Genomic DNA, 1,063,177 nt, shown 5'->3' with positions numbered 1-1,063,177 from the left:
ACTGAACCCCACACTGAACAGGCTGCTAGGAACTGGTCTCTCTCCTTCCCAATTCCATTTTCCCCCATTGTTATTACAGTACACACTGTAGGTCCAGTAATCAATGTTACTAGGTCCTCCTCAGGTGACTGGCAGACAAGTGATTGACAGGATGAAGGATGTATCAGAAGAAAGAAGTCTTCCTGCCACTTGGGGACCCTGCTGCTAGTGCTCACAGGACCTGGTTTCTACTCTGCCTTAGTGAGTGGTGGTTGCTGATGTTAAGGAGGTGCCTGGAAAAATGGAAACAACAAGATTAATAAGAAGATTCACATCCACTACTGTATTTGGCAATGGCCACTGGCAACAGCAGGTGGCTTGTACCTTTAATGTGTGAGAACAGACTCCTGCTCCCATACAAACTGGCTGCAGAGTCTACTATGCAAATGTCCCTTCCCTCCTTTGCGTGTTTAATATCTGATCAGAAGCTAGCGGGCTACCGCAGTTAGGCCTCTGGGAAACCAGAATTTTTACTGCTTCCCCGTCACTCAACCTAACCATAGAGGTTAATCCCCTATTAAACACCACAAAAGCAAGAAGCCTTGTCACAAATCACTTAAGGAAAAATTTGCTTATGTTTGGGGAGACCCTGATGAGAAAGCTTTGTGGTTATATTCAGTGAATCAGACAGACTCTTTAAAGGAAAGAGTGATATTAGGGCCTCTTCAGTAGAAATCCATGCTAAATGTTCTCTATGAAGAATGATGTTCCTTGAGAAGGGGTAACTTCTGTATCTGAACTGTTCAGACAAAAAATGGAATTGGCCTTAAAGAAGTCAAAGAGAAGACAGGTTCTTAAGCTCAGTACAATTCAGCCTCAACGCCAACAGAGGAAGGAACAGAACACCTATACTGATCTAATTTCCGCAGTTTGATTACTACCACAGCTACCTAAGAGCAGAAGATAGCTTCACTTTCCTCAGGCTCAAGAAATGTTCTCTCCTTATGTCTTTGACCTTTCAAAAAGATGACGTAAACAAATATACCCAGCACCTCTCGGATATTTGTGCCAATCTTCCTGACTACTGAGGACAGCTAAATGAAAGCATTTTCTCTCTTGTTTCTAGTACCAGAAATTTAAGATGGTATCTCTGTAGCCTAATATTAGCTGAGAATTCTTAGCTGAATTCTTACCTGAAAAACTCATGTCTCTATTTGTACTTGTACCTATTACAAGTATCGCATGAGAATTACTTAAGAATGAAAATCAGCAACTGGTCCTGCCATAAGTTGTGGCTCTGCAAATTTTCACAAAGATTCTGATTGTAGCCAACTAATGATGATGTGTTGAAAGCAATTAGAGTTAGTAAAATATAAGGCTGTCACAAAGTTTAAAAAAATCACAATTAATTGTGTGATTAAAAATTGCAATTAATTGTGCTGTTAAGCAATAATAGTATACCATTCATTTAAATATTTGTGAATGTTTTCTTCATTTTCAAATATATTGGTTTCAGTTACAACACAGAATACATGTACAGTGCTCGCTTTATATTTATTTTTATTACAAATATTTGCACCATAAAAAAAAAGTATTTTTTTAATTTACCTAATACACGTATTGTGGTGCAATCTCTTTATCATAAAAGCTGAACATACAAATAGAGAATTATGTTTATAAAACTTCATTAAAAAATAAAGCAATATAAAACTTTAAAACCTACAAGTTCACTCAGTCTTACTTCTTGTCCACTCAGACAAACAAGTTTGTTTATATTTGCGGGGACACTTTTTTACAGTGTCACCTAAAAGTCAGAACAGGTGTTTGCATGACATAGGTGTAGCCAGCATTGCAGAATACTTACATGCCAGATGTGCTAAAGATTCACATGTCCCTTAGTTTCAACCTCCATTTCAGAGGAAATGTACATGCTGCTAACAGGTTCTGCTTGACAACGATCCAAAGCAGTGCAGACACATGTTCACCAGAACATGTTCATTTTCATCATGAGTCAGAAGGATAGCTTTGGCTTTTGGGGTTTGTTTTGTTTTTTGTTTTTGTTGATATATGTTCTATAGTTTCCACATCAAAATGTTCTTTAAAGACTTCTGAAAGTATGTTCCTCACCTTGTCCCTCAGATTTGAGAAGACAGGGTCAAGTGTTGTAGCTACTAGCTATCTTTAGAAATCATTGTTAACTTTTTTTTTTCAAATCTAGTGCAAGTGTTCTTAAAATGAACAACTTGACTGGGTCATCATTTGAGACTTCTGTAATATGAGATACATGGCAGAATGTGGATAAAACAAAGCAGAAAACATACAGATATCTCCCAAGAGTTGTCATAGATATAATTAATGCATTATTTTTTTATGAGCATCATTAGCATGGAAGCATGTCCTCTGGAAGTTTGGTGACCAAAGCACAAAGGATATATGAATGTTTAACATATCTGGCAGGTAATACTTTGCAATGCCTGCTACAAAAGTGCCATGCAAACCCCTGTTCTCACTTTCAGGTTACATTGTAAATGAACAGGTAGGATTACCTCACGCAAATGTAAACAAATTTGTTTCTCTTAGCAATTGGTTGAACAAGAAGTACAACTGAGTGAACTTGTAAGCTCTAAAGTTTTGTTTTGTTTCTGAGTACAGTTATGTTACAATCAACATTTGTAAGTTGGATTTTCACAGTAAAGAGATCACACTACAGTACTTGTATGAGGTAAATTGAAAAATAACTGTTTTTGTTGATCATTTTTATAGTTCAAATATTTGTAATAAAAATAATATAAACTGAGCACTGTACACTTTGTATTCTATGTTGCACTTGAAAATGTAGAAAAACATCTAAAATATTTAATAAATTTCAATTTGGTATATTGTTTAGCAGTGAGATTAAAACTGCTCAATCATGATTTAATTTTTTATTACATTTATTTTTTTAGTTAATCATGTGAGTTAACCTATTAATCATCAGCCCTAATAAAAAAATAAAAATTACTTTCAAATGATGTGTAGTCATCAAGTTGTGCTTATTGCTGAGGTATGCTACCTTCAGATTTCCTTTGTCTTCCCTCGTCTTTTTTTACGTTATGGCTATGTCTACACTGCTCCCGTTTTGTGCAAAAAATATGCAAATGAGGTGAAGCATGGAATATCACCATGCCTCATTTGCATAATTAATTAGGCTCCATTTTTGCACAAGAGTCTTTTGCGCAAGAGCTGTTCTTCCTGAAAAAAATGTGGAAGAACAGCTCTTGCACAAGAGGGGGTTTTTGCCCAGAAAGGTGCCGGCTGATAAAGCAGCTGGGATTGGGCCAGGAGGGGGGTGGAACAACTCACCAGACAGGTAGGGCCAGCAACACAATTTATTTGCATATTCATCATTTCTTAATAAATATGCAAATATGCAAATAAATGTTACCAGTCCTCCAAAAGCTTGTGAATGAGTTTACTGGTCCCTAGTATCAAAAAGATTGGGAACCACTGCTCTAGACTATTGTTTCACTAGTAACCAGGACATCCTCTAAGTACCATGCTGTCCTGCAGCTCTTTGGTTCACAGCAAATCTTCACTTTCTTCCGTTCTCACAAAAGCACAAATGTCATTTTCTGCAAAAGAAAACCCTGCCAGAGGAACATCAGGAAATCTCTGCTCTGGTGAGACCTGCCTACTACTTTTCTCAAGGGATTTTCATACTCACATCCTGCCTGGACCATTGTAATGGCACATGCCAGTTTCCTTGCCAAGAGAGTTCATATGAACCACATTAAGTGCTCAAAGAGCGAGAAGCATGTTCATCGGAGCAGACTGGAAATAAAAGCAGTTCACCTGCCACTTCTGCATCACAAGCTATTCTGTTTTACACTTGCATCCGTCCTTTTAGGCAATGCTGTGGTGGTATCTTACCACACTTGGGGAGGGGTGCACTATAGCTCCTGAAATGGGCAGAAAAGAATCTTGTGACATTCAAAGCAATCCACATATCTGGGAAAGTCAGCATCAGAGCAGTTTGGCTCGGCAGTTCCAGCATACATCACAGGGAGCTTCAATCCACAAGTATTTTACCAGATGTGCAGGATGTGGGAAATTCTAATAATACACGTTTGCCACAAGCTACAGCTGTAAAGTGCCTCAGTTCTGAAGCAGATATAGGGGCCCCTTGCACTAAAGATAGACACAGTCTCTGTTCCATGAAATCTCAGCGTGATGTGACCCGTCCCTCCTTTTCCCCTCATTTCCCAGGTGCTGAGAAAAGTACAGGAGAAGTTGAAGTGGAGTCTCATAATTCCAGGTTAGCCATGGAAAAGCCTGTGTGTTCAACTGTCCTTAGCAAAGACCTGAAGTCTTCATATCATAATCAGTAGGAATTGATTCTCAATGATAAGAAGAACATACTTTTTCTTATGGATATAGCTTGTGAGAGACCAATCCTGGAGTACCAAATTCTCCCTGCCTTAGACATTGATTCCCTTCTTAAGTCTCTAATACAAGTAAGCAATGGCAAATACAACTTGGTCTGAAAAGTTTTTTCCTTATGAATTGAGAATACAATTAGCTCCCTCTTTGGGTGCTAAATACCCAATTTTTTAAAATATTTTTTCCAGTGTACACCCTAATGAAAAGCCCTAGTATCAGAAAGGACCTGGCTGCTATGTTTTAGTTCTCTCAGATCTAGTGCCACTTCCCCAGTGCAACTTCATCCCCTACTAAGGGCTTATCTTTACTGAACAGTGGATCGATGCTGCAGCGATCAATTTACTGATGGTCAATTTTATCATGTCTGTTCAGATACGATAAATTGACATCCAAGCACTCTCGTGTTGACTTCGATCCTTCACCAGGATGAAAAGAGTAGGCAGAGCTGACAGAAGAGCAGCTTGCACTGACCTTATCACAGTAATCAGCTATGCTATTTGCATAACTGAAGTTGCATATCTTAGATCAGCCAGAGGGTAGGAGAGGGCTTAGTGTACACTAGGCCTAAGAAGAGTTCTAAAAGCAGCCATGCAACTGAAGTCCAAATTCCATGCAATCCCTCTTCCATGGAGGAGCCCAATTGTGGCCCAAAATACTGTGCCATTCTCCTTTTAAATCTGTGGACACAGGTGGCATTGTCATTGCAGTTCTGTCAGCTAAAAGTGTAAGAGAAATCACAACCACTTGTTGCCATTTTGAATGTGCTGCCTTTTTTCCTGAGCTCTGCTGCATTCCAAAGACAAATCCCAGCTTTCACACTGAGTGAAAGGTATCTCCTGTCTCCTTTCCTTCACAGTAACTCAGAATGTGACAAAGAAAGGATCCTACACTTGAGCAACATGACCTGAAACTTCATACATTTTACTTAGAAAAAACAGAAATCTGTTACATTAGCTGATTCTTCTGTGGGTTCTGCAGCAGCACAGAAATACAAAGCAGCTTGTGAAGTATTGACTTCTCCAATAATTTGCTCCCCTGATCTTAAAGCATCATTCTGAGAAGGGGTCCTTTGTAATAGTCCATTGCGCAAGGGCTCAGGTTGCTTCCTGGAGAGAAAGTGGAATGGAAACTATAGAAGAGATTTGCAAAGCAGCCACCTGGAAGCCCAGCAGCTCCTTTACTAACCATGTTAGTGACTCCTTTTAGTCAGCTTGTGGGCAACCCATTCTAAGGGCTCCAAATTAAATTTCTAATACACCTGAAGCTCCCTAATTTTGTTACCGCCTATCCAGGAACATCTGTGGTTGAGACCCTGGCAGGGGGCAGAGGAAGCAATTGTGTGTGCAGCTGCACTATCTTCCCCCCAGAAGCAGGGGGCAGTGCATGGAGCCACATGTGTCCCATCCCCCTTACGCACCCTCCCTTCCTACCAGAGTTTACCCCAGCACCCTCCCAGGGTCCAAAAAAAAAACCCCTTTAATCTGTCATATCATGTTTCCCAGACTTGCTGGATTAAAGAGGTTCAGGTGTACAAGTTTTTCTGAGTCAATGAGTTTTTCTGAGTCCACTCCCTAATTTGTCTAATTGGTGCTGCTATGTAAAGATCATTCACAGGGGTTCCTAGACCTCTTGTCAGCTAGGAGCCTTCTCAGTTACTGTTGTTCTGAACTGAGAGTGGATTGAGGAAGTCACCCTCCTGGTCTCCATGTGTACTAGTATCAAGGACCTTTTGAATTTTTCTCTGAGCCATCCTTCTGCCTAACAGTACCTGTGGAGAGGTGATGGAGAGAGGTGGGCCCCTTTATGCAGATTCCAGGAGCTTCCTGTTGGAGATATCCTTTTAATAGGCAAGTAACCTTTTCTGTATGGCAAAACTGCCCCTAGAATGGTCTCCAGTTCTTTTAGTGCTATGGAATCTGTCCTGCAGTGAGAACCCGGCTCCACCATCAGAACTTGTGGTCATAAACCATTGGCAACAGAGAAATCCCCTGGGAGGCCTTGGCTGTTTTGGTCTGCAATCCAAGTGATGGTTGGAAGCCACCTGTATTCTCTGCTTCTGATGGGATGATTACCTCAGGCAGGCACAAGACAGTTTTGTGGCAGACTAAGAAAGTCCAGAAAGGGATTTGTAAACTTGAAGCATGGAAGATGTCAAATGCGACAAAGAAAAGTGAGAGAGGTTTGAGACTTAATGGGTTGGAGCAAAGCTAATCCTGTTTTCAGTGAAACAGTCAAAGATCTGTGTGAGTTTATGCCTTTTATTCCTTCTTCCTTTTAGGTAATCTCTTTTCCTTTGTCCACTGAGGTCTCTTGGCAGGAGACCAGAATGGGGGAAGCAGCACGCTCTAGTTCAGACACATGGGGGAGGGATGGTACACTGGTTTCCAGTGTGCCTGTTGAATAGCTAGGTCCAATGCAGAGCACAGTCAGTAGCAGAGAGAGCAAGGATCTGGAACAGTTTATTCTGTAAAGGTTCTTGTACTCATCACAATGGTCTCCCATATGGAAGTGCAGAGTACTCTCTTCTTCCTGTCTTGTACGCTTATGAAAGCAGGATCTGTAATCTGAGCTAACTGATTATGTTGGTATCATTTGATCCTATCTCGGTTTGCTCCTGGTAGGAAAGGCATTAAGCGTGTATTCAGTACAGGCAGCTTCTGTCTGCTTTCCTACGGTCCACACTTGCTTTCCCCATTGTAGCAGACCACACAAGGAACAGCTTTCTGCTTTTGTCCTCCTTTCCTACCCCCTTCCCCCAATTATTCTGAAACAACCTGCTGCTGGTTCTAGGCTCAGGCATCTATTCAACTTGCCATTAACTAGAGTGTTGTTGGTTTGTCTCACTGCTGATCTGTAACCAAACGGCCCTGTAAGACTACACCTCAGTCTGTATTTACAGACAGGGAAGCCAAGGCCCAGACTGGGGAGAATTGTCTAGGATCACACGGCAAATGAGTAGCAGAATACAAGCCAGTTTCTCTCTCTCCCAGGCCTATTATTTAATCCCTAAGTCAACTATACCACTCTTGACTCAGCCTGTTCTTCCAGAAAGCAGCTGCCCAGATAGAATGTGGAAAGGTGAGAGTCTAGTGGTCTGCAGGCCAAACTGGGGTCAGAAACTCCTAAATTTTAATTCTTTGCCACTAGCACCCTCTATGGCAAGGGTGGAGAACCTAAGGCCCTGGGGCCAGACGCAGGCCCCTAGCTTGCCTGGATCTGCCTCCCAGTGCTCAGGGTTCCTGCCCAGCATTGAGGAACCTGCAGTGGCTCTCCAGCCCCTCTACCATCCCCTGCGGGGCTGGAGCACACAAAATCTACTATTCTGGGCTCCCTAGATTCTGGTGTGTGAGGGGAATGTGGAGAGAGTTTTTCTCCTCATTAGGGGGCCATGTCAGTGAGGGTTTGGGGTTTATTTTCTTTGCTTCTCACTTGTGTGGTCCCCAAATGATTTTTTTGGGGGGGTCAGTGGCCCCCAACCCAAAAAAGTTTCCCCACCCCTGCTTTATGGCATTGGACAAGTCATCTCCCTTTTCTGGACCTTAAGTTTTTCCATTTGCCAGCATTAGCTTGGTGAATGTTTTTGAAGTACTGGAAATGTCAAGTATTAGAAGTGCTCTAGTGCTGCCCTTTGTAGCCTCCCAGTTTTTTAGAGAAAGGGATCCCTTTGCATTGAATGGGGCCAGTCCCAGGGTCAGAGGAATGATAACGAGAGAGTAAGCTCTAACTTGTAAACTAAAACCTTCCCGGGGGCTGCTGCTAAGAGATTAAAGAGGATTCCTTTGCCAGCTGGCATCTGGATTCCCCCATCTATCTAACCAGACATTTATAGCATATCCGTCAGCATGTTCTTTAATCACGGTGTACTCCCTCACACATCTTTCAGTGGAGAAGACAGCTCGAGGAGCTCCTTTTTCACTAAAGGGTTAAATTATACCTAGTAATAAATGGTTGCTGCAAGGCAGGGCAGAGCTGCTAGTTTCATCTCAAGTGAATACAGGTCAAGGAGACCTGAAGAAAAATGAAAGGGATAAAGAAGTTAGGCAGTGAATGGGACGGGCCCTTTTATCAGAGTTGGTGTTCCTTTGTTGCAGGATCCTGGCCAAAAGGGCAGCCAGCCAGTTGCCAGCTAAAAATCTAGATTTCTTTCCTGGCTTATAAAAATGTTAGGAATTGTGTGTTGAGGCAGTACCGTAATGAGGTGAGCAGCAGTGGCCTGCTTTTTGAAAGAGGAGGACCAGACCGGAACCTGATGGAAGCACTACACCACAAGAAGAGGCCCACGTGGAAGCCTGGCTGCAGGTGAATATGGACTGCCAGCCGAGCATCATTTTGCACTAAATTTGTTGGGGGTGGGCTAGTATGTCCTATAGCCTTAAGAACATAACTAACTGGCTTTCTGAGTGAGCGGTCTGTGCATGCATGACTCTGTTGGAGTGGTCTTTTTAAGAAACTCACCCTTTCTAGAAATGTCCACATGCAGGAGACAGTGTTTCTATATCTGGAATACCGTGCCCAGGCCCGGCCAAATGGTTTGCCGGGCCCAAGGCAGGACGCTGGGAGTGAGGCCCCGGACGGTAGATGGTGAATACTCAGCAGCATGGGGCCCCGAATGCATGTGGCCCAAGGCATTTGCCTTGCTCACCTTGTCCTAGGGCCGGGCCTGACCATGACTTCTCTTTGGGGGACTCAGTGAGGAGAGCATTGGGTGCTATATCTTGCCTTGAGCATGTCTGTGAGACTGTACAGTAGAACTGGGTAGCTAGATTTGGCAAACTTAAGCTGTCTGAATGTGTCTGGGACAATTTCTTTGGTATTTACATGTGTGCAAGTCTATGCCTGGAAACAATACATGTCTGTGCTGTAAAAAAGTCAGGCTGGATGGCTACAGGATTGTGGTCCTACTAGAGTTCGAGAGGTGGGTGGGCATAAGCCCAGCCACATCTAAAGGACCTTCCCCCAGCCAGCAGGGAGGGTCCACAGAGCCCAGAACACTAATTATGGGGGACAAAGAGGAAAACAGGGACAGGTGTGGAGGTCAAAGGGCTAAAATGAGGGAGCTGGATGGGGACACTGAGCAGAGAATCCTGGACAGCACCCACTGCTCCTCAAAGGCCTCAAGAGAGCCAGCGGACGCTGCCCAGTGGAACTCAACCCAGCTGCATAAACAGATAAAGGAGTGAAAATAGGCCCCGCAGTCACAGGCCCCTCCCTCAGCCAGGGAGGTGGTTGGGAAGGCACATGAGGTCGGGGGCCGATGGAGAGATCTGGAGGGCCAGGGATGAGGGGCGGGTTGCACCTTCTCACAGTAACTGGTTGAGGTAAACCCTACGGCTGTGTCTAGACTGGCAAGTTTTTCCGCAAAAGCAGCTGCTTTTGCGGAAATACTTGCCAGCTGTCTACACTGGCCACTTGAATTTCCGCAAGAACACTGACAATCTCATGTAAGAAATCAGTGCTTCTTGCGGAAATATTATGCTGCTCCTGTTCTGGCAAAAGTTCTTTTGCGCAAAAGGGCCAGTGTAGACAGCTCAGATTTGTTTTGCGCAAAAAAGCCCCGATCGTGAAAATGGCAATCAGGGCATTTTGCGCTAAAGCGTGTCTAGATTGGCATGGACGCTTTTCCGCAAAAAGTGCTTTTGTGGAAAAGCGTCTGTGCCAATCTAGACACACTTTTCCGCAAATGCTTTTAACGGAAAAGTTTTCCATTAAAAGCATTTGCGGAAAATCATGCTAGTCTAGATGTAGCCTACATGATTGTGATGGAAGGCAGGTATATTAGCCCCAGGTAAAACAAGTCCCTTTTCTGCAGGTAAGCTAGAAGGAGCTACTTCAGTGCAACCAAATCACCTGAAGCCAATAAGGAACTTGTTACAACCAATCAAGGCATACAGGCCAATTAAGATGCCTGGAGCCAATCAAGAATTTGTTGGAATCAATTAAAACAGGCTAATCAGGACTAGGTGGAGCCAATTAAAAACTAGCTAGTACTGGTTAAAAGGACTTCCTTTCAGTTCAGAGCACTCAAGGAGCTTGTAGAAATGCGTAGCTGGAGGTCTAGGCATTACAAATGCTGTCAGGTACCAGCAGGAAGGTTCTGTGATAACAATAAAAAAGGTGCTAGGGGAGGCTCTGGGGAAATGACCCAGGAAATCATAATTATCACAGCTGGTTCAGGATATATTGCAGATAGCTGGTATTCTCTGGGTTGGAACCTGGAGTAGGACTGGTTCCTGCCATTTCTCCAATTCCCTACTTGCCTCAGGAGAGTTGACCTGGAGAGTAAGACACACCAGAGGGAAAGGTATACTTTGGCAAGGGGTATGGCCTGTCCCTGATCCATTAGGAAGAGCAGCAGAGACTATGGGGACGGTTCTCCTCTCGTTGCCCCATGCTGGCCAATGAAGAAGGTGGTTAATTAAATAGCAAGTTTGAGGCCATGGAGAAAATGTCTGAACTGAAGGCAGTTGTGAGTCTCTGAGTCAAGCAGTCTGCCTGAAATCATGGGGCCCACGAAGGCAGAGAATGCACTCTCTCAGTGCCCATTTGTCAGACTGTTACCTTCTTGTTTTCTCAGTTGGCAGACTACACTCAAAAGCATGTCTAACTAAACATGTGAATCTAAGCCATGGTGACTATAGTGTATTCTGTAGCAGGCTATCTAGAACTGCACTGCCCTATGTGTTGGACTCTATCCATTTGTTTTTGTATTGAAAGAGAGGGTGTGTCTGTTTGACAGCACCTGACAGAAGTGATTGCATATCAAAGAACCTAGACCAGATGGACACATGCAGAACTAGTACCATTTGGATGGACTGCATGGATCTTGACCTGGCTGACAGTTGTATTTGGCAAAGGAAGGAAAAAGAGCTTTCTGGCATGATCACATCTTGTAATTCTCTAGCTAGCTGTAGTGCTCTATCTTCCCACTGAGAATGGGCCCAGGGTTTCTGGATGGGGGACAGATCTTGCAGTCACCCTAAGCTATGTTGCAGCTAGAGCAGAATTCTGAAATGACAATCTCTAACCTCTTAGCAAATAACACTCCTAGTCAGAAAATTCTATTTCCCCCCAAAATATTTATTTTTTACAATGGTTTTGAGATTAATAATTTTTTTAAAACCTTGGCTGGTGAGACCTGGGCTAGGTTCTTGTGCAAGAGAGATGCAGAATTCCCTAAGGCACCTCACACACCGCAACAAACATGGAGGGGGAAAAGGGAGAGAGATAATCCAAGACTGGATGGTTCCAAATCTGGTACTCACAGGAGAAACAGTGCACACGCTAACCCAAAAACTATGTAGCAGGACCTCCAGGGAAGGGAGGGGACCCGCCTAAAAAGGAAATGCAGAACATCAAACCTTCTGTGAATGGAATCAGCGCACCCTCCCTTCCCCTCCTCTTCTCAAATCAGCCCATCCTGAGTACCTTGAATGTGGGGCTTGTGATTTGGGTTTAGCCTCAGTACTCAGGAGCTACAGAATGGACATGGTATAATTTGTGGGACTCCTGCATCCCAGCTCTGAGGCAGTAAGAGCCTAAGTGTGTGTCTCAGCTCCCCTTCTTGGTGATTTTTTTTTTAATAAATCTTGTTTGTTCCTTCATAAGGAAATCCTCATTCTTCAGGACAGAGGTTGGGCTAGGGTCCCAATATAGCTGGAACAGGAAGGACTGTCCCACCTCCCTTCCCCTTTCCTCCATGTTCATCATGCTTCTCATTCTAAACTATCCCCTGCCTCCAAACACAGTGCAGTTTCTCCATTCAGTGCCCCCTCACTTCCTACCAAATGTCCAGACATTCCGGAGTGTGTTGTCTTCATGTCATCAGAGTGCCTCTTGGAAAGAAGGTCACTGAACCACCCAGACAGAAAATAAATGTTTCCAAAGGGATCCCCAAAGTGGGTGATATGTCCTGAGCTGCATAGTTAGGAGTCCAGGTCTCAGTGTGCTCAAGTCTCTGGCCTCCTTGTTCCCTTCATGTTACTCTGGCAGCTGGCAAACAGGTGGTTACAGTTTTTCTCTCTCAGCTTTGATGGGGGCATGGTGCCTTTCAGCTGCACTTGCAGGATTTCACCACCATGTTGGAAAGCTGCTCCACTTTGGGGGTCCTCCCCACATAGTACAGGATGGTGAGGGGCTCCAGGTCTTGGGGGACACAGCAGGGGGAGGCAGATGCCTCAGGATTCAGCGTGTTGTACAGGCCCAGCACCTGTGGAAACAAACACACATGTAGGAACTTGGCTGGAAGTACATGAGGCTACTGGGGCTGTCCCATGATGCTTTTCTAGTCCAGTGGAATCAGCAGAGCTGGTCTCTAGGCATTTATATCACTCAACACAATAGTACTTGACTGACTGGCAGGGACACTTTCCAATAGGTTTGCCCCAAAATAGTGCCTGCATTGAAAGTTTCTAATCTGCCTAGTCCTGAATGAGCCTTCATTTATTGCCAACTCTATTTACTCTGTAGCTGATAATTGGAGCAAGTGGCCTATAGTAGGGATGTAATAGTGTAGTCAATTAACTGATAAACAAAAGCTTGCAGGTTAATGATATAGACTACATGCATTCCCCCTTACCCCCCACCAGTAATTTTTTTAGCAGGCTGGCCAGCAGCCCAGCTCAGCTCTGGCTCATGCTGGGTCTGCAACCTACCCCCGCTGTGGCTCTGCATTTAAAGTGTATTAGGAACTAGGCAGGCAGCCCAGCTCATGCCAGGTCTGGAAACTCAGCCCCCTCCCCCCTGCCCTGGACAAGGGCTGCTGCCATCCTGCACTGCTGCCTCTTTATCAGAGGCAGCAGCATGGGGTGACAGGCAGCTGGTCTGTGAGGGGAGTTGGTTTTTAAACAGGTTCCCCTGGTGGACAAGCTCCCGCCTGACTCCCAATGCTACTGCCTCTGTATAAGAGGTAGCAGTGCGGAATTGCAGGGGTCTCCTTGGGAATGGGCTGGTGCACACTGGCTGCCGGCCCCATCCCCGGGGACTATAGAATAGCTGAGTAACTGATAAAAATTCATGAGGTTAATCGACTATTCAATTAACTGATATTTAATCTATAGAGCGCAAATGCAGCCTGAGTAAAAACTAATCCATCTTCTCAGCTTTGTATTGGCATGGCTGATGGTGTAAAAACATATGCTTTTGACAAAGCAGGGTGTGACTAGCCTGGGGCCATGTTGTGCTGGGCTCCATAAAAAGCAGCTGAAAAAATCAGTCTTGCTGATTTCTGCCAAGTTCTCCAGATAGTACTGGATTTAATCCAGCCTTCTCAAGTATCCACCATTCCCCCCCAGCTTAGAACCATCCGTTGTCATTACAATATAGTATTAGAGCCAGAACAGAGTCCTGTGGGACCCCACTGGATTCCTCCTCTCAACTACTGATGATTATACACTCGAGTCACACAACTGTCTTTTAGCATTTGCCATGTTTCTCTCAAAGGTGGCTGCATTTCAGCAGTGGGTTACCTAGATTTACAAGGTGAAAATCTGCCTCTCACCTACCCCAGTCCAGTCCCATTGACTACACTGGAGTTGGCCCTATTTTAAATGAAAGTTTGGCCCATAGTCCTAGTATTCCTTGGGATGCTGAATAATACTATGGAAAATCCTATTTTATTATATAGATCCATATAATCCACATTTTTTTAGCTTCCCTCTGGGACACCCTCCTCCCCATATCTCAAAATGCTGCATACCCCTGAGACAAGTGAAGCTGGCTCAAAGTGATTATTTGTGAGCAGTCTTGTTTCTCATGGTATTTGCCCTTAGGAGCTGCTGACCAGCAGCCACTCTAACTGACCTAATTGTAATTAATTTTGTTGGTCACTAATTTCCTGCTTTTTCCATCTTCCTTCAAAAATAGGAACCAGACCAAATTCTCTTTGCATTTACACTGATTCAGCCCTGCTAACTTTGATAAAGCTGCCTAATAGAACATGGCCACCCTCCACATACACTGGTCTTTTGGGGTATCTTGGTCTCATCCCCGTGAAGCCATTGATTCTATCTGCCATGCCCTTTACCCTGCTGCCAGTATTTGTTCTCTAGTCATTTCCCCAGTTCCAGGATTCCCACTACTGTTAGCCCTACAGCTCTGTCAGGCTTTCCTGACGTGCATGTGCTCAATCAAGACAGCTGTAACCTGCTTCCTGCGATCCCTCCCCTGCCAACCCAACAGGATACTCAAAGCAACGATAGTTACCAGTGGTCTTTTTAGTGAAACTTGAAGCAAAGTAGCTAGTGAGCAATTCTGCCTTTTCTCTGTTCTGCTGCTGTCTCCATTCCCTGAGCAGACACAACCCCTGTATTTTTGTTTGTTTTGTTCCCTTTTGCAGGCTCAGTGGCCCTAACTTCACCATCCTCTTGCACACAGCCCCTGACACGTCTCCCTTTTCTTGTAGCTATTTAATCTTTGGGACTCTGCCTAGTCCCAATGTGATGTTCTAGTCAAGAACTGATCATGTCCTAGGGTCATCACGAGTGGATTACCCAGAAGGGTGACCCTAGAGGCATTAACCTTCTGCTTAGTGGGCTTCACTCCCAGCCCTAGACCCTTCCTCCATGAGGCCAATGGGTCACGCAGGTGTCCTGCAGTGAGGAAAGATGCCTCTGCCAAGAGGCAAATTCTCATGTAGCCACCTTCCCCTGTTTCATGCCATGGCCTTTGTGAATGGATTGGCTCCTCTCCACAATGCAGTAGTGGTGCAGGAGGTGGAATACATCGTCTAGTATCTACACACAAAGCCACTTCACCCATGCCGGGAATGCATAGCATTCACTTCATGCATCACTGGGGTATTAGGCAGCAGCTGTTTACACGTGCCCAGCAGTGTTCGGTGACTGTTTACAACAAAGTGCAAAAGAACCCTATATCCAGTGGAAACTGTAGGAGGAGCTTAGGAAAGCAGAATGTAATTACTGGAGTTGAAACTTGACACAAACATTTAGTGTTAAACCATCTATAACCCACCCACCACTGCCAAAAAAAGTCACAGCCATTAGACGCCCCATCAGTATCAAATGCCTGCCCTACCGTGCTGTGGGTGGTGTCTGCACTGCGGAGGTATGGGCAAGGGCCTGAGCAGAAGTTGGCGAAGTAGCCCTTAGGCTCATGGACCCATTTCCAACCCAGGTCCTGTCGGAAATCGATGTAGAGAGGACGCACGCAGCAGTTCTCCTCCAAGTTCCTGACACAAAATGTTGGCACAGAGTGAATCCAAGAAAATAGGAGAGACACCACATGACTCAAGGCCTTCACACCCCATTGAAAAAATAAATCTTTTGAGCAGAGGGAGCTATTGTCTCCATGCCTGCTCTGACTGTGTGGCTGGGGTCCTGTGCTAGTAGCAAGTATGTCTGGGAGAAACAGAGTTTTATGTGACCAAGCTGCATGGCTACAACAAGCAGAGCCGGGAGTAGAAAAAGAAGAGGAAGTCTGCCAATATGGGAGTGCTAACGTCCTCCCACCAATGCATGTAGGCAAGGGGAAGAGCCTGGAGATACATATGCCAATTTCTTTTAAAAGCAGAAGTGGAACATCAGAAACAAACCATAATGCCCAAGAGTAGGCAACACCCTGCTCAACAACCTCCAAAATAGCTATCAAAAAACCCAGCCTTGGTTGGGTGACACAGTACGTCCCAGCTCAGACTGATCGCTCACATGTGTCCTGCAGGAGAGAGTTCAAGTTCCCATCGGTCACACTCAATGGCTAGGAGCTCAGCTGCAGTAGTGGGGCCGCTTTTCTGATCTGTGTCAGGTTCTCCTAGAACCCCAAACATCTTGGAGTTCTTGTTCTGGGAAGAAGGAGCAGCACAGTTCTGCCCTTAAGAGGGCTGGATAAGTACACTATTCACAAATATCTGAGGACCTTGCAGGAAGCTTCCAGATATTTCCATGCCATCTGGCAGAAGAAACCGCAGCCAACCCAGCACAGGTGATCCTGTTGCTGCTTGATGGATGGGGCAGAATAATATCAGGAGTAGACATGGTCCTTGCTTACCGGAAGCAGTAATTAGTATCCAGGGCTCGTTTCTTCCTTTGGCCTCCCAGAGCTGGACTCTCAAGCCGATGTGGGGGTAGCATCATCAAAATCAGATGAGGGTTGTGAAGGTCCTTCTGCTTCTTCAGCCGGCCCAAGTCCCCACGCCCATAGTCATCCTCACTGTCAATGCCTGAGAACAGAAAAAGGAGTCCTTCTGAAAAGGTTTGCCTTAAAGCAGAAATAGGGAGTGTATGGATCAAGGAAGGTGTGGAGAGAGACCCCAGACGACCTTTCAGCAGCCTAGACAGGACTGTGCAATGCTTGCTTCCACTCCTAATCTAAAGAGAAAGGGATCAATTTCCGTTACATTGACTCCTGGACTTCTTCCCAGACTGCTCCCAAACTGGACCCCTGACTTGACCTGGGTGAATATGGTTGCCAATGGCCTGAAACAGAGGCTTGCAAACCACTTGTTTTACTGTTTGCAAACTGCTGGTGGGGCTGTTAATCAGTCCCCCTCTCTTTTGGCTTCAGTCCCAGGACAGGCAGAAAGATGAATGGTTTAATGATGTCAGATCACTGGCACTCCTCAGAAATAGCCTCGGAAATGGAGATGGTGGGGGCTAATGGCTACAGCCCAGGGCTGAGAGCCAAGAGATTCCTAGTTCTTAACCCAGCCAAGCCACTGTCTCTCTCTCTGCCACCTCAGGCAGGATGTCCGACTCCTGGTGCTTCAGCCACCCGATCTGAAAACCAGAGCGAAAAACAGAATCTCACCAGAGTCAAGCTTCCCAGAGAGGTTACAACACAAAATTACCTCTTTCTGCACACACACACATACACTCATGCACTTACCTGAAACACCCACATCTAAACACTGTATTCATACATTAAAACAATCCACATGCAAGCCCATATCTATACGGGGTTCCATTGGTATAAATATTTGAACATTCAGATAAAGATGGAGGTTCAGTTCTTCTTGGCAACTGCTCCATGCTCCCCTCTCCCATGAAGTTTCTCCAACCCTTGTCACCTTTGAACTTGACCTCCAGCACTTCGTGATAGGTCTCCAAGATGTCCCCATTGGGCTGAAAAGTGTGACATGGACAATGGATGCTGATCTCCAGACCCAGGTTGGATTCTGCAGAGGAAGAGGTGACTCCATGAGAAACTCATTCTAGTGATAAGAACTATCCTCCAACTTATGAAGAGAGCCCAGCAAGGCCCGAAACCCTATAGCTCCTAGTTTCTGAGCTCAGCTCAGGGGCTGTTGGATGACATGGGAGGTAGGAACCAGCTATCAGCTTAAAAAAAAAGGAATGAGAAGGCTTCACTTGTACCAATAGTCATGCCCTTCTTAAAGGGAATCTTCTACTGAAGGGAGCAGAGCATTTATGGCTAAGTTTCTAAAGCAGAGGTGGCCAACCTGTTACAGATGAAGAATCAAAACAGTGGTGGATACAGTGCAAAGAGCCAAGGGAAAGAAGTTGTTGAGCAAAAAAACCCAAGAAAAGCTGCCCCTTTCAGAGCTGTGTGTGGCCCAAGCAGGCTTCCATTGGCTGCAGCATCAGATCTCACTGCGCCAAGCAGTGCCCTACCCAAACGAGGAAAAAGGGTCAGAGCAGGAGACCATGAGAAGAGCCGCGGGTGCAGACGCCACAATTTTTCCTTTGAAGAGCCACATGCAGCTTGCGAGCGGCAGGTTGGCCACCCCTGTTCTAATGTACTCAGAACATAACAGCATCTGTTGTCTTCAGTAGGTGGTACTGGAAACTGAACCCTTTTTGTTCAAAGCTGGCCCTAAGTTTCTGTGTTAAGTCAGTATTTTCTATCACAGCTCCATTGATAGGCCTTCATCTACTGCTGGAGGAAGAGACCTGAAGGCAAGTGACTATGACATGAATAAGTGTTTTACTGGGAGTTTTTTGCCCAGCTCTGATCAGCATGGTGACAGCAGCAGCCTCCTGTTTCTCTTGAATTTTCATCTAAGTCACATAGATTTTCCTTAGGTTACATGTTTCTTTGTATTATGAAGAACTTCCTTAGACCTGCCATACAAGAGAGGTTCTCATGGCAGCAGGAATCTGACACAAAGTTCTTACAGAAGCCCCTAGTCTATATCTTTGGGTGAATGGAAATGGCTATCTATGGTATTTCTAAGGTGCCCGTCACCTTGATCTGTAAGCACCATCCACAACATTGTGACACCTTTCATTGCACAGTATCAGCCAGCATGACTGCCCAAAGCTAAGTGATTCAGGCATTGAACTCAGGCCATTAAGGACAGAAGTTGGACTGCTTTAAAATAGGAGCCAACAAACTCATGGCTTATTCTTCCTGAGACTGGCTTCATGCCAAGTGCCTGCATTCCAGCTTTTAGTGACACCCAGGTTCCAGCTGTGAGGATAATTCATCTGTGACTCAGGGTACCTGTGTTCAGCTATGAGGAGCACTGTGTGCTGGCTCTGCTGAATGATGCAGCAAGAGGTAAAACTATTGCTATGTTCTCAGCCACAGCCATACGTGCCAGACAAATGAATTACACTAGAAGCCTCTGGTAGTCCCTCATCTTTACCTCTGGATTCTTGGTCCCACATTGTTTGCAGTTCTAAGGGAGGTCAACCTTTTGAAAAGGGGGAACCCTCACACAGTTCTCATGTCCTGTACAGACAGGAAACTGCAGGGAGGGATAAGCAGCTGAAGGAGCAAGGAGAAGCACACCAGGGCAGCTCCTTGTGAGCAGTCTCATCACAAACTGGGCAGAACTGCTTTTGCTGAAACCTCACTGCTTTAGACTAACAAAAAAACAGAACTATGTAGCACTTTAAAGACTAACAAGATGGTTTATTAGGTGATGAGCTTTCGTGGGCCAGACCCACTTCCTCAGTTTTTTGATCTGAGGAAGTGGGTCTGGCCCACGAAAGCTCATCACCTAATAAACCATCTTGTTAGTCTTTAAAGTGCTACATAGTCCTGTTTTTTGTTTCAGCTACACCAGACTAACACGGCTACATTTCTATCACTGCTTTAGACTAGACTGAGAGAATTACCCTTTGCTAGAAGAAGAGGAGGTTCTTCTCTGAACATTATCTGAGGGAACCAGACCCTCCACCCAGGCCCTCCTGGAACAGCAAGACCCCTACCTCTGCGCAGGAGCCACTCGCGAACTGTCTCTGTGACATCGAAGGACAACCACTCTGCAGAGCCCCTAGTTTGCACATTCCTGCCACTGAGGTAGCGCTGCTTTGCTATGTGTTCATCAGGCCGAAGGATCTGTTTTGGGAGGAGACACAAAGGGAGTCAGCAAAGTGCAGCATGGCTAAGGAGCAGAGACACTGCACATTCTCTGTTCCCCCACCACAGAGAAGTTTGCTGTGAACTTATCCAGAAAGAGTGTGCCAGGGAGAGAGAGAATGGCCCTGCCTTTCCTTCAGGAACACTTTGGCACCAGTGAGAATGATACGTACTCTCTAAGCCCCAACTGAAGTGTTGCATGGGACCTTCACAAAGCATCCTGTTCTAAAAGGACTGGCCAGACCTTGTGATGTGTCCCAGTGGCAGGGTGCTACCCTGGGCTGTGGGAAAGCCAGGATCAATTCCTGCTCTCACCAGTATCCTGTGTGACCTTGGGCATGTCCTTTAGTTGCTCTGTGCCTCAGTTCCATTTGTGAAATGAGAATAAAAGCATTCTCAGAATACTGTGGTGATAGAGGCTACATAAGTATAATAAATATGGAAGTAACTCCAGTGTGGCATAGAACACTGGAATATGGTAGCAGATTAAAGGGGCAGCTGAATTTGTGCACATGCCCCCAGAAGGCAGACCAGAATTTGGTGGCAGAACCAGCACTGAAACGGGGGTGGAAAGGGGTGATCTCACCATCACCTAAGCCTTCAGCAGCAGAACTATACACATAGCAAGGCCTCCAAGGGAGCATTTCCTTTGGTTCCCATCCTGGATTTACTTGGGCTTCAGCTTTCATCAAACTGCAATATGGCAAAGCAGGACTTGGGGGACATCTTATATCTGACCCACAAAACTACAGCCAGTCCTAGTCTAGAGCCTGCAGCAAGGGAGCCCCTAGAAGGCACCAAGCTGACAGTCTTTAATTTCTACTGTAGTCATTGGATCTGCCTTGTGAGCTGTGCCTCTCCTCTGCTGTGTCCTGTCTTTGGTTGGCCCTGCCTGCCTCACCCCTCACACTTGCTCACTCATTCTCACAATTTTGCTGCTGAAAGCAAGGGGCAAAAGGCAGCCAGTGCAAATGTTTCCCCTGTCAGTGATTCACACTGACAAGGGCAGGGCATTCCTCTGCCTGGATAAGCGCTGACTGGGCCGTGCCCCCCACAGGAACAGGTGGAGGGGGTGAAGGTTAGAGACAAGGGAGTTTGTTCTTTCTTCCCATGTCTACTCCTCCAATAAAGATAGAAACCTGTGGGAGAGGGCAGCATACTAAGATATCCTTGGTATCTGAGAGTGAGTGAGTGAGTGAGCAGGAAAAGGGGCAGTAAAGACCAAGGGAAGAGAAGGACTGTGACGGGGTAGCCCCGCCCCTCCCGGAAGCCGCCGGGGCGCCGCGACCGCGGGGGAAAGGACCCCCCCCCGGCGCGGCGGGCATAGCCGTCCGTACCCCCCGAGTGGGGGGGCCGGCGCACCAGCCGGGTTACGAGCCGGGGCCGGCAGACGGCGCGGACAAGGGGCGGGGGGAGGAGGTCGCAGAAGTGACATCACGGGGAGGCCGGCCCGAGGGAGGGCCGGAGGCTGATGAGGGGGGTGACGTCACCTGCCTGCAACCGGCGGGCAGTTCAAAAGGTCGCATTGGACCAGCAAGCAGGCGGGACGCCGAGGAGACAGATCCACCCCGGGAGCGAGCGGAAGGACTCAGGTACTGGAGACCCTGGGCGGGACCGGAGTGGAGGCCCGCGGGGTGAAGTGATTTAACTTGGGGGAAGAAGTGGCCCAGGGCGGGCACGTGGACCCTGAGAGCGGGGGAGTTTAGGGTTCTCGACCCCCCCCGCTAGGTGGGGATTCTTTCCCTGACCTTAGGGCCCTGGGTCGGGGTCCGGAGCGAGGGCGGGCCCGGACCCTCTTCCCCCAACCGGCCGAGCTGAGCGGAGCAAAGCCGGGCGCACACGGCCGCCAACGGCCATAAGGACTAAGGGGGGCGGACGTAAGCCCCTCCCCCGGGGTGAAAACCCCTACAAGAACTTATAAAGGTCAGAGACAGGTAGCTGTTTGTACCAGGGAAATTGAGGTTTGTGCCATCTTCCTGCCTTTGCCCATCCCACTTCTGTTTTGTCCTGACAGCAGCAGCCAAGCTTCCCTCTCACCCTGTCCCCCCTGGCATTTGGATTTGGGAGAGATCCACTCACCTGGAAGAGCTCGATACGCTGCTCGCTGCGTTTGGAGCTTGGGTTGGGCACTCGCAGCACTCGGAACTCAGCCCGAAACAGATTGGTGCTGTTCTTCTCTGCTGAGGATACGTTGAAGCGGAACACGTTGGAGGTGATGCCTTTGGGGCAAATGCCCAACTCATCTAGGAGACAGAGAGGGAGGCTAAGAGCAGAGGGCAAAGTAGGAGGGCATAAGCCAGTGAGGGGCAACCTAGGCTAATGAAGGACTTCACGAGTAACCTTTCTTCATCTCAGTAGGCTGCAAGATTGTCTACCCAAGACAGTCTCCCTGATAGGGTAGCTTTGCTAACTGTGCTTCAGTCCCTAGGATTTCCGGGGTGTGACACTTGAACTGTAATAGTCCTTTGATTGGCTCCAGCTAGAGACCAGGGCTCTCAGAATGGTGTGTGCTCACTGCACATACGTGTCACTTTTGTAATACTGGTGGGGAAAAAAAGTACATGGACAAAAACTAGCAGAATTTGGCAACCCTGTGTATGGGAGGTGATAAACAAATTGTCTTGTGGGCCACCCAGAGAACCCCAATGGGACACAGGCCTAGGCAGAACACTATAGCTAACCCTGTGAACAACAGTAGATTGGCAAGAGGCATTGTGAACAAAGCCTTCCATTCTGTCTTCTTTACACTGCAGCCTGCCTGTCCCAGATGAAGTGAACACAGGGGTAAATTCTCCACCCAAACCTTCTTTAAGCCAGACATTTTTCAGAAAAGTTTTCCTGCTGATGCTACCATTGTTTCAGCGTCACCAGCAACAACACTAGAGGGCCTCAGGCAGACCAATCACCCGCATTTTGAATTCATGTCATCTAACCCATCTCCAGGCACATCTAATCAACACAGGTTTAAAATGCCACTGACCATACAATCCTCATCTGCACGAACACTCACAGGCTATGTCTACACTGGCATGATCTTGTGCCAGAGCTATGCAAATGAGGCTAAGAGTGGAATATCACCAAGCCTCATTTGCATATCTAATGAGCCGCCATTTTTGCGGAAGAGGCTCTTGTGCAAGAAAGATCTGCACAATGCTGTTATTCCTGAAAAAAAATCAGCGCAACGGCATTGCGCAAGAGGGTTTTTCTTGTGCAAGAAGGGGCAGTGTAGACAGCTCCTTCTGGCTCAAGAGCCTCTTCTGCAAAAATGGCGGCTCAGATATGCAAATGAGGCTCAGCAATAGTCCATGCTTAGCCTCATTTGCATAGCTCTGGTGCAAGATCGCGCCAGTGTAGACATAGCCACACTGTTGTTGCTACTAGGAAAGTTGAACAACATTTATCTGGAGTAGACGAGGCACCACTAAAGGCAAGCAAGTACCTCTGGATTTACACCACTATATCTGAGCAAAGGACCTGGCCCAGTTGTCTCTGAATCTTAGTTTCACAAAGTTCTCCTTTGGAAAAAACTACTTGATGTCATTGTCTCCTGGAATGCAAATTGGCCAAAGAACACACAGCATGAGGCAAGGGTTGGGGGGAAGATTGGGAAGGGGTGTTTTGTCTAATGGGTACTGTAGGGCAGTGGTCCCCAACCTTTTGGGGCGATTGGGCGCCCAGGGGTGGGGCCACTCATGCGCTGGGCATCCGGGGGCATGGCCGCTCATGCGCCGTGCGCCCAGGACAGGGGCCGCCAACGTGCCCTGCGCCAGCACCACACATGGGCCACACACCTGGGGCAGGGGCCGCCCATGTGCCGCAGGGGCCGCCCATGTGCCATGGGGGCGGGGCCGGCCCAGGTGATTCGGCGAGCGCACATAAATGCCCCAGCGGGCACCACGTTGGAGACCACTGCTGTAGGGCTTAGCATTAGGGCTAGTCTTCACTGATTGATTGGACGAAGGACTGACATCCAATACTAGCCACAAACACCAGCAAGGACAGAGAAATAATCCCGAAGGACCCAGAGCGATTAGACAAATGAACTGGAAATAACAGAAGGAGGCAGCCTGCTGGGGAAAAATGCTCAGAACCCAGATAGCCAACAGGAAGGAAGGGGAGGGGCCTGGAGAATGGATGCAGTTTGAGGCGGAAGAGAGGTCCCACAGAATGAGCCTCCACTCACCTAATGGAGTCCACTGCTTCTGTTCTCCCACTCCCCTTTCTTCTGCCCGGATTCCTCCTCTGCCCCAGGCTTACCTGAGAGTGCAGCTCCCTGAGCCAGGGCTTCCAACTTTCTAATCAAACAAAACTGGATGCCCTTGCCCCACCTCTTGTTGAGGTCCTGACCTGCCCCATTTCTGGGGCTCTGCCCTCCACACTCTCCATCCACCATCTCGTTCTTGCTTGCTCACCCCCACCCTCACTTTCATTGGGCTGGGGAGGGGGTTGGAGGTGACGGCTGACTAGGGGTGTGGGCTCTGGGGTGGGGCCAGAGATGAGGGGTTTGTGGTGCAGAAGGGGGCTTAGGGCTGGCTGGGGCAGGAGCATGGGCTCTGGGAGTTTGTGTGCAGGGGTCAGTTACTACTGGAGCAGGGGGTTCAGGGCCCATGCTCCATCCAGGCAGCACATACCTCATGCAGCTCCCAGTTGGCCATGCAGCAAGGCTAAGGCAGGTTCCCTGCCTGCCCTGGCTCCACATTGCTCCCAGAAGTAGCTGGATGTCCAGCTTCTAGATGGAGGTGTGGTTGGGGTCTCTGCTGTGTTGTGGTTACTGGCTAATAGGAGTCATGGAGCTGGTGCTGGGGATCTGAGCATTGCGTGAAGTTTCCCTGATTGTCACTCTGCCAAGGGTCCAGAGGAATATGCTGACTGCTTTGGAGAGCTGTGTGGAGCCAGAGCAGACACGGAGCCTGCTTTAGCCCTGCTGTCCCATCAACCTGACTTTTTACATTCTGGTCAGCAGTACTGTCCAGAGCCCTAGATTCCTTTCTAACTGGGCGTTCTGGTCAAAAACAGATTCCTGGCAAACCTACTCTGAGCTCCTGATTCACTTTCAGCCTAGGTAGAAAGCAGCCCTCATGACTTGCACCTTTAAAGCCAGCATCACCCTGGCCCCTTCAGTCTCTGCTCCTCTCTGCCCCCATATGCCAGTTTACGGCTAACTGCACAGAGCATGCAGCTTCTCATGTGCTGCAGACCCAGCACTGTATGGGCAGCCATAGTGAAGTTCTCAGCACTGCTCTATTGTGTCATTTGATGTCATATTTTTGTTGGTCTTAAGAACCCATATTCCTTCTACAGGCCCAGCATGTGATAGACAGGAGGCCCTGCTAATCCTGAAAGACCCTGGTCTCAGCCACTTCTCTTCACTGCACCAGCAGCTTCCAAAGGAACAGTGTGTCAGGCTCCAAAGAGAGCTAATGTAGAACCCAGGCCTTGGGGGAGACAAACCTATCCACAAATGAAGATAAATTCCCAGGGCCAAATTCTGCACAGCACACCAATGGTTCAATCCACACTCACTCCAATGAAGGCAAAGGCCTTTCTCTTGATTTGCACTCAGACTTTGGAGCAGAAGTATAAAACTTCATGGAGATTCACCCCCTGGACTCACTTGGAATGACTTGACAATCTGAAAGCAGATACCTTTGATAGTAGAAGATATGATATATAAGGCATGTTCTTCAAAGTGCTTCCCTTTCCAACCAGTGTAAGCTCAGCTTTCCCTGAGTCAGTAGTAGCCAGCTGCTCTTATCCAAGTGCTAAATTCAGGAACAGGCTGAGAGAGCCAGGAGGTGACACTGTTTGTGTTTGATATAAAGGAGAATAATATGAGGGAGAGGATTGAGCCTGGTGGGACTCTAGTTGAGGGCTTTGGATGTAGAGGGATAATTGGCCAAAGGACCCAGTGGGTTTGATATAATTGTACTCCTTTCTCAAGATGGCCTGTGTTTTGTGGCACGAGACCAAGCTAGGTCACTGACTGGCAAATGTGAGTCCTCCGTTCTGAGGCCATCCAGTCAGCACTCAAAATAAAACTCAGTCACCTGAATCTTAGAAGACTCTGAATCTCTGGAGCAGAAGGATGTGGATGAGCAGGAGAAGGATTATTTTTTAAGGTTGGTTCTTGCAGGTTTTGTCTCCAGGTTTATGTGCTTTGGAGAGACAATGGCATCCTTCTATTCCTTAATGAGTCTCACCAGGCACATTCTAATATAGCAGAGCCTACACACAGGCCCATGAGTTGGCAGGGCATTTGGCTGCTGCTCCCTCGCCCCATATGCCCTCTGACCCCCCTCTCTTTTATCCCCTTGAATTCCTGTCTGAAGTGCAGATACAGGTAGCTTACACACTGGATCCAGCCATCTGTGTATGTGAAGGGAAACACAGAAGACTTCATGCCTCCAACATCTGCCTCGCTCCTCCTTTCCCCAAGTAATTGTTGGTCTTTCTGGTTGTGTGTCTCCGCTGCTCTCCAGAACAGGCTGCTTGCCTCAGTGTGAGAGGTGGGTGACTCACTTGCCTCTTGTTAATTGTGGCATGTGGGTGTGAGTGTGGGTTAGGCTCTGACAGTGGGATAATAGTGGTTAGGGACCCCCAGCAGGTTACTTGTTGTGGATGGCACAAGTGGAAAGAGCTGGGCACAGGATGATAGTGGCACCACCGGGCCTTTAGAAATGAATTAGGAGACTCTTTAAAGAAATGGGCTACATCTATACTGTAGACTTCTTGCGGAAAAGTATATGGAAACGAAGCACGGTGTAGAATGTCGCCATGCTTCATTTGCATAAGTAATGAGCAGCCGTTTTTGCGCAAGAGGCTTTTGCGGAAAAATGAGTAATGAATATAGCTCCTTTTTGCGCAAAACCCCCCTTTGAGGAAGAACGGCTCTTGTGCAAGAGGGGGTTTTTGTGCAAAAAGGAGACGTCTACACTGCTCGTTTTGCGTAAAAGCCTCTTGCGCAAAAACAGCTGCTCTTTACTTATGCAATTGAAGCGAGGCAATATTCCATGCCGTGCTTCATTTGCATATGCTTTCCTGCGAGAAGGCTACAGTATAGACGTAGCCATGGTGTTCAGCACCTACTCCCCTGCACTGCTTGCAAAGCTGGGGAGAGGACGGGAACAGAGATGCCATTCATCCAAACACAAGCAGTCCAGACTACTTGAAACAGAACACAATGCTTTCTAGAAATGTGAAACCTTTTCCTCCCTCTGAGTTACCTTGAGCAAGGGCCACCTTCCCCTGCAGTGTTCTAGTGCCTGGAATAGCATAGCAAAAAGCTGATCACGTATACGGCCAACAGCCAACGATTCTAACATAACCAGGCTCACCCAGCACCAAGCTCCCTTCTAGACTTTCCCCATTGTCAACTTGGTGTTCTGGAGAAAGATGAGGTCTCCAAGTCAGTGAGTTGTTTAACTGATGGTTTGGAGGTAGGGCAGTTTTGAGTATGTGTGCAACTTGTCTGTTTAAGCCCTTAAGATTTCTCATTGAAGTTAGACTGAGTTATGGCTCAGAATTTACTTTCAGATCACCACCTGCGCATGGCAGTGTCAGGGGAAAGTTGATCATTAGCCACTTTTCAAGACATAGGGCCAAATTCAACCCTGCTATGAGTGGATAAAACTCCACTGACTTCAGTGGGAATGTGGCTGCTTCTTCCAGGGCTAGATTTGACACACTGTCTCCCACATCAACTCAGTTTCTAAGATGTCTCTCCCCTGGAAAACGTACTGGCCCTTCCCAGAAATTCAGTCCAAACAGCACTTTGAACCCAGTGTTCAGTCATAATCTGGGCACTCCGGATATGGATTGGGAAGGTTAATTAATTGTAGTGCTAATCATAACAAGAGACTAGCAGAAGCAGAACCTTGTAGTGATGGCAGACTTTAAATACCCAGACAACTGTTGGAAGAGAGTAACATGGCAAAACACAACATTTCCAATAAGTTCTTAGAGTATCTGAATTATGGTACAACTGCAAACTATCCTGATTCAAAGGAAAGATAGGAAGAATAGTAAGAGTTCAATATGGATGTATCAGGAACTCTTTAATGACCCGAAATAAAAACCTGTGAGGAAAGGCTGAAAGAACTGGATATGTTTTAGTCATGAGAAAAGAAGACAGGGGCACAGGATAACATCCTGTTTATAAGTTAAGGGCTGTTATAAAGAGGATGGGGCTTAATCCAAAGCAAGGGAGATAAAAGTTGGATATTACTAGATATCTGGGTCAGGTTAATAAAGAAGGTTGTAGCATCCCAATCATTAGATGTTTGAAAAATAGGTTAGAGAAACACCTGTCAGAGATGGTCTGTGTTCAGTTGGTCCAGCTGTGAGAGCAGGGGACCAGACTTGATGACTTTTCGAGGTCCCTTCCAGCCCTGCATTTCTATGTTTTTGTTGTGACTAATAAGAGTCTGGCAGAGAGTGGCCTGGGGATGTGGCAACTTACCCCCTCACCTCTTCTAATGCACCTCATGCCTGACATGTACTACCCCTGGCTCTTCCACTCCTGCTCTGCCTCTGCCAAAGTGAGCCAGTGCACCTCAAATACCAGCCTGCAGCTTCCTCTTATCTTTTCGCACACTGTGCCTGCATTTTAAACCGGCTCCTCCTTTCCTGGTACCAACCATCCTCTCCTTTCACCTCACCTTACCCTGCAGTGCTCCGCTGTGGTGCTGAAACCATTTTCATACCCAGAATAATTTCTCTATAGTGGGGGGTCTAATTTAAACTGTAAGCTCCTCAGGGCAGAGATCTGGCCTACCAACATGTTTGCAGAGTACCACTTATGGCACTATGGTAATATATAAATACCCATTGTTGCCCTTATTCCAGTTCATCATAGTAAGAATAAAATAAACATGGCTGCAATCTGAAACTGCCAACACAATGCAGCTCCTCCATAACACAGCACCAGGAACCTCCATCACCAAAACTGCATCCCCAATGCAATACTACAGCATCAAGGAACACCCTGGCTACATCTAGACTGGCATGATTTTCCACAAATGCTTTTAACAGAAAAGATTTCCGTTAAAAGCATTTGCGGAAAAGAGTGTCTAGCTTGGCACGGACACTTTTCCGCAAAAGCACTGATTTGCGCAAGAGGGCTTTTGCCCGAACGGGAGCAGCATAGTATTTCTGCAAGAAGCACTGATTTCAGACAGTGGAAGTCAGTGTTTTTGCGGAAATTCAAGTGGCCAGTGTAGACAGCTGGCAAGTTTTTCCGCAAAAGCAGCTGATTTTGCAGAAAAACTTGCCAGTCTAGACACAACCCCTGTGTTGGGACATCACTGCATGTCTTCCATTGTATTCCAGAACTGAGGAATCTCCAGCACTGACTGAAGGGATTGCTCAGTCCCAACATCCATTCAGCTCCCACATCTGCAATCTGCTCGGGATTGGTGTCTGCTCAGTCTCTAGGTCTGTATCTGAACCTGAATCTGGTTAGTGTCTGCATCTGTATCTGCTCAACAGCTGCTCTGCACTTGCTCCACATCTGTTTTTCAGTATCTCCTTGGTGTGTGTGTGTCCCATTGAGATCTCCTCTGCATCTACTTTGGTGTCTGCTCTGCACCTGTTCAGCATCTATGTGATCCTCTGCTCATTATCTGTCCCCTCAGTATCTGTTTCTCCTGAGCGTCTCTCCAGTATCTGCTCAGCATCTGAGTCTCCTCTGCATTTATGCAGTGTCTTATCATTGTGTGTGTCTCCTTAGTATCTGAGTTTCCTCAGCATCTCCTCTGTCTTCCCTTAGTGGCTGTACCTCTCCACATCTCCATGTCTGCCTTCCTCTGTACATGTATCTTTGTCTTCTCTGCATCTGACTACATTCTGCAGAGTAAATGAGCCAAATCCATTCCTACTGCAACCACTGAAGCCAGCAGAGTTTTGCCACAGATTAATATGGCCCAGCACTGGGACTATGTTTTCCGCATGCAGACACGCTTTTATTTCTGCTACTAATCCTTTAGGGTGAATTCAGCCTACAAGCCCCAAACTCTTTCCTCCTCATCGCCTCCGCTCACCATCTTTTTTCTTTCTTCTCTCTCCTCCAGTCGGGTGTATGTGTCTCCTCCCTTCCCATCTTCTTCAGGATATCAGGGCTTCAAACATTGGCTGGGCTTGCTATTCCTTGGCTAGAGTCTAGGCTGATGTTATTCCAAGACACTGAAAGCCCATCCCTTGCCTGCCGCTTGCCAATGCTCAAACTCCTCCACCTGCTGGAGGCTGCTCTCCAGCCAGCACTTGGCCATTTAAAAAAAATTGTTTTTAAAATTCATCTTTAGGTTTTTTTCAGACCCCTCCCACTCACACTGCTTATCTCCACTCTACATACCACCCCCACACCTATGGCTCTCTAGTGTTCTTTCTTCACTCTATTCCCCCAACATACACACTTGCTGCCCCAATAAACAATAATTTCAGAGTCCATGAGGACACCTTATGGTATGAAGGCAGCATGAGGCTATTCCCAGACTCTGGGGTTCTCGTCTGTGCAGTCTCTCAGCATTTGCCAGATTTCTTTCATTCCGAATGTGCTTTGAAAATCTTTGTTGTAATCATGTGATTCACATACACTGAACATATATGTTCAGAGGCATGCAAAAGCACATATACATCTCACAACTTCCCCATATGAGCAAATACACATGCCAAGAAACACTGCACACTGAAACGCACGGACTCTTCCCAACCATGTACAAACCTCCATGAAGATATGAAAACATATTACTCCCACTCAGCTATACCCCAAGACACAGAAACAAATGTCTCATATGTCACTCCAGCCTCACATAGGGCTGAAACACACGTAGTCTTATCTCACTGGTAAAAAATGTAGATACATAAACAGACGCACTGGCACTCACACATGTGCACACACATACTTGGACAAACATGTGCGCACACATTCACATATAAAATACATGCACATGTGCGCAGACACAGACAGACAATGTATAATATAGAATGTGCACATGCAAAAATAGACCTGTGTGTACACATTCACTTTTGTACAGACAGCTACACAACTAGCTGTACATACACACCCACACATAAGCATTGTCAGGCACACACTTTACAGCAATGTGGCCTAGATCAATCACCTAAAAAAAGGCAACAAAAGAGTTGCTATTTTTTTTCTTTGCTAGAAGTGGATGGGAAAGCAGACGTGTCCACAGTTACTAGACACCTGCCTCAGAATGGCTATCAGAATCTGTGAATGCTCCTGCCAGGAAACTTCATCCCTTCCAGAGGGAAGTGCAAAGTATTCCTCCTGCATTCCCCCTCCCCTGTCCCAGTAGAAGGCACTGCTGTCCCTTCCTTCTTGCTCCCCACCCTAGGCAGCCTTGCCTCTGGGCTTCATGCACTATGCACCTCCTGCTCAGTTTTGGGTCCCTCCCAGGATGACGCCCTGAAAGCCATGCACAGGAGCAGAGGATGATGGGGAACTTACTGTGCTCGGGAAGACCCTGGATCAGATCAAATTTGTGGATTTCCTTGGCGTAATATTCGGACTCGGTGCTGTCCTGAAAGCAGCTCTCCTCCTTCTCCTCCTCCATCTCCTCCAGCAGCTCCCGGGTGCTGTTATACAGGGCCAGAATCTGGTAGGGCACATGAGTTGGTCCTACCGTCTCGGGGGGGCTCGTGAGCCTCAACTTACTCAGAATCTGCCCCCTGATGGCCTCCACCCTCTTCTTCTTGATGTGGTCGAGTTCTAGGGTGGTGCAAGAGGAGAGCGAGAGACTGACGGTGGCAAAGCTCAGCAGGCACAGGACCACCAGCGCCCGTTGCAAGTGCATCTTCATGTGCGAGAGTAAAGAGGGAGCCACAACGAGGGGACACCCCAGAGGAAGCGCAAGTGGGCTAAGGAGACTAGGCAGGGCTTTCGGTACAGCCTCCCCAGATCCTGCAGACTGAGGCTTGGCACGAAGGTGCATGAACTCACTGTGCAGTGAGCGATTCAGGACTTCCAGGAAGCGCTGGCAACACTTAGGAAGGAGAAACAGGCTCTGTGCCGCGGCGAGCCGGGATCTTTCTCCATGTGTCCAAGCAGGACCCGCTGAGCCAGGGCTCCAGACAGACCAGGGCAGGGGAGGGCGCCTCCGCACGAAGCCAGGAACAACCGCAGAGAGGCTGGAGCTCGACTGTGCCGCGGGGCAGTCTCGCAGCTCCAGAGGCAGGTCCCCTGGAGCAGCGACCTCCTGCGCCCGTGTCAGGCAGCCCCCCGGGGACGGGCAGGCGCAGGCTCCGCACACTTGTTGCGGGAATGCACTATCCACGCGCGCCCCTTAGTTCACAGCCCCTCGCGGGGCAGGACGGGGTTTGTCATTCGCGGCCGCTTGGCTCCATTGGCGCTGCGAGGAATTAAGCGACGGCCGCGCTGCACATCCCTCCGGCGTCTCCGCGGGGTCCAGGTAGGAGCCTGGGGTAGCTCAGCGCTGCCCCTCGCCTCGCTTTGCGGGCGGTATCCCCACGCGCAGCCGGAGCCCCGTGCGCGCCTGTCCTTTTCGCTCGCCCTCTCTGGCCCCCGGCCCCCTCGCTCCCTCACACACTGACTCTCTATTCCGCTCGGCTGAAATTTTATACCTCCCTCCCATGACGTCTGCGGGCCTGCAGGAGGGTGGGGGAGGGACCTGCCGGCCCAGCGTTCACATTCAACCCGGGTTTAATGCGTTGCACAGGCGCGAGGGGAGGGGGGCAAATCCCAGGCTCGGCCTCTCGCCCGGCTGTCTGGCTCGGGCCGGTGTCCCACCTCCCTAGGGGGGAGGGTCGGTGCTTTGCCCCCAGTCTCCCCTCTGCACCGTCCCGCTCGCGCCCCTTCTCCTGCCACTTCCCACTTTTTGCTCCCCAGCCCTGGTTTGACCCCGTTCTTCCCCGCCGCCCCGCTGAGCAGCGCCTCCCTCCCCCTGGGCCCCGCCCGCGGGGTGATCCTGGGGGACGAAGCCCACCGCCGGGCTGGCGGGTTCCGAAATGGGACGTGGGCACGTGCCTGGGCCCGCAACAAGACCCTGCTGCACCGCGTTCGGGGCCGGGGGGAGACTCAGCGCACGGGCCCCGCGCGGCTTTAATCGTGGTCCGGGGCAGCTCTGCGGGCCGGCTCGGAACGCGCTCCCGGGGCCGGGAAGTCAGGGTGGGGCTTTCGGGAAAGCCAATGGCGCTCTCTGGCGGGGAGCACAGGCCGGTGGCGCGGCTCCTAGGCAGCCGCTCACCCCCGCCGTTCCCAGCCTGCGCTCCTTGCAGCCCTCGCTGGTGGTCCGCAGAGAGCTGGCGGGTGACTTGAGGCTGGCGCCTCCGCTGATTTCCAGCTGCTAAATTGCATTAAAAGAAGCTAAAAATACATGACATACTTTGCTGATGTGATTTTTCCATGTGAGCAATTGCTGGAGCTGCTGGAGCGATGGGATACAGCAGGGAAGGGGAAGGGATATGAGGGACCGGGGTGGTGGAGGTGAGGGATGGCATGGCTGGGCAGGTAATGGCAAATAGGATTGGGGCAAGGGATTCAAGAGCCAGCAACAGAGTCTGGGAGAGGGGGAGCTAGAAAGTGGATCCAAGCAGTGGATAGGATGTGGAAAGGGGGGCAATTTTTATGGGTGGGCTGGATAAAGCCTTACTTAGATTCAGAAGGCATGGACAAGTAGGGGAACTAAGTATTCTACATGCCCATATGGCCCCCCTCACCATAGTGTGTCAGCACCCCACAATCTTTCATGTATTATCCTGTGAAGTTGGGAAGTACCACTATCACTGTTTTGGAAGGGGAACTGAAGCACAGAGAGTCTTTGGGTATGTCTACACTGCAAAAAATCCCCACAACAGCGAATCTCAGGACCCTGGTCAACTGACTTAGGTTTGCTATGGGACTAAAATAATGTCAGGACATTTCCACCAGAGGAGGAGCCCTGGCTCTGAGACCCTCCACCTTTGTTCAGGTTTCAAGAGCCCATGCTCCAGGGCAAACAGCAATCTCTGTACTGCTATTTTTAGCCCCTTAGCACCAATCCCATGACCCAAATCAGTTGGTTTGGGCTCTGTGAGACCTGTTGCTTCAGGGTTTGGGATTTTTTGAAAAGTGTAGACATACCCTATATGACTTGTCCAAAATCACACAGGAAGTTTGTGGCACAGCAGGGCATTTACCTGTCTCCCAAATCCTAGGCTAGCAACCTGCCCACAGAATTATTCTTCTCTGTGCTTAGCTCTTTTATAGCTTTTCATCCCAAGATCTCAAAGTCTTTTTACATAGCAGGTCAGTGCCATTAAAAGTAATTCTTGAAGACTCGGCCTACCCCTTCCTACCTGTGGCTCATGAAGCCAGACACAGGCAGCCTGGATCACAGCAAGGAGCAGTTCAACAACAGGCTGAGAAAGTGCAGAATGGTGCTAGAATATGCTTTTGGACTTTTAAAGGGAAGGTTTTGAAGTTTTTTACTAGGTTAGATCTCAGCAAAAGCAACATTCCCATTGTTATAGCAGCCTGCTGTGTGCTCCATAATACCTGTGAAAGTAAGGAGGAAAGCTTTATGCAGGGTGGGGGCCTGAGGGGCCTGACACTAGGGAAATAAGGAGCATGCATTGTGTATCGGAGAAGCTTTGAAAAACAGCTTTGTGAATGGCCAGACAATGATATGACAGTCATGTGCATTGCTCTTAAGTGTGCTTGCCTGTAAATCCTGTAACCTCTCTTCCAGGCAACAAAAGCAATAAAGATACTGTTGTTGAGACATAATGTGTTTTTATTTAGTGAACACAAGGAAGAAGGGACAGAAACGGAGTTCAGGGCAGGAGCTTGGGCACGGTGTGTGAGACATGGGAAAGCAGCATATTACAAACCCCCTTGGTGGTATAGATTCAGTGTTTAGAAAATCTACTTAATGTAGTTAAGTTCAACCTAAACTTCTAGGCTACGTCTACACTAACCACCCACTCTTGTGCAAGAAGATTTACAGTACGGCATGGTAAGAGAGGGCTTCTTGCGCAAGAGCTACGCTCTTTTTTTACAAGTGTAAGCCTTCTTGCACAACAGCGCTTGTGCAAGAGGGCAGTATGGATGCACGGCAGGGGTTTCTTGTGCAAGAAAGCCCTATAGCCAAAATGGCCATCAGAGCTTCCTTGCGCAAGAGAGTGTCCACACTGCCATGGATGCTCTTGCGCAAAAGCACATCTCACACATGGCAGTGTGGACATGTTCTTGCACAATACTTCTTGCACAAGAACCTACCAGTGTAGACATAGCCCTAGTGTAGACCAGGCCTAAGGTTAAAGGAATGGTGAAGCAGTATTGGGCTAAAAGGGCCCTACCCCTGAACAGCTCTCGGAGATGCTCCATATGGCGGACTTACTTAAAGAGAGCTCTGACAGTCAAGTGAGGATGACAGAAAGTGACAGACTGCCCGCAAGAAGACAAATAGGCTGTATGTGCTGAGGCAGAATCAGCCACTGGGGGAAGAGCCAGCCTTGTAAGGCTTGGCTGGTAGACTGCACCTTAACCCCCCACATCTCTTCCTGATTGGGGGAGCAACTGGTCTCTGACAATAACAGTAACGTTATTTCGGAATAACATCTCAGAAGAGTGCATCTACACTGCAAGACATTATTTTGAAATAATGTCGAGCTGGAGGACTTCTTACTCTGACTCATGGTAATCCCCATTTCACAAGGAGTAAGGGAAGTCAAAGGGAGAGTGTTCTTCCTTCAACTTCCTACTGTGTAGACAGCACCAAGAGCTGAATTAAGCTATTTTGACTTCAGCTATGCAATTGACTTAGCTGAAGTTGCGTAACTTAATGTGAGTTTTGCCCTGCTGTGTAGATGTACCCAGAGAGAGAGAGAGATGGGAAATCTCCAGATGAGATTCTAATTACTGAGCTTTACAAACTTAAGTTGCAGCTGCAAGACACAGCTTAGTTTTAAGTAGGAAAATGAGACTTGTGATCTACACGCTGGAACCAGACAACTCAAGCATTTACTTTAGTCAGAAAGGCAAGCTAAAATTCAATTTGCTAGTCAAGACAGAACAGGCTTTGTAGCAGAATAAACTATAATGTGAGTATCTGCTGCTGCTGCAAAACACAACCTGATGTTTTGGAGGGAGGTGACTTCTCTCTAATGCTTGCAATTACACACTTAGTTGCCACTGCCAGAAGCAGGCAGTTTAATCTGTAAATAGTCCTTGACTCTCAAACTATTTAAAACACATTTTTATTAAAAAACGACATACACAGAGCCTTGGTGCTTGTTAAAAACCAACAGCATTACTTAACAGAAAGTACTACTGAAGGCCATAGTTTGCATGATACAAAAGGTGTATGCTGAGGACTATGGAAAAACTTAGACATACACACATTTTCCAGAATTTTTGGAAAAACAAATAGCCTTGGCTCTCCTGTCACAAGGAGTCAACATTTTGAATCATTTGCAGGAAGCATGAGAAGCTTGCTGACAAGGGCATGCCTCCTGTATGTTAGTACAGAATTGATTTTTAGGAGCCTCTTTAAAGAAGAGGGATTGGAATTGCTCATTTATGAGCATAAATTTCTATCTACTTAGTATTAGTGAAACCTGGTGGGAAGATTCACATGATCAGAATGTTAAAATCAATAAGCAGAAGAGAAAGTGTGTAAAAAAACTCTATGTAAAAAATTGACAACCTGTTTCTGAGTCATTGACAACTTGGAAGCAAATGATATTGAATGCTTATGGACCCAATGTCCTAACAGATAAAACCAAAATAGGGTACTAGTTGGTGTAGGGATGACCCATACTTGCTCATCGTGGAGAGGGGCACAATTAAAGGTTCGGCCACCCCCGGAACAGCTCAAGTCACACCCCTCCCCAGGCAGGCAAACTCCTCTTCCCCTCAGTCTCCCTTCCCAGAAAGCAGAGTCCCTACCCTACAGTTCCCAGCTGTTGCACTTGCTTTCGCCTCTGCGTTAACGTTGACTACAAACCACCAAATTACACTAGAGATGAGGATGACCAGCTCTTGAAGCATCTATCTATAATGTGTAGGAGGGAAAAGCTGTGTTAGGTTGAAGTCACTCAAGCTGCTGTTATATGCTAGACACCTAGATGTCTTATGCTGCCATTACTAAAACATGCTCCAAATTTCTAAATATTACAGATAACAAATTCTTAACTAAAGAAAACATGGTCTCCGATAGAGGATTATTCTATATTAGACCTCACCTTGTGAGATAAAGAGGAACTGATCACAGAACTAAATATTAGTGGGTACAAGTGATCATAACTTCATCACTTTTGTTATGTGCAAACAAGAATAAAGTACAAACTAGTAATAGATGTATTTGTGCTTTAAAATGCCCAATTTCTCAAAACTGAAAAAGTCAAATCAATGGGAAAAGTTTAAACAGAAAAAATATGAATGATAATTGTGAACTGTTTAAGAATATTTTACTGCATGCTCCAAAAGTCCCAATCACACAGTCAAGAAGTAAGGCTACACTGATTAACAGTCTGGGTTGGAGAAAAGAGAATTTGATAATGATTAATATAAATTAGAAGCTAGAAATTATAGAAAATTGAAGAGGAAGCAAATGCGCACATGGCGAAAACACTGGCTAGCAAACACAAGGACAATAAAGAGTTTTTAAAAGTCTACTAGTGGGCTGTGCCCTGTGCTCGCTATGCTCGCCAACCTCCCTTTGGCCATTTTCACTTTCGCAGCCAGCCAAAGAGCATGAGAGCATGATGACATTCTGTGTCTCAGCAGGAAAAACTTTTATATAGAGAGAGAGATTAGGTACAAAAGGAATACTAACAATGGCATTGCTCCATTACTACACGGAAATGTTAGACCTATCAATAATAATGCAGAAGAAGCAGAAATATTAAATAAATATTTCTCTTTTGTATTTGCAAAAAAGCCAGATGATGTGTTCATATTGATATCAGTTCAGGGTTCAACAAATCAGTGTATCTACTCACCTGTAGCAAGTAGATTTCAGCCAGTCACCCTGTTCACTGGCGGTGCACGCACACGCAATGCGGGTCTGGCATATGTGCAGTGCGGGGTTGGTGAGTGGATTTCGCTGCGGTGCACTGAGGCAGAACTAAGTATTATCTAGATCAGGGCTATTCAACACTTGGCCTGTGGGCCACATGCAGCCTGCGGCCTGTTTGTTTGTGGCCTGCGGTGCGGTTTGGGTTTACTCAGGGCTTAACACTCAGCCCGCGGGTGGGATCCTTTAAACATGGCCTCTGCTGGGAACACGCTCCATAATGGCGAGTCAATATAATGGTTTTCGGTTGATATGCGTTTTAGTAGTTAAATTCCTGGACTGTCATTGCTCATTAAAAGTGCTGTCATATGGGTGGAAATTGGGTAAATATTGCATTTTATTAATATCAGCAGAACTGAGTTAAATGGGGCTTACAAATTGTGTAGTGTTGCCTTTATCTTTGTATTCATGCCCCTCAGTGTGAAAGAAGCTATTTGCATGTACATGCAACCACACTTAAGTTGCGACCCTCAGCATGTGCCGTATCATTGTGGCCCCCAGAGCTTCCAAAGTTGAGTAGCCCTGACCTAGAATCTAGACCTACCTTGACAGATGTATGTTTAACCTAGTGAGAGGCAACCTAGAGTATGTCTACACTACAACACTACAGAGGGGTTGTTTTTTTTTTTGTGGAAAAACAGCTGTTTTTTAAAAAAAACTTCACTTCGTCCACACTGCAATTGTGTTCTTTCAGAAAAAAATTGAAAGAACAAAGGGGTTTTTCCGGCATTGGTAAACCTCTTTCTACGAGGAAGAAGCCTTTTTCTGAAAGAGGTCTTTCGGAAAAAGGCGTGTGTGGATGGGGAAGAGGGAATTCTTTTGAAAGAAGAGGAAAGAGGAAAAAGCACAGGTGCCCTGGTGGCTACTCCGTCCATAGCAGTCACAGTTTAAATGCAAGATAGGGGTCCATTCAGTGTGGACACTATCTTTCGAAAAAGCAGATCGCTTTTTCAATGCACTTTTTTGCTGTGTAGACGCTCTCTTCCAGAAAAGCTTCTTCCAAAAGAAGCCTGCAGTCTAGATGTAGCCCTAGGGTAGTGAATGTGCTGCATGAGTGGTCCTCCTTCATCTTAGTGGGCCGCAAGATTGTAGTAACCAATACGGTCCCCTGATATGGGGTAATTTTGCTAATTGTGTTTGCGTACCTTGAATTTGTGGTGTGCTACAACTGAACTGTAGCAGCACTTTTAGTGAATGCAGAGGGAACAAACAGCTCTCACACTGCTGTGTGCAATCAGCACATGCCTCACTTCAAGTGCCCTTGCTTTATGTGTAGGTCACTTTTGTAATACCAGTAAGAAAAAAACTTCATGGACGAATCTGGCAACCCTGTGCATGGCCAACAAGGAACAAAATGTCTCATGGACCACACAGAGAACTCCCCCGGGCCACAGGTTGACCACCACTGGTATACCTGTTTTTTTAAATTCCAGTGATAGAGATTCTATAGCCTCCTTAGGTAATTTGTTCCAGTGCTTAACTGCCTGTACAGTTAGGAAGTTTTTCCTAATTTCCAACCTAAATCTCCTTTGCTACAGTTTAAGCCCATTGCTTCTTGTCCTAGCTTCACTGGTTATGGAATTTATCACCCTCCTCTTTATAACAATCTTTTATGTACTTAAAGGCTACGTCTATATTGCAGAGTATTTGCGCAAAACCAACTATTTTTGTGCAAAAACTCGTGGAGCATCCACACTACAAACGCATTTTTGTGCAAGAAACACTACAGCAGATCGTCAGAAGACAGGGCTTTTTGCACAAGAGCTCTTGCGTAAAAAGGCGTGTGGATGGACAACAGATTTCATGCACAAGAAACGCCTTTCAGAAAAAGCACAGGTGCTCTGATGGTCATTCTGTGAATGACCATCAGAGCTTTCTTGCACAAGAGCGTCCACGGCAGTGTGGACGTTCTCTTGCACAAAAGCACATGGCAGTGTGGATGCGTTCTTGCGCAAGAAGCCTGCAGCGTAGACATAGCCAAAGAGTATTATTGTGTCTCCCCTTGGCCTTCTCCAGACTAACCAAAACCATTTTTTTCAGACTTTCATCATAGATCATGTTTTCTAGATTTTCAATAATTTTTGTTGATCTCCTCTGGGCTTTCTCTAATTTGTCCACATCTTTCCTGAGGCGTGGACCCCCACAAAAGGATATAATTCTCCAGGTGAGACCTGGTCAATGCTGAGCAAAGTGGAATAATTACTTCTCATGTTTTGCTTACAACACTTTTAATACATCCCAGCATGATGATACAGTTGCACAAAAAGTGAACATTATTGACTCATATTTAGATTTATAACCATAGATCTTGTCCAGCAGTACTCTTTCCTAGGCAGCCATTTCCTATTTTGCATGTGTGCAAAATATTAGACCTTCCTAAGTGTAGTACTTTACACTTATCCTTATTGAATTTCATCATATTTATTTTGGACCATATCTCCAGTATTTTAGAATTTTGAATTCTAATCCTGTTCTCCAAAGTGCTTGGAACCCTTCCCATGTTAGTATCATCCACACACTTTATCATATCATGCAGTGATAATGACATATTTTCCTTTTTGGCAATTGTTCAGGAGGATGTTAAACAGTGACTACGAAAGTCACGCATTTTTAAATCAGTAGGTCTCTGGAGTGCTAATGTTGGTTTTCAATAAATCTTTGTACACTGGGAAAGTTCTAGAGAACAGCAAGAAAATCTACATTGTACCAATATTTAAAAAGGGTAAATGGGATGACCCAGGTAAATGTAGACCTGTCAGCCCAACATTGATTCCAAGTAAATAAGGAAATGGTTGATACAAGAGTTGATTAATGAACAATTAAAGGAAGATAATATAATTAATGCGAATCATCATGGGTTTATGGAAAATAGTTCTTATCAAAATCAGTTGATATCTTTTTTGATGAGATTACAAGTTTGGTTGATTAAAGGTAAAATATAATATAATTCTTAGACTTCTGTAAGACATTTGACTTTGTACTACAGGCAGTCCCCGACTTACGCGGATCCGACTTATGTCGGATCCGCACTTACGAACGGGGCTTTCTCGCCCCGGAGGTCGAGGTGGCGGATTGCTGCCTGCGAGCTCCGGGGCGAGAGAGCCCCGTTCGTAAGCTGCTCCCGGTGCCCCTGTTCTCCAAAGTGCTTGGAATCCTTCCCAGCTGCTGCGGCTTCGCCCCCAGTGCCTGTGGTCTGCTGGGGACCGTCTCCAGCAGACCAGGGGCACCAGGACTGAAGCCGCAGCCGCGGCGGGGTCCCTCGCCTCTGAGACTTTGCCAGAGCAAAGCCTCAGAGGCGCGGCACTCCGCTGCCACTGCGGCTCTGCTCCCCGTGTCCCTGGTCTGCTGGGGGGATGCAGCTAGTGTGCTCCCCCCCCCAGCAGACCAGGCTTTTGTTGTGGACCCTGGGGCAGAGCAGCTGGGGGCGCTGCCGATTGGTCCTGCAGCGCCGCTCTGGCTGAATCAGGACGCCTGGGGCAGAGCAGCTGGGGTGCTGCTGGGTTGGTCCAGTAGCGCCAAGGAGTGAGGAGCAGTGCTACTGGAGCAACCCAGCAGCACTCCAGCTGCTCTGCCCCAGGCGTCCCCAAGTCAGCCGCTGCTGAAACTGACCAGCGCTGACTACAGGAAGCCCGAGGCAGAGTTGCTCTGCCCCAGGCTTCCTGGAATCAGCCGCTGATCAGTTTCAGCAGCAGCTGACTTGGGGCCGCTTGGGGTTCTTAAGTTGAATCTGTATGTAAGTCAGAACTGGAGGTCAGTTTCAGCAGCGGCTGAATCTGGACGCCAGTTCCAACTTACATACAGATTCAAATTAAGAACAAACCTACAGTCCCTATCTTGTACGTAACCTGGGGACTGCCTGTACTTGAAAATTTGGTTAAGAAATAAGAAAAATAAAAAATTAACATGACGTAATAAATTATTAGAAAGCAGAGTAATTCTGATGTGAAATTAGGCACAGATTTTTAACTTTGAGGGTAATTAACCATTCAAATATCTTACCAAGAATTATGGTTGGACCTAAGAAAGGAATGCATTTGGGAACCAAAAAATCCCAAAACACATTTTAGTTCAATTTGAACTGAAACATTATTTTAAAATTTTTCATAAAATAGAAACACTCTAAAATTTTCATTTAAAAATAAACTGAAATGTTTTGAGTCAACTTGAAACAAATTTTTGTTTTTCAATTTGTTTTGGCCATTCTGGATGTCTGAAACCGGCACTGATTTAGGGGAAGTTCTATGACATGTATTATAGGCGAGGTCAGATTAGTTAATGAGAATGTTCCATTTCTATCCTTGTAGTCTATGAATATATGATTTCTTATACATGTACATCACTGTTTTGTTTCTCAAATGAAAAGCATGAAAGCAGAAAATATCCCTTTTTTCACAAGAGACTTAGCTGCCAGCTTTGGAGCCACTTGTCTGGTGACATCTGTTGCAGGAATGAGTTCTCATTAGAGAGATGCCTCACGGGAGGAAAATTGTGATTTTTCTTTCTTCCCTATCCCTCTTTTAACCTGCTGCAGTGAGTTACACTCAAAAATACAGTGCCTGCCATGACATTCTCTTCCTCTAGTATTTGAAGGCTTCAATATCTGAGATATAGGTGAGAGGATTATTCTAGGAGGGGTGGGTGAGATTTTGTGGCCTGCACTGTGCAGGGGGTCAGACTAGATGATCATAATGGTTCCTTCTGACCTTAAAGTCTATGAGTCTAAGGGTACGTCTAGACTACAGGGTTTTGTCGACAGAAGTTTTGTCGACAGAATCTGGCAACAAAACTTCTGTAGACAAAGCGCGTCTAGACTACTGAAGCAATAGACAAAACTATAGACAAAAATTTTTGCTTTGTCGACAGAGAGCGTCCAGACTGCAGGACGCTCTGTCGACAGAAGAAAGTACCCAGAACTGCTTTGCCAAGTCACAGGGGCAGCATGTACTTCCTTGTTCTGCTGCCTGCACTTTGAAGAGATGCATGCTAAAAGGGGCACCCCCCCGACTAGCCCTTGCTCTGCTGCTGCAGCTGCCTAGAGGGATAGCAAAGGTTCTGCAGTGCTTGTTTGGAGTGCCCTGCTTCCTGGCACAGCACAGCAGTGTGGGGTTTTTTTTTTTTTGAAGGTTTTTCCTAACCTTTGTTTACCGTGGAGCCAGAGCTTCCCCTGGCCAGGCGCTGGCCCCACTCCACGGTGCTTCAAATGCTGCTGCAACTGCATGAGACTATCATGCTGTTAATGCCTGGTCCGGAACCTGAGCCCAGACTGGAGCGCCTCCTTCAGGATGCAGCAGCACTGTTCCTGCCTCCAAACTTTTTCCCGGACAGGCAATGTTGGAGGAGGGAAACAAATACGGACTGGTGGGACCGGCTCGTAATGGAGCAGTGGGATGATCAGGCTTGGCTCTAAAACTTTAGGATGCGGAAGTCCACCTTCCTGGAGCTTTGCAACTGGCTTGCCCCCACGCTGCAACGACAGGACACCCACCTGCGCCCTGCCATCCCACTGGAGAAGAGGGTAGCTATTGCCCTCTGGAAGCTGGCCACTCCTGATAGCTACCGGTCAGTGGGACACCAGTTTGGTGTGGGGAGATCAACTGTTGGTGCTGTGTTGATGGAGGTAAGTCCCTTGGGGATGGGGGGAGGGCAGTCCGTAAGGGGACTGTAACCAAAAAAGGGTGGGTGGGGGGCAATGGAGGGGAGGTGGTGGAGGGCTTCTGTGCCTTACACCATGATACTACTGGGAGCAATCACTGGGGGGGGGGGAGTCGCCAAAGGACTTAGGCAACCCCTCTTACTTCATAATCTGTGTGTGTTTGTATGTGTCTATTTTTGCAGGTGGTGAGGGCCATCAACTCAGAACTGCTGAATCGGATTGTCCACCTCGGAGACCTCGACACTATCATGGCTGGTTTTGCAGGGCTGGGATTCCCAAACTGTGGAGGAGCGCTCGATGGAACGCACATTCCCATCCGTGCACCACCCCATCGAGCCGCCTGGTATATCAACAGGAAAGGGTACTTTTCCATTGTGCTGCAGGCCCTGGTTGACTACTGTGGACTATTTACGGACCTGTGTGTGGGGTGGTCGGGCCGGGCACATGATGCTCGGATCTTCCGCAATTCACCCCTGTACGAAAGGCTGCAGACAGGAACCTTCTTCCCCCAGCGAACCTCTGCTATTGGGGACGTAGAGATGCCGGTCTGCATTGTGGCCGATGCGGCGTACCCCCTCATGCCCTGGCTTATGAAGCCATACACAGGGCATCTGACCCCGAGCAAGGAAGTGTTTAATGTGCACCTGACACACGCCCGTTTACAGGTAGAATGCGCATTTGGCCGGTTGAAGGGAAGGTTTAGGTGTCTGCTAACTCGCCTTGACATGGGGGAACACAATATCCCAGAGGTGGTGGCAGCATGTTGCATCCTCCACAACCTGGTGGAGAGCAAAGGGGAGGCCTTCCTCCCAGGTTGGGGGCCAATGGCTGAAGTGGAGGGCAGGCGGTTTGCGCAGCCTCGGACAGCTGCCGTTCGCCAAGCCCATCAGGTGAGGGTTCACATCCGGGAGGCTCTGCATGAGCGCTTCTCAGCTGGAGCCCTATGACTCCCCAACGTATCCTTAATGGGGTCTGTGGGCCTTCCCCCCCCATCCCAAAACCTTCCCTCCCACAATCCATCCATGCATCAGCCTCTGAACAGTTAAGGCGCACACACCATGTTAAACTTAAAAAATATGTTTATAAAGGAGTAACGTAAGAAATTAGATCTGTTATACCAAATTGAATTGTTCAACAACAGTGAAAAATAAAGTTCTTTTTTTAACTAATAACATGTGTTTATAACTGAGGTAGTAGGGGGGATTTCAACCTGGAGGGAGAGAGGGAGGGAGGGAGGGAGGAGGGATTTCCAACATGGAGTGAGGGAGGGAAGGAGGGAGGAGGGATTTCCAACATGGAGTGAGGGAGGGAAGGAGGGAGGAGGGATTTCCAACAGGGAGGGAGGGAGGGCAGACACCTTAAGGGTAATGGCGGCCTCGCCTGGGCCGCAAGGCTTTGCCATCCCGGTCCGTGGACCCAGCCGTCCTCGGGCTCGAGTGGGGGCTGACAATGACTCTGCCCTAGCGGGGGGGGGAGGAGCAGGGCTGGAAGGGTGGCAGGGGCTGAGGGAGAGGAAGGGGTGGCAGGGGCGGAGGGAGAAGAAGGGGGGTCAGAGGGAGCTGGAGCTGGATGGGCAGGAGGAGTCCCCAGGGGGAGAGGACCTGGCACAGCCAGGGACTCCCGGACAGTGGCACACATACTGCTCCACTCTGGGAGGAAGTCCTGCAGCAGGCGAGTATGCCACCGAGCCTCCTCCCTCGCTCTTTCAGCCATGATCTCTTGTATGTTGGCCATGGTTCTCTCCATTTTCTCCATGGCCTCCACATGCCGCTTTAGGAGGTCATTATAGGTCCTCCAATGCCTGCGGGTGCTGTGGGACCGGGTGGGTAGTGGCACAGGAGTTGTGCGGTGGACAGTTGCAGCAGGTCTGGCTGTGGAGAAGAAGAGGGAGAACCGATCAGTGTTAGCAATTCACACACAAGTCCATACAACAAAGGATGGGAATGTTGTTACTGGTAGGCCACGTCTGGCCTTGCCAGCCGCCTTGGCTGCACAGGGGACCTGTTGTGGCTAGGACAATGTCCACCTCCACCCCCTAGATCCTCCCGCCCTCCAATGTGGCCGCCCAGGCCAGATCAGTGTGCAGGCACAGTAGGACAGGGGCCTGCTGCACCTTGGGTCTCCCATGCCCTCCACCCACATACCCACCACCTGCCCGCCTGCTTGTACATGCACAGAGAGATGCAAGCTGTCCACTGCTCTGCATCCTCTCTGCTCCCACCTCCCCTGTTCTGTGTCTGTGACCCTGCCTGCACTCACCTGATGTTCCTTCTCCAGCGTCGGACGGTGCCTGCAAGGCTTCCTCTGTCTCTGGGACAGGCTGCAGAGTCAGGGTCAGGGTGTCCTCCATCTGCTTCTCTGCCTCCTCCTCCTCGACATCTTCCCTGGGGACCTCCTGCCGGCTATGCTGCACCGGTGTGTGCAAGCCTGTCTACACGAGCATTGGTGCAGACATTGGTTCCTGGCCTCCCAGGATGCGGTCCAGTTCCTCATAATAGGTGCAGTGCACTGGGGCTGCACCTGACGCCGAGCTCTGCTCTCGGGCCTTCATGTACCCCGGGTGAAGTTCTTTTACTTTGGCCCGGACCTGTTGGAGTGTCCTGGGATGGTGCCCTTTATCGGCCAGCCCCTGAGCCATGCGGCCATAGATGTTTGCATTCCTGCGCCGGGTGTGCAGGGCCTGGACTGCTTCCTCCTCCCCCCACAGTTCTAACAGTGTCAGGACCTCTGTCCCTGACCAAGCTGGGGCTCTCTTTTTCTCGCCTGAGAGAACTTGGGCTGGCTCCCTCAAAGCTCCTTGGGTGCCTCGTGGCGCTGGAGTTGCACACATGGCCACGTGCAGGTTACGCTGGGAGAGATCTGGGCTGACAGGATCTCTCTGTGGCCAGCTTCCTGCCACAATGCCTGCCAGGGATGCCTCTGCCTTTAAAACATGGCTACAGACAGGACCAAGAAGAGGTTTTTCCTAAAGAAGGACTCTCCAGCAGGGGGCTTCCCTGGAGGTCTCCTTCTGTCGACAAAAGGAACCCATGCGTCCAGACTGCCCTTTTTGTCGACAGAACTCTGTCAACAAAGACGTTATGCCTCGTAAAATGAGGTTTACCAGCGTCGACAAAACTGCTGAGTTCTGTTAACGTTATGTCGACAGAACTCAGCGGTAGTGTAGACGCAGGTATAGTTTTGTCGACAAAAGTCCACTTTTGTCGACAAAACTCAGTAATCTAGACACACCCTATGAGTCTACTACTAGCTCATCTATCCTGCCAGCCAGGGAGCAGAGGAAGGCAGCAGCAAACAGTGACAGAAGTCTGGATGCCCATCCTCCCCATAATCTCTAGAAGAAACAGTTGCATCAAGCATCCACCACAGGTTCCCCACCACCCTTCCACCCAGGTTCCCGAGATATTCTAAAACCCACCCAAATCACATCACCACAGAAGGGAGAGGAGGCTACTGAATAAAGAATCAGAGGTAGTTGGGTAGTTTGCCTGGAGTGGGTGCTGTGTGGATCGATGCTGGCTCCGCTCAAAGGTAGTACATACCTGGGGCAGATGGGGAATACTGGTGCCACTCACTTTCTGTCTCCACTATCATCTCCTCTGATCTTGGTCACTCCTTTTAGGCTGCCATCCAACTAATGAAGAAGCACGGAGAATCCTTGGTTCAACAAGCACCATAGTGCCCTCCTGGTGGCTGGAGGAGCAATTGCTGGAAAACTCACAGATCAGCTGTGTCAGAATCCAGCTGGACTGTAGCAGGGTTACTAACTGTGAGTTTCACCGGAAATATGAAGCACTTGGCAGCCCTGACTATAAATCCAAGTCAGAACTTGATGTAGTCCAAATCAAGAATATCCTGAAGGAGATTAAAACAAGAAAATCTGTGGGTACATTATATTTCAATGTTGTGTTTGAAGTTTCTCTGACCTTTCAAAAATGTGGCCCTCTGTCTTTGGGGACATAGTGCTTTTGATGGAAATATTGTTCTTGTAGTCTTGTACCAAAGCATTGGTAGACTGTGGATTTTCCAAAATCAACTTAATTAAAGCAAGTGCATGTGTATATCTGTCTATCTGTCTAGATATAGATATAGATTAGATATAGATTACAACAAAGTACGCTTCTGGGACAAGAAGCAGGTATGAATTTGGCAGGTAGTTAATTTCCAGATCCATCAGGTCTGAAGGAAGATCAGGACCAAAATGCAGTCATAGGCCCAAACACAGGGAATTTTCAACAGCAACAGAAGGAGGTCTAGACTAGTGCTGTTCTGTATGATCAGACCTGATTCTCTGTCCAGATGGATATTACCAATAATATTATTTTACATATAGGAATTTACTTAAACTAGTTTTGACTGTATTAGTTGGGTGGGACCGCAATCTACTAGTTTTAATTAAAGTGAGATGAAACTAAACAAATAAGATTAAATGAGAGTCAGACACACTAAAAAGAAAAGAATGATATAGAGAAACTCTGGCACAATAAACCAAAACTGAACAAGTAGAATATATAGAAATACCTTTAAAAAAATCACAGTAGCAACAATTATTAATTATCATTTAACTTTGAAAAAGACCATAGTCCCAAAATTGGACGAACAGTGAAGTCTTAGCTACATATGGACAACTAATCAGAAATTTTTCTCTCAGACTATGTGCAGTTTATAAAAGGAAAGGTGACGGAGAGAGAACAGCACAGTGCTTTAAAGTAATTGATATCCATTTTAGTGCCCTTTATCACTATCTGAAATGACAATTGTTGACTATTTTACCATTGTGAAGACACAGGACAGTGTCCAATGATAACCCACTTCACACAGACCCTTAAATATCCATGGAAACTGATGTGTGAGCATAAAAAGAGAGAGAGGGAGAGAGAGAACTGAGAATGAAACATTCAGACATTACTTCTTCCACATATACTGGCCTCTCTCTTCAAGCACTTCTTGAAAGTAAAGTTCTCTCCATTTTGATGCATAGCCTTTAACATAACCATACTATATTGCTGTCTACTGGGAAGCTACTTATAATATCTCTTTTGTCATATTAAATAGCAAAATTAAACCTCTGTCTGAAGCATCTGCTACTCAGACATAGGATACTGGATTTGGTGGAGCACTGGTCTGATCCTGAATAGTAATTCCTACAGTCAAATCTTCAAATGGTTACTAATCTAAAGTATCTGAAGATGACCAAAACCAATTAAATGTGAGTGATGAACAATTCTGTGTGGGAGTGGGACCCTTGAGGATTGAGGAGACTGGGGCTTTGCGATTTAGTGGGAATGTTTCCTTGGGGATCAGGAGGGGACGAAATCAGACCCTTGAGAATTGGGGGAGAGAAGCTCTTGGGAAGTGGGAGCAGGCCTTTGGGAGCAAAGGGTCCAGCCTTGGGAAAGGGGGCAAGGAGTGCCTCAGAAAAAAGGACTTGTGCGTCATCCCAGGGTGGGACTGGGATGGGTGCAATGGATTCTGTGCGGTAATGAGCAGTTACGTGGGATTAAGCAGGCGCAAGAGAGGCCCTTGGGGCTCCCCCTTCCCTCCCCCGCAGGAGATGGGGTTACAGGAAGCCAGGGGGTAACAGAGGCAAAAAGAATGTGGGGCGGCGCAGATGGGGGGCAGTGAGGTTCCGAGCGAGGCTGGCGGGCAGGGAAAGGTGTCGGGGCTCCCCGCGAGGGAGGTGTCTGAGCGGAGGCCTCACCCCATTGCCCCAGTTTCTCCCTCACTCGCTGCGGCGGCCCTTTAAGGGTGGGCGGGGTTTGGTTGCCAAGGACGCTGGAGGCCGGCCCGGCTCGCTCTGCTCCAGCTAGGCCCGGCTACGGGATGGAGGCCGATCTGGGGCTGCGCGAGGAGCCGCGCCGGGGGGCAGCCGGGGTAAAAGGCCGTGCTCCGGGGGGCGGGCCGGGGCCAGCCCGTAGGGCGCGCTCAGCTCGCGTGGTGGCGCCGGTTGGCCCCGGAGGGCGCGGGGGATCTCCCCCTTCCCCGGGGTGCGGGCAGGGCTGGTTCCCGCCACTGGGCCCAGGGCGGGCTACGGGAGCGGGACTCGCCGGGCCTCCTTCACCCTCTGGCCGCCGCCTCGCCTCTCGGATCCGCTCTTCCCCTCGCCGCGGGGCTGTGCCCCCCTTTCCCTCCCGCACTCGGGGCACTGCCCCCAAGCGGGGCGCCGCTGTTCGCGTGAGGAGACGCGGTCCCTGCCTGCAACAGTTCACAGTCCAAAGGCCTGGGCGAGAGCAGTGCAATCCAGTACGCAGCGTTCCTCTTAGATGTGCACTTGCCCCTGCAGCTGCAATTGGCCGTTTGCTTTTCTTAAATGAATCTTGAGTCTGGAGATGGGATTGTAGAAGAGTATTTACTGCCTTGTGCATCAGCTCAGGGAGTGCATTTGGAAGATGGTCCAGAGGTGGTTGAGTGAGCAGTGGATGAATGCTGGGCCTGGTGTCCACTGTATTGATATTGGCTTGTTTGTGAGTTTTACAGTGAAGAGTTAGTGTTGCCTTACGGAAGTTAATATGGATTCTGTTTCTTCTCTGTGGCCATGTTTGTACTGCCCTGAAGTTGCTACTGTCAGTAATCATTCTCTCTACCCATCCTCCAGATGGCAAAGATGGGGCGACGAGCTCGCCAGGATTCCATTCCAGAGGAGAATCGCCTCAGCAGGAAGAATTCCTCTACTACTTCTATGGGAGAGGTGGGTATCCTGTAGGATCACATGCCTGCAGCCTAAGGTGCCACTTAAATACAAATCACCTATTTTAGAGGATTCCGGATGCATTGTGGACCCGCTTCACCAGTTCAGGGCTATTCCTGACAAAGTCTTATTCTTACTGCCATTCTGTACTTTCCAGCTGTGCGGTGGAATGCCTGACTGAGTGAAGTCCTAGCCAAGTCCAAGATGTGTAACTGAACTGGAGGGGGTGTGACATGGGCTATGGTGATTTACTATAGAAGAGATGTGCATGGTGTTTGGAACATGCTGGCTTGGGGAATCTGAGGATCTGCAATTAGGGCTCCATAAACTGTTTTTTTCAGTGTGCTGAATGCTTTCTTTGAGTAATTTTTTCCACATGGATTCGACTTTTGTTGCTCATGCGCCCCATGCTCACAAAATCAGAATCATTTGGGCAGCCAACAGTGTCCATTAGGCTTGTGTCTTTTGTGCTATCTTGTTCCACCCCAGGGCTTAATTGTCTGAGAGGGCCCAACCATACTTCGATCCTTCTTTTCATCCATAGCACTGAGATAGAACCCCTGCATTGTTTGCCCTTTCTCTGTGTATGGTGCTGGTATTTGTTAAAAAAAGTAGTAGTGAATTCATTAGTTTTTATTTGGAAAATATATAATCATGTTTTTTTCCTTAAGTTTGTTAGGCTGGACCCTCATCCCCTAACTAGGGGTATGTCTACACTACAAAGTTAATTCAAACTAACGGACGTTAGTTCGAATTAACTTTGATAGGCGCTACACTAGCGCTCCGCTAGTTCGAACTTAATTCGAACTAGCGGAGCGCTTAGTTCGAACTAGGTAAACCTCATTCTACGAGGACTAAGCCTAGTTCGAACTTACTAGTTCGAATTAAGGGGTGTGTAGTCCCTTAATTCGAACTAGTGGGAGGCTAGTCCTCCCCAGCTTTCCCTGGTGGCCACTCTGGCCAACACCAGGGAAACTCGTATGCCCCCCTCCCAGCCCCGGACCCCTTAAAGGGGCACAGGCTGGCTACGGTGCCCGAGCCAGGTGCAAGCCTGCCAGCACCCAGCTAGCAGACCCTGCACCTGGTACGGCTCGAGCCAGCCACCCGATGCCCCCCAGCCCTCCCCCTCTTCCCGGGACCAGGCTGGCAGCTCCCGGGAGCTTGCCCGGGACCGCAAGAGGCGGGCACCCGCCTGGGCTAGTGCGGAGATCTCTGCACTAGGCACACGATCTCTGCACTAGGCACAGGAAAGTGGCCGTCTAGGGCAGGAGAGCTGCCAGCCTGGCCACCCAGGAACAGGTATGCATGAAAATCAAGGTGGTCCACTGAGACCCCCGACCCTGAGCCCTGAGCTTACAATGGCCGTCCTGGGTCAGACCAAAGGTCCATCTAGCCCAATAGCCTGTCTGCCGACAGCGGCCAACCCTAGGGACCCTGGAGGGGATGGACCGAAGACACTGACCAAGCCATTTGTCTCGTGCCATCCCTCTCCAGCCTTCCACAAACTTTGGGCAGGGACACCACTCCTACCCCCTGGCTAATAGCACTCCATGGACCCAACCTCCATGACTTGATCTCACTTCTCTTTAAACTCTGTTCTAGTTCTAGCCTTCACAGCCTCCTGCAGCAAAGAGTTCCACAGGTTGACTCTTTGCTTTGTGAAGAACAACTTTCTGTTACTAGTTTGAAGCCTGCTACCCATTCCTTTCCTTTGGTGTCCTCTAGTCCTTCTTTATGGGAACTAATGAAGAACTTTTCTTGATGCACCCTCTCCACCCCACTCATGCTTTTATCCTATCCCCCCTCAGTCTCCTCCTTTCTAAACTGAAAAGTCCCAGTCTCTTTAGCCTCTCTTCATATGGGACCTGTTCCAAACCTCTGATCATTTTAGTTGTCCTCCCCTCTCCCACCTCCTTTTCCCAGTCTCCCCGAGTTTTGTTCAATAAAGAGAGATTCTATTTTTGACCACACGTTTTCTTTATTTAGTACATCAGGAAGGGGGGCTAGAGAGGGGTAAGTGGAAGGAGGTGAGGGAGGAATGGGATACGAGCCCCCGATGGGGAGGACTGGGGTGGCTCTGTGGGCTCCTCGGGGTGGAAGCTCTCCTGCAGCCCCCCAATTGCCCCCTCTCCCCAGATGGCAGCCTGCGGCAAGTACAGCCGGTCTGATGGCCGAGTGCTGTGATGTGCCCAGTGTGGGTACTCCGGGCAATCCAAGCCAGGACTGCTTTCAAGCGGGGCACCCCTGAGAACTGTCTGTCCGGGGTGGGGGTCGGGTCCCTTTAAGCACAGGCCTCTGCTAGCCTGAGGCAGCAGCTCCACGCTCTAAGTCCTCGTCTGATGCCCTGCTGGCACTGCTTCCAGCCATCCTTAACCCCGGTTCAGGGTCCACTTAATGTGGACATGCTAGTTCGAATTAGCAAAACGCTAATTTGAACTAGTTTTTTAGTCTGGATCCGTTAGTTCGAATTATCTTAGTTCGAATTAACTAATTCGAACTAAGTTAGTTCGCATTAGTGCTGTAGTGTAGACATACACACAGGTACTAGCATTATAGCAGAAGCCTAAGTCCCTGGGCTTTAAGATCCATCCTTCATGTGACACCAGGGCTGGATTACCCAATAGGCAGACTAAACACGTGCTTAGGGCACCAGCAAAGCAGGGGCACCCCCCCCCCCAAAAAGAGAGATTTTTACATTATAGTATTGTTTTTATTTTGAATTACATATGGGGGGCTCCATAATCTTTTCAGTGCTTAGGGCCTCTAAAGGTCTTAATCCAGCCCTGTGTGACACTTAGATGCTTATTAATAATGGACATTCCTAGTACTTACTGTATTGTTTTAGTTTTGATGGACTATCCGAGCCCAAAGGATTAAAGCTGTTAACATAATCTTTTCACTGTCTAGCACTAATCAGTTTTACACAAAGTTTGTTATACAGAGACATCAGCCTACTTAGAATTATGGCAAATACACCTTTTCTGTATCTTTAATACAAGGTTATAAAAATTGTTAATGAAGGAAAACCAGTTAAAGCATTTGAAATTCAAAATATTAAATACAGACTTTTATTTTAACAACATTTCTTGTTCCCTTTTTGTTTAGCTGGAGACAGTTTGTGATGGAAACCCCCTGCTATCATATTTGATGTTCTTTTAGATGGTATTAAAGATGAGGACAACTGTTTTTATGAGGGGGAGGGAAAGAGAAGTTAGTTGAGATCGACTGGAGCTGTTATTACTCTTGTTAAAATCCAGTCCTGTTTTCTAAAAGATAAAACAAGACAAACCCACGCAATAGGGGAGTGAAAATAACAGTAATGATAGGAAATGCAGCTTCTGTTTGTGATATTGACTTTCACTTACAGCCTCCCAGCTGGAAAAACATAGACACAGCATGCAATCTTATCAGGCATCTGAGACCTGGCAAACTTGTACCAGCTTTAGGCTGCTTGATTTAGTTGCCTTTTTTGGTCACGTGCTCATAGCAGTGATGCAGACTGGTTGCAGGGCCTGGGAACAGGTCACATCCTTGAGAGACTCAAAATTATGAAATCCAAAGCATCTTCTTTTGAATCACTAGTATTGGAGGTTTAAGAGGTATGCCTCATACTAGCCTCTCCTGTTCTGAGACAGGGCTCCTGATAACATCCCCACCCCCTTAGAGCAGCCAGAATATCAAACCATGTGGCCAGTCACTCAGAGAAGAACTATTACTTGCTTTGCAGGCACTGTGGTTCTTAGAAGTAGGGATGTGATAGTGTAAATGTGTAAACGGTTAACCAGTGAGCCTGGGTTCATTGGTTAACCTTCATGGTTACATACAGGCCCCCCACCCATACACACACATGCTGCTGAGCTGCCTGTGCCCTACCCCTGTGCTGCTGCCTCTGATATAGCCAGCTGTAAAAAAGCCAGCTCCCCACACACACCGCCTTCCCCCTGCATGCAAACGTGTAACTGCTAAAATGTTCAGCAGTTACACGTTTACTTGAATACATGTATTTTAACATCTCTACTTAGATGTGATGTTCACATGTAATATATGACCTGGCCCCTCTTCCCATTACCACAGAGTCCTATAACATTTGGGTTCTATACTGGCAAAGAAACTTGGGGATAGTTGGGCCTGCTCAGCTTTTTATTCCCTAAGGGGCTGGGGAGGGAGGTGCAAGAGGTCACCTATGGCACAGACATGGCTCAGTGGCTATTGCTAGCTGAAAGAATCCAATCTCATATGCATGAAGTGCATGTGCAGAAAGAGTTAAATGTGTATGAATAATACACCATGGATAATTACAGTTACTGTAGGGGATCTGGAGGAGGCAGTGACTCCAGGATACATAGTTGTAGCCTCCTGCCTATATATCTAGATTGTGTGCACTTGTGAGTGCTTTGGACCCTTTAATTTGTTAGGGAAAAATGACTATTTACTCTCTGGTGACCTTGTTTGTAACTTGGCCTCCTTTTTAGGCAGTCTCTAGACAAGCATCTGCTCTGCGACAGCTTTCTGCTGCCTTTGCAGTTGTGTGTGGCCAAACTCTCTTTTGTCTTGGACTGTTTCTCTGACACCCACACAAAGCTGATGTGAAATGTCCCCATTGTGAGTGGGGACGTTTTACACCTGGGTAGACTGAATGCCTGTGATTACATGATGTGTGTGGCAGGGGAGAATCAGGTGCACAGCATTCTTTAGGAGTTACAGGCAGTCCCCAAGTTACGCGGATCCGACTACGCGGAGACCAGCAGACCAGGGAGACAGGGAGCAAAGCCTCTGAGGACGCCGGCAGCGGGACAGTCCCTATCTTGTACGTAACCCGGGGACTGCCTGTACTTCTGTTTGGGTATATCTACACTACTTTCCTAGTTCGAACTAGGAGGGTAATGTAGGCATACTGCACTTGCAAATGAAGCCCGGGATTTGAATTTCCCGGGCTTCATTTGCATAAGCCGGGCGCCGCCATTTTTAAATCCCGGCTCGTTCAAACCCCATGCCGCGCAGCTACATGCGGCATGGACTAGGTAGTTCGGACTAGGCTTCCTAGTCTGAACTACCGTTACTCCTCAGTCCAGAGGTGAGGGAGAAATGGAGTGTATCCTGTCCAAACAAGAACATCTTTTGAAAGTATGTGCTGTGTGTTGTCCATGTTGGAAATCCCTCACTCCATGTTGGAAATCCCTCCTCCCTCCTTCCCTCCCTCACTCCATGTTGGAAATCCCTCCTCCCTCCCTCCCTCCCTCCCTTCCTCCATGTTGGAAATCCCTCCTCCCTCCTTCCCTCCCTCACTCCATGTTGGAATCCCCCCTACTACCTCAGGGTATGTCTACACTACCCTCCTAGTTCGAACTAGCGGGGTAATGTAGGCATACTGCACTTTCAAATGAAGCCCAGGATTTGAATTTCCCGGGCTTCATTTGCATAAGCGGGGCTCCGCCATTTTTAAAACCCCGCTCGTTCGAACCCCGTGCCGCGCGGCTACACGGGGCACGAACTAGGTAGTTTGAACTAGGCTTCCTAGTTCGAACTACCGTTACTCCTCCTTCCACGAGGAGTAACGGTAGTTCGCACTAGGAAGCCTAGTTCGAACTACCTAGTTTGTGCCCCGTGTAGCCGCGCGGCACGGGGTTCGAACGAGTGTGGTTTTAAAAATGGCGGAGCCCCGCTTTATGCAAATGAAGCCCGGGAAATTCAAATCCCGGGCTTCATTTGCAATTGCGGTATGCCTACATTACCCTCCTATTTCGAATTAGGAGGGTAGTGTAGACATACCCTCAGAGAACAAGCACTTCAATTCAGAATTTTCTTTTCAGAGTAGCATAATGGTTGTAGTAGGAAAGATCCATCTAATCCTCCCATTCTTCTGCCAGGTCAAGGCAGGATCATCCCCTATATTAGAAGTCCCAGGGTTGTGTTCCAAGTAAGTTTTCACTGCCTCAAGTGATGGAACTTCCCTTGGGGGATGATTCCACAGACTTTACATAAGAACATAAGAATGGCCATACTGGGTCAGACCAAAGGTCCATCTAGCCCAGTGGCCAGCACCAGGTGCCCCAGAGGGAGTGGACCGAAGACAATGATCAATGATTTGTCTCCTGCCATCCTTCTCCAGCCTCTGACAAACAGAGGCCAGGGACACATTTCTATCCCCTGGCTAATATACTTTTATGGACCTAACCTCCAGGAAATTATCTAGCTTCTCTTTAAACTCTGTTATAATCCTAGCCTTCACAGCCTCGTCGGGCAAGGAGTTCCACAGGTTGACTACGTGCTGTGTGAAGAAGAACTTTCTTTTATTAGTTTTAAACCTGCTACCCATTAATTTCATTTGGTGTCCTCTAGTTCTTCTATTATGGGAACTAATAAATAACTTTTCTTTATTCACCCTCTCCTCACCACTCGTGATTTTATATACCTCTATCATATCCTTTCTCAGTCTCCTCTTTTCTAAACTGAAAAGTCCCAGTTGCTTTAACCTCTCTTCATATGGGACCTGTTCCAAACCCCTAATCATTTTAGTTGCCCTTTTCTGAATCCTTTCTAAGGCCAAAATATCTTTTTTGAGGTGAGGAGACCACAACTGTACACAATATTCAAGATGCGGGCGTACTATAGTTTTATACATGGGCAGTAAGGTATTCTGGGTCTTATTTTCTATCCCTTTCTTAATAATTCCTAACATCCTATTTGCCTTTTTGACCACTGCTGCACACTCTGTGGACGTTTTCAGAGAACTATCCACAATAACTCCAAGATATCTTTCCTGATTTGTCGTCGTAAAATTAGCCCCCATCATACTGTATGTATAGTTGGGGTTATTTTTTCCAGCGTGCATTACTATACACTTATCCGCATTAAATTTAATTTGCCATTTTGTTGCCCAATCACTCAGTTTGGTGAGATCTTTTTGAAGTTCTTCACAGTCTGCTTCTGTCTTGACTATCTTAAACAGCTTAGTATCATCCGCAAACTTTACCACCTCGCTGCTTACCCCTTTCTCCAGATCATTTATGAATAAGTTGAACAGGATTGGTCCCAGGACTGACCCTTGGGGGACACCACTAGTTACCCCTCTCCATTTTGAAAATGTACCATTTATTCCTACCCTTTGTTTCCTGTCTTTTAACCTGTTCTCAGTCCATGAAAGGACCTTCCCTCTTATCCCATGACAATGTAATTTACACAAGAGCCTGAAAATCTAAGTATAATATCTACTGGATTCCCCCTTATCTGCATGTTTGTTAACCCCTTCAAAGAACTCTAAGGGTATGTCTACACTTGCAGCCTACTTCGGAACAGGGCTGCAAATGTAGGCATTCGGAATTGCAAATCAAGCCCAGGATTTAATATCCCGCGCTTGATTTGATTCCTGCCCGGCCAAGTGCCAGTTTTTGAAATTTACAAGCCTGGAATAACTGCCCGCGTCTACACGCGGCAGTGAAACAGGCATTTGAAATAAAGCCCTATTATAAACTACCTGTTAAACCTCATTGCAGGAGGAATAACAGGTAGTTCGAAATAGGGCTTTATTTCAGACACCCGTTTCACTGCCGCATGTAGACACGGGCAGTTATTCCGGGCTTGTAAATTTCAAAAACTGGCGCCTGGCCGGGAAGATGCAAATCAAGCGTGGGATATTTAAATCCCAGGCTTGATTTGCAATTCCAAATGCCTACATTTGCAGCCCTATTCCGAAATAGGCTGCAAGTGTAGACATACCCTAATAGATTAGTAAGACATAATTTCCCTTTTCAGAAACCATGTTGACTTTTGTCCAACAAATTATGTTCTTTTACGTGCCTGACAATTTTATTCTTTACTATTGTTTCGACTAATTTGCCCGGTACTGAAGTTAGACTTACCAGTCTATAATTGCCAGGATCACCTCTACAGCCCTTTTTAAATATTGGTGTCACGTTAGCTACCTTCCAGTCATTAGATACAGAAGCTGATTTAAAGGATAGGTTACAAACCACAGATAATAGTTCAGCAATTTCCCGAGTTCTTTTAGAATCCTTGGATGAATGCCATCCGGTCCTGGTGATTTGTTAACATTAAGTTTTTCTATTTGTTCCAAAACCTCCTCTAATGACACTTCAATCCAGGACAGCTCCTCAGATCCGTCACCCAAAAAGGACGGTGCAGATTTGGGAATCTCCCTAACATCCTCAGCCATGAAGACTTGAGCATAGAAATTATTTAGTTTCTCTGCAATGGCTTTATTGTCCTTGATTGCTCCTTTTATATCTTGATCGTCTAGGGCAGTGGTCCCCAACCATTTGGGGTTGCCGGGCGCCAGGGGGCGTGGCCGTTCGCCCGCCGGGCGCCTGGAGGGCGGGGCCCCCACATAGCCGCATTCCCGGGGCTGGTGCTCTCTCCCCCAAGGGCCGCGCGCCGGTGCTGGCGCTCTCTCCCCCTCCCCTTCTCCCCCATGCGCTGCGGGGGGTCAATCCGCGGCGCCCCCGGGGCCGGCTTTCACCGTGCGCCCCGGGGCCGGCTCCGGCACCGCACATGCGCCACGTGCCCGGTGCCAGGCCAGCCCTGAGCACTTGGCGGGCGCAGACAAATGCCGTGTTGGGGACCACGGGTCTAGGGGACCCATTGTTTTTTTAGCAGGCTTCCTGCTTCTAATGTACTTTAAAAACATTTTGCTATTTATTTTTGAGTTTTTGGCTAGCTGTTCCTCAAAATCTTTTTTTGCTTTTCTTATTACATTTTTACACTTGATTTGACAGTGTTTATGTTCCTTTCTATTTATCTCACTGGGATTGGACTTCTACTTCTTGAAAGATGCCTTTTTGTCCCTCACTGCTTCTTTTACATGGTGTTTAAGCCATGATTACTCTTTTTTGGGTCTCTTACTATTTTTTTTAATTTGGGGTATACATTTAAGTTGGGCCTCTATTATGGTGTCTTTAAAAAGTTTCCATGCAGCTCGCAGGGATTTGGCTCTAGTCACTATGCCTTTTAATTTCTGTTTAACTAACCTCCTCATTTTTGCATAGTTCCCCTTTTTGAAATTAAATGCCAGGGTGCTGGACTGCTGAGGTGTTCTTCCCACCACAGGAATGTTAAATGTTATTATATTATGGTCACTATTCCCAAGCGGTCCTGTAATGGTTATCTCCTGGACCTGATCCTGCGCCCCACTCAGGACTAAATCGAGAATTGCCTCTTCCTCTTCTGGGTTCCTGTACCAGCTGCTCCAAGAAGCAGTTATTTAAGCCATTGAGAAATTTTATCTCTGCTTTTCTTCCTGAGGTGACATGTACCCAGTCAATATGGGGATAATTAAAATCCCCCATTATTACAGAGTTCTTTATTTTCATAGCCTCTCTAATCTCCCTCAGCATTTCAATGTCAGTATCACTGTGCTGGTCAGGTGGTTGATAATATATCCCTACTGCTAAATCCTTATTATTGGAGCATGGAATTACTATCCATAGCGAGTTATTGAACATGTTGATTCATTTAATATTTTTATTTCATTTGATTCTACATTATCTTTCACATACAGTGCCACTCCGCCACCCACACGGCCCGCTCTATCCTTTCGATATATTTTATATCCTGGTATGATTGTGTCCCACAGACTTTCCTCATTGCACCAGGTTTCAGTGATGCCTATTATGTCAATCTCCTCCTTTAATACAAGGTACTCTAGTTCACCCATCTTATTAGTCATACTCCTAGCATTTGTGTAGAAGCACTTTAAAAATTTGCCACTGTTTATTTATTCGTCCTTCCCTGAAGCATTGGATTCCTTTATATGCAGTTGTTTGTCTGCTCTGGCCCATGGTTTGTCCTCTCCCTTCCTCTCTTTCTGACTACAGCTTAGAGGAGAATTCATTGATAGAGATTCTCTAAGAGAAGTCTCCACCCGATTTATGTGGCTTTCCCCCATCTCTTAGTTTAAAAACTGCTCGACAGCCTTTTTGATGTTTAGTGCCAGCAGTCTGGTTCCACCCTGGTTTAGGTGGAGCCCATCCTTCCTGTATAGGCTCCCCCTTTCCCAAAAGTGTCCCCAGTTCCTAATAAATCTAAACCCCTCGTCCCTACACCATCGTCTCATCCATGCATTAAGACTCTGAAGCTCTGCCTGCCTACCTGGCCCTGCGCGTGGAACTGGAAGCATTTCCGAGAAAGCCACCATAGAGGTCCTGGATTTCAGTCTCTTTCCTAGCAACCTAAATTTGGCCTCCAGGTCATCTCTCCTACCCTTCCGTACGTCATTGGTACCTACATGTACCATGACCAGCGGCTCCTCCCCAGCACTACACATAAGTCTATCTAGATGCCTCGAGAGATCCGCAATCTTCGCACCAGGCAGGCAATTGACCATACGGTTCTCCCGGTCATCACAAACCCAACTATCTATGTTTCTAACGATCAAATCACCCACTACTAACACTTGCTTCTTCCTAACAACTGGCATTCCCTCCCCCTCAGAGGTATCCTCAGTGTGAGAGAATACCGCAACATCCTTTGGAAGGTGATGGTTTCCCTCTGCTCCCATTTAATGCTCTGTTCTCTTGAGACTTTCATCCTCCTTAAGAGCACTGGGGCTCTCAGTCTGGAGGTGGGGCAGTACTACAGTGTCCAGGAAAGTCTCATCAACATAGCTCTCTGCCTCCCTTAGCTCCTCCAGTTCAGCCACCCTGGCCTCCAAAGCCCGAACTCAGTCTCTGAGGGTCAGGAGCTCCTTGCAACGGGTGCACACATATGCCACCCGCCCACAGGGCAGGTAATCATACATGTTACACCTGACGCAATAAACAGGATAGCCCCCACTCTGCTTCTGCTCTTCTTGCTGCTGGATAAAGAATCAGCCTAAATCATCATCTTAATTCCATCTGGTTACATTTAATTACATCCCTCTGTATCTTCCTAAGTTAGTGGTTCCCGAGTCAGGTCCTACTGAGCACTTGCTGGAAATCTGTGGTGAGCTCGCTGGTCACATGGTACTAGCTGCTGGCTGCTACATTTAATTAAAATAAAAGACCAATACTTTCCTGAGGGGTCTTTTCCACGTGAGCAGTCATAGCTACAGGAATGTTGTATGATGGGACGAAGGGGAATTGTCAAGGAGACAATTTTTCTGGCAAGATGTGATCATTACTATGAAATGCATTAGGTTCACTTGGCCTAAATCCCCACCTTCCCATCCTTCAGATACCTGGCCATTCTTTATATTAATGTTAAATGTTATTATTTTTTAATCTAAACAGGAAAATAAATGGTTAATTGCTATAGGGTGTGATGATTCAATAAGTTGCTTACAACCATCTCTAATGCCTACTACTAAGTCTATAAAATGTTTATAATCTCTGTGAATCAATTATTTACGCTTTATAAGACCATTATAAATGGAACCTGACTATCAAGTGTGACCAGGCTTGTGCAGCTACAGTACTTCCCTCACTTAGTCATTGTTCAGCCAGGCTGAAATACTTAGCTTCTTTAATCATCTGTCTGAAGTTGGCCCCTCCATCGCCCTGATGACTCATATAACCCTTCTCTGAACTCCCTTTGGGCTGTACTGAGTGTTTATAATCTGGTCTTTTCCTGTATTAGGTATGTTCCCACTGGGGGGCTGAAGATTATTGAACCAGCAGCTCTTGTGCTCTTTGTGTGAATGTGCCTGCTGAAGTCCTGCCCTCCATCCATCCGCCTGCTCTGGGATTTGTTCTGCATCCCCTGGCTCAGATCTGAATTCTTGACAGTTCAACCAGTCATTGTGCTGCATTTTCCAAGGCTGCCTAGAACACTTAGCAAAGAGACGTGAGGCTGGTCAATGGGATAATAAAGGCTCTAGCTCAGTATCTGGGCTTTGTGGCAAGGAAGAGACTACAGTTAATCTGGAGGGTGGAAAGGGGTGGCTCTTGATTTCTGTTCCTGACTGTGCCACAGATCTGGAGTGTAACCTTGGGCAAGTTCCTTTTTCAGTCTGTGCCTTAATCCCTTCTATTAAGTGAGGATAACATAATATGCAGGAGAGTGTGGAGATTGACTGATACTTGTAAAGCAGCATAAATGTGAAAAAGTGCTGCACTTTATTATTTATTATTATTTAAATTAAGTGGGTCATTATCAGGAATGTAATCATGATTAATAAGGTGAGCTGTTGTTGGAAACACAGGTGAGGAAAATATAAAGCCAATTTATAACTTTATAAATTTACTCATCATGATGAGCCTGGTCATGTAGCTGAGGAGCCCCATTAAAATCAATAGTGTTACTAGTGTGACTGAGGCTTCCTCACCTGGGTGGGACTCTGCAGGATCAGAGCCTGTAAGCAGAAAGTAAAACTGTTATTTTCTTGCCCAGTTCTTGTTCAAGTATCTTGTATGATATTTGGGATCCCAGCCCTGTTTCCATGGAAAGCTCTATTCTCATACCATTAACCACCCCAAATCTTCCCAGAACCTAAATGTTGACTCGATGCTATTCCATCCTGAAAATTACAGAAGTCAGAATAAATTGCTTTTGAGTTCACTGTTCCATATGCTTAGCTCTGGGTTTATCTCTAGGGGGGATTATTTAATTATCTTGAGGAAGCATCTGCTCTGTGCCAGGTGCTTTCCCAACACCCCCTGCTCTGAGGATTTTAAGAACTTAAGAATGGCCATATTGGGTCAGTCCGAAGGTCCATCTAGCCCAATATTTTGTCAGTGGCCAATGCCATGTGCCCTAGAGGGAATGAACAGAACAGGCAATCATTATGGGTACGTCTAGACTACAGGGTTTTGTCGACAGAAGCTTCTGTCGACAAAGAGCGTCTAGACTACATTCAGTTCTGTCGACAAAGCAAGCTGCTTTGTCGACAAAACCCTGTAGTCTAGACACAACCCTACATGCAATAACACCTTCTGTCGACAGAACTCTGTCGACAGAAGGCGTTATGCCTCGTAAAATGAGGTTTACCAGCGTCGACAAAACTGCTGAGTTCTGTTGACGTTATGTCGACAGAACTCAGCGGTAGTGTAGACGCAGGTATAGTTTTGTCGACAAAAGTCCACTTTTGTTGACAAAACTCTGTTGTCTAGACACACCCTAAGTGATCCATCCCCTGTTGCTCATTCCCAGCTTCTGACAAACAGAGGCTAGGGATACCATCCCTGCCCATCCTGACTAATAGCCATTGATGGATACATTAATTTATCTAGCTCTTTTTGAACCCTGTTATGGTTTTGGCCTTCTCAACATCCTCCCACAAGGAGTTTCATAGGTTGGCTGTATGTTGTGTAAAGTACTTCCTTTTATTTGTTTTAAACCAGATACCAATTAATTTTCCTTTGGTGACCCTCCTCTCCCAGTTCGTGTTATGGGAAAGAGTAAACAACTCTTCTTTATTCACTTTTTCCACATAAGTCATGATTTTATAGTCATCTATTATATTCCCCTTTAGTTGTCTCGAGTATTCAAGATGTGGACATACCATGGATTTAAATAGAGCAGTGTTTCTCAAAGTGGGCCGCGGGCAGACCCACACCACTTTGTTTATTTAAAGTGTCCATAGCTATGGAGCCTCATAGCTCCCATTGGCTGTGGTTCATTTTTTGCAGCCAAGGGCAGCTGCAGGAAGTGGCATAGGCCAGGATGGGTGTTGATAGCTCTCACAGGCTATGTCTACACTGTAATTTTTTTCCAGAAAAAGATGCGCAAATTGCGAACCGCAATTTGCATTCCTTTTGCCACTTTTTTTTTTTCGGAAGAGGCTTTCCAACATTTGGCCAGTTTGCACAGGGCCAAATGTGGGAAAACCCTCCTCTTTTGGAAGTGCTCTTATTCCTCATAAAATGAGGAATACAGGCCTTCTGAAAGAATGCTCCCGTTTTTTCAGAAACTGTTCCAAAAAAGCGGACACGTTCCCTGGACGCGGCAGAGTTTTTCATAGTGACGGGCATCTTAGCAGAGCCTGAGAAAAATAAGTGCCAGCTCCAAGGCTGTATTTCTTGGAGGTATCTTCAGTTGTGAATGCCTTCCCAGATTTGCTTAGCAAACAAGTTTGTCCTGGCCTGGGATGAACTTACTTGCCATGTCCAGGAGACTCGGTTGGCTATCTGGATTATGTTAGTGTTTGCTTTAGGAGATGCATCCTCCACCAGAGGAGAGCCAGCATATTGGAAGTCATGGGCTGTTACACTTGTATACTTTTGAAGAGGACTTGCTTCTCTTTTCATGTGGTCTTCTTTTGTCTGCAGATATGCTGGACTCCCAGCCATTCCTGCTCAGCTGGACATTGGCCAGATTCTCCAGGAGGAATCTGAAAAATGTAGCTGAACTCATGTTCCCTAATTAGGCCAACTTCCCCAGTGTGAGCCCCAGCATCATACAGCCTAGAGCTCCCCAAGGCCTTGTATTGCCTCTCCCCCTTCCCCCTACCCCCCGGCACCCCGAGTGGCCAGCCAGCAAGGCAGTTATTTTCAGCCTGTTGAGGTTATCTTTTGGCCTTTCAATGACATCTTCCTTCAGTTTCACCAGAATAGCTCTTCTAATCAGCCACATTTCCCAGCCTTTTTTGTAGCATTCTCCCTGTTCAGCTCGCCTAGCTGTTGAGTTGTTCAGCAGCTCCCTGGTGAGGAGGAGGGACGGACCCTGGGAATCCCATGGGAAACAGTTTTATTACAAGATTTTTCCATACATTTATTTCATGCTTTGAATGCTTCCATCCTGAACCCACTAAAGGAACTGATGGAAGGGTATGGCTGGATGAGAACATTTGCTACCAGTAAGTAGCTTGAGAGTGGCAAACTAATAGAGGGATCTTGCTGTATAGCTAGGATGGGTAGTTGGGGCATTGCTGTGTAGCCTTGGGGTAAGGAGGGACATTGTTCTGTAACCCCAGGGTTAGAAAGGATAAGCCATTGTGGGGAGTGCATTGATGTATAGATGTGGGAAGGGAAAGAAGGATATAAGCAAGGCAAGGTGCCATATGCTTCAATATGTGCACTTCCTTGAAAGGACAGAAACACAAGCCTGATTTACATAGCTGGATATAGCAGTTGTTTTACTGCATGAAATCCTGACAATTATCGTACAACATGGGCTGCCGCTGCTTATCCCTTGTGATATTATAGACCTTTTGGGGCCCTAAGTGGGTTCCTTGATGTCTTGATGCACCTCTGACCCAGTTTTCCTAGTAAAGGGAAGTAAGTTGTTACTAGCACAAAAAGAACCTAGGGGAAATGAAGACCCAGTGCTTCAAGGATTTAGGATACCCCTGAGAACTCCTTGGACACCAATTTGTTAAACGGAATCTTTACTGCTTTCTAACAAAGGCCTTATAAAGAGAAGGAGTCCCCTAGGGGTTCTGCTAATGGAGACCACTCTTCATTATCCTAGGAAGCTAGGGGAGTTGGTTTAGGCAGGCAAAGGAATCAAGCCTTCCCCATGTCTTGTTCTATGTGGTGGTTGTATAAACTGGTTTCTTTGAGTGGCTGCCTAGAGGCAGTAGGTCTATATGAGTCAGAATCCCTTTGTTGGTGATAATCAAAACTAATTCGTGAGACCTCTCTGAGGATGCAGCTTTTCTTACTGTGGAGGAACCTCAGGTAACTTCTTGTGGAGATGGAAACTGAAGCCTGGCCCTTCTTTCTCTACACCGTGAATATTGTTAAATGAAAACAAAGCATCTACATACAACCACCTCACCCACCACCAGCCCTTCACACCCCAAAGCTTCTGCCTGGGTCAGGGAGCTGAGTTTCATGCTTCTACAATACGTTGGGCAGGAGGTATGAGATACATGAGATGGACACCTGCTGACCTGTCACCATAGCCTCTCAGGTTGGGATTGAGACCCATATGCCCTCTGACACACACACTGTCAGTGTCATTTGAGTTCATATTTCCTGCACAGAATGCTGATGGCTTCCAGTGGGTGCTGTGATCAAGAAGGAAAATGAATCTATCTCTCCAATCCCTTTTGAGAATCTTTATGGGAAGGGTCCAGAGCATCCATAAGCTGTGTCTGTAACACCGATCATTTACTGAAAGGTTCGCCTGCTCAGATTCCAAAAAGAGGCAGTGGAGGTGCTTCTAGTATCCACAAAGCTTCATTGCCGCTGCAGCTGCAGAGACACAAGTTAATAGGAATCTAGTAAGCCCCCCCAGTGATAGGAGCACAGGAGAAGCCACCTTTGAATGATTACTGCCTAACAAGGAAGAAGACCTGAGAATAGTAGGAAGGTGCCAGTGACCACTAGTTTTTTGAGATCAACATAGTGAGGAATAGGAGTTCCCAGCTCCTAGGAAGATCTAGCGAATAGAATTCTGGTAATTATGGTGGGCAGCAACATAATTATTGGTGAGGAAGGATTTCTGGGGTATCCTTGAATGGTACCTTGATGAAGACAGAGGAGACTAATTCTGTGTAGAAAAAGAAAATTAAAAGACGAAGCTATATGATCACTGTGCAAAGGACACTTTTTCCAGGGTTGAAGGTAAGAGAGCTTCTGAAAATGGGTATGTGAACAAGAATATGTAGTTAGTTAAATTTTGAAAATAAGAATTATGGGCATAAAGAAAACTGAACTAGACTACTGTATGTCTGTACTAGGAATGTTATGGCAGCACAGCTGCAGCTGCGCCACTATAGTTATAGATACTTAGTACAGCAATGAAAAGGGTTCTTCTCTTGCTGTGGTAAATCCCTCTCTCCGAGAGGTAGTAGCTGAGTCTGGAAAAATTCTCCTGTTGACCTAACAGTGTCTACACCAAGACTTGAATCGGCTGAATTATGTTTCACTGAAGGTAAATTTTTTGCAGACCTGGACGATGCATTTAAACTGACTTAACCTTTGTAGTATAGACCAGCCCCTAGTTCAGGGGTGGCCAACCTGTGGCTCCAGAGCCACATGTGGCTCTTCAGAAGTTAATATATGGCTCCTTACATAGATACCAAATCCAGGGCTGGAGCTACAGGTGCCATCTTTCCACTGGACTGGATGGTGCTCACTATTCAACCCCCAGCTCTGCCCTAGGTGGTGTCCCCCTCCACCCTTTTTCCCCTAGTATCCTGCCACTTCCTACCCTCTCCACTAAGCCTGTCTTCCCCTAGTTCCCCCTTCAAGTGTCTCCCACTGAGAAGGAGCTGATCCCAGTGGGCAGGAGGAAAAGGAGAAGGAGGCACTGACCAGTGGGGCTGCCAGTGGGCAGAATGTGTTGAGAGTGGTGTTGGGGAGACGATCAGGGCTGGTGACATAGAACTGTTGCTCTTCAGCAATGCACATTGGTGAATTCTGGCTCCTTCTCAGGTTTAGGTTGGCTATTCCTGCCCTAGTTGATGCTACCAAAGAGGCTAAAGAGAACAGGCTTTGAGAAGTATGCCAAGAAATGGGAAAAGCTATACCAGAAAGTAGTCCACCAATAAACAAGGGTGACACATTGAGAACTGCTGGGTGCTCATCATTTTGAAAGTCTATGCATTTATTTAGGCACCTAACTATAAAGTTAGGGGCACAGAGGTCTTGACCACTTTTGGTCATCAAAATCCTACAGCCTTCTTCATAAAAATTGGGGTATCTAGGCAGGAATTTGGTTAGTACATGAAAACTGTATCTCTAAATTCTATGTACAGTTCAACAAGACATTACATTATTTTCACCTTTGTCTTGAATTCTTAATTAGGGCTGTTTGGGGCAGCCACATCCACCTCAGAAGTGACTGCATTTTGGTGATGATGTGTGACATGATATTTTCATTTTAATTTGTAAAACACTGAAATTTGTGGGTAAATGATGCTGTATAATTAATCATTGGAAAAGGGATGTGGTGAATTCACCTATATTAGAAATGTTTAAATCAAGATTAGATTTAAAAAAAAATTATTTTTCAGTTAGGCACTAATTCACAGAAGTCCTGTAGTGCCCGCCTAGCGCCGCCCCTGGGGCATGCGTGGCCCCACCCCTGGGTGGCCTGGCAGTCCTGCATTGTGCCCTCCACCCAGAAAGGTTGGGGACCACTGCTGTAGCCTCTATAGTTGAGGTCAGACTATGTAATCCCAGAGGCCTATTCTGGTCTTAAAATCTTAAAATAAATGTAAATTAATATTTAAAATGTATATGGTACACTAACTTACTAATGGTATTTTACAGGCAAATAGACAAAGCAATGATTCTTGGCCTGGCCATCACTGTGGCTGAACCTTTTCGGTAATCCTGAAAGAATTACTGAGTTTATTTCAACAGGAATAAAAGGGCTGCGGGAATTAGGGATGTTAGATAGCGTGTAACTGCATCAAATGTTAGTGGTTACACGACTATTTGATAGGTCCTGGGAGTGAGTCCAGCAGCCAGTGCGCTCCTGGCCCCACTCCTGGGGAGCCCCCTGCCATGTCGCATTGCAGCCTTTCTATCAGCGGCAGCAGCACAGGATGGCAGGCAGGAGCCAGTCTGCACGGGGGGCCCATTTTAAAACCAGTTCCCTACACAGACCAGGTCCTCTTTGCTGCTCTGCACTACTACCTCTGAGACAGGACATTTATGTTCTGGACATTAAGAGCCACGTGGACTGTATATTCAGTGGGGAAATGATATAGGTGAGCCATTGGCGTTAAACCCCAATTACATAGTAGGGATCTTAAATCTAGTTTAACCAACTAATTGACTAGTCAATGGATTTTCCATCGACTAGTCAATAAGTGGGAAGCTGCTGCAGGGTTAGCTCCAGGCCTGGGAGTAAACCCACTGTGGCTCTGCCTTTTAAATGTATTAAGAGTCTGCCAGCTCTTAAAATGTTTAAAAATCAGAAGCTCAGCAGGGGTACCCGAGCACAAGCCAGAACAGCGATTTCTGGCTCATGCTGGGTCCCCACCCACTGCGTGTTAGCCTTATAAATGTATTTGATAGGTCCCGGGAGTGAGGCCAGCAGCCAGTGTGCTCCTGGGCCCACTCCTGGGGAGCCCCTTGCCACACCGCACTGCTGCCTCTCTATCAGTAAGGCTTTTAAAACATTTAAAAGGCTAAAGCGCAGGAGGGACCCAGCTCGAGCCGGAAATAAGCTAATTCCCGGCTCGTGTCCAGTCCCCGCTATCTCCCTGCCTTCCCTGCCCCTGTGGAGATAGTGCTGTGGGAAACTGGCTTTTAAGCTGGCTCCCCCCAGCATCGGCTCCTGCTCCCCCCCCCCGTTGCCTCTGATAGAGGCAACAAAGGGGTAGGAAGTGACTAGTTGAGGGGCTAGTTGCTTGCATCCCTATTACACAGTCATGGCATGTTTTCAGAAGTAGCTTCTAATGTTGAGTGCCTGAGTTGAACCTGAATGTTGACCTTGATAGTTTGGGACTAAACCCAAGTACTGTGGGAAACTGGACATAGAGCAGAGGCTGGAGATATTACGTTCTCACTTGGTTCTGTCCCCTTGACTCTTTGGCAGCATTCATATAATTCATCAGACCCATGAGGTGTTTCTGAATGTGACTGTGCAGGGGCTGTCTGAGGATTTGTATGGTTGTGTATCGGGGGACATGGTCTACTGTCTGTCTGGGGGATTGGTATAGTGCTGTGGAGGGATCTGAACAAGGTAGGGATGTTAAATTTAGATTAATTAACTAATTGAATAGTCGATGGGATTTCAGTTGAATATGTGATTAGTCGATAAGGGCACCTCTGTCTATGAACTGTAACAAGAGCCCTGCCTGGCTTTGCTACAGTTCAAAAGCGCCCCATGTCCCCTCCCTGTGGCACCTTAGCCTTTGAAATATATAAGAGCCTCAGTGGAGCTCTTGTACTTTTCAAAAGCAGATTCGCAACAGAATTGGCATGAGCGGAGATTGCTTCAGTTCCCAGTTGCACCATTTCCCACTGAGCCTCTACTTCTCTTTCTCCCCACGGAGACTGTGCTGGAGGGAACTGACTTTTAAGCTGTCTTCCCCTAGCACCAGCTCCTGCTCCCCACCCCTTGCTGCCTCACTCAGCGGGTATATCTACACTGCATTCCTCTTTTGAGAGAGGAATGCAAATGCAGCTGAGCAAAATTGCAAATGAAGCACGGATTTGAATTTCCCGCGCTTCATTTGCATAATTGCGTCCGGGAGCTATTTCAAAATACCCTATTTAGAAAAAAGAAACGCTGTTTAGACATGGTTTTTTTTTGAAGAAAACCCTTCTTTCAAAATAACTCTTAAACCTCATTTTATAAGGAGTAAGGGTAATTTCGAAAGAAGGGTTTTCTTTCAAAATAACCGTGTCTAGACAGCGTTTCTTTTTTTCGAAATAGGGTATTTCGAAATAGTGCCCGGATGCAATTATGCAAATGAAGCACGGGAAATTCAAATCCGCGCTTCATTTGCAATTTCACTCAGCTGCATTTGCATTCCTCTCTCAAAAGAGAAATGCAGTGTAGACATACCCAGATAGAGGCGGTAAGAGTTGGGAAGCGACTAGTCACAGCACTAATCAACTATCCAAAAAGCTCATGCTTATCAGATAATGAACTAGTTGCTTACATCCCTAGATAAACGGAGGGAGGGCAAAGTTGCATATATGGGGAAGGACAGTTGTGTGAGGAGATGTAGGGATGAGGTGCAAGTATAAGGTTTTTTTTGTATATGCACGCACCCATGTGTGGTGTGCTCCCTTTTTTTTTCTGGGCTTGGGAACACATGAATAATCTGTATTCAAAATGCTCCTTTTTTGGCACTGCAGCCTCTTCTGTAGTTTGGCATCTTAAGAATCTGAAGGAATCATGTAAAGATCAGAAAACTCCATTCACTTGGGGCCCTGAAGGCTTCGCATTCTGTGACATGGTCATTCCAGTCCACTGAGCTCTGTCCCCTGCGGATGAGCCCATATAAGGAGGCCATTTCCTGCATTTCATGTTCCCTGCCTGTTCCTCTGCCTTCTCGTGCTCCCTTTGCTGGAGAAAGCTGGCATTTTGGGACTTCAGCTCCCAGCTCATTTCTGTTCCCTGTTTATTTTTGGATAGTGCCTATTTTTGCTCCTTCCAAGGAGTTATGCAGGGTCATGCCCCAGCCTTACAGCAGGCAGCAGTTGCCCCTGGCAGGCTGTCTCTATTTCCCACACTCTCAAACAATACTACTTCTTCTAGAAACAAATAGAAGAGACCCTCTGCCTCAGGGTTACCTCCAACCTATCCTCGCTGAGTCTCAGAATTATCCTCCTCTCCCACCCCTCACTGAGACCAGGAAATCTTCCATGTTCTCCGATCCCTTTCCTCTTCCTTAACCAAAGTTCAGGAGAGCATCCTCATTCTACTATCCCTGCCTAAGTGTTGAGGCTCCCTTGGAATTAATGTGCTGCTTTCCATATTTGAAACTGTGCTCTTAGGAATCTCTGTAGCCCATCTGCTTTCTCTAAATGTCCTTTGAAGAAATATGAAATCTGAACTTGCTTGCACTGCACTGTCTCCTCTCACACACTACTGCATGTCAGGCAAACTGCTAAGGTTGCTGCCACATCAGTTGCTTTATACTTCAGTGCCCTATGAGAGGGGAATTGAACCCTCAGCTGCAAAGGTCATGGGCTGGACACACAAACCAGAGGCCTACTGGCTAGGGATGTTAAAATGAGTTTATTTTTTATAAATGTGTAATCCCTGAAATTTTCAGGGATTACACATTTATACACAGGGGGTAGGGGAAGATGGCTCTGTGGGGGCTGGCATGCACAGGGGCTCCCCATAAGTACTGGCTCCCCCTCCCTCTGCTGCTGCGGCAGCAGAGGGGGCAGTCGGCTCCATGGGAGCCAGTACACACAAAGAGCCAGCTTGAAAGCTGGCTCCCCACACACACTGGTTCCCACTTCTTTTCCTCTCCCCTCTTGTGCTGCTGTTTCTGATGCAGAGGCAGTAGTGCAAGGAGAGCAGGAGAAGCTGCGTATCACTGTGAGGGTTAACCAGTGACACTGGTATACATTCACATCCCTACTACTGGCTTCATTCATGGTCTTGGAAATTTCTATCCCTGTCCCTGAGACACATTCCTCTCCCCACCACACCTGCCAATTACCATTGTTACACAGCATATCATAGGAAGAAGCAACATGATTATTATTCTTATCTTCTAAAAATCCAATTCAGTCTCCTAATGTGGTTTCTTAATGTGTCTTGTTCTGTCTGTCTGCATGTGTTGGACAGAGAATGTCATAGGGCAGAGAGTGTGTGTGCGTGTTGTGTTTTTATGATAAGATTAAAAAATGAGTGCAGTTTAATAATTCTTCTCTGCCAAGGTACAATACTAAGACACACCTGTAAAAAGCAGAACACACAGGCTGGACTGCCACCATACCCGGCATGTTTTGGCTAGGCAGCATTTGAGTCTTGGATATGTGATCTTGAGACTCATGTAGTTCCCTGAATAGAGAGATGCATCCTATGTTGTTTTAGACCTGTGGGGTCCAACACGCTAGCCACATGTGGCTATTTGGCTGGTTGAGTGTGGCTAGTTCACTATAGTGGCTACTAGTTCAGAACTGGCCAGACACCATGGTTTTAGACACTTCACAATCTGCCCTGCAGCATTTCTGTTCCTTTGTTTTATGAAACACTGTTAAGTACAGCGCTTCAGTGTTGGACTTAAACTTCTTGCCAGGTAACTCTCTGCAAGAATCAATATGAGTGAATCTAGTGTGAGGTGGTCTGGTTGGAGCCTGGGTATAATATATTTTCTTTCTTGTGTACGTCTCTTATTCTTAAAGGGCCCACCACCTAAACCCCCACGACGGCAAGGAGGCTGGGCAGAAGATCCTGTAATGGCACCTTCGAAGTGAGTACCAGCTTCTTTCTTTTTTGAGGTGGGCTTAAGTATAGATTGACAGAACATCACCTTTAAGGGTTTGTTCTCTCAACCACTAGGGTGATCTCCAGGAATCTTGTACACTGCCTCTGTCTCTGCCATTGTGAGCCCTCCAGACCATCCAACCCAGAGCACCAGGCAGCTGACCTGATTCTCCTTATGTGCTATGCTATTCAGATCCACAGATCTGTATGAAGCCAGTGACAGAACATCCCCTACCTGATGGAAGTAATTTGGAAGGAGTGTGGAGGTGGGTTTAGGAACTTGTCCAGCTCTACCGACTGGATGCCATTTGCAGCAATGGTGTCTGGTCAAGGACAGTTTGCAATCCTAAATACTCTTCCTGGCTGCGCTCTTTCAATGAGAAGATCCTATTGATGAATGGTGGAGTCCCACTGGCAGCCAGGGCACTCCACAGAAGGAGTCATGATTTTGTGTCCAGGTTTGGTGGAAAAAGGTGAAATTGATCAGAGTTTGTGTATGTTTGACTGGGAGTGTAATGTCTAAGAAGAAGTCCTTATGGAGGGATCCCACATTGATGGGTGTGGTCAGGGATGGAATTCAGGGAAGAGAGGAATCAGGGAAAGAGGTGGGACTCAGTACAGCTGGAGAGTCCAGTATGGAAGACGAAGGGAATCTAGAGGAAAAGGGAGATCAGGGTATGCCAAAAGACAGAGGATATGGACTAAGGGCAGGTGGAGTTGAGAGATGAAAACTTCAGGCCCTCCACCAAAGGCTGTAAAGTTAACTGGGCTCTGCTTCACCCGTATTGATGGAGCTAAAAAGTAAGAAGACGCCTCTTGTATTAGGCTCAGGTAGAATGTGGGGGAGTTATATTACACTCTAGGGATGTTAAATTTAGATTAATTGGCTAATCAAATAGTTGATGCAATTTGCATTGACTATTAGATTAGTTGATAAGGGCACCTCCACCTGGGGCTGTTGCTACACTTCAAAGGCAAAAGTGCTGCAGGGAGTATGGGGCCAGTGGAGGACTCAAGCAGTCCCTCTCTGGCCCCGGGCTCCCTGTGGCATTTTAAAGTGGCAGCGCTGTGTGGAGCCCAGGATCTGGCCCTGGGCTCCACACAGCACTACCATTTTGAAGCATCTTCTCCTCATCCACCCCCCTTGCTGCCTCTCTCTGATAGAAGCAGCAAGGAAGGGGGAGTTACTATTTGACTAGTGTGTCGACTATCCGATAAGCATTTGCTTATTAGATAGTTGACTAATTGTTCACATCCCTAGTACACTCAGGTGTGCATTGAGAATCTACTGACCTGGTCACCTTATTCTTGAAGCATTCCAATTTATGAAAGGACTAAATATACCTCTACCAGAAGTATGCTGACTCATGGGGCCCTGTGGACAGGATGGAGCATTCAGGATCCCTTCAGTAGGTTCTATATGGCAAAGGTCATACTGGACTAAATGAAATAGGGGTTTCCCCCAGCAGTGAACCTTCTTGGAAAAAGTAACTTCCCTTAGAAATTTCTTGTTGTTAAAAGAACATAGTAAGGTGGATCATCTGGGTTCTGTAGTGTGAGGGAGAGAGGAAGGAAAGTGCACTACCTGAACCCATCAGTTCTCAGGGTACAGGAGTTGGGTGCAGGGCATCTGTGTTTTGGACACTTCAGAGATTTGATGTGGCAGGTCCTTGCCTAGGAAAGCTTCAAATCAAATTAGATGCAAATCTAATAAAAGAGCAAGAGAGAAGATCAAGGAGAATGGCCCATCTTTATGGGAGACCTGGTTGTAAGTCATTTTCCCTTCACCCTCCCACTTCCCTGGTTCTCACGCAGACAGAGAGCCACAAAACCAGAAGTCCAAAGGGTATGTCTACACTACCCCGCTAGTTCCTCGTTCGTGCCCCGTGTAGCTGCACTGCACGGGGTTCGAACCAGCGGGGTTTTAAAAATGGCGGCTCCCCGCTTATGCAAATGAAGCCGGGAAATTCAAATCCCGGGCTTCATTTGCAAGTGCGGTATGCCTACATTACCCTCCTAGTTTGAACTAGGAGGGTAGTGTAAACATACCCAAAGTGAAGACAATTCAATGTTCATTGGGGTTAACTTCCAGGAAGCATGATTCCAATTTTGCTTTCTCCCCCCAACTCCTGTTAGCCCCCAATTTATTCAGTTATAGTCTCAGCTCTCCCTTAGCCAATCATTGTAGTGAAATTTTACTAATCAATCGTGATGTATTGTAACATAATTCCCTGAACAATTATATCCCACCAACTTTGATTTACATCCACCCATATTAAGTATACAGCAGGTAAAAACAATTAAAGAGCCAATCCTAGACCATACAGATTAACAATAAAAAAGTGGAGACCATAAAGACACAGAATAAATAAATGAGGGTTTCACAATCACAACTATTGATAAGTGAGTTCTTGCCAAACAGAAAACTATCAACTTAAATTTTCTTTAAACATTCTGAGATCTTTGTTTTATCTGGAAGTGTTGGAGTGAATCACCTTCTTAAAAGCCTAATTTTATCATGACTGGTTTGAAAAGTGAGGGATGTGATCATATGCTCGCCAGCTTATGGCTGCCCCTGCTGCTTAGCCAAAGAAGGCCTCAACTTGCCACAGTGAGAGACGGCCCAGACATAGGCAGACTTGTGATTTTGATTCTTTTATACGTCTAATATAGATGTATTCTTATCACTTAGCTAGTGATAAGAATCTAAGTCCTTAAAGTATAGGCCTTTAAACACAGGCCTGGATATCTGTATTCTGACACTGGTTAGGTTGGCATTCAGGCATCTTTGGCTTGAGTAACTCTCCAACAGTCAGTGGAAATGGCCCTTAATGTGAATTATCAGGCATGCTGGGGGGAGCAGCAAAGGGGGCAGGTGCCCCAGGACCCAGCAATTCAAAAGTTCCTGCGCTCCTGGCTGCTGCTACTGCTACTACAGCAGTGGTGGCACCCAGAGCCCTGGACCTTTTAAATCACCACTGGAGCACCACATGGTGTACTCTGGGCTGCTCTGAGAACTTGGGGGGAGCGGGTATGGTCTGCCCCTAGGGTTGCCAGATGGTTGAAACAAAAATACCGAACACCGCTCCTCCAAAAAAAAAAACCCAAAACACTGGGAAAAAATTCTGTTGAAGGGGAAAAAAAGAGGGGGGAGACCAAAATTGTTGAGCAAAAAAAACCAAAAAGGACTCCAAGGACTTAAGCCAAATAAATAAATCAGCATTAAAACAGCATGTCCCCTTTAAGAATGAGTGCAGGGATAGGAACAGGGGAGAAGTTGAGCACTAAGACCCAGGCAGCCAGTTTGTGCCCGCAGCCTTGGGGAACCAGGTAAGTATGGGGACTGGGATCAGGGGGCTGGGGGTATTGGGGGCCAGAAGGGAGGTCTGGGGGAGGCCGGGCGCTGACTGCTTGTAGGTTTGCCGGGTGCCCGGCATTTTTACCTCCTGGCCAGGGAAAAATTCAGAAAATACCGGACATTTTAGGTGTCCGGTATTCTTTTAATTTTTTTTACTGGACAGGAGCCGAAAATACCGAACTGTCCGAGTGAATACTGGACACCTGGCAACCCTAGCTGCTCCAGACCCCCTCTTCTTCCTTCTGGGAGCATAGAGCCGGCCCCTTCCATCTTGCCCAGGGGCCTAGCATGGCTGTTAGCTCCCCTGTAATTGATTAGAATTAAGGGCCATAAAAAAATGTTTATGATCATTTCTGGTAACTGCTTTAGTGGGGGTTATTCTGATTTTTTTTAATTGAACAGATAGTTTAGATAGACCCTTGTTTTTTATCTTTTTTTTTGTGTGTGTGACTCCAGCTGTGGCTTCTTCAAATATTGCTTTCTTCATCTGTCTCCATTTCTTCCTTCCAAGATGCCAGTGCTACTAGGGCTGTTTTTATGGCATATCTCATACTAGATTTTGCTTGTGAAGTGTCTGTGTCATAGGCTGATGTCACACATGTTGCTGCAGCTTGGTTGTCTCTGTTTTCCCAAGGCTTATCTATGCACAGCTTTTGTACCAATTTGACTGATGATATTGGTTTGAAAGGCCATCTAGTTAAATTAGTACACCACTCTTCTCACAGTTATGCAGTTATTGATGTGCTTACATTGATATAGCTGCTACTACTATAAGCACTCTTATACCAGTATAACTGTGCCCATGCCAGAGAACTGCATCCTTCAAATATATCAGTTTCTAAACTGATGGAGTTAAATTTAGTGCAAAATCGACATGTAGACAAATCCTCAATGACTTTTATTTAAGAAGGGAAGGTTGGAGATGGGACTGTAATTAGATTTTTTCTGTCACATGCAGGTGTATTGCTGATCTGCTAGGCTATGGATCTTTTTATGTAATGGCCTTGGAATTATTATTCTGTTCCCTTATGAAGCTTCACATCTTAGTTCCTGTTCTATGATGCTGTTGCACTGGTAGCCTTGTTGATTTATCTGCAGGGGCACTTAGACTTCTTTCTTGCTACATTACCAGTTTCCAAAGCCTGTCAGTGTGAGCAAGTCACTTGAAAGTGTCCTTCCAAAGTGTGCCATCTGGCAGTTGTCATGGCAGAATTTCATCTTCTGTTTTGTTTTCCATTGTTCCTAGTTTTGCTGGACCCTTCTGGAATCCCTCACAATCCTCCCTGATCTTGTCTCAGCGGGGTAACCTATGTCATTAACATACATTCCACCATACTCTTGGCTCCATCTGCCAGATCATTACTCTCTAAATTGTTGCAAGGATGGGGACTGTAGCCTCCGGTTCTCTCCATACTCTATTTTGTTTAAAAAAATACTTTGCATGAATAGGGGCTTTCATCATAAAGGTTCCAAAAGCATCTACAAATCTGTCTTGAAATTTCTAGAGGCCACCAAAGTGGCACATTTTATAAATAAGGTTACCAAGGATCAAGCATGTACAGGTTAATTAGAACTCCCAGTAACTGTGAAATAGCTATTCTTATTAGTAACCTGTTTTATAGAAGTGGAAGTTGAGAGAAGGAGATTAAATAGCAGAGCCTGGGATCCTGTTGTGACCATTATAATGCTCCTCACTGCTACTTGGCATCATCTGTTTTTCTTACAATGGAGTGTCCCTCCAGTTTAATTTTCTCTATTATTTATTTTTAATTTATCTGATGAGAGAAAGGAAAGAAACAGGGGTTTTTTTTGTGTCAACCCCAGTGCTATTTATTCCAGCCCTAGCTCTTTGGTGATGGGGACTATAGAAGTACCTAGAGATACTGCTATACAAATGAATGGCAATATGTTTGTTTTGCTGTAAATTTGCTCTTCAACCAGCAGAGGGAACCCAAGCTCTGCTATAAAAGCTGTGCTGAATATGCCCTTGATGGCATCCTTGCTGACACTTCTGAAAAACAGTAAATAGTTTATTGCCATGTAGGCTTATGCGTCATGAGACGAAAAGAGGGGGGGAAATGTTTACCAATGGGAAAAGTCCAGGCTTCAGGCAAAGAGAATTTGTAAGGATTTTATAAGTGAAAGTATTTTAAATAAAAGTACTTGCCAGGGTCCCTTTCAATCAAATTAACTGCTGTCCTCATCTGTGACATTTCCTTTAGAGCCTCTTTCATTTCTATCTCTGTTAGTGTCTGTTTGTCCTTGCTTTCCTGTAAGGACATTGCATGAAACCTGGGTCTGTTTCCCTTCATTCTCATCAGCCCTGTGGTTTAGTTTCCACGATCCTCTCCTCAGCGTCTAATGTTGTGGTTGAGCATACACAGCCAATTCAAGGCGCCTTCACAAGCAGCTTTCATCTGGAAGTCACCCTACCATGTGCACACATGAATCTGTTGTGGACATGGAGGATCCACGATGGTGGCATTTTGGGAAAAGATGGTCACAGGAATAACGGAAGCTGCTGCCTTTGGAGAAATGATGGCGTGTTCTGGAGAATAGGTGTGGTCAGGATATGCCCTGGATCATGGCTACGTTGAAATGTCCTGGGCCAGGAGTGGCAATATAATGCCTTGGAATGCATGTGATCGCAGAGAAGCATTGGTGGACATCTTAGAGATTGAGGGCAGGTGGGATGCACCCTCAAGCATTGCAGTGGTGGTGGCATGCCCTGAGTACAGAAGTTGTTTTGGGCTCTGAACTGTGGGCAGTGTTAGCATTGGGCACTCAAGCTGGAGGAATGTGATTTACGGGATTAAATACTTGAATGAATTGCAGGCTCTGGAGATAAGTAAAGTTAAAGCTGTCTGTTACAAGAAGATAGGACTTAAAATATGCTCTCTTATCTGTATGAAATGTTCCTTGAGAGCAGCTGGTTTGTAGAATCTTTGGCTGTCCCTGTCTAGCAAGTGGGAGTAGTAAAGTTTTGATGAGATTCTGCATCTGGGCATGGCAAGGCAGGAGGACATGTCATTTCTTTCATCATGTAGTCCCAATACAGTGTTGAAATAAATCTAAGAAAGGGCTTCCCTTTTGTACTGCCATGTTAGGAGCTAAGTAAGGCCCTTGGTTGTGGGGAAACCTGTAACAGGTTTCTGCCACCTGTAGCTTTTTTCATCAGCCTGATGGAGAGTGTGCAGAGGGGAGCAAGATGGCCAGGCCAGGGAGCAGAACTTACAAGGAGAAGGGGGGAAAGGAAGTCTGATTAAGTTTTGACTTGAAGTGTCTGTTTTTGGGTTTGTCCCTGCATTGATCTGCAAGGGAATGAGGCAAGTAATGGCCCCTTGGGGACCTTCAGGACTTTCCTCTCAATGTCAGCCGTCGTTTTCAATCACTCTCTCCCTCCCAGCCATTAATTTTGGCCCAGGATCATGGGGACTTGTCCATCTATCACTCCTAATTGACACTAAATGATCTGTCAGTTTATTGATGAACGGCAGGAGTGGAATTGTCACAATATATTTTACTTTCTAACAACTCCTCCTGACAATTTTACCTTGTCCATCTCACTCTCCTCACATAAATCTCCATTGGCCTCTCATTCTTTCTCTTGGGCTGTTCTGGTGCTAGCCGCCTCCATGCCATCAGCACGTGTCAAGGACATCAAGTTGGCAGTAGAGCTGAGGTGTGCAGGCCCAGGGTGTGTGTTAGGGGAGCTTTTTGGTTTTTTTTTTGTGTATATATTTTTTTAAAAAAATAGGCTGTATGTTTCAGGAATGATAACTGGTTCCTCTCCTCTTGTCCCTCTATGTCATTGCCAGGATAGTGCTCTAGTAGCTGCTGGTTACGTTCAGCACCAGTAAAAAGCCAAAAAAAAGAATGGGCAGAAGAGGCAGCATCAGAGACTCCCAGTGGGGAAGTAGCAAGTGGTGAGAGAAATATTTCCTATTTTAATTCATCACAGTTTTTAGTTACAGGCGGCTTTTTAGATCTGGGCCCATGTCTTCTGAGCCAGCAGTCTGTGCTGGGACAAACATGATTTCGGTATTTTTGTTTGGATGCAGAGAGAGAGAATGCTGGTCACTTGTATTAGATTCTTCACATTTAACCCTTCTCTTCCTGTGATGAAGCCACTCTCTCTTTAAACAAAATGTATGTTTGAACATCACATCTCCCTCTCTTCTTTTGTTTTTTAGCAAGAGGGCAACTTGAAGCAGATTTTGTTAGAAGTGATTTATAAAAGAGAAGTGGTTTAGACAAGCCAAGAAATATCTTAATATGCAGACTGAACCCTCCCCCCAAGTTTGCAGATGCCCCAGTCTCCTACCCTGCATGTCTGTACACACATGTCCAGATCTGTCCTTTTACCTCTCCAGTGGTGAAAGCCAGATGGAAAAAATAAACTATGTAGTGGCCTCCTGCTCTCCAAACCTTTTCTTGATCATTTGGGGAGCATGCAGTCTGGAGCACTTCCCCTCTCTGTGATAGTTTTGAGGACTGCAGCACCACCAGCAGAGAGCCTTGGCGAAGTCTTCTTTGTCTGTGTCTGCAAGATGTCTGGTCCTCTCCAATGACATTGTGTCATGGGCTTGGATGGTTGGAACACCTCCCTGTCTGTGGTGTGGTAGGCCCAGCTGGGCTGGGAGTGCCTGTTGCACAGTGTTATGGGCGGAAGGCTGCTTTGGCTGGGCTGGAGCATGGGGGGCTGCTTCAGCCAAGCTGGGCACTGGTTAACTGGTTACCCCATAAGCATGCTGGTAAAGTAATGCTGACCAAGTAAGTGGTTAGCCAGTTACCCCTTTACATTCCTAGTTCATAGAGGTGTGTTTGATAAGGTGCCATTTTGATGTTACTGTTGTTCTCCAGGGCGGTAACTGAGCAAAGAAAAATAAAGTGTGGATGTTAGGGCAAGTCCTCCAAGGAAAAGCGTAGCAACCCCTTTAAAACTATACTTTACAGAACCATGGAGAATAGACTATAGGAACCTGCACTGGCTGGGGCTTTCCTGTTGGAGCTGTGCTGCTTGCAGAATTGTGAGGGAGATCAACATCTTACCTAACACCCCTTCATGGTGGGATGCCTGTTACTAAGCCTCTCTCTCCTTGTTTTCATTCAGCCATTACAGCCAGATGTGCGTATTGGGAGCTTGGTGAGCATGATGTGCAGCCTGAGATGACACAAATGTTGTGTCTGCTGGTAGCACTGCAAGCTGCACCTCTGCTCCGCCCAGACACTTGCCTTAGTTACATCCTCAGGCCAAAGTAGGGATGCAGCTGCTCACATACATCTCGAAGCCCCACATGCTGCTGTCATTACCCTAAGCCAGGGTTTCCCAACCTATGGATCGGGACCCAAATATGGGTCGCCATTACATTTCAAAAGGGTCACCAGGTTTCTCCCCAGGTGGCTCTTAAGGAACCATTCACACATTTTTTGAATTGCCCTTGGTCACCAAGTCTTCCTGAATTGTCAAAATGGGTCCCCATCTGGAAAAGGTTGGGAGCCACTGCCTAAGCCATGTCTCTTTTTGTCAGCAAACCATGAAAGTGAGCAAGAGCACAAACAGGAGCCTCAGTGTAAGAGAGAGGCACATGTCCTCTCCAGATAGGTCATACTGCATTTGATTTTGCACGTGATCTCTGTCACTACCTGCCCTTCAATAAGCAGCAAAATACTTTTCCTGTTCTGTTGTCCCATGAGCTTTCTGTGTAGAGTTTCACCTTGAGCCTGACAAGGAATGTTACTCCAATTATAGCCAGCAGGGGGCAAACTTTACACAGGAATAGGCGTATCTTCCAGTGCAGCTTGAATCTTGCCCATTGACTAGATCTTGCCAGCATGGGCTGGCTAACTTGTTCACATCTTCTTGAAGTGCTATAGAGAATATGGGCAGGTAGAATCTGAATGCAACATAGATGTGTTGTGTGGGGTGAGCCGTCTGAGGAGGCTTGTTTGCTGGGTCCCAGTAGATGGAGGGTTGGTCACCAGATACCATGTTGCAAAGGTGCTCTGGTTTCTTTGCCCAGGAAGCACTGTCCTGTGGGGATGAGCAGAAGGATGAAGGAAGACAGAATTGAATATTTTTTCCAACAAAAGGCCTCTCAACATCAGCCTTTCAGTGTAACTCTTAACCATCATCATAGCTATGTGCTAGGGTCCCACAGAGGTTGTGGCATAGGTACAGTGACCATATTTTCTGAACCAAAAATGAGGACACATTAGCCACAGACCCTGATCCTGCTAGTCACGTCCCCTGACACCACTAGCCACACCCCAATTCCTTAGGCCTCACCCACTTGACACAGGAAGTCCCACCCCTGGGGTAGTATATCCAGGGTCAAGAAGGACACATGACCACAAGTAAAAGGTGTCATGTGACCCCTCTAAGAACTTCTCCCGCCATCTTCTACTAACAGGGATGGGTTTGGGCACCTTAGGACCCTCCCATGCAACTATACTGCAATTGCATTAACCCAGGCCCCCGATCTAGGGTCCCATGACACTACAGCACTAGCGGTTCAACCTTGATTCAAGATGAGATCCAGGATCCAAGACCTATTACCTTGCAGTGTAGATGCAGACCCATTTGACTCAGGACCTGGGAGTCATCTAGAGCTATCCCACAATTTCATGGGACAACTTACTTAGTCCTCTTAACGGATTATGCTTACTGGTTCTAATTAACTGGTAATCAGAGTGGGCTGGAGCAGTTCCCCACCTGCTGTGGGTAAGGGGCTGCTCCGGCCCCACAGAGGGCCCACCGCAGACAGGAGTTGCTCTCGTCTGGAGCAGTCCCTATCTGTGGGGGACCCAAGGGTCCTGCAGGCAGGGACTGCACCAGTGTCCAGAGCAATCTCTCTCTGTGGGAAGTTCAGCCTGCTGTGGACAGGGGCTGCTCTGGAGTGGGCTGGGAGCTGGCAGCAGCCCCAGTGTGACCTAATATCAACTAGTTGACTGATTAATGGGAATTTATATCCCTAATGAGATGTACTGCAACTGCATTTTTTGAAATTACAGAAAAACTGTGAAGTGTCCTCCATTTCCACAAGCCAGAATGACAATACTGAACTAACCATAACAATTACAGGGAGGAGAATACCATGACACTAACCCGTACCACCCCTACTTGAAAGGTACATTTCCAATAGGGCTGGGCTATTTTATATGTAAAGCTATTGAGAAATATATATGTCAATACCATGGTGGCAATGCCTATATATATATGTCAATACCATGGTGGCAATGCCTATATTATATAAATGATACCTAATAATAATTGCCAAATCTTCCCAATCTGCTTACAGAAGATTTGATCGAATTTAAACTTTAAGCTAGGATTGGGCCCAAAGCAGTCTGTTGACATTACCCAAGAAGAACCAGTTAACATTGTCACCCTTCAAAAATATAAGGGACCAGTCAGTAAAAGCCCTATTGCCTAGTAGAGGTAATCTTTGAAAAAAATTGGAGAGACTTTGAATTGACTTCTTCTTACAGCAGCGCTTTCTCTCACTGAACATGGGGCCTTTAGTACAGGTTTCATTTTGTGTGTCAGAATAACTCAGAAATGCGTTGTCACAGCTAACTCCATTCAGGTCTAGACAATGTGCAGCCTAAAGACAGAAGAACAAATCCCTTGAAGCTGGAAGTCAAAATATCTCACATCTCACCTCTTCACAGAGCTCACAAAGGGCTTGTTTACCCACACACACAAGTTATGACAACCCTCTCTGTAGAGAAAGGATACATCCTGCAACTCTGTGGATGTGCCAGGTGTTTTCACATGGCATCTTAACTCGCTGTTTAAATCATCAACTGCTTGGATGAGGAAGACTCACGAAGTCTGTCCATCATCTACACCAGAGTGACACAGTGATTTCACCACTGTGGTAAAAGACTCGATGTCTCTGTGGCCCATGTGGAGCAGCAGAGAGCCTGTGGCAGTCTCTGGTGGGGAGAGGCCAGGGGTGCCTCTCTTTCAGTGGTTCTTAAACTTTTTGGCCTGTGAACAACCTGCCTTACTGCAAACCTTTCCATTGTTAATTACATAATTACACCCGGGCCATTTTGCTAGTACTGCAGCTAGGGAGAATGGTTTAATTTTAGTTATTAAACAGATTAAGCATTTAAACGTTCTCCTGTTAGTTTATCAAACTTCATTTTAAATAAAGTAAAAAATTTATGTCCAACACAAAAGGTTTCAGTGTTTTCTTTATTTATGGCAGCGGTGGAGAACCTTTTTTGGGTTGGGGGTCACTGACCCACAGTAAAATCAGTTGGGAATAGCACAAGCAAGAAACAAAAAAACTCCTCCCAAAATCTCCAACCCTCACTGAGGTGGCCTCCAACTGAGACATCTCACTCCTCAGGCACTCCAGCTGCACAGGGTGAGAAGAAGGGACAGAGAGGACTGAGATTCAGGGCTTCTCATAGGTCAGATTTACATTTCTGGTAGATTTTATGGACCCACTTAGATTCTGGGGTGGGGACAAAAATGAGAGGCTCAGTATATGGGACAGGGCTGCCAGTATGTGGGATAAGGATGGGGTGCAGGATCTGGGCGGGAGGTGGGGTGCAGAAGGAGGAGACATTGCAAGGTCTGGGTGGGAGGTAGGTGCAGATGCAGGCTGGGAATAGAGCATCTGGCCAGAGGGAGTGAGCAGGAGCAAGGGAGGATGCAGTGTGTGGCCAGGAGGGAGGGTGAGGAGTAGACTTGAGTTAGGGTGTCTGGCTAGGAAGGAGGATGCAGGAGCAGACGGGGGGTAGAGTGTTTGGCCAGGAGGGGACTTCATGTAGGGGTTGGACCTCCCTGATCTGGCACCTTCAGGACCTGACTGGTCCTGGATGAAGGATGTTTCCAGATCGGGGGAGGACATTTCAGGCCCCCTGCTGCCCCCACCACATTGGGCTTTCTGGCTCCCCTCTTTTCCCCACAGCCCAGATGAGCCGTGCACTGTTTCCTATTGCCCTCCCTCCCATGCAACCCAGCTGAGTCACACACCGATTCCCTGTGCCCCCTGCAGCCCAGCGGAGATGTGTGCCAGTTCCCTGCGCCCCCCCTCACATCCCAGCTGAACCACGTGCCAGTTACCTGCGCACTGCCCCATTCCAGCTGAGCCACGCATCAGTTCCCTGAACCCCCCCTCACAGCCCAGCTGAGCTGCACACCTATTCTCTGTGCCCCCATCCCAGTCCAGCTGAACCACACATCGATTCCCTGCGCCCCCCCTCCCAGCCCAGCTGAGCCTCACACCGGTTTCCTGCACACACCCCCAGCCCAGCTGAGCCACGCACCAGTTTCCTGCACCTTCCTCCCTCACAATTTACTTGCTTTTTCATGCTCCCAACAGGCACTGCCTCCCACTGTTCCTATTGGCTGGATTCCAGAGCAGCAGGGAAAGCTTCCAGGAAGTATCCCTGCTCCTGCTGTTCCCCCAGCTGAGGGAAGGGGAGGGGGAAACAGCAGCGCAGAACCGCTTCTAGTTGTGTTTGGAGCCTCAGCGCTTTCCGGGACATTTCAGTGCTTCATGGGGACATCAGGACAGGAGATTAAAAATTGGGAGTGTCCTGGAAGATCCGGGGTGGATGGTCAACATTAGCATAGGGGGCAGTTTGTTCTTAGATTGGAATATTGATAGTTCCTCATTCCTCGTCCCTGCTGCTAGAGCTGGTTTCACACTTGTTAAGTGATGGGAGGACAGATTTATTGAATGTTGAGGCATCTGGGGTTTCTATACTGTATGTGCCCAAGCCTTGCAAAATGACCACAGCAAACAAACACACCCAGGCCCAAAGAGTTCTGCCTGCCCACTCTTTCCTGTAAAGCTGGTGGAAACGTCCAACAATCTGAATTTCACTTGCCCATCAAATATCCAGTGTGGCCACCTGCCTCCAATCATCCCCAGCAGCCCTTGCCATCAGATTCAGGATCCATTCTTTCCCTGAACAATGCCTTAGTATACCTGACAGGTCATCATAATTGTTTCCCTTATTCTTACCTAGCTACGCAACACTCCTGCCTCCCCAGGATAAAAGGTGTTCCTGTGGCAGGCTGACCTCTGGTGCTCAGCTGTAGCTCAGGAGCATGCTGTCCTGCAGAACAAGTGTAACTAGGGTCCTCCATGAGCTATGGACATTAAATGATTTCAAGGACATTTCCCCCCATTCATCCCAGTTATGTCCCCTGCTAAAATAGGTTAACGGTGTCTAATTAACCACTGAACATTGTCATGCTGCATAAAGATAGCATCCTCGCTGTTCTCTGAGCCCTGCCACTTTATCTCCATTTAGATCTCCATAGTATTCCATTAAATGAGAGAGAAACAGTTTAACAGAGATGATGTCTACATTAAAACTGTCTTTCACTCTTCAGCACAAAGCTTGCAAGAGGCTCTGTAGCAACTCAGTCACATTTCTGTGGGGGCTGAGTCACTTCCTCATCTAAGTTCTTTGGAGACAAAGGGGTTCTTACTGGTAGTATAGAATGAGACAAAAAGACATTTACTGAACAGGTGCAGATCTGTCTCCCTTTTCACAGCAGGTGGATGGGACAGAGGGTAGATGGATGCAGGAGTGTGTTATAGTTCTGAGATCTGTTATGCAGCCCTGCTGCCATTTTTTCTTCCATCAGTTCCTTTAAAACCAGGGATTGACAACTGGCCAGAGCTGAAGAGAATATTGCAGGGATACTGAGTGAATGTGGGAGTCGTGGCAGCTCCTATGTGAAGAGTTTGAGCTGAGCTGGCCAAATTACTAGGTTAGCCCATCCTGTGGTGCCCCTGGAAAGAAATTGGTTTGATCACAAAATGTTAGAGTGGGAGAGAATGAAGATGCAGGTGTCCAGTTGCCCCAGCATTGAATAACTTCTAAATTTACCTTGCTGGATAGCTAGAAATAGCTGGCTGAGCTGAGGTCTGTTTCACAGGAGCTAGTGATTTGTGGTATTTTAATACACCTGAATGAGAAATAGTTCTGTCTAAATATTGCCTCACTTGCATTGTTCTGAGTGAGTGTATCTGAATGGGTGAATCTACAGCTACCCATTCTGTATGTGTTTGATGCCCTCCTTGTGCCATGCTTTTGTTGCTGGAGGGGGAGGAACTGGTAAGAGCAGAATTCAGTGTCGGGAGCTGCTGGGAATGTAAGATTAAATTTATAGGAAACCTCTCCAAGCATGGTTGGGATGATTAAATCCAAGCTTCTTGCTACTCTGCCTTAGCCATGGAAAACTGTGTTCTTGTGGTTGATAAAGAGGATGTTGTGCACCCAGAGCATTACCTTTTAAGAAGGATGAAATGTCTGTCCCAGCCTGATGCAGTTGGCATTGAGGCAGAGCCAGTTTTCAGGATGGGGCACTCCACAGCGCCTAAAACAGAAAGATCAAATGCAAATTGCACATGGGGCTTCCAATGGCAGCTGGAGAACTAAAAAGTAAACAGGGATGGTTTCCCTGTGTTTGCTAAGCATCCAGTGCCAACAGGTCTGGAGGTAGGTTGACCTCCGATAAAGACCCTTGAATTGGCAACCTGCTTGTCCTACTGCTTCAGCAGAGTTTGTGATTTTTGCTGTCTGTAGTCTCTCAGGCTTTTCCTGAGGTGACAAATGTGGGTTATGTATTGGGGTTAGGTCCAGCTTTGTTGTTTCTTTTATTATGCATGTGTATCACCCAGAGGGTCCATTGTGTGAGTACTGTACATACACAATCAGAGACATCCCCTGTCCCAGTAGATTATCAATGGTTTCGAGGCAGAGGCTGACTTTTGTATTGCATGTTTGTATAGCATCTGGAAGGATGGGCCCATAATTTTTGAATGAAGCCTTCCGGATGCTACCACAGTACAAAGAATAAATAATGGTGCCTGGTCTCTTTCTTTCATCAGTTGTAGCAAGAGACAGTTGTGATGGACACGTTTTGTATATAAAAAAGCCCTTTGATCCATTCTGAGTTCCTTTTCCACTCTTCTATGTGAGGAGCTGGTCCAGTCATGTACATTTTCACTCACGTGGAGTTTTCTTGCAGCTCTAAACCCTTGTTTGGGTGTTTGGAAACCACCCCATTATCTTGGATGCTTTTTATTGGTACCTGATGCTTTATGTATCTAGATCTACAAGTGCCTCACTACAAACTGCTGTTTGCTTCTCCTGGAAGGTGGAAGGATTTGTGGTGACTTGGTGATGTGATAAGAGGTTAAATGAACTAGGTAGGTGCTGAATGGCTAAATGATGACTGAGGGGTCAGACTAGTTGTGTACAAGGATCTGAAGAGTGTAAACCCTAAGGCCATCAAATGGCTGTAACCAGGAGTAATGGGATGAAGCTAAGGAAAATATAGATTGAATATCCACAAAATATTCTTGCTGTCTGAGTCTATGATATTGTCCCCCCCCCCCCCAAAAAAAAAGAGATAAAAAGGCCCCTTTCTTGGAATGTTTAAATCTTGACTGGGCAAAGCCCTGGAGGATAGGCTGAATGAAGGATAGGCTGGAATGAAACAGCCCTGAATAGCTAGAGATGGATAAAATGGTACATAATTCATCTCTGCCATCTCAGATTCTTCCATTTGAAGTAGATCCTCTAGTTTGAACTGCTGATGGGCCCTCTTGGCTGATTTTTAGCTTTTCTTGTGTTAGCAGGGTGGTGGTAGTAGGTATTGGTGCATTGTCCGTCTCCATCCCTGTCTTTGTACACAGTTGCCTCCCCACCAAGCAAGCTCTCTCCTAAATGCTATAGTTCTGTTGCATTGAATGGCTGCCCTTCAGTTAGTAAAGAACAAGTTCTAGTCTTGCCTAAATTGCTGCAACTCTGGCCACATCAGTGACATTGTTTCGACTTGGTTTGGGGCCTGTCTACAATTTAGCTTCAGTTCTCTCTTATGTGTCTCAGAGTGAAAGCTTCAGCAGTGGTTGTGAGTGCAGCTGTCCTTCCTCTCCGTCTCTCCCAGACAGCAACCTTTTCTTGGCTTCCTCTTCTCAGTGATGGGAATCTGTGTCCCCTGCTCCCTATCCACCCAGGGACAGATTAGGCACTAAAGGCTAGAGGAGGCTTGAGACCTGTTAAAATGGAGAGTTGGATGAATGAAGAGAGAAGCCTTTCCCATCTCATTGAGCTACTTTGATGGGAGAAGCGCAAGGGAATAGTAGTGACCATGGCTTTGTGATGCTTCCTGGGACAGGGTGTGTTGGAGAAGAAAGTGCCTGTATCCTTTGTCACAGCGCCAGGAAGACACCAGGAAGAGGGGAGAATATTTATTCCCAGCGCACAGAGTTAAAACTTCATTCTGCAAAATGGCCAAAGCAATCAGCGAGTGATGGAGTATCTGCTAAAAAGAAACCTGGCATTTAATTAACTTCTCAAAGTGCTGGTTCAGCAACCTCCATGTTTTACATTTTGAATATTGAACAAGCATCCCTAATCGGAACTGAATTACTTTTGGGCTTGCTGGGGTGGAGAGCGAGAGAGTTGCCATTTGCCTACACCTCCCCCAACCCCATTATTATTATGAACTCCTGTTAACTCAGCTGGATCGGCCCTGATTTGCTGCAGCGACAGCATTTCTGACCTGAACTTGCCCAGCATTGGGTGGGCCCCCTGGCCTACAAAAACAACCAGACAATATTTGTCTATGGCTGAGGTCAGGAGGGACATATTGGTCTCTCAGGAATGTAGCCCCGGAACTAGCATGACTTTTTTTTTCCGATCCCTCAGGAGTTGGCCTTTGAGTACAGGAAGCTTTACCTGCAGCTAATGCGCAATGGGAACAAAAGAATTTAGGAGAACCTCAAAGAGCAGTGTGTTGCTAACCTTACTGGTGTGTTGCTAACCTGCCTCTCTCGACCAAGTTTGCTGTAGTTTCTTTGTATGCAGGGGGCCAACATCCACCTGTGTGTACCTTTCAAAGGTGAGGCTTGTTGTATTGTGCTTGAAGTGACTTATGTCCCCAGGGATGTGTGGAGGCTGTTCTTATTCTGCAAAGCAATGTGTTGAAAGATGTGTCTGCCTCACCCTCTGGCCCTTTCTCAGCATGGGCTTCTTGTCTTACAGATCAGGGCGGAAAACTGCAGAAGAAGTAGAAGAGTAAGTTCTCCTTTTTTGCTAATGAAAGACTTGATTTTTTTTCTGATATGGGCCCCTAATTCCCAGTTAGAGTGTAGTATGGGCATGTAACTGCTGGCACTGGATTTTGAATTTCACCATGCTCACCGTCAGGGATGTAAAACCTTGCCTGAAAGTGCTTGAAGTGCCCATTGTCCTGAGGGACAGGGCTGATAATTTGACTCTTGTTCCTTTAGAGGCGGCATGCATAGTTGTTCTGTCATTCCATGAGGACAGAAAAAGACAAGAATTTGGGTGAAAAGTTTATCTTTTTTTCCAGCTGCCCAGGATCCTGAATCCTCAGGTCCTGCTGTCCACAGAATCCATGGTACACTCTCTGTTCTGAATAGTCCTTCCAGGTGGCTGCAGAATTAAGCTTTGTGAGAGCCACGCACTGAAGGCTTTGATAGAGGAGATAAATAGATAAAATATGCTTGCTCTTCCCAAGTCTTCCGCAGCATGGGAAAACTAGCGTTAGCGTCTGATGGGGACTGAGACTTCAGTGGCAGAGAGGGGACATGAGAATAAATACTTCTGTCGTTGAAATGGTTTTCCTATTGTGCTTTGTTGCAGTCACCGCCTCAGGCAGCAGAGCCTGGAGGGATCAGATGATGGAGGAGGTAAGGTTTCATCTTCTTAACTGCTAGAAAAAAATGTCCTGTGCTTTCTAGAGATCCCCAGAAGCATGGGCAGAATTGTCCTGGAGGAAGCAAACAGGAGAGTGCATCACATTGATGAGAAATGCTGGAGTAAAGGTCTCCTTTACTGCAGACCTGGAGAAGGTGCGATGGAGATTAGTAGGGACAGTATTTTAGGGAAAGAGGACGAGGGAGGTTACCCATAGACTTAGCCTTAGTCTTGAATAACGTAGAAATAATCAAATACAGGTTAAACCTCTGAAATCTGGGACTCTCTGGTCCAGCAACATCCATGGTCTGGGATATTGCTGGACCAGAGATCCCCATCTGGCCAGGTTTAGGGGATGGGCTGGCAGTGGGGAGCACAGTCCCAGCAGCGGGGAGCACAGTCCCAGCAGCAGCAAGGCTGGTGCATAGGAGCGCAGTCCTGGCCAGCAGGGGCAGGGAGCGCAGCTCCACCTGAGCCAGCACAGTGGGAAATGAACCCCATCCTGGCTGGAGGCAGTGGGGCCTGAGGCTGGGAGAGCAGCCAGATTGGCGCTCCTGGTGGTGAGGAACATGGCCCTGGCAGGGGTGAAGGCAACAGAGCCAATGGTGGGGAGCAGGGCCGGAGGGGAGCCTTGACTTCCCCTTGTCCAGCAAACTCTGGGGTTTGAGACCACTCAAGTCCTGAAGATGACAGACCAGGGAGGTCCCACCTTTACTTTTGGTAAGATGGAGAGATCATAGAACGTGTTTGTGTCTGGCTGCACAGGGAAGGAGGCTGGAAGGTCAGTGGATGGTTGGGGGAAGGGGAAAGTGTCACAAGTAGGTCCCCTATTTCAAAAGGTGATAAATTCTACTACTAAACTCTTCCTGTTCCTCCTATTGACACATCCCCTCTTGTGCCTCTTCAGGACTAACACTTCTAACAGCCTCCTGCGTGCCCCATAACCCGCTCTCATCAGCTATCAAATCTTTTACCCCTCTCCATTACTATATTAATGAAGACATCATGGAATTATTTTACTAAAATCTCATCCCCCTAATCCAAAATTCTGTATATACATGGGCTGAGCACATGCCCCATTGAGTTACCCTTTTCCAGCAGTGGACTGGCTGCTGTGAGGTACCCCAGATTTTTGGGCAGGCTTTATCTCTGCCAGGCCTTGTCGTTAATGTTGCCTGCTCCTCCAGCACCAGGCAACTAGTGTTTGTTTTAAACTATGTTATTAGCCAAGAGAAACAGCTGCAAAAATCTACAAGGAAGAGTTTGGGACAGATATTAACTTCATATGTCTAGAGGCCTGGCAGGCCCAGACACTCATCCACAGTTCCTAGGAGCTACATCAAACTTCCAGGCTGATTTTTTTCCCCGTTTTAATTAACCTATAAAACTGAGGGCCATAAAATATCACCATGAATCAGAGTTTAGCAGGATTGACTAAGGGTATGTCTACCCTGCAAAGTTAATTTGAAATAACAGCCGTTATTTCGAATTAACTTCAATAGCGTTTATACATGCCAATTCGAATTTGGTAAACTTAATTCTACAAGGAGTAACGCCAAATTCGAAATAGCTATTTTGAATTAAGTGCTGTGAAGACACTTAATTCGAAATAGGGGACCTCCAGCCCTTCCCAGGGAGCCCTGGTGGCCACTCTGGGCATAACCAGGAAAACTTACTCTCCTCTCCCCCAGCCCCAGAGCTATTAAAGGGGTAGACCCTGGCCACAGTGCCTGTGCCAGCTCCAAGCCTGCCAGCCCAGAGCCAGCAGTGGCCACCGGGGCCCCTGATCCAGTGGCCCCAAAACATGAGCCAGCAAACCACTGGCAGTCAGCCCTCCACCGCTCCCCAGGAGCAGTCTGCCAGTTCCCAGGAGCCTGACAGGGGCTGGAGAAGGCGGGCGCCTGCCTGGTCCTGGGTGGAGATCATGGACTTTATTCAGGTTTGGGGGGGATTCCCCCAATGTCCATGATCTCCACATTAGACGGAGGAATGCAGCCATCTATGGCACGATAGCTGCCAGCCTGGCCACCAAAGGCCACATGTGAACCCAGGAGCAGGTTTGCATGAAAGTCAAGTTGGTCGGATGAGACCTCCAACCATGAGCCCTGAGCTTCCCCACCCCATTCTTCCCCTTGCTTCCCCCTTCCAGCTCACTCCTCCCAGGCTTCCCCCTCCCCTCTCCCACCCTCTCTCTTCCCTTCTCCCACCTCCTTTTCCCAATCTCCCCAGAGGTTCATCCCCCCCCCCCAGTTTTGTTCAATAAACCCAGTTTCTATTTTTGAACATATGTGTCTTTTATTTGACATCAGGGCTAGGGAGGGGTAAATGGAAGGACGTGAGGGAGGAATGGGGCACGAGCCCCCAGTGGAGAGGACTGGGGAGGCTCTGAGGGCTCCTCGGGGTGGACGCTCTCCCTCAGGGCCTCCTGGATCCTGACAGCCCCCTGATGGACCCCTTGGATGGCAGCCTGCAGCAAGTGCAGCCGGGCTGATGGCAACAACCCCACGAAACGCACCAGCATGCCCAGGGGCGGCTCTGGCTCTATGTGGCCAAGTGCTGTGGTGTCCTGAGTTCGGGCAGTCAGGGCACTCCAAGACAGGACTGCTTTGCTGTCCCTTATCGAGGTAGACAAGCAAGTGAGGAACCCTGAGAACTGTCTGTCCGGGGTAGGGGTAGGGTCCCTTTAAACACGGAGCTCAGTTAACCTCAGGCAGCAGCTCTACACACTAAGTCCTAACCTGATGCCCTGCTGGCACTTATTCCGGCCAGCCTTAACTTCGGTTCAGGGTCCACTCAGTGTGGACGTGCTATTTCGAAATAGCAAAACGCTATTTTGAAAGGCTACGTCTACATTGGCCCCTTTTCCGGAAGGGGCATGTTAATTTCAGAGATGGTAATAGGGAAATCCACGGGGGATTTAAATATCCCCCGCGGCATTTAAATAAAAATGTCCGCCGCTTTTTTCCGGCTTTTAGAAAAGCCGGAAAAGAGCGTCTACACTGGCCCCGATCCTCCGGAAAAAGCACCCTTTTCCGGAGGATCTTATTCCTATTTCAAAGTAGATGGCCTTGACCACAGCAAAGCGCCAATCAGTGGGGCGCCCGGGTGGCTGGGAGCGTTCGTGCCCTGGCAGTGCCCCGCGCCCCACTCCCGGAAGCAACCCCCCTGGCAGCGTGTAGTACGGCGGGGACAGACCGACCCCTCCGGTGCGGGGCGCTTTCGCCTCCTCTCTCCCCCCCCTTTGTCCCTGGGGCGGCCCATCCCCTCCTTGCAGCCCCCCTCCCCCTCCGGCGCAGTGGCCGACGAGTGCTATACCTGCATGAGCACCGCTCCGACGGTGGATCTCCCCACGCCGAACTGGTTCCCGACGAATCGGTAGCTGTCCGGCGTGGAGCGCTTCCAGACGGCGATGGCCACCCGCTTCTGGAGGGGGATGGTGGGCCTCATGCGAGTGTCCCTTCTGCGCAGAGCAGGGGCGAGCCACTCGCAGAGCTCCAGGAAGGTGTCCCTCCTCATCCTGAAGTTCTGGGTCCACTGTCGGTCTTCCCAGCACTCCAGGACGATGCGGTCTCACCAGTCGCTGCTGGTGTCCAGACGCCAGATGCGGCGGGGCATGTCGGTGCTGGGGCGCCGCCGCGGCTCCTCCACGGCCCCCAGGGCAGCCAAACGGAGAGGCAGGGGGCTGACCTGCACCAGGTGGTGCCAGGCAGCCTCGAGCCATTGCTGGCAGGCTTGCAGCAGCAAGTCCAGAAAGTGCACCAGAAGGTGCAGGGCGAGCTCTGGCTCCATGTTGCCATCTGCGGCGGCGTCCCCGAAGGGAAGCACCGACACACACGGGCGCAGAGATCAACGCTTTGCTGTCCCTCGGCGAGGTTGGCAAGCAAGCAGGAAAAGCTGAGAACCGGCTGTCCGGGGGGGTCCCTTTAAGCACAAGCCTCAAGTAGCCTCAGACAGCAGCCACACAAAGCAACTACTGACCTGATGCCCTGCCAGAACCGGTTTCAGCCGCCCTTAAATGCCCCCCTGCATCCAATCAGTGTGGACGCGCTAGTTCGAATTAGCAAAACGCTAATTCAAACTAGTTTTTAGTTCTAGATGCGTTAGTTGGAATTAGCTTAGTTCGAATTAACTAATTCGAACTAAGTTAGTTCGAATTAGCGCTGTAGTGTAGACGTACCCTCTGAGATCTCAGCAATTCCAGTGAAGGAAAGTGGATGGTTTAAAAACAAAATCCCACCTAAAGTAAAATGACTATGTTGAATAAACAGTCCTGGAAGAATAAATAATACACAGTGTGAAAGAAGTATGGAATAGCACAGATATCTAATATAGCCATGCACTGAATTGAATTACTGCCCCAGACATATTGGTATACCTAATACAAACCTATATTTTGGCTTATGCCATTTAATACAGCATTATGGCTGGGACTTTAAATACCTCAAAGTCAAAATCTTGGCTTTTAGTTTCCCAAGGAATGTGCTGTGGTCTTTTTATGTTGCATATGGTGTTGGCTTGTTATTCCTTAATGTGACTAGCTAGGGTTGCCTAATAATTGTTGCTGTTAAACCATGTATTTGAATCTTCTGTATGTAATGTATTAGAAATGTCAGTCATAATGTTGCATTAACATTATTTATCTTCTGTGCCACCCTTTTATTTTAATAATCAGCTGCAGACTTAGAAAAGAACATTGTGTTCAATAACACTTTTGGTATCTAGGCACATTTTATTACTTACTTATTCATACTGCGGTTGTGTCCAGTAACATCAGGTAACAATCACGGCCTCGTTGCAGTAGATGACATAAAGACACAGTCTCCACCACCAAGAATCGCCAAACTGTCCAGGGAAGGATGGGGGAAGGGGTTAGGAAGAAGGCAATATAATCAAATAGAAACTATATTGATCAAATAAATATGGATTTCCCCAACTGCCATTCCACCTAATTATGTAATGTTGGAAGATTTCATATAGGTGTTATGCCTGATTTGGATTCTTGGGGAAAGGTTTGAAATAGAAGAGATAGTAGCTTCACAGATTAGTTCAGGGTGAGCATACCATGTAAAGTATGGAGTAGAAGGAGATAGACAGAATGGGAGCCATTTCTGATTTCAGTGAATCTTTAGAGTTCCATAAAGAATTCCACAGCACAAGCCACACAAAGGCAGTGCAGTAGAAATGAGTGAAACATTACCAGGAGAGAGCTTATGGAAGACTGGGAAAGGTTAGATATGGCAGCTCTGGCTCTCTGTTCTGAGATATATACAGAAGTGGGCTAAAAATTCATTTTCTTTAATCCGTATTTCTCGAGCCATTTTCCTGGTCTTTCTTTCTCACTGAGAACTATTCCAGGAGAAGTGATGCTTGTGAAAAGAAGCCTATTTTAAAAAAAATGTTTTTGAGAGCCAAGAAATGTATCTGACAAAAAGCATCATCTTCCGATTTTAACTCAAAATCGTGGGAACTTTTTTTTGAAAAGTTATAGTCACCTAAGAATAGTGGCAGTAACTCCCCAGCTGTAACTTGTGTCTCTATATACCAATGTTGGGGTTTACTAAAGCAGTATTTCTCAACTATGGGTCCCTGAGATCTTTCTGGTACTGTTTAGGAAGGCTGCAAGCTGGTGGCTTGTATCAAATAGATTGAGAAACACTGTTCTAAAGCACCATTGACTTATCTAAGCTTTTGTGCAGTGCTCCAATGTACAGCCCACACTGGCATTTACATATACATATTTGTACATAAAATGTGGGCTCAGTAAACAGGTACTGCTCCTTTGCAGGTTGCAGTGTCTGCCTGAGCCTCTGCTTGTGGAGCTCTGATAAGAGAGCTCTACCTCTCTGCACAATGGGAGACCTGTTTTAACAGGATTTAATACATTGACAACCTTAGGAATAATAAACCTTCATGAGCAACAAAAAAGTGCTTAATTCCTAAAGGACAGGCCTAGTTGAGCCACTTTTGGCCAGGGGCAATTGGGGGCTTAATTCTTTATGTGTAGCAATCTGGGTGATCTGAGAGAGAGGAGTTTAAGGGTAATTGCTCAATTTTCTGTCCATGTCAACAGGGAAAATGGGCAGAAGTGGCTGAGCTCAGCGCAGCAGTGATGCTGGATGAGATGAGAGATGTGAGGCTGTCAGTGGAATTAGAAAAGAGCTATCTGCAGAACACTGTCTTGCAAATGTTGGCTGCTTGGTGCTAAGGGTACATAAGGGAGGAAATGGGTTGTTATAAATAAATTCACAATGAAGGGGGCACCTGCCCCTGTGTCATTTTCTCTGTGGGATGGGCATGGCCCTGTTTTTATTCTGCCTGGTATTTCACTTGTTCAATCTGCTCTTCATAGCCAATGCTGCATATGTCTGACCAATGCAGCAATGAAGTGACCATCTCCTGGACTGGGCAGCTTTTGAATACTGAAAGCCTCTGTCTTTCCTTTCAGAGATGGCACCTACCTTAACCAGTAAACCTCTTAGCTCTTCAGCTGAGAGTCCCCTCAATCCCACTTCACCCCTTGGAATTCCTTCCTGTTCTGCAGCTCCTCAGGTGTGATGCAGCTATGGCACATGGGCTGAGACTGCCATCTCTATCCCCTGGCCATGGCCTTCCATATATGCTGCTCCCCCATTTCAGAAATGCTCAGCTCTGGTAGCTCTGCTCCCCAGGAGGAAGCGCAGCTTCTGGAGCAGGGCCAGTGCTATAGGAAGGGGACAATATGTGTGGTTTTGAATGTGGGAAAAGGTGGCACTGTATGTAATTTTTTTGAGCAGGTAGTGTGTGTGAACAAGGGAGTTGAGTGAGATGAAGGGCTAACTGTGCTGCACATTCAAGCCATACTTACCTGCAGGGACAGAAGATGCCAGGAAGCAGACACCAGGCAGCAGTGACTAAATCAGTGCCATCAAAGTGAAACCCATTTCCCTCCTCCCAGGAAGCTTCCCCTAGGAAGTGATGCTAACTATGAGGCTTCTGCATAAAGTGTCAAGCCTTTGCAAGGGCTTCTTACCCACTGGTTTGTGGGGGCAGCTCCTCTTCCTTAAAACAGAAGGGGAGAACATTAAAAGATTAAAAGAAGGAAGTGCCAGAGTTACTGAGTCTTTCTCCCTCTGGAGAGCTGGGTGTCTGTCATGTGGTAGCTACCTAGAACCAATACTTCACTGCAATACATTACGGACCTCTTCTCATGATCACCTTCTGAATAAAAGGGATCCTGAATATAATGCCTGGTCTATAGTGGCTTTAAGCAGAACTTAGACCACAGTGCAAACCAGGTCACCTCTGCCTAGCAATCATTAATAATAAAATATCCTAGTTGCCTTCTTGGCTAGTTAAAGTCTGTGTGGGAAAGTCAAGGAGATGGCAGATTCCCATGTGATGTTCAGAAGGTTGCAATGGTGGAGCATAGTGCTGAGAGTGACTTAGTTTCCTCCTTGCTCAAAGATGTAGAAAGAGAGGCCAGGGAGAGGGAGCATCTAGAGGTGGAGAGCGAGGGGGGCAGGGAATTGACCATCGGTGAAATCGAGAAAGGGAGCAGAATTGTGCTTGACATGAGGAGCTGAGTGAATGGGCTGAATGGGGAGTGATGACCTGGAGCAGAGGATGATGATTATGGTTGTGTGTTGGTCTGTCCCACTGTGACTTCATGTGGCCATGCACATTCCAGTGGGATGGTACTTGGAGGTCAGGCATACAGCTGTGCAAGCACACCTGAGTTCTAACCAGCTACCCTCTGCTATTCCAGCCCTGGACTTCTGTTTAAGAGGGGCTCTGCATCAGGCCAAACTCTGTGTGGCAGTTTTGTGATGTGAATGAAAGTCCTCCAGGAATTGGGAGATTTCTTTGTGAGGCCAGTGATGGGCAAAGCTCATGCTGGCTTCAGGCCTGAGATTGGTATGGGCCAACTTAACCTCATTTTGGCAGCTGACATTACAACCTGGAATTAACTTGGTCTAGAGAAGTCTCCATCTTTTTAGCAGAAGTGGAAAGTTGTGTGTGTGTAACCTAAGTATATGGTAGAAGCCCTGTTCTGAGTAATTTAAAACTGGACAAGGCAGCAAATAATGCAGCTGTTAGGGAATAATCCTGGCCTGTTTAGGGATGAACTATGAACTTGTTTGGTTCTGGTAAGTCTCTTCCATCTCTAAATTCTGTAGTAACTTAGATACACAGTCATATTAGGCTTATGATTGCTGAGCCCATAAGTGTAGTTGATGGACTAGGTTTACCTAAAAGACCCTTTAAGAAAAAGCTCTTGAAAGATGATTACAGAATTGAGACACCATCATTTAAAACTGCTTGAGGCAAACTCCTTTGAACATTGCAGCAGTGGAGGGACAGAGAGAGAACCACGTAGCCCTTGATTGTAGCATCGTTCCCTCAGGACCCATCCCCACTCCCCCCTTAGTTTCTCATCTGATATGAGAAAGCAGCAGTAAGACTCCTCATCTGTCTCATGAAAATCCGATTCGGAATGGCTGTGATCAAACCCAGCTGGCTGTCAGCAGTGGTGGCCTTGTGTGGAGGGAGGGAGGCTTCTGAGGAGTTTCTGGATGTGGAAATGTCACAGGTGCTGCCGATCAAAGAGGCATTTTTTTAATAAATATATATAAGAAAAAATAAAAAAAACCTAAGGATTTAGCATAAAAGAAATGTAGTTTGTCTTGTTTTTCCAGTGTAACATGAAGAGGATGAAATAAAATCAGATACCCCTGCTCCCAAACATACTTCCACGGGATTGCTCTGAGAAGCCTCTTTCCCTGTCACATTAATGCTCTAAAGCAAAATCACTCATCTCCAGCATTATTGAGGAGGGTTTTGTATTTCTGAACTCCCTGCTGTGCCTCATGGCTTTCTAGGCTGTGACCCTGCCATTGCCTTATTACCTTTTGGCAGGGAAAAATAATGAGGGGGGGATGTGGAGAAACCTTTGAAAGGAGAAAAGTGGAAATCTCCAGGAACCGAGGCAGGCAGAATTCAGATGGGGCGGGGGGGGGGGGGGGGGGGGGGGGGGGGGGGGGGGGGGGGGTCTTAAGGTTGGTAGCAATATTACTATCATGGCTAAAAGCTTCTTCCACAGAGAGATCTTTGGCTGTTTGGGCCCCCTCATAGCAGTTTCCTGCTAATGCCAGCTGTATGTTGATCTCCATTAGCACGGTCTCAATTCTGGTCTCCAAATTCCTGTTGCTTCTATTGCCAGTGACTAGTCTAGTTATCCAAGGATCATAGGTGCATAGATTTTTAAGATGAGAAGGAATCATTAGATGATCTACTTTGGTCTCCTGTATAACACAAACCATAGAATGTCACCCAGCTCCTCCTGTATTAAGCCCACTAACTTGTTGGACTCTGCCTTTTTGCCCCCTATACCACAGTATCATTGTGCTTCTATCCTCTCCCTCAAGCATTCCAATGAAGATGCATGCAATGATTATTCCAAACTGGGAAGATACCATATGTCAGTGGCAACCCTAGACAAGGTGGCTACGTCTACACTGGCCCCTTTTCCGGAAGGGGCATGTAAATTTCACGAGTCGTCGTAGGGAAATCCGCGGGGGATATTTAAATATCCCCCGCGGCATTTAAATAAAAATGTCCGCCGCTTTTTTCCGGCTTTTAAAAAAGCCGGAAAAGAGCGTCTAGACTGGCCCCGATCCTCCGGAAAAAGCGCTTTTCCGGAGGCTCTTATTCCTAGTTTGAATAAGAGCCTCCGGAAAAGGGCGCTTTTTCCGGAGGATCGGGGCCAGTCTAGACGCTCTTTTCCGGCTTTTTTAAAAGCCGGAAAAAAGCGGCGGACATTTTTATTTAAATGCCGCGGGGGATATTTAAATCCCCCGCGGATTTCCCTACGACGACTCGTGAAATTTACATGCCCCTTCCGGAAAAGGGGCCAGTGTAGACGTAGCCGGTGAGAATTGCACTGGATTATAGCCGGGCCTGGGCCTATCGGTGTGACTCCAGATGCAACCGTGGTGAGCATCCTGGGAAACCAAACAGCACTACCTGGTTACAACAAACCTGAACTGTTTTCCACAGATTTCTTAGCTCGAGAGCCTGAGAAGCCTCTCCATCTCTTATCCAGTCCTTTGTCTAGTTGATAATCACTTCCTAGCCTGAAAAGATGAGAAAACAACAATACCATTTGCTCTTGTTCTCCTCTTATATGATCGTCTCTGTAAAGCTACTATTTGGCTTTGCAGTGTTAGGAGGCCACCAAGACCTTATACCCTGGAGTTAGAAGGCTCCTTTGTTATTGTGACTTTTCATAGCAGCTAGCTCTGGGGGTGTCACTATTGTAGACTCATATCATGGCTCTAAAGGAGATGGACTCTTAGTTTTTTCTCTGTGCTTTCCAGGCCCACAACCCAATGGGCCATGGTAGCTATCTGATTCTCTACAGCCCTCTTCTTTCATCCTCCCTACTGGTGACAGACCTGGCTCCTGATCAGCCATCGTATTGACTGCAGGTCAGGTACAATCCTGGAAATTGCATCCCAGTCAAGTGGAAAGGGTAGGGGTCCAGAGAGCTATTTTTTACCCTCTCTGCTTGCTTGCTGCTCTCACAAGAAACCTTGCAAGAGGCTCTGAGCTTGTTTGTGTGTTCAGTAGACGCTGTCTCTGCTCCTTGTTCCTAGTGGGTTTTGTTAAGCCTGTTGCTTTCCACTTTTCTTATTCTCCATATTTTCCATTTAGAGGGGGAAAAATATTTATCGGAATGAGATGCGCTAATTAAAGCCATTTTCTGGTATTTGGTTAATGGAGTGTTTGATGTCTCTCTGACAAGACCATGAAATGCACAGAGTGTCCACAGGGACGGAATTTGCTGAACACGGCGCTTTGTAAATGAGGGGACACAGTGTCGCAGCAGCTCATGAATATGAAACGCCCATGATGCTACCTCGGTGGACTTGGGAACACAGATGAATCCTGTCATGTGCTAAATGAGACCAATTTCTTTCACTTAACTTCATCTTCAATCAGACCTTCTTCCATTTGCCTGTTTAAAATTCCCTAAACGTGATGCAGAAGGTAAAAGCATTCAGTAAAATAAAGTTTTGCAGCAGCAGAGAAATTATAATTATCCCTGGTTTAAGTTGCATGCTCATAAAATGTAAAATTCAGTTAGTTTCTGTCACTCTTTAAGTTAGGAGCCTGTAATTTTGCTGTGCTGAGAATAAACCTGATATGAAGGGGTCAGCTTGCCCCTAAAGCTGCCACCTTCTGGGTAGCCTGCACTCTGTAATCTCCAAAGAAGCAAAGGTGTGCACGGCATTTTGTGGTCATTGAAGGCAACTGCATAGCTGCTGTGCAGAGCTTCCATTCTGAAGTGGCCATTGAAAATGTCATGTGACTAGGAGTAGAAAATCTTCCTTACACATGAATAAGGAGATTTTTAGTGTGATTCTCAGCACTTGGAGTCTGATTGCAGAGGGAATAGCTGGGAAACTCTAGGGGACCTAATTAAAAAGGGAATGTTAGTGGCTATAAAAGATGTATTTAAACTGAATCAGTGTTGGCACTGGACTTGTACCCAGGACACAGGACTTCCAGTCCCTGCTCTGCCACTGACCTGCTGCCTGGCCTTGGGCTAGCCATTTCGCCTCTTGGAGTTTGTTCTTCCCCCATCCACTCTTTGTCTGTCTTGTCAATTGAGCTTATAAGCTCTTTGGAGCAGGAACTGCCTTACACACCTAACACAACAGGGCCTTAGTTTCATTTGGGGTCTCTGGGTGCTACTGTAATACAAATAACTAACAGGTGCGTCTTGCATGTCGAGGAGAGAGGTGCAACAGGAAAAGCAACTGCCAGGAGTATGGAGGCTGTAAGTTAAATCATATTCTTACCCCTTCTGCCAGATACGTTTCCTGCTTCCACCTCTCTGTCCATCTTCTCTGCAGATCAGTTACTTGTGTAAGAGGCAGAAGGGGAGATGGTCACAAGTTCCCAGCCTGGACTACTGACCTCACTAATGTCTCTTGTTTGTTTATATTTTAAAAAAACCCACTTTCTTCAGCTAATAATTCAGGTATCAGTTCTGATCAAGTATATGTCCTTCTCATCCAAACTCATAACACATCCTTACACCACCTTTCCTCCCCATAACTTCGATGCCTGGGTTTTTTCTTACTCTTTGTGTGTGTGGCCAGTGCGTATCCCACTGCAGCCCTGACTAAATGCAGATCTCTGATGCTTTTGTTATAGAGATAAAACATTGACTTAGTCACTAACAAGAGCTCTACATTTGGTCACTGAAATTATAACTTAACCCTGAACTTTCACTTGGGGCTGTGCCACAGCAATTGTGGGGTTGATGAACTTAGTTTAAATTTCCTCCAAAAGATAGTGCCCAACTCCTTGGGTAACTTAAAATCAGACTTGATGTAGGCATGGAGAATAGACTGTAGGAAACAGTTCTTTGATGACCAGAAAAGAGTTCAAATATTTATTTTCCATCTCTGCTTGGGTCAGGGCTGGCTTGATCTAAGGAAGAAAATGCCAAGGGAAAGTGCTTTATATTACTAACTAGTCCCCTTTAGCCAAACTGGGGTGCAAAAGAGAAGTCCCATCTTGGTTTCCTTAAGATCACTGTGACTGGGAGCATGAGGAACCTTTGTTTTCTCTAACATATAAAAACACATTTCTTCTATTTTCTATCTGTAAAACATTTCCAACATACACCTCTTCTTCTGTCTTCACTGATTTTGCCAGAAGGCAGCGGCGGATATAGGGCAGGGCGAGCGGGGTGGCTGCCCCGGGCCCTGCGCTTCAATAGGCCCCTTGCCAGCCCCGCTCGCCCTGCCGTGTATCTGCTGCTGGAGCCGCCTCCGCTGCTGCCTTTTGCTGTGAGTCCACAAGCGGCTCCGTTAGCCAGTGGCGTGCGCGGCGGCGGCTCCTTGCCAGGGAGGTGAAGGGCGACGCCTGGCCATGGCGCCCGGATATCCCGCTGCTCCACCCTCCTGCCCCGCCCAGAGAGAGGCTGGGGGTGGCACGGTTTCTCCCCTGGGGGGAGCCCAGACCCCTTTCCCGCCATGCTTGGGGGTAGAGCAACCCGCCCACCAGGGAGACCCCATCTCCTCCCGCCAGTCCCCACCTCCCCCCACTCGTGGATGCAGTGCGATCCAGCTCCACAGACAGTGCCCCCCCACACACACACACACGTCCCTGGGAGCAGGGGGAGTTGCCAGCTGCCCCCGCCCAGCCAGGAGCTGTTCAAGAGGCTGAAATGGTTATTTTGGCCTGTCTGATGAGTCAGACACCCCTGCCCGCTGGTCCTCCCTATGGCCCATCATGTGCCATCCTCCACGTAGCCACACCCTGCCTGCCCCCCATTCTAAGTAACCACACGCTGCCTGCTCCCCCAAGTCTCAACACCCACATGCTGCCTGCCCCCCAAATCCCAGCACCCACACACTGCCTATCCCCCCCAAATCCCAACACCTAATGCTGCCTGGCTCCCCAAGTCCCAACAGCCACATGCTGCCTGGCTCCCCAAGTCCCAACAGCCACATGCTGCCTGCCCCTCAAGTCTCAACACCCACACTCCACCTGGCCCCCGCAAGTCCCAATGCTGCCTGGCTGCGGAACACCCAACGCTGCCTGGCAGATACCAGCCATGGGCAGCCAAAGAGAATCTACTGTGAGCCAGGAGCGTTTTGTACGTCTTTCGATTATATCGATTGAAAACGACCTGTGTAAAGAAATGGACTTTACTGACATAATTGAAGAATGTGCTGCCAAAAGAGCTAGATAGCTATAGTAGACTTAAATACAAATTAAAATGTTTAATTATTAATGCAGAATTGTGTTTAAGAATGAATTACAATATAATTAAAATAAAAATTATCCAACTAAATTAAGTTTCTATCAAATTTACCCAATTCACATTTAATATGAAAAATAGTCTTCAATTTGCGCATTTGACACCTTTTTTCTATTTTGTCTCCAAAGGGGGGCCCTGCAAAATTGTGCTGTCCTGGGCCCCACAAAACTCTCATCCGCCCCTGCCAGGAGGAAAACTGGATTTGTTTTAAGTGAGGAGGAATGAGTGCTCCTTTTAAAAGCAGGGTACAGTGAGAACATTATTCATGATATCACAAAATAGATACCAGCGGAACTCTGGCAGAGGCTGCAGTTGAGCGAAGATCTGCATGAGTTATAGTAAAGGGGCCCAAGAGCTTCTTGGATACCAACTGCTAAGAGATGGCTTAGGCCTGATTTTATTGTTATTCTTTGTTTTTGTTGTTGGTAATTGATATTTTATTTTACATTGTTATTTTTATGCTGTGAGTTCTGGGCCCTGGAGAAAAGGGTTTGCAAAGGGGAGGGAAAGCCACTGCTGGAGCAATTCCATCTGGCTTGTAACATGGCTAGTGGTGTCTCCACCCAGCTGCAATGACTTGTCTGCAATATTTTATTGAAATCAGCAGATGTTAGTTGGAGATGACTGGGAAATTACCCTTCCTTCTAAAATACAGCTACACATTCTGAATCTATTTGTTCCCAGATTGTGGTGCTTTTATTCTGTGCCTCGCTTTACAATGTGCAGGCCCTTCAACAGCACCATCACAATGATGATGTTTGTGTGTTTGATAAGATGTTCCCAATTCCCAAATGCATACTCTGGAATGCAGTTCCCAGCAGCTGTTTAACATGTATGGATGTTACAAAGCCACATATGAGATGCATATTCAAAGGCCCTGAATTCAGAGAAATGTGGACAGAAAATATTACCGCAAGATTCCATGTGGAAAAATCAAAATTAATTGATCTGGAGGAAATTGTTCAGAAATATAGACACTCTATGGAAGGTAGGAATCAGAGACTTGGGATAGCTGAAAGAGACTGGGAACGATATGGGCACCAACCTACCTGGGAGACTTGAAGCTGCTGAAATAAGTTTCAGGCTGCGTGTGCAAGGGTACTACACTGTAGAACAGGGAATCCTGCAAAGATTTTCTAACATTCTTAATTTAGCATTTGAGTACTTTCATTAAAGTCGATGCATATGCTTAAAGTTAGCATGTGTTTGTATCCAGTAGTTAACATGGCTGTGCTGTGACAGATACTTGGAATATTGCAATAACGTCTCAACAGAGTGTAACCGGAAAGATATTGGAAAAACTGGAATAAACTCCGAGAAGAGCAACAAAAATGATCAGGAGGTGGATGGCTTGAATGAAAAGGAAAAATGCAAGGCTAACTGATGGCAAAGGGAACACTGATGATTTACAAATATGCAAAGAGTATAAACCAAGAGAAGAGAGCAAAGTTATTTAGAGTGAAACAACATGGATGGGGCAGGAGAGGAGGAGATTTTAAGTAGTGAGTTGAAATTCAAAAAAGAAATTATATGCTGAATAGCATTTAAATCTTCCTGCCACTAAGATCTGTAAGTCTGGGGAGCTGGAGATGCCCCTTAGTATTGGAACATTTCAGAGTAGACTGGATATACCCTTACATGGCATACAATAAAGAACAATTCTAAACTGGCTTCTGCAGCATGGGCTGATAAGAAACTGATAGCACATTTCCATTTATATCTAAATTTTACTGTCTATGATTTCTCTCAAAGTACATGTGTGGAGTTGGAGCTTTGAATTTCTTGTAGAGAGAGTTTCTGTGAGGTAAATTCCCCAGATTTTCTTCGTTCCTTTTTTGAGACTACTGTGTGGCTGCAGTGTTCAATAAGGGCTCATTCCAGTCCAGTTGCAGCCTGTGGGAGTCTTTCCCTGGAATTCAATGGGAGCTGGATTGGGCCCTGTGCCACTGAGTCCAGTGGCAGGATATCCGATTTGTAAAAAGTCTTTGGGATCCTGCAAAGTAAATGATGCATCACTGATCTGACATTTGTGGCCCATCTGCAAGAAAAGGGGAACAGCAAAGCCCAAAGGAATCTAAGGAAACAAGATCCAACTGGAGAAGGAATGGGGAAGTAAGGAATGGGGAAGCTAGACTATTGGTTTGATGATATAGGGAAGGATCCTGCAGTGGTCCAAACACCATCAAATCCATTGGAGTAAAAAAGGGATGAGTTTTATTTTAATTTCTATTAGCAGAAGAACATCTGTCATTAGTGTAACATCCAGTTCCAATCCCCACATGTAGAGATGTCTATATCTGTGCAAATGTCTGTAGCAAAGAAGGGTATGTCTACACTACAAAGTTAATTCAAACTAACAGACATTAGTTCGAATTAACTTTGATAGGCGCTACGCATACAAACCACTAGTTCGAACTTAATTCGAACTAGTGGAGCACTTAATTCGAAATAGGTAAACCTCATTCTACGAGGACTAATGCCTAGTTTGAATTCAGTAGTTCGAATTAAGGGCTGTGTAGCCACTTAATTCGAACTAGTGGGAGGCTAGCCTTCCCCAGCTTTCCCTGGTGGCCACTCTGGGCACCACCAGGGAAACTCTTCTACCCCCCTCCCGGCCCTGGGGCCCTTGAAGGGGCACGGTCTGGCTATGGTGCCCGTGCCAGGTGCAAGCCTGCCCGCACCCAGCCAGCAGACCCTGCACCTGGCACGGCATGAACCAGCCACCCACTGCCACCCAGCCCTCCGCCTCTTCCCGGGACCAGGCTGGCGGCTCCCAGGAGCCTGCCTGGGGTCGCAAGAGGCGGGCGCCTGCCTGGTCTAGTGCAGAGATTGTGGACCTCATCCATGACCTCCGCACTAGGCACAGGAAAGTGGCTGTCTAGGGCAGGATAGCTGCCAGCCTAGACACCCAGGAGCAGGTTTGCATGAAAATCAAGGTGGTCCAGTGAGACCCCCGACCCTGAGCCCTGAGCTTAGAATGGCCGTACTGGGTCAGACCAAAGGTCCATCTAGCCCAGTAGCCTGTCTGCCGTCAGCGGCCAACACCAGCTACGCCGGAGGGGATGGACCGAAGACAATGACCAAGCCATTTGTCTCGTGCCATCCATCTTCAGCCTTCCAAAACAGAGGCCAGGGACACCATTTCTATCTCCTGGCTAATATCACTCCATGGACCCAGCCTCCATGACTTTATCTAACTTCTCTTTAAACTCTGTTCTAGTTCTAACCTTCACAACCTCCTGCAGCAAGGAGTTCCACAGGTTGACTATTTGCTTTGTGAAGAAGAACTTTCTGTTATTAGTTTGAAGTCTGCTACCCATTCCTTTCCTTTGGTGTCCTCTAGTCCTTCTATTATGGGAACTAATGAAGAACTTTTCTTTATGTACCCTCTCCATACCACTCATGCTTTTATAGATCTCTATCATATCCCCCCTCAGTCTCCTCTTTTCTAAACTGAGAAGTCCCAGTCTCTTTAGCCTGTCTTCATATGGGACCTGTTTCAAACCCCTGATCATTTTAGTTGCCCTCCCCTCTCCCACCCTCTCTCTTCCCCTCTCCCACCTCCTTTTCCCAGTCTCCCCAAGTTTTGTTAAATAAAGAGAGTTTCTATTTTTGAACGCACGTGACCTTTATTTTGTACATCAGGAAGGGGAGCTAGGGAGGGGTAAGTGGAAGGAGGTGAGGGAGGAATGGGATACGAGCCCCCGATGGGGAGGACTGGGGTGGCTCTGCAGGTTCTTTGGGGTGGAAGCTCTCCTGCAGCCCCCCAATTGACCTCCCCCGGATGGCAGCCTGCGGCAAGTGCAGCCGGGCTGATGGCCGAGTGCTGTGATGTGCCGAGTGTGGGCATTCAGGGCACTCCAAGCCAGGACTGCTTTGCTGTCCCTCATTGAGTTAGACAAGCGAGTGGGGAACCCCTGAGAACTGTCTGTCCGGGGTAGGGGTCGGGTCCCTTTAAACACAGCCCTCGGCTAGCCTGAGACAGCAGCTCCACTCTCTAAGTCCTAATCTGATGCCCTGCCGGCACTGCTGCCAGCCATCCTTAACCTCGGTTCAGGGTCCACTCAATGTGGACATACTAGTTTGAATTAGCAAAACGCTAATTCGAGCTAGTTTTTAGTTCTAGATGCACTAGTTCGAATTAGCTTAGTTTGAATTAGCTAATTCGAATTAAGTTAGTTCAAATTAGTGCTGTAGTGTAGACATACCCGAATAGACTAATTTTCAAACATCTTTGAAAGCCCCCAGCTCAACTTAGCCACTGAACTGTTGATGAGCCCTTCAGACAGTCTGAGAAATTAGAGACCCAAAAAACCCAGTAGGTCCCATCTAGTCTGGTGATTCCCTTGCTTCTGCCCATGCAAGAATGTTTCCTAATCCCTACCGTTGTTCTCCAGGCCCTTGCCCAGTCCTGGTTTTAAATGACTCCAGCCATGGCAATCCTGCCTCTTCCAATGGACAGTTAGGATAAGTCTACACAGCAGGGCTAAAGTTGAATTACACTATGCAACTTCAGCTACGTCAATTGCGTAGCCGAAGTCAAAATAGCTTAACTTGGCTTTTGGTGCTGTCTACGTACCAAAGTAGGCATACTTATGCCTACTTTGAAGTAGGAATAAGAGATCCTCCGGAATAGGGCTTTATTCCGGCGGATCGGGCCAGTCTAGACGCTTTTTTCCGGCTTTTCCCCAAGCCAGAAAAAAGCGGCGGACATCTTTATTTAAATCCCACGGGGGATATTTAAATCCCCCGTGGATTTCCCTATTCTGAAGTTTAAAATTAGCATGCCCCTTTCGAAAAAGGGGCCAGTGTAGACATAGCCCTTGTGAAATGAGGATTACAGGAGTCAGAGTAAGAAGTCCTGCAGCTCGACATTATTTTGAAATAAAGACTTGTAGTGTAGATGCACACTATGTTATTTTGGAATAAGATCAGTTATTCTGAAATAACACTGCTGTGGACATACGCTTAGGGTACGTCTAGACTACATGCCTCTGGCGACAGAGGCATGTAGATTAGACTACCCGGCATAGGAAAATGAAGCGGCGATTTAAATAATCGCCGCTTCATTTAAATTTACATGGCTGCCGTGCTGAGCCGATCAGCTTTTTGTCAGCTGAGCGCGGTAGTCTGGACGTTCCGTGGTCGACATCAAAGGCATTTGTCGACCTCCCAGGTATGCCTCCTGGGATGAGGCATACCTGGGAGGTCGACAAATGCCTTTGATGTCGACTGCGGAGCGTCCAGACTACCGGGCTGAGCCGACAAACAGCTGATCGGCTAGGCACGGCAGCCATGTAAATTTAAATGAAGGGACGATTATTTAAATCGCCGCTTCATTTTCCTATGCCGGGTAGTCTAATCTACATGCCTCTGTCGCCAGAGGCATGTAGTCTAGACGTACCCTTAGAGATGTCCTATTAGTCCCTTTAGTGACTCAGCATAGCTTCTGTCTTTGCTCAGCTTCATCTCCTTACTTGTAAGTGGATCCCCTCAGACCAGTCTACACAATTTTGCTTCTCTTTATTCTTTGCCCCTTATACACAATGACTGTGCCCCCCCATAGCTATTACTGAGCTAAGCCCTACATATTCAGTTCTTCTAAGTCAGTCATTCCATCAGCTGAATCTCTTTTGTCCCTTCATTGGATTTTGTCAGCAGCTGGATTCCCCTGCTGGGAAGAATCAGTTTGATGGCAGCTTCCGCTGTGAGGGCAGTCAGGGCTCACGAGCGAGCAGAACAGTGACAGGCCTTTGTCACACAGTGCAGTGACTCCGCACTGTGGCATTGCCAGCATTTGCCATCCTCTGTCTCAGGGATGGAGCAGGCCTAGTTGCTTCAATTTCCCTGCAAAAGTCTTTATGGAGTTTGCTGTAGCCATAGGCACCTGTTTGTTGGGCAGTTGGGGAACTGGATGGCATGTCTATGCTGAGGTCGTCCAAGCTGTCACTGTCTCTCGCCTTTGCCTGCCTCTCTCTGCAGCCTCTATCCAGCTCGGGCCTTTCAGCAGGCAGCCAATTAGAGAAAAATCCCACTGTGTGGCTAGCTCCAAACAGCCACTTTGCCAAGGCCTGGGCTGACCCGTGCTCTGTTGCAGATGGGCCATCACTGCCTCCTCCGCCGGGAAGAGGTGGAAGGGGAACTGGGGCAGCTTGTGGAGATGTGGAGTGGACGTGAGGCAGGAGCTGTGCCATTTGGAGCTGTGGGAAGCTGCACAGCCCTGACAGGAGGAGGAAGCTTCTTAGGAAGGCTCTGTCTCGAGCCCCAAATTTTCATGGAGTGGGGGGGGGGGGAGAGGAGCGGTCTCTCCAGCTCCTGAATATTCATCTCAGCCTGGGCTGCAAACAGGGTTGAGCTAGAAACAGCCAACTGCTGTGTTCCACAGTAGCTGTGCTACGGATGGAGCCAGGAACAGCCTGCTTGCTCCAGCCCCTGGGATGCCTGCCTTGTTCAGATGCCAGGTGGGTGAAGAATCTTCAGAGATCTAAGCCATGTGACTTGCCTGCCACCTAAGGAACAGGGGCCTCTGGAGCAGCCTTCTGGACAAAGCAAACCTTAGGTCTTTAAAGGGACAGTGTACTAAATCATACTGTCATATTTTGCTCCAACATCCACTTTCCCCACCTGTTTATTCTTGTTAACCCCAGGAATCTGTCTCAAAGAAAGGTGCCTCACCTTCTCTAAGGGGCATTTGTTTGCACCCAAGCTTTTCAGCACCTTTTTCTCCTTCTCTTTCCTTTCTCCTCTCCTTTCCTTCCCAGCTGGAGTAGCTGTGACCCTAGTCCAGGAATGGGTTGGAGGCAGACCTGTAGCCTAGGCCTGCTACACAGCAGATTCATTCAAAATCATAATTAGGTTCCAACTCACTGTGTTTGCCAGGTCATTTTGGGATTATTTCCTCCCTGAGTTTATATAAAACTAGGTACACACTGTGCATCTTGAGGTGAAGGCATCATGGGAATATCTGCAACAGGAAATTTTTCATGTTCTTCAACCTGATCTCCTCTCCTCTTCCCACTTCTCCTTCAGTAATGCAGCTTGGATGTGGTCAGTGCTGGAGCAGTGAACTTGAGAGTTCATGCTCTCTCTTGTGGGATCCTGGGAGCAGGGAGGTTATGAGATGGGGCGGGACATACTGAGCCTTTACCATAACCAACTATTGTGGACTATGCCTCTGGCAACTCTGGATAGATTTATGTGCTTTGTTCACTATTCAAATTATTTTAGGCCAAGCTCATCTCCCTACCCTGATGGGGGGCAGGTACATCTAATGGCTGGGATTGCAGTAGGATGTAGCATATTCACTGGCATCCTGGGTTATAACCAAACAAAATCTCACCTGCTGTTATGTCCTTGCTCTTGCTGGGTGGGGGAGCCCCATCTGGTGAAATAGAGAGGCTGCACCCAACATTCTGATCAACCTGTGCAAACACCCTTAGCTCAGACTTCAGTGGGAGATAGGGTCTGGGAAGAGAGGGTACTGGAAATGCTCAAGAGAAGAACAGAAAAACCTAGGGAAGAGCCTGAAAATGGAAACAGATGAAAGGCTAATTGCTTCTGAAAGAGAAAAGGACAGATGACAGAGAAATCAAGCTCCAGGGATCAGAAAGAGATTTCCAGCTGCAGCTTGAGATACATCCAGAGAATCATGCCTTTTGGGAGGAGGCATCTGTTATGAAACTTCTTTATTTCTGTCATTGTAAGCTTTGTTAAACATATTCCCCTTTCATTTAAATGACAGTTTTTCTGAGGGAAATTTGATATTTTTAATCTCTAATAAAATGTGAGCCTGGGCTGGACGAATAGTGATTCTTATATGAAGGGAATTCTTCTCTGCTTATGGGATGATGGCAACCCCATAAGGTTCAAGGTTATTCCAAATGGAGAATCCATGACTGTCTAGTGAGTCCTAATGCAGCACAAATTTGCTTCTCTTGACTTTATTTTGCCTCCAAGTTTCAGAACTTTATTAGCTTATTTTATTATTCAACAATATGCTTTTTTAATCATTGCAAATCAACCTGCCATTGTTTTTCTGTTGAGGGCTGTGAGTGTGTTCTCTCACTGTGTACCATTGGAGAGTGGGACTCCATATTCTGTCTTCTGTCTAGATTCTGAGGGAGTGCTCAATATTCTGTCTTCTTCATGCTGCTGTGGCCTTTTCCTGTTGCAGATATTCCAGTGATCCCAGACTTGGAGGAAGTACAGGAAGAAGATCTTGCCATGCAAGTGGCAGCTCCACCCAGGTAACAGCATAGCCACATGATCACAAGTCTAGAGTCACGGCCTACAGCTGGGGCTCAGCAGGGACTGCTGAAATTAAATCTTGCATTACCTTATGTTCTAGAAAGATTAGTGGCTGTCCTATTCAGTAGGATTTGATGCCATGTGTTATGATAGTGAGTCTGCATGATAGGTAAGGGTCCAGTGTAGTGTTTCCAAATATGTAGCAAAAGTGATTATAGCATATTCTATATACATACAAAAATACATCAAAAGAACAAGATTGAGATTGCAAAGTGGAACCAAAGTTAGGAAATGACCAATTGAAGGTTGCCTATGCAACCTTTAACACTGCTTTCTTGTGTAGATGTATTAACCATTCACTGGTTGATTGTAAATTGTTTTCCTTTATATGATATCTGCCTCATTCAAGTGCCTAGTTAATTTGTGGTGCAAATCCTATTGGTTAAAAGTACTAGTCAAACTAATTCTGGATTTATCTCAAAGGTGACCAGCAAATGGAAAAAAATAACGTTTGTTTTCATTTTATCTTAGCTATATCAGGGAATATCAAATCTGCTCTTTTCTGTGCTGTTGAGTGATTTATTGAATCATATGTATTGGGAGCTTTTATGGCCCTTAATTGTAGAGATATGGTGTCTGAATCTTGAATAAGATGTCTTTCCTCCCAGATGTTTATTGGACATTGAAATTAAATAGGTGTTATCAAAAACAAATGAAGACCGCTTTCATTAAAAATCACTTTGTTTTTCCATCAGATTTTACTTTCTCATTTTCTATCATGTTATGATCCTATCAGTTCTCTGACCATCCATGGAGTCTTTCAGGGTGTAAAAGACACATATTTCTCATGTAAGAAGACAATCAGAAATAAAATTGATGCAGGTCTTCCTTTATATTGTTACATCACACAGAAGGAAAAGCAATCATAACACCCTTTCATCTCTCCCTCCCCCCTTTGCAAGTAACCTTTTAAAAAGCTGCATTGCCTTACTATGACTTCAAAGCCTCCATGAAAACTTAGAGACCTCAGTATGCTGGAAGCTGCATGGTAGGGCTGGCTAGGAGCCAGATGGAACAATCAGACAGCTTTTCTCCTAAACAGCGAGTGCAGTTTTTGCTGTTAGGTTTCCTATGAATATAGCGTCTACTGCTTTGAAGAAGTGTGTATGAGGCTTCCTTGACATTCATGGTACAGTAAATAATAATACTCCATGTCCAAATCTTTGTTCTATTTGGTATGGAAATGGCAGTAGAGAGACTTTTCTGAGATTCCTCTCTACTCATGTATTCCTTTTCTCTTGGGACATGGGTACTCAAGCTGGATGCTCCCAGATTCCCATCCATGTGCACTGCTCTCTAGTGGAGCATGAGGTGCTTCCACACTCAGGCTACGTCTGTACTGCAGCCTTCTTCCGCAAAAGCTTATGCAAATGAAGCGCGGAGTAAACTATCACTGTGCTTCATTTGCATAAATTAATTAATAGCTGTTTTTGCGCAAGAGGCTTTTTTCATATTTTCAGGAAGAACGGCTCTTGCACAATACGGGTTTTTTGCACAAAAACGGCTGCTAATTAATTATGCAAATGACACATGGTGATATTCTGCTCCGGGCTTCATTTGCGTAAATTTTTGTGAAGCCTGTAGTATAGACGTAGCCTTAGCTAGTTGTGTTTCTTGCCCCTCCCTCTTGCAGTATCCAGGTGAACAGAGTGCTGACCTTCCGGGACCTGGATAATGATCTCATGAAGTATGCTGCTTTCCAAACCCTGGTGAGTGAGCGCACCTATCTCGTAGTCAACATAACCCCCTTTGCACCTATCTCTTATCTCCTCATATCCTCCAAGAAAAGCGAGACAGCTACTGATACTTACTACAACCTCCCTAAGGTTTCAAAGACCTGCTCCGCTTTGCTCTGGCAGGGGTCCTACTATGCCTCTGACACTAGATATAAATATCTCCCTTGCACCTTTCTTTGGTGTCCACTTGGAAATGTTGCTCCAATTGCCATTTATTTACACAGTCAGCATCCTTGAGTTTTCCCTTGAGTTTTCTATTAGTCCAATAACATATTACCTCACCCAGCATGGTTCCAGCAATGTTGTGTACATTCCTAGAACACATTGCCTATCCATGTTTCACTGTGCTCTGCTCTTTTCTCTAGTCCTGGGACACACACAGTACTGCTCCTTCCTCAGCCAGGGTCACCTAAAGTGCTGCTCCTTCTCATGCTACCGGAAGCACATGCATCCCGTCCCTCAGTGTCTGGGCTGCTAGTCTGGGTACAGGAATTCTTCATGCTGCTATAGCCCAAAGAGCGTTTTTCAAGCAGGAAGGAAGTCTCCACATCTGTTAACCCAAATGGTGCCAAGCTGTGATTTCCTATCCCCTTGGAGACTGCCATATTGCCAACCCTAAACATTCAAAAATCATAACACAGATCCCCTAAATCATGATGATTTTGGTCTGGTTTTTTAGTCCTCCCCATTTTTCCCCTTCCCCGCCCCCTGTGTTTGTGTGACACAGACACAAAATGGATATACATAGGCATGCAGGTCCTGACTGCCTTATGCATCTGCCAGGCAATACACCCCTCCACAGTCACCAGTTCATCCTCAGTATGTCCCAGCAGCACTTGTCTCAGTCTACAGTAGGGGCTTCCCCAGACTCTTAATTTAACTCTCCTGGGCTGCGGTGGATGGGTGAAGGTTTTGTTTTTTCTGGGCTCTCACCCACTCAGAATTCTCAGACAAAATTTATACACCCCCAAATCAGGCAGAAATAACAGCATGTGTGACATCACAGTGAGTGTTGCAACACTGGGGTTGGTGTCAGTACTCCTTCCCCATCCCTCTGAGCTGCCCACATCTAGTTGCCACCTGCTAATCCTGTCCCATAAGAAGCCATTTGTCCCTGAGGAAGCAGGAATGCAACTGTCTTACCAAGAACATCCTGTTCCTGACTAAGGTGTGTGTGTGGGGGGGAGTGTCCCTTTTTTCCGTGTCTGATCTGTTGGAGTAAGTCTTTGATCTGCTGTGTGTTCACAGGATGGAGAGATTGATCTGAAGCTTCTTACCAAAGTTTTAGCCCCAGAACAGGAAGTACGAGAGGTGAGCCTGTCATGAGGCGGAAACTAGAAGAGCTGTTTCTGCCGGCCTGCAAGTTCCTCAGACAGGCTGTACATGGTGCCTAGGGCCTTATTAATGGGGCAAGGGAGAGAACCTGTTTCAGTTGGATAAAGTCGGAAGAGATTTTGGATTTCAGGGATTACCAGGGCCCTGAATGTGATACCAGATCTTATGGCACCATTTCCAGCTGGGTCCTCCCTTCTGAAAGAGCTAACACAAAGGGATTATTAGGGACTATCTCTCACTTGGGCACAGGGCTTCTGATGCAATCAATGTTCTATTGCATTTTGCCTCTACGAGCCACCCTCAGCTCCACTGGGGGGGGGGGGGAGGCAGACGTATATGGGGTGTCCAAGCCTGGAACAACAGGTTAGGAGAGAGGAACACCAGCAGAACTGGGTAAGCTTAGTGGAATAGTAGGAATGGAATAGCAGGTTTTCTGCAGTTAGGACTGAGGTGATTTGGCAGAGTTGTATAGGGGCATGGGTGGAGATTTTACAGCCTCTTCCTGCACTTGCCTGGTTCAGTCTATAACTTGCCTTTTGGGGTGCATTTTAAAAACATAACCTGACCTGTTAACATATATAAATTGTGGCAGGTATTGAAACTGCCTTGGGATTTCTAGTGCTCCTAATAGAATCTAGGACCTGGCCCTAATGCTCCTTCTGCATTCAGAGTGGTAGCTCTCTCTCTTGAGCTGTTCACCTGGCCATTTAGCAGCATTCAGGGCCTTTAGGTGTCACCTGTAGCAATTCAGTATTTTTTTTCTTTTCTCTTGATAGGAGGATGTCTGCTGGGACTGGGACCATCTCTACACGGAAGTGTCTTCAGAACTCATGACTGAGTGGGACCTGGGACAATCTGAGAGAGATGAGCACTCGGGTCTTTCCAAGAACATCTGAGCTCTGGCCAGCTCACCACTCAGACTCAAACAGCTGTAAATAGCGCTAGTTATTTTTTTATCAACTCTTGTATTTGAGAAAATATTTCAGATATGAAAATAAAGGAGATGGGAGCACAATAGGAAAGTGGTCTTTGAACATTAATATTCTCAAAATGCCATACTGAATAACTTAAAATTTAAAAAATGACACATGAACAGTCACTTCCATTTCTCTAGCTCTTCCTCTCAAGATGTTTCACAAATTATTGCTGGAATCTTGTCCTTTGCTACTGCAATGCACCCTGTTCTGGGTGCAAACATAGCACCTGTACTACACACACATCAGGGTAGGACAGGAGAAGGATAACATGGCTTCCTATTGAGGCTTCCAAAGGAGTTTAGGTCAAATCTACCCAGGACATTGAGGTTACCATCTTTCTCGCACAACAGATGCCACATGTGGTCCCAGCCTAATTACCCATCCAGAGGTAATTCCTCCAACAACCCAGCATCCTTAGTCCTGTGCTTGGACAGGCCTAATCCGAACTACCTACTCAGTGCCACGTGTAGCTGCGGGCACGGAGTCCGAACTATTGGGGCTTTAAAAATGGCGGCGCCCGGCAAAATGCAAATGAAGCCCGGGATATTTAAATCCCGGGCTTCATTTGCAACTTCGGTTGCCTACATTTAATAGTTTGAACTAGGGTGGTAGTGTAGATATACCCTTAGAGTGAAGAGCACTATCTACAAAATTCTCAGCATTATTACTTTTTGCAGCACCTGAATTTTCTCCTGTGGTCTCCCAGCCAATTACTAACCAGAGCTAACCCTACTTAGCTTGTCAACACAGTGGAAAGAATAGCCTGGGCTAATTTAGGTGATAGGTAGCTTGTAAAGAAAATGCTGTTTATGCCACACATGTGAAAGTGCCAGGCTTGCTGCTGTGATATGGGGAACTCCCTGTTGGGTATTTCTTTAGGACCTAACATCTTTCATAGCTACCTAGAGAAATCTATTTAGCTATTTTTAATGCATCCACCCCCATAGTATCAGTGGTCATTGTTTGCTTTGTGCTGCTGGAGCTTTTGACTGTGATCTCTCCCATGCGGAACAAGTGTAAACACTCTTCTATGAGGTTCAGATGTCTGGGGGAGAACAATGCTGCTGGTTTCTTAGCAGGCTTTATGCTTGGTTGGTATATTTTCATTGTGTTCCATTCTTACTGCTGTGCTGAGAGCACAACCAGTCTAGTTACCTCTCTGAATGCAGCAAATGTTAAATTGTAACATCAGGGCCCCCTGAGAGATGATGCTGAAGGCAAAAGAGGAACAGGATGGAGCCCTACACTAGGGCCTTCAGTGTGAAGGGCATTGCATCATCTTGGAAACTTGTGCTACTGCACCATGGCTGGAGGGGACGGGACAGCACAATGGCTGATTTCTGAAAAATAAAGGTGGAATAAATGCTTAACTGGGCAAAGAGTCTTGTCTAGTTATCTGTGGTAGTTTCAATAAAATGGATCCTCAGAACCCTGAAGGGTTCAAAACCCTTCGTGTGTAATTGGAGAGACCCATACACTTCTACTGTGTATTAGAAAACAGAAGTATTAACCTACATAGAAATTACTTCCCCAGTACCTCTGGCATACACACACAACTGCAGTGCCCACCCACCCTCAGGCTTTGAGACCAGCTTCCAAGATCTCTGAGCTTTTCACCATGGGCAACCCAGGTGCCCTTACTATGAAAATGACAATGAATAGAAGAGAATTACTCAGGCTGTTATCATAACAGTGGTGCCCTTGCCCCCTTGCACTTAGACTGTGGGAGATATTAATTTTTAAATCAAGAAGTCCCCCAAATGACTGTGAAAGTGGGATGAGAGTAGAGAGGGAGATTGGGAGTGCCCATATACATACAACATGCCAGTGTTTGGTGGACGAGGCCAAATGCTTTGCTAAAGTGGAGAAGTCTGTTTTGTTTGAGCTGTTCCCCATCACGACTTCCCAGCCAAGCCACCTTCTTCCTCTGTGTTTCAAGGAGTCTGGCTCACGGGGTAATTCCCACATCCCAAACTTTGCATTAAAATTCAACAAAACAAAGCAGCTCAGAAGATCAGATATACACACCTAGGAAGAACGAGGGGGAAGATCTGCCCCTCCCCCAGAGAAGAGTTTTCTTTTTAATTATAAACTGTGGTAGGACTTACTGATGTTGGGGTCCTCTTTCCCTTCCATGTAAGGTCAGACTCCAGCATGCACCATTTGTCTGCTGAGCTGATAGCTTACTGCTGCTATCTGCCATCTCTTAGTCCCAGCATCTCTGAAGCCTGATAGGTAGAGCCTTGCAAATCTGCAGATATCAGCTCATATTTGCAGATATGGATGCGGCAGATACAGATTTTGTATCTAGAACCTTGCAAATTTGTAGATGTCTGCTTTGTGGCTATCTACAGGGATCTACTGATGGACATGTATCTATACCTCAGCCCTGGAAATGAGAGGGAAGGTTCCGTAGCTTCCAAAATAGACTCAGCATGGCCTTCCCAGTACTCTCCACTAAGGCATATCTGCAACATGCCTGCTGCTACCACCCTACGTTATCTCCCGGTCTCCATCCTTAACTGCTCTAGCAGAAAAACAACACAAACTGGGAGAGAAAAATGATTAAAACAAGGGGAGGGAGAGCAAGGCCTGCAAGGGAGTGGGGCATTTGGGGTTTCCACCTTCCACAGCTAGATGACTGGGCCTCAGATCTTCAGATACTGTCACAAAGAACTGTGGCTCTCCCCTCCTAGTAGTCTGTAGTCCACATCACAAAACCACTCCACAGTTTATTATTGTTGGAATAGCTAAAGATGCCCCAAGACTAGGGCACAAAGGCAGGGGGAACTGTGAATCCGAATTCCTTGATTGCATGAGGTGAAGCTAAGTCTGTAATATTAGGTTATTATGCTTTTTGGAGGTTGAAGTGGACCACCATCATGAGGACCCCCTAAGGATTTCTGTTTTGTTTGTGCTTTTCCCATACGCAGGGGCTTGAAGCTGCTGCCCAGAAGGCACAGGTCTGGGTTACTTGATGCAGAGGTTTTTCTCTCTCTTCCTCCCACCACAGGGGGGCACTGCACTCCCCTGACTAGAGTGAGGGACTGAGAGTGGTGCTAAAAGCCACATCTCCTGAGTGGTTCCCATGTGGGGTGACTGAAGCCAAGCCTTTCATTTGCTGAGTGTGTTGTATGGACCCTCTGCTCACTTGGTGCAGGCCTCATTTGAGAGGTAAAGGGGGGCAGCACATCGCCCCACAAGCAGAAGCCTGGGTGGGAAAGCCTATGCTATGTTTTTTTTCTCTGGAGAGGGGAGAAGAGCATGCAGCTGTGTTTTGTGCTGGGGAGGGAGGCTTTGCAGTACAGACTCTTGTCTGTAGAGGTTGCTCTGATCTTTCTGGGCCAGCAGCACCCTGCTTGCCTGTTCACTTCCCAGACCAACAAAGAGGGTAGGCCAGCAAGGCTGTGAGGAGCCTCCAGAGAAGAGCTGGGCCTCTGAGAAAAGATGAGTCAGGTGGGTAGGAAAGGAGCTGGCCAAAGGGGCTGGGTGGAGCTTAGGAGGGAGCACTGGGGGATTGTGGACTGGATTACTTGGGGTGAGGGGGAAAGCGAGTCAGGATCAGGTTGTGTGAGAGGGCAGAGGAGTGGACTGTGGAGAGCACCTGGAGAAGTGAAAGGCTGGAGCAGAGGCAGATTAAGATTGATTGGTGCCTTGAGCACAAAGAACAGTGGGACCTCATATCCTGTGGGTCCCGGGCCATGCCCCCAAAGCAGGAGGGATTCAATAGGGGCAGCCTAGCAGTAGGAACTGGGTGCAGGCACTGAGTGGACCAGGTGGAGTGTGGTGGCCACTGACGCTAGGCCGGTAACAGTGGGAGCTTCCCCAAAGGAGTCTTTCCTGCACAGCTCCTCGCTGCCTGTGCCCTCCCTGCTGCCTCTTTGCAGAGCCTGTATGCAAGGCCTGGGGAGGGAGCAAGAGGCCAGATTGGAGCCCCACCTAGGGTCCCACTTGCAGCAATATGGTGTGAGGGACTGCTCTTAGGCATCCCAGTCTCCGCTCAGGGCAGGTGAAGGGTTTGGAGCTTCCCACAACAACCTCATGCTCCCCGAGCTGCTCTTACCACTGCTCAGCTTCTAATCTGACCAGAGGGCAGGGCTTAGCTTTGAAGAGAAGAGAGGAGCAGTGTGCTAGTGACCTACACTTCCTAATCTAGGTTCTGGTGCCTGGGGGCCCCCACATTGGCCAGGACCCCTGGACATGGGCCCTGTGAATTAATCTGCCATAGGGTAGGAACAAGGTCAGGAAGGGAATAATGAGATTTGGAGACCAGGCGGGAAGAAGGTGAGTGTTTTGGGAGAAGAAGGAGAGAAATAAGGGTTTGGAGGACAGGGAGAGTCTCAGTGGAGAAGTAGGAAAGATGCAGTGGGGGAGAGCGTGAGAGAAAAGAATTAAAGAGTCTATGGGAAGAGAGCAAAAAGGTGTTTGGAGTGAGATTGGGGAATTCAGAAGTGTGCTGTGGCCACTATATCCCAGTGGGGTGAACATCAACCTGAAGTTGGTCCTGTGGAATTTCTGCTGAGGGAGGGAGCCTCCCTGGCAGGTACAGTGTTGTTTGCTCCCACACCAGAATCTCTGTCACGGGACAGAGGGGTGGTGGCCAGGGCCATCCTGTGCCCTGGCATTTTCCTGGCTGTTGCCTACTGGATGGCCCACAGGAATCCTGGATAGCTGGATGCTGTTTTACTACACTGCAAGCATGTTAGAAAAGTTATAGATTCACATTTCTTAGAGCAAGTAGACAACCGTGATCATTATCCAACTGCCTGCATATTACAGGCCATCACGTAAGACTGCAAGAGCCCAGTGACAGGTGGTTGAGCTACAGCATGTCTTCTACAATTTTGATTCAAAGAGTACCCACCACATTCCCAGGTAAGTTGTTTCAATGGGTAACTACCTACATTCTTATTCATTTTTGCTTTATTTTACATTTGAATTTTTTTAGCTTCAGCTTTCAGCCATTGGGTCTTGTGCCTTTGTCTGCTTGAATAAAAGCATGTCCGTTATCCTCTCCCAGTTTTAGATATGTATACAGCATAGGCTGTGATCAAGTTGTCCTTCTCCCCTTCTTCAGTGAGCCAGATAGATTGAGTCCTGTTTCTATACCCCTTCAATTCCTTTCTGCATTTGGGAAAAGGAGCTGGGATCATTTGACCATACTCCTTCAATTAGCATGTTTTCCTGTCTTTCACAATCCTATTTTGGTTGCATTGCAACACCCGAAATGTGACTGAGAACTGCTGCTTCTCCTTTCACAGGGGCAGCACTGTCAAAGGATGAACTTCTCATTACTGTATTAGCCAAGTGGAAACAATGTGGTATGTTTGCAGGCCACGGCCAGTTCTTGGCTAGACTGGAATGTACCCAGGTATGCTGGCTGGGACAGAGCTGCATTGTGAGCTCTAATTTGTAAAACGCTTGGTGGAAAGTATCTAACTGTGTTGAAAAGTCAGGAGCAAAATGTTCTTTGTAACTGATCTGGGATGCATTATAGTTCAGCCTCAGGTATTTTCTATTCCAAATAGGTTTCCACAGGGAGGTAGAATCAGTGCCATGGGCTGATGCTTAACTGAGGATACTGCAATTATTCTGGTGGAATAGAGAAATACTAGTTCTCTGCATTCTTCTATTAGCTTCCCTCCAAGGAACTCAGCATGCTTCAAGTACAGGAGGTAGGACAATATTGCAATTCCCATTTTACAGATGGAGAAACTGAGGCATGGAAAGGGAACATGACATGCCCAAGGTCACACTATAGCACAGTGGCAGAATTGTTATTAGAATCCAGGGCCCCTTGGCTCTAAGAGGGAGACTGCATACCTTCTCAGAATAGAAATGTAATAGTGTAGTCGATTAACCGATAAGCAAAAGCTTATTGGTTAATGTTATAGATTACACGCATTTCCTGCCCCTCCCAGTACATGTTTTAGCAGGCTGCCCAGCAGCCTGACTCAGTCCTGACTTGTGCTGGGTCTGGGAGTTCAGCCCAACTCCCGGACGGGGGCAGCTGCCACTACACGCTGCTGCCTCTATATGAGAGGCAGTAGTGCAGGGCAACAGCAGCGAGTACATGAGGGGTGCTGTTTTTTAAATTGACTCCCCTCATGGACCAGCTCCCACCTGGCACCCTGCACTGCTGACCCCACCCCCAGGAACTACAGAATAGTCAAGTAATGGATAAGAATTCATGAAGTTAATCATAGAATCATAGAATACTAGGACTGGAAGGGACCTTGAGAGGTCATCGAGTCCAGTCCCCTGCCTTCATGGCAGGACCAAATACTGTCTAGACTATCCCTGATAGACATTTATCTAACCTACTCTTAAATATCTCCAGAGATAGAGATTCCACAACCTCCCTGGGCAATTTATTCCACTGTTTGACTACCCTGACAGCTAGGAATTTTTTCCTAATGCCCAACCTAAACCTCCCTTGCTGCAGTTTAAGCCCATTGCTTCTTATTCTATCCTCAGAGGCCAAGATGAACAAGTTTTCTCCCTCCTCCTTACGACACCCTTTTAGATACCTGAAAACTGCTATCATGTCCCCCCTCAATCTTCTCTTTTCTAAACTAAACAAACCCAATTCTTTCAGCCTTCCTTCATAGGTCATGTTCTCTAGATCTTTAATCATTCTTGTTGCTCTTCTCTGGATCCTCCAATTTCTCCACATCTTTCTTGAAATGCGGTGCCCAGAACTGGACACAATACTCCAATTGAGGCCTAACCAGCGCAGAGTAGAATCGACTATTCAGTTAACCAATATTTAACATCCCTATCTCGGACCTGAGAATTGAATCCTGAAGTCCCGAGTCCCAGACCCGTACCTGACTCTAGAGACGCTTTTAATGCAGTGGTCTTACATAACTGGTGACCTGATCACTGCTTGCTCTTTTCTGTTATCTACATGAGTGGAGGAAAGCTGAGTACCTGTCAAAGCTTATCATAAAGAGTTAGGTTAAGGTGCTGTGCCTATTATTGGTGCCTCATTCTACCTGGTTTTACAGGAATTCTGCCCAGGTGTAATTATCTATCCACACCTATCCAGTTGCAGGATCAGGATCCAATAGACTATACAGAGGAAATGGTGAGACTGACTGTAGACAAAATGATTCAATTGCACACAAAAATCCTGGTTGTACTTTCTTCCATTTCTAGGGATCTTAGGTGGCACTTGTAACAATAGCAGATTCTATCTTTGTAGCTGGAAATTGGCCAGTTGAATAGATTGTAATTTGCCGTTGTGGAAGACCACACATATTGTGCTGTATAACAAATAATCGAGACAATAAAATCTGAAAATTAGGCAGTAGTTTACCCAGAAATGTTCCATACAGAACTCTTATTTGCTAGCTAGAAGCCTCTTAAAGGGACTCTGCCCAGCTGCTTTATTAAATGAGACAAAGTGACCGGGGGAGGAAGGGGAAAGCTGCTATGTTAATCAGTTGGAAAGGTACGGCTGTTCCTGTCTCTGGAGTGTCTTGGGGAAAGCAGAATTAATTCATCACATATGCTCTTAGCATCTGCTGCAGTGACCTGGAGTGGAGGGATCATAGAAGGAGGGAGTGAGAGCCAGAGCTCTGCATTCCCCCACTATTCCCTCAACCTCATGCAAGTTGGAGAGGGAGGAACTTCCGCTGAGCTATGTGGCACCACACAGCACTGCATGCGTTCCATGAAAGGTGGGTAAGTATGTTACAGGGACTGGGATAGAGTGTTTCCTTTCTGGAAGGAGATTAAGATGTTTGGAGGGGAAAAGAGCATTAAAATAGCAGAAAAAACCCTTTAATTACTTCAGCTCTGCCAAAACAAGTCCAACCCCTGGACTCCCTTGGAACAAGCCCTCCAGCTCTCCTGCCTGCACTGCTGGTTGACATAAAGCTGTATGGCTTCTTCCCCCACTTCCCTCATTTCCCACCACAGTTCAATAGCTGTCAAAAAGAGGATAAGTTTACTGTTTCCTTGCACCAACCCAGGGGGTCCCAAAGAGAGTCCGTCCCGTGTACTCCCAATGTGTTTGTTTCTTGCAAATACAGGGCTTGGAGATGCCTCAATAGGTCTCAACTCTTCATATCCTTCCTAAATCCACTCTGTTCTTCTCTGAAAATTGGTTCCCTCAGAGCAAGCCTACCCTTCCCCATTCTTGCTTCCTCTCTCCTGTATGATACACTGGGGTCCAAGGGCCATATCCACCTCTGGCTTAAGTGGGTACAGCTCACTGAATCCAGAAGGCTTGTGCTGGACTGAATTGGGCATGTGTTCCCTGTATGCATTTTGCTCATTTGGACTGTGCCTTCCTTGGGTAAAGCATTCAGGCTGTGAGCTGTGGGCTCCCTATCTACTGTTTCTGGCCATGACCTGAAAACCATCTCTATGTCAGCTTCTCTTTCTAAGATCATGCCATTTTACCCCCTTGCATATGTACAGACATATAGGACTTTTCCACCAGGCAGGGAATGTTGCTTAGGAGTAGCTATCACTGAGGAGAACACCAATACAATTTGTTGTGTCTAGTTGCCTAGGGATGGGGTGAGGTGGAGATTATTTCACAGTCGTTTCTATCTTCCCTCCCTTGTTATTATTTTATTTAACATGTTTATTATGGAGACTGTGTGCAGTGGTTCATGCCTGTAATCCCAGCTACATGGGAGACTGTGGCTGGCAGATCGCTCTCAGGTTCTGGGCTGTAGTGCACTATTCTGATTAGGTGTCCAGTGCCACTGGCAGCCTAGACATTGGGTGGCTGAAGGTCTGGCTAGAATAAAATAAATGACACATGATCAGAGCTCGCTCGGTGAGGGCTGACAGACCTATTTATTAAGGCGATCAAGGTTTATTATGGTAGAACCTGAGGCCCAACCAAGGAGGGAGTCCCATTGTGCTTAGCATGATACAAATATGGAGTAGTAGATGATCCCTGCTCTGAAGAGCTAAAAATATAAATAGGGGAAGACAAACTGTAGGTGGGAAAGGAGCAAAAACACACAGAGTGAACTATGGAATGGCAATAGTGGGGGAAGATCTAGCTTGGACAATATCCAACCTAGACCTCTCCTCCTGTAACTTGAGACCATTTCTCCTTGTTCTGCCATCCATCACTACTGTGAACAGCCTTTCTCCACTCTCTTTGGAACCTCCATTCAAGAAGTTGAAGGCTCCTATCAAATCCCCCCTCACTCTTCTTCTGCAGACCAAACAAACCCAAATCCCTCAGCCTCTCCTCATAGGTCATGTGCTCCAGCCCCCTAATCATTTTGGCTGCCCTCTGCTGGATCCTCTCCAGTGCATCCACATCCTTTGTATAATGGGGAGCCCAGAACTGGATGCAGTACTCCAGATGTGGCCTCACCAGAGCTGAATAAAGAGGAATACTCACTTCTCTGGATCTGCTGGCAATGCTCCTCCTAATGCAACCTAATATGCCATTAGCTTTCTTGGCTATAAGGACACACTGTTGACTCATATCCAGCTTCTCATCCACTGTAACCCCCAGGTCCTTTTCTGCAGAACTGTTACTTAGCCATTCGGTCCCCAGCCTGTAACAATGCTTGGGATTCTTCTGTCCCAAGTGCAGGACTTTACACGTGTCCTTGTTGAACCTTTGGATCACTTGTTCTTCTTGCATAGTCAACTCATTACCTGGTATCACTGCACGTCTCCTAATTCCTTTAGCCCACTCCTGCTAGTGTCTCTCTACAGGCTGGATCCTCAGGAAACCCTTTTGCCCTGGTCAGTGGGACCCATCGTTGACTTGTACTTTAGTGCCTGCTTTCTCTAATTTGGGTCATCTCCAACCTTTCATCTGTAATCAATGTTCTCTCATTGGCAGCAGTGTTTTGGTGCTTACTCTGGATTATTTTGGCATGCTTATGAAGGGGTATTATTGTGTGTCAAAAATGCTCTACCTGGCAATACTTTGAAGTTCTAAAAAGGGATTTTGCCATGATCAGCTCTAGGGATCCATGGTTTGATTGTGCTACTACTAGGTGTCCTTAGATGTACTGATAGAATTGGTCCTCTGCAAATACCATAGCCAGAAGAATTCTTTATATTTAGGTGTATTCCTGTTAAGTCTTTAACAGAGCTCTGCTGGCATCTGTTCTTTGTAGTAGATTATGTTTAAGTACAGTTCATCTGAGGAATCACTTTACAAGAGGCCTGCCCTGCTATCCAGCTGAAATCATACAGGGCATTTCCTTATTAACATTGTTGCATGCATGGAGGTTGGTATTGTCACTTGTTTCCAGTCCAACAGCCTGAATCAGTGTCTACACTGGCGGGATCTTGGGCAAAAGCAGCTGCTCTTGCGCAAAAACTTGCTGCCTGTCTACATTGGCCATGTGTTCTTGCGCAAGTAAACTGATGTTCTAATGTATGAAATCAGTGCTTCTTGCGCAGAACTCTGATGCTCCTGCTCAGGAATAAGCCCTTTTGCGCAACTGTTCTTGTGCAAGAGGCCAGTGTAGACAGGCAACATGAATTTCTTGCGCAAGAAAGCCCTATGGTTAAAATGGCCATCAGAGCTTTCTTGTGCAAGAGAGTGTCTACACTGGCAAGGATGCTCTTGCACCAAAGCACATGCCAGTGTAGACGCTCTCTTGCGCAACTACTTTAACACAAGAACTCTTGCGCTAAAGAGTTTTTGCCCAAGATCATGCCAGTGTAGATGTAGCCATAGGTTCTTGAACTCCAGCAGGGCGTGATCATATCACTGCTGTCTGATGTGCCATGCTCCTTTTCTAAGAGTCTGAGACTCTTTCTGAGACCTTCCTCTGCTCTGTTGTGCCACTGCCTCTTTAGACTTTCTCTTGACATTCCCACTGCACATCCCACATGTAAGCATCTGTCTAATGTGAGATCAACTTCCTGGAGCAGCTGCTCTTGTAGGTGGTGATTCCAAGTGCTATAGACAATCCCTAAATCAGGGAGTCTGTCAAGTCTCCACAATTATGTGTAGAAGCCAGTGTGCGTATGGCTGCTGCACTTCAGAGAATTCATAGATCCCACTTCCCCCACCATGTTTAATAGTGAAACTGGATGCAGGTTACGTTCAACAAGTGGAACTTTATTAAATCCTCTACACTGCTCTGTCCATGTGGATGCTCTTAGCCTCACTCCCCATATCCCCTGTAGAGATGTAATAGTGTAGTCGATTAACTGATAAGCAAAAGCTTATCAGTTAAAGCTACAGACTGTATGTATTGTATGTCCCCCACTTCCCCTCTTGCCAGTACATTTTTAGCAGGATGGCTAGCAGCCCAGATCAGTCCTGGCTTGTGCCAGGTCTGGGAACTACCCCTGCTGTGGCAGTGCCTTAAAGTGTATTAAGAGCAGGGCAGGAAGGCAGCCCGGCTCAGTCCTGGCTTGTGCTAGGTCCAGGAGCTCAGACTGCTCCCTGGACAGGGGCTGCTGCCACCCGGTGCCACAGCAGTGTGGGACAACAGGCAGCCACTCCACGAGGGGAGCTGGTTTTTAAACTGTCTCTCCCCACCCCAGACCACCTCCCACCTAGCACCCCACACTGCTGCCTCTGTGTCAGAGGCAGCAGTGTGGAGTGGAAGGGGGCTCCTTGAGAGTGGGGCCAGAGCGCACTGGCTGCTGGCCTCACCCATGGGGATATAGAATAGTAGAATAACCGATAAGAATTCATGAGGTTAATTGACTACTCCGTTAACCGATATTTAACATCTGTAATCCCCTGTTCCACTGGTGTCCTGTCAATAACAGTCCCTTCAGGGAACATGGGCCCTCTGACTGCAGTCCTATTGATCATGATACATCAGTGATCTCTTACAATGTGTTGCACTCCAGCTCCTTAATGAAGGATCTGAATGACTCAGGATTTTGGCCTGAGTGGAAATTGATTATCATAGAACCACAGAGCTGGAAGAGACCTCAGGAGGCCATCAAGTCCAGCCCCTGCTCTAGGCAGGACCAATCCCAACTAAATCAACCTGGCCAGGGCTTTGTCAAGCCGAGACTTAAACACCTCTAGGGATGGAGACTCCACTACTTCCCTAGGTAACCCATTCCAGTGCTTCACTACCCTCCTAGTGAAATAGTTTTTCCTAATATCCAACCTGGACCTCTCCCACCGCAACTTGAGACCATTGCTTCTTGTTCTGCCATTTGTCACTACTGAGAACAGCCTTTCTCCATCCTCTTTGGAACCTCCCTTCAGGAAGTTGAAGGCTGCTATCAAATCCCCCCTCGCTCTTCGCTTCTGCAGACTAAACAGACCCAACTCCCTCAGCCTCTCATCATAGGTTATATGCTCCAACCCCCTAATCATTTTGGTTGCCCTCCACTGAACCCTGTCCAATGCGTCCACATCCTTTTTGTAGTGGGGGGCCCAGAACTGGACACAATACTCCAGATGTGGCCTCACCATAGCCGAATAAAGGGGAATAATGACATCTCTGGATCTGCTGGCAATGCTCCTCTTAATACAACCTAATATGCCATTAGCCTTCTTGGCTACAAGGGCACACTGTTGACTCATATCCATCTTCTCATCCACTGTAACCACCAGGTCCTTTTCTGCAAAACTACTACTTAGCTGGTTGGTCCCCAGCCTGTAACAATGCTTGGGATTCTTCCGTCCCAAGTGCAGGACTTTATACTTGTTCTTGTTGAACCTCATCAGATTTCTTGTGGCCCAATCCTCCAATTTGTCTAAGTCACTCTGGACCCTATCTCTGCCCTCAAGCGTATCTACCTCTCCCCCTAGCTTAGTGTCTTCCGCAAACTTGCTGAGGGTGCAATCCATCCCCTCCTCCAGGTCATTAATAAAGATATTGAACAAAACCGGTCCTAGAACCGAACCGTGGGGCACTCTGCTAGAAACCGACCGCCATCCTGACATCGAGCCGTTGATCACTACCCGCTGGGCCCGGTCTTCTAGCCATCTTTCTATCCATCTTACAGTCCATTTATCCAATCCACATTCCCTTAGCTTGCTGGCAAGAATATTGTGGGAGACCGTATCAAAAGCCTTGCTAAAGTCAAGGTATATCACATCCACTGACTTTCCCACATCCTCTGCCCCAGTTACCTCATCATAGAAGCTAATGAGATTGGTCAGGCACGACTTTCCCTTTGTGAATCCATGCTGACTATTTCTAATCACTTTCCTCTCTTCCAAGTGCCTCAAAATGGATTCCTTAAGGATCCCTTCCATGATTTTTCCAGGAACCGAGGTAAGACTGACCGGCCGATAGTTCTCTGGATCGTCCTTCTTCCCTTTTTTGAAGATTGGCACTGCATTTGCCTTTTTCCAGTCATCCGGGATTTCTCCTGACCTCCATGACTTTTCAAAGATAATAGCCAAAGGCTCCTCAATGACATTTGCCAACTCCCTCAGTACCCTCGGATGCATTAAGTCCGGACCCATGGATTAGTGTACATTTAGCTTTTCTAAATATTTCCTAACCTGTTCTTTACCCACCAAGGGCTGTCCATCTTCATCCCATCTTGCGTCACTTAGCGCATTAGTCCGGGAGCCCACCTTGTCCGTGAATACAGAGGCAAAGAAAGCATTGAGTACTTCAGCTTTCCCCACATCATCTGTCACTAGGTTACCTCCTTCATCCAGTATGGGCCTCACACCATCTCTGATCACCTTCTTCTTGTTAACATGCCTATAGAAACCTTTCTTGTTATCCTTCACCAGTCGCAATTCCATTTGTGTTTTCGCCTTCCTGATAACCCCCCGGCATTCTCGAGCTATACATTTAAACCCTTCCCTGGTCATTTGTCCAAGTTTCCACTTTTTGTAAGCTTCCTTTTTGTGCTTAAGTTCACCAAGGATTTCCCCTGTAAGCCAATCTGGTCTCCTACCATGTTTGTCTCTCTTGCTACTCATCGGGATGGTTTCCTTCTGTGCCTTCAGTAAGGCTTCTTTAAAATACTGCCCGCTGTCCTGGACTCCTTTCCTCTTCATGTTTGCATCCCAGGGGATTCTGCCCATCAGATCTCTGAGGGAGTCAAAATCTGCTTTTTTGAAGTCCAAGGTGTGTATTTTACTACTCTCTTTTCTTCCTTTGGTCAGGATCCTGAAATCTACCATCTCATGATCACTGCTTCTCAGGTTGTCACCCACCTCTACTTCCCCTATTAGTTCCTCCCTGTTTGTGAGCAGAAGGTCAAGCTGCGCATGGCCCCTGGTCGGATCCTTCAGCACTTGTACCAAGAAGTTATCCCCAGCATTCTCCAAAAACGTCCTGGATTGCCTGTGTACTGCCATATTGGTCTCCCAACAGATGTCAGGGTGATAAGTCCCCTATGAGAACCAGGGCCTGCGATCTGGAAGCTTCTCTCAGTTGTCCGAAGAAAGCCTCATCTACCTCATCCACCTAATTCGGTGGCCTGTAGCAGACACCAACCACAACATCACTGCTGTTATTTGCTCCATTAAACTTAACCCATAGACTCTCAACAGGTTTTTCTCCCTCTTTATACTGGAGTTCAGAGCAATCATAGTGCTCTCTTACATATAGTGCAACTCCTCCTCCTTTTCTCCCCTGCCTGTTCTTCCTGAAGAGTCTATACCCTTCCATGACAGTGCTCCAGTCATATGAGTCATCCCACCAACTCTCTGTTATCCCAATGAAATCATATTTCTTGGACTGGGCCAGGGCCTCCAGTTCTTCCTGTTTGTTGCCCAGGCTTCTCGCATTAGTGTACAAACACCTCAGATAACCAGTTGATCACCCTATCTTCTCCATTCAAATCAGGGGTCCTCCTTTGTTGCTCGTTCCTCTTTGCATTTCTTCCCGGTATCCGACTTTCCCACTGCACTCAGAGTTTTGGTCACTGTCCTCCGATGAACCTAATTTAAAACCCTCCTTACTAGGTTTGCAAGCCTGCCCGCAAAGATGCTCCTTCCTCTCTTGGTTAGGTAGATCCAATCTCTTCCTAACAATCCTTGTGCCTGGAACAGAGTCCCATCGTCGAAGAAACCAAAGCCCTCTCTGCGACACCACCTGCGCAACTACGCATTTACTTTCTCAATTCGACGATCCCTGCCCAGTCCTTTCCCTGCAACAGAGAGGATGGACGAGAACACCACTTGCGCTCTGAATTCTTGGATCCTTCTTCCCAGCGCTACATAATCCGCAGTAACCCGCCCAAGGTCATTCTTGGCAGTATTGTTAGTTCCCAGATGGAGAAGCAGGAAGGGGTAGCGATCCGAAGGTTTGATCAATTTGGTAAGCCTCTCAGTCACATCCTGAATGCGAGCTCCTGGTAAGCAGCACACCAAGTAATTGCTGGATTGAGCGTGTTTGTGTTTAAGTTCTGAATTGAGCAGTGATTTTGAAATAGGAACTGGGATGGCAGCAACTTACAACTGCTGGAATTTCAATAATCAGGAGTGACTGTAAAAAAGTTGAGAGTAGCTATTTATAGGGCCTTGCAGACATTAACTTTATACTCTTCACAATAGCTCTGGGTCATTATTAATGTTCCCTCTAATCTTTCCTGTCCATGTGTGTATTTTTTCCATCTATATGCGGAATAGATTTTTATGTGTACCAAGGCATGTGTGAATGTGCACTATTAGTAGAAACAAAAAACCCATCTATGGGCACTCTGCTAATCAATTGGGTGACATTGGAATCTCTTCTGAGCGGCCGCACAAATGCACAGCTTACAGGGAACACTGGTCACTATCATCTCATTTGACGGATAAGAAAATGAGGTGTGCAGTAAGAATGGTTCTTCCATGCAGGGGAGAAGCCAGTGTCAGAACCCAGGAGTTCTGGGCTCTCAGCCCAGTGCTCAAACTTTTCTTTCATTGTTTCTTGATATTTGCAGCTAATTTCTTTTTCCACTCAGTTTCATTCCTTTCCTCCCAGTTATGCCCTAGACCAGTGTTTCTCAACCAGTGGTATGAATACCCTTAGGGGTACTTGAGAGACATCTGGAGGGTACGTCAACACAACTGAAATTTGGAGAAAACTGAATTTTTGTTTTAAGTTTTACAGCGTTTTATTATTTTTGTGCTTTTTACACCCACAAATTTCATTGCCTGCCCGGCTACGATTAAGTTGTTTTAACAAGTGTGTTGCAAGGGTAGAAAAAAATTGTGTGTGTCTGAAAACGGTAGGTACTGGGGGTACATATAAATTATTTTTTTAAAGGGGGTACTTTATAAAAAAAAGGTTGAGAAACATTGCCCTAGGCTGTGTCTAGACTGCTTTCCTTTTCTGTAAAAGGGATGCAAATTAGACACATCGCAATTGCAAATGAAGCGGGGATTTAAATCCCCTTCGCTTCATTTGCATAACATGGCTGCCGCTTTTTTCCGACTCGGAGCTTTGCCGGAAAAAAGCGCTAGTCTAGACGCTTATAACCAAGTGAGTTATAAGATCAAGAACACATATTTCTGCGCATCCAGAAATATAATTTATGCTATCATGTGCCGAAAGTGTCCTTTCTGGTTGAAAGGCAAGAAATAGTTTTTTCTTTGTGATCTTGTCTGATATCTGTTTTGTGGGCATTAATCCTTTGGCGAAGTGTCTGAGACATTTGTCCAATGTACATAGCAGACGGACACTTTCGGCACATGATAGCATAAATTATATTTCTGGATGCGCAGGAATATGTGTTCTTGATCTTATAACTCACTTGGTTAGGTCCAATAATGGTATCAGCAGAATGAATATGTGGACAAAGCTGGCAACGGAGTTTGTTGCAAGGGAAGGTACCAGGGTTGGTATTAGTGTGGTATGTCCTGTGGTTGTTGGTAAGAATCATCTTGAGGTTAGGTGGTTGTCTATAGGAGACTATGGGTCTGTCTCCCAGAGCCTCTTGGAGTATGGTATCCTGTTCCAGTATAGGCTGTAGTTTATTGATAATGTGTTGGACAGGTTTAAGTTGGGGGTTGTAGGTGATGACAAGTGGTGTTCTATTGTTGGTTTTCTTGGGTCTGTCTTGAAGTAGGTGGTTTCTAGGTATTCGTCTGGCTCTTTCAATTTGCTTTTTTTATTTCTCTGGGTGGGTAGTTGAGATTTATAAATGCTTGGTAGAGATCCTGAAGCTGGAAGTATGTAGGTAACTGTATGAGTCAGTGGGTTTTCTGTAGAGAGTGGTGTCTAATTTTCCATTGTTGATTTGTACTGTGGTGTCCAGGAAGTGGACCTCTCGTGTAGAATGGTCCAGGCTGAGGTTGATGGTGAGGTGTAGGTTGTTGAAATCTCTGTGGAATATCTCCAGTGTTTCTTGGCCATGCGTCCAGATCATAAAGATGGCATCGATGTTGCGTAAGTAGAGAAGGGGTGAAAGGGGACGGGAGTTGGGGAAACGTTGTTCTAGGTCAGCCATAAAGATGTTAGCATACTGAGGGGCCATGCGTGTACCCATGGCTGTGCCGCTGATCTGGAAGTATAAGTTCTCAAACTGGAAATAATTGTGGGTGAGAACAAAGTTACATAGGTCTGCTATCAGGTTGGCAGTGGTGTCCTCTGGGATAGTGTTTCTAATTGCTTGTAATCCGTCTTCATGTGGGATGTTGGTGTATAGAGCTTCTACATCCATGGTGGCAAGGATGGTGTTATTGGGGAGGTTATCGATGTTTTGTAGTTTCCTTAGGAAGTCAGTAGTGTCTCGGAGATAGCTGGGGGTGTTGGTTGCGAAGGGTTTGAGAAGAGAGTCTACATAGCTGGATAGACCAGTAGTGAGCGTGCCAATACCAAAGATGATGGGACGTCCGGGGTGTCCAGGTTTATGGATCTTGGGAAGCAGATAGAACAATCCTGGTCGGGGGTCAGAAGGTGTTTCTGTGTGGATTTGTTCCCGAGTAGCTATGGGGAGGCTTTTAAGGAGACAGTGTAGTTTCTTTTGGTAGTTTCTTTAGGTGGGATCAAGGAGAGAAGTTTGTAAAATGTGGTGTTCGAGAGTTGTCTGGTTGCCTCCTGGTTATAATCGGCCTTATTCATAATGACCAGTACAGCTTTAGAGCAGAAACAGCAGGGGGCTCCCAGGAGGAGTGGCTGGGCTCCCTACCCCAGAAATCAGCCACAAACCCTGACCCCTGGGAAAGGGGGGGGAGTTGGTGAGAGGCTGGCCTGAGCAGTGGCCTGGATAAGAGGGGCTCTTGACACTGTGTGTGGTGTGTGTATATATAATATACACATACACAATCACTTATGAGTATATACTATATACACACACAATCACTTATGAAGACCTAACCCCAGTCTTCCTTCTCCAGACAACCCATCTGCCCCTCTAGGTACATGGCATTTATGCTGATATAGTATGTATCTACCCTTTGTGCTGTGTGACTTGTGGGCAAGTTCTGATTAATTTGCTCATGAACCCTGTGTGACTCAGAAGTTTAGTGTTCTTGGGTCAGTTAGTTTCTCCACTGAGGCTAGTGCATGAGCTGAAACTCTTTCTTACTCTTAGTCCCCTGTTTTTTCTTGCCTTTCTTCTAGCCAGTACTACTTTAGACCTTGCTCATGTGGTAAGAACACAGGGCTACAGACCCCATTATCAGGTTCCATCTTCTGTCACTTTCAGGACCACTTCATTATCCTTTGATTATCCTTTTCTGCTTATCATTATTAATAATCGCCCTGGATTGGCTGGAGTGCTGACAGCTGCCCCTTGTCTATTCTTTCTGTCTGTTTTAACCCTGCCTGCTTATCTGGAATAAACCTGATCCTTTTTTTTAATTAAAGAAATCTGGTCAGCCCTCTTTCCTCCCCATTCAGAGATAGGACTGATAGCATTTTCTGATATCCAGGGAGCAGGCAAAGAGGCAGATTACTGTGGGGAACAGTATTTTGCACAGCCCCTGGAGACATAGGACTTCATAATGGGCAACAGGAGAGGTTAGGTTATATGTGAGAGAGAAAGAATCCCATTTTAGTACAGCCTCAGGAGCCTGTGCATGTGTGAGTGTTTACCCTTCAGCTTGAGTTGTCAACAGAAATGAAGCCAGGATCCTTAGCTCAGGATCTCTAATGCTCAGAGTTTCCAGTACCCTCTAGTGAGAGAGTCAAATTACAGATTTCCAAAGCCTCCATGGTGGCTTTCTTACATCCCTGTCACTTAATGGCTGTCACTTCCAGCTATCACATACTTCAGCACTGACATTCCTTCTGCCACTTAAAATGGCCATTATCCTAAATGGGTGTTTTACTTGCGTAAAAATATGTTTTGTCTAAACTGCTGGGTCACTGCTATGGTGATGATGGAGGGAGCAGGAGAGAGATTGCTGTGCTAATTCATACACGTCGGGCAAAACCATAAAACCATATCTGTATTTGGATAAAACTGTAAAGTGACTGAAGTAGGGATTGAAGCTCAAATTATGTTAATAGTGATTCTGTACCATAGCAAAGTGTGCTGAAATGAAGAGGATGAGATTTGACCTTAAACAGAAGATGGTGGTCAGCATTCGTGGTAAATAATATAAAATCTTTGGTCCCCAGACCTGCTTAAGTGACATCCATTTCAGACATACACATTGTAATGTGAAATTAAGTGCATATGTGCATCATTGGCGTCTGCTCTGAGCAGAAGCTGCTCAAATACATAGGGACATATCTTCCTCTTGTGGATGGAAGTCCACAAAAGATATAGCAGAGAGCTCCCTTAGCTCAAATGCTGGGATTTGCACTATCAGAGCAAAAGGGGTTGATTTGTCTCCCTGCTGTTGCTCGATAGGGGATAGAGGCAGCAAGTGGGAGGAGAGACTGCTGCAAGGCAAGGGAGAGGAATATGGAAGGCTGGTGCTGGAGCAGCCCCTCTTTGCAGTGGACATGGCTGGCTGCCATGGACAGGGGCTGCTGGACTCAGCATGAGCCAGGACCGAGCAGTCCCGGCTCGTGCCGGTCCAGGACACTCCGCCTCTGCATTTTAAATGCAGTAAGATCCCAATGGCTCTTACTGTATTTAAAATGTAGAGCTGCAGCGTGGGTGGCTGCAGAACTGGGACTGCTCAGTTCCAGTTCGAGTTGGCTCCTGGAACTACCCCCACTGCAGAGAGGCCCTTGTCGAGTAATTGTGTATCGACTACGCAATTTGCCAGATAGTCACAATTTAACATCCGTAGTTATAATCATGACTCTGGACAGCAAGCTGCCACAAAGCACCTGGGAAATCTGCAAAGAATTGGCACAAGTTAAATAGCCTTAAAACTGCTCAGAGATCCACAATGGAGCTCTTTGGGTGTTGTGTTTCAACATATGTGCACAGTGTGTGCAAGAGGCTTTGTGACTTGGCTGTTTGTGAGGGTTGGTGATTGTCCTTCATCGAGATAGAATTTGAGCTTTAAAATCATCCCAACCTTTTGTGCGGCAATTCAGGACTATCTCCATTGTGCAGATAGGGAAATGAGGCATAGGTAATCACGTGACTTTATTTGGTTATACTGTCAGAGACAGGAATTGAACCCAGATCTCCTGAGTCTCTATCCAGTGTCTTAATCTCGTTATTTTCGTAACTAACTAAACAAACCCAATTGACTGGGCTGATCTGTGTATAGAGAGGTTTCTAACCAAGTGCTTACAGTAGGCTCTCGACTAATTTTTACCATTTTAAAAATATACAAAATAAAATTAGCAGTCTCAGAATAATATACCATCGAGCGTAATAACACAAGGCACTGCCTGAATACTGATATTCACCGGCCATGATAATAAACCATAATACTGTACCTTAATGTAGAAACAGCCTCCACTCCTTGGCCAACTCTCTCCCCAAATACCCTTCCTCTGTTATGCAGTGCATGATGTCTGTCCAAGATCTGGGAGACAAAAGAGGGAAAACGACTTCTAAAGTTGGCAAGGTCCTGTTGAGAATTGCCTCCAACCAGCCCCTTCCCCATTATACCATATCAAGCATTCACACAGATCTCAACTACAGCTGGGGCATATAAGATCTTTTAGGGTAATCCAAACCCAATAAAAGTTTTAAAATGCAGGACGGGCCTGTGGGGCCATTGATAACATAGGCTGCCACATACTGAGCCCATATCCAGGTGAAATAGGCACATGGTCCAATGTCTGATGCGGGACAGGTGCATGGAAATCTGTTTATAATGCAGGTTGGTGCAGGATGTGTGATTTATATAGTGTCTAATATTGAATATCTATGATTCTGTGTATATGATAATATGGAGTATGGTGTGTGCCACGTTGGATAAATGGATCTTTCTCATGCTGCCATTCTTTGTTGAATACATTTGTTTGTCTGGATCGTACTGGAAAAAGGGGCATTTTTCTTTTGTGTATGTCTGTATCATGTTGGATACATATGTCTTTACCATGCTGGCTATGTCTGTCTATATATAGGACAAATTTGTCTGTGTGTGCTGTATCATATTAATGGATTTTTCTTCTGTTGGACCCAGGGATCCATTTGTCTGTCTGTAGAATGTGCATATGCATCAGCTCATGGCTGAGGTTGGAAGTATTTATGGCAATTAAAATGTTTTGCCTGGGAGCTGTTTTGGGGCTTTTTTGAAGTGAGGATTTTCAGACTTCAAGGTGTTAACAGCCCCTCTAAATGGTTTTGTTTTTTAATTGCAGCAAATGACTGAGGAGCCATTAAACATTCGCCTCTCTGCAGTTGTTTCTAAGCCCTTTCAGTCCTCCTTCTATTTATTCTGTTTAATTCAGTCAGGTAGCTTCGGGGCAGTGAAGATCAATACTTTACTTTGATAGGAAAGAGTCAGGTTTGAAACATAGAGATAAAACTGACACATTTTGTATAAATTTAATTAAAAATGCACCTTTAGTGGCTTGTTGCAAGCACAAAGCCAGCGCTCCGTCTCACTATCTCTCTGTCTGTCTCTGTCTGTCTCTCCCCTTTCTTGTGCCTAACAGGAAGATCTCTGAATCTGCCTTGCGAACAAAGCACCACATTTTATGATTTTTGTCTTGAAAGTTTAGCACTGAGGGAGAAAGATGGAAAGGATATGAAATTCTAAACAGACCTTCTGCTCTCCCTTGGTCCCTCTCCTCTTGGTGCAGGTGGCTGGGGAAGGAGTGGGCTCCCAAGTGGGTAAGAGAGGGGGAATGATGGTTTGTTTTTTTTAAACCCAACAGGTTGAACACCCTGGGGCACTTTTCCATTTGGATCTGTAAGTTCCCTCCACCCTCCTCCTTGCTTTATTAAGTGAGAATTTATTTTTCTGAATACATGTGCATCCCGGAGCCCACTAGGATAAGTGTTGGCCACCAGGCAGTGTCTTTATTCTCTCTCTCATTTCATTTCCCTCCCTCTTTCCCTAACCCTGCTGCTAGTGAGGACATTTGTCTTGTGTTTTATAATCTGGCCCCGTCACCCTCTTCCCCTGCATGTCTCTCTCTCTCTCTCTTTCTCAATCCTATTTGGCTTAGTTCATTTTTCACTTGAGTGGCTTCCCTCCCAAACTCCCCTCTGCTCTGGCCTCCCTCTGCTCAACACCAATAAAACACGTACAACACAGGTAGGACAAGGTGCCAGGGCTCAGCATGACAAACTGCTCACACACCATTCAATAACCATGGCTGTAAATCGCCTCCACAAACTCAGGCTCTCTGCTCTGGCTTCAGCCTCAATGGATCTCTTGGCACCTAGTCTTGTTCAGAGTGTACATAGCATGTACTGCCTCCATAATGCACACAGTAGGAGGAGAGTAATGGGACCTCAGCTTCAGCCAGGGAAAGAACCTTTACATCCCTCTTTTGCCATTGGGAGTTCTCGGGGGCGAAGTCTCATGCCCCATTGGGATTGGTGCAACATCTGTTTGCAACATCTTGCTATGAAAACTACTTAGCATGGAATTTGACTGCTAAATGTTACCTGAGGAGGCTTGCAGTGCCTGTCTCTGAACTTTCATTGTTCTGAGTTTTTGTGTTGTTGTGGTGCTCACAATGTGCAAGGTGTGGTACAAACACATAAAAAAAGATGCAGCCTCTGAAAGAGCTCCAGATCTAAGTATGCAGATGAAATATGAAGGAAGGAGACAGAGGAATAAAACTGCTTTAAAAAATAAACATGATCTCTCTTCCCCCAACGACCCCCATTGTTAGCTCGCTAACTTTGTGCTGCAGAGTTGGATCATTCCAAGAGATATGAAGGAGAGTGTTGGCCACACAGACCAACCTGGGGAGAAAGTACCATATGTTAGGAATGGTATGGAAGCCAATATAAAGAAAGTGCGAGAGAAGAGGACAAAAGAGTAACAAAGCAGCATCATTAAGGCTACGATTTAATGAGTATTTTTAGTAAAAGTCATGGCCAGGTCACAGGAAATATAAAAAAATTTGTGATTTATATTACAAATACCTGTGTCTAAATTTGGGGCTGGGCCACTGCTGTCTGGGGATTGCTGCCTGAGCAGTGGCTAGTCTGGCAACCCCTGGGACAGCAGCTATTTGGAACTGCACTTGGTGGCAGCTGGCCCCAAAACTGCTCTAGCTGGGCCTGGTGGCAGCCCTAGACATCACTGATGAAGAGAGGTGAGGGGGATTAAATAAACAGAAGTGGAGTTAAAAAGGACCATGATGAGAATAAATTTGAAACTGTGCTAGAGAAGGAAGAACTAGTGGAGGGATTCTCTAAAGGACAGAGAAAAATGGCCAGATCTAGGAATGTAGAGAAGGAAGAAGCAGCAAGGCTTGGCCTGTATGCATAGGTGCTGGAATTAGGGGTGACTCGATGTGGTTTACAGTTTGGTGTAATGGTCTCACCCCCCCTCCCCCCACTATATAAATTGTGCTAGCCCTCCTGCCCAGATGTTTGGGGCATTTAAGAAGAAGGAGTTGGGGGATTTATCTATGTTGGAGTCAGAGATGTGATTGTAGTTCATGTAGGCACACCTGTGCTTGCTCACTGAAAACAGCAGTAAAGATACAGACCCCAGAGCAGGCTAGCAACACAAATATATCACAGGGTTCTGAGTAGCCCTGTGCTTCTGTATCTTCACTTCTCTTTTTAGACATGCTAGTTAGATTAACGTGAGTACGGGTATACCTACCTGAGCTACAATCACACTTCTGCTTTCAGTGCCCTAAGATGACTCCTAGGTATGGGTCTGAGTAAGTGGAAGAATAGAGCGATCTTTCCTCCAACTCAGGACTCAAGTAATACCCAGCGGCTACGTCTACACTGGCATGATTTTCCGGAAAAGCTTTTAATGGAAAAGTTTAACGTTAAAAGCATTTTTGGAAAAGCACGTCTAGATTGGCAGGACGCTTTTCCGGAAAAGCACTTTTTCCGGAAAAGCGTCCGTGGCCAATCTAAACGCGCTTTTCCGCAAAAAAGCACCGATTGCCATTTTCCCGATCGGGGCTTTTTTGCGGAAAACAGAACTATGCTGTCTACACTGGCCCTTTCGCCCGAAATGGGAGCAGCATAGTTTTTCCGGAAAAGCACTGATGATTTTACATTAGATTGTCAGTGCTTTTCCGGAAATTCAAGCGGCCAGTGTAGACAGCTGGCAAGTTTTTCCGGGAAAATCAGATGATTTTCCAGAAAAACTTGCCAGTGTGTAGACAGCCCGCATGTTCTAGGGTGCTGTGCTACTAGAGGTGCTGTCTTTTGAATAATTGAGTATTTATCTTGTGGTCATTTGCAACTGTAGGGCAGTTTTTGCAGAAGTTGAGGGTTAGTTCCCCTGTCCTAACTAAATTTCAACTGTGGTCATTACATTCTGCTTTCCAAAATCCTTTATCTCCCCATCCCTACAGTTTCATTTGGATATGGGAATCATCTCCATCACTTGTCTTAGTTGTGGTGTATAACTGATCACTACTATGCTGCTCTCCTGAGGAGGCTGCATTTCAATCGTGTGTAAAGTGAGTTTTATATGTATATATTCCATAAAGTGCTTTAGGTTCCATCTATACTGGAAGGTCCTACAGAAGAATACTCTGGGGGCAGTGTTCCCTGTAAGCTGAGCACTTGAGAGAGATTCAAATGCCCCCCAGATGATTAGCAGAGCACCCACAGCCATATGCTTCTATTGGTGGTGCACATCTGCACTTCCCTCAGTGCACCTAACAAAATGTATTCCACACAAGGATAGAAAAAATTAGAAGGAACACTGTTTGAGGGTCAGAATGGAATGACTGGCTATGATCCTGCACTCACAGCCTCACTAGCTGTACAAGCATTGAGAGCTTCCACTCTAACAGGAGACATGATGGAGTTAACTCAGTATATTAGACCATCTGAAGCTGGGTAGCTGGATCGTCAGTTCAAGTCCCTTTTACAAGTCGCTGAGGGGTGTCTCTCTGTGTAGAGATTCTCTTGGGAGCTGAGTGCTAAGGACTGGTTTCTCAGGGACTCTGTCACTGAGGAGTGTAGACAGCACCCAGTACAGTCATGCATACAGACAGCTCCTGTGTTTTCTGCCTTTAATCAAAGCAAATGAAAGTTTTTAAACAGAAGAAGCTAGGCTTTTGTGTTCTGCCACTGGAGCTGTTGCTGTGCTGCCTTCAGTGCCGGTAATTGCCGACACAAGTTGCTTTATGTTAAAGTGGCAGAGATAATTGAAACGGAATTCAGAATCAGGACCCTGCAGGCAGCACTTGTTGAAAGAAGAAATAAAGATCGTTTGGGTCACATCTTTTGTAATTTGCGTTTAATAATCGTACCAGGAGGTACATACAAAGGGAGAAGAGACATGAGACACAGCAACCCAGCCAGCCTTCCACCCCTCCTTCTCTCCCCCTGCCTCACAGCCTTTCCTTGGAAATTAGGGAGGCCTAAAAGAGGGATCTCTTTTCATGTTTGGGGTGGGACAACACTAGCCCCAAAGCACCAGAGGGTCAGTGCTTTCTGTGAGGTGAAGTCAGTGCTGTATTCTAGGAGCCAGAATGGGGGAATCGTTCCCTGGATCAGTGTTAAGCAGACATTAGGATGAGGATTTATAGGCCCAGGAGTTACCTTGTACCCAGTGCATCTGTCTAAATGCCAAAGAGCAAAGGTCATTCTGTCTGATATAGACTGTGAGATTTTATTTGAAATTGAACTGAAATGGACTCCCTTTTGTAACCGTCAACGGGCCTTGTTGGAGCCTTTGTTATGATTTTTACCCTCCTTGGTAAATTGCCTCCGAGGTCTGGAAATGTAAGCAGTCCCTAGAAAGCATGTATAGCCCCATAAATACCCCCTTTATAGTTTTCTAATGGCTGGCCCTGGACTGAATCCTTCAGTCAGTTATTGAGAAGGAACAACGTGAATGCTGTGAAGTTTGGCATATGCTGTGTAGTTGTAACTGTGTCAGTCCCAGACTCGAAGAAGAGTTCTGTGTGGCTGGAAAACTTGTCTCTCTCACCAACAGAAGTTGGTGCAGTAAAAGACACTGCCTCACCCTCCTTGCCTCTTTAAAGTGGATAGCAGGACATGGAGATGGCAGAAAAAGAGTTAACCCTTTCTCTCTGCTAGAGGGAGGAGCCCCATTGCCTGCCCCAAGTGCAGGAGTTTGCAGAGGAGCAGAACTGGGCCATTCACCATGGGACACTAAGAGATATTTGGGGCTGATTCTAACTGTCAACCCCAGGAAGAAGACAGGAGTAAAGAGGAGAAAGGATGCTGTGTCTCCCTGGAACTTGACTGCAGTAACCTCTGTTCTCTGTGCTTTGGCTAAGCAGTGACTTATTTGGCTCTAAAATAAATAGGACATTTTCGCACTTCCACTTTTCCTGTTACAGTAAAGCCCCACAAACATGTTTTTCAGGTATCTAAAAGGATGTCACAAGGAGGAGGGAGAAAAATTGTTCTCCTTGGCCTCTGAGGCTAGAACAAGAAAGAATGGGCTTAAACTGCAGCAAGGGAGGTTTAGGCTGAACATTAGGGGTACATCTAAAATATATATCCCTTTTTTGATAAAGGGATGTAAATTAGACGTATCTAAATTGTAAATGAAGCCGGGATTTGAATTTCCTGTGCTTCATTTACTTAATGGCGGCTGTGGCTTTTTTTTCGAAAAGCCACTTTTTTGGGGGAAAAAACGCGGTCAAGATGAGTATCGTTTGACAGAAATGCCCCATTTCAAAAGATCCCGTAATTCTCAAAAAATGAGGTTTACAGGATCTTTCGAAATGGGGCATTTCTGTCAAACGATCCCTGTCTTGACTGTGTTTTTTTTTCCCCAAAAAGTGGCTTTTTGAAAAAAAGCTGCAGCCACCATTATGTAAATCAGTGGTCCCCAATGCAGTGCCCGCGGGCACCGTGGCGCCCGCCGGGCCATTTCTGTGTGCCCGCTGAGTGATCGGGGCCAGCCCTGCCCTGGGCACGTGGTGCATGGGCAGTGCTGGTCCCTGGGCACGCAACGTATGGGAGGCCCTGCCCCCGGGTGCAAGGCGCAAGGGCTGCGCTGACCCCTGAGCGCGTAGCACATGGGCGGCCCTGCCCTTGGGCGCGCAGCGTATGAGCGTCCCCACCCCTGGACACGCAGCGCAGGAGCAGTGACGGCCCCACGTGCACAGAGCGTGGGTGATGCTGGCTCCTGAGCGTGCAGCACAGGAGTGGCGCTGGCCCCAGGAGTGCAGCACGTGGGTGGCACCAGCACTGGGCAAGCAGCGTATGGGTGGCCCTGCCCCCCTGTGCCCAGTGCGTGAGTGGCCCTGCCCCCGGGTGCCTGGCAGCCCCAAAAGGTTGGGGACCACTGATGTAAATGAAGCATGGGAAATTCAAATCCCAGCTTCATTTACAATTTCGATACGTCTAATTTACATCCCTTTATCGAAAAAGGGATGTAATTTAGATGTACCCTACAAAAAACTTCCTATCAGGAATAAGTTGCCTAGGGAGGTTGTGGAATCTCCCATCTCTGGAGATATTTAAAAGTAGGTTAGATAGACATCTATCAGGGATGGTGCAGATGGTACTGGGTCCTGCCATGAGGGCAGGGGTCTGGACTTGATGACATCTTGAGGTCCCTTCCAGTTCTAGTGTTCTGTGATTCTGTTCTATGATTCTATCCTGTGCCCCTGGTGGCCAGTCACATTGCTACAGAAAGGTCAGGAGGAGGTGATGGTAGTTTGCCACGTACAGCTAGTAAGAGGCTGAAATTGAGACTATAGAAGGGTTTGTATGAAGAGCCCTGCAGGTTGAGCGACATGTGGGAACCTTCAGGTAGTCTTAATACTCACTTAACTGAACAATCAGATGTCTCAGTTCCAGAGACTGTTACCTTGTGTAAAGTGGCTGTGACCCTGAATTGTTCCCCTTAGTGGCTAGAACCAATCCTGGTAGTCTAGCCCTTTGGGGTGGCTGAGGTTTTCCTGTACCTCCATCTTCATCTCTGGAAAGACCAGAACCAGCAATGCACCCCTGCTGTCTGTGAGGCAGCATGAGCTAGCAGAAAGACCCCAGGAGAGGGAGCAGAGATCTAGATTCTAATCCCAGCTCTGCCACATGACTTGCTGTGTGATTTCCTTTTTCTGTGCCTCAGTTGCCTTCTCTTTCCCATCTCTAAAATGGAGCAACAATGCTCATTTCTTTTTTGGAAGAAGAACACACATACTGTATTTTATTATGGGGCCTCTGGAATCCACCCATATCTAAACCATACCTGTAGGGTAGCCAAAATCTCTCCACTTCCCCCACCACAGGGCATCCAGAACCTTTTTGTATCTTGCAGCTTCCCTAGGGCTAACTTAAAACCAGGTCTGATGGAGACCTGCTTAAGGAGAGCAGTCCATCCCTTCCTTGGACGGTGAAACATGGTGTCCCCAGATCCTTTACACAACCCTTGATGTTGTGTCTCTGCGGTTGTCCCATGGATATGCCCAGGGATCTGAATTGGGGGAAACCAGTCTGAGGGGGATTGGCACACTCGCTCTTTCTCACTGGGGTCACCCTGTATCGCACCTGGCCTGGTTCAAAGGTCAATGGATCCCTTGACACCTGCTGTGAAAACAGAAAACATACAACTCCCCAGCCTTCCTACTGCAGCTCCCTGCATGCTCCATTCTGCTGTATTTCCCTTGTCTGCCATATCCCTTCCTTCAGCTGCTCTTGGCAGCTCATGACTTCGTGCTTTTTGCCGATGGCCACAAAGAGCAGCATCTGTTGGCTACATCTGGAGCTGAATTCTGGTTCCCTTGGAGCCAAGGACAGAGCTGCTGTTGTGAGAGCAGGAATTTGGGGTAGGGTAGAAAGGTTCCTTGAATTCTAATTTCCAGACAGTTAATAGCTCTGTTGAATTTACAATACCAGCATCTTGATATTTCCTTAACCTAGAGAAAGTGGGTGATGTGACATTCTCTAGGTGTCATATTGCTCCAAAGGTTGGCAGGAAACACCCCCAGATACATGAAGACTAGCAGGAAAGAGACTCTGGAAGAGCTAATGAAAAATGGAATCTTGCACCATGTGGAGAGGGACCAGGCACCTATGCAAACCACATCTCACAGCCACCATCTTTCTCCTTGAGAGAGCCAGTGAACAAGTTAGCCTTTGGAAGCAAGCAACTTAGCTGATTAATGGGGCAGAGGGACCAATCTGGAAAACTATGAGGCACTCTGTCCCCTTCCTTCCAACTTGTCTCATCTCCCACATGGCAGAGCCATTGTATGAACCACATTGGGCCAGTCCCGTGTAATGTTCTTGCTGTCTTTTCAGTGAGGCGTAATTCTTGAGAGACCAGGCATTAGAATTCCTGGGTTATTTTGTCATTTTCTTGCAATGTGACCTTGGAACACTGCTCTCCATGCCTTAGAGTTCCCATCTACAAAACAGGATGAATGAAACTGATCCACAGTGAATGTCTGAAAAGTGCTCCAAGATCCTTGGATGGGGCGTGTTACGGGGGGGCAAAGACGTATTTTAGACGTATACTTATAAGATTGCTTCAGTGCTTGGTAGGAAACCATCATCCATCTCTGACATCACATCGAAAGTCATGATGTCACAACTCATTGTTCTTAAAATTCTGAGAGAATACCTGGATACCATTGTAAAAAGAGCACTGTAAATATACAGGCACATAAAGAAACCAGCCTGGATGATGACCAGCAGGGAGCAGGAGGAGAGAGACAGACAATATATCAGTGATGTATGGTCTCTACTTCTGTACATCACTCCCACTCTTATGCATTCCCATCAATAACCCGTTCTCCCCCCCCCCCCCATCCTGGTATGTTCATACTCACATTACTGACCCTACTATGTATATATACAGATGCATGCTTCAGCTCCTTTTTTTTCCTCTTCTCTTCTCCTCCCATCTGTTTTGCTGCTGTATAACTCCTTGATAAGTAACTTTCTGCAGCCTCCAGGGCTGGGTGCAGGGTCTTGCCCCTCCTCCTCTCCAACAGCCCAGTGGGCTTTTGAACATGTGTTTCTGGGAGGCAGACACCAGCTGGCTGGGGGGGACATTTGCATATTCAGCTAAAAGCTCCTGAGCTGGGGATGTCTGGAGGAGCCCGTGGCAGGATGGAGGGACCAGAGAAGCTTTGGTCAGCTAAAGGTCAAGTGAAACAGATTTCCAAATGAATGGACAGATGGTAAAAGAAGCGGGCGGGTGGGGAATGAATTCACTTTTACATCAAATGAATAAATAGCTACATGCAGATAGAACATGTGACTAGTGAGCCAAGGAACCTGACAGTCATGGTGCTACTGGCAGCTTTCTTCATATTCCTTGTGTGAGGGCTGTCCTTCAGTCACCACTCCACACACACACATATGCTGGGGAAGTTAGAGAGGTGGATGAAGCTGCTGTGGAGAGAGTGAAGGGCAAAGGAGGGAGGATCAGGTGAGGTTTTCTTAGCAGGATGGTCTTATCAAAGGGAGTGGCACTTAAACTGCCACTCATAACAATGTGAAATAGAAGCAATACACCCCAAGAAACCAGAAGTTAAATAATTCTTGGGGCCTCTCCATTGTGATTCTGGTAAGATTTCTAGTCATAGCCCTCTCTTGTCACCCACCTCAGCTTTTTCTCTCACAGTGCCCTCTGCTGGCAGGGGCAGCATGAAACAGATCCAGCCTATCTGATATGCTTCCACTGAGGGGTTCATCCTGTAGCCTCTCCCTTCAGAGGAAGAATTGCCACTGAGTTATATAACTAGTCCTGGATCAGACTGTTCTTAGATCATTCAATCGCATCACAACTGCAGTTTCCAATAGCTGCTTGCAAAAAAATTATCACAGTCCTCCCATGTGTAAAAATAGGAATCTCAGTGGAAGGGAATGAAGATCCCAGTCCTCAAAGGGTGAAAGAGCAAACTTGGGAAAGGGTACAAATTCTCTGGAAGGACAATTGCTGCCCAGGTGGCTCAAGGGAAAATGGGATGAAAATGAGCAGTAAAAAATTAGACTGAATATCAAGAAACTCATGGTGTGAGATTTACAGGGCTAAGGAATCATCTTTTTTTGGAACCCGCATAGCTAGGGACTGGAATGGGCAAAGTTTTGGAGAATGGACTAGGGAATAATCTAGTCTGTCAATTCATAAGGCATGTCCTTAAGGATGTTAAATATCGGTTAATTGAATAGTCGATTAACCTCATGAATTCTTATTGGTTACTCGAGTAGTCTATATCCCCGGGGGTGGGACCGGCAGCCAGTGCACTCCGTCCCCACTCCCAGGAGCCTCCTGCTGCTCCGTGCTGCCGCCTCTGTATCAGAAGGAGCTGGTCCGTAAGGGGAGCCAGTTTAAAAACCAGCTCCCTTTGCAGACCGGCTACCTGTCACCCAATGCTGCTGCTTCTGATACAGAGGCATCAGTGTGGCAGCCATTTAAATTTAAATGAAGCGACGGTTATTTAAATCGCCGCTTCATTTTCCTATGCCGGGTAGCCTAATCTACATGCCTCTGTCGCCAGAGGCATGTAGTCTAGACATACCCTTAGTTTCTTTAATCTCTTGAAAGGCACTTTGTCAAAGGCTTTTGGAAATCCAAGTGACTATCATCTGGTTCTCCTTTCTTCACTAATTTTCTGCTGATCTCAAAGAATTCTAGTAGATGAAGGAGGCAAGATTTTCCTTTACAAAGTCCTGTTGATTTGCCTCCAGATTCCATCTCTCTCAGCTGTTCCAGTTCATCACCTCTGGGCTCTGATGGCCATGAGCTAATTGCACCTGGTATATATGCATGCCACTTGGCACAAGGCAAGTAATTCTTATCCATTTTGTACTTTGTGATGAAAATTCAGTAGCCATCTCCCCCCATGACTTATGGAGCTAATGCAGCTTCCATAGTTAAATAAGGTTCTTTATTCTGTGAGTGGGTATTAGCTTGAAATGGGTTTTCTTCTTAAGTTAGACTTCAGGCATTTTAGTTTAACAGACTTTGTTCAGCAGTTTCACAATTAATTCAGCTGCCAACTCCCTCACTAGTAGTCCCATGAATTCTAAACTCATCTGTGCTCTCTCAGATCCCCGTGTATTCTACCTAAATATCGGTGTGCTCAGCACATTGGAAATATGCAGATAGGACATTGTCTGCTAATTTTTGTAAGTTACTAACTTTGAAGAACAGTAATAGTGATTAGAGGTGCTTAAATCCTAAACAAACTGAATTCCAAATGTATTTTCAAATAAAGATGCTGAGTTTAGCTTGTGGAATTTTATTATTTATCATTTTGTAAGTATGCAGTGGTGTGCTAGGACTGTATGACAGAGCTTACAAATCTTCAAAGTTTTCTGAATTGTAGCAGGAATATTTCTTTCTCCATATACCTGTGCCATTTTGATATTCATTAGTTCAAAATGTTTGTCATCTCATCAGGAAGTGAGTTTTGGTGGCCTGTGTGGTTGTTAAATAGCTGTTATGCCCCCCCACCTTTAGGTACCTGCATTTCCACAGTGGGCGTATCATTTGTAAGGGGCTTTGAGATGCTTTCAGATGAAAAGGGGCTATAGAAATTAAATTTGTTCTTGTCCCCCCAACTGCTAGGGTTTCAGTCAAGCACATCAATCAGTCTGAATTAGGGAAGTTAAAATGCGTTAGTGGTTACATGCAGAGGGCAGGCAGGAGCTGGATACACGGGGAGCCGGCTTTAAAACTAGCTTGCATACCAGCTCCCACCTGCCCCTGCCTCACGCTGCAGCATGCGGGGAGAGGGTGGCTCTGCAGGAGCCAGTACACAGAGGGAGGCAGCTGATACAGAGGCAGCAGCGTGGGAGTTGGGTCGGAGGGGGGCTGCATGTGTAAATGTGCATGTTAACCAATGAGACCAGGCTGCATTAGGCCGAATGCTGCCCCCACTTACACCAGTAAGGCCTTATTGACCTTAGTTATCTACACAGGAGAAAAGAGAGCAGAATATTATTTCTTCAGTCTCTTCTCCCCCAGACTTTCCCCTGCTCCCCAAAACTCCTCATTGCTCGTACGCTACAAAGAGTCTGTCTAGCTCCCCACATAAACCCCTTGTTTTCTACTCCAGGGCATCTGCTGCCCTCATGTTTGTTTTATGACTCTCGTGTTTCCATGAGGGTTTTTTGTCTGAGATAGAATGGGTCCATAACCTTGTGGGACAAGGACATCAGACTTGCTGCCAGTGCACACGCTTGCCTAAGCTCCCCTCCCCCTTGCTTTCCATTCCCCTTAGAAAATAAAACATTCCAGCAGAATAATGGCTGCCCACCCCAGTGGAAAACCTCTTCTCCTGACCAGGGTTCACTGGCACTTTGGACTAGCTTAGGGGGAAAAAAAGTGAAGGCAGAAGTGCTGCTCCTGTTGGATTTACATGCTGGCTGGGCACTGGGAGAGGTGGCTAAGTGGAAGCAGGATATTTAGGGACCTGCTGCTTGCATGATTATGCCTCAGCACTGCCAAGGTGAGTTAAATAAGGCAGAAGAGCAATGAGGCCTGCTCCTCTGCAGGCTAGTAGGAGCCCTCCTGCTCCCAGCCACTGCTCTGGGTTTGAGAGCAAAAGTGGAGATATGCCTGCCTGCTTTCCGATCTCCTTCACACCGGTGTCTCCACCTGTCTCTGTCACAGGTGCTAGTAGTGACATGAGGAGCTTGTGTCCACCCCCAGATTGGGGCTATCAGTGCTGTCCTCAAACAAAGCTGCAAAACTCATTTCACACCTGGGATGTTTTATGTGGCTGCTTTGCTGCTGTGTGTGCGGGTGAATTTAGAAGTTCTCCTCTTAGGTGCTGGTGCTAGGGAGCACCATCTTGTGGTGTCAGAGAGCTTGGAAGGCAGGAGTATTCAGGCTAGATTTAGAAGCTAGCTAGCCTCCATGCTGAGGGGCAGCAGGTTTGCAGAAATGTTGGTGGTGTCCAGAGAACACAGAACCTGCACTCCTTCCCCACCCAAACCTCTTCCCTCCCCTTTCCCTGTCTGAGGGAATTTGGGTGGGGCAGGAATGCAGGCTCTGGGATGGAGTTCGGGTGCTGGGTGCAGACTCTGAGCTGGGGCAGGAGATTGGGGTGCAGGCTGTGGGAGAGACTTTGGGTGCTGAAGGGGTGAGGGGTCAGGCTCTGGGAGAGAATGTGGATGTGAGAGGAGGTCTGCGGTGCAGGCCCTGGGCTGGGGCAGGGATGCAGAATGGGGTGAGGGCTAGGGATGTGATAGTGTAAATGCTTATCTGGTGAGCCTGGGCTCATTGGTGAACCTTCATGGTTACATGCAGCTGCACCACCTCCCTTGTGCTGCTGCATGTCAGAGACAGCAGCGCGAGGGGCAGGTGGGCAGGCAGGAGCCGGGGATTGTGGGGAGAGGCAGCAGCACGGGGTGGGAGGTCAGGTGGGTTCTCCAGAGAACCAGTTCCCCCTCATGCCCTGTGTGTAAACAAAATTAATTTACTCAGGTAAAAGTGTAACATCCCTAGTGAGGGGTGAAGGCTCTGGGCTAGGGGATCTCAGGCATCACCCCTGCAGCTTCCCATTGGCCACAGGGGGTGCTCGGGATGGGGCAGTGCATGAAGATATCCATCCACCCCTACCTTCCCCGTGGGGCTGGGGGAAAGACCAGGCTCCAAACTTTGGTGGAGCAGGTCCCCAGGATAGAAATATTTCTGGGCTCGGGCACCATGGGCCTGTATAACTTGTTGTTTATATCTGTGGTGAGCCTGTGCATAGGGTGTATATATAGTCTTCTCTGAATTTGCCCTTACCCACAGTTTTTACGTTAGTTCCCATACTATCATTGGAGCAGACAAACCCCTCTCTGCGGTGGCATAAATAGGCAGTTAAAGATCCAGTCACTGAATTCATCATAGCCATGAAACAGCCCGAGTTTGGGGGTGTATCTGGTAAAGACCAAAATTGTATTGAAATATTCATCCAAACCCATAGCCTCTTGTATTTGCGTGTCCTACCTGCTACAAGTCTCAGGGCCATACAGAGGTGATGGGAAGTTGTACATACCTTCAGGAGCGACTTTGCCAAGCCAGGAGTTTTCTATCCATCTCTTCCACCTCTAATCCCGTGAAGCGGGTTATTGATCAAATTCTCTCTCCATCAAGATACAGACTTTACATTCAGGAATTAAAAATTAAGATACATTAAAAAACAAACTAGCCACATGCCCCCCCAGCTGTCAAGTTAAGTCCCCTTCTTCCCTGCACCTACTCCCCGCCACATGCTAAACTCTAGCACCACCTTGCTATCATTGTGGTCCTTGAAGGTGAATATTGACTAAAGTCAGCCAGAGACTGGGTGCACGCACACATATGTTAGCTCTGCTGAGTCACTTCAGATCTGCCATTCTCCTTGCTCCAGCTGCTGTTGGGGTTATATTCCTGTGTCGCCATCTACTGAGGGGGTGAAAGCCTGGCTCTTCAGGTATTCTGAAGATCATCCCTCATTTTTTCTCTGGCTCAGAAAAAAGTGAGATTGTTGCAGTGTTCAGAGTGGGTTGCTTTGTGACTGTGCAGGAAGCTCAGTGGGGGAGGAGAGGCAGACACCCTTCAGCATCACTAGAGGTCTCTCTTTATCTGTGTGTGCTTGTCTGGAGGGCAAGGAGAGAGAAATACGCTCCTTCTGAATAATTTCTTCGGCTGGCACTGAATGTGTCCCAGCCTTCTGGCGTGGAGGAGCCCAGCTCACTATCACCGGCTGGACTCTCAGGGCTCAGTGAGCTGCCAAGGAATGTCACAACCTGGGATTCTTATTCTGCTTATTCTGACTTTGTAATATCAAGCACATCTCTAGCACATTAACATATTAACAGCACCTGGCAATAGGAAGTATCATCTCTAGCTTTCAGGTTAGGACATTGAGGCACAGAGAGAGGAAGTGACTTGCCCAAGGCTAAGGGCAGACCCCGTCTCAGAAATAGCTAGAACTTAAGCATTCCTGGATCCCAGTCCGGTGCTCGGTTTTACATTTTTCCAGTCCATCCACCTGTGCAGTTACAGTAAGTAGGTTGGCTGCCAAATCCTCTCTCCTGCCCTTTCTACTGGTCCAGTACAGAAAGCAAACCTATATGCTGGTGCAAATCAGAGACCCAGCTCTTCCATACTCCCAGCTACAGGCGGGGGAGCTGCATATTTGAAATGGAGTACTACTACTGTCTCCCCCATTTGTTCTACTTTCATGCAGTAATGGCTATCCAGCTCTCTGAGCAAATTGTTTCCTGGAGGGTTGCCTGAGAATGGAGGTTGATCGAGAGAGCTGAGATGCAGGGTGGGAGGGATGAGGAGAGTATACTGGGATGGGAAACCGTTTCCTGTGTGTTTCATTAAGGGCACTGCAGTGACCCTCCCTTGAGTGGTGACTGACAATGAGCCATCGCCTAGTGATTCTTAGTTACCCTGATTCCCCTTGAAAGGAAGGCTCTGGGCCCAGCACTTTGTATGGTGGATAACAACTCAGATTATTGTCTCAACAAGGTGTAGGGGTGGAGTTCACTTCTGTATTGTGGTCACTTTCCACAGTCTGTGCTTCTGCAAATCCACCCTAAACACCTCTTGGGGAATGTACCTATCATAGGGGATCCCTGGTTGCAGAGATGGCCTGTAGAAACCACTGCATCCAGAGAACGTTAGGGCAATTCCTAAGGCTGCTGTAATGTGCAGAAGTTGAACTGACCCCCAGCAGCCCGGGGATCAGTGAGGCATGCTACTTCCCAGTTCGCTCCCAATGCTGGAGTGAGTGCCAGTGCAGAGGTGAATTGGGCACCCTGAGACTTTTTCCTCGGGGGCGAGAGGGGGGCAGAAGATGTTGAGTCTGCCTACCTAATGGTCTCTGCATGCACAATTAAAAGCCATGGAAGACCGTACAGAGGCACTTCAGTCCTGCAATTTTTCCAATGCTCTGCCTTTTCATACAAGAAATCCCCCTTCCACGACCTTCATGTGGGAAATTTACCTCATTAAAATTAGGAACTGATAGAATCAGGCAGGATACAAGCAGGAACTTTGGTACATTCTCCCATAGAGCTCTGCCAGCACACCTCAAACCTCTGCAGCATCTGCTCTTCCAGCCCTAGCCACCCACCCAATCCCATAGCTCTTCTAAGGCACTTCAGTCTCGCCTGAAGCAAAACTTAGTGGAAATGTATTAAGGCAAAATACATAGCTCTGCAGATCCAGCTGTTGGAGAAGGCAGGAGACTTTGGACGTACAAAATTTGGATCCATTGAGGGCACTGACAGAGTGCTGGGACCCTGCATAGGGACTGAAGAGGAGGAGGCAGTGTTGGCATGGAGTCAGGCATCATTTTGCTTTGGGGGCACGGGATGGGAAACTCTGCTCTGATTTGGGATGGGAGGCCTTTGGGTTTTTGGAGGCCCTTCAGTTGAATTAGATTCTGACCCTATTTAGTTTTAACCTGTGCTCTCTCCAGCCCAGACTCTGTCCTGAGCAGAGAACCTAGTAAACAGGGCATGGCATATGTGTGATCGGGGGGGTGGGTGGGGATGAGGTGGGATGTGAATAAACAAAGCTTAGCCAGCAGCTCTCATTTGATCCACTCAGGCTTTGAAGCCACTGGTCTCCAGAGATGAAAGGCAGTTAACCAAGCCATTGCTTCTCCCTCCCATCCATCCCTCTTTCCTCCACAATCTCCTGTGCTGCAACATAAGCAGATGCTGTTCTGCAGAGAGACCTGTGCAAACACTGAGCATAATATCTTCAGAATAGGTACCAGCTGGCAGTTTAAGGGTGAGACATACCCAGATGTCTATCTTCTGACCAGGCTCTTTGTGATAAGGCTTTACCAGTAGCTTCTCCAGGCTAAGAGTCAAATTGCCTTCACCCTAACTCTGCTTCCATTGCCCGTCTATCTGGCCTATCCACAACCGGAGAGCGTCATTCCTAGGAGGAGCTCTGTGAAAACAGACAAGTGAAGTGCTCCCAGATCTGTGGGGGTCCTTGAAGGAACAGTACAGAGTGTGCCGACAGCAAGTATGGCAGAAAGCCAGTGTGATCGATTGAAGTAGATGAGGTCACTACTTGGCTGATAGGTGACACGCAGTGGCTGTGACAGGTGCCCCGTGTCTGTGCTCTGAACCAGCCATTTCACTTCAATGGGGAAGAAGTAGAGGTCCAGAATGAGACTTGTCAACATCCCTGCATTCCACAGTGAAGTGGGGAGAGTCTGGGGATGGAGCCTTCTGAGGTAGTGCCAGAATGGTGGGGAGTCCATGTACTAATGCATATAACCACATCATGTCCTTTCCTGTCAGATGCCCCCTTCAAATAGTTTGCTTGTGAAGCAGCTCCCAAAACAGGAAAAATCCTGCTTTCAGTGTCCTGTGGTTCTCTCTCCATGACTGTCTCTCCCCTGAGCCAGCAGCAGAATCACTACAAGAATCCACCAGCTTCTAATCAACTCTGAGAAACTGATCTGAGGAAGAAGCAGAAGAAGGAAATATCTGCTTTGTGTCTGAGCATCTGGCCTGGGGGACTCAGTAGAGGCCCTTGTCTCCCTACAGCAAAAGTGCTCCAAAATCCATCTTTCTTTATTCTTAATGCACAACCAGGGTGTACTCTTGAACACAAGACAATCTTCCCTGCACCAGCTACTGCACTTCTGCCATGTGCACAATCCCATCTGAAATGTACTTTGACTACAAAGCTTGTAGTTTGTCTTAAGCACATGGGCTGAAAGGCATAGTCAGAATATTAATTACGATACAGTGATCCTTCTGGCCCCAGACCCTGAGTTGGCTGAGTCCAGTGGTTTTGAAATGTGGATAATTTCCCCCACCCATCCACTTGGCAGAGCCCAGCAAATTCATTGTGATCTCAAACCCAACCAGTATCTGAATACAGGGCTCCATAAGTGAAAGTTCAGGCCATTAACTTTTTAGAACATTATAGAGTGTCCCAAGAACCCTGGATTCACAAATGATCCTCTGGCTGATTACAGACTGAGGAACATTTAGGATCAGTGACGCTAATCCAGGGGATGGAGAATCTCACCCAGGCAGCTTTAAAACCAATGGTTTGCCTTCAGCTTCCTTTATTTAAGAAAGTGTTCTGTGTTCTTTTGTAGAGATGTAATGTGTGTTTGCACAAAGGCAGGTGTGTGTGCATGTATGAATAACAGAGCTAAGCATAGTGCCAGATTAATGGCACAGCTGTTGGAAAGATAACTGTGCATTCCCTACAATGTAGAGGAGTCCAGATATTGGACTTCCTCATGCTGGGTCATGAGCATTCACTAATGAATCCTTTGTAAATTGTTCAGAGATCCTCAGATTGTTGCCCTTATTACTTATTCTTTTGGGGACAATTTTTAAGTTTTAATTTTTGCCCAGACCCTACCTACTTAGCAGGAGTGAATGGTAAGGACCTCAGGATTTGCTGCATTATTATTAATAATAATAATAATGTTTATGACTAATTGGACCCTTAAATCTCTTAGCCCAAGGATGCTACTGGTCTGATTTTCAAGGTGCTGCTAATAATGACTGTTGATTTCAGTGGCATTTTGTGAATGCCCAGCCCTACTGAAAGTTGGGTCATGCATCTTTTTGTTCTGACTACACTGTATGTATGTCTGTCCATGGGTACATATATGTCAGGGTATGTCTACACTACCCTCCTAGTTCGAACTAGGAGGGTAATGTAGGCATACCGCACTTGCAAATGAAGCCCGGGATTTGAATTTCCCGGGCTTCATTTGCATAAGCGGGGAGCCGCCATTTTTAAATCCCCGCTTGTTCGAACCCCGTGTAGCATGGCTACACGGGGTTCGAACAAGCGGGGATTTAAAAATGGCGGCTCCCCGCTTATGCAAATGAAGCCCGGGAAATTCAAATCCCGGGCTTCATTTGCAAGTGCGGTATGCCTACATTACCCCGCTAGTTTGAACTAGCGGGGTAGAGTAGACATACCCTTAGTGTTTCACAGAGTAGTCCGCAGATCCACTCTGAGAAAGCTGCCACTGGGCCACTCTGGTTTGTTTACTTACCAGCTCTGCAGCCGTGGAGCCTTGTGACTCCCATTGTCTGTGGATCACCATTTGTGAGAAGTGGCGTGACCCAGGCCACTGCTTCCCGTGGCTCCCCTTGGCTGCAAACGGCAAATGCAACGAAAGGGAGCCATGAGGCTCCTTATCTGTAGAGCCGGTAAGGAAACAAACTGGAGTAGCCAGGTCGCAGCTTTCTTAGAGTGGGTCTGTGGACCACTTTGAGAAACACCGATGTATGTGCATCTGTGTGTAAGCAAATGTCTGTGCAAGCATATCTGCGCATGTGTGTCTGTCTGAGCACACGTGGCTCTGATCTCTGTCTGTGGGGAGCCGTGCCATGACCATGAGTAGTCCGGAGCCTGAGCTGCCGTGTTACATTGGTAATTACAGCAGATAAACTGCTCTGCTTGAGAGCTGTTGTCCCCAACTGGCTGCAAGGCAGGCGGCCCGGCTCCACTGCTGAAGTCTATTCATTTTAATAAGAGGGACACCCTGTGTTATTAAGAAGAGTGTTTATTACTGTCACTGTGTGCTGACAGCAGCTTCCATCATCGTTAAATGGCAGATGGGGGGGAGTTGTGTTCTCCAGTTTCAAAGGCTAAGACCCAGCTGGCAAGGAGGCAGGAGGTGTGGGGCTTCCCTACTCAGGACCTGAAGTGAAACAGTTCTGCTGAATGTGGGGGTCTGTTTGGGGAAACAGAGTTGGCAGGGGGAGCTTTTGGTGGAAGCTGGAAGGAACCTGCTGTAGTCAGTCTTGTTTCCTGTAGGCTCTGGAAAATTGGTTTGGCCAGTGAGACCCAACTTGGCCACGACATTCCTTGTGCTGTATTTGGACCTACTTGCTAAAGACCCATTTTTACAGGGGCTTTGCTTAAGTTACGGGATTGGAGTTGACATGGTGAGGAATGGGAGGTTGTTTGGGTGGATTGGTTTGGTCCTTCAGGTGAAGCCCCTATGGCTTTTTCTGATACCCCTAACTCAAGCCAGGCCTGTCCCAAGCACTGCTGTCAGTTCTTCACCCATCAGCCTGTGTGGGAATGTTGAGCTGTGCTGTGTTGTACTGTCCTTCTACACGTTCCCTGTTGGTCTTGAGGTTTCCGTGACCATTTGCAGAAGTTGTACTGAATCGGGGACCTGACTGAAACAGGCTGTGGCCTGAGAGGACTTCACAAACCAAACTCCACCCTGATCCCTGCTTAAGAATGTTTCTTGTTTTGACAGATTTCCTCTGGTCATAGGCGGCAGGTCTTGGAATGAGCAGAGATGTTTATGCACAGCACAAAAGAGCCAATACCACACAATTTACCATGCTAGCATTTTCTGTACATGAGTGAGGTCCAGTATTGGTGTTGCCGGGGGGTGCTGCACGTCAGGAGTGAGTGCATCAGCAGAGCTATATGGGGGTCCAGGAACTAAAAGAGAAGGGGGTGCTGTAGTCTAAGTAGCATGGACATTCATTCCTAGAGCTGTGTGAGAGGAGGTTTCCACAGTCCCTCTTGGCCTGGCTCTCCTAGGTGCTCTCAGCTTCTCAGTTGTTCTCAAACCATGGCACTTTTATGAAATATCCAAAACACAATCTCTGCTGCTCACTGGGGGTGAGTTGTTTTTTGTTGTTGCGTTCAATCACATACTAATGGATTGAACCCAAGAAATAGAGAGGGTTGCCTGCTGCCCTACTTCCCTGAGCTGTGGGGAAAGTCCCCAGATTTTCAGTCTCATCCAAAGAACCAAAGCTTCACTGTGTTCTTATTTTTAGAACTACTTAAAGGAAATGATGCAGCCGTCATCTCTTCACCAACCCCATCCCAAGCATGTGCATTCTTTATTTCTTTCAGTTTGGCTCTGATGGTTCCATGGGAACGGGTTACAATATTGCTACGAGCATCTAATGCCACCCCCCTAAGACAGATCCAATATACCTAGCACATTTCTCTCCACTGCACCTGTGAAGATAGGGCAGCCTGCAGGGGCAGAGAGAGTTCTTATATCCCACCCTTAGAAACAAATGTCATAGCACATTGAAGTAACAACCCTCTCTCCACCCTGCCACCATTGGAGGAACAGCTCTGTCCCCACTACTAACAGCAGTGTTTTCTGAAGGGGCTTGAACCTTTTACTGTTGAAAATTATTAATGTCTTTATCTTCATAATGGCAACTACTGACTCCCGCTTCAGGTGATTTATCCTACCAGGCAACAGGTAAGGAAAGTGAGAGGTGGGACAGCAGAGAGGGTGGGCAGCTAGATAGGCTTGATGAGAGCAGAGGGTAGGTAGGGAGGACTTGAGCTCTCAGTCCTAGGAGATGTATAGAGTAGGGGGCTGAGAGGTCTCTGTAATGCTGGAGGAGAAGTCTGAGCCCTGTACTAAGGGTGACGGCAGACAGTTCTTGTTTTTTCAGATCGAGGATTCCAGCCCTCCCCAGTTCTAAAATGAAGCTGAGAGCTAGAAGCCAAGGGCTTCTTGTTGACCCCTTGTCCTGCAAGTCTTGGTGCCCTGGACTAACGACAGAAGTTTCTGTTGGTCATCTGCATCTGGTCTCTGAGCTGGGGACTGCTCCCTGGTTGCTCTGCTGGCTCTACCCCTCCTCATTGGGGTTCTCCAACCATGCATGACATTAAGACTCCTTTAGTTTTTTGTAGGTTTTGCAAGGTTGATTGGGACCAGTGTGAGTCACACTAGGCCACTTCCTCATCACCATAACTCTGAGCTGAATAACAAGAGGCCAAGAATCTGCTAACGCAGGCCCCGGCAGAGTGCCCCATCATTCTCTTTTATTCGCCCCAGAGATTTATGCTGCCTCCCTCCCTCCCCTTTGTCCACCAGCCGGGCCCTATAAGTCATGTCCCCAGCCTGACAGGTCACATGGCTTGTGCTGCTGCTCTGTCAGAGTGAGTGATGCTAGGGGGTGATTAAAAGAGAGGAGGGGTGAGAGGTCAGCAGCAGACGGCATGATGGGAGTGTGGGATGTAATTATCACTCCTGTGACATACTGCTGGGGTCTTTCATGGATCGACACATGGGCTGAGGTACTGAAGGAAGCTGTGTGTGTGTGTGTGTGTGTGTGTTTGTGTAGCAGATTGACACAAGGAAATAACAGGAGGCATGGGGGCTTTTATAGGCAAGCTTATGGGGAGAGATCTGAGAGTTCAAATTTTCCCCTCCAATTCCTGAAGACTCCATGGGGCAGATAGAGAGAGTGAGAACTAGGAATTCCCCTGGGATTTCAGTTTCTTGGAAGTGTTTGCCATCAGATGCAGACAGAAGACATAGTGCTCTTTTGACAGGCTTCTGAAGTGCAATGACCACATTTAAAGTGTTGGAAAGACCTTGACCTAGGCCACTGTCCACTAGCTTCTCAGAACAGGAGTGCAGGTGCAGGGAGGTTTCATTGGTGGAATAGTGATAAGGCCATCGTTTAAACAAGAGAAATTAAAATGTGGAAAATTGGGGGCTGCAGTGGGGGTGAGAGTGACGGGGGGGTTGCAGGCTCACCCTTGGATGAGGCCTCCCCAGACCCTACAGTGCTTTATCATGCTCCCTGTTTCTGTATATTGTGATCTTTGCACAGAGCTGCTTGGGTAGAACAGTTCTGTCTCTTAGATGAGCTAGGTGGTCTGCATCTTTTGGTCTTTCTAGGAAGAGCAGTTGCATGAGAGTGAAAGAGTTTGTGTTTGAGTCCTCCTGACACACTCTGTATGTGAGTCATTACTGATGTTCATCTCCAAGATGTTCCTTCTGGAGTTGCAAGAAGTCTTATTTATGCCTCTGCCTTGAAAATGCTTTTCAGGTCACACAGACAGGGAGGATACAGTTTCATGAACTCTTATGAATATGGTTCATACGATGTAATACACTTTGTGCTCAGGCCTTTGAATGCAGAATCTCTGTTGCTGTGTGTATGAAAAATGGCATACATGGAGCAGAGCAAGTATAGAGGAAACAACTGACTTAGAGAGAGGTAATATATCTCTAGTCTAGAAAAGAAGTCCGGGACAGGACAAAATTACAGTCTAGGAATAGCTATCAGATAACCACCTAAGTAAAAGTGAGGAATCAGTCTCTTATGATGGAAAGATGGGGAGCAGGGGTTGGCATTAAGTAAGGGATCCTAACAATGGAGATTAAGGAATATACCCTTGCAATAAGAGATTCAGCTGGCAAGTAGAGAAAAGACATTGTCAGGAATGGTGGAGGGGGAGCCTTTCAGGGGCTTCAAAGGGATGACACAAGATAATTTTTTCTTTCTGTTGGTCTCATTTGTGGCACTCTGTAAAAGCCTGCAGGTCAGCCCGTCTCTTTGGGCTCTGGTCAAGCCCTCCTGGGGTCTGACGCTTAAACTTGAATTTTTCAATGTCTTGTTTCTGTCACTGTTATTGTAGCTATGCTTGTGTTACTGGCTTCCCCGATCACCTCCACGTAGAGCCGTACAGGCTAGGGCAGTGTTTCTCAAACTTGATTGCATTGCAACCCCCTTCTGGCAAAAAAATAAATAAAAAATTACCACATGACCTCAGGAATGGGGGCTGAAGCCTCAGCCCACTTGAGCCCCACCATCCTAGTGGGAGGGTCAAAGGTCAAGGGCTTCAGCCCCAGGTTTGTAACCTGAGCTCTGTCACCAAGGGCTGAAGCCATTGGGCTTCATCTCTGGCCCCAGGTGGTGGACCTTGGGCTTTGGTCCTCGCTCCAGCAAGTCTAATGCCAGCCCTGGTGACCCCATTAAAACAAGATTGTGATTCACTTTGGGGTCCCTACCTACAGTTTAAGGACCACCAGGCTAAGGCACAGCATTGGGACCACCTAGCCTTCAGCTCCTGAGTTTGAAGCGTTTTTAGTTTTTGTGTCCCTAAGGCATGCAGTTCTCTTGGTAGGCCATAGATGATGAAGCTGCCTCTGAGAGAGCTTGATGCTGTGCTACTGAAAATCTTGAAGTTGAGAACCAGATCCTTGAATTGGACCTGTTAGTGAATGGCAAGTCAGAAGAGAACATGGAGCACTAGTGTGATGTGCTCATGAATGCAGCTTGTTGAAAATCAGGATTTCTATTCCATGGGAAATTCTGACTTTTTAGGAAAGTTTTCGTTCCTATTCCCTGAGACAAGGAGCATGGAAGCTCTGAGTTCCCAACTCCAAAGCAATCTATATGGTAGGACTGCCTTAAAGCTTTGAATCCTGGAAACACAGGCTCCCCAGAAGCACCTCCCCAACTCCTCCCTTGCCCACCATCTCTCACCCTCCTGGGTAAACTGGCTAGAAAGCAGGCACTTTTTAAATATAATTCTTCTGCAAAGTTTGTCGAAACCAAAACATTTCTGCAAAACATTTTGTTTTCAACAAAACAACATTTTCCAATGAAAAAAACATTTTGTAGGAAAATTACCGACCAGCTCTTATCTAGTTTAGTAGTTAGCACTAAATATTTTAAAAGGTGCAAGAGGTCCACAATAAACAGATATGGCCTCCCACTGAAGTCTTCTCCTTATCCCTAGTCATTAGAGATTAGCTATGTGGACAGCTATACATTGACCCATTTTGAGCTTTTTTTACTGACCTTGCCTGGCAGACAGGTGGAGGAAGTTACTGTCAACCAGGCTTGAGGGTGGGAATGTTTAGATCAAAGGTGCTGCTACTTTGTCCAAGAGGAATAGGTGCAACCTACTGGTGGACCAGAGGACACGTAGAGTATGTCTATACTTCAGCGCTAATTCGAACTAACTAAGCTAATTCGAACTAGCGCATCTCGACTTAAAAACCAGTTTGAATTAGCGTTTTGCTAATTGGAACTAGCGCGTCCACACTGATTGGATGCAGGGGCGCATTTAAGGGCGGCTGAAACCGGTTCTAGCAGGGCATCAGGTCAGTAGTTGCTTTGTGTGGCTGCTGTCTGAGGCTAGCTGAGGCTCGTGCTTAAAGGGACCCCCCTGGACAGTCGGTTCTCAGCTTTTCCGCTTCCTTGCCTACCTCGCCGAGGGACGGCAAAGCGTTTTTCTCTGTGCCCGTCTGTGTCGGTGGTTCCCTTCGGGGACGCTGCCACAGGTGGCAACATGGAGCCAAAGCTTGCCCTGCACTTTCTGGTACAGTTTATGGACTTGCTGCTGCAAGCCTGCCAGCAATGGCTGGAGGCTGCCTGGTTCCACCTGGTGCACATCAGCCCCCTGCCTCTCCACCTGGCCACCCTGGGGGCCATGGCGCAGCTGCGGCGGCGCCCGGGCGCCGGCGTGCCCCACCGCATCTGGCGTCTGGACACCAGCAGCGACTGGTGGGACCGCATCGTCCTGGAGCGCTGGGGAGACCAACAGTGGACCCAGAACTTCAGGATGAAGAGGGACACTTTCCTGGAGCTCTGCGAGTGGCTCGCCCTTGCTCTGTGCAGAAGGGACACTCTCATGAGGCCCGCCATCCCCCTCCAGAAGCGTGTGGCCATCGCCGTCTGGAAGCTCTCCACGCCGGACAGCTACCGATCCGTCGGGAACCAGTTCGGCATGGGGAGATCCACCGTCGGAGCAGTGCTCATGCAGGTATAGCACTCGCTGGCCACTGGGCCGGAGGCGAGGGGGGCTGCAAGGAGGGGATGGGCTGCCCCAGGGAAAACGGGGTGACGGGGCGGGGAGGAGGCAAAAGTGCCCCGCACCGGAGGGGCCGGTCTCTCCCGGCCGTACTACACGCCTCCCGGGGGGGTTGCTCCAAGGAGTGGGGCACGGGGCACTGCCAGGGCACGAGCACTCCCAGCCACCCGGGCGTCCCACTGATTCGCACTTTGCTGTGTCTCTCCGCAGGTGGTCAAGGCCATCAATCGGGTGCTGCTCCACAGGGTGGTCCGCCTCACCAACCCGGACGCTGTCATCCGGGGGTTCGGCGCCCTCGGCTTCCCCAACTGCGGGGGGGCCATAGACGGGACGCACATCCACCCGCCTCAACCACGCCGAGCACAACATCCCTCCCGTGGTGACAGCATGTTGTGTGCTGCACAATTTGTGCGAGAGGAAGGGGGAGGCTTTCCTGCCAGCCTGGATGGCTGAGGCTGACCGCATGGGTGGCCAGTACACTCAGCCCCGCACCGCCGCCATCCGGGAAGCCCAGCGGGGGGCCATCCGGACCCGGGAAGCCCTGCGGAAGAGCTTCCATGTGGAGGAGGAAGACTGAACTCTCTCTGCATGCCCCACAGGGGCCTTCTTCCACCCTCCCCCCCTTCCCCTTTTCACTCCCTAACCTCCCTTCCTAATGTCAAATAAAGACACCTGTTTTGGCAAAAAAAAACCTCTCTTTATTTTACATAACTGGGGTGAGGAGAGGGAGGAGTGAGGGTGGGAGAGGGGAGGAGGAAACCTGGGAGGAGGGAGCTGGAAGGGGGTGGAAGGGAAGGAAGGGAAGGGAAAGCTCAGGCTTGGGGGTCCGGCTGGCTCTCCCGTCTCGCAACACTGCGGGTGCGGGGACCTCGGGGGGGAGCGGGTGTGGAGGGTGGGGCAGGAGGGACGGGGGGTGCGGAGGAAGCGGGAGAGGGAGCAGGGGCAGCAGAGGGAGCAGGAGCAGCAAGGGTGGGAGGAGGAGCGAGAGCTGGGGCAGCCGCAGGAGCCGGAGCAGGAGGAGGCAGGAACCAGTTCACCAGGGTCTGGAGGTGGCCTCTGAGGCCACGGCCCTGCTCCTCCAGCGCATCCACACTCCGCTGGCGCAGCCGAAGGTCCTCCCGGACCCAGTGCTCCTGGTTGCGGAGCAGCTGCTCCATGAACCGGAAGTGCGGCCGCTGGTGGTACTCCTCATTCCTAGCATGCCTGCTGGTCCGGGCGCGGGTGGCTGTTGCAGGCGGAGTGGTGCGCCCTGCAGTCCCAGGTGCTGCGGCTGTGGTGAAACAAGAGCAGCGGTCAGTTCTCCCTGGGGACAAGGTGGGTGAAACCCAGCCCCCCTCTGCAAGGCCAAGGCCCCTGCATGACACCCAGCTGCTGCTCCATGGTGGGCAAGGCCCAGGCGCACGGTCCCTGTACTCCCTCCCCTCCCCACCCCCCCGTACACATAAGGGGAGCATGATGGTACTCACAGGTGGAGGCCTCCCCGGCCTTGGACGACACAGGCGATGTTCTCTGTGGGGTTCCTCGGGGGTCCTGGGCAGGCTCCCGGCAGGCTCCTGGCTCTCGGTGTCCTCCGGCTCCTCCTCCTCGGTGTCCAGGATGACCACCCGGAGGGCATGGACGGCGTGAGCCCCCAGGATGCGGTCCAGGGCCTGAAAGTGGGGACAGGCCTCCGGGTCGGCCCCTGGCAGGCAGGCCCGGGAGTAGGACTGCCGCAGGTCCTTTATTTTGCAGTGGACCTGCTCCCGGGTCCGCTGGTGGCCTCTGGCGGCCAGGCTGTCAGCCATGCGGCCGTAGACAGCCGCGTTCCTGTGGCTAGTGCGGAGATCGTGGACATTGAAGGCTTCCCCCCAAACCTCGATGAGGTCCACGATCTCCGCACTAGACCAAGCGGGCGCCCGCCTCTTGCGGTCCCAAGCAGGCTCCTGGGAGCCGCCAGGCTGGTCCCGGGAAGAGGGGGAGGGCTGGGCGGCATCGGGTGGCTGGCTCATGGCGTGCCAGGTTCAGGGTCTGCTGGCTGGGTGCTGGCAGGCTTGCAACTGGCACAAACTGTGCAGCCAGCCCGTGGCCCTTTAAGGGTTCCGGGGCCGGGAGGGGGGCAGACAAGTTTCCCTGGTGTTGGCCAGAGTGGCCACCAGGGCAACCTGGGAAGGGTTAGCCTCCCACTAGTTCGAATTAAGTGGCTGCACAGCCCTTAATTCGAGCTAGCTAATTCGAACTAGGCGTTAGTCCTCGTAGAATGAGGTTTACCTAGTTCGAATTAAGCGCTCCGCTAGTTCGAATTAAGTTCGAACTAGCGGTTTGTATGTGTAGTGCCTATCAAAGTTAATTCGAACTAACGCCTGTTAGTTCGAATTATCTTTGTAGTGTAGACATACCCAAAGGTGTGTGATGCTACGTGGTAATAGAGAAGGAGTGATTAACCTGTTCATGCTCTAAAAATAAGCTCTAATCTGTTAATCAGAGGTAGAGCTAATGAAATAACAAAAAACCCAAATTCCTAATTATGAATAATGTATATTGATAGAAAAAATAATTGAATAAACTATTGGTGAATATTATTCAACCAGTTTAACTGAAGGACAGATGCCTGCTGTGAGCTGGTGGGATCTCTCGCCAGCCCAGGAAAGAACTAATAGAGGAAGCCCTCACCTTTTGTGGGAAAGAGGTTCTTGAGACCACCTCACATTGGCAGAATTAATGAATACTGGGGGACAAGGTGTGTTTCCGATACAAAACCACATTTTTCCACCCACTTCTAGTTTCTGGCTGTGACCACATGCAATAGTGATGAATTGTGCTTTTCATGATAATTATATCTATAATTATGAGTCACAGTATCCTATTCCCAGTGAAATTTCCTGGTATTGTATGGCTCTATTACTAGAGCACACTGAAAAAGCACCATTACATTGTGCTATGTGCTTGGGCTGGTGTGGCGTAGCACACCGCGAATGTGAAACTGGCGGGTAGCGAAACTGTGAATGGCGAGGGCTTCCTGTACCAAGCCCTTGTCCATTTCAGACCCTTGCCTCCGGGCACAATTTATTACTGAAACTCAAAAACTCCTGAAGATACACACAGTAATATAATCCTCTTGACCAAAGCAGGCTGTGCTCCTCGGAGACCTTTCTCCTTGCCTCTGTCAGCCCCTGAGAAAAGGGCATGCCACCTCTTTAAATCCTCCACTGAGTAACCTGGCAAGCCAATAGCCCTTAACCTTTTCCTGTCTGTTTCACCCTGTCCACCTATATTGGAGCACACAGCCAGGGTCTCAACCAGCTCCTCAAGTCATTGCCATTTACCACTAGCATGGCTTCTATCTTCCCCCTGGGTTGAACTTCAGCCACTTGTTTGTCATTAACGGGCTTATCTCTTGTGGGGGCTGTCGTTTCTGTGAGGGTGTTTGTTATGTTGGTTGAGTGTCAACAGAATGTTGACATAGTAGCGTCAGTGCTGTTTTGTGACCTCTCCCTGCGGTCTCTCATATATGCTGAAAAGAAGAAGGAAGAGGATTAAATCTTGTGGGACTTCACATAGGAAGGCTCTCAAGGAGTAGGAGAGTAGCTGCCCATCACCTATTGCCAGGATCTGATTATTTGAGCCCATTAGTTGCTTTGCTCACCTTTTCCCATGGGTTAGCAGCATGCCATGGATGACTATAGCTAAAGCCACATTTAGGTTGAACAGTATAAGCCCGTGGTCCCTAACACGGTGCCCGCGGGCGCCATGGCGCCCGCGGGGGCATTTCATTGCCCGCCAGGTGCTCGGGGCTGGCCTGGCCACGGGCGCTTGCGGGGGGAGCACGCTTGGCGGGGGGAGCGCGCTTGGCGGGGGAGCGCCGGGCGCGCGGCACTCGGCGGGGGCGGGCGGCACTCGGCGGGAGGGGGGGAGCGCCGGGCGCGCGGCACTCGGCGGGAGGGGGAGCCCTTGGAGGGGGCCCTGCCCCCGGGTGCGCGGCAAGGGGGGAGCCTGCCCCCGGGCGCGCTAGTGTCCCCGCCCCCTGGCGCCCAGCGGGCAAACGGCCATGCCCCCTGGCGCCCGACAACCTCAAAAGGTTGGGGACCACTGGTATAAGCACTGAGGTTTGGCTTCTGTCTGTAAAACGTAAGGAGGTTGTCTATCTAAATTACCAAAGCTGAGCTGTTATGGCAGAGTATGAACCCTGACTGTGAAGCCTTCAGTGTAGTGGAGAAGGTTAGGTGCTGGTGGAGTCTGGCTATTACCCCTTTTTACAGGGAACAGCAGGAAGGAAGGGAGGGAGGGAGAAGAGGCTGTATTTGATAAGAACGTTAGGCATCTAGGTTTGGTTTCCTGATGATCATGTGCTTCAGAAGGGTTATTTGGTTGGTTTCGTTGAAGGAGTCATTCACCATTTCACTGAGTAATTGGCTTAGTTGTTCTTCATTGGTCTTTACCAACTAGGGTGGAGACTCACCCTGTGAGTCTATGATAATGGCATGCATGTACTGCATGCAGGGAATGTTTGTTGCGATTTGAACTCTTTTCGTGCGCAATTACAAGAGTTTCGAATCCCTCACACAGAACAAAGCCTTCCATGGGAACAGAAAATATACTCTGTTTTTGTAAAGTTTAGATATGATCATGGTCCCTCCTGTGAATTTTTACCCCGTCATACCATCCTCATGCTCATGTCTGCATCTCACTTGATGGCACTGTCTTCTGAGTGTCATTCACTCTGTGGCCTAGAATCTAAGGCACCACAGACTCTGATTTTGCTGCAACGTTTGGATAACGTGATCTAGTGCCATAGACCACTGGCTTTCAACCACAGGTACATGAACCTCTGGGGGTACACAGAAGTCTTCTCGGGTATACATCAACTGATTTAGATATTTGTATACCTTTACAACAGGTTACATAAAAAGCACTAACAAGTCAGTACAAATTAAAATTTCATACAGCGACTTTTTTATAGTGCTCACATGCTATACACTGAAATGTAAGTACAATATTTATATCCCGATTGATTTATTTAATAAATTATATGGTAAAAATGAGAAATTCAGCAATGTTTCACTACTAATATGCTGGGAAACTTGCTTATTTTTATGTCTGATTTTGTAAGCCAGTAGGTTTTAAGTGAGGTAAAACTTGGGGGTACACAAGACTAATCAGACTCGTGAAAGGGGTACAGTAGTCTGGGAGCCATTGCCATAGAGTAGTGACCATGAGTATAGGTGCTAAAGGGACAATGCCAAGTGCTTATTTTGTGGGACTTTCTAATCTGTAATAAATCTATGAGAAATGGGGAGGGGGAGAATCACTTTTTTTCTGTCTATTGCTTCTGCCTCTAGGGGAAAGGAGAGCAACAGGTCTCTGTGCGCTGCTCTTGTCCCCAGCATCACCCCCATAGCACATGCTGGGGATGGGGGCACTGCATGGAGACCTGCTGCCATCTCCCACTCCCAGGGGCATACAGAGATACATTTGCTAGCAGCAGCGGGCTGCTTGCAGGAGCAGTGTGGCAGGAGCCACAGCAGGTAGGCAGACTGCCAGAACACCCTGCTCTGCCATAGGACATTTTTTCCTCCAACCCTGGCTCAGAGGGTCATGGTGGGCTGGAGGAAATCATTTGGTAGGCTGGATCCAGCCTGTGGGCCATATTCTAAGAGTTATTCATCCCGTGAGGCCATAATAGACATTATGCCATGGGACCAATTCAGTGATCAATAAAACTAGCCAACTCACTTTAAATTTCAGATATCAGCTACTCACAATGAACTTCTCTTGGACACTCTCCAGGTCCATATTCATTCCTTGAAGCTTTTTGGTGAATTCCAAATAACAAACACATTCAAGAAAATTCTGAGCTGCTTATGAACAACCTATGAGAAGATAAACAGGTGAAATCCAGCAAGTAGAACATTTCTAAGAATTATCTGCTCAGCTGTAGAAGAAAAGGAGAATGAGCAAAATGAGCAGTTCTAGGCTTTTAAGGAGAGAGAGTTGCTGGTGGAAGTGGTTAGCAATATATTACTCAGGGTTGTAAGATGCACATAGATGTACTAAACACAGGCCCTGGCAATGGGGACTGGGGGATGGGATCTGATGAGACATGGTGGTAAAAACCAAAGGAATTGGATCAGAATAGGCAGGGAGCATGCGAGCAACATACAGAAGTGGGAGGTACCAGAGGGATGGGGCTGGAGGGGGGTGAGAGCGAGCGAGGAGAAGACAGCGTGACTGTGTCTGATCTACACTGACGAGTACCAATGTTAACTGTCACCTCTCATCTCCAAACTAAATCACACCTGGAATTGGAGGCAGCGAGGAGCTGATAGAGTCAGCCTCAGAGAGACAACGAGTCAATCAGAGCGGAGATGCGTGGAGAGGCCCCAGCTTTATAGGGCTCTGTGCCTTTATTCATCCTGGGATTTACGCCTGTCAGCTTCCCAGCAGGGGAGCAGTGGGACTCACTTCTGCACCACTTAAAATGGAACAATGGAGCCTCCTTGGTTTGGGACACAGGCATTATTGCCACAATCACCCTGTGCTCTCCTCTTTCTCAGAGTTCCCATTTATGGGCAGTTCAGCTTCCTTAGCCGGAGAGCCCCTGGAGCTGGGGAGTGAGGGTTGAAGACTGCTCAGGTCTGAAACCCTGAAGGCTTATTCCCAGCACAGCAGAAATGCCCCCAAATCACAATTCTGAAGCAGAGAATTGAGTGTGAGGTTAACTACTCATCTCACTGGCCTAAAAAAGGAATTGGTAAGATGAATGAGCCCCCTCCCATCTTGCTATATACCATCTTGCTTCTTGGGGTAGTCCTGGGATTTATTAGAGGAGGTCAATGAATGACAGACAGAGAGATCAACCACTCCCACCCCCCAATTCCTGCAGTGATTAATAAAGAGCCTCCTCCCCTTTTAAAGGAGACTCTAGATCAGGACTCTTCCCTGCTGGCTAAGTCCTGGGTACCAAAGCCGGTGATAGAGGCACTGAGCAGCCTGATCTCTTAATCCAGCTGTGTGTATTCATTTGAAACTGAAAGCAGCTCCTTTTTGTCGTCTGCTTCTCGGCATTAACTTCTCTTTGATGTAATTCATGCTTCCGATGCTCTCTCCCTTCATGGGGAAGATTAGTGTGAAATTGGCCTGCTCCTCCAGAGACTGCCGTGTTAAGCCTGCATCTCTTGGTCCTTATTGGAAATACTTAACCCATATCGGAGGTGGAGGCGGGGGGAGTGTAAGATTCCCATTCTTGAATCCACAAGGGAGTCCCGTGACTCTCTCTGCTGGTTGGAGAGGGGAGCGAAGAAAATCAGAGCATGATCTTAGTGATGGATGGATCACATACATTATGGATATTTATTTCTTCAGGAGGGCTATAGAGGTGCATGGTACTTTAGAGAACAAATTAAGATGGTATCCCAACCCCATAGTGCATATCATCTTGCTTAAAATGAAAAAAAAAAACAGGAGGAGATAACAAAACATGAGAGGACCTTTGTGGGGGAATGAGGTGAAAACAAATGCGTAGTATCATCATTGTGAGAGTTACAGTTTGTGGTGAATCAATGATAAATTCTCCTTTTAGATCAGCCTCCTTGGAGAAGAGCTTTTGAGAAGGAATCGAAGATGGAGACATGACAAGCAGGGCCAGGAAGGGAGTTCCACACAGACATCTCCACCTAGCATCCCCTGACTATCAGTCATATCTCTACCTTTTACTCCTCTAAGTTCCTTTTCAAAATTCCTGACTTCAGAGAGGCCTATAAAATAAAGAATCTTTATCTGTGAACATCACATCACCATAAACTGTGTGATTTTCAGAGGCGTGTAGCACCATCCACCCAAGAGACCATATGATCTTGCTCTTCTATTCAAGTTTATAAACTATGTCCATCATAATGGCTTTTGAGGACCTGTTTCCACCCTCATGGCCTAATGCAGGGGAGCAGAGAACAGTACCTGGGCAGATGCCTTCCCAAGAAGAATGGAATTACAGAGCTGTTCAGTGGTTGTGACCCTGACAATTTTCTCAGGCAAGAAAAGAGATGGTGTTGGGAAGTGATCTATATTAAACCCCACAACTGTATCTCCTCTATACCTACCTCCTTGAAACAAACAAGGATGTTTATAAAGCCCCCTCCTCCTCATGACTTGCAGAGACCTGGATCACATTTTTCTGCTTTCTTCATCTCCACTTTTGTCTCAGTGTGTCTATATCCCCCTCCCATATCCTTAATCTATGCTTTTGCCCCTTTACCCCCATCTGCCCATGTTCTGTTATACACCCACTAGTCCCTCAGTCACATCTTCCCCTCCACCATCTACTTCCTCTTCTGCCGTTCTCAGCTATTCCCCTTCTCTGCACTCCTCACTAGTTGTTGTGTCCAGTGTTCCTGTCCTTCTCTTCCATTTCAACTCTAGTTTCTGCTATTCTCCCTGCCCCCTGTCCTGGTCTTTTGCCCTTCTCTCCTGCACACTTAGTGTCATTATTCTAGGAAGGGCCTTGAGCACCTCCCTTGGTTTAGCCTTGTGCTTCCTCTTGCTTGGATGACCCCCTCCCTCTTTCAGGTCCGCAAATCACTCCTTCCCATGTCAGCCAGCAAATTGGTTTATCCTCCCCCCACCCCAGCTTTCATTACCTCGCCGAAATGAAGCGATATCTCCTCGGTGGAGGCTTCTCGTCGCCGCAGCCAGTACCCAAATCATGAGAGCTGGCATAATAAATGAAGACAAAGTGCTGGCGGCCTGGGCCATCTCTCCCACTGCGCCACCAGCCGCTGCCAGCTTCATTATTCGCTTAAGTTGCCGGAGAAAATTACTTAACCCTGACCCGTGTATTAGGGGCCTGTATTAATGCTGCGACAGGCGTCTCTTACAGCAAAGAACAATTTATTAGAGCCGAAACAGGCTGCTTTTCTCTGTCATTTTTCCAATCTGAGCTTTGAACACACATCATTAAACTTGTCTGACTCTCTCCCCTGCTCCATCATTCCTTTTTTATTTTTTTAAACAGAAAGCACTGTAGAGAATGGAAATTGTTCTGAACCCACTAACCAAGTGCCTCGGACTTTGCCCCTTCGCTCCCCACCATGTTCCCTCTTCCCTCTCCTGTGTCTCCATCTCTCTCTGTCTTATTTGTTCTCATTCCCCTCTTTCTTTGTAGTTTCCTTTCTATTCTGAAGTTCCCTCTTATTTTCTCCTTCTCTCCCTCTCTCCCAGTCTCGTTGTCTGCCCCTCTCTGTTTAGTTCACATGTTCTCTCTAACTCTAATTCACCTTTTTTTTCCTTTCTCTCTGCACAGGGCTGAAGCCTAGAAGAGAGACTCTGAGCACTTCCCTCTCCCTGTTTCTTAGGTCCTTCTCCGGGCCTTGATCCTTTGGGGGACAGAGACCTACTTGGAGATGATCATAGCATTTTGGAGTTGTCCTGTGAACTGTCTTTTTTTTAAACCCTTCCCCTCTATCTTGTCTCTTAAAAAACCCTCTACATATCCCTGTGTATCTAGATCCTTGGTGTCCAACCAGTTCTGAAGTAGTACCCATTATAGTGGCTATTGCTATAGTAAACTAGCCACGCTCAAGTGCCAAATAGCCACATGTTGGACACCACAGATCTAGATCATGCCACTGTACGTAAGAGGAGCCTGATGAATGTTTGGGCCCTCAAATTTAAGTAATGGGTGAGTGGAGTCTTCTGCTTAGGCTAAGTCTAGACTGCATTGCTTTTCCAGGATACCAGAGGTATCCTGGAAAAGCAATGCCACATCCAAGGAACATGTCCACTTTTCCGGGGAAAAAAACATTGAAAAAGCAGATGCGCTCTTTCTCCATCCCTGTAAACCTTATTCTGTGAGGCATAACAGATGTGTTGAAAGAGCATTTTCTTTCCAAAATTTGGCACCGTGTAGACGCACCAAATTTCGGAAAAGCCTCTTTCGAAAGTAAATTGGAAAAAGATACGCAATTTGTGTACCACAAATTGTGTATATTTTTTCCGATTTACCACTGCAGTTTAGACGTAGCCAAAGTCCCTACCTCCTCTGCTGCAAGGAGAGTGCAGACCAGGTGCTTATGTTGGGGTCTGTGCATAAAAAAAAAATCAAGGGAGCATTTTCCAAATAAGTAATTGAGCCTGGGATCTGTTGAGCTCCATCTACAAACGATTTCTGTGTAGTTTGGTGAGTTTTAGTTATTTCCTCTCTGCCCGGGTAGCCTACAGTTCCATTGCTGGGGCTCCCATCTCCACTGTGCACACCAGTGCCCAGCCATTGGTGCTCCCAACCCTGCCAGTTTTTCTGCTGCGGCAGCACTGACCTCGCCAGTCCACAGTCCCACTGCCGGGACTCCTGGCCCCACTGAAGCAGACTGCTGCCCCTCTGCCAAGACACCCAGCTCTGCCACAGCAGACCACTGCCCTGCCAGCTTAGCTGCACTCCTGTGGCAGGGCTCCCGGCTACTGGCCCCCCTGGAGCCTACCTAGTTGGATTCCTAGCCACCACCGGGCTCTTGCCTCTGGCCCTCCCCTGGGACTCTCAGTCCAACAACATCCATTATCCTACCAGACCACGGATGTTGCTGGACCAGAGGGTCCCAGTTGAGAGAGGTTCAACCTGTATAATCTAAAAGCTAAAAACAACTTTCATGTCCCTTTCCCCTAAACACAGAAAGTGCAGGCCCAGCTACCACAGTGATAGACACAGAATAGAGAGACAGAGGGTATGTCTACACTACAAAGTTAATTCGAACTAACAGCTGTTAGTTCGAATTAACTTTCATAGCGTCTATACATGCAAACCGCTAGTTCGAACTTAATTCGAACTAGCAGAGCGCTTAATTCAAACTAGGTAAACCTCATTCTACGAGGACTAACGCCTAGTTCGAATTAAGTAATTCAAATTAAGGACTGTGTAGCCACTTAATTCGAACTACTTGGAGGCTAGCCCTTCCCAGTTTGCCCTGGTGGCCACTCTGGGCACAACCAGGGAAACTCTTCTGCTCCCCTCCCGGCCCCAAAGCCCTTAAAGGGGCATGGTCTGGCTACAGTGCTCATGCCAGTTACAAGCCTGCCAGCATCCAGCTAGCAGACCCTGCACCTGGCATGGCATGAGCCAGCCACCCGCTGTCACCCAGCCCTCCGCCTCTCCCCAGGACCAGGCTGGCAGCTCCCAGGAGCCTGCCCAGGGCCACCTGGTCTAGGGCGGAGATCGTGGACCTCATCGAGGTTTGGGTGGAGGCCTCCAATGTCCACGACCTCCTCACTACGCACAGGAAATTGGCCATCTAGGGCAGCCTGGCCACCAAAGGCCACATGGAAACCCAGGAGCAGGTTTGCATGAAAATCAAGTTGGTCCAGTGAGACCCTCGACCCTGAGCTTAGAACATAAGAATGGCCGTACTGGGTCAGACCAAAGGTCCATCTAGCTCAGTAACCTGTCTGCCGACAGCGGCCAGCATCAGGTACCCCAGAGGGGATGGACCGAAGACAATGACCAAGCGATTTGTCTCGTCCATCCATCTCCAGCCTTCCACAAACAGAAGCCAGGGACACCATTCCTACCCCCTGGCTAATAGCACTCCATGGACCCAACCTCCATGAATTTATCTAACTTCTCTTTAAACTCTGTTAGAGTTCTAGCCTTCACAGCCTCCTGTGGCAAGGAGTTCCACAGGCTGACTATGTGCTGTGTGAAGAAGAACTTTCGCTTATTAGTTTTAAACCTGCTGTCCATTCATTTCATTTGGTGTCCTCTAGTCCTTCTATTATGGGAACTAATGAAGAACTTTACTCACCCTCTCCACACCACTCATGATTTTATAGACCTCTATCATATTCCCCCTCAGTCTCCTCTTTTCTAAGCTGAAAAGTCCCAGTCTCTTTAGCCTCTCTTCATATGGGACCTGTTCCAAACCCCTAATCATTGTACTTGCCCTTTTCTGAACCCTTTCCAAGGCCAAAATATCTTTTTTGAGGTGAGGAGAGCACATCTGTACACAGTACTGAAGATATGGCATACCATATTTTTATACTTCCCCCTCCTCCTTCTTCCCCTGGCTTCCCCCTTCTAGCTCCCTCCTCCCAGGTTTCCCCCTCCCCTCTTTCCCCCTCTCTCTTCCCCTCTCCCACCTCCTTTTCAAATCCCCCCCCCCAGTTTTGTTAAATAAATAGAGTTTCTATTTTTGAACACGTGACCTTTATTTTTTACATCAGGAAGGGGGGCTAGGGAGGGGTAAGTGGAAGGAGCTAAGGGAAGAATGGGGCACAAGCCCCCGATGGGGAGGACTGGGGTGGCTCTGCAGGCTCCTCGGGGTGGAAGCTCTCCTGCAGGGCCTCCTGGATCCTGACAGCCCTCCGATTGACCCCCTGGATGGCAGCCTGCGGCAAGTGCAGCCGGGCTAATGGCCAAGTGCTGTGATGTGCCGAGTGTGGGCACTCAGGGCACTGTAAGACAGGACTGCTTTGCTGTCCCTCATCGAGGTAGACAAGCAAGCGGGGAACCCTGAGAACTGTCTGTCCGGGGTGGGGGTTGGGTCCCTTTAAGCACAGCCCTCAGCTAGCCTGAGGCAGCTCCACACTCTAAGTCCTAACCTGATGCCCTGCCGGCACTGGTTCCGGCCAGCCTTAACTTCGGTTCAGGGTCCACTCAATGTGGACATGCTATTTCAAATTAGCAAATGCTAATTCGAATTAGTTTTTAGGTCTAGATACACTAATTCGAATTATCTTAGTTCGAATTAACTAATTCGAATTAAGTTAGTTCGAATTAGTGCTGTAGTGTAGACATACCCAGAGAGATTAAGTACATGAAATTGAGCAAGGAAGTACAATAAAATAAAGGTGCACAGATCACTTTAATTGTGTGCATTCGCCTGAAGATCCCCTAGTAGTACTTTCTTATTCCTTTTTTCCATCTACCATTCTACTCTTCTCCACACCATTTCCTTTACCTGCTTTAACTAACTGGTTTTACATAGCACCCATCACTGTGATATCTATGTTCTGTCATCTCTCCTTCTGGTTTGTCTTTCTTTAAAGCTCCCTCCCACCTTTTTTTGAATAACAGCAACCCTTTTATCTCCTTTCTCTTATTCACCTTTGCTTTCTCCTATGTTACTTTCTCCCAGCCCTTATTTCTCCTCCTCCAGTTCTGTACCTCACCTTCTCATCTTTCTGTTCTCCTTGCTGTCCTCATGTTCCAGTCATTCTTCCAATATGTCTTTCCAGCTCTCTAATAATAATTAGCCCTTGTATAGCACTTTGCACACTGATCAAAACTCAACCCCCCTATGAGGTCACTTGTTAAGAATCATCCACAGGAAGCAGAGGCCAACATTTTCAAGCTTCCACATAAGGCTTGTCTCCACTTAGCCACAGCATCGATCTTTGGGTATCAATCTCCTAGGGTTTGATTTAGCAGGTTTAGTAAGGACCTGCTAAATCAACCACTTATGGTGCCCTGGTTGACTCAGATACTCCACCGGATCACGAGGAATAGGGGAAATCAATGGGAAAGTTTCTCCCATTAACCTTCTGCAGTGGGGAACGCTGTGGAAATTTGACCTAAAATACATTGAATGCATCTTAGGTTGACTTTCTCCCATAGTATAGACCTGGCCTTATTTTAGTTTCCAATTTGGGCACATTGGGCCTGTTTTTTCCCGTATTTGAAGGCAATTGGAGTTTGTGAGTGCATAGCTTCCGTTGGGCACCCAAAAACTGAGGAACTCAGAATCTGTGGGCCACTTCTGAAAATGTAGTTATATATGACTTAGTCAAGGCCACATAAAGTAAGTGTCAGAGCTGGACTAGAACAAAGTGCTTAGTCCGTTCGATCATCTTGTATCTCATGCTATTGCACTCCCATTCCAAAATATAGTCCTGTGGTCTTAGAGAGACCGGGACAAAACTGACATGTGACTTTAAAAAAAAAAAGTGACAAACTTTCCCCTCCAGTTATCTATTTGCATTTTCCAGGTGATTGGCTCCTTTTAAGTTAGTATCCAGTGTCAGGCACAGTAGTGTCTAGTCCCTGAACTCTTTTGTCAGACAGTGGATTTCTTAATGCAGCATTCTGTTGGGTCTATAGGCATTATGATTGGTGATCTCTTGCTCTCACACATTGATTATGCTGATCATGTTATCCTTCTAACACAGAGCCCCAACAAGTTTTGTAGCACACTCCAGCAAATAGAGGAGGAGGTCAGCCAAGGCTGGCCTCCATATTACACAGACAAAGACAAAGCTGCAAAGCCTAGTGACTCCAATCTACAGCTTTTTTTATTTTGGCTTCTATACTTGCCAGTTCCTTCAACTCTAGTTTACAAGCTCTTCACCAGATTGGCATCACAGTGTCTGCCATGGATCATTTATGATGAATACGGAATCAACATTCTCAGCACAATAACCAAGGTCTGGATCTATTCAAGCTGTGTCCTCTCCAAGCTGTGTACTGTTGCAAAATATGGAGACTGTGCCACTCAGACTTGGCAAAAATTGGAGACTTACCACACAAAATGCCAATGTTGTATATTGGGCATGAAGTGAAATGACTTAATTCATAATGTAGACATTTATGGTCACTCCAATCTACAGACTGCTAGGGCCATTGTCTGCAGATGGTATCTTATGCTTTTTGGACATGTCACCAGAATGCTGCAAGACATTCCAGTGAATGCTCATCTCTGGGTGGCTTGTAACAATTAGGATAAAATTCCACCAATCAAGGTGCAGAGGTAGCCCACAGGCAGACCCTTTACTACGTGAGTGCATCTAGTTTGTCCCTCTCATCCTCCTGCAGTGAAGATTGATGAAAAGAATTCGTTTAGTTTCTCCACAATGGCCTTGTCTTCCTAAAGTGCTCCTTTTGCACTTGATCATCCAGTGGTCCCCCTGATTGTTTGGCAGGCTTTCTGCTTCTCGTGTACTTAAACAGTTTTGCTATTAGTTTTTGTGACTTTTTTTTTTTTTTTTGCTCTTCAAAATAGGCTTGCCTAATTATACTTTTACACTTGACTTGCCAGAGTTTATATTCCTTTCTGTTTTCCTCAGGAGGATTTGACATCTAGTTTGAAAAGGATGTATTTTGCCTCTAGCTGCCTCTTTTACTCTGTTGTTTAGCCATGGTGGTGTTTCTGGATTTCTTACTGTTTTTTGTATTTGGGTTACACATAGTGTTCAAGCCTCTATTATGGTGTTTTTTAAAAGTTCCCATGCCACTTGCAGACATTTCACTCTTTTGACTATTCCTTTTAATTTCCATGTAGCTACCCTCCTTGTTTTTATGTAGTTCCTCTTTTTCAATGGGTTTCTTTGGTATTTTCTCTCCTGCAACAATGTTAATTTAATTAATTATGGTTGTTATTACTGAGTGATTCAGTAATGGATCTTTTTGGATCAGATCTTATGTGCCAGTTAGGACTAAATCAACCCTGGTGGGTTCCAGGACTAACTGCTCCAAGAATCAGACATTAACAGTGTCTGGAAATTTTCTCTCTGCATCCTGTCCTGAGATGGCATGATCCCAGCCAATAAGGAAATTGTTAAAGTCCTCCGTTATGGTTGGGTTTTCTGATTTTTTGTAACCTCTCTACCCGCTGTGGCCATTTAAAAATATCTGCCACCTTCCTGGTCAGCAATATGTTCCTACTGTTATATTCTTATAATTCAAGCATGGAATTTCTGACCATTGAAATTCTATGATATTATCTGATTCATTTAAATGTTTACTATATTTTATGCTTTCTTTCACATAAGCATAGTGTCACATTCCCCCGCCTACTCTGTCATTCCTATACATTTTGTACCCTGTTATTGCCATATCTCATTGATTATCATAGTTCCACCATGTTTCTGTGATGGTTATTATATCAATATCCCTCATTTAAAATCAAGCACTTATGGTCACCCATCTTAGTATTTAGATTTTTTGGCACTTTGGTTTCATGAGTACCAATGATGGACATAAACTGAATATCCACCCACACAACTTTAAAGACTTGGCTAGAGACCGAATCAGGTGGTGTTTGATCTACAAGGAGGCTGTGTCCCTTTGGGAATTGCCACAATGATGATGAGATTTGAGAATTGACATTTAGAGAGGTGAGTAGTTCTTACTATTCTTCTTCGAGTGCTTGCTCATGTACATTTGAATTAGGTGCGCATGTGCCATGTACACGGATTCCGGAGCCTTTTTTCCCCAGCAGTATCCGTTGGGCCAAAAGGGAGCCCCCTAGAGTGGCGCCAACATAATGGTGAATAAGCACCCCTGGTGGCCCTCCCCTCCCTCAGTTCCTTCTTACCGCCCGTGACGGTAGCTGGAGTGTTTCGTCTCTGTGACTTTGCACCCAGCACATTCATAGTTATCTTTGTAGTTAGTTGTTTGAAGTGTAAATAGTTGGCAATTAGTTAGGTCGTCGTTATTATAGTTCTTGTTGTTAACTCTCCCCTCCAGGGGAGGGGGGTGGCAAGGGATTCAAACCTTGCATGACTTGTGCAAGACCCATGCCCTGTGCGGACCCCCATGACTCTTGTTTAAAATGGGACAAGATCTGCATAGATTTTAAGCCCTGCACAAAAAGGGAATGCAATTCTTGCCTCAAGCTACTCCTTATGGAGCCTGCGTTACAGCTGGCATCGGAGCAGGTACCGGCGATTAGGAGAGCACCGGCGTCAGTGTGCAACTCATCTGCAGCACTGGCTGCCTCAGCACCACAAAAGTCAGCACCGTCGAGGCACCGTTCGCAGTCCCCGGTGCTGAAAAAGAGATGGCAACACAGGGGAAGATCTCTTGGGAAACGGGCAGGGGGGATGTCACCGTGAGGACTCTCCCCCTCAACCTCTGGAGGCTTCCGCCCTTTCTAGGCATTGGTTGAGCTCGACATGGCCTAGAGGTCCAATGCAGGAGAGGGCTGTGCATGTAGTCAAGCTGTCAACCCCTGAGACTTTCAACACCGCAAGGGAGCTAATCGAGCTCACTTCCTCGTCCATCTCTTCTCCGGCACCAGAGTCAGCACTGAGACAGGGCAGACACTCGGCACAGATGGGTCTTCTGTCCCCAACTTCAGTGACCTCATTAGCACCGGGAAGCTCTCTGGCACTGCGGGCCTTGTTGGGACCGGGCACATATGGTTCAACGATGACCTCATCAGCACTGGCAACCCTGTCGGCACTGGCAGTCTTGGCAGCACCGGTAGTGCCATCGGTGCAGGATAGCCTGCTACCTTTGGCTCTGGGACAACTCAGAAGGGAGTAGAGAGGCGTTATTTTGTCCCCCAGACTGGACATGAACATTTACACTCCCATCCTCGTAGTTCAGGCAGCAGGGCAAAAGAGGAGATTCGAGGTCAACCAGGACCTACCCCCAAGAGCAGGGAGCCAAAAAAAATGGACCTGCTGGGTAGGAAGGCATATGCCACCGGAGGCCTTCAGCTGCGCATTGCCAACCAACAGGTGATGTTAAGCGGGTATGCATGTAATACCAGCATGGCAGTGGATAAATTTAAAGAACTTCCGCCAGGAGTTTGCAACACTGATGGAGGAGGGTAGGATTATATCCCGCACAGCGTTACAGGCTGTGCTGGATGCGGCAGACTCGGCAGCACGCACGATGGCCACAGGGGTTGTGATGCACCGTGGGGCCTGGCTTCAAGTTTCCGGAATACCTCCTGAGGTACAGAACACGCCACAGGACCTGCTGTTTGAGGGAAAGGACCTCTCCCATCAGATAGATGCCAGGCTGCATAGTCTAAAAGACTCGAGGGCTACACTTAGGTCCCTGGGAATCCACACACCAGCCATGCAGAGGCAATCATTCAACCCCAGACCACAGGACAGGCCCCCCTATGAAGGCTATATGCCTGACCAAACAAGGCACAGGCCTCAAAACGCCGGCAACAATAATGCCAATGGGAGCAACAGGAGGTGTAGGTCTCGTTCAGGCTCAGAAAGGGGAGGAGGACCACCCCCTCCTCAGCAGCCCAAGTCCTCATATTGAAGATATGCCCAAGGACAGAGTACCAGTTCCCGTGTTAGACCCCTCCCCCACTTTAGGGACAGGCTCTCTCACTTTTACCAGGCTTGGGCCCAGATTACTACCAACAAATGGGTTCTTGGCCTAGTAGCAGTGGGATATTCCATCCCCTTCTGCTCTTTGCCACTCACCCACCCTCCATCCCTGTCCCTCTTCAGGGACCCCTCTCACGAGCATCTTTTGAATCAAGAGGTGGTGTCGCTCCTCCAGTGAGAGGTGGAGGAAAGTGTTCCTCAAGAATTCAGGGGAAGGGGATTCTACTCCCGGTACCTCCTCATCCCCAAAAGCAAGGGAGGCCTCAGATCTATCCTGGACCTAAGGGATCTCAACACCTTCATACCAAAAGCAAAGTTCAAGATGGTCACATTGGCATCAATTATTCCCTCCCTTGAAATGGGAGACTGGTACGCTGCCCTCGACTTGAAAGACGCATATTTTCATATTTCCATAAGACCCACCCACAGGAGGCTTCTCAGGTTTACTGTGGGGGCAGGATCACTTCCAGTTTTCAGTCCCCTTCGGATTGTCTCTGGCACCAAAGGTATTCACGAAGTGCATGGCCGTAGTAGCCACCTTCCTGAGGGGAGACAGAGTCCAGGTGTTCCCCTGTCTGGACAACTGGCTCATCAGAGGCCGCTCCAAGGAGCCAGGTGTTACTTCACATAGGCCTTATCGGAGATCTGTTCAGCAGTCTGGATCTCCTAATAAATTAGGAGAAATCCACCTTAGTGTCCACTCAAGTTATAGAAGTTACTTGGACTCCACTACAGCCACGGCTTCCCTTCCCAAGACCAGGTTTCATCATACAGGGTCTCATAGCCTCTCCAGTCACGATGGCAAGAAACTGCATGAAGCTGCTCGGTCAGATGATAGCTTGCACCTATGTGGTCAGACACGCCAGGTTGAGGCTCAGACCATTACAGATGTGGTTAGCCCGCATGTTCAACCAGGCATGGGCACCTTGGGACTCGCTCCTCACATTTCCTCAAGATGTCATCCGTTCCCTCGAGTAGTGGATCCAAGAGGATGTGATGTGTGGGGGAGTGCCTTTCATGAGCCAGAGCCCGTTTGTGTGGCTTGTCACCGACTGTAACGGAGGCTGACAGGGCGAGCACCGCACCCCGCACTGGAGCGGCGCGTGGCCCCAGCGCCGCAGGATGCGAGCGGCTGTGCTGGGAGTGCTTGGCAGCCGTGGCGCATGCATGTGTAGGGATCCCCCTGTCTGGCACGCCGGGCAAGAAGATGGCACATGCACCGGTGTCCCAAGGAAGGGCACCGGCTTTGAAAAGGGAGAGACAGGCCCCGCGAGGGGAGGAAGCAGGAGGCGAGGCAGACGAGGTGGAGAGCAGGGCCAGCCAGAAGGAAGAGGAGGAGAGGCGGACTTCAGGGACGACAACACCAGCCCAAGAGAAGACTGGACCTGAGACATGGCAGGAGCAGAGAAAGGAGACCGGAGGGAATGAAGGAGCCCAGGACAGGGAGGAGAGCCTGCGGGCCAGTGAGTTGCAGCACGACCCCACCGGCCAAACAGAATGCCGGAATACCTGTTCCCACAGTCCTGGGCTGAGACCTGGAGTGAGGGAGGGCCCAGGTCTCCCTTCCCTCTTGGCGTTTGAGGGACCTTGACAATTTAAGAAGAACTGGAAAGGACTGGTGGCAAGTACTGGGGTGCACGGTGTGGGCAGGGACGCCTGAGGTGGGGATTCCCCCTATCCCCTGGAGTGTGGGACGGACTTAAACGGTAACACCGACGCATCAGACACAGGATAGGGAGTGCATCTGGGTAAGCAATGGACTCAATGTACGTGGTCCCCCAGGAAGCAAGATCTTCATATAAATCTCAGGGAGGTCAGACTGGCCTGCAGTGTATTTTTACTTGACCTGAGGCACAAGATGGTCTCGGTCCTGACGGACAACACAGCAGCAATGTTCTATATCAATCGACAGGGTGGAGCTCGCTCCTCTCCCCTATGTCTAGAAGCTCCTACTCCTTTGGGAGTTCTGTATAGCCCACAACATTTAAGTGGAAGCCGCGTACCTACCAGGGAACAAGACTGTCTTGGTGGACACTCTCAGCCGTACTTTCACAACGCGTGAATGGTCCCTAAAGGTCGAGATACTGGAGGAGGTCTTCCAGAAGAGGGTTTGTCCCCAGTGCAATCTATTTGCCTCTCATAGGAACAGGAAATGTCAGCTTTACTGTTTGTACCTGGGGCAGGACCCAGAGTCCAGAGGGGATGTGTTAGTGACTGATTGGCCACCAGTCCTCCTCTATGCATTTCCCCCATTTCCCCTGATACACGAGATCCTTATCAGGGCAAAAAGATTCAAAGCTGAGGTCATCTTCATAGCACTGGAGTGACCTAGACAATACTGGTAGCCTATCCTCCTTGACATGATGCTGGGGGGACCCATAGCCCTTCCCATGGTGCCAGACCTAATCACCCAGGAGCTGGGGGAGGGACAGATATGCCACCCAAACCTGTCATTGCTCCACCTGGCAGCGTGGTATATCCATGGCTGACAGAAGAGGAGCAGGAGCGCTCTGAAGAAGTTAAGAGAGTCCTGTTGACAAGCGGGAAAACCCTCTACTAGGGTGAAGCCCTGAGTGCTGGTGGTTCCTCCCCTCCCCCCCACTCCCCAATGCAGGGGAAAAAAGTTGGGATACTGGGAGGAGGTCTTAAATAAGGGGCTGTCCTTATAAAAATGGGATGGATGTTCACCTTGGCTATGTTCCGATCTCCTGAGAACTGGACTGAGAAGCCACCAAATTTAGAAAATAAATTAAAGTGGTGGAGCTTTCTGGTATCATCTGTATGCTGTATGTAGGAAACTCAGCTATTTATTTTATTTCCCTCCAGTGTTACTGTAACATATATGTGCATTGGCTGAGTTTTCAAGGGAGCTCACTGCCCCAAAAGAAAATAAAAGAATTCTTTGCAGTGGCAGGAATCAAGAGGATTTTTCTAACTTCTTGTCTGAAAAAGAGTTGGTGTGAGTTGGCTGTCTCATGGGGGAAGATTTTTGGGAGGCACATGCTATCTCAGGAGTGTCATGAGGAAGGAGAATTCATGAAGAGCTGAGCACCTCAGAGTGGTAGCCATGTTAGTCTGCAACTTTTGAAAACAATGAGAAGTCCTGTAACACCTTAGAGACTAACAAAAATTTGTATATAGTATCATGAGCTTTTGTGGGTTTTACCCACGAAAGCTCATGATACTGTTTTGTTAGTCTCTGAGGGTATGTCTAGATTACATGGCTCCGTTGACGGAGCCATGTAAACTAGTTTACCTGGCGTAGGCAAAGAAGCAGGGATTTAAATAATCCCCACTTGATTAAAATAAACATGGCCACCATGCTGTACCGACGATCAGCTGATCCGGCACAGCGCGGCAGTCTAGACACAGATCTATCAGCTGGGGAAGTCTTTTCCGACCAATCCCTTATGCCTCGTGAAACGTGTCTAGACTGCCGCGCTGTGCCGGATCAGCTGATCGTCAGTACAGTGTGGCAGCCATGTTTATTTTAATCAAGTGGGGATTATTTAAATCCCCGCTTCTTTGCCTATGCCGTGTAAACTAGTTTACATGGCTCTGTCGACGGAGCCGTGTAGTCTAGACGTACCCTAAGGTGCCAGAGGACTACTCATTGTTTTCAGAGGTAGGTATTGATGGGGGTCAGGTACTTCGCAGCTGTGTATGTAATATTGTGGAAGAGAGCTAAATATTTCATAGCAAGAGAGGTGCAGGATGGAACAGAAACTTACAAGGCAGACATGTCTTTATGGAGAGAACTTGCAGCCTGTAGTTTCTTCTTACTCCAGTCCATGATTTGTAAGATTCTGCGGAGGACATAGGATAGGGTATCTTCTCCCCAACCCTCTCATCTGGGGCAGGGTAGAGCCTTGTATATTCTCCCAGCACTTTTAGTTAGTGTCTATGACTGAGTGGAGAATATGTATTTTAAAATTACTGCCTGCTGGAACAGCTCTACATGACCATGTATGAGACCCACAGGCAGGTGGCGGGAAGTCTCTGGTGTGGTTGTTCCACACCACATGTGGCCATAGGGTGAAAGGCTTTGAAAAGGTTCATATCCAAGCCTGTTGGTGCAATAGATCCTATCTGCTGCTGTTCTACTGGCAAAGCCAGGCCAAGGTTAGATATCAGTAGGATGAAGAGCTGCAGAACTGATCCCTTTCTTCAGAGATCAGCAGGATGAGGGCACTGAGTCCAGAGATGGGAAGGGATAGGGGCTGACTGATAACCACCAGGCAACCTCCTCTCGGGCAATTTGTGAAACCATCCTGACCAGCACAGTGGTAAGCAGCCCCCTCTCTCTAGGACTTCTATCAATGCTGCTGAAGACTTCTGCTCAATCATACATACACACTTTGCTATTCCCTGGGGGCTCTAGAACTCCCTGAGGCTCCCAGCAAAGCAAATGCAGATTCCTGTTCCATCCCTCTCTCACATGCTGCTATTTCCCTGGAGCCTCTACTGGGTTAGGAGTAATAAGCATATAAGCTCCTCAGTCTGGGGAGGGATTCTTTCAGTCTCCCATTGCTGCAGATATAGCAGCTTGTCAGGCCTTCCCAGCTCATCTCTACTACGGCTTTGGGCAGCTGGTGCAGAAGAGCCAGGGGTGAGGGTAACGTGAGGGTGAGAGTGAACAGTTGGTGTGCCAGCTTTTCTGCTGGGAGTCCCTCCCGATTCCCTACCACCCTCCTGCTCAGCCTGATAGCTCTTCCAAGTTCTCTAATCACCTTCCTTCTGTAATGAGCCTCTCATGCTGCTGATGGAAATCAGGGTATTTGGTTATGAAAGGGACACTGTTAATAACACGATCTCTTTTTCCCCACTCCATCCCCCTCCTTCCAAACTCCCCCCTCGCAGCTCTCCACACAATTCTCTCAATTAACGATAGGCAGAAATTAATTTTTCCCCTGGACTGAAACAATTGCCTGGTGGAGGATTGCCAGCCCGGCTTCAGATAGGGACCTTTCCCAGCAGGGCCCAGAGAAAGGAGGAGAGACCGCAGCGATAAGCAGGGCCCTATCAGCAGCCACAGGACACCGTAATACAAATGTTATCCTTAGAAATGTACTTAAAGAGGATATGTTTATAATTCGAAAGGGATTGTCAAGATGCTCCCCTCCCCCTCCCAGCTGCTCTGTGCTGCCGCCTCTTCCTTGCCTTGGAGCTCTCTGATGTCTACAAAGGCTTGGCAGTTGGTGGCACCACCACACATGTCCCATTTGCTCCCCTGGCTGTGGTACAAGGGAGGTTAAGGATATGAAGGTGCAGTCCTCCTGGAAATTGCCAAAAAAGCCTCATTACCCCATTACCTGCCAATCAGCAAAGGCCAGATAAGGAGGAACAGATGCTAGCAAGATCTGCTGGAGGGGGAGGGGTTTGCAGCTGGTCCAAGGACTAATTCAGTCTTGCGCAAAGGTGTTAGAACCAGTATAGTGCTGGGGAGAGGTTGTGGTGGATTGCTCGAGTCCCATCTAATATGGAGAGGGGCGGGGGAAGGAGGACAGGATATTGCATGGCCTACAGGCCAGAAGCCAATTAGGTCCAATCCAGGGGCAGAATCTGAGCTTGTCTGGTTGAAGGGATCATGTGCCAGTAAACTTGATAAATCAGGATACTCTGTGCTCTGGAGGAGGCATCCAATCTAGGGGTGCGCGCACGCACATGTGTGTATTTTCCCTATGTAATACATCTCTATGGATAAAAGGTAAAAGGGGAGCTTCTTTCTCACAAACCCAGCCCAAACAGCCAGTGGCAGCCAGAGGCCTAGCCCTGCTGTCAGACAAATCAAGGCATTCTTGGGATGCAATCTTTAAGTCTCTCTTTTTCCCCAATGTTGCCTTTTCCTTTAAGGACCATGTTTGCAAAACCAGAGTACAGCGCAGTCTGATACATGCCATCAAAGTCCAGTCAATAGAGTTGCCAGATGGTTTCACAAAAAATACCGAAACTCCCTCCCCCTCCCCCGGCCAAAAAAAACCAGGAAAAAATTCTATTGAGCAAAAAAAAGGCCACAGGAAAAGTTGTTGAGAAAAAAATTCCTGGGCCGCTCCCCCTCCCTCCGCCCCAACATGTCCCAAGCGGCCTTTCATCGGGCGCTTGAGCCGGGCCTCTGGAAAAACAGAAAATACCAGACATTTTAGATGTCTGGTATTTTCTTAATTTTTTTACCAGATGGAAGGCGCAAATACTGGGCTGTCCGATTCAATACCGGACACCTGGCAACCCTACCTGTCAGATGGCCAGGTCAATGGGCCAGGCCTTTCCAACAAGCCACTTGCAAATTGGCAACCCAACTCTTCAGAAACTTTTCCAGGAAGGATAAAACTTCCCTTTCAGATGGGAAAAGCTACCGTGTTGCCTTGTCCACTGTGCACTCCTCCTCCCTTTCAACCCTGTCCTTCTCAATACCCAAGAAAGATTAACTCCTCTCTGCGTGGCAGAGAAAGTTATTATCATTAATGAAGAATTAAAAGAGAGTGATTAATAAAGAGCCCTTATCTGGTAGTGAGGAGGAGGCTGGACAATGGGAGGAAGATGGAGAAAATGAAAAACAATAAATATGAAGCGTAAAAGGAGGCGAGCGCTGCTCCCACTTGTTAGATCGCAGCTGCATCTCCTGAGGGGGGAAGGCTCCAAATTGCTAATTACTGCCTCTGAAAAGACCTCACTCTGATATGTTTGCCACTGAAAAGCTCCCATTAATGAAGCAGCGATGATGCCGTTTCCCTTTGACTTGCCTTCAATTCCCTCTCTGAGCTTCCTCCCAAGCCGGGAACAATGAGGCCCTGGGAGCTGGCGGCTCCCACAGGCCTTGCAGAGACTAGGCCGGGGGCAGTGGAGTGAGGGGAGCCGAGCTGTCTGTGAAATATGGAGGGGGGAGATAAGGCAAAGACAGAGGAAAGAGGCTCACTCCCAGGAGCCCAGGGAAAATTTGCAGTTATTATGAAGAAGATGAGACAGATTAAAAGCCCTTGTGTTCTGTGCTGCCCTTTTATTTAGTGGCTTCATCTCCGAGATGAAAGAAGTTGGAAATGACTTTCTCCGCATTTTGCTGCAAGAAGCTTCACGGCACATTTTTTGACTTTATTCCTCGCTTTGTCTCTTGTCCCCTTTTCCCTCTCTTTCCTTTTAACCCCTGGAAGGTTTTGCTGAGAAGCATTGGGGGCCTTGCAGAGCATTCACTGCGGGGAGAATGATAACCCCTTCCTGACCTGTCCGACCACTGAGACCTGGACCTCTATGTATACTCAGTGGAAAGCTTGCAGCGTATAGGGAAAGCAATGACTTGGTTGGTATGATCCAGTGGAGCTCCCCTTTTTGCTGACTTTGACAACACCCCCAAAAATTAATGCTGTCTCTTCCCTGTCCACTTCTAACAACATTGCCACTAACAAAGGTAGAAGGGGAAGGCATCAAAATAAAACTATCCCTGGACTGTATAAAATATTTGCACATACAGAGACTAGTACCTGCCAGGATAATAGTTTTGAGCATGCCTCTGCATAGCACTTCACAAATAGGTGAAAGCTTACAATGGCCCAGAAGTGGGGGTCATTATCATCGCGTATATTGTTCAGATGGGGAAACTGAGACATGGATAGATTAACTAATTTGTCAGGAATATGGATGGAATCAGGAACACAACTGGCATTAGAACTCTTGGCTTCTAGTCCTTTACACATTTTTTTTCTTTCTCTTTCTCTTTGGGTACGTCTAGACTACAGGCTTTTGTCGACAGAAGTTTTGTTGACAGACACTGTCGACAAAGCTTCTGTCAACAAAGAGCGTCTAGACTACATCCAGTTCTGTCGACAAAGCAAGCCGCTTTGTTGACATGACAGTGTAGACGCAAAGGACAGTGTAGATGCAATAACGCCTTCTGTCAACAGAACTCTGTCGACAAAAGGCGTTATTCCTCGTAGAATGAGATTTACAGCCATCAACAAAACTGCAGAGTTCTGTTGACGTTATGTCGACAGAACTCAGCGGCAGTGTAGATGCAGGTACAGTTTTGTTGACAAAAGTCCACTTTTGTCGACAAAACCCTGTAGTCTAGACACATCCTTTCTCTCTCTCTCTCTCTCTCTCTCTCAAGCAGTATAGATGTATTGCAAACGAGGGATGTAATAGTGTAGCCAGTTAAACAATTAACTGATAAGCGGATGGTAATTGGTTAACGCTACCAGCTACAAGCAATTCCCCCTTTCTCTGCATTTAAAGTAGTTTTTGGAGCCGGCTGGCTGGCTCGCTGGCTCAGTTTCGGCTTAGGCTGGGTCCAGCAGCTACCACCGCTGCAGCTCTGCATAGAAAGGATTTGCAGAGCCAATGGGCAGGCATGCTGATTCACGCCAGGTCTGGCAACTACCCCTGCTGCAGCTCTACAAATTCTTTGTGTGCAGAGCTGCAGCAGGGGTAGCTGCTGGACCTGGCTCAAGCCAGGACTGAGTGCTTGCAGTGCTAACCTTAATCAATTAATCATGTAACTGATTGTCGACTACACAATTAACAAATTACTCTCTTCTTACCATCCCTATTGCAAACTGACCATCACCTAGGTTATGCCAGCAGACTCAGCTATGGTCCTCCTAATTCTTATTTCCACTTTTCCTGCCTCCTTCATATTGCCAGCTTTGTTCCTGCTCCCTGGGGCAGACACCCAAGTCAGTACCTGATAGAACTGCTATTTTCTCCAGCAAAGTGCACCAGAATCTGTCATCCTTACCCAAGCAAGACTCCACTGATTCCAACAGGAACCTGATTTGAGTGATGCTTCATGATTTGGCCTACTATATCCAGAATGTATGCCTCTAATGAAATAGTTTGTTCATGAAGAGAGTGGCAGAGAAATACTGGGAAGAGGGGAGGGAGACGGTACAAGGAATGGAAAATTTAAGAGAAACCATAGCAGCATCTTCTATAGGCATTAACACTTCCAGGACATATGAACATAGGAATGACTACACAATTCTCTGATCCAGCAACCTATCTGTAACAAAAGTCAAGACTAGATACTTGCAGAAGAAGGTGCAAAGAACTCTGAAGTGGATACTGATGGAATAATCTATCTATAAGGGATGTTTCTTCCAAAACGTAGGGCTGTGTCAAGACTGGCAAGTTTTTCCGCAAAATCATCTGCTTTTGAGGAAAACTTGCCAGCTGTCTACACTGGCCGCTTGAATTTCCGCAAGAACACTGACGATCTCATGTAAGATTGTCAGTGTTCTTGCAGAAATACTGTGCTGCTTCTGTTCGGGCAAAAGCCCTCTTGCGCAAATGATTTGCGCAAGAGGGCCAGTGTAAACAGCACAGTACTGTTTTCCGCAAAAAAGTCCCAATCGCAGAAATGGCGATCGGGGCTTTTTTGTGGAAAAGCGCGTCTAGATTGGCCACAGACGCTTTTCATCTAGACGCGCTTTTCCGAAAATGCTTTTAACGGAAAACTTTTCCGTTAAAAGCATTTCTGGAAAATCATGCCAGTCTAGACGTAGCCTAGGAGTTTAGTAGCTGTCTTACATCCTGAAGCATGAAGGTTGATTGTAGTAGTAGAAAGGAATTAGATTTTAGGAGGGATCTAAGATTTTAGGGTAAAATACCCTTACAGGAAGTTAAAAAGTGGAAGGGAAAGCAATATACTGTGATAAAGCGTAATGAGTTACTATCAAAAGAGTTAATAAAGAGACTAAGAAGGAAAGTTACAATTAAATTAGTGCAATCGAAGTACCAGAAAGTGCATCCATTGATAAATGAGGAAGGTAGGTGGATGGAAATCAATAAGTGGTGTTGATAGTGATTTTTTTTTAATTTCTTCAATAAAAAAATAACATAGAACTTCACAGTAAGAGAGCAATGATGACTTTGTCACTGAAATGAATGACGAAAAACAAGCAAGGTAATACATAGGAAAACCAACATGTTTAGATTAGTGATAGAAATGTAGCCGTGTTAGTCTGGTGTAGCTGAAGCAAAAAACAGGAATATATAGCACTTTAAAGACTAACAAGATGGTTTATTAAGTGATGAGCTTTCGTGGGCCAGACCCACGAAATATATCATTAGCTCACAGACATTTACCTCCCCTCCTCATCCCCCTTCTGTTCTGAATTTTGATTTGTCCTTTTCATATGTGTTCATTTTTTTTATTGTATCCTTTGGTATATGTGGTTTTGCCAATTTTCTTCCACTATTTGATCTGAGGAAGTGGGTCTGGCCCACGAAAGCTCATCACCTAATAAACCATCTTGTTAGTCTTTAAAGTGCTACATAGTCCTGTTTTTTGCTTCATCATGTTTAGATTCATCCTGTGGTGATCTGGGAATCAGGTACAAATTAACTGCCTGAACTTTCTGGAACATCGTAGCAAACTAGGGAAAGTGCCAGAGGACACAAAAAAGCAAATGTAGTGCCATTCTTTTAAGAAAGCAAAGACGGTGACCCTGGAAAATTATCATTCTTTGGGTCTAGCTTTTGTTCCTGGTAAATTAGTGGAAAAAAATAGCAAGAGAACAGAAAAATACAAACATCTAGACGGATAACAGAACTATAAGGAATAAGAAGCAACACAGATTTATAAAGAACAAATCATGTCAGTCAAACCTGATTACTTTCTCTGATTAAATTTACAAAATTAATGGATGAAGAGAATGCCACAGATGTAATATATCTGGATTTAAGCAAAGTATTTGATACAGTGCCTTGTAAAATGTTACTTGAAAAATGAATTGATATTGGCTTGAATATAAGCACTGCCACATGAATTAAAAACCAGCAGAAGGGCCATAAACAAAAGGAAATACAAAATGGCAAAGAATTGGGTTGTTGAGGTTTGGCTTGATTTTATTTAGTGCCTTTATTGATCATCTGTATGAGAGGCATGTTAAAGAAATTTGCAGTTGATACTAAATTGGAAGGAGCTGCTAACCCTAGTGAGAACAGAGACTACAAAGGATCTGAGATAAGAAATAGGGGCAGGAAATTTCAAAATTAAGTTTGACTTCAATATGTGGAGTCAGTGGCAGAGCCAGATGTAGAACCTGGTCCTGGGTTCCCGACTCAATAGTTGCCTGTGTCCCATGACTTAAAAAAACAAAACAAATAAAAGACTAAGCACCTGGTGCAAACTGTGAACCCACAGCTTCCATTAGCAGCTAATGATCTATTGAAACAGGAGCTGAAACTCCAGCAATGGGACCTACCAAAGCACAAATCTTCTGAAAATCAATACAGGAATGTCAGGCCTTCAATAGGGAAGATGTAACTTTCATTGAAACCAGGGCCAGAGGTCAGACAAGCTAGTTGCTGATATTTCCATAAATAAGAATTTTATAAACAACCTATGGTGACTGATAATATACACCCACAAAATCAAACACTGACTGATGATTAGACAGTGAGTCAAGCCTGGGTTGATACAGGCCGTTTTCCAGGTGGGTTTGGGAGACTGCATATGCCAGCACAGGTCCTCTGACCATCTTTGTTCAGGCTGGGATACAGGACTGGCAACTAGTAGAGGTCAAAATAAAGACTACATGGTTCTCCCTGTGCCTCTCCCTGAATGTAACACAAAAACTATGCCACTCCCTGACAGCTCTACAGTATATACTGCTCTAATATGCACACCGTCCAGGCAATGTGGGGACAAGTGTTGTGGCCTAAGAGCACACTAAATGGTTGTAAGGAATGTCCCCATGGGCGGACAACTGGGCAAGGCAGCAAAAGTCAAATTAATGGCAAGTGGGGTGTTAAAATGTGGAGTTTTTTGGTAAACATGTAACCACTGAAATTTTCAATTGTTACATGTTTATATGCAGTGGAGAGGATTCGGCTCTGCAGGAGTCAGTGCACACAGGGAGCCTGGGCTCATCAGTTAACCTTCACGGTTACATGTAACACCCCTCCACCCAACCCGGTGCATTGCTGCCTCTGTACAAGCAGGTTCCCTGTGAGCACTGGCTCTTGCCTGCTCCTCCTCTGATAGGGTATGTCTACACTACCCCGCTAGTTCGAACTAGCGGGGTAATGTATGCATACCGAACGTGCAAATGAAGCCTGGGATTTGAATTTCCCGGGCTTTATTTGCATAAGCCGGCCGGCGCCATTTTTAAATGCTGGCTTGTTCGAACCCCGTGCCGCGCGGCTACACGCGGCACGGGGTTCGAACAAGCCGGCATTTAAAAATGGCGCCAGCCGGCTTATGCAAATAAAGCCCGGGAAATTCAAATCCCAGGCTTCATTTGCACGTTCGGTATGCATACATTACCCTGCTAGTTCGAACTAGCGGGGTAGTGTAGACATACCCATACAGGGACAGCAGCATGGGGATGGGGTGGGGGCTTGCACGTAACTGTGAAGGTTAACCAATGAGCCCAGACTCATGGGTTAACTTTTTAAATGTGTACATTGACACATCTGTAGTGGTGAGAGAGTTATTTCCATCTCATAACCTTCAACCACAGAACAAATCAATGTCCTCTCTATACTGGAATACCACTAGGATCCCTCACTTTTCTTTGCCTTTTACGTTCAATTTAACCTCCTCAAGATTCTGTGATGCCACACTGCTGGAGGCAACCCCACACAGTTTGTCTCTATTAACAACCTGGCCAGAGAGACAGGAATAAAAGTTTTGCTCAGTCCCTTTCCAACAGGATAACGATTCAATTCTGTACCCATTGAAATCAGTGGAGAGACACTTGTTGACTTCGTTGGACATTGGATTGATCTGTGCTCTGAAGGGAGTAAGCACGAGGGGAGATTTGTTTATGGAGCTCCAAAAAATGAACTAAAGAATGAGGGCGAGACATTAAGAAAAGGAAAATTTAGGCTGTACATGAAGGCTACGTCTACACTGGCCCCTTTTCCGAAAGGGGCATGCTAATTTTAAACTTCAGAATAGGGAAATCCGCGGGGGATTTAAATATCCCCCGCGGGATTTAAATAAAGATGTCCGCTGCTTTTTTCCGGCTTGTAGATAAGCCGGAAAAAAGAGTCTAGACTTTGAAGTAGGAATAAGTGATCCTCCGGAATAGGGCTTTATTCCGGAGGATCAGGCCAGTCTAGACGCTTTTTTCCGGCTTATCTACAAGCCGGAAAAAAGCGGCGGACATCTTTATTTAAATCCCCGGGGGATATTTAAATCCCCCGCGGATTTCCCTATTCTGAAGTTTAAAATTAGCATGTCCCTTTCGGAAAAGGGGCCAGTGTAGACGTAGCCGAAGAGACGTTTCTTAAGAGTGAGGTTTATTTGAGTTACTGGGCTAGAAGTTTCACACTTTGCTGTGAAGCATCTGTTTTTTGTCACTGTTTGAGACAGGAGAGCAGACTAGACAGGCCATCAATCTGAGCAGTCTGGCGATTCCTGTTTCTCTAGATAAATGGTGGAAGTACCTCACTTGGAATATTTAAAACTGGACTGGACAAAATCCTGGAAAATTTAATATAGGGAACACTCCTTCAGGCATCTCCAAAGGAAGAGCCAGATGTTTTATAGTAAATTAACACTGGCCTTACATTACTTCTGATCGATATGCTTATGCAATACAATTCTTAATCTGTGTGATGGCATCTATTATAGGCCCCACTCTGAACTGGGAGTACAGCAATACTGGGCTAAGAAGGTGCTGTCCCTCAGCAGGTGCGGGGTATGTTCCCAGTGGAGCAACAGTTTTATAGGACACTGTACCCCAAGAAAAGAGAGGGGGAAATTAGTTGCACATGGCATAAGGAATCAAGGTTGTGGCTGTGGCAGACTGCTCTAGCAGCTGGGATCAGACTCTCTCCCTCTCTCTGGAAGCTGAAAAGCCCTAAACACAATTGACTGAACAGGAGCATTAGAGACTGGGGAGAGTCTGCTAAGCCAGAGAGCCCATGCCCCAAACTGAGGAGCTCCAGTGTGATAGGAAGCAACCCAAGGGAAAACATAATTTGGAGTAGCTCAGTAACTGTTCTGGGTGCGTTTATAAACCCTCACGGTCCTGTATTGTGATCTGGTGGAATGGGTGTGAAACCCCCTCTCTTCCCCCTCCCCTGCTCTGCTGTACTGATAGAACCTCTGGGGGAGGGCTTGGGGCATACAGGGGTGACTGTGGCCCGAGTCAGCCTTCTCTGGGATGAGGCTAGCAAAAGGACATAAAGCCACGAGCTGAATAAGAACCAGCTAGGTTGCTCTGCTGCAGGAGGAGGTACAATGCATTCTCAGATGGAATCCTGGGGCTCTCCTGCAGGCTGCTGCGCTCAGCAGCAGGCAGGTGAAGGACTGGCTGGGAGCATGCTCCCCCACCTGTCCTGGACTGCCCCAGCCCTGAGTCACCCTCCTCTCCTCTGGGTGTCCCTGCATTCCTGTTCCTCCTGGCTGGTGTGGGGAGGGGACAGAGAGTGAGTGACCCATGCTGTGTGGGTTCCTCTCACTTCCTGACAGTGACAGAAGGGAAACAGTAAGCAACAAGCAGTCGGTAGGAATCAGGGGAGCTTAAGGTCAGCCTTGCCATTCCCCACTCCCCCCTCGCACACACCTTCCAGCCCTGATTCCTGCACCACCCCCAACACAAGGCCCTGAGCCCTTCCACAGGCATCCCAACCCTGACTCCTGCATCCCCATATTTTTCCAGCCCTGAGCCCTTCCACACCCACACAAACCCAAACCCCCAGCCCTGAGCTCCCCCCCCCCCCACACACTCCACCCCACACTTACATTTCTTACAGGTTCTGTCATATAGCACCCCCCAACCCTGAGTTCCCCTCCTCCCCCCAGAGGACAAGACAACAGTACCTGTAAGAAATGTAAGTTACTTTCATCCCTGGAACAACCTGAACTTTACCACTTCCTGACTTTTCAGTGCTGCACTCTCCACTGTAACAGTGTTCTTTTAACAGCTTTTTTGTATGTAACTTACATATGCAGCATTGCTATGCAGGATATCCCCTGCCTGTTGTGCTTGGGTGCCAGCTGTAAACATAGACAAAAATGACAGTTGGGCATAGAGGACACCACCCCATTCAAGAGGATAAAGGCTGATGTAATCCTGTCTGTTCACTGCAGGCCAAACACCACACTCTGGAGATGTGACATACGGTGGAGGCAAGTATTAGCTGGGTCACATACACATCTGACAGATGCGCAGGCCTCCCTCTCCTCACACTTTAGTAACATACACAGCTGCTATGTCAGTCAAGATATTGTCTTGTGTCTTGCTTGCCTATCACCTTGTCTTTCTGTGAGCAACTTGGGGAAGGAGCCCTGTGCTCACAACTGTGCAGAAGCAAGGCTGAGGCAACAAATTACATCCGCTGGGTCAGTGTCCCCCCACGCATCCCTGAGACTTCTCCACCGTCGCCGTGCTTAAAGCCAGGTGCTCTAGGTGAGGGCACGGCAGAAAGCCCCTGAAGCTCACTGCCTTTGGAGGGAAGGAGGCAGCGGCTCCAGTTCCCTAGATGGGCTGGGCTGGGGGCAGCTGTGTGTTCCCCCCGGTTTAGGCGGCACAGCTGCAAGGCCAGATCTGCTGTTGCTGCTGCTAAGACAGAGACCGAAGGCAGCTGCGAACAGAGCCCCCCCTACCCTCTCGCGAGGGCCGCGGAGCTCATTTCCGCCCGCTCCCCTGTCCAGACCTCTCCTACAGTCGTCAGGCGCCTCCCTCTTGCGGGGCGGAAGTGTGCACGAGGGAGAGGGCGTGGCGCCGTGCGGGGCGGAACTGACTCCGCGGCCGGAAGTACCATTCTGAGAGGAGGCCGAGGATTTGGGAGAGGCCGAGGCCGGCGCTGGGCGGCGGGTAGGTGAGGGCCGGCTCGGGTCTGGGGGCGGGCGGGTTGGTTGGATAGGCCGGGGAGCAGTTAGGACCGGTGTGGGGGTGCTAGGGCCGGGGTATGTGGCCCGGGTCGGGAGGGCGGCGCGGGAGCGAAGGGTAACAGCGGGGGGCTGGTGAGGGGGAGTCGGGCTGCTGGGATTGGGTGGCGGAGGGTTTTGCCCACTGCCCCTGGGTTAGAAAGGTGCCCAGAGCTTCAGTCCTTGTCTGTTTCCTTCAGGTTTTTCAGTCGCTAGCTCCTGGGCCCCTCAGAGCAGGCAAGGGACGATGCGCCCTATTCCCTTAGGCCGTTGTGGCCGCATGCGCGCACATTTACATTAACCGTCCGGTTTCCTGCCTTGGGGGCCGATTGTTGCTGTGGTTCGATAGTGTCGGCAGCATCTCAGTAGGGAGGGGTTTACGTATTGTATAATCATGGGATCTTGTTTTTGTAGCATCTCTCTCCAAAAGTGCTTTAAACTAAAGATACACTGTATATTTTCATCTGATGTAGTGGGCTTTATCCACAAAAGCTCATGCTCATGGTATATTTGCTACTCTCTAAGGGGCCACAGGACTGCTCATTGTTTTCAAAGTATATATGGTTGTGACAATTTTCTTCCACTATTTGATCTGAGGAAGTGGGTCTGGCCCACGAAAGCTCACCACCTAATAAACCATCTTGTTAGTCTTTAAAGTGCTACATAGTCCTGTATTTTGTTTCAGCTACACCAGACTAACACAGCTACCTCTGTAAGTGAGCAATCATTTTTGGGGTGCGACACCACAGCTGATGTGTAATCTTACAGTGAATTACCAAACGGTTTTGGGTGTGCGATGAAGAATTCCATATGAAACTGAAATGATTGGGGAGATGTATCAAGCTGTAACATAATTACACAAATTGAAATTTAATCAGGAGATTTACACACACACACACACACCCCATTTTAAAACAAAAATGGGGCAGACAAAGCACTATGTGATCTTTGTGATTGCAATAGTATGGGACTTAGCTTTATTCCTCTTTGGAAAGACTGACACACATGCAGCATAGAGTCCTTAGTACCACATCGTGCCATTGATCTGAAATAAGTGTGCCACTTATTAAATCACTCAGGCTACTTTTAGATTACATCCCTTTCTCGAAAAAGGGATGTAAATGAGACACTTCGAAATTGCAAATGAAGCCGTGATTTACATTTCTCGTGCTTCATTTGCATAATGTTGGCCTCGGTTTTTTCTACATGGGGCTTTTTAATAGAAAAATGGCAGTTTAGACAGGGATCTTTCAGAAAATAAACCATTTTTCGAAAGATCCTGTACTCCTCAAAAAATGAGGTTTACAGGATCTTTTGAAAAAGGGGATCTTTTGAAAATAAAATCCATCTAAACTGCCATTTTTCTATCAAAAAGCCCCATGTCGAAAAAACAAGGCCGACATTATGCAAATGAAGCACGAGAAATTTAAATCATGGCTTCATTTGCAATTTCGAAATGTCTAATTTACATCTTTTTGAGAAAGGGATGTAGTCTAGACACAGCCTCTCAGCTCCTACATGACTGGTAGAGGACTCCCATCCATATACTGAGCAGGCCCAACCCTGTTTTTTTCTTTTAGCAGCTGATGGTGTGACATCCCATGATTTTGTGGATGTTTGTTTCATTTTTAGGTTGTATACTGAGACATAGTGGTTCAAGGAAGAACATGCAGTCTCTTATCCCTGTCAGGCATACATTTGTCTCTAATTGCTATCGCATGAGGCACTGGGAAGGGGAAGTGGTAGCCCTATTTTTAAAGGGAAGACTGAACTGTAGCGCAAGACCTATTGGGCAGGTCGAAGGTGAGTGTCTAAGTTAATTGCAGGTGTGAAGAAGGCTCTAGTTTATGCTGAGCTAGTGACATATTTTTATAGAAACATTAGTGGCTGGTGTTAATTGTGTGTTTTCATGTTTAGTGGACATTGCCCATGGATGAGCTGGTGCATGACTTGGCTTCGGCCTTGGAGCAGACCTCAGAACAAAACAAGCTGGATGAGCTGTGGGAAGAGATGGCCCTGAGCCCACGGCAGCAGAGGCGGCAGTTTCGAAAGAGGAGGGGTCGTAAGCGGCGCTCTGACTTCACGCATCAGGCGGAGCATGCCTGTTGCTACAGCGAGGCTTCAGAGTCAAGCCTGGATGAAGCCATGAAGGACTGTCGTGAGGTGTTGACTGCCAACTTCAGTGACTCAGATGACATGGCTGTGGCCAGACGCCACCCTGCTCTTAGTGCCACCTTAAAAAGCAAACAGCATTCTTGGCATGAATCTGACTCTTTTACAGAGAATGGGCCTTGCCGGCCCCTCAGGCGTCGCCGGAAGGTGAAACGTGTGACCTCAGAGGTAGCCGCTAGCCTCCAGCAGAAACTCAAGGTGTCAGAATGGAACTATGAGAGAGGTTGTAGGTTCAAGTCAGCCAAGAAGCAGCGTCTGTCACGCTGGAAGGAGAACGCCCCTTGGACTTCATCCAGCCATGGGCTGTGTGAGTCAGCAGAAAACAGGCCCTTCCTTGGTAAAGGGGGCAGAAAGGAGAGGATAGAGTGTGAAGCAGATGAACAAAAACAGGGTTCTGATGAAAACATGTCTGAATGGTGAGCTCTCCCAAGCCTTTCCTTCCCCTTACCAGACTCAAATTATCAGCTTTCCTTTCAGCTGCTTGCAATGATTGTGCTGTACTTTAGGTAGTTCCTTCTCATACAAAAGTGCTACTTTTCCCTTAAAGATACACAAAAAACAATCCCCAAACCCTTCCCAAGGTTCAAACCTTTGCCCGCAGCCCTTCCAACAACCCTGTGGTGCTAAATGAATATACATGTTGTCCTCCTGATCCAGTAATGACGTGCATATTGTACCATTTGTCCTGAGAACACTTGTGATGCCAATGAAAAGTCTGTTGTCTCTCTTCACAGTTACAAACCAGAATGCTGGTGTCTTTAGTCTTTGTAAGTTGACAAGCCAGTAAGTGATGAGTGAGACTGATTTCAGTTTCAAGTTTCCGAGGATTTATTAGAAGCAGAAAAGGAAAATGGAACAACTTTTCTGTAGTGATCAGTTTTTCAGTCTTGCAGTTTTGATTAAAAAAAAATTGTTCTGTCTACAAGTTAGTGCATGTTACAATTATGTTAGCTAACTAACAGGCATAGATCAAGGTGGAACTTTTCTTACTGAAGAAAAGATGCTTCTTTGCTGTCTAAAAATGGGAAAAGGCATTTTTATCTGGTAGTCCAGGAGAGGAAATATTGAGCAACACCTCAAGAATGTACATCAATGACAATGGGCAGATAGATTCCATCACTTGATGGACCAGTAATAGGCATTGCTACCCACCCTAAGGTACTTCTCCACCAATCACTATTTCTTCCATCATGTTCAATTGAATTTAGATAAGGCTGGATGAAAGCCAGTTGGTTTATGCCAGCCATTGAGAAAGGAAACATACAGTTTTGTTTTGGTCCATCACATGATTGTTCTGGGTGGCTGTTTTGTTTTCCTTCATTTGGTTCTTTGCTCTCAGGCTAATCTGGGAATGTCTACACTACAAAATTATGTTGATCTAAGTTACCAGACATACAGCAACCACAGTACATTAAATTGCTTTTGCATGTCCATAGTATGCTTCTTGTGGCCATGATGCACGTCATCAGGAGTGCTTGTGCCAGTTTAATTCTGTGGGGCATTGTGGGACAAATTCTGAAAACCGGCAGCAGTCATGTAAGGAATACAGTATGTACCCTGAAACTGCATTGACCTAACTACATCAGTCTAAACACTACGTCTCCCTCAACAGATGGAGTTATGTTTGTCATAGTGGGTGAGTTAGGTCACTAGAAGTGACATGTTAGTGTGGATGCTTACAGAATGAGGCTGATATAAGCTGCTTTGCATTGACCTAATTCTGTGGTGTAGACTAGGGCTGCTTATGCACATTTTTGCATTAAATGACATTTGTAATTTGCTGCCAAATCTTTGAAATTCTCTTTGGAAATCCAGAGATCAAATGTTTGACTCTCACCTCCACATGTATGGTCTGGACTCTGGTTTGCTGAGGGAAGTAGAGTTAGAGAAATACATGTCATCATTCCTCCATGTGGAATGCTCCTGGCAGCAGGAAGGGGCCGTGCCTTTGCTTCTCCTGAACTAAATACAGTGGTTCCCTACTAGAAAGAGCAGCGTGAAACTGGATATGTATACATCTTTCACTCTACTGTAGATGAAATGATACCACTGAAGTGCTTTTACAGCTGCAGCAAGGGCATATCCCGAGGAACGTGTAAAAACTGGACAGGAAGGGGAAAAAATAGGAATATAGCCATAAACAGGCTATCAGTTTGGGATTGAATTGGGTTTCTTGCTTCTCCTGTCAATAGAGATTGGGAGTGCTGCAGAAATAGCACACTCAGCCAGTAGGGGAACAAATGCTTGTATCATTCAGCAGTGACGTTTCCCACTCTCTTTCCTCCTGGATTAGCAGGAGCTATCATCTCTGTGAAGTTAGAACACACAGCACTTGCATCACTTTCCTTTGTTTATGCTCTGACCCAAAGCCTATTGAAGTCATTGGAAAGACTTCTGTTGAATTAATAAACTTTGGATCAGGACCTTAATGAGGAAGCAGCTTTGGTAGATTATTAGTGGGGTTACATTCAGTCTTATACTGGAGAAAGATTTGTTACCATATCATGGCTTCAGAATAGGATATAATAGATTAAATGAATTTTGCAGTATCTTCCCACACACATACATAGTGAAATAGGAAATATCCCACATAAAAATGGGGGAAATGGAGACTGAAATGAAGAGAAGGAAGAAAAGATACATAAAAACATGGTGAGGGAGCAATTGACTTATCAGAATGGTATGTAAGGGTTTTCAAAGCCTGATATTTAAAAGGAAGGGGAAAACAAGAGTGAGAGAAACAATGGATTAATTTTTGGAGACCTTTGACGTTTTTGGGCTGCCGGTATAATGGTGGTGATTGGAGAGGTTTTACTTCTAAGCGACCTCGCAACCAAGTCACCCTTTTATGTTTGGGAGTTCTCCCACATACTGGGGAACTGACAAATTATAAATGGAGACCCTAAATGTCTGTTTCATTTGTCTAAGGCATATGTTGTCTGAATTGTCTGCTTAATGTGATTATATAGGGCAGATCAAACCAGAATAGTCCAAGAGCTGTGTGAGATCATCCTTGAGTAATGCACGTGATTCCTTAAGTTCACGGATGACATATTGTCTAATTTTTCACATAACAATAGATGTCTTTTGTATCACTCAATTTCAATTGGATGTCGTACCAGCCGGTGATGAGGTAAGCCCTTGTTTTATCTTGATGTATTCTAGGCTCATAGAATGACTAGTTACTCCCTCGGTGTGTAGTTTAGTTCCTTTTGAAAAGTAGCAGGTTTGGTGACAGCCTGTAGTGGCAGTCATGAGTCCAGCTGAGCTGATGTATTAGAGGCTGATCTCTCAGGAAAGAAAAAATCCCCTTCTCCTATAAGGCAAGTGACAAAGACAGAGTGTTCAGTCTCCCCCTCCTTCTTCAGCCCAGCCTGACCTTCTGCAGCCCCTTGGTGCTTCTTGTTTTCTTATTTTTATAGAAAATCAATATCCCTCCTGACACAAACAATAGCTCAGGAGCAGGAATAAATGTCGGAAAGCTGAGATCTCTGTCCATCACCTCTCACTTTAGCTCCCCCAAACTATTTAATTATAAGCGTGTTTTGCTCCAGGTGTTTGCGACAGTGAAATTGCTAAATGAGGACCATTTTAACCAAAGATTGGGCGATCAATAACACTCTATAGCAGTAGCTTGTCGGATCAATAGCATTCATTATTTCATGGTTAAGGTAAGTAGCCTCCTTTGCAAGTGGAGGTCATTAATCAGTGCTTACTGGACCTGAGGAAATGCTTGTATAGAGGATACTGTTTTCCAGGCCTGAAATATAAACAGGGTGTAAGTAACGATATCTTTCCATGATCCTTTGTGCTGATACTGCAAGTAGTATGCTGGGTATAGTATGTATCTGTAAGGCACTGCAGGGTTTTCCAGTACTTTTAGATTCCCTACTTTGCTGTCAATTTGATTAGGAACTTGGTTTAATAAATCCTTTCCTTTCATGTGTTCCTGGTCCTATGCTTTAACTTCTGTACCTTTCTCATACAGCATGTCAGGGGATGGATGGCACAAACGTCATAAGAGGACGGCTTAGAACTTGGTGTTAAGTTGCATGCTAGAATGTGGGAGGGACCTGCAACCTCTTTCATCTGTCTGTTTAAAACTACCAACTGAAAAATGGATTCTAATGGACTGATGAAGGTTCAGACTTTCAGGTATCCAGTGTAATGGATTCTTAGCTAGTTTACAGAACGTGTTTTTAAAAAAAAGAAATAATGTGCTTCATAGCATGTAGTTATAGTGAGTACTTAAAACTTAATTGTGGGTGTGGTGATACTGTCCCTTTGCCTTGTGCCCCATAAAGTTCTGTAAAGATATTGGTGGCCAATATAACAGCACTCCATGCTCTCTGGTGTTGCTTTTCTAGGGGCACAAAGGGATTTTATTGAATCACACTGTTAAGATTGTTTTAGATGCTGAGTTGCAACTACATTCACTTTCCCCATAAGGCCCAAGTAATCTGTGTGCAGTGTGAAAGGGGTGTTCTTTTTGCTGAGAGATCTTGGGATAATGGAAATATTGGATAATATGTCCTAGAAGTGATTGAATCCTAGCATTAAACCATCAAATACCTTGGATTGACATGAGAATCTAATTTTGCTGCACATCACAGTTTTATAAACTTCTTAAAATGTCAGTTAACGGTTTTCTATTCAGATTATTTTCCAAATAAATTCCTTGGTTTGAGGAAAAAATTGTCTCCTGGAGCAGTTGCAGTGGCCAAGTTGAAAACTCAATCTAACTGAGGGTTACTTGTAGCAGCAGGCTATATAATACTGGTTTATTTGGATGAGTAGTTGAGGACTTGAGGCTTGGTTTGTGCTAAAACTTTGGTTGATCTGGCTATGTTTCTCAGAGAGCTGTGAAAATTTTCATGCCCTGTGACATAATTTGGTCAGCCTAATCCCTACTGTAGATGCAGGTAGGCTGATGCAAGAATTCTTCCATTAACTTAGGTATTGTTTCGGGGGGGTCGACTACTTGCTATAACAGAAAACTCCTTCTGTTATTCCAGCGGTGCTGCTATGCTGTTGTAGTGCTTGAAGGGTAGATGTACACTCACAGTCCCTTATCCAGCCAAAGAAAGGAGAAGGCATTGAAGACAAAGCATTTATGTTCCATTCATGTTGGAAAATGGAGTCTAAAAAGAAAAAGTTGTGGTACAATTGTCAGTGGCCATTGGGTGACCCATGAAGCGAGTATATAGCTTAATTTCTGTTACCTGCTCGTTATCAGAGAAGGGGATATCTGCAGAATGTATTATTATTATGGTCACTAGCCTTGGTGCTCTGGCCTAATTCCATTTTGGATCATCATGTTTTGATAACTTAAATTTTCCCTTTGGATACAGGATTCTTCCTAAACTGCATAGCGTTGTACAGGTTGAACCTCTCTAGTCTGACACTCTTTGGCAACATCCATGGTCCATCATGATTTCAGTTAGCTGACAGTCTGCTTATGGATGTGGCCAAGTTTCCTGCCGTTCCGTAACATTTGTTTACAGCCACCAGTCCTGGCTCTCAGTGTTCTGTATTCTTATTTAGTTCTAATTTACCCCAAATGTCTTTTAATAGCTCAGTAAGTAATGGAGGAGTTGGTAATGCTGATAGACACTATTGATCTCCCATGGTTTGGCAAATTCTTTGGTTCAGCATTGGTTAGGTCCTGAGGGTGCTGAAATAGAGAGGTTTAACCTGTAGTGAGCTGTCTCACAGCTTTTATGTTCCATGCCAAAGGTAGTCGTGTGTCAGTGATGAGCTGATTCCCATTTTGTATGGCATAGAAAGCACAATAAAGTCCTTTTGGGATGAAGGGCACTGGCAAAATGTAAAAGATTATTACTGTAAAATATTGTTTTGGGGGTTAACTGAGTTTGTACTTTGCAGTGAAACCAGCAGTGTATGCAGCAGCAGTGACACTGGCCTCTTCACCAATGACGAAGGCCGCCAAGGTAACTACTGTCTCATGATTTATTCCCAATTGAGCAGGAATTTTCTCTCTTTCTCTCCTTGTTAATGCAAATTCAGTGCAGTGCAGAGATTGGAGGGGATCAGGATGTGTGAGGAAGGGATAGTGGCTGGGGAAAAACCATGCATTTTTTATTGAAATGTTGTGATTATCAACTATATAAAATTCAATATCGGGGAAATGTTATTAAGGCAAAAATACATATTGTTGGGTTCTTGGTAGGGATGTAAGCAACTAGTCAACTACCTGATAAGTATATGCTTGATCGGATAGTCAACTAGTGACTCAACTAGTCACTAGTCAACTAGTGACTCAACTAGTCGGATAGTCAACTCCCTCCTCCCCCCCCCCCCGCTCCCCCTTGCTGCCTCTATCAGAGAGAGACAGCAATGGGGGGGAGTAGGAGCTGGTTTTCCCTCCCTTCAGCACCATCTCCACAGTCAGAGGCATAGCAGGGACCGGGCATTGTACTTGTGCTTTTTAAATGTATTAAGCACTGCCAGGCTCTTAAGACATTTAAAAGACTAAAGCACAGTGGTGGGGGGGAACCGGGTGTGAGCTTGGAATCAGCAGTCCCAACTCATGCTTGGTGCCCCCTAATGCGCTTCAGCCTTTAACGTATCAAGAGACAGCAGACTCTTAATACATTTAAAAGGCAGAGCTGCAGTGGGGTTAGCTCTAGGGCCAGGAGCTAACCCTGCTGTGGTTCTGCAGTTTCCCTTGTTTATCAACTAATCGATAGTGTTAGTTGAACACAATTGACATCCCTGGTTCTTGTGGATGACTATTCAGACTTTGCTGCTTAGTTACAGTAGTCATCAGAACTCCATGATGTCTCTTTCTATAGAGGTCAGTTGTTTCTATGTTGTTTATATTATGTTAGTTTCCACAATCTGCTTGTCATGCTCCATCCTTACAGAAACATACTGCTCCAGAGAGTTCACAATCTAATATGACAAGCAGCATACCAAGCATAATGGGGCTCCAACAGAAAAATGTGTGTTTTCGGCAGGGAAGAAGCAGTTGTCAGAAGTTCGTGTATTCTCGAGCTTTAACTGGTGTTGGTGCTGAAATCTTGTAACATACACATTCTTTGTCCAAGATGATTATTAGGTACAGGAGTTAAACAGATATCAACCAAAAAAAAAATCCAAGTCTTCAAACTGGCAAAAAAACCCACTTTCTCTCTGGATATGTCTACACTTGCTCCCTATCTCGAGATATGGATGCAGATGTAGCTGACCGAAATTGCTAATGAAGCATGTATTTAAATATCCCGCGCTTCATTACCATAATCTCGCCTGCATGCTATTCCGATGACCAGCTGATTCGAACCAGGAAGTGCGCTCCAGGCCTCATCAATTCGAATCAAACCCCTTGGTTCGAACGAACATTACTCCTCAATCCCAACTTAATAAATTATATTTTGCTTCCCTACATATCCCATGTAGTTTCATCTAGATATAGGCTTTCTTCCCTTTTGTCCTTTTAACTACTATGTTGTTGGAACAGTTGGTGTTTTCCACCCCCAGCAGTAGCTGCATCTAATTGGTGGAGGAATGAACCCTGTGTAGTTTGAATGTAAGTTTATAAAATGTGTTAGGATCTCTCAGGGTGAAAGGCACTGTAGGGATAGTTGATGCTGATCTTTAGTGTCTGTCTAATGTAGCAAGTGACTTTGAAGGAAATTGCTTGAGATAGGAGTTACTGAGCCTATTCTCTAGTGTCTGACATGTTTATACACACAATACATTTTCCAGTGTTTAGGGAAATAGTACCTATGTGTTTTTTAGATATGTTGTTTTTAAATCTCAGAATCCACTTCTTAAGCCTCTGCTAGAGGATAGGTATCAAATACATATAAAAGTAAATGTCTGAATGAATGAAATGTTCTGATTCCAGGCACTTGTCTATTATTGTGAGTAATTTTGGGGACTGATGCTGTGGTCTGGGCTGCTTGCTCTATCTGTCTAAGGATTAGTTTTCAGAGTGGATGCAGGACTGGCTTATTTTCTCAGGATGATGTCTGGATCCAGTGCTGAATTGAGCTGCCTGCTTTTTCTGAGCCTGCTCACCTGTTTCCTGAGGAGAATTGCAACCAGGCAGCTTTAACAGAATTTTGTCTGTTGTAGATCAGTTACTAGGACACAACTATGTTAATTACACTGGGGGTTCTGTTTTTTGAAGGTTTTGTGGTGGTTGTTGCTAGCTCAGGCATGAATGAGTTGTTGTCTTGGCAGATCCTAAGGGGTTTTCATAGTCAGGTGTATGATACAGTTAATACTCATTGACCCTTTCTGTGCTCTGACACCAGCCATTGTTAATGGAGTTGTGTGCTTTTCCTTGAAGCTGCTGTCCTCTGAGTGTGGCTCATTCCTCGTGATGTACAGATTGGTAGCATGTGCAGCACTTGCTCCTCTCTAAATTTTGAAGGCTCCTAAGTGGTAGCCCATAATGCTTGTATCAGGCCACCTCATTTTCACTTCCCCTTTAGTAATTACATTGGAGAAAGAGCTGCGCCTGTACATCAGACACCACACGGAACTGAAATAATGTCAGTGAGGTTCAGCGACAATTGAGCACTAAAGCTTCCTCTGCTCCTAAACTTATCAGTGAAAAGGATCCATCCAACAAAGCTGCCTTGATGTTTTGCGGTGCTGTTCTATGGAAAATCCTGTTTATGTTGTTATAGTCTGAGCACAAGACTATAATACTTGTTGAATTCCCCATAATTACAGTACTATCGATTTAAATTTAACAAAAACTGCTATAAAATGTAGGAACAACTCCCAATGAATCTTCCAGTCACTTCGATATTCTGACATGTAACATTTTGAGGGTCACTCACAGGGGATGTTGGAGTAACTCTGTGCTACATCTTTAGGGGATGACGAACAGAGTGATTGGTTCTATGAGGGCGAATGTGTCCCAGGATTCACCGTCCCCAATCTTCTGCCAAAGTGGGGAACTGATCACCGGTCTGAGGTGGAACGAATGGACTCCGGCCTGGAAAAACTTTCTGACTCTACGTTCCTCTTGCCCTCCCGGCCTGCTCAGAGGGGTGAGCTTCACAGGGAATGGGATGGCTTCAGCAGTATGTTTGTGAATCTTCAGATGACGGAGCAGATTTCACTAACAGGAACGTTCAACTTAAGCTAATATTAAAGTTAACCTGTTTCTAGATTTTTAAAATACACTTGCATTTGTTTTTTGTTGTGCCCTGTTTTTAGAACAGAGTGATGTGGACACTCTACATGTACCTCTCCAGTAAATGGAATTTTGATATTGTGTTTGCTGTTATCTGTAAAGCAAACAGAAGTCTAGATTTAAAGATGGCTGCACCAGCCACAAGAGAATGCTAAGAAATGTTGTGTCCTTCATTTCAGCTGCTTAAGTTCTTCACTCCTTTTATAATACTGTATATATATTTTTATCTGTAGCTCTTGGGTAAGTCTTATGGAGAAAATGAGGCACAGAGGTTCTGATTTGTGCAAGATGTCAGAGAGTAGAGTATAAAACCCAGTTTTCATGACTCAGTCTCATACTTTAGGCACTGGACCACAAACCATCTCATCACTGTTTTACCAGAAGCAAGCTTCTGCTTCCAGTGCTCAGACTTTTCCTTCTCTTGGTTTTCAGGATTTCATGCCCGTCTGAACCGCCTTCCAGGAGCTACTGCCCGCTGTCTCAGAAAAGGACGTAGGAGGCTTGTTGGAAAGGTATTGCCTCTTCCAAGAGGGTAATTCTGTCTCTGCTGTACTAGTCAGTCTGGAGCTGCTTCTGTAAACCAGCAGGTGGATTATTTTGTGCAGAAAGATCCTGTGTGGCAGTCTGACATACACCACAGGTTGGACCTCTCTGGTCTGGTCCCGAAGGAAGGATTTTGCTGGACCTGGGGAGGTCATTTCTGCCCTCCTTGCCACCAGCTCTCCAACCTTGCCTATCTCTTGGCGTGGCCTCTCGGCTGGCTCCCCACCTGCCACCAGCCCTGCTGTCCTGCCACCGCAGCTCACGGTCCCATCTCTGGAGCTCCCAGCTCCACCATGGCAGACTGCTGCCCCGCCACTGGTACTCCCAGCCCCATCAGCATCCCTGTCGGGCAGCACTAGCTCTGCCAGCCTACAGTCCCGCCATCAGGATTCCCACCGTCTCCCCTCGCAGCAGACGACTGCTCAGCTGCTGAGAGTGGTCTGCCGCAGACCTACCAGGGCAGCATTGACCTTCCTGCCAGGGCTCCTGGCCCTGCCAGCCATGTTGTAGCAGTCTGCAGCCCTGCCACTGGGGCTCCTGGCCCCACTGAAGCAAACTACTTCCCTGCCAGAGCCCGCTGGCATTTTGGCTTCCCTGCCACTAGCTCAGATGGACTCCCGCAGCAGGGTTCCCAGCCGCTGGACTCCCTGCAGCCAGGCTGGCTGGGTTCCTGGCTCCTGCAGGGCTTCTGCCTCTGCCCCTCCACCAGGTCTCTAGTCCTGCAACATCCATGGTCCTCCTGGACAAGGGATGTTGTCGGACCAGGGAATCCCGGTTGTGATAGGTTCAACCTGTACTTTTTTTTTTTTTTTAAAAGAAAGCTGTGTGTTATCCTGCTGTTAAGACTTTGTAGATAAGCAACTAAAGAAGGTGAGAAGATAGAGGGTGGAGGGAGAATATAAAGGGAGCTATATGGCAGGAAGCTTGGCAGAGCATAGTGGGAAATGACGACAGTTGATGTATTTGAAGAGCTTTGTAGATTCAGAACCTGAAGCAAGGACTGGGAGCTTAAACTTAATGTTGAAGGTGAAGAGAAGCCAGAGTTTTGAACAGACCAGTGACATGGTCTTATTGGTGCCAGAGAATGATTTTAATGGCACCATTTTGGATGGCTGAAAAGACAGGAGGTCAGAGAGAAGGTTACTGTAATGAATGTAAAAAACGACCACAATTTTTGGCTAGGTACAGCAGTTGGCATAGAGAGAAAAGGACATATATCTGTTACAAAAAAATAGACAGGATTTACCACAAGCCTACTCGTGGTGAAAGTTACATCAGTGTTGGGACGATGAGGAAGAGAGTGGAGCTATCAGCCATGGTGGAATAAGGAGGCTTTTGGGAACAAAGGGAGGTGAAGGACTGGGAATTTGTTAGTGGGACTTAACGTGTATTCTTGGAGACTCTGGTTTACGTTAATTGGTGAAGGTTCAGTTTCCCAGCCAGCCTTTTGCCTGAGAATGGAGGGCGGGAACGGGGGGAATGGTAAAATGTCTCAACTAGAAAGAGGAAGCCCTCCCACATTGAGAAGATAGCTTTTCCAGTTATTTAGAGTTTTCGGGGGAGGGGGGTTATTGGGGTACAGTTCCCCTCTCTTCTCTATCAGTCACACTCCACAGCTCCTCTTCTTCAGTCCATTAATCTTTAGTTGGAGCCAGCATTTAAAATATGAGTCCTCAGTTGGTGTGAAATCTAGGGATGTGAAAGTGTAACTGTTTACACAGTTTAACTTTCATGATTACACACAGGCCCCCTGCACTGTTACCACTGTATCAGAGGCAGCAACAGGAACCCGTGCATATGGAGAGCCAGCTTTTAAGCCAGCTCCCCATGCATATTGGTTCCAGCGGAGCCGCCTGTCTCCCTACACTACTGCCTCTGTCAGACAGCAGCATGGGGGGCAGGCAGGAGCTGGTATGCATGGGGAGCTGCCTGTCCCCCCCAGCGCTGCTGCCACTGCATCTTAAAAACCAGCTCCCTTCACACACTGGCTCCTTGAGACCTCCTTCCCCTCCATATAACTGCTGAAAATTTCAGCGGTTACACGTTTACTTGAATAAACGCATTTTAACCTCCCTAGTGAAATCTCCTCTGAACAGGGCTCTTCAGGCCATCTGCAAATGCCTATGCCTGTTGGAGACTCCTCTAACGATCCCAAATGAGAAGGATAATATTTACTTGTTTAATTCATCTTCATCACCTTAAAGGGATCTTTGTCATTTCCAGCGGAGGTCACTGCTCCCCCTCCCCCTTCTCTCTCTAAATTGTAATCATAAATAATGAGTTTCATTCAGAGCTCCCCGCCAGCGAGCTGCTAATTACCCAAAGTACGGCTTGTAATTTACACAGTAATAAACCGTAAATTTAAACATTACGGCACTTTAAGTTAATAATTTTCCTGCTGTAACAAATAGCCCATCTTTCTTCACCCGTGCTGCTGCCACTGCCTCCCTTAAACCTCATGTTCAGTTGTGCCCAAGCAGTTTGGTATAAGCTCTGGAGAGTCTGGCCTGTGGAGCCTTCTCTCTCATATCTAGATTCTGACATACACCTCTCCCCTCCCCTGTAGTGAATTTTTTTATGGCCAATTGCCATAAGATGAACAGCCTGACATTTAGGGCCTCCTGTGCGAATATGTGCAGGCAACAAGCATGTGCTTCAGTGAGAACCAAGTTCCCAAAGCAATTCCTCCCTCTTGGAATGTGCTTTTACTAACTGCTGCAGGGCCTTTTACTGAACTGGCTGCTTTCAGACAGTACAAGCTCCCATGTGGTTCCTTTCTCTAGACTGGTGAAATCCCCTCCCCTTTTTATTTGCAGTGCATGTTGTAAAGGAGGAAGAAGTAGGAAGGTTCAGCTTCATGAGAAAGAGGAGCTAGAGGATCTGCTTCGTAGGCATAGTAGGAACTCTGCTGCCAGCCTCACCTAGTAGCTTGAAATAACTGTTTTCAGGAACCTTTTGTCCCTGAGGGGATTTACAGTCATCTTTGCCAGGGCCAGGTTGCTCTGGGAAAATAGGACCTTGAATATATTTTAGGTCTTTGTGGTATGCTTCTGGGAGGAGGGGGAATGTCTCAGATGAAGCTTTTGCCTATTTTTGTGTTTCAGGAGACCAGCTTGAGCACTCTGGGCACTGAGAGGATGGGTCACATTGTTAGTGACCCACGTCAAAAAGAGTAAGGACCTATATGCTACTGATTACGGTCTAGCACTTTTGAATAGGTGAAGGGGAGGGTGCATTATGAAGACCTTGAGACTTCCCCTTTCCATTTACTCATTGGGATCACGAGTGTGAGAACAAAATAACCTGTGGGATGGGAGGTAGTTGGGTCCAAAATTTGTTCCTTCTGTTGTGTTTACATTTACTCATATCCCCTCATTATAGGTTTGCCCCAATGTATAGCTGCAGAACACTTTAATTGCATTGCACCTTCCTCCTCCCTTCTTCACAACATGCACTTGAAAAATCCATCAGTCCCCAGCAGAGCCTTGGAGGGCTCTCTCTGCTTATTATTGAATAGCACTATGTATGGAGGAGCACTACGGGAACAGAGCTAGGCCATGGAAGTGGTGCTGACAGGACACCAGCCAGTTTGCCTTCCCCACAGATTAAATGTTCTGCATTTCCCTCCCAGCTCCTCCTCATAATCATGAGCAGAGCAGAGTGGTTGGAATTGCCACTGTAGTGGTTTGCCAGGTAGGGTGGCTCTTCCTGATCATGCTGCAGTGAATCCAGTCTTCACTGGCTATCAGCACTCAGATTCACTTGCCTACTTGTGTCTGAAGCTTTGTCATTTTTAGTATGAGTCCTGTGAGTGTTTAATCTGTCTCACTTCTTTCTCCATCTGTTTTTTTCCTCCCCATCTCTCTGTTCCCCATAACCTTTCTGCCCCTACTCCTTCTCTTTCGTCCTCCCAGTTTCTGGTTACCATCGACAGGGAAGAGAGACCGCAACCAGGTAAGATGGCTCTTCTCTGCCCTTTTTTATTTTCTCCTTTGGTTTTCTTCTCTCTAGAAAGAACAAAGTGCTGGCTTCTGATTTCCACCACATTATGGCCTGTGCACATGAGGTAAGGCTGCCTCAGCCCTTCATCTCACTCTGAAATCTTCTGGGCTTCCAGTTCATCCTGCATGCCAGCGATCATATGGGCTGTTGGTACTGAATAGTTCCCTAGTACCCCAGTCATCTTCTGAAATCTCCCTTGGTCCATCTGATTTTTTAACTTCAGCCTTGACAACAAGCTGGATGGAAGAGTCTTCTTGGCTGTAGGAACTCTGGCCATAAGGAATTCAGTGCAAACCTATGAATGGGACTCATTCTAGATTTAAACCCTTCACTTTCATCCTTTTGGATCATGCTTTTTCCAGTGATCCTGAAAAGGAAGAAAAGCTGTTGGCCTGGTTACAGTTAAATATCAACCAGACAACAGAAGTACTGGGAAGTGATGCAGAGGGAAAATAGTCAGCTCCTGTGCTCTCCATTACTCCTACACAAGTGTGCACTGTCAAGTTTTCTCCAAAAGTGTGTTATGGAGATCACATTCAATGATAACTGGCTCATCTAGCCAAAGCAGGAGAGCCAGGTCTCTGTGATGCTGCCGAGGCAACGGACCTCTTCCTCTGGAGCACCAGTACTGTCTTGTTCCTCACAGCAATGGTGCCTCCTTCTGTTCAGTGGTCAGATAATCAGTTTCTTTCACAGACACTGATGTTGAATTCATCTTGTTTTTGAAATTGGGTTTCAGTCTTGCTGTCTCAGGTGGCTGAGTGAGCGTTCCCTGTCTCTGGGGTGATAGAACTACTTTTGTACCATAGTATTAATGTCACATCTCCCTCTCCAGCCCATTCAAACAGCTCTCTAACATTCAAAGTTCTTAGTGCTCTGAGTGTCAGAGTGAAGATTGACCGCACAGACCCTGAGAGCCATTGGAAATATTTTTCTTATGAACTTAAATAGCTACAAGGGTTGTTGGCATTTCCATCCCATAATAATGTAATGTTGTTTGTCTGATAATAGAATAATGGTCCATTTAAAGGAGGAGCCCTCTGGTAATTGACGGCTCAGAGATTATAGCATCTCTTTAGCTTGTGTCAAGCCTTTTGTTTATAAAAGGTGGCATTGAGTTCTGGATTCCTGAGAGGTGTTTATAACCAGAGTCCTTCCATAGCTGAAAGATTAATAATATCAAATATTATAAACAGGAGCAAGAAAACTTGGTCCTTTGACCTCCTCCTCTGTGCTTTTGAGAGGAGATTTTCAACAACAATGCCTGTTTGATCCACACATGCACTCTAGCTATCCTCTAGGCTATATAGGTTCCTATAGCAGAAATATGCAAAGTTGCTGCATGGGCTTCAGTTCACATCTTCTGAAGACACTATGCTTTAGTGTGTTCTTTCAGGGCAAATATTGTCTTTGGTTCTGCATTTCTGCAAACAGTTCTAGACTGGGTTTCAAAGCTCTCGTTTCTTTCTGTGCGCTGCTAAGGGAGATACCTCAAGTGGAGCCATCATAAGGACAACTCGAAGAAGCGGTTACCTGCCTTGTAAGATAGCAGGTGTTCTTGGAGATGTCCCCTTACTGATACTCCACTACCTACACTTCTTCCTCTCTACTTTGGCACCTTCGTCTCTGAGAGACTTTGTAGTAGAGAAGGAACTGATGGTAGTTTGTTCATTGTAGATCTATGATCTTTAGTATGAGCCATTACAATGATTAAGGCACACACCCAGACCAAAAAGACACTGCTGTTAAAAATCTATTGAAGGCACGTAGACTTGGTCTACACTGCTAATTTTAAAGTGCAGCTGTGGCAGCACTTCAACATTGCAGTGTTGTCATGGCAGCAGCGCTGGGAGCTCAGTTCCCAGCACTAGGAGCCTGTTCATACTGGCACTTTACAGCACTGTAATTTGCTGCGTTTTGGAAGTGGGGGTGTTTTTTTTACATACCGGAATGGAAAAGTTATAGCTTAGTAAACTGTCAGTGTAGACAAGCCCGTACATGCCTACTGTGAACACCCATAGAGGAACACATTTCAAAGAATTCCAATTACTGTATGTGGTAAGTTGCTGTATCCTAAAATAGAGAGGTATCAGAGATGTCTAGTAGGAATGTTAGCATGTAATTGAATAGTTGTGTAATCACATGGGGAAGGGGCCAGCAGCCAGTGTGCTCTTGGCCCCACTCCTGGTGAGCCCCCCTGCCATCCTGCGCAGCTGCCTCTATATCAGAGGCAGCAGTATGGGGGTGGCAGGCAGGAGCCAATCTGCGAGGGGAGCCAATTTAAAAACCAGCTCCCAGCGCAGACCAGTTGCCTACTGCCCTGCACTGCTGCCTCTGATACAGAGGCAGTAGTGCAGGGGGGCAGCAGCCTCTGTCTGCAGGAAGCTCAGGCCTCCCCACAACAGATAGGAGCTGCTGCCGTGGAGCAGCCTCTGTCCGCAGGGAGCTCGGGCTGCACAATGGACAGGGGATGCTGCTGTGAAGTAGCCTCTGTCTGGTAAGCCTAGGCTCACTTCAGATGGAGGCTGCTTCCCAGCAGTGCTGGGGGAAACCAGCAAAACTGGCTCCCCCCAGCACTGGATCCTGGCTGCCTCTGCCCCATTGCCTCTGTAGGAGCAGGTCTGTGGAGCAGGCACACACAGGGAGCTGGCTTGAAAGCTGATACCTCAGACATATTGGCTGTAGTGTGCCTCCCTTTCCCTCTGTGCGTCTCTCTTTCTATCAGAGGCAGCAGCGCGGGGGAAGGGAGGGGAGGGCAGGAGGTGGATCTGGTGCTCTTGGGGAGCCTGCTTAAAACCAACTCCTCATGGGCACTGCCTCCTCTCTTTTGCTGCCTCTGATACACAGGCGAAGGGGGGAAATGCATGAAGTTGACAAGATTAATGGTTAATTGTGTAATGACATCCCTACTATCTAGCATTTTAAAGCACACACAGAAATGGATTCCCTGCCCTGAAGAGCTTCCAGTCAAAGTTGAGAACAAACAGGAGGAGAGGATTTGGTGGTGATGCATGTGAGGTTAATGCAGGCATGTATAGGATAGCTAGCAGGATGAATTCTGTTTACAAGCTGCTCCATCTCATTATGTGGATGATTGACTGTTCAATTCCCACCCCTTCCTTAAAAAGAATAAAAACATTTCTAGGGTTGTGTCCTTGCAGATAAGATGCCCTTTATCGGGTTGATGGCTCCCAGGCTATTCCAGTGTGTGCAGTGTAAATAAGTGTAAAGACCAGAAGGGCAGGATAAATATCCCTACTTCTCTGAAACTGGTTTTAAAAGGATCCCTGATGTGAAGAGACCTTGCTAACTGAGGGAAGGGTCTCTCATCTAGCTGTGAAAGTAACGGGGAGCTCTCTCTTGAGTTTAGCCTTGAAACTGAGCTTTTGGGAGCTTGGCTAGTCTTCTGGTAATGAATCTGCTTCATTGTGCTCAGTGTGAGGAAGGAGTTGTTTTACTTGCAGCTTAACTTGTATTTATGGAAGTGATTTCCATCTTTGGGTCCAAGGGCATGGACACCCTGAGGGAGGTGGACTCTGGACATGGAGAGCAGTAGTTCCATATGGGGCTCCCTGAACATCCTCCTGTTCACCGTGATGCTTGTGTGCTGAGCAAGAGGAGTAACTCCCCAGCAGGGTTGTTGCCTTGAAGGAAGGTAGAGTGGAGGGCTCAGTCATATACCACTTGGCCCTATTATTTGATGGTGTGTTGGAGAGAGTTTCTGAACAATGCATGAGCTGCTGCATCTGGAGACTGTTCCTTAAACACTGCTTAAATAATTTCTCTTGGACTTTCCAGTTCAATCCGTTATCTCCTTTGTACTCTCTGGATGTTCTTGCTGATGCCTCACACCGAAGATGCTTACCAGCACACTGCACTGCCAGGTAATTCCCCTGCTTTGTTCCTATTATGAGAATTGTCTCATTTCTTTTCCTTTAGCACATGTCTGGTACCTTGAGTACTAGTAAACCTGGGAGTTAATGCTCTTAGAAACCTGGGTTCCAGTACTAATAAAGTATACATGTGCAATGAGTTTGTCTCCACTTAGTTGCCAGTGAGTGTACAGAATAATGAGCAATAGGATGCTGGGAACAGAGCATGGTCTGGGTTTGAAATACATACTGGAGCTCTGCCACCCAGTGGCCAGTAATATCAAGCTAGTAGGTTGCTGTAGATCATATGAAGGCATAGATGGTCCTCTTTCAAGCAGGGGTTGGACTAGATGACCTCCTGAGGCCTCTTCCAAACTTAATCTTGCATGACTCTATGAAATGGTTGCCTATTAGAATTGGAGACCAAACTGCAAAGAAAGTGATGAGAGGCTAATCTGCATAACTGAGGAACCCTAAAATCCCTAAGTATCTGAAGTGGGTATCCTGAACCGATAGCAGACTGAGAGAACTTTTTGTGATTGGTGATATCTCTGTGCTTTGGCATTATGGTGAGAGACTTGGGTCAGGAATGATCAATGGGTTGGGCGTGTTTGAGTTGGCATTGTTGGGTTCCAGGAGGAAGGGTCATATGTTATACAAGTGCCTTCTTCTGGCCAATGCTAAATCTGATTGAAATGCTGGCCTCATAGCAGTTGCTGCTGTCAAAGTGTGAAGCACCTTTGCTCCTTTTGTACTGTGTTTGAATGAAGCCTAGCGCGGGAGGGAACTCTGCTATGTCCATAAAGATAGATTTATTCTGAAGGGTCTCTCCATGCTTAAAGTTTCAGTTTCCTTTCACTTGTTAATTAGTAAATAGGGTATGAAAAATATACTGGAGTTGTTCATCTAAATGAAAGGTTGGCATCTTCCCAGCTTAGCCTCTCCTCCCACTGGCATCTGCAGGGAATTCGTGATGTCGCACCATGATGTCATGCATGCAGGTCTGTGATTCCTGCTTAGGACACAGCAGCTGGAGGACCAGAGGCAGGATAAGAGTAAAAAGAATGCAAGAGATTACCAGCCAGCAAACATGCTTCTCACAATGGTTCTTGCGTTTAGATTTGCACGCATTGTAAACCCCATTGTGAATCTTAAAGCTGCATTTCTGCATAGGGCAGTGAGCAGATCTCTTCTGGTGCACTGAGCATATGCTAATGCTATGAGTGGAGCCAGCCATTCCTTGTACTCTCTATAAGACGACACCTGTTTCCTGCTAATAAATCCAGGCAGAGAGAAGCTGTTGGCACCCATGAAAATTTTCCCCTGGTCCCAAAGCTATTGGTTGTGGCTGTGTTGAGCAAAGTTTTTCTGAAGCAGGTGTGATTCTTGGAGTTTCTAATTTCTGTTACATGAATGATTTAGTAACCAATGGATGGGTGTGCATGCATCTTGAGATCCCTTCTTCAGAAATTACTACCCTATTTCAAAGAATAAACCTCACGTTCTGGCCCAACTTTAACCCTGGTAGTTTCTTCTTATCTTCAGTTCCTTCTGCATCTTGAAGCTTATGTTGTATTCTTTACCCCTTCTTCTAATCTGTGGTCATGTGTTGCCATATACTGTTAAGCAATTGGTTTGACCACACTAGAAGTGGCTTCATTTCAAGGGCCTGCAATGAGGATAAGTGGTTCCAGTGTTTAGTGTGAAAAATGCTCAAGATTTCTTTGGTATGAAAGATGCAGTAGAAGTGAAAATGCATTTGCATTTCCATATACCTAGGTAAGACTGAAATCTTTTAGTTGAAGATGCTTTGCTTTACCTAAAGATATGAAAAGGTCAGCCCGCTTTCACAAACTCTATTATAGCAACTTCAGAGGGGTAGCTGAGTTAGTTTTTCCTGTTACGGACTGCTTTAGTTACCAAAGTCTCTCAGTATTCCAGATTTGGAATCAGCTGTTGCTGTTAGTATATGCTTTTGTATGTTTCAAATCTTCCTACAGCGGCTTCATCTATCTACTTGTCCAAGGGTAGTGGGAAAACACAAAGTCAGGGTGGCTAAACCCTGGAAATAAGTTGCCTAGAGAGATTGTGGAATCTTCATCTCTGGAGGAGATATTTAAGAGCAGGTTAGATAGACATCTATCAGAGATGGTCTAGATGGTACTGGGTCCTGCCGTGCGGGCAGGGGACTGGACTCAGTGACCTCTCAAGGTCCCTTCCAGTTCTAGTGTTCTATGATTCTAAGGTGTAGGAAGAAAGCGATGTCTGCTTAGACATTAGCCTGTCCTAGACGTTATGTAGAAATGTACTAGATGCCCACATGCAGTATGGCGCTCACTGTGTGAAGTACTACTGCTTCCCTCTGCTCGATTTCTTGAATTATTTGCTATTGCTGACTGCCTGGCTGGAAAGTTTTTGGAAATGTATCTGTTAGAAACACAGTTATCAAGTGGTGTTTGTTCTCTTTTTCCTCAAGGAAATGTTTTTTTTTGGGGGGGGGGGTTTCTCCCCCCTCTCTGGTGGTTTTTGGTGCAGTTTGTCTGGCAGTGCAGTGAGTGTTTTGGTGCCCAGTGCTATGTTTTAAACAGTGCTTCTGGTCAGAATGCTGAGTGCAGATCTATTGGCATATAAGAAGGGCTGTTTAGTGTCAAGGAGAAGGTACTTGTGGAGGGTTCCTTGGGAAGATGCAGTTGAAAGGCTGTATAAATTGTACCACGCAAGACTTCCTTTCTTGCTTTCTGTCTGTGATGAGGAGAGATTTTGTTCAAAGTGTCTGGGCAGCACTGGGAATTTCACACCCATCATTAAAAGCAGTTTTGTGTGTGTGCGATGACTCTGTTATCATTAGTGGTATAATTTTATTTTGCAAAGCAAGGAGAGTTTTCTGCTTTCTTGCAGCTCTCCCCAGGGGTAGCTGGTGTATTAATTTGCTGTATTGCCTCCTGGCTGTTCCCAGGCTGTTTTTCCTCTTCATCATGGAATTTTTAATGGCCCTGCTCCCTCTTGGGAGGTGTGCAAGGAAGAGTACCTCAGGGATCACTTCCCTTTTTTCACATGCCTATAATTACTCTCCTTTAAGAGCACAAAAGCGTTTGCTAATCATGCCTTGTCTGTTAAGGTTTCCACTTGACAGTGCAGACTTATACAGACAAGTGTACAGAGACATGGACAGCCAAGTATTGTTCTCCCCATTCTCTTCCCTTCACCTGTTCCACTACCACCCATTTTTCTCTGCTGCACCTTGACACTATGCATAGTGGTAGCAGTGAGCAGCTATTTGGGTACTGTAAATGGGCTAGGTTTGTAGATACTCAGAATCATTGATTAGACCTTAATATGCTCCATGGCTCCATCATTGGGAAGGTGCTTTATGTAGGTTTTTTCCCCCTTTTTTTCTTTTGGCCTGATTGGTCTGTTAAGCATGATCTTTCCTAGAGGGAGTCTATGAATTTCAGAGCAGACTTGAACCTCTGTTTCACCTTCCTTCTGGGTCTTGGAGTCTGAGTGATAGGTCTGAATGATAGGTGGAGGGAAGACAGATTGCCTCCATTGCCATTTGTTCCCTGGTCATCCTCCAAAATGTGGTTGGGGGTGGAAACTCATGTATTGTACTTTCTGGAGGTCAGAAGAAGGGGGACAGTCTGTATCCAGAGACACATGGCATTTAGATTATGGGAGTGGGGTGGAAGGAGCCAGGAATATAAATTAGGAAGAGCTCTGAGTTGTGTTCCTGAATCCTTATTGGGAAGAGGAAACAAGACAGAGATCCCCTCTTCTTTCTACTTTGGAATCTTTATTCAAGACACTGAAAGGACAGCAGTTCACTTGTGTGCCATCACACAGTTTTCAGTGTTTACCACATCTGTACACATCCTTTCTTGGTGACTGTGCTACTACTGCATGAAGTCTGATGAGTAGTGTAAATGACCCATGAGGTTTACATGATTTCAGAAGTTAACAATTTTACGGTGATTCTGGAACCTAAAAAAGTATGCTCCTTTTGGACTCCCGGGCATTGGGATGGCAGAAGAGAGGATGCTGCTGTGCAGAGGAAATGTGTGCTCTATGACGGGATAGCAAGGGACCTTTGCATGCATAGGAGCTGTGTGTGCTGATTGGATGAGCATCTTGTAGTGATTTACACATGTATGATGTGCAGATCAGACTTTGATGCCCAGCTGGTTGTTTCATTTCAAAGAGGAGGAAGAACTCTGCTCTCACGATTAATTTTGACCTTTGAAGCCACCATAAACAGCCTCAGGTTTTACCTCAGGGCTTAGAAAAAGAACCTTTTATTTGGCCTGTTTGCTGGTGATGCAGCATCACAACAGCAGCTGCTGGACTGTGTGCTACTTTAGTACCAATAGCCTTGTTAGAAGGCTGGCTCTGTTGAACATTTACTTTAACATGAGGCTATAGTGGCCTTTGTTTGGAAGACATGAGATTTACAACCACTCTTAATGCTCACTTGTAACTTTCACTAACATGATACAAGTGCCTTGCACCTAAGGATAGTGTTAGATTAAGGTTGGCATGGCACTGTGGGGTTTTAGTGAAAGGCTCATACCTTGTGGGTTGTTTTCACTAAGCTTCCAACAAAGTCCTAGATTGGGAAACATAACAAAGAGCTGAGGTTCTTTTGTATGCCAGTGGGAATGCTTCGCAGCAGCTATTCCTCTGAAAAGCTCTTCTTATTAAATTATACTATAGTTTTAATCCAAGTGTGCCAATCTGGCATGGAGAATTCTCTGGAAAGCTTGTGATGACATCTCGTTTTCTGCAGTTGTGATGATTCTGAGCCAGTGTCTTGGAAAATTAGATGTCAGTTTACAATTTGGGCTTCATTTTAGTGCCTGAGTTGTTTCAGTGGACTAAGTGAAATGAACATAGTGTTTCTCAGTCTAATTCCTTGTAGACAGTTGCCCACATCACATAAATGACCATTCCAGTTTGTGCTGAATTGACTCCTTCCCAAGAGAAGTGAAGAACTGAACTCCCCTCTTTATCCTACTGATGATTCTTCCAGTTCATGCTTGCTATGTCTTGATAGAGTGAAGAGGAGGAGGAGCTTATGCTGTGCTGTGCTGATCTTGAGATAAAATAGAGGATTTCAGATCCCTGGTTGTCAATCACATTTATTTAAATAGTAAAGTCTAAACCAAAAATGTATCTCTCTGGCTAAGTTTGCACCGGTGCAGAAGTAGGGCTCTACCAATTTTATGGCCATGAAAAATGCATCATGAACCATGAAATAAGCCCTTCCCTGTGAAATATGGTGTCTCCTTGTTCCTAGGAATGGCCCATCAAAGGGGCCTTCTGAGCTCTGACTGGGAAGTGGAGGGACAGGACTTGTCCCTCCCCTGAAAACTGCTCTGTCAGAGGGAACAAAGGACTAGACAGACCCACCTCCAGGTGCCTCCCCCTGCTGCAGGACACTATCTGGGACTGAGAAGCATCCTGAGGTTTCTACAGCTGAGTGTGGGATTAGAGGGTGAGGCGCTTTCTGCAGCCATGCAGAGAAAAAGCAGTATTGCCTCTCTCAAGCTGGTCAGGACTAGCAATGAGGAGCCCCTCGCTGAGGTGCTCCCAGCAGAACAGCGGTGATCAGACCCATTTCTACCTCTTCGAACCTTCTGCAGTTGATCCCTTCAGAGTCCAGCTGTCTAGAGGCAGCATGGAAGTGAAAGTGGCAATCCTATAACCAACCCACGATAGGTTTGCAACCTCCCCCCCCAATCTCTTTTTGGGTCAGGACCCAATAGTTAAAATACCATGAAATTTCAGGTTTGAACAGCTGAAAATGTGAAGTTTACCAATTTTCAAATCCTATGATGGTGAAATTGGCCAGAATGGACCATGAATTTGATAGGGTTCTATACAAAAGGAAGCCATAATCAAAACTCTTCTGGCTCATGGTAGGGAAAACAGCAAAACCCAATCTGCTGTCCATCAAAGATTTGTCCCTTTCTTCAGGTATAGCTCTATACAGAGTTGCACTCCCTGGTTTAATATGTTAAGAACAAGGATGGGAGAGAATCCAGATGCTCATGAGAACTCCCATCTTGTGGTTATCACTGTTTGTGGATAACTATAGATTCTTCTTTGGAGTGCTTGCATATGTCCATTCCACATTAGGTGTGTGTTGGAAATTTTCCCCTAGGCAGTAGAGGCTTCAGCAGCTTCTATAGAAGTGCCGACGTGGCACCTTATAAGAGCATTACCTTGACCCTCAGCTCAGGGAAGGGTTAGGGCTGGGGGTGAACTAAGAGCTGCATTGGGCAGCTCATCTCCCTATTTGGGAGTCTGGCCTCAACTTATGCTGAGCAATGCAGCCTGTTCTATTCCTTGGCTGGAAGCCCGGATGTAGAAGTGGGCCTCTGTCAACTTCAGGTGCTGTCAACCCCCAATGCTCTCCAGGCTGTGCAAGAGGTCCTGAAGTTCTCTGTGCTGCCCACTCTGGCACTGGCAGTATCCAGACCTCAGGGTAAGCCCACCTTGTGGCCCTTTCACCTGCTCTTGCCCTAGCATGTCCACTCACCATTGTAGGGAATGTCCTAATACAGTTCTCCCTCTAGAAGCCAGCACACCTTGGACATAGGGAGAAACTCAGAGCAGAGCCTAGGGATGTTAGGTAGCATGTAATTGAAGAGTTGTGTAATTGCACCAAATTTTAACGTTTACACAACTATTGGATAGTCCTAGGGGCAAGGGAGCTAGCTTCAGCAAGCCTACTGCACAAAAAGCCGAAGGGCTATAGATGGCACACAACCCACCAGCCACCACCATCTGCCCAATGAGACTCAACCATCTCCAAGCAAGGAGCTAAGAAGTTGAGGGTACTCCTGAGGATGACATACCAGATTATTCCTTGGATCCAGTTTTTTGGCGACAGCCTTTCACATTTCCTTCTAGCATGGTCTGCAAAAACTTCAGACCTCTAGGTCCTCGATATAGTAGTGCATGACTGCACCATCCAGTTTATTTCTATTCCCTCTACCTGCCTTTCTTAAGAGTCTCAAAAGAATCTCCTCACACAAGAGGTTCAGAGGCCTCTGAAGCTGGGGGCAGTGGAAGAGGTTTTGCCTTCATATTGCAACAAAGGTGTCTATTAGGGATTTAAGAATTTAACCAGTTAAAGTATCAACTTATTTGTTAATCTTACCGGTTAAACTCCTAGTGGCTGCTGGGAATGTTTAACCATGTAACTGATTGATTTTCAGTCAGTTCCCAGTTAGTATTTTTACATCCCTAGTTTCTATTCCTGGTAATTTTTTATTTTTTTTATACCAAAGGCTAAAGCTGGTCTACATCTTGTCCTAGACCTACGAGACAGCAACAAGTACCTACAGAAACTACTGTTTTGCATTTTCCTCCTGAGTCTCTTATTTTCCCTTCCCTGGATCCAGGAGACTGGCATGCCATTCTTGACCTTTCTGTCTTACCTCCATGTGGTAATCTTCCCAGGGCATGGATGCTTTCTTTGTTTTACAGTAGATTTGTCCCACTGCCAATTTGCAGTCTTCCCATTTTGCCTGGCTATGCATGGTGGTAATTGCGACTTACCTCAGGTTCTAGAGTATCCAGTTTTACCTGTATTTCGATGACTGGCTAGTGAAAGGTAGATCCAAAGCACAGATCCAATGCAACGTTAAGGTCCTGCAAGCCATGTGTTGATGCTTGGGGTTATTGATTAATATCAACACAAAGTTCATGTTCAAAGGATAGAATTAATCGGAATGGTGCTCATGTTGAGTTGTGCAAGGTTTAGACAGTCTGCGGCTCCATCTGGCCTTCCTACCAAAAGTGGTGTCGTCTTTTCATGTGAATGAGGATATATTCCTGCCTGTGTTCTGTCCTAAGAGGCACAAGGTGGTGGAGGAGAGCTGTTTGTGCACCCAGGACGTCCAGAAGGCCTTGGACTTTTACTTGGAGTTTACCAAGACTTCCCACAAATGAATCCATCTCTTCATCACCGTGACTGATAGGATTAAGTGCCTTCCGGTGTCATCAGAGAGAACCTTCAAATGGATCACCTCTTGCATATGGACCTGCTATGAGTTAGGAAAGGCCTGCTACCACTGATTGTCAGGACCCATCCAACCAATGCTCAGGCATCATCAATGACCTTCCTGGTCCATGTACCAGTCCAGGACATTTCTAGAGCTGCGATGTGATCGTTGGTCTGTGTATTGACATCTTACTGCACCATCACTCAGTAGGCTAGGGAAGATGCTGGGTTCGGCAGAGCTGTGCTACAGTCTGCACAGCTGTGAATTCCCACCTGCCTGCACTGGTACTGCTTGGAGTCATCTAATGTTGAATAGACATGAACAATCATTCAGCGAAGAAAAGACAGTTGCCTGTTCTGTAACTGGTGTTTTTCAAGAAGTGTTGCTCATGTCCATTCCACAATCCGCCCTCCTTCCCCGTTGTTGGGAGTTTCTTGCAAGAAAGAATTGAGGGTGGCAGGAGCGGGCAGCATCCCTTGCCCCTCACCATGCGAACACCACTTCAGAGAACTCCAAAGCTGCTCCCCTACAGATACTGGTGAAGGAAAAATGTCTAGCATATGGCAAGCACACCCGGCTAAAGTGGAATGGACGCGAGCATCGCGCCTCAAACACCAGTTTCAGAACAGGTAACTACCCTTTTTTCACACAGAAATATATTGTTACTATACCAGGCAGCCTTCTCCAAAACACTGTGTGTGTGTGTGTGTGTGTGTGTGTGTGTGTGTGTGTGTATATATATATATATATATATATATATATATATAATATGTATGTATGTATGTATGTGTGTATATATATATATATATATATATATATATATATATATATATATATATAGAGGGAGAGAATTTTAACATTAAAATTCTAGGCCTAGCTGCTCTCCCTGAACAGCTCCTGACAACTTGCCTCCCCCCCCCTTCTCTGAGCTGCTTTGTGACTGGTTAGTGTCCTTTTGATCTTTGAGTTTCAGCCTTGGCAGGTCAACTATGTAACTCATGGTTATGGCCTCAGTTTGGGAGAAGACTGGGCGGACCCATACAGTGTACCAGAGTCCCAGTCTTCCTACAGGGGTGAGCCACACAGCTTTTCCACTGCTAATGGGGAGCAGGTTTAAAACTAATAAAAGAAAGTTCTTCTTCACACAGCGTGTAGTCAACCTGTGGAACTCCTTGCCAGAGGAGGCTGTGAAGGCTAGGACTATAATAGAGTTTAAAGAGAAGCTAGATAATTTCATGGAGGTTAGGTCCATAAAAGGCTATTAGCCAGGGGATAAAATGGTGTCCTTGGCCTCTGTCTGTCAGAGGCTGGAGAGGGATGGCAGGAGACAAATCACTTGATCATTGTCTTGGGTCCACCCTCTCTGGGGCACCTGGTGCTGGCCACTGTCGGTAGACAGGATGCTGGGCTAGATGGACCTTTGGTCTGACCCAGTATGGCCGTTCTTATGTTCTTATGTTCCACCTCCTTAGATTGGACCTCTGGGCATTTGGCACTGCTGTGTCATACACTGTGAACTTGATTCAGTGAGTGCCACTGAGACCGACGCGGAGAGATTTTTACTTTCTTAAGGAGCCGGGCACTTGTGCAAGCATCTGCAGTCATTCAGCCAGTATTGTTACACAGTCAGGCTTATTACTCAACTGGAACATAGTGTAGCAAATCCTTGATTATCATAGAGAAATGAAGGTTAAAGCATGGTTGGTTCTCGGTAGCCAAAGCCAGCCAAGCTTTAGTGAACCCCATTGTTCAAGCTCTCTTTGGCTCTCCAGCAGATTCCCTAGTTTGTGTCTTAATTGCTTTCCTGCAGCCCACACTGAACTTTCGCCTCTTATCCCCCAACTCTAGTCCTTGGTTTTCCAGCTGGGGAAATGCTATTCAGCCTCCCTGCTAAGAGGCAGGGCTTGGTGGTTGGCTTAAAGAGGTATGGTGGTTGGCTTAAAAGTTTCAACACCTCAGATTTGCCCTTGTCTTCATGGATTCTCCACTGATCGAGAGCTGGCCTCTGCCAGTCTGATTCCAATTACCTGCTTAGTTCCACACAGCTAGGCACTATTCATACTTGAGCCTGAGAATAAGCAGACATCTCCTCCCTCTCACACTACATAACAATGCAGTATATAGAGAAAACTGAGACATATACGTGGGCTCCATATAAACATTGCAAAAAATTCCTACTTCATCAGAGCCTATAAGTAGGATCTTTACAGTTAATGGCTCACCTCTTGCTGTTTGTCAGGAGGTGACTTATCTGTGCCAGTTGATTGGTCTTCCTGTTTGGTTTTTGATATGCATCCAGCTTCCAATAAACCATCATAGCTACCCTGTACCTCTCCTTATAATAACCAATCATGACATATATGGTGTTTGTAGGGTAATACACAGCACTGCCACATTCTTGATAAGATGTACTCTTCATGCTTGGAGGCTGTTATCCTAATGCACTTAACAGGGCCCATCTGTCCTCCCACCCCTGTATGCAGATTTACAGTGCCTGAAAGTGCACTGAGCACTTGAAATTGACACTTTTACCACCAGGTCAATCAAAGTTAGTGAGCAATCAGTGGGCTTTTGATTAACTAACTGGAGTGTGGGTGATCAATAAGGGATAAATTTGAATGAAATAGATATTATGGGGTGATTTATGACCACTGAGTAGAAGCAACAGGGCTGCTGGATGCAGCGTAGTTGGTACTTGCATCTGAATAGGAAACTGTTCCTCCTCGTTTTCAGAACAGTAAAGAATTCTGAAACTTTAATAATGGACCATATTTAACATTCTGTTTTTGTAATTGTAATGAGAGGTGGTTGTGCTTTGAGCATGGAGCTCCTGAATTCTGATCCTAGCTATAGCTTCCTTCAGTGGCATTTCATTTCACATCTTTGCCATAAAGGGAAAGATAATGCCTATCTTCTTCCAAGGAGTGTGGTGGGAATTGACTGGTTGATATCTGTATAGTTAGAAAGTTGAGAAGTGCTGAAGAAGAGCTAGTTGTTTTATTTTATATGGTCATTTATACAGTCATCTTGTAATCTAGTCCTGCCTTAAGAAAGGTGCAAAATAAAATTCTTAGGCTACAGTTATTTGCAGGGTTTAACAAACTGCAGCGAAAACCACTCTCCAGCCCTGCACTGCACATGCGTGAGACCCACACTGCGCATGTGCGAACCACTGGTGAACAGGGTAACTGGCTGAAATATACTCGGCATGGGTAAATAGATAAGCGGATTTGTCAAGCCCTGGTTATTTATTTTGAACACTGAGAGCTGTTTAGGTTCAAGTGTTCAGAAACCGATCACAGGCCCCACCTATGCTTTACAAAAATTGGCTTATGAATAAGAATGTAAATAACTTGAAGGAGCTTTTGAGAGAATACCTCATGTAACATATCAGTGTTAGGGTATGTCTACACTACCACTAGTTCGAACTAGGGTGGTTAATGTAGGCAACCGGAGTTGCAAATGAAGCCCGGGATTTGAATTTCCCGGGCTTCATTTGCATATTGCCGGGCGCCGCCATTTTTAAATGTCCGCTAGTTCGGACTCCGTGCCCGCGGCTACACGCGGCACGAACTAGGTAGTTCGGATTAGGCTTCCTATTCTGAACTACGGTACACCTCGTTCCACGAGGAGTAACGGTAGTTCGGAATAGGAAGCCTAATCCGAACTACCTAGTTCGTGCCGCGTGTAGCCACGGGCACGGAGTCCGAACTAGCGGACATTTAAAAATGGCGGTGCCCGGCAATATGCAAATGAAGCCCGGGAAATTCAAATCCCGGGCTTCATTTGCAACTCCGGTTGCCTACATTAACCACCCTAGTTCGAACTAGTGGTAGTGTAGACATACCCTTAATGATTACAGTCTGCTGGGTGTGTATATCCTATTTTTGTATGTGAAGTTAGACATATGAAGTGTAGATCTATTTATAGTTCAGATATGCTAATGAGAGCCATTACTGATGCTTGGGAAACTTAACGGCTCAAATCAACAACCTATGAATACTCTTGTTTGTCCTGTAAGCCCAAACCGTGGTTGGCCCTAGAAAGCTGTGTATCCAGGCCACCTGATACTAAAACATATTTTGGATCTGGCACTTTTCCACTCAAAGGGAGAAAAGTTTGAATTGAGCACAAAGAATTCCCAGCTTGGGCAAAAGGGATAGAGGAAGAAGGAAAACAATAGAGTCTGTTGCCAAATGCCAGGAAACTACTCCCCCACTTGCCACCCAAGATGCCTGCTGAAAACATCTAAGATTGAACAGGGGGAAGGATCAGGTCCAAACTAGGAGGTTGCTTAGCTTGCAAAAGATGTTTAAAGCAACTGTGTAGGGTAAGAACTTGCATGTAACAAGTTTCTTAGTATTTTAAAATTAGTCGGCATTTTTGTTTATTTAAATTAGTAACTTACTTAGATCTGATTGTTTTCACTTCCAGCCACTTAAAGCATACTTCTTGCACTTCATAAAAACTCTCTTGTTTGTTATCAAGTCCAGTGTAAATGATTGTTGGGGGGGGCGAGGGGAGAGCGAGAGCAACCACTGTTCCTATCTCTCATTCAGTGATAGAGGGCAAGCCTTCTAAGCATTCTCTGTGTAAAACTTTTACACGGGGTCAGATGGATTTATTTGGGGGTTTGGTCTCTTTTGGAGGTTGGTTTCCTGGGTGCTGAGCCCTCCTAGAGCTGAACTGGTTTAGTGTCTGTGTTGCTCTGCAGGTTACCCCAACTCTGTGCCTTGCCTGAGGGAGACCAGAGCTTCTGGCTACACAGGTGGATGGGAGCCCCACAGGGTAGGAAGACAGGTGCTAGTGGCATGATCAGTATACCAGGGGGTAACCAGAAGGGGACTTCGGTTCTCTAACCTTTCACAAAACCTATGCTACAGTTGTCAAATTTTGTATTCCATTATCGTGAATGTGTGGGCAAATCAGGTATTTTGAGTGAGAAGTCACATATTCAGCTGATTCACAAATACCCCGTTTGCATGAGTGCACATACTAAATTGTGTGAGCTTTTTTTAAATCTGTCCCATAGGCCCAGATTTTCAGTAGGCTTCTGTTTCTTTCACAAAGTCATGGAAATACTTGAGCTTGATCTGCACACAAAAAACTGAGGGCATTAGAAAATTTGGGCTTTCATGGAAGCTGACTTCCAGGCTTTAAAATAAAATCATTCTACTGGTAGAATAGTGGTAGAAATGTAGCCGTGTTCTTATTATCTCTGCCGTGACTGTTCTCATGTTGTACATAATGACCCTGGCAGCTTTTAAGCTTTAATTGATGGCACAGAATGTACAATTTTGGTCTGTTGTGCATTGTTGGTCATCAGAGTTCATGAATTTGAGACTTCTGCCTAGCTAGAGCTAAGAATGCTTCCACAGTTAGTAGAATATCCTGTTTAGCCTCGTTCTTAGGGCTTCCTACTCTGCTGTGCTGATGCAGTTCAGGGTTGAATTGCAGCATCCAGTCTTGGATTCCTATGAACTCAGATTCCAAACTCTGTGAACACATTATGAGCAAACACATTTCTACATGAACAAACACTCAGTTGGAAATATGAAAGCACGAAACTCATTTCCCTGATGACCTACAAGAAACTGGAGCCCATGACCCTAAGGATGAAAAGCATAGTTATTAAAACACTAGAAAAATAATTATAGAAATACCAGCTGTAAAAGTATGAGAATCTGAAATGAAATGGAAGATTTCCTTTTATCTTCGGTACTTACATGGCCCTCAGTACACTAGCAGTGGAAAACACCTCATAATTATATTTGTGCAATAGAAAAGTGCAGCTATTCCTGTTTTACAGACAGAGAACAGAAGCAGAGAGACTTAGCCTGTCTACACTACCCCGCAGTTTGGATCATGGGGGCATGGAAAGCAGTGCCCACGAGATGGCGTGTAGTGAAGGCTGCCTCCCCAAATCTTGTGCCACTGCAGGGGGAAAGATTACCCAATTAAACTCAGGTCCAGAGGGAATGGTCAACTTGAAGTCCCTGGAAAAATCTCCCCCCAGGGTAGTCCCGAGGATGAAGTAGCTCTTGCTCCCAGCCATAGAGTTTTTGCAGTCTGAGCCACAGTGAACAGGCTTTGGGGGGGAAGAAGTGGAGTGAGGATGCGTCACAGGGAAGGGGCAGAACAGGGCATGGCCAAGGGCAGAATGGGGGTGGGGCTGCAGGGAGGGATGGGGTCAGGTAAAGTGAGGGTGGAGCCAAAGGTGGAACAGAGCAAGATTGCAGAGGAAGGGGTGGAATGGGGAAAGGCTCTGGGTTTGGAGCTCTCATCCCCCTTCCCAGCCTCTGCATGACTCTAAGGTCTCAGCGTCTGCCTTCCCCACCTCTTTTGGGTCCTTGGGAGAGCTGGGACGTGTCCTTGAATGAAAGAGGCAAGAAGCTTGAATGAAAGAGGCAAGAAGCAAGGGGAAGCTTTGTTCACTGCCCAGGAGTGCTGTGTTGCAACTCCTCCATGTGCCCCTCTGTGGCTGCAAACTAAAAAATTGCTAGTTAACATTAACATGGTCCTCTACATCTGTGGCACTCAACCTTTTTGGGCTCAGGACTCATTTGTAAATGTTTATGGCCTGTTGCAACCCAGTAAATAGTCAGGAAGTGGAGGCCCTGGGGTAGCTTTTGTCAGGTCCTTCTGGGGTCCTGCCCTGCGTTCACTCCCACAGCAGCTCCTGTACAGTAGAGCTGGCTGGGCTTGGCTCTCTGTTCTGGGCATTGCTACCTCTGGGATTGCAGGCCTGCTCAGGCACTGCCTCCCTAACTGGACCAAATTTGCGGGAGTGGAGTTGTGACCTGGCTCATGATGAGGTTGCAGTGCCACATACTCAGATTTGGCCTAGCCAGATTCCTGTCCCATGATGGCTGTGCCAAACCTGCGTGGTGCTGTGAGCCCAGCCAGTGCTGTGGAACAGCAGGCACGGGAGCTGCTATGTGACCCTTCGAAACGTTCTGGTGTCACAATTTTGGGTGTCAAGCAACAGGCTGAGAAACCCTGTTCTATATTAATGCCAACGAGGAACGTTTTAGTTTAAGTTTACATTCGCAGCACTCAATTGGGGCAATAACAGTGCAGCACTTTGCTGTGCACTGCTATTTACACCTCTGTAGTCTCAACCCAGGGGCAGTATCGACAAGCCCAAAGTAAGATAGGAATCCTGTGGCAAAGGGGGAACTTGAACTCAATTTTACTAAGTTATTCTTCTCTGTTCATTGTGGATTATTAAACATTCTATGTTAAACAGAATATATTTTCTGTATTAAACTTCATGATATTTCTTATGAGCGGAGGTCAGTGTCCATGGGAGGATTAGATGACAGTACTCTGTTCAGGCTTCATCCACAATTCCAGTTCCACTATGATCCGTAATAAAGATAGTATTTTTCTAAAATGATAGTTAAATTGATGTATAAGAAAACATTATCATTAGACTTCAGAGTTAACAAAAGCTCATGTGGGAAGTTCGGGCTTTTAAAGTGTTTCAGTCTATTCATTAGCTCAGTAAGGCTGTATTACAAAATGTTGTATGTACTAGCATATACCAAGCTCTGATGTTTTCAGCACAATTGCATAACAGTTTTGAAAACACAGGAGCCTGATTTACATAAGCAGTAATATATTTGTGCCAGAAAACAGGTAAAAATTTTGTAGTCTAGGCACATCCTATGATAACGTTCCAAATGCGATATGAGTGCAGAGCTATTTTCACAACCATAGAGGCAAGAAAACTTGCCTTGCTTTTTAATGAAAGTTTACAATCTCTAGAAGGTGATAGGGCCCCATAGAAATACTGATATTGCATCCACTAAGTACCTAATCGCTCCCATCCCTGCCCGTGTACTGATTTTATTAGCTATTTCGGAGCTTTAAAGAGCCTATATTTTTGGGAATATCAATCTGCTTGCTTCAGCTCAGGTCTGGGATCTAGTGTCTGAGCTTTAGGACAAAACAAAGTTTTGGTCATAGGCTGTGGTTGCAGTAGGGGATATGAATGAGTTGCTACTTTTTCTGGAGGTTGTCCCATTAACCAGGCAGCAAGCAGATTAGGGAAGCTGGCCAGGAGGTGTTGAAAGTTTAGTGATCAGTGTCTCTTCCCAAGAAGGTGATGTTCGGACAATCTTTTTAATATTTCAATTTCCTCATCCCTTACAGACAGACAAACGTACACCTGGGACCGCCATGCTCAAGGGATATCAAGAGGAAACGAAAGCCAACAGCAGCTGCAGCCTCTCTTTCCAGCCCTGCTTCAGGTAATTTGATTTAACCCTAGCACTCCTGCCTGTGCAGCATTATTTGTCATGGGAGGACATTCCAGCATAGACAAAACACTGGGACCAAGACTTTCAAAAGTGGTTAGTGATATTGGGTGCTTCGTTTTTTGGATCCCCAACTTCTTTGATGCCTAAAAGGACCTTGATCTTTTTCAGGAAGTCTGAAGCATTCACCTGCTGAAAACCATGCCTTTTTAAGGTATTTTAAGTTGGCACCCAAAAATCACTAGTTATTTCAAAATCTTGGTGTGCAGGATTTCCTAAACTGGAGAGTGGGGGAAGACATTCTGAAAATAGCACAATACTTGCAGGAATATTGTGAATTAAAGTTAAACGAAACACCATTACAAAGGTGATAGTGAACTGTGGCTGTAAATGGCTTTCACAGCAACTAAAAGGGTGGCCTAATGAATAAATATATGAAGGTGCACCCATGGCGAGTTAGTATCATTGACACTGCAAAGTCAATGTTCTGTACTGCTGCTGCACAAGCCATTATTTCCACAGTTCTACAATTAAGTTATGTAACCCCATAGCAATGAGGAGGCAAGCTCCTGTACTTCCCAAATCTCTTTCACAATGTTTTGGTTCCTTCTATCAAGGAGGTCTCCGGACCCTTTGCTGCAAGAGCCTAGTTCTCACTATGGTTGATGGCTCATCTTTCAGTATCCACACTGGTAATGCTGGCTCCGCCTGGAGCCATTTACCACCTCCTAGGGGTAATGGCCCCTTTCCCCTTCTTGCTCCAGGAATGTAACATCTAGAATTCTGGGTTTTTTCCCCCCTAAGTGGATGATACCTCAGAAGTGGCTGGTTTTTTTTTTTTTTTTTTTTAGGGTTTTGAAAGTGACTCAGGTGTGAAATAAGTCTAAGGATTAGAGAGGCTTTTAGGAGGCAGGGAGATACCTGCCTAGAGTGAGTTTACTCTTGGAAATTTTTAAATCCCAACATTGCGATTGCTGTGTGACCCGTGTTCCTCCTGAGAGCTTGAGACAAAATTTGATGTCAGGAACCAGCAGCAAGAAAGTGGGTGGCCAAGAAAAAAAAAATGATCACATCCAGTAAACAGTGGGGAAGACCAGAGGAACTGCCAATGGATGGGTAGAATCTTGTTGGTACCTTTTCTGGGAGCTTGTGGGAAATTAAGAATAGTGGAGCTAGAAGGAAATCATGCAGTCAGTATGTTCAGATTATATGTCTTTTCAATATGCATCCAGAGGGATTTCTATATTGGTTTCAAAGGGACAAAAAGTGTGTCCCTGGTAAACAACTGAAGTGTGTCAAGTTTGCTTCTTCCTGGCAAAAGTCTGTTTGCTGGTGGTATTAGATTTTAGCAGGTCTATTTGTGGCCTTGCATATTATACCAGGATAATCAGATTCATAGCATGGAAAGTGTTGTAGAAATGTATCTAATAGCTAATTCTGATAATTCTTCAGGTATATAGAGTTCTTGATGGGAATTCTTGTCCTATCATAATACTTTATCCTTTTGCTGATTTCCAGGGTTCTTCCTGTTCAAAATGTGACTTTTGTCATTTATTACCGCTCTGTTTCTATAGACTGATCTTCCATTTCTGTGGTTGCTTTTGTCAAGATAAATTCCAACACCTTTAAACAACTTTACCCAGCCTTGTGTTTATAAGATGACAGAGACAATTGCAGACTCTCTTGTGTACTTTTGTTTGTTATTAAAATGTCAAATTAACCAGGGTTTTCCCATCCTTGGGTTATCTTGACAACATCAGTTTTTCTCAATTGCAGAGTTCACTTTGAGAAATCCTATTCCTGCAATGAAAGATAATGTTCTGGGGTGAGTTAGAATTCAGGTCCTAAATGAGGGAAGGGATCAGGCACATGTACGTAGTGCCAGATTTCTCCTTTAAATAGCTCCTTGGCTGAGTCCCACTGCTCTTGTCTCACTTGTTGACCAGGTCCTGCTTCATTGAGTTCTTTTTTTGCAACCTGAGTGCCCCGTGGAGGTGAAGGACACAGCCTGAGCTGGCTCCATCAGTCAGCAGAACAAATGGGCTTGCTCTGCCTAACATCGGGCTATCTTGGATTCCACCTCTTTTATAGAGATGAGTGATGAAGAGGGGATTGTTCCGCTTTGCAGCTGTATTAATACACATCAGGGGCCAGCTCCTGGCACTAAATCACGCTTCTGCATACATCTGTTATCAGACTCCTCACCAGCGTGATGAACAAGACTGCAGATAGAGGCTTCCTCGTGTCATTCTTTATAGGATTTTCCTAAAAGAATAAATAGCTCAAATCTCTGCCAACACTCTGTGCTGTCATTGTGATGAATTTAGCTTCTTTCTTAAACATGCAGCTACAAATCTTCTCCAGTCGCACCCTCCCCTACCCACACAAAGTTTTAAGTTGAATTTGACTGAATTCAGCAGATGTGTTAAAGGCCATGTGAAATGCACATAGTCACTCTAATCCAGTGTCAGGAATGAAAGGAGAGACCATTTATTTGGTAACCTAACAGGCTAGCTAAGTTAATTACCCCTTCTCTCCACATGCCCTTGCTCCCTAATAAATAGAGTCTGGTAACGCTTGTTCTGTCAGAAAGACCTATATTCAAAGGCATGGCTAGATGTACGCAATAAGCTAAGGGGAGCTTCCAAATCTATATCACATTGTCAGAGCAAAACATTTCCAGTAATAGCACTGCTGCCACAGGCCAACTGGATTAGTGACTGCTGTTAAACTAGTTGTCACTGGAGAAAGAGATTGGGTATTTTCCCCAGAACTCTTGAGAACTAACAGGAAGGAATTCAGACAGGAGACTTCATTGCCCCAGGAAGTGACTTTTGTCTTAGAAATATGTTGGGCAGTTCTTTTTACTTTCTTGCCCAGAAAGGCTGAAACTAAAAGCCAGGGCTTTCCAGCTAGAATTCTATCATGGTATAAACCACAAATTCTAACTAGAAGCAGGTGAGTGAGGAGATGCATGCAGTGTATCAGACTGGATGTCCCAGATTAGTCTTCTGTAGCTTGGCTAAATGAAAAAGAAATGTGAACAATCCTCTTCTGTTGTGAGAATATTTATTTACATGTTGGCTGTGTACTTTGTGTTGTATAAAACACAGAAGCAAAAACTGTAACTGCCCTTAGATACTAACAAATGAAATCATGGGTCATTTAGCTTATTCCTGTAAATAATTATTCATGCTGTCAAGTTCTGTTAATGGGGACTGATTGACTAAGGAGATGGAGGTTGGAAATGGTATATGTAGCATTTTACCTCTAAATTACTAGCTACAATCCAGTCCAGACATTAGGTAATTGTTGAGCTTAGGTATGGAAACTTTGACCTGTTCCAATCTGGTCTTACTTGCAGAAATATTTGGTTTAGGAGATTGCAGATGGGTTCAAGTCTGTTGTGTCTTGCCACATCTGCGTAGCTCAGTGGGTCTCAAACTGCAGTCCGCAGACCACTAATGGTCTGTGGCCACCTTACAGGTGGTCCATGGCTCGTGCTCAGCCCCCTTCTTCCCCTGACAGCAGAGAGCCCACTCTCCATCTAGGGCTGTTAAACATCAGTTAATTCAATAGTCAATTAACCTCATGAATTTTTATCGGTTAGTCGACCGTTCTGTAGTCCCTGGGGGTGAGGCTGGCAGCCGGTACACTTCATCACCACTGTCAAGGCGCCCCCTGGTGTATCAGAGGCAGCGGCGTGGGGTGCCAGGCGGGAGCTGGTCCATGAGAGGAGCCAGTTTAAAAACCAGCTCTCCTCGCATACTGACTTCCTGTCACCACACACTGCTGCACAGCATGGGGTGGCAGGATCCCCTGTCTGAGGGGGTGGGACAGGGCTGAACTCCCAGATCTCACACAAGCCAGAACTGAGCCGGGCTGCTGACCATCCTGCTAAAAAATTTACTGGCAAAGGGGGGAATGCTTGTAGTCTATAGCATTAACCTATAAGCTTTTGTTTATTGGTTAATTGACTACACCCATGGTCCCCAATGCGGTGCCCGCGGGGGAATTTCTCTGCGCCCGCCAAGTGCTCAGGGCTGGCCTGGCCCCGGGCACGTGGCGCATGCATGGTGCCGGAGCCGGCCCCGGGCGCGCGGCGCTTGGGAGAGGAGGGGGAGGGGAGAGAGCGCCGGCCCCGGGCGCGCGGCGCTGGGGAGAGAGCGCCGGCCCCGGGCGCGCGGCGCTGGGGAGAGAGCGCCGGCCCCGGGCGCGCGCCGGCCCCGGGCGCGCGGCGCTGGGGAGAGAGCGCCGGCCCCGGGCGCGCGGCGCTTGGGGAGAGAGCGCCGGCCCCGGGCGCGCGGCGCTTGGGGAGAGAGCGCCGGCCCCGGGCGCGCGGCGCTTGGGGAGAGAGCGCCGGCCCCGGGCGCGCGGCGCTTGAGGGGAGAGCGCCGGCCCCGGAATGCAGCTATGGGGGGGGGCCCCGGGCCCCGCCCCCCGCCCCCCTCCCGGGCGCCCGGCGGGCGAACGGCCACGCCCCCTGGTGCCCAGCAACCCCAAATGGTTGGGGACCACTGGACTACACTATTACATTACTAGCTCCAGCCTCGTGGCCGCCGCAAAACTGAAACAGCAGCTCTGGCTTCCCACTCGGAGAGTGCGGGGTGAGTGGGTGGGGGTGTGTGAGAGAGATATCTAATCTATGAATGAAAGCCCCGACCTTCCCTGCCAGACCTATTTGGCAGAGCGAGACAGAACAATCATCTCCACGTGCTGCCATTCTTCTCACCCGTCCACCCCCAGCCACTGGGGGAACGGCAGCACAGTGACACGCTGTCTGGAGGCTTTCCCCACTGCTCCCATTGGCTGAAGTTGCAGCCAGTGAGAGCAGCAGGAGGCCACAACAGGGATGCGAAGCCATGTAAGTGCCCCCCGCCCATTCCCAGACCCTGCACCCCAATCCTCCCCACTCACACCCCCTGCCAAGATTCCCCCACCCTCAGCTTGCTCTTGCACCCTCCCTCCTAGCCAGACACCCTACCCCCACCATGCTCCTGAACCCACCCTTACTCCTGCACTCTCTCTCCTGCTATACATTGCACCTTCCCTTGCTCTTGCCTCTTTCCCCGTGGCCAGACACCCTACTCCGTTTGCTCTTGCACCCTACTTCCCACCCAGACATTGCACCCTCATCCCCTCCTGCCCCCCACCTCCTGCCGAAATCCTGCACCCCCATCCTTATGCCAATCCCTGGCTGCCCTGTCCCGCACACTAAATACCCCTTTTTTTCCCCACCCCAGAGCCACTAACCTCAGAGCCCCAGAAGAGTAAATCCAGCCCATGGGAACCCTGAACCTGAGTCTTCTCTGTCCTTCCCCTTTGCCATATGGGGCTGGAGCTCCAGCGGAGTAAGATGAGTGTCAGTTGGGCCGCACATCAGTGAGGATTGGGGGTATTAGGAGGGTGGTTTGTTGTGTGGTGTGGTGGGTTGTTTTTTTTCCCCCTCCTTCTCACTTGTGCGATCTCTGACTGATTTTTCTGTGGGTCAGTGGCCAAAAAAGATTCCCCAACCCTGCCGTAAACAGAGAAAACATTGAAACCTTTTGTTTGGACATAAATTAATTTTTTACCTTATTTAAAATGAAGTTTGATAAACTAACATGAGAAAGTTAAAGGGCTTAATCTCTTTTATTTAATATTTCCTTTCTTACTGGTTAAATTAAACATATCTCCCTCGCTGCAGCACTAGCAAAACGGCTCAGGTGTAATTATGTAATTAACAGCGAGTTTCCATTGGCAGTTGGTGATCCACGGAAAGGTTTGTATTGAGCCAGGTGGGCCATGGGCCAAAAAGTTTGAGAACCACTGATGTAGATTGTTGTGATACATTGTCTGCTGAGTCCATGGAGAAGTTTACAATGCATTTACTTTATCTGTACCATTCTCTCTATGAACACCAAAACATCACTGCATTTCTTTGTAGGTCTCTCCTCCTGCAGCTCACATGATAACTCCATCCTTTGTCTCATGATAAAGCTTGCCCAGAATGAGTTATTCTGTTGTGCATAAAGCTTATTTTCAACTTCTCTGGTGCTGATTAAGTTATCCTTTTTCATCATAGGATTCAAACTTGAATTTAAAAAAAAGACCTGCAGAATAGATGCTCTGGGTCAGGATCTCTCAATTTGAGGGTCATAAACAGATATTGGGGTTGTGACGACATTGCCTGGGAACCACTAGAATAACATACAGAACTCTTATTAGTGGTTGCTATGAGGTTACCAGTTTTAACTCTTTTCTCCTGTCTTCTGCTCCTCTGTCTCTGTCCTCCTTTTCCTCCTACTGTTTTGTGTTCCAGCAGCTTTACCTGTCCACATGGATGCAGCGGACTCATCCCTGCCAGCAACACGGTCCCAGAAGTCCCAGAGCTCTGACTGGATGGGCAGAACCCAGGCAGCAGATAAATCCACTGCTTCTGACCCAGCTAACTTCTTTAAAACACCACAAGAGAAGGGTTCTGGCTACAGCTAGAAGGTGTTTTGACTTGAAGCTGGTTGGGTTTATGACATGTTGGACTTCAAAGTGCATCAGCACCAAATGTCTAATTTGGCAATAACCATCTCATCAGTGTTGGTGCGTGATGCTCACTGTCATCTAGGCTGAGCTGTGTGCCCCACACATCCCCAGATCATGTTTGTGAATCTGTGTGAAAAGTAACTGGTGATGTTGGGGCTGCAGCTTTTTTAAACATTCCTGCTGTTGCTGTGAGTACTTACTACACACTCATCTTCTCCCGGTGGCTGGGATGTGTACAGAACTTCGTGGGTTTGCAGATGTTGGTTGTTATGAAGCTGGTCACAACTTGGACATATTGTTCGTTTCAAGGGACTAGGGAATCTCCATCCCTAGAGGTTTTTAAATCCCAGCTTGATGAAGCCCTGACTGAGATGATTTAGTTGGGGTTGGTCCTGCTTTGGGCAGGAGGTTGGACTCGATGACCTCCTGAAGTCTCTTCCAACCCTATGATTCTATGAATATAGCAGCAGAAAGCCCCATTGCAGCTGTGCATAGGCAACAATCTGTCTTTGGCAAACATAAGGATAGAGACAAAGATTAGCTAGGATCCCTGTTCAAGAGGAGGAGGGGAACGGAGTGCAAACAAGGTTTGAAATGTGGGACTTGAATTCTGTATTAGCAAAATGCCTACAGGCCTCTCACTAAGGAACTTGGGAGTCAAGATACTGCTTCTAATGAAGCTGATGTGGTGCTTGTCCTTTCAGGAATTGCCAGTATCTTGCTATCAGCATGGTCCTCCAGCGCTTTTTGTCCTTCCTTGTTCAGAGTGTCTTTAGTCTTGCCCTGTGAATTGCAGTATTCTTTCCTTATTCCCCGTCCTCTCCATTTGTCTAGTTAATCAGACAAAGATGAGCAAACTGGAGTTATGAGCGGAAGCTTGGATCAAGTTGCCCTAAAATATCCTCTGAGAAGTCTTCATTGGGGAGATTATAGAGAGGAAATATTGGGCATCCAGCTTCAGAGGTACTGTTAGTAATCCCCTGGACGTTTGAAGTCCATGTCCCTCATGGAGCGTATTATCTGAATGCAAAGCACTCTGTATGGATTGGACCACTTCCCTGTCTTGTGTTCTCCTTTTATTCCTCAACAGTAAGTGGGTTCCCCGCTATCTCTAGGGATCTCCTCTATCCCTGATTGCACTCTGCTTTGTGGTATACGTGGGAGGGCTGTCCCTGGATTTCCATTTGTACTCTTCTCTGGGATATATATATATATCCCAAATATTTCTCTCTCTCTCTCTCTTTATATAGGAAGAGTTTGCCTTCTCCACCTTTCCTTGCATTCCTTGATGACACTTGCTCTGCATATATAGGTGAGGGTTTCTTTTCTTCCCACAACTCTTTCCTTTTCTTCCTGATTGTCCTTCACTTTGTAGTATTGATGAGAGAGGGTTTTTCCTGCTTTCTCTTTTCCAGTGTCCTTGGCTGTACTCTGCTTGTTTCTCTATCTCTTGACAGACCTCTCTACAGCTTTCCTTTGGTTTGCGTATTTAGATGATGTGATTGGATAGTGTGTACAAAAGGAGTGCTTGCTTGACAACCCTGTTGCCTTGTGAGTTCTGGAGTGTTTTGAAACAGGTAGCCCTTGTCATTACAAAACCTTCTGGTTGGCTGAGTAGGTGGAGTTCCAGGCAGGACCATCCATTAAGAGCGAAAATACATTTTCAACACTATAAATCAAATCAGTGCAGGATAGATTTGAGTATGAGCCCATCAGACAATGTTTTAATTGTTTTTAAATTTTCTTGGCACTAAAATTTTAAAATTAAATGGTCAGCCATGAAGACCCATAACATAACACGAAAATAAGTTACAAAATCAAACAAAATACTTTAGGACAATCTAAACCATGCCCGATGAATAATTACATTAGACATGTTGTGCGTGTCTTATCCACTAATACCTATTTCTTATTGAGGAGAGACCCAAATTGGACTTGTGGACCATGTAAATGCCTCTGAAAAATGTAATGCGTCTTCCTTATACATATTGAAATTCCTTAGAGGGAGCGCTTGTTACCCTCGTAGAGGGGAACAGAGGTTAAACAGTAGTTTGAATTATCTGTGAACAATTACAAGCGTTGTGAGGGGAAAGATGTTCAGGTGTCGCTTCATTTTCATTTAGTGCTTTGTACAGAACCAACTCTATGGTGCTTCCCAATTAATACAGACAGACCCTATTATAAAAAGCCTCAGATCTATACCTACAGAGACGATGATGCACACTGGGAAGTAATAATTAGGGAACAACCTGGCTTTTTTATTATTTCACTCCTTGTAGGGAAAGCAGGAGATAAGATCCATCCAACTGCTAATTTTTTCTTGGTTATAAAGGCTGTTTTAGTGGAGCGATGAAAGGAGATGTTAGATACTGCTTGTTTAATGCAAGGGCAAGCACTGACAGGGCATGTATTGAAGAGTGAGAAGCCATGAGGATTGGGGAGCTGAGTATAGGTCGAGGCAACTCAACTTTGGAAACCCTGGGGGCCACAATGATATTCTCAGCACATGCCGAGGGTCACAATTTAAGTGTGGTTGCAAATATATATGCCAATAGCTTTTCACATTGATGGGCATGAATACAAAGATTAAGGCAAGACTACACAACACACAGGCCCCATTTAAGTCGGTTCCTCTGATATTAATAAAATGCAATATTTACCCAATTTCTACCCACATGACAGCACTTTTAATGAGCAATGACAGTCCAGGAATTTAACTACTAAAATGCATAGCAACAGAAGACCATTATATTGACTCGTCATTATGGAGTGTGTTCCCAGTGGAGGCCGTATTCAAAGGATCCCACCTGTGAGCCATGGTTGAGTCCCGAGTAAACCCAAACCTGCACCGCGGGCCGGAAACAAACAGAAATTTAGTAATGTATTTTTTTAAAAATTGAAAAATTGGATTTAAATAAAGATTACATAACTCTTTCTTTCCATGAACAATTGTACTCATCATTTTAAAGCACAAGTCTAAATCATGTCCTTGGTTTTCCTCTTGAAAGACAATTAGACCTTTGGTCTGTTGTGGTACTTGGTTGTCTCTTGGAAGAAGCTCAGATACTCCAGTGATGGGTGCCAGTAGAAAAATTTAGACAGGCCACCTATCCTAACAAAATATACTCTGAAACTTGACTTCTTCGTTTTTACTTCCAGTGTTAAAGTGGAGACAAAGCATCTTGGCAGTTCATAGATTCCAAGACCAGAAAAGACCACTGTCTTACTCCTGTATAACACAGCTCATAAACTTCCCCAAAATAATCCCTAGAGCAGTTCTTTATCCAATATGACACGATTTAATTCAAGTGATGGAGATTTCAGTATCATCCTTGGGAAATTGCTCCAGTGACTAATTACTGACTGTTAACCATTTACATGTTATTCCTAGTTTGAATTTTTCTATCCATTGGATCATGTTATACCTTTCTCTGCAAAATGGAAGGATCCCATTAAGTATTTGTTCCCCTTGTAGATATTTAAACTGTAATATCACCCCTCAGCCTTCTGTTCATTAAGGTAACTATATTGAACTTGAGAATTTCATTATAAGGCATAATTAACAACAAGTCTTATGGCACTTTAAAGACTAACAGATGTACTAGGGCATACGCTTTCATGGGTAAACCCCACTTTCAGATGCATTGAAGATACAGACTAACATGGCTATCCCTTTGAGACTATAAGGCATGTTTTCTAATGCTCTGATCATTCTCATGGCTCTCTTAAGCTCTTGCCCATTTATCAGTATCCCTCCTGAATTGTGGTCACCAGCATTGGACACAGTATTCCTGCAAAAGTCATATCAATGCCAAATACAGAGGTACTTTCTCTGTTACTTGTTTCTGGTTAATGCATCCCCAGGATCATATTTAGCTTTTTTTAGCTAGGGCATCATAATTGGAGCTCATGTTCTGCTGATTATCCACCGTGACTCCCAAATCTTTTTTCAGTCACTCATTCCCAAGATATAGTCTCATATAATATAAGTATGGCCTGCATTTTTGTTCCTAGATCTGTTTCCATTTAAGCCATATTAAAACACACATTGTTTGCTTGTACACTGCTTATCAAATGATCCAGATTGCTTTGTCATCTTAATTATTTATCACTCCCTCAATGAGTGTAATCTGAAATCTTTCAGTAACTACTTTTTCTTCTAGAGCTTCGATAAAAATGTGAAATATAGCATAGAGCCAAGAACCAATCACAATGGGACCCTGTTGGAGAAACACCCACTTGATTATGAGTCTCCATTTACAATTAAAAATTGAGATCTATAAATTAGCTATTTTTTAATCCGTTTGTATGATGTTAATTTTACATCATTTTACCTTTATATATGGAGATAATATACAAAATCATAAATATTAGTGATGGAAATGTTCAATTAAAACAGTGTTTTTCAATTTTTTTCTATACTTTACCCTCATGTTACAACAGAAAACATTTTTTGATCTTCCTTCTAATCTTAGGAGAGTATTTGCAATCCCCAAAACCTGTTTGTAACACACACATTGAGAAGCCATGCATGAAAACAAGCAGTCTTTCAATACTAATGCAGGCTTGTTCCCTGCAAAAGCATTTTCTAATGCTTTGTCCAATCTAGTTTTAAATATTCTTAAAGACCCATCACAGCTTCCCTTGTTTGTAAATCTATTAATCGGCCTAATACTTCTTTTTAAGAGTTTTTCTAATAGTCATCTTAAATTTTCCTTGTCTTCAATTCATCTTGGTACTCCAGTTATAATCTCTTGTGTCCTACATAATTCCTGTCCCTCTTTGGCACTGGAACCATTCACCACGAGTTGATTGCACATAACAGGAGTGGACAAACTGTGGCTTGGAAACCACATGGGTCTCTTTTACTGTTAAAGTGCAGCTCACGGAGACCCTCCCCTATTCTCCACCTACTGGACTGGAGGTGAGGTACCTCTGCCTTGCAGCGGGGTGGTGCAATACAAGCTTCTGCTCAATGGGGGAAAGAGGGTCTCAGGGCTTCAGCCCTGCGGGGTGTACATGTCAGGGCTTCACCAGTAGTGGGGCTGAAGTGCTGAGCCCTGGCCTTTGCTGGTGAGTCTCAGCTCTCAAACTTCTGAAGATTGGTCCTTAGAGTCTCATATGACAATCAATTTGGTCACCCCATCACAGAATCATCAGCCTAGTCTCACAATTGGCCAGGCTGCAACTGTTTTCTCAGAGGGCTGGTGGAAATAATTTATTCTCACATTTTCCTATTGGTGTCAATAGATCAAACTCTTAGATTGAAGTCTTTCAGGTCAGGGTACTGACTCATTTTCTTTTGTCTCCAAAGGTCTGGCCATACTTATTGCACGATTAAAGTAATAGCAGTTTCCACCTTTGTAGGTTACATCTCCTGCCATGGAATGTTTTCAAGAGGGCTGGAGGACTCAACTATGTGAGTCCCTGTGACTGCTCTCCCTTCCCCGCTTCTAGTCTAGAATCCAATTATAGGTCAACCAGGCTCAGGGCAGGGTTGCTGATATGTAGGGGATTCCACAAGCTTAATTGGAGAAGTGTTATGCCCTGTGCTATGACTCCAGAAATTGGAGTGTTATGTGATTTGTTTTTGTAAAATTCTTTTCAGAGATCAGTAGCTTGCTTCAGGTTTTAAATAAAGGTTCTTAGTGTTGCTGTGATTCAGCTAGTTTGTTTTATTTATTTCTTTAGGGCAGGTGTTCTCTTTCCTTCCCCTCAGTCAGTTATTTTTTTGTATGTCCAGGCTCCTTGCCTCCCTCTGAGGAATGCTACTTGTGGCAGCAAGGGGAAGAAGGCAATACAGATTTTTTTAGAAGCAAGTGTCAATGAAATAATAAAACAAGGAAACTTTAAGCAGTGCCATGATCCTGCTTCTAGGGCAGCAGAAGCTGACACCCACCTCAGGGAGCTGAGTCCCAGCATGAGAATAAGGCCTAGTCGGCATGTCTAATTTAAATTGATATAGTTGTGATACTTATGGGTATGGGACAATTCACACCCCATACCATAGCTTTGCTAATCTATTCCCTCGTGTAGATACAACTAGGTTGACGACAAAAATGCTTCCATCGCCTTAGCTTGGGGAGAACAGAAAAACCCTTTCCATCATGGAAGGCTGAATCTACACTATGGGGGTATGCTGGCAGGTAGGGCATTCAATGTAGACATAGCCTTAGCAGCACTACTTCATCTCTGTTGGGATTATAACAGTACAACTCCCAGTGTGGCTTCAGTTTTATTGGCATACAGTGCTTTTACCATCTCTACAAGAAGGGAAATAACTACTGGTATAAATCACTATATACCAACTGCAGCTACACTGAGGATTATATCAATACAGTTATTCAGTAAAAATCTACATCACTACCTGATACAGTTATACTGTTAAACCTTTCAGTTGTAGACCAGGCCTTAGTGAAGCAGGAACTTAAGAGCATAATCTGTGTGACTCTGAAGGGAGCAGAACCACAGTAATGGCTCGAGGAATTTGGGAGCCTAGAACCAAGTGTTATGCTTAGTCTTTGTCTACACTACAGGTTCAACCTCTAGTCCTCAGAACCCTCAGAACCTAATCAGAGCCGAACCAGAGAATTTGCTGGACCAAGGGAGGTCAGTATTGTCTGGCAGCATTACAAACACTTCCACTGCATATTGGGCTCTTAGAAGACATTTAAGGGTAAATTAGAACTAAATAACAGCACAGAACACTGAGAGCCAGGACTGGTGGCTGTAAGCATGCTTTATAGGACTGCAGGAAACTAGGCCGCACCCATAAATGGATATCTGGCTAACTAAAATCATGCTGCGCCACGCATGTTGCCATACCAGAGAGTGCCAGACTAGAGAGGTTCAACCTCGAGTACTTTTATCACCAAAACTTCTGTTGGTTGGGGACACACCCCTGATCTACACAAATTTCACTGACAAAAGCACTGGTGGGGGGGTGGGTTTTCTGGTGCTGACTGCAGCATTGGGTGGGGGGGCTGTACAGGAAGTGTATCTCCACCTCTGCCCCCTGCTGTGCTAATGGTGGTATAGCTGTCCTAGTTCCCATTTCTGCCCCCTTGCTACTCCCTAGGGTCACTACACATATAGCTGTCCCTGCTAGTAGTCCCCTCCTTTTCTGTGTTATGGAAAACAATTTCATTCCATGCACATCCCATAACCAAACCCTGACCATGCTTTAAGTTATAAGAAGCTGCATACCAAATTTGGAGGGCCTAGCTCTTAGCATTTAGGAGGAGTTCTTGAACAAATACAGACAGACTTGCTCGCAGACAAACTGTCAAATATACAGTAGCTGTTTTACTGCAGTTTTCAGAGACCTCAGGATGGATCAAGGCCCAGTTTTGCTAGGTGGTGTTCTAAATGCCGACTAAAAGAACAGCTGCCTTGGAGTGTTTATAGTTTAATAAAGGGTAAAGAAGGTATGAGGACAGATATGGGGAAAAGAAACGAAAGTGCCATTGTGGCTGGTATTACTGAATGATCCATTAGTGCAATTCAATGATTGTAGTACATGCCAAGATGCACAGTACCACCACTTTGACAAAGAGGACACTGAGACAGTTGTCTCCTATGCTCCCAGCCACAGAAGGCCATGACATCATAGACAGCACTGACCCATGTATAGAGTGGGTATCTGATGAAAAAGAAGGTTGCCACAAGTGCAGATAGAGATTTGGTTGGGAACCACTAGGTTCATCTTTTGTCCCTGGGTGTCTTCTCCCCTCCCCCACCTCTGAGAAACAATAGGTATGGTATAACCTCAGAGTTATGAACACCAGAGTTAGGAACATTAGAAAGTGAAAGTACACAATCAAGCAGCAGCAGAGACCAACCTTCCCCCATGAAAACAAATACAGTACAGTACTATATTAAACATAAACTATTAAAAAAAGGAAAACAGCATTTTTTCTGCATAGTAAAATTTCAAAGCTGTATTATGTCAATGTAAACTTTTGAAAGAACTAACAATGTTTTGTTCAGTTATGAACATTTCACAGACAACCTCATTCCTGACACTGGAGATGTTCCTGACTCTGAAGTTCTGCAGTATTTAAAAGGAAAAGGCTGGTGCTTCAAAACTATCAAGGAATTCTATGAACTGAAAAGGGCCTGACATTCATTATTGAGGTACAGGCAAAATATGTTACTAGGAGACTGTCAAATACACAACATGAACACCACCTGCCCCAGTGTCTCTGTTCTAGTATCTTTAATTTTCTCTCCCTTTTTTGCCCTACTTTTACTGTTTGGTATGGGAGGTACGTTGCCTTTGTATCATAGAACATCTATGTGTAAAACAAAACAAAGGCCTTACAGTAAGAGACTTAAAGAGCTCAATCTGTTTAGCTTAACACTGAGGATTAGAGGTGACTTCATTATGGTATGGAAGCTTTTTCAGGGGTAGAAAAGACCAGGTACTAACAATCTTTCTCTAATATAGCACAGCAAGAACAAATGGCTGGAAGCCCAAGTCAGACAAATTCCAGTTTTAAATTAGGCACAAATTTTTAATGGTGATGAATAACCAATGGAACAACCGACCCAGGAAGTAGTGGATTTTCTATCTCTTGATGTCTTTGTAGCTAGACTGTGTGTCTTTCTGGAAGGTATGTTGTAGTCAAATCTATCTTTCTGGGTTCCACATGGAGTAAATGGAAGAAATTCTATGGTCTGCTTAACAGTGAAAGTCAGATTAGAGGTAAAACAATGTATGAAACAAGTTTGCTTTTGTCTTCCCATTTTTCCACCCTGTTGTGTGAGAAGAGAGATCCAATGAACAGTGGGTAGCATTACAGTTCCCTACAGTAAAATATGTTACCAAAGGGCTGCAAGCATGGAATCAGCAACTGGTGAGATTATGCAAGAGGCAAGAATTTTGTTTATGCAAATAAACTTGCATCTCTTAGTCCTTTTGTATGTAGCTTCACAGGACTGGAGACAGTGGGGCAATGTGTTATTGATGTGCTATTTTGAGGTACCCCACTATCTCCCAGTTAGATTCCTTCATAGTTAGGATGCTCCCCTCTTCCTGCTACACAGAAGTGAAGAGGAATCCCTTCTGATTCTCTACAGAATCTGTCAATGTTGAGTCAACTTTAAGAGCTGAATCTCAGCTCTCTAGATTAATTGCATAGGCTGTGGATGTTCCCCTAGACCAAAGTAAGTAGGAAATTGGTGGGCTTGCTATTGACTTTTTAGAACAGCTAATGAAAGTACAGGTTGAACCTCTCTAGTCCAGGACACTCTGGTTTGGAAATATCCATTGTCCAGAATGATTTTAGTTAGCCAGATGTCCACTTTTCATGGATGTGGCCAAGTTTCCTACGGTCCCATAAAGTTTGTTTATAGCCACCAGTCCTAACTCTGTGTTCTGTGATGCTGTTTAGCTCTAATTTACCTCTAAATGTCCTCTAACAACCCAGTAAGCACTGGAAGTATTGGTAATGCTGCTAGACAATATTGACCTCCAGTGGCCCAGAAAAGTCTCGTTAGGAACCCGTCTGGTCCCGAGGGTGCTGGACTAGAAAGGGTCACCCTGTACTTATAACTTCCTTGCATTCTGTATTGCCTTTAATCCGGAATTGATTCCATTTCCATCATTTGACATAAGGAAAGATGCCTCACCATAGAAGTGCCCCACTGGTAGCCCCTGGTTTGATATGGAAGGGGAAGAGACAGGTGGTAGGTGTCTTCCTATGAAAGAGCGTTGCACCCAGCTTCTTAGAGGAGATGATGTGGCTGTATAGAGTTGTTCTATTGGTAGCATGATCTGTAATAATGAGAGGCCAACAGACAGCTTTAAAATGCACCAAAGTGCATCTTGCATGTTTTAAAATAAATATAAAATTCCTGCACTGATGAAGCAGTGCCTCCTGCCAGCTTCCAAATCATGGGTCCCGGAAATGGCACTGGCATCTAGTGCCAGCAGCTGTCTTTGTTGCCCGGAATGGTGTATTCTAGTCCTTAGTACTGGACTCTGTTTTAATATCCTGAACTGAGGCCATCTGCACTGAGCTGACCCAGGGCAAAGATGAAGTCAAAGAACTCCAGTTTTCTCACCTTTAAGCTGAAAGCAAGAACGTCTAGAAGAATCTTGACTGTTCACCTGTCATAGGCAGCCTATCCAGAGAGATGGTTTTACCCAATAATCCTTTATGGACCCATTATGTACATGTTCCAAGTGTTGTGTGTGGTCAAAAAGTTTCCCCACTGACAGGACTTGGACTGCAGAACGTTAGGATTTTTGTTTGTTTGTTTGTTAATGTTGTAAACAAAGAAGACTCATGTTTGTGTCCCTAGGTTTAAAAACATGCTGTATACTCTCTGAGCCAAGCTCTCGGACACTCTTTGTTCAGATTGTAGAAACTGGAAATAAAAGCAATATTAAAAATAAAGAGTTTTATATGATGTAAAGCAAACTGCGGCCTGCAATAGAATGAGGCGGTTCATAGATGTCTAAATGAGCTCATGCAATCAGGCCTCAATGACATGTATAATCCTTACCTATTCATTTTCTCTGATATAGGTCCAAGTAATAATAATGTATTAATCAAACAAGAAGTCTGCAGGGGAGACTATTCTTTCAGCATTCAAGTCATAGTTTCTTGAGTCCAGGAGGAGGGGTTCGCTGGGCCACCCCACTTTATCATGCTCATACTATTGCTTCTTGTTTTGCAGTGGCCTTGTTGTTTCTGGCTTGCCATTGCTTCATTTCCTTGTTCTTGTTATGCACCCAGCTTGTAATTTGAAATGTTAAATCCAAGTGCCCTCAAGTTGCTGTTGACCTGAATCACCATGCTAAATGTGACCCACATCAACAGGAGCAATGTTTGAAATGAGCTGGTGGAATCATGTCAGTGTTTAATGGACATCTGTTTATTTCACCAAAGGTAACATCACTGTGAGCACTGATTAGGTTGGTCTTCAGCAATTTCAGCAGGGAGGGAGCCCGAATCTCAAATGGACCTGGATATTGAACTCCTCTCTTACATGTGATGTTGGTCTCTAAAAGTCAAGGTTGAAGCTATCTGTGAGGGAGCCATGTTGGAAACTCCCTTGTGCATCAACTGCTGTACGTATAAAATATAGGACTTCAGCTAGCCTATGAATTCAGCACTTTTGAATACCACAAAAATCATTAAGTTCTTTAAAAATACCCAGAAAAATATTTTGAATCGTATTTGATCTTTCTGAAATGGAATTGTTTCATAAGGCTTTTGATGTTCTTGTTTGTCTGCAAACTGCATATCTTGTAAATAGGATGAGTAGCAGAGGCACAGTGTGGGTGTAAGAGTGAAGAAACTTGAGTTACTTCCACACTGCAGTCACGTTCTTTCGAAATAATGTCGAAAGAACAGAAGGTTTTTCCGACATTGGTAATCCTCATTCTACGAGGAAGAAGCCTTTTTCCGAAAGAGCTCTTTTGGAAAAAGGCATGTGTGGATGGGGAAGAGGGAGTTCTTTTGAAAGAAGAAGAAAGAGGAAAAAGCACTGATGCCCTGGTGGCCACTCCGTCCATAGTAATCACAGCTTAAATGCAAGAGAGTGTCCACACTGAATGGACACTATCTTTCGAAAAAGCAGATCACTTTTTCAATGTGCTTTGGCAGTGTGGACACTCTCCTTCAGAAGAATTTTTTTTGGAAGATCTCTTCCAGAAAAACCTCTTCCAAAAGAAGCCTGCAGTCTAGACATAGCCTCAATGTCCAACCTAAGCCTCCCTTGCTGCAATTAAAGCCCATTGCCACTTGTCCTATCATCAGAGGCCAAGGAGAACAATTTTTCTCCCTCCTCCTTGTAATATCCTCTTTAGATACTTGAAAACTATCATGTCCCCTCTGTCTTCTCTTTGCTAAGCTAAAAAAAGCCCAGTTCTTTCAGTCTTCCCTCATAGCCCATGTTTTCTAGACTGTTAATCGTTTTTGTTGCTCTTCTCTGGACCTTCTCCAATTTTTCCACTTCTGTCTTGAAATGTGGTGCCCAGAACTGGGCACACTATTCCAACTGAGATCTAATCGATTCAGAGTAGAGCAGAAGAATGACTTCTCATGTCTTGCTCACACCGCTCCTGTTAATGCATCCCAGAATCATGTTTGCCTCTTTTGCAACAGTGTCACACTGTTGTCTCATATGTAGCTTGTGATCCACTATGACCCCTAGATCCCTTTCTGCAGTATTCCTTCCTAGACAGTTGCTTCCCATTCTGTATGTGTGAAATGGATTATTCCTTCCTAAGTGGAGTACTTTGCATTTGTCCTTATTAAACTTCATCCTATTTTGTCTCAGACCAGTTTATCCAGATCATTCTCCAGTTTATCCAGATCATTTTGAATTATGACCCTATCCTCCAAAGCGCTTGCAACCCCTCCCAGCTTGATGATATCTGCAAACGTAATCATACTCTGTGTGTCATCTAAATCATTGATGAAGATGTTTAACAGAACTAGTCCCAAAACAACCCCCCTGTGGAAAATCACTTGTTATGCCCTTGCAGCATGATTGTGAATCGTTAATAACTATCCAGCCAGTTATGCACCCACCTAATAGTAGCCCCATTTAGGTTGCATTTTCCTAGTTTATTGATAAGGTCATGTGAGACCAAGTCAAATGCCTTACTAAAGTCTAGGTTTACCAGATTTACCACGTCCACCACTTCTCCCTTATCCACAAGGCTTGATATCCTATCAAAGAAAGCTATCAGATTGATTTGACATGATTTGTTCTTTACAAATCCATGCTGGCTGCTACCTATCTCCTTATCTTCCAGGTGTTTGCAGATGAATTCCTTAATTATTTATTCCATTTTTTTCCTTGACAGAAGTTAAACTGACTGGTCTGTAGTTTCTTTCATTGTTCTTGGTTCCCTTTCTATAGAGGGACACTATATTTGCCCTTTTCCTGTCTTCTGGTATCCCTCCTGACTTCCATGACTTTTCAGAAATGATAGCTAGTGGCTCAGCTACCTCCTCCATCAACTCTTTATCCATCTGATAAACAGAGGTTTTCTTTAAATACTGAAGTTGCTTAGTTGATCCACTCTTATTTAGGGATGTTAGCAAATAGTCATTTAAATGTTTAGCCAGTAACCCTGGGCTTATCAGTTAATCCAAACCATTACATGGGACACACACACCCCTTGCTGCCCCTGTATCAGAGGCAGCAAAGGAGAGGAAGATGGGAGCTGGTGTCCGTTGAGAGCCAGCTCCTGTGGAGCCACCTGCCCCTCCCAACACTGCCTCTCACGGGGGCAGCAGCGGCGGAGAGAGGGCAGGCGGGAGGGGGACTGGGAGCCAGCTCCCCATGAGCACCAGATCCCATAGAGTTGCCTCTCTCCCATCCCCATGCTGCTGCCTCTGCTGCAGCATGGAGAGTGAGGGGGGCAGGCAGAAGCCACCTGCCTTACTCCCCCCAGCACTGCTGCCTCTGTATCTAAGGCAGCAGTGCAGGGGAAGGGAAGTAGGAGCCAATACCCATGGGAAGCCAGGCCTGCAGAGCTGTCTGCTCCCCACTTGCTGTCTTCCATAGAAGCAGCAGAGCACTGGCTTTGCAGAGCCACCCTGCCCAGCCCCTAGCGCTGCTGCCTCTGTATTACAGGCAGCAGTGCGGGGCGGCAGGTGGGAACTGGTAGCCAGTCTGCACGAGGAGCCAATTTTTAAATGCTCCCCTCGCAGACTGGCTCTGCCTGCCACCCCACACTGCTGCCTCTGGTACAGAAGTAGCAGTGCTGGATTGCAGAGAGCTCCCTGCGAGTGGGGCCAGGAGCTGAGTGCACTGTTGCCAGCCCCAACCCCGCGGAGATCATTTTAGTAAATGTGTAACCACTAAAAATTGATTCAGCTACACAATTACTAAAATAAATGACATCTAACATCCCTACTCTTATTTACTTCATTGGTTTTAAACGAGAAGCATCAAGGATGTTAGCTAGGTTGGGAATTGTTCTTGAATGCGTTTGAATCGCTTATGGCAGAGCCAGCAGTAGAGATGTCCACACGTTTTTCTGCAGCTCACAAAAACTATAGCTTTCATTTATTCCTTGATATTTATCAACATCTCTTGTACATCATTTAATTATAAAATGCTCCTATTATTACTTCTGGGCTCAGGTGCACAACTAAAACACGTATACAAATTGACCCAATGTCAACTCAAGGATTCAACACTCCCATTTAAATGAATTGGTATGTGAAATCCAGAGCAATGTCAGGATATTCCACATCAGGGAGTTAGCAATAACTCTTTAGTGATAGGCAATATAGAGGGTTTCTAAATGCCAAAAATGGCAGACAGTGAGGTAGGCAGTGTTGGATATAAAAGTGCTATTTCTAAAGGGAAGAACAAGGGCAGAGCTCTTTAAAAAAGACATTTGGAATATGCAAAACACAAACATTGGGATGTTTTAAAATAGTGTTACAGGTGTGAAATCCCCATTAAGGTCGGAGTCATCTCTTTCCTTCTTATTTGGGGATGATGCATATGTCCCTTACAATTCCCTAGATTTTCTTGTCTAGTTTTATCATATATTTCTTAACTGATGGGGCCTACATCACTTTCTGTGGGAAAATTTTAAAAGCCCACCTTTCCCCCCATCTGACCCAATCTAGGAAATAAGTGCATGTTTAATATCTAGAACTACATGGTGAACTTCCTGTGAGTCAGATCAATGCAGTGACCCAAAAGATATACAGAACACCCAGCTCGGAGGGCAGCACAACCAGCAACAATACCATACTATGCCCCTTACTTCTGTGCTGTTGCCTTCAGAGCTAGATGGCCAAAGAGCATGGCTGCTGGCAGCAATGCAGAAATAAGGATGGCAATACCATACTATGTCATCCTTCCTTCAGCACTGCGGTGGCAGTGGCTCTGCCTTCAGAGCAGCTCCCGCTCTCCAGCTGCTCAGCTCTAAGGGAAGTGCCACTGTCAGCAGCAGTGCAGAAGTACTGCAACACATCCCGCCCTACAATAACCTTGCAGTCCTCCCACAACTCCTTTTTTGGGTTAGGACTCATACAATTACACCACCATGAAATTTCAAATTTAAATAGCTGAACTCATGACATTCCCAATTTTTAAAATCCTACAATTGTGAAATTGTTCAAAAGAACTGTGAATTCAGTAGGACCCTACTTACAATTATGACAAACTTTTACTGTGCAGGCTAACATTTTCCATGTCAGATGTCTATCTCAGACTGATATTTTCTGGAAAGTTTCAGCAAATATTTAGTCATTTATTACAACTGTCTCAATGAGGTGTGTTAGCTCCTCTATGGTTTAGAGCAGGGACTTGAAATTTAGCAGGAAGATTGCTTTAGGGTCAGGCAAATACTCTTTTCTGGCCATGTACAAATTCACACATTTGGCTTCTGAAAAAAAATGCTGTATGCATATGTTCAGGAGAGATTTGTTAGAGGCTGGCAGCTAAGTTATCTAAAGACTTCATCTGGACTTACATGCTTTATAGCAGGAACTCTCAGCCTTTTCAGGCTTCTGTTTGTCTTTCAGGAGACTTGGTTTGTCTCACATAGCCTTAAGTTTCACCTCACTTAAAAACAACTTTCTTAAAAAATCAGACATAAAAATACAAAAATGTCACAGTACATTGTTAATGAAAAATTGTTTACTTTATAATGTTACCATAATATTTTAAATCAATTGGAATATAAATATTGTACTGACATTTCAATGTATAGTATATAGTGGTATAAACACGTCATTATATGAAATTTTAGTTTGTACTGACTCTGCTGGTTCTTTTTATGTAGCCTGTTGTAAAACTAAGCAAATATCTAAGGGTATGTCTACACTACAATGTTAGTTCGAACTAACGGACGTTAGTTCGAACTAACATTCATAGCCGCTACACTAGCGCTCCGCTAGTTCGAATTTGAATCGAACTAGCGGAGTGCTTAGTTCGAACTAGGAAAACCTCATTTTACGGGGATTAAGCCTAGTTCGAACTAGCTAGTTCGAATTAAGGGGTGTGTAGCCCCTTAATTCGAACTAGTGGGAGGCTAGCCCTCCCCAGGTTTCCCTGGTGGCCACTCTGGCCAACACCAAGGAAACTCTATGCCCCCCTCCCGGCCCCGGACCCCTTAAAGGGGCACGGTCTGGCTACGGTGCCCGTGCCAGGTGCAAGCCTGCCAGCACCCAGCCAGCAGACCCTGCACCTGGCACGGCACAGAGCCACCCACCCGATGTCCCCCAGCCCACCCTCTCTTCCCGGGACCAGGCTGGCGGCTCCCGGGAGCTTGCCCTGGACCGCAAGAGGCGGGCACCTTCCTGGGCTAGTGCAGACATCGTGGGCCTCGTCCACGATCTCCGCACTAGGCACAGGAAAGTGGCCGTCTAGGGCAGGAGAGCTGCCAGCCTGGCCACCCAGGAGCAGGTGTGCATGAAAATCAAGGGGGTCCACTGAGACCCCCGACCCTGAGCCCTGAGCTTACAATGGCCGTCCTGGGTCAGACCAAAGGTCCATCTAGCCCAGTAGCCTGTCTGCCGACAGCGGCCAACCCTAGGGACCCTGGAGGGGATGGACCGAAGACAGTGACCAAGCCATTTGTCTCGTGCCATCCCTCTCCAGCCTTCCACAAACTTTGGGCAGGGACACCACTCCTACCCCCTGGCTAAGACTACTCCATGGACCCAACCTCCATGACTTGATCTCACTTCCCTTTAAACTCTGTTCTAGTTGTAGCCTTCACAGCCTCCTGCAGCAAGGAGTTCCGCAGGTTAACTATTTGCTTTGTGAACAACAACTTTCTCTTACTAGTTTGAAGCCTGCTACCCATTCCTTTCCTTTGGTGTCCTCTAGTCCTTCTATTATGGGAACTCATGAAGAACTTTTCTGAATGCACCCTCTCCACCCAACCCCTGCTTTTAGAGACCTCTATCCTGCTCCCCCTCCGTCTCCTCTTTTGTAAGCTGAACAGTCCCAGTCTCTGTAGCCTCTCTTCATCTGGGACCTGTTCCCAACCCCTGATCATGTTAGTTGCCCTCCCCTCTCCCAGCCTTTCTCTTCCCCTCTCCCACCTCCTTTTCCCAGTCTCCCCCAGTTTTGTTCAATAAAGACAGAGTCAATGTTGGAAGAAACGTTATCTTTATTTTGTACATCAATAAGAAGGGGGGCTAGGGAAGGGTAAGTGGAAGGAGGTGAGGGAGGAATGGGGTACGAGCCCCCGATGGGGAGGACTGGGCTGGCTCTGCGGGCTTCTGGGGGTGGAAGCTCTCCTGCAGCCCCCCGATTGCCCCCTCTCCCCAGATGGCAGCCTGCGGCAAGTGCAGCCGGGCTGATGACCGAGTGCTGTGATGTGCCCAGTGTGGGTACTCCGGCCAATCCAAGCCAGGACTGGTTTTCAAGCGGGGCACCCCTTAGAACTGTCTGTGCGGGGTGGGGGTCAGGACCCTGTAAGCACAGCCCTCGGCTAGCCTGAGACAGCATCTCCACGCTCTAAGTCCTCCTCTGATGCCCTGCCGGCACTGCTTCCGGCCATCCTTAAGCCCGGTTCAGAGTCCACTCAATGTGGACTTGCTAGTTCGAATTAGCAAAACGCTAATTCGAACTAGTTTTTAGTTCTAGACGCGTTAGTTCGAATTAGCTTAGTTCGAATTAACTAATTCGAACTAAGTTAGTTCAAGTTAGCGCTGTAGTGTAGACATACCCTAGATGAGTTGATATATCCCCTCATCTAGATATTTGTACGCCAGGGGTGTACACAACCTTGGATGAGAACCACTGCTATAGAGCAGAATGCCTGGGACTGAGCAGACCTTTCCCTTCAGTTACTCCTCCTGGCTACTAAATGTCACTGTGGTGCCAGAGAGCAGCTCTGAGGAAAGAGTGAAAAATGATTTGACTTTAATGCAGGGGAATAGGGTGCAGATGGGAAATGGGGCAGGCTCGGTGGGGTAGAGGTAGAGAGGCCTATCATTGCTAGGGAACACTTCCCTTTTGAATCTGGAATAGAACCCAGAGCTCCCTTTAAGCTCATTTCTGTGATTCTTGAATCCCAGAATTCCTCTGTCTACAACCTACGGCAAAGCGTGCCTTTCATCTCCCTGTAGCAGCTGGTCCTCACACAGGATAATTACTGACTCAAGGGGTAGATTGAAAGGTTTCCAACACTGCAGATGACCCATGAGGGGATTGGTTCCACCTGAAGAGATTTCCGTCTTTTCAGTTTCCTTTACAACCAATTAAGAAATTACATTAAAAGAGCATTAACACTACCAAGTCCAAACTCTGAAAAGTTGGGCAGTGACTATTAGTGTTGCCCATGTTGCTTTAATTTTGTCCCTTTTTATGCATTATGATGCAGCTTTTAATTTAATCGCATTTTTTCCCTGGGACACCTGCATCATTCAATGTAGAGGGTGGATGGTACTCACTGAACGACCAGCTATTCGTATTTCTTGTCATCCTCATTAATCAGCATCCGGTCCTATGCCTTTTTAGAGCACACCATCCAAACCTTACTGTGAATAAAGTATTATTAATTTCCTATGGCACTCATCATTAGAATATCTGAGTACTTCACAAACATTAATAAATTTATCTTCCCCAAATCCTTGTGAGTTAAGGTGCTGTTGTTATCTCCATTTTACAGATGGGGACAAAAGGACTAAAGCCAAAATTGTCAAATGTGTACTAATTTTGAAGGCCCAACTTGAGACACGTATGATCTGATCTTTTTCCAACTTGAGCATTTTTATAATCCTTTATATGGTCAAAGCATGGCCCCCGTTGACTTCAGCTGTTGCTGTAGATGTGAGTGCTCAGCACTCCTGCAAATCAGACTCTAGCATCTCAGGTTGGGTACCAAAAATAAGAAGCACATCCAATAGCCACCTATCAATATGTTGGTTTAAGTGACTCACCCAGCATCAGATAGGGTCTCTGTGGTACAGGTAGGGGTTGAATTCAGTCTCTAGGAGAGCAAGTGCCTCAACCAGAAGACTGTCCTTTGCCATCCTTCAGTGTGCTCTGCCTTAACTACACACCTTACACTTTATGAAGCAGATGAGGCAGGGGTTCTATAGACAATTTCACCATGCAACTCTGATTTATCTCAGACATGGCCCATTCTGTGCACTGAATGAGGAAGGAATTTTGTGGGAAAATAGTATGTGATCCTACTTAAAAGCCTATATCTCAATACATGCACAAGGGGACTGAGTAAGGGTTACCATTTTACAATTAACTATAGGTCTGGCATTTCCTACCTTTTGGGTGCTTGTCTTTGCAACTATAACATTTTTTTAACATAGGGTTTTATTGTTGGTTGGGGTGGTGGTTGTATGTATGTCTGTATGAATACATTTCTACATGTTGGGGTTTCTTTACAGGGAATTTTGGCTTCCTAAAAATGTGCATACTCCCTGAAAATAACTACATTTCCCTGAATTCTGAAGAACTGACAGCTAAAGAGCAGCCCAAATGCACAATTTCTGAGAAAAGATGTTGTTTAAATAGGTTGGCTGCTACTGAACCAGGAGGAGAAGTAGGTGAGTGTAAGATCGCACCTGAGAGCAGAGAGACTTTTTTTAGCCACACACCAGAGGCAGTGCCAGATTAATGCATTCTCCTGGTCTGGGCCAATACTTGTCATCCCCTGACACTCTTCCTCCACAAAGCAAGCTGTAAAGAAGTGAATGTTTTGTTTTGTGGGTTTTTTTCTTTTGTACAGTACAGAAAAACTCAGTATTCAACAAATAGGCTACCTACATGCACCAAATTTAGCAAACAGGCAAAACAAAAAGCTGCATGAATATTTTAGGGACAATGCCCGAAGAATCAGAGAGCAACCAGGAAACCATAGCAAAACACATGACTGAGTCACATCAAAAAGAAAATGGAAAAGTGCTATGAAAAATCATGGAAGTGTCTTGTTAGCTTTCCATTCACTTTCCTTGTCTTCCCATCCTGGCCTCAATTCTGGGCCTATCATAAGAATTAGTAAATACCCTTAAAAATAAACAGTCACCAAAGATTTTACATGAGTCATGTTAGACACAGGTGTGAAGGTTCAATTTGCAGAGCATCTTAACATTTCTGCTGAAAACTGACAGTTCAATTCAGAGATGAAATATCAAGATATTTAGATTGTTACATCTAGTTTCTGGATGTAGAGTAGATTCCCAGTGTCCCCTAGCTGTGCTTTCCAGCACATTGGGCCTAGGTCTCTCTTGTCTTACTGTGTTACTTATACTGTGTTAAGCTGGTATAAGACAACACCTTTCTGATTGGGGAGCATCTTGCACTCAGTACAGGTGTAAATGATGGCACAAGGCCCACCGAGTGGCATCAGAGTAATTGTTTTTCAACCATGCTACCCAGTGTGGGTCTGATTTTTATCTTACACCACTGTGCGTCTGAAATCTATGGAGTTAGACTTGTGTAAATCTAGTGGCAGTGAGTGGGTGCGAGGAGAAGGAAGCAGGGAGGTCTAGGTGGGATATTAGGAAAAACTATTTCAGTAGGAGGGTGGTGGAGCACTGGAATAGGTTATCCAGGGAGGTGATAGAATCTCCAGCCCTAGAGGTTTTTTAATCCTGGCTTGACAAAGTCCTGGCTGGGGTGATTTAGTTGGGATTGGTCTTGCTTTGGGCAGGGGGTTAGACTCAGTGACTGCCTGAGGTCTCTTCCAGGCCTAGGATTCTATGAAGCGCAGAAGCCAGAAGAGGAGACTGTGGTAGCCAAGGTGACTGAAGCTGATTTGAAAGTTGGAGTGGAAGGTAAAGGAATGGGGAGAAGTTAGAAGAGGGTTTAGACAGTTTATGAAGGAAGAGGAGACGGATGAGAGAGGTGAAGGGGGTGAGTAAAAAATAATATGAGGGTTGCTAGCCAGTGGAGTTGCCAGTTGTGATGGATAAGAGAGAATTAGTGAAAATATGTGAGGAGCCTCTGGGCACTCCCCACTGCCCAAGGAGTCCCATGTGCAGGCTGAGCAGGAGCAGAGTCCATGTGTCCATTAGTTAATGATAGTACAGCGTTCTGAAAGTGTTACCTCCAGGCTTGCTGTTATGGAGATGCCATGATGACTGCTGCAGATGTTCGGCCATCCAAACAGGTTCCGGAAATGATTTGACTGGACCTGCAGAGGCGACATTCAGTTTGGGAACCAAGTGAGTGGCACATTCTGAGCAAGCCCTCCATACCTGGCACCCGTGTGAGTCAGGTGATTGGAAAGAAATTATTAGATGAGATGTAACACAGAAGTGAGTTGATTTTGCCTCTTAGTTCCTGGATACTGCCTTCTGCCACTTCCCTTGCCACTTCCTTGTGCTTTAACTGGGACTAATCAATGCCATTTCTTGGAGAGCTGTGTGATTAAAAGGCTTGTCATGTTTCTCTGGTTAATGGAACTGATAGGGAGGTCATGAGCCAGGTTCTGCTCCTGCTAGATGCACCGACTCACCAATGCAGCCTATGGTCCGATAGGTCACAAACTGTCCACCATCTTCTCCGATATACACCAAGCCTCCATTGTGTGTCGCTTTTGCTATGCTGCAAGGGATGGAGCTTTTCTCTCCTAGCCTGAGAGAGCAGGTTTTCTGGGAGTCAGGTAAATCACTGTGAGCCATGCTGGGTTCCTAGGGTCTATTAGATCACACTAGAAAGTCCCCAGCTGAGAATAAACATGCATGCCAGCCTCTATGCTTTCCTAGGAGTTTGTGTTGCCATTTCCTCCCATGCTTCTTGTCCTGTGGCTGTTCCTTCTTATTCACTGAGCTCTCCATAAACGTCTCCTCTATGGAAATCAGCCACACCCATGAGGACTGAGAATTGTATCAAATATTTTGGATAAGCACACTCTCTCCCAACCTTGAGATGACTGGATACAACAAACTGAGCTCTGCCACATCAAAATCTTCCTGCTCCAATGAACACTCTGCTATCCCAAGATGGGGTAAGCCTCTTTATCTCTCTTTATGCTGCTTGGTCTTTCTCAGTCTCTCATTGTGTCCACCTCTTTCGTGCTCTTTCTTGTTTCATAATCAGGCCTGGCTGTTTAAAAGTAACCACGGTGAGCATTTATCATTAATCTGTTTTCATTTGTATTTATTTAAAAAATAAAAGAAAGGGAGAGAGAGAAAGAAGGAAGCAGAGGCAGCAGCAGGGCAATTGCAGATGAATAATGAAAGGATTCATCACAGTCATACCGGTGTATATATATATTTTTTGCAGCCAAGCGAGACGGATTCCCATCACAGCTCGGGGACTCGTTCCACACAGCCACTCATCTTTCATGTTGGGGGGGAAGGGAAAGATGGAGACAGTATCATTATGGATGTAACTGGGCTCTGAAGTGACTGGTCAAGGTTGCTGCTTCAGTCACAACAAAGCTGCTTGTGGGAATTTTCTCTACACTGTATTGCTGCAGATTTTCTCTTGCAAGAGAGTGGCTGGAAGTGTGTTTGCAGGAGAGTGATTACATGGAGAACTATCTCTGAGCTCTTAGTTTGCTAGAGGCGGGTGACCTCAGGGATGAAGGAATAAGGAACAATAAGCCTGCTCCCTTTGTTTCTGAAAGGGTGACTAGCACATTAGGATTAATACAGGGCACTCCCCTCATACACTTCTTATGTCTTATCTTTAGACCATGTGTTCACTCTGCCAGTGATGCTAGCTTCAGCCAAACCACCTGACCCATTGTCCAAGAAGCATCTTTCTGCTCCACCCCCCAGCATCCTCTATAGATGAAAAGCCTTCTCTGGGCTAGTCCACATGGCCACTATCTTCTCATTTGTGTGTCTCCAGAAGTTCCGCAGCTTATAAGGAACTACAATAGAATGACCAATGGGTCTGTAACAAGCAAAATTGCCTTTGACTTCAAGAGGGAGAACTGGATGCCAGGGCCATCTTCTGCTGGTGAGTCCAAGTCTGCTAGGTTTCAAAGGATTTCCTGCTTCATAGAACAAGTTCCAGGGTATGAATCTACTGGGGGCAAGGAGAAAACCAGTGATGGTGGGATATTCTTGGTACTGAGAGGTTTCCTCAGTACTACAGAAGCCCCATCTAAAGAGGAGGCTGTTGCTGCTGGGCTGATTGTGGATCCAGCTCCCCTGCTAAGCCTGTCTTTTCTGGGAGATGTTGGTTCTGCTTTTGTCCACTATTAAACACAAGGGGAGGGGGGACCTGGAGGGAATCTGGCGTCCTGAAACCTGTACTGCACCAGGAGAAACAGAACCCCCACAGAGCAATGGGGTGTCCAGCAGTGTTTCCTCGAAGCTGTGTGGCAGCACACCTTCACAGGTGATTAATCAGCCCTGCCCCGTCAGTCAGCCCCATGCACAGAGCCTGGAGCCTCTGACTGGGCATGGCTGATTAATCACCTCTGAAGCTGTACTGCCGCACAACTTAGAGGAACACTGGTGTCCAGGCATATCAAAGTCAAAGGTTCCACCAGTTCAGAACCAGAAGTGTCTCTATCTTTCTTGTGTCACTGAGTCTAAGGACTCCAGGAGGATTGTTGTCTTTAGAGGTGGATTAGTCCCTTAGCACTGGTAAAGGTCTGCTGGCCTGAGAATGTCCACTCTTCTGCATGAGGTTTGTGGGGGAGTGTCCTTCAGAACTAGATAGGAAGGTTCACTCTCCTGGCTAGTCCACTCTTCTGAGGATTACCTCTGTTGGCTCTAGAGCCATCCATTCCAGACTTAAAAATTTAATGTTCTTAACTGAAGAAAGAACTCAGCTTCATCTTTCTTTGGGTTCCACAGTCTTTGTCTAGTACGCTCTTTGTCCTGCTCTCCAAAGAAACCCAGCCTTGCTAACATCAGAGGAACCCAGGTAAAGAAAAACATTTCTTCCACTGCCCATCTGTTTTAATCTGCCCAGCAGATGTGACATGTCATATTGAAGCTTAGGTTCAGTCTGTTTCCTTTTACCTGGTCCTCCTTGCTTCCCTTTCAGAGACAGTTTGGACCATTCTCTTGTGGAATTACAACATATTATTGGTATTGAAAATAACTTTCTTTGGATACACAGTGAAGTTCCACTCTCTGCCTCCTTCCAGTCCTCCATTCCCGTCCCTTCTCAGGGATCCCTGAGATGTGGATTCCATGCTGAAGATGGGAGTTATGAAAGTGCCCCAGCAATACGGAGCGAAGGGCTTCTACTCCAGGCACTTTCTTATTCCAGAAATTAGAGACTGCTTTAGTCCCATTATGAATCAATATTGAATGTTTGCATCAGGAGGTTCAAATTCACGCTGCTGATAATTGGCTTCTATTATCCCAATCTTTCCACTCAAGACTGACTTGGGGCTGACATTTATTTTGACATCTCCCTCTGACCAGCTCACTTAAAGTAGCTTCCCTTCTGTGTAGACAAGACACTACCAATACATCACCTTTCTGCAGCCCTAAAGGAGTTTCCTAAGTACTTGGCCAATGGTTACAGTTTATTTCAGGCATCAAGACATGTACATATACCTACATAACTGGCTGGTTTGCACTTACATGTAGCAAACCTTGGAGAATATACCAGGCTGCTGGGAATACCCAAAGCTGTGAGCCGCAGTTACCTCTCTGTCTCAGATAGGGTGAGTTGGCTTGAAGTGAGACTGTCTCAGCTCTCTGCCATGTCAGCCTCTTTTCCTCACCAGCAAACTCCTCAAGGCACTCCTATCCCAGACTTCCTGTAAGGGTCAGTGAATTGCAGTCCTCACCCTCCTCACAGGTGTTTCCCTACCACTGTACACACAAAGAAGATAGTAAGTTTGCTGTACATGGTAGCTAATTCATTTAACTGAGGTCATATATCTTTCCTTTCAAACACAGCACCGAATTGATTACTAGTAAAAGTAAAACAAGTTTATTAACAAAGAAGCATAGATTAAGTCAGCAGTTCCCAACCACCGGTTCATGGAGTGGCGATGGGCTGCGAACCCCTGCCTGCCAGGCCATGTCCCCATCTTTTAATTAGCTCTGCCCTCTGGGGTTTCCCATACGGGAATTCCCAGCACAGTGAGTGGGGCGTCAGGCAGTCAGGTCTGTGGTGGCTGGAGCCGGAGCCACAGTGAGATTGTCCTGACTGGGGCGGCCTCACCGTGGTCCCGGTTCCAGCTCTGGTGGGGCTGCTTGGAGAGCAGCAGTGTTGCTCAGCTGGGGCCAACTGCCATGTGTACAATGGCGGCCAGGGCCAAGCGCCCTGTGGAAAGTGGCTGCCCCAGCCACCAAGGACGAGCACAGTAGGAATTGAGGAAGGTTTCAGTGTTTCTTGAGCTTATCAGTGCAATGAGTTGTGTCTATTTTCAGTGTCTATTATTTCTGCAGTAGGTGCAGCATCAAAATAGGCCATTTTAGATAAGTCATGACTGGAAACATGATAACACGCAAGGGCTTTACAGCAAGAAGCAATATGTTCACAGATCCATTCCCATATTATATTAGGGTATGTCTACACTACAGCACTAATTCGAACTAACTTAATTCGAATTAGTTAATTTGAACTAAGCTAATTCGAACTAGTGCATCTAGACCTTAAAACTAGTTTGAATTAGCATTTTCCTAATTCGAACTAGCATGTCCACATTGAGTGGACCCTGAACCAGGGTTAAGGATGGGCGGAAGCAGTGCCGGCAGGGCATCAGGTTAGGAATCAGGAATGTCTCAGGCTAGCTGAGGGCTGTGCTTAAAGGGACCCAACCCCCAACCCGGACAGACAGTTCTCAGGGGTTCCCCTCTTGCTTGTCTAACTCGATGAGGGACAGCAAAGCAGTCCTGGCTTGGAGTGCCCTGAGTGCCCACGCTTGGCACATCACAGCACTCGGCCATCAGCCCAGCTGCACTTGCTGCAGGCTGCCATCCAGGGAGGGGGGTGAATCGGGGGCTGCAGGAGAGCTTCCACCCCAAGGAGCTCGCAGAGCCAGCCCAGTCCTCCCCATCGGGGGCTCGTACCCCATTCCTCCCTCACCTCCTTCCACTTACCCCTCCCTAGCCCCCCTTCCTGATGTACAAAATAAAGGACACGTGTGTTCAAAAATAGAAACTCTCTTTATTGAACAAAACTCGGGGAGACTGGGAAAAGGAGGTAGGAGAGGGGAAGAGAGAGGGTGGGAGAGGGGAGGGCAACTAAAATGATCAGGGGTTTGGAACAGGTCCCATATGAAGAGAGGCTAAAGAGACTGGGACTTTTCAGCTTAGAAAAGAGGAGACTGAGGTGGGATATGATAGAGGTCTATAAAAGCATGAGTGGTGTGGAATGGGTGCATAAAGAAAAGTTCTTCATTAGTTCCCATAATAGAAGGACTAGAGGACACCAAATGAAATGAATGGGTAGCAGGCTTCAAACTAATAACAGAAAGTTCTTCTTCACAAAGCAAAGAGTCAACCTGTGGAACTCCTTGCTGCAGGAGGCTGTGAAGGCTAGAACTATAACAGAATTTAAAGAGAAGTAAGGTAAAGTCATGGAGGTTGGGTCCATGGAGTGCTATTAGCCAGGGGGTAGAAATGGTGTCCCTGCCCTCTGTTTGTGGAAGGCTGGAGATGGATGGCTTGGTCATTGTTTCAGTCCATCCCCTCCAGAGTACCTAGTGTTGGCCACTGTCGGCAGACAGGCTATTGGGCTAGATGGACCTTTGGTCTGACCCAGTATGGCCATTCTAAGCTCAGGGTCGGGGGTCTCACTGGACCACCTTGATTTTCATGCAAACCTGATCCTGGGTGGCCAGACTGGCAGCTATCCTGCCCTAGACAGCCACTTTCCTGTGCCTACTGCGGATGTCGTGGATGAGGTCCACGATCTCAGCACTAGACCAGGTGGGCGCCCGCCTCTTGCGGACCCGGGCAGGCTCCCGGGAGCTGCCAGCCTGGTCCCGGGAAGAGGTGGAGGGCTGGGTGGCAGCGGGTAGCTGGTTCGTGCCATGCCAGGTGCAGGGTCTGCTGTCTGGGTGCTGGCAGGCTTGCATCTGGCACGGGCACCGTAGCCAGCCTGTGCCCCTTTAAGGGCTCCGGGGCCAGGAGGGGGCAGACGAGTTTCCCTGGTGGTGCCCAGAGTGGCCACCAGGGCAAGCTGGGGAGGGCTAGCCTCCCACTAGTTCGAATTAAGTGGCTACACAGCCCTTAATTCGAACTGCTTAATTCGAACTAGGTGGTAGTCCTGGTAGAGTGAGGTTTACCTAGTTCGAATTAAGCACTCCGCTAGTTCGAATTAAGTTTGAACTAGCGGTTTGTATGTGTAGCGCCTATCAAAGTTAATTCAAACTAACGTCTGTTAGTTTGAATTAACTTTGTAGTGTAGCCATACCCTTAGAGAGGTGAAGAGAAAAACACTGTTCTGGGAAAATACTCTGTTATGGTAGAAGGGGAAAAATATTCTGGGTTCCTTCTGGAGTATGAATTGTTTTCAGTGAACCAAACCTTTCATCCACAGCTTCAAACTCCAACAGATACAGTAGAAGAATTAACATGATTTTATCATTTATTTCTGGTAATGCCCTCAGTGAGATCATTAGTGCTTGGATTGATATTATTCTTCCTAGCTCTGTTCTCTTTCCAGTGACTTATTAATGATTCTTGGATTGGAAACATGTTTGTTTGGTTACATATATAACAAATGACTTCTTGAAGGGAGCTTGTTACACACACACATCAGATCTTTTTTATTAAGTTAAAAAAATCTTTAAAGGAACTTTTTAATAGAAAGGGATTTTTGTGCTGTTATTTCGAATTTCAGGTCTGGAGGACTCTTGTGATGTCTGGAGAGCTAGTGTTAACCGTCATCTTCCCCCTCCTTTGATAACAATATGTGACCTCTCAAAATCACCTTAATGAATATGTAAATATGCAAATACATTAGTTATAATAATGAATATGCACATATTTCAGTGCTGGTCCACCAAAAGTTTTTGAATGAGTTTGCTGGAACGCGGTATAAAAAAAGGTTGGGAACCACTGGATTAATTTATACCAAGTAAATGAGATTTCTTTATGACATAGGCACCCATCCCTTTATTCACACCTTATCAAAATTTGCCTGTGAGGTATCATTTGAAAACAAACACCACACTGGTTGGTTATATTGTAAAATATATTACAATACTGTATGGGAAAGTAGGGTTACTATTTTGATGGTAGTTGTCATCATTGTGTTCTATAATAAAGTAGCATTCCTTGGACCCTTCTTTGCTCCATCTTGCTAATGCAGACCCTGGAACCACCACACAAGATTAAATATGAAAGAAGAGAAGACCTATTCCCCAGTGCAGGGCATTGCTAAAATATTTCATGTTTAAATAACAAAGCTAGATTTTCTCCAGCCTTGATCAGTCTCTAAAATATTGCAGGTGAGAAAATTATTGCTCTTGCTGAAGGCCTGCACGACAGCATATAATCTGCTGGAGCTTTCTCCTCCCAGCCGTGCAGGTTTTTCTCAATTGGAAATATTTAACACCCTATTAGTTTCTGATGTGTTCCTTAATATATTGGTGATTTCAGTGTTCCCTGCCGGGCCTCAGTTATGAAGATATAACCAGATGCAAGTTTGCATAACCTGTACCACAATGCTTCCATCAATGCATATTAGAACTACTAGAATGGGAGTTTGGATGGAAATTTGCTTTGATTCTAGAGGGTGGTAGTAACTACAGTAGTGTTAAACTTCAGTGTGTGAGACAGCACAGCCTGTGTGAATAGAAGCCATTCAGCAAAACCTAAGAGTCTTGGGCTTTAACAAGTATTCTTTGCATTCAATGGATCGATTCATGGACCAGTACTGTGCCTTGAGCTTCTATGGCCTCATTATAGGCCCTACCTCTCTTTTTATTACACTAATCTCCAGAGGCCCTGGGCACGATTGGAATTCCACTGTGCTGTGAGATGTGTGGACATAAAATAAGAGACCGTCCCAGTCCCAAGAAATTTAGAATCTAACTGGGAACAAGATGTGACATGGGAGGCAGACACGGGTTGAAGGTGGGAAAACCAGGGTGATCGCAACTGAAACATGGTTGCACAGATTACAAATCTTACGCTTAATTAAAACAATTATGTTTAATGATGAGATGACTGAAAAAGAGAGAATGATAAATTGCTAGCAGGCCACTCATCTAGCCACTATCATTAGGATACCATGGTAAAGATGAGTCTTAGGAAAAGATTTGAAGGAGGACAGGGTATTGACTATGCAAATTGATATGGGGAGGGCATGCAACAAGGAAGCAGATACGAAGATACTTGTGGGACGTGAAAGTGATAATTGCTGCCATTGCTGGTAGTGTGAAGAAGGTGGCTCATTAAGAGGAAAGATTAGAGGCAGATAAGTGAGGAGATAAATTCTGAAGGATCTTGACTAAAAATGTGTTTGATTTGGGAGAGAGAGAGGAACCAGTGGGGCACTGCAGCAGGAGGAGATGTGATATGAACTGTTGAGATGATAGACCTGAGGGAACAGTAATCGTAATGCATGATGAAGAAGGTGCAGTGTGTGTCGACAGGCTAGAGGCCCAGAAATGCTGGATCATGGAGGTGTTATGAAGGAAAATCTAGCATGATTTAGATACAGGGTGAGTTAACTATAGCATCAAGCTATATGGGTTTCCTTCTCAAAAACCATACTACATTGGTGATGCCCTACCTGCCCTATTTCTGCTGAGGGCAATGAGCAGCTGATGCCGGATAACAGCACTTCGACCCACTCCTCAATCATCTTCTCAGCGTGCTCGTCTTTCTCAGCTCCCGCTGGGGGCTGCACCTGGGTAATAGTTTTGATGCACTTGTGTCCAGCTGGGCACTTTTGCCTTTTATCTTAACACAGAGGCTGCGTCTACACTGGCATGATTTTGCGCAAATACTTTTAACGGAAAAGTTTTTCCGTTAAAAGTATTTGTGCAAGAGAGCGTCTATACTGGCATGTGCTTTTGCGCAAAAGCATCCGTGTCAGTGTAGATGCTCTCTTGCGCAAGAATACTTGCGCAAGAGGGCTTATCCCTGAGCGGGAGTGTCGGAGTATTCGCGCAAGAAGCACTGATTTCATACATTAGAATGTCAGTGTCCTTGCTCAAATACTCGTGGCCAGTGTAGACAGGTGGCAAGATTTTGCACAAAAGCAATTGCTTTTGCGCAAAATCTTGCCAATGTAGACACAGCCAGAGAATATAAAGACTCTGTAGTAGGAAGTTGGCTGCTGATTTTTTTAGACTTGTGCAGGGCAGAATTGAACCCAGCTCCCTCAGCCCTAGGTGTTCAGGGGTAATGGGAGTAACAATGTATTGATGTCAATAAGGTCAGCAGATGTAAAGTGGAGATGCCTGGGGAGGCAAGAAGGGGATAAGAAGGAGTCTTTTAAAGTCATTATTTTGGATGCACGTGTGCTTTTATGCATGGCCTTTCCAGAGTGACAAGTATCTTGTAACATACAGTTCCTGTGAGTTGGATCCCATTTCTATGTCAGCAGCAGTTCAACACCAATGCGAGGAGAATAGAAATACCAAAGATCTGTTACCATGTTCCTGTTTCTATAGCAAAAGGCCTCATTTAGGAGTAGGCACAATTTAAGAGTTCCAGAACCATTGATGGAAACATCGGGATCGTTCCGAGTACATGGTGTTTGTATAAGAAACAGGAAATAAATTGAATGAAACATAGACTCGTAGAAGATTAGGGTTGGAAGGGACCTCAGGTCATCTAGTCCAGTGTTTCTCAACCTTTTTTTTTTATAAAGTGCCCCTTTAAAAAAAAATTATAAGTACCCCCAGTACCTACAGTTTTTAGACACACACAATTTTTTTCTACCCTTGCAACACATTTGTTTGAACAACTTAATTGTAGCTAGGCAGGAGGTGAAATTTTTGGGTGTAAAAAGTACAAAAATAATAAAATGCTGTAAAACTTAAAACAAAAATTCAGTTTTCTCCAAATTTCAGTTGTGTTGACATATTCCCCAGACTTCTCTCGAGTACCCCTAAGGGTACTCATACCACTGGTTGAGAAACACTGATCTAGTCCAACACTCTGTGCAAAGCAGGATTAGTCCCAACTAAATCACCCCGGCCAGGACTTAAAAACCTCTAAGGATGGAGATTCTACCACCCCTCTAGGTAGCCCTTTCCAGTGCTTCACCACCCTTCTAGTGAAATAGCTTTTGCTAATATCCAACCTAGACCTTCTCCATTGTAACTTTGACCATTGCTCCTTGTTCTGACATCTGTCAACATTGAGAACAGCCTAACAGATCTTTGGAAACCTCCTTCAGATAACTGAAGGCTGCTATCAAATCCCACCTCATTCATCTCTTCTGCAGACTAAATAAACCCATTTCCCTTATCCTCTCCTCATAAGTCATGCCCCTTGCCCCTTAATCATTGTTGTTGCCCTCCACTGGACTCTCTCCAATTTGTCCACATCCTTTCTGTAGTGGGAGGCCAAAAAGAGAATGCAGTACTCCAGATGTGGCCTCACCATGCTGAATAGAGGGGAATAATCACTTGTCTTGATCTGCTGACAATACTCCTACTAATACAGCCCAATATGCCATTAGACTTTTCGGCTACAAGGGCACACTGTTGACTCATATCCACCTTCTCAACTACTGTAATCCCCAGGTCCTTTTTCTACAGAACTGCCAATTAGCCAGATGGTCCCCAGCCTGTAGCAGTATATGGGATTCTTCTGTCCCACGTAAAGGACTCTGCACTTGTTCTTGTTGAACCTTATCATATTTGTTTTGGTCCAAACTTCCAATTTGTCTAAGTCCCTCTGTTCCCTATTCCTATCCTCCAGTGTACCTACCTCTCCTCCATGCTTAGCGTAATTCGTGAACTTGCTAAGGGTGCAATCCATCCCATCTAGATCATTAATGAAATCTTGAACACAGGCCCAGCAAAAGAGTTTGTGGGGTCCAAGGCAGCATGCTGACAGTAGCAAGGAGCTACTGGAGCAAGGGACAAACTCCAGTCCTGCCGCTCTGGCCTTATATAATTTTCACCAGTGTGGGTTTTTTGGGAGTAGTACAAGTAGCTGCTCTTGTAGCAAGATAGGTCCTCCAGTGTCCAGACACATCTTTGTCAGGGACAGTAAGGCCTGGGACCTTCAACACTCAGACACAAGCCCCAGCTCTTTGAGTTAAATAAGTAGCTGGTTATTATCTTCACTGGGGCTGTACGGTAGCAAGAGACATGACTCCATACATTATGCCTATGTGGTTTTTTTCATGTATTCATCTACACTAAGAAGGTTAATTTTGTAGGAACCTCTGACTGGCCTGCTTGCTAGCAGTTTAATTTGAAATGCCAAGAGCTGAATAGGCCATGGAGACTGAACCCCCGGGCAGAGCTTAGGCCTGTGGCTGTGGTGTCAAAAAGCTTTCTCCGGATGTGGGTATGTGCTGTATCTATCCTGGGGATGAACATAATTTCAATCTGGAATCTTTCACCAGCACAGAATTTGCATGAAAAGTAGAGTTTTTTTGTAGGTTCACTTCTGATTTAACTGGCATTCCTGCCTTCCCAAATGACCCTGGACTTGTCCCTAATGCCCTAGATGTGAGCCTGGGAAGGGCATGTGTACAACAGGCATCGTAGTGTGTCATCTGTCAGTTCCGTATTTCCATGTTTTCCTCAGGTATTTGGCTGGGGGAGTGGAAGAGCTGCTTGGTTTGACCTTGTGTTTTGTTTTGTTTTTTTATTCTCTTTGCACGTGCCCCTAATTGATCTTGAAAAGAAGGGACAGTTAAAGAAGACGTTAAGGTGAAATGAAGCCATAACTGCGCTTGGAGACTTTTATTAAGTGTGGCAAAGTTCCCTGGGCAGCGTTGAAATTGTTTATTGATTTTGGTATGGCTGGGTGCTCTGGAGTAATCACCCGCAGAACCGCTAGAGAGAGAGCGAGAGAACATGAGCTCCTGCTTTGTTTGATCTCAGCTGTCTCCAGGACCCGGCGGTTCTCTCCTATCTGGGGTGTTGCCTCTTTAACCTATAAATAAAAAGCCACAGCTGTCCCTAGTTAACTCTAGTGGTGGCCAACTCCTAACAGCCTGGGAGTTGGCGTTACTTGACCATGCCCATCCAGCTGCCTGTGAACTGCTGAAAGAGGGATAAGGGGATAATTTTTGAAATTTTTAACATGGACAGAGTTTTGTTGTTTTTGTGGTTAAATTGACCTTTTGATTGACTTTTACAGAGAGGACTTCTTCTATGACAGACAGCCAGATTCTTCAGCTCTGAACCTAGTTAACTGATGGGTGGGTCACAGGGCCGGCCCACAACATTTTGGCACCTGATGCAGGGAGCTCAAATGACGTCCCCATGCCACCTTTTCTCCTGCCTGCCTGTTATGTCTCTCGTGCCCTTCTTCCTCCAGCACAGCATTCCACCATCGTTGTGCATCTAGAGCAGAGAGAATACATATGCACCAGCAGCAGACACAATTTTCTACACTCTGGGTCCTAGTGGTGCTGCTCCCCCCACACGATCTGGTACCTGAGGCGGCCGCCTCAGTTCACTTCATGGTAAGGCCAGCGCTGGTGGGTCAGCTTTGTGACAGGGGCAGATGCTAAGTGTGTCTTCATTAGATTCAACAGGAATGTTCTAGGCTAGTGTCTAATTTCCACCACTACTTCTTGGCCTTCTTGCTCTTATTCACCTCCCCTCTTCATCATAGCATTCTAGCTATGGCTGCAGGTGTGGGGGGGGGGGGGGAGGGAGGATTGGGGCGGAGGTGGAAGGGGAAGGGATGGGTTGAGTAACTGTCCAGGGTACTGAAACCAGGACACCTCTTTAGTGGGTTGAAGACCAACAGACTCTCAGTCTCTTTTCTGAGACCTTTACTTTAGGGTTTTCTGGCTGGAGTGCCACATGCAGGATCAGGACTTTAATGCTGGCAAGGGTCCATGCTGCAGCCTGATCTTCATCCTTGTACAAAAGAGAATTCCACATCCCAGTTATTGAAACCAGAGTACTTCACACCACTATCTTGGCAGATAGCAGATTCCACATCAGTTGGCTCATGTTAGAAGTATTGCATGCCACTGTCTTTGCTTTAGAGATGCTCCTCACAACCTTCATTATACAAAGCTATTTAGCTCTTTTATCATTGAATGAGGTACAGAGCTGATAGTAAAGGACTGTCTTGTACAGGCTTTATTTCTTTATTTCCTTTTTCTGCTCTCAATAGCAAGGGAGGAGAGAGATCAGGGTCCCATAGGCCCTTGAATTTAGATTAGTCCCCATATCCTCTCATTTAACCAAAGAATTATGTGGGAGAGCTCTCAGTACTCACTTCCCCTCCTCCCCATGCAGGCAGAGTCCAGTTATAAATGGAGAGGGACATAGAGTTTTATTCTTTTCCTTCATTCAGAGTTGTTATTCCCACTTGAGCTTCTTGATGGCATACATTGTCTTAGTCTCTTTCCTTCCTACTATGAGTTAATATCAGATCTCTTAGAATGGTGTGGACAGCATGTAAGGACCACTCTTATATATGTGTCTATGGGGAGAACCAAATGGAACAAATTGGAAGTCTTGTCTTTTCCCTGAGCAATTTACTTGTAGTACTTCCTAGACCCTGCAGAGGTTTGGTACATTTATCCTACAACTGTAGAGGGTTAAGAAGAAAGAAACAGACAGACATTTTTCTAGTGATCTGTACCTTTAATCTGAGGAGAAGAATGGGATCTTGAAGCTAGAGGAAAGCTCAGAGCCTTGAACTTCAAGTTTTATGTGCCATAAACCAAAGATTACAGGAATAAGTGTAGACTTTACATGGCTTGTAGGAATCTAATTTCTGCTCTTGATATCCTATACATTACTTTATGAAATTGGGTTATTTAATAAAAAATAAATTAAAATGATTTGATACAAAACATAAATGTTAGATAAAATATATACCAAGTATATTACATCTAAAAAAACCCTAAACTTTAAAAAGTATGGAAATGGGATATGGCAATGTAGATAATTATTTGAATACCCCTAGAGCATTCTTTGACAAAAATGACATGTGAACATTAGCATTACAAAATCCAATAACAATCTTAATCCTCATCCTTTTTATCTTTTTATTCCTGTATAATACAGTTGTTCAAAAGTTTGTGTAATAAGTATGGTATAAGGACAATGCATAATTTTAATGGTGGCACATCAACATTTTAACTTGAGAATGTGAATATGGTAAGAAGATTTTCATCTTTATATATGTATCTTAACTTGTCATTGCTATATTGTGTAATGGTTAGAGGCTTTTAATTATAAAGCTTTTGTACTAGCTTCTCTGTAATAGCCTAGGAGCATTTTGTGACATATTGTCATTACAGTGCCAGATTTCATCAAGCTTCCCCAAGGATTTTGATGAAATTTTTTGAAAGCTACCAATTTTTCACTGGCACTTTAAAATTAGTGCAGGTATATAATATATACATTACATACTGCTTGTAATTGGCAGTATCAACATTGTTAAAGGGATTTAGTCACTTTCTTTTTAATAATTTTCCCAAGTGTATCTCATTTAGTTTTGGTTAAATCTACAAAACGTCCTTACACAGTCCTGGTGAAACATCTGCCAACTCTTGCTGTTGATTTGTATTAAGACTTCATCTTGCTTCTCTTCGCTGCATCTATCAGGGATTCTGTAGCCTCCATCTCGGAAAGAACAGGCTGGTTTTAAATTCCTCAGTCCAACACTTCAGTCTGAAAGAGTTATTTTTAACCTGTCCTGACCCCTGTTTGAACAAGAATAAAATAGGGATTGGACAGAATATGACACGAATCAATAGGTTATCCCAACAGATGTGATCTTTGGTGCCAGTGTGCCTTGGACACTTGCTGCAGTAACTAAGATAAATGGTGATTTGTTAACATCGTGATCTGGGGACTGGGTAGCTCAGTGGATCGGGCAGTGACCTTTAATCACTGGGTCTCTGAGCTCTGAACATTGAGATGAAATCGCAGTCTGATAGTGAAGAGAGAAAAAAGTTCCAGAGAGCTGTGCGTTTTTGATTCAGTGCTAATTGCTCTGCTTGGCACAAAACAAACAACAGTAGATACTCAGAGTTACACCTTAGAAATGGAGGTTTTACATAATTCTGAAATGCTTGTAGCTTCGAAGAAAACATTATGGTTGTTCTTTGAAAAGTTTACAACCGAACTTTGACTTACTACAGGTTTTAAACTTTATCATGCAGAAGAAAAATGATTCTTTCCCTTTTTTTAGTAATGTATGTTTAACACTTTTCTGTGCTGTATTTGGTTGTGGTGTGTGTGTGTGTGTGTGTGTGTGTCGCTGCCTGATTTCATACATCTGGTTCCAAATGGGGTGTGTGGTTGACTGATGAGTTCATAACTCTGGTGTTTGTAGCAATAAGATTTTATTGTACTTACAGTCATTCAAAATAGAAAAGTCTTTCATTAGCCCTTTCCAACAGGAATTGATTGCAGATTTCCCAGACCATTGTATCACATCCCAGCTTCTTCCAGCAGGGAAGGACTATGGGAAACCAGATAGGAACTGTAGTTGTAGGGAACTCCCAGCTATTCCAATCCCAGGCAACAAGTTACTTTAGGGAATGGTATAGCAGGAGCACTAGTGGTGCTTTTCTAGTCTCTCTTTTCAAGTAGGTCCCAAGGTATGGGAGTTCAGTTCACTGCTTTGTCAGCTTTTTTGAAAGCAGCTTCCCTTCTATTTTTTGGGAAGGGTGAAACTTTTTAGTTTCTGTGGCTGTCTTGAGCTGTGATCAGTTTTGAAGGAAAAATGGAAGAGGTATTCAGAGGAGTAGAGTGATAGGGAATAGCAGGAGTAAATCTTCTTGCTGTCCCAGATAATGTCCCCATATTTCCACTCACTCCCGTTGTGTCCCTAACAGCCTCACCAGGTAGCCAGCTTTGATCAGCCCTTGAAGTCAGTCCCCTTGACAGTGCATTTCCCAGTATGTATTAACATGTGTTGTGTTCTCCACTTGCTGCTGGCTTTTGCTCAGGGTGTGGGGAGAGGGGGGCTAAGGCTTTCTTGAGAATTTTCAGAGTAAAGGATGAAGAGCTTCCACTTCTGTTCCTCTTCTTATTCCTCTTCCTATTAAACTAAAGAAAAACTGCGGGGGCAGTCTCCCAGTCCTAAGCAGTGACATACACCAGCAGCCTTGCAGTGGGCCAATGATTTCAAGAAATAGAGTAAGGATACTGAGCACTTATACAACATATATGACTTTGTAACCCTCTGCATCCCCAGTGGAACTGCCAGGTGGCACATGGGGGCCATGGCACTCATGCTTGCACTGCCCCCTTCATGCTTTCCAGCAGCGCAGCCGGGTTCTCATGACCAAAGCGTGAACTGAGCAGGGTTTTACCTGCAATGACTACTCCTGGACTCTGGGGGTTGCTGTGGAGCAGCAAAAGAAGGGAGCCAGAGAGCCTCTCTGCCTGCTTCGTTCAGCTGCCCTCTATTGCCCCCCGCTGGCTCGCAGGTGGCAGTGGGATCACACTTAGCCTGGGCGGCCTCTTGCTGGAGCTGGCTGTCCGCGTGCCCCGCATGCACGACCAGCTCCCTGTTCTCTGGGCTCGGGATTATCCTGCACGTCCCTGTGCTTGTACTTCTGAGATGGAGAGGAAGAGGCGCCCTCAGTCAGTGCTCTGCTAGCTGGGAGGTGAGGGACCAGGGACCAGACCGGGATGAGGGAAAGGGGCTGGAGGGCGCAGACAGCACATGGGTGTCTGGGGAGCTAATATGGAGCAGGGGCAGGGGTGGCACATGGATTCCAGCCTGGGGGAGCAACTTTGGGGTGTGGGACTGGCCACATTCAAGCATCACAGGTGGTCAGGACTTGGAAACAAGGCCTAGGGAGAGCAGAGGGTGGGTTTTGCTATGCCGAGGGCTTGCTCGGGGTTTATTGTTTTCACTGGGGCGGGTATTTTTATGTTGATGTTCAAAAATTGGGGGTGTGGCTGTCTCTTTATCTGCTGTAATGAATCATCTTTCTGTAGTGTTCTCTTGTGTGCTTTAACACAGCCCTATGTCAAACAGCACAACGTTAAAGCAAACTAGGTACCTTTAATGTGCACCACGAAGATCAATTAATTCATAACAAATTCGTGTGCTAGAGAAATCACACCCCTGTACTGTAGTGCACGTTAGAGTTTCATGTAGACAAGCCCTTAGATACAAATAACATTTTGTGGGGATTAGTGGATAAACACCAATTTCATTTTTAATGGGGATATTTTATTCATGTTGTTTGTTAAAACTGAAATTCAGAAGCCCTAACTATGATTTATCCCTCAGTCATAGGTGTGTGGACATTGAGACATAAGGCTTGTCACTTGTTCCCCAGTCACTGAAGTACTTAGTTTGCAACTGAGGGGGTTAATTAAAAGGAAAAAAAGCTCTTTGATGAGGCAGAGTTGACATTTGATTTAGCTTGTTTAAACCCCCTGCCCTTTACATCCCTCTTTGTGTTGTGTATTTCAGAATGCCCATCACTTAGAGATCTGCTTTTACACCTGGTCATCTATCCTGTTTGTCTCCTATTTCTTTTCTTCCTTAAGAAGGAAACAAAATTTTATCCCAACCCACATTTCATGACTGTCAAATGAATGCATTCATCCTGCACTCTGTCTTGAGATAAACTCAGACCAAGACAAATAGGTCTCTTTTTTGCAAGTCTCTGAGTGGGTCTTTAGCCAGAGTGTCCCGGAGCACCTGTCTCATTCTTCTCAAGTTTTATCTGTCGGCATTGTGATTATTGGCTGACAGCGTGCTTAAACGGTGCAATTGTAACTGAAGCTGCAAAGTTCCTTTGGATGTTGAGAGCTCTCTGCAGCTGCTTCCTGCAGGAAATTTGGAAAGATAATTTCCATCCTTGGCCCAGGGATTGAGGAGATAAGGGTGAGAGGAAAAGAGGTGGCTGTTCTGAGGATAGGAGGGCAGTTTTCAGCTGAGTGTCGGATGTTGCTTTGTTTTGTCAGCTCACCTGTCAGTGCAGGGGCCTCAGGTGAGCACTGCAGCCCTGACTGAAAGTAGCATTCCTCCTTTCTGATTTCACACAACATGAGGAGTGATTTTGTACTGCATGTTGCCTCTAACCAATACTTCAGAACAAGGGTGTTTTTCAACAGGGTTATTCCTGAGCAGAGTCAATCCAACTTTCCTCCTCCACAGAAATGCCTGCCCTCCAGCTGTTAGGCCAAGCAAGTATTTTCAACCTTCGTTGTCTTCAGGTATTTTTAAGTAGAAAAGCTCAGCTCTACAAACTTTACCTTGCTGTCCCCATTTCCAGTCTTTGCAGTAAAGGACACCTCTTGGAAGAGGGAGTATCTGACATGAGGCAATGGATTTTCTTCTCCCAAGTTGGAGGTATACGTTAGGGATGGCTGGGTTAGGGTTTTGGGATCCGAACCTCCAAATTGTCGAAGCAAAAACACGCTCCTCTGTGTTTAGGCAGCTAACAAACAGCTTTATTAATTAATAAAGCACAGCATGAGCCAAACGTGGTCACAGCAGAGCCAGACCCAGTAAGGCTGCTAATACAATCAATCCTAGTATCTTTATACCCTTAGCCAAACAGTCTGACGTCAGGGCATCCAATTACAGAAATCCTCAATTAAATTTGGAAAAACCAAACCTTATCAACAAGATGGCGGACAGGTGCGAGAGAGTACATCTCCTGTCCCAACCAGCCCAATTAACACATACCAATAGCCCATCCTGTAGGCCTCTTCTCACGGGGTGACAGAAAGTTCACTCTGGTCTACGTGCTTGAGAGAAAAGCTGAAATGGTTTCTGATATACAAGATGGCTTCTAGCTAAACATGAAAATGGTTTCTACAACTCCCCCCTTTTAGCCTTTTAAAGGCTAACCACGAAACCATTTTACATCTCCATTTCCATTAAAGTATTTATATACATTTCTTGTTCCTTTCTCTGCTCATCCTATTTTAACGTCATTACTTCCACATTCCCTTTGGTAAGGGTCTGTCTTGTGTTTTCCAGAATACAAGAAATACAGCATTTGATTAGCAAGAAACAAAAATAGGCACAAAAGAATATAGCCAATACTAAAACTATACCTTGCAAAATCCAAGTTCCCACATGTCCAAACCAGCCTCCCAACCAATCCCAGAGGGTTCAGTTTTCCCCCTGCCTTAGGCGTTTCACAGTTCTTTTAATTTCTGAGGCATCTTCCTTTACTTCTTTGCTGGTGTCAGAAATATACCCACAGCATTTTCTTCTTACTAAGGCACCAACCTTCCCTTACTAGCTAGGACATAGTCTAGGGCCATTCGGTTTTGGCTTTTTCTCACCCTGGCTCCTGAACCGTTACATGTCCAGCAGTACTTTCCAACTGGGGTCAAGGCTAGGCGGATATACCCTGGGTTAGTAAACCCTTTATCCTGCCAAGTATCATTTGGCTTAGTTCACTAAACAGTGTGCCATTCATTTGAGTGTTGTTTAGTGGGACTGGAATCATTGGGATGCCTCCTTCTGAATGTACCGGACTGTGAGCACATATCTAGCAACCTGTAGAATTAAATTCTTGGGAAACTTGGTTCATTAAAAGCATAAACACATTTGAACCATATAGGTTATAACTACTAAATATTAAAAACAAGATTAAGCATAAGCTCAACATGAATTGTTTGTCCAGCCTCATGCTGGCTGTTCTTCAGGACTTCGTAGATTGCTTCACCTATCGCTGGCAGTTTCTTCTGGGCCGCAGCTGGTACCTTAGCCTTGGTCTCTCAGGCTCATCTGCTTCTGGGCCTGGATTGCCGGTACCAGGTCTGCGGTGCTCCTTGTTGGGGACAACCTCTGTAGGGACTGGAACGGGTTTGCAGTGGGATGCGTGAATCCAGGTGGGCAATCCTTCACACTTTACAGCAGTATGGGTGGTCAGAAGGACTTGGTAGGGATCCTTTCACCTGGGTTCCAGGGCAGTCTTCCGCTGGTGAACTTTCACGCAAACCCAGTCTCTTGGTTGTAGTTTAAGGCACGGCTCAGTCGGGGCCTCCTGGAAGGCGTCCTTAACCTGTGAATGATAAGACTGTATACACCTCATAAGTTCCTGGCAATACTTGACTATGCTTCCTTTAACAAGTGTGGCATCAGCCAGGTTAATTTCTGGGCTGCTCTATAGTCTCATAGGTTGGCCACATGCAATTTCATGTGGGCTGAGTCCAGTTTTCTGATTAGGAGTGGCTCTCATGCTCATTAGGGCAATCGGGAGTGCTTCTACCCATGTTAATCCAGAGTCTTCACATATCTTAGCAAGTTTGTTCTTTAAAATCCTGTTTCATCTTTCTACTGCTTCTGCGCTCTCCAGGTGTCGTGCACAGTGCAGTGCTTGTCTGGTAGAGTAGTACTTTTCCAGGTTTTTTTTTTTTTTTTTTTTTGGAACAATTTGCCCAGTAAAGTGGGTACCTTTATCACTGGAGATCACAAGGTGTATTCCCCATGATGGGATGTAATGATTTAAAAGTTTCTTAGCTACTGTGATGTCATCATGTTTCCTGCAGGGATAAGCGTCTACCCATCCCAAAAACAAGCAAACAATAACCAGCACATTACTCAAAAGATTGACATTTAAGCAACTGAATAAAGTCCATTTGTAAATTCAGAAATGGTCCCAAAGGCGGAGGTCTGGTTGCTGGAACTGTCTTTACAGGTTTACCCACGTTGTGGGCTTGGCAGACAGGGCAAGCCAGACAGTAATCTTTGGCTGCTTGGGAGAATTTGGGAGCAAACCAATTTTGTTTTAGGATTGCTACCATCCCCCCCTTTGCCAACGTGCGACAATCCAGGGAGCACGGGGGCAAGGTGAGGTAGCAAGACCACTGGGGCAACAATGTGGCCATCAGAGCTGCACCACAAGTGGTCTGGGCGCAAGGTGCACCCTGCCAGTCTCCACTCCTGCTTTTCTGATTCTGGGGCTTGGTTTCGCAGGAGGGCCAGTTCTGAAAGAGACGGCGTAGGAGCTGGCGATGGTAGGAGAGAAGGGAAAAACAGCAGGTAGAGGAGCAGATTTCACTACATTCTAGACAGTACAAACTGGATAGCCTGCTACTAAAACTCTACTAGAATTATAAAGGCAAGAACCATTTATATAAAGCACAATGTTAAGATTATTCAAGGGACTTAAATTATTCTTTCATTAAAACAACAATATTGTACACACAATGTTTGAAATACATATATCACAATCAAGACACACACAAGACAAATTTGGACAGAACACAGAACACAGACTTATTATGTCATGACACAGAACCATGGTTTGTTTGTTTTTTTCTTCAGTTAATTTTCAGCTGATATTAGCACTTCTTGATGATCTGAAAGACAAAGAAAACATTTCTACCCACATTGGGGTGGTGCATTATATTTTAGAACACTTTTTTCTTTACAGATTTTTTGCTACTTTTTGATCAGCCTGCTGTTACCCAATGGTATGCTTTTATTTTGAACACTAGCTTCAGAGGGTTTGAGTAAATTACTTCATTATTTAATTATTAAGTTAAAGGTTGCATGCCTCAGTTTCCCTCTTGTACTGCAGACCAGGCTTTTTTTTTTTCTGCCACAGAAACTCTCTTAAAACAAGGTGCTTGCTAGTTACTATTCCAGCAAGCAAAAAGGTTTTCCTTTCCTGAAAAGAATCACATGCAATGTTACAGACTTACTTATGGGGGACAGTGCTCCCCCCCTTCCAGAACAGACAGGCAGTTTGCAGACACACACAATCTTGGATCTGAAAGCAAGCCAAAAGTGCTATCAGCTCAGCCTTGAACAGAAACACTGTGAAGTTTCTGGGCTTGGATTTTTTTTTTTTTAAACAATAATTAGGTTCCTTGGAAGACACATTTAACCCTTAGGGTGCAGGTTTTACAAATTTACAATGTATAGATTCTATTCTTTTATGCCATTAACCAATTAAGTTTCAGTAGAATTCCTTACTTTCCCTTTAATAGATTTAACAAAGTGTCTGTAGCCAAATGTTTAACTTGATTGTTTCATTGCTAAGATGATTAAAAGAGGCTGCAAGAAACAAGTCATTTCTTAAAGCAGGTTTGTTTGTTTTTTTTTCCTCCCCTTTAGGATTTGGAGGAACACTTTCCTTAAACTGTTAAACTTATTTTAAACTTTGTGTTTTGCTTTGGATCGGGCAAGTTTGTTACAGGAGCCCGTGTTTTCAAAGGGAAGAGCTAATTCCTTTCAGTTATTTTTCATGTTTCCTCTCTACCTGTGTATGCGTTATAAAGAGGGATAGAGGGGTGATGTTGTGCCAGATTTTCCCCCTAAGCTTGGTTGATATGGGTGTGCCAACTGAGAATTTTATTTTCTCTTTTTTCCTACTTCTTATGCATTATTTTGGCACAGAGGCACTGCAGCAACTTTTAAGTTACCTATCTTACTGCAGGGTGGATTTTTGCTTTTCTGAGCTTTACTTTCATCCCTCATAGCTTTAATTTTTCCTCTTTTCCAATTTGTTAAATGCTTACAGGTCCTTGGACCATTATGCACGTACATGTAGTACACAGGGGTGCCTTTCGGCAGAGTGGGGGGTGTTTAGACTAACCCCCACTTAAACTAACTTTACACACTCCAAAGAAAGAGTCTGCCGGGTCTAGAGTGTCAGACCTTAGCAGCTCATGAAATAAGGGGAGTCGTCACTCCCTCACATATCCGCTGAGTCTCGAGGTTCAGCTGACCCCCTCCCTTCAGAGCTCCCTCGTGGGAGAGCCCTGGTGCAGCTGGGATCAGCTCAAGTCTCAGACCTATGCAATGGCATTCATTCTTCACTCATTACATTCATACTCATTTTCCACACACATTTTTTTTCTCCTTTTTCACATTTTTTCCTATAGTTTCCACATCTAGATGCATCTTTATTTATTGTCTAGTTCCCATGGGTTTCTATTAAGCGACGCTGCCCTAAGACACCCGGCACTTAATATCAGACTTCATTAGGATCCTATACCAGAAAACACTTATCATAAAGGCACTGGAATTCCTGTAGACTGACCTACCCCCATTTTCTGCGCGCGCTTAATTCTGCGAGTCACCGAATCAGGATCCGCCTGCTCGCTCTGCGAGTCACCGAATCAGGATCCGCCTGCTCGCTCTGCGAGTCACCGAATCAGGATCCGCCTGCTCGCTCTGCGAGTCACCGAATCAAGGATCCGCCTGCTCGCTCTGCGAGTCACCGAATCAAGAATTCACCTGCTTGCACTGGTCCCCCCCCCTTTTTGTTGCGAAGCACTGGACTCAAGGTCCACCTGCCTCGCAGGGGTTTCCGGCACCTGCCCCAGCCCGGCAGAACACCACGTCCTGGCGCCTGGAGACAGCCTGGCGGAATGGGGCACTATGGCCTGGGGTTAGCCTCAGAGGTCAGTACTACGCCCACAAATAACAGAGAGAGGCAACAAAGCTTCCCCACAGTTCCGTGTGCCGAGAGAGAGTAATGGCACCACACCAGCTTTTAGCATCTGAACACAGAGGGTCCAGCGCATGGCTGCCTCACTAGAGACACCGGTGTGCCCTTTTGGAACTGTGACACATAAGACAGGCCTAATAGACAAAGACAGACACAGACAAACAAAAATGTTAGCCGCTCAACAAAATTGAATTCCGTAGCTCCCCTTACCCCGATGGCCGGCCGTCACTCCAAATCCCAAGCCCTCAACCAGGAGATTTCGTAACAGGTATCCCCTTTACCTTCTCTTGAGCGCTCTGAGAAGTTTGGAAGTGGAGTGCCGGTCCGTCCATACGGGCAAGTGGCGCGTTAGGAATCTCGGTGGGACCTCCAAATTGTCGAAGCAAAAACACGCTCCTCTGTGTTTAGGCAGCTAACAAACAGCTTTATTAATTAATAAAGCACAGCATGAGCCAAACGTGGTCACAGCAGAGCCAGACCCAGTAAGGCTGCTAATACAATCAATCCTAGTATCTTTATACCCTTAGCCAAACAGTCTGACGTCAGGGCATCCAATTACAGAAATCCTCAATTAAATTTGGAAAAACCAAACCTTATCAACAAGATGGTGGACAGGTGCAAGGGAGTACATCTCCTGTCCCAACCAGCCCAATTAACACATACCAATAGCCCATCCTGTAGGCCTCTTCTCACGGGGTGACAGAAAGTTCACTCTGGTCTACGTGCTTGAGAGAAAAGCTGAAATGGTTTCTGATATACAAGATGGCTTCTAGCTAAACATGAAAATGGTTTCTACAGTATAGCTTTGGAAACAGATGGAAAATAGGGATGTTAGCTTTCGATTAATTGAATAGTCATCTAACCACATGAATTCTTAGCTGTTAGTTGACTATTCTGTAGGGGTGGGGTGGCAACCAGTGCAATCTGGCCCTACTCCTGGAGAGCCCTCTGCCAGGTGGGAGCCAGTCCACGAGGGGAGCCAGTTTAAAAATCATCTCCCCTTGCTGTCTGTGGTGGGTCCGAGCTCCTCACGGACAGAGGCTGTTTCAGGGGGAGGCTCCGTCCATGGAGGCTCGCCATGCAGAGGCTGCTCTAGCAGTAGCCCTTGACTGCAGGGAGCTGGGACCCCCTGCGGACAGGGGCTGCTGCCACAAAGCAGCCTCTGTCTAAGGCCAGCGCCGTCACCACTACGGACAGAGGCTGTTTTGCGTTAGCAGCCCTGTCTGGGGGGCAGGGGGTCCTAGCTGATACAGGCATCAGCGCAGTAGGGATGGGGCAGGTGCCACTGTGGAGCCAGTGCAGGGAGAACCAGCTTTTAAATTGGCTCCTCCAAGCACGAGCTCCTGCTCTCCTCCCTGGTACCTCTAATACAGAAGCAGCAAAGTGGGGGGGGGGGGGCGCAGGAAGAATGCGAGTAGTTGACTTGGTTAACCGATAAGCTTATCAGTTAATTGTACAGTTAACTACTCCTTTACATCCCTTGTTGAAAGGGGCCATTGGTTGTTGCTATGGACACATCTGAATTTTAGTGAAACATTTGTTACTGTTTTATGAAATCCTGTTCTCATAATTCAGTTGGATTAGATTGGATGGGAGCATGGGGACTGAGAAGTGCCCAATTGTGATCCTAGAAAAATCTTTAGGAATCAGAGATGAAAAGACCTGGTCATTTCGCCCATTTCTACCACTGAAAGACTGTTATGGGAATACTGAATGGCAGGGAGGTGGCCAGTGAAGTGGGGCAAGGATTAAAGTTAACCCTGGTATGATTAATCCTCTTCATTAGTGATCTGGAAGAGGAGGTAAATAGTTCATTAATTAAATCTGCAGATGATACTAAATTGGTAGTGTTCCAAGTGCCAGTGATGAGTAAGCAATAATGTAAAGGGATTTAGAGATTAGAAACATGGAGGGGAAAAAAACTACATTCAACCTGGGCAAATGCAAGATGGAGAGAAAGCATTCTGAAACACGGATATTGTAATGTTGGGGGAAGCCTGAAAAGTACTGGTGGCAGAAAGACCTAGAGATAATAGGGAACAGCAAATGAGTTAAGAGCCTGCACTGAGACAAGACTAGAAAACTTGGCATTGTGCTCACAGGAGACAATGAGCCTAATCAAGTGGAAAGACTCCCATTGACTTCAGTGAGCTTTGGACTGAGCCTGTATTGTCTAAAGATCTGAGTGAAGGAACCATGTTGGGAAAAGGAAGAAAGTTCTGTCATTTAAGGTGACAACCCAAGCCCTAGAAGAAACAAACTATAACTGGGGAAACAGCTGATGAAAACAGAATTAAATCAGCAGCTGGAGTCCTCTGCACATAAGTAATAACCGTGCTGTGCCCGTTTCCAGCACCTTCCATCCCAGGAGCACAGAAGAGCTGCTGCATCAGTGTGATTAGAGAGATCCTCACAACTCTCTTGGGGGAAAGGTTTGTATGAACCACTTTTTGTGATGAGAGAGACTGAGGCACCAAGAAGTAACTTAACTGGTGCCACTGATCTATTATATGCCTGAGTTAAAATTGGGTTCTTGATGTCCAGTCCCCTGCTCTAACCATTAGAGATCATTGTCTAGTCCCCTGCTCTAATCATTGCCTCCTGCATTCCCTAATATATTGCCTAGTTTAGTGTTAGGTATCCTGAGCTGAGTGAAAGCTTGTTGACCTTCTGCTACTAGGTGGTGATGATTCCTGACCCATCTTTCTATCAGGGAGTTTATCCTGAGATTCAGCCTAAATTCTTCCCTTTTTTCATTTCATCCCATTACTTATAAGCTCCATGCTTTCATACCACCCTACCTTCCTGGACTTTCCCTCCTTTTGCAAACCCGGGGTGCACAGAAATTTCACCTTTTGGTGCCAGTGATCTGAGTGGGGTCCTTGGACGTTTTAAAAATCTATACCTCAGTTTTAGGTCTTCCTTCCTCTGCTGCCCACCCAAGTTCAGCAAGTTGTTCAGCAATGGCAGTGCTACTCTACTTTGCATTGAGGCTTGGCAGGGGTGCTGTGGTTGTGAGTTCACTTGTCACACAGTCTTTGGTGTATTCAGTTGTGGGTGTGCTGATGAAAGGGGTAGAATGTGGGCTCCTCTGAGCATATTTGTACTATGCCTGGTAGGTTTAGGTGTCTTGATTTATCCTGCTGTAACTGTCTCCCAAGCAAAGGAAGGCATATGCAAAGAAAGGTAAGACGTGAAAACTGTCACATAGTTAATATTAACCCTGGGATATACAGGGTAGAACTGCTTTAAAGAAGCTCTGTATGACATCCTAATGATAAGTACTATGTTCAGGAGGGCCAGCCACTGAAGGCTAGTACTGGAATGTTTGAGTCTTGGGGAACCCCTGAAATACAGTCATGGGGTTTCAGAAGGGTGGTGTGGGGGGCATTCATCTCTAGAGGTAAGGGGAGGGCAATGAGGAAAGGAATTTTATCATTTTTCCTTGATGGCTTTTTGTGCCCTGCAGTGCTTTCCTGCCTGACCTCTGCACACTGAGTTCACATGGCCAGCTCACTGCTGCTGCCTTTGGATAACAAGACAGGCTTATCTTCCCGTGCTCTGCCACTGCCTCTGGAGTCCACACCTATCTCCTCATCCATAGAGGCAGAAGGAGGGAGGTTCAGACAAAGGGGGTAGAAGCGCATAGTCAAAGGGCAACCCTGCATTTCATCTCCCACCAACCAAAAGTTCTCAAATTTAAGAACGAAGGAAAGGTCTGACCAGTTCATGCCAATAATCTATTTACTTCAGCCTCCTGTCTTCAGTTGTGACCTGAATCACATGCTTCCGAATGGTCAGTTTTGGAATAATCAGCCTAAAAGGGGGGTTTCTTTTGCCCTGTCAGTGATTGGCTTGTGGGCTCTGAAGCATTTCTATTTTGATCTTATCTGATATAGTTGTCACTATTCTATACAAAAATAGCTAGGATTATAATAGTCTAAAAGAAACATTTTGGGTGGGATGTAAAACTTTGTGTTTCAGAGTTTAAGACAATCTTCAACCATTAGGCGTAGAATGAGATGGTTGAGAGGGACACACCTGCCTGCAGTGGATTTATTTTTGGGGGGTGGGGTAGGGTGGGAGGGGGAACTTCCTCTGCACTGGGCTCTAGCCACTGTCAGAGACATGATGTTGGACTGGATGTTACACTCTTCTATTTCAGTGTGAACATTCCTATATTTTGTTATGCCTATGAGTAACCCTTATTTTTTTTTAATCCTGCATTAATTTGTAGCCTCGGTGTTTTCTTGTGGCAGTAAGTTCCGGAGGACAATTATGCATTGTGTAAAATTGCTTTTTTTACTTCCAATTTTTAAGGTTGTGGTCTTTGAAAGTCCTTGACTGACTCCTTGTTGTATTATGAGAGAGGGCAAAAGGTAGCCTTGCTAGGCCTCCAATCGTTTTTCACTAATTATCTTGGGACCCCTGTTTCTGCTGACTCTTCTTTCAGATAGGGTAACCAGAACTGAGCACTTTGGGCTGATCCTCCCCTGACCTGTGGTACATTTTTACATATTTAATGGCAAAGGTGTGAGGGGCAGACTCTTCCCCTGAGGTATATCTCCTGCATTTTTACCATTGCCACACATTGAGAAGTGGTTTCCATTCAGCTCTCTACTGTGGTGCCCAGGTCTTTTTTTTTTTCTAGTGTCTGTAGTTAATTTAGAATGCCCAGTAATATATATGAGTGATTAAAATGATTCCTTATTAACTGCAGGATTTTGCTTTTGCCAACATTGAATCCCATCCATCTTCCAGCATGCTGCCTATTCACTAGCTTCTTAGATCCTTCTGAAGTTACTACTCACATTCCTCTCTAATCCTGACTAACCTAAATAATTGTAAGTCTGTTGTGAATTTTGCTACCTCCCTGTTCACCACCTTTTCCTAGGATAGCACCTTGTGGCACTCCTTTGTTAACTTTTTGCCATACTGAAAGTTGGCCATTTCCTTCTATTATTTGTTTTCAGTCTTGGCCAGTTTCTAATCCATGATGGAAGAGTCTCTCACCTTGTAGCTGCTGAGTTTCCTTAGAAGTGTCTCTGAGGGACTTAGTTTATTTGTACTTTCAAAATATTTTTGACAATGTCAACATATTCTGCTTTATTCCTTAGCCTGGACATATGTTCACACAATTCCATTGGCCCTAAGGTAAATTTTGACTCTGCTTCCAGAGTGACATGACTTAGACATGAGTCTTAGACATAAGTTCAGGTGGGTATGGACATACATGGGGTTGGGGACAAGGCCACTGCTGAACTAGGGAGTTTCACTTCAGTTTTGCCTTGATCTCACTTAACTTTTGTTTGGTGATTTCTCTCACATCTCTGTCATAGGGAAGTTCAGTCTTTTGTACAAAGGAAGACCTTCCAAGAGCTCATTTGGAACTTTAGCACCTCTGCTGCAGGGAGATCTAGACCTTCCACTCTGCCTAAGGAAACAAGTAGTTTTCATGTCATGGCCCTGACTAGGCTTTCAAAGCCCATCATAGCCATCACTTGGGAGAGCTAGGACCTCTGTACACTGTCTGTCTGAGGTTGGAAAGTTATCAGATGTACCTGCTAGAGCAGAGTCGCTCAACCTTTTTTTTTTAATGAAGTACCCCTTTAAAAAATAAATTATTAGTACCCCCAGTACCTACAGTTTTCAGACACACAATTTTTTTTCTACCATTGCAACACATTTGTTTAAACAACTTTAATCGTAGCTGGGCAGGTGATGAAATTTTTAAGTGTAAAAAGTACGAAAATAATAAAGCGCTATAAAACTTAAAACAAAAATTCAGTTTTCTCCAAATTTCAGTTGTTGATGTACCCCCCCAGACTTCTCTCGAGTACCCCTGAGGGTACTTGTACCACTAGTTGAGAAACACTGTGCTAGAGCACTCTTCAGTCCTGGGGGGGTTTCCTCCAGACAATTTCTCAGAGAGTTGGAGGCGTTTAGCACTGAGGGATTTCTCAAGGTCTGGTTTTGTGGGGACTGGGAGGTCTCTGTAGGGCCAGTTTCTCTGGGAGTTGAGAATTGATGCACTTTCATACCTTCCCTTGTCTGATTTTTGTCTTTTTCCTTTTTTGTGTTTCTGGTTCCCCGGCAGCACCCAGCCTTACAATGCTGTTGCTATTTTCTTCTGTCAGGCACGTGCTTCCCAGGTGCTTATATCCTCAGAATCCTCCCTCTGAGGCCAGCCCCTTGATGACAGTTGCCTGGCTGCCCATCAAAGGCTCCATTTAGAGCTGGCCACAGGGCAGACAGAAGGCTGCAGTGTTAGACCTCGAAATCTGACACAGTGTGGCCCAGCCAGTTTTCAGTGTTCCTTGACAGCCTTTCAGCTCCTGTCTGTCAGCCCTCCTGCCAGGCACACAAGTTCACTTCCATCTTAGGAGAAGGGGAGAGAGAAAAGACATTTCACCAAGTGGTGGGCATGCGGGGGGATGTAGTGAGATAAGGAAGGAGCACAAAGGCAGCTGAAATCCCCCAGCGGATATTGCGTTGCTGGCTGGATTGACAGGTTAGAAGTACAGCTGGGACAGGTTTCCTCCTCCCTGCTCCCTTCCTCCCAGAGAGGTGCTCAGTGAGAACAGTGAGCTACATCCAAATGGATCTTGACCTAAATAACATTGTTCAGTCCAGCTTAGCCATGGCTTCATGTGGGAACAGCTCAGAGCAGTTTGTTTCTGCCTTTCTCTTGGAATCTATCAGATAAATGTTTTAAAAAATTTGTGGCAAACAGTGAATGAATGTTGATGAGTGAATAGAAATCATGATGAGTCCAAGGGTGAAATTTTAGCATTTTTCAAATCTATCATAGTGAAGAGAGGCCCTGGAATCAGTTCAGATCCTTGGGTAGGAAGCTGTTTGCAAAGCACAAAGTTCACTCACTGCCAAAACCTGTCAGTTTGTTCCCAGTTCTCAGGATGGTGAAACTCGTAAGTGACTAGCCCACAAACAGGCTAAAACAATAATGTCCTGCATTTCCATTCCATCTTTCCACCCAACACGTCTTAGAAACTTACACGTGTGCAAGTTGTAGGGCTCACTTCACCCACCACTGAAATTCTGCCACCTCTGGTGTGAAAGGGGGCAGCTGTTTAGCAGCCATGCAGAAACTCCAGACAACAATAAACTAGAATCTACACCCTGTTTTTTATGCAGAGTACCATTCTCAGGGGCAGCCCCAGACTTCATGGAGCTGGACTGCCAGACAGCCCGGACTCTATGCATTGGGAGGGCAGCTAAGCATTTGGGAACCTGGATCTGCTGTGGCCCAGTGTCCTTTAGTGTACGTCTGGGCTGAGAACCGCTTCTTTATGCTATTCCTCTGCTTAGATGTGCCGAGTACAAACCTGAGTACATACTCATCATTGATAAGCCAGGCCTTCACTCCTTCTACCTGTGCTGCTGCAGTAACATTGCTATTTGTACTCATGGCAACTCATGAGTGCAAGTGTGATTGTATATATACACGAGTAGGGGAATCATACCCTTAACTCAAAGTGTGGATGTAGCCTGCATTTTGCATGGAAGTGTCTCATCCTGAGGCTGTTCATGATCTCTTGTGAGATTATAACACAGGGTGATGTGGCTGCAAGTTCACTGTCTAGTGTAAAATTTTCACTCTGGGAAGTATGGAGTATTTATTCATGACTAGGGCCATACCAAATTCACAGCTGTAAAAAACACACCATGGACCATGACATTTGGTTCCCCCTGCTCCCCGGAAATCTGGTCTTTTGTGGGCTTTTATTCTATGCTATGCAAATTTCATGGGAAGACCAGCATTTTTCAGAAGGGGGAGGGTCCTGACCCAAAAAGGAGTTGCAGGGGGTCACAAGATTATTTTAGGGGCATTGCTGTATTGCCACTCTTACTTTGGTGCAGTCTTCAGAGTTGGCAGCTGGAGCGCAGTGACTGTTGGCCAGGTGTCTGAAAGCAGTGCCTCACCAGCAGCAGTGCTGAGGTAAGAGTAGCATTTGTTGTTCCCTCTAATATTCCCCACCCCTAAGCGTCATGGATTTTATGTGCACCAACATGCAAGTTATGTGCAACATGGAAGTGATATATATGTGTGTGTTGGTGCACACAGTAAAATTCATGGGGCAGGCCCAGGGGTTCTGAGAGTGGGAGACCTGGGTTAGGGTGCAGGAGTGTGAGCTCCAGCTGGGAGCATGGGCTTTGGGATGGGGTCAAGTTGTGGGGCTATGGGTGAAGGAGGGAGCTCCAGGGCTTCTGTGAAGAAAGAGGATTCCCCTCAGCTCTCTCTCCTTGCAGCAGCACCTAGGCCAAGGAGGGGAAAGTACCTTTCCCTGCCGTGCCAGCTCAGGGGCAGGAGCTGCAGGATAAGTGTAGTTCCCCCAGCTCCAGCAGGCTCCAGTCAGGGCTAGATTGGAGCTGGAGATGACTGTCCTGGCCATAGCAGGGGGACTTTATGGCCAGGCCGTAGTGGGAGGGGGGAGGGTCTGGGTTGCTCTGGCCACAGTAGGACAACTATAGGGCTGGGCTGCTCCCACTGCAACAGGGAGGGTTCCAGTTGCGGCAGGGGGCTTTGGAGCTGGGCTGCCCTGGCCATGGTTCTGTTTGGGCTGGAGAGAGGTGCCAGGTTCAGGCTGACTCTCCCCTGGCCAAGGCAGGTTGGAGACCAGGTTGGGTTGGGGGTGCAGCGGCCCTCCCCTGAGTGACAGGTCTTCCTCGGGATGGGTTCCTTCAGCACCTGTGCAGTGCCCATCCTGACTAGTAGCCATTGATGGAACTAACCTCCATGAATGTATCCAGCTCTTTTTTGAACCCTGTTATAGTCTTTGACCTTCATATCATCCTCTGGCAAATAATTCCATAGGTTGTGTATTTTGTGAAAAAAAGTGATTATTTTTATTTATTTTAAACCTGCTACCTATTAATTTCATGTGGTGACCCCTAGGTCTTGGGTCATGGGAAGGAGTAAGTAACACTTCTGTATTCTCTTTCTCCATGCCAGTCATGATTTTATAGACTTCTGTCATATCCCCCTTTAGTTGTCTCTTTTCCTACCTGAAAAGTCCCAGTCCTATTAAACTCTCCTCAGATGGCATCCATTCCATACTTCCAATCTTTTCTGATGCTCTTTTCTGAACTTTTTCCAATGCCAAAATATATCTTTTTGAGATGAAGCAACCACATCTGCATGCAATATTTGTGATGGGGTCATGCCATGGATTTATATGGAGGCATTAAGATATTCTCTGTCTTATTCTCTGTCCCTTTCTTAATGGTTTCCAGCTTTGTTTGCTTTTTAGACTGCTGCTGCACATGGAATGGATATTTTCAGAGAACTATGCACAATGACTCCAAGAGCTCTCTCTTTAGTGGTAACAGATAATTTAGTCCTCATCATTTTATATGTATAGTTGGGGTTATGTTTTCCAATGTGCATTACTTGGCATTAATCAACATTGAATTTCATCTGCCGTTTTCTTGCCTAGTTGCTAATTTTGTGAGATCCCTTTGAAGCTCTTCTGCTTTAGACTTAACTACCTTTATCTCCTCCCCCCAATAACCTTGACACCACCGCCCACAACTCTTTTTTGTGTCATGACCCCTACAATTACAATAGTGTGAAATTTCAAATTTAAATAGCTGAAATCATGAAATGCATGATTTTTGAAATCCTGTAACTGTGAAATTCACCAAACTGGACCATGAATTTGGTAGGACCTTATTGTGACTTATTCCTTTGGCAACAGCATAGGCAGCCTCCTCTTCCTCCATCACTGGTTCAAATATGACCTGGCTCAGAAGTGACAGAAAGCTGTGTGGTTGGCTGTTGTGACATGAGTTGGTGGTCTCAGTCTTTGTTCTAGTAGAGAGGGATGTGAGTGTCGGTGGTGAAGAGATGTCTTTATTGGGGAAAGACGCACCAAACTCTTAGGAAAAGTGACTTCAGAGCTGCTGCAAATGGAGCTCTGCAAAGAATCTCTTACTTGTTCCCCAGGAGTTCATCTCTGTGAGATCAGGTCAGCTGTAGCTGTTGAAAGGGGCACAATCCATTGCACCCTCTCCCCACTTTAAGAAGAGCTGGAGGATACAAGCTAGGGGTACAAGCAAATGGGTGGGATTTGGAAGGGAGGTGGAAAGGTGTGTGTGTGGGGGGCGACTTTGTTAACTGTTACTAGCAAGTGAATAATAAATACAGTGAACAGAATGCCTAGTGAGATGAGGGGACTCGCCCTCACCCATGCTCAGCACAGAACAAGTAACACTTAGAGTGGTTTCTCTCCCCCGTATGTCCCTCATGCCCTTCATCTCTCCCAGTCTGCTTCAGTTAGGCCTCCTCTCCCTTTCTTCTCCCCATTTCCCTGCTCACTCTCTAAACCAGAGCATGTGGTAACATTGCTGCTTGTACAGGCTTTAAGGCTGCATAACATTCCTTATTCCAGGCACCCCTGGATTAGCAGTAGCTGCATGTGTCCAACTGTTCGGCTCCAACACCTGAGATTGCTCTTTACTCTTCCTCCCCCTTTCCTCCCACCCACCATCCTGCTCTTCAGTGGCCTATGATTCTGTTCTGCGTGTAGCAGTACCTGTTTCATTCCCTATAAGGAGGTTAATAAAGACCTACATCCTTGGTTACCTTTGGCTTTTATAAAATAAAAAATACAAATAGCATATAAGGAGCATTCATTACTGAGCTCTGGGCCTTTGGCTGCTCGTTGGATACACATCCCCCCCTCCTCTAGCATCTCTCTCCCTCTCTTTTTTTAATATGTTTTTTTTAATTTGTTTTGATGAATGAGTGACAGCCTTGACACCCGATTCGCTGAGATTAATAGAAACGACACAATATTTACGTCGTGCCGACGAGCAATTATCCTGCCATCTATCTTTGAGATTATCTTTCTGATTGAAAACTACTCATCCGTGTAATCGGAATTATTTGGAATTAGAAGGGAATTTATGGCCCCTCTCTCTCCCTCCTGTATGCCTCTGTCTCCATCTTTCTCTCTTCCCCCTTCTCTAAATGCATTTCTTTCCTCCTTCCCTTGGCCTCTTCTCCACTTGTGACTGAGTATCATGTGGCAGCTGGGCTAAAGGCTTCCCTGCAGAAGGATGCTTGAGTGTTGTGATGGAATGCAGGTGCAGCCTGGGACACGGAGGGAAAGTGGCCATGGAAGCGCTGGCATGTAGGAGGAAGATAGTGACGTGCAGGGGTTGGGGCTCAGTGTACAGGAACTGCAGAGCCAGAGAAGGAATCTGAGTCAGGTAACATGGCTGTCAGAGAGGCCAGACTATGGGAGCAGTACTTGGGCTGGACCGAGGGTGGAAACGCAGTACCAAGATGGTGGGAATGAGTGTTATCTTCTCCCTTACCTTGCTCTATGCTGCTATCACTCTGTCTTTTCTCTGTTTCTGCTGTGCCTCAACCTTAGCTCAGCTGAGTGAGCGATACACGATCCTCCCCGATTTTTGATCTGAGTGTTTAACTCAGAATGATTCTCCATTTCACTGAGAATGACTGAGAGTCTCCTGGCTGGAACAAACCTGTGTGCTGCGACCGCTGTGAAGTCTTTGCTGTGATCACATTAGCTCCTGGAGAGGGCCAATGGGATGTGGTGGCCTCTAGAGTATGTGCTAGGCTCTGGACGCCTCTAATCTGTTCTGGTGGCTCTGGGACGACCCCATGTGTTGCTTAGAAGTGACTTTTAGAAATTATTATGCTTATGTTTTCTGTTGCTCCATCAAATCCTTTCCGTGCAATTAAGACTAATGGAAACCTCCAGTGAGTGATGAGATACAACTTCCACAGCTGGTGTTTCCATCACCTGATGTTTGCTTTCTTTTTCTCTTTTTCTTTTTCTTTTCTTTTTTCTTTTCCACTACAGCTGTCCTACCCCACATAAGCCAAACCTTTTGTCCCCCTCTTGCACCCATACCGCCTCCCAGAACCTGCACCACAATCCCCTTCCCATGGTTACAACCCAAACCCCTCCACCCCAGGTCACAACCGCCTCCTTCGCCCAAACTCCCTTCTAGACTCTATACCCAATCCTGCACCCCATGCTCCCTTCTGCACCCAACCTTCATCCCAGACCCTGGGCCTCCTCCATTAATATCATGGAAGAGTGCGACCATTCACCAATTTTCAAAATCTTGGAGTGTCCCGCCCCATCAAATTATTATCCCCCCCCCCCTTCTTTAACCCAGTTTTCCAGTTCAGGGCAACCACACTATCACCATGTTGTTATACTTTCTTTGGTAGATTGACGAGGCCTTTATTAAACATTTGTTCCCCATGTAGATACTTACATACTGTAATCAAGTCCCCCCTTAACCTTCTGTTTGTTAGACACAAGGAAATCAGTCTATTTAGCGTATCACTACTATAAGTCATACTTTTTTATCCTTTAATCATTCTTGCGACTCTTCTCTGAGCCCTGTCCAATTTATCAACATACTTTTGATCTGTGGACACCAGAACTGGCTATAGTTTTCCTGCAGTGGTTGTGCTAATGCTAAATTTAGAGATAAAATAACCTCTCTGTTGCTACATGAGATTCCCTTGTTGAAATATCCAAGGATTGCAGTAGCCCTTTTGGCACAGTATTGCTCATGTTCGTCTGCTTCTCTACCATGGTTCCCAGATCTCTTTTGGAGTCACTGCTTCCTAGGACTAATTTTCCTATTGAGTAAGTATGGTCGGCATTCTTTGTTCCTAGACGTGTACATTGCTATTGAGACATGTTAAAACATGTATTGTTTGCTTGTGCCCAGGTAATCAAGTGATTCATATCACTGTGTATCAGTGATTTGTCCTCTGCATTATTTACCACTCCTCCAGTGTTTGTCATCTGCAATCTTTTATCGGCAATGATTTCACGTTTTCTTCCAGGTAATTAATAGAAATGTTAAATAATGTAGAGTGAAGAACGAGTCCTAGAGAGATCCCCTCTAGAAACACATCCATTGGATGATGATTTTCCCCTTTATAATTACATTTTGAGACCTGCCAGTTAGCCAGTTTTTAGTCCATTTAATGTGTGCCATGTTAATTATATAGCTTTCTAGTTTTTAATCAAAATGTCATGCAGTACCACATAAAAAATCTTACAGAAATCTAAGTATATTGTATCAACACCATTACGCTTATTAACCAAACTTGTAATTTCACCCAAAAAAAAAAAAATCAGTGTGACCTGTATTCCACAAACCTCTCTTCATTGGTATTAATTATATTATCCTCCTTTAATTCTTTATTAATTGAGATGTGAATCAGTCACACCATTGTCTTGCCTAGGATTGATGGCATATTGACAGGACTTAATGTGTCAGAGTCATTTCATCTACCCTTTTAGAATATTGGCACAATATTAGTTTTCTTCTAGCACTTTCCTGTTGCACCATTACTGTTAGTCTGAGAACAACAAGTTCCTCACCTAAGTCCTTTAAAATTCTTGGATGTAACTTACTGGGTAATGGTGATTTGGAAATGTTTAACTTTAGTAGTTGCTAATTAACATCCTTTTAATAGGGTGGTTTGCCCTTGGGCTAGGGCTAAGCCAGCCTTGATGAGAGAGCAAGCCCCACCAAGAGGAATCAGGTGATTCAAATACACATAACTCTGCAGCTTTTTATATTTGAGAGAAGTAACCAAATGTCTCAGGCAGAAGGTCTAGCAGGGAACCCTGGGAAACAGGAGACTGTATAGTGCTGGGATTGATGAAAGACTTTGTGTGTATTTGGGGAATTTTGAATTCTGTGATTGACAAATTATATTGCCTGCCTGGTGCGGAAGGAATTAGAGGATTTGAGACTGAGAAGGTGACTGGAAACTGAGTACTTTGAGATCCTTGGTGAAGGTGAAATAGAGGCAAGTGGTGGCTGTGATATTACAGTGCGCCTGAGATATTAGTGAAGTGGAAAGAGGGTATCATATGCTCCGGGCTATCCCTAGGTGGATGCAGGGTTAGGAGCAACCTCCACAAAGCTCCAGGCGTCGGGGCTAGGGCAACCCACCCCACACTGTAGGCTCTGCCACTGCCATTGCTCACCCCTGCTCTGCCCCTCCCCAAACCACACCCCTGCTCCACGCCACTCTCCCTCCTTGCCTGAAGGCCCTTCTCTGGAGTAATGCAAGCCAGGGGATTATTAGGGGGCCTGCAATGGTGCAGCAGCAGGAGTTGCCGCCCCCTGCACTCACCATGGTGGCAGGAGTTGGAGTGATCCAGGAGTCTGCTCCACTCTGCCCCGTCACCCTCCCACAGCCCCCGCACTCCACTTCATTGTAGTGGCAGGAAACAAAGTGTCCTAGGGTTGGAGCCAGGGCCAGGATGCTTTGCTTCCTACTGCTGTGGTGAAGCAGAGTGCAGCAGGCTGGGGAGAGGGTGGCAGGACAGGGCTGAGTGGAGCAGGCTGCTGGGTCCTGCTGCCGCGATGAGCGACAGGGGGGACGGGACGGACCTCTGGTGCTGCCTGGCACCAGGTCCCCCTGTAATTCCCCAGGCTCCCTTGGGGCCTGTCCATAGGATGGTTGAGGTGGCCACCGCAGAGCCCCTGAAAGCATGGGGCCTTGAGCAGTCACCCTGAACCATCCTATGCATGGGACAGCTCTGCATATGTTAGGATTGTATCATCTGTTTTTTTTTCCCCCTCAAAGAACATAAATATTTATAGAACATTTCTTCTTTATTATTGACATTTCTACCATTTCCATTTGGTAATGGACCAAAGCCATTGTTAGGATTCTTTTTGTTACTAGTGTACTTAAATAAATCTCCTTAATCTGCTGGCCATAGATTTGTGTCCTTTTGCTTCACTTACCAATTTTCTACAGTTCGTAGTTTCTGATTTATATTTATTACTATCAATTTCCCCTTTCCTTCCATTTTTATTATTATTTTTAATAGCTGCCTTCACTTTCCCTCTAACCCAGGTGGTTGTTTGGTTTGTTAAACCAATATGACTTTTTTTTTTTAATTGTAGCTTTTGGGGGATTTAGTCAAGTGTTGTTCTTAAACAATTCCTGATTATTATTCACATTTCTCTGATTAAATTCTTCCTCCCAAGTGATTTGGTTCGTATTTTTATTTCAGCTTTTAAAACATGAAGTATCTATACATTTGACTTTTCTTTATTCTGTTTGTACTTTATAAATGTGAGACAGTCATGGTCACTTGTACCAAAGTTACCATTAATGCAATACTACTGAAACCCAATTAACAGAGAGAGGAATTAATTTTATTCGCACTGCTTTTATGGTTTTGACTTTATTTATTTATTTATTTATTTATGGTTAGTGACTTGTCAATTACAGTATAAATCATTAGAAGAAAATTTCTCCTTGCTACATATTCCATGCCCCATGCATCCATTGAAGAGTGAGAGAGCTCACATTCACTATCTAAGATCTCCAGTGAGTCCTCTACCAAAACCAGAGATGGACTGACTTGACATTCCTGATATTTCAAAGATAGAAGTCAAGTTTTTTTTAAAGAAACTATTCAGACTTTCCTAGTCCATTATAAACAAACAGTTGCAAAAGCCCTTCTCCTCCCCCTTGTTTCATTTAATTCTTCATTTAGATGAGCAATTTTGCTTAGTTCCTGGCAGAGAGAGAGCTTTCAGTTCACAAAACCCATTGTCACCATCCTGACAATGACTGATTTCATGCCCTCCTGAAAACACTGATCTTGTAGCTCCAAATGCATTGCTAGTGCTATGAATCGGGAATTATTTTAGCGATATCGAAGGGATGAATAGGGGGAGACTCCTGGAAACTGTGGCCAGCTCTCTTTGGACAACAAATTACTCTTGCTGAAATTGTTCATCTCTGTTCTTTAGAACTGAGAACTTGGATGGGACCCACTCAGGTGAGCCATAATGGTGAAAGAGAAATATGCAGCTGTTGGATTAAGTGTCATATACAGAAGAAGATGACACATAGTTGGGCACTGAAGAAATTTAGTCTGAGTTTATTTACAAAGAAGTATGTCAGACTACCAAGGCCTTATTAGCAGGGGGCACTGTAAACAGTTAATAATGGAATAAGACAGGAATTTGGTAGGGAAATGTGCTGTGAGTTACAATTGCTAAATCAGCATGAGACCCGTGAGCTCACATGGGAATCTTGGTTCCTTCCTCCCAGAAATCCACTATGTTGTTGTTAATTAGCATGGAAATATTTTCCTAGCTGCAGAAAGGATTGTTGAATTGCCAGTGGGATATTGGGAGTGGTTAGTCTATCAAATAACTATTAATTAGGTTACTTCCCATTGCTGTTGATATGCTGGGGGATGATTGTGGGCCAAAATAAAAGGAGGGGGGAAAAGAGAGGGGCTGGGGGAGGAAAGCCTGGGACAAAGACCAGGCACTGGGGAGGACAAGCCAGGGCAGGCTGAAATGAGACGGCTGAATAAGAAAAGGCTGCTTTTGCCCTCAGGACAGGGGGGAAACAGTAGGAGAAACAAGATGCAAGCTAGGTCAGAAAAGAAAACTCGGAAATCATAGAACCATAGAACTGGAAGAGAACTCAGGAGGTCATCAAGTCCAGCCCCCTGCTTTAGACAGGACCAATCCCAACTAAATCAACCCGGCTAGGGCTTTGTCAAGCTGAGACTTAAACACCTCTAGGGATGGAGACTCCATTACTTCCCTAAGTAACCCATTCCAGTGCTTCACTATCCTCCTAGTGAAATAGTGTTTCCTAATATCCAACCTGGACCTCTCCCACCACAACTTGAGACCATTGCTCCTTGTTCTGCCATCTGTCACTACTGAGAACAGCCTTTCTCCATCCTCTTTGGAACCTCCCTTCAGGAAGTTGAAGGCTGCTATCAAATCCCCCCTCACTCTTCGCTTCTGCAGACTAAACAGACCCAACTCCCTCAGCTTCTCCTCATAGGTCATATGCTCCAGCCCCCTAATCATTTTGGTTGCCCTCCGCTGGACCCTCTCCAATGCGTCCACATCCTTTTTGTAGTGGGGGGCCCAGAACTGGACACAATACTCCAGATGTGGCCTCACCAGAGCCGAATAAAGGGGAGTAATGACATCTCTGGATCTGCTGGCAATGCTCCTCTTAATGCAACCTAATATGCCATTAGCTTTCTTGGCTACAAGGGCACACTGTTGATTCATATCCATCTTCTCATCCACTGTAACCCCCAGGTCCCTTTCTGCAGAACTACTACTTAACTGCTTTGTTCCCAGCTTGCAACAATGCTTGGGATTCTTCCGTCCCAAGTGCAGGATTCTACACTTGTCCTTGTTGAACCTCATCAGATTTCTTGTGGCCCAATCCTCCAATTTGTCTAAGTCACTCTGGACCCTATCTCTGCCCTCAATCTTATCTACCTCTCCCCCTAGCTTAGTGTCATCCTCAAACTTGCTGAAGGTGTAATCCATCCCCTCCTCCAGGTCATTAATAAAGATATTGAACAAAACCAGTCCTAGAACCGAACCTTGGGGCACTCCGCTAGAAACCGACCGCCATCCTGACATCAAGCCATTGATCACTACCGGCTGGGCCAGCTTTCTATCCATCTTTCTGTCCATTTATCCAATCCACATTCCCTTAGCTTGCTAAATAGCACCAGAAGTGATTCAGTGCAATTACTCAAGGGAATCACTAAGCATAGAAGATTTGGGTTGGAAGAGACCTCAGAAGGTTATCTAGTCCAACACCTGCTCAAAGCAGGACTAACCCCAACTAAATCGTCCCAGTCATGGCTGTCAAGTTACTTCCCTAGGCAACCCCTTCCAGTGCTTCACTACCCTTCTAATGAAGCAGTTTTTCCTAATATCCAATCTGGACCTCTCCCACTGTTAGTTTAAACCATTACTCTTTGTTCTGTCATCTGCCACCACTGAGAACAGCCTGGCTCTTTGGAACCTCCTCTCAGGTAACTGAAGACTATCAAATACCCCCCTCGTTCTTGTGTTCTGCAGACTAAAAAAGCCCAGTTCCCTCTGCCTTTCCTCATAAGTCATGTGCCCCAGTCCCCTTATTTTTGTTTCCCTCCGCAGGACTCACCCCCTTTGTAAGGTGCCATATCCTTGTAGAATGGGCCCAAAAACAGGATGCAGCCTCACTAATGCCAAGTAGAGGGGAGCAATCACTTCTCTTGGGGTCTGACTATTTCCTGTCTCGCACCTTGCAGAGTAACTTGGCTACCCCCTGAAGCTACTAAGCTAGGGGGTGAGGTAGATACACTGGAGGGCAGGGATAGGGTCCAGAGTGACCTGGACAGATTAGAGGATTGGGCCAAAAGAAATCTGATGAGGTTCAACAAGGACAAGTTTAGAGTCCTGCACTTGGGACAGAAGAATCCCAATCATTGTTACAGGCTGGGGACTGAATGGCTAAGTAGCAGTTCTGTAGACAAGGACCTGGGGATTACAGTGGAAGAGAAGCTGGATATGAGTCAACAGTGTGCCCTTGTAGCCAAGAATGCTAATGGCATATTAGGTTGCATTAGGAGGAGCATTGCCAGCAGATCCAGAGAAGTGATTATTCCCCTTTATTCTGCTCTGATGAGGCCACATCTGGAGTATTGTGTCCAGTTCTGGGCCCCTCACTACAGAAAGGATGTGGACGCATTGGAGAGAGTCCAGCGGACGGCAACCAAAAAGATTAGGGGGCTGGAGCGCATGACCTATGAGGAGAGACTGAGGGATTTGGGTTTGTTTAGTCTGCAGAAGCGAAGAGTGAGGGGGGATTTGATAGCAGCCTTCAACTTCCTGAAGGGAGGTTCCAAAGAGGATGGCGAAAGGCTTTCACAGTAGTGGCAGATGGCAGAACAAGGAGCAATGGTCTCTAGTTACAGTGGGAGAGATCTAGGTTGGATATTAGGGAAAAACTATTTCAGTAGGAGGGTGGTGAAGCACTGGAATGGGTTACCTGGAGAGGTGGTGGAATCTCCATCCCTAGAGGTATTTAAGTCTCGGCTTGACAAAGCCATGGCTTGGTTGTTTTAGTTGGGATTGGGCCTACCGTGGGCCGGGGGGGCTGGACTTGATGACCTCCTGAGGTCTCTTCCAGCTCTATGATTCTAAGTGAGTGGAGAAGATGAATGCAATAAAAGTTTAAGTGTAACAAATACTGAATAAAATAAATGTGGAGATTCTACGGCAAACTTTATTTTGGGACAGGCCTTTAAAAATCATGAATGGAATTATAAAAAGGAGATTATACCTTATTTCCCTGTTGTTCAGAAGAAAAAATAAGCATCTGACTAGAGATTGGAAATACAAAGAATCCTTTCTACCTGAAGTTTTCTGGAGGAAAACTGAAAACTAGGCTTAGGATTGCAAAGTTTTAACTAGAGATGTGAAAGGTTAGTTGGCTAATCGGTAAGCATCACCCTTCATGCATGATGCTTACCAGTTCCGGTTAACCGGTGGGGGCTTCAGGAGCTCTTGTCTGTGACAGGCAGGGGATTGTTGTGGACAGGACCGGTCTGGAGCAGCTACTGCATGAGGTGGGGGGAACCATCTAGCCCGGGTGCGGTGGGCGGGGGGAGGGGCATTCCAGCCCAGCAGGGTAGGAGTCCCCCTGCCAGCCCCTCTTTAATCGGTTAAGCAATTAAATGGGATTTTACATCCTTAGTCTGTACTTGATTCTGTGCCTCTTCTGCCTATTTTAGGGCTGGTCTATTTACAATTTTTGTTCCAATTTTACTCTCTTGGTTTTAAAACAAATATAAATGGATTCATGCCGCAGTGTGGATGCAGTTATCCCTATATAAAAGTGCTTATACCAATGTAGCTTCTTTACAGGAATAATCTGTACCCATGTTATGCGTACTAGGCTGTTGAACTGCTAGAATTATTTCAAAATATAATGACACCGCTAGCTGAAATAATTACATAGAGAGGAAAACTGTGTGCAGTCCAGGCCTTAAAGTGTGAGGTTTTTTGCAGCAAGACCTATGTCTTCATACATGGAAGTATGTTGCCTAGCATAAATGGGCTCTGATCTTGAGCAGGGCTTCTGGGAATATGTCCATACTGTGATAAAAGATCCATGGTATGACTGTGGCTGGCCAAAGTCAACTGACTCGGGCTCCCAGGTGTCTGGCTGCAGGGCTATAAAATTACACTTTTGATGTTTGGGCTCTGGGTAGAATTTGGGCGCTGAGACTCCCCCTCCTCCCTCCACTGCAGGGTCTCATCTATGTTGCTATTTTCAGTTCTGCAACCTGAGATCCGTGAGCCCAATCAGCTGACTTGGGCTCTGAGCTTTTTATTAGACAAACATTTTGGGTGTTACCATGCAGTAACTATTATGTAATAATGGAAAGGAAATTACAGATGTAGCTATGGAGTCCTCCTAGTGCATCTATAATTAGTAGTCGTAATAATGTTAATCTACAAAGGACTTGTAAATGTTAACCAATTACTAGGAGATAAACATGTGTTGTGTCAAGACTATAGTGACACTTTTTTTTTTTCAATGGGGAAGTACCTTACATTTACTTTGCTCCTAATACTAAAAAATGGCTGAATGGATTTTGCTTGTAAGTTTTATTATATTGAACATTGTGATATTTTCCATCATTGTTTAAAATGGGAACCAATAAATTTACCCAATTGTAATGAAGAAATGTGTTGTTATCCCCAGAGCTTCACAATGTTTAAGTACAGTTTTATATAAAGTTTAAAAAAAAAAGCTAGATCCCATTATGGCTGGAAATAGATGCATCTTCTAGACATGACCAAATATGGACTCAGTTGTATTTCCAGCAGGAGAAAATTCCAGAGATCAGGGCTTGCTCCTTGGAAGGATTTGCCTTTAAGGCAAGAGATGTGAAGTATTGCTCAAAGATACCTCTGGTGTGGCAAACTGGTTTTGGATAACTTGGGCTTAGATCATTTAGGGCTTGTCTCCACTTACCAAGAGATCAATCTCTTAGGGTTTGATTTAGCAGGTCTAATAAGGACCTACTACATTGACCACTGATCGTGCCCCTATCAACTCAGGTACTCCACCAGGTCACAAGGAGTAAGGGAGTTTCTCTCATTGACCTCCCTCAGTGGGGACACTGTGGAAATTCAATCTTAGGTACGTTGACTCCAGCTATGCTATTCATGTAGCTGAAGTTACATATCTTACGTCTAATGTAATGTAGTACTGGCCTCAAATGCAAATGTCTTGCATTTTACCTGGAAATGGATTGGTAGCCTGTGAGATACTGTAAGAAACTTTTTTTTTTAAATAAACTAGTTTATTTTAAGAAAGAGACAGAAAAGTTTCCATGGATCTTATCTTTTGTAAGAACCTGTTCTGATCCAAAAAATTAAAATTTGACTGGGAAGCATCCCTCTAAATTAGGCTTTGCTCATGTACTTAGGAGTAGTTGCCCCCTTTGCAACACAGGCTCTCACAAAGCAAAGCTGCCAGAGTATTGTGGACTTAAGTGCATGTGCAGGCTGAAATGGAGCCTTTTAGGAGATGCCTGTGACACACTCACAGTTCTCTTCCTGACTGGTGTGGATTGCCCATGGTCTTCTCCTGGGTTTTCCCTCCCCCACTGTTTTTGTGAGTAATTCAATTTCACATTGTGACCTTTAGGGAAGAAATACGAATAGCATTATTCTTTATTAAATAGCTGTATGGAAAGAGCATTCTTTATGCCACTGAATCACACACACACACACACACACACACACACACACACACACACACACACACACACACACACACACACACACACACACACACACACACACACACACACACACACACACACACACACACACACACACACACACACACACACACACACACACACACACACACACACACACACACACACACCATATTTGCCCAGGGGAGACACTGGCTCTCTCGCTCTCTCTTTTTTTTTTTTTAATTTTCCCAGTTTTTTATGGTCCTGGTCTTACCTGTTAATCTATCCCACTTCACTTCCCCTCCTTGTGCTTCAGTTTCATCATCTTTAATAGAGAGATAATAAAATGGGCCTGCCTCACAAGGGTGAGGGAAATGTTATCATTAATTTTTGTGAAGAGCTTTGAAATCTTCATAGTGGAAGAGAGAGGTTGCTTTGTCTCTTAATTCTATTGATGTTTTATAAAAAGTGGTGTACAAGTTCCTCGGTGAGTGCATGGTCTTCAGTGTGCCAGGGGAGAGGCTATTCTAATTATCTGAGATCTTCAACCAATAGTCTTACTTCCTCTGTTGTGGGCAGTGCTAGCTGGAACATGTGCGTGCATGTGCACTGTGAGAATGACAGCGACACCCTGCTGGAGAAAGGGCTGTCAAAGAGCTGAACTTTACCTTCAATCAGCAGCAAGCCTATGGGCAGATGCAATGGGAGGGACTGGTTATTCCAGGCTGGGATGGATTCAACATTGGGAGGAGTGCTGGATAAAGTGACAAGGGACAGAGCAACACAGCTAAAAAGAAAGAATCTGTACCTGAAACAAGAATCCCGCAGAAAGTTTCCTAGGAGAGTGGCTTGATGAGACTTTGGGTAAATTCACTTTAGATTAGAGAACTTGGTGAGCAGTTCCTTTGCACTGTTACTGCTAGTATATCTATGGCCTTTTGAAAGGGGGATGACGGTGACAAAGCTGTTCATAGGTTGTGATTCTACCACATTAGTGTTTCAGTTGTATGGAAATGTTAGTCCAAGTTCAGCTGTAGCTGCTGTCACCTACTAGCCAGGGATTGGTACAGAGCCCTAGTGGCTTCCCTTCAGTGCCCTCAAACATCGGGATCTTTGGAATTAGGATTGACTTCAGCCCATCTGAGAGCTTACTATTTATTTCTTCAACTGTACACCAAACATATTTTTTGACAGCCTTTAGTGCTACGGTGTCTGTGATACCTATAGCACTTTATCTCTTCTTGCATTTAAGAACTTTCAAACAAGGTAAGGGTGATAAAAGGCAACTAGAAGCCAGACAATGGCTTGGACAGCACATGCAGGTTCATGATGGTCTATGTATGCATTAGGCATCATGTGCTTTTCCCATTATTTTGTTTAGAATTAGCTCTCTTCTGGGTATCCAGGTGCATACCTGACATGATAGAAAAAGGAAGTGCTCATCTGTCAGACAGCAACAGCAGTGCGGACTCCCCCTGGGAATTTCCTGTACACTCCCACATAGCAAATGCACAATGATCTGGTTTAAGCAAGGGTTTTGTTTAATGTGGATGAAATGCTCTAGCACCTAAAAGGTTTCATGTCTTTGGGGGCCAGGCTGCATTAACAGGGAATGTTGCAGATCTGGAGTGAAGTGCATTGGTAGAGCTGTTTGAGGGAGTCCGAGGCTGATTGAGATGAACTGGCAAAGCTGGTGTGTGTGTGTGTGTGTGTGTGTGTGTGTGTGTGTGTGTGTGTGTGTGTGTGCGCGCGCACGGTGGGGTAGATGGGGACTGGAATAACAGAAGGTGTTGTGAAGAAGGATTGAGACATACAAGCAGAATTTTTAGAGTGATGAAAATCTCTTGACCCACAACAGAAATGCAGCTCTCTTTGGGGTGGTGCATAGCAGTTGTTTAACAGTGCACTGTAACACTACACAAATGTATGGAAAAGGAACTACTGTATAGATCTGAGGGTACGTCTACACAGCAGAGTTATGTTGAAGTAACAAAATGCATGTCTGCGTAGCAAGCCATTATTTTGAAATAATGTCGAGCTGGAGGACTTCTTACTCCGACTCCTGTAACCCTCATTTCACGAGGAGTAAGGGAAGTTGAAGGAAGAGTGTTAGACAGCACCAAACACAGAATTTAGCTATTTTGACTTCAGCTATGGCGTTGATGTAGTTGAAGATGCGTATCTTAATTCAACTTTTGACCTGTATCGTAGACATGCCCTGAAAATGCAAGGTGGAATTTTGGGAAGGTAGAATTTAATGTCCCGAGATGAAACTTGGTATGAGGGCCAGATTCTTTATTTTATTTTTTTTTTAACTTAATGGCTGGCTTTGTCTCATCCATGGTCCAGCAGCTCCAGCTGCACAGTTCCTCTGACTCCATGCTAATACCATAGTTCACTGCTGCTTTGGAGGGAAGAGTAGCCCTAATTGAGTCATTAACGCTGCTGCTTGTTTTTGGTTGGCTTGAGGAAGTCTGGATGTGAGTGTTGTTTTTGCCATCTTGCTGGCCCTCAAGAACAGAAACATGCTCACTGTATGACGTATAGGATTCCCCTTTTCTTTAATGAAATGCACTGAGAGTTACACTTAGGATACGTCTATACAGCAAGACAAAAGTTAAATTAAGATACGCAAACTTCAGCTACATCAGTTGCGTAGCTGAAGTTGAAATAGCTTAATTTGGCTTTTGATGCTGTCTACACAGGAGGAGGTTGAAGGAAAAACACTCCTCCTTCAACTTCCCTTATTCCTCGTGAAATGAGGGTTACCATGAGTCAGAGTAAGAAGTCCTCCAGCTTGCCATTATCTCGAAATAATGGCTTTCTGTATAGATGAGCATTTTCTTATTTCTAAATAATGTCAATTATTCCACTACAGCGGCTTTGTAGAGGTATCCTTAGTTTTGATTAGGAGAGTGCAGCTTTAGCTCTGGATCAGGGACCTAGGAAAGAGCTGTGCCTTGGTGTAAGGAATGGATGTTGGGAGATCAGACGAGATTAGACAAGGCAAGAAATTATTGGCACTACTTTAGAGATTAGCTTTGTGTTCTGTGGCGTCCACAAAAGACTTGTTTAGATTCTTTCTTTTTTTGAAACCCAGGCAGTTCATCCTGGTGACTTATCTTCTTTCATGGATTTACCTGATCAGGGAGTTTGTTGTTTATGTGAATAAGGGCTGTGGAACCGGGCTCTCCTCAAGCAGACCTCAGAAAGCAAGCAACTAATTTGAAGTCTCATTTATCTGTTGATTTTCTAGCTTTTGGAGCGAGGGGACGGGACTCCTCCTGGAACAGTTAATTCTTTTGTTTGTTAGCAATGGCGTTAGGAAGCTTAATTATAATTCCTCTGGCGGACTGAACTAAAATTTCAGATCAAAGGGTCTTCATGCTTTTTGGAAGTTTGGATCTGGAGTCAAATATAATGGTTGGGCCCATGCATGAGTATGCTGTTGGTTTTTGTTCTGATAGAGGTGCTTTAAGGAAGTCTGTTCTCAAATAAACAAACTTGGGTAAGGGTACCAGCATAGACTGTTCAGCTCCTCCTTATTTCCTTTGGCACTAGAACTGGCTTAAATCTCTATCTTCCTTACCCTTTTCAGAGTTAGTATGGATATAATTATAATAGGTGTTTGCTATAAAACTAGCCATGATCTCTCTTCCTTCCACCAAGGTTATCGAGAACATCAAACAGTATCTCTTGTCTAAAATGACCTTACATGAATCTCAAACATACCAGCAGGCTATGAAGTGCGTGGTTAATGCTCTGTCTGCACAGGTGTGTACATGTTTGTTATTTTATAGCACCAACAACACGTGTGGTAGGTGCTTCACAGACATACATGGGGATGCTATATATGTTTAAAACACGTGAGGCAGCTGCCTTTCCCCAGGAGCAAATCTAGGGAGTTCACATTTAAAACAATATTTTAAACTTACTAACTTTTGTAGGCAGAGGCAGTGCTGCAGAATTAAGTATTTAGGTGGAATATTTAAAAGTACTGTAATATATGACAGTCCTGCTGCCAATAGATAGAAACTTAGACATCTTTTTTCCTCTACACATTCAAAAATACTGACTTCTCTGAATATGCTCCACTTAATATCTAACATGGTGACTTCACTGTACTGGGTCACTAGTGTAATATTGGTGAACTCAACAGTAAATAAACTGATAAGAGTATGATCATGCATAACAAATACTATTAATTAAATTCAACAGCAAAACTGCAGTTGGATTGCCACACTTAAAGATATTTGAGAATTAACAAAATATATTCAGACTAACACCCAAAATCATGTTGCTATTGGAACCTCTCTGCATTTCTCTCACACTTAGTGATGTTAACTAGGCAGCCTTGACATAGTTTATTTAAAAAAATTAATTTTCTTCATGTTCATATTAATGCTAATATGTAAATGCCCAATTTGAAGGCTCTGAAGTTCCCACCTCTCTAACCCTAATAGGATGATGGCCTACCTATGCTTCAGGTTTTGGCTGGTGAGAGTTCTCTTGTAGATTCTGTTAAAATGGCAACTGAATATTCCTAATAGGAAACTTTAAAAAACAAACAAACTTTTTGCTGTATCCTACAATTAAAAAAAAAAAAAAAGATCGTGATAGACCTTAAAACTATGGAATCACATTTTTATTGATTTTTGTAGTTGTTGTGCATCCTTATTTTCTCTATATTAAGACAGGAAGGGTTACATTGGGCTTTGCTAAAATCATACCAGATGTGCTCAGCACACATAAGTAATTTTTTGGTGTTTATTTTTTTCCTCTCTCACTTTCAGTCCAAAGGAAGACCCCAGCTGTCTGTCTAAGCCATTTTTCAGGTTTCATATATATTACTGTAGTTGTCTAAAGTATGATTACTTTTCATTTTTAACATTGGAGGAAAAGTGTAGTATGTTTCTTCCATAATTTATAAATGGCTGAAATGATATTGATCAATTGACACTTACCCTTTTACATCCCCTATTCCTCTCCAACACTTAAACTTTTACCACCTGAAGCTCCTCACTCTTGAGCAGAAGTCAAGCACTGGAAGTTTCATATACATTAGTCATTTAAGAGCTTGTGAAGCAGAGGTTTATAGTGGAAACTACTTTCAATTAGGGTGACTAGATAGCAAGCAGAAAAGACTGGGATGTGGGGTAATAGGCAGTGCTATCGTGCCCATTGGATAGTTTGGGACAGTCAACCCAGACTCCACACTTTGGGTGCCTCTGTGGGGCCCAGGGTGGCTTAGGGAATTAGCAGGGGTGGGAGGGGCCTGGCACAAGCAACAAGGATAGGCCCCAATGCTGCACTTACCAGTGCTGGCAGCCGGAAGCAGAGCAACTCAGCAGCTCTGCTCCCTTGCCTTTAGCAGCATCACGTGGGTGAGTGGGTGGAACCGCTCCCTGCACTCATCAGCAGTGGGAAGTGGAGTAATGTGGCTGGGAGCTGATGGGCGGGGGAGGAGCAGGCTGGGTCTGGGTCACTTCTCACCTTTGCCAGTGAGTGTGGGGGGAGGGGGCTGACTTGCTAGTCTCTAGGGCCGCGTTGCTTGGGGGAGGAGGCAGCTTGGGAAAAGGGGTGGAGTGGGGGTTGACCAGGGGTGGGGCAGGGCAGGGTCTTCAGGGACAGGGATAGAGTGGGATGGGCAATGGTGCAGCAGGGACAGGAAGAAGTGGGTCAGGTCAGGGTCTGAGGCAAATGAGGGAGGCGATGTTGTCCTGGGTCCCTCCCCTCAGGGACGGCCCTGGTAATAGACACCAATATAAGACAAAGCCACGGTTATCAGGACTGCCCCTGTAAAATCAGGACATCTGGTCACCTTACTTTTGACTTTAACTACAGTAGGTACTAATGACAGGCCCCTTTAAATAACAAATACAACAGCAAATAACTAGTGAGAGCGACTGCTCCGCTACAGACCCAGTTTTCCAGATTGCAGTCCACTAGGCTGGGCGTTTCAGGGAAAATATATTAACCCTTTATTTGCTCTACAAGTAACTGATTTTTAAGGAGGTGATTTTTTTGCAATTCTTTGACCTACTTTCTGCAGTGTGTTGTGGTGTAAGATTTCCTCTGTTGTAGGGTTTATCTGCCTGTGTGTCCATCCCTCTCTGAGACTGCCTGACACAAATCATTTACTGCTGAAATGAAGAAGTGCTTCCACATAGGAGTTGACTGAGTCAAGGCCATGAGAGTTCTGTGTAAAGCAGCGGTTCCCAACCTTTTCCTGATGGGGACCCATTTTGACAATTCAGGAAGACTTGGTGACCCAGGGCAATTCAAAAATGGGGAAGATAGGGGGCAGGTCCACCTGGGGAGATGCTTGGTGACCCTTTTGAAATGTAATGGCGACCCATATTTGGGTCCCGACCATAGGCTGGGAAACCCTGGTGTAAAGGGTCAGTGTCAAGTTAAGGAGTCTTTTTAGGGCCTCTGACTTCTCTTTCTCCCAAAGGAAATGAAGATTTAGAGAATTCAGGGCTTGGTATATGGCTGTATCACTGTGTTGCTAAGAGAGTGGGGACAAATCTCTTGGTAACTCTGTGGTTTCCCTGCCCTGATGTAACATGGGGATGATAATACTGTTCTGCTTTACCTGGGGCTTACTTGAGTAATGCTTAAAGGGTTTGGATATAGCTGATAATGGAAGGGCAAGGAATGAATTGATTCCATTGATATTTATTTGGTTCAGAATGTACACAACTATACATACATTAAGCTCAAACTTTTAAAAAGTGGCCACTGGATTTGGGTGCCTTAGTGTTCAGAAGCCTCTTTAATACACTTGGCCTGATTTTTCAAAAGTATTCAACACTGAAAATTCTAGTTGAAATCTGTAGTAGGGTGGCTTGTTCCTTTTAGGATAAGCTTGAGGTCACTTAGCCTTGTTCAGTTAGTCCTGCCTTGTTACACCTGTGCAGGGTTGCAGTACTCGGAAGTGGGGGATTGGCAGGGATAGCAGACGAAGACACCCTATCCTGCAGTGGGCAAGGAGCCTCAGTGGAGACATGATTCAATTAGAGACTGTAGCCTGTCTAAAACAGGGAAAGTGTGTGCCAACCCTGCGGCCGGGGGAATAAAAGCCATACAATTGGTCAGTGGTGGTACTGTTTACTGCTGGGATTAGGCTGCAAAGAAGAAGGCTAACAGCTGAGTGCAGCTGGGCTAAAGATTCAGTTGTTTTGCTATTTTCTGCTGGTGTTCAAGCAAAGGACTCTGCAGCCTGGAAGGGGTACTGTTAGATTGATTGGCAGGAGGCCAGGTCACTCCTATGATCAGAGTGGGCCAGGGAAAACTGGGGAAACTGAGGCAGATCCGTCAAAATACAGTAACAGTTCCGTTATCTGGCATGTTGGGAGAATAGGGGTGCTGGATACTCTTATTCTAGTTAACTGAGAGTTCTACTTCATCAATGGAATACCAATTTTAGGTGTATACAAGTGAAGTTTTTCATATAACAAGTTATCTTATAACACTGCATGTCACTATGGGCAGCACATGCCGTATACCCAGGTCACTAAAAATGCTTAACACTAAAACTATATTGAATATAACTAAATCTTTCTTTGAATGATCTTCAGGATCTTGCTGTGCCTCAGGGTCATCATTATCAACATCACTTCCCATTGTAAATGTAGAAGATATAGGAAATTGGCCTGAATCTGTAATGACCCCCTAGACACACTTGGAAGCTGCTTTTTTGAATAAATCTCTGATTTCAGCTTACTTGGCTTCTGCCTCTTTTTTTTTTATAAAACTAGAAAAGAGAAAATGGAATTGTATAACATGATGGGCAGGCTACTAGTCCCAGTTACTAGACTGAAGTTTTATGTTGGGGGATATCAGAAATGCTGGTTAATTGAGCCTTCTGGTTAATTGAGTTAACAGGCTAACAGAGCTTTTACTACAACAAGCACTTCCACCCATGACAGGATGGATTGGGGCAAGCCCCTCTGTTACTGTCAGTGAGAGCTAAGTACTCAACTTCTCTCAACATTTGACTCGTGTGTCTCCCTTTAGGCACCCAAAATTAGAGCACACTGATTTTTATTGAGACGAACACCATGTTCAGATCAATATTTACCTGAAGGAGAACAAATCTGAAATAAAAAATTCAAAAGGTCAAATTCAGCTGAAAGTCCTGGGTACATCTCCATTGAGATCAATGGCACTGTTCTATGGCTGAAGCTGGCACACTTTATTGTAGGATGATGATGATGATGATAATGCTAAGTCTAGCACTTCTCATCTGTAGATATTAGAGGTTAAGTATCATTATCTCTGCCTTACAGATGGCAAAACTGAACCACAGAGGTCAACTAGCTCAAAATCACATAAGGTAATAGCACAGCTAGGAATAGAACCCAGGAGTCCTGGGCCCAGACCTCTGCTTTGTCCACTGGAACATGCTGCAAAAATTAGAATATTAGGGAAATTACATCATATAATTCTTATTTCGTGAAGCAAAATGAAGGCTAAATCCTGTCCTCTTTACTCAGGGAAAAAAGCTCATTGCCTCCAAAGAACATATTACCTGTGTTGGGACTGAAGGATTTGGCCTTAAAATAGGGAAACTGCTTTCAGTTGTTTACATGAATACCTGATGTAATCTGGAACTTGGGCCATGCAGGTGGGTGTCTCCTAGGCTTATTGTGGGGAAATCTCCCCCCACTGCGTTAGCACTAGTGCCATTCTATGAAAATAGTAGCTATAGTGTAGGTTAGATGCTAGTTTTTGAACATCATGTTGCCTAACCCTGCTCAGAGGAAATCTACATGACATGAGTGGTAAAAAATATAAGTTCTGGTACTTTGTTTGCATCATCAGAGCAGAATAGCTCCTAGTTATCATACTGCAAGAGACCTCAAAATGTCTAATGCAGAAAAGGTCATTTCCCACTCCCCCCAACTTTTCATTCTGCACACTGTATCCCCAATACTCAGCTGCAGGTGCCACTCATTGGGCTATCCCTTTGAGTTCAGTTATGCAGAGCTACATATGCCCTATAGAGGTCACTGTTGATGCTGAGCATCTGGAGTTAGGGGTAATAGCCACTTCCTACAGATGTTTGAGACTTCAACTGATCTGCTGTTGAGACTGATTTGAGAGCTAGTAGAAAATATCATAGAAGTGTCAGCAGAAAAGCCCTGTTAAGTCTTATCTAGACCATCCGTACACTTACCTATGGGGGCTAAGGCATTATTCCTCACTACAATCCATCTCCAAGGGCTTTATCCAGTCATGATATATGTCCCAAAGAACGGGGCTTTCTTTGAAAACAATTCCATAGCTACAGATATCATCAATGGGAGGGTTCTTCCCAAATATTCAAGGACCTTGATCAAATCCCAAATCTCTATGCAAATCCGCGGAAGTTTACTAACTTGTTACTCTGAGCTAACCTTAGCCAACAGGGAATTCCTTGGTTGAGGGGCTCCTTTAAAAGTAGGAATTTTGTCAGTGCTTTGCTGTGTTACCTGTCAGGGAGTATCCTGATCTAATGGGTTTTGGAGAACAGTAACTTTATTCTCAATCCCCAAACTCTTTGGAGTCCCAGAAGAAGTTTGCTAACCTTGCAGTTACTAACCAAGGCATAAGCCCCAGTTTATTCTGTAGCAACTTCATGGGAAGAGTTTGGAATAAAACACAGCTCAGAACTGTACTCTGACCCCATGAGTCCCTACCTCACAGTTTTTTCCTACTATAAAGTGTAAAAGAATCAAATCTCTACTTTTCTTTTTCTACTTCTTCTTGTGCAGTGAATTTTGTTCGCTTGCTTTACATGCCTAAGTTGCTGTAATGCTGTGATGGGGAAGTAACTGCTGTGTCCAGCATTGACAGGGAGGACTCCTCCCTAGGTGCAGTGCAGAGACGAAAGCCCAGATTTTGCTGCTTTGCTTAAGACCTGTGGTGTGGGGTGTGTGTGTGGTGATTTTTTTTTTTTTTTTTTTTTTTTTTGTCAGCTGCCTGTTATATCAATCACAGAGCTGGGATCTATTTATAGGTTGGGACTCGGAGTACTGTGTCCTAGTCACAAAGAGAGGCAGAGACGCAGAGGGGACTGCTGGCTGGTACAAGCACAACCAAAAGATATTTAATCAGCAATTAGAAACACCTGAGGGCAAGGGAAATTCTGCTCCAGCCCTGAGCTTCATCTTTCAACCTGCAGCATGTAAGTACCCAACTTCTACCTTTTATTGTATTTTGGATCCAAATGTCTCCTGGTACTAATCCTTTTATCTCAGCTTAAAATTGTGGCAGCATCTCAGTGTGGTTAGCATACATTTTTTTTTCTATTTTCATACTATCAAAGGAAGGTCAGAGTGACCCACAAGCAGGCAAGATGATTTTGGAACTTCATGTAAATCAGTTTCACTGTTTGGGTATTAGGTTTTTTTGTTCTTAAAACAAACAAATGAAAGTTTGAGCAGAATGGGATTGTTTTGGGAATGTATATAGTCAGCTTTGCTGATGTTCTGAAAAGGCCACTATATAATGTAACTCCACTTAAGGGCTTATCAAGGACAGGTGATCTCTCCCCAATGCCAGTATAAAAATCACATACCTGGAAACTTCAGCAACCAATTACTAAAAGAACCAAACAATCATTTTCCCAACCACTCCCCAAAACCTCCAGCTTTGGCTCACACCTTCTCTGGCGCACACACATGAAAATGATTTTTTGTTTTGTTTTACCAAATGCGTGTGGCATCAAACAGCTGATGTTTGTCTAGTTTTAAAGGTCCCTAAGCAACTTTATCGTCACTGCAGAGGCTTTAGAAATTGAGGGGTACAGCACTTGGAGAAGAGGCATAGTGATAATCAAAGGAGGAACTCATTGTGTCTGATAAGGATGTGTTTGCTTAAGGCATCTAAAATTCAATATAAGTCATACAGTGGTGTTTTGTTAAAGGAAGAAAAAGCTCTACTTAGAAAGGGTTAAAAGTGAATCAGCAAGTATTTATTCATTTTGTAAACACACTTTTTTTTTTTTTTGTTTAAAAAACTGAAATAATTAAAGTTTGTCTTGTTTCTTATATTGGGCTCAAAGGTTTGACATTTTTGACTGTTTAGTTTTAATAATTTTTTGAAGGATAGAACAATCTTTACAAATATGTGCCTGCTTTCTGAAATTTTTGTGTATATATAATTTCTCAAAGTCAAGATTGCAATTTTTTTCCCCATGTATGTTGCATTTTTTTGGTTATATACATTGTTTCTAGAAGTACATTCTGGAAACTTTTTTATGGCGGGTATTTTAACACTTTGAAAGCAACTAAAAAAACCACAAAATTGTTCGGCTTTAAACAATTTGGACTGAGTGAACATCTAATGAAAATATTAACTGAACAATGGGAGAGCTGCCTTTTGAGTCTTGTATTAAATATTAAGAAAAAAAGAATTGTTGTGGGATTGACTGAGAGAAGGTGACAAACAGTCCAGATCTCGTCTTATAATACTATTTAATGTTTCTTTATGCATTTTTTTTATTCAATGCAAATTTTATCATTCCTGAACTGTTTGACTTATAAGTGTATTTTTGTATTCTTTTTGAACTTATTCCAAATTGTTACTTGCCAGTTTGGTTTTTTTTTAACCATCCATGTAATGACTAAAGCTAACAAACTGAAATTGTAGCTAGAGAGGTACATACAGCTAGCGGGATAACACCGATAAACATGTTGATTTTTCCATAGGTTAGTCATGTTTAAAAGAATAATTACAACTCAAAGCTTCCTCCAAAAAAAGCAAATCAAATAGAATTCTCAGCATGACAATGCTCACTATAGAAAGCTTGGTTCAGACTGGTAAGATCTTTTTCACTTGCGGTTGCACTTTAAATTATGTTTGTATTGTTTGTTTGATGCTACTACATTTATTTCCTGTTATAATTGATTTACTCAAATGAGAGAGCAGGTTATTCCAAAATGTATTGAAAGAAATCCGAATAGTTGATTATTCGTTAGTTAAAAAAAGAAGCTACTGTACAGCTAGTTTTAAATTCTCTTAAAAAATTAAAGCTACCTCTTTCTCTATCATGCACACAGCAAAAATCCAACATGCCTACGTTCAGACATGACTGCAGATATATATGATTAAATACTTCTGCAGAGCTCCCAATGTTCCTGAGCAAGTATTCCCAATAAACCTTCTTTTTTAAGGATTTTTGGAATATTTCTTGCCTGTTTCCATGAAACTGCTGGATTTTACCCCCTTTTGACTACAGTGGATCTTTTCTTGTGCAATATGCAGATGCTTTGTGTTGTTTTTGCATTTGGAAAAATTATCAAGCGCCTGCTGCAGTATATAGGTTTGTAGATCAATAGATTATGGGACATATTCCTTTCTCTTTTATCTTTATGCATGGTTAGATAAATGATTGGAAAAAACTTTGATGCATTGTGTGGAAGAATGCAGCCTGTTTTTATTTAGTTTCTGCATCACTAACTATTAATGTTTTGGGACTAAACACTCATTAAACTAATCTCCTCCAAACTGATTTCTTAAATGTAATTTGTCATGGGCTATTTGTGATTTTTGAGGAATGAAAAATCTTGCTCATTCCATCTTTTCTGTTCATTTTGACTGCAGAGTAACTGACACATACATTCTCGTTCTTGAAGTTGTTGTTTTGTTGTGTATAATGCTTCCTGGGAATTTTGAATAAAACCTCTGCCAAATTAGCTGTCCGGTGTCAGAAATGCAGCATACCCAGGTGTATATATACCTGTAAATCTCTGAGAATAAGGAATAAACGCTTGGGGGAAAACACTATCCTTAGTAAAACAATTTAATGCTGTTAGGGTCCTTCCAAATAACACCATGACCAAAAGTCAGCAGCCACTTAATAAATATTATGTAACTGTCTTTCTCTTTCTCTCTCTCTTACTCTCTCCTTTTATCTCTTCACCTGTACATCTGTTCATCTATTTCTATCCCTCTATTTTTACATTTCATTATGCTCGTGCTTGCTCGCTCTCTCTCTCTCTTTTCCTGAAAACACATTTCTATCTGGCACAGAAAATAAACTCAGATTGCGGGTAGTTATGTTAATCTAATTCAATCCTCTGTGGGTTAGGAGTGAAATTCTAATAGTGGAGCTGTTGAGGGCTTTTTTGTTAATGGCTTGGGGATTACATTGAGTTAAAGGCTCATTTCCTAATCAAACAGAGAGGGAGAGAGTGACTCCGAATATTTATGAGTCTCCCAGCGCGAGTTAAACATTGAACTCCAAAGCAGGATTTCAGTGCCACAGAAAGAGTTAAAACCCCTTAGGGCTGCTATGGAAAAAAATGAAATCAGTTAAGCCATCAGCATTTTCAACTGCTATACAACTTCAATTCTGTAAGAAAAAATAATCATCTCACAAAGCTAAAATGGAAACTGTAGCGAGCTGTTTAAAACAAAGTCAAGTGATGCTTCAGAACAGCTCTCCTGTAGGTAGACACGGAATGCATGCAAAGGCCTACTAGAAACTCCAAATAAATTCTCCTCTCACGTATAGTTGGGTGGGTGCCAGGTGTCTATGAGAAGGGGAAGAGCTACCCTTTTATCAGTTTCTAGAAGATTCAATTTAGTTTCGGTGAGGAGTTAAGAACAAACGCTTAGATAGTACCTCCTTCTACTGAAGTCAATGGGTGTTCTGATTGACATCACCAGGACACACCATGCTCAGTGTCTGGGTGTTGGAAAATAGTACAGAAAGGCACTGACTTAGGTTGGGTATGAAAAGCAAACCCGCAAAGACTGAAGAACAAGAAATGAGCTGGTGCTTTGGGAGTTGCTCTCTGCTCCGCCTAGAAGGGTCTTTTAGACATAGGTGTACTTCCTGACTCTGAGTACCAAATAACTTCCCCACCCACTGCCTCAGTTTTCCTAGCTGTAAAATAGGGATAATGGCACTGATCCATAATCTGAGATAGGTGGATAAAAAAACCTATTTGTATAAATGTTCATCCTATGACAAGGAGATACATATTAAGCTGCGTTCATCCCTGGTGTAATTCTGACATCCAAGTGGTAAAGGTTGACAAAGATGAAGCCTTGCCAGTATTTAACATAAGGCACAATAAATCCTGAAATTAATTCATCTAAATGCTGCACTGATACATGTATTGTGGTGTGTGTGTGTGTGTGTGTGTGTGTGTGTGTGTGTGTGTGTGTGTGTATATGTATATATATATATATATATATATATATATATATAAAAATAAAAAAATCTGTGTGTTGGCATCCAGGGCAGATCTATTATAAAGTATTCACTTCACAATTTTGAGGGTGGTTTCTATGGCCAACCTGCACTAGGTAGTCTTCAGTTTTCTTCTGTTCTCCCTATAATTGGTCCCTTGTTTCTTGGCTGGTGCAAGAAGACTGTCCCCTCATGTTTCAATGTATTTTAATCCCTGCTTGGCAGTTTCTATAATTGCAGGGGTTTACCTTGGTGTCCTTTAGCCAAAATTGTCCCTCCATTGCCCCCTCCACTACTGTGCAGCACACTTTGGATGGATTTCTGTCCTCCACCCCAGAGGGGGCTGCATTTCAGTAGAGCTGTGCATGTGTACATTTTCTAAAGAATTTAGGTATATTTATCGCCTTTCATCCTTAAGTGCTTCACAAAATAGTGCACAGTTCCACTGAAACCTTTACAGAACATTCAGTAGCTTTGTTCATGGTACAGATTAAGAGAAATTATTGGGACTTTTTTTTTTATTCCCCTACCTGTAAATCCAAGTACTGTATTGCCATGAATTCAACTGTACAGGATTAAGTGGGAGCCCGTAACTGAAAGATGCCACAATTTAACAGTCTGAAATCAAGATGTAGCAGAAGCACTGAGTGTCCCATTTGGATTTTCTCCTTTTAATGGGAATACAACTCCTGTTTAGTTAAACATCCTTCTCTGGATGCAGAACAGAAGATGTCTAACCAGGAGCTGAACCTCATATGTATCAGAGGGATGCTTTAATTGGCTCCTTATTTTCATTCATTTGGGGAGTCACTGCCATTTCCCTTCTCCCCCTCCACTTGACCAGCAACGTAAGTTACAGCACCAGTGTTTAACTGAGAAGTCATGTGATGCTCACAAAACCAGGAGAGTGATGTTCATTGCAAGAAAAGCTTCATTGCCAGCATTAGGGCCTGGACAGATTACCTGGCCCAGCAAGCCAGCCTCCCCTTTTTGCTTGTCAGTAATCCTCATTTCCTCATCAAACTCCCAGTTGTCTCCTTCTCCATATATGAATCCATATGACTCTTGAACTCCTTTATACTCTAGTAGCATTCCCTTGTAATTTTTATGTTGCAATGTTACCCCTTTTTAGAGTAGATTCATATCCAAGTTTCCTTCTGGTTTTTCCCTTGTGGGAGTGTGCAGTGTCCTTCACAAGGACCTCCCTGAGTTTTAATCACTCCTCTAATACTGTTTCCCTGTTCAGTCTGAGAGTCCTTTCACTTCTGTGACTTAATTTGCCCATTTTTAAAATGGGGTTAATGCTCTCCTGCCTCTCAAGCAAGCTATAAGGATGAACAAGGGCTTCGGGGGTGTAAAACTCTATAGAAATGCACCGCATTGTCCTTATATTCTGGCTATTACAGAATTCTTTCAAAAAACCAGAGAGTGCTTTAATCTAAAATAAATTAGTTTTTGATTTTGTTGTGCCAGCTGCTTGGTATATATTTTTAAAAAATCAGTGCAGTTTTCCTATATATAATGTCTCTGTGTTTTGCTGATCTTATAGTGTTGCCAGTTCTTCAGTGTTATTAATGTTATGAAATGATTTTCTTAAAGCCTCAGCTCCTGGAGTCAAGTGATTATGGGAAAATCTGATATATATAAAAAAGGTTGCTAGCACTCGTTTCACAGAAAAGCTTGAAAACATTCTCACTTTTTACATCCGGCTCAGGGGTCTATTGCCCCAGGGACTGCACAAAGATGGCGTTGAGGGCCTTGTATCTCCTCTTAAAATCAGAATATAACCAGAGGGTACAATAAACAAAGTGAAGGAACAAGAGAAGTGGATGAGGGGGATAGTAACAAGAAGACAACATAATGTAAAATTACCTAGTTATTTTATTTTAGTTCCTGCTTTTTCTGCTAAACAAAGTGCTTTGCATGTTCTCTGTCTCCTTGTCCTTTCCTGTTCTAACCTTGTTTTCCTAGACTACACTGCTGTGTTTCCCCTTACTAACATCTCTGGTGAGAGTAGTACATTGGCCACCACTTTGTATCCTAATAGCTGAATTACATGCATGTGGGATGTGCTGTTACACTGAGTTGCAACACATTCATCCTAGGGAAAAGCCATATCTCTTACTGTTATAGTATTAAAGCAATGTACCTATATCAGTGAAAACTCTTAGTATAGATGTGCTGTGCCTGTATAAGCGGCAACAGGGCCCTAGAATGTGAATGGGGTGATTAAGCAGAGTGTACTTGTGCTTGCTCTCTATTTTTCTTCCACATTAGTGTGGGTTGAATCTATATTGACTTTTTTGTGAAGGTATTTGTAGGGCACATGTATCCTAGGGCCCCTGTAGTTAGTTGCATGTTAGCCACTTCCTATTAGAAATGGCTCAGAAGCATGAAAGTGATAGGTTACAACTTTCTCTGCTGTCTATACACAAGTGCATGTTACGTGGCAACCATGTAATCCACAGGCTTGATTCAGTGGAAAAAGTCCCACTTCCACATTGCCTAGGCCCATAGCAGGTTTGAAATTGAGGATCCAGTCACCTGATAGGTTTTCATTGTGTGGTCAAGGTATATCGCTTTGCTGAATCGCTCTTCAGTAGAGGAATGTTGAATTACTTGTGAACTACAGTGTCAGCCAAGTGAACTCCTATCCCTGGCAGGATCTTTCTTCCGTGTAGCTTCAGCATTAGTGTCTGTTGTATGTTTCCTGCATGCAGGTGAGGCAGGGTGATGTGACTTTTTGAATGACACCTATTTCAGTGGTGAAGCATAAAGTTCATTTTTAGCTGCTGTAGCTCACCCCCAGGGGTCCTTTTCATACGGAGAGGAAGTGGGACTGAGGGAGGACAGATGAGCACAAGAGGTTCCACCCTTAAGAAGGGGAACTACAATAGGAGAGAATTTGAAGGCCACGAACATTCACAGAATCAGTGTTTACAGGAAGCAGCCCCCCTCCCCCTTTAACATTTAGTGACTGTATGTGTCTGTGCTGAAGATAGTTGCTCAGGGTCGTGTGGTTTCCTCTTCCCCAATGTAGCTGGCTGCCTTATTGCTATTAGCCTGTGTGAACTCAGAAGCTGAGCACCTGCTCTTTTGCTTCTTACTGTACGTCTCCTGTAAAACAGAAGAGTCTTGGGGCAACTGAAAAAAATTGTCTTCACAGCCAAGGATTCTGCTGTGTGGTATGAAGGTTCTACTTCTCTACTCCTTTTGGGGGGCTGGAGAACGGTGGGGAAGGGATGGTTGTTCTATTCCCTCTTGGGGAATGGAAAAGACTGGGGGTGCATCTGTTGGCTTTGAGTAGCAGCCATGGTAGAGAGAGCTAGGAGACATCTTTGTGTATGTGAAGGTTGCTTTCCTCTCTCTTCATGACTTCTGGGGCAGGGCAGTCAGAGTTGTGAGTTTCACACTGTGCCCATCCCCTGCAAGTGACACTCGACCTTGCTGAGGGTTCTGCATGGATTAAGCACTGGAAAGCTGGTTCACTGGTGTGTAGCAACTTTCAAGTGTTCCTGGGAGGGCCATCACAGATCATCTGCTCTGCATAGTAGGGTGTGGGGAGTTTTTCCCAAATAGTCTGTAAAGAGCTCAGTCAGTGCATGAGCTTGTGCTATTGGTGCACATACTTAGCAAGGGATGAGAGCAGCAAACTGTTAGGGATGATTGCAGCCCTCCTTCTCCACCTGTTGGGATGAGGATGATAAGCATGCCACTTCTCACTTTCAGGGAAACCATGGGAGCTCCATTGTGTCTTCCTTCTGTGGTTTTTGTAGATAGGGCTAGAGACTTCCCCCCAGTTGATGTTGCACATTTCTGCTTAGGAGTTGATGCTGCTTTCCCAAGGGTTGCTTCCTGCATTGCTGTAGGGTAGACTTGGCTGATAGCAGCATAGTTTCTTTAGGAGGAGCTGGGTTGGGCTGGAGTTGCCCCAGGTGAGAGAAGCAGGGTGAACAAAAAATGATTTAAAAAAATCAGAATTTTTATTTTAATCCAACGTGTTATTTTTTTAATCAATACATTATTAAATTTCTCATTTAATAATAACAGGTATGATTAAAACTTATCAGAAACATGCTAAACCTGCACTTACCGTCTCATAAAAATGAAGTAATGGCCCTAGTCTGTCCAATCTAACAGCCAGCTCTTACTTCTTGAAAGTTATGGGCTTTAATTTCTGATTCTCAGCAGACTAACGTGCAAAAACAGACATGGGCTTGATATGATTGTATTTTGTTCTGTGCTTATGTCGTGATGAACCTGGACCAGGCATGGCAGAGTTAGTTAAGACATTGTCTAAAGATAGAGACAACATAAAGCAGGGGTGGGCAAAAGAGCCTCTGCAAGCTGGATCCGGCCTGCTAAGTGGGGAGCGCTAAGCTTCCTCCTGCCTTGCCGGGAGCACACAGTGCTTTGAAGTGCCACGCGCTCCTTGCAGAGTGGGAGGAGACGTCATGTGCTCCCATGCCCTGATTGGCCTGGGGGCGGGAGGAGTATGCAAAGTTTCCTCCCTCCTGCCCTGCGAGGAGTGTGCGGCTCTTGAGTGCCCTGTGGTCGCGCAGGGCCAGAGCAGGGTGAAGGAAGCTTCGCGCAGCTCCCCTGCCCCCAGACCCTGATTGCCCTGGGGGTGGGGGAGCTCCTGAAGCCTCCTCCCACCTTGCAAGGAGTGCATGGCACTTTGAAGTTCCACGTGCTCCTTGCAGAGTGAGGTAGGACGGGGGAGGCTTTGTGCGCTTTCTCCCGCCCGCAGGCCAATCAGGCCCTGGGGGTGGGGGAGCTGCGTGAAGTTTATTTCGCCCTGCCCCAGCCCTTTGAGGAGCCCGCTGCAGTTCAAAGTGCCATGCACTCCTTGCAGGGCAGGAGGAGGCTTCGTATGCTCCCCCACCCCCAGGCCCTGATTGGCCTGAGGGTGGGAGAGTGTGCAAAGCCTCTTCCTGCCCTGCCAGGGGCATGGGTGCCTAGTGGAAAGGGGGGTTAAGGGGCTCCCCCACCCCCAGACCAATTATGGTCTGGGGGTGGGGAAGCCCAGAAGCATCCTGGTCCTGCCCCTTCTGGTTTAGGACCAGAATTTTTGAAGTGGCCCCCAGCCAAAAATTATTGCCCACCCCTGATAGAAAGGAACAGTGGAGTGCACTAGAAAGAAAGAGAAGACATTATTCAGCGCACCCACAGCTTCCTATATTCCCCTACACTTTTACCACAGAAACTGGCCTAGCTTCTAGGCATTAGAGAGATCCTATTGGGGAATATTTTGAAGAAGTTAATTTCCTGGGTAAAAAGAGGGGGAAATGTGTAAACCGTGCAAGAAGATTCAGGGCCTAATTGCAAAAATAAAACATCATAAGGAAAACTGCTTATTTGGAAACAACGACCAAATCCGTGGCAACTTAGACTAACAAATATATTAGATCATAAGCTTTTGTAGGTAAAACGCATTTCATGGGAGAAAATGATGTAACTGTTTGAAAATCAATGTGGATCAACTTTGGAAATCATTTTTCAAGGCTCTCTCTATGCCTTTTAGTACTAGTGTGATTTAACAAGTAAATTTCCAAGCTGTTTTCTGTGTTGGATGTATCTAGAAAAAAATTAGCTTAGCTAATCCTTATGGCTTGTTTAATTAGTTAACTAGGCTTAGAATCTATCATCCAAGTACACAGTACAGAAAACTGCAGTAAGCTAAATCTAGAGTTGCCAATTGCCACTGTGTCATTTTCTTATCTTACATTACATAATACATACCTCTGAATGGTGATGCCATAAGACTATTCCCTTTTTTACTTTGGTATAATTCAGGTTTCCCAAAGGAACCACATCTTATATTGTTTTCAATGGGGCTTATTCTAAAATTAAGTGCCCCTTAAGCACAGTCTTAGCTTTTTTCGTAACTTGGAATCAGATCTGCAACAAAAATGACAGTGAGAGTGGAGAAAATGAGAGCTAGTTGTACAGTGTCCTTAAAACGTCAACATTTAGTGTTCTGAGGACTTGTCTGTTAGTTAATAAAATCTGAAGTAAAAAAAAAAGGAGTTTAAGGACAGCCATCAGCTAGAAACTCAGGAGACTGCTTCAATGCAAATGTGAAACATTTATGTAATATTTAAGATTCAGTTTAATAAAATATAAGTGTGATTCTGTTTGCACATATGATTTAGTTCTTACCCTTCTTAATGTACTACTGCTGCATCTGCAGCTTGACATGGGTAATGAGTATTATGTACTGTTTCCTAAATTAATAACTTGATTTTTATCTAAAAATGACACGAAGTATAATCTCTTAGATGTTGTAAAATGCTGTACTTAGCTGTAAATTAACATTTTAGTGGGCAGATTTGCACCATTGTTTGAAGAATATCAGTAGGAAACTTGATTTTAAATCAATTATTTTTAAATCACCTTGATTTAAATTAATCCACTCTGGGGAGAAGGGCAAGATGAGGGCTACTTAAACTTCAAGGCTTTTCTATTTGGGTTCTGGAGCTCCAGTCTCCAGTTCTGTTCTGGACCTTGACTATTGAGACAAGCCACAAATCCAGATTCCCTCACACTGCTATAAGCACTTAGGCCCATTTTAAAGTCTGGCCTTATTAGAAGTGCATGTTTAAAACACATTAGTATCTCCACTTGTGCATACCTATGCAATTGGAAGCATGAATGCTCCAGGCAAACAGATGCACTTCTAAATTTTACAGACCGTTTTGAAACCTGCACCCTGTAAAGCACTGAAATAACCTGAAAATAAATGCATTTAATTTTATCCTTGCAAAATCTAATACTAAAAATTCCAACGAATAGATGAGGCCCCTGTGAAAAGGTGACCCTCTGCACAGTACTTGCTATGCAAACTGCCATGGTAGTTTGTAAGAGTTTTAGTATCTGTGGTGCTTACTGCTATGTGCTCTGTAGCTGGGTTAAAAGCCTATTGTGGGAATAAGGCACTTCCTGAACTACTTCTTTAACATGGTCTTCTTCAAAAGCTCTTGGGATGAGAAAAGAAGATTGGATGGGTCCGGAGTCTGAGCTCTCCATTGATGCCTTGGCTGGGCAGCTGCCAGGATCAACTAATTTCATTAGAAAAGAAAAATAATATGTTTCAGAATGATTTGACTGCTCCCTCTCTAGGAGTCTCCTTGATTGTTACCTTGCATCTTGTTTCAAATTTGGATTGCGAGTTCTGTAAGGCAGGGACAGGCTCCCTCCCCCCCACCCCCAATGTGTCTACAGTGCTTAGTACATCTGGGCCCTCATCTTGACTGGAATAAAAACCTGAATCTCTAATGGTGTGCGATCTCCTGTTTGGCATCCTCAAAGACCTGAAACTCTCCTGGCCTGCCAGGAGAGATAGGGGGCCACACTGCTACTTATACTCCATACCAAATCACCACCATCACAGACATTTCCCTCTTTCTGAGCCCAGCTGAAATGTCAGATAACAAATCAGCAGTTACTCATTTTTATTGTAAAAACACACTTTAAAAAAAATAGATGTTCTGCAGATATCTCTTAATCCCCAGCCAGTTGGGTGCTGCTGCTTTCCTGTTCACCTGGGAGCTGCTGCATCACTGTTAAAGGCAAATTTCTGAACTTCTAATTTGTCAGTAAGAACTTACTTCTGGAATGCAGCAGTATTTCATGAGCAGAGGAGCTGCTTGTATCTGTAATATTGCTGCAAATGCTTGGATAACTGTTCCTGAATAGTGAAGTTGAGGCAAGAGCAGGTAGCACTAGGGTGGATGATAACCGGTCTCCTTAAATAATCTGAACACCTTCACAAAGGGTCTTTTGAATCTACAGCTTGTAGGAGCAGTGAGTACAAGAAGCCTGTGTATTTCCGATGGAAATATAGTAGGGGTACTGCTCCTACAAACACACACGTGCCTTTGGGGATGGGCAAAGGTGAGAGTGGGCTCCAGAGGAATTGGAACAGCTCCTGCAGGGCCTGAGATTGGGTCGGGGAAGAGGAGACAACCAGAGGAGCTAGAACAGGCCTCCAAGTAGAACCCCTGGAGCCCTCCATGCTAGCCTAAAGTCACTGCCCAACTTTCTCCCCATGCCAGGGTTGCCAGATGGTTTCAACAAAAATACCGGACACACTTGACATTGCATCACAATCTACATTACATCTTATTTAGAAAATACTGGACATTTCTGTTTTCTCATTTATATTTTCTAAATTTGTTTCCCAAACATCTCAAAAACTGGACTGTCCGGTTCAAAACCAGACACCTGGCAACCCTGCCTAGTCTCAGTATCTCTCTCCCTCTCCCTACCCCCCACTGGCCAAGTGAAGACATCATCTTGAGCTGTCCAAAGTGCGGTTTCATGCTCATATTCCTAGCCCATGATACCCATGCCTATGGGGACCTGATCCCTGAATGGGGTCTTTTTGGGTGCTACCATAATATACATATTAATTATTAGAATAAGAAGAAAAATGAGATTGTACACGTAAAAGTTGTTTCATGGAGAGGCAGGGTTATGGAATTAACTCATTTACAACTACAGTTCTGTGATAAAGCTGACATTAGTCTTGTAATTAAAAAGAGAACATTCTTTTTTAAAAAAAATTTGTAGTGGTAAAATCTCATTGACAACTGGTATGTGATCTGAAAAGTTGGAGTAAACAGAGATTAAAAGCAGCTTTTAAAAAGTTTTCCACTGTTTCACCAGCCCAGGGACATCACAAAATTCAAAACATGGATGAAATTTACTGACCAGTCTCCTTGTTTGAGGGTTTTTTTTTTTCTTCAAATCTGTGTACTGCACAGCATTTAGCTCTGTGATAGCCAAGTGCCTTACAAATGCTGATAGATTAGACAGATTCTCATTGGCATCAACAGGAATTTTTCCAGGGCAGAAATGGTGAAATATTTAAGAAATTGCCACTATATATGAAAACTAGACATGATTCTTTATAATTGAAGCTGATGGAAAAATAAAGAGATGATGAATAATCTCCAACAGCCCTCTTCCTCAGTGAATCCTTTAACTGATTGATCCTATGTGGCTAGTACACATGGCACTCTATCGGATGAGTGCTTTTTCCAACAACTTCAAAGTGACAAATATAAATTCATAGGGTTTAAGTCCTCCCCCCACAGTAACACAGGCTGGTACTCTACACTGGTCTCTAGTATCTGAGGGTGCGTCCGCACTGAACCGTAACTTGAAATAAGATACACAAATTGAGGTACACAAATTGTGTATCTTATTTCAATGCTATTTCAGAAGAGCTGATTTTGTAATTTGGCGCTGTCTACACAGTGCCAGTTTTCAAAATAAAGCACTATTCCTAAACGTCCCTTACGCCTGGTAGAATTAGGTTTATGGGGACCTTGGAATAGCGAGCCCGAAATAACAAGCTTGCTGTGAAGATGCGGGATAGCTATTTTGGGATATTCTAGTATCCCAAAATAGCGTTGCAGTATATATGTATCCACACAGACCATAGAATTCATCCAGTGATTCCTGTATAACTTAGTCTCTAGTGCAGCCAGATCTTCTAAAAATAAATTTTAGTTTCGATTTAAAGATTCCACAAATATATCTACACTATGAGTGGGAGGGGTGTGTGTGTGTGATTCCCAGCTCAAGGCAGCACACTTGTGCTACCTCTCATCAATCTGGCATGCTAGGTCTTGGACGGGTATGTACTCGGGAGCTAGCATGTGCTGCCAGTCGTGCTGTCATGGCTGTATGTTTTTAACACTGTCGCTCAATGAGAACTAACATCATGATGTCATCTTAAACTGGGAATCTTCTCCACAGCTTGATGCGCAAATATATGTTAAATGACACAGAATCCAGCATGTTTCTAGGAAAGTTTATTTCCATTTTTAATTACCTTCCCAATAAAATTTGCACCCTGATTCTAGTTTCAATTTGTCTAGTTTCAGCTACCAGTTATAGGGTCTTATGCCTTCTTCTGTTAAAGTGCCCTCTGCTATCAGCAATCTTCCTGCCTTGTGTAGGTACTTATAGACTGTGATCAAGTCACTTCTTAGCCTTCTCTTTGATAAGCTAAATTGATTGAGCTTCTTAAATCTCTTAGTGAATGGTGTTGGTTTCCAGCAATTGTTGGTGTGGTAGACGCTACTCGTTCTCTTTTAATCCAATAATCTAGTGACCCCTCCATCCCTTTTATTTATCCTGTGTCTTCAGTTACTTATAAAAAAAAGAGGAAAAACTGTTTTTAAAAAAAGGGAAATACTCCAAATAAGACCTTGTTTAAGAAACCAATTGAGGTGACTAACTGGCAACAGTGTAATAGCGAATCATGTAATTTATAAAAGCCAAGGTCTTAAAAAACAAGGAACTAAAGTAATAAGGACATAATATATTTTATGCTGCCTACATAAAGAACACACACACGTTATTCACTCCAAGTAAAAAGAAAAGCATATTTAACTACACTAGAACAACCTGAACTCTGACCCTGAAAAAAAGTGATTCTTTCATCAGTAATCTCAAAATATAAATCCTACATAGAACCTTTCTGGAAAAAGAAATACAAAAAATATAGTCCAGATTGTGGCTTTAAACCTCGTTCTGGCTATAGCGGCAGTGCCTAGCTACATTAGGTTGCCTCAGGGAAAGCTCTGGTGTGTAATTGTGACTGTCACAACTCCTGTGTTCCCCTCCTCCCCGTGAGGGAGAACTGAAAGGTAAGTTACTTGATTCCATCTCACAGTGCAGCATGCTTGTTTCCTTCCTTCTGTGCCTGGTTAGCTCTTGCAGTAGCTGTGAAAGGACAGGGAGGGGGAAAAGCTACAAGAAGTGGAATTTTGGCTATTCAGCCTCTGTTTGTACCCTGCATTCTAGCTGTGATGAAGCTGTCATGTTACCATGCAAGGGTAGAGTGTGGGTGGGGGAGTTACTCTTCCTGATACTGCATGAGAACCAGTCAAAAACTGATTCTGTGTATGAAGCCATTAATTACATCTATTGATCAGATTCTGGTGCAGGTGTACTTAACATTCATAATTTTCTCATAAATTGACACTGTTATGCTTTGTTTTATTAAATAGCAGTTCATTAAGAGAGCAATTATAAATATTCTATTACAAATCTGTAAGCAGATAAACACATTGAACTGATGTTTCCCGTTTAACCACATCCTTTAAAAGGAAATACTTAGGGTACGTCTACACTGCAACACTATTTCGAAATAACTTAGTCCGCGTCTACACAGCAGGCAGTTGTTTCAAAATAGTATCAAAATACTGTCAAGCTGGAGGACTTCTTACTCTGACTCCTGTAACCCTCACTGTATGTGGAATAAGGGAAGTCGGAGGAAGAGTGCTCTATTTCAAAATAAGTGCTGTATATACACTCCCTATTTCAAAATAAGCTAAGCAACTGATGTAGCCCAATTTGTGTAGTTTATTTCAAGTTAAGCCCTGCAGGATCTAGACGCACCCTTAGATCCTGAAATCAGAATAGCAAAAATGATATATTTAAACAAACTATGTGCATCAGACATATGGGTGTTGTGATAGACTATTTCTTTCTTTGTGCTTTCTTGGAATAAACAAGATGTGGGCTGTATAATACTTATGGAAGCTGATTTTCAGCTGGTGTACATCAGTGTAGCTATGCTGAATTACAGCAATTTAGGATCCGACCCTTTAATTGCTTAACTATTCATCTCCTTGCTTTTAAGTTCTTGGGTTTTTGTACATAACTACGTTATCAGTCTTAACTGTTTAATGGAGGCTTTTTCTTACTTTTGGAATATGCATATATGTAGCAGAAATATTCTAACAACAGATGTATAGGTGGAAAACAGTAAAAGTCTAATGGTGGGCAACGGTAGTGAATGGCAAATATGATCTGTGTTGGCACTGTGGCATGACACTAAAAATGTGTGTGAATTTTGGCCTTTGAATGGGATTTGTGTGTGTGCAGAGAAGCAGCATGTCCTGGAGCCAGTAAGGTAGAATACTCCCCCAAATACAGCTCTGAGACTTCCAGTCTGTGCACTGCAATGGCAGGAAGATAGAAGATATTGGAGGGTAGTTAAAGAACAAAAATTACAAGAGAGCTGGAGAGATTGTTCTATTAGGAAAAGATAAAAAGCATTAAATATGTAGTGTTTGGCTAAATGATGACTAAGGGGGAAATGTAAGAACTACCTACAGCTGTTTGAAGGATATAAATGCTAGAGCTAAGCAAACAGTGGAGGAAAACAGTCTGTGAATTTGAAGTGATTTTCAATTCAACCATCTTTTCAGCCCTTTTTATGATCATATTTTGCCAAGATTTGTTCACTCAAGCTTTATTGAATAGATTCTCACAAGATATTTTTAGCTCAAATGCTTGAATATTTGCAAAAGGGAACTTTTAAGTAGATTCAGTCTAAAAGTTTGCATTATGTTTAGTTACATAAGTCACCTAATTGGATCTAGTTTGTTACCATGTGACTCATGAAACTAACCAACAGTGCGCAAATTACTGCTATGATAAGTTAAATATACAAAATTGTGTTCTTGGCTAGTTGCATATGTGTTGTGGTATTAGGTTTTTTGTTTTTGTTTTGTTTTGTTTGCTGGTTTGAACGGCTTATGTAACTGACCAATACAGTACAATTTGCAAATATTTGCAGTCAAATTTTCGCAAATCATTCAACACCAAAAATTATTTAAACAAATCACTAATACTTTAGCATAATAAATAGAGAGACAGGCTGTTTTTTGTTGGGCGTGATTTGTATAGTATTCCTTTTTATAAACTATTTTTGACCACTCAGTCACTAGAATCCCAGAGAAGCGTTTTCTGTCTATAATGATATTGCTAAAGGTGGGGTGTGTGTGTGTAATAAATTGAACAACTTCATAATCTGTTCATGGACAACTTACAAAACAATAGAGGAGAAATTATATGTCATGTGTTAGATTTTTTTTTTTTTGTAAGCTTTAGCACTTGCTAAGCAAACAGAATAGTTGTTATATGGTCCAAAAATCAATAACTTACAGAATTGGGATAAAATTTGAGAAGGGAAATTAAGGCTGAATACTAGGAAAATTTCTTAATAGTGGTGAAGTAATATTCAGTAGAAGCACCATAGTCCATTTAAAATTAAATTGGATAAAACATTGGAAAACGAGCTATAGGGCCCAGGGCTGTACTTGGAAAGTGTCAGATGGACTATATAATCTGAGAGGTTGTTTCTATTACTACTGTTGGTTACTCCATAAATTTATAAGTATTTCTATAGAAGTTAGAGGGGAAAGGCCTGTCTGGACATTAAATGTATTTCTCAATTAATCCAAGATTGATGCGTTCTGTCCAGGGAGTGATAGAAATACACACTGAGCCGTGTAGATTCACATAAATGCACATTTCAAGAAAATGCCTCTCTGGAGCTGACTGTGTGTGTGCGCGGCATGCACACACTGTACACAGAAACTACAGGCGTTGACCTATGCAAACACACTCCACGTTATAGCCTCCCATAAACAAATTAGCATGCTTTAAAAGGTGAAAAGCGCTATAAAATTGTCTCCTCTGTTGTTTATAGTGTGAGTGAAGGATGCCTGCATCCTAGAGGAGATCACATTCCTCTCTCTGCCTCTCGAAATGGACGCGTGCTCCGTCCATTTCACCATTGTTCCTGCCAGCCGGGTCCCAGCAGGGGTTCCCTAATTAGCAATCTCTTCATTTCCAATCAAAGCACAAAGCGTCCCCAAAAGCCTCTCTTTATGAGGGAGCTGAGCAGCGGCTGGGGACGTGGAGTGGGATAATTGCCTTCGCCACTGGCAGCGGTAAGCAGCCTGGCTAATTCATTATTGTAATAACTTTGCTTGTCCTTGGGGGAGGAAGGGGGAGGGTGGAGAGGACTGTGCCTGGCAGTGCTAGCTGAGGACAGGGGGAAAGGAAAGTCCAGCCAAGGTTCAGGTAGGATGGAAAGAATTGCCTAGAAAGAGATGATGATATTGGATGGGTTTTCTGTCCTCCAGCTTCTTAAGTAATCTCAGGAATTTGTAGATTTGTGGCATGATTGCTAGTACTCCCTGGGATGTGGTGTTAACAGAACACCTGTGCTCTGCCCTTTGTCACATTCACAGAGACCGCCATCCTAAACAGTACGCCGTGTGAGCAGGCTCAGGATGCTGCAGAGCCCAGTTACGATGGGAGTCGATGTGGTAGAATGCCTCTGAGCTTTGCTAGGAATCTCAGGTGTTTGAGGCAGAACTAGAATGGCTGAACTACCCACCTCCAGCAGTTTGTGATACTAATGTAATCACGAGACTAAGGCTCTGCTCAAATCAGGAAATTGTCCTGTATGCTTCTCTAACTGTATTGCACATAGTGATGGAGTAGATGCTTTTATGCTTTTTTTTTCTTCACTAAAGGGTCTTTCACCATAGAATCTGAGATGCCTCCTAAGGGCCACAACTTTGTCTTCAATAGAGCGGTGCCAATTTACAGTAGCTCCTGAGCGTCTGGCTCAGTGTGCAAAAAGCAAGCACCAGGGAGCAACTCCAGCAGTGCTAAAACCAGTGTCATGCTGCAGGCGGTGCTGTATTCAATGGAGCAGGAGTGGGTGGCAATGGGGAGCTGCCTTTTGTTGCATGAAGGACTTTCCCTCATGTGCAGCACTGTCTGGTCATTTGGGGTGGGGTTTTTGACTTCCTAATGAAGCCCAATTAGTGGTTCCTATTGTGAACAGGATATGGGGATTAGTGTGTCAATGGCTTGAACAGGTATGGCAAATCCTGTCTTCCCCAGGCCCTCTGATCTTCCATTTTATTCTTCCTCTTCAGTATGCATGGGGCGGCCCCTCTGAGACAATCCCCAGCAATTGTGTTAGTAACAAGGAATACACAATCTGTATTGCTCTTATGAGTCCTTCCTACTTTCTCCCAACTATTATTGTTTGTAATATGGCAGTGCCTAGAGTCCCCAATGAGGGATTTGGGCCCTGTTGTGCTGGACAGTGTACTAACAGCCCCTGCCCCTAGCATGTACAATCTAAATAGCTAAACGATAGCTCTGGGGCAAAGTTTCCCCTGAGTAGATTGGCCAGAGGTGCTGGGTGGATTGGCCAACTATCTGTTTACTTTCCAATCAACAAATTTCGCTGCATTGATAAGCAGCTTTGACCTGCACAAGTAGATGGGTGTGTTCAGTTGGATGGGATCTGGTGGGTTACTTCTCTGCTTCTAGTATGTACAGTTGGCATGTGAGCTGCTTTGCCTGCAGTTCCCTCTTCTTAAAACCAAAGTGTTAGCTGATGAGGCTGGCTGCTCTCAGCTGTTAGTAAAGAGCAAAGCCCCGTTACCTTGTATTGGCGGGGGTGGGGGACAAAGTGCTTATGGCTGAGAGGGAAAATATCAAGCCTTTATTCCTTTAACCAATGTGCTTGTCTTGACAGCCTTGTGCTGGGTGCTGCCTAACAGAGTATAGGCGACCTTGCTTCGGGAGTGGGAGGTGCAGAAGATCCTATGGGCATGTACAATGGACAGAGCATGCTGTACCATCTCCAGACTTCCTGGTACTGCTTGTTCAGCACCAGCAGCCTGCAACTCCCTTCCATCCAAGGATTGTTACAGCTATTCATTTCCTGTCCCTTTGTGCTCTAGCTCTCAGGACTAAAGTGTGGCCCCCTAAAAAGCAGAAGCAATGATGGGAGAATTGCCCAGCTCTCACAGCTTAAATGTTGTGAATGGTAGGAAGCTGTAGATTAACAGGATGTGTCAATGAGACAAGTCAGTGTGGGTCCCAAATGAGCTAGAAATGAGATGTCTCCATTCCGGATACTCCAGAACCTCCCTGCTTTGAGTTGTGCCCTGTGCCCCTTTAAGGTTGATTGTCTCCACTGGCCAGACCTTTGAGAGCACAGATGGTGACGCTCAAGAGTGGGATGATCATTCTCTTGTGGTTCGAACAAATGACTTGGAGTTAGGGCTCCTGGGCTCTGTTTTGCCATTGACTCAGAATTGGCTTGTCCAAGGTCAGACACCTTCTTTGTGCCTTTTTGTAAAACGGGGATAATCTTGGCCTGTTGTCAAGGAGAATTGAGGCTGAGTGGCTGTAAATCTCTCTGGGGTTCTTTGCCTCTATCTAACTCCTCTTCCAATGTGAGATACAGGAAGACACTCTGGACAAAACCAGTGGTGCAGCCTGACTGGATGCCAAGGCAATTCTAGCTGAGAACTGATGAACAGAACCTTTTTGGGGTCTTGAACTTCTCCCCCTCACACACGCTGTATCTTAGAGCCCAAACTGTTGCAATGTTAACAATCATTTGTGAAGAGGCTGGAAATCATGGCAACGGGCAGGAGAGGGAATATTAATGATCCAATTTCCAGGTGGGTTCCACTCCAAGGCCTCACCAGGCGATGTGCATTTTTAATCATAACAAACCAGAATGAGAAGGAGTCATTTACAGTGAGACAGCCTTGTGTCTGAAGCCGCAGAGTGTGATGTCATTTGTACCTCTGCCGGCTCCATAAAGGGCCCTACCGAATTCACAGTCATGAAAAAAGCATCATGGACTATGAAATCTGGTCTCTTTTGTGTGCATTTTACCCTGTACAATACAGATGTCACAGGGGAGACCAGCCTTGTTCAAATTAGAGAGAGAGAGGATCCAAAAAAGAGCTGCAGAGGGGTGGCAAGATTATTTTAGCAAGGATGCAGTATTGCCACCTTTACTTCTGTGGTGTCTTCAGAGCTGGGTGGACAGAGTGGTGGCTGCTGGCTGAGGGCCTATTCTATAGGCAGCAGCACAGAAATAAGGGTGGCAATTCCATACCATGCCATCCTTTCTTCTGCTCTGCTGCTGTTGGCGGCTCTGCCTTCATAGTTGGGATCCCAGCTCTTGAAGGCAGCATCGCTGCCAGCAGCAGCACAGAAGTAAAGATAGCAATACCATAACCCCACCTACAATAACCTTGCAACAACCGCAACAACTTCTTGTGTTAGGAGTTCTACAATTACACCACCATGAAATTTCAGGTTTAAATAGCTGAAATAATGAAACTTACAATTTTAATAATCATATGACCCTATTCATAGGCGCTGCAGTACAGGGTTTGAGGTGGAGCACTTTCCGACAGGAACCTGACCGCTCCAAACTGGGGCAGGCCTGTGACAGACATGGCACTACAATCCAAACTGGATCATATGCCTAATAGAAGCTTGATCTCTAGTGGGAAAGAATCCCTGGGAGGAAACCTGGAAGAACTTTAACTAGCCTGCACTTATGGGTGGAACTAGAGTCCCTTGAACTAGGAATCTTGGACAGAGTGGCCAGCCCTGCAAATTGGACCTGATCTGAAATGTGTAGAACCCTGAGGCAGTACAAGCCCTTCCCCAACAACCAGACAGCACCAAGAATCATAAGTCCTCCCTCAACAATGAATGGGCCAGAATCGAGAGTGAACCAGCCCCCAAATTCCATGTCTTTCAGGAGCCCTCTTATCATGCTGGAGAACCTTGCTGAGCTCTCTGTCAGACAAGGGACAGTATTGCTTCCTTGGTGGTGGTTACACTAGCCCCTTTTCAACTTTGTCCACATAATTCCTGGAAAGTGTCTTCTCTGACTTTTAGGGAGCATTAATTTCAGTCTAACTGATCTACTGAGAAGGAGCCTGTCTCATGACCAGTTTGTTTGACCCTTTCATTTCTAGAGGTAAGAATACTGAGGGAGTACAGGAGAGCCTAAAACATTCCCTCTTCCTTCTCTCAGGTGACTGAGCACTACCACTCCTTCCCACCACTATGGACTAGTGCTGTCTCTCTTTTGGAGCCCACCATCATGTGCTTCTGATGGCCAGAGGGAGTTGCTGTTGACTGGTGGGGAGCAATGCACTTCACAGGACTAAGTCTCTTTCTGCTGGCTTAGCAGGAGAGGCTCACAGCCTTGTCCTTGGTGCATGTGTTTGTCAGAGGAGTTGTACATTCCCACTCGTCTTCTAGTGTTTTGGGGTTTGTGTGCCTGGCCAGGGTCTCCTGGGATGTCCTTTACTTTCTCTTCCTACTCAGCTCCCATTCTGCTTGTTTCCTAGTTCCCTGCTACATGCTCTTGCATGGCTTCTCTGAGCACAAGTCCCTTTGCTTCTGAGGTTAAATACCTGCTAAGTCTTCTCTACTCGGGACTTCAGTTCAGTAGCTATGTCACCCTGTGATCAGCCCTCATCAGTGGATACAGAACTTTAGCTTTTCTGCTCCAAAAGCATAGGCCCTACCTCTGCAACGAAGAAGGAATCTCCTTAGCTTTATCAGTGTAGGGTTAATGACACGCAGGGACTGTTATTCCATCTAGCATAGGGAAGTAGTATCACATACATATTTCCTCACACCTTAAACACTTCTGTAGTTCTGAGGCTTCTCTAAAAGGGAATTGCTTTCCATTTCATTTCCACCGACCTGTATTTCTCCAGGTAGTAACAGGCCTTGATTAACCCCATGCATTGGATGCTGAAAGCTGTCACTTTGTTGCCATTTCTTATTGCCAGTGGATCCAGGGAGGAGGGCTAATATCTTTGTGTGTCCCTCGTGTGGCATCACTTGCTGAGTTTGTTGTAGGAGGAAGAAAAGTGGAAAGGGTGGCTGAGTTTTGATGTCCCAGTGCCTCTGCTTGTTAGTGAGTTGATCCCAGGGAAGCAGCAGATGAGACAAGTTGAGAAGGGCTGTTTACTCTTATCATGCCACTAAGCCATAACATGGATGGTAAAACTTAAACAACAGATAGCCTAGTAGCACCTTAAAGACTAACAAAACATGTAGATGGTATCACGAGCTTTTGGGGGCAATGCACACTTCTTCAGATGGCTAGAGTATTAAAAGTCCAGATCCAAGAATAAATAAGGGGGGAGGTGGAGAAAGAAGGGAAAAAACATGGATGGTGTTAGAGTATGGTCTCTGCTGTCCCAGTCAATCCCTTTACTATGGGCTGGGGATTAGACTCCCATGCTGCTCTGCTTCCACCACAAAGTGCTTTTTTCAGGAAAGGACAGTACCTAAAGACCACTGGGATCTGGAAAAGCAGAACCTGGCAAAGCCACATGTGCCAGGTGAAATCACAGCAGCCCTTACAGAATTCTTTTGCATTTGAATAAATGTTTCAGCATTCGTGGGAGAGCTGCTTCCACCTGAGCAGACAGTCAGTGTGTTGAAATAACAAGGGGACAGAGGTACCCTGTAATATACCAACTGCAGACATTGCTGCTGGCATGAGGGATCTGGTTTGAGATGAAGGGAGCACCCAAAGGCCATCCTTCCTCCTACACAACACCTTTTTGGGTTGTGGCATTGAAAACCTAACTTGTCAAAGCATTCATTGGGGGAGGGGTTTTTTCTCAGAATACTTGCCCCCATCTTATACTCTCCCCCCTTTTTAACAGGTGGATCTGATGAGAAGGAATGAAATGAACTGTTTTGAGCCCATGTATCTTCCAGCCAGATGTGATTTTTATGATCACTTTTTAAGCAAGATGGATATAGCTTGCTGAGTAGGCAGGCATTTATAATTGTCATCCAGGCAAAACTATTTACAGCAGCTCTGTGTGTGTGCGTGCATGGATGTGGAGGGTATGCCTGTATTGTGCATGCCTCTGTTTCCATACTCTAGCTGCCTGCCTCTGATTTAAGGGCAGGTTTTATTCCCCAGCTGCCTCAGGGCTCCTCTTTTCTGATTGCATTAAAGTCTCCGTAATTCTCCCCTCATTAATGATTGGCATATTTTTACCTCTCACTAGAGGAGCTTGGAGGCAACTCCCAAGGGGCCCTGCTCTCCAAATGAAACAATTTCATCCTGCTCCAGAAACGCATTAAAAAGGGTTTGTCAGGATCTTATCGCTAGTTAGGGAAAGCTAATCAAATTACTTCTATTTATTAGCTGCTGCAGCAATGTGTCATTCCATCAAGTACAGGTAGCGGGACAAGCTGGGACTGCACGGAGAGCTCCCCACAGCCAGTGCCCCTGCCTTACAGCACCTCCTATTGGAAGAGCAGGGACTGGTGCAGCTGTGTGCTTTGCAAACTCAGGGCTCTAGTTTCCTACCTTATGTTGCCCTCTGACTGTACCTAGAATAGTTGTGAGCATCCCTCAGCTAATGTTCCTGCCTCTTGCTTACAGTGCCTTCTGCCGGACCTGGAGTCATTGTGAGTACCTATGGCAGGGGTGGGCAATAATTTTTGAAGGGGGGCACTTCATGAATTTCAGAAGTGGTTGTGGGCCTCCTGGAAGGTGCGGGGCCTTGAGGTAGAAGGGGCAGAGCCAGGATACTTCACATGCTCCACTGTGCCCACACTCCGATTGGCCTGTGGGTGGGGCAGCATGTGAAATCTTTGCCCTTCGCCCCCACCCTGCCAGGGGCACTCAAAGCCTAGAGAGAACCGCCAGTTGTTTTGAACAGCTAGCAGTTCCCTCTAGGTGCCAGGCACCCCTGGTGGCAGAACGGGACTTTGCATGTTCTTCCCACCCCGAGGCCAATCGGGGCCTGGGGAAGGGGGAGAGACAGAGCAGCCGTGGGCCAGACCATAGGGCTTGGCAGGCTGGACCTGTCCCAAGGAGGTTGTATTGGTGCCCCCTGCCTTATATCTTACTGTGCCCCCTAGTGGGGAAAACTGTGAGTCCAGTAGTTGTGAGCTCCTCCCTGCCAGGTCTGCTGCACTGTTCTTTACAGTCCCTCTCCTGCTGTTACTCTTCTCTTCTAGAAGTCTGAACTCCACGATAGGCAGTGCTTCTGCACTGTTCCCTCTGAGGCCAGTGGGTAATTTTGCACCTGACTGACCAGTTTCTGTGGCGACTGACAGTTGTTGGCTACAATTGCGATGTGGGCTATAGGATTTGTTTTTTGTCTGCCATGTTAAGCTCAGCGTTAGAGCAACACATTTTTATAAAACAATGAATGGTCCTGCGGCACCTTAGAGTAATAAAAATATCATGATAGTATCATGAGCTTCAGAAACGGGTAGTGCCCATGAAAGCTCACGATACTATCTACATTTTTTGTTCGTCTCTAAGAGAGAGGTTCCTATGCTCCTGCTATGGTGCCCAATTTTCAGACTGGGGTGTGTGTGCAAAGGGTGGTCCCTTAAGTAAGCATGGTCCAGCCAGCCAAGGGAAGGCAGGAGTGGCGTGCTGCCTGAGCCTCCCTCCTCCATGCTCTGGCTAGCTGGGGGAACGCTGAGGCTTATTTCCCTGCTTACTTGGGGGACCACAGAGTTGCATGCACACCGTTGTGGTCCACATTTAGGGGAAAAAAAGCATCCCCTTCCCCTCAGAAATTCCAACATACTGCCAACCCTTAGCATTCAAAACCCAAGTGTCTGGCCTTGAAAGATCACAAATGGTGTAAAAATCATGAGATTTTTCTTTTCAGAATAATTTTTAGGTTCTTAGTCTTCTGCCTTTTTGTACCACTAGGTGTCACATTTTCAAGTCCTCCTTGAGGGGGCAGGTATAGCTCAGTGGTTTGAGCATTGGCCTGCTAAACCCAGGGTTATGAGTTCAATCCTAGAGTGGGCCATTTGGGGATATGGGGCAAATTTATCAGGGATGGTACTTGGTCCTGCCATGAGGGCAGAGTACTGGACTCAATGACCTCTCAAAGTCCCTTTCAGTTCTCTTCTCTGCAACCAAGAAATGTCAACAGTTATTTAAAGCAGAGATAATTGCATGAGTCCAGGGGCTGGCAATTTAATAAATCCTCCAAATATTGTGAGGCTTGTGAGAAAATCACAAGAGTTAGCCACACTAAGGATGCTAAGACTGGCAGAACAGGAGAGACGAATATGAACTCCTTAAATGAATGATTTCTGACTCCTACATAAGCCATATATGCGGCACACATTTACTTTTCTGCCATATATACATACCCAGTATGCTTGTACCTGGGATGTTAGATGTTGGGTAATTGAATAGCCATGTAACTGCATGAAATCTTAGCGGTTACACGGCTATTTGATAGTCCCCGGAGGGTGGAGCCAGCAGCCAGTGCTCTCTAGCCCCACTCCCGGGGAGTTCCCTGCCTCCCCACGCTGCTGCCATTGTATTAGTTTAAAAATCTGCTTCCCATGCAAATCAGCTGCCTGCCGCCCCGCGCTACTGCCTCTGATACAGAGGCATCAGGTGGGGTGGCAGCATCCCCTGTCCATGGCGGTCCAAGCTCCCCTCAGACAGAGACTGCTGCGGGGAAGGAAGGAAGGAGGCGGGGGAGGCAGCCACAAAGCAGCTTCTGTCCATGACGGCTGGATCTGTCCAGGCTGTTCCTCGGCAGCAGTCCCTGTCTGTGAGGGGTCCTAGCTCCCAGTGGAGGGGGCTAGAACAGCAGATTCTATCCCTGGGGAACTTGGACCTTTGCTGCAGTCTCTCCTGTCCGTCCGCTTCCTCCCCCCCACTTCAAATATTCCCTCCCAATGACAGTGTGCACATGCTCACCCTCACAAAATGCACATGTCTATTAACATTCCATGCCTCTGGGGTAAAACTTCAAGAACATACAAAACATGAATTCACACTTTCTTATGATCTTGAAATTGGCACCAGTTTTTGCAACATACTTTATTGGGCTGTGCAAATGTTTTCAGCAAGTATGCTAATTTTCAATTGAAAATAGGCCCATTTCCTTGTGAAAATGGCCTTGCTTTAAAAAAAAAAGAAAAAAAACCTGAAAATAGCCATTTTACTTAAGTATGTGTATGAGTATAGTTGTGTAGAATTCCTGGTAATCATTTTGAATGGAAAAATTCAGCATTTCATTTTCACTTGCCCAAAATGCACTTCTTGGAGAATACAGATGCACAGGAGTGGCCTGAGGCTGGCTGCGGCAGCTGGCGCCCCAGGCGGAACGCGCAATTGGCGCCCCCGCCTGCAGGGCCATCAATGGACTGATGTCATCAGTCGGTGCCCCTGTGACATCATCATCAGGTGCCCTGGGCGGAGGCGCCCTATGCGGTGGCTGAGTCCGTCTATAGCCATGGGCTGCCCCTAAAGATGCATGCAATGAAATGGTAAAAATTAAATACAAAACTTCCCAAAATGAAAACTGCATTTCATACACTAGTAATACAAACATTTGACTATGTATGTGAACCCCCCCCAACACACAAACACACACTGCCTCATCTGTATGCTCATAGAGGTAGCTTTCTCACACATGCATGCACATAGGTTTTCTGAGTGCACTGAAGTTGAAAACATTCCAGTACCCTGTCATTGTGGACACTGATGTTCATGGGTTGAGTAGGTGAGGGGAGTGCAGATGACCAGCTATTCTGACTCAGGTTGAATGCACTAAATGATCTTATGACTTGACCCTGAAGTGCTGCCTGTCAACAGGGCCCGCAGGTGCTGTTTATCAGGATTAGTGAGGGCTCTTGCCCCATCCGGCCATACAGTAAGCCACGCTGTGGCATCCTCATTATCCGGCACAGTTCAAAAGGCTGCCTGGAGTGGTCTATCATGTCCCACAAAAGGCTGCATCGATTTGGTCTGTCGGAGCATTTCCTGCGGTCCTTTTATATCTCTCTGCCTTGCCGTCAGTAATGAAGAGGCCAAGTACTGGATGCGTCCCAGACTTCTGGCTGCTGGGATTTCTTCATCTTCTCATCAGGATTTTAATTAGACACGTCCGAGAGGGCAGCACTGTGTGAGGGCAGGCGGGAGCTTTATCAAGTAGGCCACATCTTTAATTACTGTTTACTGACAGATAACAAGGCAGGGGTGGGCATGGGTGAAGTGGGAGGCAGGAAAAAGACAGCAGCCCCTGGAGTATCTACTCAGCAAGGGAGAAGGCCTCTCTCCCACATCCTAGAGAAATTATGCCCCATTTTCCATGCTGTTTACCTGCGATGAGAGAGCTGTTGTCTGGCTCCATTCTGAGGGGCTGTCTGGCTTGGTGGATGGATATGGATGATAAACGGGGTAGGGTTGGGGCACTGTGAAGTAAAAGTACTAGTTAGACTGGAGGAAATAAAGGAAAAAAATCATCCGATCTCACTGCACAATTGCAGCTAAAATATAGCCCTGCTACCACTTATGTGACTGATTTGATAGTGATCAAGTGCTGTCCCTCACTTGGATGACTCTACTGGCTTCCCATTCACTTTAGGATTTGATGCAAAATCCTTGATTCTTTCCTTGATTTTAAACCCTTCTAGCTGACTTGGCAGGCCCATCTGGTGTTTTCCCTGCTCATGCGTCTCATCCAGCATAAACTTCTTTTCTGTCCCTTTGAGGATGCTCTCCACTGCTGGTATGAGAGCCTTCTCCTCTGCAGCTGCTGACATCTAGACCAGGCTCCCTGCAACTCTTCCTGTCTCCTCTCCAACTGTTTTTAAGTCCCATCTGCAGATTCCCTTTTCTCTCTGTTCTCTGAATCCACCTCTTCTTCCAGCTGGCATTTATTCTCCAACTCTGTAACACTATGGTCTCTTGGATAGTCCTGTTTGTTTGCTTTGTGTAATTATGCCCTGACTTTTTTGTGTTGTCTCAGGGCCTGGATTTGCCAGCTCCTTGGTGCTGAGCCAGCTCTACCTTATGTGTGCGGTGGCGCTGCTGTCTGCTCATCCAGCCTCAGAATGTGAGGCCAGTATGTATGGGGACCATCCCAGTGTGTTGAGTTGATTCCAGAATGGTGGCAGTTTCTGCCTCAGCCACTCATTAACCGGTGAGATTCAGCCAAGCCTCCAATCTGAATAAAGCCAGCTGATTGTTCTAATATAAGTGCCACTGGCCCTGCTCCATTTGGATCCAATACAAGTCAGCCCAGTGATTCCAAGGGATCAAAATACTGTTGCCTTTCCCTGTGGTCAGTGCCAGGGCAGGCTTCCCCTTCCCCCAGACAGACCCTGGCTGATCTGTGCAGAGTAGAGCCTGAAGGATGTGCCCAGGATCAGCAAGGACTCAGTAATTGGACTGTTGTTCTTTCATTTTGCTACGCAGTAGCAAGCAGATTATATAGCCCACACGCTATAGATTTCCTGTCATCCCTCATGAATCAAGCTCGACTGTCTTATTTACTGTCAGCCAGCGCCTGTGAATAACATCACCCGGGGATACACTCTCACGCACTTGTGCAAACACCCACTACAGAGTGGTTAGATGCACCTTTCAGTTGTAATTGCCCTCTCTCCCCTTCCTTTCATAATGTCTTCCTAACAAGACTTCATCAGAAAGAACAGCTCCTTCTTTTACCATCTGTATGAAATGGATGCAAACTTGCCTGTGACCAGGGCAGATATTATAATGTTAAAAGCAAAATCTGTGATATTACAATAGCATTGAGATCTAGAGTGTAATTGTGTGAAAGCCAGACAATTAAATTCATGTTCCTCCCACAGTTTTATTCCTAAACCTTTGTGTCTGGACATTCTTATTGATAAACTAGGCAAATATAACTTAGCTAGGGCCACGATAAGGTGGGTGCATAATTGGCTGGATAACCGTAGTCAGAGAGTTGTTGTTAACGGTTCTAAATCCTGCTGGAAAGGGATAACAAGTGGAGTTCCTCAAGGGTCTGTTTTGGGACCCGTACTGTTCAATATCTTCATCAATGATGTAGATATTGGGATAGAGAGTACGCTTATTAAGTTTGCAGATGATACCAAACTGGGTGGGGTTGCAACTTCTTTGGAGGATAAGTACATAATTCAAAATGACCTTAGCAAGTTAGAGAAATGGTCGGAGGTAAACAGGATGAGGTTTAATAAAGAGAAATGCAAAGTGCTCCACTTAGGAAGGAACAATCAGTTCCATACATACAAGATGGGAAGCGACTGTCTAGGAAGGAGCATGGCGGAAAGAGATCTAGGGGTCATAGTGGACCACAAGTTGAATATGAGTCAACAGTGTGGTGCTGTTGCAAAAAAAGCAAATATGATTCTAGGTTGTATCAACAGGTGTGTTGTAAGCAAAACTCGTGAAGTCATTCTGCCGCTCTACTCTGCACTAGTTAGGCCTCAGCTGGAGTACTGTGTCCAGTTCTGGGCGCCACATTTCAAGAAAGATGTGGAGAAACTGGAAAGGGTACAGAGAAGAGCGACAAGAATGATTAAAGGTCTAGAGAACATGACCTATGAAGCCAGGCTTCATGAACTGGGCTTGTTTAGTTTTTAAAAAAGAAGATTAAGGGGGGACATGATAGCGGTTTTCAAATATCTAAAAGGGTGTCACAAGGAGGAAGGAGAAAATTTGTTCCTCTTGGTCACTGAGGACAGGACAAGGAGTAATGGGCTTAAAGTGCAGCAGGGGAGGTTTAGATTGGACATTAGGAAAAAATTCCTAACTGTCAGGGTGGTCAAATATTGGAATAAATTGCCAAGGGAGGTGGTGGAATCTCCCTCTCTGGAGATATTTAAGAACAGGTTAGATAGACATCTGTCAGGGATGGTGTAGACGGAGCTTGGTCCTGCCTTGAGGGCGGGGGGCTGGACTCGATGACCTCTCGAGGTCCCTTCCAGTCCTATTAGTCTATGATTCCTATGCTTAGAATCATAGAATCATAGAATAATAGGACTGGAAGGGACCTCGAGAGGTCATCCATGGAGCTACATGTGACTTCAAGTTTCTTTGGAAGCAACATTTCTTATGAAAACGGTCAAGATTTTTCATTGCTCATCAGAAAGGAAAGATGGACTTGTGGCTGAGGTACAGTATTGGAAGTGAGGACCTGAGATCTACTCCAGACTGTGCCCAGGGTTGGTGCTAGACATTTTGATTTTTACGTTGACTTTAAAAAATCCCATATAAAAAGTTCGTAAGCACAAGAAATTCTAGATTAAAATCTCTGTCATAAGCAAAGATGCCATTTCCTTCCTCTTTTACATCACAGCTGTGATGTGGCAATGTATTTTGGTTGCTAGCATGGTGATCAAGCCAGTGGCTTTTCATCTCTGGAACGGTAAGTTGAAACCTAGATTTGCCACACCGAAAACAAGTTTGGGAATCTTCTTCTACAAAAATTTTTGGTTTAAAAATGCTGTTTTGGCAACAAGATACATTTTTGTAATTTCATGTCAATTTTACCTACTTGTATTGGTCAGAAAAAATTGAAATGCTTTTGTTTCAACAGTTCCGGAATGAAACATTTCAGGATTTTTTTGTTGTTCAGAATCTACTTGTTTTAAGATTTTTCTCTTTTTTAATAAAATTAAATAAAACATTTTAAAATGGGTAAAACACATAACATTATTTGATTTTTTTTTTTTTTTTAAATTTGGCTACACAAAATGTTTGCAAGTGAACTGAAAATTCCATTGTTTGTCCAGCTGTGTTCCAAAGTGCCTTTATTACAAAATTATCAGACAATTATCTAGGGATGGCATTCTGTGTAGGTGCATTGGCAAAACTGACTGTGAGAAGCTTGCATAATCTGTACCTGCACTGTGCCTGTTTCTCCCTTTTGTAACCTGTGACTCCCTCTCAGTGGTGAACGTAACTTAAAATTTCTTAGAGGTGCTGTTCTATTGCAACCTGGTTCCCTGCCAGCTGTTTAAATAGCTCCCTGCTGACCTTTGCTGAAGCTGTGCACCAGGGCACACCCACTTACTTTCACTTAAGTGCCCTCTCTTTTTAAAAATTCCCTTAATACCTTTTCCCACTCTCATCTCTTCATCATCCTCACACTAGGGATGTTAATTTCAGTTTACTCAACTAATCAACTAGTATAAGCGGGGGAGCTGCAGCAGGCTTAGCTCCCGTCCTGGACGCTAACCCCACTGAGCTTCTGCCTTTTTTAAATGTATTAAGAGCCTACTGGCTCTTAATACATTTAAAAAGCTAAAGTGCATCAGGAGGGACCCAGCATGAACCAGTAATCAGCTGTCCCGGCTCGCACGGGTCCCCCCTCTGCACTTCTGATTTTTAAATTTATTAAGAGCCAGCAGGCTCTTAATACATTTAAAAAGCAGAGGCGCAGCTTCTGCGACTGGGCACGAGCTAGGAATCAGCTGATTTCTGGTTTGCGCCTGGTCCCTACTATCCGCCTGTCCCCCATGGAGATGGTGCTGGGAGGAACCGGCTCCCCCAGCCCTGGATCCTGCTCTTCCTAGTCAAGGGACTAGTCAACTATCCAATAAGCTTTTGCTTATCAGATAGTCAGCTAGTTACTTACATCTGTACTACACATGTTTTTCTTAAGCTCTACATATATGAAAAGATTCAATCCAAGTGCCCCTTCAGTCAGGACAGAGTGAGGTAAAAGGGGGAGGAGATAGAAATAGTGGTGACAAGAGGCTCTGTGAGTTGAAAGCTGCTGCTGAGCAGGAGGAACTCTGGTGAGCATCCAGGCAGGCAGGCAGATGCTAAGCCGGATGTGGCACTAACAAAGGAGAAGGGAAATAAACAGCAACAAAATCTGTTCCTGTGTGTGGTCAGAGGGAAAGGAAAAGAAGTGAGTGCCTTCAGCTGGGAGCCACCATCCACACAGGAGCACAAAATCTAGTTTCCCCCAGGAAAAAATAAAACCCGTCCATCAAAATAGTGTAGGACCAGATCCTTTGCTAGTACCAGTGTTGCTCCATTGACTTAAAAGAGCAATGCTGCTTCATACTGACTCAGCATTCTGATCAGAATTTCTTGCCATTCTTTAGGGCCTTCCGTATAGAGCTCTCAAAACATTTTACAAACATCATCATTCCCATCCCTCTGCCTCCTCACAATATGAAGCAGGTCAGGATTATTTTACCAATGGGGAAAACTGAGGCAGAGAGGGAACTGACTTTTGTTTCGGGATTCTAACTTCTGGTATTATCACTTCTTCTACTAGGCCTGCTCCCTTCCTTAATGATCTGCAGTTTTGGAAATGAGTGACAGAACTCTACAAATCAGGGACAGATGGCAAGACAGAAAACTTCCTAAAGATGCGGGTACAAAATACATAGCTGGGTCAGCACAGTGCACACATATATACTTGCTGTACTGGCAAACTTGGTCACATCTGTTTTGAAAATAGTGCCCGTGGGCATCTCCCCCAAAGCAGGGCAGGCACCCTGCCTTCTGGACAACAGAATGGAGCTGGTAGACTAAGCCAGCACACTAACTGCAGGGGATGGAGCATTTTTGCCTCCATCCAGCCCCTTGTGGCAGCGTGGACATAAGGTTTGGCTTTGGGCATTATGGGAACTACATGTGTTGAGAGGCAGAGAGTCTCACTCTTTACAAATCTGTCAAGCAGAAAATGTCTGTTTGCTACTTTGGATCCAGGACCTAGGTGAAAAGAATAAAAGTGAATTTAACTTCCAGAAGGAGAGAAATCATCTCACTTAGTAGGAGGCAGAGGACAAATGAGACCTAACGAGGGGAAGGGGGGCACAGGGAAGATGCACCCATTTGAATTAATTATTAATGTTCTCATTTTTGTCTGTTGGAAATAAAGATTTTTTTGACTGTCTCAGTGAATCCGTGACATGGGATCGCTCTGTGACATTGACCATGTCTTTGAGAGAGGCAGCACCCTCTAGTGGCCAAGGATATTCCAACATCACCTGTCTCTGGCAGGCACAGTCCCAGCATGCAAGGTTTGGGCTCTGTTGAATGGAGATCACAGAGAGGCTCAGTTAATTCAGGTTGCTGTTGTCACTGCTGTGAAAGCTCCAGCACCTGCAGAAGAATGAACAGGATCTGTCAGAGTACGTCTACATGGCAGCATTATTTTGGAATAACTGAGATTATTCTGAAATAACATAGTGTGCATCTACACTACAAGCCTTTATTTCAAAGTAATGTCAAGCTGCAGGACTTCTTACTCTGACTCCTGTAACCCTCATTGCATGAGGAATAAGTGAAGTAGAAGACAGTGTTCTTCCTTTGACTTCCTGCTGTGTGGACAGTAGTGGTGTTAAAGACTAGTTGACTATCCGATAAGCAAATGCTTATCAGATAGTAGTCAACTAGTCAATTCCCCTCCCCCCCAGCTGCTTCTGTCAGATAGAGGTAGCAGTGTGTGGGGCTGCCACTTTGAATTGTGCCTCAGCGTTTCAAAGGGGGCAGCGCTGCACAGCTGATCCCGGGGTCAGCTGGGAAGTCCCCCGCTAACCCCGGCTCCACATGGCATTTCAAAGCAGCAGCGCAGCATGGAGCCCAGGGTCAGTGGGTCCCTGCTCTCTGTCCCCCACTCACCCAGGGCTCCATGCTGCGCTGCCACTTTGAAATGCACAAGAGCCCATGCTGGGGACTCTTGTGTATTTCAAAGCAGGCACATGAGTGCAGCCCAGAGCCAATGCAGAAGTGCCTATCGAGTAGTTGATGGAAATTCCATTGATTATGCAGCTAGTCAATTAATTGGTAGTTAACATCCTTAGTGGACAGTGCCTAAAGCTGAGTTAAGCTATTTCGACTTCAGTGATGCAACTGAAGTAGCTGAAGTTGCATAACTTAATTCGACTTTAGCCCTGCTGTGTAGATGAGCCCTCAGGGATGGAGGGAAATGGAAGTTTCATCAATACATTCTCCTCTCCCTTCTCAGACTTTTTGAGTCTCTGAATTTCAAGCCAATCGCTTTTTCAAACTTCTCTGTCCCTCTGGAAATGGTTGTTGTGTGCTGTGCTGCCACTTAGTTTGGAAGCAGCTTCTGTCCGAACTCCCCACACCCAAACCCAGTTCAGTTTATGCTCATCCCAGAACCTGCACCAAGAATCAGTTTCTAGCGAGGGCTAAAATCCAATGTGGGTTCTTTGCCTAGAGCAGGCTGCATCCTGAGTCTGTCATCTTCCTCCTTACTTCCCAAGGGCATCCAAGTCCATTTCCCAGCTCTCACCAATCCAGGTTTGGTTCTTTTCATTCTCCCAAGTGCCAGAGTCTGTAGCCTTGCAGGGAACACAAGTATTCAGATCAGGTTTCCTTTCTCCTTCCCCTAAGTGGATTAACAGGCTGAGGGGATCGTCTCTGCCTGCCTCACTCAATCTTCATTAGCTACCGTTTCACCAGCCGCAGTGACATCCTGAGCTGGATGGTTATGTTTGACAGGAGCAGATTCTGGTCCAGCCTGTATACCAGCAAAGGGCACTGGTTCCCTCACAAAATCTGCTTGATAGCAAGGCTCTGTGACCATTCCTGGGGTGGGTCCAGGAGCCTAGCTGAGGAGGAACCACCATACCTTCTTGAAGAGATTATTACAGTGAAAATCTACTACCAGAATCACCTGGGTGAATCTGGCATGTCGGCCCTTAGTGCTCATAGTGACATGCTGATGTCATTGGAACCAGGGAGATTTTCCTGATTATTATTATTATTATTTATTTGAAGTTGTGGGTTTTCTTGCTATGGGAACTTCTCTCTCTAGCATAGAAGGAACATGGGATAGTCCTGGGGCACTCAGCTCTTGTTCTTAAGCTATTACTTCTGGGCACCATTTTTTCTAATAAGTGTTTCTATGGGTATGTCTACACAGCAAAGTTACTTCGAAATAACAGCTGTTATTTCAAAATAACTGTACTAGCATCTACACAAGCCAACCGCTATTTCAAAATTAATTTGAAATAGCGGAGGGCTTATTTTGAAATAGGCACTATTCCTCGTGAAATGAAGTTTACCAATTTCGAAATTGCTATTTCGAAATAAGCACTGTGTAGACGCTTATTTCAAAATAGGGGGCCTCCAGCCCTTCCCAGGGTGCCCTGGTGGCCACTCTGGGCACAAACAGGAAAACTCCTCTCCTCCCTCCCTCTCCTGTAGCCCTTAAAGAGGTAGAGTCTGGCTACATTCTTTTGTGGCTAGCGCCAGCCCAGAGCCACTCTGCTGCTGCCCCTGACCCAGGCCGCAGCGTGAGCCAGTAAGCCACTGGCACCCAGCCCGCCACCGCTCCCCAGGACCAGTCTGCCAGCTCCCAGGACCCTTTCCTGGTCCAGTGAGGAGATCATGGACCTGATTGAGGTTTGGGAGGGATGCCACCAAAGTCCATGAACTCTGCACTAGACAGAGGAACGTGGCCGTCTACAGGCGGATGGCTGCCAGCCTGGCCACCAAAGGCCACATCTGAACCCAGGAGCAGATTCAGATGAAAATTAAGGAGCTGTGGCAGGCATATGCCAGGGCCACAGGGGGCAGTTCTCAAGCAGGGGCAGACCCAGAGAGCTGCCCCTATTTGGATGCCTTGGACTGCATGGGGGGGGGTGCCTCCCAGGTGGTCATCGACCCTGGGACAGAGGGCCCTGACCAGGGCACGGACGAGGAGGAGGGCCAGGAGCCGCAGGAGCCCGGAGGGAGCATGCCGTGCAGCCGAGGCCCCTGAGCTGTCCCAGCGGACCTGTCACCGGTGTCGTCCGAGGCTGGGGAGGCAACAACATGTGAGTACTATTACTGTCCCCTTATGTGGGGGCAGGAGGGGTGGGAGACCAGGGACCGCTTGCGTGGGCCCTGCTGGCCACAGGGTGCCCTGGTGCTTTCCTGGGCGCAGCTCACGCAGCAATCTGTGCATGTGCTGTGCCACCCCTGGGCACGTGGCCCCAGCTGATTGCCACACAGGGACCATAGCCTGTTACCTACACGCGTGTATGTTTGAAGGAACATGATGTGCTCCTGACCCCAGGGTGGGACACCGCCCTCTCTCCACAAGCCCCCTCTACACAGAGGCAGGGGACATCCCGCCTCCCTCAACAGACCCACACCACATACCCATGTCCCTGTTCTGTGGACTCCTGGGCCAGCACCTACTCCCAGGGATAGCAGGACATCTCGAACATGGCCTCTGTGCTAGCACATCAGCTCTGATAATGTGGAGACCTGTCGTCCCAGCAGAGGGGGGCTGGGCTTGACCCACTGTGTCCCCAGGGATAACTGACCACCTCTCTTGTTTCTCCACAGCTGCACCAGCTGCAAGTGCAGGGCACACCACCCCGCTCAAGGCCATCATCCTGCACCCAGCATGCTGACCCGTAACCAGGAGAAGTACGAGCGGCAGCACCAGGGGATACTGCAAGGCCTGCACCGCACTCTGGACTACTGGGTGCATGAAGACCTGCAGCTCCGGCAGGAGAGCTGGCAGGAGCTGCGTGCCCAGGGCCATGCCATCTGTGACCACCTGCAGACCCTGGTGCAGAGATTGCTGCCTCCTGCTGCTCTAGCCCCTGCTACCGCCCCCCCTCCCGCTCCTGCTCCCCCTCCTGCTTCCTCTCCCCCCTCCCCTGCTGCGGGGACGCCGAGGCCCCTGCACCCGCAGTGCTGGGAGACAGGTGGGCCAGCAAGACCCTCAGCCCTGAGCTTCTCCTTCCCTTGCCTCCCCCTTCCAGCTCCCTCCTCCCAGGCTTGGCACCCTCCCGCCTTCCCCCCTCCTGCCTTCATTCCCTGCCCCACCCACCCCAGTTTTGTTCAATAAAGGGAGTTTTTCTTAAACACATGTCTTTATTGTACATCAGAAGGGGGTTAGGGAGGGGTAAGTATAAGGACGTGAGGGTGGAATGAGGCACAAGCCCACAGTGGGGCACACCAGGGAGACTTTTGTCCTCCTCCGGGTGGAAGCTCTCCCACAGAGCCTCCCAGATATGGACAGCCATGCGGGTCTGTGTGTACAGGCTGGCCAAGTGCTCGGTCTCTGCCATCCAGACTGTCAAGAAAGGCTCCCTCTTCCTCTCTCTCAAATTGTGCTGTGCACAGCACGCTGCCACCATGTGCGGAACATTCCGCTCGGAGAGGTCCAGGCGGGTGAGGAGTCATCTAAAACAGGCCTTCAGCCATCCGAAGGCACCCTCCACCATGATGTGGGCCCTGCCAAGCCTGGCATTAAATGCCTGTTGGGGAGGATTGAGGTGTCCCGTGTAGGGCTTTGTGAGCCAGAGGTGTAGGAGATAGGCTTCATCTCCCACCAGGCACGTCTACATCTCTGACCCTGATATGGCGGTTGGGGAAGAGAGTCCTGGCGTGCAGCCTCTGGAAAATGGAGTTGCGGTACACACGTGCATCATGTGCTTTGCCAGCCCAGCCCATGTTGATGTCCACAAAGTGGCCCTGGTGGTCAGACACAGCCTACAGGGAATGGAAAAGTATCCTTTGCGGTTGATATAGAGGGAGGCCTGGTGTTCTGGGACACGGATGGGGATGTGTGTCCCGTCGATAGTCCCCCTGCAGTTGGGGAAGACCCCATGATCACCACGTCCACATCGGCAAGGCGGATGATTCTGCAGAGCAGCACTCTATTGATGGCATTGACCACCTGCAGACGGACACACAAAACCGAGAGTCACTGAGGTGCCAGGGTGGCTGAGAGTGCTCCTTCCCCGCCACTGCCCTGTGCCCCCACTCCTCCTGCAATCCTGGCCACCATGGGCAGTCCTTAGTGCAGGTGGGACAGAACAAACCCTCCCGTGGAGGGGACTTGCACCACCTCCCCCCCCTTTCCCCTAGGGCAGCCCATCCCCTCCTTTCATCCCTCTCCTGGCACAGTGGCTAGAGACTGCCATACCTGCGTGAGTACTGCTCTGACGGTAGTTCTCCCCATGCCGAACTGGTTCCCTATCGGTAGCTATCTGGCGTGGAGAGCTTCCAGAGGGCGATGGCCACACGCTTCTGGAGGGGATTGGCGGGCCTCGTGTGTGCCTCGTCACCACATAGCAGGGGCGAGCCACTTGCAGAGCTCCATGAAGGTGTCCTCCTTCATCCTAAAGTTCTGGGTCCATTGTTGGTCTCCCCAGCGCTCCAGGACAATGTGGTCCCACCAGTCGCTGCTGGTGTCCAGATGCCAGATGAACTAGTTTAACTCAAATCAGTTTAAAATTGCACTTTACACCAGTGGTCACCAACAAGTAGATTGGATTCTACCAGGAGGTCTTGGAGCCTCTGACAGGTGATCCTGACTGGTTTAGCCAGGAAGCTCTCATGCTCCGGCACTTCAGTTGCCCCTCCACCCACTGTCATGCTGCTCCTGCCCTCTGCCTTGGAACTGCCCCCCGGGAGCATCCTGCAGGGTGTGGAAGGGAGAAGAGGGGAGACGCTGATGTCAGGGTGTCCCTCCTCCCACTTCTGTAGCCTATCTCCACACAGAGAGAAGGGGATGGAGGGAGCTTGGCAATGCAAATCTCTGTCACTCTCGCACGCTGTGTGTGTGTCTGTCATTCTCACAAACACATACTCCTTCACTCTCATTTGCCAACCCAACACATACATGGGGGGTGGTTGTTACTTCTTTTACTGCTTGCAAAGTGTGTTATTTTTAGGTTTTGGCTGGTCTGTTCATTTCATAAAGTTCATTTCTCTGTCATGCTTAAATGTAATTCTTTGAGTAGTGAGTTCTAAAATGCCTAACCTGGTGTGGCTGGAGTAATTATCCCTGTGGTAATTGCTGCTCTTGGAAGAGGCTGGTATGTCCCTGCAACCTCTGAGAGAGGCAGAGCAGGGGGTCTCCACATGCTGTCCTTGCCTGCAGACACCACTCCTGCAGCTCCCATTGATCAGTAATGGGGAACCATGGCCAGTAGAAGCTGTGGGCTCAGTGCCTGTAGATGAGGGGCAGCACATGATGCCATGGAACCATTGCTGTACATGCCAGCCGCTTTCAAGAGTGGTGCAGGGCCAGGGCAGCAGTAAACCTGCCTTAACCCCACTGCTCCACCACCCAGAAGCCCTCTCAGTTAAACGGTGCCTGGCCAGAGCCTGCTTCCTGAACCCCTGTCTCAGTCCTGAACCTCCTCCTACACTCAGCTTCCTGCCCCAGATGTGAGTCCTCCTGCACCCAAACTCCTTCCCAGAGCTTGCACCCTCAAGCCCCTCCTTGACCCCAATCTTCCACTCTGGGCTAAGCCTGGAGTGCCTCCCACACTTCAGACCCCTTGGCCCAAGACCAGAGCCTGCACCCCTACTCCAGCCTAGTGAAAGGGAGTGAGGATGAGGGAAGTAGGGGGATGGAGTGAGCCTGGTGCCGCCTCGGAGGAGGGGTGGGAAGGAGGTGGGGTAAGGGTATTTGGGTTTGAGGTAGATCTTACATTGCAGTTAAATTGAAAAAGCGATCTTGTGGTTAAAAAGGTTGGAGACCACTGCTTTACATTATACTTATTCATCTTTCTCATGTAGACAGCCTAAGCCTCAAGTAGAGGATGTTGTGGAAGAGGAGCATGGCTAACACTTGGTCCCACTGAATGGCTACCAGTTAGGGATGTTTCATATCGGTTAATTGAATAGTCGATTAACCTCATGAATTCTTCATCGTTAGTTGACTATTCTATAGTCCCTGGGGGTGAAGCTGGCAGCCAGTGCACTCCAGCCCCACTCCCAAAGAACCTGCTGCCATTCTGCGCTGTTGCCTTTGTATTAGAGGCAGCAGCATGGGGCGCCAGGTGGGACTTGATCTGCAAGGGGAGACAGTTTAAAAAACAGCTCCCCTCATGGACCAACTGCCTGTTGCCCCACGCTGCTGCCTTTGATACAGAGGCAGCAGTGTCGGGTGGCAGCAGCCCCTGTCTGGGGAGAGGGCGGAGCTGAGCACCTGGACCTGGAACTGAGCCTGGCTGCCTGCCCACCTGGCTCCTAGTACACTTTAAATGCAGAGCCACAGTGAGGGTAAGTCCTGGACCCAGCACGAGCCAGGACTGAGCTGGGCTGCTGGCCAGCCTGCTGAAAAATTTACTGGCAAGGGGGGGAGGGTAAAGTATGTAGTCTATAACATTAACCTATAAGCTTTTGCTTATTGGTTAATTGACTACACTATTACATCCCTACTACCAATGTGCCGTGGATCATTATGGGTATCGCTGCCCATCTTGGGCTGAAGTCCACGTTGGGGGAGACACCATACTCAGTGAGATGATCTTTCAGAGGCACTGACAACAGTAAAGCCTTCTGCTTGTTAAATGGATGACCGTGTATTCAGTTTGTCTGATTACATTTCTGCAAAAGTGAGGCATGTCTATATGACCTTTCAAAAATTCCAGTGGAAAGGGTTTTTTAAACAAACAAATGTTGCCCTGCCATTTTTGCAACCCAAACATTGCAGCAGGATGCTAGTGTATGGGAATCTGAAAGCAAGGTTAACTAGAAAACGCAAGAGCAAAGTTGTCTGTTGCTCAATCCAGTGTGGGAGAAAAACAAGTAGTAAACAGCTTGAGTGGAAACAAGATTTTTAAAACTTTAGGATTTTGTAATCTAAACCTTTATTAGAAAGATCAGGGATCATCTGAATATCCCTAACAATGTTTTTAACCCACAAAAATCTAATAACCCTCTGCCATGTAGGAAATGGGAATGGGCTTAGACTCATATCACAGCCATTTCTAGACTCACAAGTCATGGTAGTCAAGGCAGCACAACTGTGGGGTTTCCAAGAGCGAGCCCTGATTCTTTCCCATTATAAGCTCATCAGGACAGGGACAGTCTCTGTATCTGTCTTTTGTCCAGGCCTGAGCAGGCAATCATCATATAGTGATGAGCACAGAGTGAGAAACAAGATTTGTTGTCACATCAACCCTGAAAATGTGGCTGGTCCCTTCAGAAATAAATGGATAGTAAAGGGAGACCCCTTTGAAAGCATGAATAAAACAGATCTAATTGGATATTGCCTTTGATTGAAATTGGGGGAGGGGCTGGAAGGCTTGTCCTCTTTTAACCTTTCCTGGTAGTGCTTTTTCTTTTCAAGGGATCCCAAATAGCCAAATTATTGAGACTTTACTCATAATTGAAATGAAGCCACCTCTGGAGTGGAATTCAGCAGCGTTTAACAGCACCCAGCAACACTTTACAACAGTTCAAGATGGGAAGTGAAAAAGAATGGTGTATCCAATGGAACTTGCTGGCGAAACAAAAGGAGGCAAAAAGAAATCACCAGGATTGAACAAGATGAGCTGTCCCATTATTTATTTGCCAGATGTGTGTCTGAAGTAGTAATTCTCAGACTTCCTCTTCCTCCTCAGTACATTATCTCCTTGCTAATGAATTCGAGGCAGTCATAAAATAGGACAGAATGTAAGATTGCCAGATACTTTCACAAAAAATACTGAACATGGCAGGGAAAAAAATTGGTTGAGGCAAAAAAAAAAAAAAAAAAAAACCCAAATGCCAGACACGGCAGGGAAGGAATGTCCCAAGCAGCCTTCTGTCTGAGAGAAATATTTTACATGTCTGGTATTTTCTGGGTTTTTTACTGGACAGAGGCCACAAATACCGGACTATCTAGGCCAATACCGGACACCTGGCAACCCTAACAGCATGGGATGTTCTAGCCATTGCTATGTTTAGGTGTAGGAACCTGATTGGCCAAGTGCAGCCTGCTGGCTCTTTTGAGTCTCTGCTCCAGGCTAACACCTCACAATGGAAAGAACCCATGTAGCTTACTATTCAGTGCCATTGTACATCCATGTCCCCGTGACATCAGAGTCAGATTACCATGGGAACACGGCTTCCCTATGACTCTGCTAGAAACATCATAACTGTGTTGCTGGGGGCATAATTATGTGTCACTGTAGCTCTTTTTTTAAAGGAAATGTATTGCTGATGAAAGGTGCTGTGCTGGATGGAAGCAGGAACTTTTTGAATGTAGCAAATAATTCCTCTGTTGCTGATTTGGTGAAAGGAAAGAAAACTGCACTAGAAATTTCAAAGTTTTCAGGGCAAGAAATTCCTGATGCTTTTATTTATTTATTTCCCCTAGTGTGTCCTAATGTTCCCTTGTGAGTGATCTTGCACCCCTACCTTGACATCTTGGTATATGTGGCAAAATCTGGGCTATTTAAATGTGGGTTGGATCTGGGTGATGACTTGACCTGCTTTTTAAGCAGCAGGATCTGGTAGCCGATAGCTCCCTGAGTGGCTTTTGCCAGCTGTGAACTGATTTGAGTGTGTCTGCTGGGAGTGTCAGGTCTTTGTCCTCTCATTGGAGTTCCCTCCGTCACACATGTCTATTAAACACTTGCCAAGTCCCTGGAGGCACTTGCTCTGTGTTTGAAGGGAAGCAGCCAAACTACCAGCAAAGAGAAAAGCCTTTGTACACAAGCATGGTTGCTCTAAGGGGACTTAATTGAAAGCTAGTCAGAGCCTGCTGGGTATGCTGGGTGCCCAGAGCTTGTGTGTACACCGTCGCTCGGGAGGCCTGTTTGATGCTTTCAGTGGCCTTTGCTGTTTTCTCACTGAAGCTCCTGCACAGTCTGTATGGCATGGGCACTCTGGACATGAATTGTGTTAACTTTCCTGAGACCCTGACCTAAGGAAACCTCTGGAGGATTCCAAGGAGCTCCCCACCCCTCCTAAGTCTTCCCAAGTGGAAATGTCTGGCCCTGGGGAAAGGAACTTGATAAATAAATAATCCCCTCTGTCTGTCCTCATCAGCCCATAGAGTTGAGATTGCCCCTCTGTGGCCAAATTGCTTTGTTTAAAATGGCTTTTAGAGCAATTTCACTCTCATCTGATGCCCCAGCTCCTTCTCTCTGTGGAAGAGCAATTGCTTCTCTTCAGAGAGTTTTTTGGATCAGCAGTGTTCACCTAGTGAAGCAGAGGGTATTTAATCCCTTAGCTGCTCCTGGATCCTGGGTATCCCTCTCAGCCCCCATCAATTACCTAGGGAAACTGGTCAGTTGAGTTGTGACTTGCGAGTGCTCATGCTGACCACACACAGTGCTCTGCTAAGTAGTGAAGAGCAAAGTGCCTCCCCACCCTCCACCCTGAGTGTTCCCCTTTCCTCTGTGTTCAGCGTCTCCTCTTAGTTTAATTGACACTGGCATCTCAGCAGTGAGTGCATTTGCCAGCCACACATGGAAATTGTTCCAGTAACATTGGCTTAGGCCATTGGCACTTGGGGGATACTCTGGTACTTTCCCTCTCTCACCCCCTTCCTTCTGCCGGATATTATTGCAGTACGCAGCTAATTGTCACCCATTGTGCCAGAAACTCACAGGGCAAGTCTGAGGCTCTCAGGTATCTCACAGTTAATTAACTAACTAGCCGCCACAGTGCTCCATGATGAGATTACTGCTGGAGAGAGTAAGGCAGTGAGAGGTTAAATTCCTTGTCCCAGGCTACCCAGGGACTTAGATTTGGAGACAGAACCCAAGGAGTCCAGCCCCCAGCTCTAATGATGAGACAACAGAAAATATTTGTGTTAGTTGTGCTGCTCCATGGACATAATACGAATCCAATCTGTTGCACAACATCCTACATCCATAGCTCTCAGTGCCTTACAAAGGAGATCAGTATTTTTACAGATGGGGAAAACTGAAGCGCAGTGGGGCAAAGTGATTTTGCCTGAGGTGATCCAGCTTACTGGGAGTAGAAACCAAGTCTCCCGAGGCCAATTCACTGTTCTGGTCACTGGGCCATACTATGTAAACTTTGACTAGTGACCCCATCGCAGATACTACTATAGTAAGCCCAGGTAATAATGCCCTTCGCAATAGTGAACCCAGGGCTATAGTGAACCTGGTCTCTGAATCCCATCACTGCAGGCAGGCCAGAAGTAGGGGGCTGAGAGCTCTGGTGGGAAGCTGACAGGTCCTTTTGGCCCAAGGTCATGACCAGGGACGACCTCCGTCCATGGAGCCTGTTGCAGAACTGGAGGAGCACTCTGTCTCAAGGCAACCCCAGAGCTGGATGAGCATTCTGAACTCCTTCAATGGTCCTGAGGTTGGAGAAGCTTTCTCTCCCCACTGCATCTCCAGGACTGTCGGAGCAGTCAATCCCAGCTGTGGCCCTGGGAGCTGCCTCCCTCTTCACAGTCACAAACCCATACCAACCAAATGGTTTAGATCCCCAGAAATTCTTGACAGTGTAGTGTAGTCTACTATCTGTTTGAGAGAGTTTGTGTGTCCATCTGTGAGTCTGTTTGTTCAAGAACTCCTCCTAAATGGTAAGAGCGAGGACCACCACATTTGGTATGCAACATCCCATTATCACTTGAAATAAGGTAAGGGTTTGGTTGTGGGAAAAGGGGCTGAAGCTTCCCCTCTAGAACTCCTCCCTTCCCCCGATTTCATATGGGGACACATAAAAAGAACTTTTCTTAACCAGTAAGAGCTAGGACCACCAAATGTGGTATACAGGAGACATTAGCGATTCGTGGTTCCACGTATTTGTGGGTCTTCTGGCCTGGCCTGGGAGAGGGGACAACAGGGGCTGGGAACTGCAGGGAACTCACCTAGCTCCTGGCTTATTTGCAAATGGCGAGGGTTTCTGGTACAACTTCCTCTTCCCATAACTTTAAAGCAAAGTAAGGACATGCTAGTTGACTAGTCGCTCTCCCTTCCCCTCCCCTCCCCCCCCGCTGCCTCTATCAGAAAGAGGCAGCAAGTGGTAGGTGGAACTGAACGGGGTACTTCAAAGCAGCAGACCCCGGGCTCCACGTGGCACTGCCACTTTGAAACGCCACATGGAGCCTGGGGTCTGCCACTTTGAAACACCGCATGCAGCTTGGGACTGACACCAGGCTCCTTGCAGCATTTCAAAGCGTCAGCGCCGCATAGAGCACAGGGCCAGTTGGCGGACTATTTGAGTTCCCTATTTGGCCTGTGCTCCCTGCAGCGCTTTTGTCTTTGAAGTTTAGCAACAGCCCTAGGGCTGTTGCTATAATTCAAAGGCTGAGGCTTATCAACTAATCGAATAGTTGATGCAAATTGCATCAACTATTTGATTAGCCAGTTAATCTAAATTTAACATCCCTCCCCTCCTCCCCCCGATTTGTCCGGGGATGCATAAAACCATACAGACAAGAGACAGAATCACCAGGCAGGTGAAAGGGACTGGCTGGGGGCATGCCCCTCATCCGGGACTGCTGCATCCCTGAGCCTCCCACCCTCCAGGCTCCCTTTATGGAGGATCGGAGGGGCTGCAACTCCCCCTTTCCCCCGATTCGTATGGGAACATTGCTGTCTATTCCCTTACTCAAGTAGCAAGGGGGAAGTACCCAGTTTGCTGTGTTCCTCAATCTAGCTGGGGCATGCAAGGGTCAGACAAACTTAGACGATCTGTCTCTGCTGGGGGACATGCACCCCTCCTCCGGCTGTTCCCCCTGGAGCTGCACTGGCCATGGTGAGGTGTGTCTCATCTAGCCCCAAGCTGTGCTGTGGTAAGAGAGGGCTGGGATAGTCCTCTCTCCCCAGGGAAACCTGCATACTGAATCCCTCCTCCTCAACTCCACCCTCCAGCAATGATTTAAATGAAGAAAAAAATTGAGTGCAGGACCTGAGCAATGTTGGGTAAATCTCCTAGTGTCTTACATTAATGTTGCATACTGTCTGTCTGTGTGTATAAAATATACAATATGGTGCACAGGGAGAAAGGGTCCCTTCCCCCAAAGAATTTACAGTCCAATCCAAAGGAGCAGCTTCAGTGGCTGCATTGGAATACAGAGAGTCAACAATGCATGTGCTGTGCTTCTGAATGTACCAATACTGTCTGTGTAGGAAGAGCACATCTGCCATGCTGCTGAATGCACCGGGTGTGTTCAGATAGAGCGCACTTACTGTGCTCTGGGCTACGTCCTTGCGCTGGGCGGCCGTATTGGAGAATAGCTGTGTTGAGCGGGCGGGCTGCCTGCCTGGTGAAATGCCCTGTGTTGGGCTGTGAAATAGATCCAGTGCTTCTGATTAGAATGCAGAATGAGCGGATTCTCCACTTTGGTGGTCAGCCCCGGTGCTATGGTGGCCACTGACCAAAACCTGGGCTCTCACTGCTCTGCTTTGCTAATAAGATCAAGGCCTCTTCCTGTGAAATGGTCACTGACCTAGAAATGCAGGGTTTTATGAGGGCACACTGAGTCCTGCCCAAGGACCTTTTTCTCTGGGTGTGCAGTCAAGAGTCTCCAAGTCACTACAAAGGGACTAGATTGTAGAACCATAATCACATTCAAAGAAGTAATAAATGGCCACTAATCTTCTCTCGTCTGAGCTGACGGGAAAGAGAGTTTAAGAAAGAGAAGTAGCGACCACATGTTGCCGTGCTGCCCAGGGAATCGTAGAAGCACCCGGTGACATCTTAATCTTGGCAGGTGGCCCCTCCTTCCCTGCTGAGCGTACTAGTTATGGAGCAACCTAATGTTCATCACCCTGCGGTGACGTGTGGTATAAATGCCTAGACAGAGTCTATTGATTTCAGCTGAACATTAATATTTAATACGGAAACACAGTGGATACAGTAGAGGAGAGGCTAGGAGAGAGTTAATACTCATTGATCAACGTTGGGATAAGGGTTAATATCTTCCAAGACAAATATGTCCCTTGTGAAAATGAACTAGAAAAGCAAAAGTGGACCATTCCATTGGAAGCACTAAGGAGGCCTGTCAGGTGTGCTGCTGGGATATTACAAGCACCAAAGCTGCCATGATAATAGACTGGACTGAGATTGCATTTTAGTATCATTAAGATAAACATGTCTCTTCTAACAAAGCAAAGACAATGGCACTGGGGGAGAAGAGCGCTCCTAGTGAAGCCTGTTTGCTGAAATCCACATTGTCCATCCCATACGGTCGGTGCATAGCCTTCTCTGTCTACTGTGGGAGACCAACAAATCAGCATTAAAGTTTAACAGCTCTGCTTGGGGTCTGGAGTAAGGGAGAAGGCTGCTCATGACAGTTACTGTTACTATGTACTGTTAGAGCCATAGGAAGGAAGCCTGTCCTGTGCTAATTCTGCTGTTAGCTAGAACATGTAACCTTATTGTTATGAACTAGAATCTTTGGAGGCTTGGAGAGGTGAATGCTGATAGCTGATCCTAGGGTAGAGTCATTTTGTTTATCAGTTCTCAGCTGTCTAGAACAGGTGTCCTGGCATTACTCTGTGTGCTTGTGCCATATTACTGAGTGTGTCAATTACAAATATCACTGTGGAGTTAGTTGATAGGAACCTTTGCACTTCTTTACTGTTGATGAGCTCTCCGAGGGTTGGTCTCCTGGAAGAAGACAAAAGAACCTTCTGTCTGACACAGCCTATGCGCATAGATTGCAGCTCCTGCGCGCTGAAGCGTGATATTCATAACTCTTCCTGTATTTCCAGAGGGCCTCAGGCTGACTGTAAGAGATCTCCAAACAGGACACTTCTTGGTAATTGTCTTCTCTGGTAAAATTTCATAAAGCAATCAAGAACGGGGTACCTGTTCTGGGAACCAAACTAGACACAAGTGGTACATCTGGATTTGGAATACTTGGTTTAATGTTAACTCAGTAAATGCTTCGCGATGTCATACATCCTGTGACATTGCAGCCTCCTTGGTGCTTGTTCCAGAAAAAAGGAGCTCATAGCAATTTGAGGGGGTTTTTTCCAGTCAGAAGTTTTGAAACTTGAAAAATTTCCCTCCATTTTTCCTGTGAAGTTGCCAACGGGGATTGAGTTGTGTTCCCTTGATGGTAGCAGCTGTAGAGCATTCCACTTCCTCCGACCCCTTTACCTTTCTACATCAGACCCTGTTAATGTGTCCCTTATAACAGTCTGGGGCACCCTTGGGGACTGTGAGTGGGTTTCAGGTGGTCCTCCACTCATGGCTGGCGTTAGTCTTACTATGGCTGAGGGAAGAAAGCTGAAGCCCCACTGTGCAGGACTGCTGCCAGAGGGCCCTGAGCTCCATCACGAAGGCCTGCAGCCAAAGCCTGAGCAACTTAACTTTGAGGGACCCCTTTGGAGTGGGGGCCATTGTTCCCCTAATCTTTTCCATTCATGTGCATATTTTTTCAAATCACACGCGGAATAAACATTCTATGTGCACAGAGGCCCGTGTGAATGGGCACCACCAGTAGAAACAAAAAAACTAGTTGTGGGCACTCTGCTGATCAGGTAGGTGACATTGGAATCTCTCCTGAGCGTCCACACAAATGCACTGCTTGCAGGGGTCACTGGTGGGGCCCCAAGCAATTGTCCCTGCTTGTTGGCTCTGGTTTTTGTATGCAGACAAACAGTTATGGCCTAGATGGGCTGTAGTGATTTTGTAGCACGTTTGGGGTGTGGGGCTCAGAGAGGTTGAGAACCACTGCCTTACAGCACAAGTGGCAATGACTTTTTAATGCTTTCTTTCCTTGCAGCAAATAACTATTATTCCTCCTGACAACAAGCAGGCACTTCTTCTGATCAGTTCAGTCGAGAGTAGGGATGTGAAAGTGTAAACATGTACACAGTTAACTGGCGAGCCTGGGTTTATCTGTTGACCTTCATGATTACATGCAGCTTCCCCCACGCCCGCAGGGGGGCGGCAGGTGGCAGCTGGTGCATGCAGAGGGACAGCTTTTAAGCAGGCTCCCTGCAAACCCCTTGCTCCCAGGGAGCTACCTGTTATTCTCCACCTTGCTGGTGCATTGAAGGGGTGGGAGGAAAGCAGCTTGCCCTCCCCCCCATGTGTAAATGTGTAGACACTAAAAATTTCAGTTGTTACACGTTTACCTACATAAACACATTTTAATATCCCTAGTCAAGAGCCTGGCATCATAAACAAGAGTCCCAAGGGTGTTTCCTTTTAGACTAGCTGGGGTGCAATGAGTTAAAGATAGAAAACTTCACTGAACTAACTGAATATATAGCATCCTTCTAACCTCCCTACTCCCCTGACCTTGCACTGTGGACCTCTGCCTCTAGTCCTTTCAACCTTCCTGCTGAAATAAGAGTGGCAGGTGACTAGTTGCTGTCTGCCGTCTGACTGGGTGATCTATCAGCCTGGGAAGCTGTGTCTGGGATGTCTTGGTCTTTGTAATGTCAGTCTTGGTGACACCCCAATTGAAGGTATTTCAAGGCCCCTTGATCCTCTTGCTTTCCTGCCCTCTAGCTGAACAGTTGACCCTGGTGCTGCTGTCAGCATGTGAGCAGTGTCTCTGAGGTCACAGGTGGAGAAGGCTCTGTCACAGCTCTGCCGGGATTTGGAATTGGAATGGGGAGAAGGGGAAGCATACTAATAGAAAATGTGTAACTGTCAGTCTGAATAAGATCACTCACCATTTAATGCCTCAGTCGTGTCCTGTCCTACCAGCGCAGCCTCATCAAGGGCTGAGTGTAATACAGTAAATGGAGGGAATCACAGGGGAGAAGATCACCAATAGGTCAAAGTTTAGAGCCAGACCACAGCTCTCATCTTAGCTTTGCCTACTGTAACAGATCCATCTGTCTGCCTTTCGAGCTATCCATCTTTCTTTGTGAGTGGCAGACTTCTGTCTGCTGTAGTTTGAATGGATTTATGCAAAGGTCTGTTAAAGAAATAGGCTGCTAAAATAACATAATAAAAATATTGGGAAGTTATGTTAAACGTTCCTGGACAAATAATTTTTTTGTTCAACAACAGCAATGATGCACAAAGGAGCTGATCTTTCAAATCCTTCTTGTAGATTTCCTTCCCACTTCCACCCCTCCTCCATTCTCTTTTAAAATCTTTCAAAGATGGAAAATTGCCCTCTCAGATGCCTTTTTTTTCTTATTTGACATAATGCTTCTTGCTCACCTTCTGCCTCAACTTTGTGTTTTGAATTCAGCAGAAGATGATGTGCCTCTTTTTGGGATGCTGTTTTGTGTAGACACTTGCATCAGGGGTGTCAGCAAGCACGTGCACTGGTTTGGAAATAGAACTTGTCGTGCAATTATTACTGCAAAGCTGGAAGTCTGAATAAAAAGGCAAAAATAGCATGGGTCCTACAAAAATAGGAACTCTTGTTTAGATTGTCTTCTGATTTCTCCATGACAAAGGAGTGGTTATTTTTATCTTATCTCAAGGCTGCTTAACAGTCTGGTATCTAAGCAGGCAGGGAAAAATATCAGAACTTGATGACTAGCTTCCCCTCCCAGTTCTACCAATCTTAAGATCACATTTTTTTGGGAAGCAGAATTCTGTAGCTACAGCTGAAAACCAGGAGCCAAGACACTTGGACCAGTCACTTAATCTCTCAGTGCTTTCTTATTTTTCATCTATAGAATGGGAATGAGGATACTGACTTGCAGGAATTCAAGGGCTAATTAAAGTTTGTGACACAAGTAGATTTGCGGATGGACTGTTCTACAGAATATGGAGGTTAAATTGCGGTTATCTAACTAATCGTGTAGCCGATACAATTTGTATCAGCTACACAACTAGTTGATAAGGACCGCTCTGCCGAGCCTCAGTGGGGGTAGCTCCAGGAGCTGGTTCCCAGCCGGGACTGAGCACTTGCGGCTCATGCCAGCTCCGGGAGCCACCCGCACTGCAGTGCTGCATTTTAAATGTAGTGAGAGCCAACGGGGCTCTTACTACATTTAAAATGCAAAGGTGCAGCATCCCACACAAGCGCGAGCTGAGACTGCTCGCTCCTGGTTCACGTTGAGTCCAGCAGCCCCTGTTTACAGTGGACAGAAACGGGAGCTGTTCCCGCACCAGCCCCTGTTCGCGGTGGCTGGGGCTGGCTGTGGATAGGGGCTGCTGCCAGAGCATCCCCTGCGCACAGCCAGCCTGGGCCACTGCAAATGGGGGCAGCTTGGTGGCAGCAGCCTTTGTCTGCAGTGGGGGCCCAGCTGCCTGCTGGGACCCCCTTGGACAGGGGCTGCTGCTGGAGCAGTATCTGTGCACTGTGTTCCTCTGCCCACTGTTGGCAGAGGCTGCTCCAAAGCAGCCTCTCCTATCCCCCCCATGCTGCCTGTGATAGAGGCAGTGGGGTAGGGAGGCAGGCAGCACAGCGGAGATGGTGATGGGGGGAACTGGCTTTTAAGCCGGCTCTCCACAATACCAGCTCCTTCCCTCCCCCACTGCCTCTTATAGAGACAACAAGGGGAGGAGCGAGTAGTCGATACTCCAGTCAGCTACCCGATAAGCTTTTGCTTATTGTCTAGTTGACTACTCGCTAACATCCCTGCTGTAGAAGTACATCATAATGGTAATGAGCTAGTTGGTGTACATATTCACATATTTAAAAAATTGTCATTAATAAAGAGCTGGGGTGAATCTCACTGACACAAACCCTCCAAATCAAGATGAGTATGTGTAATCTACACACAAATTCACTCTTCTGCACATCACCACACTACTCCATCCTAAATACACAGCACACAACATTCCCACTCATTGCCCCCTACAGTAAACATACAGCCTTAACTACAGCCATGGTTGCAATGCATTTGGGGTAGATGTGCAATTAACTAGTAAGGTTAATTTTGCTTGAGGAAAGGTCTGAATGGGACTTGGTTATGTTTGGAAATTGTCTTTGACGTGGCAGATAAACAGTTTGTACTGTGCAATGTGTCTTCTGTGTGATTTATTTATGAAGAGTTTTACAAGGACAGTCGTTGAGAGAGTAGGGTAGGCTGTTTTCACTCTTTGGGAAGGATCTTACATATGGTCATAATTGGGGATAGCTGCTTACTGTGGAAGGCAATAGAGTGGGAGTGGGAGTGGGGTATTCTGCCAACAGCTACGGAAGACTCTCCTTTAGTTCAGGAGGCTATGGTTAGGAGCAAGAGAATCTGATATTACTTTCACTGCCACTGTGAAGTCATGTGATCATGTGTGCAACATACACCTGTGAAGCCCTAATGGGTTATGGATTTGTTACAACATTATTGTCCATAGAATCCTAAAAAGGTATGTGTAGAAGGGACCTCAAGAAATCATCTAGTCCATCCCCCTGTATTGATGCAGGATTAAGTGGATGGCCTAACCTGTTCTTATAAAGCTACAATGAGGAGGATTCCACAGCTTCCCTAGGTAAACCTTTTCCAGGTAACTTATTCATAAGCAGCACAGAATAACTGTTTATCACATCAACATGCTATATGCTGTATCTTTGGTGTCTCAGAGGCAGACTCAAATTATTTGGCCCAGCTCTCCTAAGTTTTTTTTTTTTTTTTTTTTTTTTTTTGCATCTAATTTGTTTTCCCTGTTCAGATGCCACTGACTTTCCCACAAGAATATCTTGGCTATCATAGAGGGGATGTTTTAAAAAAAAAATCTAGATCTGTTCTATCTGTTTGCATTACCCTTCTCCACAAAAACCATAATTTTATCAAAAAGTGAAATCAGGCTTGCTTGGCATGATTTGTAGGTTGTTACAATATTAGACCAAATGAAATTTCTGTCATTCAATCAGTCAGCTTGCTGGAAACTTGACCATTATTCCACAATAAAAATTAAAGTAAAAATTAATCCGTCAGAAAATAGCTTAGTCATTAAAAGACAGAAAATGAGTCTCTAGAAAATCTGCGCTCAAAGCCAGTAAAAATACCGGAGATCTGCAGTGATGTAAATTTGTTGTTTTCTTTCAAGGAAGGGACAGGCTTGATCTCAAACTAGAGAACGATTTGCCTAGAGGACACTGATTCCATTCCATCCTATTAGTGAATGAAAGTCATTGTAATATGATAATTGTTCGGTGGGGATCATGGATCAGCGTTCACATCATACTCCCTATCAATACCTGGCCCAGTCCAGGAAAGCTAATGACTCAACTAGCAGTCCAAATTCAGTGATATATCCTGGTCAAATGCCACCTGAGACATGTTACGCGTACACTAAGAAGTCCACTGTTTGGTGAGCTATGTCATGTGTAATATTGACTGGTGAGAAACAAATCCAGACGTCCACGTCATGAAAGCCATCCCCATATTTAATGGCTCACTTGGTAGTCCAAGCAGAATGGCCAAGGACTGAATAGATGGAATGGTACCTGGATTCCTGTCTCTCTCCTGGGCATCCAGTATGTAAGGCAGGGGAAGGCTTTGCCTTCCCAAATGGCCAAGCATGGCCCCGCCCACACTCCACCCCCAGAATGGCTACCGTAGGTGTACTGGGGACAGAGTGTTGCTGCCCCCAGCACCTGCCCTTCCCGTGCTCTGGGACAGGAGAGGCAGGGCTGGGCCAAGCCATGTGGCATGCCCTCCTCTGGGGCTGGGGAGGCGGGGACCATGCTGTGCACCCTCTGCCCTCCTCCAGGGTTGGGGAGGCTGTGTGAAGTGCCCTCCTTTCTCCCCCGGGGCTGGAGAGGCTGGGTTGCACTGAGTTGTGCAGCGTGGCACACTCTCCACTGGCACTGGGGAGGCTGGGCCATGCCACATGCCCTCTGCCCTCCCCAGGGCTGGGGAGAGTCTGGTGAGTGCACACCTGCCTGTTTTCCTCTTCTTCCCGTGGTTGGGAGAGGGAGCATGTGCACAGCGCACTGCCCCGTCTCCCCGTGGGGGTGGGGCTGGAGGTGGGGCTGATGGCTTACCTTCCCCAGCCGTGTCTTCACCACCCGCCCACGGTCTCTCTCCTAGTGGTGATCATGCAGGGGCAGGGGATAGCTGCTTACTGTGGAAGGCTATGGAGTGGGAGTGGTGTATTCCTGCCAACAGCTATGGGAGACTTTCCGTTAGCTCAGGAGGCTAGGGCCTCTGGTTAGGAGCAAGAGAACCTAGCATGTTTGTGCATGGAGGAAGCTTGCTCTGCTTCGGCTCCTTCTGAACTTGCCCTGATGATAAATAATTTCCCAGGGTTGCTAGTCCAGCACCTTTCACCAGTTTCCAGATTTATGTAGTGACTCCTCCATAAGGAACTTCTGACGTGTCCCAAGGGAGGCTGCATTCGCTCTGTTGTCATTGCTGTTTTCCTCTGAGAGGAGGAAGCCCAGCTGGCAGTTTTAGAAGTTAGAAAGGCTTTCTGAGCACACTCAACTTAGGCTTTTGGGGAGCAAAATGAACCCTCTAAAGCTCCACAGGCAGCCTCTTGGGTTTGTGGCCCTGTTCAGTAGAGATTTAGATGGCAAATGTGGCAAAGCCCACAGTGATCATTGTCTCAGATTCTTGAGGAGGATGGCAGGTCTCTGCTGAGCAGCTGTGTTTTTAACAGCTACATGTTTTCTACTCCAGAGGCACGGAGAGTGTCATTTGTCCATTTGCATTGGGTCTAAAGTGATTATAATTTGCACGAAAAATGGGTCCGTCCAGGAGCTTCACAAATTCCCATCTCATCTGTGCCTGAGCAGTTCTCTGTCAGCAGGAGTCCATTATCTGGGCACAAAGCCCCATTGTGTTAGTGATGTAAATTAATTAGACTACATAGAGCCTATGCCAACCAATTGAATGGCTCCCTGGCTGGCTTTCTTAGGTCCTGAAAAGTTTAGACACAAAATGAAAACTTCAACTATTGGGAAAGTGGCCGCTGCCTGAAATGCCAATTACCAAGCTGACCACTCGTTGGCGGAAGCAGCACACAATATGGTTGCTCACTGAACCAGTCAGGTAAGCAATAGTCCACAATGGCCAATGGGAGGCCAATGGGAGACATAAGACCAGTCAGAAGCTTCAAGCACCCTTAGACCAAATCCTGTTCATTCAGAGCTTAGATAACAGCCCCTCCAAACTCCGTATCACAGGGCATGTTCCAACAGAACCTCTACAGATTTCTTCCTTCCCATCTAAGTGTGCAAAATAGGGATTACATCTTCAAGGGCCAACTGGATGGCCTCTTGCTTCTATTTCATCATCAGTGGATTCTGAACAGTCTTATCCCTGCTATGACCTCAGACTCCTTAAGGAAGCATCTTGGTATTTGCTCCCCACCGCTTCTGTCAGCTCTTCTCCTTTTGAGGCTGACTAGATTGCCTGCCCCTCCTCTCTGGACTTCTGGACCTCAATCCTCCTTGGACCTCACTGATTTGCCCCTTTAAATGTAGGCATTCTGGAATTTGCTCTGGCCAGGTTGCCTTTTCCATTTGAAAACAAGACCTATATGCCACGATGAAGAGAAACAGTACCTCATTCAGCCTCAGCTTAAGAAGGAGACTTACCAAAGAAAAGAGCAGACCATTGCACTTCTTGAAAATAGATAGCATACCAGGTCAGGGGGCAGTCCAGCCCAGTTGCATGGAGAAAAGATTGAGAGAAGGATGGTTGGGAGCAAAAAAGTTTGGATAAATGTGTCAACATATCCATACTGAATCCACCTGCTTTTTGCAATTCACCTATCACTGGCATTAGTACTGCATGCAACGATCAGATAAAGTGACTAATTTTCCATCAATCATTTGGTCTAATAAAACTTAAGTACCACGAAATAGAATATTCTTACAGGATCCAGTCCTCTGGCTTGAAACAAAACCTCACTTTTCTTCTTCATTTATGTAGTTGTAAGGAAAGTTGATCTCTGATACAATACAGTGTATTTTATTCTTTATTTGGCATCCTTTCATGCACTGTAGGATTTCCTATAGTGGATTGGAGAGTTAGTCCATCTAGTTCAGTTATCCCATGTCTGGCAGAGACAGGCACCAGATAGTGACAATACCAGTTGTTTAGAGGGGACCCCAAACACCTATTCCCCTGCATCCCTGCAAGGGCCGTGCAGCACCTAGAAGAACATGGAGGGAGCAGCCAGCTGGTTTGATAAGCTTGGGGCCGTGTCAGGCAGGGAGCCTGCCTTGGGGTCCTGCAGCTGGATCAAATGGCTTGGTGGGCCAGATTTAGAGGTTAATTGTGTAATTGACTATGCTCATCCCCCCGTTCCCCTTCTGCCTCTGAGGCAAGAGCTGGTGCCTGTGGAGCACAGGATCCCATAGAGACACCTCTCCCCCGCCCCTGATGCATCTGATAGCAAGGCAGCAGCATGGAGGGTGAGGGGGGCAGGCGGTACCTGGTACAAACATCACACAGAGCAGCCTCCCCTGTCCTCTGCCTCCCTGCACTGCTGCCTCTGATAGAGCCAGCAGCGTGTGGGGAAGGGCAGGCAGCTTTGCCAGTGCACGGAGGCAGCTGGCTTTTAAACCAGCTCTCCCCTCAGACTGGCTCCCATCTGCCACACCATGCTGCTGCTCTGATACAGAGGCAGCAGCGTGAGGTGGCAGGGTACTCCCCAGGAGTGGAGCCAGGAACACAGTGGCTGCCAGCCTGCCCTGGGGGCTATCAAATAATCGTGTAACTGCTAATATTTGCTGTGGTTACACAATTATTTAGTTACTCTATATCTAACATCCCTAATTACTACAGTGGCTGTAAGTCAACCTAGTATAGGTCAACTTAATTTGTTAGTGTAGTCGTGTCTTAAGAGTTGCAAATGTTACTAATGTTCGGAAAGTTCCAAAAACCTAGCCACATAGTTTGGCTTGATGCTTCCTGCACCAGTGAGTTTCACAAGTTAACAATATATTGTAGTATATACAATATACAATAGTATTTCATTTGAATTTGTTTTTAGTTTCTTGGGCCATGGATAAAGCAGGGAACTATGGGCAGTAGAACCTTTATTAACCAAATTTGATGTATCTGAAAAATCCTCATTATCTAAAAGAGAATGCTTTCCCCCAGTCCTCTTAGTTACATGCCAACATGTTGTTAGTGAACTTCAGAATTCACATGTAAAGACTTAAATGCGTAAGTTTTTATATGCTCAAGTATCATGTATGTGCATAAATATGTATGCTTGTAAATCTTTATTCTAATTCATACAAATCCTGTTTCTCAGAACTATCTAATCTGAATGCAGTGCTGTCAGTGGGTCTGACAGCCTCGTCAGGCCCCTGGGCAAGGTGGGGGGCCTTGCCCTGTGCCCCAGAAGGGGCAGGGCCTTAGGTGGAAGGGGGTGGGCATGGGGCTAGGTAGCCCTCAGGGCTGCCCAGGGAATGCCTTGCAGTGCTTCACCAGCTATTTAAAGGGCCCAGGGCTCCAGTAGTGGTGGCCAGGAGCTCTGGCCCTTTCGTATTGCCAAGCTTTGGGGCAATAGCCCCGTTTTCTGCCCCACACGTTGTTGGTGGGAGTCACCACTGCAGCACCTCCTGCTGGTAGCTCTGGGGAATTAGTCCTTTCATCAGCAGGGCGCTTCCTTCAGGCTGGTGTCTCCCTGTCTGCGGTCCACGCTCGTGTTCCAGGCTCGCCTCGCTCCCGGACCATGATGTCCTCTTCAGGACACTGTCCTCTGGCAGTGTCCCCTCCAATGGTCTCTCATTCTGCTTCCGGAGATTTATTGGCAGTCCTGAGTCTGTACTGCCATTGTGGCCAACTGTGGCCTCCAAGCCCAGCCCATTACTTCTGGGGCAAGCCACAGTCTGCATCAGTCATACCGTGGTGGCAAGGAGTGGTGCAAGGGAAAAGGGGGGACCCAGGCCCATCCATTACTCTGTGTCCTGACCCAGGGACCCTCTAGAGGCAGCCTTGTCCTGCCCTCCTCCACTTCTCTTTATTGCCTCCAGTTCCCAGGGCCACTTCCTCTGTGATCCTTTTCACCCTCTTGGCCCTTGTAGTAAGGTCTACAGCCTGGCAGGTATCAGGCTGGAGCCTCCCTCTCTAGCTCTCTTTGAGCCTGCCCAACACTGCTTTCCAGAAAGTGCTTCTCCTTCTTGCACCTTCCCTGGTCAGGGCCTAATTGACTCTCTCTTTGCTCGGCAGCTCTTTTTATACAGGGGTACCCCAGCAAGCCGCTCTCTGGCTCTGCACAGGCTCCCTCCTGCCTGCTTTAACCCCTTCTGGCTAGTATGGAGCAGTTGCCCTACCACCGGGGGCCTGAGTGCCATTATTAGAGAAATAAAGCGGATGAGGTAATATCTTTTATTGACCCAAATTCTGTCAAGAGAAGTTTTTGAGCTTACACAGCTCTTCTATAATTTGAATGAATTTCATGTCACCTGCTCTGTTGTAAGTATGTCATACTCTGTCTCAAACATCTCATTTGAATCCCCCCTCCCTCTTTTACAAACTGAATCATCCTCACTTTTGCAGTCTTTTTATGTCTTATCATATTGTACCTTTAACTATCTTATCAATTTACTTTGATTGTTTAATCTGTTGCATCTTAAAATCAGTGTGTCAATCAAACACAGTTCCCCAGGTGAGGGCGCACCGTTATTTTATACAGTATTTGTTCACATTGGGGCTGGCAGGTCCTTACCTCAGGTAGTACCTGAAATAAACGGGTGGAGCTTTACTCACTTAATGTGGACTTTAGTGGAGATATGCTGATTTATACCATCTGAGAAGCTGGCCCATTATTTTATCCTTTCCTCAGTATTCTGTAAATACGGAGCCCATCTGCTTATAGGAGAAATTTAGGGTACTTTAGCCCAGTGTGCATTGCTGAACACTTAACCAAGTCAAATCTCACTTGCCATTGTGATGTGTAGTCTCCCTCATTTGAATCTCTCCAATCTGCCTAGTGCTGTACCTGGTGTTTTACATCATAACCTGCAGTTATGGACTCAGATTTAATGCTGTGTTTTATAATGAAGCAATCTCCTGTTCGCCCTAACTTAGATTTTTTTTCCCTTGGCAGAGGAGAACAAGTTCTGCTGAACACAGATACATTTTTCACTTAAAATCTCTATTTTTCTTGATTATTAAATTTGGATTTAATTGAGTAGCAAACGCCAAACATTTAGAAAAAATAGAAAGCAGAGAGCGACAAAAATAAGATTTACACGTGTCTGGTTTAGAACATGGAAGATGGCACCAAACATATCCTGTAATACAACTTTGTAGGAGAGGGAGTGCCAGGGTGAGTCTCTGTAAAGTGGGATCATGTCTGAGAGAATCTGACTTTGCAAGTGTGGAGTTAAGAGTGCATGTTTGGGTGGGTGTGGATGTGCCAATGTAGCTGGGGTTAGGAGGTGAAAATATGTCTGTGAACTTGACAGTATGGGAGTTGGGAAATCCTGTCGACTACTGGCAGCCCATAAATGTGTGCGGCATTTGAAAATGTGTAAGAGAGTGACTGATGTCTTGAGTCTGAGATTGAGAAGGTTTGTGAGCACATCTCTGCAAATGTATGTATCAGTGTACTCTAGTGCATCAACCCCTCAGGGCATGTCTGTACTTATGGCAAGAGTTGAAGATTTGTATCTGGAATGAATGTACTTATCCTGAAAATCTGATTCTGGTCTTGCTTACACAGGTTTTATACCAATGAAAATCCATGGAATTCATTGAAGTTACTTCTGATTTACATTGAGATGAGTCAGACTTTCTTCGCTGTATGAAAGAGGGTGCATATATATATTTCCATATAAATGAGTCTGTGTGTGTTTTTGAAGGTTTGTGTAGAATCACAGAGTTGGAAGAGACCTCAAGAGGTCATTGAAGGCAACCTCCTGCCCAAAGGAGGACCAATCCCAACTAAATCATCCTAGCCAGGGCTTTGTCAAGCCAGGACTTAAAAACCTCTAGGGATGGAGATTCCATCACCTCTCTAGGTAACCCATTCCACCCTCCTAGTAAAATAGTTTTTCATAATATCCAACCTAGACCTCTCGCACTGCAACTTGAGACCATTGCTCCTTGTTCTGCCATCTGTCACTACTAAGAACAGCCTCTCTCCATCCTCTTTGGAATCCCCCTTTAGGTAGTTGAAGGCTGTTATCAAATCCCCCCTCATTCTTCTCTTTTGTTGACTAAATAAGACCAGTTCCCTCAGCCTCTCCTCATAAGTCATGTGCTCCAGACCCCTAATCATTTTGGTTGCCCTCTGCTGGATTTTATCCAATGCATCCACATCCTTACTGTAACGGGAGGCCCAGAATTGGGTGAAGTACTCCAGATGCAGCTTCACCAGTGCTGAATAAAGGGGAATACAGTAATCAATTTTCTATATCTGCTTGCAGTGTTCCTCCTAATGTACCCTATTATGCCGTTAGTCTTCTGGGCTAAAAGTACACATTATTGATTCATATCCAGCTTCTAGTCCTCTGTAATCCCCACGGCCTTTTCTGCAGAACTGCTGCTTAGCCAGTCAGTTCCCAGCCTGTAACAGTGCTTGGGATTCTTCCATCCCAAGAGCAGGAGTCTGCACTTGTCCTTGTTGAACCTCATGAGATTTCTTTTGGCTCAATCCTTTAATTTGTCTAGATCACTCTGGACCCCTTCTCTACCCTCCCACATCTCTACCTCTCCCCCTGGCTTTTTGTCATCTGTGAATTTGCTGAGTATGCTATACATCCCCTCATCCGAGTCATTAATAAAGATGAACAAAACCAGCCAGAGAACTGACCCTTGGGGCACTCCACTTCATACTGACCATCAGCCAGACATCGAACCATTGATCACTATCCATTGAGCCTGACAATCTAGCCAGATTTCTGTCTGTCTTACAGTCCATTTATCCAATCCATAATTCTTTATTTGCTGGCAAGAAAACTTGGGAACACATATCAAAAGCCTTGCTAAAGTCAAGGTATATCATATCCACCACATTCCCCAGATCCACAGAGCCAGTTATCTTGTCATTGAAGGCAATATGGTTGGTAACTCATGACTTGCCCTTGGTGAATCCATATTGATTGTTCCTGATCACTTTCCTCTTTTCCAAGTGCTTCAAAATTGATTCCTTGAGGATCCCGTCCATGATTTTTCAGGGGACTGAGGTAAGGCTGACTGATCTGCTGTTCCCTGGATTGTTCTCCTTCCCTTTTTTAAAGATGGGCACTGCATTTGCCTCTGTCTAATCATCTGGGATCTCCCCGATTGCTATGAGTTTTTATAGATAATAGCCAATGGCTTTGCAATCTCATCAGCCAATTCCTGCAAACACTTGGATGCATTAGATCGAGCCGCATGGATTTGTGTAAGTAAACTTTTCTAAATAGTTTTTAACCTGTTCTTTCTCCATCGAGGGCTGCCCACTTCCTTCCCATACTGTGTTGCCTCGTGCAGTAGTCTGAGAGCTGACCTTTTCTGTGAAGACAGAGGCAAAAAAAGCATTAAGTACTTCACCTTTTCCCACATCATCTGTCACAAGGTTACCTCTCTCATCCAGTAAGGGTCCCATACCTTCCCTGACCACCTTCATACTGCTAACATGCCTGTAGAAACCTTTCTTGTTACCCTTCACATCCCTTGCTAGCTACAATTCCAATTGTGCTTTCACCTTCCTGATTACAGCCCTGCATGCTCAAACAATATATTTATACTCCTCCCTAGTCGTCTGTCCAAGATTCCACTTCTGGTAAGTTTCCTTGTGTTTAAGCTCACAAGGATTTCCCTGGTAAGCCAAGCTGGTTGCCTACAATATTTGCTTTTCTTACTGCACATCGAGATGGTTTGTTCCTGTGCCTTCAATAAGGCTTCTTTAAAATACAGCCAGTTCCCCTGGTTTCCTTTCCCCTTCATGTTAGCATCACAGGGATCTTGCCCATCAGTTCCCTGAGAAAGTCAGTCTGCTTTTCTGAAGTTCAGGGTATGTATTTTGCTGCTCGCCTTTCTTCCTTTGGTCAGGATCCTGAATTCAGCCATCTCACGATCACTGCTTCCCAAGTTGCCACCCATATCTACTTGCACTACTCGTTCCTCCCTGTTTGTGAGCAGCATGTCAAGCTGCGTATGGCCCCTGGTTGGTTCCTTCAGCACTTGTACCAGGAAGTTATCCCCAGCATTTTCCAGCAACTTCCTAGATTGTCTGTGTACTGCTGTAAATGGGGTCTGCATATATTAGAGTCTGCATTATGAGTAGGCCACATAACTATTTTGTGGTGTGTGCTCAGCATTGAATTGTGCATGTGTGCGTGCACACACACACACACACAGAGCTAAACATTATATTACACACACACACACACACACTTGTATGTATTTGTATTTCTATACAGATGTGATGTGTTTGCATGTGGAAGTACATATGTCTGTGCATATACATGTGTGTAAACTTCTGTGTATGTGTAGGTGCGTGTCTGCACATGCAGTGAGGTACATGTGTAGATATGCATGTAGCCTATAATATGCACCTTTCAATTCAGGACCTGAATGCTTTCTGAACACTAAATGCATGGCATGACCAGCTCCTTTTGGGTATAGTATAGGGAGTCGGTAGGCACATGCACACGCAGGGAGAGTCAATGTGTCACAATAACTTATATTTTAAGACAGAATCAGTTGATGGTAGTTAATGTTACTGTTATCTGCATTTCTAAGTCACCCATCACTGTGGCACTTGACTGGCACTCACCAAAGAATGAGGTTGTTGAATAAATCCCAAAAGTTCTGTTTCCCCCACACATTTAGACTGGTAAACACACATTCATTTCAGCTCAAGTTGGATTTTACTGGCATGACAAGTTGCCCAAGATTTACCACAGTGCAAATAGAGACAGACCCCTCAGGCTTCAATACAGCTATACTGTGTTTGGGGGTTGATGCCTTCTGCCTGCTAGTCTTGTCCATTCAGGAGCGGGTGTCGGGCTGCTACTTAGCACAATATTGTCTGTGCAGTCCCTCTCGTTTCTTCCAGGGTCAGGTTTTTTCCATCAGTTTCCGATGAGAAGCCTTTTGTGATTCCTGATAACTTGAGGAAATGATCAGGAATTACATACGCATGCACAGGCAGCATGAGGTTTTGTTCCTGACCCCGAAGTTGTTCTCCCTAGCAGACACTTTAACTGTCACGGGCATTCAGAGGAACCTGCAGGCTATGCGTTTGGAAACAAACAAACAAAAAACAAAGGAGACCCACCAGCCATGAGGTCCTCTGTCTCACCCCCTTTTGCTGCCAGTGGAATTCGCATTGTAAAGGGCAAGGGGGACTGTGTAAAGGACCAAAGGTCGTTCACTCTCCCCCTGGTTTTGCCCAGCAAACTGTGGGATCACAAGCTCTGTGGATGTGTGATCAGCGTTCTCTTTCCTCTGATGCTGTTAGCCCATGTGTGGGTATGTTAGTCTATTGAAGTCTCACTTGCTTACCCCCCACCTCTCTCCCTCCCACCCTCCTCCCTGCCCAGTTCTGCTCTGTCACTTCAAGTCCAGCCCCTGAGTGGTAACCAATAGCAGCATTTGCCATATTCATCAGTCTCTCAGTCTTAAAGCTACAGTGGGGTTAGTGGGATCTAAATCTCTTGTGTCTGTGTCTTCTCAGCTGTCTCTCTTCCCGCTGCCTGCTTCAGTGCGTCTGGATGAGTGTGCGTGTATGTGGATGTGCATGTCTGTCTCTTTCTCTCCTGTCCTCTGTAACTGTCTCTTCTCTATCTCCATTCCTTTTCTTCCCTTCCTTGTCTTTTTTCTTGCTGTCTTATCCCCTTTCTGTGGCTACCTTTTTTCTCTTCACTGTAATTTAATTGCTTTTCTCTGCCAACTGGGAATGCTAAAACTGGACTGATGGACATTTCCGAACTTTGCATCTCAGACCCTCTCAGCTACCACAACCAGTAGGTGCCCTGTTTGGTTTGGTTCGGTTTGGTTTTGCCTGTGCTGGAAATGACAGGATGGCACTGGTGTGAGCCTGAGTATTATCTGACTTTGAGTTGGGAAGGGGGGAAAGCAATTTTTAGTTGAGGTTCTTCCCCCAGCCCCAGCCGAAATTCTTCTGCAGTTTTCTTCTTTTGGACAAACTATGTAGAGGTGGGGATGGGATTGTGTGTAAGGGGAAGTTAATATTTAGTGCCTGTCTGAGGCTTGGAGGGAAGCAAATCTTTATTTAGAACAGGTGCAGATCAGAAAGACTGCTTAGGTGAAAGTAAAATCTCTTTAAGGAAATCTCTCCTCAGTTTGATTTGACTTTAGTTTGTGCCAGTTTATTAAATTCTCTCTTGTAACTTCTTCCTTTAATGTTTCATCTCTGGGAAACACAGACTGATCAAACAGAAAATCTACAATGCACATTCTGCTTTTACAGATTTACTTTCTGTTTGTGCTCAGGGCTAAAATTGCTATTAGATGAGCTAGTGGGTGTATGTAAATAACTATATACACTCTCTACATAAAGTTGATACATTAAAACACCGATATTTTATTGGGTTCATTTATTTAAAAGAAAGGGAAAAGTGTCATTTGTGGAAAGCTAGCCTTCCTAGGCTTGCAATCAGGGCAGCCAGCACGGGGAAAGAGTGGAGGGAGAGCTACCGAGCAGGCATCCCAAGCTGGACTGATGACAGATTCTTCAGCACCTGCTGGTGTTCTCGCTTTTTGTATGTTACGTTGGAACGTGCCCGACAATGCTTTGTGTAAAATCACTTTAGCAAGTACGTTGGAGTTGATCCTTTTCAGGAAATTTGGGAGGGAGGTCTGAATCTCTTGCAACTGTGTTCCGTCTATGAATGTCATTCCTTTTCAAGTATTTTTCTCTTCTCCAACAAATCTCTTTCTAAGCAGAGTCTCCTTTTCTGTATTCGGGTATTAACCTGTGTCTCACCTTATAAGAGCTATATGGTGTCACCTGAGAGGGAAATAGTCACTTTGGTTCATTTGCTTAATAATTGCATCCTAGTTAGCATGAATTAAAAGAGAATTTAAAAAATGAATGCCTTTTACCCCGTTCTCATTACAGCATCATCTGTCTCACATCTTTCTGTTTCTCTCTCTCTCCCCCCTTTTTCCTGAGTTTCTCTCATTTCTTGTGTCTTTATGTGTTCCTCTTTCCTTTACTCCTTTGCTTTCAACAGTGCTGTTAAAATCAGATTTATTATATTAAATGGGAATTACCAGTTTAAGCCCTATGCCTTTTGTGACTGGTGCTTCTCTTTCAGCTGTTCCATTGTGATTTCAAACTAAATAAACAGATTCATAAAGGAAACATGGATTGCATCTTACTAGGTGTTTCTAATACGAGGTAACAGTTTTGGAAGTCCACTGTTATCTGCATGAAAAATAGTTTGATCAAAGCTTAATTACCAACTATCATGTCTGCTCTTAACTTTTTCTTGTTCACCCTTTCTACTTGTTGAATTCGGAAAAGCAATCCAGACAGCACAAAACCAAGAAAAGTAAATCACTCATTTGATTATTATTAAAAACTTTTACTATTTAATGGTATCCCTGCACAGCCCCCAAGAATAGTGTATCCAATGCGCTTCACCCCTGTTTGCTCTCTTAACTTTGGCATCCGGTTAGACACATGAAAGTGGCTTGGGAATGTGGGAGACACATGGCTCAAAATGTGCCGGAGAGCCTACGCTTAGGTAATGATAAACTCTTGGTGTGATCGCTATATTCTTTTTTCCTGAGCTTGCATGGCTTCTAAGCTTATTTACAAGTTTTGGTTGTGTGCAACGAATATTTTTAAATGGGTTTGTGTGTTTTTTAATTCTCCCATTTTAAAATAAAGAAATGTTAAAAGGTCATAAACCATGGGGCAAGTGCTGTTGAAGCCATGGCTAATCCAAAGTCTGAAGAAAGTCAAGAGGAGAGGAAAGATGTGGGAGGCCTTAAAGATAATGTGTATAAATAAAAATGTATACAATGGCCAGGGTCTATTTTGGTTTGCACACTGGTGTAACTGAGATTTCAGTGTGATTGTGTGTATGTCAGGATAGAATGTGACCCCACATATATACATTTATTTATCTATACAGTGTGTGTAAATAGTGCAGGTGTATCGTGTATGCAGGAGTATAGATGTACCTATGGCATATTGTAGTGTATATGCTTATCTATACCTGCTTGGGTGAGTATATTGTCCAACATATACTGAATACTGGGCATTGACATAGTACAATTATGCAACAATTATGTTTAGCAAACTGAACATTACTCTGAATGAAAAGTTTAAAATATTGAAAGCTGCTCCTTTATGTATTTTAATAGTGATAAAATGGAGGGATAAGTGGGCAAGACACCTTGCGTGAGCCACACAATGCCCGGAAGTTGTAGTTTACATAGGAGACAGAGAGGGAAACCATGATCTCTCTACCTTGGTGACCAGGAAAAGATCTAAATTACACAAGTTCCAAATCCAGGGGTGAGTCCAGACAAGAACTAACTGAGCAGAGGAATTCAGCTCTTTCAATAAAACTCCATTATACATTCAATTTCACCTTCCTTAAACAGTAAAAGTTTGCTTTGTTTTGCATATGTGTGTGTCCCGACTTGAGAAATGACACAGGGAAGCGGGAAGGACTCCTATCATTGGTATCCATTGTTTCCTACAGTGCAGAATCTTTCAGTGTCAGTGAGAAAACACTTGTTTCTAATTGTTGACTGTGTGTGGTGTGATTTGATGTGAGGGAGTTACTGCTTTAAATGACCCGTTGCCACTTTCATATACTCATGTTTGGGAAAGTTCTGTCTGTGTGCAGGTGCCAAGGAAGAACCTTTTTGCAAGGCTCAAACTGAGCCTGCAATTTATCCCACAGGTTAGGGCAGGCAGAATCAACATCCTTACAATGTCTGTCTGCTGTACAGTGTATAATATACATGTGCATATTTAATGTATACAAATATATATGTATATATAAAATACCTGTATTGTATCTTTGGTGTACCATACATAAATGTAAAATTCTTTCACAAAAGAGTGAAATCTGGCATTTTACCCTTTAATATTAATTTCACTGTCCTAAATGAGAGAAGAGGGTTTTTTTCTGTTTTGTTTTAGTTACTGCTTCAGATGATCTTAAAATAGTGGGAAAATGTCATTGCTATTTCTAAATAATATACTGGAAAGAGGGAGACTGACCAAATTACATGAGTGTGTGCATGCACGTGTACAATTGCCTAACTACGGCATTCTGCTAGACATTGTCTTTCAGTGCATTTCCTTTGTAAAAGAGAGGTGCACAAATCATTGTTCAGTGATGATTATGAAATATGATTGTGCAATCAGGAAAAATGTTAAAAGGGAGTAAGATGTCTGTGTTTTGGTAGAAACAGACACAGAAGTATTGTACTGGAAACTTGATCCAATGAAAGAGCAAATTCAGAGAGAATTAGTAAATCTGTTGTTGATTCTTATTTACAGACTGGGGAAATGTGACTTTGTTTCCAGTAACCTCTAAAATCCCTATAGTCTGTGAATGGAAAGAATTGATGTTAGATGCTGACTGTAGCTGTGTACTCTTGAGCATTTCTGGAGGTCTGGAATAAGGAGTTGGTTTTGGGTTTTGTTATATTTTACTAACAGCATCAGTTGAGAATTGTTTGTAAGGAAATGAACTGAAGTAGCTGTTCGGTGAATAGGCTTCCCATCACAGGACCAGGTCCTGCTTTTACTAAGCTTATAAAAAATCTGGCTGGCACTGGAATCTGGGAAATTATTTTATAGGATTTTTATTAACTTCCTCACCTCCTCCCAACTTCTTTCTTTCTTTCTTTGAAAAAAACAAACAAGCCAACAAACTTTAATCATATTTAATTATTGAGAAATATGAAAAGATCAATTTATTAAAGAAAACCCAACCAAACAGAAATCTTTCATTGTATTGATTTGAAGTAATCAATAAATATTGCATTTAGCCTGAGAGGGAAAAGACTTTGGAGGGATTGCATTCAAAGAAAGTTGCTGTGGCAAAGGTTTCATATCCCAGTTCCTTCTCAGAGAGGAACATTGCTCACAACCCATTGTCCTGATTTCAGCGACTCCCAGCCCTGATTTTTCCAAATTATCTGTGCCTCATTCTCATTGTTGGTTTGTAATTTTATGCTTCCCAACATTTCTTATGGTCTTCACATCAAGGGGGTTTGTGTGCGACACCAGCAGCTCTGTCCCAAAGACTTCATGTTTCAGGGAATATGGAATCTCTCCAAAGAAATACATGGAGGAGGCAGAAGGGATATAGCTAAGCCCATCTGCAGCTCATGTCTCTATGGGGATGATGGACATTCTTGAGAAACCTCTTCAAAGCATGTAAAATGTCTTGACTACATTAAGTTAGAGAAGGAAATAGTGAAAGAAGATGGTGTATGCTGGATATACGAGCCAAATCCCTGCTCTCAGATTTTGTCTGTTCTGTTCTGCATTCCTCAGCCCAGAAGTTGGGAAGTCCTACTGGCAACCAGAGTGTGTCCGTGTTGTATACCTCAGAGCTGAGGAAAATTTTCCTCAGTAAGTCCATCTCCATATCTCATATCGTTATTTAACTTAATTTGGCATCTGGGATATACAAAGGGTTTTTACTTGTTTTTGTTTGTTTGCATGGGTGGGTAGGTAGGTAGGTAGGTTTAGCATTTGTACAGTGCCTCGCATAATGAGGACACAACCCTGCATTAGGGTTCCTAGGCACCGCCGTCAAATAAGTAATCAGAAGTTCCATAGGTCACTATGAATCTAGTGGCTGTTTGTCTGAAGATTCTGGGGGACAATGAAAACAGCAGTGATCAGATTTGTCTATTGTGCTGAAAACAGGACAAATCTTGCATGGTTTCTGCTGTCCAGGATTGACTGCAGTTCAGCAGTAGATGAGGTGATCTTTGTGTGTATTTTGTAAGTTAGCCTGAAAGTGTTCTGGAATGTGCAAATGGAAATGTAATATAACATGATTATTAATAAATAAATAGTAAGCTGTATAAATGATTGTTTATTAACAATAACTAAGAACCTGTAGAAACCTTAAGCAACTTCTGGGGAATTTACTGTTGTGGAACTAAATTTCAGTAACTTATATGTATATCAGTTTCAGTCCCTGTCATGTGGCTTCTCTTTAAAACTCTGTCCTGCCTCTTCAGAGCACTTCAGATGCCCACAAAATGACTCTTGCAGCTGAAGTACAGTCTTACTTTGTTGGTCATGCAGCGTTTTTGAGAGCCCTGCTGCTGGAAGTGACTGTCCATGAGGAGAAACATGCCTGCTCGAGGTGGAACGAGCTCTACAATAATATATTTGTCACGTTTGTAATTGCAAATGTAATTAGCAAACAAGCTCTTGGGGATAGAGGACTTGAAACTTTCACTGCACATCATTCGACCCTGTGTGGGCTGGATAGGAGCTTGTGTATTGTTAACTCTCACCATTCCTACACACTGCTGTGCTCCCTCTTTCTGGGTTTACTGCTGCTAAATTTTCTTTTCTATAGGTCTGACCTTGCTTTAACCAACTCTTTGTCTTTTTGTGTGTTTGCGTTTGTATTTATAATTTATTTTACTGCAGTGGCAATAGATTCAGGTAGTTTCACTAATATTTCCTGTTCCCTAGTGCTTCTGACACCCTCTGGAAAGCATGCTGTGATGCCCTTTACAAAGAGCACTGTGTACAAATGAAAGTGCTAGCGTATTGTACTATATAGTGCATTCTGATCACTGCAGGCAGTGTTCAGTGCCTCCTCACTTTGCAAAGGCAACTTGTGAAAAGCAGGTGCTAAGCTGTTATCACACAACTTGTGGTGGATTTGTGTCCCTGCTGAGCTGAATTTGTCTTGCTCCCCTCTTCTAAACGGGAGGCTTACTCATCTCTGGTTTTTTTTCCTATTAGGGAAGGGAAATAGGGTGTACCAGAAATCTAATTCCACTTTTTGGGGTCCCAGAAAATCCCGCTCTGATTATCCTTATTCTGACGTTGTCAGGCTGCATGAGGATGTTATGAACAATAGAACTTGAATCTATTCTGAAGAAAGTCACTAACTTCCACTATTTGATCTGAGGAAATGGGTCTGGCCCATGAAAGCTCATCAACTAATAAACCATCTTGTTAGTCTCTAAAGTGCTACATTTTCCTGTTTTTTGTTTCAGCTACACCAGACTAACACGGCTACATTTCTATCACTACCTTGTGTGTGCGGGGAGGGATGTCTTTTGCTTTCCCATGCAACTTCCTTCATTAGTTTATTTTCTGCCCCTTTCATAGGGGTTAAGTTTCAGTAACATTCCATGGCAGAACTCTTTTTTGTGTTTTTTTTTTATTTTATTTTTTTATTGTTTTTGTTAATGTGAAATGGAATGGATTGAACATAGAGAGGCAGCCTGTCTTGTCCGTTTCTGCATTGCCGGTAACATGTTCATTCTTAGGGCATCTCTCTGATTTTTAGATGCCATTTGAGAGAGGTGGGAGAGAAGGGAACCCTGTTCTAGGTTTAAGAGGCTAAGAACATTTGGTGAGAACCCTTCTCTTAGAGTCCCAATTTCCTTTTCTGTCCCAGGAAATTATGTCCAATTCACCGTTCATTTTAAATCTCAAACACTTTTATTAACATAAGAAAACTAGGTTATAGCATGGGTTATAGAGAACCAGTTACTTTCAGTTGGGGAGTCTGTGAAAGAGAGTCTCTTTTCAAAGTGCCATTCATTCTGAAATGACTGCATTTTTAATATAGCTGACAGATCTCATGTTGCTATTTTTCTCTGATTCTCCCAGTCTTTGCCACATGTAAAGTATTATTTTTGCCACAGTTTTGCAAAGTATTATTTTTGAATTCCTTCTGTTTTTATTCCTGGCACTTTAAAGTTCCTTTCAGCAATAATGAGCCTCAATCGCTGGTGATGGAGCCGTCATCGTGAACAATACTGGTGAGCGTATTGTCTCACTGTCCTTTTACTCAAGAGAAAGGTCAAAAGAATAGCCTTAAAAGTATTTAATTCTGTGATTATGATTTTGCACATGGAGATAATTATTTTGAGAGCATCTAGTTTTTCCTCCTCTACAAAAATGTGAACGAGTAAAAGACAGAAATACCATTTTCTATAACTTGCCGCCAGTAAATAAAATTTTTTAAGTGTTTTTCAACGTGCTGGCAAAAACAATTACAAAACATCCTTCCATTGAGCTTTATACCAATTTATAGAACTTAAAAAACTGGACATACAAAAATTCAAGACAACAAATAATTTTTCTTTGCCTGATTTTATTTTTAAAATGTTTTCATAGCATTTTTTTAACTCATTCAATCTGACATGTTTTGAAACATTAACAGTATTGTTTTTTTGTTTATATTTTTACAAAATTCTTTATGGGATTTTCACACTTAAAAATACAACCGTTAAGAACACAGGTTTGTGACAAGTTCAGGGGTTCATTTTATAAATGTTAACATAAAACTGATAGCCAGGGTTAGGCCAATTTTTAAGGGTGTGTATATTTGTATATATTCATACTTCGTTTGCTTTTTCATTTTTTAAATTAATCATTGATTGAAAGACTGTTTCTGAGAATTACCTTTGTCTTTTATTTGTTTCCTGGTTCAGAATTGAGCATGACATTTTAAGATTAAAAGACATCAGACAAAAGTATGTGTGTTTGATGAATATCTTTACTCAGATTGCAGTTCTTCTCTAGCCCCTTTTCAGCCGCTCTGGGCATTGTCCTCCTCTCCACAAACCTCTGACTTGCTGCTTCCTTCAGCCTTTCAACTGTTTCTGTTTTTCTGCCTTTTGCATTTTTGGTCATTGGGAAGGGGGTGCATGCGGGTGCTGCACTGTAGTGAGATGCTGGGTAGATACTCCTATGAAACCAAAGACCTTAATGCCCGTTGCCTGAAAGTCTTTTAGCTGTCAGTTGGTTATCAGATTCATGTGTAGTGCAAAGGTATCAGAAGGGAGCAAGGCACGCTGTACGCCTAACTGGATTATTAAGCAGTGACTTCCAGGCAATTGAGTGTAGCCTGCAATGCAGTCTAACCTGGGACCAGGGGGCAGGGATAGGAAGCACAGCTGTCTGGTACAGTCAAAACTCACTTTCAAATCCAAATGTATCCCTATTCAGAGACCTCTACAGTGGCACTTCAGCTTTAGAAAATATTCTACTTTCACTCCTCTTTTCTGTCTTAATAGATCGTAGCAACTGTGACCTTTTGAATATGATGATGAGATGTATTGATGTGTCCACATATTTCCCCTTTTACAAATGATACCAGGCACATCTCCCTTAGAATAATGGATAAAAATAGTGCTGTTGCACCTTACACAGTATACAGATTTAAAACTAATAAAGATGAGTGTGTGAATAAGTGTTTACATAAAGGGGTGTGTGTGTGACTTGAAAGAGCTCTGTGTAAGCTTTAAAGCTTGTTTCTTTCGCCAACAAAAGTTAGGTCAATTATAAGATAATACTTCTCCCACTTTCTCTCTCTAATAACTTAGGATCAATATAGGTACAACAGCTTTGCATGTAATATATTATAAATAAACAAGCACACAGTGTGTATATTTCTATATAAAAGGTAGATCTATTGTGTATATATACATACTATGAATGTAGCGTGTGTGAATACTCTCTCTCTCTCTCTCTCTCTCTCTCTCTCTTTATATATATATATATATATATATACACACACACACACAAATTGTGTGTGTACGTAAAAATATATTTTAAAATGCTTCTTTACTCATAGGAGTGTTCTGTGGCTTAATTAATGAATGATTCTAAAGCTTTTGAGAGCCTTGGATAAAAAGTGTTTTAGAAGTAAAAAGAAATCTAATGGTCTCTGGATACAGTGTACATAACATCTGTATTTATAGATTTTTTTGTAGTCTGAATTAGAGCAGACATAATTAGATAGTAGATAATAAGATTAGATATCATTGGATAGCTAAATGTGGTTAGTTATTCTGTTTATAGATCCCCGCCCCACATCAGGGTTTCTGTTTTTACAGAAATGCAGTCATTTTTTTCTTCTGTTAAAATGTGAAGATGAAAAGACAGATGTGCAAAACACAAAATACTATTTGGATGAAACCAGGGACTTGTGCCAAAGCTTGGAAAGTCAGAACCTGGGTGTTTTTTCTTTTGATTTAATCTCTGGATACTTTGGAACTTTTGTTTGAGTGGGATTTTAAGGACAGTGCTTATGAGAGGACAGAAAATGTAAGATGCTTCCCACTACACAGTCCATCACTTTTGAGAGTTATTTGAGGAACGAATAATTCAAGTTACCCTAGGAAAGCAAATAGCATTATAACAATGTTATAATTGTTAGGAGCCACTTGTGATTTATAGCGAGGACTATTTGCTTTTGGTTCTAGTGATTATAGTTCGGAAGGAGGCAGAAAGAACCATATGCCCTAAAACGGTGTCCATGCCCATTTCTCCCTTTCCAGTACAGACCCAGTCTTCAAATCTGTCCCCCACCTTAAATGCTTTCATTGCCTTCTTAAGCCCCCAAAACTGCAGTTTATTTCCCTACCGCCTTCATTTTTCTTTGCATGCATATTTACAAGAGGAAATGAATTCTCCCAGCTCAACAATACACTATTATATATATTTGAATGTGTTCGGTTTTTTCCTTGAAATTTTCACCTAAGGTGTTTAGCGAAAAAAGAAAAAAAATACACAACCATTCTTTAATTGTTGGTTGAAGGAAAAAATCTGCTTTTGGCTGTTTTGCCCCGTCAATGTAGAGCTTTTTTGCCTCAGTCTGTGGAAAATGCTATAGATTCAATTCCCCTGTTGGACCGAGAGTTAAAAATTAATTCATGAATAATAAAAACCAATCAGTCTTGTTGAGTTTAAGAAGGATTAGAAGAAAGCGTTTCTGTACAGAAGCAGTTATATATCTTGGTGCTGATGTTGTTGAACTATTCGATATTGTCCTGGCCCCGACGGTTATCTGATAAACGTACTTGATTTGCAAATAGAATTGTTATCCTGATGACTAACTGGATCCAGATCTCCAGCCTGCTGCATGCTCTCCTGCACCCATGTTGTTCACCAGCAGGAAAGTCCATTTTTCAAGAATAAACTGATGAAGGTGCTGGACTACAGAAAGTATGAATTGGGTGAATTAAGAATGGCCGAGGTGGTTGGTGTCTATTACAAGTTCTCAACCATCTCTTAGCAGATAATCCATTTGATTAAAAAATATATGGATGATAAAAGGAATGTAACAATATGCATATTTTAAACATATTTTAAAGGCAAGGCTTTTCAACAAACTCTATGAGATTTAGGCATCCAAATTCCCTTCAACTTCAATGTGACTTCTTCAAATGTGCTGGGTTTTGTACAATACACAGTCAGCAAGGTAGTCCCTGCCCCAGGAAGCTTACAGTCTGGTAGACAGGCAGAGGAAGACAAACTGTCAGAACCAGAGGACGGAGGTACTTTTCCATAGTCCTTTAAATTACCTTTAAAACTTTGCTCTTGAAAAGTGGACCCTCCCTAGCTGGCAATTTCCTGTATCATGGATCCAGTGAATGTATTTGCTTCATGAGGACTAGAAAGAAAATGTTTCAGTTGTGTTATTTTTCAGAGGTTGGGATCTGGTTTGGGAGTTTCTTTGCTGTTGAAAAGAACGGATAAAGAGCAAGGTAGGCTCTATTTATTCTATAGCAGTGTCTTGATGTGCAGTGGTAGGGGCCAGAGCATGGAGTAATTGCATGTCTCGCAGGATAGTGCTTGTGTTCAGTGCAAGAGTGACTATGTCAGGTTAGAGACAGAAGCACTACGTTGTCTTTCCACATTAGCAAATGATTTGCCGCACTCCATTGAGAAGATGTGCTTATGTGAGTGAGGAAGGAGGACATGACTGTGGCCTTGGGTAAGGCAGAGCAAAGGGACAGAGCCAGTTTAAGCTCCAAAAGGTGTACCCCTGGAAGAGCGGTTCAAGATTATATAGCACTTCGAGGTAAAAACAACTGCTCTGGTAACAGGAGTTTAGGGCTAACCACAGTTATAGCTTCAAATAGTCATAGCACCTTATGCTTTGGCAGGTCAGTATGGAAAAATTGTCAATGCATAATGTTTCTGAGGTTACAGGATCTGTCAGTTACTAGTTTAACCCTGAAGGAGACTTGATGTTAAAGTGGGGAATAGGAGAGAGACCTGAGAATGTGACTTTACTTTTTCTGAAACAAGAATGGGTGTGCAGCTCTTACTGGGAAACCAGTCAGTGCTCATAATCTTTGCCTCAACCTGCCTTAAAATAGCTTTGACCCTTACTCCAATCCGTGCACCAGAAGAGAAAAAACAGAAGAACTCTACAGCCCCCTACAGGACTTGGGTGATGCTGCATTGACACATAACTGAGGAGTGTAGGCTCAGAGTTGATGAATTACTGGGAAGAGTTACAATCACAGATTACTTTTTACAAATGTAATCCTGGGAAATAATCAAATTACTGTGTGGTCTGAAAAGTAAATGTGGATTCCTTTCAGCTACTTGTCTTGGCAGTTCTTTAATTCCTGTCTCAAGCACAGAATCCGATATTGGAGATGGTACTATTGAGTCATCCAGCCCCTCTTCCTAAATCGGGGTGGGCAATAATTTTTGATGGGGGACCACTTCGAGATTTTGGTAAGTGGTCAAGGGCCACGCTTTTCTATGGAGTAGGTGCAGAGTCTGGGATGCAGGTTGGGTGCAGAAGGGAGTGCGGGATAGGTGATTGGGGTGCAGCAGAGGGTGTGGGGTTTAAGAGGGAGGTCAGGTGAAGGAGGGTGTAATGATCTGGGGCAGGGACTTGGGGTGCAGGATCCAGGAGGGGGTATGGGTGCAAGAGAGTATTCTGACCTGGGGGAGGAGTATAACAGGGGGTGCAGGTTCTGGGAGGCAGTTGTTCCCTGGGGGAGGAGGGTGCAGAGGTTTTGGGTTATGATGTGAGGCAGGAGAGGTTGGTGGTGTGGGGCAGGGATTGGGGGGGGGGGGAGGGGCTGAGGTGCAAGAGGCAGTCTCTGTCCAGGAGGCATTTACCTAGGAGGCTCCTGACCAGAAGCCCTGCAGAACCCCGAGGCAGGCCCCCTGCCTACCACAGTCCCAAGCTGCTCAAAATGGCTGGCTGCTCCCTGTGGCTCTCTCTCCAAGTGACAGAGGGAGGGAGAGGCTTTGCACACTGCCCCCACCTCCCAGCAAAATCTCTCTGTTCCCATTGGCTGATTTCCAGCCAATGGGAGCAGAGAGATTTTACTTGAGAGTGGGGGCATTGTGAGAAACCTCCCCCAGTGCTCAGTGCAGAGAACCACAGGGAGCAGCCAGCCACTTAAAGCAGCATGGGACTGCTCTGAAGTGGCAGTCTGCTCTGTGTTGAGGGTACTGGTATGCAGCCTGCTGACCGGATCTGGTAGGCCAAATCTATCCTAGGCCAGTGCAGGAGTCTGCCCTCTAATACATCTACCAGTACTCTATCTAGCCTTGTTTTATGTGTCACAAATGAGGAGGCTTTCATTCCTTCCCTTCAGGATTGATTCTATAGCCGAAGGATATTAGGAAAAGATTACTTTTTCCTAATATTCAGCATAAAATTTTTCCTTCTTAATTTCATCTCATGCCTCCTGATTATGTCCTCTAATATCATGCTAAGCAAATTCATCCCCGTTTGTTCTCTCTTCACATGTTTGTATATAGTTATCCCTTAGTCATCTGTTGATCGTTCTTCTGAATGAGTCCAGACAGCCAACCACCTCATCACTTTTGGGTGCTCAAAGCTGAGTCCAGTTTCTCAGCGTCAGTCTGATAAAATGAGGCCCACAGATTAACACATAGTAATCCAGGTACAATTACAGCAGAACTGTGTAGAGATTTGTCACCTCCATGCTTCGTGATACTGTAAGGCAGTGTCTCTGGGGTGGATGCTTGGCAGTGGTGATAAAATATTGGACTTCAAGATATGAATTACTGAGCTAGAAGACTCAGGTCTGTTCCTCAGAGTTTGTAACTGGCTCTTTGTAATCCAGGCACTTGAGGGAGAAAGAGAGATTCATTGTGTAAGTGTAGTATACACATTCTCAGAGCTGGCAACTGACTTCCACGGGGCCCTGGGCAATGTGAGGAGGGTGGGGGGGCTTGATCCAGAAGGGGCAGAAGTGTGAGTGGAAGGGGCGGGGCTAGAGGCCAGCTTCCTCAGTACTGCCTGATTTCCAGCCAATGGGAGCAGAGAGATTTTACTTGAGAGTGGGGGCATTGTGAGAAACCTCCCCCAGTGCTCAGTGCAGAGAACCACAGGGAGCAGCCAGCCACTTAAAGCAGCATGGGACTGCTCTGAAGTGGCAGTCTGCTCTGTGTTGAGGGTAGTACTGCCTGAAGGAGGGCATGGGGCTCCCGCTGCTGCTATTGCAGCAGCCCGGAGCCCTGGTTCTGTTTAAATCATCGGATCCTGGGGCAACTGCCCCCTTTGCCTGCTCTGCTGGCGGCCCTGTGACATTCCCAATGACTTTTTCAAAATAACAGTCTGTGGAACCCTAAGCTAATCCCCTGTCTCTAGTCATTCAGAACTGACGAATATGTGTAAGTGTTCTTTTACCTTCTTTTCATTAATAGCTGGTTTTTTTCTCTTTCTTGTTTAAAAGCAGATTTTGAAAAATAGTAACCAAATCCTTTTTGGCTTGCCACTAAATTAATCCCACTATTCAATCTTGAATGGTCCTTCTTCCCACAAGCCCATCTTCCATGGGTAATGATGCCATGACAGTCAGTGTGTCCAATATGAACAGTCTCAGTATTCAACACTCCTATAACACCAGTATTACAGTTACACTAGAGCTTTGATATCTTTCATGCTGGACCATCAAACTAGACAAAAGAGCCTCACAAGCTCAAGAAGGAATTTTTGGTGCCTTCAGAGATGGAAGATCGTATTAAATGGCAGTGGCTCACAGTGATTCTCTTTTCCCCACATAGAAGTAATCTAATCAGTACTTCACAACTTCTAGGAGAGACTAATGTGTAACCGATTTCATTTTGCATCCAGTAATAAGTAGTTTGTAATTGTGCAGCAATCTTTCTCAGTGTAACTAACAACTATGAGTTGCTGTCAGTGCTAGCATAAAAAGATATTGTTGATAAGAATGTAAATGGGAGACCAAGATGGGAGAGGTAAGCAATTGAAGGCACTGTCATCAAGTCTTTAGAGTTCTGCTCCAAGAATCAGCTTATATCTGAAGATACTTTGGGCTGATTCTCATTTTCACTGGGGTAAATGAGGCGTAACTCAATTAAAATCAGTAGTTATCCCAGTGTAAAAACTGATGTGAAATCAATATTAGGCCATTCAGCTTCACATCACAGGAGGTAAAGATACACCTGGAATTGTTTAGAGGGATCTCTGTGAGAAGCAGACTGTACGGGGAAAACAGAAACTAGCATTCTGCTGTCTGCAAAACTCTGCCAAGTGCTCTTCTTGAATCTGATCATCAGCTGCGTCTTTCAGAGTTCAAGTTTCCCGCTTCTAATTCATGCAATGATTATTTCAGTCCTTTAGGAGTAATTTGGAGTATGTTGAGGAAGCTACAGAGTGGTAATTGGGGGTGAATTTGTTGCATTTCTGAAAAGCACAAAATGGCAAGTGAAGTGTGAGAGGAGACAAAGGGTGAATTCACTGAAATTGTAAAGAATATTATTATGATAGAAACATGGCAGAGGGGAATAAAACTGGGATCAGATGAGGTATTTTGTCATGTGGAGAATCCGTGAGCGTTCCAGAAAGGAAGGTGCTCTGATGAGACAATGAGGAAGAAATCCATATGGGGAGAGTTAACCCATGCAAATGCTGTAGAAACTCAATAGTGCCATCAAACCAAGCAACAGTAAAGCCCTCACAACAGCACATGAAATCAAGAAAAAGTGGAAGAGGGATGACAACCTCTGATCGCCTCGACTGGGGAGGAATTCCAAAAGAACACTCTGGCCTTTCAAAATCTGAAATGACCAACGTGTGAACAAAATCCAAAGACGAAACTTAGGAAAGATGACAACTCTGCTGCTGAAAAGGGACAAGATCTCTAAGGCCACAAGGGAAGCTGGCAACAGCTGGATGTCTGATAGCAGGTGATAATCCTCTTCACTCCCCCTCCCTCTGCCCCGCCCCGAAAGGTGATCTGAAGGGAAGTCAGAGTTACAGGATAGTATCACAGATTCCTCATGTGGGTTGTGTCCTACAGTTAGTCACTTTAGGAACACATTTGAAGATGGAATATGAACTAGCAAGGGCAGAACAGAGGTCAGGGAGCCTAGGATCAGACCTGTAACGTGGTCATAATGATTGAAAAAACCCAGAGAGAAGCGAGTTATTGTGAATGTCTTATTTGTGTAACCAGGGTTTTTGGTCTTAGGTTAAAGGTAATAAATCGTGACATTCTCCATATTGCAGACTAGGTCTTATAAAAGCTACTCTGCAAATGCCCACTGGCCCAGGCAGTTCATTCCAAGGAATGGTGTAGGTTTGAGATTTTATATGTAGTGAGTTGCAGGGTAAGAAAATGGATACTAGAAAAACCTTCTTTCAGAAAAATGGAGTCGGAATTTGCCTAAATAATAAGCATTAAATCCAGCAAACAATCTATAACAACAGTGACCTTCATCTCATAAGCAACTTAAGTCCAACACAGCTTAGTGAGACACTGCTGGAAATGGGCTTTTCCTTTAGGTTTGAGGAACATGTGACAGTGAGAAGGTGGCAACCAGATGGGTGCAAGATGTAGCACAGCAGACAGGTTTCACCACAGCTAAATTAAGCTTTCATACACAAATAAAGTACTTAATACTCTGATAGTGCCTGGTCCTTTGGTGAAAACAGAGGCTGCTACCTGCATTCTTTTTGATGAGCAACATAAGGAGCTGGAATTATGAGCAGGCAGAAGTGAATTGTACCATTTTCTATTAAATTTTAGAGACAGATGGTGGGGCTTGGGAAGCAGGATATTCCAAAGAGCAGAAGAATTTGAAATGGAGCCTTTGGTAATGCAAGAAGACATAGTGCTGGACTTCATGGAGTTCTGAGGAATAGGGATTGTCCACATCAGATCAGGAGATGGTTTATTATAGTGCATTTAGTGTCTTGGAAACTGGAGAAGACACTCTCATTGGAAGCTGATAGAAGCCCTGTCTGGGACAGATGCTCCAATGGAGTGGTAGGGGACAGGAATCATGTCACCTGTATGAGGCATAATGGGAATTGATGGGAATAGAATCCAAAGGTGATGTTTGGTGGGGGGAGGAGAGGGTGGTGGAAGGGTAGAGCACATGGTGTGCTGAGTCCTGGTTGGCACTTGGATGAAGCAGAAGTTTTATCATTTTTGCCACTGTGAGGGATAAAATAAAAATAGCCATAAGAGAACAGGCAGGAAGGAAAACTCACAGTGAATCAATCCTAGAGAGAGCAACGTGATTAGCTTATCTGAGGATTTTCTCTGACCTGCACAGTGGGCTCATGCTGACTCTTGTTGTGGCTTTAACTCTCTCTGCTCTGACCTGGGTCTTAGTCTTGCTCTGTGGAATTACTGAGCCCTCCAGTTGTTTCAGTATGGTTTAACAGCAATGAATGGCAGTAGCCAGCCACGGCCTCTCTGCTGATTTGAAATATTTTATATTTCAAACCAAGTGAGTGAGGTGAGAATAGAACATGACACAGATCCTCTCTGCTTAAAGGGTCATTAAAGTGCCAGGCTGATTTGTGATCTGGCCATTTACATTTGCAAAGGTTCTTGTCACAGGGCATGTGGGACTGGATGGTGGGGGATATAGAGAGAAGTGTTAATCTGCATGCGTGTTTGAATGCTTTGTTTAATATCTTAATGTTATTGTTTTAATGTGAATGCAGGAGTATGCATGCTTGTGTGCATACGGTGAGTATTGGCGTATGTCTCTGTAGCATTAATGAGATTTTTGAGTGTGCCAATGTATGTGTGTATTGTTTGATATGCATGCAAGCATTTTGTGCACAAGCGTAAGTGTGTAACACATACAAAATTCAAGTTACAGATGAGCACCTTACAGCATGACCCACCTATCTCAGTCAGCAAGGGGGCTTGCAGCCACCCCAGCTCCATGCAGTTCCTCTTATCTTGGCATGGGGGAAGGCTTCCTTTGGGCTCACCTGGTCAAGCTAGTGCCTAAGGATAATGGAGTGCAGATGCTCGTGCTTGTGAACACAGCCATCAAATGGGGAACTTTGGGAGCCAGAGGCCTCCATTCTAGAGTCTGGCCTGAGGCAGGAGATATAACAGAAACATGGAATACATTTATTCTGCAGTGCCTACAATTGAGTGGGCCACTTTACAGACATTTGATTAGGCAGGTGTTTGCCCCTCAGAGCATACAGTCTTCAAGGACAAAGGACAAACAAGAGATGAGTGGGTAGGGAAGAGAAATAGCAGCCGAGAAATGAAAGAAGGAAAAGGCCATTGGCGTCCCAACCCAGCCATCTTGCTACTAGAGCCAAATGGTTCCCTAGAGCATCTTTTCTAGAGTTCTGTTGTGCCTGGATTTAAAAGTGCAGAGCTCTGAGTAAATAACAAACATCTGTACATGCAAATGAAAGAACAGGACACTGTTGCTCCTTGGGGATGAGGGAGTGAGATGGCAACATGCACCCACAAGTCCCTCGAATGTGGTATTCTCAGCCGGGTGTGTATTTTGACATTTACTCCTCACTCTGAAAGTGAGGACACAGCCTCTGTCTCTGACAGCACAGTCACGAAAATGGAGTTAATATTGTTCTGTGACGAAGAAGGCCAGATAGTCGAATTAACTTTGATAGGCGCTACACAGGCAAACCGCTTGTTCGAACTTAATTCCAACTAGCGGAGCGCTTAATTCGAACTAGGTAAACCTCATTCTACGAGGACTAACACCTAGTTCGAATTAAGTAGTTCGAATTAAGGGCTGTGTAGCCACTTAATTCAAACTAGTGGGAGACTAGCCCTCCCCAGCTTGCCCTGGTGGCCACTCTGGGCACCACCAGGGTAACTCGACTGCCCCCCTCCCGGCCCCGGAGCCCTTAAAGGGGCACGGTCTGGCTACGGTGTCCATGCCAGGTGCAAGCCTGCCAGCACCCAGCCAGCAGACTCTGCACCTGGCACGGCACAAGCCAGCCACCCGCTGCCACCCAGCCCTCCGCCTCTTCCTGGGACCAGGCTGGCGGCTCCCGGGAGCCTGCCTGGTCTAGTGCGGACATCGTGGACCTCATTGAGGTTTGGGGGGAAGCCTCCAACGTCCACGACCTCCACACTAGGCACAGGAAAGTGGCCATCTAGGGCAGGATAGCTGCCAGCCTGGCCACCCAGGAGCAGGTTTGCATGAAAATCAAGGTGGTCCAGTGAGACCCCTGACCCTGAGCCCTGAGCTTAGAATGGCCATACTGGGTCAGACCAAAGGTCCATCTAGCCCAGTAGCCTGTCTGCTGACAGTGGCCAACACCAGCTACCCCGGAAGGGATGGACCGAAGACAATGACCAAGCCATTTGTCTCATGCCATCCATCTCCAGCCTTCCAAAACAGAGGCCAGGGACACCATTTCTATCCCCTGGCTAATACCACTCCATGGACCCAGCCTCCATGACTTTATCTAACTTCTCTTTAAACTCTGTTATAGTTCTAGCCTTCACAGCCTCCTGTGGGGGTCGGGTCCCTTTAAGCACAGCCCTCGGCTAGCCTGAGACAGCAAGCAGCTCCACGCTCTAAGTCCTAATCTGATGCCCTGCCGGCACTGCTTCCGGCCATCCTTAACCTCGGTTCAGGGTCCACTCAATGTGGACATGCTAGTTCGAATTAGCAAAACACTAATTCGAACTAGTTTTTATGTCTAGATGCACTAGTTCGAATAAGCTTAGTTCGAATTAGTGCTGTAGTGTAGACATACCCTAAGAGACACCAACCAACAGCACTTAGAAAAATTAACAACAATAAAAGTACATTATACAATTCATCATTCTTTTTGTTTCTTGCATTGAAGTGACGCTGCTCAGGGTACTCTGGTTGCACAAAGAGGTCAACACTTTCATTAGACCCCCACACTCCGTTCCCTCTCCAACACATGCACCCTTTTCCAGGAATGCTGTAGAACTTGCCTATTGAAGTGGGTGTACCTGGAAGCTTGGCAGAGGCGCATGGAGCTAGGAGTGATTGTTAGTTTGAGATGTAGTGAAAAATCAGGCTGTTAGATAGAAGTGAAAATATTATTATACATTTCCTCAGTGTCAGTGCAGGCCGGTTCTGATTTTAAAAATGAAATATGGCAGTTAATTAATCTAGATCACAGCTTAATCGCCTGTGGTGGGTTTTTAAAAAAACATTCATGAGCTCTAAATTCACACAAAAAAGTGATGAACTGATATGACGGGGCAGACCAAGGCAGTGTGAGCAAATCACTTTCCCCTGCCTCTCTACCAATGCACCTCAGACTTGACCTGCCGCAGTCCCTGCTGTACAACTTCTGAGTCCATCTATATTTTACGAATACACCTAATGTGCCACACATTTCTGCAGCTCTGCCAGTGAACGTTGATCCTGATCTGCAGCACTCCTGTACTTCGTTAATCCAGTCATGACGATTCCAAAGCACTGACTTGCATTTGTGCGGATTTACTGCAAGATGGTGGTGGGGAAATACCCACTTATATATTTGCATTATAGTAATATCCAGAGGCCGTCTACCAATACTGGAGCTCCATTTTGTGGCATGGTATTCAAACGCGTGGTCAGAGATGGTACCTGCCCTGCAGAACTTACAGTTTAAAAAAGATAAGTAATTGACAAAGGAAAGGGGAGCAGGTTAAAATACAGACACACTGCTGGGTGGGGAAGGAGGCAGTTGCTCCAGGGTCCAGTGATTCTAAGGGGCCTGGGCCTCCTGGCTGCAACCGCTACTGCATGAGTGGTGGTGGTGGTTGGAGCCTTGGGCTCTTTACGTCACTGCTGGAGTGCCACATGGCATGTTCCAGGCAGCTCTGAGGGCTACTTGGAGGTTGGTGGCACTCTCTAGACAGCACAGCCCCTCCCCTTCCGCCAAGTCTGTTGTTGCCCCTGCTGATAGGTATACATCTTGCCAGTTCCATTCTTTCCTCCGAAGACATCCCAAGTGTAATTAGCAGCATGGAGAAGGCTTGTAGACATTTATGTGAGGAGCTGATAAATTGGTGGAGAGCACAGGCATAGCTGATGGACTAGAAAAGGTGGGCAGGGTGACATGATAAGAAGTTCTCTGTTAAATTCTGAATGGTGGTTTAAAAAATCCTACAGAAAGAGGATCATTTTCTGTTAAATTCTCTAGGACTGCTCATTGATTATTTTTAAAATGATGGAACTAATCATTTTGCTCCATCCTCATGCTTGGGTCATCCTTGCCCTGATTTATGGTCTTGTCTGATCTAACAGTTGGAGGCAGAGTTAAGACAGATTAGTATTTTGTGGGAGGCTCGCATGGAAAATTTTAGGGCCGTGCAAGATGTGGTGCTGGTGAGTCAGAAGATCTTCACTCCCAGATTTGAACCATAGAAGAGTGCTGGCAAGAGGCCTTTGTCTTTCCAATGAGACCTGAAGCTTAGTTTGACTACTGTGTCCTTAACCATCCCATTGTGTTGGGGCATTAGTCATCTGGAGCATTAATACCAGTATCCTGACCAAATTCCGAATGGGGTAATTACGTTTTCTCTCCTTGTAATCCACTGGAGTTTCAACTGGATCTAAGATTCTTCACTTGCTACCTTAAACCATTGCGTAGCATTATGTGTATTATAAAATAGAGAAGTGGCTATATTTCTGTAGAGGATAAATTGATTCCTGTATGTGTGTTCAATTTGCAAAGTGATTTGAAAACCTTTTGACTGAATGGCATTGTGTAGTATGTATAAAGTTATTGCAATAATATGAACACTACATTCTGCCAATTTTTTTCTTTAAAATGTCCTTCTGACTTAGTGGATGACAGGAGTGCTTTCATTTTGAGAGGTAATAACTGTATCATATAGCTAAGTAAAATCCAAGACCAATAACTTTGTGTTAACAAGAAGTTGTTAGTATACTAATAAAATTTAGCAATAGAGCTATCCTTTATAACTGATTATATTTATATGTCGAAGGAGTGAAACTTTTGAGACATAGAGTAATGGGGCATAAATATTGTTTCTTCTGCTGTCATCTGGATGAAGCAAGTTGATGAGGTGGCTGGGGGGTGCATGAAAGGTGAGCTCTGAGTACAGCAACTGCAAACCAGAGTGCATGGATTTGAAGAATGGATGGTTATCTTACAACTGGAGCTCTGACTGGTGGAGAGAAATGCGTCTCAATATAGTAACTGGGATCCAGACAAACTATCATAACACAGAAAACAAAACTCTCATGGGGTAAATTTTTATGGGCCGTGTTTAAGCTGTGAATCTCCTGTTGGCTTCAAGTGAGGCAATCTTGTAAGATGGTTTGAAAAATTCAGCGTGTGTGTCAGAAAAAGGACACAAATGCAGAGTTCTCAGTGATGTGAAACAGAGCAGTCTCACTGTAGTCTAACTGCATTGTAACAGGCAGAGCGGCAAACACCTCTAGCCCAGCCCGAGGGCACTAAAAAAAGAATGTGTCTGTTAGTCATAATTAAGGCTAAGATTTTGTGTCGGATATTTTTAGTAAAAGTCATAGAACATGGGCAATAAACAAAAATTCACAGAATCCTGTGACCTGTCCCTGACTTGTACTAAAAATTACTGTGACAAAATGGAGGTAGAGAAGGATCCAGCACCCACTGCTGCTAGAGTTCTGGATTCCCTACAATGACTGAGTGCCAGACTGCCTACGGTGGCTGGGAGCAATGGGGTCTGCTCACGGCAGTTGGGAGTTCTGACTAAGAGCCCAAGGCTGAAGTGGAAAATTGTCACAGAAATCTCTGAAAGTCACAGGTTCCATGACCTCCATTGACAAAATCTTAGCCTTAGTCATGATCTCTCTCCTTTCCATTTTCTGACATAATTCCATCTGTCTACAAACTACTCGCCCTACTGTACAGCCTCTACCTCCTTAGTATCTCGAGTCCGTTGGGTGTTTAGGAGGAGGAAGAGTAGTAATGTTTATACAGTCTTTAATATTACACATTATTAATTCTTACATAACAGGGCTGCCAGAAACCCTGGGGGCATACAATAAACTTTTATTTTAATTCAGCCCCATAAGGAGTCTGCAGTTGTTTTGATGATGGCTAGTTAGCATTTATCTTGAATATTTTGATTTTTGAAGATCAGTGAACTGTCACCCAAAGTTTGTCCAGATTACAGGAGGAGGGAAAAACAAGACTGGGCCAACCACCATTGAACTGACTTAGGGAACAGTTCTACACTGACCTCTTGGAGTGCCAGTGGACTAGACAAAACTTATTTCACTTTTCCGGTAGGGATGCATGCGAGTAGTCAAGTAGTCAACTACTCACATTTCCTCCTCCTTGTATCAGAGGTAGCAAGGAGATGGGAAGCAGGAGGCAGTGCTGGGGGGGGAACCAGCTTAAAAACTGGTTCCCCCCCAGCACTGTCTCTGCGATGCTGCCTGCTCCCCCCATGCTGCTGCCTCTATCAGAAGCAGCAGCAGGGGGCAGCAGAGGCTGCTGCAGTGGGGGGTAACTCCTGGAGACTTTCTTTCTTATTGACTAATCATGTAGTTGATAACTAATCATGTAGTCAATAGAATTTCTGTTTACTCGCTTCCTAACATCTCTATTTTCCAGCTTTAACTTCCATGATTCTATGAAAATTAGTGAGACCCAGCAATCCATGAGTGAAAGAAATCAAAGGACTTCTAACAAATGTTCTTTTTTTGTTTTTCTCCATCAAGCAGAGCTGATTAAGAGATAAGAGCATCGCAGGAGGTAACAGTGCAACCTCCATCCATAAAGTCATCATTCACGAAACTGAATTCACACTTACTAATCAAATGAAAGCATCTTTTTTCCTTAGGGTACATCTAGACTATGTTCTTCTTTCGAAAGGAGATGTGCAAATTTGGTACTAATTTGCATATCTTCTGATTGCTTTTTCGAAAGCGTTTTTTTTTTTCAAAAAATAAAGCAGTTCAGATGCGGTTCTTTCAGAAAAAAAACCCCCATTTTCGAAAGAACCCTTCTTCCTCAAAAAATGAGGTGTGCAGGGTTCTTTCGAAAAATGGGGTCTTTTTTTTCGAAAGAACTGTCTCTAAACTGCTTTCTTTTTCGAAAAACAAAACTTTTGAAAAAGCGATTGGAAGAAGATATGCAAATTAGTGCCAAATTTGCATGTCTCCTTTCAAAAGACGAACATAGTCTATATGTACCCTAAGTTCCTTATTTCTGACTCTTACCCAGGAGTCTCCCACTGATATTGCTGTGCAAATGCTCACTTTGCTGCTGCTTAGTGCGTTCTCACCAAGAGTCATTAATTTAGCTCAAGGACAATATTTTAGAGAGGAAATGGCAAAAATTTGGCCTTCAAGAAAATTGAAGGTTTCCTGTGTGATGTTGGGCAAATGACTTAATCTCACTTGGCCTCTATTCTCCATCTGTAAAATGTAAAATATTTCTCTTTTCCTATTGTGTCTGTCTTCTACTTAACTGATTTTTAGGGAATAAACAATCTATTAGATGTACAGTTACTAGCCAGTGGAGCATCTATGCACATCTGTAATAATAATGATGATGCTTTTCATAAGAGGCCTTTCTGCTCCATTCATAATGCATTTCTGAATTCAAGGGTACAGCTTTCACACTGCAAACCTGCATGTGTGCTACCTTGTCGTAGAAACTTTAGCCTAACATGCAAAAGCTGAACATGCTCCTCTGAAAGCATGATTCTCCTTTGTAAGTATGGCCTGTATTTGTGTGTGTGATCCACCCTCCTCCCCTCTCCAAACATAGTAATTGAAAATGGAAACACTTGGCTAGCACATCAGGTGATGAGCTGCCTGCATTGTGTAATTTTAAAAAGTATGTTCCTATCTTTTCTCTTCCTGCCAGCAACTGTATTAGTAACTAGGACTCTAGACTAAATTCTGTATGCTCCTATGACTAGGTATGAAATGGTAAACCCTTTTGGGATGATTTTGTTGCTTGAATTTATGGACAGATCTGTAAATCAAAGGAGCAGTCATTCTTTTTTTGATGTCTTCTTTTTTAATGTTGCCTATTATTATTATTAACTTGTATTTTGGTTGCAGTCCTTTGGTCCTAATCCAGTTATAGGTCCTAAGGTACTGGCTGCTGCACAGACATAAGTCAGTCTTTGCTACGGTTGCCAGGTGTCCGGTTTTGAACTGGACAGTCCAGTATTTGAGCTGTCTGGGAAACAAATTGAGAAAATATAACTGAGAAAATATAAATGTCCGGTATTTTCTAAATCAGATGTAATGTAGATTGTGATGTAATGTCAAGTGTGTCCGGTATTTTTGTTGAAATCATCTGGCAACCCTAGCCTTTGCCCCTTAGTCTTGGTCTACACAAGTAACTTGTATAGTTGTAACTATGCAGTTATAGCGACAGAACTGTTATGTCAACCAGGGGGTCAGGAGGAAGCTTCTTTTGTCAATACGCACTCCAGTGGTAGGGTTGCATCAGTGTGGCCTTTTAAATGTAGAGAAGCCCTTGGAGTCTGTAATACCCAGGATCAGCTCCTCCTAGGCAGGAGAGGAGCAGCATTTTGCCTCTGTATCACCCAAAGACGAATCCGTGCTCTTCCCCGGCTCTGGCAGCGACGCTTCATTTCCTCCCGTGGGGGTGTGGGGTTCATTTTTGGAAGACCTTTGCCTGTGACACAGAAGATCAACAGGCTCAGGCTCAAGTCACCTCCCCTTCCTTGGATCAATACAGTGTTGGCGTGTGATGTTGGGGTTGGCATCACCTGCTCCTTTCAGGTCTGGCATTGATTAGCTGCAGCCTGCAAATAGAACTAGAGCGGTAATGCTGTGTGACCTCCATAACCCCTTCTCAGGAGCCTGCTGGAGCCAAGGGGCTTCTCACTGCCATCGCAGCCAATAGAACCATTTCATTAGTCTGGAAAGGTTAATTATATTGAAAACTGGCATCGGCCTCTGCGCATGACCCTCATAAAACTGCACAGCAGTGCAAGGCCTGGAATCTTCCCAGGAAAGGGGAGAATGTCTGAGCTCTGAGCATGAACCAGCTCCACCCAACTGCACTTCTGAGCAGAAATAGTCAGACCCTAAACTTTCCTGACCCATCTCCATTCCATTCCTCTTGCTGCTGTCCTTCCCCCTCTTCATTTCTGCTTTCCCTTTATGTCTCCCATCCTGCTTTGGGGTGTGGGGTGAAGAGGCTTCTCAGCTGGTGAAAGAGATTCCCTTGTTATGCATCAGTCTGTAGAGCGGGGTATCACAGTGCAAATTGCTGGCCATGTGCAATTCACAGAAAACGTTTCACCCAGGGCACAGCTCTTCACAGGGTTAGTACAGATGTGTGACCAGAAGGAGTATTGTAGGCTGGGATCAGTAGTCTCTGTGCACCTCAACTTTGTGCTTGTGGTAAGGCATTTGCATTCTTTTCTATTTTATGCTAGTTAAGCGCAGAGCTTGGACTTCTGATAAATTGTTGCTACAGCCCTTGGCGAGGTGTAGTTTGGGTTCCCCCTGCTGCAAAATGCCATATTTGCATTTTGCATCCTTCTCGATTCACATTACAATCACCACCTATGCTGAAAACAGTAGGGTACGCTGATTTTATTAAAGATTTCCCCTTCACCTCAGGCGTTTTACTGACAATATAAAATAAAAATTATATATTTTGCATGATGAAAACTCCTCCCAGAAAGAATTGTTAGTTAATCTGCTCTAGGGCACGTACATATTTATTCAGCTGTTAGCTGTTGGTTAGAGAATCATATTTTATGATCAGGCTATTCCATGAGCCTTTTCCTCTATAAAAAGATTGTGTGCGAAGAGCACCCCAAATAAATCAGCCAATCTGGGCATTACAAATTAAAAAAAAAAACTTTCCCCAAGAGCCTGAATCCCTAAAGCTTTTGAGAATCTAATCAGTATGTTTTCTAGCAACCTAAATGTACATCTACACAGCTGGGCAAAAGTTGAGTTAAGATACGCAACTTTAGCTACGTCAACTGCGTCACTGAAGTTGAAATAGCTTAATTCGGCTTTTGGCGCTGTCTACACAGCAGAAGTCGAAGGAAGAATGCTCTTCCTTCAACTTCCCTTACTCCTTGTAAAATGAGGGTTACAGGAGTCAGAGTAGGAAGTCCTCCAGCTCACCATTATTTTGAAATAATGTGTTGCAGTGTAGACATGCTCTTTGTTATTTCGGAATAACTTCAGTTACTCAAATAACGCTGTTGTGTAGATTTAGCCTAAGAGAGCTATTTTTGATGAAGATTGTCTTTTTTTCTTAAGATGCAAGGGTTCTATTTCCAGCTCTGTCAGAAGTTTCCTTTTGTAACTTTGGACAAGTGCTTTCACTGTTCTGTCCCTCAGTTTTTCAATCTGTAAAGTGAGGATGGTGTGATTCATAAATGTTTATAAAGTGCTTTGAGAGCCTACAGCAGAAACTGTCAGAAAAGGGCAAAGGATTGTTGATGTGTTTGGAACAGTAAGCTTGGCCCATCAACACAATCATAGATAGTACCTGGGCAGTAGCTGAGCTATTTTATCTATAGCGTTAGCTATTTATACAAAATCTCTTTTTTTCCATCTGTTTGTCTCCCTCTTCTAGATATCCACTTGGGATTCCCGAGGTAAGAGGAACTCACCTCTCCATATATCTTCCATGCTCCTTATAACAATGTAGAGTGCAGACTTCAGAGAGAGAAACATATTATTTAAAATGTAAGAATTTCCACTCCTGCGCTAAAGCCTTGTGCAGATATAAAATTTGTATCTGCCTCTGTAGTCGCAAAAATGAGCTATGGATATCTGTATATACATCCAGGATGTGGATACCCATAGATATAAAGTAGCTAGCCACAAATTTCCAGATTCTAGATACAAAATTTGTATCTGCATCCACATCTGGATCCGCAAAAAGGAGTTGCAGATATCTGCTTTGTGTCCATGGGTATCTGCGGAATTGCAGGGCTCCTGGCTATGGCAGAGATATAGATAGGTGGGAAGATGAGGAGTAAACACTGCCACTTTCTAAACAGCACACTCTATGCTAGACTAAGTCACATCCTGACTCTTGGATGTGTGTATAGTGGCATCATGGCTTAGTGTTATGATACCCTGATGTAGCCAGCACCACATCAGGTTTAAGTACTTCTAAGCAGCCACTGGATAGTTCTTTTGAATTGAGACTCCCTTTCAGCCAGAAATAGGATGGTTTGCTATCAGGGATCCCGGTATGCTGGAGATGCAGCAGTGTTGGAATTTATCCATTCTACTGTCAGAACTAGAAGGATCCCCACTTTCGTTAGTTTTAGTCCCTTTCCTGATAGGTACTAAGGCCCAGTAATTCTCAGGAAGAGGAGAATATTGTGTGTGGGGATCTCCTGCAGCGGCTTGGGAGGGAGGGAGGAAGGAGCCAAGTGGAAGTTTGAAGGATGAAGAGTAAAGAGGAAGATGGGGGAGGGGGAAGTCTTGTCAGTGTCAGAAGGGTTGTTTTTGTATTTTGAAGGGCCGTTCCCATGTGCACTGGGCTCCCAGTGGGAAGGGCACTGTGAAGAGCTCTCTTTTTAATACAGTGTGTGTTTTATCTCCGCAGACTTCTTGCAGACTTAGTTTAAAGATCTCAGCTCAATACCATTAGTGTATCTCTGCTGAAGGCCCTTTATAAAATTGATTAGAAAGTGGGCTTTTGCATGTGTGTGTGTGGGCTCTAATCTGATTTGAGTCCGAGATGGTATCTTTAATTCAGTGCATTGCAGCAACTAACTCACGAACTTCACCGAGAGTCAGGGCCCCTAATTTGGTTTAAGAATACATTAGCAAAACAAGCTCAGAAGGAGGCCCTATTTGGGAGGGGTGATGTGGGAAGGTGGGGGTGGAATGACTCAAGGGAGAGAAGTTGTAGATTTAACCTGAGCATGATATTCCTGTACTGGTTCCCAGGGAGGGAATAGAATACAAGCAAAACTGATTGCTGGGCTTGCACAAATCATGGAAACCAAAGTAAACCTCAAAGCAAGCTTGATTCTTCCCACTCTGGACAAACAAAGGCCAAAAGAGCTATTCATTCAGCATAGTTTTCTCTTTCCACACTCTCTTCTCTCCCAAATAGTTGCCAGTTGCTTAGAATTGGGCCTATGCCAGTTGCTGCAGTGACATGTGGTCCACAGCATCAAAACCTTCTGGGGTGTTCAAATCCAGCCTCTCCCGCCAGCCATGCTGCTGTTGCTGGGAGTGACAGTGAAAACCATAAAGTGGCCAGAATCCATTTCTTTCAGTTAAGGAAGCAGGTGGTGTGGGATAACCAACTTTGAGGGAAACTGATTTAGCCCTTTGGTTAAGGGGTAGCTGAGTTAGTCTGTAATAGGAAAAACTTAAACAACACAAATAGTCTAGTGGCACCTTAAAGACTAACAAAACATGTAGATGGTATCATGAGCTTTTGTGAGCACAACCCAATTCTTCAGATGACAGCTGAAGAAATTGATTTTGCCCACGAAAGCACGTTTTGTTAGTCTTTAAGGTGCCACTAGACTATTTGTTGTTGTTTACGTTTTAGCCCTTTGGGGAAGTAGTTGCATACAATGACTACTTTATTGCTGCCTTTAACTTTTCAATTGATTATTCATTGATTGTACGCACCAGGGATTGTGTAACATGGCATACCTCCTAAAACCTACATTTCAGTGTGTTGGTTTTTAAACAAAAGGAGTAACCCTGATGATTTTTTTTAAAAGGAATGGAAATAATGTTCCATTACAAATAAAATAAATGTGCAAAAGATAGGAAACCTATTAAATCTTAGGTTCTATAGGGTGATATGATACCTAAGATAGACGAATGTAAGTATTTAATTTGTAAAGTTAATTCTTTAAGTGATTGCTCATGTCCATTCCATTTAGTTGTGCGTGCGCTTTGTGCACAATTGTTGTAAGGTTTTTCCCTTAGCAGTCGCCGTTGGATTGGCAGAGGAGTGCCCTAGAGTATATATACTCTTGCTGTCCCACACCACCCTCAGTTCCTTGTTACTGCCCGTGACGGTTGTTGGAACACTCTGATCCTTGTTCTGCAAGTGCTTCCCTAGCGGTTTTCCTGTATATACAGGCAGTCCCCGGGTTACGTACAAGATAGGGACTGTAGGTTTGTTCTTAAGTTGAATCTGTATGTAAGTCAGAACTGGCGTCCAGATTCAGCCGCTGCTGAAACTGATCAGTTTCAACAGCGGCTGAATCTGGACGCCAGTTCTGACTTACATACAGATTCAACTTAAGAACCCCAGGCGTCCCCAAGTCAGTTGCTGCTGAAACTGATCAGCGGCTGATTCCAGGAAGCCCGGGGCAGGGGCTTCCTGTAGTCAGCCACTGGTCAGTTTCAGCAGCGGCTGACTTGGGGACGCCTGGGGCAGAGCAGCTGGGGTGCTGCTGGGTTGGTCCAGTAGCGCCGCCGCTCCTCAGCGCTACTGGACCAACCCAGCAGCACCCAAGCTGCTCTGCCCCAGGCGTCCTGATTCAGCCGCTGCTGAATCTGACCAGCAGTGGCTGAATCAGGACGCCTGGGGCAGAACAGCTGGGGTGCTGCCCGGTTGGTCCAGTAGCGCCCAGAGCGGCGCTAAGGGACCAACTGGCAGCGCCCCAGCTGCTGTACCACAGGTGCCTGGAGCAAAGCCACGGAGCACGGGGGCAGCGGGACAGCCCAGATGCGCCGTGGCTGTCCGCTGCCTGCGTGCTCCGCGGCTTGGCTCTGCTTTGCCCCCCCCCCCCCGTCCTCCTGGTCTGCAGACCAGGAGATGGGGGGGGGGGCAAAGCAGAGCCAAGCTGCGGAGCGCACTGCCAGCTGACAGCCCAGACGCGTCTGGGCTGTCAGCTGATCGCGCGCTCCGCGGCTTGGCTCTGCTTGGCTCTGCTTTGCCCCCCCACCCGTCCCGTCTGCAGACCAGGGGGATGGGAGGCGGGGGCAAAGCAGAGCCAAGCAGAGCCAAGCCGCGGAGCGCGCGATCAGCTGACAGCTCAGACGCGTCTGGGCTGTCAGCTGGCCGGGCGCTCCGCGGCTTGGCTCTGCTTTGCCCCCCCCCCATCCCCCTGGTCTGCAGACCAGGGGGCCGGGGGGGGGGGGGCAAAGCAGAGCCAAGCCGCGGAGCGCGTGGGCAGCGGACAGCCCTGTCCGCTGCCCACGTGTTCCGCCGCTTTGCTTCCTTTCCCTGGTCTGCTGGAGACCAGGGAGAGGAACCCCGTTCGTAACTGCGGATCCGATAACTCGGGGACTGCCTGTAATTAGAATTTCTCCTAGTTAGTTGTAGCTATATACTTCGTTGTACAGTTTTTAGTAGTATTAGTTAGTGGGGTTTTCCCCCAAATTAGTTTTCCTGAACTGGGGTCTGTCCAGACCTCATGGCTGTAAGCCCTGCACCAAGTACTTGAAGCCTGTGCCCTGAGGTGACCCGCACAAGTTTTATCTAAAGTGCTTGGGAGAAGGTCACGAGGCAGATAGGTGTAAGATCTGCTGAGGATTTAAACCTCACATGAAAAAGGAGAGAGACACTTGTGTAAAACTTATGGAGGTAGCTGTTTGGCCCCAGTCAGCCTTGGAATCGGTACAGGCGCCTGAAATCTGGCACCAGCAGGCAGCACTGATGTCATGCGGCACCAGGGCCTAAGCAAAAGCGGGCGGGAGGAGGCTGATCTAAAGTTAGACACTCTAAAGCTGCTGCCCCGTCGGCACCTGCGATCACTCCTGTGGCCTCAAGAGCGTGGTTGAGTCCAGGGATGGTTGAGTCCCCGGAGTTGGAAAACATGGTGGTAGAATTCATCGACTAGCCTTCCATCCCAGAGATGTTCAAGGCGACCAGGGACCTCATTGAGCTGTCAAGGTCACCTTGTTCAGCACCAAAATCAAGGCATTCAGGATACTGTGGCACCCAGGGACAGGGGCAAACCCAGTCTCAGCCACTCCCTCTCCTTTCAGCACCAGCCCCACCTGTACCTTGGGGTTCTGACCCCACCTGTGGTCAGACACTGAGGCAAACCAGTGGGAATGTCGTGCCACTCCCCACTAGGAGTGGCTTAGTGTATTTGGGCTAAGTGTCTACCTGTTGTAAATTTGCCTAATTACATTGACTGCAAGGAACCTATGCCAGTTTACACCAGGTGAAAGTCTGTCCCTCAATGGCTAAGTCTACAGTACAGAGTTTTTGTGCAAAAACTCGCGGAGCATCCACACCTCAAGCGCGTTTTTGCACAAGTAAAATGAAAGAGCACAGGGGTTTTTCCGGTGTAGGTATTCTTCCTTCTATGAGGAATAACTCCTTTTTGTGCAAGAGCTCTTGAGCAAAAAGATGTGTGTGAATGGGGAACAGGTTTTTTTTGCGCAAAAAGAGGCAATCAAAAAAAGCGCAGGTGTTCTGGTGGCTATTCTGTAAATAGCAATCAGCGTTTCCTTTCGAGAGAGCATCTATGCAGTCTGGATGCTCTCTTGTGCAAAAGCGCATCGCTTTTTCGATGAGCTTTTGCAGTGTGGACATGCTCTTGTGCAAGAAGTTTTTGGGGAAGATCTCTTCCGCAGAAAGCTTCTTGTGCAAGAAGCCTGTAGTGTGGACATAGCCAATGTGGCCTGGATCAGATTTTTTTACAAAAGTGTCTAAATCATGCCTGCAAAATAGTCAGACAGACATGCACACTTACAGCTACATATTTGTGTGCCGTTGAATCTGCTTTCATTTTTGAAGCAAAAATGCATGTTTTCTGTGTAAAATGAATGTTCATGCAGTCATAGGCATTTTTTTGTGGATGCAATTTAGGTGACTGTTTTAATATGTGGCCCTCTCTGTGCAATGTGTCCATGTCACTCATGCTTTGGAAAATGTAATACTGAATTTCTTCTCCGAAGTTAGTCTGTATCTGCAAAAACAACAAGGAATCCTGTGGCATTGTAAAGATGAAAAGATTTATTTGGGCATGGATTTTCACTCCATGCATCTGATGAAGTGGTTTTTACCCACAGAAGTTTATGCCCAAATACATCTCTTTCTCTTCGTCTAGGGAGGCTAATGAGGGCGATAGAAATTGCAAATCAAGCCCAGGATTTAAATATCCCATGCTTGATTTGCATGTTCTCTGCTGGTCGCCATTTTAGAAATTGACTAGCCCGAAGTAACCGCCCACGTCCATATGCGGCAGTGAAATGGGATTCCGATTTAAAGCCCCTAAATCTAATTAGCTGGTAAACCTCATTGCAAGAGGAATACCAGCTAATTCGAGTTAGGGCTTTAAATCGGAATCCCGTTTCACTGCTGTGTGTAGACGTGGGCAGTTACTTCGAGCTAGTCAATTTCTAAAATGGTGACCGGCCGGGAACATGCAAATCAACCTTGGGATATTTAAATCCCGGGCTTGATTTGCAATTTCGGTCGCCCTCATTAGCCTCCCTAGATGGATCTAGGGGGCTAGTGGAGACGTACCCTTAGAGTGCCATAAGATTGCTCGTTGTTATTGAATTTCCTGACTTCAGTGTACATAAAAGTTTAACTGTCATGTTCCTCTAGGATTTTTTGGGGGGGTATTTGAATCCCTAGATTACAGCAACAAATAAAGATACAAGCAGTCACTGAGGGCATGGCATATTCAGTGATGTTGCTCTTGTAGTTTTCATAGGCCTGTTGCGTTATACTACTTATAGAACACTTTTTGTGGGGAGAAAGGCTGATCTAGTATTTAAACATGAGAGTAGTCCATAAGCAAACCTTAATATTCTGGGATGATCTGGCAGCTGGGCTTATCATTGTCATTTACATAGAAACTGGATATGCTGCTCGATTCAAACATATCCAGACCTGTTATTTATCCTGACCAAATAACTCTATGCCCTTCGAATTGTATCTCCATATGGTTAGTTGATTTTCCTGTTTCTACCTTCCCTGACAAACTGCTGAGGTCAGCTATTTTAGTTCACTAGCTTGCTCCAATGAACCTGAGTTCTATACCAACCTACCTATCTAGTCAGCACTGCAGTGCAGAGAAATAATCCAATTTTACTTGATTATTAATAATTACACTCTGCTGTTATTTTTAAGTTGATTGATTAAAATAAACACTGATCCAGTGGGACACACCATATTATGCCCTCTTCTCTCCCTCCCTTCACTTCTATCCACCCTGATCTTCAAGGGTACAGAGACCACACTGGCAGTGGGAGGGAAAAGTGGGTTATGGGGACATGTTATATTTGGGAGATACAGATGAAGGGTTCTTTCAATCCCTCATCACCTGAAATACTATCCAGCAGATCTGGAGCATCAGAGCAACTTTAAAGCATTTGTAGATTTGCCAGAAACCTTGAGCTAAACCACACCCACCTACACGTAGGAAAATTAACATTAACTGCACTAGCTCTTTGTGCTGGTTAAGGAGCAGTCACACCCAGGATTGCAGGCAACATAATCCTCTCTACTCCCTTGCTGACCCATTGGCTGTGTCTAGACTGGCAAGTTTTTCCGCAAAATCATCTGCTTTTGTGGAAAAGCTTGCCAGCTGTCTACACTGGCCGCTTGAATTTCCGCAAAAGCACTGACGATCTCATGTAAGATTGTCAGTGCTTTTGCGGAAATACTATGCTGCTCCCGTTTGGGCAAAAGTCTTTTTCCGAAAAACTTATGCGCAAAAGGGCCAGTGTAGACAGCAGAGATTTCTTTTCCGCAAAAAAGCCCCGATCGCGAAAATGGCGATCGGGGCTTTTTTGCGGAAAAGCGCGTCTAGATTGGCCACGGACGCTTTTCCGCAAAAAGTGCTTTTGCGGAAAAGCGTCCTGCCAATCTAGATGCTCTTTTCCGAAAATGTTTTTAACGGAAAACTTTTCCATTAAAAGCATTTCCGGAAAATCATGCCAGTGTAGACGTAGCCACTCTGTATTGTATCAGAGGCTGTACCTTCACAAGTTCCCTCTAGAGGCTATGTTGTGAGCAATGCTACTGTGGGAACCTAGGCAGGTGACCTGGAGTTTTTCTATTGACTAGCTGTTGTCACAGCATACTGGGTGCTCTCTTGTCAAGAGGCTGGTGTTCTGTTCTGTTTAATTTTTGTCCTCTTAGCTTGGGAGCTTACATAAGTTCCTACTGTTCTGAGGATATTCCTGTTTTTGGGAGGAGAAAGTTGTTTGGACTTGGATTGAATTTTCTGCCTCTGTGAAGACACGGCACCTGTCAAAGGTCCTTGGAGCTTGGGATGGATGGTTGTAAATAAAGGAATCATTCATAGAGGACCCTTTTAGCTGGAAATTGCTGCTGAAGATTTCTTATAGAGTAGTCTGCACAAGGTGGCTGACAGCAAGCAGCGAAATGGTCTCCCCTTATGGTCGGCAGGTATAAGAGGCAGGGGAGGGCATTGCCTTCCCAAACTGCCAGCCATGCCCCCTCTCATACTCTGCACCCTGCTTCAGCATGGCTCCTGGGTTGTCCTGGATTTCAGCTGTGCTGAGGCTGGGAATGCTGGGGTACTGCACGATTCCTGTGCTCCAGTGAACTGAAACTTGTACGTTTGAATTGTCAAAGTTTCTCTTTTAGCATTAGAACTTTAAAGGCTATTTCAGTGTAATTTTCATGCCTCTCTCTTTGCCAGTAACCTCCCTATTTATATGGATAAGTGTGAAAGAGAAGCCCTTTCCATATATCATGCATATGTAAAGAGGGAAACATGAAATACTGTATCTTGTGTATCAAGACAGAACAAGGCAGGTATTCAGATACAGAACGTGTCACAGGTAGATGGTGTTGGGATTGGAGCTGTTCAAATGACAGGTGACAGTCCTGAAATACTGGGGATGAGAGGGAATAATTTTAGGTTGACTTGAAAACTAATTTTTAGGGTGATTTTTAAAAAGTCGTTCCAGGTCAAGATGAAAGTTTCATTTAAATTCTGAGCAGTTATTTAAAAATATAATTGAAGGAAATTCCAAAACAAAGTCCTTTTGACCCCCCAAATCATAACAATTTGTTTAGAAAATGTTAAACATTTTGATTTCTTTGTCTCGGAGGGGTAGCTGTGTTTGTTTTTAATGTTAAAGACTGTGAGTAGTCCTGTGGCACCTTAGAGACTAACTATATATATATATATATATATATATATATATATATATATAGTATTCTGAGCTTTAGTGGGCAAAATCCAATTCTTTGGAATTTTTGTTTTCCTTTCTAAACTAACAGTTAGGCAAAAATGATACAAAGCCATGAGCCATATCATCTAGGAGGAAGAATCTAATCAGAAAAATATGAATGATGATTGGAAATTGTTTAAGAACATTTTATGAGCGGTCCAAAAAGCCACAACCATGGAACAAGACTGTATTGATGAGGCAATCAAGAATTAAAGGAGAGTTGTATCATTAGTGTCAGTCAGCATGGGTTTATGAAAAACAGCATTTCATACTAACTCGTTACCTTTTTTTGATGAGATTACAGGTTTGGTTGAGGTGTTACTGTCGATGTAGTAGACATTTGACTTGGTACAGCATGACATTTGGATTTAAAATAATTGGAATGATATAAAATTAACCTGACACACATGAAATAGATTAAAAGGTTGCTAATTGATAAGTTTTAAAACATGACTTTTAAGCCGGCTCCCCGCACCACTGGCTCCTGCTTCCCCCCCCACTCCTCTTGCTGCCTCCTTCTGATAGAGACAGCAAGGAAGGGGAAGCAACTAGTCAAGTTACTAATCGACTATCCGATAAGCTTATGCTTATCGGACAGTCAACTAGTGGCTTACATCCCTAGTCTCATGTGGCAGGGTTTCAGCTTTCTGCCCTGGCTCTAGCAAGTCCATGCTTGGCAGTCTCCCAGGAGGTACCAGATCCTTGGTTAAGAACACTGCTATAGAGCCAGTCCCAAGTTCTTATTCTCCTCTCTCCAGTGCTCAGTGCCCTTTACCATGCTGCCCCACTGTGGTGGTGATGAACAAGAGAGAGGGAACTAAGCTATATAATAGGCTTCAAGGGCATGCATGGGACTAGGGCAGTGGCTCCCAACCATTTCGAGGATACAGACCCCTTTTCAATCTATTAAAATTTTACGGACCGCCCCCCCCCCCCCAAAGAAAACAGCCAGGCCTGCTGCCTGCACGTCCCTCAGCCTGTGTCGCTTCCTGAATGGCATCCCTCAGCCTGCTGGGGAAGCAGCACAGGTTGAGGGATGTGCTGGCTGAGAGCAGCTCCGCGTGGACCCCCTATAGTACTGCTACGGCCCCCCAGCGGTCCACAGACCACAGATTGGGAACCACTAGGCTAGGGAATACAGTGTCCCCTGGAGGAAGAAAAGGTTAGGGTTCAGAATCATCTCACACAATGTATTTGTGACAGAATGAAGAGTCAGTAGAGGACATTCAAAGAAGGACTGTATTAGGGTGTACAGCTGTGGGAAGACAGGTCTTAAGAGTTTAGAACGTGTTGGAAGGAGATAGGGCTGGAATATAGGCTTAGACTCAAGATGTCAGGGTGGGGCTATAGATCAGGTCAAAGATGGCTGGAGGTTGGCTAGAGACAATAGATAAGGTCAGACGGTGAGAAATTATACATTCTTTGGCTTTACACATCAGATTGATCTCATTCCAGTGTATTATAGTGAGAGTTTCATTTATATAATGTACGTGTTTTATACAGACTTGTTTGTTTATAACCCTGTGGTGGCCAACAGTTTCCCCAGTGTGGCTGGACTGGGAGGCAGCATTCAGGTCTGAATAGAGATTTTGCAAAAATGACCTTTAGAAATTCATAACCTCCACAAAAATGGCAAGTTCAAATGTCCTGGACTTAGTGAGAAGCAAATATACAGGGTCTGATTCTCCACTGCCCTGTACCTTGTGTTGCCATTTAGGCAAATAGAGTGTAAGATGCTACCAAACCAGAATGGTGGATTTATATGCCCATTTTGAATGTGTAAATACACAGGGAGCATGGTGATGATATCAGCCTTGTGATTTTTGACTCTCCATTGCCAAATGTAGTATCCTGACTGAAAAGATGAGGCTAAATCTACCCTATATTTGAGAGAGTCTGTCTGTTCAAGAACAGTTCCTAAACAATAAGAACTAGGACCACCAAATTCAGTATATAGCTTCCTCTTATCATAACTTAAATCAAAGTAAGGGTTTGGCTGTGCCAGGAAAATGGGATGTGCCGAGAATGGGATTGCTTCTCATAAAACCATACAAAAAAAGAGATTGAATCACCCATCAGAGACTGTCCCATCCCTGAGACTCCCACCCCCCAGGCACGCTTTCAGGAGGGTCCCAACATTGCTGGCTGTTCCCGTTTGTCAGGGAGCGAGGAGAAAACGCACAGTTTGTTGAATTCCTCACTCTGGCTTCAGGGCACAGGGAGCAGGTGAACCTGGACCTGTCCTAGTCAGGGGACACGACCCCTTCCCTGGATGTGCCTGCTGGAGTTGCAGCAGCCATGGAGAGAGGGCTTCTCATCTGGCCCCAAACTGCTGTGGTGACAGAAAGCTGGGGTAGTCCTCTCTCCCTGGAGAAGCCTTCACACTGAACTCCTCATCCTCAGTCCCCCCAGAGCAATGATTTAAATGAAGAAAAACACACATTAATTGAGTTAAGGACCCGAGCAGTGCCGGGTAAATATTCTAGTGTTTTATACTGCAGACGTGTGTGAGTGAGCGAGAAACAAAATACCTAGGGGGCAGTCCACAGAGCATGTTTCGTGCTTCTCTTGTGGTGTGAGAAATAGCAGTCTGTCAGCCAGTTGGAGCAAGTCAGGGACGTTCTTGTGGAAGGGATCTTCTGTTCCTCTATTTGAGAAAACATCCCCGTGGCATTGGGGAATGAGCGGGACAACATGGCAGTGGACAAAAGCTTTATGTGGCAGATCCACCTCAGCAGCTTCAGGGCTCTGCAGAAAGAGCTGTGTTTTTTGTTAAATAAGAGACAGCTCTGTGAGCGGATAGTCACTGTGTTTCAGAGAAGATTGTTTCTGACAGAAGCCCAATAAGAGGCATCCCTTCTATCTGAGCATTCAGAGCTGACCTCCATGTGTTCTCCTCACTTTGTGTGTTTTTATGAATAGTCTGTGTTAGTTTGGGGTTGGTATTTTTAGCTGGTTTTATGTTTCATTTGGATTAAAAAAGAGGAGACGATGTAAAAGAAGGTTTTGGAGAGGGCGGATACTGACACCTGCCATTTGACAGAGGTATGAAACTTTTGGAAACCTGACCCATGCCATATAATTTAGACCGGGAAATATAGATCAGTCTCTTACCAGAATTTTTGTGTGCCATGTTGTTACTACGCCACCTCCAGAGCTAGCCATGTTTTTCATCTCTTCAAGGCTATTGTCAGGAATTTTGAGGATTCTCCTTCCCCAGACTCAAGTGCAATGCCCTGTTTGCATCCTCTGTGTTGCTAAACCCAAAATAACCTGGAGAAAAATAATATCTTGGACCTACACCATATGCTACAGATCGGTTTTCAATTCACACTGCTGGGCTGTAATCACAGATTGATTTCCAATTCCCATACCTCTGAATTCTTGTATGTCTCCCACTCAGGGTACGTCTAGACTGCAGAGTTTTTCTGGGATACCAGAGGTATCCCAGAAAAGCTCTGCCGCATCCAAGGAATGCATCTGCTTTTCCAAAAAAAAATTCGGAAAAGCAGACGCATTTTTTCAGCATCCCTGTAAACCTCGTTCTACGAGGAAGAAGGGATGTTCTGAAAGAGTCTTTTTTTCCTGACATTTGGCCCAGTGTAGATGTGCCAATTGTCGGAAAAGCCTCTTTTGGAAGAAAGGCGGAAAAAGATGCACAAATTGCAGTTTGCAATTTGCATATCTTTTGCCAATAGAACTATGTAGTCTAGATACAGCCCAAGTCAGCTCAGTCCCGTCTGGAAGATGGACCATAAGAACCAGTCATTCTTGGGCTAGAGCAGACTTATCCCCTAGGGACCTCCAGTTGGCAAATGCCTAGCAAATTCCTGATGTAAATGTGTTCACGTGCCTGCTTTTTCCTGCCCCATTTCCAGCCCCCTGACACTTCCTTTTCTGCACATCAGTTCCCCTTCAGCCCAAGACTCTGCCCATCTCCCTTTCTTTCTGTGCACCTAATGGAGGGTAGTAATCCCGTTAGGTGCTTGCAGCAGGCGCTGCCGAGTTTGCTCGCAGCGCCTGTGCCAGGTCGAGTGTCATTGCCAGCAGCGCTCTTGGCGGGATGAAGGTTGCATTAGTGAACAGTAATTGAAATGCAAAATAACATTTTGATCGAGCGAGCAGACTGTTTATTTATCAGATCAATAGCCAAAATGCCCCATCTGGAGAAGTCAGCGTGATAATAAGTGATAGCATTCCAAGGGCAAACGGAACGCACGCAGCAGGGAGGACACACCGTCAGGGTGGGCTGGGCTGTATCTGAAACATGCTCCAGTATTGCTCCCCTTCACCCTTCCCTACACAGGGCGGCTCCTCTCCTCCTAAGAGCTGCACCCTCTTTTCTGCCCCTCACGAGGGAGAATGAACATCTCTTGTTGAATATCAGACCCAGTGTAGGGCAGACCTATGGAAAATCATGTGAGTCATTTTTTCTTTCATGTCCCAGTAGACACAAGGCTCTGACTCAGGGTGCTGCTCACAGAGATCGTGGCGCTGGTAGGCAGTCATTTTCTTTACTTAGCATGTGTTGTCTGTTGTAAAGGTCTGTACAATTATGGCATTAAATAAATATTAAATCAGAATTGAGCAATGCAGGGGACCCATCACCATGGTATCTAGGTACGTAGAGAGAGGGAGGGGGTATATGTTGTGTAATTCTATATCATATATGCATTGTATACATTTACCACATTACACACACGTATGTAGCACTACATACACCTCTCCATCAGCATATCTATATAATGTGCCCTGGATACCATGAAGGTGGATTCATTACAAATTCCTAGTTATGATTTACTATTTATACCACTTCAGTACATTATATTCAGATATACACACATAGAATCTGATTTGTTACAGATTATTTTCTGTTTCATTCTCTTTCATTGATCTGGCTGACCTGAAAACAGGTCAGTTTTTATTTGCTTAGCAGGGCTGTTAGATGTCAGGAAAATCTGCCCAAATCTATTGTCTTTCTGTTTGTCTTTAGGCCTGAGGTCACAGTTGAGAGCCACCTTCTCCCATATACACTATAAAGATGATATGACCCACAGGTACACAGTGGAAGTCTGCATGTGTCATATAAGCAGATGCAAATCTCCATCCCCCTAGGTTGCTGACTGCCGGTCCATCTGTGTTATGTATCTTTGTTGGCTTTGGTTTGTCTGTTAGTAAGAATGTTGAAAAAGGAGAGAAGGAAGTAAAACTGACATTGAGGTAGTTGGGGATTTCCCTTGTGTCCCAAAAGAATAACACCAGGCAGAGTGACAAACTCCAGGAATGGGAGAGGGGATTCTGATTTCTCAATGGAAAGGATTGCTTTGATGTTTTTGTATTTGATTATTTTTATTTTTCATCCAGTGATATCATGTGTTTCGGAAAAGCACAGGAAGAAATTCCATGTTTGGGTTGAGGTTTTGTGTGTGTGTATTGGTGCTCAATGAAAGGCACCTAACACTGGATAAACATGAAGGCATGATATAGGCATTTGCTTTGCATTTTCCCTTCACAAAGCTGTTGGAAAACTTGAGATCTGACTACAAAACCCTTTGCTTTTTCAGTTCTGGGTCTGCTGATGAGCCTCAGTCATGACCTGTAGATCCATTCCAGTCCCGGACTGCATATTCTGTATAGATATGGATACAGACATGTATAGATGTAGAACAGTTATATAGATTAGATATAGCACAAGTATAATCTGTAAAGCTCTGCAAATCCTTTGAGAGGAAAGGTTCTCTATACATTAAATTATAGTTTGGCCTGCTATAATCTGGACTTCCCTTGTCCGGCAATATCTGTGGTCCGGCCTCCCCGTGGGTGCTCCCAGATTGGTGCACTAACTGGGGACCCCATGCTCAGCAACTCCTCCTCCTGCCTCCAGAGCTTCTGGAACATCACAAATAGCTAATATGCAATATTCAAGATCAGGGATGGATGGAGGGGAGCAGAGTTGGGGGGGGGCACTTGGGGAGAAGCAGGGTGGCTGTAGAGCCCCATGATTGGGGGCCAGCAGAGAGGGCTGGGAGCACAGTCTCTTTCTCCAAGTACCCCCCCCCCCCCAGTCCCTGCTTGATCAATCCCGGCCCTTCTGCTACTGCCGGAGTGGAGTCCTGCGGTTGGTGGCAGCAGAGTCGTCAGCATGGATCTTCTCTGATCTGGCAAATTGCCTAGTTTGGGTCTGGTCAGGTCCCAGGGATGCCAGACCAGGAAGGTACAACCTGGACCTGCTCATCATGTGGGTGAATTTTCAGTAGCCTCAGTGAAACTTTGTCAATACCTATGCATTTTTAGCGTTAAACTATATCGCATAAAAACTGAAAAAGATAAAACTCTCCTGTATTCTTAGCTATACTTTCTGATCATTTCTATTAGGCAGCTGGAAGTAAAGGAACATATTTCATAATCAAAAGATGTTTCTACCTTTTTTAATTTTGTTCTTCTAGCCCTGGGATAATTGATATTTTAGGGGCCTGGAATCTTGATAATTTATTATATTATTTTTGACTGTTTCCCAAGAGGCTGTTTTTCATTGTCATTGACCACTTCACACTCTGTAACAAGGTACCTGCCCCATGTTATAGTTCTAGGACATCATTCTCATTCTTCAGTTGAACAGTGTAAACCACTTATAGTATTTAAGGAGTATACTGAGGAGAGAATGAATGCATGTGCCATAAAATTCCAGATTATGAAATTATCTAATACAACAGTTTATCATGACCTACTCATCTCTGCAATCAGTCATGCAAGTATGCATCGCATGGGCTGAATTCAGGCTGGACTTAAGTTCAGAGGAAGCATCTTTGTCAGTATGAGGGAAGAGTGGATAGACCGTCTGGAAGGTGGATGAATGAGGTGGATATAAAATTAAATTTAAAATTTCAAAGTCCAGACTGGCATTTGTATCCATTGTAAATTGGGCCCGTGTAAATGGCTACTTGTTATAGCAATGACATGTGTCTTAAAGGAACTCTTAAATATCAACCAAAGGGGAGAGAGTCCTTTAAAGATGATCAAAATTACAGTAGAAACCTTGGGGATATCTTAAATTTGTGACTGAAAATAGTGCTGTACGTTAACAGTGGCCCCTGTAGATATAGGTACATTGACTAATTTAGGGACACCAGCAAATAAGTTGCATTACAAGTGTTCAACATTTAGCTAACTCCTCTCTAACTTTCAGTATTGCTTGTGAGATTAAGAGGTTGACAGAGAGGGTAAAAGCCAGACAGAGCATGTATGAGTCATATAAGTGTACTTCACACAACTCTGCCAATGGATCCCAGTCCTTATTTGTACTGCCACCCTCCACTTCTTTTCTAGATCCGGACTCACTGCCCTACAGCAGTATTTCAGTCCTGATTCGCAGTATTCGTTTCTTCTCCATGCCTGCCCCACAACCAACTCTGCCCTGTGACACATCTGTAGCACTCCTGCTATTTCATTTCCAATGTCCTATACCTCCCTGGCAATAGCCCACGGCTTCTGTGGAAGTCAAACAATGCCAGTTCACATTCTCATCCTACTTTTGTTCCTTCTCAGTTTTATGACTTCTTCCAGAGAAGTCAGAGAGAAAGGCCTGATTGAAAAGCACTAATTGCCTATCGTTATTTTCCATGCCATAATTTGTGTAGAATGAGATTTCAATCAGTTGTCCAGATCAGGCTGGTTGTGACTAATCTTTATAATGATGAGCTGTTTAATTATAGATTTCTCCAAGAGCTCTGTGTGGGGTCTAGGCCCAGCAGCCTGCCCCTGACTGGTGTGTTTTCTCAGGTGGGCTGGGAGGGAAGATAGAGGCAGTGTCTTGCTCCTACTCAGGATTTTTGGGGGATGGGAGGTGTAATTTAGGGAAACTAAGAAAGGAAAAAAAGAAATTGAACATGAGACTAAAGTCAGAGAATCTCCAAGCACAGTGCAGTTGAAGAAAAGGGGTTCCATCCAGTCTATGCCTAAATTTAGAGTCCACCTTTCAGCAAATAAATATTTAGAAATTAATTCTGTAGTCTCTTTTTTTCCAACCTTCATTTCTGATTTTGTTTCCCTGATTTTCTTCTTCAATTCAGTGCCACTTCATTTTGTTTGTTTTTTTCCTCCCAGCTCCTTATACTTCTCCCAAACACTTCACAGAGTTAAATCACTCCCCCTTCTCCCCCGCCCTCCCCCACACACTATTGTTTAGCGTGAAGCATAGGCAAGGTAAAGAGGAGATGCTTTTAAGGCCATTCTAAAATGTAATAGAGAATTGGTGATGAGGCAAGGAGAAACAAGAAGGCTGGTCCAGCCTGAAAGAAGTTGCAAAGGAGGAGGCTTTCTCACTGACAGTGCGAAGGTGGTGCTGAGGAGAGATGTGCTAGATCAGAGGTGGGCAATAATTTTTTTCCAGGGGCCACTTCAGAAATTTTTGAAGTGGCCCTAGGCCAAACCGGAAGGGGCAGGGCCTCAAGCGGAAGGAGCAGTGCCAAGATACTTCCCTGCATCCCCGCCCACAGACCATGATTGGTCTGGGGGTGAGGGAGTGTGTGAAGTCTTTGTTTCCTCCCCTCCCCCCAAAGATTCCCCCTAGACTCCCATGCTCCTGGAGGTGGGAGGAGACTTCACGCGCTCCCCATTCTGCCCCCAGGCCAATCAGGGCATGCAGTCAGGGGAGTTCACTAAGTCTACTCCTTGCAGGGTGGGGGCAGGGTGGAGGAAACTTCGTGCTCTTTCTCCTGCCTCTATGCCCTGATTGGCCTGGGGGTGGGAGAGTGGGCAAAGTCTCCTCCTGCCCTGGCAGGAGCACATGGCACTTCTAAATGCCGCATGCTCCTGCCAGGGCGAAGGAAACTTTGTGTGCTTCCCCCCCACCCCCAGACCCTAATTGGCCTGGGGCAGGGGAGCAGCAGGCCCTTTTGCCCACCCCTGTGCTAGATGATCTGAAGGAGCAGGGCATAATGCTATAATGAATGGGATCTCAAGGTTCTGGAGGGTGGCATGTTTGCCTTGCTTTCCACATCTGAGAATGAAGGCAGAATCCTGCACATGCCGGAGTTGAAAGGTTCCTTTTATTCAGTTACGTTCCTATACAGCACTGATTACCATAGTGTCTGAAGGGCATTGGGACGGCCATTTTAGATACCAAGGTGAAAAGTATCTTGTACAGACCGTAGATAAGTAGGCTGCAGAGAAGGGGACTCAAAGAGGCAGAGATAGAGGAGATGAAGGGCTGGCTCAGAATTTCAGCAGGGCCTTGAGCATTTCCCTGAGCAATATTGTGCAGGTGGTGTGGTTAGATTTGCACATACAAAAATGATTGTGAAAGGTAGTGAGAAGCAGGTGGGTTGGACACATGAAAAACATGATTTTAGGGGGAAAATGTGGTCTGTTTGGGTAAATAATGATTGGCAAGCCAGTCTTGGCCTTCATTTTGTTGGGATTTTACCAGTAGCTCTCTGTTAAAAGCATTAGCCCACATAATAAAATAATTCACTTTGTAGGCAGTGCTTGCAATGTACCAGAGGGCAGAGTAGTATCAGAAGCCGACCTGTTAATAAGAGAGTGAACTGATAATATGTGTCGCTGCTCCAGATTAATTGTCTTAATTCCTCTGTATAATTCTTCTTATAGTTTACAAACAAGAGGGGCTTCTTAAAGGTGAAAAGAAAGAATGAGGAGGAGGACTGAAGAGGATAGAGGCTAACAGGAAAACAAGAAAGTCTCTTCACCCCAAGAAGCCGTTTGTTTGTTTGTTTGGATGTCTTTAAACAAACAAACAGACAGCTTGTGGGGTAGCTTTTGACAGTATGATCAGACTTGGCTATTGCCGTGTAGCTGGGATTTAGTTAAACAATGGTCAGAGCAATAAAATGTTTCCTGGGCATTAGACAAGTGAATATTATTTGTGCAGGACTCTGAATTTGAGCATCTATTTCCCCATCCCCCAGCTTGCAGGGAGGCATGGATTTAAGTCTCCCCCTGGTCCCATGCCAGGAATTGATCTCTTCGATCCATTTGCAAGAACTGGGCTTCAGCCAACATCCTATATCAATAGACCTAGTATAACCCTATTCTCCTGTGGCCACCAGTGACACTGCCCCTTGGAGACCTGCCTCAAGATAGACTTCTTAGGCTGGAGAGAGCTGTTGGGTTTATTGGCAAATTCACTTGCTTACAGCTCTTTCAACCTCTAGACTCATCAGCTTTTTTTCCCCTACAAGAAAATATAAGGCACCTTCCCCTCACCGCAAAATAATCCACCGCAAAACATACAACACAGCACAATAGTTCAGAGGGAAGGGGGCAAGGTGGTTGCAGTGCATCTGTACAAAAGAAACCAGTTGCAGATGAATGGCAAGGAGAGAAGCAATAGAAAAATACTCCATGTTGGCAAGAGGGTTGCATGTGTCTAGCATAATGAAACTCAAAAACTGTATGTTTTGTTACCATATGGATCTAAGTTCTGGTTTGTGAATCTGAGGCCTGAGTTTCAGGGTTAGTTTGTGGCTTTGGGTGGAAGCCATCTGATGCTTGAGGAATTTTACCCCAAATCAGGACAAATTCAGTAGCCTTCAGCTGTGAGCTTTGCTTTGTTTTGAGCCTAAAACAGAAATCTGGTACACAAAAGTGCGTGTGAATACAAGCCATCGCAATCTGAAACCACAAGAAGAGGCACAACAGACTCAGGAGAAATAGCAGTCCATAAGGGAGGAGTTTCTGGGGACCTGAAGAGCCCTTGGAGGAGCATCTCTAGTCCAGGCCTATATATATAAAATTGAGGTTGAGACTCCCTTGACCTTGAAAGCAACATAAACAAAATGCTTGAGTTAAAAAATCCCCAATTCTATATGCTAGAAACTGAAGAATTTCACAGTTAAGGTCCAACTTCAAACACTATCTCTAACTTTGCCCTAAACTATGCCCACTTACAGCCCAGAAACTCTTTCCTGCTGGCCTATAAAACTGAAGTTTGCCCTCCTAAGCGCATGAATTCCAGCAAGGTACCCTTTAGTTGTAGAATGGTTTATCCCACTCCTGCCTTTCCAGCCTATGCCAGCCATAGCTGGCCAAGTGTCCGGAGCAGATCCTGGTATCCTTGGGATTCAGACCTTGCGCTGAAAAGAGCAAACAGGCTTGTCAGGAAGTGTTGCCCAGGTGATGATTCCTTTCGCTCTGCCAGTGCAATGTTCATAGGTCACAAAAGTAGCCAGAGGAACAGGGAAAGCATTAGGAGTGTCTGCCCTGCAGATGATATGTGGCTCATTGACAAACCTGAAAGAATGGAGGGCAGGTGGCAATCATGAGCTGTCCAAGGTGATAAGAAGCTGTCAGACAAACAGGTCTACCCACATGGCAGCTTCCCTTTTGTCACGGAGCATGGGGGAATCCCCAGACCCTGAACCCCCATCCACGGCCAGGCATGATTCAGCCAGCAAGTAGAACAGAAGGTTTATTCATTGACAGGGACACAGCATAGCTCGGACTTCCTGTTACAGGATCCAGGAGCATCCAGTACAGTCCATCTCGGGGATAGGGCCCCAGGCCAGCTAGGCTCCCTTCTCCCCCAGCCAGTTGGAAACTAATTCACACTCACAGCCACTGCTCACCGCCTCCCAGGCAGCCTCCGCTTCTGTTTGTCCTGCTTCCAGGCCCAAGGTGTTATTTGCTGACACCTGGTCCGCAGGACATGAGAGGCTGAACATACTTCCACAAGAGTCATGGCCAGCCTTCCCCCCTCTCATCCAGATAGTGCTGTAGTGCCCAGGGAAACTGAGGGGTGCGCACACACACAGAGAGAGTCACTGCAGAGCAGCATAGGACAGTAGGAATCGCATACAGCACGACAAACCAGATAGTGAATGTAACAACAGAGTGAACAGAGGACTACAAAAGTGAACAAAATCCCTATGACGTCACACCTCTCACTTCCCTTGCTCCACGGCATCAGCCCTTCGCACATGCAGATTGCCCTGGCCATTGTTGCATCCCATTGCAAATTTCTTCCTGAGCTGCTGCCTACTCTTTCATAGAGTCCAAACCCAGAAGGGACCTTTATGATCATCTAGTCTGAGCACCTATATAACACAAGACACAGAACTTCCCCCAATAATTCCCAGAGCAGATCTTTTTAGAAAAACATCCAATCTTGATTTTAAAAATTGCTAGTGAAGGACAATCCAACTTGGTAAGTTGTTTCAATGGTTAAATACTCTCATGGTTAAAAGTGTACACTTATTTCCAGTCTGAATTTGCATAGCTTCAATTTCCAGCCATTGACATGTATGTCTCTGCTAGTCTGAAGAGTCCATTATTAAATATTTGTTCCCCATGTAGGTACCTGTACACTATAATTAAGTCACCTCTTATCATTTTCTTTGTTAAGCAAGAGAGATTGTCTAATACTTCTGGTCATAATGTTGCACTGAGAGCAACTTTCAGAGTCTCAGCTTCCCAGGACAGAGTCCCCATCTTGTAAGTAGGGCCTACATACTTTGTTCCTAAATGTATACATTACCATTTAGCTGTGTTTAAAATGTCTATTGGTTGCTTATACCCAGTTTATCAAGTGATTGAGATTGTTGGATATCAGTTCCTGGTTCTCCTCATAATGTGCCACTCCAATTTTTGCTTCTGCAAACTTAATCAGAAGTGATTTTTAGGTTCTCCTTCAAGTCACTGATTAAAAATGTTAAATAGCACAAAGCCAAGAAGTGACTCCTGTGGGGTCCCACTGGAAACATCTGCTTGATATGATTTCCCATTTACAATTATGTTTTCAAAACCTGTTAGCACTCTTTTAATCCATTTCATGTTTCATTTTATATGATTCTGTTCTTTTGATCAAAATGTCATGCTGGACCAAGTCAAACCCCTTACACACATCTATTACGTCATCACTATTACCTTTATCAGCCAAACCTGTAATCTCATAAAATATATTAAGTTAGCCGACAGATTCTGTTTTCCATAAATCTATGTTATTGGCATTCATTATATTCTTGCTTCTGGGTTTCTGATTACTTTTGCCCAAGTATAGTTACTACACTTTTGCAAGCTGAATCTCATTTTGTTTTTTCTTGCTCATGTTAAATCTCTCTAGGTTTGTTTGGATTATTCCTCTGTCCTCAGGAGCATTTTGCAACTCCTCCCGGACTAGTGTCATTTGCAAATTTCATTAATGTTGTGGGGAGGTTTTGGTGTAAATCTGCTAGGCTCTGTTAACATAGCTTTGAGAAGCAGCCACAACACTCTACACTTTACCAGTGTATATTAACTGAATTTTTCTCTGAAAATGTATTTACTTTTTATTAAGGTTGGAGAAAGTATTTATTTCCTACTTGTATGTCACAAATTCTTGGACAGACTTTGCTTCTGACTCTCAATGCAATTTCTCTTGAGTTGGTGGCGCTTATGAGACTTACAAGTTCTGCAGCTGTTGTTGCTAGAGTTTAAAACTTCTGTGCTGCTGCAAATGTGCTTCTCAGCTGGGTCACAAGTTTATTCATGATATGAAGTGAACAGAATTGTAGTGGAGGCTTCATAGACCTTTGCTGAAAAAGCCTGTAATCACTCTGAATGCCTCCCCCTTTCCCTATCCCAATGGAGGCTTTACTAAAGTAGTTAATTCCACTAGCATAGTGATAGGCACATGGAAGTTAGATGCTCTACTGGTATATTGCTTGCAGAGATTAAAATTTTGACAGAGTTTAGGGATTAAAAATAATCAAAGATTTCACATTCCATAGTGGGAGCCAAAGAAAATGCCCCCCTTTTGTCCCTTTGCACTGCCAGAGCAGCCAGAACAAGGAAAACTCTACAAGTGGGTAGCAGTCTTGACACCTCCATTTGAGAAACACAGGGGAGAATGTTCCGCTCACCACTTCTCCCATCCCCAGAAATGGCTGCAATTTCTTATGGGAAATGGTTCAGTGTCAGTCTGTGATTTTAATTTGGTCTGAGAAATCTTTACCACTTTGGGTCAGTTTTATACATGACTTGGGCACAAGAGCTGGTGATGGGCCTGGCCTTTAGGTCAGAACTTCCAACCATGTCCTGCTTCCTTAGAGGAAGTTGGAGTCTAGTATTAGGCTTGGGTGATGAGATGCCATTGCCTCCACCCTGTTCACTTGTCCATGTGGGGAAGACTCAGCCACTGAAGAAGTTAAGCAGAATTGTTTCCTGTAATCTCTAAGCTCTGCCCTTTTTTGTACTGCTGGCAGGAGATGGAGAGTTGGGGCCAGCTCCTTGGTCCTGCTCCTGCCATTTTGTGCTGCTCAGGTAGCAGAAAATGGCTGGATTCTGGCTAAAAGTAGCCAACAGAAAATCCCTCTGGTGGACAAGAGCTCCCCTCTAACCTGAAGCCAACTACTGTGCTAACAATCTCACACAAACATAAGGTTTCTGCAAGGTTGCAGGGATGTGTCTTGAGTCCACTGATCCTCTATCGGACAGAGTAGGAGCGTGTTACTGGAGATTAGAAGATGTTGGCCTTTTGCAGGAAGAAGTCTAGTATTCCACAGCTATTTAGAGGCGGGTGTGAGGGGAGATGGGGACCACTGATGGAGGTGGAAATGGGGTCTTCTTAAAGACATCACCATGACTAGTGTGCCAGAAATGTGTGCGGGAGGTTTAACAAATCATGACTTGCTGTCATTTATGTGTTTTTCAGTTAGAAAATTCTGTTAAGGGTGTTGTCAAAGGGCAGTGTTTCCTATCTTAACGCCACAGAAAGAATACTTTGCCTTCTCTAGTACTGTCCATTGAGCAGCTCTTAAACAGTGTGTTGCATCATTAGCAATTAGCCATTTCAGCGAAGAGCTGGAGAATGAAAGGCTAGTGGAGAACTGGAAGAACTCATAACTCCCATTAACCTAACATCACTGCCTAGAAAGATAATACAACTAGTATTAATGGATTAAATCTGTTAGCTTCCAGAGCCCAGGTCTGCTCTCATCTAAATCTGTGCAACTGCATCCAAAGTCAATGGGATTTGTGCATGCATGTCCGAGGACAGGGTTGAGCATGTAGAGGCTAACAGCATCATGAGCAATAAATAACAACAAATTCAACAGACAACAGCTATTCTTGATACAATTAGATAATTAGTGGGCAAAAGCAATACTGTAGATAGACTGTCTGACTTTTCTCAGGCATTTGACACAGAGCCATGCAAGATCTTATTAGGGAAATTAGATCAAATTGGTTTGGATGCAAATCCTGTGGAATGGATCGCAGACTGGCTGATACGCTGTAAAAGGAGAGGTGAGAGAAATTCTTTATCATGCTAGGAATGCTAATAATCATGCTGAAATGTCCAAAAGATCCTGGAAAAGTATGTGAAAGGCACAAGTTATTGTATTCACAGATAATTACCATGCTTGGAAGGTCCTGGAAACAAGTACCACACAAGCGAAGGAAAGAGAGAATCAGACCAAGCTGTGTTAGAGGGATTTGGTAAAATGGACAGAAATTAGAAACATGAGGCTGAAAATGGCAGAGGATCCCCTTGCAGTAAGGAGAATCCCCAGTGGTAATGGGAACAAGGTGACTAAAGCTCTTTTGTTCAGAAAGATGAGGATGGGTCAGAAAGATGAGGATGGGTACCAAATGATAGCAGCCTGCAATGTGACCCAATGGCTAGAAAAGCCAGTGCTGTACTGCATGATCAGGGAAGAGAGTCCCTCTCCACAGAGCCCTGGCACAACTGTACTTGAAGTTCTGCACGCAGTTCTGGGCACCTCGCTACAGGAAAGACACAGGCAAGTTGGAGAGAATCCAGAGAAGGGCAGCAAGGATGCTAACGGGATTAGAGGAAATGACCTATGATTAGGAAAGGTGAAAAGAACGAAACGTTTAGAACCTCTAAGCTTGTTACATGGGCACAGAAATAGTAACAGAGCTTCCTGTGCCAGCTTGGAGGAGAATTGGATCAAGTCTCTCTCCTTTTACATTCCCAGTAAGGAAACTGGAGTCCATTAAATAGCTCCTATTCTCTTTGTGTACTTACAGGGCAGGTAGAAATGTTTAATAGTTTTTTCTGCTGTCACTCTGCAGTGCCTTTCCAAAATTTTGCCTCATTTTGTGCATTTTGTTGCCATCTCGTTGAGTCCGTTTTAAAAGTGACAAACATGCCTGGCCAGAAAGGGGATTTTTTTTGTTAGGAGTGTTCATGGAACTTGTGGAAAGTCAGAATTTGTCAGGTTTTGCTCGGCATATGGAGCTTGTTGGGAGGCGCAGAGTAGTGTTGCTAACCCCAGCTGTGATGGGATGTACAAATTGTGCCACAGAGCAGAAAATAAAAGTATAGGCTCAATAATGGACAAAGATGTCCTGATTGCCAGTTCTGTTCCTTAATGGGAAATGCAGCCTTTTACTCCAGGTCACTGATGCAGATTTGACCTGGTGAGTAGTCACTAGTCATTACTTATGACTATCTGTTGGCTAGTCATTGTCCCGTGTGAAATGGATGGGGAAGGCCACAGTCTAGATCCTAAAGGATTGATGTCAATACCTCTTGAAAACCATCATCACAGGAAGCACTATCTGGCCCCCATGTGTTGGTCTCAGCACTGAGTCAGATAAGTGAACTGGACTAAGGGGACTGAGCTCCCCTTAAACTCCCCTAGCACAAAACATGGCACATTGATGAATCAGCATATAGGAAAGCCCACCCTGCTTCTACTATTGGCCTGCCTATGCTGGGGACAATCAAAAGCCTTCAGTCTCCAGGTTTGTCAGGCCTTTACAAACATGTTTGGCTATCAGGGATTATGATTTTGAAAAGTGATTGCAAACTAGAGTCATCTCTGGGCTGGGTTGCGATTCGATCAGACATGAATGTTCCTAGATGAAACTTCACTTTGAAGCCATCTTTAAGAAACCAAGACTCCATATGGGAATAAAGTGGAAGATACTTCCAAATGATTCTGAATTTTAGCCAGAGAGAATGTATCTGGATTTTTCTAAACCACTATCATGGAAGTCACACTAGTACTGTTCCCCTAACTGCCCCTAACAATCACAACTTTGCTCCTTCTAATAGGTTTTGGTAATAGGGTTTCTCCTAGACCCTTAATCTATCAGTTTTCAGTATCCTTTTCACAAGTCAATGAATGGTACAATTTGTACTCCTGGCAGAATTTTTCATCAGTGTGCGTGCACAGAATTCATGGCCCTTCACAGATTTCTTTGCTTCACTACAGAAAAATGATTTCTGATGGGGAAGCAAAGGGAAGCGGCAAGAATGGTCACATGCTCCCCCCCTCGACAGTGCAGCCAGGTCAGTTTGGGTGCCTGAAGCAGCCAGTAGAGACATAAATCACTGCTTGGATGGGAGGGCTGTGCAGTCATGCATGTGTCCCTTTTGCTCGTTATTGCAGTGTGAAGGGGCTGGGCATTGGGGTGTTTTCGGGAAGGTAAGCTTGGGGCAGGCTGTCCCCTCAAGCAGAACAGAATGTTTCAGCTTGCCTGCTAGTAAATTGTTCCCTTTGTTCTTAGTGAATTCCCCCAGGACTACACATTTTAAGGCTCCTTATTGCCAGAGTGCTGTAAAAGAGCCTTCTAGTAAAGGACGGTGTGGTCTTATAGTGCTTCAGTGATTAGAAATGGTCTAAATTTTTGGACTGAAGAAATTTCTCATCAAAACGTGCTCCATGAACTGTTTGGCCAAAACAGACCAGCAGCATTACATGAAGAGATCTGTGGTTGCTCTAACTGCCCCTTTCCACTGAGGATGAATTCAGGGGCAGTCAGCTACATTTTTGCAAATTATTGGTGATCGTCCATTGTAACCCTCTGCCGGGTGAAGCTGGGGTTGTCCTTAACTCTTCAGATCTTGATTCTGAGTGGGACCAAAAGTTGGTGTCTTCTTTAGTGTAACCCTAGTGTGGAGGAGCCAATCAGGTCAGGATACCTGCCCACATTTGTGAGATCAGAAGTCTCAATAGGTAACAACAAAGTTGTTGGCAGTTTAGTCAGGAGTGGGGGGAAGCATGAATGCCAATATTGGCCTAAACAGAGTAGAGAAGGGAAAATTTAGGAGAGACTTGGTTAGAATGAAGTTATGAGGATTCAAGGTCATAAAGCTGCTGCATCTCCATTGTGGAGCTGCACCTACATATTGGAGTAAGTGCCTACTCATGCATATTCTGATTTTGGTACTAGAAAAACTCAGTCCTGTTATCTATGACAGGTTTGATTTTCTGATGGCAGGATGGTGGCACATTTTTTACATGGGTTCAAATTAAAAACAATGATAAAATACCTGCATGATCAAGGCATGTCAAACAAAAATCAATAGAGCTTCCAAAAAGGGAAATGATGTTTCTCTGATCAATTAGAATTTGGGGGGAATGTTAGCAAATTAGTGCATAAAGGACAACTATAATGTATTTTTGATTTTTTTCAAAAAGCTTTTGACAAATTCCTTCACAAGAGGGGAAACTCAGTAGTCCTGGGTTGAGAAGTTAAGTACTAGTATGGATTGAAAAGTGTCTAAGAGGCAGAAAACAAAGAGTAGAAATAACTGATGAATTCTCAGCCTGGACAAGGTAGGTTAACAATAGGGTGGCTAAAAGGTTCATACGTGTTTAATGGGGAGAGCAATGAAGTGGCAAAATTTGCAGATGACACAGTTAGGGATGTTAAACTTTGATTAACTCATCGAATAGTCAATGGGATTTCCATCAACTATTCAATTAGTTGATAAGGACAAGTACGGCATTTCGCCTTTGAATTATACAAGAGCCCCAGCAGGAGCTCTTGTGCATTTCAAAGATTGAAACGCAGCATGGAGCCCGGGGCCAGCAGGGAGTATTGTTCACCCCTGGCTCCGTGCGGGGCGCATCCTCTTTGAAATGTACAAGAGCCCTTGCAGGGCTGACCCCAGGCTCCATGCAGCATTTCAGTCTTTGAAATGTACAAGAGCCACAGATCTGGAGCTGGGGGGAACCAGCTTTTTAGCCAGCTCACCGCAGCACCCTCTCCTCTCCCCCGCTGCCTCTTTGTGATTGAGGCAGCGGGGAGGTACGGGGGGACGGGGGAGCAACTAGTTGACTAATGTCAACTATCCGATAAGCCAGGCCTAGGCAAAATCTGGCCCACAGGCCAGATCTGGCCTGCCAAGCCACCAGTTCCGACCCACGGAGGCAGCGGGAAGCCCCAGGCAGGCTCCCCAGCTTGCCCCACAGCCCCATGCACCATGCAGAAATGCGGCTGCAGGGCTCCGTTTCTGTTTTAAAACTGGAGGGTGGGGTAGTTTTAGGAGCTTTCCCGCCCCCAGCACATTCCCATTGGCCAGTTTCTGGCAGAAACCGGCCAATGGGAGCTGCTTGTTGGAGTAACATCATACCCCCTTTCCTGGGCCCAGTTATTCATGAAGCAAGCACATGGCCCAGCAAGCAGGCAGGCTGGCTGGGAACATTTTAACTTCTGCAGGCAGATAGGATAGTTTGGCAGCTGACAAGTAAGTCTCTTGGCCACAACCTGCTTCTGGCATCCCAGCCCTTTCCTGCCTCAACTCTCTGCCCCCACTCCCCCCCATTCAGCATACCCAAATCCTCTGTCCCCCTCTTACACCCATACCCCCTCCCAGATCTGGCACCCCAGTCTCCTGTCCGAGATCACAATCTCCTCCTACTATAAGGTCACATCCCAAACCCCTGCACTCCAGTTCCCTGCCCTAGGTCACAAATGCCTGCTTCATCCCAACTCCCTTCCAGACTCCTGTCTCCATCCTGCACCCCAGTCCCTTCCTCCAAGCTCCCTTGTGCACCCAACCTCCATTCCAGACCCCCCATCTCCTCCATTAATATAATGGAAGAGTGCAGCCCTCAACCACTTTCCAAATTCTTGGAATGGCCCCTCATCAAAAATTATTGCCCACCCCTGCAATAAGCTATTGCTTATCGGATAGTTTACTAGTTGCTTACATCCCTAGACACTGTTAGTTATTTAGGTTATTCAGGACCAGAGAAGAGACTGATGAACTCCAGAAGGTCCTAACAAAGCTGGGTAAAAATGGGTAATATAATGACAGATAAGATGAATTGTTGGCAAATGTGGGATGATGTACATTGGAAGGAATAATTCAATTTTTATATGCATTGATGGATGTAGGCATAGATCTTGCTGGGCATAGTAAACTTGGGCATAGCTTGATTTTGAGTGCAAGGTTAAATGGTAAACAAGGGTGTGACAGACGGAGTGCTGGAGACCAAGCTATTTGAGATAAATGGGAACACTCTGAACTGATAAGCTTGAAAGATAAATGAGGTGAAAGACATAAAGCAATTGGTCCTTAATTGATCTTCTAAATGATTGGTCCATCTGTTCCATGGCCAAACCTATCAGATCAAGAAATGTGGAAGTTAGTAGAAATGATGTAGTGTGTGACATGATTTGGAATTGTGGTATCACTCTGATTCCTGTGTCTAGCCTGGCCACTGTGGGCATAGCATACATGACTAAGTGATGTGGGGACTTGAATTACGTTTTTGGATCCCAGAAAACTGGATGAAGTTTTCTCCCAGAACTGGATGAGGTGTTCTGGTTAAGCTGCAGGGAAAAGGTCTTGGAGGGAATCTAAATTAATTGTAATAACTCAAAAAAAAGACTTAAGCATCATTGTGGACAACTGACTGTGTTTAGTAGCAATGGTTTTTAAAAAAGCCAAACAATGGTAGGAGGTATACTAAATGGGATGAAAAATAGCACAGCAAATATTATGTCAGCGTATGAATTTTAGATCAATCCTTACCTAGAATGCTGGGCTACACCTTCAGGTGGAGAATAGATTTCAATGTAATTACGCTGAGTTACATCAGTGAGGATCTGGACCACTGAATTCAGTTCTGGTCAACCCTCTTTAAAAACAGATACAGCCGAAATGGAAGAGGTTCAGAGATGTCCGATGAGACCAGTGAAAGGCCTGTAAAGACCTCTGTATCAAGAAAGATTTAAAAAGATAGGAAATGACTTAGTGGAAACGTGAAAAATGTTCAGCAAGTAATGAATGACATAGAGAAGGTAGATTGGACACACTTCTTCCTCCCATACCACAAGAATAAAAGAGCTTTCCATGAAATTGAAAGTCAGCAAATTTAATAGTGATAAAAGGAAATATTTTTTCCACAAAGTACTCATATAACCTGTGGAACTCACTGCCACAAGACATAATTGGTGCCAACAGTTTAGTAGTATTCAAAAAAATATCATACACATATATGGATAATGGAAATATTCAGTTACTATAGATGAGGGTGGTTGGTTGGTTTCTAAAAAACCCTCACCACTTGGGAAGGAACATATACCTGTCTGTATCAGGGAATAAGGCAATCCCTAATTGATGACCGTTTGGGACAAACTTGCCACGGGACAAATGAGTCTAGCAATACTTACTTCTGGGTTTCTCACTCTCTCCTTTGATACCACTGCTGTTGGCCTCTGTAACAGATAAAACCCTAGACTAGAAGGAGCATTAACCTCATCTTGTATGGAAATGCATGTGCTACTTTCTTTCAGGGAAAAAAAGTCCCTGCCATTACACTAGGATAGATGAGGACATTGAAAGAGGCTTTTACAAACTGTTGTCTGTTAGCTTCTGAAGCCACTTTTCTAGAGAGGAATCCTAGGTATTTAAGGGAAAAAAGAAAAAGGTGTGTGAGAGAAAAGTGGGCACAATAACTCACTTTATTGCAAGGGAACTTACAGACTGAAGGAGTCCTCTCAGGACTAATATGGAATCTGCTAATAAATCTGTTTGCCTAGAGCAGTGGCTGGGAATCCCAGATTGAGGGACCCACACTTTGTCTGACTCCACTACAGACTTGCTCAGTTTGTGATCTTCATCTGTCCTCCATGCTAATGAATCCTTCCCTGGCTAGAGTATGACTAGTTGGCACCGATAACAACATAGTCGCTTCAACAGCTAGTTCATTGACATTTGGGACTATCTGAAAACGTGGCCTGCAAAAAATACTATGGGTCATTACTCGGATCAGAGAATAGTAGGGAGGCAGCACGTAACAAATTGGACTGATGCCCTTTAGGAAGTCAAAGAGATTGAGTTGAACTGGACCAAATGTGGGAGTGGGATGGACTTTGTGGTGACTACACTGTCTGATGGCTTCTGTGCTCTCTTCCTACAGGCTGCTTGGCAGAATGTCCACGGAGGAGCGGCACCTCACCTCTAGTTGCGGGTCCTTCATCAAGACTGAGCCGTCCAGCCCATCCTCCGGCATTGATGCCATCAGCCATCACAGTCCCAGCGGCTCCTCTGATGCTAGTGGTGGCTACGGCATCTCCATAGGTGGCCACCCTAACGGCCTGGACTCACCGCCCATGTTCAATGGCTCAGGGATTGGGGGTGGGTCCTGCCGTAAACGCTACGACGACTGTGCCAGCGCTATCATGGAGGACTCGCCCACCAAATGCGAGTACATGCTCAATGCCATCCCCAAGAGGCTCTGCCTGGTGTGCGGGGACATTGCATCTGGCTACCACTATGGCGTGGCTTCCTGCGAGGCATGCAAAGCCTTCTTCAAAAGAACAATTCAAGGTACAGTGTGGTGGGAGAGGGAGCACAAACATTCACTCCAGGGCGGGGGCGGGGTTCCTGTGATTACAGAGACTCCTACGGCACTTTTGAAGAGAGAAGGAAAAACAATAAAAATACTCATCATCCATCCTCTGCTCCCCAGCACAGCTCTGCCAAGCCTCCTCTGCCCCTCCCCCACCCCACCTTGGATGTGAACCAAAGCCCTTGTACATTTTGAAAGGTTCTCTTCTGGCGGCAGCAGCGTGACATGTGGCAAAGCTGTTTTCAAAACATTGCTGTAGGAAATGTCGTTCCAGGGAGGTCTCCAGTTTTGCAGTGAAGAGGCAGCACCCCTTGCACATCCCTGAGTAACTCCAGGAGTGGAGCTGTCAGGGGGTTAGGTTTTACTCCGGGAGGGTATTTGTCTGACACTGGTTCATCTGGAGAGCAGAAACTCTTCCTGCCAAGGACATCAGGAAAGGGTTAGGGCCTTATTATAATGTTGTGCACCTTGCGGGGGAAAAGACAGTGCTCTGGGAAAAGAGGTTTTCACGCAAGCCTGTCAATCCTAGTTTGCATCCAGAAGTTCAGGAGCATTGCAGACCTCGTGGAGATGCTATACAGAGCACACAGATACGGAGATACACTGGTGCCCTTCCCTTCTCAGCAGCACAGCATGTGGTCCTAAAGATTTAGACAGAGACTTTTTTAGGTGCCTTAATAGGGCTGGATACTCAATTTCTGTTTAGTCTCAGAGCTGCAAATTCCTTAAATAGTTTTGAAAATTTAAGCATAAATAGCAAAGTATGCCCCCCAGTCCTCCAATATGTGCATGGATGCACACAGACACAAACACGTAGCCAGAGATACCTGCATGTATACTTACATGTACACCTATTACGTTCCCGCCCGCCCCACAAAGGTACATAGAGGAACTGTACATACTGACAGCACCAGTGATGTATACCAGCAAAAGTGCATGTATACACATGTACATTGGTATACTATGAAAATATAGACAGATACACACACTCACTAACTCACTTACAGGCAGGCTGCCATACACACAGATAGTTGCATGTCCCTTCATACACATGCACTAGTGTAAGCTCCCATGCATAGATATGGTGCATATACATCCTCCCCTCTCTCCAGTAGAAAAGATGGTCAACATCATTCATCTAGTAATGGAAATTTTATTCAATTTATGCCAAAACTACACTTGACTCTAAATTAATTACACACACACAGAGCAAAAGCAGTTACCTGTCAATTGTAGGACCCGTGTGAATGAAACTAATTAAGTGGGCTGGATATGTTCCATTCATAGCTTTTGATGTGAAAATGTGAATGTCAAAGGCAGGGGAAATTGGCTTTGTAGTGTGTTAACCAGTTATTATCTTTGTCTCCCTGGGCTTGTAGTGCGTTAACCAGTTAATATCTTTGTCACTCTCAAATTTTGTGAATGAACTCCAGTTCAGCAGTCTCTCTCTCTAATTGGATGAAATTCCTTTGTAGAAGAATGGCTGCTTTCTCAGACAGACATCCTCCTTCTCCCTCTGTCTGGTTCAGCCTCTCTCATTACACCAGATAGAAAACATGTAGCACTAAAGAATGCCCAGCTATTCATATGCAATGTTTCTGTGGCTTGTCATTGCAGTTTTCATGGACTGAATGTCAACTTTTACAGCCACTCTTGTCTAGCTGCACTGAACATTTGCCTTCTCTTGCTCCATTCTTGATACTACAGGTCTGATCATTTGGGCAACTTAATGCTAATGGTGGGACTCTGGGGGAGGGGGGGCACAGCAGGGGATCTTTGTATGGAAATAGAGTATAAGGTTAAGTGTCCAGGGGATCAACTTGGGGAATCTTTGTACCATAGGAGAAAACTCTTAAATCCCTCCCAATTTACTCTAGTAAACTAACAGCAAGAATAGATCAGGAGAGATGGGAAAGACTAGCATCCATGGAGAGTTCAGAAATCAGAGAGAGAACATGAAGGGGGAAGAGACAGAGTAATCGGAGACTTCACCAGCCTGTATAAGTTGTCAGCTGATTTCATCCTACAGCAGAGAGAGACCCCCTGAGTGTAGCAGCCTTGCTGGCTGCTCCCTAATTGATTGCCTGTTAACATGTAACAGATGGGAAAAAGGAGTAAGTGAGGATTTCTTTCACCCTGTCATCAGCCCATCTCCAGGCAGCTTCAAATCCCTCTCTCCACCCGCTGACCTGGCAGTTAGGGCACCAAAATGCCCTTATTCATCTGAGTTGTAGAGCTCAGTCTAATGCAGTTGAGACTAAGCCTTTTGTTCATCAGAGAGGCAGAAAAGGGGATCAGAGAGGAAGTGGGGCTTGCTTGGAAGTCAGGGCAATATGCAGATTGCAGGAGCAAAAAAGGCTTTGCCGCAGGACATGCTGAGCAAAAGGAGAACGAGCTCTTCAGTGTGACAGGGCCCTAGGTAGGGGGCAGTTGGAGAAAAGAGACAGAACTCTCTCTATATTAGTAGCAACAGCAAACAGGTTTCCAAAAGCCTTATTCATCCTGTGGCTTTATTTCATCCTTTCGGGTTTATAACAAATGAGAGAATTTAAATTCCAATCCTCCTTAATATATGTGTGCGTGTGTCGGTGTGCACACGTGTGATGTATTTGTGATATGTTTTGGTCTAACATATTACATTGCCTGCTAGCACAGATCAGTTCTCTTCTAAGTATGTGTCCGTGTCAATTCCACATAAGTGCGTGTGCCTGCCGTGTGCACAATTGTCAGGAGGTTTTTCCTCTAATGTTTTCCCCCTGCCCGAAGTAGGGAGGTGGAGTGGGTTCTGGAATGGCCTAACATTGGGTTGGTCCAGGCACCCCCTGGAGTCGTGCCTTCATGGCATCAACCCAGCGTCTCTTTAGTTTCTTCTTACTGACAGTGACAGTTGTTGGAGCAGCAGGTCTGTTTTCTATCTTCAGCAAGCATTCCCCTAATGACTTATAATTCGTCTATCTGTAAACAGGTAGCTTTAGAGTCAGTAGTAGTTTAGTTAGTTTGTTCCTGTTTGGGTCCCCCCTCGTGGGGTTCAGGGCATGTCTCAATCACTAGTTTCATGCCATGCGGAACCTGCCACAAACCTATGCCAAAGAGCAATCTCCATGACTCCTGTTTGAAGGTTGTGGGGGGAATCCTGTCAGATTGGTACAGGATTTGTAAGGGTTTTGTGTCTGTGATGTCTGAGAGGCACTGTCTGATCAATCAAGCACAGAATTGGGACTGGGGATGCAGATAGTACGGGTTTCAGAGAGGTAGCCGTGTTACCTCTCTGTTTCAGCAAAAACAACAAGGAATCCCATGTCACTTTAAAGACTAAGACATTTATTAGGTGTTGGAGCATGGCACAGTGATGCATGTGGTACAGAATCTACTTACGGTATCTGTCTCAGTTCTGACACTGACACTCATATGGACATGGACAAATCACTTCACCTCTCTGTGACTTAGTTTCCCTATCTGCAGAATTAATGACTTCATTATAAGTATTTCTAACCCACCTTACACACTTCACATGGGGAGCTAATGCAGCAACAGACTACTGTACTCTTCACGGTGCTTCATTCTGTTGCCTATGAACCGTGAAACCTAGTGCACAATCTGGGCGCTCACTGCAAAGCAGAGTTTCGTGTTGAGCATACATGGCAATGATGCTCCCTAGCTGCTGTTGATTCCTGAGTGGAGTTTAAAGCTACAGACACCTGCGTGGTTTGGGACTGGACTACCTGTGATACCTTCTCTTCCCACATAGTACTGTCATAGCTGTGGTCAGAAAAGATGCCCAAGATGTAGGTCCTTTGATTTAAAAGTCTGGCAGAGTGTTTTCTGTGAATGCTCCTCCACTGTTCGTTTGCTAGAAACCAGTTTCGCTGGCCCCCTAAACATGCTGTAAAGTACATCTCTTTGAGGTTTGAGCTGAGGGGCAAGGCTGGTTGCTATGTGGTTATCAGAGTTGGTCAGGAAGTTTCCAGCTGAATGATTTTCCCAACAGAAGATGTAGTTTCAAAAACAACAACAACACAAAAAGAGTTGGGAAAATTTTGGTTTTGCTGGAAACTTTTTATTTTTTTTCCAATCTGGATAATAAAATATTAAACTGAATTTCCCAATGTGTGTATTGCCTGTAGGAGTTGTGGTTCAGCCCCTCCTTTTCTCGTGTGAGCAGGGCTCCATAAAAGTCTACCTGTCCAGTAATATAATTCAGATTTCGTTCCTACTGAGCTGTGCGGGGCATCATCAGAATGCTATGACTATAGGTGCATCATGGGTGATGTTCAGCCACATAACCTGGCACATTAGGTAAAATATGGGTGCATTAGGCTCTCAAACTATAGCTTGTATGAGGCTGTGTGCCACTGTTAGCATATGTGGTTTATTACTGAGCTGACCCAAAGTCTTTCGGCTGAGTTCAATAAACTGAAATGAAACATTTTGATTTTGTGAAAGTTTAAATATTTTGTTTTGCTATTTCTGAATTGAAATGTCCAATCTGCAAAAATGTTGACTTCTCATCCTGATATGGGACAAAACAACGTTGAAATTTCTTAATTTCCCACAGGATGGAGATTCCAAATTTAGCTCCACTCTAGTCATTATTAATGTATTAGTTTGTGCTAGTTTATTTTTATATATTTGGTATTTTTTCAATCCTATAAAACAAAGTCGAGTTATAGGTAGGCAATAAAATAACATGTAAGTTGTTATATTCCCTTCCCCACGAAATCACCATGTAGTGTCCTCTGGCATCCTACTATCGGTTAGCCCATGTACTAAATGACACGAGATATCAGAACCTACGGCTAATGAAGATCCAGGCAAAGAGTTGTGTTTGCTCTCTCTCTCTCTCTCTCTCTCTCCTTTTTCCTGAGAGATGACAGAGTGATATAATCACATCACTCTGTGTCCTGCCTGCCTCCTCCCTCCCCTCTCTGCAGTGCTCTGGGGGCAGGTGCCACATGGCCTCCCCACTCTCCAGTGCTCCAAGTGGGGAAGCCAGGCACACGACGGTCTCGGACTGGCTCAACCCCCATGCAGCTGGAGGAGAGACCCAGCCCAACTCTCCAGCAGCTGGAGGAGAGTGCCCGGCCTGGAGAGGCAGGGTGGGGTGGGGTAGAACCAGGACTGGCATGGCCTTGACCCTCCCCGGCGACTGGGGGAGGGCTGATGCAGCTGTGGAGGGAGAGGATAGAGTCAGGGCTGGTGCAACTTCAGGGCGGCTAGGTCGGGGAAAGCCAGGGCTGGCCTGGCCTCGGCCCTGCCTGGAGGGGAGAGGAGAGAAAGCCATGACCTAGGCCCTGCCTGGCATTTGGGGGTGGGTAGAGAGCTGGGGCTGGTGCAGCCTTGGCCCTGCCCAGTGGCTGGGGGTAGGAGGTGAGAGCCAGGGCTGGTGCACCCTCAGCCCTGCCCAGGGGTAGGGGGAGAAAGCTGGGGCTGGCATGGTCTCGGCCCTGTCCGGCGGCTGGGCAGGGGGAGAGATCAGGCCAGGGCTGCTGCACCTCAGCCTAGCCCTCCCTGGAAGCCGTGGGGAGAGCTGAGGCTGTCTACCACCAGAGATGGGGGTTGGCAAGCATAGCGAGCAGGGGGCTCAGCTCCCTAGTATATCATATTGTGCCTGATCCAGAATTTGGCCAGGTAAATCTCTGAAAGTGAATTCTAGAGTGGAGAACCCACTCATATGAATGTCCTGGTCTTGGATCCTATAACTGTCACCCTCAGGACAAATAGCTAAATGTAGCTGCTATGGCAGGACATAGCAGGATGGGCAATTTCTGGGGGGGAAATCTGGAGTTTTTCATTTAAGGTTTCAAATGTAGATAATGCTAATTACCCACCTCCCAGGGGTGGTAACAAGTGCTTGTAATAGAACCACGACTTTCTGGGGCTCCAGGGTCGTTGCCGTGCTGCTCAGAATGACCCCTAGGAGCTTCATGGCCACAGCAGCAAGGGTAGAATCCAGATCCTCCTGTTCCAAAAATCCAAACACCTGATAATTGAGCTGAAGGAAAATTTCCCCTACCAGTTGACAGTATAGGGCTTATGACATGCAATTGAGCAGTTCTGTTTTCATCCCGTAGAGAACAGAATTACATGTGCATAGGCACAGGCTAGCCTTGTAGTCTTATTCCTAGAGATTTCTATGCTCTTTCTCAGATCCAAGGTCAAATTGGCAAAATAGGTTTTTTTTTTTTTGAAAGCTCAGAACAACTTTTACATTACAACCTATGAGATTTCAGTGTGCTCATGAACTAATGTCAGCTCTGTAGTGATTGTCTAATTTATATTTGATGTCACAATCTCTCTAGCCATAACGAGAAGATGTTCACCACTGCACTGAAATCAGACAGCATTGCAGACATGACCCTGGTTTTCCTTTTTCTCTGAGGACCAGAATCATGCAGAATGGTTCCACGCAGAGGGGATCTCTTCCATGAGACTTTGATAAAAATGTATTTTACTTGTTGAAATCCTGTGGGAAGCATTAAAATATAAACAAAGCAGAGACTTGTTGGTGAGTCAAGCTTGGCATTTGTGGCTGCTGTCAGCAGGTGCCCTTGAGGGTATCATGCTTTTTAAGTGTTCAGAATTTTACTTTTCCCTTCAGTTAAATTTGTGGGTAACCAAAGTGCTATTGCCCGGCATCTTATACTTTTTCAAAATCTCATTGTCCCAAAGGTTATGCCTATGCACATTCTGGTGCTTGCCACGATTTTAAAAAGTAGGATTCAGCGTTAGGCTCCTGAATCCCTATTTAGGCACCTAAATAAATAAATGGTAGCTAAGGAGCCTGTAAGCTGCTCAGCGCTTTTGAAAATCAAACCACTAAAATATGAATTTTGGAATTTTCAGGTTCCTGTTTTTAAAAATCGTGGTGTCAGACTATTTCCGTCCACCTTCCTCTGACACACACCCCTTACTTGAACATGGCTAAAGGGATTTTTCTCATATTTTGACAAAATATTCACACTTGTACCTGGACCAACACATAAAGTTTAATCCCAAACAAGGAATGTATCTGAAAATGATGCGTGTGCAAAAGCAGGGGGACAGGGTTAACATGGAATCAGCTCTGCTAACTATCACTTACACATAGCATCAGCATTGATGTAAAGCTGAGCAAGTTAGTTTGAAGAGAGCACGGCTGAATTACAGCTATACTAGTACAGCATGCCACTGTCATTTCCGGGTTCTTTTTGTGGGGCCCTTCTTTACTGATCCAAGTGAATAAGTTCAGGAACCAAACTAGAACCTGAGATAAAAAGTAACCAGATAAAACACTGCTGGAAACTGTGACTGTGTATCTGACTTTGTTGCTTATTGAATAGTCCAGTTTTCTTTCCATTGAACAGTCCAAATTTTGGGAAATCTTGGAGTTTTGTGCGGTCCTAATCATGTAGAACTGCCCAAGTGTAAATGCAATATTCTTCCTATGACATGTTGCTCTTTGATTGAACAAAATAATCTGCCAAAGTAATTTCTTAAATTTAGGTAATTTTGCAGCTATTTCTAATTAAAGAAAGAAAATGAGAAGAAGCATCTCTAATGTTATGAGAAATGGAATAAAGGGAAGAACACGTGTTGTGATCTGAAATGGACATGAGACCAATTCTGATGGGAAATCCTGCTTCTCATTTCCTATAACCCGTGTGACCGAAGTAGTGGCATCATGCCATATAGCAAGTCTATGGTAGAACCAAAGTCTCCTGCTCTAATTACTAGACAACACTGCCTCCTGTGCTTTTTAGTTTTGTAAGTTCTTCATGATATAAATAATGTGCATATCCCACCAGAATTCTTTGGATCAAAGGTAAATACTGTTCTACAGTGAGGAAAGCCCCTCTTCTGAGAGACTGTTCAGAACAGTTTCATTGGATTTTAGGTTAACCCATCTTCCACTCTTTCCTTCTGGCTCGTATAATATCGAACACACGAGGTGAGCATGAACGCACCACACATTCAAACAGAGGCAGTTACAGACTCCTATGCAGGAACAATCACGCACCCCTGCAGCTGCTCATTGACACGCACAGCCTCCTCCACTGGCTGTCACAGAGAATGGAGTTCTTTTAGCCTTCCTTCCCCAGAGCTCCCAGGCCGTGGTGACTGAGCTGGCAGCGTGACTGCCCGCCAGCGGGAGGCTGCCGGAATTCCGATGAGTTAATCTCATCACTTTATCACAGGGCACTTACAGAAATTACAAGCCAGCGCGAGCAGCTCAGCTGTGCTGGCAGCCGGCCGCAGGACCCATAAAAGAAATTGAGAGGGGGAAAAAAAAGTCAAAGAATACTTTGCTGAAGTTTTGAAGACAGTCACTTTTCTTGGACGAGTTTTGCTTGGCTGACGCTGACTGACTGCGTCTTTCTCTCTTCTGCCATGCCCTCCTCATTTCCCCCCAAAATGAAGAGCCATTTCAAGCAACGGTGTCTTCCCTGCACTTCATCTTGTTTACAGCAGAGAAAACATTTTGGGTTAAATGATATTTAATTCTACAGAAGCAAAGGAAGTTTTATACCAAGGTGAATTGTCATGAAGGGGGACACAGCCTGAACTCTCCATTGGCTTGCATATTTGCGCCTGTACAAGCTAGATGTAAAATGCAGTTCTGCTTTGATATGTGTCACTGGTGTAACTGACGACACAAGGTGTGTGACTCAGAAGAAAGGGGCACAGAAGCATGGCTTGAACTAAAAGAGAAGCAAGGGAACGAAGGATCCACTATGCAAGAGATTGCTGCATTCCCATCCTGAAGGGTTATTCTGAGAGCTGAAATGAGCACCCTCTTTTCACTCTGCTGTGGCTATTGTACTGACTGTGGGCAGCCACTGGCTCTTGCATACAGACTATAGCATTTATAGGCCAGCACGCCATCAGGCACTGTTAGAACTTTTTCAGGGCATCTTCATGGGACGGTCCCAGTTTCTTGCATGACAATTGGCTCCTCAAATTGAGGGTGAAAGGAAGTGGTGTGATCTTTGCCTTCATCCAGCTGTGATGACCTTGAGCTCCAATACAATGAGCCCTTGCCATCCATTGATGCAAACTTTTGATGCTAGACTCAAACCTTATAGCAGCGTAGTCCAGTGTTGCTGTATGATGAGATGACTGCTGAAATCCCATAAAACTAAGCTGCTGAGTGCCTCTTAGTGGGCAGTGGGCTTCCTTTGGAAATGCTGGGGTCTTTCTTGTGAAAGAGAGGCTTAGAAACAGGAAAATAGGCAACTTCTTCCCCCTCCCCCCCCAAAAAAGGATAAGCCTGCCATGTGCTGCTTCTTTGGGGTGTTATTTCTCCATTTCCTCACATGTGGGACATAGTGGCTGTGCAGCCTGGAGGCCGGGGCTCTCTGGTCTCTGATTCACTGGCTGTACGGGAACAGGAATGGAAGTTGATTCATTTATTACCTTGGGACCAACCCTGCATCTCAATTTCCAGCTGGCAAAGAGATTTGATACTTAGCTGGCTATTGAAATTCAGGTGCTATACAATGCTGAGATATAGACTGAATGGACGTGGCTCATGCAACTCTCTCTGTTTCTGAATAGTGTCTGTGTCTTGAGTCCAACTGTGTGATGGCAGGACTGCGAGCATGCAAAAGGGCGATGGCTGAGAATTGTACAGTGATGCTGGAGATCACTGTCAGGACGCAGGCTTGACAAGACAAGACTGAAGGGGAAAGCTCTGCATACTGCATGCCGACATCAAGTCTTTGTGCCTTTTGGGGCTTACAGTGCTCCTGGCTCCAGATCACCTGTGTGGGGCTGATATTGTCCCACATAAACTTGTGAGATTAACAGCTGGTGAATCCTTCAGTTCGACTTTCCCGTCTGTGCCCATCTATAGCATTCAACTCAGTTTTTCAGTGGGCTTTACAGGGGTTAGTTTAGCTAAACACCTCTCACCCCAATCCCATCCAATAGGTGGATATTAAAGCATTCCCTTGATGAAAGGACTTGTTGAAGATCACACAAATCTACTGCAAATGAAGGAACAGAATTCAGGAGTCCTAACTCCCAGACTTCTGCTCCAGCCCCACTAAATCAAACTCTGCTCCCCACATCCCCATACCCCCCCCCCCCCAGAAGTGGTTATAGAATCCAGGAGTCATGATTCCCTGTCCTGGCACTGGATCAGACTCCTTCCCAGGGCTACCAGTGGAACCCAGGAATTCTAAATCTCAATTTCCACTTAGCACACCAGAACAAATTCCCCCCGACAAAACTGAGCATAGAACCCAGGAGTCCTGATGCAAAGCTGCCTGCCTGAACCACTAGATCTTCCTTCCTTTAATAAATGACTGTTCTCTTCACCCCTTATATTGAACAACCCTGTCTAGAAGTATCTTCTGAAGAGTGGTTGGCAGCCCTGCTTCTTATTGCTTTTAACAGTCGGGTTAAAAGAATGGTTCTGCGATGCTCTGACGTGGCATGTCAAACCATTGTATCCTGTCTGAGGTTGCATTCTTGCTTCATGATATTGTGTCATGTGGCCTGAAATTCATTTGGGGGGTTTTGTTTGCCCTTGGGCCTTGCAAGTGGCAAACAAGCCCCCTGGCAGTTGGAGTGGAAGGAGATTCTAAAAGAAGATTGAGTGAGAGGTGCACCTGGAAACATGGGGGCTCTGTGTGCTGAGCTAAAAGATAAGCAGTAGAAACTGGTGGGGCCAATGAGAGGCAATATCCCTCAAATGCATTAAGAACCTCCATCCCTCTTCTAGCACAGTCCTCAGAAGAGCTCCCTATTTGTAACTATTACTAGGTTCTGTTTTTATTAAGAAACCCCAATCTCTGGCCAGGTTTGCTGAGGCCCATGCACCTTTGGCCAATCCAGTGGCCAAGCTTCAGGAGATCTGGGTTCAGTTGATAGTTTTCATGGGAAGCCATTGGAAATGTGTTTCTCCTTGTGGGGTTTTTTTACCAAAAAAACAGGAACAAAATCAAGTATTTTTGGAGGAATTTTATTTTATTTTGGGAGTTCATTCAAACGCAAAATAAATTCAGAATCCAGATCAGGGGATACCAGAGGCATGTCCAGTCAAACCAGAAAGGTTCGCATTCTCCTTCCTGTAACCAAACCTCAGGAGTTTCACGGGCCTCCCACACCACACCGAATGCTTCCCTGCCCCTGCTAGCCCAGTGTAATGTGCCATGTCATAAACTCTGAGAGTCAAAGTGTGCGAGACAGTGAAGAAGAAAGTCCCTTCTCCTGCTCCCCAGCAAGTTCAGCAAGAGTCCCAAAGACCTGAGGGAAACAGTCATCCCAGAAAAGACTGAGACCAGGGCAGCAACCGGGACACTCCCCATGGGTTGAACTCCCAGGGACATGATTATAATAGTAAGAGATATGTCAGAATGTCAGGTGTGTTGGTAAGGCTGGTAAGGAGTGCATCTCAGACACTTCATGGCTCAAGGGCTACCCTCCACAGTTGCCCTCCCCTCCAGCTGGTCTTCTACTCTAACTCCACCTGTCGAATTGCTTTTTCTGTAATGTTTTCATCCTTTGCTTTTCTAACAAAGGAGCCCAGCCCATGTGGTTACCCCCAGACGTTTTCACAGATGGACTCCTCATCAGCCCATGGCAGTCCCCTAGTGTGTGGATGGATGGATGGACAGCATGCATGTGGGTGGTGCATGGGGCTTAATGGGTATTTCCCAGTGCAAGCAGGAGGTGTGGTACTCTGGCCATGATAGTGATGATTCCTGTTGGTAGAGGGAGCAAGGCCTCTTGGTGACCATCTCTGTTTGGTTGCAGGGAACATTGAATACAGCTGCCCAGCCACCAATGAGTGTGAGATCACGAAACGGAGGCGCAAGTCCTGTCAGGCCTGTCGCTTCATGAAATGCCTCAAAGTGGGGATGCTGAAAGAAGGTAAGAGAGAGGGCACCAGGGACCTGGGACCACTCACTGCCTCCTGAGCTTGGGCCAGGGCTTGTAGCAGCCTCCAGACTGACTGCCTGGGGGCCCTGCCTGGCTTTCCCAAGGTTCAGCCTTTACAAAGGGCTCAGGAAGGGTAAGGGTCTGTTTCTGTTGCATGGGAAGATGTGGCTCTTTGAGGTTTAGTTTCAGTCTCCAGAGGGCAGAATCCTTATAATATTTTATATGGAGCTGCACATCTGACCCTCAGCGAGAGCCTGACCCATGATATTGTACATTCCCTTTCTAAAGGAACTCAGCTGGGGCGCATCCCTCCTGCCCCAGTGACTGAGCTGAGTAACAGTACCAGTACCTGTACAACTGGAGGGGGGAGAGAATTACTGCTCTTACTAATGAACAACCTGGGTTGTTGGTAGAGGAGGCTGCAGATGGTGCAAAGGTGTGTCAGAGTGCAGGGAGGGTGGGACACCTATTCCATCCTGACGGGAGGCTCGAAGCAAGTGGTGGGGAAAAGATCTTTGTCCCTGAGCAGGTGGGTCCCTCTGCCCTGCATGCTCAGCCCGTCTCTCCTCTCTCAGTCTATTGATCTTGTGCTGCTCTTTCCCCTCATCCTTGTCCATTCAAGGTGAGCCACTGGGAATTCAGTGGCAATTAAACACATTCGTATGGATTGACTTTAAAGCTTCATTTCCTTGAGCTCCCTCTGGGAGAGGAGGGGAGGAGAAGCACTGCTTGTAGCTCTCTGCATTGCTGTACCTGGCAAAGCACAGCAGCTTCAACCTAAGCCCAGTGAGCAGTAGCTGGCAGTTGTCTGTGCAGATCGAGCATGCTTGAGCCAAAGGTGCCCGCACTCCACACTGCTCCCTTCGATCTTCTGAGCCAGTGCTGAATTGTAAGCTCTTGCCAGGAGGCTCTGCTGCTTTGCTGTGGGGTACAGCTCATCTCTTGGGAGACAGGCTGATGGCAGCCAGTGCCGTTAGGAATGTAGATTAGGTTTTAAACCCTGGCCTGTTCTTTGATGGATGTGTAACGTCTGGAGCTAGATGTTCACCTACTGCTTGCTGAGTTTGTGAGGGCATGGCCAGTGTACTGTCTGACCATCCTCCATGGCTTTGCCTTAGAAGGTGATATAGTCTGAAGGTTACATGAGTCTGTTTCTAAGAGGAATGCACCTACTTTTGGGGTAGCGGTTGATCCCCTTGATACCTGGTCCTCAGCATTCAGTATTGCAGAGAATGAGGTTTCTTCTGATCCTCTTGTGCTGTTTTACATTATTGACACTTATTTCATGTCTTATAATACCAAATAGCTTTAGTGGCATAGTTCCTTATTGTTCTCCTTATAGGGACTGGCCCTGCATCTTTAAAATCCAGTGGGAGTTTTGCTACTATCATCAGTGGATCTATGACTGGACCTCTCATATTTTAGATATGTGATATCAAGGTAGCTCAACAGCAATATATGGGCATATAGTAATATATGCTAATGGGGAGGAGTCTGGTTGAGTGATATGAAAACAGCCATGCTATCTAGGATTCCTGGTGTTGACACAGATATGCTGTGAGAGTTAAGGCTCGCTTTTCCACTCCATTCCTCATTTTTTCCCATCTGTAAAATGAGGCTCCTGCTGACCTGCTTTGTAGGGGGATTCTGTGGATTGATTAGTTAACTTACATAAAGCCTTGTGGAAATACAACATATTACATAGAATTCAATCAATACACATTTTTTTTAAATAAAATCTAAAAAGGAAAAAAAGTTTTGTGGTATTTGGTCTCCACAGAACCAGGAGTTTCCAGAAAAAAAGAAATCTATAATTGTTTGATGTTCTGCTCAAAAATGAAGAATTGACAGGGGATATAGATTATAAAAGGTTCATTGGTCTTTCCCATCTCTGATTTCCGTGAGCCTATTAGATCAGCCACTCCATCGCCCTGCTCTGACTGTGCCGGGTTGTTCCCTTCTGTACGTTTTTCTAGTGCTTTGTCCAGTCTAGTTTTGAAACTCCCAAGTGGCAGATCTCCCCTGGGGAGATTGCTCTGGTTTCTCTAGGAGCTCACAGTGAAGAAGTGTATCTGGATATTCAAGATAAGTTTCCTTCCTTTTAATAATTTCATCTAATTACTTCTAGCTCTCCCCACTCCCTTTATATCACACCAAATAACACCTCTCTCTCCTTGGTGTTTAGCCCCTTCAGAAGTCTGCTGACACATTTCTGCCTCCAGCTGCCAGGAAATCAGGTAGCTACTAGACTGCAGATAGGAATCAGGACCTCTGCTTCTATTCTCTGATGCCCCTTGGGCCAGTTATTTTCTGTAATGGTTCAGTGTAAAAACGCTGGAGGGGTGGTGTGGTGGATTTAAGGGTGCGTGTGCCCACCACCCAGCAGGGGTGTGGGGCCCAGCTAGCCCACCACCTTATTTTATTCTCGGAAGATGGACTTAGGGGTGCAAGCTCCCACTCTTGGGCATGAGGGTGGGGTCCAGCGAGCCCACCGTCTTGAGAGTCTTGTGGGACCCCTGGGGGTCCCTTAGCCTCTAAGTTCTGACCCCTTCCTGGGTCCTGATAATGATAGCTTCTGCCCTCTAGGCCAGCTGGCCAGCAGTACTTGCTAATCAATGGAAGTGTAGGGTGGCGAAGGAGAGGGCTTTAGGGGGACCTGGGCCTGCCCTCTCCACCGGGCCCCAGCCTGGGGCCCTAAGGGTTCAGGGTGTTTGACCCCTACCCAGCTGATGGGGTTCCACTCCGAAGTACATCAGTCCACAGGTGCTAAAAGCGCTCTGCCCTGGGCTGCTTCCTATCCCCCTCCCACACAGCGATCCCTCTGGGTTCATCACAGAAGCTTACCAGTCCACTGCCGCCTACAGTTCCCTCGTCAAGATCGCGGGCTTCTGGGAAACGCTGACTTCTCCTCCACTGGGGTGGGGTAAAGCATTCCCAGCAAGGCGTCCTGCGACTCCTGCCCTGCTAGCCGCCCTGCTGCCTTTTCCCCGAGGCTTTTCATGTGGCCCGCTGCCGGATGCTGCGGGACGTTGCTCTGCCCCCTCTGCGTCCCGCTGCTCTGGGGGGTTGCGGGTTTGGGCCGCGCGTCGCAGCCGTCTGTTGGCAGTTGCTGGTTGCTGCTCTCCAGTGCCGGATCGCCCCGCCCACTTGCCGGCCGAATGGCCAGGGTCCCGCTGGGCTTAGTGCGGGCTTCAGGGAGCCTGTCACAGGTGGGAATTTGCATTGGGTAATATTTAGGTCAAGTGCTTTTAAATCTTTGGGCATCAGATACTATAGAAGGGGAAAGCATTATTTTTAGTATTACATATTCATACCTTCCTGCTTGCTTGGCACATGGGTTAAATCTAAATCTCAGAGTGGGGATGCCTGGGGACAATAGGCAGAGGTGATACTAATAAAGCTGGTGGTAATTCTGAGCCTGCTCCTGTGAGGATCCAGAGCGTAATTTCCATGGGAACAGACTCAGGCCTCAGTTGGTAAGCATGGGCATGAGCAGGAGTACACACAGTCCCTCCTGCATCAGGGGAAGATGGAATGATTCAGTACGGTACATGGGCACAACTCTGCCCCTTTAAGAGCCAGCAAGACTATCCCTGGGATGAACACAGCAGTGCGGTTTGTGTTGGCAGAAAGTGAATGAGAAACAGGCAGGAAAGGAGTCGAGCGAGAGATCAATAGGTATCTCACATATCCAAGGCTGCTTTCTTTAAGAGAGCACTGATCAATGGGCTGCAGCCAGGGAGTTGCAAAGGCACCGGAGCTTTGACATCTCCGGTTCTCCCAGAGTGATGTTGCAGAGCGTAGGAGACTCTGGGGAGAGCACAACCTGGAAAGAACATGGTGCAGAAAATTCTCGGTGTAGGGCACATCCTGCTCCTCTTCCTAAAGCATTTACTTTTTGGGGCTTTCTTGTTTGTGAATCCCACTCCCTTTCCATCTAGAGCTCACCCCAGGTAGGACTAATTGGCTCCCTTGTTGGCAGTCTCAGCAAAGAGGCCAAGGGCTGTGTGGACCTAAAATGCCATTTAACGGCCAGAGCTGGTGCCTGCAGAGAAAGGCACATAGCCTGGGAAATCTGTGCTACTAGTCCTGTACTGTTCAGTGTCACTACCTGAATGATGTCAGTTGGGAACCTTTTTCCATCTCCATCCATCACCTCTGTGCAGGGCCAGGCATCATCCTGGTTCCTGTGTTCCACCGTGCAACGACAAGAGAATCTAGAGCAAAATTCCTGTCCGTCCCCCCACACAGAACAGTAGAGCGGGCCCTGTGAAGGGAGAGCCTATGCTGCAGCTTGCAAAAGATGGGGAGTGTTCAGGACTGTGTACTCCCACGCGCATTCTCTATTTTATGCACAGTTGCTGGAATGTAGTTCCTCCTTATCCCAGTACAACACAGGCAGTGGTTGCAGCTACAGTTTTACTGTAAGTGCTTATAATTTGCTACCTTCTGATCATGGATTTGTGGCTTTCTGGAGTGCTGCAGATGTGGCTTGTTTAATCCCTGTCTGTGCCATATCAGCTATGGGGAGAATAAGCCTTTGCTACTCATCCCTCAGTCAGCTGTTGTGTTTCTTTTCTAATAGTTCTTCAGTCGTGCTCAGTTTCTTTGTCTAAAAGTGGCAGAGAGGGATGTAATTTCAGCCTATGCTCATGTACATGGCTTCAGAGGGGGATTGTTTCCAGATGGAAGAGGGTTCAATAAGGTCTCCTAGCCCAAATTCTCCACCTTTCTGCTACTGTACTGAGGTCATACCCCTGTGTTTGTTGCCTCATAGGGTGTTGCTATGGAAATGACTGTTGTGTCCGCTTTCCCTGACGGAGCCAACAGGAGGAGAGGGTGCCAACCCTTTGTTTAAAAATAATAGCGTGAGCAATTACGAGACATGGGAAGGGGGATGATGTATGACCACTGAGAGGCAGCTGGATGTTAAGGTCCCCCTGGGAAAATCATGCATTGAGGAGAAAGGGAGTGGAAAGGGGCCTGATTGCTTGGATCACTGGAAGCTTTGCCACAGACAAGTGGGCAAAGAGGAGGAGGAGAGCGATGTCGCCAGAAGGACTGACGCCGCAACAAAACACCCTGCAGACCCACACTAGGCAAGCTCACAGACAGCTTTTTGAGCAGCATGGCCCTAGGAGTTCTCTGACACAAGTCTTTCCTTTCTCCCTGTGTGGGCATTCGGCCCTGTGTGATAGCCTGCTGAGGCCTGTCGCTGCAGGGAATGCTTGCCTTGTTAGTGAAGCCACGTACGCAGCAGGTGGCTGCCACTGCTCGCAGTTCTGTGTTGGTGCCTCTTATTCCCATTGCAGCTTGGCACACTCCTGGCAGGCTACCAAGGCTCAGCCTAGTCACTTTTTGCTTTGAAAGAGAAACTGTTTAATCTTCCCAACGCCCCATCCTTCCAGTGCCTGATCCCTCCATGCTACTTTTAGCTCCACTGCAGAAGGCTGCCCTTCAGCAGCAGCATTTCACAGACCTACTACGAGCCAGAGTAAAACTGAAGAGGAAAAGGCCCTGACGTCAGGGGTGCCAGATCCCTTCCCAGAAATCCTGCCATGCTTTGCTGACTGGCTGGTCACAGGGAGCACTCCCTGCCTTCTTGCTGCTTTCTCGCTGTCAAAGTAGGGTTTTGCCCACAAAAGCTTATAGCCAAATAGATCTGTTAGTTTTTAAACTGCCACTGGACTTGTATCTGCAAAAACAAACACAACTCCCCCTCTGATAGTTGGCTCCTATCTGGGCGCACTCAGCAAGGAGGCAATATAGATTGGCTATGGAGCCAGGACCCTTCTCACTCTAGAGATGGTCCCAGAAGATCATGGATGGGGATTAGCACTTCCATGGCTCATGCCACATCCATTATTCTGTGGATAAACGGCACTTTGCTCTTCACAGATGCTAATTCCACACACTTCACCTGCCTCAGATTTCCTAAAAACACTGCTTGTAAAGGGCGGAAAGTAATTTGCTCAAGAAGCTGTTAGTCCAGGAAAAGTGATTCCATAAAAAGATAGTAAATCTCTTCACACTAAACCTGATACCTGGTTGGGGTTTGTCAGATGTTCCTTCTGATCTGGTGCCGCCATGGCCATTGCAGGAACCTGTATGCTGTCTCAACTGGCAGGTACAGTATGAGGGAAACTTTCCCCTTAGGCAAAGAAGTCTTCAGCTGTTGCATAAAGGAGATAATAACTTCAGTCTCCCAGATTTTTCAGCTTTTACCCATAAGAACTAGAGTAATAAAGGCAGAAATGGAAACTTCCATCCTAGGATAAGAGCTGTGAAGATTCTCCATACTTAGAATGTCTATTAGTGCAGAGAAGTATCAAGATTCTGAGGATTCCCCCAGAGTCTGTAACTTTTTGTTTCTTTGTGAGATGGGATTTAATGAGCCCAACAAATGCAAAGAAAGCTCTTTCCATAGAGGAAAGAAGAGGCAGGACCTCCAGGAGCAGAAGTTCTTCACTTAGGAAGGAACAATCTGTTTCACACATAGGGTGTGTCTAAACTATGTGGCTCCGTCGATGAAGCCATGTAGATTTGGCTGATCGGTAGAGGGAAATGAAGCCGCGATTTAAATAATCTCGGCTTCATTTAAATTTAAATGGCTGCCGCGCTCTGCCGACCAGCTGATGATCATCTGTTTGTCGGCAGATCGGGGCAGTCTGGATGTGCCGCGGTCGACAAGGAAGCCTTTGTCGACCGGCGCAGGTATGCCTCGTGAAACCAGGTTTACCTGCGCTGGTCGACAAAGGCTTCCTTGTCGACCGCGGCACATCCAGACTGCCCCGATCTGCCGACAAACAGCTGATCATCAGCTGGTTGGCACAGCGCGGCAGTCATTTAAATTTAAATGAAACCGCGATTATTTAAATTGTGGCTTCATTTCCCTCTACCGATCAGCCTAATCTACATGGCTCCATCAATGGAGCCATGTAGTTTAGACACACCCATACAGAATGGGAAGTGACTGTCTAGGAAGGAGTACGTCAGAAAGGGATTTAGGGGTCATAGTGGACAAGTTAAACATGAGTCAACAGTGTGACACCGTTGCAAAAAAAGCAAACATGATTCTGGGATGCATTAACAGGAGTGTTGTGAGCAAGACATGAGAAGTCATTGTCCGCTCTACGCTGCATTGATTAGGCCTCAATTGGAGTATTGTGTCCAGTTCTGGGTACCACATTTCAAGAAAGATGTGGAAAAATTGGAGAAAGTCCAGAGAAGAGCAACACAAATGATTAAAGATCTAGAAAATGTAACACATGAGGGAAGACTAAAAGAATTGGGTTTGTTTAGTTTAGAGAAGAGAAGACTGAGAAGGGACATGATAGCAGTTTTCAAGTATCTAAAAGGGTGTTATAAGGAGGAGGAAGAAAAATTGTTCTCTTTGGTCTTTGAGGATAGGACAAGAAGCAATGGGCTTCAACATCAGCAAGGGAGGTTTAGGTTGGACATTAGGAAAAACTTCCTGCCTGTCGGGGTGGTTAAACGCTGGAATAAATTGCCTAGGGGGGTTGTGGAATCTCCATCACTGGAGATATTTAAGAGCAGGTGAGACAGACACCTGTCAGAGGTGATCTAGATGGTGCTTGGTTCTGCCGTGAGGGCAGGGGACTGAACTCGATAACCTCTTGAGGTCCCTTCCAGTTCTATGATTCTAAGAGAGACTCTTGTCAAGAGTAAGAGACTCACAGAAGATGTACTGACTTGTCAGGAATAGGATCTCATTTATTTCCCTCTCTCCAGATGTGCATTCTTCTATGAACTAGAACTTCCATGGTATAGGAATCCCAAATTTAGAGATTCCAGAACGAGCTCTTACTTTGCTCCCTTTTTGCTACTTGTCACACTAGTGCATTTGCCAAGGATATGACAGGAAAAAAAGTTAAATTCTTCAAGTTCTTGCACATGCCCATTGATATTAGATGTGTGTGCGCACTACGTGAAGCGGTGCCAGAAGTTTTTCCCTCCGTGGTATCCATAGCAGACCAGCACTGGTGCCCCTCGAGTGACATGTACATGTGCAGCGTAATAGGCTCCATTGGCTCTCCCATCCTCAGTTTCTTCTTGTCACCAGTGACAGTCCTGGGATGTCTGCAGCTCTCTTTGCTTCTACAGTAATTATATGAATTTTCATACAAAAACTGTAAAATAGTTGTAAATAGTTACAGCAAAACCCTTACTGTTAGGTAGTTAGTCCCAGATGGGACTCAGTCAGGGGACGGGGCATGCCCTAGTCCCCAGGTTTTAAACCCTACAATCCCTGCAGAAAACGTATGCCCATCACCGACCCTTATGGCAGTGGTTTGAGGTGCCTGGGTGAGTCCCACTTGAGCAACAAGTGTCAAACTTGGAAGGCCTTCAAACCTCAGACGACGAAGACAGATACTCATCTCAGAGCGCTCCTCATGGAGTCGGTGCTTGCTCCAGTGCCTAAGCAGTTAAGGTACAACTCTGCTCCCAGCCCCATGACATCAGTGTGAAGTGCCCCCTCACCATTGTCGACAGACTAGCGCCAATCTTCTCGCCAACACCCACCAAATGTAAAAGAAGACTGGGAGAGGAGGATCTCCTACATACCACAAGGGGGATGAGAAAGCTGGAGGTGAGCTAAGACCACAGAAGATCAGGCCCCAGCTAAAGCATGTATCCCACCCTGAGCCACTCCTCCCTCACTGCACAGTGACACGAGCTCAGGTAACTGGATGTCCCATTAACACTCAAAGCCCTGCAGGTAGCACATCATGGCACTAGTGATGCTGCCCGCGCTGGCTACATCAGTACCTTGATCCAAGGTTAAACCAGCAAGACTCAAGACTCACTAGTATCTTGGTGCAGACCACTCCCAGCAGCAACAAGAGCAGGACCGGCCCAGCACTTTGCCCATCACTCAGCACTGGTCATGAGCTCTAGACACACGGTACCAGGAGTGAAGCCACTGATTGTCAGAGAGCCAGTATGTGTCACTGCAGCATGGCCCTCCTCGTCCTGGGAGGTTTTCCCAGCAACTAACTTGTTCCAGCTGCTGATCCCATTTTTGGACTCAGTACTGATGAGGCAGCATGAAGCGCAGCTCACTAGACCACTGTCACTATCTCTCTCCAAGACCCTGTAGAGGGGACCTCTGCAAGCTGAGAGATCTCAGTCTGCAGCCAAGTCCCTGGCATTGCAGTGAATGAAGTCACCACTCACTTGCATGTGGTCATCTGAGAGCACTCCTCTTCAGACTTCAGCACCAGCCAGGTGTTGTTGCCAGTGGGCAAAAATCTGTCATTGGTGGTACCCACTTCACTAGTGGTTCTGCCTACTGCTCCATGGCCTCAGGGCCAGTGGCCCCCCATCTAAAACCCCTGGAACCCTTGAGGTTTTACCCAGCGTGCACAAGTGCTCTGTTCGGTGTCAAGGGCCTTGGACAAGCCATCAGCCATGGAAGTTTGCTCAGAGGAATTTTTTCCCAGGAAAGAAAACCCTCCAGGTCTTCCTGGACCCTGGGGAACAGTCACTAGGACCACCACCAGAGGCAGCGGAACCCATGACATCAGCCTCATCCTCATCTTCCCCGATGAAGTGATTACAGGATCCCCCATGCCCAGTTCTGCAGAATTATGTTGAATCTTATCAGGAATTGTTGAAAAGAGTCACCTCCAGCTTGGGGGTCCATGCAGAGGAGCTAAAGAAGCCATTTGACTCCTTGTTCAATGTCCTCTGCTCTATCGCACAAGCTAGGATCATGCTACCCCTCCATGAGGGCGTGTCTAAGATTACTAATGCCCTGTGGCAAGCCTCCTCATCTCTGCTCCCTATTTCAAAAAGGGCAGAATGTAAATATTGTGAACCAGTGAAGGGTCATGCATACCTATACACTCACCTGGTACCGAGCTCCCTGGTAGTTGCAGCCATTAATGAATGGGAAAGACTAGGTCAGCCAGGAGCAACCCCTAAAAACAAAGCCTCCAAGATGCTGTACTTGTTGGGAAGGGAAGTTTATTCATCCTCCTATTTCCAGCTGAGAGTTGCCAACTACCAAACTCTATTTGGCCGCTATGACTTCAACATGTGGCAAGCTATGGGTCGCTCCACTGCCAATTGTGAGGGCCTATTCTACCAGAACTCAGGCATTCTCAGGAGCCTTCCTGGTGCACGTTCCCAACCAGGACATCATCTGGGTGCACCTTGTGGCCATCTCCACTTTCCACCTGCTGATCCAAGGTCAGAGGGTGTCCTGGCATGACATGCTAGTCTGCTTCCCTTTCCAACCTGTCATGGAAGGTCACTTTCCTTGTGGCAATAACGTCGATGAGACAAGTGTCAGAGATTAAAAAAAACCATATGCAGAGCCACACAAAATTCACTTGTGATCCCCTCCAATCTTTCTGCCAAAAGTGGTGTCTTCCTTCCATGTTAACCAAGACATTTTCTTCCCAGTGCTTTGTCCCAAGCTGCATACCACTAATGAGGAATTCACCCCCAACTATCCTTTCTGTTAACTGTGTGCCTTCCTAGCACATTTCCAACTGCTAGGGGAAAGGTCTCAGTCCTAGAACCTACCAACCTTACACCAACTCGATATTTGTGCTCTCCAATCTTCTGCATGTCAGTGCATTTGAGAGGGGGTCACTACTTATGTCTAGAGAAGAGAGGACTTGAGATTCCACAGACAAGGAAATCAAACTCATCTTTCACCCCTAACAGCTGTCCCTTACAACCTGACCCTTCTTTTTGTGAACCCAGTCTGTGAGCTGTGAAGTTCTGTAGACAATGGCACTCTACTTGGGTTTAGCCTCAGTTTTGCTGTTCTCCCCCCACACATACACCCAACTGCACGTAACAGCAAGTGCCCCCCAGTGTTTGTAACAGAAATAAACTCACTTCTCACCTGTGGCCGATCTAGGTCTCTCGTGATCTGAGCAGGATATGGTGGTGGTCTAGTAACTGAACAGGAGATGGCAGGCATCATTGATTTCAATCCACTCCCATTTAATAACCTTGGATTCATCCTGTACAAAACCCCAGAAAGCTGAATAAATAGTAGATGTAGCTCTGGTTACAGAGCAGAGTAACCAAATCTGGAATGTCTCTTTTCCATTTAAGTTTCAGAATCTCTCAGTAGAGCAAAGTGTTTCCAAAACCTCCCTCTTCTACGGCTTGCCCCATCCTTTTTTTTCCAGACCATGTGTTTCCTGAATGATATTTGATTTCAGTGAAAGCTCAGCTGAAATCCCTGCAATATGTTTGGACTTTCTCTCTGCTTCCTGGGAAGGATGACTCCTCTGGGAATTCTGGGTAATTGAGTTAGTGGCCAGCTCATGTCAGGAAATTAAAAGGCAGTCCCGATCAGGTTGCTGCTGCATGGGATTTAATGGCTTTGTGTTTAGAGAGTATTCTGCCTCCAGCCCATGCCAGAAATATCACTTTTCAAAGTGTCCAAATGAAGAGAATGAAAAACAAATTTTCTTTCTCTAAAATACACCTGTGCTTAAAAACAAACAAAAAAACCCTCCCTCTATGCCATGACCTTAAGAGCAAGAGCCATGGGAGTAACACTTTATATCTGTGACACTCTCACCCTGATGGCTTACCATTTTGGGAATACAGTGTGTGCCTACTGGAGCCACACCAGAAGTCCATATGGCACATCAGCTTCCCGCCATAACAGATCAGACCGTTGGTCTACCTAGTCCAGTCTCCTGCATCTTGCCATACCTGAACAGACTTTTAGGTCATCTAGTCCAGTTTCTCCCACTCTGTGTGGATTATTGAGTGGTCTAGTTTGGTATCTAATCTGCTGCCATAGTGGACTGGACCATTGCTCCAGCAAATCTGATGTCCTGCTGCCATGAATGGTTTATAGCTCTTGTTTCAGAAAAAGAGCATTATGTCTGCACCAGGCACTCTGAAAGTACCATTCATTTTAGGGGCTTTTAGTGAATTTGATAGATCTTAAGTTCCATTCTCCTCTCCCCCTTTCAAACTGCTCTCCCATATCAAGGGGGATTCTATTCAGTACTTCCATAAAATGGACACTGGGAAAGAAGACAGCTGACATGCTGGTGAAGATCCCAGCTTTGTAGAACTGTCCAGAACCATGTAGTTTCATATTGTTAGCCAGCTAAAACCCTTTTCTGAATGCAAGAGAGTGCTCCAAGCAGAGGTGGGGTTATAATTAGTTACCTGCTCTTCTGAGTTAGCTAAAGGCACTACGATAAAATTTCCAAAAGTGCCTACTGGATACCATTTTCAAAAGGGACTTAGACACTCAGCAGTCTATATCCCATTTGCTTTCAAAGTGTCTAAGGCCCAGATCCTTAAAGGTACTTAGCTGCCACTGATGTTTTCAAAGCGGCTGCCAAACCCATAGTCCCTACGCCCCTAAGTTTCTACCAGTCAACATTTGCCTGAGCGCCAGTGCCATCTCAGTGGCTAGCGAGCTGCTTGGAGCCTTAGCCCAAGCCAAAGCCCCAGTGGTCCCGTAGCTAGTTTCTCAAGTTCAGGGTAATGCTTATCATGCCATCAGGTTCTGATCCCTGGGAGCATACAGAGATCATGCCTAACACCTGTCACGTGCTACTATTAATGAGGGGGGCCAGAAACAGCCCACCAATAGGTGGTGGGCAACTGGGGGTACAGGCAAAAACATGGTGAGCATGAGAAGGTATTGAGTGTGACCAAGAGAGAGAGGAAGCCAGATAGATTTTTTCAGCTGCTAGGGCACAGGGTACCTAAGCAGCTGACTTGGCTTAGATACCTACCTCCAGGAGGGGGGCTCACAGCTTGGGATCCTAATCAGAAGAATGCCTATCAGCCAGCCACACCAACTCAGCTACTTAGGGGCTTACGCTTCTTTCTTCTCCCCAGCTCCCTCCCCCGCCCCAGCATTTTACTCCTGACTAGCCTAGCCTCCCCACCCCCTTAGCTGATTGACACTTGAAAAACCCTTCCTTAGGCACTTAAATCTTCCCATCAGTTGTACAGGGAGCCTGGGGACCTAGCTTAGGCTGAAAATTCAAACTAGAGGTTAGGCAGTGCAGTGCTGGCTGCAGCAATGATGAAGTACTTTAAGGATCTGGGCCAAAGTCCCTCTGGAAAATGGGACTTGGACTCTTAAGTCAGTTGGACCCTGCTGAAGGAATTATCCTTGTTCTTTAGTGACTTTCCTCTCTGGGCATGTACTGACATTGGGTACTGTACACAGCCATCTCGCTGTGTGCTATTACCACCTGGCCTGAGGCATGCATTGCTTTCTTCTTCGGTGCTGCCCTGAGGCGTGCGTTTTCTAGCAGAACCACACACTGTATGAGTAGCAAGTATAGCACAGCAGCACACTAAGGTTCCAGCCGTGATCAGGGCCCTGGTGTGCTAGGTGCTGTGAAAAACCCGGAAAGACTCCCTGTCCCAATGTGTTTACAATTTAAGAAGGCAGATGCCAGCCACTGACTAGAGGGGAGAGGGTTAATCAAATACAGATTGTTGTATGGGCATAGATATATGTGCACATGTGCGTGCACACACAGAGTACACAAAGGGGCAGTGCAGTGATACAGTCTGGGTGAGTAGCTGACAGCTGTACAGCCGAAGCTGGCATCAGTGAGGTGAAAGATGATGCCATAAGGTGCCTGCTTCTACGTGATACTGCACACCTCAGGGCAACGATGCACAGTAGATTATGTGCTTATGGCATGGATTGCAAGCCTAGGGGGCATCACTCACATGATGTTGCTTTTGGCCCTGAGATGTAACTGTGTCTCTTTCCATGCACTGCTGTCCTAGGCATGCAGCATTTGGCCTAACTGTGCACCACTGAGTGCTACTGCTGACACGTTCTCTTTCAGCCTCAGTGTTCACCCTCCAAGACCCTTCTCTGCCGGTAGTGTCCTGTCATAGTGCAGTCTAGTCACACTGCATTGCTTTACAAAGGAGCCTTTCACTTACCAGCCTGCCTCTAACCTGATTTTGTTGGCTGTTGACTAGTAATACAGTGAGCCAAAAGCAGCTCTGTTATACTAGTGCAACCTCCCTGAGTCCAGGCGGCCTTTCCCCAGCACACCTGGGCAGCAGCAGTGGAGAATTCCTACCCAGCCGGCAATGACACACCCGCCTTATTCACAGGAACAGTGAAATATTACAGACCTTGTAGTGTGGCTGTTATTTAATCTGGCCTGTGCTCTGGCCCATGGGTCAAATATGTGGATGGTACCCTGCACTAGGCACATCCCAGCATGGCACTTCCCAGTGAAGGTAGTAGGATTTCACCTACATGAGACTGCTAGCATCCCAAGAAATGACAACAGTCTGTATGGAGAGAGTACAGAGGGAAAACGACAGAGGCAAGGGACAGAGGAAAACCGCTCAGTGAAATAATTGTTCAGAGCTTGGACTGTTAGTCATATTTCTGGTTGGTGGGGAAGAGATTGTTTGATTAATTTGTTGCCATGGGATTGCCTGTGGAACAGGTTGCATACGGGGGCAGGAGAGGAAATTTGTTGAATCCAAGTACAGTAAAACTCCATTAGTCCGGCATCCAATGCTCAGGGACTCCTGATGGTCCGGCACCATCAGGAACCCGGAAGTGCTGGGGCAGCCGGACAGGCTTCCCCCATTCAGCTGCTGCTGAAACTGACCAGCAGCTGACGGGGAAGCCCGGAGCAGAGTAGCTGGGGTGCTGCCGGGTTGGTCTGGTAGCGCTGCCCCTCGAGTGCTGCTGGGTTGTTCCCGCAGCGACAAAGGACGGCGCTGCGGGACCAACCTGGCAGGACCCCAGCTGCTCTGCCCAGGGCTTCCTGGAATCAGCCGCTGATCTGTTTCAGCAGCGGCTGACTTGGGGACCCTGGGGCAGAGCAGCTGGGGTGCTGCCTGGTTGGTCCCGCAGCGCCGAGGGGCGGCGCTACCAGACCAACCCGGCAGCACCCCAGCTGCTTTGCCCCAAGCGTCGGGATTCAGCCGCTGCTAAAACTGACCAGCAGCATCAGTTTCACCAGCAGGCTGAATCCGGACGCCTGGGGCAAAACAGCTGGGGTGCTGCCGGGTTGGTCTGGTAGCGCCGCCCCTCAGCGCTGTGGGACCAACCCGGCAGCACCCCAGCTGCTCTGCCCCAGGGGTCCCCAAGTCAGCCGTTGCTGAAACAGATCAGCCGCTGATCTGTTTCAGCAGCGGCTGAATCGGGGACCCCTGGGGCAGAGCAGCTGGGGTCCTGCCAGGTTGGTCTTGTAGCGCCGCCCCTCGGCGCTGTGGGACCAACCCGGCAGCACTCCAGCTGCTCTGCCCCAGGCGTCCAGAAGAGCAGCTGGGGTGCTGCCGGGTTGGTCCCGCAGACCCGAGGGGCAGCGCTACGGGACCAACCGGACAGTACCCTAGCTGCTCTGTCCCAGGCGTCCCCAAGAGCAGCTGGAGTGCTGCTGAGTTGGTGCCGTAGCGCCGCCCCTCGGTGCTGCGGGACCAACCCGGCAGCACCCCAGCTGCTCTATTGCAGGCATCCCCGATTCAGCTACTGCTGAAACTGACCAGCAGTGGCTGAATCAGGGACTCCTGGGGCAGAGCCTGACTATCGTAAGGGGGGGCTATGAGGGGTCTGGGGTGGCATCCCCTCCCACCCCACTCCAAACCCCTCATAGCCCCCCCTTCTGATAGTCCGGCATATTTGATAATCTGGCACCCCCTGGGTCCTAAAGGTGCCGGATTATCGGAAGTTTACTGTATATGTCAAAAATTCCTTTGCGCGCTCATTAGATACACTGCTTAGCCAATCAAATGGTAAGGTCAGATGCTGGTTTTCAGTCTCAGAGCAAGAAAACTACTCAGGGAGGATGCAAAGCTGGCCCCTACACCATCTCCCCATCCTTGCTGATCTGTAACAACCAGGTGTCCCTCTGCAGCCAGACTGCTGCTCTAGGCTGTGCTAGCTGCCTTTGGGCACCAAGAGGCCATGCCAGCATGGAATCCTTGAGAGGAAGGGTTGTACCAGCCATACACTGGAAAGATTCTTGCAGCCTTGTAAAGTTGTCCTAATAGAGCCAAGAAGCTAGTCATAGAGCATATCAATGTCTAGAAGCCTTTTCCATGGTGCCTTTTGCACCTGGAGCCTTAGAATCATATAAGACAGAGCTGGAAGAGCCTGGTTAGAGACCATCCGCTCCACATTCCCCCCTCCAATGAAGGGTTTTTTTCAGCAGTTCCTTCTTTTTACTGTTGTATCAGGTCTAATAATAATATCCTGCTTCGCCAATTTCTTCTTTAAAACTCTCTGCTCGTGCCTGCGCTCTGCACCCCAGCATATCTAGATGGTGTTTGGTCCTGCCGTGCGGTCAGGGGACTGTACTTGAGGACCACTCAAGGTCCCTTCCTGTTCTAATATTCAATGATTCTGTGATATCCCAGTCACTTTCACCTGTGAGTAAAGGCAAAACACACAGCAAATAGTAGAAGGAAAACCCCAGTATCACACCTTGGGAACAACGCTTCCCCTAGAGCTCTTTCCCTTCTCTTCTGTTCAGTGCTGCCAGTCTGCACTGCCTGCCATCCATTGTCTGTGGCCATTTGCTTATGGCCTTCTGTCTCGTGTAGACTGCTAACTGCGTGAGACAGGGACCTTTCACTTCTCCCCTGCCACACACACCTATGGCACTGTCCAAATACCAGCGGGGCACTGGAGTAGAAGCTGTACCTCAGACTCCAGTTTAGCCAGTGAAAGAAGGCTCTGACCTCTGCATCCAGGGAACAGCCTTGCTGGTGTGAATTCTACAGCATCGCTCCCTGGCCTACGCATTCCTCTTAGCATCCCATTTAATTGTGTTCTTTTCAGTCTGGGTACCGATCATCCCATCAGAGCCACTTGGCTTAACTCTGCCATGAGCCTTCAGGCTGGGATAGATCACTCTGTTACTATCAATTCATGAGCATGTGATCGGACTCTATAGAAAGTGATGTGCAGCTAGTAATTCGACACGACAGCAGATATTGGGCCTACGCTGCATTTCCACTGGCCAGGGCTCAGCTTCACAGAGCTTTTAAGAGTATTTTTAGTTCCCAGAATATAAAAGAAAAACTAAACCTGATTTCCTGTGCTGCTGCCTCTGCACACTCGGCTATTTTTACTTCCGACAGACTAGGCGTGGGTCCAGCTTTTAAAAAAAACACTGGAATTATTTTACTTCCATTAAGAAAAAAAACCCCAAAAGCCTGATGTTATCAAGTCAGCGAGGAGACATCTGATCCCGAACTCGTCAGGCAGATGTCTCTCTGAGGGGCATGGCAGAGAACTGCAGGGAGCTTGAACAGATCAGCAGATTGGTTTTTGCACTGCAGAGGCTTGGCATTGTCACAGACAGACCCCCCTTCACATGAGCTCCTGGAACACGAGTGGCACCAACAGGACAGTTAGAAAACTGACAGCCCTACTAGGGCAGAATGGTGGGCTGAAAAGGACCAGGTAAACTTGCAAGTCCAGCGCCGCCACCTTCCTTCATCTTGGGACCCACTTTGGGACAGGGCAGGCAGGAGAACTAATCACATACACCTCAGATTAAAGAAACCCAGACGAATGTGGCAGAAGGGAGTCTCATACACATGGCAGGGTTTCTAGAGGGGTTCTCCTCATAGGTGACAGGAGTAGAGTATGTCACTCTCTTTGTTACAGCACAAGTGGATCCGTGGGCATGTTTATGCACTGCAAGCTTTTTTCTGTGTCATAATGAACCCCTAAAAGTGAAATAGGAAAAAATGAGCATCCTCCAAACTTTTCCATGCCAGTATGCCTCAGGTCTGAGCTGGAGGCACTCCTTCTAGGTGTGAGGAAGGAATTCCAATTGGCATTGGAAAAGGTTCAGAAAAGGGCAACAAAAATGATTAGGGGTTTGGAACGGGTCCCATATGAAGGCAGAGTAAAAAGACTTTGGACTTTTCAGCTTAGAAAAGAGGCGACTTGAGGTGGAATATGATAGAAGTCTATAAAATCAGGACATGTGTGGGAAAATGAATAAGGAAAAGTTATGTACTTATTCCCACAATATAAGAACTAGGTGTCACCAAATGAAATTAATAGGCAGCAGATTTAAAACAAACAAAAGGAAGTTTTTCTTCACTCAGTGCACAGTCAACCCCGTGGAACTCCTTGACAGAGGATGTGGTGAAGGCTCAGACTTTAATAGGGTTCAGAAAAAGAGCTAGATAGATTCACGGAGGATAGATAGAGCTAGATAGATTCATGGCTATTAGCCTGGATGGGTAGGAATGGTGTCCCTAGCCTTTGTTTGTCTGGAAATGGGAGACAGGAGAGGGAATGTGTGAGGATTACCTGTTGTTCCCTCCCTCTGGGTCATCTGGCATTGGCCACTGTTGGCAGATGGAATACTGGGCTAGATGGACCATTGGTCTGACCTAGTATGGCCGTTCTTATGTCTTTGAAGCCCAGTTTGTTTGTGCCTCTCTGCAGAAGGTGGTAACATGGGGGCCAGTGAGTTCCAGATAGAGATGGTGATTTTGTGAGCTGTACACCTGTTTTGCAGGGAACTGGATTGTGGGGATCCCAGTATGAAATGAGTTGGAAATCATACAGCAGCGGGAGGCTAACAAGATTCTATTGCTCGTATCCTGGGAAGCGTCAAAGGAAGCAAAACATGCATGGGGTGACCCCTAAAGGTTTGGTTGCAACCCACAAAGTATTTTCATACCATGTGTCCCACCCTGCAATTCTGCATAGAAGGAGTTAAGCAGAATATTTAACCACCATGTGATTTTGGATTGACATCCATCTGTATGCAGGGGCGGCCTGTGCGTATAGGCCGACTCGGCTGTTGCCTAAGGCGCCGCATTAAACAGGGCGCCCAATGATGACATCATGCCATTGAGGGCTGAGGAAGTGGGGGCGCTGATTGTGCATTCCGCCTGGGGCACAGAGGTGCCGATTGTGCATTCCGCCTGGGGTGCCAGCTGCCGGCAGCCCGCCTCGGGCCGCCCCTGTCTGTATGCTTCCACCATGCACATCCTGGCCTCCTGTATGCCTCTCATCTCATCTCTGTTTGCACCCTTTACTCTCCTTGTTCTACTCACACCTCACAATTTGTCTCCCTTGCTGTTTCTTTGTCCCATTCTTATCTCATCTGTCTTCTCCCCTGCTGCTCCAGGCCTGGAACTGCCCCTCTAGCCCAGCCCACCCTGCTTTGGGTTTGACACTGCCTCTCTGACTGCATCCAGGCCTGGCACTGCTTCTCTCACCCACCACGCTACCACTCTTTTTTCACATCCCTCTTAGAAACCCATTGCAATGCTCCTCTTCTTCCACCTCACTCCCTTGTAAGAGGCATTCACAAAATCAGAGAATAAACCAACCAGACAGAAAAGTAACAAAACTCCGGGAAGTGAAAAGTGCAAAGGAAAAGTAAGCGTTCTTGTTATCAGCTGTGCCCTCTTCCTCTGTCTGTATGGGACCGGTTAGACTGCAAGCTCTTTAGGGCAGAGTTCTTCTCTTGTTACTTGTCTGTCAAGTATCTTGCTCACTATACCCAGGATCAATAATAAGACACACAACAAATGGACTGACATGCATTTAGTTGCTTGTCACCCCTACAGATTGCCCCGATTAGTGACTGGGAAATGGATGAGATGTTTCGCATGTGGGTCAGTCCACACGCTGTCTCTTTAAGGCTAATGCTGCCGCTGCTGAGGCAGAACAATGGCTGTGACCTTATTTAAAGTGTTTGCCTCAAGGAGTGTCATAGGATGGGGAACAGGAGGAAAATACTGTCTCGTTAGAAATTAACAAGCCAAAGTCCTTGGATGAACAGGCCTGTATCCACTCAGCCAGGGACGGAGGGTAAATCTCCTTGTGTCTCTCTATCTCTTTTAATGCACTTAAGTCCTTTGTGTCCCTATAATCTGATTGAGGATCCCTAATACCTCTGCAACCTGTGCAGCCATTCCACCAGCCAAATGCTGGGGACGATGCGCCTGTCTGCATGTCTCCTTGGGACAAGTAAAGCAACTACCTTGCCATTTTTTTCCCCTTTCGCTTCATCAGAATGTGCAGAGAGTGCACTCTGGGGAATTGCAGATTGGTTCCTAACTCCTCTACTAAGCGGATAGGTGATTCCACCCCCAGTCTTATCATATCTGCCCATCAGCCCATAAAAGAAACAGGAGCTGTGAGCTTCTAAGCCAGTGGTCCCCAACGCGGTGCCCGCCGTGTGAACAGGGCCGCCTGCGGGCGCACAGGGTATGGGCGGTGCCAGCCCCGGGCGCACGGCATTTGGGCGGCCCTGCCTCCGGGTGCGTGGCGCAAGGGCTGTGCCAGCCCTGGGCACGTGGCATATGGGCGGTGCCAGCCCCTGGGCACATGGCACAGGGGCGGCACCGGCCCTGGGCATGCAGCACATGGGCAGTGGCGGCCCTGTCCCCAGGTGTGCGGCGCATGGGCTGTTCCAGCCCCAGCGCATGGCATATGGGCAGTCCTACCCCTGGGCGCGCGACACAGGCGCTGGCCCCAGGAATGCGGCACATAGGTGGCACCAGCACCAGGTGCGCACCGTATGGGTAGCCCCGCCCCTGGGTGCGTGTGTGGCCCTGCCCCCGGGTGCCTGGTGCGTGAGTAGCCCTGCCCCCGGGAGCCCGGCAGCCCCAAAAGGTTGGGGACCACTGTTCTAAGCTGTGAGGGGGAATGGGAAGCAGTGGATCTTTCAGAAGGGGTTGCTTAAGCCAGGCAACTCACTGTCATATTCATGGTGTTTATCACTTTCGCAGCCTTTTCCCTATTCTGCTGCTGACTCCACACTTCCTGCGGAGGCATGTTTTCTCCCTGACTGACTTGAGGCGCTGCTCATTCAGCACAGCATGTGATAGAGGCCTCATGGGGTTTCTGTCTTTTGAAATCTGAACACATTGATCTCAGTACAGAAGTTACAGGATAGAAGCCAGTCCTGGGGTCTCCTGGCTAATACAGGACTCTGGATTTGTGTCGCATGGGCTTGCCATTCTTCCTGGGTCTCCTGAGGCTCCAAATTCTGCTGCTTTTTTCTCTTCTCTCCCTGGAACTTGATGGGACTTCAAAGGAAGAGCCATCCAGCCAGGCTCCTTGGTGCTGAGAAGGGAAATAAGAAACACTGGATAAAATGTTTGAAGGTGCCCTTGGGATGTGGGAGCCAGGCCCCATTGACTTTCTGTAAGTTCAGTGGGTCTCTTCACTGGCTCAGTGGCCTGCTTAGAAAATGTGCCAGCTGCAGCAAACTCATCCAGTATGCTCTGACATCACACAGTTTGCTTCCTGGACTTTCTTCTGACCTGTCTGTCTAGCCGTCAAGTCTTCCCCCCCATGCTCAGCACCTCTGAACCCCCTGACTACTCACAGGAAACAATGCTATTTTAACTCATTGGAGATGATTGGCTCCTGCCTTGCTCATTATGCCAAATAAGTTTGCACTATGTAAGCAGCACAGAGTGGCCTTAAAAGAGAGCAACAGCAGTGAATTATCTGCTGGTTGAAAGTCCTCCCACATCAGTCAGCTCCAGCATCCCATGTGCAAGGATATAACCTTGTTAGTACTGGGGCATTTAGGTGGTGTAATACCGGGGGTAGTAGCAGGGCATTTAGGTGGGATAATCAGGTAGGAGTGTGATGTAGCATAGGAGGACCATAATTGCACCTCTACTAACACTGGCCCACACATCAGCCATGGAGGTTAGAGTGAGCCCTGTGCAGTTCTAACTTCTTTTGGGGCCAGGTGGTTGAACATCATCCTTTTAACTTGGCCTGTGCAGCCACCAATCTCCACTATAGCTAGACATCAGCTCCATCATCATTCTGGCCCTTGTATTGTCATCCTGACCCGTGCAAAGTGCGGTGTGCAATGCTGCCAACTCAGAGTGATCACATGGGACACCCCTCTGCATGCATGTAAAGGACAGTATGATGGGAAAGGCAGTGGAGAGTGAGGCCTCACATCTCAATTCAAATTAATGGTTCCAGTGTCCAAACTGATGGCTTAAGCTATAATTTTAGGCTTGGTTCTTCACTGTGTTGGGTCTGATGCAGAGAAGGGCTGTCAGAGCTGATTTCACCTGACTCTCGGTAGCCCAGCCTCGCCGGTGGGGGAGCAGCTCTAACTAGGGCAAGGTCCCATGCCAGTGGAGAACTAAGTGCAACAGAGCCTAGCTCAGTCGTGTTCCCTCTTCTCATCTGCCTCTCATGCACTTCCCTTCTCTTTTCTGCACACTGGGCTGTGCAAGGGCCGCTCACAACAGCAATTCCTTTGTGCTGGGCTTTCAAGAGCTGGTTCTACTCCCCTGCACACTGGGGAGCAGGTCTCTGAAAATGGCACCAGGCTAGACAGGGAGAAGATGGGTCAATGGCACCTCCCCCTACAGTGCTGGCTGCTGGAGTGGGGATGCACACCATGGGACTGGATCTGGCCTATCATATTACCTTCCCCCACCTCCCAAGCTCACGTGCAAGGAGCTGTGCCTCATGAAGAGGAAGATCACTGTGTGGTCCCAAGGGCCTTACTGTGCATACAAGCACTGGACCAATCGCAGTACTAAGCACCCGCACCATCCAGCCCTCAAAGCACCCTTGCCAACAGAACCCTGCCAGCTCCTATGCTCGTGCATGAGTGCCGGTAAGCAGGTGTCATGCTTTCCACACCACTTGCTACTCAGGTCTATAGCTTCAAATCTGCATCATAGCCCTCACATGGGCACTGATGTTGCTGTAAAGTGGTGGTAGAGTTAGTAGCAGGGTACGGCTGCTCGTATTGGTAAGGGGTGTCATTGCTTTTGGGTACAGATTTGGTATAGTGCCTCCAGGTTACTGAAACAGTATTGGTTAGAGAACAAAGTGTTGGTCTGATTTGAGTAATTTACTTGTCAGATTAAGTCTCTCTCTGCTATACAATAGCTGTGAGTAGACTGCAGTTTCCTGAAAGGTACATGTTGTTTAAAATGTAGTTATGAGATGTATTTTTTTTTTAGCTCTATGGATTGATCACCAAATAGTTGCTAGATTTGTCAGATAAATCAGATAAATCATGTGGTGTTATTTCGGTACTCTGATTGGATGAAATCGGCACACAAATATTATTGCTGTGAATATTGCATTTGCAAAATTAAAATTCAATTTCCATTTGACTCGCAATTGACTTTCAATGGCAGTTTGTCCAATTTGTCCAATTTTATAGAGATTGAACACGACCAGAAAAAGCCAACAAGAAAGGAATTTAATAATCTGGACAGCTATTCATGGTCTTATTTTTCCACTATTCACTCAAGTCTACTACTGATGTAGAAGTTCGATTGCTGTTCTTGTCTCAATGATTGATCCTGCTATTGCTGTTTGTATAGGTTTAGTGATTTCAGTGTTGTATTTGATGCTTTGCTTGTTGTTTAACTCAGAGTATTGAAGTATTGTTACTACAATTCTTCACTGCCTCCTTCGTTCGGTTTTATCATTGCCTTTCTGTGGTAGAAGTTACAATGTCTTGTTCCTGTTTATATTTAGCTCTTCTTTCATTATGGGTTGCCTTGCTTGACTAATCTTGGTTCTATTCATATTTCAGAATCTATTTGTTAGGGGCAGCTTTCCTCAAATATAAACAGCAAAAGGTCACAGAGCATTTAACTTTTCATTTTTAAGAACAATCTAAAAGGGTTTTTTCATAAGCGCAGTTTCGACTGACACTTCTGAGACTTTCTTTTTAAAAACATGATCATCCAGAGGGCACAGAAATCTGAAGCCCTCAATTTATCCACAATGCAATGATTCAAGAATTGAGGTGGGTTGGTTTTTGTCTTCATTAATGTTTTCTGGAGAGATAGCTGTCCTAGTGATATTGTCAGAGCAGGAGGCTGCCCACCTGGCTCTCTTGGGACAACTGGGCTGGATTCAGCGCATAAGCCGTTTGTCCTGGTCAGGGAAATTCTGCTGGGTAAGGAAGACTATCCAGGCTTCCTCATTTACAAAACTGTAGCAGTCATTATGACGCTGCTAGGGGATTGTAAGTTTCTTTCCTCTCTTCCCTACAGGAGTTCGTCTGGACCGGGTCCGCGGAGGACGCCAGAAGTACAAGAGAAGATTGGACTCAGAGAGCAGTACTTATCTGAGCTTACAGATTCCTCCTCCAGCCAAAAAGCCATGTATGTACAAGCTTCCTATTGTGTTCCTTAAGTCCAGCACAGCTTCTTTTTCTATTGGTGTTGTGGGTGCACAAATAATGTTGTGGGCTTGTTGTCCTCTTCTGTTTCCATTACAAACCACCACCATCAGATTGGGTTTTTTTTTTTTTCAATGAATATAGACTGTGCGTGGAATAGTGTCATCTAAGGCTATGGCTCATTGATGGTACTCTTTTTGGATCATCAGTCAGAATTAGGGATGTAAGCGCCTAGGCTTATCCGGTAGTTGAGTCACTACTCAACTAGTCGCTTCCCCCCTCCTGCTGCCACTGTATCAGAGGAACAGGGAGGGGAGGAGCAGGAGCTGGCTTAAAAGCCGATTCCCCCCAGCACCATCTCCGTGAGGAAGGCAGCGGCGCAACAGTGGACACAGCACAAGCGGGACCGAAGCAGTCCACTCTTGTGCAGGGTCCCAAGTGCTGCACTTCTCCCTTTGAAATGTACGAGAGCTGCAGGCAGCTCTTGTACATTTCAAAGGGAGAGGCACAGCAGGATAGCAAGTGTCGCCCTTATCGACTAGTGGATGGAAATTCCATCGAATACTTGATTAGTCAAAAATTAACATCCCTAACCAGAGCTGTCTCAGAGAGAGAGAGACTAAGTGTATAACTTCAGTGCTGCTGTGGTCCTTCCTGCACCCAAGAGCCACTAAATCACATGGCCCCCATATCTCTCGCCACCATGTCACCACGTTGTTTTCTTAGCGTCTCACCATCCCATCAGTTGTTTGTCCAGCATATTGATCTAAGACTTTTCTCACTGTTGTTGTGTGTCTATAGGATACCTGGTATAACTGAACAATGTCTTCTTATAAGACTTCTACTGGTGTTGCCTCAGTACTAAAATGTCATAGATTCTAGTTTTCAACCTCTACACCAGTGATTTTCAAACTGGGGTGTACACATACCTAGAGTGGTATGCAGGCTGTCATTTGGGAATGTGTGAGAAAAGTCCTATAGTGGCAGAGAACACATTTTGCTTAGTAAGATTTGGCAATCTAATCATAGGTATGCTATTACCCTGTCTCAGATGGAGGTAGGTGGCAGACTACATTATTTGGAAAGGAACACACAGCATAAGAAGTTTGAAAACTCTACACCAACTACAGTTCAGTTTCCCTCCTGCTGTGAACAAAACACATTTCTGAGATCCCAAATTGCAGGTCCCATAACACCAATTTTGTATCCTGCTAAGTATTGTCGGAAAGCTGCTACAAACACACCATCTCCTGCCAGGTGCAGTAGTAACCTCTCCTCTGACATTTGCAGTGACTAAGATCGTCTCCCACCTGATGGTGGCAGAGCCAGAGAAGATTTATGCCATGCCTGACCCCACCATGCCGGAGAGTGACATCAAAGCGCTGACAACCCTCTGTGACTTAGCAGACAGGGAACTGGTGGTGATCATTGGATGGGCAAAGCACATCCCAGGTAACAAGGGGGAAGTTAGGGGAGGGGAAATGAGTGTGAAAGGCAAGGGGAGGTGATTATTTACCACTGTGAGCATCACTTTATCTTGGCACTCTGATGAGCTGAATCTACTTCAAGAGAAAGCTGCTCACAGTGAGGCCTTCGTTGGCAATGAGTTCAATACAGTATATGATTGATTTGTGCAAATTAATGATCTACGCTTAGTGTCCTAGGATTATGTGGTAGCTTTACAGACCGTATTCTACAGCAGTCAGTAGTGCCTGTGACTGAGTGGGACAACAGTAACCCCTGGCCATGAGCCTTTGGGATTATGTGGGACAGTGGTGGGCTTTGGTGATTTTTGCATGCCCTATGGCATTGGCTCAGGACAGTCTGAATCCACTGTGTCTATAGATAACCATGGCAACTGGATGTTGTACCCAGTCTTGTTATATTCCCCTGTTGCCAGTAGTGGCCAGGAGCTGTGCTGCTGCAGCACCACAGAACAGAGAGCCCAGTGCCCATCTGAAGGGGAAGCTTTCCTAGCCAAGAGGAGCAAGGCCAATGAGCAAGGCTCATCCATGTGGCAACTGAGGAGGGCACCACTTTGGAGCTCCTGTTTCCTGTGTTGATGGAAGGTGGGAACATTTTGACTGTAATGGGATCTGGCTCCACAGGGAAGCTGACTGGGGCGTGTGCAGGCCTTCCATACTGTTCATTCAGCACAGCAGCAGCGTTCCGTGTGGAACATGAGCACTGTAGCGACAGGTTCCAGGCTGAAGGAGAGACCATCTCCCTCATTCAGCTCATCAGTTGATGAAGTGGGTTTTGCCCATGAAAGCTCATGGTTCTATACGTCTTTGTTAGTCTCTGCGGTGCCACAGGACTACTTGTTGTTTTCCCACTCACATAGTGAGGGCTCCCATGTGATTCCTGCCATTCAGAGCCCACAGCTTGATCTTATGTCAAGCTCCAGAACATAACGCAGCAAGAGGAGAAGACCTGGCATCTTAGACAAAAATTCTGATTGGGTAGCAAAAGTGCAGGGCGAGTGGGGAGAGATTCCAGAAGTGTCCCCAGAGCTCACTTTGCTGCGTTGCAGAAGACTTCTTCTGGTGGACATGCAGCATGAATTAGTTGATCAGCAGTCTCAGCCCCTGCCACTTCTTTCCCCCCAGCCTATAGGAATATTTTGTACTCAGCTGCTGGCCTAATCTGCTGTTGATCATGCACACAGTGCTTCATCTTCTGCACAGGTTCACACTCTCCCCAGCCCACTTCTTGGTTCATCAGTTCCATGCTTCAACCATGCAGCATCTTTCCATGACACATTTTAAGTCCCATCTGATCACTTGGTAGGATCTGCCATAGTTCAGTTGTCCTAGCCTAGCAGGCATTTGACTCATGCAGTGACTGATTTCTGCAGTTTGTCCTTGTTCTCTTTGGGTATGTCTACACTACCACCCTAGTTCGAACTAGGGTGGTTAATGTAGTCAATCGAAGTTGCAAATGAAGCCCGGGATTTAAATATCCCGGGCTTCATTTGCATCTTGCCGGGCGCCACCATTTTTAAATCCCCAGTAGTTCGGACTCCGTGCCCGCGGCTACACGCGGCATGGAGTAGGTAGTTCGAATTAGGCTTTCTAATTCGAACTACCGTTCCACCTAGTTCGAACTAGGGTGGTAGTGTAGACATACCCTTTTTGGCTGCTGCTCCTCTTGGTTTTGGAATGACTGTTTCTCAGTAAATTTTGTCATCATTGGATTCTCAGGTTGGTGGCTCCGCTTGAGAAGATTTTCTGGGTTGCTTGCAGTGGGGACTTCTGGGCAGCTTGTCCTACATGTACAAAGGGATTCAGGCACCTAAAGAGCAGATTTAGACCCTTGTGAGCCACAAAGCCCCTCACTTAGCTGCCTTATATGCACCCACATTCACTTGGCACCAACATTTCCACTGTAAAAGTTCCCTAAGACTCCAAGTTCCTCCTGCCTCTGGTCATGTTCACTATGGCATCAGGAAGCGGGAGAGGTCTAGACAACTCTTTCATGCCTTAGCTGCAGCAAAATCCTCAAACCAGGGGAAAGACAGGCATTTCCCCGCCTGTCCCCACAGGGCTCAGTCCAGTCAGTGCACTCAGAGAGCATATTCAACACCACCTCCCTTAGGTCATGGGGATATGGTACTCACCGGGGATGTGGGAGACACACGTCCACTCTCCCACTGACCAATGAGAGAGGCTTTGAACAGGGGTTTCCCCACCTCCCAGGTGAGCGTGTGACTAAAGGTTGTAAGAGAGGCCACCGCTTCCTCACAAGACACCTGCATAGCCTGACTCCAGACAGCAGGTTGTGGCTTTAGATTGCAAACAGAGATAGGTGCCTGGAGCCTGGATTTAAATGCCTATCTCCATGGTGGGGGTAGATTAGGACACATCTCTCTTCTAGGCATCCACCATTGGCTAGTTTACCTGACTTTCCACCTGGTGTGCAGACTTTTATGGATCCCATTCTTAGGCATCCACATGTCCCCCTTCACTGTACAGGGAGCCTAGGGGCGTAACTCAAGCTTTGAAGCTCCTATTGTGATTTGCTAGGCACCATGAGTTAGGTGTTTCATAGTCACACCCCTGACTGTAGAGCAGGGGTCTCAAACTCCCAGTCCATGGGCTATTGTGGGTTGGAGTAAATGCACGGTCTGGCCTGAGAGTGCTGGCAGGCTGGGGAGGAGCAGGCTGTCTGTTATTGTTTCCTAAGCCTCACTCTGTCTCCCACCGTCCTGCCCTCTCCTCCCATAGCACCCCATCCTCCAAGGGACATAGCCTCAGGGATTATCGGGGGAGGGCCTAGTGTGGCTTGGCACCAGCGGTTGAGCTCCCTCACACTTCCTGTGGCAGCAGGAGCAATTCCTCCAGCCTGAGATGGCCCATGGGCTGGGAGTTTGAGATCTCTGCTGTAGAGATTGGAGAAATAGGTCTTTCTGGGGGCAGTGTTTGTGAGCGGAGGTTAATGCCAGGGCTGCCCTTCTTAAAGGAGATCTGCAGTATCCGGGATTACACCACTCGCTAGCTGTGGAATCCACCTGGGGCTGATTCAGCACAAACTGGGCTATGTTGCTGATTGAGGATTCTCAGCCTGGATTGCTCCATTAACCCAGCAGCCGGGTTAACTCCCTTAACAGAAAGGGCATGAACACAAGCCAGCTAAAGATACGGCAGCACAGCCAAAAAACCCCACAAGAGCAAGCGTCCGAGCTCAGGTGAACTATTTCAGGCTTGTGCTACAGAGCTTCAGTGCAGAGGCTCCTGCTTAGCTGGGGGCCCAGCCCAAATGTCCATGCTGCTGTTCCTAGCCCTCAAGTGCACGCCCGGTCAGCTGACCCAGCCCTGACACTTCCTGCCCTGGTTTTTTGCTGCATGGCCCCACCCAACACAGTTACTCACAAATTACTCACTGAAGGAGATTCAGGGGGTAGCTGAGTTAGTCTGTTACAGAAAAAAAACAACAAATGGTCTGGTATCACTTTATAGACCAGTCATCTGAAGAAGTGGGCTGTGCCCACGAAAGCTCAGGATACCATCTACCTGTTCTGTTAGTCTATAAAGTGCTACCAGACCATTTGTTGTTTTTTAAATTACTCACTGTGAGTGTTAGTTCCCAGACATCTAGGTGTGGAAGTCCCTTATCACTGCTGTGCATTGCAGTAACTCAGAGGTCACTTGCTTAGACCTGTGATGAACTTAAGCTGCTCCTCCCTGAATTTTATTATGGAAACTTTTTCATTTTAGCGCTGCTGCTTCTGCCCTAGCACCGGGAAGTGGACAGTGACTGCTACACTGTAAAATGGGTACGACAGAGTTCTCCTGCAATCTCCCCTATTTTCTATTTCCCTTTCCTGTGAATAAACCCCATTGTGGCAATACAAGCACCACATGTCCTGGGCTGGTCAGAGCTCAGTCCAGCTCAACAGTAACAAACTAATGGCTTTACACAAGCACTTTTAATACAATAGACGACAGACTTTTTATTTTAATCCCTCCCCCGTCACAAATAAAAATAATAAAACAAACTGAGTGAAGCAGCAGCACAGAGAAGGAGACTGACTCAAATGGGTGTATCACTGCAGCTGGTTTCTTTCAGTCTGCACACCCCGAAACTCAGCCATCAAGGAGCTCACCCATCAGGGCTAATCTCACACACAGGTTGCCACACAGCTGAATTCTTAGACATGGGAGGCTTGATTTCTCCACAGGCTCTTAGGCTGAGCATTTGCAGGGCTTGTCTTTTAGACACCCTGCTGCCCAGTGGGATTCACAGGTTAGGCAGCCAGAACTAGAGAGGGTTCAGAGCTAAAAAAGGGACTCTCAGAAGCCAGCAAGCTGAAAGGGGAGCTGCCTAAGCGAGCCCCTCTCAGGAACCAAGGCCTCAAGTCAATGCTGGTCAGAGATGCCTTCTGCCACTTGGGAGTCTCTAGTTAAAGCTGTTCTACTTTGTATAAAATACTTAAATAGCCCTTGGGCCAATGGGCAGAGGCCACTACCAGTATTTTTCCTGCAACAGCCTAGCAAACTCCTTCTTACAAACAGCTTGTTTATGATGATAAACTTATCCCCTATTGGCACATCTAGGCACCAGCAGTCTGGCATGTAGCTTGCACATTAGGCGTGTACTCAACATGAGGGCCCTGAAGGAGTATTTTTTATAACATCATTTAGTAGTTTTGAATTGGCTGCAAGTTTGTCTTAGCAGGGCACCGTGGTTCCCTCAAAATAATGCAGTTCCCTTCAAGTACAGTGATGCTCATTGGCAGGTAGTTCACCAGCGCCTGTACATCAGGGGTAACCCACAAGGCCAGCACATAGTCAACAAAAGCTTTCTGTGAGACAGAGGGGACTGTGGGTGCAGCTACACTTCAGAAATACAGTAGCAGTGACACTGAGTCCGCTGCCTTAGGCTCGCACTACACAGCTGAACTAAACGCTGCAGACATCCCTGCTGAGGCGGGAGCCCAAGCTCTGAGACCCTGCCCCCCAGGCAGCAGCGTGAGTGGGAACACCTACTGAGCCCCATGAGACTGGCTGCTGCTGGGATCTTTCTGCAGTGTAGACACACCCTATGGGACCTGTCCTGCTGGTCTGCTCCTTTCCTGGCACATTTAGGATCTTTTGGGATTTAGGATCCTGGCACATTCAGGATCGTTCCACTGCTGCATGGCCAGTTTTATGACCAACTGGCTTTTGAACTTTTCAGACCCCAGAGGAAGGACAGACATTTGCTGGAGCCTCTGGCAGTTCCTGCAGTAGTTTTATCCTACCTCTAGCAGAGCTGTGGTTCAGCCCACGTTCAGGTGTAGAATGACTGACCTGAAACTCTAGTTTAAGCGATTTTGCAGTCATTCAGCTGTTCGCAATGGCTAAGAAAAAAAGTCTGATGAGTTTGGCATAATGGCAGTCTCTTGAAGGCCTATGACATTGAATTGACCTCTTAGTTCTCAGACCAAAAAGTCTAAGATAGGGAGGGGTTGGCTGTTTTCTTTTCATAGCTGTGAGTTGTACCCGTTGTGATTGTGTTGGGTTTATTTGGGGTTTTTTGAGTTTTATTCCATAGCATGTGAGAGTTTGACACTCACTCTAAGTCAGTGGGTGGGCATTCGTGTGGCAGACTGTAATCCCTGCTCTAGTGTCTATTAAGTTGCCCATTGCCCCCCAGGACATGGGTAGTTGGGGGCATGTGCATGGCTCTGTTAGACAGTTAGATGCTATGGGATCCTTATCAGTGGAAACTTTGGTGCCTAGTGTATTAAGGAGCTGCTGGAAACTGGGATATTTGATGATCTAAATGTTGGACTTACTTAAGCACCTAAAGTTGCAATTAGATGCCTACCTCCCCCTTGTAAGTGTAGCCCCTGAATCTCAGACATCAAGAACAAAGCAAAAGCACTAATATCCCATCTGTCAGTCTTGTGTTAAATTAGAATGTTGTTTTTAACAACCCAGGCTCAGGAACGAGCCCAGCACTTCAAGGTCCCAGAGCAAACTTGTTCTTTAATGTCAGCAAAATGAAACTGATTTAAGCTTAAAGCCACTCTCCTGCCATCACGAACATGAAAATATTCTTTAAAAGTGTTGAGCAAACATCATTAGCTCAGTGTCCTCCCCAACCAGCTTGGAGTCCTTCCCCTTTGGATGAGACTTGCCTTCTTGTTCTCCTTCCACCCAGCCCCTCTGTTAATCACCTTTGTATTTCATCTACCTTTTACACATGCTTTTGTGTAGAAGAGGAGACTTCTCTTGAGGGAAACAACAGAGGCTGTCCCGAGGTATCTGTTGTACTGTGCACACTGGGAAGCTGATCGCAGCAGCACAGAATGAAATATGGCAAGTGGAGTGACAGCAGCTGTGTCTGGAGTGGCCTCAGATCCTATAATTACAGCTCCCTTTATTACCTCTGCTAATGGCCCTCCAGGATGACAGAAATGATAATAAATTAACAGATTATGAACTCCACTTGCCACAAATTATGTGTGTAGGTTTAAAAAAATTCTGGGAGAGCACCCTGCCAAATCATTGAAATAAAAAAACGAAATGTCACCACAGCAGCTAGAGCAAACCAGGTAATTTTCCACAGGGGATGTGGCAACCTGTGGCTGGAATGCGGGGGAATGGAATTCACGCGTGGCTGTCGTGAGAAGTGATCAGTTTTGTGCTAGGCTACAGCCGAGAGAATGCAGCTGCAGCACTGTAGAGTCTGACTGCTTCAGTACAAGGGCACAAGCGGGTGGAGTGGGGCCTGAAAGTTGAGTGTTCAGCAGCCGTGAGCACCAGGCTCTAATATAGTAGTACCGAGGCACTTGTGTCTCATTATTGAAGGGTCCCGTGTGGCAAACTAGCTGAGATTCACATTTCGTTGCTGGGTCTGACTGTTGTGCCGGCAAACAGCACAGATAACACAGTTGTGTTGCTGGAAGTTCTTTGGTTCTGTGTCATTAATGCAGTTGGGGTCTGTGCTAGGGATGTTAAGGACTAGTCAACTATCCGATAAGCAAATGCTTATCGGATAGTCAGTCGACTAGTCAATCCCCACCCCCCTTGCTACCTCTATCAGATAGAGGCAGCAACGGGGGGAGGGAAGAGGGGGGACTTCAAAGCAGCAGCAACACACATCTGGTCCCGGGCTCTGTGCAGCGTTTCAGCAGAACCTGGGGTCAGTTGGAGATTCCCTAGCTGATGGCAGGTTCCATGCAGCATTTCCCCAGAACCTGGGGTCAGCTGGGACTCCCCAGTTGATCCCGGATTCCATGGAAATGCCGCGCTGGAGCCTGGGATCAGATGGAGAGTTCCCAGCTGACCCTGGCTCTGCGTGGCACTTCAAATCAGCAGTGCCTGAGGTTAGCGGGGGACCTGGGATGTAGCTGGGTACAAGTTAGAGCAGCCCTAAATAGTGCTCTCACTTGCACCAAAGACTAGAACAGCCCCTAGCCAACTGCAGCATGGTGGGGGTGCAAAGGTGGAATAAAATACATCAGCCAGACATGAGGTTCTAACCCTGTATCTATAGTTTTGCATTCAGTGGAGGTCTGTCTGTGTACTGTTTCTTGTCATACATGACTCCCTAATCTTGTTTCTTCATTGGTATAGGAGGCAACAGGTGAATAAAGTCTTTATGGCCAGTAATTCTTCCAATTTTAATCTGACAGATTCTAGAAAATAGGCTAGAAAGGGCAGAAGCTGGCAGTCCCTGCTAATGCCAATTGGCCCATAACCTCACATTGTTTCTAACCAGGTCCAGCAGAGCAGAAAGCTTCCTTCTTTCTGGGCACAGGTTCACTTACTGGTTCTAGTTCTTACCACAGATCTCCACCTAAACTCTGTGGCTACGTCTAGATTGGCATGAGTTTCCGGAAATGCTTTTAACGGAAAAGTTTTCCGTTAAAAGCATTTTCTGAACAGAGCGTCTAGATTAGCACGGACGCTTTTCCACAAAAGCACTTTTTGCAGAAAAGCGTCCGTGGCCAATCTAGACGCACTTTCCCGCAAAAAAGCCCCGATCGCCATTTTCGGGATCGGGGCTTTTTTGCAGAAAACAAATCTCAGCTGTCTACACTGGCCCTTTTGCACAAAAGGGACTTTTGCCCGAACGGGAGCAGCATAGTATTTCCGCAAGAAGCACTGATTTCTTACAGTAGGAAGTCAGTGCTTTTGCGGAAATTCAAGCGGCCAGTGTAGACAGCTGGCAAGTTTTTCCGGAAAAGCGGCTGATTTTCCAGAAAAACTGGCCAGTCTAGACACATCCCTTGAGTTCGGTGACACCAGCATAAATCCAGAGTCCACATCCATTGAGGTCCATGGAATTATTTTATTTATACAAAGTTGAGATCAGTATCTGGCTCTAACTCCCAGATCTCTGGTGGTGACTGATCTTCAAAGTGGGTAAGAGAGACACAGGTGCCATATGTCAGTGGTTCTCAACCAGGGGTATGTGTGCCATCGAGGCATGAAGAGGTTTGATGGCGAGTAGATTGTATTATTTGTCGAGCCCTGCCCATAGCTAGACCAAATATTATCTAGAGCATCCTTCATAGGTGTTTGCTCTTAAATATCTCCAGAGATGGAGATTCCACAGCCTCCCTGGGCTATTTATTCCAGTGTTTAACCACCCTGATGGGCAGGAAGTTTTTCCTAATGTCCAACCTAAACCTCCCTTGCTGCAGTTTAAGCCCGTTGCTTCTTGTCCTAGCCTCAGAGGTTAAGAATTTTTCTCCATCCTACTTGAAACAACGTTTTATGTACCTGAAAATGGTTGTCCTGGTCCCTCTCAGTCTACTCGTTTCCAGACTAAACAAACCCATTTTTTTCCAATCCTGCCTCATAGGTCATGTTTTCTAGACCTTTAATCAGTTTTGTTCCCTTCCCTGGACTTTCTTCAATTTTTCCAGAAATGTAGTGCCCAGGACTGGACACAATACTCCAGCTGAGGCCCAATGAACATTGAGTAGAGCAGAAGAATCATGTCTTTCTTATGACACTACTCTTAATACATCCCAAAAATGTGTGCTTTTTTTTGCAATAGTGTCACACTGATGACTTTTATTTATATATGACCCCTAACTCCCTTGCTGCAGTACTCCTTCCTAGGCAGTCTTTTCCCATTTTGTATATGTGCAACTGATTGTTCCTTCCTAAGTGGAGTACTTTGCATTTGTCCTTATTCAATTTCATCCTCTTTAACTCAGACCATTTCTGCAGTTTGTCCAGATAATTTTGAATTTTAACCCTATCCTCCAAAGCACTCTCAACTCCGCCCAGCTTAGTATCATCTGCAACTTGTATAATCTGAATAACTGATGAAGATATTGAACTGAACTGGATCCAGAGGTGAAATTAACTTAAATTGATTATGGGTACTGGTGTATCACCCCCTGCCAGGAGGGGGCACAGTGCAAGGGATTGGGAGGTTGTGATAAGACAGTACCTTTAAGAGATGTGAGTTTGGAGTAGGATTGGAGGGCTCAGGGCAGCATGTGGGGATATGGGGGATGCAATATCTGAGCCCTTAGCAATTATCTTCAAAAAGTCATGAAACGGGAGATATTCCAGAAGATTGGAAAAGGGCAAATATAGCTATAGCCTAGGTTTATCAGGTAGTTGAGTCCACTACATGATCCACCCTCCCTCCCCCCAGCACTTGCTGCCTCTGTATCAGAGGCAGCAAGTGGGGAGCAGGAGCTGGTGCTGGGGGAAACTGGCTTCAGTCAGCTCTTTGAGTATTCTAGGAGTTTTCAGATATACCTCAGTCAGTTCCTTGAGTATTTCATCAAGTCCTGATCATCTAATTTGTCTAAGTAACTTTTAACTTGTTTTGTTCCTATTTTAGTCACTGGCATTCACTATGTTAGACATCCAATCACCCCCAGCCTTCTTGGTGGTCAAATCAGCTAGATATTTGCCTAGTTTAGAATAGACTACATGAAAAGTACTAGTAAAATCAATAGAAACTAAAATTTCATGCCACCAATGACTTGTTTATACTGCTCTGTATACTGTTTAAAGTTTTTCACCAGGGTGGGGGGGGGGGGTCACAATTTAAGTCGATCATAAAAATCAAAAGTAATTGATTTGTCAGTAATAGCGTGCTGTCACACGGTTGTATTTTTTATGTCTGACTTTGTGAGGTGAAACTTAGGGTACACAAGACAAGTCAGCCTCCTGAAAGAGTACAGTAGTCTGGAAAGGCCGAGAACTACTGCCGTAGCTCCATCTAATACACACACTCCATTCATTTCCATCCAGCATACTTACTAGCAGTTTTCCAACACTTTCTGTGGGTGATTGTCATTTGCAGTGCTTTTTTTGTAAGAAAAAAGGTGCCAGTACTCCAAGCTCAAAGTTGTTGAGCAAAAACAAACAAAAAAATCTTCCCCATATTTATTGTCACAACAGCTCTTTCAGGTAGAGAAGTGCCCCATTTTAGAAATGAGGCAGAACAAGACTAAGCGACCGACCCAGGGCAACTGTGGGAGTTGAACTGAGGACCCTCAAGTCCCAAGCTTGCATCTTAAGTCCTGAACAGCCTTCCTTTTTGGAGTTGAATGAATGGCTAATGCCACAGTGGGGAGTGCAACTAGGAGAGAGTGAGAGAGGCTAGAAACATAGGGAACTGAAGTTATAACAACTTTTCTGCAAAGCAGCCCCCCTCTCTCCCAGAGGGGATAGCACATTCACACCACATGCAGCAGAGGAGAGTGTCAGCAAGGCATCAGAAATCAGGAGCTTGATGTACATTTCTCCTCAGGCCATTCTCCCATTTACTGCCCTGAGACACTGAGGTAAAAGGGGGACTGTATCCCAGCTGCAACAGACGGGGCTAAGGAAGAAGGAAGAGGTAGGTCTCAGAAATACATTTTTTTTTTTTAAAGAGAAGGAACAGGGGGGTATCAAACTTGCCCATATGAATACCTAACTCTTCAGGATAGCCACACCCTACTAGCTGACTCAAGAACACAGCCAGTCCTTTCTCTACAAACATATTCAGGGCCTGGAACAGGCCTGGATTGTTAGCTGGAAAGAAGCCCGTGACAATGGGGAGTATGTATGAGCCTCCCTCCCACAGCGACGGTAACCCCATGCTATTGGGTGGATAGATTGAATCCCTAGCTGAGTGCTAACTCATTTCACTCTCTATTCCAAGCTCCTCTCCCTGGTGGTCTTTAGCTGTTCCCTTATTCCCTCTGGCACTCCTCCCCAATGGATTATCGATTCCTCCCTCCCACCCACTGCTACCCCCCAGACCTCACACACACACCCCCACGTGACAGCTGATTGGTATCTGTTAATTAATGTGGCCTGGGGCCTCTTTTCTATTCAGGGGCCTGATAAGGGAAATTGGATGTCCAAGGGCTGCCATGCCATTATCACCCTTTGCTTCCCCTGGCAACACAAACACAAAACATGGTGTAGTGATAAATAAATAAGACTAACCCATCTTCCTACCCCCACTTCCTTAGGCTGAGATAGCACTGATAGAAAAATAGAACCTACAGTCAGTCAATACAGCAATCACCAGCTCTTTTGTTAATTGCTGACTTGATAACAAGAGAAATCAAATGATCATTGCAGTGGCTGGTTACCTGGGCCCAGACACAGGACTTGAGCAGTGCAGACTGTGGGAATAAAGGGCATCTCACTGCATACAATTTGTGGCCTATGGAGATGGAGAATCTCGGAGGCGGGGGCTAATGAACACAGATGAGGCTGCAGGAGGAAGAGGGGCAGAGGACACTGAATGAGTTAAGGAGAGAAAACTTAAAAAAAGGTGGGCGCCTGGATGTGAGGGAGGGGAGAGAAGGCTGCATCAAGTCCCAGGTGTTTCTGCTGCTTAGAAATACCCAGGCCTTCCCACTTCTGCTCAGTTCTGAGAGACTCTATTGCCAGGACAGGCTGCCCCGTATAAACACCGTGCTCTGCTCTCTGTCATGGTGGGCAGGGATACTACACACAGAGTTTAGGATTTGCAGACAGACACAAGGCACTTGTGTCCATTCAGGAGCCAGTGTCAGGCTGCTACAGAGCCTGAGGCCATCTCTGCAGTACCTCTCCTTTTTCTTACAGCCCAGCAGAGTTTTTCCTCGTTGCTTCACCACTTCAGGCAAAATCTCTTTCATACTCCCTTGTATTTCAGACACTAGAGCAGAGGGTGCCTCTCATCTCAATCTCAGCTCTGTCATATGGGTGGTTGTGCACGCACGCTTCTTTTCGTGTGAACAGTGCTTTGTGCCATCCTGTTTATGTTCGTTTTGTCTGTGTTTGGAGGGGAGGGGGCTGCCTTGGTTCTGCCCACCTCCGTTGTGAGCTCTATTCATGGGGCCAGGCTCCATGTCTGTTTAGGGATCTGTACCTTCTTGCTACTCGGTTTGTTCATGCTGACCCATCTCTTGGTATTTTAGGTTTTTGTCTGGCATTGTGAGCATTTTGGGATATTGTGGGGCTCTGAGTAGAAATCTGGAATTGTTGAGTGTGGGGAGTCATGATGTACAGAAGTGGAACATGTTTTCATATGGATTTAACTTTTGATCCTCCCAGTTTGCTACAGTGGAGGAAAATTTGAGCTGAGATGACATTTTGGTGAGCTTAACTCTTGGGCAAGCATCTTCTCTCAAGAATCCACTGACTCCCTTTGGAGTGCTGCTCTGTCCATTGTCATACGAAGACAGGACAGAGCTCCTTGCTGGGGTGGAGAGAATAGTTTGCATTACAGAAAATACAGCAGGAAGAACATAGAAACAAGGTACCTACCAGGCAGTGCTGCAGGAGGAGCGAGGATCACGGTGTTGCCTGAGGACTGGGTTGTATTCCGGGCAGTGCTGCAAGGAAATGGGGAGGAAGAAGAATGAATTCCAGGCAGGACTGCGAGTGAACTGGGAAGTAGAGAGATGGGTGAACTCCAGGGGTGCCAGACACTATATGATTAGGGCCATGTAAATTCCTAGACAGGGTATGTCTACATAGCCCATGGCAGCAAGCCTTCCAGCCCACACCAAAAATGGTTGTGTAGCTCCAACAGCTCAGGCTCTGAAGCCTGAAGCAAAGGGGATGGGACGTTAGAGTTCCATTCCAAGCTATAACTTCAGAGCACTGTCTACCCAAGTTTTTAAATGCCAGCATGAGCCTCGCAAACCCAAGTCTATCCACCTGGGCTAGGAGGCTCATTGCCATGGGCTTTGGAGATGTGCTCTGTGAGCCCATGTCCCATGCAGGCAGGCGGGGACTGGAGAAATGGAGTGACGCCCAGAAAAACAGGGGAGTTGTGGGGGGATACAGCCTTTGGAGCCCATCCCAGTTTGACCCTGCTTGTCATTTGTCTTGCCAGGTTTCTCTAATCTCTCTCTGGGGGACCAGATGAGCCTCTTGCAGAGCGCCTGGATGGAGATCCTCATCCTGGGCATCGTGTACCGCTCCCTGCCCTATGAAGACAAGCTGGTCTATGCCGAAGACTACATCATGGATGAGGAGCACTCGCGCCTAACAGGGCTGCTGGAACTCTACCTGGCCATCCTGCAGCTGGTGCGCCGCTACAAGAAGCTGAAGGTGGAGAAGGAGGAATTTGTCACCCTCAAGGCCCTGGCCCTTGCCAACTCAGGTAAAGTCATGATCTGGGCTGGTGTGAGGCTCAGGGGAGCCAAGGCCAACATGGATCTAGCACGTCAAGATGCTCCTGAGGAGTCAGAACACCAGTGCCTGGCTACACTCTGGTTCCTGGTAACAGTGAGTCTCTCCAGGGGATCTAACACAGTACCCACTCTCCCCACTGTTTGTCTTTTAAATTGAAAGTGAATTGAGTACCTTGGGGAAATGGAAGCCCTCTCTCTAGAGGTCTGGAAATAGCGTATAGAAGAGGGATGGCCAATAACACAGTGGTGAGTTCACTAGGGTTAGACCCTGGTGGACCGCCACTATTATATTTACCTGCATGGCCACGGGTAGCAGTGATTGAAGCTCCTGTTGGCCACGAATCGGTGTTCTCGGCCAATGGGAGCGTCGAGAAGCAGTATGGGACACCGCTTCCCATAACTCCCATTGACTGGGAACAGCGATTTGTGGCCAATGGGAGCCGTAATTGCCAGTACCTGCAGCCATGCAGGTAAATATAGCAGTGGGGGCCCGCCCGGAGCTAACCCTGGTGGACTGGATCCAGCCCATTGGCTGGTATTTGAGGAAAAAGGATCTATATCAGGAGTGGGCAGCTGGTTTGTGCTCCCAACGTATGTCCCTCATTGGAGGGGCTGAGGCTGGAGTTAAGAAAGGAAAGATGAGCCCTTTCACTCATGAGTCCCCATCTCCACTCAGGCCTCAAGTTTTTTGAGAGAGGGACTGGCTGGCTTTTGGAGTCAGAACTACTGAATATGGAGCTTTTTTCCCCCTAGTGTCCTGGAGCCAGGTCAGGAGGAAAGGCTGGCTCAGGGGGATCAGAGAATGGAATATGGAGCCTTTTACTTTGAAATCACCAGTTCCTATGCAAACTCAGGGCAGGGCAGGGGAACAACTTGGCTCTTTTAAAATAGGACGTATCACATTTTGTTTCAAAGGCCCTGTTTGAATCTGGCCTGGCTCGGTGCTGCCTACAGAGAAGTCAGACTGTACAGTCTGATTTTATACCCTGCTCTGTCGGAGGGGGGTGCTGGCCAGTGTGAAATTTGTTGAAGGTTCCAATCCCAGTTGACAAGTGTCCACAACACCAAAACCACCACTGCACTTAGCATTTGAACTTTCCCCCTTTGTTAGCAGCCTCAACAGAGCAGTCCTGGTCAGGGCCGGCTCGAGTCATTCCTGCGCCCTGGGCAGCGGGCACACAACGCATGCGTGGCTCCGCCCCCTGGCGCGCTGTGCACCCTACAGCTGCATTCGGGTGCGCAGCACTTGATTGCAGCTCTAAGGGGTGCCGTGTGGCCCCTTACAGCTGCCATCAGACACCCCCCATAGGTTGGCGCCTCGGGCAGCTGCCCGGCTAGCCCCCCCCTTAATCCGGCCCTGGTCTTGGTCTGAACCGGCCATGAAGAGTAAACCAGTTAAACGGGATTTTACATCCCTAATAAAGGGGTCAACTGTTCTGGGACCATGAATTGAACACAATACTCCAACTGAGGCCTAACCAGTGCAGAGTAGAGCGGAAGAATGACTTCTCGTGTCTTGCTCACAACACACCTGTTAATGCATCCCAGACTCACGTTTGCTTTCTTTGCAACAGCATCACACTGCTGACTCATATTCAACTTGTGGTCCACTATAACCCCTAGATCCCTTTCTGCCGTACTCCTTCCCAGACAGTCGCTTCCCATCTTGTATGTATGGAACTGATGGTTCCTTCCTAAGTGGAGCACTTTGCATTTGTCTTTATTAAACTTCATCCTATTTACCTCAGACCATTTCTCCAATTTGTCCAGGTCATTTTGAATTATGACCCTATCCTCCAGATTAGTTGCAACCCCTCCCAGCTTGGTATCATCTACAAACTTAATAAGCGTACTTTCTATACCAATATCTAAATCGTTGATGAAGATATTGAACAGAGCTGGTCCCAAAACAGACCCCTGCGGAACCCTACTTGTTATGCCTTTCCAGTAGGATTGTGACCATTAATAACTACTCTCTGAGTACAGTTATCCAGCCAGTTATGCACCCACCTTATAGAAGCCCATCTAAGTAGTATTTACCTAGTTTATTGATAAGAATATCATGCGAGACCGTATCAAACGCCTTACTAAAGTCTAGGTATACCACATCCACCGCTTCTCCCTTAGCCACAAGACTCATTATCCTATTAAAGAAAGCTATCAGATTGGTTTGACATGATTTGTTCTTTACAAATCTATGCTGGCTGTTCCCAATCACCTTGCCACTTTCCAAGTGTTTACAGAGGATTTCCTTAATTACTTGCTCCATTATCTTCCCTGGCACAGAAGTTAAACTAACTGGTCTGTAGTTTCCTGGGTTGTTCTTATTACCCTTTGTATAGATGGGCACTATATTTACCCTTTTCCAGTTTTCTGGAATCTCTCCTGTCTCCCATGATTTTTCAAAGATGATAGCTAGAGGCTCAGATACCTCCTCTATCAGCTCCTTGAGTATTCTAGGATGCATTTCATCAGGCCCTGGTGACTTGCAGGCATCTAACTTTCCTAGGTGATTTTTAACTTGTTCTTTTTTTATTTTACCTTCTAAAACTACCCCTTTCCCACTAGCATTCACTATGTTAGGTGTTCCTACAGACTTCTCGGTGAAGACCGAAAAAGAAGTCATTGAGCATCTCTGCCATTTCCAAGTTTCCTGTTACTATTTCTCCCTCCTCGCTGACCAGTGGGCCTCCCCTCTCCTTGGTCTTCCTCTTGCTTCTAATGTATTTATAAAAAGTCTTCTTGTTTCCCTTTATTCCTGTAGCTAGTTTGAGCTCATTCTGTGCCTTTGCCTTTCTAATCTTGCCCCTGCATTCCTGAGCTGTTTGCCTATATTCATCCTTTGTAATTTGTCCTACTTTCCATTTTTTATGAGACTCCTTTTTTATTTTTAGATCATGCAAGATCTCATGGTTAAGCCAAGGCGGTGTTTTGCCATATTTTCTATCTTTCAGACACAGAGGAATAGCTTGCTTTTGGGCCCTTAACAAGGTCCCTTTGAAAAACTGCCAATTTCCCTCAGTTGTTTTTCCCCTCAGTCTCGATTCCCATGGGACCTTACCTATCAGCTCTCTGAGCTTACCAAAATCCGCCTTCCTGAAATCCATTGTCTCTATTTTGCTGTTTTCCCTTCTACCCTTCCTTAGAATTGTGAACTCTATGATTTCATGATCACTTTCACCCAAGCTGCCTTCCACTTTCAAATTCTCAACCAGTTCCTCCCTATTTGTTAGGATCAAATCTAGAACAGCTTCCCCGCGGTAGCTTTTTCAACTTTCTGAAATAAAAAGTTGTCTCCAATGTAGTCCAAGAACTTATTGGATAGTCTGTGCCCCGCAGTGTTATTTTTCCAACATATTTCTGGATAGTTGAAGTCCCCCATCACCACCAAATCTTGGGCTTTGGATGATTTTGTTAATTGTTTAAAAAAAGCTTCATCCACTTCTTCTACCTGGGTAGGTGGCCTGTAGTAGACTCCTAGAATGACATCACCTTTGTTTTTAATCCCTTTTAGCCTAACCCAGTGGTCCCCAACACGGTGCCCACGGGCGCCATGGCGCCCGCGGGGGCATTTGTGTGCACCCACCAAGTGCTCGGGGCTGGCCTGGCCCTGGGCACGTGGCGCATGCATGGTGCCGGAGCCGGCCCCGGGCGCATGGTGCACAGTGAGCACCAGCTCCGGGAGCGCTGTGGATTGGCCGCCCGCGCTCTGGGCACGCGGCGCTTGGGGGGGTAGCGCCGGCCCCGGGCACGAGGCATTTGGGAGGGGGCGCCGGCCCCGGGTGCAAGGCTATGGGGGGGCCCCGCCCCTGGGTGCACAAGTATCCCCGCCCTCTGACGCCCAGCGGGCGAATGGCCACGCCCCCGGGCCCCCAGCAACCTCCAATGGTTGGGGACCACTGGCCTAACCCAAAGACGCTCAACACTTCCGTCTCCTATGTCCATCTCCACCTCACTCCAAGTTTTTAATATATAAGGCAAAACCTCCTCCCTTTTTTCCCTGTCTATCCTTCCTCAGCAATCATGGTAATTATCAAGATAAAATGCAACATAATTTTACAAAGTTAGATCAGGTTCATCTAGCATGATCTTCTTTGAGAAAATAACTGATTTTTTTAGGCAAAAAGAAATGCAGTAGCACTAATTTACCTGGATTTCTGTATGGTGTTTGATACAGTTCCACATGGGAAATTATTAGTTAGCTTGAACAAGATGGCAGTTAATGAGGGAACTGAAAGATGGCTAAAGAACTGTTTAAAGGGGCACCTACAGTGAGTCTTACTGAAAGATGAACTGTTAGCCTGGAGGGTGGTTGCTAGTGGAGTTCCTCAGAGACTGGTCTTGAGACCAATTTTATTTAACATTTGCCTTAATGACCTTGCCACAAAAAGTGGGCATGTGCTAATAAAGTATATGGATGACACAAAACTGGGAGGTATGGCCAATATGGAGAAGGATCAGAATAGCATATGAGATGTCGAATGTTGAAAACTGGAGTAATAGCAATGGGATGAAATGTAACAGAGGCAAATGCAGTGTCATGCATGTACAGACTAATAAGAATATTTTCTGTAAGCTGAAGACATATCAGTTAGAAGCAACAGAGGGGGAGACAGACCACAGGACGACTATAAGCCACCAATGCAATGCAGCCATAAAAGAGGCTAATGCAGTCCTAGAATGCATCAGGCGAGGTATTTCCAGCAAAGAGAGGAACACGTTCTTGCCGTTATTCAAGGCACTAGTGAGACCTCATGTGGAACACGATGTGCAGTGCTGGTTTCCCATGTTTAAGAAAGAAAAATGCACACTGAAACAGGTGCAGACACAGGTACTGGGATGAGCAGAGTGATGAGTCAAGGAGCTTTGACTTGTGCCTAACTACCAAAGGCCTAGGGGAGCTATGATTGTGCTCTATAAATAATGGAGAGGCGTTAGCTATGTTAAGCACCATTACTGACACAAGAACAAATGGATATAAACTGGCCATCAATGATTTTAGACTTGTAAGTAGGTGAAAGTTTCTAACCATAGGAGGAGTGAAGTTCTAGAACAGCCTTCAAGGGGAGCAGTGGGGACAAAAAACCTAACTAATTAGCTTCAAGACTGAAGCTGCTTCACTGCTGAAGAGGTGGTATCATGAATTTTCCTACAGTGGCAGGTGGCCTATCTGCAACTGCTACTAGCAAAAATTGTGGGAGGAAACTGTGTTGCTAGAACCTTGGCATATCACTGACGCTCTCTGTGTGTGATGCTTCCAGGAGCTGCTGAATAGGACTATTGAACAGAATGAGGGTATTTTATTGGACAACAACAGATAAAGAGCAGTGATCACCACCACTTCCCAATACTTCATGCTAAACACTCAGGCAGCAATCAGATCCTGAATCTGCGATTACCCTGTTACACTGTGCTGCGTGTGCTACGGTGTCAGCCTTTCAGAGGAAGGGCAAAAAAAAAACAGAGGGGCAGATTCATTTAAATTCCACTGCCAAGGGGCTCCTTGTCATGTAGCCCAACCCCTATTTAGTTAAGGGCATCTCGTCCTGGCTGTAGTCTTACCCTTTACTTCTCGCAGCTGCCCCAGCTGAAGTGATTTGAGCACAGTTCTGCGGCAAGGGATGAACTGTGCAGCAAATCCTGGCATGGTGGAACATAGACACCCCTGCTCCTACAGGGCCCCAGGCTGCCTGCTTGAACTAAACATCTGGGCTACATCTAGACTTGCAAGTAGGAATAAGAGATCCTCCGGAAAAGGGCTTTATTCCGGAGGATCGCGCCAGTCTAGGCGCTCTTTTCCGGCTTTTCCCCAAGCTGGAAAAAAAGCGGCGGCCATGTTTATTTAAATCCCGCGGGGGATATTTAAATCCCCCGCGGATTTCCCTATTCTGACTTGCCTGCTTTGCATGCCTCTTCCGGAGAAGGGGCCAGTCTAGACGTAGCCCTGTTGTTGGGGTAGCAACAGGCCCCGCTGCAGAAATGTCATCGACTGGCTGTTCATTATCACACATGCACCCTATCCCCCAGCCACAGAGCTGTGGAGAAGTGCAGCATGGCTCTTGCTGAACGTACAGGTTAAGAGGGAATCCACAGACATGCTGTATGTCCCTCAGCCTGGCAGACTCCCTCCTCCTAGGTGTTCTGGGGGCTGTAAAAATTCATAGCCATTGATTTTTGTAATTAACAGTTTATCAATGCAATCAACACTGGCTTGCTGATGGATTGCTGGGAAATTAATCCTGTTATATTGCTTTATTTTTTTGCAGGCCATGGCAGAATTGGGGCTCTTCTCAGTATAGAGAGGGGCAATAGGTAAACCAGGTGTGGGATGTGGCTGGGACTTTATAAAACAAACACTCAGAGGAAAAAAAAATAGGAAATTCACTGCTTTTAGGGCCCTTCAGCCTATAGACATCAGATGCGAAAAAAGCAGCACAGTTACACTGATTCACCTGTCATACAACAGCACCACTCTAAGAGCATCAGGTTTATAAAGCAAAGCAAGTTGCATACTACCACCCGATTCGATCCCACTACCCTTAAGGGAAGGAACACACAGCGCACGAGCTCCTGCAAGGAGCCAGTGATAAGTCAGATCTGGTTTGCTCATTGGAAGCTGGCTCTTTGTACCTTTCGGATAAGTTACTCAGCTGCTCTGTGCCTCAATTTCCCCATTTGTAATACACCTCCATCTTAGTGGGGTTTGATGTTGATCTGTAAAGCACGTGGACATTGGCAGAGTACAACTGCTAGCCACTCACCTCAAAGGTGAGCTGTTGGCACCTGCCCATGTGCCTCAGCTCGCCCATGCAGCCACGCCAGTCACACTGCTCAGCAAACAGGGTGGAACAAGAAAGCCTCTGTGGAGAAGGGATAAGGGGTTTTAGATTTTTTTGGCTGGTTAAAAGCCACACTTCCGCTGCTCCGTGACCCTCTGCTCCACCATGTCCTGTGCTGGGTGAGCCCACTCAGGGGCTACGTCTACACTGGCATGAATTTCCAAAAATGCTTTTAACAGAAAAGTTTTCCGTTAAAAGCATTTTCGGAAAAGCCCGTCTAGATTGGCAGGATGCTTTTCCGCAAAAGCACTTTTTGCGGAAAAGCGTCCGTGGCCAATCTAGACGTGGTTTTCCGCAAAAAAGCCCCAATCGCCTTTTTCACGATTGGGGCTTTTTTGCGGAAAACACTACCATGCTGTCTACACTGGCCCTTTTGCGCAAGTCTTTCGGAAAAAGACTTTTGCCCGAACAGGGGTAGCATAGTTTTTCCGGAAAAGCACTGATGATTTTACATGAGATTGTCAGTGCTCTTCCGGAAATTCAAGCGGCCAGTGTAGACAGCTGGCAACTTTTTCCGCAAAATCAAATGATTTTGCGGAAAAACTTGCCAGTCTAGACACAGCCAGGAAGCGTGTAAGTTCCACGCTGACAAGAAAAAGCTCTACTCCCGTGGTCGCCAGTCAGGTCTGAAGCAGTAGCCACGATAGCGGGATAGCTGCTGCTGCTATAGCAAACTAGCCACACTCAGCATGTTGACACCATGGCTCTACTCCCACCAAGCTACAGCACCAGTGGTACCCATGTGATGGCCACAGCCACTCATATACACTGGTACCCTGTGACAGCCCCAGAAACTGCCCTCACCCTCCTCCAGCACTACAGGCCCATCTGTGGGAGTTGCCCAGTGCATGGCTGCCACTGCTCCAACCTCTTGTTTGGCCTTGTCTTTTCATTCAGCAGCAGGGCAGCTCTTGCACCCAGTTGCTGTGTGTCGCCCCCTGCTGAAACGTCCTGAGAGATTCTTAAGAGCAAGGTGAATGGCCTGCGTGCAGCAGCCTTGCCCAGAGCCCTCAATCTAGTGGGCGGAGAGCAAATGACCATGAAAAAAACAAGCGCCGAAAACGTCCTGAGCAGCTGTGGCTCTTCTCAAACTGCAGACAAAGGCTACTTAAGGCACCGTGGGTCGCAACCCTCCACACGCTGCCAGGGTCAGTCTGCCTGGGACCTAGTGGGTCCATCTCACTGCCACTCCAGGCAGCTGCACAGCAATTAGTGCATACTGATGAAGCTATGTGGCAATGTTAATTATACCTACTGAGATCACTCCTGATGGATGGCGCAGCAGCAGCCCTTCACTGTTCACATCACTCCCCCTGAGGAACATGGAGAGCTGGGAGGCCTGGGAATAGCCAAGTAGCCAGCCTAACTCAAGCCAGTGTCATTCTTGCACAGCTCTCTAGCCTGCCTGCAAGTCACCAGCCCTCTCTTCAGAGCCCTCCTGTCCCCTAGCTGCCACTACCAGAGCCCCACAACACCAGCATGGCTCTCTGTGCCAGGTTTTGCTTCCAACGGCAGCCCTGCCAGCCCTTCTCACAGGGGCCGGTGCTTCCTAAACAGAAGCAATTTTCCAGAAGCCACAGTATTGACAAATCCTAGTGTCAGCTCCTTTTCTGTTTGGTGACTGCTATCCTTCTCCCCTCCCTCAGATTCCATGCACATAGAGGACATGGAGGCAGTGCAGAAACTCCAGGACCTGCTCCATGAAGCCCTGCAGGACTACGAGCTGAGTCAGCGCCACGAGGAGCCACGGCGGGCGGGCAAACTGCTGCTGACCTTGCCCCTCCTGCGGCAGACAGCCGCTAAAGCTGTGCAGCACTTCTACAGCATCAAACTGCAGGGCAAGGTCCCCATGCACAAACTCTTCCTAGAAATGCTAGAGGCCAAGGTCTGACGGCCCCAGTGCCAGCCCGCAGCCGCCGGGGAACAAACTAGAAACAAAGGCGCAGACACAGAGCAATTCAGCAGCAGGGGCCGGCTTTTATCTCCAATCATTTATTATGGAAGAATTATTTAACGTCCAGCTGTCGGCCTGCTTGTCTGCAGAATCTCATGTACAGAGGGGGAAACTCTTTTAATCAGTCACCTGTTTCTCTGTTTTTGTTTTCTCTGTAGGAAGTACCAGAGCGTGCTCGTGCACTTGCAGAGGGGGCTGGAGGGAATGTGGGTCCCTGAACAGCTATGCTCACTGCTGTATCCAAGGCAGCCTGTTCCACAGCTCCCTCCACCAACTCTGGAGAGGGGCAGGACATGAGGAAGAAAAGAGTCAATAACCTTCAGCTGGTGGTGTTGTGAGGGGAGGCAGAGAGGGTGGCTCCTGCTGTTTGTCTCCAGCTCACAGGCCCCTGGGGTATGTGCTTATTTAGAAAAGAGCCTCATGGGACCTCTTCACTCCAAGGTGGTTGCCTCCTGCACTCCCCTAGCTACACATAACACATGTACATAGAGGTCCCACTTCCTGTTGGGAAAGATGCCCCTGCCCATGTAAGATATTTGGCAATCTTGTACAGTGTGTCATTACGCCTGGCTATTCCGCTCCCCGGGCAGTCCCCCATTCCCGTGGGCTAGTCAGGTGGGAGGCTTTGTCTCAGAAAATGTGAGTCCCCTCTCTCCAGGAAATGAGCCTGACATTTTGCTCTGGTGCTGGATTCATGTGATAGTCTCTGCATCCTCCCACATGGTGCTAATTAAAATCTCTCCATTTCTACCATGCAATGATCAAATCTGCCTCATCAACTCAGAAAATAGCCCTCCCCTCCCCCCCCATGACAAATATCTGTCTGCAATAACTGGGCCCAAATGTAAATACCCCCCTCTTACAACCAGGGGCATGGTCCATCCATTTTGGATAGAATGGATGTTTGCCTCCATAGAAGCTTGGACTTAACTCCAGTTGGAACAAAGAGCATTGTCCTTTAAAAAAAATTACATACCACAGACCTGGGAAGCTGCTAGTTAGTGCTATCTTAAAACACAATAAAATTCCTGAGTCTCACATTGTTAGCCATGTCCCCTTCCCTCCCCCCCAAAAAATAAGCAACCACCATCTCAGACTGCTCTATGGCCTAGTGAAGCCTCATGGAGCTGGTGCCAAAAGAAAATACTTCTTTTTAGAAAACTTGCATGGGGAAGGTTTGTGCCTGTCTCCTAAGAGTTGTCCTCCCCTCCTCTAACCAGTTTTCTAGAGTGGCTTTCTATGGGGGAAATATCAACTCCATTAGCCAGAAAGAAATCAGGGAAGGAGATTCAGTGACTGTACCTTCCAGGCATTTGTTCAAAGCCCACCTGACAGATTTCCATTCCAAAATGACAGTGCGCTGCATGAAAATTATCTTCTGGTGCCAGATCAGTGGCTTGAGATGGGGGTGATTTGTGCATCCTAAAACTATGAGCATGATCTGACTGACCCCTTGCTGACAGTCCCAGGAGAAAGGCTATGACCTGATGGCACAGGTTCCCTCCCCTCGATGTAGGACCTGCTATGAAGCAAAGATGAGGTACGTTAGCAGACAGTATATTGGAGTTTGATCTCTATGAGAGCAGAAGACATTGTCCAGGGCTGTCATTCAAACGACTTTTGCCAGTGCTATGCTCACTCCCTCACTGGATCAACCACGTTAAACAGCAGCTAGAGTAAGCCCATAAAAGTTTTAGGTGACAGAACCAACAGCCACTTGACTGTTTCTTCAAGGCCAAGAATGGACAGTGGCCTTGTGCTGCTGATCATCAGCTGCCTGGAGACAGAGACTTAGATTGTGTCAAACATCTACATCATGCTTCACAACACAGGGGGAGATGGAAATGTGTGTTGTCGGCCTGTAGCCATCCCGGAGTACAGCTGTACTGTTTCCGGCTGTGCGGCCCCAGATAATTTTACACAAACTAGGATGGGCTCTCCCCAGCACTGAGGCCTACCCCTTGGAGTCACTTCCACCCAGAGCTCCACAGGCAGCTGCACTGACCTGTGTTCTGAGGGAGCATGGCCATGTCTCTTTTCTGTGCAAAGTTCCCTTTTGCAGACCAGGTTGTAAAGGCCTCCAGAAGCAGTTATTCTTGTAGGGACAGGGGAGTGGAAGGCTTTTGAACATGCTCGCCCTTCGCCCCTCTCCTCAACATGCTACCGGAGGATATAGAGCCTGAAGCAGGTTGGATGCATGCACTCTGCCCCAAGACAGCTGCAGAGCTGTTTCTCCATTTTATCTGCATAACCCTTGCGCCTAACAGCTCGCCTCACCCCCATCACGCTCAGCTGACAAACCTGGGACCAAGCCATAGAAGCACCACAGCGGGCTGGAAAACCAATCAGTGTAGTAACGACTCTCTTTGCCTGGAGTGTGAACTCTCCCCAGGAAATTCAAAGGGATCAGAGGCCTAGAACAAACCCAAACAGCACCCCCACATACACACACATCCTGTAACTAGGAAACAAGGCCAGGGCCTACACCCAGGCTTACACTGGCTAGCCAAGATAGCACCATGAGAGCAGCTACTTTGAGATTATGGGGCTGAGGAGGGTGAGACAGTGGAGTTTGAGTCTGTGTGTGTGTCACACTGCAGCCCTCTCACACAGAGAGGGACCATGCGGCTGCAGGGACTCCTTAGGCTAGTGTACACTAGGCAGTGTCTCTCACAGAGTCAGGGATGGGACTACGGAGCCGTTAAACAAGAAAGAGGTTTTAGGACAGATTCCCTGGGAGCCCTGTAGGGAATTCATGCCTAGTGTAAGAGTCACTGACCTAGTCTTGTAGTAGTGTAACTTCACAGAGTGTAAGAGATGCTGGAATCCAGCCATGGTTACTAAACACCTGAGATTAGTTTAGTAACCATGACACAGAGGTACGTGCCTCAATGAGTTTGCATAAGCATGAAGCTGAGTCCACTGTTCATTCACACTAATGGGGGCTACATCACACTGCTCTCTTTCACTACCGTACCACCCACAGTGAAGCCTGCATACACAGATACAATAAATTCACTTGCTGCCAGCTGCTATAAAAGGCAGTGCTAGTCAAAAGGGGACACACACCTTAGTCACATTCCTCTTGGGAAATTTGTCTCTGGCCTCTGGTGCAAACAAATTTTACAGGGATCAATTCAGATAAATGGTAAAACATGCATGGAACTATGTTTTAGGGCAAACATGGGCATTACCTTACAGTGAAACTGTGACACTACGGAAGAAATGCTGAACCACAACCTAGCAGTATAGTTCATGCCAAATAGGGGGCATTATTCTCTCTCATTAACCTGACTGCATACATCTTTGAACTATTGCAAACATATTTTACAATCATGCTGCACCAGAAATATGTAAGCAACTATTTAAGGGAAAAAGTCACTGAGAAAAGCCCTAAAATGTAACTGGTTGAGCTGAGAAAGCGCTTCCACCATGTATCCAAGTTACAACCAGACACATAGTCAAAGGCCAGCCTGTTTCTGTGGCTGGGTTAAACGGGGAAGGCAAAGAGAGAGGCTGAGAGAATGATGCAGGGAGTTATAGTCAGTGCAATAAACAGTATCTATTTTATTCAACTATTATCTGCTCCTTAAAAGCTGTTACATAAATAAATTGTATTCTTGTGGTACAGGGCATTTCAAACAAAACAAGAAATAAAACACAGACATGTACAAACAAAGCCAGCCAAGGTGATGTTTATTGGGCTTCCGAAGTGCTCCTTCCCACTTTGATGAGGGCAGATGGCATTTTGTGGTGCACTGTAGGGTAACTATACCCAGTCCCATTGTACAGAGCACTATGATAAAAGGTTTAGAAAAACCTGACTTGTGAGAAAAGATTAAGCTTCAACATATAACTAGTTTTATTTTAAGATGATGGGGAAGAGGGGAATCAAATAAGTTTTTAAAAGTGTTAAAGGCTGTTTTGCAAGGGCTGTGATCTATTGTGTTTTGTTTATAGAAACAATTGGGTTTTGGCTACCTTATAGAAGGGTAGGGCACAAAGCAGTGAACTAAATCTGCAGCAAAGGAGATTTAGGGCAGATATTAGGGAAAGCTTTCTAACCATATAGGTAGCCACTGGAACAGGCTACCAAGGGAGGATATGGAATCCCCATCATTCAAGGTTTTTAAGTACAGGTTGCACACACCTGAAGAGATGGGCCAGGTTTACTTGGTCTCCCTGCAGTGCAGGGGGCTGGACTTGATGGCTTCTTGGGGTTTCTACAAATCCTACATTTCTGTGATTGTGTCAAAATTCTCTTGTGAACAGGTAAATAATCCTGGGGGGTTCTGTTTTAAATTGGGGAAAAAGCAGAATCACCGGGAAATGGTGATACGTGCACTGTACTTGGCATAGAATTGAGAAAGATCCATCTCTGGTTTTGCACCTTTGTCCCTGCAGCCTGAGCTGCACTCTCATAGGACGCAAAATAAGCAAGTGATGAAAAAGTCTGAAGCTGTTCCAATGAAACAGCCACTCACTATAAAATACACAGTAGGCCTAAAAACAGCAATGGCATGACGAATGATGTACGCTGTGCACCAGCTCTAAGGTGCTCATGAAGCGGAGCAGTAAAGTGATGTCACTTGCCCTCATTTGGCATTCACAGGATGTGCAAAGCTCTCACTGGGCCAGGAGAGAAGGAGCTATTCCCTGGCTGTGGGAGACCATTGGGAGCCCTCAAACCTGCAGCTACTACCAATCCTGGGGCCAGTCAATTCCCCTCTCTGTGTTATTCACTCCATGCTGAGTGCATCTTGCATAGTGTGAACTCGGTGAGTGACCTTCAGCAGCACAGAGGAGCAGAGTCGTAGTTCCTCCTCCCAGGCACCTACGGGGATCCCTCTGGCACCTGGTAGGTCACAGCTTAGCCTCAGACTTGAGCTGGCACTGCAAATAGGAAGCAGCTCAGGCTTTCAAGCCCACCCATCCCCATGTCTGAGTTCTGGTGAGGAGCAGTAAAGTGCACACTGCTATCCTCAGTGTCCTAGCTCAAGCCTCATAGTATGAGTCCCTCTACCCAGGCTGGGAGGCTCACTCCCTGCTGTAGTGTAGAATACTCCCAGAGGCCTCTCTGCAATCCATAGGCAGGAGGAGGAGAAGACACCATTGATGGCTTGGGAAGGATCTGAACAGGATTAGTATGGAAAGCTGCAGATGAAAGAGGATGGGAGAGGCTGATTAGAGTCGTTTATGTAAACCCAAATCTCTCACATAACCCTCTGCTGCACCTGGCTCTGCCACGCCCACAAAAATCAATCCTCTCAAATTGTGCGCCCCCCACACACACACTAGTGATCTCTGCTTCCTGTCACTACCCCATTCCTTATCTCTTCTGCCACTCCTGGCTGCTTCCAAGGCCTTTTCTCCTTCGCGTGGTCAGGGAATAGCATCTGTTTCCCTCCCCTTGCTCAGGGGGACACCGAAGGGGAAGTCTGTAAGCGTGTCTCGTTGCAGTATTGCCAACCCTAAATGTTCAAAAATCATGAGATTGGCTTTAAAATAACTAGATTAGGTAAAAATAATAGATGTGGTGTACTTTTTTATTTGCTTTTTGTTGAGCCTTTAGAGTGCACTGGGGTCACATTTTGAAGCTTTCTCTGCAGTCACGAGGGCTAGAAACTTACTTTTTCTTTGAGAACGTAGGCTGCCATGGCCACATATCTATTTGACTTCAGCAGCACAATAATTGAGTGACTCAAGACAAAATAATGGAGTAGGTAAAATAATGGAGTAGGTAACACTGGAAGTACACTGCCTGGGCCCTTTGAGTGCCACCCTGGGAGATGAAAAGCCCTGAGTATGAGTTATTTATTGTATAAGGGTGAGGGGAGTGGGGCAGTACTTTAGAAAGAGCAGTTACAGGGAGAGTGTAACAAAGCAGCCCTTGCTGCTGCTGCACAGCAATTCACACAGACTGTGTATTCAAGCAATGGAAACAAGGATTTTATACCTATTTTCTGAGCAGTTTACTATCCACCTCACATATACAACTTGCCCCTCTCTTTCCCACAACTGAATTTGGTCCCAGGCTTCTCTCCAACTTGCACCAGTTTACATCAGTCTGAATTTGGCCCCACAGAGGCCAGTTTTTAGAATATCAGCAATGTGGATTAAATACAGTGCATGAAGGTATTAATTAGGACTTTACAGAAAGGTAATCGATTCAGGGTTCGAGGGAAATGTTCATGTGACATCCACCACCGCTTAATCCATGGAGAGAAATGCAGTGTCGTACAGACATTTACAAGGATTTAGTACCTTGAGACATGCAACATCTAGGATTTGTTTAATGTGAAAGTTACTGCATGGCAAGGCTTGGTAAAAATCTGCAGCGTACCATTCTGGGTAGACCTGCTACCAGGAAGTCACAATGTGCCATGCCCACTCTGGGATTTTCCCGACACTGACCCTACATGGGACATTACTGCATGGCAAGCTGGTGCACTGTAGATTCACACTGTAGCTTGTCATAGGGTTACATGCCACATGGACAACCCAACAGTGTCCAAACAGGGAGTACATCACAAATAGCTATTCCACTTTAAAACTACACCCTCTCAATCTGAATTAACTTCCCTTTGTAGACGAGCAGTAAATTGGCAAGTGTTCCATTATTTTTACAGTGGCAACATCCTTTTCTAAATTTGTGGGTCACTCTTACTCTCCACAAGCCTCAGATATCAGCCTTTACCTACCATTATTCAATGGCATCAGTGAAAATGGCCAATTCCAGGAGCAGGTACATCCTGAGGCTATGTCTACACTGCCCCCATTTTGCACAAAAAATATGCAAATGAGGTGAAGCGTGGAATATCGCTGCACTTCATTTGCATAATTAACGAGGCTCCATTTTTGCACAAGAGGCTTTTGCACAAGAGCCGTTTTTCCTGAAAAAACAGAGCCTCATCAGTTATGCAAACTAGGCAAGGCAATATTCCACACCACCTCATTTGCATATTTTTGTGCAAAACTGGGGCAGTGTAGACATTGAGGGTATAAGAGCAGATCCACTTAATGTATGGAATTGAGATTAAAACCCAAACACTGCTGGGGAAAAAATGAAGGTAAGTTGAAGCTTCAAATTTGAAATCTTCATGGAACAGCACCAAAAGAAAGTGCTAGAGAAAGAACATTTTATAATCCAAGAAATGCTTGGTGGATTTCTTGCTGTGCCTGACATATATATGCCTTTTTTAAACAGCCATCCCTGCTCACTAGCTCCTCCCTCATTTGGATATACTGTTTTTCTGTCTGTATGCATATATTCTTTAGGCTCAGGCAGTTAAAAGTTTCTTTACTGGTGTCTGCTGGCTACATGTATCCTAAAACACAACAAGAAAACAAAATGAGACAGATTTTTTGTTAGGATTCTTTCAAGACCACTACGGTACTGCACAGTGTTTCAAAGCACATATTTGGCCACTTACTGAAAACCTCCAGTAACTGTAAATGACACAGTTATGACTCACTACACATATTGCATACAAACACTTCATTATCCATGGAAATTCTCTCTCATTACCACTGATCTATATATGACATGGTGCAAAAAACCTGGAAAACTAACTAAGGAGGAATAAACTGAAATGCAGTTACTGTGATGGGAGGGAGAAACCTACAAGTAAACTAAGAGGGTGGTTAAGAGAGACCAGGTGACACACATCATCTGTATGGGGGCTTTAATGAAACCCAGTGGCTCTGATCCAGAGACCTTTTCATGCAGTGGAGAAATTTCCAGTAGGTATAAACAGCTTTCAGTCAGGCTCAGTATGATTTTGGTGTCTCAGTTACAGAGCAAGGAGGGGATATTTGCTTTCCATAGGGCTCTGCTGAGATCAGACCTCACAGATAGCACTCAGTTGAGAGCACCTCAATCAGAAAGATGGTGCTAAACTGAAGGGAAAGGAACTTCAACAAAGAGCATCAAGAATGACCAACAGAGCAGAAGATTAAGATCTGAGAAAAGATTACAAAACAAGTTTGGCATGAGGGCACTCAGCAACTCCCATTGTGACCCCTCTGGTCAGATTTTCAGAAGAGCTCAGTATTCCACATATTGGCTCTTCTGAAAATCTTATCACTTAGTTTGTTGCCTAAATGGGAGCTGAGCTCTTGAAAAATCTGACTCCAACTGAGGGTGATGAGCAATGAGCCCATATGATCACCTGGCCCATAATAGTCCCTGAGAGACGATTCTGAAGTAGAGGATTGTCAGAATGTAGGGCTTTTTCCAGCCCTACCCTTTCATAGCCCCACATATATCCTCTACTCTGAGTATGCATTAGGAAAATGAGTGGAGCAAAGTCAATTCCTCCTTTAAGGCAGCTGTCCGGATACTTTGCACTGCCTGAACTAGGTGCTTTACAGACAAGTATGAAAACAAGGTCACTCCCCAGAAGAGATTACTGTTTATGACATGGAAGATAGCTATCATTAGTCATTCTTTCATACACAGTACTGTATGGAGTTAGCATGCATCTTCAAAGCAGTTTACAGACAAGAACTATTTAATACATTACTTAGAGGGGTGATTTTTTCTCATTTAAGAAACAGTATTCTCTCCTTCCTTTTTCTTCATTTAATCCTTGCCGTGATAGATTCCTTTCCCACCTGAAACTGACAGAATTATAAATGCACCTTAAAATCTTCAGGAAAAGCCAAGTTTTTAAAGTATTTCTTGACACTGCTGTCACTCTAATAAACTTGTTTTCTGATTAGAAATCCCACTTTTCATAAATTCCAGAGTCAAAATTCTCTTTGTATTGAAACATTTGCAATGGAAACATTTACTTTTTTACAAAATAGTCTCTGAGCCAAGTGCATTACTGGAATGGATGGAGTTACACCTGGGATGTATTCAGTGTTCTGATTTCAATGAACTGACAATGTTTTTAGTAAGTTTTATCACACATTCCCAACATGGCTGTAATTGTAGAATAATAAAGGTAGAACAATCATCAGACAAGCAGAAGCTAAAACTGAGCAAACTGAAACCACTTTATCTAAGTTGTCTGGAAACCAACACAAAAATCAAACCTGTATTTAATAGATCAGTTAGAACCGAACCATACAAATCAAGTTTGAGGAGAGTTAATTTAACCACCTGTCAATTGAGTGCAATGCAATGGTTATGAATACTCTTATTGGGGTGAGAAATATTATATTTGGAAGGAAAGCGATCCATCTGACGCCAAAATTATAATCACCTCCGATAATTACATTTTCAGAGTTGTAAAATTCATTTCTATTGCAACACTGAAATCAGTCAACTCTGCACATAATTTTCTAATACCATTTACATTATTAAACCCAGACTCATTAACCAAAACACAAACAACCATTTTAGCAGCAGTTAATGGCACTTCTAACCGATGATCCTCTGAATCTGATTTAGAAGACAATGTAATCTCAATGGTATACAATGACCAACCCTGCTGAGCAAATGTAATCAGGGCTAAGAAGCAATTATTTAACTCCAACTGGTTTCTTCAGAGCTTTAAAACAGCATCCCAGACAAGAGCACAAAAACCTCACAATTGTACACTGGCTCTCTGGACCTTTTCCAGCTGGGGATATTATTATGCAATAAAGGTGCTACAACCCTGGATGAGTTTTCCTGGTAGATGTGCACCAGGATGGATCCCCTCAGGATTGCTGGGGGTGGGCAGAGTCTAGGAACTGTCTCTGGAGCTCCATTCTCAGGGTGCAGATTGGTTTTTTAGCTCTCCTACGGAGGTATGGGACTCTCCTCAGTCCAACCTGCTAGGCCTGGAATTAGTACCAATTCCGCCATGTCTCCAGTGCAGCGATGGGCAACCTGCAGCCCATCGGGGTTCTGTATGATGCCCGCAAGACATTTTTGTTTACCACTGCCCATGTGCAGAGCTGTTGTCATTGTTGGCTAGTTTCAGTTGTAAATGAAAGTCAGAAGGGTTAATAAAATGGAAAATAAGGCATAAGTATTGCACCCTTTTATGCTGAGGTATGGCATACCCACAATACATTTCAAAGGAGAGGAAGTTGAGAAGAAGGTTTAAGAATAATTGTATCCCTAGATAAAAAGTGCTCCCTGTGAAAGGTACATTCCAGATAAGGACTCAAGAAAGGGAGAATACATACCATGAAAGTGACATCAGCAGCAATGTGGAAGAGGATAGCAAATGTCAAGCATTAGGGCAAACACAGAAATACTAATAAGCCCAACATTTTTGCAGAAATGTGCAGACAAAGCAGGAAAGTGGATGAGCTAAAGGTCGAATATGAGAATCCCTCCACTACAGGTAAGCTCTTTATAAACATGCAAATGATAATAGTTACTAAAGATATGCACAAATGGTCTACATACAAACTAAACACAGAAGTGCAAGTGAATGTAATAACCTGAAGCAGAGCAAAACAAAGCAGATATTTAGCTTGAAAAGTCAAATGATGAGACTGAAATCCTACAGAGAGAAGAAGCAAAGGCCAGCTCCGGGAGAGTGAGTGAACTGTCACCAAGGCATAAGAGCTAAACAAGACAAGAGTTTGTCATAACACACCAAGGACGGCAATCAGTCAGGCTTGCACACATATGATTTAGTCAAGAGAGGGAACGCCACAGAGAGAAATCAGAACAGCAGTTCTGGTAACGAGCCGGAACCAGGATGTGCCTCTATCCCAGGAACATTGTGTCCATGGGCAAGTGATGTGTCCCAGCAACAAACAAGATGTAGACAGCCTTATTTGCAGACTAAAAAAGCCAACAGATAAGGTTTGCTTCTCAGTAATCATAGAGGGGGAAAAAGGTGCAAAATGAGGTAGAGCACTGACCCTGAAAAGCTGAATTCAAACACTAAAAGGAAACTTTCCCACATGCCTACAAAGAACAAAATGTTTGCTGAGGTGGCAGGCACCATGTTTTTCAGCAAATTAGTGGCACTGGCAGTGGTTTGGCACACTTCTTGGAACACCGAATGCTCCAGGATGTTTTCAAAACACATTTTGGCACACAATGGCTTTTGAGATTGCTTTTTGGAATATATTCAGTACCAGAAGCCTTTTACCACACAATGTCCCAGAACCAGGGAGTCTCATAGGAGCAAGTGTGTGTGTAGATAACCCAGCAGTCTGATGCAGAACTTCTACTCAGCATTAAGAATGAGTGAAGACTCCTGGGAATAGTGAAAAACTATCTTAAATGGAACAAGGCTATGAGTAAATTTCACACAGCTGAAATTTACTTAGAGAAATTGACCACAAAGGTATTTACCTATTTGCCTGATGAGTCTAAAACTCCATTGACAAAAATACGCAGAGGCCCAAATATTTTTTCTTTTCAAGTAGAGAGAGCAATTTATGTTGAATTGTGGCAGTGAAGCGAATTCACATCCAATTATGCAGCTCGGGCAAATTGCATAGGAAAAATCATTCATAAAGATTCAGAAGGGACATGGAAGCTAACACATGAAATACTAAGAACTGGTCTACACTACAGCTGTAAGTTGACCTAAGTTACATTACTTCAGTTAGGCTGGGTCTATACTAGACCCAGAAGGTCAGCTTAAGGTACACAACTTCAGCTACATAAACAACATAGCTGGAGTCAACATACTTTAAACCGAGCTTGGCACCGTCTTCACAGAGGAGGTTGATGGGAGCAAACACTCACGTTGGCTTCCCTTACTCCTCATGATTGCGAGGAGCACCAGCACTGATCAGGACTGTCTGCACTGTTCTATGTAGACAGGAAATGCTCTCCCCCCATCCTACCTTACACGTTTTGGGGAGCTGGAGTACAGAAGTCAATTCACCTGGCCTTCTAAAAAGCATTTCTTAAATGTGGACACCAGGGGATTTTTGTGCTCACAGCCTCCTGGGTGGTGAATGAGGGGGCAAAGGAATGTTAACACAAACAAATATCACTTGCCGTAGGAACAGACTTACTAGCTACAAGTCTTTAAAAAAGCAACCCAAAAAGCAAAAGAAACAACAACAACAACAAAAGACAAAGACAATGAAAAACACATGATTTGTTTCTAATGTGTTTAGGTCCAGCAAAAAATAGAGGCGACTGCACATTATTTTTATTACTGAGTTTGCGATAAAAACTGATAAATAAATTACAATGATTTGGGCATGTGTATGCACGTATCTAATTGTTTTTCCTAAAGTGAATTAAGTATTTTAGGAAAAACTGTCAAGTGTGGCCATCTGTAAGAGTTGGTGGCCGCACTCTGAGACCACCAGACATTTCTTGTGAGAGATACTGTGCTAAATCAACACTGCTGTATCAACTGCAGCACTGCTGATCTAGCTATAAGTATAGACATGCCCTAATATCTGAAACATGTACTGAGCATCAGTGCTGCTACTTTTGGACCCATTGAAAGGGCTCAAGATCTCCACAAAATTCTTCAAAAGGAGGGTGGAGATCTGTAGTACTGTAAAGATATGTCAACGAATGGCTCATTGTAACATTTGGTTTGAAAGCCATGACAGCAGCAGAGAATATGTATGTACAAATTAAAAGAGAGTTGGGTGCACAGCTGATTGAAACACACAACACACATTCAGAGAGCCGTTATCAGTGGCTCTTTATCAAACTGGGAGGCCAAATCAAGTAGGACCCACCGAGATCTGTCCTGACTCTGGTATTAATTCAGTAGTTTTATTGAAAACTAGGATAATGGTGTGGAGAGCATATTTTTAATATTTATGGATGACACCAACATGGGAGGGGTTGCAAGCATTTTGGAGGACAATATCAGAATTCAAAATGACCTTGATACACTGAAGAACTGGTCTGACGTCAGCAGTGCTTACCAGAGGGGAAAAAAGGAATAAAGACATCAACTGCACAAATCCAGAATGAGAAATAACTGGGTGGGCCAGGGCTACTCAACAAACGGCCCGTGGGCTGCAGGTGGCCCGCAACCTGTTTGTTTGCAGCCCGCGGTGTGGTTTGCGTTTACGCAGGGCTCAACACGTGGCCCACAGGTGGATCCTTTGAACATGGTCTCCACTGGGAACACATTGTCGGCCGACGGTCAGGGCAGTGTGTGCGTTTGTGTTACACCCAAGTCTTCAACTGCTGAGACACAAAGTCTCGTTGCAGTGGGCAGCCTACGAGGCTGGAGGGCGCCCCGAAAAATAGTTTAACGTCTGTGACTTTACTGCTAGGACCGGGGTCCTGTCGCAGAGGGCAGCCAACAGGCTCTCAGACGCCCCGACTTTATAGGAAGAGCTTATTACACCTTAGATTTCAGCTGCTAGAATTCGTAATTCCTTCGCAGCGGGCAGCCTTGGGGAAAGACTGAAAGGTGCCCCAGTGGATTGTGCCACCTGGATGTGACACAAATCCAAACACCCAAGCTCTCCCTATATCTGTCCCTTATGACCGGCTGAAGTTCTTTTAAATTGTGCCTGGTTCTGTTACAGCAACTGAAGGAGTCAGGTTAAAACTTAAACAGTTACAGGTTTATTGAGGAAGCTTATAAATCATATGGTTGCAATGGCTAGACATCTCAGAGGGCAAGCAAGATTGTTTGAGATGGGGCAGTCTGTCTGGCTACACACACTCCACAATGGTGAGTCAATATAATGGTCTTCTGTTGCTATGTGTTTTAGTAGTTAAATTCCTGGACTGTCATTGCTCATTAAAAGTGCTGTCATATAGGTGGAAATTGGGTAAATACTGCATTTTATTAATATCAGCAGAACTGATTTAAATGGAGCCTGCGTGTTGTATGGTCTTGCCTTAATCTTCGTATTCATGCCCGTCAGTGTGAAAAGGTATTTGCATATATTTGCCGAGAGCCACAACTTAAGTGTGGCTGCATGTGCTCTGAGTATCACTGTGGTCCCAGGGCTTCCAAAGTTGAGTAGCCCTGGGGTAGGCAGTAGTCCTGCTGAAAAAGATCCAGGGGTTAGAGTGGATCACAAATTGCATGAGCCAAAGTGATAAATTTGCAACCTAGGAAAATGTCACTCTGAGGTGAGTTTCCAGAAAAGTCATATGTGAGACAGGGGAGGTAAGGGTTCTGCTCTATTCTAGTTTCCCCCAGTATACTCTTAATGTAAAAAAGCGACCTTTCACTGATTAAAGCAGCACCCATGAAAGTCCAGTATTTCTCACAACGAGGAGATGGAAATCATTGGGAAGAACTCACAAAAAGCACTTTGGGATGACGTCCAAAAGAGTAGCTGGGAAAGTCCTATTCTGACCACAATAGAGCAGCGATATTGATGTGGGACCTGCCTCAAGCACACAGGCACACAACTCAGACTCCAGGTTACTCAGTGAACAGCCAATATTTCCAGGGGACATATCGGCACTACCAAGGAAAACAAAACCACCTCCATGTAATGGACTGTTCTAGCAGCCTTCTAGAATGGTTACCACAGCTGTGATTAAACATGTTAAACCCATCTCTTCACATAACAAGGACCCAGAGAAACCAACAGACATTAGACCATAGTCCAAGAACAGGGAATTTCTGGCTTTTTCTAAAAGTATGGATTTCAGCATAAAACATCTAGCCCAAATTACATATAAACAAATACACTAGCAGAATGGAGACTCCCTCAAGTCAAAAATTTGATCAGATAAGTAAGCGATGCAAGAGTGATAAGTAAGTGAGGCATATTTAGTCCCATGCAGGTTTAAAGCAACACCGCTGCAATGTGGAAAATCACAGGTAGAATTGCTATATAACTGACATGTAAAACACACTCAACTACCAGAGATGAGACAAAAGTTAAAGCTAACAAGAAATCTCCAAGACATCAGGGAAGTTAAAACAGAGACAAAGTATAACAGAAGCATAAATCTTCCATACAGATTAAGAATGTAAAAGAGCAGTTGATTAGTTGACTATCCGATAAGCCTTGGCTTATCAGGTAGTCGAGTTGACTATTCGCTCCCCCTCCCTTACGGCCTCTATATCAGAGGCAGCAAATGGGGGGAGCAGGAACCGGTTCTGGGGTCTCCCTAGGTGACTCTGGGTTCCACAGAAATGCTGCACAGAGCCTGGGATCAGCTAGGACTCTCCAGCTAACCCCAAGCTCCATGCCACTTTGAAATGCTGCCGCTTTGATGTACCTCCCTTTACCCCCCAATTTGCTGCCACTATCTGATAGAGGCAACGGGAGGGTGGGAGAGAAGCGACAAGTCATTTGCTTATTGGATAGTCAACTAGTCCTTAACATCCTTAATCCTAACACCTGCTTTAGTCACCAATGAAATTCTGCAAGTATGAATACGTCACCTCCTTGGTGCCATGGCTGGCTTCATGCACCCACCCACAACTCATGAAGGCCTGTGCCTTTCACTTACTCTGGCCACAGCATCTTGATGGCATGAATGGCTTTCCTGGCAGTTATTCAATATTCTTTCCCAAAATCAAAACTACCAAAGGAAAGGAATTGCAACAGAATCGGCCTAGGTCATTTATGACTCAGATTCCAACACAAGATCCTAGTGGGAGGGGCTGACACAGTGGAAGATGCTGGTGTAGGAGATGAGCGGTGCTGACTGAATGTCCTTCAGGAAGGGGTTCTGGTGGCCTCCTGGCTGTAACTGAGAAATCAGAGTTTCTCTCATACTCACCAGGTAACTGGATACCCAGCAAACCTGGAACACACAGTGTCTCAGAAACAGAGGGGAGATGCAACACAGTGATAACATGAGGAGGGGAAAAGAAGGAGTCAGCAGATCCTCAGCATTTCAAACTTGGCTGGGGATCCAAGCCCCTTCTGAGGTTGGCTCCTCATGTCTCACTGATTAATACCCAGCGAATTACAGACTATTGACCTTCTCCCTAGCTCTCCTTTCTTCACCCACCTTCCTGTTCGGTTTTGGTGATCACCCAGAGTCTATCACCACCTGCCTTGTAACTGCAGGTGCCTTCATGCTATGTTGTTGTCGCTCAAAGCCTAGACCAGCAGCAGCTAGCCCACAATATAAAGGCCTCACCCTAGCTGAGTTACTCCTTGGAGAGGGGCCTCAACAGCCATTCCAGTCCTAAATCTCCCCAAATCTGTCTACACTGAATTCTTAACTATCAAACACTCAGGCTAGGTCTTCACTGGAGGCTTATTGCTCAAGAACATCTTGTGCAAGGGTTCTTGTGCAAGTACTCTTCCACAAGAACACGTCCACACTGCCATGTGTGAGATGTGTTTTTGTGCAAGAGAATCCATGGCAGTGTGATAGTAATAGCAGTGTGGACCCTCTCTTGCACAAGAAAGCTCTGATGGCCATTTTAGCCAGAGGGCTTTTTTGCACAAGAAACCCGTCACGCATCTACACTGCTCTCTTGCACAAGAGGACTTACACCTGTTAGAAAAGAGTGTAGCTCTTGCGCAAGAAACTCTCTCTTACCACGCTTTACTGTAAATCTTCTTGTGCAAGAGCAAGTGGGCAGTGTGGATGCTCTGCGGAGGAACGGCCCTTCTTGTGCAATAACCCGCCAGTGTAGACATAGCCTCAGTTTTCCCTTCTAGATCATCACCCCCCAATGATAAGAAACAAGCCCTTGATTATCTGTTAACCCAAGGGGCACATGCCCCACACAGTTTGCACAACAGAGGAAGACCTAAGTAAAAATAAAAATTGTTTAATAGAAAAAAAATCACAGGTTCCAAGATAAACTAATAAGGGAAAGCAAACTCATACAAGTTACACAGAAGAACAAAGAAACAACCTCAAGTTTTGCTCTTGGGTATCAGCTAAATTTCCTTTTCTACTACACATTTGGTATTGCCTCTGAAGTTTCCCAGTAGAGACAGTACCCTGCTTAGATGTCAGTTCTTAGTATCTGGGTATCCTTCACTTAAAAGGGGGGGGGGGTGAAGTATTTCTTTTCTCTCTCTTAGACCAGAGTTTCTCTGTCCCCAAGAACATTGAAATCTAAATTGTAGACTAATCTGAGGCTTTTGGGTGCTACATAAAAGGCAGTTTCTCTCCAGTCAAAACTGCTTTGGTTGTGCAAGGAAGGAAAGATTTAGGAAATGTTGAAGGAAAGTAAACAAACAAGTCTCAAACCTAAACTGGAAGGGCCCCCTGAAAGAGCATCAGAAGAGTTTACTCAACAAGAATTATTCAATCCTTGGCCTCTCTGCTGAGCTTTGGAAACCAATTGGTACCAACTGTGGCGATGTGTGGACAGTAACTGGACAAAACCAGCATTGTGTGCACCAGTTCATTTTGTAGGCCACCAGTTAGCAATGTTTGTTTCTCTCTACCAGCCTGGGGTTGGACTGGAACCAGTGATCTCAAAGTAAAAGGCTCCCTCCACTCCATTCTCAATTCCTCCCTGGAGAAGAGAAAAAGAAGGAAGAAAAGAAGACAAGCCCTTTGCTGGCACTGAAAATTCCCCTGAGTGACAGAGAGCAGTTCTACAGCAATTGCTTTGTTTAAAATGCAAAATGTGGATGTGTTTAGAGGACGCATCAGCATCAATCACTGTGTATGTAAATGCCAACCATGGGGAAGAGCTTCCCCTGTAAGTCACTCCTCGCTGCCCTAATCGAGTTAAGCTAGTGGCTGAGGGCAGTTGGAACGCTGATGGGCTGCTGATAGCACTGTCCCAGGAGAAGATTAATAAAAGGCTGCAGGAAGTGATCAGGTCCAGGTGGGGGACACAGCTGAAGGGAGACAGATGTCTCTTCCACTCTAGCATGCAAAACCCACAGCTACATCATTTCACCCTGCAGAAGGAAAGCAAAGCTTGCAAGTCACTCCTCAAGCCCACAACACACTCACAGAAGAATGCCAGCAAAGCTCACATAAGATGAGCTTGGATATAATGAACTATTTACAGTGCAGGGAAATGAGGCCCGGAGTTCTTCCAGCACATTGCAAGGGGGGGCTTGCATCCCACGTGGACTCTGCCAGCACTGGGGATATTTTTGAAAAGATTCCCATCATGGGCTCAGCTGAACTGGGTGCACGAGGGGAAAGGCCCTGACGAGTGATGACACAATTTTCAGCCTGATGCAAGTAGAGAGAGAAGGCAGTGCTGGAATTTGGGGTCAGCTGCAGGCAGTCTGTCTCACCAGCACAGACAAGGCCTCAGCGCAGGGCTGTGGACAGAGAGGAGCAGGCATCATGGGTCCAGCAATTTAAAAGGGGCTCTGGGGCATCACCACTGCTACCATGGCAACAGCAGCAGGCGCCCCAGGTGGCACTGAGGACTGGCTGCTGGAGGCTAACCCCTACCCACACCCCTTCTGCCCAAAACCCTACCCTTTCTGAGGGGCCCAGAGCCGAACCTTCCCCCACATTGCCCAGGGCCTCCCAGCCACGCCCCAGCATGAGTGTTCCAGCTACAGATGGTTTCCACTGTTAACTGCAGTGCTTTGCGCTCCCCAGTGGAGATGAACGGATGGATTGCTACGGATACCCATTCACATCACACACCCTCCTCAATCAGCCAGAGCAAAAGGGAAGAATGGGAAAGCAGGAGGAGTGCAGATGTCCTCAGCTCCTTTTGCAGGAGTAGGATAGTGCTGAAGGTAATGGCCTGGTGAGGCTGCTCCAAAGATCATTGCGTCCTCCCTGGCATAACTCCATTGTTGCCTACACGTTTGCCCCCATTTCTTGTGACTGTCCCCTCACATCACATGCGCCTCTGAAGCCTCCCCCTTCTCACCTCCTCACTAATTTCCTCCAATCAGACTTGCTTCCATGCCAGCTCCTACTCTTGGGTCAGCTCCAAGTTTTTATGCTATGAAGGGCTTCCCTCTCCTCCACTGAATCCCTCCTTTGATCATACTTCTTTTGCAAAGGCTCCCTTCATTATCTCCTCTCCTTCCACCTCTGTCCTCCTCACAGCCTGAAGTACTGGCCCATGTCTCATGTAAGGCTGAGATGCACTGGCAGCCTGGCAGCTCCTCAGAGAGCAGGAATCTTCTCTTTTATGTGTCTATAAAGTGCTCTAAACATTTATGATACTCTATAAATAAGGATAATAAGGAGTCTGCTGCCGGCAGCTCCAACAGATGCACAGAGAAATTATAGTGCCTGGCCCAGAAGAGGAGAAACCTGAGCAGTGAGGTCATTCCGCTTACTGTGAAGATTTTTTTTCTGTGCAACAGGCTGCCCTTCTATATGGAATCCAGCGCCCATCAAGTCCCCATTGACACCTGGGACATAAAAGCAAAGTCTGTCTTGAGCACACTAAGCAGCCGATTCAGATGCTTTTAATACTGCACTTCTCATTTGCACATTGCACTGAGAGCTCTCGTAAGATAAAATGTCTCGTAATTTCCAATCAATACGTAACATCATAAAAATAGAAGGATGGAAGAGACCTTGAGAAGGCATCAAGTCTAACTGCTGAAAGAAAACCTAACCCATTCCGGACAACCAACCTGTTCTTAAAAACCTCCAAGGGTGGGGATTTCACATCCTCCCTTGGAAACCTGTCCCAGAGTTTTAAGTTATAGACAGGTTTGCTTAATAGCTAACATAAATTTCTCTTGCTTCAGATTATGTCCATTCCAGTGCAGTTCTCCACAATGGAGAACAATCTATCACGGACTTCTTTATCATAGCCCTTAACATATTTGAAGACTTATCAGGTCACCCATCCTTTGTTTTTTCTCAAGACTAAATATGTCCATGGTCTTTTTTTAGCCTTTTCTCATAGGACACATTTTCTATAGTTTTTTTAATCTTTTTTATTGTTCACCCCTCTGGATGATCTCTAGTTTGTTCACATCCTTATCAAACATGCAGTGCCTAGAATTAAACACACTCCAGCTGAAGTCTCCTCAGTGCCCAGGACAGTCAGACAATTGCCTCCTGTGTCTTACATACAACGCTCTTGCTAGCACATCCCAGAATGATGTTAGCCTTTTTCACAACCACATCATGTTGTTGACTCATTCAATTTGTGATCCACCCTAACCTGCAGATCCTTTCCAGCAGTACAACCATCTAGGTAGCCATTTCCTCATTTTGTAGCTGTGGATTTGATTTTTCCTCCCTAAGTAAATTACCCTGCACTTATCTTTATTGAATTTCATCTGATTAAATTCTCACCAAGTCTCCAAATTGTCAAGGTCATTTTGAAATTAATTCTAATCTTGTGATCCTAAGTGCTTGCAACCCCTCCCAGCTTGGTGTGGTCTGCAAATTTTATCAGCTCCATAATTTACTCCATCAGCTACATAATTAATGAAAATACTGAATACGGGGACTCAGGACATGTGGAGAAAAACTTCTGGACACCTGAAAAACATCCTATTTGCAAGGATATGCTGGTTCTGGGGATTGGGATATGCACCCACATGCCCCAGTGGCTGTGTCCTACCTGAAATGAGTTGTTAGTTTCAACCCAGGTCCTAAAGAGGCTAGTACCCACAAGAACCATCTGTGCAACTGACAGGAATCGGTGGAGGAGTGGCATGGGCCATGGGGCCTGAACTCCCTTCTCACTGCTATAAGTCATGTCTCCAGGGCACATCAGCAGGAAAGCCTGGGACACCACCCTGTGGAGCAAACACAAGGCAACGTTGCTTATGCTGTTGTAGCAAGAGCAGGCAAGATGGCAAACGAAAGGAAAAACAAACATTCCAGCACTGTCCATGTTTTCACAGGAATTTATGGGGCTGTCACATTCTGCAGCTCCAAAATGTACCGATACCATCTTCTGATTTTTAAATTAAAACACAGCAGAGATTGTCTCCAGCCCCTACGTTGTCCTCCGCTGCCACCCCAAGCACCCCAGAAATAGCTGTTTGCCTCTAGGTTATCTACAGTGATTCTGGGGAATTGATGGGCTACAGGTCTGCACTTTTAAAGGGGTGCTTGTGGATTGTTTCTTGGAGGAGGCATGGGGGAGAGGGGCAGTAAACTTTTCTCCCAGTTATGTCCTTTCCCAACATAGTCCCCATTCATACACGTACTTGATTCAACTCAGTGCTACACCATAGGCCCTCAAATCAATCTATCTGCCCAGCAGGTAGAAAACTGGGAAAGGCCCCCCTCACAATTTTGCTAATTTTAAATTGAATACTGATGAACTTACTCCGCATCAGCCTCAATAGGAGATTCCCTGAGTAAGGGCTGAGTACAATCATCATGGTTTGGCTCTTTACCAGCAGGCTCTCTCCTTGAATCAGGTCCACCTCTCTCTTCCCAAGCCAGGGTCCTGACTTTTATAAGTCATCACTCTTGGCCCTGGGGATCTGTGGGAGGGACACAGAATTGAAAAGGCCTCATTGCACTTCCAGGCCTGAGTTCTTCATCCGTAGTGGTGGAGAGTGTGTTTGTTTCTCGGATACAAGACATCGCAATGCTGGGGAGGCGGGGGAGCAGCAAGACAGGACTGGGGAGTGGGGGGTGCGAGCGGACGGTTCTGGCTTTACAAGAGGATGATAAATGATAACAGCACTAGGAACAAAACCAAACATCCTTCATGCTGTCAGAGCAATGAAGCCAGCACATAACAAGACATGGGCACAGAGCAGCACAGCGCTTTCCAGAGAGGCGCACAACTATCAAGTTACTTCTGCTCAGAATCAACAGACCAATTCATCTTCCCATGGAACAGGGGCAGGGTGGGGGGGGGGGGACAATGCTTCTCTCGGTTAGTTCAGCGCCGCAGCCGCTCCACGGTGTACTGGATGCATCGTCTCCTTTCAGGGTTGGGTCAGTGCTGAAAGTTGGTCCTGAAGGTTCCAGGCTTGGAGATTGTATGCGAGACTTAAGTGTGCTGGTTTGAAAGGCACTGCCTGCTCTTGGGCCCCCCTCTGTCCCACAACCCTCCACACAGGCACGGAGGGGACACGCTACGAGAGAAAGTTCACAGAAACAGTTCAATGCCCCAGGAAGAGGCAGACCCAAGAGCACCTGGCCCACTAGAATGTGCTCTCAGCCCCCCCCCCCCCCGAGCTGATCACATCAAACACAAACCCCAGGCCTCCCCGCACTCCACATCAGTGGGTAAGAGATGATGAGCAGGGCTGTTGGTACACGTTATTAGTGCCAGCAGCCAATTTTTCTCATCAAAGGACACAGAGCAGTTGTTTAGGCTCAGAGTCCAACCTCCCTTCACTACATAAAACTTTGCATTTTTCATCTTACAAACATAGTTAATCTTCACCCACTCCAGGAGAGACATGGGTGAATATCCTCCCCTTCCTTTTGCATATGGGGAAACTGAGGTACACATCGGGGATGTGACCTGGCCTAGGTCACAGACAGCAGGGTTTCCTAGTTCCCAGTCCTCCATTTTGCTCACAATTTCTCTCCTTTTTACACATTTTCTCTCTGAAAATGGTTTATCACCTTTCATACCTCATAGTATCTGGTGCAAGCCTTTCCACCTTCCCTGTGTCAGACAGGCCCAGCCTCTCCTCACAGGCCACCAAACTCTGGGAAGGCTCAGAGATGCTAGCAATGGGGTTGGGCCCAAGGCAGTTGGCACTGTAGGCTACCTTCCTGCACTTTGGGGGTAAGAGCAAGGGGAGACGAAGTGGACAGCATCTCTCAAACAAATTATTTTGGCCCAGAAAATGGAAATCCAACTTAAGCAAAGCCAGTAAAAAGAACCCTAAATAGTAACATGTAAGATGGACATTAGATCATGGAGATTCTGAAGCAATTAATCAAATTAATACAAATAATGGAGCCAATGAGAGATCTGGTGGATCTGCTGGATTAACAAAGAAAAGGGGAACAATTAAGGAGGATAAGGACAGTGCACAGAAGCTAAATAGGTTTTGGGCAGATAGAGACCCCAGAATTATTCTTTCCAGATAATAAAGACAGGCACTGTCAGCTAGTGCAATGTCAGAAGAAGAAGGTGTTGGAACAAATCAATAAATTAACCAGCAAGATGTGTACAGGACTGGATGATATTCACTCAAGGGTTTCAAAGGACATTAAGAATGAAGCAGCTAATACACTATCTAAATAAAAATCACTATTCACTTAACTGGGGGTCACAAATGTTGACCACTCACACTTCTTTTACACTGCTGGAACTTGGACATTGGAATTATTGTAAGTGACAGAAAAATCAGGCCCATGGGCAGAGGAAAGATTTCCCAGGATGTCATTAGGTGTTCAGGGTATGTATCCAGCTGTTCATTTCCCCACAGCCAGCTACATATCCATTTATCCAGATGCATCAAAGCCGCTCACAACCCCATCACTCTTTGTTAGCCCTGATCAGAACTCTTCAGTGTGACCTTTTTATTCCAAGCAATGATTAAGAGCAATAGGGAAGCCTCCTTAGCCACAGACCTGCAGCTTTGGGATCATTTTGTCCACTCTGACCCTGGTCCTTAACTTGTTCCACTACCTGTTACAACACATGCCAGCTAAGTTCCCCTGCATCCCTTCGACCCTGGTCTTTCCATCTTACTCCTGATACAACAGTTCCCAGATACTAATAACGCAGAGCAGACAAGTAGGCTCTTCAGATGTCCTCCCACATCCCATAATCCTAGACAAGCTTGAAGCTATAGCACAGAATTCTACACATGCTCTAGTTTATCAGGTGTCTCTGCAACTGTGCTGTAAAGTCTCCTCTTGGCCAAGATAGAGTGCTTGGGCCAGCCTCTGGGTTTGAAAAAACAGAAGTGTGAGAGATGTCAGATGATGGACAGTCTCTTCAGCTTGGAAGTTAAAAGGACATCTGCTCCTAAACCGGTACATCTCCAAATTTGCCAAGAGAATAAACAAAGAAGGGAGTCACAAGGGAGACAAGCATAGGTGCTGACTCTGTCGGTGCTCAGAGCACCCACAGAAACAAAATAGCAGGTGCTCACACCCATCAGCTACAGCCATTCAGCAGAACTCTGCAATGGTCTAATTGGGGTGCCCCAACAGCTATTCAGCCAGGCTGCCAAACAGCTGATTGGTGGTTGGAGACAAAAAACTGATCAGTAGCTCAGGTAAGTGCTTGGGAGGGTGTGGAGAGGGGGCAGAAAGAGGCAGGTGGAGGGCTGGGGAAAACAAGAGTTCGGTGCCTGTGGAGACAAAGGTGTTTGAGAGTCCTAGGAGTGGGATGATGCACAAAAGCACAACTTTTATCAGAAGTCCTTGTGATCCCACCCACAGTTTGCTAAAGCCCAGCAGTCCTGGCCTGAAGCTTCCCCTCCCCCTCAATATCCCAGTCTCCTCAAAAAGCTCTGGTAGTGCACCTCAGTCCTACAGTACCTCTTCTCATTCCACTCCCCTCTCCCACACCTAGCCAGCTCTTCCAACATCTACCTACCTTTGGTCAGTTTTCAGGGCTTTCCTTGCCTCACAGCAGGGGTTTTGAGAATTCACATACAACTTCTGAGAATGTGCAAGTCACTCAGGAGAAATGTCCATTAAAATAAATAAGAAAGAAGAAATAAAACGCTGTTCTTGAGCTAAGCTCTTAGGGTATGTCTACACTACCCTCCTAGTTCGAACTAAGAGGGTAATGTAGGCATACCGCACTTGCAAATGAAGCCCGGGATTTGAATTTCCCGGGCTTCATTTGCATAAGCGGGGAGCCGCCATTTTTAAAACCCCGCTGGTTCGAACCCCGTGCAGCGCGGCTACACGGGGCTCGAACTAGGTAGTTCGGACTAGGATTCCTAGTGGAACGAGGTGTACCGGTAGTTCGAAATAGGAATCCTAGTCCGAACTACCTAGTTCGAGCCCCGTGTAGCCGCGCTGCACGGGGTTCGAACCAGCGGGGTTTTAAAAATGGCGGCTCCCCGCTTATGCAAATGAAGCCCGGGAAATTCAAATCCCGGGCTTCATTTGCAAGTGCGGTATGCCTACATTACCCCGCTAGTTTGAACTAGCGGGGTAGTGTAGACATACCCTTACAGACAAACTCTCAGCTAGGATGGAATACTCCTCTCTCACTACGGGCTCATCATATGGTAGCCTTACACTAAGGCAATGTCTACACTGCAATGCTATTTTGAGATACTGGAGTATCCTGAAATAGCTATCCCAGGTCTTCACAGCAAACTCATTATTTCGGGCTCACTATTCTGACATCCCTGTAAACCTTAGTCCACAAGGAGTAAGGGACATTTTGGAGTAGCGGGGTATTTCAAAATTACAAAATAAGCTATTTTGAAATAAGATCAGAATAAGATACGCAATTTGAGTTATGCAAATTGCGTATCTTATTTCGAACTACAGTGCAGTGTAGATGTAGCCTTACAGTGCAGTGTAGATGTAGCCTTACCCAAAAGTGCCCAGCATGTGACCCACTTGCCAAACTTAGCACATGGGGCTGTGTGATGTATCTCAGTGCCCACTTTATTGGTCAGATAAAGAAGAAACTACAGGTACTAAGGTGCACTACCAGTATAGATCCTGACATCTGGGTTCTATATGGAGCACTGTATGCAGAGACATGAAGTTTACTACCATGGAAGGAAACCCCTTGAACAAAGCAAATAACAGTCTTAAACAAAGATGTGCCAATAACATGAAAAGTAATGGGAGAGCTTCCAAAAGTGGAGTGACCTGCCCAAGAGCTTAAGACCAGATAGCTGGGTAACTGGTCTCTTATCAGCCTGAAGCCTCCTGGGTATGTTAGGGGCTGGGATTCTGAATTGGGCTTGAGTGGTTTTTGAGGGGAGAGTGGGAGGTACCAGGAGGATTAAGTGTTTTAAAATGTTTAACTCTCCCTGCCCCACTCTCTGAGTTTGGGCAGAGACTAAACTACAAAGCATGAAACGCGTGTTCAAGGGATCCCATTGCTCCATGTCTGTCACAATACCCAGAACGAGACAGTCGCACCACACCCCCCGCAGCTGGATTTGAAGGACTCTAGTTCAGTAGGGTTATTGCTGTTTAGATTTTCATGCAGATTATCTACATCAATAAGCTTTCCATGGGACCCACCTGTGTCCTGAAAGTGACTCCTGTGGTCTGCTCCATGAGTGGCCAGACAACTGACTGTTCCAACTATCTGGGAGCCCAAAACCAAAGAACAGCTTGATGCACAAACAGATACCCCTGTCACCTGCTGTCCCACCGTCCAAGTTTCCTGGACTCTCCTGGGTGTTCTCCACAGCAGGTGCGTGAGCACCCTAGAGAAGCACATACAGGGTTAACTTTCTTGAATTCCTGCCCGGAGACAAATGGTTTGTGTTGAGGAACTGCTGCTGGGAAGGAAGAAAAAAAAGTCTCTTTTTTATTATTCCGAGGTGCATTTTAATTTGCACAAGCGACATTGTGTCTGTGATGGATTACACAGAGGGAAACATTACAGCCCAGCAAGCTCGGCAAGGGGAAAAAAAATAAGGGAGATATGGAGAGGATTAAAAACAACCTATTGCAATGCTGAATTCTGATAAGGGTCCGAGCTGCTTTCAGAATGGGCGCAGGTAGAGTTCAGAGTGCAGTGAAAGAGAGGGACATGGGCAGGGATTGGGGCAAAGGCAACAGAGTACTATCCTGTCCCCTCTTCTTGTCTAACCTATTGTTGCCCCCTTCTGCCCCAATGCCCTGCCTCTTCTTTATTCTCTGCCTCCCCATCTCCCCCATGCCCTCCTTTTGCTCTGCTCTCCACCCTTGCCATTAACCATTAATAATATTTTGCACTTCAAAGATTCTCAAAGTGCTTTGAAACATCAGTGAATTAAGCCTCACAACCACCCTGCATTGTGGGTCAGTATCTTTATCCTGACAGCATCCTAAAGGGCACTACTAGACTTCGGGGTGGGGGGAGGAACTCCAACCCAGTCATATACCTGGGTACATCTACACAGCTGCGTTATTTTGGAATAACATTCGTTATTTTGAAATAACTATGCGAGCATCTACACAGCTAGCCCGTTATTTTAAAATAATTTCAAAATAATGGGTGGCTTATTTCGGCATTTGTAAACCTTATTCCACAAGGAATAGCGCTTCTTCCAAAATAACTATTTCGGAATAACAGTAGTGTGGACGCTCCACTGCTGCTATTTCAAAATAGCTGCTCTCCCAGGCCATTCAAAGTAATTACTCCCCAGTGCTTCCTGGAGCTCAAAATCAAGGTAGCGTGCTCACATTAGGGGAGCCTGTCAGACTAATTCGCAGGCTTCCCTGTGGCGTAGATGCGCTATTTCAAAATAAGCGATTTTAGAATATTTCTTCCAGAACAGTTTATTCCGAAATAAGTGTGCAGTGTAGACATAGCTGCTGAGAGCATACTACCTGCCTCTGGCATTAGCATGATGATTGTCACTTTGTGCGCTCATCTCTTTCGCATCTCCCAGGGACCCCAGAGGATGGGTCCGCATGGGCCATGATCTGCAATAATTAGAGATGGATGGAAAGCATGAATCCTCAGCAACTTGTCTTATCTCTACCTTCTTACCTGAGCCAGGCTAAAACCAGTGATGAAATAGCTACTGTAAGAACACAGGGCAATGCACAAGAGCAATAGTAATGCTTTTTATAGCATAAAAGCAGTAGTGTTCAACTCCACACACAGCGAGGCCCAAGGGAGAAACAGATTATGACGACAGCATTTCAGAGATGGAAAAATAAGAAGCTGTTAAAACTGCCCCCCCCCCCCGCAATACATGTGCATTCTGTGTGCGTGAAATCAGACTCCTGTGCTCCTGTGATGCCCAAGTGCACATCTAAAGAATTATTAAAAATGTAATTTATAGTTGTGTAAGCCCACAAAGGCACCTTCCTGAAGGGCAGGCTCATATCACACACAAACCTTAGAGGCGGCTTACAGACCACAGAATATTTGTTCTTTCAGACTAACCCATCCAGTCCTGTATCCTGTCTCCAAGAGTGGAGTCCATTACGGTGTTCCTTCTGGAATACACCTGTGCATCGGGAGTGAAGTGAAAGAGTCCTTCTGAGCCTCTGGAAGCTTCTGTAGTGCAAGGAACCCGTGGCCATTTGGGACGTCAATTGTCATTACACCACACTCCACAGCCACTTGGAATTTCAGTCACAGCAGGGAAAGAACTCAGATCCTTCTACTCCAAAGAGCACACACTCCTGCCACTTGACCATGGGAGAATCTCAGTGAACCATTATATGGCTTCTGATACACACGTAAGCAATTTTGATTCCATAAGTAGGGAGAAGAGTGACATTTACACTACAGCCAATCATTACAATATGTATATTCTCCAAAATGCTGTTTGGGGTCTCAGCCATGGTCTTTTCATTCCCTTTCTCTTTCTGGTAACTAGAGAGGCATCTCCACAGGGATAGTATGCATAGAATTATGGAAGATGTATTTTGAGACCCAAGGAGACTGGGGACATTTGACAAAAACAAACATGTAGCTCTATAAGCACCCTTAAAAACATGCTAAGTAGCAAATAAAAGTCTAGGAAGTAAATTGAATTAGATATACTTGGTGTTAAATCAAGCTAACAAATTATTTGTGTTGTGTATTGTGCAGATGATTTTGAAGTGACCGCAATAAAGATTTATGTTTTAATGTATACAATGCATCTTATTATAAAAACTCAGGGCACGTCTACAAGACTGAAAAGAAAAAAATCCTCCCAGAATGGCTACAATAATAAACACATAAATAAAAAGAACAGGTCTGCCTCAAAAGCAAACTAAGCCCTGAGCACCCGCAACTACCAGCGATTTCTATGGGAGTTATAGAGGCTTAACATGCCTTTTGATCAAAACCAAAATAACAAACCCCCCACTCTGGGAAAAGTCTGAAGGAAGAGAGAAGCCCAGTGGAATTGCCTTAAGATCAACAAAATTAGGCTGTATTGGGCCAAGCCTATTCTAGAGTTTCTGCTGATGACACTTGCCCATTAAGACATTTAAATGTGTCTATTTATATATGCACACATATGCACACCTATACCCACACCCACTTATAAAATGACAGCACAACAGGGAACTCCATGTTTCAGGTCTTTCAGTGAGTGCAGTTCAAATATCCTCCATTTAAGTACAATTATACTTTTACTTACTGTCACCAACACAAACGTCTCTTGGGCTACGAGAGTCAAATTGGGTTCTTTACATCTCCTACATCACTAATAATAAAGGCTCTGCAGGTCAAATTTTGCTCCCAGTGACACTTGTGCAAGCCACCTGCTACCAATGGATTTTCACAGAAGCATCTGACTGGACTCAGTCAATAGAACATGAGAAAAAAATAAACTATAATCCATTTTATAGCTGCGTTAACACTACAGCACTGTGGAGACTGTGGGAGATTTGTTCTCTATTCTTTTTAATACTGTGTGTGACTCCATTTACCTGCCTACTTTTGTACTGTGAGTTACAGGGACTTAAAGGGCTGACTCATGCTTGAAGCTCTCCTCTCAGGAGACCAGAAAGAGAGACAATGATCTGAATTGACTCTGTCAGCCATTTCTTCACCAATCACACAGGTGATCAGGGCTGCAAAGTACTGTCTCTGCACATGGTGGGCAGATGCCCTTCCTTGGGATAAAGGGGGAAGGGTGGTCTAGGATCAAAATCAAAAGGGATTTGATTTTGTTAAAAAGAAGCCCTAAAACTGGACAAAGGACTCCGTGGGCCTGTCTACACTGCCATATAAGACCTGGCTTAGACTCTGGATTCAGCACAATCCCCTAGTCCAGTGTTTCTCAAAGCGGTCCACGAAACCACTTTGAGAAACCTGCTAATTAGCTGCTCCAGATTGTTTACTTATTGGCTCTGCAGCCATGGAGCCTCGTGGCTCCCATTATCTGTGGTTTGCCATTTGCAGCCTACGGGAGCTGTGAGAAGCAGTGGCCTGACCCACACTGCTTCTCACGGCTCCCCTTGGCCACTACAGCCAACAGGAACTACAATCGTAAACTACAGCCAACAGGAGCTGCGAGGCATCATGGCTGCAGAGCCGGTAAGTAAACAAACTGGAGAGGACTGGTAGCAGCTCTCTCAGAATGGGTCCATGGACTGCTTTGTGATACACTGCCCTAGTCCATCCTCAGGTATTTATTTAGTGTGTGTGTGGTCATCTCTCCAAATGATGGCACTTCCATCAGCATGATGCAGTTCCTCTAGACCGCTGCTGAATCTAGTCAGCAGGTATTCATTGACAATGTGCATCAGCAATATTGATTGGCTACACAGAGAACTTCTCCTGTCCTCTACCTGTTCAACAGGGACCACGGATGATTGAGCAGGTGGAAACAAGGTGGACAGATTGTGGGGTCAGCACCAAAGGACAAGTTGGGAATTTTAACAGACATCCATTGCTCTTGTCAGAATGTTTCCACCCTGACATCCTGGCATGGCAGATGAGGCCATATTGGGCAACACGACAACAAACATGCATCGATGTTTTAAAAAGATCATTGTGCAGTGACAGGCTTGCGTTGGCTCCTACTTTCTCTAGTAGCTTGCCAGAGGCAACCTCTCATCTGATACAAGGAGCAGCAATATTGGACCTTATGAGAGTGGGGGGAGGGGTTCAAAGCTGAGTCAGGATGGGACCCAGGGTCCAAACTATATCACTTCGCAATGTAGATGCAGCCCTGCCAAGATTTAGGTCCTGGGAGTCTGTCAAAAGTATCCCACAATTGCATTGGTCAATTTCCTTTGTCTTCTCCCACAAATAGAAACAGAAGCTCAGTTGTAGCTCCGAGTCAGCATTCAACCCTTCCATTTTATTTGGACCACCAAGTTGCAAACATTCCTTCAGAGAAGTTTCTGTGTTTGCAACAGAACCGAGCAGAAGTCCTTTAGAAAACATGCTGCTTCATGGTCGTGGGAGCACAACCCAACCGATTAATCACTGGTGTGAGACCGTGGATTATAGTCAGAGCTGGCCCAAGCTACGGGCTGACTGGGCTACTGCCCAGGGCGCCCCATTGTAGGGGGTGCCGCACGGGGCTGCCGAACCTGGGGAGGGGAGGCCGCGCATGCACCGGGCACCCGGAATGGGGTTGCACATGTGCCAGGCGCCCAGGGGTGCCGCACGCCCAGAGTGGGTCCATGCATGCACCCCGCACTCCCGGGGGCGATTTGGGCCGGCCCCGATTATAGTACAAGTACCACAAATGACCAGCAAACACCAAAGAAACAAGTTGCACTGGAAATTCACTGGACCAGTATCCAATTCAGGATTAGGCGGCTCAAGCCCAAGTACTAGAAATCCAGGAACAATAACCGCATCTTGGGCAACTCGCTGACCTCATGCCTGTTTTAGACAAGTTTGACCAGCTGCTGGGTACTTTGTCAAGCTCAGAGCCAACAGCAATGCACAATGACCTTGCTGGTCCAGATATGATCTAGTGGCCCCAGAATCTAGCATAGGTACAGATGGAAGGCACCAGCTGGTGATGAATGAGGCCAGCTACATGACTTTGCTGCTGACCACTGGTCTGAGAGGAGATTTGGTTACAGGAGCAGCTGTAGCACATCTTGGGGCCCATTCTCAGAGGAACTTTTTGATGCCCCCACTCCCCAGTAAATGGCCTGTCACAGAACTGACTGCAGAAACAGAAGAGGCAGAAGTGGATCTGGAATCTGATAAGTTTCTGATTCCATTTTATTACTATAGGAACAGGAGGGATTTCCATTCTGAAACCAAGTCACAAAGTCATCACAAGCCCTAGTTAGCAGCATTTACCAGCTCATGGCAGACTGTATGCCAACACCCGGGTGTCCTCCTGCCCCTTCCCATATGTTGAATTCCAAGTGGCGGTTAGGAAACACAAACAAAAAACACTCCCACAGGTGATTTTTTCTTGGAGAAATGCACATTTTTGTTAGGGCCCTTCCTATTTGTTTGTTTTTAAATAACCACCTTAGGCTGCCATCTCTGTAGGCACACAACTCAAACCACTCAACAGTGTCTGAGAACAGTGAACGGGGGTGGAAATGTCTTCCATTTACACAGCTAGTTCATTTCACTCCAATGAAACAGGTGACAGCATTGTTTCTCCTAAACACAACTGAGGTTTTCAATTTTGTCCAGAAATGTGCTGGGGAGGGGGGAATAAGGGATGAGATACAGTAGTGGACTTCTATTTGTTTGCACGCAGTCATAATGGACTAAGCCTTGTGAAAGCTATCACAGCATCCTACTCAGGCCTGCCGACAGGGAGGTAGGAGGGGTTGGGGGCGGGGCAAAGTGAGCAACTGCCCTGGGACCCAGCAAGTCAAACAGGCCTGGAGCTCCACACCCTTTAAAGCACTGCCAGAGCCCCCGGTGGCGTGCGTAGAGCAGTGCTAAAGCCTGGCCCCATCCCTCCCCTTTCCAGCCAAAGCCATGCCCCTTCAGAGAGGGAGGAGCCAGCCCTGATCTTGCCCAGGGGCCCAGAGAGTCTGTCGGCTCACCTGATTCCAGTGATCCCCTCATAGCTGCAAACTTTCCCTGTAGCAGTAAGTCCTATAGCATTTCAGGGAAGAGAGTGTTTTCCAGGACCCCTTCAGTAGCTCACCAGCCCACAGCACTCACAGTGCTGTCCTGTCACTGTGTGTTTGAATACTTCAGTGGCGTACACTGCTGGCTCCTTGGCTTAACATCTCTCTTCGCCAGCCAGGCACCACAGGAGCTGTTACGTCCTCCAAAAAGTGGAATTCCTGAAATGAGAGAGAAACTTTCATAGCATGGCCACCAACTGCCTGCCCTACCCCAAAACCAAGCTGTTTTGCGATTTCGGGGGGGAGGGGAGCTTTGATTTTTAACTTATTATTGTCTTTGCACTTTTTTTCACTGCAATTTTTCACTGGTTGTATCTAGGGAGCATCGGAATCATCCCAATTTATTGAAGTTCAGTTTGGAAAAGTAACATTTCATGTCCTTCAAATTCTACCTGGATTTTTGCTGAGCTCCTGCACTGAGCTATTTGAGACAATCACCCTCCATGTCTTTCCTACGCCAGGCCCATAGGTGCCGACTCCATGGTTGCCCCAGGGCTGGAGGACCTATCAGCACCAAACTCCCTGACTCTGTCCTCTCCCCTGGCACTTACCAACTTCTCCTCCTCCCTCCCAGTGCTTTTGGAGTGTGGAAAACAGCTGATTCATGCTGTTGAAGCTCTGGGAGGAATGGGGACTGGGTGTGCTCAGGGAAGGAGGCAGAGTTTTAGAGGGGTGGAGTAAGTGGCCGGTCCTGGAGCGGCGGGGAGGTCAAGAACCCCCTGGCAAAATAAGAAGTCAGCGCTTATGGACAGGCTCCTCAACCTCTCCAGGCTGCAGTGCCTCACAGGCTGGCCCACAGTGCAGCAAGCCTGGCCCAACACACCTTCCTGCACTGTTCCACGAGGAAACGTTCATGGTTAAGTTATGGCTGAAGTTCTGGACAGGGCCAGCAGGCAGAGGGGCCAAAGACAGAGGGACTTACAGCTAGAGGAAAGGTGTGGTAAGGAGACAAGGCTCAGGCTGGTTGCACAATTTGAGGACCCTAGCTTGCATCTAGGGGCAACATGGGGGCATGTGTCCCAAAAAACTATGGGTGGGAGGGATCTGGGGCCAGTCAGCAGCCAGTAGGGCAAGAGTCTTTGGGTGTCTGGGAAACTAGTGGGAGGCCTGGTGTCTGCAGCAGATGTCCCCCCCCTGCACTCACCAACAGTGGCAGGGCAAGGCAGAGCAACACAGCCCACCTTGCTCTGCTCTCCCAGGGCATTACTCAGGGAAAGGGGCGGGACTGTCCCCATTCTCACTGATGGGAAGCGGAGCGACATGCCTGGGAGAGTAGAGCGAACTGGGGCCACATTGCTCCACTTCCCCTGCTGCTGCTGGTGAGTGCGGGGCAAGGGTCGGACCCCAAGCCCCATTAGTTCCCTGGCTGCATCACTTGGGGGAAAGAGGCAGGACAGGGAGGAGCAAGGGCAGGGAAAAGGCGAGAGGGTGGAGCAGGGGCAGATCACAAGCGGGGTCTGGGGCAGAAGGGAGTTGCCCCAGCCCTTCCCCAGGCTCCCTATCCCCCTAACCTGTGCCTGCAACCCTCCATGGTACCATGGGATACATTCCAGGAACAGCCTGGACAACATGGAGGTGGCCCATGCGATCAAGCCCTATAAGTGGCTGAGCATGGCAACTTTGCCCCATGCCATCCTCCATATCAACCTCTTTCCCTGCGGCTGCCCCCACTCCTTCCACCAGCACCATGTGTGTAGCACATGTGGTAGGAAAGGAGAGGAGGCAGCCCAGGGTGGTAACAGCAGGGGGGTCTGTCTCATACATAGCGTCACTGTTTCCTCTTTTTCATGCACTTTGATTTTCAGGTTTTGGCATGGAAATGGCAGCCGGCCTGCCTGGCAGTAGGTCCATGTCGTACTTTTCTAATAAATGTTAATACATAAAGCTTTTTAGTTTATTAAGCAAGTTTATAGCTATAATTGCATCACATCTCTGCCACACATGCTGCAAATAATAAGGGACACTGGGAATTTGTAGGCAAACGCTATTTCTCAGTGCAATCAGCTATATCAATCCATGCATCAATCACTTGCTTACACCAATCCATATTGTAAATCAACCCCCTCACCCCCCCCTTGATAACCGGTGAGGTCATTCATGAGTACATTGTATGGCAATCAACCCACCATCCATCCCAAGCACTGTGACACCCCCACAATCACATCCTGCAGATTGCAGTGTGGATGCCAGAGTCCCAGATTCAAGCCCAAGATTTTTTTTAAAAAATCCTTAACTTAGAGCCATAGGCACAGACTCTGTGGCTGCTGTGGGACTGAAGCACCCGTGGGGGAAAACAGTGTGTGCTCAGCACCCAGCAGTGGCCCTGCTAATCAGCATCTCTCTCTCCGCCCCGTGCCTCCTGCCTGCCCACCATTCAGCTTCTCCCCCTCCCTCCCAGCATCTGCCACCTACCACTCTGAGGAGCACACAGGAGGTGTAGGGGAGGGAATGGAGCAAGGGCAGCGTGTGCTCAGGGATGTGGGTGGAAGGGGGCAGGAAGAAGTAGGGTGGGACCTTGGAGGAAGGGGTGAAGTGGGGGCAGGGTTGGGGGTGAAGCTGGGGGTCAAGCACCCCCTGGGAAATGACAGTCAGTACCTGGACCTAGGATTGCTAACCAGTGTAGATGCTCAAACCCTAGGTTCTCAAACCCAATGTTCGCTGACTTGAGTCCCACTAGCCCCAGGCTTACTTTGCAGAACAGACATGCCTGGGGAGAGAGGCTGGCAGAAACTAGATGCAGGCTCTCTCCCCACAGCCAAGGTAGAAGGCTACCTGGGCTATACTAAGGAGAAACTGACACAGGGGTGGGCAACCTGTGGCCCGAGAGCTGCAAGTGGCCCATCGGGGTTCTCGGTGTGGCCCATGAGACATTTGGTTTACTTTTGCCCACATGCAGAGTTGCCAGATTTCACTGGTTTCCATCTGTGTCATTTTTACCTGCCAGTATTAACAAAGCAACACTCATGTGGACCAAGGGCACATGAAGTGAGCCGTGCGCTCTCTCTGCAGCCAATCAAAGCACTGCTCAGGTTCAACCGGCACACCCTGCACATTCTAGGTACACAAGTGTCATTAGCAAACCTACCCTGTCACGGGAGACCATCTTGGTCACAACAACCTTGCAGCCCACTGAGATGAAGGAGGGACACTCGTGCCACCCACTAACCTACTGCTGAACCAACATGCAAGGCAAGACACAATCATAAAAACCCTTCTTTGGTTTTGAATCCACATCCCTGCCCAGCGTGTTCCTGTTGACAAATACCTGGTTTTTTAAAAGGCAGTCTCCTGTCATTATATAGTATTTCCAGTTACAAACTGCCTAGAGAAAAGACTTCTACAGGCAGCCCAGCCACATGGCTGAAGTATGAAACAGGCATGCTCATGCCCAGAGTCCTTTAGTCCCACAAGCCGCAAGGTCATGGAAATCCCTCGGGGGAAGTGGAGGCTCAAGGCCTATCACCAGAAAGTTGCACTCATGAGAGACTGGAGAAGAATACAAGACACAGCTCACTCTGTGACCCGTGACAGACTAACAAGAGTGTAAAACAGTGAACATTGTCACTAAAAACAGCAGGTCTGACTGATCCACACAAGATCTGCCCAGTAAGAAGGTGCCTTATTAAAAAAAATAAAATAAAATAAAATCACTTTTAGGAGCAACACTACACTTTGCTACCATAAAGCAAAGCTCTCGTGAGTCTGGAAATGCCAATATTAAAGCTGTATGTGTCATGTCACAACCGTAAAGAATCACACAAAGCTATTTTCTTATTTTAAGAAAGTTCCTGTTCAGCATTAGAAGAAACAGGATTAGCACTAAAACCTCTCTGTGCATCACTAAATAGCTTCTGCCCAGAAGCTTCTGCAATTCCACTTCTTGCTACAAATTTAAAGAAACAGGACACACATCCTTACAGTACATCTGACCTTAACTCTGCTTATAGGCTGTCTACACTCGTGACTTCTTGCGCGAGTAATACGCAAATGAGGCTAAGTGTGGAATATCGCCGAGCCTCGTTTGCATATCTACTGAGCCACCATTTTTTTCAGAGGAGGCTCTTGAGCAAGAAGGAGCATCTACACTGCCCCTTCTTGCGCAAGAAAAACCCTCCTGCGCAATGCCATTATACCTATTACTTTTCAGGAAGAACAGCATTGCACAAGAGGGTTTTTCTTATGCAAGAAAGGGAAGTGTAGATGCTCCTTCTTGCGCAAGAGCCTCTTCTGAAAAAAATGGTGGCTCCTTAGGTATGCAAATAAGGCTCAGCAATATTCCACGCTTAGCCTCATTTGCATATTACTTGCACAAGAAGCCGCGAGTGTAGACATAGCCCCAGTGTGGGTGAAGCTCAGTCATATGAACTAAACCCTGTGTCAGAAAATGCATGCAACAAATGGCATTTGGAAAATCCAAATCAAGAGGCAAAATCCTGGCTGAGAGGATGTAGTTGGGGTTGGTCCTGTTTTGAGCAGGGAGTTGGACTCGATGACCTCCTTAGGTCCTTTCCAACCTTAATCTTCTGAGTTCTTCTGCAGCCAGAATATTCCAAAGAGTTTAAGCCTGGCCCCTTTCACCAATGCTAAATTCACTTCAAAGCAAATCAACCTAACATTGTTAGGCAGGGATTCCAAATGAGGTTCAACTCCCTCCTTTCCCAGTTAATCCCAAGCCTGCTTGGCTACTTCCCCATCCAAGTAAGGCTTAGGAAAGCAACCAGTGCAGCCTAATTGGTTTCCTGCCATGACAGACATATGAGGGGACCCGCTAAAGAGCCCCTGAGATAACCTTCCCCACAGAGATTTGTTTTGGAGAGACAGAACGAATGTGGCAGAAAAAACATTAGTGCAACCTGGAGATCTCCTGATAGGAGAAGGCTCTTCTCTTGCAATGATGATATCGCGGGTGCTGGGTCATTTCAGCAGGGCCCAGCCTAGTCCTCATATTTATTATTTCCTTTTTAAATTTAGTTTTACTCCGGTGATTAGTTGCTCATAATAAAACCAGGAGAGGCAGACACAAGTAACAGGGACAAACATTCAGGTGAGAAAGCAAGAAGCGTTTCCTGAGACAAATCACCCTCTGAATTGCTCTTGGCCTGAGACAGAAACACCATTTGGGATATTTTGTTAGGGGACTGGCTGGCTTAGGAAGTTGACCACGCATCACAGGTTGCCACAATTGACTTAGTTGGCTCATCTGACTCAGCAGGGAGACCAAAAGTTCATGGGAGACAACTCCCTTCTTATTCTCCTCCAGAAGCCCCTCCCCTACCAGGTCGAGGTACATTGTCGGACTCGGGGCAATGCGTGTGCATGAGTGGGAAAAACTGGCACTGGTCTTGCTGAACTGCTGTGATAACTCCCCAGGAACAGCCTTACCACAGATGTCAAATCTCGTATCAACCAGAAATACACCTCCCCGTGCGCGTGCACACACACACACACACACACACACACGGGGGGGGGGGGGGGAGGAGTGTTAAGCAAATTATTTCTTCCAGTGTCCAACTACAGGTGAGTTACATCTATAAGTAGTGAGCCTAAGTCTAGCCTGACCCCTCTGACATGGGCAGTGGTTAATGTAGGCAAAGGAAAGGGTTGCCTTCCCCAAACTGCTTACACTGCCCAGGAGGAGTTGGGGCTGTGCCACGCAGCTCCCCAGCGCTGGGAAAGGCTGGGGCCACACCACGCAACAGCCCCAACTGCCAGCTAGGGTTGGGCAGGGCTTGGCCGGGGTGGAGGAGACTGTTGAAGGGGAATAGTCTCAGGGGAAAGGGTATGGCATTGGGCGGAAGGGGCGGGGCTTTGGCTTGCCTTCCCCAGTTGAGCCTTCACCCACACCCTCTGACCTGACCTTGCTCTCTCTTCCTGTCCCTTCCTCCTTGGGATTGTCCCCAATACTCCTCTGGATGGCCACTAGCTCCGCATGGTCAGGGACTGCTTCCCATCACAAGCTTTCTGAGGAATTTTGGCACATGTATCACACCACCAATGCAGAGGCACAATGACCAGGGAGGAGGTGAAAGGAAGGCATACTGGGTCAATTATGAGCCACATGAAGACTAAGTCAGTCCAGCCCCATCAGGAAGAATCCTATAGTGGGTTTAAGGAACCTTTACAGCCCAGCATGTGGAATGATAACTACTGGGGGCATATATGAGGGCAGTCAAGTGCCACTTTGCAAGAAGCAGCAGATCCTGTGGTCCTGACACCGCTAATACCACCACATGTCAACTCACACCTTAAGATGTGGCTGAGCTAAGAATGGCTCACCCATCTTAAACTCGTCGGGGACCTGACTGAAAGGATGCTTTAGTCTTCAAGGCTTCTTGTTGCTCTGGTAGAAGTCCACATTTAATTCACTTACTCTACAAATTACCTGTGACATAACGATAGTTAGGTTGCAAAGCTGACCACCATAAAATGAGGAAATGCCCAGTTTCAGAACTGCTTTTGCAGCTTCAGTTCTGCGCCTTGTGTGTCCCTTCTGTGCACTGAACGGGGCAGAGGGTCCCTGTGGAACCAGCAATAATCAATTGTCTGTAATTGATCATAGTGCATATGCAATATAGGGTCAAGTCAGAGGTGAAAGTGGGCTGGTACAGCGTAGCGGTAAGAACTGGCCACTGGTACCAGCCCCTACACAGCTGACATTAAGTACTGCTGCAGCAGCACTTTAAGGATGCTCCTTAAAGTGTTGCCATGGCAATGTTTTATCATCACTGCCCCTTTTGCTCTCCTCCATTGGCAGCCCTGCTGGTAGGGTCTGGCAGGGTCACCAAGAAGGTGGGAAGCAAAAGGGGCAGCCACTCTTGAAAGTGACAATTTAAAAAGACCCAAAGTTCCCAGTCCATGCTACTGCAGCAGTAACATGTCCACCCAGAGTTGACAACCTGTGTTGTCTGTGTGTTTCTGCTCTTACCTTTCTTCTCCTTACCTTCCTTCCTGCTTTTAATCTTTTCCCCTTCGGTAAATACAGGCAGTCCCCGAGTTACGCGGATCCGACTTATGTCGGATCCGCAGTTACGAACGGGGATTTTCTCGCGCCGGACGACGGGAGCGGCAGGACGCCTGGTCCCGCCGCCCACGTCCTCCGGGGCGAGAAAAGCTGCTCTGCATCTCCCTGGTCTGCTGGGGGGTGGGGGGGAAGAGGAGCCAGATCAGCGCCGCAGTCCCACCCGGGTCCTCCGCGGCTTTGCTCAGCGTCTCCCTGGTCTGCTGGGGGGGGGGACGCAGCTAGTGCGCCCTCCCTCCCCAGCAGACCAGGGAGACGTGGAGCAAAGCCCCAGGCCTGTGGTAGAGCAGGTGGGGCGCTGCTGGTTGGTCCCGCAGCACCGCTCCTTGGTGCTACTGGACCAACCCAGCAGCACCCCAGCTGCTCTGCCCCAGGAGTCCTGATTCAGCCGCTGCTGATCAGTTTCAGCAGCGGCTGAATCAGGACACCTGGAGCAGAGCAGCTGGGGTGCTGCTGGGTTGGTCCAGTAGCGCCGAGGAGCGGCGGCGCTACTGGACCAACCCAGCAGCACCCCAGCTGCTCTGCCCCAGGCGTCCCCAAGTCAGCCGCTGCCGAAACTGACCAGCAGCTGACTACAGGAAGCCCCTGCCCTGGGCTTCCTGGAATCAGCCGATGATCAGTTTCAGCAGCAGCTGACTTGGGGATGCCTGGGGTTCTTAAGTTGAATCTGTATGTAAGTCGGAACTGGCATCCAGATTCAGCCGCTGTTGAATCTGATCAGTTTCAGCAGCAGCTGAATCTGGATGCCAGTTCTGACTTACATACAGATTCAACTTAAGAACAAACCTACAGTCTCAATCTTGTACGTAACCTGGGGACTGCCTGTATAGATTTAAAAAAAGAATCCCATTTCTGTTTTGAATGAAGCTGAAATGTTGTCAAAATTCTGCTTGCCTCGCCTTGCCAATACTGCGGTCTGTGAGCAAGCAGCTTTTGCAGCCTGTCAGCAGCATGGTGTAGAGCAGTTAACATATTGTGGCTGCAGAGCCAAAAGGAAGACTGAATTGAGGGATCTAGTAGATAGTAACATGGTCCTCTCCTGGGAAATGGGAAAAGCTCTCTCTCTTAGAATACTTAAAATTAAACTGGATGCTGACCTGTGAATGGATTATAATTGTAGTGTCCAACATGCTAGCCACTAGCGGCTATTTGGCCAGTTGAGTGTGGCTAGTTGGCTATAGCAGTAGCCACTATATTATTTACATTTTCAGAATAATGTGGTTGGATGCCACTGGAGTATAAGGAAGAAATGCTGCCCTGGTAGTCAAATAGGCCCAAAAACCTAAAAGCGAGAGATTGAAAAGGGCTTTTATGAATTAAGGAAGACTTCTTCCAGACAGTCTTTTCCAGCTCTCTTCTCCCAGTCTATGCCCATGTCCCAAGTCCATTTCACACCTCTTTGGAGTTGTATCTGGTACAGGATGTGCCCAAAGCATCTGTGGGGTGTTTTGGTGCATGTGAAATTGCTAGTCAGTGCAACATCACCCATAGTGCCGAGGGAAGGAAATGGAAGATATAGGCTCATTTCCAGTAGCCCTGAGCATCTTCCTTGTAAAATGTATGGAATGGATGTATCCTGTGAAGCAGAACGCAAGGAACTCTGGTTTAAAGCACCAGTGACTTCAGGAAAGGAAGGAGGGCTTTTGCTAGTGCAACATGCTGTTATATAGGAGCCCCACGCTCAGGTCCCTGGGTTGGTGGGGACACTGGAGAGGAAGTGCACACAGTTCCCGTGGGAAGGGAAGGACTTGTGTCACTATCCCATGAGCTCCCCTAGCGATTCTGGAATTTGCAAGACCCAGTGAGAGATACCTCCCACCTTCCTTGGTCAGAGAAGGGGATGCAGTGCAAACACAGGACCTTTGAAGGACAGGAATAAAAGGTGAAAACAAGATCCCAGTGGCCTGCTTCACATTAAAGGGGTCACAGGAAACATGTAGCCAGATGTACAAAGAAAATGCTCCCCTTTTCACAACCACTCCCATATTAAGTCCTCATTCAACGAGCAGATGCTAATCAACTCCTGTTTATATTTCAGAGTGGCACCTTTAGAGAAGAGGGCTCCTAGGGCAGAGATGGCAATACCCATTGCAGTGTGGGCTGGAGCACCCTTCGCTCATGAGTTCCAGCATCAGCAATTTCTCCTTGTGATTTATCACCAGGTCATCCATCTCCTCCATCCATTATCCAGCTGGAAAAATCAGCTCTGGGCAGCAGGTCTCTCCGCAGCAAGGCAGCCAGAGCTGTCACTTTGCCTATCCTCTCTTCCGTAGGGCAAGGGAGTCTCCTTTTCAGATTCAATACGTTTCATGCACTTTGGTTTAACGTCTTACAGGAATTACTAACTCTTTGTACTTAGTACCAGGTAGTGGAGACAGCTCATGGAAGCGCTCACCAATGTAAATAAGGATGTACACACATTAGGCTTTAGAAATCTCTTTTTGTTTTTACATCTAATTAACCTTTCAAAGACCAGGTTATTGTCCATTTCGGGTTGATAGGTAAGACAGCATAAAAACTACCTCTCTCTATCTAGCATTAATAATGCACACATTGCTCTGGTTTCCAGGCACCACCCTTCTGGAGAATGGCATCCACCCAACCCCTTCCCCTATGGAATATCAGTGGCTATTGGCTTTCCATGTACTTGACCATACCAGTATCCTTACTGAAAAACTACAGTGCCCACATGCTGAACTAGTGAACAGAACACGCAGTTATATGAAACATACTGACGATAACATACACAACTATGACTCAGAATGGAATAGTTTATGCTATGAAACAAAATATACAAGCAAGATGTTTCAAGACATTTATTTTTCTAGTGTTTAAAATATATTTGCTGAGATTTTTTTCCCTGTGATTTGAAATCAGACTCTTCCAGCGCTTAAATAATATTGTGTTTCCCCCTATATTGAGTACTTCTGTATACTACAAAAAGTTTGTGGTATAGATATACTGCCAAACCCTCTTACACTCTCTAAAAGGACAGATGCAACTTATACAGGGCTGGCCTTATAGTTAGGCAAACTGGGCCCGTGGCCATGACACCATAGCGAGAGGGTGAGCAGCAACGGGGCGTAGGTATTGCTGAGAAAGGGGGGTGGAGACTAGTGGGCAGGTAGCAGTGTGGCAGAACGTGCTGGAAGTTCAAGGCTGGGGTTGGGGGCACAGGTTGGAGGAAAGTGCAGGGGTTGGGAAGAAGGGGGTACTGTGCAGAGGTTCGGGCAACGGGGGCACAATGCAGGCTAGTGGTAAAGACAGCACAGGATGGGGGTGCAGGAGTTGGACAGCCCATGGGAGCTAGTGGAAATGGGCAATGCTATTTCAGGGGACGGGGGCACAGGGGACGGGGGGCACCAAAACACAAATTTGCCCAGTGTGTCATTATCCCTAAGGCCAGCCCTGGTCTTATACCCAAGTGAAATAAGCTATACAAGCAAAAGCCTTTTCCTGCTAATGTATCGGTGTTTATAGTAGAGTTTCTGCAAATATAGAAATGTCATTTTAAAACCCACACCCCTACCTACTATTGCTCTACTGGCAAAAGTTGCTAGTGTAGACCTCTCCTAAGTTACCTGTATTAAGGGTTGGATGGGCTCTTCCTATATGTTTGCACAGCACCTAGTATGGGGAAAACTACAGAAGGAGCTAATGCATTGCCAGAGATTGCAGTCGGTGGTGCAGAGAAGCTAACTTTTGAGCAGCCATGTTTTACAAAGGACTGAAGCTATACATGCAACATACCATATCTGGTTCAAAGGCAAATAAAAATGGATGGAGAATACAAAAAGGTTTTCTATAAAATGAAAAACAACCTTTCACCAACAAACTCTTTAGCTCCAGTATAGATTTGATGGATCTAGAATAGGTCATGCACCTAGAAAGAAGACACAAAAATTGAAAGATATTCCACAATGGCAGAAATAACTAATTCCCATATTCCTCCTGCAATCCAGCTAACCTCCCCAGTTGGGAAGTGCCAGAAAGCGATCTCAGCTCCACCATTCTTATTTTAAAATAAATAAATAAAAATATAAAATTAAAAAATTAGAAAGAAAGAAAAACTGGGGGGAGGGAAATGGGGGAGAGGAAGAAAAAAGCACTTGTAAAATTAAAAGGCAGGGCCCCATCAGATTGTGTCGGGCAGAGGAAAGCGTGTCGTAGAAAGGAGTAATTGGCAATCGGAGCAGAAGTGAAGAAGGGGATGATTTATGGTAGCATGGAGACAGGGGTGGAATAATTTTTGGAGCAGAACGGGGAACTTACTGAACGCCTGAAACTCAGCTACTTATCCACTCGTTCTCGTGATAAATTAGCTCTTGTTTAAAGTAACCGGAGCTCCATTTTTCATTCTGATTACTACACTTGATATCTCTCTCTCTCCCTCTGTTTCTCTCTGACCACTGCCCCTTAGCAGGTTCTCTGAGCTGAGCCAATGGGTTTATGGAAACTCTTCACCCCTCCACCACTCCACCCCCCCCCCCCCACCACCACCACCCTCGTACAATTATTATAAGGTTATTTCTTTAAACATCTCTGTGAAACACAGAATGCCTTAAACGCTTCCTCAAGGTGGACCTGAGAGCACATAGCATGTGGTTCTCCCTATCCATTTGAAGTGTGTGTAGGGTAATGTATGCCTGCAGTAACATGTAGAATGCCTAGTGGTATGGGATGGCATGCAACATTACATTACCTGAATTCACAGGTAACAAGGTGTAGACTTCGGTGCATATGAGTTATTACAAATCTGCTTTAGGGTACCATCCCAAGCCTGCAGTCTGGCTCAGGTCCCCACTATGCAGTGCACCCTATAGACACAAAGTCTCAGGACTTACCTTCGCTACCATGCTAACTCAGTGCTGCGGCATCAATTTTGCAGTGTCAGTTTAGTGTGTCTGATGAAGACGAGTTACACTGATGAGAGCACACTCTCCTGTACATGTAACTAATCCACCCAAACAAACAAGAGGTGGCAACTATGTCAGTGTAGACACTGCTTTAAGTCAACGTAAGATATGTGGCACAGGAGTGTGATTTTTTTCAGACCCCTGAGTGAGATATTTTATATCAACTTAAGTGTTAGAGTAGAGAAGCTCTAAGTCTTTTCTCGAACTTACAGTGCAGTTTTGGACAAGATACAACAGTTGGAAGTAATCGACTGGAGGAAAAAGAAGAGAGATAGGAACAGATAGCTACATACAGACCCCGTGAACACAACTAAATGGATTAGAGCCAAAGACACTTAATAATATATTTATAAGTAGTTATGAGGTAGAAATAAATAGCCGTGAATGCCGGTAAGGACATTCACTGAGGCCATTAGCATCCCACAGACAGCACAGGAGAGATGGGCCTTGAAGCAGGATTTGAAAGAGAGGAGGGAAATGGCTCAATAGGTCAGACTGGGAGAATGTTTCATGAATGAAGGGCAGAGTGGGAGAAAGCCCCACAGTGTTTGTCTGTCAGCTTCTCCCACAAGTGAGGCTGACATCATTAGCAGAGTGGAGAAGACATCAGGAAATGTGAGACAATGTGAGAATGGACCAGTGTGGGGAGCGGGGGACTGATGATTTGTCTAGTGCTGCAATATACAAGACCAGAGGGGTACTCCATAATTTTTAAAGGTTGCAATAATGTAAAATTGGTGAAAGGAAATACTTTTGCCACGCAACGCATACAAATAGCCAGTGGAACTCCTTGCCACAAGTTTAACCGAACTCTAGAGTTTAGCATAATTCTAAAAAGGATCAGACTTTTATATAGATTAATACACTATTAGTAAAAACACCCAAGAGTTTTGAAAGGGATAACCTCTGTGCAAAATCAGGGCACAGGCCAGCCTCTACAGAGTTAAAAGGAAACTATTCCTATGGACAGATTAGGCCATAATGGTTTCCTGCAGGAATCCTTGCAATTTCCTCTGAAATCTCTGGTACTAACCACAGTCAGTGATATACCAGACTAGAAGGCCTTTAGTCTGACCCAAGATGGCAGCTCTGATGTTCCTACATGGTGCTGTAGAGTCACAAAGCAGTGTCACACAAGAAGGCCAAACAAGCAGGTTCTCTGCCCTGCGAATGGACAAAATAACATCTATTAAAATAAATACATGGCTCCGACAGTGTCAGTGGTAAATGCTGATGGGTTGGTGAGCCTGTATGCCTCTTTGGGCATTAATGGATGTACTGGTTGGAAATACGCATGTCACATCTCTTCCTCTCAGGAACACTGGGCTCAGTTTAAAGCACTGAGAATGCACAGAATGACCTAAGTAGTACAAGCTATTAAACACCTATGAACCACACACTGTGTTTGTCATACAACCCTCTACCAATGTCCCAAAAGTTTCAGTTACATATAGAAAAATTAAAGATGCTCTTCTATTGTACTTAGCATTTATAAAGCATTTTACACCTTCTAAGGAGTTTGCTAACCTTGCCCTGGATTTTCAGAAGGGTCTTGACTCAGTGTTGGCAACCATATTTTATGGTTGCAGGTCAGCGTGGACACAATTTTGAAAGTTATAACTGAAAATGCAAGTTTGTTAAACACAATTAAATCTTCACCATCTTTCAGGAATTAGGCAGACCCCTGGGACCTTCCTTTATAGACAAAGCATTTCTTCAGTGGAAATGTCATAGAAAAAAGCTATAGAAGCCTAGGGAATTAAAATAGTCTGCCCTCACCTACACCACATGCAGCTGGGAATAGTCAAGTCAGAAGCAGATGCTTTTTTTTATTGGGACATCTTTCAAAATTGTATTTAAAATTTGAGGGCATTTTGACCTCATGAAAATAGTAAACTAATCATGGAGGCAAGAGCTCAGTGCAGAATGGACAACAGCAGTGCCTACAACCCACATACAGCTCTGACTATGCACCAGTAGTAACCCTCCTATTCCACTCTCTCAGGCCTTTTATCTCTATCCTCTATCATCCTCAGCTATTCCAGTCCTGATCCACTCCGACACACAGCTCTGTCCAATCATGCTGAATCATGTGGTGGTTCTATGCACTTCCACTAACCACTACAAAAAGATTCACCAGCCAACCAGGAGTCAAAGCTAAATTCATATATCCATAGCTGATAGGTCAGCATATCCTTGTAAGATCATCTTATCCCGCTCCAGGAAACTAATGACATGTATAAGTGTACTTTTTTCAGAATGCTTATTTATACTACTGTGTTGCAATATATCCCATTTTCATAAGAGGCCTTGCATGTCTTACTAGAAATGGAATGCTCTGAAAAATCAAAGGGGAGCATTTGAAGATACATTGCTTCTTGGTACCCATACACCATGGATGTCAGCAAGAGGCATCCTTCTAATGAATAGTTAAAATTGGATTGGCTTGCACATGTTAAGAGAAAGTACAAAACAGCATTAGTAGCAGCAAGAATGGGTAAGATTAGGAAGATATAAGTATTATTGTTAAAGTAAGGCTTTTTGATATATTTCCACATGATATTCTCAAAAGCCATCTAGGGAAACAGGTTCATATAAAATTACTACAAGGCAGATCTACTCTTTCAACTAGTTGTATTTCTCAATGGTTCAGTGTCACATGACATTATATCAGTGAGTACTATACGCTGTAGTGAGTGACTGCAGAGGTGAGCCTTATATAAATACATCAGCAAGAGAAGACAACAACAAGAAAGGCTGTGTGTGTGTGTGTGTGTGTGTGTGTGTGTGTGTGTGTGTGTGTGTGTGTGTGTGTGTGTGTGTGTGTGTGTGTGTGTGTGTGTGTGTGTGTGTGTGAGAGAGAGAGAAAAAGGTGCAGGAAATAAGGGTGAAGACATTCATGTAGTTTCTTTTAGGAGAGTATGTTACATAACTCCTGTAACCTTGATGGATCCTGAAGGGAAGTGGAGGGAGGAGAAAGGTTCAGGGTTGCTAATATATTTTTATTATGTATTTTATTATATTAAGTAGAGGGCAGACCAATCACAATGACCAGACAAGGACAGTGAGATTATTATTACTGTAGTTTAGGCTGGACTCAAGAGACAGCTTGTCTACCTATCAAACACCAGATACCGGTCACCTTATCTGCAGGTAGCAGCCAGGCCCATCTCTCTCTCTCAAACCTTTGATATCATCAAAAGTCCAAAAGACTAAAAACTAAAATTCAGCAGGATTTCTAAAAGCCGGATGGATGAAACCGGCAATATTCTCTGGAAGTTTTACTTTTATAAACTGCAATTTTAATGCAGGAGCTTCAGCAAGGAAGAACTAAATCTGAGGAGGCCACTGATGTACCCATCATGTCCAATGAGCTATTAAAAAAAAATCTACCCAGGATAAACTGGGTCCATTTTCAGATAGAGACACACAAGGCTAAAAGGGTTTTCAACACAATCTCTTGAAGCAGTGGCTTTGGCTCAGAATCACTGAAGCCCCAAGGGGCCAGGGAGCAAAAAGGGTAGAAATCAATTAGATGAAACTTCAGTTTCAAATAGTCCTACTGGAATAGTGTTACTAGAAAACAGAAAGGGCTCAAGCAGATCATTTTCTTTTCTCTTCCACTGTTAAATGCTGCTGTATATTGGCTTCCACCCAGGAAGTGGCTGCACTGTAGAGGAGAAGACTATCGATAGTCTGTAACTTGCTTTGGGATACTTCATTGTGAGAGGCATTAATGAAATGTCCAAGGACAACCCTGGGGCAGAGAGAATGGTTTCTTGGACAGAGGCATCAAATGGAAACTGGTTTCCCATTTTCAAATCTGAACCCAAACGTGGAGGAATGGAAGAGAGCCTCCACTTTCAGTCCCAACAAAATAACTAGGCTAAATAACTTTTTGGGTGTCTGACTAGCAGCTGGCAGGCTTAGTATCTGGATAGGACACTTGAAGGCAGATGTAGGCCACAACCAGAAGCCCCATTTCTTGAGCCATTTCAAGTATGACAGGACACAACCTTGGAGAACAGAGTGTAAGGAAAAACCCTGGCCTGACCCACAGAAGATGAGGCTTAACAGAGATGAAAAAACCCTAATGTGTTTATGAAAACTGCCATTAACATTTTGAGGCTGGATATATTGGGAACTGAATCCAAATCACCTCTAGTTCTGCAAAACAAAAACAGCCCTCCATGTTGGCAATGTTCACTTGACGCACAAACTGCACTAGAGAGCCTCTACAGAGCCCGGTGCAGGTCTAAAGGTCTCCATACAGGGACAGAAAGAGTGGTCCCTGGCTTCTAGGTAATGATCCTTTTACTTGTGACTGCATTTTAAATGGGACCATTGCTGTGGCAACTTACAAAGCGCAGAGATACCATTGGCTCATATCTTCGTAAAGCTACATAATCAACATGCTCTTTGACAATTTTCCTTTGTTGTGACTACAACCCTAAAACAGTGTGCAGAACTGGTCGCTGCGGAGACTGAAGTTCGAATTTCCCCAGAACAGGCAAAGCACAGCCAATAGCAAGGCAAGCTTCCATTCTCTGCTCCCCAACAAAATACTTCAATGCTTAGGATTGTAAAGAACAAATCATGTCAAACTAATCTGATAGCTTTCTTTGATAGGATAATAAGGGAGAAGCAGTGAACATGGCATACCTAGACTTCAAAAAGGCATCTGATACACTCTCACATGATCTTCTTATCAATAAGCTAAGCAAATACAACTTAGATGGAGCTACTATAAGGTGGGAGCTTAACTGGCTGGATAACCACTCTCAGAGAGTAGTTATTAAGGGTTCACAATCATGCTGGAAGGGCATAACAAGTGGGGTTCCACAGGGGTCTGTTTTGGGACCGGATCTGTTCAATATCTTCATCCACAATTTACATATTGGCATAAAGAGTATGCTTATTAAGTCTGCAGATGATACTAAACTGGGAGGGATTGCAACTGCCTTGGAGGATACGGTCATAATTCAAAATTATCTGGACAAACTGGAGAAATGGTCTGAGATAAATAAGATGAAGTTTAATAAGGACAAATGCAAAGTCCTCCACTAACAAAAGAACAATCCATTTCAAACATACAGAATGGGAAGCAACAGTCTAGGAAGGAGTACTGCTGAAAGGGATCTAGGGGTCATAGTGGACCATAAGCTAAATATGAGTCAACAATGTGACACTGTTGCAAAAACAAATATGATTCTGGGATGCATTAACAGGAGTGTTGTGAGCAAGACACAAGAAGTCATTCTTCCACTCTACTCTATGCTGATTAGGCCTCAATTGGAGTATTGTGTCTGGTTCTGGGTACCACATTTCAAGAAAGATGCTGAGAAATTGGAGAAGGTCCAGAGAAGAGCAACAAGAATGTTTAAACATCTAGGCTGTGTCTACACTGGCATGAATTTCCGGAATTGCTTAAAACGGAATACCATTCCGTTTTCAGTTTTTCTGGAAAAGGAGCGTCTACATTGGCAGGCTGCTTTTCCGGAAAAGCCCTTTTTCCGGAAAAGCGTCTGTGGCCAAAGTAGACGCGCTTTTCCGGAAAAGAGCCCCGATCGCCATTTTCGCGATCGGGGCTTTTTTCTGGAAAGACTACCGGGCTGTCTACACTGGCCCTTTTCTGGAACAGTGTTCCGGAATAAGGACTTATGCCCGAGCGGGAGCAGAATAGTTTTTCCAGAATAGCGGCTGATTTTGTACAGTAGAGCATCGTTGCTTTTCCAGAAATTCAAGGGCCAGTGTAGACAGCTCGCAGCTTATTCCGGAAAAGCGGATGATTTCCCAGAATAAGTGGCCCAGTGTAGACACATCCCTAGAGAACATGAACTATGATGGAAGACTGAAAGATTTGGGCTTGTTTAGTTTGGAAAGGAGAAGACAGAGGGGACATGATAGCAATTTTCAAATATCTAAAAGAGTGTCACAAGGGGGAGGGAGAAAAATTGTTTGCCTTGGCCTCTGAGGCTAGGACAAGAAGTAATGGCCTTAAACTGAAGCAAGGGTGGTGTAGGTTGGACATGAGGAAAGCTTCCTGTCTGTCAGGATGGTTAAACACTAGAATAAATTGCCTAGGGAGGTTGTAGAATCTCCATCTTTGGAGCTATTTAAGAGAAGGTGAGATAGACATCTATCAGGGATGGTGTTTGGTTCTGCCACAAGGGCAGAGGACTGGACTTGATGACCTCTCAAGGCCCCTTCCAGTTCTAGTGTTCTAAGATTAGGTTAGTGGCCCTTTTAATCTATTCGGAGGTCAACAGAGATGCTAGTTAGTGCAACTGCACTGGTGATTTTCCATGAATGTGGCATTTTGTCCACTAAGAACTGAATGGAACCTCCACTCATTTCAGACAGGCCAAACTGACAACCGATGATGAGGACTTGCACTTCAGGAACTATTGACATAAAGGTAAAAAGATGAATGTTCTATTTCTAATCCTTTCAGTCACTCTAATGTGTGTAAATGTATGTGCTAATGTTACCTACTGATCAGTGCGCGCTGTATATTCCTGTGTGACGTAGTGGGGATTGTGTTCGCTCAGTTCACTTCATTATGTTGTAGGTGATTCCTACTGTCCTGTGCTAGTCTGTTGTAACTCTGTGTGTGGGGGTGGGGGGACGTGCGCCTCAGTTTCCCTGGGCACTGCACTGGTGCCTGGCTGGTAATGGGAATGTTAGGTGTGACTCTCACTGAGGGGAAGGCTGCCCCACCTTAGCATGTACAGGACAATAGCTCAGGCTGTCTTGTAACCTGAGCCTGGGTGGGGGGACAACCAGGTGACACCTTGCCTGGGAAACTGAACAAAGGAAGAGGCAGAGCTGCCTCCAGGTAGGGGGATGAGTTGCTGGGTACGTGAGCTCTTTCCGCTGGTGGAAGATACAGGGAGGCAGCCCAGGTCGCAGGTTCTGGGGCCCCCTCTCTCCAAGTTGGATTGTACCGTCAGCCCCTGACTCCAGTGTTAACAAGTCTGTGATATGCTGTGTCCTGATTAACAAATAAACCTTCTATTCTACTTGCTGGATGAGAGTTACAGCTGGCTGCAGATGGGGGTGCAGGGCCCGGTGACTCCCCCACATTCCATAACACCCCACATACCCAATCCACAGAGGATGTAAGTGTGCTGCAGCTCCCTAGCTACAGAGCCAGGCAATTTAGCTCAAGCTGTAGAGGTTCACACTTTGACAGAGTAACTGGTTTGGTGGATAGAGAGTAGCTCTTCAAGTCCCTGATTCTATCTCTAGTAGCAGCCAAGATGGTAGCTGTCATGCTAACGTACAACTGATGGATCCTGGTTGTTGGCAGGAGGGATTGAACCCGGGACTTTAGGGGCTAAAGCCATGTGCCTCTGCCGCATGATCTAAAACCAACTCAGATAAGCCTGTAGAGCAGACATCACTCTCCCTTGTTAGTGGTCTGTCTCAGAGCCTCTGGGTTACACTAGTGTATGGAAGATAACTCTGCCCCACTTCTTCCAGCATCCCAGGAAGCATCGAGAGTGTGTCCAAGCAAGCACATTACCATACTAGCTGCCTTCACCCATCCACGGATGGCTGAATGGCTTCTCTATAAAAACCACCCTTTCCCACAAAATTAAAAAAAAAAGTCATTTTCAGAACTCAAACAAACCTTTCTGGCTCTAACACCTGTGGCGAAGTCAGTTCCCACTTCTATTTTCTGGCCAGCTCAAGAGCCAGAGATGTCAAGTACCATAGGAATCGCTGTTCCAATAGGATTTCTACAGCACTTACTTCAGACCCAAGGGAGCTGGGTAGGTGTCTGAGATTTTGGAAGCTTCACTGAACCCAAACATTTCCCCTTCGAAGCTCCATCCCTACTCAATGTCTGGGCCTTACTGAGCTCCAAACAACTTGCACATTAATGTGGGGGCTGCAGAATGAGGGGACCATGCACTGGGTAGAGGGGAAAGAATTCCAGGAACACAGTGGATATATTTTTTATCATTGCTCCTCTCCATGCCTCCTCCCCTGGCAAAGGTGAACTGCATATCTTTAGTTAATAATTAACTTGTCATGAGCTCCATCAATATCCCATCACCCAAGTGACAGAGGGAAGGAAGGCGATGGGGGAGGTGATCAGCACAACGTGCCAGCTCTGCCCGTAGCCCGCGATCTCGTCTCGGCCATAATAAATAGGATGAAATGCACTCCTGATAAATGCCCATGTCATGGAGAGATTTTACCTTCACTCAGAAACAATGTAATATCTCAGCTATTACCCAAAATAATTTATCAATGTGTAATAGCTTTGTGCAGAGCTCAGATAGGAGGGGAGCAGCGCTGCCCGAGATGGATGGATCCTACCTTCTGCTTTTAATTTTTAATGCTTGTAGGCAGCTTCACATTAAAGGCCAGGTGTCATCTATAGACTTAATGTAAGAACGGAGTTCATGAATTCTAATCAGGAGAGAATCACCCTCTCTCTCTTCGCACTTAAGTCACCTTTTTTTATTTATCAATATTCCTCTCTTCTCAGCCTCCCAGACCACTCTCCCCCATTCCTCCGTCTGTGTCTTGCCCCCTCTCTCAACAGTCACATAGCTCTCTGCCATTTCAGGTCCGAGGGCTGCCCTTCAGTAGTCCCCATTTCTCCCAACCCCATTTCGTGTGTCCTCATTTACACTTAGACAAAGAGTGCCCAGCCGATCCCAAATCAGAAGAGTTGCATTTTATTCCTGGGAAAAATGGGAGTTGCTGCCAACAAGGTGATTGGCCTTCAGGCTGCAAGCCACCAAAATTCACAGAGGAATTTAAATAAGGTGCTAGCCTAACTAGCTTAGTGGGAGAAGCTGAGTCTCACAGCCCAAAGCAAGTGTTTCCAGCAGTGAATCAAGTTTCTTAACTAGCAAAGATACAGCCATGAAAAAAGGGGATTCAAATAAGACAGCATTCCAGAATTCTGCTGTCCTATGGTTTAAGAGAGAGAGTGTCTGTGTCCTTGTCCACAAAGGGACCTTTTCCAACCTTCTGAGAAGTGCTGCAGAACCATGCTATGCTTGTTGAATGCTCTAGAAACCGAGCAATTGCAGTATTGCTGCCCCATCATTGCCAATGGCCGGTATGAGGAGCTCTCATGTAAAATTCCTATTATGCAGCCAGTGTACTGAGAACACAGCCTATCATGCTGACCAATAGTCTCATTGTTTCCATATATTCCCCAGTCTGTCTGTATTCATTTGTTGTCTCATCTTACACTTCAGCTGTAAGCTCCTTGGAGCACAGACCCTCTTAGTTTGTGTTTGTACAGTGTCTAGCACAATGGGGTCCTGGTCCATGCCTGGGCCTTCCATATGCTCCGGTAATGCAAAAATAATACAATCGTACAATGAATCGTACATCACAATGAAGTCGCCAGTACATCTCACACTAGTAAGTCACATCACTAAATCTCTTCAGGAAACCACAAACAGCAGTGGCCAGAAAAGGATACTGAAGTAAAATGCTGCTTCTAAGCTCTGTACAATGAGGGTATGTCTACACTACCCCCCTAGTTCGAACTAGGGGGGGGTAATGTAGTCATACGGAGTTGCAAATGAAGTCTGGGATTTGAATTTCCCGGGCTTCATTTGCATAAAGCCGGCCGGCGCCATTTTTAAATGCCGGCTAGGTTGGACCCCGTGTCGTGCGGCTACACGCGGCACGGACTAGCTAGTTCGGATTAGGCTTCCGAACCTAGCCGGCATTTAAAAATGGCGCTGGCTGGGATCATGCAAATGAAGACAGGGAAATTCAAATCCCAGGCTTCATTTGCAACTCCGTATGACTACATTACCCCCCCTAGTTTGAACTAGGGGGGTAGTGTAGACATACCCTGACTGGGTAGCTGAGAGGCCCAAGAGCACCAGATACCAACAGACAGAGAGATGGATGAAGAACTGGAGGCTGAGCAAGGCAAGATGGGTACAGAAGAAATCTGACTCATGGGCCCACTCACCTTGTTTATACACAAAACAACAAGAAAATAAATAGGTGTGTGGGACCTAGATTGCTCTTTGCCAGGCAATGTTGGAAGGGCCATAATCCTAAATGCTGGTTCCATTATCCCGTTTCACACAAATCATTACGTTACAGGAGCTGAATGGAACCTGGGTCGCAGGTATTAAAAACTTACCTCATTCCACCAGCACAGACAGCATGAACTAGTCCTCTTGTTGGTTGTCTCAACTAATGAGCCAAGGGCTGAACGGCTCTAAATACACCCCATCACTCCTAGAAATGACACCTAGGGCAAGTCCACACTGCAATTAGATGCCAACAGCTGGTCTATCTCAGCGGACTCTGTGGTGTAAACAGCGGCGGCTATAGGGCAGGGCAAGGGGGGCGGCTGCCCCGGGCCCTGAGCTTCAATAGGCCTCGTGCCCTGGGCCCTGCAAAACTCTCATCCGCCCCTGGGTGTAAATCTTCAAGCTGGGGCTGCAGCCTGAGCTCTGGGATCCTCCCACCTCCCACCCAGACAGCTACACTGCAATTAACAACTCTGTATCCTGAGCCTGACTCAGCTTGCACAGGCCTGCTATGGGTGTCCCACGGAAGTACACTTACCCCTTACAGGTCAGGAGTGAAGTCACTGGCCGGATAGTTGTTATTTGTATCTCAGTACTGCCTAGGAGCAGAAGTCATGAACCAAGAGTCCACTGTACTAGGCACTGAGCTCGAAAGGTGGCCCCTGCCCCTAAAGAGCTCACACTCCAAGCGGAAAAAGCTTCCATTAGTGCTGCTTGGGCTAGCCCTGTACTGTGGAGAAACAGGGGGCAACACCCACATAGAGCTTGTATTGCTGGCAGGTTATTTCTCTTTGCTTGCATTCCAGAAAGACAAAACAGAAAGGAAGGTGAGGCATTTTGGAACAGAGACCGTCTCTTCATAAATTTCTGTGCAGTACCCCGCATGGTGCTGCTGGAATTCACATGAGTGTCAGCAGCAGGGCCACTGCTCCGTACTGTTCATCGGCACAACAATCGTTGGAAGAGTTTTGTTTTTCAAGGAGGAAATCCCTTCCTGCTTCCTGTCCCTTACACGAGAACCCTCTGTGCTAATCACACAGACCCTTGTTTTCCCCTGATATTTCAACTTGCTCATGTACCCAACTTGCAGATCACACGCTTTTTGAGCCCAGGGCCTGCCCCCTTTCAAATCACCACAATTCCCAGCACCTCATGAATTTCACAGTTCTTTTCTACAGTTGACGGATGCTCCCTCGAGGGGGAGAAAAGGTGGTGATCCATCCTAACAAATCTAAGTCTGTGTACTCAAAAAAGCAGTGTATAACTCTGCACCCTTATACAGTCCTAATAAGAAATGGTGTGCAACGGGAAAAGAAAGACTAGGTCTGGGCAGCAGCCTCAGGGATTTCAGGATAAGACAATGCAAGTTTTCTAGGCTGCAGATCTGGAGAGCTCAGGGTGGAAGAGACGGTCATGCTGCCCTTGGCGGCGGTAGCTCTAGAGGCCAATGGGCAAATATTATAGTACTGGGCTTGGTACTAGGGAACATCAGGGTAATAAGAAGTGCACGGCTGGCTCCTGGCAGCAGCTCTCGAATCGTCAGGCTGCTTGTTCAGGTGTGAGTCGTACATGTTACCCGTAAATGCACTTCAAAGCTTCCCTGCATCCTGGTGCTTGCTGCGAAAATTTTGCAACCCTACCTCTCCCCATGTCATAGTGAGATCCTGTGCTGCACAGGGAAGCTAGCAAGACACCAACACTGCTGGGAGCAGCAGCCCTAGGGTACACACTGTGATCTATGCTTATCTAAACTAATAAGGAAGAGAGATCTTGTTTGAGGACAGAGAGATAGATAGCGTTACTCTCCCTGAACACTGCTCACTTAGTGGCTTTGGCCTGGCTCCAACCCCGCTGGAGTGCAGCATGCCCTTGTCTGTAGGGAATGAAACTCGCTGCTGGCTATAGCCTCAGGCAAGCTGTGCCTCCCAAAGCTAAACGTAGGTCCTCACATTCATCTAATTTATGGCTTGAGACCATTCCCGGTCCTGGGGGGTGGCAGTAGGGAGATGGAAAGGCCACTGTCCAGGTAACACTCCTTTGCATCGCACAGCCTGCGCCTAATCAGGGTCTATTGCTGTCTCATTCCATCGCTAACACTGTGACTCTAACTGCCGTGTACTACAAATTAATTCATTCCTCCAGGCCTTGCTGTTCAGTAACTGGCTGTCACAGCAATCTCCCAAGGAGCTAATTGAGAGTTGTGATCCGTGCAGTATTTCCATTAGTGCTGTAATGACAGGCAGCCAGACACACACGCACACACAGAGACGCTCACGCACAGCACAGGTTCCTCCAGCCTGACAAAGGGAAGAAGGTAACGGGTATACACCATCTCAAGTGTTAAGCAGCGGCTGCAGGAAAGGAAAAGCAGCAGGGGCAGTGGCATCTTCACTAACTCAGCAGACCAGGGTCACCCAAATTTTGCCTAACTGGGAGCCTAATTAGCAGCTTGCCAGAAGCCTACATGTAAGCCTTAATTTGCTTTACTGGAGCAGATCCCAAGCACCCTCCTTTTCAATATTGTGGTGCAATTCCCAGAGACTACAAATTCCAGCTGGCAATTCACTCAAGTACAAATGTCCTTCCCCACCTCATGCTGAGACCTGTATTTTCTACGGGCCATGCCTCTTGTCAAACGATGATGGTAGCTGTGGGCTACATTATAGGATCTGGGAATAGTCAGACGTCAATGTATTACAGAGAACCTTGGAAGTACTGCTTAGCTCACTGTACAGATGGATTTCATTCTGGATAAATGCTTTTTTGTCAGTTGTGGTGCAGTTCTTTTAAAAAAGTGTGCATCTCATCTGTGAAGTCTACCTGCTGCCTTTGTCTGTCTCTGCCTGATTTTCTAGTATGCAGCTGCTGCTTATATCCACATTTCATAAACTTTTGGGAGCTGAGCTTGCCCGAAGGAAAAATAAAATGATAGAGCCCTTGCTACACACATCGCTTCTTATCCCCTGGGGTGGGGAGTTTGCCCCACATGTGAGGGAAAGCTGGCCTATGTCATGAACAGGACAAGCAAAATAAATGCAGCATACAACACTGGGTAACCTCACTTGTCAAACTACAGGAGGGAAGTACCTGACAACAATGGGAAAGGCAATTGCAGGTGCTGCAAGTCAATGACAACTTACTAGAGTTGGTCAAAACACAGGAACAAAACTTCATGAAAACTTTCTTCTGGTTTCTTTGAACTTGCCCAGCTAACTCTAGTATTAATTCGCCTGTCTCTAAGGTCTTGTCTACACAAGAAAAGTGTTCCTAATTAACTAAAGTGATTTAGAATCTGGTTTAGTTAAATTAATACAAACCCTTGTAGGGAAACTCATTTCAGTTTAAGTGACTTATTAATTATGGAGCCACAATGGAAAGTAGTGTTTCATTTTCCCCTTGAAGCAGGAATTCAACTTTTATTACATATAAAAACCAAAAAAAGTACAGTTACTGCCTACTGTGTTAAAGTTAACTTGGAATGAGTTTTTTAGGAAATTCTGTATTGGTGCTGGAATTTTGTTTTTTATCCAGAATTATTTTAGTAACAGAACAACAGGCTCTTCAAACTTTCCTTTCAACGAAATTTCATTGAAAACTTGGGCAGTCTGTGTCTGAAGAAATTAAGTTGTAATTGTGTCACATTATTAACAAATCCTATGTCCAGTTGTTATATAAGCTACAGACAAGTTAGTCTTAAATTAGAGTCACGGTGCCATCATATTGGAGCTCAGGACTAGGTTCCTTCCACCCTCTCACATAGCCCCACTCTTAGTCCAACCCAGTAAGTCAACTGCAAATTATGGCCCAAATTCACCCGTTCATTCTGAAGGCTTTGCACTATTCTGACAATGCAAAGCAAATGTAAAGTCAGCTTAACTAGTTGGTACATTCTGGCTGGTTTGTACTGATCTGGCAGAGTCCAACCTTAATACTCACATTTTAAAATATAATTTAAAATAGGGCCCTCAATTTAGTGCATTAATGCCTGTGATTAATGCAGGGCAGGATAAACACCTTATAAAAATTAACTCATTAATTGTAGGTGTTAATGCTGAGCTGTCCCTTTGAGGTGCTGTTTAGGGACTCCAGCTGATCCCGGGCTCCTGCAGTGCTGCCTCTTTGAAATGATACCACCGCGTTTCAAAGAGGCAGCTGCACTGAGCCTGGGGTCAGCTGAGGACTCCAGCTGATCCCGGGCGTCCGCAGTGCTGCCCCTTTGAAATGCCGCCACAGCATATCAAAGGGGCAGCATATGCGATTAATCGCGATTAATTTTTTTAATCACTTGCCAGCTCTAATTTAAAGTTGATACTCTATAACTTCATATAATTAGAAATGCCTTATAGTATCATTCACTGGTTGTTTTTTTTAGTGCTCACATACGGAATTTAAGTCTGCCTTATAGTAACACCATGAAAAGAAAAAGACATGACAGGAGGGGGAGAAGAATGTCTTTAAAAGCACTTTAATGTGAGTCCATAGAAACTAAAATACCTTTTTTATAATTGTATAGTTATTGGATAATCACTATGGGGCAGAGTTCTGGTTATCTGAGTGCCTTAAATGTGCACTTCCATACTCTAACATGTTTGGATTTTTTTTAGATGTAATCTTAAATCTGAATATTCTGTACTTATACTGCTTGATTTAGGGATAACTGTAATACCCTTTTTTAAAAAAAGTAAAAATACCCTTAAGCTTTTAATGTGTAGCCTCCACCTTATCACTTGTCTCTCTCTAGGTATAAAAAACATTTCCCATGGAACAGAGTGACATCATCATGTCATCTGCATCCTCATGCTGCTTCTGCCCTCAGCTGCTTGCTGTGGCCAGCCTTGGCAATGTCTTCTCTGGGGATAGGCTGTTCCAGCTCTGGCTCCCGCTTCATGCCCTGGAGGACTGTGTTGCCAGGGAAGAGCTGCTGGTGCCCAGGCTGGGTCCCTTCCGCCATCCGAACCTGACTGCCCAGCCACCCCAGGTCCCCTGAGGGAGCCGTCACTGCAGCTGGACATGGACAAGAGCTGCACATGGGTGCTTCAGGGAGGTGGGAGCCATGCCGCTCCTCCTCTACTCCTGCCTCTACCAGTGAGTGGGATAGGGATGGGGGCGCAGGCAGGAGTGAGGGTTCAGAGTCTGGCCAGGAGGGAGGGTGCAGGAGCAGGATGGGGGTAAGGTGTGGGGCCAAGAGGGAGGATACAGGAGTGGGCTGGGGATAGGGTATCTGACCAGAGGGGAGGGCGGTGGTAGGGAGGCTGATGGTAGGGAGTAGCGGTCAGAGGGGGAGGCTGACAAGCATAGCAGACAGAGGAGACAGAGGGAGGGTGGCGAGCGTAGCGGCTGTGGTGGGGGGGGGGGGTGGAAAGCATAGCTAGCAGGGGGCACAGCACCCTAGTTTTAAAATCTTGGAATATCAGTTTAGCCTAAACTGTTAAGGAATCGATGTAAGTTAAATTGGCCTACGGCCTTCTTGTACACTGAAATGTCCTCACTGGAGAGTTGCACCTGTGTAATGAAATCAGTTTCTTAACCTTGCCATACAAGTTAAAGAGCCTTCTCCTGACCTTGCATAGGAGCCCTCAAACAAATACTCCTTTCTTTTTAACAGGCAAGAAAGAACAAACTCCACCTCCTCTGACTGAAACCAAACTCTTCTACTTTTATCATCTAAAATCCAAGAGGAAAAAAATCCTAATGCAATGGAATAACTGACCTCAGATTGTGAACTGCACTTCTCTAGTTTGGCACTCTTGGGATCTGACTGGTGTCAATATTGTCTAGCAGCATTACCAACACTGAGTACTGCGCTCTTAGAAGACATTTAGAGGTAAATTAGAGCTAAATAACAGCACAGAACACAGAATCAGGACTAGTGGCTGTAAACAAACTTTATGGGACTGTGGGAAACACAGCCATACCCATGATAATCAGACATCCAGCTAACTAAATTCATACTAGACCCGGATGTTGCCGGACCAGAGTGTCAGATTAGAAAGGTTCAACCTGTATTGGCAAAGCCTTCCAAGCGGAGACCTGGCAGAAGAGGGGTATTGACATCCTGAGAGACTGGAGGTTCATCAGGTAATAGTTTGGATAGTTACACAAACAAATTAAAGTTAAGTACCAAAAATGGTCATGTATAACCTTCTAGAAAGATAGAGTTCCTGTCCTTAAAAGCTTACAATCTAAAGAGAAACACAAAATGGGATACAGGCAATTTAAGTACACACAGGCCTCAGACAACAGGTCAGTGTTTTTTTACTCATTTGGTCATCTAAGGGTTAATATTGTCCCATGTGTTTTTCCCAAAGATATTACACCTGCATATAGATAAAAAAATAAATGATCTGAACTTGTATCAGCCTGTGAGAACAAAGTCCTAAACACCAAATGCTTTGCTATCAGTTGAATTTTAAAATCCTGCATTAAAACTCAGCCTAAGATAATTATTCAATAGGATTTGACGAACTGAAACAGAATAATAAATAATAGTATTAATAATTAATAACAATACTTAGCACTTTGTACAGCACTTTGAAAATGTAAAGCGCTATATAAACATTCACTAATTAATCAATTAATCAAGAAGCTATAAAATTAGCTACATTAACTAATCAATTAATCAAGAAGCTATTAAATCCCAACTGAGAGGCTATCGATTGTTGCTGGAAATAACAATGTAATTGCAATGTTGCAGCACAAAGATAAGAATTCTGAACCTCGGGAATAAAAGTTAAGCTATCCATGTGTTAAATGTGGATGGATTAGAGATGTGCCAGAGAAATCGGTGGAGAATCTGAAAGGATTCCAAATCTGGATTAGCTGCTATAAGTATGAATGTTTATTTGAACTTATGAAGCCCCACACCGGACCCCAGCACCAAATCCAAGAGAACAAGCAGGATGACTATGAAACCCTGCCTGCAAGGAATCCCTGACATGAAGGAAGCAGAGTGCACCTGTCAGGGCTGGCGCTCCGAGTATAGAATGTGGGGGCCTGCGAGAGACCTTAAAAATACCTTGCCTCTATAGGCTCTGCTTACAAAAACTCCCCAGAGTCACAGATTCACTGACACTGGGAGATGGACACTTGATGGTGGCAGCCTAACTCCTTCTTTTAAAACCCAGGAAGAATCACTTGAACATCTTCCAGAGGCATACCCCAAGCTCTTTTACCACAAGAGAGCTTGAGAAAGAAAACTGAAAACAAACTGCAATCTCTAGCAGCTGACCTCTCAGGCTAGGCAGGAGCACACACACAGACCTGTTACCTTCCAGGACACAATCAAATCATTGCCTTAAAAAGGGTGATTTTATTAACAAAACAAAAAGATATACTTGATAAAGCATACTGGGTTGCTATCTGGGTCTCCATCCTGGGTATCAGCTGTTGTCTTTATTCTAAACTTTCTGGGACTTGCTGGAATGAGACAGAAAACTGGTGATTTTTTCAGCTAAATTTAATCACTTCCACACAGAGGTTAATTAATGCCCTGTTTGGAGTGTGTTAACCACCTGTTACAGTGCCTAAGATGCAACAAGTGTGACAAGTGTTTGTAAGTGTCTGACCGCTGGCCTGTAATAGATCCCTGAAAAGCCAGGGAAACAAAGGGCTGTATTCCATTTGGCATAAAATGGAACAAACTATAGGCACCCACATCTTTAACACTGAGAAGTAGACTATTGCTATTTCCAGCTTGATCTTAAGACAGGTCACTTGAAGAATGGCAGGCTATCCACTTGGCATTTATACTAGGTCCACCATTTTGTGGTGGTGGGGTGTGTTACTAAATTATAAACTGCAAGAGATCTACAACTAACCTTAAGTTTTCACTCCCATCCTGGACTGGGTAGGATGACTTGGACTCAGGAGGCATTCAGTGACCTGATCATTCTAATTTTATTTTGATTTTTCTTTACTTCATTCTGACAAAAGGCAGTACAATGATTGTCAGTGTTCTGGAGGGGAAGGGCTACCCCAGGGACTCACAGAAGTGTCATGTGAAAATAAAGGAGCTTGGGAGGCATAGCAGAAGACAAGGGAGGCAAAGAGCCACTCTGGTTCTGAGTCACAGACATGCTGCTTTTAAGAGGGCAGGATGAGGAGCACCCACAGGGACACATCTTGAAGAACCATCGTTACTGCACGAAGGTGAGTAACTACTTCTTCTTCAAGTGGTCCCCGTGGGTGCTCCACTGTTGGTGACTACCTAGCAGTACTTGATGTGCACTTCCGGAGTCACGATCTGTCAGTGACTGAAAGTACTGCTGAATCCGCAGTCCACCATTGAACTATTGCATAGTGGTTCATGAAGGTCACATTAGACAACCATGTGGCCGCTCGACAAATGTCCGGTAATGAGACTCCGTGGGCAAAGGCGGTCGATGCAGATACCGCCCTGGTGGAATGTGCCCTTGGTAAGCTCTGAAGGGGTTTGTTGCGGATGGAGTAACAGGTGGCAATGCAAGAAACTATGAGCTTAGAACACGCTGAGAGGACAAAGGATTTCCTTTGGAGTGGTCCGCTATGGGCATTAATAAGCGGTCCGTTTTGCGCCAACCCCACATTATGTCAATGTAGAAAGCTATAGCTCAACATACGTCGCGGGTGTGGAGCAGCGATTCTCACGTGGAAGCATGTGGTTTTGGATAAAAGGTGCAAAGGACAATAAGTTCATTGACATGAAACCGTGAGCAGACTTTAGGGATGAAAGCAGGATGAGCGCGTAATATATGTGAGTCTCTGTTGAAGACCATGAAGGATGGCGTTGCCATCAGCGTTGCTAGTTCACTGACCCTGTAGGTGGACATAATTGCCAACAGAAACACTACCTTCATGGTAAGCATGGATAGGAATGTTGTGGCCATTGGCTCAAAGAGCAGGTACATCAAGGTGTCTAGTACCAGGTCCAAGTTTGAGGAGGGAGATTGGGGCCTTTGGGGAGGTTTAAGATTGGTTAGGCCTTTTAATAGCCTCATAGTCAACAGATGGGCAAAGATCGATTTTCTGTTGACGGTTTCTGGAAAGCACTAATTGCTGATAAATGTACTTTAAGAGTGGAAATGGAAAGACCCGCTTGATCGAGAGAGGATATAGGCTCTCATGCACCAGAGATGTGTGTGGATCAATATGGTTATTCACACCAAGCCACAAATCTATTCCATTTTGCCAGGTAAGTCTTCCTTGTAGACTCTCTTCTGCTGTGTAACAGAACCGCCTTTACCCGATCCGAGCAAAAACGCTCCTCTATGTTGAGCAAGCAAGGAGCTACGCTGTTAGATGGAGGGTCTCTGGTCTCAGATGTAGAGAAGAGCCGTGGTTCTGAGAGAGATCTGGGAGGAGGGGCAGAGGGCGTAGCCGGTTCAGGGACAGTCTGCTGAAAAATGGGTACCATGGTTGTCTCGCCCAGACTGGGGTTGTAAGAATCACCTGGGCTGAATCCGCTTTGATTTTACCTAACACTCTCGGTATAAGCACTGTAGATGGAAATGCATAAAGCAGATGTCTGTCCCATCAGACTAGCAATGCGTCTCCGAGGGGCCTATGCTCCCTCTTGAGCAGTATAGGTGACATTTCCTGTTGTCGTAGGTAGCAAACAGATCTATCTGGGGGGACCCCCAAGTGTGGAAGATGTGTCACAGGACATTGGCGCAGATTTCCCATTCGTGGTTATGCAGAAAATGTCTGCTGAGTGTGTCCGCCATTACGTTGCTCATGCCAGGTAAGTAAGAAGCTATTAGAGCAATGCATTTTCGAACACACCAATTCCATAAGCGGACCACTTCTGCCACAGAGCAGCTGAGAATGCACCCCTCCCTGTCAATTGACATAATATATGGTCACTATATTGTCCGTAAGAACCCTCACGGTCATACTGGCAATGTGAGAACGGAAATACTTGCAAGCAAGGAACACGGCTTTGAATTCTAGGAGACTGATGTGCAGGGTGGATTCTGTTGACGACCATTTCCCTTGCACAGACATGCTGTTGATGTGTGTGCCCCAACCAATAAGGAAGGCGTCTGTAGTTAATTGAATTCATGGCTGCTGATGGTGAAAAGGTACCCCTTGCCAATAGATTTTTGGGGCTTCTTCCACCAACCCAGCGATCTGTGAACAAGAGTGGTCAGACTTATCTCTGAGTGCTTTGCTTTGTGGGGATATACATGGATGCCAGCCAATGTTGCAGACAGCGGAAATGGAGTCTTGCATGATGAACCACAAAAGTGGTGGCGGCCATATGTCACATGAGGCAAAGGCACATACGTACTGTCACTTTGGGAGCAAGCATAACAATGGTAGCTAGTTCTTGTATGACTTGAAAGCACTCGTGAGATTGGTATGTTCGAGCAATAATGGAGTCTAGCTGCGCTCCTATAAAATTTATGGTCTGCGTAGTCTCTGTTGTCGATTTCTGCTCGTTGATGAGACTGAGTGATTGGAAGGTTTGTCTGGCTAGCATGATCATATGCAATGTCTCTTGCCTCAACCAGCCTTTTATAAGGCAGTCGTCGAGGTACAAAAAAATAACCACACCTTTGTGCTGCAGATGGGCTGCTACAACTGCCAGAGTCTTTGAAAAAACTCTGGGGGCGGCTGCGAGACCAAATGGTAGCACGCAATATTGAAAATGATGGTCACTGGTGGTGAAGCAGAGAAAACACCTGTGCGCTGGATGGACGACTATATGAAAATACGCGTCTTGCAGGTCGAAGGCTGCAAACCAATCGTCCTTGTCCAATGAGGGTATTACAGTGGAAAGGGTCACCATTTTGAACCTTTGCTGTGAGAGGTGCTGATTTAATTTTCTGAGGTTGAGGATAGGTCTCCACCCTCCGGATTTATTCTCTGTGAGAAAATAACAAGAATAGAACCCTCTTCCTCTGAATTGGGGTGGAACGACCTCTATTACTCCTATGAAAAGGAGATGCTGTACCTCTTGTTTCAAAAGGGCCTCATGAGATGGGTCCCTGAAGAGGGAGGGGCTTGGTGGATTTATGGGTGGTATGGTCATGAAGGGGATGGCGAGCCCGGATACCACGAGTTGTAACACCCAGTGGCCTGATGTTATGGCCGCCCACTGAGCTTGAAAAGGTCGTATCAGTGGTGAAAAAGGTAGGTGAATGGATGCTTCGCCTCTGTGGGAAGGACTTGTTGCATGCCCTCAACCAAGAAGTCAAACCTGCTGTTTAGAGTTCGACTGGTTGGTCGTATGGGGGGCTGAGGGTGTCTACGCTGTGGATGCTGCCTTGTACGGGGTTGATCTAGGAGCCAATGTTGTTGCCTCTGAAAGGAATAATCGTACCTCCTCTGATAGGGATAGTATCTTCTGCGCCTAAAGGGAGGTGTGTACATCCCCAGAGTACGGAGCGTTGTGCAGGAATCTTTTCCTGAATAGAGGACCTCATCCATTTTGTCTGCGAATAATTTCTCCTATCAAACGGGAGGTCCTCCACTTTGGTTTGAAGCTTCTTGGGACTGCAGCAGCGGCAAGCCAAGACAACTGCCTCATTGTGATTGCTGTTGCTGTGGTGCGAGCCGCTGTGTCTGCCACATTTAGTGAGATCTGCAAGCTTGCTCGAGCTGTTGCGAAACCCTCTTGCACATGCTGTTTTAAGAGAGGACGGTTGTATTCCAGCAGATATTGGAGCAACTCCACTATCCTCTCATAGTTATCAAAGTTGTGGTTAGATAACAAGGCGGCATAATTAGCGATGCATAGGAGAAGGGTTGCAGAAGAATAGACCTTTCTGTTGACTATGTCTAATTTCTTCACGTCTGGCATCACACTCTTATATTGTGGCGTTTTGGCATGCTCTTGGGCCACGTCAACCACTAGCAAGTTTGGCCGCGGGTGGTTGAATAGGAACTCCAGATTTTTGGAGGAGATGAAATACTTCTTGTCCACTCTCCTGCAAGTTGGTACAACCGACACTGGTATCTGCCAGATGACCTCAGCAGCCTCCATGATGGCCTCATCAATAGGGAAGGCAATTTTTATACTCTGCCGGGGATGGAGATTCTTTAATAACCGGTACTACTTTGCTTGTACCTCCGCCAATTGGACTTCCTGGGACTGAGTCACATGCCTGAAAAGCTCCTGAAACTGTCTGAAGTCATCTGGTGGGAACATATCTGCTGGGAACACCACCTCGTCAGGGGAAGACGACGAGCGATTGGTTGTTGGAATCTCTGGCTGTTGGTCTTCTACCTCTGATAATTGCCCCTCTTCGGGGTCCGAATGTTGGGTAATTTGCCCTCAGACTCTGTAGAGGAGGGGTTGATTGATGTGCATGATGAGAGTCTGGCGGGGGAGTGCGTTGTGCTGGAGGCCGATCTGAATGTGGTGATTGTTGATCTGAACGCTGCTGGTAACAGTAACGGAGAGTACAACGACCCGTGGTGGTGATCATAATATCGGTCAGAAAGATATTAGAATATTGGTCCTACCACTTCCATATCGCCTAGTGTAATCCGCATGGGGAGATTGGATCGGGGAATAAGAATAGTGTGTCGACCATCTATGTGGTGGAGAATATTATTGTCGCCTATAGTAACTGTCATGATGACGACAGGACCTATGTGGTGAGTAAGGACTCCTCCGATAGTAATGATGTTTTGGACTATGGTAGGGGTAAACATGCTGTAGTGGAGAATAATCTAATGGAGGTGAAGGCGAAGGTCTAGGTGAAGACATAGGAGATGGTGAAATGGGACTCCTTTGCCTTCCTGACTTGTCTGGAGCTTTCATCAGTGCCGATGCTGGGGCGTTTTTCGGTGCCAGAGCAGCCTGTGTCAGACGCACACCATTCGGTGCTGGTGCCAGGGCATTTGTAGGTGCCAGCACAGTCTGTGCTGGACGGAGCTCATCCAGTGCCGGTGCCAAGGGCTCAGGACCGTGATGAGTTGGTGTCTGCTAGTCTGGTGCCACATGCAGTGCCGGCGTCGGTGCCAAGTGCTCCCATGTGGTGGGTGCTGGCGGTGCCTTTTTGGTGTGGGCGCTGTTGCCCGGCGCCGATGGTGGTTTTGGTGCCGAGAGTGCCCGTGTGGGGACTGCCATTTTCTTAGCTTTCGTGCCAGAAAGCAATACAGATGACCATGGGACAAGGCCTGAGGTTCCTGGTTTATCTCCTCTATTGTCCCTGCTTGCTGGATCAGGTGGCAATGACTGAACAGGGGATGCCCTCCTCTTCTTGTAAGAGGTAGACTCAGGGGAGGAAGCCCTACGCTTCTGGGCCATTTCCGGTTGGTGGCCTGACGATGGCATATCTGGCTGCAGTGCCTTATCAAAAAGTAACATTTTGAGGAGCATCTCTCTATCACGGCCAGCCCTGGCTGTGAGCTTAGAGCAGTGGGCATATTTTTGGGGAATATGTCTCCTCCCCCAAACAGTGTATACACGCTGAATGACCATCTGAGGCCGGCATCGCCTCTCGGCAAAGGGCACATTTCTTAAAACCTGGTGATCCAGGAATCGTGCCTATCTGTATTGAACTATTTTCTCTCTTTTTTTGGAGGGGGGAAGGGAAGGAGAGGGGCGCTTCGGCAAGGCACCATGAACAGCAAAAAATGGCAAGCAGTGGACAGTTTAAAAAAAAAAAGGAAGATGAAGTTGTTTGAAGTAAAGTAGAACAATGTATATTACAGTGGACTAAATTATTTACAACTAATTATTTACAGAATAGATGAGGTAACTCTGTGAAGAGACAGAGGAGAAAGGAGCTACGTCTGTGACCGAGGATGGTTGAGAGGAACTGGTGGGAGCCAGGCTGCGTGCAACAATCAAAGCACACAAACGGTGTTAGATGCCGATCGCACATGTGTGGCCCGGCTGACAATGGGTATTGAAAGTCTCCAATCTGCGACACAGGGACAAGCCTGACACCAACAGTGGAGCACCCATGGGGACCACTCGAAGAACCACTAGCTGCCCACCTCTCCAAGTTTTATATCCTCCTCTCCCAGACATCCAAGAATGTGGGAAGGTGTAGGAGGTGGGAGAACAGTCCAGTATCCTATGTACTCAACTCCAGTAGTGCAGTGGCATAGCGAGGAGAAGTGTGTGTGTGTGGGGGGGGGGGAGTTGCTTCTGGGTGCCACAATAGAGGGGCGCCAATTTAGTCCCCGTCTCCTTCCCCGCCATCCCTCGGCTCGCCTACTCCTCCTCTGCCTGCCGCCGCCTAGACCCTCTTTTCTGTCTCTCCACCCCCAACTTAACCTTCCTCCATCTCTGTCGGTGGGTTAGTGTGTGCGGGGCCCAGCCCCAAACTGGAGGGGATGGGGGAAGATTCAGTACAAGCTTTCCCCGCTCCCGCCAGGGTCGGGCTCAGCCGTGTACCAGGTTTGGAGCCCCGCCACATAGTGGTGGCGGGGGGGGAGGGGAGAGCAAATTTTGCCTTTGCCCCCCAGCGCATAACACCCTCACTAAGCCTCTGCAGGGGAGAGTTCACAGATTTGATTGCTACACAGTGCAATTGTGAGCTGTGGGAAAGAGCCTGCTGCTCTGTGAACTCTTCCCCGGTGTTAACAGGTTCTTAAACATGGGTTATCTTTACTATTCATTGCTTCTCTGTTCAGTGTATATTAAGCATAATAAAAATGAATGGACTGAGGCCAAGAAGTTCTTTATTCACAGTGCACACTATGGTTGATGTGGGTTTAGTTTACAGGGCAATACATGCAAAAAAGAGGAGGGGGGCAGCTTTGTAAGGAACACCACAACGTTCATGTCAGCATCGACTCATTCATGAAACTGGTTTTCAAAGCCTCTCAGAGACACTGGGTGCCTCGATGTGCTCTTTTTTTTGCTCAGGTGTTTAGCTGCTCATTATTAGCCACCAAACAATCTGCCTCCAACCCCCACCTCACTGGAAGCCTTTTACTATCACAGATATTATGGAGCACACAGCAACAACAACAACAATACAGCTTTCACTGAGATCTAACCTACTGAGTAAACTGCACCAGCGGGCTTTCAAATGCCCAGAGGCACATTCTGCCACCATTCCCACTTACTTAGCTTGTAGTTGAACTGCTCCTTACTGCTGTCCAGGGTGCCCGAGTACATCTTTCATGAGACATGGGAGCCAGGAACAGGCAGCATCTCCAAGGATACATATTAGCATCACAACATCACCAACAGTAATTTTCCAATCTGGAAAGAAAGTTCCTTCTTGAAGTTTTCTGAAGAGACCAGAGTTCCAAAAGATGAATGCATCATGCATCTTTCCTGACCACCCCACACTGACGTCAGTGAAAAGTCCCTCATTATCTACTTACACTTGCAATTTATGTACTCTTTGGCAAGGTGATCTGGTGCCAAGATAGAGATATATGTGTTCTGTCTATTGCCCCACCACAGTTAGGGAACCCTTTTTGCAACAAAGCTATCCACTAAGTCTTGTGCATTTCCCAAAGTCACTATATTTCCTAGCAGCAGGGTATCAATTGCCTTGGCTACCTGGATCACAGCAGCCCTCATGGTAGATTTTCCCAACTGATTGGTAGCAATCCGGTAACACAAGCTTCCACAGACCTATTGCCACTCCTCAACTGTCAGAACAGGTCTCATTTGGGTATTGCAGCGCTTCAGAACTGGGAAAAGCAATTTGCAAAATTCCATAAAAGTGGCCTTATACATTTGAAAAGTTCTGAAGTCACTGCTCCTCAACCCATAGCTGCATAACTTTGCAGTCCCCCCACCCTATGCCTATTTCCTGGATCCAGAAATGACATTCAACAATGTCAACTTGCCCAGCTGCCACCAGCAAATGCACATTGCTCCATTCCATGGTTTCCAGCACACCTATTTGTGTGGCAACATGTTCTTCCACAAAGCAGCTCCTGGCTAGCCACTGCAAATGATGCAGGATAATAGCCTCTGCAAATAGTGCATGAGGTGTTTGTGAGGCTCACAACAGTGGTTGACAGATGAGAATTGTCCATGCTTGCCAGCTTGTCTATGATGTTTGCATGGGTAACCCTAGCTTAGGAAAAAAGGCATGAAAATGATTCTTTGTCATTGCTTTCAGAGAGGGAAGGATGGAAGGAGGAAGGGAGGAGGAAAGCGCATTGTGACAGTCTGACTACACGTAACCCAAACAATCTGAGAAAATATATTTGTCCCATCTGGCACTGGGACAAAACCCCAGAATTCCATTCAGCAGTAGGAATTGTGGGAGAGTGGCCCACAAGCGCACTGGTCCATCAGTCAATGCAAGCCCAGGTAGCGAGGATGCACTCTGCTGACCAAATGTGCTTAATGCGGATAATCAGCATTGACTTTGTAAAATCAGAGTCAAACTGTTGATATAAAAAAAAAAAAAAAAAAAAGACTGACCTAATTTTGTAGTGTAGACATGAACTAAGATAGCTCAGTCCCAGGACCCGACACCTCACATTCTTGACACATTAGAACCAGTAGCATCCGTGCGCTACAATTCTGTATTATAAAGGAAAATGGCTGCAAGCTGAGACAGACAGTGCAGCCCTCTTCTAATGAACTGAATGGCCAGTGTGAACAGCAGACTGGAAGTTACCTGCCATTTCTTTCCTGAGCTGTGGCTCTGTGTTGTGTTCAATGGGACTGTAATTTTACTTGCCTATTGTCTTATGCCATTCCCTCCTTATAATTTATTAATTTTCAATCTCTCTTCTATAATAGTGAACAAACAAAAGGGAGCAGAATATTATATTTCATAACACCACAAGAGCTTGGGGGACAAAACCATTCTCAACAGTCAAAAATCATCCTAGGCTTTGTCTACTGTACAGCACAGCTTTTAGGGACAGCCATGTGGCTAAAAGTTGGGCAATGTAAATGCTGTTTGAACACTTTTGCAGACCAAAAAAACACCCTTTCACTCCCCACAAGTGGTGTTTGCTTTGTCAGGAGAGCACCCCTATGGTCATGGTGAAGATGGGGGCTTAAGCGCCTGTGAATGAAAAACGTTCCCCCAGTATTGCATTCCTTCAAAAAAGAGAGAGGACTTCTAATACTACGGTCATATGAAGAAGTGGGTTGTGCCCATGAAAGTTCATACCACCATCTACATGTTTTGTTAGGCTTTAAGGTGCTTCTAGATTATTTGCTGGTTTTTTAAGTTTTTCCTGTTACAGACTAACTCAGCTACCCCTCTAAATCTAGAGGACTTTTTGTTTTAAGCCACAGACCGCCTTTAGCGGATACTTGATCTCTTAGCAGAAAGTAAAGCAGGGGAGGGGAACCTCAAAGCAGGGGTATTGTGGGGGGGGCTTGCCTGAATCCTGCCCCCAAAGCTCAGTCTCCCCTCAGCTCTGGTGTGGGAGGAGCATGTGGGGCTCCTCAATGCTGAAGTAAAGGAACTTAGTCTGCTTCATCCTTCCTAACTGGCATAAAATGAAACAAATTGCAGCAGTTCTCATCTTCTGTAAGGATTAACAGCCAAAAGAGACTCCAGGTCTCAGCATCCCATTTTCTATTTGAGCCAAGCCTCCTTCTGGTTGGATCAGTATGGAGAGCTGCATTTTGGGCCTTGTTTTATATAGGGCCACGCCTGCATACTAAAGATAAGAGTGACGAATGCAGAGATTGGCAGATCACATTTGGCCTGTGGGCTGCATCCTGATGCAATCACTGGAATAGTGTCTTAACTACTTGCAGAAAGTACAACTTAATCCCCAGATTTGTAGCCTGAAAAGTTCAGCTGAAAATGGAACCAGACAGAATAAAAGACAACTCTGAAAAGAATCTACATAGTCTTCTTAGCAAGCCCCTGTGACGGATCTGTCCTTTAACGCCCGTCTCCCACTCTGCATAGCCCTGTTGGACTTTGCTGCTTAGGTAAAGCCCACGCTCCCCAGTTCTAAGATCATTATTTATATTGGACACCCATTAATTGCATTGCTTGGAATGATTTGCTGTGGGTTCCCTTTCTTTTTATTCTAGCTGCTTTATGTCGTGATCTGATGATTGATTGGGCCTTGTGAGCAATCATGAGCCTCAGCCTATTGCTGCTGCTTGATAGAGTGTATATCTCTATTTCATATTCAATAGTGATGAATGGTCATGACTTACATTTATATAAAGCCTTTCATCCAGAAAGATCCCAAAGCGCTTTACAAATTGATTTACTGTGCAAACTATAGGGTTTATTCTCCGCTTCATAAGCTCATACAAATCCCATTGAGTTACTTGCACTTCATCTTGGTACTCTGTATTGCCCAAACAAAACACACGAGCGTTTTCAAACACAGCTAGAAGACAGCCAAGGGAGCAGTTATGCACACATTCAAGGCCTCACTTTTGTGCATCACCCAAAAGGCAGCAGCTCAGTATCTCCTAGGTGTGGGAAAATGCCGCAATGAACCACCAAAAGGATTTTCTGACAATCTATTTCTTGAAGGTCTCCCATCCAAGTAATGAGCATGCCAGTTTCTGCTTAGAAAGTGACAAGTTTGTACCCTATGGTGGTGGCTCCTGTATATAATCAGAGTAGCAGGTACTTTTTCCTCTTAATAATAATATTACTATGTGGAAAGGTGCAATTGGCTGCATGTTAGGAATCACAGATGAATATAAGTAACCAGAATGAAATTCTATAGAACAAGTTAAAGATGCCATGAAGCAACTGTCCCTAGAAAGTCTATTGTATGGATTAAAGCACTCATTTTTGTCTGTCAATTGAAACTCTGAGCTTTCTTTGGGTCACTAAACAGCTGCACAAAGGAGGACAGATGCCCAGGCTAACCTTTCTAAGCTACGGTCTCACTGAGCAGCCTTTTATTAGAGTTTTCACAGGAAGAAAGGGAAGCGCTGAGTCAAGGTATGTCTGTACTACAAGTGGAACAGCTGCAGACGACATGCTGCAGTAGCGTAGATACCTCCTACCATGATGGAAGGGGGCTAACATCACTGTAGCTAATCCACCCCTTTGAGCGGCAGTAGTTTGAGAAAAGAATGCTTCCATTTATCAACCTAGCTGTGGGCAAAGAAGGGCTTCGATCAACTTCACTCTGCCTCTCAAGAATGGGAATTTTTCATACCTCTAACCAACACTGTTAGATCAACCTACATGTAAAATCCCATTAAGTGTAACCAGTGAACTGATTAAACAGGGGCAGGCAGGCTAGAGCAGCCCCCATGCTGCAAGCAGGAACTGTTCTAGCCTGACAGCTTCTGGCCCTTAAATGGGCTGCCAGCTCCCAGCCTACCTGGGCTGGGAGTCAGCAGCCTCACTCCGGGCCGGAAGCAGCAGCCCGGGGCTTGAAGGGGCAGGAGTAGCCCTCCACCTGTGGCAGGCCGTGGGCTGCTCCTGAGTAATAGTTATCCATTACCTGGTAAGCATCACTCAGTAAGGGTGATGCTTATTGGGTAACCGGTTAACTGGTTACCTGTTCACATCCCTAAAGCAGATCAGGCTGCTGGAGAAGGACCAGAGAGTACGTTAACCAGAGAGACACCTGTGTGACGCCCCTAGGCCAACACACAGTACAAGCTGCTTCCACAGACAGGACAGCCTCATTAATGTGCTTGCATGCATCAATAAAGGACATAAAACATATACCTAAAATAATGCATACATGCATATTACGTTGCCATATAATATTATATAGTAGGGATTTAAAATCCCATTTAACTAGTTAACAAGCTAAACGTTATGTTTAACCCACTAATTGCTTAAACGGGAGAAGACACAGTCAATGGGCCTACCCTGAGCACCCACCACTCTTGGTGCAGTAGGCCTGGCCAGGCTGGAGCACCCTAGCCCACGGCATGAGCAGGGAGCTGCTTTAGCCCATGCAAGCCCACGGTAGGCAGGGACTGCTCTGACTGGGCTGGGCCTGCCACACTGCACTGCTGGCAAGGGGCTACTCTGGCTGGACCGGGCCCACTGCATTGCATGTCCATAGCATGGCAGGACTGGCTGGGCTGGAGCAGCCCCCACCTGTGTCAGGCAGGGAGCTGCTCCATTCCAGCTGGGTGATGCTTATCAGTTAACCACTGACATCCCTAGCATATAGAGCAGTACTAAGTCATAAGTGCATGAAAGTTTAATTTCTACTGGCTATTCGAGTGCTTTTTATGCAGCCTGTTAAATTAGACAAATAGCTAGGCAAGTTGATGTATCCTGTAGAAGACCTCTGCATACCCCCTGACATTTGCGTGCCACTGGTTGAGAACCTGCAGGCTAGAGGGAGAGGCCTGTGTTGTCATTTTCCAACCACCCCAATTCAAAGAATCAGAAATGGGCACATTCGTTAAATAAACAAATTACACTATGTTACCAACTTTTTTCCACATAGGAAACTGACTCACAAGGCTCCAAATTCTGCCAACTCTTAGCAAAGAGGTAACTGTATAATGATAAATAACATGGGTGACCGGTAGCCTAGGCGGGGGAAGGCTTTGGCCCCACCCACACTCTGCCCCCAGGATACCTGCTCTAGGCATTCTGGGGGCGGAGTGTTGCTGCCCCCAGCTCCTGCCCTCCCTGTTCTCTGGAGGCTGGAGCTGCGTGGCCTCCTTCCCCAGTGCTCGGGGCCGAGAAGACTGGGGTGTGTGCACTCACCCCCTCCTCTCTCTTCCCCTCCCGGAGAGGGCGCACACACTTAGCATGCTGCCCTGCCTTCTCCCCTATTGGGGCAGGGCCACAGCAGTGGGGTGGGCTCAAGGTGGGACTGGGGGCATGCCTCCTCCAGCCCTACCCCCACCAACCACCCATGATAAATAATATTACCCATGGTCTCTGATGGGTACCTTTAGAAACAGAAGTAACAAGCAATGTCTACTACTGAATTGAGGGATGAATGAATTGATAGAAGGGCTGGCTCATAATTTACATAAAATGCAAATGACCTTGTCTGTAGTTTTGCATAGTCCCAGCTGTTCAGTCAAATGTGCGTGTTGGAATAAAAGCATCTCTGCTTCATGAATTTGAAATAAACACAATGAATGTGGCACGAATGGAAGTGAAGTGGTGAGAGTTTGGTTAATGCTTGGTTGTGCACAATGCAAGCTTCCCCCATGCAACTTTGCAACTGTACCAGGTCTACACGATCTGCTGTGGTTGCAGACCTGATCCTCTTCTGATTGCAGATGCTGTCATGTCATGTTATGCAGTGCATGTGTGGTATTAACACATCCCCAAGGGCCCCAGCTAAGACAACTCAACTCATTTTACTTGTGACCAAGGAGCACTAGTTTTCAGGTGACCCAACATAAAAAGAATTAATGCACCACTTCCCAGACTTTGTCAAAATCTAGCTACCACCACTGAAATAATGCCACCTGTTTCACAGAATCATAGAATACTAGGCCTGGAAGGGACCTCGAGAGGTCATTGAGTTCATTCCCCTGCCCTCATGGCAGGACCAAATACTGTCTAGACAATCCCTGATAGACATTTATCTAACCTACTCTTAAATATCTCCAGAGATGGGGATTCCACAACCTCTCTGGGCAATTTATTCCAGTATTTGACTACCCTGACAGTTAGGAACTTTTTCCTAATGTCCAACCTAAACCTCCCTTGCTGCAGTTTAAGCCCATTGCTTCTTGTTCTATCCCCAGAGGCCAAGATGAACAAGTTTTCTCCCTCCTCCTTATGGCACCCTTTTAGATACCTGAAAACTGCTATCATGTCCCCCCTCGGTCTTCTCTTTTCTAAACTAAACAAACCCAATTCTTTCAGCCTTCCCTCATAGGTCATGTTCTCTAGAACAATCATTCTTGTTGCTCTTCTCTGGACCTTCTCCAATTTCTCCACATATTTCTTGAAATGCAGTGCCCAGAACTGTACACAATACTCCAACTGAGGCCTAACGAGCGCAGAGCAGAGCAGAAGACTGACTTCTCGTGTCTTGCTCGTTTCCAGACCATCTCTTTTCGTCTGCCACTAGCACTGTCCTCAGTTTCCACTGTGTTGGAACAACATAAACATGAATAGAATTGTCCTGAGGTTATTTATTATGTGCACAGATAGTTGTCAAGCTTATTACTGTGGGATTGAGGAGGAAGAGGAAAAGAGGCTAAAACAGACTGAAAAATTAGGCTGAAAATGCCAGTCTCTTGAAAATTACAGTAACTAGCTGGACATTTTGAAGAACCCTTTGCCGATCAAATTCTAAGTGCATTCTAGAAAGAGGCAAACTACATGGGAAATGCGGATGGTCTCAAAAAGTAACTTGGCAGATATAAAGAAAGATGCAACAGGATGCAAGGACCTAACTGCATACCAATAAGCGAAGTGTTAACTCTTTGTGCAGCTCTCCCACAAGTGTGCCATAATGAAGCCAGCTCAGCAACTGAAGGACCAATCAGGCACTCAAATTCCAGAACAGCTACTGGTGCAGGGGTCCCTCAAGAGACAGAGGCACACACCCAGTGCCATAGCTACTGGATCATCATCCCATCTTGACTTTTTCTGTTTGAAACAATGTTTATGTAAATCCCCTTTGTTTCTTTCCTTATAACCTGGCTCAGGGATTTAAAAAAAAAAAAAAAAAAAAAAAAAAAACAGGAAAAAGCCTCACTTATTTAAGACCAGTGGGCAACATTTAATTTTAACTAAAAGCCATGGAATTTCTTTTTAAAAAAGCAAACCTATGCTAAGAGCATTAAGATTGCAAACTCTTAAGAGATAGGAAATGCCAGAATTAAGGCTGCCTATGCAGCCTGTCTTTAAATTGAATAATCACAAACCGTTTTTCCTTGGGACTCCTCAGTGAATGTGTATTTGTTCAACATTTCTTTTTATCCTCCGCACTCAATGTGTGGCCCAAGGCCTGATTTAAAATGCACACTGTTCAAATCTGCACTGAATATAAAAATATTAATTTCCTCCTGGGTTTCTACCATAATGTCTGAATGCTTCACAAACACTGAAAAATTTATCTTTAGAACCCAGCATGGATACAAAATTTTGTATCCACATCTGTATCTGCAAAAATGAACTGCAGTTATCTGCATCCACATCCACAGATACAAAGTGGATATCCACAGATTTGCAGATCTCTATTTATCTTTACACTACCTCTGTGAGATTAGACGGTAGAAAATACTAGATAGTGCCTACCGGCCTATGGTGGAGCATACTCAGACCAGGTCTATACTCGTAAAGAATGTCAAAGCAAGATAGGCAACTCCAGTTATGTTAATTACATTGCTGGAGTCAACGTTTCTCATTTCCCCACAGTGGAAACACTCCCATCAGCTTCCCTTACTCCTTGCACAAGCAGAAGTACCAGCAGTCAGTAGGGGCACCCTCTGAGTTTGATTTAGCAAGTCTTAACTAGACTTACTAAATTGAACTCCAGAAGATTGATCACAGCAGTGGCAATCTTCCGTTTATTGTAAGACAGGGCCTAAGTCACTGTGAGGAAGACATGTGTAGTGCAGTCAGCAGGAAGATGCTGCAATAGGCTGAAGTATTCTCAGTGCAAACAACCTCTTCTGAGAACTTAGCTATCCAAACTCTAACCAGTTGCTATTGAGGACATGCAAGTAGACTTTTTTGACAGGCTTAAAACTTGGTCAAATTTGGGTGAATTTTCACGGGCATATCCTTGACCATAGTGCAAGCCTCTTGCCAATTTCAAATCCCAGCTTGAGAAATTCTAGTACCTCCATGCATTCAACAAAAACACTGTAAGAATGTTTTTTTAAGAAACACGCAAAACAATGTGTTTTTCCCATAACCTCATTCTCAGAAACAGATGAACTATTTTAGCTGAAACTTTATAGAAAAATTTAGCCACAGCCAGATATTTGGCATGGAGAATTTCAACCTGAACAGTTGTAAGTTTGGCAAAGTTTAAGAAACTGAGAATAAGCTCTTAAACTGGAAGTGTCTGGTAATCTTCATCTTCTACCAGCTTTGCCTATATTTATTTTTTGAGCATCGAAAACCATCCTAGATGTCTCTCAAACAAGTAAAGAAACAACCATTTTTAAAGTGCACAAGAAACATGCTTACTTATGGTATTGCGGGGGTGGAGGGGCAACATGCTTCTTTGTTCAGTTACCTAACAGAATGGAGGACCATCCACTAATTATCAAGAAATAAGGGTGTGTGGAACATTTACTACATCCCACTCCTCTTAATTTACAGCCTGGATGTAAGTCTTTTAAATAACCAAAAGCTCTTCTCTGAGAGCTTAGCACTTGCCTGCAGCAGCCTGAGCCTACTCCAGGAGTAGGGATCTCCTTTCCTCAGTCCCCTCGTTCAGCAATTTTGTAAATACCCCTGTCTTAGGCATTCCTGATAAAATTGCATCCGCTCCTGATGGCAGTTCCTCCAGATGGTCATCACCCAAAGGCAAAGGCTCTGGTGCTTCCACATCACTTTGCAAGTGGACATGATCCTGATGTCCTCTTACAACTTGCCCATCACTTATATCAGCTTTTCAAAGAGAAGGGTTCAACTTGCTTCAGGATAGTACCCAGAATCCACATTGGCTGATAAATATTGAGACTTTTAGTATAGACTAGGTTCTTTGTGCCCACATCTCTGTCTTTAGGTGGTTTTTGAAAAAAAAAATTGCTTCTTTAAGACATGCATCTGACAAAGTGGGTCTTTGCCCCTGAAAGCTTATGCTCCAATACATCTGTTAGTCTATAAGGTGCCGCAGAACTTCTAGTTGTTTATGCAGATTCAGACTAACACGGCTACCCCTCTGATACTTGCTTCTTTAACACTCTTCCTTCCATGGTAGGCTGGTTGAAGTCCAAATGATCTTCGAATCCATTAATAACTGGGCCAGATTCATGATCCTTGTAGCTAGAGGAGCGATTCTGTATGTCAGAAGAAAGAGAGGCAGCTTTGTTCCCAAGCTCCCATTAATCTTCCTCTCCAACCTCTCTTTAAAAGTTCTTATTGTGATCTCTACAAGGCTACTTGATGATATGGGGATGAATATATTTACTCCCATTCTTGGTCAAAAAGAATATATTTACTCCCATTCTTTAAACCCAATGCTTGTAAAATGCGCTTCCTTGTCTGTGACAAGTAGTCCTGGCAGTCCAAGTCCGGTCTGTCTGAGCTTTTCACAGGTAGCAGTGGAGGTCACTGAGGTCATCAGATGGATTGCTGGCCAAATCAGAGAAAGTGCTGGTGCACATAGGACGAGACAGGAACCTGCCTAGTCCATTTCCTTAAAGGGGGATCCTTGGCTCAAGGTCTTCTATCTCCTTCCCTGGAAGTGCCATGGAACCAGAGAGTTCTAATAATGGCAATCAACTGAGTGCCTCTTTTTTGGCATGCTGGTGCCCTGCCTTTTAGACTATAGTCATAAGTTACTGAAGTCAAAGCCCCATGCTGGAGCTAGGCAGCTGCGATGTCCAGCACACACTTCTTTTCTCTGAAGAGGCCACAGAGCCACACAGCACAATCCCAGTACTGAATCTGGGCACTGCTTTCCCTCTGCTGTACCACAGCACAGATCCCGTGATATGACTGAGTTGTTCCAGCTGGATGGCCCCAGATTGAGATCATCAGTAGAATTCTCATAAGCCACCAACCAGCAATCTGATCGTGGCAAATGCTGAGTCTGTATGAAGTCAGTGCCTGTAGCACTGAGTGCCATCCCAAATCCTTGGTTATCTAATTCTGTTGCTCAAAACAGCACACTAGGAAGAAAGTAAAGTGACAGTGTCCCATCTCCTCATCAGAAAGGTGAAACACGTCTGCCCATTTTCAAAAACCCTACAATTAACCAAGCAGTGTCAAAAGGCACATCGCAGAAAGAGAACAGGGGCAGATTTGTTTTTCAGAATTTGGTTGGCAGGATTTTGCACCTGCAAAAATGGGAAATTGTCTTCAAGACTGCAGAGCTGTTAAGAGGCGAAACCTCGTCACATCAATTAAAAGTGCTGGGTCTAAGTCTAATTCCTTGCAGGACAGCTGTCAACTGCACATAAGCCACCAGGAGAAGTGCCAATAACTGCCCCCCATACTGGCACTCAGCAGCAAAGCCAAACACTGAATGGATTCCAGATACTGAACTCCTTTCACCCCTAAGAGGATCCATTTCACTCCTAGCTTGGAGTGAGTCACATTAGCAGGTGGTGGCATGCATGGGAAGTCTGCATTGCCTTGCCCAGGCTATATGCACCCTAGGGACAAACAGACCATTCTGACAGCCTCCAGAGCTGCCAATCTAACCTCTTTCACCAGCACTGAACAGAGCGTTTAAACAAACAAAACAAAAAACAAAACCCCACAAACATGCTTTCACAAACTTTGTGGAAAGACAAAAATACTAAACAAAAAGCCAGAAATGATAGTTGCCGCATATGTAATACAGAGAGGAGAGGAAAGGAAGAATAGGTCTGTCTTTTTTAACCCTTTGCAGATCACCTTGCTGCTAATCCCCAACCTTAACCCTACACGTCTTTCAGTCTCCCCACCGCCTTTTCAGTTGCATGGCGCTCCTGATCACTTTGTCACGTGGGCAGAGGGACGTTCATGTGAATTCATCCTCCATTAAATCAGACCTCCTTGTATAAAGGTGCTTTAAATCAGTGAATTCCAGATTTCACAGACTTTCAGCTTAACCAGTCTAAGACCTTCTTGTTCCAGTCAGTGTATAAGGCCTCCCATTCAACGACATGTGTTCCACACACCTCATTGCCAAAGAGCTGCTCATGATTGTGTGACAGGAGTTTAGAGTGCTTCATGGTGAGTTGGAGCCTACCCGTCCCAGATGACTGGGAGATAGGGAATAGCATAGCACAAAGTCCAGGAGCTGCAGAGTGTCATTTATGGGGGGGGAGGGCATGTGAGAGATGGGGGACCCAATTCTGCCCCAGAGGGTGGGATCTGGAGGGGGAAAATGGAGCAGAACAAGCCTGACTCACATTCACCCCACAGTGACTCCTACCCTATGGGGCTGGCCTGGTTCCTCCGCTGACCTACTGGCTCTTGCCACAGTGTGCAGATGGAGCCTTCTCCACACTCTGCCCTATCTGATTCCAGGCCTCCTGGGGTGCCAGATCCTCTGTCCTGAGCTGTTCCATGGTGGGCTCCGCAGCCTAGGACAGAGTCCCAGTACAGAGAATAATCACTAAAATAGGGAGGGAAGCCTTGAGCACAGCTTCAGTACATGGATCAGGGCCTTCAGACAAAACGTAGACAGGACCTTATTATAAAAAAAGGAAGACCCTGCTATTGGATTTCTTCCCTCCCCAAGCAAAACAAATGTCTAAACTTGGGAGCCCTGCATGGAAAGGAACCTACAAGCCCCTCCAGCCTCCCCGAGTGGAGGATCATGCTGAACCGCCTCATCTCCCTGCAGCCTTTCCTCCCTCTACCTCCCACCGTAGATATACAAGGCTAAGTTGATGAGCTGTTCAGCTTAGTGTGAAATGTGTTACATTTTCCCCCCAGCTGCTTCCTGATTGCAGTATTTACTTTTAATCTCCTCTGCCTCAATGCCCGATAAAAACTTTGTCACATTAGATGGTGACAGATGGGAAAGAGAAGGGGGGGATCACTGCAAGGGAACGTCCTGGCTTCCCAATAATTTTTCACAACGCCAATTATGTCCTTCAGTGCTTCCCGGCATGTGCACCCATGTCAGCAGAGAAGGAAATAGAAAGGCATAAATAAAGACAAAACCAGGCACTGCGTGGCTTTAATCTGCACAATAACATTTCTCATTTGGGTGAAATATTGTTGGATTCTCTCCCTGCGCTGGAGATAGACACACACACAATGTCCAGGACTGCCAGTGTTGTGCTTGGAAAGCAACTATGCTTGCAAGTGGCTCCGCAGCATCATGAATAGCAGAGTCTGCATGTGCCTTGCCTTCTGTAGTGGTTCCTATTTCCAGTGAGCCAAACGCTGAGATCCTTAGGCAAACACCCATTATTTAAAGGAGACCTCAAGATTAGCCGAATCTAGACTAGCACAAGACTTCTTATAACATTTAAAACCAGTCCCTCAAAAAATTATATTGTTGTGCTAGAGGGTGTTGGTGGCTGCTATCAAGCAGGTCCTTGATCTACCAACAATCACAGATGTCACAGACACTAATGGACATGGTAGGCCTCTTTCATTCAGGCAACATGTAAGAATACTTAAGCTCCTTTATAGAGTAACATAAAGGAAACAACTAAAACCACCATCCAAGGTGCTGGGCAACATGAAAAGTCCTGAGCAAATACCACCTCAAGAAGAATAAAGGGATTTCCCCAGGACTGACTGAAAATGCAGCAGGTCGGCATCGACTGGCGAGATGGGGTTTGCCTATGTGGGTCTGAAGCAGAAAGGAACCAGAAAGCAAGGAGAAAGCCAGGGAAGTGTGGGTAGTATGACCCTGAGAGGAAGCAAAGACAGAAATCCTCAGGGCACAGAATTACCTGGAAAGCAGGCTTAGATTTTTAAATAAGGAAACTTGACTCATACTTGTTCCTGCTATGTTCAGGGAAACAGGACATTATTTATAAAATATGCACACAAACAGGATTTAATCAAAGAAATATCTGATCATTAATATCACCTCCAAATGGAAAAAACCCAGTCAGGGCCTGGGCCAAGGGAGTATCAGTATCATGAGCCATGGTTTAGGACATCAGCACAGTGCAACAGAATTAGACATGTCAAGTATCTGTAAGAGGAAATGATACATGGTTTGGATAATGCAGTGAGTTAGAGTGGCTGCTGACTTCTTTACACCAGTGTTCATCTTCTTGCCCCATCGCACAAGACATGAGAGCTTGGTGGGTTTTGTTCTCAACAAAAAAAATACAACAATCTGACACAAGGCTGGGCAAAATATGGCCTGAGGGCTGGACCTGTCCTGGCTAACAGTTTGATCTGGCCCGTGGACTGCATCTGGCTGCTTTCTATTTATATCCTGTTGCCCGTACCACTGAATTTCTAAGCGGTGGCTCAGGCAACAAGATCCTATTTAAAATGGCTCACTGTTGTGGTGCTACGTGGCACAGACTGGAGCCACAAACCTTTTAAATAGCTGCAGCAACCCCGGGCAGATGCCAGGCAACGCAACAGCAGTGGGGTTGGGAGTCACGAGCCCTTCCGGGGGGCAAAGGGGTAGAGGAGTGAGCCGGTCCATGACTACATAATAAAATTCATTAAGTGGCTCCCCTGCAAAAATCATTGCCCACCCCTGGCCTGAGAGGTTGGCCCATCTCTAGCAAGAAAGGTGCAATGGCGAAATACTACGGATTGCTCTAGGTCAGGATTGAAGTGTATCAACAGAGCGATTGGTGGGAGAAAAGGTCAAGGTCTAGAATAGCAAGAGGGGAAGGTCAGTCTCCTGACACTAACTAAAGTATCAGCAGGTGGAAGATACTGGCATGTATTGTCCAAGTGAAAAACTGGGCATCAGCTAAAAAACAGAATTACTGATTCAGTCAGGCAACAAGTGAGAACGAGGGGTCTGTGTGCACAGACAGGGCTGGAAGTACAGATGGAGGGTAGGGGAGGCAAGGGTTTGTAAGCCACATGAGTGATGATCAGTATTCTGGGAAGAAGTCAAGTGAGCTGTGTGTACAAACAGGCAGGCCAGGCATACAGCTACTGACAGATGAAAATAGGGCAAAAGTATGTGGGGCCATTTACTTAAAACCTTTTTGCTGTAGGGTCAATCTGTAAGAAATACCCTGGTGAGAGATCTGTCCTGGAGCCAGGATTAACTTCACATATGGCTTGAGACACAGCCTCTTTGCAACTATACAAGGCCAAATTTCAGTAGAAGTATTTATATTGACGTGCCTGTCAGTATGGACCTGAGTGTGCATTTGTGCTGGTGTATGTATGGCCATGTTTACAGACCAAAGTATGTCAGTGTAACTCCACCTGGCTGCACACAGCTAACGTGGGGATGGATGGATGTTGCAGCAGCAGTTAAAATGTCTTCTTCCCTGTGAGCAGAGCCACCAGCTAGTGAGGAAAGATCTATTTTGTAGGAGCTCTCACACTGCAAAAGGAAATAAAATACGGTAGAATCTCAGTGTTATGAATGGACTGGTCAACCACACCCCCCATTTGGAACCAGAAATACACAATTAGGGAGCAACAGCAGAGAGGCCCCCTTTCCTACAAATGGAAATACAGTATAGTACTAAACAAAACTACTTAAAAAAAGAAAGCAGCATTTTGGTTTTGCATAGTAAAGTTGCAAAACTGCATTAAATCAATGTTCAGAGGTGAACTTTTGAAAGGACAACCGTAATGTTTTGTTCAGAGTGATGAACATTTCAGAGTTATGAACAATCTCCATGTTCATAACTCTCAGATTCTAATATACCCAGGTCAGCTCAGTCAACAAATGCAGGTTCAAAACCTGTCTAAAGCCACTGAAAAGAAAACACGACATGGCAATGGGACTTACTTAGGAGGCTAGAAGAGAAGAACATAGGTCTATCCAAGACATTTTTAAGCACCTGTCACTTGTAAAGTGTAGGACAAGGACTGTATATTTGCTCATGTCTAAGCCCAATTGGAACCCCCAGGTATCATGATTATACAGGGGCAGCAGCTGCTAGTAACATTACCACCTCTGCAAGGAAAGCAATGTAGAACAACTTCTGCTGGGGGAACCTTAGGCCACAGGGGTGCTGATGTAGGGATTTTATCCTAAAATCATAAAGTTGGCAGTGCACAAAATGGCCATCAAGGTTCTAGATGCAGAGTGAAATAACTTGCTTGGGCTGATGAGAACTGCCATTTCCTAGGTAACCAGGACAGAAATGTTCAATCTGAAAAAATATTTTTCCAAATTTTTTCTATTTTCGGTCTGGAAAAAAAAAAACTCGCTTTCAGTTTGGGCTGAATTGAATTGGGCTAATCTTTTTGAATCGCCAGATGTTCACCAATAGTGACTTAGCATCCTCATTACGCTGATATAAACAAAGACACAAGGTTCAAAACAGAGGAGAATCAGGTCCAGCATGTTTTAATTGCTACCTGTGCTCTCAGTTCAGTCTGACAGAAAACATTCTACTGGGATTTTCCATGGAACTTAAGGTAGTAAACTTCCCTTTGGTCTCTTTCAAAATTCCAGTCTTTGTTCATACAGGGCATGCTCAGAGATCTCAGACAAGTATTACTAGTGTCACTCCCACAGTGACGTAACTTTACATTTATTTCATAGTCCCTTCCCCCTGCCATTATGCTAACTTCATGCCTTTCTTACACTCATGGCATATACAATTTGAAGGAGTTAGTAACATCTTACTCGGCTGATAACTTCCAGCTATTTAATAATACTGCACATATTATCATCAGTGGCCAGATATACTTTCCATGTTGACAGCATATTATGTTTATTTGTTAATTGCCAACACCATACCCTGTAAAAGAAACAGAAGAGAAGGACAGTGTCCCAGTCTGGAAGAGCTAATTTACAGTCTGGCAATACCATGCAATCACACCATCTAGATATGAGAAACACCACACAAAGAGAGTGTAAAAGCATGATAATTTCTTCTGTACCAGAGGGCAGGTCAGTTTACTGTACATGGCAATTACTGGATCTATACTCAGTAACCTGCAGGATCCTAAAGTCTTTATCAGTAAATCCCATTAAATTACACAGTTTACTAAAGAGTAATTACAAGATATTTGTGCTGCTGTCATTGAACATATTACATGTTTCCTTAAAGCCCAGCCAACCCCACCTGGAAAACTTAGACAAATATTATATTTAGAATCAATTGCATCAACAATTTTCTATGTTGCATTCCTGGGTCTTTGTTATATTGGGCTATACACATGACAACAAGGTCTTTGTTTTGTTCCAAAGAGATTTAATTCAGATAAATTGTGGTAATACACTTGGGGGGAAATAATACCACACATAGAAAGAAGCCAAGAGGGAGCTGGTTAGAGAGCAGTGATCCAGAGAAGGGCCTACGGGTCAGAGCAGATACCAAATTAAACAGGCATGTGCAGCGTGATGCTATTACCAGTGCTATTTTGGGATGTATCCCTAGGATTCCCCTTTGTGAGACTAAGGGGAGGTGATCATTTCTCTTTGTTCAGCCTTAGGGAGAGTACACGGGAGTCTTGAGCTTAGTTCTGGCCCCTGCTATAGGAAAACTGGAAAGAGTCCAAAGAAAGATGCCAATAATGCACAAGGACTTTAGACTGTTTCCCAAGTCTGTTTGGCATGGGAGAGAGGAAGCAAAGAGAGCAGGTGGGCACAGGCTCGAAAAACCTGAGGCAGGGATAGTTACGAAAGTATGAAAGGAGATGCGATTCCGGAGTAATAGCCTTAAAAACAAACAAAAACCACCAAGCACAGAACACTTGATAGTGAGGCCACTGTAACCAGCAGTTCAAGCCACATGGGCCATGGGTTCACTTCAATAAGCAAAGTTCACAGTGACACCTACTGCCTCCTGTTGGCCTGTATGTCCCCTAACCCACCATGCAGCTTGAGAGACTGGGACACAGAGCAGCCAGTGAGGGAGTATACACAGCTGAATGGGAAGTGGGCAGCAGTGACACACAGGCCCAGCACAAAGGTCTGTGACTCTGTTCCCTCTTGAAATCTAAGGCAACAATCCCATTAACTTCGATGGGAGCAAGCGGCATTAGAGGGGGAAACCTAGATTACCAGCCCTTTGATGTGAGCCTATGGCCCATAACCATTCCCAAGCAGTGAAAAAAAATCCCTGTTTGCACAAGTTTTCAAAGTAAGTTTCATCCCCGTGGCTTTGTTTGCCACTGAGGAGTCAACCTGAGCATCTGCTAGGAGTTGGGTAGAGGGGCCCTGAGACTGTCAGGGTTCGTGATGGGGAGGGGGCAGGTTTCAGAAGGATTCTCACAGTTCGAACTCGTTAATGAAAGAAATAAATTAACCAAGCTCATTTTTCAGGGAATTCTTGTGTAAACTGGAAATTTTCCAGTCTGTGAGCCCCGCGCTGGGCTAACCCATAAATCACAGAAAGCAGGTTGTCTGTATAGCAAGAGCAGCCACGTTCAGAGACGGGAGGAAAGAACCTAGCATATGTTCATGGAGAAAAAACTATAGAAGCAAGACGAATACCTCCCTCACCCACTGCTTGGAAAAAAAATAAAAGGCTTGGCCTCAGGCGCTGGAACATACGCCGTCTCCAAAGAGTCCCCCAAACCAGGGGAAGGCACCTGAAATGGGTCAGCTTTTAATTGAATACAATATTAATTACCGCGTGCACCATTAACGGTTTGTGGGATTTGACTAATTAATGTAATAGTTTCTGAGTCACGCTCATTAAATATGAAAATTACGCTGGTGAAAGGTATCGGTTTCATTATCAATCTTGTATGGATGGGGAGAGGGAGGAAGGAAGGGTTGAGGGGAGAGTTTCCCACCATTACTTATTGCATTATCAGCACCTTCCTCCTAGAGCTCATGGTATGTGGGGAAGAGCAAGAGTGAAAAGGAAAGAAGAAAAGTAGGTGGAAAGATCAGTAGTAAAGAAAAGAGTAAGAAAGGGAGAGTAGTCTAGTAGCTAGAGCCAGAGAGTCAGGATCCAGGGGCTACATTCCACCCCTGGGATGAAGCAAGGTTTATTGGGAAGAGCTAGGACTGACCAGTCTAAACCTAACTTAGCAACTAATTTGTTGTGGGACCCCGGTTCTCTATGTCTGTGCCTCCATTCCCCCATCCCATAATATATGGGTAAAGATACCAACTCTCTCCACACAGAGTATCGGGAGCTTAATTCACCAGTGTTTGTAAAGCACTCTGGGATCATCGGATGACAGATATTGGGCAGGGGCAGTGTTAACTTGCTATTAAAAATCAGTACTGGACAGGGATGGGGGCGCACATTGGGCCTAGCAGCCACTTTAATGTGCTCCAAAGGGAGTTGTGGCCAGTTCTTCCTGGCTGAAACTGGTCAGCTACATGCAGGACTTTAGTGGAGGCAGGGAAGGGGGAAATTGTGAGATTCCAGAAAACTGAGAATCCAAGCATGAGAGAGAGAGTCAGCAGGAAGCGTTTGGGAGATAAAATCCTAACATCACTTAGGAGGACATCTTCCAAGAACCATGGATGGAGTCAGGGGCAACATCCTTATTAACAATAGTGAATGAATACTGCACAGAGAGCCCTGGGAGAGCGAGCAGTGGAAATGAGGATGCCAGCTCTTTTTTTTTTTTTTTGCAGTCCTTTTGGCCATGTGCTTCAGGAGGTGGCCTCATGCCAACACTGCATATTCAGGTAACCACATTATATTCACTCTTTTTTCTGGCCACTAAGCACCTATAAAAGGGGAGAAACTAGAAAATGTGTGAGGAGGAGAAGAAAAAAGGAAGCCACGAAGAAGAAAATGTTGTCCTTTTCTTTAAAAGAAAAAAGGAGAGAGAGAGAACAGATACAAAGTAAATGGAAGACCTGGAAAGAAAGATCCCAAAAAAGTTAAAAGAAGAAAACTCCAAAAGGAAAAGAGGTAGGGAATACAGAAAGGGAGAGAATGTCCCAAGGAATTCTGCTCTCACCACTGCCTTGGGAGACTATTCCCTAGCTAGTAGAATCATAGAATACTAAAACTGGAAGGGACCAAGACGTTGAGTCCAGTCCCCTCCCTCATGGCAGGACGCAGTACTGTCTAGACCATCCCCGATAGACATCTAGGTAACCTGCTCTTAAATATCTCCAGAAATGGAGATTCCACAACCTCCCCAGGCAATTTATTCCAGTGTTTAACCACCCTGATAGTTAGGAAGTTTTTCCTAATGTCCAACCTAAACCTCTCTTGCTGCAGTTTAAGCCCATTGCTTCTTGTTTTATTCTCAGAGGCTAAGGAGAACAAGTTTTCTCCCTCCTCCTTGTGACACGCTTTTAGATACCTGAAAACTGCTATCATGTCCCCCCTCAGTCTTTTCCTTTCCAAACTAAACAAGCCCAATTCTTTCAGTCTTCCTTCATAGATCATGTTCTCTAGACCTTTAATCATTCTAGTTGCTCTTGTCTGGACCTTCTCCAATTTCTCCACATCTTTCTTGAAACGTGGTGCCCAGAACTGGAGATCTATTACTAAGGCTTTTTTGATATTCAATAAAATGTTTCCATTACTCTTAATTAAAACTCCCAGGGACCACCCCAAAAATATTTCCTCTGTTGCTTCATTTTATGCCATCTCCTGGTCAAACTAAACATATTTGGCTCTTTAAATATCTTCTCCTAAGTCCATGTCTCTACCCTCCTGGTCAGTTTGGCTAACTCTCTTCATTTTGACACATGCACCTTTCTGACCTGCAAGAGGACTGCTATTGCCAACCAAAGACCAAAACTGATGTTACATGGGGTACATTTGCAGAGGGGGAGGAATTTCTAAACTTCTCGCTGAACTTAGCATAGTACCAGAAAACAAAGTAGTCCCAGGTATCCCTATTTTCCTATTCATCTCAAGAGCCTATGAATTTCCCCATTGCTCACGGCATACAGATGACACTGATCTAGAATAAAAGTGTGGCTACTTTTCCAGTGCTTGCAGCAGTTTTAGACTCTTGTACTCTCACAGGCATCAGGGGAGCAGTAAACCAGTAATTTTATAGGCAAGGCCAAGTTTTGTAGATGAAGGTTGGCACAAACTGACACAGCCTTTTCAGAAAGAGGCCCAGGAGTATTAACATCTCTGCATCAAGGCAGAAACATGCTGTGTGCGCATTTAAGAACAAAGAATTGTGTCCAGTTCCTTTATTCCTTGTTTACAAACTCTCTGGGATTCTAGCCACAAACAGATCTCACAGCTATGTAGACTAGGGGTCTTTTGCTTTAAATGAATAGATTAGATACACCCAATCATAGAAGACAATTTGCAAGTTCTGAAGGACGTAGTGTCTGCCAGAAAACCTTTCCTGCCTTATTTACCACTGATTTCAATTTAATAAAATCTGTGAATAGTTTATGCTGTATCTGAACACCCACCTTTATCTCTGCTCTTCATACTTACCCTTACCTGAATGGTTGTGCTGTGCCTTATCTATATTAGATTGTAGACATCAAAGGGCAGGGATGATGTGGTTTCTGTGTTCTGTAGAGCCCTGTGCCTTTTCTGGGATACTTATTAAACAGTGACATAATTATTATTAAATAATTATTGTCTCTAGTCCAGCTGCTGCTGTAACTGTGGAAGCTCAATGGGTTGGTGGAGCCAGCAGGGGCAGCCCATGGCTATAGGCCGACTTGGCCGCTGCCTAGGGCGTCACCTTCAACAGCGCCCGATGAGGACATCCCAGGGCGCCCGATGAGGACGTCACCCCATTGACGGCCGTGAGGTGGGGGTGCCGATCGTGTGTTCCGTCTGGGGCGCCAGCTGCTGCAGCCCACCTTGGGCCACTCCTGGGAGCCAGTGTCACAATACACAAGTACTCTCCAGTGAAGGGTGCCATGCGTACTCTCCAGGGTACAATGAATCATACATAGAGGCATAACGATCTTGTGCAAAAAGTGGTTTATGCGTAAAATGGCCACGGCCACAGTGCATGTTTTTGCGCAAAAACCCCTTGCGGAAAAATGGCTCAGGATAGATTATGCAAATGAAGTGTGACAAAATGCTAATGAGCACTTCATTTGCATTGCCTCTTCCGGCAAAAGCCGTAGTGTAGACAAAGCCATAGGGTGTGGAAGGTTTGCTGTAAACAGAAGAGTATTGCACCCCAATCACTACATCCCAGAGCTGAGGAAGTGACCTCTAATGGTTACTACCATCCTTAGCCTAAGGCAGGCTGGGCAAAATATGGCCCGTGGGCTGGATGCAGCCCATCAAGCCACCAGATCCAGCCTGCGGAGGCAGCAGGGAACCCCAGACAGGCTCCCCTCCTTGCCGCACAGCCCCTCACGTCACTCAGAAATGAGGCTGCAGGGCACTTTCTCTTTATGAGTCTTTAGGAGAGGGGCAGGGAGAGGAAAAGATTCAGACACTGCTCCCACCCCCAGAACAATCCCATTGGCCTTTTTCTGGACAGAAACTGGCCAATGGGAGCTGCCTGTTTGTATAACAGGCAGTCAGGAAGCACAACCCAGCTGCTCAGTTACTCACTCGAGCACATGGCTGAGCAGGCAGAAACATTTGACGCTCTGCAAGCCTTTAGGAGACAATATGCCTCTTGTTATTTCTGTAATCCTAAAGGGAGCCCAGGAAGTAGTGGCAGAGATGGGATTTCATTACTGAAAGCCCATTTCAAAACAAGAGCTAAAATTTCATGACAGGAGCATCACTCTCCAGTGAAAATAAAGCTACCAGGAATTATACCACTGCCCCCAAAACACCTTCTCTGTGCAGGCACTGACAAGTTCCACAACCCATTTTCTGACAAGCCACAAAACCTTCCTGCCATCATGCAGTTCTCAGGAGACATGATGATCACTATTATGTATAAGCCCCCATATCCTCAGCCATGACTTCAACCCATCTGGCATGGTTCATGGATTCCATGGAGAATCTTTGCTGAAGAAAGTTTGTAACCAGCTCAACCTGGCTGAGCTTTGGCATCCCCACCAAATCTCTCTGCTCTTCCATTTGTCAATTTTAAGTGATCATTTCTATTCAATCTGATACATATTATAAGAATATAAACAAATGCCTCTTGCTGTATCGGGGCTGGGATCACTTTCCTTTATAGCCATCATTTATTACACACAGACAGATGGCCGTTCCATGGAATTCCAAAGAGGCTATCACCTGGACGATCACCAGGAAACACACTTGCATTTACATTCTGTCCAAACAGATGGGTAGGAGGCTGTGATTTATGTCAAAACTTCAATGCGCTCCAAAATTATTTCTTCTTTTATTTCCCCACCCCATTTATATCTTCAGAGTGAATTTGAATCCCATCAACCTCGCTCATCAGGACAATCACAAAACACTGGACTAGGCAAGTTTAACATAACTGAAATTTTTAGAGATGGAGTGGGACATTTTCTATATTTTCTTCACAGTTAGTATTCTTTCATCCTCCCCACTGACCCACCCACCCACCCTCTCTCTCTCTCTCTCTCTCACACACACACACACACACCTCTAAAAAGGGCCATAGGCATTGGCCAAAGAAATCTGCTTGGATATAATCCGATTGTTCTCTATGTCCGAGTGCTGAATGTGATGTCTAGCACTTCTAGACCTCAGCCTCATTAATCAGTTTAAAAGAATGTGTCTGTATCATCTATTACACATTAGTGCCTTTAATCTCAACAAATCACAAAAACGCATGCAGAAAAAAAATCACTAACAATGAAATGCAGCCACTTCTGGGGTGGAATTTGGCATCCGTTTAACAATTCAACTAACAGTTGAGAACAGGAAGTGACTAATAGTATTGTATCTAACTAAAAATGCAAAGATAATTCATAGAAGTAGAATATTATCAGCACGGTTAGAATCAGACAAGGACAAAAGGATTAATGTCAACTCTTACATAAACATCTCGTGACTTTGGGTGATGGGCTGACAAACTTTGTAGGCTCTGGGGCAGGGTTGGGGTGGCTCTGTCTGCTCAGAAGGGATAGGGCCTCAGGTGAAAGAGGGAGGGCGGGGGCAGCCAGACCTCAGAGCTACACAAGCCACTCTGTGTGGAGCTCTTGAGGAAATTTAAAGGGCCTGGGATTCCAGCTGCCATCGCTCCTGCAGTAGCAATAGTGGTGGTGGCTGCCAGGAGCTGGGCCCTTTTGAATCACTGGGCCCTGGGGCAACTGCCCCCTTTGCCTTGTCACCCGTCAGCAGGCCTGTTCATGAGGCTTGAAATGGCCACACTTAAATTGGGCCTAGGTTTTATAATCACCCCTGAAAAGTGGCACTCCCAGCAGAACAGCACTGTGAAGCACCATGACAGGACATTTAGTCAGTATGGACTCAACAGAAAAACACCAGCACTTCTGCTATAGGAGCCTGGGTTTTCTTGAGGGGGTGGCCCTCGAAGTGTAAACAAGTTCTGACCTTGCTTAACTTGGGACATCTAACAGGATTAGAACCTTGATGTTGGAACATTTTTAGTAGTGCAAGTGCTGAAAGCCAACCTAATCACCGCACCGCCAGCGCTGGGACTAGGAGCAAGGCCATGCCTCTGGGAGGGAGGGACTTGGGTGGGGGAAGAGAGATGAGGCTGGGGCAACAGCTGGGATCCATGTAAAATGGGTAGGTACTGCAGCACTCCCCCCATCCCCCCCACACACCCTTATTTCTCATGCCTATGACTAGAGCCCGACCTGCAATGATTGCAAGAGAGAGATGGGAGCACAAGGCTAGTGATGGATCCATCCCAGGTCAGTGCTCCAATCCAATGGGCATGGCTCAAATTTTTTTTTTTTTTTTTTGGTCATGAAGTAGCTTTATCAAGCTATTGTTCAGCACTTCTCTCCCTCCCTCCCCCCAACACACTCTAATTTACAGGCAATGTGGTCTAGTGGTCAGAGTACAGGATTAGCAGTCACCACTCTTGAAGTGCTAGCTTAGGTTCTACCCTATCTGTAATCTTAGGAGGCCAGTCACTCTTAAATGCCCTGTTTTCCCTGCTTGTAAATTGGATAGAACACCTACTTATTTCCAGAATATGATGTGAAATTACATTATGAATGTTGACAAAGTGCTTTATGAACATCTGATCTGGCCCACTGATGGGAGAAAAGGGTGTAAAGGGGGCAAATGCCCCGGGCCCTGGCGATTTAAAAGTGCCCAGGGCTCCCAATCCCTGCTACTTGCAGCAGTGGTGAGCCCCAGGCCCTGTATGGCACACTCCGGATGGCTCTGAGGGGTGACTGGGGGTGGAGGAAAAGGGGCACACTGCAACACGCTTCAGGCAGCACCGAGGTCTGGCTGCTCCCAGCCCTTCCCCTTCTGCCTGCCCCAAGCCAGCACTCTCACTGCACAGGGTGCTACCAAGTTTGTCTTCCCACCACCTATGATTAAGGCTGCCATAAATATGCTAATTATCACTATGCTTCTTACTAGATTGCCATGATGCATGCGGTCACAAAGGATCTCTTTGGAAGAGAGGCGATAAAGCTGGTAAAAGAGGAAATATCTCCTCTCAACCCTGTTGCATGCACGACTCCTATCCCCTTTACAACTCTAGCTTGTAACTTGGATGGTACCATTTGGCTCACAGCATATTTTCAGCATCGGTGACCAGTGCTGGAATTTCATATCTTGGTGGGTTGGCAAATTCCCCTGCCCATGGTAACAGAGCTACCCTTTGATTTAGGGTTTATCCTCTGAAACAAGCTTCCAGGGCAATATGCAACGTAACCAGCTATTGTCCTGTGAACATCCCACTATACATGGGAGCAGATTTACAACCGTGGGGAGGCTCAGCAAGGCAATTCTACCTAAATTGCCCATCCTACCTAAATAACCTTGCTTTCAGGAGGCGGGGAGAGGAAAATCTTCAGTTTGCCTGAAACTTCCTGTGCTTCAGGCAGCAACAACGTGGTGGCAGATTTCCAAGGGGCAGCAGGGGGCTGCTAAACTCCATCCACCAGAAGATGTTAGGTGAATTCTGGTGAATTTTAGCTCAGATATAGTAACACCTTTAAATATAAACTAATCAGTTAGCACCACCCCTTAATGAAATAGTCCGTGTGACCCCATAGGAGATGGGCAGAGAAGCTAAGACAGAGAATAAAGTAACCTGGCCATGCCACAGTCGGAGTGATTAGAACACAGGAATCCCTTATTTTCAGTCTCAGACCTCACTCTATACACCACGCTGCTTCTATACTTTTGAATTACCCATTTTTTGTGGCCAGAGGCTGTACTTAGCTGAGGAACCAGCTCAGCAACAGGCAACTGCCTAAGATACAGATCATAGTGGGCCAGAGCCAGCCTGAGAGAAGCAACTTCACAGTTGTAACTTGTTTTAGGCAACTATACTCCACCCCCCCACCTCCACCCCAAGATTGAGAGGCTCATGGCTGTACGATATAAAACCTCCACAGGCCAGCAATGGAGAGGTCTGTAAGGACAGTGAATTACCTGGGCTCTTGAGGATAAATTAGTTAAATCCTCAACCCTGGCAATCAGTTTAAATTTGAGGTTATCCCCATAACATGAAAGGCTGGAAGCATGCATTCTAACTGAAAGCAGAGATTGGTCTTTGAATGCATAGGTCTCCTCAGTCAAAAGCTTTGGGCTTCACAGGCCCCTCCAAGATTAAGTTTGCATGAGAACAGTTCCATAAAGAGCCTGGGTATATGAGAACATCCAAGCCTGTGTTATAAGCTTTAAAACGGGCACAGCAACTCCCTGGGGTTCAGGCACCTAAAGTCTCAATTCTTTGGTTAAAAGCTTTAGTGAAAGCTTAGATGATGAAAATATATAGAACTGCTCCCTCTGCTTTTTAATAAAGCAATGACCCCTCTTGCCTCAGTCCTAGCCTGAAGTCAGAGTATACAAGCAGCAAACAAGGCCTGAAATGAATATCCCCAGCCCCAAGAGAAGGTGGGGTTGGTGGGTGACCCACAGGGAACATCCAACTGTGATTAACCTAAGTATTGAAAGGAACCTGACTGTAATTAACATAAACCTAACACTGAATAGAAATTAGTCCTGGTAATTGACAAACGGTGAAGTGGAGTTACCAGGCAGTGATGCGTTGAATCTACCGATGTCTCTGTCTCTCCCGGGTCCTCTTCACCAGGAATAATGAAATAGAATCTCTTTTTGTAACAGTTAGACTAGGTGTGCGCCAATATATACTCCCTCTGTGCGTCTCTGCCCAACTCAAAGAAGTCAGAAGGAGGGGATCAAACAAGGAAAGACACTGTTCTGGAGTGGGGAGTTCACACTAAAAAAGTCATATCCACATGCTGGTAGTCCACAAGGGCCACCTCTGGGTCTAACAGATTAATATATGGTTCCCTGGTTGATTCTCAAAACACCTCATCATCATGTTCCAATGTGGGGACTTCCAACATTCCAGTCTCTCCTCCACACACTTTATGGAAGTCTCCGAGGGGTAGCTATGTTTGTATCCATAAAATCAATGAGCAGTCCTGTATCACCTAAGTTTCCAAACCTTTCCCCTCACACATCTTATTTAAAACCATATTTTAAAGAATGACTCTTTGTAAAGCCAGTTTTGCTGACTACTGTACAGCCTGAATTAGGCATGAGAGAGATAACCCTACCAACTATGTCAGATAGAAATAGACAGCAAATAGACTGCCATTGGAACCTTCTCACGCTCCCTCTTTTCATAGCATTTCCTCTGTGAAACACAAGCCCAAACACAGTTATATTCAAATGGAGTTTTTGAACTGGATGTTCAAAATTAGGCAAATGCTGGGTTGTTATCCTCTTCCATTTGATCATGAAGTTCTCAATATGTGGTGCTTTTTAAAGCCCCAGCTGCTAGAATCATGGGATAACCTGAGAACCTCAGCTTCCATTTAAAAAAAAAATAGTCTTCCTACTTGCAGAGAAAAGTTTGAAAACATGATGCACAAAAGCTTAAAAAGCCAGAAGGCAAACCAACAGAGCCCCAAATTTGTTTTTAAAATGTCGCAAATTTTAAAATTACTGATTTTTTTCAGCCCTGACTCATTTCAGAATGCTTGTGGTTCACAATATTGCCAAGTAATTCACCCTCTTCTGCTCTAAATAACACCCACCCCTCTCCTATAGTTAGAAGCAGAGAAGTGGTAATCATGACAGTAAAGGACTACCCAGGTTGTCATTATATGGTGGCAGGACCATTCAGAAGAGGACATATTTTATCCTTTGCTTTTCTTCTGCACAAAGTAAAAGAGGGAAAAGAAAAGAAGGAGGGAGTGAACATGTCCAGAATAGGTCTCCCTCTAATTGTAATTGACAGAGATATAAATACAACACAATACACTTTGAACAGGCCACCTAGATTAGATGGAAATTAATTAAAACAATGCCTCATTTCTCACCATTTAAAACTTTTTAAGACTTGCTAGAGGAGGGATAAGACAGGACTTTCTATTACTCTTAGATGGCGTGGGGAAGGCCCACAAATACATCTTTTCTTCCTGTGATACCATTCATCTTACTGCCTCTCCTACTCTTCTTTGTCAACAATCAGATCCCAGTAAACAACCTCAAGTGAAATTTGCAACTGTCAGATAAACATTAAAAATGCTTCCCTTGTCCTCTTTCCATTGATAGTCCCATTAATATTGTAATGGAACAAAAAGTTATGAAAATGAATTCATGCTGGTTTTGGAAGTGAATGATGCAGTCTGCTGCTGGGAAAGATATAAATATGCATATGCACAGAAAGATATACAGTCTGCCCACAGATATGTGAACACACACACATACATGTTAGAAAATACACACATCAAGCCAAATTCTAATCTCACACTTGTAAATCCCAGGAGTAGATTCATTGATTTTACACTGGTATAAAAAAAAAAAATCAGGAAAAATGAAATTGGAATCAATTGGGGAAAATAGCAGTACACACAAGTTTGTTATTTTATCATTGCTTTTTTCTACCTATTTTCAGCTAGTGATTAGAATGATAAACGATTTCTCTCTCCCACTTAGAATTTCCTGACATTACACATCTTGGATTGTACATTCAAATCTTTTGCTAGCAAAAACCAATGACCACATGGAATACTGCACCTCAGACTTGAGTTCTAGTATCTGGCATTAAAAGTGAAAACTATGAGCCATGATTCCAGATGAAGTTCCTTTACTTTTGAAAACACTAGGACTTGCGCAGTTGTCAAGCACCCACAAGTGACACTGATTGTTCCAACAGTCCAGTCTCAGGAAAGGATCAAGTCTTAGTTCTCAATACTGCAAGGAGAACTGCGTGGGTGGTCCCATCTGCCCACAAGAGCTCCAGCTGGAGACAGTGGCAGTATTGCAAACTTGAGAGTTTCAAAATTCACAAGTCAAGGTCCAAATGATAAGGAAATCAGATTCAAAATCATAAGGGTTTTTTTAAATAAATTTTGGAACTTCATTTGCTTTCTGGTTTCTTAGCCCTGATGGTTTGCATTGTCAAGCTTTTCTCAACTGTGGTGGCTAGAAACTTACATTTTAAAAAGTTATTACTTGAAATTCTTATGACTCCAAGGGTTAGTGCTTTAAGGAAAAGACCAAATACAATGACATTTGTTATAAAGTCATGAAGGTTGGCAATGCTGACATGGAACTCCATGTGGGCATGGGGGCCTGCATGGGTACTTCTCCTGGCAGGACTGGGCCCTTCATTTTCTTAAGCCAAACCAGAATATATCCCAAGGAGTTTCAACCACTCCCTTTACAGTCCATACGTCTAGACTACATGCCTCTGGCGACAGAGGCATGTAGATTAGACTACCCGGCATAGGAAAATGCAGCGGCATACCTGGGAGGTCAACAAATGCCTTTGATGTCAACCCCCGCGCATCCAGACTACCGTGCTGAGCCGACAAACAGCTGATCGGCTCAGCGAAGCAGCCATGTAAATTTAAATGAAGCGGCGATTATTTAAATCGCCGCTTCATTTTCCTATGCCGGGTAGTCTAATCTACATGCCTCTGTCGCCAGAGGCATGTAGTCTAGACGTACCCTCAGTCTGTGTCTAGACTCTACCCATTTGTCTATTCCTCATATTAATGAATCTTACAATCCCAGAATTCTCCATCTTCCAAATTTGGACATTCTTCTCAACTGCAATCCATGTAGGCCTTAGATCTGTATGTAAACAAAGGGATATTAGGCTGGTGGTATCAATTGGTTCTTTCAGGTCTTCATTCTCTGTTCAAGCTGACTCTAAAGTTTGCACAGGAACTGAGCCCAAGTTCACTTATGCTTAAGTTATGCACTTTTTTTTTTAAATACAAAACACATGAAAAGAACCATAGTGATTTTAATTAACATCTAATATAACACAGGTACTTGTTACAAGGGAATTGTCTGACAATTAATTTCCAGGTTGCCATTGAACTAGAATCTTGAAATGTGGTACATTTGTTATAATCCAGAGTAGGGGAGAAAGTTGGCCTTTAACCTTTTCACCAGGGATCGCAGAAAGGTCATTACTCTTTATCAGATTTCACCTGCTCTGGTGCCTCTAAACTAGATATTGAAATTTAGTTCACTCATTCATTCTGAATTGCTGATGACAAATACCTCAAATTCAAAGTTCAATATTTCAATCATAACTCATAAGACAGTCAAACAATTTACAAAAATTATATTAAAATGTCTTGTGTGGTAGTCAAATAAGGTATGAGGTTTCCCGTCTGGAAATATTAAACTAATTTAAGATCCTCCCTGTAATAGTTTTCAGCTAAAGAAAATTGTTGAAGGTGTGTGAATGCATTGCAGGAACCAAGGTCGATAGCCACAATAACTAAAGGGTGCACTTGTCTGTCAACTTGTAATTCTATTTTATTATGTCAAACCCAATACAACCACCACAGCTGGTCAATTTAACTGAATATTCTTTATGAAAAACTTTTACAATATTTAATCATAAATGTTCACCATGCACCCCAATGACTATTTGAAGCAAGTTTCAAAGTCCAGCTGCTATAGTCCCAGAGCCCTGCGTTCCAACACAGAAAGTTACCTTTTAGCCTCTGCTAACACCACACACAGCAGTTATGCCACACACCTTCCTTCCCTTACGTTTTGTTCAATATTTGTAAAGAAGCACAATGGGTTTCTTGCTCATTGCTGGTGCTCTTAAGCATTATGAGACTATAAATCAATAAGAAATCATAAAAATAAATTTCATAGATGGGCAATATCCTTAGGAAAGATTTGCAAAGCACTTTAAGATACTTCAGGATATATTATGTATTTGTTAAAGCAACATTGTGATTTGCATGTTAAAGTTTTATGAACATGTTATTTTGGATATCAGTGTTCATTAAAAAAATCAAAAGGAAGTATTTCTTCACACAGCATAAGGATGTTAAATTTAGATTAATTGGGTAATCGAATAGATAAGATTAGTTGATAAGGGCGCCTCTGCCTTCGAAGTGTAGCAATAGCCCCAAAACTGTTGCTGTACTTTAAAGTCGAAAGCGCTACATGGTGCACAGGGCCAGCACGGGACTCAAGAGGACTCATTTTGATGCATGGAGCTCGGGGTCAGCTATGGCATCCCCTGGGCTCCACCTGGAGTTTCAAAGCAGCAGACCCCAGGCTCCATGCGGAGCTGCTACTTTGAATGACCCCTTTCTTCCCCCCCCCCTTGCTGCCTCTTTCTGATAAAGGAGCAAAGGGGGGGGGGGGGGGAGGAGAGCGACTAGTTGACTAGTGTGTCAACTATCCAATAAGCATTTCCTTATCAGATAGTTGACTAGTCATTCACATCCCTACCACAGTGCACAATCAATTTGTGGAGCTGTTTGCCAGCAGATGATGTGAAGGCCAAGACAGTAACAAAACACAAAAAAGAACTAAAGTTCTTGAAGGATAGATTCATCAATAGCTATTAGCCAGGATAGGCAGGGACGGAATCCCTAATCTCTGCTTGCCTGAAGCTGGGAATGGACAACAGAGGATGGATCACTTAATGATTACCTGTTTTGTCCATTCCCTCTGAAGCACCTGGCACTGGCCACTGCTGGAAGACAGGATACTGGGCTAGATGGACCTTTAGTCTGATGCAATCTGGCCATTCTTATTAATTGAAATTCCTGGCTGCTTTTACAGCATTTTAACTTTGTTTTCATTTTCTACATAACTGGAACTGAAAGGGAAGTTATTACTTTCTATAGAAACACTCCTCTCTCTCTCTCCCCCCCCCCCCCCCCTCCCCCCCCCAAGAGGAGTTAAACTCTCACTTTGGCATTTGGGGCATTTTTGTGGGGGGAAAAAAGATGTATTCTCCATTATTTTTTTTTACAGAGTGGCAAGGCCAGCCCACTGACTAACTTATGTATTGAATACTAATCTATGCATTGAATGCTCCAACCCCAGTCTGGGGAGGGTAGGTGCTGTGCTTTGTCTTGCAAATTCATTACATTTACTGAGAGTTACCAACAGACCACATGGTGAATTTCCTACTGGGATGTAAAAATTACTACTGAGACAATGGATCTGTGGAGCTTTGCACTGTTTGTTTCATGCACTAATAGAATAATAGCACAGTGAGGGCAGTACTGCAAATGAGGAAATCTGGGTCTGGAGAGACTAGTAACCTGAAACTATTTTTATATTCACAGAAAAGGAATCCCAGTTAGAACTCCAAGGCTACATCTACACAACAGAGCTATTTTGGGATACCTCTGGTATCCCAAAATTGCTATTCTGCATCTTTAAACATGTCTGTTATTTCAAAATAATAGGCACGCTATTCTGGCATCCCTGTAACCCTTGTTCCACGAGGGTTAAGGGATTTGTTGAAATAGCGATCATTTCAAAATTTGGAACTGTGTAGACAGTGCCAAATTTCAAACTTCAAAATAACCTTGAGATAAGCTACACAATTTACGCAGCTTATTTCAAGCTAAGGGTGCTGTGTAGACACACCCCAAGTGTGCTTTTTACTCAAATGTGTATCCAAGTGATTGGGCTAACTGAAGTGGCATAGAGCACAAGATATGGGAGTTCTCCTCCGACTTGCTCCTTGTGTTATATACACTTGGGCAGAATGGGTGCACAGAATTCCCCAGTAAGAATGGCAATATTTGCCTTTATATTGTACAGGCATAGAAGACAGCACAGGTACAGAGTAGAGGTGAATAAGATCAATGTGCTGTTGGACTTCCAGGAGTAACAATGACAAGAGCCTGGTGTTGGAAGGATGCCAATATGTACAGGATACAACTTTGATAGTTTTGTTCATCTGGAACTGCAGTTCACAGCACTAGTGTGGGTCTAAGAGGGACAGGTGTGTTAGGCAAAACCAGAGAGTAGGTGTCATCATTGTTGTGTAAACCTTCTCAAAGCATCCAGGGGAATCAGCATTATGACTGAACTTGGTGACCCTGCATTACCTTCCTGCCCTCTACAGTCATTTTATTCTTTGCACAGCCTCCAGCCATTTGGCAGTGTGAGGCAAAGGAAACTAAAGCTTTAATGGAATGAATTATCAAACAAGGCTCTTTTTTCAAAGAGAAAAGAAAATGGATATTTTTAACTTATCTGAGAGTTAGTTAATTTTCACACAACTGCTGAACTGGCTAAATTCTTTTCTTTTCTTAAGGACCTTTATAAATTTCATCATTAATAAAATCAGACATTCAATTAGCAGGAAATTTCTGATTGCTAACTGTGATTTCCCTCCCCCCCTCCCAATAGTTTCTCTCTTTCATTCTTTCCAGACTCTCTCTTTATTTTCCCTCTTCTATCCTGACTCTTCCCTCTACCTCTGGAAAAACAGGGGAAAGTGAAAACTGATTCCATTAACCTCTGTCATTACCTAAATCCATCTCTTAATTAGTATGAGTTAATATGATTAATCAAAATAATGAGACAAACCTATTAAATTAGGATGTTTAAATTACAAATGGAAGCAGTACAGGCAAAGGGGACAATAACGAATAGCTGCGGATGGAGATGGGGTTAGCTCTTAAAATGATATGTGACAATCAGACTGATAGAATCCATGCTGGGGGGAAAGCAGCTGGTCTACATGAAAGTAACATCTTACATGCACATACTGTGACATGGTTTAAATATACCCATTACTATTTTATAGGATCAGATGTTAGAATAATATTTTAAACATTTTCATGCTAGGAAGTAAGTATGTAAGGACATGACCACCACAATAGCTTCCACTTAGCATCCATAAGACTAGGCTGTTCAAACACTGCCCAACTTGGAGGCCGTCATAGGGATTTGCGGGAACCCAGAGGCCTATCCAGTTGCACAAAACGTGCAGCCTAGGGAAGAGTAGAAATCCCATCTTATGATGCTCCATCTTGATGCATACTAGAGAGATGTATGGCCTGCGCAAGTCTTCCGTCTAGTCCTCATTTCACTCCTTACACAAGCTCTCTCAGTGACCTCAGGCAAATCTCTTAAACCTTTCTGCCTTTACAAAATGGGGCTCATCTTCTATCATGCAGAATGGGACTAGATTCAATTCCATGTTCTTACTGAGCAGAATCTCAGCATTTGGTGTGCTCATTTATTATGGACCATTGAGTAGAAGGAAAATTATCCCTGTATTGACCTTTCCATCAGAGGTCACCCAAAGGTCAGACTTTAGTATTGGATTTCAATGGCTCAAATGCCCTTTTGAGCCACACTCCTGAAATTTGGTTGATTCATTTTTTTATGGATCACTGATTAGAGGAAAAAAAATTGAGACTTTATCATCATAGGCCCCCAAAGGTCAGTCTAACAATTAACAAAACCTACACGCATTTACACCAAGTGATGATTATGTTGGGTGTGAAGCCTCCTATATGAAGAATGAACTCAAGAGTCATTCATTTTAATTTCAGCCAAGATAATTGTCAAAGGAAACAAGTCTGCTACAGACCAAAAGACTAACCAGAACAGGGGCTGCTTCCAGAATAGTCAGAGACCAAACAGAAGAGAGTTTGAAAAATATTTATTAATGCAAAAAACACATAAAAGTACTATAGGAGCTTCACAGAAAAAAAGCCAAGGGTCAATCTCTAGCCAAAAGAAATCATGCACTCTCAAGTGAGGGCCATGTACATTCAAAAGGAGGTATTGAGGAAAGAGGACGACTATGGTAAGATCCCAGTGACTTGGTCCAGCAGCATTTAAAGTTTTTTGTCCAACTCCTTCATATCTCACTGGTTTCTCAGAAGAAATGAGTATTTAAGAGGGACAGGAATGAGTTAAGAGACTCAGGTTGGTGAACAAGTTTGGAGAGGGCATTCCAAGCACACAGGAGAGTCTGGAAAGATGCATGAAGATTCCTGTGAGGAAGAGAAGAGATGACAGGAGTATGGAGGTGGGTGCCATTTGTGGAGGAGAGAGAGCAAGGGAAGCCTGAGTGGAAGTTAGGTTAGAAGTATAGGGCCTGGAATAGAGTTATTGCACAATATACAGGTCGGTCCTTGAAGGAATGATCAGGAGCCACCAAAAACCATTCCACAGCTGGTATAAATCGAGTACAAGATTTTTTTTTCCAATTAGATGCAGCTACTTATCAGTCTCCTTCACCATCAACTCTCCCCCTATTGAGCTGATCTGATACTTGAGTTGCAGTCCACTGCATGGCTCATGTGCCCTTCCTATTCCCTTTGGATGTCAGCTCGGTCATAGCCACAGGTGTTGCTCCATTTTCATATGCTTGATATGACTCTGTGGGTCAGCAGTCAAGTGCTGTAGACAGTCAACATCAGTGATAGAAAAGAGCTTCAATTCACTGATGCACCACCCCATATGACAAGTTTCCTTCAACCACATCTGAAACACCTGCAGACTCCACCTTCTACCACATCCATAAGGAACCGCTCTTCTACCAAAAATCAGGTAAAGAGCAAGCCAAATGAGTCATGTAGCCCCCTACTATGATAGCGTAAGGGGAGGGCAGAAGAGGTGAAGGATTTTTGTTTACATTCTCTGTATTTGGGGTTTTTCCCTCATCACACAAATACAATTTAGAACCACAGACTTGCAGAGCTTTGTCTGTCAAGGTGCATATACAACACTCCATCAGTGTAACACCAAGTCCTGCAGTTCCTATAGAGAAGCCACATTGTGGGGACATCAAAGAGAGAGTCAGGAGACCCAGGTTCTAACCCTATTTCCAGGAGGAGGATTATATATCAAGGAAAGTGATGAGTTTCTCTTGAAAAACAAAACAGTCTCTCTAGGAAGACAGTGCCGCAGGCATTTAAATCTGTTATTTTACTGTTTCCCTGTGAAAAATGATTTGTATTAATGAGGGAGTGCTTTTATTCAGGGTTAGCTAGCAGAGGTAAATATTGGAGCCAAAGTAAACAGGAGGTGTGGGGCTCAAACTCAAGTGCTGCCTCTGCACCCATTCTCTCAGAATAACAGTTTGGGGGCAGAGACAGTGTCCTTTGTATGTGTACCCTTTGTATGAGCATAGGCCTCATCACACAGAATCAGATCAGTGGCCCACCTGCCTGCCAGCACTGGAGCAAGGTGCAAAATATCTTGCAGGAGGCAGTGAGATGAGATAACTTGGCCCCAGAAGATTTTTTTCTTTGAACTTCAAATACTTAGTGATCACTGTGTACCTTGAAGCATGAGGGTTTCCAAAACTCTTGATTTAAAAGATATTTACACTTATTCTTTTGGACAGTCTTGTTATAGAAATGCCCAGTCCTCCTCAGAATCCCCCTGAGAGCTTGGCTCAGTCTGGGGTAGGGCCTCTGGGTGCTACTGCAGTACAAAGAATTCCCTGGGTTCTAGAATATAAGAATAGTCATAGTGGGTCAGACCAATGCTCCACCTAACACAGTATCCTGCTGCCTGACAGTTGCCAGTGCCAGGTGCTTCAGAGACAATGAGGGGCTCGTCTACATTGCCTCTTTTTTTGCAGAAGAATCAATGCAAATGAAGCGCTCATTAGCAACTTTTCTTGCACTTCATTTGCATATTCTCTTCTGATGCTTTTTGTGGAAGAAGCTTTTGTACAAAAAAAAGCAGTGTAAACGGGCCCCGTTTTGCGCAAAGACCACATCCAGCTTAACTCATTGAGTGTATGTCATGTGAAGAAGTACTTATGTTATCTGATGACATGAATAGGCAACCAGTTTAAAGCTGACTCCTAGTTCTTGTGATATGCAATGAGATAAATAATTCTTCCTTAGTGACTTTTCATGCCATTCATCATTCTAAAATTTGCCTCTTCTTTAAGATAAACAGTCCCAGTCTTTAATCTCTACTTGTATGGAAGCTATTCCATACTCCCTAATAATTTCTATTGCCCTTCTCTGTGTCTTTCCAAATTCTAAAATATCTTTTTTTGGAGGTAAGGGAGGACTAGAACTGCATAGGCTATTTGAGTTGGGGCATACTACAGAGTTATATAGCAGCATTCTGATTTGTTTTTGTTTATTATATATCCCTTTCCTAATGTTTCTGAACATTGTTAGCTTTTTTTTGACTATCATTGCATATTGAAGAGATGTTTTTGGAGTACTATCCACAAACTATTTCTTGAGTGGTAATGGATAATCTTGACCCTATTGTTTTGTATGTGCAGTTAGGATTACGTTTTCCGATATACGTTACTTTGCATTTAGCAACATAGAATTTCATCTGCCATTTTGTTGCCCTGATACCCAGTTTAGTGACATCCCTTTTTAATTCTTTGAACTCAGCTTTCGATGTAATGGTCTTGAATAATTTTGAATTGTCTGCAAATTTTGCCATTTCATTGTTCATCTCTTTTTCCATTTCATATAAATATTTTGAACAGCATTGGTTCCAGTACAGATCTTTAAAGCTCCCTCTATTTACCTCTCTCCATCGTAAAAAAAACAAGATTATTCCAGCCTTTTGTTTCCTATCTTTTAAACAGATATTAATCCATGAGAGGACTCTCTCTCTTATCCCATGACAACTTACTTTGCTTGGGAATCTTTTGTGAGTTAAAGATTTTCTGAAAATCCAATTGTACTACACCCATTGGATCACCCTTGGCCACATGCTTGTTGGTATTCAAAGAATTCTAACAAATTTGAGAGTCTACATGATTTCCCTTTACAAAAGTTCTAACTAGCTTTCTCTGGCATGCTGTTTTTAATTGTAAGTCTGATAATTCTGCTCTTTACTGAAGTTTCAACCAATTTGCCCGATACTGAAATAATGCTTACTCACCTGTGATTGTCAGGATCACTTCAGGAGCTTTTTCAAAGAGGTTACATTTGCTATTCTCCCATCATCAATACAGAGGCTGATTTAAGGGACAGGACACAAACCACAAGTGATAATTCTTGTAATTTCATATCTAATCTCCTTTAGAACTCTGATTGAAAACTTGGCCTCAGTGACTTATTCCTGTTAAATTTATCATTGTTCCAAAACATGCACGATTTAACAGCTCAATTTAGGACAGTTCCTCAGATCTGTCACCTAAAAAGACTTGGGTGTGGGGATTTTCCCCATATTCTCTGCAGTGAAGACTGATGCAAAGAATGTATTTAGCTTCTCTGATACGGCCTTTGTTTTTGTTTGCTGGTCTTTTTATATAGATCTGGAATACCAAAGCAAGAGATCTTGAAAAGTGTTATAAGAAAGGTCAGGATTTCTATGGAGTAGGCTTGAGACTCTCACTATCTGAAGATAAAACAAAAAACAGGACTATGTAGCACTTTAAAGACTAACAAGATGGTTTATTAGGTGATGAGCTTTTGTGGGCCAGACCCACTTCCTCAGTACAAATAGTGGAAGAAAATTGTCACAACCACATATACCAAGGGATACAATTAAAAAAAAGGTTTATGGATTGGCACAGAAAGCATTGCTGCAGATCTGGTTAATTTTCACATATGGGGAACAAGAAAGGAGGAAGTCTCAACTCTTCATTGTTCACTACTGTACTTTGATGCATAGATTCAACTACAGAGCAGGTTCGCTGTGTATCCTGCGAATGATTTCAAACATTTTTAGATTATGACAAATCAGAACTTTTTTTTTTAAGTCATTTTTCAACTTCTGTTCTCCAGGTTACTTTCACGAGCCATCATAATAAGCTTAGAATTCAAAGATGTCTGTCTGATCCAGAGTAGTAAGGGATCAAGAGGTGAGATTACCTTCCATTTACTAGTCATGTTCTTTGAGCTTGTCGGAACAGTCCTTCAAATTCTGAAAAGGGAGTTGGTCTATGTTTATTGGATCTGTTAGTCCATATTCAATGTTCCTAGTTTGAGTAAGGATGCTTTATCTAAGTGCCAGCCCTACAAGCTTGTCTAGAGTCCAAGTATTAAGCTGGTTTCTGTCCATCTCACCCATTGGCAAGGGGACCAACAGACTAGCCAGGCCCCTGGGCAAGGTGAGAGGAGGCCAGCTCTATACTCCGAGAAAGGGTAGGACCTTGAGTATAAGTGGGAGTCTAGGGGTGGCCAGCCTTCAGCACTACCCAGTTCGTGCCACTCCGGAGGTGATTTAAAGGACCCAAGGCTCTGGCCACTGCTGTGGTAGCTGCCATGGCAGCTGGGAGCCCTGGACCCCTTGAATCATCAGGCCCTGGGGCAGTTGCCCCCTTTGCCCACCCTGTTGGCAGACCTGTCCGTTAACAATAAAGATTCTGCAGTCAAAACACAGTTAACAATTCTGCTGATATGCGAGTCAGAATGGAATCCAAGTTTATTCCTGTAAGTATGCTGGTTTTGTGAGGCTCAGCGGAATTAAAAGCAACTGGAGTAAAAAGTCTGTTTTTAGTCTGCAATGTCGGGAGAAGTTACCCTGATATATGTGGGGAGCAGGTCTGTCAAAGAAAAAGATTCAGTTTAGAGAGTGACATTTGCTGCTCTGGAAGGGCCACCTCTGGGCTGACAGGAGTTTAGTCACTATCTATCTTTCAGACTGCAAATCACAACTGAAGCATCCAATTACTGAATGATGCACTCAGCCCTAGTCCTCTTTGCCAAGACTGCTTTCGAGGGGGTCCGTTAGCATCTTAAGAAAAAAAAATTGCTGTCACAATTGGTACTATGTACTAGGAGAGGACTGAGGCCCATCAAATGCATTTCAGAGCAGCCAAACAGCCACCACAGGGTAATTTCCAAGCTGTAACAGGGTTGGATGTACACCAGCATCTTAGAAGTTAAAGGCTTTTTATCCCTATGAGGGGAAGCCAAGTGTCTGCAAGGAACAGCTCCATGCCCCAGCAATATATTTAAAACACAAAGTAAAAAAAGAAATCCTAGGAAATAGAATGCAGCAAACAACAGAGAGACACCCTTTTGGTCTGCATAGGTTAGCAGCCCTCACAAGTGGAACCTGCTCAGGAGAGTTGTCTTTATATCGAAAGTAGAAATCCCCGGATGCCCAGATACCACCCTGAAGAGTGTAGTGAAAGAACCTTGACAAGCTAGAAAAATACAATAGGAGGACTTGCTACCTTAAAGGCACAGTCCTGAATTTTGCTTCTGCATATGAAATCACCTACCATGAAAAACAGGCAGTTTTCATCACTCACCCCACATGAAAGAAATAGGTGAAAAAAGATGAAACACACTCTGGTCAGGCAAGCTTTAGGATTAATTACAGAACACAGTTAACACAAACCACCCCACTCACAGCAAGATCCCCAAGTAAAACCTTCCCTGTCGCAGCTCTGGTCGGCCCCAAGATGACCTTCAGGAATTTAGGAAAACCTAGGGCTGCACAACTGTGATGAGTGTGTTAGTGCTCAGCAGATGAGTATCTAATTATCTCTATTCACACTCTCACATGCTTAGCCAGGAACCTTATTACCAACAACCAGAGCCATCTACACATCCCCTGTGGGCCAAACGACATGGATTTGAGAAAAGCCTTAGGGGAGGCTCCCAGCAGACACTATCCCATCATCTTCTTTGCTCCCTTGCAGATTAATTTGTACAAGGGCTGGAGAGTACATAGCACTTAGCAGCAGGGGCCAGGCCACTCCTCATTCACTCCAGCCCAGCACGGACTAGTAAAAAGATCCAGCATCCTTGACTTAGAACTGTGAACTTATCCCTTTGCCTGATACATACTACATCCCTTTGCCAGGAGGAGGTTTTAGGCTGAGTGGTCTGGACAACAACATAAGAGCCAAAAAGGGGATGTAGAGTAGGGTGTAAACACACACACCCTCCATCCTAAAACACATTAATCCTTGAAAATCAGTAATAAACATTATAACAAGGATCAACTCCAAAATACAGTTGCACATGCAGAGATGGGAACAAAGGGCATTTCACAGCAACAGAATAAGTTAATATTGCAGCAGAATTAAGGAATTGCTGTTACATATTGTTCAGCGCGATGGGAGCAGATTCTGCAAGACCTGTCCTGTTATGCCAGTCTCTTGTAGCCTTTCCTCTAGTTTGGGAGATGGAATCTGCAGTTTTCTGGGTACCTACTTCATTCACAAGGTTAAAGGGTAAAGACACCAATCCAACCCTCCCCCATTCCAACTCCTGCCTGCAGCTTGCTCAGTAGCTACTGCTACTTAGCAATTTATTCTGCCTCACCAGCTGTTGTGGGCTTAGCTCTTCCCACCAGGCAGAATAAGAGCTCCCTCTTTAGTGATACAATAGCCTTTATTGGTATTGAACTGGTACATGACTTATTTAAATATGCTATTTTCAAAACTTCTTTATTGAATTTGTAATGCCATGTGTTGGGAGGGTACAGACATTTACTCTCCAGAAAACATTCAATTGGGGCTGGAGAAAGGGCTAGAAAAACCTGATTTTAAGACAGGAAGTGCTGTATAAACTGTCTGCACATATCATGGGGAAAGATGTGTTGGGCTACATCTCCCTCAAACCCAAGAGCAAAGTGCTGCTATTGATTAGTAGTGTCTGTATCCCAGTGCACTGTGTCCTTTCAGGAGACTCTGGGCTCCTGCCCTGTGGTGTGTGCTCAGAGTTGGTAGCAAGGACACCAACAGATTTCTCCCAAGATGAACTTGACCCACTCCCTGCACTATATTGTGTTTATGAATGAAGGACCCTATACAAATGATGTGCATGGAGTGGCTGTTTTACTCCATGGAGAGCTTGGGTTGCTCTTAGCTACTCCTGGGGTTTTGGTTTTCCTCCTCCCAATTTCTAACTAACGATTTTTAATCATGACAATGTAGGGTGATGTGGCACAAGGACTCACCACAGGGCAGGAGCCCAGAGTCTCCTGAAAGGACACAGTGCACTGGGATACAGACACTACTAATCAATAGCAGGCAGCACTTTGCTCATAGGTTTGATGGAGATAATCTAATTTCTCACTTATGGGGTAAGTTAGCAAAGCCAGACATCATACCTTCAAGTAAAAGGAAGGCTGTGTTATACCAAGGCAAAGCTGCACCAAACACAGAATAAGCAATAACTGGGTACAGAATAACCACATAGTGGTAGAAAGTCTCAGAAGGCAGCAAGTGGGTCTGGCCCACGAAAGTTCATCAGCTGTATAAGGTCAGTGCTAAGAACAGGGTTGCCAGATGGTTTAACAAAAAAATACCAAACACCTCTCTTTCCCCTGCCAACCCCTCCCCCCCCCCCCCACAACAACACACCAGGGGAAAAAAGGGGAAGGGGGGGGGAGAAGAGACCAAAGTTGTTAAACAACAACAAAAAATGTTTTTAAAGGAGGCTGCCTCTTTAAGACAGCTGCCATCTTGGGCACCATTTTAAAACCCCATTGCTCCACCTGGTAAGCACAGGGAAGCCGGGGGGGGGGGGGGGGGGGGGGGGGGGGGGAGAAGAAGCTGTTTGGGGGGGTGGCGCAGGAGCAGTTTTGCAAGCCGCATTTTGGGGAGGCGAGAGCTGCGGGTTGGCCACGGCTGGTGTTGAGTGAGGCATCGCATGGCCAGCTCCCGGGTCTCTGCTGGTTACATGGGCCAGAGCAGAATGCGCTCTGCTCCCACCCCGGCGCTCCCCTAGCATGGTGCCCAGGAAGTGCCCCCTCCTACTCCCCCCTTCACTACAACTCTGCCACATTCCTCACTCCCCTGTCAGATGCAGCAGGGGAAAATTGTCCCCACCGGGCTTCCGTCTGAGGGAAACAGGAAATACTGGACATTTCATATGTTCGGTATTTCCTGTTTTTCTTTTTTTTTTTTTTAAACTGGATGGAGCCCGCAAATACCGGACTGTCCAGGTGAATACTGAATACCTGGCAACCCTACCAAGAACCCATGCCTGGGCCCTTACAGATGCTGCTGGTTTACGGAGCCACTGTGATCTATAGCCAGCATCTATCTTTAACGTACCCATCACCAAGAACTCTAACCTCCAATTAGGGAGGATAACCTGTTCCCCTGTATGCATCACCCCTACTGGCATGATGCCTATCAGTTAACCGGCAACCCGGCTGGGCCCACTGCATTGCAGGCAGGAGGCTACTCCAGCCCAGCTGGGCCCATCACACCGTGGGCAGGGAGTTAGCTTTTTAACCAGGATTTTACATCCCTATCATTAACAGGGAGTAATTAGTGACAGAGGAGATGCACATTTTACACAGCCCTCCTAGGTGGAATCTAATTACACTCCCCTCATGGAATAATAAGCAGTAAAATGTCTATTGACAATGTGGATAGTGTAGCACCAGCCAGTATCTTCTTCCCTCACGCCTCCGGAGGCCGAGAACCCAACTGTCTCTCTCTTAAGTGACCTCTTGAGTGAAGTATAATGGAATGCTATGACTGGAAATATGGTGCTTTGGTGCCCCCATGTGGTTAAAAGTTTAACTAGCAGGTTCTGCTCTCTAGGCCTAATATAACTGACCCTTTTGGCCCCTCACCTGGCATACTATAACAACTTATTTACTGCCCCAGCTGGAAAAAAATCTCACTTTCTTTACTGCTCCTGGTCTATTTGTGTATTGCTCCTTTGGAAAAAAACAACTGAAAACTTGCTCTACACTTCCAAAGAGGCAGTGAGAGTGACAATGGAAATAGACAATATTCTTCATGATTGCGCGCACGCATACACACACACACACACACACACACACACACACACCCCGAATATGGCTCATGCAGTGGAAACTAGTAATGAACCAACTCTAGTGAATCCTGGACATGGGCCGCAGGAGGGATGTTGCACATACACTAAGAATGTTCCAGGGAAACCTTCTGCAAAAGCCATGGCAAACAAGTGGTAGGAAAAGATAGAAGTTATTTTTCTGGCTGAGAGGAGAAACCAATTCAGACATTTATACATCATTTAAAAATGCAAATCTAATTTCCTTCAAACTTGGATCTGAAAAAAGCTGTACAGGAAAAAGTGCAAACTTAAAAAACAACAAATAGTCTACCAGACTGTTTGTTGTTTTTTAAGTTTATTTGTACAGACTAACTTGGCTACCCCCTAAAGCAGGAAAAAGTACATAAGTAAAATTCACAAAAAAGGCACTAAATGTAAAGAACTGAAGACTAAAACTTAGATGATCCAAAGGAACTTAGAGTATGAGCCATGGGCAGAAAATAAAGCAAGGGGGGCGGGGGGAATCAGCAACCAATGTTGAATGGGAGAAAGAAACCTGTAATCAATACTTAGACACCTCTGGGCCAGAGTGGACAAAGACGTGAAATTAGATGCAAGTTTGCCATACAACAAAAAAAAGTATGGAAGTTGGTAATTTCCAGCTGGCTGGAACTGAGAGAAAAGCTACAAAAACAATTATGAGCTTGGGGAGACTAATTTACAATGAAAGTTTGAAAGGGCCTAAATCTGGATTAATAGGGAACATGATAGGTATAGTAGTCAAGAGGGGAGCAGGAAAAGTTAGAGGGGATGAGATGAAATTAAGCAACAGCAAACTTATGCTGCATATTAAGAAAAACTTCTTAGCAGTGAGATCTAGGATGTGAAATAGTTTCACCAAGGTGATAGACCATACATGAACACTGAGAAAAGAAACAGATACACACAAAAAACTATGGGAACAATTCTGCGCTGACCCTTTAGTTGGGTTATTGGATGGTCTAGCTGTGGGATAAAGTTTACAAGAGTGCCTAAGTGACTTAGGAGCCCAATTCCTTTTTCAGAGTGACTTGGAGCCATATTTACAATGGTAGCTATGCATATAAAGATGGAGGTAAGCACCTAGTAGAGTTTAACAATACCTAAATGACTTCAGAAAATCTGGTATTTAGCCCCAAAGGAGCCCTGGGCTTGGACTTGCCTTAAAAGTTAGGTCATGCCAACCTTACCTCCCAATGTGGACACATCTAGGCTGTTAGAAGAATTTGGTCATAGAATGTAGTACCATTGCTTGAGCAGGAATGTTCCTACATGGAAGGGGTTTTTCCAACAATCATACCACATCGGACATCTCTATGGTGCTACAGCTGTGCTGCTATAGAGCCAGTGGTGTAGACATGGCCTAAATCTCACTGCAAGTCAATGTGATTTAGGCACTTGGGTATGTTTTTCAAAAGTACCTAAAATCTAATCTATGGGTTCTCAAACTGGGCTGTGACCTCTCAGGGGTCATGAGATTATTACATATGATTGGTAGCTCCACTATCAAATCCCCTTCGCCTCCAGCATTTATTATAGTGTTAAATTATTATTTTTTTTAATTGTAAGGGGAGGTCAGTCAGATGCTTGTGATATGAAAGGGTCGTCAATACAAAAGTTTGAAAACCACTGACCTAGTCTAACAAGATGGTTTATTAGATGATGAGCTTTCGTGGGCCAGACCCACTGAGACCAGAAGCTTCAGGATCTCTACCAAGCATTTATAAATCTCAACTACCCACCCAGAGAAACAAAAAAGCAAATTGAAAGAGCCAGACGAATACCTAGAAACCATCTACTTCAAGACAGACCCAAGAAAACCAACAATAGAACACCACTTGTCATCACCTACAACCCCCAACTTAAACCTGTCCAACACATTATCAATAAACTACAGCCTATATTGGAACAGGATACCATACTCAAAGAGGCTCTGGGAGACAGACCCATAGTCTCCTATAGACAACCACCTAACCTCAAGATGATTCTTACCAACCACCACAGGACATACCACACTAATACCAACCCTGGTACCTTCCCTTGCAACAAACCCCGTTGCCAGCTTTGTCCACATATTCATTCTGCTGATACCATTATTGGACCTAACCAAGTGAGTTATAAGATCAAGAACACATATTCCTGCGCATCCAGAAATATAATCTATGCTATCATGTGCCGAAAGTGTCCGTCTGCTATGTACATTGGACAAACATCTCAGACACTTCGCCAAAGGATTAATGCCCACAAAACAGATATCAGACAAGATCACAAAGAGAAAACAGTTTCTTGCCACTTTAACCAGAAAGGACACTCTCTAAATGACTTAGCCACCTGCATTCTGCTACAAAGACCTTTTACATCTGCACTTGAAAGGGAATCCTCTGAACTGTCATTCATGTTAAAATTCGACACTTGCCAACAAGGACTTAACAAGTCTTTGAACTTTCTCACCCATTACCAAGACAGTTTCCCCAATTATCACCTGTAATACCATTAACTCACAAACATCCCACTCTCCCTACCTTTAATATCAGCAATTCACAGACACTTACCTTCCTTCCTCCCCCTTCCCACCCCCCCGCATCCCCCTTCTGTTCTGCAATGTGATTTGTCCTTTTCATATTTGTTCATTTTTTTTAATTGTATCCTTTGGTATATATGGTTGTGACTACTTTCTTCCACTATCTGATCTGAGGAAGTGGGTCTGGCCCACGAAAGCTCATCATCTAATAAACCATCTTGTTATTCTTTAAAGTGCTACATTGTCCTGCATTTTGCTTCAACTACCCCAGACTAAGGCTGTGTCCAGACTACATGCCTCCGTCGACGGAGGCATGTAGATTAGCCAGCTCGGAAGAGGGAAATGAAGCCTCGATTAAAATAATCGCGGCTTCATTTAAATTTAAATGGCTGCCCCGATCTGCCGATCAGCTGTTTGTCGGCAGACCGGGAGAGTCTGGACGCGATGCCCCGACAGAGAAGCCTTTCTTCATCGACACAGGTAAACCTGGTTTCACGAGGCTTACCTGTGTCGATGAAGAAAGGCTTCTTTGTCGGGGCATCGCGTCCAGACTCTCCCGATCTGGCGACAAACAGCTGATCGGCAGATCGGGGCAGCCAATGAAATTTAAATGAAGCCGCGATTATTTTAATCGCGGCTTCATTTCCCTCTTCCGAGCTGACTAATCTACATGCCTCCGTCGACGGAGGCATGGAGTCTGGACACAGCCTAACACGGCTACATTTCTATCACTATCCTTTAGAATAGGAGGAGGAGTACAGAGGGAGTTAACTGTTGGAGTGACTGCATGAGATTGGGAGTTCATGCCCTGGCTCCAAAGGGTTCTGAATAAGATGTACCACTTTGCATAGCCCTTCCCTACAAGTCACTTCAGCTGATGATGCCTCTTCCTCCTTCAGGAATCTCCTTCTGAGGAAGGAGTAAGAGCCTGTCAAGGGACATGCAGATAAAATACCCTTTCCAGGACACTTCTGATGCATTTTAGTCTAATGTTTGGTTGCTAGGTATTATAATGATCAGTGCACCAGAAACATGGAGATAAAGGCATATCTGGGCAATTGCCTCTGAAGTGGAAAGCAGCTGTATTTAAGTGTAGCTCCTCTCCTTCGGTGTTCACAGCACATGTGCTACTGGGTACTAGAGTTCCTGAATCCCAGTCCTAGATCAGGAACCCCAGAGATACACCCAGAATTCTGTACAAGTTTCATGAGCCTAAAATCTCACACTTCATGGGGAAACAGAATAGATACAGCAAAAGAGCTGGAGATGCTTCTAACTTCCAGCAATATTATGTTTAAATGTCTGGTTGTTTTAAATTTGATGCACAAACTTAAGCCTCACAGAATCTACAGGTCCAGTGTACATGATAGCTGGAATATCCAACATCTTCCTCTCCCACTAGTCCCTTCAACCCATAACCAGCTTTATATTACACCAGGGCATGTGTGCAGACGCGTGCACGTATACAGGGCCGGATGGAGGCATGGGCGAGCCGGGCAGCTGCCGAGGGTGCCAACCGATGGGAGGCACCTGATGGCAGCTGTAAGGGGCTCTCGGAGTCCCTTACAGCTGCCATCAGGTACTGCGCGCCCGGCTCCCGCAGTGCCGGACCGCCCGCATCCCCGCGGCGCCAACCAGCAACACCCTTCCCCCCACAGCTGCGGGGCCCTACACAGCCCAGAGCGTGCCAGCAGCGACGGCCGGGCTGGGCTACACTTGCGCCATGCACCCTAGGGGCAGGCTCCAGGCTGCGCGCCAGCAGCCATAACCAGGGCACGCATATGTCATGCGCCCCAGAGGCAGGCCTGCGCACCCTAGGGGGGCAGGCTCGCTCCCCACAGGTGGGTCCGTGCATGCGCCGTGCGCCTGGGGACGGCACCGCGTGTCCGTGCCCAGGGTGCCAGAATACCTTGGGCCGGCCCTGCATGTATACAGTTCCCACTGTACAGACACATTTTACAGCAATTACCTTTTGACACCCTCCTTGCCATGTATCATTGTCCTATTCTTCATGACTAAACATCCCCGCAGGAACTACAGCAACTCCCCACACACGGGGCTCACATTAGGAAGAGAGTATTTCAAGCTTCTTTTAAAAGAATGTGTTTAGTAGGTAGGAACAAAGAACTGTCTCTATATGACTAGTCAGCTCTCTGAAGACCACCAGCAAGTACTCCAGGTTACTACATACCACCGTACACAAGCTAAATAGCCATGCCCAGAGAAGAACTATAGAACGGCAGTGGTCATCCAACTTCCTCTCTCCTACACCAACCTCCTGTACTGTTGGACTAACATCACCGAAGAATAAAATCCTGTCACCATACCTGGTACATTCAAAGCAATGGCGGTGCCAGCTTCCCCTCACCAACTTGCCCTGAAAGGAGCCACTCCATAAAGAGAGAAGGTTAGTCTCATGTTAATTCAATGGTTGGCTATATCTGCCAACAAGAACGGCTAATGCTAGATGTGGTGAGCATGAAGACACTTTTCCATTAAGATGTGAACTGAAACCCACCCCGACAAGTTTCACACAGGCCACTGCACACTCAGATAGGAACAATTTAGGTTCTAGTGGCCCGGGCTCTGAATCAGGGACCTTCTGTTGAAAGGCTTCATACCCTGCTACCAACCTCCTGAGCTAGAAGCTAACCTCTCTCTATGGGAGTCCCTTTAACAACATAATTTCCCCACAATCCACTTCCTGTGCCAAATCGCAATGACACTTCAACCAAGGTAAGTCAGACAACAGTTTTGTCTTTTCTAGGGAGCTTGGGTAAGATAAGAATTCAGCTCTAGCTGGCTAGTGCTGGAAGCCCTGCAGCCCAGCTGGAGGTGCAGATCCTGGAACAAATTATAAAATGTTACCACTCAGCAAGACAAGGATTAGCAAGATCCATAAATTAGCATTAAATTAGTGAGCGAGACAGGAAGTCATCGATTACTGCTTAATGTAATGTAGATTAGCAGAGCAGATCCGAGGAGAGCAAAAAGCCCATTTAAAAGGTAGGTCTCTGATCTGAGAACAAATTCCTTTCACACCTTCTCATCTTGGTCCATCTAGGGTTTCTGTGATGCAACTGTCCTGAACAGCATCTCCCTCTTAATAACTTTTGATGCCAAGTAATGTTTTTAACCATAAGTATGGCACACCTGCTATTCAGAATAGAAAGAAGCCAAATCTGTGCCAGCACTGATTGGCTAAGGGAGACAAGTGTTGGGTCGCACTAACATTCACGTTTCCCTGAGTCAATCCTTGAGCACTGCAGGAAAATTTTCATCAAACAGTTTTGCTCTTGATGGCTTGACCCTGAAACAGTGGTTAGCAAGCTTTTCAGAATGGCAAAAAGTGCAGGAAACCAATATTTGCAAACAATCCCTACACTATCCAGTCATAGTCAGACCTTCCTCGTATGGAAGTCAAGTGGACAGAGATAATTAAAGAGCCCCACCCAGAATGTGAAGGGTGAACATTGGTTAAATCCTGGGAGAGTTTACACTCAGAGTGGTGAGAAATCAACACTGATTTTCAGGCATGAACTTGAACTAGAGATAAATCCACAAGCAAACCCAAGTTCTGCATAGTTTTAAACAATGAGGATGATAATAAATAATAATAATAAAGGTTATCATTCTTCCTAGGCAAAACCACAAATCTGAACAGGCACTGATTATGCTCAGCCATTGATCAGAAGAGAGGTTTCATGGTTTCTTAGTTGCACTACTGTAATTACCTTATACATTTCTGCCACTAGACTTTAGCACCAATCTTTCAGCTTTCTAGAGTTCAAGATGGTTTTCTGTCATTTCAAAGCTGGTATTGTAGTATAAAAATGGCTTCTCAGTGTTAATGCTGCTCACTAAGAATCCCATCAGAATTCACAGAGAAAAAATATGGTAATTAGAAATTTACTTTACAAACCAGATATATTTTGCAGAGTGCATCAATATTTAAGTCATTTACGTAAAAGCTAAGTGTTCTAACTGGTAAAGATCTTGGCATTTATTGCTAGCCTTGGAAGTTGACAAGATACTGAAGTTCCAACTGTCAGTCCTTCATGGACACCTGCACCACAGGGGCATAGCAAGGGTATGGTGGGGGGGCAGTTGCCCCCAGGTGCCATGCTAGGGGGGCACCAGTTTAGTCCTCCTCCACTCCTCCATCATTCCTCCACGCCCCTGCTCCTCCTCTCCACCCCCAACCTGACCCTCCTCCATCTCTGCTAGTGGGTTAGTACGTGCTGGGGCCTGTCCTCAAATTAGAAGGGTGGAGAAAGACACAGTATACCCCCTCTCAGGGTTGGGCTCAGCCATGTGCCAGTGGTAGGGAAGACAAATTTTGCCTCCCCCCTCTTCCCCAGTGCATAACACCCTCGCTACACACATAGTAAGTCTCCCATTTGACTTAGGTGGAAATGTTATTTTGCAGAGAAACATTACCAATTATGGCCAACTGACAGTTTACTGCTGGCAGAAACAGCTTCTCTCTCTCACATGCTCAAAGGATTGGCAATGAAAAGTGTTTTGCTTTTCTTATATTTAAGGAGAGAGGAACGTGAATAGCAATTAAAATTGTGCTATCAAAGGACTAAGAATGTTCGTTGGAGTTTGTGTGTCAGTCTTCTCTGGCTCTATCAGTTTAGATACCAAAGGAGAAAGCTTGACCCCAGTGAAGTGAATACCAAATGTGACATTGTCTTCAGTGGAGCCAAGATTTCATGCCAATGACAGGGATTGCCTATTCCATGTCTTATGCTGAGACAAGTGTGCTGCTGGCTCGAGACAGTAATAATTAACATGTTTTATTGTCTCAGAGAGCACAAGTATGTGGGAAGGACAATACATAAAGAGTAGCTATTGTCTGTAAATGTTGAATTTAATGCCTTCTTTATACTAGCTCTTGAAAGCAAAACATTTAACAGCACTGGTTTATGCTAGACATAATGGTGTGAATGGGCAGTTTCCACTTACAGAATTCACTTCCACTAAAATCAGTAACTGGAAACCTGGGCGCAAAGCATTTCTGAAAAATCAGGCTACTTATTTAGGGGTCTTGGTGAACTTAATGCCTGTCTTTAGGGACCCAAATTTGAAAATTTTGAGCCAAGTACTCAAGTATGTGCTCAGCCCTGTTCAGACACATCATACATTCCTCTAGACTGTGAAGCTTGCAGTCTCAAGTTCCAGTTCTGCTCAGCAATCCTCATGGACCAGCTTGTGTATCCACAGATCTTGTTTGGCATGAGCTATTATTAAAGTGTTTATATTAATGGCTTGTGGTTCCATTATGCTCTCTAAAACATCCTTTATCCCCCAATCGGACCTATTTATTTCCAATGTGAATCACATACTCCTTCAGATAGGGACCACTTTGTTCCAATTTATCCTATTAGATATATATGGAAAATAAAAAATATTTACTTCTAATTTTACTAGTAGTTTATGCATTTAAGATAGTTTTCAGGACCCCTCTTCTATCCTTTAGAAGACTATAAAAATAGTTAGTGAGTACAAAGTCATCTTCACTTTTTATCAACAGTTTTTTGGTTCCTTGCTCAAGATGGATTTTATAGAGCAGGTCAGAAGCTCAGCAGTTTTACAGTTCAACTGATTCTACCCTTTTCTTTTAAGTTTCCCACTTGCTCCTGCTATACTGTGAGAGCCCTTATTCCCCTTAACCCTTTCCACTACAATTATCCTACCTCATTATGCAAATTTACCATTTCACTAGCAGTCTTGATTTTACATTGATTTGGCCTCTGCACGTGCCCATCTCTATCGTCAACCCTTTTTTAATTTTAACTTTATAAGCAGACTTCAGTTCTGCCTATAGCTTGTAATACAAATACTTTGTGTTCTCTGCATTCAGATTTGTGTGTGAAAATCTGGTCTCGTGAATCTTTATTTTGTTGTTCTTCAGGATTCTACACAAGCAAATGTGAGTGCTTCCACCCTAAGTACTCTCAGTCCCCCATACTGCGCTTCCTAGAAACCACTAACTTTTTCTGTACCAGTAATCACCCATTTTTCAAGTGAAACACTCATACGCTGGGGTGCACCAAGAATGTCTTTGGGGGATTTGTAAGACCGGGAGAGTTTTTCCTGTTGTAGAAACTAAAGAGAATCCACCCAAAAGGTTTTGTTCATAATATTTGAGAGGTATTAGCCATGCAACTGCTTGCAACTTGAACAGAAATTGCCAGGTACAGTTATGGGTTCCTGCTTGTGGAAAGTCTAACTATGGACAGGTTTGTTAATACTTTATAGGCTGCTGTGTGGTTCTCCTCCTCCCATCTTGATTGATGTGCATTAGCTATCTCCCATATGAGCAGAGTCCATCGTAGAATCCTCTGGGCTTTCCTTCATTTTGGAGAGTTGCTACACTGGAGGAACCCTCTCCCAGATGCAAATACCCAACAAGAGAGGAGGGCATCACTCTTGGTCCTTACCCTAGTGCAAGGAGGTGGGAGAGTTGATCACTCCAGAAAACCTGCTTGGAACAGACTCTGTCCACTTCCCTGTGGTGGCATAGTCTTGCTTTCCCCGACCTTCTGAGGAACAGGGAAAGTCCATCAAGCCCAGGCCTGTAACTGTCCACTATTTATTTCTTCCCCCCACATCCCTGAAACAGTCACAATTACTGATTGATTAAATGCAGCTGAGAGATCCCTCTTCTTGAATACAGCCCAGAACAGGGCAGTTAGTATTCCCAAAAAACCACATACCAGGGAGGGAAGGGGGGGGGAGAGAGAAGGAGGGAGAACCAATGGTTGTGACCTGTGACCTCTGCTGAGGACACCTATTTGCATGCTGCATTTTAAATGTCATGTATAGTAAAGTTCTTTTTCAAATACTAGATGAAAAAGAATGACCATTATGGGATAGGTTTGCTTTTGTTAGTTTCCCCAGGACAGCCCAAGTTTGGCTACCACATTCTTCATCATTAATATTAAGTGTGAGTGTGAGTAATCACATTGAGCACCAGCCAGCCAAAAGACCTTATTTCTCCTTGATAATACCTTATTTCTATGGAGACAATGTTCCATAAACAATGGGGAACCATTCTCCCATGAAAGTAATTCCCTGAAGGGCTGCAATCAGTCCTGCTCTTTGGGGGACAGAGACCATCTTCTCTGTATTTGTACAGCACCCAGCACAAGGGGGTCCTTGTTCCATGGGGCCTTACAAACAGCTTTCACCTCCCTGAGTGAGTATCCTGTTGAGACTGGAGAAGGATTACCTTCCCATCTTAGAACAAGCACAAGCAACCTAAAGGGTCTTTTTGTGTATAGAGGAGGACAGGGAAGCAAGTGAGAAGAGGTCCTCAGATGCCACTGTCCCATAACTGCACAGTTTTCTTCACATGCTGCTATCTTGGTCCTGGTCTCCAATCCCCAGCTCAGGAACACTACACAGCACCCAGGGGATTCCATACAGAATGCTGGCAAGCTCAAAGGGTATGTAGAAGATACCTTGAAGAGAGGTCCTCCTCCCATTCCCACCAGATCAGCTCTCCTTTGAAGAGTCACAGTACCATAACACCACAGAGGAGACTTGTGTGTGGGGTTTGGCTGCTTCTGACCCTATAAAGCATGGATACCAGCCAAGTTCAGGATTAGCCCACCCAGTAAGAGGAGTGACTTCTGCAGCAGAACATGGCAGTTGTCTAACAGCTGTATAGCAACCACACTAAGTAGGTCAGTAGAAAGGGGAAGAATCTTGTTTCCAACTGAACCTGCAAGAGGAATAGTGAGGCAGAATGCAATTAGCCAGACTGAAAATTATCCCCAACTCTCTCCACCATTGGTCCATCCAAAAGACAGGGCAGTAGGCTTTCATGCAGTTAAATTGTTACAAGTTAGAAACTTCACAGGTTACATTCTGGAATTTACTGTCCAGATTGTTCTTTTGTAGAAGAGGGGCAGAGATGGAAGCACTAAAACAAACTCTCCTGTGCCTCAATTAGGTTTTGCAGGAGTTTCATTATGTTCAGATATTTAGCCCAGGCATTAGCTTGATATGCAGTGGCAGTGTTGTGTAGGGATAAGAGCCTCTACTCTTCACAGCCCAGGGAATAGTAGCATGCACTCACACATTTACCCATTTTCCAAAGTCTGCTGCATTGGGTGCAATGTTAGGGAGCAGAAACCAACCTTTCTAGTTTCTTTGGTACAAAGAGTGGAAGTTTCAAGAGTCCTTCCCATAAAGGATCTCATCATAGCAGCACTGTTACTAGATTAATACTGCAAGTAACCCAAGGGAAGGCAAACTCAGATTTTTTTCCAGGAACAGATGTGAACAAACTGTCATCTAAGGAGCAGCACAGTAAAGAGCTTAAAATAAGTGTGTGTGTGTTCTGATTGCTCTAAAATGTCTAAAGAGAAAGTTCGGCAAGGAACTCTGAATCTCTTCTAAAAAAATGCAACTGAAAACTCAGAGGACCTAGGAGAAGCTGGCTTTCCTTTCTGACTCAGGGTAGGAGACTGAACAGTTCAGAAGATTAGGAGGAGAATTTTGTGTCTGCCACTTTTAAGTGACTGGGCTAAACTGGAAACAAGGTGGTAGAAACTGAATGGTAGAGGCCTGATATATACTTGGGAGCCCCTATCTAAAATGAGCTGTCAAATCTCAGCCCTATAGTAGACTGAACAGTTCAGAAGATTAGGAGGAAAATTTTGTGTCTGCCACTTTTAAGTGACTGGGCTAAACTGGAAACAAGGTGGTAGAAACTGAATGGTAGAGGCCTGATATATACTTGGGAGCCCCTATCTAAAATGAGCTGTCAAATCTCAGCCCTATAGTTAAGGACAGAGGTCTGACACAGCCCTCATCCAGGTGACATGTCAAGAGACTGAATGGGCCATGGTGACTCAATTCTCCCCCCCCCCCGCCGCCCCGTCACCCCCTCAATGGGACCACTCCTGCTCAACCTTTAAATATACTGGGCAGGTGGTGTGGGGTAACACCCCCTGCTATCCCCCATGCTGAGCTGGTTTGGCAATAACTAGAGTGCACAGATTTCCAGCTGGTTCATTCTGGCACCTCTTATCTGCATTCAATTGGCTTTAAAAAGGAAAGCGAAAACCTCACCCCACAACAAGTTGGAGTATGGAAAAGCTGCTACAATATTTTAAAAGCTTCATGCTGTTGGCTAAGATCTACCATCTCTATGCAGGAATTAGTATCGTTGCCCCTGCCCTCATTGTTGAGGTCACTTGCCTGTTATCTTTGAATTAGCAGGACTTTATTAGGAGATCTGGAAGGTCACCTAAAGGAATAGGTTACCACCAGCAATCACAATGGTTGGTAAATTGATAAAAAACATGTGACTATGTGTCCTCTTCCACCATTCCCATCCTACAGTCACATGCACACCCCCTACACTTCATCTAAAATTCAAGGACATTATGACACAACCGATCTTCCTAAGGACCAACTGCTAATTATGTCCCATAAAACACTGCCTTCTGATGACAGGTGTGCACAAGAGTAGCTTTCGAAAGTAAAGCTTGACTCCTCCTACTGCAGACAGAGCAGCTGCCTGCAGACAATCAGGGTTCCAATTTGAGCTTCAGAGGGGATATGGGAAGTGTGCCAACATAGTAATAGACTAAGTCCATTCCAAGTGGTGGGTACTACATGTGAAAGCCAGTTACTCCAGCTTATTGGAAGGTGGTTCACCGGCCAGCACACCTCCTCTGGCTTGGCATTGCAAGCGCTCCTCCTCTGCTGACAGCTGCTCCAGTGCTCGGCTCCTTCTTGTGATTTGGGCCTCCAGTCAGGTCTCATTCAGTCCCATGCCATCCAGGATCACAAGGTCAACAAAACAGTAATCCAATGCAAATTGCATCGTTTATTCAATTAGTTGATAAGGATGCCTCGGCCTTTGAAGTGTAGCAACAGTCCCAGAGCTGTTGCTACACTTCAAAGGCAAAAGTGCTGTGGGGAGTCCCCTGCAGGCCCTGTGCTCCCCATGGCATTTCAAAGAGGCAGTGCAGCAAGAAGCCCAGGGTCAGCTGGGGAGATCCCAAGTTAACCCTGGACTCTATGCGGTGCTGCCACTTTGAAATGCTGTGTGCAGCTCGGGCCAGCTAGGGACTCCCAGGGTCTGTCCCTGGTCTCCAAAGCTGTAGTGCCGCATGAAGCGTCGCCTCCTTCCCCCACTCCCCTTGCTGCCTCTAAGAGGCAGCAAGGGGGCAAGGAGCAACTTGTCATTCACATCCCTAGCCCTGAAGTCCTTCCTTTATTAGATACTCAGTCCTCTCAGTTCAGGCTCATCCCAAATTGGAGCTGGCCCACTATTTAGGTCCAATTGAGTGCCCTAACTGCTCCCTGGCTCCCATTAACTCTACTAGTAAAGGGCATACAACCCCATTGAACACATTAACAACTGCTACACACCTATATGAATTTAGTTCTGGTGAAGAATATCACTGGAGAGTGAAGTGTCAATATTTATCCACAGAAAAATACATCCGAGCAGGAGCGGTGGAGCTTCTTCACACATACAACTTCCTGCGATTGTGCCAATCCCTGTTCTCTAGGGACCTGTGCTGGGATAAGAGTTGTTCTTCGTGACTAATGCTGAAGTCGCCAGCCAAAATGGGCTATTAGTGCCAATCCTGGTGGGAGTCTGTGGAATGCTGACATCTGGTCTCAGCAGGAACAACAGTGACATTCAAATCTTTTCAAAGCCAAAGTACAGCAAACAGATGGTAACACATTTCAGTCCCGGGAGCCCTGGCTTGTATTTCCTTCTAGATCATAAGTCTGAAAGATTCCAATAGCCCATTTCCAAGCCAGACAGTCCTCTCAGATTTTTGTGGCTTTTCAAATCTGAATGAGTTCCATATTTGTTTTATAAGCTGCTCAATAGAAGTAGAGCTAGCAAAGGAATTGGTCTAAGGTTAGATTCCATGAGGTGCCACACACCTTCAATTCCCCTCCGCTTCAGCAGAAGTGAGGACACTTAGCATCTCGCAGGTGGTGTTTTGGTGTAGTTCAGTGGCTGGAATGAGGGTTGCACACTCACATGGATGTTCAGCTAACATGCTGACTCAAACAACCAGTAGTCTCTAAAGTGCCACAGGACTAATAAAAATACATATAGTATCATGAGCTTCTATGGGCAAACTCACTTCTTCCGATGAGGTTCCCGCTCTTATCCTGGAGAGTTGACAGAAAAAAGAAGATCGAGTGACTCAAAAACCTGGTGACTCAGCTGTAGATTAAAAGCCAGATGATAGGTTGCTCCTCCCATCCCCATTTTGTGCACCACTGGCTAATCCTGCCTGTGTGCACACAAATGCATATGCACAGAAGCACTCAACAAACTGCTTGATAAAAAAACAAGCATACTGCTTTTCAAGAATCTCCCAATCCAAAGAGTACAATAAAGGTGCCAGAAATCCTAGATAGCTCTGCAGCCTGATCTTTTCCCAGCACAAAGGATTCAACCCCTGCTACCTAATAGGGTGAGGGGATGAATTAATAAACCCATCTTTCCACACACCAATTAGCAAATGAAATAAAAACAAAGGAATCATCCCCCATTAATCTCTCCCTGCCAAAGAGCACCCAACTGCCATATAATCCACAGCAATTAGCCGAATAATGGGAGTGCAAGAGATTTATCTTGAAGCGGGAATTAGGGAGGGCACGATTAATGTACTGCACATTGAGAGGGGAGTTGAAACCTTGTGATCCCACTCTGCCAGGTTCTTTGAGGAACCTGCAAAAAACTCAAGCCATATAGAACCCCAGGCCTCTCACCATTACTTATTCATCCAAAAATTTTCCCCTTGCAGAGGGTAAGCCTCACATCCTGCAGCCTCATCTCCCAAGTACATCAGAGAATTCACACATTGGCAGAGTAAGAAAGCCCAATATTTCATCCCAACAATGGTAAACAAGTGCGGACATTCACAAATAACATAGCCTATGGTCTTGTGTGACCACTCACCTTATTAATCTGAATTACCAGTGCCAGAGAAAATGAACAGACTAAAAAACTGGGAGGAGAAATAATGTTTGCTGTATTCATTAATATCATGGCACTACAATGACTGAGTATTTTAAGATTACAGAAAGCCATCATGCCATGCAATATGCTCAAACCAGGCAAGTAGTCTAGAGAAAAAAAAATAGAGGTAGCTCTCCTTCAGCATATCCCTACATTGTACAGATGTAATAGCCAGGAAATACAGGAACAAGAGGTCCCCAACTTGAACAACTTTAGCAAGGACAAATGAAAGGAGAATTACAAGCCTTCAGGCCCTTAACTGATCTGTGCGGTCTCAAAACTACACCATGGGAGGTATCAGAGTTAAGTCCCTCTGAACTTAAAAATAATGGGATAAAGCATAGGAGGAGCAACTTCAACCAAAAGCTTGCTGCAGGGACATTTTCGGCTCTTATGGAATACTTGAATCCAACTGGAAAAAGGAAAAGTCAAAAGTCTGCACATTACCAGAACCAAGACTTCAAGCAACTATGCAATTGGAATGACACTATTGCCCACTGGAGCTTGTGCCTCAAGCTGACCAGAAGGGGCTATACTCACAATTAGAATTTACTGAACATCTTCCATGTGCCTTTGTCACCTTTTGCATGGAGTGTCTTTCCCTTTGTTTTGCAACTAAAATGATTAGCTGCCTCCAGGAAAGCCCCGTCACAGATGTTTATTCTTCCAGGGATCTTCTTTTGGGAATTAAGAAATAGGGGACAATGGAGAACCTCGTGCTGGACTCGTCTCCTCCACCCTCTTTTGAGGCTTTTAGAGAATAGATCTGGTACTGCTTATTGCTCTTCAACAGTATTCACCTTGGGACATCAACACAATGATGGCTCTTCAGTATACACATGAAAATCCAGAATACAGCCGCATATCACTCAATGCTGCCACCAGAAGATTAGATTGGCGCTAGTTGGGAGCATCATAAATAGTAGCAGCATGAGGGTTAGACTATGCCAAGTAACTGTACCTTGTGAACAGGTGCTTCTTACCTTTTAGTGTAGAATCTGCCTCTTCATAGCAAACTCCTATATGAAGTATCAATTGCACAGAGATCTATATGGATCACCAAAAAGAGCCAGAGACAGAAACTTCTATTCCAAAACAGTATGCAATCTACCCATCCACTTACCACACAACCTTCATACCAGTGTTTATTTTGAGGAGTGGAAAGGAGAAGAATGCACAACCTGTCCCACCACCTTATAGGAAAGGATCAGGAGGAGGAAAAACTGGAGTTGAGTTACTCAGGTTTTAGCTGCATATAAAATATCCAACAAATGTAGCCATTTTTCTGTTAATTAAATCTCTGCAAACTATTTTTTTCTAAAAGATTCTCTAATTTGCCATTGTTTGAACATCTGAGGGCAATTCTCTGCCACTAGGTTGCTCATGAACTGTTCATTTAGCTATTTGGTATTGATTATGTTTGGTGCATGGACTGGTCACATGGTATTTTTGCTCCCTGAATGATTTACTGAAACTTTTCCCACATGAGACTAGCAAATGCCTTCAGGATCTATAGATACAGGATTTAGTTCAAGCAGCCATTCTCCCATCAGCAGTTTGTGCTCAGGAATGTTTGTGAATAAAATGGGCTATGAACATGATGGAAGGTAACTGTTACTTAGAATCTGATCCAACTGTTTGATCAATGTTTATAACAGTCATCCAGCTCTAAACAGACTGGTTAAATCAAACAAGCCTACAGCCACCTAATATGGTCCCTCTTGTCTGTAGTGTGCTCCCAGGGAGTCGGAAGTAGTAACTTCATATTAGTCAGACTGGAAGAAAACAGACATTTAAACAACAACAACAAAAAAAAAAAAACTGAGTTTCCAGATGCTCTGAGCGCCTCAAAAACAGAGCTATGGGAAGCAGCATGTTCTCATACAGATTGATAGATGAGATCATGCTTAGTAACCTGTGATGAATCCAGTAGTGTGGGGGAAGGGAATTTTTTTTTTTTAAACAGAGTCATTATAGATATATGGATTTGTAGCCAGATGGAGATTGAAGTGAGTAAACTTAAACCAAATACACAGAGAAAGTGCCTCAAAACATAACCGTGAGCAACTGAGCAGGGCTTGGTGTTGGGAGCTGAACTTGCAGCACTGACAAGGCTGACTTTAAGGCGACCTTCAGTGGAGCTCCTTAGCAGTGTATGCTGGGCAATCGCTGGTAAATCTTTATTAATTTTAATTGGCGGCACCCATTTATAAGAACCATTAAAAAGGATAAATTGAGCCCATCCGGCGTAATGTCTTTTGTTAATTAGTTTGTCAGCACTGTTTTAATATCCCCTAATGACTTCATATTTCAGGCCTGACATTAAAGGAGACGCTGTGAGAAAGGAAATGGTCTTATCAGCATGTACATTTTTTCTTTTTTTTTGAACAAAAAGTGTCCTTCCAGGGCTGACCAAGGTTAGGTGTCATTTAACTCAAAGGCAGGTACTGTAGAACTTTCAGGGCCCCTACTATGCTACCCAAACTTCTCCTTGCTGCTCACCAGTATGGCATCCATTTCTCCAGCTTTCCTAGGGGATACCGAAACTCAAGCAGCTAGGGAGAAAATTCTGGGCCATGGGGTTTTGAAGAATCTCTCATCCTCCACAGCTTAGCATGGAGTCATCCCCATTCACCAAGTACAACATTGCTGCCATTCCCCCTCTGGTAGGAAAGATGAGAAAAGCACCAAATAAAATTGTATTACCATTAGACCTGGGTACCCCAGACATACAGCTTGGCTTAAAAACAAAAAAACACCACACACACCCCATGAAGTCCAAGGTCTAGTACCTCCAAATACCTCATGGAAATAAGTCTTCCACAGAAGAGAAGCTTGCAGGATATACTTGGTCCTACTGGTCAAGCTTTGTAGATTGTGTGCTGCCTGTGATAAGCAACAGGAACAGAGAGCTCATGTTCGGATTTTTGTTCCAACTTTATCTTGATTCTCCCTCCCCATTTTCCTATGATGACTCTTTCTACCAAATTACAAGCTGGGAAATGGAGTTTGATTCCCACTCAAGACTTGTAGCTGAATCCAGACATGGAACCGGCTTCCAATAGATACAGTATTTTGTATTTCTTAGATAATCCCTCTAAATATTTTATGAAGTTAATAGCCATGTAAACCCCCCCCCCATACAAAATATATAACCCACCCTCCTGCATATGAACTGACTTTATACCACAGTTAGCTCCAAAGATTGGGGGGAATAAAATAGAAGTCCAAAGGAAAAAGCAAGAGACATCAATTGACGTAGAAAATTCATTGATTCTATTTTTAACCTACAAATTGGTGCCTTGCCCCATTAGAAACCACATCTCCTCACACTTCAGCTTAACAACTGATGTGCTTGAACTAGAGACAATCAATCAATCATGCATCAGAGGAAGGGTGTCCTCATTGTAGGTCCTCATTTTTGGAAATCACGCCCCTCTGGTCTGCAGAGAGGGTAGAGACCCTTAGTGTTGCTGACATTTTCAGTGTAGATATTTTTCTGTAGCCTACATCTTTCTGGAGTCCCCCCGTTCCCTCCCATATGTGGCTGAAGACTGCACAATAAAAAAAAAACACACCCAGTGTAGATTGATTAAAATTCTACTGTGACCAAATAAATCAGTGTTACTTATTTAGTAAGTAACATCTTCCATAGTAGATTAATGTAGCACACACACAGTTAGAACACTTCTAGGCATGATACAAAGAAATAACTATAGAGATTAGTTATCAGTTATCTTCTTGGGGCAAAATCTTGACTCCAGTGAAATCAGTGGAAGTCTTGTCATTGAAAGTAATAGCCTCATCAAGAGATTCAATGATTGACTGATAGGGATCACAGCAGATCCCTATCGTGTCTCATCCAGTCCAAAACAAGATTGTTCCTTATTTTATATTTTGTCCAGATTTGCACATTTTTCAAGGCATTTGTAAAACTAGGTCTCAGTTATTTACACTCAACATGTGCAAAAGCATGGGTTAGACCAATGATTTTCCAACTTCCCCCTGCCCCCCCCCATGACCCAGTTGAAGAAAATTGATGCCTGTGACCCCAACAAATTGATTAGAGTGCAGGCTCTGGGGTGGGGCTGATGAGGAGAGCTTGGGGGTGGGTGCAGGGTTGCGCTCAGGGCTAGGGCAGAAGAGGCTTACTTGGAGTGGCTCCCAATCAACAGTGCAGCGGGGTGCTTCTGGCACCACAGACCATGCTGTGCCCCAGAAACAGCCAGCAGCAGGTTCCCAGCCAATTGAGGTACAGAGCTAGTGCTCAGGGCTAGGGCAATATGCACAGCCCTGTGTGTGGTCTCCTATCCCACCTGGGAGCCAGCCTGCTGCCGGCCATTCTGGAGCATAACACAGCCTTTGATGCCAGGACAGACAGGTAGCCTGCCTTAGCATCCCCACTGGTTACCTGATCACCCTGAAGCAACGAGACCAGTGCCTGACATTACCCATAGTTTGAAAATTACTAGGTTAGACTTTGGAATATGCCCTGTGCGAAGTGGATGTCTCCAGAGGCTAAGCTGTCAACCTGAGTTAGCTTCCTTTTTAGTTAAGAAGCACAAGTCTTCTCTATAACCCAGTCTCAAGGGTTTAACAACACTAATTAGCAGTTATCATAACAGTTTATTATGCCAAAGCTTTTCCTACTACCAGCCTAACCTGCAGCTACTCTAAGTAAGGATTCTGAAGATAGGAATTTTTGTAGTAATCTTCCATCTCTATAGCATCTTCCTTCCAAGAACTGCCCACAACATGAGAGGTGAAAGTAAGCAGGTGCACCCTGGTGTGCAACTCCAGCAGGAGTTGGCTGAGCTACAGCAGAAGTCAGTAGGGAGCTATTTAAATAGGACAGTGCCTGTAAGAAATTAAGTTACTTTCAATGCTGTACAACATTTTATAAAGTGATCATTTCATACATCAGTGAAATGCAGCCATTTCTGGAGTGGAACCCAGAGGGTAATACTGCACAAGAAGGAACAAAATCCCATAGCCAGTTAGAACTACAGGAAAAAAAAAAAAAAACACACAAGAGACAAAACAGAATTACCGAAGTTAGCCATTGGCCAGGACACAGACATTAACAATTGTGAAAACAGCCACAGACCTTTAGTTAGCACAGTGTTTCTCAAACTGTGGACCTCTCCAGGGGCTCCAGAGGTTGACAAACTGGAAACATCGATAGGTACAACACATACAATCAGTGGACCACGGGGGCTCCACATAATTTTAATTTTTTTTTTTAAACACATGTAAAGGGCTCCGAGCCCAAAAAGTTTGAGAACTGCTGAGTTGTCACAAGCTACTTGTGCTATGAGCAATGCCCAATCTGAATGAAGGTACTTCCAGCAGGATGGCATTTGACAATATCATGCTGGGGTGTGTAGGCACCAACTTCCCCACTAGCTTGGGGGGGGGGGGGAGTGGAGGGGGAAGGGTGTCTGAAATGGATGACAGAATAGGGACCACAGTTGGCAGTCAGGATGATGAGCTAGATGGACCTTTGGTCTGATCCAGTATCGATGTTCTTATGTTCTCAACTATTCAGTTATTTGGGTTTCATGGTAGTCTCAAAGTAGGGCTATCAAAGGATTTTAAAAGTTGCAGTTTTAATTGTACTGTTAAACATTAAGAATATTTTTGGATTTTCTTCTATATTTTCAAATATGTTAATTGCAATTGCAACTCAATTTGAAGTGTAGAGTGCTCACTTTATTTAGTTACTACAATTACAACCTCCGTTCCTGAGGTATACATACAGTAGAACCTCACTTATTTAAAAAATAAAGCTGTTTAAAATTAAATCTGAAATATGATACTATTAAGGCCTAAATTCACTATAATCCTACTATCATTAAATAAATGATAAATATGATACATCATGAGCCACCTGCAAGTTTTAATAAGTTACAAGAATGCTGTATTTTTAGTTACCTATAGAATCAGAGGGAAAAAAACCACCTCTTTCATTGTGAGAGATTTATAAGTCTTAATTTAACCTGGATGTCACATGCTACATATCAGAGGTAGATTAGGTTTGTGTGGGGCCCTGGGTCAGAGCACATGAGGGCCCCCCATCTTTTCTGCCTGCAGTCCTCTCCAACTCCTGCTAGGAAACTAGGGTTGGGATGTTAGGATTTGTCACACTCTTCCCCTACACCTGGCACTCCTACCAGGTTGTGGTAGATTCCCCTGCTCAAAAGCAGAAGTGCCAGGCAAGCAGGGCAGCGCAAGTCCCTGCACCCCAACCCTACTCGCCAGCAGGAGTGCCAGGGTGGGAAGCCCATTTTTGTGGTGTCCTTGGACATAGGCCCATTGATCCAGTGGCTAATCCGTCACTGGCTGCATTAAGTAACCATGTTATTTTCAGAATAGTGATAGAGATGCAGCCATGTCAGTTTGGTCTAGCTGAAACAAAAGACAGGACTAAGCAGCACTTTAAAGACTAACAAGATGGTTTATTAGGTGATGAGCTTTCGTGGGCCAGACCCACTTCCTCAGATCAATATGTGGAAGTGGGTCTGGCCCACGAAAGCTCATCACCTATAAAGACTAACAAGATGGTTTATAAGTGCTACATACTTCTGTCTTGTTTCATATTATTTTCAGTCTTTGCAATGGAGCAAGTGAATTCAATTTTTGCTGTGGATAAAAGCTTTTGCCTTACTCCCTTTCAACTGAATGAACAGGTGCCAAGAGAACATTTTCTTCACTTGGACTAGTTAATTCAAAGTTGAGAAAATGATTCAGAACTAAGCAGCCACCTACTAATACTAATAACTTGAAGGACATTGGGCCACATTTTCAGCCCCTAAAGATGCAGACAGGTGACTAATGAGAATTGCAGAACTATTAATTTCACTTTTGAAAATTCTACTTGACACCTATCTGCCTTTTAGACCCTCCAATACTTTGGAAAAAAAAAATCTAGCCTGTGGTGACCAAGAATAGTTCATTGATTCACTATCGTTAATATGTCCATTATTTAATAAGGGAATTTTAAATGCTAAACATTTTGCTAAAAAACTTTTCCCTGTCTTTGAAATGCTATTAAAATGCACAATTTCCATCCAAATACATCTTGACACAAACCATATTTTTTACAAAACAAAATCTAACAAAAATGCATCAATGAATAAGAGGGCTAAGTTGTTTAACTTTAAGAGTACAGAAAGTATTCTCTTAAGAAGTAGTACCAAATTTAATGTCAAGGCATTACTTGGTTGTCAATCAAAATGTTTTAAATGATTATACTAACCACTACTACTGGAAAAAAAAAACTTTCGGGAAATAACTGAAAAGGACAAATGGAAAACATTGAAGTCCATTACTTAATGGAGGTTTCCTGTTTGCTGATTTAAAATGCTAATCCTACTCAACCTACTGTTCTATGAACCGATTTGTAAACAGCCCCCATTGGTATGAAAGTTCTTCTGTTTCATGGGGTTAATAAATATAGGCCCATTTTTCTGTAGATGTGGTGGGAGAAAAAGGCCATTTTATATTTTCGTGGGCAATGAGAAATCAAGGGTGCAAAAATACAGAATAGAAAGATAACAGGTCTCACAAAACTTACATAAATTGTGATTTGTTACTTCCATAATGTTCTAAGGTCCGACCACAACTCAGACAGGAAATTGCTCAACTCCCAGCATCAGAGGTTCAATATGTATGCAGAAAGAAAAGTATCTTTACTTACAATTGTAGCTCTCTAAGCACTTTATGAAATTTGGGCATAATGATGTTGACCAGTTTATAAGTGAGGAAATTGAGAAGAAAAAACATCCCATTTGCATGTCACCTATAAACTCTTGAGAAACTATGCAAAGACCAAGCAGACAAATTTAACTTGTTTGCAAATTGTCTGCAAACACTGTACAATTGCCAACTTTATATAATCAGAACTATTCACTGAATAATTAGCATGAATACTTCCTGCTCTGTAGACTGCACAATTAAATGTACTTTATAAGTGACATTTGGGGTAGTTTGATTAGACATGGAAACAATTTATAGCTTCCCCCCCCCCCAATTGAGTCCAGTGTACAAGCAGGTTTATTCACATTTACAAATTCAAAAGTTCACTTTCTGTGAATATTCTATGCCTAGAGTTTACTGCTTGTGACTACTGCCAACACATTCATCTTCTAGCAAACGACATTCAGGGTGTGTGCCTGGAGCACAGGCCACCCCAATGAGAGATAGCTTGGCTTCTGGCCCCAGCCCTGTGCCCCATTACCCTGGTCATACCAGCCCCCCCAAGCCAGGGCTATACTCTTGGCCTGGTACTGAGGTGGGAGGCATCCATAGGATTAAGGGGAGAGGTATGCAAAAGTTTGGGGATGGTGGAAAGCAAACAAAGGATGGATAAACAGATTTGCTTCATTTAAAGACTCTCTGAATAGTCATTTCAGTATTTCCCAGATTTATGTGCAAATTCTTTGTAAAAATGGTTTAAAGAGGAAACGACAATTTAGTTTAGAAGCTTCAGATGAGCAGCTAAGTTAGTCTGTAACAGGAAAAACTTAACACAAAAAGTCTGGTAGCACTTTAACAACTAACATGTAGATGGTATCTGAGCTTTCGTGGACAACACTCCAGTCACCTGAAGTGGGCTGTGCCCACAAAAGCTCTGACATCACCTACATGTTTTGTTAGTCTTTAAAGTGCTACTAAACTATTCGTTGTTTTTTATTTTAGCCTAGGTTAGCTAAACTCCAACAGCAGTGACACAAATTGCCGCTAGATGGCAGAATGAGTCCCTTTCTTTAACAGTGACCTAGTACCTGCAGAATAATCAGGGGTCAGCATGTTTGAATAGCCCCCAGTCAGGCTGCTGCATATTGAAGGTGTAAGTGTTCCCGAGGAAGGGCTCTTCACTGGGAACGTTCTGCCCGTGACCCTCTTCAGATTACACCAGGAGGAAGATAGCAGGCCAGGCTCAAGTTTCACCATCACCAAGAGGGAAGAGGGCAGAAGACATAGAAAGAATGGATCTAAAAGTGTCTGTATTATTTCAAAGTAATTTCAGCAGTCTGGAGAGAGAAGCTACAGAACTGGGTTTCATTTACAAGTCTGCTTAAACCTCTATTCAAAGGTGTCAAAGACGTGTCCTGGATAGGCCGCTACTTTCCACACCCTAATGACATAAGATGCTAAGCACCAGGTATTTAGAATACTTATAGCCCACTATTAGCCTCATTTAAGATGGACATACTAATTACTACATTTTTTCCTCCACTTCTCCCTTCTTTTCCCCTCTCCATCCCCTCTTTTTCTCTGCTATTTATTTGCAGCCTGGACCCTTTTACTCCATTTATCTGAAGTGGGCTGTGCCCATAAATGCTCATGATACCACCTACACTTTGTTAATCTCTAAGGTGCTGCAGGACTATTCGCTGGTTTGAGGGGGTTTCTTTTTAAATAGACTGGTAATTTTAAGGTTTATTTAGCCAGTATAGTTTTATACATGCACTTGGAGAGATGGATCTGCACTAATACTCAGATCTAAATGCCTCTGTTTGGAGATGCAGACATAGGAAATCCAGCTAAAAATCCAAAGTATCACCACAATTTGCAGCTCTTCTAGGGCAGGATTGTGGCTTTAAGCCCTGCCTGAGGCAGGCAGGTGTAGACACTGCAGTGCCACACTTCCACTTGTAATAGGATGCAGTATACAGCCACCTAGAAAAAGCCCAGTTCCACTGTCTGGGTAGAACTAGTAAAGGTGTGTTCATGTTCATTTGGGGATTCTAGTGCCTTGGAAGCACGAACATCAAAACTATACCTGGTCTGTGCATAGGGTGTAAGAAGCTTTGTCTTCTCCCACACTGGATGCATACACAGGACTAAACCCAACCTAGATACGTAACCCAGGCTTACAGAACTATTTTCTGCTTAAAGTAGTGTCTAATGTAATTAGACAAAGCCACAAAAGAGAGAGCGCGCGCGCGCAAGCACGCTCTCCCCTCTCTCTACTGACCACAAACATTAAGTTATCTAGTTCTAGAGACTTTCTATGGATCACCACCTTCCACCCCACTGGTTTCAGACTTATCAACCCTTAGATTTTAATTTTTTTCCCCTAATCTAACCCAACTCCCTCTTGCTGCAGCTTAAGCCCATTACTTCCAGTATGATCAGCAGGCATGACATTATCCTCTTTGAAGACTGAGGGGAGACCCTTTAAGTTCTGTTTGCTCAAGACTAAACATGCTCAGTTTGTTTGTTTTTAAACTTTTCTTCGTAGGTCAAGTTTAAAAAAAGACACTTTGTTGCTCTCGACTCTCTCCAATTTGTCTACTTCTAGTTTTTAGGAGAACTGGACATAGTACTCCAGCTGAGGCATCACCCATTACAAGTGGAGTGGGACAACTATTGCTCATGTCTTGCACAGAACTCCTGTTAATATATCCCAGTGTAATATTAGCCTTATTCCCAATGGCATCATATTGGTAAAACATTCAATTTGTGATCCCCATAATCCCTAGATCCTTTTCAGACCGTTAATTTCCTCCTTTAACATTATTAATTTGATTTTTCTTCTAACTGTAATACTTGGTACTTGTCCTTATAGAATTTCACCTTTTTTTTTTTTTATTTCAGAACAATTCTCCAACCAGTCAAGATAGTTTTGAATTCTAATCCTGTCCTTCAAAGCAAATGCAACACTTCCCAGCTTTTATAAGCAGAGTTTCAATTCCAGGATGGTAATAGCAACTGTCAAGTGCTCAGGGAGACTAGAACAATTATTAATGTTAAAAAAATTCAATAATTGGGGATTTCATCTATCCTCGTGTTGACTGGGTACACATCACCTCAGGATGGGGGAAAAGAGAAAGTGTCTTGACACTTTAAATGACTGCTTCTTGGAGCAGCTAGTCCTGGAACCCAGAAAAGGAGAGGGAATCCTAAATTCCAAGTGGAGTGCAGGAGTTGGTTCAAGAGATGAATACAGCTGGATTGCTTGGTAATAGTGATCATAATACAATTAAATTTAACATCCCTGTACCACTACAACAGCCCAATGCTGTATGATTTAATTTCAGAAAGGGGAACGACACAACAAGTGACAAGATTAAACATTAAGAAGTTAAGAGGTACAGTACCAGAAGTGAAATCTCTGCAAGTTGCATGGAAATTTTAAACACACCACATGGAGGCTCAAATGTATACCCTAAATTTTTTAAAAGTGCCATTGTGGCTAAACAAAGTAAAGTAGTGAAGGCAAAAAGGCATTGTTTAGAAAATGGAAGTAAAAGCCTAGTGAAGAAAATAGAAGTATAACTATGGCAAATTAAGTGTAAAAATATAATTAGGAAAGCCAAAAGCCAAAAGAATTTGAAGACAAGCTAGGCAAAGACTTAAAAAGTAATAGCAGAAAAAAAAAAAAGCCAGCACATCAGAAGCAGGAAGTCTGCTAAATATCCAGTGGGGCCACTGGATGATTAAAATGCTAAATGAGCACTAAAGGATGATAACGCTAGTATGGAGAAACAATTAATTCTTTGCATCCATCTTCATGGCTGAGGAGCTTATGGCTCAGGTTTGGGAATTGCCCTTTTTAGGTGACAAATTTGAGGAATTGTCTCAGATTGACGGTCATTAGAGGTAGTTTTGGAACAAATTGAAAAACTAAATAGTAATAAGTCACCAGGACCAAATGATATTCACTGAAGAGGTCTGGAGGAACTTAAAAGTGTGAACATGCAAAACTACTAACTGTAGTCTGCAACCTATCATTTAAATCAGCTTCTGTTCCAAAATGTCTGGAAGATGGATAGCAAGAGTGATGCCAATTTTGTAAAAAAGGCTCCAGAGGTGATTCTGGCAGTTACAGGCTGGTAACTCAGTTGGAGAAGAGTTAGTATGAGTTTTGTAAAGGGAAATTGTGCCTTGCCAATCTACTAGAATTCTTTGGGAGGAGGCGGGGAGAGGGTCAATAAGCATGTGGACAAGGGGGATCCAGTGGATACAGTATAGATTCAGAAAGCCTTTGATGAGGAGGTCACTCACCAAAGGCTCTTAAGCCTAGTAAGCTGCCATGAGATAAGGACAGTCCTTTCCTGGATTGGTAACTGGTTAAGAGAGAGGAAACAGTCAATTTTTAGAATTGACAGAGATAAATCATGGTGTCCTTCAGGGGTCTGTTCTGGGACCAGTGCTATTCAACATATTCATAAGTGATCTGGAAAAAGCGGTAAATAGTGAGGTGGCACCATTTGCAGAGGATACAAAATGACTGACTACAATTAAGTTCCAAACAGACCAGGAAGTGCTACAAAGGATCTCAAAACTGGGTAACGGGGCAACAAAGTGGCAAATGAAATGTAATGTTGAGAAATGCAAAGTAATGCACATCGGAGAACAATCCCAACTATACATATGAAATGATGCAATCTAGCCTAAGCTGTTATCACTCAAGATCTTGAATTCACAGTGGATAGTTCTCTGAGAACATCCACTCAACATACAGTGACTGTCAGGGGGGAAAAAAAAAATCACAAATAATGTTGGAAATCATTAAGGGATAGGCAAGATGGATTTATATAGGGAAAACTGATTTTTCTGTCCTAGGTACTGTGTGCACATTTGGTTGCCCCATCTCAGAAAAGAGATATTGGAAAAGGGTAACAAAATAATTAAGGGTATGGAATGGCTTCTGTATTAGGAGAGAGAAATAAAACTGGTCTTTTTTTCCAAACTGAAAATCCAACTAAGGAGGGATGTGATAGAAGTCTATGAAATCATGACTGATGTAGAGGGGGAAAAAAGTAGTGCTATTTACTCCTTTTCAGAACACAAGAAAAGCAGGGAGTCACCAAATAAAGTTAATAGGCAACAAGCATAAAACCAAAAAAAGAAAGTACTTCTTCACACAATACACAGTGAATCTGTGGAACTCCTTGCCAGAGGCTATTGTGAAGGCCAAGACTATAACAGGGGAACAAAAAGAACTAGATGAGAGCTCATGAAAGGTAGGTCTATCAGTGGCTATTATCCAGGATGGGCAGGGATAGTGTTCCTAGCCTCTGTTTGCCAGAAGCTGGGAATGAGCAAGAGAGAATGGATCACTTGATTACCTGTGCTATTCATTCCTTCTGGGGCATCTGGCACTGGCCCCTCTCAAAAAGACAGGATACGGAGCTAGATAGACCTTCAGTCTAACCCAGTATGGCCATTCTTATGTTCTTAACAGGCAGTACAGCTACTAGGGTTGCCAAGCAGTTTGAGTGGACCACCCAGTTGAAAAGGGACCCTGGTTGCTCTGGTCATCAGCCATGCAACCAGACCATTGAACATCTGGTGAGTGGCACAATGAGGGCCTAAGGCTAAATCCCTAGCTCTGTGTGACTCCTGGGAGTAGCCACCAGGTCCCTGCAGCCCCAAGGCAGAGAAAGGTCAAGGAGGCTCTGTGCACAGCTCTTCCCCAAGTGCTGGCTCCACAGCTCCCACCAGCCAGAAACTATGACCAGTCGGAGCTGTTGGGTGTGTTACCTGCAGGTGTAAGGGCAGTGTGTGGAACCTCCCTGCCCCCCCTCCATGTGCTTAGGGGGGCCCACAAGTGCCTTGGGGCTATGGTAAGTGGTGCTGGGACCCTGCACCTTGAACCTCTCCTGCATCCTAACCTTCTGCCCCAGCCTTGAATCCCTTTCTGCATCCCAATTCCCTCATCCTCAGCCCCACATCAGAGCCATCCTTATGGCCAACCCCTGCCTCAGCCAAGAGGTAATTAAAAAGTTGGTAACTAACTACTATCCACTCACATTGTTCAATCCAAAGGACTTATGTCCACTTCAAAGGCTACATCTAGACTACAGAGTTTTATCAGAAAAAGATATGTATATCGAGAACCACAACTTGTGTATCTTTTTCCGGTTTTTTTTGGAAGAGGCTTTTCTGAAATTTGGCCCATGTACACAGGGCCAAATTTTGGAAAAACTCCTCTTTCAGAACATCCCTTATTCTTCTCACTGAGAGGAATACAGGGATGCCGAAAGTATGCACCTTCTTTTTTAGAAGCTGTTCCAAAAAAGTGGACGCGTTCCCTGGATGCCACAGAGTTTTTCTGGGATACCTCGGGTATCCCAGAAAAACTCTGCAGTCTAAACATAGCCAAAGCAATATTGTAAATAGACATCTGCCACCTTCCTGATGTTTCATCCTAACCCTAAGGGATAAGCACTGTGAGGACAGCAGTGACAGATTCAGGTTTCTAGGTGGCCCATTCTTAGAACCTCTGATTCAGAAGAGAGTCATGGATAACAGACATCAAATGAAAAGTATGCAAGTGAAGTCCTATGCCTCAATAAGGCAGGCTTTGCTATTTGCCAACAGTTAAGAGTTAATCCCTCAACTCCCTTGTGTTACTTGGTGCTAGAATCATTCATGAGTGAGCCTGCAGAGATCAAAAGCACTGCTCTAGGGAGGAGTTTGTCACTCAAAATGCCCGTTTTACTAGAGTGAAACAAAAATCGAAGCCAAGCCATCTAATGCAATACCACAAGAAGCTATTCCAGGAGCAAGTTGCAGGCAAGATTAGACAATACTATGGTTCTGCAATTTCAGTCCATGTCTACCACTGTTAACGTAACAACAATATTAGTGATGCTGTCCAGCGGCTAATAAATTCCTACTTCAGATTAGCCAAATGTTTTGTGGATGCTCTTCTGGCAAGTAAGCTTGATGAACAGCTTTCGAATGAACAAGTGGTCTGGGACAATGCCACTTCAGTCCTTCAGTCTGAAATAGCTCAAGCAAAAACCACAGATTATCATCCAAAACCAGATGATCATACAAGAGGCCAACTACTTGTGTCTCACTTGGTGTGATTTGTCCTTTGGTTGACGTATGAAGAGGCATGTTGTTTGGCCAGCAGTCAAGTATCATCCTTCCAAAGACAGTCAAAAAAGGTGTCTTTCAATTGTGTAGTACATAGTATTTACTAGGTCCAGAATTTACCAGTGCACATAAGTCTTGCTGCCTAGTTACACCATGAATGTGGGTCTCACAATTCGATTGACATATTACACCTTCATTGATTCTGTATAACCTATACAAAGCTGAAGTGGGTAACTACTACTTCTGTAAAGATTGAGGTAGAGAGACTCCAGGGAGGTGTATTAATTTCAAGTGGAAAGTACCCACAATGAGATTAGAGACATATTTTAGCAGTTGATGGAAAGAATACATCCCTTCAAGCCACAAAATGCAAAGTGACTGTAGGGAGTCCTGCCTCAAGTTGCATCACTGAAGTGAGGGGAGTCACACTCTCCACATAGGCAACCAGTCTCATAACATGCAACATTTGAAATACCTACAACACACCTAAAACTGATTTGCCATGAAAAAAATGTGTGAAGTCAACTGTGTCCAGTCAGAACCTTCCCTGCACTGACCTATGTATACCTGTCAAGGCAAAGATGACTGACCTTTATCATTAGTGTGTAGGTTACCACAATGATGAATTTGAGGAGGATGTTGATTAGAAGTGCCACCAGTGCAATTAAGTTACAATGATACCGCACAAGTTTATCATTAGGTTTTGTTTTACCCTTTAAATTGCTGTTGTGGGGCTTTGCGGTCACAGGGGAAAAAAATCCAACTTTTGGTTTTGAAGTAATGCTTAGAATCATTCGACACAAATATTCAAGGTGGTCATTTTAATGTGATGTGTCATTGTTCCTGTGGTAATAGCATCACATCATAGCTCTTAAAGTAGACAATCTTACAAATGATGCATGGCATGAGTGTGTGTAGAGAGGGGAACATTAAGTCAATGAAAAATTAGTAGTCTGCCACCTGTGTAAAAGGGAAGGATGAATGCATGGGGTGATAGTTCCTGGCACAAAGAAGGCTACCCTTGCTGTCAGGAAAGTGAAGGCACTGCAGTCAAACTTTATTTGAGGGGGAGAGAGGGAGTTAGTTTTCTAGACTCCTCCTGGAGTTCTGAAGTTATCACCTAGACAAAAGAGGTTTTAGTATTAATTCTAATACAAAAGCAGGGACCTGGCCAAGGAAGCTTATTCTGCTGCTCTGACCAATCGGTGATAAATATCTAATTTGACAGGGTTTGCCTGGAGAGAAATCCTCAGCTTCATTGATCTTATCTCTAGAAAGTATGTTGCCTACACCAGCCTGAATTATTCCACTCAGATTGGATCCATGCTGAGCACTTATAGGACCCTACCATTGATTTCCAATTGCTGCTCATTAACATGAAAGAAAAGAAAACCAGCTCCTTTTCCCTCCCTCAGCTTCCTACACTGAAGATTAGACTCTTAGAAAGTCAATTTGCTCAAGTATCTGGGATCTCCCGGTTCATACAGAACAAACACTGAGACAAGGAAGCTGGAGACCCCATGCAAAACTCTCAGATCTCATTAAGATGCAGTAATGAGACAGATCCAGTTGAATACCACTACTAAGTTGTTCAGAATTTAGTCACACAGCTGATGTGCAACACGCACCTTCCAAAGTGATTTAACTGGTATTGTTCATATGGCTGTGGGAGCTGCTGCGGCTATGTGAAATGTGAATCAGTTAATATATGGACCAAGCACACACTCACATTCACTGGATCAATGGTTTGGTGAATATTGTTCAATCTGCCGAGGACAAAACACACATTTTACATTATGAAGGCTCTTGAGCAATTAAACAGCTTAACCAGAACAAGTAGAGCAGTGAGAGGATTGCTTTGTAAATTAAAACTCCATCTAATTAAATTGAAATACTTAGATCAATTAATGTATTGGATGAACGATAGCTGTAAGAACAAGCAATCAGCTCTTACTTGTTTCTCTGTAAAAACCTGTGCACCAGGTGGTTGAACTACAAAACTGTAGACTTACAACTCCAAGGTAGAGTTCTATTGTTCTCAATAGAAACTACTGTCTGTGTGCAGATGGATAGGAGTAGCAGCAATGAAAGGCACGTACCAACACGTTGTTCCAAACATCCATTCAAGTGTATCTTTTTATATTTTTGCATCCTCTGCGTTTAAGATAATTGCACATAAACAGAAGCCTTCAGCTCTGCGGCATATCTTCCAAAAGCCTTCTTGGGCGGGAGATTATATATGTAGGAATATAGAAAAAACAGGCTAAATTTATTGTCTTGAAGTTGCAATAAAATCCATCCAAGCATTTTTAGTTTCTCAGGAATATCATGAATAATTTATTTTGCTAGTTATGAAGACATTATGAACTAACCAAATAAAGACTCAGAACCAGTTTGTGTTTGAAACTTCAAGTTTGGAATATTTTGGTGCAAAGAAAGGAAGTTAAGGGATACAAACAACATCTCATACACCCACAGAATGTTTTTTCTTGCTTGTTTAAAGTAAAAACCCCAAAGTTAAACAGCCAATTGTTCAGCTCTCCCTAGCCTACAAAACTATTCCTTGATTATTTTAATGTCCTTACTCTTGTAATCTTGCTATTGCTACACTTTGATACTTGTTAAAAATGGACTTTAAAATAAAAAAGGGGACCTCAGCAAGCTGAAGATGCTTGAGGAGGGGGACAGTATGCCTTTAACTAAGCTGTTTTTTCACTTTTGCCAGCATCCTCAACATTAGAGCAACATGAAAAAGTGAAGCAGAGTGAGCCAGATACCTTGTTATCTCTAACAACTTTCTTAGCCACATTGTGCAGTGTGACGTATCCTCTTACTTTGGCAGCAGAGAGAGTCTGTACTCAATCTACTTAGCAGAGGTTGAAAAACCTGTGTTGACAGAGAAGCATGGCTTAGGGGAGTAGAATACAAGTGCATGTGAAGGATGTGGGTACGTACTAGGCTACATTACACAGTTCTCTACGTGCTCATGCTGTGCCTTCCTGTCAACACTGACAATTTTAGCTGTATATTACGAAAGTCTCTCAATGGCAGAAAGACGCTCCAGCAGGGGGTGGCAGTGGAAAGGTTCTGGCAGCTCCCCATTGCTGGAGCCCTTTCCCTCTACAGGGAAAGAAGCTGGCATCCGGGAAGATGACTGCCAGGTTGTCTGCCTTTACGGGTCATTTCCAAGTGTCTCATCCATTCAATCCGCATCCTTTCAGTCCATAGACAATTGGCACTCTAGCAATATCACTGGGCAGGAGAATGAAATTGGGTAGTGTGTAACTCTTCCTCTTAGATAATCATCCCAGCAGACTAAGAGCAGTCACAGAATACACCCAAACCCTTCACAGAGTGGAGGTGGAGAGTTCTAAGGTAATCTGAGAGCAAACTTTCTAATACCTTTAAAAAAGGGCTCTGGAGCTTCTTCCTGGGTGGGTGGCAGGGTCCAGTTTGGATGCCAGTGGAACTAACTGGCATCAAATGGAGTGCCATTGGCATGAGTGACAAGTGTCAGCAAAGCAGCAGTCAGAAGAGCTCAGTCAATGCTCAAGCAAAGGGATCTCCGAGCCTCTTCATAGCATGTACCACAAGTTAGAGGAATCTCTCACAAACAGCTCCCTCAGTCACCAACCCAAACATCCTTTCAGCAACTACAGCTCATCTAGCCTGCAAACAATTTCCATTAAATCACATGAGCCAAGGAGCTGTACAAGGCCAAGACAAGACACCAGTGCGTTCTGGTGCCAGCATGTGGTTATTAGGAAGTGGAGTTTCTCCACTCAGCCGTGGAAGTCTCCCTACAGACTCCAAGAAAGGCAGGGTCATTTGAATGAAGACCTAAGGCTGAACTATGGGAGGCAGCTCCTTTCAGAGGCACTGGAGACAAGGGAGTGGGGTTATTTACCTGAATGGTTGCTTCACTTCTAGGGATTCCTGACATAGCTGAAGATGTTACTATAAATAATCACTTTGTACAGAAAGCAAATTGCCAGCATTACCAGATGTGTGCTGGGTTCAGTTGAAGCCACAGAAGTTCAGAGCTAGACTTTGAATGGCTATGGACTGAAGTGAAACAGATTGATCAAGGAGCTCTAAGAGGGGATGTGCAGGCATCTATTCAGAGATGAAAGTAAGCAGGTGCAAAAACCAGCAAGGAGCCATTTCAAGTGCTGGGACCTGGGTTAAAATTTCTTACCGGTACGGTTCTATTGTAAATTACTTTCACAGCTGCACTTATTCAATATCAGCTGTTAAGAGAAAAAGCTCATTTGCATCCCATTGTTGGGAAAGGCATTAGACATTTCTAGGGCCTGATCCTGGTCTTTATTACCCCAATATCTACAGTGCATTTATATTGGATTCACACCAGTGTCTGGGAAAGCAGAATCACACTTATAGAAGCTAGACAAAAAAGAATCTGTTTGGTCCATTTAAATCACCTCTTCTCCCTATGGTCCTGGCCCTATCAATTTCTCAAAAGCTTTGTACAGTACTTCCAGTTTTAAGTGACTACTACAAAACCTACAGTGTTACCTTCAGGAGCCCAAGACATCTCTGAACTGGGGTTTGGCAACTATCAGGCCACCTACAGCCCAGAAGCTAGAGGTCAAAATAAGGGCTGCAATCAAAAGTCAACAGCAAGATGAGGGAACCTGAAATGATGTGGGGATTCAGATCTCTGTAAACACTAATGCAGTGGTCTCTAATCTTTAGAAGTATGAGATCACTTTTTGAATGTAAGTGCAATCCAAGATTTACCCAAAAATCTTCGCCCCACCCACTTCATGCCCCCTTCTCCAAGGCCCCACCCCTGCTCACTCCATCCATCCTTCCTCCCTTTCATCAGGCAGGGGCAGAGGGTTGGGGGCTTTGGCTTTGGGCTAAGGGATTTGGGGTGAGAGAAGGGCTCTGAGCTGAGCCTGGGGCAAGGGGTTCAGGACACAGACCCTGTAAGGGAGTTTGGGTCTAGGGGGGCTCAAGGCTAGGGCAGGGGCTTGGGGTGCAGGAAGGGGTACATGACTGGGACAGGGATTCAGGCTCCAGTTGGGCACTGCTTACCTCAAGTGGCTCCTGTGTAGTGGTGCAGTGGGGCTAAGGCAGGCTCACCTCTGCCCTGGCCCTGCACCACTCTCAAAAGCAGCCAGCCAACTCCGTCCACCCCAAACCCTGTTGTGCCCCTCACCCCCATTCTGTGAAGATAGAGCTGTTCCCCTCTCCCACCCTGTATTCTAAGGCAAAGGGCAGGAATTGCACAGCAGTGGGGGGAGGGGCAACTGAAGTGCTACAGTTGATATCTGCTTGGCCACACCAGTCAAGATCAAGTCAGACTCCAAGATCTATCAGCAGATCCTGATCTATTGGTTGCTGACCACTGCACGAATAACTGCTCCATTACAGCCAATGACAACATTTACCTCAGCCGGAACACAATTGGACCTCAACTATTCTATGAGCCTGTTGCAGCCAGAGATGCCTCTCCCTTTGACTTAAAAAACCCCCCAACAAAACAATGATCCTGTAGCACCTTAGACTAACAAAAATATACAAGTAGTATCATGAACTTTCGTGGCCACAACCTACTTCTTCAGATGACAAGACTCCCTTAGACCACTGCCCCACAGCAGTGATAATTATATAACACCAGCACATCCTGGTTGGCATGAGCTCCATGTTTCATTTCTGAGTGCAGTTTAAGATGCTGGTTTAGACCTATTAAGCCAACACTGGACATGCTGCTTCTCTATGGGATATTGCTGCAGTTGTAGACAGTGGAGATAAGATACCTCCAGTTTGGGTGATTTCAAAAGGAACAGGGGGGTTTCCTCTTCTGAAACACACCCCTGCCTCCCCCATTTTGGTTTAAAGCAGCTTGAATCTACTGACCTTTAAGGTATACTGCAAATCCACTTATTCGGTGGGAATTTTGGGGAGAAGGAACATGGAAGTTTACATTTCATTAATGCTGCTTCATCATAGGGCAGGGGAGGAAGATGAAATCAGATGACACTTTGAGATCCCTTAGCAGCCCTACATTTAATTATTGTGTTTTAAAAAAGCTTAATTCTTATTTGTGGGTGAAGAGATGCAGCTAGAGATATTTTTACGTGGAGTGATTTTATAGGTACTTAGTACAGAGGATGGGCAGATTTAATTTGTAAATATCAGTGAAAAACAAATATCCCCTCCTACATTCCAGATCCACAAAGGTGGTGATAGTGCTGCAACTGGCTTACAACATTAATGTGCTTATCTTCCAGTGGGAAATGTCTCCAGCCTGCAGCAGAAGCCACTCAGAGCAAACAAGTCCTGAGATGGCTGGAAACCACACTGCCAAGAGACCTCAAACTGGGGAATTTGAGGAAGATTGTGATGAGGACATTCTGTTCTAAAATGTGTATTCTTGATGTCAGCCTCATTTAAGCTTAAGACCCTTTTAAAGCTTAGGAAATCTTCAAAGTGTTTTGGTTAAGAATTAAGGTTGTATGACATGAATATACCAGTGTGTTCACACCCTACATAGTGTCATTTTTTGTACAAAACATGTATTGAGGTATTTAAAAACTCAGCTTGCTGATCAGTAATGTCATGGCAAACTGCACCTGACATTATGTACGCCATTATGAACATAAGTTGAAATCAGGACTAACTTTAGGCTTTCCAGATATGTCTGGAGAGCTTTTGGAACTGAAAGTTGTATTGTCTCTCATATTTGTATTTTAGGTTTAGTAATATAAGGTAGTATATAATCATTTAATATTGTAATGAGTTACATTCTTTAGTTAAGTATAGAACTCCTATATTTCCTTGTTCTAAAGTGTAGCGAGTAAAGAGACAGGATCTCATATTGTGTCTACGTTAATGAAATTAGAAATACTAAAGGCCTGGGCCTTCGATGTGAATTGTTTTCATTTGGCTTAAAATAAAACACTGCTGTTTACCTTTGAAGGATTCTGTGAGACTGTTTGTATGAATGAGACAGTGTGAAGGTCATCGTTAGAGCCAGATGGTCAAGACAGAAGGGGGAGAATGTAGGGTGAAGATAAACTGTAAAAGACAGACTGCGAAGAAACATATCTGTGTCAGGAAAACCATCAGTGAGTACCCACAGTCAAGAATTGATCAGACTGGCAGAATTGACGGCTCTAAAAAGTAAAGAGTGGGCACTCCTGAAATCAACTGATTAAATCCAGTACAGGATGAGCCTTTCGAGATGTTTTGGGAATGAATGTCAACATCAAAAGATAACAGTAACTGGCCACAGACTGACACAGTGAAATCCATAGAGGAAAGGATTATAAAAGCAGGGTGCTTTGCTATGGAACTTTGGATTTGTCTTGCCACTAACTCCAAGAGCATCGGCTCAATCAACCGACAGAGCCCGGCTCCCCCTTTGTGATCCATCTGACTGGCCACTAGATTGATCCAGACTCTGGACTGGTAACTATAACATCATCTGGCAGGACTCGGTGTGTGCATTGAAAAGCATATGCAACTGTTGTATTCTCAATAAATGCGGCATACCACCTTTTCCCCATAAGAGATCTCGTGTGCTAAGTTTAAGCAACCAAACCAGTTCCCCAGTGACAAAGAGCAAGTTGATATCTCATTCCAGTGTAAACAAGGCTGAAGGACTGCTACCTGTAAATGGCCATTCTTTGGCAGGAAAAGAGCAAAAATATACATCTTAGCAAAGAAACAGTGTAGAGTTCTCTCCCACACAGACTGCTCCCAGATGGATATGCCTCTCAAAATGGGGAATGAGCTAAAAAGAAACAAACACCCCAAGGAATCCTTCTTGTCCTGCCCTTCACATTGACTGAAGAGAAAGGAAGCAGCCATTGGACTCTGGGGGCAGGGCCTTGACCAAATGAGTGTGGTCTGTAAAGCTAATAAGAAGCACGTGGTGAGAAAATTATGCTTTGAACTTAATGTCATGATGTTAACCAGTAAGCATCCTGCCTCCAGCCTATCACAAGACTTGCGGTCCTCCCCCTCCCTCCACAGTGAAGTTCATGCTCCAGCCCCACTGCAAGTCTCAGCTCTTCCCTCTCAAAAAACACTGGGGCTGGAGTGAAAGGAGTCCCAGTGCCCCACGTTGAGTGAGAAAGGCTTTTTTGGGGGAGGAGGGAGGGAGGGAAGGGGAAGTGTTCTCCCTGTGTGTGGCTCCCAAGTGATTTTTCCATTGGGTCAGCAGCCTCTAACCAAAAAAATATTCCTTTAAGGCAGGGGGGAGGAACAATACACTTGGTATGTCTGTACTGTGCAGGAGAGGGCTGGGCAATACAGGGAAAGATCTGGGACTAGGAGCTTGTTGGGAGTTACCAGCCTTGGTCATGCTGCAGGGTAAGAGCCAACATGTGGCTGGTGTGTACACACACAGCGGGGCTGCTGGGAGTGACTTACCTGTTGGAGGCAGTTTATGGCTGGAGGCCACAGAAGCAGAGCATTGTGAAGTTCACCCCAAGATACCAGGCAGGGGTGACAGAACTACTCAGGTTGGATTGTGCCCTGGAAAGTCACAGGTTGAAACTGAGTTCGAGTCCAACTAATATCCAAAACAAAACTGCACTTTAAAAACACCCTCCACTCAAAAGATGTCCACCACCACAAAATCCAAGTAATAGGATGTCTAGACATGGATAGTTAAAGGATCCCATTGACTTTCCCACCCCATATTAACATACAAAAATCTCCGATTGTGGACTATCGCTTCATCCCACAGCCTTAAATCTGCCCCCTCAAACCAGCAAAAATATTCAAAGATAGAAATAGCAAGTGGGTAGGAGGACATCATGCAGCAAGGGCCAGTACTGGGGGTGGGTCATCCATGTGACCACTAAGAGTGCCAGAGGTCGAGGGGGTGCCATTCAGCAGTGCAGAGTTGTGCATTGTTGGGGTAATGACAGAAACTGCTTCTGCCTGGCAGGGGAGCAACACATGAGAGTTGCCCAAAGTTTTGCTTGTTTCCTCCCACTGGAGGAACATGAGAGGGGGCAAGTGGTGATGCACAGATATCGCTCACCTCTTCCACCCCACATCTCAATCAATACTCCTCCATGCCCCCTAAGGCAAGTAGAAACACAAAGCACCTCATGCAACCAGGTCACTGCCCCACAGCCCAGGTGCAGAAAGTAATGTGGATGCAGGGAGCCCTGACATTGCTCCTTGCTCCCTACCCCCAGCCTCACACAAGAGAGCAGAGGTTCTACATTCAATAGGGGGAGTGAGCAGCAATGCCAGCTGCTCCATGCATCCAGGTCAGTTTCCAAGTGTAGGCACAAAAGAGGCTGCAGAGGTTTGGGGCGCAGGGGTATGAGGAGCCTGGAAAGCCCACAGGGACCAGGGCAATGGGGGCATCCACAGAGGCCCAGGGTGTTTAAGTACAAGTTTGCTCAGGGTGTCATTTTCCCTAAGGCCCAGCATGTAGCTTCTGTCCTTCTCCATGGTTTAGGCTGCTAGGAGCAAATCAAGCCTGTGCTCAAGTTCCTCTACTGGCTGGTAGCTTTTGATGCCAGTATAGAGCTTTGCTCCTGAACATCACATCAAAGTAATTCATGGCCCAAGATAGCTGGGGCTGAGAACCAAGTTACGAGCTATGGATCACTGACAGGTGGGCTCCTTGGGAACTACACAGTTCACAATCCCCACGGCAAAGAATATAAGAGCTGGGAACAAAACTCAGGTGACAGGATCTGGCTATGGAACAAGCTTCCAGAGGAGGCCAAGTGAACACAGTGTCTGACCATCTTCAGAAAATACTGAAAAACCTTCTTTGGCAGAGGTCCTTCTGCCATAGGAAGGCACAACCAGCAGGGCTGACAGCCTCACTTGGTGGTCCCCGGGCAAGATGGACATCCCCTGCTCCATGCCCCTGGAAGTGGTGGGTGCTGGGACTAGGCAGCCCTCACTGCTGTCTGGAGCACGCTGCACTTCCCCCATGCTCCAGCAGCAATTTAAAGGGCCCAAGGTGCTGGCTGCTGCCACAGTAGCAGTAGTGGCATGTAGCTCCGGGCTCTGGGGAAGTTGCCCCTTTTACGCACCTCACCCCATTGGTGGGCCTGGACACGAACGCTGGCATCTCCTACTCAAAAGGCACCAGCTACGCACACAAATAAACCCTGAAACAGATTAGCCTAAGCAAAACAAGGGGAGTCAAGTAAAAACCACTATGTGAACTAGAAATATTACCCGAGAGAGAGACAGAGAGAGAGAGAGAGGACAGAGGACAGAAACACTATAAAGCCTACTAGGGAGCTTGCAACTGCAATCCAGATTTCATGGAAAACACTCAGAACATCAAATGGGTCAGTCATTACAAGGCTACTCAGAAAAACATTCTACTTCAACACATCACTGAGACCATACAGGATTCGGATGTAATGTAATGGCCTCGAACTATAGTCCTTTCAAAAGCTTTATTACACAAGTATGAATATGCTTAGGGTATACTAATGACAGCATCAGTATATACTCAGCACGTCCATTACAGAAACAAAGAGGACAAAGTTAAAAGTGGATAGGCAATGCAAGCAAAGTGAGCTGGCACAGAGATGAAGGAGCTGGCTGGATTCCTTGTCCATATTTCCAGACATTCTAACCTTGTGGATTGTTTTTATTAAAAAAGGCCTGGAATATTTGCAAACAGACGGCAGGATCAGCTTTGGGTGTTCACTAGACTTTTTTTAAAAATCCACTCTATGCCTTAACTTATTTGAACAGAAAAGGTGTGTGTTTTGTATTTATTTGGGGAGCAAGAAAGAAATGATTATGGTCCTGCAAACATAATGAAATTCCAAATCTCCAACAGCCTCTCTGTATAGAAAAGACAGACCAGTTACAACAGGAGTCTCAAACTGAGCTTACCTTCGGGCTAGTGCCACTCCTAAAATCCTTTTAGCTGGCCACTCCTGCCTGGCAGGGCTCCAGAAGAGGGGACAAGATCCCTGCACATTCTCCCAGCCCCGCTTACTGCTCTGCACTCCCCACCCCCTCCCACAACATGCATCTTCAGCCCTTTCTGCCACCCTGGGGTGATTTAACCCCCCAGGGTCCTCCTGCCACCACCACCAGTAGTGCAGGGGGACTAGGGAGGCTTCCAGTGCTAGCTCCACACTGCTGCTAGTATGCTGTGTGGCCCAGGAGAGGTGTGTGCAGAGCCATCCCATCCATAGAATGGTTCAACATAGCTGCCCCAGGCCATATGCTGTGGGGGGCCCTATGGATGGGATGGTCCTCCATATTTAGGTTGGCCTACAAGGCCCTGAGTAGACTGGGATCATTCCCCCCACCCCCACAGTCACTATGGTGGCAAGAGCTGTGGCGAAGCAAAGCTACACAGCAGCCCATTCCACTTTGCTGCCATTTCCCAAGCCAGCCCATGCTGGGGCTGAGGCACCCTGTTTCCCATCACCACAGTGAAGTGGAGCAACTGGGCTGGCCTTATAAATGTCAGTGAAGCAGAGCAGATCAGAGGCTGCTGCACTGCTCCTTTTCCACACGGTTCCTGCTGCTGTGGTGAGTGCGGGGGAAGGAGTGGAAACCTGACCCCTGCTGCTACCCCACACCAGGCCTCCTGGTAATCCAAGGTAGTGTCCCTCAGTGGAGAAGACTTGAAGGAACGGGTGCATTGGGGGAGAGGGTGGAGAAAGGGCAGGAAAAGGCAGAGTGGGGAAGATCAAGAGCTGGACTTGAGTGGGGAGGAAGGTACAGACACCCTTCCCCCTAGGGCCGCAGGGACTCATGTACCAGCGGCCATGTGCAGGCTGGATTGTAGAACTGCTCAGGCTACAGATGGTCTATGGGTCTTGATGTCTGAAACCGCTGAGTTACAGAAAGGGAGCTTGGGGCAAGATGTACTGGATCACTTTGCTAGGAAACAGTTTTCAAATGTCCAGTTAGAGGATAGCTGACTAGATTTAATCACATTGGCCCAATCAACAGCAAACTTGCCATGTAACAAATATGATGATGGTCAGTACTAAAGTTCGAGAACCAGCTGTACTACAGTTACAAAAATAGCAAGTACAGGTGTCACCTGAACAGAGCCAGCTATATACAAACCAGTGAGGTGACAAATACCCCCTATGACCACCATACACAGTCCTGCCCACAATTAAGAGGTCAACTTCTCTGTGGATGAAGGAGGCCTCTAGGTTATTTAGGCCACTGGAAATAAATTAGCCATCCAGCATGTGGCAGAGGAACCCATTTTCCCAATGGCCAGCAATCTTGTGATGTGCAACACATTACACACAAGAAGGACACTAACTACTAAAGAGGAACAATATTCTTCTCAGGCAGCTCCAGGCAAGCAGAGCATGACATCAGCATCCCACATGAAAAGCAGTCTGTGCATATGATCTATACTAAAACTGACTGACCAGACACTTTATACAAAACACCAACTGCATGGTCTTCTACAGAGTTCAGTTTCATGCCAGGGCATAAGCTAGATGCCTAGAGGATAGATGTGAGTGTTAAAAGCTTCCCACAACACAGGCTGCCATAATACCTCAGGTGCAACAAACATTCTAGGGATTTGTTTGCCATAACTTGAACAAAACAAAAACCCAGTCAAATGGACAGTGCTCGAGTGTAATTCTTTTGAGACTGGTGTGGCTACTTTAGTCACTCAGACCACTCTAGCTTGTGGCAGAGAACAGATTAAGTATGAGACACATTTATCTGGTGGGGGACTCAGATCTGTGTGTGCATGAGAACATGTGTGAGCTTTACAGAAGTGTTAAGGAGTTCTGAACTAGGAATTGGACCACTGCTGGAAACATGTCACAGATCCCAGTTGAGCCCCCCAGTTAGCCTGCTGTGAGAAAACCTAGATCCCAGGTCCGTGGATGTTATAAGCTTCCCTAGACTTTAACAGGCAACAGCACTGTTTCCTTCCTTAGCCCCTCTGGTACATTTCCAGCACACTAACCTTCAGGGATCTGTCAACCCTTCAGGAAAACAGAGCACCTCAGCCACCTGCTGTAGGTCTCCAGGACTGGTGGGGACCACAAAATACCTCAACAGCTTAAACACCATGTTGGGCTGAAGCCTTACCTTTAGATTGCCCACTTGTACTTGAACAGCACCAGAGAGGACTTTGTCTCTTGCACCCACACTGGTGGCCATTTTCCCAGCCAGCGACCACTCCTAGCTGGTGTCTTTTCCAGATTCCCTCTCCTGGTCTTCTGTAGCCCAGCACTCTGGGCAAGTCTCACAACAGTTCACCCCACTTCTTGAGCTCAGATTCACAAAGAAAAGGTCCTTTGCCCTTCATGGGCTCAGCTTCAATTCTTTCTCCTGGTAGGGTACCAACTCCCCAGGCTTTTCCTTGCTAGGAGTCCAAATACACATAAACTAGCCTTTCACCCCATAGGCCTCTATCTCACTTTCTCGGTCCCAGCTCAGGGCTTCTCTCCATTTTATACTCTCCCCCCCAAGTTAACCCCTCCTGTAACACTGCTCTCCAGCCAGAAGCCAGCTCCAAACTATTGGTTCTTCCCAGAGAAAGAGCAATTTCTCCCTAACTCCTCTCTCCCCCTCTAATTAGCTCCCAGCTCTATAACAGCTGGGCTCAGACTTTCTCATGAAGCCCTATTACATACAGCTGATGTTGCCAGCTCATCAGTGAGATGAAGGAATAGGGGCCAAGTCCAGCATGCCTCCAAAAACAATTGTATTGTTCTAATAAAAGAGTGGTCAACTTCCCAGAATCAGACCGAGTCTCAGGCGTAATGGAGATCTTTACTTTAAAATCCCATGGTCTGTTTCTTGTCTTACACCAATTTTACATTGGTATAACTTCACTTTTGTTAATTGAGAAACTCCTGAATTACACTGCAGAGAGAAGGCCTAGTTTCTTCTTTTGTGGCTCCTGGAGCTGGGTGAATAATTTCCTACATTTGTATTTGGCAAATGTAATCATTCTTCTCCATGGACAAATAAACTGTTTTAACAAGTGCTTGCTATTCAAAAGCTGTTAAAATGACTCAAAATCTTGCTGACATTAACTAAAAAGCACATATAAAATCAATCAAAAGGTGAGAGGGGAGGCTTAACTCTGCCAATGTATTTTAAAAAATCCCAGTGCTACAAAAGAAATAGCCATTAGTCTACTCCACAGGCCCTTGTCCTGTGAACCTGACTCACACAACTGATTTTATGCTCCTGAATTAACAATTTATGTAACAAAAATACTGGTAAGAAACCCACAATTTATAAAACAAACAATTCTTTAGTTAAAATGTTATTTCCACCTTAACATAAATCCAACAAAAGTACAGATAGCTGTCTAAATGCTTTCAAAAGCAAATGTCTCAGGAAAAATACTAGGTATTAAATTAAATGAATGTAAAACAAATGCCAAAATTTGTCAAGAATTCATTTATTCTTCATCTCCAAAGTTATGCAAAAAGAAGATGGAAATATCTGGAATATATTAGAAATGAAGCCAGAGTGTCTGCCCTGCACTGAGTGTCATTGGGCAGCTGAAGAAATACTTAAAAGGGGATGGATGACTGAAAGAATCCTTGCATTTTCAAGATGAGAGAATTTATAGGGATTAACAACAAAGAGAAGGCATTCACATCCATCAATCCTGTGGAGATTTGGGGAGAGTGAGTATGCAAAACACAGCCCAGGATAGGAGCCTTATTCATTCTTTAAACCATATTGACAGCACAGGAAGGAGTCAGAATAAAAGAATATATACAAAATAAACAAGGTAACATTGTTGATCTATAACTGACATACAGAAGGATAAACCTCTGTTACTTGTTTCAATTGTTAACTCTTATGGGGTATGTCTACACTACCCTCCTAGTTCGAACTAGGAGGGTAATGTAGGCATACCACACTTGCAAATGAAGCCCAGGATTTGAATTTCCCGGGCTTCATTTGCATAAGCGGGGCGCCGCCATTTTTAAAACCCCGCTGGTTCGAACCCCGTGCAGCGCGGCTACACGGGGCACGAACTAAGTAGTTCGAACTAGGCTTCCTAGTTCGAACTACCGTTACTCCTCATTTCACGAGGGTTCGAACGAGCGGGGTTTTAAAAATGGCGGCACCCCGCTTATGCAAATGAAGCCCGGGAAATTCAAATCCCGGGCTTCATTTGCAAGTGCAGTATGCCTACATTACCCCGCTAGTTCGAACTAGGAGGGTAGTGTAGACATACCCATGGGGATTAAAAAAGACAGGTCAAAGAACAATAGCTTTAGTTTTTTAACTAATTTATTCACAGTATTAGTACATGTAGTAACTGTTATAAACAGTGTGTAGAAATTAAAAGAGCCAACATTCATCAAGATGTAAATGAAATTAAGACATTCCCATGAGTCCATTATTTACTGTTGCAAACATTTAAAAAGATGCAGAATGAAATTCTGTCTCTGTTTAAATCAATGGCAAAATTCCTATTCACTTCAACATGGCTAGGATTTCACCCAGAATGCCAGAGTCGAGAGTTTTCATTTTCTTTTGAATGATTTTCATGGAATTTTAATTCAGACAAGGAATTTTGTTTTGTACCTTAACCCATATTCCTTATTTTAATTAATTTTGTTTGGTTGCTTTTGATCACCTTTTTATTAGTTTTACTACTTGTATTCTTTGATTAATGGCTTAATAACCTTAATTGTAACTGAACAATGCTCTTCCCCATCACTCTTTAATTCATTAGTGGATGAAATACCCCCTCATTCAGTGGGCCAGCACAAGCCTTTGCAACACGTAAGTTCCACTTAAGTATTATTTTAAGGACTGCACAAGTATGACTTTCACCCTAGTTCCAAGCACTCTCCATGGCTGTGTCTACACTGGGCCACTTATTCTGGAAAATCAGCCGCTTTTCCGGAATAAGCTGCGAGCTGTCTACACTGGCCCTTGAATTTCCGGAAAAGCAACGATGCTCTACTGTACAAAATCAGCCGCTATTCCAGAAAAACTATTCTGCTCCCGCTCGGGCATAAGTCCTTATTCCGGAACACTGTTCTGGAAAAGGGCCAGTGTAGACAGCTCAGTAGTCTTTTCACGAAAATGGCGATCGGGGCTCTTTTCCGGAAAAGCGCGTCTACATTGGCTACAGACGCTTTTCTGGAAAAAGGGCTTTTCCTGAAAAGCAGCCTGCCAATGTAGATGCTCCTTTTCCAGAAAAACTGAAAACGGAATAGTATTCCGTTTTAAGCATTTCCGGAAATTCATGCCAGTGTAGACACAGCCCATTTGTTTGAGGGATGGCACTAGGTAAATGCAAGGCATTATTTTTCAATAATTGCACAAAACAGAATGCTCTTTCCATATCTCATAGTCTATACAGTGGGATTTCTGATGAGTTCAGATGCTGCCACACTCTTGAACTCAACACTCAGCTTCTATTACAGCTTGAGCCAGGCAAGACAATGCCCAGGCATAAGAAAACACATGTTGTGCAGATTAAGAAGCAGTATAAATCATGATCCTTTGTTATTGCACCATTCTTCAGTCCATGCTGCTGCAGGTGACTTGCAGACTCAGTGCAATATGCTTCACTCCCTAACACCATGTACAGTGCCATGCTAATGGTATCACCTTAAAACACTAAATCCTCACTGTTGCAAAATGAAGAAGTAATGGGAATAAAGGAGGGGCACTAGGCAGCAGTTAACTAGTACTAAGTGGGGCAAAAAGTCTTCCTTCCCCCCACCCCCAATCCTGTCCTGATGCTTTCTAGTGATGCTCCAGTTTATTTACTTTGTCTTTTTGAAAGCACTAATAATTCAGGGTTTGCATTTCATGTTTATGCTAACACACTATCCTGATGTTAATTAAATAATCGTTCTTAACCATTCACAAACATTAATTAAGTCTTACAATATTCCTGCCTGCAGGTCAGCATTATAATAATCATTACCTCCATTATACAGATGAAGAAACTGAGGCTCAAAAGGTAAACTGAATACTTAAGGCTACAAAGGGGATCAGTGACAGAGCTGGAATTAGAAACAAATCCTGACTTCCAGATTTGTATTCAACCATTTAGACCAGTGGTCCCCAACCATCGGAGGTTGCCAGGGGGCGTGGCCGTTCAGCCGCCGGGCGCTAGAGAGCGGGGACACTTGCGCACCCGGGGGTGGGGCCCCCTCTAAGGGCTGTGTGCCTGGGGACAGCATCCCCCCCAAGTGCCGCGCGCCCGGGGCCGGCGCTCCCCCCCCAACTGCTGCGCACCCGGGGCCGGCGCCCCCCCAAGTGCTGCGCGCCCAGGGCTGGCGCCCCCCCAAGTGCCGCGTGCCCGGGGCCGGCGCCCCCCCCAAGTGCCGTGCGCCCGGGGCCGGAGCTCCCCCCCAAGTGCCAAGCACCCGGGGCCGGCGCCTTCTCCAAGCGCCGCGCGCCCAGAGCACGGGCGGCCAATTCGCAGCGCTCCCGGGGCCAGCGCTCACCGTGCGCCATGCGCCCGGGGCCGGCTCCAGCACCATGCATGCGCCACGTGCTCAGGGCCAGGCCGACCCCAAGCACTTGGCGGGTGCACAGAAATGCCCCCGCGGGCGCCATGGCACCCGCAGGCACCATGTTGGGGACCACTGATTTAGACCATGCTGCTTCTGTATAATGAAGATATGTAAGAAATTGGCTTCTGACTGTGGTTTACAGTAATAAATAAACAATCCTAAGCACATTTAAGTGTTTGTGGAGTCAAACACAGATATAGACAGCATAGTGTCTACTCAGCAGATTGGAAAATCAAGCCCAGTATATTGTACCTGGGATCTGCGGGATGCACTAAACTTGAGGGAGGCTGGCGGCCCACAATATAGATCTCCATTAGAGTTGCCAACTTTGTAACATTTAAAAATGGAACAAGTCGTCAGGAGTGCTCGAATCCCCTTTCCTCCCCCCAGGCGTCACCCTGTCCTGCCTCTTCCTTCCCAGGCCCTGCTCCTGCACTGTCCCATCCCCCCTTCCTCCATTGCTCCCTGCATAGATGGGTAAGGAGGGTCTGGCCTGCAGAACTGGGCCTGGGAGTTGCAACTACTCAATGCAGATAAGAGCCCTGGCTGAGTAGGGGCTGCTGTAGTTGATGACTCAGAACCTCCCCTGCCTTCCCAATCTGCAGTAACTGGACTTTGGGTGTCTAGTCAATAGATTTGAAAACTAGACCTCTGGCCACCCTAATCTCCACATGCCCCATTTAGCCTTTGGCCTGCACTCTGGCCGTTCAAGACATAATTAAAGGAAAGGGCTCCTATTCCAAGTTATGTGTGGAGACAATACACTTCCCATGTCAGGACCAAAAATTTAGCGGAGTTGGCCATATGGGTGACCCCTGACTCCTGAGTGCCAATTATCTGGCAAAATGTTACTACACTTCATCTCCATGCAGCCATCAGTGTAGGGGAATGGTGAAAGGAGGGAGAGTGAAATGAGTGTGCATTGCATGCTCTCTAGCTCTCCACTGCCATAGCCCATACACGAGAGTTGCAAGCCCCTATTATTGTCCCCCTAAGGGCCATAAATATCCCCATTCACCTCGGCTACATCTACATTGCAGGCTTCTTCCACAGGAACTGTTTTGCGCAAGAGAGCATCCACACTGGCAAGATGCTCTTGCGCAAAGACCTCCCCCCGGAACCACTTCGGACAGGGCAAAAGGACACCAGTACCTTCCGGAGGTAGGGACTGGAGACCCTCTGAGACACGTGCTTAAAAGGATCTCCCTGGACAGCTGTTTCTCTGCTGCTGCATGCTTTGGGACCTCTGGTAGGGACTGAAAGCTGTAGCAGTGCCTGTTGTGGTTGCCCTGAGCCTCTTTGGACACCACAGCTTGTGCCTTAGTGCCTTTGGGGACTTTTGCCTTCTACTTGCTGTGGCATGGAACCAGAGATGGCTCTGTGCCTGCTCTGGCCCCACACGGCCATTTTGGACTGTGTGCAGCTGCTGCTCTATGCTGACTTGCTACTCCTGCACGAGTTAGATGCCAAGCTCAATCTGGAGTCCCTCTCGCTGGATGCAGAGGCTTCACTGTGGCATCCCTACCCGACCATGGAGAGCTGATACTGGAGACTTGACACCAGTTCTGACTGGTGGGATCGGCTGGTCCTGGAGCAATGAGACAACCAGCCCTGGCTCCAGAACTTTAGGATGTGGAAGCAGACATTCCTGGAGATGTGTGGCTGGCTTGCCCCTGTGCTCCTCAGACGCAACACCCAGCTGTGACGTGCCATCCCCATCAACAAGAGGGTGGAAGCTGGCCACCCCGAACAGCTACCGTTCGGTGGCAAACCAGTTTAGGGTGGGCAAGACCACAGTGGGTGCCATCTTGATGCAAGTAAGGCCCTTAGGGGCGGGGGAGGAGGAGGGCTGCAGTCCCTGCCCGGTGGAAGGGAAGACTCCAGGCTGGAGGGAGACGGGAGAGGGGATGAGCCCCGTCATCCGGGGAGGGGGGGAAGGTGAACCCCATCACCCGGGGGCTGGTGCCGTCCCTCCCTCACAAAGCCCTGCTGGTGGGGGTGGGGCTCCGAGATGAGGGGGCCCTGGCGTGTTTGAGGGGACAGGGGGACGAGCACCTCCCAAGGGCTCATGCACCTGCCCTGCCTCATTCTGTGTGTCCCCTGTGTTTCTGTGTGCTCTTCTGCAGGCTGTCCAAGCCATCAATGACATCCTGTTCAAGAGGGTCATCCATCTGCAGGACGTGGATGCAACCATAGCTGGCTTCTCTGCCCTAGGGTTCCCCAACTGCGGGGGAGTCGTGCATGAGACCCACATCCCTATCTGGGCACCAGAGCATCGAAAGGCCCACTTCATCAACTGGAAGGGATACTTCCATGGTGCTCCAGGCCCTCGTGGACCACCGAGGCTGCTTCATGGACATATATGTGGGGTGATCGGGCAGGGCACGTGACACCCGCATCCTCCGAAACTCCAGCCTGTTTCGCAGGACGGAGGCAGGCACTTTCTTCCCCTATCAGGAATTGACGGTTGGGGACATCTGCATGCCACTGTGCATCGTGGGGGACGCAGCCTACCCCCTCATGCCGAAGCTGATGCGCCCATACAACATTCAACCTGAACCTGAATCAGGCCTGCAACCAGTTGGAGCACGCCTTTGGCCAGCTGAAGGCGAGATTCCATTGTCTGCTCACCTGTCTTGACATGGATGAGCAGAACATCGTGGAGGTTGTCACAGCATATTGTGTGCTGAACAACATAGTGGAGTGGAAGGGGGAGGCCTTCCTCCCGGGGTGGATGGCAGGCGAGGGCCAGGTGTTCAAGCAGCCTGGGATGGGGGTGCAGGCTCACGGGGTGGCTGAGGGGCAGACATGCCTGCAGAGCTGGAATGCAGAGCTGGGGGGGGGGAGCTGCCGTCTGCTTCTGCCGCGCGACATCTACAGAATGCCTGGCCCTTTGGGGGGGTCCGGCAAGCAGGAAGTTGTGAGCTGTGAGTGCGGGTATGGAGTGAAGGGTTCTTCCTCGTATGAAGCATCAGCGCTCTTGCACAAGAAGCCCTCAGTTCTGACACCTTACTGTAAATTTACTTGTGCAAGAACGCACGTGCAGTGTAGACGCTCCACAAGTTTTTGTGCAAGAACACTTGTTCTTGCGCAAGAAGCCTGCAGTGTAGACATAGCCCTCCAGAAGCTGGAAGCTGCAAAGACAGAATAAAACCATGCTAAAGCCAAGTCCATGCTAAATTCAGCTTGGCCATGCTGCAGAATTAAAGCCTTTTTTTTTCTTTTGCATCTGTTAAATATTTTCCTAATAGCCACTAGATGGCCACATAGCCAGTTGTGAGTATCATATTTTTCAGTTAACATCACTGAGCTAATAGTGATCAGAAGCAGGATTTATGATTTCCATTTTCCAGCCCAAGGTTTTAATACTTTAGCCAAAACAGACAATACATCAGGAGCAGGGAAGCTCTTTCTAGATGTACTGAATGAACTTGAAGGAGACCCTGACACTTCAGTGGCTATGGTTTGGAATCTAATGTTACAACCTACATATGCCTCTTGCATTGTTGTAATAGAAAGAATAAAAAGTTTCACATTCAACATTCATTTTAGACCAGACCAATATCAGCGCTGGGTTGAGATGGTTTAAAATTGTTGATTCATTGGGATGCTAGAATGATAGTCATTCTGCACCTCTAGCCAGCATCTGTTGCTGTCATATAAATTTTCCTTTACACCTCATCAATCTAGGCTTTAGTATCATTTCAATGAGACAGCTCAAGGATTTTTTTGGCAAAATATTAAAGTTCCAGTCATCCTAGAATGTATTAAATAGTGTCCAGAACCATCAGTCCATCAAAGGCTCAAAATTAATTTAAAATATTTGAATAAAAATCATTTTGCTACAATTCAAGCTCACAGGACCTCCCATTCTAGGGTTTTCAGAGGGAAATCAAAATGAACATTTAGAGTCCTACTTCCAAAGGAAGCCACAGCCCTGACACAAAATCAGCTTCTGCCATTTGTACTTGCCAGAAACAGAATCTGTTTGTGTAAGCATCATTTGGACATGCAACAGATTACCAAGTTTTTTCTCAGATGCACAAAAGGACAGGGGCAAATTCAGAGGCAGTGTAGGAGATAGTTTTGCAAAGTGTGGGGCTTCCCCCTTCCTAGAACCAGCCAGCGGGGAGGAGGCACAGAAAATGTCTCAGTTAAGATGGGGTGGCCTTTACACCACCTGGTAGGGATGAATGAAGGAGAGGAACATGAATGGTTTGACTTTATTGAAGGAAATTCTGTGTTCAAAAGTTTTGGTTAGACAGATTAATGAGATGAGATACATACTGTTTATGAACATTTGGCCCTAAGTGTTGATTGTGGCATGATCTCAAACAAATAGCTTTACAGACTGAAATGTCAGCCTTGCCCTAAATCTGTTTGGAGGCCGTTCTGCTTTGCACATGGAACAGACACTTTTCCAGTGGCATATTAAATTCCTTCTTTTAACCCACAGCAATCAGCTCCATGACTCATTTCCCTCAGTCCCCCATTTACCCCAATAAGGCCAAACAAGGGTCCTTTGTAAAAGGTTCTATAATGTAAGACTTTAAAGATGCCATTTGGGAGGTTCATCAACAACTTGTTGCATCATTTCTTTTTCTCTGTAATTTAATTACAAACCACCTTTTCTTCATACTAGAAGCTTCAAAAAGGGTCAATATAAACGGGCAAGGAAGAAACACAAGCAACAGTCACTGCCAAGGGCAGAAATAACATGGAAATTGCAGATCAGAAAACAGAGGTGCCATGACAGAGCTGTGAGACACCAGGAACTAGCAACCACATCCATTCAATTTTGTATAAAGACAGCCCCATAGCTAATATTTAAATACTCTAATGCCCTTGTGCTGATGGGGACTCTTTCAGGGCAACAAATGTGACCCTTGTGCTCATCCTATGGTGGCATCCTGGAGTTTGTGTGTATGTTCTAACATTGGTAGAACTCCTGCCTTTCCATAGAAGTCCAGGAAAAACAAAAGATCAGGCTATTAGTGCTTGCCAAGAATCACCAGTACTTAAAAGATAAACCAGGGAGACTCAACAGTAGGAGAACATAACTGCACTTCTTTGCAGGAACACCTCCATGCATTATTTTATTAGCACCTTCTGGCTACATTGTAAAAGACAATAAATTGGAGCATCCCATTTACCTTCTCTGTCCAATTTATTGTTTTCTCTAACTCTATTATTTCCTATTTGTTAGATTCCTAGTCAAGATGGGACCATTGTGATCATATGGTTTGACCTCCTACATAACTCAGGCCCCCTCAGTTATTCATGAGTTCATCTAGTAAATAATAATTTCCAGTGGTATTTTTAATCCCATTTCTCCTACAGCCTAATTTAAAACTTTTTTCTGAGCAGAGGCTTTCATTAACTCTGTTCACAATAACACCCAAGTATTTTCCTCTAGTTGCAGTTAACTCAGAACTTAGCAATGGGTGTCAATAGCTCATTTTGTTTCTTCAGGTTTCTTTGTTTATCTTGTATTTCTCAACACAGAATTTCATCTGCTATCAAGCTACTTATTTACTCAGCTTTGTTAAACTACTAACACTCTAACCTTGAATTACTGAAATAGATGTCATGTGTCTGCACTTTAGCCACATCTCCATGTCAGAATATTAAGCAACACAGTATGAGTCTTGTAGCACTTCATTGATAACCTTGTGCCCTGCTGATAATTAAACATGTACCCTTTGTTTTCTGTATTCTAGCCAGTTTCTAATCCATGATGGAATTTTATCTCTCAGGTTGTGAGTGCTTAGTTTCCTTAATAGCCTCTTGTGAGACAATTTATCAAAGACAAACAAATTACATCCACCAGTTCTCCTTTATGCATTATTTTGCTTACTCACATGAAGATTATTGTAGATAAGAGAGGTACAATTTTCCTTTAGATGAAGTATGTAGTTTTCTGAGTATGTCTGCATGATCATTTCACTTTTTCATAATTGTATTTTAATTATTGTTTTGACTAGTTTACCAGGGACTAAACAAAGGGTAACTGCTCTGCGATTGCCAGAATCACCTCTTACATTTTGGGGGGAATAAAGAGGAGTGGGCTTACCCCATTTGCTACTCTCCAGGCCTCCAGCAAAGCACCTGATTTAAATGAGAACATGTATTTTTGTTAGCAGCAGCATATAGAATCATAGAAATGTAATACTGGGAAGGATGTCAAGAGATCATTTAGTCCATCCCCCCATGCAGAGGCAGAATTAAGTAAACCAAGACACTCCTGGCAGTTGTTTGTTTAACTTATTCCTAAAGACCTCCAAAGATGAGGATTTCACAATGTCCCTCAGCAGCCTGTTTCCAAGGCTGTTTTTAGAGCTAGGTGAGAAAGTGGTAGAACGATTACCTGGGGTGCCAACTTCCAGAGACTGCTGGGCATCGGTGGCACTTGGGGTTTTTTCCTCCTTTTTTTTGTTCAGCTAGAAGGTTCCTCCTTGTTCACCCCCTCCCACTGGCTGGTGTTTGTTTCATTTTTGCTCTGCGGGGTGAACAAAAACATTTTTTTACTCTGGTTAGCAAAAGAGTTAAGACTAGCTCTGCCTGTGGCTAGTCTTATCTAGCCTCGTAGTTAAAAAGTTAATGTCTAACCTAGTGATAGAAATGTAGCCATGTTAGTCTAGGGTAGCTGAAACAAAATACAGGACTATGTAGCACTTTAACCTAGATCTCCCTCACTGCAGACTAGGCAGATGAGGATGTTTTGCCCTAGTAGTGGAACTGGCAGAACAATGGATTGCAGTCCTCTTTGTACCAGCCCTGAACACATTTGCAGACTGTTAGCAGCCCTCCCCCCCCACAGCTTTTTCTGCCCCAGACTAAACCTGCCCAGTTCTTTCCACCTTCCCCACTGACAGGGTTTTCCAACTCTCCTCTCTGGTTGGGGATGGACGCCTACCAACCTTCACCTATCAGTGATCTGCAGCAGTTCACAGAATCACAGAACCGGAAAGGACCTCAAGAAGTCATCAAGTCCAGTCCCCAGCCCTCCTGGCAGGACCAATCACCATCTAGATCCGTGGTCACCAACAGGTAGATTGCGATCGACTGGTTGATCATGAGGCCTTGACCAGTCAATCGTGAGGCGTCCGGGCCCCCCACCCCTGAGAAGCCCCACTACCTACCTCCAGCGAAAATGGAGGTAGTGCCGGCTTCCCGTGGGTGGACAGAAGTCCGGCAGCTTAGCGCCACTTCCAGGGATTCTGGAAGTGAGCTGGCTGCTCTGCCAGGTGTGCTGCGGGAGGGGGCATTGGCCCTGGAGGAGGAGCACGGCAACTTCCCTGCACTGGTGCAGGAGGGGTGAGTTGGCCCTGGGACAGGCGCATGCAGGGTTTCCCTGCGCCGCAGAGCGGGACGGGGGGAGGAGGGGTGTTTCCGCCCTAGGGAAAGCGCGTGTGGGGTTTCTGGCCCCGGGACAGACATGCGCAGGGTTTTCCTGTGCCGCGGTGGGGGATGGGGAGGGTCAGGCCCAGAGGAGGCACACGCCGGCTTCCCTTGGGGGGGAGGGAATCCTGGGAGGAGGAAGATGCAGGGGACTCTGCCTCCACTGTCACCCCGCCCTGTCCCCACTCCCCTGCCTCCTGTTCCCATTCCCCAGTTCCCTCTCCCCACCCACAGAACTCTATTCCCACTACCCTGTCCCGAGCCACAGAACTCTGTCCAGACTGGCACCCTGTCCCCAGCTGCAGAAACCCGTCCCCAGTGGCACTCTGTCTCCTGCTGCAGAACCTGTCCTCTGCCCTCCCAGCACACTGTTCCCTCTCCCCTGCCTCCAGCCGCAGAACCCTGTCCCCACTGGCACCCTGTCCCCTGCCAAAGCACTCACTAGCACCCTTCCCCAGTACTATGTCCCCTGCTCCCACCAACACAGTTGGGGCCACATTAGTGAAGTTTGGGGAGTGGGGGGTTGGAGGAGGTTTTTTTTGCATCTCACTTGTGTGGCCCCAACTGACTTTTCTTGGGTCAGTGACCCCATGACTCAAAACAGGTTCCCTGCCCTTCTGAGAAATAAAGACAATGCAGAAACTTTTTGTTTGACATAGTATTTTATTTAAAAATGAAGCGTGGCCAACAAACCCCAAATTGGGGCTAATCCCCCATCTGGCCACAGCATCATAACACTCCTGCACTCCCCGTTCCCTCAGACCCTGCATCTGAGCCTATCATACACTGGAACCCCCTGCCCTGAACTCCTCACATACCCCAACCCAAATTCCTCAACCTTCACATCCAGAAGTCTGTGGCTTGCTTAGTACCCTAACCCTACATCTGACCCCAACGCTGCCCGGCCTGGCACCCGCTCCCCAAGCCAGCGTCCCCTTATCCACTTTCTCCTGCATCCAGATTTCCTCCCAGAGGTTGCACCTCTCACCCCTTCCCACGCCCAAATCCCTCATTCCCACCCCAGACCCTACACATCCTGTCTCAACTCAGCGAGGGTATGGCTAGACTGTAGGGCTATGTCTAGACTGGCATGATTTTCCACAAATGCTTTTAACGGAAAAGTTTTCCGTTAAAAGCATTTGCGGAAAAGAGCGTCTAGATTGGCACGGACGCTTTTCCGCAAAAGCACTTTTTGCACAAAAGCATCCGTGGCCAATCTAGACGCGCTTTTGCACAAAAAAGTCCCGATAGCCCTAATCGCGAAAATGGCATTTTTGCGCAAAACAAATCTGAGCTGTCTACACTGGCCCTTTTGCGCAAAAGCTTTTGCACAAAAGGACTTTTGCCCGAATGGGAGCAACATAGTATTTCCGTAAGAAGCACTGATTTCTTACATGAGATCGTTAGTGTTCTTGTGGAAATTCAAGTGGCCAGTGTAGACAGCTGGCAAGTTTTTCTGCAAAAGCTGCTTTTGTGGAAAAACTTGCCAGTCTAGACACAGCCCAGGAGTTTTTCAGGATTCCGGAGATATCTCAGAAAAACACTTCTGCATCCAGGGATGCATTTGTTCTTCTGCTTCTTTTAGTGGAAGAGCAAACATGATCTTTCGGTCACCCCTATATTTCTCTTTCCACGAGGAATAAGGGGGCTTCCAAAAGAAGGGTTTTTTCTGACATTTGGTCCAGTCTAGACAGGGCAAATGTTGGAAAAACCTCTTTTTTCACAATTCTTCTATGGGAAAGCAGCAGTATAAGGGTTGGGGATAGCAAGTTATGGAGAGGAGGAGAATAGAGGGGCAGGGGTTCAAGGAAGGAGTGAGGAAGTAGATCTTTGCTTGTTCTGTCATTTAAAAAGTAATCTTAGATGTAAAAAGGTTGGAGACCATGGATCTAGATCATCCCTGACAGCTGTCTGTCTAATCTGCTCTTAAATATCTCCAGTGATGGAAATTCTACAACTGCCCTGACAGTTTATTCCAGTGTTTAACCACCCTGACAGGAAGTTTTTCCTACTGTCCAACCTAAACCTCCCTTGCTGCAATTTAAGCCCATTGTTTCTTGTCCTATCCTCAAAGGCCAAGGAGAACAATTTTTCTCCCTCCTCCCTGTAACACCCTTTTAGATACTTGAAAACTGCTATCACATCTTCTCTTTTCTAAACGAAACAAGCCCAATTCCTTCAGTCTTATCTCATAGCTCATGTTCTCTAGACCTTTAATCATTCTCGTTGCTCTTCTCTGGACCTTCTCCAATTTTCCACATCTTTCTTGAAATGTGGTGCCCAGAACTGGACACAGTACTCCAGTTGAAGCCTAATCAGTGCAGAGTAGAGTGGGAAAATGACTTCTCTGTTCCTCTCCTGAGCCCCAGGCCTGAACCCAGCAACCCCTCTCCTGTAGCCCCCTGAGCCCAGGGGCTAATCCCAACTGCCCCTCCAGGGCTGCAAAGCAAAGCTGCAGTTTCGTATCATGCTTATCCTCCTTAACTGCCCTCTGTCTGCCCAGCCTCTCGGGTCCGCCCCACCCCCGCTCTGGCAAGCCTCCCTTTTCCTACCGCCTAGGTCCTCTGCTTGCTTGCGCTTTCCTTCCTGCCCCTACCCCTCCTTCCTCACCCGGGAGGCTCAGGCTTCGCGGCCGGGGCTCTCTTGTCCCTTTAACCGGGTGGGGCTGCCCAGGGGAGGGGCGCATGCGCAGGGGGCGTCGCTCTAGCTCCGGGCATGGAGTGGAGCCGGCAGCGCTCGGGGGTGTGATCCCGGGGCAGCCGTCGTGGAGGTGCCGCTGGGGCTCCCGCGTGGCATCTGCGATCCCGGGACGGCTCCGGCCAGCAACCAGCCCCGGCGCGGGGGCTTCGTTCCTCCGCATGCAGCAGCTGCCGGAGCCCCCTGCCCGGCCGGCTCTCCTCGCTGCGGCAGCCAGGGGCCGCCGGGCCTTTGTCTCCTGCACCCCGGCCTCTGCCCGGCAGTCTCAGCAGGAGCCACTCGCGGGACAGCGTGCGCCTCCTCCGCTCCTCGTCCCCACGCAGGGGGCTGCAGCCTCGCTGGCCCTGGCCGCCGGCCCCTGTTGCATTGTGACCCCTCCTGAGCTCAGCAGCCCCAGCCGGAGCAGGCAGGAGTTGGACTGAAAGCAGAGGGGGCATCTGAGCATCCAGAGCTGCCCCAGGACGGCTCGCTCCGCCCGAGGAGAAAACAAAGGCTGGAGGCCTCATTGCCTTATTTCCTGGCCATTCGCTTCTGCTGGGTTTAATGGTCTTATTGTCTAAGGATGGCTGCAGTTTCCCCGCTCAGCATCTCTACCGGGTTAATTTTCCTCCACCAAGACGCTGTGAGTGGTAGGAGCCTATGAACAATCAGCTGCGCTCTGCCCTTGCCTCTTCGCTCCACCTAGGTGTAGCGCTTCATCGATCTGCTCCCACTGAGTGTAACTGGCAATCTCTAACTAGGTCAGCGAAGCCTGTCCCGTGTGGGCGGCCTGATCTGAATATACAGCCCCTTGCTGACTTTTTTGTAACCGGACCGTGTCAATGTTCTGAGCCCGTCCGGGTCTGCCTGCTTGACCGAGGGTGACCGTATATTTTAAAACGCCTCGTCTATGCTGTGTCTTCAGTGCCACTCCGCTTGCTTCGTCTGGGCCCTGCTTTGTCCTGAGGAAACCGCCTCCTGCTGGCTAAAATACACCTCGATAGTGCACTGTGCTTATGTCAATGAGCCACACCCTTTTCCCCTTAAAGGGCCTCTGCTCTCATGCTGCCATGTGCCGCTCTGTCTCTGGCAGACTGAGGGGGGGGGTGGGCATTGTGCTGTAGGCCACCGAGTTCCAAGGTGCAGGCTGGGATGCCGGGAGGCAAAATAGGAGGCAGTGGCGCTGCTGCCACCAGACGCCCTGAGGCCAATGAAGAGGCAACGCAGAGAGAGGAGGAGCAGGAAGATGATGGTGATGAAGATCTGCGAGACGGCGGAGTGCCTTTCTTTGTGAACCGAGGAGGGCTACCCATTGATGAGCCCACCTGGGAGAGAATGTGGAAACACGTGGCCAAGATCCACCCTGAGGGAGAAATGGTGGCACAAAGAATTCGAGGAGCCACCGACCTACCCAAGGTGAGAAGTCTTGAAAGAATTGATACTAATAAATGGCATGGCTTCAGCCAGAAACTGGGATTTGTTATATAACATGGAAATTCAGATCAGTAATCCTGGAGTGGGGGGTTTCATTCAATGAAATACATTCATAGGGTGTAAACTATTGGGATTTCACATCGCGGAAGACACACTCGCCTGCCCTGTTTGGGATTTGGGCTTAGATTTAATAGAGTTTTCCCATTTAACTGCTGTGGTGATATTTGTGGTGAAGCAAAAAGCCAGGTCCAGGATAAGCTGAGAGAAAAGGGGGGAAAGCCAGGATTCTGAGACAGAATACCCATCTGAGATTTAGTTTGTGAGGCAGCCTGCCTTGCTTAAAAGAGGAGGGTGACAGTGCTCCAGCTGCACTGCAAACATTGTGTATGGGCCTGAACACTCTGCTTGTAAAAGTTTGCAATTAAAAATCATCCAGAAGGGTAGCCTGCTAAGAGTACAAGGTGACTGACATGACCTATTGTAGGTGGCTAAGGAAACTCAGTACTGCATCTTGGGGAAAAGGAGAGCAAAGCAGGGATTTATGACTGAGATGGGGAAATACTTGAGATGTGGAGATTGAGTAGTAATTATAATGAACAAGCTATAGGCTATAAAAGGCAATGTGAAGTTTAACATGAGGAATAGTAATAGAGATATAGCCATGTTAGTCTGGTCTTGCTGAAACAAAAAGACAGGACTATGCAGCACTTTAAAGACTAACAAGATGGTTTATTAGGTGATGAGCTTTCGTGGGCCAGACCCACTTCTGGCCCACGAAAGCTCATCACCTAATAAACCATCTTGTTAGTCTTTAAAGTGCTGCATAGTCCTGTCTTTTGTTTTAACATGAGGAACAGTCTTCTCCACAAGGGGAATTCTTGCTAAGTGAAGTCACACTAGATGATCTCATGGCTTTTCTGGTCCTACTGTTCAGAATTCTATGAAAAGGGGAACCCAAGATCATGCAACTTAATCTTGATGGTGAGTCCTTTGTGTGTAGGCCCTGAAAGTTTTTGTAGATACTGCTATGTTTGTTTATGTATGGCTTCTGGCAAAAAATCTAGGGTATATTTAGATCCTCATATTGAAAGTGCTTCTTAAATATTCATTCTTATAACTATCCTTTATTTCCAATTTTACAAATATAGATGACTGAGTCAAAAAGATTAAGTGACTTTCCTAGGCTCGTCCAGGAAGTCTGTGGCAGAGCCAGTAAGGAAACTTAAGAGTTTAGGGGTCCAGTCCCCTTTTTTTGAATCATGAGACATACTCCAAATCTTGTTTCTCTTCTGTCTCCTAAGCATGGTCTGGATCAGAACTGGGGATGTCTTTGACTGAAATTTTATTGTCCTCTGCACAAAGCAAAATCAGCTGATTTGAGCAGGGGAAAAGAGGGAGGCATAAGGGAACAGACTCTGTGTAGCCTCCATTGCAATCATATTTCAAAGTATTCCTGCTAGTTTCCATTGTTAGAAGCAGCTGTATTCTGCACCATCAGTGCCAAGGGTCTACAGCCAGTGGAGGCAAGTGGCATGGGTCAAGCCTCTGTTTCTGGTACCTGCAGCACTATTGCATAGTAGTACAGTTTGTGCACTGTGTTCAAAACGCATTCTGTCCTCTGAACTCACTGCTTCAATCTCTCAGCATTTTACAGGGAATGCAGGGGAGAGAATGTGGTAGGAAGGATTGGGATAAGGAATGGAAAGAGCCCACTTTTGCCTGTGGTGATGTTCCCATATCTCAGAGCACCATTTATATTGGGATGTACAGAAACGGGTGTAGTTTCTTCGAAGAACTGATGCAACAGATTAGAATCCTGGCAATAATATTGCAGAGGAAAGTGTATATTGTACTTGCTCAGCAGGGCTGGCTCCTATGAAAAGCTGATGGCCTTTGGTTCCTGAGGCTGAATGGACCTTGAGAGGGATAAGGAGTTGCTGTAACTGATCAGCCCAGTGGCCTACCTAATCCAAAATCCAGTCTTGGATGAGTATCAGTAAAGTGGTGAAAACAGTGATATTGTTCCAAGCTCCATACCTTGAGACACTACAATGAGATGTACTTGCTTGCAGTATGTTGCACTACTGGTGATCTGCTGGAGCTTCTTTCTCCCACAGTGGCATGCTGAGTTCTGAGTCTTGTTAGAGAAAACGGTGTTACTCCAGTGAAAAAGATCTCATCACAGGCTGGTGTAGATTTTCAAAACATGATTCCCCTTTAACTGTCTTACATGACTTGATCAGTAGTGACATAGTTAACAGACATACTTACCCAGGAACCTACTCCTGCAGTAAACCCTGTTGCCAATTTGTCCACACATCTATACAAGCAGCACTATCACAGGACCTAACCACATAGAATCATAGAACCATAGAGCTGGAAGAGACCTCAGAAGGTCATCAAGTCCAGCCCCCTGCTCTAGGCAGGACCAATCCCAACTAAATCAACCCGGCCAGGGCTTTGTCAAGCCGAGATTTAAACACCTCGGCTGTGTCTAGACTGGCAAGTTTTTCTGCAAAATCAGATGATTTTGCGGAAAAACTTGCCAGCTGTCTACACTGGCCGTTTGAATTTCCACAAGAACACTGATGATCTCATGTAAGTTCGTCAGTGTTTTTGCGGAAATACTTTGCTGCTCCCGTTCAGTCAAAAGCCCTCTTGCGCAAATCATTTGCTCAAGAGGGCTAGTGTAAACAGCACAGAACTGTTTTCCGCAAAAAAGCCCCGATCGCGAAAATGGCGATCGGGGTTTTTTTGGCGGAAAACAGCGTCTAGATTGGCCATAGACGCTTTTCCGCAAAAAGTGCTTTTGTGGAAAAGCATCCTGCCAATCTAGACGTGTTTTTCCGAAAATGCTTTTAACGGAACTGGATGGAGACTCCACTACTTCCCTAGGTAACCCATTCCAGTGCTTCTCTACCCTCCTAGCGAAACAGTCTTTCCTAATATCCAACCTGGACCTCTCCCACCACAACTTGAGACCATTGCTCCTTGTTCTGCCATCTGTCACTACTGATAACAGCCTCTCTCTATCCTCTTTGGAACCTCCCTTCTTCAGGAAGTTAACGGCTGCTATCAAATCCCCCCTCACTCTTCGCTTCTGCAGACTAAACAGACCCAACTCCTTCAGCCTCTTCTCATAAGCCACAACATCAGAGGCTGCATATCCTCTAATGTGACATATTCCATCAAGTGCCAGCAATGCCCCTGTGCCATGTATATTGGCCAAACTGGACTGTCTCTGGCAAAGAATAAATGAACACATGTCCAATACCAGAAATGGTAATACACAGAAACCTATAGCAGTACATTTTAGCCTACTTGGGTACTCATTGATGGGTTTAAAAATAGCCATTCTTCTACAAGGAATTTCATAAACCAACTATAGAGAGTGCAGAATTGTCCATCATATGCAAATTTGACACTCTCTCTCGTGGCTTGAAGAAAGTTGTGAGGTGGATGGGCCATTATAAAACCTGCTTTCCTTACATTCAACACCCAATTGACATCAAAAACTAAGTATGCGACACTTCCAGCCTGCTCAATTGGCCTCGTTAAGCACTGGCACTACAATTAACATTTCCTCATCCCCTCTCTCAGATGAGCAGAATGGAGAGGAAAAAGGGGGATGCTCACAATTTATAATAGGAAATAAAAGGAAGTGGGTTTTGCCCATGAAAGCTCACGATTAATGTATGAAAGTCTCAAATAGTATGTCTACACTTGCACTCTCTTTCGAGAGAGGGATGCAAATGAAGGTATTTAAAATTGCAAATGAAGCCGTGATTTAAATATTCCGTGCTTCATTTTCATATTCACGTTATGGCGCTATTTCGAAAAAACAAACGCAGTTAAGACGCGGTTATTTCGAGAAAAAACCCTTCTCTCGAAATAACTGGTTTGAGGAATAAGGGTTATTTTGAGAAGGATTTTATCTTGAAATAACCGCGTCTTAACAGCATTTGTTATTTCGAAATAGTGCCATAACATGAATATGCAAATGAAGCACAGGATATTTAAATCCTGGCTTCATTTGCAATTTTAAATGTCTTCATTTGCATTACTCTCTTGAAAGAAGGTGCAAGTGTAGGCATACTGTAAGGTACTACAGAACTTTTTGTTGTTAAATTACAGACTAACACGGCTGCTCCTCTGAGTGAGTTAATAGTGACACTTACCTGGGTAAGCACCCATTAGTGTACAACATTTTTGTAGATCATATATCTGAGTTAATGCCTCAGTAAGATGAAAAGATAAACTGTTTTTTTAAGTCTTTAAAACACCACCTCTCTGAGGGAGCTCTATGCCTCTCTTCTGTCTGGTTTATTTTCATTCTGCATGGCTCATTTTAAGCATAAAAATCTCAGCTCTTCACCAGGCTCCCTTCCCAGGACAGGCTGTACTGATGGAATTGGGACTCAGTTGTGTCTGGCCGGAGTCCAGTGCAAAATCCCAGTGTGTATGAGTCTGGAAGTGCTGGGATGTAACCCAGACATGCACATAAGAGGAGACCGGAATGGGTAAGGTGCCCAACCTTGCAGGAGCATGTGTTCTAGTAACTGGAGTGGCAGGCCCCAGGAAACATGTGTTGTTATCCCACCAAATTGTTGGTGACCATGGGTAAGGTAATCCACCTCTATGTTCCCTTCCATGTTTACAGTACATTTGCATCCTCCTCCTTGAGGCCCACAAAGATATTTGTTTGCACTCTTTGGCCTACTCCAGCATCCTCCATGCACAGTTCTCAGTATTGTCATCTCTTCTCCGTTCAGCACAGAGATGAGGGGGACCAGTTTGGGCATCCTGATCAGATCTGAGAGCTAGAGTATAGCTTCATTACTTAAAGTGCTGCTTCTACATTAATTAGCTCCCCAGAGAAATGTGTTCCATTATTCTGTCTCAGAGATTGCATGTTCCTCACAAGGAAAGGGGATGTGAGGGTGAGCAACAGTTTCCAGTAGCAGAGAGAAAAGTAACTAAAAAGAGCCAGTAACTTGTGCTGTTAATATGCATCTGACTGGAATCCAGGAAGTAAATTTTTAGCTGCCTGCCTCTGAAAAAACACCCGACAGAAATCACCCGCTGAAGAAATGAGGTAAGTCTAAATGCTGAGCCTGCCCTGGTTTTATGACTTTCATTCGTTCTGCTTGGGAATAATTTCCTGTGACTCAGTATGTTAACTCATAGCTTCTAAACCAATTTAGTGTGCATTAGTTTCGAGACAGCCGAATTCCCTACATCATTCTCAAGGGGGCTAGGAGCGCAAACTGCTGGGGATCTTGCATCTCTCCTTCCCCTCCCTTGCAATGCTTCCTGCAAGGACAGGTTGCATGGAAGAAAATCAGGTTTCTGCGCATTCCCAGCAGGGGACTGAGGTGAGGTATCGACTCACAAAAGGCACTGAAGACAACAGATGGCACACTTCATTGGTTCTTATGTCCGGTCACAGTTCCTCTCCCCGAGAGGTGCTGGGAAATTGGCACCAGTCACAAAATGGCATCTTTATCAAACAATACAGAGAGAATATAAAGACCTAGAATATCTTACAGCTACCTGCTGTTGTGTAAATACTGTCGGTGCTTGGAGCTCCACGCAGCAAACTGCATCTAAGTCTACACTGGCACTTTACAGAACTGTAACTTTTTGGCTCAAGGGTGTAAAGCACCAATCTGAACCAGGCTACAGTGGTGAGAGCCATGCCCCTCGCGCTGTTAGCTACTCCCCCTCATGGAGGTGGTTTACATGGAGTACTGGGAGAGCTCTCTTCCAGCACTCATGGCATGGCTACGCTTTTGGCTTAAAGCACTACTGCAACTGTGCTTTAAACTTTTAACTATAGACAAAGCCATTCTTTCCCATCACACACTTGCAGACTAAATGGGTAGACAATATGAAATACAATGAAAAGACAGAGGGAGGGCTCTGTCTCTGATTGACTTTGTTAAGGGGTGAGTGGGTCAATTCGATTCTTCAGAGAACACATTGTTGTCAATCACCCCGACACAGAGTTTGGGGCTTTGAGGTTGAATCCATGAGCAAAAGGCATTAACTTTGCTTAGTAGACTTGGGGAAGCTGTGGCTAGGAATGTTAAATATCAGTTATTTGAATAGTGGATTAACCTCATGAATTCTTATTGGTTACTCAACTATTCTATAGTCCCCGAGGGTGGGGCTGGCGGCTAGTGTGCTCCAGCCCCACTCCCGAGGAGCACTCTGTGCTGCTGCTTCTGTATCAGAGGCAGCAGTATGGGGTGCCAGGTGGGAGCTGGTCCATGAGGGGAGTTTTAAAACTACCTCCCATCACAGACTGGCTGCCTGTTGCCCCACACTGCTGCCTCTGATACAGAGGCAGCAGCGTGGGGTGGCAGCAGCCCCTGTCTGGGCGAGGAAGGGGTCTAAGCTCCTGGACCCAGCATGAGCCAGAACTGAGCCAGGCTGCCTGCCCACCAGGCCCCTAATACACTTTAAATACAGAGCTGCAGCAGGGGTAGGTCCCATACCCGGCACAAGCCAGGACTGAACCGGGCTGCTGGCCAGCCTGCTAAAAAATTTACTGGGGGAGGGGTGTAGTCTATAGGATTAACTGATAAGCTTTTGCTTACTGGTAATTGACTATACTATTACATCCCTAGCTGTGGCACAGATTTCTCTGTTATAATCGCAACAAATCTATTTTTTCATGGTCAATGAGAGACCAAGTGTTTCCTTGGCCCTGTTTGTGAGTCCAGCTCTGTCTTTTGTTTTTGCTGGGCAGACAGGACCCTTCTCCTTTCTTAGGATAACTCTTATCAGCTGTCAAAGCTGTAAATGTTGACTTCCAAATAAACGGAAAGGAAAGCTTGGCTGGATCCAGGAGGCCAAGACTGCAGAATGAAGGCAATAGTCTGGGTAATATATTTGCAAATTCCAGTTGTGTAACTAAAAATCATAGAAGTCTAAAAATGGAAAAACCGTATTGTCTTATTCAGTCCACCCCCTGCCAATGTAAGTTCATTCCCAATTCTTTTCTAGTGTTCACAGTACCAAGAGTTGGGGTTTTCACCTCTTCCCTTAGAAGTCTGTTTCATGCCCTTATACGGTTTTCTGTTTCAGAATTTACTGAGCTTGTCTAAACTTTCAATCCATGCCCATCTTATACCCATGTACCACCCATCTTCCTCCTTTGTATGTATGCTCTTTAGATGTTTGTAGACTATTTTGTGTTCCTCTGTGGTTGTCACTTAAATAAGTTCTGCAGACTTTTTTTTTTTTAAGTTTTTCATTAAAAAAAAAAAAACAGTCCTTCCATATTCCTGCCAACTTTGTGTTGCTCTTCTCTGAATTTCCTCCAGCATGTCAACTTGAGGACAGAAGAAAAAGTGGCTGTCAATTCAAGGACTGTCTCGGGTGGACAGCTAAAGGGGATTAGTTTGTGGGGTGACAGAGGAATGCATTTTCTGTGGTGATGTGCCAAAGCTTTCGGCAAAAGGACTGGCAGGTTCAGGAAACATCTGCTCTGTGACTCACTCTGCTTTCCCCTGTTCAGATTCCTATACCGAGTGTGCCTGCGCTCCAGCCGTCCACCCCCATTCCTGAGCGCCTGGAAGCCATACAGCGCTACATCAAGGAGCTTCAGTATCCTTCATTGTTACCACAAACACCAGGGAATGATGATCCAAGAAGGGGAAGCAAGGAGACCTTCTCCTAGCTGACCATAAGAGAACAGCTGACTCTGCTTCAGCCAGAAGGGGAAATGAAACTTGTTTCCTAAAAGCAAGAAACTGAAGTTGAGAGTGAGTGGTTTTGCTGTTTCATTCTAATCCTACCCAATTGTGTTTCCTGTGGTTAATGCCTTTGCTCCAGCAACAGAATAGTGGCAGGGCCAAACTAAACGGTAATAGATTCTCCTTCAGCCACACACAGTGAATTCAAATACTGTAGGATATTTTGAAAGGAATAGTTAATTGAAGGCCCTGGTAGTTGCTGTGCCTGCCTAACCCTGCAGGGAGGGCCCGGGACAAATTAAAGCCTAGGATTAGAAAATGCTAATCTCTTCTGCCAAGATTGGGTGTACTGGGTTTGGGGAGCATGAGCTTTATGCTGAATCATTTTACTGGGTGCGCTCTGCTCTGTAAGTGGCCAGAACATGATAGTCACTCCTGCTTTGGATGGTCAGGTGGATGATTAGCGTCTAAGCATGGCCTGAGAATAATACTCCTACATGCCCCCGTGCTCTGTGTGCTGGGGTGATGTGAGGATGAGGCCATGTGCAACACAAGTGCATTTTTACCTTGCTGATGGGATATGGAGCTGACTCGAGGGAAGGGAGTATGTCAGCACCTTTTTGCTAATCTTGGGGTTGGGCTGCTTTTAGGATATGTCACAGCCAGCATCAAAGCAAGGTAGCCTTGGCATTATTAGACTGGTCATAATCCCCTGCAGGCAGCAGCAAGAGAGGGTTTGTTTCAACCTCAAAACTTATGCTGCTGGATAGGAGGCTGACGCAAAAATGTGCTGTCAATAAATAGGTACACTTGGGACTAGGGAGGGAAATATATTGTCACTCTGTTTCCTTCCTCCCCCAAACCAAAGAATGCAAATGGGAGGCACAGCCAAATGGAAATCTTTCTCTTTGTGGGTATTTTGCTTGCTGGATCCTGAGGTCCCTGGGAGGACAGTAAAGGCTACGTCTACACTACACATTTTTGCCGCATAAAATATGCTAATGAGGGACTCAGCATATTTTCTGTCATTTCTTTTTGTGCAAGGGGTTTTTGCGCAGAAAGAAGCAGTGTAGCTGCTTCCATTTTGTGCAAAAACCCTTTGAGGCATAAGGATCTTGTGCAAAATGGGAGGGTTTGCACAAAATGGAAGCAGCTACACTGTTTCTTTTTGTGCTAAAACCGCTTGCGCAAAAAGAAATGGCAGAAAATATGCTAATGAGATCTCAATTTATGCTGAGTCCCTCGTTGGCATATTTTCTACTACAAAAATGAGTAGTGTAGGCGTAACCTAATCGATACCTTGATGGCACAAAAAGATTCCTCCAGGCAGATTGCAGTATGTGGGCAACTCTGGCTTCTCAGCTCTATTCTAGTCTGCATGGCCCCTTAACTTTTTTCCTCCAGGTACAATCACACTGGGACACAGTTCTTTGAAATTAAGAAGAGCAGACCTCTGACCGGGTAAGTACTGTCAGCCTTTCCCACATCGGGAACATGCCTCCTCTAATACCTAGTAACCCTGAGTGTGGCCAAGAGTACTGACTGGATTGGTTGCCAAGAGTTAGTAAACTACCTATTAGCCAGAGACATCCTGACTCTGAGCACATCTAATTTGTAATCTAGATTGGGAGTGGGCAATAATTTTGATGGGGGGGGCACTCAAAAAACTTGGTAAGTGCTCAAGAACCAGACTCTTCCATGATATTAATGAAGGAGGTACAGTGTTTGGGTGTAGAAGGGAGCTCAGGGTAAGAGATTGGAGTGCGGGAGAGGGTGTGGTATGTGGGAGGGAGTTGAGAAGAGGTGAGGGATTGGGACCTGGGGCAGGGGATTAAGGTGCAGGAGGGGATGCAGGTATCGGTATAGGAGAGGATCCTGGAGGAGGGACGTTGGAGGGAGAGCAGGATCTGGGAGGGGGTTGTGACCTGGGGCAGGGGTGCAGGAGGAAGTGCAGGAGTTTGGGTTGTGATCTGGGGCAGAGGATTGGGTGCAGAGTCCGGGAGGGGGTATGGAAGCAGGAGTGCAGAGTAAGGATGTTAAAATGCAGTTAATTGACTAGTCAACTAGTCGATAGGCACTTCCGCATTCCAACTTTGCAATGTACAAGAGCCCCTCTTGTACATTTCAAAGGAGGAATGCAGAACTCCGCATACAGCCAGTGGGAAGTCCCGCTGACTCCAGGCTGCACTCAGGTGCCTGCTTTGAAATGCACAAGAGTCCCCAGCGGAGGCTCTTGTGCATTTCAAAGCCATGGAGCCGGGGGTCAGCTGGGGAGTGCCCAGCTGACCCTGGGTTCCACATCGCATTTCCCTGGAGTCCTCAGCTGACCCCGTTTCTGCTGCTGTGGGGAACCCAGCATTAGCTGGGACTTGCCAGCTGGGCCTGGGTTCCACTGCCTCTTTAAAATGGGCAGAGGCGGCAGTTTCAAAGGGGAAGCCTCTGCCCATTTTAAAGGGGCAGTGGAGCCTGGGATTAGCTGAGGAGTCCCAGCTGACTCCTGGCTCCACGGCTACCCCTTAGAAAGGTGCACAGGCAGCATTTTAAAGGCATTACCACCGCACAGCTGATTCACAGATCAGCTGTGCAGTGGCTGCCCCTTTCAAAAGCTGCTGGGGGGTTTCAAAGTGGCAATGCCACTGTGCAGCGGTGCCACTTTGAAGCACCCCTCCCCCCTCCTTTGCTGCCTCTTTAAAATATTTTATAGAGGCTGCAAAGGGGAGAGATATCAACTAGACAAAATACTATCTGATAAGCACTTGCTTATCAGATAGTCGACTAGTCTTTTACATCCTTAGTGCAGAGGGTTAGGGTTGTGACCTGGACAAGAGTGCAGGAGGGGAAGAAGAGGATTGGTGTATGATATGATGGGTGGGATGCCAGGAGCAGGCCCTACCAGGAGGCACTTGCCTAGATGGCTTCTGGCCAGTAGCCCAGGAGGTCCCTCAGGCCTGCCAATCCCTGCACACTGCTCAAAGCGACTGACTGTGGGGACCATGTGCTTCTCTGAGTTCCATGCACCCAGAGGGCACTTTGCATACTGCCTGTGCTGCAGACACAGCCTACGAAGCTCCCATTGGCTAGTTTCTGGCCAGTGGGAGCTGCAAGATTGTGGTGGGGGCAGCATGTGAAGCCTTTCTCCCCTCCGAACCCTCCCTCCCACCCACCCAGGGGCTCGCAGCACACTGAGCATATGGTCCCTGCAGCTGGCCACTTTGAGTGGCATGCAGAGGCAGGGAGTCTACCTTAGGTTCACGCTGGGCTGCAGGCCAGATCCAGTAGCTTGACAGGCTAGATCCAGCCTGCCCTGCTCTAGATCATGGACTTTGAGGGATTGTGTGTAAAGTAAAGCTTTAAGTTCTCAAAGGCCACACATCTCTGCAATTGTGTGTGTGTGTGTGTGTGTGTGTGTGTGTTGTGATTGACACTTTTTATAAAGAGAAACAATGTGTGGGGAAGGACAAGAAGGTAGTGGTGGTGGACATGCCACACTAGTGTGCCTTGTGAGCCCCATAACATACACACAGGAAGAAATCAATCATCTTTGTGCAACTAGGTTCCACGTGCACAAGTAGGGACCTCTTAGTCTGCCAACCAAACCCTTGTGCCCACATTAACGCTGCTGGCCCAAGCCATCAGGCATGAGTGAATATTTGGGCTTTCCACACACCTTATGATATGATCAGGGCAGAATATGCTCTGCAGCCTGTGACCAATGCAGGGAGACTAGGACTGATTGGTGCTTCTGCAAGCCTCTTCCCTGCCCCCACATTTGGGAAAGAAAGTGTCTCTGGAACTTGGCCTCTTGCCTCAGGCAGCTTATCTTGGTTGGATGAATATAATCTAGAGGAACTGCATTGAGATGAAAGGGAATGTTTCCAGACTTGCTGAGAGTAGAGTCTGACAGAGTGGATCCTGTTTGGCTCAATGAGAGGAAATGTCACAGCAGCAGTGTGGAAAGGGAATGGCAAAAGACTAAATCTGAATTCCTAAAAGGCTTTTTCCGCTCCTATCTGCCTTAATAGTCTTCCTCTCTCCTTGCAACCTGCCCTGCATACACGCCATCCGGTGACTGAATTCACCAACCCTGGTCAATGCCAACCCCTTTAATTCTCCTCCTCTGTCTCTCCGTCTTGTGCTGTCTAACAGGCTGATGGACCTGGCCAAAGAAATGACCAAAGAGGCCCTGCCAATCAAATGCCTGGAAGCTGTGATCCTGGGAATGTATCCTTTCCCCTTTAAAATGTGCATGTGTGCCTGCCCTAATGCATTCTCCCTCTGTAGAGCCTTGCAAATCTGGGGATATCCACTTTATATCAGATGCGGATATCTGTGGACCATGTTTGCGGAACATGGATTGGATGTGGTTATAAATGTTGTATCCATGCAGAGCTCTACTCCCCATGTTCCCTTAGGTCCCTCTCATGCTGCTAGTGCATTGCAAGGAGCTAATCAGAGAACCTGAGTATTGGAGCTAGTTTTTCAGAGCCTCTTCTCCCCCACACCATAGAATTGAGTGTTTATTCCTTTTTGACATAACTGGGGAAGAGAGAGGAAGAGAACGTGGTGATTAAACAGAAAGGAAATAGCATCAGGTCAAGCTCTGTTGCCTGGTGGGGATGTTTCACTCACTATACATCACCTTGCATTTTCTTTGCAGTGCAGGCAGACATGGAAGGGAACCTGTCAGACTGTCCCTTGGGTAATGCTTGTTTTCAGTCTTGGACTTGTGACAGTCCCTCCATACACACAAGTCCTGGGAAGCACACCTCCTCTGGGACCTACCAGGCTAAGTCCAACTGGGGCCACATCTCTCTCTCTTTTTTAAGGGTTGCCTCAGTGATGAGGAAACATTAGAAAGCTAAGTTAACTGGCCTGTGAGTTTTGGAAAGTTAGTTGTCTTCAGATGCTGGTCTGAAATGCCAGTCTGAGGACCTCAGTGGCTCAGGAGAACGGGTTGCATTTTACTTGTAGGGCACCAGGTCCAGTTCCTCCTAGGTTGATAGTGATGGTCAATTTAACTAAATTGTCTGGTGGCCTCTGTGTGAAATTAAATGGTGGCCTGCTTCCCCCCAGTTCCTACCAGGACAGGTGTACACACCACAAAACTGCCATTATAACTGGCTGCCTTTTGTGGGCAGTTCTGTTTTGGAAAGTGAGGTCCAAGAAATCCCTCTGATCCTAGAACACACGAGGTATCTTGTGGTGGGCAGGAGCTGTATCTGCTCTGGGAATAGACAGGATTTGGTCTCCAGGGCTGTCAATTAGGTCCTTATCCCCAGCAGTAAATCTTCTTTCCAGTCTAGGCTGGTTGAGATGTTTGTGGGGGATGGGGTGTAAGAATCTTACTCCTTTTCTTGGCATCACCAGTTGTTTCCTGAACGGGGCCAGTTACCTCACCAACAACATGCCCACACTGGAGCGTTTCCCGATCAGCTTCAAAACTCACTTCTCAGGGAACTACTTCCGCCACATTGTGCTGGGAGTGAACTTTGGGGGCCGCTATGGGGCACTGGGCATCAGCCGGCGTGAGGAGCTCATGTACAAGGCACCCACCTTCCGCACGCTGAGTGAGCTGATCTTCGACTATGAGGAGGCGTACCACCGCTGCTGGCATGTCCTCAAAAAAGTGAAGCTGGGTCATTGTGTGTCCCATGACCCACACAGCGTGGAGCAGATTGAGTGGAAGCATTCCATCCTGGATGTGGAGAAGCTGGGCCGTGAGGACTTCCGTAAAGAGCTCGAGAGACATGCCCGAGACATGAGGTTAAAGGTGAGAAGGTGGGAAGTGCTGGGGAGATCTGCCTGCTGCTGCGGGAGGCTGCAGGTGTGAATTTTGTTCTTGGTGCCCAAGCTCTAACTAGATCCTGACACAAGTATGCCGGAGGTAACAGATCCTGCTGAGGGGTGAGGGAAGAGAGGCAGGGAGGCGCAGTAAGGAGGGGAAGGATTCTTCTCTTCTTTCTGCAGACCTTGGTCCCAATGGGGTGTAAACCCCTCTCTGTTTGGTGGGTGTACATGCTGTGTATCAGGGTGCAGCTCTTGTCCAGGAGCTGGGAATCTGAATCCTATGCCTTCAGGTATGCCTTCTGGGCATGGGACTGATAGCCAAGGTACACACTTGCTCAGAAGATCTGGGTGGAGAGATGTGCTTGAGATTCTCTCTGAAGGCAGAGTACAGTACAGGAGAGCTACTTAATGCCTATCACTGCCTTGAATTTTTTTCATCTCGCTTTCACCCCTTCCTAGAGAATGAATTACCTTGGGCCTTGTGTTCTCCAGCCACTGCTGGCCCTGGTTCCTCTCCCATTTCACCTGTTGTTTTCCTCCTGCAGATTGGCAAAGGAACAGGGCCACCATCTCCCACCAAGGATAGGAGGAAAGATGTGTCCTCTCCACAGCGGAGCCAGTCTAGTCCACATCGCCGCAACAGCCGTGGGGAGAGACGGTGAGTGGGGTTGGTGAATGGCTTTTTGGAGGATCTTCTCAATCATGCAATAGGATTTCCTTCCATACCTTCCCATTCTTGGATAAAGTAGATTTCTGAGAACTCTCTTGGTGTGGCCCATAAGGGGATATGTGTCTCAGCTGCATTGGAGCTCTCCTGTCCTGTCTCTTTGCCTGTCAGCTCTGTCACTGCTTTCTCCTAAGTGAGTTGCTGCCTTCCCACTTTCAAACTATAGTTGGAATTTGGGGTTGGCCGCAGGTAGAGGAGAGTTGCCCATCTAATGTGGATTGGGTCACATGTGATGCCCAAAGAGACGTCTGAACCTTTATCGTTGGTCAGTGAGAAATGATGTGCCTTTGACCCTGCTTTCAGGCTTACCCCAAATCTATTTTCCCAGTAAAGTATCTCAAGAGGAGGTGCCAGGATTCCCACTCTGTATTCCATTCACTTGAGGATGTTGGCCAGGTGAAGAGCTCACCTCCTCCCCCTGTCATGCAAGCAGTAGGGGATGAAATGCCTCTTCTCATGCTGGCACCTCTCACTCTGTGTGGCTGCCCTGTCAGAGGAGAAGTTGAGATCACCTCTGAATATCTGCTTCCCTCTTTCTTCACAGGCTGTCAGGCGAGAAGAAGCCTGCTGAATCCAAAGCCATGCCAGACCTCAATGGGTATCAAATCCGGGTGTGAACAGGTGCGCCTTGTGTGCCTGGTGCCATGGACCCTGCTGGCCACACTTGAGACCAGGATCCACCTGTAGCAAGCTTAATATGGGGAAGTAGGAGTGGAGAGCTGGTCTTCCAAGGTACTTCTATCAGGCCTACCCCAGAGCTATCTCCTGGGCATCAGATGAGTTGCCTGCCTGTCTTCTCCAGAATAGCACTTTTTAATTCAACAAAACAAGTTTTTAAGAGAACAGATATGCCAGTTGATGGAAAGGTCCTGCAAGGTGCTTGAGAAGGCTCCTATTGCAACATGGTGAGAGATGGAGCTAGTGAGGCCATCAGAGCTCAGGCTTTGCATGGAATCCTTTGGGCTGACAAAAGACAAGTGGGGTATTTTCTCAACAGTGCCTCTTCCTCTTCTGTGATGAAGGTCTCAAGCCACCACAAAGCCCCTGGGCTTGAAGGAGGGGAGGATATTGGAATGGGAAGCCCCCTGCCTCTGGTGGAGGAAGGATTTCTGGTTTTGTAACTTGTGTATTTTTCTACTGTCATTCTTGTTGGGGAGGAAGTGAGTGAAATGCACGATCACCTTCCCCATCCCTTGTGCCCATAGGGATGAGGAATAAGGCCTGGAATCATTAACACTTGCATTGCTAATGACAATGCAGCCTGCCAGTGGTGTTGAGGTCCTCTTATGTGGTTAATTTACCACTGTAACATTTCATCTGGTCTGCAATATATCCCCCGGTATCTCATTGTCGCTGAGGGGGGTGAGTGTTTCTCTGTTCCTGTGAGTTGATGTGGATGTTTCCCTTCATGACAGTCTGATCAGGAAATAGACTGCTGGACAGCTCTCTGTGGTGATGGGTGTTAAGCCAATAGGATGGTTGGAAATTGTGCCTTCCCCACTCCCGTCTCAGCAGTGGTCACTGGAAGTTGCAGGGAAAGCTTTGGCCACTGAGGTGCAAGATCCACTAGAAAGCAAGTGATTCTGATGCACATGAGCATATTTCTGTGCAGAAAAGAAAAAAGCTTCACTTTGTCCTTTCTGAATTATAGCATTTAATCTCCTGGGGGGCCTCTTCCTTCCCATCCTGCTTAACTCTGGAATATTCAAGGCACTATTGCTTCAAATTCCCTTTAGCTCTTGTGCTTATGAAACTACTACTGTGACACCTTGCACGTGCCCCTTACAGAACTGAGTTCCACTTTTACAAAAGAGCTCCCTTTCCTGGATGCTCAGATTCATGCAGGCTCCAATACACTCTGCTCAAAGAGCCAGTGTGCTGACGAAACCTTACACAAAATAAGATGGCAAGTTGTGGTCCTGTTGTTGGCCTATTCACCCCCACTCCTTTTCTACATCCACAGCTGGCCAATGCCTGTTGGAGTGCCCCTAAAACTGAGGCATACTGCCTTTAGGAACACACAGGGCACTGTCACAGCAAATTCTCTGAGGTACTCTGTCAGGATGCTTTCAGGTGACAAATGCTAGTGGGTGATACGGTGGGGAAATGTTTCTCAGGGTGATATCAGATGGGGTGCTGCGCTGTTGCTGTAGGACAACACCTGCCAACCCAATCAAGATTGAAATGTCTTTGGAGAATCTTGCTCCCAGGTATTCCATTTCTCTTCACTCTTCAGTCTAACCTATTTTGACTGCAGCAGACTATCTTAGTCCTAGGAGCAGGGAGCACAACTGTGTGCTTCTCCTCCTCCTGTTTTGTTTTTCCCTGACAGGGTATTTTACAGCACTGTTAATGATTACCATTCTCCAGCAAGAGGGGCTGGCCCTTACACTTAACTAAAGCCTTGGCAGCTCACAACATTTCCATTCAACCGAGAGACACAGCTAAACAGTTCAGAAGTGAGGAGCCATTGGCAGGTGTGTGTGTTTGGGGCCCAGGACTTGGCATGCCAGGGGTGCTGCAGCTCATGGCAGAATTGATTCACAGCAGTAAGGGAAGTAAGAGCATTAGGGGATCAAGCCTGAGGTATGCTGAGATAGCTAGAAGCTGTTGAAATGTTTAACTTTATGTCCAGTTTCCCTCCAAAAACGTCTAAACATATATGGACTGTGGCAGTATCCAAATTGTGTTGGAACATTCTGTATTCTTTCCTGCCTGAATACGTGTTGGAAGCATGGTTCAGACTATAACTATGGTAGGTAAGTGGGCATTCTGGCATACTATGGGTGGACTGCAGCTATTTTGGTAGTGTTAAATAGGGCCTTACATCAAGTAATAGCATGCACTGCTCTTATGTCAGTTAAAACAGTATTGACCCTTAAAGTGCTGTTCCAGAAGGCTCTCACTGGCCCCTTAATAGGTATCTAATCACAGTGTTTCACTAACAGTTATTCTGTGCCTCTCTCTGCAGTTTGCCAGTCTAAGCTCCTTTTTTGCTGTCCTTTCTGCAGTATGGTACGTAACCAGGAAAAAAGATTGTATAGGGAAGTCGCATAATTTACTGGCTACTCAGAACTGCAGACTAATTCTGAAGAATTTAACAAGTGACACAGGTACCAGTCTCCAGAACATAAATCATGATTGGAATAGGAGGACTGGAACTGGAGTCTCCTGCCTGTGTTCCCTGATCACTGAAGTCCTGAGTCATTTCCCCTCACTTTGTTCCAGTGACTGTTTTTAAGTATTTAATCACTTTCAAGAGAAGAAGAAAAGAGGCCCAAATCAGAACATGCCTGATTAGACCCGTACCTCTGAGAAGAGGAAGCCTCTGTTCACACTAGGGGATGGGAGAGAGGTTTTGGAGCAGGAGGTGGAATTGAACCTGGATCTCTCACATCTTGACTCCAGCTCCTGCCATTTTGTGTGGAACAAGGCAAGTGCTTAACTAATTTCCTTAAATGCCTTAGGGGCTGAGTGACTCCAGGAAGCTAATTCTCATTTGTGGATAACTAAGTGGAGCTTGGCTATTTCTGAGAGAAGTGAGGTTTACCACATACCTCAAGCTGAAGTGGCTTCCAACCTAGCACACTAACTCTTGTGGATTGCGTCCTAAGGCCCCTATTTCTCCCCATTCATTTTGAGAGTCTAGGTGCCTAACTTGGCTTTGTGCATCACTGTGGTATGCCTTGGATTTTTTTCTCTAGATACCTAAAAGTTGATTACTGTGACTGAGTAGGATGTCCCCTTCATAGATTGCACCCTTCCTTCTCTGTAGATGGACAGAAGAGTGCAATTGAGAAGAGTCAGCATTTAATGATGCTGAACAGGGAAGGACAAGCTCAGTGGCTCTAAAAGATCATTGGTATAGAATAGATGAAGCAAATACTTTGTCCCATCCTGTAATTCAAGCTGTGTGGCTTGTTTATACAGAGTGAAATTGAGACCATAGTATAGAATTCTGAATGAATGACAGCTAGATGTTTTTCAAGGTCTCTTAGAACTCATCTTTCAGTGCATTCACTAGCTGGGGCCAGACATGAATATCCTCTTTCAAAGTGTAGCTGCATGATTACATGTATTAGAAGGGTTTAAATTCTTCTGAAGCATTTGTTGCTGACCACTTTTCAAGACTAGTAAAGAAGTAGATGTTGTATTGGTTTGTTCCTATGCGAATCCACAGTGCATGTGGTCTACATACTTTCACAGATGTGCTGCTTATATCTCAACAGTAATTGTCTGCCTGCCTTCCTTATTCCTCTCATAAATGATAGGCTCTATCAGCAGCTTCACGCATTTGTAACAGCTGCTGTTCTTAGGCAGGCTCTGGGAGAGAAACCCCCAGGCTGAAGGAAAAGCCCTCCTATACCAGTTACAGAAATTGTGACAGATTCCGCACCCAAGTCCTCTTCTGGGAACAGTGATTGGAGACTAGAGAGAATACTATCTACATGCGTTCCCCCAAGGGACTGTTTTCCAGGACTGAGATGCCTTTTATGGATGCAGCAGTGTAAAAATGTGTGGTGGTCTCATGGATGGTCCAAGCCACAAAAGCTGGAATCGTACTGCAGATCATCATGATCACAGCTGATTACGGCAGTGGTCAAGTTCCTCTGTTGGCAAAGGGTGAATGAACTCATAAGACTGTCTGTCTGTATCTTCCACAAGCTTCTTCAGTGAAGTAACCCTAGTTGAGGACTACCTGAGGGCTCTTCCATTGTTCTCTTGCAGCCTACATCCTGGATTTGGGACCACCAATTTAGAGCTCTTGTATCTCTCTCCTAGGGCGGTGCAGGGAGATTGACTATATTCACCATGAAAGAGCAAAACGTGGAGAAAAAATTATTTCCAAACGAGCTAGTTCAGTATAAATCCCACCTTCCCTGCCACTTCAGTGGCCACTGTAGCAGAGGGCAGGAGATTGGTGCCCCAGAGCAAAAAGCATTGGTGGAGTCCAGCCACTGCCATGAGACACCATGGGAACATAGATTCATTACCTTCATTCACTAGTTAAGTAGTAGTGCTGGCTATCTTGTTCCTCTGCCCATGCTACTCACTGTAGTCTGTTTCCTAGTCTGTTAGACACAAAGATGGAACCATGTTGTAGCTTAAGGCTGATGCTGGTCCTCTCACTGTATCCCAAACCTCTCTAAGAACATGAGTTTAAAGCTATTAGGAATGAAAAAGGCAGTGGGCCTGGGCCTATCCATAATACTTCGGTTTCCAGAGCAAAACATGTACCATGTAAAGTGCAGGGCAGAGGGGTTTGTCCAGCACTAGTTTAGAGTCCTTTTAATAAGATCTTATAAAAACATCACTAGTAGGCAATGTTCCCTCTAATTTTTTACATCAATGCATGGAATGAATTTTACTCTGTGTGGAAGTTATGTGGGGCAGGGCGTGGGGGGTGGGCAGTGAGTGTTGTGGCTGGGGGTGTGAGTCTTCAGAAACTCTATCCAAATTCCTTGTCTCCAGACCATCTTATGCAGGTCAGTAAGTTTGGTCATCTCTGATATATGTGGTCAACCAGGGCTTCAGAGTGAGTGCCTTTAGTGAACTCCTATTGGCCAGACCACTTTCAAATATGAATGCTAGGTTCAAAATACAGCTCTGAAACTTCTATGGTGCTGGTGTAGACAGAGCCTCTTGTTCCACACTCGTCAGCAACTTAATTCTACAACTGTCTTAAAATGAATGAAGCAGTGAGTCAAGACCAAGGGATGCCTTCTCTGGGGTACCCTGGCATGGTACAAATATACCAGGCTGACAGCTGAAAAGGTAGGTTTGGGTCTCCATTAAGATCTGTGCAATAGTCTAGACTCCATTGTTGCTCTGAAACCACTCTGCTGTGGCTTACTGTATTTAATGATATGCCACAGCTAGGGGGCGTCATGCTTTCTATTCTGGTGCAATTATCCTACCCCTTGTAATGCTCATTTTGTATGCACTGCACACCTCTATAGTGTACTCTATAACTTGCCAGTTAGAGTAGATGTCTTCAGAGCCTTGTCCAGAATGTAGTTTGTGGAGAAGGCGAGGTAAGTTATTTGCTGTGCTGCTGTTACTAGAGTTGCTTTTTGTGAAGTGTTGCCATGGTATTGCAGGTAAAATCCAGGCTCTGACCTCCTGAGTTACCTAAAAGCCAAGTTCACACATGGTATGGTATAAACTAGAAATATGTTCCAAAAATAGTCACTTACAAAGGCCAAGAAACCACAGGGTAGAAAAGAATCCTACACTGCTAATGAGCAAAAGCTTGGACTAGATAGGCAGTAGTAGGCCTGAACCAACTGCAGAGGCTCTTGCTACTGACATGGGCCAGCTGCTTTAGGTATTGTTCCTGTGATTGAAGTACCCAGTGGATAATTGTAAACCAAGAATGCTTTTCCTCCCTGTGTCTTACTAGTGAGTCTACTTGGTTGAAACACCACCATCTGCTCTAATTGTCTTTGCACTGTTGGCATCTCTAATATATAGAATCTGCATAGGAGGGAACCAGTGATCCAACTGAAGTCAGCAGTTCTTGCTTGGCTCCTGCTCTGCCAAAACAAGGTGGAGTCTGTCTGTATGCAGCCAAGCTGTGCTCCTCAGGAAGTTTAAAATACTTGCTGGTCTCCTCAACAGATGTTTATTCATATCACAACCACTCTCCCTTGGAGTGGTACCTAGACACTGTCTGCTCAGGAGCAAACCAGCTTAGGCCAAGAAGGCAATTGAATCTCCTATACCTCTGCAGAGCAGAGTTTTCCCTCCAGCCTCCAGGTCAGGGCTGAGATGGTGCTAGTGGGACTTGTGTAGTCCCTTCCATGCACATCAGTATTTATCCTGTTTCTGTTACTATATGGTGCAGCAGACCCATTTACATTTTATCACTGATACAACTCTAACCAAGAAATGAAGGGTTTCTTTCATTATGGACTGTTTTAAATGTTTTTGTAATTACCTAGTTGTGGGTCTGTTTTTCTGTAAACACAAACTGTCTCTAGATTTAGTTCTTACTGCACCTGTGTATCATCAGTATTTCCTCCTTTCTCATTAGGAAATAAAGTTCTGGTCTGCACAGCTCTTGCCTGGTGCAGAGAATTTAAAAAAAGCAGAGTCTGTGTTTCATTGTTGCTGATCAGTAAAACCACTGCACAGATGCTGTTTAACATGTGCTAGATTAGGATGCAACATAAAAACGGCCATACTGGGTCAGACCAAAAGTCCATCTAACCCAGTATCCTGTCTTCTGACAGTGGCCAATGCCAGATACCTGTTCACTTCCTCTGGGGTAATCAAGTGATCCCTCTCCTGTCATCCATTTCCAGCCCCTGACAGAGGCTAGGGACACCATTCCTACCCATTCTAATAAGTTTTTATGGACCTAACCTCCATGAATTTATCTAGTTCTTTTTTTAACCCTGTTAAGTCCTGATCTTCACAACATCCTCTGGCAAGAAGTTCCACAGGCTGACTGCACTGAGTGAAGAAAAACTTCCTTTTGTTTTTAAACCTGCTACCTATTTAATTTCATGTGGTGACCTGCTAGTTCTTAGGGAAACAAGTAAATAATTTTCCTTTATTCATTTTCTCCATAGCTGTCATTTTATAGACCTCTATCATATACTCCCCCCCCTTAGTCTCCACTTTTCTAAGGTGAAATGGGTCCCACTCTTTTTTATATCTCTTCATATAGTACCTGTTACAAACCCCCTAATCATGTTAGCCTTTTCTGAATCTTTCCCAAGGCCAATATATCTTTTTTGACATGAGCCAACCACATCCATATATAGTATTCAATATGTAGGCATACCATGGACTTATATAGAGGCAATAAGATATTCATGGTTTTATTCTCTATCCCTTTTTATTATTACTAAAAGGGAATAAATAGAGGTGGCTTTCATAGGGAAGGTGAAAGAGTCCTAGACCATCCCTCTCATTCATCATCTGGGTTGGTCAATATGCCCATGCTAGCCGAAGCCATTCAGAGAGCAGGAATGAAATATATGGCTTCCTGCCTCCAGCAGAATGGAGCTAAGCAGCCAGGCTCCCTTCATACTGCTAATCAAGCTGAGGCAAACTTCAAGATGATGTGGTGATCCAAGAAGTGCTGTGGGCTGGAAGCAGAACTCTCCTCCTGTTAGTCAGACAGGCCTACCTTCAGTAGATGATCCAGCTGTCCTTACAAGAGCAACGGATCCTAACCAAACTATGAGTTAACTCATAGTCCAAGGCTCTGCAAAGCATATGTCCTCGGCAGCTCAGTCCCTCTGGTGATTCTTTCTTAGAGCACAAAGTAGCCTAATAAGGAAAGGCAGCTGTAGAACTGTCTTCTCTCCATGAGGGAAGATTCATCTTTATTTAATAAGTCTCCTACAAAGCATATTGCTTAACTGTAGAGGGCTGAATCGCAGCAGCACATGGAGATGTTAAGGCTTAGAGCTGGCACATGTGAAAGGGAGCAATGCCATATGAGGCCTTCCTGTCTTGTGATGAGAAGGGAAATATGGAACTTGAAACGGTCCCTCTGAGCAGCAATAAGGTCTGCATCAAAAGGAAGCCATACTACAATATTAAAGTAACAGTAAAAAGCCCCCTACTAAGCAATGGCTGTCCCCCTCATCCCTAAGGTGATCTCACTGTAAATCTTCAGGCCCATGTTTTTAGCAGGCAAGAGGTTTGTAGCTAAAGCTCTTCACGGAAACACAATTTTTATCTGCAACCATGGTCCGTGGATATCCACATCTGTGGATTTGCTGTGCTGTGCTTATGGGAAATTCACTGTCTCTTGTGCCAAGTAAAACTACAACATTCCTTTCTCCCATCAACTAAATGTAAGATTCACAAGATATTAGGAGAAAAGACCTTTCAAATGCAGAACTGGGAGCTGCTATAAATGCCAGCTACAACACCATTTCACCTCAATGCCCAATTCTCATTCCTCTCATTATGAAGTCCCCTCCCCCATCTCTTTGCAGATATTACTAATGATACTTGGACATCAGTTACCCATCCTAAGCAGGATAGGCCAGGATGAATATTAGTTTACAGAGAGGAAGAAAAAGCAGCAGCTTGCCCAAAGCTACACAACCGAGAATAAAACCGGGAGGTCCCAGTCCATAAAAATTATACTCTCCTTCAGCTTCTGATCTCCCAGCTCACAAGCTGCCACTACTAGCTTCATTTCTGCAATTCTAGAGTTCTCACTCAATTTCATACCAAAGCACTTGATCATGAAGGAAAAGCCTTTTTTTTTGTATGGAGGAAAGGCTCTGCACAGTTCTTTTGGGTCACAGCAAAAGAAAAAATTAAGCTAATAAAAGTAAGAGCTGATAAAATCAAGACCAAAAAGAGCAGTAGGTCCTACCTCAGATAAGATGCAAGTTGCCAACCCTCTCTTGCATCCCTAGAGATCTATAAACCCCTCACCTAGCAATCAGTCACCACTTCTGAACTTATTTTAAAAGATTTCAGCTTGGTAAAGGAATTTTCTGCACCAGCTTCTGAGTTATTTTTTTGAAATCATTATTCTGTTGCACTATATCTACTGGGGAGAGAGGGTACCTCTGAATAATAGCTGCTCCTGAAAACCCATGGCTCTGCAGCAGATACTGCATGATCAGCTTTGCCAGCAGCTGAGGGTGCTATTAATCAGCCAACCAAGCTACAAAACAGCCAGGCTGGGTTCTGATCTTGTAGGCCCTTCCCACGCTGCAGGAGAAAATAACCCCAAAGAAACAAAACTGACTTGATACAAGTCCCACAGTGCTTTTTATCTGCATTATCTTTCCACAGAAACTCTTGTTTTTGTACCCTAAGTAAAGGAATCCTTGCAGTCTCAATGCATTGTGAGTGCTTTGGGAAACTCGGCCACACCCTGGAAAGGGGACTGGTGGGGCTGGCTGGAGATGCAGCACCTGGCTGTTCTCTAAGTTCAACTATTTTTTAAAAAGCCTTTCCTAGTGTAAAACTAGTCAGCCATAGTGGAAGTACAGAGAAAGATGGTGGGAATTGGGAGAAATCTGTGTTGCCTCCACTGTAAAAGACTGTGGAAAATATGCTCTTGTAGCAGTAAGTGCCTACTATGGAAAGTACAGGTTGGAGTTCTGTAGTCCAGCACCCTCAGGACCTGACTGGTTCCAAACAAGGGAACTTGCTGGCCCGGGATGGCCCCCTGCCACCAGATTCCCAGCCTCCCACCAGCTCTGCTTCCAGTCCCAGCTGCTCCTTGCCTCCTGGCCACACCACTCAGCCATGCAGCCAGACCTCTCTAACTCAGGACACCTGGCTGCACTGCCTAACCCCCCCTTGCTGCAAGGCTTTTCATGCCACCTGAGCTCCCTGCCATGGGACTCCTGGCTGCGTCACCTAAGCTCCCTGCTGTGGAGTTCCTGGCTTCATTGCAGGAGCTCCCTGCACCACCTGAACTTCCTGCCATGGGGCTCCCAGCTTCACTGCTGGGGCTCCCCATGCTGTCAGAGCACCTGCTCAAAGGCTCCCTGGCAACCACTGGCCTCCCTGGTCTGGCAGCCAGACCAGAGAGTCCTGGGCTGCATCTAGACTGGCAAGTTTTTTCCGCAAAAGCAGCTGCTTTTGCGGAAAAACTTGCCAGCTGTCTACACTGGCCGCTTGAATTTCCGCAAGAACACTGACGATCTCATGTAAGAAATCAGTGCTTCTTGCGGAAATACTATGCTGCTCCCGTTCGGGCAAAAGTCCTTTTGCGCAAGGCTTTTGAGCAAAAGGGCCAGTGTAGACAGCTCAGATTTGTTTTGCGCAAAAAAGCCCCGATCGCGAAAATGGCAATCGGGGCTTTTTTGCGGAAAAGCGTCCGTGTCAATCTAGATGCGCTTTTCCGCAAATGCTTTTAATAGAAAACTTTTCCATTAAAAGCATTTGCGGAAAATCATGCCAGTCTAGACGTAGCCCTGGTGTTTAGGGAGGTACAACCTGTATTACCTGTCCCGATATTTTTACAGTGTGTATGTAACATTTCCTTTTGCATCCAGTGTTCCTTCCCATTTGCTCACCACTTTACTTTCCTCTTCTCTTGGCAAAGAAATCAGGCATGGGGTTTAGAGTTTTTACAGTATTTGCCTGTAGCTATACTGATAGACCTAATGGAGTGCCTTAAGAGACTCTGCCTTAAGAGACAAGTCTTAAGAAATTTATGAACCCAAGAACCCTCCCATAATTTCTCACAGCTTAAACCCAGCTGCTGCAGAAACACACCACTGGCCTGACGGGATGTGGCAGTCCAAATGCCTAAAAAGAGTAGAGAACCCAACATCCCAAAAAAGAGCCAAAGCTCATTTTCTCCTTTCCCTTTTATATTGTTTATCTTTCTTCCAAAAGTAATGTGATTGTGGCAGCTCCTTGGAAGGAGGATTGCATTAAATGGTGAAGAGATCTAGGGTTTGGGATAAGTAAAACAATCCACCTCTGGCCATCAAAATGGGACATATAGGCAACATCTACACTGCAGGCTTTTTGCGCAAGAACGGCTGTTATTCCTCTCCCCATGAGGAATAAGCCCTCTTGTGCAAGAAGGCAGTGTGGACGGGCAACAGGGGTTTCTTGCGCAAGAAATCCCTATGGCTAAAATGGCCATCAGAGCTTTCTTGCAAAGAGTGTCCACACTGCCATGGATACTCTTACGCAAAAGCACATGGCAATGTGGACGCACTCTTGCGCAAGTACTTTTGAACAAAACAGTTCTTGTGCAAGAAGCCCACAGCCTAGACATAGCCATAGAGTATGCTAAAAGTTACAGTACTGTCATCTAGCAAATGCAGGCAGCCACCATAAACACCCCATCCTGGTTGAACTGGTCTTCTTGCAGCCAAACTAGCTCATAAACAACATGCACACTCACCCAGAACTCTGGTCCTCTTAGAGAAAAGGGCCCTGAGACTCTTTAGTACTATAGCACATCAAAGGGGGAAAGCAGAACTCTCTTGATCCTTCCCCCTTACTCTCTCCCTCTCATATTCACCAAGTGAAAGATATTCTTGCCCTTTTACTTCCTCCCATAATTTTGATTCCATAATTTGGATTCCAGCCCCACTCATCATCCAGCAAATGGTTAATGGTGCCTGGTTAAGCATTTGGGTCAGCAAGTGCTTTAGTTAAGGCTATATATGCAACCTTAACTGTGTGCTACTGAAAACTACTCATTATGATACACTCTTTAATTATCTCCCCACATGCTATTCTCAAAACCGTATTATGCTATTCCCCCACCCACCTACATCTGTATAGCTGTTTTGTCTTCTAGTGACATGGTATATCATTTAATATATGTTTTATATGCATCCAGAATCTCTACATTTATATGAAAGGCTGTTGAAGATAAATTATCTGGTGTTATTTCAATAGCAGTACAGGATTATGCCATTTAAATAAATGCATGGGAATACACAGACACCAGAGTTGAGGCTGCACCTGCTTTCTCTGCTTGGTCTTTTCTGATTGGAGCACATAGTTGTGCAACTTCCATTTTTTAAAGTGAATTTCCTACATTTCCCCTTGCCTCTATAAAGGTGGCAAAAAATAAAAGTGATCCAGAATCTGCTACAATTTGGCTGGGACACCAACAGAATACTGTCCCACCTACGGTGCTCACTCAGTGAGGCTCCTACAAAGTCATCTTTCCCTGTGTACTTTAGAGAAGCCTTGGTGTATTTAAAAAAAAAAGTACATTTGCACTGCAGCCAAACTAAGTGATATTTTCCACAGAACACACAAAAGCACTTCTCATGCATCCGATGAAGTAAGCTGCAACTCATAAAAGTTTTAGCCATAAAAAAACTGTTAGGCTACATCTACACTGCCCTCTCTTGCACAAGAAAATATGCAAACGAGGCACAGTGGTGAATATCGTTGCACCTCATTTGCATACTTCATGTGCTGCCATTTTTGCGCAAGGGGCTTTTGCACAAAAAAGAGCCACCTACACTGCTCCTTTTTGTGCAAAAACCCCCTCTTGCACAAGAGCCGTTCTGCTACTTTTTTCAGGAAGAACGGCTCTTGCACAAGAGGGGGATTTTGCACAAAAAGAAGCCATGTAGACGGCTCCTTTTTGCGCAAAAGCCTCTTATACAAAATGGCAGCTCATTAAGTATGCAAATGAGGCACAGCAATATTCACTGCTTTGCCTATTTTCTTGCGCAAGAGAGGGCAGTGTAGACGTAGCCTTGTGTTTAAGGTACCACTGGACTCGATGGATTTGTTTGTGAATACAGAAACTCTCATTGTAATGAAGCGAAAATAAAAGTGTTACGACAATTAATACAGTTGTTAGATCAACCAGTTATGAGAACTTGTGCACAACTGCATTTACCCCACCAATCAATGCCACCCCAAAGCCAATACAAGCTGGGGAAAGAGCTATTTTATAAACACTCAAGAATGACTGCAACTATTGCTAGACCCACAAAGGCACTGACTATTGCATCACCACTTTTAGGCACCTAGAAACCAACAACAATAGGATCCACAACCCCCATATATAATGAATAGGGAATGACAGATTGCTAAGAATTGATTCACAAAAGCCAGCAGACTACTGCAAAGAGCTGCCTAACTGAGCCAATGAGAAATGCTGATGAGCAGGGTGTATCCTAAGCATTTCCCCATCGAAAAGTTTGGCACTTAAGTCCGGGCTGCCAGGAGGCACCTAGCTCTGCCTGTGATCCACAGCTGGGAACCCCTCTCCTGAAGTCAGGCATCTTACATGCCTGGGCTGTTTCTTGTGAGAATGAATTAAGTGAGTACAGGTTGAACCTCTTTAGTCCGGCACCCTCAGAAACTAACTGGTGCTGAACCAGAGGAAATGCCAGACCATGGAAGTCAATATTGTCTAGCAGCATTACCAACACTTCCATTGCTTGTTGGGCTCTTAAAATACAGTTAGGGGTAAATTAGAGCTACAGAACAGGACTGAGAGCCAGGACTGGTGGCTGTAAACAAACTTTATGGGACCACGGGAAACTTGGCCATGGACATGATAAGTGAACATCCAGCTAACTGCCTGACCATGTATGTTGCCGGCCCAAAGAGGTTCATCCTGTACCAGGGAAAGGGAAAGAGAAGGGGTTGGCAGCCCTAGCCTCCCTTGTAATTTTTAGCCCAGTGGCCACGGTACTAACCCATGATGTGGCAGACCCTGATTCAATTTCCTTCTATGTCTTATAAGAAGGGATCTGAACCGAGATCTTCCATCTCTCAAGTAAGTGCCACAACCTGTAAACCAGGGCTGGGGAACCTTTTTTTGGTCTGGGGCTGCTTACCCACAGAAAAATCAATTGGGGGCTGCACACAAGTGAGAAGCTAAGTAAAAAGCCTTTGATTCAGAAGAAAGATACTCCCCACATTCCCCTTGCATACCAGAGCCTATAGGGGCCCAGGCTATTAGATTTTGTGTGCTCCAGCCCTCCAGGGGGGGCTGGAGCATCAGCATGGGCTCCCCAATGCTGAGCCTCAGAGGCCGGATCCAGACAAGCCAGAGGCCACAACGGTCCCTGGGCCTGAGGTTCCCCACCCCTGCTCTAGACTATGGAGTGATTCTCACTTTCTGACCTAATTAGTATTTAAAGTGGACCAGCTTCAACTGGCGACATCAGAATATTCTTATGTGAGTTGTTCTCATAGTTCAGTGGTTAGGACACACTTCTTCAATATGGGTTGCACTGGATTTAGCAGAGGTGAAAGTAATTTAAATTTCTTACAGGTATTATTGTATCGGGGGAGGGAGGGCTCAGAGCATGGGGGTTACATAGGATAGTACCAGTAAGAAATTTAAGTGTGGGGTGAAGCGAGGAGGACTCAGGACAGGAGGCTGTGGTGGGTGTAGGGGGACTTGAGGCACAAACCTGGAGGTGTGGGGATTCAGGGCAAGGGACTGGGTGTGAGGGGATGGAGTGATGGTTGGGGGTGTGTGATGAGGGGCTCGGGACAGAGGGTTGAGGTATGCATGGGGGATGCAGGAATCAAGACTGGGGTGTGAGAAGGTGCTCAGGGCAGAGGGTTAGAATGTGGGAGGAATCAGGCTTTGGGTGTGAAGAGGGACTCGGGGCAGGGAGTTGAGGTATGTGTGGATAGGGAGGAATATGGGGGGCAAGGGCACTATTTAGGGAGGCAGGGAGGGCTAAAGCACTCCACCCCTGAGATTCATACCAGGATGCTGCTTGCTGTTCCCCTTCATCAATCTCAGGGAGCCAGAGGAAAGTTCACAGCCATGGGCCACTCACTCCTCTGCCCCTGTCCCTCTCCAGCTAGGAGGGAGAGGAATGAAGGCAGGCTGTGAACTTTCCTCTCACTCCCTGATGTCCTGGTATGAATCTTAGGGGTCTTCTCCCCAGTCCCTAAATGATGTTCTCAGGGGCTCTGGGTTGGGGCAGTCCTAAAAGGGTGGGGAGCATGTCCCCAGCCAGCCCCTTTGATCTGCCTGCTGCTTAGTGTGGCAGCCTGCAATAGAGCCCCAGTAGCCAGTCTGGGAGCGTACCACCCCTCCTCTTGCAGCCGAGTACCTCAGTTGGCCAGCTCCTTCTTGCCAGAGGAGTACACCAACAGGCCCAGTGACAGAAACAGGCAGCTGGGGAACTTCTTCAATGGAAGTTTAAGTACCAAGTGCTGGGGAACGCTGAAGGGGCATATGGACTGCAGTGGTGCCTATAACTGGGACTCATGCTTCTAAGTCCTTTGGTAGATCTGCCCCTACCCCCTTCACCACAACACATTTTTGGACCGCATATACATAAATGGACAAAAGAATCTTAAAAAGTGGCAAGGAGTCCTGTGGCACCTTATAGACTAACTGAAGTGTTGGTTGAAGCATAAGCTTTCGTGGGCAAAGACCCACTTCGTCAGAAGTGGGTCTTTGCCCACGAAAGCTTATGTTCCAACACTTCAGTTAGTCTATAAGGTGCCACAGGACTCCTTGCCACTTTTGCAGATTCAGACTAACACGGCTACCCCTCTGATAAAAGAATCTTAGTCACCCACTTTCCACATCAAGCACCTACAGGCAGGCAGACATCACCCCCAACAACATGTTAGTAGAGGAAAAGTGTGTCCTTTTCCTCTCACACAAGTACAGGTCTCCCTTACCCGACAGTAAAGATAACCTGGGAGCCCAATAACAAAGGCCTGGCTGAACTGCTTAGACAAACTGAAGGTTGAACATAAGCTCTAGGAATCAGCAATAGCTTCTCCTACTTATAGAAGAAAGGTTAGTGGATTGAGCTCACTTTAGTTTAGAAGCTTTACAGAACAGCCCAAATGAGCTATACCAGAGTGGCACCAGGGGTTGGATGTTTTGGTGGCCTGATGATGCGAATGCCTAGTTTACACAGAATATGAGCTAAGCCCAACCTCTCCCCTCTTCTTGCCACAACCATTACACAGCTAACATCCAATCCCACTTCTCTTTCACACAGCTAGCTAACAATAGCTGATGGTCCAAACAAAGTGTAACACGGCCCCTAAAAGGAGAAGGTTCTGCCCTTAGGAGCCCCAGCAGCCACTTTTACTATGCGTTTTCTCTGAAATTATAAAATTTTATTTTTCAAATAAGTTTAAGAAAGTAACACTTAAAACTCTGAAATCTTTTCAATCATTATTCAATACAACCCAGTTAAAGTTATTGCAAACTTCTCATCCATCCTCTCCCCCTCTCCGCAAAAAAAAACCCAAAAACCAAACCCTGCTACAATGGGGTCAGGAGATTTCTCAGCCCCAGAAATGGAGCTTAAGGGTGGAGAACTCTTCTACTAACATTCTTCTCATAACTCATTGATAAATACTGGGCACCAACAGTCAAGCCTTGCTGAAGAATCTGACCTGCAGGGTCCAGCATCAAAACCTTCACAAAGTAACTAGCAACAAGCCACTGCTGCCTAGTGATTATTTCAGCACAGGACAATAAGGCTACAATGGGATGCAAATATTGAAACTCTGGCTCCAAACAGATAGGGCTCCAAATCTCATACAGAAGAGCTGCCCCTTATCAGCTCACATCCCTTTTCAGTGCAGACTCCAGAATGGGGCAATGATATTTACACAAAAGTATTTGGCCAAGACACTGTAGTACTGGTTATTGACCAGGTCTGCAAAATGTAGTTGTCAAGTCTCAGGACAGACAAATTGAGGTGCCTACTAAAAGGAAGAGGAAGCCGCTATTCTTTCCTCTGGCTCCACCTCCTCTGGCACATTTTCTCTTTTTAGCATTGTTCTGGGAATACCTATGACCACAGCTCTTCGGTATTCACATTCTTATCAGTCCACTGTTCCTCCTGCATGAAACCTCTAGGAAGGACCTTGGCAAATCCTTCTCTATGACTTATAGGTGCCAAGAAGAGGTACTAGGAACAGTTCTGAGATGGTCAGGAAGGCAGTGAGGAAGCCTATCAAAGGATCTCCAATTTCTGCTGTTGTAATTTTAGGGCTTTTATGATGATTCTGGAGAACCAGCGTTTCCATATCACGCCGATTCTTTTGTCAGACCTTACTAACAACAGAAAACTCCCCACAAAAAATTATTGAAACTCGAACTCTCACTCTGCTGATGTATGTGCTGGGTGTAGACCCCGGTGAACCTGGTGGAAACTTTCATTAGCTATCTCTAGGTATAGGCTACTTTAATTCTGTTACCAAGTCATCATCAAGCTTGGTCCTGTTTGTTACAGGTGGCACATGGGATGTTTGAATGAATCCAAAGGGAATGAATTCCACATATGGTTGCAGGGAAATAAAAAACAATCACCATTTTGGTGTGGCAGAAGATGACTGGGAGCAGCCCCTGCTGCTTGGCAGTAAGTAGCCAACTAAAAAAAAAGCCAATATGAGTCTCAAAACTGCACCTGATCTTTCCCAGGTGCAGCACATAAAGACAAGTAAATGAGTGCAAGTCATGTTGACTCCTGCTGCATAAGAACATCACAGCTAGAACATCTGACAGATGTAGCAGGACCAAACAGGCAAGGACGTTAATTGCCAGAGACTCTTTAAGAAATAGTGCAGTAAGAGAAGAGCTGAGCATCAGCCAACAATGGAGTCCCATGGAGAAGCAATGCAGGGAAGGGCTCAGCCTTTCTGGCCCCCTCATGCTCCTGTGACATGAGGTTGCAGAGGTGGGGGAGTGGAAAGGAAGTTTCCTGTGAGCCAATCAGGGCTCTGAATGCACAATTTCTGTATTCTGCATTCAGTCCAGCTCATCGAAGGAGTCCCACATAATCCCTCTCTCTCAGGCACTGGAGATCTCCAAGCCAAAGCTAGCCAGCAGACAGAGGTGATCAGATGAGCAAAAGGGATTGGGTAAGCCATTTGCCAACCACAAGACATCTTCAGAGAGCAGGGAGAGGCGACCAAGCAGCTTCAGGGCTCCATCTCGATATAGCCTGCGACCTGACAAGGGAACAGGAAGGATATGTCAGATGGAGACTGGAGCTTCATGCTCAAATTCCTTGCGCAGACACAGGACAGTGAGCATATGCTGCACTGTCAGGGAAGCAAGGGCATGTCCATACAGACAGTCATACAAAACAGCATGTCCCTCTTCATGTCTGGTACTAAAGCAACAGGCACCTTAGACTGCTTCTGATACATGAATTCATGAGCCAGCCCACACAGGAGATGCAGCACACACTGCTGTCATAAAACAACTGATCATAGGGAAGCTCTTGCTAGTTGCACTCAAGTTTCAAGAGGTGAATTTAGGTCTCTACTTGAAGAGACTTGTGTACCACAGGCAATTACATGTGCCTTAACCATGCCAGTCCAATGAACCACTGGCTCAGAAAAAAACAAAATTTGACTTGAGAAGACTCTTCCCACTTTATTCCCACTCCACCACCATAAAGCCCACACTGAGCTGAGGGAATGGGAGTTGGATGTAGTTAGCTGCAGAGCCTCATCAACTCAAGTCAGACAGTATGATACCTCTAGGGGGTATCAGTAGGGGTGTGTCTAAACTACATGGCTTCATCGATGGAGCGATGTAGATTAGACTGATTGGCAAAGGGAAATGAAGCCGCGATTTAAATAATTGCAGCTTCATTTAAATTTAAATGGCTGCCGCGCTGAGCCGACAAACAGCTGATCAGCTGTTTGTCGGCTCAGCACGCTAGTCTGGACGCTCCCGCGCCGACCTGAAAGCCCTTTATCGACCTCCCCATTATGCCTCGTAGGATGAGGTTTACCGGGGAGGTCAATAAAGGACTTTCATGTCGGCAGGGGAGCGTCCAGACTGCCCCGATCTGCCGACAAATAGCTGATCAGCAGAGCGGGGCAGCCATTTAAATTTAAATGAAGCCGCGATTATTTAAATCACGGCTTCTTTTCCCTTTGCCGAACAAACAAATCTACATGGCTCCGTCGACGGAGCCATGTACTTTAGATGTACCCTAGGAGGTGAAGCGAGGCACCTCCTACAGGTGGACTATGCAGCATCGAAGGGCACAAATTACTAGGGGAGCTCAGATCTCCAAGGCAACCACCTGTGGGGCTGGTCTAGGGTTAGATGCTAATGAACTCTAGGGATGTAAAAATATAGAAAAACATTAACCATATAACTGATCAAAATGTGATCAGTTACTGTGACGTAAGGTGGTTGAGTCAGTGGGAATCACACAGCACAGCGCAGGGGAACACCGAGTTACAGAGCAGACAGTACCCCCACTAAGTCACAGTTATAGTTAAACATTTTAGGGAATGTAGCAATAGTGAGGGAAGAGTCGCTGCCCCTCACTGCAGGATCCACCTGTCTCCCAGATCTGGCAGCTGGCCCCACTGCCAGAGGGCTCTCAGCCACCGGTGGGGTCGACTGGTGAGTTTAACCATTTAAGTAACTGATTAGCATTAGCTTATCATTAAATAGTTAAACTTTAACATCCTTAGTGAACTCAAAGCAGAGTGTTCTACTTTGACTTCCCCTTAAAGACTATGGCCAGGACAGGCAGAACTACTTTATCCCTTCTATCCCCTTTGTCACATCAACTGGGAAAGAGAGCATCTCCTCACTCAGCCTCTGTTGTGCGCAGATCCCTGGAAACTACATGCTGCCAAGCCCAGTGGCCCACTCCTGTCATGCTGTAGACACACTGCCAGCCATGGTCAGCTCCATTTCCTATGCCACATAGCTCCCTCCTACCATGCTTGGGATAAGCTCTCAGGAGGCACCATGTTGCCACACTCACCCCCTTTGTTCCCATTCTCAGTAGGTTCTGTCGAGTAGAAGATATAATCAACTGTAGCTCCAAGGCCCATGGGCATGGTTGTGACCTCAGAGCGACCTTCCTGGAGCAAGAAGTGGCTATAGGCAGAGGTCAGATTGAGGCCGTGCCGGATAACACCTGGAGACCTGCAGAGAAGAAACAGATCCCCCATTCCCACACATGGGAGAGGGGGATGCAAAGCTCAATTCGGGAATCTAAGCAAACTTAGCCACCTTCCTGATGCAGCTGTTTATAGACTATTTCCACACATATTTTTCAATACACTGTAATGCTCATATCAGTGAAGAACTATTAATGTCAATTCTCCTAAAACACTGAGTGGACAGGGGTTTCCTCACCACCAAGATACAGTCCTGCCAAGACACTGCATTCCTGACTTGCAGCACCAACCTAGGATTGACATGGCAGCTCCCAGCTGCCAGTGTAGCCTAAAATTGATCTGGCTAGCTGTAGACAGATTTTTCAGATTCTTTCCCATTCCTGACATGTTCTTTTTCTAGCGTGTGAGAAGGGACCATGGAATTATTTTAAGCTTTACATAAATTTAGCTTCCTGTGCCCATTTTCCAAGCACCCCACTACGGCTATTCCAAGGAGAGGTGCCACTAGCTTCACAGGAACGAGCTGAACCTCCCTCCCTCCAGGTTACCTTGGGAAGAACAGCTCTGGATTAGGATCATTCACCATGGTGAGATGCTTGGGCCAGTGTGCAGGACAGTCTGAAAAGGAGCAGAGAGATTCCAAATGAACATGCCACTGGGCCTGGAGCAGTTTGCTCATTTTGAGTTTGACAGCTCTTCCCAGGGCCCAAATGGTCTCTTATTCCTGCCTCAACAGTCCCATCTTATCCTAAAAATGGCCTCCAGGAAAGACACCCTCTGGAGTGATAGTACATGAAGAGAAATCAAGGTAAGGTTCCAAAGCTGAATGCAAACTGTCCTGGTCTCAGACAAGAGGCCTCTAAGTACAGTGGCGCTGAAAGAATAACAAGTTGATACAAGGCCAAAAATCAAGCCAAACTCCTACACCCCTGAGGTCAATGGGCCATTCCTGACAATAAATTAGTGCAACCAACTTACTTAGGTCGAACAGCTCCTGTGCTTAGCACTGTGGATATGACCATTGCTCAGAGACTTATCCCTGTGGGCCTATATTACAACCTCTGCTGTCAGACAAACTTAGTTACAGAATTGGGATCATGAAATTGGTTGCAAGGCACAAGAAGGTGGAGAATGAGGAGAACAGAACCAAGCATGTCAAAAGGCCCAGAGATGAGGAGAGGTTCTGCTTCTTTAGTAGCAGATCTAATGCCAGCTTGTGGTCCCCCTCTGATGCCAATGTACATTAATATGGAAGCAGCTCAGGTGCCAGTACAGATTGCTTCCAGTGGAGCTGGAAACACAGAAGGAATGAAAAAATACTTGCACGACTCCAAAACTAGAGGACAGAAATTAGTTTCTAGAGGACAGAAACTTTCTGCCATTCCTCCACACAGAGGGTAAAGCACATAAATCAGCAAATCAAGACTTGCAATACAAGGAGCAGGCCAGCACAAAGCTGCTGAGACCTTATGTAATCTACTTGTGACCTGGGAGTATGATGGAATGGTGGGCTCCCACCTTCCCAAGCCCTTGCCTTTTCAGGGACTCATCCAGCCAACAAGCAGCCAAAACTGATCTCCACTTATTGGTTTAAGTCTTGCCAAAGGAAGCTTATGTCCACTGAAAAGATGCTGAAGTGGGGGAAAACTTGCTCCAATACCTGGTTTAACATCTGTCACACCCTCGAGCAGAATCAGATGGGCAGGTCGTTCACAGGCAGCATCACAGAAACGGAACTGCAGCAGGAAGTCCCGGCTGTACTTGTGTCTGTCTGCAGAGCAGAGTCAGTTCAAGGAAGAAAACAACCAAGTCAGCTATCTTTTTAGGTTTCCATGCCAAAACCACTACCAGAATACATGAATGCCACAGTGATAGGCATAACAAAAAAAACTGAATATAGAATAGACATTAAGATAGAAGAGGAAAAGACAGTCTAGACCAGTTTTCCCTATAATTCACCCAGGAGAGATCCAGGTGCCTCTCAGCAGATTAGCAGAGAGCCCACAGATGGCAGCAGGTGTTTCATTGGTGGCACACATCTGCATGTGCCCTAATGCACATAACATTTATTCCACACACAGATGGAAAAATGTAGAGGGAACACTGCTCTAGACTGCAGCCTAGATACTCTAACACCTATTGCTGATGCACCCATCACTGTGATATCTGGAGGCTTCACAAATTAAGAGCTTCCCCTTCTCAAAAAATTGTCTACCAGTCAAATTCCAAGCAAGGCATTTGGGGTGTTAACGGCATAGATGTTTGAGGAAACTCCTGCCTGAAGGGGGAAAAAAAGAAAGATATAGGTTCAGCCTGATTTCTAGCGTGTTCATAACCACCCAGCTTCTACCAACAACATCTTGACCTGGACTCTAAGGGTGTGTCTAGACTACAGGGTTTTGTCGACAAAAGTGGACTTTTGTAGACAAAACTAAACCTGCGTCTACACTACCGCTGAGTTCTGTCGACATAACGTCGACAGAACTCAGCAGTTTTGTCAACGCTGGTAAACCTCATTTTACGAGGAATAACGCCTTTTGTCGACAGAGTTCTGTTGACAGAAGGCGTTATTGCATGTAAACTGTCCTTTGCGTCTACACTGCCATGTCAACAAAGCAGCTTGCTTTGTCGCCAGAACTGGATGTAGTCTAGATGCTCTTTGTCGACAGAAGCTTTGTCGACAGTATCTGTCGACAAAACTTTTGTCGACAAAAGCCTGTAGTCTAGATTTACCCTAAGTGCTGAGTGAATGGCTAAATGGATTTTACCCCACATAGTGCTTTGAAGAAAAAGATGAGCACTTTCAAGCTTACTCTAAATATAACTATGATATGTAAAGTACTGTGGGACATTCAGCTTCCAGCATGTGCAGGAAGATGGTAGAAAACCAACCTGAATTGTGGGGCATACAAGTGATACAATTCAAATCAGGTACTCCGAAATGACAGAATCCTTGTCAAGGAGACCACTTGGTGCAGCATAATTCCCAGCCCTGCAGATCAATGAGTGGGTGCAAGATCCACCAAATGATTGTATTTGTTGAGCTCCTGTTCACACCACAGCTCACCTGATTTCTTTGGCTGACAAAGTGTAACATATTGACAGTTATCCGTTATACCCAGACAGCTATGCCAGAGTGGGGTCTGCAGCTTCCTCTGGTGCTGCTGTTGGGACAAGTCTTCCTGTCCCGAAACCTGCAAAAAGGCAGCAGGGTATAGGTGAGGGGAACAAAACACCAGGAAGAAGTGGCTTAAGCAAGGCCAGCAACATCACAAAGCAGAAACTTCAAGAGACAGGCACAGCACACTCAAAGAGAATACACAGCACCCACACAGAGCCAAACCCCTGCACTCTTGCACAGAAAAAGTATCACATAAATCTGTGATGCACCTACTAGCTAGGGAACATGTGGTGAAAAGGAAAGGGGGGAGAAAAGAGAAAACAAATCTCTGAAATATTTTGCTCAAACCCATTTGAGAGCCAATGCCTGAGAGCAAGCTGGGTATGTGTGCACAGCCACAGAGAATACATGTAAAGGAGCGGTACTCCCATGGATGTATATTTCAAGAACAGAACTAGCTTTAGGCCAAACATTTAGATAATATTTCCATGAATATGAATTTCTGCCTCCCCCTACATTAACTATCACCTAAGTACAACAGTGATGGATGAATGAAGGAGAATACTGACCAGTCAAGTTTTGCCATCTGAACTAACACCACAAACAAGAAACATCAGTAGTGAAAAAGAAAGAAGATTTTAAAAATTCTCTCTGGTTTGGTAACCTCCATTCTTGCTAGGAACACAGAATGTGATTTACTGTATGTCTATGAATTTGATGCTGAGCAGGACTCATTCTTTATAAGGAGGAAGTAGCCTTATAATAGTGATCAGAGCCACAATTACATAAATACTCCACTCTCTGCAATCCAAAAAGCTATTCCATGCCATTCACTAGCTATACCTACCTTCCAGGCTGGCATCCCATGGTAGAAGAGTTGACCATTCCGGATGAACTTGTACAATGGGGAGTCAGGCACAGCATTCAGGTCTCCACACAAGATGACAGGACAGTAACTACCCTCAACAGTTTTTGCAACCTTGTCAATCTCTGCTAGGAGCAAGGCCATCTGTGCAAGCTTGATATCTCCTCGTCGGGGATTATATAGCACATGAGTGTTAGCCACACATAGGGGGCTTGTTGCCTTCTGTTCTATACCCTCTGGGAGTAGAGGCTGCAGCAACAACACCAGACCCACATTGTCTCTGTTTAGGATATCCAAGCCAGGCCGAAAGTACTCTACAGGGCTGGCACTGATCAGCTGGAACCTACTGTGCTTGTAGCAAATTGCGCAGCCATCTGTCTTTTTTCCTGTTCTCCGTTTGTATACACATACAAAGCCTGAAAAGAAACCACCACTCATCAGGAGGGCCCAAATGGCTGGACCAGGAGCATGGACTCCTCTTTAGTTAGATGTAACGAAGTATAGAAAATCTGTTTTGCAGGATTTAAATAGCACAACCAATGGCACTCCTATTACTCCTCTCAAGGGACTGTCCTACAGCCCAGCAAACCTCACTGGCAGGAAGACTTCCCTGATACCCACTTTGAATTTTCAGCCCATACTTCTAGTTATGCCCCCAGGGATGCTCTCATCCATCTCTCTCCTTCTGTCTCACACGTATACCTTTGTAGGCAGTGCTATCCTGTTAGCCATCATTTACCATCAAGTGCCTTTTGTTCTCTTTGCATAAACCAGGCCCCTGATAAGTTGTGTGGCCCTGATTAGCGAATCTGGGGAAAAATCAGTTACAACAGAAACAGGACAATTAAAAGAGCACAGATAGCTTCAGAAATGTGGGCATCAAAATCTGGGGTGGGAAATACTTCTGTGAACACACAGTAGAGCTCTGGAAACTAAGATGGAGTGTTCTCAGCAAGTCACAATCAAACCTGTAGATAAGAAAGGGAAATACCCATCATTCTGAATGTTGGCTCCAGCTGCTCGCAGTAGTGATTCTCCTGCACTTCCTGGAGACACAGAACCTGGAAGAAAGGCAGAGACATAGCTCACAGCACATCTGTTTGGCAATTTCTTTGAGGTTGTTTTTTGGAGGGAGGAGTTAAGACAGCAGAGGAAGAGAAAGAAAAACTGTTTCCCCTACATAACCTCTTCACCAAGAAAGACTATATAAGTAACCTCCCCTCCAGCTACAGCAGTGCCTTTCAACCTTTCCAGAATACTGTGCTATATCCCTTTCAGCAGTCTGATTTGTCTTGCGTACTCCGAAGTTTCACCAGACTTAAAAACTACTTGCTTATAAAATCAGTCATAAAAATGCAAAAGTGTCACAGCACACTATTACTGGAAGAATGCTTGCTTTCTCATTTCTGTTATATAATCATAAATCAAACTGGAATATAACTATTGTACTTACATTTCAATGTATAATATATGCAACAGTATAAACAAGTCACTGTCTATATAACATTTTAGTTTGTACTGACTTTGCTTGTGCTTTTTAGGTAGTCTGTTGTAAAACTAGGCAAATATCTAAATGAGCTGACATACCCCCTGGAAAAGCTTGGTTATCCCAAGGGGTACACATAAACTTGGTTGAAAACTGAGCTAGAGCATGATGGGCAATTTCTGTAGCACATATTTCCCCTTCAGTTACCCAGTGGGCAAGCAAGAATGAAACAAATTCAGGTCTCATCCTGAGAGATGAGCACACTTCTTCCTCAGCATGCTAAGGTAGTCTGAAGCAGCAAGGAGCAGGAAATCTCCCCCCATATAGGCCTTATATCTAGACTTCTTCCAAATTGCCCTACAGATTCTGCATCCTCCCCAAGGACTGTAGCAGGCTGCCCTGCTCCCACTTCTACTAGGTAAAAGTTGAGTCCCTTCAATCGAAGAATGGATCCTAGTAAGGCTATATGAGTCAGTGGGCATGTAACCAAGGACCCTAATAACCTCAGAGGCTCTGGCTTTCCACTCCAAAAATTCTGATGATAGATGATACAGAAGGACCTGGGTAGTACTCACATCGGGGTCCCAGTGCTGGATCTCCTGCAAGAGGTTTGGGAGACGGTAACTCCAGTCCAGGATATCTGGTTGACAATGCAGGTAGAGATCAGGGCTTTGCTCCACCAGGTCCTGGGCCAGAATGTTGTAAGACATGACTCGAAATTCAAACAGAGGCCCATTCTCTGAGCCCAGATCTGGATCAGCCGTCTGTGCAGAGAGATCCTCCCAGTCCCTCCATAAAATCTCTATATATAAGGGAGAAGAAGTCAGGTCAGATCTATGATGGGTATCCTTCCTGTCCCATTTCCTGGGATGCCCCTTCTAGTTGGGAGACATGGTATTGGCTGTTCTCTTGTTCCCTAAAGCTGGGCATTTTGAACTCTAAATGGGCCCTTGGATTATTTTTTCTTTGATTAATCTGAATAGCTGTCGGTAGTGATGGGATGGCAAGAGTCCTAATGGGGAGGAAAAGCTCAACCATTCTTTGGAGGCCACCTCCAGTATGAGGCAGACACGTATGATAATTGTAAAGGAACTGTGAATAGCAGCACTATCCAACCCAATAATGTCAGAAGCTCTGACATTTCCATTAGGAAAGATTACTTTTACCATTTTCATCAAGAGATGCAATCAGCCTGGTATGAAAAGAGGCAACCTATGCCTAACAAACGGCAAGAGCAGATATGCCTAGCTCATCCAACATTTAGCATTCATATGCAGGGAGATCAAAAAGGTTTGTTACATTACATAGTCCCACTCTAGCACGGCAGAATCAAACAGGTCTGTACTATTACTGACCATGATAAGGTCTCTCTGATGGAAAAGGCTGAAATTGTCCTGTGTCATAAAGAGGCCAGGCCGTGGCCTCCAGTGGCACTATTGCTGTATCATGTGCTAAACTCCAGCCTAACATAGAAGTATCTTCATCTTCCCTTTCCAGGGCTGAAAGGGTGCAGCCACTAATCTGATGATCAGTCTGTGTCCGTACTGCTGCCCAGGCTGCACTGTCAACCACAACCACACTTTCCTCTTCTGGTAATTTTGCCAGTGTGATTACAGCATTTTCCGTTGATCCTAGAGACATTAAGGTATGTAGCTCATCAAGCTGATGATCACTGCACCATGTGACCTCTGAAGCCATATTGAGATTGCTGAGACTGGTCATCAGTAACTCTGAGCCTTCCGGCCAGTCACTAGTCAATGTTACTGACACCTTCCTTACTGCTGGCACACTCTCACTGCTCTGTAGCCCACCAGCTTCCTCCTCCAGCGGCTGCTGCAGCAGGGCTTCCTGCTCTTCTGGGATCTGCCTCCTGCTGGGAACAGAAGAGAGGTCCCCTACCTGGGTGGCCGGGCTCTTCGCCAGAAGCACATTCTTTCGACACGTAAAGAAAGCATCTGTCAAAAAGTCAATACAAGTCAATTAAAATCCACAGCTCTCTTCACTTACTGGCTCATTTAGTCTAGAGAAATCAGTTACTATTTGGTGCAACAGAATCATTTGAATTCATCAACAGCACTGAGTGACTTCTCAAAAAAAGGTGCATGGTTAGAGTTCTGAGTAACTAAAACTGCCTCTTGGACCATACTCTGACTTTAGTTATGCCAATACAATTCAATGGACTTCAGTAAGGTGATGCTGGTTTAACTGACACTGAAAATTTAAGCTAGTTTTGTAATATTATTTAAATAATGCAATAAGTGGTCAGCTGAGCAGCATCTAAGTTATAATGCTAGCTCTTCTTTGGCATCTTCCATCCAAATGCAGATACATTTAGCCACATGGAGTGGAGACATCAGGAAGGAAGTTCTAGCAGCTGACCTTTGGAATGGGTGAATTTTCATCAGGAAGGAAGTTCTAGCAGCTGACCTTTGGAATGGGTGAATTTTCAGGAAATCAACTAGAGGTCCTCAGATGACAGCATTTTTAGGTATCAGGAATTTCCTAAGTGCAGAGACCCAATACAGTATAGAAGAATCATTCTACACTGAATTGTCTTTTCAAATGCATAAGAAAAGGAGTGGAGAGACCAACACAGGAAGCACAAACAGAAGTTAAAGATGGAAAAGCTCCATGAGGGGAAATGCTACCATGAAAGAAACCATGGTCGGAGTAGGCAGATCATGATAAATATTCACCACTGAATGGGAGTGAATGACAAAGGTAATGGACCAAAATTCTTCAGTGCACACTCAACACAAAAAAATACGTATCTCCCCTTTATACACTTCAAGATGATGAAATCGTTTGCATTTTTCCTAGTATCTCTGTACATTCATATCCCCATCACCGATTAGCAGACTGAGTTCTCTGCAAATCATTCATTTCCTTCTCCTATACTTTGCTCATACTATATACCCTGTAATAAAGGGTCACCCTAGATAATAGCATGCAAGTCAGCAATATCACTAAAAGCCTTTATTGGAATTTTCTAAGTAAAAATATTAGAAGTTAAGCCCCGACACAGAGACATTTTCATTATTTCTAATATGTTCAACAATGTAGTATCTAGGCACAACATTAAAACGGCTAGTAACAGTAAGAATTAGGAATGTAAGAGACCAGTCGACTATCCGTGGACTAATCACTTCCTCCCCACTGTCTTTATCAGAGAGGTGGGGGCAGGAGGGACAGGAGCGAGTGCTGCGGGAGGGAGCTGGCTTAAAAGCTGGTTCCCCCAGCACCATCTCCATGGGGGCCAGTGGAGGTAGAGGCACAGCAGAAATGGCATGAGCAGAGACTGAAGCAGTCTTTGTTTGTGCTGCTTCTGCTGCGATTCTGCTTTTGAAATGTACAAGAGCCCCAGTGGGGCTCCCCCAGTGGCCCCATGCTCCCTGGGGGCTTTCTTTGAAATGTACAAAACCCCTAATGGAGCTCTTGTACATTTCAAAAAAGAAGCCCTGTGCTCCCTGTGGGGCTTCCTCTTTTGAACTGTAGCAAGAGGCTGTCAGGGCTTTTGCTACAGTCCAAAGGCAGAGGTGCCCTTATAAACGAATCCAATAGTCAATGGAAATCCCATCGACTATTCAGTTAATGAATTAATCTAAATTTAACATCCCTCCCTAGTAAGAACTGAGTATTGTTATGTCTTAGGGGTAGCCGTGTGTAACTTTAAAAACAAGCAGTCCTGTAGCAGCTTAGAACTAATAAATAGAACTCCAACTCATCTGATGGAAGTGGGTTTTATCCACAAAAGCTCATGACCTAATATATTTGTTAGCCTCTAAAATGACACAGGACTGCTCTCTCTCTCTTTTTTTTTTAAGTATTATAATAATGCACACAAGTGTGTAAGTTTGAGTACAGAAAGGTCATTACAGTCACCACTAAGCAGGTCATAGTGATCATTATGAACATTAATTCATACTGTAATGATTTAGAAGAGCCCCTATCTCTTAGGATATATTCTGCAATCCTATTTAGAAACCTAGTGATATATGTATTATCAGAGATGGTAAAGAAAAGGCATCCATCTCTCCTAGAATCTGTGTACAAACCAATTGGTTTATACCAAGCAATAGCAGAGCTGTGAGGAACCCCGATATTTGTTACTGCTTTCAGCAGTATCCCATCCCCACATCTTGTTCCTCTTGCTATGGAGGGTTGAATGGAGCTCTCACCATGTATGCACCATGTAATTGCGATGGCCAGAGAAGTTATTACACAGAGAAAATGGGGCCAAAAAGATCCTTCCCTTCCCCCCACAATCAGCGGATACCCTCAGATGCCTCTATGATTGCATACTGGTGTATCGCTAGAGCACTGAAGTACTGGCAGCACCCAGAAGGCTGCAGGGAGAACTTTATGTATCTACAGTAAAATCTATCTGTGAATCAGTTAGGGATTCTTTGGGATAAAAGATGCTATAGAAATAGGATTTTTTAAATCTATTGATATAGATTCCTCAATCTAGTTCAGAACTACACTGGGAGCCTGTACATGATCTGTAAATAGGATAAACCTTGAAATCCCATTTTAAGACTGAGGGCACAATGAGCACTTACTCATCAAAAGAACTTGGCAGTCATTTGATTAGTAAGCATACCAACACAAGATTATTAATCAGGTGCTCTGATCTGCCCTGCTTATTTGTTTCCTATAAAACCATAATGGCTAACAGCCTCCAACCCAAAAGACCACCTTTATCCTATCCCATACTGCTGCAACTGTGTTCATCGGAGTCACTGAAGCCTCCATATTACACAGACATTAGCAGGGCATTTAGAACTTGCTCCCCCCAAGAAAGTTAGACTCTTAATCTACACTGTTTGTTTTTTGGGGAAGAGGAAATGCAAATGAAGCGCTCATTAGCAAATCTTGTGCTCTCATTTGCATATTCTTTTCTGATCCTTTTTGCGGAAGAGGTTTTTGTGAAAAAATTCAGAGGGTAGATGGGGCCATTTTTGTGCAAGATCCTTTTGTGCAAGATCTCTTATTCCTCAAAAAACGAGGCTTAAAGGATTTTGTGCAAAAGGGTTTTTTTTCTGAAAAATGGCCCCGTCTACACCACGGTTTTTTTCGTAAAAAAAAAAAAAAAATCACAAAAAGGATCGGAAGAAAATACGCAAATGAGAGCATGACATTTGCTAATGAGCGCTTCATTTGAATTTCCTCTTCTGCAAAAAACAAACAGTGATGATGTAGCCTATGGCTGTGTATACACTGGTGCAACCTTGCGCAAAAGTGGCTGCTCTTGCGCAAAAACTTGCTGCCTGTCTACACTGGTCACGTGTTCTTGCGCAAGTAAACTGACATTCTAATGTATGAAATCAGGGCTTCTTGCACCAGAGCTCTGACACTCCCGCTCAGGAATAAGCCCTTTTGTGCAACTGTTCTTGCGCAAGAGGCCAGTGTAGACAGGCAACATGAATTTCTTACGCAAGAAAGCCCTATGGTTAAAATGGCCATCAGAGCTTTCTTGTGCAAGAGAGCGTCTACTCTGGCAAGGATGCTCTTGAGCAAAAGCACATCTCTTGCAGAAAAGCACATGTCAGTGTAGACGCTCTCTTCTGGAAGAGTTTTTGCAGAAGAACTCTTCCACAAAAAAGTTTTTGCGTGAGAACGCGCCAGTGTAGACGTAGCCTATTAGTTTATCTTTAACCTGAAGATTGCTCACTGGAGATTCAGGAATAGGAATAGTTAAGAGAAATTAATGGAACTACAAATCAGAGTTTGTCTACACATTAATACTATTGCAAAATAAAGTAGGCTGTGAATTTAGATATTAGATATTTCAGAATAATTGCATGTGTGAAAAGCAAGTATAAAATGTATTTTTAAGTAGTGTCAAGGAACTTCTATTTAGATGCACCCTATTTTATTTTTTTTGGAGGAGGATGTATAAAGTGGAAGAAAAAATTAATTAAAATATAATAATTTTCTAAAGACATTCCTCTCAAAAGTATTTGCTTCAAGTATATTCCACCAAAAGAATGCTCTACTGCAGTGGTTCCCAAACTTTTAATCTCATGCCCCCCCCCTTTACTCCCCAGGAGTAGGGCTATGGCTCCAGGAACTGGGTGGGGGGACGACGACACAGACAAGGATTAGGGGGTTGCGGCCACACCTGGGGCAGATGCAGAACCTTAATCAGCTGCACAGCCCAGAGTGGGTCCTTAGGCACAGGGGATAAGAGCAGATCTCTAGGCACCCGGCCAGCAACAAAGCTGAGTGATACTCTCCCCCTGTGGAAGGTAGCTCAGCACCCAGCCATATTGCCCAAATGTTCCTCTACACCCACTGGGAGCATGCCCCACAAATTGGGGATCTGTGCTCTACTGGTAGTAGTCAGCACTAGCCCAGAGGAACCCGTCTCCTTAATAGACATGCTGATGCCTATTTTTTTTCTTCTTTTTTTTTAATTGATCAGAATTGGAGTTTCCTGAGAAAATCTGGAGGAACTACTCTCTCCTGTATACAGGGTAAGGAGAAGAAGCTGGAGGAGATGGTCTCTCAGTTGAGCACTCCTCCACTCTCTCTTTTAAACCCTCCTCTGATTAATTATTAAATTAGACCATTAAGAATCTTAACTCCTTTAAAAGAGAGGCAGAGAGAGTAACTGTTACTTCAACCAGCTCTAGAGCACAGTTCCAGATGCCACTCAGATCTGCCTCCATCTTCCCAAAACCCAGGTTCCTCAGTCCAGGGACCTTGTCTAATGAGGCGAAAGCACTGGTTAGCAGTGAGCTAATTACAGAGCGACTGGGAGGGAGGACTGGTCCCCTTGCTAGTTTTAGGGGCCACCTCGCTTCTATTTAATGACCCCTTCAGTCTCACTACTGTTTAAATTAAAGCACGATACCTGATATTCAGGGCCACTCTAATCCCTGCCTGCTCCCGGCCAACATTTTGCTATATGAACAATCAGGCCCGGGGCGATTCACTGCGGCCTGGGGGCAGTTGGTCTCCCCAGGGTTGCTCGGTGAGAGCTGGGGGAGGTACCCGCGAGGTCCTGGGAGAGCTGGTCTCTCCACGGTGAAAGCTGCGTCCCCCGTGAGAAGGCCGGGCGCTGAGGGGCTACCGGCAAGCCTGTGACCCTGCCCCGGGAGCTGAGGGGGGTCGCCCGGGATATCTAGTTTGCCCACGACCCGCCGCTCAGGGCGAGCTACCGGAGCGTCCGCAGGGCCTGTGCTCCGGGCTACACGCCGCTGGCGGCGGGCGCGGGCAGGAGCCTGCCGCGGTGACTCCGCACTGTGGGGCCGGGGCGGTGCCGCGCGGCCCGTGGGAGGGGCCCATGGCGGGGGCTGCCCGCCGGCCAGCGGGCGGCTCCAGTCCCGGGGGTTGTTACCTCGCAGGGCACTGAGGAGCCGCACCGCGGGCAGCAGCAGGTAGCAGAGCACGGTGCCGATCATGCCGCCCAGCTCGATCCTCTCCCGGCCTCTGCTATGAGCCAGCCCGGCTCCGCCTCAACAACAACTTTATTGGGAGCCGCGGCCGGCCTGGCCTAGGCCGTGCTTGGCACAGCGCTGCCCCGGCATAGACTCAGCCCGCCAGTCCCGGAGGCCGAGCGGGGGGATGAGAGGAGGCCTGTGGTACCCGGGCTCTGCTCTCCGGCCCCGCCCTTGGTGCCCGCAGGCCTGTGTCTCCACCCCGGAGTGCCGGAGTCTGCGTTGTGGAGCTGGGCTGTGTCCGAGCCTGCGGGGGAATCACACGGCGTTACAGTCACGTTACTGAACAGAGGACACTGCACCAGCGGGAGGGCAGGGGAAGGTTGGGGGTGCGGTAGGGGAATTGGGGGTCTGAATCAATGTGTGTATATTGGGAGGGGCACTTGGGGGCTCTTGAGGAGGCATTTGGGAGGTGCTGGAAGGGTTTGTCCAGGGCGGATGTTTGGGGGTGCCTGCACCCTCACTCTGGAGACAGCGGGCAGTGTCTCCCCTCGCCCTCCCCCCCCCAGTGGTAGGGCGAATGGTGCAGGCCCAGGACACAGAACTAGCCTGTCAATTGACACACAGGCCTGTCTCCCTTTCTAGGCCAGGGAGGGAGCAAGGCTCTTGGTCCTGCCCTGGCTCCTGGCCAGGCTCTGAGGCCCCACAGCAGGGCAGGAAGGCCCAGCGGAGAAGTGCATGGCAGGTCTGTTTATTTAGCAAGTCAGGCCATGGCTCGTGGGATCTGGCAGCTGAGGACGCAGAGGAGGAAACAATCGGGATGGAGATGGCTCTTTCTGAGCTGCAACATCTGATCTGCACGGAAAAAAACATGGACATTTCTTCTTATTTGAAAAAATCTCCCTGGGCAGAGATCAGGGTTCCAGAAAAGAGGGCATGTCTGGGAAAACTTAGATTCCTGGTAACCTATGACTCATATCTGCTCAGAACTGTGTGAGGTGTCTGGTGGAGGAAATCAGGCAGGAGCAGCATATAGTACACTTACCTGGGCTAGTTTGAACATTACCTTAATAATGTTGGGCATAAACAACTTCAAATGCGCCCTGAATTCACAAACCTAACCATCTTTTTCACTCACATTGGCCAGTGATTCACAAAATACTGTAATGTCTGACTGCATTCCATAATGTCATCTCATCTGCTGTGTAAGGTATATGCAGAACAAGAACATGATGATGCACTAAAAACATTGTTGAACGCCCCATATTACACATGGACAAAATTTTTTAAAACCCACATAAAAGTCTTTGGACATGTATTTTCAAACCAGTCATCACATATCAATTGAAACTGAATACAAAAGAAACAGTCTTATCTGAACAATTTTGCAGATAAGTCATTTTAGGCGTGATCAGCTATTGAGCCTGATGCCTTCCTAACGTCGCAAATGTAATTGTTACTCTTCAGCATCTTATGAAATATTACACTAAATTTGTATGGACAAAGCACAGCATGAAGTAGGGATGTAAAATCCCAGTTGATCGGTTAGCTGGTTAAACATTAGGTTTAACCAGTTAACCAATTAAGCAGGATCTCAGTGGGGGACTGGCTCCACTGGTTAACTGCTTATCCATTCACATCCCTAGCCTGAAGCAGGGGATGTCATCATATGTAACCTTAATGAACATACAAACATGTTGTCCTATTTTTCCTTCAATCCTTCCTTTAATAGAAGGCTAGAAGACTTCAGTCAAGCTCAAACAGACCCAGCTGGTCATACTCAAATTATAGCCTATGAAAGTTGAAGCCTGTCACTTTTTGAAACCAGATAGTTTTTTCCTGGAAAGAGAAGGGTTTCAATATTTTGCTGCATTCATCATTCTGACCATATTACAAATCTGAAACTAAACTCTCATAAAATTGAGTACCAATATGCCCTGTTACTGCAAGTATACACTTGGGCTGCGTCTATACTGGCATGATTTTGCGCAAATACTTTTAATGGAAAAGTTTTTCCGTTAAAAGTATTTGTGCAAGAGAACGTCTATACTGGCATGTGTCTTTGCGCAAAAGCATCCGTGCCAGTGTAGACGCTCTCTTGCGCAAGAAAGCTCCGATGGCCATTTTAGCCATTGGGCTTTCTTGTGCAAGAAATTGATGTTACCTGTCTACACTGGCCTCTTGCACAAGAACACTTGCGCAAGAGGACTTATCCCTGAGTGGGAGCGTCAGAGTATTTGCAGTAGAAGCACTGATTTCATACAGTAGAACATCAGTGTTCTTGCGCAAATACTCGCGGCCAGTGTAGACAGGCGGCAAGATTTTGCGCAAAAGCAAGTGCTTTTGCGCAAAATCTTGCCAATGTAGACACAGCCTTGATGTTTTACGGTAATACAAGGAGCTGGAAAGACTAAAGCTGCTGACTATCTCCAGACATCCCTTAAAAACAACCCCATCACTTGCTGATTAGTACATTAATCAGATTGTCATCAAAACAACTCTGAAACCTCTAGCCATAGAGAACATTGCTGATACATTGTTAACAGAACCTGTACTTACTGCTTCAGTGCATGACACAAAAATCATTGGTGAGCCATAAAGTGTTTTCAAAATAACAATTTTGTTTTAAAGCCACAGACCAATCTCTGTACAGATATGACTGTGCCTAAGATACTTATATGGCCCCCATTGCCATCTCAGCACCTCACAATTTTTACTGTATTTATCTCAGCATGGCTGTGAGGATGGAACATTATTTTCTGCCCATTTTACAGCTGAGGCATAGACAAAGTGACTTGTTTAAGATCATACAAGACCTTTGTGGCAGAGCAGGTAATTTAACTCAGTTTTCCTAACTGCATTATTCTTCCTCTTTGTTGAGCTATAGAAATGGAAGGTGATAATACTAATAGCTCAGAGGCAGCAGGCTATTTAAACAGCAAATGATAATTACTTGGGTATTTTTTAAACAAAAGTAGACCTCTGAGAGAAGTATAGAATCCAAGAACATAACAACATTAGGACAATCACACTGAAATGTGAGGAATGTTAACTAGCACCACAAGCAACCAAATGTCCAAGCTATCAAAATTATAATGCCTGCTCCTGAAAAATTATTCACAAACAAAATCAAAACAATGAGCCTGCAATTTAAGGTCAAAACTTCCATTGGCTTATGCAACACTTTAGTCTTCTGCACCAAAATACAACACTTTTTGAACTCTGATAACTGGAATGTTTTAGAGATTTCTGTAAAATATGGGTAAATAAAACCACCAATGTGTCTAAGATACCTAGTTCTTTGGGGACAAAGACTTTATACAGAAGTTAGCAATCAGTGCAATATATATAAACTATGAAACCTCTATGAGAAAAACTTATTGGGAAAGAAGATAAAGCATCTTCTTTCATCTGAAGAAGTGGGTTGTGCCCATGAAAGCTCATGATGCCATCTACATGTTTTGTTAGTCTCTAAGGTGCTGCAAGACTATTTGTTGTTTTTTAAAGTTTTTTCCAGTTACAGATTTGGCTACCTCTCTGTATCTTATCAGACTTCCTCTTGTTATGGAAGACTGCACCTGGATGTACTGAGTATAGTTTTCCTACACCTTTATAAAAAAGTCTCCTCTGTTAAGAAAATATTTTTGCCAGCCTTTTGAGTAGTTACCTAACATTGTACATAAATAAATAAAAAAATATGGATCCAATTCTTTTGACAATTCAATGGAACCTCAGTTTTGGCATCAATTAAGGTTTGCTTGGATAAATAATAAATACCTGGCTTTGGGGCACTTTTAGATGCTTATATCTTTACATAGCTTATATCTTTACATAACTTTTAGTGGGAAAGTTGTAATCTGTTTAGCACATGGGGACTAATAAACCAATTTTTGCAAAAAGTCCTGGGAGTTCTTTAAAGACTACAAATGATCAGAACTGGATTTTTCTTATGAAAATGTACTAGGTTGGGACATTGTGTCACTAGTGACTCTGATCTGTGAGCACTCCTTGCCAGCTTACTAGCAGCACTTTCTTGAAACACTTACCCAAATGCTGACCAGTCCTGATCCTACTTAGTGAGATCTGATGCATGCAAAGACTGATATTATATGACTGCAGGATATTTTGTCATAAGTTTCATCTATTTTGAGTCACAATGTCTAGATGAGGTCATGGAATGCTTGGGAAGAAATGAAAGAGGAACCTTGCAAAAACTTCCCACAAGACCCAGGCATCTCCAGTGACTGGGAAATGTGACCTTCCTATTCAGAAACAGTATACATAAAGACTACAAAACTTATAAATGACACCCTTGCTCCTGGAGGTTTTCAGAAATTGATCATTAGATTCAGGAGGCTAAAGCAGGAGTTTTGTGTGAGAAGGTCATAGGGTGTCAGACAGAGATGACTGTAAACCACTAACTTGCAGAGGACAAAAAGCAAAGTAACAAGCAGCGCTCTCAGTGTGGTGACAAGGACACACACCATGGAGCATGCGTTTTCTGACTCTGAGGAGGATGAAGGTGGGATATTTAGTTACTAATAAATTGTTTTTAAAATAATCTTACGGAAAACCATCTGAATCACCACAAGTATTACCACTGCCAAAACAGGACTCTATGTATATGTATGACTACCATTCCCCACTCAAATTGGGCTATTAGGTAGCCACTGATGAAAAATCTGGAACCTGAAGTAAATTTGGATGTGTAGTGCCTATATATAGTAGACTTCCGATAATCCGGAACCTTTGGGATTTAGGTGGTGCCGGATTATCGGATATGCCGGTTTATATAAAGTGTTCTTAACCCTTTTTATTGTACATACTGTATACTGTGATGTTTTCATTTTTTAACCCTTTTTTACCCTTTTCGCTCGGTTCAGCTGCTGCCACTGTTGCCTTGTGACTCATTTTTTGCCGAAGTTCACTCACTAGGCTCTTGCCATTTTGATGCCGGACTATCAGGAGTGCTGTACAATTGGATGCTGGACTATTGGAGTTTTACTGTACTGAGGTAGAACTATAGGACCTACCATATTGGAGCAAACTGATGACCCATCTAATATGGGATCTCTATCAGGTGAAAATAAAAATCTCTATAATAGTTCCGGGGAAAAGGTACTGAAGCACCCTCAACTACCATTAACTTTAATAACTTATATTCTTATGTGGGATGCTCAGCACCTTTCCGGATTAGGTCCTAGTTGTGCAGGCGCTATCACTGAATGTGGCATTTTCTGAGCCCCTAGTTGGCCATCATGCTTATACTCTGAAGCAAAAAGGTCTGTATTCCTTTGTAGTATTATGACCTAAAATTCTAGCAGAGTATAGCTACTCCTATTTAATTTCTCCAATAAGACTCACACTTGGAAGATTTTTGGCCATAGTAAAATAAAATTTTGGTTTTATAACTTTACAAATTCTTTTATTCCTTTTTCTGGCTTGTACACAAAAAATTGATGACATAAAATATGTCAATATAAAATTGATGACATAAAATCATTTCATAAGTTTTTAAAAGAGAAAGGAACTCTAAAAGTAGAGTACTATTTTTAAAAGGTGAATGTTATTTACCAGTAATTGCAGAAGAGCCAATATATAATTCATTCTCACCACCTGTGTCTAGTAATATTATAAACTCTTTGTTGCAGAATCTTTATTTTTTGTGTATGTCCAGCACCTATCACCCTGGAGCCCTGATATTTGCTGGGTTCTGTAGGCACTAAACAACAATTGTAATAACAAATAACATGCAAGTATATGTATTAGTGCATGCTAGATGTGTGCATATGAATACATGTGTGTATCTGCATGTACGTGTGGGAGTCTACAAATGTAATTAGGTATCTGGACAGGTGCATTTTTATGGTTCTGCTCTCTAGATTTGTATTTGGGCTTCAGGAGTGGGCCTTTAACGGACCCACTGCAGCTGTTATAATGTTTGGTCCTAATTTCAACACATAAAAATACAATAACTTTAGCGAGGAGCTGGTTACAAAAATGGGAAGAAGGGAGGGAAAGAATCAAGAAAACCTTTGTGACATATCGGTTTTTTAAATTACTCTTTTTGACTATTTTGCTGCCAACTCTACTGTCCCATAACAAATAAAACCTGAATGTAGCATAATACATCTGTCCAAACAATAAGCATGCTTATTTGATCCTTGCAGTGAAAATGAGCTCATAAGCAAAGGTGAGAGTGATTGTGAGAGTGGGAGGCAGGGTCACGAGAGGGAGCAGGGCAAGGATGGGTCAATGGATGGGGCAAGGTGTTCTGTTTTCTGAAATTAGAAAATTGGCACTCTTAATCCTATCTCACTCTAAGCCACTGAGACTGAAAACTCCTCTCACCAGCATGACTGAAGTACACCGTTGAGTGTGTATCAAGGGGATATTTGTCGTAATGCTACTCTGGCAATACCAGCAATCTGGATAAATAAAGGACATGATTCCCCAGAACTGTCAATCTGGCATCTTTCACTAAATTTATAAATAAATAAATAAATAAATAAAAATATAATATAATATAGTTATGCTAAACAATCTGTACTACCTTGTATTTAGTTATGACACTCTAAGTACCTTTTCCAGATGTGATGAAGAGCTCTGCATACTTGAAAGCTTGTCTCTTTCACCATCAGAAGTTGGTCCAAGAGAAGATACTACCTCACCCACTTTGTGTCTTTAATAACGAAGATATTAATATATTTAGTGCATAAAAATTTAATTTTATAAAATGTTGCACTATTTAAAATCCTTGCCTTTGCTTTTCTTGAACAGCACTGTAGATATAGTACTAACATCTACACCACCACCAGTGTGCGTGACTTTTCACAGAAAAAAAGGCAGGTCTTTGCCGCCAGGAGTTCAAATCTATATCTCTTCCTTCTCAGGAATTACTCAGGTGGCACTGGATTGGGTGCTCTGTTAGACACACAACAGCAAGGGATGTCAGAGGGTGGTGGGAGTCTGCAAGAATCAGTGTTACAAAAAGAGAATATACATTCCTGAGAACAGGGGCTTCGTTTTTATCATCATGTCTAGCATAATGGACTTCTGATCTTGAGAAGGCCTGTGGGCACTGCCACAATACAAATAAACAATAACAATGAAAGATCACAAGAGAACCTATAGTATGTCTTCACCTAGTCACTTCTGTTTGGTATGTCTTTTGAATTGTTTATGCAGAGTTTAGAGATACTTTTTTTCTTTCTTTGCCCCCTCAGGATTAGGGCTAGAAAACCCAGCCAGTAAAGGAAAGTAAGTCAGTGAAAAAAGCAGCAAAGTACTAACAGTGAAAACAGAGACAGATAAATATTAACTACTTCTAGTGCCACTTGTCAGCCAGGACGGGGTGTGGTGGCATTAGTCTTCTTGATTCTTATAACATTTTATTCCCCTATAGGGTAGTTTTCCAATCTCTCTTTCTCCCTAATTGTAAAATAAATTATGAATTGGAGGTGAGAGAGTCTGTATCACATCCACTGGGATCTGGTTACAAGTCTTGCTCCTGAGTAACAGCTCAATGTTGGTGTACAGTAGCATTCAAACCATTTCTCCCCTGCCTTACTTGAAGTACACAACAAAGCATTCTCAGACTGACAGTAAAGGTAGCATGCAAGATGAGAGAAAGCCACTTGGGAAGGAAAAGTTTAAAGTAACGGACATAGTTTTGTCTTGAGAGTTAACAGAAGGGCTGGGAGGATCTGATTGCCAGTGACTGGTTATTTCAAAAATCAGGGAGAGGGAAGAAGCACTTCACCAGAATCATTTAACGACTAGTGTAAGAGAACAATAGCCCTCCATAAACTTGGGCTGCTGGCTTACTGGAAAGTTTGCTCCAAAAGATGCCAAGCCATTGGATGTCCAGGTATCTCCAGCTGCTCAAGTGAGAACATCTATATAACAATGACAGCTTCCAAGTGAGTATAGTGCAGGGGAGGGATGCACATAGAGTTGAGACGGGGAAAAAAGTATCTGAAACATTCTGAAGGAGGTTCTGGGATTCAGTGACTAGAGAAAATGGTACTATCTGCAGTGTGTTGTGGGGTATTGCAAATGCTTTAAGTCTGCATTCACTAAATGAAGATGTTCAGTTTCATTCCAGACAAGAATGAGAAAATGTCTGAGAGCAGCCGGTCTGTGGAATCCCTGTTGCTTGCTGACCAATCCAACAGTCCGACAGAAGAAAAGATGACAGCAGACAGCTCAGACACAGACCTAGAGATTGAAGGTGAGCATTTGCTGGACACGCTTTCAACTAATCTATTAATATAGGAAGTGGAGTCCTTCAGCAGGGATTAAGGACACCGTGATTACAGGAATCCCAGCCCTCTTCCTGATTTCCAGCAGTATGGGTAGGAAAAGGGAGGACTTCTCACCAAGGGATCTATCTCTAGACCATGCTGGTGGAGCCCCTCCTATCTGGAGCATCATTCTTTAGCTAGTGGGGTTTAGTCCTCAAGCTAGTAAAGATCTGATTAACCAAGCCCTGCACCCATTTTATATATGGTAAAGGTATCTGGTGCCTAGGATCAGCACTTTGTTAATGTACTATACATTAAAAGGAGAAAGAAAATCAAAAACCAGAAGAATGTAAGTAAATGGAGATGTTTGGGAGATGCCTCAAATATAACTGGCAAAAAGTACTTTAATTAGAGAGGAGTTTGTGCTGAGGTTAAACGATTGTATGAATGTAGCAATATGGAGAATTAACCTGTAAATCAGGGGTCTCAAACTCCCTGTCTTGCCATTAAGGGGAGTGTGGGGCAGCAGGACCGCTTCTGCCATGTGGTGCCAGACTCACCCTTGGTAATCCCCAAAGACATGTGCTTGAGGTCTGGGTACCATGGGGGGAGAGGGTGGGGCGATGGCAGGAAGAGGTGGGCTTTGGGGGCCAATAATGGACAGGCCCCCACTGTTTTACCAAGAGTCTTGGGCTGGATTGTGCAATAGCTGCAGATGGGACTGGCCCATGGGCCAGGAGTTTGAGACCTCTGCTCTAAATACTGGGTTCGATGAAGAAAGTCCAAATGACAGCTTTTTATAGAAATACAGCCATCAGCTGTCCTTGTCTATTCTACTTCAGCTGTGTCAGTCATTCTTTCTGTCATTTGCAAGCCAAAATGCTATAGGCCAGGCATGTCAAACTGGCATTTGGAGGGCCGCATGTGGCTTGATCTAAATTTTTTGCGGCCCCCAGAACATTTTTATAAAAGAATGAAGTGCGGCCCGCTGGCCGCTCGGAACACGTGGCCGAGTGCCTGCTCACAGGCCGGCTGAGCTGCTCTGCGCACACACTCACAGCCAGGTGGGCGCTCTGCAGTGGGCGCTCCAGCAGGCGCTCACAGCTGGCCACTGTGCTCATGCCACCCCAGCGCCTCAGGCAGCAACATTGACTATGGGACCCAGGTATTAGGTTGAGGGGGCTGGGAGAGCCTGGCTCTGGGGAAGGGGGGAGGCATTATGTGAGGGGGGCTGGGAGTGCCTGGCTCTGGGGCAGGGGAGAGGCATTAGGTGGGGAGGGGCTGGGAGTGCCTGGCTCTGGGGGAAGGAGGAGGCATTAGGTTGGGGGGGGCTGGCTTTGGGGGAGTGGAGGAGGATTGGGTTAGAATGGGGGTATGGGAGTGCCTGACTTTGGGGGAGAGGAAGGGGTTACTTTGTTAATATTTTGTTTTTTATTTATTTATTCCCAAATAAAATCACAAAATGTATATTAATTGTATATCAATAAATATGTCAATTTTTTGCAATTGCATGAATAATTATATCTTTATGCAAAATCTCAAACTTACAAAGTATCTGAAATTTTCACAGAAGCCTGTACTATTTGATTAACCATGGTCTATATTTGTTTTTATTTCAACAAAACAAGTTATGTGTCATATACAAAATTTAAAAGTACCTTAAATTTATATTTAAATACAAAATTATGTAACATTAATTTTAAAATTATTTATTATGAGCAAATAATTTTACACATCAAATTACTGTAATATTATAAAATATACCTAAAACATAATCTATAATAATAAATAACTATGACTTTCTGACAAAGTACATTTTCTTTGGTGGTTCTATAGTTGCCTTGTGACCAGTATTGGTGCCTTCTGCCTTTTTTTGTTTGTTTGGTTGGGATTTTTTTGCTCGACAAACCATCTGGGAATCCTAGGTGGCCCTGAAAGCTATCAGTTTTTGTTTGTGTGGCCCTTGGTAGGCTTCGAGTTTGACATTCCTGCTGACTAGCTTTCTTCTGGCATCATCGGCCAGGTTTCAGCTAAGATAAATAAAATAGGGCTTCCTTGTTTGATGTCAGAAGTGTTCATTTAGACCCAGAATGATTCAGTCATGCTCCAGGTTTCTGAAATTAAATATGAGAAACCAATGCATGTTTTTCACACTGGAACATAGAAGAAATAGGTACAGCATACATTTTCCCAGAAAGCAGATGTCTTTAAGAACAGAGGCTTTTTTCTTATTCTGTGGAATTCCATTTGCTCTCAGCTTAGCTCAAGAAGGCAAAATTAGACACAGACCAGTCACAAAAAGCCCTGCCCATGGCCTATTGACTGAAAAGTTGAAAATGACTCATGAATCTGAAAAGGTGTGGAGTGAGTTCTCATGAACACAAAAAGCTCTACATGCGTGGCAACTTTTGGGCTGTCCCAGTCTTGCCCATCTTCACAGTTGAGGGGAAGAGAACTTCCCACATGATCCTAATATCTCCTTCCATCAAACTACAGGAGTAGGACTGAGCAAAAGGGAGAAATGTATAGAGATTCTTATTAATTTGACTTTTCTGAGTGGTTGTTAGGTTAGGTTCATATCTTCTAGTCCTTCCTCCTCAGGTAACCTATGCACCCCAGTAAGGAAACAACCAGTTCCTTCTGAAGGTGAAGAAATAGCTGCAAGGAGGGGGCAGAGAGATGGGACACTCAGTATATTGCTCACACGCCCCCTTTGTTTCTGTAGATAATGAGAGGTCCTTTGCAACCACGAAGGGTGAGGAGCTATATCTGGAGGCTTGCAAACTTGTAGGGGTGGTGCCTGTGTCTTACTTCATTAGGAACATGGAGGAGCCTTACATGAACCTGAACCATCATGGTCTAGGACCCAAGGGTGCCAAAGCCATTGCCATTGCACTAGTGGTGAGTACATGGTTAAGGATGAAGCTAGTGGTTTCTGATCATTCTGTTCTTTACTATAGTTTCAACCAGTTTACCTACTACTGAAGTTAGGCTTATTGGCCTATAATTGCTGAGATCACATCTGCAGCCTTTTTAAAAAACTTGGTGTCACATTAGCTATCATCCAGTCATTTGGTACAGAACCTGATTTAAATGATTGGTTACATATCACAGTCAGTAGTTCTGTAATTTCATATCTGAGGGTATGTCTACACTTGCACCCTCTTTCGAGAGAGGGATGCAAATGAAGACATTCGAAATTACAAATGAAGCTGGGATTTAAATATCCTGCACTTCATCTGCAAAATCACATTATGGAGCTATTTTGAAATAGCACTATTTCGAAATAACGGACGCTGTTAAGACGTGGTTATTTTGAGCAAAATCCCTTCTCTCGAAATAACTGGTAAACCTCATTGTATGAGGAATAAGGATTATTTTGAGAGAAGGGTTTTCTCTCAAAATAACCGCGTCTTAACAGCGTTTGTTATTTCAAAATAGCGCCATAATGCAATTATGCAAATGAAGCACAGGATATTTAAATCCTGGCTTCATTTGCGATTTCGAATGTCTTCATTTGCATCCCTCTCTCAAAAGAGGGTGCAAGTGTAGACATACCCAGAGTTCCCTCAGAACTTTTGGGTGTATACCAGCTGGCCATGATGACTTATTACTATTTAATTTATCAATTTAATTTATCAAAGCTGTTGCAGCCATTAACCTTCCAACTGAAAAAAAAAGAACCTCTTTGCTGACGGTAGAAGGGTTCTACAGGTCCCACTGGGCCCAGAGAATAAGGGTACGTCTAGACTACCGCGTTTTGTCAACGGAAGTTTTGTCGACAGATACTGTCGACAAAACTTCCGTCGACAAAGAGCGTCCAGACACATTGAGTTCTGTCGACAAAGCAAGCTGCTTTGTCGATAGAACCCCGTAGTCTGGACGCAACCCTACAGGCAATAACACCTTCTGTCGACAGAACTCTGTCGACAGAAGGTGTTATGCCTCGTAAAATGAAGTATACCAGCGTCGACAAAACTGCTGAGTTCTGTCGACGTTATGTCGACAGAACTCAGCGGTAGTGTAGACGCTGGTATAGTTTTGTCGACAAAAGTCCACTTTTGTCGACAAAACTCGGTAGTCTAGACACACCCTTAGAGAACAAATTTGGTACCCCAACCGTGGCTTTCTGCTAACCACTCAGTAGGCCCAAAGAGCTTAAGATTGAGACTGGGAATTGGACCTGGTTCTCCCATAATAACAATGCAGAGCATTAGTCACTTGGAAGCTACATCACTTAACCATGTCTCTTTCATGTCCAAACACCATTAGGCCCTTTTTCACTGACCATAGTTATGTTAGACACAGTTCCTGCACTGCCTTATATGGAAGGTACACAGGGACTGCTAAATTATACCTTGGACATTTCCCATTTCACTAACTTTCCAGCAATTCTTTGTCTTTCTCTGTCTTGTTTGAGCTGTTTTAGTCCAACACCACTATTATTCATCTGGAGCTGGAAGACAACTGGATTCTGGCTGAAGGAGTCATGTGTCTGGTGCAGATGCTGCGAGAGAACTGCTACATTCAAGAGCTGGTATCCAATTTTCTTCTTAGTTCTAACACACTGGAACATGGCAGCATAGGATGTGACATTCAAGCTCCCACATTGGGCATCTCATCCAGTAACTTTCCTTACTGGGTCAGGCCACAGATTTTTCAGGTCTCATATCCCTACCATCTGCTATATCAAATCATACCATTGTTTTATGTTGAAAATGCAGAGTATCTGCCTTCAATTTTCTGCACAAACTATCTGAGGAAATTTTGAATTTCACAAAAATCAATTAATTGGTTTCCAAGGTCTTACTGTCCCTCCACAAAAAATTTCACATTCTGAATATCATAATTTTTGTGCCCCTCTACTTTAAAAAGTATAAGTTGCTGAAAAGCAAAATACTGAGAGCATGATAGTCCCCAGAAGTAAGAAGTTATTTAATTTACCAAAACCAACAAAATGATTATCTTCCTTCTCATAAACAAATCCTTCTTTAGTATGGTTAGCCAATGGAGAAAATGGTCTGTGTTGGAGACTTCATGCTCTGATACGGTATGTGGAAATCCTTCTGAACAGATTAAGAGATGAATAAAAAAATACTTTTTATATATGTCCCGAGTAATGTTTCCTGTATCCAAAACTGGGGGCATAGGGAATGGATTTTGTAATGCCTTCGGCTTTGTGTTGAGTCAAAGAAGATCTCTTGACATAGTACAGTAATTGCTGGTTCCTTGAAGACCAAGACCTCAGTGAAGTTGTTGGCTCTGGAATTTTGCCCCTACTTTGAAGGAGCTGGGGTTGCACATACAAGCATAAAAAAGAAGGAAACCTCTGGTTTTAATTACTGTCTAGGAGTGTCCCTGCCTGACCAGTGCCTCCATCCTGCTGGTCTTGTATTCTCTTGGCCTTTCTTTCACATTCAGCCACAAACAACACTGAAAGCAGCTCCATGCTGGAGGGAGGTTCCTTTCATATGCTTGATACTTCCCTTTCAGAACATTTCCAATAACCACCTAGACACAGAAGGAGCAGAAGCCATCTCCAGGATATTCCTGGACAATATTTCTAGTCTCCGGGCTGTTCAGCTCTCAGGTGGGTCCATGCATTCTGGGAAAGAGGGGGAGGAGTATGATGTGATAACATTTTACACTTCTATAGCTCTTCTCATCTTTATAGACTATGGGTCAGATTCTGCTCCCATGTAAATTGCTAGTAACTGCACTGAAGTCTTGATTTATACTTATATACCAAGATATAGCCATCTCTGAGCAATTAAGTATGACCCTCAGCGAGGTAATGTCTGAGCACTCTGTGCATTCTAAGACAAAACTACTAAGGAGATTAAAGGAAGAGAAAGTGGGGAAGTAACCTTTAACTCTATTTGTTCTTCATCTTATGGAATGACATTCCAGCCAGCCCAAGAGATTCTCCCAGGCACAGTGTAATGTCACAAAGAAGGCCTTTGGACTCTGTTAATACACACTTCCCCTCTGCAGGAAACAACTTTAGGGAGGAAACTGCACAATTCTTCGCTGAGGCACTACTGGTGAGTAACATGCCAGGCAGGGAGGAGGTGGATAGAAGAGTGGACCTAGCAGGGAGCAGGTTTCTGCACAGAGCCATTCTTAGTCATTCTGATATGTATTAAGGATAAAGCTGTGAGTCTTTCATGGAGGTCACTGAAGTCATGGATTCTCTGACTTTCTAGACTTCTATGACTTCTCCATCAGCTAGCGCAGGGCTGTCCGAGTAGTTGGGTTCTGCCATGGAGCAGCTGTCTGGGAGCAGCAGTAGTGCTGTAGGCCATCCCTTCAAGAGTAGTGGGAGGGCCCTGAATTACCCCTTCCTGAAGAAGCAGTGGTGATGGCATCTCAGGTCTCCTCCCCCAACAGAAGAGGTGGTGGGGCCCCAAGGTGCTGTACCCCACCCAGAGCAGTGGTGATGCTGAGGGCCACCCTCCCCCCTCCAAAAAAAGAGTAGCAATTGTAAGGGACCCAGGGTTCCCTCCAGCAATAATGACCCCAGGCCAACCCCTCCCCAGCAGTGGGGCCTTGGACACAACAGCATTCCTTAGAGCAGTGGTTCCCAAACTTTTCGGCATCACGCCCCCTTTTTGATTTTTGAGAAACCGTCATGCCTCCCTCCCCAAAATAGCAGCAAAACTTGAGCAAAAAAAATAAATAAAAGGAACTGACCGGGGCCAAAAAACAAATATAGCAGCAAAACTTGGGAGGGCGAAGGTGGGCTGGGTCACCTCGTGCCCCCCCTGGAATTTCTTTATGCCCCTCCAGGGGGGCACATCCTAGAGCTTCCCCCGAGGGTCTGTGAGAGTACCCATCCACCCTCAGCACCTAAGATTTAGTTGGAGTTATTATTAGTAAAAGTCATAGATAAACCGTGCTGTGGTAGTGGCAGCAACTGCTGGGAGCCCGGGCCCTTTTAAATTGCCCAGCCCTGGGGCAACTGCCCCTGTTGATCCCCTTATCGGCAGGCCTGGGACTAAGTCCATGAACAGAGCTGTGAGAGTGATTTTGGGACAGCATTTGTCTGTACTTTGCCATTTCCTGAGGAAAAAATACAGTGTTAAAAGACTGATAAACTTGCTTTGTTCTGGGAATCACAATTCCCTATCTCCATCCTGACAAACTGCTGTGCACTAATCTATCTGACAGCCTTTGTTTCATTCTCTTCTGGGATCTTAGAATGGCAGCTGGCTGCAGCTGGGTGCAAGATCTGAATCTCTCTGCACGATTTCTCTCCATAGGGCAATTACCGAGTGAAAGAGCTGGACCTCAGCCACAATGAGTTCTCTGAGAAGGGAGGAGAGCATCTAGGACAGCTGTTGGGTAACTCCACTCATTACTTCCATGGAACCAGCTGGGCAGCCAGTACAGGCACCTTTTCCCTTAAAGACCTCTGGGGCCCAATCCTGATTGAGGAGTGAATCTACCACTCTTCTCACATTTTACAGCAAGAAAGTTGTGGGGCCTGATGGCTGTTGTAAAAGACTAGGAGCCAGGGCTTTCTTTAACCCTTCTGCCTGGGCCAACAACTCACCCTTAATTCCATGTCATTTTAGGTGACTCTCTCATCTTTCTTGAGGCTGAAATATGGGCAGCAGGTAAAGGCCCAGCTGGGGGAAGGCAAGCTCTAGCCCTGCCCCTTCAGCACACTTTCTTCCCCTGTTGGGGCCAAGCCCCATCCACCCCTAGCCTGCTCTGCAGTGCCAGCCTTCTGCAAAGGTCATGGAGTGTAGGCAGTTTTGAGAAGGCCATTCCTTCCCTTGCCTACATTACCTGCCTCCCGTGAGCTGAGACTTCTCAGTCTGCCAAAACCCAAATCTCACTTGCTAATAGAGTCCCAGAAAAGACCTTTACAAATCTCTCTCTTAACATTTCTGGCCCACCTATCACAGTGGCCCCTTGGCAGCAGATGTACGCACTATAATCACACAGTGCTACTGAAATCCTTTCTTTAGTCAAAATAACACTTTCATTTCCCTGATTCAGGGTTTCTACCATCATGGATTTACTGTTTAGACCAACCCATGCCATGATAGATTCAATTTCTTCCAGCTCCACTGAAGCACAAAATGAAGAGATATTTGCAAAACAATTTTTAATAGATTTTAAAAAAAATGGGATGAACATGCCAGCTGCTGGGATCCAAACTGCTATCCCTGGGAATTGTCATAAAATCAGATAGGAACATGTTGGCAGCCAGCCTCTCACCCCAGTCAGAGGTCATTTTCCAGCACAGTAATAGGCCTCCTCTCTCACTAATGGATTCACATGCTGCACTGATGAATTCATATCCATCCCTACTTTGAGTAAAATTGCCACTATGTGCCATGCTGTGCAGCTGGACTGGCAAAGGCTTGCATACAGCTGCATACAAATGGCACAAAGGCTTAGATTTCTATCTGCTTGCTAATCACCTGCAGGCAGAGTGAGTCTTGCTTTTTTGTGTGTGTGGGAGGGACTGTCCCACCCATCTGCTTAGAAAATGAGTGTCCACTATATTAATTGTCTCCCTTCCCTAACCCTCCAGCGTGTTATGCTCTTTATATAAGCCAAAGAAACTGTTCTACTGCCTCCTTAAGCTGAAAATTAACCTCCAGCTTCATGTGGAGACATACCCTGCATCACCAACATACTGTATTCTCCTCCGCCCTTCAAATGCTCTAGGGAATAAGGAGACTCTGACTAGAGTTAAAACAGAGGCAGGATTCACCTGCTGCAAATCAGCTCTTGTTGTTCATGGATCTGCATCAACCCTTTGTTGATTGATAGCCCTCAAAATTTCACAGGGGCTGCCCTGCTCCAAGAAGTATCTGCAGGATAGGCTATTTCAAGCTCTCCCTTTGTACAGAGCACCCTTGGGCCTCACAGACCAGCTACCAGCTCAGAGAACTCCACTGCACAGGCTACATCTACACTGCACCTCTCTTGCGCAAAAGCCTATGCAAATGAAGCATGGATTAGCATATTGCTGTGCTTCCTTTGCATAATTAATTAGGGGCCATTTTTGCACAAGAGGCTTTTGCGCAAAAAGGAGCTGTGTAGATGGTTCCTTTTTGCGCAAAAAACCCCTTTTGTGCAAGAGCCGTTCTTCCTCATTTTTTCAGGAAGAACAGCTCTTGTGCAAGAGGAGGTTTTTGCGCCAAAACGAGCCGTCCACACAGCTCCTTTTTGCGCAAAAGCCTCTTGTGCAAAAATGGCCCCTAATTAATTATGCAAATGAACCGTGGCAATATACTAAACTGCAGGGCTCGACAATTAGTGTAATCTACTCACCTGTGGCGAGTAGATTACAAACCGGCACAGCTGCGCAGCGCAGTCAGTGCATGCGCAGCACCGTCTGAGCATGTGTAGCATGCCGGACCGCGCGGCTGGTGAGCGGGGCTCGCCATCGCTTGGCGAGCCCTGCTAATCCGCGTTTCATTTGCATAGGCTTTTGCGCAAGAGAGGTGCAGCATAGACGTAGCCACACTGTCACAGTTTAGGTCAACTGCACCTGTATTTCCCCTCGGGTCCAATAAAGGCTCCCTCTCTCAGGCTTCCAGCTCCCCAGCTGTTGCCTTTCCTTCTTCTCACCATTCTGACTGAGCTACTCCAGGCAGAGCCAGGCTGTCCAAGCACACTTGCTTGCTTTCTCTTCAGAGATGGTTAAGGGTGTGACTGCTCACAACTCTAAGTTACCACATAGTTCTTTCTGAGCAAACCTATTTGATTCTTAAGGTCAAAGCATTACTAAGAAAACATGTTAAAAACAATAAAAGAACCTGCATATGCATGTTAATAATTTTATCACAGATCACCCCAACCACAGTGGAGCCTGAACAGATTTTAGGGTGAGTGTGCTGAGCTCCATCCCCCCAAATCTGTTCTGCCCACAAATGTTGCTGACTCTCCTGAACCAGATGGACCAGATTCCGTTTGCTGCAATGGTGTCTGGTCCATCCAATCCACAGGAGATGGTGACTTAGCTGCAACTGGAGGTGGTTGCAGAGCCCCGGGCCAGTGGCGGGACCCAGAACAACAGTGTAGCCTCCAGACTGGTGGCCCAGATCCCGGGGATGGTGGGCTGCAGGACCGGGGAGGTGTCAGGGCTGGCCAGAAGCTGGGGCAGGGAAGTGATGGAGCCAGTAGTGGGGACAGCCCCTGGGCATGGAAGCTGGGTGGAAAACCTGTGGGTGCCATAGCACCCCCCCATGCTCCTGCTTTCTGCACCAATGCCCAACCCTTACATGTGCTCTAGCAGTTCTTCAATCCCAACCAGTGATTTCCTTGTGGTTTCAAATTCATCACAGGTTTAGATCAGAACATGCACACTCATAACATGCTTAGTCCATCCTTTCTACAATTCAGGGGTCTTGCAGCTGAAATTTCCAGGAGCAGGTATTTAGTAGAAATGGGTTTTCCTCCCCAAACAGAGATCAAAAGGGTGGTTTCCCAGTAGATCATTTGCATTCTCCTTAATCCCAGATGCTTCCTGGGAAATCCACTCTACCCATATTATTCCAAAAAGCCCTTTGAAAGTCCTAATCTCTTCCAGCAAGAGTATTAGTCAGTTTATTAGAGAAGCTACAGACAATTCCTCACTAACATATACACAATTGCATATTTAACACAATGGACTGCAAAGATATTGAGCCTAATTTATAATATTTCATTTAAATCAATAGAGTTCATTCATGACATTGCAGGAAGTTGTCGGGCTGTCACATATGCTTTACCAGAGGAGTATTTGGTGCTCAGCCGCTATCAGATTCTCACTGGAGGAAGGGCCACTGGTATCACTATCATGTATCAGTGGAGGAGTTGTTATTAGTAGGGATGGCAGCAATAGTGGAGCGTGTGGAATCAACCTTGAGAATAGCAGCTGCATATTGTTTCTCTAAAACAAGATGTATTATTATTCATTTAAGATTCCTAATAGTGTCCATGTTCTGTATCTGCAGTCTGAGTCTAGTGTCTTCGGAGGTTGGGAAATGGAGGGTCATTTGTATAGTTGCATGTGTACATATGTGTTCATGGGTCTATGCAGCGCTGTTTGTAGTAACTGCAAGTGTGTGTGTGTGGGTGCTTGGATGGGTGAGTGAGAGAGAAACTGTGTGGGTCTGTCTGAGAGCATACTTACCATGAATGCCTAGCTATATTATTTATCTATGGATTGATCTATACCACTGCAAGGGTTTGATCTAAGTTATGCAACTTCAGCTACGTAGCTGAAGTTGACATATTCAGTCTACTTACCCAGAGCTGTCCCTAGCAGTTCTGGTGCCCTATGCAGCTCTCCTATGGTGGGCTGCACTCAGCAGGGAGGGGGCCCCTGTGGGAGGGCTGCGCTCAGTACCTGTGGGCTGCATGGTCAAGAGCTGTGGAGGACAGGTGCAGAACTGTGGGGGGCAGGAGTAGAGCAGGGAGACTGCAGCAGCAGGTGTCAGGGCCACCCCTGCACTCACCAGCACCTGGCCACAGCCTGCTCCACTCCCATGGCTCCCAGATGCAATGCTCAGGGAAAGGGGCTTGAGGGAAGAGGTATAACTGCCCCCTGCACTCACCGGCAGTGGGAAGTGGAGTGACATGGCTAGGAGCCTGTGGAGTAGAGCAGGCTGGGGCCAGGTTGCTCTGCTTCCTGCTACTGCCAGTGAATGGTTCCCAGTGATTCAAAAGGGTGATTCAAAAGGGCCCGGCGATTCAAAAGGGCCTCGGCCTCCTGGCAGTCACTGCCACTGCTGCAGCAGAGGCAGCAGCTAGAGCATGGCCCATTTCAGATGGCGCTGAAGGCTGGCTGCCCCCAGCCTTGCCCCTTCCAACCTAGGTTCCAACCCTTTTGGGAAAACCGGTTTTTCCACTTTGCCCAGAGGCCTGAAAAGTTTGTCCGCTCCCCTGCTGCCAGTGCCAAGGCCCCCAGTAATTCCCCAGGATGTGTCAGTTGGGGGAAAAGGGCTTGCGGCAGAAGGCAGGACAAATCAGGGTGGGGTGGAGCATGGTTGGAGGGGACAGGGTGACATAGGGGCAGAGTGGGGGGGCAGGGCAAAGAAGGAGATGTTGTCCTAGGCACTGCACCCCACTAAAGAAGGCTCTCCTGGGTGCATCCCATTGGGGAGCCAGCCAGGCAATGGGGCTTGCTGCTGGAGTTTGCAACACTGCATACTGCAGCACTCAGATGTCTATAGCACCATGAAATTTGGGGCAATTTGGTGCCCCAAATTTTGTGGCATCCTACACAGCTGCAAATTTTGCATATTGACAGGGATGGCCTTGTTCTTATTGTGGTATCTTCACTGAGGTGTGGCAACAGCGTATGCTCTCCTATCAACTCCCCATGTGCTTCTCTTTCTGGTGGATTACTGGTGAAGTCAATTAGAGAGAGCTCAGCAGTTGATTTATCTTGTCTATACTAGACACTATAAATCAATCCCTGCTGGATGATCACTGCTCATTGATCCAGTGACATATTTATATGTGTTCATTTGTAGCATGTATTTTATGGTATATGCCTGGGATTACCTCATGTCTCCCTACTCCTTCAATAACATGAACCTCTTGTGCCTTTTAAAATGCATTTCTGTTCATTCTCCCTCTTCTTCACTAACATCTCTTTTCCTCTTCCTCAGCCAACAATGAAATACTGGAATTTCTGAACCTGAGCTGGAACCACTTGCGGCTGAAGGGGGCTGTGGCATTGGGTGCAGGTCTCAGGGTAAGCATCCCTCTGGAATAAATCTGACTATGACTGTTAGCTGACCTTGGGAGGTTAGCATACTCTGTATGAAGCACTGGCTTGCTCTTGCTCTGCTAACATTGATTTTATATCACCACTTGCCATTCCTGTGTTTGCCAATAACCTACACCCCTCTAATTTTACCAACGGGCAACTTTAGGCAACACTTAAAGCCAAGGAAGAGAGAAAAAACAGATACTCCCATTCATGTCCTCCTCTGACAAAGGGGTCTTCTCCCATGACACATACTCTTAGTGACCCCTCATCTAAGCTTCTTACCTCTCAAGCTTCAGTTCATTTTAGATTAATCTGCTTCAGAGATCCCTCTTCTCTGGGGAAAGGCACAGATTCCCCTCCTTACCCACACTCTTGAACATCTCCCACCACTGAGCCAAAGTCTGGCTGATATGACATAATGCAGTGGTGGGAAACCTGTGGCCCTTGGCTCATCAGGGGAAGCCGCTGGCAAGCTGCCAGACAAATTGTTCATCTTGCATCCATGGATACTGCTGCCAGCAGCTCCCATTGGCCAGGAACAGTGAACAGTGGCCAATGGGAGCTGGAGTTGCTATACCTGCGGACACAAGGTAAAACAACTTGTCTGGCATCCTGCCAGGGGCTTACCTTGATGAGCTGTGTACAGGTTGCCCACCACTGAAGTAGCGACTAACACGATTCATGAATGAGTGTTCAGGCACAGCACCTCTCTCTCAAATGCACTATTTCATGAGTGTTGCTTGGCTTTTTCATAATCACCTATTTTCATAGTAGGGAGTGTCAGCTGGTAATAATAGGGCAGTGCAGAGAAAAAGCTCACATCACTGTGATTTGGGCTGGATTTGGTAGCTCTCACAAATGTAGTCCTAGGTTACATCTCCCCAGCAGCGTTATTTTTGAATAATTGATGTTATTTTGAAATAACACAGTGCATGTCTACACAGCAAGCCATTATTTCAAAATAATATCAATATGGGGGACTTCTTACTCTGAGTCCTGTAACCCTCATTTCACAAGGGGTAAGGGAAGTCAAAGGAATAGTGTTCTTCCCTTGACTTCCTGTTGTGTAGACAGCTCGAAAAGCTGAGTTAAGCTATTTCAACTTCAGCTATGCAATTGACGTAGCTGAAGTTACATATCTTAATTTGACTTTTGCCCTGAAGTGTAAACGTGCCCTTAGAGAGCACTAACAGTGCTAGGAGAAAGTTCACATCAGTGGGTTGGCACTGGTTAGCTCACATTTCTGCAGTCCCAGTTAGCACTGCTGGGGAGAGTTCGGCATCACTTTGCTCTGGACTGGCTCTCTTAGGTCACATCTGTAAAGAAACTCACAGTATGGAAGCTCCAGCTAGGTACTGCTGTGAGACCGCTGATGTGGGTAGAATTCTATCTACAACAGTGAAGACACAGGCAGACACACTGCCTCAATCATGAAAGGAGGAATAGATTGAAGTATCATCTGGATTTGTAATGGCTGTGATGCCAGTGGTGATCTTTCTTCTCTCTCTCTCTCTCTCTCTGGAGGCCAATGGAACACTGAAGATACTTGACCTCTCATGGAATGGTTTTGGGAATGAGGGGGCTGTGGCCCTAGGAGAAGCTCTGAAACAGAACAACACTTTGGTCCTACTGGATATCAGCAGCAATCATATCAACAATGAAGGGGCAGGAAAGCTGGCAAAGGGGCTAGAGGAAAATGGAAATCTCAAAATCCTGAAGGTAAAGATGGAGCCAGAATTGGGCTAGAATGGAAAACCCTGTGCAGCGGAGAAAGAAGACAGGGGGAGGGGTAAAGAAAACTCTGATCTGATCTGCCTAAGATTAAGTGACAGGCAGGCAAAGGAGGAGAAGAAAGAAGTAACCAGAATGTATTCCTGCAGTTGGCTTTGCAGAGTTTAATGGGAAGATGACAAGATGACAGATAATGAAAATAAATTTGTTGAAAGGGCCATGACTCCCCTAAAGTCTAGACCGGAGGCGGGGAGGGACGAGAGATACACCCATGCTCATTGCCAGGAAGTAAAATTCTCCTCCTAATCTGTTTCCATTTATCTTTCATCACAGATGACTCAGAATCCCTTAACTGTAGAGGGTGCCATTGCACTTGTCACATCCCTCAGGAAGAATCCAAAATCCAAGATGGAAGAGCTCAACATCTCAGTAAGATGATGTTAGGGCTGGTAGAGTCCCAAAATATATACTTTAGAACCTTTTGGAGCTGCCTGAATTTTAGACTCTTTCAAAACTTTTTGAGGTCTGTCCTTGAGGCTACCGGTATCAGTTCTGCTGCAGCCACTAATGACAAAAAGTTATTATTTAATAGCTCTTCAGTGGCATAAGTGGAAGTTGTGAAGTGTCATTCGAGTTCCTGGTAGATAGTTACCCTATCACCATCACGGTTAGCCGTAATTGGCCATTTTGACTGCAGTTGCAGAAGAGAGAACAAAACATGAGTTTGCCAGGGAAGCTGAATGCCCTTCCCATGATACAATATGATCTTCTAGGGCAGTGTAGTAGAGTATGTGCTCAGATACTATGATGACTGCTGTGTAGAAAAGGGTGTTTCAAGTTTCGGAGTAACTTTTTTATTCCAAATATTACTAAATTATTGTAGCCAGACCAAAAAATGGTAGGACCAATCTTAACCATTGCCTCTTTCAATGCCCATTCAGGGACATGATGCTCACTATTTTAGTGATAGAAATGTAGCCGTGTTAGTCTGGTGTAGCTGAAACAAAATACAGGACTATGTAGCACTTTAAAGACTAACAAGATGGTTTATTAGATGATGAGCTTTTGTGGGCCAGACCCACTTCCTCAGATCAAATAGTGGAAGAAAATAGTCACAACTATATATACCAAAGGATACAATTAAAAAGGGAATCCTCTGAACTGTCATTCATGCTAAGATTCGACACTCTACGTGTCGGGCTCAACAAAGACACCAACTACCTTACCCATTACAAAGATAGCTTCCCCAATTATCACCTCTAATACCATTAGCTCACAGACATTTACCTTCCTTTCCTCCCCCCCCCATCCTCCTTCTGTTCTGAAATGTGATTTGTCCTTTTCATATGTGTCATTTTTTTAATTGTATCCTTTGGTATATATAGTTGTGATTATTTTCTTCCACTATTTGATCTGAGGAAGTGGGTCTGGCCCACGAAAGCTCATCATCTAATAAACCATCTTGTTAGTCTTTAAAGTGCTACATACTCACTATTTTAGTTACTTATGGTTCTTTGCCAGTTCTTAGAACACCCCACAATTAAAGAGAAGCAAAATACTCACTATGAGTATTTTATTGTTAAAAAAGAGAAAAATTAAAAATAAATCAGAACACAAGCAATAAACAGTGGTTACTTCAGTTACAATCTCTTCTGTATGCCTCTCTGTGAAGAGCATTTTTATTTCAAGGTAGGTCCTCTTCCAGTGGAGCTATTCTTCTTTAGGTAAACTAAGACCAAAGAATATTATTCCCAAAATCAGTAATGAGTCCCATCTAAGTTTATCACAGGTAACTAAAACATTTTATAGATGGACAAAAGAATTTCATTCAAATATAGGTGACTCCTATTTGGCTTATCATTTGATAATATAAACACAAAAATGGACAACAATGAGTAATCTTAACTAAGTCCTATGAAACCAAAGTCATTTAAATCCAGTTACTTAAAAGAAGCCATTCAATGAGAGGACTTTAGATAAGCAATTAATGAATATTAAGTTTCTTAAATCCAAATTAAATCACATATTTTCTCTTTATTTACCAGAGTTAGCTGATATCTCCTCTCCAAGAATGCTGCCTAAGAAAAGAACTTAACACCTTAAATTACAATAGTTTTCCATATCTCATTAAAACCATTACAAGAAAAATGTAAATCTAATTACTAGACAGTGTTGGCAAACTTCATCTCACCAATGATACTCTAGATTAGTGGTTCTCAACCAGGAGTACATGTAAAACTCTGCCATCCCCAAACAAAGCCAGTGCAGACGTTTCATACAAACAATGACTTGTTTACACTGCTCTATGAAAAAATAAGCAGTTTTCAGTATTGGTACACTGTGACACTTTTGAATTTTTATGTCTGACTTTGTAAGCAAGTAGTTTTTAAGTGAGGTGAAACTTGGGGGTACACAATACAAATCAGAGTCCTGAAAGGAGTACAGTAGTCTGGAAAGGCTGAGAGCCACTGCTCTAGACACTGTTGTGTCATGATGCAGAAATAGTGCTGAATTGGAAGGATTCTTCTTCTTAATGTTCAGTTTTAGTTTTTCTTTTTCTCAGCTGTCTATTACAGCTGCTGCTTTCTTACAGTGGTGAGATGCACAGCTGAGTTTAGATGAAGGTGCTGTGATGAGTGAGCAGTTGAAGCTGGGAAATGGAAGTAGAGGATTGTTAATTGCTTACTCAGTTTGGAGAGTTTTAAATTCTCCTTCTGTAGTATCACTGAACAAGGAAGGCATATCTTATTCAATGCTTGGCTGGGCTCAAATACCAGCTGCTATCACCTTTTCATTGGCTTAACACCTTACTAAAAAATCTTAGTAGCATCTTCAGCTGATGAATATGCAATCTGTGAATGCACATGCAGCACATGGTAAATGGCTTTGTGCTTGAGGGGGGAACTTCTCAGAGCATATTTACATTTTAGAGTTTTAGCTCTTTCCTTTATTCAGTCAGTTCAATCTCACAAGAGTCTAAAGACAACAAGTGGTCCTGTGGCACCTAGAGACTAACAAATATATATATATATATATATATATATATATATATATATATATAGTATCATAAGCTTTTGTGGGCAGTCAAAGCCCACTTCCTCAGATGAGCTTGAGTGGAGAAAAAAAAAGAGTCTAAAGAGAATTTCATCCCCTATTAAATGAGTACAAACACCCCTGTTTCCTATAGAAGGGTCTTTCAATTTTCCAAACAGGTCTTTTAAACTTCTCAATGAGAGTCTTTAAATTCAAGTAGTCATCAAAGAAGACATTGTGTCTTCTTTTTGACTAATTCATCCCCCAACTGGTTTTATACTTTAATGGCTTCCTACATTAGTGACCAGTTACAGAATCAAATGACCTCACTATATTTGTACACAAAACATTTAGTTATTCATATTGCAATGACATCAGAAAGTTATTATATGAAGTTTGCATTTTGATAAATATATTTGCATATATACATCTACCAAGAAATCGTATGCCATCTTAAGTATTCAAAGAATAAATGAAAGTTTTCACCTTTAAATGGAAACATGGAGTGAGATGTAACCAAAAGTCTTCTAGCCCACATTTCCCAATCATAAGTATTCTCCTTATCACTTGAAGAAAGAAGACTTTCAAGAAAGAATTCCAATAAGATTTTTTTACTAGAATCCTTTGAGTGGGATTCTTTGCAGAGGAAAGCAGTGAAAAGGCCCATTTTTATGGTGTTTTAGGCCTTGTTTATACTGACAAAGGTTGTCAATCTAAGTTACGCAACTTCAGCTATGTGAATAACGTAGCTGAAGTTGATGTACTTAGGTCTTCTTATTGTGCTATCTTCACTGCGTTAAGTCGACAGCTGACACTCTCCTGTTGATTCTGCCTACTCTTTTTGTTTAGGTAGAGTACTAGAGTCGATGGGAGAGTGTTCAGTGGTTGATTTATCACATCTATACTAGACACGATAATTGATCCCTACTGGCTCAATTGCTGCCCATTGATCCAGCCCATAGTTAAGACATCCTCTTAGCTTATCACTGGATAACACATCCTAAGTATTGGTACTCCATATATTCTTTTACACAGTCTACTACATATGGAATTTATAACTTGCAAGTAAAGACTCCTATCAAATATTCTATATTACGCATGAATGAAAATAACTAATACAAATAATACTATAAAATATGATAAAAGAAAAGAGCATAAAATACTTAAGCAAAATAAAAGGTATCAAGATGAATTTCAGAATTTTGGTAACTTCACTTGGGATAATAAATGTGGTTATTTTCCTGGAGCTTTGGAAGCCTGTTATACTGACAGAAAGCAGAGACCTCAAGGAATCTCCGTAACTAGCTTGATGGTTTATATAATCAAATAAGCTACTAATAAGCCTTTGAGCAACCATGTTCTGCAAGCATTATGAATAGAACAGAATTTTAAATGCCTCTTAAAATTTTCAAATAAAGGCAAAGACAAATTTGGAATAACCTAACATAATAAAAATCAACTATAATGATTTAATCAATAACTATTTTTGCATCAATATTGAGGTTTACCAATGACAGCTAACTATAAAACCTTAAGATAGAATATTGCTGTCCTTCCTGTACCTGCTCTGGGGATAGTTAATTTAGGTTTGATTTTCAGAAATGCTGAGCCCCAACTATGCCATCAAAATCAATGAGCTGCAGATGCTCAGCATCTCTGAAAACCAAACTCTTAGGGTACGTCTAGACTACAGGCTTTTGTCGACAGAAGTTTTGTCGACAGATACTGTTGACAAAGCTTCTGTCGACAAAGAGCATCTAGACTACATTCAGTTCTGTCGACAAAGCAAGCTGCTTTGTCGACATGGCAGTGTAGACGCAAAGGACAGTTTAGATGCAATAATGCCTTCTGTCAACAGAACTCTGTCGACAAAAGGTGTTATTCCTCGTAAAATGAGGTTTACCAGCGTCGACAAAACTGCTGAGTTCTGTCGACGTTATGTCGACAGAACTCAGAGGAAGTGTAGATGCAAGTTTAGTTTTGTCAACAAAAGTCCACTTTTGTTGACAAAACCCTGTAGTCTAGACACACCCTTAGTCTTCAGATATTGCTGATTTGTAACCTTTTACCAGTGCTACATATTGAAACAGGGTTTTAAAAAAAGCACTGAAAATTCTAGGTGTTAAGTGAAACTCACCCACTCCCAGATTTACCTGCCCCTGTAGGATGGATTGTAAAGAGTCATCATTGGAGAAACTAACCCGTTTGAGTTTAGATCACAGGTTTTTTTCTTTTCTGCAGAATGCAAACAATAATGAGCAGGGCATATGTTGACCAAGCGGGAAAGGGACCATCTCTTAGTAATCATTTGCTGACCAGCTAGTGTAGCAAGGTGGCAGATGTGTTTCAACTTGATAGGCATGTGTCGTCTGTGAAACAGAAGTAAATTATGTATCTCAGAAGTGGCAAAGGGTGGTGAGGATAAAGAAAGGGAACATATGCACAGAGGCTGAAGCACTGAGGAGTCTTGGGTTCCCAATGGGGAGCCACTAAAGTGAAGTGAACTGTGAGGAAGAGAGAAGGTATGAGGCATGAAGAAAACAGTTAATATTGACACAAGATGGGATTCATTAATACTGGTGGTTTCTTGCTTTCAATAAACTGCCGGGCAGGCTGGACAGGAAGGCTGGTATGCCTAGGCTGAGTGTAGTGTCCTTTTTCCCCTTCAATAGAATGTGATTGTGAATGGAAGCTTCCTCAAACTGCTAGATGCTGTGTGTCAGGTGCACCCAGAATTAGATGTCATCTATGGTGATGTTCAAGGCTTCATCTCCAAGAAACCTGAACAGCGTCCAGACCCCATGAAGGTCATTCAGGTGAGCAGTGCAGATTGGTACCATAGTCTGTGCAATACCCAGTGCACAAATTCTGAGCTACTGCAGAGAGGGACGTGCTTTCTTCTCAGCACAACATTCAGCCAATGAGGATCTTCCAGAAAAGGCTACGCAATCTCCTCTTCTATTGTGAAAGGGAACATTCCATAGTCGCACATCTCATTCCATGTAGAATTATTTAACAAATCTTTCTGATTTTTAGAGGAAATAAATGGCTGGGGATTGGATGGCTCAATGGGGTCTGAATAGGATAAAATAATATGTAATCCCTAGTCTGATGACTTGACTCTTATTCATGTTAGTTATGATTAACACCATTACTAATAATCATTCAGTTACTTTGTATTACAGTTTAATCCAGAGATTTCAAAGCACTTTACAGAAATGAATCAGTATTATCTCTGCTTTACAGATGAGGAAACTGAGGCACAAGGCAATTAAATGATTTGCCCAATTTCACAAAGCAAGTCAGTGACAAAGTTGAGAATATAACCCAGCTCTTCTGATTCCCAGTCCGGTTCTATAATCACCTAACAAGTACTACTCCCTTATCCAGTTGACGGGTGTCAGAAGCGCTGTGTGAAACATGCTGGTGGATCTCAGTTCACATCATCACAAAACCCTCCACCCCATCAGTCAGGATCTATATATATAAAAGCAATTTTGGAGCCTAAAAGATTTATATATATATATATATATATATATATATATATATATATATATATATATATATATATATATATATATATATATAAAAACACATTTTACCACAAACTACTGCCATGGGGTATTTTCAAAGGCCTGTAATTTGTGCAAATGACAGTAGGTGGCGATCTCTCCCTTTGCTGGGACAAGAGATGCCCAAAATCAGACCTGGTGAGCTGCATAACATTTTTTTCATGTCCAGGGTGCCATTATTAACGTGGCAGCTGGAGCCCTGGACCCTTTTAATCACCACAGGAGCACCATGCAGCGTGCTCTGCATGGCTCTAAAGGCTGGGGGTGGGGCAGTATGCCATGCTCCTGGCAGTGCTGAGACCAGTGCTCAGTGCTGGTTTGGCTCAGCCCGCTCCTACCACTTGAGGCCCCATTCCTTCCTGGGGTGGGAGCCAGGCCCCCCCATACCTTGCCCGGGGGCCCATGGAAGCTATCAACACCCTTGCTAACATGGCTGCATTCCTCAGTGCCTAAGCAGAATGTTAGCCAATTAACCTCTGCAACACTGTATATGTGGCTTTGAATAGAGGTGTTGGGATCTATACAAACTACAGGCAGTCCCCGGGTTATGTACAAGATAGGGACTGTAGGTTTGTTCTTAAGTTGAATTTGTATGTAAGTCGGAACTGGTACATATTGTAGAGGAAACTCTAGCCAAACATTTCTCCAGAGCTCAGCTTTATTCTCCCACACCTCAGTCCTTTATTCTCAAGCTGAGGTGTCTGCTGAAAAAAGCCACTCCGCGTCTCCCTGGTCTGCTGGGGGGGGGGGGGGGGCGCTAGCTTCGCATCTCCCTGGTCTGCTGGGGGAAAGCAGCTAGTGCGGGGTTGCCTCACCCCGTTTGTAAGTAGGGATCTGATGTAAGTCGGATCCATGTAACCCGGGGACTGCCTGTACTAGGAGCCCTAAGTGTACAGCCTGAGTACATTTGGAACAGCTGTTTGCACTGAAGGTGGGAAAGGGGGTGAGAGCCACAGAGAATTGTTCACTGCATGAACAGATCTTAGCAGCTGACAGTCACTTGTGATGAAAATTAACAGCAAACACAACATGGCAGCTGCTTTTGAGGAAAAACTTGCCAGCTGTCTACACTGGCCGCTTGAATTTCCGCAAGAACACTGACGATCTCATGTAAGATTGTCAGTGTTCTTGCGGAAATGCTATGCTGCTCCCGTTCGGGCAAAAGCCCTCTGGCACAAATGCTTTTGCACAAGAGGGCCAATGTAGACAACACGGTATTGTTTTGCGCAAAAAACCCCCGATTGTGAAAATGGCGATCGGGGTTTTCTTGCGCAAAACCGCGTCTAGATTGGCATGGACGCTTTTCCGCAAAAAGTGCTTTTGCGGAAAAGCGTCCGTGCCAATCTAGACGCTCTTTTCTGCAAATGCTTTTAACAGAAGAACTTTTCAGTTAAAAACATTTGCGGAAAATCATGCCAGTCTAGACGTAGCCCATGTGTTTGCAACAGAATATGGTATCTAAAGTAGATAAAGCTGGTTTTGGGTTGTAGGTGCAGAAGCACTGTAATTTTCAACAAGAAAATTCTAGTGCCTTTTTACATGGCATCAGGAATAACCATTTTTAATAAACCTAATGTTAAAATGATCTAATAGACAAGTTAAAAAAAGTGTATATATAATGTTTAAATTACCCAAACATAAGGGCTGCATCTAGACTGGCATGATTTTCTGCAAATGCTTTTCACGGAAAAGTTTTTCCATTAAAAGCGTTTGTGGAAAAGAGCGTCTAGAGTGGCACGGATGCTTTTGCGCAAAAGCACTTTTTGCGGAAAAGCGTCCGTGCCAATCTAGACGCGGTTTTGCGCAAGAAAGCCCGGATCGCCATTTTCGCGATCAGGACTTTTTTGTGCAAAACAGTTTTTAGCTGTCTACACTGGCCCTCTTGCACAAATACATTTGCGCAAGAGGGATTTTTCCCGAATGGGAGCAGCATAGTATTTGCACAAGAACACTGACAATCTTACATTAGATCGTCAGTGTCCTTGTGCAAATTCAAGCGGCCAATGTAGACAGCTGGCAAGTTTTTCCGCAAAAGCATTTTTCAGAAAAACTTGCCAGTCTAGACGCAGCCAAAAAGTTTGGTTTAAAAAGTCATAAAATACATATGATATATAATTTGCAATACCTAAAATTAAGGCTGATAAGTTTAAGAATACAGTTTAAATATTAGCATCCAAACATTTGAGTACATCACTTATAAAGAGTTATACTAAAAGCAGCTTGTGGAAAGCAAATATAGTAAGGAGTGTAGATTGTTCCACAGTAATCGAGAATCTAGTATACGTTGTCCCTCAGTAAATACAATCTATCAGAGAAATATTTCAGTTACTTTCTTGGCTTCACTTCTCAATGGCACTCTAGCTCATTTCTTCTGGAATATTACATCCATGTCTGGATCCCTGGAAATTACTAAGACATTGTCAGAGTGGCAGAAGTTCAGAGAAGGGAAATAAAAACAATCAGGCACCTGAAGGCAGGGACTGACTTAGGAGGATAGATGCAAAGAATTAAATATCACTTGACTGAACAATGACTTGTCGGATGGGGACTTGAGAATTATATATAAATATTTGAAGGATAAAGAGCAAGGAGACCGAAAAATTATTTAGGGTTGTTCCCATGGGATCTAAGTAGGAAGAATGGAATGAACTTGTGCAAAGAAAAATTTAGCATGAAAATCAGGACAATGGACTCCATGAGATGCTCCAATATCACAATAATGAGCACAATATAAATACCTAGAAAGATACTCGACTGCGGAATAGTTGCCCTAGGGAAGTGATAGAGGCATTACTGAATATTATTTCAGTTTCATCTTTGTTTGTCTGCTTTACCTAGAATTACTTGGATGAACACAAGTTGAGACTCTGGGATTTCTTTAGGAACATGGACAAAGATGGAAGTATGAAGATCCCTGTGGCAGAGTTCCGGAAAGCTATGATGCAGGTGTGATTCAGAAATATGGTGCTCTAATTTTATTGGAGCAGGTATTGTTATGAGGAAGTTCACATTGCTGAAGCTCCCAGCTGGCGCTGGTTGTGCCCTGTTGTAAGGAAGCTCACACCACTAGGTTAATTCCACATGTGCTTTGCGAAACACTTATTCCTGAATGAGGGCTAAAGGAAATGCCATGGAACCTAATATCTGATGTGGATGGCAAAATAACCATGGATCCATTCTGGAATCACATTAACCATGTAAAATCCCAGCATTTCATCTCCCATCTATTCTGGTTCCTTCAGGATACTTAAGAGAAACAGATGATGAAAGGAGACTTCGTGGAATATGTCTATTGGATCTTTATGGATGATCTCTGCTCAGTGATATGAGGAAAAGCAAAACCATTTTAGTCCCTGCCCACACAACCTGAGGAAAAAAAATCCCTCCCTGGCCTCAACTATGGTGATCAGTGCAACATTGTGCCTGTAAGAAAGTGTCTAAAGTTCAACATATGATCCTATTTACACCTGATGAACAAGGGGTATAAAAAAACAACAGCATTTTTTCTTGACTCCTTAGTAAAGTGGACTATGCCACTATCCCTTCCTAATTGCTCTAGGCTATTTACCTAGTTATTAACTAATGAGTGCTTCCCATTCTAATAAAAAGAGTTCTTTGTGCAAAGAAGCCAAGATGCATGGCACCACTTGTATTTTAGCCACTGGGAGCCAGAAGAAGGTAGATAATAACAACTCTTCTGTCTCCCTTGTCCTACCAGCAATCAAGAATTCCACTGGATCGAGCACAGATTGTGGAATTGGTACACAAGTTGGACCAGCACCGGACAGGGATGGTGGATTATAGGTGAGCGAAGCATCTCCTACGCTTGGTTTCTCTCTCATTTTCTTCTTTTCTTTATTTGTCTCAGTTCTGATTGACACTGAGGCTAGGTCTACACTAGCTTTTTCTGATTGCTTTTCCGGAAGAGGCTTTTCCGCCATTTGACCCTATCTAGACTTGTAGTTGAGGTATATAGGGTTGCCCGAAAGAGCGCGTTTGCTCTTCCTAAAAAAAAAGTGGAAGAGCAAACGTGTTCCTTGGACGAGGTGGAATTTTTCTGAAATACCTCTGGTATCCCGGAAAACCCCCACAGTGTAGATGTACCCTAATGAACCTATGCTAGTTCACACTAGAAGAGGGGACAGATCTGGAGCACATGGTATTGGTCATTCAGGTATCCATTTCACTCTGTGACTCGATTACAGAATGTCTTTTAAATAGCTTAGAGGTGAGAATACCAGCTGTATGCACAGCAACCTTTTTGATTCAGGCCCGAGGGTCTATATTTTTCTGCATTCTTCTCATATACCACAAAATCCCTTGTTTCCTGAGCCTGCTGTGAAATGGCATGTATCTCACAGCTGAATAGCATTTTCACTGCTGTACATGTTGTGTGACTGCTATGGACCCTCCAGATATCATTTCAGCATCACCCTACACTCTGAAACTCAAGATAGCAAATTTCTTTTTTCAGACTTTCCATTTCATCTTGACACACCTCCATTTCTTTCCTTCCTTCTATGGTCCTTCTTAAAGGTCCTGGTCTTCCACACAAATCTGCTTTCAAACAGTGCCTTCCATAATTTTTAATAAATATCTGCCTATGCAGCAGGGTGGAAGTTCTGAGAATCTGAGTGGTTGGACACTCCAAGGTTGTTAGGAGCTGCAGGCCAAGCCACTTGTCCTGGGAATGGAAATTGCCCTTTGATTTGCAGCCATGCTCAAATGTGACTGATGATCTCAAAGCTCTGGTAATTTTGTCTCTCTATCCTCACCATTCAAACGCCTCCACAGATTTTAAATATTTCACATTGTATCCTAGATTTAAGGTCTGAAGCGTATGGGCCAGTTTTGCAAATGTTAATCTATTCCTATCCAGCTGGGTCTATTTCAGTGCTATAATGTGTGCCATACTGTTACTGTCACACATGTATCAAAGAGTATGTCTACACTACCCCGCTAGTTCGAACTAGCGGGGGTAATGTAGTCATCCGCAGTTGCAAATGAAGCCCGAGATTTGAATTTCCTGGGCTTCATTTGCATGAAGCCGGCCGGCGCCATTTTTAAATGCCGGCTAGTTCGGACCCCGTGCCGCGCGACTACACGCGGCACGGACTAGCTAGTTCGGATTAGGCTTCTAATCCGAACTAGCTGTACGTGGAACGAGGTGTACAGCTAGTTCGGATTAGAAGCCTAATCCGAACTAGCTAGTCTGTGCCGCGTGGCGCCAGCCGGCTTCATGCAAATGAAGCCCGGGAAATTCAAATCCCGGGCTTCATTTGCAACTGTGGATGACTACATTACCCCCGCTAGTTCGAACTAGCGGGGTAATGTAGACATACCCAAAGAGGCAGAACTGGTCTAACTTTGATGTCCAGGTCACTCACACCTCAGACAATTTTTTCATGGCCTTCTTCCCAGTAAATATGGAAGGACGGACAAGGTTCATTATACTGGTTTTAAATCCTGATTTCTCTTCTTTCACCTTTTAAATCAGTTATTTAAAAGAGAAGCAGCCAACAGAGAAGCCTAAAGAAGAGGAGGAGGAACCTTAGCAGAGAAGCCAAGAGGGAGGTCAGCTGTTGAAAAGTGGAAGGTTAAGTGATGGAAAGACGCTAAAACAAAGTGACCTATGACTTGGGAAAGTAGAGGAGTGGGGGATAGTCAAAGCTACTGAATCTAGAAAATAAAGCTTACATTCCCCTACACGTTTGGGACAAATTTGTGAAGGCTGTAGTATAGTTCTATTGGCTTAGGGGAAAGAAGATAGCTCCATGAGAGTCCGGGTAGCAGTGCATCTTCCTCCACAATCTGGAAGTGCTGTACATATTTGCAGAGGGAGAAGCAGAAGGAGGAGTGTACTGTGGCAGTCAGTTGGAGATATATGCTACTATTGTCCTCTTTCTGGAGTAGTGTGGTCAAGGTCTAAATGAAGTCCTGTACAGACACCATGAGACAGATCTTAGCAATATCAGTATCATACAGGGACCCTGAAAGAAGAAGGAGAATTAAAGAGGGGAGCAGCCACACTTAGGCTATGTCTATGCAGCAACATTATTTTGGAATAACTGATGTTATTCCAAAATAACATAGTCCGCGTCTACACAACAAGCAGTTATTTCGACATAATGTCAAAATAATGTTGAGCTGGAGAACTTCTTACTTTGACTCCTGTAACCTTCATTTTACTAGGAGTAAGGGAGTTGGAGGAAGAATGCTCTAACTCAGACATCCTGCTGTGTAGACAGCGCCAAAAGCTGAAATAAGCTATTTTGACCTAAGCTACACAATGGACATAGCTAAATTTCAAGTAGGAATAAGAGATCCTCCGGAAAAGGGCTTTATTCCGGAGGATCGCGCCAGTTTAGACGCTTTTTTTCCGGCTTTTCCCCAAGCCGGAAAAAAAGCGGCGGACATGTTTATTTAAATCCGCGGGGGATATTTAAATCCCCCGCGGATTTCCCTATGCTGACTTACCTGCTTTTCATCCCTTTTCCGGAATTTGGGGCCAGTCTAGACGTAGCTAAACTGAATGCAAAGTGGGAGTGGAGGAGGTGTTAGAATAATGGCATTAGGATTTTGTACTATGTTATACCCACTTCACATTCAGTTTGCAAAGATATAAATAATTACATAGATACAGGGCAGCCGAGAACCAGGCCCCAAGGAACTACAAATAGATCTAAATGGTGAATGATCAAAGGGAGACAAAGCGTGAGAAGATGAATCCAAGAAAGTGTTTTGAGCTCATCAGTATCTAGAGCCTCCTGCCTGTGGCCAGAAAAGAGAATGGACCCAAGCAGTAAGGAGCAGCAAGTTGTCCTGATTAAACATAGAGCCCTGCTTCCTGAGGGAATAGGGCAAGGGCCTATAACCACAGTAGCCTCCTGTTTACTTCCCCATTTCTCTGTCCCTCCTTCTTCACTATCTCTGGCTGCATAGAGGCCTGGTGGACACACAGAAGCAGATGATACGAGACCAACGGTGGCAGCAGAGGAGAGAAGAGTCACGGCAGAAGAAGGAGAAACACAAGAGTGAGCGAGTGCTGCAGACTTTCAAGAATGCTATGGAAATGGTCACACCACGCAGTTCCCTGGTGATGTCCTCTGGCCATTAGCCACTGGCACTGCCCAAGTCTGATTTAGCCCACTTCTCAACTACTTCTTTTAGCTCATGGCGCCAACCAGTCACCACCAGGATATCCACAAACAGCCAGAACTCTGCTGAGCCCTCATTCAGTGAGCAAAAGGGCCCCACCAAAAATCAGCTATCCCAGAGCAAACCTCATTCAGTCTCACAGAACACATGATATACTACTTCCGGCCCAACCTCAGCATTTCAGAAGCCCAAACCCACTATCAATATATCATAGCAACCTCTGATCTCGAAACATATTCCAAGGCCCAGTCTAGTGCGACAGCCACTTCTTACAACGTGATGCCACTGGGAACTAGAAATTCTGCTCATAAGGTCCACTACTTGGCCAGGAACTGCCATGCTGCCTCATCACCACAGAAGCATGGATATAGTGCTAAGTTGCCCAAATGACAGGACTGAGACAATGGGAAATGACCAGCCCAAGTAGGGATCAGGGAAGTGGTGATGTGGGTCTTGGAGAGTTATAGTAGATAGGGATGTGTTTGATTTCCTGATAACAAATTCATTCCCTTTCTTCTATCCCTTTTTCAGTGCAGTTGATCTGTGCTGCAGAAATGCCCTACCTGGCCAAATGCAAACTACTAAATTTCACACCTCTCACACACTCACGTGAGGGGAAATAATACCCAGCACTATAAGAGTTAGTGGGACTCCACATTCTTGCTCACACTCACCTGGAAGTGTCAGTGATATGGTGTGCAGGCAATCAGATACCAAAGTGATGAGCACAATGGAAGCAGATTGATGAACAAGTTAGATGGAATAAGTAAGCTTGCTTCATTATCTCAAGTGCTAGGTGAGCTATTAGTACCTTCAATTTCCTCCACTAGTTAGGGCACTGTAACTGACAGTGCCTTGTGTTACAATACTCTCTGGGGGTATGTCTACACTACCACTAGTTCGAACTAGGGTGGTAATGTAGTCAACCAGAGTTGCAAATGAAGTCCGGGATTTGAATTTCCCGGGCTTCATTTGCATGTTGCCGGGCGCCGCCATTTTTAAATGTCCGCTAGTTCAGACTCCGTGCCCCGCGGCTACACGCGGCACGAACTAGGTAGTTCGGACTAGGCTTCCTATTCTGAACTACTGTTACTCCTTGTGTGATTTTGACCACTATAGTAGAGTCCCCATAGGTTATGGTATACTAACCAAGGTGAAGGTGAATTAGACAGTATTTAAGGTGCCTTTGCACACCACAGAGAAGAGCACTGTGATACTAAAAAGGACTGCTCGGTCACCCAAGGGGCTGCCATATTCCACTGCTGCATCAGTCCAGTGAAAAGTGACCCTATGTCCTGAGCCATCTATATGCAGGTCTGTAACTACAGCTCCTAGTATATCTGCACCTGCTGCTTTGCTGCTCACCTATCACCATAGAACATGAGAAAAGGTGAGTAGTTGATATCATGATTAGCATGTGAACTGGATTTAAGTGAGGGAAAATCACATAGAGTCACCACCCCTCTCTCATCCAGGTCTGTCGCAATCCAGAAGCATGACAACACTGAGATTTCTGGAGACAAGTTTGGATGCCGTGGGTGGCCATCAGATCCTACTGCATCTGAACTGATGCCCTAGGCTGTCCACACAGTTCTTGACATCCATCTTCACAGCCAGGGAGATGAACATATCTACTTAACTGCCTGGTCCACCAGAACAAATTTTCCAGAAGAAGCCAGATATAGCTGTCCACTCTGGTCAACAGTGATAGGTGGTACCATTTACTGTTACTTATAAGGTCTTGTCTTGAAAAGTCTGGACTGTACTTCACCTGGAACCTCACCTCAGCACTGTGGTGGTCTGGTAGGCCCAGGGAGGACCTACTAGAAGTACAAGACTCTGGAAGACGTAGTTCTGATGATCACTGAAATACACTAGCCTCTCCACCGCAATAAGGTAATGGTTAGAGGCTTAGGACCCCAGAGCAATCCTGGCCAATAGTAATTGTTGAACTGTGCTCCATCATTTGAATGGAAATCATTGCATAAGTTGGGTTTATTGAATATGCAGCTTTTTCCCACACAAATATGTAGAGAGAAAATATTTATAATAAAATAATTAAACATATATATATATATATGTACATACAAGCTCTGTTAAGTTAGGGTCTGGTCCTGCCCTTGTGGCAAAACTCCTATTTGATTTCAGTTGCATTGGGAATGTGCCCTTAAGTCAATGACTCTTCCCATAGTCTTCATGTATGTAAATCTTTGCAAAATTCAGGCATTACTATGTACTATTGGTAAAAACACCAAACTTATGTTCAAATATGAAACAAGCTTAAAATGATTGTACTTATTTCTGTGTGAATTTCTACACCTCTTTTGACTTTGCACAGATCTCTTTTTTTTTTTTTTGCCCACAGGTTATGCTACAGTGAACTTAGTAACACAGCATGTATTGGTCTTTTGGACTGAAACAGTACAAAGGCTTAGAATAATATTGTTTAAGGCATGAAGGGACCACCTGATCATATAGATTCTGGGAAATGGGTTCACATGAGACAAAATAAAAAAAAATGGTTTGGAGACCAAAAGTGTGAAATAGTTGAGAAACCCTGTATTGGTTTGTAGAATTGTCTCCTCAAGGGAAATGACAGAAGTCTCAGAATCTGAAATTTTAAAAGATGGATTAGACACTACTTGGAGAATAGGATGTAAGGAACACTCCTTCTCTTACCCAATCAGGGAGAGGGTGGCGGTGGAGTATTGAGGTACAGTACTGGAAAGATGGGACCGATTAGGTAATCTTCATCTCTGATGCTATGATACATTTCAAAGGAAGGAAGTGACAGAAGCAGGCGCTCTGGGAGAAGGACATTTTTGTTTATGTTAGTGAAAAATATTTCTTATTATCTTGTGATGTTTAACAAATAAGTAAAAAGAACTGATGATGCTATTCAAGGGCCTGATGTCTTGCGCTTCATTAAGCCAATCTGGTCTGCTACCGTGTTTGCTTCTCTTGCTACGCATCAGGATGGTTTCTTTCTGTGCTTTCAATAAGGCTTCTTTAAAATACTGCCAGCTCTCCTGGACTCCTTTCCCCTTCATGTTATCATCCCAGGGGATTCTGCCCATCACGTCTCTGAGGGAGTCAAAGTCTGCTTTTCTGAAGTCCAAGGTGTGTATTTTACTACTCTCTTTTCTTCCTTTGGTCAGGATCCTGAAATCTACCATCTCATGATCACTGCTTCCCAGGTTGTCACCCCCTTCTACTTCCCTTATTAGTTCCTCCCTGTTTCTGAGCAGAAGGTCAAGCTGCGCATGGCCCCTGGTCGGATCCATCAGCACTTGTACCAAGAAGTTATCCCCAGCATTCTCCAAAAACTTCCTGGATTGCCTGTGTACTGCCATATTGGTCTCCCAACAGATGTCAGGGTGATTAAAGTCCCCCACAAGAACCAGAGCCTGCAATCTGGAAGCTTCTCTCAGTTGTCCAAAGAAAGCCTCATCTATCTCATCTACCTTTTAAAAGGAAGCTCACGCACCTTTTTCCAAAAGAGCTCTTGGAAAAAGGCTTCTTCCTCGTAGAAAGAAGTTTACCAATGTCAGAAAAAACCTTCTGTGCTTGTGATTTTTTTCAAAAGAACAAGACCGCAGTGAGAACATAAATGACTTTTTTTGGAAAAATGGCCGTTTTTCCGAAAAAAAAAAACCTCTGTAATTTAGACATAGGCACAGACTTGTTATTGAAACTGAGGACTCCTGTTTTGCAAGGATTTTTGTCACATATAAGGACAGCTTTTTATCTTAGCCACTAGGTGTCATGTCTGTATCAAAAGTCGGAAGATGCCATGGGCTGTCTCATGCCTTGGGAGAGATGTGTTGATGTTAGTACTGTAGCAAATGCCATAATATTAGCACCAAAAATTACATGCATGTAGCTTGGGTTCTTTTTGGCAACTAGATTCTTCTCAGACAATCTCCTGCCCAGGGCCAGTCCTCGGATACCCTTGTGGATCTCCTTTGCTCTTTCCTTCCTGAAAAGCATTGCCACTGTGACCTCACCTTTCCTCTAAGGCAGGGGTGGGCAATAATTTTTGGCCAGGGGTGACTTGAAAATTTTGAAATTTTTGGAAGGGGCAGGGCCTAAACCAGATGGGGAGGGGCCAGGATGCTTCTGGGCTTCCCCCCCACAGACCATGATTTGTCTGGAGGTGGAAGAACCTCTTTGCCCCCCCTTCCCACCAGGCACCCATGTCCCTGGCAGGGTGGGAAGAGGCTTAGCACGCTCCCCCATCCCCAGGCCAATCAGGGTCTGGGGGCGGGGGAGCATGCGAAGCCTCCTCCTGCCCTGCGAGCAGTGCATGGCACTTTGAAGTACCATGTGCTCCTCACAGGGCCGGAGCAGGGTGAAGGAAGTTTTGTGCAGTTCCTCCACCCCCCAGACCCTGATTGGCCTGGGGGCGGGGGGAGTGTGCAAAGCCTCCTCCCACCCTATCCCACCCCGCGAGGTGCACGTGGCACTTCAAAGTGCCACACACTCTTCACAGGGTAGGATGAGACTTCGTGTGCTCCCCCGGTCCCAGGCCAGTCAGGGCCTAGCGGGGGTGAAGGAACTGCGCGAAGCTTCTTTTACCCTGCCCCCACCCTGTGCTAGCGTACGCACTTTGAAGTGCCGCGTACCCCAGGCCAATCAGGGCTTGGGGGCAGGGGAGCGTGTGACGTCTCCTCCCGCCCTGCGAGAAGTGCATGGCGCTTCAAAGCACTGTGTGCTCCTGGCAGGGCGGGAGGAAGCTTCGCGCTCCCCTGCCCCCAGGCCCTAATTGTCCTGGTGGCGGGGAGCAGCAGGGCCTCTGCGGGCTGGATCAACCTGCTTGCCGAGCTGGATCTGGCCCGCAGAGGCCTTTTTGCCCACCCCTGCTCTAAGGAGAGCTAGCAGTGGCACCAACACTTTCTAGGTGTCAGTCATGCCATGGCTGATCTTGCTATCTTAAGTGTGAATGCCCAAGCTTGACTCACAAGGTGGCCTGAAATCAAGGAGCAGTGACCAGCCTATTCAAAGTCCTTTTTATCAGTCCCTTTGCACTGTGCCACATCAGCTGTTCAAACAGCATTACCAAAAGGTATGCAGCATTAAACAGCCTATTGGTGCAGCAACAAAAGCAAAAGTAGAAAAGATAAAAGATAGAATACGTAGCAGTGTGACTATGAGAAGAAGAAATGTGGCTGTGTGTCCATCATTATCCACACGAGAACGCCAATGGCCTTAATGTATCATCTCAGAATACAACAAAAACACTTTGTCTTGTGAAATGGACAATCAGTTAAGGCCTTACCAGTGCCAAGTAGAGTAGGACAATCATCTCCCATGTCTAACATATGGAAATCTTGTTAACACAACTTAGAAGTATATTAGACTTTTTTGCAACTCTTACATTGTTGCCTCTTATTCAATTTGTGATTGTCTATAGCCCCCATATCCTTTTCTGCAGTACCGCTGCCTCACTTGTTATTTCCAATTTTGTAGTTGTGCATTTTATTTTCCTTCCTCAATGTAGTACTTTGTGCTTGTCTTATTGACTTTCATGTTGTTGATTTTAAACCACTTCTCCAATTTGTCAAAGTTGTTTTGAATTCCAATCCTGTCCTTCAAAGAGCTTACAACCCCACTGAGCCTGGTGTCACCCACAAATTTTATCAGCACTCTCCAATGCATTATTCAAGACATTAATGAAAATACTGAATTGTACTAGTACAAGAACAAACCTGTGAGAGACCACTAGTACATTCCTCCAGTTTGACAGTGAACCACTGATACCTATTCTTTGAGTACAGTCTTTCAACCAGTTGTGCACCCACTAAGTAAAGTCACCAAGACAGCATTTCAATAGTTTGCTTATGAGAATATCATGTGGGCCTGCATCAAAATCCTTACTAAAATCAAGATACATCATCTCTACAGCTTGCCTTCTATCCACTATACCAGTAACTCTGTCAAAGAAGAAAATTAGGTTCTTTTGGCATGATTTTTGTTCTTGACAAATCCATGATGGGTGTTCCTTTTTAATCCTATTATCCTTAAGGTGCTTACAAACTAATTTGTTAATCATTTGTTCCAGTGTTTTTTCAGATACTGAAATTAGCCTGACTGGTCTATAATTCCCTGGTTCTCTTTGTTTTCCCTTTTAATGACAGTTGCTAAGTTTGCCCTTCTTCAGTCCTCTGGGACCTCGGCTGTCCTCCATGAGTTCTAACGGCTCCAAGTTTGCTTCAGCTAGTTCTTTGAGGCTATGCCTACACTGCGCAGTTATTTTGAAATAAGCTATTATGGAAGAGATTTTCCAGAATAGTTTATTTCAAAATAGTGCATCTACACACAAAATGCATTTTGAAATAGCGCGTAGCTATTTTGAAATAGAGCGTCCACGCTGATTGGATGCTGAATCACATTTAAGGCCACCCAGAACCAGTTCAAGCAGAGCATCAGGTCAGTAGTTACTTTGTGTGGCTGCTGCTTCAGGCTATCTGAGGCTTGTGCTTGAAGGGACCCCCCTGGACAGTCGGTTGTCAGGTTTCCCAGCTTACTTGCCTACCTTTCTGAGGGACAGCAAAGCATTTTCTCTTCTTGCTCTGGTTGCCCTGCTTCAGGACACCACAGCACTCTCCACTATGGAGCTGGAGCCGCCTCCGAGGCAGTCTTTAGCTCTTGCAGCTTTTGCTGCAAGTCATGCAGCAGTTTCTGCATGCACCTTCCCAGGCTCTGCAGGAACCCAACCCCCAGTGTTTGTGGCAGACCCTCCTTGGGTATGTGCGGGCACAGCTCCTGTAGCTGGATGCTCCCTGCACTGTACTGGATGCCATGCCCCACTGCATCTGGCGTCTGGACACCAACGCAGGCTGGTGGGACCACATAGTTCTGTAGTGCTGAGGAGACCAACCATGGCTCCAGAACTCCTGCCTTGAGGCAATGGGACACGCACATGAGGCCTGCCATCCCTCTCCAGAAGTGTGTCGCCATCGCCCTCTGGAAGCCCTCCACGCTGGCTAGCTACCGATTCGTGGGGAACCAATTTGGTGTGGGGAGATCAACCGTCAGGGCCCTGGTCATGCAGGTTTGGCATTCTTGGGCTATTGTTCCAGGTGTGGGGGTGGGGGTGGGGGTGGGGGTGGAAGGATGGAATGGGCGTCCCTAGGGAAAGTGGTGGTGGGGGTGGTGCAAGCCTCCTCTCTGGGTTTGTTCAGTCCTACCCTCATAAAGCCCTGCCAGGAGTTGAGGTGATTGGAAGGGGTTGCTCCTCTTGCAGCTGGTCTGACTGTGGAGAATAAAGAGAGATGGTCAGTCATCCCAGGGGACAACAGTGCCTGAAGCCTAGCTCCCATCTGTGAGCTGAGAGTGAGAGTTCTCTTCTCTGTTGCAGGCCATGTGCTTGGAGCAAGGCCATGTGCGCTATGGCCAGTGGGCCCACATGTCCCTGGAAGTAGATGCTACCCCAAGGCTGTGGGCATGCCCATGTGCTGTGTACAGGACTGCTGTGTGTGTGTGTGTGTTGATGTCCCCAGTCTCTTTCTTGAGGTGAATTGTGGAGGGAGGGCGTCCCACCCTGGGTGAGGAGCATGGCAGGCCTCTCCAAACACCCTGTGGTCAATAGCACAAGGGTCCTCTGTGGCAGCCTCCTGGGGCCGTGTGCCCAGGAGCGACACAGCATATGCTCCCATGTGCATAGGCTGCTGCATGATCCGCAGCCAGCAAGGGCCAAATGTGGAGCACCCAGCTCACCCTCACCCTGGCCATCTTCTCTTCCCCCTGTATGAAGGGAAAATGATGGCACTCACATGATATACCTTCCCCATCCTCAGACAATGCCTGGGACACATCTACAGGGAATATTTCAGGCTCCTGGGTCAGCTGTGTGCTGATACTGGCCTCGTCTGGGTCCTGCTCCTCCTCCTCCTTCTCCTCCTCCTCCTCGTCTCTTCCCCACCATGAGGACAATGACGGGCGTCTTGAGCCTGGAGTCTACAACCAGGATGCAGTCCAGCTCCTTAAAGTAAAGGCAGGTTTGGGGCTCTGTCCCAGATTGGGAGGTGTCCTCCCTGGCCCTAGTATAAGCCTGGCGGAGCTCTTTGACCTTCATCTGCACCTGTTCTTAGGTATGGATGTGGCCTTTAGTTACCAAGCTGTTGGCCATCTGGCCATAGACATCCACATTCCTGCATCTGGTGCAGAGATCCTGGAGGTTGCGCTCATCCTCCTAAACCTCAATAAAGTCCAGGATCTCCACACCAAATCAGGAAGGCGCATGTCTTTTCTGGCCTCTGGCAGGCTCCTGGGAGCTGTCTGACAGCTCCCTGGGAGCAGTGGAGGGTTGGGTGGGAGCATCAGACTGGCTCATTTCTGGAGAAAATCAAGTCAGATGCAGCTGCAAGGTGGCTCAGGGCTATCAGGCCTGCTGCGAGCCACAAACCCTTTCTGCAGAGGCTGCAGCTTTAAGGGCTCCGGGGTGGGGTGGGAGGGAGATAGAGTCTTGCTGAGTATAGACAGAGTAGCCAGCAGAGCACCCTGGGAAGGGCTGGAGGCCCCCATTTCAAAATAGTAGCTATTCCTTGTCTACACAGCCCCTATTCCGAAATATCTGTTTTGGAATAGGCGCTATTCCTCATAGAATGAGGCTTACAGAAGCCAGAATAAACTGTTCACTATTTCAAAATTATTTTGAAATAGCAGGTTTGCTGTGTAGATGCTCTCATAGTTATTTTGGAATAATGGCTGTTTGCTGTGTGGACACACCCTGAGTGCCCTAGGATGAATTTTATATGCCCCTGCCACTTGAATATATCTTTCCCTATTTTGACTTGCATTCTCCCATATTGTTAGTATTTTGTTAAGTGTTTGGTCACAATCAATCTTTTTATGAAGACTGAGGCAAAACAAACATTAAATACCTCAGCCTGGATATTATCCATTATTAACTCTCCTTCCCTTTTAAGTAGAGGAACTATATTTTCCTTCATCTTTCTTTTGATCCTAATGGCTACGTCTACACTGGCCCCTTTTCCGGAAGGGGCATGTAAATTTCATGAGTCGTCGTAGGGAAATCCGCGGGGGATTTAAATATCCCCCGCGGCATTTAAATAAAAATGTCCGCCGCTTTTTTCCGGCTTTTAAAAAAGCCGGAAAAGAGCGTCTACACTGGCCCCGATCCTCCGGAAAAGCGCCCTTTTCCGGAGGCTCTTATTCCTACTTCAAAGTAGGGGCCTGCTGCTATGAGGGGTGGCACTTGTATGAGCAGCATACACTGACACAACTAATAAATAGAGCATGGAACACACTGATCTTGCTGCTTCCCTCTCCTTCAAAGTAGGAATAAGAGCCTCCGGAAAAGGGCGCTTTTTCCGGAGGATCGGGGCCAGTGTAGACGCTCTTTTCCGGCTTTTTTAAAAGCCGGAAAAAAGCGGCGGACATTTTTATTTAAATGCCGTGGGGGATATTTAAATCCCCCGCGGATTTCCCTACGACGACTCATGAAATTTACATGCCCCTTCCGGAAAAGGGGCCAGTGTAGACGAGCCCAATGTGTTTATAGAATCTTTTTAGTGCCATCTGTGTCCCTTGTTAAACATAACTGATTTTGTGCCTTTACCTTTCTGATTTTATCCACACATGCTTGTGTTAGTCTGTGGTATTCATTCTTAGCAATCTTTCCATGTTTCCACTTTTCATTGGATTCATTTTTATTTCCATTTCATTAAAGAGTTCTTGATGGAAATATATTGACCTTTTCCCATTTTTAATTCACATCAGGATAGTTTGATCTTGCCCCTTTAATACTGTCTCTCTGGGAAACTGCCAGCTCTCCAGAACTCCTTTTTCTCTTAGATTTTCTTTCCATGGGAGCTTACCTAGCTGTTCTGAGTTTGATAAGTCTGTTTTTTTAAATTCATTGTCCTTATTCTGCTTCTCTCACTCCTTCCTCTCCTTATAATCATGAAATCTACCATTGCATGATCACTTTCACACAAATTGCCTTCCACCTTCAGATTGGCTACCAATTCCTCCTCCTTGGTCAGAATCAAGTCTAAAATGGCTGTCCACCTCGTTATTTCCTCCACCTTCTGAAACAAAATTGTCTCCAATACATTCCAAGAATTTATTAGACATTTTGTAGTTTGAGTTATTGCCATTCCAAGAGATGTTTGAGTAGTTACTATCAGGTCTTGTGTTTTGGGTATTTCTGTTATTCATTCTAGAACTGCCTCATCTATCTCTTCCTGATTTGATGCTCCACAGTAAATCCTTACCATGACCTCATTCCTGAGGATGAAGCATTTTCTCCCCTTTTGTCTTCATCCAGAGACTTCCAACTGGTTTAAATACTTCTCGATCTCAGAATAAGAGTATATATTCTTGATGCATAATGTAACACTTCCTCCCTTTTTTCTCTTCCTGTCTTGCCTGAACAAAGTATAGCCCTCTACATCAATATTCCAGTCATGAGCTTCATCCTATGACATCCCTGTGATGTAAATCAAGTCATAATATAGCTTATGTACCAATACTTCCAGTTCTTCCTCTTTATTCCCCATACTCCTTACATACTGTATATGTAGGATGCTGACCTAATTCCCACCACAACCACACACTTTTAGTCCACTTGTTGCTTTTAGTGACCCTATTGTAATTTTCCTTTTCTCTCTACACCAACTCTCTGTTAAGGTCATTTTTTTTTATACTTGTCCACTGTGTTTTGTCATATGTCTCCTTTGAATGCAGTTTACAAAGTTAACACCTATTACATGGTGTGTCTGTGGCTATGTCTACATTGCTGGGGGGGTTGGCAGAAGATATGCAAATCATACTCTCATTTGCATATCTTCTGCCGATCCATTCGTGGAAGAGGTTTTACTGCTAAAAAGCCCCGTGCAGATGGGGCCATTTGTTGGGGGAAAAAAACCCTTTTTCACAAGATCCTGTAAACCTCATTTATTGAGGAAAAAGGTTTTTTTCCGACAAATGGCTCCATCTACACAGGATTTTTTAATGGCAAAACCTCTTCCACAAAAGGGCTCAGCAGAAGATATGCAAATGAGATCACGATTTGCATATCTTCTGTAGAAAAAAATGGCAGTGTAGATGTAGCCTCTACCCAAAAGTTCTTACGCAAGAGTGCATCTACACTACCATGTGCTTTTGCATAAGAGATGTGCTTTTGCGCAAAAGTGTCCATAGCAGCGTGGACACTCTTTTGCACAAGAAAGCTCTGATGGCCATTCTAGCTATAGAGGTTTCTTGTGCAAGAAATCCATGTTGCCTGTCCACACTGCCTTCTTGCGTAAGAGCTTTTGTGCAAAAAGGCTTATTCGTGAGGAGAGGAATAACACTTCCGCAAGAAGCCCTCTTTTCCGACGCTGTACTGTAAATTTACTTGCACTAGAATATGTGTGCATTGTAGACGCTCTGCAAGTTTTTGCGCAAGAACAGGCATTCTTGCGCAAAAAGCCTGCAGTGTAGACATAGGTTAAGGCTACGTCTACACTGGCATGATCTTGTGCAAGAACTCTTCCAGAAGAGAGCGTCTACTCTGGCATGTGCATTTGTGGAAGAGATGTGCTTTTGTGCAAGAGCATCCATGCCAGTGTAGACACTCTCTTGCGCAAGAAAGCTCTGATGGCCATTTTAAAGATAGGGCTTTCTTGCGCAAGAAATTCATGTTGCCTGTCTACACTGGCCTCTTGCGCAAGAACAGTTGCGCAAAAGGGCTTATTCCTGAGCAAAAGCATCAGAGTTCTTGCGCAAGAACTCGCGGCCAGTGTAGACAGGCAGCAAGTTTTTGCGCAAAAGTGACTGCTTTTGCGCAAGATCACACCAATGTAGACACAGCCCGAGTGTCTAACTCTGTCTTTCTCCAGGAGTGTGCAGGAGGATCTGCACTGTTCAACCCTGAGTTTCACATAGCAGCTGTGGAAGGGATTTTTGGCTGTTATTCCATTTCCAGCTGGCAGAGGGCACTCTATGTATATGAACATCCCTGTATGTGTAGGTCCCTGGCAGCACTCTCTCTCTCTCTCATACACACACTTTCTCTCTCTCTCTCTCTCTCTCTGCACTGAGAAGAGGTTTTGTAAACCCCTTAAAATCCAGTCAGGCGACAGGCTTGTGAGCCAAAGAGGGCGCGTGAGGCCCCAGGACTGCCAGGCTGATCGGATAAGTTTGAACTTTGCAGGGTTGTTCCTTTGCAGAGGGACCACCCTTGTGCTCCCATGAATCACTGGGCGGTCTAGTCCAAATGCCACATTGTTTTGCTGTGCAGTGAAAAAGCCACAACGCAAGTTTCTCTCTGGGGGGTGGAGACAGACACAGGCGGAGCCAGATCTCAAGTACTTGAACCTTTAACTTCCTTTTCCATAATTTGGAACATACTTGTCCCCCTTCCAGAACCTATTTTATTTAATTCCTTCCTTCAGGCTGTAGAAATGGGTTTTTAAAAAAAGTCCTGCTGCTTATCGGAGGCTCCAGAGCAAGCCAGGGAAATTTGAGTGTGCAACCCTCCCCATCCATCTCTGACACAACTGCTCAGAGGAACCAGATTTCCCTTCCCTCGGGGTTGTGGCTGCTGAAGTCACAGGTTTTGAACACTTTTGCCTGAGCCAAGAACAAAAAAAAGTCTCATCTGCAAAAGAAAAGCACCTCTTTTTGCTTTGTACCATGCTTGTGCTGTTCAGAGAGGAAGGAATCAAAAACAGATCTAGGAGGCACTTACAGAGCTTGGGGCACCCACTTCAGTGCCTGGAAATAAAACAGCTTGTTTGCCCTTACACATCTTCTGGTCTCTTCTCTTGAATAAATATTCTTCCTCCCTAGTGTTACCCATTCATTTTCTACCCCCTTCAACTTGCCTCTGGGTCTCCTATGTTTCCCAAGGAACTGAAGCCAATATAACTTTCTCATGTTTACCTCTACCAGTGTAACCCCAGACATCAACTCTGGGATTAGTCTGAGTTAACTGCTGCATTAGAATGTTTTGCGGGGAGTGCCTGCTTGTTTATGGTAGGCCCTACAACTATGCTGAATGGATACATTGATGAAAATTGGTGGTGCAGTTGATTCAGAAAGCAAGAGGAACACTCTGAACTTAGAATCCTGAGGATCTTCTGAGCAGATCTGGACCACCAGGCAGCTGGACAACCTGATAGTAATGGCCTTGTTCACTTCCCCATTGTCTCTATTCCATCATCTGGCCCGTGAAATGGGCATTGCTGCAACCCCTCCCTGAGCATAATTCAGAAAAGCACAGTGCGGGGGAGAGGCATTGTGTTTGCATTGCAATGGAGGTAAGTTGTTGGGGTGTAGAAGAGGGAATCCTAGCTGCTTGCTCCCCAGAACTGCCTCCATCATGTTTTTGAGGGGATATCACATATACGTGGTGCCAGTCAGGCTCTTTAGAATTGTCAAGAGGCCTCAGCCATCCTTGCTATAGATCCCTCCAAGCCAGAAAAACATGTATGGGAGGGGGAGCTCCAATGCTGGTAGCAACTGCCCTGGGTCTTGATGACATCTGCTAATGCATGTGTTTGTGAGTAAGTGCATGTCTCAGGGAAGCTGTGAATAGTCCCAGAAAGGAGATAAGTGCATGTGTGTATTACTGGAGGCAACTGCATTAATGTGTTAAGAGGGGACGATATCTGTATGTACAAGGTAGGGGAACTGTGTGTGTTCCTAAAGAGAGCTATGAGTTGGAGGGGACAGGGTATGGAGCTGTGCAGAAGAAACATCCCTTGTGTGCCATATACCATTCCCATTGCCCCTCCCACTCGTCCACCCACACACATACTGTGGACTGCCAGGATGGGAGAGGGAATTAACAGGGCCATTGCATTTCATCTAGTGTTTGGCTAAAGGAAAGTGAGCCACAGTAGGGTCTCCCATTTTCCCTGGCCGGGGAACAGACAGAGGTGGTGGGCTTGCCTTTTTTCCTTCTTTGCCTCCCTAAAGGGGTGGGGGAGCAGCTGAGGAAGAGATCTTCTTGTGAAAAGGAGGCAGTGGATAGGGGAATCCCAGCTAAAAGAAGCTTCTTCTTTACCTGTGCTGAGCTCACATGAAGCCCCCCAAAGTCCCTATTCAGACACAAACTCCTCCTGCTGTTCCCACTTCACAGCTCCCCGCCAGAAGTCCTCATTTCATCAAAGGGGGTATATCTACACTACAGAATTTTTTTCGGAAAAACAGCGTTTTTTCCGAAAAAACTTCAATTACATACACACTGCAATTGCATTATTTTGGGAAAAAATTGAAAAAACTGACATTGGTAAACGTCTTTCTACGAGGAAGAAGCCTTTTTCCGAAAGAGCTCTTTTGCAAAAAGGCGTGTGGACGGGGAAGAGGGAGTTCTTTCAGAAGAAGAGGAAAGAGGAAAAAGCACAGGTGGCCTGATGGCCATTCTGCCCATAGTAATCACAGCTTACATGCAAGATAATGTCTATTCAGTGTGGATGCTATCTGTCGAAAAAGCAGATTGCATTTTCAATGTGCTTTCGCAGTGTGGACGCTCTCTTTTGGAAGAAGTCTTCTGGAAAAGCTTCTTCCGAAAGAAGTCTGCAGTCTAAACATAGACAGAGAGAGAAGGGGGAATTCTGAGGGAGAAGCATCCACACAAGTCGGAGAGGAGTGGGGTCTATGTCTCTGTTTTTAGCAGATGGGGAGCTTTGCTCCCCCACACTCACATCTGCTTTTAACCCATCCCCCAAACACCAGCTAAATCACCAAAGTAAAATTGTTTTGTCTCTGCTGATTCAGGAGTTTCTGGAGAAAGGGTGAATTCAGACCTGGGTTTCTGGTTGCTATTGTTCAAGAACAAATCAAACTGTTGAGGGAATTTTCATTCTGTGGCTGGCACAGAGACAAGTTTAAAATTTACATAGGAAACCAGGAGTATTAGTAATTACTGGTGCTACTTGTGTGAAGGGTGTGAGAGGGCAGGGCCAGAGTACTAGTGATCACTGTCCAGTATTTAACAGCCCTTCAGATGGCATAAGTTAAAGCTATAAGCCTCATTTGTCCTTAGCCTTGGTTCCTATGCTGAATGGAGTTTGGATGGGTCCAAAGAGCTGAGCCAGTATCTATAGGTAGACAGTTTTTATTATATAGCAATCAGCTATCCCAGCTGCCTCTCCACATATGTTGGTTATTACCTTGTAGAAGCGAATCTTGGGAAAGAACTTGAAGGAGGAGAGGGTAGTAGGTTTCTGGATCAGTTCAGGGAAAGCATGGAGACCATATAGGAGAAGTTAAAGCAGAAAGGGGAAGATAAAACAATTAGGTGGTCAAAAGTGGCTGAATTGGCACCACAGATGGGGTGGAGGGCAATGTCACAGGAGACAATAGCACAAAAATAAGGAGAGGCAGGGCTGGGAATGACCTTAAAGTGAGGATAAGCAGCTTGAACTTAATGCGATGGGAAAGGGTGGGGGGACAGACAGTGAAGGGATTTAAAGATGAAGGTAACATAGAACATTGGGCAAAGGAGGTGATCATAGTAGTTATACTTTGAATGAACTAGAGGGATGTGAGGCAGGAGCTGAGAAGGTGGAGGTTGAAGTAATCAGGATAGTAGATGATGACAGCAATAACCAGGATGTCATCACCATGAGCAGGTTGGCATCTAGTCATATCCCATGACAATGTGCACAGTTTCCAGGTTCCTGAATCCCAAAGAGTATTCCATACAGGGATCCTCCCTCATCCCTATACAACAGAGAAGAAGGATGTCTTGTGGTTAAGGTAAAGTTGGAGGAGTCAAGAATGCCCAATTTCTTTGGCACCAACTTGTTGTGTGACCTTTCTTGCTCTCTGATTTTTAATTTTCCCCTCAGTAAAATGGGATGAATGACACTGATGTAAATTGTGAAAGGGAACTTATGAATGTACAGAGCTTTGAGATTCTCCAGGGAAAGGGGGTAGGAACAAGCAAAGGGCTGATATGACATTTTGAAAAGGCAAAAGTGTCTGTGAAAAAGAAGGGGCCTGATGAAGAATCTCACCCCCATACTATTGCCAGCATATTCCAGTAGTCTTCAGATCTTTCTTCATAGCAGTCATGGAGCCAGGTGAAAACTAAACAAGTCCATGGTTGAATTTGCTTTTACAGGACTGGGCTCTGCTTGAAAATCCTAGGAAACCTCCTGAGTCAGCAGCTCACTCGGAATAGCCTAGATTCCCAGACACTGTAACTTGATTCCACTCCTGGCTCAGAGCAGCCACTAGCTGAAAGGCAAAATAAACCCCCCTCTTGGCCCATTAATGAGGCCTATTCTGAGTTCAGGAGAAACTAGTCTGACTGATGAACTCCCTTGGCTCAGGGGCTCTAGGCTGGGGTTGCTGGGAGAGTTATTCTTTCTTTATTCAGCAGATGGAATTATGTTAATGGAGAGCATATGGGAGGGGAGGGAGTGCTGTGGAGATGGCTGGAGTAGAGCCAGACTGTGTCAAAACCCCAAGAAACCTACCCTCCATCCAGGCAATACAGAAGCAGGCCATGGAGAGACAGATGAGAAGTCCAGCTGTGATATGAGGGAGTTGGGAAACCACATTTCAGCCCTCCTCCCGTCTGCCACCTTCCTCTACAAACACAACATAGGAGTCAGTTTTATCACAGACTCGTAAAGTCAAAGAATTTAGATCATAAGCTCTTCTGAACAGTGAATATGCTTTAGCTGTGGGCCTGATCCTGAGAGTCTTGCTGTGGAATTCAATGCAAATAGGGGCAGGCCCCTGTCTGCAAAGTGCTATGTAATTTATGGTGCTATATAAAGGATTAACTATGCCTACCATAAAAGTTAGAGATGGAAAAGCCCCATTAATTTCGTCAGTCCATTTTTCAGGGCCAACACAGGATACTTGCCTATGGTATATTTCCTAATCAAGTGTGAAAAGGAGCTCGCATTTTGTAACTTTTTGCTGCAATTTAAACATGAGCCCCTGGTGTGATTAATGTATTACTTACTGCACAATTGTTTTGATACAGAAAGCAGTGGTAGTTAAAGTGCATCAAATGAGACCCACAGCTTAAAAATGGAGGTGTGGCTTGTGAAGAGTCTACAAATCCCAGCCTGCGGTATTTCAGCTTGAGCTGAAAAACTTTACATTAAAGATAAGAATGACTGAAATTAATCCCAGTTATAAAAATTAGGTGTTGCTTCTCAGCTCTTGACAAATTGCTAATGCCAAGTTTGAACACCCCTTGGTGCTCAGTTTGACATCATTCGCCCCTGCTGAATTAACTAAAAGGTACGTCTTCTCCGCAAAGTGAGCTCAGAGGACCAGCAGTTGGGTCTGAATGCCCATGTTAGCCTAACTTGGGTTTATGTAGCCTCACAGGAAAGCCACACTCAAGTTACTGTTCCCTCTCGAGTGTTATCCTCATCTTGCACATTGTTGCCAGTGCTTCTGTAGGCGCATCCTTTGTGATGAAGTAAGTGCAAAGTAAACTGTGGGAAATTGTGTTCATCTTTCTGGACACATTGGGAGAATTGTGAAAAGGCACTGAAGGACTAGCAGAACTCAAGCGATTTATTCGGCATCCTCATTGTAAAGCAGCATTCAGACTCTAACCCCGCAGTTCTCAAACTGTGGGTCCCGATCCCCCGGGGGGTCACGAGCAACTTAGAGGGGGATCGCAACTGGATTCAATTTTTCTCTTGAAAAAATTTGTGTATCTCCAGCATCTCAACTGGCAATCCATTGACACTGATCATGTGATTACCAATAGTCGGGCTTGGATTCTCTTGCAAATGTTCGTTTGTCCCCGATGTCTCCATTGGCAATCTAAATGCCGATCTCGTGATCTCAGACGGTAGGGGTTGGTTTCTTTTGAAAATATTCATGTGTCTCCAGTGTCTGCCGATGTGGCATAGTATTTACTAGTACAACGTTTTTAGTAGTCCTTGGAGTGTATGTGAAGTTCCATTCTTTTATCAATTATTATAAATTTATAAAAACTTTTATCGGTTATTTTAAATTTTTAGCCTTACAACATGGAAAGTTTTTTGTTGGGTGGTAAGCGAAAAGCTGATGGCAAATCTACCTATACTGCTGATAAAAATAGGCCTAAATCAAGATTGTATGATGAAAGTTACATATCTTCTGGTTTCATGAGTGTTTTTGTTACTGGAATAGAACTTCCTCAATGTGTTATTTGTCAGAAAATGCTATTTGCTGAAAGTATGAAGCCAAGCAAACTAAAACTACATCTGGAGCAAAATGGAAAATTCAAATTTAGACATGTTTCCTACTTTAAAACAATTTATTGAAAGCAATAACACACATATTAGTGAAGATGTGAAATTCTGAATTTTAAATCACCTTTCTTCTTTAAAATTTCACTTTAAGAACTATTTCTCAGATATGGATATTGAAAAATTTGATTGGATAAGGAACCTATTTGACGCTAAACTAATAGCTGGTACACTCACTACTACCAAGGAGGAGCAAATCATTGATATCTCTTCTGACACTGCTTTAAAAATAAAATTCTCAACAATGTGTCTCTCTGAATTTTGGATCAGTTTGCAAAATGAGTACAAAGAATTAAGTGAGAAGGCTATGAACATACTGATCCTGTTTGCAACATCTTATTTGTGTGTGTCAGGGTTTTCTGCAATTGCTGCTATAAAAAGCAAATATAGATCAAAAGTAAATGTGGAACGAGAAATGAGAGTGGCTATCTCGACAATGAAACCCAGATTTCAAAAATTATGCAATAATAAAAAGCTCATCCTTCACATTAAACAATATGATTCCAAATTTGATATTTTTTGTCTACTTCCAAAGAAATTACATTATCAAAAATTATTGGCATATTTATTTCTTGTGCAATCCTAATCCCAATAAAATGATTAGCTTTACTCGTGGCAGCGAGGGTGGGGTCACATTAATTTATTTAGCATTTTAAGGGGTTGCGGTATCACAAAGGTTGAGAACCCCTACTCTAACCTGTTCCCCAGGCATACCAGCTGGTGCAGTTTAAAAGCACTGCTAAACTCAGCTGAGATTTGTATGTGTGTGGACAGGACAGTGATTAAAGACAACTCCTCAGTAGGAGCATGGGCTAACTCTGCAGGGAAGACATACTTTGTAAGGGGAGAAAAGAGAACAGAATTTACATTTGAGCAGAAAGTTCAGGCTGGGAAACCAGTAGCCTCTCCTCACTATCCACAAAGTTAAAAACCTCAGGTGTCAGGGCAGAATGTTCTTAGTGGAGGGTCTTCAGCTGGGAAGTTCTTGAGTTCTTATATCTGACTGCTTTCGGAGATGCCTTTCTACACAGGCATCCACTCTACAAAGTCATTTGCTCAATGACCTGGAGACATGTCCCCAGTGATCATCCTATAAAATGATTAATCAGAAAGACAAACACTCTGCTTCTGCACACAGTGAAGAGCAGTGGCTGCAGGGAGATAGTGGTGGCTCTCTGATCCTTGAACACCTTACCCGTGATGAAAATTAGTGTAAAAAGGGACCTATTACTTTACACTACTATCTTATGTCTACTCTATGGGATTAGGCTGATTTAAGATACACAACTTCAGCTATGTTAATTGCATAACTGAAGCTGAAGTACCTTAACTCAACGTTTGGTGCTGTCCACACTGCAGGAAGTCAAAGGAAGAACAGTCTCCCTTTGACTGCCCTTACTCCTTGTGGAAGCAGGACTACCGCATCGACCGGAGTGCCCCTCTCAGTTCAAACTACTGTCTTCACTAGATCCACTAATTCAAACCCTGGAAGATTGACAGCGGCAGCTTTGATCTTCCCAGTACTTAAAGGGCCTATTACTTTACACTAGCTTAAGCTCTGTAAGAAAGGTTATGGCAGTGGAGGTTCAGGTATATTGGAGCTCTCAGTTCCTCCTGTCCAATCCCTTTTCTGATTTTCTCAGTATGCTGAGGATGGGGGACAGCTGCCATAGAGGAGGCAGTGATGTCACCTGAGCCAGATTGACAGAGATTCCCACACCATAGGAGAAATTTTCCTGTGAGTACCTCCAGCCAGTTTAAGTTCACCTTATGCTGCATAAGTAACACAAAACGAATTTGGCAGACAGAGACCAGAGAATCCAGCCCGAAAGTGCCTTGCGGTGCAGAGAATATGGTACAAATGGAACTGCAAGATTGTCTAATTTTTGTAATCTGTCACCTAGATACTACAATGTATTAGAAATCCACAGACAAATTAGATGCGATTAGATCAAACTAGTGATGGCCCAAGTAACAGGTGATTCAGAGATTCAGAGGCTAGGAAAGTATCTAAAATTTAGTAGTTACACCTCCAAGTCTCTTTTATGCAGAAATAGGACCCCTCATCAGACTGGGTTTTCTCCTGAGATTTCTGATTCTTTGCTGTATCTGCAGGTTAGAAATGCCATGGAAAAAAGCTTTCCTCGTAGTATTTTGATAATTTCCCATATGGTTGCAGCTGGAACATAAAAGTCCAGAGATTATGACTGGGAGGAAAAAATGGCAAAGTTTAGTTAGATCTCAATAATGGTTCCATGAGGAGAGGCAAGATGGAGCTGGAACCATTTATATTTGTCACCAATCAGATATGCCTTGTGCAGAAGTTACTGAAATTTGATGGCTGATTATTGGTTTACATGGAATGAGTTAGAGAATCTCCATCTGGTTACCAGTACATGAGGGTCTGTTGTATTCTTAGTAACCGTGAACTGCATAAACAAGCACAACAGTGAGAGATAGCACATATGAGAAATATGTCTTACTGCTCCTTGCACTGTCCTTGTTCCGCAGTGATTAGCTATGCAGACAGGTTGCAGACTCCAGGGTTCTCAGTGTGGCATCATTCTCTTGATCTACATTAACTGAAGAAAAGAACGATTTGGTTTTCGTCAGAGGAAAAGATTCGGGATGCAAAGCCAACAGGGTCTCCTCTGCACTCTCAAAAAGGACAGCAATTTATCGATCACTTCACATTTTTAACTAGTTCCAATTTACTTCACAACACTTCAAACACACAAAAGCTCAGCAAATCTCTAGAGCACACAGTAAAATGTGTTCTCACAGGCTGGAAAATTGTAATTCTGGATTTGAACAGTTCCTGCTTACAATCAGACATGTCAAGCTTTAGAGAAAGGAGGGTTACTCATCTCATGCAATAACGGAGGTTCTTCGAGATGGCTGTTCCTGTGGGTGCTCTACCTTAGGCATCTGGGCGCTGCTGCGCCTCTAGTCAGAGAATTTTGGAAGCAGTGCCCTCAGTAGGCTGTGCATGTGAGGCATCTGGCATGCGCTGGTGTGGCTACTCTGAATGCGTAGCCAACTATCCCTTCAGTTCCTTTTCTGCCCTACAGATAGATGGTTCCAAAGCAGAGGGGAAAAAGGGTGGGTGGTGGAGCACCCCAGAGACAACCATCTCGAAGAACCTCAGTTACTGCACAAGGTGAGTAACCCTCTTTTCTTCTTCTTCAAGGAGTGTCCTGTGGGTGCTCCACCTTAGGTGACTATGAAGCAGTACTCGTGCCCGGAGAAGGGAGCTACAGTTGGTCGCTTTTATTCACAGCAGCTAAAACTGTCTGGCCAAGGTGAGTGTCATGAGAGAGGTAAGCGTCAACTGCTTACTGCTTGGTAAATGTATGAGCAGAGGACCATGTGGCAGCCCCACAAATGTCAGTCAGAGGAATATTATTAAGGTGTGCTGCAGAAGTCACCATTGCTCTTGTGGAATGAGCACGTAGCTGCAGTGGAAGCCTCTGCCACAGTGCAGTCCAGATGAGCTCCTATGAACTCTAATTTTTGTGTTGGTGTGAATTTGCATTTCTGTAGATTTATCTGTAAATCTAGACTCTGAAACGTTGACATAGTAAGACTAACTGCCTCTTCTGCCCCTTAATATGTCTGTTCTTTTAACAGGCAGTCATCGAGATACGGAAAGAAGGTGAATCCCCACCTGTGTAGTATGCTGCCACCATGGCCAACACTTTGGAAAAGACCCTTTGAGCTTCCAAAGGGGAGCACCTTATATTGAAAATGTTCATTTTTCACTGATAAGTGAAAGTATTTTCTGCCTGCTGGGTGAATTGACACATAGAAGCACCCATCTTGCAGATCAAGGGTTGATAACCAATCACCTTTTTCTAAGGCAGGATTTATTGTCGATAGGGTGACCACCTTGAACCGTTGAGGGTAAATGTAATGATTGAGCCTTCTTAAATCAAGAATGGGCCTTCATCCTCCTGCTTTCTTTGTTGTAAGGAAATAGTGGGAGTAAAATCCCTTTCCCCTGTGACATTGGAGTACGGGTTCTATTACTCCCAGTTGGAGTAGGTGGTTGAGGAGGTTCTCGTGAGATTGTCCCTGAAGAGGGATGGAGAGGGAGTGTGGGTTGGAGGAATAAATAAAAAGGGGAGACAATAACCATTCTTGATAATGTCCAGTATCCATCTGTCCGAAGTGATAGAACTCCAGTTAGTGTTAGATGATTGTTGAAGGTAGAAGGTAGATGCCTTAGAGGTATGTGGGTTATTGTACCCTAGACTTGACCTTCAAAACATTTTTCTAGAACAGTGGTTCTCAAACTTTGTCTAGAGCAGCGGTTCTCAAACTTTTTGGCCCAGGGACCATCTGGCTCAATGTAAACCTTTCCGTGGACCACCAGTTGCTAATGGAAACCCATAATTAATTACATAATTACACCCAAGCCATTTTGCTAGTGCTGCAGCTAGGGAGACTGGTTTAATTTAAATGATTAAACAAAGAGCTTTATTATTAGCTTTATTATTATTAAATTATTAATCTCCTTAACTTTCTCATGTTAGTTTATCAAACTTCATTTTAAATAAAATAAAATAAAATATTAATTTATGTCTAACACATAAGTTTCAATGTTTTCTTTCTTTATGGCAGGTGAGGGTAACCTTTTTTGTGTCAGGGGCCCAATGTCCCTCAAAATGTTTCATGGGGCTTTAGTCTCACCTTGCTCTGAGCTCTTTAAATGTTGTGTGGTACTTCCCCAAACATCCTGGTGTTAATGGGTGGACTCTTCTCTTGACAAAGCCCTAGCTGGGATGACTTATCTGAAGTTTGTACTTCTTTGAGCAGGGAGTTGGACTAGATAACCTCCTGATATCTCTTCTGACCCTAATCGTCTATGAGTCTATGGCTTCACTTCTGTGCCTCAGTCTCCTCATTTGTGAAATGGCAGGGATAGGTCTTCAGTTTTGCCAATGTAATCTTTCAAATATCAGGCCCTTTAAAATCATGAGATTTCTTTTTAAGTAATATATTTTTGTTTTTTTAATGTGCCTTTGGGTTTTTGAGCCATTGGGGGAGGTGTCACATTTTTTAACTTTTCTCTGCTATCATGAAGGCTAGAAACTTGTTCAGTTTTAAATAAAAGCTGAAAGTTTCAAGTAACATCAAATATTATGAGACTTGCACTACTGGACTCTGGAAAGTGCTGAATGAAAAAAGGTGTAAGTGACAAATATTACTAAAGAGTTGAACATTTTATTGCTTCTACAGGACGACCTCATTTTACACACCAAGGACTCCTGGCTGGTTGGTGGGCTGGCAGGCCAGGCAGCTTGCCTCATTTCCAGCAAATATTTTGTCAAAAATGACACTTCCCGCAGCATGTTTCCATTTCAATAGGTCAGCATTTTCTGACAGAAAAAATATTGTTGGAAAATCTCCAAGCAACTCTATTTCTACACCTAATGTTGTGTCCCACCTTCCCATCCCCCTAACCTAGTGTTTTCCCTAATCCTCCATGATAGGGGCTCTGTATACCCCATTTTCCCCATCCTACATACCAGAATTCCTCATTCTTCCCTTCTCATGCCAGGAGACTTTTGTGCCTGCTCCTCCTCCTATTCCCAGACCTCTGTGCATTCCCCATTTCCCTTTTCTCAATTCCCAGAAGCTCCTCAGTGGTATCAGAGGCAAATCAGCCAATCATCCCCCATCCTCTTTTGCTTTAACTCCTCAGTGGGATTGGGACAGCAGAGGCAAATCAGCCAATTAGACTTTTGTCACCAAAAATTAATAGACTTCCTCCCTCTGATACCTAGAATACTCCATGACATTTTGTAATTGTTAGATGTGGACTTCAAAGGTTATTGTGTTACAGACAAACAGAAATGCCATCCAGTTGAGAGTTTGGCCAGGTAAAGTGAAGCCTATTACTTTATTTTAGAAACCTCATAGCATAAGAAAACAAAACTATACATGATGCTTGGATATCAGCTGCTTCCTGGTTAAGAATTGTCACCAGCCGCATTACATAATTGTGATGATGATAAGACTTTTGTCTTTCACTAGTACCTCTCAGGAATCCAAAAGCACTTGGGGGAACCTGAGGAGCAAGGAGGGGAAGTGACTCACCCAAGGATACATATATCAGTGGCAGAGCATGGAAAATAACCCAGAAGGCCTGAATCTCAGTCCTCTGATGTAACTCAAAGGCCATGTTGCCTTATGTCCAAAAGATATAATACTGCAAGATGTTTCAGCTATACCCTAGTATGCCACTAATTCAAAGAAATCCACTACGAGTGCAGGAAGGGCATTAATTGCATGGGTGGTATAAAAGGCAATGGGTTCAGCCTGTTCTGAGACTATGCAGCCTTTTTCATCTTATTTAAAGATACAGCTAAAGGACTGGAACTACTGACTTGGTTTACTACAATTCTGGGAATAACTGAAAGTGAACCAACAGTGTACCAGAGTTGTGGTGCATAGAAATGCTGGGTATAAGAGAAGCAGCTTTTATTTGGCTGTCACATGCAGCAGATGGAAGATTCCAGCCTCTCCAGTTTCTCTCCAATATCACTTCTAAGAAAATCTGGAAGTGCTACAGCCACCTTCTCCAGTTCTCTTGCAGGGTGAGGAACTCAGGTGGCTTGAATTGCTCCATTATCACCAAAAATGCAGAATTCTTCTGACAGCATGTAAAAAGAGGTGAGGCACGTAGGAGTGCTAGTAAGGGGCTAACCTTCATTCCTAGCCCACCAAATGACATGGGTAGGAATTACAAGAATTACTCTGAAGTTGCACTTTTACAAGGTGGTTCAGGAAGAAGTCAAGATCAATATATAACCACACAAAGGGACTCTGTACAACTAGGACTGGCCTATTCAATACATTAACAAAACAGTAATACAGCAGGAGCAGTGAAGGTCAGATGAGAATAGGATAAAAAAATGCACTGATTCCTTTAAGATCAGGCATGCAGAAGGCCAAGGTGTGAGCACTCCTATGCAGCAGCAGTTCACTAAACAAAGTTTGTTTGCCAAAGAAAAAAGAAGAAAAATGTATTGAGCAAAGTATTTAATTTCCCCATGTCTAAGGGGAAATCAACAAACAATGGAGAGTTATATAAAAACATGTGCTTGAAAGACTATTGTTATTTAAAACCAATTGACATAGTCACTTTCAATGGAATCTGGCCGGCTCTATCTAGTATTTAATTCAAAAATTCCTCAAGAATGAAGGTCTTTTGCAGGCCAGTTTAACTTGGCTGGTGCTGGCGTTTGCTTTTTCCCACATTCCACCAGCTGAAGTTAGAGATTGGTGGCAGGAAGCCTGATTCCTCTGTCTCCTCTTGTGAGTGATACAGCCAGCCAGCAGCTGAATGCCCCTTGTCTGCTAAAATGGCTGCTTGGGGAAGCTGGAATCAGAAGGATATGGACCCTTAAAATCTCTCCTGCTTTCTGAGAAGACAAGTAAGAATGTTGCAGAAGGGGGATGCCATGAATGAGCCAGAGAAGGAAAGAAGCTGAGGGCTGGAGTATCTAGTGTCCATAGTGAGCAAAGTTCAGTCCTGTATCAATAACAGCTTTAATGCCTGACATTTCGTGGCCCTGGAATAGGAGGTTGACATCTCTGGGAAGGAGAGATTCCCACTTTCCAGTAGAACAAAAAACCACATTTACTGACCTTTTAAAAAGAACTTAAGAAAATGCATTAGATACATTTCATTCTCTCTCAAAAGCCTGTATAGCTGAACTCATGATGCTAAGAGCATCTGTCTGTCAAGATTTACAGTTGGAGGGGTAAAGCACTTAGTCCTAATAAAATGTTCTGTACCAAAAGTGGCATATAGATAATAAGCTGAAAGCATCTAAAGATTTTACATGGAAAGACACTTGTGAGTAATATGGCTGTCCCAACTATGTGCTAATAAATAAACCCTTCCTAGCCCAGCAGTATACTGTATATAAATTATTTGCTTTCTGTCTTTGATATATTCAGTCTTAAGTCTGCCAGAGCCATGGTATTGTGTCTGGTTGGTTCCTCCAGGCTGCGGGAGGGAGTGGGGGATTGATACTTCAACTCCAGATGTGCTATTTCTATCCTTTTAACTGTTCCTCTGAAAAACAAAAACCCTGTGTTGCTATGGAGACAGTATCTCTTGCACTGATGTACCCAGTGGGCGGCAGCAGCTTCCTAGCTGTGGAAATGGCCTAAGGCCTAATGCCTGAGTGTGATGGATGCTTCTGAACAGATTTTAAAGGCAGAGGATTGAACTGAACTAGCAGGCATTGATTTACCAAGTCCAGGGAAGAAGAACATCGTGGACACGGGGTATTAATGAGTTTATTCATGAAGAAATACTTAAAGTGAGACATAGAGAATTGGGAAACAGTAAGTGTATGTCTACACAGCTGCTAAAAGTGAGTCATAGCCAGGCTGACAGACTAGCGGAGTTTATGCTAGGGTAGTAAAAATAGCAGTATAGATGAAAGAGGTTGGGTGTCAGAGTCTGAGTCAAAACAACATCTATCTAGGCATTTTTATGCACTAGTCCAGGCCCTGTTAGTGAGAGTCCGTGAACCTGACCTGCAAGAATCCCCTCTTGTAGTTTTATAAACATCCCCTACAAAGCCCAAAATATTAGAGCACAAAAACCTCTGTGCCTAGAAGGGCTCTGGAATCTGCATCTCAGAATGAAATCTGAAATGACAGCTTTGATTCACCTAAGATGGCAATATCTTTAAAGGGTTATAATATTTGTGTTCACTTCATTAGAGACAAGGTGTGTGAAGTAATATTTTGATTGGACCAACTTTTGTGGATGAAAGAGAGAAGCTTTCAAACAGAATTTGGTCTAATAAAAGATATGTCCTTACACATTTGTATCTCTAATATCTTGGGATTGACCTGGCTACAAGCACACTGCATATAATAAAAAGAGGCAGAACCAGGAACAATCAAGCTAAGGAAAGGAAAATTTAGACTAAATATCAAGAAAAACTCCGCCGCATGAGTAACTGAAAGCAGGATTTAAAAATATACTAAAAAATGCACAGTTCCCCATGAGATACCCTATCAGGGCTTTCCATAGCTGTGGTCTAGGAGTCTGTGGAAATGTGTTTTACCATTACTTCTGAAAATGAAGATGAATTGGGCCTATCCTAGGTAAACTAAGAACATGGCCTATATTATGCAGAGGTCAAAGTAAATGATCATAATGGTCCCTTCTGGCTTTAAAATCTATGAATATATGAACACAGTATTTACCAGACAGGATCAGAATACTGATCCACCAACTGCTGCACTTCAGATGCCTCAGAGAATGGTGAGAAAAATTAATAATCTGCTTGGCCAATTATGCACTGCTGCATGGCGGGAGTGGCGGGGGGGGGGGGGGAGGAATTACTTCTTGACTGGTGAGCTGGGAAAAGACCCTAAAACATGAAATGTCTATCTGTCTACGTTTTTATATGGTGCTTATCACAAAAGTTTCTGAACATCCACACTGTATTGCCACAATGTTCCCAGGTAGAACTACAAATATTGTTACTGATCAGAAAGTTATCCAGACCCTTTTTAAACCCAGTTCCCATATGTGACCCAAATTCATCCCTGATGTTTAAGGAGCACATTAATTGACGTCAGTAGAGTGAACTGGAATTATACAAGGCTATTTTGGCCCCTTGTCTCTGCAATAGCCCAGAGATTTACAAAACAAACAGACCAAACTGCCCTCAGCAAAGACTAGGTTCTGTTTTTTCTAGAAGAGCTAAGTTTCTGGCTTACCATATGGACTGCTTGGTTACATGCAGTCCAAACTACCACATGGACTGCTTGGTCCCAAACTCCCTCTCTTCTCTTGGGATAGGTCATCCTCCTCTGGAGTGTTGCCCATTCCTATCTATGCATTTCCTCCCCAAAGCAGCTTTGCTTCATTACTGCTTAAGAAACTGAGAAGGGGTGTTGACAGGAACAAGTTCTATTAGCAGAGACACCCTCATGGAGGTGCTTAGGAAGAACATTAGGCCGCTGTCTAAACCATGTGTCAATCCTACTAGCCAGTGCTTATTCCTCCTGACATCTGCTTTCTGAGGTATTGTCATTCATATTAGATTCTGTCAAAAACCATTTTGCCACCCAGCTGTGCAGCGTCCTGCTACATGTGTTGCTGCAGGCGCTTACGCCAACCACTGTCCTGCAGAAGTGACATCCATCCCTACAACAGAGCACAAGCCCTTGATGCAGAGCATTAGAGCTCTTTTCCCCTGTGGAGAAAGGAAAGAAATAGTCCTTGCTGACTGAAGTGGAATAATTTAGAAACTGTTTAATATATCACAGAAGTGGAAATTATATGTTTAGGCCTTCTGCTCTGCAGCCAATTTGCCTTGGACTGCGATCACATCAGAGCTCACAGCTAAGCAGGGGCGGGCCAGGAAGATACTTGTACTGGAACTTCCAGGCCTAGGTTCTGCAGGAAGAGGAAAAATGAATATTAAACCCAATACATCTGTGTTAGGGAGCGCTGGACTGCTGGATGTACCATCTTTTTAATAAGAACTTAAGTCATGGTCCTCTTCTCATACTTAAAGAGCCTTTTTGAATGTGCAATCCAAATTCTAGCTCAATCATTTACTTTCTGCCTTCCTTAATTGCCCATGTAGTTTCAGTTGGACACAGTGCTCACCTTCATTTCCAGAATTAAACTGCTACATGGTGTTTGCTGTGCACTGTTAAATAGCTTCCCTTTTCCTATGCAGAAATAGCAGCATTTCAGAAATGGCTGAAGGGATTTCTGTATATATAGTCTGTAAAGTGTTTTGGGGTCACTGGGATGAAAACTTTATACAAACATGTATTTAGATTTGTTCTCTGGAAATGGACATGGCTAATGGGGAGTAACATACAGTGTTGTCAGTGAGGCTACACTGTGGGGACCAGGTAGGTAGAGATTTCTATCTCAAAATACTACCTGTTGAAGAACCTCCCACTTATCCAACAGTGGATAATAAGCCCAGGGCTGCAGCTGGCATCAGCTGAAGGTAAGAAGACTAAGGCAACTGCTGGAGGTAGAGAAGTGGGGTGGGTCATGCAGTGGCCTTATGGATAAGGCATCAGCCTCTGGGGTTGTAGGTTTGGGTTCCCCCCAGGAGAAACTGGGTAGCCACCACCAGCTTCCCCAGGGTTAGCCTTTGGTGGTCCACCAGACACTTTATTTACCTAAGCATCCATAGGATACAGCTGCTCACAGTCCCATTGGTCATGGTTTGACGTTCCTGGCCAATGGGAGCTGCAGAAAGTGATGGTAGAGCAGGGGTGGAGCACCCTCTCCCTCCAACAGCTCATAAAGATGATGACTTATGGTTTCAACTCCTGGCAAGGCCACTTAGAAGGGAAAAGCTGCTGACTGTGCAGACTGCTATACTTATGGAGCAGATGAGATTTATATCTATTTACCCCAGGGCTAAATTTACCCCAGGACTCATAGGAATATGTGAGCTTAGACCAAGGCCCCTCTCTGTTCCCAGCCATTTTCCTGCTCCATAGATTACACAGTGTGTGTGCGGGGGGGGGGAGGGGAGTGGGGAGCTGAGAGAAACAGTTTCACTTACTAATATGTGAAATAAAGAAATTGCTTTAATAATATGGGGGAATCAAGGGAGGGGAACAATAGGAGGTAAAAAGAGGGAGGGAGATAGGAAAAGAGCACGCAAAAGGCAGGGAATCCTCTCCAGCCCTTCTTGAATGCTGGATAACTCATGGTTCTTTTGTGCACTGCTTCAGACCACTTCACACACATTCCAGGCTAATGCGTTCCATCTGCAGAATCCCAATTTCATGCTGGCTTTCCTGCCAGCAGAGAAGTGTCTCCTTCCAGACCCATCCTACCCTTTGCATGTTATGTGCTTTCTTCACAGCAAGGGTGTTGTACATGTTGGGTCTGTTGCCTGAAAGAACTTCCCCCAGGCTCACTTGTTCTCCATCCATGCCTCACAGAGCTAAGATGGACTCCACAATATTTACTCTAAAAATGCCCATGAATCAAAATCAGTTGTAGAGCTCCATTTTTCTGAATGAACCAACCAATACAGTATGTCTAACTTATTAGTCTTGCAGTGCTTACAGAAGAAGGCCTACTTGCAGTTGCTGCAAAGTGGGACTGAGGTGCATTGATAGGGGGTTTTGGAGAGGCAAAACTGGAATGGCAGGAACTACAGGGCCCAAATAGCACTAACTGAGATGAGCGTGGCCCAGTACAGGCAGTCCCCGGGTTACATACAAGATAGGGACTGTAGGTTTGTTCTTAAGTTGAATCTGTATGTAAGTCGGAACTGGCGTCCAGATTCAGCCACTGCTGAAACTGACCGCCAGTTCTGACTTACATATAGATTCAACTTAAGAACCCCAAGCTCCCCAAGTCAGCTGCTGCTGAAACTGATCAGCGGCTGATTCCAGGAAGCCTGGGGCAGAGCAACTCTGCCTCGGGCTTCCTGTAGTCAGCGCTGGTCAGTTTCAGCAGCGGCTGACTTGGGGACGCCTGGGGCAGAGCAGCTGGGGTGCTGCTGGGTTGCTCCAATAGCACCGCTCCTCGCTCCTTGGCGCTACTGGACCAACCCAGCAGCACCCCAGCTGCTCTGCCCCAGGCATCCTGATTCAGCCACTGCTGAAACTGACCAGCAGCGGCTGAATCAGGACCTGGGGCAGAGCAGCTGGGGTGCTGCCGGGTTGGTCCAGTAGTGCCCAGAGCGGCGCTGCAGGACCAATCGGCAGCGCCCCAGCTGCTCTGCCCCAGGGTCCACAACAAAAGCCTGGTCTGCTGGGGGGGGGGAACACTAGCTGCGCCCCCCCCCAGCAGACCAGGGACACGGGGAGCAGAGCCGCAGCGGCAGCGGGGTGCCGCGCCTCTGAGGCTTTGCTCTGGCAAAGTCTCAGAGGCGAGGGACCCCGCCGCGGCTGCGGCTTCAGTCCCGGTGCCTGTGGTCTGCTGGGGACCGTCCCCAGCAGACCACAGGCACCGGAGCGAAGCCGCAGCAGCGGCGGGTTCCCGCGCTTCTGAGGCTTTGCCAGAGCAAAGCCTCAGAAGCGTGGGAACCCATCGCTGCAGTGGCTTCAGTCCCGGTGCCCCTGGTCTGCTGGAGACGGTCTCCAGCAGACCAGGGGCACCGGGAGCAGCTTACGAACGGGGCTGTCTCGCCCCGGAGCTTGCAGGCAGCAATCCGCCACCTCGACCTCCGGGGCAAGAAAGCCCCGTTCGTAAGTGCGGATCCGACATAAGTCGGATCCGCGTAAGTCGGGGACTGCCTGTACTGAAATAGCCAGGGACCACAGGGCAGGACTGAGGTATACTGGCAGGGCTGCGTATGTGTCCCAGTGCAGCACTAATGGGAGTGTTGCAGACAAGAGTGAGGTGCGCTCTCACAACTGGAGTAGAAGGAAAACCAAGGATATGTGTGTGGCAAGACTGGAGGAGCAGAGTGAAATTGAAGGGCAGGATTAAGTTGCTCCTTTTTAAACATTAATGTCCGTGAAACTGACCAAAAAATGCACAAACCCACCCCAGGGAAGAGAGAGCCTAAGGAAGCTAAAAACTTCCTGAAGACCTAGGAGGTAGGGCTACATGTGGGGAATGGAGGCCTCTGGAAAGTGAGCATAGTGACCAAGTGTTGCTCATAGGCAGTATTCCAGCCCTGTCCCCTTCAGTTCCCTTGCCAGAGAAGCCAGTCTCCTAATTCTACAAAGCCTACACTGTCCCTTCATCTTGGCTGCATCTGTACCATAGCCTAACAATCCCTCAATGCTGGCTATGAGCTGTTCTATGGAGTGAGCCCTCCCAAGTGACCTGTGGTCGCTGTCCCATATGTGAGTGGTATTTGGAATGAAAGTTTGTGAGTGGTGTACAAGAGAGAACATATTACCTTGCATGTACACTTTCTCAACAACTCCAAGCAGAGCTAACTCCAACCTTGGGACTGAAAGGACTCTCTGTACCATAGGAATTACCTCAAAAACACTTTGATTCTGTAACTCTAGTGGAGTTCCCCACATGGTCACTGTTTTCCTGCAAAGAATTGACATGATTTCTCATGTTGTCCCAGTTTACTTTGTTATTACTTATGGCTGCCATTTCTCAACACAGTCCAGAATTTAGAGGTAAGACTTATACCTATATATGTCCTGTTCAATCTGGTGCATCTTCCCATGGCTGAATATATTTGCACCAATACTATTTTTCCACCTCACTGTTCTGGGACCAGTCCTATTCAACACATTCCTAAATGATCTGGAAAAAGGGGTAACAGCAAGGTGGCAATATTTGCAGATGTACAAAACTACTCACGACAGTTATGTCCCAGGCAGACAGTGAAAAGCTAGAAAAGCATTTCTCAAAACTCAGTGACTGGGCAACAAAATGGAAGATGAAATTTAATATTGATAAATCCAAAGTAATGCACATTGGAAAATATAAACCCAACTATCCATATAAAATGATGGGGTCTAAATTAGCTACCACCACTCAAGAAAGACATTTTGGAATCATCGTGGATAGTTCTCTGAAAACATTCATTCAATGAGCAGTGGCAGTCAAAAAAGCAAACAGAATATTGGCAATTATTAAGAAAGAGAGAGATAATAAGGCAGAAAATATCGTATTGTCTCTATATAAATCCATGGTACACCCACATCTTGAATTCTGTGTGCAGATGTGGTTGTCTCATCTCAAAAAGATATATTGGAATTGGAAAGTGTTCAGAAAAGTGCAGCAAAAATGATTAGGGATATGGAACAGCAGCCATTTGAGGAGAGATTAATAAGACTGGAACTTTTCAGCTTGGAAAATAGATGACTAAGGGGGGATATAATAGAGGTCAATAAAATCATGACTGGAAAATAGATAATGAAGTGCTATTTACTCCTCATAACACAAGAACTAGGGAATCACCAAATGAAATTAAAAAGCAGCAGATTTAAAATAAATAAAAGGAAGTATTTCTTCATGCAGTGCTTAGTCAACCAGTGGAACTCCTTGCCAGAGGATGTTGTGAAGGCCAAAATTATAACAAGGTTCACAAAAGAATTAGATAAATTCATGGAGGATAGGCTCATCAATAGCTATTAGCCAGAATGGGCAGGGATGGTGCCCCAGGGATGGCGTTTGACAGAAGCTTGGAATAAACAAAAAGGGAATGGATCACATCCTGTTCATTCCCTCCAGGGCACCTGGCACTGGCCACTGTTGGAAGACAGGACACTGGGCTAGCTGGACCTTTTGTTTAAACCAGTATGGCCGTTCTTATGTTCTAACTGTTGTATATGATATGGGATAAACAATGGAAATAAGACCTGCTCACTCCTGAAGCTCAGAGTAGATATTCGAGAAGAAGCCTCAATGGAGTGCAATTAAGCTGGCAGAAATTCTTGAGGACACCTCACTATGCCAATAAATACTTTTTTCCCCTGCTACTGCTCAAAGCAGCCCATGGCCAAAAACCACAAGCATTCAGGGGTCTTCCTTTCCCACAATCCAGTATTTGGAGTGAGATGAATTAGTTGAGGAGACATTTACACTTGTTGTATTGGGGTTGCGTGAGACCTCATAGAAACAGCAATTGAGTATAATAACCACCTTTTAAGGGTTATAAAACAGGTAGCTGAAATAACAGTAGAACCACCAAAAACATAGGCATTATCAAGACCACTTAGGAATCTGAGCAATGTGTGTGATAGGATTGGACTGGGGGTTGAATGTAAAAGCAGTAAGCTGAACATCGTTTTTGGAAGCTGTGTGTAAGAGGAAGAAACCAAAAGGCCACACGAGCACACAGAGGGTACAGATACACAGCAGCGTTATTTCAGAATAACTGACATTATTTTGAAATAATGTTGAGATGGAGGACTTCTTACTCTGACTCCTGGAACCCTCATTTCACCGGGAGTAAGGGAAGCCAAAGGAAGAGTGTTCTTTCTTTGACTTCCTGCTGTGTAGACAGTGCCAAAAACTGAATTAAGCCATTTTGATTTCAACTATGCAGTTGACATAGCTGATTTTGCATAGCTTAATTCAACTTTTGCCTGGCTGTGTAGATGTGTCCACTGAGGGCAGCCAGAAATCCCAGAGACAATGAGAGATCAGGTTCCAGCCTGGCCCCGAGAAAAAACTAAGAGAGATTTGGGGAAGAGTGGTGGTCAGAAAGAGGTTTGGAACAGCGAGCAAAGAAACTCTGTCCCACTCTTTAATGTCTGTTGTGTTCTAGGAAATGGGTCTTTATGGATTTGGTTTATTTTGTAAATAAACAGAATTACATTAAAGAAATACTGATTCTACTATCAATTTCTCCTCCTATGGAAACAACATGCAAGACTCCAAATATTGGCTAGCCATTTGGATCAAAAGGTGTGACACGCTTAGCAGACTCCCTTCCTCACCTAATCCCAGCTAGGCCACCCATTCTGAAAGCCACACATCACATCTTTGGTTGCACGCTGCCATGTATGAAGGTATGACATGTGGATGGCCAAGTCTATGCATCAGCTGTCATTTATAATAGGAATCCGTTATCCTTTTTAGCTTCTTCCAACACAGGATTCATTTTATTTAAGTCACATTAAGAAAACCTTTTAGAAAATGAATGTCATTATACTCTTTTATAAAGGACAAAACTGAGGCAAAAAGAGGGAAAATGACTTGACTAAGTCTATACAGCAAGTCAGTAGGCCTGTGTCTAAACTACACCCCTCTGTTGGCAGAGGGATGTAAATGAAGCACTTCGAAAGTGCAAATGAAGTGGGGATTTAAATATCACGTGCTTCATTTGCTTAATCACGTCATGGCACTGTTTCGAACAAGCGCCATTTCGAAACTGAAACCGTGGTTTAGACACGGTTTTTTCAACAACGGGGCATTTTGTCAAAAAAACTGAGTCTAAACCGCGGTTTCAGTTTCAAAATGGCGCCATGACACAATTATGCAAATGAAGCACAGGATATTTAAACCCCACTTCATTTGCACTTTCAAAGTGCTTCATTTGCTGGATTGGACATTAGGAAAAAATTCCTAATTGTCAGGGTGGTCAAATATTGGAATAAATTGCCAAGGGAGGTGGTGGAATCTCCCTCTCTGGAGATATTTAAGAACAGGTTAGATAGACATCTGTCAGGGATGGTGTAGGCGGAGCTTGGTCCTGCCTTGAGGGCGGGGGGCTGGACTCGATGACCTCTTGAGGTCCCTTCCAGTCCTATTATTCTATGATTCTATGATTTACATCCCTCTGCCAACAGAGGGGTGTAGTTTAGACATAGCCTAGCAGAGCTAAGAGTAGAACTTACAAATCTTGAATCTCAGTTCTCTGCTCCAATCATTAGTCCACACTGCTGTTGTTTTTTTGGGGGTTTTTTGTCTCCCATGCCTTGTTGGAAACATGGGGTGCATCTACACTGCACTGTAACTCTAATAAGATACACAATTTGAGCCACATAAATTGCATATCTTATTTCTATGCTATTTTGAAATAGCTTATTTCCTTATTTGGCATTGTCTACACAAAGTTAACCTGTTACCATTTCAAAGCAAGGTTAGGTGAAAGTGCTCTATGTACCATATATGCATGGCAGCTAGGTATAAACTAGGGATGTTAAGGACTAGTCGACTATCTGATAAGCAAATGCTTATCGGACAGTCCTTGTCGCTCCATTCCCCCTGTGCCTCTATCAGAAAGAGGCAGCTCGAACTAGGTAGTTCGGACTAGGTTCCTATTCCGAACTACTGTTACTCCGCGTGAAACGAGGTGTACTGGTAGTTCGGAATAGGCACCCTAGTCCGAACTACCTAGTTCGAGCCCCGTGTAGCCGCGCTGCACGGGGTTCGAAGCAGCGGGGATTTAAAAATGGCGGCTCCCCACTTATGCTAATAAAGCCCGGGAAATTCAAATCCGGGGCTTCATTAGCAAGTGCGGTATGCATACATTACCCCGCTAGTTCGAACTAGCGGGGTAGTGTAGACATACCCTGGGGGAGTCCCCAGCTAATCCTGGGCTCCACATGGCACTGCCACTTTGAAATACTGTGAAGAGCCTGATGCAGGGCTCCCCGTGGCATTTCAAAACAGCAGCGCCGCAGGGAGCCTTGGATCAGCAGGGGACCCTAGGGCTGTTGCTACACTTCAAAGGCGGAGGCGTCTTATCTACTAATCAAATAGTTGATGCAAAATGCTCGACTATTCGATTAGTAAATTACTCACAATTTAACATCCCTAGTCCAAGCAGATGGTTAATGCACAGATGGCTAGTGAGAAGTACATTTACATCCCAGACTGCCACAAACTAGTGTTTGTATAGACAAGCTCTTAGACTTCTAATCTTCATTCTTGATTAACTTTGAATTATGTCTCCAGCAAATTATAAAAATACAAAATACTCCCTTATCACCTCCAGAAAAGAGTAGCCTGTCCTTGTGCCAAGGATATAAATATGCTAGACATTTTACTCCCTGTTTCAAACCTTTCTGACTCAGTCTCTTGGTTGTGCCAACCCTTCCTGCCAATAATAAGAGCCAAACAATATCTTTTAGGAACCTACCAAGGTTAGTCAGCAAATACTCCCTATTCCAGGGCCTGAGTGTGCTGCCTTCACAGTGTACCTAGCCCCTGCCAGTCTGGGGGAAAATTGGACTGGGAAACTGAACTCATACATGGAAGTACAACATATTAATCACAAGATTTTCAGGTGAATTCATGTCACACAGCCATGGGCCTACTGGCCCAGAGGACAGGAAACAAGGCCTGAGAGCTGAACCCAGATCATCCTAGAGGCAATACAGAACATTCAAGGCCCTGGATTGAAACTGAAGTGTCATAAGATGATAATAACTTTTTAAGGGTATGACTACATAGCTTTATAAAGCCAGGTCCATGGGACCCAGGCTTGTAGACTCAATGTTTCCAAGCCAGCACTTGCACTCATGCTGCATTATAAAGCTAGGCTAACAATGGCTGAATCTGGGACTCGCAGACATGCTAACACATATACGCACTGTACACCTTCTGACTCAAGCCTGCAGCTTGAGCTGCATCCATACTGAGTCATAGTGAGATGTAGACTCTGATCCAATCCCCTAGCACAGCTCTAGGACTATGTCCCATGTGCTTGCTGACATGACTCAGACTGGTCTGTGTATAGACAGAAGGGGGACTTATCTCAAACCTGAGTCAGAACCTGGGCTTAGTGTACATTGGCTAGTGCACCTGTGCTACATCAGCCAACCAAGATCTGGATCAGCTGCGCAAAAAAGAAAGAGACCCAGTGATAGAGAGAACCTTAAGTGAGTCAACGCTGAGGAGCTGCAGGAAATAAGGATAGCAGCAGGATGGCCAGAATCCCCTATGGGAAGCAGGGACAGTGAGAGCCTGAGAGATAAAAAGGAAATTTCCCTGGGGACAATAGCCCAGGGTGAGTGGAAGAACTTTGTTTTGCCTATGTCTGAGAAATAAAACTGCCTAAAAGAGAAGGTGGTTACGGCAGTGAATCCTGGCGAGAAATCCTGCTTTGTGCCACCCGGTCTTCTGCTTAGTTAAAGTTAGTTTAATATATTAAGAGTGATCCCCAGTGAAGGGTCAGAGAGAGAAATTATTTGTGATAAACTCCCCCAGTGTGTCTGTCTGGCCATTTCTCCCTCTCTGCTAAGAGATAAATTTTCTGCATCTGTCAAGTCTGATCTACTCAGAGCTCCAATGAGAGCGAGAGGAACTGAGGAGATGAGGCAGGAATGCAACAGATCCCCAGGCTGTGACGAAGAGCTGAAATTCCTTATTGCACCCTGTGTGGGTTGTCATGTCGTAAATCATTGTTTGTCAAATTCAATATGCATCTTTAACACAAAAATGATGCTTTCATCTGGGAGCTCCACATGTCTGAAATTCTGCACAGCTTCCAAAAAGAAGGGAGATGGGGAAGCACAGGCAAGGAGAAGGGATGGTTGTATATAACAGAAAAGAAAAGCAGAAAGGAAACTCTTATCCATTTTCTGCTCCAGCTCCACAATCAACACAGTTTCATGGTAATGCGGCAAATCCATATACGGGCAAATGTTTTTATATTACCTAACTAATAGATGTATACTGCATACAGATCACTAGAATTCTAGTCATGAAAGGAGTCCCAAACCCTCCTACAAAAAGCCTCCCATGCTAGCTGAGCATTCTTCCAAAAAGTGGGGGAAGAGGAGCCCAGGCAGACACACTTCCTGTTTGGGTTATTGCTGGTCCAGTTCCTGGGGAATCACAGCTCCATTATTGTTTCCCCTGTCCCACTAACTTCATAGCTAAAGTCCCAGTTAGACAGTCTAAACCCTATTCTGAAATAACAGAAGAATAGTCCCACCTACTTCATGTTTAGGGCTTTCAGCCGTGAAATAGCACTCCTTACTGGAATGTGTTGGAGTTGGATATGGTTAGAACCCCAGGAAAGAGCATTACTTGTAAAAAAATTAAGGCAATTTACATGCTGGTCTATCCACTGAAGATTAAAGCAGGCTCTGCATATGTACACACAGGTTATAACTGTACCACAGGCCTAAACCTCTGCATACATAGGTGCATATGTACATATATGTAGCAGCCAAATTTTGATCCACACTGGAGCTTGAACTAGTGATCACCAAAATAAAAAACATAAGTCTAGATAGCTTGAACAAAAGAAGCAGTTGGTGAAAAATAATGAAGCTTGTATCCTTGGTGGCTTGTGCATATTGACCAATAAGTTACATGTTTCCTCTGGACAAAGTAAGTTCTTCCCCAAGTATTTGAGGACCTCTGAATCCCAGACAAAGCTTTGCTTATGCAACAGCCACCATTATGGCCAACATAAGGGGTTGAGTCATGGATTTCCAAAGCTAAACGCAGAAACCTAAATAGTTGGACAAACCAACCTCCATGGCTGGGGCTATAACAAATGTGTGTCCTCTGTGGATACATGTTAAAGAATTCATCATGTGACTCTACGCATCATCTCTGGGATAGCACCATCACGTGTGTAGGTAGCTACTATAACGTATTTCTCCTAAATGTCTATGGCGCTTACATTCACAAACATAAAGTAAAAGACATGCATACTGACTACATATTATCTTTACTGCTAGAAAACTGACCTACCCACATAAGCTTCGTATTAGACCCTGAAAGTCATCAGTTTCAGGATTTGTCAGACTAGGAAGTGAGTTCTGAAATCAAGTGTTCTGTCCCTTACCTTCTAATAGATAAATCAATTCAAGCATCCCAGATGATCTCAGGGACTAATGCACACAGCTAACATTTATACACACAGAGACACATGTCACTCTGCCTTTCACCTCAAATGTTCTACATATTATATAAGAAATTCATAATTTCATTCTGTAGCACAAGCTGAGGAACTTGGCATTTTGCCATGTTCCAACATGGCACCATTTGTCATCTAAATACCCCAGGAAAGCTAGGGAATAAGATCTGTACAACAGCAAAGATTAATGAAGCCACCTCTACATTTTACTAGCTTTTGTGTGAACACAGTGCTTATGTTTGGGTCTCTGAGTGGTAACCATGTTAGTCTGTAACTTTAAAAAAGCAACTAGTATTTCTGTAGTGCCAAAGGGTATGTCTACACTACAGCGCTAATTCGAACTAACTTAGTTTGAATTAGTTAATTTGAACTAAGCTAATTTGAATTAGTGCAGCTAGACCTAAAAACTAGTTCGAATTAGCGTTTTGCTAATTCGAATTAGCATGTCCACATTGAGTGGACCCTGAACAGAGGTTAAGGATGGCCGGAAGCAGTGCCAGCAGGGCCTCAGAGTAGGACTTAGAGCGTGGAGCTGCTGTCTCAGGCTAGCCGAGGGCTGTGCTTAAAGGGACCCGACCCCCACCCCGGACAGACAGTTCTCAGGGGTGCCCCGCTTGCAAAGCAGTCCTGGCTTGGAGTTCCCTGAGTGCCCACACTCGGAACATCACAGCACTCGGCCATCAGACCGGCCGCACTTGCCGCAGGCTGCCATCTGGGGAGAAGGGGCAATTGGGAGGCTGCAGGAGAGGTTCCACCCCCAGAAGCCCGCAGAGCCAGCCCAGTCATCCCCATCGGGGGTTTGTACCCCATTCCTCCCTCACCTCCTTCCACTTACCCCTCCCTAACCCCCCTTCCTGATGTACAAATAAAGGACAATTGTGTTCAAAAATAGAATCTTTCTTTATTGAACAAAACTGGGGGAGACTGGGAAAAGGAGGTGGGACAGGGGAAGAGAGAGGGTGGGAGAGGGGAGGGCAAGTACAATGATGAGGGGTTTGGAACAGGTCCCATATGAAGATAGGCTAAAGAGGCTGGGACTTTTCAGCTTAGAAAAGAGGAGCTGGAGGGGGGATATGATAGAGGTCTATAAGTGGGGTGGAGAGGGTGCATACAGAAAAGTTCTTCATTAGTTCCCATAATGGGGGGTATGTCTACACTACCCTCCTAGTTCGAACTAGAGGGTAATGTATGCATACCGCACTTGCTAATGAAGCGGGATTTGAATTTCCCGGGCTTCATTAGCATAAGCGGGGAGCCGCCATTTTTAAATCCCCGCTGCTTCGAACCCCGTTAGCGCGGCTACACGGGGCTCGAACTAGGTAGTTCGGACTAGGGTGCCTATTCCGAACTACCGGTACACCTCGTTTCACGAGGAGTAACGGTAGTTCGGAATAGGACCCTAGTCCGAACTACCTAGTTCGAGCCCCGTGTAGCCGCGCTGCACGGGGTTCGAAGCAGCGGGGATTTAAAAATGGCGGCTCCCCGCTTATGCTAATGAAGCCCAGGAAATTCAAATCCCGGGCTTCATTAGCAAGTGCGGTATGCATACATTACCCCGCTAGTTCGAACTAGCGGGGTAGTGTAGACATACCCAGAAGGACTAGAGGACACCAAAGGAAAGGAATGGGTAGCAGGCTTCAAACTAACAACAGAAAGTCCTTCTTCACAAAGCAAATAGTCAACCTGTGGAACTTCTTGCTGCAGGAGGCTGTGAAGGCTAGAACTAGAACAGAGTTTAAACAGAAGTGAGATCAAGTCATGGAGGTTGGGTCCATGGAGTGGTATTAGCCAGGGGGTAGGAGTGGTGTCCTTGCCCGAAGTTTGTGGAAGGCTGGAGAGGGATGGCACGAGACAAATGGCTTGGTCAATGTCGTCGGTCCATCCCCTCCAGGGTCCCTAGGGTTGGCCGCTGTCGGCAGACAGGCTACTGGGCTAGATGGACCTTTGGTCTGACCCAGTACGGCCATTCTAAGCTCAGGGCTCAGGGTCGGGGGTCTCAGTGGACCACGTTGATTTTCATGCAAACCTGCTCCTGGGTGGCCAGGCTGGCAGCTCTCCTGCCCTAGACAGCCGCTTTCCTGTGCCTAGTGCGGAGGTCGTGGACGAGGTCCACGATGTCTGCACTGGACCAGGCGGGTGCCCGCCTCTTGCGGTCCTGGGCAAGCTCCCGGGAGCCGCCAGCCTGGTCCCGGGAAGAAGGGGAGGGCTGGGGGGCATCGGGTGGCTGGCTCGAGCCGTGCCAGGTGCAGGGTCTGCTGGCTGGGTGCTGGCAGGCTTGCACCTGGCACGAGCACCGTAGCCAGCCCATGCCCCTTTAAGGGGTCCGGGGCTGGGAGGGGGGCAATAGAGTTTCCCTGGTGTTGGCCAGAGTGGCCACCAGGGAAAGCTGGGGAGGGCTAGCCTCCCACTAGTTCGAATTAAGGGGCTACACAGCCGTTAATTCGAACTAGTAAGTTCGAACTAGGCTTAGTCTTCGTGGAATGAGGTTTACCTAGTTCGAACTAAGCGCTCTGATAGTTCGAATTAAGTTCGAACTAGCGGAGCGCTAGTGTAGCGCCTATCAAAGTTAATTCGAACTAACATCCATTAGTTTGAATTAACTTTGTAGTGTAGACATACCCCTAGAGACTAACAAATATATATCTATATAGTATCATGAGCTTTTGTAGGCAAAACCCACTTCCTCAGATGAGAGTTAAGTGGGTTTTGCCCATGAAAGTTCATGATACTATATGTCTATTTTTGTTAGTCTCTAACGTGCTACAGGACTACTCATTTTTTTAAATCTTTGGGTATGTATTTCAATTGTCTGTAGAGGCAGAATTTCTATCTCTATAAACTGTGTGTGTGATTCTGTCTCTCTGTATTGACCTGTGAATGTAATTCTGGGACTGTAAGTCTGAATGTACATGCAAACAGGGGTAGATGACTGTTTTGCGGGGCCCCGGGCAGCATAACTCTGCGGGGCCCCCCTTTGCCACGGCGCATGCGCCGTGACGCCATGTGCATGCATGGTGGTGCCATGGCGCCTGCGCGGGGCTTTTTTAAGCGCGGGGCCCGGGGCGGCCACCCCGTTCACCCTGCCCTATGTCCGCCCCTGCATGCAACTACATGTGTGGAAGAGGGGAAGATTATTTGAGGCCAGGGGAGGAGTTCTGTGTATTTGTTGTGATTGTGAGCCTATCTGCTTAAGTATTCTAAATGTGCATGTGAAATTGTAGTATGTATGTGTGTATGTAAGAGAGAGGGACTTTGTGTGCAGGTGTTTATGCCAATGATGGCCTTTATATCATAGTATTATTTATAGCTGTCACTTCAGTGGCTGGCAGATGAGGCAGTACAAGCCTTTATTTCTCCAATGTGCTGGGGGAGTTTCAGATAAATAAATGAATTCTGGTGAAGTAATTATGGGAACCCTCCAGAGGCCTGGCTTTTAAAAAAACACTGCACATGCAGCTTCAGAAGAACCCTGTGCTCCTTGCAAGCTCTTTCAGGCAAGGAACACATTGCAGCTGCAAAGGTAGCATAATCCAGGCCAGGGAATGGATAGGGCTAAGAATGTCTGTTTTTCAGCCTTTGAAAATTGATGCTGAAAAGGCTGAAGGCAGGAAGACAAAGTAAATACATTAGAGACTCCGGATAAAATCCATGCTGAGTCATAGAGAAAAAGGTCTGGTTTCCAGTGAAGATTTGTGTACACTGCAAACAAAAAAAGCAAAAGACCTCTCATTCTCCAACAGCCAAGATCAACCTTTATGTGGAGGACCGAGACCTCTAAATTTCCCTTACAGTTTCCCAAATAGAAGATTCCCCCTCTCCCCACCAATCATAATTTTTGGGGATCTGCCAAAGACCTGGGATACCTTTGTGGAGTTATGCCTCAGCACTGCCTCTCCACTCTCCCATTAGCTGATAACCCTGGACTTCCACCCTGAGATTCCATAGGATGAAAGTTGTGCAGTAAAGTTCATAGTAATTCAATAGGTAATATTTGCTATAAAAACCACAGGGAGTTGGTAAGGCCTTCATGCTTAATTATTCCCTGCAGCCCACCTCCTCCCATACTTATTCTCTCCTCTCAGGCCCAGAGAAGGGCTACTCTGTGGCTACGTGGAACAATCCCCGTCTAAATTCCATAGGGTCTTGTCTCCTCTGACACTGAGGCAGAGGGAATAATTTGGACCAATGTTTTTGGTTCCTCATGTTGTAAACAAGAACAGTTACTATGTGATTAAGTAGCTAATGTTATACCGATATTGTCACATATGTTTATGTGTGTGTGCTGGGTTGTACACTTCCAAGTGTGTGATTTCAGTTTGCATGTCTGTGTGTATATGTTTGTGCATGGCCACTATAGTATGTTATAGGTATATATTTTACATGTGCTATTGAAAACAGGCATCTGTGAGCATACACATATACGAGTGCGAACATACACGGATAAGACTGTGTGGGCACAAGCATGTATGTATGAAAGTGAGCAAATCAGAGTTTCTCTCATTGGTAGCATCCATCTCAGTTTCCTGCGTCCTTTCTAATTTTTGTGTTCTCTCTGTGTGTATGTGTGCATCCCTCTGCTGTCAGCCATTTTTCTTGGCCTTTTCTGCTTTTGTGTTTACTGGGGGGTGAATTCATAGACAATCCCTTGGCAATTTCTCTTTGCTGATGACTCGGATAATTGGATATGGTGTCTTGGGAGGCTGCCAGGCATGATGTCATATCTCTGCAGGAAAAATATCCTATGCAGGTACTTGATACACCAGCCCTCTCTCATCCTAGAGCAACAGGAGTGCTCTGACTGGGGTTAGAGACCTCCCAGATCGGTGCTCATTTTTATCTTGTCCCTGTACTGGCATTTCAGGCATCTTGCAGCTTTTGTACCATATCCTTTCTAAAATCACAGAATCTGGAAGGGACCCGAAGAGATCATCGAGTCCAAGACCCTGCCCTTACAGCAGGACCAAGCATTATCTAGATCATCCCTGACAGGCATCTGTCTAATCTGCTCTTAAATATCGCCCGCAATAGAGATTCCTCAATCTCCCCTAGGCAGTTTATTCCAATGTTTAACCACCGTGCCTAGGTCTAGACTACAGTCCTTTGTTGGAAAAAACTATGCAAATTGCACCGCCGGTATCTCGGAAAAACACGCCAGTCTAGACATACCCTCTGACAGTTAGGAAGTTTTTCCTAATGTCTGACCTAAACCCCCTTTGCTGCAATCTAAGCCAATTGCTTCTTGTCCTATCATCAGAGGAGAACAATTTTTCTCCATCCTCCTTGTAACACCCTTTTAGATACTTGAAAACCGTTATCATGTTCCCACTCAGTATTCTCTTTTCTAAACTAAACAAGCCCAATTCATTCAGTCTTCCTTCATAGGTCATGTTTTCTAGACCTTTAATCATTTTTGTTGCTCTTCTCTGGACCTTCTCCATATCTTTCTTGAAATGTGGAGCCCAGAACTGGACACACTACTCCAATTGAGGCTAATCAGCACAGAGCAAAGCAGAAAAATGACTTCTTGTGTCTTGCTCACAACACTCCTGTTAATGCATCCCAGAATCATGTTTGCTTTTTTTGCAACAGTGTCACACTTAAATATCCTGAAAAGTTCTGGTTGGCTCTACAGAGATATTCCGGGTCTCTAGTCAGTCCCCTTGATATCCCCAATCCACCTCAGCTTCATGAGAGTGTAATGAGAAGGAACTGAGAGGAACAAATAACCTCAGAACAATCATATTGGGAAATATATATATGGATCAGACTTGGAAACAGGTCCTAGTGCAGCAAGACAGTGAGGGTAAGTCTACCGTTGCACCCCAGTTCGAACTAAGGATGCAAATACAGGCATTCGAAATGGTTAGAGTAACTATCCATAGTCAGAGGAATAACGTTAGTTCGAACCAAGGGGTTTGGTTCGAACTAACGTGTCCTGGCGTGCACTTTCACTTTCGAAACAGCTGGCATTCAGAGTCATGCGCCGGCGAGATCATGCTAATGAAGTGCGGAATATTTATATCCCCGCTTCATTGACTATTCGAATGCCTGAATTTGCATCCCTAGTCTGAACTAGGGTGCAAGTGTAGACATACCCTAATAGAATTAATAGTATTAAGAACGTAATTGTGAACACTGCTGAAAAGGCTGTGTCTAAGAACAGAGCACCCAGGACAGAAAAAGCAGAGTATTAATATCTAGAGGATGAAGATGGCCAAATGCCCTAGCAATAGCTCCAATGAACATCTAGACTACAAGTCTGAAGGCAGGTTCAGGAATCATAGTGCAGAGAGACCAAACCAGCAGACAGCCTCCTTCCTGACATTGAAGTCTAACTATTGACTTTGATTTTTATCTGCTTCAGTTTCACTATCCAATCTTCAGATACTTACTGATGCTCTGTCTCCTACCCCTCTCCCCTTCCCCTCTCCTATTTATTTCGGGTGTACACATCCCAAACGCATAACTCTAGTCATCTGAAGAAGTGGGCTGTGCCCACAAAAGCTCATGATACCATCTACATGTTTTGTTAGTCTATAAAGTGCTACTAGACCATTTATTGTTTTTTTAGCCTGAAAACAGCTAGCCTACACAGTATGGGGGTGGTCGATGAGTAGGGAACAAATGGAACAATCTGACCAAGGCCTGACTGCTTGGCTCTCAGGAAAGCCTAGAGGTAAAAGAACAAAGCAACATTATTAATTATATAGTAATTAATTATTATTATTATTATGTTTGCCTCATGACTCCCTGGGAATATGAGTTAGTGACAGTAGCAGCCATAAAGTTGCAGCTGGGTTATTAGGAAACAAGGAAAGAAAAACAGAACACTAAGTTGGAAATGCACAAGAAGCTTCAAAGTAACTGTATGTGTATCTCTGTGTGTGCTTATGGGTGTCAGCATTGATGAGCTTGTGTCTGTAAGGGTCTGTGTGTTTATATAGGTGTCAGTGCTGAGAAAGAGACTATAGGCGTGTGAATTTGAGTCTGTTTATGTATGTGTTTATGTGTGTCTGTGCATGAATGAGTCCTTCACCTATGCATGTCTATATTGTATTTCTCTGTTCATTCACAACGATGGATAAATATTTCTGTGCGTGTCTCTGTATACAGATACACTATATCCCTGTATCTATATAATCTGTTCCTCTGTGTGTGTGAGATGATTATCTGTGTGTGTGCAAGAGAGACAGAAAGCAAGCAAGGGAAATTGCTTCAGCTTCTTTTATATTTTGTTGTACCTGATTATGGCAGTTGTGACTGTTGATTTGGAATGACTCTCAGTCAGACACAGAGTGGCCAATTTGAAATGTATTCATCTCCATATTCTTTTGATTCTGGGAAGCAGAATTTTTTCAGATGTCTTTGCTGTTGCTGTGTTACTGCATGCTCCAGTGCACACACTTCCGTTTTATCTCCACTGTTCCTGTGACACATGCCACTCAAAGTGATGGCTAATGACTGCAACTTTAGATGACAAGAATCTGGAAGACACACATGAAGGGCAAGCATCACATCTCTGCCTCCTAGATGGGCTGGATAAGAAACTTGCCAATAGCAGGTGCAGGTATGCCCTACTATCTTCCTCTCTAGCTTTCAACTGCTTCTGCAGAACTATTACTTCTGTATTTAGTGTCATATTGCACTTGGTGCTATACAAGTTACAGATTAAGACATGTCCCCTGCCCTAAACTCATGGCATTCTAAATTAGATTGACTAATTACATACTCTAGGTAGTGTTCCCTCTAAGTTGCCTGGCAGCCCAGCTTCACATGTGATTAATCAGTCCAAACCAGTCAGTCAGCTCCCTGCACTGAGCCCTCAGTCTCTGACTGGGCAGGGCTGATTAATCACCTGTGAAGCTGTGTTGCCACACAGCTTAGAGGGAACACAGCCTAGGTGATTTCTCTGTTTCTAATGTTGTAACCTCTTTGTGGTTAGGACTATCTTCATATACATTTGTACAGTGCCTAGTACAATGCACCCCAATTCCAACTTGGGTCTCTGGAAACCTGTGTAATAGAAGTAATAAATACTAATAATGCTGGCCAGGACTATTTAAAAGGACACTACATCAAGTCATTTCTAAATCAGCAATTCCCCATAACACTCAAGCACATGCTTAACTTCAGGCATTTAAAACTATTATATTCCTTGGCTAAAATTAAACACGGTTAAAGATGAGAATTTTAAAAGTATAAAGGTATCTAACTCCCACTGAAATCAATAGGACTTAGACACCTAAATATCTTTCAAAATCTGGCTCTATGTGCTTTGATGATTAGCGATGCTTTGCTGAATTGGGACCCAATACTTATGAAAAAGGAGAAGGCAGGAAACTATAAATCAGTCATCTTGACCTCAATATCTGTGAAGCTAGTAAAGCAATGTATAAAACATTGAATTTGTGAATACCTAGAGGATGAGGAGTAATTACTAGCTCATTAAGAACAAATCATATCAAACCAGATTGATTTCCCTCTTTGACAGGGTAACTGGTTTGGTGGATAGGAGGTATGCTGTAGATATAATATACCTGGATATTAGAAAAGCTTTTGACAGAGTCCAATATGACATTCTGATAAGTATGCTGGAGAAATGCTGGCTCAGCAGAATTACCATTAAATGGATACATAATTGGCTAAACAACCACAAACAAAGAGTAGTTATTAGCGAAAAAATGTCAGATTAGACAGGGGCCTCAAGTGAAGTTCCGTGACACTCTATTTTGGGTCTCATCTTATTTTATGAATGACCTGGCTGTAGGAATAGAGAGCATACTGATCAGATTAGCAGATGACACAAAGCTGAGGTGGTTGCGAACACTATGGAAGATAGAGCTACAATTCAAAAGAATCTTGATAAATTGGAAAGTTGGGTTATAGACAATAACATGAAATTCAACAAAACATCCAAAACAAATATAAGATGCCACACTTAGGGGAAAACAACCAAACATGAAAATATATATAACTGGCTTGGCAGCAGTGGTGTATCAAAACCATAACATGAGTCAACTGAGATGCAGTGGCAAAAAAAAGCAAATGCAGTTTAGGTTGCATTAACAGAGGCATAGCATGCAAGTTATGGAAAGTGATAGTACTGCTCTACTTGGTACTGGTAAGGCCTCAGCTGGAGTCCAGTTTTTGTCACTAATATATAGAAAAGATGTAGAGAAACTGGAAAGAAGCCCTAGGCGAGTGACAAAGATGATCAAAGGGATGGAATGCAAGCCATGTGAGCAAAGACTGAAGGAACTGGATATGTTTCATCTTTAAATACTTTGAAAGCTTTCATAAAAAAGATAGTGTAAAGTTGTTTTCTCTTGCCACAGTGAGCAGGACAAGAGGCAATGGGTTCTAATTAGAGCATGGCAGATTTAAATTCCTGTGCTTGCCACCAAATGACTGGATTGTGGAGGGTCAGTCAAGGGATATCAAGAATTGGGACAAGTATGAAGCATAAATCATACCAAAATGTAACACTTCTCAGTGAACCAAAAGATAAAGGAGCCAATAATCTCTACAATGTCAGGAATGACCTTGCATTGCAAAGGTACCTGCAGGATTTGGGTTGCTGATGCACCTATGAAGATGTCACCTGCAAAAAGATCAATGAGAGCTGGTAGGATGAGATTTTCCAGTGATACTCCAGAAATGTGCAAATGGCCCAGCACCTGCAAATGGCTCTGAATGTGTTCCACCAAGACTGAAGTGAGTGGGCTCTTTTTCCAGGTTTCTTGGAGTTCATACAGGGCACACAGAGATAGCGTGATCTGACTCACTGCAATAGAAGCAGAGATGATGCTGGCATTGGTGCTCCTGTTCTATGGAGTGAACCATTGCTGGCCCACATCCCAGACATCATTTTTAACTCTCTTCATTCCTATAGGCTGTAAACGATTGTCTATGCAGATGGCAAGATTCATGAGGGTATATAGACTCATCAGAGTATCTATCCAACCTAGTCTGTCTTTAATTTCTTCCTGGAGGTTTCATTGGAATTGGTCACCTGTGCTGCCTTATTTCATGGAACAGCCTCTTTCCATAGTGAGCCTGGGCCTGCCGCGGACAGAGGCTGCTCCATGGCAGTCTCCCCTGCGCCCCACCCCCATGCTGCTGCCTCTGATAGGGAGCAGTGTACGGGGTGGGGAGGCGGCTCCGCAGAGCCAGTACATGGGGGAGCTGGCTTTTAAGCCAGTTTCCCCCTGAGCACCTGGCTCCTGCTTCCCCTCTGGCCCACTGCCACTGTGGGAGGCAGTAGGGGTGGGAGGAGGCAGGTGGCTCTGTGGATCTGGTGCTCATGGGGAGCTGGCTTAAGCCTCCCCTCTCCCTTGCTGCCTCTTTTTCAGAGGCAGCAAGGTGGGGGAGTGTGTGTAGTCAATAGGATTAATCGATAAACCCAGGCTTATTGGTTAATTGTGTAGTCGACTACACATTGACATCCCTACCTCTTACCATACATTACCAGACCCTCACAGAAGAAAGAGCAAATATCTGGGCGATACAGAGGCACTCTTACCTGACAGAGACTAGGGTTTAATCACTGTCAAAGCAGAGGTTTTTAGGAAAAAATTATGTTTCAGAGAGCATTCATTTGCTCCTGCATGTGAGCGCTGAGTAGGCAAGGCCATAACTGTACATGTAGGCATTGTCATTGTAATTTAGAGTTTAATTAGCAGGGATTGACGAATGGTGGCGAAAGCCGTTCGCCAGCCCCGCACTGCGCAAGCACGAGACCCGCATTGCGCATGCGCACGCTGCAAATGAACAGGGCGCCCAGCTGAACTCTACTCACCACAGGCGAGTAGATTCAATACTTTGTCGAGCCCTGTTAATTAGGACTCAAATGTAGCTTCTAAGCTTGCACATATAAGTAATTAGGAAAAACCTCTGTGTCTGTAATGCATTGTTCTCCATTTCCCCCAATTCACAGGGAATTTAAATGTTTAAACTGGAAAAACTCTAGTTAGTTCATCCCCCTGGGGGCGAGTGTTGGATGGTCTCCTAATGTATATTCTCCAGAGCTTTATACAATGTGGTTTCTATCACTTTTATTTTTCCAGGAAACTGATCCATCAGACCTCGTGGACAAAGATAATTCCTCTACTGTTGTAGCCAGACACGAACCCCCATTTAATATCCATCTTTGTCTGCTTGAAACCATGCAGGGCACATAAGAGCAGGAAAACAGCATATTCTTTGAAAACCTTGGAGCAAGAGGTTTAGATATGCCGGCTCAGGGTATGTCTACACTACAAAGTTAATTCAAACTAACGGACGTTAGTTCGAATTAACTTTGATAGGCGCTACACAAGCGCTCCGCTAGTTCGAACTTAATTCGAACTAGCGGAGCGCTTAGTTTGAACTAGGTAAACCTCATTCTACAAGGACTAAGCCTAGTTCGAACTTACTAGTTCGAATTAAGGGCTGTGTAGTCCCTTAATTCGAACTAGTGGGAGGCTAGCCCTCCCCAGCTTTCCCTGGTGGCTACTCTGGCCAACACCAGGGAAACTCTACTGCCCCCCTCCCGGCCACGGACCCCGTAAAGGGGCACAGGCTGGCTACGATGCCCGTGCCAGGTGCAAGCCTGCCAGCACCCAGCCAGCAGACCCTGCACCTGGCACGGCTCGAGCCAGCCACCCGATGCCCCCCAACCCTCCCGCTCTTCCCGGGACCAGGCTGGCGGCTCCCGGGAGCTTGCCCGGGACCACAAAAGGCAGGCCTCCACTCGTCCACGACCTCCGCACTAGGCACAGGAAAGTGGCCGTCTAGGGCAGGAGAGCTGCCAGCCTGGCCACCCAGGAGCAGGTGTGCATAAACATCAAGGGGGTCCACTGAGACCCCCGACCCTGAGCCCTGAGCTTACAATGGCCGTACTGGGTCAGACCAAAGGTCCATCTAGCCCAGTAACCTGTCTGCCGACAGCGGCCAACCCTAGGGACCCTGGAGGGGATGGACCGACGACATTGACCAAGCCATTTGTCTCGTGCCATCCCTCTCCAGCCTTCCACAAACGTTGGGCAGGGGCACCACTCCTACCCCCTGGCTAATACCACTCCATGGACCCAACCTCCATGACTTGATCTCACTTCTGTTTAAACTCTGTTCTAGTTCTAGCCTTCACAGCCTCCTGCAGCAAGGAGTTCCACAGGTTGACTCTTTGCTTTGTGAAGAAGAACTTTCTGTTACTAGTTTGAAGCCTGCTACCCATTCATTCATTTGGTGTCCTCTAGTCCTTCTATTATGGGAACTAATGAAGAACTTTTCTGTATGCACCCTCTCCACCCCATTCATGCTTTTATAGACCTCTATCCTATCCCTCCTCAGTCTCCTCTTTTCTAAACTGAAAAGTCCCAGTCTCTTTAGCCTTTCCTCATATGGGACCTGTTCCAAACCTCTGATCATTTTAGTTGCCCTCCCCTCTCCCACCCTCTCTCTTCCTCTCTCCCACCTCCTTTTCCCAGTCTCCCCCAGTTTTGTTCAATAAAGACAGATTCAATTTTTGACCACACGTTTTCTTTATTTTGTACATCAGGAAGGGGGGCTAGGGAAGGGTAAGTGGAAGGAGGTGAGGGAGGAATGGGTTACGAGCCCCCGATGGGGAGGACTGGGCTGGCTCTGCGGGCTTCTGGGGGTGGAAGCTCTCCTGCAGCCCCCCAATTGCCCCCTCTTCCCAGATGGCAGCCTGTGACAAGTGCAGCCGGGCTGATGGCCGAGTGCTGTGATGTGCCCAGTGTGGGCACTCAGGGCACTCCAAGTCAGGACTGCTTTGCAAGCGGGGCACCCCTGAGAACTGTCTGTCCGGGGTGGGGGTCGGGTCCCCTTAAGCACAGCCCTGGGCTAGCCTGAGGCAGCAGCTCCACGCTCTAAGTCCTCATCTGATGCCCTGCCGGCACTGCTTCCGGCCATCCTTAACCCCGGTTCAGGGTCCACTTAATGTGGACATGCTAGTTCGAATTAGCAAAACACTAATTCGGACTAGTTTTTTAGTCTGGATCCGTTAGTTCGAATTAGCTTAGTTTGAATTAACTAATTCGAACTAAGTTAGTTCGAATTAGCGCTGTAGTGTAGACATACCCTCAGTGACCATGACCAACTGTAAGCAGAGATAGGAGGGTGGTCAAACTAATTGTTGACCAAGAGGCTGTACATCGTGCCCTTGACTTAACCCATATTGATACGAACACACAGCCGTCCGCGAGGGGAGGAATCTCCCGCCCAGCAAAGAATATCCGGCAGTCCTAATTTAGCTATCCTCCTTTCTTACAAGTGTAAATTATTTTGAAACTTGCTTGTAAGAACTGGCGCCACAAAACGGACCAGTAAAATTTGGCCTCTTAAGATAAGAAAGAGAATACGGGCCCCCAGTGGTATAAAGATGAGTCCAGCAGCACACTGACTTTGTGTGTCAATCTACCACCTATCTGCTGGTCGGGTTTGGTGTTTGACCTCCCGAGGTTCCAGAGGGGACGCCCACCTCGTATTCGTCTTTCCGAGGACTTGAGGGACCGACCCTGGCCTGACACGCTGGAGTCGAGAGGCACAGAAGGGGGTAAAAATTGTACCTGGATGTGGTCCTTTGTTTAAGTATATATATACATAGTGTTAGAGCTCTTTAAAGATTAAGCTGTCATTTGGTACCATTATTTCCATTTTCTATCTTTACCTTTTTCCTGTATCACTTTTTAAGATCTATATATATATTTGCTAGCATTTAAGAAATAGAGCAACAGCCATTGTAACCATATGATTTATAAGTTCCTTTAATCAACCTGTAACTGTTTAAGCTTTGACTTGACTCCTTCAGTTGCTGTAATAGAACCAAGCACAATTTAAAAGAACTTCAGCCGGTCATAAAGGGACAGTTATAGGAAGAGCTTGGGCGTTTGGATCTGTGTCACTCCCAGGTGACAGGGTCCGCTGGGGCACCTTTCAGCCTTTCCTGGGCTGCCCGCTGCGAAGGAACCCTGTGTTTTAGCAACTAAAATCTTAGGTGCAATAAGCTCTTCCTACAAACCGGGGCATCTGTTGGTCTGCTGGCCACCCTCTGCGACGGGACCCCGGTCCTAGCAGTAAAGACACGGACGTTAAACTCTCGGGGCTCCTTTCAGCTTTCTGGCTACCCGCTGCAACGAGACTTCGTGTCTCAGCAGTTAAAGACTTAGGAGACACACACACACACACTGCCCTGACCGTCGGCTGACAACTGTTGATTAGAACTTGACTGGATCTGGGGTGGTATTGTCCATATCAAACATTTAGAAGACCTTTGGGGAAATGCAGCCACCATGTCTGTTCTGTAGTGAAAAAAGGAACTACTCAGATTCAAGACTCTTTTTCTAAGGAGCAGAAGGCCAAACCCAGAGTTTCTCTTCCTTGTGACCTAAATCTCCTGACTGAAAGAACTCCAATTTTGGCAGACCCATCTCACATCCACAGGAAAGTGATAAACACCCTAAATTTCATTTTGCAGTGTCTGATTCTGAACTCTATGCCTACAAGGAAATCAGAGAAGAGGAACAAAAATATTAGTAGCTGGAATGGGGTGCAGGTCTGAGAAGGGGTATGGATGCAGGAGAGGATTCTGGCCTGAAGGAGGAGTGTACAATGGGGTGCGGGGTCTGGATAGGAGATGGGGTGCAAGAGGGAGTGGTGCCAGAGGCAGGCTGTGGCTTGGAGGCTCTTATCTAAGCAGCTCTCAGCCAGCAGCACTCTCAGGCAGGCTCCCCTGCCTGCCAACAGCCTCACACTGCTTTGTTTCATGTGGCTGTCTGCGCTGGGAGGGAGGATTCATGCACTTTACCTATTCCTAGCAAAATATCTACGCCCCCTAATGGCCAGAAACTGGCCAATGAGAGCTGAGAAATTGTGCTGCACTGCCCTCATCCCCAACAAAATCTGTCAGCTTCTATTGGCCAGTTTCTAGCCAAAGGAGCTGAGCAATTTGCTGGGGTGGGGGCAACACATGAATCCTCCCCTCTCCTACCACAAAGTCACAGGGAGCAGCTAGCTTCTTTGAATGGTGCTGTTCCCTGCCACAAGAGCAGGTGGGTTGGATTAAAAGGTGTGGTGGGCTGGATCCGGCCCATGAGCCATATCCTTCCCACTCCAGATCTCGACCATCCCTGATAGGTGTTTGTTTAACCTGCTCTTAAATATCTCCAATGATGGAGATTCCACAATTTCCCTAAGCAATTTATTCCAGTGCTTAACCACTCTGACAGGAAGTTTTTCCTAACGTTCAACCTCACTTGCTGCAATTTAAGCCCATTGCTTCTTATCTTATCATCAGAGATTAAGGACAATAATTTTTCTCTCTACTTTTAGGTTCTTGAAAGCTGTTCTGTCTCCTCCCCATCTTCTCTTTTCCAGACTAAACAAACAAAGATTCTTTCAATCTTCCCTCACAGGTCAAGCTTTAATAATTTTTGTTGCTCTTCTCTCAACCTTCTCCAATTTGTCCACATCTTTTCTTGACTGTGGCACCCAGAAACGTAGGGAATAATCCTGCCTGTCTCCTATCCCCCTGGGAATGGACTAGATAAGACCTAAGGACTTTCCCATCTCTTAATGTCTCTGACACCGTGATTTCCAGTGATCTTGAAAATAAAGGAATGAACTTGTGAGAGTAAAGGGGAAAAATCTTAAGGAAAAAACTTTCTAAAGAGCCACTGGTTGAATCATTAACCTTCTGAAACATCTTAATGAGTTGATGCCAAGAAAAGCTAGATACAGGGGAGAGACAACCTAAGATTTGCAAACGGCATCCTGAAATACATACAATGGGCTTAAATGACTGCCTTTGCTGTGGATCAATGCAGTCAAAAAGACTGACTGCTCGTGGCCAGCAGGCTGTGTTCTTGGTCTGAGCTGGGCCCAGTGAATGATGTTTCTTACTCCTCTGATTTGTGTGTGTGATACATGACTATAGAAGGAGCAATCAGTCAACTCCCAGGAACCTTAGCAACAGCCGCGTCCCCAGAAAAGGCTTGTAGCAACTGAAGCAGTGATGACTCAGCAGCATGGTCTCTGGCCGCTTGCTGATCCCTGGCAAGGACTCTAGCCCAAGCTCTGGCTTCCTTGTTTGGGTCAATGCTTTCTTGCTGGCACAGTAGAGGAATTTCTGAATCCAGCTGACCTTGGCATTAGTGAGAGACCGAAAGGAACTGGTTGTAGCCAAACAGTTGTTCCCCCTCCCTTTTGGTTTAAAAACAAACTAAAAGAAACACAGAAGCCTGTTAGTAAATTATAATGAAGGATCAAGATCATAGGCGCTGACTCTATGGATGCTCTGGGGCTCAAACACCCAAAGAAAACAAATAGGGGGTGCTCAGCACCCACTAGCTACAGTGGTTCCACATCCCCAGGGCTAGCTGCCGATCAGCTGGCTGGCAGGCTAGGGCTGGCTACTGATCAACAAGAGAATCAAGGGTGTGGACATGTGGTCTTGGGTGACCGCATTCACATTTTACCAGATTTAGGTAACTAATGCAATGAGTCTGGATGGTCTCAAGTTGATTTCTCCTTAGGGAAATGTGTATATAGCACATGTGTATCACCCTATTAAGTATAATTCTTGAGTTTGGGACCAGGTTTCTTTCCCAGCCACCCCCATGTGATTTAAAACACCTGAGCCCCCTTCCCCCACCACCACTCACAGCACAGTGGGGCTAGAGTGGTTTCTGGTTGCTTGCTCTGCATGGCCACCGGCACACGAGTCCCAGTGTCTCCCCATTAGGGGTGTCTTCATGTGCTGAAGCCAATGGGAAGCTTGGGGAGGTGCCTATGGGCAGCGGTGTGCAGAGACCCCTAGGTCCCCCCACCTAGAAATCACTGACAGAGGCGGTGCCACAGGTAAGCACCCCATCTCCTCCTGCTCCCCTCCCAGAGCCTGCATCCCCACCCTCAAAATCCCTCCCACATCCCCCTCCCCCTGCTCCCCCTATAGCCCCCAAACTCCCTCCTGCATTCCTACCTCCTGCCCCAACCCAGAGCTTGCACCTAGCACCCAAACTCCATCCTACAGCCTGTACCCCAGATTCCTTCCTACACCCACATTCCATCCCTGAGCCTGACTTCTCAGCCCTCCTATACCCAAACTCCTATCTAGAGCCTGCATCGCCCCCCCCCCCCAACCTCAATCCTCTGTGCCAGCCCAGAGTCTGCACCCAGCACCTAAGCTCCCTCCCGGAGCCTGCATCCCTCCACATGCAAATTCCCTTCCAGAGCCTTAGGCAAGTGGGGGTAGAAGCACTTTAAGGAGGGAAGAGGTATGGGCTCTGGAGCTTTCTTGGCACCACCACCAAGCCAACCTATGTTTCCTCCCTCTCCCCCCGGCCCCGATTGGGAGGGAGGGAGGTAGTGTCAGGTCAGGGTTGTTAATCACAAAACTGCATTGGGAACCCAGCACTGAAGTAGCAAAGGAATCTGCAGTTCAGCATTGAGGTGTAACTGCAGATTTGGACGGGTGGGGAGGAGCATTACAAGAATAGCAGAAGGTGGGGCAGCTAAGCACTGAGACACATTGCCAGAGCTGGGGGAGGAGAAGGCCAGGACTGGAATAGCAGTGGGTACTGCCAAGCTGGAGTGACGTTTTTTGGCAGAGCTTTGCCAGGAAGTTTGGGTCCGTCCTCTATTATCTCCTCCCTTTCATGAGCACGAACAAATCACCCAGAAACAATAACATACGGGTGTGTAGCAATCTGCCTTCTCAGCAGCGGCCTCTCCCCACCCCCATCTCTGGCCTCATTACTCGGAGCAGGAAATGAGTAAAACATAAATGACTTAAAAAGAGCCAGGAGGGGCCGTTTCTCTCCCGCGCTCCCTGGCAATGACCGTGTATAGTTACAGTTTAATCTTGGAAATGCCAGACAGCTGTTGCCGGTTGCTAGGAGACTAGCACACATTATGCAGATGTCAGGGACCTCAAATGTCTGCCGGAAATTACAGCTCATGTTGTGTGCGGAGAGACGCGCATTTCCCTGTCTGGGGAGCCCAGTGGGAGCCATCCTCCCCCCACATGCACCCCACGCCTGAGGTGGGGCTGACAGGCTCTGTCCTGACAAAACCCAGCTAATAAATTGGCGCTGGGGTAAACACTGATAGGAAAATAATTTATACAAAATGCACCCAGTGTTGCCTGTGGGCCGGAGGTGCAGTGCAAGGCTCTGGAACTGGATGCTGCACGTGTTATAGCTGGATGCCTGAGCGAGCGAGATCTGGATTCAGCTTTCCTCCCAGGGGGCAGGCAGCCTGGCAGTGTTCCCTAGTGTTCCAGGAAAGGCTGTGTTTTATTGACTTGGTACAGCACAGGCTATGGTGAGAAGAGATAACTGGGCAAGGAACCAAGCTGAGGAAATGAATGCCCAGATGGAGACACGAATCCCTTTGGGGGGAGGGACACACACAAACACTCTCTCACTCTTTTAAAAAAAACTAAAATCAGGGTATTGGCTCCATAACACCTCTAACAGGAGCCCAGCATTGTGTCAAATTCTGGGGGGAGATCAGGCTGAGCTGATAGTGCAGTTCCTGTGATATCATCAGGGCATGTTACCATGGAAATTACCATGATGTTGCAGATTCAGCATGATGGCACTACTTTGGCCTATAGCCTGAGGGAAGTTGGAGGGGGTCAAGGAAATAAGCTTTGTTAAAAGCCACAAATCTGTGACTGAGGAAATCCAGAGAAGTGCAAGACAAGAAGATTAATGGTTTGGGCAGATCTGCACAGACTGTATACAGGGGTGTACTTGCAATGCATAAATGTGTGTGCACAAGAGAGTTTGTACATGCACATGCATAGAGGACACAGGAATATGTCTACATGTGCAAGGGTGAAAGTGCACAGGAAAGTATATAGTAATGCAAAAACTCAGGCGTATCTGTATGTGACATAGGATCAACATCCAAAAAGCCTCAGGCTTCAAAAGGAAGGAACATTATACCACATAATATGATTCTATCATTGTTCATACCAAAATACTCTAGACTCTTCCCCAATTATAATCTAACCTGAATGCGCTAGACCTGAATGAATGGATACCATGCAATTTGATATTTAAAAAATGGGTATAATTGAAACAGCACATGTGGTTCATGAAATAAATAGGATTTGCCAGATCAGACTATTCCTCTGTCTAATTTAGAATATCAAATACTTCCTTTTGGATATCTCGACATGAGATAAAATTTAACATAACTAAGTTCCTAATCTTTCTTTACAAACCCACCACACTTGGCCCATTCATTCTTATTACAGTTGATTCCTCCATCATCTTCTCTGTCACACTGACCTATAACCATCAACTTTTTCCTCTTTCTTACTCCACACATTCAGGCAGAAAGCAAATATTGCCATTTTGTCCTACTCAATATTACTAAGATCTGACCTTTTCTCTCTAGATATCTAACCCAGACCATCAATATTTCTCATCTTTATTAGTTTAACATTCCTTTCTTTGGCCCGATACCCATCTCTCCTGCTGCACTATATGCAAAATGCAGCTTTTATGATTATCTTTCTTCTCCATCCAGTACAGTTTTGTGGCCCTGAATGACTTTTCTGTGGGTCAGTGACCCCTCACTCAAAACAGGTTCCCCGCGCCTCTCATAAATAAAGACAATGCTGAAACCTTTTGTGTTTGACACAATATTTTATTTAAAAATGAAGCCTGGCCAAAAATCCCTCAATTGGGGCCAAGCTCTCATCTGGCCACAGCATCATAACAATCCTGTAACCCCCACCGCTACCCCAAATCGGAGCCTATCATATACTGGAACTCCATCTTGAGCCTCACATCCCCAAACTCCTGCACCCCCACATCTTCAGTCTTCTGCCACAACACTCATGCACCTTTCACACACTGCAAATCTGTGTCCTGAGCCCATCATACTCCCAGCCTTCCTGCCCTGAGTCCCTCACACATCCCACCCCAAACTCCTGCACCCTCACATCCACAATCCTGTGGCTTGCTCAGCACCCCAACCCTCCACCTCAGTGCAACACTCCCCAGCCTGGAGCCCCCTTCCTGAGCCAGCTTCCCCTTTTCCACATCCTCCTGCATCCAAATTCCCTCCCAGAGCTTGCACCTCTCACTCTTTCCTACACCTAAATCACTCATTCCCACCCCAGAGCCTGCAACTCCTGTCTCAACCCAGTGAGGCTAGACTGCAGGAGTTTATCTGGCAAACACACTCTTTTGGCAGTCCCTGTATTTCTCGTTCCATGAGGAATGAGGGGGCTTCCAAAAGAAGAGGTTTTTCCGACATTTGGCCCAGTGTAGATGGGCCAAATGTCGTAAAAATTTCTTCCAACAGAAGGATCGGAAAAAAGCAGCAGCGTAGCCGTACCCTGCGAGTGTATAAGGGCCGGGGACAGCAAGTGACAGAGAGAAAGGGAACAGAGAGGGCAGGTCCTCAGGGAAGGGGTGGAGACTTGAGGAAGGGAAGGGTAGATCGTGGCTTGTCCTGACATTTAAAAAGTGATCTTGGGTGTAAAAAGGTTGGAGACCACTGGCTTAGAAGTTGCATTTTTAAAGATCATGTTTTACCATCTCTTGTCATAATTCAGCCTTCTTGTCTTTTTCCCACACCAATTCTCAGCTTCAGTTCCACTGTTGCTAAAGGCCTCACCCACTATTTCATCCCTTCCCTGCATGAAATCCAATAAACTAAATACATAAGAAAATAATTCAGTCAGCTAATTTTGCAAAGATGCTGAAGAAAAGTGCAGGACTTGATGAAAAAGTGTTGGTCTTGTGGACCAGTTACATGCAGAGGAGGCAGCATGAAAGAAGTTGTGGAGACTTTTGTAGGAGAAGCTGACTGTTGGAGTAATGAGTCTGATGTTGCCAAAGCAAAGGGGACAGAGAGGAAACACAATATGAGAACAGGGGAAGCAGAATTATGCAGATGACTTTGAAGATGATCACAAGAACCTTAGATGTTATATGGTGGAGAAGGCAGACCTAGAGGATGACTTCTAAGAGAGGAGTGGCATAAAATGATGGAGAAGAAAGAATCACAAAAGCTGCATTTTGCATATAGTGCAGCAGGAGAGATGGGTATCGGGCCAAAGAAAGGGATGTTACACTAATAAAGATGGGGGTAGGGGACAGGGTGCTGGGGCAGGGAACAGGGTGCCAGTGGGTGCCAGGGCAGGGGCCCAGGGCAGGGGACAGGGTGCCGGTGGGTGCTGGGGCGGGGTACTTGTGGTGGTCTGGGCGGGGAGGAGGGGACAAGGACCTGGGGATCCTGCAGCTGCTTGCCAAGGCCCAGGAAGTGCACAAGCCGCTCTCCCTTCCCCCAAACAGTGGTGCGGTACCTGAAACGCTAGTCCGTCATGCACCTGATGCCTACGTGTGTGTGGGAGGAGGGGTATCCCAGACCGCACCAGCCCCAACTGCTCAGGCAGCGTGTGCCTTGCTCCTCGACTCCCCACAGCAGCGTGTGCTGCCCAAGGAGCTAGAGCCGGCACACCAGGGACTTTATTCCCCTGCTGCCTTCCTGCATAGGGGGGGAATAGGGGGAATCCCGGACCATGCCAGCCCCAACCACTTGGACAGCACGCACCTTGCTTCTCCACTCCCCATGGCAGCGTGCACTGCCCGAGCAGCTGGAGCAGGCGCAGTCCCAGACCCTCACCCCCTCCCCCATGCGCAGGAAGGCAGCAGGGGAACAAAGTCCCCAGCATGCGACAGACCGGCATTTTAGATACTGCACTGGCTGTTGTAGGGGGAGGAATAGCAGCCTGCGCACTTCCGGGACCTGGCCCGCAGCTGCAGAACTCCCCCCACCCCACCCCACAGGGAGCCTGTGCTACCTCCGTTATCCCTGGAGGTAGCAGCAGCGCAGCGTTTATCTTGGGGGGGGGGAACATTGAGGGGGGGACCCGAAAGCCTTGCAATTGACTGGTTGGGCCCCCAGGATCAACCAGTCAATTGCGATCGACGGGTTGGTGACCATGGTTCTAAGCCATGTATTTCATCTCACCCTGATCCCTTTACTTGTATTCCTTTCCATGACCCTTTCTTTGACTTTGTCTTTTCAGACTTTATGCTTTGAAGGGCAGGGACTGTGCTTTTCTCTGTCTGGAACGTGTGGAGCACATTGTGCTCATCAAAAGTCATAAAATCTACCATGTATTTCGGAGAGTTTATCTGTCTGTGTGTCTGTTTGTTCAAGAATTCCTCCTAAAGAGTAAGATCTAGGACCACCAAATTCAGTATGCATCTTCCTCTTATAACTTAAAGCAAGGTAAAGGTTTGGTTGAGCCAGGGAAATGGGAAGTGCTTGGAATGGGATTGCATCTCATAAAACCATACAGAAAAGAGACAGAATCACTAGGCAGGTGAAAGGGCTTGCGGGGGGTGCCCTCCCCATCCAGGGTTGCCCCAGCACTGAGCCTTCCACCCCCCAGATGCCCTTTAGGGACAGCAGGGGGGCTGAACCTCCTGCTCCCATTCATACAGGAATATTGCGGGCTGTTCTCCTTTGTCAGGGAGCAAGAAGAAAGCACACAGTTTGCTGTATTCCTCACTCTGGCTGAGGAGCGCAGGGAGCAGATGAACATGGAATTGCCCCAGACGGGGGACATTCACCCCTGCCCTTCTAGAGCTGCAGTGGCCATGGAGAGGTCCTTCTCATCTGGCTCCATCCTGCTGCGGTGAGAGAGAGATGGGGTTGTTCTCTCTCCCTGGGGCAGTCTGCATACTGAATCCTACATCCCCAGCCCAACCCCAGAGTGATGATTTAAAAGAAGAAAAACAAGAATTATTTCAGTGAAGGACTCCAGCAAGGCCAGGTAAAGGTTCTACTTAATACATAAAAATAGTATCATGACTCCTGCCATACCAGGTCTGACCATTGTTCCATCTATCTTGATGCCTCACCCCTGCCATGCTGGATTAGACCATCACTACTAAATAGTCCAGTATCTCTGGTAGTAGCCAGTACTGGATGCTTCAAAGACAGGTGACCATTCTCCCATCCCCTTTTATTATTTGTCCAATTTATGCATAATGGATACAAATAATTTCTCTTTCCAAAGCAGTCCTTTGATTCAGTGTAGTATTGCATCTGCTGTACAAAAATAGATCAATGGCCCACCTAGTCTGGTAACTTGTTTCCAATAGTGCTCCATGCCAAATTCTTCCAAGGAAGGTAAATGAACTTTATAACACAACCTCATGAGCAATATTCAGTGATGAAGAGGATAAGGGGAAAGGCCAGGATTATTTCCTGGCCCCCATTAACTTCTGCTCTGAAACTTGTGGTCTGAAACTTTTTTATATCTATCATAATTGCAGATGCTATTCTCTTTCATGTAAATGACTTTTTGCTATTAAACTTAATATTTGCCTCCATAATATAGTATAGTAACAAATTCCACAGTTTATCCCACAGCTTTCTGCTTCAAGGGGAGAGAATCTTTGCCTGCCTACTACAAGTGATCTTTTATGAATCACTGGAAACGAGGAGCCTCATGGAATGTGTTTTGGTAGCTTTACTATAAAGAGAGTCAGGAATATGAGAGTATGGTGAATAATTAGGATTAAAAGAGTCAGGGAGTTGTTTAGGAGGAAGGTGAACACCTGTATTTTAGGACATGTCCTTTACTTAGTTCCCAATATCACATATCCTGTGTCCATATAAAAGGCATTTTGTCATGTATTTCAGCAGTGTGTCCTACAATGTGAGGCAGCAGATGTATGCTTTAGCACCATGAATAAAACATCTTTTGTTTTCTTGAAACATAGATGGTTGCTCTATTTAGGGGCACAGTGGCTGTTTTTAGAGAGGTGGAAGCAGCATAAGGAAGGTGATGGCAGATGGATTTACTTCCTGTTGTGGAGAGATGAGATGGGAGAGTGAAAAATGTGTCTGGAATTTGAGGAATCTAGGAAATGGAACTGCTGTAATATGAATGTATCACATAGGACTTGTGCTGGATGGAAATTCAGAATTTCTCCATTGTATGGAACTATTGCAATCATTAGGGATATATATAAACAAACCAGAATACTGCAATAGCTTAAAGTCCTCATTAGGTCAAGTGGCAGAGGCCTGTGTTTTTATATTGGCAGTATCTCGGTTCTCCACAGCATTGTGTGTGTGATTTAGCTGGTGATCAACATGCTTATTTGCCAAGGATTTGTTATAAAAACACCGCATTGTCCCTAAGAGTCATGAAAACTCACCTCTCACAACCACTGAGCGCTTTGCCAATTGCATGCCAAGGTGACAGAAACTGGGGGAAGGGAAAAATATTGGAAAAGAGAACAAATGGGGCCAGGTAAACAGTGCTGCAGTAGCAGTAGTTTCCATGGTGACCAGAGAGGGAAAGGAGGTGGAGGAGCAGGAGGAGGGAAGCATATTGATCGATAGTACTGTGCCAGCTCATCTGGCTTCTATCCACGTGCTGCTACAGAAAGAGAGAAAATCAAAGAGCCACACACGGGGCAGACAGGGCCTGAGATTCAATACCTGGCAGCATCTCGATCAATAGATTGTTGGAAGGTGGGTAATTGACTCTCATTCTGCCCAGGAGATGCAGGGACAGAGACGTGTTTGTTAGCTGCAGATTTCCAGCTCTATTTTATCAACCAGTTTGTATGGCTAGTTGATTCATTTGTTTGCTTGACAGCTCCTCTTCAACCTCATTTCTTGCATTGGCAGCAGGACCTGAGCCATTCTGAAGTTACTGTGTCATTTTCTCCCACCCATCTCTTCTTTGTTCAGAGTGTCTTTACCCCCACATTGACCCTGAGATTTTAGACTGGAGACAAAAAGAGTGTATTTTCATAGGATTCCTTGTGCTTTCTGCTTTCACCTGCCTCTGAGATTTCATAAAAGCAGCTTCTCTTGTGGAAACTCAGCATTTCCTGTCCTGGCTGGAATCAAGAAGCAGAGAAACCACCAAAAGTAAAACAAAATAATTAAACACTTAATGAAATATCTGAAAATACTGAATTATGGGTAATGAACAGTATGGTTCACTGTGTCCTCCACAGAGTAACTGCAAATGCCCCCTTAAGACTAAAGAAGAGGGAAGAACTCCACTTACTGAATCACCACCATCACTTCCTTCAGATCTGTGGATTTTTCTCGGAGATTTCCCAGCTAAATGCTGCTCAGTCCAATTTGGCTTGGCTTATGAGTTAATAACGAAAACTCACCCTGCTTCTTTTAAATTATATTGCTAGATTCATGAGTCTTGTACTTCTACAGTCTGATTCAACTCCCAATGAAGTCTGTCACAGCCTTTTCTATATCAATGAGAGTTGGGTCATGCCCTTTAGTGAGACAAGATCAAATCCCCAGCTTTCAAGTTGTTTTTGTTTTAACCCATGGAGACACCATCAGGTGTGTCTTATATACAAACTAACAGCTGGTGCCTCTGTGCCCTCCAAAACATTTTCCTTCATTTTCTGAATGAATGGGAAATGAAGAACAGCTTAACCTCTTGGCGTAAAACATGTCAGAAATAAATAGAAGTATAATAGAATGATCATAAAATAAATTATTGAAAATGTTCACTTGCTACATAGTTTTTCCTTTTGTTTCAGGGAAGGCAGACAGGTAGGCAAGAAGGAATTCAATCAGACTAAAACATTAAGGGAATAAAATAATTTCTATCAATCATGAAGGGACAAAAAAGGTGCCCACCAGGGTGGCGGACATAAAAAGTTAGGCAAAATATTGTGTTTGATGAACAGTCAGAGGTAGGATAGGGGATGGTCCCCTAGACGAGAGCAACAATATATGGCCTGCACTACAAGCAAATCAAGTACATGTATTCCTCCAATATAGCTTCAAGTCAAGTAATGCACTGCTGCTGATGTCAAGAAGGATAGTTTATTGCTGAGTCATTGTACCTGTCTGACACCAGCTACAGGTAATGTAACAACAGGCCACATGCTAATCCTGAGCAATGAAATTTCAGAATCACTCCAGAGAGGTGTCCACAGTGTATCTAGTCAGTTAATGTGAAAATTGAAAGGGACACTCCACTGTCTTCTGAAACATAGTCTCATTACTTGGAAGGAAGTAATCCAAATTCATCATAAGCATATCTGCAAGGGATGTGACATGATACATCAGCAGCCTACATCTTTCTTAGAAGAGCCCCAGAAGAAATCTCCAGGATCAAATCTGAGCCAAAAATGGAGCAGCGCAGCCCACCTAAAATATCCTTTAGCACACATTTACTCCTGACCACACAGAGGCCTTGAAGACAATATCAGTTCAAAATTGTTGTCATTTATTAAAATGCCACTTTCTATGAATTTGCCCAGGAGCATCACTGATAAAGAAATAGTTCCTCTTCCACACAAAGTAAGGAAAGTATACATCTAGTGAGTGGCCAACCTCAGTTACTGCGAAAAGATGATGGGATAACACAAAGGAGCCCATCTCCAAGGATTTGAGAAATGTGTGCACAGTTCCAAGCTGGAGGAAAGACATCTATTCTCCAGTTCTATAATACATACAATCACAAGCAGGTACGGATACCAACCGTGTAATATGACTCTGAGCACAAATCAAACCAAAACAGCTACTCCACAGAAAAAGCAACAAAGAGTGTAAAAAAAGTATATTTTCCTAGACAAAGCAGCTAACAGGCATAAGAATGAAAATGAAACTATGCTTCAGCCGTAGTAGGCTGACACACAATTCCATTAGGAGCTGTTACAAGTGATTTAAATCAGAAAAGTCTGTGGGAAACTACATTGGTACTCAGATAAGCTGAGAATCTGACAAGTACAAAGGCAGTGCAAAGCCATCTTGCCCCACCCCAGACAGTGACTCCTGAGTTTCAACATTCTGGAAACTGAGCTCAAAATCTGTTCCAATAGTTTTTATCCATCACCATAAAACTACAATACTGGTCCATCTAGCCCAGTATCCTGTCTTCTGACTACAGCCAGTGCCAGATGCTTCAGAGGAAATAAATAGAATAGGACAATTTATTGAGTGATCCATCTCCTATTGTCCAGTCCTAGCTTTTGGCAATCAGACGCTTGGGGAATCCAGTGTATGAGGTTTCTTCCCTGATCATTTTGGCTAATAGTCATTGATGGACCTGATCTCTACTAATTTATTTAATTCTTTTTTGAACTCAATTATACTTTTGGCCTTTATAACATACCCTGGCAAAGAGTTCCACATGCTGAATATGCCTTGTATGAAGAATACAGTACTTCCTTTTGTCCAAAACCTGCTGCCTATTAATTTCATTGGCTAACCCTTGGTTCTTGAATTATGTGAAGGAATAAATAACATTTCCTTATTCATTTTCTCCACATTATTCATGCCTGTAGCGACTTCTATCATATATCCCTTAGTAATTTCTTTTCCAGGCAGAACAGTCCAAGTCTTTCCTCACATGGAAGCTGTCCCTTACCCCTACTCATTTTGTTGCCCTTCTCTGTATCTTTTCCTTTCTAATATCTCTCTTTTGAGGTGGAGTTTCCAGAACTGTATGCAGTATTGAAGGCGTGAGTGTACCATGGATTTATATAGCACCATTCTGATATTTTCTATATTGTTATCTAGATCATTCTTTCCCTGTCTCTTTTCACTTTTTCATTCTTGTTACTTCTTCCTCTTCTCTCCATCTTCATATGAACTTTCTCTCTGTCCTCCCTCCTTCCCTTGCTACTCTCTCACTCTTCACCTGGAAAATAGCTTACCCCACCCTCACTAACCAGGCCAAGGCCATAGCAGCACAGAGCTGGCTTCGTCTGTGCAGCTGCCCTTGCCCCTAAGGGGACACAAACAGTGGAGAGCACCTGAGTCAGGGACAGTATCAGCATGATCTATTAGTGCAATTTCACAATGTAATTATTTGTCCTATGGGAGAGGCAAACAGGTGGGACCCATCTTCATGGTCTCACTGCAGAATCAAGGCAATCAGAGAGGTAAAGCAGCCAGCTGATGTCACTATGCAAGACACAGGCAATGATGGTTTTAATACCACAGCCACACACCATGTCTAGTATCTACTGCCTTTATATTCAGTGTCTGAGTTCCTTTTACCTTTAAACACCAGGCACTGCTTATTTACACTTGCTCACAACTCCACTGTGACCTGCATCTATGTTTCTTACCACCATCCTCTTCCCTCTACCAATTATAGTACAGGTTGGACCTCCCAAAACCGGGACTCCCTCATCTGGCAACATCTGTGGTCCGGAACCAGGAAGTTCTGGCTGGGGGGCCTCAAGGGCAAGAGGACTGGCAGCTTGGAGCCCAGAGCCAGAGCCCTGGTAGCGCAGCAGGAGCCACAGCATCCCCAGTAATAGGGCCAGGGATGTGGCAGTTGCAGCAGCTGTGGTAGCGGGGCTGGGGCCAGAGATGCGGCAGCTGAAGTAGCGGTGCCAGAACTGGAGACACGGCAGCTGTGGTAGCGGGGTCAGAACTGGAGACATAGCAGCTGTCAGGGTCAGGGGTCAGGGCTGGAGATGTGGCAGCCATGGCAGCCCCGATAGCTGGACAGGGGCCAGGGCAGTGTGGGCTGTTGGAGCCACTGCAGCACAGCAGCCCAGTGGAGGGAGGGGAGTGGCTGGGACCAGCAGCAGGGAGAGAAGTTGGTCTGGGGAGCTGGTAGAAGGGGACCTCCTCTGGTCAGCTTCCCTCATTCAGGACTGATCAAGTCGACCAGAGAGGTCCAACGTATAGGCTCATGATTCTCTTTGTATCCTTCCACAGTTCCCATTTCCATGCTGTGCTCTATCCAATGGAACAAAGATAGTCTCTTGCTTCATATGTTTCTGAGTTACATAATAGGGTTTACCTTTAATGCTCTGTAGGCAAGTTGAGATTTTTATCCTAGTTAGTATGGCAGAGGGGTGGGGAGAAGGTATCCAGGTGAGGAATCCAGTAGAGATAGTAACAGCACAGTGAGGGTGTGTCTGCACTACACCTGTAGCTTGAAATAAGCTACGCAATTTGAGCTAAGCAAATTGCGTAGCTTATTTCGAGTGTATTTCAAAATAACTTATTTCAAAATTTGGCGCTGTTTACACAGTGCTAAATTTCAAAATAGATAGCAATTCCGACAAATCCCTTGATCCTCGTAGAATGAGGTGTACTGGGATGTCGGAATAGCAAGCCCATTATTTCAACTGCATTTTGAAATAATGGGTGTGCTGTTAAGACACAGAAAATGCTGTTTGGGATTCTGGAGGTATCCCGAAATAGCACCACTATCTAGACATTCCCTGAATGTGGACAAGCAGAAACTCAGATAAGGAAGGCATCAGACAGAGGTCTATGTGGGATGCACACCCAACAAGTTTGTGGTATCACAGACACCTCAGTCTCTGCACTGCAACAGAGATGGTTTTAGAGCAGAACCCTGTTTCCATAGTAACAGCACAAGTGAGAGCTTCCTTTGGAGAGCAATTTAACTCTTTAAGAAGGTGAAAAGCAAGGCTGACCTCACAAGCTCACCCAGTGCAGCTCTCAGGCCAGTCCTATCTCCTTAGGCTACTTCTACTCTATGATCTAGGGGTATGAATTCCCAGCTCATGTGTATATATTTGTGCTTGCTTGATGTGAACTAGTGTGATTCAAAGCAGTAGTGTAGTGGTAGTGTTATGGACAGCAGCAGCAGACACACAGCTTAGCCATGCCAAGTAAATACCAATGGAGTTCGGGTGGGTTTGTATGTGCACAGCTAAGCCGTGCCACAGCTGTGCTGCCTAAGCTACTACAACTACACTGTTTATACTTGCGCTACCTCTTACCAAGCGAGGACGAGTATGTGTATGTGAGGTAGGAATCATACACCAAGCTAATAGTGTAGACAGTCTCAGAGACAGGTAAGTGGCTCTCTGTCAGAACCATTTGTGAACACAGGATTATATGAAAAAGAATTTCTAGGCTTGATTCAATCCCCAATCGGCATCCAGTTTCTGGGTTCCCACAAGATATAAGGAAAAGATGAGAAGTTGAGCCAAACTCACTATGGGTGCCAGCCAGGATAGGAGGATGGGAGGCTAAGCAGAAAGTATCCCATGGGAAAGGGAGTATGGGAACAGTTACCTTTCAAAATCTGCCTCCTGCACACCTGCCTTCCCCGGTTTCCCATTAACTGCTGCTTCTCTCCTGCCCGTTTTCTGATTTCATCCTCCCATCAGGTTCCAGTAAAGTGCTTTAGTTTTATCTGCATGAAGCCAATTTCAAAGTTAAATTGACAACTCTAGTAAGTTTTATTTTCCTGCTTACCCAGCTGTACACCTATCGCCTTTAGGAAAGGAGCTGTAGAAATGGGAGTTTATCATTACTAGGGTTAAATAAGAGACACCAGGAAAAACCAAGATTGTAGAAAAGAAATGGAGAAAAAAAGTTAAAAAAAAAGTCAACAGATACTACTACAGAGATTACTCAAAATTAAACCAGGACTGGAAATGATTTTCCTCTCCCAAGGAAACTTGGAAGAATTTGAAATGTTTTCCCATCCTGAATCTGGAAAATGTCAAACTCTCAAAAATGCTAATTTACTAATAAGCCAAAAAAATTCATTTTGTATTAATGAAATCACTTTGTTTCAATGATGGCCTTTTTGTTTAAGAAAAATAATATAATAAACTTACATTTCAGAATCAAAACTTAATCATCAAAATACAAAACTTTTCAAGTGGGACCTTTTGACAATTTCAAAACTTCTTTTTCCATTTTTTTAAATGAAAAGCTCATCAAAACTGACCCTTTCCCACAAGTAATTTGGAATCCAATAATTCTGCATTTTCTGATAGAAAAACAAATTTGTCCAGAAAATTCTTACCAGCTCTGCTTAGAATCCTATGTCAGTCCCCCTTCATGGCTACTGTATTCCTAACCATCTATCTCTATGGATCAATCTCAGTCCAGATTTTGTTTTACAATTGATTTAAAATATTGCAAAATTCTGAGGTCATAGGGCTCATGTACCAGAATTGGACTGGGCTTCTTCCCAGTACTGATACTGCAGTACAGCAAGAGCACAGTTGATGTGCTTTTCTACTGGACAAATATCCTTCAGAGGAGACCTTTAGAGGTCTGTTCTGCAAAGCTCTGATGTCTACTGATGGCTACTCATAGCTTTGCACTCATAGGACTAGTCATGTGAAGACTTAAAATCCTTTTACAAAAGTAGATATGTGTGATCCCCATTTTAAACATAGACCTCCAAAACCAAGGTCATCCAGTGAGTCAGTGGCAGATTTGGGAAGACCCCTGCTTTAACGATGTATACGAAGTATACGATGCTCCCTCACACAGTACTTTTCAAAAAGAATCAGTGTTAATCCTTGTGTCCTTGCTGGCATTCATTTGTGTGGTTAAAAAAAGGCTCTGATATCTGAATGGATATAGGATGGCTGCTGTCTTTAATCTCACAGGGTATGTCTACACTACAGCGTTATTTCAAAATGTCTAATTTCAAAATAGTTAATTCGAAATACCTTATTTTGAAATAACGCCTCTACACACACAATGCATTTTGAAATAGTGTTTTTCTATTTTGAAATAGCGCATCCACACAGAGTGGACGTTGAATCGCACTTAAGGCTGGTTGTAACCAGTTCCGGCAGAGCATCAGGTCAGAAGTTGCCTTGTGGTCAGGGCGGCCAGCAGGGCATCCTGAAAAGGGCTGGAGGCCCCCTATTTCGAAATAAGCGTCTACACAGCACTTATTTCGAAATAGCTATTTCGAAATTTGCACTATTCCTCATGGAATGAGGTTTACCAATTTCGAAATAAGCCCTCCGCTATTTTGAATTAATTTCGAAATAACGGAATGGCTGTGTAGACGCTAGGAAAGTTATTTCGAAATAACTGCTGTTATTTTGAATAACTTTGCTGTGTAGACATAGCCACAGTGAGCTGTTCACTGGGTCACATAAAATACGTTTGGTGGGTCTCAATCTAGTTTCTACATAACTGGTGTCTATGTCATAAACCCCATCATATTTGGCACTAACTTGCCCCCTTATTTGCAGCCCCAGCAGGGAGGTCAAAGGTCAAATGAACTAGAGACTGAACTCTTTTCTCATCTCCAGAGGGGTCCTTCTGGGACAGAGTTGAGATAGTATTGTCAGGGCAGGGTCTATGCATAGGTGGGAAAATGGGTACTGCCCTTGCCTGGACTGCACCTGTCCTATGAGATTTTCTGTATTTGGGCATTTGTTTGACATCTTTCACCAGATTCACTTCACATAAAATAGAGGAAATAAAAAGACAGGAAAAAATAAGTTAAACACTAATAAATAAACATTTTCACGAATGATTTCATCTTACTTACTGTGGGAATATGAATAGAGATCTGAGCTTAGGTAAATCAGGTGGACCTCTTATCCATATTTCTTTTCTATATTGGGAGTAGAAGCTGCAGCAACCTGAGAAATGGAAACATTTACAATTAATTGGAAATGTTACATTTGCTGTTCATGCAAAAGGCATAAATATTCATATCCTGAAGGCTGACTTTTGGGTTCGCTCCTTAGCAGGAAAGGATTTATATTTTGAATAAAAAAAATTCTCTCTTCCTCAGTAAATGTAAATAGTTTATATCCCCTTAAATGGGAATCCTGCCCAATCTTGCAATCCTTTTGCACATACACCCCCATAGACTACAGTAGGAACTACTTGTATGTAAAAACTAATGGATCAGATCCTTTATTTACAGTCAGAATGAGAGGGAGCCTGAAACAGAAAGACAGGACCTGAGATCACAAAATGAGAAGATGGATGAAATTAATGATGACTCAAAAACACCTGAGATACGGAGTTAATTTTCTAAATTGGTCAATAAAAAACAATGAAAAATGGTGGACAATTAAAACATAAGGAAGATTTTACATTGTCAACAATTGATAAAGAACAGGGAGAGAAATACTTGGAAAATATAACTACACTGGGGCTGGATGATTTGTTATTTAGGGTGTTAAGGGAATTAGCTAACAAACATACATCACCCAATGATTTTAGAAAAGTCATGGAACTCTAGTAAAATAGTAAATATTCAAGAAAATCAAAAGTAGCTCCTACCCACTGCTCCCCCAGCTTCATTTTCTCTTTCTTCTTCCCACCCTGCTCCCATAATATTGTCTCGGCCTCTATCACCCCTCTTCTCTCCCTGCCTGTCATTTCACACACTGGTGCCAACACTGATCCAGCCTCCCTCTCAGTTACCTTCACCAGTTATTCCCAACTTAAACACATGTGCTCTGCTCTCCCACTTCCATCTCATTTCTTCTCTCCCATTTCATTTAATCCCACTCTCTCTGCCTCACCTTTCATCTTCTCGGTTGGCACGCTCCCCATCCCCTTAGTTCTGTCCATATTTCCATGTCCTCTTCCATACCTCTGCAACCTCAGTTCCTATCCTTGGTTTCCATTCATCTATTCCTCCCTCAGCAGTCTCTCTCCACCCCATATCCTGTGCTCTCCCCTATTTCATTCTCAATATAAAGAAAACTTTTACTGGATGGAGGCTGGATTTGTCTTCCCTCATCCCACCCTCCAGCATCCTTCCTTTTTCTGTTTTAATCATTATCTTTATCTGATTAATAATAAATTTTAACACAAAAAAACCCTGTTAGTAACCTTTCCATAACTGGTGTTCTTTGAGATATGTTGCACATCTCCATTCCAATGCAGGTGTTTGCTCGCCTTGAGCACAGCCCCTGGAAAGTTTTCTCTCAGTAGTATCTGTCAGGTCAGGTCTGGATTTGGCTGAGAAGTGTTGCAAATAGCATGTCAATAAACTATGAACCTTCCAATTGCACAACTGTTTGGGAATCACCTACATTGGAGAGGACATGTGCAGGGGCAGCTCTAGATTAGCTGCCAGCAACTGGTGCCCTAGGTGAACCATGCAATCAGCGCTCCCACCTCCAAACCCCTCAATGATATTGCACCACCATTTGGTGCCCTAGGCGACCGCCTAGTTCGCCTCTATGGATGGGCCACCCCTGGACATGTGCAAGGACTTGAAGAAAAAATGATTACTGACCTCTTTGTAACTATTGTTCTTTGAGATGTGTTGCACTTTTCCATTTTAAGACCCTTTCTCCTACCCTTCTGTTGGAGTTGGGTGACAAAAAAAAAAAGAACAAAGGGGGCTGCAGGTTGGCAGGAACCTTTATACCATCACTATGAGCGTGTGATAGCAGGGGGCATCTGACCAGACAGATACCACAGAAGGACAATTTTTCATTGGCTGTGCTTGGGGAAAGCACACATCTATACTGGAATGGACATGTGCAGGCATTCAAAGAAGAATGTGAGTTAGCAATATATTCTAGCAAAATGGCATGACAGCGAGATGTATGAAGCTGTGAAATCCTTCATGCATTTCAAAAATGGCTGGACACACCCTTAGAGAAAAGACTGCAGGAAATAATCCTGCCCTGGCTCCTAGGTAGTCTAGTAGGATTTTTTTTATTTTTAACGTCTATGATTCTGGAACGTTTTAAGCAGTAACGTGATTTCCCCTGACTAAGACCTTACCTTGACTGTCCCAGCCAGTGCATGCTGCCTCCTATTTAACAGTGGACACTATATCTCTTGATGGAGCTTTGGTTTTCCAAAGACAATTTCAAAACTGGGGAGCAGGCCCAACTCTAAGGCAGAGACAATATGGAGGGGAGAGAGTTCTGAACTGACAGTGTTGGTCTGTGGCTCCATGCTAGAAGTTAATTAGTGAAGATCATCCCAAAAGGATCCGCTGACCAGGCCAAGGACTTCAGGAAGCTCGCCTCATAGTAATTACTGGGAAAGTTCCTGATGATTTGCTCCTGATTCAAAAGAAAGTAAAAAACAAAACAAACAGTATGTTGGGAGAATGATTACACCCACCTCTATTTTGCTCTTTTGTTTCTGAGATCTCACAATTTCAGAGCAGGATGTTTTGTTTTATTTTATTTTATTTATTTATTTATTTTGTTAGCATGGGTTTTTTTCCTCTGGGACTAGTTCTCCTGGTTCCCAGTCATTTCCTCCTGTTTCCATGGCAACTGCAGCTGAGTCATATGTGCAGTTGCCATGGAAACTGTTCTAGTGCCCCTTTGAAAGGCTGCCCTGAATCAAGAATGAGTTTTGCATCTCTGGTGCTCTGTGGAGCAAACCTTGTCTGATTCTGCCGGGGAGGACATGAGGCACACTGTATAAATTCAATATAAAACCCAAACTAAATCCTCCCTCAGAGGGATTTTGAAAGCTGGTGAAATGGGTGCACAGTAGAGAAACTGAACACTCAGGTTTGCTGCTCAAGGTGGTACAGGAATTTTTCAGTGTGCTCTGGGCACGCAAATTGATTTAGAAATATCAGATCAATCTGGCCATCTAGGAAGAGGCTAGTGTTAACCTCAACTAGCGATCATTTAAAACTATGCCTGGCCTTGGGATTTAATACAGTAGCATGTTTACTAGCACATATTAAACAAACCTTTTCCTTAGTGAGGACAAGACAAAAGATTGCATGACCATGGATCTTGGCCCAAAGTAGGATGTTCTCTTCCTTGCTTTAGTTATGTAATGCCAAAGACTCTTGCAATACCCTCATGCAGGAGGACAGTATGGCAACAAGCTGGGAGTATCCCCCAGATCCTTGCCTGACTACCACTGGCACCGTGCCCCGAGATATATTACTTTTGAGTGGAAGTGCTTATTGAGATGAAGGTTTGTCTATGACTGTATTATTTGTTCAGTGTTTATTGAAGTTCTTATTTTGATGGTCTATATTTTTTTTACTTGTGTGTAACCTGTCTGTGTCTTGCCTTAATGTTTCTTTGCTCTTTGTTTTTCTCTCTAGGAGTCATCACTCTAGGAGTGATCATCTTTGACAGAATGACAGACCACTAGGACCCTTTATCAGGCTCAACCAATTTTCACCCTTTTCTACCTTTTCCAGTGGATTCACCAGAGATTATGCTATTCTTCAAGGTAAGAGGGAATGGCTATTCAGTGATGGAGTACTATGGGGAAGTCAATATGGATCTTTGGGGATATTTCGGGTGGGGAACTAAAAGTGGCAAACCTAGGTTTGTTTCCTCGCTGATGTCCCTTTTCTGTCCTATATTTTTCAACACTCTGGAGGCTGTACACATTCCTCTGGATGGATGCAGACCTCCCAGCAACCCAGAACAAAAGGAATTTTAAAAGAGAAATGGTGTATTTTAGACTGTACATTCTGTAACTTTTCCTTAATTTTCATTTTGGCAGAGGAAATTCTGTTGGTCCCACTGATGTTTTTGTAAAAAGAAATAAATAAAATGTATGTTTTAGAATGTTTCTCTTTCTGTGACTGCTTGGGGAATGTGACACACAGGATTAAGCCAAGACTACACATGATCTACCTCCTGAACAAGCCCTGAACAAGGATCAAGGGGATAGTCAAAAGCAACTCAGATTTCACTTGCTGAGTTAGTTCTACTCATGCCAGGACTAGATAAGCAGCATATGTTTCTGTACATGGGAACTCAGGTAGGGCTTCTGAAAATTTGACATGATCAGTCAACCCTAAAACTCACATCTGTCCTGGCCCCTTTGTTCCCTACTCCCACTCAGGTTCCTTTTTTGGGAGCGGCCTCTAGCTCCTCTGCTTCTCTCAAAAGGAGCAAGGGTTATAGCAGGGAGCACCCAAGGCAGCATGAGGTCAGAGTGTGCTAAATTTGGTATGTTCTCTATTCTAGTTACTTGATTCCCCTTCTGCCCTCCTGCTCTTTGGCAGGTGCTGCCAACAGAAGCACATCACATGGTGCAGCTCCATCTTACAGGAGCCCCATCTTCCTCATTCACTATCTGGGCTCTGGAGGACTGCAATCAACAACTCCATACAAAGCTGGGCAACAGGCCTTCAGCAATTCCCTTTGCAGACATACACTTGCTTCCCAGTTGTTTAACATGAAGCTATAGTAGTCACACTCCAAACATCCAATTCCTGCACTAGTGCATGACTTTGAGATGGGGCTTCTTTGGCAGCTTTCCCTTCTCTTAAACCCAATGTGGGGGGAATGGGAGAGAGCTGGAGAAATGAGTGAGGGGAAGGGATCATGATGGGCTCCCAGGAAGCTTCTGGCAGATGGTTTCTTGGAAGTGCATAGTCCCAGGCTGCCTAAAGCACAGATCATATAATTGGTCTCATTTCTGAAACTGTCCTGGCCTAAACTAGGCAATAAGCATTAGCCCTCTATCCACTTCCATGGGAATTCCTAGGACTATAGGACCTCATCATAACAACAGTTAACATCAAGACAGCACACTGTAGGCATTTGTGAATGAATCGACACCAAAATCTACCAGCTGTGCAAGAGTTATTATCTTTATTATACGGACAGAGAAACTGAGGCACATAGAAGGAAAGACATTGGCTCAAGGGTGCACAGTGAGTCTACAGATAAGCCAGGATTAGACCTCCAGGGTCCTGGTCCTTATCTGAGTGCTCTAGATCTGTGGTGTCCAGCACGCAAGCCACTAGCCATATGTGGATATTTGGCTGGCTGACTGTGGCTAGTTGGCTTGAACAATGTAGATATTTGCCAGTTGCGTGTGGCTAGTTCAGAACTGGTTGGACATCTCAACTCTAGACCATGTTGCCCCTTTTAGGTAACTTGGCTCACATGGCTCCACTTACGCACCAGGCTTTAGTCAACTGAACCTATTTGTAATATGAATGCATTAAAGATCTTGGTGTGTCAATTATAAACAATAAGATGCTTTCTGGAGAGAAAACTCAATTCAGTATGACTGAACTTCATTTATTTTGGATAAAACTCACTGTTCACTTATGGCGGGTGGAATCAATATGCCCTGCCATCATGTATCTTGGGAGGGGGAATGTAACACAGCTCTCCTTTAGTTATGGGAGGTGGAATCAATGGACCTCACCTTTCTCTTTATGTAGATAGAAGCCAGCTCAATATGGCCCACCCTTATTTCTAGAGGTGAACTCAGTGCAGTGTGCTTTCCTTTACTAGTGGGGAATTATTATGGAGCAGCTTCATGGGGATGTTGGGTTGGACTTGACATGGCCCATTTTCCTTTAGAAAGGCTGGATTCAACATGACTCTCCCTTTATGTGGAAAGGCCCCAGTACAGCTTGCCTTCCTATATCTGAGAGGTGAACTAAACAGAGCTCACCTTCATGTATGGGAGGATGGACTTAATACAGTTCACGTTTATGTAGGGGAGGCGAGGGGAGGAAAAGAACTCAGGATGGCTCAGCTTGCCTTCATGTTTAGGAGGGACTGACTCAATACAGGTAGGCTTCATGTATGAGCTGACACACTTGGTATATCTCACCTTCATGTCTAGGAGAAAAGGACTCAGAAAGCTCCCTTAATATATGGGACGGAGTCAGTAAAGTTTGCTTTCAGTATTGGTGGGGCTAGACTCAGACTACCCTTCATGTCTGGGTGCTGGCTCAGTAAGGTTTGCCTTCATTTAGGGGAAGAAACTAGTACAGCTCACCGTGACTTATGTTGGGAGTTAAACCCAATGCAAGTTGTTTCCTTTAATATGTGTGGGAGGCTGAATTTCAATATGGCTCATCTTCCTGAGTGGGAATAGTGGGAGGGAATCAACACAGCCCTTCATTTATGTGGGGGTAGACTTAATATTACTTTTGTTTATTTACAAATATTGGATTCAATGTGGCTTGCTTTCATTTATAGGGTGTTATGACTTGTGAATCAGTTGTGCAAGTGGAGAAATGCGCATAATGCAAGGGTGAGCAATAATTTTTGATGGGCGGCCATTCCAAGAATTTGGTAAGTGTTCAACAGCCGCACTTTTCCATGATATTAATGGAGGAGGTGCAAGGTCTGGGATGAAGGTTGGGTGCAAAAAGTTGGGTACAGTAGGGAGCACGTGGTAAGGTATTGGTGTGCAAGAGGGGGTATGAGATCTGGGAGTTTGGGTGAAGGAGGGGGTTGTGAGCTGGGGGAAAGGTACAGGAGAGGGTGCAGGGGTTTTGGTTGTGACGTAGGGCAGAAGGGGGTTGTGATTGGAGGCAGGGGATTGGAGTGCAAGGTCTGGGAGGGGGTATGGGTGCAGGTTTGGGGGCGCAGAGGGTTTGGGTTGTGACTTGGGGCAGGGGTATCAGAAGTATTATACTAGAGAAAGTATTATAAGTAGTGGATGTATTATACGGGAACCAATAACTCACAGAGTACATTTCAGGGGGGTATACAAGGAACTGGACACAGAACCCGATACTCTATTGTCATCCTTACACTAGAGGAAGGAAAATAGTTTCTCTATATTCTGTTGTTGTAACAAGTGGAGGGATTGCCACTGAGAATCATGAAGGGATGTTACTGTGGGAAGTCCCTTGCAATATTTCAGCAGCACATACAGAAAGGCTTGCAATGACACTAGAGCAGGCCCACTCGTGGGGTTCAGTTGCCTCAGGGCCTGGCAATTCAAAGAGGCCCGGGGTCCAGGCTCCTGTGGCAGTGGCAGCAGCTGGAGTTCCAGAGCCTTTTAAATCACCACTGGAGCACCACGCCACATACTCCAGATGTCGCAGAGGGCTGGGAAGGGTGCCGCACTCCGGGTTGCTCCGAGGGCTGGCTGCCCTTAGCCCTGCCCCTTTCACCCAAGTCCCCTTCCCTTCCAGGAGCACAAAGACAACGCCCCCCCAACCTTGAGCAAGGGCTTGCTCAGGCTGCAGGTTTACCTTCACCAGGCAGACCTAACCATCCCCACATCTGCAACTGCCATTTCAAGGTGAAAAGATATTAGATAAAAGTAAATGCAGGGCACTTTACTAATGCAACAGAAAATGCAGTAATTAAAATCTTTACAGTCCCTACTGGCCATCTGCCAAGCTGTTCCTTGCCTTTTGCTGCACACTACAGGAACATGGAGTAAGAACATGGGGAAAACAAGAATGCTGTTTTAGGCCCAGTTTTGATGCCTTTATTGGCTGGAGAAGGGTTACAGTGAACATTTTTGATCAGTAGGAGATTTACAAGGTGGAATGCAGCCACTGTGCTTTTTCATTCCTCACAGCAGTAGGCAGGTTTATTTCCATCACCACACTGCAGCAGCATCATTGCTTCTCCATAGCAGCTGTTTTTAATGTTGTATTAAAAAATGTACGTGTCTCTACATGAAACTGGACTTTTCACAGTCTGCCTTTTTATATACTATCAGGATGGCTGGACAGGCAGGATGAGTACAAGAATGTCTATTTGTGCAGGAAGGGCTATTCTACCACGGCTATCATCATTCCAATGAATTCCTTTCTGTTGAGAGTCTTCTTAGGTCTTCCACATTCTTCTCCCCAGAGCACCAGTCTCTTTCCATTTCTCGTCCTCCTTCCAGAGCCAAAGGTTAGCTCCATTCTTTCCCTTCTGTAATGGATCAACAGGTAAGCTCCTCTTTTTTTGGAAGCCTTCACATCCTAATACTCATCCTCCAGTCTCAGTCAGCTTTGTAAACCTTCTTAATGATGGATCATATCTTTCATTGTCCTAATATAACAGTAAATTATTCACCTTGTATTTGGTGGTGGAGTACTGTGCACCAGTATGAAGTCAATTGTCACATATCACACGTGGATACATAGTTACATGACACCATGCGTATCATTTTTTGTACCCTGTGTCAGACTCCATTCCCATGGCCCCAGTTCACAGCAATATTGCTCCTCCTCATATCTGACAAGAGTATCTGGCAAGCTACTGGAGCAAGTATGTGTTAAACCCTGCTGCTGCACAAAGTCCTTTTTAAACAGGCAACTACATGCTTGATATCACATCTCCCATTAGGGTTTGAGCTGCCATATCAGGATATTAGGGAAGAAATATTCTAGTGAGAGCATTGAACGTCCATTAAAATTTCCAACCAGTCCCTTGCTACCAACTCCACAATCTGCCCACTTGATTTTGACCTGCCCCGTCATCAATGGTTCCTGTTGAACTGGTTTCAGACTGGGCAAGCTCCGCTGGGGCCTTCATGACAGCCCTTTGTGATGCAACACAGACAATGATGCCCATTGTTGACAAACACCTGCTGACTAGTTCAGTGGTTGTCTAGACGAACTGCATCACACCACTAAAGATGGCATTGCTAGGCTATATGATTATGCACATGCAATAATTAAACTAGAGAGAGAGAGCGAGAGCGTGTCATTAGGTAATCAATATCTTTCCTCAAATGACTTTGAGAAATTTTCAGCACTTCTGGATGACTGTATGAACTCTGCTGCTACTGAATGCCTCAGATAAAATATGTTCAGGGTCTCCCACCACTGCACTGGAGAACTGGGGTAATACAATTCAGGAAAGTAAATGCATAGCACACATTGCTGATCCAAAATGCCAATCTGCGAAAAGTGAAAAAAAATGGAGAAAATAAGAAGAGTATCTTCAGGACAAAACTCCCATCTACTATGGTGATGGGCACTCTCAAGCAAAAAAATAGAATCATAGAATACTAGGACTGGAAGGGCCCTCGAGAGATCATCGAGTCCACTCCCCTGACCTCATGGCAGGACCAAATACTGTCTAGACCATCCCTGATAGACATTTATCTAACCTACTCTTAAATATCTCCAGAGATGGGGATTCCACAAACTCCCTGGGCAATTTATTCCCGTGTTTGACTACCCTGACAGTTAGGAAATTTTTCCTAATGTCCAACCTAAACCTCCCTTGCTGCAGTTTAAGCCCATTGCTTCTTGTTCTATCCTCAGAGGCTAAGATGAACACATTTTCTCCCTCCACCTTTTAGATACCTGAAAATGCTATCATATCCCCCTCAATCTTCTCTTTTCTAAACTAAACAAACCCAATTTTTTCAATTCTTGCATAAAATAGTAGTACCCTATGTCGTTCTTATGTAGCACATTGCATCAGTAAATCTCAAAGTGCATTACAAAGAAGAAACTGAGGCATGGGGTAATGATGTAACCTGCCTGCAGTCAGCCAGCAAGATATTGGTAAAGTTTATTGTACCCTTCTTTAAAAGGGGGAACAAAAAGGGTCCCAGGAATTATAGACTAGTCAGTCTAACTTCTGTGACTGGAAACATTCTGGAACAAATTATTAAACTATCAGTTTGTAAGCACCTACATGACAATAGGATTACAAGGAATACCCAGCATGGATTTGCCAAAAACAAATAGTGCTGAGCCAACCTAATTTCCTTCTTTGGCAGGGCAAAGCTGCAAACATGATATGTCTTGATTTTTGTAAGGCTTTTAATAGTGCCCCAAATGGCAAACCCATATGCAAACTAAGGAAATGTGTTTAGATGAATTTGCTATATGCTAACTGTTTGAAAGATGGTACTCAAAGAATAGACATCAAACTGAGGGGGGTCAAGCAGGGATCAATCCTGGTTCTGGTACCATTCAATATTTTCACTAATGATTTGGATAATGGCAGGGGGGGTATGCTTATAAAATTTGCACGATGCTGGGTGGAGTTGCAAGCACTTTGGAGAACAGGATCAGAATTCAAAAGAATTCTTGACAAACTGGAGATTTGGTCTGAAATAAAAAATGTGAAATTCAATAAAGATAAGTACAAAGTACTTCACTTAGGAAGAAAACATTAAATGCATAAAAATAAAATGGGGAACAACTGCAAAGTTGGTAGCACTGCTGAAAAGGATCAGGGTTACAGTAGATCACCAACTGAACATTAGTCAACAACATGATGCAGCTGTGAAAAAGGCTCTTAATATTCTTGTGATGTATTAACAGGAGTGTAGTATATAAGACCCAGAAGGTAACTGTCCCACTCTTCTCAGCATTGGTGAAATTTCAGCTGGAGTACTGTCTAATTCTGGGCTCCATACAGTAGGAATGTTGTAGACAAATTGGAGGGAGTCCAGAGGAAAGCAACAAAAATAATAAAAGATTTAGAAAAATCTGACCTATGAGGAAAGGTTAAACAATTGGGTATGTTTGGCCTAGAGAAAAGAAAACTAAGGAACACCTGATAACAGCCTCCAAATATATTAAGAACTGTTATATAGAAGACAGTGATGAATTGTTCTCCATGTCCACTGAAGGTTGGACAAGAATGGGCTTAATCTTCAGCAAGGAAGAATAAAGTTAGATATTACAAAAAACTTTCTAACTATAAGGATAGTTATGCTTTGGAATAAGCTTCCAAGGGAGGTTGTAGCAGCCCCATCCCTGGAGGTTTTTCAGAACAGGCTGGACAAATTTCTGTCATGGATGAGCTAGGTTTACTTGATCCTGACTCAGTGTACACGGCTGGACTTATGACTTCTTGAGGTCTCTTCCAGGCCATGCATCCATGATTTGATCTCTAGACCAGGGGAAGGCAGTAATTTTGATGGGGGGAGCCACTCCAAGATTTTGGTAATGGTCGAGGGTCACACTTTTCTATGGAGGAAGTTCAGGGTTTGGGACGTAGGTTGGGTACAGAAAGGAGCTAAGGGTAGGAGACTGGGGTGCAGGAGAGAGTGTGGGGTCTGAGAGGGAGTTTGGCAAGGGATTGAGGTGCAGGATCTGGGAGGGGATATGGATGCAGGAGAGAATTCTAGCACAGTGTAGGAGGGGGTGCAGAGTCTGGGAGGGAGTTAGCATGTGGGAGGGGGAGGGGTGCCACAGGTAAACTCTGTCCGGGAGGCACTTATCTAAGCAGCTCCTGGCCAGCAGCACTCTCAGGCTACGTCTAGACTACTGGCTTCTTTTGGAAGAAGCTTTTTTCTGGAAGAGATCTTTTGAAAAAGAGCGTCCATACTGCAAAAGTGCATTGAAAAAGCAATCTGTTTTTTTTTTTTTTTTTTTTTTTTTTTTAAGAGAGCGTCCAGACTGAATGGAGGCTCTCTCGCATGTAAGCTGCGATTGCTATGGATGGAGTGGCCACCAGGGCACCTTGCTTTTTCCTCTTCTTCTGAAAGAACTCCCTCTTCCCAGTCTACACACACCTTTTTGCTCTTTCACAAAAAGGCTTCTTCCTTGTAAAATGAGGATTACCAATACAAGAAAAACCCCTCTGTTCTTTCGATTTTCTTGTGGAAGAATGCAATTGCTGTATAGATATTCCTCAAGTTTTGTCGGAAAAACAGCCATTTTTCCGACAAAACTCTGTAGTGTAGACATACCCTCAGGCAGGTGCTGGGGGTGGGAGAAGGCAGTTAACAGAAGCTGAGAGATTTTACTAGGGGTGGGGGCAACACACGAAGCCTCTCCCTCACAGCATAGAGAGCCACAGGGAGCAGCTTGCTACTTTGAGCAGTGCTGCTCCCTGCCACAGGGGCAGGTGGGCTGGATTGAAAGGCTTGATGGGCCAGATCCGGCCTGTAGGATGTATCTTGCCCAATCCTGCACTAGATGAATTGGGAGGTTAAGGAGAATTCATCTGTGACCTATGGTTTCTTTGCACCAGTGGAGCAGTGCAGGGTAGGTATAAGTCCTTCAAGAAATAATTTTAATGAAAAAGACCCTCTTCTGGATCATCAATCCTGTTTGTTCATGGCTTCCCACAGAATGTCCTGGGTGCATGTCCAGGGGTAGCCAGAGCAGGTCCTATGCCCAGTATCTTAGAAGGGCCACTGCAGCTGAGGCAAAACTTAGGACAGCACCTCACATGCACCCTCAAGCCTCAGAATCAACAAAGCACATTCCATGTTCCCTTTATCTCTGTGCTCATCTCAGCACTGGCATAGAAATTAATCTTGCATAGAAACAGGAAAGTGATTATTTGAAATATGGGATGGATTCTTAATACTTCATCTGCATGAAATGACCACACAGACCTTTCATGTTCCCTCCATCTCCACTTCATTTTGCACTGGGAAGCTAGAAGCAGAGGACACACTAACAATCTTCCTGCTGCAAAGAGCCCTGCTCTACATTATTCATGTGCTTCCTTCCTATTTTGCACACTTATATCAGTCCTCATGCAGCTAAAATGTATGTTAAGTGATTCACTCTCTCTCTTCTCTCTCTCTCTCGTTCCCTCTCTCTTTGAAATGGGAATGGGAGAATTATTTTTAAAGGACCTGTGATCAAACTTTTCCTTTCTTCTCTCCTTCCCTCTCACATCACCATTTTAAACAAGATATATGGCTGGTCTCTTCATTTAAATAAACATCCAGCACAGAGTGAAGGGGAGTTAGAAGGAGAATGACTGTGGGAAAATCCCCAGCAAAACCTGTCCCTGTTACCTTCATTCATTGATCCAAATCTCATAATGCCTAGAGAGGGAAAATCCTAATTATGGTACGGTGTCCCCAGCCCAAAGACCTTTGCAGAATAGCTTCCTTCTTCATATATTACAGTTCTTCATCCAATTCAGTTTTAGGGGGATTGTTTTAAACACCCTTTTTTAATCCAAGCAATGGCATATTAGGGTGCATTAGAGCATTTCCAGCAGATGTAGAAAAGTGATTATTCCCCTTAATTCAGCACTGGTGAGGCCACATCTTGAGTATTGCATCTAACTGTAGGGCCCCCACTACAGAAAGTGGGGAAAGTCAAGGATCAGGGGTGGGGGTCTCGCTGGGCCAACCGCCTCCCAGCACGGCGAGGGAGGGGGCCTCGGCGTCCCCGGGGGGATGGGGTGGAGGGTGCGGAGGTTGAGGTGGGGGGTGTGGACATCGAGGAAGAGGTTGTGGGGGTTGAGGAGGAAGAGGTGGGAGGGGGGGCAGGAGTGGGAGGAGGGACAGCAGTTGGGGGGGCAGCAGATGCAGGACCAGCACGGGGCACCATGCTCTGCAGCAGGAGCTGCAGGTTGGTGCTCAGCCCTCAGACCTCAGCCAGCAGCTTGTGACGGAACTGCAGGTCTTCCCGCATCCAGGCCTGCAGTGTGCGGTGCACGGCTCTCAAGGACCCCAGGTGCTGGTCCCAATACTCCTGCTCCGTGCTGGCGGTCCGGAGAAGGCCGCGGGTGCCGGAGCATGTCCCGGGCGGGGTGGTGCGCCCTGCACGAGCAGTTGGTGCAGCTGTAGAGAAAGAAGAGAAGTGGTCAGTTCTCCCTGGGGACGCAGAGGATGATGCCCAGCCCCCTCCCCCATCCCGCAACGTGAGGGTGACCATGTCCTGCACCGTCACAGCCGCTGTGCTTGTACAGAGGCTATGGTCAGGATGTCTGGCTCTCCCCGGGACTGGGAGCTGCCCCAAGACCGCACCCATGTCCCTGTGCCATGTATAGTGTGGCCGGGGCGGCGGGGGGGAGGGGGAGATGTCCCCTGCCTCCGTGTAGAGGGGACATGTGAAGGGAAATCATCCTGCTGGGTCCTGCCCCGGGGTCGGGAGCATGTCACGTCTCTTTGCACAAGCATGTGCCTATTGGGCAATGGCCCCTGGGTGTCACGCAGCTGGAGCCACCTGCCCAAGGGTGGCATGGCACGTGCTCGCACGTGCACAGGTGTCTGCGTGATCGGTGGAAGGCATGGCCCACGCGCGCGGTCTCTGGTCTCCCTCCCACCTCCCCCCCCGCGAACTACTTAATTCAAACTACTTACCCGGTACGGTCTCCCTGGACGACCCTGCTGGAACAGCTGGCGGTGGCCCCTCCGGTGCGCCCAGGTCAGGGCCCTCCGGTCCCAGCTCGCTGTCCCCCGGGCTGGCACGGACCGCCCCTCCCCCCAAGAGTTGGTGGAGGGCGGGGAAGTAGGGGCAGGTGTCATCCCCTGCAGCGGCGCCGCCCCTGGTGGCCCTGGCGTACCCCTGCCGCAGCTGCTTCAGTTTAATTCGCACCTGCTCCTGGGTGCGCCTGTGTCCCTTTCGGGCCATGGCAGTCGCTATGCGGCCATAGACAGCCGCGTTCTTCCTCCTAGTGCGGAGATCTTGGAGATTGGGGGCCTGCCCCCAAATCTCAATGAAGTCCATGACCTCCGCACTAGTCCAGGGGGCCGCGCGCCATCTACGGCCCCTGGCTGGCCCCTGGGTGCTCGGGGACTGGGCAGGGGACGGCTCGCTGCCACTGGCTGCCTGGCTCATGGTGGGGCCACTCGGTCAGGGGTAGACACTGCTGGCAGGGCTGTCTGTCTCCAGTGCCGTCTGGCCAGAGTCTACCCCTTTAAGGGCCCGGGGCTGGGGGAGAGGAGAAGAGTTTTCCTGGTTGTGCCCAGAGAGACCACCAGGGGGAACCTGGGAAGGGCTAGCCTCCCACTAGTTCGAATTAAGGGTCTACACAGCCCTTAATTGGAACTAGTAAATTCAAACTAGGCTTAATCCTCGTGGAATGAGGATTACCTAGTTCGAACTAAGCACTCCGTTAGTTCGATTTAAATTCGAAATAACGGAGCTCTAGTGTAGCGCCTATGAAAGTTAGTTCAAACTAACAGACATTAGTTCGAACTAACTTTGTAGTGTAGACATACCCTCAGTGAGGTATTGCACAGCTGTGATCAGCAGAGGCACAAAGCTGAAGCCTAGTCAGAAAAGAAGAATGTGCTGCTAGCAGGGCAACCTCTGTTAGGCAGGGATGGGCAATATGTGGCCTGCAGTCTGAACATGGTTCACTAGGGTTAGTCCCTACTAGGCTGCCAGATTACTTATTTACCTATGCATCTGCAGGTACAGCTGTTTGCATCTCCCGTTGGCCACAGATTGCCATTCCCAGCTACCATGAGCTATGGGAAGTGGCGCAGACCGGGACACCACTTGACGCAGATCACCCTTCCAAGCCACTGTCCCGATCTGTGCCACTTCCCACAGCTCATGGTAGCTGGGAATGGCAATCTGTGGCCAACGGGAGCTGCAAACAGCCGTACCTGCAGATGCAAAGGTAAATAAAGCATCTTGCAGCCCGCTGGGCATCCAGCCCATGGGCCACATATTGCCCACTAATGTTCCCTCTCTTTTTCCCTACCTTTGTGTGGAATAAATGTTGTTGTGTGCATGAGGTATGTGCAGCTGTGCACCACCAGTAAAGACATATGCTGCCAGCTGTGGGCACTCTGCTAATCAGCTGGGCAGCATTTGAATCTCTACTGGGTGGCTTCCCAAATGCTCAGCTTACAGGGAACACAGTTGCCTGCCCCAATGTTAGGAATTTGTTCTGAAATAGCTTTATTCTCTTGAACTTTAGGGCATGCATGCTGCAAACAGTATCTATTTGCTAGCCTTTTGGAACTTAGGAATTGCCACTGAATCTGATCAGTGTATTACCTTGTTTCTGACAGTGACCAGAATCAGATGCTTCAGAACAAGATGCAAGAAACCTGGAAGAGGATAGAAAGTAGGATGTGATGGGGCTTTTTTGGGGGGGAGGAGGGGAAGTTAAAGTATATTGGGTTGTTAAATTAACCAGTCAATAACTTCTAACAGCAAATTGTGTCAGCCATGTTGAGGAGCAAAATTCTTTGTACAAATGCCGTTATACCTATTACTTTTCAGGAAGAATGGCATTGCACAAGAGGGTTTTTCTTGCGCAAGAAAGGGCAGTGTAGAAGCTCCTTCTTGCGCAAGAGCCTCTTCTGAAAAAAATGGTGGCTCATTAGGTAGCAGATGAGGCTTGGCGATATTCCACGCTTCGCCTCATTTGCATATTACTCACGCAAGAAGCCGTGAGTGTAGACATAGCCCAGGTGTTTTGAACAGGGCTTTGTATGATCTTTCTATTTAAAATCAAAAGAAAGCTCATTATCAGGGCACTTTTTCCCATATTCACCCACCTAAGTACACCAATGTTTCTTTTAATATCTGCCTTACTAGGTAAACTCCCTTTGAACAACCTGATCTTCCTCACTGGCATTTACACCCTCAGACATTGGTAGGCCCTCTCAGATCTGTTCCTCTTTGCAACGGTGCCAAGTTAGCTGATAGTTCTAGCATCAGCAGCCAGGGTTAACTGCATTGGAGCCAAGCAGCCATTTAAGGGTGAAGGAACACGGAAAGCCTAGCTTGGATGAAAAGGAATCATCATCTTGTTCCCTCCCAGTACTGCCCCTCCGTGTGAAGTTGTACTCTGAGAGCAGAGTCTCTATCTTTAGTGGAACAAACACATACACAGTTCCCCAGCCAGGACATGCCAATCAGTTTGCATCTCTGCTTCCTGGAATGCAGATTTCTGAATTGTCCTCTTGGCTCAGCTCAAGCACAGGATCAGTTTTTATCAATGATATTTTTAGGAATTGTATCCTGCTCTGCCCCCAGCAAAGGGCCAGGAGGTCTGCTGGCCACTTCTGTCTCTACAATCACTACAGATAGGTAGGCTTTTGAGAGACGAAGGAGAAGATTGCCATTCAAGGCATTTTATCATCTATGCTTTCCCTTTTTTGCACTAAAGCCTTACAAGGACCAAAATGTGCTTGGCTTCCGTCTTTCACACACAGCAACAATGCTGGGTGATTGAGGGGGGAGGGTGTTGGCTGCAGGCTGCAGTGTGAGTTCCAGGGGGACTGAGCTGCTCATCAAAGGGACTGGTATCCAGGCAACAAGCCTCCCTTGCCTTAGACAAGTAGAAACAGCTGGGAGTTTTGAAAGCTAAGGAGAAGCTACTGTAAAAAGAGAGGGGGGCAGAAAGCGGGGGGGGGGGGGGGGAAGAGACCATGTTATTTTGAGTAGCTTATTTCTGCCTTCACATCGGTGTGACATTCAGCCCTGATCCAATCACCAGTGCAGCAGCCCAAGTGCTGGCACAGGGAAGCTGCTGGCCAGTCCCTGATGAGAGCAGGGAAATCAGAGCATACTTTATCTTCAAACGTACAACACATGGGGAAAGGTTATTAATGCATTTCCCAGGAACCATCCCCAGGTGTCTACTAAGGATAATCATACATCTCTACCTCACACAGGGACTGTGAGGCTACATTCGTTAATGTTACTGTGGCTCAAGTACTATACAACTAGTTGTGAGAGAAGTAAACAGACAGAAAAAAGCGACATTAGAACATGCAGACGAGGTCAGCTCAAGCACTTGGAGTTCCCACGCATTTGAGGATTCTGCAGTTGAGCACCTGAGCATTTATTACTATCTTTCCTTTCCTACACAGTAACTGCTTCACTATGCACAGGCGCCAGAGGCTGCTTATGTTTTAGATTTGACATTAATATTGTCAGAAAGCTCTAGGAATCTGGCTTTTGATATTTATTAGGACTCCAGAATCTGGGTCTTCTACCCCAGACCTCACTTGGGGCTTTGCCAGGGAGGTGCTGGGATGAGATGACAAGGAGTTCTCCACTAGGGGCAGGGAAAGTCTTTCTAGAAGGGTTGGCTGGAGTGGATTCTCTTCCTAAAACCTATGCACAGCCTGGTTCCTTTCTCAGGGAAGTATTATCCCCATCTCAGGTGAGTACTCTCACCACCTCGCTGAATCTGGGCCAGCTACCCACATCCACTAGGGCTGACTCCTATCCTGGGGATAAGGAAAAAGGCCAATTCTCATAGTAGACAGGCCCAAAGCCTCCTCTTGTAATGCTTCTATTTCATGGGATTGACTTGGGTGATTCAGGAGCTCACCAGCTGAGGAGCAGCCTCACAAGCCAGGTCAGTCCCAGATAATCCATCCTGAGGATTTGGAGAACGAACTGCCATTCCTAGTTCTCCTTTTTCTCAATCACACTCATCCCACCCTTCTCCACATCTTCCTTCACCCAATCTTCTTTCCTCATACATCTCTTCCATGTCCCTTCCTTTCCTTTCTCTTCTCCTCCTCCTCCTCTTGCTTCACTTGTCTCTCTCCTCCTTTCTTCTTTGCATTTCCATCCTTTCCTCTCTCCTTCAGATTATATCCTACTGCTTTATCATAGTGAGCTGGATAGCCTCAATTGATGAGTGAGTAGAGCTCGTGTGAGGTGCCCTTATCCCAGGCATGCACAAATGCTCCAAATGTCCCTCTCTCTGGGGAGTATCTTAGTTGGCTGCCCTTTGACTTTTTCCAGTGCGCTCCAATGCCTCTGCTGAGGAGCTCACAAAGTGTCATTTGCCAAGAGAAGAGAAATAAACCCGAAGGGTATTGGGAAAAGCATTCCAGAGCTAAAAATAACCCTGGGTCAGCTGTGAATGAGCCTGAGGCTCAACTCCTCCTCGATCCTCCCCCTTGCCCCCGCCCAGCTGGTGCTGAAGTCATGGAGAGGACTAACAGTCATGATGAATCCTCTATCTCTAATAATAGCTACTGCTCCATCCCCCATAGCTTCCTTGCTGCCAGTGGCAGCAATTGCTACAGAAAGAAGGAAACAAAGTGAATGAAAAAGAACCTGCCCCAAAAGAACTTGTTGCCTGCTGTCATCACATCACCCACAGATTAGCTGTTCCAAGAAATCAGAGACCTAGGCCTGGTCTACACTAAAATATTCTGTCAATGTAAGATGCTTTGCATTGTCCTAGTTGTGCATGTATCTACATTTAAATATGTCTCCCACCACTGTAAGTTATTATGCGGACATAGGATCACCTCCCTGAGCTGCATTGGGCCATGACTGATGCACTAAAGTCAACAAAGCATTAGCGCAGACACTGCATTATCAATCTCAAACCTAACAATCCTCTTGGTACTGCTGAGATGGCTGATGTACTCTGTCAGGAGCCAGGGGAGGGCTGTGCTCCCCAAGAACACTATTATCATTTAAACATCGCCAGTAGTAATCCACCAGACAGGAAAGAAAGTCTCCGCATGTAGCTTTCCGAACAGTCCTGTGTTTTAAATATGTGTCCTGCATCTTCCCTTACCAGTGGCATCCCCAGTGATTCATCAGTGCTTACATAATCACTGAAAATTAGCCCTTTCTAATGATATACTTTATAGCAAAGTTGACGGGTATCTAAATAGGGATATGTAGGCTGTCTATTGCTCCACTACAGTTTGAGAACCCCAGTGCTGCAAGTCCATTCTGCACATTGCCAAAAGTCACAGTCTTGCATAGCAAGAGATAATAGCCCTGCACACTTGCATGCTTCATCAACAATTTAGATATTGGCATAGAGAGTACACTTATTAAGTTTGAAGAGGATATGAAGCTGGGAGGGATTGCAACTGCTTTGGAGGATAGGGTCATAATTCAAAATCATCTGGATAAACTGCAGAATTGGTCTGAGGTAAATAGGATGACAAATGCAAAATACTCCACTTAGGAAGGAACAATCAGTTTCACACATAGGGTGCGTCTAGACTGGCAAGATTTTGCACAAAAGCAACCGCTTTTGCACAAAAACTTGCCAGCTGTCTACATTTGCCGCTTGAATTTGTGCAAGAGCACTGACATTGTAATGTATAAAATCAGTGCTTCTTGCACAAATACTTTCACACTCCCACTCGTGAAAAAGCCCTTTTGTGCAAGAATACTTGCGCAAGAGGGCCAGTGTAGACAGGGAAGAACTGTTTTGCGCAAAAAAGCCCCAATGGCTAAAATGGTGATCGGGGCTGTCTTGTGCAAAATCGTGTCTAGACTGGCCACGGATGCTTTTGTGCAAAAGCGCTTTTTGCGCAAAAGCATCCGTGCCAATCTAGACATGCTTTTGCGGAAATACTTTTAACGGAAAAACTTTTCAGTTAAAAGTATTTCTGCAAAATCATGCCAGTCTAGACGCAGCCATACAGAATGGGAAGCGACTGTCTAGGAGGGAGTACTGCAGAAAGTGATGTAAGGGTCATAGTGGACTACAAGCTAAATATGAGTCAACAGAGTGACGCTGCTGCAAAAAAAGCAAACATGATTCTGGGATGCATTAACAGGAGTATCGTTAGCAAGACAGGAGAAGTCATTCTTCCTCTCTATTCTGTGCTGATTAAGCCTCAAATTTGAGTAGTGTGTCCAGTTCTGGGCACCACATTTCAAGAAAGATGTGGAGAAACTGGAGAAGATCCAGAGAAGAGCAAAAAGAATTATTAAAGGTCTAGAGAATATGACCTGTGAAGGAAGACTGAAAGAATTGGGCTTGTTTAGTTTGGAAAGGAGAAGACTGAGAGGGGACATGACAGTGGTTTTCAGGTTTCTAAAAGGATGTCACTAGAAGGAGGGAGAAAAATTGTTCTCCTTAGCCTCTGAGGATAGGACAAGAAGCAACGGGCTTAAACAGCAGCAAGGGAGGTTTAGGTTGGACATTAGAAAAAACTTCCTAACGGTCGGGGTGGTTAAACACTAGAATAAATTACCTAGAGAGTTTGTGGAATCTCCATCTCTGGAGATATTTAAGAGCAGGTTAGATAGATATCTATCAGGGATGGTCTAGACCAGGGCTACTCAACAAACGGCCTGCGGTGCAGTTTGGGTTTACGCGGGGCTCAACACGCGACCCACAGGTGGATCCTTTGAACATGGGTTCCACTGGGAACACACTCCATAATGGTGAGTCAATATAATGGTCTTCTGTTGCTACGCGTTTTAATAGTTAAATACCTGGACTGACATTGCTCATTAAAAGTACTGTCATATAGGTGGAAATCGGGTAAATATTGCATTTTATTAATATCAGCAGAACTGTCTTAAATGCAGCCTGCATATTGTATAGTCTTGCCTTAATCTTCGTATTCATGCCCATCAATGTGAAAAGCTATTTGCATATATATTTGCAACCACACTTAAGTTGCAGCATGTCCTGTGAGTATCATTGCGGCCCCCAGGGCTTCCAAATTTGAGGAATCCTGGTCTAGATAGTACTGGGTCCTGCTAGGAGGGCCGAGGACTGGACTCGATTTATTTCTCAAGGTCCCTTCCAGTTCTAGTGTTCTATGATTCTATGACAAAGGTCCCCAGAGTGGATATGCCAACTCTCAAGTGATTTCTTAGACTATGTCTACACAGCAGAATTATCTCAGAATAACTAACGTTATTCGAAAAGAACATAGTTTGCATCTACACTACCAGCAGTTATTTCAACATGATGTCAAAATAACGTCAAGCTGGAGGACTTCTTACTCCAACTCCTGTAACCCTCATTTTACGAAGATTAAGGGAAGTTAGAGGAAGAGTGCTCTTCCTCGGACTTCCTGATGCATAGACAGCTCCAATAGCCAAAATACGCTATTTCGACTTAAGCTATACAATTGACATAGCTTAAGTTGAATAACTTATTTTGGCTTTAGCCCTGCTGTGTAAATGTGCTCTTACTGACCAGTAGCAATCTGGCATTGCAGGTTGCCACAGTATGATCATCATTTACTTCCCTGTCAGTATGGTTCTAAATCTGGTGTCCCTGTGATGGAAGTCTAGGGCCAGGATGGCACACACAGAGATCCAGGAATGTGGCCTTCCATATCTGAAAGTTTGGCAGCCACTGCTTGTCATCCCAAGCCTGCATTACGATACAATCCCAACCAACTGTGTTCATTTGTTGGGCTCTGAAGTGGCACTCTACTATTTGCAGCTGTTCTGTGAAGGCCATCAACAATCTGAAATTGGTTCTCACTATGTCCCATAGAAATCTGCCCTCCAAGTAAATCACAATGTTTCCCATGGCTCTTCTTACAGCTTTCCAAATACCAGAGGATCGTGCATTTTGTGCATACAGGCAGTCCCCGGGTTACGTACAAGATAGGGACTGTAGGTTTGTTCTTAAGTTGAATCTGTATGTAAGTCGGAACTGGCGTCCAGATTCAGCAGCTGCTGAAATTGACCGCCAGTTCTGACTAACATACAGAATCAACTTAAGAACCGCAGGCGTCCCCAAGTCAGCTGCTGCTGAAACTGATCAGCAGCTGATTCCAGGAAGCCCGGGGCAGAGCAACTCTGCCTCGGGCTTCCTGTAGTCAGCGCTGGTCAGTTTCAGCAGCAGCTGACTTGGGGATGCCTAGGGCAGAGCAGCTGGGGTGCTGCTGGGTTGCTCCAGCTGGGGTGCTGCTGGGCGGCTCCTCGGCGCTACTGGACCAACCCAGCAGCACCCCATCTGCTCTGCCCCAGGCGTCCTGATTCAGCCGCTGCTGAAACTGACCAGCAGCGGCTGAATCAGGACGCCTGGGGCAGAGCAGCTAGGGTGCTGCCGGGTTGGTCCAGTAGCGCCCAGAGCGGCGCTGCGGGACCAACCGGCAGCGCCCCAGCTGCTCTGCCACAGGCGTCTGGAGAAAAGCCTAGTCTGCTGGGGGGGGGGGGGTACTAGCTGCGCCCCCCCCCACCTCAGCAGACCAGGAAGACGCGGGCGGCGGACCGAGACGCACCGCGGTCCCGCTACCTGGGTCCTCCGCGGCTTTGCTCCCAGTCTCCCTGGTCTGCCAGGGAGACGGGGAGCAAAGCCTCTGAGGACGCCAGCACAGCGGGACAGCCGCGGGGCGTCTGGGCTGTCCCGCTGCCGGCTTCCCCGAGGCTTTGCAAAGCCGCGGGGGGGGGGAGAGGGAGGGGGGGAAGGCCGCGAGGCAGCCCAGGCGCGCCTGGGCTGCCTCGCTGCCCGAGCCCCCCCGCGGCTTTGCTCCTGGGCTGCTCCTGCTCCTCGCTGCCCGAGCCCCCCCGCGGCTTTGCTCCACGTCTTCCTGGTCTGCAGACCAGGGAGACGCGGAGAAAGCCCCGGAGTACACGGGCGGCAGGACCGCGAGGTCCTGCAGTCCGTGTCCTCCGGGGGAGCCCCGTTCGTAACTGCAGATCCGACATAAGTCGGATCCGCGTAAGTCGGGGACTGCCTGTAATAAGTACAGAGCTATGGAAGCTCCATGCTTCTGTCAGAGATGCCATCCCATGAGAGTTTGTGCAAAAATTATGCAAAAGAAGTGTAAAAATTATGGGATAGCGATGGCATTATTGGGTGGAGAAAGTAGCATAATGGAAACTTGACCTCACAGTCCTAATCATCTCAGTAGGATTAATTTCTGTCCTGCATTATCAAAAGTTCCCAAAAGACAGTGCACTAGATGGTGGCAAGTTTTACATGGGGATACCCAGTGGGTTTTTTGGAAAAAAAAAAAAAAAAAAAAAAAGGTGCCGGTACTCCAGGGGAAAAGTTGTTGAGCTCTGACTGGAGGTGCCGGTACTGCATACCAGGCAGAACTGTCACAGAAAAAGCACTGGGGATACCTACCCAGAGTGCACTGCACTATGCACTGAAATGTACTCCTGATAAGTACTTGCAGGCTGCTGCTCAGGTCCAGACTCCAGAGTACTGGCTGGCATTCACCTGTGCTTGTTAAGGGTCCCACCAGAAAAAGAAGAGTCTGTTTATCTGAGGCAGAAGGGCAGGGGCAGGGACAGTGTAGGTCAGTCTGTACTATCACTGGTGATTGGGGGGTGCTAGGAACCTGTGGTGGCAGTTGATATGCCAAGCAGAGCAGAGCTGAGCGGAGCTCAGAGGGAGCAGCAGGGGAGCAGCCATCCATTGCCCATGGCGGAAGGACACTTGTGGCTCAGGGAGAGATCCAGCCCCAAACATTGGATTTGGAGTCCCATGCTCTAAATAATGCTGGAGCACAGGCACCACTGGCCCATGTAACTCGCCGCCCGTTCCCCTGAAAAAAAATGAGTACAGTATCTTTCAAAAAAGGGTTTCATTTTTGATTGATCCCCGTCTAAACAGCCGTTTTTCTTTTAAAAAGCCCCATTTCAAAAAAACCATGGCTGCCATTATGCAAATGAAGCACGTGAAATTTAAATCCTGGCTTCATTTGCAATTTTGAAGTGTCTAATTTACATTCCTTTTTCGAGAAAAGAGATGTAGTTTAGACTCAGCCTAACATTCTGTGCTAAAGGCAGTTCCTCCGGGGTGGCTTTCAACTGTCTTAACCATGAGACCATCCTTTTTACACTTCCTTGCTTCATTCACTACATGCCTTCTGCCCCTACAATGTTTAAAACAAACGAGGCAAGGATCCTACAAACAACAGCCTCATTCATTACATAATCATGATGTTAGGAATCACTGAAAAAGGGATAGAGAATAAGACGGAGAATCTCTCATTGCCCTTCTATAAATCCATGGTACGCCCACATCTGGAATACTGCGTACAGATGTGGTCTCCTCATCTCAAAAAAGATATGCTGGCATTAGAAAAGGTTCAGAGAAGGGCAACTAAAATGATTAGGGGTTTGGAATGGGTCCCAGATGAGAAGAGATTAAAGAGACTGGGACTTTTCAGCTTGGAAGAGAAGAGACTAAGGGGGGTATGACAGAGGTACACAAAATCATGAGTGGTGTGGAGAAAGTGAATAAGGAAAAGTTATTTACTTGTTCCCATAATATAAGAAGTAGGGGCCACCAAATGAAACTAATGGGCAGCATGTTTAAAACAAATGAAAGGAAGTTCTTCTTCACATGGTGCATTGTCAATCTGTGGCACTCCTTGCCTGAGGAGGTTGTGAAGGGTAGGACTATAACAGGGTTTAAAAGAGAACTAGATAAATTCATGGAAGTTAAGTCCATAGATGGCTATTAGTCAGTATGGGTAAGGAATGGTGTCCCCAGCCTCTGTTTGTCAAAGGCTGGAGATGGATGGCAGGAGAGAGATCGCTTGATCATTACCTGTTCAATTCACTCCCTCTGGGACACCTGCATTGGCCTCTGTTGGCAGACAGGTTACTGGGCTGGATGGACCTTTAGTCTGACCCAGTATGGCTGTTCTTATGTTCTTAATCTTGGTTCACTCTCAAAGCCATGGATCACTATAGCACAGGACAGGGACATCCCTGGGGTTGCAAGGCCCAGAACAATCCCTCAGCTCTGCCCCCCCAGACCTACACCAACTCCATCCTTTCCCCCACACTCCACCCCTGTCCTGCCTCTTCCGCCACCTGCTCTGCTCCTCCTTGCCTCCATTGCACTACTTCCCCCAAACTTCTGTCCTGCCTCTTTCCAGCTTCCACCCCCTCTCCCAAGCAATGCTGGCAGCTGGCGGGACTGGGGTGAAATGAAGCAGGCCAGGTTGGGGCTGGGTCACTTGCTGCTGCTGGTGCCAGGCCCCCTGCTAACTTCCCATATCATCTTGGACCTTGCACCCTCCTGAAGTGTGGGGCCTCCAAAGTTCAGTCTCTCTCTTAAGGATGGAATGGTTCTGGCACAGGTTCTACTCACTCTCTCTGCACTGGGTCAATGAGGAGCAGTAGCATAGGAGCCACTCTGACTTTTCTAGCCCTGTAGGATTTCCCTCCCTATTTTTCATCTATACAATGGGAATTGTGACACCTCCTGGGAAGATGAGGCTTAATTAACTTATGTTTGTAAAATGCTTTTAGACCCTAAAATGGAAGGCACTAGAGAAGTTCAAAGAATTAATTATTAATGCTATTGATTATTATGCTCTTTTAACAGATCCTTTCTGAGACCCTATAGCCTTCATATTCTCTTTGAGATGGACCTGCACTGCATGTGAGAGAAGGAGGAAGAGCGTGGGGATCGTATAACCTCCTGGGGAATTGGTGAGACCATCTTTCCAGAAATGGATGGGCAGTAGGGTAGTGGCACCCCATTTTCTCTCAGTTTCACTTTTCATTGATTTCTGGCAGGAACTGTAGGTACTGAATAAGTGGCAGCATATATTAACATTGTCAGAACTAACTCCCTAAATGGACACACACTCAAAGAGCAGAGATTGGGTGGCTTATTAGGGCTGTGGAATTAACCATCGAGCTTTTTATCTCTAGCTTGCCAGCTCAAGTCCAGTCCAGATTGACATTGACAAAGACATTCCCATTTGACATCTTTTTGGTGCTGTGCGTAAAATGAATTCTGCAAGGGAGAGATGGATGGATCTCAGTCCAATTCCCACCGAGACAAGTATCACCATTACAAATTCCCTCATTACAACTGGCATTAGTTGGCAGGCTCAGGAGAAAGGCAATGCACAGACAGGTCTACGAATAATGGAATTCCTTTTTTATCCCTAGAGATAGGCCCACCAGAAGGGCAAGAGGCACGTTGTCAAGACAGTGTAAGAGAAACTGGCCCTGACCTTGCTATATCTCTTCAGCCTCCAAAATTGTTCACCTGCTACCAGCAAAACACCAACATTGAAGAGAAATTAGACAGACATATTGACACATCATCCAGCAGGGGAGGATGCTGCTTTCAGAGTTAGCAAAACGTCTTGAAAGAAACAAGATGCTTCTTTTCAGAATGGAGAATCAGGCACGAGAGAGGGGCGGGGAAATTACCATGACAAAACCCCAACCTTACCAGACAATGTTTCCCCCATATTTCACAGAACAACATCTCCTGTTTGAAATGAAATAGACCTGTAGGGATGGTACTGAAATAGTGAAACAGTGAATGCGGAGGAGGTCCCATCTCTTCCCTCAAGTGATGCAGGGAGGAGCAGAGGTAGGACCACATCACTTCACTTTGTCCCAGTGCTACCAGTGAATGTGGGGGGCCCGATCCCTGCTGCGGGCACCAGGACCCCTGGCTAATACTCTGGGCTGCTGAGAGGCTCTTGGCCCATTGGCTGCTGGTCCCTTGCCCCTCTTGCCCATGGCATTTGGGGGTCGTGAGTTCCCTTGCCTCCCCCATCGTCAGCCCTGCTCCAGTAGCTTATAGTTTGAGCAGGACCAGACAGAGAGGTCATAGCCTTAGTGACGTGTAACGACCATTGTAGGATGTCAGCTCATCCTTACAGACTTAGTCAGGACTCAGGTCCTTACAGGAGCTGCAAGCCCAGGTTGCTGTAGTCTGAGATCAGAATGCAGCCCAGGTATAAGCCAGGTGGAGATCCAACCCTCAGACCTGCTGTCTGCATCTTGGAGGTCCCCTACCTGACTAGTTCAATAAGAACCGTGCCAGATTCAGCGGCTGTCAGAATCAACATTGCCTGCTGTTCATTCATAATGTGGCCACTATCACATCCCATGCATGGGCCAGTCTTGAGTAGGACTTGTGATTAGCTTGCTGTCGCGTTACTGGATTTTGAGGGGAACAGCCAGATCACTGATGCACCCATAGGTGGGGGCGTTGACCCCAAAAATGGTATAAAAGGGGCCATGTGGGGTATTGAATAGAAGCTTATTGTCTGCTAATCCTATGTACGCTAGTCATGTGATTGTATAATGTCTGTGTGTGTAGTTAGGAGTCTGTAATCTGTGTAGATACTGAATATTTCTCTGCATGTGGTTGAGCAGTGGGCAGGGCCCAGCCTATGGACATGCTAATCAGCGAGGCCCTGTGGGACAATGGCACTCAATGGGCCAAGGACACACCTAAAGAATGAGTGGTGACTCATACCTAAGGGCTACCAGCAGGGAACACAGGAATAAGCCGTGGGCCAGGTGACCTGCTGTAGCCAAGAAGAGACCAGGAAGGAGGGATAAATAGGCCATGTGGTGGACTCCATCTTGGTCTTCAGCTTAGCACTTCATCCCAGAGGCAGCAATGCAGGGATCGAACAGCCAGAAAGAACTGTGGACCCATCCTGATCCTACGATGCGCAACAAGGACTTTTAAACCAGCAGCTGTAACATCTCTGCTACAGCCTGCATCGAGAACTGGGAGATTCGAAGCATGTAATGTACTATTCCTTTAACAACCTTACTCTCATGCTTTTCTTTCTTGTGGTAATAAACCTTTAGTTGTTAGATGCTAAAGGATTGGCTCAGCGTGATTTGTGGGTAAGGTCCAGAGGGTAAATTGACCAGGGATCTGTGGCTGGTTTCTTGGAACCGGACAGAACTTGTTTGGGGGTAGGTGGGATTGGGTTCTAAGACCCCCCACCGGTGTATGAGGCCCGGGGCCATCTGGGGCACGGATATTGCTGGAGTGTCGGAGGGGTTTTGCTCGTGAGGCTTCAGGCAGGCAGCTGAAGCGCTCTGTGGGACTGGTTTGTGGCCTGTTTGGAGAGGTCACCAGTCTGGGGGCCGTAAGGATCCCCAGATTTGAGCAATTCGCCCTGAGCGGATGCCCTCAGCTGTGCCCAGACATGGCCCGGTCCGTCACACTTGCTTACTGGAGAGGTCTGGGCACAGACTTCCCCACTATTGGAAAAGCCTAACCTTCCTTTCAAAACTTCAAGGAGTTTGGCCAGGAAATGGCAGGCATTTCTGAGAACCCTAGCAATGTATACTGCAGAAGATGCTCTCCAAGCCCTCCAGCAGGAGTTTTAGTCCAGCGCCAGATACTCAGCCAGTTTCTGATACGAGGCAGATGAGGCGTGCTCAAACAAGATTATGCAATGACATCACTTCCAGCAAGGACTTATGTCCCTATTAAAGATGAATTTAGTTCGGATGGCTGGAATCCCTGCCTAGCCTGGGGTCCTGATTTATCTGTGCCTTAGGACTGATCAATAGCAAGGACAAGAAAAGAGAGCATCCAAACCCTCACCAAATCAGACCCATCCATCCTATGGAACTCCAGCTCATCTACCAGGCCCTAAACAGAGGCAGTTCAACTAAGTTTGATCCACCTTTCCACTGATGATTGGCTCTTGGACTCTTCCTGTACTAGCTCTTGGACTCTGCCCATAGTGGGACCAAGTCTGTGTCAGTATTTTGTTTCAACCCACAGTGAGCCACTCTGCTGTTGCACCATTTCACTTCATCATGCCCTCCACCTCTGGCACCCCACAATGCCCAACCTCTGTTTGGAGATGTTGGTCAACTCAGACACACCACACCCTTTGTAGGGCCTTGAGTTCAGACACTTTCTTGGAAGAGATTATAGCTGCCAGGAACATCACCTTGTACGAGACTTAGAGCACAGAGCATGTCAGCAGCAGTTCAAAGGGTGGCCCCATTAGTCTGGAAAGGGCCAGACTGAGGTCTCATGCTGGGACCGGCTATCAGACATGATATAACCTGCCAAGACCTTTCAGGAAACAGCTGACCATAGGGTTGGCAAAGACTGACCAACTCTCTGTGCCTAAATGGAAAGCAGAGTTGGTGGCCAAATAAACCTTTAGGCTGTGTCTACATTGGCATCCCTTTCCGGAAAAGGGATGCTAATGAGACACTTCGGAATTGCAAATCCGCGGGGGATATTTAAATCCCCCGCGGCATTTGCATTTACATGGCTGCCGCTTTTTTCCGGCTTGGGGTTTTTGCCGGAGAAAAGCGCCAGTCTAGACGCTTGAAAGTAGGAATAAGGGATCCTCCGGAAAAGGGCTTATTTTCCAGAAAATCGCATCTAGACTGGCGCTTTTCTCCGGCAAAAACCCAGAGCCGGAAAAAAGCGGCAGCCATGTAAATGCAAATGCCGTGGGGGATTTAAATATCCCCCGTGGATTTGCAATTCTGAAGTGTCTCATTAGCATCCCTTTTCCGGAAAGGGATGCCAATGTGGACACAGCCTTACTGACAATATGGACAGCTTCTGCTGTTTGAGATTGTCATGGCTGATTCCACACTCTGGCACAATGAATGCAGAAGTGGGGGCCCACAAAAGCAACCCCAAAACTTGATCTCGACAGGCTTTGGTACAAAAACTCCCCCCCAAATCCTAATGCCCAGATTTTGGGGAATCTGCTGCTATCAAGTGCTTTTGAACCCACAAACAGGAGTGGACACTTGAAACCAACCCCAAGGCACCCCAAGCTCTTTTCTCCAAAGAGCTTGAAAAGAAAAGAGAATATACAAGTTGCAGTCTGTGATTGCTGTCCCTTTGTCAGAGGCATGCAGATCCCACAGACAGATTTTCCAGGACACAGAAATGAATCAATACCAGGTTAATTAAAAAAAAGAAAGAACTTTCATTATTAAAATAATACCCCAGTCACAAGCATAGTTGGAATGGCTAGATAGTAAGAGCCACCAATTAATATACCCATGGAGGATTCCCCCATGGGCCAAAAACTTAGTTGCAAAAGAGAGGAAAACCCATTTCTAACAGCATAGACATCAGATCCAAATTCCCAAACCAGAAAACAATAAAACCTGATGGATTTATCTATACTTTACCCTACTTACACATTATGAAGAGTCTTTTTCTTGGAGAGAGACATCTCTTCTGTCTCCCTCGGTATCTAGAAAGTAAAACTGGCTCAGAGACAAAGAAGGGAAAACCCAAAAATTCTTTTGACACAGTTTGAAATCCCTATCTGCATTTCTATTGGCTGAGCAAATACCTGGCTAGGTACAGGGACATAGTTAACCCCTTAGACCACAGGCTGCTGGCCAACCCTCATGGTCATGAGAGAGGTGGAGAAGGAAGCCCATTATAAAGGGTATGGACACAAGTGTCAAAGACTGATGGTGTTGCACAAACCAGATTTAAAAATCTCTTCCATTTGGCTAGGTAGGTAGCCTGGTAGAGGGCTTTCTGATGTCAGAGAAGATCTGTCTGACCCAGTGAGCTTTAGAAGGTTTAATCATAGAGCTTCCTTGCCATGAGATGAAACAGCTTGAGCTTCGGGTGTTGAAGACAACTGTGAACCCGAGTTAACAATTCCAGGAAGAGTGGCAGGATGATTGGAGCTTTCTGGACATTTCAAGGATAGATGTGTACCAGTGTTGATAAGGCCAGGCTGGAGCAACCAGTATCATCAATGAGTTGTCCATCCACACTTTGAGGAGCATCAGATAATGAAGGAAAATGGGCAGAAACACAGAGGATGTGGCCTCCCCAGGAAAGGAGGAAAGTGTCCACAATGGAGTCCAGGCTGTGGTTCAGGAAGGAGCAAAACTGCTGACATTTCCTGCTGCATTGCATGGTGAATATGTCTATCAGGGGAAGCCCCCACAGCTGAAAGATGGAGTTTAGGATGTCCAGCTACAGGCACCACTGGAACGACCTGCAAAGATAATCTGACAACTTGTTCTGCACTCCAGGGAGGTATGATGTGTGCCTGTGTTGAGTGAGTTACATAAAAGTCCAACAGAATGAGTGCTTCCTGGCACCGCAGAGAGGAGTGTGCACCCCCATCTGTCGATATAAAACATTGCTGTGGTGTCCATTATAACCAAAACACATTTCCCTGAGCAAGCACTCAAAGAAGAATCAAGAGCTCCATGGCTACCACATATCATAGAATCATAGAATACTAGGACTGGAAGGGCCCTCGAGAGGTCATCGAGTCCAGTCCCCCGCCCTCATGGCAGGACCAAATACGGTCTAGACCATCCCTGATAAGACAGTTATCTAACCTACTCTTAAATATCTCCAGAATCCACAACCTCCCTGGGCAATTTATACCAGTGTTTGACCACCCTGAAAGTTAGGAACTTTTTCCTAATGCCCAACCTAATCCTCCCTTGCTGCAGTTTAACCCCATTGCTTCTTGTTCTATCTATATGTATCGTTCTCAATTGGCTTCACAAGAATCAACTCTATGCCAAGCCTGAAAAGTATGAATTTGACTAGGACATACTGGAGTTCTTAGGTTATGTTATCTCCCCTGCAGGGCTTGCTATGGACCCCTGCAAGGTAATGACAATAACAGACTGGAGGGACTATCAAGTGTGGATGGGGTTCTGAAGTTGCTGGGTTTTGCAAACTCTGACTGGCTTTTAACATTAAGGTAGGGTTGGGGAATTTCCTCAGCATTGGGGAGCCCATACTGGTGCTCCAGACCCCCCTGCGGGGCTGGAGCACACTATCTAGTAGTCTAGACCCCCTAGACTCTGGTGTGTGAGGGGAATGTCAGGAGTGTCAGTCTCCTTCTCACTCAGGGGCCACAGTAATGGTTTTTTACTTATGTGTAGCCCCCAACTGATTTTTCTGTGGGTCAGTGGCCCCCGGCCCAAAAAAGGTTCCCCATTAGGGAGTCTCCAACCTGATAGTTCTCTTAACATTCCTCCTAAAGAATGGGGCCAACTTTGCCTGGTCCACTAATGCACTGGTTGCCTTTGACCACCCAAAAAGAGGCTTTGCATCTGCCCTCATTCCACTCCCCACCCAGACCCCACTCAGGCTTTCATCATTGCAATCCCAAGCATCAGGTTCAGTGTGCAAAGTCCTTCCCCAAATCATAGATTCTTGCCAGCTACTTCATTCCTATGGCTTTTTCTCCAAGAAACTGATCTCCCTGCAGAAAACAAATATGGTATAAGGAACTGTGGGCCCTAAGAGCCAACCTCAAGGAGTGATCACACCTCCCTATGTAGGGGGCATGCCCTGTCCAAGGTAGGCCCAATCACAAAAACCCCGAGCACCTACAGGCATTCCAATGGTTAAACCAATGCCAGATTCACTGGGCACTTTTTCTAGCTAAGTTCAAATTTATAATCATCTACCAACCAAGGACTAAGACTGGCAAGGCACAAGATAGAGAACCTAACCGGCTCGGATGAGCACCACAAAGTAGTGGAAGCTCTTGCCACAATTATCCAACGCTTCCACTTCATCAGAAGGATGGGTGAGGGCCATTTGATAACCATCATCTTTCTACTCCCCAGCAACCTGTTTGTGGCATCAATTTGCCAATCTGTCTCCCTTTTCAAACCATTCATCAACAACCCCTTCCCCGATTGGATAGATATTTTTAAAATAGATAGGTATTGTCTTTTTCTTTTTTCTGCAGGGAGATCGGTTTCTTAGAGAAAAAGGCACAGGAATGAAGTACCTGGCAGGAACACATGATTTGGGAAAGGACTTTGAAACTGATGCCTGGAATTGCAATGATGAAGGCCTCAGTGGGGTCTTGGTGGGTTAAGATGGGGGCAGATGCACAGGCTCTTTTCAGCCACCCATAATGATCCAGGGGCAGGAAGAGTATAAGGTCCATCAAATCCTTGATTCCCAATGGGTTGCGATAAACTCCAGTACATAGCTAAGTGGAAAGGGTATGGGCAATCGGAGCAATCACAAGAGCCCATAAAAACATATCTCAGCTCTGTTATAGGAATTTAATCAATGATATCCTGACAAACTATGACCTTGGAGAGGGGCATCTATCATCAGGAGCACAGCTGACTTGCAGCCTGGTCATTAGGCAACGTAGGAAGCTCGGCTGGGTCCAGAGAGGTTTCTCCAAATGTTCATGCTTCTTGATTGAGCAAGGAAGTCTTCAAATTGCTATTTGAACCTTGCAGTGGCAGCAACGCAGCAGCTACTCAACGCATACCATGCCCACAGCTGCATTTGCCCTGCTCCTGTTTCCAGCTCTTGTTCCAGCCCTGCTCCTATCTGCTTCTAGTCTTTGCTCCAATCATGTTCCATCCCTATTTTGACCTGCCTCCAGCCCTTCCACCAGTCTTGTTCCAGTCCCATTCCAGCCTTGACTCTCATCTGGTTCCATCTAGACTTGCTTCCTTACCCTGCTACCCATTTTTTACTCCGGATTTTGATCTTTGGTTTGGTTTTTTGACACTCACTTCAGATTGCTTGTTGGCTTGGTACCCTGATCCTGATTCTGGTTGTGCTTTAGCTTGCCTCCATGACCATGATTCCAACTTCATCCTGACCAGATTCTTGGATCTGTGTTCACTACTACAGGCAGTCCCCGACTTACGCGGATCCGACTTATGTCGGATCCGCACTTACGAACGGGGCTTTTCTCGCCCCGGAGCTCACGGGCGGCGGATCGCCACCCGTGTCCTCCGGGACGAGAAAAGCTTCTTCCAGTCTCCCTGATCTGCTGGGGAGGTCCAGCAAAGCCACTGGACCCCCCCCCCCAGCAGACCAGGGGGACCCGAGCAAAGCCGCCGCCTGGGCGGCTTTGCTCCCGGGCAAACGAGCAAAGCCGCCCAGGCGGCGGCTTTGCTCTGCTGTCCCTGGTCTGCTGGGGGGGTCCAGGGGCTTTGCTGGACCCTCCCAGCAGACCAGGGGGACAGGAGCAAAGCCACGGAGCACGCCCGCAGCGGGACAGCCCAGGCGCGCCCGGGCTGTCCTGCTGCAGGCGTGCTCCAAGGCTTTGCTCCCTGTCTCCCTGCAGCTAGTGCCCCCCCCCAGCAGACCAGGCTTTTCTTGCCTACCCCTTGGGTAGAGCAGCTGGGGGCTGCCGGGTTGGTTCCGCAGTGCCGCTCCGGACCAACCCGGCAGCACCCCAGCTGCTCTACCCCAGGCGCCCTGATTCAGCCTCTGCTGGTCAGTTTCAGCAGCGGCTGAATCAGGACGCCTGGGGCAGAGCAGCTGGGGTGCTGCTGGGTTGCTCCAGTAGCACCGAGGAGCCGCGCTACTGGAGCAACCCAGCAGCACCCCAGCTGCTCTGCCCCAGGTGTCCCCAAGTCAGCCGCTGCTGAAACTGACCAGCGGCTGACTACAGGAAGCCCCAGGCAGAGCTGCTCTGCCCCAGGCTTCCTGGAATCAGCCGCTGATCAGTTTCAGCAGCAGCTGACTTGGGGACGCCTGGGTTTCTTAAGTTGAATCTGTATGTAAGTCAGAACTGGCATCCAGATTCAGCCGCGGTTGAAACTGATCAGTTTCAGCAGCGGCTGACGTCAGTTCCAACTTACATACAGATTCAACTTAAGAACAAACCTACAGTCCCTATCTTGTATGTAACCCGGGGACTGCCTGTACTCCTACCTACCACTGCTCCATCCACTAGATATGTTGCCATGCTCCAGCAGCTTCTTGGTGGTATTTTCAAAAACATCCAGTTCCCTATCTGCATCTTTAGGCACATACGTAATTTTTAAAAGTCTGATGCTAACTGACCTGCTCAGGGTCACACAGGAAGTCTGGGAAATGGCAGTGACTTCAGCTCACATCTCCTTAACCACTAGACCATTCTTTTAATAATAGGTAAGCACTAACACAGCTTATTAATTAATAAATTAATTAGGCTAGTACAATGTGTCTGTACTAGTCTCTAAACACCTGGACATTTTTTTTTAAAAAAAAAAGCAACACATACAAAGAAAGCGAATAAACTTAGCCTCCTAATAAATCAGGGTCAGCAATTTAACTCCCATATAGCCTTTTCAACCCACCCCTTTATCAAAAGTCTGCATGAATGAATTCGTTGAAGTCAGGCTGTAGACAGTGTGACCTAGACTCTAAAAGATTCTAGTTCTCTCACCAAGCTGGAAAGTGATTTTTAGAGTTGAGGAGCCCTCATTTAGTCTTCCCCACAGCCTCCATCCATTTAAACCTGAAAATATTCAGCTCAAGTTCACTGATACCCATTTGTGAAAAAGTTGCAACGTTAGTCTGTAACTTTAAAAAGGAGTAGTCCTGTGGCACCTTAGAGACTAACAACAATATCAGTGGTCCCCAACTTTTTGAGGCTGCCAGGCGCCCGGGCGCTCATGAGCCGTGCGCCCAGGGGCAGGGCCACTCATGCGCCCTGGGGCGGGGCCGCGCACACACCACACACCCGGGGGCAGGGCCGCCCAGGGGCAGGGCTGGCCCAGATTGTTTGGTGGGCGCACATAAATGCCCCAGCGGGCACCATGGCGCCCACGGGCACTGCGTTGGGGACCACTAATACATAGAATCATGAGCTTCTGTGGGTAAAACTCACTTCATCACATGAACTGGATTTGTGATTTGATTTGTGAAACCATATCAGCAGGTAAAGCAGGTCTCAGAGATATGTAGAACAAAACCCACTAAATCTTCATAGGTTAAAACTAGGCTGTTCAGTTCTTGGGGTTAGAATAGTTGAATTTCAGGCACAATCAGCAAGTGTGTCTGGAACACTAGGAGAAAGGATAATCATAAGGTTTGACTTTTCAGGGAGGGGAATATGGAGTAGAAAAGGGAAAGACTGAAAAAACAAACAAGAGCACTTGACCTTTCTCTCTGGGTCCTTTGCAGTACTCTCAACCCCCATGTGACCATGGATAGTGACTTAGCATTCAAGATTAGGAAAACAGGAAGAGATTCACAGGATTATAGCAATAAAAAAAACTTAGGTGTAGTTTCAAAAAAACCTGAAACCAGGAAATGACATTGTGCACTGCAGGAGTCATGATGTTGCCAAGAAGCTTTGGAGGCAGACCTCAGTCATACTGGAATAAAACGCAGCTCAGCATGTACAGCATAATCTGGATTTACAGCCCCACCAGCTATTCTAGCCCAGGGCTTCCCAAACAGCTTTGCTAATGCACTTTAATCCTGATCTGAAACACCCTCTTCTATTCCAGTCCTGGGCTCTCCTTGCACACACTCCCTGCCCCCTCCTAAATTCTGCCAATGCTTCTCAGTACTGATCTGCAGCATCCTTATTATTTGAATCCTGAGCTTCTCCCCCCAATCCCCCTGATTGCTGTCAATAAATACTCTCAACCCTGACATACGACATTCCCTATTCTTCGAGTCTTGAGCTACTCCTAGAGCTTTTTCAATACACATTTTTCCTGACTTGTAGTGCCCCCTACTATTCCAGTCCCGGGTTCCCATGTCCTTCAGCTCTACTGATACACCTCCATTCTAAGAGGCTTAGAATATTATATTCCTAATGGCTACAGACTGCAAGCCTCTGAAACAGAGAATCAGGTGACTGCTGCATGACCTTGGGAATGCAAATTCCCTTTGTGAAGTCAAAGCCAGTAATTTCCTTCCACAATCTGTCCTCTCTCCTTGGGTGTGCTCACGCACGCGCACACACACGCAGACACACAGAGCTTTGTCAATGCTAATTGCCAGACGCCAAGGCCCAGCCATCCTGTTGACTAATTTGTCAGACACTGCTGACTCAGTGCTTCAGAGAAACTGTCCCCAGAAATACTAAGCGTGATTGGAAGTAAAAGACTCTTTTTGTTCCTTCCCTTCCTTCACACTGGTGTCTGCACTTCTGGACAATTCCTGTCCAAGGTCTGTCCTTGGCTTCAGCAGTGACACACAGGCCCTGCTTGCCACACTGGGAGGGCATCTCATTAAGTGTTAATGGAATGAGCAGGCTCCAGAGTATAGAAAGGAGAAGGAATGTGTGACTTGGATTGGGAAACAGAGCGTATGCACCATCAGGCAGCATCAGGAATACAAGCACTGACCTGAATTATATGTGCTGTGTGGAAGACTAAAGACACCAACGAGCATATCCTACCTGAAATAATGCAGCACTCCTTCACTTTGTTTTGCTAATGCTTGCTGCTTAAACAGAAACCCTGGGTCTGTGCCCAAGCACAACTCCTATCGAAGGGCTGGAAAGCTTGCTGATGAACTGCAGGTGATATGGAAAATACACACATGCCCATAGGCACATCTATGCACTCATGTTCCATACACAGAAATACAAACCTATGAAACCACTCCAAAGATCCATGTGTATGCAGACAACCATTCCACAGACATAAATACACACCCATGTTTACAATGCAGATGTAAAGGTGTGCCATATATACATAGGTCCCAAGCCACATTCAAATGAAAGCACACTCATGCACCAAATCAGATACATATATGCACACTCATTGAACCCACATCACATTCATATGCATGCATACTCATGTCACCAACATATGCATGCTCATATGCCACATACAGTACTAACACATTCACTCAAATACTTGTGCCACATACATACTCAAGAAGGCTATCATCACACACATGTATGAACCTATGCACAGGCATGTCACATACACACCACACACATACATCCCTGCTACATGAGTTTGCTGATTCTGTATTTTGTGTGGGTCTGCATGTGCTCTGTGAATTGAACAGTCGAAAAGTAATTTGTGCTAGAGTGAAGGGCTTCTAGCAATTTAGCTTCTTGAGTTTTTCTATGATCACTCCTTTCTACAATGCTGGATACTTTGGGGTTTGGTCTATGGTTTTGCTCATTATTAAGTTCTCATAAAAACAGTGGGACTGTTCTTATCATGGGTCTGAGTAGTTAGTTAATATCAGCTGGCAAAGTCCTGAGGTTTATATTGCCCAAGTAAAAACTGCAGATTTGTTAGCTGTGGTATGAGTGTGAAACTATGTAAGAGGGAAGTGTGTTCTTACTGCATTTAAGTTTTTGGCCTCCTAATGCTTTGTGAAGCATGTGTAACTTCTACTGCATGTGCACCAGAAATGCAGAATCATCTCCTGTATATTGAGTGGCAGTCTGAAACATCTGCCCTATAGCCAAGCCCACTGACAGGATGATGGGGGAAGACAAAGGGGCAGCTGTGCCGGGCCCGGCCTGGCAATTCAAAGGGGTCTGGGGTTGCAGCGGGGCTCCCAGCCACCACTGCTCCTACTGTGGCAATGGTGGCAGCTGGAGCCCCAGGCTCTTTAAATCGCTGGAGTGCTAGATGGCACACTCTGGGTGATGCTGAGGGCTGGGGGGACACACACCACATTCCAGAAAGCTCGGAAAGCTGGGAAGGAGGAGTGTGCCTGCTGTGTTTCGGTGGCTCTGAGGCCTGGAGGGGAGGGGGGGGGGGATTGTGCTACAGGCTGCATGGAGGACTGTCTGCCCTGACCCCATCCCTTTCACCCAAGGCCTTGCCCCTTCCGGGAATGCATAGCTGCCCCTCTCCCCTGCCCCGCTTTGCCCAGGGGCCCGCGCAGGCTGTCAGCTCCCCTGCCTATAGCATTGTTGGGGGAGTGCAGGTGTGTTCATAACACCTGTTTGCAGAACTGTATGCACAGGGATTTTCTTGAAAGTTTGTCTGAAGCCAGTTGAATGAGTCATTACAAGTAACGCTCATTGTGAATTTTGGACTTTTGTTAGTGGCATAAACATCACAAATACACTTTTTCATTATTTGGCAAGCTTTGGCTTGTTCTGTTCAATTTAATTTGCAGTTAAACCAGACTTCACTCTCACAGAGTAAAATTAGCTGGATTCCATGTGATACATGGATTTCATTAAGTTTTAGCCATCTATATCATCAGTTGATAGCATTTGTATAGTTGTCCCTTTTTAACACAGAGAATCTGCACAGCTCTTTCTCACCATGTTTTTCTAGATAGTCTTAAACTTTCTAATGTGTGAAAGACCCAGAAGTGGTTAATTTGGATGTGTTCAATTTCTGTCTCTAAGGGTATGTCTACACTACAAAGTTAGTTCGAACTAACGGACGTTAGTTCGAACTAACTTTCATAGGTGCTACACTAGCGCTCCGTTAGTTCGAATTTAATTCGAACTAACGGAGCGCTTAGTTCGAACTAGGTAATCCTCATTCCACGAGGATTAAGCCTAGTTCGAACTTACTAGTTCGAATTAAGGGCTGTGTAGACCCTAGCCCTCCCCAGGTTTCCCTGGTGGCCACTCTGGCCAACACCAGGGAAACTCTACTGCCCCTCTCCCGGCCCCGGACCCCTTACAGGGGCACGGCCTGGCTACGGTGCCAGTGCCAGGTGCAAGCCTGCCAGCACCCAGCCAGCAGACCCTGCACCTGGCACGGATCGAGCCACCCACCCGATGCCCCCCAGCCCTCCCCCTCTTCCCGGGACCAGGCTGGCGGCTCCCGGGAGCTTGCCCGGGACCGCAAGAGGCAGGCACCCGCCTGGGCTAGTGCGGACATTGTGGACCTCGTCCACGACCTCCACACTAGGCACAGGAAAGTGGCCGGCTAGGGCAGGAGAGCTGCCAGCCTGGCCACCCAGGAGCAGGTATGCATGAAAGTCAAGGTGGTCCACTGAGACCCCCGACCCTGAGCTTAGAATGGCCGTACTGGGTCAGACCAAAGGTCCATCTAGCCCAGTAGCCTATCTGCCGACAGCGGCCAACCCTAGGGACCCTGGAGGGGATGGACCGAAGACAGTGACCAAGCCATTTGTCTCGTGCCATCCATCTCCAGCCTTCCACAAACCTTGGGCAGGGACACCACTCCTACCCCCTGGCTAATACCACTCCATGGACCCAACCTCCATGACTTGATCTCACTTCCCTTTAAACTCTGTTCTAGGTCTAGCTTCACAGCCTCCTGCAGCAAGGAGTTCCACAGGTTGACTCTTTGCTTTGTGAAGAAGAACTTTCTGTTACTAGTTTGAAGCCTGCTACCCATTCCTTTCCTTTGGTGTCCTCTAGTCCTTCTTTATGGGAACTAATGAAGAACTTTTCTGTATGCACCCTCTCCACCCAACTCCTGCTTTTAGAGACCTCTAACCTGTCCCCCCTCCGTCTCCTCTTTTCTAAGCTGAAAAGTCCCAGTCTCTTTAGCCTCTCTTCATATGGGACCTGTTCCCAACCCCTGATCATTTTAGTTGCCCTCCCTCTCCCAGCCTCTCTCTTCCCCTCTCCCACCTCCTTTTCCCAGTCTCCCCCAGTTTTGTTCAATAAAGACAGATTCAATTTTTGAACACAATTGTCCTTTATTTTGTACATCAAGAAGAGGGGCTAGGGAAGGGTAAGTGGAAGGAGGTGAAGGAGGAATGGGGTACGCGCCCCTGATGGGGAGGACTGGGCTGGCTCTGCGGGCTTTTGGGATGGAAGCTCTCCTGCAGCCCTCCAATTGCCCCCTCTCCCCAGATGGCAGCCTATGGCAAGTGCAGCCGGGCTGATGGCCGAGTGCTGTGATGTGCCCAGTGTGGGTACTCTAGCCAATCCAAGCCAGGACTGCTTTGCAAGCAGGGCACCCCTGAGAACAGTCTGTCCGGGGTGGGGGTTGGGACCCTTTAAGCACAGCCCTCGGCTAGCCTGACACAGCATCTCCACGCTCTAAGTCCTCCTCTGATGCCCTGCCGGCACTGCTTCCGGCCATCCTTAAGCCTGGTTCAGGGTCCACTTAATGTGGACATGCTAGTTCGAATTAGCAAAATGCTAATTCGAATTAGTTTTTTAGTCTGGATCCGTTAGTTCGAATTAGCTTAGTTCGAATTAACTAATTCGAACTAAGTTAGTTCGAATTAACGTTGTAGTGTAGACGTACCCTAATAGAGTTTAACAGCTTTTTCTTCAATATTATGATTTTGGTCTTTTGCAGATTGACTTGTGTGGCTCGTCAGTTGCTGAATGTTTCTTACAAATGAAGATTTTTTTTTTTTAAGGCTGTCTTGTGGGGATAATAAAATGAACGGGACATCAGAATATAGCAGGTATTTTATCCCTGGGTTATTGTTTTGTGGGAACCCTAAAAACCAAAGATTCTTTCAAGTTGTTTTGATGTTAAAGTCTTTCAACCTCGTATGTTCAGCTCCAGATTTAAAGAAATGTGCAGACTCGTCCCATACACTTCTGAACTTCTTCAAATTCAGCCAGTTATATCTCTAACTATCAGGAGTTTATAGTATAATTAGCCTGTCAATAGGTCTGCTTTGGCTACAGACTTTGAGAAATTTATAAAGCAGAGTAATTGTGGACTTCTTTCTATCTATCCCAGGTTAGCTCTGAGCCCTTGTGGCTCTTAGTCCCTGGGAATTTCTAAACTATGTCAGTGAGCCTACTAACTTTATATAATTTTATGTATAGTTTTATATAGACTTTATATAGTTCAAAACTCCACAATCAATTTATCAAAAACAATAACTGAAACTCCATAAAATACTCAGACACTAATTCTCACTGAAGAAGAATGAATTAAACAAATGTAGTGTTTCTAAGCCAAAGCATTTTTGAGATATGATGTTCCAACTATTAGAAGACTATTCCAAAAGTTAAAACCCTCTCATTTTTCAAACTCCTGTATTAAGAGACTGGGTCAATTCATCTCAGTCTCTCCAAATGAATTAACCTTTGGCAGGACACCACACATGAAAAATGTCAGGTAGAAAGGATATATTTTGTGGAAGTTGGAGCTAGTGGTGTCAAAATCAAACATATTATAAAAAACTATTTACAGTGTTAAATATGGAATCATTACCAGTGTTCCCTCTAAGATTTTCCATCCACAAGTGGAGTGAGTTTCATCTTGTGCACCAATATTGAGGTCACATGCTTGTTTGGATGTGTGCCACCATTGCACCCACCAGTTACTAACAAATATCACACACACACACACACACACACACACACACACACACACACACACATGATCTGAGGAAGTGGGTCTGGCCCACGAAAGCTCATCATCTAATAAACCATCTTGTTAGTCTTTAAAGTGCTACATTGTCCTGCATTTTGCTTCAACTACCCCAGACTAACACGGCTACATTTCTATCACTATTCTACACACACACAGAGAGAGAGAGAGAGGGGGGGGGGGGGGGAATACAAAGACCAGATTTAAAAAATAATAGCCTTGATTTCCAGTATCTTGTTCCAACCACTAAATCATACCCTCTCTCTTTCTCCTTGAAACAATGCGCTTTTGAATGGCCATTCTTTCTATACAATTTAAAGATTGCTTTTAGGTGTCTTGAGTAATAAATAGACTTGATACTATTCTGCTTTTAAAACTTTGCTGTTTGTAAACATGTAAGTCTTATTAAAAACAATCACCAGCAAAGCAGGTCTGTGATCTAAATCTGAATGTGGCATTTCCTTCATTTAACATCAGTAATATTCATGAAGGAAAGTTCCCTGTGAGCCCCGGCACAGTGGGTCAGTGCCCGCCTTTCCCAGCCCTACACCCCTCAGCCCATTCCACTCCTGAGCCGGACCTGCAGGCTGGTGCCTTCTCAGCCCTGAGAGTGTAGCATGCCCTGCTATAGCTGACACAACACCTTCACTGGACTTGGAGCTGGCCGGGGCCACTGCCACTCGACACGCAACTCCAACTCAACTCTGGACCTGACAGGGCCCAAGCCACCCCACAGGCAGCTTGCCCCAGCAGCCCCAGGCCCAGAATAGCCTTGCTCCGCCATGTGACTCACCCCCTGAGCAACCCCACTCCACCATGTGGCTCGCACTCTCCCCCTAAGCAGTCCGGTCCCCAGATCAGCCCAGCTCCACCATGCGGCCCCGCTAAACAGGCCACGTGGCTGCCACAGAAATGGAACTGGGATAGTAGTGAGACTTCCCCAGCAGGGGCAGCCTCACTATGGCCTGGCTGTAGCTACAGCACATGAGGCAACCAGGCTGTGTGGCATTCTGCTGAGCCGGAACCCACCACTCGCCTTCCAGCAGGAAAGCAAGTGGTGAGTGCTGCGGAAAAGCATCCGTGGCCAATCTAGTCACGCTTTTCCGCAAAAAAGCCCTGATCGCCATTTTTGCGATCGGGGCTTTTTTGCGGAAAACAAATCTCTGCTGTCTACACTGGCCCTTTTGCACAAAAGTTTTTTGGAAAAAGACTTTTGCCCGAACGGGAGCAGCATAGTATTTCTGCAAAAGCACTGACAATCTTACATGAGATCGTCAGCGCTTTTGCGGAAATTCAAGCAGCCAGTGTAGACAGCTGGCAAATTTTTCCGCAAAATCAGCTGCTTTTGCGGAAAAACTTGCCAGTCTAGACATAACCTCAATGTACAGCTGAAGGAGACAGGGATATGGTCAGCAGGTATCAAAGGCTGAAGGAGGCTATGCCTCTACAAATAGCCAGGTATATCCCCACCTATGGTCCACCACGAGCCCGTTCCCCACCTGCTTCCCATTCATTGAGGCTTCTGTGGGGTGGCCCCGACGTGGGCCGTACCACCTGCCTTCATGGCGCTACGGGAGTGGAAAGGCTGCTGCTGTGCTGCCCTCTCTCCCATTGCTCATGGGGAGTGTCTGGGGGCAATACAGAACTGGGGCTGGCAGCTGGGGGTCCTCTGGTGGGGAGTATGGAAAGGGTGGGGAACTCAGGCAGAAGGGGCAAAGCTGGGGACTAGCCTCCCACCAGCTGGTAGTTCACATTCTGCTCATGCACAGAGGACAAAGATGGCTTTAAAATACCTTCAAGTTCCCGAGTCCTGATCCCTGGTATAAATTAGGCCGGAAGGATGATTGCTGTTAGTGGCCCCCCCAGGTTTCCTTTTGAAGTGTTGGGAATTGGCCAAGCATAAGGAAACCCCATCAGCCCACTTCTCCTTTTTCCTTGCACTGTCAGGCAGGACGTGGGTAGATTAGGAAGCACCACAGCTGTTCTATGCTATTTAAGGGTTCCCCTAACCTTGCCCAGGAAGAATCATGCAGATATCTATTAAAGCAGGTCTCAGGCCTTGTCTATGTTGGCAAGGTTCTCTGCGGTAAATCATTGGCAAGGCACTTAGTGTGCACTAACTCCACATTTATGTGATGACAGGCACAGAGCTTTCTATGGAGTATTTACAGCGCTGGGGTACCAGCATGGATGCCATAGTGTACTACAGCCCTGCGACTGGCCTGTGGTATCTGTCCCACAATGCCTGTTCTCATCTCTCTGGCCATTGATTTGAACTCTACTGCCTTGCCCTCAGGTGACCAATCCTTAGACCTGCTGTACGCAGACCACTTTTGGAGGCTCTATCAATGCCCCTTTTATTGTGATTTACTCATCCCCATTGATACCCCTTCGGCACCGTATACACCAAATAAATCAAGTTTCTATTAGCAACTACAGTTTCCAGATCAGAGACACCTGACCGCAAATGGTGGGGCAAGGGGACCCGGGCCCACCTACTCTCCTGCGTCCCAGCCCAGCGCCCTAAGGCAAGGATAGTTTCTCCCTGGCCTGGCTGACGGGGGAGCTGCCCCTAAACACATCAGCCCTGGGCTACTTCCTACCTCCACGTTTCGGGCTTTTTAAGCTTTTCCCTCCCCTCTCGGTGCAAAGGATGTTCCCTTCTAAAACCTCAACCGTTGCGGCCACATCTTCCTCAGCATGCTGCGGCCCGTCCTCCCTCTTGGCAGATCCTCGGCTCTTTTTATCCTTCCTGATCCCATCCGGGGCCTATCTCCCCCCCCCCCCCCACTTGGCGTCCCCGACACTCTGCTGACGTCACCGGCCTGTCACCAGGTGACGTCATCAGCCGGCACCCATTGCCCTGGTGCATGTCGTGCTTTCTGCACCTGAGCCGGTGTTCGGCCCGACCCCAGCCAATCCCCTGGCTGGGACTAGGGTTTCCTCCCCAGCCACATCCCCTCCAAGGTGTCTCTCATCCCAGCCCTCCCGGCACACCAGGTCACTGCAGTTGCCTCACCCTGTCACACTTTCCCTTTTCATTACTTGAGAATTCTGAAAGTCCCTTTCCAGTTTTCTCATTGACATGTGGAGTGCTCTCAGCATATCTTTCAAGGTGACCATGCCTGTGCCACATACCAGGCAATCTCCTGCCTGGAGCAATGCTGAGGTGCTGGACCTCCTCAGTGTTTGGTGAAAGGAGACTGTCCAATCACAGCTGTGCTCCAGTCATTGGAATTATGACACCTGTGGGCTAATGTCAAGATGCATGACTGAAAGGGACCATGACCAAGACGCACTGCAGTGCAGGGTCAAAGTGTAGGAGCTGTGAAACACCTACCAAAGGTACAGGAGGCAAACCTCCACTCCAGTGTTGTGCTCATGACCTGCTGGCTTTAAACAGAGTTGAATGACATATTTGGAGGTGACCCCAAACTCCACCCCAAAGACTCCTGTGGATACTTCAGAGCCTCAGAGGCCATTCCAGAGTGGAGTGAGCCAGGAGGAGGAAATTGTGCACTGAAGTGCCAAGGGGGATCCAGAGACAGAGGATGAATCAGCATCCACAGATACTTGCAATCAGGAACTATTTTCTGTCTCAGAAGAGGCCGCTAGACAGTTGCGGAGGTCACAGGCTGGGGAAACGCAAACAGCAGAGGATGCCTCAGTAAGTGGCTTTGATTTTTTTTGAAGCTTTGAAGTGAATTTTTGGGTGAGGGTTGCAGAAAGCAGGCTTGAGTCTTTGTGGTGCTACCAGCGAAGTGAAGTGCAGCAGGCTGGTGAGGTAGAGCAGAGCAGGCTGTTGGATCTCTCCGGCTGCTGCCATCATGATGAGTGCAGGAGAGACATTTCATCCTACTGCCTCACACCAGGCCCCCCAGTAATGGCTTGTGTCACTTAAGGAAGAGAACTTGGGGCAGGAAGGAGGCAGAGCAGGGGAAGGGATGGATTAGATGTAGAGCAGAGGCAGGGGAAGGGGCCTGTGGCGGGGAAGGGGTTGCCCTGGACACTCCTTTAAGGACAGACCTGGTGGACACTAGGGACACTCAACAGCAGCTTCCCTGCAGAACTCTAGCTGCATCTACACTACACGATTATTTAGGAAAAAGCTACCGTATATTCCGGCGTACAAGACGACCTCTGATGTTAAAAAACATCCCCCAAAAATCGGGGGTCGTCTTGTACGCCGGATGCCCCGCCGCCGGAGCCCCTCCGCGGCTTTGAAAGCCTCGGGGGAAGCCGGCGGGGGGGCATCCCAGGCGCGCATGGGCTGCCCCCCCGCCGGAGCCCCTCCGCGGCTTTGAAAGCCTCGGGGGAAGCCGGCGGCGGGGCATCCCAGGCGCGCATGGGCTGCCCCCCCGCCGGAGCCCCTCCGCGGCGGCTTTCAAAGCCGCGGAGGGGCTCCGGCGGGGGGGCAGCCCATGCGCGCCTGGGATGCCCCGCCGCCGGCTTCCCCCGAGGCTTTCAAAGCCGCGGAGGGGCTCCGGCGGGGGGGCAGCCCATGCGCGCCTGGGATGCCCCCCCGCCGGCTTCCCCCGAGGCTTTCAAAGCCGCGGAGGGGCTCCGGCGGGGGGGGCAGCCCAGGCGCTCCTGGCGGCTTTGCTCCCAGTGCCTCTGGTCTGCTGGGGACCATCTCCAGCAGACCAGGGACACCGGGAGCAAAGGAGGCGGAGGGGCGCTGGGGTATAAGATGAAACCCTATCTTTTAATTAAAAACATAGGGGGTCGTCTTATACGCCCAGTCGCCCTATACGCCGGAAAATACGGTATTCTGGAAGAAATACTCTGGAAGAAATACTCTGAAATAGCTTATTTCAAAATAGCGTGTCTACACTACAAGGAAGCCTGCAAATTAGTCCTAGGCAGGCTCCCCTAATGTGGGCACACTAGCTCGATTTAGAGTCCCAGGAAACACTGGGGAGTAATTACTTTGAATGGCCTAGGGAGGAACTATTTCAAAATAGCAGCAGTGGAGCATCCACACTACTGCTATTCTGAAATAACTATTTTGGAAGAGGCATTATTCCTCATGGAGTGAGGTTACAAATGCCGAAATAAACCACCCATTATTTTGAAATTATTTCAAAATAACGGGCTAGCTGTGTAGATGCTCGCATAGTTATTTTGGAATAACGAACATTATTCTGACATAACGCTGCTGTGTAGACATAGCCTCTGTGAGCAGTGCTGTAAACGCCAGCACATTACATCTGCCTGTGTAGACAAAGCCCGGGCTCAACAAAATGCCACGCAATGGCACATATGTTCTAGATAACTGATTCCAAAGAGAGAAGATAAAGCTCCTTGGGCTTTATAGTATATCAAATATTATAAAATACTAGCCTCTGATTATATTTTTGTTCCTGCTGCAAAAATTCCCCCCAGTGTTCCATGGAAATTTAAGTTCTATTTCCTTAGCCTGAGAATATTTTCAGATGCAGAGAGAAATTCTCAGGAGGAGAAAATCCAGTCTCTCTCATCTTAATGCATGTTCCTTCATTTTATTTATGAAAGAAAATGGGCTCTGCTTTCACCAGCTTCACCTGAGGAAGTAACTACTGCTACAGAAATGTTGGAGCCTGCCAAAAAAAAAAAAAAAAGGCCAGGAGATGATCCTGTAATTCCACAGTGTCTCTCTCTCTCTCTCTCCCTCTCTTCTGCTCTCAGTCTCTTTCCAATACTTTACTAGTTTTTTCATTATTTGGGAATCATTTATTTAAATAAGAATTTAAGGCCATAAACTAATATCCCAAAGAGCTGCATTGTCAGGAATCAGGAACTTCACCAATAGGGCTTCAAACATCTACTTCTTTGAGCCCTGCTGGCATGCCCTCCAATCCCTGCACAGGAATAAATACACAGATCAGCACAGAGTTCTACCACCACCCAAGTGTCATGTTGTTCAGCCAAATTCCCATCCTATTCTTCCATTTCATTTACTCCCATTTCCAGTGACAGCTTATCTCAAGAGAGCAGAGCTGTGTGTCCTGCGGCCTTCCCTTGGCTGAAGGAGGAGTTGCTACATTCATAGGCCCCTGTCTGCTCAAGTCTGAGTGAAATCAAAGGCCTTTCCTGTCTGAACAGGCTTACAAAACTAAGGAGCTCAGCTTCTGTTGTGGTTTTTAGCAAAGTTATGGAATGCACAGGCAATGGTGTATATTGTCCCAGATCAGAACTGTGTACTGCTCTGAAGGAAGGAGAGGGGGCTACAACTCCAGTGGTATGTCTAGACTTCAGGCTTCTTTTGGAAGAAGCTTTTCCAGAAGAGATCTTCCAAAAAAACTTCTTCCAAAAGAGCGTCCACACTGCCAAAGCGCATTTAAAGATAGTGTCCATTCAGTGTGGACACTCTCACACATTTAAGTTGTGATTACTATGGACGGAGTGGCCACCAGGGCACCTGTGCTTTTTCCTGGAGGCCTTTTTCAAAAAAACTCCCTCTTCCGTGTCCACGCATGCCTTTTTGCGGAAGAGCTCAATTGAGAAAAGGCGTTCTTCCTTGTAGAATGAGGATTACCAATGTTGGAAAAAACCCTGTGTTCTTTCGATTTTCTGTTAAAAGAATGCAATAGCAGTGTAGACGTAAGTGAAACCCAGCTGCCAGCCTGCAAACGGGGGCGGAGGAGAAGGGGCAAGGCGTCTAGCGAGGGGGAGTCAGTAGGGAATGGCGTGGCAAGCGGTAAACCCTCTGCTGCTTTGCAGGGAGGTGGGGGAAGCTGGGGAAAACATGTTATTCCGGGGACAGTCGTGTAATTCAAAAAACATTCCCTAAAAAATAAAAATCGTGCTATCGCAAAAACGTTTTAAGAGGGCACTTGTTAAATGAGGAATTACTTGCACATGGGGATTTTTAGCAGCAAAACCTCTTCCACACACACAAACAAAAAAAAGAGGAAGATATGCAAATAAGCACTGCATTTGCATATCCTCTTCCGCAAAAAACGGTAGTGTAGCCATAGACTTGGACTTTTCAGCTTAGAAAAGAGGAGACTAAGGGAGGATATTATAGAGGTTTATAAAATTATGACTGCTATGGAAAGAGTGAATAAGGAAAAGTTATTTACTTATTTCCACAATATAAGAACTAGGGGTCACCAAATGAAATTAATAGGCAGCAGATTTAAAACAAACAAAAGGAAGTTTTTCTTCACTCAGCACACAGTCAATATGTGGAACTCCTTGCCAGAGGATGCAGTGAAGGCTAGAACTTTAACAGGGCTCAAAAAGAGCTAGATAGATTCATGGAGGTTTGGTCCATCAATGGCTATTATCCAGGATGGGTAGGAATGGTATCCCTAGCCTCTGTTTCGCTAGAGTTAAGTGACAGAGGAGGGATCACGCAAGGATTACTTGTTGCGATCCTGCCCTCTGGGGAATCTAGTATTGGTCACTGTTGGCAGAAAGGATACTGGGCTAGATGGACCTTTTGTCTGACCAAGTATGGCTGTTCTTATGATTAACCAATAAGCAAAAACTTATAGGTTAATGCTATAGGCCAGTGTTTCTGAAAGCATTCCGTGGAATCACTCAGAAACACATGCTGTCCCAGTTTGTTTAATTTACCGACGCCACGGACATGGAGCCTTGTGGCTCCCATTGGCTCCGTTTCATCCTTTGCACCCAAGGGGAGCCGCGGGAAGTGGCGTGGGCCGGGCCACCGCTTCCCGTGGCTCCCTTTGGCTGCAAAGGATAAAACGGAGCCAATGGGAGCCGCAATGCTCCGTGGCTGCAGTGCCGGTTAATAAACAAACCGGAGTGGCCAGTTAATGTGTTTGAAAGTGTTCTACAGAATCACTCAGAAACACTGCTATAGACTACATATATTCTCCCCTGCCCCCCCACTTGCCAGTAAATTTTTTAGCAGGCTGGCCAGCAGCCCAGCTCAGTCCTGGCTTGCAATGGGTTTGGGACCTATCCCTGCTGCGGCTCTGCATTTAAAGTATATTAGAAGCTAGACTGGGGTGGGCAATAAATTGTTGAAGTTGGCCCGGGGCTGCTCTGGAAGGGGCGGGGCCTCCAATGGAAGGGGCGGGGCCAGGATACTTCTGGGCTTCCTCACCCACAGACCATGATTGATCTGGGGGTGAGGGAGCCCTTTTGCTCTGATAAAGAGGCAGCAGCGTGGAATGGCAGGGGGCTCCTTGGGAGTGAAGCCAGAGCACACTTGGCTGCCAGCCCCACGCCCAGGAACTATTGAATAGTCAACTAACCAATAAGAATTCATGAGGTTAATCAACTCATGAGGTTATTCATGAGTTAACTGATATTTAACATCCCTATGGTAGAAATGCTTTTTTTCTTTCTCCTTCTGCATTAGAGAGACAAATTAGTTGATGAAATATCTTTTATTCTTCTGTTGGTGAGAGAGAAACAATCTTTCAAGCTTACACAGAGCTCTTCTTCTGGTCTGGGAAACGTACTCAGAGCTTCCCAGCTAAAGACAAGGTGGTACAGATTGTTTAGCATAAATAGCACACATTTCAAGGCACCATTCAAGGTGAAGTGGCCTGTTAACAGCCCTACATTCACAGAGGGGAAAGAAGGGGTAGGAAGGCAGCTGAGAGGGTGATTATTAGTGGGTTTCAGCTTGTTGTAATAAGCCATAAATCAGTGTTTCTATTCATTCTATGATACTTGTGTCTGTTTGGTCTCTTTCCATTGTCACCTGCCACTGTCTCCCTCTGTGATCTAGGGCACAGAACCTTGTACAGTACCTTGGATTCCACATCTGGGAACAATAATTGTGACCTGCCTCCTACCAGAGAGGGGATCTGATGCTTAATGAATTAAGGTTTGCAAGGGATTTTGAAATCCTGTGATGAAAGGTGTTGGAGAATGGCAGAAAATTACCCTGATTATTACTCCTCCTTCAAGCTACTCCTCTGTCTCAAACCAGTTTGAATCAGTGCCCAAGACACAAGTATCCATTTTAACTGATATATTTTCCCTGCATACAGCCTTCATAATAAAGGTTACTTCTGTATCACAGGTGCAGTATAGTTAGGGAGTCAGCAAACAGCAACACAAGAAACGGTGATGCCTTCTCACCCAGGGCCCTCCCAGCAAAAGCAATCTCCTACCTGTTGAGCCAGACAAGAGAGGGAGCTGCTTCTTAAAATGTTTTCCATTTTCCCTCCCCCATATCTTCTGCCACGAAAACAAGTGATTGCTTGTGAGCTAATCTTGTGCAGAGACTTCATTAAATAAATACAACTAGTACTAGGTAGCTTGTTTGTCTGAGGTTTCTTTTTTTTGCCTTTGCTATCTTTGGAAGGCTAATCCTCTGGAGCTCACCAAGTGATTTCAGTCACCTCCAAATAACACTTACTAATAATCTTAATAAATCTGTCTCCAAAGCAGCAGCCGCAGCTGCCTAGCACTGGAGTGTGACAAGCTCCTCAGCAGCACTGCTTTGGCTGACACCTTTGTTTATTTCAGTCATAAATGAAAACTAGAATTTACTCAATAAAATTCTGAAATCTCCCAGAATATGTCCTCTGGGCAGCCGTGACTGAATATTCCCGGCTAAGGGAAAGATGGTATTGGGGATCTGAGCTACAGAGATTTCTTCACCCCCTTTCCCTTCCCCCCCGTCAAAATGGTCAGGGCTATCCACACCCCAATGGAAATAATACTACTAACAAAAGTGCTGAAATATAACAAAAGTGTTGTAACCAGGATCGTGCTCCAGTGAGTTTTGTAAGGGTATGTCTACATTACCACCCTAGTTCGAACTAGAGTGGTTAATGTAGGCAACCGAAGTTGCAAATGAAGCCCGGGATTTAAATATCCCAGGATTCATTTGCATCTTACCGGGCGCCGCCATTTTTAAAGCCCCAGTAGTTCGGACTGTGTGCCCGCGGCTACACACGGCACGGAGTAGGTAGTTCAAATTAGGCTTTCTAATTATTATATTTAAATCCCGGGCTTCATTTGCAACTTTGGTTGCCTACATTAACCACCCTAGTTCGAACTAGGGTGGTTGTGTAGACATACCCTAAGAGACTAGGAGTCAAGGCTTGGAAATTCTATTACAATTTTCTACTGTGAGCTTGTGTACACTTAAGGTAAGTTCACACTGCAACAGTGCAAGATGATACTTATGCGAACAGGAGAGTTTCTCTTACTGCCCTAGTACTCCACCTCCCTAAGAGGCAGTAACTATGTTGATGGGAAAAGCCCTCCATTGACCTAGTACAGCCTACGGTGGCAGTTAGTTGGGCATAACAAAGTTACTCAGGGGTGTAGATTTTCCACACCTCTGGGCAACACAGGGATACCAATATAAGTTCTTAGACTAAATCTGACTCACTGTGTGTGAGCACCTAAGTCACTAAACCTCTCTAACAGACATGATAATCTGAGACAACAAAGAGCTCCACATATCATTATTATATCCATCTCACAGTCTGGTTTTGAGGATTCATTATATATTATACAATTAATACTTGAAGTACTTTGTATCTTCAGTGAAGTTTAACAATATTACACACCCCATTGTAAATTATGGAGATGTTACTGGGGCGGGGGAAGGGGGGAGAAGAGACTGAAGCACAAAGCAATGAAGAGAATTGCCTAAAATGATGTACCAGTAGCAAGTCAGCTGCAAAGATTGGAAATGAACTCAAGATTTCTTGTGCTCAGATCACTAAACTATACTCCCTTTTCCAGGGAAGCCTAGGAGCACTCCAGTTTCAAATCCATCTCAAGTTCTTTTAATGGTTTAATTAGTGCTTACTATGCACTCTGAGATCCTGGGGGTGATGTCAGGCACTATGCATATTACTACTATATTCTGTCTATATACCTCATTATGTTTGGTTGACATCAGGGGCAGCTCCCCCATTCTATCACTAGTGAAATACAATCTCTGTTAAAACCTGCCCCATGTTTTCTTGACAGTTTTTCCATCATCCAAGTTGCAGGAGGGCTGAGTGATCCTGCACCAGGGCAGGGCATGAATTTATCTTAGCAAACAGAGGAAAAAAGCACTTGAGAGCAATGTCAGGTTCTCAGCCTTGATTACACTAATGGGGAAGTAAGGCAGGTCTGACCCTCAACTGACAGAAATCAATACAGAAGATTTGCACTACTGATGCTGATTAATACTGGAACTGGCATAGCAGGGTCTGGGCAGAAAGAGAGAATCCTGTTTCTAATACAAGCTCATCCTCCCTTGCAGTCATCTCTTCAGAGTCAAAGCAAGGTTAAGCTGAACACTAAGAGATTTAAGGGGTTTGCGTTTTTATCCTACATTAAACTTTTGGCCTTACCCCTTCCAGTACCTGATTAGGGTTTTACCAACTAAACCAGCCACCAAGACCCCAGTGAGCCACTGGGGACCACAGCAGCTTCTCTTTCTCTCCAAAATTATGCATCTTCTAGTCAGGGGCCAAATGAAGGGGAGACACAAACCAGAACAGTTCATAGGAATTTGCAAGGTTGAAGCCTTCAATAAGTTTAAAAAAAAAAGAGTAAAATATACAAGGATGTATCATACAAAGGAGTCAGACTCTATGACCAAGCAGAAATAGATTAATTTTGAGACTTTTCTACAGGAACAAGCATTTACAAGCTGGGGGATGAAAAGAGCTGAAGAAAAAGAGAAATAACTGATGGGGGAGAGAGGGAATCTGGGGAAAAAACAAAAACAAAGGGAGAATGAGAAAGACAAAAGTGACAGAATTTCTCTCACCCATATTTTTGAATCCTGAAATCAAGAACTATCATCGGGTTTGCCTTTCTCTGATTGTATAATAATGGAAAATGCATGCATACACATACACAGACAAATGAGACATACAGAGAAATATAGATACCGAATGATGGACAAATACGGAGACATACAGATAATAGATAAAGCAACATATAGACACAGGCACACACACACACATATATGCAATTTAAACACGCAGACATAAAAAATTATCAATAAAATCCTGTTATTGCTACAAGTTTCCTCCAACATTTGGCTCCCACTCCAGAGGAAAACAAAAAGCTTCTCTTTGCCAGCGATTCCCCAGAGCATTTCATTCCACTCCAACATGCAAAGGGATTCCTTGTAACATTCTCTTTATCACCGGCAGCTGGACATGAGCAACACAACCCACTTGTGACCTTGTTCTGCAGGAGCTACACAATCCACTTGTGACCTTGCTTTGCCACAAGTGCTTTAAAAGAATAGCACTAGAAAATTACAAAAAAAGTTTTATTCTGTTTACAAGTTTGAATTTTCTCTCGCTCTCCTATTTTCCTAATCCCCACCTTTTACTTTATCTCCAATTCTGTCTGGCTACCTCTTATGTGACAGTGCTAGCTGAACCCAATATTAAAATATTCACAGAGGAATTGTCTCTTAGCTACATGAACATGTATTTTTCTCAATGAGGAGATCAACATAGATACTGAGTACCAGGCAGAGAAAACTGCAGCTTGTTTCCCATCGATGATCTATTTCTGCTGAAATCTGTATGTGTACATTAGACTGTATATATATTTAACTCCACATGTTTTCATCTGAAGAAGTCATGAAATAGCAGCATGAACCTCTGATTGTGGTAGATTGGAATGTGTTGGATCATCTACACTGTCAGGCAAGGGGCCCTGGGCAATGGAAGTTAGTGCTGACATCACTGTCTCTCTGGGTTTTGCTTGGAGCTGCAGACAGAGAATGCAATGCAGTCAGTAACCCCTTCATGCCCCAGCCCAGATTCTGTCAGGCTTTCCCTCCACTCCCTTCTTTCTCATTCTGTTTCTGCAGACATAGCCAACAAGAACAACCACTGCTGGACTGGGGGAAGGACATTTTTGGCACAGTTTACAACTGAAAAATTCCTTTCTTTGGTGATTTCCTATCCTCAGGAAATAAACATTACCGATTTCCACCAGCAAGGGAACAAAGGGAGTGTTTCATTTCAATGTTACAACAACCCAAGTTCTTTATAAAACCTGTGGTATTTGTCACACACAAACAGGCACACGTGTGTGCGTATTTATATATGGTATGTTATGTGTACACACACCTAGCTTCTATAAATAAAGATATGTAAAATCTGACAATTTAAAACCAACCTTCATCTTGAAGCAATTGATCTAGATCCAAGACTCCCCTCCTTCGTTCCTCCAGTCCCTGTTGCGGGGGTCGGGGGGGGGGGGGGGGAAGGAGAGAAGGTTTTTGTTGAACTTTGGCTTTCAGGTAGTTCATTCACATTTAAATTGCCACGTTATTGATAACTAGAGTTTGCTTTGCTTCCCAGACAGCTGCTGTTTCTGATCTACACATGAACACATTAATTTCACAGACAGGCAGGAATCCATAATGTCACAAGAGTCACATGTTATATGGAAAAACTTAAAAACAAAAAACCACACAAATAGTTCTGCAGCACCTTAGAGACTAACAAAAAATGTAGATGGTATTATGAGCTTTCGTGGGCACAGCCCACTTCTTCAGAAGGTGGCACTGGAGCTGGGCAGCAGCCCACAGGATCTTCCAAGGAAATAAAGAATCCAGTGCAAGGTCTGAACAGGGGCCAGGGGACTTCAGGGAAATTAGGAACCAAGCACAGTTCAAGCACAACCCTGGAGATTTCAACTCATGTTTTGAAATGCCTCTGTATTACTGTGTGTTTTTAGGCTGTGTGGGAGCTGACATACTAGCAATTGAGAGAACTTTGCCCACTATGAGGCACTTTATGAGAGAATCAGACGGAATCCCTGAAAGCTCCTGGGGCTTAACACTTCCCTTCATCATCTATTACAACCTTGTGGTGTTGAAACTGTTTCAGGGAAGAATGGCCTTCAGGAAGATGAGTTGACTGCGTATTTACACAAATTCCAGACCAGTAGTTCTCTGACTACTAAGAAATCCAGGGACAATCTGTCCCTCTTTTTTCCTTTTTACTCTAGCGTAAGGCAAAAAGAAGCTTAAAAATGCTTAATCACTATTCAAATAACCCAGAGGGATAACTCTCCCATCCCTACCCCCCACTAATGTCAAGGAATTTTCCAGAAATACTTACCTCTCTTTCATGCCCCATTTTAACCAGACATCACAACAGCTTCAGTGCCAGCTTGTCCAAACATGGACTATGGTTCCTAGGCATCACAAGATTACATCCAGAAATAATCTCATCCTTAATTGAATTTCCCAGACTTTCTAGGTTACACTCAGCCAGACTTTTGATGCAAAAGTAATATAAATAATAAGGTCTTTGGAGCAGGAACCTTGTTCTTTTACCTGCTTGCAGAAATACATGGTTCTTTCCAGCGCTATATAAAGAATAATTTGAAGTTGTGCACACATGTAGGTTCAGCTAGTGTATGCAACATGTATTTGAGTGACATAGATGTGTATCTTTGTAGTGTTCACATATGGTACCAATGTGGTACGTGCTGTGCAACATATTTCTGGTGTACAAGAAATACGTACCTAACCTGGTGTGGGTATGCATGTATATTAGATAGGCTTTTATGGTCCCCAGTCAGCTTCAAACAAAAGCTACATTTTGGTTACAAAGTCAGTCATCCCTTCTGAAATCCACTTACATTAACAAAAAGCAATTCTAACATAACAATACATACATTTCAGCCGACAACAGCAACTTATCTCTCCCCACCCCCACCATCTCCTTTTTATTCAGGGTGGAGTCTAATGAGTCACACCAGCCAAATGAGACAGCATTAATTGAACAGCCAGGCTCTCAAGGATTCAACACCTGTTAAAAGGGTGGGGAGACAAGAGAATCCTGGAACCTGGTCATGAAGTGTATGTGTGTGGGGGCTATATATTGTTTTATGTTGTTCAAATGTGGTATGCTGTATACATTTTTATGTGTGTATTTGGGCATGTGTGATGATTAAGCAGCAGTGCATTTTGTTCTTGCTGGAGCCATCAGAGAGTTTGGGGGTTTTTTTGGCTGGGAAGGGGTTAACTAGAATGTCCTTGCTGAGCTCCACGTCTCCTTGCATTCCAGGGTAAATGGTGTTTTGCAGAGCCTGGTTACCTATGGCAACAGCAGAGGGGAATATTGCAGACGAACTTCTGAATCACAGGATTTACAGCCCATATGTTTATTTTACAGCGAAACACTTCCAGCTCTCAGCTCCTGATGTGAGCTGGGAACCATGAGGACTTTGCAGAACCATTTAAAAGATATTGTGAGTTGGAAGCAAATGACTCTTAATCAGAAGACTGCTTCAAAGAATAAAAAACAACAACAGAATCACAGAAAGTTCAGGATGGGCTAAGCTAGCACTATACATCCGTATAAGTGCACCTATAGGATAAAACATACATATTCTCTCTGTATGTATTTATATAATCAAGCATCTCTCAAATATGTATATAATTCATATTATCTCTGTATATAATCAAGCTTCTTTGATTTTCATCCTCAACTGTGCTATGGCTTTGCAATAACCTAACCTCTAATGCAAAGTGGCCCTGAAGCGGGCATTGCTAGCCACAGGAGGATCAACTCAGCATGATAGGGCCATAGAGCTTTTTACAGAACTCTTTTTACTCCTCTTTGAGCTGGTTGCAGTTGGCACAAATTAAAGAAGCCTTCAAGCTGCTCCAGTTTATCCTGAGGGACTATCTTCATGCAAAAGTAGTCCAGGAGTGGAGGAAAACCAAACTAGCTTCTACATGTGAGTTGTGTTTTTTTGGTGGATCAGAGCCTCAATCCACCAAAAAAATCAAAACAAACCCTGGCAAGTATATACTTTAGATATACATACAATCAGGTTGTAACATATGCATGTGCTGGTAATACCAGTCTAGATTCACAAAAGAGATTTAGACACCATGTTGCAATGGGGGCAGATGTCCATAAACAGGACTTAGAAGCCATGTTGCAACTTTGTGAGTCAGGCCTTCAGGCTCCCTCTTCTATGTACAGGGACAGTTAGGTGCTTAAAAATGGGTTCCATAGAATTCAGCACACTGAGTGAGCAGAGAGCTGCCTAAACTAGTCAGTAGGAAATGGTGAAGCTCTACCTCTCAAACCTAGGTAGGTACATAACTGGGCCAGAGAGATATGTTCCCATCTACTCAGGATTCACAACTAGAAGCCCTTCCCTTGAAGTATATGCCCTTTCTCACAAAAAAGTGGTGATGTCATCACTGCTCCCCACAAATACTCAATAACCTAGTAATTCAAGCACTTACCTACAGCACATGTTCAAATACCACTTTGTTGCTGAGCAAGCTCTTGAACCCAAGGTGCCTCATTTCTGCCTTTAAGTACCTTAACCACTGCACTACCTCTCAAAGGGGTAGCTGCAAAAACAATGAGGAGTCCTGTGATACCTTAGAGACAGCTTTATTAGGGTGTAAGCTTTCACAGGTAAAACCCACTTTATCAGATGAACTGGAGTTTACAAAGGCATGGGTATATATTACAAAGACAATTTCCCCTCTCTTGATATCCACATTTCCACATCAACAGCTGTGAATGAACCACTTCCACCCTGACTTGATTATCCTAATTTACACAAATACCCTCCTTTTGTTGTCTCACACATATATCCCTGCTTCTGTAACCTCTACTCCAATTAATCTGATGACTTTTATTAGGGCTCAAGTTTTACCCAGGAAAATTTGAGACCTAATAAATCTGTTAGTCTCTAAGGTGCCACAGAACTCCTCATTGTCATTGTGTTATATCTCTCGTTAAAGAGGTTCCACGTTGTAGGAACTGCTTAACAGCTAAAGGGCCACACACACCATAAAAATGACTCAGTTGTTTAGAGTATTTACCTATGAGCTAACAATTCAAGTTCAAGTTCTTGGTTCCATTCCATACACACTGGCTGTGTCTACACTGGCCACTTATTCCAGAAAATCAGCCGCTTTTCCGGAATAACTTGCCAGCTGTCTACACTGGCCCCTTGAATTTCCGGAAAAGCACTGACGATCTACTGTAAAATCATCAGTGCTTTTCCAGAAAAACTAGGCTGCTCCCGTTCGGACAAAAGTCCTTTTCCGGAAAACTGTTCCGGAAAAGGGCCAGGGTAAACAGCACAGATTTCTTTTCCGCAAAAAAGCCCCGATCATGAAAATGACGATTGGGGCTTTTTTGCGGAAAAGCGCATCTACATTGGCATGGACGCTTTTCCGGAAAAAGTACTTTTCCGGAAAAGCATCCTGCCAATGTAGACGCGCTTTTTCCGGAAATACTTATAACGGAAAACTGTTCCGTTTTCAGCATTTCCGGAAAATCATGCCAGTGTAGACGTAGCCACAAAGTGGAAAAACTTCAACAGTAGAGCTTGAGATAGTGCCTCCTTCCTTCCCCCCACCAGCAATAACATGCTACAGCTCTATGATTGGGGGCATTCTCCTGAAAAGTGGAAGTCTTAGGAGTCAGGGAGGGAATCTGTGTCTCCAGCATCCTGCATGAGTGCTTCAGCCTATGGGCTAAATGTTATATAGGCAATAGCTGTGTTCTGAGCATACCTGCCAAACTGGCACAGAGAGGCAAGACAACATGTAAGGCTCCTGCTGAGGCAGTAGTGCACATGCCCAGTGTCAGAAATTCAGGCACTAGGGGCACTTTGCCAAAGGAAATAAGAATTGAATATCTTTGGGCAGCAGGAGAGCGGAGATTTTGGGGATCTACATTTTGGATTTAAGTACCTAAATTAGCAGTTAGGTGCTTAAATCCCATTTTGGATCTAACCCATTGTTATTTGCTATGATAACTTTAATTTTGGGTTTTTATATTAATCTAAATCAGATTCTAAATCCTCATGTTCAGGAGTATGCCTCATATCTGTAAAGTGACATGCATATCCACAGCACAATTTGGGAAATAAATAAATTAATGTTTTATACATAGGTATAAGATTTAGTCATGGGTGTTTTTAGTACAAATCAGGGACAGGTCATGGGCAATAAACAAAAATTCACAACCCATGACCAGTCCATGATTTTTGCCATTAATACCCTTGACTAAATCTTAACTGCTCCTAAGGCCCTGGGGTGCTGCTGCTCTGAGGGTGGAGAGAGCCTGTCATTGCTGCTCAGGAGGGAAGCACTGCTGTTGGGGGGGGGGGGGGGGGACTGCTACTCTGGAAGGGTTGCTGGGGTGCCACTGGGGGAGGGCAGAGTGCCAACACTGCTGCTGGGGAGGCAGGGGGCCCAGCACCACTGTTGCTGGGGGAGAGTGCCGCTGCTGCTCTGGAACCACTGCTCAGGGGCAACCCCAGAAGTGTCGCTGTTGGGTAGCCCCTAGGGCCAGCTGCACTGGCTGCTGCAGCTACAAAAATCACAGGTCCCAGAAAGTCACAGAACCTGTGACATCTGTGACAAACTCTCAGCCTTATTTATAACCAATTATATATTAGCATTCAAGGCAATAATACTCCTGTAGTTAAGGTTTAGAAGGGCAATTCATTGTAAACATAAACACATTAGATTAAATTCACATGGAAATGCTCAAATTACAATTTTCTCTCTCGAACTCTTGTGCCCCCACATGTTGCTACCTCTTTACTAAGCAAGTTGTAGAGTATGTTACATATTAATCCAGTTAATCTAGACACTGGGGACAGGAAGAATGCTGTTCTTGTTGAATGAGAACCTGGGCATTGTAAAGGAATGCTTGTTTCAAGATCAGATGGCAGGTTGTTGTAAACTGTACTTGCTGTAACCTAGGAAGGGTTTGCTTAGCTGGTAGATATTTAAGAGTCATCCAGGTCTATTCTGTGATGCTGTCTATGGAGACCCTTTCAAAGATGCCTTTGTCAAGTGCTGCAGTTGGAATTTTGCACTCTGTGGGAAAAGAAAATGCAACAGAAAAAATAAAATGGAAAATGTTTTTGTTTAATCCTAGGATCTAATCATACTACAGGAACTCTGAAATGTGTGCACCAGTCTTACTAAGACTGACACTAAAAGGTAACATTTAAAAAATTAAATAAATGAAGGGTAACAAAAATCATTAAGGATTTGGAACGGGTCCATATGAAGAGAGATGAAAGAGACTGGGACTTTTCATCTTAATAAAGAAGAGACTAAGGGTACGTCTAGACTACATGCCTCTGTCGCCAGAGGCATGTAGATTAGGCTACCAGACATAGTAAAATGAAGCGGTGATTTAAATAATCGCCGCTTCATTTAAATTTACATGGCTGCCGCGCTGAGCCGACAAACAGCTAATCAGCTGTTTGTTGGCTCAGCGCAATAGTCTGGACGCGCGGGTGTCGACATCAAAGGTATTTGTCGACCACCCAGGTAAACCTCATCCCAGGAGGCATACCTGGGTGGTCGACAAATACCTTTGATGTCGACACCCGCGCGTCCAGACTATCGCGCTGAGCCGACAAACAGCTGATCAGCTGTTTGTCGGCTCAGCGCGGCAGCCATGTAAATTTAAATGAAGCGGCGATTATTTAAATCGCCGCTTCATTTTACTATGTCTGGTAGCCTAATCTACATGCCTCTGGCGACAGAGGCATGTAGTCTAGACGTACCCTTAGGGAGGATATGATAGAGGTCTATAAAATCATGACTGATGTGGAAAAAGTGAATAAGGAAAAATTATTTACTTGTTCCCATAATAAAGACCACCCCATAATATAAGAACTAGGGGTCACCAAATTAAATTAATAGGCAGCAGGTTTAAAACAAACAAAAGGAAGTTTTTCTTCATGCAGTACACAGTCAACCTGTGGAACTCCTTGCCAGAGGATGTTGTGAAGACCAGGAATTTAGCAGGGTTCAAAAAAGAACTAGATAAATTCATGGGGGTTAGGTCCATCAATGCCTATTAGCCAGGCTGGATAGGAATGGTGTCCCTAGCCTCTGTTTGTCAGAGGCTGGAAATGGATGACAGGAGAGGGAACATGTGATGATTACCTGTTCTCTTCACTCCCTCTGGGGTATCTGGCATTGACCACTGTTGGAAGACAGGCTATTGGGCTGACCCAGTATGGCCATTCTTACGTTCTTATGTGATTTCCTTCCCTCAACTGAGAAAACTAAAGCAGAACTTGAGGTTATTGTTCAGGTCATGATTTATTTGTGGTATTTCTTTTGAAGTGGTGGACCTAGGTAAATAGTTCATAACATGTTTAACAAATGATAATGCAAATCACAGAAAGCAGAGAAGGGGCACCAAATACAAAACTAGCATTTGGATTAGGTTTCTCTTTAAAGGACCTTGCTCTATACTACTTCAGCTTCTTGTTTTGTTTTGTTCTGTAGCATTCTTGATAGCAGGATTTCATACAAGATGGGGTTTGTAGTGTGCCTTGAAAAGTAAGGCTTGGGCTCATTTTTATCTAATTAGCTCCAGGGGACTTTTTCCATACAAATGTAAATCACTGAATTTGCTGTTCTGTTTGCCTTTCCTTTGCCCATCTGGAATTTTAAAGTTTTCTGGGGAAAGATTCTCAGAGTATCTGGAAGCACCAGGAATTATGTATGGCTGAAAAATGCAGAGTAAAAAGAGCTTTTGTCTGTGTGTTCACTTCTCATTCCCTACTATTTCCGGAAAACAGAGTTTGGGGGGAAAGCTCACAGACATGTAGCATTTTTCCATTAGCAGAGCAAGGCGGGAGGAAGGGGGGTGATAATCAGAGATCTGCTTAGTCTTCAGAGAAAGAAAAACACTTGGGCGCCTGCTTTGTCATAAATTGCATCTGGTGGTTGGAGCTATAGCAAGTTATTAAAGTGACTGCATTAAAGTCATAATTCAGCAGGTCAGTACCAAGCACACTCTGCAATCCCTCTTCCATCCCAGCCCCATTTTTGGAGAGGACAAAACACCAATGGCCTGTATCAGCTCTTACTTCAGCACTTAGCGTTTTTTCCCTCCTTGATGGGATTGGTGCAAAGTGCAGCGTCTTGAATTAATTTGCCTTGGAGACTTCGGGGGGAGGGGGGGAGAATACAACTGCCCATCCAAGCCCCACTGAGGGGGAAATTCCACACCCCAAATGTAGTTTTCTCCACGTGATGCATGCAGCTATGGCACTATCAGAACTATCATCCACCAGCAGTTCAGTGCCCCATCCATGCTATCAAAATTCTGCTCACAAAATTCCCACTGAACCAAACAAGAGGTTTGCATAAAAATCAGGAGATCACATTTTGGGGTGTGTTCTGCAAGTTTAAGGAAGAAAAGCTTATTTGTTGTTTGATCTTGCCGAAAGTAAGGTCTGAATTCTACAAACACCAAGATGGCTGCAAACACAGCAATACCAAGGGCTGAGAGCAGGCAAGTTAACACAAAGCTTTCATGCCCCAATATGAAGAGCTGGTATCAGGGGAGCCGACAGCCTCTGTGGGCCCCTGGGCAAGGTGTGGCTGACTCCACACTCCCAGAGGGTATGTTTACACTAGCCCCCTAGTTCGAACTAGGGAGGCTAATGAGGGCAACCGAAATTGCAAATGAAGCACGGGATTTAAATATCCCGCGCTTCATTAGCATGTTCCTGGGCGGTCGCCATTTTGGAAATTGACTAGCCCGGAAGAACTGCCCGCGTCTGCACGCGGCAGAGAAGGGCGATTCCGAAATAAACCCCTTACTTTGAATTACATGGAATGAGGTTTAACTATTAATTCGAAGTAAGGGGTTTATTTCAGAATCACCCTTCTCTGCCGCGCTTCATTTGCAATTTCGGTTGCCCTCATTAGCCTCCCTAGTTCGAACTAGGGGGCTAGTGTAGACATACCCAGAAGGGGCAGGACCTCAGGCAAAAGGGGCAGCCAGCCCTTCATGGTGCCCAGAACACAGGGTACCCTTCCCAGCCCTCAGAGCCACACAGAGCAGGAGGCCTGGCACTCCAGCAGTGATTTAAAAGCTCTCTCCTCTCTCCTCTCCTGCCCCCATGCTCAGCAGGCCTCACTGGGATGAAGGTGGCAATATTTTACTATCATATTTTAATTTGTTTGTAAAGTTCCCATACTTTATCTGAAGAAACTTCCTCCAACTAAAAAGTTTCGGTGTTATTTTTTATAAAAATCAAATAAATAAAATATTTATCAATGCATAAGTCTGAGTATTCTTACATTATCCAACCATCCAACCTGTGTGCATGTGATAAAGATGAAAATCTGATAAGAAAAAAGTCAATAATAAAGCAGATTTCAGTCTCAAGCTTCGAGAAGAGTTATAACCACAATAAATATGTATATTTAAAATGGTGCAAAACACCTTGCTGAGAGAGCCTTCTAATTGCCATTTGTTGGGTTCTGAATGTTCAAGGCCACCATGATTGGGGTTTAGTTGTCTTCTATAAAAGTGAGGCTTTTTTCTCATCTCCTTGCAGTGTAGAAATGCCCTGGAATCATCCTTAGAAATTCAGTATATGATTACAGAATAGTGCTTTGGGGCTCTGTTTTTATTGGCTTCGCTGACAAGAGAACAGCAGGACAGGCTTCAGAGACCACACAGCCCCTTCCTTTCTTTGGATGTTAAATATTTTCTTCATGAATCTAAGGAGGAATAGTGAAGCTGAAACTGCTGAGATGACAAGTGGGTCCATGAGGTCACCCAATGGTGCCAGCTCAAGAAAACTCTGGATTTTTGATCTGTATGTGTGTATATGAAAGACACAGAATGTGTGAGAGAAACCAAGAGAGAGGTTACTCCAGTAGTCTCAGGGGCAACCAGGAATGCTTCTGGCTGCAGTAACCTATACATTAGGTATGTCTGTGCTATCTTTCCTGAAAATTGTGTTTGCTTCTAGACATTGTTGCATGTTGTTTGTTTTCTATGGAGGCACAAATACGTATCTTTTGGAGATATCAATATGTTGGGATTCTCTTCCTATTGCCTAGAAAGTCTCCGACAAATTTTCTCACAATTCCCTTGCTGTGTGATAGCTACTTTCACTCATGAGTACTGAGGACAAACAGGACATCCCACTTCCCACTGGGTTGTTTGTGTGTGTGTGTATGTGTGTGTTTAAATTTTCATTAAGAATTTAGTACAGGCTTGACATCTCAAGAGACTAAAATGCTAGGTTCATTCACAGAACAGAAAATGGCAAGGCAAGCTTTCCATATCACTGAATTCTATCGCTGTGGCTAAGACCTGATTTAGGTCCCTTTAGGAGACAGAGTTCATTCTCTACGGTCCATTCAGTCACTGGCCTTTCCAAACAAGGGAACAATTTGGCATCAGTTGTGATAGTTTCTATGATAGAGACACCTGCCAATCCAGAATTGGGCTGTGACCTGCCAAAATAATTTCATACAGATCCCTGAATATACTACAGATGGCACTACTGAGTCACAACAGTAACCTGGAATTAAAGAGATCTAAATACACGAAGCAAAATGCAGGACAATGTAGCACTTTAAAGACTAACAAGATGGTTTATTAGATGATGAGCTTTCGTGGGACCCACTTCCTCAGATCAAAACACGAGGCCCCTGACTTGCGACGCGGTTGGTTCCTGGGGAAGCGTCGCAAGTCAAGGGCATCGTAACTCAATCCCTCATTTACGGTAGGTGCTGTGCGCTGTCGTAAATGCGGGCCGACGACACAAGTCAGGAGTTTTCAACCCTTCTACACTTACTAAAATGGTTGTAAGTGCCGGGGGTCGGAACTCGGGCTGTTGCAAGTCAGGGGCCTCCTGTACTATTTCCCATTTTGTCTCAATTACCCAGGACTGTGTGTTGTCTGTATTCTGCAGGAGACATTTTATCATTAGGATCTTATTTTTTTTAGAATATAATAATTTCATTCACATTCAGAAAGCATTTTGATAGTGTAAAGTATTAGATAAATGCTAAGCATTACTGCTATCATTACTGTCCCCCAAAATGTGAGAATATCACTCAAGCTTGCAACATCACAATGGTAAAAATATTCTCTTTACAGTCTAGAGATGTTATTTTCACTGCTCTTTCTAGCAACAAGGGGGCAGCAAGGAGCCTCAGTTAGAATTAGGAATTAAGAGCCAATATTACTGCACTGATATAATTTTTACTTCTTATCTCTTTATTATCTTCTTAGTGCCAGAAACCCCACCTTTTGAGATATTGGTCACTGAAATAGGCAAAGCCCAGGAGAAGGTACAGAATTCTGCTCTGGCTTCCAGCAGATGGACTTCGAAGTGACTCAACAGGCCTTCCCAATCTTTCTTCATTCACCATTTATTATGGTTTGCAGTTGGGGCTATGCGTGAACTGCAGGGTTTGGTCAACAAAGTGGTTAGACTTTCACAAGCATGGACTAAAGTTCACAAACAGCGCTCTCACAACTGGGGTGCATTTAGGGTTAACACCAGTACTTCACACACTTCTACCTGCAGGTGCTCTTTGATCAGTGTACCATAGTGTTGACAATTTCATTTACTTTCTGTGCGATTTACTTTCTGTGAGCCCTCAGAAAACTCTAGCCCTGCTAGCTTTAGGAACCGTGGCTACTTTCCTGAGACCTCACCCAATTTAACAGTATTATACTCTATACTCATCATAGCATTATACTCCTGGCAGTCACTCTATATCCTCATCTGAAATGTCATGATAGATCATTTCCAGTGAAATGCCCCTAGCTTTTGGGAAATGCTTAGTATCCATATCTAAAAATAATATTTACTGAGGGATTATAGAAATGCTTGGGAAATGCATTGACAAACAACAGCAAACACTAATTTCAAAGCTTTAGACAAAATGTAGATAAGTTTGGGAAAAATGCCAAGGATCATTTTTTTCTATAAAATGCAGTTTAGATTGATATGGGAACTCCCTGCAGCAATGCTCTCAGTAAATCAGAGCAGCTATCCCTCTGCCTCCTGTAGCAACAGGATGCAAGATAAACTATTTTTCCTCTCTCTAGCAATGGCAGAAGCACACTGATGTCACAAAGATGCACTCGCTGAGTCCAGGCTCTGCCGCATAGTCCATTTCTGAGACTGCCTGGTATTCTAGGCACATCCCTATGGCAATAAAATCTTCAGCATCATATCCTGGCCATGACAGCAGAGGGAATCTAGAGTAGCTAAAAATACAGACCCTGCTGCCTCAAACGCTTGCACACAGCAGACGACTGCTTATGACCTTCCACACCCCTTTCTCTCCCTCCCCCCAGCCCTTTGCCTGATGCAGACACAAACTGCAGGTTGTGAGCAACCTCAGTTCCAAAGGCAAAGAAGAACAAGAGCACCATGGTAATGGGCCACTAAACACAAAACACATACATAAACACTTTTGGTGTCAGCTGGGAAGAAACAGAATTCTTCTTTCCCTCCAGACCTGCCTGGAAAGTCAGGACAGTCAGGTGGGGTCTGTTGCTTTGTTGTTGTTTGTGAGGTGATCATTTCTCATTTCACTTTGCATAGTTAAACATCCCAAAGATCCCTGGCATTAGCATGCACTATAAATCTCCAGGATGCTGCAGCTGTGACTGGATTATTTATAGCTCTGCTCTTACATTACCAACTCCAAAACATCACACAAAGAGGAAGGTAATGAAATCTCCATCTCCCAACCTTGCTCTCTAATCTGAAATGGCATTTCCAAGAGCCATTTTCACTGAACCAGGGAGTCCAAAAACAAACACATTCTTATCTTCCCACTCACATTCAGACAAACTCACAACTCACACGCACATACACAATCACACATTCTTCCTCTGCCTTACACACAAACTCAGAAAGAGCCTATCAATTCATAATCTAATTCTTCTGGTGTGTGTACACTCACACACACATATCCTCTCTCCCGCTCTCTCTTTTCTGCTCATACAGATACAACCATGAACATACTCTGTACCATAAGTAGGAGCAGAATTTAGGCCACTTGAAATAGTCCATATTTACACCTATTAAAGACAATATATTTACAACCTAGTAAGATGAGAATCTGCCTCATATTCTATCTCATGCATAAATACCAATAGCTGTCCTTGAAGTTGTCTCTTTCCTCATCGCCCTCTCTATGCATTAATCATTCAACATTTAAGTCATCATCCACTTGCTACTTTTTGCTTTGTCAATGAAAATTTTTCAGCATTAATTATCAGACTCATTCTAGAGTGAGATTTTCTTGGCTCTTTTTAATTAGTAGGTGTAAGTGTCAGTTTATAATCATCTTGTTCCATCTTCAGAAATATCCTGTGTACCGTCTATATTACAGAACATATTTTGTGTGAGAGAGAGACTGTGAATGTGTTTGAGATTATGAATGCACAAGCTTTTGAATGCATGGAAGAAATTGTGAATGCATGTGCATATCTGTATGTATGTAGAAAATACATGGAGATGTTTCAGCATTAGAATGTGTAGTGTCTTGGAGACTTTATTTTACAGTTTGCATCTTATCCTCTGACTAAAAATTTCTATGGATTCTAATCCCAGTGACAATGACTAAAAAATTCTATAGATTCTAATCCCGGTGATATACTGCATTGGAGTCGCCAACTTTAGGTTACAGAGGATGGAATCTGCTTTCTTAGCTGTATATACTCAGAGGAAACAGTGGAGCTGAAGATCCAGTTTGATCTAGGGATGCTCATGACAAGACATTCAAGCTACATTCTCATGGTTTACAATGGAAAAGCCTGGACTTTTTGGTTCCAGTTCTCAAGTACAATCCTGCAGTACTAGTACCCATAAGCAACCCTAGACTAGAGATTTTAGGTTATAGTGGACATTTTTGCCATGCAGACTGAAAAACCGTGAAAGAGAGAATGAATTATATTTGAAAATGTAAGATCATTAACCAGAAACAGGCACAGTAGACCCTCAGAGTTAACAGAAACAAAAGACAGTTTGGGTTACAGCACAGAGGAGGGAGAAGCAATCTGTATTCAGTCACTGAGGAAACCCTTGTGGAGTCTTGGGAGGGGGCTGTTTTCATGAATGTTTGGATCCTGATTCTTGTGAAATCAGCCAGCTCTGCACTGAACTTTGGGGAGGAAATGCACTTTATTAGCTATAAAAGATAACTATTAATAAGTGTATGTCCTACTTCATGTTTTATGATTTTATTTTGTATTGTAACCATTTGTTTCCATCACTCCCTCTCATTTCTAGTTGAATCTCTATTCTTTTTTAAATAAATAGTCTATTGTTTTATTACAAGTGTTGTGTGTGATATGTGAGCAATGGTTTAAGGCAGTGGTTTTCAAAGAGAGGTACGTGTACACCTAGGGCTGTTCAGAGTTCATGTGGTACATCAACTCATCTAGGGTATGTCTACACAGCAAGTTAATTCAAAATAACAGCTGTTACTTCGAATTCACTTCAATAGCATCTATACATGGTAAATCTCATTCTATGAGGAGTAACGCCAAATTCAAAATAGCTATTTTGAATTAAGTGCTGTGTAGACACTTAATTCGCAATAGCTGACCTCCAGCCCTTCCCAGGAAGCCCTGGTAGCCACTCTGGGCACAACCAGGAAAAGTTACTCTCCTCTCCCTGGAGCCATTAAAGGGGTAGACCCTGGCCACAGTGCCTGTGCCAGCTCCAAGCCTGCCAGCCCAGCTCCTGCAGTGGCCACTGGGGCCCCTGACCCAGTGGCCCCAAAACATAAGCCAGCAAGCCACTAGCAGCCAGTCTTCCACCACTCCCCAGGAGCAGTCTACCAGCTCCCAGGAGCCTGACAGGGGCTGGAGAAGGTGGGTGCCTTCCTGGTCTAGGGTGAAGATCTTGGCCCTTATTCAGGTTGGTGGGGGATGCCCCCAACGTCCATGATCTCCACACTAGACGGAGGAATCCAGCCATCTATGGCAGGATAGCTGCCAGCCTGGCCACCAAAGACCACATGCGAACCTAGGAGCAGGTCTGCATGAAAATCAAGTTGGTCCAGTGAGACCCCCAACCCTGGGCCCTGAGCTTCCCCCTTCCAGCTCCCTCCTCCCAGGTTTCCTCCTCCCCTCTCCCACCCTCTCTCTTCCCCTCTCCCACCTCCTTTTCCCAATCTCCCCAGAGGTTCATCCCCTCCCCCCAGTTTTGTTCAATAAACCCAGTTTCTGTTTTTGAACATATGTGTCTTTTGTTTGACATCAGGAAGGGGGGCTAGGGAGGGATAAGTGGAAGGACATGAGGGAGGAATGGGGCAGGAGCCCCTGGTGGGGAGGACCGGGGTGGCTCTGAAGGCTCCTTGGGGTGGACGCTCTCCCACAGGGCCTCCTGGATCCTGACAGCCCCCGATGGACCCCCCGGATGGCAGCCTGCAGCAAGTGTAGCCGGGCTGATGGCAACGACCCCACGAGATGCACCGGTGTACCGGGGCAGCTCCGGCTCCATGTGGCCGAGTGCTGTGGTGTCCCGAGTGCGGGCACTCAGAGCACTCCAAGACAGGACTGCTTTGCTGTCCCTCATCGAGGTAGACAAGCAAGTGGGGAACCCTGAGAACTGTCTGTCCGGGGTAGGGGTAGGGTCCCTTTAAGCACGGAGCTCAGTTAGCCTCAGGCAGCAGCCCCACACACTAAGTCCTAACCTGATGCCCTGCCGGCTCTGGTTCCGGCCAGCCTTAACTTCGGTTCAGGGTCCACTCAGTGTGGACGCGCTATTTCGAAATAGCAAAATGCTATTTCGAAATAGGTTTTGTGTGTAGATGCGTTAATTTGAATTAGCTTAATTCAAATTAACTATTTTGAATTAAGTTAACTCGAATTAACACTGTACTGTAGACACACCCCTAGATATTTGACTAATATTACAACAAGCTACATAAAAAAACACCAGCAAAATCAGTAAAATTTCATACAATGACTTTATATAGCTCTATGTACTATACACTGAAATATAATGATAATATTTATAGTCTAATCAATTTATTTTATAATTATATAGTAAAAATGAAAAAGTGATGTTTTTTACTACTAGGGTACGTCGAGACTGCAAGCTTCTTTCGAAAGAAGCTTTTTCAGAAAAGATCCTCTCAAAAAGCTTCTTTCGAAAGAGAGCATCCATACTTCAAAAGTGGATCGAAAATGTGATCTGCTTTTCGAAAGAGAGCATCCACACTCATTTGATGCTCTCTCACATAAAAGGCCACCTAGAACCACTTCAGTCAGGGCATTAGGTCAGCAGTTACTTCTGGGTGCTGTTACCGAAGGCTATCTGAGACTCTTGCCTAAAGGGATCCCCCTGGACAGCCGTTTCTCAGGTTCTGCTGCGGGCTTGCCTACCTCTCTGAGGGACAGCAAAGCTTTTGCAGGGCATGCTTTGGTTGCCTAGCTTTGTTGGATGCCACAGCATTTTTTTTTCTTTTTTGCCATGGAGCCAGAGCTGCTCCTGGGCAGGCGATGGCCGCACACTGCCATGCTGCAGCTTATGCAACACTTTCAGCAGACTGTCATGATGGTACTGCCCCAGCTCAAATCTGAGCTCAGCATTGAGAACCTCTGCCTCGATGCAGGAGCAATGCCCTTGCCCCCATACCTCCTGGTCAAGAGCCAATTTTGGAGGCTGGACACTAGTTCCGACTGGTGGAACCGCCTCGTGATAGAGTGGTGGGACGACCAACAGTGGCTCCAAACTTCCACATGCGAAAGGCCATCTTCCTGGAGCTATGTGCCTGGCTTGCCTCTGCCCTCCGATGATAGGACACCAACCAGCAGCCCGCTATTCCCCTCGAGAAGAGGGTCGCAATTGTTGTATGGAAGCTTGCCACCCCCGACAGCTACCACTCAGTGGGACACCAGTTCAGCGTGGGGAAGTCCACTGTCGGGATCGTCTTTATGGAGGTAAGGCACTCTCAGGGTACACTCCTTGTAGTGGGGGCTGGAAAAGGGGGACCCTCGGGAAAGGGGAGGGGGAGTGGGCGGTGGAGTGGAAGTGGGGGCAAGGCCCCTCCCCGGGAGGTGGGTTGTGCCATTCCACCCTCACACAGCCCTGCTGCTGAGGGGGCACCCTCATAGGGGGTGGCTCTGGCATCTTTGGGGGGAGGAGAGGGAGCAGGAACCTCCCAAGTGCTCAGGCACCCTTCTCATTCTTTGTTTTGTGTGTTTCTATGTCTCCTTCTGCAGGTGGTGAGGGCCATCAACTCCATCCTGCTGTCCAGGATCATCCACCTTGGAGACCTGGACCTCATCGTGGCTAGATGTGGTGCCTTTGGATTCCCAAAATGTGTAGAAGCGATCGATGGGACCCACATTCCAATATGTGCACCACAGCACAGAATGCCCAATATATAAACAGAAAGGGCTACTTCTCTATGGTGCTGCAGGCCCTGGTAAACCACTGGGGACAGTTTTCAGACATTTTTGTAGGGTGGTCGGGCTGGGCACATGATGCCCGCATATTTAGGAACTCCAGCATCCACCACAGGCTGCAGGATGGGACATTCTTTCCCCAGCGGGACTTTGCTTTTGGGGATGTGCAGATGCTGATTTGCATTGTGGGCAACGCGGCCTACCCACTGATGCCCTGGTTCATGAAGCCCTGCACTGGCCACCTGGACCTAAGCAGAGAACAATTTAACGTGCACCTGAACTGGGTTTGCATGAAGGTGGAATGTGGAATGTTCCCTCTATTGTGTCAGATGATACCTGAGAGACGTCCAGAGCCTGGGGTACTGGCTCCAGGCTGAGGGTAGCAACACTGCTGGTGTCCTCCTCCTGCAGCTGATGTCTGTTACCATCATCATCATTCTCTTCCTCCAGGAGCTCCGGCCAGGTGACCACCAGGGTCTCCCAAGCCCAAGTCCACCAGTATGCGTGGGGAAAGGGCTTGCCCACCACACAGTATCTTGTGTGCTCTCTATAGTATGGGCAGGAGCGGGGTCCTGCCCCGGAGCAAGAGCTGTGCTCCCTGGCCTGGGCGTACCCTTGCTGGAGCGCCTTTACTTTGCTCTGGACTTGGTCGAGGGTGCGGGGGTGGTGTCCCCTCTGGGCCAAAACTTCGGCCATACGCCCATAAATGTCCGCATTGAGGCTCTTGAAGGTCACATACTTCAGGGCCTTCTTCTCCCTGCACAGCTCCAGGAGAGACAGGATAAAAAATAAAAAAGGAGTCATATAAAAAATGGAAAGTAGGACAAATTACAAAGGATGAATATAGGCAAACAACACAGGAGTGCAGGAGCAAGATAAGAAAGGCAAAGGCACAAAATGAGCACAAACTAGCTACGGGAATAAAGGGAAACAAGATGACATTTTATAAATACATTAGAAGCAAGAGGAAGACCAAAGACAGGGTAGGCCCACTGGTCAGTGAGGAGGGAGAAATGGTAACAGGAAACTTGGAAATGGCAGAGATGCTTAATGACTTATTTGTTTCAGTCTTCACCGAGAAGTATGAAGGAATGCCTAACATAGTGAATGCTAGTGGGAAGGGGATAGGTTTAGAAGATAAAATAAAAAAAGAACAAGTTGAAAATCACCTAGAAAAGTTAGATGCCTGCAAGTCACCAGGGCCTGATGAAATGCATCCTAGAATACTCAAAGAGCTGATAGAGGAGGTATCTGAGCTCTAGCTATCATCTTTGGAAAATCATGGGAGACAGGAGAGATTCCAGAAAACTGGAAAAGGGGAAATATAGTGCCCATTTATAAAAAAGGAAATAAGAACAACCCAGGAAACTACAGACCAGTTAGTTTATCTTCTGTGCCAGGAAAGATAATGGAGCAAGTAATTAAGGAAATAATCTGTAAAATCTTGGAAGGTGGCAAGGTGACAGGGAACAGCCAGCATGGATTTGTAAAGACCAAATCATGTCAAACCAATCTGATAGCTTTCTTTGATAGGATAACGAGTCTTGTGGATAAGGGAGAAGTGGTGGATGTGGTATACCTAGACTTTAGTAAGGCATTTGATACAGTCTCGCATGATATTCATCAATAAACTAGGCAAATACAACTTAGATGGGGCTACTATAAGGTGGGTGCATAACTGGCTGGATAACCATATTCAGAGAGTAGTTAGTAATGGTTCTCAATCCTGCTAGAAAGGTATAACAAGTGGGATTCCGCAGGGATCTGTTTTGGGACCGGCTCTGTTCAATATCTTCATCAACGATTTAGATATTGGCATAGAAAGCACACTTATTAAGTTTGCAGATGATACCAAGCAGGGAGGGGTTGCAACTGCTCTGGAGGATAGGGTCATAATTCAAAATGATCTGGACAAATCAGAGAAATGGTCTGAGGTAAACAGGATGAAGTTTAATAAAGACAAATGCAAAGTGCTCCACTTAGGAAGGAACAATCAGTTTCACACATACAGAATGGGAAGTGACTGTCTAGGAAAGAGTACGGCAGAAAGGTATCTAGGGCAGTGGTCCCCAACCTTTCGAGGTTGTCGGGCGCCAGGGGGCGTGGCCGTTCGCCCGCCGGGTGCCAGGGGGCGGGGACACTTGTGCCCGGGGCTGGCGCTCCCCCCGCCAGCGCCGCGCGCCCGGGGCCGGTGCTCCCCCCACCAGCGCCGCACGCCCGGGGCCGGCGCTCCCCCCGCCATGCGCCCGGTGCCAGGCCAGCCCCGAGCACCTGGCGGGCGCATGGAAATGCCCCCGCGGGTGCCATGGCGCCCGCAGGCACCGTGTTGGGGACCACGGATCTAGGGGTTATAGTGGACCACAAGCTGAATATGAGTCAGCAGTGCGATGCTGTTGCAAAAAAAGCAAACACAATTCTGGGTGCATTAACAGGTATGTCATGAGCAAGACACGAGAAGTCATTCTTCCGCTCTACTCTGCCTCAGTTGGAGTATTGTGTCCAGTTCTGGGCACCGCATTTCAAGAAAGATATGGAGAAATTAGAGAGGGTCCAGAGAAGAGCAACAAGAATGATTAAAGGTCTACAGAACATGACCTATGAAGGAAGGCTGAAAGAATTGGGTTTGTTTAGTTTAGAAAAGAGAAGATTGGGGGGGTGGACACATGATAGCCATTTTCAGGTATCTAAAAGGGTGTCATAAGGAGGAGGGAGAAAACTTGTTCATCTTGGCCTCTGGGGATAGAACAAGAAGCAATGGGCTTAATCTGCAGCAAGGGAGGTTTAGGTTGTACATTAGGAAAAAGTTCCTAACTGTCAGGGTAGTCAAACACTGGAATAAATTGCCCAGGGAGGTTGTGGAATCCCCACCTCTGGAGACATTTAAGAATAGGTTAGATAACTGTCTATCAGGGATGGTCTGGACAGTATTTGGTCCTGCCATGAGGGCAGGGGACTGGACTCGATGACCTCTTGAGGTCCCTTCCAGTCCTAGTATTCTATGATTCTATGATTCTTTATGCTCCAGAGGGAATGAACAGAACAGGTAATCATCAAATGATCTCTCTCCTGTCACCCATTCCCAGCCTCTGACAAACAGAGGCTAGAGATATTATTCCTACCCATCCTGGCTAATAAGCATTGATGGACCTAACCTTCATGAATTTATCTAGTTTTTTTTTAACCCTGTTAAAGTCCTGATCTTCACAACCTTCTCTGCCAAGGAGTTCCACAGGTTGACTGTGCATTATATAAAGAAATACTTCCTTTTGCTTATTTAAAACCTGCTAACTATTAATTTCATTTGGTAACCCCTAGTTCTTATGGGAACAAGTAAATAACTTTTCCTTATTCATTTTCTTCACACCAATCATGATTTTATAGACTTCTACCATATTCCCCCTTAGTCTCCTCTTTTCTACACTGAAAAGTCCCAGTCTTTCATTACTCTTCATATAGCAGCCATTCCAAATCCCTAATCAATTTGTTGTCCTTTTCTAAACTTTTTCCAATGCCAAAATTATTGTTTTTGAGATAAGGTGACCACATCTGTACACGGTATTCAGGATGTAAGTGTACCATGGATTTATACAGAGGCAATAAGATATTCTCAGTCTCAATCTCTATGGGTACGTCTACACTTGCTCCCTAGTTCAAGCTAGGGATGCAAATGTAGCTGACTGAAATTGCTAATGAAGTGAAGATTTAAATATCCCGTGCTTCATTAGCATAATCTCATCTGCGTGTTATTCCGCTCACCAGCTGATTCAAACCAGGAAGTGTGCTTCAGGACGCGTTAGTTCGAATCAAACCCCTTGGTTTGAACTAACGTTACTCTTCATTTTTTGAAGAACTAATGTGTCCCGGAGCGAACTTCTTGGTTCAAATCAACTGGCGAGCAGAATAATGCGCGGGTGAGATTATGCTAATGAAGCACGGGATATTTAAAACCCTACTTCATTAGCAATTTTGATTGGCTACATTTGCATCCCTAGCTCGAACTAGGAAGCAAGTATAGATGTACCCTATCCCTTTTTCAATGATTCCTAATTTGATGCTGCACTTTGAGTGGATGTTTTCAGCAGCAATACAACTGATCCTACTCTTAGGGTATGTCTACACAGCAACATTATTTTGAAATAAATAGCGTTATTTTGAAATAATTTAGGGTATGTCTACACTACCCTCCTAATTCGAACTAGGAGGGTAATGTAGGCATACCGCACTTGCAAATGAAGCCCGGGATTTGAATTTCCTGGGCTTCATTTGCATAAAGCCAGCCGGCGCCATTTTTAAATGCCGGCAGTTCGAACCCCGTGCCGTGCACCTACACGCGGCACAGAGTAGCTAGTTCGGATTAGGCTTCCTAATCCGAACTAGCTGTACTCCTCGTGGAATGAGGAGTACAGCTAGTTCGGATTAGGAAGCCTAATCCGAACTAGCTACTCCGTGCTGCGTGTAGCCGCGCGGCACGGGGTTCAAACTGCCGGCATTTAAAAATGGTGCCGGCCGGCTTTATGCAAATGAAGCCCGGGAAATTCAAATCCCGGGCTTCATTTGCAAGTTTGGTATGCCTACATTACCCTCCTAGTTCGAATTAGGAGGGTAGTGTAGACATACCCTTAGTCTGCATCTACAAAGCAGATAGTTATTTTGAAATAATGTTGAAATACTGTCAAGCTGGAGGACTTCTTACTCCAAATCCTGTAACTCTCAGGCTGTGTCTACACTGCACCCCTTTTCCGGAAAAGGGATGCAGATTAGACACATCAGAATAGCAAAATCCACGGGGGATTTAAATATCCCCTGCGGCATTTGCATTTACATGGCTGCCGCTTTTTTCTGGCTTGGGGATAAGCCGGAGAAAAGCGCCAGTCTAGACGTGATTCTCCGGAAAATAAGCCCTTTTCCGGAGGATCTCTTATTCCTACTTTCAAGTAGGAATAAGAGATCCTCCGGAAAAGGGCTTTATTCCGGAGGATCGCGCCAGTCTAGACGCTCTTTTCCGGCTTTTCCCCAAGCCGGGAAAAAAGCGGCAGCCATAGAATCAATCACCATAGAATCATAGAATAATAGGACTGGAAGGGACCTCAAGAGGTCATCGAGTCCAGCCCCCTGCCCTCAAGGCAGGACCAAGCTCCACCTACACCATCCCTGACAGATGTCTATCTAACCTGTTCTTAAATATCTCCAGAGAGGGAGATTCCACCACCTCCCTTGGCAATTTATTCCAATATTTGACCACCCAGACAGTTAGGAATTTTTTCCTAATGTCCAATCTAAACCTCCCCTGCTGCACTTTAAGCCCATTACTCCTTGTCCTGTCCTCAGAAACCAAGAGGAACAAATTTTCTCCTTCCTCCTTGTGACACCCTTTTAGATATTTGAAAACCGCTATCATGTCCCCCCTTAATCTTCTTTTTTCCAAACTAAACAAGCCCAGTTCATGAAGCCTGGCTTCATAGGTCATGTTCTCTAGACCTTTAATCATTCTTGTCGCTCTTCTCTGTACCCTTTCCAATTTCTCCACATCTTTCTTGAAATGTGGCGCCCAGAACTGGACACTATCCAGAACTGGATAGTGGAGAACTGTCCTCCATGTTTATTTAAATCCCGCGGGGGATATTTAAATCCCCCGCGGATTTCTCTATTCTGACTTGCCTGCTTTGCATGCCTCTTCCGGAGAAGGGGCCAGTCTAGACGTAGCCCTGACGTAGCTCAATTTGTGTAGCTTATTTCAAGATAAGCCTTACTGTGTAGACGCACTCTTAGAAACTCAGCAAAGAGGCCAAGGATGAATGCCATGGAGTGTGATCTCCTGTTTTTCCTTTGGTATCTCCAGTTGAGGGGTGGAGTACTTTGGATAGTGTGGGTGAAGCCTGTACTTCCACTACCTATGCTTTCTTTTTCCCAAGGATAAAGAACTTTGGTCATGAGCGCAGTCAGTCCAGTGCCTTTCATCAGCATGCAATTCTTGGAAAGAATTTTTAATGCATTCAGTTTTCAGTATTGTATTTTATAGGGTTTCTTTTCTTACTTTCATTGTCTGTAAAACCAACTTAGCCTTTTAAACTCACATTTCTTTCTGACTGATTTTATCCTTTTCCACTTGGTAAGTGTTGATATTTTTCTCTGACTCTTCAATGGTATATAAAAGGGAATTGAAATCAACACAATCCCTTTCTATTTACTTATCTCTCTGAGAACTCCCATCATTGATAATATCTGCAGAAAAGTGCACAGGCCTTGGGTTATTGCTTCTGCAAAACCATCAGAAGAAGCTCACATATAGTTTAGTCTGACCTATTAAAATGGTGATGAGTTTACATTTTGTCTTTTTAGAAAAAGAAAATCAACAAGATACAATTCAGAAAGAACATGTACAAAGTACTTTTTGGAGGAAGGAAAAATCAAATGCACAACTACAAAATGGGGAATAATTGGCTGGGTGGAAATACAGCTGAAAAGGGTCTAGGGCTATAGTGGAATCACACACACAGTATGATTCAACAATATGTGATTGTGAAAAAGGTAAATATAATTCTTGAGAGCATTAACACGAGTGTAGTACGTAAGACATGGTAGGTAGCTGCCCTGTGCTACTCAGCCTTGCTGAAACCTCAGATGGCATACTATGCCCAATTCTGAGCACCATACTTTAGGATCAATTTGGATAATTTGGAAAGTCCAGAAGAAAGGAACAGAATTGATAAAAGTTCAGAAAACCTGGGCTAGAGGAAAGGATTAAAAAAAATGGATATGTTTAGTCTTGTGAAAAGAAGACTCAGAGGGAACTTTATAACAGTCTTCAAATATGTTAAGAACTGTAATAAAGAGGATAGTGGAGAACTGTCCTCCATGGTGATAAGGTAAGACAAGAAGCAATGGGCTTAATCTGCAGCAAAGGAGATTTAAGATAGGTATTAGGGAAAACTTTCCAACTATAATTGTAATTAAGCTTGGAACAGGCTTCCAAGGGAGATTGTGGAATCCCCATGATTGGAAGTTTTTAAGAACAGATAAGACAAACGTATCAGGTTTACTTGGTCCTGCCACATTCAACGTATGTGGCTGGACTTGATGACTTCTCAGAGTCCCCTTTAGTCATTCATTTGTATGATTCTATAAATAGTTCAAATCTACCTACAGTAGAAGATGTGTTATCTGCCTCTGTACCAGTTAGAAAGCTCTATAAACCAACATTTTTTATCTTCATTGAAAGTCAAGTTTATACTCCTGTTGGTGCATGGCTGGTAAGCAGTCCCTATCTGGCTTCACATGGCCCCGCAAAAGCAGTGACCTGTCCCTATCATTCCTAGGTGGAGAAACAGACATAGGGCTCTGTATGCTGCCCCCACTTTACCCCAAACACTGGCTCTGCAGCTCCCATTGGTGAGGAACTGTGGCCAATGGGAGCTGTGGGTGTGGTGCCTGAAGGCAGAGGCAGCACACAGGGTGACAGCTGCCCTTCTGCCTAGGAGGAACAGTACATGTTGCTGCTTGTGAGGAGCCACCCCAAGTGAGTGCTGCCTGGATCCAGCACCCTGAAACCCCTCCCATTCCCAACCCCTCTGCTCTGAGCTCCCTCTTGCATGCGAACTCTCTCCCAGAGAGCCCATGCCCTGCACCTCCCTCCAGCTCACTGGACCCCTCAACCCCATCATGGAGCCCCTCCTGCACCTCAAACCCCTCATTCCTGGCTCCACCCTAGAGCCTGCACCTTCAGCCAGAGCTCTCACGCCTCCCACGCCCATCCCCTTGGCTCACTCTGAAGCCTCCTCCCACACTCTAAACTCTCCATTAACCAGAATATTTAACTAACTGGAACTCCCCTGCCCCATTTTCCCCACATATCAGATAACAAAGCTTTTAATACAGATAGCACCAAATTGTCAGCCACCTTCCATTTTAGAGAAACAAAGAGGCTGAGGAAATAACTTCTGTTGGTGAGAGAGACAAGCACCCAAGATTACACAGAGTTCTTCTTTCACCTGAAGAATAGCTCTGTGTAAGCTCCAAAGCTTGTTTCTCTCTCCAACAAAAACGGGTTCAATAAAAAATATTACCTCATGCATCTTGTCTCTCTGATATCCTGGGACCAACATAGCTACCACAACACTGCATACACCCTCCATTATAGGGATATTGTAAATTTGAATGCAATCATGTGCATGTGTACAATCTGCATTTATGCATGTAAATTGGGTAATTAGGTGCAAAATTATGTGATTTGAATATGTAATGTTAGAACTGAGCAAGTAATGTGCAACACAAAAGTAGTACTATTAATATTATTTTCTTCAAGTTCACAAACTGCCTGTTACCCGACTAAAAATTGTTAATTTTTCTTCAAAATTATTTGTCTATTTCATAAACAAAGAATTTAGGACCTTGAATATTGTTTGGGAAGTGTTCATTGTGACTATTTCAGGTTAATCTGTTTAATTATGTAAATGAAGTGATATTGGTTCTGTTTTCTCTTTGGATACCTTCTATAACTAACCAACGTAGAACACACTGAATTCTGCAATCAAATCTACAATTTAAAATTCGCTGTCAGTGAATACGAAAGCTTAAAATTCAATTTTGTCAATATCTGCACAAATAAAGCTTGAGTACTAGAATGTTCATGGAAAGAGAATAACAAAGAGTCGTAAACACAGCTGCATCAAAAATTGCTTTTGAATTCAAATATTCATTGATTTTTCTCCATTATTCATGCAACCCAATTGCCAGTCAGTGTGTACAAATATGTGGTTGGCATACAAAACCAGCTGTACATTCCGGAAAAAAGAAGCTAGTTGAAAATACTTCCTTTAGAGTCTGTGGGATTGTGAGGGATATATGTAACACAGACACTGTTTGGCAAAGGGTCCCCTGTTCTTTGCAAACAGCTCTCACCTCAAGCCTGACAAACTCACTACATCAAACCCATTGTGAAGGGTATTTTTTATCTATAAGGGTAACAAGTAAGGTATCTACAGAAACACGCTGACCTATTCATAATTATTGGGAGATGTTTGCAAAGGTAATATTTAAGAAATAATGTGTTTATATTTGAGTGGGTGATTATGATTTTGGAATAAAAGTTAGTCACAGAGGTTGTGTCTACCCTGGCGCGTTCTTGCGCAAAAACATGCCGCCTGTCTACACTGGCCGCGCGTTCTTGCGCAAATACACTAACGTCATACTGTAGAAAATCAGGGCTTCTTGCACGAGAACTCTGACGCTCCCTTTCAGGAAGAAGCCCTCTTGCGCAAGAACTCTTCCAGAAGAGGCCAGTGTAGACAGGCAACATGAATTTCTTGCGCAAGAAGCCCCTATGGTTAAAGCCATCAGAGCTTTCTTGCGCAAGAGAGCGTCTACACTGCCACGGATGCTCTTGTACAAAAGCACATGCCAGTGTAGATGCTCTCTTGTGGAAGAGTTTTTGCACAAAAACTCTTCCGCAAAAGAATTCTTGCGCAAGAAGCTGCCAGTGTAGACATAGGGTATATCTAGACTACATGCCTCTGTCGCCAGAGGCATGTAGATTAGGCTACCAGACATAGTAAAATGAAGCGGCGATTTAAATCAGCTGATCAGCTGTTTGTCGGCTCAGCGCGATAGTCTGGATGCATGGGTGGCGACATCAAAGGTATTTGTCGACCACTCAGGTAAGCCTCCTGAGATGAGGCGGCAGCCATGTAAATTTAAATAAAGCGGCGATTATTTAAATCGCCGCTTCATTTTACTATGTCTGGTAGCCTAATCTACATGCCTCTGGCGACAGAGGCATGTAGTCTAGACGTACCCATAGTCTAAGGGCATGTCTACACAGTAAAGTTATGCCAAAATAACTATGTGAGCATCTACAAAGCTATTCTGCTATTTTGAAATAATTTCGAAATAAAGGGCAACTTATTCCAAAATCTGTAAACCTCATTCTACCAAAAATGATGTCTATTCCAAAATAGCTATTTCAAAATAAGATGTGTGTACACGCTCCACTGCTGCTACTTCAAAATAGCTCCTTACCAGGGCCATTCTAAGTTATTCTTCCCCAGTGCCTCCTGGGACTGCACATCCAAATCGAGACAGCACATCCAAATTAGGGAAGCCTACCTCAGAATAATTTTGAGGCTTCCTAGTAATGTAGACATGTTATTTTGAAATAAGCTATTTCGGAATAACTATTCCGGAATAGCTTATTTCAAACTTAATGTTCAGTGTGATGTAGCCTAAGAGATAATATGTTCTTAATCATGGCCCACTCCAGGACTGCTGACAGGGGGCAAAAAGGGCAACTGCCCTGGGGCCTAGTGATTTAAAAGGGATAGGGGCCCCTGAGAGCCACTAGTGCAGTAGTAGTAATGGCGAGATCCCCAGGACCTTTAAATTGCCACTAGAGCTCCAGGTGGCATGGGCTGGGCAGTGCTGAAAGCCTGGCAGGGGGAGGTTACCTGCCAGAGGATCCACCATCAGGGGCTCAGAGCACCCACACACCTTGTCCAGGTCCCGGCAATTCTATCAGTAGCCCTGGCCCACTCAAACAGGAAGTAGTTGTCATCCTATCTGGTTAGCCAGTGATGCTATGCAAGCTTTGTTCTATCTCAGGGCTATCTGGAAAATTACCAGAAACAACTGCAAAAAACAAAAAACAAAAACAAAAGAAAGGGAATTGCCATGCCTCTGACTAGAGACAAAGGATTGTTTCAGTGTAATACAGGCACTCTGTACACTTCACTGAGGAAATACCTTGTGAGAAGAGGTGTTGTCATGATTGTTTGAATCCTGGTTCCTGTAAAGTCAGTCTTCTCAGCAACAGAGTGAATCTTGGGGAGGAAACCCACTTCATTACATAGGCAAGGTGGTTATTAACATGCACACTTTACTTCATATTTGATGATATTGTTTTGCATTGTAATTATTTGTTTCCATCTCTGGTTTCTAGCTGAAGTTCTTATAATCTGCTTTATGTTAATACAAGTGCTGTGCATGATACAAGAGTAGTGGTTGAAGGTAAAATTGGTAAACTGGGGCATACTGTTCCTCTGGAGCAGAGATTCTGGTATTTCTGTCAGTAGCCAGCATCAGGGGATGGCTATTAATGGGGAATTATTCAATTATTCAAAGTGGCTTAGGGACAGGGGTGCATATCTTGTTAACCTGCAAAGGCCTGATATAGCCCTAGGAAAGAGCTTGAGTGGCTGAAAAGCTGGTGATGTTAGGGAGTTCATACCCAGTTACCACAAGCAAGACTTCCTCATGCTGGAGGTGGGTAACAAAGTGTCTCATAGTACTGGGAACCCCAACAATTGTATACCAATCCCACACTGAACCTAAAAGAGTTAACAAGAGCCTGTGGGTGCAATCAGCCTTACCCCACTATTCCTGCATAAATGTCAAACCAGGAGGAGGGAGGAGTTAAAAGGACTGAATCTGGTTAAATTAGGTCCTGACCAGGAAGGTGAACAGATCTCTGGCTCTCACTCTGAGAGAAAAGCCTATCTGGAGTCACGGAACTGAGCGGGACTGCTGGAAGATAAAATCTCCTAGAGGAAAGGTATATCTACACAGGGAAACAGACCAAGGACGTTGCAAAAAGAAGTGTTAGGAATTGAGTCTACTGACCACTCTATAGGCTGCTTAAAGGACCTGAAAGGAACAGGAAGACTTCTTCTGACTCAGGAACTGCCATGTGAGGAGAAAGGAGAAAACTGTGCTGCAGCAGAACCAGCTGGGGGGCAGATAGTGCTACAAAGCTTTGACGTGAGCCTGTGGAAGACTCAGAGAGAAGGAAGCTGATGATGCATTGGGAGTCTGTCCAAGAAGAGGCTGAAACAAAGGCTTAAGACAGGGCGATGTAGGAAAGAGTCCAAAGAGGCTACCTTCTCAAGAGTCAGTGGACCAGAACCCAGTGGAGACAGAGAGGACCTGGGTTCCCCTACCAGCACAATGTGAATCTGCAGTACTGTTAATTATTGGACTACTGGTTTATCACTGGGTGCTGAGTCACAAGAAGAAGCAGACTATCATAGGACCAGAAAGGCTGTCAGCAAGGAATGAACATAAAATCAGCACTGGGTCAGACCAAAGGTCCATCTAGCATAATATCCTGTCTTCCAACAGTGGCCAAAGCCAGATGCCCAGAGGCAGTAAACAGAACGGCTGTGTCTAGACTGGCCAGTTTTTCGGGAAAATCAGCCACTTTTCCAGAAAACCTTGCCAGCTGTCTACACTGGCCGCTTGAATTTCTGCAAAAGCACTGACTTCCTACTGTAAGAAATCAGTGCTTCTTGCGGAAATACTATTTTGCTCCCGTTCAGGCAAAAGTCCCTTTTGTGCAAAGCTTTTGCTCAAAAGGGCCAGTGTAGACAGCTCAGATTTGTTTTGTGCAAAAAAGCCCCGATCGCGAAAATGGCGTTTGGGGCTTTTTTGCGCAAAAGTGCTTCTAGATTGGCACGGACACTTTTCCACAAAAAGTGCTTTTGCGGAAAAGCATCCATGCCAATCTAGACACTCTTTTCTGCAAATGCTTTTAACGGAAAACTTTTCCGTTAAAAGCATTTGCAGAAAATCATGCCAGTCTAGACGTAGCCATGTAGTTTTTTTATATAGAATTGCACCCAGAACCAAAACAATGTAAAGCATTAGCACCTATAAGTCCACTCAGTCCTACTTTCTGTTCAACCAAGCTCTAAGACAAAAAAGTTTGTTTACACATACAGGAAATAATGCTGCCCGCTTCTTATTTACATTATCACCAGAAAGTGAGAACAGATGTTCACAAGGCACTTTTGTAGCCAGCACTGCAAGGTATTTACATGCCAGATACGGTAAATATTCAGATATACCCCTTCATGCTTTGGCCCCCATTCCAGAGGACAGGCTTCCATCCTGATGATGCTCATTAAAAAATGTGTTAATTAAATTTTTGACTGAACACCTTGGGGGAGAATTGTATGTCTCTGGTTCTGTGTTTTACCCACATTCTGCCATATATGTAATGTTATCATAGTCTTGAATGATGATCCAGCACATGTTGTTCGTTTCAAGAACATTTTCATGGCAGTGTTGACAAAATGCAAAGAAGGTACCAAAGCAAGATTTCTATTGTATTATGTACTGTAACTGAAATAAATACCTTTGAAAATGTAAAAAACATCCAGAAATATTTATATAAATGTTCTTCTATTATTTTTGAGAGCAATTAATAGTATGATTAATCGCAATTTAATGTTTTAATCACTTAACAGACCTACTTAAAAATATAGCTAGAATGTGTTTTATGTATTCAGTATAGTGGAAAAGATTATTTCCCATCCCAAGAAAGTGTTATATGTTAATGATGACTCATTTCTGGAAGGGAGGACTGAGGTTACCCTCAGGGAGATGTGCCTCTTGTCTGGACTTCTTTCATTAGAACATAGGTACAGACATACTAAATCATTCCTATATCTATTTAGTCTAGAATTCTGTCTCTAAAACAAGGTCCAACACTAAGTGCTTCAGAGGAAGGTGCAAGAAATCAGCAGTAGAGAGATGCAGGATACTCTGCGCCTCTCTGGGAATCCTATAACTTTTAATATTATAATCATTAGAGCCGGCCTTAAGCCCTAATACTGAGGTTTTAGATCTCTTCCAATATTTTAATATTGACTAGTATCAGAACTGTGGATATTCTTGTTGTTCATATAAATGACCAATTCCTTTCTGATTTTAGCTTGTAATCAATGTCATCCTGTGACAATGAGTTCCACAGTCTAATTATGGGGGGAAGTATTATTGTTTTTCAATTTGAATTATTTACCTTTCAATTTCACTGAGGCCTGATCTAAACTAGGACTTTACACCAAATTTAACTGCCCATGGTTGGTTTCCCAAGTGATTTGTCCACACTACTCAGGCAGTTGTGCTGCCCATAAGGGTCACTGAGGTCAATTTCTGTACTGCTGCTTTACACCAGGAGCAACATTATTCTCGACTGTGCATGGTCAAAGTTATGCTAGTGTAAACACAGCACCTCTCTGACTCTGATGTTCCAGGCGGGGTAGAAAGTTCCAGTGTGCATCTTTCGGAAGAGGCAGGAGTTCTGAAAGATGTGGGCATCATGCACCTTTCCTGACCATCCCACGTTGATGTCCGAGAAATGGCCCTTGTGATTTATGAGCGCCTGCAGCACCATGGAGAAAAGAGAGTTACTCATCTTGCGCAGTAACGGGAGTTCTTTGAGATGCCTCTAGCTCAGGGGCGGCAGCTTCGGCCAATGACTGGGCAAAAGCACTGGGGCAGACATTAGAAAAGTGTGTGCTATCCCATGCTATGGCAAGCTCCTATCATAAGTTAAGGTTATTTCCAGAGGAAGAGGAGATTGAACCCTGGTTAGAACACACCCTGGAGCTCGTTAACCTAAGGTCAGGATAAAGGACTGCCTAGAGGCCCTCGATCACATCTTCGGGAGCATAGAGGGCCTGGAAGATGGTTATTATAAGTTCCTCAATGCTAAGCAGCATCAGGGGGAGAAGGTTTCAGCCTATATGCAGCGGTTGGAGAGGCTGCTACAGAGAGCTGTCATTAGGGGAGCAGTGACTGTGGAGTAGATGGACCAGACTAGCTCGAATTGTAAGAGGAATTCAGTATTACAGCCTGATTCTACTTCATCTCCGGCTAAGAGAACAACAGTGTCTTCCTGCAAGCACTGGTGGTCATATTTTACAATTCCTACATTTAGAGTTAACATAGTTTACGACCTCACAACAGCCAAATTAGTTACAATACACAATATTCCATTTAACAATTGACCATCCATCAGGCCTATAGCACTGACTGAACTGGATTTACATGACCACACCCCAGATTCGTTTTCCATTCCAGCATGGGCTGTATTTACATATCAACAGTTGAATACCTTGCAGGGCAGCTGGCTGCATTGAAAGCAGAGGTTCAGACCCTGCTTACACTTGCAATCTACCAACATGGCAATGTACTTTGCTGCTTTGAGGATTAAAGTCGTGGAGGAATAGACCTTACACCCCATTTATGGTCCTTGTCCAGGGGAGTCAATCTCATATTGGGTTAGTTTGACCTGTGTCTAACCAAATCCACCACTAAGAAATTGGGGGAAGGGTGGGTGAAAAGCAAGTCCATGCCGTTGGACTTTACAAAGTATTTGAGTTTGGCCCTTTTCTTGATAGGCCCTTTTCTTGATAGTAATAGACACTGGAGTTTGCCAGATGTTATTGGTGGGGTCCATAATGGCTTTGTCCATTGAGAGGGTAATGCAGGAGGTTGTAGTATGCACAAGAGTCGGTACTGTTTTTCCTGTACCTCTTGCAAGTCCCACTCTTGTGCCAGGACTACTCTCTTGAAGAGCTGGAATTGTTCAGAAACGTCAGGTAGGGGGAGTAGTAGGAATGATGGCTTCATTCAGCGAAGAAGAGGAGTTGTGTAGAGGGGCCCTTCTGATAAAGTGTCTTCCAAATCCGATTGACTGGGTTGCGGAGAATTTGGTGTAGTGGCAGATGGCGTGGATTGAGGTGGCTTTTTGATATTTTTGAAGGAGCGGTGTGATGGTTCCTATGAGAGGAGGAGAACTCCAAGGGATACCACTGTCCAGGGTCAGTGGTGGGGGTGGATACGGCCAGTATTGTGTGTCCCAAGGTGGTGGTGGAGGCACGTGAAAGTGTCCTGAGGGACGGGACTCCCAAGGCAGGTACTGTTGCGTCGGGCTAGAATGCTGTGATGAAAACCAGATATGTGGCTTGGTGCCAGCCTCACTGGGAGAGATCAATGGGACCAGGGACCTCAGGGAGTGGCTGAATCGCACCGAGAAGCACGGGAATGGTGATGCTGACAGGCCACAGACTAAAGCAGGCATGTGGTGCCGTGTCCATTCTGGTGCCAAGACTGGGTATGTAGTAATCGGTGCCATTGGTGTTATCAAGAACGGTGCCTTGGGAGGGGGTATTTTGGTGCAGTGTCTATTTGGTGCTGCATCTGGTGCCACCTCCGGTGCTGTCTTCACCACTGATTTATGTCTGGTGAGTGCAGAGGGTCTGACAGTGCCATTGATGCCTCGCAATGTGCCCTTTTCTGCAGTGCCTATGATTTAGGCGGCGCTAAACCAGAGGTGCTGGGCTTATCGCCTATGCTTACCCTCGACAAGACCCAGGTTTTCACTTTGGTTTGTCAGCAGAGATAGAGGGACAGGTTTTGTCCATACCTTTGGCCTATCTGATGCCTTGGCACTGGGAGGTGAGTCATCCCTTGGAGGCTGAAGAGACTTCCTGTAGAGCAGTGGTCTCCAACCTTTTTACACCCAAGATCACTTTTTAAGTCTCAGAACAGGCGAAGATCTACCACCCCGCCCCTTCCTTGAAGCCCCGCCCCCTCTATTCTCCTGTCCATCACTTGCTATCCCCAGCCCTTATACACTCTGTTAAACAGTTTATTTTTAAATTATGAAATATATACAATTAAAATCACGTTTATAGTTATGAAATAAATGGTCTGTTTTTAATTCATGCTATTTAAATGTCAAATGAAGCATTTACATTTATACATTTTGTTCTCTGCTATTTTGTAAATCTAAAATCAAGTATTGATAATTATATATTTTTTCTTCCAATAACAAAGTCTCAGTGTGACACCTGTGACTGAACAGTATCTGCCAGTGTCTTGAAATCTGGGTTGTAGTCTGAGATTGCTAGTCATATACAGTCCATCAGATGGGCATCTGTGATCCTGCACTCAGCCTGGGAAGCTTGCTCCAGCACAGCTGGAGCTAGACGCAGCCTCCCTGGGCTGAGCGCAGGGCAGCCGGGCTGGAGGGAAGAGAAGTGACTGCCCGGCCAGCTGGCCATGGCGCTCAGCCAGGACGCACCAAGCTCCACATGGGCAGGCGCAGAAGAGAAGCCGCCGATCAGCTGGAGCGCGGGGCAGCCTCTTTCAGCTGAAAGCCACAGTCAGCTTGCTGGGGTGTTGCAGCCCTCCCGGCCTCCCAGGTCCCACCATTCCTCGCAGTTACTCACCTGTGTTGTTGCTCGGTGAGTAGCTGCTCCTCAAATGAGGAAATCTAATGTAAATGTACTGTGCAGGCGTGCAGTTCGGAGAGGGCTCAAGAGCTACTCTTAGAGCCCCTGAGATCTACCAGTAGATCACGATCTACTGGTTGGTGATCACGGCTGTAGAGGTATGTTTTCAGCCTGCTGGTGCAGTCGCGTTGTGCTCTAGCTGTGAGGTTTGAGCAGTGCACACACTTTTGCATCAGATGGGACTTTCCCAGGCACTTTATACACGAGGCATGTCTGTCGGAGATGGGCATAGCCTCGTGGCAAGATTTGCAACATCTGAAGCCTGGGAACCCAGTCATCAGACAAATGCAGTAGGAAATGAACGATGACAAACATTTTTTTTTTTTTGGTACCGTGTAGGGAAGGATTCTAAACTTGGAAATGAGAATAAAACTGAGGAGAGTTAACTGGTTTTGTTTTTTGTAAAAAATGGGGCGAGAGAACGGAGCTCTGTCTACCGCTGAGGACAGTAGAGAAAGAACTGAGGGAGCCATGCCGCACATGCGCCTAACAGACACCAACAGTACGAGTAGGCATCAGGGTACGTGTGCAGCGCAGTGAAGTACTGCTACAAAAATCTCCAGTTGCCAGCGGAAGGATGCACCGGTACCCAGAGTGGAGCACCCTTGGGGACATCACTCAAAGAAGAAGTACCCCTTGCGTTTGATGTATTCCGAGGCATGGTGTTCGGGGGCTAAGATGGGGATGTGCTTGCCGCCTCGTGCACTCACAGTTAGGGAAGCCTGTGGTAACAAAGCCCTCTATGATGCTGTTCATGTTCCCCAGAGTCACAACAATCCTCAATAGCAGGATGTGGTTGATGGGCTTTGGCTACTTGTATAAAAATATTCCCTGACCGTAGATTTCCCCATCCCAAATTGATTCCTGACTGACCGGTAGCTGTCTAGCATGACAAACTTCCAGAGGGCAATTGCCATTCACTTTTGCATGATGAGAGTGGGTCTCATGTGGGTATCCTGGAGCTTCAGGGCATGGCCAAGCCATTTGCAGAGTATCAAGAACATGGCTTTGTGCATGCAGAAGTTCTGCAGCCACTGCTGATTTTCCCATCTGTGCATCATGATGCAGTTCTACCAGGCTGAACTTTGTCTTCAATGCTAGAACCAGCACTGCACTGTGTCCAGGAGACTGACTGGTGGTTATGTTAGCACGAGCGCCAGAGCTTGCCTGAACGATTCCTTTGTGCCACGCTGAGGTTTCTCCTCCTCCTCTTGCTGGTGGAGCAACATGTGGTAGCTCTCAAAGTAGAGCACCATGAGGTGCACCACGAAAAACATGAGCATGAAAATGTTTTCAGTGTAACCCTTCTGCCGGGTAGCCTGGCAGCAACCAGGGCCGGGTTCAATATCTTGGGGTCCATCTCACACAGAACCGGCTCGAGCCCCCACCTAGTAACTTCGGAAATTCACACACCCCTGGGTGCCTCTGAGAGGCAATGCTTCCCCACTCGCAAGCACAGAGTCTGAGTGTAGGAAAGAAACATTTAATGAAACAGAGAGAGAAGTCATACGGCATTAACTTAGGAAAATACCACAAACAGAGTTCATAACCCAAACATGAGCTAAGGCCTCCCTCCCCCCTCCAAGAATCACCTGAAGTCCCAAAGTCCGACACCCCAAAAGTCTCTGTCCCTGGTCAGTGCCACCCAGAGTTCAAAAATTCACCCACAGGGTTTCACCTCCCAACCTGGGTAGAAATGGGGTGGGCGGACAGATGGGGGCACCTTACAAGCCATTCCACCACACTCCACCAGCTGTCTCATTCCACACAACCGGACGCTCCGCTGGTCACCTGCCGCCACTCCTACCAGCTGCGTTGTGCTGTTGTTGCCTGCTGCAGCTCCTCGCCTGCTGCTGCTCCTACCAGCCACGCCACACTGCTGGTCACCGCTCCTCACCTGCTCCCGCTCCGCACCTGCCACCGCTCTGCTCCACGCCACGCCTCTGGTCGCCGCTCCTTGCCTGCCGCCGCTCCGTGCCTCGCCGCTCCTCGCCTGCCGCCGCTGGTTGCCATGCCGCTGGTTGCCAGTCCTCACCTGCCACCACTCCTACCGGCCATGCCACCAGCCAGTGATTCCCGCCAGCCACTCTGCTGGCCGCTGCCACTTCGCTGGCTGCAATGGGTCTGGCTCCCAGCCAAACCAGTGATTTCAGCTCTTAGTGATTTCAACTCTTTAGCCACCACCTGGACTGGCAAAGGATTCCAGCTTCCACTGGACTAGCAAAATGATTCCTCATGGAATCTGCTTTAGGTCTGTCCTTAACAAAGGAGGAAAGGGGCAGGGTGGGCCAGTCTTACAGCTCACACCTAGCAGGTGTGAAGCAGGCTGACTCAAGCCCTTTAACCCTTCCCTCCAGCTCAGTTTACTCAACTCTGGAAGGGGGGAGGCTTGTTCCTCAGAGACCTCTTACAATGATGATGGTGTCTCTCCTGCAAGCACTGGTGGCATGTTTTACAGTTCCCACATTTAGGGGTAGCATGACTTGCGACCCGCACAACAGCCCCAAATTATTTACAATACACCACATTCCATTCCAACACTGATCCTCCATCAGCCCTTGCTGAATTGGATTTATATAGCCATACTTCATATTCCCTCCCCATCCTGGCATAAGCTGTATTTACATATCAACAGTTAACAGTTAATTATCTTGCAGAGCTAAACAATTGTAGTGGGCACACCCACCCCAGGGCAGCTCTCTCCTTTTAGCTAGCTGATAGCAAGCAGCAGTTCAGCCCCTGCTTATATCAGCATACCAGGCTCAATGCTCACAGTGCTTTGGTATCCATGCTGGCAACCAGGGCATGAAAAGGCATGAGCACACTGCCTCCTCTTTATCTCACATGAGGGAAGAAGGACTAGAGGAGTGCCTTATAGGTCACAGCTGACATGAGCCCCACTAATCACCCACTGCTGCTTTTTGGACCCCGTAGATACCTGGAGCATAGCCCAGACTGCTGAGCTACCCACGGTGACTCACTCTCTGAGGGTATGTCTACACTTGCACCCTCTTTTGAGAGAGGGATGCAAATGCAACTGAGCAAAATTTCAAATGAAGCACGGATTTGAATTTCCTATGCTTCATTTGCATAATCGCGGACCACCACTATTTCGAAATACCCTATTGTATGAGGAATAAGGGTTATTTCAGAAGAAGGGTTTTCTCCCAAAATAACCGCATCTACACAGTGTTTGTTATTTCGAAATAGGGTATTTCGAAATAGTGGCGGTCCATGATTATGCAAATGAAGCACGGGAAATTCAAATCCGCGCTTCATTTGCAATTTTGCTCAGCTGTATTTGCATCCCTCTCTCGAAAGAGGGTGCAGGTGTAGACATACCCTGAATAGACAGCAGGCTCTGTAATGGAGATGCACTACTTTCAACTACATTTGATTCTTGCCTGTAGTGAGGATACAGACCTTCGCTTTCTAAAATTGGGGGCCCAGAAATCGACCATGTTGGAGTCGACCTTATCTCATAGCGTAAATGTGTCCTGAATGTCTCCTTGTTCTTGTATTATGGGACAGGGAGCGTAAATGTTCTAGACCTGCCTTCTCTGTATCATGATTTCATATAATTCTATCATGTTCCCTTTTATTCATCTCCTCTCTGAGATAAAGGACGCTACGTTTTTCTATCACTCTTTATATGACAACTTTTCCACGCCCCTAATTATTCTTGTTGCCTGCCTCTGGTCCCCTTAGAATTCTGAAATATCTTTTTGAGATTAGGGGACCAGTGTGTGTTCCAATTTGGATGAACCATTGATTTACATAATGGCATTTCAATATTTTATTTATTAGTCAACACCCCATTCTTATGTATCCCAGTATTTTGATTGCTTTTTTGACCACTGCTGCACATTGTGCAGAAAACCTTTTATTGTCCACAGTGATGCCTAGGTCCTTTACCTGGGTTAATACTTTTAATTTAGAACTCAGTATGATATGAAAATATTTTATAATATTCCCTCCAATGTGCATATCTCTCTTTTATCATTAATTTAATCTGCCACCTATTCACCTACTATAAGTGTGATCACTACTACTGCTATAAGCTTTGTCCTTGCTCACACATCCCCTTCCTACTCTTCATCATTCCTACTCATTGCATCTTCTATAATATTTAAATTAGAAGCTTTTAAAATAAGGGACTATGTCTTAGTCTTTGTGAAGCAACTAACACACCTTTCGCTAATCTTCTTATAAATATTTCTGAAAGTCTGTTTGTTTGTTTGTGTTCTTGTTTGTTTGTTTGTCCCAAAAAATCTCAGAAACAGTAAGAGCTAGAAACACCAAATTTTGCACAGATACTCCTGATTTCCTAACTTAAATAACTGGATTGGTTATATCTCAAAATCGGTTCTCCCGGTTTCCCCAGAACCCTAATTGGGCCCAATGATAATTCTGAAAGATCTCCAAAATGGAAGATCTGAAATGGTAAGAGCTACAAACACCAATATTGCATGGATACTACTGATTTCCTTATATCTCAAAATCAGTTCCCCCAGAACCCCAATTGGACCCACTGATAATTCCAAAAGATCTCTGAAATGGTAAGAGCTAGAAACACAACATTTTGCATGAATGCTCCTGATTTCCTAACTTAAATCACTGGATTGGTTATATATTGAAATCATTTCCCCCAGAGCTCCAGTTGGGCCCACTGATAATTAGCTTTTAGTAGTGCCTGATCATAGGCATTTGCTGGATTCTTCTGTTAAGCGTGTCACATAAACTGCAACTATGAGATCCTAGAGGATAAAGCATGTGGGCACCTCCAGCACCATCAAGGGAAAGCCCATGGGGGAGAGGCTGAAGTGGGGCAGAGAATCAGCAACCTTCCCTATACTAGGGCACCAGCCGGTCTCCAGGCCAGACCCAAATGTGGCTAATGCTGGCTGGGGTCTAGCCTTGCTAATTGTTGCTGGGAGAAGCCTCCAACTATCACAGCCTCTCAACATTTTCACGCAGCCAGGCTCCGACTGAACCCCTTCTGGAAACTAAAGTTGCTTCCTGCCCCCCACACCCAAACGAGCGATCCCACCACTTGCCTCCTTTGGGCTGCATGCGTTCTCCTGGCAGGGCTGTGTGCATTATCAGCAAGCACCACGGGCTTTATGCACTTTGCAGGATTCAGTTCACAGTACAAAGAGGAGGTGGGTAGGAGGACAAGGTCTTGAGCAGCGTGAAGCCTGAGGAGGACACGGTACACTCAGAACAGCCTATTCTCATTAGAACAGGTACATTCAGGTGCTGCATGTTCTGATCATCTAGATATCACTAATTGCACCTGGTCTGAAGGTGTTTCGCTTTGTCTGATCAATGCAACCGGTCCAGCTGCTGCTAGGAAGTCCATTCAGGTTGCCCCATGGAGCTTGCACTGAAGGCACTCAGGGGGTATGTCTACACTACAGCGCTAATTCGAACTAACTTAGTTCGAATTAGTTAATTCGAACTAAGCTAATTCGAACTAGCGCAGCTAGACTTAAAAACTAGTTCGAATTAGCGTTTTGCTAATTCGAACTAGCGCGTCCACACTGATTGGACGCAGGGGCGCATTTAAGGGCAGCTGAAACCGGTTCTGGCAGGGCATCAGGTCAGTAGTTGCTTTGTGTGGCTGATGTCTGAGGCTATCTGAGGCTCGTGCTTAAAGGGACCCCCCTGGACAGCCGGTTCTCAGCTTTTCCTGCTTGCTTGCCTACCTCGCCGAGGGACAGCAAAGCGTTGATCTCTGCACCCGTGTGTGTCGGTGCTTCCCTTCAGGGACACCGCCACAGGTGGCAACTTGGAGCCAGAGCTCCTCCTGCACTTTCTGGTGCAGTTTCTGGACTTGCTGCTGCAAGCCTGCCAGCTATGGGTGGAGGCTGCCGTGCACCACCTGGTGCACATCAGCTCCCTGCCTCTCCGCCTGCCCACCCTGGGGGCCATGGTGCAGATACGGCAGCGCCCGGGCGCCGGCGTGCCCTGCTGCATCTGGCATCTGGACACCAGCAGCGACTGGTGGGACCGCATCATCCTGGAGAGCTGGGGAGACCAACAGTGGACCCAGAACTTCAGAATGAAGAGGGACACCTTCCTGGAGCTCTACGAGTGGCTCGCCCCTGCTCTGCGCAGAAGGGACACTCGCATGAGGCCCGCCATCCTCCTCCAGAAGCGTGTGGCCATCGCCCTCTGGAAGCTCTCCACGCTGGACAGCTACTGATCCGCCGGGAACCAGTTCGGCGTGGGGAGATCCACCGTCAGAGCGGTGCTCATGCAGGTACGGCACTCACCGGCCACTGGACCGGGGGCGATGGGGGGCTGCAAGGAGGGGATGGGCTGCCCCAGGCAAAACGGGGGTTGGGGGAGAAGGAGGCAAAAGTGCCCCGCACTGGAGGGGCCAGTCTCTCCTGGCCGTACTACACGCCGCCCGGGGGGGGGGGGGGTTGCTTCCGGGAGTGGGGCGCGGGGCACTGCCAGGGCACGAACACTCCCAGCCACCCGGGCGCCCCACTGATTCGTGCTTTGCTGTGTCTCTCCACAGGTGGTCAAGGCCATCAACCGGGTGCTGCTCCGCAGGGTGGACCGCCTCGCCGACCCGGACACCGTCATCCGAGGATTCGGCGCCCTCGGCTTCCCCAACTGCGGGGGGGCCAGCGACGGGACGCACATCCCCATCCGTGCCCCGGAACACCAGGCCTCCCAGAACGTGAACCGCAAGGGATACTTCTCCGTGATCCTGCAGGCCGTGTGTGATCACCGGGGACAGTTCACGGACATTAATGTGGGCTGGTCCAGCAAGGCACACAACGCACAGGTGCACCGGAACTCCTCCGTGTTCATCAGGGTCGGGAACATGGACATGCTCATCTGCCTGGTGGGGGATGCGGCCTATCCCCTACAGCCCTGGCTCATGAAGCCCTACATGGGGCACCTCAACCCCTCCTGCCAGGCCTTCAATGCGAGGCTGACCAGGGCCCGCATCGTGATCGAGGGGGCCTTCGGGCGACTGAAAGCCTGATTTAGGTGCCTCCTCACCCGCCTCGACCTCGCCGAGCACAACATCCCTCTCGTGGTGGCAGCATGTTCTGTGCTACACAATTTGTGTGAGCGAAAGGGGGAGGCTTTCCTGCCAGCCTGGATGGCTGAGGCTGACCGCATGGCTGGCCAGTACGCTCAGCCCCGCACCGCCGCCATCTGGGAAGCCCAGCGGGGGGCCGTCTGGATCTGGGAAGCCCTGTGGGAGAACTTCCAGGTGAAGGAGGAGGACTGAACTCTCCCTGCATGCCCCACTGGGGCCTTCTTCCATCCTCCCCCCTCTTCCCCTCCCTAACCGCGCCTCCTAAGTAATGTAAAATAAAGACACTTGTTTTGGCAAACAAAATCTCTTTTTATTGTACATAACTGGGGTGGGGGGAGGGAGGAGTGAGGGTGGGAGAGGGGAGGGGGAAACCTGGGAGGGGGGAGCTGGAAGGGGGTGGAAGGGGAGGAAGGGAAGGGAAAGCTCAGGCTTGGGGGGTCTGGCTGGCTCTCCCGTCTCGCAACACTGTGGGTGCGGGGACCTTGGGGAGGAGCGGGTTTGGAGGGTGGGGCAGGAGGGACGGGGGGGCGGAGGAAGCGGGAGGGGAAGCAGGGGTGGGAGGAGGAGCGAGAGCTAGGGAAGCTGCAGGAGCTGGATCAGTAGAAGGCAGGAACCTGTCGACCAGGGTCTGGAGGTGGCCTCTGAGGGCACGGCTCTGCTCCTCCAGCACCTCCAAACTGAGCTGGCCCAGCCGAAGGTCCTCCCGGATCCAGTGCTCCTGATTGCGGAGCAGCCACTCCAGGAACCAGAGGTGCCGCTGCTGGTAGTCCTCCTGGTTCCTGGCTCTCCTGGTGGCCTGGGCACGGGTGGCTGTTGCAGGCAAGGTGGTGCGCCCTGCAGTCCCAGGTGCTGCGGCTGTGGTGAAACAAAAGCAGTGGTCAGTTCTCCCTGGGCCCAGGTGGGTGAAACCCAGCCCCCCTCTGCAAGGCCAGGGCCCCTGCATGACACCCAGCTGCTGCTCCGTGGTGGGCAAGGCCCAGGTGCACGGTCCCTGGGCTCCCTCTGCCCCCCACCTCCCCGTACACATAAGGGGAGCATGATGGTACTCACAGGTGGAGGCCTCCCCAGCCTCGGACGACACAAGAGATGTGCTCAGTGGGGTGCCTTGGGGGTCCTGGGTCCTGGGCAGACTCCTGGCTCTCGGCGTCCTCCAGCTCCTCCTCCTCCGTGTCCGGGAGTGGTCCCTCTGCCCCGGGGTCAATCACCACCTGGGGGGCATAGACGGCGTGAGCCCCGAGGATGCGGTCCAGAGCCTGAAAGTGGGGGCACGCCTCCGGGTCAGCCCCTGGCTGGCAGGCCCGGGAGTAGGACTGCCGCAGGTCCTTAATTTTGCAGCGAACCTGCTCCCGGCTGCGCTGGTGGCCTCTGGCGGCCAGGCTGGCAGCCATGCGGCTGTAGACGGCCGCGTTCCTGTGGCTAGTGCGGAGATCATGGACATTGGAGGCTTCCCCCTAAACCTGGATGAGGTCCACGATCTCCGCACCTGACCAAGCGGGCGCCCGCCTCTTGCGTCCCCGGGCAGGCTCCTGGGAGCCGCCAGGCTGGTCCTGGGGAGCAGTGGAGGGCTGGGCGGCATCGGGTGGCTGGCTCATTTTGTGGCAGGTGCAGGCTCTGCTGGCTGGGTGCTGGCAGGCTTGCAACTGGCACAAACAGTGTAGCCAGCCCGTGGCCCTTTAAGAGCTCCAGGGCCGGGAGGGGGGCAGTAGAGTTTGCCTGGTGTTGGCCAGAGTGGCCACTAGGGCAACCTGGGAAGGGTTAGCCTCCCACTAGTTCGAATTAAGTGGCTACACAGCCCTTAATTCGAACTAGCTAATTCGAACTAGGCGTTAGTCCTCGTAAAATGAGGTTTACCTAGTTCGAATTAAGCGCTCCGCTAGTTCGAATTAAGTTCGAACTAGCGGAGCGCTAGTGTAGCGCCTATCAAAGTTAATTCGAACTAACGTCTGTTAGTTCGAATTAACTTTGTAGTGTAGACATACCCAGGGAGTGGCTACTTGGGGAGCAGTGATTTGCTGCTGCTGCAGAGCCCAAGAGACATCCCCTCCATCTCTTGGGGCTTCTGGCAAGGAGGCTGCAGGCATTGGTCTGCATAGAGTCTTTAAGGGAAGATGGGCCTTCTTGATTTGTGGGGATTGAGAAAAGAGATCCTATGGGATTTGTCATTTTGTAAGCACATCACTAGCTATGTTAATTTCTCCAAGTAATATATAAAAGAAATTATTTCCAATAAAATATTCTATGATAATGTCATTGATGTAGTTCATTCATCACATTGATGTAGTTCATGTGACTGAAGGGACACCTTGCTTCAAGACCCAACAGTAGCACTGTTTTACTTTGCTTGTAGTGCCATGCTGCATTGTGAGTGGGGGCACTCGAGCCCGGCCAGCCATACCATACAGCACTGCAGCAAGCTGGTTAAATGTACAGTTTAACTGGTTCAAATTTGAAATAGGATTTTACATCACTAATCATTGCCCCACAGCCAAGCAGTGTATGGTAGGCCTGTCATTTGTTGATATGGCTCAGGATTATCAAGAGAATTGGCTTCAGGATACAGTATCTTTGGGCACGATCCTGTAGCTTTTACTAATATGAGAACAACTTATATGAATAACAGCTAAAGAATCCAGCATTTTCCACCTTTCCATTGCTATAGTACAGATGCAGGGAAGGGGTGGGATGGGGTTGAGTGAATCTGTATGTCTTGGGTAGCAAAGACTGAATTCCATTCATGCTCTCCCTAAACATGTTGGTTGCCATTTTACACAAGGTTCCCTTGGCTTTCATATATTTCCTACTTTTGTTTGCTAAATATTGTAGATAGGAAAGTTTTTTAAGTAGACGGTGAAAATAAAATTTTGACCCAAGATTTTTTTTTAAATAAAAAGAGTGTAAAAAACCAAATATTAATACAAATGCTCATTATGTTTTAAAAATTTCATGAAGAGAATGTGCTTATACCAATAGGTAAACTCTCCTGTGAGGTATTTGCAAATCAAGCACTGATCTACTGCAATGGATTACAATTACCTGATACATCTATCCTCACAGAATATAAATAAGCAACATTAAAAAGTAGTTTTTTAAAAAGTAATATAAAATTATGTAGTTATGAGTATTCAAACTTTCATGTACAAGCCCTAGTCAAGGGCCAGGTTTGTAGTAGTTGCTGGATGCTTTATTTATAACACCAGGAAGTAGATTAATTGATTTTTAAATGATTTTTAAACTCATATTATCCTCTCAAACAATTATTCTGCATAGCCACACTTGCCACTGGGCCTTACATAGCTGGACAGCAAAGACAATGCTTATTTTGATGTCATATGCATTTCCATGGCAACATCGTTATGTCATATACAGACTTATGGCCCAGAAGGGAAAAGCCCATATGGAAAAGGTTTTTAGCAAGGTGCACCCAATAGTCCCAGTTAACTGCTTTGAGGATAAAAATTCTTATAATGACCCCATTCATTTAAGCAATATTTAGTTGTAGAAAATGTGTCAAGTGTTAATGATCCAGCCAGATTCTTTACACCTGCCTCCTTAGGCATGTCACAACACAGCTGAGGATTGCAGATTTCCAGGGAAGGAGAAAAGGGTGGAGACCTACTAAATGACAGGATCTTCCACCATGATGAGGTTTCCAGCCTTAACTTGTAAAATATATGCAATTCACTAACATGAAAATAAAACCATACAAACGAAAAGATGCTATAACCCAGTGGTCCCCAACGTTGCGTGGCTGCCGGGCGCCCGGGGGCAGAGCCACTCACGTGCCGGGCACACGAGGGCGGGGCCACACATGCGCCGCACGCCCGGGGGCGGGGCCACCACGAGCCATGCGCCCGGGGTCGGCACTGCGCATGTGCCGCGCGCCCGGGGCAGGGGCCAGCAACGCACCCCGGGCCAGCACCACACATGGGCCGCGCGCCCAGGGCCGCCCACGAGCCACGCTCCCCAGGCCGGCACCGCACATGTGCCCTGGGGCTGGGGCCGCCCATGCATCCCGCGGCTGGAGCTGGCACCATGCATGTGCCACGCACTGGGGGCGGGGCCAGCCCAGATGTTTCAGCAGGCGCACAGAAATCCCCCGGCAGGCGCCATAGCGCCCGCGGGCACCGCGTTGGGGACCACTGCTATAAGCCAATTGTGAGAGAGGGAATGATCCTTAAGGGGGCACCCTCCCTTCGGCTCCACAGGCCGCCTGCTTCGAAAACAGCGAACCCCAGACCCCTTCCTACCTATGGACCTCCTCCTTTTCAGAGTCTCTTTTTACACAGTCCATGGTTTGGCTTCGGAAGAACCCTCTGAGCCTATACTTAAGATCCACAAATTTTCAGCCAATATATCAAATATCTTCTCCCCCTTCACCTCTCCCTCACCCACTTTCCGAGAACCACGGTGGGGATGAGAAGGTAGGGCGACCTGGGCCCGCCCTCACCACTGGGTCCTGACCCAGGGCCCTGAGGGGTCAGAGAGCACACTCGCTCCATCCCTATATGGTCGACGGGGATGCCGCCCATAACGCACCGACCCACGGGCTTCTTAAGGCCCTGCCCTGGGTCCCTTCCTACCACTTGTGCCTCTCTGCCGGCCTCACCTCTCTTCCAGCCTCACCTCCCGCTACAGGCTAGGAGCTGTGGGAGACCCCCCCCCCCCGAGACGCTCCCCAATCCCGGCACTCTCAGGGAAGGGGCTGATTACCTCTCCTCCCCGGCGTCTCTGTGCCAGACCTCCTCCCCCTTACTCAGCAGCAAGCCTCTTTTAAAAGAGGCGCTGCACCGCCACATGACCCTTCCCATTCGGTTGGCGGTGCGGTTCACCCCTTCCCCTCTCACAGGGGGATGGGGCATAGGCCCCAAGTTGACTGCTCTGGCCCATGCTTAACCACATTCCCTCCTCACCAAGTTCCATACCCTCCTCTCCCAGGGTGCCTTAGAGGGGCTGAAAGGGGAAGTCAAGAGTAGCCTTACACTTAACCCACAGGAATGTCTCCTGGAACAAAAGGCTGTCATTCTCACACCTGTGCAATTGCTGAACAAGAGGACTGAAATATACTGTTTTCCCTTTTCCTTCCTCCCTCCCCTTCAGCACCCCAGAAGCTCCCATCCTGAATTCCTTTTCTGTCTCTGCTTCTACGTGTTCCCTAAATGAAAAAAATTAAATGCATGATTTTTCAGCGAGAATACCTTTATTGCTTGAGTTGCAACTGGAAGAGAAGATGATACAGGATTTGCAGGTAAGCACACTTAATGTAGGAGTCACCTTATTAAGATGACTGTCATATCACCATCTGGCCATTCATAAAGCTGTTTTTCAAAGCTTCTCAGATTTTCAATGCCCCTTAATGTGCTCTCCTTATTGCCCTGGGCTGTGTCTACATTGGCATCCCTTTCCGGAAAAGGGATGCTAATGAGACACTTCGGAATTGCATACTTCGGAATTGCAAATTTCAAGTAGGAATAAGGGATCTTCCGGAAAAGGGCTTATTTTCCGGAGAATCGCATCTACACTGGCGCTTTTCTCTGGCAAAAACCCCGAGCTGGAAAAAAGCAGCAGCCATGTAAATGCAAATGCTGCGGGGATATTTAAATCCCCCGCGGATTTGCTATTCCGAAGTGTCTCATTAGCATCCCTTTTCTGGAAAGGGATGCCAATGTAGACACAGCCCTGGTGTCTGACTGCTCATAATTACTGGCTAAGCAATCTGCTTTGGGCCTCCAGCTTGGTATAAAATTTCTCCCTTATGGAGCACAGAGCAGGCTGCCTCAACAATGGTAATGTGGCTTTTGCTGAGGTCTAACCTAGTCAATAAACTGCAAAACCTTCCCTTTAAATGTACAAAAGCACATCCTCCCATCATTCTGTACTTGCTCTGCCTGAAGTTGAACTTCTCTTTATTGCAGTCCAGGCTGACTGTGTACGGCTTCATGAGCCACAGGAGCAAGGGATAGGCTAGGTTGTCAAGAACCACTATTGGCATTTCAGTGCTTCTGATGGTAATTTCCTGGTCTGAGAAGAAAGTTCCAGCTTCTAGCTTTCTGAAGAGACCCGAGTTCCTACAGATGCACATGGCATGCACCTTTCCTGACCATCCCACGCTGATGGTGGTGAAACAGCCCTTCTGATCCACCAGCACCTTCAACACCATCAAGAAGTACCTCGATTTCTGTGTTCTTTGTCAAGGTGGCCAGGTGCCAAGATAGGGATGTGTGTTCCATTTATTGCCCCACCACAGTTAGGGAAGCACATTGTGGCAAAGCCATCCCCTAAGACCTCTGTGTTTCCTAGAGTCACACTACCTTTCACAGCAGAAGGGTTTCACAGCAGATTGCCTTGGCTACTTGGATAACAGCGGCCCCCACTGTAGATTTCCCCACTTTGAATTGATTACCAGCTGACCAGTAGCTGTCTGGAGTAGCAAGATTCCACAGGCCTATTACCATTTGATTCTCAACTGTAAGAGTGGGTCTCATTCTGGTATTGCTGCACTTCTTGGTTGGGAAAAGCAATTCGCAAATTTTCATGAAAGTGGCCTTACGAATGCAAAAGTTTTGCAGATACTGTTGATTGTCTCAGTGGCATAACTATGAGGTCCTACCAGTCTATGCTTGTGTCATGGCACCAGAACTGGCATTCCCCTGTGTCAATAGGACTGACTGCTGCCAGGATCTGCCAGTTGCTCCAATCAAGTGTTTCATACATGTGTCTGCTCTAGAGATGTTATCCTGGTGTGACGGGGTGGCTGAGCTCCCGCGGCCCCGACCCATGCTCTGTACGGGAGGCAGGGTTTGCAGTGGCCAATTTGTGCTGCTTGTTCCCAGGCTGCGGAACAGCTGGGAGCCAGCACGCCACAGCCCACGCTTGGGGGGCGAGGCCTGGAGCGTCATCAGCGGGGCACACGACGTCGTGGACAGAGCCTTGGGCCAAGTCGGCGTGGCATCCGGCGCCGTAGGGTGGGGCTCAGTGCACACCCCTGGAGGGCGCGGAAGTTAGGAGAGACGAGCAGCAGGAGGGTTTAAAAGCCTGCCAGGAAGAGAAAGGGTAGGGGGGGCTGGCAGAGAAAGGACAATCTTCCCAGGGGAGAGAGGTTGTCCCCTGCCTACTAGGGGGAGGAGTGCCAATAGGAAGGCACGATGGTGACTGGGGAAGGTGCGCTGGCCGCCACAACCGACAGGTAGAAACCGGTGGTAACGCTCGGGTTTGAGCGGTGAGAACCACAGGGGTAGGAAGTGGCCCAGGGCGGGGCTTGTTTGTATAGCCCGCAGGCTGGCGAGTTTCAGGAGGAAACTCTGTCAGCCAGATAGAAGCTTAATTGACCCTGTCCTTAGGGCCCTGGGTCGGAACCCGTGAGAGAGGGCGGGTCCGGATCTCCGTACCTCCTCTGTTTTCTTAGTGGGTAGACTTCGGCCTCCTCCAAGACTACAGATAGAGGGGAGGTCCATCAGCACTGCCAGGGAAGCCATAGACCGTGAACTGTGGCCAAACACGCTGTATTACTGCTCAGAGAGAAACCCTGGTCTGTGGACGTGGGCAGGGCAGACCATACGGCCACTGGTAGTGGGACTTAACGGTGAACCATGAGGGGTGATTTGACGGTATTTACACCCCTAAAAGACCCGAATGGGGGAACGTCGGTAAAGGGAACCATAATTTTGTTTAGTTGCTCCTAGTAATAAAAGGGACTGCTTCTCTGGCCCCAGGGTCACAGTGTGACACCTGGTTAATCAGTTAACCAGTTAAACCTTAGGTTTAACCGATTAACCAATTAAGCAGGATCCTGTGCTGGGGGGCTGGCAGCAGAAGGTGGCAGCCCCAAGTGTGGGTGGGCTGGCTTCTGCTTCCTGCTTCCTCATGCTTGAAGCTTCTGCTACCTGTCCTCCCCACCCCCGCCCATGGGCTAGAGCAGAACAGCCTTCAACCCACAACAGGCTGTAGGCGGGGGAGGGGATGCTCCCAGATACTGGTTAACCAATACTAGGAAAGCCCTTAGGGGGTGATGTTTACTTGGTAACCAGTTAACCAGTTTTCTGTTCACATCACTTGTCTGTTCATGACCTCCTCACATTCTTCCTTGCTCTGGCGGCTCCTGGCTAGGCTCTGGACATACTACAGCAGAAGGCATGAGACGTTTGCTATGATTTCCATAGCACTTTGATGCTGAACAGAGTCCATGCTTGCCCTGCTATGGAGTCTGCATAGATAACCAGGGGGAAAATGTTCAAAAAGATTGTTTGCTGTTGCTTCAAGCAGGGGAGGTAGGAGATGTAGCTTTATGTAACGCTAATGATATGTACCCAGAACCACATACTTCTGAAGTCTATAAATTCTAAGATCTATAATTCCAAAGATAGGCCAGATACTGTCCTCCTACTCCTGCCTTCTTTCTCCACAAAAACTGGCTGTCCTACCCCAGCTATACACCAGTCTAAACATATTCATAAAAATCCAGACTGAAGCATGATTTTTCTCTTTTACTCTGCAATATGCTTAGGAAAGACAGAATCATCGAAATGTGGGGCTGGAAGAGACTTTGAGAGGTCATCAAGTCTTGCTTCCTGTACATGAAGACTTTCCATGACAGGTGTTTGTCCTGTACTTAAAACCTCCAATGATGGGGATTCCACAATGTCCTTTGGAAGCCTAGTTCAGAGCTCACCTATCCATATAGTTAGAAAACTTTTCCTGATAGCTAATCTAAAATCTCCTTTGCTGAAGATTAACCCCATTACTTCCTGTCCCACCTTCAGTGGACATGGAGAACAACTGATAGAGACCCTCTTTATAACATATAGGAAGGAACACTGCTATTAGGTCCCATCTCAATCTGCTTTTCTCAAGACTAAAGATGTCTACTTTTTAAAAAACTTTCATAAGTCTTGTTTTCTAAACCTTTTATTATTTGTGTTGCTCTCTGCTGGACTCTCTCTAATTTGTCCACAACATTTCTCAAGTGTTGCACCCAAAATTGGGCACATACTCCCGCTGAGGCTTCATCAGTACTGAGTAGAATAGGACAATATCCTCTTGTGTCTTACATACAATACTCCTGTTAATACACCCAAAAATTACATTAGGTTTTTTTGCAGTTGTTTTATAGAATCATAGAACTGGAAGGAACCTCAATAGTCATCTAGTCCAGTCCCCTGCCCTCACAGTAGGACCAAGCACTGTCTAGATCAGTGTTTCCCAGTTGGTGCTCCGTGGAACCCTGGAGTTCCGCAAAGCAAAAGTCAGGGTTCCGTGAGAACTCAGCACTCCCCTGCCCCCTCTTAAAGAGACAGAGCCTTTTTTTTTGTTTCAGAAATTGCGGTGGGACTCAGCGGGTCTTTTTTTTAATTATTTATTCCTTTTTGCTTGACAAATTGCGGCTGGATTTGGTGGTGCTTTTTTTTTTAATCCTGGCAACTGTAGGGGTTCCTTGAAATTCTTTCAAGCTGAAAAGGGTTCTGTGGCTAAATAAAATTGGGAAACACTGGTCTAGATCACCCATGACAGATGTCTATCTAACCTGCTCTTAAATATCTCCAGTGATGGAGATTCCACAACCTCCCTGGCAATTTATTCCAGTGTTTAACTACCCTGATAGACAGGAAGTTTTTCCTAATGTCCAACCTAAAGCTCCCTTGCTGCAATTTAAGCCCATTGCTTCTTGTCTATCATCAGAGGTCAAGGAGAACAATTTTTCTCCCTCCTCGTTGTAACACCCTTTTAGAAACTTGAAAACTGCTATCATGTCCCCTCTCAGTCTTCTCTTTTCCATACAGCCGCTCCCCGACTTACGGCCACCTCCATTTACGACCATCCGCACTTACGACCAAAGTGGTCGTAAATGTGGATCCGAGTTACAAAGGGCAATCTGCGCTTACGAACAGCGCAGTCACCAGTTCGAGTTATGGACCAAGTGTTGGTCCGTAACTCATTCGTAACTCGGAGAGCGGCTGTACTAAACAAGCCCAATTCTTTCAGTCTTCCCTCATAGGTCATGTTTTCTAGACCTTTAATCATTTTTGTTGTTCTTCTCTGAACCTTCTCCAATTTCTCCACATCCTTCCCGAAATGTGGTGCCCAGAACTGGACACAATACTCCAATTGTGGCCTAATCAGCGCAGAGTAGAGTGGAAGAATGACTTCTCATGTCTTGCTCATAACAATCCTGTTAATGAATCCCAGAATCATATTTGCTTTTTTTGCAACAGTGTCACACTGTTGACTCATGTTGGGCCTATCTTGAATAAGATGATGCTCTGTCAACCTGTTTTTTCACTTCTCTGGGTGGTATTTAAGTTTTAAGAATACCTGACAGAGATCCTGTAGGTGTTTGCCTCTGTTTGTGGGAATGGAGAAAATCCAGTTGTATCTTAGGGCCTGGCTGTAAACAAATGATTGGGTGATGTGTCCTGGATGGAACCTAGAAGCATGAGGGAAGAATAACAGTTGGTAGGTTTCTGATATAAAATGGTGGAAATATGGGCATCATTTAATTGTACTGTAGTGTCAAGGAAGTGGATCTCTTGTGTGGACTGCTCAAGGCTAAGGTTGATGGTAGAGTATAAGTTGTTAAAATCCCTATGAAATTCTTCATGGGTCTCCTTCCCATGGATCCATATGATGAAGGTGTCATCACTGTAGTGTAAGTAGAGTAACAGTGCTAGGGGACAAGAGCTGAGAAAACGTTCGAGGTCAGTCATAAAGATGTTGGCATATTGTGCGGTCATGCGGGTCCCATAGCTGTGCCACTGACTTGAAGATAATTTGTCCCCAAACTGGAAATAGTTGTGGGTGAGGACAAAGTCACAAATCTCAGTCACCAGGTGCGCACTGGCGTCATCAAGGATAACGTTCCTTACAGAGAAACTGTGGACTATTAACCTCATTTAGCACAGACACTTTAATTGACAGGGTTTTTTTTTCTCCTCCCTCTCTCCCCTCTTTTTCTGCTTTATATTTTTCTCTCTGTGCCTTTTGCTCCATTCAACTGAAGAAGCGGGTGGTGCCCACGAAAGCTCATGATACTATCTATATTTTTGTTAGTCTCTACGGTGCTACAGGACTACTTCTTGTTTTTTAGAATTTTTAAGTTATAGACTAACATGGCTACCCCTCTGAGGCCTTAATTTTTTAGTTTGTCCTTTTGAAATCAAGGACATTTCACTGCAGACCTATCCAGTATTTTATAAGGTATTGAAGTTAGGTTGATTGGTTTATAATTCCCCATGTCCTTTTTCTTCCCCTTTTTTAAAGACAGCTTCTATGTTCATCCTTCTTTACTCTTCTGGGACCTCACCCATCCTCCAGGAGCTCTCAAAGATAATTGCTAACAGTTCTGCGATTGCTTCAGCTTGTATGCTAGGATGAATTTCATCAGATTCTGCCCACTTGAATACATCTAATTTACCCAAATATTCTTTAACCTGTTCTTTCCCTATTTTGGCTCGCATTCCTTCTCCCTTTGTATTGACTCCATTAATTGTATTGAGATGAGAGTGCCTTAGACAGATTTTGATCACAACCATTTAAAGCAACTCTCCTACCTTTGATTTGAGTGTACTGAACTCTTACTGCAGCCAAGGGGGAGCTCCTATCCTCTGACACACACACTACCATTCACCCCAGCCCTTGGTGTATTGCATCAGCAAGAACTGCAGCACATTCTAGCCTTGAAGCCATTTGTATGAAGGATACTGAAAAGAAGCAAATGGCCTGAAACTGTCAGTATGCACACTAATGCAAGTACTTCAGCCTTTTGTGGTTATTACACAGCTTCCCTTATCCCTACCCAGTAGGGAAGAGAACGATCAGTAGTTGGAGCAGTAATCAAAATGTCATAGTATCTGACCTTGGTTAAATCATTTTTACACCTCTGGAAAATGAGTAAACTAACACAGAATGGGAATACCCTTGCTTCCTCGGTGTTGGGATCCTTAATTAGTATTAGTAAAGCACTCAGAACTGTGTATGAAAATGCCTTACTTACAGCAGAGGAAAATATTATGAGACACTTCTGCACTGGCCCCTATACTCCACTGGGGTCACCCTCCTCATCGCATTTGGGCTTCGGTACTCCAAGGCCAGTGACAGTACACACTAAATTAGAAGGCAGCTAGCACAGGCAAAGTTAGGATGCTTAAGTGATTGCTTGCTCCAAAAGACGGAGGTATACTGGCTTATGCTTTCACCATGGCTGCTTTCTCTGCACATTCCTCCACTGATGCTGGTTATTACCCAGCCTGCAGATAACCCTGAGTCAAGGCTCTGGAATGAGCCTGGCTGCCAGGAGCTACATGCTTTGAGTGGAGAGTTACAGTTTAAGCCAAGGTGAAGTTCCCTCTCCTCCAACCAGCTGTATCCTGCTTTTCTCTGCTTCATGAAGCCAGTCATCCCTTCACCCACATGCAAAAAGGAGACTGAAACTATCACTCCCCAGAGCTCACAGAGGGATCAAGTCCCATTTGAGAATCTCTTAGCCTAACAATAATTCTGACTGAGTTTAGCCTCTACTGATAAATCCCACTTCTACCCTCTCCCAATCAGTTTCCATGCAAATCCAGTTGTAAGTTACTTGAACAATAGCAAAACTGTAATCAGCCCTCCCCTCTGGCAGCCTGCAGGGAAGGAGGGAGGGACGGAGGAGGATGACAGTGGGGAATTCTGCTCCGTCTCTTGAAGCTGCATAGACACGTTTCGTGTCCCCCATTCCAATCCTTTCTGCAGAGGGAGGGAGTAGAGTGTCACATGACTGTCTAGTCCGGGGCCCAGTCAAGTGGAGTTAATTCCATCTGTGTTCACATGCCATAGCATTCCAGTGCCGCCTCTCCCAGAGTTTGCCTGTGCAAAGCCGCCAAGAACAGAGCTGCTGCTGCAACAGCAGCAAGAAACTAGGGTGGGGTTTCTAGCTTGAACCTTTATTCACAGTAGAGCTAAACAAAGCAAAGTTCCTTTCTCTTTAGCAAGAAAATAAACCAGACTTCAGGCCAACCAATCCCCTTGACAGCTCCAGGTATTTACTCACAGAATGTTCACAGCTGGGAAGAATGCATAGCTTTTGCTCTAGCTCTGTGTTAAAGAAACAATGAGGAAAACCAGACCAGAATGGGGAAGGAGTAATTATTTTCCTTCTAAGAAACCGTTTTTTTCCTAAAATGCAGAGTAGCTGCAAATAATTTTAAGCTTTCTTGAAGAAAGGACATAAAACCAACAGAGACTGTGTTTTAGCTGCATTTGGCTTGCATGGATAGGAGGAAGGGCTCTGATCTGATGCCAACTCAGCTGAAATGTAAGAAGCCTGACCCTTCTCACCCTTACCCCCACCCCCACCTCCTTCAAATAACCTTAGAAGGGCGCAATGGGAAGGCAATCCGCACAGCAGCAGGAGGAATGCAATATCACTCCGTCAGCAGGCTTGTATGTGTGTATGAGACACATTTCTTTGGCTGCTGCAGCAGCCACCATCAGCAAAAGAAAGAAATCAAACAAGCTCCATTTCACAAAGACAGGAAGCTAGCTGGACTGTACTATATAATTACCTTTAAACTAGCTAGCCCCAAGTAACCTAGCTCATTCAACCTGTCTGAAAATCATCTTGGACAAGCTGTATCTCCCTCTGTACCTCCTCCACCACTTATTTAACTGCTCCTCTTTGCTTTTCACTCTCTATGGACAGGTTATTGTTTTTAATTTAGTAGCTGAGAGGGAGTGGTGGGTCTGTCATTAGAAACTTTAAATAACAGTATAGGTTCTCATTCTTTTAATGGGGTAAAAACCAACATATAGCAAGACAGAGTTTAATTGCTACAAACCCCAACTTGGAGGGTAAGGAATGTGGGTTTAGACTGCATTATAATGTCATAGCAAACAAGTGTAGAGAAAGACACTTTCCTCTCTGAGAAGATTAATTGTGAAACAGCCTCACAACAGACATGACATTCCTTTTAAACACATGGAAAAAAGGATCTTGTCTGCAATTGTTTTCATATTTTACAATACACATGGAATCCATTCCTTCCAAATGTTCTTTTTATTAACAATTCCAAGTCTATTGGTTGAATTATAGAATGAAATCTCATTATAAAATGTCCAAAGACTTTGAAAACAAACCCAATATCTTAATGCAAATTATACCAATGCTGATATTTTAAAACATATTTTTCCTTTCATTTTGTAGAGTATAATCATACTTTCTCCTCTGGAGAATGGATATAAGGGAATATGGGTGGTGGTTTTGGTAAAAGATGAATTCTGTAATGGGTTCTGATGGCTGAAAGCAAGAAGGAAGCTGTTCTTCCTCAGGAATAAGAGTCAGCATTACATTGACAGTTCAATATTCTACTGAAAATTTACAGGATGTGTCACTTTGGCACAGAGAGGTTGCTAAGGCACAACATAAACCACCCTGCTACAAATGGAGAATGGCTGCATCCCGGAAAAAAGAAAATGGCAAGAACTGCAAACCAACCACTCCAGAGTAGTACAGTTGTGAATTTCAGACCTCCAAGGAAACAAAGGCTTTTCCTTGAGGCAATTAAGCAGATTTTTTTCTTGACAGGACACCTAACCAAGTGACTACTGTATGTTTTCAAAGGTATGTTGGCACACAGCCTGAGTTTAAAGAGACTGTCATTTCAAAACAAAGGCACACATGACCAATTCGGGGCTAAAAAACTGAGAGGAGCTAGGATCAGATTTTGTGGATATAACACTTCTAAAAAATGACCACAAACATATAAAAGGCTTTGTTTTAAGTAAGACTTGTCAAGGTTACTAAAATCACATCTCTTAACCAAACTTTGCAACATTTCAACATATATAACACATACCTTTGCAACAATGGTGTTAAGTTTTGTTAAAACATATAAATCTCCAGCTTAGAAAGATCTGCAAAGATTTTTTAAAATAACCCCCGTCATGCAAATATGCTGCCTCATTTCTTAGCAACTAAAGATTCAAAGTTGCTCAAGGAAATGGCTAAAATGATCTATTCTTGAAAAGCTGTTTGCCAAAAAAGTTTAAATACTTCATCATCTAAAAGAAAATGAGAGATAAGAAAAATGAACACCTGAAAAATAAATGAGTATATAATATTTAACACAAATTCCAACAAAGATTAGGTTTTAACTTGAGTAACTGACAAAAGCCTAAAGGGAAAATGACAGTACAAAATATATAAATCAACTGAATCTCCCCAAAAAAGATTACATCTTGTTGGCCAGCTGTGGACATCTTCAAATGAAAAAGAAAAAAGCTGATGGAGTGAGATCAAAGAAACACTGGCTGATATGCCCAGACTGGTTGTTTAATGGGTCACAGTAAAAGAAAAGGTAATATGATTACAAAAAAACCTCAACAAATCTCTATGCAACAAATGCCTTTTAGCTATGGCTAACTTTAATTAACTGCAATATTACAATTCACTTCAAGCTTATATTCCATAGATGTCTCACCTTTCCCATGCATGCTAATATCAGATGAGCAATTACTCAAAACTGACTATTATTTTAAAAAATACTAAATAATAACAAAAGCTTTTGGGGAATACTTAGCTATAGTTCCTTTAATAAATCCATCAAAACAGCGTTTTCTATACTTGATGACTGATTGTAAGTATTATGAAACTCTGCTTTATATATTTATTTAAATCGGAATATTCATGTTTCTATGTCATGATTAAATACTGAATCACCAGTAATGTCTTCTGTTTTAAAGGTGGTTACAATCCACACATTAATATTACTTAATTCTTATTCTGGGTTAAAATAAAACTTCATGCATTTGCAGTAATTAAAAACCTTATTGGATAGTCAATATAACAAAATTTAAATCCCGCTCTCTGACTGGGGAATAAAATCCTACGTGGTAGCTCCATGTTTAACAAATATGCACTTAAAATACTCTCGGTATAAACCCGCACTTTTAAAAAATGTGTAATTTGTAGTCAATAATGAACTCAGAACCTTCTATTGTACTTTATTAGCCCAAGTCAATTATCTCAGAACAATAGGCTATGAGATCCATAAGCAACAATACCACACATGGCAGAAGATTAAAAAAAAAACCCACAAGGTAATTTTCTTAAAACATGAGTATACTGTAATAGGGATGAGTCTCAAAACAGGTAGAAAAGGAAACCACCAAAGTACCTGGAGACTGTAGCTACAAAGAGGAGTAAGTATGTATAATGCATACAAAAAGATCATAGACTTAAGGCTCCCACCATTTCATTTCTCACTTCTACCAGGAATAGCAATCAAGTTTATTATTAGCGGCAACCAGATACAGTTCAAGGCCAAATGCCAACTAGACTTTTAAAAGTGCCTCTTCACCTCATAGTGTTTTTTTTCCCCAGGGTCCCCAATGAAATCTGCTGCTCACAACCTATGACACAATGCCCTAGGGACACTTCTCTGTTCTGTTAATGATACTGCAAAGGGACTTATACTGATGTTTTTGTTTAAGGTTTTCTATCCTTCCTCCCATTTCTCTCACAAAGAGGACAAAGTTCACACTAGGTTTGTTTGTATTTTCTAACCAGTAAGAGGCCTGTGTATTTACTTTGCCTGTTGACCACCTAATAGGTATTCTACTGTCCCACCCCCTCTTCTCCAGAAAATGCAAATGTCACTTTACAAAGTTAATAATATGAACAATCACATTTTCCTATTGCCAGTAAGAATAGATTTTAATGGAGTGCAGTGAACAATCATTCTCCACCGAAGGGTGTGGAGATGAGGGACACTACAAACCCTAAACTGCCTATCAGTTTAATTTTCACTTAATATGTTCACCAAAACAAAATAAAAATCCGGTTACTAGAGGCATTAGCTATACTCAAGTGTAGCACAACTGCATAAATTGTTACCTCTCCTTTTTGTGCTGAGCTCAATTACATAATCGTGTATTAGCCAGAGTCCATTTTCATTGCCAAGCTTCAATGAACATGTTTTTAATTGACTAAAGTTATTAACCACAATGCTAGACTTTTGCATAAAAGAGGGTTGAATTAAGATTTCAGTCTTCATTAAATTATATACGCAAAGAATGCATCTTATGTAAAAAATACTTTGCAGCGGAAAAGGTTTAGGGGGGGAAATGAGATGCAGAAACAGTCAACAGAAAATGCTTAGTCAGCAACTGTTACTGCAACATTAAAGGTGAAATGTAAACAGGCACAGAGCCAAGATCTAGATAAGTTTGATATCATCATCATCATACATATATGGGAGTGTGTATACAAATGCCACTATTATCAGAATGAATTGCAAGCTTTTGGATAAACAGACTTTTTAAAAGGCAACATGTTTTGCATCTCTTGCCCAAGCTTTGAGAAAAATAAAACTTGCTACTCAGGAAGTATTAATATCAATTGAATTTATTACAATTTACTAAGCTCCAAGGCACATTACAGTGTTCTGTTAACTACAGAAATGTATAAAGGACAAACAGAGCATGTTTTCCATGTACAGCATTTTGCTCTACTGTTCAAAAGCATCCGTGCATCAATAAAGCAAAAACAAAAAACACATGAAGATTAAAAACGTTCAGATCAAGAGAAATAAACTGAAACATTTTCCTTACAAACTTGCAACAAAAAACGCCCCCCAAACCACTCCCAGTTTTGCAAACAAAAAACAAAAAAAGAAATAAAGTGAAAGACTAACACTCAGGGTTCATAAAAGATAAGCTGTCACCATTTTTTGTAGCAATTTTTTTAGGCATCAACACTGGCCTTGGCAAAAAAAAATATTTTTTTGTATTTTTTTGTTTTTCTTCTTTCAAGAAGTGCATACATTTACAAAAATACACACCAGCAGCAGGTAATCGCTAAGGGCTATTAACTTTGTATCTAGCCAACACACTGCCAAAGAAATGAGAACAGATATTATGTAGTAACCAAACAATAGTATATTCTGTTTAACAAAAACCAGCTCTATCCTTCAAATGAAGAAGAGTACATACCTTTGTTTCAAAATATAGAAACATACGACGAAAATAATGTCTATACATAAGACTAACTTTTGCAGTTTGTTATATTCACAATTCTACATCTTCAGGAGGCTGAAGGAGTTTGCTTTCCTATCTTTAAGGGTCTCTCTCCTTTTTCACTTTAACGTCCCCAGCTAAAATGGTAGCGATCTCACCCTGCATAAATGCCCAAGGCACATTGGAACCTACTAGGGGGCATTTTTCTCCACTGGGGCAATAGACCTCACCAGTTGCCCCTTGAGCCTTGATGCTCTCTCTGGAACAAGGGAAGCAGAACTTGTGGCTGGGCACAGATGGGCACTGAACAAAGTGGGTGTCCTCCAAGCGTTCATGGCAAATTGTGCAGCACAGGGGCCCGCTGTTGGCCATGGGGGAATCTGGAATGTTTTGGGGGTGCACTTGGTCCATACCAGGGTGGGCATTAGGGGGAGGAGGTGCCACCTGTAGGTTCATGTCCCCGTTACGGGAAGCCAAGCGACGCTGGCCGGGCACTGAGGCTGGTGACACGGGGCTGCTGCTGTTCCTGCGGGTAGAAGTGGTGGAGTGAACTGAGCTGCCATCCTTAGGCGAATGGGCATTGCCTAGTGTATCAGCCACTGACATGAGTGCAGCCATGGGGGACTGTCCATTCTGAGGGGCCGACTCAGGTGGGGTGGTCCGGTTGGAGTGAGGTCCCAGAGGAGGTGGGGGTGGGGGCGGGGGTCCCCCTCCATGCACCGCCCCGAAGCCTCCAGCTGACATGGTGAGTTTAAGCGCTTCACTCTGGCTGGCCATCCACTGCTGCCGCTGCTGCTCGTCACTCAGCTTTAGGGCTCCCTCAGCCGAATCCGAGGGCTCTGGGGATGCCTTCCTCTTGCGCATTCCCCCACCACCACCACCTCCCCCAGGGCCTCTTGAGGCAGCTCCAGCCCCCTGTGCCCCTCCGACTCCAGCTGCCCCCCGGGGCAGGCTCACCAGGGCAGTGGGGAGCATGGGGCAGCTGGCATCCAGGTAGGGCTGGGGGAGCATGTCTGCACCCACCAGCTCCTTGAAGAAACGCACAGACTCAGGCAGCAGGTCGCCAAGGAGCCGCCAGTCACCAGAGCCATGTTTCTTCTCGTACTCCAGGTACTTGAAGCCGGAGGAGAGGCCGCGGCCAAAGTCCTTCATACAGTCCTGATACATCTGCTTGGCCACCCCTGAGGCACTGGAGAAGACAGTGCCTGAGCCGCTTGGATACTCAATGAAGAGCTTCAGCTCATAGTCCATGCCGGGCTTAGAGACAGCATCGAAGGCAAAGACGCGGCCGAGAAGTGCATGGTCCTTCTTGAAGCGGACCTCATAGGGGGTGCAGCCAGCCAGGGTAAGCAGCGTGTCCCGCACAATCTTGGGCTTGCTGGCCCACTCCTCAGCCCGGTTCCGCAGGCTCTCGCTCAGCTCGGCCAGAGCCTCTGCATTGCGCTGCTTCTCTTTTAGCTCCCGCTCCTGATCACTGCTGGACACTGAGCCAGGGCGCTTACCGCAGGCCTCAGAGGATGAGCTGCTGCCACCCCCGCTGCCACACGTGCCCCCTTGAGAGGAGGCAGAGGAGGCCTGGGGTCCCCCACCACGGCCACTCAGCCCCCCATGAGGTGGAGGCAGCGCCACACCAGAAGCTGTGGGACCATTGAGTAAAGTCTGTGGAAGGAGGTTGGGCGGCACATTCATCTGGGCCCCACCAGCCCCTGGGGGAAGGCCAGGCACCAGCCCCCCATGTGCCCCACGGCGGGAGGAGGAAGAAGAGGAGGATGAGTTGGGGCTCTGGCGGTTCAACTCCGGGGGGCCATCCTCAGGTGGTTTGGGGAAACCATTGGGGCCGCCCAATCCATTGGGCAGGCGAGCAGCGTGGCTGCTGCCCAGGCTTCCTGGGGGCGGTGGATATTCAAAGCGGCTGCGCTGTTCGGCTGCAGCTGCACTGAGTCCATAGCGGTCCAGGCTGGACTGGGGAAGCCCAGCAGATGCTACTTTAGAGGAAGCATCCACATGGTTGAGCTGCTGTTGGGCCGCTGCTTCTTTGGCTGAGAGTGGTACAGCCTTGACCCCAACAGGGGGTGGGGGTCCTGGGGAACGGCCATCCTGGAAGCAGCCATGCGCCCGTTTCAGCTGCCGGGCTGTCTCAATCACAAATTCGATGCGATCAGCACCCTCATAGTTCACGCAGCCCCGGCACACAGGCTCAGTGAAGTCCCAGATCATGGCCCAGGGCATGCGGGGTAGGTCACACAGGTAGCATGACTGTCTCCGAGACGAGGACACCTGTGCAGCAGACATGGTGAAGCTGGCTGCTGGAGCTGCCTGCTGTTATGGAAGGGGTGGGGGTGGGAGAGGGTATTGCTGCTTCTTCCACCCCCTACTGGTACTGAAGAGGGGGCTCTGAGTCCTGGTGCTATTGCCCCTTTGGGCAGGGGTTGTCTAGCTTTTCACTCACTGTGACTGCTGGACTCGGCTTCTTCTACCTGGTGCTGACACTGTTGCCCCGTGCGGTGTGGGATCTCTTCTACTGCTCCGATAGGAGTCGGGGTCTCCTTCTAGCCGTTTCTGTTTCCTTATGCTGTCTTGTTCTCCGCTGCTCCTTTCTGCTGCTCCTCCTCCAGGAGAAGGGGGAGGTACAATGGAAGATGGGGGTCCCCTCTCTACTCGCAGCTGATGCCTTACGAGGTCGAACTCAGCTACCTGCTGATCCGCTGATTAGAGCAGGGACCACACGGAGCTGTCTGGTCCCGGGAGCCCTGGCGACTTTCCCGAGTGCAAAGCGTACAAAATGAGGGAGCAGCCCGAGGGCAGCGGCGGCGACTCCTCACGGCAGCAGCAGCATGGCGAGCGGCGCCGCCTGCTCCACACTCACATCCTCGTTCGCTCCTCGGAATTGGAATTTGGAATCCTGAGTGTCACTGTGTGCTACTCTGCGTTCCAAGCCTGGCTGTGCCCCTCCTCCCCCTGCACTCCCCCCTCTCTTTTCCTCCCCCCCTTCTCTCTTCCCGGCTCCGATGCCACCTGGGTGGAGCCCTCACGTCACCACCATGCTCTCTCTCCTCTTCCCCCTCCCTTTCTTCCCCTCCTCCCTCTGCAGTTCCCCTTTCCAGCACTGACCAGCTTCTTCCCCCTCCCCCCACTTCCTCTGTCTATGGACCGGGAGCCCACTTGTTGCACTGACATTGCGCATGCTCGGCATTCTGCCTATTTCCTCCCTTTTTGTGTGTACAACAGCTGAAGAGATGCAAGTTACCGCTGGAAATGAAAGGGAGAGGCATACCAAGGGCTATGTTTGGAAACTTAAACACGCGATTGCTCCCTCTCCCTCCTCCCCACCCCTCATGGCAGCTTCTCCAAAATGAAAACGCAGCCAGGAAGCACATGCAGAATCATAATTTTTTTCTGTGGCTAGACTTTCTAAGTTCAAATGTCTTGTTTGTAAGAGTTTAACTACGAATCACTCCACTTAGTTTCCCTGACAGTTGCACAGCTTCCTGCCACTAAGTCCTTTGGTGGGTTTTACATGCACTTTGGCTGCTAAAGCAAATGTGGAGGGGAACCCAAACTAACCGTGCTTGCAACCTTTATCTGATTTCATTTTTTCAATGAGCCTGGTGACAAAATGACACAAGTTCAATCATCCCATGAATACATCAGGAACTTTTCCACTTTTGTTATGATTAAATGAACCATAGTTAAGACAGTTATGACTGAACTGAGAAACATCGCGCTTTGCATTGTGCACGGGTGTAAGAGAGCCCAAGCAGGTGAGTAATCTGCATGATATCATCTCACTAATGTGAAGAGACATAGGCTTTCCCCAGTGCTGTGAGAATTCAAGGCTTTCATTTTACTTTAAATAGTCCTTAAACCTTTGCATTAAAAGAGTAACAAGCGCAGTATTCAAAGCAGTCTCCATTAATGCAAATTAATTGTGGGCTCATTTGATTTACAGAAAAAACCTTTTACTTTCTAGACTGATTCTGAAAATTGAACCTTTCCCTCCCCTTTTCCTGTTGTGCACACCCATGACCATGCTCAGAAGGAGGGGCTGTGGATAACCCATTTTTCTCACTGCAGTTACTTTCTCTTTTGCAAACAATGAAATTGCTGACCACTCCCAAAGAATAACAAACTTTCACTGCTGGGATCTGATTACTAAGAAACTTGCAAGTATTTCTCTGCATATGCTAAAAGCATTGCGTCACTCACACATATTCCAGTTCATACACTCTAACTAGCTGCCCAATGTGAGTCAATATTCACCAGGGAAAATTGTTACTCGGTGAAGCTGCAGGATATTACAGCTGGCTATGTTGGATAACCTATTTGTTTACATGTATTAAATTCTCTCCTTTATTAAGCAAAACTGCGAAAAAATGGCATTTGATTTTTCTCTGTCCTGTTGAGGCAGTTTTGATTTCTATGGCATAGTTCCACTTTTCCCTGTACACTAACTCCTCACTTAAGGGTTGTCCCGGTTAATGTTTCATTGTTCCATTGTTTATCTATTAGAGCACATGCTTGTTTAAACATGTGCAATGCTCCCTTATAACTCATTTAGCTTCCTGCTTGTCCACTATTTGCAGGACTTTGTGGAAAAGCAGCCTGTCCTTGTGGGGGTTTAGAACCTGGGTGAGCTGGCAGACCCCCTCAGCTCCCCTAAGCTCCCTGTAAGTTATGGGTCTGGGCAGCAGCAGCGTATGTGTCGTCCCCCCCTCCCCCTGTAAGTTATGGGTCTGGGCAGCAGCAGCGTATGTGTCGTCCCCCCCCCCCCCCACTACTGTGTTGCTCCTGCCCTCTGCCTTGGAGCTGCTCTAGAGAGCCTCCTGTTTTCGTGAGGGATGGGGGTGGAAGAGGAGGGAGGAGGAAGGAGAGGGATGCTGATGTCAGGATGTCCTCCCATTGAGCCCCTCTACTCTGTACCCCATCTCCACAAAGCAGGTTACAAACAGCTACAGAGTCTTGAGAGAGGTCTAAACTTCCTGATCTACAGTACAGTACTTAAAAGGGCAATGTACTTAAAGGAGCAATACACATCTCTGCCCCCTCAAAAACACACACAATGTGTGCATCTGTCTGTCTCTCCCACACACAGTATGTGTGCCTCTGTCTCACGCACATATACCTCTTGGCACTGTGCAGCCGCGTATGTGCCATTCGGTGGAGAGAGGGTGCACTACATCAGGCTAGTGTAAGTTCATCATCATGTTCAGTTTCTGCAGGGAAGTGTTTGTAGCCACTGCTGTGCTGTCTATTGTGTTTCCTCCCTCCTGCCTTACTCCATGCTGTACTGTAGAATGTGAGGGGACATTAACAACAACATGTTAACTCTTGAAGGCTCAGCCAAATGCTAGCTCATCATTTAGTAGTAAAACATTCCCTGGGAAATATTCTACTCTCGGACTCCACCACCTTAACCAAGCTTCACAATCATCATTGCTGTGTACAGCATTATCTAAAACTTATATTGTATATGTATATACTGTCTTTTGTCTGCTGAAAACAAATTTCCCTGGAACCTAGCCCCACCGTCATTTGTAGTAATTCTTATGAGGAAACTGTATTTGCTTAACATCATTTTGCTTAAAGTAGTATTTTCCAGAAACATGACTACAGTGTTAAGTGAGGAATTACTGTATATACGCACAGGCATACAGTATTAGCAAATCTGTCAATTTTATTGCACTCTATTCATATTTCAAACTTTAGTGATGTTATTTCTTCCAATAAATACATGCCCTTCAAATCACCAATACTTCTCCATTTACTGTCTAATTGTCTAAAACATCTTAATATATCTGGTGATAATCTACGAAGAAGGCAGTGATAATTTGATATTTATATTATCTTATTTTTAAGAGAAAGCTTGAAGAAATGCACACAATAATGAAGTTACAGACGTGGCAGGAGTAAATACAATATAATAAGAGACTCACTTCTGACAAAGTGATTTTATTTATAAAAAGGGGAAAGCTCAGAGAGGCACCAGATAGAGATAAAAGTCCTTGAATTATCTGAGTCTCTTTTATGCAAATTTTCTGAAGACCAGGATCTCAAGGGAAAGTGGATTTCACACTTAGGAATTTCATATCCAAATTGTGAACAAGTTAGAGACTTCATAGAAGCAAAATTCAACCAAGCCAGCTGGAAAGCTAGTTAACGTGAAAGTCTCCTTACAACCACAATGATTTAGTGTCGGCTGTAGGATTTCTACATTAATATGACTTCACTTGACTAAACAATCATGTGTTCTCTCTGATTCATACTAGGTCAGCTCTTCTATCCTTTTTACTGCTGTATGTTGCTTTTCATATGAGGAGAGCTGGGCTATGGGAAAAGGTCACCTTTTCCCTTAAAAAATCAAATTGAGAGAGCTGAAGCTTTCCCTTTTATCTGGAGTGTCTGGGAATGCAGAACTCTAGGATATCCTGACTGTATTTCATTCCCAGGGTTATATACACTCAACAAATGACAAGGCATTCCTGTTTGAACTGCCCCTCATCCTGGCTCCTCGCTCCACTGAATCCTTCAATAAAGCCATTTTTTGATAACACTCACCTCATAGTAACAGGCAGACTCCTTGGCTCACAAAAACAGTCGTTACAGAGGACGTAAATAATAATTTTAGATACAATCTAGCGTCAGAAAACCATTTATAGGTGATGTTGACTCCCTTTATAGTTTGTGACTAGAAAGAAACTGAAGATTAGCATTGGTGACCTGACAGAACTGCCTTTATTTTTACATGAAGGGATACACATTTGTGGAAATACGTTTGTTTTTCCGTAATGATTAAACTTTTATTTAAACTTGGGTCATGGGCATGTACTGTACCATTATGCAAGTCGCATTTAGGGATGAAATGCCAACATAGCAACAATACAGCTAGCAGCAATCAGGAATACTGATTGGAGAAGAAAACTGCAATGTAAATGCAAATAAATGCCACAGTCATGGCACCTTCAAAGGGAATAGGTTGTCAGTATCAATCTAGTCTGTTAAAGGAAAATAGATTGAATGGTTGCAATGTAACAAACAAAGATAAAATACATTGCTGTATTTGTCCTGGAAGGACACTGAGACTTTTTGGTCACTTCTTTCTTTCTTGCTTTCTTTCTTTCATGTCCTTTACCAAGCTAGTGGTCGGCCAATAGGAGTTCTAACTAGTCGTGGATTTATGCCAGTCTGATGTTTATTTATCTCTGAAATAATCCTGGAATTAAAATTACTAGGGTGCTGTGCCCCCTGCTCACTGTACTCGCCAACCCCCCTCTCATGGGGAAGGCAATCCGAGGTCCTCCCCCTCCCCCGCCCACTGGAGAGGGCTGGGCAATAGCCACACCAGCATGGGTCCCTTCTCCTTCCCACCCGCCGTCAGCACGGGCCCTTTCTTTCCACCCCCAACCCCTACCTCCCCCTCCCAGCTGTGGCATGCACCAGGCCTGGCTCTAACCCTGGCAGCCAGGGAGATGCAGGGGTGCCTATTGGCCCCGCGTGGGGTGCACTAAGGTGCAGTTAGTGCTGTTTGCACACAGTGCACCGGGACACTGCAGCCTTCTGAGGTGGAGAAAGCAGCAGCCTGGGGGGCTGCTGTCCCAATCTCTCACCCCCCATCATCCTGCCTGCGCTACTCACTGCCCTAGCCCTGCCCGCAGAGCCTAGGCTGCCTGTCCACTTGCAGGGAGCAGAAGGGAAGGAGTAGACAGGTTGGTGTGGCAGCTCCCCTGGGCGGCTCAGTGGTGCTCTGGATGCCACGGTAAGTGCAGCCACTGGGGAGGGGGTGACTCTCCACGGGGGCAACTGGACTTCGGGCAATCGAGCACCTTGCTCCGAATCCCCAAGAGTCTGGTGGCAGGGAGCCCCAAAAGTCTGCTGGAACATAAGCCTGGCTGGGAGCCCTGCTCCTACCGCCTGTCCCCAGGCTGCTGTCTTGAACACCGTACCCTCCCCCCAGTCCCTAGGCTGTTACCACTGCAATGTGGGGTCTACTAGCTACTGGGCCATGTTTCTTGGCATTGAAAACCCTGTGGGGTTGGGGTGGAGGAAGGTGAGTAGGGGCTTAGTTTAAAATAGCAATTCCAAGTGGAGACAGGAAGCAGCAAGGTCACGCTCAAGCTGGAGGGAGGGAGAGGGAAGAGGCAGGCAGAACACAGAGTGACATGATGACATCATTCTGTCATCCTGCAGGAAAAACTTTTTTAATATATAGAGAGATGTTTGGAGGAGGAAAGGAAGGCATCCAAACAATTAAGGTAAATGATTTGGTTCAAACAAAAACAAAATCAGAAAAAAAAATCCACAGTAGCTTGTTTAATAATAGGGTGGAGGATTAGCTGCAAGAAAGCAGCAAACAATTGATACGTAAATATATATTTCTTTCTAGTCAAAATCATCAATTGCTGTTAGATGCAGCTGTAGAGATTCTGTTTAGATTACCTGAAGTTTATGACCTGCCAGTAGCTTCAAAGACTAGGGGATATAATTTTTACTATCAGAAGTAAAATGTGTCATAGAATCATAGAATCATAGAATCATAGGACAGGAAGGGACCTCGAGAAGTCATCGAGTCCAGCCCCCTGCCCTCAAGGCAGGACCAAGCTCCACCTACACCATCCCTGACAGATGTCTATCTAACCTGTTCTTAAATATCGCCAGAGAGGGAGATTCCACCACCTCCCTTGGCAATTTATTCCAATATTTGACCACCCTGACAGTTAGGAATTTTTTCCTAATGTCCAATCTAAACCTCCCCTGCTGCACTTTAAGCCCATTACTCCTTGTCCTGTCCTCAGAAACCAAGAGGAACAAATTTTCTCCTTCCTCCTTGTGACACCCTTTTAGATATTTGAAAACCGCTATCATGTCCCCCCTTAATCTTCTTTTTTCCAAACTAAACAAGCCCAGTTCATGAAGCCTGGCTTCATAGGTCATGTTCTCTAAACCTTTAATCATTCTTGTCGCTCTTCTCTGTACCCTTTCCAATTTCTCCACATCTTTCTTGAAATGTGGCGCCCAGAACTGGACACAGTACTCCAGCTGAGGCCTAACTAGTGCAGAGTAGAGCGGCAGAATGACTTCACGAGTTTTGCTTACAACACACCTGTTGATACAACCTAGAATCATATTTGCTTTTTTTGCAACAGCATCACACTGTTGACTCATATTCAACTTGTGGTCCACTATGACCCCTAGATCCCTTTCCGCCATGCTCCTTCCTAGACAGTCGCTTCCCATCTTGTATGTATGGAACTGATTGTTCCTTCCTAAGTGGAGCACTTTGCATTTCTCTTTATTAAACCTCATCCTGTTTACCTCTGACCATTTCTCTAACTTGCTAAGGTCATTTTGAATTATGTCCCTATCTTCCAAAGAAGTCGCAACCCCACCCAGTTTGGTATCATCTGCAAACTTAATAAGCGTACTCTCAATCCCAATATCTACATCATTGATGAAGATATTGAATAGTACGGGTCCCAAAACAGACCTTTGAGGAACTCCACTTGTTATCCCTTTCCAGCAGGATTTAGAACCGTTAACAACCACTCTCTGACTACGGTTATCCAGCCAATTATGCACCCACCTTATCGTGGCCCTATCTAAGTTATATTTGCCTAGTTTATCAATAAGAATATCATGCGAGACCGTATCAAATGCCTTACTAAAGTCTAGGTATAAGTCATTTTCCTTTCTTTAGTTTAAGAATAAATGTTACAGCTTGGGCATGTCTACACTAGGAAATTATTTTGAAATAACTTATTTTGAAGTAATAACTCCCAAAATAACTATTTTTAAATAAGCTTATTCCACAAGGAAAGCAGTAGTTATTATTTTGAAATTACCAGACCCTTATTTCAAAATAACAGACTTGGTAGTGTGGATGCTCTGCTTGTTATTTCGAAATAAGGGGTGTTATTTTGAAATAACTCTCTAGGGTAGACCAGGTTTTTGGCTACATCTAGACTACAGGCTTCTTGCTCAAGAAGCTTTTTTCGGAAGAGATCTCCTGAAAAAACTTCTTGCAAAAGAGAGCGTCCACACTGCAAAAGCGCATCAAAAAAGTGATGTGCTTTTTCGAAAGATAGCATCCAGACTGTATGGATGCTATCTCGTATGTAAGCAGTGATTGCTATGGATAGAATGGCCACCAGGGCACCTGTGCTTTTTCCTCTTCCCTTTTCTTCTAAAAAAACTCCTTCTTCCCCATCCACACACGCTTTTTTGCGAAAGAGCTCTTTCACAAAAAGGCGTTCTTCCTTGTACAATGGGGATTACCAATTGTGGAAAAAGCCCTCTGTTCTTTTGATCTACTTGTGAAAGAATGTAACTGCAGTATGGACGTAATTCAAGTTTTGTCAGAAAAACGGCCGTTTTTCCAACAAAACACTGTAGTCTAGACATACCCTTTGAGATCAATAACTCCTTTTACTATATTCCTATTTTATTTACCAAAAATACTAATTAAGAGTACAGGTGAAGCTTTAACATCAGAGAAGGAAGAAAATTATCAGTAGAAATAACAACTGTATGAATACAAAACAGCAGGCACCTTTCTAAATGCAATTAGAAGATATAGGAAGTAGAGAGTATAAGCACCATTAAGAAGTCATAAAAACAAATTTAATATGTGCCTGGCTAAAAACCAGTTAACTGGTCTCTGTTCCTTGCCATGCTTGTGCATTAGCTTCCAAAATACTGGAATTAGTATTACTCTCATAACAAGAGTATTATTTTTAATTGTTGATCACCAGACCACTGTTAATGATGCACAATATAGTACAAAACCAAAGTTTTCAGCAGTTGTAGTTAGGACCCCACTTTTAGAATAAGAGATCTATTTCTCTAAATAGTGGAGAGATATTTTTAAATCTTTCTTGATATTCTGCCCAATTGTGATTTATTTATTTTATTTTTTTTTTTTTTTTTTTTTTGCACATAATGCAGCTGTTATAAACAAGCAAATTCCCTCTGCAGGAGCTCACCTACAGAGCTGGCATGTCTCTCAGTGGTCAAAATAGGCGCTATAGCTGAAGGAAAAAAAGCAGGAAAAAAAAAGAATGATCAGGAGTGTGATTTACACAACATTACCGTTGTATAGTAAAATATAAACAAAAATAACGCAGAATAAAATCTCTAATTTCATTAAAGTAATGATGCTAGTAACACTGAAAAGAGGTCAGACTGAGCAAGGAAGTGTTAGTGAAGTCAAATCACAAATGCTTTAGGAGGGAATTCCAGAATTTTGTCAAATTAAAAGTTAAACAGCAGTGTATTCTTCTATAAGCTGCCAGGAAGTGTCAAAACAACTAGTTGCTAAGAAAAAGAGAGTAATTATGTGTTTCTATTTATCATTTCAGTTAACTCTTTTCATCAGATTACACTCCCTGTGCTAAAATATTTCAGCTACTGGGGCCTCTTGATAAATGAATAACTTGTTTTTCAGTCTACTAGGTAGGGATTTTCATTCCTTAATTTTTATTTTTGTAAATGGTGCTAATGATCTTCTTAATTTATAGCCACATTCTCTCTAGTGACATTTTCTTGCAATGCACTATCTCGGGGGGGGGGGGGGGGGGGGGGGGATTGCTGATTTTCCTCCACCTTTTTTCTTATCACATTACCATTTTCTGCACTGTTGCTTACATAGTAACATTTAGTAATACAGGCCAGTGCTTACTAGTAGGTTCCTCTACCTATGAGCTCTGTTGCTTCCAATGATGATGCTAAGCACTAATCTGGATGTACAAAATAAATGACTTCTTTTTCTAAACCATGCATAAGTCCAGTTTCTTCCCCAGAAAGCATACATAGTTTCTCTATCTATTCCAACCAGTTTCCATTCAGCTGTATTTATTATTTTAAAAAAAATCTGTGATGACAAATTTTTGGTCATCAACATGTTCCAAATGTTACAATGCAAAAGCAGACACCTATAATTAATTCTGTTTGCTCTGCAAATTATTATTGCTGGATGGTCCATTTTAGGCACAGTGTTCCAATGCTGGGTCCTCCATTGTTGTTATTTTTATTTTATCCATTGATCATGTATTTATCTTACATCCTGGGGATGACATGAACAATCAGCAATAATGAAACAACTGAATTAGTACATTCTGTTTTTTAAAGGTTATTCCCACCAATAGGCACTTGTACTTTTGTGACAGTTAAGAATCTGCCAAACATTAGCTTTAACAGCAAGATAGTCTTCCCCCCTTCCCTTCACCCCATACACAGATTGTTTATCAAAACATGCTGCCAAGAAAAATATCCCTGCTTTTGGCCTCCACCGGTGATTAATAACACTTGAGAATTGAACAAAACTTTACTGTTTAAAAAAAAGTGGGAGGTGGGAAGGAGGAGAGAAAGCCAAATTAGAAAAAGAAGAAACCAACCAAGCAAGCAAAAAAACTCAAATCTTTATAAGCTATCGGATAAAATATAGCCTCCCTATTCCTCCTGGAAGTAGGCCATTTGAGAGAAATGAAACATTCCCACTGTTTCCCCTCCCCCAGCTCAGTATAAATGCTGATTAACACTGTGCTATTGAAAGAAGGATGTTAGGGCCATAAGACAAGAGTGGGAATAAGCAAAGGGTGGGGAGGGTGGATGTCTGTCAAGATGAGGTATGAGAGGAAGACAGAAAAAATAAAATTTACTTTTTTTGCAAATACTGTTAGTAAAATTCCTAAGGACACCAAGTGCCAAAATTCACTGTCTTGGTGTATTACTTTTAGACCGTATTGATTAGATGAATGAAGGCAAGTTTTCAAGCTGCAACCCAAGATAACTGCAAGCTGAGAAAGAAGCACAAATTTCCTTGTTCTATGGTAAAGCTACAAAATTTGTGGAAATGTGTTTGCTCTTGGGCTTTTCCTCTGTTTTTTTTCCCACATGTGGTACTTTGAGTATTAGGTCTTCTATTTAGTAAGATGTGGTTTTTTTTTTAAAATCAGGAGTATAAGAAAAAAAAATGAGACTAAAAAAGGAACGGTGAAAAACAGGAAGGTAAAAAGTATATATATTGTATATACAATAATTTGCATTACTCTCCTACAGAAATTAATGTGATAAAAAGTAATAAACAACTCTTGACTAGTGAGATATAGATGAGTAAAAACAGTTTACTGAAATTAATGGTGGTGGATTGAATCAAACCTCCACTTTGGAATTAGTGCCAGACATAGTTTTCCTGAATCCTGTCCAACTGCCTGAGTGACAGACAATTTTTATTCTATTTGTGCTAAAGGCTTATGACTAGTGCTGGAAAATGAAGCCCATCCCCTTGATCTCAGTGCAGATTAAAAAAAAACAGAACTGTGCCAATTTGTTTCTTCTGCCAATAGAAGTCCTTGTGCCTTGGGTAATGTAAAACAATAAAAGTTCTCATGAAAACTCTCCATTGAAAGGAAGCCCACCAAAAGCCATGTCTCTCAGCTGCATTCATCAGCCGGTTTGAAAGATTCTCACCATGTCAGCAAAATGCAGAAGGCAAGGGTAGAAAATATCTACCCTCCACTACTCAACTTTTTTTCTTTTCCATCTCTCACTGTTCAGCACTTGGTGACACTAGATATAAAATCTATTGTAAATAACAAAATTCCTTTTTCTGCTAATGCTGATCTTCCTACACTCCAGTAGCAAATGCAAAATTTGTGCTGTGCGGTCTCCATTGTCTGAAACTGAACCTATTTCTGAAGGGTGAGATATACATTTGAGACACGCTCATACCGAGTTATAAACAGTGGCTACACTGTACTGCTGTCAGCCAACTAATCTGCAATTGCTTTTTCCTAGGTTATTAATAAAATCAGAATCCCAAGCAGCAGGCGTTTGCTTTCATTGTACAGTCTGCACTTGTGACATGGTACATGTGGAAAATTTTGAGTGCACTGCAGTGAATGGTCTGTGGGTTAGATTTTAGCTTCCGCTAAGTACCTGGCAGGCTGCCATAGCTGAAGGATTCTGGGAACTGAAAGGCTCCCAAGTACAAACTGCCAGCATTAAGTAGTCCTGACAGCTCTGCTCCTTCCACACTTGGCAACAGTTCAAAGTGCTCTTTCATTTGAAAGGCTGGAAGGCTGCCATGTGCAATGCAGATTTGCTGTGCCTGCTCTCATAAGGAACTGATAAATGCCGTTGCTGTTGCCATGGGGACAGGAGGCTATCAGAATGGCCTTGTGATCTGCAGCCTCTCAGCTCTGCAGGGTTTGTTTTTTTTTTTAAGTTGGTGAAATAAATGTTCCAGAAAAGGTTAACTCTTGAAGAGCAGGGAGTGAGGGTTTGAAAGGACAGGGTGAGGTATTGCACACCACTCTTCCAAACCATTTTGAACAACATCAACATATACCTGCCAATGACACCTATTTGTGAAAATCTGTGCTTGGATTTTTTGAGCCATGAGGAGGAAAAGAGAATGAGAAGGAAATCCTTTCCCCTCATTCTCTCCCACCAGAAATCTCTTTCATTTCAATGTTTCTCAACAGAATTAAACAGCTGTCTTCTTTCTTTCCTGTAAATATCCCCATTTGCAGTTTTCAGATGTTGGCAGGTATGAGTTAATTTAGAGTCAATCCTGCAAGCTACCAAATGCCATCAGATCTACTTGACGTCATTGGGAGTTGCAGCACTCAGCAGGATTGGACCCATTATGTAGATTCCATGTATGGTTGATGTATGCATAATAAATGAAATACTGCTATACAGCTACACTTTTTAAAGATACGTTGGTGACAGTATAAACCCTGAAAGTGAAGCTCAGCTCATCACAGTCTCCAAGATTAAAATAAATATAGCCCTCAGCTATACACAGTTTGAGTATGGTGATGAACTAGATGCATATCTCAATATATAGATAAACAAAAACACACGTCATATATTTTAACCAGCAATGTACATCCATTTTATTATATATCATTTTCAACATTTTACTCTTTTTCTGCCATAGCAATAAAATTAGCTCCTCTGAAGATATTTTGCTGAAACACGGTAAATTCATGTCTGTTAAAATAAGGAGAATTCTACGCATGACATAATCTCATGGTACGATATAGTGTTATCTTTTATATTTGTGAGACCTTTCTATGAAACAAGGGATATAAAATGCAACTTTTATAAAGATCAAATATATGAATACATCTGTGAACACAGTATACAAAAAAGGCAAGTCTGTAAACAACAAAGCATATCTTCATTGATATTTTAAATAAAACAGAAACAAAACTATTTGGGGAACATTGTGCTTTGTCAAATATCTGTTTTAAAATTTCCAGTTTTGAATATTTAATTTAAAAAACCCAGTCTGGCCTCTCTAATTTGGAAATCAATATATCTGTATCTAACTGTGTATGTTATTTTTTAATTAATTGGTGAGTATTATCACCATGTTAAACCACGAACAAACAAAAGAAAATGAACCCCTGCTCCATGAATTTACAATCTAGGCAGATATACATCCATTTTACTATGTACAGAGGTACAACTCTGTGTAATTGACAGATTACATAGTTAATCAATTGATGGCCAATATGTAGCTTTTGGCTTGAGATTATTCAAGTCACCACCATTTTCATTCTAGCCATTTCTTAAGACCTATTTTTCCTATAAGCTTTCCAACAATAGGTCCTTTAAATTTATATTTGGATGTATTGTTAAAAAGGTACATAGACCAGAGTATCTGAAATAAACATGTGAATGAAGATGGTGGTCATTTGGAAAACAAGGAGATTGTTCCAGGCATAACACGCATGGAAGTATTTACAATACATACAATACATATACTCTCAGTACATTGCCTGAACTCCTTTTTAGCGAAACACAAAACAATGTTGAAGGCAGCTATAATTTTTATTGATTTTCACATTTGATATTTAATTTGACTAAAAAGGGTCATATGTGCAAATCTACATAACAGCTACCTGTTCACATTTATGAAGCTATTCCAATATTGCACGCAATGCTGCACTTCCACCAGACCTCACACCACGCAATGTTAGGTCAAAGGAGATATTTCTTCATAACTGCATGGCTACAAAATAATTTTGAGAAGTTAACTGTAATTCAACTGTAATTTCTTTACCTGATTCTCTCGGGGTTGTCATGGTAATTCTAGCCTGCTCTACACATTCTGTTGCTCTCACTGGAATTTCCTGATTATTCAGAAATCCACCCCCTGCTCAAATCTACAACCCTGTTTCATTCCTCTAATAGCAGAAGGGCATATATTGTTAATGTTAAAAATCAGCTAAAGCAAACCAGTTTGCTTTACTCACCTGGAAATGGAGATAGTAAGATATACACTGAAACAGCTGCTTAAATTTTTTTCAGTCAACAGGATAGAAAAAGAAAAAGAAGGAAATGCTGGAAAGATAACTGCATATAGAATTTCAGTATCCTATTCACAAGATTCTAGTTATACACTTATTTTTCAGTTCTTTTAGCTGTTAAGTTTCTGATCGATAGCAGAAAAATACATTTTGCCGTTATTTGTTTTCTGCAATGTGACAGGCATATTTATACCTACAGTGAGAGCACTAGAATATATTCTCTCCACCAGTATGATAGAATAGAATGCCATATTTTTAGCATGGGCTTTTGGTGATATTTAAGGCAGGAGAACCAAGCTGAACATGATTTAGATACATTACCAGTCTGGAACCTAAAGAAAGATGAGTACAACCTTATAGTATGTACAGTTTGTGTCTGTATAGTTATTTATAAATATATATAAACATTGATAATAACAAAATAAATGTCATGGTACTTTCTGTGTATCTTTTTATATACGTAACAAATATATGTTTTTTAAAAATGTAAATATTTTGATTGTTCCTCTCTTCTCCACACTTTGTATGTTGCTTGTTTTGGGGTAAAAAGCTGAAATATGTGCAATTATCATCAACCTAAATACTTTGCTTGTGTATTCTGTGCCTATGCCTGTTCATTGTACATTTAGATTAGAAACACTTCGAGGCAGGGAATGTAACTCACCATGTGTTTGTAGGATGCCTAGGCCAATGAAGCCCTCTTTCTGACTTGAGCTCTACATTTTACTACAACACAAATAATTCATAATAATAATTGTAACTCATGTAACATTTACAAGTTAGAGCCAACAATTTCCCGCATATACTTTTGTTCTGAATGTGTCTATATGCGATTTATAAAGCTCACTGCTCTTTTCTCTGTTTCTTTTCCTTTCTCCTTTCCTGTTTTGTGGTTTCTTGTAGAAGTCATTTTGATACAGTCTTATAGCTGGAATTTATTTAAGCATCATATTGCATTCCAACCTTGACATTCTCTTCTGTAGCAACATACTGCTGCAATCTGTGATATCAACTGAGACGTTGGTGACGTCACCCTGAAACTCCAAGGCTAGAAAAGCTTTCAGTTTCTCAGGCTCTATTTGGTACTCAGGAACTAAACAGTTTTATAGATATTATTCTGCATGTGACCACCATGGATCTAGGTAATTTTAACCTAATAAAATACTGCCACACTCCCCCTGAGGTAGACAAAAGACACTAAATCTGGACAAGGACTTTGCAGCCATACCAGCCTAAATTCTTTCTTAGTTCTATTTCTGAATTTTCATTCTTAAAGTAAAAATAACAAATTGTACTAAATTTCTGGATAGTGTGATAAAACAGTAATGAGTACACGTTCACTTATGTGCTGATCCACACACATCTTCAGCAATTGTTCAAGGACATTTAATTACAAACCTATTAAAAAGTTCTTAAATTGACTTATGACCGTAATTTTTCTTTCATACTTTTGTACAATATATATACAAAACAGAACCTCAGCCCACATGCTTTATAAACATAAAAGCATAAAAATGACAGTCTCTCTCTTCTCAGCAAAGATTGAAGAGTTGAGTGCAGTAGCCACCTCTCATGCTGTTGAGACTTCGTTATCTTGACAAAATACATTCCAGGATATATAATTCAATAATTTCAATAATATAGTTCAATAATTTCAAAAGGGTATCTCAGTTAATATAAATTAGAAAATTTCTGCCATGAAAATTAGGATTTGTATACCTTTAAAAAGCCAATAGCACAAAATTATGTTATCAAAATTATCTTTAGCTTTGAAAAATCTTGGAACATAAACTGGATCTATAGAATATTTCTAGGGAAAATGTATAAAGAGTCCGTGTCCTGACTGTCTTTAAGATTGCTGGTGTTAGAGTGATTTTGGCAAGATAGATTTGAAGACTCAGCTTCTATGTGGAGTCTAGTCAGGCTAAAAAAATCAGCAATGAAGATATTTTATCATCTAAACACTGTTAAACAAAGGTGTGGTATAGTTGAACTGCCTTCTTCTGACCTCTTTCAGCCTCTTATTATTGCAGCTGCTATGATGTAAGGCTGAGTATAGAAGACCTAAGGTGTCTGAGGCTTACAAAAATGCTGACAGCAGCTGTTTTATTGTAAACAGTAAAGATTTTACTTCATTTGCAAGCTGGGAACTTTCACAGTTTTTGCATAAATAATACTTTAGGAATTTGATCTAGATTTTCCCAGTGAAACAAACAAACCACTACCCCTGCCAAACACAACACTCTTATCCCTTATATGTGCAACATAATGACTAAAGGTATTTCTTAATAATGAGTTACTGCAGCAGTGAATGAAGTAAACTCTGTGCAGACATGCTTACATGTGCATGCACGCACATACAAATCCACAAGGACTAACTGTCAAGTACATTCATACAAAATGCACAGATACAGAAAAAGAAATATCTATCTGTCTTATTTTTAACTCTTCTATCACGTGGGTATCTATGTAACAATTAGATACCAAATATATTCTGTGCTGTAGCAGACACTGCCATCTACATATTGCAAAGATACAAACAGGATCACAAACAGGATACGTTAGTGCATAGAGTAATTGGAATGTTTCCCTCTAGCCTGTTGCTGTATGTAATTCATGGATGTTGGGGGTGTGGGGCTGTGAATTTTAATCACCATTTTCTCCATTAAATACACACCGATTGTTTTATTCAGAAGCAAGCTTAAGATCCTAGACAGGCAACAAACTGATCCTTAAAGCAGGTGAGAGAAGATCACTGACACCACACAAATTGTGCACACATGTGCATGCATACTCACACACACACACACAATCTGGGGCCAGATCCTCCAGTCCATTAAAGCTGTTTTGTGCCACTCTGTCAATGCAAAGGAGTCCTAAAAGCTACTTAAACTTTTCCCAGTTAAGGGTAGAGAAATCCTTAGTTGGCATACAGATACTGTAGTAGCTCCTACAGCATTCTTTTCCTACAGCTCCTTTTGGATTCCTGAGCAAGAGTTGTAGCTGGGGAAAAGGGAGATAAAGGGGACCAAACTAGAACATCCTTATAAGTTGGTTATTTTCTGCAGCTGGACTAGCCCCTGTGAAGCACTGGCAGGCAGCCTAAAAACACAGCAGCCCTGATGCTATTCTAGTTTACATTGGGGACTATTTGCTGGTAGTCAGATAGCTGCAGGATGATGCAAAGATGGCTTAAAGCTGTCTTTGCACCACCTTCTTGTGAGCTGTGCTAAGAATAGCTCAGCCAAAACTTGGGATACAGGAAAAAGTCTCTACTCCTCGGTACTTTTTTAAAAATACCTAATTAAATATAAAACTATATAAATTCTAAATCTTTTCCTGTTTAATACTATGGATCACAAGCTAAGAAAGCATACGTTTTGGGAAGTGTTGCTAAAAATTCAGAAGATGGACTTCTAAACAAATCACTGGTTACATGCTAATGCTATGCTGCTGTGCAACCTTAAGAATCAGAAACTAAACCAAAGCCATGGCCACCTGAATGCCTCAAACATCCCATGGAACCCACATAAATGTAAAGGTGTTAATTCCACTGACCTAGTCAAATTCCAAGTTAACTACATTTGCTTCTCTGTTTTTGTTTCAACTGGAGATGGGATTCTTTTTCACTCTATGGCCTAACAAATTATGTGTACAGCTGATGTGTGGTTAAACAACTACCATGTTCAACTCTACATGTGGCTAAATTTCTTCAGGTAATGTTATCTATCTATACTCAGGGACCCTGAAGCATGGATGACATTCTAGAAACTTAAATTGTTAATACTGCCTCCCTCCTCTTCTGTATTTCCTGTTGAGGGAAAAACAAAAAAAAAAGGCAAAACATTTTGGGTAACAAAACATTCTTGGCCTCCAATCACATTCAAAGCTCTAATTAAAGTCTCATCATCTATGGCTAAAAATAGGTTTTTGATAGGCAGCTGGAAATGTCTCTCTCCCTCCAAGCCCTTTTCTCTGATGGAAGTTCTGAAGGGATACAGAGACTCACAAAGTTATATATTACCAGATTCCTTTCCCTTAATCAGAATTTTGAGTAAACAAATGTACTGTACAATCAGTGTCAAGCAAGTGGCTCAATCATTTGCCCAAATGTGTAATAAAATCCAGGTAACATTCTGCCATCCTCCATACACATAACTCTATCTCAAACTGAAAGCTTTCCCAAGTGAGGCTAGAACCAAGTCTCTGGTAGTCTGGGTTGCAGTGTAACTCTACTGCCTCTAGGGTTAAATCTATTCCACAAGAATTATGCAAATATATTAGAAAGGAGAGGCGCATAGGAAAGAAGTTGCTGCTTGAGAAAGCATAAAAACCCAAACAAACAAACAAACCAGCCCCACCTTTCAGTGAGCTGAAGGAACTTTTCCCAGCACAGGGACTGGAAGGGAAATACAGCTATTTAATTTCTGAATCACTGAAACAACAATATCATAAGATATTTGCCCTAATAAATCTGTTAAGTCTCTAAGGTGCTACAGGACTCCTTGTTGTTTTTGCAGATACAGACTAACACAGCTACCTCTCTGATACTTTGAACCACTGAAGTCACTCTTTCCTCTCTGGCCTGGCCAGACCTCAGATAAAAAGCAAATCCAGTTAAAAGAGATACTGTTCTGAGTTCCACAATAACCCTTGTCATAGGTCACTGACTCTTGCCATACTGCCACAGCATTTTCCCCCTCCTCATCTGTGGTACAGGTTGAACCTCTCTAGTCTGGCATCCTTGGGATCTGACCGGTGCCAAACCAGAGAATTTGCTGAGCCACAGGAGGGCAATATTGTCTAGCAGTATTACCAACACTTCCACTGCTCACTGGGTTCTTAGAAGACATTTAGGAGTAAATAACAGCACAGAACACTGGTGGCTATAAACAAATCTTATGGGACTACAGGAAACTTGGCCATACAAAATTGGACATCCAGCTAACTAAAATCATGTTGGACTACAGATGTTGCTAGATCAGAGAGTGCTGGACTAGAGAGGTTCAACTTGTACTAAGGGACTGTACTTTTCCGGGCTGAGCTTCCCAGATAAAGAATCTGGGACTGTAATGCTCTTGTTATACACAGGCAGTTGGAATTAGTTCTTACAAGCACCTTAAGAACAATTTAGCCATTGGCATAGAGCAGTTTCTCAACCTTTTTTTATAATGTACCCCTTCCTCCCCCCCAAAATAATTATAAGTATCCTCAGTACCTACAGTTTTCAGATACACACATTTTTTTCTACCATTGCAACACATTTGTTTAAACAACTTAATTGTAGCTAAGCGGGTGATGAAATTTTTGGGTGTAAAAAGTACAAAAATAATAAAACGCAGTAAAATTTAAAACAAAAATTCAGTTTTCTTCAACTTTCAGTTGTGTTGATGTACCCCCCAAACTTTTCTCAAGTACCCCAAAGGAGTTGTGTGTATTTTGGAGGGTAGGGTCAAAATTCAAAATGATCTGGACATAGTGGAGAAATGGTCTGAGGTAAATAGGATGACGTTTAATACGAACAAATGCAAAGTACTGCACTTAGGAAGGAACAATCAGTTTCGCACTTAGGGTATGTCTACACAGCAAAGTTAATTCGAAATAACAGCTGTTATTTTGAATTAACTTTAATAGCGTCTATACATGCAAATCGCTATTTCGAAATTAATTCGAAATAGCGGAGCACTTAATTCAAATTTGGTAAACCTCATTCTACGAGGAGTAACAACAAATTCGAAATAGCTATTTCAAATTAAGTGCTGTGTAGACACTTAATTCAAAATAGGGGGCCTCCAGCCCTTCCCAGGGAGCCCTGGTGGCCACTCTGGGCACAACCAGGAAAACTTTCTCTCCTCTCCCCCAGCCCCGGAGCTATTAAAGGGGTAGACTCTGGCCACAGTGCCTGTGCCAGCTCCAAGCCTGCCAGCCCAGAGCCAGCAGTGGCCACCGGGGCCCCTGATCCAGTGGCCCCAACACATGAGCCAGTAAGCCACTGGCAGCCAGCCCTCCACCGCTCCCCAGGAGCAGTCTGCCAGCTCCCAGGAGCCTGACAGGGGCTGGACAAGGCGGGTGCCTTCCCAGTCCTGGGTGGAGATCATGGACTTTATTCAGGTTTGGGGGGGATGCCCCCAACGTCCATGATCTCCGCACTAGACGGAGGAATGCAGCCATCTATGGCAGGATAGCTGCAAACCTGGCCACCAAAGGCCACAAGAGAACCCAGGAGCAGGTTTGCATGAAAATTAAGTTGGTCCAGTGAGACCCTCAATCCTGGGCCCTGAGCTTCCCCTCCTCCTTCTTCCCCTTGCTTCCCCCTTCCAGCTCCCTCCTCCCAGGTTTCCCACTCCATTCTCCCACCTCCTTTTCCCAGTCTTCACAGAGGTTCATCCCCCCCCACACATTTTGTTCAATAAACTCAGTTTCTAATTTTGAACATACGTGTCTTTTGTTTGACATCAGGAAGTGGGGCTAGGGAGGGGTAAGTGGAAGGACATGAGGGAGGAATGGGGCATGAGCCCCCGGTGGGGAGAACCGGGGTGGCTCTGAGAGCTCCTCGGGGTGAACGCTCTCCTGCAGGGCCTCCTGGATCCTGACAGCCCCCCGATGGACCCTCTGAATGGCAGCCTGCAGCAAGTGCAGCCGGGCTGATGGCAATGACCCCACGAGATGCACCGGCGTGCCCAGGGGCAGCTCTGGCTCCATGTGGCCAAGTGCTGTTGTGTCCTGAGCGCGGGCACTCAGAGCACTCCAAGACAGGACTGCTTTGCTGTCCCTCATTGTGGTAGAAAAGCAGGCGGGGAACCCTGAGAACTGTCTGTCCAGGGTGGAGGTAGGGTCCCTTTAAGCACGGAGCTCAGTTAGCCTCAGGTAGCAGCCCCACACACTAAGTCCTAACCTGATGCTCTGCCGGCACTGATTCCGGCCAGCCTTAATTTTGGTTCAGGGCCCACTCAGTGAGGACGCGCTATTTCGAAATAGCAAAATGCTATTTCAAAATAGTTTTTGTGTGTAGATGCATTAATTCGAATTAGCTTAATTCGAATTAACTATTTCAAATTAAGTTACTTTGAAATAGCACTGTAGTGTAGACATACCCTTACAGAATAGGAAGGAGTACTGCAGAAAGGGATCTAGCGGTCAAAGTGGACCACAGGCTAAATATGAATCAATAGTGTGACACTGTTGCAAAAACAAGCAAACATGATTCTGGGATGCATTAACAGGAGTGTTGTGAGCAAGACTTGAGAAGTAATTCTTCTGCTCTACTCTGAACCAGTCAGGTTTGGAGTACTGTGTCCAATTGGGCACCACATTTCAAGACAGATGTGGAGAAACTGAAGAAGGTCTAGAGAAGAGCAACAAAAATGATTAAAGGTCTAGAAAACATGACCTATGAGGATGAAGACGGAAAGAATTGGGCTTGTTTAGTTTAGAAAAGAGAAGACTGACAGGGGACATGATAGCAGTTTTCATGTATCTAAAAGGGTATTACAAGGAGGAGGAGGGAGAAAAATTGTTCTCCTTGACCTCTGATGATAGGACAAGAAGCAACAGGCTTAAATTACAGCAAGGGAGGTTTAGGTTGGACATTAGGAAAACTTCCTGCCTGTCAGGGTGGTTAAACTCTGGAATAAATTGTCTAGGGAGGTTGTGGAATCTCCATCACTGGAGATATTTAAAGGCAGGTTGGATAGATATCTATCAGGCATTGGGTGTTTGGTATGTAAGGACGGGGAAGGCTCTGTCTTCCCAAACTGCCAGATATTGCCCTGCCCACACTCCACTCCAAGAACACCTGCTGTAGACGTTCTGGGGGTGGAGTGTTGCTGCCCCAGCATCTGCCCTCCCATGACTGGAGAGGCTGGGCAGCGCAGCATGCCTTCCTCCCTCCCCTGGTGCTCGAGAGCTGGGGAGACTGGGGTCACACCATGTGCCCTCCGCCCTACTCGGGGCTGAAGAGGCTGGGCCATGCTGGGCTGTGCAGCGCACACTCCTTCTTTCCTCAGTGTTCTAGGGTTGGGAAGGCTGGGGCCATATTGTGTGGCGCAGTATGTCCTGCCTACTCCCTCTCCCTGTGCTGGGCTCAGCTGGGCCATGCAGTGTGGTGTGCCTTCCTCTGTGGCTGGTGAGGCTGTGGTGAGCGTGCACCTGGTCCCTTCCCCTCCCCATGGTTGGAAGGGGAAGCACGTGCATGGGGGGGCAGGGAAGGGATGGGGCCTAGCAGAATGGTCAGGGCTGAGGGCTTGCCTCCTCCAGCTCTGCCTTCACCGACTACCCATGTTATCAGGGATGATCTAGACAGTGCTTGGTCCTGCCATAAGGGCAGCGGACCAGCCGTGGTGATCTCTTGAGATCTTTTCCAGTTCCAGTATTCTATGATTCTGACTGTTGATCACTGAACATCATATGGTACAAGGCGTAAAACAAGCTAAGAAAATGCCCTTTAGGAAAGAAATCAGGCAGTTAAAAGCCCCACTAGAACTGGAACTCTCTGGAAATGAGGAAGATTGGAGAAGGTTTAAACAGTGTTTCACTCTGTATCTGCAGGCAGTGGGGGCTAGCAAAAGGATGACATCAAAACATGTTATTTCTGACAATATCTATTGCTGAAGCACTTGATTTTTTTAAAATAGTTTTCAGTGAATTCAGGAATAGGAGGATAACTATGAAACTGTTACAGAAATTTGAGGAATTCTTCAATCTCCATAAAGTTGAAACACACATACCCCCATGGGCAGAAAAAAGAACAGTGAGCTTGGAAGCCACCTCCTTCATTCCCCCCCCCCCTTCCCCTCCCCCACCTGCAGGCTCCTGCCCTTGCTGGTTCTTTACCATGTCTGGCTGCTTCTGGACTGAGTGCATTCTGATGCTCCCCTGAGAAGTCTGGGCACCTGCTGTAAAGTGCCTGCTTTAAAGCAAACGTTTGTCCTTGACAGAACACATCTCCATTGTCTTTGCCTAGACCTTTGGCGTATGGCGAACTTCCCTTTCCCAGCATCTACCCATTTGGTGCAGATCCACAGGCAAAAGCGGACAAGGGAGGAGATGTTCCACAAACTGATGGGCTGCACACACTTCCTCGTGGAGGAGGTGTGAGCTGAATGCCTAGATTGGACTGCTGAGCAGCAGGCCAGACAGACTGAAACCATGTTTGCTTCCCTGACTGCTGTTATGGAATGCCTGCCGGGATGCATGAAGAGGGCCACCTCCCAGAACCCCGCTGCCCCAATGACATCCTTGGTCCCTCCTCCTCCTCCAGCCTCATGGCTGCTACTCCCAGGGTCCCCAGAGGCTGCCAAGGCCCCAGGACGCGGTGGGACCTCAAGGGAAGCCATACCCTCCAGGGCCTTAGGGAGCAGAAAGCAGTCCCACCCGCATTCCTGAGCCCCCAGTCTCTTTTGGTTTCCCAGTTCATTCCTTTCCTTGCTGTTTCCCCCAAATAAAAGCTCCGGTTCTTTGATTGTCTCTTTATTGCTTCAGCTGCTGGGGTGGGGTGGGGAATTAAAGGTAAATAAAGGGAATTCAGGGATAATTTGGGGAGAGCCACGGGGAAGAGTCTCAAAACTGCCCTTGCACAAAACTGTCCTTCAAGGCATCTCTGATTTACACTGCTCTGCGCTATGCTCTCCTTATCGCGCTGATGTCCAGCGGTTCAGGTCTCTGGCTAGATGCTCTGCCTCAACCCCCCATCCTGCAAGATAAATTTCTCTCTCATTCTCGTACATGTTATGTAGCACACAATAAGCTGACACCACAAAGGGAATGTTGCAATTGGACCTCAGCGAATGCATCAGGAGACTCCTAAACCTACCCTTTAATGTCCAAATGTGCATTTCACCATCATTCTGTACATGCTCAGCCTGTTATTGAACTCCTTCTTGCTGGGGTCCAGGCTGCCTATGTAGGGCTTCATGAGCAGCCAAGATCACAATGGGAATTTCCACCTCTCTGATTGTGATTTTCCTGTCAGAGAAAAAAGTTCTGGTGTGCATCTTTTGGAAGAGGCAGAAGTTCCAAAAGATGCAGGCATCATGCACCTTTCCCGACCATCTGGATGTCAGTGAAATGACTCTTGTGATCCACAAGTGCCTGCAGCACCATGAAGAAGTACTCCTTCCAGTTGATGTACTCTAAGGCACAGTGGTTGGAGGCCAGGAAAGGGATATGTATTTCATCTATGGTCCCAGAGCAATTAGGGAAGCCCATCGCAGGAAAGCCATCCACTATGGTATCCACGTTTCCAGAAATCACAACCCTCCTTAGCAGAAGGGTATTGATAGCCTGGGCTACTTGTATGACAACACCACCCACTGTAGATTTCTTCACTCTGAATTGATTCCCAACTGACCAGTAGCTGTCTGGCGTGGCAAAGTTCCATAGGGCAATTGCCACATGCTTCTCCACAGTCAGAGTGGGTCTCATGCAGCTGTCCTGGTGCTGAACACAGGGGAAAACCATTAGTACAGGTTCGGGAACATGGCCTTGCACATGCGGAAGTTCTTCATCCAGTAATGATCATTCCATCTCTACATCATGATGGGGTCCCACCAGTCTGAGCTTGTCTCATGATGCCAGAATTGGTATTGCACTGTGTCCAGAGGGTTGACTGATGGGTGCACTAGCATGGGCACCAGGCCTTACATGAGCCACACCTTTATGCCATGCCAAGCTTTGTCCTCGTCCTCTTCCAGGTGGAACCCCATGCATACTCTCCAAGTACTGTGCCATGAGGTGTGCCATGACACACATGAGCATGAGTATAGTCTGCTGCAACCTAGGCTTCATGCTCGTAGTGCTCTGGAGCCTACGCAGGTGACCAGGGCACAAAAAGATGCAAGCACACTGCTTCCCCTTTAGCTTATGTGAGGGAGGAGAGACTAGAGGAGTGCATTATGGGATGCTGGTGGCATGAGTCCCTAACCATTCACTGCCCAGTTTTGGTCCCAGCGGCCACCAAAAGCATATCTCAGACTGCAAAACTATCCAGGATACATCGCTCTCTGAGTTGATGGCAGGCTCCCTAATGGGGATGCACTATTTCACACAACAGTCTATTGTTCCCCACAGTGAGGACACAGACCTTCTACGTCTCAAAATCAAGTGGTAAGAAACTGACTTTGTTAGATATGACCTTACTTCATAGTGTAGACATGCCGTCAGTAGGGTTGTTGTTTTTTGTTTGTTTGTTTGTTTGTTTTGTTTTTGGTTGGCTAGCTGCCAGTACTAAATAAAGAGGAAGAGTTGATGGGTAATTAGGACCTGAGATTGACAGTTCCCAAGGTCAATGAGGAGAAGCCAATGCTCCAGGTCAGCTTGACTGACAGGGTGGGCAGACGAATTGGGAAATCAGGAGGCTGGGGTTCCTGACCTCTCTGTGAGTTGGAATTGCTTGTCAGACAGAATGGGGCTGAGATAAGGAGAAAGCAGGGGCCCAAGCTAAGCACAGCAGAGCAGTGCTAGCCAGAGAACAAGAGAAGCTGCCCAGGGAGCAGATCTGTGGTGGGAGTAGAGCTCCAGAAAAAAAAAAAGCCAGAGAAGCAGCCCATGAAGCAGGTCAGTGTGATGGGAGCAGAGCTGCAGAAGCAGCCCAGAGACCAGGGCTGTGCTTAGAGGAGAACTGTAGTAACCAGAGCCAGAGGGGCCAGAGAAGCATCTTAGGAGGCTGGAGGTGGAGCAGCAGCAGTGCTGAGATAAAGCAACATGGGGTCCTTGGAAGACGGCCCAACACAAGGAGATGCTACCAGCCAAGAGGCCTTGTGGCCCAGACTTGGAGTGGGATCATAATGCTGATTGGTATGCAGGGCGGGAGGCTGACACTGGGAAGGAAAGCCATGCCATCTAAAGCGTGAAAGCATGTGGCCACTGCCAGAGCAAATGTCTGACCCGCAACCCCTGCAGTGCAGCCCGAGCCTGAGAAAAAGTCTTGGGACATGTCAAGAGCAGACTATAAACTGTCCTGACATTCCAGAGATGGCTGTTTGTGATGTCCCTGTGCCACAGAGTGGAGTAACATGTCTTCCTTCACCCTTTCCCATTTTTTCCCTTGCTTTAAAATTGTTTGCTGTTTAATAACTTTTATTTGCTTTGATCTGTATATAATGAGCCGTGGCTCAGGGAAGTGCCCAGTGCAGAGAGAGCACCCCAGAAAGAGGACACTCTAGCTCTTGCCCTAAGTAAGAACAAGGTTGGAGGCTAAGCCACTCCAGGAATCCTGGGTCCACTGTTGTTGGGGTTACGAGAACTCTGCCATACAGAAGAATGGAAAAGGAGCTCTCAAGGTCAGGCAGGATTCTGGGTAAAGGAAATGGGAGTAAGAACTGACTCTTTTACTATTCACTCGAGTAACATATAAGCCAATAAAGTTCCCCACAATTGCAGGACTATTCTCCTGCTTATACAAACATCTTAAATGCTGTGTGATCGCTAATTACTGCTCCACCCATGCCCCCCAAAATGCCTCCTGAAAATACCAAGCCCGATTGCTGCTTCTACATCCTCATAAAGCTATTCCCCATCACTAGGAAAAGCTTTCAAACAGACATTGGGATCACATATCTCACAGCTCCTAGCAGGTATAAAGAAATCCTACTCTAGAACAGTATGCTACTGTTATGCAGACAAATGTCCAAAAAGTTAAACCTGTGTAATGAGGGGGACTGGGTATTTGATAGTCCTTGCTGTAAGTCCCATTGCCTTAGAGCACCTTGCCCAAAGAAGGTATCCTTTTAGAAGAGAAGAATAGACGGTTGATCTGTAAAAGCTGCTTACAGAGGCCATCTACTGGAAGAACCAATGAGAACTAATCCAATTCCTCTACTAACAAGAAGGATTGTGTGTTCGGCACTCCCTGTTTGCCGGGAGAGTGCAACTTTCCCTTCCTACATGAGTATGTGAGGGGGGGAAAGGTGTCTGGGTATGGTAGCATAGCAGGGGCTCAAGCCATTATTCACTGGGGATGAGCAAATGGAGGTTTACTGCTGAGGCATCAGTTAATAACTTCCTCTGGTTCATCCAGGTTGCCAGGCATTTTATCAGCCTTCTCTGAATCACACAGAGTGAAAAGGAGTGGATGCTGACTGAATGTGGACAGGAACCTACACCTTATACTGTAATGCTTTGTGCTGTGACGATACCAGACCACTTACTGTTGGCTTGGCATGGAAAGGTATGCTACATGGATGATGGAATAAAGTAGGCCTCCCCAGAAACCTTGTGAGAAAGATGAAAGAGTTCCTCTATGAGAGCTTTTCGGAGATGTGCAAAGAGAATTCCCACTCTGTCTTCAGACATGTTAACAAGCTGTTCCGGGGGCCCTCTGCTGTATAGGTACAATGGCCACCACAGATCACAACCAATTGTCTTAACTCACTAGTAGTATGATTAAAAAACATGAACTCACCAGAAGTGCCCTTTCCGTCATCATGGCCTGGTTGCGAGATGTCCTGGAAGGAGGGGATTGTCTCTAAAGCCATGAAAAGGTCCTGGCTGTCAGTGAGGTTGAATGCTCTGCTCACCTGATGACCATTCTCCTCCTTTTCCTCTTCCTTATCCATACTGTCCTCTATGCTGCTGCCCAAGACTGCTAGAGGAGAATCTTGGGAGGAATCCACGGACTGGTTAGGGAAACTGGTTGGGTTTCCCCTAGGATGCAGCTGCTCATAAAGCAGCATGTATGTGGTGATGATCCAGACCATCTGTTTACCTCCTTTGTCTTCTGGTTTTCTAATTTTCATGCGGCACTGCTTGGCATCCCTGGCGTATCTTTTCTCCTGCATGCCCTTTGCAATCTTGGCATAGATAGCTGCATTTTTTTTTTTTGCTGGTTTGTAATTCTGAGAGAGCAGATTCTTCCCCTCACACAGCAATGAGATCCAGGACGTCTTGCACATTCAATGCTGGTACTCATTTGCAACTCTGTGCATTCATGGTCAGGTGTGCTGCTCAGGCGAGCTGCACGCTCTGAGGTCTGCTCACCATGCTGGCTACACCAGAAATGAAATTCAAATTTTCCTAGGGCTTTTCCTGTGTACCTGAAGACCAGCTAAGTTGAAAGTCCTGGACAAAGCGGCCACAGCAAGGCACTGTGGGACACCTCCCAGAGACCAAGAACATCGACTTTCACAATGCTGTGTCTGCACTACTGTAAAGTCAACCATACATTATATGTAGCATTACTTGTGAAAAGCAGGAGTACCAAAATCAACTTTAATGGCCCTTAAAGTTGACAGAACAGGTTTGGAGTTGTGGACTCATTTAGAAATTTTACCTAATGCATCTAAATTCGACCTAAACTCCCAGCGTAGACTAGGGATTAAGAGGCTGCAGTAAATCCCCTGCTGATAAAACATCCCAAGGCACAGACATGGCTATAGTAGCAGCCCAATTAGGCACACTCTATGAGCAGGCAATAGTTTCTTATATGACCAGGTTGGCCAGATGAAAAACACATAATAAGATTTAACGGACTAGTTCCTAGGTGCCTGTCCAGGTGCCTCTTAACAACTGAGGCACCATTACTTCTTTCGGTTTCTTAGGTACAGAACTGTTGACTGGTGGATGCGCTTGCATCAGCACAAGGGCTTGCATGAACAGTGACCTAGGTAAGCAGGCTTTAAAAGCCCCAGGCAGAGCGACCAGGAGAGGAAAGAAGATATGGGGCTGCAGACAGGGGAGTTTGAGAGGGAGTTTGACAGAGGGAGTCCTAATATGGTTAGGAAGACCCGCAACACCTGTGCCAGCACTGCTTCTGTCTCCTCCACCTGCACCTGTAGTCAGACAGACTACCTGACCAGGGATGCCTTTACCCAGATCCTGGTGTGGTTTTGCAGCAACTGTAGCTTGCAATTCCCACTTACTGAAATCCAGACAAGGGAGACCATCCAATGTGAACGGTGCTTGCTGGTAGAATCTCTCAGGAAGCAGGTGGGAGAGCTACAGGCAGAGGTGGCTAGGCTGAGGAGCATCTGAATCCATGAGGAATTCCTTGAGTATTCATGTGGAGACCACTGAGGCTGAGGACGCTATCCTATTACAAATGACTGCTGACACACCACTGGTGGAGGAGGAGACACTGGCAGCTGATCACTTCTGGCAGCAGGCAGTGCTCGACCCCTGCTCCCAACCCTCCCACCGTGATTCTGGAGAACCGTTACACTGTTCTGGATATGGGAGATAAGGAATCACCCCCTAAAACAGAAGAGGAGAAGCCTTGTACCCCTAAGGCTAGGAGGTCTGCAGCCACCACTGCAAGGATAAAATGTAGGGTAGAAGTGGTTGGAGACTCTCTTCTGAGAAGGATGGAGGCACCCACCTGTCACCCTGACATGTCATCTCAGGAGGTGTGATGCCTGCTAGGGGCCTGAGATGTTACAGAGGCATTGTTGAGGATTATCCAGCCCTCTGACTACTATCCCATGCTACTTATCCATGTGGGCCCAAATGATACTGCAAGATGCGACCTTGAGTAGATCAAGAGTGACTACAGGACTCTGGGAATACCAGTGAAAGAGTTTGGAGCACAGGTGGTATTCTCTTCAGTCCTTCCTGTCAAAGGTAGAGGTCCAGGCAGAGACAAATGCATCCTGGAGGTGAATGCCTGGCTGAGAAGATGGTGCCACCAGGTGGGCTTTGGCTTCCTTGACCATGGGAGGCTGTTCCATGAAGAAGGACTGCTAAGTAGGGACGGGGGTTCACCTTTCAAGGAAGGGGAAGAGAGTATTTGGACACAGACTGGCTAACCTAGTGAGAGGGCTTTAAACTAGGTTCTATGGGGGCAGATGACCAAAGCCCACAGGTAAGTGAAAAACATGAAGATCTGGGAGATGGCTCAGAAATGGGAGGGAACGTGGGCTATAATAGCAGAGATAAAGGAGGGACAAGGCAAAATCAAATCAGTATCTTAGATGCATATATATAAATGTAAGAAGTATGGGGAATAAGCAGGAAGATCTTGAAGTGCTAATAAATAAACACTGTTATGACAGTATCAGAGACTTGAGGGGACAATACATATGGGTATGTCTACACTTACACCCTCTTTCGAGAGAGTGATGCAAATGAAGACATTCAAAATTGAAAATGAAGTTGGGATTTAAATATCCCGCACTTCATTTGCATATTTGCATTATGGCGCTATTTCAAAATAGCGCTGTTTCAAAATAACAGAGACTGTTAAGACATGGTTATTTTGAGACAAAACTCTTCTCTCGAAATAACCGGTAGACTTCATTGTATAAGACGAATAACCGTGTCTTAACAGCGTCTGTTATTTCGAAATAGCGCTATTTCGAAATAGCGCCATAACGCGAATATGCAAATGAAGCGTGGAATATTTAAATCCCATCTTCATTTGCAATTTCGAATGTCTTCATTTGCATCCCTCTCTCAAAAGAGGGTGCAAGTGTAGACATACCCTATAATTGGAATTTTGGTATAGACAGGTTCAGCTTGCTCAGGAAGAATAGTCAGGGAAAAAAGGGAGGAGGTGTTGCTTTATATATTAAAAATGTGTACAGTTGGCCTGAGGTAGAGATGGACACAGGAGACAGGCATGTGTTATGAATCACACATTTGGTCTGGCCCTGGATAACTGAGAGAAAATGCAGGCATGTGTTATGAATCACCCTGAGTTCCAGTCTATTGATGTGAACCCTTGCTTCTCAGTGTGACCATCTGCCCTGGACTGTCTGATACCCACAGTGGGCACTCCACTGTGTTAGGGATGCATCCATAGTAATTACCCTTAATGGGTCTGGGCAATGAAAAGGCACCCTAGTAAGGAGATTGTGTGGAAAGGTCCACCACTGCAGTGATGTCAGCATTAATGGTGGAAGTACAAGTCATTTGGCTAGGCTGTGTTGATTGGGGATGTAAAATGATGCCAACCATGCTTGTAAGGCAGTACATGTGTATTCTCATAAGCAGGGCTTGACAAATGGCAGCGAAAGCCACTCGCCAGCCCCGCACTGCACATGCGCAAGAGCCGCTTTGCCACGGGCGAGCAGATTCATAGTTTGTCGAGCCCTGCTCATAAGGTGTACCATGAAGGTGGTACTGCCATGTGGCCTAGACCTAAATGGAGAAAATTTCTCTGGTCATGTTTGTCATGATTAGAGTTTGTTGTTGTGTAGTACCTTGGATTAAACAATAGCTGAGATAGGGGAATATGACGATGTCCTGCCTTCTGAGGAACGCAGTCACTTCAGCAAAAGTCTTGGAACAAATGCTCTAAACAGTCCAAAGGGAAGGACTCGATACTGATAATGATTGTTGCCTAATGTAAACCTGAGAAACCTCCTGTGAGCAGGGTGAATAGTTATGTGGAAGTATGCATCTTGAAGGTCAAGGGCCAAGAACTAGTCGCCCTCATCTAGTGGTGGTACAATTGTTCCTATTGTCACCAACCTGAATTTGTGGTTGTGGATGAACTTGTTGAGCTTTCTGAGATTTAAAATGGGCCTCCAACCCCCTGTCTTTTTGGAAGTAAGGAAACAGTTGGAATAAAACCCTCTTCTATGGAATTCAGGAGCAACTGCCTCTATGGCCCCCAAGCTAAGTAGTTTTTTTACCTCTGCTTGTAGAAGGGACTTGTGAGAGGGGTCCCTGAAGAGGAATGGGGAGAGAGGTTGGGAAGGGGGCACAGAAGTACAGGAGATTATAGAGCCCATTTTGATGATCTTGTGGTCCCGTTGGTCCATAGTAATTAGGTCCCATTGGTGTTAAAAGGGCCTCAGGCTTTGCTGCAGCTGACTGAGGGGTAGATGACTGGTTGTGCCGGGCTCTTCTGTTGGGTCATTGTTTAGACCTGTGATAGAATGGCCTCTGCTGTTGTCTGTGGTTGGAGGCATCTCTCGGTTTTGGTCTCTGGTAGGCAGTGTACCTTCTTCTCTTATTTGGCGGAGTGTATATGCCTAATGTTTGAATGATTGTGCGGAAGTCCTTCATCAAGTGAAGGATTTTGTACATTTTAGCAGCAAAGAGTTGCTTTCCATCAAATGGAAGGTTCTCTACTTTTGTCTGTAGCTCCTGCAGGATGCCAGATGACTGCAGTCACGATGTGATGCACATAACAATTGTTGTCACCAAGCTCTAGTAGCCGTGTTTGTTATGTCCACTGATGCTTGTAGTGCCATTCATGTTATTGATTTGCCCTCTTTCATTATAGACTGGAGCTGCGGCCTTTTTTGTTCAGGGAGATCATTTAAGAGCTCCTGGAGTTTGGTGTAATTCACATGGTCGTAGTTGGCAAGCAGAGCAGTATACTTAGAAATGAGGAATTGCAAAGTGACAGAGGAGTATACTTTCCTCCTAAAAATGTCCCGCTGCTTGTGCTCCTTACCTTGGAGTGTCAATTTGGATGGACAGTAATGATGGACAGCATCTACCACCAATAAATTAGGCTGGGAGTGGGAGAAAAAAAATCTATCCCCCTAGCCGGGACAAAGTATTTTCTCTCCACCCTGCGATTAGTGGGGGGAATAGAGGCTGTTGTCTGCCATATTATTTTTGACAGTTCCATGATGGCTTCATCGATTGGTAAAGCTATTTTGGAGGAAGTGGTGGATTGTAGAATTTTAAGTAACTTGCATTGTTTCTCTTGTACCTCGTGCAGCACAATGTCCAGGGATTATGCCACTCTTTTGAATAGATCCTGAAATTATCTCAGATCATCTGCAGGGGAAGAGGAAGAAGAGGGGAAAACAGTTTCATACAGGGATGAAGAAGACTGAGGAACCAGAGATTGGCTATTAGAGTCCTAATGAGGTAACCTCATCCACAGGATCCACTTGAGTGTTCGCAGAAGGTGAGTGTGGAGAGTGAGACAGGAAAGATTGTGCAGTAGTGGCAGGAGAGTGCCTTACTGTGAATGCTGGAGTGACCACTGTTGATTCTCATGAATGATGACGGTGTGAGGAGTGGGTGCAATATTGGTTCCAGGGTTCCTAGGGTGGCCATTGAGGTTGGAACCATTGGCATCAAGTGGAGTAGGCAGGGGATGGCTTTGCCTTCCCAAACTGCCAGCCTGGCACTGCTCACAGTCTGCTCCCAGAATGCCTTTTATAGGTGTTCTGGGGGTGGAGTGTTGCTGCCCCCAGCGCCTGCCCTCCCCCTTGCTCCTGGCTGGGGAGGTTGGAACCAAACAACAACCTCTTCTCCAATGGTGCTCCAGGAGCTGTGCTGTGTCCATGCTCCCTTTGCTTCTCTGCCCCTCCTCAGTGTTTTGGAGAGGTTGGGGAGTGTTCATCACACTGCCCCATCTCTTCCCCTTACTGGTGCTCTGGGAGCTGTGCTGTGTGTAAACTCCCCTCACCTCCCTGTCCCTCCCTGGTGTTCCGCAGAGGCTAGGGAGCGCTCAGTGTGCTGCCCCACTTCTTTGCTCCTCCTCGGTGCTTTGTGGAGGGTAAGGAGCGCTCAGCGTGCTGCCCTATTTCTCTGCCTCTCCCCAGTGCTCCGGGAAGGCTGGGACATGCTTGGCACACTGCCCCATCTCCTCCCCAGGAGGGACATGCTCGGCCTGCTACTCCACTTCCTCCCCTTCCCATGAGGGCCGTGCCTCAGCAGAGAGGGTGGGTCTTGGGGGGAGGGATAGCTCAGTGGTTTGAGCATTGGCCTGCTAAACCCAGGATTGTGAGTTCAGCCCTTGAGGGGGCCATTTAGGGATCTGGGGCAAGTCTATCAGGGATGGTACTTGGCCTTGCCACAAGAGCAGGGGGCTACATTCATTGACTTTTGAAGGTCCCTTCCAGCTCCATGAGATGGATGGATGGATGGGTATAACTGCCCATGGTTGGAATTGTTGGGATAGATATGGCCAAGGGTGGGTAAACCAAGGATATTGTGGCAAATGGTGTGATTGTTGATGCCTAGTAGAATGTCACAATGCCATTGAGCCCATTGGAGATGAGTGCTGGGAGGAGAACCTGCTCCTGTGCCCAGGGACAATGGTGAAAGTGAGAAAGAGATATTCTCTGAAGATCACCAGTGCAGGCTAGACACAATTACAAGAAAGTGGGGAGGTGCCAGCAGCTGTTGTGTTCAGTGCCACATCTCCATCTTTTTCTGGGAACCTGCCTTTGCCTCCAGTGCCAGTGTATGTTTGGGTGCCAGCAGACGGCAGGATTCAGAAGGCTGTGCTGGTGCTGGCTACCCATCAGCACCGGTGGGGGTGGCATATCTGTCTTGGTCATTGCCAGGAGAGAAGCCGTGCTGGGTGGGGCAAAGAAGCTGAATTTTATTTTCAGCGCCAATTCTGCCCTTTTTGTCAGTGCTGGTCTTTGCTTTTCTGCAGTGCTAGAGGTAGACGGCACCAGTGAATGCATGGCATGGGATGTTGTCCAGCACCGCCATGCTGGACAATCCCGGGACCTATGGGAGTCCCTTGTAGGCGATGAGTTGGCCCTTTTACATGGAGTTCATGGTACCAAAGACACAATAGTCTTTGACTCCAGCAGCTGAAGAGATTTCTTCCAGAGCAAGTTTTTAAGCCTCATCTCCTGATCCTTTCTTGCTCAGGTGCTCATGTTTTGGCACTGTAGGCATTTCTGCACCACATGGCCCTCACCTAGGCTATGTCTACACTACAGAGTTTTTTTCAGAAAAACTGCCATTTTTCTGAAGAAACTTCACTTACATCCACACTGTAATTGTGTTCTTTCGGAAAAAAATCAGAAGAACACAGGGTTTTTTCCGACATTGGTAAACCTCTTTCTACAAGGAAGAAGTCTTTTTCTGAAAGAGGTCTGTCAGAAAAAGGCATGTGTGGATGGGGAAGAGGGAGTTCTTTCGAAAGAAGAGGAAAGAGGAAAAAGCACAGGTGCCCTGGTGGCCACTCCGTCCATTGCAATCACAGCGTAAATGCGAGATAGCATCCATTCAGATCACTTTTTCGATGAGTTATGTCAGTCTGGACGCTCTCTTTTAGAAGAAGTTTTTTTTGTAAGATCTCTTCCAGAAAAGCTTCTTCTGAAAGAAGCCTGCAGTCTAGACGTAGCCCTAGACATTTTATGCAGGAACTGTGCCTGTCAGAAACAGGCATCGAGTCTCTGCAGGAGTCACGCTTCTTAAAACTGGGGGAACCCAGCATGATGGGAAAAATAATTGGGAGCTGAAGAAATTGGATGAAAAGGGGGAGGGGAACCCAGGGAGGAATGGTCTTTGGTAGATAGATTCATGGAGGTTAGGTCCATCAATGGCTATTAGCCAGGATGGGGAGGAATGGTGTCCCTAGACTCTGTTTCTGTGGAAGTGGGTGACAGGGGAGAGATCACGTGAGGATTACCTGTTATGTTCCCTCCCTCTGGGGCATCTGGTATTGGCCACTGTTGGCAGACAGGATACTGGGCTGAATGGACCTTTGGTCTGACCCAGTATAGCCATTCTTATGTTCTTATGTTCATAATGTACAAAGGCTACTGCTAGAGTCTTTTAAAGGGTGGAGTATGTGTTTATTCTACACTTTGTCCCAACCACTTGCCATGCTGCAGAAGAAGGGATGGGCTCATGGCACTGACCCTTCAGTATCCAGAAAGCCTTTAACAAAGACCTCACCAAATGCTCTTAAACTTAGCAATCATGAGATAAGAGGGATGGTCCTCTCATGGATCAGTAACTGGTTAAAAGACAGGAAACACAAGGTAAGAATAAATGGCCAGTTTTCACAATGATGAAAGGTGAATATTGGGGTTTCCCAAAAATCTATATAGGGACCTATGTTGATCAATTTAATCATAAATGATCTGGAAAAAGAGATGAAATGTGAAATAGCAAAATTTGTAAAAGATACACAATTATTCAGGATAGTTAACAACATAAGAAAGGCCATGCTGGGTGAGGTCCATCTAACCCAGTATCCTGTCTTCTGACAGTGGCCAATGCTAGGTGCTTCAGAGGGAATGAACAGAACAGGTAATCAAGTAATCATTTATCCATCCCATTGCTCATTCTCAGCTTCTGTCAGAAGCTAGAGACACCATCCCTGCCCATTCTGGCTAACAGTCATTGACGGACCTATTCTCCAGGAATTTCTTTATTTCTTTTTTTGTACCCTGTTATAATCCTGGTCTTCACCACTCTGCTGGCAGAGTTCCATAGGTTGTGCATTGTGTGAAGAAATACTTATTTTTGCTGCCTATTAATTTCATTTGGTGACCCCTAGTTCTTGTGTTATGAGGAGTAAATAACACTGGATTATTTTCTCCACACTGGTCATGATTTTATTGACCTCTATCATATCCCCTCATAGTCATCTTTTTCCAAACTGAAAAGTTACATTGTTATTAATCTTTCCTCATATGGAAGCTCTTCCATGCCCCTAGTAATTCTGTTGCCTTTTTATTAACCTTTCCAATTCCAATATATCTTTTTTGAGATGGGGTGACCACATCTATGTGCAGTATTCAAGATGTATGTGTATCATTGTGAAAAATTATACAGTGGCAATATGATATTTTCTGTCTTATTATCAATCCCTTTCTTAATACTTCCCAACATTTCTGTTAGCTCTTTTGACTGTTGCTGCACATTGAATGGACATTTTCAGAGAACTATCCACAATTACTTTAAGTCAGAGCTCTTTCTTGAGTCTGGTTCACCTGTATGTTAGCACAGGAGACCCCTGACTTACAACCGCCCGACCCGCAACCCCCCGCATTTACGGCCGCCCTGCTATGGGAGTCGTGGGGCTGCCTACCACCTGATACAGCCCCTGGCTGGCTCTGGGTGCCGTTTGCACTGCTGGCTCCAGGAGACTACAACTCCCAGGAGGCAAAGCGGGCCAGGAACGGAACCCCCATTCATAATATTGCCCCTGCGGGCAATAAGAGTTCAATTTACAATGTCCTGACTTATGACAGTTCTCCAGGAACCAATTAGGTCGTAAGTGCAGGGGTCGCCTGTATTGCTAAAATAGGTATTTAAGTATAAGAATATGTTTAGTGTTTAGACTTTATTAGATGCTTGTGAGCCAGGTTCCCTCTAAGCTGTGCATACACTAGAACCCCCTGCCTTGAGCCCCTCACATACTCCCAACCCAAATTCCTGAACTCCCACTACTTGCTTAGTACCCTAACCCTACATCTGACCCCAACACTGCCTGGCCTGGAGCCCCCTCCCCAAGCCAGCGTCCCCTTACCCACCTCTTCCTGCATCCAGATTTCCTCTCAGAGCTTGCACCTCTCACCCCTTCCCATACCCAAATCCCTCATTCCCACCCCAGAGCCTACACATCCTGTCTCACCCCAGTGAGGGTATGGCTAGACTGCAGGAGTTTTTCAGGATTCTGGAGATATCCCAGAAAAACTCTTCTGCATCCAGGGATGTGTTTGTTCTTCCGCTTCTTTTAGAATTGTGAAAAAAAGCAGCACTATAAGAGTTGGGGATAGAAAGTGATGGAGAGAAAGGGTATGTCTACACTACAAAGTTAATTCGAACTAACAGCTGTTAGTTCAAATTAACTTCCATAGGCGCTATACATACAAACCGCTAGTTCAAACTTAATTTGAACTAGTGGAGGGCTTAATTCGAACTAGGTAAACCTCATTCTATGAGGACAAATGCCTAGTTCGAATTAAGTAGTTCGAATTAAGGGCTGTGTGGCCACTTATTTTGAACTAGTGGGAGGCTAGCCCTTCCCAGCTTGCCCTGGTGGTCACTCTGGGCCAAACCAGGGAAACTCGTCTGCCCCCCTCCCGGCCCCGGAGCCCTTAAAGGGGCACGGTCTGGCTACGGTGCCCGTGCCAGGTGCAAGCCTGCCAGCACCCAGCCAGCAGACCCTGCACCTGGCATGGCACGAGCCAGCCACCCGCTGCCACCCAGCCCTCTGCCTCTTCCCGGGACCAGGCTGGCGGCTCCCAGGAGCCTGCCCAGGGCCGCAAGAGGCGGGCGCCCGCCTGGTCTAGTGCGGATATCGTGGACCTCATCGAGGTTTGGGGGGAAGCTTCCAATGTCCACGACCTCCGCACTAGGCACAGGAAAGTGGCCGTCTAGGGCAGAATAGCTGCCAGCCTGGCCACCCAGGAGCAGGTTTGCATGAAAATCAAGGTGGTCCAGTGAAACCCCAACCCTGAGCCCTGAGCTTAGAACATTAAAACATAAGAATGGCTGTACTGGGTCAGACCAAAGCTCCATCTAGCCCAGTAGCCTGTCTGCCGACAGCAGCCAACACTAGATACCCTGGAGGGGATGGACCAAAGAGAATGACCAAGCCATTTGTCTCGTGCCATCCATCTCCAGCCTTCCACAGAGGCCAGGGACACCATTTCTACCCCCTGGCTAATACCACTCCATGGACCCAACCTCCATGAATTTATCTAACTTCTCTTTAAACTCTGTTATAGTTCTAGCCTTCACAGCCTCCTGCAGCAAGGAGTTCCACAGGTTGACTATTTGCTTTGTGAAGAACTTTCTGTTATTAGTTTGAAGCCATTAATTTTATTTGGTGTCCTCTAGTCCTTCTATTATGGGAACTAATGAAGAACTTTTCTTTATGCACCCTCTCCACACCACTCATGCTTTTATAGACCTCTATCATATCCCCCCTCAGTCTCTTCTTTTCTAAGCTGAGAAGTCCCAGTCTCTTTAGCCTCTCTTTTTAAATGGGACCTGTTCCAAACCCCTGATCATTTCAGTTGCCCTCCCCTCTCCCACCTCCTTTTCCCAGTCTCCCCCAGGTTTGTTAAATAAAGAGAGTTTCTATTTTTTAACACACGTGTCCTTTATTTTGTACATCAGGAAGGAGGGCTAGGGATGGGTAAGTGGAAGGATATGAGGGAGGAATGGGGTACAAGCCCCCGATGAGGAGGACTGGGGGTGGCTCTGCGGGCTCCGCGGGGTGGAAACTCTCCTGCAGCCCCCCAATTGAGCCCCCCCGGATGGTAGCCTGCGGCAAGTGCAGCCGGGCTGATGGCCGAGTGCTGTGATGTGCCGAGTGTGGGCACTCAGGGCACTCCAAGCCAGGACTGCTTTGCAAGCGGGAAACCCCTGAGAATTGTCTGTCCGGGGGGGGGGGGGGGTCAGGTCCCTTTAAGCACAGCCCTCGGCTAGCCTGAGACAGCAGCTCCACGCTCTTAGTCCTAATCTGATGTCCTGCCAGCACTGCTTCCTGCCATCCTTAACCTCGGTTCAGGGTCCACTCAATGTGGACATGCTAGTTCGAATTAGCAAAATGCTAATTCGAACTAGTTTTTAGGTCTAGATGCACTAGTTCGAATTAGCTTAGTTCAAATTAACTAATTCGAATTAAGTTAGTTCGAATTAGTGCTGTAGTGTAGACATACCCAAAGAGAATAGAGAGGGTGGGGCTTCAAGGAAGGGGCGGGGCTTCAAGGTAGATCTTGGCTTGTTCTGTCATTTAAAAAGTGATCTTGGGTGTAAAAAGGTTGGAGACCACTGACATAGACCATGCTTGGTCCTGCCATGAGGGCAGGGGACTGGACTTGATGATCTCTCAAGGTTCCTTCTAGTTCTAACATCCTATGATTCTATGAAGATATGTCATTGTCGAGGGGTGACCTACTCTGGGAGACCCCTCAAGCTTAGCCCCCCATTGTGGCCTGCCTGCTGGGGTCACTATATGTGTCCCTCTCTGGGGGACGTAATATGGCCCCGCAGCAAACGTCTGTACCCAGGCCCTAATGGAAGGGTTGAGATGGCTAGGCAGCCAAAGTCTATTCCTCAGTCTCCTCCTATTATGTATGATACGGCCCAGAGGCCAAAGACCATCCACAGGCCCTTATAGCCAGGTTAATACGACCTGGTGGCCAGATTCTATTCTTCACTCCTTCTCGCTAGATGTAATATGGCTGAAAGGCCCAAGTCCATTTGTGGGCCCTTATAGCCAGGTTAATAAGGCCTGTTGGCCAGGGTCTATTTCTCAGTCCCTCTCGCCAGGGATAATACGTCGCAGAGGCCAAAGTCCATCCGCAGGCCTTTATATGAGAGTTAATACAGCCTTGAGGCCTAGTTCACAGGCTTGCAGGCACCTCAATCCAGCTATAGAGGGTGTAGGGTGCTCAGCAGGTAATCCTGCTGCAACAAGCTGAGTGCTCTGGGGTTACTCTCCATCCTGGGCTACTTCCTACGAGGGTCTGGAGGATGTCTCCCCCGTCGCCTCCCCACAATCCACTGGCCCTGCAGGTAATACGCCGTGGTCTGACTACTGCTGGAAGCTCTGGTCGCTCTTCCACTCTGGAGTTATCCCAGCGGCTCCTTCCCCAACTGAGCTGCCCCAAGGCTGTGGTGGAGGGGCTCTTCCGACCAGCTGAGCAAAGCTCACTCTCTGCTCTCCAGTGTGGGATTGATATACCCTGTCACAGTCACACAAGTAGATTCCTTCCATCAGCTCAGTTCATAGCTTAGAGCACAGGGTAGAAAGGAAATAAAAGTACTTTCCAAGAAGGAACTACATCAAGGGTGCCATTTGAGGAGAGAAGGGAGACTTAAAGCTTGCCTTTCTTCCCTGTTCCCTTACTATCAGGGAGTGAGGGGAAAGTACACAGCTTCTGTCACATACTCCTCTGCTCCTCCCCTCACCAGCCAGAACTGAGAGGAATGCACACAAAAGCTGTATATTTTCCTTTCACTCCCTGATAGGGAAAGGAAAAGAAGAGTAAGCAGCTTCCCAGTATGAGGGGCTTTAGCCTCCCTACCCTCCCCAAATGGTGCCCTTAAACTACATCTCTATGTTGTTTGGACTCTGGAGGGCCAGTATGTTGGGAGAACTTCCTGGTTCTAGCCAGGATGTATCCTTTGCTCCAGCAGGGTCTCAGAAGGGACTGTGCTAGAAGCAGCACACAGGCTGCATGCTGAGAGGAGAAGCTGCTGAACTGTGATCCTGTTCTATGTTTTTTCAGAATAAAGCCTGTTCCTGGTGGTTTGTCAGAGTGGGTCTCCTGGTCTGAGGTGCACACACACAATACATAACGCATAGCATACCAAGGAGCCTCAGGCCTAGCCTCCCACAGCTGTGTAAGAAGTCACAAGGCTTCTCCTATGCTGAATAACCTTACACTGGGCTAGTGAACAGGAGGTTAAAGCAGGTAAACATATATATACATATATGTTGCTTCCAGTTGGGAACCCAGGGTGGCTTTAGATCAATGTTTACCTGTTTTAACCTTGTAAATAACCATTTCCTTTTCCCAGAAATAACATTTTAGATTGTTATAGGATTGGCTACAAGCATTGTCTTTGGTGTATGAAATCTAAGGGTATGTCTAGACTATAAACCTAAGTCAACCTGCATTAACTTACAGTCACCTCAGCAGTGAATGTTCACAATAGGCTCCTTGAGTCAGTGGTTCATGTCCTTAGGAGCATTTCCACTGACCTAAGAGTGAAGTGTGAGGAGCTGAGAGCCTGGTCTCTCCCTGCCAGGAGCCTGGCTACCCTACAGGCTTCTGTTGAGCCGCACCTTCCTCTGCTCCCTGTTTGGGGGAGGGGGTGAAGCAACCCAAGGCTTTTTGCCGTGTCATTCAACTCTGGGAGCATGGGGAAGCCACCTGGAGATTCTCATCACCAGAGAGAGGGGTCCAGCTGCCCTGATTTCTCCCCAACCATAAAATTGACCAAGCTGCCTTGCTAAGTCAGGGAGTGGATGCAGGCCCACTCAGACTTCTCACCCTGGCTTCCAGGTAGAAACAGGGTCCAAAGCCACCCCAGCTTTTCATTCCAGTTCCCAGCTGGGAGTGGGATCTAAAGCAACCCTGGGTTCCCAACTGGAAGCAATGTCCGAAGCTGCCCCAGAAGGCAGCTGCATTGACCAGAAGGCATGGGATACACTGTCCTAAAAGTGGTGGCTCTACCACCACCACTCCCAAAAGCAGGGTAATGGTGGTTGCACACGACCCTCTAAGGTTATGCACACCACCCATTATGCACTGGGCACCTCAAATCTACACACCACCCCTAGGTTACCTGTGTGCACATGTCACCATTAAGTGCACTCAGCCCTCTACACCTTTTCCCACCTTAGAGGCAATATAACCCTGGCTATGTCTACACTACCACCCTAGTTCGAACTAGGGTGGTAATGTAGGCAACCGGAGTTGCAAATGAAGCCCGGGATTTGAATTTCCTGGGCTTCATTTGCATAAAGCCGGGCGCCGCCATTTTTAAATCCCGGCTCGTTCGAACCCCGTGCTGCGCGGCTACACGCGGCATGGACTAGGTAGTTCGGACTAGGCTGCCTAGTCCGAACTACCGTTACTCCTCGTGAAATGAGGAGTAACGGTAGTTCAGACTAGGAAGCCTAGTCTGAACTACCTAGTCCGTGCCGCGTGGCTACACGCGGCACGGAGTCCGCACTAGCGGACATTTAAAAATGGCGGCGCCCGGCTTTATGCAAATGAAGCCCGGGAAATTCAAATCCTGGGTTTCATTTGCAACTCCAGTTGCCTACATTACCACCCTAGTTTGAACTAGGGTGGTAGTGTAGACATACCCCCTTTGTGTCTGAGAGCTTCGTTCATTCCTTCTGTGGGTTCATACCTACTGGATCATGTGAAGCTAGTATGTTTGTCCTGTCTGTTTACCCAAGTCTGTATTGTTAGTAAGAGTGTGTGAGAGGTTGATTGATCCATTGTTATCATTGAGAGTTAGCAGCAAGTGTTTAGCTAGTTGGCTATTTCTGTGGCCATCTGCGCGTGGTATATTCCTGCGTTGGGGTATCAGGCCAGGAGTAGTGGCAGCTAGACTAACATCGTTACTGCCTCTGGATTACTATGAGCGTGCTGAACAGTCGCTTTCCCATGATTATTGTGAGCGTGACTGCTACCCGAGAAACTGAGGATCCAAAGGGGGACCAGTGTCATAAGGCCTGGAAATCGAGTTCGAGGGATCTCCTCACTGTTCCTCCATTGCAGCTTTCCATTAGCCAAGGTGTAGAGGTCATGAGCAATAGCTGCCATATCCACCAACTGAGCAATTGTAATGTATATACTTAATGTTTGAGGGACTTTACTATCTCCTTTCTTTTCTGGGTTAGGGTTGGTTTACAAGTTGCTGTTCAATTTCTGTGTATACTACCTAAATTTGTTTACAATATATGGTTTGGCCCCAAATTTGAGTGTCTGTCTATTTCTTTCAGAACTCCACCGGTGATAGATACGGTCTCGAGCGAATCTCGCTTCTGAAACAGGGATGATATAATAACCAGATAGTCAAAGCAAGCTTAAATTCATTTTAATTGGAGTAAATTAATCATTGCAGTGTTCTCTGTGCAACAGATTTGGCGACCAAGGCAGGATCTGAGAAGGAGTTCTTTATTCCTTGCCGGGTCCTTGACAGTCTGCTTAGACTTGTATAGGCAGTACTGAAGCAGCACAGAATCTGACAGCTTGGTTTATGGCCCAGTGGCTCAGGGAGGGAGTCTCCTTGAAGTCCCGATTTTTGTTCCTTTGGTGAAATCTGGTGATCTATCTGTACTCTTCAGAGTGTAAGGACGCTCCACCTCAAAGCAGACCTCCCGGGAACCAGTGTATCCCTAATCTCTGGTGGGCGTGTCAGCCCTTCCTCATTACAGGCTGGTATTGCATGTAGGCCGCAGGCCTACTTCCAGGGTGGTTCAGCCACAGCCGTTCCATTTCAAACCCCTTCAGCCACTTGGCTATTGAGCATTACCACACCCTGAATTGTTGTCTAGTATGTTATTTGGAGTAGGCCGCAGGCAGGTCGTGGTATTGGTCAGTCCTAGCCTGGTTAACCTGGCTTAACTCTAAGTTTATATTGTGTGAGTGGATTCGGTAAGTGATCCAACGAACAGGCAAGATGACATCACCCCAGATTTTCAATAACGAAGGCTGGAGACTACAGTTAAATAAAAATTATCTGGAAGCTGCGATTAATTTGTTTGAGAAAGGGTCTAACCCTTGGGTGGGTGAGTCGATGTGCTGGGAGGATTCCCTTAATAAATTTTCTAAATTATGGGAGAAGTATAATGAAGCAAAACTGTGTCCCAAAAAGAATTTCAAAAAGACAGCGTTATTGTACGATCTGGTCATGGTAAGCAAAGCCAGGTAAATACCTTAAATAAAAATCTGGAAGAGGTCACTTCCCAAAAGGAGTATGTAGAGGAGCAGTTCCTAAAACTGACCAAAGAAACAGAGTCCAAGGATGTTAAAATCCAAGGTTTGAAAGACCAAGTAGCCCAGCTTGAAGTTTTAGTAAAGAACACCCAAATTAAGTGTGATCAAGCTGAGGAGGGAATGCTGGAGAAAATATCTCAGCTGAATGATTCACAGGCAGCAGTGAGGCAATTGCTGAAGGAAGCGAGCAGTAGCAAGCCTGAGAATAATCATACTGCATGCCAACAGACCATTTTAAAACTCCAACAGCAGCTGGCAAGGGACAAGGGAGTAGTAGTTGAGATTCAGCCACAATATGAACATGTGGATTGGTTTGGTAAAGAAGGAGAGATCGTTACTTTTCCATCTGCACCACCTTCCTATGAAGGAAGGGTGTGTGACACAAAGGCCATGGCACCCATTACCACCACAGTGGTCTGATATCCTGGGCAGGCTCAGCCAGTGATAAAGCAGAAGAGGAAAGTCCTCTCTCTGGAGCAGGCCAGAGCCGTAGGTAAGAACTTGGGTCTGTATAACAAAGACCATGTGTTAAACTGGCTGGCAAAATTATGTGCCACCCCAAATTTAACACCTGAAGATGTGGTAGTTCTGCTTAAAGAATGTATGTGTACTAAAGATTTTCTGACTCTGTCATACACAGTGATTAATTATTTAAATGTTGAACAGATTATTATGTATAGGAGTGTTTATCATTTGTATTTTCCTAACGAGAATATTGTGGGTAAAATGTACACTGATAAGCAGTTAGAGGGAGAAAGGATCGATCAGTATGTAATGAGAAAGAAACTGCTGTTTTGGTTGGCAGGGTTCAGCTTGCAGAGGGATGGTATCTTAGACTATGACACCCCCGATTTAAAAAAAAAATGTTATCAAGGATTGCAACCTGCTGTTAAGTTAGCTTTGGGAGCTTTTGATTATACCATTGCGTCATTATCTATGTTTGAAGGGACACTGCGAGAAATCTGTGAGCTGCAGCAGTTAATAAACCAAGGGGTAAAACCCTGCAAAAAGGTAACTGCTGTAAATACAGATCTCAATAGAAAGGAGGCACCCGGACAAGCAGCAGGAGGTAGAAATAATCAGGGATATAGCAAGCTGTCTGCCTTACCTACTTAAAGTTTTACCGGCAAGCAGGATGATTTGTTTGCAACTTAGCGAGTGCTGTCTCAGAAGTTGGCAAAATACATTCCATGTGAGAAAATTAGACCCATGAACATAGACACCATTTTTAAAGAACCGTCTCATTGGGAAAATAACATGGAGGCACCTACATCAGTGATGGCATCCTTGTGTACAGAGCTGCCATTTTCTCGTACAGAGCCACCATCTTCACGAACAGGACCGCCATTTTCCAGAAACTTCCAAGAGACTTCTGGACACCACCATTTTGATCCATCTGTATGGCGTGGGAACCCCAGAAATACAGATGAGCGTGGGAATTTCGGTGATCATGGGAATTACAATGAAAGTCAATGAAGAGGCCGAGCTTCTCAACAGCCTCTGGTTGCAGTGGCCCCATTGGCATTTGATATCTATGGGAGGCCAACTGTTAATGTGGAATTTAATGGGGAGTTCGGAATCCTTAAGCAACAAGCATTGGTGGATACTGGGGCATCCACTAGTATAATTTGTAATCAATCTTCACTGGACTTTAAGAAGATAAGTATCGATCATATGAAAACGTTATACTCCTATAATGGGAAACCTTCAACCATACCTTTTATTAACAACGTGAAATGCAAGATTGGGAATATAATAATCAATGCTACTATTGGAATACAAGAACTGGATGATGGAATTGGAATAATTGGTGCTGATCTGATTAGTAAAGGTGGTTTAATCGTGGATTTTCCAAACAAGACAATTTATAGGATGACTAATGAAAAGGAAAGTGGAATAGTAATCTCATCTTCTCACAGATTGGGAGCAATTAAGGCATGTGAGGAGATCAAAATGCCAGAGTGGGAACCCTGCATTCAAAAATTGGTGGATAACCATCCAGCTGTATTTGCAAGACACAAATTAAGCTGCGGTAAAGTAGACAAATTAGAGCAAGTAACTGGACCGGATCCCAAACCGATGAGTCAGTATTGTTTTTCTGCAGAGGCACAACATGGAATAGAGGAAAGCATATAATCTCTATTATCATAAGGTGTGTTGGTTAAGTGCTGCAGTCCCAGCAACTCACCAATCTGGCCTGTACGCAAAGCGGACGGAAAATCCTGGTGTCTTACTGTGGACTTTAGAGAACTAAACAGAGTCACTCTGCGTATGGCACCTGTGGTAGTAAAATACCCAGAGATTCTAGCACAAATAGTGGAGAGAGCCAGATGGTTTTCTGTCCTGGACATATCTAACGCATTCCTTTCGATATCCTGGTCCAAATTTGCATTCACGTCTCATGACCAACAATACATGTTTACCTGACTACCACAAGGGTTCCACAACGCCACAACAATCTGCCACCATATCATCTCTGCACAGTGGAGAAAGATGAAACATGAAAAGAATATAGTAAGCTATGTGGATGATATTTTGATCACCACAAAAGATAAAGAGACCCACTTGAAAACCTTGGAAGAGGTGCTGCGAGCCTGAGAGAGCGCTGGATTTATCATCAATCGGTTAAAGGCTCAGTTAGCGCTGTCAAGTATGAGTTCTCTCGGCCAGGCCTCACGCGTATAGCCGAAAATTACCTCAGCAACCTCACCACGTCACATGGATAGCAACAACGCTTATCTACCAATGAAATGGAGCTTGTCAGAGTCCAGTACTCAACACCATATATGGGCATCACACCACACCCAGACCACACCCATGCCACTCCCAGAGCACAAACAACACCAAATATGGTAATAGGCAAGAACATAAAAACCTCTCAGCCCTTAGCTCGGGGAGGACTCCCGAATATTGGAAGACAGAATCTGAGTCTGGCTTAGGACTGATCACCCAAAGGCCGCTTCCCACCTACCGAATCTAAAAAGCTGTGTACGAATCTCGAGCATGCTCCGATTCCTTGTGTGTCTTTGTGTTGTTGTTGCTGAGTTTGTAAGTATTTAATCTACCCTCACTGATGTTAAGTCGTTTAAAAGAGACAGGTTAGAAAATATATTGCTCTGTGGTAACTTTTACCCTTGCTATTGTCAGTGTTAAAGAAACAGTTTTTTTAAATGTGTATACATTTGACTTAGCTGTAACTTAGGTAAGGTTTTAAAAAATTGTGTGGCAAATATTAGGTAGTTGCTCATTTAAGTTGTTCAGTTTAATAAATCATTCCTTCTTTGATAAAACTTGTTGTCTTGCCATCATTCGGTATTTTCACTGGGTATTTGGCCTCAAGCCTCTGGGACTTCTGCCATTTTACCGAACCAAGCACCAACAAGCGCAACAGATAGTAACATACCTAGGAGTTACCCTATGCGAAGAAGGAAGGAAACCAGATCAAGCATGAGTGGACATTATTTCTAAATTACCAGCACCGACAGCTGTCCACAGCCTCCAAATGTTTCTAGGACTTTTGGGATTCTGCCGGGACTTCATAGAAGATTTCAGGCTGAAAGCTAAGCCGTTGTACAACTTATTAAAGAAGTCTCAATCTTGGCAGTGGGAAGAAGAAGAAAGTAAAGCATTTGATCAACTAAAAAGATCTTTAATGCAAGCTCCCGCCCTAGCCTACCTGAATCCAGAAAAAGAATACCATTTACAACTTTCTACTACTACTAAGTTTATAGGAGCTATTCTATTACAACAACATGGGACCTCTTTAAAGCCCATCGCTTATGGGTCAAGAACCTTGTCCACTGCAGAACAAGATTATTCCGGATGTGAAAAAGAGGTGCTTGCTCTCGTATGGGCAATACAGCACTGGGAGTACCTCATTGGAATGTCGCCCATCATACTCAAAACCTGTCGCACCCCAGTGAGGTATATCATTTCTGGACAAGCAAATAATGGACGTGTTAGCCACCCTCGTTTGGCACAATGGACATTAGCGCTTATGAATCATGACATCAAAATCGAGCAAGCTAAGTCATATAGTACTACTCCGGCATTGTTGTGTAGTCCTGTGAATTTGAATACAACTGAGCATGAGTGCCCGATTCCAGAAAGTAAGCCTTCCAGCATCCAATCTCCATTTGAATTAATCACCAAATATGAAAAGGTAAAGAACAAAACTCCAGAAGATATATGGGTAGTTGATAGAAGTTGCCACAGGCACGATGGGAAAGTCGTGGCTGGTGCCGCCCTACATACTACTACCAACAGAGAAATATCGAAACCCATAGAGATACTGTCTGCACAAGCCGCAGAAATCATAGCAGTAATTTTGGCCTTGGAATCTAGTGACCAAGAGAAGGATATAACCATTTGTATGGACTCTGATTGGGTCCTAAGAGCATTCGTGGATTGGATGGTTATATGGAAAGAAAGAAGGATGCATATAGCAGATAACCACCTGGTAGCCTATGCATCCTATCTGAATTATGCGTGGAACCTGGCTCAAACAAGGAAAGGGAAGACATCTGTTCAAGGTGAGAGCGCATAGGAAGAATCAGGCCGAAATCTCTAGATTCAACAATCAGGTAGACAAACTAGCTAAAGAAGCAGCCACTATGGATATAAAGCTGGCATGGAGAAATGTACCTGAAGTGGTCAGTGCCATCGAGACAACAGATGCAAGAGGAATGACGGATATTATTAAACTACAGAAATTGGACCAAAGTATCATCAAATTATCGAACCAAGAAAAACACAGAGACCACAAGATCTTTAAACATCAAACAGGACTGATCATGGCACAAAAGATGGAGGATGGGCAAGAAAAAGAGGAAAATATTCCAGTCTTGATTATGCCTGGCTTTCTAAGACAAGAATTGATAGCATTATCGCATGCCCAAGGACATTTCGGCATAAAAAAGACACTTCATCGTCTGTCAAATGTGGCATGGTGGCCTGAAATATCATCGGATGTTGAACACTACATCAACAAGAACACTACATCAACAACTGTCTTAGAAAAAGTGGCAAGGAGTCCTGTGGCACCTTATAGACTAACTGAAGTGTTGGAGCATAAGCTTTCATGGGCAAAGACCCACTTCGTCAGATGCATGTAGTGGAAATTTCCAGAGAAATTTGCCCACGAAAGCTTATGCTCCAACACTTCAGTTAGTCTATAAGGTGCCACAGGACTCCTCGCCGCTTTTGCAGATTCAGACTAACATGGCTACCCCTCTGATAACTGTCTTAGATGCGCTCAAAATAATGCTAAGGGCAAAATAAAGAAGGGCCCACTCAAACATCTATCGGTGGAAGGCCCGTGGATGCATTTACAGATAGATTTCATCGGTCTTCTACCTAAGTCTGCCCGTGGGAATTCATATTGTTTAGTAGCCGTGGATCCCTTCACTAAGTGGATTGAGGCAATTCCTACGCGTAATTGCACTGCCAAGACCACTGCACAAGTGCTACTCAACAAAGTATTTTCAAGATTCAGAATCCCACGTGTCATCGACAGTGATCTAAGTCCTCACTTCACTGGAGAAGTGACGCACCAACTATGTGCCACCTTGGGAATAAAGCATATCGCTGGTCATCCCCAGTCATCTGGATTAGTTGAACGGTCCAACCGGACACTTAAGACCGCGCTCCGAAAAGTGACTGAATCATCTGGAAGAAAATGGAACAAACACCTGTCTCTAATCTTAATGGCCATTAAATCTACTATTAGGGCCAATGGATTTACACCACATGAGGCATTATTTGGATGACCTATGAGAAGCCCGGAGCTCTGGTGGATCCAAGGGGGGTGCCACCCAATGGATATCAGGCTCGGATAGTCACCAATCGATACATCAAGCAATTGTTAAATACCATATCTGAGGTCCAGAAAATGGTAGCCACCAATCTAAAGAGTAATATGAGAAAGGCAGACCAGCGTCTAAATGACAATTTACAAGTTCGTGAGAGGAACATCGGTGATAGAGTCTTATTTAAATTCTGAGAAACACCATCCCTTGAGTCCACGATGGATGGGACCATGCTCAATAGTGAATAAAGCCGGGCCCACTGTATAGCAGATAGAATTAACATCAGGAAAGAAATGGATCAAGAAGTGGTTTCATAATACTCAACTGAAATTATGGAAGGGAGGAGGAAATCATGTGATAAAAGAGTCTGAAAAAGAAACATGAAATGTTCCAGTACCTGATTAATTGTTGTCTGATTTTCCTAGATGATGAAGATCACCCTTTCAATGTATATAGTTCTTATGTTCTTACCCAGTTAGAGCGGGATACTATTTTTAGAGAATGAGTATTGGCGATGTACTGTTACAGATAGACTGTTAGCCTATTGGAACATCCTGAAAACATAAATGATTCTCACAACCGCTGTGAAGAGACATACCATCAATCAAGAGTTATTCCGATCACAAAATATTCTACTGTATGCCTATGAATTAGAGGGAAAATGCTACTTTGATGTTATAGATGAGATAACTGGAAACAAAGAATTAGTATTTACCGCCCAGAAGCAAGCCAAGAAAGTCATCATCAGGACACCAAACTGGGTGGACATGGGATTACGACCCCATGGTGGATGTGACTGGGGTGTGGACTTCGAACAAATAGACTGTCAGAAAAAGAGACCTATCAGATGTGTGATTAACTGTCACAAGGTAATTGGAAAATGTGAAGGAACGAAATGCGTGTTTCTGGATGTGTTGAGCCCGACTGCGGTGAAACCAGGACCAAACAACCTCACGTTCCAGTTTGTCCATCAGGCAATGGAAATGGATAATATTCCCCTCCTTGTTTTAAGTCCGTCAGGGGAAAAACAAGAAGTGCGAATACCCTGTGGAGCTAAAGGTCAGCCAGCTCGACTGTCTACCCATCATGGTTCTCCGTTTTGCATATTAGAAGGTGTTACAAACGTGATTGGGCGAGGATGCTTCAGACATGTAGAGATCAATGCTATGGAATCTGGCATGTGGACTATTGGAGTTCATTCGAAGTAGAATACAAAGTGAACCTAACCATAGCACACCCTCCAATAACAAAGAAAATGGGTCCTTATGTCATTAAAAAGGATGTTGCTAGAGTCGTGATGGTTGAACCCAAATACAATATTAAGTTGGTTAAGATTCCACTACATTTGTCAGCAATTGGAATCAACAAGGCATGCCGATTTTATGTAGGATCTGTACTCTTAAGTTAGAATAAATGGATCCAAATCATGATGACTTCTAGGATATATATACTCAGGAAAAGAGATGTAATGGCAAAAATAACGGGTGGAGTCGGAGCCAGCATGGGGATAGTCATGTCAGTCAATCAAATAAAGATGGCACAGAAGTTAGCTAAATTGTCCAACAGCTTCTCGGCTTTATCGCATCCTATAAGCAATGCACTCCTATCATTAAATCAAGTCCAACTGGATATTACCAAACTACTTCCTATTTGGATGGAGATTCAGGAGCAAGATCATATTACTATACTGGGAGCTCTGGGATCTCTGCAAGCCAATCTGTCTATGGCCTTAGCATGCATACAAGCACAATCCTTGCTCATTGATTTAGGCAAAGACATTATCAGAGACAGTTTGTCGGGGAAGGTTCCAGTGGAAATCGTTAAAATGCTGAAAGAACATTCTAATGAGTTTGAAAGAGAACATACAACTGAGGAGAGAATTTACCCCATCATACTGTTAGGCCTATTTCTAAATCATTCAATCATGACACCAATACACGATCGAGTATGGGCACATATTAAAGGAGACACACACAGAACTGTCAATATGCAGGCGTGCGTGGAACAATCTGATTTGGGGTATACATGCACAACTGGTTTATGGGAGGAAATGCACATATACTTGAATTCGGATGCACGTGAGTGTCAATATGAGTTACACCCCTCTGCAGCCAACCTCAACCATTCGGAAGTGGTACAGATGGATGAAGGATGTTTGTGTGTACGTAGCCTATGTCCTTCATTCCCTATAAATTCCTTCTATCAAGTGAATGCCTCTGTTAAATCAAACTTATGTATATGTGGTGTATTCCACATACAAGGGTATGACATGGACCTTACCTTGTTCGAAAAATCAAAAAAAGATATAACCCTAGATGTGCGAATGATCAGGATAACCGACCCTATACATATAGGCCCATATCTGAATGTTATTCAATCATTGCTCCACCATGAGAAATGGATAAGTTTGGACAAGGAAGTAGAAATGGTTGGTAAGAAAGTAGGAATAGTGATACAGCATGCATGCATTTGAAGAAATAAGAAAGGTGGATAAAATAGTACAAGACTCTAATAAAAAGCATCATTGGTGGGATATTGATATTGATAGGACTTACAGATATCCAATCTATATTCACCAATCCTCTTGTTACCTGTTTTATTATACAGTGTTGTTTAGCCATATATGTAAGTTTATTGACTAACTGGCTACGTCTACACTGGCCCCTTTTCCGAAAGGGGCATGTTAATTTCAGAGATCGTAATAGGGAAATCCGCGGGGGATTTAAATATCCCCCGCGGCATTTAAATAAAAATGTCCGCCGCTTTTTTCCGGCTTTTAGAAAAGCCGGAAAAGAGCGTCTACACTGGCCCCGATCCTCCGGAAAAAGCGCCCTTTTCCGGAGGATCTTATTCCTACTTTGAAGTAGGAATAAGATCCACTTTGAAGTAGGAATAAGATCCTCCGGAAAAGGGCGCTTTTTCCGGAGGATCGGGGCCAGTGTAGACGCTCTTTTCCAACTTTTCTAAAAGCCGGAAAAAAGCGGCGTACATTTTTATTTAAATGCCGCTGGGGATATTTAAATCCCCCGCGGATTTCCCTATTACGATCTCTGAAATTAACATGCCCCTTTCGGAAAAGGGGCCAATGTAGACGAGCCCTTTTTGTATGTAATAAGCCAAAGTTTGTAACTAAAGATGTGTTTAAGTTCAATGGTCCAGATGAATAGTTGTTATTATCGTAACAATAATACTTTGTATGTAACAGTTACTAGTTGTATGGTTATTATTGTAACAAGAATTGTATAAGTGTAAAAATGATGATGGACATGATTCATTGTAACAAATCAACAGACCATCAAGGAGGGGAACTGTTACCATGGATTTTGAAATATGTAATGGGATGATGATATTGTGAGGCAAATACAAAATGGAGTCAAAGTGGGTTCCATTTTAGGTGAGAGGCAAAGGTCTTTCTTTCTGCCTCAGAGTTTCCCGCCTAATTTACACTTTGCATTTGGTACTAGTCTGTGCACCCCGTTCCAACAGAGTGCACACGACCCTCTAAGTTTATGCACACCACCCATTATGCACTGGGCACCTCAAATCTACACACCACCCCTAGGTTACCTGTGTGCACATGTCACCATTAAGTGCACTCACCATTAAGTGCACCATTAGGTGCACCCTCTACACCTTTTCCCACCTTAGAGGCAATATAACCCTTTGTGTCTGAGAGAATCGGGTTCGTTCGTTCCTTCTGTGGGTTCATACCTACCGGATCGTGTGAAGCTAGTATGTTTGTCCTGTCTGTTTACCCAAATCTGTATTGTTAGTATGAGTGGGTATGTCTACACTACAAAGTAAATTCGAACTAACAGCCGTTTCTTCAAATTAACTTTCATAGGCACTACACATGCGAACTGCTAGTTCGAACTTAATTCGAACTAGCAGAGCGCTTAATTCGAACTAGGTAAACCTCATTCCACGAGGACTAACGCCTAGTTCGAATTAAGTAGTTCGAATTAAGGGCTGTGTAGCCACTTAATTCGAACTATTGGGAGGCTAGACCTTCCCAGCTTTCCCTGGTGGCCACTCTGGGCACCACCAGGGAAACTCTTCTGCCCCCCTCCTGGCCCCGGAGCCCTTAAAGGGGCATGGGCTGGCTACGGTGCCCGTGCCAGGTGTAAGCCTGCCAGCACCCAGCCAGCAGACCCTGCACCTGGCACGGCTCAAGCCAGCCACCCGCTGCCACCCAGCCCTCCGCCTCTTCCCAGGACCAGGCTGGCGGCTCCCGGGAGCCTGCCCAGGTCCGCAAGAGGTTCCCAATGACTAAGTGGTAGTTCTTCAGAAAAAAGACCTGAGGATTACAGAGGACAAGAAACTGGATATGAGTCAACAAGTTGCACTTGTTGCCAAGAAGGCTAATGACATATTGGGCTGCATTAGTAGGAGCACTGCCAGCAGATTGAGGGAAATTATTATTTCCCTCTATTCAGTACTGGTGAGGCCATATCTGGACTATTGCATCCAGTTTGGGGCCCTCCACTACAGAAAATGATATGGACAAATTGGAGAGTGTCCAGCGGAAGGCAATGAAAATTATTAGGGGAATGTGGCACATTATTTATGAGGAGAAGCTGAGGGAACTGGGCTTATTTGGAGTCATTGTGGATAGTTCTCTGAAAACATCCACTCAATGTGTAGCAGCAATCAAAAAAGCAAACAGAATGTTGGGAATTATTAAGAAAGTGATAGAGCAGACCTGGGCAAAATACGGACCGTGGACTAGATTCAACCCGCCAAGCCACCGGATCCAGCCCATGGAGGCAGTGGGGAGCCCCAGGCAAGCTCCCTTGCTTGCCCCCACAGCTTCGCACGCAGCTCAGAAATGCGGCTGCAGAGCACCTTCTCTTTATGAGTCTAGGAGGAGGAAGGAAGATTCAGATGCTGCTCCCACCCCCAGCACAATCCCATTGGCCAGTTTCTGGCAGCCATGAAGCAAAACTCCCTTCTCCTCCTGCTCAGTTACTCACTCAAGCACATGGCCAAGCAGGCAGAAACATATTAAGCTCTGCAAGCCTTTAGCTCTGCAGACAGGCTGGCTAGCTGGTTGGGCTGCTGGCTGGTAAGTCTCCTGGTCAAAGACTGCATCTGGCGCCCCAGCCCCTCTCTTCCCCAACCTTCTGCCCCCACTAATCCACATGCACCCATACCCCCTCCCAGATTTGGCACCTCAGTCTCCTGCCTAAGATCACAATCCCTTCCTACCCTAGATCACATCCCAAAACCATGCACCCCAGCCTCCTGTCCTAGCTTACAACTGCCTCCTTCACCCAAACTCCCTCCCAGACTCCATTCTCCCTCCTGCACCCCCATCCCTTACCCCAAGCTCCCTTCTGCACCCAACCTCCATCCCAGACTCTGCACCCCCTCCATTAATACATGGAAGAGTGCAGCCCTCGACCACTTTATAAAATCTTAGCATGACCCCGCATCAAAAATTATTGCCCACCCCAGGGTAGAGAATAAAACAGAGAATATCATACTGCTTCTATATAAATCCATGGTACATCCACATCTTGGAACAGTGCAGATGTGGTTGCCTTGACTCAAAAAAGGTATCTTGGCATTGGAAAGTTTTCAGAAAAGGGCAACAAAAATGTTTAAGGGTATGGAATGACTGCCATATGAAGAGAGATTAATAAAACTGGGATTGTTCATCTTGAAAAAGAGATGACTAAGGGAGGATATAATACAGGTCAATAAAAACAATAGATACATAAGAACATAAGAATGGCCATACTGGGTCAGACCATACCGGGTCTAGCCCAGTAACCTGTCTTTTGACAATGGCCAATGCTAGATGCAGAGGCAGCCTGTGGCTATAGGCCGACGCGGTCGTCACCTAGGGCGCCACCTTCAACGGCGCCCGATATGACCTCACAGGGCGCCTGGGGCGCCCAATGATGACGTCACTCCATTGACAGCCGTGCAGGCGGGGGTGCCAATCGCGCCTTCCGCCTGGGGCGCCACCTGCCGCAGCCCGCCTCGGGCCACTCCTGGCTAGATGCCCCAGAGGGAGTGAACATAATAGGTAATCACCAAGTGATCCCTCTCCTGTTACCCATTTCCAACCTCTGACAAACAGAGGCTAGGGACATATAGATAAATTCATGGAGGATAAGTCCATAAATGGCTACAAGCCAGGATGAACAAGGATAGTGTCCTTAATCTCTGTTTGTCAGAAGCTGGGAATGGGCAACAGGGGATGGATCACTTGATGATTACCTGTTCTGTTCATTCCCTTTTGGGAACCTGGTAATGGCCACTATCAGAATACTGGGCTATATGAACCTTTGGTCCTACCAAGTACAGCCATTCTTATGTTCCTATTCAGTCTGCAAAAGAGAAGAGTGAGGAGGGATTTGTGTGACGGACTGGGCCAGGTCTGGGCACCGCTGAGGGTGTCCACTCAGGGCGAATTGCTTAAACTCGGGGATCCTTACAGCCCCAGACTGAAGACCTTCCCAAATAGGCCACAAACCAGTCGCACTGAGCGCTTCAGCTGCCAATTTGGCCAGTCAGATGCCTCCCGAGCAAAACCCCTCTGAGACCCCAGCTCTTCCTATGCCCCAGTCAGCCCCAGGCCTAACACACAGGTGAGGGGTTTTAGAACCCAATCACATCAACCCTGAATGGGTTCTTCCGGTCCCAAGAAACCAGCCACAGGTCCCTATCAATTTACACTCTGGATCTTACCCACAAGACCATGCTGAGCCAATCCTTTAGAATCTAAAATCTAAAGGTTTATTACTAAAAGAAAGAAAAGCATGAGAGTAAGGTTTTTAAGGAGAATACATTACATGCATCGAATCACCCAGTTCTCAATACAGGCTCTTAGCAGAGATGTTATAACTGCTATCTTAAAAGTCTCTGGTGTACATCCTATGTCAGGATGGGTCCACGGTTCTTCCTGGCTTGTTGTTCCCTGCAAGGCTGCATCTGGGATCAGGAGCTGAACTCAAGACCAAATGGAGTCTGCCACATGGCATTTTATATCCATCCCTGGTCTCTTCCAAGCTAGAGTGGGTCACATGGCCCAGGGACCTATCCTTGTGTCCTAAGCCAGCAATCATTATTCTGGCTGCTCTGCAGGCATCCAGATTCATTCCTCAGGTGTGTCTTTGGCACCTAGAGATCTATTGTCCCGGGAGCCTCGCTAATTAGCATAGCCATTGAACGGACGTTCCTGGCACACTGCTCTGCCTCAGACAGAGAATTTTCCAGCATCAACACAGAGTACATATTTATAACTCCACATACAGATATTATACAAGTACATGAATAGCATATACAGAATCAGTAGAACATAAGCTTTCATATGACACCTCACATGACCCCCTTTGTACAGACTTTTGGGGCAAACTCTCCCCCCAGGGGTGCAACAGTGATCTTTAGAATCCAAGAACGTGACAATTTGATATCAGGCTTCAATTACCTGAAAAGGGCAGAGCGAGTTCCAAAGAGGATGGAGCAAGGCTATTCTCAGTAGTGGCAGAACAAGCAGCAATAGTCTCACGTTACAAGGGGCAGGTCTAAGGAGGTGGTGGAATCTACATCCTTAGAGGTTTTTAAGGCCAGATTTGACAAGGACCTAATTGGGATGATTTAGCTGGGGTTGGTTCTGCTTTGAGCAGGAGGTTGGAGTAGATGATCTCCTGAGGTCTTTTACAAACCTAATCTTCTATTATTTTTGCACAGACTCCCAGCTGGAAGCAGGGTCCAAAGCTGCCCAAGCCTTAATTCCCAGATAAAAGGAAGGGAAACCCATCTGGCTTCTTACCTGGGACCTCAGCTGGGAGCAGGGTCCAGCTCTTGCTCTTCAGGGGAGCAAGAGCTTTCTTGTTAGTGCCATGGCTCTTGCAGTGAAACTGAGAAGACAGCTGATATAAGGGACTCAGTGTCTACCCAGACACTGCATCACCCGAACTACAGTGACATAAGTCATGTGCCTCTATGAATGTGGAATTATTATGTTGGTGTAGTAGAGCACTTACATTGGAGGGAGGGAGGTTGTAGTGTAGACAATGACACAATTAGATTTACTATAGTTTAGATGAACTGACCTGGAGTGGAACTGACCTGGAGTAAGTGTCTGGTCAGTAACCAGGATATTGCTGTGCTGCTTGGTGTAAGGCAACATCTATCAAAAAGGCAAGCTTAGCTGAGCGGCAAGATCAGGTTACCCAAAGGGACTGTCTGTGACTCCATGCTAAGACTTCTATTCTGATTGAGACATTCACACATCATAGTTTGTTGGTGAAATCTAAGGATAGAACTTGCAACCAGTTTGAAGTTTGAGACCTGGCTCTTAAATGTCTGCCCTGAGGTTGGCACTCATGTTCTTGAGCCATTACAGGACAGCATCACAGAGCTTTCCCCATGTTTCTAGTCTTTTGTGTAATGATACACTTGATTTACACTAAGGTTAATAATTAAATGATGTCTTCCTGGGTCCTACAAATGAACCATGCTTCTGCAGAACATATCTTTTCTCTATGGTCGAAATCTAGCAAAGCATTTAAACATAAGCTTATGTGCTTTGCTGAATTGGGGCCTAAATAAAGCCCTGTTTAGGAATGACAAATGTATAAACTATTTCAGCAATTTACTACACACTTTATCAAGTTATGACCAAATAATATTTTATAATTAATATTCTATGTGGGTTTTTTTCCAGTTTGAATTATTGTAAGCTTTCATACTAAAACAATTTAAGATTCACAAAAATGTGTACTATGACTACAGGGTTTTTTTTAAGTTAAAATTGTGTTTTGTTTTTGTTTTTTTGTCATGACAAAGCTATGGTTTTTCAATTTTTTATGTTATAAATAACTAGTCTTAGACTAGATTAAACAACGTCTCAGGTTTAGGACTTGTCTGAAGGTGGACACTTCCAGCTGCTTTTAGTGCATCTCAGCATTTAGGATAAGCAGTGACTGACTCAGTGGGAAGAGTACCACCTTTACACTGTGTGACCAAATAGTACTTCCTACAACATCTGAACATTTTTGCTTCTATTTGGCTAATTAACTGTTAATACATACTTATTGATACCTCTTTGATGATATTACAGCTACTGGGTAATTAGAAGTTCAACAGGACTAAGATCCTTCTCTTTCACTCACATAAACAAAAATATACATGCATCATTTCAATAATGTTCAGTCTTTACCTTGACTCCTGGGAAAAAATTATGGATGAACGACATAATATACACTAGCTATCTGTTTTTACGAGGTTTCGTTTCTCTAATTTGCAGAGACAACATAACTTACCCGAGATTCTAACAGATGGGAAGTGGTTGATTTTTATATGTTATACATTGGATTTTCAAAAGCATTGGTCTAAATCTGATGCGATTGGTCATTTGTCTATAATACAGTAAAAAAAAATTTAATACAAGTAAAATCTTAGTGTGGACAAGGCTATTGTAGTTTTAATGTATGTTAGCTGGTTCCAGGTAAACCCAGAGGGGTGCGGCATGGGGGGAGGGCTCCTCAGGTAAACCACAAATGTATGTTCCATGGATAAATATATGGGGAATATTCAATCTACCCTTTACAAGAATGTTAACTACCTTGAGTTAATTGGCAGTTAATTAACCTGAGGTCCAAAATATCTAGTGTAGACATATCAACTGAAAGCAATGCTAAAACTCCCATAATCTTCATAGGAACACAGGCTAATTCCGAATGCTTTTGAAAAATTATTATATAGCTTTTAGTGCTTGTCTACACTTAAAAGCTGTGTTCAATTAAAGCAGGGTATGAATTTAAAGTGCAATAGCTATTCCTGAACAACTCTGTGTGTGCACTTTAAATTCAGACCTATTCTGGAGTAAGAATGTTTAGTTAACCCACTGTGAATGTGGATTATGCTAAACAGGAACAAGGCACTCTTATTCCAGAATAAGAATATCCACAGATGGAGTTAATCAGAAACAACTCCATATGCAGACGAGTCCTTATTGCCAGGTAACATACAGTTTGATGTTCTAAACCATAACAATTCACTATACCATTATAGGAGATGATGTCATATGCACAGTAATGATCCTCTTTAACTTATTACAGATGAGGTGACACATATTAGTAAAAATATTTCAAACATGTCAGTTACTACAGCAAAACATCTTTAAATGGACTGATTGTAAATCACTTGAAGATGAACATCACAATATAAATGTTAAGTACTATTATTTTTATCTTATTTTATCAGAAAAGGGTTATATACAAATACAGTTAAGAAGACAGGAACTGATGGAAATTGTTAGATAAAAATGTTCAATTATATATTTAGCACCTCCGGAACCTTGGAATGTTACTGTGATTATGTCAGAACTGATCTTTAACTTCTCGATCTGAATATATTTCTCTTTTCTTCTGAGGACTCTCCTCTTAGCTCCTAATAAAATGGATCCAGCAGTAGAATATCCCAAATGAACTTCAAAGATCAAAATGTTGGGTGTAGAAAACTTTAGGTTCTGTTTCTAATAAAATGTATGCTGTTTGAAGTTATCTGCCTCTAAGATATCTGACAACTTGTGATTGTTAAAGATCTTGAGCCCTTGTATACATAACAAAAACACTTAAGCCACGTCTTCATTTCCCACACCAGAGATTGATCTTCTGGCTAAATCAAATGCTATGGGCGCCCCAGTTAGTGCTGATACTTGCTCTAATCGAACTCCCGTTGTGAAGATGGCACCAAGTTCGGCTTAAAGTATGTTGACTCCAGCCACGTTATTTACATAGCTAGAATTGCATAGTTTAAGCCAACCTTCCGGGTCTAGTATAGTCTATACCTGGCCTCAGTGAAATAAATGGGAGTTTTAGGTGTGCACAGAATGTCAGAAGGGCCCCCTTTCAAGTACTTGTAGAAAGAGCCCCATTTTCTGAGTCAAATTTGAATGCAGATATTTATAATTTTCATCCTGAATTTACCCACAATTTTATCTGGGAATTTTTTTTTAAATTTCCTGTCCTAAAACATCATGTAGTTTTGCTGTCGTATTCCACCCCAGCAGTGGTTATGTTTCAGTGGTGAGTGAGTGTTACAGAAAGAAAGAGAGATGCAAAGATGATCTGTAAAGCATTTTTCTATTCTTTGGTATGAAAGATGTCTGACGGGATTCGGTCACAGAAGACCCCATAGGGGTGCTTATCAGGATACTGACAAGGCCACTGCCACTCGCCTTCCTACTCTTTGGGGCTTCTGGCTACTCTGTCCTGCTGGACCAGCTCCCTGGTATGCCACTTCCGAAAAGGGTCATAACTCCAAATGAATTATTTAGGTAATCCCCCTTTAACAATGAAAGGAGGAATGTACACACTGATTGTTCCCCCAGGTAACAATTATTTACACTGAGCTTGATAGTAAATAAAAGTGATTTTATTAAGTACAAGTAGTAGGATTTAAATGATCATAAGTGAGAACAGGCAGAGCAAACTAGATTACAAACTTAAAATACAGAAAACATTTAACTAATTCTAACACTAAAACCTCAGTACAAACTTATTACAAATTCAGCCTAAAATTGTTCTTATTTCAGCTCAGCATCCACACCAGGGCAGCTCCTCTCCCTCTGGTCTCTTGTTCTTTCTTGGGAGTGTCATGCCAGCCAAAGACAAAGAACTGCTAAGCTTTCCATTGCTTTATGGATTCCCCTTTACATGGGAGGTTACCTGGCCAGGCCCTACCAGTTAGGGAAGTCATGTGACTTCCTAAGACCAAGGACTGTTAAAGGACAAAAGAAGGTGTTTACATGTGATTGCCCAGACATTGAGGCATCCCAACATTGGAAACACCCTTGATGGCTTTCATTTGCATATTTAAAACCATAAACCATTCCATACTTCATATATCTAACTTTACACACAAGAATGATACATACACCAAAATAAGATACACAGACCCAGGGGATTATGACATTAAGATTGATAGGTTACATGATGCCATTTGTCCCAAGCATCTTTGAGCTATGCATCAGTCCATTTCATAAAGCATGGGGGAAGGAAGCGAGGGTCTGTCACAAGATGTAGGTAGACAAATACATTTTTTCATAGATTAGCAGTTTGCAGAATCAAAATAGATAAATCATAGTGATATCAGATTTGTCACTCTAACTTGTTCTCTCTTCATACAGGCATACACATTTATAATGGACACATTTATAATTACCTTTTCTAATGCCCTTCTGATCTTAATAAAAAGCCCACTGCTCAAAGTGAAACGCAAACAAATTAAAAACCAGAATAGGTTGCTATTTGATGCTGTGATGCTTAGAAATCTTTTCACATAAATCAAAAGCTATTTCTCAGAATGGTCCAGTAATAATAAATTCAACAGGTATATCTGTTTTTTTTTGTTTGTTCTCTCCTCTGTCCTTCTGCCTCAGGGCTCTCCACAGACATTTTAATTTATTTAAGAATCACTAGTTGGCAATATGGAGGGAGACACCAAATGTTGACTAATATTTCCAGACTCAACTTACAACAATTAAAACAAATTATACAGGTTTTTCTCTTCCTTTCTTTTCTGTCTGCTCTCTCTCTCTCTCTCTTTCTCCCTCCTGAGCCATATTAATCAGAGAAGTGGATCGAGAGCTGTCGCATAGAGACAGTCTCCTCTCAGTACCTGCCCTGTATACTAATGAAGTGCTTCCACCCTGCAGGCTGGGACATGGAGTCAGTTTTTCAAGTCATCTCAGGGCTGATAATCAAAAGCTGCAGTACTCACTCAGCAGAATGGAAAGCATAAGGTGGCTGGCAGATTATACTGTGCAGGTCACTTCAGTGAATCTCATGGGAAAGGAATAAAAAAATTCCCCAATAATAAGAATGAACTAATTCAGGGCAGGGCCTTTTCTTGGGAAGTATGGTATGGATTCTGAACTCCAGCTATTTACATACAGTGAACCCTCGTTTATCGCGGTGGATAGGTTCCAAACCCGACCGCGATAGTTGAAAATCCGCGAAGTAGGGACATGTATATTTAACATGTATACAGCGAGCCCTCGCTACTTCGCGGTTCGACCATCGCGGATTCACGTATATACATAATGTAATGAAAAAAGTCCGCGAAGTCGTGAATCCGCGATGGTCGAACCGCGAAGTAGCGAGGGCTCACTGTAAATAATATTGTGTCATTTGAAAATGTTGTCATAAGAACATAAGAATGGCCATACTGAGTCAGACCAAAGGTCCGTCTAGCTCGGTATCCTGTCTTCTGACAGTGGCCACTGCTAGGTGCTCCAGAGGGAGTGAACAGAAACAGGTAAACTCGGGTCATCTGAAGAAGTGGGCTGTGCCCACAAAAGCTCATGATACCAGCTACATGTTATGTTAGTCTATGAAGTGCTACCAGACCACTTGTTGTTTTTTAAGGTAATATCAAGTGACCCCTCTCCTGTCATACATTTCCAGTCCCTGACAAACAGGCTAGAGACACCATTCCTACCCATTCTGGCTAGGTAGTACTGACTAGAGATGTTAAATATCGGTTAATTGAATAGTCGATTAACCTCAAGAATTCTTATCGGTTAGTCGACTCTTCTATTGTCCCTGGGCAGCCCCTGTCCGGGGGAGAGGGGTCTGAGCTCCTGGACCCAGCACGAGCCAGAACTAAGCCTGGCTGCCTGCCTGCCGGCCTGGCTGCTAATACACTTTAAATGCAGAGCCGCAGAGAGAATAGGTCCACAACCCAGTGCAAGCCGGGACAAAGCTAGGCTGCTAGACAGCCTGCTAAAAAATTTACTGGCAAGGAATGGGGGAGAAATGCATGTAGTCTATAGCATTAACCTATAAGCTTTTGCTTATCAGTTAATGGACTATACCAGGCATGTCCAAAGTCCGGCCCGCGGGCCAATTGCGGCCCGTGTTCCGGTTTAATACGCCCCCCCAGGTAATTTGGCAATATCTATCTTTTATGGCCCCCAACGAATCCATATGTATTGAGATGAATACATTGTAAAATCTCAGTTAATGTCAATTGGTCTAAATCAGTTATAAATATATTTGGACACAACATGTATACTTGGTGTTATGTTCCTGTTCATATTTTTTGAACTTAAAAGTTGACAGACAACCTTTATTACCAATAATATGTAATGTACTTTACAATGTTCCTGACATATATTTCAGCTTCCTGGATTTTTTTTTTCATCTGGCCTTCAGATATGAAAGGCAGAGTGATTTAACACCTGTTTAGATTTGTCATCAATGTGACGAAATGAAAAGTATGCCGTTTGCAATAAACTTTGCATAAAATAGTTAATTTGCATTCAATTTTAATGTTTCAAAGAATGTCAGGCAAAATGGTCGGCCCTCACGCATGTTCACTTCATCAAATCTGGCCCTCTATGAAAAAAGTTTGGACACCCCTGGACTATACTATTACATCCCTAGTACTGATGGACCTACTCTCCATAAATGTATCTAGTTCTTTTTTGAACTGTACTAAAGTCCTGCTTTTCACAACATCCTCTGGCAAGGAGTTCCACAGGTTGACTGTGCACTGTATGAAGAAAAACTTCCTTTTGAAGTTTGTTTTAAACCTGCTACCTATTAATTTCATTTGATGTCCCCTAATTCTTATGTTTTGAGAAAAAGTACAGATGCAAATTGTGTAGCTCATTTTGAGGTAATTTTGAAATAAAGTGTTATTCTAAAATGTCCCTTAACCCTCATAAAAGAGGGTCTCAGAGACATCAGAACAGCAAACCTGTTATTTTGAAATCTATTTTGAAATAATGGGCTGCTTTAAAGAAGCAAACTGGAATCCCAAACTAGCTGCGCAGTGTAGACGTAACCTAAGTGAATAAGGAAAAGTTATTTTCTCTATACCTGTCATGAGTTTACAGAACTCTAGCATATCCCCTCCTTTGTCTCCTCTTTTCTAAGTTGAAAAGTCTCAATCGTTTTAATCTCTCTTCATATGGCAGCCGTTCCAAACCCCTAATAATTTTTATTGCCCTTTTCTGAAACTTTTCTAATGCCAATATATCTTTTTTGAGATGAGGTGACCACATCTATACACAGTATTCAAGATGTGGATGTACCAGTTATCAATCCATGAAAGGACCTTCCCTCTTATCTCATGACAACTAACTTTACTTAAATGCCATTGGTAAGGGACTTTGTCAAAGGCTTTCTGGAAATCTAAGTACACTATGTCTACTGGATGCCCCTTCTCTGCATGCTTGTTGACCCCCTCAAAGAACTCTAGTAGATTAGTAAGGCGTGATTTCCCTTTACAGACTCCATGTTGACTTTTCCATAATAAATTATGTTCATCTATGTGTCTGACTGTTCTATTCTTAACTATAGTTTCCACTAATTTGCCCAGTACTGACTTTAGATTTACCGGTCTGTAATTGCCAGGATCACCTCTAGAGTCCTTTTTAAATACTGTTGTCACGTTATCTATCTTCGAGTCATTAGGCACAGAAGCTGATTTAAAGGATAGGTTGCAAACCATATTTAGTAGTTCTGCAATTTCCCATTTGAGTTCTTTCAGAACTCTTAGGTGAATGTCATCTGCTCCTAGTGACTTGCACTGTTAAGTTTATCAATTTGTTCTAAAACATCCTTTAATGACACCTCAATTTTGGATATTTCCTCAGATTTGTGACCTGAAAAAAATGACTCAGGTTTGGGAATCTCCTTAACATCCTCAACTGTAAAGACTGAAGCAAAGAATTAATTTAGTTTCTCCACAATGTCCTTATCATCTTTGAGTGCTCCTTTAGGATCTCAATCGTCCAGTAGTCCCATTGGTTGTTTAGCAGGCTTCTTGCTTCTTATGTACTTAAAAAAAAATTCGCTATTACTTTCTGAGTTTTTGGCTAGCTGTTCTTCATACTCCTTTTTGGCTTTCCTTATTGTATTTTTAAACTTAATTTATGCTCCTTTCTATTTTCCTCACTAGGATTTAACTTCAACTTTTTTAATAATGCCTTTTCATCTCGCACTGCTTCTTTTACGTGGTTGTTAAGCCACAGTGGCACTTTTTTGGTTCACTTACTGTGTTTTTTAATTTGGGGTATGCATTTTAGTTAGGCCTCTATTATGGTGTGTGACGGGGCCGCAGGGACCGTGGGCACCACCGCCGCCGCTGCCCCCCGCAATCCCCGAGCCCCGCACTACCCCAAGCCTCCGTGGAGGCTTTGGACAGGGGAAATGAGGCTGCAGAGACCTCCACTGCCACTGCCACTGCCGTGACTCTCGAGCCTGACACTTCAAGGAGCCCCGCGGCGGTTTTGGGCGGGGAGGCTGTGGCTGTGAGGCGGACATGCGCCGCCTGCTCCAGGGCTGTCCCACAGAGTCAAGTCAGGATGCCAGCTGATATCAGAGGAGGCACCGGGAGAGGCGGGGCATCAGAAGGGGGCACCAGGTATAAAAGGCCCCAAGAGGTCCTGAAAAAGGGAGGAGGGTGTAGCGACGGGGGAGAGTGCAAAGAGGCGGGGGGAGAGTGTGGAGCAACTGAGGGGAGTGTGGAGAGATGTGGAGGAGAATATGGAGGAACGGAGGGGAGTGTGCAAGGAAGAAGAGGAGCGTGGTTCGCAGGAGAGGCGAAAGCGCCGTGGAGCTGAATCTGATGAAAGGACCCGACAAAGGAGAGGAAGCAACCCAGGACTGAGCGGAGGAACCCGAAGGTTGCTCGAGGGTTGGTGAGTTACGGTCGCAGCCCCACCAACCGGGCAGGGAATCATGTCCCTGCCCTTAGGGTCCTGGGTCGGGACCTGGAGTGAGGGAGGGTCCAGGTCCCTCTCCCCTCCGTCGGACGACCACTCAGGTGAGGCTCATGTCAGGCAAACAGTCGGGGAGCCCGAACACAAGGAGTACTATAGACCGAGGGCAAGGAGGAGAAAAGACTTTATAAACTGGGGCGCGGTGAAGGGAGGGTGCATGCTAAAGGTGAGGGGACAGCCATCTTAACCCCGATGCTGACACAGCCGGAGATCTGAGGGGAGGCTCGGACTGTGACATGGTGTCTTTGAAGTCTCCGTGCAGTTTGCAGGGATTTTACTTTTGGCATTGCACCTTTTAATTTCCGTTTAACTAACCTCCTCATTTTTGTGTAGTTCCCCTTTCTGAAATTAAATGCCATAGTGTTGGGCTGCTGAGGTGTTTTTACCACCATAGGGATGTTAAATTTTATTACATTATGGTCACTATTTCCAAGCAGTCCAATTATATTTACATCTTGGGCCAAATCCTGTGCTCTACTTAGGACTAAATCAAGAATTGCCTCTCCTCTTGTGGGTTTCAGAACCAGCTGCTCCAAGAATCAGACATTTAAGATGTCAAGAAAGTTTATCTCTGCATCACATTCTAAGGTGACATGTACCAAGTCAATATGGAGATAGCTGAAATCCCCCACTATTACTGAGTTTTTTATTTTTATAGCTCAGGTAGGGAGTGGGTAGGTATGAGCCTAGGATATGGGGCTCAGATGGAAAGAGATTTCTGTGAGGATAGGAGAACATAGGGGCAAAAGGAACTTTGTTCTCAGCTGGGATGGGTTGGGCTGGTAGAGTTGAGGGGAAATTAATTGGTGGGTGGGACAGGCAGAGCATAAGGGATATTGGTAGTAAGGACAATGAGACTTGATGGAGTATTGGAAATAAATATTAACTGCTCAAGGTTCATATAGGGATAAATACTATTTTCACTGTCAACCCAAATAGCTTCCCTGTACTCCTCTCCCCTCCCCCGCCCGTTTCACTTAACTTTCAAAAACTGGCCCTACAACGGGCTCAGGGTGGGGAAGGCTGCAGCCAGAGAAAGCCTCCTACCTGCAGCCCCATCAGTTACTTTTGACCCTGTTAATGTCATTAACAATCAGTGGCAAGGTCTGTTCATGGGAGTGGTGAAGAAAAGGAGCTCTGCTTGGGGTTGAAGAAGAAGGCGGAGGCGAGCTGGGCATTGCTGGTGGCTGGGCCATGACTGTGGTAGGGGCATGAGGGTGGGATCCCAGAGCTCGCCAGCAAGGCATGGCCAGTGCCTCTCATCTCTCTCCCATGTACACACAAAGAGACCTGGAACTGCTGCCGCTTCTTCCCAGCAGACTAACAACTCCTCTCCTGCTCCCCACAATCACTCTCCTCTTCCCAAACCAAACCGCATGCACATGGACCCCACACACTCAGCTGCACTTTGCTAGGGTGCCTTTTCCCTGCCACTCCTGTCCTGGCCCCCTTTTGGGGGGAGAGCGGTGCATTGGTTGCAGCTCAGGTCTGCCACCAGAGCTGGAACTGGGGCCACAGTGAGGCTGCCCCCGCTGAGACAGCCTCACTGCACTTTGGCTCCAGCCAGGCACATAGGACAGCCACCCACCACGCAGCCCTGCCTACCACCAGAGTAGGAATGCACCACGTCACTCACCTTCCAGCAGGAAAGTGAGTTCTGCTGCGCAGCTCTGCGAAGGAGGTGGGCAGGTGTAGAATTTAGCTGCACACTTTAGATGGAACTACGGTCCAGATGTTGATGTCACCAGAATAGCACACGTATAGGAAGGGCACTTGGGGCCAGGAGCTGAGGAAGCATTGTTCTAAATCACCCATAAAAATGTTGGTCTACTGTGGAGCCATGAAGGTATCCATAGAAGAGCATCTGATTTGAAGATATAAATCATTCCCAAATCTGAAATGGTTGTGGATGAGACAAAGGCACAAAATGTGATGAGTCACATCACATTCCCATCTCTGTATCCTTTTTCTTCTTTTCTCTTCAGCGTCTGAGTGACTTGTAGCTCATGAAAGCGTATGCCCTAGTACCCTAATAAATGTGCTAGTCTTTAAAGTGCCACCAGACCTGTTGTTGTTTTTTGCTGAAACAGACTACCTGTATGAAAACTTTACAACAATAGTTGCAGCAATGATTTGTATGGGCACAATTTAATCAAATAATATCATAACACATCACGTATCTAAAATGAATAGCCAGAGTGTTTTTCTGTTCTGCATGTTCTTAGTTTGGGTACATCACCCTAGTATCTAAACTAATCTCTCCAAAGGGAACAGCCATACCTAAAGACAAGGCAGCAGTGTCAGATATTAAAGAAACCCCTCAGTAAGGCTGTGTCTAGACTACATCCCTCTGTTGGCAGAGGGACGTAAAGGAAGCACTTTGAAAGTGCAAATGTGAAAGTGAAGCCGGGATTTAAATAGCCAACGCTTCATTTGCATAATCACATAATGGTGCTCTTTCGAAAAAGCGCTATTTCGAAATTGAAACCGCAGTCTAGATGTGGTTCTTTCGAAAACAGGGTGCTTTTTTGAAAGATCCTGTAAGTCTCAAAAAATGAGGTTTATAGGATCTTTCGAAAAAGCACCCTGTTTTCGAAAGAACCGTGTCTAGACTGCAGTTTCAATTTCAAAATAGCGCTTTTACGAAAGAGTGCCATTACGTGATTATGCAAATGAATTGTGTGATATTTAAATCCCGGCTTCATTTGCACTTTTGAAGTGCTTCATTTACATCCCTCTGCCAACAGAGGGATGTAGCCTAAATGCTTGGACATATCTTAGCTTTCTTTGAAAAAAATTCAAAAATTCTTGAAGTTTTATCTTCAAGGCTACCCTGGGCCCAAGTGGCAGTTTGGAATTAGAGTGAAAAATTATACCTGGTCATAAATATCTGATAATTAGTGGCTATAAGTATCTGGGCAGCCAAAAATAAATCTTTCCTCCAAATATATTCAGTTGCCCCTAGGGACCAATGGCATTTTCTCACCTCTAGTCTCTTCAATTACAGCAGAAACCACAAACAGGACTGAGAAAGTGATGGAAAATGCCCTTTCTGAACATTTCTTTACTGGTAGCCACTTGGTATCTTACTGTGGACTGGAAGGTCAGCAGGCTAAACATCTTGAAAGAGAGAGGGAGCTATTTACCATCTTGGCTGTCACCATACACTGGCACTTCAAAATCTACTATCCCTTCTTTTGTCCTCTGTTCTACTTCTTGAGGACATAATTTGGGTGAGAACAAGGAAGCAGATAAAATAATCACTTCCATCATGTTCAGCTGAATCCTTAATACCTATGACATGAACCTGAGGTTCCCACTATTATTTGTCTCGAATATATCTTTTTCCTTCTATCTTCTTTCTTTCGTGTGTTGCTGTTTAATAAAAGTCTGAGGGTATGTCTAGACTACATGCCTCTGCCGGCAGAGGCATGGAGTCTAGATATACCCGAAGAGACCACCTAAGCCTAATGGGAAAAAGTACTCAAATATCAAGGTGATGGGTATGGTATAAGAACATAATTAAAATGGAAACGAAATCACTCCTTGAAAAAGAAACCACAGACCCAGGAGGAGGAGGAAGACCCTAAAGTCTGGTGCAGGGACTCAGCCCTCTCACCTGTTCTTGGGCCCCTTGAAAGTGCATGGCCTTTTGAGACTGGGACTGTTCAGCTTAGGAAACAGATGACTAAGGGGAGATAAAACAGAGATATGTAAAATCACTAGTACTCTGGATAGTCAATGGGAAAGTGTTATTTACCCCTTCCCATCACACACAAAACTGTTTTCAAACCAATGAAATTGCACGTTTAAAACAAACATAAGGAAGTACTTTATATAATGCACAATTAAAATGTGGAACTCGTTCCCACTGGATGTTGTGAAGAGCAAATAACAACTGGGTTTTTAAAGGTATTAGATCAGCAGTTCTTAAACTGTGGGTTGGGACCCCAAAGTGGGTCATGACCCCATTTTTAATAGGGTCACCAGTGCTGGAGTTAGAATTGTTGAGTTCTGGGGCTGAAGTCTGAGCCCTACTACTCAGGGCCAAAACCAAAGCCTAAGCACCACTGACACAGGCTCAGATTATATGCCTCCCTACTCAAGGCTGAAATGCCTGAGCTTCACCCTGGCCTCCCCACCAGGGCTGTCAGGATTTGGGTAGGCAAAGGCTTCACTCCCTTCCCTCTTCCCTTTTCCAGATTTATGTAATTTTTGGTTTTGGAAAGGGGTCACAGTGCAATGAAGTTTGAGAACCTCTGAATTATATAATTTTAATGAAGGCTAGGTCCATTACTAGCCATTAGCCAAAATGGCACAGGAACCAATCACACACTGTGAGGCTTCGTCTATACTGCCAGTTTTGCCGGCAGTGAGTATGCAAATGAGGCACAGATCAGCATATTCCCACATCTCATTTGCATAATTTATAAAAGGCAGTTTTGCGCAAAACCCCCCCATCCACGCTACTTTTTTTCCGCAAAAACCCTTGGTGCAAAACCAGAATGCATAAATTATGCATATGAGGTGTGGTGATATGCTAATCCGTGCCTCATTTGCATATTCACGGCCAGCAAAACCGGCAGTGTAGATGTAGCCTGAGTGTCCATAAGCTTCTGAATGCCAAAAGGTGAGACTAGATGACAGGGGACAGATCATATGCTAATTGCCTTCTTCTATTACTTCCTTCTAAAATATCTGATACTGGCCACTGTCAAGCTTTGAATTTCGATGCTTTGGCTGGACAAACTTAATGTCAGACCTTTTAAAGAAGGGCTGGCAGGCATCACAGCTGTTAGCATAGTGTGCTTCCCAAAGGCATAAAATGTATTTTGTTTGCTTATGTGAAGTGAAGACTATTACAGAACAAGATGAATGGGTTTTACCATCTTGGGCAAGGTCCAAGGCCACTTAAAAATACACAAAATTTGATAAACTGCTAAAATAATGTTAGAAACCCGAAGCTTTTCCATTTAACACACCTACTTCTAAAAGATCCATTATTTTAAAACAGATTTACAATTAAATTTGTTTGTCCAATGTCATGAGGAAAAAAAGAGGTTAGTTCCCTAACCACCTGAAGAATAATTGAATGATGATTACAGGAGGCAGGATATTAATGACATTGGTGTTATTAATAAATGTTAATAAGTGTTAATGTTAGGATAGAAGGAACTGCATGTATCTTCTACTTCTTCTATTCTCTTTCTCTGCTATTTATTTGTCCCCTGGACTCTTTAACTCCATGAAGAAGTGGGTTGTGCCCATGAAAGGTCATGATACCATCTACATTTTTTGTTAGTCTCTAAGGTGCTGCAAGACTATTTGTTGTTTTTTAATTTTATTCAGTTAGGGTATGTCTATATAGCACGGCTAAAGCTGAAATAAGCTATACAACTTGAGCTATGTCAATTGCATAGCTTAAGTCGAAATAGCTTATTTCAGCTTTTGGTACTGTCTACACAGCAGGAAGTCTGAGAAAGAGCACTCTTTCTCTGACTTCCTTTATCCCTTGTAAAATGAGGGTTACAGGAGTCAGAGTAAGAAGTCCTCCAGCTCAACATTATTTTGACATTATGCCGAAATAATTGCTTGTAGTGTAGACATGGACTATGTTATTTCAAAATAATGTCAGTTATTCCAAAATAACACTGCTGTGTAGACATACCCTTACAGACTAATACTGCTACCTCCCTGAGGCTATGTCTAGACTCCACGCCTATTTAAACAGAGGCTTTGTTGACAGATACTGTTGACAAAGCCTCTGTCGAAAAAGAGCATCTAGACTACGTTCAGTACTGTCGACAAAGCAAGCCGCTTTTTCAAAAGATAATCTAGACACTCTCTTTCAAAAAAGCACAGTTTGCATGCAATAGCGCCTTTTTTCGAAATAGTACTTTTGAAAAAAGGAGTTATTCCTCGTAAAATGAGGTTTACCGCTGTCGACAAAACTGCTGGATTCTGTCGACTTACTGTCGACAGAATGCAGCGGTAGTGTAGACGCAGGTATATTTTTGTCAACAAAAGCCAACTTTTGTCAACAAAACCTTGTAGTCTAGACACACCCTGAAACTTCTACTTCCAGTTATTGCTCAAAAATTATTCCAAAGTTGCATGACCTGGCATGAAACTCTTACAGTGTGGCTCTGGAGGCAATGTAATGAAGGAAAAAGTATGGTTTTCCTTTGCAGACAACCTGCTGGTTTGTCCATATCATATCACATCGGCATGCTTTATATGTCTATTTTAAATCACAGTTTCAACCAGTTTATCTATGAGGAAAGAAAAGTAATTGTTAAAGATAGGTACAATCTTTATTACTCTGAATCTTCTGATATACATAGTAACTTATTTCAGTTTTTTAAATAAGGGACTGCATATTTTTATCAACAGTTCAGTCATTTCCAGAGTTTTGAAGGGTTTAAAAATGGATGTACAACAATGCTGTTTTCCTTTCGGAATGCCTTTTACTTCATTTAACTTCCATATTATGGTTTATCTGCCATAATGTATTCTTTCTGTGGCTTCAGGTAGGCTGCATTTCTATTTTCTGAAATGATGTATATCTATTTGGCTTGAACAGCCCCTTGAACTTTGTCTTTTAATCCTTTCCCTTACTTTTGTCTGATTTTGTTTCTTTGCAGATTGTAAACTCCTTGGATATGTCTACACTGCAGGCTTCTTGAGCAAGAACTTTTTGCAAAGGAGATCTTCCGCAAAAAGGTCTTGTGCAAGAGCGCGTCCACACTGCCATGAACACTCTTGCACAAGAAAGCCCTGATGGCCATCAGAGCACCTGTGCTTTTTCCTATACGCCTGTTATCCATCCACACATGCCTTTTTGCGCAAGAGAGCTTGCACAAAAAGGCTTATTCCTCGTAGAAAGAGGAATAACTCTTGCGCAAAAGGCCCTGCCTTCTGATGATCAAATGTACTTTTTCTTGCACAAAAACGCACTTGTAGTGTGGACGCTCCACAAGTTTTTGCGCAAAAATGGCTGGTTTTGCGCAAAAACTCTGCAGTGTAGACATAGCCCTTGAGACAGGGACATGCCTTTTTAAATGTTTGAAAAACATCTACAAATTCTGGGTATTAAAGTAACTTAAATAACTGTCTCGTAATAGAAAGCTATTAATATATGTAAGCAGGGTCTGAGTGAACTCTCTTCTGACAGCTACTTGGGTGGTGAGAGACTTCAGAAGCAAACTGTATTTACATGAACACACCTACTCTGTATAGGTAGCTAGCAGACAGGAGGAGATGTGTTGCTCACAGTGATCGACTTTAGCAGGCATTAGGTTATAAATCGGATATCATCGGATGATCAAGGAACATCTATTTAGAACACATTACTGGACATCAGCAATAACAAGAAAGATGAGCTGGAGTGCCATTGAGAAGCAAAAATCAGGATAGTGATTGAAATTATTTTCTGATGGATTATATTTACAGAGGGACAATCAATCATAAATGCTCAATTATTGAGGGACAATCTCCACTCTTTTCTATATTTGCTTTTCAAATCAACTCTCTGTATAACTTCTCATGAATGATGTTCCTGAACATTTGGATGCTAATAACTAAACTGTATTATAGTGATAGAGATGTAGCCGTGTTAGTCTGGGGTAGTTGAAGCAAAATGCAGGACAATGTAGCACTTTAAAGACTAACAAGATGGTTTATTAGATGATGAGCTTTCGTGGGCCAGACCCACTTCCTCAGATCAAATAGTGGAAGAAAGTAGTCACAACCATATATACCAAAGGATACAATTAAAAAAAATGAACAAATATGAAAAGGACAAATCACATTGCAGAACAGGAGGGGGATGCGGGGGGGGGGGGGGGAGGAAGGAAGGTAAGTGTCTGTGAATTGTTGATATTAGAGGTAGGGAGAGTGGGATGTTTGTGAGTTAATGGTATTAGAGGTGATAATTGGGGAAACTGTCTTGGTAATGGGTGAGATAGTTCAAATGTTTGTTAAGTCCTTGTTGGCAAGTGTAGAATTTTAACATGAATGACAGTTCAGAGGATTCCCTTTCAAGTGCAGATGTAAAAGGTCTTTGTAGCAGAATGCAGGTGGTCAAGTCATTGAGAGAGTGTCTTTTCTGGTTAAAATGGCAAGAAACTGTTTTCTCTTTGTGATCTTGTCTGATATCTGTTTTGTGGGCATTAATCCTTTGGCGAAGTGTCTGAGATGTTTGTCCAATGTACATAGCAGACGGACACTTTCGGCACATGATAGCATAGATTATATTTCTGGATGCGCAGGAATATGTGTTCTTGATCTTATAACTCACTTGGTTAGGTCCAATAATGGTATCAGCAGAATGAATATGTGGACAAAGCTGGCAACGGGGTGTGTTGCAAGGGAAGGTACCAGGGTTGGTATTAGTGTGGTATGTCCTGTGGTGGTTGGTAAGAATCATCTTGAGGTTAGGTGGTTGTCTATAGGAGACTATGGGTCTGTCTCCCAGAGCCTCTTTGAGTATGGTATCCTGTTCCAATATAGGCTGTAGTTTATTGATAATGTGTTGGACAGGTTTAAGTTGGGGGTTGTAGGTGATGACAAGTGGTGTTCTATTGTTGGTTTTCTTGGGTCTGTCTTGAAGTATATGGTTTCTAGGTATTCGTCTGGCTCTTTCAATTTGCTTTTTTATTTCTCTGGGTGGGTAGTTGAGATTTATAAATGCTTGGTAGAGATCCTGAAGCTTCTGGTCTCTGTCAGTAGGATTAGAGCAGATGCGGTTGTATCGAAGGGCTTGGCTATAGACGATGGATCGCGTAGTGTGTTCTGGATGGGAGCTGGATGCATGTAGGTAACTGTATGAGTCGGTGGGTTTTCTGTAGAGAGTGGTGTCTAATTTTCCATTGTTGATTTGTACGGTGGTGTCCAGGAAGTGGCTCTCTCCTGTAGAATGGTCCAGGCTGAGGTTGATGGTGGGGTGTAGGTTGTTGAAATCTCTGTGGAATATCTCCAGTGTTTCTTGGCCATGCGTCCAGATCATAAAGATGTCATCGATGTACCGTAGGTAGAGGAGGGGTGAAAGGGGACGGGAGTTGAGGAAACGTTGTTCTAGGTCAGCCATAAAGATGTTAGCATACTGTGGGGCCATGCGTGTACCCATGGCTGTGCCGCTGATCTGGAGGTATAAGTTGTTCTCAAACTGGAAATAATTGTGGGTGAGAACAAAGTTACATAGGTCTGCTATCAGGTTGGCAGTAGTGTCCTCTGGGATAGTGTTTCTAATTGCTTGTAATCCATCTTCATGTGGGATGTTGGTATATAGAGCTTCTACATCCATGGTGGCAAGGATGGTATTATTGGGGAGGTTATCGATGTTTTGTACTTTCCTTAGGAAGTCAGTAGTGTCTCGGAGATAGCTGGGGGTATTGGTTACGAAGGGTTTGAGAAGAGTGTCTACATAGCTGGATAGACCAGTAGTGAGCGTGCCAATACCAGAGATGATGGGACGTCCGGGGTGCCCAGGTTTATGGATCTTGGGAAGTAGATAGAACAATCCTGGTCGGGGGTCAGAAGGTGAATCTGTGAGGATTTGTTCCCGAGTAGCTGTGGGGAGGCTTTTAAGGAGACAGTGTAGTTTCTTTTGGTAGTCCAAGGTGGGATCAGAGGGGAGAGGTTTGTAAAATGTGGTGTTCGAGAGTTGTCTGGTTGCCTCCTGGTTATAGTAGGCCTTATTCATAATGACCACAGCACCCCCTTTGTCAGCTGGTTTGATTACAATGTCCAGGTTGTTTTTGAGGCTCTGGATGGCATGGTGTTCTGCGCGGCTAAGATTGTGTGTCGCTTGTTGTCGTTTGCGAATAATGTCAGTCTGTGTGTTGTTGCGGAAGCTGTGTATATAGAAATCCAGATTGTAATTCCGACCGTCAGGGGGAGTCCATATAGAATTATTTTTCCTTTGGTGTTGATAGGGGGGATCTGGTAGGTCAGATTGATGTTCAGTGGTGGTTTGGAAATATTCTCGGAGACGGAGGCGGCGAAAAAAAGCTTCAAGGTCACCACAAAATTGTATCCAGTTTGTGGGGGACGTGGGGCAGAAAGAGAAACCCCGGGACAAGACAGACTCTTCTGCTGGATTGAGTTTGTAGCTGGAGAGGTTAACAATATTATCCGGTGGGTTGAGGCAGTTGCTGTTGTAGCCAGTGGTACGGAGCAGGTTAGAAAATTTATTGTCTTTTCTTTGTTGTAGGGAATAGAAGTGTGTATAGTAGATTTCTTGTCTGGTGGAACAAAAGTCTTGCAAGGTGTCAGTTGGTGTGGATGTTTGTCTTGAGATGAGACGATCTAAGTTAGAAATGTCATTCTTGATGGTTTTCTGTTTCTTGTATAAAATACTTATCAGGTGGTTTCTTAATTTCTTGGATAGTGTGAGGCAGAGTCTTTCACTGTAGTCAGTGCAGTATGTTGATCTTAATGGATTGTTCACTTTCAGTCCTTTGGGTACGATGTCCATTTTCTTGCACTTGGATAGAAAGATGATGTCTAGCCGCGCGGCACGGAGTCCGCACTAGCGGACATTTAAAAATGGCGGCGCCCGGCTTTATGCAAATGAAGCCCGGGAAATTCAAATCCCGGGCTTCATTTGCAACTCCGGTTGCCTACATTACCACCCTAGTTCGAACTAGGGTTGTAGTGTAGATATACCCTAAAGCTGATAGGGCTTACTCACAAACTCTTGGTCTCTGTTTCTCCTCTACCTCTCCCCACACCTTCCAACACCTTCCCACACCTTCCAAGCTATCTCCCTTTGTAACTGATCTTTGAAATTCTTTTGTAGAAGGATGGGTACTAAATTACTAAATGTCCAAGGAGGTTATAGTGTTCCTCTACAAGATTATGTGTGTTACCATTCCTGATGTCTGATTTGTGTCCGTTTATTCTCTGGCATAGAGATTGTCTGGTTTGGCCAATATACATGGCAGAAAGGCATTGCTAACACTTGATGGCATATATCACGTCAGTGAATGTGCAGGTGGATGAGCCTTTGAAGTGTGGCTTATGTACTTAAGTCCTGTGATGGTGTCACTTGTATATATACAGAGTTGGCAATGAGATTTGTTGCAGAGATAGATTCCTGAGTAAGTGTTTCTGTGGTGAGTTCTGTTATTTACCTCATCATCCTATACTGGAAACCTACTGACTGTTATTCTTACCTATATGTCTCTCGCTTCCATGTAGGACAGATTACATGATCTATTGTCTACAGCCAAGCCCTAAGATATGACCATATCTGCTTCAATCCCTCAGACAGAGATAAATGACTACAGGATCTTTATCAAGCAGTCTTAAAAAAACTTAAATACCCACCTGACAAGAGAGTGACTGAGCCATATGAGTACCCGGAAGTCACAACAAAGTAAATAACAGAACTCCACTGGTTATCATCTACAGTCCCCAGCTAAACCCCCTCCAGCACATTGTTGCCTGATCTAAGATTATGTTTAAATTTTGTGGTCATCTATCACATCCTGTGTCCTGATTACTCAACCCAGCCTGAATCAATTATTTTGGTTAAACTTAAAAAACCAATAGTCTGGTAGCACTTTAAAGACTAATAAAACATATAGATAGTATAATGAGCTTTTGTGGGCATAGCCCAGTTCTTCAAATGACCATAGTGTTGGATGTCCAGGACCGAAATAAACAGGGGAAAAGGGGGATGGGGTGGAAGAAGGGACTTTTATATAATGATGTATCGCTGAGGGTATTTTTCCTACCATCCTATGTGGGTGAAAGGTTCCAGACATAAGTTCCCCTTTTCAGTCCCGAGAAACCATAAATAAGCTATGACCTATATCTGGGTGAGATTATGTCTCAACCACGGAAATCTGCTAACCTTAGCTTCTGCTGATCTTGCAAATGGTCTGTTACATCCTGGACCAAAGATAAAATATAGCCCCATATTACTTGACCTGGACTGTGAGCTTATGTGTGTTTTTTCATTCAAGTGCAACCCTGCCCTCTAACTGGCTGTAATGCAGACATGGCATTCATTGGAAAGTGCATTCAGAGGCTAAACCATTTTGTTATACCCTAGAGCAGGAACCACTGCACTGCAGGGGAACCTGATTTACCAGACAACCGTTGGGCTGGGCTGTATTGCACCTATGCTGCTCCTGTGCCTAATGGCATCTGGACTGCCACACAGCCCAGAAAGTGTATGGCACCAACAGGCTTGTGGCTGGATGTGTGGGGGAGGCAGGGCTTTTTACCAGCCAGGGGCACCATATTAAGCAGCATATGCACACAGACAGGTACAAGCAGCAGGACCACTAATTTGGGGCTCTTGCTAGACTCTTATTTACAAACATGCCCTGGCCCCAGCTAAGAAAGGGCATGGACCTGTATCCAGGTGGGTTAATGGCAAAGCCCCCAGCAAGGAGTTGAGTGCTGCTGTGTTAGTATTCAGTGGGCCTTCACAAGCTGCAATGGGCAGACATAAGGCCTGGTGTATTACACCTGAACCCAGACATCAGTCAAGTTCATACGAAGGGCCTGCGGGAACAGCTTTGCAATGCCTTCCTCCCACTCCCCCTTCCATTTTTTATCTTTCTCTCTCCCCCCCCCCCCCCCCCCCCCCCCCGCTTCTCCCCTAATTATTTTAGTTCTGGACATCCAACACTGGTCATTTGAAGAAGTGGGCTGTGCCCACAAAAGCTCATGATACCATCTACATGTTTTGCTAGTCTTTAAAGTGCTGCCAGACTATTTGTTGTTTTTTAAGTTTATCCTGTACAGACTAACTTGGCTACCCCCTGAAGCTAATAAATCTGTTAGTCTCTAAGGTGCCATCTGACCTCTAGATGCTTTTGGACAGTGTAAGGCATTCATTTCTTGTTAATTATATCTAGTGTGTAGAACATACACAGTTCAGAAGCTCAGACTCATTGCATCTGATTAGTTCTCATCTTTTTAAATTTTATTTTCATCATTTGAACAATTGACAGAGATCCCCTTGCCATATTTTTTCTCTGTGTTGCTGGATGGCATCATCAGCAAGTTGGATACAATATTCTGTGCTTTTCTTTCAGACATGAAATCAATAGCATTAAGTAGGAACTCATTTTTTTCTATATAAATACTTGTAGTCGTTATTGGATCATTTCTCATGTTCAACCAACCATCTTTTATTAATGTCAAAGTTGATTCTTATAGTTGTTCCTTTAATTTGTTTCCTCTCTTTCTTCACTTGCAGCATATAGTGTGAACCTACAACCTTAAATTTTTCTGCATGAGAATGCCCAGGGTGAAGAACTTCAATCATCATTAAACTGCTCATTTTGTGCTACAATGAATGTGATGTTTTCAGAATAAAGAAGTCCACAACTTTTTTATCAAATTTAAATCTTTGATTTTCTGTTGATTTTAAGGAATAATCACCATTGATCAATCATATTTTGGTTGTCAAAATGAACAGAGACTGTTCTAAAAGGAAGCTGCTATTGAAGAGCTTCTGGAAGATGTGGAATAGGGAATTACATTTTCATTGTGGCTATGTTTCTGACTCACACGATGACATTGAAGACTCTTCTGTAACATCATCAAACTCATGTTCAACAGAAATTTTCAGTAATTTGATCTTTCGAGAATCTGAAGAAGCTAATGTTCATTTTGAGACAGAAAATAATCCTTTCCATCTTGCCACTTATCAAACCTAGACAATGTTTACATTTTGCTTCAGAAGAATTACCTGTGTTCATTACATCAATCCTTCCAATCACGTGTTTTCTATCACATCCCTTAGGTTGACTCAGGCAAATGTATACATATATGTTTGGTACTAAATAAACATAAACCTTCTATCTGCAGTATTGACTAGCAGTTTTTACATTTACTAAAGTTAGAATGAGTAAAAACCATTTACTAGCTTCAGTCTTGTGAAGACTGAAAAATAGGATAAGCTCATTATCAGTCCCATCTTCCATTGGTTTCTAGCAAACCAAGTCTATCCCTTATTTCCATCAACTCCTCCCCCAACAACAGCTGATACCACCATCTCTCTCCAATAACCTATGACACCATACTTGCCCTTTGGGCTTCCATGCAGTTCTGTAATTTTATTATTGTTCCTTAGAAGCCTTAACAAGAACTCTGATGTTACGACCATTTCATTTTTAACGTTTTAAAAATAGTTAAAAATTCACAGACTGAAATTACTGTTTAATTTGTTACTCTAATGTTTTTAGTTTTACATTAACATGTCATGTATTTGAGGACTAGAAGACATACCCAGTATTGCCTGGGTCTGGGGCCTGCCTGTTGGCTTCTCTCCTGGGCTGGCCTGGAGTGGGAGAGGGGGAACTGCACAGGTCACCAGCCAGCTTCTCCCCAGGGCAAGCCTGGGGCAGGAAGGGGGCTCGTGCAGCACATGGGTGGCTGCTTCCTGGGGCCAGCCCAGAGTGGTGAAGATTACACAGCATGGCAAGCAACTGCTCCCTAGGAGCAGCCCAGAACAGCAGGACCCCTGTTGCTAGCCAGTAGCTTTCCCCCAGAGCTGGGGCACCTGCTACTCCCTTGTGATCATTCATAAGTATAAACTGTCCCTACTATCACACTCCTCCCCTTTTGTCTGATGAGAAACAATTGTATTCCAAGCACATCCTGTTGTCCTGGTACAACCAAACCCTGACCTTGCTTTAAGTTATGATAAGAGGAAGCTGCAAACCAAATGTGGTAGTCCTAGCTCTTACCATTTAGGAGGAATTCTTGAACAAATGGTCCCACAGGCAGATGGATGGACAGTCAGATATACAAACTCTAAAGTATCTAGCAGATGACAGAATTTCAAAAAGGGAAGGGGAAAAAAAAGATTAAAACAGATTTAGCTACTACAAGAAAACAAAAGCAAACAAAAACAACTGTTGGTTTTGGGCCTCTATTTTGAAAAAAAATCCTGTATTTTTCACAACACAGAAGGGTGCTTAAACTGCCCATCTACCTGAAAAGCGCCAGAAAGTTTGCTAGCACCTAGGACTGGGACCATGGACTCTGGTGGAAATGCTTTGAGTTTCTACAGGTGTGGGATGCAGCAAGAGAGGAGAAGGAGCATGGCCTCAGGCAGAAGGAGAGGAGCCAGGTCTAACCTCCCCCAAAAGCCAACTGCTGCCGATAAAAAGGCTAAACTGGATAGAAAAAAGTGGAGGGGGGGATATGTTACAGACTTTGGCAGTCTTCTCAGCTAAAGCCTGTATATTGTTTTTGGTTTAAATATTTATTACAAATAGAATCAAAAGATAAAAATTGCTTAATACCTTCCTGTCTCAGCCCCACATTGTAGTTAAAGGATATAGTAAAATTTCATCCACTGTCCCTGGAGGATGCAAATAGACCAGTCTGTTTTCCTTTATATAAAATTCTAGTGAGTTTAGTGCTGGTGAAAGTACTGGATTGACATCCTTATTATCTGAAGTGCTCTATTTATGCACAAAATGAAAACAGTATAGGTTGCAGCAGGCCAAGTTTCTGACACATACCACCCCATACCAATATGCCTGACTCCTGCTTTCTGCTCTGGAAGGACCACTTCTAGAAGAGAGAGGAAAATTGGTCTTTGTGTCCCCTTCAGCTTTCAACGACTCCAATAAGAATGTCAACAAAGGAGATAGTTAGAACCAATTGTTTTTATTCAGATTTCTATCCTGCTAGGAACAAAACTGGCACAACTAACTTATTTCATATTGGGCCACTGTTTTCAGACAGTACAGTTTTCATATATTTTGGAATATTCCATTGCCATTGTACATCCATTACCTAGATTCTTTCCACTGACCTTAGGAGGACCTTATCTACATAGTTCTTGATCTCAGATGTGACCCTTGCTATTATGTGCTGTGAGAAAAGGGAATAACACCCCAGTTTTAGCAATGTTTGGAATGTATCCAATACTACTGAGAGAAACATTAGTGGTTAGAGCAGGAATCTAGGGGTATGTCTAGACTACATGGCTGTGTCGCCAGAGCCATGTAGATTAGTTTACTAGACATACCCAAATGAAGCGGCGATTTAAATAATCGCCGCTTCATTTTAATTAAAATGGCTGCCGCGCTGAGCCGATCAGCTGTTTGTCAGCTCAGCGAGCTAGTCTGGACGCGCCACGGTCGACATCAAAGGCATTTGTCAACTGCCCCATTATGCCTTGTGGGATAAGGTTTATCGGGGTGGTCGACAAATGCCTTTGATGTCAACCGCGGAGTGTCCAGACTAGCATGCTGAGCCGACAAACAGCTGATAGGCTCAGCGTGGCAGCCATTTTAATTTAAACGAAGCGGCAATTATTTAAATCGCCACTTCATTTGGGTATATCTAGTAAACTAATCTACATGGCTCTGACCACAGAGCCATGTAGTCTAGACATACCCTAGGAGTCAGCTCCTGGGACTTACTATCAGCTCTGTCACTCACTCAGACCTTGCTTTTACTACACAGAAGATGTATTTTTACCTATATTAATTAATCCATATTATAATCACAGTGAAGATAAGGCAGTTGTAGCTTTAACCAAAATTAGCTGGATTAGGTGAAACCTAGGGTTAAAAATAAATCTTTTTTCTTAATGAAGACACAACCACACAGTAAACTTTGTCAAGTAATTTTTCTGTGGTTCAATTTTCAATTTTCTCATCTGTAAAATTATTATAATAGTTAATTACCTAGCAAAGATGTTGTTTGTATTAATAAAAGTTTATAAACCTCTTTGTGATCCACATATGACAACTGTTTAGAGAAGGACGAAGGATTATTAATGATGCTCAGTCAATGGAGTATTAGCATGTAACAAAGGGTTTATCCCACAAAACTCTGGAGAAAGATTAAAAAGCTAATTGAAAATACAGAAATGAGGCAAGATTTCTCTCATCTCTGCAAAGTATCTTGCTGCACTGAAAACACATCTGTCATCTGAAGGCCAAACAGGCCTTCCACGATTCCAGGAAATCAATTCCAAAGACTGTAGACTGTCAGTTGCTTGTACACTGGAGACCATCCAGGCAACAGATTAAATTGTATGAGAAAACTATAACAGGCTCCAGACTGCACGTAATGGAGATCCTCAATGACCTTTTTGAGGACTTGGGAAACATACTCAGAAATTGCCAACAGTCCCTTGTGCACCACCAAGATTGTTCACTGTGTTTCTTTTACTTACCACACAGAATACTCACAAACAAGTTATTTCTGAAAAATAACCCCTCCCAAAAGCAAACCCACAAATGTATGTATGGTCCTTTTGGATGAATTATTCAGGAATGCCCGAGCCACACACTCTGCAAAAAACGCCAGAGCTTGGGTTCTATAAAGGCCTCAGCACTTCTCAGACTGCCATACCTGAGTCTTTCACCACATCAAACCTCACCTAGTGTATCTGAAGTGATGGTCAAAGTGACTGCTGACGTGGAAAACTGATGCAGAGGCCTAACAGTTTTAGATTTGATCTTTTCAGACTCTGCTGACTCAAAGAAGCAGGAATTGAACATGTTCCTTTCCACCCACCACTTTTAGGTTTCATTGGTTTTAGGGAATCCTTGACAAGTTAGAGTTCAAACTGTTTGTGTGACCCTCACAATGCTGCTCACTTGGGAGCTCAGGACATAGTGCATAACTCTTATTGTCAGGAATAGGAATTCCATATGCATACAAGAAATCTAATTCCTCTTAAATGTAAAATATTATTTTACCATAGAGAACGTTCTACATGAAATCCATTTACTGCTTCTTATTAATATGTGATTGAGAGGTGATGTGCTTTACTAGTGACAGCAAAGGACTGGGAGTCAGGACTCCTAGATTATGGATACTGGATTCTGGTCCCATCTTTGCCAATGACTTCCGGCCAAATCACTCCATCTCACCTATTCTTAAAATAGTTATACAGTTTACTTACCCTATCCCATAGGAAAGCTGTGAGACTTAAATGTTTGTGTTTTGAAACTTGGAGTTATAGAATTTCAGTGTGTTGGTTGACCAGCTCATTTATTTTGAACAACTCCTTTATTTTTATTGCAAAATAAAAATATTCGTGATTCATTTGATAAAGATCATATGGAAGAATAAGACAAGCTCCGCAAACTCCACAATATAGGGTTTTACATTTTCTTCCAAGCAAGTATAAACCATTGTTAGGGACAGGATACCAGACTGGGTGGGCTGTTGGACTTCTATGGATATTTGGACCTACAGCTCAACATCCTCCTAGAAATAAATGATCAAAGAGCAAAACTGGAGCAGAAACTGCCCTTATTTTCCTGACTCTGCCACAGACTCCTCAGGTGACTTTAGCTGAGCCCATACATTTCTCTGGGCCTCAGTTCCCCCTTTATTTAATTGGGTAGTATTTCCCTTCCTAACAGAGGATATACTTAGGGTTGCCAGATGTCCGGTTTTGAACCGGACAGTCTGGTATTTGAGCTTTCTGTCCGGGAAACAAATTGACAAAATACAGACATACAAATGTCCGGTATTTTCTAATTAAGTAAGTTTTATTATTATCATGAGTATCAGTACGTAGTGGTGTACTGCCTGGCTGGTAGACACACTCATGCTGCATGAGCATGTCTACCAGCCAGGCAGTACGCAATTACACAGTAGAGAGGGGAGGGGGCAGGGCCGGGGCAGGATGAAATCCCCGGGGCTGGACTTACCTGTGCGTTCCGCCAGGATCGTGTACGGGATGGGCAGCACCCCAGGAACTGTGTGCGCCTGGGCCAGCCCTGCTCCCTGCCAGCTGGTTCCCCCCCCCCCCCGCACTCTGCCCCTGGCCATCTCGGCTCCCCGCCAGCTGGTTACCCCCCAGCTAGCCCCGCTCCCCCTGACCTCCTCCCAGCCAGCCCTGCTTCCCACCAACCAGTCGTCCCCCCCCCGATCTCTCCCGGCCAGCCCCACTCCCCACAACCCCATCCCAGCCAGCCCTGCTTCTTGCTGGCCGGTTCCCTGCCCCCTACCCCCCGCTGATCTCTGCCGGCCAGCCCCACTCCCCAGCCCCCCTCCCGATATGAGATCAAGTGTTTCTGGTATTTTTTTGAAACCATCTGGTAACCCTAGATACACTCATTACTATATGTGAGGTACTTGTATACTGTGATGAAAAACACTATTGAAAAGTCTATAAATAATAAACTCTTCCAATAAAAGTCATTCTTTTTGTTCATCTTCTCAGTAGCAATCACCCCTCTGCCCACTGCTTGCAACCAAAATCAATTATGCTTATATATATTTTTTATTTTCTGCTGTTTTGCGGAGGAGATCTTGGGCCTGATTCTCTACTGTCCATTACCTCTCATTTTGTGGATTCATTTATGCCTGTATAAAATCATTTCTGATTTGATGTTTGACTAGATACAATTTGATGTTTTGACTATATAAAATTTGATGTTTGACTAGATACAATGACTACAGTAGTGAAAGACATTGGACAGTTAGTCCCCTAAATTCTGGGAACAGAAGCTGGGGAGGATAAGATACAATGGCAAACCTACTCCCTTCCTGCACCCACAAACACACAAAGAAACTCCACTTGCATAATGAAGAATAAAATGAAAAGGATATAAGTATGAACATGAGACTTTAAGAAGCCATTTGGCCAGATCCCCTTTTATGTCACATATCGGGTGCAGCTAAGCTGTAAAAAGCAAACCAGGATTTTCTAAACTCAGTTTCACGCACACACATCCACCCCACCACTTCTCACTCCCATTTGCTCTCACAGACAAGTCCAGAGTCCAAAACAGGAAACGAAGCAAAAACAATACAAGAAAAAAAACACATTTTAATTTTAGCTACACAGCTGTTTCTGGATCTTTAAATACATTCTCCATAAGACTACCCAAGTGCCCCAGGCAAGCAGAGCTTCATCTGCAAACACCTTTCAAAACTAACTCCTATCTGGCATTGTTAAAGAAATCAAACCAAGTTGGTCAAAAAGTGATTTCAGGCAAACTGCATCCTTATCCAACACTCAATTATGAAGCTTTAAGTGATGAGTTACAATGCTTTGGTTCCTTGGGCAGATAGGTATTTTCAGATGGCGATAACAACAGATTCCTTTCTCCTCATCCTCTCTCTCTACACATATGTATAATTTAGGAACCAAAGAATTCCTTTGAACCAATCCTTATAAGTGACACTACACTGGTGTGATGTGTAACCAGTGACCTATTCTCCCTGTGCCATCCTTGATGTTGCTTCACTGTTGAGAAACCAAGCTGGAGATTCTAAAGATTAACAGAAAAAAACTGGATGTATAAAAGCTCAACCATATACTGTTCAGTGCGGTGCCTCATCTTCTTGGATTGTTTTTTCCCCTTTGGTTTTTGAAGTTGAGAAATAAACCTTCTCTGAATTCCAGGGGTTTTTTACTGCCATCGTGTGGAGGAGGTTCCAAGCGAGCATCATTTTCTTCCCAGCTTCTTGCTCATAGATTTTATTTTTCCCACTCTTTGCAAATTGAGGCTTTGCCTACACTATCACTTGAATGACAAAGCTTTTTTCATTCAGGCAATGTCTACACTGCAGAGCTTTTCCCAGAAAAGCTCTGCTGTGTCCAAGGAATGCATCTGCTTTTCCAAAAAAAATTTCAGAAAAGCAGATGCATTTTTTCAGCATCCCTGTAAACCTCATTCTACAAAGATGATGGGATGTTCCGAAAGAGGGTTTTTTCTCGACATTTGGTCCCATATAGACAGCCCAAATGTCAGAAAAGCCTCTTTTGGAAGAAAGCAGAAAAAGATACCCAAATTGCAATTTCTTTGTAGTGTAGACATAGCCTCACAGGTGCTTAAATCCTCCCCACCCAATGACAAAAGCTTTGCAGAGGCAAGTATAAACAATGTTTGCTCTTGCAGACAAATCAAATGCCACTTATTGCTGGTGGAAGATTTTTGTTCACAAAAGTGCAGACAGTGTTTACATTGCCTGATTTTTAGTGACAGCCCCCTGGTTGCAGCCCCTACCAGGTCTGGGAGCACAGGGCTGGGATTCATGATCCCGGTGCAGGCCCCAGGAGAAACTACGGAGCTGAGACACATAGCCCTGGCTGCAGCCACCAGTGAAGATGTAGACTTGGGGTACCCGGCTCCAACTGCAGGCCCTGCCAAGCCCTAGGCTGAAGAACTGGGGCACATGGCTCTGACTGCAGTCCCCATCTTGCCCTCCAAGACCGGGGCACCATGAGGCTGAAGTGCATGGCCTCAGCTGCAGCCTCCAACAGAAGATGGTCACCAGGCCCACTGACAGTGGGGAGCAAAGAGCGCAACAGCCCTGAGCAGGGCCGCCCTGACTTGCCTAGGGACCTGGCAAGTCTGTAGGTCCCACTGGTGGCCACGGCTAAAGCTCCCGCCAAGCCTGGCACTACAAGGGTAGGATGTGCTGCCCTGTCAGCAGCTCTCCTACAACCCACACCTGGGACACAGTGGGGCTGTGTCTCATGATCACAGAAGCCACCAGGCAGGAGCTGCAGGATTCTGGTTCCAACCCCAGTTGGAGGGCAGGAGCACACAGTCCCACCTCTATCTCTTGTTGCCCTAGAAGTAATGAACATCTGGTAAAGTCATAGAATTCGTGACTGCGGTGACCTCCATGACTAAATTGTAGCCTTGCCTATAAATCAAAGACCATAAGCACTACCACACTCCAGCATAACATAATCTTTTTCTGAGGAGCTCTTCTACTACCATGGTTTGGAACAGGACTCTGAAATTTGGCTGAGGAATAGTGCTAGGAATAGGGAGTTGCTTTTTTGGGGGAGCAGAGGTATCTCTCTGAAATCCATTCAGATTCAGTAAAGTTATAAATGGTTGAAAATTACCATTTTACAACTTGGTTTTGCTTTGCTGCTAAATTTTTTCAAGATCCCATTAATTCTGCCTCATGTCTCATTGCAGCAGCCTGCACAGAGTGGACTTCAAAACACTCTTTTGCCTACAGGAAAATATGTTGCACCGGATCTAGGAGACAGAGTTTTATACTCACCTCTTCTAATAACCTATGTTAATAATTGTGTAGCCCCTCATAACTTAACAATGAAAAGGGGGTGATCTGATTACAGTATCGAAGTAAATATGTGGTAAACAAATATTTAATAATGGAGTCTTCATTTTAGCAGAAAAAAGTATAACACAATCAAATGGCTGTAAATTGAAGTTACACAAATTCAGGCAGGAAACAGGGTACAAATATTTAATGGTGAGAATAATTAACCATTTTGGAACAATGTAGCAAGGGCTGTGGTTGATTCTCCATCACTAATAACTTTTAAATCAAGATTGGATGTTCATCTAAAACAGGGGTGGAAAATAAGACAGGCATTTCACCGGGATTAGCCCCTGATGGGCTATAGCCGCTTTATTTACCTGTGCCTCTGCAAGTACGGGCTCTTGCAGCTATTGCTAGCCATGGATTGCTGTAATTCCCAGCCAATGGAAGCTGTGGGAATCAGTGCCCCAATCCGTGCCACTTCCCGCAGCTCCCGTTGGCTGGAAACAGATCTACAGCCAACAGGCACCCATACCTATGGAGGCACAGGTAAATACAGTGATAGCAGCATGCCAGGGGCTAATCCTGATGAAGTGCGTCTGGCTCATTAGCTGGTTATTGCGCACCACTGATCTGAAAAACATACTTTAGGAATCATTTTGGGAAAGTTCTATGGCTTGTGTTATACAGGAGGTCAGACTAGATGATCACAATGTTTCTGTTTGGCCTTTTAATCTTTGAATAACCTTCATTATTTAGCAGTGTTTCACATGCTACTAAAAGTTTACACAAGCTGAGAACAGAATTCAGATCTCTAACATGACACCTAAATAAAGGACACTGAGCAACATGGTAGCTCAGAAAGATTATGCCAATTCTTGGTTCCAATATCTGTAAAATAGGGCTAATCCTGCAGAATTAATCCAGTTTTGGTATATTATGTGTCCTCAGGAGTGCCTGGTCCAAAGAAGGTAATAGCTTGCTCTTGTCCCCAGCTAATGTAGCTAGTCCTTTAGGCCCAAGTAGTAGGTCAGAGCTATAGTGCTGAAGACTTTAACAGCCAAATCTTACTATTGATGCATTTTACAGATTTGTCAGTATTGCACGTAATAGAATTTTTTTGTCTAAAATAATAGGAAATTATTAAAAAAATAAGAAAATAATATAATGTAAGTTACATATTCAAATAATTAAAAGTTAGGAAATGTAAGATTTAAGATTACCAGCTCAATCTTAACTCTGCCATGTCATGCATATATGTTATAATATAGTTTTTAATTACGTGATCACTTCCTATTTTTCCATGACACCATTGCATGTTTTAATAGGATAGATGGTGCTCTGGAATTAATTAAGGTTGCATGGTGAAAGAGTCTCTTTTTCTATAGAACCCTCCCTCATTTGATTTGCTCATCTTGCAACATAAATGCCATTGTTTTAACATGGGTTAGATATGTCATTTTATGTAAATTAGGTGTAGCCCTTTTAGCCCTGAAAAAATAGCAACAACTGGACCCTTGATTGGGTTTGAACTCCCCTTTGACATTACAGTAATACAAAGTGACAGATGACACCTAGTGGTCATTAGAGATAATTGTACATGGCTGCATAAGGCCATTTTTAATACTGGGAAATATAACACAATAACAAAAGACAACTGTACAGAAGTAAGATGTGTCTAAATAAAGCATAAGCCATAGGCATAGGACAAGTTGCTGCACACCTTCAACAGTAATAATGAGTTTTAACAGAATTAGTCTTTGGAACTTATGAAGTAACTAGAAGTCTTCTGTGAGTCCACCTGTGAGCTTTTCTCCAGGGCCAGCCTGCGCCAGGAGGGGTTGCACGGCAGAGTGGGCAGGTACTCCTCAGGGGCAGTCCAGGGTGGCAGGGGCTGTGCTGCAAGCCAGCTCTCTGGGACTGGGGTACTTGCTTTAAGTTATGATAAGAGGAAGCTAAGCTGCATACCAAATTTGGTGGTCCTAGCTCTTCTCATCAAGGGGAAGTTCTTGAACAAACTGACTCACAGATGGATAGACAGATACACAGATAGATGCACAAACTCTCTCTAATATACAGAAGACTAAAAAACATAACACATAACCTTGGCTCAGAACTAACATATCAACACAAAATAATTTAGGCTGTCCAGGAACATAAGACATAATCATCCAAAACATTTTACATGACTATTCATGTATAAAATGCCACCACACTAACTTCTCTTTAAAGACTGGCTAGCCTGAAAAAATGTAACTTGTTTACAAATGCATTTATTGAACCAAATACTCATTTGACTTCTAACTACTAGCACAATAGACTATTACTATTCCATTGTTGTTACCTGTGTATGTTCTTTACCTCCATAACTTCATGTATACTTTGTGGTCTGTGTGCTTGCTGTAGCCGCTTACTCCATTGTGTACAATACAGGCAGTCCCCGGGTTACGTACAAGATAGGGACTGTAGGTTTGTTCTTAAGTTGAATCTGTATGTAAGTCGGAACTGGCGTCCAGATTCAGACACTGCTGAAACTGACCGCCAGTTCTGACTTACATACAGAATCAACTTAAGAACCCCAGGCGTCCCCAAGTCAGCTGCTGCTGAAACTGATCAGCAGCTGATTCCAGGAAGCCCGGGGCAGAGCAACTCTGCCTGGGGCTTCCTGTAGTCAGCGCTGGTCAGTTTCAGCAGAAGCTGACTTGGGGACGCCTGGAGCAGAGCAGCTGGGGTGCTACTGGACCAACCCAGCAGCACCCCATCTGCTCTGCCCCAGACGTCCTGATTCAGCCGCTGCTGAAACTGACCAGCAGCGGCTGAATCAGGACCTGGGGCAGAGCAGCTGGGGTGCTGCCGGGTTGGTCCAGTAGTGCCCACGGGCGGGCGCTGCAGGACCAATCGGCAGCGCCCCAGCTGCTCTGCCCCAGAGTCCAAAACAAAAGCCTGGTCTGCTGGGGGGGGGGGCACACTAGCTGCGCCCCCCCCCCCCCAGCAGACCAGGGACACGGGGAGCAAAGCCTCAGAGGCGCGGGGAACCGCCGCTGCTGCCGCTCCAGTCTGGGTGCCTGTGGTCTGCTGGGGACGGTCCCCAGCAGACCACAGGCACCCTGACTGAAGCCGCAGCCGCGGGGGGTCCCGCGCCTCTGAGGCTTTGCCAGAGCAAAGCCTCAGAGGCGCGGGGAACCGCCGCTGCTGCCGCTTCAGTCAAAGCGGCAGCAGCGGCGGTTCCCCGCGCCTGCGGCTTCAGTCTGGGTGCCTGTGGTCTGCTGGGGACCGTCCCCAGCAGACCACAGGCACCGGGTCTCAAGGGGCAGCAGCAGCGGTTCCCGCGCTTCTGAGGCTTTGCTCTGGCAAAGCCTCAGAAGCGCGGGAACCCGCCCGGTGCCCCTGGTCTGCTGGAGACGGTCTCCAGCAGACCAGGGGCACCGGAGCAGCTTACGAACGGGGCTTTCTCGCCCCGACTTCCGGGGCGAGAAAGCTCCGTTCGTAAGTGCGGATCCGACATAAGTCGGATCCGCGTAAGTCGGGGACTGCCTGTACACAGACTGTGGCTCAACAGCAGCAAGTGGCTCTTTAATGGGTCTCCTGCAGCTTTTTGCAGCACATGCTATTAAAACACTGTGGGTGCATCTACACAGCACCCAAAACTTGAAATAAGTAATGCAATTTGCACTATGCAAATTGCATAGCTTATTTCGAGTCTATTTCAAAATAGTTTATTTAGTCATTTAATTTCAAAATACAGCGCTATTTCAAGCCATCCCTTACTCCTCATACAATGAGGTTTACAGAGATAGTAAAATAGAGCATCCGCTATATTTTGAAATAGTGGATGCATTCAAAAGGGGTAGCTATTTTGGGATACCTCTGGTATCCCGAAATAACTTAGTTGTATAGACTCATTTACTCATAGGCTACGTCTACACTGGCATGAATTTCCGGAAATGCTTAAAACGGAATACTATTTCGTTTTCAGCTTTTCCGGAAAAGGAGCATCTACATTGGCCGCGGAGTTTCCATGATAACATTGGTGGCGCGCTTTTCCGGAAAAGCAAAAGCCCGAAACCATTTTGAAGAGGGCAAAGGCCACCAGACCTTTCCGGGAGTGGGGCCGGAGCTCTGTCCAGACGCGTGGTTAAAGGGGTCTCGCCGGGCAGCCGTTGGTCTCGTGCTCCCGTGCCTTGGGGCCTCTGCCAGGGACTGGCACCCTTCGCAGGGTCGGTGGTTGCCCTATGAGTTTTGAGGACACCACCCTTTGGCCCCCAACTGCTTTTCCCGGCGTTTTCTTTTGTCTGCCCTGCTCTATCTGCCATGGAGCCGTGGGTGGCCATGTACCTGCTCGGGCCCCTGTTGGAGCTGTACAGGTGCCTGGAGCTCGTGCTGCAGGCTGGTGCCCTGGCATTCATGTACCAGAAGGCAGAGATCGCCTTGGACTCCCTCACCAGGGAGGTCCTGGCAACCGCGTGGCATCAGCACCCGACCATAGACGGGCCATCTGGACTTTGGAGACGAGCACCAACTGGTGGGACCGTGTGGTCCTCGGACAATGGGACGACCACCAGTGGATCCGGAATTTTCGGATGAGGAAACGGACCTTCATGACACTGTGCACCTGGCTCACCCCCGCGCTGCAGAGAACCGCCACCCGGCTGCGGGCACCCATCCCCGTGAACAAGAGGGTTGCCATCGCGCTGTGGAAGCTGGCCACACCGGACAGCTACCGCTCGGTGGCACACCAGTTCGGGGTGGGAAGATCCACCGTTGGAGTGATTGTCATCCAGGTAAGTCCCAGGGAGAGTGGGATGGGGGGAGGGTGCTCCACTCCAGGCCCAGGGACACCCAAGACTCCAGGCTGGGTCGCCCAGGGGTTTCGGCCGTCACTCCCTTGCACAGGCCCGCTGGTGGGGGGGGCGTGGGGAGCCCTCGGGGGTGTGTGTGTGTGTGTGTGTGTGTGTGAGGACAGAGGGAATCGGGGGGGGGACCCAAGGAAGCGCACACTCACCCCTGGCTGTATGTAATGTGTTCCCTTGTGTTTCTCTGCACCCTTCTGCAGGTTGTCCACGCCATCAATGACGTCCTGTTCCCGAGAATCATCCGCCTGCGCGACATCGATGAGACCATTGCCGGCTTCGCTGCCCTCGGGTTCCCCAACTGCGTGGGAGCCCTGGACGCCACCCACATCGCCATCCGCGCCCCGGAGCATCGAGCAGCCCACTTTATGAACCGAAAGGGGTACTGCTCCATCGTCCTGCAAGCCCTCGTGGATCACCGGGGCCGCTTCCTGGACATCTACGGCGGCTGGTCCAGCCGGGCACACGACGCCCGCATCCTCCAGAACTCAGGACTGTTTCAGAGGTTGGAGGCGGGCACCTACTTCCCCCGGCGGGACTTGACTGTCGGGGATGTGCCGATGCCCATCTGCATCGTCAGGGACGCAGCCTACCCCCTGATGCCCTGGCTCATGTGGCCCTACACAGGGCAGCCGGACCAGAACCGGGTCCGGTTCAACGACCGCCTCAACCGGGCCCAAAACCCAGTGGAGCTGGCGTTTGGACGCTTAAAAGCCCGCTTCCGTTGTTTGCTCACCCGTCTCGACATGGGTGAGCAGAATGCAACAGAGGTGCTGGCCGCGTGCTGCGTGCTCCACAATATTGTGAAGCGCAGTGAGGAGGCCTTCCTCCCTGCATGGGTGGCAGCTGAGGCACAGACCTTGGACCAGCCCGACAAAGCTACCATCCGCCAGGCGCGCCAGGAGGCGGTGCGCATTAGAGAGGCCCTGGTGGACATGTTTGCCCAAGCCCCGTAGAAGGGTCGCTTGGGTCACCCCAGACTACTCCGTCCCAGCTCCTACCCTTCCCCACCTCCTCCCCTTACCCCCCCCAATAGTAAAGCGTTGGGTCACAGCACATCGGACGTCATCGTGTCTGTTCGTCGGGTGCGTCGGGCGTAGTTAGGGTTTTTCTTTTAAGTTAGGCTAGGGTTTAGGCCACCATCGCCTGTCCTGAAGAACAGCCAACAGGATTTGGGACTTGTGCGGAAGGCTCACGTCAGTGCCATCTTCAATGGATCTCCTGGATCTTCCTCTCCTGAGCCCTGGAAGGCCCAAAGGATTGACATGGCTAGCTTCGCTGTCATCGTCCGTCGAGGGATCTCCTGGCTCTTCCACTCCTGAGGCCCGGAAGGACCAAAGGATTGAGGTGGCCAGCTTCACTGTCATCGTCCGTTGAGGGATCTCCTGGCTCTTCCTCTCCTGAGGCCCGGAAGGACCAAAGGATTGAGGTGGCCAGCAACACCACAATCGTCCTCCCTGCGCCTAGACTATGTTTTAGAATCTGTACTGTGCATCTTTTAACCATTTGTGCTTGTTTGTTGCTCTGTAAATATAGTTTGTAGTTTACATCTTTACTGAAAAGTCTCAGTATTTCTTTATGTGCCGCAAACCAATGACCACTGAAAAAGGGCCTCCCCCCGGTGATAGAGTCATGAATTTGTTGTCCACAGTTTGTAACCCTGTTAAATTGAAGTGGCTATTGGCATCTCACATAATTTCTTTACAGTTACTAGAGGAACACAATAACCACACAAGATTCAAGTGAAAACAGAACTTTTTATTTACAAGGGGGGGGGACCTTTAACTGGGAGAAGGAGGGGGGGACCTTTAACTGGAACGGGGGGGGACCTTTAACTGGGAGACAGAGGGGGGGCAGTTACTGCGATGGGTGGCCCCTGTGAGCGCCCCTCCGGGGGCGGACCTGCCCACGCTGGGCAGACCGCGTCGGGGCAGGCTGCACGGTGAGGTGGCCACGAGTAGGAGCACAAGTAGGGGCACAGTCAGGAGCAGGGTCAGGGGCAGGAGCAGGGGCAGGAGCAGGAGCAGGGAGAGGAGCAGGGATAGGAGGGGGCATGGGCTGTGCTCCGGGAGGGATGGCGGGGACATGCGGTCTGGCCATGCCATAGTGGATGGCATGCACTAAATGGGCCATTGTGGTGCGCATCCCTTGGCATTCCTCCAAGAATGCAGCCCAGCCCTCCTGCCGCCAGTCCTGGTCCCCCTGCACCCGCTCCGCAATTGACGTCTGGATCCCCTCCACCGCGGTGATGTGACGGTGGAGCAGCTGGTCCCGGTGTCGGAGCCTCGGCCTCCAGGCTTGGGCAGCTGGGGGTGCCGCTGCTGCTGGAGTCGCGGGTCTGGTGCTGGGTCCTGCTGCAGGGAAGAGAACAAAGGACGGGTCAGTCAGGCAGGCCGTCCACTGTCCCCACACTGCATGCCCTCCACCCCGGAGCCCAGGTGACCGCACAGTTGTGTGGCTTGGGCCCACTCGGTTCCCCTCCTGCTCCCGTGTTGTATGTTGGCAAGGAGGACCGCCCCTGGAGTAGGGTCCTCCCTCCAGTATTGTAAGCACTGGTCTGTATCCTGGCCCCATGGAGGGCGGGAGGGTGCTTGTGCTGCGTTCACCTGTGGAACTCTCTGCCGGTGGAGACTGTGAAACGCTTTGGGCTAATCACTGGTGTTTGACAGGGAGCAAGATGCATCCCCACGGCAGTGCCTGGGAGCACACCTGTCAGTGGCGGTCTGGGCTCTCAGATCCCCTCGCGTGGGATATCTTCTGGACAAAACCAGAAGGGTGACTGGGTGGGGGGATGTCCCATCCTTGCAGCAAAACTCAGGGGCCCGTCTCCCTTCCACTATCCCTCCCGCAAGCCCGGTAGCCCAGGGACAGGTGTGGCCACAGTGGGGACTTCCCTCGGGGAACCTGCCAAGGCACAGGGAGCAGGTGAGGGGCTCGGTGGGGGTCCACGGTCACAGGACTGTGACGCTGCGCTTATCCCAGGAGCAGCTGGCTGTGCCTCACAGCCAGGCATGGGACAGTGTGCCGTTCCCTGTGCTGCACCCTTGGTGGAGCTGCGGGCTCTGGGCTGAGTCCCTGGGGCCCTGGCCGCATCCAGCCAGCATCCACCCTTCCCCCTGGTCCCGCTGAATGTGTGCGAGGAGCACGGTCCCAGGCGTGCCCTGCAGCTGCCTGCCACGGCCACCTGCCGCTCGGTCACCAGGCTGCACGTGGTTGCACGTGCTGCTAACTGCCTCATGCTACGCAGCGTGCAGCTCACGTGGCCTGAGTGACATGCTCTCCCCCTCCCCCCTCCGGGCACCTGGCTCTCCCTCCCCCCCGCCCTCCGCCCCCCGGGAGTGTAACCTGCAAAGACTCACCAGTGGGTTCCTCCCCGGCCTTAGAGGAGCTGCTGGAGGGGGCCTGCTGGGTGGCAATGCTGGCCTTCTCTCCTGACGCGCCGCCACTGTCGTCTCCCTCCTCCGGCTCGGTGGGACGGTTGATGGGGGGAAGTGTTCATAACTCAAATCCTATAGAGTTACATGGCGACCGCGCTGTTTGTAAGCGGAGGTGGTCGTAACTCGGGGAGCGGCTGTGTTTCCCATCATACTGTTTAAATTTGAACAGTACTCTAGTAAATGATGAATTCACACTTTTCTGGCTCTTTTGTGTAATGTTGAACATTAAGTTGGCTTCTGACCCTCTAAGGTCTGAGTATCATTGCTGTAATTGCTCCTTTGAAGAACAAATAAATGGTTGAGTGAGTTTGTTTGTTTGTTTTTTAAAAAAATAATTGTTGAAATGGACTGATTCCATCTATCATTTTCTCCCTCCACTTTTCAGAATGATTCTCCTCTTCTATGTAGCTAAATCTTCAAAAGTGTGCCACGGTCCCTGCCTCTCTACCCCCAAATCTGATCTTATACAGATAGTGGCTTTATGCATTCAACACTATTTTCCTTGCTGCTCTTGGTAGCCAGTAAGTGAAAGTTTAGATCATCCATGTCCTTAGATTTCGCATTTAAATATTTCCTTGTGCTTCCTGTTATTACAGCTTCTCCAGAAAGCCATGTCCAACTTGAAAAAGAAATGAACATGGCTCAGGGAATGGAAATGAGACAAAGATTAGAGAAGTGAATGGTTAACCAGTAAGCATCAGAGGACCACATGTAATGTGGCCCAGAGAAAAACCTGAGAGAGTTTAGAGTTTGCTGTTAGGTAAAAAGCTCACACAAAAGAAGTTCAGAACTATAAGCAAAATAGCGATCTGCAGTCGTTCAATTCCAACTGCATTCAGGGAGACAGTACTTTATTTTATTCTTTGTAAATAAAGAGGATTATACCAAAGAAATACCTGCCTCCATTATCAATTTCTCCCTCTATTGGAAACAATTCACTAACCACTGAATATTAGCTAACTACAGGGGTCAAAAAAGAGATTTAATAAAATCCTCATCTGATATAAACTAAAGTCCTTGCAACTCTCTAAAAAATGTGAAACCATAAGCACTAATCAATTTGCCCTAACCTCAAAGTATACACTTGATGCATTCCTTAGCCTGTGTCCTTAGCCAGCTGCTACATTTCAAAGGTCAACTTTCTGGCTGTTCAGCAAGCTTGTCCATCTCCTCCTCCTCCTCCAACTCCAAGCCTCTTTCCTTGTTCTTACATAGGTTGTACAAAACACAGCAAGCAGCTATCACACCAGTCAGATATAGTTCTGCTTCCTCCAATTTCAACATAAGGTGCATGTGTCTAACTTTTTATCTTTCAAATGCACGTTTCATTGTCATTCGCAAACTGCTCAGGGTATAGCTAAACAGGTGCTTTCTCCTATTAAAATGTCTAATAAAAGGCTTCATAACCCCTGGAACTAAAAGGTAATTTGTATCTCTAAGAATGATAGGAGAAACGGCAACACCATAAATTGTCCTTGGGGAAAAAAACCTGTTATTTATCATTGCAGAAGAACAGTTTCAAAGAGAAACTGCAGAGCTACAATTCATCTGCAAATTTGATACTATCATTTTAGGATTAAACAAAATCTGTGAATAGCTAGCTAACTACAAAAGCAGTTTCTCCTCTCTTGGTGTTCACACCTCCACATCAGCTGCTAGAAGTGGGCCTCATCCTCCCTGACTGAATTGACCTCCTTATCTCTAGCCTTACTCTTGATTGGAACTCTCCTATGCCTGTATATTTATACCTGCCTCTGGAATTTCCACTACATGCATCTGACGAAGTAGGTCTTTGCCCATGAAAGCTTATGCTCCAATTAATCTGTTAGTCTATAAGGTGCTTCAGGACTTCTCATTGTTCTTGAAAATAGACTAGAGTTTCTAAAGATACTAGCAGTATAGAACTTTCCAGTCCAACCCAAAATCATACTAGTGCACCATCTACAATGATCAACCAGGCCTTGAAGCACCATGGAGCATTATCTCCATGCAAAATTATGAGACCTAGAATGGGAGAAAAGAATAGGCATGTGGGTGCCACCAAGTTTCCAATACAATTCAGGATCGCAACCACACAAATCCACCAATAACCTCCTTTGGTCTGACCCAGTGTGGCTAGTCTTATGTTCTTATGTTATATTCCAACCGTTTCCCCCTTTCCCACTTCGGTACTTTACCCTCAAATACACTCTCTCCCCAGGGCTGCCTGCATTCCTAGCCCCACTCTAGAGCAATTATTTAAATAAAGAAAAAAATAATTGAGGTAAGGACCCAAGCAATGAGATATAAATCTTCTAGTACTGTTATAAAAACGTACGTGTTTTTATAGATTATACCAGTCAGTGGGCTCATGAAGCCTTCGTTTTTGTTTTAGCAAAATTTCAGTAAGCATGGTTTGTCTTTTTTAAAGAAGAACATGAGTCAACTCTAGTTTTTAGTTTTGACTTTACAACCGAAAAGAATGTAGCCTTTTAAAATATAAAGTATTTTACGCTTTCCAGGTTTCTCCTGGTATGTTTCACCAAAATAAATATAATATTTTTCTCACATTTGAATAATTTTGCTTTGCTTCTAGTAGGGATGTCAAAATGCATTTATTTTGGTAAACATGTACCCACTGAAATTTTCAGTGAGTACATGTTTACACATGGGAAGGAGGAAGAAGCAAGAAGAGCGGTGGGGGGGGGGGATAGGCGGCTCCCTAGGAGCCAGTGCTCGTGGGGAGCCTGCTTAAAAGACAGCTCCCCGCAAGCACCAGCTTCTTCCTGAGTGACACCCCATCCTTCCCCTCTCCCTCCTGTGAGCACAAAGGGGGCAGTGTGAAGGTTAATAGATGAACCTAGGGTCATTGGTTAACTGTTATTCATTTGCACTGTCACATCCCTGGCTTCTAGGACCACAGAGATAATAACATTTTTAGAAATATGTAATTCCAAGCTCAACAATAAAAATACCCTTGTAGAAGTGTAAGCAGAGTCTAAATCAGGCCTGGGCAAAATATAGCCTGGGGGCTGGATCCAGCCCACCAAGCCACCAGATCCAGCCTGAGGACCACCCTGCTGGAACCCTCAGGCACACAGCTGCCAGCACTTTAAAGTGCAGTTCCTACTGTTTCTCTGTTCTGTAGGGAGAGGGGAAGCTTTGTGTTATCTCTCAGCCCTATCTTCAGCCCCTATTGGCCAGAAACAACCAGCCAATAAGAAATTACCTCAGCCAATCTCTCAGCTCCTATTGGCTGGAAACAGCCAGCCAATCAGAGTTGAGAGATTGACTTGGGAGACAGGAGCAAGGCAAGCCTCCTCCCCCACCCACAGCTCAGAGCTGTGGAGGGAACAGCCTGTATTTTCAAACAGTCAGTGCACCCTTCTGTACCTAGCCTCTATCCTAGACCCCGCACTCCCTCCACTGAAAAGTGCGACCCTTGACCATTTACCAAAATCTTGGAGAGGCCTCCCACCAAAAACTATTGCCCACCCCTGGTCTAAATGAATGCTTCCCTGACATCTAGCTGAGAGCAGGGTGGATATAAAAAAAAATCAGATTTTTTTTAATTTATTTAAATAATCAATAAAATGCTAAATGTTTTTCATTTAAAAATAAAAGTTACAATTAAATCTCATCACAAACATGCTACACATACACTTACAGTCTCATTAAAATGAATTAATGACTCTACTCTGTCCAGCCTAACTATTATCTCTTGCTGAAAATTCTGGGCTTCCCATACTGTTTCTCAGCAGACTAAAAAGCAATATCCACAGAACAACATAGGCTGGTTACCATTGTTTTTGTTCTGTGCTTTGTAATGGTGGATGTTGGCCAAGCATGGCAGAGGAGCGAGTTACAATATTGTCTTAAAGACAGAGACACAATATATAGGAAAGGACAGAGGCAGTATAGAACGGAGCAGAGGAGTGAACTGGAAAGAAAAAGGGAAGACATTATTCAGCACACAGAGAGCTTCCTATATTCCCCCACACTTTTGCCACAGAAAAACTGTCATGGTTTCTGGGTGTAAGAGAGACCCTATCTGGGAATATTTTGAATAAATTTGTTTCCTGAGTTTAAAAAAGGAAAACATGTCAAGTGTAAACAGTACATGATGATTCAGGCCCTCATTGCAAGAATGAAACATCACAAGGAAAAGTGCTTACTGGGGGAAAATGATGTAGATGAAGATGTGGAAATGGCTGAATTGATCAACTAGCTAGTAACTTAAATAATTCACTTTGCAATGTATCATTCTTCAAGACTCTATCTGTGCCTTTTAGCATAAGTGTGATTTGACAAGTAAATTCCCAAACTGTTTGCTGTGTTGGATGTTGCTAGGAAAAGAGTTTAGTTTAGCTAATCAATATGGCTTGTTTAATTAGTTAAGTAGGTTTAGAAAAGTGTTTCTTAAATTGTGTTCTGCGGTGCCATGGAGAACAACAGAGTTCAAAATGGCCACCCTTAACCCTAACCCTAACCTTCCCCCCATCCCCACCACTTTTTTTTTTTTTTTGGCTCAAGAAAAAAACCTTGGTGTTCCTCCTGAAAAAAATTATTGTTTGGTGTTCCTCAGTCTTATAAAGTTTAAGAAACACTGGTTTAGAATCTGTCGCCCAACTATACAATACAGAAGGCTGCAGTAAGATAAATCTGGAGTTGCCACTGTCATTTTCTTATTTTATACTAGCAGACATAACTGACGTTGCCCAGGTCCTTCAGGGCAGGGCCTTGGGGATGTGGGAGAGAGGTGCAGGAGACTAGGAGCCAGACTCTCCCCAGAATATGACCCCAGCCCCCCCGGGGTCTATTCCCCCCGCCCTTCATCCCCCCACTCTCCCACCAGACCATCCTCTAATCCTGCCTGGGGCTGTTCTTTCCCATCTGAGCCCACCCTGTTCTTCCCACTCTTGCCCCAGGCCACCCCACTAGCCTGCCGGGGCCTGTTCTCTCCTCCCATGCCCAGGCCTGTTCTCTCTACGCCTTAACGTTTTTGGTAACTTGATATAAATCAATGATTTTTTTTTTATGATTAAGGTGCTTCTTTTTCCCACCTGGGGCAGAACTGTACTCTGCATATACACCTTTTGAACTCTAGGTCTGCACTGACCTAGGACAGCAATTGTGAGTGGGGTACAGAGAACTGTTAGGCACATTAAAGGGATTTCTGTGTTACTGTACTTAAGAAACTGAGGCTTTGTCTACACTGCAGGGTTTTTGCGCAAGAAACTTGTTGCGGAAGAAATCCACACTGCATGGACACTCTTGCACAAGAAAGTTCTGATGGCCATTCACAGAATCTGTGCTTTGAAAATCTGTGCTTTTTCAAAAACACATTGAGCGTCCACACATGCCTTTTTGCGCACGAACTCTTGCGCAAAAAGGAGTTATTCCTCATAGAAAGAGGTGTACCTACACCGCAAAAAGCCCCGTTTTGCCATTTTACTGTAAATTTTCTTGCACAAAAACGCACGTGAGGTGTGGACGCTCGTGGGTTTTTGCGCAAAAACCCCTGTAGCATAGACATAGCCTGAGAGGAAAAGGACATTGCCCAACCTGCTTGCAGGTAGATCCTTTATTCATGGTTTATGCTTATGAACTCTGTTTGCAGTGTTTTCCCAAATTAACACCAAATTACTTCCCTCCTTTTATTAAATGTTTCTTTTCTACTCTCAGACTCTGTTTGTGAGTAGGGAAGTATTGCTCCTCAGGAGATGCCCAGAAGTGGTGTGTAAATTTCCCAGGTTACTGAGTGAGGGCTTGAGTAGGTTCTGTGTTGTACTAATGGAAAGCAACCCATAGATATTGAACCTGGTTGCTGGCGGCTGCACCTGGCAGAAGGATTATAGGAGCAAAAACTAAATGATGTCCTCTCCTCCCAAAATTGACACACACTGAAGAACGAGAGTCCACAACATAGCTTAATATGAATGGAAACATGCAGTAAACACAACCCCAGCATTGCTCAAATTTAATACAAGCACACAGGAGAGCAATCTTCACCATAGCCATAATTAATATAGAAACATACATTGAACCAGCGTTCAGGATTGTCAAAACTCTCATTCTTAGTATTGGGGATGGGACTGGTTAACCTGTTAATTGATAAGCCTCACCCTAAAAGAGGGCTAACCAGTAGGGGCTGGAGCAGCTCCCTACCCACCGCAGCAGCTTTTATCCACGGAGATACTCCAGCCCAGCCATGCTGGAGTGCTGCTCCTTTTAATCAGTTAATTGGTTAAACATAAAATGTAACCAGTTAACCAATCAATATAGACAAAGTACATGCATCACATAGAAAAACAGCTTCAGCAATGCACAAATTATACATAGGGAGAGGCAAAAGTAGACTTTTCAGCATTGTTAATAATCACATAAAAGCATATAGTAAACCAGACTCTCTCATAAGCAAAACTGCATATAAGAGCACAAAGGAAATTGCTCCCAATATTGAAAAAAAAAACCCTAACCCCATATTTTAATAAAAAGGTGGAATGGCCTTCAAATGATTTCATGTTTGTTTCAGATAAGTATTTAAAAGTTCAGAAGCTTGCCCAAACTATTCAACAGATGGTTAAAACACTGCTTCCCTCAATAATCTTCCTATCTGATTTTGTCTTTTGGATGGAAGCCTGATATCATTCTTCCCTGAAACTGGCATCATCTGAAGCGAATGGCTGATCTACACTACTTTCAAAACATACAGTACCCGTACATATACACAGTAACTGACGTTACTTTGAAATAACAATGTAAGCATCTACACAGCAAAATACATTTGAAATAACAGACTTTTGTAAACCTAATTCCATGAAGAATAACGCCAATTCCAAAATAGCTGTTGTTTGGATGCTCTGCTGTTGCTATTTTGAAATAGCTCCTCCTCAGGGCCATTCAAACAATTAATTACCAGTGCCTCCTGGGGCTTTAAATCAAGGTAGCACTTCCATATTAGGGATGCCTGCCTTGGACTAACTTTGAGGCTTCCCTGTAGTGTAGATGTGCTATTTCAAAATAAGCTATTTCAGAGTATTTCTTCCAGAACAGCTTATTTCAAAATAAGTGTGCAGTGTAGATATAGCCTGCCACACACAGACTTCCACACACTCCTGACCCTGACTTTTACCAATACCCAGGTTCATAATCCTATTGTGAGTGCTCAGAGATCGAGATAGGCTTGAAAAAACCACGGACAGGTCTGTGAGAAGGAGATAAATTAAAACAGTATCTTTTGTCCTTCCCCAAACTGGAACTGGAAAGAGATCCAAAACACTAAAGCTTGAGGTCTGCATCTAACAAACACACTGAATCTGACATACCCCAAACTCAAGTTTGGATCTGATGTTCTATCAAATACAGGACCAATACTGGTATTTAAAGCCTCAGATAAATAGGAACAACTTACCTGTTTGCTGCCTTGTGTCCTTTACAATACTTGAGAATGAGGTTGGAGATGCTTGTCAACCTATGGTACAATTTCAATAGGATGAGAAATCTCTACTCTGGGTCATCCTGTAAATTGATATGGAAGGTGTTTGTTTCCTTTTCCACTTGTGATTGGCTGTTTTATCCACTATCTGTTTGGGTTGGAGGTAATTTCCTCTTACCTATTCAGTAATTTACTGGCCTATGTTTTCCATTTTTAATGGGGATGTTTCAGATTCTTGAACACAAACACCATCTCAATGTATTTCTCTCCACTTCTACTCACAAAATTTATTTTAATCTTTATCTGAACTCTCTATGAAACTGCTCTTCATATCCAAAAGCAAAACATTCTGTCTCTGGTAGACTTGCAGATGGAGCAGGTAAATCCCCATTTCTGGCAGAGTTCATGGAACTATTTGAGTCACTTGTCTCCTCTCCATTAGGCCTGAGCACTCAAGTCTCTTTTCTGATCTCTGGGCCTGGTTTCTCCAGGATTTATGGAGTATCATACCCTCGTATTGATTCCACTAGCTGATTTTCCAAATCATTTGGAAGAAAAAGAGGTATTTCATGCTCTTCATTTGCTTTCTAAGTTTCCTAATTTCCTCATTTTACTGTTCCCCTCTGCCTTTGGCCAAAAATCTTAATTTTCTGGTATTCCTACCTCATGCTCTCCACCCCTAAAAACCAAAGTTCTTGATTCGAGTCCTACGACTTGAACTCAAGTCCAACTAAAGTCACCTAGGTGACTCAACTTGAGACTCAACTCAGGTTCATTGTTTGTGACTTGAGACTTGATTTGAGACTTGCTAATTTTGTTAAATCGACTTGGTGAAAAAATTGTCTGAAAATGCCGATATTGATGGCTTGTACAAAAGTGACTTGACATTTTTAAAATTAAGACTTAAGACTCGACTTGGGACTTGACTCAAAAGTGACTTTAGGGACTCGAGACTCGACTTGAGACTTGAACTGTAGTGACTTGAGACTCGACTTGGACTTGACAATGATGACTTGAAGACAACACTGCTAAACGCTCTCATTATTTTCACCAGAAAGACTGTGGAAAAGACTCACTCAAGGGAGCTGTGTTGTTTCCCCTTTATACTGTATTCAGACCATGCAACAGCCTCAGGGAATGCATGTCTTATCCAGCCTGGATGCACCTTTCATCACTCTGAGCTGTAAAAGGTTTAAACCCCACAAGCAGGCATCTGACTAATCCTCAGGGCTTGTGTTGTGTACAAGACAGTTATTGGGTAGGAATAACCATGTTGCTCTTTAGTTAAGATGCAATGCCTTTCCCGTACAATGCTGGTGATCAGTCATGGCCGGTCTGTGATACTTTCAAATATATATGAGGGAGAGTCATCCTGACAACCTCCAAGCCCATTAATCGTCTCTGGATACCCAAAAAGGCCATGCACAGGTACCAGCCTTTGGTTCATACTCTGCGATTTTATTGAGAGCGGTATTGCTACCAAGCACTTGCAGCTTCCCCTCCTTGTTCCTTCTGGATCTGTCCCACCCTCCATTCTCCTGTGCCTCATGCTTACTCCCGTGGCCCCCGACTGAAGGGTAAGGGAGACTGTAGGCCAGTGCAGAAGCAGGTCGTCGCACACATAAAGGGCGGGCGCCCTAGCGTGCTTCGCCGTCTCTCATGCCCTTCGAAGAAGAGGAGGAAGAGGAGGGGTGGCGCCAAAACAGAACAGTCAAGACCTGAGCGCGCTTGCGCAATAGAGGTGTTCAGCTCGAGCCGTCAGAAAACGCTCCACGCAGGCGCACTGAAGAGCCTCTGCTGCTGCTGTTAAAGCCCGTTAAAGCCCCTCCACCGCCATCTTAAGCGCGGGGAGAGGTTGAATTGGTGGGAGGGGCCGTGTAAGGCTCCGCCTACTCCAGGCTTGGAACGGAAGAGATATCTCGAGAGAGGGCTTCTCTAGGCGATGAGGAGGTTGGTAGTTTAGCTTGCAGCTCCGACGCATGCGCTGTTTGGGAGGGCGGCCGGGGCGAGTCGGAGTGCTGCTGGAGGGCGAGCCGCTAGTAGCACCTGTGCCCAGGTGGGTGGGGGATAAAAGGGACGGGGCGGGCTGGATTCGGAGAGACATAAAGGAACCGCGGGGGGAGGAGATGGGGTAGAGGGCGAGAGAGCCTGATGAAGGGTAGTGAGCGCGGAGGGGGCAGAAGAGAGCGGAACGTGGTGTAATCAGGCGGGCACAGGGAGGGAGGCAGTGGTGTGTGTGTGTGAAGGGTCCGGGGCCACTTAAGATGGGGGGCGGCTCAGAAGGGGGTGGCGTGTGGGTGCATGGGGGATTGAGGTGGCTGCCTGGTGGGGGGGTATAAGAAGGTCAGTCAAGGGGAGGCAGCAAAGAGGACCAAGGTGCGTAAAGAGGGGCTGCTCAGCAGGCACCCAGTTTGGGGGGAGGATGCCCCAGGACAAGGGCGGTGATGTGGTCCTGCTGCTGCTTGCAGACTTAGCCAGGAACCGTTGAAGCCTTGAGCGATGGTGTTGATAATGATAATGACACCGCTTCGTGCTCCGTTCTGAGATCATCCCACACATCTTACTCAAAAGCGCTCTCTTTTTAATGGATAGTCTGTTACCGATACAAGAAGCTAGAGCGAAAGCCCCGGAGACTGAATTCCTTGAGTTATTATCTGGAGGAAGCCCTTCCAGGACAGGGGAAAGTCATACTGATGTGGCAGCTTCCACTTTTCAGCTTTTGTGTGTAAAATGCTGCGTTCCCTGTACTTAGATCACTCACAACATTATCCGTTCAATTTATACCAATTATGATGGGGTGTTTTTATGAACTAGACACCTACTCACGTGGACTCCCTGTTTATTTCATGTGTGCCACCCAGCAACTGCTGCATAGTAACAGCTTTTGGTAACTTGAGCCAGACTAAAAGAGGTCAATTAAATTTATGAGCTTTGGTATCCTATTACAATCCCAGAATTGCATAGCTCCTGGTGCTTTAAAAAAACCAAAAAATGGTGTAGGGGAAAATGAATGAATGTTATTGCTGCCCTTGTCACACTTCCACATTTTTCCCATGTCAATAATACTGTGTTAGGGCTTGTGGGTGATGCATTCCTGTTCTACCTGTTCCAAATCTCAGAGATAAACCCTCCTGTGTGACTCAGTCTCTTTGGTTAAAGTGCTGAATTGTTAATGTGTCTTATCAGTACATATACTGTAAACTGGTTAAAAATAAATGCCTCTGTCTCTCTCAGGAAAGGATAAGTGATCAAGAAAGAGATCGGGGCAGTGATTCCATCTCTCATAGAAACTTCTTATGAGTACATTTATTCTAGTACATGGTTTATTGCATCATCTTGCACTGTCTGCTTTTGGAAATTGGGTTCTGGACTTCATGGACCATTGGTCTATCCCTTTATAGAAATTCCTCTGTTCCCATTTTATAGTTCACATTGTGTACCAGAACTATTCTCTGAAGCAACCATACTGGAGGAAAAATGCTTTTAAAAACACATGTCCTACCTGCATGACTAATAGTACCTAAGAGTATTAAAATGTAAATAACTTCTAAAATTGAATTTTAGTGTGTTTATACAAATTAATTAGTCTGATTCGCTTTTGGTTTCTTGTGCATTAGCACAAATCAGTTGTCTGTGTTGCAGGCACTGCAAAGGACTATTTGAATCCAAACATCCTGTGCATGTGGTTTGTTTGTTTTAAACCATGAAAATATTTGTTGAAGTATTAGGCTCACTAAATTCCTCTGTCCTGTCTTTCCAAGGCTTGGATATTTGACTGGTCCAAAAATAATTGGTCATTTGACCAACCAGATATTGTCAAATGTTCAAAAATGGTCAAATACTTCACAGGTATATTAGAACAGTAATAAAAAAGAAGTTTTATACCAGTTAGGAATGTAAGCAACTGGTCAACTAGTCACCTTGACTAGTTGCTTCCCTCCTCTCTCCCTCCGCTGCCTGTATCAGAAAGAGGCAGCAAGGGGGTGGAGCGGGAGTCGGCGCTGGGGGAGCCACTTAAAAGCCGGTTCCCTTAGCACCATCTCCCTGGAGGGTGCATAGGGGTGCAACAGGGAACTGGTGGCACTTCCGCCTTTAAATGTTGCAAGAGCGGGGCTCTTGTACATTTCAAAAGCAGGGAGCACGGGGCCAGCAGTAGACTGCTTGAGTCTCCCCTGCTGGCCCTGTGCTCCCCGCAGCACTTTGCCTTTTAATGTTGCAACTGATGGCTCTTGCTACACCTCAAAGGCAGAAGGTGCCCTTATCAACCAATCGAATAGTCAGTGCAAATTGGTCTAAATATAACATCCTTAATACCAGTAGAGCTGTCTTAGATATTTATGCATGATTAAAACAAAAGTTTGTTCATCTGAAGAAATGGGTTATGCCCATGAAAGCTCATGATGCCATCTACATTTTTTGTTAGTCTCTAAGGTGCTGCAAGACTATTCATTGTTTAAGTTAAAACAAACAAGTTACTTACAGTTCTCCAAATTAAACTAATTTAACAACGACATTGTAAAAAAAATATATATTACCTTTTTAAACAATATTAGGTTAGCATCTAAATGTGAAGGTTATTCAAGACTGAACAGTTAAAGAGCAGATGTGAAATTAAACAGAAATGAAATACATAAGAGCCATTTTTAAATTTACAGAATTGCTAGATAAGGAGAAGCTCAATGGCTGTACATCTACTCTTACATGTTAAGAGAGGACACTCCCTTCCACCATTCTCCTTGTGAATTAATTTCTGAATTTTGTATGTTTTTCTAGTCAATTTACATTCTGGGAGCAGAGACCATGTTTTTTAACTTGTTTAATGTTCTTTCTAAGCAGTTGATAGCCTAGTGAACAAATAAAGATATAAGAATAAAGATACAGTGTCTGGTTGTAATCTTTTAATCAAGAAGTTGAACTTTCAGTTAGTTCTCTTTTTTTTTTCTCCCAACAATAGCATTAGCATGTAGTTAAATAGTCTTACTAACAGATGAGTCCATGATGTAATCAGAAAGTAGGCCAATGCCACCTATATCAGGGTATTCGTACTGGAATCTTTGTTTGTATTTGGCCATCATCAGATAATATGCATCTGTTGATGTTATTTAACCAGACATATGATCAGCTTGCCAACATTAGTCTCCTTAACTTTCTTTTAACAAAAGTCTGATTTACCTTATCTTGTCTCTGTAATTGAAGAAATGGCTCTTCATTTTCAGAAGTTTGAGTTATGGTGTCCTACCCTAAAGGACAAATGGAAGGACATGGAAGTGTGTGTGGCATGAAAAGTAATATCATAATTGCACCTTTTAAAAATGGCTTTCTTGGTATAATTTCTGATGTCAAGCTTTCATGTTATGAAAGGATGTGGGAAGAAGAGGCACTTCTGAAGTAGGGATGTAATACTGTAGTCGGTTAACCATTAAGCAAAAGCTTATAGGTTAATACTATAGACTACACACATTTCCCTCCCCCTACCCTTGCCAGTAAACTTTTTAGCAGGCTGGCCAGCAGCCTGGCTCAGTTCTGGCTCATGCCAGGTCTAGAACCTATCCCTGCTGCAGCTCTGCATTTAAAGGGTTTTAGGAGCCAGGTGGGCAGGCAGCCCGGCTCAGTTCCAGCCCACACTGGAGCTCCGCCCCCTCACACAGGGGCTGCTGTCACCCTGTGTTGTTGCCTTTTTATCAGAGGCAGCAGCACTGGGCAATAGGCAGCCGGTCTACAAGGGGAGCTGGTTTTTAAACTGGCTCCCCTTGTGGACCAGCTCCCACTTGGCACCCCATGCTGTCTCTGATACAGTGGCTGCTGGCTCCACCTCCGAGGACTATAGAATAGTCGACTAACTGATAAAAATCCATGAGGTTACTCAACTATACAATTAAGCGATATTTAACATCCCTATTCTGAAGCCTTGTCTATGCCAGGAGCACTTTACCAGTGTAGATATACTAGTATACTGTACTTGTAAAATGCTCCTGGTTTGGACTCCGCTTATTTCAGCAAAACTACAAAACAAGCTACACTGGCAAAACTGTATTTTGCAAAAATATCTATATCTACACTTAGAGGCTTTTGCCAGCATAACTGTCAGGAGTTGCAACCCTGTCCAACATAGCTATATCAGCAGAAGTCTGCAATATGGAGATGACCTAAGCAACTTTTAACACCTCTTAAGTGTATTGTGTTTGTTTTGTTTAAATAACCTTCAGGTTTGAGGGAAAAGTTAAAAAACAACAAATAGTTTAGTAGCACTTTAAAAACTAACAAAACATGTAGATGGTATGAGCTTTTGTGGGCTGTGCTACTAAACTATTTGTTGTGTTTTGAGTTTTTCCTTTTACAAACTAACTTGGCTACTCTTCTGAAACTTCAGGTTTTAGTCACATTTCTCTATGTGGGAAATGGAGCTACATCTTTAGTTTTCTGCCTATGCGTCAATACTTGAAGATACATATTCTTAAGATGCTTCTATTTCCTAACGGTCTCCAACAAGGTTCCCCCTGTAAGCTGTGTGCTTGCACAGCAGTTTTCTCCACTCAGAAGTTCAAAACTCCTGCAGGCAGAGAGCACAGCTGATTGGCAGGGGGAGGGGCTCTCACCTAGCAAGCAGCTAAAGGGAGCTAGCTGCCTGCTTGAACTGAGGAGCTCCCAGAGCTGGTAAAAAGGGAGATAAAGAGACAGTTTATGTCTGGGGGGAATGGGGAGGGAGGGAGTACGTAATTAATTGGTTGATGAAGAGTCAGAGGAGAGGGGAGTTTAGAGCATCTCTCTGCAGGAGAGAGCAAGGCAGAAACTCAGCACTCTCAAGCCTCCTGGGGAGGGGAAGATAAGGAGCTGACTGCATGGGGTAGCTGAGGGAAAGAGAGTGGGTGTGTGCTGGAGTCTGTGCAGTGAGGTAGAGGCAGGAGGCAGTTTATTTGACATGTCTGACTAGCTGCAGTCCTCTCTGTCTGACTGTGTTGATGGGGGAGCAGGCTGCAAGGGAAGTTTGTGTGTCAGTACATTTGTTATGATTACATTTCAAACAAGATTTGCATTGTTAATAGCTGAAGATAAGAAAGAAAAATATTTTTAACAGAATGTTTTTGGAGTTTTGCAGATATCTAAAACTCTGAACTTAATGATTTTTTAAAAAAATCTGTTACTAATTTACATATATTGCATTAAGACCAGATCTTTGCTATTTAGTGGAGTTCTGGCTCTTAAAAGTCAGAAGTAGCAAGTACTAGCTTGAGCTGTTAGATAGGTTGATACATGTACTCCAAGGACAGTGTTAATTTTCTTTATTTGATTTCGTATTAAATATTGTAAGCATTGCTCCTTGTTAAATATCCTTTGTTTTAATATATTTTCTTCCACACATATGGACTGCTTAAAATTGTGTGTGTGTGTTTTGTTTGTTGTATTAGTGATACATATCCACACACACACTACCTCAATATTGGTGGTGCACATACAAAATTTCAACCCATTCAAAAGAAAATTCAACCTGCCCAAGGATAGAAAATGTTAGAGGGAACACTGGTCTCCAATTAACTCATTGACAGCATTCTGTGTAAGAGGATTAAAATATACATGATGACTATTCCACTTTACGCAAAGGACCATTGATTTAATTTAAAGATAAATTATATATTTTATATCCACTGTCTTATCTGAGTCACCATATTGTTGAACTTCACAGTAATCAAATAGAGCCAGACATTGCCTTTCCACGATAGAAGAAATTACAATTCCGTTTACTAATTCACATGTGCATAGTAAGGAATTAGTAGCTTGTTTAAGAGTCTTTAATAAAGTTAGGCATATTCATGCAGAGTCTTCTCTAGATTAATCTTTCATATATTGTGCTAAATATTGTAAATTCAAGTATGAAAAAAGTTTAATTTAGTTCAATTCAATAAGTTTGGCTAACTTGTATACTCTATTCTTCTGCTTTAAGCCATTTGTTAAAGGGAGCTGAGCAAGACAATTACATACTAGGTTGTTTCAAGAACATTCTCATCTTTGATTTTTTTTTTCAGTTCCTCTCTTTGCTTCATTGATGGTACAGGTTGAACCTCTCTGCTGTGAGATTCTCTGGTCCAGCAACATCAGCCAAAGATGTTGCTGCACCAGAAATCCCTGGCAGGGAGCAGCTGGCCATGGAGTCCCAGGGGCAGGGTAACCTGGAGATCTGCTGACAGACCCTGGGAGAACCTGGAGTCCATCAGCAGAGGGGCCTCTGGTCTGGCAAACTCCCTCTGAGCCCAAGGGTGCCAGACCAGAAAGGTCCAAGTTGTATTTACAACTAATAGTGGCAAGAGATATAACATAAGAGGTGTACAGTAAAGCATGCACCCAAGATAATTCAGATACATTTAAAAATGGTATTTCCACTTGCTGTATAAGAGAACATAACGTGGTTGAACCTTCACGTGTAGAATTCAGGTTCCATGTTTAGATTTGGTGAAAACCCCATAATCTGCCAATTTTCCTTACTCAATTACTTTTGTCTCCAGCCACGTGTCCTAGCTTCATCTTTCACGCATCCCAAGAGCTTAATGTCCTACTGTTGCCACTCTTACATTTGTGATTGGTCACACTACATGTACATGTGAGCGGGACTATTCCAATAGCACGACCAGCAATCTTGATCCATATTTCTTTGAGGTCTCCTAGATGCCAATACATTTGTCCTATTTGCCACATTGTTAGACAAAGACTTAATCTTGTCTGTGTGAGCACTGTCTCTCCACCCTTGTCACATCTGTGTCACTGGGTATTAGTCACATGCAACACAAAATGGCTGAAACAACTGCTATTTTATTAACACAACACTGAACTTAAAGAACAAACATAAAATTCAAGTGTCATAGTAAAGCAATGGCAGGAAGCCAGAACCTACAATGCAAATAATCAGAACTGGGGTCACTACAAATAATAGGGGATCATACAGTCATCATGATGTTCGGTGATGAAGGTGAGTAGATGTACAGGATGAGAAAGGGATGCAAAGGATTAGGCAGGCAGAGGGTCTTCTCTCTTTTTGTCTTCTTTCTCCTTCTCTTGACTCGTCCTGTATGTGGACGAGAGAGATTGATCCAGTTGCCTGGCCTTACTGCAGTCTCCTTAACCTTAAATAAATATGCTCTGCCCAGCAACCGCCACCAGTGTGGGATGCAGGGTTGCCCCACCACAGAAAACTGTTCCAGATGCACTCTCTGGTGGGAGATTTGTAGCCTTCATGGTGGCAGCAACCAGACTCCTGCCTCTGACAGTCTATCAAGCCAAACACCCTGCCCCAGCTGCCTGAGTGGGCCTACAGATAGGCTGTCATTCTAGCACCACAGCTTTGCGCAGAAAGCAAGTGCATGCCGAGAGCCCTTAGGGGCAGGTGAATACCCTTTATAATCCCTTGTGTTGTCAGGAAGATTAGGTCAGGCAATCCCACTTTTCCTGCCTTTTTCCTGCCCTTTTCAGTCAGGGGATGGTGGCAGGGAGGCTGATCACCATCTTTAAGGGAAAAATCAAAATGTGGACATAAATAGCACCCCTCCCCTCAACATCTTCCCTCCTTTGCAACCTGGTACCTTGGTACCATTATTGCCCATTAACAATTACACAAGGGACGGCGCATATCTACTAAAATTAACTGCACTCCTAATTTTCACCTGCATCCATCAAATTATTGCAGTCATGGCTATAACAACTACAGATTGAAAATTAAGACAGTGGTCACCAACCAGTAGATCAGGATTTACGGTAGATCTTGGAACCTTTGATAGGTGATCCTGACAGGTTTGGCCAGGAGGCTGTCCAGTGCCAGTACTTCATCTGCCCCCTCAGCACTGCTGAACTGCTCCTGCCCTCTATGTTGGAGGTACCCTCCCACCCACGACAGCTTCCTGCTTGATATGCAGGACACTGGAAGAAGAGGAGGGGGGTGCTTAATGTCAGAGTGCCCATCCTTCACCCTGTACCCCATCTCCACAGAGCAGATGGGAAAAGGCATAGAGTGTTTGCTGGCCGCTTTTAGGAGTGGTGTAGTAACAGGGTAGGGGTGAGCCTGCCTTAGCCCTCTGCACCAGCACCCAGAAGCCATCTGTGGTAAGTGGTGCCCAGCTGGAGCCCACATTCTGAACCTCTGCTCCAGTCTTGAACCCCTCCTGCATCCCAAACTCCTGCCCTAGCCCTGAGTTCCCCTGCCTTTTAAAGCATGAGATCACTTTTTGAATTTAAGTGCAATCCAGGATCTACTTCAAACCCAAAGAACCTTGCCCCACCTCTTTCCCACCTCTCCTCCAAGGCCCTGCCGCTGCTCACTCCATCCTCCCTCCCTTCCCCAATCCTCACTCACTTTTATGAGGTTGGGGGCAGAGGGTTGGAGTGTGGGGGGGAAATGCAGATGCTGAGCTTGAGCTAAAGGATTTGGAGAGTGGGCTGAGCCTGGGGCGGGGAGTTGAGGTGCAGGCTCTGGGAGGGAGTTTGGGCGCAATAAGATGTGACAAACGTTAGTCATCTCTGTTGGGCTGACAAAGATTCCCACCAATGGGCCAATTTAGAGGACTGAAGCACTCTCTTCATGATTTTCTCAATTTGATTGGTGGAATTATTCACCATTATCATTGTACTATGTTCCTGTTTTATAAGCTCCTGAATATGCCTCATCAATTCAGGATGCTTTACCAATTGCCTTAATACACTCAGGTTAGCTCCCAAACTCACAGGTTCTACATGTTCATATACATAATAAGCAAGTCTTATTTCCTTGGTATTCAACTTCTCTGAAATAAAAGTAATGTCATAATCCTTCAGAAATAGCACAAAGCATAGGCACAGATTAGTGTGAAGATCATTAACAGGGTAAAAAGTTAATACATTGGTTACAAGTACTTCCAATACAGACAGTGATTGTTGATTATAACCAATTGGTGCCCCTCCCCCAACAACATCATCAGGGATCACTCTTCAGTCTGATGTTACCTGAGTTAGGCTAAGTTGCAGTTGATTTAAAAAGCAGGAAAGTATTTCATATAAGACTTTCTGACACACATATAGGCTAATAAGATTGGTATTCAGATCCTGAACTATGGAGTGCCACTATCATATCTGGTAAAACAGTGTTGTCTAGTAGCTATAGCAGGAGACTGGGTAGCAGGCTCATGAGTACTATTTATGATTCTGACAATATCCCGCTTAATTGTCTTGAAAGAGTCATTACAGCTCTGAAGCTCAGTTTTTCCATCTCTAAAATGGATGTAATGATACCATCCCATCTCTCAAGAGTATTAAGCTAAATTAGCAAGTATCAACAAAAAATTTGAGCTCATGAGAGGAAATATAATATAAGTTGTAATTAATACAAGTAATATAGTTGTACACTAACAATTACTTCTGGTCCTCAAAAATTCAGTTGTTTGTCAGTGTTTCTGCTCAGAAGACACAGTACATAAACACTTCCTAGATATTACTTAAGAAAAAAATAGTATCATGTACATTGATGGCACTGTGTAAATAATCACGTATAAAAATTACACTAAGAGAACTATGCATCTGTCTGTGTGTGTCTGTCTGTACATTTGTTACCACCAAATTTAGTATGCAGCTTCTTAACCTAACTTAAAACAGGATCAGGGCTTGGTTGTGCCAGGAAAACAGGATGTGCCTGGAATCCAACTGTTTTCCATAATACAGAAAGGGAGGGGGCTGAGAGCAGGGACAGCTATGCTCTGCAATGACCACTGGGGGCAGTGAGCACAGGGGACACTTATACTACAGAGCCACCCACAAGGGGGTGGCTGAACTAGGAAGAGAGTGGCCAGCTGGGGTCAAAGCTCTCCATAATGCTGGTCATGGCCACAGGTAAGTGGTCCCTCACCACCACCAAACTCCATCTCCCTCAGCTCCAGCACTGGGCTAGGGGGCATCCTGTCACCATGACCCCCTCTCCACAGGAAAATTGCTGGGGCTGACCAATGCAGCCATGGTCTCCCCTCCCTCCCAGGAACTGTTGGAGCTGGCCCACACAGCCCTGGTGCTCCCCGCCCCGCCCCCTGCTGTTGAGGCTGTGCATCCCCACGCCCCGTACCTTCTGAAGGCTGGCTGGGGCTAAGCTGGACAGCTCCACCTCCCCACACACACCACCCATGGCCAACCAGGGCAATCACCACCTCCTCCTCCTCCCCCCTCCCCCCCAAGGGCCTAGAACTAGCAGTCAGCGCCAAGCACCACAGCCCCACTCCCCTCCAAGGAGCTGGGGAGGGCAGCAGCTGCAGTGCTGTCCTTACCACTGCAGGCATCCCTGGTGAGCCCCCCCAAACCTCGCAGCCTCCTGACCTGAGCCCCCCACCCTGAATCCTGTAGCCCTCCTGCCCTGAGTCCCTCACCCTCTGCCCTGACTCCTGCGCCCACCACACTGCCAGCCCTGAAGGAGCTGAGCAATGCCAGGTAAGTGTTCTAGTTAAGGTATTAAAGTTAAGCACTCAGCTGTTACCTGAAATTGTTGGTTATATGCATGGCATGGTTCAGCCATGCCTCTGCGGATGATATCCTTGCAATAGATTGATGAGAGGTAGTGTAAGTGTATGTACATGGGCAGGAGAATTACACCCGGACTGATTACTGTAGATGTAGGCTTCAAATTCTACAGTCCATTCGTATTCCTTTTATCTGAGGTATTTATGGGTCCCACCCCCCATTACTATAGTCTCTGAGCACCTCATAATGTATTTATCCCTCACAGAACCCCTGTGAAGTGGAAAGGTAACATTATTCTTATTTTACAGGTGAGAAATAGTTTCTATACAGTACTGCTAAACGTTGGCCAAAGTAACACAGGTTGCTTGTGGCATAACAGAAAATTAAACATGAGCCTCTTGAGTTCCAGGTTAGCATCCTAGCCACAGGATCATCCTTCCTCTGCTATGTGCTGTTCATCAGTGTATTTAATAGTGTGCCTAAATGCTTTGCTGAATACAGTTGTCTAGCTTATGTTTGAATACAGGCAGTCCCCGGGTTACGTACAAGATAGGGACTGTAGGTTTGTTCTTAAGTTGAATCTGTATGTAAGTCGGAACTGGCGTCAGCCGCTGCTGAAACTGATCAGTTTCAACCGGGGCTGAATCTGGATGCCAGTTCTGACTTGCATACAGATTCAATTTAAGAAACCCAGGCGTCCCCAAGTCAGCTGCTGCTGAAACTGATCAGCGGCTGATTCCAGGAAGCCTGGGGCAGAGCAACTCTGCCTCGGGCTTCCTGTAGTCAGCCACTGGTCAGTTTCAGCAGCGGCTGACTTGGGGACACTTGGGGCAGAGCAGCTGGGGTGCTGCTGGGTTGCTCCAGTAGCGCGGCTCCTCGGCGCTACTGGAGCAACCCAGCAGCACCCCAGCTGCTCTGCCCCAGGCGTCCTGATTCAGCCGCTGCTGAAACTGACCAGCAGCGGCTGAATCAGGACGCCTGGGGCAGAGCAGCTGGGGTGCTGCCGGGTTGGTCCGGAGCGACGCTGCGGGACCAACCCGGCAGCCCCCAGCTGCTCTACCCCAGGGGTAGGCAAGAAAAACCTGGTCTGCTGGGGGGGAAGGGGAACTAGCTGCACCCCCCCCCCCCCAGCAGACCAGGGGGACAGGAGCAAAGCCGCGGAGCACGCCCGCAGCGGGACAGCCCAAGCGCGCCCGGGCTGTCCCCCTGTGGGCGTGCTCAGCGGCTTTGCTCTCCGTCTCCCTGGTCTGCAGGGAGACGGGGAGCAAAGCCGCGGAGCACGCCCGCAGCGGGACAGCCCGGGCTGTCCCGCTGCGGGCGTGCTCCAAGGCTTTGCTCCTGTCCCCCTGGTCTGCTGGGGGGGTCCAGCAAAGCCGCTGGACCCCCCCAGCAGACCAGGGACACCAGAGCAAAGCCGCCGCCTGGGTGGCTTTGCTCGTTTGCCCGGGAGCAAAGCCGCCCAGGCGGCAGCTTTGCTCGGGTGTCCCTGGTCTGCTGGGGGGGGGTCCAGCAGCTTTGCTGGAGCCCCCCAGCAGACCAGGGGGACAGGAGCAAAGCTGCCCAGGCGGCAGGAGTCCCGCCGCCTGGGCGGCTTTGCTCGGGTGTTCCTGGTCTGCTGGGGGGGTCCAGCGGCTTTGCTGGACCCCCCCAGCAGACCAGGGAGACCGGGAGAAGCTTTTCTCGCCCCGGAGGACACGGGTGGCGACCCGCCGCCCGTGAGCTCCGGGATGAGAAAAGCCCCGTTCGTAAGTGCGGATCCGACATAAGTCGGATCCGCATAAGTCGGGGACTGCCTGTACTCCTGTACTTTGCTGAATTGACGTCTAAAGAACCAGACATTAAATTTAGATGAGGCAAACAAGTGGGAGGTAGTGTGGATGTTTTAGCATAGGTTCAGTGAAGAGCACAATTTTTAGCCAGTTAGAATCAATGTGGTAATTTTTAATTAAATCAAGATGGTTGATAATGTTACTAATATTTCATTTTTTTTAATTGCCGGGGTTGTAACTTTAGGAAGAGAGAGGTGGTATCACACAGTAATAGACTTTAAGCTTGTCAACACAAAGTTGCATCAGTTTTACCAAAAGTATGGTCTTGGAAGTGTACAACTGTGTGTGAAGAGCAGGTGTTTCTCCTTGGTCTAGCAAGCATTGACATTTCAAGTGCTAGGTTTTATGTGGTTGCAGTAAATTTTAAAACTGCAGCACATGCTAGTGATAAGTTACTGTATTTGAAATAAACAAGACCATTTCAAGCACTTGGTATAAGGAGAGAAAAGGTAGGATTAGAATTCGTATGACAATTAATATATAATTTTAAATTTCTAGATAGAATATTTGTGCATCATTCATCTAAATGTTTTAAAAGCATAATTTTAAGTGTTGTGACTTTCTTTTAAAGTTTTCTGGGCACTTGTAGTTGTTCTCATATCCTCCAGCTGAGGGTTGCTCTCAGCTTGTGCTAGCATAAATAGGAATGCTAAAACTGAATGGCTTTTAAATGTATTTTCTGTTGAGCAGTAAATAGATTCTGAATTACAACTTTGCCTATAGCAATGTCCCCAAATGTCACAAAGGAAGAATGAGTTTATATGAGGTAAAACCTACTTAGATTGCATTACAACTAGCAGCATTTAACAAAAATGTCTACAAGCATTGGCACCAAGCTCATTTGTTCTGATAAAGCTTTTCTAACATTTTTTTTCTTACACTGGATAGTTGTGGTAATTGCACTTTTTCCACCCATACTTCTCAGGGAAGCAGTTCATCACAGCTTCTGTCTTGGACCGTTCAGCCACTTTTTGAAGTGATTCCAGCTCAACCAGAGCTAGTGTTTCTTCATCCAACCACCTCTCCTCCCATTAACTCTCGTCTTGTTGGTGAAAAGGGAAGTGACTCTACAAATTACTTGTCTATCCTGAACTTCTACACAAAGACAGCACCACATCCCTGCAAAAGAGATTGTGTCTTGTATCTGGAGGGAAGAGGGAGAACCAGCGGATAGAAGTGGCTTTACACATATACTGCTATGTGCAGTAATACTAGTGTTTTTCCCCAAGTATCACCTGACTGTAAGCCTGCTCAGGACTCTACTCAGCAGAGTTCTCCAGGTTTGGTGGCTAGTGAAAAAATGTCAACCATTGATGGTTTTCAGTATATATCTACTGACAATCAGAAGGCCCCAGGTTTGATGCCCTTTTCTCCTACTGGACTCCTCCACACATCAAACTGCACATCTCCTGAGATGGAGAATCCAGTACATCATATCATGCAATTTGCAACCTACAATCCATCATTGGCAGCAGAAGAACTTTACACTACTCCTGACCTATTGTTGCATCAGCAAAGCAAGCGCAAGCGCTTTCAGAATACCTTTGTTGTGTTGCATAGGTCTGGATTGCTGGAGATCACCTTGAAAACAAAGGAGCTGATTCATCAGAACCAGATAACACAGATTGAACTGGACCGACTGAAGCAGCAAACACAATTGTTCATGGAGGCAATAAAGAGCAATGCTCCTGAAGCCTGGGCAGAGCTAGAGGCATCTCTAACAGGGTCAGATAAAGCTGACAGCATCCTTCAGGCTTCTCCTACATATCCTAGCATATAGTACAAAAGATATATAGCTGTTCAAGGGATTGCTGTGCCTCATTTCCTTTGTCTCAAGCTTTTACAAAAGCATTTTCTAAGTTTGAGACTGCTTTAAAAACTCATTCACAAAGCAGCATACCATTAATAAACTGTCCCAAATGCCAATTATGACATGGCATAATGGTAGACCTTGGCAGGAATTAGCACTGCTTCATGTGACCAAGAGCTGAGTAACTGTGCGCTTCTTTGGACCATGTAGGTGTGGAAGTGCTGTGATATGTGTTCCCACTCTTCTGATGAAGAACATTGCAAATGGCTCTTTCCTAGCAAGCACCTTTTTTTATCCTTCTCCCCCCCTCTCCCTTCCTTGCTCACGCACGCGCCCATCTCCAGACAGCCAATTCACAGACTGGGGAAAAAATACCTGGTCTAGTGTAGCCACTTATGAATGTTGGGAAAGAGGAAACTTGACAGGTAACATGGTATATCTGGCTTTGGGTTAGTACTCCAAAGACACAAGGTGGCCTTGCTTTTGGATAATCACCACATTGAGCAAGTGGAGTCCTGCTTGCATTTAAGCGGCGCTCCAGTCCATAGCTTGAGCAAGCAGGAGAGGGGGAGATATTAGAAACAAATGTAACAAGTAGTTCTAAGCAAGCCCTGTCAGCCTGCCTATTTTAGCTTCTTTAAAGTTGAGAGCTGGGTGAAAACCTGAAAGCACTAAATCTGCACTGGAAGTATTTATTTCAAAGCAAGTTTATTTGCATTGCTCATTAATGGCAAACAACTGTACTAAGCAAGGTGACTTTGGATTTCCCAGGTATGCAATGAGACAAACACTGACTGTTACTTTTTTTAAAAATCAGCTCTTATGGGATTTTTTTAGTTGTCAAACAATGAAGATTCATAGATTCTAAGGCCAAAAGAGAACAATGTGATTAAATCGTATGACTTCCTTTATAATACAGGCTATAGCACTTCCCCAAAATATGTTCCTTGCTAGGCAGCTAGCAAGATCAACTATGCATCCTTTGGTCTTGATCCTGTTTAGGAGAGACTCTATTCGGGCTGTGAAATCATCTTGCTAAGATTAAAGAAGGAGAAAAATGGTTATACAAGTTCTAAAGTGAAACAAGCCCCGTTTCTTATA

General features: G+C 45.5%; 9 protein-coding genes and 4 long non-coding RNA genes across 44 annotated transcripts in view; 7 read left to right on the top strand and 6 right to left on the bottom strand.

Moving 5' to 3' along the window:
* Positions 1 to 11,454: 11,454 nt before the first annotated feature.
* Positions 11,455 to 31,766, bottom strand: TGFB3 (transforming growth factor beta 3). Its single transcript, XM_006117777.5, has 7 exons — positions 31,145 to 31,766; positions 21,757 to 21,920; positions 19,527 to 19,656; positions 17,417 to 17,524; positions 16,399 to 16,570; positions 15,430 to 15,583; positions 11,455 to 12,604 (listed from the first exon to the last, which is right to left on the bottom strand). Exons 1-7 carry the CDS (start codon positions 31,626 to 31,628, stop codon positions 12,446 to 12,448), a joined length of 1,371 nt encoding a protein of 456 aa, XP_006117839.1. The 5' UTR covers positions 31,629 to 31,766; the 3' UTR covers positions 11,455 to 12,445.
* A 17,329-nt stretch (positions 31,767 to 49,095) lies between these two features.
* IFT43 (intraflagellar transport 43) lies at positions 49,096 to 117,069 on the top strand. Of its 3 annotated transcripts, none has more exons than XM_075926852.2 (9): positions 49,096 to 49,239; positions 49,961 to 50,053; positions 72,706 to 72,773; positions 90,180 to 90,212; positions 90,804 to 90,850; positions 112,850 to 112,922; positions 114,617 to 114,692; positions 115,968 to 116,030; positions 116,831 to 117,069. In XM_075926852.2, exons 1-9 carry the CDS (start codon positions 49,189 to 49,191, stop codon positions 116,948 to 116,950), a joined length of 624 nt encoding a protein of 207 aa, XP_075782967.1. In that variant the 5' UTR covers positions 49,096 to 49,188; the 3' UTR covers positions 116,951 to 117,069. The 3 variants fall into 3 exon arrangements, with proteins under 3 accessions (XP_075782967.1, XP_075782968.1, XP_075782966.2); XM_075926853.2 differs by lacking the exon at positions 49,096 to 49,239 and adding an exon at positions 49,265 to 49,608; XM_075926851.2 differs by lacking the exon at positions 49,096 to 49,239 and adding an exon at positions 49,770 to 49,829.
* Positions 117,070 to 197,519: 80,450 nt separating this feature from the next.
* On the top strand, positions 197,520 to 316,339 carry GPATCH2L (G-patch domain containing 2 like). 18 transcript variants are annotated; one of them, XM_089778415.1, is made up of 10 exons: positions 197,520 to 197,662; positions 199,633 to 200,303; positions 205,774 to 205,838; positions 208,740 to 208,916; positions 209,495 to 209,574; positions 212,710 to 212,777; positions 213,617 to 213,671; positions 217,406 to 217,491; positions 233,646 to 233,743; positions 240,054 to 243,202. In XM_089778415.1, the coding sequence occupies exons 2-10, from the start codon at positions 199,645 to 199,647 to the stop codon at positions 240,221 to 240,223; spliced, it is 1,458 nt and encodes a 485-aa protein (XP_089634541.1). In that variant the 5' UTR covers positions 197,520 to 197,662; positions 199,633 to 199,644; the 3' UTR covers positions 240,224 to 243,202. The 18 variants fall into 18 exon arrangements, with proteins under 18 accessions (XP_089634541.1, XP_089634540.1, XP_089634542.1 ...); XM_089778414.1 differs by having other exon boundaries at positions 240,051 to 243,202; XM_089778416.1 differs by lacking the exon at positions 213,617 to 213,671 and adding an exon at positions 213,520 to 213,559.
* Positions 316,262 to 500,107, top strand: ESRRB (estrogen related receptor beta). Of its 3 annotated transcripts, none has more exons than XM_025181980.3 (7): positions 316,262 to 316,399; positions 437,759 to 438,168; positions 449,930 to 450,046; positions 474,062 to 474,172; positions 475,480 to 475,641; positions 488,983 to 489,252; positions 497,769 to 500,107. In XM_025181980.3, coding segments are annotated over exons 1-7 (1,317 nt in total). In that variant the 5' UTR covers positions 316,262 to 316,397; the 3' UTR covers positions 498,014 to 500,107. The 3 variants fall into 3 exon arrangements, with proteins under 3 accessions (XP_025037765.1, XP_025037764.1, XP_006117849.2); XM_025181979.3 differs by lacking the exon at positions 316,262 to 316,399 and adding an exon at positions 392,671 to 392,769; XM_006117787.5 differs by lacking the exon at positions 316,262 to 316,399 and having other exon boundaries at positions 437,733 to 438,168.
* On the bottom strand, positions 470,596 to 667,867 carry LOC112544898 (uncharacterized). Of its 2 annotated transcripts, XR_016349618.1 has the most exons (5): positions 667,731 to 667,867; positions 664,087 to 664,218; positions 530,322 to 530,567; positions 488,409 to 488,476; positions 470,596 to 471,125 (listed from the first exon to the last, which is right to left on the bottom strand). It is a non-coding gene; the product is annotated as an uncharacterized LOC112544898 (long non-coding RNA). The 2 variants fall into 2 exon arrangements; XR_016349617.1 differs by lacking the exon at positions 667,731 to 667,867 and having other exon boundaries at positions 664,087 to 667,691.
* VASH1 (vasohibin 1) lies at positions 667,821 to 686,841 on the top strand. The gene is made up of 7 exons (XM_014570814.3): positions 667,821 to 669,212; positions 676,756 to 676,844; positions 678,338 to 678,394; positions 681,080 to 681,154; positions 682,322 to 682,703; positions 683,266 to 683,378; positions 683,992 to 686,841. The coding sequence occupies exons 1-7, from the start codon at positions 668,949 to 668,951 to the stop codon at positions 684,062 to 684,064; spliced, it is 1,053 nt and encodes a 350-aa protein (XP_014426300.1). The 5' UTR covers positions 667,821 to 668,948; the 3' UTR covers positions 684,065 to 686,841.
* A 12,512-nt stretch (positions 686,842 to 699,353) lies between these two features.
* On the bottom strand, positions 699,354 to 827,554 carry ANGEL1 (angel homolog 1). 5 transcript variants are annotated; one of them, XM_075926811.2, is made up of 12 exons: positions 827,447 to 827,554; positions 824,889 to 824,982; positions 822,650 to 822,770; positions 710,591 to 711,190; positions 709,811 to 710,037; positions 708,741 to 708,810; positions 707,732 to 708,165; positions 706,831 to 706,957; positions 705,424 to 705,534; positions 704,312 to 704,381; positions 703,625 to 703,788; positions 699,354 to 701,834 (listed from the first exon to the last, which is right to left on the bottom strand). In XM_075926811.2, the coding sequence occupies exons 3-12, from the start codon at positions 822,693 to 822,695 to the stop codon at positions 701,674 to 701,676; spliced, it is 2,010 nt and encodes a 669-aa protein (XP_075782926.2). In that variant the 5' UTR covers positions 822,696 to 822,770; positions 824,889 to 824,982; positions 827,447 to 827,554; the 3' UTR covers positions 699,354 to 701,673. The 5 variants fall into 5 exon arrangements, with proteins under 5 accessions (XP_075782926.2, XP_025037769.3, XP_025037768.3 ...); XM_025181984.3 differs by lacking the exon at positions 827,447 to 827,554 and adding an exon at positions 827,099 to 827,368; XM_025181983.3 differs by lacking the exons at positions 822,650 to 822,770; positions 824,889 to 824,982; positions 827,447 to 827,554 and adding an exon at positions 720,667 to 720,728.
* LRRC74A (leucine rich repeat containing 74A) lies at positions 720,572 to 754,736 on the top strand. 3 transcript variants are annotated; one of them, XM_075926814.2, is made up of 14 exons: positions 720,773 to 721,142; positions 724,728 to 724,853; positions 727,592 to 727,767; positions 729,296 to 729,403; positions 730,360 to 730,456; positions 730,861 to 730,910; positions 732,129 to 732,210; positions 737,490 to 737,575; positions 739,118 to 739,312; positions 739,658 to 739,753; positions 745,030 to 745,173; positions 748,768 to 748,875; positions 749,648 to 749,733; positions 752,872 to 754,735. In XM_075926814.2, the coding sequence occupies exons 1-14, from the start codon at positions 721,106 to 721,108 to the stop codon at positions 753,044 to 753,046; spliced, it is 1,566 nt and encodes a 521-aa protein (XP_075782929.1). In that variant the 5' UTR covers positions 720,773 to 721,105; the 3' UTR covers positions 753,047 to 754,735. The 3 variants fall into 3 exon arrangements, with proteins under 3 accessions (XP_075782931.1, XP_075782929.1, XP_025037772.1); XM_025181987.3 differs by lacking the exon at positions 752,872 to 754,735 and adding an exon at positions 751,427 to 751,873 and having other exon boundaries at positions 720,777 to 721,142; XM_075926816.2 differs by lacking the exon at positions 739,658 to 739,753 and having other exon boundaries at positions 720,572 to 721,142; positions 752,872 to 754,736.
* A 2,415-nt stretch (positions 827,555 to 829,969) lies between the features above and the next one.
* On the bottom strand, positions 829,970 to 883,887 carry LOC142829099 (uncharacterized). Of its 4 annotated transcripts, none has more exons than XR_012903369.2 (5): positions 883,261 to 883,887; positions 880,161 to 880,218; positions 840,696 to 840,748; positions 838,332 to 838,522; positions 829,970 to 833,921 (listed from the first exon to the last, which is right to left on the bottom strand). It is a non-coding gene; the product is annotated as an uncharacterized LOC142829099 (long non-coding RNA). The 4 variants fall into 4 exon arrangements; XR_016349614.1 differs by lacking the exon at positions 883,261 to 883,887 and adding an exon at positions 881,111 to 881,247; XR_016349613.1 differs by lacking the exons at positions 829,970 to 833,921; positions 838,332 to 838,522; positions 840,696 to 840,748 and adding an exon at positions 878,393 to 879,746 and having other exon boundaries at positions 883,261 to 883,405.
* Positions 870,621 to 876,208, top strand: LOC112544899 (uncharacterized). The gene is made up of 3 exons (XR_003088262.2): positions 870,621 to 870,756; positions 875,782 to 875,880; positions 876,079 to 876,208. It is a non-coding gene; the product is annotated as an uncharacterized LOC112544899 (long non-coding RNA).
* Positions 883,888 to 921,084: 37,197 nt separating the features above from the next.
* Positions 921,085 to 946,078, bottom strand: LOC142829028 (uncharacterized). The gene is made up of 3 exons (XR_016349612.1): positions 945,893 to 946,078; positions 922,406 to 922,563; positions 921,085 to 922,210 (listed from the first exon to the last, which is right to left on the bottom strand). It is a non-coding gene; the product is annotated as an uncharacterized LOC142829028 (long non-coding RNA).
* IRF2BPL (interferon regulatory factor 2 binding protein like) lies at positions 938,709 to 942,300 on the bottom strand. Its single transcript, XM_006117791.5, has one exon. The coding sequence runs from the start codon at positions 941,627 to 941,629 to the stop codon at positions 939,437 to 939,439; it is 2,193 nt and encodes a 730-aa protein (XP_006117853.2). The 5' UTR covers positions 941,630 to 942,300; the 3' UTR covers positions 938,709 to 939,436.
* A 108,856-nt stretch (positions 946,079 to 1,054,934) lies between the features above and the next one.
* CIPC (CLOCK interacting pacemaker) overlaps positions 1,054,935 to 1,063,177 on the top strand; it is an 11,630-nt gene continuing 3,387 nt past the window's right edge. Inside the window, 2 exon segments of the mRNA XM_089778259.1 lie at positions 1,054,935 to 1,054,940; positions 1,061,192 to 1,063,177. The exon segment at positions 1,061,192 to 1,063,177 is cut by the window's right edge and continues 3,387 nt beyond it. Coding sequence (XP_089634385.1) covers positions 1,054,935 to 1,054,940; positions 1,061,192 to 1,062,046 — 861 coding nt within the window. The 3' untranslated portion in view covers positions 1,062,047 to 1,063,177.

This window comes from Pelodiscus sinensis, chromosome 5, assembly GCF_052426305.1.
Source record: "Pelodiscus sinensis isolate ZL-2025 chromosome 5, ASM5242630v1, whole genome shotgun sequence".
Lineage (NCBI taxonomy): Eukaryota > Metazoa > Chordata > Testudines > Trionychidae > Pelodiscus > Pelodiscus sinensis.
Note: the sequence above shows the minus strand (reverse complement) of the source record. Positions and strands in the feature narration are given on the sequence as shown.

Coding starts and splice junctions, on each gene's coding strand:
- LRRC74A (XM_075926814.2), top strand. CDS start 721,106: ATGGAGCATGCGTTTTCTGACTCTGAGGAGGATGAAG. Junction 730,911..732,128: donor TCTTCGCTGAGGCACTACTG/GTGAGTAACATG, acceptor TTCTCTCCATAG/GGCAATTACCGAGTGAAAGA. Junction 732,211..737,489: donor GCATCTAGGACAGCTGTTGG/GTAACTCCACTC, acceptor CCTCTTCCTCAG/CCAACAATGAAATACTGGAA.
- IRF2BPL (XM_006117791.5), bottom strand. CDS start 941,629: ATGTCTGCTGCACAGGTGTCCTCGTCTCGGAGACAGTCATGCTACCTG.
- ANGEL1 (XM_075926809.2), bottom strand. CDS start 716,644: ATGATCGGCACCGTGCTCTGCTACCTGCTGCTGCCCGCGGTGCGGCTC. Junction 710,038..710,590: donor ATCAGAGAGACCTTATCATG/GTCAGTAATAGT, acceptor CCTTATATATAG/AGATTTTATGGAGGGACTGG. Junction 704,382..705,423: donor TGTGACAGATGTTAAACCAG/GTATTGGAGCAA, acceptor GCTCCTTTTCAG/ACTGTCCTGCACACTGGCCC.
- ESRRB (XM_006117787.5), top strand. CDS start 437,733: ATGGCTTCTGTGCTCTCTTCCTACAGGCTGCTTGGCAGAATGTCCACG. Junction 475,642..488,982: donor ATGGGCAAAGCACATCCCAG/GTAACAAGGGGG, acceptor TTGTCTTGCCAG/GTTTCTCTAATCTCTCTCTG. Junction 489,253..497,768: donor CCTGGCCCTTGCCAACTCAG/GTAAAGTCATGA, acceptor CCCCTCCCTCAG/ATTCCATGCACATAGAGGAC.
- GPATCH2L (XM_089778412.1), top strand. CDS start 199,645: ATGGATGAGCTGGTGCATGACTTGGCTTCGGCCTTGGAGCAGACCTCA. Junction 209,575..213,519: donor GTAGGAGGCTTGTTGGAAAG/GTATTGCCTCTT, acceptor TCGTCCTCCCAG/TTTCTGGTTACCATCGACAG. Junction 233,744..240,050: donor TCTTTCCAGCCCTGCTTCAG/GTAATTTGATTT, acceptor TTTGTGTTCCAG/CAGCTTTACCTGTCCACATG.
- TGFB3 (XM_006117777.5), bottom strand. CDS start 31,628: ATGCACCTTCGTGCCAAGCCTCAGTCTGCAGGATCTGGGGAGGCTGTA. Junction 21,921..31,144: donor CCAGGGTCTTCCCGAGCACA/GTAAGTTCCCCA, acceptor TCTGTCTCCTAG/ATGAGTTGGGCATTTGCCCC. Junction 15,584..16,398: donor GATACTAATTACTGCTTCCG/GTAAGCAAGGAC, acceptor ATTTTGTGTCAG/GAACTTGGAGGAGAACTGCT.
- IFT43 (XM_075926852.2), top strand. CDS start 49,189: ATGGAGGCCGATCTGGGGCTGCGCGAGGAGCCGCGCCGGGGGGCAGCC. Junction 90,213..90,803: donor ACTGCAGAAGAAGTAGAAGA/GTAAGTTCTCCT, acceptor GCTTTGTTGCAG/TCACCGCCTCAGGCAGCAGA. Junction 90,851..112,849: donor GGGATCAGATGATGGAGGAG/GTAAGGTTTCAT, acceptor TTCCTGTTGCAG/ATATTCCAGTGATCCCAGAC.
- VASH1 (XM_014570814.3), top strand. CDS start 668,949: ATGCCGGGAGGCAAAATAGGAGGCAGTGGCGCTGCTGCCACCAGACGC. Junction 676,845..678,337: donor CGCTACATCAAGGAGCTTCA/GTATCCTTCATT, acceptor TTTTTCCTCCAG/GTACAATCACACTGGGACAC. Junction 678,395..681,079: donor AAGAGCAGACCTCTGACCGG/GTAAGTACTGTC, acceptor GCTGTCTAACAG/GCTGATGGACCTGGCCAAAG.